We start from the raw sequence: 1,153,433 nt of genomic DNA on the forward strand, positions 1-1,153,433 counted from the left end.
AAACAGGCATTTCGAATGAAAAACGCTCATCTCTACGCACTCCACAAGGAAGGAGAACACCATGGAGCCGGAACTCCATATTTTTCCTGCGATAGTCTTCCTGTTCCAGTACCAGGAGCACCAACGCCGGCGGCGAAGACCACGGTGAGTACTGCACCTACGACACAGGGGAGGGGGAGGCAAAAAACAGGGACACACACACGCAACACCCCCACCCCCCCACCACCACACCCACACACCAATGCATATCTATACATCACAGTTACACCCCCCAAATCCCCCCCCCCGGAAGAATGCAAAGACAAAAGGAAATGAGTGTAACCATTGTAATATATCAAAATTCAGTATGCAAAAATATACATATATACACTATTAACAAAATATACACCACGATTAGTAGTCCAGGTATTGCACCATTCGTAGTCCGTGGACCACTGGGCTCAAAATGCATGGGCGAGGCCCACACACGATACCAGATCAAAACAGAGAGAACACTGCTGGGGCATCAGATAGACATACAACAGGCACCTCAGGGGGGAAGGGAAGTGGGGGCACCTCAGCCGGATGAGTGCACGACGCCAGAGCCACAAGGGGCCTCCATGCCCATTGATGTATCCTGGGGAGTGCAAAGCCACAGTCTCTCAAGTCTCTACAGTGGGTGGTTTGCCCACTGTTCAATCCTAGGGAGTGCAAAGCCACAGTCTCTCAAGTCTCTACAGTGGGTGGTTTACCCACTGTTCAATCCTGGGGAGTGCAAAGCCACAGTCTCTCAAGTGGATAACAGTGCCACTGGTTCTGGAGGGGGACTGGTGCCCAGAGTGCTTCATCCTGTGCAGGACAGAGGTAGTGGATGCATGTCTCCATTGGTTCTGGAGGGGGACTGGTGCCCAGAGTGCTTCATCCTGAGAAAGATTGAGGTACTGGATGCATGTCTCCACTGGTTCTGGAGGGGGACTGGTGTCCAGAGTGCTTCATCCTGTGCAGGACAGAGGTAGTGGATGCATGTCTCCACTGGTTCTGGAGGGGGACTGGTGCCCAGAGTGCTTCATCCTGTGAAGGATTGAGGTAGTGGATGCATGTCTCCACTGGTTCTGGAGGGGGACTGGTGGCCAGACTGCTTCATCCTGTGCAGGACAGAGGTAGTGGATGCATGTCTCCACTGGTTCCGGAGGGGGACTGGTGCCGAGAGTGCTTCATCCTGTGCAGGACAGACGTAGTGGATGCATGTCTCCAATGGTTCCGGAGGAGGACTGGTGCCCAGAGTGCTTCATCCTGTAAAGGACAGAGGTAGTGGATGCATGTCTCCACTGGTTCTGGAGGGGGACTGGTGGCCAGAGTGCTTCATCCTGTGCAGGACAGAGGTAGTGGATGCATGTCTCCACTGGTTCTGGATGGGGACTGGTGCCCAGTGTGTTTCATCCTGTGCAGGACAGAGGTAGTGGATGCATGTCTCCACTGGTTCTGGAGGGGGACTGGTGGCCAGAGTGCATCACTCACCCTGTGACGGTCCCTGTTGCGTCAGTGCCCCTGCCGCTCATGGGTTAGGGGTGCTTGACTTGGCGGTCCTTGCCCTGTTCAGCGGTCCTTGCGATGTTCAGCGGTGCTTGACTTGGCGGTCCTTGCCCTGTTCAGTGGTGTTTGCCCTGTTCAGCAGTGCTTGACTTGGCGGTCCTTGCCCTGTTCAGGGTGCTTGCCCTGTTCAGCGGTGCTTGACTTGGCGGTCCTTGCCCTGTTCAGCGGTGCTTGACTTGGCGGTCCTTCATTGCCCAGCTGGGCTGGAACTGGCAGTCCTTCATTGGTCAGGTGGGATGTGGCTGGCAGGGTCCTCCTGGGCAGCTGGGCTGTGGCTGGCAGGGCCCTCCTGGGCAGCTGGGCTGTGGCTGGCGGGGCCCTCCTGGGCAGCTGGGCTGTGGCTGGCGGGGTCCTCCTGGGCAGCTGGGCTGTGGCTGGCGGGGTCCTCCTGGGCAGCAACGATGGGGCTTGCAGTGGCCTCCTGGGCAGCGATGATGGGGCTGGCAGTGGCCTCCTGGCCAGCGGGGATGATGGCGGTCTTCTCCGCTGTGCTGCTCCTCCCAGACTTCCCGGGTTTCTTCTGCCCCCTCCCCACCTTGGTAGGAGTCACAGCTGAGTCCACACTCCCCCCGGGACACCTGTGAGCGGCTTGGGTGGCTGGAGTCTTCCCCCTCTCCTGTCGGGCACTGGCCAACTTCTGGTGCTTCACAGGGGGGGGACTGGCTGTGCTGTGGCTCCGTGCCACACTGGCTGTCCTGGTGGCCGGTGCAGTCCACATACCTGTGACAACAGGCACCACTGGTCCCGTTGATTTTGTGGCTGAGGTGCTAGTTCGGGACCTATGAGTTGGACAGGGGGGGTGGTGGGAAATAGGTTAAGGGTGGACAGGAAAAGTTGGTTGGAGACACTGGGACGGGTAGCTGGAGGGGGTTTGGGAGTGGAGGAAGAGGTGGTGGTTGTAGGAGGTGTAGGTTTTGTGGCTTTGGGTGCAGGTGCATGTGCTGGAGGCTGTCGTGAGGTGGATGTATGTTGGGTGGGTGTGTGCCTGCGTTTGTGTATCTTGGGAGGGGGCGTCACAGACACACTGGGTGAGGACACAGGGGACGTGTGAATGGTAGTGGGGGTGGTGACTGCACGTTAGCGGGTGTGGTGGTGGGTGTGCTGGTGTGGGACGTAGTGGCTGTAGTGGTAGTGCATGTTATAGTGGGAGTGTAAACAAGACTGGGAGGGAGGAGGGAGACGAGGAGGAGGGGGACACAGTGGAGGCAGTGGATGTTGGTGTGTCTGTATGTGTGTGATGCTTGCGTGAGTGCCTGTGGGATGTGTGGTGCTTATGTTTGCCAGAGCTTCCCTTGTGTGGTGAGGTGTATGCAGGCTGGTCTGATGGTGTGCTTGGGATAGGCAGAGGTACAGGGGATTGGGTCTGGGTGGAGGAAGTTGGAGGGGGGAGGCTAGATGCAGGGACAATGGCTGCCATCAGTACTGAGGCCAGAGTTTGAAAGATTCGATGAAGGGCAGCCTGACCAGAATGAATGCCCTCCAGGAATGCATTGGTTTATTGCAACTCCCTTTCTACACCCTGGATGGCATTCAAAATGGTAGACTGCCCAACAGTGAGTGACCTGAGGAGGTCAACGGCCTCCTCACTGAGGGCAGCAGAGGTGACAGGGGCAGAGGCTGAGGTGCCTGGGGCGAAGGTGATGCCCACCCTCCTGGGTGAGCGGGCAGGGGGCGAAGGCTGAGGGGCTGCTGGGAGGGTGGTGCTGGTAGGAGGGGTGGCGGCTGTACCTGTAGTAGTGGGGGGCACACATGTTGCCGCCACCACAAGGGAGCTCCCATCGGAGGACGAGTCCGTGTCGCTGGTTTCAGCTCCTGTCACCGCCGTGGTGCTCCCCTCGCCCTCGGTCCCACTGGTGTATTCAGAGTCCGTAGTGTGGCCCTCAATGGCCGTGTGGGATGCAGCTCCCTTGTGCTCCGGTGCCACTGCTCCTACGCCTGATGATGCTAATGCACACAAGAACAAGGAGACCACAAAAAAAGGGGGGGAACAGAAGAAAGACATGTTGAGTGCATGGCTTACCGCTACCGTTGGCGGACAAGACAGACACAGCAGCCCCCTTCACTAAGTCGCGCTGTTGGGCTCTACAGTGCAATTCCTGGGAAATGGCCTACAAGGCTATGGACGACATCTGCACACATAGATGACACAGGTGCATGAATAGCTGTACTTGGCACTCTACAGAGGTGGGGTGGGGGGCCATAGGGCCATGCCTTACGAAGGTGCCTAGCCTACGGAACTTGCCCTGGCCTAGGGAAACCCACAGCCCTCCTCCCCCACCCAGACCCCTTCACTGCGCACAAAATCAGCAGAATGAGAGTGTACTCACCCCCTTGTGTCTGCTGTGAGGCCCTCAAACACCCATCCAACTCCGGGTAGGCCACCGCCAGGATCCGTACCATCAGGGGGGTCATGGTTCGACAGGCACCCCTCCGACATTGGGAGGCCATCCGCAGCTGATCCTCCGCTGTCTTCTTGCTCCAGCAGCAAATGTCCTCCCATCTTTTCCGGCAGTGGGTGCTCCGTCTGTGGTGGACCCCCAGGGTCCAGACGTCCTTGGCGATGGCACGCCAAATATCCTTCTTCTGATGGGCGCTGACCTACATGAAATGTACAGGGGAAGAAGAGAAGTCATTACCCACTGCGCCGTCAAAGTGAGTGGCCCCATCCCTACCCTTGCCATGTGGCACATGCACCCACCGTCTTTCATGCACTCAGAACTCTGTCCCCTTCCTTCTTACACCTAGCCCTCTCCACACAGGCATAGCCCATACAGCATGCTCCCTGTGTACTTACCTATTGGTCTGAAGGACCGTAGAGGACCCCATCCACGAACTTCTCCAACTCCTCCGATGTGAAGGCAAGGGCCCTTTCCCCAGACGCACGAGCCATTGTCTCTTCCAGACCAAGGTCACAACAGCACTTGCAGTGTAGGTCCTCTCTTGTCAAAGATCAGGTATCGAGTGATTCAACAGATAGAAAATGGCGATCACGTCCGCGGCGGTCACGTCCGAGGCGGTGCGTACCATCACCGCCGGCGTACATCGTCATTGGCTCCTGGGAGCCATAGGGTCCAATGGTAACCAATGCAGCATTGCGCCGCATTCTTCGACCGCCTACCGCGACGGTGTACAACGCCAGCGCAGTTATCTCACATCCCATTGTCCCACTTTACAGGTCAGGCAGCCGCCATTTCAGTGGCCCACATGGCCTAATTACCAACTGCGTCACACATACCTAGGCCTAGCCTCAACACACATACAGGCCAGATTTTGTGTATGAATGGTGTTCTGTGTAGACTGTGGGTACGTACCTCTGAGTTGTTTGACTCTGTGCTTGCTGTTGTCCTTCATAGGCACCGTCCGCTGTGACATGTGAGGAGATGTCGGAATCCTCCGGTGTTCCGACCCCTGGTGGACCTGTCAACAATGGAGGAAAGGAATTTGATAATCACCTACAGGTTTGACTGTGCCACAATCCAGGAACTGTGTACACAGTTGGAGCCTGACCTGATGTCAGCTATCCGCCATCCCACAGGAATCCCCCCTCAAGTGCAGGTGCTCTCAGTGCTCCATTTCCTTGCAAGTGGGTCTTTTCAAACAACTGTGGCCATGGCATCAGGGATGTCCCAGCCTATGTTTTCCAACGTATTGTCCAGAGTGTTGTCTGCCCTGCTGAAACAAATGCGGAGCTGCATCGTTTTCCCTCAGGTGGAGGATTTGCCTACAGTGAAAGGTGACTTCTAAGCCCTTGGACATATCCCCAACATCATAGGTGCCATTGATGGGACACATGTGGCATTGGTACCCCCCCGCAGGAGTGAACAGGTGTACAGGAACTGGAAGAGTTATCATTCCATGAATGTACAGATGGTATGTTTAGCCGACCAGTACATCTCCCATGTGAATGCCATGTTTCCTGGCTCAGTGCATGACGCCTACATCATGCGGAATAGCAGCATCCCTTATGTGAAGGGTCAACTCCAGAGGCACCGTGTGTGGCTATTAGGTGACTCTGGTTACCCCAACCTGTTGTATTTTAGCAGCGATTAGATTAAGCATTAGCAGAAGACATCTTGTATTTAGTAACTATTGTGAACATTTTGCGGAATCCATTTTGTATTCATGGCAGCCATTTTCTCTGCCACATGCTGCCATGTGCTCACCATGTGCTCTGTCCTACCTTTCTGTTAACTACTCTTGGAAATCTGCCTAGTGACAAGTTATATTTAGCATCTCCCACTTTCGCACATGCTCAGTAAGGTCTGCAGTTGTTAGTCCTTGAAAATTGTTAGCTCCTCCTACCTGTCGACTGTGCATTTCCACATGACCTTACATGTATGCAAGTCTTGCTTCTATAATTGTACCACCTCCTTTTAGCCCCTGCGTGGGTATAAAAGGACCATGCTCTCTCAGTTCAGTGTGCTACTTCAAACATTACCGAAGGGTGCTGTTTGAACTGTAGTACCACCTCATGAGGTTAATAAACTTTGTCTTTTATTTCAGTTTCTGTGCCAACTTCTTCCTACATGGTCTGAGGACTTTGTGCAGAGAAAGGTGAACCTCTTGCACTAGTAGGCCTTGCTGAGGCTTACTTTAACAAATTGGCGCCCGAACAGGGACTCATCGGCGACTCGGATGCCCAACGGATTGGTCGCGACGAAGGATTGGGATCTCGCTGCGGACTATCAATGCCTGAGGAGACTCGAGTCTTGGCAACCACAGCGTTTTTCCCTTCTTTCTGATTTGACCATCCAGGTGGCAGCGGTCCTCGACTGAGATCCTTTTTGTTCATTCGTCGTGCAGTGACCATTTGGTCGATTTTAGAACTTGGCAGTTGGAACCTGGACACCCTGTGATTGGTAAGAGCCGTTTTACGGCACTTGCTGTGGGTTTTGATGCCTTTGTTTGGTAATGTAGTTTAGCACTACTTACTGTGGCTCGCGTGTTTTGGGTGACTAGTCAATTTGTGTCCTTTGAAATTATATATAAATTGCAATTTATATAGGCAGATAATGAGGAGAATTTTCTCCAATTTAATTTTGATTTGAACGGCACCTTAAGTGCTACTTTGATTATAATATTGCATATTCTGCACTATTTTTGGCATGCCTGTTTTTAGCGCACTTCGTAGGATGTGTTGCTTTTGTAATGGTACCAATTTGAGACTGGAAGAATCGCAACCGGCACCCCCAGAGGGGACGCCCAATAAAGATATGTATGTTAAACATGGTCTTTCTTCTTTAATGTACAGCACATTATGGAATAAATACACTCGTGCGGATCCTGAGTTACGTTGGCCTATGCCTGGATCATTTGATTTGCGAAAGATTGAGTATGTGGAACAATGTATGTGTAAGCGAAAGTCTAGGCAAGATATGTTTGACTGTGTACGAATGTGGGAGAAAAAGTGCGTGGACGAGTGAAGCGTAAGCAAGCCTTGCTTGAGAAAGAGCAGCGGAAGAATGTATATGTGAAAGCATTGGAAATGAGAAAGAAAGAAATAAATGACTTAAAGGAGCTAGAAGAGAAAGAACGTAAATTACAGGTAACTGGCCAATACACCGTTAGGCAACCTCTCTATCCTATCCTTAATAAACCATATGATGATTTATTGTTATTAGATCGCCCTCCACCTCCGTATGTCATTCCTTCTGCCCCTCATGAGTTAGCTAAGGTCTCCAGTTGGGAGCAACAGAAGATGCGAGACAGTCGCTCTTTGTTGCCTGCTGACTGTGCGTCTGAGCTTAGATCTATTGCTCGTAAAACAATTCGTAGCGTTGTCTCTGCTTCTGAACTTTTAGACAACATGAAAGGGTGGACGGAAAAGGACCAGCTATACTTTACTGAGGCATTTGGCTCAGAATTTATTGAACTATATCGGAAATATTCTGATGAGTTAGAGCCCGATGATGTAGCAGCTGATCATAAGCAAATGCCTGATGGTATTTTTGTTTTCTCCCAGGTGGCTGATGCAATCAGGCGTTTGGTGAAATTATGTGTTGTGGCAGTCCGTTTGCAAGAGGAGAAAAGGGCTGTGGACGTAGTTGAACGGACATCTCAGACCGGTGGGGTGCAAGCTTCCATCTTCGGAACAGATAAGACTATGATAGTTCACGCGAAACCAATGCGGGAGGCCGCACCTTTGTATGTTCCTCCTAAAGGAATGGGTACAAGTGATGATAAAACTTCTGTTGATGCTAAGGGTTATTTTATTTATAATTGGGTGTATACTCCTTGAAATAGGGCAGATGTAATGGCACTTAAAACAGTATTACCTGACCCGCGGAAACATCCAGCCGCCTTTTATGAGGAAGTTGAGGGAGCAATTAGTTCTTGTACTATGACTTTGGCTGACATTGATTTATTTTTCAGATTGATATTACAGCCAGATATGTGGAGAACTGTTCGTAAAATTGATGATCGTGCAGTTTTTGGGGCGTCATGGAAAGAATTAGAACAGATGGACGGGAATAGGGAACCTGCGAAAAAGCCATATCAGTTGATTCTAGATCTTCCTGCAGCCATATTAGTTAAGTTAAAAACGATTATTCCCCCTAAAAAGATAGATTGGACTGTTTTAGCGTCTTGTAAGCAAAAGGCAGATGAATCAGTCTCTGATTTCTTTACACGCTTTGAAGAAGCATTTCACGATTTTAGCGGCCAGTTATTGTCAGATGATACGGGCAGACATGTGTTTGTCGATAAATATGTTGCAAATCTGTTATCAGGAATAGCTAGTCGTCTAAAAGCTAGTGAAAGTTCATGGACTACCTCTACTTCGGTTTCTCTTTTCACTATGGCTCAGTGTTAGGAACGTCAGGAATTAGGAGCAAAAGGTAGCAAGGATAAAAAGATTAAATAATTAAAGACGAAGGTTATGTTGGCTCAAGATTATGGTCCGCCTTTTAGAGGTAGTGATAGAGGTGGACGTGGATCTTATGGTTCTTCTTACACTCGTTCAAATTTGTCTGTTGATCAGTGTGCATATTGTAAGAAATTTGGGCATTGGGCTACCGATTGTGCAGCACTACGTGTTCAGCAGTGTTCACGTGGTTGGGGATAAATGAGAAATCGCTCAGGATATTCAGGACCTAGAAGAAGCACGAATGATCATGCTAGGGTTGATGTTAATGTACGAGGGCAGGATGGGTTTAACACTTTTGATAGACGGAACCAATACCAGATGTCTAACCATGTGCAGCCTGATTTCCAAGATTCTGCTTATGCATATGATTGCCTAGGATGGGGTAAGTAATCAGTTGAAGTTCCAGTAGATCAGAGGTGTCCCTATGTTACAGCACATGTTTTGGGTTCTACTGATCAGTTTCTGGTTGATACAGGAGCTACTCGTAGCGCCTTGTCTAAACAATTGATTCCAAGGGCTCCCCTGTCTGGCTTAACCATTACATCGATAGGTTTCGATTGAACACCTTCCCCTAGCCCATTGTCACAACCACTTGCATTCCATGTTGATAAATTTACTGCTCCATGTCCATTTTTGCTTTCTCCAAATACACCAGACAATATTGTGGGTCTTGATATGCTCAAGTATTTCAGGGCTACAATACGATGCTCTCCTGAAGGGGTGCGTGTTCTTTTAAATGATAATCATCCTGTGATGGAAAGAGTTTGTCTTGTTAAAGAGGATATTGCATTAGGTTCACTCCCTAGTACTTTGTGGGCTACTTCAGATACTGATGTGGGACAAATGATTATTCCACCGGTACATATTAGTGTCAAGGAGGGAGCTGTATTGCTACGTTTGCCTCAATACAAAATTTCACAGGAGGGCGAAGAAGCACTCACACGAATTGTGAATTATCTTATTGCAGTTGGAGTTGTGGAGGAAGTTCGGTATAATGTTTGTAACAGTCCGATTCTTCCTATTCTGAAAAAGGATACTGATACCAGGATTTACTGATTCATTATTGATTTACGAGAAGTCAATAAGATTGTGATGCCACAATATCCTGTGGTATCTGACATCACAACACTTCTTACTTTGGTTCCCCGACAGCAACTACGTTCTCTATGATAGACTTGAAGAATGCTTTCTTTTCGATCCCTATTCATCCTGACAGCCGATATTTGTTTGGTTTTACTTTGAATAAACGATCATGTAGATTTTGCAGAGTTCCTCAAGGCTATACGGAGAGTCCAAGTATTTATAGTCAAGCGTTAAAACGACAACTTGATTCTTTTGTTTTGCCCGAAGGTGTGGCTCTCATACAATATGTCGATGATATTTTGTTGGCGGCTGATACCCCTGAGCAATGTGAAAAGTGCACTTTGTCCTTACTTTATTTTCTTGCTTCACACCATCATAAAGTGTCACAAAAGAAATTGCAATATTGTAGACCAAAGGTAACCTATTTAGGTCACCTTTTGTCTAAGGAGGGCCGTGCACTTACATCAGATCGTATTCAAGCAATTTTAGACACACCAGTACCCTCTACTCAGAAAGATGTTCGTGCATTCCTTGGTCTTACTTCTTTTTGTAGGCAATGGATATTAGGGTTTTCACACATTGTCAAACCTTTGCTAGCACTTTTGACTAAAGATACTCCAATTCCCCTCCCATGGACAGATGAATGTGAGACTGCTTTCCGGCAGCTGCGACAAGCCCTTTGTTCAGCACCAGTGTTAGGTACTCCAGATTACATGAAGCCTTTTGCACTTTATGTACATGAGAAAGATGTGGATTGTCAGTTTTAGTACAGACACATGGAGATAAGCAGCGTCCCTGTACATATTTTTCAGCAGTACTTGATCCTGTCGCTCGAGCGTTGCCTGGGTGTTTTTGTTCAGTTGCCGCAACAGCTGTGTCAATATGTCAGAGTGAAGGGATAGTTTTGTCACATAAGCTGTTGGTGTTAGTACCCCATGCAGTTGATGCTCTTTTTAATCAAACAAAGACACAACATTTAACTAGCGCTCGCATAACAGGATATGAGTTGACATTGCTGGCTCCTCACATTACACTGAAGAGATGTGCAACACTAAATCCAGCCACTTTGTTGCCATATCCGGTGACTCGACCTCAGTCACAAGAAACACATGATTGTATATTCCTTACCGAAGAACAGACAAAGGGTCGTGTTGATTTACAAGATACGCCCCTTCCAGATGTAGATGGGGAATTGTGGGTTGATGGGTCTTGTTTGAAGTTGCCAGATGGTACGACCTCAGCTGCATATGCAATCACCACAATACACACGGTAGTGGAGACAGCTTATATACCACAGAAGTCATCTCAAGCAGCTGAACTAATAGCTTTGACACGAGCATGTGAGCCTAGTACTGACTAATGTGTGAACATTTATACAGACAGCCGCTTTGCTTTTGGAGTGGCTCATGATTTTGGTTTGCTTTGGAAGGAGAGAGGCTTTCTCACATCCCACGGGATGCAGATAATGCACGGAGAAATAGTGCATAACCTCTTGACTGCATTGACTGCATTGACATATCCAAAAAAACTAGCTATTGTGATATGTAGTGCACACAAGAAAGTGACCGATAATATACGGCAAGGTAATGCTCTTGCGGACCGCGTAGCACGTGAGACTGCGATGCAGCGAAGTACTACTTCTATGTATGTAGTGAAGTCACAAGCTGAATGTTGGCATAATGCTAGACAAGACGTATTAGATATACAGAAATATGCTTCTGTGAAAGAACGTGTGCAATGGTCTGAAGATGGAGAATTGGATGATGAGGGCTGTTGGCGGAATAAGCAGATGGATAAATGGAAATTGCCTATAGCTTTTGTACAACCTATGGTTCAGATGGCACATGGGCTGGCACATGTTGGAGCTTCAACAATAACGAAGTTGCTTACGCAAGTTTGGGAGCATCCAGAAATTTCCAGTACAGCTAAGAGAGTAGTACAGTCTTGTTTGATCTGTTTACAATACAATCCTGGAAAAGGGACACGTACTCCTGCTGGAGGGTTTGCTACACCAACTGCACCTTTTGAAGTCCTACAAATGGATTATATTCAGCTTGAACGCTGCAACAATTTAAAGTATGTCTTGGTGGTGGTATGTGCCTTCAGTAAATGGATAGAGGCGTACCCCACAAAGGATAATACTGCCATTACCACAGCGAAGGTGCTTTTGAAAGAATTTTTCCCTAGGTTTGGTGTTTGCAGACTTTTATGGAATGATAACGGACCTCATTTTGTTGGGGAAGTTATTAAGTATGTCCTGAAAGGATTAGGGATCAAACAGAACTTCCATGCGGTTTTCCACCCACAATCAGCAGGGTTGGTGGAAAGGTATAATGCTACTTTGAAGCTGAAGTTAGCGAAGATACAGGCTTCCACATCCTTAACTTAGCCGGATGCATTATCGTTGGCATTATTGTCTATTAGGTCAGTGCCACACTCTCGACTCGGCCTTAGCCCATATGAAGTGGTTTTCGGGAGGCCAATGAATATTTGGGGAGTTCTAAGCCAAATTCTGTATATGATGTACCTTGTGTCCTGATGAATGATTATTTGGCACAGTTAACCGACAATTTGGTTTCTATTCATCAACAGGTTTGAGAAGCACTTCCTGACAGATCTACAGGTGAAGGCCATGAACTCCGACCTGGTGACCAGGTGATGATTAAGTCCTTTGAAAGATCAATCAGCTTGGAACCAAGGTGGCGAGGCCCAGAACAGGTGATCCTTGTGACAAGGACAGCAGTTCGAGTGACGAACCGAAAGAATTGGGCCCATAGTACTCACTGCAAGAGAGTGCTACCTACCTTGGTGGAACCTGCTGTGCTGACCGATCATCGAGAGATTTTGACTACGGAGAAAGGCCGTGCTATATCACCTGACGAATCTGCAGAGGTCTTCCCGGACCATACGACTTCTGGAGTGTTGCGATATAATTTGAGACTGAGGAAAGAATCTAATTTTTTTTTTTTTAAACTGGTTGAGCTACCACCCTGGGTTAGTGAAACGGAGAGCCAATGTGGCAAGGGGGGGATCAGCCATGCATTAGAGTAGTGACACCCGTCTTGGCCCGTGGTGAAGAAATCAGCGGCTGACCAGGGATAAGAGCTCCAACGATTGTTTTTAATTAATTTCTAAAAGGGTTGATTATCGCTGTTGCTAAAATGAATAACAAACTGATCATTAGTACTATGGGGTTTGTTGTTGTTTTGGTGGTTACAGCAACAATTACTTGGTTTGTTGAAAAGAAGGCCCTGCTTGTGAGTTTTTTGTTGCCACTACTCCAGTACCAGAGGATCACTATTACTTTACGCTTCCCTATCAGGAGCAGAAGCACCGTCAATCATACTTCAATAATACTTTCATTCAGATTTTGCATCATACTCATAATGCTACAAATACTACTAACTGTTGGGTATGGGGAATGATACCTGCGCATCAAAAGAAAGGAGGAACACCTTTCATTCCTCTTCCTTTTTCACACAATGGTTCTTGTCAAGCTTGGTACATGCTTTTGTTTGCATCTGGAAAACGTACAGAGGGCGGACTTCTTTTTCGCCTTAATGAAGTATGCTACCAAGACAAAGATGGGTATCCCCAAGCCAAATGAACTAAATGGGAATAGGAAGAGTATCAACTGGACAATGTTTCAATACCATATGTCTTCACAAATACAAGAGACTCTGACAAGACAGAACAATTTGTGATTTCTGTTACAAAAACTAAAGCAGATTTATGTATACGTAGCATTGGGCGAATTCCAGTAGGGATAAGCGAATGTATCTTGATTTTAACTATTGAGGGTGTAAATAATAGTAGTTTTACAGCTTCACATAATACATATTTTGTTTGTGGTAACTATGGATATTACCAACTACCTGTTGGGTGGTCAGGTGTGTGTTATGTATCTTTTCTATTACCCCCTGTGTTTTTGGCCCCTGCATCATATCACCGAGATTTTAAACTGTTCAATGACATCGTTAAAAATAGATATAAAAGGGCAATAAGCACAAATGAGGTAGACCAAACGGATACTAGCCTGCAACAATATGTTGATTTTAATTTAGGGTTATTCCCCTTTGTGGGTGCTGCGTTAAACAGTAGGAAAGAGAGACAATTGACTAGGGTTGTGGAAGCTGTTATCAATCAGGCAGCTCTGGCACTTGGGAATATTACTGAGGAGCTCCAAATTGCGAGGATTGTAGCGCTCCAAAATCATATGGTACTAGATGTGATATTAGCTGACCGAGGTGGTGCATGTCGCATCATCGGTAGTAGTTGCTGTGTTTTTATTCCCGATCACTCACCTTCAGTATATGATGCAATATCTAAATTGCATAAAATTGCTGCAGAAATCCACACAGAGACTGGTACTTGGACTTTTTCTGGATGGTTTAGGGCTCTTGTTTCCGCCTGGGGCTGGAAACTACTGACTATCCTGTGTGTAATGATTGCAATATTTTTCACATGCTGTATCTGTATTCAGTGTGGTCCAATGTTCTGCTCCATGTGTAATACTGCTTGTATGCCTACCAAAATAAATATTACAGAAATGACAGTACAACATGTGTTAGATAAGGAAATAGCTGAAATGATGAGCATAAATATACAAGATGAATATTTAGATTATCCTAGAAAGACAAATGTCTTCAGCTAATGCTGAAAGGGTCGTCTGTTGTAGTTTAGCAGCGATTAGATTAAGCATTAGCAGAAGACATCTTGTATTTAGTAACTATTGTGAAAATTTTGCGGAATCCATTTTGTATTCATGGCAGCCATTTTCTCTGCCACATGCTGCCATGTGCTCACCATGTGCTCTGTCCTACCTTTCTGTTAACTACTCTTGAAAATCTGCCTAGTGACAAGTTATATTTAGCATCTCCCACTTTCGCACATGCTCAGTAAGGTCTGCAGCTGTTGGTCCTTGAAAACTGTTAGCTCCTCCTACCTGTCGACTGTGCATTTCCACATGACCTTACATGTATGCAAGTCTTGCTTCTATTATTGTACCACCTCCTTTTAGCCCCTGCGTGGGTATAAAAGGACCATGCTCTCTCAGTTCAGTGTGCTACTTCAAACATTACCGAAGGGTGCTGTTTGAACTGTAGTACCACCTCATGAGGTTAATAAACTTTGGGGGTCATTCTGACTCCCGCCGGCGGCGGTAACCGCACGCCTGGCGGGAGCCGCCGAATGACCGCACCACGGTCAAATGACCGCGGCGGTCATTCTGAGTTTCCCGCTGGGCTGGCGGGCGACCGCCAGAAGGCCGCCTGCCTGCCTGCCCAGCGGGAAACGCCCTTCCACGAGGATGCCGGCTCCGAATGGAGCCGGCGGAGTGGAAAGGGTGCGACGGGTGCAGTTGCACCCATCCCGATTTTCAGTGTCTGCTATGCAGACACTGAAAATCTTTGTGGGGCCCTGTTAGGGGGCCCCATGACACCCGTTCCCGCCAGCAAGGTTCTGGCGGTCAAAACCGCCAGAACCAGGCTGGCGGGAAGGGGGTCGGAATCCCCATTGCGGCGCTGCCTGCAGCGCCGCCATGGAGGATTCCTCAGGCCAGGGGAAAACCGGCGGGAAACCGCCGGTTTCCCTTTTCTGACCGCGGCTTTACCGCCGCGGTCAGAATTGGCCTGGATGCACCGCCAGCCTGTTGGCGGTGCATCCGCGGTCCCCGGCCCTGGCCCCCTTTGTCTTTTATTTCAGTTTCTGTGCCAATTTCTTCCTACATGGTCTGAGGACTTTGTGCAGAGAAAGGTGAACCCCTTGCACTTGTAGGCCTTGCTGAGGCTTACTTCAACAAACCTGTCATGGCTACTGACCCCAGTGAGGAATCCCAGGACAAGGGCAGAGGAACGCTACAATGATGCACATGGGCGAACTAGGAGGGTGATCGAGCGGATTTTCGGCCTCCTGAAGGCCAGGTTCCGGTGCCTCCCTGTTCTACTCACCAAGGAAGGTGTGCCAGATCATCGTGGACTGCTGCATGCTTCATAACTTGGCTTTGGGACAACAGGCGCCTTTTCTGCAGGACAATGGTCCAGATGGCGGTGTTGTGGCAGCTGTGGAGCCTGTGGACAGTGATGAGGAGGAAGCAGAGGAAGAAGACATGGACAACAGGGACTCAATCATCCAGCAATATTTCCAGTGAAACACAGGTGAGATTACATTCCTGCCTACTACATGTACTTTTACACTTCTACCTCTATCCTGTCTGTCGACTTCACCCAGTGTATGGTCACTGAGTTGTCACTTTCCCTTACGGCTTCACAGGTGTGGGTCCCAACGTGTGTCATCTGCTTAGATTCCTCATGGACTAGAGCTGTGTGACATAGGTATGTTGACATTACTATTTCTTGTAAATTTTGTCACTGTAATTGCAAATACACTATTTTGAAATCACAGACAGACTCCATATCTTTTGGTGCTTTAGGTGTGTTTATTTAAATACAAAATATTGGAGGGGGAAGTTAAATGGTGAGGGGTGGTAGCGGAGGAGTGTCCATGGCAGAGTCCATTCTATTAGTCTCCCAGGTGCATTGCCCATATGGGCATAGGAAGTGGAGCTGGGGCAGTTTCAATATGGACAGGGTGACAAAGTGGGACAGTGGGATGACAATTTCTTGGCGGGGTCTTGGCATTGTGCTCTGTCTTGTTCCTGGATCTCAGGGACCTTTGCAGGGTGGTTCTCCCTCTGCAGGGGGTGGGGTGCTGGTGTGGTGGTTCTGTGGTGGTGCCTCCTGTCCACTAGCGCCGGCGGAGGTGGTGGGCAGTTCATCGTCCATGCTAGTGTCAGGGCCCCCTTGTAGTGCAACAGTGTCCCTCCTGGTGTTGAGTATTTCCTTCAGCACCCCTACGATGGTGCCCAGGGTGGAGCTGATGGTTCTGAGTTCCTCCCTGAACCCCAAATATGGTTCCTACTGCATTCACTGGGTTTCCTGAAACTTGGCCAGGACCTTTGCCATTGTCTCCTGGGAGTGGTGGTATGCTCCCAGGATGGAGGAGAGGGCCTCGTGGAGAGTGGGTTCCCTTGGCCTCTCCGCCCCCTGTCGCACAGCAGCCCTCCCAGTTCTCCTGTGTTCCTGGGCCTCCGTCACCTGGACCGTGTGCCCACTGGCCCCAGGTCCCTGTTGTTGTTGGGGTGGTGGGTTATCCTGGGTTCCCTGTAGTGGTGGACACACAGCTGATTGACGTGTCATGGGTACAGAGGTATGGGCCCGCTGGGTGGGTGCTGTGCTGGTGTTACCAGAGGGGGGAAGGTCTGTGGTGGCCTGTGCCTGTGTGAGGGGAACCGAATGTCCCGAGGCCCGCGATGGTCCGGGCTGGTCATCTAGATCCAAGTGGACCGAGGTGCTGTCATCACTGTGGGCCTCTTCTGTGGGTGGAGTGGAGATGTCTGGACCCTCCTGTCTGGTGACATTGGGTAGTGGTCCTGCAGGGGTGAAAAAGCATGATTATTGCATCTGTGTGTGTCATGGTGTGCAATGGGTGGGTGACTGTGTACCCCAGTGCTGGCATTCCTGTGTGGGGGCTTGTGTGATGATGGTTTAGAGGGGTGTATGGGTATGTGCAGTGGGCATGCTTTAGTGATGGGTGTCCATGCGTTGGTGTTGCATGCAGGGCTTGGTTTTGGGATGTGTGGTTTGTGATATTGGTACATTTGTGAGGAGTTGGAGTGATAGGGGTTGGGGTGAGGGTGGGGGTATGTGATAGCATGCAGGTAGGGTGGGGGATATGGTAGTTAAAGGTTTGACTTACCGGAGTCCATTCCTCCACAGACTCCTGCGAGGCCCTCAGGATGCAGAATCGCCAAGACCTGCTCCTCCCATGTTGTTAGTTGTGGGTGAGGAGGTGGGGGTCCGCCGCCAGTCCGCTGAACCGCCTGGTGGTGTCTTGAGACCACGGAATGCACCTTCCCCCGTAGGTCGTTCCATCTCTTCCTGATGTCCTCCTGATTTTCTGGGTGTTGTCCCACTGCGTTGACCCTGTCGACTATTCTTCGCCATAGCTCCATATTCCTTGCAATTGAGGTGTGCTGCACCTGTGCTCCAAATAGCTGTGGCTCTACCCGGACAATTTCCTCCACATGACCCTGAGCTCCTCCTCTGAAAACCTGGAGTGGCTTTGCCCTGCCATGGGGTGGTGTAGGTGATGTGTGGGGTGGTGTGTGTGGTGATAAGTGTGGTGAAAGGTAGTGGTGTGTGGTGTTTTGTGCGTGGAAGTTGTGTGGGTGATGGTGTTGTGTGCCTGTGGATGCTAGTTTGTGGATGGTGGTGTCTCTCTCTGGCCTTCTCTCTGTGATAGTGGTCGAAGGGGTTTGTGGGTGATGTGGGTGTGTGTTTTATATTGTACTGGTTGTGTGGGAGTGGTGTGTGTATGTGTATCAGGTGTTTGTATTTGGAATTGTCCAATGTGGCCGTGTTTTGTAGAAGTGTGTGAATTTTGAGCACGGCGGTGTGTACCGCCAATGGAATACTGCGGTTGAAAGACCCCCGTGTGGATTCGTGGGTCGTGATAGTGTGGGCGTATTTCTGTTGGCGTGACGGTGGAGGTTTTTATTTCGCAAGTTTATCACTGACCTTTGGTGTGGCGGACTTGTGTGGGTGTCTGAATTTTGTCTGATTCCGAGATGTGGGTCATAATAGCTGTGGCGGAATAACGCGGCCGCGGCGGTGTGTTGGCGGTCTTCTGCACGTCAGTAAGCGGCTTTTACCGCCAATGTTGTATTGACCACCTTAGTCTTTCAGTTATAGTGTGTGTGTTTTGTCTGCCTTTTCCAGTGTGGGAGTTAATGTTATTCTGCCCAACTGGAAATATAAATGTAGCAGGGGGCATTTTCAAACGAGAAACACAAGTTATTCGAGAGAGAGAGAGGTATAAAAGAAGGAAGCCCTACTGCCCCTGTAAGTGGGGAGGTCACACCTCTACACAGGGTCGTAGCAAAACTAACTTCCATTGCCTCTGCCAGCACCTCAGTGTTGCAATACATGCCCACAGGCGCTGTTCCTCCTGTTTTTGAGCGAAAAATAACCTTCTTTCAGCTGTTTCCCTCTTACAGAATCCCACATTTCAATGCATGTCAATGGAGAAATTGATCCCCACAATTGTCTATCTAAACTTCCCTCTTCTCTCATTAAACATTAACATGGATGCTGTTACTAAAACTAAGGGCCCAAAGTGAAGCATCTAGCAAGTGTCCCTATGTCAAGCTGGGGTCACGCTATTCATGGGCAGTGAGGACTTGAGTGTAAGACATTTCAGGGATGAGCCATCTAATTCGGATAAGAGACTCTTTTTAGGACACACTACTGTCCAAATAGTGCAGTTAAGTAACCTTGAGATAGTGCTTGAAACCATAGGTGCACGCCACATGCATGAGAGCAAACTACCGTTTGTAGTCTAATCTTGCGTTATGCAATATTTGCTTCAGAAATATTAGTGTATTTATCAGGAATATCCAATGCAATACTTGCTACAGATATCGTTTTGCCGGCCCACCTCACATACCTCAAGAAATGTAAAGCATTTTGGGCCTGATTCTAATGTTGGCGGGCGGCGGGAGCCGCCCGCCAAGCTACCGCCGCTGAATGACCGCACCGCGGTCAAAAGACCGCGGCGGCCATTTAGACATTTCCTCTGGGCCGGCGGGCGCTTTCCAAAAGAGCGCCCGCCGGCCCAGAGGAAATGCCCCTGCAACGAGGACGCCGGCTCAGAATTGAGCCGGCGGAGTTACAGGGGTGCGACGGGTGCAGTTTGCACCCGTCGCGTATTTCAGTGTCTGCTTAGCAGACACTGAAATACTTTGCGGGCCCTCTTACGGGGGCCCCTGCCGTGCCCATGCCATTGGCATGGGCACGGCAGGGGCCCCCAGGGGCCCAGCGGCACCCCCTACTGCCATCCTGTTCCTGGCGGGCGAACCGCCAGGAACAGGATGGCGGTAGGGGGTGTCAGAATCCCCCATGGCGGCGCAGCAAGCTGCGCCGCCATGGGGGATTCAAAGGGCAGCGGTAAACCGGAGGGACACCGCCGGTTTGCCTCTTCTGACCGCGGCCGAAGCACCGCGGTCAGAATGCCCTGCGGGGCACCGCCGGCCTGTCGGCGGTGCTCCCGCCGACCCTGGCCCGGCGGTCTGTCAGAATGACCCCCTTTAACTCCTGGGTGGCCCCAATTTCACAAAATGTTTGTTCTTTCTGCTCCTCTTAATTATAAATCATTTTAATGACGGTATAAAAGCTGAAAGCAAATCTTACTCGACATTTATTTCACATATTTAATAGCTGAGATCAACATTTGAACATTACTGCATAATTATGCAAATCAGAACACTTAAATATCTCCATGCAAGGAGTTGCTCCCTGGCGTTGATTCAGATATTGAATACCGAGGAAAATGAAGAAATAACGATGGGGTTTCTTTTTTCAGGTGAGGCACTATGTGCACATATTTTCTTCTGGTGTGAATTTGAATTAAGGAGAAATAACTCCAGGATGCCATACCAGGCACAAAGCGTCGGAGGTCAGTGGCACGAACAATAAATCTAACAATCCTGTTCCCACAGTGCATGGTCACAGCAAAACCTGTACTTGCTGTCTGTACAGTTTGGAATGGGGACCCGGGAAGGTAAGAGTCAAACCACAGCATATTTGAGGTGTTGACAGGATTGTCGAGGCACAGATTTGCTACAGCATATCTAAAACGGGGCACCATTAACACATAAATATATATTGTTATAATGTGTTAAATTAATTCATATATAGTTCATCAGATGTTTCCTCTTATTAATTAAAACATGTAAGTCGCTATTCATTCTTCTTGTACATTGTTTCCCCCTATCTGTACACCCATGTTGGTATAATCCTCATGTTCAGGAATGCAGCCTGCCTTAGAATGTTAGGACGGGAGAATTCTATTCTGTGAAGAACTGTCAGAGAGCTGTTTTGAAGTGGAGTGTGGAGACCCTATTAAAGACATCTACTTCTAAAATCCCTACGTGTCTTCTTTCTAACATATATGTTTTTGGCAATCAACAGAGGCCTTCTGTGGCCAGTGTGTAAGAAAGCCCCCCAGGCAGCAGATCGGGTCTACAAAAGCCGTAATGGAGTGCATTGGGGAGAGGTACAATTATGCTGCACGTGGAGGGGATCATTGTTAGCGCGCCTGACCTTAATAAGTAAACTTATAAGGGGACGCGAATAGGTTGTGAGCCTTTTGACTCCCAATTAAGATCTTCTTACCATAGCTCCAGTACATAATCAGTAATCAATACATATTAATTGATATTCATTAGTAATCAATAACATCAATAATCAATGGAGTCAGTAATTATCACACATCATGACCTTTCAGTCATGAATGACCACACCATTAGTAAAAGTTCAGAATGTTTATTTCCCTATATTAACAATGCTAAGGTCATGTAAATTAATCTCAATATCCAATGGAACACATACAGAAACAACACTGGTTGTCCGAAGTGGCGGAAGAAACGCAATCTAATCAAAGTTGAACTACAACACATTCTAGAGTTACGTTGCAAATCAATAGCAAAGTCAGCTGCGTCAATGAAATGAAGTACATGAAGTTGAGCAGAGAAATTCATCAAGCATTAGACCCTATTGTCATAAATAAGGATCCTTAACTAACATCAGATCAGCATCAGCATGCTGGACTTCATGCAAAACAGTTTAGTAACACAAATTCTGAAAAACATCTAACTATGGCTCTATCAAAACAGTGCAGTTGGTACCTAGAAAGAAAAAGCAAATATGCATAATAATCACATTTCAGAATATGCCTATCCTCGGTATGGATCAGCAAAGCAGAATCAGTCTTCTTCCTCAGGACATCAGTCGATCAGCAAGGCATCAGGGTCTCAGTCAGGAAAATATGGGCAAAGTCATTTAAGCAATAAAGATAAGCACATCTCTAGTAAAGATGCACAAGAAAGTAATAACCTTTTGGTCAGGAAATGTGGGCAGAATGACTGTCTTCTCTCAGAATGTGCGCTGGGTCCTTCGAGTCAGCCACCTTCCCAGAAAGATGGAAGCACGCAGAAATCAACGCCCTGCTAAAGAAACCAAAGGTAGACCCGGACGATCCCAAGAACTACCGGCCGATCTCCCTCCTCCCCTTCCAAGCCAAGGTCATCGAAAAATTGTAAACAGCCAACTATCCCGGTTCCTGGAAGACAGCAAGGTACTCGACACCTCCCAATCCGGATTCCGCAGAAACCACAGCACTGAGACTGCACTCATTGCTGCCACAGACGACATTAGGACCATGCCCGACAAAGGAGAAACAGCAGCACTCATCCTCCTGGACCTCTCCGCAGCTTTCGACACGGTATGTCATCACACTCTCCACACACGCCTACACAACGCTGGAATCCGCGACAAGGCACTCAACTGGATCTCATGATTTCTCTCAGGCAGAACCCAGAGAGTCCGCCTCCCACCGTTCCTGTCAGAAGCTTCCAGAATCATCTGTGGAGTTCCCCAAGGATCTTCGCTCAGCCCCACGCTCTTCAACGTTTACATGGCCCCCCTCGCCAACATCGCACGAACCCACCACATCAACATAGTTTCCTACGCACATGACACTCAGCTCATCCTCTCCCTCACGAAAGACCCTACAACTGCAAAGAACAACCTCCACAATGGACTTCACGCCATCGCCAGCTGGATGGAATCAAGCCACCTCAAGTTAAACATAGACAAGACAGAAATCCTCATCTTTGGCACCAACCCCTCAACTTGGAATGACTCCTGGTTGCCCACCTCCCTAGGAACAGCGCCCTCAACCACCACCCACACACGCAACCTAGGCTTCATCTTGGCCTCCACACTCAGCATGACTCAGCAGGTCAATGCCATCTCCTCTTCCTGCTACAACACTCTCCGCATGCTCTGCAAAATCTTCAAGTGGATTCCCGTCGAAACCAGGAAAACTGTCACCCACACCCTGGTCAGCAGCCGATTGGACTACGGAAACACCCTATATGCAGGAATAACAACCAAACTCCTAACAAAACTGCAAAGAATCCAGAACGCATCCACCCGCCTCATTCTGGACATCGCACGCCATGACCACATTTCCCCCCACCTCAAAGACCTTCACTGGCTACCAGTGTCAAAGAGGATCACCTTCAAAGTCCTCATCCACTCACACAAGGCCCTCCACAACACAGGCCCAGCCTACCTCAACAGACTCACCTTCCACACCCCCACCCGCAATCTTCGCTCCGCCAGCTTCGCCCTCGCCTCCATCCCCCGCATCCTCTGCACCACTGCCGGAGGAAGATCCTTCTCTCACCTAGCCGCCAAGACCTGGAACTACCTACCGCTCCACCTTCGCCTGACCCAAGACCTCTTGACATTCAGGAAACGCCTCAAGACATGGCTCTACAACCAGTAGCTCCCCCCACAGCGCCTTGAGACCCTAACAGGTGATTAGGGCCCTCTATAAATCCTTGATTGATTGATTGATTGGTATATTAAAGTCACCTAAACTATCCTCTAATTCCCTATTGGTCAGTTAATTGTATGTTCGCACTCTGTCCAATAAAACTACTATCCCAAATCTATGAATTCTAATATGTCCCCATTCTCATATTGTTGATTGGTCCTCATCATCTGGCTTGTCAGGTAACAATATTGTTGCAGCTTCCACTCTAGTCAGTATCATCATTGTTCTTGTCCTGGGAAAGTCAGTCTCACACACATCACACATAGAATGTTGCATTAGCAAGAAAATAATCTCCTATTAGTTGGTTCACACGAAAAGCTTCCGTTATGAGCATATTTAAACAAAACAATAGACATTTTGCAGCTTACTTCATAACCCTTGATACAACATATTACTGCATTAGGCTAATATATACTCAATATTTCATAAGTAATAATCATTGATTAGTATATTTCGCTAACATTGGTGGCCATTCTTCATGATCACATTTTCAAATGTGTGCATTATTTTTCTACGTTATTACATTTTCTACATAAACCTATTATTCAAAATACATAAACACTCATTATTACTTTTTATTCAAGCACCTGCGCTAGCAATATCAACACCCTCAAACAGCGTTTGATTCAGTGCTGTGGTGGAAGTAATAGCATGATGAGGAAGGATGATACATAAGGATGATACATACATAAATTACTAGGTCTAAAGGTACTATCAAGATCACTTAATTGAGTTGTATTGCTGAACCATTTTTTTAATTTTAGTTTTCTCACAAATTTGAATAAATCTATTCTTGTCCGGGTATAGTCAAAATTACTTGAAGGACAGAAAGAGAGACCTAAAGAGAGAAGTTTGTGCTCGATTTCAGTCAGCACCCTTTTAGACAAGTTTACTACATTCATGATGTTGTTTTCTTGGCTCTGGTTATCATTCCCATTGGCTTTTGTTCTTCTTTTCTTGCTTCTCGCCTTTGCTTGTCTATTCCTCTCCCTCTTCCTCTCATTCCCCTCCTTCTTCCTCTTTGGGAGGGATAAAATCCTCGTTGTTCTGTCCTGCCTTTGAGTAACACTTGGAAATGCTTCAAAAAATTAGATTTGTCCAATTGTTGTCCTCCTTGATTGCTTGTAGACAGATGGTAGACAGATGGTAGACAGAGTAGTTTCAGACAAATCTGATAAATTACTATCCGAAACATCACTTTCACTGGTATCACGCAACCCCAAAACTGTATGACCCTCTTGAGCCTCTCTCTGTAAATTGGAATCCTCATTATACAAATGATCAAATTTACGATTAAAAGTCAAAATCCTTCCTGAGTGGTAATCTTTAAAATCTCTTATAAATTTCTGTTGGTTCTTCATGGTGATTTCTTCTTCTAATTTCACCAATTTAATTTCCAATTTCTTCATAAAATCTTCATATGCTTCTTTTGATGTTCGTAGCCAAAAATTCTGCTGTTAACTTTTCAATCTCATCAAGAATCCTCTCTCTATCTTTGATAGCATATTTAATCAAGATTTTCATCATATTTAGCGAGCAATTATTAGAATTCCTTGCCCACTCTTCTAACCTTATCGGATATGGATCATCATAAGTTGATGTTGAAATCTTGCATACTTTGGCTGGTCTAGATGAGGATTCAGTAGCCCATGAAGATCCTTTTATTAATCTTGAGACTCTGGGGGTTGAAGTGGATAGATCATGTCCTAGACCATTTAAAACAAAATCTTGTTTCCTGCCTGTAATACAATGTGATTCTATAGAAGTATTTGAGAAAGATGTTATTAAACAATTGAGACAATTGAAAGGTAAACAGGATGGTAGTACAATAAATAATCTCAGTATAGTGGAGTTTCCAGCACTTAAGAATTTGAAATTGGATAACGACATTGTAATCAAACAGTCTGATAAAGGAAGCAATGTCGTTATCATGGATAAGAGCTGGTACATAAAAGAAGGTTTAAGACAGTTGGGGGATCCCAACTGTTATGCCAGATCCAATCATGAGATGGTAAGACAATCTAACAACACCTTTAGAGATATGTTATTAAATTGGAGAGAACAGGGGCTTCTGGAATGGGATGAATATTGTTTTCTTTTATGAAAACACCCTAGAATCCCGGTTCTTTATCTTCTGCCTAAGCTACATAAGGACGAAAATAACCCTCCTGGAAGACCTATTGTGTCGGCCATAGGGTCTTTATTGGAGAACACGTCTAAATACATTGATTATTTTATTCACACTTTTGTGGAGGGGTTACCCTCATATATAAAAGATACAACACATTTTCTCAAAATCTTAGAAGGTATACATTGGGAACAAGACTTTCTACTTATGACATTAGATGTGGCCAGTCTCTATACATGTATCAATCATGATGTGGGTCTGGCCGCCACAAGACATAATTTGAGGGTGAGGTCAATATCCTATTTACTACACACAGAGATGATATTAGACATGATTGAATTTTGTTTTAAGAACAATTTCTTTTTATTTGACAGTAGTGTCTATAGACAACTACAAGGGACGGCGATGAGCACCTGTTTTGCCCCCAGCTATGTGAATTTATTCATGGGCTGGTGGGAGGAGCAGGTGTCCAGCAATTTGCCAGATTTTGAGAGACGTGGTTTTGTGGTGCAGGTATATTGATGATATATTTGTCATCTGGAAGGGTGATAAGATCTCATCAAATAATTTTATATCTGAATTGAATGGAAACAACTGTAATTTGGTCTTCAGCGGAGTAATCAGTGTTATTTGCATAGAATTTTTGGATGTGAAGATTAATGTGGAAGAAGAGGGACTTCCTACTAAGTTGTTTAGGAAGAAAACAGCAGGGAACAGTCTCCTCAGTGCATAAAGTGCACATCCTGGTAGCCTTATACGTAGTATCCCCTATGGGGAACTTCTACGGGTGAAACGGATATGTAGTACTACGTAAGACTATGAGCAAGAACAAAAAAGTATGTGTAAAAGATTTAAAGAAAGAGGGTACAGTGAACAATTGGTCTCTCAAGCTATAGAGAAAGTGAGTACAATCACAAGAGAAAGCCTGCTGTATGATACCCATAATACTAAATCTATAGGAGATGAGAATATAAGATTTATTACTACTTTCTCCAGACAATCTAAAAAAGTCTGATCCATATTACATAAAAGTTGGCATATCCTTCATACAGATCCTTTCTTATCACAATGTGCTCATGAGACACCACAAATCACATTTAGGAGGAATAAGTCTTTACCGGATAATTTAAGTCATAATATGATTACAGAAAATGATTCCGGATGTGGTAATAGTAGTATAGGATTTGTTTGTTGCTTGAATTGTAAAGCGTGTGGAAATAGTGAAAATTGTAGTACCCTAATGATAGGGGATGGACATTTTAAGATCAAAGGTCTTTTCAATTGTAATACTGATTACTGTGTGTACTGCCTGATTTGCCCATGTGATAAATTGTATGTTGGCAGCACAATTCATCGAGCAAAAAAGAGGGTGCTTGAGCATATGAAAACCATTAGGCATAATGGTCAGAAGTACCCGGTGGCGTGACACTTTCATATTATGCATAATGGAGATGAAAAAAAGTTAAAATTCTTAGTGATTGATCATGTAAAGCGGGACCCACGTGGCGGGGGGGCAGAGTTGTAAAATTGAGAATTTTAGAGTCTAAATATATTATTGATTTTGAAACACTCGTCCCACAAGTATTGAATCTGAGTGAGGAACTAGCTGTACATTTAAGAGAATTGGATTAGTCAGATATCTGGTTTTGATGCGATTTCAGAACGAGGAATACATAACATTATTTCATTGCAGGGTGGTGAGTTAATTCACATTAGGTTGTGGTATTTATTGCACTGGTATTTATAGGATTTTATGGGTTAGTTGATTTGTATTTATGCCTGTATATATGTATATTTATATTTATATATTTATATATTTTGGTATTTACATGATGACATTTATAGGCATCTTTCACAATGAATTAATAGTTTTTTATTTGTCTGCAATTTTGAATAGTTTAGCAGATGTTTTGAGACTAAAGTAGAAGATATGTTTCAGTTTAGGAGATAATTTATTAATCAGGTGCATTGTAGGAGTTGTTAGATTGAGCAGTCAATAAGTTAGAGTAGGATTCCTCGAATATTTGAATTAGGAACATTTTTGACGAAAATAGAGGATTATACTAGAATCCTGCAAATAAAGACATTAATAGAAGTGCAATATTGTAATATTTTACGATGTGATGACAGCAATAGTGTGTAAAACTTTGCAAGGTCGATTTGCGAAAATCCACACTTCAATATGGCCGCCATGATATTGTGAATTGGTAAACTTGTTTTTGAAATTGGTCTCTTGTCTATGTCTACACATTGGTGTATTTAAGTGATTAGTATGGATTGGGATGGTATTGTGAACAAGGCTACGGCCGAAACGCGTTAATTAAATAAGACTGGATTGCCACGGATTCTTTTTCCTTTTCTTTCCTTTCCTTTTCTTGGGAAATATATATATATATATACTTAATTGTACTGCTCTACAATACTCGACACTGGTGTTTGTTTTGCAGAATAAAAAACTAACAACACTCCACATCATGGGAGTTTTCTCTCATGGCAGAGGGTATTTTTTTTTTTACTGCCTCTTACTAAATAAGTTTATCTGGCAGTGCCAGAAAAAAAAACATCAAATCACCCACTCTAATTGGGACCCTCTCTGCGAAACTTTAAATCAGCCCCTAAGTCTTAGTCGCCGTCCTTACTAAGGAGTAGGAATAATGTTTCAAGATTGACAGGCTTATTTATAAGGGGTTTGCTCCATTGCTGCATAATTTTGTTGACGCACCAGTGACACTTTCTCTGCTCCATATTGACCCACATTTACAAAATGATGCATTAGGCCCAAAGCATCGGTTTTTGTAGGCCTGCGTCTAAAAATACCTGTGCTGGCTCCAGCAGATCAATGGATTTTATAATGTATGCAGGTTAGGCATTCCCTCCTAAAAACCCACTTTGTATCAGAAATATATACCTTGCTCTTGCTGATGCTCCCTCCAAATAAAGCTTCCAGCCAGAGACATTAAGAACAAGAAGTAGGCAGGCAACTCTCAACAGAAGAATGGGGGAAGACATACTATCACGCTAGACGTCCTGCCACTTGCTCACCGAGCATAGAAACAGCCACAAATATTGTGACTTATTATTATCTCACACCTCCTAGACTTCATAGAGGCAACCCAGCACACAGCATGAATGGCTGGTGCCACTGTGGACAGAAGGGGACCCTCCTTCACATTTTATGGGAATGCTCATTTTAGGAAAAAGTTCTGAACAACGTAAACGCCTCTTTAGACGTGACCCTCCATAGGCTCTCCACATATGTTCTTCCAGGCTTACCTAATCCCTAGGCTTATCCACTTAAATCTTGGAGAGGCCGCCATATAAGTATTGATTTAAGGGCAGCTCATCAGATGATTCTCATGCTATGGGGGACTGATAAGCTCCCATTGCACCAGGCATGGCTCGTACCGTTGTGGTACATCTTGGGGATGGAAAAGCTAACCCTAACCGCGCAGGCCGATGAATACAGAGACGTGGGCCCCAGTCATTGACCAGCTATTTAAGGCGTTCTGTATGCTGTCCTGCCCAAGGTATTTAGGGCTCCTTCGCCCTGCAGAGCTCCCTTCACACTCTCTAGACTTCTTAACACTGTACACTAAAGCTGATCAACCAATAGAAGTTAAACAGACATCACATCAAACTGGGTACCCTTAGGAAGGTTGGGAGAGAAGTGGGGGCAGGTTGGGGATTAAAGTGTAATGTTTATATACATGTTGGTATGACAAGATACATTTGTTCCCCGCTGGCCTTGGTTGTGGGTGGGTGTGTGTAAAAAGTTCAATAAACAGAGTTGAACCATAAAAAAACACTTAAGAATGACTCATTGATATTTGCAAGGTTTTCAAAGTATGATGCTTCTTTGAGATGCAGTGGACTAAGCCTGCAATGAATCAAAGTTCCTCCTCTTTACATAAGTAGACTATGTCTACTGTAATGTGACACATAGCCATACTCCATTCCTGTCTGTCTTGCTTTCAGGACCAATGTAAATGTAAATTAGCACTTGTAAAGCGCACTACTCACCCGTTAGGGTCTCAAGGCGCTGTACTCATACCGCTATGGAACCCCTCCTGGCTTTTCCCTGTGAGGGGCCCACTCCTGAGCACCCCCAGGGTGAAGCCAGGCATCCAAGCGCTGTTGGGGCCGTTGTGGAGATTAAGCAAGCTATTGCCCAGAGTTGCAGAGTGGGACCCATGAATTAGATTAGGCACCGAGGCGAGAATTATCTGGTCAAGGGGAATTGAGCCCAAGACCTGCCGAAGCAGGACTTGAACCCTGGTCTTGAGCCAGATCTCTGCTTCAGGGTCTGCCGCTCTAACCATTGAGCCACACTTCTCCACAATGTAATAGAGTAGTAGGTGACTTTTCCACCACTTCATACTCTATTACATTGGTCACCACACATTAGGCTATTTGCATCAGTTAGAAGTGACACATCACCAATGTTTATTGATTACAACTTCTGCAATCAGTCACTTTTTGGGTGCATGTGTTGCAGCATCCTTCCCTAGGATGCGTCAGTAACTCAGCCGCATCCTTGGGACCCTTTGCCATGATACCCTGCATTGTTAATACCATGCATCCATGGCATCGTAAGCTGTCTTGACACAGTGCAAGTGATTTTGACGCAACGCTGCCGCAGTTTCTTTAATTGATGAGTGCCATTGATTAGTATCACTAGTTTCAATCAGATAAAACAAGTCCTTCATATGTTAAATAACTCATCGACAGCTAATACATGTTTCACCACGACATGTGACTTTTTCAAGGCTGCAAAATACAGAGTATACATTACATACACATCAAAATACATAATAAACTTTATATAGAACATGACATCCTACCACCACCTTAAAACATTAGGGTAAGTGAAACACAATGGCACAGAGACCCAACGAAACAGTGCCCACAAATGTGATGCATAAGACTAATGACCAGAAAAGGTGAAAGTCCATAGTGAAAAGATAGGATTACCAATGAAAAATATCTTTAAAAGAAACCCCAGCAAAGGGTCATAAGCAGTTCAGCAATCTTAGTGAAAAAAGTACAAAGTAAAACCTCGACCTGGCAAAACCAGAATCTACCAACAAGAAGCAAAATAGAATGTGGCACAATAGAAACATCCACATCAAAATATCTGTTATAAAACATAGGCAACTTAAGCCATAAGGCAGACACAATGGTCCAAAGTTTGCTGTAAATAATGAAACATAAAAATAAATACCTGCTCATATAAAATAAGGTTCTTTGGAATAAGTTTTAGTGGTGAAATACCCAGATGGCCACTCATCAGTAATCCAAGGATACAAATCGTGTCAAGAATCCAAAGCCTCAACACAGGATATTTAAAATGTATCAGAGGACCACAATACGTCCTAGTACTACAATAGGAACAACTATTTTTTTATACAGCCATGAAATTCTACTAATGACAGTGTCAAGAAGCAAAAAACACATAATAATGCTGGCATCAACATCAGAGTCCCCAGCTGAAAAGTACTAAAAAGAGGGGCCATTTATAAGTAGTGAATAACAAATCGAAGGTATTCGCATTTTGGGGCTGTCACCTCTAGTTCTATAACTGATAATGTACGCAGCACAGAAGCATGCCCCCTGCTAGCAAATAAAGTTAAATTATTTTATAGCCTGTGACCATGCTGCGAAGCCAATTACCCAAAGAGGACCTCTGAGTAAAAGCCATTACACATAAAAGTGCAATCAAACCAACACTTGCAGGAATCACTATTACTCTTATTTGGTTACTACGTTTCAGGAGGTATACTGATCTGAAAATTGAGTGCCCAGAGCTAATAAAACAATTTAACCAGATTTACCAAATGAAAGACATATGTTTCGCCCACCATACTTAAAGTACACTTCGAATACATCCGGACAGTAAATAACTACAGTAAAACACCACAAAACAGCTACTCACATGATATTTACCATATAGTGCTGGATCGGCGAGCAGGAGTCCTGTTTGACTTGAGCAACTGTGGAGTAAATAGACACGCTAATGCTATCAAAACAAAGAAAGGACAACAAAGTCTGTTACCATTAATTTAACGAAAATCAAGGAGGCCATACTGGAATGTCTAAAGTATCCACAAATCAACGCCTGCACCACAGCAAGTAGGAAGCAAGTTTTTACTATAAAAAAAACAAAAGAAATACAGCCAAGAGTCACGAACTACAAGGACCCCAGGCTACAAAATAATATAGTAATGACCATAACGTGATGTCCATAACGTTAAAGTAAAATGTGGTCCAAAACAGGCAAACGATCACTAACAGTAAAGTACTTGCTCCCGGAGCACACATATAGAGCAAGATTATCCTAGCCTAGTTAAGTACTGGGTGCCAAACTATATAAGAATGTACCTAGGTATGTATAGAGTGAGGCAACAGCCATTCTCTTAGAGAAGCATGCAGAAGTACCCAGTGTATGGGGAGTGGAGAATGAACGTAGGGAGCCATCTCCATATTTGCACATATTGGCACATCTTGATATTGAACCAGATTTGGGGATGGACAGTGGCCTTGAACCCAAATCTTCTTTCACTCAGACCTTCTCCCCTGAGAATTATATTGATGTATGCTATAGAGTGGTTACAGCAGATTTATTTTGTTTAGAAGGTAACATGCTATTAACTGGAGAGGACTTAAAGACAATCTCAGTGCTAGGGAAAGGTCTGTCTTGAAATCATTGGCTAATAACAAAGACAGAGTGATCAGGGATGCAGACAAAGGGGTGATGTTGTGGTTATGAATAGAACAGATTATATCTCAGAAATTAATAGTCAACTCTGGGATGGACAGGCATAGCAGGCATGTGCACTTCTCACTGGCAACCCATTACTTGAGGTTGCATGTGAGATTGAAAGGAGACTCTCCTACTGGAGAGAACTAAGCCTCATTTCTGATCAGGAGTACAAATGTATGCTCATTACTACACCGTAAGCCCCATGCATTAATATACTTACAAAGGTACACAAGCTTGGCACTTTTCCAACAGGGGGCCATTCAGCTCTGGGATTGGTGCACTGACTGAACACATTTCTGAATATATAGACAGTTTCCTGCAATACTTAGTTCGTAATTTACCTTCTTTCATGCAAGACACAAAAGAACTGCTGTGTCAACTTGAGGATGTAGAGTGTATGTGTGTTGCATTTTATGTAAATTCTCTATATACAACTGTTCTGTTAGAAAAGGGCTTGATAGGTTTGGCTTCCATACTCTTTTGTAGAGATGCAAATTTATAAGAACATATAAAGATGCTACTGGATCTTACTAGACTTATTTTGGAACATATCTTCACACATGTTGGCAACTGGTACAGACAGGCACATGGATTCACTATGGGAGGTACATTTTCCCCTTCATATGCCAACCTTTATATGGGACATTTTGAAAACATCATTCATATTCTAATTGTCCACCAGCAACCTTACAATTCATTCTGTGCTGGGGAAGGTACATAGACAACATACCAGTCATTTGGACTGGTACACACACTGAGTTGGATACTTTGATTAATCACCTTAATGACAATAGCTGCAATCTTCATTTCACTCATCATGTGGGTATAAACCAAATTGAATTCCTGGAAGTTATATTATATATTGGTGGATAACACACTTCTGTCTAGAATATATAGGAAACCCAAAGCTTGTAACTCAATTTTATATGCTCAGAGTGCACATCCAAGTACACAATTTAACAACATCCTCTATTGGGAGATGATTAGAACCAGATGGAACTGTAGCGATGATAGGATATTCTCTCAAGAATTGGAATGGTTGGAACATTGTTTCCTAATAGAGGATAACTGGAAGAGGTGATTTCCCAAGCGATAAATTACACATACTGAACGTAAGTCTCTCTTCAAACGCAACAAACATAGCACAAGGGATGACACACAGCTCTCTATGATCACCAGATATAGTGCAGCGATTTCTGCAACATAATGCATCCTCAAACATCATTGGTATTTGCTTTTATTGGACACCAAACTTGGAAAAATACTCTAGAGACCTTCAATCACTCATAGTAGGGGGATTACCTTGAGAGAAATACTTTGAACATCATGCCCACTACACATGACAATCCCAGGATGTGGTTGCCTAGTAAGCCTACAAGGTTTTACAAATGTGGGTGCTGTATTACTTGTCAATTTGCATTAGACAGAACTTTGACTTTTTCAGATAATACGAACAAGGTTGATCATAACAACAATTTTTTTAATTGCAGTTTACTGTAAATTGTGTTGTTTGCGTATGTGATAAGATATATAGGAAGCACAATCTGACCTATTAAAAATAGGTCCAGGAACATATAAGAGCCATTAGGAATAACAACACTAACTACTCAGTAGTGGTACACTACAGTTCCGTACACAGGAAATCAGAAGTTTGGAACATCAAGTTGTATGGTAAATCATATTTAAATTGTATTACCTGTTATATTTTTCACTTTTCCCACTGCTTAACATTTTTTATCTTTTCCTAAATGGTTTTATTTACATATTTTCAACATCATTTTAACATAATTTTTTTTATATATATCAAATAAATGTATGTATGTTATAGTATTATTTAATGTATACTTTACATTTTTTTGACATATTGTTATATCATTTGAAATATATTGCATGAGGTACATTTTCCACTTTTTTCATATTGTTTAGCATTTTTTAACCTTTCCTGCATTGTTTTACAGATATATTTTAAACATCATTTTTACATAAGTTGTTTTAGTGTATATTAAATACATTTACACTTTGCAATTTTTTGACATTATTATAACATTTGTGACATGTATTGCATGTTGTACAGTTTTCACTTTTTTTCCAACTGTTTAACATTTTTTAAAACATTCCCTAAATTGTTTAAATACGTATTTTCAACATCAATTCAATATATGTTTTTTTATATATTACATATTTTTTATGTATTTTATACCATCATTTAAATTAGAATTTACAGTTGACATTTTTACATCATTGTTTTACCTGTTTTACATGTTTAATATTTTCCAACATGTTTTAATCAATTTGTTCAACATTTTGTTCCCATGAATTTCTATGTGAGATAGTCTTATTCAACTTAAATTTAGCAGCCAGCTTGTTTAGTACTGCCTTCTATTGTGTAGTCTATTTGTGTAATGTTTAGTATATGTTCTAGGATACTGGTACTGGTAAGGTACTGCTGTTTGTTGCAACCAGTAAGTCCTTTCCAAATGTTTTTTGAAGGGTTTTCGGGGTGTGGCGGTTTAGGGGGGAGGTCTAGAAGTTAGTGTAGCTAGTGGGTTTTTGTACATTTAGTTGTATTATTAGTAGTGTTTTCATTAGTGTGAGTTTGGGGATTTCATACACTGTTTTAGCATTGTTATGTAATATTATGTTATGTTATGTATTTTATTATGATTTTAAGAGTAATGTATTTTTTCTGCATGTTGTGTGTTTAGTGGGTAGGTTTTCTTCTTCACTTTAAAGGTTTCTGTCAACAAACATGTCCTATGCCCTTTGGGAGTTGCTGTTTCTTTTAAGGAAATCACTTTTGGATTATAAGAAACATGTTGTTGTTTAGCTTTGATTGCCTTTTTCAGATTTCAAGGAGTCTTTCTTTTTTTAAACACTTTTTCTGGTTTTGATGATTCTTACATACTTTCAACTACTTGAGCGGTTGCTATCAGATGTGGATTTTGGGGGTTTTTTTGGGAGCTTTTTCAAATTTTGTTTCCTGTTATTAGTGGATTCTTATTTTTTATGGGTGGGAAATGTTATATTTTATTATTTGTGTAAATTTTATGTGATTTTGTTTAGAAATGTATGGTTTATGTGTTGTATTTATTTTACGTGATGGGTTGAGTTTGTACTTTAAGCATTTTCATTGGTTAGGTAAATACTATGTAAAATATTTCAGTCTTCTTTATCATTGGAGTTTTAGTAGATGTTTAGAGTGATGTAATAAAATATTATGCTCATTATTTATATCAAAAATGATTTGTCTTCTTGGTTTAGATTTTGTGACAGTTGTGTGGCTTTTGTACAATTTATTTTAAAATGTACTTTTGGCTTTTATTTTTAAGTAATTTACTCCTTTGTTAGTTATGAAGATTTTGACTTTAATCGCTATCATATTGTACATTCTTTTGGTTTGTCAGCTAAGCTTTTTTGTAATTTGACTATTGGAGTGCTCCATTCATAGTTGTTGGTAGCTTTGATTTTTTTGCACTGCTTCTACAAATTTATAGAGTGTAGGTTGGATTCTGCCTAATGGTGATGGCAACGAATTGTGCTATCCTTGCATTGTATTGTTTGTTTGGACTTCCTGTGCCAATGTGCTGTCATAGACATTCCACCACAGTATTTGGAACTTGCCTTTGAGTCTGTGTCCGGAGTGATGCAGTCTGCCAACACACCTGTCTTCAAAATAATCCAGTACGGGCCTTAGTTTATCTATGTTGTGTTGGTAGAAGCAGCCTTTTATTAGTAATTGTAGAGTTTAGCAACCTCTGTGACAAGAACATAGGCTAGTGCTATCATTCTTTTTTATTTCAAATGCAAATTGACTGTTTGTAGCATATTCTACTCTTAGTGCATATTGCTGGAGGTTTTCTCATATGCTTTGATTGAAATGATATTAACAGCCGTGTATGGCTTTGTAGCTGGACATTTTTAAAATGGCCTGAACCAAGGCTTGTTAAAGTCTGTTATAATTTTTTGTGGGAAGTTGTTTTTTGTTTTATGTGGATTAAGAGTTCATAGTAACTGCTGCTTTGTTTATTTGGTAGTAGGGCATGTATAAAAGGGATATTTGTGTTTTGATATTCACAATGTATGGTGTATATCTCAGTGAATGGTTTGGGATACATTTTAAAGGTCTCATTATTCACCCAGTTCTGACAATGACATAGTTTCAGTATGTTATTAATTGTGGGGAATATTAGGATTTGTTTCTCATTGTTTAAGTTGCTTATATAAAAGGAAAGGTTACTCAATAATTGTCATTGTTAAATGTTCGGCTATTTCTAGATCTTGGAATCTTCTAGGGGCAGGAGGAGTATCCCTGGTGGCTTTTTTAGTTCATACAATTAAACATTTTAAAGTCGGCATAGGAGGTAGTTTCCCTGTGATGTGCTTGGGAACTTTAAAGAGTATGGTCTTCATAACGAGTTTGGAAGTCAGACTGCAAGACCGCCAGGGGCCACAGCCAAAAGACAGCTATTTTGGCGGTCATACAAACCACTGTGTTTTGAGTTACCCTGCCAAGCCCGCCAAAAGACATCCAAAATCTTGACTGACTCTGCCAACACCTTGAAGGGTGGTAAAGAGGCAGTCTGAAGACCGGGACTACCCGCCCACCAACCAACCACTGAACCTATTACAACTTAAAAATCGCCATGTGTTCTTCCAATGATGGTGAGGACCGAGGCGGTTATCGGTACCCAAAGTAATACAATATACAACATTGGATAGATTTGAAAACAACACAGCTGACACACATACACACACTTGACACACGCACAAACCACACTATAAAACAAACCCCTTCACAGACCACAGTCCTTTGCCTCCACAACGCAGAACACAACAACAGGAGTGCAAACAATAGGCTAGGCACCTCTCCACCTCACATAAGCCACACATACCACATTCGCACTGCACCCCCAACACATATTTGCACAATATCACACACTTCATTGCACGCCACCCACTCATCACACAGCACCTACTAATTTATTGCTTTTTCTCATTCTCTCACTTTTGTACACCTCCATCTCACCACAAAACTCCCATGATTCACTAGTGATGAGCTACGGGTCATGGTGGATGAAATCATTAAAGTAGAGCCACATATATTTGGAGCCCAAGTCTAGCAGCGGACTACTATCGCTCGGAAAAAGGAAATGTGGCAAAGAATAGTCGACAGAGTGAATTCTGTAGACAGCTATCTGCGCACAAGGGACGACATCAGGAAGAGGTGGAACAACCTCAGGGAGGAAGGTATGTTCTTTGGCTGCCAGGCACCAGCAGGCGGTACACAAGATTGGAGGTGGTCTACAACCTCCTCCCCCACAGTTGACATCATGCGAGGACAAGGTATTGGCCATCCTGCATCCTGTGGGCTTGACATAAATACCTAGGGAAGCAGAGTCGGGTAAGTCATAACTACAAAATGTGTCCCTCAAATTTATTGTCATGCACGTCCACTGCTCACCTTTCCCTACCTGCAATGTCACCTCACTCAAAAGCACAGTGTCCAGCAGTCCATAGATCCCTGTCTGGCCTCCAACATTTTAATGAGACCTAAATGGAGGGATAACATACCAGTAAACCGGGTATACCTCAGGGATTGACAACACTACAGCTCCCAGCAGGCACGGAGCTACTATCACTAATATCAGAACACAGCACCGTTAGAAAAATTCCCACCTTTAACATACTCCACATTGAAGTGTACCAACATAAGGGGCATTTAAATGACTACTGAGTGGGTAAGACAGGCCACAACTGCAATGCTAAGGCCAGAAGGTACTGGGAATGCCACTCCACACATCCACAACTGTGTACTCACCTACTATGACTCTTCTCCCTCTGCTCAGCTACTGAAATGTACATCCCTGAGGGGATCACATCTGTATACTGTGTGGGGAGGACAGGCAAAGACGGCAATGCTAAGGCCAGAAGGCACTGGTAATGTAACTCCACTGAGCCACAACTGTGTACTCACCTACTATGGGGGTCATTATGACCCTGGCGGAAGGCGGAGAACCGGCGGTAAGACCGCCAACAGGCTTCCTTCCCTGGCACTGATAGGGGTCTCCCCTACCCCCCACCCCGACTCCCTCCCCTATCCCCGACCACCCCTTCTACCCCCTAAAGGTGGCAGGGCCCCCCTCCCCACCCCGACCCCCAACATCACATCACCCATACCCACACAACACGCACGCAGGCAACACCTACACACTTACACACACACATGCCGACATACATGCCTACATCCACACACGCAGTCATACACGCACACCCACATTCAAACATACACGCACACATCCATACAGACATACCCACAGACATACACGCACTCATTCCCAAAAACACAACACCCCGCAAGCATACATGCATTCACACCCCCCTCTACATACACACACGCACACCCCCATGCACCCACACAACACCCCCCCCACCCCCCTCCCCTCACGGACGATCGACTTACCTGGTCCGACGATCCTCCGGGAGGGGACGGGAGCCATGGGGGCAGCTCCGCCGACACCACACCGCCAACAGAACACCGCCACGGCAAATCACAGGACGTGATTTGCTGGGCGGTGTTCTGTTGCCGTGGCGGTGGAGGTGGAGGTGGAGCAACCTCCACTTCCCCGCCTCCCGCCAGTATGGCTGTTGGCGTCTCTCCATCCGTAAAAGGACGGAGAGCTGCCAACGGTCATAATAGGCCGAGCGGCAAACCACCAACACTGGCGGTCTTCCGCACGGCGGTCCCTCGACGGCCGAGGTCAAAATGACCCCCTATGTCTCTTTTCCCTCTAATCAGATACTGAACTGTATTCACCTGAGGGGATCTCATCTGTATACTGTGTGGGGAGGACAGGCAAAGACAGCAATGATAAGGCCAGAAGGCACTGGGATTGTCACTCCACTCAACCACAACTGTATACTCACCTGCTATGACCTTTATCCTTCTACTCAGCTACTGCACTGTACTCACCTGAGGGGATCCCACCTGTATACTGTGTGGGGAGGAGAGGCAAAGACAGCAGTGATAAGGCCAGCAGGCACTGTCTACCCAAAGCAAAATACCTGTCCACTGTGCATCTGTACTAACATCCTTCTACAATCACTCACAATAAAAATTTACACACCTGAGAGGATGACTTATGTATGCTGATTGTAGTAGCTGGTGTAACATGACTTGAAAGCCCACAAGGGCCAGTTGCTGAAATTCAAATCACCAGGCCGGTGTCCACAGTGACATTGTGTTGCTGTCTGTCAATTTACAAATGAAGTTTACCTACCTGGGATGGACCAACTGACAGATCATGTTATTCTCTGTGATATGCCTAATCAACTAGATCCGTCTTAAATAGATAAGCCAAGATTAAAATAGTGTGGACAATAAGAACAGCCCAACCCGCATGCAAAATCAATGACAGACAAACAAAGGTACCAAGATGACTCATCTAAATGCATGTGGCAGTATAAAAATACACAATGCACTGACCACTTGTTGACATGTAAAATGTTCAACTACATGGTCCTGGGTCTGCAAGCGTGACACTCTGCCAGGTCCCAAGATGACCTAAGCTACATCATGCCCAGCCACCAATTTCACTGCACTCCTGGAATAATAGGAGTCCATGAACTGTCACCCAAGTACCAAGATACTCACACAACCTGTAGCAAGGTGAGTTGAAATAGAATGTATCATCACTTCAACTGTCAGGTCCATACAGTTGATATCAAGTGTGCCTCTCACATAAAGGGAGAAATGCAAAGCCAATGTGCAATTGCCATGAAAGAAATGTCACTGTAAACTGTTGGAGGTACATGTCACAATTCAACCTGTAACATCATGTCCATCACTTCAACAGGTCTATCTGCGGTTGGGAATATGATTGGGAAAATGTAAATCCCTCCAGAGACTGTCACTCCCCCCCTGGATGAAGGCCTCAGTGAGGATACAACTCCTGGATGTGTGGAAGTTGAGGACGGTGCCGGCCCATCTGGGGTACCTGGTCAGACGACACCGGTCAGCCTCACCATAATGACATGGACTCCTCCCAGCCCTGTTGCATCAACATCTCAGGAGACCATTCACCCCCAAGCCTGTGTCGCGAGGACAGATTCCACCATTTTGTGCTCCCCAGTCCAGGTACTTGAGTCTCATCTGGACACCTCGGACGCTGATGGACCTGGACCCAGTGGTAGGGGGCAAACTGTGCCAAGGGCGCAGGCATGTGTGGGTAGGATGCATGGGAGGGACGGTGTGGGCCAGCGGCATGAGGTTGATGGGGAGAGGTCTGACCAGGGCACCATCACCCAAGTCTTGGGAGCATACTAACAGTCCCAAGATGTGATGGGCCAGGTACTTGTCAAACTCAGAGAGATCAAGGAGCTGCAGAGGATTTACACCATGAAATCTTACAACCATGGGAGGCCCACAATGCTACCTTGGCCTCCCTAACAGGGGTGTTGAGTAACATCAACACCACCCTGAGCAGAGATAGAGGACAACAACACACCCCTTCCACTAGCCCCCTAACATCAGCCCCTTCAACATCTAGGGCAGCCAGTGGAAGGGAGGCCCTGCCAGTGAAACAACCTACCTCAGACATCCCTGACTCTGTATCTGAAGAGCTCCCTTGCAAGAGGGGACGTCCACCAAAGCATCCAGGAGATGCAGATGCCAAGACCTCAACCACCACCAGGAAGTAACCTCTTTCTGATGGAACTCGTTTGTTTGCCTCAGATTCACTCTTTTGACTGTTCTACAAACACTTTCCATTTTCCAGGATAGTAGGACACTGAACTTTGGACTGCACATGTTGTGGCAGCTACTTTAGTGACTACATCCACCATGACTGATCCCTACATTGTTTATGTTAGTTTTTTCTCATTACTTTGCACCTTTAACTTAAGAACACCTGTAAATCAACTTAATTACCACTATCTCTACGTCCAATAGTGCTTTTTTGGGAATGTTTTGGGATGTACAATGCAAAAAGCATGTGATGGTGAGGAGGTACATGTGAGAATGTGAGGAGGGACAGATCACAGGCTGTGTCAGGCTGAGTATCACAACCAACACAAAAACAGAAGTGGACTGTCATCTAAAAATTATTTATTTGCACTGTATAGCCAATAGGCTGCAAATATGTCTGGACTGTTATAGTCAAGAATGAAAAAACATTGATCCACTTGTATAGATATCCCAAAGTAATGTCCACCTAACCATGGAAAAAAGGGCTATGTCAGATCCTGTACCATAGGATAGGCAAATAGAGAGGTAGATATTGTCCCCAGTTTGACCCTTACCCCATACTAAAATCATGTCTATTCAACTTGACATACCCCATGACACAGACAGAGGACAGTACAACAGTCCCTAGTCTGAGGTCTATCTTGTTACAATGGTTAGGCATCCATTGCCATGTCACACACCTATGTCAGTGTAATGGCTCAGCCACTGTGACATGCATTGAGGAAACACATTGACAGCTACATACAGGGCATAAAGTAACATTGTCAGCACAATGTGAAGGGAGAATGCAAGGATTGGCTACAATGACATGTCACAAGGGCACACAACCACACACATGAGATTATTGGAAAAACATACCAGGGCAAACAGGTGCATTCTCAAGCTTAGGTAACTCCCCTTCCACTGTCCAGGCAACCTGGGCATGGTACCCACACAAACCACATTTGTAATAAACAGTACCTGGATCCATTTCATGCCCATTTACATTTCAGACTATCCACTTTCACTTGCCAATGACACAACTCTGAAATGTCCACTTAAGGATGGCATGGGGATGAGACATACAAAATATTCATGAAACACAAACATCAGTCAAATCTTCTATAGTTTCACTGACAGTGCAATATGACTGTACAAATCAAAGGAGATGCTCAAGAGAGGGACATCTTCAAGTCAGATGTAGCCACAAACGTTGGCTCTAGGATGCATTGCATAAAATGCCCTGTCTCACAATAAGAGACATACCTGTCACAACATATCATGACCCACAGAGTACCCCATGCAGTCTGAGTAATCACAAAACATCAGGTACTTACACTCAGGTGAAGTACTGATTGATGAGATCTGCCCGCATGCCTCCACCTTCATCCTCATCACTGTCAACCTCACTTGGCTATTCCAGATTCTCACCTCATGGCACATCCAACTCCCCCTCATCATCAATATATGGGATGTTCCTCCTCAGGGCAAGGTTGTGGAGCATGCAGCAGGCCAAAATGATCTTACAAACATTTTCGGGTGAGTAGAGGAGGGCCCCACCTGTTTTGACAATGCTACAGAATCTCACCTTCATGAGCCCGAAAGCTCACTCCATGATACAGAGTGTTCTCCCATGTGCCTCTGGCATATTTGGGTTTCTCACTGGTGTCAACAACCAGGGACGATATGGGTATGCAGAATCCCATGTAAGGCAAGACATGTGCGCAACCATGAGTATAGAGCAAAGCTTCACTAACAGTAGACATGACACATGCATACACACAAGACATTTGTGACTTACCAACCAGCCAGGTCCACTCTAGGTACAGTTGTGTCATCAGCTGTGGAATAGTGCTGTTCCACATGATGAAGGCACGGACTTTGGAACCAAGCACAGACTTGGGAAATGTGAAGATCCGCCAAACACACTACTTGGACATTGATAGAATGGAAGCTTTTCCTGTTCTGGTAGACCTGCTCAGTGCCAAGCAGTGGAATCAATGCTAACTGAGTACCAGCAATGGTTCCAACAACATGTGGGATGCATGTCAAACAATATAATTCTGCTTTCACAGGTAAAAAATACTCACATTGAGGAAGCTGGATGTAGCTGTTCAGGTGTTTCAACAGTGCTGAGAGGACATCCTTCAATACCAAACTGTACATAGGCTGGAACATCCCATCAGATAGGGCCACTGTATTTTGGAAGGACTATGGCCCTCATTCTGACCCTGGCGGTCTTTGACCGCCAGGGCGGAGGACCGCGGGAGCACCGCCGACAAGCCGGCGGTGCTTCAATGGGGATTCCGACCGCGGCGGTAAAGCCGCGGTCGGACCGGCACCACTGGCGGGGTCCCGCCAGTGTACCGCGGCCCCATTGAATCCTCCGCGGCGGCGCAGCTTGCTGCACCGCCGCGGGGATTCTGACCCCCCCTACCGCCATCCAGATCCCGGCGGTCGGACCGCCGAGATCCGGATGGCGGTAGGGGGGGTCGCGGGGCCCCTGGGGGCCCCTGCAGTGCCCATGCCACTGGCATGGGCATTGCAGGGGCCCCCGTAAGAGGGCCCCTACATGTATTTCACTGTCTGCTGCGCAGACAGTGAAATACGCGACGGGTGCAACTGCACCCGTCGCACAGCTTCCACTCCGCCGGCTCGATTCCGAGCCGGCTTCATCGTGGAAGCCTCTTTCCCGCTGGGCTGGCTGGCGGTCTGAAGGAGACCGCCCGCCAGCCCAGCGGGAAAGTCAGAATTACCGCCGCGGTCTTTCGACCGCGGAACGGTAACCTGACGGCGGGACTTTGGCGGGCGGCCTCCGCCGCCCGCCAAGGTCAGAATGAGGGCCTATGTGTCCAGGAAGTGCAACACTGACATGACTTGTAAAATGGGTGGTATACTATTTGGATGACGGATAGCTAGCATCAGATCTGTCTCCAACTGACAACATAAATCCATGATTGTCTGCCTATACAAGCGGTAGATCTGAATCACTAATCTGTCCTCCATGGTCTGAAAGTCAACAAGTGGATGGTACACAGGAGGGTGTCTGATCCGTTTCCTCCCAGGATAACTATGTGTGTCACAAAACAAACAAGTCAGTCACTCAATGTGTCCCTTACATTTAACACGTAACATGATTGATACGCGATATCACATCTTATGTATGACACTGTAACTATGATGTGCAAACACACCAGAGCTAAGCCTAGCACTTCCTCAGACATTAATGCCCTCATTATTAACATGTGTAGCAATCATCTTTTTGGACAGGAAGTTCATGGTCGGAGAACTACCTGAACTGCCTGTGATTTATTGCACAACCTCCTGGGTCACCCGAATGGGAGATGGTGGTGGCTGTACCCCCTAGCAGGTTGTCACATCTGCTCAACTACATATCAATATGGTTTGCAAAAGGATTGACTTACATGACCTGACTAGGCCAGTACTCAATATCCCCCAGAACATCATTTATTTGATTAGTGATGCATCAAAATATTTGGTGTAGTGGCTTTATAGGGCTCAAAAATGGCCAATGCCTGACCTACTCCACTGGACAATAGGAACCTCCTGTAATCTCTGAATGTTGTCATGGTAGTTGGCTGATACTACCGTGGTGAACACTGCCATAGGATAACAATGCTGCCTGAGGTGCTCTTGGTCCAATGGCAGTGTCCGCCAGCAGTGACAGTCGTCTATGTGGCAGGTGTCACTGCTAGTTTCTGCAGAATCCCTCAGTTGACTCCTGATACTGCTGCCAGCAAGACCTCCACGACCTGAAATGCTATGTACCACCTCTGGGAGCAATCATGTTGCATCCAACAGGTGATAGGGCCCCTGCCTTCACACCAGAAGAGCTGGAGAAGCTGGTGGAGGGGGTTCTACCTCTGATGGACAGCTCTATTTTGCACCAGAGGAGCAGGTAAGTGCACCATGTGCACACTTCCCATCTACCGTTACCTATCTCAGCTTTCATTAGCCTGTGTTTAAGGCCAGTTAGTCAGCTGGTGTTTGCAAAGACCTCTTTTGTGTAGTAAATGTGTATGGATAGTTGATTGATTGGAAAGGTATCCATGTCAAGTGAAAGGATTGAAGTAAGAAAATGTGGTAAGTGAATTGAGTGTTCCCCGACCCAAGTTGTTTTGGATGCATATAGCTAGATGAGTTACCATGACAACCACCGTGTTAGAAATGGGGTTGTTGGTTGGAAGTCAGGTTACCCCCCCGTCCAAGCAAAGAAACTTCACTGTAGTCAGGGTAAAAGAGAATCACCCTCAGCTAACCCCTGCTTACCCCTTTGGTAGCTTGGCACGAGCAGTAGGCTTAACTTCAGAGTGCTAGGCGTAAAGTATTTGTACCAACACACACAGTAACTTAATGAAAACACTACAAAATGACACAACACGAGTTTAGAAAAATAGAAAAATATTTATCTAAACAAACAACAAAAATCCACAATACACAAGTCAAGTTGTCAATTAAAAAGCAAAAAGAGTTTTCATGTAGTTTTAAACACACACAAACACTGTTAGCGTGAAAATGTACCTTGGGTGCATCAAAAATAACCCAGCACGGGCGAGTGTCCGTCAAAAAGGGCTTGTGATGCATCGATTTCACTCACGAGCAAGACCTTGCGTCATTTCTCCTGTCGTCGGGTCGAGCACGTCGTTTCTTCTCTCTGCAGGAGAGTGATGCGCCGATCCGGTCAGCACTCTCGGGGTCGGGCAGGCCTTGAGTTGTTTTTACACGCCCAGTGGTGTTTGCGTCAGAAATCCAGCCACACGATGATCTGAAAACCATGCAGTGTGGGTTGTGATCTCCCCAGCCTCCGTCAGTGATGCTGAGTGCCATTTCTCCAGCTCCGTGAGTCGATTCTCTGGTTGCTTTGCAGGTGAGCGTCGATTTTCAGCCACGAAGCCGGCGGGCGTTTATTTTTCAGCCGCAGATCACAGTTGTGTCAATCTTTTCCCCGCACGGCGTTCTGTGTGTGGATTTCTTCCTCTTAGGCTGCCAACTTCTCCTTTCATGGTCCCAGGAACTGGATGGGCACCACAGGGCAGAGTAGGAGTCTCTCCTGAGACTCCAGATGCTGGCATAGAGAAGTCTTTGCTGTCCCTGAGACTTCAAACAACAGGAGGCAAGCTCTAAATAAAGCCCTTGGAAATCTTCACAAGAAGGAAGGCACACAAAGTCCAGTCTTTGCCCTCTTACTCTGGCAGAAGCAGCAACTGTAGGATAGCTCCACAAAGCACAGTCACAGGCAGGGCAGCTCTTCTTCCTCAGCTCTTCAGCTCTTCTCCAGGCAGAGGTTCCTCTTGGTTTCCAGAAGTGTTCTAAAGTCTGTGGTTTTGGGTGCCCCTCTTATACCCAATTTCTCCTTTGAAGTAGGCCTACTTCAAAGCAAAGTATCTCTTGAACGTGAAATCCTGCCTTGCCCAGGCCAGGCCCCAGACACTCTCCAGGGGTTGGAGACTGCATTGTGTGAGGACAGGCACAGTGCTTTCAGGTGTGAGTGACCACTCCTCCCCTCCCTCCTAGCACAGATGGCTCATCAGGAAATGCAGACTACACCCCAGTACCATTTGTGTCACTGTCTAGTGTGAGGTGCAACCAGCCCAACTGTCAAACTAACCCAGACAGGGAATCCACAAAAAGGCAGAGTCACAGAAATGGTATAAGCAAGAAAATGCTCACTTTCTAAAAGTGGCCTTTTCAAACACACAATCTTAAAATCAACTTTACTAAAAGATGTATTTTTTAATTCTGAGCTCAAAGACCTGAAACTCTACATGTCCATCTGCCCCCAAAGGAAATCTACACTTCAATCAGATTTAAAGGTAGCCCCCTTGTTAACCTATGAGAGGGACAGGCCTTGCAACAGTGAAAAAAGAATTTAGCAGTATTGGGGCTACCTAGGGCCTACCTTAGGGTACCTTACAGGTAAGAAAAGGGAAGGTTTAGGCCTGGCAAGTGGGTATACTTGCCAAGTCGAATTTACAGTTAAAACTTCACACACAGACAGTGCAGTACATGATTACAGAGCTACTTATATGGGTGGCACAACCAGTGCTGCAGGCCCACTAGTAGCATTTGATCTATAGGCCCTGGGCACCTCTAGTGCACTGTACTAGGGACCTACTAATAAATCAAATATGCCAATCATGGATAAGCCAACCAACCATACAATTTACACAGAGGGCATATGCACTTTAGCACTGATTAGCAGTGGTAAAGTGCTCAGAGTTCAAAAGCCAACAGCAACAGTTCAGAAAAAATAGGAGTCTGGAGGCAATAAGATTGGAGATGACCCTGCATAAACTCAAAAGCCTAACACACCCCCATTGAAAAGGTCTGTAAAGTGTAGTCACATGTGGTTGCATGGCATCAGAAGGTTTGATGACGTTATTCATGTGGGTTGAGTCCCATTTGTTTATATACTATTTACACATAGCTCTGTGCACACGTTGCCTTGTTGGACTGTTTCACTGAAGTCAACTATTGACTCACTATGCCCCTCAGATCTGTGCATAGGCACGCATTGTAAATTGGCTATGGACTACATAATTTACTCTGTTGCATGTGATTAGTAGGACAAGGTATGATGTGTAGGTCTGTCTGCTCAGCCTGCCGAGAATAGTGCCTCTGTATGTTTGCCCACTGGAAAACTTGATATCTCTCCTGGTATTGATTGGCCTTTTGCACTTCAATTGTGACACTGTGCCCACTCCCAGATTCGCTGGACAACATGTGAAGGTGTCATTTCATGCCTCTCTGCCTATCTACAGGTTCTTAGGCCAATGTCCACTCATCACCATGGGTTCATCACATGTGTCTAATCTGCTCATTTGATTTTTGACAATGTGTGTTACATAGCATTAACGCCTCCCTTGATCACTCAGCCCTATTGTCTCTACCTTGCAGCTCTGATGTGTCCAGTGCATGCGCCCTTTAATCTCAGATATTGCACATCTGCAAATAATGTACTGTTGTGTAGTGTGCCCTGATGGTGGACTCTGTGTTAATGGTTATAAAGTTGGACGTGTACAATGCTGGGCCAGGTATCTCCCTATAGTGTGACAGTTTTTGTGTCCACAGATGTGTTGATGTATATAGCTACTAGTTGATGTGACATAGAAAACCCATACCCCCTAATGTAGCATGTGCCTGCATCTGTCCCAACACATATCAACACATGGACAGGATTGCTTTTATTTATGCTCCACCTGTCACTCCCTTCAATGTGGACAATGCACAATGGGTCTGTCAGTAGGCTTGTTGTTACATCTCATGGCTTTTAGCGGCATGTGATATTTGGAGGTTGTGTATTTTTTGTGTGCATTGTTTGCAGTGAGCTGTAACTATCACTTGCCACTTTGTAGGCTATGTTCCGTCTTGCACCAAATAAATGTCATGTGATCATGTCATGATTCAAAAAAGTTACAGTATTGCCAACTGGTCAGCAGGAGACTTCAAAGAGTGGCTTAGAAGTGCACAAGGTCCCCTTTCAGTTCCATCCTGTCTGCCAGGTTCCTAGTAGGGGGTGTGGTAGTCCTTTGTGTGAGGGTAGGCTACTTGTTCTTTGACATGTAAGTGTCAGGCCTTCCATCCTCCCAGCCTGGGAAGGCCTGTTCAATATTCAGATGTATGTAAGTGAGGCTGAGCATTTTGTGAGTGTTTGTGGTTTGCCTGAGTGAATGCACAAGGGAGCTGTCAACTGAACCTAGCCAGATGTGGATTGTAAGGCACATAAGGATTTAAGTGCAGAGAAATGCTCACTTTCTAAAAATGCGCAGGACCGCCAGACTCCCGGACAGGATGCCACAGCCATGACATCCCTGCCATATTGCACGTTTTACGCTGGTCAGACTGGTGGAAACCTTGAAATGGAATGTTCCTCTCTGTCTGACTGTCTGAAACACTGCTCTGAGATAGCACTCCTGAAAGGAGCTGACTGCTATCTCGTAGCAAAGAGGGGGCAGCCCAGCACCCTTGGAATGCACACTGTCTGCAAGGCATGGGCAGTGCAGGGGCCGCTCAGTGTCCCCCTGCACTTGTTCTCTGCCAGCCTTTTCATGGTGGAGAACAAGGTTGTAATCAGAAGGGCGGCGCTGAATTCAGTGCCGCCCTGGCTGATTAGAACCAGAATCGCCATCACCCCGTCAGGATCTTGGATTCTGGTGGAGACGGAGGTTGGTTGGTGGTCTGCTCACCAAATTTGTAATGTGGCAGTTGGCCGCCACAGCCTCAGCGGTCTGACCGACACTGCAATTCCGGGAAGTTTTGTGACCACCAGACTAGTAATCAGGCCCTATATCCTGCAATAACTAAATTTTCTTCTATTTTTGACACATTTGAGGAGTGGTTGTGTTCTTTTACATGAATTAAGACATCATCTTTTGCAGGAGCCCTCCAATACCATGCAGTATAATAATATTTGGTACATTTCCAATTCACATTTTCTGTTGATGCACTTTCTTGATTGTAGCTGCAACCCATGTGACTTAGTAATTGCTTTCCTTTCTTAGATGTTATATATTTGGCTTGCTGCGCCATTTTATCTGAAAGTAGTGTAATAGTATAAATAAATGCCATTGTTTAAAGGTTTTATGCTTGTAATGTAGATATAAATTTATACAACTACTTTTATTTTTTTATATTTATATGTATGTTCTTTTCAGATGTTTCACACTGCTTTGCAGCTTTTCCATTGGGGTTTTGTAATGTGGAGCTGGTGATTTATTTTCTGTTGGAAAAAAAAGCATCAGTTTTATTTTAAATGTTTACTTGTTGGTAGTTTGCAGAAGTTGAGGTCGTTAGGTTTATATTTACTCACTAGTGGGTTGAGTACATATTTTTCAATGCTTTTCATATACTTAGGGATCATTATGACCCTGGAGGTCAGTGATAATGTGGCGGTGGTACCGCCAACAGGCTGGCGGTAGATACCGCCACATTATGACATTGGCAGTTTGGCTGCAGCAAACTCGCCAATATACTACTTCAACCACCATGGCGGTAGCAGCCTCCGGGCCAGAGATAACAATCTCCAGCCTGGCGGCTGTTAATGTACCCCCGTGGCATTTTGACACTGCCTACAACCATGGTTTTCACCACGAAAATCTTGGTGGTAGGCCCTACCACTGACAGGGAATTCCTTCCCTGTCACTGGTAGGAGGACAGACTCACCCCCTCAAACACTCCCCAGACACCCCCCACCCCTCCTCCATCCACGCTCCCCCCTTCCAATCCCTCACCCCCCATTCATGCACACTGTCAAACTATACACGCTCACTCACACAAGCATACACACATTCATTCACACATGCATCCATTCATTCACACACACATCCGTACACACATTCACACTGACACACAGACACGCATTCATATTTCCATTCATACACGCATTCTCACACATGCATACACACATGCAAACAAATCTACACACACATTTGCATTCACGCTCACACACACATTCATGCACACACCCCCATACACTCACCCTCCACCCCCTACCCCGTCCCCTGTTGGGAAACCCAACTTACCTGCATCTAAGGGGTCTTCTGGCAGGGGTCGGGACAGGGCGCTGCTACCCCCAGCAGCGCCCACCAGCAGAGAACCGCCAGCACGCATTATTTGTCATAATACAGCTCATGGCGGTCTACTAGCGTGGCGCTGCTGGTGGTAGCAGCTCCACCTTAACACAATCTGCCAGTATGGCCACAGCCGGATTTCTGCCCTTCTTGTGGCAGAAATCCAGCTGTGGTCATAATTTGGCAGACGGATGTTAGCCGCAGCGAAGTTCATTTGGCGGCCGTTGCCGCAGCAGTAGGCAGCACTTACCACCAATGTCTTAATGAGTGCCTTAGTTTGTTATCTCTTTTTGCTGGTGTATGCTAGGTGTATTTTTCTTGCAGCTTATCTCTTTTCAAAGTCGTAGTGTTTTCTTTTAGGTAGTAAATGTAAAGATATAGAATTTGGAGAGTGTTTTGTGAAATGAACCAATGTTTTACATTTGGAAGTTAATTATGAGTAAGTTTTTGTATAAACATAGGTTTTACTTACTTGGTCAAGTAGTTGTCCAGATGTATATATTTCTTCTTTAAGGGCCTGATTAGAGAATCTGCCAGAGTTTCCTCATTTTACAGTGCTTGTCATTTTTCATGTATTTTATTGGTAAAATTATTATGCCTTGTATATTGTTGGTGTCATTGTTTGACTCCTTTTATGGTTTAAGGGTGTTTATAGTTTGATTTTATTGTTGAGTTTAGATTTAGTTTGAATTTTGTTCATCAGTTATCTCCTCAAATGGTAAATGCTGATTTAATGATTTAAGTTTTATTTAAACATGTTGATATCTAGTTTGAAAGTATTTAAAATAATTTCATTTATATTTGCATTTATAATATTTAAGTCGATGTATAAATGTAGTTAATGGCATTTTTTGTTATATTTTTATGAATTAAGTTATATATATTTGTGGGATGAATTGTAAATATTTTGGTGAAGAAACATGTTTAATTTAAACATGTGTATTATATATTTCATGTTTATTTTAGATAATTGTTTCAGATAAATTGTTTTATTTAATATTTATCAAAGATTTCTTAATTATTCTGGCAATATTAATGCAGCCAATATTGTGTAATTTGATATTGTGACCTATTATATGTTTATTTACATTTTGCAATATTTTTGTTTACAATATTTGTATGTGATATAAGTAGAAATCAATATTTCTAGCAATGATATTTGTGTTCTTCATATTTGTGGTCATATTAGTTAACTATAGGAAGGCAATCATTTTGTAAACAATGTTTATTTTCCAATATTTTGGTGTTTCGATATTGCATGCATCAATATTATGTTGGCTATTCCCTGGGCTGATGACCTTCTCTACCAGTACAATTGATTTAACAAAAGGATATTGGGAGGCTTCCTTACAGAAGTCAGATTGACAAAAAAACAAATTTTCAACTCATTTGTTTTTTCTTAATTTAGAGTATTATGCCTTCAGATCATATGGGGCCTCCATCACCATACAGAAATCTATTGAATAATTCTTGACATCTTTCCAATTATTCTCAGCTGCTCATCTGGGTGATATAGGTAACACTGGAGGTCTCATACAGACCCTTTTGAGAAAATATTTGGTGTGGGTGATAACTGCAAGCTTGAGAGCTAACCCTACTGAGTTTATGTTGGCTGATGCCCAAGACCTGTATCTAGGACACATAAATTGTGAGGGGGAGGTGCAACCCCAAGTTCAAAAATGTAAAGGCCTTAAAAAAATCTTGTCTGCCCTACTACTAAGAACAGTGTTTGTTGTTACTTGGGATTCATAGGCTTTTTACCGCAGCTTCATCTCTCACTTTACATCTTGCCTGGGCCATATAGGGCACTTCAGAAGGAGTCAATTCCCAATCCTTGGAGTGAAACACAAGAATACGGGTCTGGTGGTCACTAGAACACCAGACTCATGGTGATGGTCGGGACCACCGCTGCTGTGGCGGTCCGAATACCTCATTACAATCCTGGTGTTCCGACTGCCAGGGTACTGCAGTCTCTACCAGGATTGGTGATCCCAATGGGCTGATGGTGGGTGCAGGTTGCAATTTGCCAGGGCAGCGCCACCCTGCTGATTACAACCTTGTTCTCTGCCAGCCTTTTCATGGCTTTTTCACCGCCATGAAATGGCTGGTGAAGAACAGGTGTAGAGGGCCACAGGGGGACCCCTGCACTGCCCATGCCATGGGCATGAGCTTAGCAGGCGTCCCCCTGTGGGTCCTGCCCAGCACACTCATAATGCACACTGTCTGCTCTGCAGAGAGTGCGCTTTATGAGGGTGCTGGTAGCCCCTGTATGTAGCAGTATTGCCATAATTGAGCCAACAACAATGCTGCCGACACTTTCCTGGTGGGCTGACAGGTGTAAACCTTGATTTCCACCCATCAGCCCAGTGGGAAATTCATAATGGGTCTGGCGGGGAGGTCGCCACTACACTACCTGTCGGGAGTTTGGCAGACGGGTGTTCCCATCCACAAAACTCATAATCAGGGATTGTGTCTTTGTAGGCTATGGGAGGCCCTGACATCTGGCTCAGTCAGCTTTTTCTAGAATTTTCCTTTTAGAGACAGATAGTTCCAGATCTGGTTAGGCACATAACTTACCCAACAGTCCAAAGTTGAACTCCAGGAGTTCAAACCTTCGTGGCTTAAATCCAGTTTGTGTGAAATCCCAACATGTGTAAGAAACAAAGTTGCTGCAAAAGCTCCATTAGGGAGCACGGTTCTCTTTCCATGCATAATGGTCTAGAAGCAGCTTTATAGCAGAAAAAACTATTATAGGGTTGCAACTAGGAGTATGCCTAACACCTAACTCACTTTCACCAAATTGCACAACATTTAAGGAAAATTATATTAAATTACACATAATTATGCAAAATGCAAATCTATCACTTTTGCCCAAAGTACATCCTCATGTGAAAAATACAACCCCAGTGAATAAAAGCTTCTCACATTTTGGTTGTTCGTGTTGTTCCCACACTCCTGCACTATCATTTTGCCTTCAACTGCATCATAAATTTGCAATGGGGTGCAAGAGTGTAATAAGAATAACGAGAAATTCTGGAAATTATGTGAACTACGCCAGCATAATTTCAGCTTCACTCAAGCCTAGTTGCAAACAATTGTTGATAGGAGAAGGGGTTCTTGGAGTGTAAACAAACCCACACCAGACAATCATGTTCTTCTATTACAAAACTAGGGAAGAGGGTTCTTTTAGTATGCCAAACAGAACACACACAGTCAGGGAACAAAATCTCTTCCTTCAAGCCATACAAGTCAACTGTTTTCGGAAAAGTGTGGAAATGCAGGATGGTAGGAATTTTGTAGATCCTCACAGACTTGCTGAACTTTCTGTTACAAAAATGTGAGGAAATGCATGATTTCAGACAATGTAGGAAGTTTGAAGGACATTCTAGGCATGTAAATGGAGTGGGCTGGAAGTCACAATACTCCATCACAACCCTGCATATCTAGTTTTCAGAAATGTTTGTTTTAGTAGGCTTCAATCTGTGGCATCCAACTTTGAACTCAAATCTTTTAGTTTTCCACATGACCAAAATGAGTCATTTTTCATGGTGATAATTTGATATTTTCACATCGTGTTTTGGGGCTTATTGTGCTGCACGTGCTAGGCCACGTCTCATAGCTATAGTATGTTTTTTATTGGAAAAAAGTAGTTTTACTGAGTGGTAGGATTTTTGTTGGTCCTTGCAAATTTCCAGAACTATCCCTCACATACTTCTGAGAAAAATGTATAATTTTTGCCAATGTTTGAGATTTGCAGGGCAATCCGTTGAGATAACACAGTGCAGTCTACATAAGTCACACTACCCTGGACTTCTCAGGGTATCTTATTTTCAGAAATATCTGGATTTAGTAGGCTTCCCTTTGTGGTGGGGGAGCCTAAACCCAAATACCACAGCAACCCTCATTACCAAAATGGTCAATTCTCATGGCAAAAACTTGATGTTTTCAAGCCTATCAAGTCAGGGGTTCTAGGCCCAACCCACAAGTGGTATCCTTTTGTTTAGAGACATGTAGAAATACAGAACAGTAGAACATTTGATATTATGAATTGAATTTCTCTCCCTTTTTGTCTTCTCAATATAGCTCAGCCCAACTCGTACATGGAATAACTCAGGATAATCAAGCAGCACTGCAAGCAACTGTAATGTTGGTGGAGAGTGAGCCACGAAACGTTGAAGTAGGACATGTTAAAAAATGCAATAAGGTGTTCCTGTTGCGTTGGCTCTCATTGTACTAATGAGGCTGCTGGATTTGGGCAGCAGCATCACCTGAATTGTGGGGAACTGAGTCCAGTCCCACACCATGTGAGAACTGTCAGCCTGATCTGTTCCAGCCAGCTAGCAGCACCTCATCTCTGCCTAAGAGCATGGACGGTTTGTGGCAAATGGGCGTATGACAGTATGACTTCTCAGGGAATTCGTGGTGGATCAGATCTCATCCTTTTCTCTCAGTTACATTAGTCCCACACATGCAAAGACAAGCAGAGGCAGAAAAATGGTTCAATAGGATTTATTGAATCAGCTGTGTCTTAAATAAAATAGTATGAAATGCAATAATTAGAATGATGAAACATACAAGAAGCAAAATGGTAACAAGAAGCATGAAACACAGGAAAAGTCGCACCATATTGTCACTATGCACACTCTATGCAATCCCTACCTAAGCTGTGTTAGAGCACAGCATGTTAAGCCCTATTCAACCCTTCAGGATTCTCCCTGGGAAGGCATCATCTCCCATATCTAAATATGACAGTAGTAAACAGGCCTGTTATCTATGGAGACAACATCCCCATGTAGGCCAGGGAACTGGAGGTCTCAGCGTGCAGCAGTAGCAAAGTCAGACAGCATGCAGTTGTGGTCATCTGGCTGGATACTCCATCTAACTAGCATGGGACAGGGAAGTGTGTTTATAATAAATCAACTGATGTTCTGAGAAAATGTCCCCACATAAAAATGTGTGTTTCTTTGAATGTTAAACACACACTTTACAACATGTGCTGATACTCCTATCTAACTGCAGCCTTGAGGAAAGCACAGAGTGAAAAAATATGCTAAGAAATGTAACTCTTTCCTAGGTGAAAGGACAACTAGATAAAGAAAATAAAACACCACCATGAATGTGGACAATTCTAAAATAATAAAATGAAGCAGATTAAAATGTTACTAGGTTAAAGGGCACAAGCAGCAGGCCTAGATGCTAAAATACCGTGCCCAGAGACATCATTAAAATGGCTCTACAAAACTACCACCAGCAAATCCAGAACACTTAGCTGACAGCCCTAGGAAATTGCACCAACAGCAGCATGAACAGCAGCATAGAAATCTTGTCTGTCATCAAAGATTTTACCACACCTGCAGCCAGCACCATCATTAGCACCAGGCGGTATGCAACGACCTTCTAGACTTCATCACCAACAAAATTACAACCATATATGACAACTTTGATTCCCATCCTGACCCCATCAATATCATAGCCAGTCTAGTCATCTCTTCCAATGCATGGACCTTGGCCATGTGGAGCACCAGCACCACAGATGGGACCTCCACAACCATAAAGTCCATCTACTGTTGGGCACCACTGCACCCATGCCCCCATCATGCCTTCATCAACAGAGTCACTCCAATCAGTTAGGCCCTCACACACATTCTCAACTCCTTTGACAAAGCATCTTTCCCTGAAGGCTGGGAGCATTCAGCTGTCAATGCCCTCCTGAAGAACCCCTCAGCACACCCAGCCAAGCTCACATACCATTGAGTATCCTTCCCCCTACCTTACTCAGCAAAGATTCTGAAAAATATCATATACTGACACCTCACTGACCATTTCGTCAACCACCAGCTCCTCAACACCAGGCAGTCAGGATTCAGACCTAACTACAGCTCGCATCACAGAAACAGATGGCATTTGTAGGATCGTAGACAGAGGAGAAACTGTGGCTCTCACCCTACTCGACCTCTCTGCGAGGTTTGACACAGTTTCCCATCCCATCTTCATCAGAAAAGGAACAAGTAGGTGGCATTCATGGACTTACCCTCCTCAGAATTTATTCATTTCTGACCAAATGTTCTCAGAGTCAACCTAGCACCTTATTCTTCAGAAGCCAGAAAACTCATCTGTGGAGTACAAAAAGCTATTCAGCCCTAACCTCTTCAACATCTAAATTAATCCACTGACCAATGTCATCTGCATCCATTATATCAACATCATCTCTTGCGCTGGTGACTCACAGCTCATACAGTCCATTTTGGAGAAATCACCCAAACACAAGGAACAAATTAACCACCTTCATGTTTGAAGAGGCAATCTGGAAGTTCACTATGAAAAGCGTGCAATAAATCACCCCATCCCAGGGCTATGGAGCATTGGTGAAGGCCCCACAGCTCCTATCTATGTAGTTCTGCTGATCCCACCCTTTGCCATAGTAGCACTGCCACCTGCCACAGGGCCCAGGGAAGATGGCCTTCCATTGCATTGTGATTGTACGTCAGGCCAGTACGAGCACCAAATCAATAATGTGTGTCACCGCTCCCTGTGCCCTCTGACAACCAAAGTGTCCGAGGAGGCATTAATCTAGCTTGCAAATGTCTGAATAATCTGTTAATCTGAAAAGTATTGAACAGACCTACTCTCATAAAAAAAACACTCTATAGGACACTCCAAAAACATGTGGAATATATCTTCACTAGTATGTCTACACCTGGGGCATTCTGGGATGTCATGGGGTGAATCCTCTCTAGCTGGTTGGAGTCAAATAAGTTTGATGTAAGATATTAAATTGAATATATTAGAAACAGGCATTCTGTGAGACTTTACGTGGGTATTGGAGTACATGCTGCTGCTCCTTAGGAGTCAGAGGGCAGCACAGGTCATGTTTGCCCTGATCCCTCAGCCCAGGCTGTAGGACTGCCATCAGGTAGGGAACAGCCTTCAGGACTCAAGCGACGAAGGCCCTCATTACAACCCTGGCGGTCAGTGTTAAATCAGCGGTAATACCGCCAACAGGCCAGTGGTAAAAAAAAAAGGGATCACGATCACAGCGGAAACCGCCAACATAGACAGCCACTTTAACACTCTGACTGCCATGGCGGTAGCAACCAACACCGCAGCGGTCACCGCCAACAGACAGGCGGAAGACAACGTACCGCCCACCCCATTACAACCCGCCAACCCACCAGCTTTTCCTGGGCAGTAACAACGCCATCAAAAGCACGGCAGAAACAGTCTATTGAAGGGAAACCACTCACCTCTCGACACTCAACGAAGAACCAGGATGCCATGGAGCCCGAGTTACAGGTCCTCCCCATGCTGGTCTACCTCCTCATACACCAGGAATATCCAAGGCGCCGACGACGACCACGGTGAGTACTGCACCTAACACACAGGGGTGGGGGGAGGAAAAAGAGAGTGACACACACACGCAACATGCAACACCCCCACCCTCACCCACACCATACACACAAACACATGCAGCAACATTACATATCCACCCTGTAACCCCCTGGAACAACGCAAGGACAAAAGGAATTGAGTTAAACAGTGATATTTAAGAAATAGGCAGATATACGTAACAAATTCAAAAACAGTATTTACAAAAATATACAATATGTACATAGGGTCATACATTGTCCTTTGCAAATGTCCATGAGCCACTTGGCCAAAAATCATGGGCCAAGCCCACACTTGACTCCTGCCTCAATATGGAGAGAACACTGCAGAGGCATCAGGTAGAAAACACACCGTCGTCGGTGCCTTTGCTCCTCTGCCAGATGATGGTAATGCACACAAGGACAGGGTGAAAAAACAAAAAGGGGGGGGGGAGACAGAGGATACACTTGGTCAATGCCAGCAACACCACTACCGATGGTGTGCACAACATACAGGGAGCATCCCTATGCACTAGCCAATGCCCAACCATTTACTAAGACAGTCAACAGCCCATGGGGTTCAATGCCTAACACCATTAGCTGCACACCTGAAACCCACAGGATCCTGCCCAGTAGTAGATGGCCGCCAACACTATTGGGGTAGGAGTGATTCTGAGCCTGCCCAACAAGGGACCTACCCTGTCATGTTCGTCCTGGCCAAGGGGCACCCACAGCCCACATCCCCCACCCAGGTACCTCCTAACGCGTGCAAAGTCAAGTTTCAGATTCTGTACTCTCCCCCTCGTGGCTGCTGTGATGCCTTCAAGCGCCTATTGAACTCCGAATAGGCCACCGCTAGGATGCGGAACATCAGGGGGGTCATGGTGCGACGGGCACCCCTTCCTCGTTGGGGGGCCAGCCCCTGCTGGGCCTCCGCCGTCCTCTTTGCCCAGCCACACAGGTCCTGCCACCTCTTGCGGCAGTGGGTGGTCCTCCTCTCAAAGACCCCAGGGTCCGCACCTCCTTGGCGATGGCATGCCAAATACCCTTTTTCTGGTGGGCACTGACCTGCAGGGAAAAGACAGCATAAAAGGGAATTATTCACCCGTCCAGACCATCATACTCATTGCCCACCAGATCCCACACATCCCCTGACGCACATACATTGACCACCTTACATGCTGCACTCTGGCCAGAACCCCTCTGCCCCCCCTACATGAGGCTTACACACACACAGCACTCCATACATTCATGGCCCACACATCATGCTCACAGTGTACTCACATGTTTGTCTGAAGGACCGCAGAGTAACTTGTCCTGGGGTAGGACCCCATCCACCAGTTTCTCCAACTCCTCCGCATTGAAGGCAGGGGCCCTTTCCCCAGACACATGAGCCATTGTCGCTTCCAGACACAGGTCACAGCAGCACTTGCAGTGTAGGTCCTCTCCTGTTGAAGGTTAGGTAGCAAGTGAGTGATTAGATAGAAAATGGCGGTGACGTCCGCCGAGGTATGTACCGTCACCACCGACGTACATCGCCATTGGCTCCTGGAACCCATAGGGCCCAATGATAACCAATGCAAATTTGAGCGGCGGTCACGACCACCTACCGCAATGACGCACAACGCCAGCGCAATTACCTCATTTCCACTTGTCACTCCTCACAGGTCAGGCAGCCGCCATTTCAGGGGGGCACAGGGCGTGGCACCTAACTACGTGACTGCAGGCACATCAACGGACTCTCGAGTTCACATACTGTTTCTGTAAAGTCAACAATTCATCATTAGTGCAATATAAGTGTGAATATGACCCTCTGCTCACCGTTCTCTTCCATAGGCTTCAACCGCTGAAGCAGAATATGAGATGGTGGCATCCTCCGGTGTACAGACCCCTGGTGGACCTACCGACAATGGAGGACAGACACATTGGTAGTCATTACAACCCTGGCGGACGGTGTTAAAGCGGCGGTAAGACCGCCAATAGGCCGGCGGTAATAAATTTTGAATTACGACCGTGGCGGAAACCGTCAACAAAGACAGCCACTTTAACACTCCGACCGCCACGGCGGTATAGACAAACAGCTTGGCGGTCACCGCCAACAGACAGGCGGGAGACAATATACCGCCAAAACTATTATGACAGGCCAATCCGCCACCTTTTCCGGGGCGGATTCACCGCAGATAAGAACACAGCGGAAACAGGAATTTCGAAGGGAAAATGCTCACCTCATCACACTCCACGAGGAACGAGGGCACCATGGGGCCGGTACTCCATATTCTTCCTGCGATAGTCTTCCTGCGATAGTCTTCCTGCTCCTGTACCAGGAGCACCAACGCCGGCGGCGAAGACCACGGTGAATACTGCACCTACGACATAGGGGGGGGGCAAAAAACAGGGACACACACACACAACACCCCCACCCCCACCCTCACCCACTACAACACACACACTAATACAGCATGTCCAAACATTACAGTAACACCCCCCAACCCCGCCGGAAGAATGCAAAGACAAAAGGAAACGAGTGTAAGCATTGTATAATATCTAAATAGAGTAAGCAAAAATATACATATATACACTATTAACAAAATATACACCACGAATAGTAGTCCAGGTAATACACCATTCATAGTCCGTGGACCACTGGGCCCAAAATGCATGGGCACGGCCCACACAAGATACCCGAACATGACAGAGAGAACACTGCAGGGGCATCAGGTAGAAAAACAACAGGCACCTCAGGGGGAAGGGAAGAGGGGGCACCTCAGCCGGATGAGTGCACGACGCCAGATCCACGAGGGGGCTCCATGCCCATTAATGTATCCTGGGAAGTGCAAAGCCACAGTCTCTCAAGTCTCTCCAGTGGGTGGTTTGCCCACTGCTTTATCCTGGGGAGAAAAAGCCACAGTCTCTCAAGTCTCTCCAGTGGGTGGTTTGCCCACTGTACCATCCTGGGGAGTGGAAAGCCACAGTCTCTCAAGTCTCTCCATTGGGTGGTTTGCCCACTGTACCATCCTGGGGAGTGCAAAGCCACAGTCTTGCAAGTCTCTCCAGTGGGTGGTTTGCCCACTGTACCATCCTGGGGAGTGCAAAGCCACAGTCTCTCAAGTCTCTCCAGTGGGTGGTTTGCCCACTGCTTCATCCTGGGGAGTGCAAAGCCACAGTCTCTCAAGTCTCTCCAGTGGGTGGTTTGCCCACTGTACCATCCTGGGGAGTGCAAAGCCACAGTCTCTCAAGTCTCTCCAGTGGGTGGTTTGCCCACTGTACCATCCTGGGGAGTGCAAAGCCACAGTCTCTCAAGTCTCTCCAGTGGGTGGTTTGCCCACTGCTTTATCCTGGGGAGTGGAAATCCACAGTCTCTCAAGTCTCTCCAGTGGGTGGTTTGCCCTGTGTACCATCCTGGGGAGTGCAAAGCCACAGTTTTTCAAGTCGATAACAGTCTCTTTGTGCCCAGAGTGCTTCATCCTGTGCAGGACAGACGGAGTGGATGCATGTCTCCACTGGTTCTGGAGGGGGCTTTGTGCCTAGAGTGCTTCATCCTGTGCAGGACAGACGGAGTGGATGCATGTCTCCACTGGTTCTGGAGGGGGACTGGTGCCCTGAGTGCTTCATCCTGTGCAGGACAGACGGAGTGGATGCATGTCTCCACTGGTTCTGGAGGGGGACTGGTGCCCAGAGTGCTTCATCCTGTGCAGGACAGATGGAGTGGATGCATGTCTCCACTGGTTCTGGAGGGGGACTGGTGCCCAGAGTGCATCACTCACCCCGTGACGGTCCCAGTTGCGTTACTGCCCCTGCCGCTCTTGGGATAGCGGTGCTTGAGTTGGAGGTGCTTGCCCTGTTCAGCGGTGATTGACTTGGCGGTCCTTGCCCTGTTCAGTGGTCCTTGCCCTGTTCAGCGTTGCTTGAGTTGGCAGTGCTTGCCCTGTTCAGCGGTGCTTGCCCTGTTTAGCGGTGCTTGACTTGGCGGTCCTTGTCCTGTTCAGCGGTCCTTGCCCTGTTCAGCGGTGCTTGAGTTGGCGGTCCTTGCCCTGTTCAGCTGTGCTTGAGTTGGTGGTGCTTGCCCTGTTCAGCGGTCCTTGCCCTGTTCAACTGTGCTTGAGTTGGCAGTGCTTGCCCTGTTCAGTGGTCCTTGCCCTGTTCAGCGGTGCTTGACTTGGCGGTCATTCATTGCCCAGCTGGGCTGGGGCTGGCGGTCCTAAATTGACCAGCTGGGCTGTGGCTGGCGGGGCCCTCCTGGGCAGCTGGGCTGTGGCTGACGGGGCCCTCCTCGGCAGCTGGGCTGTGGCTGGCGGGGCCCTCCTGGGCAGCGGAGATGATGGCGGTCTTCTCCGCCGTGTTGCTCCTCCCAGACTTTGCAGCTTTCTTCTGCCCCTTCCACACCTTGGGAGGAGTCACAGCTGAGTCCACACTCCCCCCGGGACCCCTGTGAGCGGCTTGGGTGGCTGGAGTCTTCCCCCTCTCCTGCCGGGCACTGGCCAACTTCTGGTGCTTCACAGGGGGGGGACTGGCTGTGCTCTGGCTCTGTGATACACTGGCTGTCCTGGTGGCCGGTGCACTCCACATACCTGTCACAACAGGCACCACTGGTCCCGGTGATTTTGTGGCTGAGGTGCTAGTACGGGACCTAGGAGTTGGACGGGGGTGGTGGGAAATAGGTTAAGGGTGGACAGGAAAAGTTGTTTGGAGACACTGGGACGGGTAGCTGGAGGGGTTTCGGGAGTGGAGGAAGAGGTGGTGGTTGTAGGAGGTGTAAGTTTTGTGGATTTGGGTGTAGGTGCATGCGCTGGAGGCTGTCGTGAGGTGTATGACTGTTGGGTGGGTGTGGGGCTGCGTTTGTGTATCTTCAGAGGGGGCGTCACCGACACACTGGGAGAGGACACAGGGGATGTGTGCATGGTAGTGGGGGTGGTGAGTGCACGTGAGCGGGGTGTGGTGGTGGGTGTGCTGGTGCGGGACGTAGTGGCTGTAGTGGTAGTGCATGCAGGTGTGAGTGTAGACGAGGCTGGGAGGGAGGAGGGAGACGAGGAGGAGGGGGACACAGTGAAGGCAGTGGATGTTGGTGTGTCTGTATGTGTGTGATGCTTGCGTGAGTGCCAGTGGGATTTGTGGTGCTTATGTTTGCCAGAGCTTCCCTTGTGTGGTGAGGTGTGTGCAGGCTGGTCTGATGGTGTGCTTGGGATAGGCAGAGGTACAGGGGACTGGGTCTGGGTGGAGGAAGTTGGAGGGGGGAGGCTAGACACAGGGACAATGGCTGCCATCAGTGCTGAGGCCAGGGTTTGAACGGTTCGATGAAGGGCAGCCTGACCAGAATGAATGCCCTCCGGGAACGCATTTGTGTGTTGCAACTCCCTACTACACCCTGGATGGCATTCAAAATGGTAGACTGACCAACAGTGAGGGACCTGAGGAGGTCAATGGCCTCCTCACTGGGGGCAACAGAGGTGACAGGGGCAGGGCTGAGGTGCCTGGGGCGAAGGAGATGCCTACCCTACTGGGTGAGCGGGCACAGGGCGAAGGCTGAGGGGCTGCTGGGAGGGTGGTGCTGGTAGGGGGGGTGGCGGCTGTACCTGTTGAAGTGAGGGGCACAGATGTTGCTGCCACCACAAGGGAGCTCCCATCAGAGGCCGAGGCCGTGTCACTGGTTGCAGATCCTGTGACCGCCGTGGTGCTCCCCTCGCCCTCCGTCCCACTGGTGTATTCCGAGTCCGTAGTGTGGGCCTCCATGCCCATGTGGGATGCAGCTCCCTTGTGCTCCGGTGCCACTGCTCCTCCGCCGGATGATGCTAATGCACACAAGAACAGGGAGACCGCAAAAAAAGAGGGGAGGGAACAGAAGAAAGACAGGTTGAGTGCATGGCTTACCGCTACTGTTGGCAGACAAGACAGACACAGCAGCCCCCTGCACTATGCCCCGCACTTGGGCTCTACAGTGCAATTCCTGGGAAATGGCCTACAAGGCTATGGATGACATCTGCACACATAGATGACACAGGGGCATGAATAGCTGTACTTGGCACTCTACAGAGGTGGGGTGGGGGGCCACAGGGCCATGCCTTACGAAGTGGCCTAGCCTATGGAACTTGCTCTGGCCTAGGGAAACCCACGGCCCTTCTCCCCCACCCAGACCCCTCCACTGCGTGCAAAGTCAGCTGAATGAGAGTGTACTCACCCCTTGTGTCTGCTGTGATGCCCTCAAGCGCCCATCCAACTCAGGGTAGGCCACCGCCAGGATCCGGAAAATCAGGGGGGTCATTATTCAATGGGCACCCCTCCCAAGTTGGGACGCCATCCCCAGCTGAGCCTCCGCCGTCTTCTTGCTCCAGCGGCGAATGTCCTCCCATCTCTTCCAGCAGTGGTTGCTCCGTCTGTGGTGGACCCCCAGGGTCCGGACGTCCTCGGCGATGGCACGCCAAATATCCTTCTTCTGGTTGGCGCTGACCTACATGAAATTTACAGTGGAAGAAGAGAAGTCATTACCAACTGCACCGTCAAAGTGATTGGCCCCCATCCCTACCATTGCCATGTGGCACATGCACCCACCGTCTTTCATGCACGCAGGACTCTGCCCCCTTCCTTCTTACAACCAGTCCTCTCCACACAGGCATAGACCATACAACATGCTCCCTGTGTACTTTCCTATTGGTCTGGAGGACCGTAGAGTAGCGTGTACTGGGGGAGGACCCCGTCGACTAGCTTCTCCAACTCCTCCGATCTGAAGGCAGGGGCCCTTTCTCCAGACGCACGAGCTATTGTCTCTTCCAGACCGAGGTCACACCAGCACTTGCAGTGTAGGTCCTCTCCTGTCGAAGATCAGGTATCGAGTGATTAAACAGATAGAAAATGGCAGTCACGTCCGCGGCGGTCACGTCCGCGGCGGTGCGTACCATCACCGCCGGCGTACATCGTCATTGGCTCCTGGGACCCATAGGGTCCAATGTTAACCAATGCAGCATTGCGCCGCGGTCTTCGACCGCCTACCGCGATGGTGTAGAACGCCAGCGCAGTTACCTCACATCCCATTGTCCTGCTTTAGAGGTCAGGCAGCCGCCATTTCAGGGGCCCACATGGCCTTATTACCAACTGCGTCACACATACCTAGGCCTACTCTCAACACACATACAGGCGAGATTTTGTGTATGAATCTTGTTCTGTGTAGACTGTGGGTACACACCTCTGAGTTGTTTGACTCTGTGCTCACTGTTGTCCTTCATAGGCACCGTACGCTGGGACATGTGGGGAGATGGCGGAATCCTCTGGTGTACCGACCGCTGGTGGACATGTCGACAATGGAGGAAAGAAATGTGATCATCACCTACAGGTTTGACCGTGCCACAATCCAGGAACTGTGTACCCAGTTGGAGCGAGACCTGATGTCAGCAATCCGCCATCCCACAGGAATCCCCCCTCAAGTGCAGGTGCTGTCAGTGCTCCATTTCCTTGCAAGTGGGTCTTTTCAAACAACTGTGGCCATGGCATCAGGGATGTCCGAGCCTATGTTTTCCAACGTATTGTCCAGAGTGTTGTCTGCCCTGCTGAAACACATGCGCAGCTACATCGTGTTCCCTCAGGTGGAGGACTTGCCTACAGTGAAAGGTTATTTCTATGCCCTTGGACATATCCCCAACATCATAGGTGCCATTGACGGGACCCATGTGGCTTTGGTCCCCCCCCCCACAGGAGTGAACAGCTGTACAGGAACCGGAAGAGTTATCATTCCATGAATGTACAGATGGTATGTTTGGCAGACCAGTACATCTCCCATGTGAATGCCAGGTTCCCTGGCTCAGTGCATGATGCCTACATCATGCGGAATAGCAGCATCCCTTATGTGATGGGTCAACTACAGAGGCACCAGGTGTGGGTATTAGGTGACTCTGGTTACCCCAACCTGTCATGGCTTCTGTCCCCAGTGAGGAATCCCAGGACCAGGGCAGAGGAACGCTACAATGAGGCCCATGGGCGGACTAGGAGGGTGATCGAACGCACCTTCGGCCTCCTGAAGGCCAGGTTTAGGTGCCTCCATATGACAGGTGGATCCCTATTCTACTCACCAAAGAAGGTGTGCCAGATCATCGTGGCCTGCTGTATGCTTCATAACTTGGCTTTGCGAAGACAGGTGCCTTTTCTGCAGGAGGATGGTCCAGATGGCGGTGTTGTGGCAGCTGTGGAGCCTGTGGACAGTGATGAGGAGGAAGCAGAGGAAGAAGACATTGACAACAGGGACTCATCCAGCAATATTTCCAGTGAAACACAGGTGAGAATACATTCCTGCCTATTACATGTACTTTTACACTTCTACCTCTATCCTGTCTGTAGATTTCACCCAATGTATGGTCATTGAGTTGTCACTTTCCCTTACGGTTTCACAGGTGTGGGTCCCAACGTGTGTCCTCTGCTTAGATTCCTCATGGACTAGAGCTGTGTGACATAGGTATGTTGACATTACTAATTCCTGGAAATTTTGTCACTGTCATTGCAAATACACTATTTCAAAATCACAGAAAGACTCCAGATATTTTGGTGCTTTAGGTGTGTTTATTTACATACAAAATATTGGAGGGTGAAGTTAAATGGTGAGGGGTGATGGCGGAGGAGTGTCCATGGCAGAGTCCAGTCTATTTGTCTCAGAGGTGCATTGCCCATATGGGCATAGGAAGTGGAGCTGGCACCTCCTCTCTGGTGACATTGAGTAGGGGTCCTGTGGGGATGCAAATGCAGTGTTAGAGTATCTGCGTGGGCCATATTGTGCATGGGTGTGTTTCCATCTATGATTGTGATTTCCCTGTCAGCTTGGCCTTGTGTGAGTGGTGATTTTCTGGGCATGCTGTGGTGATGGGTGTCCATGCAGGTCTGTGATTAGGGTCCATGCATTGGTGTTGCATGCAGACCTTGGTATTGGGATGAGTGGGTTGTGATGGTGGGGAATATGTGAGGTGATGGAGTGATGGGAGTGAGGGTAAGGGTGGGGGTATGTGATGGCATGCAGGTAGGGTGGGGGATATAATAGTAAAGATATGACTTACCAGAGTCCAGTCCTCCTGCTACTCCTGCGAGGGACTCAGGATGCATTATCGCCAAGACTTGCTCCTCCCATGTTGTTAGCTGTGGGGGAGGAGGTAGGGGTCCACCGCCAGTTCTCTGTACTGCTACCTGGTGCCTTGCAACCACAGAACGCACCTTCCCCCCGTAGGTTGTTCCACCTCTTCCTGATGTCATCCCTGGTTCTTGGGTGCTGTCCCACGGCGTTGACTCTGTCCACTATTCTCAGCCATAGCTCCATCTTCCTAGCAATGGACATCTACTGCACCTGTGATCCGAATAGCTGTGGCTCTACCTGGATGATTTTCTCCACCATGTCCCTTAGCTCCTCATCTGAATACCTGGGGTGTCTTTGGGGTGCCATGGATGTGGTGCGAGTGATGTGTGTGAGGATGTGTGGGGTGATGTGTGGGTTGATGTGTTGTGGTGTATGCTGTGATGTGCATGGATGGTGTATGGGTGATGGTGTTCTGTGCCTCTGATTGAGTGGGTGCTCCTGGCTTGTCTCTCTCTGTGTGCTATAGTTTTTTTGCTGGAAGGGGTTGTGGGTAATGTGTGTGTGTTTTATAGTGGTGTGAGTGTGTGGTGTGTGTATATGTGTCAGGTGAGTGTAGTTTGAATTGTCCAATGTGGTGGTGTTTTGTAAACGTGTGTGTATTTTGAGCAGAGCGGTGTGTACTGCCAATGGTTTACCGCGGTTCAAAGACCGCCTCGGTGACCCATGGGTCGTGATACTTGGGTGTTTTCCTGTTGGCGTAACGGTGTGGGCCCTGCTATTGCCAGTTTATCACTGACCTTTGGTCTGACGGACTTTTGTGGGTGTCTGTATAGTGGCGGATTTCTCTGTGTGAGTCATAATACCCGTAGTGGAATACCACCGCGGTCACAGTATGTTGGCACCCGTCAGCTCGGCGGTAGATAGCACTTACCGCCAGGGTTGTAATGAGGGCTGAAATGTCACCCATTTCCCAGGGTGAATAAAGACTGGGTTAGGGCCTGTATGAGTGGCTCAGTGGCCACTTCACCCCAAAGGCATTCCATCTCAGTAGTTAGTCACCAATGCAGTAAGAACTGACCTCCTCAGAATTTAGTTTTCTTTGGCAATATATCAAACTGGGTCACAGGGTTGTCCTGGTATTGTCCCCCTGGGTGCCCATTCCTGGGACTCCCAAAATTCCAGCCCCATCATGCCCACAGTGGCACAAAAGCCAGTGAGAGTGCTCAACTTAATTTCAGGTACATACAGCAGCCTGCCCGGTGAACACCTCAAAGCCCTGCAATAGCAGTCATAGGCTACCCAGAGGAGGCTACTAGAGCATGCAGGCAGTGCCAACTGTGAATGGATCAGTTCCTGCACCCTTTACCATACTTCTCTGCCAAGGTGAATGATACTTCCGTGAGGTGAAGACCCACCAGCCAGTTGGCTGGCCTTTGGAGTTGTGCTGTTAGGCAATAATGTTCAACGTTCAGGGCCCTATGGCCCCTGAAGTTGTAGGCCATTGTAGCTTGGCTAGAGAAATTCTGAATTGAACTTTATTCCATGTTTAGGGCCTGCTTATGAGTTTGTCAGATGGGATGACCCTTCCGCTGAACTTCTGATGGGACTGCTGCTGCCATACTGGCAACCTCCCCACCAGGTCCATTACGACTATCCCACTGGGTAGCCAGGCAGAAACCAAGGTTTCCATCCATCTGCCCAGCGGAAAGAGGCAGCCTGCATTGTTGCCCGCTCGTAATTGAGCTGGTGGCAATGCTGCCACCTGCAGGGTGCACCAGCACCCTTGCAATGCTCACTGTCTGCACAGCATAGAGTGAGCATTGTGAGGGTGCAGGGGAACCCATGTACTTTCCATGCCAAGTGCATTGGGACTTCAGGGGACCCCCTATGGCCCTCTGCACCTGTTCTCCATGAGCCTTTTCATGGTGGTGAAACTTCGTAATGTGGCGGTCAGACCGCCACAACCCCGCCAATCTGACAGCTCGTAATCGGGCCCTAAGTCTCTCAACATATCATCCAACATGAAAAACATCCCACAAGGGACACAAATCGGCAGGTTTGTAAAATGATAAAGGAATCTTGGCAGCATCACCATTTCCTTCCTCCCTCTCTCTTGTTTGCTTTTGCTGCCACTGCTGCCCCCAGAGCCCCGCCCCTCTTTTTCGCTCCATTTCCCGCTCCCACCTCCCAGCTGTCCTCTCCTCTCCCGCTACATAATGGCAGCCGCACGCAGTGGGCACGCTGCTAGCATCCCAAATGCATGCCTAGGGCAAGCCCGTCTGCACCCATCCATGACCCGAACGCGACCAGCCCCAGAACCACTGGTCCTGCCACCCACCGTCTCTACACATCAGCAGCACACATCGCACTCAACCCAGGACGCAACAACAACTGCAAGCGAGTATCACTAGCTAACACCCACGGTCCTTTCAGCTGCCTCCACTGCCGCCAAACTTACACTACCACACCACCACCAAGACCTTGTTAAGAGCACAACCCACCTGCAACAACACTCAGACCCCAAAAGGGCATTCTCCTCAAAGTCCGCTCCGTCCATAAAAGCGCTACCAAAATCTGGGACCTCCTTGACAGCACCACCCCGGACACCATGTTCCTAACCGAGAGCTGGACGAACACCACCTCAGGCCCAGACATCGCCATCTTCCAGGGATACAGGAACACCCAGAAAGACCGCCCCAGCCACCCTGGGGGTGGGGAATCACCATCGTCCACAGGTCCAACCTCTGCCTGAACACAAACTCAGACGACTCAGAAGAATCCACAAGTCTGATGGAACACCTCCACTTAAAGCTACAAAACAACCATCATCAGGGGAATCCTCATCTACCACCCTCCCCGACCACGTACACCCTTCACCCACTCCATCACGGACAACATCTCCTCACAAGCCATCACAGCTACCAACTACACCCTACTTGGAGACCTCAACTTCCACCTTAAAAATATACAAGACCCCAACACCGCATCCCTCCTGGACAACCTTCACAACATAAGACTCCGAGAGATCGTGACGGAGCCAACACACTCATCAGGACACACCCTCGATCCCATTGTCACCACAGAAACCTTCGCTACCTACAGTCACACCATAGAACTCCCATGGACAGATCACCGATGCATCCATTTCACCTTCAACACTCCCGCCGTCATCAGACCCTAACACCAACCACCACATAGAAACCGGACAAGAAGAACCGACGATCAGCTCACCGTTGCCCTCGCCATCGCTGCCCCCACCATCGCACACAACGACGACCCAAACACGGCAGCACTTACCTTCCACAAAGGGTTTGCTGACTGTGCCAACCCACGCAAAGAAAGGCAGCTGGTTCACCCCTGAACTCCGAGAATCTAGACACACTTGTCGCCACCTCAAATAAAATCTGGAGAAACACCAAATCCACAGAAGACAATGGCAACTTCAGAGCCACCACCACCGCACAACACCAACTCATCAGAAACACCAGAAAGAAAGCTATACAAGACAGAGGGGGTCATTCTGACCCTTGCGGTCACCGACCGCCAGGGCCAACGACCACGGAAGCACCGCCAACAGGCTGGCGGTGCTTCCTGGGCCATTCTGACCGCGGCGCTAAAGCCGCGGTCAGAAAAGGGGAACCTGCGTTTTCCCGCCGGTTTACCCCTGGCCCAGGGAATCCTCCATGGCGGCGCTGCAAGCAGCACCGCCATGGGGATTCCGACCCCCTTCCCGCCATCCTGTTCCTGGTGGTTTTTACCGACAGGAACAGGATGGCGGGAACGGGTGTCGTGGGGCCCCTGGGGGCCCCTGCACTGCCCATGCCACTGGCATGGGCAGTGCAGGGGCCCCCTAACAGGGCCCCACAAAGATTTTCAGTGTCTGCTTTGCCACTGCACCCGTCGCACCCCTGCAAATCCGCCAGCTCCATTCGGAGCCGGCTTCCTCTTTGCAGGGGCTTTCCCGCTGGGCCGGCGGGCGATCTTTTGGAGATCGCCCGCCGGCCCAGTGGGAAAGTTAGAATGACCGCCGCGGTCATTTGACCGCAGTGCGGTCTTTTGGCGGTTTCCGCCCGGCGGGCGGCGCCCGCCGCCTGCCGGGGTCGGAATGACCCCCAGAATCTCCTCACATACACATAACAGCAAGGAACTCTTCAGCATCATCAAGGAGTTCGGCCCAACTCAACAGTGAAACAGCAGACATCCCACCCTCACAGGACCTCAACACCTACTTCCGCCACAAAATCAAGACCATCTACGACAGTTTCAGCAAGGACAACCTAAGCACAGAAACCCCTCTACCAAAACATGACACCAACAAGCCAACAACCACCACCTGGACCACCCTCACCACCAAAGATATGCTGAAAACAATGAGATTGATACACTCCGGGCCCCAACAGGCCCATGCCCCCACCACATCGTCAACAGAGCCCCAGACACCATTGCCCCCAAGCTCTGCCTCACCATCAACTGCTCACTAGCTACTGCCACCTTCCCCGATGACTGGAAACACACCGTGATCAACCCACTCCTCAAGAAACCCTCGGCAGACCCAACCGACCTCAAAAACTTCAGACCCATCTCCCTACTCCCATTTCCTGCAAAAGTAATTGAAAAACAGTTAACAGCTAATTTGCCACGTTTATAGAAGACCACAACATCCTCGACATCTACAAATCCAGATTCAGGAAAAACCATAGCAGCGAAACAGCCGTCCTGGCTGCAACAGATGACGTCCACTCCCTGCTGGACAAGGCAGAGACAGCAGCACTCATCCTACTAGACGTCTTGGCAGCCTTTGACACAGTCTCCCATCACACCCTGCTAAGAAGACTCTACAAAGCCGGCATCAGAGACAAGGCCCTCAACTGGATCCAATCTATGTCTCCAGCAGAACTTAATGGGGCTGCACTATCCTCAGTGTTTCACCAGCACCAACTAGGCCACAAATGGTGTGCCAGGTCCCTTGCCTGTGGCAGTATTTGGAGCAAGCCCCCTTAGTCTCAGGAGTCACTCCTCGCCCCCGGGCTGCTTGATGACTTTGGATTACAGGCCCTTTCCCAGAGCTCTATCACAGCGTGTCCACCATCTTGTGGAGCTTGTCCACACCCCTTTGCTCTCCCTTTTAAAGATAATGAAATCGGCATATGCCTAATTGACACATTGAATTTACTTGAAAGTCTTTAGTATAAAGTACCATATGTACTCAAGGCCTGTAAATTAAATGCTATTAATCAGCTGCACCATTCATCGTACCACCCCCTAAAGTAGCACTGTATAACACATACATAGTTCTGCAATTGAAGCCTGGGTAGACAGTTTTAAACTGCCATTTTGACCTGGCAAAATAAACCTTGTGGTGGGCCTAAACCTTGTTTTTCATTACATATGTCAATCCTTGTGTAGGCTCTAAATGTCAATAGGACAGGGTTTATGATACTTAAAAGTATGGCAGGCATATTTATGGTTCAACGTATTGGCAGTGAAAAACCTCTGAAGTCATTTTTCACTGTAGCAAGGCTGGCTCTCCCATAGGGAAACACTGTGTTACATTATAACAAATTATAATGCTTATTTCTGTGAGAGAGCAGCTAAAAAATGATTCAAGGACGTATTTTAATAGAAATTTAAAATCAAATTTAATGGTAAAATCAAATGTTATATTACTATTTTGAAAATAACACTTCAAGGAGGTTGTTATTTTCCTGCCTAAGCAAAATGTGCTTTTGTGCCTGTGTCTAGTATCATTCGACTGGTGAATGGCTCGTCTGTGGATTGCTGACAGACACTGGATGAAAGGCTTACGTACAAAGAGGTTTTATTCTTTATTGAGCAGGATGGCCAGCAGGGTTGTGCCTATCCCCTTTCTGAGCATCGAAGGGTGCCTACAGTGTCACTGGCAGATGTAGCTAACAACTTATCCTGTCTCCCTCAGTCTTCATACTTAGCTCGGCTTCAAACCCAGTGGGAGGGGGGAGCTGCTCCAAAACTGGTTTGGAGTTACCACAAGGGAGTGTTTGCCCATTGTCATAGCCACATTTGTGGGTGGGCACAGTGAGCTCTGACCCGGTTTCCGCCATTTTGTTTTTAGGTGGAGAAGGGAACTGTAGATAGCTTACAGAAGAAAACACTCATGAAGTGCTGCAAAAGTGTGTAGGGACAACCTCCAGAACTTTTAGCCCATAGGTTAGGGTAGGGGCTCTCCAATATTTCCTGTAATAAGAGTTACTTATGCTCAATGAAAATCATCACGAGTTACTAATATTATTAGTGTTGTAATGGTGTGTTGTTATAGGGATCACATTGGGCAGGATTAGATTGGGGTCACTTCAAGCAGTAATACAAGCAATGATCACTTTAGTGCATGAGGGAGAGATACCAGCTATAATGTCAAAAAGGCTTTCCCATTTTGGAATGCTGCTACATGGGTAATACCTAGAAGCCATAGCTGCAAATCTCCTGGCACCAAGGTAATATTATTGGCACAGCAGTGCTGCACATTGTATCACTCCAATACCGGCTTCATATATATTTTTCAATTCAACTTTTTTTTTGTCCAAACATCTGCACATGAGTTCTGAAAATACACACACTTTAGTTTCTTATACACGTTTTTCAACTTTAGTACACACATTATTTCAACCAAACAAATGTTTGTAATGTAGGAAGCTGGGCTGCACACAGGAGACCTACTTAGAGGTAGATGGTGAGCTACAGGTAGCTCCCAAGGTACTCGTTGAAGAAGCCTGGAATAGGGAGTGGCAAATAATTTCCTCTACCCAGAGGTTGGCACTAGCCATAAAGGTGGCATCCTGAGTACCAATCTCATACTACTCTGAGAATCAGAGGTAGGATTGTCCTGCTGTCTGAAGAACTTGAAAGAAGACTGGACCTGCCTGCCTTAAACCCAGGAGCTCAGAAATTACTCCAAGGGTCAGTCGGTTGACCTCCAGTTTGAGCCATAGGGACACAAAGGTTTCTAAAGGCCTTTCCTGCAACTCTCCAGATGACCAGTTCTAACTGGACCGTCCCTGGAGCCTACTCCTGGCCTGTGCTGGAGTGAGTCTTGACCCTAAGTGCAGCCATCCAAGGCCCTGCACCCTTGGCTGGTATCAAAGTGTACTCCTCCTAATGAAAAAAATTGTTTTTTTTAACATCATTTTTACTTTTCTTTCCAAAATACATTTTCCTATATTTTGGCTATTTGCTTAGCCTGTCCACTAGAATCCACAATACTATGGGTTACTTTTAAATTCCAAAAATGTGTTTTAATGAGGATATAAACTAAGAGGGCTAGCAGGTTCCCGCCCCCAAGTGGTGACCCTCAGTTCTGGACCCTTGGAAGTGGTTTTAAAGATTCTCTGCCAGACCAGCTGTTATCTCATCAGAACCAATATATCATGGCACAAACTAGATGCAACGCTTCATCAAAAACCACCACTGCACAATGCATCCTCAACATGGATCGGCATGGTGCAACACTGCAAAACCAGGATGTAAGGTACATTTCTCAGCAAGACCGGCTTGGTCCATGTATCTGGCCCACAGCACATCATGGTCTGCCTAAACTTGTGACTTTGTCCTGGTTAGGTGCAACCAGATAAACGTAGTTGGCACTTTGTGCTTTTAAGTACTATTTTCACCCTAACCTTTAAAATTGCATATATCCAGTTCCACTAATTGGATTCCTGTTGTTTTGGCGTCAAATAATTTTCTACATTTTACTCTATTTTTCTAACTTGGTGTGGTATTTTTCTTGTTTTGTTGTTTTCACTATATTACAGTTTAAGTGCTGCATATATACTTCACAAATTGCCTCTCAGTTAAACCTGTTTTCGTGACAAGCTTCCAGAGTGTTATGCACACATTAATTTGTCTTTGAGCTTGGTAAGAATTGTGGTTGCTGCTTGAGTACTATTTCACCCCTTCAACTAGTACCCCAAATTCTTTCAGATACCAATGGAGACCATATAAAAAAAGAATGCATTAATATAACTGTAATCATTATCATCCTAATAATGGGTAGGAAACCTGCATGTTTGTCAAAAGTGTGAGGTGTGTGCATATTTGTGTTGGGGGGAACGTGTGACATAAATGCAGAAAAGAGTTGTAAAATAGGTGGAAATATTTTTACCTGCCTAACACTGTGATTTTCAGGAAAAGGCAGGCATTTTAGCAGGTGATAATGTATTTTGCAATCGTTGTGTGCATTGAATTAACTTAGATGAAGATAGATATTGTTCTATCACAATGAAGAGCATTTGCCATCTAGATCCTGGACAAGGTTCTCCTCCCTGCTCTTCTTAACCTGACACTTTTTCAGATACCCTATATTACCCTATATTCCTTCATTGCCAGTGCATATAGAGAATCTGGCAAATCTTACTGCATGTCTCTTTTCTCCACTTCACTTATGGTGCCTGAAGGCAGACCATGTAGCTTCTTGTATTGATCTACAACAGATGTAGCTATAAGGTCTGTCTTCTCCTCCTCTTAAGTGAAACAGGCAGCATTGAGGAGTCTGAAGCTGTAACACAGCATCCTGAAAGTCATGCAGTCCAAAGAGAAGAACGGAGAGCTCAAGGTGTGGGCTGGATTTTGTTTTTGATAGATTAATGTGAGACAGTTGTGTATGACTGTGGTCAGGTGAATGCTGTGTGCCTATAATTTCCATTCACAGTTTTCCATAGCTGAGGTTGATCGCTCCTCCTCCAATGCAGAGATCTCTGCCTTTAGGCTTAGGTGAAAAATCCTGTTGTAAATATTTCCTACTAGTACCTTTACGTTCATGATTTCTGTTGCAAGACCCCACCTTCACATGTAGGGGGATTGTGGTTCCTACCTAACTCTGTGTCAATGCTGAGAGTATATCGGGTGTACCCTTCTGCCTACCCTGATCTAATGGATTAGCCCCAGACCTGGAAATAGTGTCAAGAATCAGCCTGTGGTATAGCTGGCAATCCCTTCAGGAAGCTCGTAGATCAGAGACAGCAGAGCTTCATGTCACACAGCGTGATTCTCAGCATGGCCATGGCCAGAATGCCCTCTGCCTCCTCTGGGTCAGGTTACCGTTCATTCAATAAACCATACTGTATTGGAAGTACAGATCCGATACACTACTGTGTCTAGGTGGTAGAAGCTATCTCTTGAACGGACAACACAAACCAGCATATCATGTACTGTGTTCTTCTAGCCTTCAATAGAAAGTACAGATTATGGCCCTCATTACAACATTGGCGGCAAAAGCCGCTTACCGCTGTGCAGAAGTCCGCCAACACACCGCCGCAGCAGCAGAATTCCGCCACGGTCATTATGGCCCACTGCTCGGAATCTGCCAAAATTGAGACACCTACACAAGTCCGCCACACCAAAGGTCAGTGATAAACTGGCGAAAACAAAACCTCCACTGTCATGCCAACAGAAATACGCCCACACTATCACAACCCACGAATCCATGCGGCGGTCTTTCAACCGCGGTATTCCATTGGCGGTACACACTGCCGCACTCAAAATACACACACATTTACAAAACACAGCCACATTGGACAAATCGAAATACACACACCTGATACACATACACACACCACTCCCACACACCCAATACAATATAAAACACACACCCACATCACCCACAAACCCCTACGACCAAAATACCGAAAGAAGGCCAAAGAGAGACACTACAAACTACTACCAAGCATCCACAGGCACACAATACCATCACCCACATAACTTCAATGCACCTCACACAACACACCACTAAATATCACCCCACTTACCACACCACACACCACCCTACACACCACCCACACCACCCCATGGCACGGCAAAGACACCCCGGGTTCTCTGAGGAGGTGCTCAGGGTCATGGTGGAGAAAATCGTCCGGGTAGAGCCACAGCTATTCGGATCACAGGTGCAGCACACCTCCATAGCTAGGAAGATGGAGCTATGGCAAAGAATAGTGGACAGGGCCAACGCAGTGGGACAGCACCCAAGAAATAGGGATGACATCAGGAAGAGGTGGAACGACCTACGGGGGAAGGTGCGTTCCGTGGTATCAAGACACCACCTTGCGGTTCAGCAGACTGGCGGCGAACCCCCGCCTCCTCCCCCACAACTAACAACATGGGAGGAGCAAGTCTTGGCGATTCTGCATCCTGAGGGCCTCGCAGGAGTAGATGGAGGAATGGACTCTGGTAAGTCAAACCTTAACTATTACATCCCCCACCCTACCTGCATGCTATAACATACCCCCACCCTCGCACTCACACCCATCGCTCCAACTCCTCACAAATGTCCCAATATCACAAACCACACATCCCAACACCAAGCCCTGCATGCTACAACAAAGCATTGACACCCATCACCAAAGCATGGCCACTGCACATACCCATATACCCCCCTAAAACACCATCACACAAGGTCCCACACAGGAATGCAAGCACTGGGGTACACGGTCACCCACCCATTGCACACCATGGCACACACAGATGAAATAAACATCCTTTTATACCCCTGCAGGACTCCTACCCAACGTCACCGGACAGGAGGGTCCACACATGTCCACACCACCAACAGCTCTGCCCAGCTGGATCTAGATGACCAGCCCGGCCCATCTGGGACCTCGGGATAGTCGGTTCCCCTCACACAGGCCACCACAGAGCTTCCCCCCTCTGGAAACACCAGCACAGCACCCACCCAGCGGGCCCATACCTCTGTCTCCAGGACACGTCAATCAGCAGTGTGTCCACCACTACAGGGAACCCAGGCTAACCCACCACCCCAACAACAACAGGGTCCTGGGGGCAGTGGGCACACAGTCCAGGGAACAGAGGCCCAGGAACACAGGGGAACTGGGAGGGCTGCTGTGCGACAGGGGGAGGACAGGCCCAGGGAACCCACTCTCCACAAGGCCCTCTCCAACATCATGGGAGCCTACCACCATTCACAGGAGACGATGGCAACGGTACTGGCCAACTTTCAAGACAAAAGCACAAAACAATCTGGAGTCTGTCTGTGATTTCAAAATAGTGTATTAGCAATTACAGTGACAAAATGCTCTTTCAATTGTAATGCCAACATACCTATGTCACACAGCTCTAGTCCATGAGGAAACAAAGCAGATGTAAAACAGTGGGACCCACATCTGTGAAATCGTAAGGGAAAGTGACAACTCAGTGACTATACAGTGGGTGAAAAGGACAGACAGTAGAGAGGTAGTAGTGTTAAAGTACATGTAGTAGGCAGGTTTGTATTCTTACCTGTGTCTCACTGGAAGTATTGCAGGATCACCGAGTTCCTGTTGTCGATGTCCTCTTCTTCTGCTTCCTCGTCTTCACTGTCCACAGGCTCCACAGCTGCCACAACACCTCCATCTGGACCATCCTTCTGTAGAAAAGGCACCTGTCTTCGCAAAGCCAAGTTGTGAAGCATACAGCAGGCCACGATGATCTGGCACCCCTTCTTTGGTGAGTAGAATAGGGAACCACCTGTCATATGGAGGCACCTGAACCTGGCCTTCAGGAGGCCGAAGGTCCGCTCTATAATCCTCCTATCTCGCCCATGGGCCTCATTGTAGCATTCCTCTGCCCTTGTCCTGGGATTCCTCACTGGGGTCAGAAGCCATGACAGGTTGGGGTAACCAGAGTCACCTGCAAATGACGAGGGACAACTGTTAGACACACACTAAGCTGTAGGGATATCCCCAGACCCAGACAACCATTCCCACTGACTTGCTAAAAGGTGCTCACCTAATAGCCACACACGGAGCCTCTGGAGTTGACCCATCACATAAGGGATGCTGCTATTCCTCAGAATGTAAGCGTCATGCATTGAACCAGGGAATTTGGCATTCACATGGTAGATGTACTGGTCTGCCAAACACACCATCTGCACATTCATCGAATGATAACTCTTCCGGTTTCTGTGCACCTGTTCACTCCTGCGGGGGGTACCAAAGCCCCATGTGTCCCATAAATGGCACCTATGATGTTGGGGATATGTCCCAGGGAATAGAAGTCACCTTTCACTGTAGGCAAATCCTCCACCTGAGGGAAAACTATGTAGCTCCGCATGTGTTTCAGCAGGGCAGACAACACTCTGGACAACACGTTGGAAAACATAGGCTGGGACATCCCTGATGCTATGGCCACTGTTGTTTGAAATGACCCACTTGCAAGAAAATGGAGTACTGACAGCATCTGCACTTGAGGGGGGATTCCTATGGGATGGCGGATTGCTGACATGAGGTCTGGCTCCAACTGGGCACACAGTTCCAGGATTGTGACACGATCAAGCCTGTAATTGAGGATCACATGTCTTTCCTCCATTGTCGACAAGTCCACCAGCGGTCTGTACACAGGAGGATGCCACCATCTCCTCACATGTCCCAGTGGGCGGTGCCTATGAAGGACAACAGCGAGCACAGAGTCAACCAACTCAGAGGTACGTACACACAGCTTACACGTAACATGATTCATAATCTGAAATTTGCATATATGAGTGTTTAGGCAAGGCCTAGGTATGTGTGACACAGTGAGAAATTAAGCCATGTGGGCCCCTGAAATGGCGGCTGTCTGACCTGTAAAGTGGGACAGTGGGATGTGAGGTAACTGCGCTGGCGTTGTACACCGTCACGGTAGGCGGTCGAAGACCGCAGCGCAATTCTGCATTGGTTAACATTGGACCCTATGGTCCCAGGAGCCAATGACGATGTACGCCGGCGGTGATGGTACGCACCGCTGCGGACGTGACCACCATTTTCTGTCTGTTCACTCACTTTATACCTGACCTTCAACAGGAGAGGACCTACACTGCAAGTGCTGCTGTGACCTTGGTCTGGAAGAGACAATGGCTTGTGCGACTGGGGAAAGGGCCCCTGCCTTCACATCGGAGGAGTTGGAGAAACTCGTGGATGGGGTCCTCCCCCAGTACACGCTACTCTACGGTCCTCCAGACAAACAGGTAAGTACACTGGGAGCATGCTGTATGGGCTATGCATGTGTGGAGTGGGGTGGATGAAAGATGGGGGCGGAGAATGAGATGTGCATGAAACAATGGTGAGTGCATGTGCCACATGGTAAGGGTAGGGATGGGGGCCGATGACTGTGACAGTGCAGTTGGCAATAACATCTCTTTTTCCCCTGTACAATTCTTGTAGGTCAGCGCCCACCAGAAGAAGGACATCTGGCGTGCCATCGCCAAGGACGTCCGGACCCTGGGGGTCTATCACAGACAGAGCACCCACTGCCGTAAGAGATGGGAGGACATTCGCCGCTGGAGCAAGAAGACGGCGGAGGCCCAGCTGGGGATGGCCTCCCAATGTGGGAGGGGTGCCCGTCGCACCATGACCCCCCTGATGTTCAGGAGCCTGGCGGTGGTGTACCCGGAGTTGGATGGGTGGTTGAGGGCATCACAGTAGCCACAAGGGGGTGAGTACACTCTCATTCAGATGATTCAGCGTGCAGTGTAGGGGTCTGGGTGGGGGAGGTTGGCGGTGGGTTTCCCTAGGCCAGGGCGAGTGTGCTAGTTAGGTCCCCTTCTTCTGGCAGATCATGTGGCACCCCACCCCACCTGTGTACAGTGCCAACTACACCTAGTCAGGCTCCTGTGACATCCATGTGTGCAGATGTCAGCCATAGCCTTGTAGGCCATGTCCCAGGGATTGAAGAGTGGACCCCAAGTGCGCGGCGTAGTCCAAGGAGGGCTTCTGTGTTTGTCGTCTCTGCCAATGGTAGCGGTAATGCATGCACTCAACATGTCTTTCTTCTGTCTTCCCCCCCTTTTTGTGGTCTCCCTGTTATTGTGCATCATCAGGCAGAGGAGCAGTGGCACCGGAGCAGGAGGGATCTGCATCCCACATGGCCCTGGAGGGCCACGCTACAGAGTCAGAATTCACCAGTGGGACGGAGGGCGAGGGCAGCTAGACGGCGGGGACAGGAGCTGACACCAGTGATACGGACTCGTCCTCTGATGGGAGCTCCCTTGTGGTGGTGGCTACATCTGTGCCCCCCGCATCTACAGGTACAGCCGCCACCCCACCGACCAGCACCGCCCTCCCAACAGCCCCTCAGCTTTTGCCCCTCACTCAGGAGGGTGGGCATCACCTTCGCCCCAGGCACCTCAGGCCCAATCCCCTTTACCTCAGCCTATCCCAAGCACACCATCAGACCAGCATGCACACACCTCAACACACAAGGGAAGCTCAGGCAAACATAAGCCCCACACATCCCACAGGCACTCACACAAGCATCACACACATGCAGACACACCAACATCCACTGCCTCCACTGTGTTCCCCTCCTCCTCATCTCCCTCCTCCCTCTCAGTCTTGTCTCCACTCACACCTGAATGCACTACATCTACAGCCACTACTTCCATCACCAGCACACCCATCACCACACCCCGCTCATGTGCAGTCACCACCCCCACTACCATTCACACGTCCCCTGTGTCCTCTCCCAGTGTGTCTGTGACGCCACCTCCCAAGGTACACAAATGCAGGCACACACCCACCCAACAGCCATCCACCTCACGACAGCCTCCAGCGCATGCACCCTCACCCAAAGTCACCAAACCTACATCTCCTATAACCACAACCTCTTCCTCCACTCCCAAACCCCCTCCAGCTACCCATCCCAGTGTTCCCAAGAAACTTTTCCTGTCCACCCTTGACCTCTTTCACTCACCTCCCCCACCCCGTCAGTCTCCTAGGGCCCGACTCTCCAGGTCCCAACCTAGCACCTCAGCCACAACATCTCCGGGACCAGTGGTGCCAGTAGTCACCGGATTCTGGAGTGCACCAGGCAGCAGGGCAGCCAGTGTGGCAAGGAGCCACAGCACCAACAGTCCCCCACCTGTGTGCCCGGCGGGAGAGAGGGAAGATTCCAGCCACCAAAGCCGCTCCCAGGGGTACAGGTGGGAGTGTGGAGTCAGCTGCGACACCTTCCAAGGTGGGGAAGGGGCACAAGAAACCCAGCAAGTCTGGGAAGAGCAGCACAGTGGAGAAGACCGCCATCAGCCCCGCTGCCCAGGAGGCCACCGCCGTCAGCCCTGCTGCCCAGGAAGCCACCGCCATCAGCCCCGCTGCCCAGGAGGCCACCGCCATCAGCCCCGCTGCCCAGGAGGCCACCGCGAGCACCAGCCCCGCTGGGCCAGACAGGTCGGCCAGCACCAGCCCCGCTGGGCCAGACAGGACCACCACCAGCTGAGTCACTGCCAATGACTCCTCCGCAACAAGCACAGCTGAACAGGACACCTCCGCCACAGCACTGCGAACAGGACACCGCTGCCACAAGCACCGCTGCCAAGGACACCTCTGCCTCAAGCACCGCTGAACATGACACCGCCGCCACAAGCACCGCTGAACAGGACACCTCCGCCATAAGCACCGCTGAACAGGACACCGCCGCCACAAGCACCGCTGGCCCATGAGCGCCAAGGGCACTGACGCTACTGAGTCCGCCACGAGCAGGATGAAGCACTCTGGGCACAAAGCCCCCTCCAGAACCAGTGGAGAGATACATCCACTACCTCTGTCCTTGGCATGATGAAGCACTCTCGGCACAAACCCCCTCCAGAACTAGTAGAGAAAGCCATCCACTACCTCTGTCCTTGGCAGGATGAAGCACTCTGGGCACAAAGCCCACTCCGGAACCAGTGGAGAAAGACATCCACTACCTCTGTCCTTGGCAGGATGAAGCACTCTGGGCACCTGGCCCCCTCCAGAACCAGTGGAGACTGTTATCCACTTGAGAGACTGTGGCTTTGCACTCCCCAGGATTAAACAATGGGCAAACCACCCACTGGAGAGACTTGAGAGACTGTGGTTTTGCACTCCCCAGGATTGAACAGTGAGTGATCAGTATGGGGAAAGGTGCGGAAGACATTGTGACGCGAAGGGTTAATTAGCTTGAGCAGTGTAGATGAGCGTGATGCCTGCTGAAATCACCGAACAACGTGGAAAAGTTCATGATATTATTTTCAAGCTTGTTTGTGTAGAAGACTCCATCTCAACCTTGAGAACGAGAGTACAGGGAGAAGATGGAATGAAAACAAAGGCTGGGAAGGGCAGAGCAGCCAAGTGCTGATAACATAGCTAGGAAATGCCAGAAAGAGATACAATCCAAGCTTCGAGTTATTTAAGCACTGAAGTGCGGGTGAGGGATCTGAAGCTCGCAGATGGAGTTGTGAACGCTGCCATGGCCCAGCGCTGCCTCCCTGTTTTGCTGACCGTGATGCTTGAGGGGGAGAGAGGTCCAAGCAGGTGGTAGAGGGCTTCCCAGCATTTCGTGGACTAAGTTAAGTTCCACACAGGGATGAAAGGCCTTTGTTTCTCTGCTCTATTATTATGATTAATTATTTATGCTTGCACTGTGTTTATAACCTAAAGTATTCAGCTTGTTTATATTTTGCTTTCTAAACATCGTAGTGTGAGCCTGCTGCAGTAACTGAAACATGCATTTTGGTGTGCAGTAAATCAAAGCTTATCTGAAGTATTCAGCTTGTTTATATTTTGCCTCCTGAACATCGTAGTGTGAGCCTGCTGCAGTAAGTGAAACATGCATTTTGGTGTGCAGTAAATCAAAGCTTATCTGAAGTATTCAACTCATTTATATTTTGCTTCCTGAACATCGTAGTGTGATGCATTTTGGTATACAGTTAATCAAAACTTTTATCTGTCAATGAACTCTTTGCTTATATATATGCATAGATGCTCTTTATAGTGTACTTATATATAAATAGATGCTTTTCATTGCTATTCTTATTCTACTATTGTTAATGTGCTAAATGCCTACATTTACCTGAAATTCTAGTAAAGCTAAATTGGATTCATAATTGGCGTGTGGTCCTTCATTGAGCGTCCTTATTGACTTATGCTGAACAGGTTTACAAAGAAAGGGAGCACACTGCCTACACTCCAGCAACAAAGTCCAACCCCAACGCATCATGGTAAATGCAGTCGACTTCGTAGTCCATTCAGAAAGTATTAAAGTCTTTCACCTCTGTAGGCGCAGCAAGTGCTGTTTATCCCTGTACACATGTTTCTGGGTTTAGCCAGTCATCAGCAGGGAGCAGCATAGTATAGGGGCTTGCTTGAAATGCCGCCAAATGTTTTCTCAGGTTAAAGTACGACTCGTGGCGCACAGGTGCCTCCCAAGGCTCGTCAGCCGTGGCTCAAGGGAGCCGTCCAAAGACAAAATTACAAAGAAAGGGAGCACACTGCCTACACTCCAGCAACAAAGTCCAACCCCAACGCATCATGGTAAATGCAGTCGACTTCGTAGTCCATTCAGAAAGTATTAAAGTCTTTCACCTCTGAACAGGTGTCAACCAGTCACCTAGATAAGACAGTGGGCAACCCACCCACTGTAGAGACTTGAGAGACTGTGGCTTTGCACTCCCCAGGATTGAACAGTGGACAACCCACCCACTGTAGAGACTTGAGAGACTGTGGCTTTGCACTCACCAGGATTGAACAGTGGGCATGGGGCCCCCTCGTGGATTTGGCGTCGTGCACTCAACCGGCTGAGGTGCCCCCCCCCTTTCCCTTCCTCCTGTGGTGCCTGTATATTTCTATCTGATGCCCCTGCAGGATTCTCTCCATCATGTTCGGGTATTGAGTGTGTGCCTCGCCCTTGCAGTGTGGACCCAGTGTTCCACGGACTTCAATGGAGCAATACCTGGACTACTATTCTTGGTGTATATATTTGTTTATAGTGTATATTTATTTTTGCGTACTGGATTTTAATAGATTACAATGGTTACACTCATTTCCTTTTGTCTTTGCATTCTTCCGGGTGGTTTGGGGGGGTGTTACTGTAATGTTTCATGCTGTATTAGTGTGTGTGTTGTCGTGGGTGAGGATGGGGGTGGGGGTGTTGCGTGTGTGTGTCCCTTTTTTTTCCCTCCCCCCTCACCTGTGTCGTAGGTGCAGTACTCACTGTTGTCTTTGCCGCCGGCGTTCGTGCTCCTGGTAGAGGAGCAAGAAGATAAGGGCAGGGAAAATGTGAAGCTCTGGTTCCATGGCGTCCTGGTTCCTCGTGGGGTGTGTAGAGGTGAGCGTTTTCCCTTTGAAGTCCTGTGTCCACCCGGAAAAGGTGGCGGATTGGTAGGTTGTGATACTGTAGGCGGTACATTGTCTCCCTCCTGTCTGTTGGCGGTGACCGCCGCACTGTTTGTTTGTACCGCCGGGGCGGTCAGATTGTTAAAGTGGCTGTCTTTGTTGGCGGTTTCCGCCACGGTCGTGATTCCATTTTTTTTACCGCCGGCCTGTTGGCGGCCTTACCGCCGCTTTAACACCGACCGCCAAGGTTGTAATGACCATCTACATGTTGCGCAAAGGCTAACTAAACACACAGATTGTTCCTAGCTTTCCTAGAATGAAAGCCAGCTGATAAAAATATATAAAAATAATCGCTAAAAGCAGCCTTACTAAAATGACTAAAATATTAACACTAAGATGAAGCTAAAACAGGGGTGACCAACTCAAGTCCTAGAGGCCCTCATGGCACAGCCAGGTGATTTGTTGTGCTACGTCACTTTGCCTTAAATATTGTCCTTAGTGTATTATACATAAGTACATTGTACTAAAGCAGAGTCAGTCCACTGTGAGAGATTATCATGCAGGTATAATGCAGAGCATAGTAGTGCATCGGATTATATCCTGTTTACAATCTAACTTATTGAAACTCAATGGGCCCAATTCACGGAGATTCACTTCAGACTTCATGGATAACAGACTTCAGGTTTAAAGTTAGACTTCAGGTCTAATGTAGATTTCAGATCTAGATGATCCTTCAAGCCTAACGTTAGTCTTCAGGTTTAAAGTTGGACTTCAGGTTTAAACTCAGGGCTTCATTGACAAGGCCTTTGCGCCACTGTTGTATCATTTTTTTACGCAATGGTGGCGCAAGCAGTGCTCTACACTGATCCACAATCACAAACTGGCGCATTGGGCTCAATGCATGTTTGTAAAGTCTTGGGTCACATTATACCTGTGCCAGGTATAATGGATGCAAGGTAGGCTTTCCTAAAGGAAAACCCACGCAGAACTGACACAATGAAATTTACGTTTCACTGCGTCATTCTGTGACTTCACTGCATCAGACTTTTAGCACCTGCTCCAAGAAGGCATAAAACTGACGCAGGGCTTTTCTCAATGAGGCCTCCATGCATTGCTGGAGTTGCATCAATTTCTTGACGCTAGTCCAGCAATGTGTGAGTTTAGTGCCACAGATGGGTCAGAATTTCTGACGCATCTGTGAAAACGTGCACCATGGAGCTCTGTATTGTAAATACAGCACATCCATGGTGTTGTTAGGGGATCGTAGGACAGCTCAGAAAATCTGAGGAATTGGAGCTGATGTGTCAGATTCTTGTAAATGAGGCCCTTAGACTTCATGTCTAAGTTTATCTTTGTGACTCTGGCCAAACGTATTGTACTTCAGTTTGGGTACTGTGGGTGTGTGTTTTATGATTGGTTAGCTACAGCATGTGTAATAGTTTGCAGTGTTTTATGTTTGTTCAAAGCACTTATCAGTTTGGTTGCTGAACTGTTCTCTGCCTGAAGCAGAGCATGCAGGTCTGAGAGCCGATATTACTTATTTGGGACACAGAGCCCAATGCTTTATGAATAGCATTTCATTTTCTGTTGGATTAACCGCATGAATTATAGCCAGTATTTCTTCAGTCAACAGAGTTTGTAAATCCATATTCAATCTGTGCTTAAGTACTCTAAGGTTAAATACTATCTGTAGAGCAGTGAATTCATATTATTGAGCTGACTTTTCTCGGTATATAAATCTTATTTTCCAGGGATTTAAACAGATCTCCATGTGAGTGTGATCATATCTCCCTCTGTCGTTTTCAACAGTGTTACACTTTGATGATATTGCATCTACTGCAATTTTGTTAGACTGTGTGCTGTGCATGTTTATGTGTGAACGTACCTGTGGGATTGCGTGCATATATTTGTGCGGGTGTGGTAACTGGATAAGAGAGTAATGCTATGTGCATTGTGCAAGAGTGTACTGAGAAGTTAACAAAAATTAGAGCTGTTAATGGACATTTTACACGAGATGTGAACTGTCAAAATTACATTCATCAATAATTAATCAATCAATTTATTCACATAGCGCGGATTACCATTAGCTTCCAAGCGCATAACCCCTACTATGTTTTCAAGACAGCCAAACATTCTGAAAACGACTCAAATCATGTGTTTTCAGATTATGAGCATGGCTTCTGGAGTACACTTTCAGAAAAATGGTTTCACACTGCTTTATTTGTCAACGTTACGCCTATCATGCCTCCTAATTAAACATGTTTTCCATTTTGATTTAGTATATCATTTAATCTAATTTCTGTGATGGCCTCCTAGTGTTACTGTATGGCCCGGTTTGCATTTTTTATTTGTTTACTTTTTTAAAGCGTATCGTGATTTTGTATGTTATGTCATGCACTGTAGTTCTTCCTGATACCAAAGACCTAACACTGGCCCAGCTCCCATTTATGAATTTGTTATACAGTTGATTCAATGGCGCCTTGAAAAAATTTCCCCCTGCATGACGATGGCCTACCAAAGTCTAACAACACAATAAAATCCCACTGTAAAGGTCAACTCCTTTCTGCAATCTCAATCTGAATCTCGATTTTTCGCCCCAGGCTGTCAAGTGAGCATGGTGAAAGACCACTTCACTACTCGAGTGCAGCTGTTTACTGTATACTTGAGTGTTAGGGTGAATTGTGCCTGAGATGCTGTAGACTGGTGAAAGCGTGTGTGAAAATGCGTCAATCCATGGAATGCTGGTGTTTATCTGTGCAATGGGGATACTAGATCGTTGCTTAGAAATTGGTAAAGGTCTCAGCAAAGAGCTGTAGAGATCATGCTGTATCGAATAATCCAACACATCACAAAAACATCAGGTCCTCCTGCCAGCATGTCTCTTGTCTCAACTGTGTGAAACTCTACTTCATCTCAGGAATGTAACTCTCTGTGTCCCACATATCCTGACAACTCAAAGAAACTTTGTACCGAAACCTTTGAAAGAGACGAATTCTTCATTAATAGGATACCCTGGTTGCGAGAAGCTGGATTACTGTTTGAAGGTGGTGAAACCTTACTCAAGCAACAGTCACATTTCTGGTCATGGTGAACCACAAAAAGTCACAAAATTAACCTGTGCCTAACCCTCTGGTAGTTTGTTAGGTTTAATTTAGAGTTAATGTGTAAAGTATTTATGCAGCTCTCCAACACTAATAAAATTAAAACGTAACACGAGAAAAATTCCACACCAAGTTATGAAGATAGTGTAACCTTTAATACATAAGATGACATCAAAGCAATAAAACCTGAGTTAGGCAATTTATTTATTTTTTAGGAAAAATAGCACTTCAAAGCAAATAGTGCCAATTACTTTTATCTGATTACAATGGACAGGGATAAACTCACAAGTTCAGGCCAAATGTGGTAGAGCTCAGGCAGGGCAAAGGACCAAGCTTGACCACTGAGATAGTACATTGTGTCCTTAGAATCAATATAAGAGGTCCAGGTCCGCCTGTGCCATGCTGCATTGAGGCCCTGGCAAATAGTGGTCCTCCATCGAGCTGTGTCTTGGGTTGGTTCCATAGAAGCAGCCAACCAGGGACTACAATGCAGGTGTTGAACTGCATTAAGGTGTGAAGCGCTTTCAGTTCTGTTGAAGCCAGCAGCCAGGAGCTGAAATTGTGAAGAATTGCATCAGGATGCATCGTGCTGCATCAGTTCCGATGAAGCTACTGGTCAGGAGCCTGTTGTGTCCCTGTAGCTCAGAACAGGAGGCCAGTCGAGTGACCCTTGGAGACACTCTGGCAGTCCTGGGTTCATGCAGGAAGGCTGGCCTCAAGCACCAGGGCAGTCCTTAAACAGCTGGTCAGTTCTCATGCAGCAGGGCAGTCCTCAGCAGCTGGGCAGTCCTTCTTCTTGGAAAATCCACAGGACTAGGAGTGTTCTCAAGAGTGTGTCTCATGGTCCTATTTTTATACCTGGTGTCAGCTTTGAAGTGGGAGAAACTTCTACACTTCCCCAACTTTGGTCATGGAATTTCCTTCCTTCACCTTCCTGGCCCTAAGATGTGTAGGGTGGCAAAGGCTAGTGTGAAGGTCTTTGTGAGTACAGGAGACAGTGACTATTGAAGTGAAAGTGAAGTAGGTGACAGCTCCGCCATCACCTATCCTGTCAGGATGATTCATCTTGCCCACAGCTGAGACTTAAAGTCTCATTAACTGGGAGGAATACACTAAGGTCAACTGTCAATTACAGCTAGCCATATAACTCAGGATACAGTCTGCAGTCACCAAATGTTTAAGACAAGAAAATGTTAAATTTATAAAAGTGTTTTCAAGATTGTAACTTAAAATACAACTTTGGCATCAAAGAGGACTTTCATTCTTTGGGACTGAACATGACATCTCTATCTGTTTCCAAGCAAAATGTATCACTTATTACGTTTAATAAGTTTAATAAGGTAACCCAATGTTATCCTATGGGAGAAGTAGGCCTTGCAGTAGTGAAAAATAATTTAAGAGTTTTCCACCTTAAGGACATGTAAAGTTGAGAAGTACATGTCCAACTTTTTTAATACAATGCTCTCTTCCCTATGGGCTGTTTATGGGATACCCTAGCGGTGACCTATACTGTATGTATTAAAAAGGAAAGTTACGTTCTGGCAAAAAGTTTAGTTTGCCAAGTTAAATTGGCAATTTAAAATGGTCCCACATGCCACAATGAGATATGTTCAAAGAGGCTACTTTGGTGGGAGGCACGATGAGTGCTGCAGGGATTCTGGGAGCAAAAAATGTACATGCCCTAGTACATGTAGTAATACTTTACTAGGGTCTTATAAGTAATTTAGATGTGCCGATTGGGCGGAAGGCAAATCTACCATGTTTTAAGGAATGAGCACAAGCACTATGGCACTGGTCAGCAGAGGTAAAGTGCAAACAACCCTAAGACCAACAAAAAAAAAAGAACAAAAAAAAAGAGGAGGGGTGAAGGCAAAAAGTTTGGGGAAGACCACCCAAAGACTGACAAATCTAACATTTGCCATCTGACTATAGATCTGATATATGAATCAGTGGTTACAAAGTGTGCATTCCCATATAAGGGTGGACAAGGCAAGATGCAGTAGTATTGTTGAAGGTAGGAGATGTCCATTCACTACTGTCTGGCAAGCATTCTTACATCTATGCTCAATAAACCTTGCATGGATTATATGTAAAACTACAGAGTAGAGTCTGCTGTTGTCTAAGGAGAGGTCAGACGAAAGCTATGGCCAGCTGCATCTTCCTGTCCAGCTCTTTACACCTCCCTCATTCATATATGGCACAGAGAAAAGTTGAAGACTGAAGAATTATAATGGTGTTAAGGTTGAACACAAGACGCCCCCTGCTGCACCCATATCTATATTATGCTTTCTACAATTATTATGGATTTGAAATGTATCCCTAATTTGGGGTTTATGTGAGGAACTTGATATGGTACTGCGGCTTTCAGGAATTGTGATACTTGCAAATTAATGTGTGGCTAAGTGGATTTATAATCCTTTATACAGATGCACCTAACTATATGTAAGAAAAGTGTGATGACCCTGTTTTCTCAACTTTTCTCAAATGAATGGCGGAATCAGGGTGTCAGATACTGGTGAATTTGTCTCTGCAATTAAATAGATCCCTGGGTTACCTTTAAAAAGGAAAATTCTCATATTTCCATTCACATTTAAACCAATCTAAAGTCTTTTTATCTTTTTATTATTGTGGTCTAACCATTTACGCCATTTCCTACTTCTCTGTCCTCATCTCTTGTCCCTCTATTTAAGTCATTATTGTAAGTCTTCAACACAATTATATTTTTTCTTCAACTCTGCCATGTATCACCGGCTATACCCCACTGCCTCTACCCTTAGCTATACACTAGTAACTCCACTGCCACTTAGTTCTTTGTACCTCTACTCATGACTATACCCTAGTATCTAAGCCCCTTCCTAAAACATTTAATTGTGTCTATAATCTATTACCTCTCCTCCTACCTTTACATTAGTACCGCTACCCCATCCCTGATTTATGTAATGTTGTCTGTAGTAGACTACCTCCACTCCTATTTTTATCATCGTACCTCACCCCATCTATACTCTGATGTAACTGCCCCTACCTATACTCTAGAATATTTAAGCCACGTTATAGCCTTAAACCTCCATCCCTGTTTACAACCTACTATTATACCCCTCAATATACATTAGTGTAAATATGCATGCTTATACCCAAGTATCTAAACCCCTGACTACACCCTGGTAACATTACAGTTCCCTCTGTTGTAATATCCATGACCCACCTATACTTTACTACTTTTGCAGTTCTACATTGAGCCACACACCTACCTCTGTCTACACACAAACACCAGTACCCTCTATGTAATCTGTATTACATTTTTCATTACCTATATCCTTTTGCCCTTTCCCTGCCTATTCATGGTAAGGGAAACCTGCCCTGATGCTATATCTATGATACAAAAGCCATGTGTCTCTGAGGGTGACGTTGCACTGCTGATACACATCAAAGACCACTTCAGTATGTGAAAATATATCACTTCTGACTATGTTGTACCTTGATCACAGTGAGATGAAGGAACCTTGCACTACTTCTGTCTTTGTGGTACCCATTCTGTGCCTGTGAGCAAAAAGTCTGCTACTGCAGTACATGTGGCAACTCTTCTGTCTTTATGTAGGAGGGAAGCTTGCCCTATTGATGCTGTACCTGTTCTCAGTGTCACAGAGGGTTGTAGTGGTGATGCTAATGTGGCATCTGTAATCTAAGTGGGCCAAAAGTCAGCTTACATCGATGCTGTCATGCTGTACCTATGATGCCTGTTCTCTGTGTTTGTGAGGTATGTTTGCACTGATGCTCTAGCTGTTATACTTAATCTCAGTGTTCTATTGAATCTTGGATATTCCTAGATAGACCAAGGGCAGAGTGAATTGTATTTATAAGGTAGGACATGTACATTTAAGTTTTACAATTCCTAGTGGTGAAAAACTCAAATTCATTTTTCACTAGTGCAAGGTCTATCTCTCCCATAGGATAGCACTGGGATTACCTTATTGCATTTTACAAGTGTCATTTCCAATTGAGAAGAGATTGAACCCCCAAGTTTGGTGTCTCTGGAAACACAATTTAAAATGACAACCCATGATGATGTCAGATTTTAAATTGTAATTCTGAAAATGCCTCTTTTAGAAAGTTGGCATTTTCTTACTTCAGCCATTTAGTGCTTAATGCTGTCTCCAATACCATCTGGGGAGGGGTGACAACTGAGTTTCTGCATTCCCTCTAGACCGTGGCACACAAAGGGAGGTTAGGTATGACTGATGGGCAATCAACATCTTGATGGGCAATCCTTGCTGGGATGGGAGGGGGGGCTGACTCTTACACTGGAATAGGCTGTGCCCTGTCCCCACACAAAGGGCTGCATAGCCCCGTGTGGTGAGTCTGGAGCCAAGGCAGGAAGGTTAGGGCCTCTCTTTGAAGTCTCCCCCACTTCAAAGGCACAACCTTGTAGGAGTACTGGCCCTCAGGCACCAACAACTCAGTACACTTATGGACCTGTAGATACTCTGCCAGTAACAGGGACTACTGTGCCGCGGAAGGACTCTGCTGGACTCCTACTCCTCTATGCTGTGATGTCCTGCTGCCTGCTGACCTCCTTGCCTGGTAGTGAGAAGGACTGGCCCTTATCTTCTCCAACCCAGAACCAAAGTGACTCCATGAGCTTGCTGTCTTGCCTCCTGCTCTTCTGAAGTCTTGGAGACACAAAATTCTTTCAACTCATCAACTACAGCACCTGGGCTCTGTCATCTGAAAGTCTTGACCAGCCAAGCAGTGCCAATCCAGCCATGGGCCCTTGGAAGTGGGTTTATAGTGCTGCTCCAGTCCAAATTCCATGTTAAATGCTATTGTGCCACTCAGAAAGTGTGCATCCCCAATGATGCCGACGCATTCCCGCTGCTGTGAGGATCAAGGACAGTTCCTCGCTGTTGACGACGGTGCATCACTGCTGCTATGAGGATCAGGAATACCAGATTGCAAACTGCATGACACATTGTATCCATTACAGCTGCATCCCAGCCTTTGTGGGGTTTGGAGCCAACACATCACCTACATCATTGGAATGTATGCCAATGAATTGACCCCTCTGCTCCTCACATCTTGTTCTTGATGTTGATGCAACTCCAAACCAAGGTACTGTTTCAGCGGACCAAGGCTGGTCCCCGAATATGACCTGTGCTCCAACACAGTCAGCTTGACTTTTCAGATTTGACCCTGACTAGAGCCACCAGGTAGCCACAGTAGGCTCTTTATGCTTCTAAGTTCAATTCTTTAAAAATTCATATCTCAACTTCTAATTATTGCATTTTGTCACATTGCCTCTTAAATTAAGCCTGACTGCTCTGTGCCAAGTTACCAGAGGGTGAACAGAGCTTAATTTAGGGAGTGTTTGTGACCTACCCTCACTAGGATTGTGGTTCCTGCTTGGACAGGGTGCATGCCACTGTGAACCAGAAACCCACAGTCTAACACTTGTATATCAAAAATAATAGTTATAAGAGAGGTAACTTGTTTCCATATTTAAAAAAATAGTTATGAAATGATATGCAATGCAAGATTTTATGTGTGTGGGAGCTAAGCATCTAGGCATTTAATACTGCCACTGATGTGATACTTGTTCCAAAGCATGATGAAGCTTGAACACACTATTTCAGTATGTAAAAGCCGAAATGACCACCCTGGCGAATGCTTGTATTATGATGTATAATAAAAACATGTGCCTTCTCTTTTTATTTCTAGTTAGAAATGCTTGTATTCTAATGCCCCAAAGGAAACCCTTCTATCCAATTGAAGCATCCTGTACAAAACATTTTTGATCCTAGATGGATACTAGCATTAGGTTTGTGGTTGACCCTCTGTATAAAAACATCCACATTGCCAACCAGTTTTCAAATAACCCCAGCTGTAATTAATTGTATGTTAACATTCCCCATGGACATTTGATGTGGCAATCCTGCTTACTGGACTGAATTTTACTTTTTGCTGTTTCCTAGCGGAAGAGGAAATTGAAAAGAGGGAGCCATAAAAGATTTTGAAAGAAGAACTTGAATTCAAAAGAAGGCTGATCAACTAAAAGCTCAACATCTGAACAATGGAAGAAATGAGAATCTTGATAGAGTGCTGGTCCAAAACCAATAGTCAGGTTAGAAATGACCATTGAAGTTAAGTGAGAGAATGGCAAAAATGAGTAATGAAAAGTATTTTATAGCCAATGGGCATAAAACAGAAAATGTGTTACAATTAACAAACCTCATGCATAATTAAATACTTTGTGGGGCATCCACATAGAGTAGTATTACATTCAATGTGATAGAACTGGAGTGAATCTACACGTAGCAGAATGGGTTCTACTTGAGAAAACTACCACAAATTTCCTTTTAAATGCCTTGCCTTTGCTCTAATATCTCATCCATTGAAATATTAATGTTAGACACTGGGTCTTGAGCTGGCAGAGGTATGCACTCTCTTCAAGTAGAAATCCACAATCCTAATCAGTGTAAGTCAGATACACACTTTAAATTAATTAGTGCTCAACTTCTGGTAGCTTGGCACAGAGCAGTCAGGCTTAACTTACGAGGCAATGTGTAAACACACATTCAGTAAAATAATTTTAAAAAATCACACACCAGTTTAGAAAAATAGAGATTATTTATCGGAGTAAAACAGGACTTGTGAGAAAATAGGGCTGATTGCAGAGGCACCCTAACTTTCTGCCCCAATTTTTCACTTTTTGCTGGTGTTTTCCTGACTCTGATGGTGCCATGGGCACTGCTAACCAGTCCCAGGGCCTGTGCTCTGTATAAAATGATTATGCAAATTAGGCTAATTATAATTGGCTAAGTCAACCTACATATAAGTCCCTAGTATATGGTAGGGCATGTAGGTTTGGGGACCCCAGCATAGGTGGTCACCCATAGGTGCATTGCTGAGGTGCCCAGTGTCATTTTAAAGGCAGGCCTGACTTGCTGGCTGCTTTTAAATTAAAGTTACATGAAAATTTGACTTTTGAATTAAAAGTATTTCCAAAGTCTTAAGCTACCTAATTTGTACCTATGCCACCCCTAAGGTGGGTCCCATGTGCCCCCAGGGCCAGGTGCCATGTAAGTATATGCAAGGACCTTATCAAAATAGTTGTATAAGCCCTGGTGAGGTAAAACAGCCACATTCGTTTTTCCCTCATTGTAGTGAATGGCCTCCACAGGCTAGAATGGGAAGACTTTATTTCAATTTATAAAGTCCCCTTAGGTGTCCGATACCTTAACTTGGATATCAAATTAATTGTTATAATAAATCCCACACCGTACAATTGTTGGATTTAATATAACTTGTTCAGGTAAAGAGTTTTAAACTTTACCTAAAAAGTTGCCAACTTCAGCCCTGTAGTGTTTTGCTGCATTGCTCTGATTGGCCAAACTCTGGCAGCCTGGCCAGGCTGCCTTGATGAGGTGTGAAGTGGCCTTGGCTCAACACAATGAGCTGTGCCTGAGGGAGGAGATCTTCTCTCAGCAGATGGGGAAGCAGGGAGGGGGGACGGCTGCCAAACTGGTCTTCAAAAGTAGGAAAGGACATTTGGAGCACCCCAGCACCTCCCTCACATCCTGCAAACCCAGACAATTAGGTGCCCCTTGATTAGATTAGGAGAAGGCAGGAGAGGGGTGTTTTTACCGTTTTTAGCCACACCAGTTGGTGAGCTTAGCCAGATGTAACTTCCAAACATAATTTTCTGCCATGATGGATTTTTGAGGAATGTTGGTCCCTGGGATTGATTTTTGCCACACTTTCCAGTAAGTGGTCATCACAGAGGGAAGGACCCTGCACCTGATTGGAGAACCAGGACCACCCTGTTTTTCACCCATGATGAAGGCTAAAACTGGCAGACCTGCACCTACACCTCAGATCCCTACCAGATCCCTAACAGGAAGAACTACAGGAGGAGAAGGACTGCCCTGCTGGACCCCTGACCTGCACCTGGACACTGCACTCTGGTGGACTGCACCAGCTGCACACTTAGGCTTCACCACAAGGAGGACTTTGCCTGGCTTTAACTGGTTCAAGGAAGGACTCCCTGCTTGCTACAGGTGAAAACTTGCTAACCAGAGTCCCCTGCGCCAACTCCTGAAGAAACCGACCAGCTGACCACTGTCCATTGGCAAAAAAGGAGTTTGCGCCTGGTGAATTCTGGGAGTTGTAGTCTGCACCCTCAAGGAGCATCTCAGAGCTTCTGGAAGCCTTAGGGTGAGCTGTGAACCTCAAAAGAACCTTAAAGGAACATCTGGAAGAAGATCGAGAAGTTTGGAGAACTTTTGGAAAAAATCTCCATAAAGGGACAGACCCACCGCGGCAACTCTAGCCGGCTTGTCTCAACCACCACCTGGCCTGACTTGCAGGTTAGTCCCAGTGAAGAACATTTCTGAAAAAGTGACTAAGTCCGAACACAGAAAGTTGACCGGGTCCTCCCAGGCAGTGTATCTGAAGAGGGCTCCAGGGACGTCAGATCAAGATTCAGGTTTGCCCCAGTCAAATGATTTTCATCTCGAACAAACTACTAAGTCCGAAGGTAAAAATCGCCACTGAGGGCTACCGCGACACGTATCCGAGGAAGGGTTTCCGGAGGTCTGATTGGACTGGCGACTTGGTCCCGCTGAAGAAAACCTTCAAGAAAATGACTAAGGCCCATATTTATACTTTTTTAGCACTGCATTTGTGTCATTTTTTTGGCACAAAAGTGGTGCAACTTTACAACATACAATGACATTTTGTAAGTTTGCGCCACTTTTGCATCAAAAAATGATTTAAATTCGGCGCTAAAAAAGTATAAATATGGGCCTAAGTCCGAAGGTGAATTTTTGACCGAGGCCTCCCGCGAGCTGTAGCCGAGGAGGGTTCATTGCGGTCAGACTCAACCATTAACTTTATCCCGGTCGAGGTGGGAGCAGATGACCGGATTGACACTATTCGTTTCTAAGCGCTGAACAGCATTAATGCTTTAAAAATTCATATCTCCGGTTGCCCTTATCCAATTTTAATCGTTTTAGTGTAATTTCAAAGATAAAAATATAATCTATGTTTTTAAATTGGTGTTGGATTTTTATTGTGTTTTGTGTTTTACTTATTTACTGTTTTGTGATTTTTAAATGCTTCACACATACGTCTCCTAAGTTAAGCCTTGTCGCTCGTTACCAAGCTACCAAGGGTTGAACTGGGTTTAATTTATTGAGACCTAACTGGACCTAACTGGACCTAAGTGGAGGTTAGTGGCCAATTGCTAAGTGTAGGTACTTACCTGCCCCTACCAGTACCCCATTTTCCAACAGGACCAAAATGAAAAAAATCTAATCAGTAGAAGGCAAGTTTTTTTTATTTTTTTTATTAAATGTGAAAACAGTGCTTAGAAGCCACTAGTGGTCAAAAGGTTACTTGAGGTCTCAAGGGACCGGTGCAAATGCAAAATCCAGGCTGACCACAATGGAGTTGAGAGCATGATGTATCAGGTTTTTGCAGAAATCAGCTGCTGAACCCACTTCTGAGGCCCAGGACTGGAGGGGAGTACCTCAGGGAAGGGAAGGACCAATAGATGGCAAAATCTGGCAGCACCAGGAGAGTTTCAGGCAGTCTTTGATGTCCCTGAGATTGCAGGAGAACAGGGGCAGGCTAAGAAGCCCTTGAAGAATCTTCGGTTCAAAGATGTACAGAACATGTCCAGTCCTTCTCACTGCAGGCAAGAAGCAGCAGGCAGCAAGCCAACACAGCAAAGCAAGTAGTTCTGATTTGGTAGAGTTTGGGGTCCAGTACGTATAACCAAATATGCCTTTGAAGTGTGGGGGACTCCAAAGAGGCCTTTAAGGATCACAAGGTCTATATCTTTCCTCCCTGGCCCTAGACACTCTACAGGGTGTTATGCAGCCCTTTGTGTGGGGATAGGCACAACCCTATTCAGGTGTAAGTGAGGGAGTGTTAAGCTACACCCCCCCATCAAATCAATTAATGACGCATCAGCCTGGTGATGGACCATCAGGATGCAAATGTCACATCCCATCTCCCTTTGTGTGTGCCTTTCTAAAAGTGGGATTTTCAGACTTAAATTTTAACAACCAACTTCACCCTATGTGGTGATTTAAAATTGTGAGTTCAGAGACACCAAACTCCATATTTCCATCTTTTCCCAATTGGAAATTACACTTAAAAGATTATTTAAGGTAATCCCTATTGGAGAGATAGGCCTTACAATAGTGAAAAATGAATGTAAATGTGTTTCACTACCTGGACCTGTTAAACTTAAAGTACATGTCCAACTTTAAATTTTAAGTCCTATAGACAAATAAGGCGAGGGACTTTGAGTAGGTTTTTTGTGCCACATGTGCCCGCTCCACACACACATGCAGGCTGCATGAGGATAACTGTTGTCTAACATAGCCGTACATGTGCAGCTAGGTGGCACTGTGACAGATGGGGTCCAGAGTAAATTGTTATGGTTCAATGGGACACTGAGATGGACTACACTATGGGGGTTATTCTAACTTTGGAGGAGTGTTAATCCGTCCCAAAAATGACGGTAAAGTGACGGATATACCACCAGCCGTATTACGAGTTCCATAGGATATAATGGACTCGTAAAACGGCTGGTGGTAAATCCGTCACTTTTCCGTCACTTTTGGGACGGATTAACACCTCCTCCAAAGTTAGAATAACCCCCTATTTCTCTTCAGGAAAGGCTATCATAAATAATGCTTACACTGTGCACTGTATGTGCAAATTATGTTGCAACTGTAACCTCATTTTGGAGCAAGAGTAGGTGCCTTGCATATTAAAAATATAGCCCTGAATGCAGATATGATATAATTTTTTGCGTAGCTAGATTTGTGTTTTTTTTCTTCCATTTAAACAATCTTTATTTTTGCTTTTATATATAACTTTGCATCAGTTACAGAGTATCAGTGCATGGCAAAAGCATATCAACACTCATGGTCTTACAGTCCTGATTGCTATTTCAATCAAAACAAACAACTGATAACCATTATTAAATTAAACATTAATTGGCAGGACAGTCAACAGAGGTGTCATTCTCTACATTACAGTCCAGTGTTAAGCTGCATATGTGTTGTTACATGTATCCTGAAAAAAGGGACATATAGTATGCATTTTCTGAACTGTGATATCTCTTCATCTCGCTGTAATCCATCCTATATCATCCCTAACTCTCCTCAATACCTCAGACCAGTTGTGTACTGTCCACTGCCATTGCTCCCCTTCGTGGCCATCATGTCTCTCCATTGTTCTCAGCACTGATTCTTGTTTGCATGGGCCCTTCTGCTAGTCCTAACTCTGTCTTTGGAGCTCCCTGTTGTGGAGTGTCTCCCACCTGCATGGCTGTCCTGTCCATTACATCTAGGCCAAATCTTTTTGAATTTTCGCATGCAATCCCTGCCATTGTAAATCTCTCTCTCCATCAACCTGCATTGTTCCATACCTGTCTCCCAGTCCCTGTTTCGGGGGGGGGGGACCCATAGCCCCATTTTTTACCTCTATCCTGCTTGGCTAACATACAACACATGTTAACCAGTGTCTTCTGACCCTACATTAAGCCTGAGGGGTCCCAAATACCCAATATAGCATGTCTGGGCTGCAAATCCAGGGCCCTCCCGACTACATCCTTCCCCTAACTTAGGACAGTTCCACAGTACGTGCAGAAGTGTACCCTTCTTCCCACATCCCCGAAGGCATAGCGCATTCATCACTCTCCCTATTTTGTGGAGTAAGGCCCTTGTGTAGTATGTCCTATGTACTATTTTGAGTTGGATCAGTCAATAACTTGTCTATATCACTGCCTCCACTGGGAATTCCAGGACTACCTGCCAGTCTTCTTCATCCAGCTTCCCCATGTCCTGTGCCCTGCAGTCATGTGAGGGGTCCCTGTGTATTTCTGAGTGCTATAAGAGAGTGAGATGAGATTTTTCCCAATTCGAGCATCCAGGAGTCTCTCCTCATTGGGGAATCCTCCTGAGTGTCTTCCTCAGTAGATATGCACTCCAAGAGCGTGTGCCACAACTGCCTATACCTCAACCGTCAGACACTGGCATCTTGTATTCATTCTGCAGGTAGTCAAACAGCACTACACTATTTCCATCCCAGACATCCGCAAGTGCAGAAAGTCAGTTGATGTCCCACCCCTGGAAACCCTGCAGCAAGGACACTGATTGCAGCCTCGTACTCTCTCCCAAAATGATGTTTTGGGGGTCAGCTTTAATTCCACTTCATTTCTCTGTGCAGTTTGCACCAAGTGTCTGTCACAATCCTTGTCCCAGGTCCCATATGTGGATCTAGCTTTCTCCCATACAGCGCATGAAGATATCTCCAGTCCCCCATTCCCTTCCTGTCAAAGAGGAACTCCAGGTCAGCCCAATCAGAATAAGCCCATTCATTGACCACTCTAACCTGTGCCACCTCCTAGTACTTCCTTATGTTCGGACAGGCTATGCCTCCATCATATTTGCTATGCTGGAGGGCCTTCTTCATGATCCGAGGTTGTCCCCCGGCCACAGCAGCGTTCTGAACATAGCATCCACCTTATCGAAGAGAGCGCCTGTGGCCTTGTGCGGGCTACTTTGAAGAATGTACAGAAGCCGTCGCAGCACTATCATTTTAACCATAGCCACCGGGCCCAAGAGGGACAGCGACACTGTATGCCAGTGTTGCATGTCTCTTTCCAATCACTGAACCATGGGCAACAACTTTCCCTCATTATGCCCAACTGCATTCTTTGTGATCCAAATCGCCAAGTATTTGAATCTCTGAGGCTCCATCAGTAGTGGGAGAGGCAGTGTCCCTACTTGCACCTAGCCACCTACCAGATACAATAGGAACTTTTCCCAATTGACTGTGAAGCCGGAGCATCTACCAAAGATATGGAAAATATCACTTAGCAATCTGGCCAAATTTGTTAGGTATAATAAAATGTAATCTGCATCTAAAGAAATATGCTCCTTCCATCCTGTATCTCCCTGCCATCCCCACACTGTGGCATCTATGTGCACCCATGCTACCAGCACATCTATCGCCAGCGCAAACAGGATTGGTGACAGAGGACAGCCTTGTGTGGTGCCCCTCCTCATCTGGAAGCCTTGTGATACACAGCCATTAAGTTTTACTTTAGCACTGGGACATTTGTACATCAGTTTTTTAAATATGATATTGTGAGGGCCTGTGATGGGCCGGACCGTGCCGACCGCAACACAACTGAGACTAGTGCTGACTCTGCCCATAGCGTCCCAGACACACCCCGAAGAGCCGGCCTCCCTATTGGATCCCCGCAGTGCCCGCGGGAAGGAGGGGCCATAATAGGGAAGGTGCAGAAATGCCAGGGGGGTTCGTTCCGGAGCGGAACACTGGAGGAGCCGACCAGTGAGAGGACCAGAGAGATGGGAGGAGATCAAGGAGGAGCCGTAGCGGGAGACGTCAGGAGTTCCTGGGAGGAAGGCAGCATTTCGGAGGAGCTGACACCCTCACAGTCCCGACCCTTGGACGGAGACCGCTGGCCCCGGGAGCACACGCCTAGGACCTGCCACGCTTCAGGAGAAGCATGGCCAAGTCAGGTATGGAGTTCAACACGGGGAAAGGGGCGGGAGGCGGGAGAAGGAGAGGGTTCACGAGCACGAAACAAACGAGCACGGATGGGGTGGGAATTGAGATAGGAAAGGAGGGGAGGGAAGATATCACGAGCACAGACTAGAGAGAGAATGAGAAAAGAGGAAACAGAGACAGACCCGACAAAAGCGAAAGAGGGCAAAGGTCAATGAAGAAACAGACCACTCGAGCATCTAAAGAAAGACACAGGAGGAGAGAGAAAGCAGCTAGCAGAAACAAGCTTAGAAACAGGGGAAGAAGAGTAAGACAAGGAAAACAAGGTTTAGGAAACCCCAGGATGAAAAGAGGAGATAAGAGCCGAAGAAGAGAAGAAAGAAAGAGAGAAAAAGTGATGAGACACTAAACTGAAGAGAAGAGATAGAGGAGAAGAAAGAAAGAGAAAGACACTAAAGTGAAGAGAAGAGAGAGAGAGAGAGAGAGCGAGAGAGAGAGAGAGAGAGAAATGTTAAAACAACCACTTACCATACCTATTCTTCTGTCCCCACATGCTTCCCGAGAGGCCTATGAAGAGGAAAGAAAGAAGAAGACGAGATTAGCACCCAGACGAGAGAAGACATCTACAAACTAACAACCATAGACTTACCTACCAAGAAAAAACTACTCTGTAAAAGAACAATAAAACATACGTACCTAAAGAGACAAGAAGCCTGGTGTGCTTAATTGGCCATCCTACAACAAAGTGGTGTCAGAAGTGGGATATTGTGTCCCAATAAAATCGCCAGAATGGAGGAAAAACCCACAATGGCGGATGTTATAGCGTAATTAGCGGAAGGACAACGTCATCTCCAATTAATGTGGGAGCACCAGATGAAAAACGCTCTGGAGGAACGCGAGGCCCTACAAACAGCCCTTAAGAGCCAAGCCACAATCATGGCTAACAACCAACTAGTCCATGAAACAGCCCTTGGAAAGCTAACCGATATAATAGCCCACACGAAAGTGCACCCCAACGTACCGAATAGTGTCTTACAAAAATATCAGAACCAGGAAGATACAGATTCCTTTTTCCTTAATTTCGAAAGAGTGACAAGCTCGGCTAGTTGGCCAGAGGATAAGTGGGGCCAGTATATTGCCCCGCTACTGACGGGACAACTGCAATCAACCTACCAAGCTATCAATCCCACTGGTACTCTCCCATATAAAGAAATAAAGAAGACCATCCTAGAGAGAGTAGGACTTAATTGCGAGAGTTATTGGTCCAAATTCCCCCATATGAAGTGGCTACCACAGGAGAATCCGCGTACCCTATATTATTGGGTACAACATGCTGCTGGTCGATGGTTGCAAAAACCCATTTTAACTAGGATTCCAAACAAGTAGGGTCACCCCACTGAGCCAAATGCCTTGTTGGCATGCATCCACACTATAACCCTCTCCACCTCTGCAATATTAATATGAAGCCGTCTTAGGTTTAGTTTTCTTGAACGACCCTTCAACAAAACTGTACCTAAGATGGCTTCATAATCACCCACTCGCCATCTTATGGCTAACACCTTTGCTAAAAGTTTGATAACCGCGTTTAACAAGGATATCAGCCTGTACAAGTCACAGCTGTATGCAAGGCTTCCTATCCTTAGGGATTAGAAGGACTGTTGCTGTTCTCTCATCCTCTGACATTCCCCTAACTGCTACATAAGCTGCATGCTGAGGGCCCTCATTTTGTCTGGTCATTCTATGAAATAGCTCTATGGGTAACCCGTTCAGGCCAGGGGCCTTCCCTGTCTGCATTTGTCCCATTGCTAATGCCACTTTCTCCACTGTCATGTCAGGCTCCAGTTGTTTCCTCAGATCTGTCCAGAAACTTTGCACCAGGCAATTTCTCTTCCTCTGTGTCGGTCTGAGTCTCACCTCAGTGCACTCAGAGCCACTGCTCTCCTTCTCAGAAACTAGTGTACTCCACTCTGTGTTAGCTATGGTGGAGCTGCAGTTCTTGACCTCTTGCACTGTCTTCTGCTGTTTGACTCTCATTTGTTCCTTTGTTGGCGATGACTTGGTTCTTTTGTTCTTCTGGCATCTGGCAGGTGCTTGTCACCATCCAGATTCTCTCTCATTGCTAGCGGAGGGCGAGACCACAATCCTAGCTGTTCCAACCATGTCCATGCCTCCTGTGCCATCAGGAAGAAGTGGGCCTTGACGCCATACACAATCCTTAGCTTTGCCAGAAACATCAGTAAATAGTTCAAGTTCAGCTGGCAGAGTATCCTTCTGAGTGGCACAAATCCTCCTAACTGCCGCTGGACCATGGTAGCATAGTCTGGGTACAGATTGAATTCCTGTCCTCCCAGTGTCCAAGGGCCATTCTTCCTGAATGCCTTCAGAACTAAATCCCTACCTCGGAGGTTAATGAGTCACAAAATGATTGGGCGCGGGTCCGCACCCGGCACTGGTAGCTTTGCTGGTATTTGATGCACCCTTTAGACTGGAAAAAACATGTGACAATTGTCCCTGTAGGATAGTCTTTGTCAGCCACTGTTCAACAAACAGTTTCAGCCTTGAGCCCACCGTCCCCTCTGGAACTCCTACAAGCCTTGCGTTATGTCATCGGGAGCTGCCTTGTGCATCGTTCATACGGTCTGCTAGTGTCTTCATTTCTCCCTCCATTTTCACACATCTTGACATGAGATCTTTGAAGTTCGCGTATGGTTTTAAGTTGTGATGCTGTCTCCTGCACTCGCTCAGCGAGTCTTTTGTGATCCTCTCGCAAGAAGCCCACCCCATCAACCACTGTCACTATCTGAGCTTTTAACTTTGGTTGGTGTCGCTGATAGCATCCAAGATTATCACTGCATCTTTGGCCAGGGGACCCTCTGAGCCCTCCCCATGTTTGTGTGCGGTTTTCTCTGAGTCTGCTATTTCTTCCTGAAGTCCATTCCTAGGTGTAATCACCACCCTTGTTGCCAGTGCTCAGGCCAAGCGGGGGTAATATGAAAGGACAGAAAAAGGGTATGTGGGGGGTCCCAACTAACACTCTCACATGTCTGTTACTAGTCCCTTCTGAGTGGGCAGCTGACCTATGCACCCTTGGCCTACAGGATGGTGCAGTGCTGTTTGGCCTGGTCCACAGCTAGGCAACCATCAGGTTCCCTAGCACATGTGGCTTCTCACACTTTATGCTGCCAGCATGAAGGGGCCCTGTTTCTCCACCCACTGCCCCACAGATCATTCAGGTTTCCAGTTGATGAAGGGAAGACACACAGGATGTGCTACATGGATATCTATTGCTAGCTTTGTGTGCCCCCTCAATTCACGGATGGCTCAGATTAAGGCCTTGTTTGACTGTCTATTTGAAGTGTGGCCCCCGAGCAGACTGTCTTCTCAGCCTTGCGTCACTGCAGGGAAATTCCTTGTGCTGCGTTTATTAACACTGTGCCCCCCCGCTTCAAGATGCAGGCTCCAGGTGTGCTCACATCCGTTTGTTCCTTCCTCGCAAGCAGCGCAGGCTCAACAATCTCACCGCTGCAGCAGGACTCACCCGGGCTCCTCCCTTCAGGCCTGTCACAAAGCACAATGATACCTGTTGGGCATCCAGCCTGATGTGATCCTCTAAGTAGTGCAGTCACTGTAGCCCGCTGCCTCTGTCCAGCTCTCATAGCTTGCCTGACATCACCTCAGACAGGGATCCTAAAAAGCCGTCCCTCAGGAGCTTGACCTTTGTAGAAAAGCTGCAGGCCACCATTTTGATTCCTCACAGCCGCAGCATTACCACTCTGGATTTGGGTCCGGGACAGTTCCAGGGTTGCTGCTGCATCCAAGGCAGCCCCTGGTGACTCCCCCCACAGCAGTTTTGTACCCTTGGGAGAACAGGATATTGCCCCCTTGAGCTCCGTTTGCAGCAAAAGCTCTTTACCGCATGGCTAGCACCATTACTGACCTGGCCATGTCTCCCTTAAGCCACGCCCCCCTGGATTATTTAACATACTTAAAAAAATGGCAAATCTTCTCCAGCCAACCTTCAATGGAATTCATCATGGCTGTGTGAGATAAATACTTCATCAGCTCACAGATCAAAAGTCATAGTATCCAATAGGTCAGTTTGAAGGGATTAAGAATCTCCTTTTAAGGAAAGGGTGGAGTTAAAATCTCCATGACCATTTTCTGAAATGCTTACTAATAATGGGGAGGGATGCTCACAGGAGTTTCAAATGGAAGGGTCCATGTCTTCATCTTTACCTAACAGCACAGGGCCTAATTATAAGAAAAGACAGGGCTTGGCAGGCCTGTCTGAACAGGCGACAGAGAAAGTCTCGGAGTGAGCGATACGCTTCTAGCAATTCTACCCAATATAGAAGAAATTGGTTGGTCAAGGAGTTAAGTAACCATAAAGACTGGAGGGGTGATATACACCACCAGGTTAGGTAGGTGTATCATTAGTCAATAAAACCTCACCTCCCTTCTTACGTTGCTCTGTGGGCTTATAGACTTGAGAAGGAGCTCGAAGCACCAGAGGAATTGCCAGAATAGTTAAACGAATACCTGTCTAGAGTTTAGGTGGAGTGGTGAGTAGACATGTGATGAACTCTGAAGGAGGATCTCCTGAAATTTTGTTTGACCTCTGCTTAACCCTCTGGTAGTTATCACAAAGCAGTCAGGTTTAACTTAGAGGCAATGTGTAAAGTGGTTATGTAGCATACAAAAAGTAATACAATGAAAACACAATACACGAAAAATCTGAAACTAATTTAGAAGAATAAAGTATATTTTTCATAAATATAATGATAACCGAATTACAAAATCCAATCAGTAGAACTGTTGATATTATTTTTAAACATTTTAAGTAAAAATAGCACCAAAAAGCACGACCCGCCACTCACAGTTATCTTGCCAAACTAGACTGGGTGAGTCACAACTTCTGGTCAACCACAATGTAACATGAGTCAGATACAGGGACCTTACTAGTCCTGCTGAAGAGGTGCCCTCTAAAGTCTGGCAAAAAGAGTTTCAATCACATTGGAGCGGGCGCGAAGAGGAGTGTGTCGGCGTAAGGAGCAGATTGAGCATGATGGATGGTTATTGCTATAGCACAAATAGCCAGTTGCTGCTGGAGCTTTGTGTTTCTTGATCATCACAGATGGTTGTTGTTGTTATAAAGTGCAAGTCTCTCAATTGCTGGTTGTCATGAACAGTCAATGCTAGTGTGAGGAGCGGGCCGTGCTTAAGCTTGGCATTGACATCCACAGTGGACAGTTGATTCTCGGCATCAAGAGGACATTTTACAGTTGAGAAGAAACTTCAGAATTTTCACCTTTTCCTGAGGTTGATTTTACACCAATGTCAGATAACATTTATGTACCCGGGGTGCCTCTTAGGGAAGCAGGAGAGGCCAGTAGCAGGGCTCAGTCCAGTTCAGGCAGGTTCAGTTGGTGCTGGTCAGCAAGGCAGTTGCAGGGAGGCTGCATGAAGCTTTTAGTGCCCCTGTAGCTCACACAGGGTAACCAAATGACCATTGGAGTCAATCTGGGTAGCCTGGGGTCAAGGCAAGCAGGTCCAATCTTCCTTCTGCAGACAGCAGGGCAGTCCTTCTGGCAGCAAGGCAGTCCTTCTTCTGATTCATTCACAGGTGAGGAGTGTCTGGTTAGTGGTTCTGAAGGTCCCATTTTTGTACTTGGCGCCAATCTTTGTGTGGGGAAATTCCCTCATCTACTCGAGAAACTGGTTCTGATCAGTTCTTTCCTTTCACTTGGGGTTGGCTCCAAACTGTCTAGTTTGAAAAAAGGAAGGGCAGGTCTGTTATCAGGTTCCTTTTTGTGTGCTATAGGTAGAGCCCTTTGATGTGTGATCAGGGAAGGGGACAGGTCCTTTGCAGCCATCCTGTCAGGAAGCAATACACAAACCCGAACAGAAGAGCCATTCACAGTCATGTGACCCAGGACACAAGCAGAAAGGCACAGTTGGTTTGGGCAACAAAATGCCAGTCTTGTAAAAGTGGCGGTTCAAAATTGTAAAATTAAATCTGACTTCACTGTTAAATAGGATGTTTAAATTAAAACTTGAGTGTAAACAACAAATCTCTAGTTAGCACTTATTAAATGTAATAAGGTAACTCTGTGTTAGTCTATGGGAGGGAGAGACCTTTCAATAGTGAAAAAAGACAAGCTTTTCACTGTTATGGCATGTAAACCATATACAACGGCATCCTACTTTTCAAATACTATCAAGCCTGCTCTATGAGCCTAAGTGCCTACCTTGGGGGGACTTAGACGTTTAAAAAAAATAGAAGGTTTAAGCCTGGCAAAAAGGTTTATTTTTCCAGGTCGAAATGGCAGTTTCTGGCTGCAGTGGCAGGCCTGTGACTTATTTTACACTGCTACGTTAGTGAATGGTGCACCAAATGCTGCAGGCTCTCTAGTATCATTTAATTTACAAGATGTGGGTAGCATTTATTTTACAAGCCCTGCATGCTTGTAACTCCATTGACTATGGACCTACAAGTAAAATAAGGGGGTCATTACAACATTGGCGGTAAAAGCCGATTACCGCCGTGCAGAAGACCGCAAATACACCGCCGCAGCTGTGGAATTCCGCCACAGCTATTATGACCCACATCTCGGAATCTGACGAAATTCAGACACCCACACAAGTCCGCCACACCAAAGGTCAGTGATAAACTGGCGAAAACAATTCCTCCACCGTCACGGCAACAGAAACACGCCCATGGTATTACGACCCACGAATCCACGCGGCGGTCTTTCAACCGCGGTATTCCATTGGTGGTACACACCGCCGCACTCAAAATACACACACATCTCCAAAACACCGCCACATTGGACAATTCAAAATACACACACCTGATACACATACAAACACCACTCCCACACACCCAACACAATATAAAACACACCCACATTACCCACAAACCCCTACGAGCAAACATTTTAGACGAAGGCGACAGAGAGAGCACAGCAATAGACAACCCCACCACACAGAGGCACACAACACCATCACCCACACAACATCCACGCACAAAACACCCCACACCACTACACATCAGCACACTCATCACCACATACACCACCCCACACATCACCAACACCACCCCATGGCACGGCAAAGACACCCCAGGTTTTCGGAGGAGGAGCTCAGGGTTATGGTGGAGGAAATCGTACGGGTAGAGCCACAGCTATTTGGATCACAGTTGCAGCACACCTCTATAGCTAGGAAGATGGAGCTATGGTGAAGAATGGTGGACAGGGTCAACGCAGTGGGACAGCACCCAAGAAATAGGGAGGACATCAGGAAGAGGTGGAACGACCTACGGGGACGGTGCGTTCCGTGTTCTCCAGGCACAACATTGCGGTTCAGCGGACTGGCGGCGGACCCCCACCTCCTCCCCCACAACTAACAACATGGGAGGAGCAGGTCTTGACCATTATGCATCCTGAGGGCCTCGGAGGAGTCGGTGGAGGAATGGACACTGGTAAGTCAAATCTTATCTATCATATCCCCCACCCTACCTGCATGCTATCACACACCCCCACCCTCACCCCCTCCCCTATCACTCCAAATCCTCACTAATGTACTAATAACACAAACCACCCATCCCAACACCAAGCCCTGCATGACACAACAAATCATGGACACCCATCACTAAAGCATGCCCACTGCACATACCCATAACAACCCCTAACCATCACCACACAAGCCCCCACACAGTAATGCTAGCACTGGGGTACACGTTCACCCACCCATTGCACACCATGACACACACAGATACAATAATCATGCTTTTATACCCCTGCAGGACCACTACGTAACGTCACCAGACAGGAGGGTCCAGACATCTCTACCCCACCCACAGAAGAGGCCCACAGTGATGACAGCAGCTCTGGCCAACTGGATCCAGATGACCAGCCCGGACCATCGTGGGCCTCGGGACAGTCGGTTCCCCTCGCACAGGCACAGCCCAACACTGACCTTCCACCCTCTGGTAACACCAGCACAGCACCCACCCAGCGGGCCCATACCTCCATCCCCAGGACACGCCAATCAGCTGTGTGTCCACCACTACAGGGAACCCAGGATAACCCACCACCCCAACAACAACAGGGACCTGGGGGCAGTGGTAGTGGGCACACGGTCCAGGGGACGGAGGCCCAGGAACACAGGGGAACTGGGAGGGCTGCTGTGCGACAGGGGGCGGACAGGCCAAGGGAACCCACTCTTCATGAGGCCCTCTCCTCCATCATGGGAGCATACCACCACTCCCAGGAGACGATGGCTACGGTCCTGGCCAAGTTTCAGGAGACCCAGTGCATGCAGGAGGAACAATATTTGGGGTTCAGGGAGCAGCTCAGAACCATCAGCTCCGCCCTGGGCACCATCGTAGGGTGCTGAATGACATACAGAACACCATGAGGGACACCGTGGCACTCCAAGGGGCCCCTGACACTAGCCTGGACGATGAACTTCCCACCACCTCCGCCAGTGCTAGTGGACAGGACGCCCCGCCAAAGGGCCACCACACCAGCACCCCACCCCCTGCAGACGGAGAACCACCCCGCAAGCGGTCCCTGAGATTCAGGAACAGGACAGAGCACGATGGTAAAACCCCCGCCAAGAAATGGGACCACCCTGATTGTCATCCCACTTTGTAACCCTGTCCATATTCGAACTGCCCCAGCTCCACTTCCTATGCCCTTATGGGCAGTGCACCTGTGAGACAAATAGACTGGACTCTGCCAGGGACATTCCTCCACCATCACCCATCACCATTTTGCCACCCCCTCCAATAATTAGCACTTCAATAAACACCCTTGAACCACAAAACAATCTGGAGTAAGTCTGTGATTTTGAAAATCTGTATTATCTATGACGACAAAATCCGTTCGAAAATGTAATGTCAACATACCTATGTCACACATCACAAGTCCATGAAGAATGCAAGCAGATGACACACTTTGGTAACCACACCTGTGAAACCGTAATGGAAATGTACAACTCAGTTACCAAACACTGCTTGAAATTGACAGACAGGATAGAGGTAGAAGTGTGAAAGTAAATGTACTAGTAAAGAATGTTTTCTCATCTGTGTGTCACTGGAAATATTGCTGTATGACTGAGTCCCTGTTATCAATGTCTTCTTCCTCTGCTTCCTCCTCATCACTGTCCACAGGCTCCACACCTGCCACAACACCGTCATCTGGACCATCCTCCTGCAGAAAAGGCACCTGGCATCGCAAAGCAAGATTGTGAAGCATAGATCAGGCGATGATGATCTGGCACACCTTCCTTGGTGAGTAGAATAGGGAACCACCTGTCATATGGAGGCACCTGAACCTGGCCTTCAGGAGGCCGAAGGTGCGTTCGATCACCCTCCTAGTTCGCCCATGGGCCTCACTGTAGCATTCCTCTGCCCTGGTCCTGGATTCCTCACTGGGGTCAATAGCCATGATAGGTTGGGGTAACCAGAGTCCCCTAATAGCCACACCCGGTGCCTCTGGAGTTGACCCATCACATAAGGGATGCTGCTATTCCGCAGGATGTAGGCGTCATGCACTGAGGCAGGGAACATAGCATTTACCTGTGAGATGTACTGGTCTGCCAAACATACCATCTGTACATTCATCGAATGATAACTCTTCCGGTTTCTGTACACCTGTTCACTCCTGTGGGGGGGGGACCAAAGCTACATGGGTCCCATCAATGGCACCTATGATGTTAGGGATATGTCCAAGGGCATAGAAGTCACCTTTAACTGTAGCCAAATCCTCCACCTGAAGGAAAACTATGTAGCTCCTCATGTGTTTCAGCAGGGCAGACAACACTCTGGACAACACGTTGGAAAACAGAGGCTGGGACATCCCTGATGCCATGGCCACTGTTGTTTGAAATGACCCACTTGCTAGGAAATGTAGCACTGATAGCACCTGCACTTGAGGGGGTATTCCTGTGGGATGGCGGATTGGTGACATAAGGTCTGGCTCCAACTGGGTACACAGTTCCTGGCGTGTGGCATGGTCAAACCTGTAGGTGATGATTAAATGTCGCTCCTCCATTGTCAACAGGTCAACCAGAGGTCGGTACACCGGAGGATTCCGCCATCTCCTCACATGTCCCAGCTGACGGTGCCTAGGAAGGACAACAGCGACCACAGAGTCAAGCAATTCAGAGGTATTTACCCAAAGCTACACAGAACACGAAACAAAATCCAAAAAGTTGTCTGTATAAGTGATGAGTCCAGGCCTAGGTGTGTGTGACGCAGTTGAAAATAAATCCATGTGGGCCCCTGAAATGGCGGATGCCTGACCTCTAAAGTGGGACAATGGGATGTGAGATAACTGCGCTGGTGTTCTACACCGTCGCGGTAGGCGCAATGCTGCATTGGTTAACATTGGACCCTATGGGTCCCGGGAGCCAATGACAAAGTGTGCCGGCGGTGATGATACGCACCGCCACGGACGTCACCGCTGTGGACGTGACCACCATTTTCTATCTGTTCAATCACTCGATAGCTGATCTTCGACAGGAGAGGACCTACACTGCAAGTGCTGCTGTGACCTCGGTCTGGAAGAGACAATGGCGATTGCGTCTGGGGAAAGGGCCCCTGCCTTCACTGCACAGGAGTTGGAGAAGCTCATGGACGGGGTCCTCCCCCAGTACACGCTACTCTACGGTCCTCCAGACCAACAGGTGAGTACATAGGGTGCAAGTTGTATGGGCTATGCCTGGGTGGAGAGGGCTGGATGTAAGTAGGAAGGGGGCAGAGTTCTGCGAGCATGAAAGAGTGTGAATGCATGTGCCACAAGGCAAGGGCAGGGATGTGGGCCACTCACTTCGACGGTGCAGTTGGTAATGACTTCTCTTCTTCCCCTGTACATGTCGTGTAGGTCAGCGCCCACCAGAAGAAGGATATTTGGCGTGCCATCGCCAAGGATGTCCGGACCCTTGGGGTCCACCAGAGACGGAGCACCCACTGCCGTAAAAGATGGGAGGACATTCGCCGCTGGAGCAAGAAGACGGCGGAGGCTCCGCTGGGGATGGCCTCCCAACGTGGAAGGGGTGCCCATCGCACCATGACCCCCCTGATGTTCTGGATCCTGGCGTTGGCCTACCCTGAGTTGGATGGGCGCATGAGGGCATCACAGCAGACACAAGGGGGTGAGTACACTCCCATTCTGATGACTTTGCGCGCAGTGGAGGGGACTGGGTGGGGGAGGAGGGCTGTGGTTTTCCCTAGGCCAGGGCGAGTTCCGTAGGCTAGGCCCCTCCGTAATGCAGGCCATGTGCCACTCCACCCCACCTCTGTAGAGTGCCAAGTAGAGGAATACATGGCCTGTGTCATCTATGTGTGCAGATCTCCACCATAGCCATGTAGGCCATATCCCAGGAACTGCATCTGTAGAGGCCAAGAGAACAGCATAGTGTAGGGGGCTGCTGTGTCAGTATTGTCCACCAACGGTAGCGGTAAGCCATGCACTCAACCTGTCTTTCTTCTGTTTCCCCACCCTTTTTTGTGCTCTCCCTGTTCTTTTGTGCATCAGCATCATCAGGCAGAGGTACAGTGGCACTGGAGTACGAGGGGGCTGCATCCCACATGGCCATGGAGGGCAACACCATGGACTCAGAATACACCAGTGGGACGGAGGGCGAGGGGACCTTCACGGCGGTCACCGGATCAGCAACCAGCGACACGGACTCATCCTTCGATGGGAGCTCCCTTGTGGTGGCGGCAACATCTGTGCCCCCCACTTCTACAGGTACAGCCGCCACCCCCCCTACAAGCACCGCCCTCCCAGCAGCCCCTCAGCGTTCGCCCCGTGCCCGCTCATCCAGGAGGGTGGGCATCACCTTCGCCCAGGGCACCTCAGCCCCTTCCCCTGTCACCCCTGCTGCCCTCAGTGAGGAGGCCATTGACCTCCTCAGGTCACTCACTGTTGGGCAGTCTACCATTGTGAATGCCATCCAGGGTGTAGAAAGGGAGTTGCAACACACTAATGCATTCCTGGAGGGCATTCAGTCTGGTCAGGCTCCCCATTATCGAACCCTGCAATCTCTGGCCTCAGCACTGATGGCAGCCATTGTCCCTGTGTCTAGCCTCCCCCCTCCAACTTCCTCAACCCACACCCAATCCCCTGTACCTCAGCCTATCCCAAGCACACCATCAGACCAGCCTTCACACACGTCAACACACAAGGGCAGCTCAGGCAAACATAGGCACCACACATCCCACAGGCACTCACACAAGCATCACCCACATACAGACACAGCAACATCCACTGCCTCCACTGTGTCCCCCTCCTCTTCATCTCCCTCCTCCCTCCCAGTGTTGTCTACACTCTCACCTGCATGCACTACCACTACAGCCACTAGGACTCGCACCAGAACACCCAGCACCACACCCCGCTCACCTGCACTCACCACCCCCACTACCATTTACACGTCCCCTGTGTCCTCTCCCAGTGTGTCTGTGACGCCCCCTCCCAAAGTACACAAACACGGGCACACACACACTCAACATCCATCCACCTCACGACAGCCTCCAGAACATGCACCTGCACCCAAATCATCAAAAGTTACACCTCCTACAACCACTTCCTCTTCCTCCACTCCCAGACCCCCTCCAGCTACCCATCCCAGTGTTCGTCAGAAACTTTTCCTGAGCAACGTTGACCTCTGTCCCACCACCCCCCCCCTCCAATTCATAGGTCCCGTAGTAGCACCTCAGCCAAAAAAAGTCCGGTACCAGTGGTGCCTGTTAGAGGTATGTGGAGTGCACTGGGCACCAGGGCAGCCAGGGTGACACGGAGCCAAAGCACAGCCAGTCCCCCCCCTGTGAAGCACCAGAAGTTGGACAGTGCCCGACGGGAGAGGGTGAAGACTCCTGCTGGCAAAGCCGCTCACAAGGGTCCCGGGGGGAGTGTCAAGTCAGCTGTGACTCCTCCCACAGTGGGGAAGGGGTAGAAGAAGTCGCCAAAGTCTGGGAAGAGCAGCACGGCGGAAAAGGCCGCCATCCTCCCCGCTGCCCAGGATGCCACCGCCAGCCCCATCGTCAGTGCCCAGGAGGGCAGCACAATCGTCACTGGTAAGGAGACCACTGCCAGAGTCAGTGCCCAGGAGAGCAGCACAATCGTCACTGGTCAGGAGACCACCGCCAGTGTCAGTGCCCAGGAGGGCAGCACAATCATCACTGGTCCGGAGACCACCGCCAGAGTCAGTGCCCAGGAGGGCAGCACAATTGTCACTGGTCACGAAACCACCGCCAGAGTCAGTGCCCAGGAGGGCAGCACAATCGTCACTGGTCAGAAGACCACCGCCAGAGTCAGTGGCCAGGAGGGCCCCGGCAGCACAGCCCCGCTGGGCAATGTGGGACCGCCATGGCACACACCGCTGCACAGGTCAGAGACAGCAAAGTCAAGCACCGCTGAACAGGGCAAAGACCGCCATGGCAAGCACCGTTGAACAGGTCAGAAACTGCAAAGTCAAGCACCGCTGAACAGGGCAAGCACTGCTGAACAGGGCAAAGACCGCCATGGCAAGCACCGCTGAACAGGCAAGCACTGCTGAACAGGAGAAAGACCGCCATGGCAAGCACCGCTGAACAGGTCAGAAACTGCAAAGTCAAGCACCGCTGAACAGGGCAAAGACCGCCATGGCAAGCACCGCTGAACTGGGCAATCACCACCAACTCAAGCATCGTTAGCCCATGTGCGGCAGGGGCAGTGACGGAACTGGAACCGTCACGGAGTGCGTGATGCACTCTGGGCACCAGTCACCCTCCAGAACCAGTGGAGAACAGCATCCACTACCTGAGTCCTTAACAGGATGAAGCACTCTGGGCACCAGTCCCCCTCCAGAACCAGTGGCGACTGTCATCCACTTAAGAGACTGTGGCTTTGCACTCCCCAGGATTGAACAGTGGGCAAACCACCCACTGCAAAGACTTGTGAGGCTGTGGCTTTGCACTCCCCAGGATGGTACAGTGGGCAAACCACCCACTGCAAAGACTTGTGAGATTGTGGCTTTGCACTCCCCAGGATGGTACACTGGGCAAACCACCCACTGCAAAGACTTGTGAGACTGTGGCTTTGCACTCCCCAGGATGGTACAGTGGGCAAACCACCCACTGAAAAGACATGTGAGACTGTGGCTTTGCACTCCCCAGGATGGTACAGTGGGCAAACCACCCACTGCAAAGAATTGTGAGACTGTGGCTTAGCACTCCCCATGATGGTACAGTGGGCAACCCACCCACTGAATAGACTTGTGAGACTGTGGCTTTGCACTCCCCAGGATACATCAATGGGCATGGAGCCCCATCGTGGATCTGGCGTGGTGCTGTCATCCGGCTGAGGTGCCCCCTTTTCCCTTCCCCCTGAGGTGCCTGTTGTATTTCTATCTGATGCCCCCGCAGTGTTCTCTCCATTTCTGGACAGGTATCGTGTGTGGGCCTCACCCATGCATTTTGGGCCCAGTGGTCCACGGACATTGAAATGTGCATACCTGCACTACTAATCGTGATGTATATATTTGGAATGTGTATATATTTCTGTATATATGAGCTTACTGTATTTTGATACATTACAATGGTTGTACTGATTTCGTTTTGTCTTTGCATTCTTCCGGGGGGGTTGGGGTTCTTACTGTGATGTTTGGAAATGCATTGGTGTGTGTGTTGTAGTGTGCGAGGGTCGGGGTGGGGGCGGGGGTGTTGCGTGTGTGTGTCCCTGACTTTTGCCTCCCCTATGTCATAGGTGCAGTACTCACCGTTGTCTTTCGCGCCGCCGTTGCTGATGTTCGTAGAGGAGCAGGAACACTATCGCAGGGAGTATTTGGAGTTCCGACTCAATGGTGCCCTCCTTCCCTGTGGACTGTGCGCGTTTTCCCATTGCAAAAGCTGTTTTCGCCGTGTTTTTATCCACAGTGAATCCCCCCCGGAAAAGGTGGCGGATTGGCCTGTTGTAATACTGTGGGCGGTACTTTGTCTTCCGCCTGTCTGTTGGCGGTGACCGCCACGCTGCTTGTCTGTACCGCCGTGGCGGTCGGAGTGTTAAAGTGGCTGTCTATGTTGGCGGTTTCCGCCACGGTCATAATTCCCTTTTTTGTTCCGCCGGCCTGTTTGCTGTATTACCGCCGCTTTAACACCGTCCGCCAGGGTTGTAATGACCCCCTAAATGTACCAATTAGGTGTAAGCCAATTTTACCATGTTTTAAGGAGAGAGCATTGTAGCACTGATCAGAAGGGTAAAGTGCACAGTGCCCTAATGCTAACCATGCCTTCAGCAAAGTAGAGGGATGAAGGGAAAACGTTTGGATGAATATCACACCAAGATGTCAGGACTAAGGACCGCCAGGGCCAACGACCACGGAAGCACCGCCAACAGGCTGGCGGTGCTTCTGGGGCCATTCTGACCGCGGCGGTACAGCCGCGGTCAGAAAAGGGAAACCGGCGGTTTCCCGCCGGTTTCCCGCGGCCCCAGGGAATCCTCCACGGCAGCGCTGCAAGCAGCACCGCCATGGGGATTCCGACCCCCTTCCCGCCATCCTGTTTCTGGCAGTTTTCACCGCCAGAAACAGGATGGCGGGAACGGGTGTCGTGGGGCCCCTGCAGTGCCCATGCCACTGGCATGGGCACTGCAGGGGCCCCCTAACAGGGCCCCATTAAGATTTTCAGTGTCTGCTTGGCAGACACTGAAAATCGCGACGGGTGCAACTGCACCCGTCGCACACCAGCAACTCCGCCGGCTCCATTCGGAGCCGGCTTCCTCGTTGCTGGTGCTTTCCCGCTGGGCGGGCGGCCTTTTGGCGGTCGCCCGCCAGCCCAGTGGGAAAGTCAGAATGACCGCTGCGGTCTTTTGACCACGGTACGGTCTTCTGGCGGTTTCAGCCAGGCGGGCGGCTTCCGCCGCCCGCGGGGGTCAAAATGACCCCCTAAGAGTCTCCATTTCCCTGCGGTGTATGATGGTGCATGGTTGCTTCCAAGAGGAGCAGGGCAATCTATATCAAAAACAAATGTGTACCACCCAAAGCATATTCAAAAAAGCAATAGATCGAGAAATGCAGTCAGGAGAGAAGGTGGTGGCTGCTGTAAATTATAGTAGTGGACTAGCTTTACTCCCCTGATTTCACTGTAGCCAGGTGAGAGAATGAAGTCGCACAAGGGTTGTCGCTCCATCTATTTATGTGATTTAGGTCTGGTCAGGACTGAGGTTATCTTTCACTAGTGGCTTTCATGAATGTTTTTGAAAACTTCTTAAATAGGCATGTCTAAAGGTTTACTGTAGGTCTCCCTAGGTGCACGGCTTCCTCCCTCTTATGATGTGTTAAAGCCAATAGACTTAAGCTTTCAATTTTAAGGATGTTGGTAAAATATGTACATCTTTCCTTATGTATTATTGAATGCATTTTAACCATTAGTTAGCATATTTATTGTACAGATATTAAAAACCATTACAATTTAAAACCAATATCAATCAGTTACAACAACACGAAAACACCCACTTCATGACAGGTGCACAATTTGAAAGCCCCATATTGCCATTAAAACACAGTACTAATACCCAACAATATGATCACTATGAAAACTTAATAACATGAATTATAGACACATGGGAGCAGCAGAAAGTTCACCAAACACAAAAGGGCAAAACATTTGCATCAAGAGGGTACATTTCAGTAATAACGAAAGATCCAGAAATTTCAGGCATAAATAGAAGAGAAAAACATATTACAGATATTAATTGCTAAAACAAGTACATGAGTCCTTAAAGTACTTGCATGCCTGCCGTGTTCCATCTCCCAAAGAAGGTAAAAACATTCCCGTTCAAGTGCACATATGAGTTGCTAAAACAACTGCATGAGTCCTTAAAATTCTTGCGTGCTTTAGTTAAACCATCAATAGGATGGAAACAATAAAAATCTGAAACTCATATACTTTGCAAGAATCAAACATTATCACATTATGCTATAAAAACCAAAGGAGCAAGAGCAAAATAAATTTACATAGGCTATTAGTCATTGCTCACAGTGTCCCTTGTAAGCTTACTTAGAGCAACATTAATAAATTGGGTCAGTGAAACATACAACATCATATTTTCTGGGGCCAAAGATGCAATTATGGCCTGCTGACAGGAGCAGACCCCCAGTTCATTCCACTTACCCCGCAAGAGGGATCAATCTCCTTCAACAGAGCTGGGCACAAACATACCACATGTTCGAGAGATTCCTCCCAACTGTCAAAGCCCCTACATGTTACACCATCAACTGGGTGGTGCAGTGGGTTGGGAAGATGCTTCAAAAAAGGCCAGTCTCCCAACCTAAGGGCCATAAATTTCTCTTTCATATGAATACCATAAGTACATGAAAAATAGCCAGTCAAGGCAGCTGGCTGATAAGTACTAATTATTACCCAAGCATGCTTACGTTTAGCAAGAAGGGCTGTGTCTCAGTGGAAGGACCATAGCCTCACACTCTTTTTAATGCTGATTTTAAACAGTGACTGAGATGGGTTGTCAGCCAAAAGATCATCTACTCTCAGTAACCGCCTACAATCATCCAAAACGCTAGAGTGTGACCTTTTTATCTCAGTGAAACTAATTTCAAACCATAAAAATGACTCCAGACTGCACTCATTTGCTGTCCGTAACTTATGACAGCTGAACCTGGGCAGGAGATGATGATTTCGGCAGGTAAAAAATCCTCTTATGAATCTTACTAACCAAGTTATTTGGCATACAGCGGTCTATACCCAACATCAAAATCAAATCAAATCAAAAAAATCTTTATTCAGATCTTTCATAGTTATCCATAGAAGAGCATATGTACAAAGATAATTAATAACTTAAAAAGACAAACAAAAACACCAATAAATAGCAATAGGATACATGTAGATAAGATGATCATTACAATAATGGGAACCGCTAAACATTTGCAAACCTGATCAAATAGTCATTTGGTCATCTAAAATATTATTTGCTGAGCTGTGCAAATTTATAGTAAAGTGCTTAACAGTTAGAATAAAGATATTTCCTGTCTTTTATCGCTGCAGCAATAAAATGATAAAAAAACATATCAGACTGGAGTAACTGCAGATGAGATAAGCCACTAAAAAATGGGCCAGGCCCAGGCGAAACCTTGTCAGGAAAAATCTATGGTGCCACAGGACAGTTAAAAGATAGGGTTCGATTTTGTATGTGGTACATAATGGAAGATAAGCTCACCAAGCCTTTCCCCAATTCGTGCCTCATTCTATCAGTAGCTAATTTGTCTTGAAATTAATTTTTTACTACTGGGATGTCCTGCTTGACTATGGCCCCAGGTTAAAGAATAAGGCCCTCATTATGACATTGGTGGTAAATCCCAATTACCGCCATGCTGACTGCAGCCAACATACCGCCGCCGCCGTTGATATCCGTTCAACATAATATGACACATACACACCAATCCGTCACTATTCAGACACAAGTCGACCACACCAAAGGTCAATGATAAACTGGCGGTATCCAAACCCACACTGTTACGCCAACAGAACAACACCCATCACATTATGACACACGAATCACCACGGCGAACATTCAACTGCGGTAAACCATTGGCGGTACATACCGCTGTGCACAAAATTCACACACACATACAAAACAACACTACATTGGACAATTTATATAACACACACCTGAAACCCATACACACACTTCACCAACACACCCACACCACTATAAAAAACACACCCACATTACCCACAACCTTTACGACTACAAATAATTGCCACCAGAGAGAGATAGCAAGACCACTCACACAACCAGAGCCACATACCACTCACACCTATACAGCACACGTGCACCCCACATCACACCCCCCAAAATATTACCCTCACCTATACACTTTACACAACAACCATGGCACCACTAAGACACCCCCGATTCTCAGAAGAGGAGATAAGGGTCATGGTGGAGGAAATCATCAGGGTCGAGCCTCAGCTATTTGGAGCACAGGTGCAGCAGATATCTATAGATAGGAAGATGAAGCTATGGCGGAGAATCATGGACAGGGTTAACACCGTGGTACAGCACCCAAGAACCAGGGATGACATAAGGAAGAGGTGGAATGACCTATGGGGGAAGGCACGTTTAATTGCAGCAAGACACCAACTTGCTGTACAGAGGACTGGCAGTGGACCTGCACCTCCTCCCCCACAACTAACAACATGGGAGGAAAAAGTCTTGGCAATCATGCATCCTGAGGGCCTGGCCGGAGTAATAGGAGGACTGGACTCTGGTAAGTCAACTCTATGCTACTACTACCCCCTACCTGCATGCCATCACATACCCCCACCCTCACCCTCACTCCCATCCCTCCACCGCCTCCCACACCCACCACCCCACTACCATCACATCTCACTCATCCCAATGCCAAGCCCTGCATCCCATACCAATGCATGGACACCACTCACAGCCTGCATGGACACCTATCACTAAAGCATGCACACTAGAAAGAATCAGCTAGCCCACCACATACCAACTTACACAAGTGAAAACTGCCAGGGAAAATACAACCAAAGAGGGCAACCCATTGATGCACAATATGTCACACACAGAACCAATAACACTTCATTTACATCCCCACAGGCATCCCAGCCAATGTTACCGGAGAAGCACTATCCAGTCCCCCAACTGAAGAGGCCCACAGTGATGACAGCAACTCTGATCGCCTGGATCTGGGTGGCCAACCTGGCCCATCAGGGACCTCTGGAAAGTCGGTCACCCATGCACAGTCGCAAACCACCAAAGAGCCTCCCCCATCTGGAAACACTACCAAGGCACCCACCCAGCGTACCCACACCTGTGTCCCCAGGACACATCAATCAGCAGTGTGTCCACCGCTACAAGGACCACAGGGCACACCTCATACCCAAGACAATCAGGGACCTGGGGTCAGTGGGCACATGGTTCAGGGGACAGAGGCACAGGACAACAGGGAAACTGGGAGGAGTGATGTGTTCCAGGGGGGGGACAGGCCCAGGGAACCGACTCTCCAGGAGGCACTCAGCAAGATCCTGGGAGCATACCAACACTCCCAGTACACAATGGGCCAGATCCTGGACAATGTGCAGCAGAACAGGCGGCTGCAGGAGGGACAGTACCAGGGGATCAGGGAGGACTTGCAGGCCATCAACACCACCCTGGTCTCCATTGCAGGGGTGCTGGCAGACCTGGCGAACATAATGAGGGAGGCAGTCTCACAACAGCAGGCCCCTGCCACTAGCCATACATCTGAACTGCTTTCCATCTCCACTGCCGCTTGTGGACAAGAGGCCACACCACAGGACCAACAGGACACCAGCACCCCTCCCCCTGCAGAAGGAGAACCACCCCGCAAATGTTCCCTGCGATCCATGCAGAAGCCAGAGACTATTGCCAAGACCCCCGCCAGGAAATGAGACTCTCCTGATTGTCACCCTTGTGTCCCACTCTGTCACCCTGTCCACCTTGAACTGCCATTGCTCCCCTTCCCATGTCCCCATGGACAATGCACTTGTGCTACAAATAGACTGGAACAATACCCTGGACTTTACTCTATCATCACCCCATCCCCTTGCACTTGCCCCTCTTCTTCTTAGCACTTCAATAAACACCCTTGGAAAATAAACAAATATGGAGTATATTACATTTTTTAAGTATGTATTTACTTAACCAGGTTACTCTTCCCAATCCCATTCCCCTCAACCCCAACCTATCCCAAGCACACAGGCAGATGAACATGCACACAAGACAATACACGAGTGGCACAGACAAACACAAGCACCACACATCCTCCCACAGGCACTCACACAAACACCATCCAGATGCAGACATACCAACGTCCACAATTTCCCCTGTCTCCCCCTCCTCCTCCACCTCCCTCCCAGTTGCGTCTACACTCACACCTGCATGCACTACATCCTCATCCACTACCAGCATCACCACCACACCTAGCAGAACACACACCTCACTGGCAGACATTTCCACAACAGCCATGCACATGTCCCCTGTGTTCTCTCCCACTGTGTCTGTACCCTCCTAAAGTACACAAACACAAGCACTCAGACACCCAACAGCCATCCACCTCACAACAGCATCCAGCCCATGCACCAGCACCCAAAATCAGCAGACACCTCCGACAACCACTCCCTCTTTCTCCACTCCCAAACCGTCTCCCTCCTCCTCCCTGCCCCAACGTCCCTAAGCTGCTTTTCCTCTCCACCATTGACCTCTTCCCTACCCCTCCCCCGTCCTTCATTTTTGGCCAGGGTGGGAAAAACCCAGCAAGCACCTCAGCCTTCCAGTCCACGGGCCCCGTATTCTCCACACCCACTTGTGGTGGGAAAGGATCCAGGGCACCTGTGCAGAGGGTAAAGGACCCTGCATCAGGCAGCCTCAAGGAAAGGGTGCCTGCCCCAGCTTCTGCCTGGAAGGGCAAGGAGCCAGCCCCAGCTGCTGCCAGGAAGGGCAAGGAGCCAGCCCCAGCTGCTGCCAGGAAGGGCAAGGAGTCAGCCCCTGCTGCTGCCAGGACGGGCAAGGAGCCGGGGGCAGGGACTCAGTCGGAGCCCCCACCACCAACCATGGTTATGCAGCCGTCCGAGATTGCAGGGGATGGGCAGGAGCTTCCCCACACTACCAGCAGCAGCAGCACCAGTGGGCAGACGTTTGAGGCTGCAGAGGATGGGCTGGAGCTCCCCCCCCCCAGCGGCTGCAGCAGCACCACCACCACCACTGAGCAGCCATCACCGCCGCAGACGATATGTAGTCCTGCCTCCATTGGCTGCTGTGCGGCCCGCCCCCTGCAAATCCAGTGGGTATGACACCCACCTGAGAGACTGTGACCTTGTACTCCCCAGGATCAAGAGCACAGGGAATGATGCCCCCTCCAGAACCAGTGAGTAAGACACCCACCAACCCCAGCCTCCCCAGGATCAAGAGCTCAGGGCACAATGCCCTCTCCAGAACCAGTGGTTAAGAAACTCACTGACCCCAGCCTCCCCAGGATCAAGAGTACAGGGCATGATGCCCGCTCCAGAGCATGTGGGCAAGTCACCCACCTGAGAAACTGTGGCCTTGCACTCCCCAAGATCAAGCACAGGGCATGTTGCCCCCTTGAGAACCAGTGGTCTTCTGTTACATGCAGGCTGAGGTTCCCCCCGTTCCCCGTCCCACTGAAGTGCCTGCCTATTTTCCAACTGATGCCCCTGCAGTGTTCTCTCCATGTTGGTGCAGGTGAAATGTGGGGCCTTGGACTTTGGCCTGTGGCCTTCTGACCAACGCACACTGAGGACTGGGCAGTGTCCCTTTGTTGGAAAATGGGTTATTGTTAAGGGCATGTAAGTACCTACACTTAGCAATAGGCCACTAACATCCACTTACGTCCAGTTAGGTCTCAGTAAATTAAACCCAGCTCAACCCTTGGTAGCTTGGCAACGAGTGACAAGGCTTAACTTAGGAGACAGAGGGGGTCATTCCGACCCCGGCGGGCAGCGGGCACCGCCCGCCGGGTGGAAACCGCCCAAACACCGCCCCGCGGTCAGATGACCGCGGGGGGCATTCCAACTTTCCCGCTGGGCCGGCGTGCGATCTGCAAAAGATCGCCCGCCGGCCCAGCGGGAAAGCCCCAGCAAAGATGAAGCCGGCTCCGAATGGAGAAGGTTTTTAACCATGAACACAAATTGGAAAAGTGAGACATTTCCAACAAAGAGATTAATTTATTCAACCGGTGCAAAGCAATGCTCTCCAATACAAGACACAACGAATGCTGCATGACAATCATAAGTCAGAGCGCAGAACTATTGGGATTCATATTGCGGGTTGGCAACATAAACAAAACAAGGTTTTGGCTGAATGCAGTGGCACCCGTCGCGATTTTCAGTGTCTGCCAGTGTCTCTTTTTTGGAGATTTTCTTCAGCGGGACGAACCTGCAAATCAGGCCGGGTCGCGGTTGAGGCAAGCCGGCTAGAGTTGCCGCGGCTTTTTTCAAAGGTTTTCCAAACTTCTCCAATCTTCTGGATCTTCTCCCAGATGTTCCTTTAAGGTACTTTTGGGGTCCACAGCTCACCCCAAGGGTCCAGAAGCTCTGAGATGATCCTTGGGGGTGTGGACTACAACTCCCAGAATGCACCTGGCGCAAACTCCTTTTTGGCCACTGGGCAGTGGTCAGCTGGTTGATTTCTTTCGGAGTTGGTGTAGGGGACTCTGGTTAGCAATTTCTCACCTGTAGCAAACAGGGAGTCCCTCCTTGAACCAGTTGAAGCCAGGCAAAGTCCCTCTTGTGGTGAAGCCCAAGTGTGCAGCTGGTGCAGTCCTTCTGAGTGCAGGTTCCAGGTGCAGGCCAGGGGTCCAGCAGGGCAGTCCTTCTTCTCCTTTGGTTCTTCCTTATTGGAGTCTGATGGGGATCTGGTAGGGAACTGAGGTGTGGGTGCAGGTCTGCCAGTTTTATCCTTGCTCCTGGGTGAAAAGCAGGGGGGTCCTGGTTCTCCAATCAGGTGCAGGGTCCTTCCCCCCTGTGATTACCACTTCCTGGGAAGTGTGGCAAAAATCAATCCCAGGAGACAACATTCCTCAAAAATCCATCATGGCTGAAAATGATTTTTAGAGGTTACATCTGGCTGAGCCCACCCACTGGTGTGGCTAAAAGTCATAAACACACCCCTCTCCTGCCCTCTCCTAATCTAATCAAGGGGGCACCTAGTTATCTGGGGTTGAAGGATGTGGGGGTGTTGCTGGGTTGCTCCAAATGTCCTTCTCTGCCTTTGAAGACCAGTTTGGCAGCCCTCCCCCTTTCTGCCTCACCATCTGCTGAGGGGAGATTCCCTCCCACAGGCACATCTATTTGTGTGAAGCCAGGCCACTTCGCACCTCATCAAGGCAGCCTGGCCAGGCTGCCAGCAACTGGCCACTAAGAGCACATCAGCAAAAACAATGCAGGGCTGAAAGTGGCAACTTTTCAGATAAAGTTTAAAACTCTTTACCTGAACAAGTTATATTAAATCCAACAATTGGAAGTTGTGGGATTTATTATAACAATTAATTTGATACCAAACTCTTGGCATCCATTACTTACTTAAGGGGACTTTTAAAATTAAAATAAATTCTCCCCATTCTAGCCTATGGAGGCCATTCACTACAATGAAGGAAAAACGAATTTGGCTGTTTTTACCTCACCCGGGTTTATAAAACTATTTTTATAAGGTCCCTGCTTATGGTTACATGGCACCCAGCCCTAGGGGCACATAGGACACACCTTAGGGGTGACTTATATGTAAAAATAAGGTAGTTTAAGACTTTGGAACTACTTTGAATTCCAAAGTCGAATTTGCATATAACTTTAATTTAAAAGCAGCCAGCAAGGCAGGCCTGCCTTTAAAATGACACTGGGCACCTCAGCAGTGCACCTATGAGTGCACTACCTATGCTGTGGTCCCTAAACCCACATGCCTTACCATATACTAGGGACTTATAGGTAGGTTGACTTAGCCAATTATAATTAGCCTAATTTGCATATTGATTTTACACAGAGCACAGGCCCTGGGACTGGTTAGCATTACCCAGGGCACCATCAGAGTCAGGAAAACACCATCAAAAAGTGGAAAATGGGGGCAAAAGGTTAGGGGGCCTCTGCAATCAGCCCTGTTTTCTCACACCCTTGAACTGTACATTTGTATATACCAGTTACATTGCATAGTTCTTATTTCTACTGTGTTGATCTTATTACACTCACTTTGGTAAATGTGTGTTGTCCTTGCAGTTTTCATCCGAGGTACGGGGTACAAAAAATTTGGTAGTGCAGCTGATTGTGTGTATGGAGTTGGGGGGGGTGTTGCGTGGGCAGCACGTAGAAGAGCATTGGGAAGACATGCAGCTCAGGCTCCATGGCGGCGTGGTTGTTCCCTGTGTCTCCAATGGTGAGTCCTTTCACTTCTGTGCAGTGTTTCCACCAGGCTTTTGATGTCTTTGGTACCGCCTCCGAAAAGATGGTGGATTTCAGGGTCTTAATATGGTGGGCGGGACATTGGCTTCTGCCTGGCTGTAGGAGGATACCTCTGTGGTGGCTGTTGTTTCCGCCCTGGCTGTCGGTGTGGTAAAGTGGCTGTCTATATGAGTTCTCACTGCCATGGTCATAATTTGTCAGTAATTACCGCCAGCCTGTTGGCAGTTTTACCGCCACTTTATCACCGACCACCAGGGTTGCAGGGTTGTAATGAGAGGCAAAGTCTGATCTGTTAAGACTGCTCAGGGACTCTTTAATGTGCATAACCCAGGGACATCTCTGTACTCCATCCAGTCTTGTGCAGTCCATAAGCAGTGTCTGAGTAAGAGCTGCTTCCAGCCTACATCCAACATAACTTCCTGGCCATAAGTCAGTGAGGGTGTGATCTTTGCTCTCATGACCTCCAGTAGTGGTGACAAATGTCACCCCCTAAAAGATTTAAATTGTTGCAGGAGAGACTCTTGCAAGGCCAATGCTTTTACTTCTATTTCTTTTCTCTGCTTTACAAAGCTGCCCCTGGCATCAATGTGCACCCCTAAATATTTATAACAATGGTCTGAAGTGATTGTATTACTATTATAATGCCAGGTAGCTCCCAAAAGTATTTTCTACCAAAAAAGACCATCTTCGTTTTTTACAAATTCACTTCCAAATTATTGGAAGCTGTATAAAGTGATAGCTGGTTAAGCAGACGCTGTAAGCCTACACTTGTGTGGATGAACATTGCCAGATCATCAGCGTAAAGCAAGTGACTGATCCGTAGACCACCATTCCTGGGTGGGTGTCAATTAATAGTATCAAGAAGAATTGACAGATCTGGAATAAAAATATTGAAAAGCAAGTGAGCAATCAAACACCCCTGCTTCACACCACGGACTGAGGACATTTTTCTCAAGAGGGTGTGGCCATCTCCAAGTTTAATATGGACCTAAGTGTTGGTGTGCAACACAATTATAGTCCCCAAGACCACAGGGGATATTCCCCATTTTTGTAATTTGGTCCACAAAGTCCCCCTACGGACCTGATCAAATGCTGCCTTAAAATCCACAAAACAGCAATGCAGGACAGAGCATGATAACATTACCTCATCCATCAAAACAGATAGAGCTATTAAATTGGTTGATGTACCAGATTCGGCAATAAACCCCGTTTTACGTAATGGAATTAACCCCTTCAGCTCAGCCCAAGTCAGCAAGTCTTCTAACAGGAGACTAGTGTAATACTTAGCCTCATTATCAAATAATGCTATTAGCCTAAAGTTGGCTGGGTACAAACTTGAGCCGCCCTTGTGTAATGGATGAATTATAGCACTGCGTCACAACTCAGGCATTCTGGAGGACTTCACACAATAGTGAAAGAGGTTTGTAAGCCGATCTGCCCAAAAAGTTATATCCTGCTTAAACAGCACTTGTGGGAGGCCATTGAGGCCTGGAGCCCCATTTTCTTTTGCCCTGTAGAAAATACTGCAAAGTCGATGTGAAGAAGGAATCAAGGCTTCATACTGAAAATGCAAGGGCTCCGGAGTAAGTGTGAGAATTTGGACAATACTACAGTGGGACTCTGCGCCCATTATCCAGCAGATGGTCTTCAAGCTTACTTTCAGAAAAATGGTTGGCCAAGAAAGATGCCCATTCTCCTTCCAAGATATTAATGCTACAATACCCCCTTTATCCATCTGCTGATTTATTAATAAGGGAACATAATTTTCTTTAGTTTGAGACCTTACTGGAACAGACAGGCTTTGTCCAGAAAAGGTCAGAGTGTCTACGTTTCTCCTCATAAATGGCCTTCCTATAAGCCTCCTGCATTTCCTTAAATATAGTCAATACGACCTTTGAATATGGACTCTTATGGGTTTGCGTTACGTAGCAGCTTTATTATGGGCTTTCTTTAACTCCTGTATCTCCTTCGAGGTGGAAAACTGTGTGGTTGAAATATAATTATTAACTGGTTGATGAAATCTTGACCATAGAGTGGAGACGAGGTTGGCACATAACTTAATTGGAGGCTTGTTGCCAGCCTCCTCAGAGTCCAAATATTAACACATTCAGCCATTACTGCATCACTAATGGTGGAGCTCCATTTTATATGCTTTAAAGTCTCAATACAAGCTCCACCACCGACAGCTTGAGCCAAAGCATGATGATGGAGGATAGAATTTATAATAATAACCTAGGTTGATGGTCACTCTCGACCCGTAGGGATATTAGAAATGTTTTGATAACAGGGAACATTTCACCATTACAAATGGTGTAGTCCAAGAAGGAACGTGTCCGCCCATCTGAACTCGTCCAGCTCAGAGGGATGTCTTGTGGCAAACAGCTGTTCAGAACTTTCTATCCCATGCTGTTTAACTTCACCCACGTTCACCCAAGGAGCTACAAGGGCATCCCTTTGGCTTGTTAAACGCATTAGGCCATTTCTTTTAAAATGTTGAATGTCTAGACAAACCCATTAGCCTTAACTTGTGTATAGAAAAAAATCACATGTTGATACAATAGGGTGTTTTAGGGATGTTTTATAGCTTATCAGGCTGGAGCCTTTTGATATGCAAATTGTCACGTGGTTCCTCATAGACACTAGGAACAGGCTAGATTTACAGATTTATTTGACTCCTCCAGCACTGCTTTAGAGTAAGTGGTTTCCATCATAGATATGCTATAAGGTTGCTGTAGGAAAATTTCTAGTTTCAATTTCCTCCTGCACTCTTGTAAAGAGTTATACTGTTTTGAGTAGCATTTAGTTGCATATATATTTAAGTGACTGTCCAATTTATGAATTAAGCACTGTATGGAAATAAATGCATTCAATGTTTTTGTGTGTGTTGCTGGGGTCTGGATTTCTAGTTCACAGGACTTTCGGACCTCCCTCAAACAATCTTGAAGTGCACTGCAATCTTCATTTGAGAGTCAGCTGTTAAAGCTATTTAGTCAGTCTGCAGTTTGGAATTCCAAGGACATTAGAGGAAGAAATCCCCACTGACTCAATAGGGAACTAATAAGATACGATTTCCCTGGGATGTCCCGACCTTGATTTCTCACAGTACAAGTTACTTTTATTGGTCTTGTAAACTAAAATTGAAAAAATATATATTCTGAGAGAGCAATGGAAAAAAAGTTGGGTCATGCCTATGAAAATAAATAATAAAGGAGCTCCTGGAAAACTGGGACTAAGATCACCTAATGTAGCACAGGTGATAAAGAACCTCCAGATTACAGACGGCACACAGATGGCATTCCGAAACATAGAAAAAGGAATATATATTCATTCAGATGGAATGACAAAAATGCTAGAAGAAAACAAGGCAGAAGAGCACGCAGTAGGTTTCATGTTGTGTAGGGCAATGCCATCTTGTGTAAACAGCTGAAAAGAAAAAACAGGATGCCTCAACACATGGACAAGTAAAGGAAAGGTTTAAGCAGCTCACAATAATATGGTGGTATTGGAGGTGCGTTAAGGGTGGATACGGCTGCCTTGTTATAGGATGTAAAGTCAAGTCAAAAGGAACTGTAACAGTAAACTGTGTTTAGAGTGATATCTAGAGGCACACACAATCTATGCTTACTGCAACATTATGTGCTGCTCATAATTCGTTTTTGCTATTGAATATATTCCTGTGATGGCAGAAAAGCATGTGCTGAAGTAGAGATGCAGATGCTGGGACAGACATGAATGAAACAGTAGAGAGTAGGTTTACAGCTGCACAGACTAACAGAGGGACGCTGGGATCAGGAAAGAACCGCAGGTTCTTTGGCAGAGCGCAGTTACTGTGTCAGAGTAGTGCTGGAGCGAATCTCCTTATTTTGTAAACAAAAATTTGTTTAACCAATGTTGGGATGGAAAAGTGCTCTGCAGGGTGAGAGATGTGTATCCCCGCCCTTAGTGCCTAAGCGTGTTGTCTGAATTCCTGATTCTGATTTTTTTTGTCATAGGCCAACATGGATCATGCCTGTGCCGCATGACATATGTCTGTCCCACAGATTTCTGTATTGTTGGATCAAGAGGGGCACCCAAAGTGCTGCCCTCATAGGGGTTGAAGACTACTGCCTTCGCCAGGAGTTAATCAGAAGAAGTGTAGGGTGGTAGCATACTGTGTAGTGATCAGAAGTAGTCAACGGGTCATTTTTACCCTGTGTCACTGGAGTTAGGTCTACAGGCTCACTCATCTTTATCAACGTTTCACTGCTGTGTGCTTAACATATCCCCTGGCCTACATCAGGTTGATGCATAAGTGTATGCATGGTGGAAATATGTGCTGAATGCATGTGCACTCACAAGAAATACACTTCATGAAAGGATGAAGTGTGGTACAGTGCGCACATGGTACGTGTGTGGTAACGGTAGGTTTTCACATAACGCTGAGTGCAAAATTACCTGCACTGGTACAATTCATGGGGGACCTTGGGTTCCATTTTGGGAAGCCCAGGCCTGCCTGGCAAAAAGATGAGGAACAGAGGAATGCTCCCAGACAGATTTGTGTATTGCTGCGTTCCTGTATGCTGGGTACGACATGCACTGTTGGATGGGAGTTCCAGGCTCTCCCTGTGTATTTCAAAGGGCTCTTTAATTCAGTGACAGATCATAAGGGGCCTGGACATATCTCAGGAATAGGAAGATGAGGTTGATAAGAGAATCATAATGAGCAGGGCTGAGGGACAAGGATTAACTTTAAAAGAATATATCACTTCAGGGAAATCTTAAGAATTTTGGAGGCCCTGTACCAAATGTACTTTGAGGGCCCTTGTTTGGAACAGTTCTGAATTTATGATCACATTTCGGCTCTTTCATGTAGTCTTTGAACAGGTCACTGACAATGCACCGACACACTGATGCAAACTGTAAATGTGTTTACATCTAATATTCATGGATAGTGATGTGTGTTTTCAATATTATAATACAGCAGCAGCTCTTTAACCCCTTAGCTGCTGGGCCTTTTTCCCCCCAATGCCGATCCCTTTTTTGGCTACTTGGGGTAGTTCGCGCTTAGGCCTTCATAACTTTTTGTCCACATAAGCTATCCACGCCAAATATGCGTCCTTTTTTCCCAACATCTTAGGGATTTCTAAAGGTACCCTGAGTTTGTGGGTTCCTCTGGAGGAGACCAAGATATTATCCAAAATATAGCAAAAATGTTGTTTTTCAAAAGAAATTGGGAAAAAGGGCTGACAATGAAGGCTTTTGTTTTTTTCCCTGAAAATGGCATCAACAAAGGGTTTGAGGTGCTAGAATCACCATCTTACAAGCTTTTCAGGAACAGGCAGACTTGAATCAGAAAACCACATTTTTCAACACAATTTTGGCATTTTACTGTGACATACCCCATTTTTACTATTTTTTGTGCTTTCAGCCTCCATCCAATTAGTGACAAGAGTGGATGTTAAACCAATGCTGGATCCCAGAAAGCTAAACATTTCGGAAAAGTAGACAACATTTTGAATTCACCAAGGGGTCATTGTGTAGATCCTACAAGGTTTTCCTACAGAAAATAACAGCTGAAATAAAAAAGAAATATTGAAATTGAGCTAAAACAAAAGCCATTTTCTCCATGTTTTACTCTGTAACCTTTTCCTGCGGTGTCAGATTTTTTAAAGCAATATACCGTTACATCTGCAGGACTCTTCTGGTTGCTGCAATATATTGTAGGTTCATCAAGATCCCTAGGTACCCAGAGCCAATAAATGAGCTGCACTGTGCAATGAATTTTCATTCCATACTGGGTATACAGCAATTCATTTGCTGAAATATAAAGAGTGAAAAATAGGTATCAAGAAAACCTTTGTATTTCCAAAATGGGCACAAGATAAGGTGTTTAGAAGCAGTGGTTATTTGCACATCTCTAAAATCCGGAGTGCCCATACTAGCATGTGAATTATAGGGCATTTCTCAAATAGACGTCTTTTTTACACACTGGCTTACATTTGGAAGGACATTTTTTTGAGATAGACAAGGGGCAATAACATTTGTTCTGCTATTCTGTGTTTCCTCAAGTCTCCCAATAAAAATGGTACCTCACTTGCTTGGGTAGGCCTAATGCCCGCGACAGGAAACGCAACATGGACACATCACATTTTTACATTGAAAACTGACATGTTTTTTGGAAAGTGCCTAGCTGTGGATTTTGGCCTCTTGCTCAGCCGGCACCTAAGGAAACCTATAAAACCTGTGCATTTTTTAAAACTTGACACCTAGGGGAATCCAAGATGGGGTGACTTGTGGGGCTCTCACCAGGTTCTGTTATCCAGAATCCTTTGCAAACCTCAAAAACCTTTGTCCTCAAATTTCGGTGATAGAAAGTTTGGGAATCTGAGAGGAGCCACAAACTTCTTTACACCCAGCATCCCCCCAAGTCTCCCGATAAAAATGGTATCTCACTTGTGTGGGTAGGCATAGTGCCCGCGACAGGAATAGATCACCCACCGGTCAATGTTGGTCCTTACATGAGGGCAACTGTTGACCCTGGGGTGATCCATTCCTGATGCAGGCACTAGGTACCGACACTCAAGTGGGGTAGGGTTCTTATCAGGACAGGTGGGGAAACACTGGGTGGCAGGAATTTTGTGCATCACAGCATATCGCTGTAGTTTGTGTGACAGAAATGCATGACAAAATAGAGTTTTTATTCAACATTTCAGCTTTGCAGGGTGTTCTGGAAAACTTTGGGAAATCCACACAAGTCACACCTCTGTGGACTCCCCCGGATGTCTAGTTTCCAGAAATGTCTGGGTTTAGTATGTTTCCCTATATGGCCGCCGAGCCCAGGACCAAAAACACAGGTTCCTGCCTACAAAACCAGTTTGTTTTGTGAATGATAATTTTGATGTCTCCACAATACGATTTGGGCGGTGGAATTTGGGGCTGAACTAAATTGAGGAGCTCCCAAGAGAGCACTCTCTCTGTGCTTGCTGCCGCATGCAACTGCTCTCTGGGTTGGGCTAACCTACTATTGTCCCGCTGCACAGACTTTGCTTGCGAAGGGACAGCAGGACTGTCCTCATCACCTCCCTCATAATCACTGGAATAGAAGTTATCGAATTGGACTCCTCCGACTGAAAAGTCACTCTCAGAGTCTGCGCCATTGCCCTATCCCTCAGATGCTGTCTCAGTATCTGCTGTCTCAGTTTCTGACCCTACGTCAGAGCTGTACTCTATAACGCGAGTGAGGGCTTGAGCAGCAGTCATCCAACGAGATGCCATCTCTGCTACTGGCTTAAATGTTGCTATAAAACACTAGCCTATGTAGACAGTCACAAAATTGCTGGTGTGTGTGTGTGTGATACATGCAACCGTCAAGGTCACCTTACCTTCGCTTCTTCCCTCAATCAACACGTTCTTTTAAGGCACTCAAAAAAGACACACTATTACTTCACCTTGTCACATACCAATCGTCACAGTCTTTAGCACCTCTAGCGCCCAGTACAACAATCATTATTGGACCTCCTGCTCGGATTCCATCACTACCACCCAGCAAAGGTGCCCTTCATCTCTCCATAGCCACCCCCGCACAAACATTTTATTAGTATAATAGCACAGGTAATGGCTGACTTTACTAATGTACTCAGCTATTTACATAAAATACAGATTTGCTCTTTGCAGTAGGCATATAAACGTTCTGCACTACTTTATGGCATCAAAACTGCCACTAGACAAAAATCTGATCCTTTTTTAGGAGAAACATAATCACAAGACTCACTTGACTTTTTTATGGCTGCCTAAAAGCTACAGTTGAAACGCGTCAGTTGAATTATGTGAATTGCTTTGAAGACGCAAGCTGCAACTGCAAGAAAACTGTCGGCGAATATATATATATATATATATGTATAGATCACTTTTATATGTGGGTCCGGTTTTCCTGGGGGCCAATCGCAGCCCCCAGGGAAACCACACACACATTGACAAGAGTGATCTACATATGTAGATATATATATGGATCTATCCATATATACATATATAGATATATCTATCTATGTAGATAGATCTATCTACATAGATAGATAAATCTATCTAAATATAAAGATATATCTATATATACAGATATATATATATAAATAAATATATATATATATTTTAGTCGCTGTATGGTTTCCCCTAGGGAAACTGTACAACTACTAAAAAAAAAAAATTCCCCTACAGGGGGTCGCCCTGCCCATGGGCAACCCCCAGTCAATTTCTTTCCTTTTTTTTTAAATTAGCCCTGGGGGGCGCGATCGCCCACCCCACCACCCGGGGACACCTACCTTTTTAAAAAAAAATATGCCCGGGGGGGGGATCCCGTTTGCTGAGGGGGCCGACCCCCCAATTGAAATCCCTGGTGTCTAGTGGGGTTTCCTGGCCCTCGATCACAGCTGTGTCTCCCCTTTTAAACGAGGCCTTCCTGAACATTATGAAGGCCATTTGGGGCTGCTTTCCCCACCCATTGGAGCAGTAAGCATCCACAGGGTGCTTACTGCTCCGATGGGGAAAACAAAAGGTGTGCTGAAGTCACAAAGGGGGGATGTAGGGGCGGGGGGAGACACAGAAGATCTTCTGTGTCTCCCAGAGTATTTTTAGAAGAAAAAAAAATCCTCGGGAGGTAGTGTTGGCTTCGGCCAGTCACCGACACCCACAAATAATATTTGTAACCCCTCCCATTTCTCACAATTGAATTCCTGTTTTAATCTGAAAGATACTGTTTATGGATGTTGCATGGTGTGGAAAAACAAACATGTCTCTGCAAAATGTCTCCTCCTATACATCAAACACATTAAAATAAATTAGAGGAAATAGTATTTTAAAATATCTGTTTAAGAATTATTCAAGTTTGTCAGGGCGAGAATCTGCAGAACAGAGCTTGCTACATCAGCAGGATACCTGAAAGGTTGGGGCGCTGGACTAGGGCCCACTTTGCCCGTGCCTGAAAATACCTGTGTGGCACTGTAGCTGACATCCAGGTGGGAACTTTGGTCACTTCCATGAATTTTGTTGTGGGTTAATCCACTTCAGAGTCCTGTCCGCTGCGACAGACATCTTTCAGAAGGAAGAAGAAAGGGGAGAGGTGTCAATTTAAAAGAAACAGAGCCCCAACATAAAACTTCAAAGACCCAGAACACTAGTTCACATCTTGTGTCTGGAAAAGGACTATAAGTAGGGGAGTCTGAGTCCCCAAAACGTTGTCATTTGCCAGACAGCCAGACGGGGTGTGTGAAGAGGGGAAGGTCTGCCAGACTTCTGCCTAGGATCAGGACTAGGTGCCTATCCTGCTCCACTTGGAGCACAGAGCTCGGCAAAAACTCTGCCAACAGTGCAGGGCAGAGTTTACTTGAGTCCACCCCTACTTATTAGTCACATCCTACCTGACCAGGTCCATGCGTCAAAGACTACCAATTGCATACTAAGATGCTTCATCCTTTTGTTAACAGAATAGACTGCAACCTATTTAAAATGCTAATGCTGGCAATGGCAGGTCCCTCCCTATGCCTGAACCTGAAAGGCTGCATTTTTTTGTGCCTCAGTCTTGCACAGATTTTCTCTTATGTGGCCAAAGTCCCATAATATTTCAAAGGAAAAATTGCTGGTCTGTGGACCCTTGCTGCTGATCCACGTACAGCCAGAGCTCCGACAAAGCATTCACTCAATTACAGTTGCTGGGAAGATATCTCAACAGATAACTTTATATCTATTCATAAATGCAAGGCGCACATAGCAGTTCAGCCTTGCAAGTGGCAAAACAGCGCAGTGAAATGTATGTGCGTGTGGTTGGCACCTGTAATTGTATCAACATCAACAGGTTGGATCTATGCATTAACTAGTCACCGTTTTACTGTTTTCGGGTCTAAATCATATGAGCAGCAATCACTGTACTGTGAATGATGGTAAATCTGAACAGTGGCCTTATGTCTAGCACAATACACAAGTCGTGATATACCTTGGGATTCACTTTACAGGTTTCAATGTTGCCCACTTAGTACAAAGCATAAGCTGGGTTTTCTATAGTGCCAACTAAAGCTCTGTAAGTTCTGAACACCCCAACCTGGAGCACCAGTGCCTCCTCGTTCACCAAGACTGGTGTGTCTGTGAGGAAGACGAAAGCTTTGGAGGAAGCAAGGTCTAGAAGGGAGCCATGATGTTAGGAACAGGAGTCAGGCATCTAAGTGCTTTACATGGCACAGGGCATAAGACACAGTCAAGACTATGTACATGGGCACACCAGTAGGGAAGCCCACTAGTCCTGGGATGCGTTGATGGTGGACGAAGAGTTCCTTAAAGAAATGCAATTTCAGGTTCTGTCTGAAACTAAAATTCAAAGGAGTACTTTGTAGTCGCTAGGTTTACATGAGGTACGAACGTCTTTCCGCTTGTAAACGCAGCCAATAGCAGCAGTCAAGTTCTACTCCCTAGTCTTCACACAAGAAGTGTGGGTCAGAAAGGCAAAGCTGGACCCCTTAGGAACCACACCATCATTCCTAGTGTGCATCGAATGCTGATGATAACAATGACAATGTCTGTCTGTATTCAACAGACCTATCGAATAGCAGAGGCATTCCGCCTCCCTTCATGAGTTTGATGTTGTATGAGACAAATTTCCTATTCTCTAGTTTGTCCAAAAGTACATGAGGTGAGGCAGAGTGACGAGTATCTAACAATGATAGTGGCATATGGTTTCTATGTATTGTGCAGTATTTAAACTGGCAAGCCCACCTTTCATCTTTATTCCTGGTGCTTCATCTCTCTGTCCCACAGTGGCGTTTGGAAGAGTGATTGAATCCATTCCTCATATTGGCGCTAGCTCTGAAGTCGCCCTAATATGTTCCCAGAACCAGACAGCGCAGGTAGTGCTCCCAAGTGATTAAACTTGTGGCTACCATAGCGAGCAATAAACGAGGTGTAAAAACAAAAGCCGCCTCGGCAAGGAGAGATTAGATTACTTGCCATTGCTACGCCCATATGGGTGGGGTGGGGCAGCATGAAGTACCCTTCCCCAGGGTTTACTGCACTAGGAAGAAGAGTCCCTTTAACCTGACCGCGCTCACCTTAGAAATCATAAGGTAGATGCACAAACTGAAATTGGAGGATAGCATAGAAAGGCATATACAGAATTGGGCATGACTGGTTTGTACACGGAAACATGCATTTTATTGATGCCACTATGTTGGATATTGGTGTCCTACAGTTTCATCAAAGATGATAATAATTTCTCGCTTTAAAAAAAGTTCAGTTCAAGTTAATTTTAAGGAGTTGGGGCCTGCATCACACTTTAAAAAAGCAAAATTGTTACAATAGATTGAAACATATGGTTTCCTGCAATGCAACAACTCATGATAAAAGTATCAGTCAAATCTACACTCACACAAAGATAATGTACATTTTTATTGAAAAACTAGTTCAATGTATTCATGCATTCCAACTACATATGCAGTTCATAATATTTAAAGATGGCCATTCTAATCTCTCTTTTTTGACGTCATTGTATTTTTATTTTAAGTCCAAAGTAAAGACTTGCAATGTATCTTTTAAGCCAGAATATATTGGCCATCTTTGAATGACACTGATTCCAGTGTAGGGAGAAAGCAAATGTATATTAGAACATAAAGAAGCAACACTTTTTAAAAACAAATCAAAGCTTTTAGAAGTACTTTACCCAACAAATATACCAGTTGAAATGATGTGTTTAAGCCTATAATTATGTATAATAATGTGCTGTCAACTTCACTGAAAAGTAATCTAAAAATCTATAGTCGTTGCCAGAGACAGTTTTCTGTATAACTGAGCAGACACCATGTTTTTTATTTATTTTTTATTGCACTTCCCTAAAGTAAACAGGACCACAGTTAGCTGCTTTGTTTTGATGGAGGGATGGCATAATTGTAATCATTCTTCCAATGCCCGCATTCTGGGCCTGTTTACAAGTCTGGCAGTTGGAAAACCCGACAGCCTGATTGGCGGGCTTCCCACCAGACCCATTACAAGCATTCCACTGTTCTGACTGGTAGAACCCAAGGTTGCTGGTGTTCAGCCCAGTGGAAACTGTGTGGCGGCATTGGACTAGGCTCCACATGGAGCCCAGTCAAATGCTGTCACATGGGGGGGCATCCAGCACCCTCAGATTGCACTGTGCCTGACAGTGCTGAGCACGTGAGGCCTGGCACAGCTCATGCGGGGTCTCTGCCATTAAAAAGCTGGCAGATTTTGTGGCTGTAATCAGCCAGGAAGCGCTGAGTTCAGCACAGTGACAGCTGGTTACAAGCCCGACCATCAGCACCCCATCAGGATCTATGATCCTTTTGAGGATGGCGGTCTTTAGGTGGGTCTGCCCACCAAAGTTGTAATTGGGCAGTCAGACCACCTGTGAGTGTGGCGATCCTCGGACTGCCACACTCGTAACGAGGCCCTCGTTCTTCTCACTGTTCCCAAGTATTGTTGATATAAGGGACATGAGAAATTAAAGTGCTCTGGAGTCACTGGTTTCCATGACCGTCTCACGTAAATCATGTCTGGTCTGCTTGTGACTGAGATGGACCCTCAGGACCAGGAATGCTTTCTACAGAAGTTTTGGCAGAAGGAGGTGGGGAGGAAGCAGTTTCCAGGTGCTGTATTAGGGGGAGAAGCTACAGGTAAGAAGACAAGAACAAATTCCCTTGGGAGAGGCAGAGGCAAGTGAAACAACACAGATCTAGAGTGACATTCTCTTGTTGATTACAGGGCCCTGTCTTAGAGTTTTCCCACTTTCTTACACTCCTGACTCATCTACTGTTAAAATTAGGACCGGAATTCCATCGCTAGCGGAACTCCACAGAATGTAGCAAAGGCTTTAAGTATCTCCGCGGAACTCTGCAGAGCAAAACTCCACGAGTTCTGCCCACCCCTTCCCGGAGCACCAGCACTGGCCTGCTCGCCAAGACTGCTGTGCCTGTGAGGAGGAGGAAAGAGTTGAAGGGTGTAAGATCCAGAAGGGAGCTCTGACGTTAGGACTCCTAGTGCAAGGTGTGAGGAATCCATCCCCACACCGATCGGGCTGTCACCTGTGCACCACAGTGATTTGGTGACCCCATATGCCACGACGGGGCTGCCGTAGAGTGACTCAAGGAGTGTGGTGGGTGAGACCCATTCCCACATCGGACTGGCAGTAGCCTGTGTGTCAGATTACCTTGGCCACCCTGTATACCAGGAGGGACCCCTGTGGACGTCAACATTAAGCCAGCATGACCAGAGTGTGAGAACCAAAGTGGCAGTCCTGTATGCCGTGGGGGCACTAGAGATGCTGAGGCCAGGTGTCTGGATCGTCACCCGGGATTGAGAAACTGCTATGATCAAGGTTGGACCCAACCAAATTTGTGGACTAAACCAAGGGAGGCCCGAATACCAACAGGACACCACCAAAGCCCCATTGGAGCAAGAACACCATCCCCATCCCTGCCACAGGAAAAGTGACTTACAGCATTACCAATGGAGCTGGAGCAACCCTGACCATCTGAATCAACAGGTAGTGTGGCTTGAAGGAGAGCACTGGTGCCTGACATGTGCTGCTGCATGTGATTGCTCACAGTCCGACTTTGCTGATCTGGACTGGACTGGACTGCAGCTCCGAAAGATTCCCTACCGCTGGAGTAGGTAAGGTGAGAACTGGGCCTTTGGGGCCCCAGGGACATACTGGCATTGGTACTGCAAATCCCTAGACTCTAATGACTGAACTTAGTAGCAGAGTCCAAGGGAAGAACTCTTGAGTATCGCCTACTAGTTTACATTCCCTGGATGCAGCCATTGGTGAATGGGGAATCTCACCAAACCCATTGCAGTAGAGGTGGGAGGACAGGGAGTGACCTGAAAACTACTAGATCTTGAGCTCCAAAGGACTGTGATATTGCTTCTTGAATGTTGTTTACCTTTGCATGAGTAGAGTTAGAATTAAAATACTATTTTATATAAAAACAAGTCTTTGACTGGAAATTGATTTATTGCTTGCACATTGAATTATGAGTTGTGTTTACTGATTTGTATCTGAGTGTCCCCTGAAGGAGCTTTGACTACTCAAGCTTTGCAACCCAACTGAGAGTCAGGTGCAAAAGGGGGTGTCTGATCTAATTGAGTAGGATCCATAGTAGAGAGGGCCCCGGAGCATTAGGAGTAAAAGGCCTCATTCACCTTGGATGGGGCCCAGTTGCTCCTGCTGTCACGTTGGATCTCATTGTACCAATGAGGCTGCTGGAGTTGGGTGGCAGCATCAGCTGAATTGTGGGGAACTGAGTCCAGTCCCACACCATGTGACAACTATTGGCCTAATCCATTTTCAGCCAGCTTGCAGCGCCTCATCTCTGCTCAAAAGCAGGGATGATTTGTGGCAACGGGACACATGACATTGTAATTTCTCAGGGAAATAGTGGTGGATCAGAACTCATCTTTTTCTCTCAGTTACATTTGTCTCCCACATGCAAAGACAGAGAGAGGCAGGAAATGGTTCAATAAGATTTATTGAATCAGCTGTGTCTTATACAGAATAACATGAAATGCAATAATTAGAATGATGAAACATACTAGAAGGAAAATGGTGACAAGAAAAGTGAAACATCAGAAAAGTCCCACCATACTGTCACTATGCATCATATATGTGATTCCTACCTAAACTATGTTAGAGCACACCCGGGTAAGCCCTCTCCCCCATGGCCATCTGAATGAGGTTCTGTGATCTGAAAAGTGCAAAAATCATTGCAAAATAACACATGTATAATAAATAACATTTTTGCAGTGGGTAACCATACGTAGTCATTGCAAGCATACAGATGAGTAACAGGGCCAAGTAAGCCCGTGTCCTGAAATAGTTGGACACTTCATGTGAATCTGTCATCTCAATAAGGCTTTTGGTATGGTCAACTTACTCTACTCCTTATGAGGTTTGAGGAGGTTGAGGATTCCTGCACTGGGAAATGTGAAGTTTGATCAGGGTGGAGAGCCTACATTATGAAATTCATGGTGAGAATAATAAATTGATATTTCATGACATTACATTGACATGTGTACAAATACTTTGTATCCTAATGTGTTTGGTGTTGAGAAGGTAAGTGGCTAGGATGCGGATCCTTTAACTCATGTATATTGTCCATGCTACATAGGGCACACCTCTACATCAACTACATCACCATACTTATATGAATGCAACAAATGCTATTTGCTGCCTACATCAAGTGTCAATTGATACTTTGGGCCTAAGTTTATGCTGAACCCTCTTCTTTGCCATACTTACCTTTGCTAATCTGAGGCTGTTTGGACAGTTTTGGAAATTGATCTGCTCATTTCTGCTTGACTTAATAGTGTAGCAGGTGTTTCATTTCACGTACATAAGTTGGTGTTATGGGATATGTTGTCATTCAATTTGCTTGACTCTAGGTGTATCTGTCATTCATGGTTATATTAGCAATCAGTTGTGTAAGTGTTAGTTCTAGACTAAGGTAATAGGAATCACGTCTGGACAGTTGTTAGTGATGTAGGTCTTTAGATGTTGTCATGTAGAGGTTTCTAATCAGGATGTATTGTGGAATGCTATGAGCCCTTCAAGCACATTGTTTGCTGTTTCTATGCTCCCTGAGGTTGTCTGTGGATGTATCTTGTGTGCTAAGTAGGCCCCTATTGCAGTACATAGAATTGTTGTCAATGTGAAAATGAGTTAAATAGGTGGTTTCAGATACCCCAATGAATCTTTTCCTAGTATTTAGATAGATGTTTCTATGACATGCTATGTCATTTTGTGATGCACACTGTATGGGTATGCCATATGTAGTGTCTTCATCTGAGATGTTTGCCATTTTGTAAATTGTGCACAGAAGGATAAGTTAGGCATGTGATTGGAAAGCAACATGCTGTGTCGTATTTGAAGTGAGATGAGTTTACTTTCATGGAATATGACTACTGGTGATGCACTGGGCAGGTGTGGAGTAGGGGGAGGCATGATATTGTGTTGTCAGTTAACTGCATTTCCTTAGACTGATTTGATGATGGATAGTGATAATCTGTATGGGGATGGATTTTAGATGTAGCCAATCTATTTTGTGCATGATGTTTTTGAGTTTACAGCTGAATTGATGGGATGTGATGTAGTGAACAGATGGTTGGCTTATGTTGTGGGTGAGACTGAAGTCATATGGGAATGTTGGAAGTATCTTGTTGTGACATGATGTAGCCTCTGAATGGTTTCTAAATGGGGCTATATTTGATATAGACGTGTTGTTACTATTGTGCATGTTCTAATGTATGCGTGCGTGAAGAATGTGATGACCCTCTCCGACTCTCTCTCTCTTTCTGTGCATCAGCAGGTGAAGGAGATGGGACACAGCCAAGTGAGAAAGCTGCTGGCCATGGGACCCGGAGTGCTGACACCACTGACACTGAGGGACCCAGTGGCCCAGAGGGCGAGGGGAGTGCCACAGGGGAGAGACGTGATCCACGTCTTCATCATCAGAATCCTCCTCCAGTGGCCACTCCATGGCAGTGGCGGACCCATCTGGGACCACCTCAGCACCATCTCTGTCTACCATCCCCCTTACTACCACTGCCCTCCCTGTAGCCCTCCACCCAGTTGGCCGTGCCTGCTCACCAAAAATAGTGGGTGTCTCCTTTGCTGCAGGCACCTCTGCCCCTGCCCCAGTCAGCCCTGCTGCCTTCAGTGAGGAGGCTATTGACCTCATGAGATCGATCTCTGTGGGTCACTCGACCATTGTGAATGCCATCCTTGGACTGCCAACTCAGATTACAACAGAGCAATGCGTTTCTGGAGGGCATTCAATGTGCACTGGCTGGCCTACAGAGATCCTTTCAGGCTCTGGCCTCCAGACTGACGGCAGCCAGTCACCCTTTGTCTACCGTCCCCTCTCTACCTTACTCTTCCCAATCCCAAACCCCTCTTCCCCGACCCAGCCAAAGCACATAGACAGACAAGCATGCATCCACCTCAACATCCAAGAGTAGCTCAGACAAACACAAGCACCACAAGGCACACACCCCAACATTCACACAAGCAACATACACATGCACACACATCAACAGTCACAACCTGCCCTGATACCCACACCACCCCCAGCCTCACAGACATAACACCTGACACACCTGCAGACACCACACCAACATTCACAGATCCAGCCACTACACATTTCTAACCCACAGACAGCACAACAGCAGACCCTCAGCCATCCACCTCAGTCACCACATCCGTAGATACCACTATCACAGACAAGCCTACATCCAGCACATCCACAATACCTGAAGTCACCACCCCAACAAACACTCACCCACCCACCAAGGCATCTCCTAGCACCTCTCACCCCCCTCCTCCCTAGACACATAAACACCCACACTCACCCATCCAACAGACACCTATCACCCACAAGCATACCTTGCACAGAAATGCACCCAAGACATCCACAACAACATCTCTTACAACCACTCCCTGTCCCTCCACACCCAAACCCTTTTGCTATGACCGTCCCCGTGGATCTAAGAAAGTTTTCCTTTCAGAGTTTGCCCTTTTCCCTACCCCTCTCCCACCCTCCTGATACCCCTAAACTTTCAGTGTCCCTCCCCAAGTACGTCCCTTCCACCTCCAACACTGCCCCTGCCCCACTGCAAGCTCCCATGCCCCACACCATGCCAAGAAGTCTACCACTCCACCTAAAAGTCAGCCCTCCCCTAAACCTAAGGCCAGACACAAACCCCCCTCTCAAGCCTGATCCCAAAGACCCCCCTCCAAAACCCAACCTCACCCTCCTATCCCCCCAGATAACTCCTGAGGTGTCTGTCTGCCCCTTTGATGCCCCTTCCTGTGGAGGTTACATCACAGATTCAAGTTTGGGGCATACGTCTGTGCACTGTGTGCATGCAGCATGTCTGCATTGTGGACTGGCCTTTGGCCTTTGTTGTGCATATATTGTTCACTTACAATAATTACTTGAACCAACCAGTGGTTGGTGTCCAGGTTACATCTTTGTCATGCATTTTTTTTTACCTATTATGGAGTTGTTCCTGGCTGACTCTAGTTGTATGTATAAATGTGTTTGTGTTCTGCTTGCACTACGTGTGTTGTTTGTGCTGTGTGTGTGTGGTTGTGTTCGGTGTTTTTGTGCAAAAGTGGTTGGGTATGTGTTGTGCCATTGATATATGGACATTTATGTGTTGAAGGGATAAGTTGTGTTGGTATTGTGTGTTGCTGATGTGCTGATGTGTTTGTTGGTGTGTTGTGTGGCTTTGTATGCATTGAGTGTGTGAACGTTATGTGCATGAAATGCTGGACATGGGGGGGCATATTTATACTCCGTTTGCGCCGAATGTGCGTCAAAAATGTTGACGCACTTTCAGCGCAAACGTTGCCCCATATTTAAACCCTGACGCCCGATCCGGCGCACAAGGAAAATGGCGCTATGTGTGCCAGTTTTTGGAAGCGGCACCCCGCCCTGCGTTAATGACATGCAGGGTAGGCGTTCCCGTCCAAAAACCGACGCACATAGCGGTGCGTCGTATTTATGCATCCGGGCAAAAATCACTCCCGCGCGGCAGGCGGCGCAAAAAAATCACGCAAAGCACGAATATCGTGAAATTTTAACGCCTGGGTCAGGGCAGGCGTTAAAATGGGGCAAACACACCTGTACTTAATCAGAACACACAGAACAAACAACAGAGCAGCAGAGCAGCAACAGGGAGACATGAGGTGCTTTTTCTTCAGCGTGCACGTAGACGCAGAGCCCTGCAGCAACAACAGAAGCTACAACAACAACAGCAGGGACCCCAAAGACAGCGCAGAAGGCAGGAGAGGATATTCCGCCCAAGAACAACCCTGCATGGCCTCAGGGAACGAGACATCATCCAGAGGTACTGGTTGAACTGGCAGGCCATTCAGCAGCTGCTGACAAATATTGAACAGCAATTGGCCCCCACTTTAGTGACTCCACGTACTATCCCAACAGAAACAAAGCTGCTTGCCGTACTTCACCTGCTGGCAAGTGGCTTGTTTCAGACAACTGGTGCCCTGGTTGGTGGAATCTCACAACCATCTTTCTCCGCATTCCTGCCTAAAGTACTGGATGCCATCATTGGTCTGACACCCCGCCACATCTGCTTCCCTAACACAGTGCAGAAGCAGCAGGAAACTAAACAGGGGTTCTACGCCAACAGTGGCTTTCCGCACGTCCTTGGTGCAATCGACTGCACACACGTACGCCTTGTGCCACCTGCTGCGAGTGAACACCTCTACCGCAACAGGAAGCACACACATTCCATCAACGTGCAGGCCATAGTCGATCACCAAGGACTGATCAGCAACATTGTGGCTAAATATCCTGGGAGTGTACATGACGCATTCATCTTCCGTCACTGCACCATCAACCAACACTTCCAGGATGGACGGTATGGCAATGGACTACTTGTTGGTAAGGACAAAAATCTACTTATATACTCACTGCACAGAAACCCTCTAGGATAAACAACCCATACACCACAATAGCAACACCTAGACAGGAACACACTGAGGTACTCACATCACTAGCCATGTTTCACAAGTCACCATTGAACCTCTCACACATTGGAATTTACTCTACAGCTTAGTGTGAAGACATTCATGACTGTGGTTGCCTAAATGTCACCTTGCAAATTGGAAGGCTCACAATAACCTGTACACTAATACAATGCATAAGTTTTAAGGGATGGGATGGCCTGGGTATGTTAATATGAACGTTTCTAATACACTTTCATGTTTCAACTCTGCATGGAACTATCATCACACAATGCAAGGGAGGGCACACTGTACTTGAGAAACCAATACATCCTGCTGACAAACAGTTAGCCAACAAACACTTGCTCAGCCAAGGAAAAAAAACAATGCCAAAGTTTCCACCAACAGCCATAGGTTGTCACATTAGTACACAAAATAGTCACAGACAACACAACACAACTACTTCCATCAAAGATACGTACAACAGTGCCTCCTACATCAAATTGATACCATTCTGTGTTTCTCTTTCAGCTGATCAGGGGTATGGCATCCAGCCTTGGATAATGACACCATATGGGAACCCAAATACTGCTGCTGAGCGGGCATACAATGACGCCCACAAGAGGACACGCAGCATTGTGGAGCGGACCTTTGGGATCCTAAAGTCAAGGTTCCGCTGCCTTGACATCACTGGCGGTAGCCTACTCTATTCCCCAGAGATGGTCTGTAAGATCATACTCACTTGTGCCATATTACACAATATTTGTGTAAAAAGGAACATTCCCCTCCTTGAACCGGACCCAGACATGCCTGAGGATGATGATGAGGAGGATGCTGGCCTGCAACAGGAGGGGGAACAACCTAACACGGCAGCAGGAGTGCGTAGGCGCCAACAGCTTGTCAACAATTTTTTTACTTAAGTTATTATAATCACTTGTATTCCACACTTGTAAATAAACACAGATAACAAACACCACATCATGCTTTGGCCTATTCATTTCTGACCACCTTTAGTTTGAAATTGCTGAAGATGAATGTCGTCTCATTGAGCAAGAATGCTATAACATTCATCACACCAAAAATAAACATCACAACTGTATGCACAGAGGGTAGGATGTGACATGATACATTACCATACACAGAGCCCAACAAGAGTACAAATGTGACAATTACACATGCCGGATCCAAACAACTGAAACAGTCTCTCATCCAGCCCAAAATTGGAGATCATTTGAAAGTCACATCACACGTGTTCAGAGACAGGGTGGGACCATCCATGTGTACGTGACCATGTCATCAATGGCTTCTCTCAAGTGTGTGATATGAGCAATACACAATTGCTACAACATCAGCTGCCACTAACTCAGGAGGAGACCTTGAAGTTACAGTGACAACATACACCCAGACAGGTGATAGTGGATCCACATTCCCACACACATGTACACATATGTCATACAATCAACCTAATATTTGAAAGTAGTCCATCACAGTTGTGTCCCAGTTTGAACCTAGCAGGAAGATTGTATCATGACACTAAACCAGATTATGCAGAAAGGGACACAGACAACCAAAAAATTATTCTCATTATCACATCGGGAACGCTGAGAGTCTTGCAAACATAGTCATAGGAAAATGGTATGCAAGTTAGCTCCAATTCATCATTACTGCAAACGTCAAATGGGCTAATGAGATGAATGAATGGTCAACAGTCATTCATACCATATGGCCTTACATTAGCCCGCAGCTGCAGGTTTGCCATGATATAATAAATATACTCCATGGATACAGTAGCTATTCTGGATGTTCAAATCCTAGGGTGCTGGGGGCCTAAGTCCACCTCTACCGCCCCCAAAACATACAAGAATCATGTACTTGTGAACTAAACACATGCATAAGGCACATGTGTGGCCTCCATGTCACAAGTCCAACACAAATCTGAAACACAAAATCATAATGGGACATGGTCAGCCCCATAAAAACTGAAAGTGACTCTCCCACTCCCTGTTAGGACTACAGATAAAAGCATCACCATCATAAATGTGGACACATTTTGGAGACGGAATACATAATGGTATCCCATCCATCATTTCAAAATAGCCATCAGCAATTACACCAAATATGTTGTCAAATATGGTCAATACATTAGTTAACGTATCCCAAACATTACAGTGTGAATGCCTTCTATACATAAAACAACGGACATGTGTCATATACAAACACAAATGTGTATCACATCGCACCGTTTGACCATGACAAATCACCTTTCCAAAGGTAAAAACATGAAGACATAAGGATAAATTTGCTCCATATTCTACGCATACAGCATGGCCGTCATAATTTGTTCACGTACATGAGTGCACACAATGCAGAGTCAAATACAAATGTATCCAAAAGTGTATTAATCTTTCGCCTTCAAAGTATAATTTACATCCACAATATTTTTGACTCAGCATCATGTGCACTGCTGTATGTGTAAAAAAAATGACGCCCATGATGTATGCGTGGTAAAATTTACGCTACATGGACAATATGTTGGTCATCTCATGTACATTAAAAATTATTAATATTCATATCATATTTTTTGACTCTGCATCATGTGCACTACAGTACGTGTAAAAAAAAATGACGCCCATGATGTATGCGTGGTAAAATTGACGCTACATGGACAATATGTTGGTCATCTCCTGTACATTAAAAATTATTAATATTCATATAATATTTTTTGACTCTGCATCATGTGCACTACTGTACGTGTAAAAAAAATGACGCCCATGATGTATGCGTGGTAAAATTGACGCTACATGGACAATATGTTGGTCATCTCATGTACATTAAAAATTATTAATATTCATATCATATTTTTTGACTCGGCATCATGTGCACTACTGTACGTGGAAAAAAAAATGACGCCCATGATGTATGCGTGGTAAAATTGACGCTACATGGACAATATGTTGGTCATCTCATGTACATTAAAAATTATTAATATTCATATCATATTTTTTGACTCGGCATCATGTGCACTGTAATGCGTCAAAAAAAATGACGCACAACTGTGTATGCGTGAAAATATGACGCATAACGGGGAAAAAAAACGGCGGCCATTTTATGCAGGAAGTGATGTAATAGGATATCCTGTTTACCAAATCTGTACTGGGAGTTAACTTTCACTTTCACTTTGCAGTCTCAGATTGATCTAGACTGTGTGGTTGTGTGAAAGGTGTTGTCCTGTTTTTTACTGCTTTAGTGTCCTGTGTGCCTTGTATTTTGTCTTAGTGTCAATCTATTATTGTTGTATAACATTGTCTCAGTCTGTTTAGTGTTATTTTGTCTATACCTGTGATAGTTTGCATTGTCTGTGGGAGTCTGTTGTGGGTAGCATAGTTTGGGGGGTTAGTTGGGCTATTTTTCTCCTTCTTTTTCTTTCACACCTCTACCTTTCCCCATTTCCCACTTTTACTTCCATATTTTTTTTGTCCATTTTTAGTCCTCTCAATATGTCAGGTAGGCCTCACCTGTCCAGGATGGGTGAAGACGAATTGGGGGGGTTCATATGGCTAGTAAGCCATTTCCTCCCACTAATGCTGGAAGCGGGGGGCCGTGTGATACAGGGGTATCACACTGAGGCGAGGAAAATCCGGTGGGAGAAGGTGCGCCATCACCTGGTCCGGGTCTACGGGAGTCAGCGAAATGTCCACCAACTCAAGCACCGTTTTGCAGATCTGATCACCAGGGAACAGGACCTGCTGGACCACCTGGGACTCCGGATTGGTGGCCATGTTGGTGAGTACAAATCAATTAAATGGGAATGATAGAAATCTGTGTGTGAACATGTGATGATTGTTAGCCAATCTGCAAAATAAGTAGCTGACTGTGTGTAATGCTAGGGAAACCGAAGCCCATGGTTATACACATAAATCCCCATTTTTGAAACACATGTACACGCAATAACGGCATTAAAATCCAACATCTATTTGTATTTTGCTAAGTCGCCCCCTCTCTGCGTCACAAAATGTTGCAAATGCTGCGCTACAAAGGTATACATATGTGTCCTAATGTGTATTTGTTGCAGAATGTGTATGAAGACCTATGCTACCAGTCTGATGGCTCATTTTTGCAACACATACCAGATGCCTGTAGCTGCATATAATGTAGTGTTGCATTTGTGTCAGAAAAGCAACACGTGAACTGCTCTATTTGTACTCTACTGGTCATAATGGCCAGTGAGTACGTCATGTAGAAACAACATACCTACATATGTAGACCCCATAGCTAGACAGAAAATTGGAAACACATGATGATGCTATACATGTGTGTTGCCTTCACGTCACATGAAGTTAGTCATGTTGTTCACACATATGTCACATGTGTGTCTGGTTGCTGTGTGTTGAACCTGTCCACATAGGCTGTTTGATTGTGAGTGGTCATGCAGTCCTCATGGAACCAGTTTTGGAATGTCTCTCTGGGATGCACATGCTGAGATGTATGGATAACATTATTGTTGGGGCATACTAATGGAGGATTAGCTTGGACGACACATGACTGTCCTGGCCACTGCATGAGTGTAGTAGGGTGTGACATTGGAGCAGGAGACTCATCCAATGATGATGTTGAATACAAAGTCATCCATGCAGGATGAGCATGTGTGAAAGTCTATCATTACCATGTCATATTCACACAGTGTCATTGTAACAGAAATTATTTGTCCGTTCACCCAGTCTGAGTATAATCTTTGTTTTATGCTTTACAGGTGGACCAGCCCCGTACACCGTGGGAGAGGTGGCCCATTTTGACGACCCCGATACCTACAGTGAGTGTCGCCTGAGTGCTATTTTCATTGTTTGGTAATGAAGCATGATGGATTACTGTGTGTTCAAGAGAATTCATGATTTGATGTGCTGGCCGTTCATTGGCTTTGTTGTTTTAGTGTGATATCAAATTTGAATTATGTTTCTGTAAAGCAATACCTAGTCATCTCTCAGATTGAGGGGCTGTAGCCCATTCAATTAGGGCGGCAATTGGGAATGGTATGACTCATTTGGAATACACTGGTCAATGTTAGACTTGGTCAGGGACTTGCCATCAACTGAGTCTGCATATCAGACTGACAGTCTCCCAGATAGCTTAGGCACATGGCTTTGATGACAAGTGTTTCTTCCTAGTTGAGGATGGACTGTGTACACTGTAGGTCGGATCTTCCGGGGGCATGTATTTCCACAAGGTGAACTCGAAGTGTGTGTGACTTGAGTGCAATGGCCTAGGTGTTCAGTTGAATCATGTGAATGGGTGTTCTACCTCCTCTGTGTGTGTTGTAAAACATGCCTCACTAATCGTATGTTATGTTGGGCTAAGTCATATCATTTTGACATGTGTGGACCTGGGATGTGACAAGGTTGGGCTGACTACAACGTGTTGCTAGCCCTTCATAGGTGTTGTGTGTGAAGGCACATACTTGTTGAACTTTCTGTACACTCCTGGGTGTGCATTGAACATGGGATTGTTGGTTGTTCTTCCCACACCACCCACAAAGACTGGGATGTTACTGTGAAACAGGGTACCTAGGACTGTAGCAACCAGTATGTTACACGTACTTAACACCTTTTGTGACTTGAGTTAGTACCTAGGGCCAGAGGGAGAAAAATGTCTACACGTTGCAAATGGCATAAATATATATTTGTGATTTGCAAACATCTGTTTCCGATTCCAAAATGTATTTGGTGGTCATGTACATATTAGGAAAATGCTTTTCAAAATGCAAATAATAAAGGGGTTTACCATACCTACTTGCAAATCACAGCGGTAGGCAATCCCATTTGCAACCGAGTACGTGGTTGCAAAGTGAGTAGCTGTTATCATCCACTTGAAGTGGATGGTAACCAACTTGCTGACTGGAAGGGGTCCTCATTGTAAACCTTCACCTTTGTGAGTGGACCAAAATAATCCTGCGCAAAACAGCCAGTGGTCTAAGGGACCAATAATTACCGTGAAAATTTCCAAGTTGAATTGTTGTGATTTTTAACTAACTGCAGCTCATTTTCCTTTCAGGTAAACGGCCTACACTTGGGGAAAAATAACTTGCTTTATTTAAAAGCAGTCACGTCTATGGAGTTCTGCTGGTCCCAGCAGGCCTCCATCCCCGTGAGTGCCCATAGTTGCTAAGGTGGGGCAACTTGGAACCCACATCATTGATGTTCATGAGGTGGGTTTTAGGGACCCCATAGCGACTCGCAGACGGTGTCAGAGACACCGTTCTGCTTTGCAAATTGCTAGTTGATTTTTCAAAATTCCTACATCTGACCCCTAGTGTGGACATATGATTCTGGGCCAGGGGTTCAATCTTAGCACACAACTAATTCCAAATGCCATTGAGTGAGGAGTGTGGTTGTTATCACATAGAATGACATATGTAGTGAAGTCAGTATGCGGAAGAGCTGGTGCCATAATGTCTCATGCCTTAGGTATGATTTGGATGAGTAGTTTAGGGTGATGTCATCCATCATGTAGAGACATGGATATGCTAGGTGTGATATGCCCTAAGGTATGCATGATTCACATGTACTTCCTCTGAGCCTTTCCGTGAACTATGTTGTAACAATTGCTGCAAACAATAGGTTTCTAGTAATGGACAAATGACCCATTGTGGTATTCAACCCACTGTAAATTCAATGCTCAATATTTCCCTTTTCTCTTCACAGCTGCAAACCTGAGTGCCGCAGAGCGCAACCATTTCGAGCGCTGTGCAATGAGGTACAGGCACATCCTGCAGGTGCAGTGTGGGTATCGGAGGATGGCCTGCAGATATAATTCGGATCGGGCCTCCGGGGCATGGTATGCCACACCACAGGCTCCCCCAACGGTGCCACCAACAACCACCGCCACTACATCCACCAGGTCTGCCCAAGGGGACCCAGCAACGGACCAGGCATCTTCCTCCAGAGCTGGACCCAGCCGTGTGTTGGGAGCAGGGCTGTCCCGTGGCCACTCCACTCCAGCAACAACATCCACCTCCACCGGCACGCAGACCAGCACTGACCCTCCTATCGACCCTGCAGCCTTCCAGGCATTGTCCAGAAAATTGGACACGTTGATTCGCAAGGTTGACAACCTGACGGAGGACATGAATGAGGTCAAGAAGAAGGTGCGCTCCATCCGGCGCACACTACGGAGGGCAAATCTGTGGTCATTTTGCCCTCCTGAACTTTTACCCCTCCCCTCTCACCTCTTTCCTTTTTCATACTGTTAGTTGGGTTTGGGGGGTTAGTTATAGGATAAGTATAGGTAATTAGCTTAGTTAGTGTTAGGTAAGAGGGTGGGGGGTCCTTTTTCTTTCTATCTAATATTTTTGTGTGGGTGGGTGGGTGGAGGGCAATGTTGGGATTCCTGTTTAAATAAAAAATAAAAAAATAAAAATAATAAAAAAAGAATTAATAAAAGAAAAATACAAAAAAATATATGTTTGTTTAGGATAGTATGTGTGTAGGTTAGTAAGTTTTGTCCTGCATGTGTCTTGTCTCTTAATGGTGGGTGGGGGGTTGATGTTTAGATTGTTTCGTTACATGTGTAGAGTAAGTTTAGCTTAGGTTAGTTAGGGACAGTTGTGGGTTAATAGTAGTCAGGTTAGATTAGTGTAGGTTTACCTTTCCCTTAGTTGCCTCTTTTATTACTACTTTGAAATAAAAAATGTGTTAACCCTTTACCTGATGCGTTAGGTGCTACCTTTTCATGGCCTTGACATCAGTGTAGCAGAAAGTTTTAGTATGACATTTGTGTTCCATGCTCGCTATCCCCAGGCTAATGAGGTTTAAGATGCCAGCTACCCGTGTGCTAACTTGGTAAGTATCCACCATGTGGGAGAGCCACCATTGGTAGTGTGCATTGATCATCAAGGTTTGGGGTTGGTATGTATCCTACTTCACAAAGAGTGATTCCAGACTTGTTATTGTAGGTAAATAGATAGGTCGGACAGCATTGTGAAGTTCAGGGAGAGCTTTGTAGATGAGGATTTGTTCACACTCTTGTCTTGTTGCTGTCATTGCTGACCTACATCATGTGTGTACTGATTCAGCATGACTTTCCTTCATGGAAGTATACGCCGTAAGGGTGATTGATGCAGTGTAATTTGTTTATCATTCCTTTCATTTTACTGCATAATTTCTAATTTTAGTATTGCATGGTGCCTACATTTCTCAGCCACCATTAGTTGTCTAGAATAGCTATAGATGGTGCATCATTCTGTCCAACACAGCATGATTGTGTGTGCTTAGTCCCTTCATCAGTTATTTTACTCAGTATAGTAAAGCTAGGATGCAATCCTGGCCACTGCACAGATGTTTCAGTATACATGAAATCAGGACAGTAGTATAGAGAATCGACATGGTTGCCACACAGCCACTTTGGAGTTATGTACTGCACAGTTGAAGTGTGAAATGACACAGAGACACAATAGGTGTGCAAGTGATATTTATTTTTAGGTGGTGTAATGCAAAATGTCCATTCACAATGTTAGCTGAGTCCGTTCTGGTGCATTCTTACATGGTGATCCTACAGACGGGGTGTGGATGATGCTCCTGACATGCTGGGGTGATGTCACAGACAGTGCAGATGAACAGGAATTGCCAAATAGTAGGAGGGAAACATTCACTGGCAATGGGGACAAGTCTTACAGTGGATTGCCGAACAGTCATTGAGGGTAGTTGTAGTGAGACTGGCATGTGTCAAAACGTAGGACCTTGGTCAGAGTAGGCCATGGTGCAGGGACTAGGGCTTCCGGGTACTCTTGCGTGTGAATGTTATCTGTTCCATGTCTTCTTCTTCTGATGTGTGTGTTGCCTGGTGTATCTTTGTTGTTGTTGGTTGTGAAGGGGCAACACACACCTCAGTGTTAGAAGACATGGAGGCAGACATCCCGGGGGCTGATCCCTGTCGAGTAATGAAGGGCAGTACTGCAGCAAGGAGGGCCTGCTGGTTTTTCAGAATGGCAGCCACATCCCGATGGTAGGCAGCCAGGTCGGCCCTGAGGGGTTCTATGTTGCATTCGTGCACACGTTGACTGGCTTGCAGTTGGAGTTGTTGTGTCAACTGGATGACAGCTGTGCAGATTTCCTTATGTGTTTTTAAAAGTTCCTCCAAGAGCGATGTTCTGGCTTGCATTGCAGCTGCCTGATCAGCAGTTGACAACATGCACGAACACAGCCCCTCAAGGCTGGCTGCCATAGTTTGCATCCCCACCCGCACCTCCTTGGCCAGCTCCCGCTGGACCCCAACGACAGTTCTTTCGAAGCTGGTGCCAGTGTCGTCAGAGTCCTCAGCTGTGTTGGAGCTGGCAGGTCTTACAATTGGGGTGGCGGGTGGTTCTACTGTGGTGGCTGCTTCTTCTGTGCTCCTCCTTGTGACTGAAGGTGGGGTTTGGAGGCTTTCAAGGACCATGTCAATGGTCTCTTGTGGGAGGTTGATGGTCTCGTCATCCATGTCATCAGGGAACTCATGGACAGGCATATCAGCAGGAGATCCGTGTTCCTCTGCAATGAAACAGGGTACAATTAGTGTGTCTGTGTTGTGACAATTTTGCACTAAGATACAAGCCTTTGGATGCCTTAACTTTGTACTCTGTGTTTGTCTAGGTATCTGCTGTCCGTCATAGGGCATTGTTGTAGGCCTATGGCCCACCTGTGTGTCACATGTATGATATGGATCTTTCAGACATGTCTGCCAGGTCGCCTCTAGGTGTTGCTTTGTAATTATTTAGGAATAGGCGTTTTTTTGTCCTACTCCTCACTCGGTGTTTCACTATTGTTATGGAGGGACATTTTGTTGGGTGGGCTCTCATTATCCTACATGTGATTCTTGGCTTTCTAGGCAGCAGGATAGGTAATGGTGTGGGGGACTAAGTTTGACCCACTTGTAAATAACTCTGTCACCCAGATATTCAATTTAGCTCAGACTAACTAGCAGTGCCTCTGGTCTCCCACATCAAAGGAATGTTTAGACATCCGAGCGCATGACATCTTTGGAACTTCTCAGGGAAGTGGTGGTCACTCAGGTCCTACACATTTCTATCTTTTCCGGTATGTTCCCATACACAAATGACAAAGACAGTATTTGTTTGATATGAAGTTTCATTGTACAACTGACTTGTAGGAATTTAGGTGTGAGCCCCAATAACCCAAACAATACACACTGTTAGAATTGAAATAGTCCGCAGGAGAGTAATACATTAGTACACAGCTATCATGGTGCCTAACAGTTTCTACTCTCCCTCTGCTTGTTCTATGTATAGCACAGCATGTTAAGTTTGGAGCTTGCCTGTCTGAATCACAGGGGAGACATCATCCCTCATATCAGAGGAATGGGCTGGGATCTGGTTGTGCATCAGCAGCAAGGCAGGCAGCATCTAGTTGTGATTTTCTGTTTGGAAACTCCCCCATGCGTGTCTTGGGACGAGGAAGTGAATTTAAAAGACATATGTCATGGTGATGACAAAGTTTCCCTACGCAGGAATGCCAAACCTTAACCCCTACCACATCTATCAGCAACGTACCAGACGGTATCCTTGACTGGGGCACAGAGTGAATATGTTCTGGCAAACTCCATTGCAGAAGTAGGCAAAACAGGGTGATTTGACTAATTGACAACACCTTAGGACTGACTATTTGCTACATTAACTGATAGGAAGGGCAATGAGAATCATTTAGTGCAAAGTGCTCTGAGGCACTTAGATGTGAGCAAATGAGTATAAGTACATTCAGGGTAAGATGCACAAAGGCCTCCAACCTGAGGCTAATGCGCAAAGTATACGTTTCACTTGCCACACTACACTTTGACTGACTGTGGGTGTTGTGACTGCCCTGCCAGCACACTTGACTCTCAGGCCCTGCCCCATACACTTTTTATTCACATTGCATGATCTGTACATGTTACGTGGCATTACCTATGCATGTCAATGTTAGGATGTGGTATGGATGTAAACATTGTTGATGTTTGTATATAATGGGGTATCATGTGTGTCTTACTGGATTGGCTTGTTTATCGTATGAATGTCCTATTTTTTTCTAAGACTGTGCAGATGTTTTTCAGTGACCAGTTGCCTGTGTCCCCTCCTCAATGTTGTTGTCTGAGCAGTATGACATTAGTGATGTAGCCTTGTTAGGCAGGCACGTGAGGGACCCTGACGTATGCAGCATGTGTGTGTCGTTAGTGCTGTGTGGCTCCTATTGCTGTTTACTTAGGCTTATGTATGTGTCAGTTATGGACATTCGGCATTTGAGTGTACTTGTACCTTTGTCTTATTTCTAGGAGTTATTGCAGATGTCATCCTCACCCCCTAATTTAGGTATGTATGTTCCAGGGTGGGGTTCCTGCCATTTGGTACTATAGCTGCACAGAGATGAGAGGTGTTATTGTCAACTGTGGTGGCAGTTAAGTTGCAGTTGTTGTATTTGCTACTGCATTACAGGTAGGGACCTAGTTGATGGGGAATAGATTTTGCAATACAAGTGCCTGGATGTGGATTTGAGGTAGTGTCCTTCCCACCTGTCACTGCTTTCCCTTGGCTCTCTTGTTGTAATTACAGGATGTCCCCGTGGGACTGTTGTTGTTGCTGTATTTTGTCGTGCCCCAGCTTCGGTCAGTACTGGGCATGCCCCCCTGCCGTGCCCCTTTCCCCATGCCACTTCATATATGTGCTGACTTACATGCATTGTGTAGTAGGTATCCCCCCCTGCTTACAGTCCCCATTATTGCATTTTAATTCCCCATGCGACTTACCCTGCATGTGCGTAGTGTCGTGGTAGTCTGCGCTGTCCAGTCCTTGAATCCCTGTGACAATCTCCTCCGGGATGACGGCTGCAACCATCTCCTCCATGTGGTCCAGGGCCTCCTGTTGTGCTGGACTCCCCCCTCCAGTCTGCATTGCTGCCTTCCTGTTCCTGGCCATTTTCTCTTTGGTCCTACGTTTGCAGTCATGCCAGCGTTTCTTACACTCGGTGACTGTCCGGCGTTTTTCAGCCACACTGTTAATCTTGTCCACAATTTGTTTCCAGATGGCCTCTCTCCTACTGAGTGGCAATTTAGAGGTGATGAAAAGTTGGTGCTGGTGTTCCGTCACCTCTTTCACCAGGATTTCCTGCTCCTCTGCACTGAAGCGACACTTTCTTTTTTTTTTTTAAATGTCCTGGTTCCTGTATGCTTCCTCCTGGCTGGTTCCTGGTCTGCTCTCATCCTCCTGGGGTCTGTTGGGGCATCTAGGATCCATTTTGGGTCTCCTCTCCTGAAAGGGCAGTTTTCGCGCAAAAATTTAACGCAATAGCGTGAAAAAAAACGGCGTTTTCACGATTGCGCTGTCGTAAATCGACCCCCAGTGATGTGCGTCGCATTTACGTTGGTTTCCTTTACGACAGACCAACGCTGTGTGCGTCACGAAATACTGACTCCCACCTGTTGGTTGCGCCGCCGTACGTCAAAGTATAAATTTGACGCCCGCATGGCGCTTCCAAATGGCGTTAGACGGCGCAAATTTTTTTGACGCAAAACTGTGTTAGCGCAGTTTTGCGTCAAAAAGTATAAATATGGCCCGGAGTTCCTTGTAGGTCTATCGGTAAGTAGCTTGATTGTGTATTTGTATGTGTTTTTTGCATTTTGGTGTTATGGTACGAAGTCTGTGTGATGGGTCCCTTGATAGTGTACCTTGTGTGTCCCTGTCAAGTGATTGTAGTTCGTGAGAATGTATTGTTTTTGTAACATGTTGTGGTGTTGTGTGGCAGTGTGTGAGTGTGGGCCTGTGCGATGTTTCCGTGTGTACCTGTGTGTGTTTGTGACATTTGTGTGTGTGTGGTGGTTGTGGCGTATTTGTTGTGTATATGTGAGTGTGTGTGTGGCTGGCTGTGAGTGTGCGTGTTGTTGTGCAGTTATGTGTAAGTGTCACCCTCACACCCACATCTTAAATGTATGTTATGTGTGTGTGTACGAAAATTGACAATATACAACAGTAACAGGTAAGAGTGTGTACTTACGGTTGCTGTTTTGGTCATCGTCACAGATTCTGTAGTTGTTGGGTGAGGTGGAGCACCGGGAAGATAAGTAGTTCTGGTTCCATGGAGGCTTCGGACGAGCATGGCTTCCTGAAGGTGAGTGTCTCTTTTTATACAGCTGGTTTCTGCCTTGGGTTCCCACTGTGGTGCAACCACAGCGGAAACCTTGGCGGTGTGCAACCTCGTAATCTGTCTGATGGAAACATGGTTTCCACTGGCCTGTAGGTGACTACTGTCATTCGTGGCGTCAAGACCGCACTGACTGTGCCAGCGGTGCTTTGGCTGTATTCTGTTGTGAATACCGTCATAATCATAATATGGTGGACTTCTCCATCAGCCTGTTGGCGGTGTGACCACCACCGACAACATGACGGTCCTGGGACCGCAAAACTCATAATGAGACCCTTAGTCAGGAGATTTTTATTTTTTATCTGAGGACTCTGTTTCTGAGATTCTTAGGGTTACCTATCCTCAAGGGAGATCCCCATTTCAAGCCCTTTCATTTTCAAAAGATGTCTGCTGATTTATACCTGAGAATACTTTCCATCATAAGAATTTCTTTATTGCTTATGTACAAAGCTTCCTGTTCTGTATTTGGATTCAAAACTGACACCTTTTTTCTTTGCTTGGTTATGAAATTGCTATTCTAATCCTTAGATTAGGGAAATTCCTTGAAGGAACATGCTTGCTGTATCATATCATATTTGTAATCGTCACTAATGTGGTATTTTACCTTCTTTTGAAATATCGACTAATGGATTATTTGAACCTGTAATAATGACAATTAAAGATTCATATTTACTGAAAAAAAACAAATTCAATTGTATTAGAATTGTTAATAAACTCCTTTAATTTACACCAACTCTCTTCATTGATCATTGTGGAACTCTAAATGGACTTCACTGTTCATGGTGTTTCATGTATATGATTGCTCTTTTTAATTTTTAATTTCTCCTTGACGACGAACAAAGATTCATAATCCAGTGGTGGGGTTTATGTAATGATGACACGCGATGACTGAGATACAGAGATCCCTGTGCTGTCAGTAGCATGAACCAGATTGGAGCAGCAGGTTCTAGTCAGACTAACATACCCTGGGGTTCTACGAGCATGGATTTAGGCAGAGCATCAGGTACATTAGGAGAGAAGTAGGTATTGTGGCTCAGAAGCACTTATACTAAAATTCATGTCGTTTTTCAAAACTGTAATGGGAAAATGTGTAAAATTACACTTTCGGCGCAAAATGCGGTGTATTTGTATACCATGTGACTTTTTCACAGGTGGGAACACGTGAAATAACGACTGGTGACTAGTTTGAGCAGAACATTTCTCTTGGCAAGATTTTCCGTGAGAATGAGTTGCCTCTGTGCAATATGTGAAATTGTGTAACGTAAAAGTTTGAGAAATTTTACAAATTTCACCTGCATAGTTCACATTTTGCACAGGTCTAGCTAGGCAAGTAAGCAGCTGCAAGGGCAGGGCAGCTGGTACTATGTTTAAAGAAGTTGCTAGTAGTACCAGAAACAGATTGACTATCACAGAGAACCTTTTCCATTGAGACAATACATAACATTATGGTATTAGCTCTGTGCACGTTTTTCCGATATTTACCGACAGCGTCATTAAAAGAATTACTGTCGCTCAGTAAATACTCTTTTTCGTTTGTACTGCTGATCCTTTACCCAGTTCCAGACTTACTCAGCAGGTAAAACAAAAATAGTTGCATACCAGCAACCGAGCATGCTTTCAAGCTCATTGCAGACAATAAAGAAAAATGCCACTCATGACCGGTACAGTAAAAAGACCCTGCAGCATCCCCACCCAGCAGCACTGTAGCCAATTAAATATCAGAGCGCTCACCAGCCTGCTGTCTGTAGTTCCGGTCCACTCCCCTGGGCTAGGCTAAGAGAAATCCCTTCCTTAGCCACTTCCTTAACAGTAAATGAAAATCTAATGCTGTATTGTTCTCTTTATCCTCCCTGTGACCTGATCTTCAAAATATTTATGCAAGATGCCCACTTCATTGCTAATCCAAGACTTGATGTAGCAGGCCCTCTGTGTACCTTACTGTTCTATGCCATCAATAAATCTTCATATCTCGTGCTTGCTCCTGCAGCTTTTTCCATTGCTATTCTTGCTACACAATTCACATCAGACCTACTGTAGACTCGGGACCATATTTATGTAGAGTTTGCACCACGCAATTTGGTGCATGCGGGACACAAATCTTAAGTAAGATTTATGAAGCCATGCAAGGCCACCTTACATGGCCCTGAGTGGCTTCATAAATCAAGAGTAAATTGCTGCATTGCATTACTCTACACTAGGGAGGTAGATTTTAATGCATTCTCAGATTTACCAGAACTAGTAGACCTGGGAATTCACCAAAAACCTAGGCCTCCCCAGATAAGGCGTAGCAAAGAGAAATATCTTTATTTCTCCTCATCCTTACGTCTTTCTATGTGTGTTGTTTTCAGCACCATACATAGAAAGAGGAACACGCCTCAGAGGATCCCTGTGTGTGACGCAGGCACTCTTGCACAACAGTGCAAGGATGCTTGCATTGGCGCTAGGCAGCCAAAAGGGCACCAGCGCAGCTGAAAAGGCAGGAATGTTCCATATTCTTTTAAATACTGCACATTCCTTCCTTTTCTCTCTCATGCAGTGCAGTACAGCAAGGTGATTTGCTGCACTGTGTGACTATCCCTATGCATATGCACTCCAATGCCTCATTGTGACCCCTGCTCTGTTTCTGATTGCACCCAAATTGGGATAGCTACTCAGGTGCTAATTGAGCACCCCTGAAGCTTTTGTAGGCATACGATTCATCAGGTAAAACCTTACACAAATTGCGAGGCCAAATAGTGCATATTTTTGGATTGTGCACAAACCAATGAGGAAAAAATAATTGTAGGGGGATATTTAATGATGTAACTAATTAATAGCACAACTCATCACAGCTATCAATGTTCTGCTGTTTTATGACAGTCGTGAGAGCATGGCAGCACTACACATACTAAGATATGGTGTTGCTCCTTTCTTCAGGGTGCCTAAAGCCAATCGCACAGTGCAAAGGTGTATGCCCGATGTGTATCATGAGCTTTCAGTACCAAATACTATGCTTAGACATGCTTTAAAACTTCTCTCACATTTTAACGGTGTGTAGTACTGTGCTGCAACTGTGCAATGTGTGAAAAGTGAGAAGTAGTAAAACCAGTTCTTCTCGATAGCGCTTGCCTCGAGGTGGCATTATTTTTTCAGTGCAAAACCCTGTCTACAAATGTTAGTAGATAGGGATTTATGTCAAAACCCAAGGGTGGTTGCATGGGAATGTCCATGCACCACCTTTTGGACAACTCCTTTATTCAAAAGGACGTAAATTAGAGAAATGCTGTACTTGCTGTGTTTTAGGGCATCTTTCTAGCAAAAGAAAAGTATTATACTGGAAAGTAAATACTTTACCAATTCATTTTGCAGGTTTGCAGCACTTTTTATGAATTCGCGCCAGCACAGAGGGGGTCATTATGACCCTGGCGGTAGGTGGTAATGTGGCGGTAGGCTGGCGGTACATACCGCCACATTATGAAATGTACCATTCCTACTGCCATGTCGGTAGCAGCCGCTGGGCTGGAGATAACAATCTCCAGCCCGGCACCCGCTATAGTACCGCCAGCGGCATTTTGAGCCAGCACCACCATTGTTTTTGTGGCGTTAGCAATGCCACGAAAACCATGACAGTAGGCCCTACCAGTGACAGGGAATTCCTTCCCTGTCACTGGTATGAGGCTCACCCGCCCCCCCAAACACTCCCCAGACGCCCCCAAGCACCCAATACATGCTCCGCTCTTCTGATCCCCGCCCATACACGCACACACTCGCAGACACACACCATGCATGCACCCACTCACATTGGCATACATGCACTCATTCACGCATACATCCATTCATGCTCATACACATCCGTACACACATTCACACTGACATGCAGACACAAATTCACATTTCCATTCTTACCCGCATTCACACACGTGCATACACACACGCAAACAACACTACACACACAGACACATTCACACACACACTCACACATTCATGTACACAACCCCCCCCCACACACACACACACACACAACCTCAACCCCCTTCCCTGTCAGAAGCCCAACTTACCTGCATCCAGGTGGTCTTCCATCAGGGAATGGGACGGGGCGCTGCTACCGCCAGTCGCGTCTGTCAGCAGAACACCGCCAGGCCGTATCATGTGTCATGATATGACTTGCGGTGGTCTACTGGAGTGGCGGTGCTGGTGGTGGCAGAGTCACCTTACCACCATCCGCCAGTATGGCCACAGCCAGATTTCCACCCTTCTTGTGGTGGAAGTCTGACTGTGGTCATAATCTGGCGAACGGATGGTAGCCGCGGTGATGGCCTTATGGCGGCGTCACTGCGGCGGTAGGCGGTTTGTACCGCCAATGTCTTCATGTGGGCCAGATTTTTGATACATTTGCCTCTTAAAGCATAATGTCCGATTCCACAGTCCAAAACAGACAATGATATACAAATAGCCTGCAAGGTAAATAACAAATTTTCATTTCTAACACTACTTATTGTGTGCACAATTTGACAGTAATGAATTATGTTTTGTAACTGCAGATGTAATTGTTTACAGTGCACTAGGGGACACTTTGTGCTGTGTCACCAGTGCCCTAAACTTTCTCTTCCTCTGGTACTATAAAAGCCCCTGCTCACAAAGCATGCTACTTGGAGAAGTCATTATGGACACTAATTTCCTCTCCTGCATTACTGATTGCATGTATTTATGTCATCTTGTACATCCTGCTCTGTAGCATGCATTATGTAGCTCTTTTTGTGACCCGCCCTGACAGTGTTTGGACAAAATGTCGAAAACAAATATTGTGATCAAAAATATTATGTCAATAATATTGTGATGTCAGTCAGTTAGTCCAAATATCTTTATTAGGTCTAAATTTAGACCATAAAAATGCAGCAAAAACAACTTTACAATCAACAATCATTAAAAATTAAGTAGATCAATAATTATAAAATATAGATCGATTATAAAAGCTAAAAAACTGTGCAAACAGAATGTGCAAAATAGCAAATAATGTAAACTATTTCAACCATTCCATCAGTCTAGTTGTACAAACTGGCAAATACCCTCCAAATATGTTGCCACTGAGCCTATATGTACAACATTAAACATCCTTGAAAACATTATCTTTTTACAAAATCAAATCACAGTAAAATGCAATCCAATTTCATCTGCATAAAGTGCATTATGCATGAGAACAAATGGTTATTCTGGTCCCAGCCACTGGGAAGGCTACCAAATGATGAATTAGATTGAGTCTCAACCTTGTTATATAGAACATATGCTGTGGATTAGTTTGCCATAACAGGTACGTATTCACCTCTGAAATGTTATCAGGCTGCATGAAATTCAAGGGCCCTTACAATACGCCCTTCCTCCCTAGAAGAACAAAACTGTGTTTTAACACATTCTTTGGTTTGGAGGCAATTCTCACTGGGAAGGTCAAAAAGAGTATTCAGGCTAGGGTAAAAAAAGTTGGTTTTAACATATGCCAATTGTTAGAAATAGGGTCTTCTTTTGGCAGTCAGGTTACCGCCTGTCCAAGCAAGGATCCTCACTCTAGTCAGGGTAAGTCACACACAATCCAAATTAGCCTGTGCCCACCCTCTGGTAGCATGGCACTGAGCAGTCAGGCTTAACTTTAAAGGCAATGTGTAAAGTATTTGTGCAATAAATCATGCAATAACACAGTATAACACCACAAAATACACCACACAGTGTTTAGAAAAATATAGAATATTTAACTGGTTAAATGCAGGTCAAAACGTACACATTTATATATCACTTCAGAGAATGATGAAAAGAGTCTTTAGTCTTTAAAAACCAACAAATGTCTCTTGCAAGCACAAAGTTCCTGGCTTGCATCGAAGTTATCCGTAAGGGGCCACAGACGAGGAGATGCATGGAAAACGGGGAGATATGTGTCGGTTTCTCCAGGCGCACACAGACGATGCATCGATAATTTTTCAACCAGGGAAGGCTTTGCATTGATTTCCGGTGCTCTGACTTGGATCCTCTTCCGGTTGCGGGGTTTTCGGACTCCCTGGAGATGATGCAGAGAAATCCTGGGCGTGCAGGACGAAGTCACAGGAGCTGCGTCGATCCAGTGGGTGATGCGGTTAAACTTCGGTCGCTCAGCAGGCACTGCATCAATTCTTCTCACAGAAAGTCGGGCTGCATTGTTCTGGCTGAGCTATGAGTTGATCCAGTGGGCTGTGCATCGAAGTTCTGGTGCAACGCAGGCGCAGCGTCGATCTCCTCTCAGGTAGCTGGGCTGCGTCATTCCGGTTCGATGAGCGGTGATTTTCTCACCGCAATGGAGGCTGTGCGTCGTTTCTGGCAGGCTGTGCATCAAATCTTCCCTGCACAAGGAGTTCTTTGCAGGAGGAAGTCTTTTTGGTCTTGTGACTTCAAGGAACAGAAGGCAAGCTCTATCTGAGTCCTTAGAGAGCACTTCTCAGCAGAGCCAGAGGGCAGCAAGGTAGCAGGGCAACAGCAGGGCTGCCGTCCTTTGCAGAAAAGCAGTCAGGTAAGTCCTTTGGGCAGTCAGGCAGTTCCTCTTGGCAGGTTGCAGGGTCTGGTTCAGAGTTTCTTCCCCAGTGGTATCTTTTGCAGATGTGTCTGAGTTGGTAGGTTCAGAGGCCCTGTTTGAATACCCAAATGTGACTTTGAAGTGGGGGAAGACTTCAAAGAGTGGCTTAGAAGTACACCAGGTCCCCTTTCAGTTCTATCCTGTCTGCCAGGGTCCCAGTAGGGGGTTTGGCAGTCCGTTGTGTGAGGACAGGCCACTGTCCTTTCAAATGTAAGTGTCAGGCCCTCCAACCTCCCAGCCCAGGAAGACCCATTGAGTATGCACATATGTGCAGGTGTGACTGAGCATCCTGTGGCGTTGTCTGAGTGAAATGCACAAAGGAGCTGTCAAGTAACCCAGCCAGATGTGGATTGTAAGGCACAGAAGGATTTAAGTGCAGAGAAGTGCTCACTTTCTAAATGTGGTATTTTTAAAATAGTAATATTAAATCAACTTCACTAGTCAGCAGGAGTTTGTATTGCTATTCTGGCCATACTAAATATGACCTTGTTACTTCTTTCAGATCAGAATCTAACACTCAAACAGTATATGAGGGTAGCCCTAATGTTAGCCTATGAAAGGAGCAGGCCTCACAGCAGTGTAAAACAAATTTAGAAGTTCTACACTACCAGGACATATAAACTACACAGGTATATGTCCTGCCTTTTACCTACATAGCACCCTGCCATAAGGGTTACCTAGGTCCTACCTTAGGGGTAACATAGGAAGAAAAAAGGCAGTTTAAGGCTTGGCAAGTACCTTTAAATGCAAAGTGAAAGTGGCAGTGAAAATTCACTCACGGGCCTTGCAATGGCAGGCCTGAGGCATGGTTAAGGAGCTACTTATGTGGGTGGCACAATCAGTGCAGCAGGCCCACTAGTAGCATTTAATCTACAGGCCCTGGGCACATATAGTGCACTTTACTGGGGACTTACAAGTAGAGTAAATAAGCCAATTGGGTATGAACCAATGTTACCATGTTTTGAGGGAGAGAGCATATGCACTTTAGCACTGGTTAGCAGTGGTAAAGTGCACAGAGTCCTAAAACCAGCAAAAACAGTATCCAAAAAGTGAAGGGAAGAAGGCAAAAAGTTAGGGGTGACCACTCTAAGGTTGTCAGGTCTAACACCAACCATGGGATAGCTTGCCAATTGTCCAACTTTAGGCAATCTGTTAAGACTGAACAACAAAATGCAGCCTTTGGTGTGCCCCAAATTTTAATCTATAAGAACAGGGGGGTCAAACTCAATAGGTCCTCAATATAATCTACTCCTGATTCAAGATGGAGAATCAAACTTGCTGTGCTTTGAGGTAATGCCAGCAAGCGGAATAGGAATTTGTTCTCAACAACTTGTAGTCACCCTGAAGGAGTACAGCCCTACACACCAGCCCAACAGACCCCAAGAGAGAGGCATTTGCTTCTGCACAGCTGAATGAGTCCCCTAATGGGTTTGCAACCAAGGTGACTAGCAAATCTAAATAGAGCATCAGATACTGCCCCCAATTTAAGTGCTCTTTGGGCAATCAGCCTTTCCCAGGACCCACGTGGGTCAAACAGGATGCCCAAATAGCAGAGGAAAGGAACTTTCATTAGCTGGGTTCCCCTTATATGAAAAGCCTTTGTATTTGTAGTTTTTGGGGCCACAAGTCAATATAAATGATTTTTGAAATTTGACCTTAAGCTTTAGTTTAGACATGAAATCATAGAGTCCATTCAACAAATTCTGTAGGCAATTAGCAGTTAGTGCCAAGAGAACTGCATCATCTGCGTAGAGGAGGACTGGGACTGCTTGTGAACCAAGACGTGGAATGTCCAAACTGTATGGTTCTAGATAAGTACCTAAGGAATTGATGTACAATAAGAATAAAAAAGGCACGAGAATACAGCTTTGTCTCACACCACTGGACAACCTGATTGGGTTTGTGCATTCCCGGAGAGTGTGTAACATACCTTTGTGGTTGTATCTGTATATAGTCTTTCCACCAAATCCACTATTGAGTGGTCAATATCAGCCTGGTCCACTAGGTCCCATAAAATTGCCCAGTCCACTAAGTCAAAGGCACAAGATAGTTACATAAATGCCATATGGAGGGCACCTCTCCTGGCTTTGACATACTTATCCCAAATGAGAGTTAGATTTAAAGCCTGCTCTACTGTCCCTAGAGTGGGTCGCTAAAGCCATATTATAGCAGTGAGAAAAAGGCAGTGGCCTTCAACCAGGTTTCTACTTTATCTAGAATTACCGACCAAGAATCTTTACTGTACAATCTAGTTGGGAGATTGGGTGAGGTGAGCTCCGATCTTCTTTTTTTTTTAAATGTGGACAATTCTGGTCACTTTCCATAAGTTCCTCAAATTGCCATTAACGTCCGCCCTCAGGACATTAGTCAACAGTGGGTGGGGGACATAAATCAATATTATGTTTGCACAAATCACTTGCGATCCCTTATGGGCCTGGGGCCTTACCATTAGCTGCACTTTGGATTGCATTAATTACATTATTAAGACCAGCTAGCTATTCCTCCCCAGGTAGAGTGTACAGGACGACTGAAACTGAAACTTCCCATTGAGTAGGAAAAACCTCCCCAGAATTAAAAATATCAGAAAAGTAATCGGTCCAGTCCTGTCTGCTGATATGACACTTAATTCCAGAGGAGAAATCATTAGTAAAGAATGGGCGGTTAATGATCTCCCAAAAGCGTTTACCATCTTTAAGCATAGCCACTTTGTCTAGATAATTTCAGTCCTTAATTCTCACCTCACACTTCCTTTTGAATAAGACCTGTTTAATGGCCCTTCTGGAGCTGGTTAACATCTCTGGTTTACGTGGCGTGTGAGCAGTAGCCTTTTTGAGCACTTTAAGCGACATGTCTAACTCAGTGTTAAACCAGGATTTCATTGGTTGCTCTCTCAACTGTTTCTAGAGATTGCACTCTAAGGTCAAATGCAAACAAATAGAAGCCCCCTGGCATGGGGAGAAACTGTGGGTTATACTGTGAAGATTTTACCTAAGACAGTTGATTTGATGGTTCACGCTGCAGAAAAGAATAAGTCCCAGCCCCATCACTAAGTCTATTGGTGAAAAATATGGTGCTTAGAAGAGCAGCAATGGCGATGGAGCTGGTTAACCTGGACCTCCTGGTCAGCAACAATAACACTTGTGGGGGCTTGACCCACTAACACAGGTGGTTCATTCTGAGAATCTCTTTTTAACACAATCATCAGTTGATCCATTTGGTTCTTGAGCTACTCTAAACGCGCCAATATCGGATGTAAGGCATCATTTATCAGCTTCCTGATGATTGAGTGCCTCCTGTGAAAACAACACACCCTTTCTGGCCTCATTGGCCCACTGAAAAGCCCCCAGGGTCTGCTCCTTACTAGGTCTGGGAGTGATCTTATGGATAGCGACTTTCTGCTTTTTAGATGTTGTTGTACTCTCCACTCTTTTCCTTTTCACAGTAGCGGATTTTGATTTCACTATGGACGTTGATCCCCCTACTACAACCTGAGAATCATAATCCTTCAACAGGATTCCAGATTTAATCACAGGAGCAGGTGGGGCAGTCAAAGGGGAAACCTGCATAAATTGGTGGATGTTTCTCTCCAGGTCGCCCATTGCCTGCAGTGTGCTAGAGGCTAAAACAGTAGTCTGAGCTGAGTTTGGGCTATATGATGGTGATGAGGACAGTGACAGTCTTCTCTCAGGCAATTCAATCTCCTTACTAAGAACACCCGCCACTCTTTGCAAGAAAACATCCAGTGTAGAATTCAAAGATGGAGCTGGTGATGTATTACACCTACCCATGTTTACTAATGTTATATAAAGGAGGGAGACCCCGCAAATGATTAACTCCCAAACAATCATTGATGTGTAACCTAATTCACCCTAAATAAAAAAAAAAACACTATAGCTTGTACCTTGGTTGCTGGTAGAACATCAGACCATCTTTCAGAAAGTACAAGAACAGGCCAAGGGGGATGGCCAAGCTCAGCTGTGGATGGTCGCAGATGGGCCCACTCTTGGCCTGGTCTTCGTCTGGGCACGTCCCTCAAGCATCCCGCTCTGCGGGCAAAGTGTGCTGGTTTAAGCACATCCTGGCACTTTCTGGATGTGAGCGGCATGTCCCTGGACACTGCTGGCCACGATTGCTGCTGGGAGAAAAGGATTTAAAAGCTCCCCCAAATCTGAAGTGCGTCCCATGCTGTGGGCAAAGAGCGCTGGTTATAAGTGCCTCCTGACACTTTCTGGATGTGAGCGGCATGTCCCTTGCTGCTGCTGGTTGTGATTTCTGCTGGGAGGAAAGGATTCAAGGACTCCCCCAAATTTGAAGTGCGTTCCGCGCTGCAGGCAAAGTGCACTGGTTTTAAGCACCTCCTGGCACCTTACGGATGTTAGTTGCATGTTCCTGGCCGCTGCTGGTTGTGATCGCTGTTGTGAGGAAAGGATAAAAGACCTCACCATAATCTGAAGCGCGTCCAACGCTGCGGGCAAGGTACACTGGCTTTAAGCACCTCCTGGCGCTTTCCAGATGTGAGTGGCATGTCCCTGGCCTCAGTTGGCCACAATCGCTGCTGGGAGGAAAGGATTCAAGGGCTCTCCCAAGTCTGAAGTGCGTCCCATACTGCCGGTCAAGAATGCTAGTTTTAAACACCTCCTGACACTTTTCTGGATGTGAGCGGCTTGTCCCTGACCACTGCTGGCTGTGATTGCTGCTGGGAGGAAAGGATTCAAGGCCTCCCCCAAATCTGAAGTGCGTTCCGCGCTATGGGCAACATGCACTGGTTTAAAGCACGTACTGGTGCTTTCCACATGTGCACGGCATGTTTCTGGCTCCTACTGTCCGCGATCGCTGCTGGGAGGAAAGGATTTAAGGCCTCCCCCAAGTCTGAAGTGTGTCCCACGCTGTGAGAAAAGTGTGCTGGTTTTAAACACCTCCTGGCACTTTCTGGATGTGAGCGGCGTGTCTCTGGCCACTGCTGACTGTGATCTCTGCTGAGAGGAAAGGATTCAAGGCCTCCCCCAAATCTGAAGTGCGTTCTGAGCTGCGGGCAAAGTCCACTGGATTCAAGCACCTCATGTCACTTTCTGGATGTGCGTAGCGTGTCTCTGGCAACTGCTGGCCATGATTGCTGCTGGGAGGAAAGGATTTTAGGCCTTCCCCAAGTCTGAAGCGCGTCCCATGCTGTGGGAAAAGTGTGCTGGTTTTAAGCACCTCTTGGCACTTTCTGGATGTGAGTGGCATGTCCCTGGGCACTGCTGGCTGTGATCACTGCTGGGAGGAAAGGATTCAAGGCCTCCCCCAAGTCTGAATACATCCCGTGCTGCAAGCAAAGTGCACTGGTTTTAATCTCCTCCTGGTTCTTTCTGGATGTGAGCAGCATGTCCCTGGCCTTGATCGCTGCTGGGAGGAAAGGATTAAAGGCCTCCCCCAAGTCTGAAGCGCGTCCTGCTTCATCAACAGGAATCACAAAGGTAAAATTATTGTTTAAGTGTTGTTTTTAACATTATTGTAAAAAATATTGATTGTGAATATATCTTATATATCTTTGTATGTCATATTGTTTGTAAGTGTTAATTAGTATATGATTTATTGCAGTGTGATTTATTCCATGGGGCAAATTTATACTCTGTGTGCGTGGGATTTGCGTCATTTTTTTTACGCAAATCCAGCGCAAACTTAACTCCATATTTATACTTTGGCGCTAGACCCGTCTAGCGCCAAATTTATGGAGTTTGAGTCATTTTTTTACTGTGGAATCCTACCTTGCGTTAATGAGATGCAAGGTAGGCGTCCCAGGACAAAAAATGGTTCTAAGGCCTTTGCGCCTTATTTATACTCCCGTGCAAAAATTACGCACAGGAGGGGGAGGGCCTCAAAATATGACTCTAAACCAGTTTAGAGTCATTATTTAACACCTGGGTCAGGGCAGGTGTGAAGGGACCTGTGGGCTCATTTCCATGGACTCCGACCATGGAAGCAGTCCACAGGTGCCCTTCCCTGCCCCCAGGGACAACCCCTGCCACCCTCGCCCACCCCTGGAGGACACCCATGGATGGGGCGACGCATCTACGGTAATTAAAGGTAAGTAAAGGTAAGCTTTTTGTTATTTTGTAAAACCTAACTTGGGCCCCCCTACATGTCATTGTACGCAATGGCCATGCCCAGGGGACACAAGTCCCCTGTGCATGGCCATTGGGCAGGGGGGCATGACTCCTGTCTTAGCTAAGACAGGAGTCATTTTCATGGGGGTTGTGTGTAAAAAAATGACGCTAGTCAGGTTTGAGTCAATATTTTTTTCTCTAACCTGACTTGCACCATTCTTTGACGCACAACCCCCATTCTTCCCTACGCCTCCGCTGCCCGGTTAGAGTAATTTTTTTGACGCTAACCAGGCCGCAGCGCCGGCTAACGTCATTCCATAAATAAGGCTGGCCGAAAAATTTTTGACGCAAATCTGCGCTAGCGCTGATTTGAGTCAAAAAGTATAAATATGGGCCCATATGTTTATTATTTGTTATTGATGATTAACATGAATATTTAAATTACTTTTTGTAAATTAAAAATATAAAAAAATATATAATAAACTATATAATTGGACATTTTTTAATACAATTTTGACATTTTACAATCTTGTGAAAATAAATTCAATATTTTTTCTGTTGTTGAAAATTATCATCGTTAATTTTTTTTAAATATTTTTTATTTAACAAATTTGGTTTGATACACTTTTTATTTTATAATTGTTAATTTTGGATTATGATTTTTTTATTTATGATTCAAAGTTTAGGAATGGTGGTAAATATTTTAAAAAAGTATATTAATTATTGATAGCGATAAAAATAATATTGTATATCAGTTAATAAATCAATAAAAATGTGGCAGAAAGGTTGAGGAGGAGGAGTGCAGCTTGTCTCTGTGGTCCATCATGGCATGTATGTTGTCGGTGGCTGCTAGGAGTGATGTATTGGTACTGTGCTTGCTTCTGAATCCAGATTGGGATGGGTCTAGGATCTGGTGTGTCTTGGAGAATTTGGTGAGTTGCTGGAGATGACCTTTTACGTTATTTTGGCTGGGCAAGGGAGCAGAGAGATGGGGCTGTAGTTCTTCAGCTCCCTTGGGTAGGCGGTAGGTTTCTTGACCTTGTTTGATCTCAGCGTGCTTACAGTTGGATGGGAAGGTGGTGGTCTCGAAGGATCGATTAATAGTCCGGCAGAGCTCTGGTGCGATGGTGGCACTGGCCAGGATGAAAATGTGATGTGGGCACGGATCTGAGGGTGCTCCCTAGCAGATGGAGTTTTTGAGTTTCCGGGTTTCCTCTGTAGTGATGGGGGCCAAAGAATTCACGATCTAGTGTGGTGTGGGGTCCGTAGTGATGTTAGTGGGTAGTGCGGGCGGATTTTGGTTCTTGAAGCCTTCACAAATGTCCTGGATTTTCCGGTAGAAGAAGGTGGCAGATTGTCACAGAGGCCTTGAGAGGGAGAGATGACTGAGGTATCTGATCTGGTGTTTGTGAACTCTTTGATGATGGTGAAAAGCTCCTTTCTGTTGTGTGTGCTAAGTTGTTTTTGAATGATGGCTTTCTTAGCAGCTTTAATGTTTTGGTGCTGCGCAGTGACTTTGTTTTTGTAGGCTATGCGGCCTTTGGTTAATTTGCTGCTTCTCCATTTCCGTTCCAGTCATCTGCAGAAGCATTTGGGTTTTGTAGGTCTTTTGTGAGCCATCTTGGTATCTTGCTTTGTTGATTTCCTGCAGGTTTCCTGAGTGGAGTTATACTGTTGGTGCATTCAGAGATCCAGTGGTGCAAGTTACGTGTGGCTAATTGTATAGGTTAATGTTCAATATGAATATATAGGTTTGTAGTTTTGTTTTTTGTGTTTATAAATTACATTTTAATTTATTTTATGGATCAAAAATGTGTGTGAGTATGGAGTTTTGATTGTGCATATACAGTATTTAGTCCATAGCACTTTGTATAAAATGTTTTAGACTGCAATGAAATAGCATATTTCACCTCTTAGTGTCCAACACATTCTCAAAATAGGCTTAGATTACAGTGGCAATAGTACATGTCAAACCTTTAGTGTCCAACAACTTCCCAAAATTGGTAAAGATTGGAATGATAATAGTAAATGTCATCCCTTTACTGTCCAACAGCTTCTCTAAATTGGTACAGATTGGAGTGGTGTTGGACCTGGCCTTTTTACAGGGTCATCCCCAAACGTTTTGCCTCCTTCTTCCTATTTTTTCTGACCCGTTGTTGTTGGCTTTTGAACTCTGGGCACTTTACCACTGCTAAACAGTGCTAAAGTGCATATGCTCTCTGTGTAAATTGTACTGTTGATTGGTTTATCCATGATTGGCTATTTGATTTACTTGTAAGACCCTAGTAGAGTGCACTATATGTGCCTAGGGCCTGTAGATTAAATGCTACTAGTGGGCCTGCAGCACTGGTTGTGCCACCCACTTAAGTAGCCCCTTTACCTTGTCTCAGGCCTGCCATTGCAAGGCCTGTGTGTACAGTTTCACTGTCACCTCGACTTGGCATTTAAAAGTACTTGCCAAGCCTAAACCTCACCTTTCTCCACATATATGTCACCTCTAATGTGTGCCCTAGGTAACCCCTAGAGCAGGGTGCTGTGTGCGTAAAAGGCAGGACATGTACCTGTGTTGTTTATATGTCCTGGTAGTGTAAAACTCCTAAATTCGTTTTTACACTACTGTGAGGCCTGCTCCCTTCATAGTCTAACATTGGGGCTGCCCTCATACATTATTGAAGTGGTAGCTGCTGATCTGAAAGGAGCAGGAAGGTCATATTTAGTATGGCCAGAATGGTAATATAAAATCCTGCTGACTGGTGAAGTTGGATTTAATATTACTATTCTAGAAATGCCACTTTTAGAAAGTGAGCATTTCTTTGCACTTAAATCTTTCTGTGCCTTACAATCCACGTCTGGCTAGGTTTAGTTGACAGCTCCTTGTGCATTCACTCAGAGACACCCCAAGCACATGGTACTCAGCCTCACTTGCATACATCTGCATTTTGAATGGGTCTTCTTGGGCTGGGAGGGTGGAGGGCCTGCCCTCACACAAAGGACTGCCACACCCCCTAATGGGACCCTGGCAGACAGGTTTAAACTGAAAGGTGACCTGGTGCACTTCTTACCCACTCTTTGAAGTCTCCCCCACTTCAAAGGGACATTTTAGTATAAAACAGGGCCTCTGCCCTACCACCTCAGACTGTCATGACTCACGTGCTGCTTAGGCCTGGAATCCGCAGATCGAGTGGCGTGGGTCTTGAATGTTCGGCTCTGGCCCAGAAAGGGGCGACTCTTTCTGGTAGCCACGGTGCTGTAGGCAATGGAAACGCCAAGAACAGACCGTGCCCTTCATATATAGTGCCAGAGGGAAAAAAAACACTGAAAAGGGGAAAAAACCTCCAAACAGATAGATTCCTGAAACAGGAACAAAAGAACAGGAATCAACAGAGGCAAAAATACAGGTAATACATGAGATAGACAAGAAATAGCGCAGAAAGGCTAAGAAATAGGAGCGAAGACACTATCTAAACAGAAAGTGTTGCAGCGCAAGGAAAGAAAAAAACACATCCCTTAAATACCACTAAACAGGAAACGACCAACAGGAAGTAAAAGGACACCATCTTAGATAGGGAAAAGTACATAGAACAGAATAGACTAGGAACCATAGAGAATAGGGAACAAGGAATGCTGGGAAGAAAAAGGGAACATGGGAAGGGGGAAAAAACATAAAGGAAGGTACAACCAGATGTCCCAGAAAACGAAGAAAAGAAAAGAAAAGAACAGGTAAGAAGGCTCAGGATGCCTGAAAAACGCCGTGCACAGAGACAGCGCGAGGCCCCATGCCCAATCTGGGGCCTCGCAAAGCACACAACAGACTGGGGGCGCGCCGCATCCTGCAAACAGTTTGTGCGGCCCGAGCCGAATGTTCGGCTCGCGCCGCAGCACGCGGCGCGACACAGACACTTGCTGGAGAAGAAACCTGAACCAGAACCTGCATCCTGCCAAGAAGAACTGCCTGGCTGCTCAAAGGACTCACCTGACTGCTTTCTACAAACGACTGCTGCCTTGCTGTTGGCCTGCTGCTTTGCTGAACTTTTGTCTTGCTGCAAAAGTGCTCTGTAAGGGCTTGAATAGAGCTTGCCTCCTATTCCCTGAAGTCTCAGGACCAAAAAGCCTTCTCTGTTTCAACTGGACTCCTTGTGCGCTGAAAAATTTGACGCACTGCTTGCTCCACGGTGAAAAATTCACTGCACGCCAATCCAGAAAGACGCCGCTCTACGCGAAGCCTGCAGTGCAACCGGAACTTCGACGCAAGGCCCCGCCTGGACAACGCCGCCTGACTTCTAGAGAGGAAATCGACGCGACGCCTGCCGTGAAGAAGAAAAATCCCACCGGAACAACGCGCAGCCGGATAACAAGCCTAGGATTCCGTGCACAGACCCTGGGACATCTGGTAATCTTGCGACCCAGAGAAGGAGACTGTCCGCATGCCGGAAAATGATGCACATCTTCCCCGAGTGAAAAATAATGACGCAAGTCCGTGTGTGAAGGGTCGAAACTGACGCACACACCATTTTTCTTCCCAGAGAACGACGCACGTCTCTCCGCGTGGAAAGTAACAACACAAGTCCGTGTGTGAAGGGGCGAAACTGACGCACTCTTTTTTTCCACGCATCTCCTCCTCTGCAGAGATTTTCCACTTCAAACCAGGTACTTTGTGCTTGAAAGAGACTTTGGGGGTCATTCCGACACCAGGGCGGAGGGCAGCGGAGGGCAGCGGAAGCACCGCCAACAGGCTGGCGGTGCTTCCTGGGCGATTCTGACCGCGGCGGTTAAGCCACAGTCAGAAAAGGGGAGCCAGCGGTTTCCCGTCGGTTTCCCGCTGGCCCAGGGAATCTGCCATGGCGGCCCTGCTTGCAGCACCGCCATGGGGATTCCGACCCCCTTCCCGCCAGCCAGTTTCTGGCGGTGTCCACCGCCAGAACCAGGATGGCGGGAACGGGTGCCGTGGGGCCCCTGGGGGCCCCTGCACTGCCCATGCCTCTGGCATTGGCAGTGCAGGGGCCCCCTAACAGGGCCCCAAAAAGATTTTCACTGTCTGCTTTGCAGACAGTGAAAATCGCAACGGGTGCCACTGCACCCGTCGCACCCCTGCAACTCCGCTGGCTCCATTCGGAGCCGGCTTCATTGTTGCAGGGGCTTTCCCGCTGGGCCGGCCGGCGGTCGCCCGCCGGCCCAGTTGGAAAGCCGGAATAGCCGCCGCGGTCTTTCGGCGGGAACCGCTTGGCGGGCGGCGACCGCCAACCACCGCGGTCAGAATGACCGCTTTTGTTTCCTTTTAAAGACTTAAGACACTTTGGCCCGTATTTATACTTTTTTTAGCGCCGCATTTGTGCCGCTTTTTGGCGCAAAACGGCGCAAACCTGCAAAATACAATGGCATTTTGCAAGTTTGCGCCATTTTTGCGTCAAAAAACGACGCAAATGCGGCGCAAAAAAAGTATAAATACGGCCCTTTATATCACTTTTCAGTGATATCTTTACAAATTCATATTGCATCTTTTATCGTTTTGACCTGCAAATATCCAGATAAATATTTTTAGTGGTGCTATATTGTGTTATTGTATGATTTATTGCACAAATACTTTACACATTGCCTTCTAAGTTAAGCCTGACTGCTCAGTGCCAAGCTACCAGAGGGTGGGCACAGGATAATTTGGATTGTGTGACTTACCCTGACTGGAGTGAGGGTTCTTGCTTGGACAGGGGGTAACCTGCCTGTCAACCAAAAACCCCATTTCTAACAAGTGGGAATTGTAAATGCCACCCTTTTAGTGTCCAACACCTTCCCCAGATAGGTATATATTGGAGTGGGAATAGTAACTGTCACCCTATTTGTGTAAAACACCTTCCCGAAATTGGTATAGGTTGAAGTGGGAATAGTAAACACTACCCTTTTAGTGTAAAACACATACCTAAATTGGTTTACATTTGAAAGGGAATAGTAAATGCAGCCCTTTCAGTGTCCAACATCTTCCTCAATCTGATGTAGATAGGAGAGGAAATAGCGAATGTCACCCTTTTAGTGCCCAACACCTTTTCCATATTGGCTCAGATTGGTGGCGGAATAGTAAATGCCACTCCTTTAATGACCAACACCTTCCCTAAATTGGTATAGATTGGAGAGAAAACAGTAACTGTCACCCCTTCAGTGTCCAACACCTTGGAGTGTGATTATTCATTTTCGTAATTTCAGAGTAAAATCATGTGTTTAAATTTTATTTATATGTAGTAGAAATAGTTTGTTATTCATCATCATCAAAAAACATTTTGCAGCTAAATACCAAAAAAGTATACATCATTAAAAACAATTTATATTATATATATACATAAAAGGAAACATGGAAACAACATGATCACATCAGGACAGTTCACAATCTCTAGCCCCAGTATAAATATATAGAATTCAAACCACACAAAAGTTTAAAAGCCTAAAAAATCCTTAGAAAGACCCATATCTTTTCCTAACCATTAATGCACAGCAAAGATAATTGACTACTGCATCACAAATACTATGACTTCTCAACTGTTGTAAGAAAATTAAAACTTCCTCCTTATGTCTAATTCCAATAGCATGCAGGATTGGTGTCAGAAATTGTTTCAGTGCACAAGAGCATATCTTGCAAAAAAGCATAAAATGCATTGTGCTTTGTCATGAGGCATTATCACAGGGACAGTTTGGAAGTGGCGAGTTCCAATCAAACTGTCAAGGGAAGGCCACTAAAAATGTATAACATGAAAACAATATGTGGTTAAATACAATCTATACTCAGCACTATTAACACCCACCAAATAAAATGCATATCCCTGGGACTGTTTTAAATAATTGTTAGTTAATACTGGAGCTTAAATCTTCAAACCCCCCTGACAGAGTCCAGCTTGGTTTTGCAAAAATAAATCTGTCAACTGCATCCCTGAGTGTGTCTCTATATTGTCTGGATTATAAAGAATGTATGGCAATCCTTGATCAACAAAACTATTTTTAACATATTTCATCCAGAGAATCTTCATAGCATTATCTAAAGAAAGGCAATCTGACAGCAGTTCTCTTATGTAACCTGTTCCTCCAGACCCTTAACCATAGGAGTAAAGGGTTTGGTTTGACCTTGTCTTCCATGGGATCTAACCCTACCTCTAATAGCACATAAAGAAGATGTGAATTGAGGGACAGTCAAAATGCTGTGCAAAAATCTATTTTCAACCTGCTGTGGTTGGTTGACATCTTTCTATCCCCAAACCCTAGCTTCATAAACAGCCAGGGAGCAGGGAGACACACTTACTTTTATATATGCTCACCAACTCTTTCACAGGTTTGTGGTTCAGTCTGCGAGCTAAAATAAAAACTGAGGGGCATACTTACAAGATTGTAATGCTTTACTACACTGTATGACTGGGAAATGTGCCATATTAAAGACAATGTGGCGCTTTCTTACCTTTTCTCCTTCTCTGACGCCATTTTGGAAGCCTAGCACCAATGCAGGCACCCTTGCACCATGGTGCAAGTGTGCTTCTGTTGCATACAGGATTGGTTTTGTGAAGGAATGGGCACCTTTGTGCACAAAGAATCCCCTAAGCTTTTTCCTCTTTCTATGTGTGCTGCAGAATGTGGCACACATAGAAAGATCAACAAAAAGGAGAAATTAAGATATTTCTCCTTGTTACTCCTCACATTGAAAGACGTAGGTTTCTGTTGCATCCTTAGGTATTCCTCTTCTATTAAATCTGCTCCAGACTCCATTGATGGTGCATGGGAACACCCTCATAACACCCATGGAAATGCCTCTGTAGTGCCGAGTAATCCAATGTGGCAAGTTGCACAGCATTGAATTATCTGAGATTTATGAAGCCAATCAGGGCCACGCAAGGTGTTCCTTGTGGGCTTCGTAAATCTCATTTTTCAGTTGTGTCGCTCTTGCACCATGTTGCGTGGTGCAAGAGGGGTGCAAAGGGCTCGTACATTTGCCCCTGACTCTATATCTCTCTGACATTGAACGGTCTTGGAATTAGGTAAAAAAACCAATTTAGATTTGAGTCAAAGGAAGATCTCAGATACGTGAAATATGTCACTTTTGAAATTACTACCCTTCCTAATTGGAACTTCCTGCTTTTAGTATGTTTTGGGTCCAATGGCATGACATTAGATTCACTGAGATTATTTTTATGGTCATCTCACTTATAAAAGTATAAAAGAAGAAGTTGTAAATCATTTGCTGTTCTAGAGATTGAAACTAGATTGTAAAACTGGTATTGCACATGAGCTTATTTGAGACAAAACTAGCCGTGTCTGACTTAGATATTTTTCTAAATCACCTATATAGATGAGAAAGACCAATGGGGCCAATTACATCCCCTGTGGACCCTGAGGAAGTTTTAATCATAGGCAAAATTTTGCCTTGTGCCCCATATCTAACACTGGCAACTGTATTCCAGTGCATCCATCTGAGTAAATCAATAATAGCCTGATCTATCCCCATCCTATTTTTGCTTTGTTGACCATGTCAAATGCATAGGAGAAGTCCATAAATACTAAGCAAATGTATCCTCTCCTGGCCCTATTATACTTCCCAATTATTAGCTGGAGGTTCAGGCACTGTTCCCCAGTGATCAGACTGAAACAAAAAACATTCTACACTCTGGACAGAGCCTGCTTTTTCTCTAACCAAGCATCCAAAATTCAACCTACTATTTTCAGTCAGCTGTCTAGGAGGAAGATTGTGTGCTAGCTACACAAAGAGTGTCTGTTTCCTTTTTTAAAAACATAAGCTACCACAGCCTCCTTTCAACATGGAACAACCTGCTCTATCATGGCAGCCCTAACGACATCAGTTAGCAGGGGTACCAAAAGGTCAACATTATCTTCATGCAAATCTAATGGCATACTATCTGGGCCAGGGGCCTTTCTCAAAGAGCTTAAGTTAATGGCAATACTCATCATTATCATCAATAATCTTTATTTTGGCATACTGCCATAAAAGAGCAGACAAAAACGGTAGTAGCATGCATAAAACAATTAAAAATACATAATAAAATACAATCCTTATATAAAAAGAGTTTTAAAAAAGAAAATGTTCAATATAACACACATTTGATACTCCTATCAAACAAGAGTGTTCTATGACTGAGCTTCTCATTCAAATAAAAAGCCATCATACACAAACAGAGCAATCAAAACTGCTGATCCCCTCAGCTAGATAAAGTGCAATGTTCTCAAGAAAAGAATCCATGGAGGTGTTTACCTCTTTTTGTGTATGCTGTAGAATGCCCTAGGGAGGTGTAAGATTTTGAAGCATTCCTAGGTTTACATTGCCTTGTAAATCTGGGAATGTGGCAAAACCCATGGGTGTTGCATGGGAAAACCCACTGCAACGTCCATGAAACGCCCCCCTAATGCAGTGTGAGGCAATGCAGAGACTTGTGCTGTGTTGCCCTACCAATGTCTATGAGGCCATGAAGAGCCACACAAAGTGGCTTTGAGTGGCCTCGTAGATATGATTCTGCACCATGTGCAGACAGAGCAGTAGAAAAATGACGCAGCAGCACCACAAGGGGCTGGTAAATATGCCCCTAAGTCCATTCTTCTTGACTAACTAAACTGCTGCAGAGCTGATGGTCGCCCCACCGGCCCCATTGCAAGTTTTCCACTGGTCAGCCCACTGGAAAATGTGCTGCGACACTGGACTCGGCTCCACATGGAGTCGAGTCCAATGCCGTCAAAAAGCGGGCCCCCCTAGCACCCTTGGATTGCGCATTGTCAGCATAGCAGAAAATGCACATTCCAGTGGTGCTAGGTACGGGGGGCCCTGCTCTGCCCACGACAATGTCATGTGCAGTGCAGGGGCTCCCTGTGGCCAATGTACTTGTTCTCTGACAGCCTTTTCATGGCGGTTGCACCACCATGAAAAGGCTGGCGGAGAACATGGTTCTATTTTGCACGGCAGCGCTGACCGGCTGATTACAACCACAACTGCCATCATCCTGTCAGGATCAGAGGTCCTGGCAGAGACGAAATTATTTAGGCGACACCAACTGCCATTATTGTAATATGGCGGTTCGACTGCCACAGCCGCAGTGGTCTGATCTCCAACGTGAGGCTGAAGTTCTTCAGACCCCAGACTCGTAATTAGGCCCAATGTGTTGTCTTGTGTCTGACTGCAGGATTCAAAGGACCTCCTTATGCTGCTTAGTTCCTACATTCCAGCAAACTGGAATTAACAATTTTCCCCTGACATTCCTAAATGCTTGATAAATAAAAGAGCATGTTACACTGATTTCTTTGTAGCCACACAAGAGGGCCATGCCCACTCTGATGTTCTAGGAGTATGGGCCAATTTAGCAATGAAGGAGAGTAGCGGCCCAGCCCCATATCATACCTGGATATACAGCTTCCTGGGCAATACAGGTTCAATCTCATCTACATACTGCTCTGCTTTATATTCATACTTCATCAGTAGAAAAGCATCTGTCAGTGAACCTGAAAAGGACCAAGTCAGGAGACAGATCAATTTACACTGGCCATACTTTCTTTTGAGGACTAATTTGGGAATTGGTGGTGCCATCCTTGGGTCATCCCACAGTCTCTCATTCCCTCCTTTTTCTCAGGGTCTTTCTCAGGGTCTCTCCTACATATTTGAGGCAAGGGAAATCAGCTGATCTCGGGATACTAAGCACCTCCTCAAGCCCCGGTCGATAGGAATAGAGCTCAGGAGTAGCCCAGATTGTTCTCCAATATAGGGTCAGTCTTACTTCAATCCCACCGGAGATAGGTTTGAGCCCCATATCCAGCCTAAGAGGGAGCAGTGAGGTGCTAACAGGCAGTCCCTTCAGCTGCAGTAAAAATCGATTTTATGAGAACAACAGAGCAATTACATTTATATGCCCCCATAATTCTGCACCATAAAGAACAGCGCCCAGGACCTGGTGGGTTTACATTTGGGCCACTGGAGAAATTGAGCAAATAATGGCAATAATCACATCCCCCCCTCAATAGTCTTACTAAGTTGTCAATTAGTAGTTCCAAGTTATCTGTGATAATACCTTATTACCTGGATTAAAAAATTTAGAAAAATTATCCACCCACACTTGAACTGCTATGCATAATTCCTTCATAGGATTTTGATATCCTGACAAAAAAGCTTGATTTATCAACCTTACTAAAAAAACACTATCACTAAATTTCTTTGCCTGCGCCAACTCCTCCTAAACTTTCTTTCTGAGCACTGATTTCTTGGTATCAAAGATTTCTTTATATAACCTCCTAGCACACATTATCTCTACATTAGAGTGAGGTTGTTTTGGTAGAAATGGCTTTAATCACTTCCAGTTGTGCAGACATGATTAACCCAGCCTTGTTGTAAGTTATGTGGGTGGGTTTGCTTAAGGCCAGCCCCTTAGATATAGAAATACATTGGGTATTAAAAGGCTCTAGGATGTTCTCTGGGGCTTCATCAATAGAGGTCAGTGGTGTTGTAAGTGCATGAGTATTGTCCTTAATGAGTCTCTGTAGGAATTCCTCTTTCTCTACTCTTTCCCATTTAATTCTAATTCCATTATTGTGTGTATGTGATAGCACCAAGTTTTCCTCATACACTTTGTCATCATGTAGGTGTAAATCTAAGGTGACAAGCAGGCTGTGATCACTCAGGCAGGAGACTTCAGCATCATAATCCCTCTGTAAAACAGGTAAATCTAAAGGCAACATTACAAAAACTATTTCACTGCCATTCCAAATTCCTTTAAAAGTTTGAGGGGGAAGTGGCTCTTTTGAGCTTTACTCTTTGACAAAGCCAAGGTTTTTGGACAATTAATCCTGTATAGACCATCCCCATATGGGATATGCTAGAGGAGCATCATGCCCAGCCCATAAAGTTATTTATTTTACGCCACATACCAAAAGATTATTACTGTTACATAATCGCAAACTGAAATCTCTCACCCAAATTAGTAGGACCTCTTTTGTGTGACTTTCTTGAAATCTTGTCAAACTAGCTTCTCGCCAATAATCTTAGCAACATAAACAACAAAAATATTGCTCTAAAAATTCATCAACATAGCCTCAAAGGAGTTAGGAATCTCTAAACACACCAACTGATAGTAGGCAGTATAATCCATTACTTTTAACCGGAGTTTAGGGTTTGAGTGAGCTCTAAATAGCCAAACCTCCTTTGGCTCTGCCTGCAGGAGATGGGGCAGCTGGACTTCACATACAATAAAGACCATTTAGACAGAAGCCTACATGAGTCCAGATTGTTTTCAAACAAATAATATCAAAATATTTAATTACAGATTGTCAGTCAGTATTTGTTAGTTTTGAGTGAACACCTGCAATATTCCCGGAGAGGAGCGTAAATCCCTCTTTTTCTGTGGGGAGCCCCAGGATTATATCCCTGGTGTCTTCCAGCCTCAAAGCAGTAGTAGACTCAGGTGGCCACTTCGTCAGCTCGGTTCATTAACTCTTTGTCTCAAGAGTGACAAATAATGATACAATCTTGTGCCCCTAGGCCCTAAATTGTGCAAAGTCAATCCAAATCACCCAGAGTAGACAGTTATAAAGCAGAAACAAAATAAACTAAATAAAATCACATCACCTTCCCCTGGGGATCAAGCAGCCAAGAGAATAGGCCCAGCTCACCCGGGCATGTGGCATGGTGCATCCCATGGGCGTCCCGCGTCACAGGAGGCCCACAATATTTTATAGCCCTCATACAACAGGGGGCTATGGCAGGATGGTAGTTGTAGTTTCCTGGGATGACCCTTGAGCTTCAAAGTTTCAATTGGTTTTGAAGGTGCTCAGAAATATAATGTATGTTTGTAATAGATAATTTTATTAGTCACATATTTCTATTGAATAAAGACATGTAACACATACTTCTAATTTTATTTATGTTTTCAAAGTTTATTTAATGTATATTTTTACGCTTTTAAACATATATTTCAACTTAAAAATAACCATTTCCATACAAATAATAAATCATGTTTTACTGATTTTCTTTAAACGACTGTAAATAATATTTAAATAGGATTCTATGTTGTAGATTTTCCACTTTGTTTCCATTGTTTAACATTTTTTCAACATTTTTAAAATTGCTTTATAATCTTACTTTTAAGAGTCTTTTAACATACATTTTTACAGAATATATTAAATAATTGTATATATTTCACACAATTATTTAATCTATACTTTAGAATGTGTACAACATTTTTGACATGTTTTGCATGGTTAACAATTTTTCATATTTTTAGTATATTTATTTAACATTTTTAAATTATTTAATAATATTGTGTTATGTTAATTATTTTATGATGATTAAATGTAATGTATATGTATTTTTGGTAATGTAATGTGTTTTGTGGGTGGGTTTTGTTGTTTACAGATTTTCGCCTATGAACGTATCTTATGGGCACTGGGAGATCCTGCTTTTTTTATTTTAAAGGAAATTACTTTTTGTAAATGTGAGTGAATGTTTTGAGACACATTTTGAAGATCTCATCCATCATCTAGTTTTGACAATGGTTTAGTTTCTGTAAATTATCTGCTGTAGAGAATATTATGATTAATTTATCATTGTTTAGATTGTCATGTTAAAGGAAAGGTTCCTCGTTGTCATTGTTAAATATTCAGGTATCTCTATGTCTTGGTATCTTCAAAGGGCAGAAGGAGTATCGCTGGTGGCTTTGTTATTTCCTCCAATTTAATGTTTTAAAGTAGATATAGGTGGTACTTGACCTGCGATGTGTTCAGGCCTTAAGAGACTATGGTCCTCATTACAACCCTGGCGGTCGGTGTTAAAGCAGTGGAAATACTGCCAACAGGCTGGCGATAAAAACAATGGGATCACGACCACAGCGGAAACCGCCAACACAGCCAGCCACTTTAACACTCCGACCGCCATGGCGGTAGCAACAAACACTGCGGCGGTAACCGCCAACAGACAGGTGGAAGTCAATGTACCGCCCACCCCATCACAACCCGCCCATCCGCCAGCTTTTCTGGGGCGGTACCAACACCATCAAAAGCACGGAGGAAACAGGACTTGGAAGGGAATCCACTCACCTCTAGACACTCAACTAAGAACCAGGATGCCATGGAGCTCGAGCTGCAGGTCCTGCCGATGCTGGTCTACCTTTTCATCTACCAGGAGTACGAACGGCATCAGAGACGATCACGGTGAGTACTGCACCTAGGGAGGAAGGAAAAAGAGAGTGACACACACATGCAACACGTAACACCCCCACCCCGCCCTCACCCACAACACCATACACACAAACACATGCAGCAACATTACATGTACACCCTGTAACCCCCTGGATGAACGCAAGGACAAAAGGAATTGAGTCAAATCAGTGATATTTTAGAAATAGGCAGATGTACGTAAAAAATTGAAAACCAGTATTTACAAAAATATACAATATGTACATAAAGCGGTACATTGTCCATTCAAAATGTCTGTGGGCCACTAGGCCAAAACTCCTGGGCCAAGCCCACACTTGACTCCTGCCTCAATACGGAGAAAACACACAGGCACCTCAGGGGGACAGGGAAGGGGGGCACCTCAACCAGAAGATGGAATAACGCCACTGCTCCTCGAGGGGGCTCCATGCCCACAGCGATGTCCTGAGAAGTGCAAGGCCACAGTCTCTCAAGTGGGTGATTTGCCCAATGCTTGGTCCTGGGGAGTGCAAAGTCACAGTATCTCAAGTCACTCAAATGGGTGGTTGGCCCACTGCTTGGTCCTGGGGAGTGCAAAGCCACAGTCTCTCAAGTCACTCAAGTAGGTGGTTTGCCCACTGCCTGGTCTTGGGGAGTGCAAAGCCACAGTCTCTCAAGTGGGTGCCAGTTTTCCACTGGTTCTGGAGAGGGCCTTGTGCCCAGTGTGCTTCATCCTGCCAAGGATAGGGTGAGTGGATGCCTTTCTCCACTGGTTCAGGAGGGGGTCTTGTGCCCAGTGTGCTTCATCCTGTCAATGATAGGGTGAGTGGATGCACATCTCCACTGGTTCTGGAGGGGGCCTTGTGCCCAGTGTGCTTCATCCTGCCAAGGATAGGGTGAGTGGATGCATATCTCCACTGGTTCTGGAGGGGGCCTTGTGCCCAGTGTGCTTCATTCTGCTAAGGATAAGGTGAGTGGAAGCCTTTCTCCACTGGTTCTGGAGGGGGCCTTGTGGCCAGTGTGCTTCATCCTGCCAAAGATAGGGTGAGTGGATGCATATCTCCACTGGTTCTGGAGGGGGCCTTGTGCCAGTGTGCTTCATCCTGCCAAGGATAGGGTGAGTGGATGTATATCTCCACTGGTTCTGGAGGGCGCCTTGTGCCCAGTGATGCAACACTTAGGGTGTGGCACTTCACAGTCCCTCAATTTCAATAGCATACGATTAAAGTAAACGATTTGCATTGGAAATGGATTATACTCCAAAGATGGACTGGATGGAGTAGCATCAGTGAAAACGTGAACTGACGGTACCAGCACAATTCTTTGTGACATTCACTTTGATAAGGAATGCTTGGATCTTTTGAAAATCATTAGAAGACCTGTTTGATTTCATTCAGCCAAGAGTTGAATTTGTACATGGAAAATATTGCCGATTTAAGTGTGATTTTTTGTTAATGTCGAATGTGATTGTTGGATGTGGTGTTGTGTATAGTGAACTTGTTTTATTGTTGTCATTGTTTGTATTGTTTTATTAGCTCTGAGGAAGGGGGGTTTATTGATCAAGGATTAAAATAATATATTTGATTTTGAATACATATTGATATTGTGAATAAATGTTGATCATTATCAAAGAAATCTACATTTCAGTTTCTGTCCTTCCTGGACTGAACTGACTGTCTAAAGGTTTAGGAGAGTGATACTTTTTCCTACTGGTGTACTTCACAGTCCCTCACCTGCGTGTCTGAGGCACGAGATTTGCAGGGACCAGGTTGCATGATAGTCCATGGAGGCAGGGCTAAACTCCATCCTGTGGCGGCTAAGGCTCCAAACTGGTGGTAGTGCCGGTGTTGGTGGGGGTGCTGCCAGGGGTGGTGGGAGGCTCCAGACCTTCTCCTGCAGCCTCCTATAGCTGCCCACTGGGGCTGCTGCTACTGCTCGTGGTGCTACTGTCAGCAGTGCAGGTGGGGGTGCTTGCGGTGGTGCCTGCGGCGGTGCTAGCGGTGGTGCAGGTGGCAGTGCTTGTGGTGGTGCTAGCAGCGGGGCTGCTGGAGGTGCTGGCTGCGGTGCAGGTGGCGGTGCTGGCGGTTGTGCTGGTAGCTACCAGGCCTTTACTTGCAGCCTCCGACGGCTGAAGTTCCTTGCCTGGTGTTTTCTGCCCCTTCCTCCCCTTGGCAGATGGTGGTGTGACCTTGGGTCTGGCAGCTGGAGTCTTGGAGGTGGCCTTCCTGGGTGGTTGTGGCTCCTTCCCCTTGTTGGATGCTGTCCCCCTCTTCACCTTGGCAGGTGGCAGAATGATTTTCTCCTTGGCAGGGGTTGGTGGCACACTGGCTGGGCTGATGGGTGCCTCCTTTGAGCCTTTGATAGCTGCAGGAAACACAGCGGACGTCGACTTGGTGGCTGAGGTGCTGGCCTGGGTTCTGGCCACCGTGGCCCAAGGGTAAGGATGCGGGGGAGGGGTAGGCAAGAGGTCCATGTTTGCCAGGAAGAGCTTCTTAGAGACACTGGGGCGGGAAGAGGGAGAGGGTTTGGGAGTGGTTGTAGGAGGTGTCTGTCTGCTGAGTTTGGGTGCAGGTGCATGGGCTGGATGCTGTTGTGAGGTGGATGGCTGTTGGGTGGGTGGGTGCTTGAGTTTGTGTACTTTGGCCGGACGTGTGCATGGATGTGGGGTTGGTGACTGCCAGTGAGGGGTGTGTTGTGATGGGCGTGTTGGTGATGGAGATAGTGGATGAGGATGTAGTGCATGCACGTATGAGTGGAAATGCTACTGGGAGGGAGGTGGATGAAGAGGAGGAGGGGGACACAGTGGAGGCAGTGGATGTTGGTGTGTCTGCATGGTGATGGTGCTTATGTGAGTGCCTGTGAGATAAAGTGTGGTGCTTGTGTTTGCCTGAGCCACTTTTGTGTGTTGATTTGGGTGAATGCTGGTCTGAAGGTGTGCTTGGGATAGGCTGGGGTTGAAGGGATTGGGACTGGGTAGAGGAAGTTGGAGGGGGGAGGCTGGAGACAGGGACAAGGGCTGCCATCAGTGATGAGGCTAGAGTCTGAAATGCTCTCTGTTGGGCTGCCACGCCAGAGTGAATGCCCTCCAGGTATGCATTTGTTTGTTGCAAATGCCACTCGACACCCTGAATGACATTCAGAATGGTTGACTGCCCAACAGTGAGGGATCTCAGGAGGTCATTAGCCTTCTCACTGAGGGCAGCAGGGCTGACTTGGGCAGGGCCTGAGGTGCCTGGGGCAAAGGAGATGCCCACCTTCCTGGGTGAACGGGCACAGTAAACACGCTGAGGGGCTGCTAGGAGAGTGGTGCTGGTAGGGGGGGTGGCGGCTGTACCTGTTGTTGGGGTGGGCACAGAGGTGTCGGCCACTGCCCGGGACCTTTCATCGGAGGAGGAGTCGTTGTCTGTGGTCTCCCCTCCTGTCCCTGTCGTGGTGCTCCCTTCGCCCTCCATCCCACTGGTGCCCTCACCCTTGGTGGATTCAGACTCCAGGCCCATGTGGGATGCAGCTCCCTCCGTCGCCGGTGCCTCTGCTCCTCCGCCAGATGATGCTAATGCACACAAGGATGGGTGACAAAACAAAAAGAGGGGGAGAGACAGAGGATACACTTGGTCAATGCCAGCAACACCACTACTGTTGGTGTACACAACACACAGGGAACTGCCCTATGCACTAGGCCATGCACTACCAGTTACTAAGATAGTCACCAGCCCATGGGGTACAATGCCTACCGCCATTAGCTGCACACCTGAAATCCACAGGACCCTGCCCAGTAGTAGATGCCCACTACCACTACTGGGGTAGGAGTGCTTCAGAGCCCAACAAGAAACCTACCCTGCCATGTTCGCCCTGGCCAAGGGGCACCCACAGCCCACATCCCCCACCCAGGTAAACCTTAAAGTGCACACAGTCACGATTTCGATTCTGTACTCACCCCCTTGTGGCTTCTGTGATGCCTTCAAGCGCCCATCCAACTCCGGATAGACCAACGCCAGGATGCAGAACATCAGGGGGTCAGGGTACGACAGACACCCCTTCCTGGTTGAGAGGCAGCCCCAGCTAGGCCTCTGTCGTCTTCTTTGCCCAGCGGCGCAGGTCCTCCCACCGTTTGCGGCAGTGGGTGCTCCGCCTGTCAATGACCCCCAGGGTCTGCACCTCCTTGGCGATGGCACGCCAAATACCTTTTTTCTGGTTGTCGTTGACCTGCATGAAAAAGACAGCAGAAAAGGGAATTAGTTATCCGTCCGGACCGTCACACTCATGGCCCACCATATCTCTCTCATCCCCTTACGCACATACATTGACCACCATACATGCAGCACTCTGGCCAGGACACCTCTGCCCCCTCCTATATGTGGCTTACACACAGCAATCCATACATTCATGGCCCACGCATCATGCTCACATTGTACTCACCTGTTTGTCTGGAAGACCGTAGAGTAACGTGTACTGGGGTAGGACCCCATTCACCAGTTTCTCCAACTCCTCTGCAGTGAAGGCAGGGGCCCTTTACCCAGACACATGAGCCATTGTCCCTTCCAGACACAGGTCACAGAAGCACTTGCAGTGTAGGTCCTCTTCTGTTGAAGGTCAGGTAGCAAGTGAGTGAACAGATAGAAAATGGCGGTCACGTCTGTGGCGGTGCGTACTGTCACTGCCGGCATACATCGTCATTGGCTCTAGGAACCTATAGGGCCCAATGATAACCAATGCGAAGATGCGCGGCAGTCATCGACCGCCTACTGCAATGGCACACAACGCCAGCGGAATTACCTCATTTCCACTTGTCCCTCCTCACAGGTCAGGCAACTGCCATTTCAGGGGGGCAAAGGGCATAGCACCTAACTGCGCCACAGCAGACATTGGCACAGCAACTGACTCACGGATTCACATACTCATTCTGTAAAGGAAAAAATCCATCATTTTTGCAATAGATGTGTAAATATAACCCTCTGCTCACCGTTTTCATCCATAGGCTTCAACCGCTGAGGCTGAATATGAGATGGCGACATCTCCGGTGAACAGACCCCTGGTGTACCTTGCGACAATGGAGGACAGACACATTATCATTACATAAAGACTTGATCAGGCCACAATCCAAGAACTGTGTGCCCAACTGGAGCCAGACCTGATGTCAGCTATTCACCAGCCCACAGGTATCCCCCCCGCTAGTGCAGGTCCTGTCAGTGCTCCATTTCCTGGCAAGTGGTTCCTTCCAAACTACAGAGGCCATGGCGTCAGGGATGTCTCAGCCAATATTCTTCAACTTGTTGACCAGAGTGTTGTCAGCCCTGCTGAAACACATGTGCAGCTATATTGTATTCCCCCAGTTGGAGGATTTGGCCACAGTGAAAGCTGGCTTTTATGCCCTGGGACATATCCCCAACATCATTGGTGCCATTGATAGTACACATGTGGCATTTGTCCTCCCCCGGAGAAATGAACAAGTGTTCGGGAATAGAAAAAGTTATCACTCTATGAATGTGCAGATGGTGTGTTTGTCAGACCAGTACATCTCCCATGTGAATGCCAAGTATCCTGGCTCTGCGCATGATGCATTTATCTTGAGGAATAGCAGCATACCATATGTGATGGGCCAACTCCAGAGGCACCGGATGTGGCTAATCGGTGAGCCCAAGGTCCCCACCTAGTATAAGCAGGTGTCTGGGTATGGTGTTGTCCCTAAGGGTTAGTGTGTGTCTAACAGTTGTCCAAGGATCTTTGCAGGTGACTCTGGTTACCCCAACCTCTAATGGCTACTGACCCCAGTGAGGAATGGCAGGACAAGTGCAGAGGATGTTACACTGAGGCACATGGGCGAACAAGGAGGATAATTGAAAGAACCTTTGGCCTCCTGAAAGCCAGGTCCTGGTGCCTTCATCTGACAGGTGGATACCTGTACTACTCACCTAAGAAGGTCTGCCAGATCATCGTAGCATGTTGCGCAACCTGGCCTTGAGACGCCAGGTGCCTTTTCTGGAGGAGGATTAGCCTGGAGATTGTCTTGTGGCAGTGGTGGAGCGTGTGGACAGTGAGGAAGAGGAGGCAGAGGAAGATGTTGACAACAGAAGTAATATTATATATCAGTACTTCTAGTGACACACAGGTAAGACACTGTAACTTCACTTTACTTTTCAGTTTTGTGTTGGACATTGTACATGGTAGCCTGATTTCCCTATGTCTATGGCCACTTACTGTACCCTTTGGCATCTCTATTTTCAGATCTCTGTGGCCCAATCTGGCTCCTGGTATGTTTACTGCTGCCCACTAAAGGTAATTCCAATGTTAATGTAACTGTACATATGGCTTGCAATGCTTTGATAATGTTGTACTATTACATATTTCAATCATTTGACAGACTCCAGATTTGTATTTGTTCCAAGGGTGTTTATTTAAGTGCTCATAAGTAGAGGGGGGTATGCAATGGGCTGGGGTGATAGTGGAGGAATGTTCAGTTAGAGTCCAGTCTTTTGGTATCATAGGTGCATTGTCCAAGTGGGCATAGGAAGGGGAGCAATGGCAGATCAAGGTGGACAGGGCGACAGAGTGGGACAGAAGGGTGACAATCAGGAGAGTCTTATTTCCTGGCGGGGGTCTTGGCAATGTTGTCTGGCTTCTGCCTGGATCGCGGGGACCGTTTGCGGGGTGGTTCTCCTTCTGCAGGGGGTGGGGTGCTGGTGACCTGTTGTTCCTGTGGCGGGGCCTCCTGTCCACTAGCCCTGGCGGAGGTGGAGGGTTTTTCTTCGGTGTGGCTAGTGTCAGGGGCCCGTTGGTGTGCCACTGCCTCCCACATGGTGTTGGGCATGTCAGCCAGCACCCCTACAATGGTGACCAGGATGGTGTAGATGTGTTTGAGGTCCTCCCTGATCCCCAGGTACTGTCCCTCCTGCAGCCACTGGGTCTCCTGCAACTTGGCCAGTATCTGGTCCACCATCTCCTGGGAATGGTGGTATGCTCCCAGGATGTTGGTGAATGCCTCCTGGAGAGTGGGTTCCCTGGGCCTGTCTTCCCCTGTCGCACAGCAGTCCTCCCAGCTTCCCTTTTGTCCTGTGCCTCTGTCCTCTGAACCGTGTGCCCACTGCCACTGACTCCAGGTCCCTGTTTGTTCTGTGTTTGTGGGGTTGCCTGGGGTCTCTGTAGTGGTGGACACACTGCCGATTGACGTGTCCTGGGGACAGTGGCATGGACTTGCTGGGTAGGTGCTGTGGTGGTGTTTCCTGAGGGGGGAGGCTCTGTGGTGGTTTGGGGCTGTGTCTGGGTAACCAACTGTCCAGAGGTCCCTGATGGGCCAGGTTGGTCATCGTGATCCAGCCGTGCAGAGCTGCTGTCATCACTGTGGGCCTCTTCTTGGGGGGGGACTGTATGTAGCTGGCAGGTCCTCTCCGGTGACATTGAGTAAGGTTCCTGTGGGGATGCAAATGCAGTGTTATTGTATCTGCTTGTACCATCTTGTGCATGGGTGCGTTTCCCTGTATGGTTGTGATTTCCCTGTCAGCTTTGCCTCGTGTGTGTGGTGATTTTGTGGGCTGGGTGATTCTCTCTACTGGGCATGCTGTGGAGATGGGTGTCCATGCAGGTCTGTGATGGGGGTCCAGGGATTGTAGTGGAATGCAGGGCTTGGTATTGGGATGGGTGGGTTGTGATAGTGCGGTATGTGAGAGGTGGTGGAGTGGTGGGAATGAGGGTGAGGGTGGCGGTATTTGACGGCATGCAGGTTGGGGGGCTGATAGTAGTAAAGGTTTGACTTACCAGAGTCCAGTCCTCCTGCTACTCCTGCGAGGCCATCAGGATGCATGATCACCAAGACTTGCTCCTCCCATGTTGTTAGTTGTGTGGGAGGAGGTGGGGGTCCACCTCCAGTCCTCTGTACTGCTACCTGGGGCCACATGTAGCAAAGTTCAGATTTGCAACTTGCAAATTGCGAGTCAGAGCGACTCACAATTTGCGAGTCGCAAGTCCGAATATAGGGCAGTGTCCTTGACACTAATTGCGATTCGCAAGGAGGTTGCAAATGCCCACCTCATGAATATTCATGAGGTAGGTCGCAATTGGCGACCCCCTTGGGAATGGCGGCCCTCACAGGGATGGTGGCCTGCTGGAGACAGCAGACCACCATGTCTGTGACTGCTTTTCAATAAAGCAGTTTTATTTTTTTTGTAATGCAGCCCGTTTTCCTTAAATGAAAACGAGATGCATTACAAAAACAAAAAATGAAATGTTTTTGTTTCATTTTTTCAGAGCAGGCAGTGGTCCATAGGACCACTGCCTGCTCTGAAAAAATGTTTTCTGTGACATTCACAAAGGGGAAGGGGTCCCAGGGGACCCCTTCCCGTTTGCGAATGTGTTACCACCAGTGTGACACTGGTGGTAACTGCGATTGCTTTGCGACCACGTTTGCAGTCACAAAGCAATCCTACATCGCACTGCGAGTCGCAATTAGGAAGGGAACACCCCTTCCTAATTGCGAGTCGCAAAACCCGTTTTGCGATTCAGTAGCAATGTTACCGAATCGCAAAACTGGGTTTGTGCATCGGGAAGTGCTTTTTGCACGTTGAAAACAGCCAAATCTGCTGATTGCGAGGTGCAAAAAGCTACGAACATGTGGCCCCTAGTGTCTTGCAACCACAGAACGCACCTCCCCCTGTAGGTCGTTCCACTTCATCCTGATGTCATCCCTAGTTCTTGGTTGCTGGCCCACGGCGTTGACCCTGTCCACGATTCTCCGCTATAGCTCTATCTTCCTCGCAATGGACTTCTGCTGCACCTGTGATCTGAATAGCTGTGGCTCTAACCGGATGATTTCCTCCACCATGACCCTTAGCTCCTCCTCTGAAAACCTGGGGTGTCTTTGGGGTGCCATGGATGTGGTGTGAGTGATATGTGTGAGGGTTTGTGGGGTGGTGTGTTGGGGTGTGTGGTGTGTGGTGCGTGGATGGTGTATGGGTGATGATGTTTTGAGCCTCTGATTGAGTGGGTGCTCCTGGCTTGTCTCTCTCTGCGTGCTATCTTTTTATTCGCTGCAAGGGGTTGTGGGTAATGTGGGTGTGTGTTTATATTGGATTGGGTGTGTGGGTGTGGTGTATGTATGTGCGTCAGGTGTGTGTAGTTTGAATTGTCCAATGTGGTGTAGTTTTGTAAGTGTGTTTGTATTTTGAGCGTGGCGGTGTGTACCGCCAATGGTTTACCGCGGTTGAAAGACCGCTGCAGAGATTTGTTGGGTCCTGATACTGTGGGCCTAACGGTGTGGGTTTTGCTATTGCCAATTTATCACTGACCGTTTGTCTAGCAGACTTCAGTGGGTGTCTGTATAGTGGCAGATTTCTTACTGTGGGTCAGAATACCATAGCAGAATACCGCCGCGGTCACGGTGTGTTGGCGGCTGTCAGCACGGCGGTAGGTGGCATTTACCACCAGGGTTGTAATGAGGGCCGATATTTTTTGGTTTTTGGTTGTGGGATCCTGGGAGCTAGTGCTTGCCTCTCTTATATCCTGCAATACCTCCCATACATCTATTTCTGTTACATGTGAGGGTGGTTGTGTTCTCTTACACGAACTATAACATCACCTATTGTAGTGGCCATCCCATAGCAGGCATTAGAACATTTGCAACATTTCCAATTTACATTTTCTGTCAATGGACTTTCTTGGGTTTAGGTGTAGCCCATGTGACATGTATTACAATACTTTAAAGTTTATACTAGCTTTTACATTTAAAATTATGCAGCTACTTTTATTTTTAATATTTACATGTATGTTCTTTTTAGATATTTCACACTGTTTTGCAGCTTTTCCATTGGGGGTCTTCTAATGTGGAGCAGGTGTTTTCTTTTATGTTGGGAGAAAAATAAAGTCTCAGCTGCATTTTAAATGTTTACTTGCAGGTTGTTAGGTTTATTGTTAATAGCTATTAGTGTGAGTCTATACTTTTTAATAATTTATATATACTTACTTTGTCCCTCATTATGAGTTTGGCATACGGGAACACTGGTCCGCCAAACTCTCAACAGGGTGGCCTCCACTGTAGTGCATAGCAGACAGTGCGCATTCGAGGGTGCTGGGCAGGGGGACCTGACATTGCTGAGAGAACATCCTTCAAAACCAAACTGAAAATAGGGTGGAACATCCCAGCAGATAAGGCCAATGTGTTTTGGAAGGACTCTGTGGCTAGGAAGTGCCACACTGACATGACTTGTACCATGGATGGTATGCTATTTGGATGATATATGGCTGGCATCAGATCTGGCTCCAACTGATGGCATAGTTCAATGATTGTCTGTCTATCCAGGTGGTAGATCTGAATGACATGTTTGTTCTCCATGGTCTGCAAGTCTGCTAGTGAATGGTACACAGGAGGATGTCTCATCCTTCTCCTCCCAGGGTAAATATGTGTGCCGAAAAGAAAAAAAGGAAGTCACACAATGCGTCCTTAGCAATGTACATACCACATTTCTGATATGAAATGTGTCATGTACCTCTGGAATATGATATACAACACACACCAGGTCTAACACTTGCACCAGGGCTAACATTTGCACATTTGAGAAACATTAATACATTCCTTATCTACATATGTGTACAAAACCTCTATCTGAAGAACAACCTCATGTCCAAATTACTTCATAAACTGCCTGTGATTCATTGCCCCAAATCTTAGATTACACGTGGAAAAGAGGGTGATGGCTGTACCCCCAAAAATGTCACATCTGCAAGACCCCATACCTACATGATAACGGAAACGATTGAGATACATGACAGGTCTCAATATTAGCCTGGATATCATTTTTATAATTGTGACACATCAAAACATATTCTATGTTTGCATTGTGTGCCTCTAAAATGTCGGCTGCCTGACCTAATCCACTGAAATCTGAAATAATTGGACAGATAGTAGGAAAAAATACAATCATAAGTCACATTCAATGAAGCAATGGATCAATCATTGAGCATGCAATTTAATTGCTCCTTTTCGAAACATCTTTGCAAATCCCAACAACTAAGACAACCAATCTGATTCCAACAATCTTTTGTATACATAGAAAACAGTGTGCACATCTAGACAATTTCATTTGTACATCACATACATAAAACACTTAACAATAAACATAAAGTATTAAACAGTAAACATAGAACATCAATGATTGGTCCAACAATCCTCTCCTTATTCCAGAAACCATGTGGTATTCACTGACAACTATATAGAAATTCCACATGTAAGAGATGGTTGCCTGATCTATCACAGACCTAAAACATCCTTATTTTCAAAGGGGAAAATAGAAAGGCCTGTGGTGTAAAGTCCTTAAAGGAGAAATTCAATCTTGCTTGCAACCTCTCAATAATAGAGTGACCTACTTCACTGGACATTAGGAACCGCCAGCGACGTTGGCGAAAGTTGTCATGGCGACACTGCCATAGGATAACATTGCTGCCTGTAGTGGTCTTGGGCCTATGGTAGTGTCTGTCGGTGGTGATGGTCGCGTACGTGGCAGTCATGACTACTATCTTCTGCTCAATCCCTTCACCTGAATCCTGACACTGCAGCAGCAAGACTTCCACGACCTGAGCTGCTGTGTACTGCCTCTGGGAGCAATCATGCTGTGTCCTACAGGTGATAGGGCCCCTGCCTTCCCACCTGAAGAGCTAGAGAAGCTGGTAGAGGAGGTTCTCCCCCTGTATGAACAGCTCTACGGTGCACCACAGGAGCAGGTAAGTGCACCATTTGCACACTTTTCTCTGTGCCCAGTTTGTACGATTTGTGACAGGTTTGTAGTCCTGACACACTGGTGAGTGTGCATTGAGTGTTCCTAGAACCAACTTGCATTTGATGCACATGGCTAGGTGAGGTGTCATGACAGCAATCCCCAGCTTAATCTTGCCACAAGATTTTTGTAATGTGTAGTCACATGTGGTTGCATTACAGCAGGAGGGTTGCATGCATGTTGTATGTGTTAGTTTGCTACCCTCTGAGTTCTTTCTGTGTTTGCACATTGATCTCTGGCCACAGCTGGCCTTGTTGGACTGTTGTTCTGAAGCCAGGTAATGTCTCACTATGCCCCTCAGCTCTGCACATAAGCAGCCATTGTAAAATGGCTGAAGGCTACATGATGCAAGTGTTTTTTTGGACACGGTGTATTGTGTAGGTATGCCTGCTCAGCCTGCAAAGAAAGGGACCTGTGTATTATCATTCACTCCAAAACTGGACATCTGGGCTGGTATCAGTTCCCTTCTCCACTACACCTGTTATACTGTGCCCACTCCCTGTATCCATGGGCAGCATGTGATGGTGCCAATTCATGCCTCACTGCCAATATGCAGCTTTTTGAGCCCATGTCCAGTGACAACTATGGGAATTGCATTGAGGACAGAGTCATCATCTGTTACTAATGAGCTCATGTCTTCTCTGACAATGTGTGTCACATAGCCTTGACAGATCCTTTCATCTTGCAGCCCTGTAGTATCTTTCATCCAGCTCTGATGTGTTCGGTGCAGGCACCTTTCATTTTGGACCTTGCACATCTCCAGGCAGTGTGCTGTTGAGTGATATGTCATGATACTGGACTCTGTGGTTATTGTTATGAAGAGGAACATGTATAATACATGAGCAGGTTTCTCTTTCAATACTATAGGTTTTATGAACACATGTGTGGATGTGTACCTTAATGTTGATGTGACACACAGACCACCACCACCAGTAGTAGCAGGTGCCTGCATCTGTATCTGTACATGTCCACACATGGACAGGCTTGCCTCTTTGTGTGCTCAACATGTCACTTCCTTCAATGTGGTTGAAGCACAATGGGCCTGTATATAGGCTTGCTGTTACATGTCCGGCATGTTTGCAGCGGGGACATTTAGAGGTAGTAGATGTTTTTGTGCATTGTTTGCAGTGTTCTTTACCTGTCACTTGCCACATTGTGAGATGTGTTCCATCATGTTCCTGGCAGGCCTGGGCAGGGCAGAGTTCACAGAGTTCCACTTAGCGGATTTCCATGGAGTTGATAAAAAAACTCTGTGGGTTTCACAGATGTGGAGTTCCTTGTGCCGTGGCTCTCCTGAATGCGCCTGATCTCACCAGTTAACCAGTGGTTAACCAGGCCTGATCCTCCTTAGCGCTTACCAGATCGGGTACATTCAGGTGAGGGTCATAGGCAGTGAAAGCTGCCATTTCAGGCCTCTTTACGCCGGCCTGTCCCGTGTGCACTGCCAGACTGTTGGCGGTCAGATGACCACCTCCAACATGGCAGACACGGGACCGCCAAACTCGTAATGAGGCCCCAAGTTTCTATAGAAAGAGTCTTTTTTGTTTTGCTAATAACTTTAGCACAGCTTGATAAATCTGGGTGATCCATCTAGGAGGGCTGAGAAAAAGGAGGGGTCCTAAAACACTTTTTCCCCATTCAAGAGGGCCCCCTTGGGGCCCCTGGCCATCCGTCTCCATCAGCCTTAACATGGTGTTAAACCACAATTTAAATGTCGGTGGAAAGAGGGGTCGTAATCCCCAAGGCGCTGCCCTGGCACCTTGGGACTGCCGGCACCAACAGGCCATCGGGTGGCCAAAAAGTGGCAGTGCCAGTGGTCCGACTGTGGTGGTAACGCGACAGTCATAATGTTGCAGTCGGACTGCCGCCAAAGCGACACAACAGTGATCCTGCCAGTCTAGAGACTGCTAAGTTCATAACGAGGGCCTTAGTCATCTAGTCACAGAGACACTCTGACCATCCTGCAACCACTCACAGACCCACTCTGAGACTCAAACACCCACTAACAATTCCAGTGATACCAACACACATACTCACAGACCCACTCAAACACTCACACACCCATATCAGTTATGTCCATCTATGGTCAATGATAATTTAGGTTTTATTTATAATGTATGTTATATAGTTTGATAGCTTTGAATATTACATGTATATATACATACACATACACACACAGACATATAAATTCACTGAAAAAAACAAAGGCTACAGGGACGTTATAGTTAGAAAATAAAAAAAAATTAAAACACAGAAATTCCCTTTAAGAAACCAAAGGTAACAGGGACGTTATAGTTAGGCTCACATTTTAACCGTACAAAACCACAGAAATTCACCAGTTATAGTTAGAGTTATCTCAAGTAACTATAACTTGTGCCCTAAGGTAACTATAACTCGTGCTCTCGCCATGCACAGTTTTTTTAATCAAATATTTTACTAAAAATATTTAATTGATATTATCAATGCATGGCGAGGGCGTGAGTATTATATATATATATATATATATATATATATATATATATATATATATGTACATATATATATATATATATATATATATATATATATATATATATATATTTGTTTTTTTCCACTGAGAAGAACCAAAGGTTACAGGGATGTTATATTTAGGTTGACGCTTTACTCATACAAAACCAAATTCAGCAGTTATAGTTATGCTTATAGTTATACCTATGTTAAGAAGTATATAACTCATGGCCTAAAGTTACTTACCAGCATGAGTTATAGTCTTCAGATAAGTAGAACTATAAGTATAATTTATATGGTTTTGTATGGGTAAAACATCAACCTAACTATAACATCCCTGTAACCATTGTTCTTTTCTGTGAATTTGTATGTTTTTTTAATGTACAGTAATATCTAATTACTGCACGCTAATACATCTTCTGAGCATGATCAAAGGCTGTGCGCCCCAGGGGCCATGCAATCAACCCGCCAGCATGCATGCAATTCCTTGCCGTGAAAGGCCTTTGGCCATGAGCAGTACGTTTTGGTGTGTGAGTGTGTGTTTTTTTTTTCCATTGTGTTTTTTGGATCTGTAGAACCTTCACAAGTTTACAGGGTGGGCTGCGCCGAGCCCCGTGGTGGATTTGAAGAATCTTTGACATTGTTGTGTCCCTCAGGGAACCCTCCATCTCTCCTACGGGGTCAGGATGCCTTTATCTATCGATCTATCTATCTAAGATAAATTGTTGTCTAAATGTTTGTAGATATTGCAATTTTTTGGGGTTACATTGTTATGATTTTAGGTATAAATTTTATTGGATAAATTGGAAAATATTCAAGTGATGTAATAGATGTACTTTTAATTTAAATCTGTATAAAATATTTTAGGTTTATTTTAAATAATTATTTTACATAAAAAGTGTTTTTATATATTTATTATTTAGAATGGAATTATTTTGACAATATTACTGTAGTCGATATTGTGTGAATTGATATTTTTGTCATATTATATGTTTATTTAAAGGTGACATAGGGCCTCATTACGAGTTTTGTGGTCCGAAGACCACCACACTTGCATTGACCGTCGGGCCGCCACACTCCATGTGCTCCATAAAGGAGCTGAGGCCAATATCCTAGCACTGGTCATGCTAGCCAGCCCAGCAGGAACATTGTAATACGCTCTGGGGGTACGTCACCTCATTGGCGATGGCATCCTCCCTGTGAGTTTGGCAGTCCTGTGGTGGGAACGTGAAACTCATAATGAGTCCAATAATTTTTGTTTGAAATATTTGCATTTTCGGTAGAAATAAAAACAATACTTTTAACATCTATACTAGTGTTCTTGATATTTCTGGTTTTATTAGTTAAGCATAGAAAGCTGATATTTTTGTTAATGCTATATATATTCTGATATTTTTGTGTTTCAATATTGTATGCTGTTGGAAAATGGGTTTCTGGTTGGCACAGGCATGCACCTCTTCCAGGAAGAAATCACACTTCTTATCGGGGTAAGTCACAAACACACCCTAGGTTAACCTGTGCTCACTGTCCGGCAACTTGGCATAGAGCAGTCAGGCTTAATTTAAGAGGCAATGCGTAAAGTATTTGTGCAACACTTAAAACAGTAAAACAGTAAAAATACTACACAAAAAGACACCACATCTGGTTAGAAACATAGAGCTCAATTCAATGATTAAACAAAGCCAAATCAACACAAATCCGGTAAGTTGAAGTTAAGAAGTGAATTTCCAAAGAATAAAATGAAATAGAGTGCTTTAAAGCATTAAGCACCAACCAGGGATTATCTGGTCATGCTAGGCCAGGGTAAATTCTAAAGTTCAGGCCAACCACGATGGAGCACTGGTCGGATACAGTCCCAGACAATTCCAACTGAAGTTTTACCTTTTCAGAATTGAGCCAAGAATCCCGTTTGTGGTGAAGACGTTCACTGGGAGCTGGGAAAAAGTCATTGGCAGTGGTCACCATGCATGAAAAGTTGACCTTGGGTCGCAGACAGATGGACTGGAGCCTCGGGTTGTGAGTGGCGATGCTTGCTGTACGAAGAGATGATCTTGCGGTGGCTCTCGCTGATTCTTCACGTGAGCAGCACAGTTCCGGTGAAGGTGGGCCCATTCATGGTTGCGAATAGCCCAAAAGCTTGATTTCAGGAGCCACAAAACTATGTTCAAAGGACCAGGATTGGAGTACCACATATTGGAAGACAGGAGCACATTGAAGATGGGTCCAGGAGCTGTAGCAGGTGTGTTGGACATCTTTTGTGTTTCTTAGTCTGTAGAAGAACAGGAGGCAAGCCAGCAAGCCCTTGGAGTCATTCTAGTCAGCACAGCAGAGCAGGAGTCCAGCAGAGTCCAGCAGAATGACAGTCTGTTCAGCAGCACAGCAGTCCATTTTCCTGACAGAGCATCCACAGGTCCAGAAGTGTATTGTTTGTGGTGTCTCAGGTTCAGTTCTTATACCCAGTGGTGCCTTTGAAGTGAGGGAGAGTTCAAAGAGAGGCATTTGAAGTGCAAAAAGCCCCTGTCCTTCCTGCCCTGGCTCCAGACTCACTACAGGGGTTATGCAGCCCTTTATGTGGTAACAGGACAGATTTCATTCAGATGTAAGTGTCAGCTTCTTCGTCCCATCCTGCCCCATTAGTTACACCTACGCTCCTTTTGTGTGTGGCTGTCTGGAGGAAATGCACAGGAGCCCAGCTGTCACCCACCCAGATGTGTATTTAGAGACAGGCAAAGACACTAGATGGTTAAAGTAATAAAATCCCAACCATCTATAAGTGGCATTTTCAGAAGTATAATTTAAAATCTGACTTCACCATGAGTTGTGATTGTAAATTGTGATTCCAGAGACACCAAACGTGGGGTCTTATCTCTTCACAATTGGAAATGACACTTATAAAATGTAACAAGGCAATCCCAGTGTTATCCTATCGAAGAGATAGGCCTTGCAGGAGTGAAAAATTAATTTAAGAGTTTTTCACTACTGTGACATGGAAAACTTAAAAGTACATGTCCTTCTTTTTAAATACATTGCACCCTTCCCTTTGGCTGTCTTGAGGCTACCTTAAGGGGGACTTGTATATATTACAACTGAAGGCTTGGGCCTGGCAAGAGGCTGAACTTGCTAGGTCAACATGACAATTTAAAACTGCACATACAGGCTCTGCTGTGGCAGGCCTGAGTCATGTTTAAAGGGCTATTGAAGTGGGTGGCACAGTCAGTGCAGCAGGAACTCCAATAACATTTAACCTACAGGCCCTGGGCACAGGTATTACATTTTACAAGGGGCTTATAAGTCAATTAAATATGCCATCTGTGGACACCCCAATGTTACCATGTTTCAAACAAAGAGCACATGCACCTTGGCACTGGTTAGCTGTGGTAAAATGCCCAGAGTCCTAAAGCCAGCAAAAATGAGGTCAGCAAAACAGGAGGTCTGAGGGCAAAAAAGTTAGGGGAAACCATGCTAAGGTGCCAGGTCTAACAAATGCATCGATTTTATATCACTGTTCTGCCCATGACAAGCTTTCTGTAGTCTCTTCCTATGTTCTCACTCCCTTGCATGAAATGTGTGATCCAGTCTCTACTGTGTTTTCTCTCACAACATTCCCCCTGTGGCCCTCAGCAAGTTCTCCTTTCCCAATATGAGAAATGCAAACTATAGCACTGCGTGCCGAGTACAGACTATTCCACAGCCTGTTCTCGTGCCAGACTGTTTAGCACTTCACTCCAGTGCAGTTACCCATCATGTACTTTACAATTTGCAAATGCATTACTGACTGTTGTTTTACTCAGCATGCGTAATATAGTCACTTTTGTCTGGATAACAAAACCAGCTCCTTTCGACTGTGTCCTCAACTGTCACACTCCTGGCCTGCTCCATGAGCTGCCCCAAACATTTTTTCTGAAGCCCAGCTCATGAGCTGATACACTACATAACTTCAGCATCTGCATTCAAACTTTGTGGTTGATGTAAAATCAGGTTGATATATAAAGAACACTCAGAAAACACGATAAGGTTTAATAAATGTGCATGAATAGAAACCTTGTAGTTACACTAATGCAGATATCCATACACACATATCACATATTCAGGTAAAACTCCTCAGCACAGTGCATGTTGGCTCACAGGCACACATATGACATGCTTTTGTGCACCACACATGTGGATATGTATGCTTTCCTGTATATATGTATTCTCTGCACACATATCTGTTTAAAGTGTCGTCTATCTGTGCATACATTATAGGAATGTAAAACCTGATGGCTTTGCCTATGCTTGATTATGTAGTTATTAATGTAGCATTTTTAGGTGTGCCCCTTGAATAACGAAACCACAATATCAATGGGACACAATATCGAGGAAAGAACATCGAAAATAAAATACTAACAGGTAAGTAAGTCTAGATTTTCTGTACCTAACTCCATATCTATGTTCCTACGTGGTAGACATATCTTCATGGTACAAAGATGTAGATTTAGGAATTGTAAACCTATTTTTCCCCTAAATGAACTTAGCATTTGATATACCGCCCATGGATATTCTGTGCTCATATTGTTGGTGTCAATATTGAGTAGCACAACTACACTGCTAAACAATTTCAATAAAATGTGTGACAAATACGGCTATTACTGAACATGTTAAATTTATACTGGGCAACTCTTTAACGTGCTTTTTCAAACATTTATAGGAAGGCACAAAGTTAACACAATTCAAATGGATCATTAAGAGAGGCCCAGTCAGAAATGGCACAACATAGAAGCTACAGGTGGGAGTTTGCTGTTCCTGGTCACACGAGGTTAACTGGAGAGAGAAAGGGAGATCAGATTTTACATATTTTCAAACCAAAGTGTAAGATACGTGCACCATGAACTCATAAAATGTTCATACCTTAAAAATAGGAAAGGCTGTTCTAAACAAATATACAGGGACATATTTGAATTAACAAACTTCACAAAAAACGAGCCCTACAATAATACTGTGCCATACGGTAGTAAAACAAAGGGCCATATTTATACTCCGTTTGCGCCGAAATTGCGTCGTTTTTTTTGACGCAATTTCGACGCAAAACTAACGCCAACTAACGCCATATTTATACTATGGCGTTAGAGGCGAATAGCGCCAAAGTTCCCGGAATGTGCGTCATTTTTTAGCGTGAACCCCTTCCTTGCGTTAATGATATGCAAGGGAGGCGTTCCCGTCTAAAAAATGACTCCCAGGCCTTTACGTGGTATTTATACTCCCGGGCAAAAGAGACGCCCGGGAGTTGGCGTGGCTAAAAACGGCGCATTTGCGCCACTTTTTAACGCCTGCTCAGGGCAGGCGTTAAGGGGCCTGTGGGCTCAAAATGAGCCCACAGGTGCCCTCCCATGCCCCCAGGGACCCCCCCTGCCACCCTTGCCCACCCCAGGAGGACACCCAAGGCTGGAGGGACCCACCCCAGGGACATTCAGGTAAGTTCAGGTAAGTATTTTTTTATTTTTTTTTAATAATATTTTGTGGCATAGGGGGGCCTGATTTGTGCCCCCCTACATGCCACTATGCCCAATGACCATGCCCAGGGGACAGAAGTCCCCTGGGCATGGCCATTGGGCAAGGGGGCATGACTCCTATCTTTACAATGATAGGAGTCATGTTGATGGGGGATGGGCGTCGTTAAAAAATGGCGCAAGTCGGGTTAAGACGATTTTTTCGACGTAACCTGACTTGCCCCATTTTAAGACGCCCATGCGCCATTTTCCCCCTACGCTGGCGCTGTCTGGTCTACGTGGTTTTTTCCCACGCAAACCAGGCAGCGCCGGTCTGATTGCGCCGTCTAACGCCATTCTATAAATACGGCGCCCGCATGGCGCTTCAGAATGGCGTTAGACGGCGCAAAACTTTTTGACGCTAAACTGCGTTAGCGCAGTTTAGCGTCAAAAAGTATAAATATGGGCCAAAGTGTCAAGTGAAGACATAAATGCACTTAGCATTTGTTTTAGGTGCACACACTCCACTACATTAGAAGATACACAATGAAAACATGGAAATGTAATATGAAACTGTGGATGACCTCTCGCTGTACATTACTACACAGGGATAACCAAAACCTAGAAAAGCAATAGGTAAGAGGCTGTGGATAGTACTGCTACACCAATGAGTTATTGCAATGGCAATGTCTCCATAGCTACCACTCCCACTCACACAAACATTCTCTAGTGCTGTTGAAATTGATCTTGCTAAGTGAACAGAACAGAGCAAATAAAAAGTGAAAAAATTAGCGAATACAACGCAAAGGTTACAGGAGAGAAGTGATGTTCTCAAAGTTGTGTACAGTGCATTTTATTTTCCAATGACACCCTCCATGGCATCGAACATCCAATGTGATGTCAAACTCATAAGTACACATCCATGATGGGAGAAATTGTTTGCCAGTCCATCAGCAGTGTATTTCACCCAGCATGGTGATAGATGCGTCTTTCCTTCGCTGAGGCGTGCATTAAGTGGCATCTTGAGGACAGGGTGAGGTAAATTGCACGGTTCCAAAAGTGAATATTATAGCAAGGTGTAGGAAGCAAACTCTTCTCTCTGCTGATCATTATACAAAACTTTATAATGCCATGGATAGATCTAAAACATTCAGCAAAAATAAGTAAAGCCTGAAATGGACTGGTAAGCAACCAAATATCTCTTATTGAGTGCATACACAGCAAGAAGACTTAGGCCTACACCACATCTATAAATCGTTTTTATTGATATCGTCATATTCCCCAAAATATAAAACCCTCTCTGACAACTTCTGTTCTTCATGACAATACGGTGAAATATGCATAAGCGGCAAGCACGGACAATTCCTGAGTAAAGGAGTTGTGTAGTCCATCACATTATAGAGTCGTCACTGATGAGCATCAGAAAGTGGTTTTGTGTATTTCTTTCTCCCATGGGAGACTTCTCTAAGTAGAAAATGTCTTGAAGGAGTTTTGAATCAGGTGTGTGTGATGGCCACAAGACTATTTGCCCTCGCATTCCATTTTCACATGAAATGTGGACAATTTCATTTCACCCAATGAGGGATTTGTGCATAAATCTCAAAACCTAAGTTTCTGCCACGACCACCATATTTTTGTAAACTTAAAGGGCACCCAAAACCTTAGTAAATCACGATATGGCGGGCAGGCGCCAGTCCATTCTCATACGCCATGAAATCCGGGCTCAACATCTCACCATGCATTACAATTATGTAAAAATCAGGTTGACACTAATCCTGCAAAGCCCATTCAGGCCCATTATGAATAACGGTGTGCCTTCTTTTAACACCTGCTCTGAGCAGGCATTACAAGTGCCCAAAACAATGATGGCAAGAAATCTCTTAGATTTCTTTGCGGCATTTTTTCTGACCCCTCCCCCCCCCCCCACCCCCCCAATGGGGGAACGTCCCCTTTGCATACATTATGCATGGTGCATGCATGATGTAGTACAAAGGGTTACACAGTGGTGCAATGCATGCATTGCGCCACTTTGTAAATCTGGTGCTGTGTTTTTGGCCATTTAGTGCCACATTAACGTAAAAAAACACGCTAATGTGTCATTAGATGGTGCAAGGGGCTTTTAAATTTGCCCCTATGTATTTTCCAGTGTTTTTCAATCATCATACATACCTTCCAGAAAGTCTAGAATCAGACACATGTTCATATAGTTTGAAGGAACGTGACAACATTTATTTTATTAGTTCCGGAGCTTTTAATATAAGGCTGCTATATTCGAAGAGCAGCAGAAAACTTTACAACAAACGTAAAAATATAGGAATACGTACGTACATAATGTTCAGGTGGAAAAGAAATTACATAATAAATCCAAAAGTGAGGCAGTGACAGTAATGTACATTTGCGGCTAGCATTAGTATAAATCTAAAAAATTCAAAAGTTAAACTCATTTCTAGTCAGCAGTGCTAATACATATATAAAGAGAAAAGTTACAATAGCAATTTAAAAAAGAAATATACATTTGTAATATGCAGAAGTTGTGGGAACGAGGGAGAAGAGAGTGTGTTTAGTGAATGAAGGAGACATGGAGCTCACTTGCTTGAACCTCTGTGAGTCTATAAGAATTTGATATGTCATGATCAGTGGTTTTTCAACTGACAGGTTTTATGCATTTGAGGTCAGCAGCAGTATTACTATAGCAAAACAATAGGAAGTATATATGGTGATCAGGCTAAGCTTATTGGAATGAACAAGGCTAAGATGTTAGGGCAAAAAAACAATATATGGACAAAGACTGAAGATATGAGAACAATTACAATTGGATACATTTAAGAAAAATAATAACAATACAGATATGAGATTCAACTCTCTTTAGATCATTGTAATAAAAAGATACAGAATCTCAAGATTAATTACTCAAAGATTAATCTCTTATTGGGTATAGATCTAGAGAAAGTTACATGAAACCATATTATTTTTCAGTGTTTGTAACCTGCTCAGATTAACCTGGCAAAACCTCCTGGTAGGTATTCTGACTTCTGACCATCTGACCATTTGGGATAGCCTTTCCATCAAATTTCACAACTGGCCAACACATCTATTCAGTGGCTAATTATACAATTTACCATTGTACAGGGTAAAGTTGTCTCTGGGCTAAAATAAAAAAACAATGTCCTACCATGTCACCAGTTTGAAAATGACTACCAATCCCATTGCCTCAAGATTCCTAATCAAACACCCCCCCTCCCCCAATGTCTTTTACACCATCAAAACGTTGTCATTGCTTTTCAACGGTCACTTTTTATGACCACATTTAAATCACATGTAAATAGGTTTACTTCTTGCAGCAAATGGGTCTTGTCCATTTAATCTACCAGAATGTTTCACAAATGATTATTTGGACTTTTACAGTGAGCAAGTCTCACTACCTGGATTTCACTCACAGCAATTTAACTAAGCATGCTATCAGCCAGAATCCTCCTTTAAAAAAAATACCACTACTGAGCAGGCAGAATGAGTGGCACTAGGCTGGTTACATCGGAACATCTGGGCACTCATGCATGCACATGTCAGTGGACTGTGCATGTGGGGCTACTGTTGTGCTCAGCCCATTATTTGTGCATACGCCGTGTAGGTGGAGTCACTCCCAGACCTTTTTGTTTTCACCCCTCCTGTTTGTTGAAATTAGTTTTTGTTGGTTTTAGGACTCTGTGCACTTTACCATTGCTAACCAGTTCTAAAGTCCTTGTGCTCACTCCTTCAAACATTGTAAAACTGTCTTACATCCAATTGACACATTTAATTTAATTATAAATCCCTTGTAAAGTGGTACTACCTGTTGGCAGGGCCTCTAAATTAAATGATAATAGTGGGTCTGTAGCACCTATTGGGCCAACCATTTAAGTAGCCTGGTAAAACTTGCCTCAGACCTGCCAGTGCAGCCTGTGTGCAGGTTAAACTGCTAATCCAACCTGGCAAAATAAACCTTTTGCCATGCCGAAATCTTCCTTATAAGCCACCTCTAAGGTAGGCTGTAAGCAGCTACATGGTAGGGCACATTGTATTTAAAAAGCATGTTTTTAGATTTTACATAACCTGGTAATGAAAAACTGATAAGTTTGTTTTTCACTACTGCAAGGCCTACCTCTCTCATGGGAAAACATTGGGTTATTTTATTACATGTAATAAGTGCTATGTTTGGCTTGGGAACAGATTGAAATGTCAGGTTTAGTCTCAAAATAATTCTAATGTAGTACCCTCCTTAACCTTAAAGTTGGACTTTAAGTCACAATTCAGAAAATGCCACCTTTAGAAAACTGCCATTTTCTTGTCTAAAAGTGTGGTGCCTGCAGTCTGTGTTCTAGGCCACATCATTGTGGATAGCTTGGCAGTTGGCCTTTGTTTATTTTTTCAGTCAGTATGCCAAAGGGGGGTTAGATGTTGGCAGTGGCATAGGGCGCACCCAGTCTCCCACATTTGGTGGTGCTGCCGTCCTAAACACACAGTCCTGTTATCAAAATGGGAACTGCATAACAGACAATGGTATGTCCTGATGACACTATTCCATATAGTGTCTATAGTTGACTTCCAGGGCTGTTTTTACGTCCTGGAGTGAGGTTCCCTCCTGAGTCGCTATTGGAAAATGAGTTTCAGTTAGGACGAAAGACTCTAGGAGGTGAAATGAGTAGAATGCATATGTAGCGCATGCAGGTGTGGAATGTTTGATTTTCATTACTTTTCCTAAGTTGAGAATGGAAGTGTAGTGTGTTAGCTTTGCAGTAGTCCCCTTTGAGTGTTCACATTCCGTCTTATATTAGCATCTCCAAGTGGTTAAAACGGTGTTGTGAAGGATGTCTTATGTAGTGCTACTCATTCGCGCCAGTTATCTTTTAAACAAGTTTTGGTCCCTCTTATGCACCACTGTACAACTCTTTCACAGTGTGCAGAGCTGACCAAAGGGGATTTCTGAAGGTCACTTGAGCAACCCTTCCTAGCCAAATAGGCATCTTAATCTGCTTTTGGAGAGAGTCACTGTTTACCTATTAGCCTGATGATTGCTGACACCGCCATCTGCATTCTTCTTTAATGTTGTGCTCCTCTGCATGTCGTCTGTAGTTTTCTGCAATATCTCCTGTGAGCAAAGTCTCTGTAATATATCCCATGTTCAGAAATGATGCTCTTAAATAAGCCATATCTTCATCTTCATTCGCCTATCTTCAGCCTCTTACATTTCCTGCAGCCTGCATGGACTCTATAGCCTCTGCCATTCCCTGGTTGCCCTCTGCAATCCTGTTCTTGCTTTGACTTCTGACTCCTACTTCATCCACGAGCTATCTTATCCTCTACATCACCTGGAGGCTTGGAGCCTCCAGTACTTATCCTGTATGATACATAGGCTCATATTTACTAAAGGTTTGCTCCAATGCTTACACAGTGCAAAGCAACACAATGAAACACAGTGCAGGGTGAACAGCAGCAACAGATCATCTTTTGTGAGCATGTTCTATTTTCTTCTGTTAATGTATGTAATAGGGCAGGCAAGCAAAAATGTTTACCTTCTAAATTAGTATAATACCTCTTTGCCTCAAATCATACGTTAAAGCACGAGCAAGCAAGGAGTCTAGCGGTATAGTCCCTGATGGAACTACGTCTAACAATGTTGCGTTAGCCTAAAAAACACATCTTACCTGTCTGACCCTGTGTTGTTGGCTACACAAAGGAATTTGTACTGGAATGTGTTCCACCAGTAAATAGTCTACGTTTGTCAGCAGAGACTAATCTTTGTGCCACAGAGCAAGGCAGTGCATCATACAAAGCAGAAATTTTCACTTGAGTGCCGCCGATGACATAATCAGCAGGTATATATGGTGCTTTGCTGTTATCTGTCATTTGCGCAACCCAGCACAGCTATTTTTTCACACTGCTCTCCGTTACATGAAAGATAGTTGATTTGGATGTTCGTGTCCTCAGCTCTAGCATATCCTGTGAATTCCATCACCACTCTGCACTTTGGACTAATGTATAACACTACTGCTCTTCTAGTACATTTCATGTTCCTGTACCCATCTACCTGCCTTGCATGTGGCTTTTTTTTTCTTCAGGCCTCCCTTTTGTTTCTTGCAAATATCTTCTTTGCGTAGGGTGACCAGACATCCTGGATTTCACCTGACAGTCCGGATTTCGAAGGACTGTCCCGATGTCCCGACGCTTTTCTTAATTTTAAGTACATGTCCCGGTTTTCGGGAGAAAGGTCAGGCAGCCTGTGAAGTAGAATTGAGAGATATGATCTCATTTTAGAGGCACCTTTGAAAGCTGAAATTAGTTTAGTGATTTATCTGTTTCTGCTAGGCAGCACAAGGGGTGGTTGTTGCCTGCTCCCAGAACAGAGGCAGTGGGGTGCAGGGAGATTGTATGTGTATTTGCACACACACACCCACCCACCCCCACACACATACACTTACCTTCACATAACATTAGCCACCGTGCGTCCCCCTGCCCACTATCTCTTTTCTGGGACACACACACACATTTACAAGGCTATGCAGCAAAAATGGGACAGTCCATATATAAGTAAAACTAAATGCTGTAGTCCTACTTTTATGGCTGACCTGTCCCGGTTTTTGCTTCTTAAACTCTGGTCACCCTACCTTTGCTTTACTCTCCCTGCTCCCATGATACTCTCTGTTATCACTCCTCTGAGTTTTATCCCACATGGTGCCTGTAGTTTTCACTGTCCTGATCACATACAGATCCTCTGGCCCTTTACATCCCCAACTACCCTACCCTGTGAAATATATCCTTCCAGGAGTTAAATCACAGACACACACAAACGCGCGCGTGTGCACACACACACACACACACACATGGGCACTCATGTAAAACCACAAACACACACACACATAGGTGTGTACAATGGCACACATGCACACACACACACACACAAACACACACAGGGAGTCTCACTCACAGCCACAAACATGCACACACATAGAAATGGTCATGCACACATATATACACTTTTCACCCTGCATTAATCAGCCACACTATTATCAAATCAATACTCCACAAAGAGCGACCTGTGCCTTAGGCACATGTTAGTCATTTGTTCTGAATTCATAATGTTCGCCAGCAGATATATCGTAGGTTAACATTTGGATGAATGATGTTGCCTAGTATTCACTGCAATAAGCTTGGGCCATTACATAAATGATTATATTAAATGGAAAATGATTCATAAATCATTTGTTTTAACATTGAACCTCACCAACAAAAGTAACAAATTACCTCTTCAAGGTGTTTTCCCGAATCTACTCCCTGGCTTTTTAGTGAGAAGATCTTACTCTGCGTTCCCTAGTTGTGGTCCAAGTGCCCAGTTACTCAACAGGGCATGAGTCAGCGGTGACTTACAAAAATCTACGGCTCCATTTAAACTCCTTGCATATGTGAACAGTTGTCTGGGTACATGAAGTCTCTGACTATATTCTTCACTAGTTCATGCTAGAACAGACACTTACAGTAAATATTTGCAGAGTGCTAGACAGAGATAAAGTGTGAGGTCAGTAGATTGCGAGCCTTAAACATATTGGCTACTTTACACCCACATAGAATCTGAGAGCACATTTAATGACACTCCAAACGCTGAACCGTTTTGTGGCATCAGTTTGCACAGTTAGAATTACTGATGGATAACGCTGAATTACCGAGAGGTTTTTCACTGTGAGGTTCTGAGTGACATCAACTAGACAATGAGAGCGAAGCTCGAGGTGTCTATGGTGGCACCTAACAACCTGAGGTGAAAAACATCTCTTCTATAACTTTATATTATGTATGACCCCCAAAATTATCTGTTCCTGCTTTCACGCAGGAACAGTACTTAATGGATAAGCCATATAACATGGTCTCTGTTATGCATCCCTGTACAAAAGGCAAAACAAAAAAAAAACGTAACTGTCATCCTTGACCAACCCCGAAAATCCTTCCCTGCCTTGTTTCCCTCTGCTGCAGCTGTGCTTTCTGCTTTCATTCAAGACAAGCACAGCTATGCTGACAGGCTCTCAGTCAGCCCTCTCAGCCTGGCCTAGGAGGCCTTTATGACATAGCAACAGTGGGTAACAAGTTTTGCTGTCAACTGTTGTTGGGTCAGAACAGTGATTTTATGACATTTGGAAACTGAAATAAAGATAGAGGCTCTTTATGTGGGCTATACATAACAATATAGTAATTTCAGTAACCCTCTGAATGTGGTAAATGAAGAGAAGAAAACAGTTACACACCACTGAAAGTGTGCCAGAACACACTGAGGCAGCTGTTGTATATATTTCTGAATACAGGACAGGAAAAATGGGGCAGGCACGTCTTAGATGTCTGAAGGCTGGAAAGCAAAGCAAAGAATGTAGCAGGTACGTCACACATCTCTGAAAGCGAGCTGGAAAAGACTGGGGCAGTTACTTTAAAATGCTCTGGATGCAGGACACCCAATACCTTAATAAGTGATTCATATATCTCTGATTGCAGGACAGCGAAGAAAGACGAGGGATTTAGGACAAACAATGGGATAGTTACTTTAAAAAGATTTGGATTAAGGAAACAAAGAACGAAACTTTACTGACTTTTGAACGTGGATAGAAATGACAAACACAAAAGCGCTTGTTCATCCTAAATTAGGGTAGCTGCTTAATTAACCACGCAAAAGTTTCCCCTTTGCTGAACTCAAGGAATAATTTGGCTATAGACAAATAACCTCTAAACAACACCATTTGCTCTAGGTTTCCCTTCCTGTAGGGGTATTTTATATTCCTTTCACCTCGGTTTCTCCTCACAGTTCTGAAATGAAACGTCTGAAAGAGTCCATGACAGAATATGGGCCAAGCGACAGCTCACCTGGCCCTGGGGCCTGTCTTGTTCAGGGTCTTTAAAACATACACTAGGGGTGGGCTGTGAAAACAGATTGATGACGCATCCTCCATTAGCTCGCTCATAGACTACGGAAAGCACAAAGGTCAAAGCCCTCCATCTTTATTCAGCTCGTAGGGGAAACGGCTTTTGAGCCAGGGATTTCGAAGACAAGAAGCTAAAGTATTTATTCTGAGCTGTAAATGCATTTGTCTTGTGTGAGGCATTTCCTGTGTCCCTGCAGTCTGCTCTCGCAGCCCTGATAATATCGGATTCAGCACCAGAACATATTTCCAGCTATCCTCTTGTCAGCGCAGCCGTATTTTTAAACTGAGTTGAAGATTTATTCACCCCGAGAGCAAAATGCTCTTTAGGCTGTGGCAGCAGTCCCAGCAGTAAATTGTTTATAAAAACCATACAGACTGGATTTACCTAAAAAGAAAGTAAAAGTTTTCCAAGGTAGCAGAAAATAGATGGAGGTAGAAGCTGCCGAAACAGTCAGCAAGGAAAATCCTGTATAAAAACAGGACAACATATATACCATTATACAAGAGGAGATGCGCAGGCTAAGAAAATGTAGGGAGGAACCATATGCCAACTGAGAGGGGGGACGGGACGCGTGTGTTACAATTGGCACTGCAGGTGCTCTAGGGAGGAGCTATGTGCCAACCAGAGGGGGGGGAGGGGCAGCAACCATTGGCACAGCAGATGCAGTGGCACTGGGAGGCAGAGCCCTGAGGGAATCATTGAACCCTGAAAATGTATTTATTTTACTACTTCAATAGCAGTTAAAGAGGATTTCCATTGCTTGCACCAGGGCTGATGGCATCTGTTAGAAATGGGGTGTCTGGTTGGCTAGGATATGCACCTAAACCAGGCAGAACCCACCCAAGTCAGGGCAAGGGAGTGATAATGCGTCTCGACCGAGTTAATTTTACTTATACGGGACTCGTTTTAGGCCAATGAACCTTTTGACCTTGATTGGGGATTCCTTAGGACGAGATGGCTATTTGGCATTTCAATCAATAGATCAATCACTTCATCAATATTCACAGTAACTAATCAATCTGACTTATCAATACCCTTCAATAAGAATGAAACACCATGACCTTTCAGCCAATATATGATCACACAAATCTAGTAAAGGTTAAGATATTTATTCCCTATTAGTTACAATTCTAAGTTCATGTTTATTAGTCTCAATATCAATAAGCACATCAAAAGCATTATAATATGGCAACTTGAATAAGACTTTATCAAAGCAAAGATCAGGAACATCAGAACAAAGCACGACGTCAGCATTAATCAACGTTAGCAGAGTATCATTAGTACAGTATTCAACAAAGCAAGATTCAGTCATTTGTTTATTTGCACCCGATTTAGTGAATTCTTTAACTAACCTTGAATTAGCATCAGCATGTTGGGCTTCATGCATGAATTTAGAAAACATCTAACTATGGCCTCTCTCAAAAGAGCAGTTGCTACCTAGAAAGAAAAGGAAAACAGACAATCACAATTTATCATCAGATAGTTACCCATCCAGATGAGTCGGCATACAGTGTCAGTCTTCATCCTCAGGACAGCAGTCGATTCACCATCAGCCAGGATAAGCAGGTAAGGCTCAGCAGGGCATAGCAAAAGGCTCTTCCCTCATAAGGAGGAGAAGTGAAAATCAGGCAAGGGGTAAGGCGAGGATGGTTTAGGGCATCTAACAGCTAAAGACAAAGGTGGTCATTACAACCCTGGCGGACGGTGTTAAAGATGCGGTAATATCGCAAACAGTCAGACGGACAAAAAAAGGGAATTATGACCCTGGCGGAAACCGCCAACAAAGACAGCCACTTTAACACACCGCCCACCACGGCGGTACAGACAAGCAGTGCGGCGGTCACCGCCAACAGACAGGCGGGAGACAATGTACCGCCCACAGTATCACAACAGGCCAATCCGCCACCTTTTCCGGGGCGGATTCACCGTGGATAAAAACATGGCGGAAACAGCTTTTGCTATGGGAAAATGCTCACCTTCTACACATCCCACGAGGAACGACGACTCCATGGAGCCGGAACTCCAAATACTACCTGCCCTTGTCTTTCTGCTCCTTCACGACCAACAGCGACGTAGGCGCAGAAGATACCGGTGAGTACTGCACCTACGACACGGGGGAGGGGAGAGGCAAAAGTTAGGGGGACACCCACCAAACACCCCCGCCCTCGCATATCTTAACATACACACCAATGCAGTCACAAAAAGAACAGTAACAACCCACAATCCCCCCAGAAGAATGCAAAGACAATGTGAATTTCGGGCCAACATTATAATGTGCCAATATACATGTCATACAAAAATATACAAATATATGTATTCCAAAATCACTCATATTTACATAAATAATCCGAGAAGTATTGCAGATATGTACACAACAATGTCCGTGCACAAACAGTCCAAAAATGCATGGGCGAGGCCCACAATAGATACCTGACCAAAATCTGAGAGAACACTGCGGGGCATCAGATAGAAACACTACTGGCACCTCAGGGGGAAGGGAAAGGTGGGCACCTCAGCCAGATGAATGCAAAGCCAGATCCACAACGGGGCTCCATGGCCATTGATGTATCCTGGGGAGTGCAAAGCCACAGTCTCTCAAGTCTCTACAGTGGGTGGCTTGCCCACTGCTCAATCCTGGGGAGTGCAAAGCCACAGTCTCTCAAGTCTCTACGGTGGGTGGCTTGCCCACTGTTCAATCCTGGGGAGTGCAAAGCCACAGTCTCTCAAGTCGATGCAGGTCCATACTGATACTGGGGGGTGACTGGTGCCCAGACTGGATGAGTCTCCCTGTGAAAGGTAGTGTCTTGTCACTGTCCCAGCTGCACATGGGATAAGGATGCCTGATGTTGTGGGCCATTCATTCCTACCCGGTGAATTGCCCTGTTCAGCGGTGCTTTGCCATGGCGGTCTCTGGACTGTTTAGCGGTGCTTTGCCATGGCGGTTCTGGACTGTTCAGCGGTGCTTTGCGACGGCGGTCTCTGGACTGTTCAGCGGTGCTTTGACATGGCGGTCTTTGCCCTGTTCAGTGGTGCTTTGCCAAGGCGGTCTTTGCCCCGTTCAGCGGCGCTTTGCTATGGCGGTCTTTGCCCTGTTCAGTGGTACTTAGCCATGGCGGTCTCTGGACTGTTCAGCTGTGCTTTGCCATGGCGGTCTCTGGACTGTTCAGCGGTGCTTTACCATGGCGGTTCTGGACTGTTCAGCAGTGCTTTGCCATGGCGGTCTCTGGACTGTTCAGCGGTGCTTTGAATTGGCGGTCTTTGCCCTGTTCAGAGGTGCTTTGCCATGGCGGTCTCTGGACTGTTCAGTGGTGCTTTGCCATGGCGGTCTCTGGACTGTTCAGCGGTGCTTTGACATGGCGGTTCTGGACTGTTCAGCGGTGCTTTGCCATGGCGGTCTCTGGACTGTTCAGCGGTGCTTTGACATGGCGGTCTTTGCCCTGTTCAGCGGTGCTTTGCCATGGCGGTCTTTGCCCTGTTCAGCGGTGCTTTGCCATGGCGGTCTCTGGACTGTTCAGTGGTGCTTTGCCATGGCGGTCTCTGGACTGTTCAGCAGTGCTTTGCCATGGCAGTCTCTGGACTGTTCATCGGTGCTTTGCCATGGCGGTTCTGGACTGTTCAGCGTGCTTTGCCATGGCGGTCTCTGGACTGTTCAGCGGTGCTTTGCCATGGCGGTCTCTGGACTGTTCAGTGGTGCTTTGCCATGGCGGTTCTGATACGGACATTGGTGTGTGGCATGACGATCTCCACACTGGACATTGGTGTGTGGCATGACAATCTCCATACTGGATATTGGTGTGTGGCATGACGATCTCCATACTGGACATTGGTGTGTGACATGACGTTCCATCATTGCCCAGCGGGGCTGTGGCATCCTGGCCCCGCCTGGGCTGTGTCTTGTGCGGTGGTCTCTGGACCAGTGACGATACTTGGGCCCTCCTGGGCTGTGTCTTGTGCGGTGGTCTCTGGACCAGTGACGATACTTGGGCCCTCGTGGGCTGTGTCTTGTGCGGTGGTCTCTGGACCAGTGACGATACTTGGGCCCTCCTGGGCACTGACTTTGGCGGTGGGCTCTGGACCCGTTACGATACTTGGGCCCTCCTGGGCACTGACTCTGGCGGTGAGCTCTGGACCCATTACGATACTTGGGCCCTCCTGGGCACTGACTCTGGCGGTGGGCTCTGGACCCATTACGATACTTTGGCCCTCCTGGGCACTGACTCTGGCGGTGGGCTCTGGACCCATTACGATACTTGGGCCCTCCTGGGCACTGACTCTGGCGGTGGGCTCTGGACCCATTACGATACTTTGGCCCTCCTGGGCACTGACTCTGGCGGTGGGCTCTGGACCAGTGACGATGGTGCTGGCCGTTGTGTCTGGACCGCCGGAAATGATGGCGCACTTCTCCGCCATGACACTCACAACAGGCTGGTCAGACTTCCTCAGGACCTTCCCCACCTTTTTTGGAGTTACAGCTGACTCACCAATCGCCTTCGATCCCATTCCACTTGTTGTCCCACCAGGAGTCTTGACATGGTCCTGTCGTCCACTCTCCAATTTCGGAGCCTTTACAGGGGGTGGGCTGCCAGTGCCTTGGCTCCGGGTCCTACTGCCTGCCCTGGTGGACGGTGCACTCCAAAAACCTGGAACACGCACCACTGGTACTGGTGGCTTTTTGGCTGAGGCGCTACGACGGGACTGATGAATTGGAGGGAGGGGTGGGGCAAAAAGGTCAATTTGACAGCGGGACAGTTTCTGACGAACACTGGGATGGGTAGCTGGAGGGGGTCTGGGAGTGGAGGAAGAGGAGGTGGTTGTAGGAGGTGTCACTTTAGCTGTTTTGGGTGCAGGTGCAGGTGCTGGAGGCTGTCGTGAGGTGGATGGATGTTGGGTGAGTGATTGCCAGCGTTTGGGTACTTTGGGAGGGGGCGTCACAGACACACTGGGAGAGGACACAGGGGACGTGTAAATGGCAGTGGAGGTGGTGAGTGCAGGTGAGCGGCGTGTGGTGCTGGGTATCCTGGTGCGAGTCCTAGTGCCTGTAGATGTGGTGCATGCAGGTGTGTGTGTAGATGAGACTGGGAGGGAGGAGGGAGAAGAGGAGGAGGGGGACACAGTGGAGACAGTGGATGTTGCTGTGTCTGTATGGGTGTGATGCTTGTGTGAGTGCCTGTGGGATGTGTGGTGCCTATGTTTGCCTAAGCTACTTTTGGGTGTTGACTTGTGTGCATGCTGGTCTGTAGGTGTGCTTGGGATGGGCTGGGGTACAGGGGATTGGGTCTGGGTGGATGATGTTCTAGGGGGGAGGCTGGACACAGGGACAATTGCTGCCATCAGTGCTGAGGCCAGAGATTGCAGGGTTCGCTGAAGGACAGCCTGACCAGAATGAATGCCCTCCAGGAATGCATTACCGTGTTGCAACGCCCTTTCTACACCCTGGATGGCATTCACAATGGTAGACTGCCCAACAGTGAGTGACCTGAGGAGGTCAATGGCCTCCTCACTGAGGGCAGCAGGGGTGACTGGGGCAGGGCCTGAGGTGCCTGGGGCGAAGGTGATGCCCACCCTCCTGGGTGAGCGGGCACGGGGCGAACGCTGAGGGGCTGCTGGGAGGGCGGTGCTGGTAGGGGGGGTGGCGGCTGTACCTGTAGAAGTGGGGCGCACAGATGGTGCCGCCACCACAGGGGTGCTCACATCGGCGGACAAGTCTGTGTCACTGGTTGGTGATCCGGTGGCCGACGTGAAGCTCCCCTCGCCCTCCGTCCCACTGGTGTATTTGGAGTCTGTGGTGTGGCACTCCATGGCCATGTGGGATGCAGCTCCCTCGTGCTCTGGTGCCACTGTACCTCCGCCTGTTGATGCTGATGTACAAAAGGACAGGGAGAGCAGGAAAAGGGGGGGAGACAGAACAAAGAGAGTTTTAGTGCATGGCATACCGCTACCGTTGGCGGACAAGACAGACGCAGCAGCCCCATGCACAACGCCGCGCTCCTGCCCTCTGCACATGCAATTTCTGGGATATGGCCTACATGGCATTGGTGGAAATCTGCGCACATGGATGCCACAGGGGCAACTATACCTCAACTTGATAATTTACTGAGGTGGGGTAGAGTGCCACATGGCCTACATTACGGAGGGGCTTTGCCTACCTAACTCGCCCTGGCCTAGGGACACCCAGAGCCCACCTCCCCCACCCAGGCACCTCCACTGCACGCAAAGTCCACAGAATGAGAGTGTACTCACCCCCTTGTGTCTGCTCTGATGTCTTTAAGCGCCCATCCAACTCCGGGTAGGCCACCGCCAGGATCTGGAACATCAGGGGGGTCATGGTACAACGGGCACCCCTCCCACGTTGGGAGGCCATCCCCAGCTGAGCCTCCGCTGTCTTCTTGCTGCAGCGGCGAATGTCCTCCCATCTCTTACGGCAGTGGGTGCCCCTTCTCTGGTGGGCCCCCAGCGTCCGGACCTCCTTGGCGATGGCACGCCAAATGTCCCTCTTCTGGTGGGCGCTGACCTACATGACATGCACAAGGAAAGAGGAACAGTCATTACCAACTGCACCATCAATGTGAGTGGCCCCCTCCCTACTCTGACCATGTGGGCCATTTATTCCCATGCTTTACTGTAGTATGACTTCTGCCCCCTTCCCTCTTCCACCCAGGCCTAGCCCCTACAACATGCTCCCTGTGTACTAACCTGTTGGTCTGGAGGACCGTAGAGTAGCATGTACTGGGGGAGGACCCCATCCACAAGTTTCTCCAACTCTTGTGCAGTGAAGGCAGGGGCCCTTTCCCCAGACGCAGCAGCCATCGTCGCTTCCAGACCGAGGTCACAGCAGCACTAGCAGTGTAGGTCTTCTCCTGTCGAAGGTCAGGTATCTAGTGATTGAACAGATAGAAAATGGTGGTGACGTCCGCGGCGGTGACGTCCGCGGCGGTGACGTCCACGGCGGGGCACATCATCACCGCCGGCGCACCTGTTCATTGGCTCCTGGGACCCATAGGGTCCAATGTTAACCAATGCAGCATTGCGCCGCGGTCTACGACCGCCTACCGCGACGGTGTGCAACGGCAGCGCTGTTACCCCACAATCCCATTGTCCCAGTTTAGAGGTCAGGCAGCCGCCATTTCAGGGGCCCACATGGATTAATTTTCAACTGTGTCACACATACTGAGGCCTACACTCAACACACATACAGGAAGGGTTTTGTGTCTGCTGTAGTCTTGTGTGTAACTGTGGGTACATACCTGGAGGAATAGTGACTGGTTCTTCGCTGTTGTCCTTCTTAGGCACCGTCAGCTGGGACATATGAGAAGATGGTGGAATCCTCCGGTGTACCGACCGCTGGTGGACCTGTTGACAATGGAAGAGAGACATTTAATCGTGACCTACCGGTTTGATCGTGCTACAATCCAGGAACTATGTACCCAGTTGGAGCCAGACCTGATGAACCAATCCGCCATCCGACTGGAATCCCCTCTAACGTGCAGGTGCTGTCAGTGCTCCATTTCCTTGCAAGTGGGTCATTTAAAAAAACAGTGGCCATAGCATCAGGGATGTCCCAGCCTATGTTTTCCAACGTGTTGTCCAGAGTGTTGTCTGCCCTGCTGAAACATGTAAGGAGATACATAATTTTCCCTCAGGTGGAGGATTTGCCTACAGTGAAAGGTGACTTCTATGCCCTTGGACATATCCCCATGTCATAAGTGCCATTGATGGGACCCAGGTAGCTCTGGTACCCCCCGCAGGACTGAACAGGTGTACAGGAGCAGGAAGAGTTATCATTCAATGAATGTCCAGATGGTCTGTTTGGCAGACCAGTACACCTCACAGGTAAATGCTATGTTCCCTGGCTCAGTGCATGACGCCTACATCCTGCGGAATAGCAGCATCCCTGATATGATGGGTGAACTCCAGAGGCACCGTGTATGGCTATTGGGGGACTCTGGTTACCCCAACCTTTCCTGGCTATTGACCCCAGTGAGGAATCCCAGGACCAGGGCAGAGGAACGCTACAATGAGGCCCATGGGTGGACTAGGAGGGTTATCGAACGCACATTCGGCCTCCTTAAGGCCAGGTTCCGGTGCCTCCATATGACAGGTGGGTCCCTATTCTACTCACCAGGTAGACGCCAGGTGCCTTTTCTGCAGGAGGATGATCCAGATGACGGTGTTGTGGGAGCTGTGGAGTCTGTGGAGTCTGTGGAGCCTGTGGACAGTGATGAGGATGAAGCTGAGGAAGACGAATACGACAACAGGGAGTCAGTCATACAGCAATATTTCCAGTGACACACAGGTGAGAACATTTTCATTTTTACCATTACATTAACTTTCACACATCTACCTCAATCCTGTACCTACATTTCACTCACTATTTGTTAATTGAGTTGTACCCTTCCATTTCAGTTTCACAAGTGTGGTAACCTACGTGCCAACTGTTTGCATCCTTGAAGGGCTTGTGATGTGTGACATAGGTATGTTAGCCTTCCAATGGGTAACCCATTATGAAACTGTAATTTATAATACAGATTTACAAATCATAGACTGACTCCATTTGTTTTTAGTGTTTCAAGGGTGTTTATTTAAGTGCTCAAAAAATGAAGGGGGGTTGTAAACTGGTGATGGGTGATGGTGGAGGAATGTCCATGGCAGAGTCCAGTCTATTAGTCTCACAGGTACATTGCACATCTGGGCATTGGAAGTGGAGCTAGGTCAGTTCTGATTTGGACAGGGTAACAAAGTGGGACAGTGGGGGGACAATCAGGGTGGTCTTATTTCCTGGCGGGGGTCTTGCCATCTTGCTCTGTCCTGTTCCTGGATCTGAGGGCCCGCTTGCGTGGTGGTTGTCCATCTGCAGGGGATGGGTTGCTGGTGTGTTGGTCCTGTGGCGGGGCGTCCTGTCCACTAGCGCCGGCGGAGGTGGTGGGCATTTCATCATCCTGGCTAGTGTCAGGGGCCCCTTGGAGTGCCACGGTGTCCCTCACGGTCTTTTGAATGTCCGTCAGCACCCCTACAATGGTGCCCAGGGCGGAGCCGATGGTCCTGAGCTCCTCCCTGAACCCCAAATATTGTTCCTCCTGCAAACGCAGGGTCTCCTGCAACTTGTCCAGGACCGTCGCCATCGTCTCCTGGGAGTGGTGGTATGCTACCATGATGGAGGAGAGGGCCTCGTTGAGAGTTGGTTCCCTTGGCCTGTCCTCCCTCTGTCGCACAGCAGCCCTCCCAGTTCCCCTGTGTTCCTGTGCCTCCGTCCCCTGGACCGTGTGCCCACTACCACTGCCCCCAGGTCCCTGTTGTTGTTGGGGTGGTGGGTTCGCCTGGGTGCCCTGTAGTGGTGGACACACCGCTGATTGACCTGTCCTGGGTAGGGAGGTTTGGGCCCGCTGGGTGGGTGCTGTGCTGGTGTTACCAGAGGGTGTAAGCTCGGTGTTGGGCTGTGGCTGGGCAAGGGGAACCGACTGTCCTGAGGCCCACGATGGTCCGGCCTGGTCATCAAGATCCAGTGGGGAAGAGCTGCTGTCGTCACTGTGGGCCTCTTCTGGGGGTTGAGTGGTGTTGTCTGGACCCTCTGGTGTGGTGACGTTCCTTCGGGTTCCTGCGGGGGTATAAGTACATGATTATTGCATGTGTGTGTTTCATGGAGTGCAATGGTTGGGTGTTCGTGAACCCCAGTGCAGGCATTCCTGTGTGAGGGCTTGTGTGCTGATGGTTGGGGGTTGTTGTGGGTCTGTGCAGTGGGCATGCTTTGGTGATGGGTGTCCATGCTTAGTTATGTCATGCAGGTCTTGGGGTTGGGATGGGTGGTTGGTGTCATGGGCAGATAGGTGAGGATTTGGGGTGATAGGGGAGGGTGTGATGGTGGGGGTGTGTGATATCATGCAGGTAGGGTGGGGGGTATGATGGTTAAGATTAGACTTACCAGTGTCCGTTCCTCCAACGACTCCTCCGAGGCCCTCAGGATGCAAGATGGACAAGACTTGCTCCTCCCATGTTGTTAGTTGTGGGGGAGGAGGTGGGGGTCCGCCGCCAGTCCGCTGTATTGCGATGTGGTGCCTGGATACCGTGGAACGCACCTTGCGCCGTAGGTCATTCCACCTCTTCCTGATGTCCTCCCTGTTTCTTGGGTGCTGTCCCACAGCGTTGACCCTGTCCACTATTCTTTGCCATAGCTCTATCTTCCTGGCTATGGATGTGTGCTGTACCTGTGAGCAGAATAGCTGTGGCTCTACCCGGATGATTTCCTCCACCATGACCCTGAGCTCCTCCTTGGAGAAGCGGGGGTGTCTTTGGCGTGACATGGGGTGGTGTAGGTGATGTGTGGGGTGGTGTATGTGTTGATGAGTGTGGTGAGTGTAGTGGTATGTGGTGTTTTGTGCTTGGATGTTGCGTGGATGATGGTGTTGTGTGCCTCTGTGTGATGGGATTGTCTGTTCTGTGCTGTCTCTCTGGCCTTCTCTCTGACTTTTTGGTAGTAGGGGGTTGGGGGTGATGTGGGTGTGTGTTTTATATAGTATTGCGTGTGTGTATGTGTGTCAGGTGTGTGCATTTCAAATTGTCCAATGTGGCAGTGTTTTGGAGATGTGTGTTTATTTTGAGCGCAGCGGTGTGTACCGCCAATGGAATACTGCGGTTGAAAGACCGCCGCGTGGATTCGTGGGTCGTAAAGGCATGGGCGTGTTTCTGTTGGCGTGGAGGTGGAGGATGTGTTTCCGCCAGTTTCTCGCTGACCTTTGGTGTGGCGGTATTGTGTGGGTGTCTGAATTTCGACGGATTCCGTGATGTGTGTCATGATAGCTGTGGCGGTCTACCGCGGCCGCGGGGTGTATTGGCGGTCTTCTGCACGGCGGTAAGCGCCTTATACCGCCAATGTTGTAATGTCCCCCAAAGTCTCTTCAAGTGTAAGGGTAAATGACAGCATCAAAGTGGCAGGGAGGACGGCTAGGAATGGCTCGGTAATGGCAGAGTAAGAATGGCTGATTTCCCCATGTGTCACGTCGTTATATCAAAGTTGCCGGACAAGCCTCTGATTTCCAATTGGGCAATATTTGGTGCATCGTTATCTCTGTCCAATAATCCGTTGATCACCTTACTAGAATTGTCACCTAAGACAGTTCTCATGCAGTTTATTGGCTCCCGTGATTGACGTCTTCAACGGGTATAATGTCAGGTAGGAAAAGTTATAATAGTCACTCCAGTCAATAGTTCCATTGTCTTCCCTTGTTTTAGGCGACGTAGTTCCTGTTGCGAATTACACTGTTGCTGTTAGAAATAGGATTTTTGGTTGGCAGTCAGGTCACCCTCTGTCCAAGCAAGAACCCTCACTCTAGTCAGGGTAAGTCACACACAATCCAAATTATCCTGTGCCCACCCTCTGGTGGCTTGGCACGAGTAGTCAGGCTTAACTTAGAAGGCAATGTGTAAAGCATTTGTGCAATAAATCATACAATAAAATAATATAGCACCACAAAAATACACCACACAGTGTTTAGAAAAATATATAGGGGGTCATTCCTACCCTGGTGGTCCGAGACCGCCAGGGTAGGGGACCGCGGATGCACCGCCAACAGGCTGGCGGTGCATCCAGGCCCATTCTGACTGCGGCGGTAAAGCCGCGGTCAGAAAAGGGAAACCGGCGGTTTCCCGCCGGTTTTCCCCTGGGCTGCAGAATCCTCCATGGCGGCGCTGCAAGCAGCGCCGCCATGGGGATTCTGACCCCCTTTTCGCCAGCCTAGTTCTGGCGGTTTTGACTGCCAGAACCAGGCTGGCGGGAACGGGTGTCGTGGGGCCCCTGGGGGCCCCTGCAGTGCCCATGCCAACAGGGCCCCACATTGATTTCCAGTGTCTGCATAGCAGACACTGGAAATCGCGACGGGTGCAACTGCACCTGTTGCACAAAAGCAACTCCGCCGGCTGCATTCGGAGCCGGCTTCATCGTTGCTGTGGGTTTCCCGCTGGGCGGGCGGGCGGCCTTTTGGCAGTCGCCCGCCCGCCCAGCGGGAAAGCCAGAATGACTGCTGCGGTCTTTTTGACCGCGGTACAGTCTTCTGGCAGGTCGCCGCCCGCCAAACTAGGAATCACCCCCATAATATTTATCTGGGTATTTGCAGGTCAAAACTATCAAAGATGCAATATGAATTTGTAAAGATATCACTAAAAAGTGATATGAAGTATCTTAAGTCTTTAAAAAGTAAACAAAGTCTCTTTCAAGCACAAAGTACCTGGTTTGAAGTGGAAAATCTCTGCAGAGGGTCGCAGAATAGGAGATGCGTGGAAAAATGGTGTGTGCGTCGGTTACGCCCCTTCACACACAAACTTGCGACATTATTTTTCACGCGGGGAGACGTGCGTAGTTCTACGGGAGGAAAAATGGTGTGTGCGTTGTTTGCGCCCCTTCACACACGGACTTGCGTCGTTATTTTTCACTCTGGGAAGACGTGCGTCGTTTTCCGGCACGCGGACCATCTCCTTCTATGGATCGCGGGATTACCAGATGTCCCAGGGTCTGTGCATGGATTCTTCAGCTTGTTATCTGGCTGCGCGTCGTTCCGGGAGGTTGTGCGTGGAATTTTCTTTCTCACGGCAGGCGTCGCGTCGATTTCCCCTCTGGAAGTCGGGCGGCGGTGTCCATGCGAGGCCGTGCATCGAAGTTCCGGTCACACCGCAGGCGTCGTGTCGAGCGGCATCTTTCTGGATCAGCGTGCGGTGAATTTTTCACCGCGGAACAAGCTGTGCGTCGAAACTTTCAGCGCACGAAGAGTCCAAATTCAAAAGAGAAGTCTTTTTGGTCCTGAGACTTCAGGGAACAGGAGGCAAGCTCTGTCCAAGCTCTTGGAGAGCACTTTTACTGCCAGACAAGAGTTCAGCAAGGCACCAGGCCAACAGCAAGGCAGCAGTCCTTTGTAGAAAGCAGACAGGTGAGTCCTTTGAGCAGCCAGGCAGTTCTTCTTGGCAGGATGTAGGTTCTGGTTCAGGTTTCTTCTCCAGCAAGTGTCTGATGAGGTAGGGCAGAGGCCCTGTTTTATACTAAATTGTGCCTTTGAAGTGGGGGTGACTTCAAAGAGTGGCTAAGAAATGCACCAGGTCCCCTTTCAGTTCAATTCTGTCTGCCAGGGTCCCAGTAGGGGGTGTGGCAGTCCTTTGTTTGAGGGCAGGCCCTCCACCCTCCCAGCCCAGGAAGACCCATTCAAAATGCAGATGTATGCAAGTGAGGCTGAGTACCCTATGTTTGGGGTGTGTCTGAGTGAATGCACAAGGGGCTGTCAACTAAACCTAGTCAGACGTGGATTGTAAGGCACAGAAAGATTTAAGTGCAAAGAAATGTTCACTTTCTAAAAGTGGCATTTCTAGAATAGTAATATTAAATCCAACTTCACCAGTCAGCAGGATTTTGTATTACCATTCTTGCCATACTAAATATGACCTTCCTGCTCCTTTCAGATCATCAGCTGCAACTTCAACAATGTAAGAGGGCAGCCCCAATGTTAGCCTATGAAGGGAGCAGGCCTCACAGTAGTGTAAAACGAATTTAGGAGTTCTACACTACCAGGACATATAAACTACACAGGTACATGTCCTGCCTTTTACCCACACAGCACCCTGCTCTAGGGTTTACCTAGGGCACACATTAGGGGTGACTTATATGTAGAAAAAGGGGAGTTTTAGGCTTGGCAAGTACTTTTAAATGCCAAGTCGAAGTGGCAGTGAAAGTGCACACACAGGCCTTGCAATGGCAGGCCTGAGACAAGGTTAAGGGGCTACTGAAGTGGGTGGGACAACCAGTGCTGCAGGCCCACTAGTAGCATTTAATCTACAGGCCGTAGGCACATATAGTGTATCTACTAGGGCCTTACAAGTAAATTAAACAGCCAATCATGGATAAACCAATCAACAGTACAATTTACACAGAGAGCATATGCACTTTAGCACTGGTTAGCAGTGGTAAAGTGCCCAGAGTTCAAAAGCCAACAAGAACAGGTCAGACAAAATAGGAGGAAGGAGGCAAAAAGTTTGGGGATGACCCTGTCAATAAGCCAGGTCCAACAGTTGCATTCGGCAAGAATGTCTCCTTGAGCAAGTCGGGTCTCATGAGAAAGAATTTACTACGGTTACACACACATCTAGAGCTTCTGGAAAAGTACAGCTTCATGTCCTTCAGGAAAACAGCACATTGCACATTAGAAAAACACATTTAATATGAGAACAGGCGGCTAGGCCCAGACCCTTGCTAACTGAGGCCTAGTGATTAATTTAGCAAAACCCTAATACATAACTCTTAATGCTAATATAAAATCATACATTAGCACAATATTTAATCCACCATTTGTCAGTTTCATTAATCATTGGATACAGTGGTGGCCGCTCCCCGTGGGCACATTTCAAACGTGTGCATTAATATTTATTCTACCACGTTTTCTATGCAGCATTATTTATACATTATTTTGCAAGCTTTTCATGTTAATATTGATTATAAAGGTCACACTCCAACAGGAGATACACTTCCAAAATAACCCCTGCTCACCCTCTTGGTAGCCTGGCACGAGCAGTCTGGCCTAACCCAGAGGCAATGTGTAAATAGTTTGCACAACACACGTGATGCACTATCCCCACCACGAAGGAAACAAGTTATATGAAAATCTACTATATTGTACACAACGCAATTATTAGACCAAACACAACATGTCAGTAATATCCTGCTACCCAAGCAGTTGTCAGAACTTTACACATTAGTTATTCTACAGAACTGGCAGTAGTCACACATAACACACAGCTTACTTATTATTCTTCAACATAAGCAGTAGTGTAGTGAATCCTAGTTTGTTTTAAGGGGATACAGGTGTTAGCTTAGCCTTTGGCTTGCAGACTCGTTCCCCTGTCACCTAGTGACTATTACCCTACCTAGCTTGCTCTGTTTTAGAGCATTTATTTAATGAAATCTTTTAAGATGGCGATCTTGTTTTAGATAAGGCCTATGTTCTAGTTTTGTGTTATCAGTGCTAAGGCGTCAATATCAAGCTACAAAGATAAACAAACTGTAGGTGTTCACATTAGGTAGTTTCCCTCTTCACACTTTTGAGGGAATTGTTTATATAAATTACCATCCCAAGCATGTCTTGTTATCTATTGTTTGGGAACAGACCTACGTCAGGGGTCCAAGCAGCTCTGTATAAATACTCCTCACTTAAACAGATAGCCGGAGAGATTCCAACCAGATGCCATTGCTGCTATCAATGATGCATGTCGCCTTGACATTGACCTAGTATTCGTATCCCTACAGACTCTATGCTAGAGACCTCATTCCAAGGTTACAAGGACTGGTGGGCTCTTCTCATGGACATGGCATTGGCAGATTAGGTTTAACATACCTAGCTCTCATCTAGGTTAGAGGTTAGGCTCATTATGTTAGGGTATTAGGACATATAACATATCTCATGTCATTACATGTTATTGCAAGATGGTGGGGGTCTTTGTATTAATGACTCTTGTCTTTACCATTCTGATTCTTGCACTGTTCATTATCCTGATCATTGCAGCCCATGCAACTTATCGCAGATTGCAGTTTTCTAAATAAAACCTTTTGAAACTTTACTGCAGTTTTTTCATGCCTGTGTTTGATTGAGACATGTTGTTCATGTGAGAAAGGGGTAATCTCAGTTTAACCACAACACTCCTTGAGATGTCACACTTTTGAGTCCATGCATAAAGGCTGCCACAAATCACCCTTTACTTTTTGGGCTTTGGTGAGGTGCTGCTTGTGAGCCAGGAGGGTTGGGACAACGGTTGTGATTTGTTGTAGGATTGGCATAGTCGCCTACAAACATAAGTACTGTCATCCTTAAACCAGCAGTCTTGCCTAGAGCAAGAGTGAAAATACGACAACTTTCTTGATATTCTTCACTTTCTGAGGTGGGCGAGCAGACTGAGTTAATTGAGAGCTCACTTGAAAACCAAGGAATTCCAGGCATTGAGACAGACTCAGAATTGAGTTCTGGACATTGATAACAAATCCCAGATCTTGGAGTAGGACGGTGGTCTACTGCAGATGTGCTATGGTTCTCTGAGAGCATTGGGGCATAATGATTATGTCATTCAGGTAAATGATGAGGCAGTTCCACCACTGGCTTAATGATCTTTGTGAAGCACCAAGGTTCGGAGGAGAGTCCAAACGGGAGGACCTTGAACTCGTAATACATGTAATTCCATAGAAACTGAAGAAAACATCTGTACTGTGGAAAAATAGGATTGGTCAGATAAGCATCCTTTAGGTCTAATTGAACTGTTCAATCCCCTTCTTGAAGGGTATCCCTTAAAAGATGGATCCCTTCCATCATGAAATGACGGTAGAGTATCCATTGATTGAACTCTCAAGTATTGAGAACCAATCTTGAGCCTCCTCATTTCTTTTCGACAAGGAAAATGCAGCTTAGGAAACCATGTGGATGTAAGACAGTTGCTTCTATTGAATCTTTCTGTAAGAGCACCTGAATTTCTGAGCTGATAAAAGTTGATCTAGATGGGAAAAATAGATTGTGTGAGGGGGACCATATTGTGTTGGGGTCTCATAAAACTCTACCTTGAAACCCGGGATAGTCTTGGGAACCCATGGATCTTGTGATATTTTCTGCCAGTTGTGTAAAAACAGTTATATTCTTCCTCCCAAAGACACTTCTGACAAAGGAATAATTCTCATCTCTGGGGTTAGAGTCTTGAAAGGAACCTTGGGAGCCTCTGGCCTATCCTTTTCAGATGTCCTCTGAAGGCGAGTGTTCAGGATGGGTAGAAGTTGGAGGCTTGATCCTGATATCCACCTCTACCTTTTGATAGTAATTCTTTTGTGGGCCTTGCAGGTAACCTCGGCAAAATGCATGCCTTCTAAACGTTCCAGCCCTCCTGAAAATTGGCCTGAGAAACTTTTTACTGGATTCTTGTGCCTTGTCCAGGTTGGAGTAATTCGCCACACATTTTTAAAGGTCTTTCAAGAAAGGGGCTCAAAATAGGAGACCCTGTGCAGACGGACCTGACCCAAAAGAGGCTAAATCAGTCAATTTTGGATCCAATTTCATTAGGATGGATCTGTGTCGTTCGCTAGAGATCACGCAGTTAGCATTACCAAACTGGCATATGGCCAGTTGGTCCCATGCCACCAGAATCTCCACACCAATAGAGGATTCAGATTCTTTTGAATGATAGGCCATTTCTAGGCTTTTAGTTAGATGGCCTATTGTGTCTAAAAGTTTGTCCTGGCAGGATGTCCATGCCCAGTCAAGGCCCTTTTTTGGATCCTTAGTGTACTTCTTCAGATACGTTACTATAGTGGGATCCACCTCTGGAGTGTCCGCAACCTTATCTGGTAAGTTCGGTCTGGGGAACTCAGACCTCAGATGAGCATTAACCTCCTTATTAAAATCTTGACAAATGTAGGCTTTTACACAATCAACCAATTCCTGTGGAGGGACCCAAGAAGTAGACCTGGAATGCATAATGTCACCCGTTTCAAAAGTAAGGACTTTGGGCTGCGTGCAAGGTGCAGTGTGATGAGTCTTACTCTTACATTTGCTCGGGCCCGGGTTGTCCTCATGAGTGGAATTCTGAGCTGATGAGTTGTTAGAATCATCCATGTCAGTGTAGGCATTGGATTCTGTGTGGCACTATAGGTGTGGACATTCGCCAAGGATGCGGCCAGTTTCTCAAAGGCATCCGTGTGGGGCACTTTACTCTGCTTAGATTTAGATTTTCCTTCTCTATCCCGAGCATGCTGGAAGGAGGGCGTAACCAACCCTGCTGCTGGGCAAAACCATAGAGATGGTACTTCAAGAGGGCGATAGCGTTTACTAAAGCATCATTAACTGTTTGGTGCACTCCTGAATCAAGGGTGTGGACCAGGTTGTGTTTAAAGGACCCAGAAGGGTCTTCATCATAATAACAGTCTTCATCCCTTTCTGGAATTCTTCATACATTGTCAATATGCACACTGCCTTTTCATGGGGCTCGTGTGAACATATATATATTCCAGCGAGGACACTCACTTAATCAAGTAATAAATTCCCCAGAAAGGGTGATCAGGGATAGCACTGCTGTTAATGGACAATATTCACACCCCTAAGCCAGGCCAGCCTGAAGGCTAATATTCTGTTCAGAAGTGGAGGGAAGTTGTGGACAAAACACTCTGAGCAGAGCCTCTGCAAATTTTACAACACAGTGGAAATCAGTTTCAACAGAGTGTCACCGGGAGTGTGGTGCCGAAGCAAACGATGTTTGAAAATGAAGCTACTATCCTTGCATTAGAAAAGACCCGCTTTTGCCAAAAGCTGGGTCGTGCATGCCTGCTGTGTCCTGAGAAGCGGCAGTAGAAAGAGGACTGTGTGCCTGAGGGCTGCATCGTCCTCACTCCCTTACTCCCACTCCACAAGTAGAGGTGAAACCGGCATGTTGCCCCACTCAGACAGAAAGACCCCTCTAGGGTACTCCAATGCCAAACAAACTCGCTTGCAGTATTAAAGCTCTACAACAAGACGCACATCAAGCCAGATTGATGCTGGTGGGCGCATTTCACATAAATTCAATATATTGAAATTACTACAAATTGTAAAGGTACTGTGAACAATGAAATATGCCACATCAATAACAACTGTTATGGCAAATTAGGAACATTTGTATTATGCAAGTAAAGGAGATGTACTTAACTGGATGTGGAGCAACAAAGAAAGAGTAATTGTTCTACAGTCAGTGAGGTATATAGGTGTCTACTCTGTGGTTGGTCATGTGACTGTAAGTGTTTCTTGGGAAGTGTAGTGTTCAATAAACTTTTCTTTCTATTGTCTGCTGAGACAAATAATGCATAGAAAGAGAAGCATAATCAGAGCATCCTGACATAGAATTTGTGTCTGAAGCACAGGGTGCAATGGCCAAAATTTAACAAAGAGGAAGTGATGAATGGGAAGGTACTACATACAACATAATGCACCTGTCAGGGCTGGAGAAAAGCACTAGAGCTCTCAGAATATTGATACTGACCTGGTGAACATAATACATCCGCAGAATGTGCTAACATACTGCGTGAGGTATCCATGATGAGGAAAGACCATTTGCAGCTGGTTTGCACCAGGGCAGCTGACGTATGTGAGGAGTGCTCTCGACTGTGTGATAAAGCTTGTGAAACATTAATTAAGGACATGTATGTAAGTGTGATATGGAAAAACTATAAAAGTCAATCAACAGAAACCTAATTGGAAAAAAGTTAATAAATAACAATTATTGATAGTTAACTTCGGAGACATGATGCCGCAAACAAATGTGGCTTAGAATTTATTATGCCACAAGAAACTTCACACATAGGTACATGGTGTGGTAATGGTATATACTGGAACATAGTATTGTGTGCTAAGGAGGACACCATACATCCTCCTGTGTGAGTTTATAGAGAATGTGGCACAAGAATTCTATAGGTAGTGAGAGACAAAGGCCGCTGTTTTAATTTCTGCTTCTTGTTGGTACTTAGTGCCAAGAAATTGTTAATAAAGCTTCAAGTTATATATTACACACAAGAACAATGGCCAATCAAATGTACACCATAGACATAATTATGCAGCCAACACCGAGGCACAGATTCTATAAATGGATGCTGCTTGATGCAAGTGGGGGCTTAGATGAAATCCAAAAACAACTGCAAATACAAATCTGAAAAATCTGTCCCCTGATGGATACTGAGCTTACAATCTAAACACAAATAACAAGGAATAAAATCAATACAAAACATGGACATGTGGAAAGTCTCAAAGGTGTAATAGATGTGTAAAGTGGAGACTGATTACAAAATATACAGAACCACACCCACAATAAGGCATGTAGTCTAATGAGTCAATCCTAAATATTTTAAATGAAAATCTTGTTATTCCATTCATCCAAAGTGTTTAAGCCAGTGTTAACAGAATAATATGTGGAGAATCAACAGCATGAACGTGTGAATATTTGTAATAGACCCCACCCCATACTAAGAGATAAAGTTATTCAATGATTTGCCATGTAAGATCTCACTCAGTAATGAGTGTTGGTTTCAACCAACTGCTGCTGTCCCCTCCTGCCAGTACAGCCAACTCTGGAAATGACTGGAATCTGACATACAAACCCAGTAGGTGGCCCCTTCAATCCGCTCACCTTTTTCAGTGAACTGGGTGGTCCCACCAGAGCAGAGCCAAGATAGCGCATATTGGTGGAGCACTTAAACAGCTATTTCAAGGCCACCAAGAAACTGTCAGAAAAACACTTTACTATGCAGGCGAGGAGATCTTCAAACTCCTCTACAACCTTCCCAAAACTGGTGGCAATTGAGACTATGATGACTTGATCACATCCCTCAATGCTTACTTTGATCAGCAGATAAACCCAGAAGGGAGGGGATGCCTATTGATGTCTTCTTATCCAGGCTACGTGAACTCACAAGTACCTGCACCGATAATGACATCAAAAAGAAGGTTCAGGCCCAACTCATCCAAGGCTATAGGTCTGCTGTCCTGCTGCACCAGATTGTTTGCCAAGATAGCATGTCTCACCCTTGCCCACTCTCACAAACTCTCGTATTGCCAAGCTGAGCGAATGGAGATGGCTTTTCTCAAACTGTCAGTGAAGAAGGAAACTCACCATAGGATGATCAAAACTGAGGCTGCTGCAGCTATCTCCCCAGGGCCTCTCCAGATGCCTGGCACAAGATAAGTCTCACCAGGTTCCTGGATGAGGAATCTGTGTGGTAACTGCCAGAGATGTTCTAAGGCATGGCCTAAGTAAACTATCGATAGGTCACACGCCTGTCTATGTTTTCATCTCAACCTTTAACATACTATTCAATACTGTGTGGCATCATGGGGCTTGAATTAGCAGAAAATGGGGAACTTAAAGTATGTCTTGTCCAGGGCCCCTAAAACCCTTTAGATTGCACTGAATACTGCTGGTTCACATCACATCCCCGTCAGAAATGCCCAGCTAGGGGCAAGACCTCCTCTTCCCTGCCTGTCAACAGCTACCACTTTGTCAAGGAATGCAAGGAATGCAAGGAAGGAAGTCGGGTGTTAGCACAGCAAGCGTGCGATACTCCACCATGACAAGGCATGCACACCATCATACAAAACAACAACTTCTAGGATTCAAATAAGGCACCACCGAACACACATACTAGCATGGCTTGCAAAGATGATAAAGAGATATTCCTCCTTTCGTGCACATTAGGCTACAGTGACAACTGCCACCACGCCTGACCGATATGACATGCAAGGTACTGCACTCATCCACACAGGTTGATCAGTGAACATTACCAGCAAGATGCAATACCTAGCACTGTGTCCACGCCCCACAATGCTACCCACCGTGGCTAAACTCTTTGCATACATATGTACCTCCCCCTCCACTCGATAGCTCTGAGACCCTCAACAGCTGTGGTCAGCCAAGAAGCTTCAGCTCATCACATGCCCCTCTGCCATTGACAATATGGACAGGACTCATCCAGCATCTCAGAGATGACCAACTGGTGCTGATCCCATTCACCAGTGAGGCTCTCATGGAACTTAGAATAGATACAGTCACAAAGAGAATGAGGTGCTTGCTATTATGTTGCGGGAGTAAAGTCGGTGCATCGCACTTGGGGCACAAGCAGCACCTTCGGAACCGCCCCATTGACTGCCACATCTCCTCCCTTCTGCTAGCATTATCTGGCATATCAGTATCAATGCAGCGGGGAACTGCTGTATTGCTGCCATTGGTGAAAGATGAGTTACGACATCATAGAGAAACCAGGCACATTATCTTCAGAATCAATGCATCTCAGCTTTGACACTCATCTTTGAAAACCAGGGCATCGCCATCAACACTTGGGAAAATTCAACTTATCCCTCGACTACAGGACTGATATCGAAGCATCGTGCTCCTATCTTGTGCTTGCGACCAAGATTAAGGTACTCATTGCCCCAGACGTGCATGACTCCTGTACGATGCCTGTACTCCATTGTGGTTGGGTTGAACTAATGACTTTGCCCTGGTTTAGTTTGTTCTCAAGTAACTCCTAAAGCGCTATTTGCTTTTAAGCGCTAGAACTCTTTTATTCTTCTAAAATGTATAACTCAACTTCTACTCATTGGATTTTTGTTGTTTTGATCCAAAAATATTTATAAAATGATAATCTATTGTTCTAACATGGTGTGGAGTCTTTTTGTAGTGTTTTCATGGTGTTTCTGTGTGAGTTGCACAAATACTTTACACGTTGCAGGGCATACTATCAAAGTTTTGACATAGGGGAACGTCGCAAGCATTCTTGCTGTGATGCTCTGCATCAAAACAAAAGGGCAGGAATGCATTATATGTACAAGATACAGCACTTTCCTGTCCTTTTCCCTTACCCAGGCACACAATGGGCTGCCATGCATCAAAACAGGCACCCTTGCACCACGGTGCAAGGGTGTCTGCATTGTGAGGATGATTATTTTTATGCACGAAGGGACATTTTCCTGCACGGGAGAGACATTTTCCTTTTTCTATGTGTGCTGCAGAACGCAGCACACATAGGAAAAGGAACAATTGAGGAGAAATAGAGAGTGTACAAAACCTTGTAATGGGAATGTGTCAAGTGCCATGGGTGTTACATGAGAACACCCACCGTAACACCTAGAGCACGCCTCCCTGTCACAGGATGAGGAAGTGCAGCTACTTGCACTGTGTTGCCTCAGTCCACATTTACAAGGCCATGAAAAGCCATGCAGGGTGGCTTTACGTGGCCTTGTAAATATGGCTCTGCAGTGTGAACCGCTGAACCGTCACTAAAAAGGGGGTGCAAGTGTGACGAAAAACCTAAGTCAGATTTATCAAGTCACACAAGGCTACTTTGCATGGCACTGAGTGGCCTGATAAATCTGGAGAAATGCAAAGCAGCACAAATTGCTATCTTGAGTTAGTTTGCCCCAGGGAGGCATTCCATAGATGGAGCGTGGGTGTTCCCAAGCATTCACCCATGTATTTTGTTGCATTCCCAGAACTATCAACACTGGTAAACCTGGAAATGCATCAAAATGCTGCACTTTCCCAGGAGAGACACAATGAGGAAACATATCTTTATTTTCCCCTTGTTGTTTCCTCTTTCTAAGTGTATGGAAGACCCACTTAGAAAGAGAAAAATGCCTCAGATGGCTGTTTTTGTGGAGTAAAGAGCCCCTTATTGCACAAAAAAAAACCTGTCTGCAACAAAGGCACCCTTGCACGGTGGTGTAATGATGCCTGTATTGACACAAGGCAGCACATTGTGAGCCAGCACAAGGAAAGGACAGGAATGCACTGTGCCATGTTAAATAGAGTGCTTAAACCCTTTCCATTTCACAAAGTGCAGTAAGGTGGATTGCTGCCCTGCACTACATACAATAATGATGAATCTGCTCCAAGCACTTACAACAAGACTGAAATTCTGACAAAGGAATAAATCAACCTTGACAACATCTAAATTGCAGACATTTATATACATATCAGGCTAAGAGTCATAATGACCCCTGCCTAGTTATGCTGCGATTGAACTCTTACATTCCTTTAAGTATTTCTGCTCCAGGCTCCTCACCTATTTCTAGCTATAGTTTAAACCTATCAATACAAGTTGTGAGAGAAATCAGAGTGGTGTGTACACTACTATTTCCACAGATTTGGAATTTAGAATTTTGAGGTAATTAATACATACTTGCAATTTTCCCAAGCACATTTCAGTAGGGAAAATTTGTTTTTTTGTTAATAGTTTTGGTGTTCTGTGTCCTGAAGAGAACCCTTAAATCCAGTGGATTCGAAACACGTCGACAATAGGGAGCAGTGGTGAGTGATATTAAAGAAGATATGGCCTTCAGGGAGAATTCAAAGCATTGTCTTGTATTGCACCTCATTCCTGTTTGAGCTACCACAAAGACTTATAATTAGCGCCTCTGTGCCTTTCTGCTCTTTCTGGTCAAGGAGGAGCCTTAAAACTTTTGCGAATGAGTTAGGCTCTGAGTTCCCTCTTTTTCAAATTGGTGCAGAACCTGAATTTTAGGTTGATGTTTTTTGTGTTTTTCAATTTGTATATTGTCATATGTTTTTGATGTATGTAATGTGTGTGCAGTGCCAAAAATATTTTTTCAATGATACAATTGCTCGCTTTTGTATTTGTTCTTCTGTGTGTGATAAATGTTATTCAATTACAATTGTTCTGGATAAATGTCATGTATTAATACAAGGGAGAGGTAATTGGTTTTGCATTCTCATTGTAAATAATTATTTTTTCCAAGTCAATTGCAGTGTTGGCTCTTGTTTCTTTTGTGCAACAATCTAGAAGTGGCATTTTCAGAACTACAATTTAAAATCTGACTTCACCATAAGTTATGATTTTGAATTGTGATTCCAGAGGCACCAAACTTTGAGGTTCCATCACTCTGAAATTCAAATGTACATTTATGAAATGTAATAAGGTAATTTCAATGTTATCCTATGGGGGAGATAGGCCTCACAGTAGTGAAATACGAAAGTGAGAGTGTTTCACTACTAGGACATGTGAAACGTAAAAGTACATTTCCTACTTTTTAAATAAACTGCACCATGCCCTTGAACTGTCTGGGTCCTTCCTTATTGGTGACTTATATGCATTAAAAACAAAGGTTTTCGCTTGGCAAGAGGGTTAACTTGCCAGGTGGACAAGTTAGTTTAAAACTGCACACACATGCTCTGCAATGGCAGGCCTGAGTACTGTATTCAGGGCTACAGAAGCGGGTGGCACAAATAGTGCTAAAGGCCCACTGCTAGCATTTAATTTCCAGGCTCTGGGCACACAGATAGTGCAACTTACTAGGGACATATGATTAAATAAAAAATGCCAATTGCGGTTAAACCCAAGATTACCACGTTTCAGGGAAAGAGCACAAGCACTTTAGCTCTGGTATCAGAGGTAAAGTGCCCCGAATCCGAAGGCCAGCAAAAATGAGGTCAACAAGCCAGGAGGTCTGAAGGCAAAAAGTTAGGAACAACCACACCAAGGATGCGAGATCTAACACCCAGGAATTCCCATGTCTTGAGATTGTTGTATTAGTGTCTTGTTTCCACAAATCCTCAACTAATAAGGGATTGGTACTCTAGATGGGATAGAAGCCAAATAAAAGTATTCATCCCTGCACACAATGGTTCTAATGAAGAAGGTGAATTTAAGAAAATGTAAAGTTGTTCATAATGGCCTGATTCACAGACTGTACTATGTAGCACATTTTGTAACACTACAAAAAGTACTACAAAGTGCTATGCACAAACTGTGTATGGAGTTTTAAACCTTCACATTACATATACTTATGTATTTATGTATGGAGAACTCCACACTGACTGTGAAGTCTCCTCACACTTAGTAGTAAATGTGGGTGGAGCAGGAGGGCATGGTTGTGAAAAGGCCAGACGTTCTGCAAAAAAGGGATGAGATTCGAAAAGAGTACAAGGGGTTTAGGAAGGGACAGGGAGGGGTTTATGTAGGGATAGCACCCATCCACCCAAGAGTAAGCCAATTCCATTACTCAAAGGGGTGGAGACATGTAACATACATTTGTAGTAATTTTACACTCAGAGCTTGTGAATATAAAAAGCAGTAAACTTACTTCAACCTGTCAACTTACTCAACCTTACCTTTGTGGGTCAGGTTCATATGGAAATAGCCGAATAATCTGTTTCAGTAAATGTTCTGACCACTTCCCTTTCCTGCTGATGATCACTCTACTAGTTTGTCAATGTTCCTTTTGCTGATGCTGGTTTTGAAACCAATGTTTTCTGCAATGTCTTTGAGCATGACATCGATTTCAGGGACTCCAAGTCTAGCTATTAAAGAAAGAGGTAGTGGCAGGAACTTGTCTGATTGGAAAACGGGAGGATGGTTGTCGATGGTCCTGCTCGCTTATCTGAGAGCGGCTAACACAGCTGGCTTCATTCTCCCATAAGCTGTCCGCAGCTGATAAGCTGCACCTGAAGCTCCCATTTTCAGCTAACACGAAATTACTTTGTAATGGAATTGCTATTAAGGGATCGTAGATAAATGGGTGATGCTGTTAATTCGGGGTCAGAATATTATAGCGAGATATTTCCAGGTAATGAGTTGCCAGAAGCTCAATGAGAAGAGCAATTTCTTTTTTTCTCAATCTAGTTTTCTTCCAACCGTGAAGAACAGAAGTCTTATTTTAGGTAGGTACAATAGTGCCACGTGCTGGAGCACTGAGAATACCACTAACATAGCTTTGTATAGCAATGCAGAGGACATTGCTTACATTTAGTTTAACATTCAGGACCAAACACATCAACACTTTGCACCCTGTTTCTGTCACAAAAGTGAAACAAACCAGCAGAAGATGTTGGTTTTGGGATTACTTTCCCTTGCTTTGCGTTACAAAGTAACCCCACAGTAATGCAAAGTACCGCTGAGCGCGACTCTGCACTGTTCCCTGTCAAGGGAGTGTGTCAGTGGTAATACATGGTTGTTCTCATGCAATCTACCTCTGGGGTCCCTATTTTTTTTTAAACATTGACAAGCAGCGGTTTGTGCCAAACGTTTACACCTCTTCGAAGCAGGTGTAACATTAGAGACACATGGCATAACATTAAAAAAACATTTCCATTTCAGACATTTTCTATCATAGCGCGTGAGCTGCACTGTTCAGAACACACAGAAAGTTAGAAAAGTGTTAGATGCTAAGAAGGGGTAGTATTTGGTACTGTGAGGGACCCCTGCCAGTACCAAACCTATACTTGACATCTAAATGCTTGAGCAACTCCATCGCAGGGAAGAGGAAATACCAGTAAACCGGTTAATGTGCATCTGTGCGGATGTTTCATGCAACACAGTGCAGCAACTTTGGTTGCTGCGGGAATTCTCTTCTCTGTAATTTTACCACCTAACTTTCTTTCAGAGCTCTTATAAAACCTGTTAAATATTTGTATTGTACATAAATATGTGTAGGAAAACCCATTGAACCTCAGGTTGAAAAGAAAAATGAGATGGACGAGTGTGAAAAGCCGGCTGATAACACTATTTACATGATAACAATAGCAATGATTGACTCGTCTTCTATGTGTAATAACGCTGAATTAATAATTTACTGCAATTGTAGACGTTTATGTCATGATCTTGTTTGTCAACTGTGGCATGTTATATTGCTTAATGTTATTGCAGAGCTTGTCTTTACCAGTGATGGGGCAAGATGGCGCGGGAAAGATAAACACACCTATCGGCCAATGAAGCACCGACTCTTGGCTCGTAGAACTTTCAAGATATATTTTAACGCAAGGACCAACGTTTGTAGGAGTCTCCGAAAAACACAGATTTGTTTTATTTCGTCTGATATATGGAGGGAGTAATATCTATTCGATTGTGGACTCACAATATAATGGTTTCTATTCAAATGTCTTACTTTTCACCAATTGCACACATCATGCACGCGCGCATAGAGACCTGGCGGCTCTAGTTTAGACTTAAATGTGCATCTTTATGTTCGTAAGCGCGCCTTCTTGTGTGTTAGTTGCATCCAGCTGAGTCCCTTGTGCCCCGCAGAGTCTTAGCTAGTGCCTACTTGCAATCTCCGATTCCCAAGTACGCGCCTTTGGCATAGTCTGCCCTTTCCTGAGTCAGGTCAAGAACTGCTTATACTCTATGGCCAAAAGTATGCTAGTGAAATGTATTTATTCACGAAATGGCTAAACCTGCCTGAACGACTTATGCCAGTTTGGGGCTCCATTTAAATTCATGCCTAGAAGGAATACATTCTTCTGGTATAAACAGTTGAGAAACAATAACTTTCTGAATCAACAATGGCGTTGTTTCATAACACGTAGACACTGATGGGTCATTTGGACCTGTGAGTGCAATTTACATCTGTGCCCCTATTAGCTGCTGCTCACACTGGGAGGTAGGCATACACTGTATTAGAGCTAACTTATTTACCGACTGTTTCTTCCTTGGGAATTGCACCGTTTCCGCCATGGTAATTGCGCATGCAAAATTGTGTGTAATGAGGGGTGTAGCTGTGGCACAGGATGCAGAGGTTTAATGCACATACTGAACTATGATTATTGCTGTATTTTACTAGGACCCAGGAACCCCTGCCAAGGGAACCCCTGCTATACCAGTGTGTTTAAGGCTTAATCACACATGCCAAACAGATACATAAACTATTTGCGCATGTTATCCAACGAATTACTACTGGGGTCATATGATTGTTTTGAATCACTCTGGTGTTTTTGCACCTGTCATTATCTTATGAGTCTAAATAACAATGAAAGTGGGCAAAATATATTGGGCCCTATTCACAAACACAGGACCTCATTTTCAAGGCCCTAGCAGCACACTGCCACCGGAGAGTCAATTTTTTATGTTCCTGTGACGCAGTGCACCGGCTTATATTTACAAGGCCACGAAAAGCCACCTTGCTTGGGATTTCAAGGCCTTGTACATATGGACCTCTTTCACGCATAACACTACATGAAATAGGCTTTCCATGGGTGTTTTGCTGTGGGTATTCCCACACAATTCACCTGGAACCGAAGGAGTCTTATTCATTCCCAGATTTCCAAAGCTGGGAACGCATTGGTTTCCTACGCTACCTAAGGAGTGGCATTGAAGTGGTGCAACGGGGAGAAAAAAACATTATTTCTCCTTGAGGTTTCCTTTTTCTATGTGTTCTGCAGCACACATACAAAGAAGAAAACACCATTAGTGATTTATTTTTATTTTTTGCGGGAAGTTGTCCACTTCTGCACAAAACAATCACACCTGCAATGCAGGCTCCCTTGCACCATAGTAAAAGGGTGCCAGAATTGGCGCATGGCAGCAATTTGTGTACCATCACAGGGGACAAGGACAGGAATGCACTGTATCTTATAGACACAGCCATTTCTGCCCTTTTGTTTTGATGCAAAAAGGCTCGCAGAGCTGCCCCTAGTATCCGTGCGGAGATACATATACGCCTCTGTGAAGATCTCCTCATGACTGGAATCCACTATTTCTGTGAGCCAATCTCCACCTAGATTTAGGCTTATGAGGCCAGATTTTTTTTTTTTAAATGCGTCGGATTTGCCTAAATGTTTTAATGCAGACCCAATGCAAAATGTTGTTTAGGGTTAATAAAATAATACAAATGGCGATTTGCTTTGGTTTGTAACAAAAAGTAACACAAAGCAGCACAATGTGCTGTCTTTAAAAAAAAATTATTTATTGATTTTCAATAGGCATATAAGATACATGCAATGCTTGTTGCAGGTAGCATTGCAAGACAATAATATTAATTGTTAAACAATATGCATGAATCTTCACATTGTAATTGTTTAAGCTGTCTAATTTAGAGTAGATTATGTATCGCATTGCTGAAACTGTTCAAGTGTGCTAACCCATAAACCAGACAATGAAAAAAACTGGAACATTGTAACAGTAGTGACAGGCCTGGTAATGATGTGGAAGTAATTATTGTATTTTCAAGAGGGAGGAAACCAAAGCATAATGGGGAGCAGTGGTGAGAAGCTGACAATCAGTGGTGCATTGATGCAAAAATAGTAAATGATGGTGAGAGAACAAGATGTGCTTTCAAGGGGGACTAATATCATCCTTTCAGCTTTCTGTAAAAGATGAGAGTAGGTTGTCCCACAAACCTGCCATAGGTTGTTTCCATAAGCCTCAAAGAAGTAGATTCTGCTACAATCCAGCGTAAAATGGTAGTGTGCCATTCGGACAACGCTAGCAATAACAAGGCTTTCCATTTTAAGGTAACAGTGCTTAAATTGTATGCAGGCCAGGTCAAAAATTTGTTGGCAACTTTAGCAGACTTAGGCCCTCATTACAACCCTGGCGGTCGGTGGAATATTGGAGGTATTACCACCAACAAGCTGGCGGTACCTACCTCCACTATTATGACATTGGCGGTTTGGCAAAAGCCAAACCGCCAATGTACAACACCGACCGCCACGGTGGTAACGACCGCTGGGCTGGAGACTTCAGTCTACAGCCCAGCGGCCCTCACTAGGCCGCCCATGGCATTATGACCCCGCCCACCACCATGGTTTCAGGGATTTTGGTACCGCCACTGAAACTATGGTGGTAGGCACTATCAGTGCTGGGGAATTCCTTCCCTGGTACTGATAGGGGTCTCCCCCGCCCCCTCCCCAGAATCCTTCCCCACCCTTCCCCTCCCTCTCGCGATCGGCGCACATTTACACACATACATACACACCCATACACACACGCATACACAAATCAACCCATGCGTTCATACATTCATACACACTCAAAGCAACACTCACAAACATACATCCAGGCACACACGCAATCTCACAACACAACATGCACATACACTCACACCCACTCATGCACATACACATTACACACACATGCACACATTCACACACAGTCACACACACCCCCACTCATGCACACAACACCCACCACCCCCCTCTCCTATCAGAGAACCCGACTTACCTGCTTGCAGGGGGTCCTCTGGCAGGAGACAGGACGTGGCGCTGCTGCTAGCAACAGGGTCTGCAAACAAAACACAGCAAGGCCATATCATGGAACATGATACAGTAGGCAGTGTTTTGCTGGCGTGGCGCTGCTGCTGGCAGCAGCGCCACCTTACCAGCATCCGCCTCCATGACAGTTGATAGAATTCCGCCAGCCTTCTGGCGGTATTCTTTCTACAGTCATAATACCATGGACGGTCGGTAGCCACGGCAACGGTAAGTTGGCGGCCATCATCGTGGCGGTAGGCGGCATTTGCCACCAATGTCATAATGAGGCCATTAGTGTGTATATAAAGCTCAAGTATATAGCTTTAAAGGCTGTACAATCCTTGGTGGACAATGGCAGTTGATAATGCAGTGCAAATGTCATTGTAGTAGAGGATACCTCGAAAACAATACCATATCATATGCTTTAGGTCTGCTCTAGAGAAGGCTCAGTGGAAGCAGTTAGAACTGGCATTTGCAAATATTTTACTCAATCTGTCGGGTGTCAGGTAAGTACAGTGTAGAATGTGGTATTGTATGTATTAGAATTTGCCATTTCTTGAAATTTTGTGTTGGTGGACATTTAGCTTCTCGCCTTATTTCCGCATAATTGTGCAGCCTATATTTGTTTCCAATTTGAATCATAATGAAGTTAATGCGTCTTCAGTCCAAACTGGGGTGGATCTGACAATCTATGATGTTAGTTATGGTACAGAGCCTGTATATGCCTTTGATCTTCCTGGGGTGGGCCTCGGTCCGGGGAGTCCCACAAGGAGAGGATCCTGTAAATAAGTGGAGGTGGGAGAGGGTGTGCATGGGGTCTCCTCACTGGCACTCCCGCAGTCCTGGAGACCCCATATCCAGGCCCTTTTTCTGAACAGAGGGCTGGGACACCAATGGCAGGCCTCCATGTACTAACTGATTCAGGGAAGCGCTCTCATGCTTCCCATAGCTTTAAGAGTGAGAGAGCGACATCGTGCTCCCCAGGAAGGTGGGAGGGACCCAGAATTCCATATTTGGCCTGATCGAAGGAGAAGAGTGGGAGTACTTCCGCACTCTCTCTTGCGTGGCCTGCCACCACACTCCCTGTCACTGCAGGGAGTGTGAGACTGTTAACGCGTTCTTCTATGTCAATTTATACACATTAGGACTCGTTTTAGGCCAATGAATCTTTTGACCCAGTGGTGAGACACCGTAGGACGAGATAACTGATCAATACGTCAAGCAATATGTCAATGATGTCATCAATATTTATCACCACAATACACTTTACTTTGGATAAAGACATTGATTAAAATGTCGGCGCAACCATGACCTTTCAGCCATGAATAACCACACCCTTTATTCCCTATTGATTACAATCTACTAGCAGAAGCGTCAATCTCGAAACCAAGAAGCATAAGAACATAATCACAACGTGGCAACTGTAAAAAGATTTCACTAATGCAAGAATCACGAACATAAGAATATAGCACAGTGTAAACATAGATTAGAAAACAGAGAATATGATGCAAGCCTCAGTTCAGCAATAGCACAACATCAGTCTTGTTTATTTGTGTCAGTCAGTGTGAATACCTAGACTAACCACTAATTAGCATCAGCATGTTGGGCATCATGCTAAATAATTCAGAACACCAATTTAGAAAACATCTAAACTATGACCTCTATTAAAAAATACAGCAGTTGGTACCTAGAAAGGAAAAGCAAACAGACAAATTACAATAGCATTGTCATAGTTACCCTCCAAGGATTAAGTCAGCACACAGGATTAGTCTTCGTCCTCAGGACCTCAGTTGAATCGCCATCAGTCTAACTTCATCTAAGGGACGGGGACACTTCCCTCATAAGGAGGAGAAGCAGAAAAGGGCAGTCTATGGGTGAGGATAGTTTATTAGGACTCAAATCACCAAACAGAGTGTCCGAGTTTCTGGATGAAATCGATAGCATTCCCTACCTAGTTCTAACGACCCTTCTGTGACATGAGTTTTTATCCCTTTTTCGTAACACCTTCCCCCAAAATTCTATTGGATATTCGCTATACCCCACTGTCTTTGACTTATCAAATTATACATTAGGTAATCCCAATTGTCACCCCACGATAATTTATAACACTTTCATTGTTCTTCATAATTGACGTCTTCGTAGGTGGCACATCCGGGGGTTTCATCACAGTCTTGGCACGTCTCTCGGGTCATGAGCTTCTTTGTCCATGGTCAAATGTCCTTGTACATTCTTTCGTGTACTTTTGTTTCAAAATCTGTATAAAACGTATACTAAGGCAGCCAGTATGCGGATGGGAACAGGATGAAGTTGGACACATAAAATGAAGGAAAAGAACACATGCTGGGTCATAGCCCTTTACGAGTCAGCACACTGGAAAACAGAAAATATGCTTTAATATGTGAGCTACACAGCTAAATCTTCAACTTACGCTAACTTAAGGCCTATGGGTTTTAATATTTGTAAACGCTAATATATGCTTGACTAATCAAGGTGCAAGCAATCATTTCTTATAACCGACGTTAGTTTATGTGCACAATAGTAATTTCACGTTTTATAATCATAATTCAAATACACATTAAGCAACTACTATTTATTGTTGTTTTATATGCAGCATTGTTAGGCATTTATATAAGCATTTCACGTTTAATATATGTAATATTTAGACTACACTCTCTCAGTCCCTCCTCTGATGACGCTCATCATCACACAAACCTTTCCCTATGACCTTTCACCTTTTTAATTTTTCACCTTGCGCATAATACAAATTTCAACATCTTGCCCTTTATGTGAACTTTCTCAGATTTCATTGAACATTTTCTCTTTCACTTTCTTTGTTTCTCCTGGTTCTTTTAGTCCAATTTCTCTTTATTTTGTCATTAATTTTGCACGCCCCCATAATCCTAATAGACAGACCAAAACAATTAATAGACCCATTAATATTTTTGCAAGTACCCCATTCCAAATGCTGGTAAACCAACTCTGGCAATTCCCTTTCCAAATTTCTCCCACACACCAAGTTCTTTCAAATCCTTCAAATTTGTACTATCTCTAGTAAGGTTAGTAAGCATATTTCTAATCTTTTTACTGTTATCTGGAATGAATGAACAACAATGACGCTCATTGAGCATCTTGCAGACTCCTCCACTATTAGCTAAAAGGATGTCTAAAGCAAGTCGATTTTGAAGAGTCATAGCTCTTTCTGCGGCAAGTTCAGTATCCATCAGGAGTATAACTCCTTTGAAATTTGTCGGCATGTTATCCACTATAGTAGACAACTTTTGAATCTTCATAGAATTCAAGATAACCCCTACTGAAGGGATTATGGCTCCAAATATATCACAAATGACAGCCGCCACTGATTCTCGTTTTTGTCTAGGATGTTGGAATTCAGATCTCTTAGGTATCTGTTTTAAGTCATCAATTTGGTAAATCTTTGGGAATACTATTCCCAAATTACATGTCCCATACCATCCCTTAGGGAGACGGTAATAAGCATTAAGCCCACAGATGTAATAGATCCCAGGGATCGCTGAATCCTGTCCATTCGGCATAAAGGTCCATTTACTCTGGAACAAAAACACATGCCTGCACTCACTCGTTCCCACAAACAGGTTGTCCTGTTCAGATTTTGGCCTATATATACAAATTCTACCTACATGTAATGCATCTATAGCTAATTTCCCTTGTGTCTTGATTGCGGTGTAAGCATAATCATTTGCATATGTGCGTTTCTCTAACCCTTTTTCTAATCTTTCTTTCAATGCTTTGCGTCTATCATCAGTGTGATCTAAAAAGCTTTTCTCAACAGGTGATAATAAGCATGTCAAGTTATTGCGATGTGCATAAGCAGTTCTGAATGTAAGTGTTGGCTCAAAGAAACCTCTAACTAATTTTATATCATGTTCTTTAGCTAATCTATTCAAAAATTCAATCACAGGCACAAAGGAAAACACAACATCCAGGTTTGAATAAAAGTATTGCACATGCTCCTGATTATAGAATCGTGTTAGTAGCAAGCTGCAACTAATTCCGTAAGTAAGAGGGAGGCTATGATATGTAACCCCCTCCTGCACAGATGAAGGAATTTTAGTACATGCATAACAATCTTTCGCATCCATGGTTTCCACATACTCATCTAGTAAGCAATAGAATATATTAGTAGAAAGTTCCCCTTTTGCATTAGTTCCCTCATGCATGTGTCTTGCATCCTGCTCAAATCTTTCCCATGGTGTTAGTGTGGTAGTTTCAGGTTTTGAGGTAGCATTAATAGTCTTTTTCTCCAACCACGGCATTCCTACAGTCACACCCACAATCATTATTGCACACACAATACCTACTATAAGGCTCAACCAACCACACACTTTACTTTTCTTGCTACTACTTCTATTATTAGCCATGTCTGTATAGAATCAGATAGTAGAGCAACAATCAACTAGAGGATGGTTTAAAATTCTCTGGCTTTCTGCGTGTATTTACAGCGTCTTCACTCAAGGTCAATCCGGGTCTAGTGTCACTTTCGGTAATTTATAAAGGGCTATATTTATACTTTTTGACGCAAATCTGCGCCGCCGCAGTTTTGCGTCAAAAACTTTACCTACGGCTAACGCCATTTCGTAGCGCCGTGCGGGCGTCAAATTTATACTTTGACACACGGCGGCGCAATCAACAGGTGGGAGTCATTATTTTTGACGCACATCGAGGCGTCAAGTCGTAAAGGAAAACGACGTTAACGCGGCGGAAATGACTGTGGGTCGATTTACGACACGTCAACCCGGATATGCGCCGTTTTTTTACGCAATAGCGTCAAAAAAAACACAGACACTGCAAGTGCACCAGAGGAGAGCCAAAATGGATCCCAGATGCCACTACAGACCTCAGGAAGATGACAGCAGACCAGAAACCAGCTAGGACGATCCATACAAGAACCAGGACATTTATAGAAAGAAAAGAAAGTGTTGCTTCAGTGCAGAGGAGCAGGAAACCGTGGTTAAAGAGGTGACGGAACACCAGCACCAACTGTTTATCACCTCAAAGTTGCCAATCAGTAGGAGAGAGGCCATTTGGCAACAAATTGTTGACAAGATCAACAGTGTGGCTGAAGTACGCAGGACATTCACCGAGTGTAATAAAAGCTGGCATGACTGCAAACGTAGGACAAAGGAAAAAATGGCCAGGAACAGGAAGGCAGCACTGCAGACTGGAGGTGGGAGTCCAGCACACCAGGAGGCCCTGGACCACATGGAGGAGATGGTTGCAGCCGTCATCCCTGAGGAGATCGTCACAGGGATTCAAGGACAGGACAGCGCAGACTACCACGAGACAGGGTAAGTCGCATGGGGAAATAAAATACAATAATGTTGACTATAAGCAGGGGGGAAATACCTACTACACATTGCATGTAAGTCATCATATACATGGAGTGGCATGGGTAAAGGGGCACCACAGGGGGGCATGGCCTGCACAGAGAGAAGCTGGGGCACAACATTACACTACACCAACAACAGCCCTTTGGGGGCATGCTGTCATGCCAACAATGGAGCAAAGGGAAAGCCTTGATAGCAGGGAAGGCCACTACGTCAAACTTACATCCTGGCACTCGTCAGCCAACATATCTCCTACATTAACTAGGGCCCTATTAGCAATCCTCTAGCCAAAACGACAACTGCAATGTAACTGCCCCAACAGTTGACACTACCACCTCTGATCTGTGTGCAGCTCAAGTAGCCAATGGCAGTAACCTCCCCATGGAACATACATACCTAAATTAGGGGGTGAGGATGACATCTGCAACAATCTCCTGAAACAAGACAAAGGCCCCAGTACACGCAAATGTCAATGCCCATAGGTGTCACAAACATCAGCCAATGTAAACAACAATAGGAGTGACACAGCACTAAGGACACACCCATGCTGCATATATCACGGTCCTTCCTGTGCCTGGCAAACAAGGCAACATCACAAAAGTCATACTGCTCAGACAACAGCATTGAGGAGGGGACACATGGAACTGGTCACTGAAATACACCTGCACAGTCAGAGGGGGAAATAGGACACTGATACGACTATCAGGGCAATCCAATGTAACACACATTACCCAACATCAGCAGGACACATTAACAATATCAACATCCATATCACATCATAACAGATAGATATGCTATATGCTACATGTCAATTACATTTAAGTCAATGTGAACGATCAGGGATTGGGGCAGGCCCTGAGAGTCAATTGTGCTGCCAGGACCATCAGAACACCCACAGCCAGTGAAAGGTCTCACCATGAGAATGGATATACACGGAGGGTCGAGTAGGACAAAAAGGTGGCTATTCTCTATTTGGTATAAAGCAACACCTAGAGGCGATGAGGCTGACAAGTCTGATAACTCAATAACATACATGTGACACACAGGAGGGCCATAGACCTATAACAATGCCCATCTGAAGGACAGCAGATACCAATACCAAACAAGATCACAAAGTGAATTCATCAAAAGGCAGGCACGTCACGTCAAAATTGTCACAACACAGACACACTAATTGTACCCTGTTTCATTGCAGAGGAAGATGGATCGACTACCGATATGCCTGTCCCAGATTTCCCTGATGACATGGATGACGAGCCCATAAACATTCCCTAGGAGACCATCCAAAAGGTCCTTGAAACCCTCCAGACCCCACCTTCAGTCACAAGGAGGAGCACAGAACAAGCAGCCATCACAGAAGAACCACCCACCACCCCAATTGCAAGACCTGCCAGCTCCAATACAGCTGAGGACTCTGACGACACTGGCACCAGCTTTGAAAGAACTGTAGTTGGAGTACAGGGGGAGCTGCCCAAGGAGGTGTGGGTGGGGATGCAAACTATGGCAGCCAGCCTTGAGGGGGTGCGCTCGTGCATTATGTCATCTGCAGATCAGGCAGCAGCTATGCAAGCCCTAACATCCATACTGCAAGGACTACAAGAAACTGTCAAGGAATTCACCACTGCAGTAAGGGAGTTGCCACAACACCTCGCACCCAAACCTTCCACTGCATGCATAAATGCAATCATGACTCCCTCAGGGCCGACCTGGCTGCCTACCATTGTGATGTGGCTGCTATTCTCAAAAACCAGCAGACCCTCCTTGCTGCAGTACTGCCCTTAAGACCTTCACAGGGAGCAGCGACCGGGATGTCTGACTCCACGTCTTCTAACACTGAGGTGTGTGTTGCCCCTTCACAACCAACAACAACAAGGACAAAGCAGGCAACACACACATCAGAAGAAGAAGACATGGAACAGATCACATTCACATGGAAGAGTACCCGGAAGCACTAGTCCCTGCACCATGGCCTACTTTGACCAAGGTCCTACGTTTTGTCAAATGCCAGTCTTACTACAACTATACTCAATGACTGTTCTGCTAACCACTGTATAACTTGTCAGCATTGCCAGTGAATGTCTCTCTCCTACTAATCGGCAAATCCTGTCCCTCTGCACTGTCTGTAACATCACCCCAGCATGTCAGGAGCATTATCCACACCCCTTCTGTAGGATCACCATGTAAGATTGCAGTAGAACGGACTCAGCAAACATGGACAATGTACATATTGCACTAAAGCACCTATCAATAAATTGCACTTGCACACCAAATATGTCTCTGTGTAATTTGACACATCAACTGTGCAGTAGATAACACAAATGTGCCTGTGTGACAACCATGTAGCTTGTCAATACAACTGTCCTGACATCATGTAGTCAGGTACATCTGTGCAGTGGCCAGGATTGCATCATAGCCTGCCCATCCTGAGGAGAATAACTGATGAAGGGAGAAACCACACACAATCATGCTGTGTTGTACCGAATAATGCTTCATCAAGAGAAATCAAAGTCAACTAATAGTGGCTGATAAATGTTGTCACCATGCAATACTAACACATTGAATTAAGCAGTCTAATCTAAGCAAACACTACAAAACACAGCATCAATCAACCTTTCTGAGTAAACATCCAAATAGGTAATCATGCTGAATTTTAGCACAAATGATCCATGTCAGTTAAGAATATACGAAGACAAGAGTGTTAACAAGACCTCATCTTCAAAGATGTCCCTGAACATCACACTGCAGTCCGACCTAAAAATTTCCCCACAATACCAAGTCTGGAAGCACACTTTGTGACGTAGAAAACATACTCATCGACACAAATCCTTTGTGATCCATGTCAACTCCGATTGGTGGTTCTAACAAATGGTGGATAATTACGAAGGTAGCACAGGGGTAGCTGCCATTTTAAACCTCAGTTTGTTTTGGTTTGTAGCATAGGACACAAATGTCATAGAACAACAATCACCTACACTAATGGCAAGGCCATGATCAAGTAGCAGTTAACACATAATGCAAAGGGTTATCTATATATTTATTCATAACTAATCAAACCAGAGGCAACTAAGGGAAAAGTCATACCTACACTTATCTAAACTGACTACTCATTATCCACAACTGTCCCTAACTAACCTAAGCTAAACTTACTCCACACATATAACGAATCGATCTAAACATCAACCCCCCACCCACCATTATGATACAGGACACATGCAGGACAACACATACTAACCTACACACATACTATACTATCCTAAACAATCATATATTTTTTTGTAAATATTTAGAATTTTCTTTGATTTTTTTTATTTTTCTTTATTTTTTAAACACACAGGAACCCCAACATTGACCCCCACCCACACACTTAATAATGAAAAGTAGAAAGAATCAGGACCCCCCACCCTCCTCCCTAACACTAACTAAGCTAACAACCTATACTAACCTAACACTAATCCCCCAAGCCCACTAATCATGATAACAAGGAAAGAGGAGGGAGGGGAGGGAATTATGTACATTGAACATATCAGTCCTAGAGGTTGGCCCTCCAGAGGGTCCGCCTGATAAACCTGACCCGCTTTTTGATGTAGGCCACATTCTGGCTAAGCTTGTCCACCTTCCTCATAAATTTGTCCATTTTGCGTTCCAAAGCCTGGAATGCCGCAGGGTCGATTGGAGGTGCTGCTGCTGTTTGGGTCCCGGCAGAGGTGCTCTGTGTGGGTGTTGAGCCTAGCCCACTGGACTGTCCTGCAGCTGTCACACTGCTGGGTCCTGGTTGTGCTGCAGAGGCAGGGACAACTGTCCCCGCTGTGGCTGGGGCCACTTGGGGAGAACCGGTGGTTGTGGTGGTGGTGGCTGTAGTGGGCAACCTTGGGCCACTCTGTGGTGAAGCCCACCATGCTCCGGAGGCCCTATCCGACTGGTATTTACGGGCCATCCGTCGGAACCCCGAGTGCACCTGCAGGATGTGTCGGTACCTCATGGCCCGCCTCTCAAATTCATGCCTCTGTGCGGCACTCATGTTTGCAGCTGTGAAGACAAAGGGCAACTATTTACCATAGGAACTGCATTGTGTGGAATAGCACAAGTGGTCAATCTGACAATACATTTACTGTACTTGTAACAGCTCATATCACCATACAGATCATTGAAAGTCTCAGAGGAAGTACATGGGAAGCCTGCATACAAAGGTCATCTCACACATAGCATATACAATAATCTACATGATGGGTAACAACTGGCAATAACTTGTCATCAAAGTACTTACAGTTGCAGCTAACAATCATGCTGCACCTCCTCCGCCTATTGCCTGGACTACATATGTCAGTGTATGTGATAACAATCAAAAACTTCAAGGTCTGCAATTTGTAATGGGATTTGCTAGTATAGAACTCATGTGCCATAACTGAGTGTGTACACTAGGTTCAAAACCATATTTCATATAATCACAAGTATGTGTAACATACTGGTTGCTTCAGTCCTAGGTACCCTATTCACAAACCCATGCCTGTCTTTGAGAGGGGGGTGGGAAGAACCACAAACAATCCCAAAATAGATGCACACCCAGGAGTGTATAGAAAGCTCAACATGTTTTTGCCTCCACACACACACCAGCAGTGAAGGGCTATCAACAAATTGGAGTCAGCTAAACCTTGTCCTACCCATGGTCCACACATGTCAAAATGTACTGACCTAGGCCAACATCACATACTTCCAGTGAGGCATATTTTCCTACAGACACAGAAGAGCAAGAACACCCATGATCATTAATAGCATGCACACCTAGGCCGTTGCACTCTAGTCCCACACACTTCTAGTACAACTTGTGGAAGTACATGCTCCCAGAAGATCCAACCTACAGTGTACTCAGTACATCGGTTAATAGGGAAGCAGCAGATTTAAGACAAGCCATTTGCAGAAGCTATCTGGGAGAATGTCAGTCTGACATGCAGACTCAGTCCAAGACGAGTCCCAGTGCAACTCTTAAAGTAACTAGTGTATTCCACATGACTCACCCCATTTCCCATAGCGGGCCCTACAGGAATGGCCTACAGACCCAAGATCAGACAAATGGATAAGCATAGGTCAACTCAAAATGAAGTGATAACTGAAATCCCACTAATGGAACAAGACTAATGATTGGGCAGCGCATCAAACCTTGCAATCTGTTCAACACACAGTAGTCCATCACACATCACCAGCAAACACAAAACATACCACACATGTCAACACTCACTGTAGGTGTTGGGGTCCTCAAAACGAGCCACCCCTCCCACTGTGTACGGTGCAGGTCCACCTGTAAAGCATGGAAGGAAGAATATGCTCAGAATCCGTGCACTGACAAACAATTTCAAATACAAACACAATGTGATAATCTGACATGAGTAATGAAACACTTTCACACATGCTCATACTGCATGGAATAATTCCTGTGCAACATTTACATAGGATGGGTCTCCTGCTACAGTTACACACACTTCTACACACATGCAGTGGCCCGGACTGTCATGTGGTGGCAAACATGCACCTCCATTAGTGTGCAGCGACAATATAGGTGTGTATTCATCTCATCATGTGCATCCAAGAGAGACATCCAAAAGCTGGTTACTTGAGGACTGCATGACCTGTCAAACAGCCTATGTGGTCATGACACATTTGTGACAGTTAGGTACATGGTACACAGGGCCAGGTACTTTGGCAATACCTCATGTTGTTACAGTTTCATACATTGATGTGTCCAAACAATGGTGATTGGCACCAAACATAGATGTTTGCACCCTAGTCCATACCTTTGGACTGCCATCCCTATTCGGATTTTGGCACAAGTGACAATAAATACCTGTCTAATATGTTAGCTGAGGGCACCTGAGTCCTTTACAAATATGGTTCATGTTCAGATCTGGCATGTATCAATAAAATGTGAAGGAGCACATTTATCAAGAACAGGCATGGCACTTCCGTGAACACTTTCCCTACACACTAACCAGACACACATGTGACATATGTGTGGGCCACATTGCTAACTTCAATTGACGTGAAGGCAGCACTCATTTTCAGCATCATGTAGGGTTTCAAATGTCAGTCTAGCTACAGCGTCAAAATATGTAGGTATGATGTTGCTACATCCATACTTCACTGGCTATTGTGACCTGTAGAGTCCTGATTGCCTCATTAATGTGTCGCTTGTCTGACACAAAGGCGGCACTACATTACATTCTGCTACAAGCAACCTGTATGTGTGGAAAACATGAGCTGCCTGACTGCTAGCATTTGTCATCCTTCACATAGTGCATCAATTACCCTGTATGTTTCCCTAGCATTACACACAGTCAGCTACTTATCTGGCAGATTGGGTACCAATCATCACATGTCACTACACAGCTTTAAATTGTGCACATTTACATGATCTGTACTCACCAACATGGCCACCAATCCTGATTCCCAGGTGGTCCAGCAGATCTTGCTCCCTGGAGATCAGGTCAGCCCAGCGGTGCTTCAATTGATGGTCATTCCGTTGGCTCCCATACAGACGCACCAAGTGATGGCGCACCTTCCCCTACCTGACTTTTCGGGCCTCCGTGTGATACCCCTGTATCACCCTACCCCCAGCCTCCAGCATAAGTGGGAGGAAATGGCAAACCAGCCATATAAACCCCCCCAATTCCTCCTCACCCATCCTGGAAAGCCGTTGCCTACCAGACATTTAAGCACTGAAAAAGGGGAAAAAGTAGTAGAAAAAAAGAAAAGGGGGAAATGGGGAAAGTTAGAGTGAGGAAATACAAAGAAAACTTAACAAATAGAAGAGCCCAACTATCCCCTATATCACAGTACCCACAACAGACTCCCACAGACAATAAATACAACACTGGACTGGACAAATTTATGCAACACAGACTCAGACATTATTCTACAACAATATATTGATGACAAAACAACAAGTAAGATGGCACTCTGGAAACGAAAGCACTAATACACAGGACAACACTTTGCACACAGCCACACAGTCTAGAATAATCAGAGACTGCAAAGTGAAAGTGAAAGTACACCCACTGTACAGAATCTGTAAACAGGATATCCTATTACATCACATCCTGCATAACATGGCCGCCGTTTTTTTCCATTATGCGTCATATTTTCACGCATACAGGTTGTGCGTCATATGTTTTGACGCACAGGAGTGCAGATAATGCAGAGTCAAAATATTTTTCATAATTGGGAATTAATATTTGTTTGCGGCATATTTTACAGTTCTACAGATGAAAATGAAGCCGCAGCCAATTATGATATCTATTTCTGAAAAATATTTTTGACTCTGCATTATTTGCACTCCTGTGCGTCAAAAATGATGACGCACAAGCAGTATGCGTGAAAATATGACGCATTATGACAAATATGTATTTCATTTGTCCAAATGAGAAATTGAATTTTGCATGACCAAACAGTGCTAAGTGATAAACTTTGGGGTTAGCTATAGCACATGTCCCTTATAGGATGTATAGAAGGTATTCACAGTGCAATAGTAATGATTGGCCAGAATGGATATTACTCATAATTGTGCACATATGTAGGTAATTGCTGATTGCAAATTTCAAAATATGAAAGAGATACCAGGATGTATTCCTTAGCAAAATTGTGAGCACATGTATCAAGCTATTCCAAATTGCATAAAGGCCAATTAGGTAATGCAATTGTCGCCTAACCCTTTTTTGGGGGTAACCATGTCCTAATTACGAGTTAATGTAGCTAAAATGTGTTTCACTATTGACATGTAGGCCCCCCCTTCCCCCTTTGCAAGTGTGTGCTTCACATGTGCATAAAAAATATATATTTGGGGTGCAGCAGAGAGGTACTTCGGCCCCCAGCACCCTGGGGTTTGCTGTTCCTGACTTGCAACTTTATCCAAGGTTTTCCCAAATTCAGTAATGCTAAACCATTGGCAGCAGGCCCATGGAAGCAAATTGAGTATGATTCTCTGTTTGCTAATCTGTAATCCCATTTGCCCATTTGACGTTTGCCCTATTGATTCTTTGGAGAATTCTGACATACCATTTAGCATTGATTTAATAGCAAAATCTCAACGTTCCTTATGTCATGATAGCAAATAGGTGTTGATGTATGTGGCCCTTTATGCATTACCTGGTTTAGTGGCATGTTTCATTCTTCCTGCTAGGTTACAACTGGGACACTACTGTGATAGGCTGCTTGCAACCATTTTGTTGATTGGATGGTACATGTACATGTGTGCGGTCCAATGTTGATCCAGTATCAACTGTTAAGGTGTATGTTGTCACTGTAACGTCCACGTCTCATCATGAATTATTGGCAGCTAATCGTGTATCTAATGAGTATCATTTGTAGCTAAATGTGCCAAAAGTCATTGAGGACATGGTAACCTACACGTGGATGGTCCCACCCTGTCACTGAAGACGTGTAATGAGACTTTCAACTGGGCAACCTTGGTGTGCTGAGTGAGAGAATGTCTCGGGTGTCTGGATCCGGCATGTGTCATTGCAACATTTATACTCAAGGTGGGCTCTGTGGATGGAAATGCATCAGGAAACATCATAGCCTCTGTGCAGAAGTAAATGGCTGGTATTCAGCACACACGACTCATCTCTATTATTTGAACAATGTTACTCAGCGTGTGAACTGTCAAGGTCCTCATATGTGTTGACTTTTCATGGACATTATCTGAGGTTGCTGGTTCTGCTGGAGGCCACGTACACCATCAAACGCTATGGGTCAGGTACACTGTCACACTTTGTAGTTTAGGCATTAATGAGGCCCAGACAACGGAAGGGCCATGATTTAGCTATTCAAGGGCACTGTCACAAATATGATACAAATAACAGTCAGATGATGCAATACAATGTATTTGAGTATACATTGATGAGGCAAATGACAAATTAGCCTCTGAGGTACGAGAGGTTTTGGACAGCAAGTGTGGTCCATAGGTGGACACCGGGTATCTTTAGGGTGACCCACGGACAGGTGCCAGTCAGGCTGACAGGATGCTGGGTCAATCAGGAGCAGCTCTTTCACAAATTACATGATCAGTGGTCTGACTAGGACTGGTCACAGGGAGGAGTAGACAGTTGACATGTCACACTGTGTATGTCCTGTGTTGTCTTGAAGGTGACACATGAACCCTGATAAAGTGTTACACGGCCACATTAGTAGCAATGCTTAATGGTGTAATTGCCCAAATGTCTACATCTATGCTGTAGGAGGCATCAGCAGGGACGGGGCACGTAAATTTGGGTGGTGTGCATGGAGGGGATCACTGGTGTGGCCTCCATCAGTGTCTCACTAGTCCTGTCGGATGAGATTTGCTTTAAAATGGCCTACAGTACCTTTCACACGAGAATCAATCTACAGGTGATACCAGGCCTTAAAAACTCCAAGCCAGTGTATTATATGAGCATGCAGTCAGATGGTACTATGACAATGGTAGGCATAGGAAAGGGTGTGGCACACTGGATGACTCTTGTGAGTGTGTGTATGTAGATGAGGGAATCTCAGGGTACACATATCAGCATTCCAGGGACCTCTTCAGACAGGTGGGGTGTGACCAGCCGCATGGGTGTGTAAGGTTTTTAGAAAAGGGCTGACATGTAGATGGGATGTGATGTGCTGGATGCTTGTCATATGTGTGGCACTTGTGCTGTGTATGTTCTGCTTATGTGTAACTCTAGTGACAGATAGTCATTGCAAAGATTGTAAGTAGTTGGAATTACTGCTGCCAAGAGTCTGGTAATACATTCCTGTTCCTGAAGCAAAAGCATGTCAACTGCCTGATGTATGAGGCCTGTTTTCCCCTAGTTGAGTGATGGTGTTTTAGTTGTGTGCCATCTGCTGCGATGAACCATGTTTCCTACATGTATGTGTGTAATAGGTGTGGTCCTCAGCTATTGATTTTCAAAGGTGAACTGTACATGATGTCAGTCATTTACATTGTGTGTGTATGTGACCGTTGTATGATAGGCATTACATTTGTAGTGTATTTTTCTGTGTCCTCATTGTTATATCATTAATGCCCCATGAGACGACATTCTTCTTCTGATATTTAGAGCTAAAGGTGTGCAGAAATGAATAGCCAGACCATGATGTGGTGTTTGTTATCAGTGTTTATTTACAATAGTTCATTAAGTGGTGATGGTGATTATTATGAAAGAAATTGTTCAAAATGTGTTGGCGCCTATGCACTCCAGCAGCCGTGTTTGGTTGTTCCCCCTCCTGTTGCAGGCCAGCATCCTCCTCTTCCTCGTCTTCAGGCATGTATGGGTCTGGTTCGAGGAGGGGAATGTTCCTTTTTACACAAATGTTGTGCAGTATTGCACATGTGAGGATGATCCTACAGACCATCTCAGGGGAATATAGTAGGCTACCACCAGTGATGTCGAGGCAGCGGAACCTTGACTTGAGGATGCCGAAGGTCCGCTCGACAATGCTGCGTGTCCTCTTATGGGCGTCGTTGTATGCCCGCTCTGCAGCAGTACTCGGGTTGCCAAATGGTGTCATAATCCATGGCTGGATGCCATACCCCTGATCAGCTGAAAGAGAAAAAGAATGGGATCATGTTGATGTAGCTTGCACTATTGAAAAAACCTTCAATGGCAGTAGTTGTCTTGTGTTGTCTGTGACTATTTAGTGTACTAATGTGACATCCTATACTTGTAGGCTATACCATCTGCATTGTGTTGTTTCCTTGGGTGAGCAAGTGTTTGTCTGCTAACAGTTTGTCATTCGTATGTTTTGGGATTTTCAGTGCAGTGTGCCCTCCCTAGCATTGTGACTTGTGATACAGGTGTCCTTGTGTCTTCACTTGGGGTGAGTAGATAGTTCAATGTACAGTTTCATTTATAAGTGTTGTTAGCACGTTCATATGAAAGCACCGTGGACATCCCATACCTTTAGACTTAGGCAGTGTATTAATGTAAAGGTCATTGGGACACTTACAATTTGGGACACTTACAATTTGCAAGGTGACATTTCGGCTACCACACTCATTAATGTCTTCACATTAGGCTGTACAGTAAATTCCGATGTGTGACAGGTTTAATGTTGACTTAAGAAACATGGCTAGTGATGTCAGGACCTCACTGTGTTCTTGTCTAGATGTTGCTGTTGGGGTGTATGTGTTGTGTGTCCTAGAGGGTTGCTGTGCAGTGTGTATATTAGTAGGTTTTAGTACTTACCAACAAGTAGTCCATTGCCATACTGTCCATCCTGGAAGTGTTGGTTGATGGTGCAGTGACGGAAGATGAATGAGTGATGGACACTCCCAGGATATTTAGCCACGATGTTGGTGAACATTCCTGGGTGATCGACAATGGCCTGCACATTGATTGAATGTGTGTGCTTCCTGTTGCGGTAGAGGTGTTCTGTTGCAGCAGGTGGCACAAGGCGTACATGTGTGCAGTCAATTGCACCAAGGATGTGTGGGAAGCCACTGATTGCGTAGAACCCCTGTTTAGTTTCCTGCTGCTTCTGCAGTGTGTTAGGGAAGCAGATGTGGCGGGGTGTCAGGCGAATGATGGCATCCAGTACTTTGGGCAGAAATGCGGAGAATGATGGTTGTGATATTCCGCCAACCAGGGCACCGGTTGTTTGAAAAGAGCCACTTTCCAGCATGTGAAGTACGGCAAGCAGCTTTGTTTCTGTTGGTATGGTGTGGGGTGTCACCAACGTGGGGGCCAACTGCTGTTCAATGTTTCTCAGCAGCTGCTGTATGGCCTGCCAGTTTAACCGGTACCTCTGTATGATGTCGTGTTCCCTGAGGCCCTGAAGGGTGGTTCTTGGGCGGAATATCCTCTCCTGCCTTCTGCGCTGCCTTTGGGGTCCCTGCTGGTGTTGTTGTAGCTGCTGTTGTTGCTGCTTGACTCTGCGTCTGTGTGCATGCTGGATAAGAATCACCTCCATGTCTCCCTTTTGCTGCTCTGATGCTCTGCTGTTTGTTCTGTGTTCTGATTAAATACAGGTGTGTTTGCCCCATTTTAACGCCTGCCCTGCCCCAGGCGTTAAATTTTGACGCAAACCGGGCTGTGCGTCATTTTCTTGCTCCGCCTCCAGGCCATGCGTCATTTTTGCCCGAAAGCATAAATACGACGCACAGCCATTTAAGTCATTTTTTGGACGGGAACGCCTACCCTGCATATCATTAACGCAGGGCTGGTTGCTGCATCCAGAAAATGACGCACACGGCGGAATTTTGTCGTCCGCGGGCGTCAAAGTTTAAATACGGGGCAATGTTTGCGCTGATTGTGCGTCAATTTTTTTGACGCACAATCGGCGCAAACGGAGTATAAATATGCCCCAAAGTCTCTCTTTCAGTTTTCAGATTTCTCTTCAACAGGACACGTTACCCTTTTCGTGTGACTGGCATGTATCCAGTTGGGAACTCCGGCACACTTCACAGCAGTAGTAGTTGTCAAGATTACTTGATATGGCCCTTTCCAACGTGGTTCTAGACACAATATTCTCACGTGCTTCTTGACAACCACCCAGTCACCAGCTTGGAGAGAGTGGCCTGGATCGCCAATCGGTGGCAATGTGTTAGCTTCCACCTGGTGAGAGAAAGAGCGCATCACATCAGCCAAACCTTTGCAGTAATCCAACACCATATCATCTGTAATATTCACTAGCGCATTTGCAGGTACTGCTGGTAATCCCATAGCTCTACGCATGAGAATTTCATGGGGGGATAATCCTGTTTTCTTGTCTGGGGTATTTCTCATTGACATCAGCACCACAGGCAAGGCATCTGGCCATTTCATGTTAGTTGTTGCGCACATTTTTGCCATTCTCGATTTCAAAGTACCGTTCATTTGTTCTACTAGTCTGGATGCTTTGGGGCGGTGTAGGAGGCTGGCCTGGTTTGTAGTGGGTACCAAGGGGTACTTACACTCTGCACCAGGTCCAGGTATCCCTTATTAGTGTAGAAGATGTGTTCTAGCAGCTTAGGCTGATAGAAAAAGTAGCTTAGCAGAGCAGCTTAGGCTGAACTAGGAGACATGCAAAGCTCCTACTATACCACTGGTGTCATATGCACAATATCATAAGAAAACACAATACACAGATATACTAAAAATAAAGGTACTTTATTTTTATGACAATATGCCAAAAGTATCTCAGTGAGTACCCTCAGTATGAGGATAGCAAATATACACAAGATATATGTACACAATACCAAAAATATGCAGTAATAGCAATAGAAAGCAATGCAAACAATGTACAGTCACAATAGATTGCAATGAGAGCACATAGGTATAGGGGCAACACAAACCATATACTCCAAAAGTGGAATGTGAACCACGAATGGACCCCAAACCTATGTGAGCTTGTAGAGGGTCACTGGGACTGTAAGAAAACAGTGAGGGTTAGAAAAATAGCCCACCCAAAGACCCTGAAAAGTAGGTGTAAAGTGCACCTAAGTTCCCCAGAGAGCACAGAAGTCGTGATAGGGGAATTCTGCAAGGAAGACCAACACCAGCAATGCAACAACGATGGATTTCCGGACGAGAGTACCTGCGAAATAAGGGAACCAAGTCCATGAGTCGCGACAAAGTTGAGATTGGGCAGATGCCCAGGAAATGCCAGCTAAGGGTGCAAAGAAGCTTCCACTGGATGGTAGAAGCTATGGATTCTGCAAGAACGAAGAGGGCTAGAAACTTCCCCTTTGGAAGATGGATGTCCCACGTCCTGAAGAAGCTTGCAGAGGTGTTCCCATGCAGAAAGACTGCAAACAAGCCTTGCTAGCTGCAAGGGTCGCAGTCAGGGCTTTTGGATGCTGCTGTGGCCCAGGAGGGACCAGGATGTCGCCAATTGCTTGAGGAGACAGAGAGGGCACCCAGCAAGACAAGGAGCCCTCTCAGAAGCAGGCAGCACCCGCAGAAGTTCCGGAACAGGCACTATGAAGAAGAGTGAACCGGAGCTCACCTGGAGTTACAAAAGAAGGTCCCACGACGCCGGAGGACAACTCAAGAGGTCGTGCACTGCAGGTTAGAGTGTCGGGGACCCAGGCTTGGCTGTGCACAAAGGAAATCCTGGAAGAGTGCACAGGAGCCAGAGCAGCTGCAAATCACGCGGTACCCATCAATGCAGTCTAGCATGGTGAGGCAAGGACTTACCTCCACCAAACTTGGACTGAAGAGTCACTGGACTATGGGAGTCACTTTGACAGAGTTGCTGAGTTCCAGGGACCACGCTCGTTGTGCTGAGAGGGGACCCAGAGGACCGATGATGCAGTCTTTTGGTGCCTGCGGTTGCAGGGGGAAGATTCCATCGACCCATGGGAGATTTCTTCGGAGCTTCTAGTGCAGAGAGGAGGCAGACTACCCCCACAGCATGCACCACCAGGAAGGCGGCCGGATCAGCGATACAAGGTTGCAGTAGTCATCTTTGCTACTTTGTTGCGGTTTTGCAGGCATCCAGAGCAGTCAGCGGTCGATTCCTTGGCAGAAGGTGAAGAGAGAGATGCAGAGGAACTCTGATGAGCTCTTGCATTCGTTATCTAAAGAATTCCCCAAAGCAGAGACCCTAAATAGCCAGAAAAGGAGGTTTGGCTACTTAGGAAGGAGGATAGGCTAGCAACACAGGTAAGAGCCTAGCAGAAGGAGTCTCTGACATCACCTTCTGGCACTGGCCACTCAGAGCAGTCCAGTGTGCCAGCAGCACCTCTGTTTCCAAAATGGCAGAGGTCTGGAGCACACTGGAGGAGCTCTGGGCACCTCCCAGGGGAGGTGCAGGTCAGGGGAGTGGTCACTCCCCTTTCCTTTGTCCAGTTTTGCGCCAGAGCAGGGCTGGGGGATCCCTGAACCGGTGTAGACTGGCTTATGCAGAGATGGGCACCATCTGTGCCCATCAAAGCATTTCCAGAGGCTGGGGGAGGCTACTCCTCCCCAGCCCTGACACCTTTTTCCAAAGGGAAAGGGTGTAACACCCTCTCTCTGAGGAAGTCCTTTGTTCTGCCTTCCTGTGCCAAGCCTGGCTGGACCCCAGGAGGGCAGAAACCTGTCTGAGGGGTTGGCAGCAGCAGCAGCTGCAGTGATACCCCGGGAAAGGTAGTTTGGCGGTACCTGGGTCTGTGCTAGAGACTCGGGGGATCATGGAATTGTCTCCCCAATGCCAGAATGGCATTGGGGGGACAATTCCATGATCTTAGACATGCTACATGGCCATGTTCGGAGTTACCATTGTGACGCTATACATAGGTAGTGACCTATGTATAGTGCTCGCGTGTAATGGTGTCCCTGCACTCACAAAGTCTGGGGAATTTGCCCTGAACAATGTGGGGGCACCTTGGCTAGTGCCAGGGTGCCCACACACTAAGTAACTTAGCACCCAACCTTTACCAGGTAAAGGTTAGACATATAGGTGACTTATAAGTTACGTAAGTGCAGTGGTAAATGGCTGTGAAATAACATGGACGTTTTTTCACTCAGACTGCAGTGGCAGGCCTGTGTAAGAATTGTCAGAGCTCCCTACGGGTGGCAAAAGAAATGCTGCAGCCCATAGGGATCTCCTGGAACCCCAATACCCTGCGTACCTCAGTACCATATACTAGGGAATTATAAGGGTGTTCCAGTATGCCAATGTGAATTGGTGAAATTGGTCACTAGCCTGTTAGTGACAATTTAGAAAGTAATGAGAGAGCATAACCACTGAGGTTCTGGTTAGCAGAGCCTCAGTGAGACAGTTAGTCATCATACAGGGAACACATACAGGGCACACTTATGAGCACTGGGGCCCTGGCTGGCATACAACTAAAACAACATATAAACAGTGAAATATGGGGATAACATGCCAAGCAAGATGATACTTTCATACAGGCGGTAGCTACAATGCAGTTTTTGTTCAATGTTAAGTGCTCACAGGAGTTTAATCACCTCATTGTCGAAATGGCTACCCCTATCCGACTCTATAGAGACCGGAAACCCAAATCCTGGTATCAGTTCCATAAGTAGTAATTTTGCAACTGTAAGACTGTCATTTCTACGTGGGGAATATGGCTCAATCCAGTGACTGAAAACACACACAATCACCAACACTTACTTCAATCCTCCACAAACAGGCATTTCAATGAAGTCCATTTGCATCTTGTTGAATGGACCCCCAGCTCTCCCAATGTGGCTCAAAGTTACCACGGTTCCCTTTCCGGCATTCATCTGTTGACAGATGATGCACCTGTGACAGGTAATTTCTGCAGCATCTCTGAATTTTGGGTTAAACCAATCAATTTTGAATGACCTGATCATTGCGTCTCTTCCAAGGTGAGCCTGTCCATGATAGAGCCTGGCAAATTGGGATAGAAGACTGTTTGGCAAAACTAGTTTCCCTTCTTCTGAGACCAACAAATTATCAGCCCTCTGTAAACATTGCATTCTGCGTTTCTCTTCTTTGCTTGCACGGCTCTGTAATGCTTTTAACTCATCTAATGTGTCACCTACCCGTAATGAAAGGTTCAAACATGTGTCATTTTCAGTTTGTGGTAATAGTTCCCATTGCTCCTTGAACAATATACAGTTCAATGCGCAAAATCTTGTGACTTGATCTGCATAGCCGTTTCCCATGGACACAAAGTCTTGTGATCTAATATGAGCACTGCATTTCACCACGGCAATTTCAAGAGGTAACTGAATTGCATGTAACAAATCCTTTATTTGCTCACCATTTTTCACAGGAGAACCAGATGAGGTCATAAAACCTCTCAGTGACCAAAGTTGGCCAAAATCATGTACAATTCCGAATCCTTATCTGCTGTCAGTATAGATAGTGACTTTCAAATTTACAGCTGGTTGGCATGCCTTAGTAAGGGCAATCAATTCTTCCACTTGTGCGGAGAACACTCTTTCGAGACAGGAGGCTTCAATGATACCAGTTATGGTACATACCGCAAAGCCAGCTCTCAGTGTTCCAGCAGAATCTCTTAGACAGGACCCATCAACAAACATGATACAGTCATTTTCTTTTAACTGGGTGTCCTGAATATCTGGGCGAGGTTTGGTACATAGCTCAGTTACTTCAAGACAATCATGTTCGAATTCTTCCTCATTTTTTATTTCAGTATTTTCATTAGAAAGTAAAGTTGCCGGGTTCAATACATTACAACGCTTGAGTGTGACATTAGGGGATCCCAGTATGATCGTCTCATACCTAGTGAGACAAGCATTTGTCATGTGTTGAGTTTTAGTTTGATTCAACAGAATTTCAACTGAATGTGGAACCATTACTGTTAGGGGGTATCCCATGACTAAGCCTTCAGATTGTGTACGGCTCTGACCAACTGCTGCGACTGCACACGAACAACCTGGTAAGGCTGCTGCAACAGGGTCCAAGGTAGCTGAAAAATATGCTACAGGGCGATTTGCATCTCCATGGACCTGTGTTAAGACAGACAAAGAACAAGCATCAAGTTCATGACAAAACAACAGGAAAGGTTTCTCATAGTCTGGCATTCCTAATGCTGGTGCCCTGCACATGCATTCTCTTAACTCCATAAATGACTCAAGTTCTTCCTTAGACAAGGTTATAGTATATGGCTCGTTTTTTATTTCTTTGCCTGTTAGTTTTATCAATGGTTTTCAAATGATCGAGAAGTTGGGTATCCACTGGCCACAGTAACCCACCATTCCCAAAAACATTCTGACGTCTCTTTTTGTAGTTGGGGGTTCATTTGCAAGACAGCTGTTATTCTTTCCTTTGATATTCTCCTGGAACCCTTTTCAATCAAGTGCCCTAAGTATTTCACCTCCTTCTGACAGTATTGTAGCTTTCTGGGTGACACCTTATGTCCATTCTTTCCCAGATGATTCAGTAATGCAATGGTATCATATTTACAACTGTCTCTAGTTTTGGACGCAATTAGCAAGTCGTCAATGTACCGCACAAGAGTTGAATTAAAAGGCAGCACCAGTGGCTCCAAATCCTTCTTCAATATCTGATTGAAGATGGACGGTGACTCAGAAAATCCCTGAGGAATTCTTCACCAACTGCACACCTTATCCAAGAATTTGAAACTGAACAAAAATTGGCTGTCCTCGTGAAGAGGTATTGAAAAGAAGGCTTGTGATAGGTCTACCATGGTAAACCATTCAGCATCACAGGGGACCTGGAACATTATTACTGCTGGGTTGGGCACCACAGGGCAACATTTTATCACAATTTCGTTTATTTTTCTCAAATCCTGCACAATTCGAACCTTTCCACAGGGCTTCTTTAAACCCATTATGGGAGAGTTACATGGACTGCTCAAGACCTCTTTCAGAACTCCCTGCCTGAGAAAGTCTGCAATTATTTGTGACACTTTGATGAGAACATCTTGGGTCATGTGGTATTGTGGCACTTGAGGGAACACTGCATTTGGTTTTATCTGGACTTGGACTGGTTCTACCCCTTTTATTAATCCTACTTCTTTCCCGGTCAAGTCCCACACTTTCTCTGTTACTGTCCCTTGTAGTTCGACAGGCAGGTCAATCAAGGTATGCATCGGGAATAGAGTAATCAGAGGGTAGGCTTCATTTGTTCCTGTTTCTTCCTCTAAAAACTGACTTTCATCTCCTTCATCGTCACTATTTGTCTGCACTTCAATTCCGTCATTGGAACAGGTAATTGAACATTTTGGGGGTCATTCTGACTCCCGCCGGCTGCGGTAACCGCGGTGCCGGCGGGAGCCGCCAGAATACCGCTGCGCGGTCAGAAGACCGCCGCGGTTATTCTGTGTTTCCCGCTGGGCGGGCGGGCGACCGCCAGAAGGCCGCCCGCCCGCCCAGCGGGAAACCCCTTTCCACGAGGATGCCGGCTCCGAATGGAGCCGGCGGAGTGGAAAGGGTGCGACGGGTGCAGTTGCACCCGTCGCGAATTTCAGTGTCTGCTATGCAGACACAGAAATTCTCAGTGGGGCCCTCTTACGGGGGCCCCACGACACCCCTCACCGCGATCCTGCTCCTGGCGGTCAAAGCCGCCAGGAACAGGATGGCGGTGAGGGGGTCGGAATCGCCCATGGTGGCGCAGCAAGCTGCGCCGCCATGGAGGATTCCTCAGGGCAGCGGAAAACTGGCGGGACACCGCCGGTTTTCCGTTTCTGACCGCGGCCATACCGCCGCTGTCAGAATGCCCTTAGGAACACCGCCAGCCTGTTGGCGGTGGTCCCGCTGACCCCGGCCCTGGCGGTCAAGGACCGCCAGGGTCGGAATCAGCCCCTTTGTCTTACACAGTAAGTCTCTTCCCAGTAGGGATACTGGACTCAAGTCACAGACTACGAACCTATGTAGCCCCTGGAAGTTGCCAATCTCAAGCTGCACTGGACCTGTAATCGGGTTAGTCAGATACTGATTTGCTACGCCAACCACTCTTATGGTACGTCCTGAGAGAGGCAATCTTGGAACTTCTGCACTTCTAACTGTGGAGCGTATGGCTCCTGTGTCGACAAGGAATGAAACCTTGTAACCCATCACCTTTCCTTCTACATATGGGCCTCTCTGATCCACTTCTAAGGACGCTGCAAGCCTGCACTCCTCACTGTCTGAGCTATCATCTGACCAATCCTCATTCATGCCATTTTCGCCTCGTAATGGGAACTGTTGTACAGTATTATTTTGATTTGTTACCTGGCCTGTGACCTGCTGAGGAAGCATCACCTGTTGCTGTCCCATCGGAGCCATTGGTAATTGCATTTGCTGTCTAGGCACCATAGGAATCTGCTGTTGTATTGGTTGCATTTGTACTGACTGAAAACGCGGCATTTGCATCTGCTGCATGGGCTGTACCCCTTGCATTTGTGCCAGATTGTTCTGAAAATTCGGGTTTTGTTGTCTCATTTTCGGACCCCGTGAATTTTGTAATGTACCGACATTAGCACTTTGCTGAACAGCACCATCCTGCACCATATTCGTGCACTCCCGTTTCCAGTGCCCCACACCCCTGCACGCGTGACATGGTGACATCTTTTTCACCCCTTGAACATCATTTTGAATTACAACCATATTTAAGTCTGAACCGCGGTTCACAAACCCTCTGCCTCGACCTCTCGGTTGTGCCTGAAACATACCATTCATCTGCGGTTGCTTCTGTATCATCTGTTGAACTCCATTTCCCTGTATTCCAGCCTGTGCATCCCTTATCTGCATCACCATCACCTTTTCGTTCAGCTTCTTTTGCTTCAATTCAATCTCATCACTACAGTATTTCGCATACTGCAACACCTCATCAATCGGTTTTGCTTGCCAACAAATCAAATGATTCTTAATCATCTAGCTAACTTCTGGTCGTAACCCTTCAACAAATCTAAACACGAGATGGTTCATATCCTTTGGTTCAATAGTTTCAGTACAACTGTAGTGTTTGAATGCCTTTAGCAGTCTTTCGTAATAAGCATGTATTGACTCTTTAACCTCTTGAGAGGTTCGGTCGATTTTCTGCCAATCAGTCACCCTCGGCAACACCTTTTGCTTCAAAAACTCAATCACCTTATGATAATACTTCATCACCTCTTCAGAGGGTGCCCCGGTCACCGTATCTCTTGCCGGTTCCTTCGTCGGCCAATCTACCCATCTCTTTCACTCAAGCCACAAATCAGGCGGAACAATGATCTCAATCAAGGTATTCAAGTCTTCCCAGAGACACTTCGCAAGTTTCACAAACCTATCTGTTTGCTGATACCACTCGATCGGTTTCTCTCTCAATCTGGGATAATCGTTAGTAAAAGATAGAATGTCTCCTCTGGTCCACGGAACATGAACTAGGACACCACCAGCTGTCTCTCTCATAGGTAATATTTTTACTGATTCTAAATCAGGTGAGGCCTTGGCTTGATTAGATCCTGGGCTGTCACCTTTTCCCTTATCCCTTTTCTTTGCCCATCTGCCTTCCCATTTCTCCAGTGCCCCCCAAATTTGTGCGCTTTGTAATAATTCTCTCAAATGTGCCTTCATTCCTGCAGACCTCATGTGTTCAAAATCTTTTGAGTCAAAATCTAATCTGTAACTTCTTTTCAAATGTTTAGTGTTTCCGATATCAATGTTGTATTTATCTGCCAGGTTTGATAATCTCTGATGCACCTTGCCCACTTCTTTGGTAATCTTAGGGCATAGGAATCTCAATTCTGCCTCCGTGTATGACTCCAATCTATTTACTCCCATTGTCCCTTCCACTAATTCAGCAGCTTCTGCCCCTGGTCTTACAAAGTTCAGGTATTCGTCTTGTTTTTCTTTCTCTGGTTCGACTGTAACCATTGCAGTCTTTTGTGAAGTATAAGTCCTTTCTAACAATTCATTTAACTGTTGGACTGTAAAACCCTGCAACGAAATGTTCCGTGCACGCATCATTGGGGAATGTGAGGTATTCGTACTCATTGTTTGTGGCGTTAAAACTCCTAAACCTGCTTGTCGCATAGCTTCGAGGGGTGCTCCCACTGGACTAAGGTCCATAAAAGACTTCTGTTGTTTAATCGCTTGCTCTCCTGGGGCCATTATCTGTGGAGTTCCCATAGACCCTCCTCTTATCGCATCTTGAGTCATCACTCCCTGATCACATATGCCTGTTTTACCCTGTGCATACAATGGCACTGGTGGGCCAACAGTTATTGGTAACGATATGGCGGCAGGTGTCTGACCCGGTCCCAGATTCCGTGGAGCAGTGACTCCATAGGTCTGTTCTAAGGTACCCGGAATTGGTACTAATGGCGGACCAGCCCCAGGGTTGTACCCTGGTATCAGCTGTGGTGGTGGCTGGGACAGTAATTTCGGAGTTGACTCAATCTGTATAAGCTTTGATTTTGTGTATATCGGGTCTGGTGGCACTATCAAATTTGTAGTCGTCTCAAGTACTGGGACATCTGGGTAGATTCTCTGTATCTGCGGTGGAGGCTGCAACTGTATCGGTATGTCTGGTGCAGTGGGTACACTGACACCATTCTGTATCGAAGCCGTATCACTAGTCTGTACCGTATCAGTAACTCCCTTTTCCTGCGGCTGGTTCCCAGGATCCATGCTAGTACTTGGAGCAATGTCACTCACCGCATAAGGTGGCTGGCGATCATTTAACAGCCTGTCCATAAATTCCTCATTGTCTGAATCATCTTCCTCTTCCCAAGATTTTTTATTCTCTTTAGATTTGCCTGAGTCTTTGTCTGTTTTACAGGAGGCTTTCATTCCCTGTGTCTCTTCTCCCTGCGATATTGCTGGGAATAATTTTATCCCATCAACAATCCCCCTTCTTCACATTTTACTCTTGTTATCCCATCTAGCCTCTGCATAAGATTTTTCTGCCCTTCTCAATCTTCTCTGAAACTTTTCTTGCCTTTGTTTAAGAGCCATTAGATCCCAAACCACTAAAGCTTCATACTGCGCTGGTCTTGGCGGTGGTTTCTGTGTACTTATCATCCACCTCAAGTTTTCAAGAATCCTTGTAATGAATGTTCCATGTTCCGGAAACGCTAAACATCCCTCCTTCTCTGTTAATTTGCGCCACTGTTTCATCCATAAACAAGGCGCAACTCCTTTTTCTTCCATGACTATATAGGCTGGAGTACCCTCGGGTGGTGTAGGTTCCCCATCGGTTGCTACAATATATACGTCTCCTTTCAGAGCACCCTTGAATGCTTTAACAAAATTCATTTTTGCGATTCTCTCTTAGTTTTGTATTTAATCAGAAGTGACTTAGTTCCCAGGACACTCTTCACCCACCTTCCTCAACCTATTGCCTCTCACGGACAGCAGCCAATCCGTGTGCAACCCCTCTCGACAACTGACCTATCTCAGTGCGGCACCACTGACGTCACACTCACACACGCTGCAGCTGACAAATTCTTGCGGCTTGTCCGCTCCTCACTGAACCCATACATACCCACACAAACTAATGCAAAATATTGCAAGCACTTTAAATGACCATACAAATCTGCCGGTTTACTACAGGAAGGGTAACACATTCGCTTCAGAACTTTACAGAGATTTCACTTGAAGCCTCGGCCGCTACTCTCTCCTTATCAGTTCCCGCATACGCAAGCAGAATTCGACCCGCAAATTCTACTCTCGACTTGTCAATGACTCCTTCTAGTGCACTTTAGAATTTGTAAAATCTCCATCGAAGGTTTCACACATACATTATGATTCAAACTTGACTTGTCAACCACGCCTGATTGACCTATTAAACCGTACAGATTACAACACAACTACACTGGTCTTCATACTCCGGAGTCTTAGACCTCAACAGGTCCGTGCATAACAACCAACCATGTGGATAATTTTGAGCATTAGGCACCACACTCATATGAAGTACGCCGACTTCCCTACTCTCATACTGTGGAGTACGCCCACTCCTACTAAACAACACGTAATTTTGCCTAAATACACACAAATCTTCACAATCTTCTGCAAAAAGGCATAAGCTAAGCAAGCACAAAAACCCTAAACCACATACATTATGACGGCGAGAACATTCCCAACTCACTTAGGCAGGCTCCGAGATCCCGGGAAAGTCATGGTGAACTTAGAAACCCATCATACCTTCAATTTGAATGATTCTCTGTCCTAGGGCCCCCAAGGGCCAAACCGTCGCTCTGCTACCAGAACTGTTAACGCGTCCTTCTATGTCAATTTATACACATTAGGACTCGTTTTAGGCCAATGAATCTTTTGACCCAGTGGTGAGACACCGTAGGATGAGATAACTGATCAATACGTCGAGCAATATGTCAATGATGTCATCAATATTTATCACCACAATACACTTTACTTTAGATAAAGACGTTGATTAAACTGTTGGAGCAACCATGACCTTTCAGCCATGAATAACCACACCCTTTGGTAGAATTTTATGAATTTTATTCCCTATTGATTACAATCTACTAGCAGAAGTGTCAATCTCAAAACCAAGAAGTATAAGAACATAATCACAACGTGGCAACTGTAATAAGATTTCACTAATGCAAGAATCACAAACATAAGAATATAGCACAGCGTAAACATAGATTAGAACACAGAGAATATGATGCAAGCCTCAGTTCAGCAATAGCGCAATATCAGTCTTTGTGTCAGTCAGTGTGAATACCTAGCCTGACCACTAATTAGCATCAGCATGTTGGGCTTCATACTAAATAATGGCCTCTATTCAAAAATACAGCAGTTGGTACCTAGAAAGGAAAAGCAAACAGACAAATTACAATAGCATTGTCATAGTTACCCTCCAAGGATTAAGTCAGCACACAGGATCAGTCTTCGTCCTCAGGACCTCAGTTGAATCGCCATCAGTCTAACTTCATCTAAGGGACAGGGGACAATTCCCTCATAAGGAGGAGAAGCAGAAAAGGGCAGTCTATGGGTGAGGATAGTTTATTAGGACTCAAATCACCAAACAGAGTGACAGAGTTTCTGGATGAAATCGATAGCATTCCCTACCTAGTTCTAACGACCCTTCTGTGACATGAGTTTTTATCCCTTTTTCGTAACACCTTCCCCCAAAATTCTATTGGATATTCGCTATACTCCACTATCTTTGACCTATCAAATTATACATTAGGTAATCCCAATTGTCACCCCACGATAATTTATAACACTTTGATTGGTCTTCATAATTGACGTCTTCGTAGGTGGCACATCCGGGGGTTTCATCACCGTCTTGGCACGTCTCTCGGGTCATGAGCTTCTTTGTCCATGGTCAAATGTCCTTGTACATTCTTTCGTATACTTTTGTTTCAAAATCTGTATAAAACTTATACTAAGGCAGCCAGTATGCGGATGGGAACAGGATGAAGTTGGATACATAAAACAAAGGAAAAGAACAAATGCTGGGTCATGGCCCTTTACGAGTCAGCACACTGGAAAACAGAAAATATGCTTTAATATGAGAGCTACACAGCTAAATCTTCAACTTACGCTAACTTAAGGCCTATGGGTTTTAATATTTGTAAACACTAATATATGCTCGACTAATCAAGGTTCAAGCAATCATTTCTTATAACCAACGTTAGTTTATGTGCACAATAGTAATTTCACGTTTCATAATCATAATTCAAATACACATTAAGCAACTACTATTTATTGTCATTTTAAATGCAGCATTGTTATGCATTTATATAAGCATTTCACGTTTAATATATGTAATATTTAGACTAAGCTCTCTCAAGACCAACCACAACTAAACATGTCTGCCTGCCGGCAGACAAGGGCAATCCAGAAGAGAGCTGTTGGCTCCTACAGCAGCATGCTGGAATGCTTCTGGCACAGGGGCAGCCAAGGGTGGGCCCCCAGAGGTGTACCCTAATGAGGAGAACTTTGCAGGCAGGGTGCCTTGCAAGACCGGACACCCCAAGGGCAGTAACGCAGTGCGAGGCCACAATAAAAGAAGCAAAATGAAACATAAGAAAAAGCATCTTAACTCTCCCCCCTCAGCAGGAGAACTGATACTATAATATTCACTGCTCCCAAAGTGATGCCCCATAAAGCCCAGGACAAAAGGGTCACCACCAACGAAGTCAGGATGCAGCCTTTCCCACTAAAGGAATTTTCAGAGTCCTACCATAAGTTGGATGGGACTCTAAAAATATAACTCCCCATGATTTTTAAGTACTCCCCAGGCTGGAGCTTTTGTTGCACAGCTGGGAGTGCTGCATCCTCCAGGGGCTATGTGTATGACGGCGTTCATTATGATCTGAAAGATCTTAAGGGGGCTAAAGGCACTACATGTATTGAAGTGCCTTCAAGGGGCCAAGGGTATTGTTGCAGTGCAATATCCATACAATGTGAAGCTCTCTAGCGGCTGTTCTTATAAGTGCAGTTTGATGGTATACATTTTATAAAAAAACACACAGGCATAGGATTTGCTCATTCTAAATGCTTTATTGGTTCACCTTGATGATGTCAATGATTACTGCTCAAAGTATATATGTTTTATCAGTAGTTAAAATGAATTCATGGTGGAGTATTATTTTTTAATAATGGCATATAAGTACAAATTGATGCTTTTTATATGTGGTTTGTTGCTTTCAATCCTTGGGAAAACCAATAGACTCACTTGGTATGATTGTGTGACCCCCTTTGGGGTGATTACACAATGTCATATATGGTATTTTCCATCTTCCAATGTACATATTTGTAAATTATTGTGTAGTATTTAGTAGTGTATGGGTAATACATGTACTTTTCCTTTTTCTAAAGAAAAAGTACTGAATGGAGTAATCATTAATTGAATGTTGTTTTTGCGTGCCAGTGAATGGTGATTACTAGTCCACACGACCTCCCTTGAGTAGGCGTTGGACTGCTCTGCTTCACTACCCTGAGAGAGTCAGCTCTACAATAAGGTGCTTTTTTTCGCAGTAGGGGGGTTGTAGACCTATTACTTCTGTAGTCCCCACAACCGATAGCCCAATTTCCTACAAACACCGTATGTAACAAGGGTTTCCCATAGATCTGTGGTTAATTGTTAATGTGAACTAGGTTACCTAGGAAGTGTATTGTATAGGGTCAATGCTGTACATAACACATGCCTGCTGCATCTTAGGGAGTTGTATCTGTGATGGCATTAATGATCCTTAATATTATTTTGAGCTATTTTGTATTTACTGTCAGTCATCTAATGATAACTAGTTTCTTGAGTAATGGGCACCACAGAAACTTGGATGATGTCATTACTGATGTAATCAGTTATGCAACTTGAGATGTCATCAGTGATGTCATAGATGGTGTCATAGAACATGCCATGAGTGATGTGGTATGTGAGTTTATAAGCAGTGCATGGTGGGGCGCATTTTATATTTAGCCATGCTAATTATAACACATGAATTTCTCTATTTTTTGCATTTAAAATCACCTTTGGTTACTGCTAATATTCCCTCTGTGGTTCCACTGATGCTTAAAATTGCCTCATATCGCATTGTTTGTTGTGCTTGTATTTTTTCAAGTTAAGTAAAAAAAAAAATTAAAAACAGGTTATTTTCAGAACTGCCTATTTTTGTCTAATGAAATAAAAACTATACGTTATTTGTTAGTTTGTCAATGTATGAATGACAGCTGCCATATGTCTACATGTGTTATTGCGAGTGTGATTGATGTACAAGCTTAGGCCCATATTTATGATGGATTTGCATCTCTTTTGGGTCACATGAGGGGAGGGTACAAGGGGAACTCAAAACGCAAAACCTCAGAACAATATTTACGTGGGCCATGGAAATATCACCTTGAGTGGCTCCCTGTGACTTGGTGAATGTGGAGTAATGCAAGGCAGCCCAAGTTGCTGTCTTTCATTACTCTGACCCAGGGAGGCATTACATGGGAAGAGAAGGAGTGTACCAATGCATCCACCAACGTATTCTGCCACATTCCCAGATTTACCATTAATGGTAGACTTGTGAATGCATCAAAATGCTATGCCTCCCTAGGAGAGCGGTAACATGGAGAAATATCTTTATGCCTTCTTGTTTTTCCTCTTTATGTGGGTACAGCATTATGCAGCACACATAGAAAGACAAAAATGCCTATGAGGATCGTTTGTGTACAGAAAGGTTTTTCTTTCTGCACAAAACAATCCTGCCTGTAACACTGCTACCCTTGCACCATGGGGCAAAGTTGGCTGCATTGGCACTACATGACAGTTTGTTTGCAAGTGCATGCTGTATATACCATAAAATGGTATATACAGCAAATTCTTGTCCTCTCACTTTTGATCAGCTTAAGTAAAACAAGGTAGTTAGCTGCATTGTATTGTGTAACATGTTGAAAAATTTGGCCTGCATTTTTTTATGTATATTCGTTAAACAGTGACTGAATGCAGAGTAAGAGGCCATAAGACTATCTGAATATTTGAGGGTACTTATGTGTAAGTACAATTCCGTATGTTTGTGACTGAGCATCAGCAGATCAGTGTTTTGAAGTGTGTAGGTATATGTTTGTTTTGGTGTAAAAGACTCATCTTTGGAGCATCTGTGTGTAGGAGTCAATGAGTCAGTGTTGGTTACAGGTGTATACATGTGTGTATTTGATTTGTCCTGAAGTGTCAAACAATTGTTGAACTGTGTGCATTAAAGGATGTGTGATTGGGTGCATTTGACCTGCATAATTAACTGTGAACAGGTGACTTAGATGATCTATTTGTATGCATGTCTCTATAGGAGTGAACGGTCAAACGTCTCCCTATAGGACATGGTGAGTAAGTGTCTTCACAGTGTATATTCATGTGTCTGCATGAGAGTGTAATGTTATATATATGTGATTGTAGTTGTGCTTCTGCATGAGTAAGTGCAACTAGATACTTTTGGTTGGTTCAGCTTCTGCATGACAGTGATGGTCTGAGAGGCTCCATAGGTATGTTTTAAGAAGCTGTGAGTGAAACTGAGACTGTGTGTGTGTGTGTGTGTGTGTGTGTGTATGTATGTATGAGTGAGTGAGTCAGTTTCCACAGAATGTGTGCGTCTGTATGTGTTGTATAGTATGTTGGGGATGTATAGCTGACTATGTATATATTTCTTTAGGTGTTAATATGTGAGTTCGACCTGACAGCCATAGGGTGGTGTTTCCTCCTATCATTTTGATAACCCCGTCATTTGTCCGACCTAGCTTGTTCTGTCATTAGTAAACTCTGCACTTTACAACAGCTAACCAGTGCTAAAGTGCTTGTGCTCCCCTAAACATATAAACATTGGTTATCCCTAATTGGCATATTTTACTTATTGGTCCCTAGTATTGTAATACTACATGACCCAGGGCTTATAAATTAAATGCCACTAGTTGGCCTGCAGCACTGATTGTGCAACCCACCTAAATAGCCCTTCAACTATGACTCAGGCTTCCTACTGCAGAGCCTGTATGTGCAGTTTTACACTGCTATGTCCACCTGGCAAAATAACACTTGCCAGGTCCAAACCGTTCCTTTTAAAGATATGTACCCCTAAAATAATCCCTAGACAACCCAGAGGGCAGAGTGCAATGTATTCAAATGGCAGGACATGTACTTTTAAATGTTACATGTTGTGGTAGTAAATAAACTCCCACCTTATAACAGTAATTCACAATCTGGAAGAGATAACATTTTTTGAGTTTGGTGTCTCTGGAATCACAATTTAAAATCACAACTTATGGTGAAGTCAAATTTTAACATGTAGTTCTGAAAATGATGCTTTTAGAAAGTTGGCATTTTCTTACTTCAGATATTTGTTACCTTCTGCCTATCTCTGATCACTTGTTTGGGGTGGGTCGTAGCTGGGCTTTGTGTATTCCCTCCGGACAGCCACACACAGTGGGAGCTTAGGTGTGACTGAGGGGCCATCCTGGAAGGATGGAGGGAGCAGCCAAGCACAGTGTTACTTACACCTGAATGGGATGTGTCCTGTCCCCACACAAAGGACTGCATAACCCCCTGTAGTGAGTCTGGAGCCAGGGTATGATCTCTGTGCACTTTATTGTTTTGTCTTTCTACCCCACACCCCCACTTCAGAGGTACATCTGGGTATACGTACTGGACCCCCTGACACCACCAACTCAGTCAGTATACTTTTGGACCTGTGACTACTCTGCCAGGAAGGACTGCTGTGTTGCTGAAAGACTGCCACTCTGCTGGACTGTTGCTTTTCAGGACCTCTGCTTTGCAGTGCTGCAGTGCTACCCTGCTGCCTGCTGCTTGCTGCTTCCTTACCTGGGTTAGAAGGACTGGGCCTGTGTCACTTGAACCCAGACTGACTTCAAGGGCTAGATAACTAACCTCCTGATCCAAAGTCTCAGAGACATAAGAGACTTCCAATCACCCTTTCCCTGCACCTGGACTCCACCATTTGAGTTTGCCTTGACAAGTGGTGCCACCCTAGTCATAGGTGTTTGCTTCAGTTGAACCTATACATCCTCTTCTGCAGGAGCAAAATCAATGCATCACTGCTGTTGGGAGGGTTGGAACCCACTCAACCATACTCCATTGCCACTGTGCTGGCATCTTAGTACTGGTGCATGGCCTTCAGAACTGCCACTGCAATGCTTTTCCTGGTGCAAGGTCCTTGCATCCCTATCGATGGCAGCTTCGGGATAACACCAAAATTCCACATAGCACAAAGTTCCACAAAATTGCACTAAGCAGAACCGACGCATCACCTTGACTGCACAACACATCCTTGACACCCTTCTTCGCATCACAAGCCCCGGGGCCTTGATCCTAGAGGTCGATACAGCAGGAATTTGCACCGCAGCCTCACTGCATCTTGGATCTGAAGCATTGCTGCTGCGTGCAACAGAACCAATGCATTGCCTCTGCTGCATGTTTCCGAACCAGGGCAATGCTCTGCAACCAGGATTTAAGTTACTTTGGTTCACTGGGCCTAACTGGGTCCCTGTAGCCAACCCACATTCCATCACGGTCAGCCTGAACATTTAACTTTGTTACGGTTTGACACAAACAGATATCCCCGGTTGGGGCTTCTTGTTTCTAAGTGCTATTTTACTGTTTATTCGTTAAAAACCCATAGCTCAAGGACTACTGTATGGATGTTTGTCATTTAGATCTTATTTTATTTATTAAATTCAGATCTATTTTTCTAACCTGGTGTGGATTTATTTTGTGTACTGTTTTCACTTTTTGAAGTGTTGCACAAATAGGGTTTGCCTGACAATTACCCTCACTAGGATTTTGGTTAAATTTTAACTATGGTTCACACCCCAGTCACTCAACAACCCAATTTCTAACAATGTGTCTATAGTATATTTATAAGTGTCTCTGTGTATATGTGAGTGTTTTTGTTCCTACAGGTGTGTGTATGAGTGCATGCATGTGAAACATGTTTTTTTGCACCTATAACTGTGTCTGTTGAGGATGGTTGATACTGTATGTGTCTTTGGTGGCAGCGCTACAGTATGCCAGTGTTATGTTTGTGTGCTTGTATTGTATTGGATTGCTTTACGGAACAGATGGGTTATTAGATGTGTTTTTATGTGTTTCAGTATGTACGTATGAATGTGTGTGTGCTTCTACTGTTGTGTTGGTCTGTTGGTAACTATTAGTATTGAATTTTTTGTACATATGTCTATGTACTTGTCAGTGTAAGTGGTTCTGTAGATGAGTGTGACACTGTGTGCATCTAAGATTATTTCCTTCAATGACATAGTATCTGTCTGTCTGTGTGTCTGTTCAAAGTGAGTATGTCTTTGACTATTGGGGTGGTTCACTGTTTCTATATATGAATGAGTGAGTTTGTAGAGAATGTGAGTGCATATGTTTATGACTTGATGTCATCATATTGATGTATGGCTACACTTGTCCATATGTGTAACTACATACAAATGGATCCCTCTGTTTATGAACCTACATGTGTATTTCGGTGAGTGTAAAAGAGTAACTGGATAGGTGAATATTTTTTGCAAGATTAGCAAGATTTGTGTATACGTTTCAAAAACACATTCGCTGTATCAGCATAAACATGTGTATTTATTTTATCATTACATGTATATTCATGGATGTAAGTGTGTGAGTGTATCATTCTCTATAAATGTGAATCTTTTGCTCTATGTTTAACAATTATACATTTAAGTGTAGAAACGTGTGTGACAGAATTTGTCTATAGATGCACATCTATACATAGGTGTGATTAAGAGTGTATCTATGTAGACAGAGAACATTATAAGTGTTGTTTGGTTTATATCTGATACCTTGAGTGGTATACTATGTACATTTCCATCTAACCTAGTGTGAGAGTTGGTATGTGAATTTATTTTTGTCAATGTGTCACATTATATGTGTGTGGCATATCTTACAGCATACCTATATAAAAAGGCTACAATTAACAAAATAATAAGAATGTTAACACCCAAGATTCATGATAGCAATATTTTCTCAACATCTTTTACATTCCATTCTACTTTTTTTTCTAGAGATAATTTGTCTTCCTCCTATTACTGGAGTAAGCATTTTACATAGCATAAAATACTACATCATTTAATTAAATATCTTATAGCTATTTTAAATTTTGAGTAAAAAAGTCTTAGTAAGCCTCTCTATAATCCATTTTTCATGTGAACAATTGACCTTTAGACCACCACAAAATACTCAGATTTTTTAAATAATCATAATATTATTATTTATGACAAAACATATAATAATAACCTGTCAGTAGAGTAACATTTGTGTTTGTTACTTTATTAGTTTAGAATGAGTAAGTATAAGTTTCCTAATGGCTTATAAAAAGTATCACAATATGTATATAACCTGTTTACCGATGTCAAACAGTCATGTTCACCTGCTATTTTTAGAGTGAAATAGAAATGTTTATTATAAGCATTAGTCTACAAGAATTTACCATAAAACGTGCAGTTGGGATTCTATTGCATAAGGTTTTTACTAGAGACGTTTGGTATTATCTACAGACCTTTCTGAATTAGAAATAATTACAGTGAATGGATGCGTGTATGGTTTAATCTTTTCATTTGTCAGCCTCCTTATGTACTTGAGATTTGACATATAACATATCTAATAGAAAATTTACTTTTAAAACATAACTTTCTTCTGTATTACATTTGAATGTAGAAGAGGCTGAGTTAATTCAAAGAGGTATATTAATGGATAATTTGGTTTACAGACACAGATCAGCATATATAATATTTTTCACCCAGGAGCAAGGATAAAACTGGCAGACCTGCACCCACACCTCAGATCCCTATCAAATTCCAACAAGGAAGAACTACAGGAGAAGAAGGACTGCCCTGCTGGACCCCTGACCTGCACCAGGACAGATATCTATCTGGTGTATACATGCCTCCTTTTACCATGAAAACTTTACAGCTACCAACACAATCCTAAAAACAGAGTCAAGGCATTTAGATTTCAACCTCTGTTTTGTAAAATATCATAATGTGCATGTTGCCATTCTGATTTATTTATACACATATTTCGTAACAGAGTTACAATAGTAAATGTGAGATTTTACCTAATACCATCACACAGAGCAATTTTGCAAATAAATAAATTAGTAATTAAGAAAAATGTACAAAGAAGCAGTACTATAGGAAAGATTTCTTAAATTAAATTTAGGAAAATACATTGCAAAATTAATTTATGTTAAAAACTTTTTTTAAGTTCTCCCCCCCAAACCTGCACAACACTGGTAACATTTAAAAACAAATGTTTCTCATCCTTGAAGTACGTCTAAAACATATTTATTGTAAAAAAAAAAAAAAACACAAAGTCAGTCCATACCACACTATAATACATAAATAACTAATTTTACAAATCACTACCAGTTATAAACCATTTGCACATTCTAATCTCTAAAACTATATTTTACTAAGAATATATCCACAACTGAGAAATAATTCTATTGATGAACAGAAGGCCTAAAGTGGGCAACACTTGGCATGCCACATGACAACCTATTTTCTGAAGATAAGCAATACATTCTCCTAAACTAACTGAAACTAAATTGTTGCTACTTGGTCTAGAATGTGGGTTGAAAGAAATTGAGATGAGTCTGGCAGTTTCCAAGGTAAGTTTGGTGTGAGTGTAAAAAAAAGCATCATTACACTCTGACCATCCAGATACTGTTTTCAAATAGACAATATAGTGACCTGACCTAATACTCTCTCCCTGATGGAAACTTATGGCAACTGTAGTGTGCATTTTGCCTCATAGCGAGATCTGGCCTGCTTTGAAGTTTACTTTTTAAGCTATTTTATTGTCATGTGTTCCACACCATTGGAACATTAATATGACATATATATTGCTTCTGTGAAGAATTAGAGTTGACAATACTCCAGCTTTACAATCAATATGTATTAATTTGTACTGCTTTCTTTAAAAAGTATCAAAAGGAACTATTTTGCAATCTGGTAATACCACGTACACGTCTTGCTGTATGTGAGTTCTTGTGGTACATTGGCAATTTTTACATTCATGTTGCCATAAGTAGCTTAGTCCATATATTTCATTGATTAGCAGACCCTCATTTTGCACAATTTCTAACATGACTATTTGAAATTCCTGAGCATCTTCTTGAGTATTGAGAGTAAAGTGCATGAGAACAACACATATATCAACACTAGTTGTTGACTGGCAAGCTACCTTTTGTTTTTGTACAGTTGTTAGTAAACTTAAAAGTGTTTTACATAATGTCTTATCTTGGTTTTCCACAATCCCTTCTACAACTGGTGGGAGCACAAAAAGAACATTTAGGACTGCATTGCAATAGCAATTAACTGCAGATGCACTGGAGAAGTGATAGCCAATCAGTTCTGGTACAGTATCAATGTTCTCCTTTTTTAATTGCTTTTTGTCAACTGATCATTTTTGGCTCATCTCTTTCTTTACTGTGTTTACTTTTCATACACATGGATTGTTATTCAAAGATTGGGTATTGACCCAGATGAGGACCTAACAGACTTTTCAATCGATTATACTCGCTGACATGAGGTGTCTGTTCTTATTTTGCATTCATCAAAATCTACTAAGTACAGCCAAGTCAGTGACCTATCATGTGACAATGCAACATAACACCCTATCTCCTTGAATACCAATGGACCTACATTTATAAATGCTGCATCTAGACTTAACAATTGAAACATATGAATAATAACTGCATATGCCAAAAATAGAAGAAACTGTTCTCTATTTACATACAAATCTTTCACAAAGAGAAACCTAGCACTACACCTACATATTTGTTTACCATCTATGCGTTCAAATTGTATCATAATGTAAACAAACTCAGTTTTACTGGGATATGTGATAATGTCAAGCACATTTCCCATAGCACCAGTCACTAAACCCTCCTCAACATTCAAATTCTGAAGCAAAAAAATCAACATTTTCTGCAGAGGCTTAGATTTTTGTAAGATTTTTTTTTTAAAAAATTCTAAGATTTTTCTAGATTTTTTGCCTGCTGTTCTAGACACAAGGGGCCAGATGTAGCAACTTTAAAATTTGCGAGGTGCAAAGTGCGAGTCCATGCGACTCGCACTTTGCACCTCGCAAATTGGTATGCAGTATGGTGTCTCAGACAACGACTGCAACTCGCTATGGGGTCGCAATGACCCACCTCATGAATATTCATGAGGTGGGTCGCAAATTGCGGCCCCATACCGACTATGGGCACTCGCAAACATGGAGGCCTGCTGTCGTCAGCAGACCTCCATGTTTGTGACTGCTTTTAATTAAGCAGTTTTTTTTTTTTTAAGTGCAGCCCGTTTTCCTTAAAGGAAAACGAGCTGCACTTAAAAAAAAAAAAAAAACCTTTCGTTTCGGTATTTTTTCAGGGCAGGGAGTGGTCCCTGGGACCACTCCCTGCCCTGAAAAAATAATTTTGGGTCCATTCACAAAGTGGAAGGGGTCCCATGGGGACCCCTTCCAATTTGCGAGTGGGTTACCATCCACTTGAAGTGGATGGTAACTGCGATACGATTTGCGACCGCGTACGCGGTCGCAAATGGTATTGCATCCAGCACAGACTTGCAAATAGGAAGGGAACACCCCTTCCTATTTGCGATTCTGAAATGCATATTGTGAGTCGGTACCGACTCGCAATATGCATTTCTGAATAGCAAAGAGGCTTTTGCGCCTCGCAAACGGCGATTTTCGCCGTTTGCTAGGCTCAAACCCTTTGCTACATCTGGCCCTAATTGTTCTAGTACATCCATTTTTTTAACCACTTACTGACACAATGGTAAATTCATACCTTCATGCTCCATCTTGTCTTTGCACAGAAGCATAATAATGTCCTCAATCTTTACTTTAAGCATTTCTGTATTAATCTTTGCATAACCCAAAGTTGGCAGAAGACATACAGTTTGCAAGTTTTATTGAAGATCTTCTATTACAGCTGCTGATAGGTATGATTAGCAAATAGAGTACTTAAAGTGTGACTGTGAAGAGCAAATGTGGCTTTTTATATGTATCTCTATTCTAACGTCTTTCAAAATGTCTCCATACTTCACATTTGCTGAATATAATTCACATTCTTAGTGAGCTCTGTATTGGAAACTCAACCAAATGTTAACATTTTCAATGCTGCCTAAAGAATTTCTACTTTGCTCATGGAGCTATTATTGAACACTGGCTGACATTTCAAAGGGGTCAGCTGAAGTAGATCTCCAAACACTATACCATGCCTACTTCCAAACAAAATATCACAGTCTGTCCTGAGAACTTCTTGCACTCAGGTGAACAAAATTAAGTATTACATTTGATGCCATATTCACATTATCTATAATCAACAGCTTCAATTTCTTTAGAACTCTTGATATTCATGACAAGATTCATCTGATAATATCCTGTAGTCCAGTTTGTTATACTGATTGACTGGCAACATTAGAAGTTGATGCAAAGTCATACATTTTGTATTGTGTGTAGCGAGTCCAGTGGGTGCTGTTACAACACAAGAAAGGTTGTTTCCAGTTTTTGTTGTGAGGATATGCAGTAAGCACTTTATCAGGAAACCTTTCCCAGTCCCTGCTTGCCCACTAACATAGAGGTTTGGGCTTTAATGTGATGCATGTACAGTCACAATTATCATGCTGAATTCCACGATCCACTGACGCAGTTATCTCCTGGTATATCTGTAGTTGCTCTTCAATTAGTTGACCTACTAACTCATCTAAGTCTATAGGTTGAATCTTAACCTGGTCCATAACAATCTGCACCTCGTTCATTGCACTGGCTGCCTCATTCTCAATAATGGGCTGGTCAACTGGATCTTGACTATGAGAGCCTAAACTATGGCTTCCTTGTTAAATATCCTTTGCAATCATAGCTTCTAGATAGACACCCCTTACTGAAGCATTCCCACTGCACATACCCAGATCACCCCCCCAACCATCATCACACAAGCCCCAACACAGGAATGCTAGCACTGGGGTACACAAACACCCACCCATTGCACACCATTACACACACACATGCAATAATCATGCTCTTATGCCCCTGCAGGAACCCGAAGGACCGTCACCACACCAGAGGGTCCAGACAACACCACTCCACCCCCAGAAGAGGCCCACAGTGACGAGAGCAGCTCTGCCCTACTGGATCCTGATGACCAGCCCGGACCATCGTGGGCCTCGGGACAGTCGGTTCCCCTTGCACAGGCACAGCCCAACACCGACCTTCCACCCTCTGGTAACACCAGCACAGCACCAACCCAGCGGGCCCAAACCTCCCTACCCAGGACAGGTCAATCAGCGGTGTATGCACCACTACAGGGAACCCAGGCTAACCCAACTACAGGGACCTGGGGGCAGTGGTAGTGGGCACACGGTCCAGGGGACGGAGGCCCAGGAACACAGGGGAACTGGGAGGGCTGTTGTGCGACAGGGGGCGGACAGGCCAAGGGAACCCACTCTCCAGGAGGCCCTCACCTCCATCATGGGAGCATACCACCACTCCCAGGAGACGATGGCGAAGGTTCTGGACAAGTTGCAGGAGACCCTGCGCCTGCAGGACGAACTGTATTTGGGGTTCAGGGAGGAGCTCAGGACCATCAGCTCTGCCCTGCGCACCATCGTAGGGGTGCTGAAGGACATACAGCAGACCTTGAGGGACACCGTGGCACTCCAAGGGGCCCCTGACACTAGCCAGGACGGTGAACTGCCCACCACCTCCGCCGGTGCTAGTGGACAGGACGCCCCACCACAGGACCACCACACCAGCACCCCACCCCCTGCTGACGGAGAACCACCACGCAAGCGGTCCCGGAGATCCAGGAACAGGACAGAGCAAGATGGCAAGACCCCTGCCAGGAAATGAGACCACCCTGATTGTCCTCCCACTGTCCCACTTTGTTACCCTGTCCAGACTTAAACTGCACCAGCTCCACTTACTATGCCCAGATGGGCAGTGCACCTGTGAGACTAATAGACTGGACTCTGCCATGGACATTCCTCCGCCATCACCCATCACCATTTTACAAAACCCCTCACGTTTCAGAGCACTTCAATAAACACTCTTGAAACACAAAACAATCTGGAGTCAGTCTGTGATTTAGTAAATATGTATTATCAATGACAGTGCCATAATGGGTTTACCATTGTAAGGCTAACATACCTATGTCACACATCACAAGCCCTTGAAGGATGCAAGCAGTTGACACGTAGGTAACCACACCTGTGAAACCGTAATGGAAGGGTACAACTCAGTTACCAAATAGTGATTTAAATCGAGAAACATGATAGAGGTAGACGTTTGAAAGTTAATATAATGCTAAAAATGAATATGTTCTCACCTGTGTCTCACTGGAAATATTGCTGTATGACTGACTCCCTGTTGTCGTTGTCTTCTTCCTCAGCTTCATCCTCATCACTGTCCACAGGCTCCAAAGACTGCACAGCTGCTACTACACCGTCATCTGGATCATCCTCCTGCCGAAAAGGCAACTTGCGTCGCAAAGCCAAATTATGGAGCATGGAGCAGGCGATGATGATGTCGCACACCCTCTTCGGTGAGTAGAATAGGGATCCACCTGTCATATGGAGGCACCTGAACCTGGCCTTCAGGAGGCCGAAGGTGCGTTCGATCACCCTCCTAGTCCGCCCATGGGCCTCATTGTAGCGTTCCTCTGCCCTGGTCCCGGGATTCCTCACTGGGGTCAATAGCCAGGAAAAGGTTGGGGTAACCAGAGTCCCGAAATAGCCATACACGGTGCCTCCGGAGTTCACCCATCATATCAGGGATACTGCTATTCCGCAGGATGTAGGCGTCATGCACTGAGCAAGGGAACATAGCATTTACCTGCGAGATTTACTGGTCTGCCAAACAGACCATCTGGACATTCATTGAATGATAACTCTTCCTGTTCCTGTACACCTGTTCACTCCTGTGGGGGGGGGGGCAGAGCTACATGGGTCCCATCAATGGCACCTATGACGTTGGGGATATGTCCAAGGGCATAGAAGTCACCTTTCACTGTAGGCAAATTTTCCACCTCAGGGAAAATGATGTATTTCCTTACGTGTTTCAGCAGGGCAGACAACACTCTGGACAACACGTTGGATAACATAGGCTGGGACATCCCTGATGCCATGGCCACTGTTGTCTGAAAAGACCCACTTGCAAGGAAATGGAGTACTGACAGCACCTGCACGTCAGGGGGGATTCCAGTCGGATGGCGGATTGGTGACATCAGGTCTGGCTCCAACTGGGTACATAGTTCCTGGATTGTGGCATGGTCAAACCGGTAGGTGACGATGACATGTCTCTCTTCCATTGTCAACAGGTCCACCAGCGGTCGGTACACCAGAGGATTCCGCCATCTTCTCATATGTCCCAGCTGACGGTGCCTACGAAGGACAACAGCGAAGAACCAGTCATTATTCCTCCAGGTATGTACCCACAGTTACACACAAGACTACACCACTCACAAAACCCTTCCTGTATGTGTGTTGAGTGTAGGCCTAGCTATGTATGACGCAGTAGTAAATTAAGCCATGTGGGCCCCTGAAATGGCGGCTGCCTGACCTCTAAACTGGAACAATGGGATTGTGGGGTAACTGCGCTGGCGTTGCACACCGTCGCGGTAGGCGGTCGTAGACCGCAACGCAATGCTGCATTGGTTAACATTGGACCCTTTGGGTCCCAGGAGCCAATGAACAGGTGCACCGGCGGTGATGATGCGCACAGCCGCGGACGTCACCGCCGCAGACGTGACCGCCATTTTCTATCTGTTCAATCACTAGATACCTGACCTTCGACAGGAGAGGACCTACACTGCAAGTGCTGCTGTGACCTCGGTCTGGGAGCGACGATGGCTGCTGCGTCTGGGGAAAGGGCCCCTGCCTTCACTGCACAGGAGTTTGAGAAACTGGTAGACGGGGTCCTCCCCCAGTACACACTACTCTACGGTCCTCCAGACCAACAGGTTAGTACACAGGGAGCACGTTGTATGGGCTAGGCCTGGGTGGAGAGGGCTGTTTGGAAGAGGGAAGGGGGCAGAGTTCATAGAACAACAATGCATGGGAATGAATCGGCCACATGGCCAGAGTTGGGAGGGGGCCACTCACAACAACGGTGCAGTTGGTAATGACTGTTCCTCTTCCCTTGTGCATGTCATGTAGGTCAGTGCCCACCAGAAGAGGGATATTTGGCGTGCCATCGCCAAGGAGGTCCGGACCCTGGGGGCCCACCAGAGACGGGGCACCCACTGCCATAAGAGATGGGAGGACATTCGCCGCTGCAGCAAGAAGATGGCGGAGGCTCAGCTGGGGATGGCCTCCCAACGTGGCAGGGGTGCCCGTCGCACCATGACCCCCCTGATGTTCCAGATCCTGGGGGTGGCCTACCCGGAGTTGGATGGGTGCTTGAGGGCATCACAGCAGACACAAGGGGGTGAGTACAACCTCATTCTGCTGACTTTGCATGCAGTGGAGGTGTCTGGGTGGGGGAGGTGGGCTGTGGGTGTCCCTAGGCCAGGGCGAGTTAGGTAGGCAAGGCCCCTCCGTATTGTAGGCCATGTGGCACTCTACCCCACCTCAGATGAGTGCCAAGTCGAGGTACAGTTGTCCCTGTGGCATCCATGTGCGCAGATGTCCACCATTGCCATGTAGGCCATATCCCAGAAATTGCAAGTGCAGAGGGCAGGAGCACGTCGTAATGCAGGGGGCTGCTGCGTCTGTCTTGTCCACGAACGGTAGCGGTAATCCATGCACTAAAACTCTCTTTCTTCTGTCTCCCCCCCTTTTTCTGCTCTCCCTTTCCTTTTGTACATCAGCATCAACAGGCGGAGGTACAGTGGCACCGGAGCATGAGGGAGCTGCATCCCACATGGCCATGGAGGGCCACACCACGGACTCTGAATGCACCAGTGGGAGCGAGGGGAGCTTCACGTCGGCCACCGGATCACCAAGTAGCGACGCTGACTCGTTCGCCGATGGGGGCTCCCTTGTGGTGGCGGCACCATCTGTGCCCCCCACCTCTACAGGTACAGCCGCCACCTCCCCTGCCAGCCCCGCCCTTCCAGCAGCCCCTCAGCGTTCGCCCCGTGCCCGCTCACCCAGGAGGGTGGGCATCACCTTCGTCCCAGGCACCTCAGGCCCTGTCCCAGTCACCCCTGCTGCCCTCAGTGAGGAGGCCATTGACCTCCTCAGGTCACTCACTGTTGGGCAGTCTACCATTGTGAATGCCATCCAGGGTGTAGAAAGAGAGTTGCAGCAGTGTAATGCATTCCTGGAGGGCATTCATTCTGGTAAGGCTGTCCTTCAGCGAACCCTGCAATCTCTGGCCTCAGCACTGATGGCAGCCATTGTCCCTGTGTCTAGCCTCCCCCCTCCAACTTCCTCCACCCAGACCCAATCTCCTGTACCCCAGCCCATCCCAAGCACACCTACAGACCAGCATGCACACAAGTCAACACACACAAGTAGCTCAGGCAAACTTAGGCACCACAGACACCACAGGCACTCACGCAAGCCTCACCCACGTACAGACACAGCAACATCCACTGCCTCCACTGTGTTCCCCTCCTCCTCCTCTCCCTCCTCCCTCCCAGTCTCGTCTACACACACACCTGCATGCACCACATTTACAGGCACCATGAATCGCATAAGGACACCCAGCACCACAAGCCGCTCACCTGCACTCACCACCTCCACTGCCATTTACACGTACCTTGTGTCCTCTCCCAGTGTGTCTGTGATGCCCCCTCCCAAAGTACACAAACGGCGGCAATCACTCACCCAACATCCATCCACCTCACGACAGCCTCCAGTACCTGCACCTGCACCTGCACCCAAAACACCTAACGTGACACCTCCGACAACCAACTCCTCTTCCTCCACTCCCAGACCCCCTACAACTACCCATCCCAAAGTTCGTCAGAAACTGTCCCTCTGTAAAGTTGACCTTTTTGCCCCCACCCCACCCCCTCCAATTCATCAATCCCTAAAATTGGAGAGTGGACGACGGGACCGTGTAAAGACTCCTGGTGGGAAAACAACTGACATGGGTTCCAAGGGGTTTGGAGAGTCAGCTGTGACTCCACCAAAGGTGGGGAAGGGCCAGAGGAAGTCTGCCCAGCCTGTTGTAAGTGACACGGCGGAGAAGTGCGCCATCATTTCCGGCGGTCGACACACAACCGCCAGCACCGTCGTCACTGGTCCAGAGACCACCGCCAGAGTCACAGCCCAGGAGGGCCCAAGTATCGTCACTGGTCAGGAGACCACCACCAGAGTCACAGCCCAGGAGGGCCCAAGTATCGTCACTGGTCCAGAGACCGCCGCCAGAGTCACGGCCCAGGAGGGACCAAGTATCGTCACTGGTCCAGAGACCACCGCCGGAGTCACGGCCCAGGAGGGCCCAAGTATCGTCACTGGTCCAGAGACCACCGCCGGAGTCACGGCCCAGGAGGGCCCAAGTATCGTCACTGGTCCAGAGACCACCGCCGGAGTCACGGCCCAGGAGGGCCCAAGTATCGTCACTGGTCCAGAGACCACCGCCGGAGTCACAGCCCAGGAGGGCCCAAGTATCGTCACTGGTCAGGACACCACCGCCGGAGTCAGTGCCCTGGAGGGCCCAAGTATCGTCACTGGTCCAGAGACCACCGCCAGAGTCACAGCCCAGGAGGGCCCAAGTATCGTCACTGGTCCAGAGACCACCGCCGGAGTCACAGCCCAGGAGGGCCCAAATTATCGTCACTGGTCAGGATGTTGTAGTTTAGCAGCGATTAGATTAAGCACTAGCAGAAGATATCTTGTATTTAGTAACTATTGTGAACATTTCGCGGAATCCATTTTGTATTCATGGCAGCCATTTTCTCTGCCACATGCTGCCATGTGCTCACCATGTGCTCTGTCCTACCTTTCTGTTAACTACTCTTGAAATCTGCCTAGTGACAAGTTATATTTAGCATCTCCCACTTTCGCACATGCTCAGTAAGGTCTGCAGCTGTTAGTCCTTGAAAACCGTTAGCTCCTCCTACCTGTCGACTGTGCATTTCCACATGACCTTATATGTATAGAAGTCTTGCTTCTATAATTGTACCACCTCCTTTTAGCCCCTGCATGGGTATAAAAGGACCATGCTCTCTCAGTTCAGTGTGCTACTTCAAACATTACCGAAGGGTGCTGTTTGAACTGTAGTACCACCTCATGAGGTTAATAAACTTTGTCTTTTATTTCAGTTCCTGTGCCAACTTCTTCCTACATGGTCTGGGGTCTTTGTGCAGAGAAAGGTGAACCCCTTGCACTAGTAGGCCTTACTGAGGCTTACTTCAACAAGGAGACCACCGCCGGAGTCAGTGCCCTGGAGGGCCCCGGCTGCCACAGCCCCGCTGGGCAATGATGGAACGTCATGCCTCACACCAATGCGAGTGTCGAGAACGTCATGCCACACACCAATGCCCAGTGTAGAGAACATCATGCCACATACCAATGTCCGTATCAGAACCGCCATGTCAAAGCACCGCTGAACAGGGCAAAGACCGCCATGGCAAAGCACCGCTGAACAGGGCAAAGACCGCCATGTCAAAGCACCGCTGAACAGGGCAAAGACCGCCATGGCAAAGCACCGCTGAACAGGGCAAAGACCGCCATGGCAAAGCACCGCTGAACAGGGCAAGCACCGGGTAGGAATGAATGGCCCGCCACATCAGGCATCCTTATTCCATGTGCAGCTGGGGCAGTGACAGGACAGGAACTTTCACGGGGAGACTCATCCAGTCTGGGCACCAGTCTCCCCCAGTACCAGTAGAGACCTGCATCTGCTTGTGAGACTGTGGCTTTGCACTCCCCAGGATGGTAGAGTGGGCAACCCACCCACTGTAGAGACTTGAGAGACTGTGGCTTTGCACTCCCCAGGATGGTACAGTGGGCAATCCACCCACTGTAGAGACTTGAGAGACTGTGGCTTTGCACTCCCCAGGATGGTACAGTGGGCAACCCACCCACTGTAGAGACTTGAGAGACTGTGGCCTTGCACTCCCCAGGATGGCACAGTGGGCAACCCACCCACTGTAGAGACTTGTGAGACTGTGGCTTTGCACTCCCCAGGATGGCACAGTGGGCAACCCACCCACTGTAGAGACTTGTGAGACTGTGGCTTTGCACTCCCCAGGATACATCAATGGGCATGGAGTCCCGTTGTGGATCTGGCTTTGCAGTCATCTGGCTGAGGTGCCCCCCCCTTCCCTTCCCCCTGAGGTGCCTGTAGTATTTCTATCTGATGCCCCGGCAGTGTTCTCTCCGATTGTGGTCAGGTATCCTTTGTGGGCCTCGCCCATGCATTTTTGGACTGTTGGTGCACGGACATTGTTATTCACATATCTGCACTACTTCTCGTATTGTATATATTATGACTGATTTTCAAATATATATCTGTATATTTTTTTATGACATGTATATTATTGCCACATGTTTGACCGAATTTCGCATTGTCTTTTCATTCTTCCGGGGGGATTGTGGGTTGTTACTGTGATTTTTGTGAATGCATTGGTGTGTATGTTGTAATATGCGAGGGTGGGGGTGTTTGGTGGGTGTCCCGCTAACTTTTGCCTCCCCCTCCCCAGTGTCGTAGGTGCAGTACTCACCGTTGACTTCGGCGCCTACGTAGCTGTTGGTCGTTGTTAGAAATGGGGTTTTTGGTTGGCAGTCAGGATGCCCTCTGTCCAAGCAAGAACCTCACTCTAGTCAGGGTAAGTCACACACAATCCAAAATCAGCCTGTGCTCACCCTCCGGTAGCTTGGCACGAGCAGTCAGGCTTAACTTAGAAGGCAATGTGTAAAGCATTTGTGCAATAAATCATACAACACCATAGCATAACACCACAAAAATACACCACACAGTATTTAGAAAAATATATAATATTTATCTGGGTATCTTCAGGTCAAAACGATAAAAGTTGCATTACGAATTTGTAAAGTTATCACTGAGAAGTGAAAGAAAGTGTCTTAAGTCTTTAGAAAGTAAACAAAGTCTCTTTCAAACACAAAGTACCTGGTTTCTGGTGGAAAATCTCCTCAGAGGGCCACAGGAGAAGAGGTGCGTGGAAAACTGGTGTGTGCGTAGATTTCTCCTCAGCACACACGGACTTGCGTCATTATTTTCCACGCGGGGAGTCAGGCGTCGTTTTTCCGGCGCGCAGACAGTCTCTTACTGTGGTTTGCGGGGAGTACCAGATGTCCCGGGTCTGTGCGTGGATTTTCCTGCTTGTTTTCCGGCTGCGTGTCGTTCTGCGGGGCTGCGCGTCGAAGTTTCGATCTCACGGCAGGCGTCGTGTCGATTTCTCCGGCGGAGTCGGGCGGCGTTGTCCTTGCGAGGCCGTGCGTCAAAGTTTTGATCTCACGGCAGGCGTCGCGTCGATTTCTCCCGGGAAGTCGGGCGGCGTTGTCCTTGCGAGGCCGTGCGTCAAACTTTCGGTCGTCCCGAAGACGTCACGTTGATCAGCGTCGGTGTGCGGCGTTTTTCTTGTCACGGAACAAGCTGTGCGTCGAAAAGTTCGGCGCACGGAGCGTCCGAGAGGAAGAGAGAAGTCTTTTTGGTCCTGAGACTTCAAGGAACAGGAGGCAAGCTCTATCCAAGCCCTTGGAGAGCACTTTCACAGCCAGACAAGAGTTCAGCAAGGCAGCAGGGCAACAGCAAGGCAGCAGTCCTTTGTAGAAAGCAGACAGGTGAGTCCTTTGAGCAGCCAGGCAGTTCTTCTTGGCAGGATGTAGTTTCTGGTTCAGGTTTCTTCTCCAGCAAGTGTCTGATGAGGTAGGGCAGAGGCCCTGTTTTATACTAAGTTGTGCCTTTGAAGTGGGGGTGACTTCAAAGAGTCTCTAAGAAATGCACCAAGCCCCCTTTCAGCTCAATCCTGTCTGCCAGAGTCCCAGTAGGGGGTGTGGCAGTCCTTTGTGTGAGGGCAGGCCCTCCACCCTCCCAGCCCAGGAAGACCCATTCAAAATGCAGATGTATGCAAGTGAGGCTGAGTACCCTGTGTTTGGGGATTGTCTAAGTGAATGCACAAGGAGCTGTCAACTAAACCTAGCCAGACGTGGATTGAAGGGCACAACAAGATTTTAGTGCAAATAAATGCTCACTTTCTAAAAGTGGCATTTCTAGAATGGTAATATTAAATTCGAATTCACCAGTCAGCAGGATTTTATATTACCATTCTGGCCATACTAAATATGACCTTCCTGCTCCTTTCAGATCAGCAGCTGCCACTTCAACAATGTATGAGAGCAGCCCCAATGTTAGCCTATGAAAGAAGCAGGCCTCACAGTAGTGTAAAAACGAATTTAGGAGTTTTACACTACCAGGACATATAACCACCCAAGTACATGTCCTGCCTTTTACCCACACAGCATCCTGCTCTAGGGGTTACCTAGGGCACACATTAGGGGTGACTTATGTATAGAAAAAGGGGAGTTCTAGGCTTGGCAAATACCTTTAAATGCCAAGTCGAAGTGGCAGTGAAACTGCACACACAGGCCTTGCAATGGCAGGCCTGAGACAAGGTTAAGGGGCTACTGAGGTGGGTGGCACAACCAGTGCTGCAGGCCCACTAGTAGCATTTAATCTACCTGCCCTAGGCACATGTAGTGCACTCTACCAGGGACTTACAAGTAAATTAAATAGTCAATCATGGATAAACCAATCAGTAGTACAATTTACACAGAGAGCATATGCACTTTAGCACTGGTTAGCAGTGGTAAAGTGCCCAGAGGTCAAAAGCCAACAACAACAGGTCAGAAAAAATATTAGGAAGGAGGCAAAAAGTTTGGGGATGTCCCTGTCAAAAAGCCAGGTCCAACAGTCGTAGAGGAGCAGAAACACAAGGGCAGGGAGTATTTGGAGTTCCGGCTCCATGGAGTCCTCGTTCCTCGTGGGATGTGTTCAGGTGATCGTTTTCCCATAGCAAAAGCTGTTTCCGCCGTGTTTTTATCCACGGAGAATCCGCCCCGGAAAAGGTGGCGGATTGGCGGGTTGTAATAGTGTGGGCGGTACATTGTCTTCCGCCTGTCTGTTGGCGGTGACTGCCGCACTGCTTGTCTGTACCGCCGTGGCGGGCGGTGTGTTAAAGTGGTTGTCTTTGTTGGCGGTTTCCGCCAGGGTCATAATTCCCTTTTTTTGTCCTCCGGCCTGTTTGCGGTATTTCCGCAGCTTTAACACCGTCCGCCAGGGTTGTAATGACCACCTAAATCTCATTGGGATTTAGATTTCAGTGGACAAGATACCCTTCGCCGCTGTGACGGAGTAACTCCTCTGCCAAGTTCTAAGCCCTCGATCTAGTCTTTAACTGCATTGAAAGCACCTTCATAGTAGTCATAATCACCTAACAGTTCTTTCTCACCGAACCGAGATAGAGAAAGGCCACATAAATTAACTTACACTTATTGCACTTTGGCAAAACAATGTGCAGTGAGTTAGGAAACTTGTTTCATTGTGTCTAACTAAACAACGATTGCAGCCAGTTACAGAGAATTTACCAATTTCAATGTTTGGTTGTATATTGTTTCTGTATGTGTAGTACTGAAATACGTCATACAGACAAAGATTTTCTAAATGGACACTTCAATTTGGGTAGTAAGTGACCAGCATACTTGTTTTTGTTATTTCTGTACTACCAGGGTCTGAGTGTGCAAGGTAGTCAAGCACATCAACACATTTCAATAATCTGTTTAGAGTAGAAGCAAGGCTCAAGATAATCCAGTTGATTGATTTGGAATTTCCATACAAAATGGAAAAAATGTAGGGCCTTCTTTAGATCCTGGCAGAGGGGCTTACTCCGTCACAAATGTGACGGGTATCCCGTTCGCCGTCTACAATCCCATAACATCCTATGGACATCGCAACATGGCAGAAGGGATATCCGTCAAATTTGTGACAGAGTAATCCCTCCACCAGGATCTAAATCAGGCCCTTAATCTGTTACATGCTAAGAGATATTTAAATTGAACAAATACAACTTCTTTGTTAAATACTTTTCTGTAGAAATGTTTTCCCTCATGTGAGAGAGCAGGGCTGATTGCAGAGGCCCCCTAACTTTTTGCCCCCATTTTCCACTTTTTGCTGGTGTTTCCCTGACTCTGATGGTGCCCTGGGTACTGCTAACCAGTCCCAGGGCCCGTGCTCTGTGTAAAATCAGTATGCAAATTAGACTAATTATAATTGGCTAAGTCAATCTACCTATAAGTCCCTAGTATATAGTAGGGCATGTAGGTTTGGGGACCCCAGCATAGGTAGTGCACCCATAGGTGCAATGCTCAGGCGCCCAGTGTAATTTTAAAGGCAGGCCTGCATTGCTGGCTGCTTTTAAATTAAAGTTATATGCAAATTCAACTTTGGAATTAAAAGTAGTTCCAAACTCTTAATCTATCTTATTTTTACATATGGGTCACCCCTAAGTTGTGCCCTATGTGTCCCTAGGGCTGGGTGCCATGTAACAATAAGCAGGGACCTTATAAAAATAGTTTTATAAGCCCTGGTGAGGTAAAACAGCCAAATTTGTTTTTCCCTCATTGTAGTGAATGGCCTCCATAGGCTAGATTGGGGAGACTTTATTTTAATTTTAAAAGTCCCCTTAACTAACAGATACCAGAAGTTTGATATAGAATTAATTGTTATAATAAATCCCACAACTTCCAGTTGTTGGACTTAATATCATTTGTTCAGGTAAAGAGTTTTAAACTTCACCTGAAATGTGGCCAACATCAGTCCTGCAGTGTTTTTGCTGCTGTGCTCTGATTGGCCAGCCTTTGGCAGCCTGGCCAGTCTGCCTTGATGAAGTGTAAAGTGGCCTGGCTCCACACAAAGAGATGTGCCTGTGGGAGGAGATCTCCCCCTGCAGATGGTGAAGCAGGAAGGGGGAGGGCTGCCAAACTGGTCTTCAACGGAAGAGAAGGACTTTTGGACCAACCCAGTAACACCCTCACATCCTGCAAACCCAGACAATTGGATGCCCCCTTGATTAGATTAGGAGAGGGCAGAGGAGGGGTGTGTTTAGGATGTTTTTAGCCACACTAGTGGGTGGGGTCAGCCAGATGTAACCTCCAAAAATCACTTTCAGCCATGATGGATTTTTGAGGAATGTTGCTCCCTGGGATTGATTTTTGCCACACTTCCCAGGAAGTGGTCATCACAGAGGGAAGGACCCTTCCCGTGATTGGAGAACCAGGACCCCCCTGTTTTTCACCCAGGAGCAAGGATAAAACTGGCAGACCTGCACCCACACCTCAGATCCCTATCAGATTCCAACAAGGAAGAACTACAGGAGAAGAAGGACTGTCCTGCTGGACCCCTGACCTGCACCTGGACACTGCACTCTGGAGGACTGCTCCAGCTGCACACTTGGGCTTCACCACTAAAAGGACTTTACCTATCTTCTACTGCTTCAATAAGGGACTCCCTCTCTGCTACAGGTACAAAGGAGCTGCCCAGAGTCCCCTGCATCAAGTCCTGTAAGCAGAGCCCAGCTGACCAGCGTTCTGTGGCCATTTGAGGATTCTGACCAGGTGCATTCTGGGAATTGTAGTCCCAACTCCCAAGGAGCAACTCAGAGCTTCTGGAACCTTGGATCAAGTTGTGGACACTTCAAGGACCCAAAAAGGACCTCTGGAAGAAGATCCAGAAGTTTGGAGACATTTGGAGCAACTCCATAAGTTGAAGAGGTGCATTGTGGAAGTTGTAGTCCCAGACCCCAAGAGGCACACAAGAGCCTCTGAACCCTTGGCTGGTGCTGTGGGCCACTTTCCTGAATCAAACACTTCTGAAAGTAAGTGTGACAGTGTTACCTTGTGGGTGGCCTGAACTCTGGACTTTGTTCCTTTCCAGTTTGACCTTTTTAACCCTTTGAGCTCTAGTTGCTTCTATGCACTAGAAAGCATTAATTCTTTAGAAAATTCATACCTCCGGGTTCCCTTATCCGATTTTATTAATTTTGGTGTAATTTTAAAGATAGAAATATAATCTATGTTTATAAAGTGATTTTGGATTTTTAAACTGTTTCCTGTGTTTTATTTAATTACTGTTTTGTGATATTTGAATGCTTTACGCTTTGTCTCCTAAGTTAAGCATTGTCGCTCATTGCCAAGCTACCAAGGTTTGAGCTAGGTTTAATTTACTGAGACCTAACTGGACCTCAGTGGAGGTTAGTGGCCTATTGCCAAGTGTAGGTACTTACCTGCCCTTACCAATAACCCATTTTCCAACACCTCACCTCTTTCATTTCTGTCTTTTCAGACTTTGTATTGTAAGGGGTACCATGATGTGCAACAGCAATGCAATTGTCTGCTACAAACTGAATGTTCATATTGCCTTCCACATAGATAAATTTACAGTGTTACAGTCATCGCTACGTTTTGAAGCCTCACTTCTCTTTACGTTGTGTGTGTTCTTTGGAGATTTGTAGGTGATTTTATGTCTAATTACAGATGGAAAACTTTAGAGATAACAGGTTGTGGAAAAGCAAAGCAATGTTGTGTGTAATATTTACCTTTGCTTCTGTATTTCTGTTGGCAGTACTCCCCACATCTAAAGAACTGAAATCTCAACACTTTCTGCCTAAGAGCTTTGTTTACATTGTCATTGGGAATCTCTCATGTTATGTACTGCTCAATGAATGATAGTACTGACTCAACAATATCCTCTGCACATTTTGGGCACATTTAACCTAGAACAACATATGAATGTGTAGGGCATCCCTAGCTTGGCATCCATTCCTCTAAAAGTAGTCATTCACCTAAACCAGAGGAGTATTTCTTTTACTACACATAAAGTGAAGCATGGCTTGAAAACTATGATTAAATACCTGTGTACTTTAGCAGGATCTGTTGAGCATCACTCACCTGGTGTTTTAAAGTTAATTCTTGGAATGTTGAAGTTAGCTTCTCTAAGATACTCATACAAATTAGAGCATTCATACTCTGTACAACTTAGAATTCCAGACCAGGCAGGTGCACCCAAGTTTCACAACATGCACCTCAGTTCAACATGCCAGCAAATCCAGTACTTTTTAGTACGCCGCTGGAATGCCATGAGATTCATGAGGTCACACTCAAGATTCTAATTTTTTCTATGAACATTTTCAACAGACTATCTTGCACTCATATTTTGAATACATGCTCCTCTTTTCACAATATGTCTATCAGCATATGATAAAAGTGACAGTTCACTTTCAAATAGAAGGTAAAGGAGATAGGGAATATTGTGTATACATCTAGGATCTTCTGAATACAATCTAGTAGACCTGTTTTCTGAAGCAGGTAACTGAAAGGGCCCATCATCAAAAACCTCCATCTCCAGTTGGAAAGCAATATGGAAAGCAGCACGTTTTTAAGACCTTTTCCCAAATACTAATATGCTCACCTTTGGCTTGTTTCCTTTGATATAATTCCAAATCATCAACCATGATATCACCAGAATGAAGAGAATTAATTCATTAATGCTCATATATCTCTTCAGTTTTTGTAAATACTGTTTTCAAACTGCCTTCTCTCAGCAGACCTTGAAGTGGGTGTTCCCAGTAAAGTCACATGATCTACATTTACATCTTTATAGAAAATGTTTTCTCTTTCGAGATTTTTTTTCTTCTACTTTCTTTGTACTAACCAATTCCTGCCAAATCTTTTTTATTCTTTGTTGAAACACCATTTACTAAAACTACTAATGGTACATGCACTTCTACTTGTCACTCTAGCCAAAGAGGGTCAATATTTTTCATAAAATCTAGTGGTAAATGCACAACTTTCCCTATAAGAGCTTTTACAAACTTACTTTGAGGTAATGTTGTGCTTTTTGCCAGCATTTTGACTATGCCCTTCTGAAAAGGGTGCACATTTTGAGCCAAACTAATCTTATACAAACTGAGCTCTCTGAGCTTTGGCGGAACTTGGAAAATTCCTAAGTTATTGTGTCTTCCTCTAGGAGAAATTTTTATTACCATTAAGTTTAGTGATGCAATGTTTCCACACTACTTGATTAACACATAAATCAAACTGTTCCTCTACAATTAAGTATAGGGCAATTTAAACCACTGAACCTCTCATTTTTTCTTCTTTGTGCTTTGTAGTGTGTATGTCGGCAACAAACATACATTTTCTTTGGAAAGTCAGCAGATGTAGCTATATACTGGCTTATTTCCTTCCTGAACTGCTACAATTTAATTCCAGTACTGTCATTCTCTAGAGTATGAGGTAGTACTACTTTATGTACTTATGTCTGAGTTTCTGGCCCAAGTTGGATATTCGATATACTATAAATTCCAGATACAGTACCAAGTAAAATAGCTTTATTCAAAGCTTCTAAAGGAACAGCTTGACTTTTTACAAAATACAACCCTCTAACTAGATTGTGCATTTTTGAGTGATGCACAGACAACATCCAAAAATGATGGGAAGTACTGCCACCTATTTCTTTAGCTAGACAAGCAGTGAATGCCCTTTTAGCTTTTAAAGTTTCCTTTCTCTTCAGGGATCAATGATTTGCAAAATTAAGATTTTCTGATTAAAGTGCTCTATGAAACTTTGCCAGGACTACTCTAAGCGTGTCAAATAATTATTTCCTTATATTACAGAAACTGCTGAACTGCCACTCATACTCTGGAGCTGGGGGATGTTGCTGTAACATTTCAACCCTGATTACTTCATATGGATGTCTAGGTATCAATGTTTCCTTCGGAATGACTGTACCATGTTTTATACAAGACTGACCATCAACATCAACAGCAAACAAAAGTTATTGTGTTGAAAATAGCTTTCTTCATTATGGTAAGCCTCAGTACAAGAGGCATGTTTCCACTCCCCATTGAAGATGCTGCAAAAGGTGGTCTCAGTAATCTATACCTTTTGTCGATACTTCTTTTTTATGCAAGAGACTAATCTATCTATACTTCTCATGAAAATTAGGAACAGAATGAAGACATTTTAAATTGCAAATGCCTCCTCTACCATAGTATCATGAAACTCTTTTTTACAATTTCTAGTTGTTCTCTTCTCTGAGTTCATTGATTTAAGAATGTTAACTATGACTCGTATAGAAAAAAGTTTTGTTTAAGCTCCTTGAATTTCTTCTTCTTTGTATTAGAGTAGTCACATTGCTTACACAAAATATGCTCTACTGTACATTCCTGTTTTACACCTTTTCCCCCTCTAGCACACCATTTTTTCTTCGAGGTGTCCTTATTTGAAAGTTTTATTTTATTAATTATTTTTCAAACAAATCTTGTTATTGTTAGAAATAAGGTCTTTGGTTGGCAGTTAGGTAACCCCCTGTCCATGTAAGGACCTTCACTATACTCAGCATCACCCTCAGTTAACCCCTGGTCACCCCCTTGGTAGCTTGGCACGAGCAGGCAGGCTTAGCTTCAGAAGCAATGTGTATAGTATTTGTACCAACACACACAGTAATACAGTGAAAATACTACAAGATGGACTCCACACAAGTTTAGAAAACTAGGTAATGTTTATGTAAATCAAACAAGACCAAAACAACAAAAATCCAACATACACAAGTCAAGATATGAATTAGAAAAAGAATAAGAGTTTTAATCTTTAGTAAACAGTGAGAATGATGTTGTTACACAAAGTACCTAAAAAATAAAGCAGCACGGGCGAGCGTGCATCAGAAAAGGGTAGCGATGTGCTGATTCCTTACTCCCAAATGAGGATGTACATCGTTTCCTTCTCCGGTTGAGTCGGCAATGCATTGTTTTCCTCTCTCGTAAGAGAGCGATATGTCGATTTCTGGACAGGGCACCTCAGATCCGCACAGAGTCGGGTTGACTTGGATGCCCATGGATGATGCGTGGAAAATCCAGTCGCACAGTGTGTGGGGTTTGCGTTGTTATCAGCCTCCGTAAGTGGGTGTTGTGCGTCGTTTCTCCAGCCATGATGCATCAAACTCCAAGTCGCAATGCAGGTGGAGTGTCAATTTCAGCTGTTAAGCCGGCAGTGCATAGTTTATCAGCCGCTTTGTGGAAGGTGCATTGTAAATTTCCCCCGCACAGCATTCTGTGGGTGGATTTTCAGTTCATGTGTGCCAGCTTCATCTTTCAAGAGCCCAGGGACTGGATAGGGAACCACTTGGCAGGGCAGGTGTCTCAGAAGAAAGTCCAGGTGCTGGCAGGGGAAGTCTTTGATGGCCCTGAGACTTCAACAACAGGAGGCAAGCTCAGTTCAAGCCCTTAGAGATTCTTCTCAAGCAGGAATGTACCACAAAGTCCATTCTTTGTCCCCTTTCACCGGCAGAAGTAGCAACTTCAGGATAGCTCAACAAAGCACATTCACAGGCAAGGACAGTACTTCTCCGCTCTTCACCTTGGCAGAGGTTCCTCTTGAATCCAGAAGTGATCTTGAAGTAATCTAAAGTCTGGGGTTTTGGGTCCACTACTTGTACTCCTTTCTGCCTTTGACGTAGGCAAACTTCAAAGGAAGTCTCTCTTGTTTGTAAGATCCTGCCTTGTTCAGGCCAGGCCCCAGACACACACCAGGGGGTTGGAGACTACATTGTGTGAGGGCAGGCACAGCCCTTTCAGGTGTGAGTGACCACTTTCCCCCTCCCTCCCTGAACAGATGGCTCATCAGAATATGCAGGCTACACCCCAGCTCCCTTTGTGTCACTGTCTAAAGGAGCGGTCCCAAATAGCCCAACTGTCAAATTGACTAAGACAGGGAATCCACAAACAGGCAAAGTAACAAAATGGTTTAAGCAAGAAAACACCTACTTTTTAAAAGTGGCATTTTCAAACACACAATCTAAGAACAATGTTTTCGGAAAGATGTATTTGTAAATTTGAGTTCAGAGACCTTAAACTTCATATCTGTATCTGATCCAAAAGGGAATGTACAATTTAATAATATATAAAGGCAGCCCCCATGTTAACCTATGAGAGAGATAGGCCTTGCACAGTGAAAACAGAATTTGGCAGTTTTTCACTGTCAGGACCAATAAAACACATTAGTATACGTCCTACCTTAACAATATACTGCACCCTGCCCATGGGGCTACATAGGGTTGCCTTACATGTAATAAAAAGAACGCTTTAGGCCTGGCAAGTGGGTACACATGCCAACTCGAATTGGCAGTTTAAAACTGCGCACCCAGACACTGCAGTGGCAAGTCTGAACCATGTTTAGAGGGCTACTCATGTGGCACAACCAGTGCTGCAGGCCCACAAGTAGCATTTGATTTACAGGCCCTGTGCACCTCTAGTGCCCTGTACTAGGGACTTACTAGTAAATCAAATGTGTTAATCATGGAAAGCCAATTACACATACATTTTACATAGGAGCACGTGCACTTTAGCACTGGATAGCAGTGGTAAAGTGTCCAGAGTATCAGAAACAGTAAAAACAGACTCCAACGCACATCACTAACCTGGGGAACAGAGGCAAAAAAGTTAGGGGAGACCATGCCAAAGATGCAAAGTCTAACAGGAATCTTACTGATATCCAGTTATTTTGATGCCTTCTTCCTACATTATTTTGATTCATAATATTATTTCCTTTACTGTAGTAGCCATGTAATGTCTTCTTCTGCTGCTGCTTAGTAGGCATTGTGATAGATGTAAAATAGCCACAGAAGGATGACACAATACAAAAACAAATGAGTTAACAAAAATATGTTATCAAATATTAGCAAAAAAAAGCAGTAGTTCATTTTAAGTATGTTATTTCATTTACAAATCATATTTATTCTCAAGTTTGTTTAACTTATTAGGAACAATGTTAGGTGATGTGTTTGCTAAGGGGACTCAAATTTACTAACAGAAACAGACACATTTTATAAAAGTGGTTTAGTGTACCAGTCCAGGATCTTTCCCTATGGGGAGAGTCCTATGTAGAAGTTGGTGGACCTGGTAGCAACTAAAGTCTGTACCTGAGGACTTAAGTTTTGATGCAGAGCTTTCTTTATAGAGGTAGGTGTGTGTACAACTAATTTCACATACGATATGTGAAATGTATGGTCTGGGACTGCAGTATTCATACCCAGCTCTGATAATGGATATAATTATTTATTATAGAAACTGAGGTTCTTCAACATGAGGGTTTCTAGTACTGGAGTACACACTATACTTTGGTTTGATATTAGGTGATATGCACACTTAGGAACCAGCCTTTTTGATTCCAAGTGTTCTCTAATGCAAAAGGTGGAAGTGTAAGGGCTTACACCTACCACTACATGATATGTATGGGCTGAGACTTCACAGTACAGTCAGCTCTGTTCATGGTGAAACATGTATGTTAAGGAGAGTTGAACCCTTTAGCTCCTAATATGCGTAGCAGGGAAGTAGTCAGTTGACTGTGAACCTTGCCAGGGACTCAAGAAGTGTGGTCATGGGGATTGTTATTATGAAGCTTTGTTTAAACAAAGAGGTGAATGTGCAACATGATTCACCTCACACTACATGGTTTATATGCCCTGAAAGTGGACAGCTCTGTCCAGGCAGAACCGGTTAACACATAAAAAGTCTACTAGAGGAATAGTCAGTTATCTCTAAGCCTTCCTTAGGTGAACAGTACTATACAGAAGTGCCTCGTCCTTTTATTTGATAGAATGTGTATTTTGGTATGGGTCCTTTTATGGCAGCTTTCTTTAGGCAGATAACTCTGTGTAAAAGTGGTTTCATCTTCTAGTACAAAGCATTTAAGAGCTGGGACTGACGTATTTATAGCAACCTTTGCTCAGGGAAAACGTCTATGAAAAAAGAGGGCCTGTCCTTTTAAAATGAAATATTTCTAGTAGAGGAGCCTCTACGACTTCATTGGGGAGAGAGTGATACGCAGAGGGCTAAGGCCTAGAATGAACTGATAAGTTCACTAGGAGAGCTGCCTTTTGATGCACAACTTTGTTTAGTGGCCACTGTGTGTGCAGGTGATTTCACCTACCAGTACATGCTATTTGTGAGAGGAGACAGGAGTCTTCCCACTTCTTCTGTGACAGAGGCTTTAATATAAAAAGGTTCATACCATTTAACACACAACATGTCTACTACATGACTAGATACTTAATTGTGAGCTTTCTTTAGGGGCAAAGATATATGCAGCAGTACAGGTGCCTAGTATCAGATGGTATGTGTATTTGGGGACTGTTCTTTTCAAGCAGCGGGCTGTCTACAGTGAGTTCTGTGTGTAAGTGCTTTAACATACAAGGACAGGGACTGTATGGCCCAAGACTGGACATTACACAGTCACCTATGTTCAGGGAGAAACTTGAATATTAAAGAGGATTGAAACTTTTATTGCCTGATAAGATTAACAGGAAAGTAATCACTGCAGTGTGAGATTTACTTAACAGAATATTTAGATACATTAGTGCCGGGGCCTGCTACGAGGCAAAATGTACTCCTAGGGACTGGCCTTTTGATGCTGAGCTTTGAATTAACAGATTGGTGTGTGGCCAAGAGACTTCACCTACCACTACATAATTCCTATGCCCTGACACTGGATAGCACACAGACAGCTCTTTTTAAGCAGAAACATCCATATTAGAAAGGTTTTCACCTGGTAACACTACAGTGCCTGGTATGGGAGTAATCACTGAGTTCTAAGCTTTTCTTAGGGGAACAGTATTGCACAGAAGTGCCTGTTCCTGTTATTTTGTGAAGTGTGTAACTTGGAACTGGCTTTATTGATTCAGAGGTTTCTTTCAATTAACAGCTGTTTATAAATGTGGATTTTGCTATCAGTGCATGGAATGTATGAACTTCAACTTAAATATGGATTCTATTCTCTATTCAGAGAAGGCAGACATTTCTTTAGAGGAACAGTAAGTATATCTAAAGAGAGAGTAGCCGCTTCACCATATATTTTAGTAGGTGAAAGTAATATGTACTAAACATATCTAAATAAAAGTTAATGTATGTTTGTATGCCCACAAATTCATCATTACTCAACAACAGACATACTTTTTAACTACAGAATGAACCTGAATGGAAGCTTCTGAATCTGAATTGAAGTCCAGAGACAGAACTGTATTACTAATTAACTAAAAAGTGTATCTTATGTAAGTAATTTAAATTAACACTTTAACCAATATGCAGATTTACTCATTGACACACCATTGCACCATGACCTACACAACCTATTATTAGCTAAACCTAGTTTAACAAACTATTTCCATCCTCTATACAGGTTATCACAAGAACCATAGTCCCCCACAAGACAGTCTACAAAGTCTCTTCCAAATACGCAGGTCATTTAGAACAAAGCTCATTGTGTAACAATGTGTAAAAACAGCATTATAATGTAATTTTCAAAGTTTTATTACATACACTTTTCATGTTGTAAACTTGTTTTTGAAACTATCATATTGTAACTCCAAATGAATTACCTTGCAAATAACAAACCACCTCTACATTTCATTACAGTCATTTTCATTACAGACATTAAAACATAGTATCATGACATCCAACAAAGTAAACATTTATACTCCTTCATCCATCCAATTTTCCGTTTTTTGTACATACAAACAATAACTTTCAGTGTGCCTAACTGTTTATGTAGAACACGTAACTTTACCTAACATTACCAGAAAGTAGATGCTATGTTTTTTCTCCATCAAGACTGCTACTTTATAAAGATACCTACAATTATTTTCCAAACGCAAAGTGATTACCACGTCACAGTCAGAAACAGTATGAGAAAGCTTAAGACATATTTTTAGTGCAAATTACTTGATCAACAGCAATTAATAATGGTAACAATAAAAATAAATGCTTGGAAGGTGCTGCACATTTTTATCAATGTAGAATAACTGGCACACAAAAAATACATTTTTAGTAAACTGCAGTTTTCCCCTATGAATCTAAAGAACATGAAACATTGCTGTCCCTATTGGGTTATTATACACTGTATGCTGTACCAAAGTAACAGAGAGAGGGGGGCACTTTCTTACAGGGGATGGAGTACCCACATCTACCGAAGGAAAAAAACAACTTCCCCTCAAGTCAAACTTTTCCAGAGTGTCACTCACTCAAAACAAATCATATGCTACAAAAGTTAAAAAAACGTTATACAACCAAAAGAATCACAAGCCCCTCCTATTAGTAATTACACTAAAATGTTTTGTAGTGTGTTGTTGTAGATGAAAAAGGTGTCTTCCAATAACGTGCATAACAATTAGACTCATCAGTGATAAGTAACGTATTTTTTGTGAGTTTTCTCCTGGTGAGGATGGCCTTATTAAAAAAAAAAAGGAAAAAGGGGAATAGTGATTCTTTTGGATGTATAAACGTTTTTAGTGGGGTTGGTTTAAAATAAGGTTTTATTATGTGTTATCAATTGTGAATAATTACCAAATACATGTTTTTATATTTTTGTAATAGAGTTGTGAGCCTTATATTGTTGTGGTACTGCATACAAATTTACTTTTGGAGCATAAGATTTGTTGTGAGTGAGTGAGAATGTGGAGTAGTTTGACTTGAGGAGAACATTAGGGGCATATTTATACTCTGTTTGCACTGAAAAAGAGTAATTGTTTTTACGTTATTTCAGCGCAAACTTAACTCCATATTTATATGCTGACACTAGACTCATCTAGCGTCAAAATATTGGAGTTAACGTAATTTTTTGTCTATAGAAAACTACCTTGTGTCAATCAGATGCACGGTAGATGTTCCCGGGCAAAAAATGACTCTAAGGCCCAAGCGCCTTATTTATCCTCCTGTGCAAAAATGGTGCACGGGAGGGAGGCGGGCTAAATAATGGCACTAAGCTTTCTTAGCGCCATTATTTAACACCTGGGTCAGGGTCAGGTTAGGGGACCTGTGGGCCTTCTTTTATTGACAGAGACCATGGAAAGAGCCCACAGGTGCCCTTCCCCGGCACCACCCACCCCACCCACACCAGGAAGACACCTAAGAATGGGGGGACCCCATCCTAGGCAGGCAGAGGTAAGTAGAGGTGAGTATATTAAAAAAAAGTTTTTAGTGCCATAGGGGGGCCTAACTTGGGTCCTCCTAAATGGCAGTGGCCCCAGTGGCGATGCCCAGGGGACATAGGTCCCCTGGGCATGGCCTTTGGGATAGGGGGCATGACCCTTCTTTTTACTTAGACAGGGGTCATGTCCATGGGGGTTGTGTGCCGAAATATGGCGCTAATCGGGTTAGAGTCATTTTCTTGACTCTAACTGCGCTGCGCCATTCTTTGATGCGCAAACTTCAGTTTTCCCTACGCCTCCCCCACCAGGTTAGCGTCAACTATTTTGACGCTAACCGGGCCTTACCACCTGTTAATGTCATCTCATAAATATGACGCACGGCCGTAGTCTTGGGATAGCGCTAGCTGGCAGTATACTTTTTGACCCTAAACTGCATTAGCGCAGTTTAGCGTCAAAAAGTATAAATCAGGGCCTTGGTTTTTTCCTTCACCAAAGTAAACAGTTAGAAAAATATACTGATTATAAATACCTGCAAAATACTCTGCTGGTTCAATGTTGTTAAATGAGTGAATGGAATTAGCATCACATTGTTGTCTCTTAAATGCTTAGGTGCCGGTCTTTAATACATTGTGCCTAATAGATTTGCCTCTTTTGTTAAAGAGGTTAACTTTAATTGCACTTCTATTGTCTAGCTAAATTTGTATTTATTATAAGGTTATAGTGCTTATATTGTACATAAATGGCTATATTTTAATATTTTTTTCATGTATATGTGATGTTTAACTAGCCCTGCATCAATAAATTACTATACTATTATCACACTACTCATTGTACACTGTTTGTACACTTTAGTTTATCTCCTTCACCTTGTCATCAGACACAGATAAAGACAAGAGAGAAAGGTTATAGAAAGGTTATAGATGGGATATAAATATTTCTATCAAAAAGTCCACCATCCAATCCACCACCCAATCAGAAAGCAGCATTTCCTAATTTTCTTTTCTCAGACCTATTACTATTGGTTAAACCTAATTAGTCCTCTCTGTACATGGTAAACTGGATTCTCAGATCCGTCATGGCACTCATCAAGCCCCTCATATAAATTTGTGATGGATCTGCGGATCCTCGGCGACCCTTATAGACAATAACACCAAAGTAAATGTTTATAAATGACATCCTTAGCTATGTGCATTCTCTCTTTTACTCTTTAAAAAATGATAACCACAGTGGGTCAGCCAATTTACTTTTTTTTTAAATGGGTGCACTCTCTATTAAACCCGTACCCCATACAATTTTGTCCACAAGCATAGTTTTCATGACAATCAATTTGAAAATCCTAAGAAGCAAGACCCAGGTGAAGAGCTGATAAAGTGTAGGTTGTGCTGTAACTGTAAAAACAATGTCATTGGATGTCACAGTATCCACAGAACAAATATAAACTTCAGTTCAGTATATAGCCACCAATCAGAGTAATCAATTTAGGTGGCAGTTATTCAATACTTAACTTACTGTACTACAGTAAACCTTCAGCCAACCACAATCTTTGCTGTTATTTCACTATTTTTCATCACTGTCCATGCTCTACATTGACATTTCTCAATCTGGTACTTACTCCTCCTTAACCCAGTTCCTGCATACCTGCATCTTGGTGAGAGTGTGGATTGTGGGAGACAGCTTTGTGTTTCCTAAAGTCGACATCCCTTGGATTGGCCAGAGGAGTGTGAAGTGGTATCAACTGTTGTCTATGGCTGGGAGCATTTTGCATTGCGAGCACACAGAACTCATGATTCTGCACTGTGATGGCAAAGATTTAGGCGTAATCACAGGGGTTAGACTTGAAATCAAAACGAAGGACATATTGGCACCATCAATAGCTCTATATTCTCATACTGCCTTCATATATACCAATATATGTCAAAGGCAGAAATTGCAGTGGTCATCTGAGTTTTGTTCAAAGTTTGAGAAATGTAGTAAACATGTCAGTAAAACGATTTCAGTATTTCTCTATGACCATAACATGGGCTCTACTTACCGCAACAACATCTGCTTTAATATGTTTGCTGTGTTCTGAAAGAATGGAGTCAGTTTCACAGCATAAGGGAATCGGGTCTTTCTTAACAACATCAAGGATTGCATCTATTCTACATATAAGTATGCACAACCCACTATAAATGCAACAGGTCCTTTCAGAGCCACTGAAATAGCAGAAAACTATATTTTAATACTTAAAGTTTTTTTAAACTTTATTTACCAGATCAACTGACACTCTGTGAGGCCAAGTGCCAATGCTTTAACATGATTCCAGCTAAATAACTTCTTGTGGTGGACTTGTGGATCCGGTTAAATCTTTAAAAAAAATAATAATAATAATAATAATTTGTTCTAAACTGTGTTTATAAAAATGTGTACAACATTGTCAACATGTGTGCAAGAGAGTAGATGTAGTTTATGTTCATATATGTGTTTATGTGAATGAATGTGTAAGGGTTTATGTGTATGTCAATGTGTCTCTCACCACTGTATTTGTCTGTGTTTGTATAGGAGTGTCAGTGTATCAGAGTAGGGGTCTGTGTGTACGTGTGTATGTCTATATGTCAACTTGTGTGTTTCCTGTTGTGAGTGTGTGTGTATACGTGTGTGTGGTTGAGTCGTTCTGTGTCTGACTGAATAGGTGTGTTTGTGTGGATATGAAGGTCCTTTGACCCAGCTGTGGGACCATGTCTGTAAGTTAGCATCTGGTTGTTTGAGACTGTTTATAGGTCATATCATCATCTCGATGTATGGACACTGTGGGGGTCATTCCAACTTTGACGGGCGGCGGAGGCCGCCCGCCAAAGTTCCCCCAACAGAATACCGCTACGCGGCCAGAAGACCGCCGCGGTTATTCTGTGTTTCCCGCTGGGCTGGCGGGCGACCGCCAGAAGGCCGCCCGCCAGCCCAGCGGGAAACCCCTTTCCACGAGGAAGCCGCCTCCGAATGGAGCCGGCGGAGTGGGAAGGGTGCGACGGGTGCAGTAGCACCCGTCGCGAATTTCAGTGTCTGCTAAGCAGACACTGAAATTCAAAGTGGGGCCCTCTTACGGGGGCCCCTGCAGTGCCCATGCCATTGGCATGGGCACTGCAGGGGCCCCCAGGGGCCCACGACACCCCTCACTGCCATCCTGTTCCTGGCAGTCGAAACCGCCAGGAACAGGATGGCGGTGAGGGGGTCGGAATCCCCATGGCGGCGCAGCAAGCTGTGCCACCATGGAGGATTCAGCAGGGCAGCGGAAAACCGGCGGGACACCGCCGATTTTCCTGTTCTGACCGCGGCCATACCGCCGCGGTCAGAATGCCCTGCGGAGCACCGCCAGCCTGTTGGCGGTGCTCCCGCCGACCCCGGCAGTCCTTGAGCGCCGGGGTCAGAATCACCCCCTGTGTGTTTTATTGAATTTGTGTATTTGGGATTGGTTCAGTTTATATACCAATATTTACAATTCTGTGGGTGTTTCTGAGACTATGTATATATGAGATTGTGTGGTGTTACAGTTTCTCTGTGTGTTGTAAGATTCAATGTAAGTATCTGCATGTAGAGGGCACTTCTTTGGAGGTGTGTAGATGGGTATGTTTGTGTAAGGTTGTGTGTGTGTGTCATTGTATCTTAGTGTATAAAGTTATTTTGGTGTGTATAGCAGTGTATTTTGAAGTTGTGACATATATATTTGAGTGAGTAGATATGGGATTGTGTATGTTACTGTGTGTTTCTGGGTTGTGTGTTTAACTGAAAGTGTATAAATGAGTATGTTTGTTTGCTCAGTTGTGTACACATGTGTGTCAGTCAATATTTGGGATCACATGAAGGTGTGTGTGTGAGACTATATCTATGCAACTTTAATGCTTACTGTCACTCTGTGCTGGAGTGGTTCTCTGTGTGTAAGGTGAATAAGTTAGTGAGTTTGAGAGGGCACTGTCTGGCTGTGTGTTATTTGTCTGTGTATGTGTGGAGTTGTGTGTATGTGTGAATTTGTCTATGGGATTGTGAGGGTGGCTGTGTCTTTGTGTATATAGAAGCATCATGTGTGCACTGGCCATTATATGTGTGGGGGGATATTGGGTAGCTGTGTGTGTTGGATGGTATACATGTATGCGTGTGTACATGTGTTTGTGTGTAAATGAGTATGTGAGCTGGCATTTACTTCTGCATGTAACTATACTTGACTGATTATAATAGGGATCGTACTATGTATGGGGAGTAGTCATGTGTGTGTAAGGGGTAGAAGTTCATTTAAGTGTATGAGGGTGTTGTGCATGTGTGAGTGTGTGTCATTTGTCTGTGTGTATCTGTTGAGTTGTGTGTCTGCATGTGTGTCTAATTCTGTGTAAAGGATCGTGAGGGTAGCTGTGACTGTGTCAGTGGGGGCATCATGTATATGGGGGTTATGTATGTGTGGATGTGTAGTGTGTACGTGTATGTGTCTGTTGGATGTTGTAAGTGTATGTGTGTGTGTATTTGTGTGTGTGTCTGTGTGGGTGTGCATGTGTATATGTGTGTGAAAATTAGATTGTAGCCTTCCTTTGACTTGTGTGTGTGACTAAATCTATCCATTTGTGATGGGGTATCCCACCCTGTCTGTGTAGAGTGGTTGTGTGTGTGTGTGTATTGGGTTGGTATCAATTGTCTGTGTGTGGAGGTCTATGCTGCAGTAATGTTTGTCTGTGTGTGTGCATAACTGTATGTATATGGGATTGTGTAGTTCTGTGAGTACATGTGGGTGTGTGTATCTTTGAGTATATCTTTCATTTAAAAAATGATCGGATGGATTTGCGGATCCAATAAGAAGTCTCAGAAGGGTGTTCTGAGTGCTGCAATGGCTCCAAGAATCCACAGTTCAATCTAAAAAATACACAGAGGGTCCCTTCACAACACCTTCAACTGAACCAGGGGGTCAGGGTACCTCTACCCTGCCCCCCCAACTTCTTCCACCTTTTTTTGAAATTTTACACAGAACAGAGGGACTAAGGCCCTCATTCTGACCTTGGCGGGCGGCGGAGGCCGCCCGCCAAAGTCCCGCCGTCAGGTTACCGTTCCGCGGTCGAAAGACCGCGGCGGTAATTCTGACTTTCCCGCTGGGCTGGCGGGCGGTCGCCTTCAGACCGCCAGCCAGCCCAGCGGGAAAGAGGCTTCCACGATGAAGCCGGCTCGGAATCGAGCCGGCGGAGTGGAAGCTGTGCGACGGGTGCAGTTGCACCCGTCGCGTATTTCACTGTCTGCACAGCAGACAGTGAAATACATGTAGGGGCCCTCTTACGGGGGCCCCTGCAATGCCCATGCCAGTGGCATGGGCACTGCAGGGGCCCCCAGGGGCCCCGCGACCCCCCCTACCGCCATCCGGATCTCGGCGGTCCGACCGCCGGGATCTGGATGGCGGTAGGGGGGGTCGGAATCCCCGCGGCGGTGCAGCAAGCTGCGCCGCCGCGGAGGATTCAATGGGGCGGCGGTACACTGGCGGGACCCCGCCAGTGGTGCCGGTCCGACCGCGGCTTTACCGCCGCAGTCGGAATCCCCATTGGAGCACCGCCGGCCTGTCGGCGGTGCTCCCGCGGTCCTCCGCCAGAATGACCACCTAAGTCCCCAAATGTTAAAATGGATGCTGCAACTTGCTGTTTAAGTTGGGACTGGCAAATCACAATTGAAGGAGTGGTGCACAGATTCAGGGATCCATCGCCAAAGTTCTACAAAGGATCTGCGGTGTGAAATATACAACATTTTTGAGCATTAATTGCTCTATCACTGTTTAACAGATTAACACCAAATCACAAAAAGCACTCTTTCTAGACCAAGATCTAGCTCTCTGCCAAATTTTGTGTAAATACGTTCAGCAGTTTGGCTGTAGCTGTGTCTAAAGTTCCTAGGGAAAAATAAATAGGGAAAACACGTTTTGGGACCTACTCTACTTTTTCCTCTGCAGCTCACACCAAAACTTTCCATCCACAAACTAGTTTCATGGACATTCGTCAAATGGAATGAAGTAAAAAAGCTGTATAAAGGGACAGGACAAAGGCATCCTGTCCCCCTAGTTACTGAGATGAGGACTGTGAGGCATAATTACTGTGATGAAAAAAATGTTTTGTTTTTTTAAATGTTGGAATCTGGTGGGACTCTTGCAGGATTATGAAAAGTAGAAAGGAGTAGGCGATCCTTGATTATACTCTAGTATGCACACCTGTGACTGTAGAAAGCAGTCTTACTGGAGATGGTATTTGTTTATCAGAATCTACTACTCACATCCATCACCCTGGGAAGAGGTATGAGTGGAGTAGATACTCGCTCCCTACACCCCACTACGCCCACCAGTGACCTTGGAAAGAGGTTTCAACATAGGTGGTAATATCTCCCCACACTCTAAAACACATGTCACTATGGGGAAATTTCTCAGTAGAAAAGCCAGTCTTTCTTCAGATTCTTATCAATGTGCTTTTGACTCTGGATACAGGTTTCAGTGGAGAGACTCATCCCTCTCAACACCCTACAACCTACAAAGTACATCTATTGCCATGGATAGCGGTGTCAGCAGAGAGGGCAGCCCCTTCCCACCCTACTATGCATATCTGTGAAGTAAGAGAGAGCTCTCAACGAAGAGTGTAGTACCTCCCCATATTTTACAACACACACCCATTATCCAAAGGAGCGATGTCTGCAGGGCGTTGGTACCTCTCTGCACCCTTATATGCACACCTGTCATCCAAAAGGCAGGTTTTATCGGAGAGGCTAGTCACTCCCCGCACAATACTACTCAGACGTGTGAGGTGTCAGTGTTTCCATATACTCTATTACGCACACCCATTATCCAAGACAGAGGTCTCAGCATGGAGGATAGTCTCACCTCACACCCAACTATCTGCACCCATTGACTAAGAGAGTGGTGTCAGTGGAGAGGTTGGTCCCTCACCACACACTGCTATGCACACCTGTCATCCAAGAGAAAGGTTTCATCAGAGAGGCTAGTCAATTTCCACATCCTCCTACACACACCTGTCATCTAAGAGAAAGCTCTCGGTGGAGAGGGCAGTCCCTCCTCACACACTACTACACACACCTGTCATCCAAGGGAGAGGCATCATTAGGGAGGTCAGTCCCTCCCTGCACCCTTATACGCACAGCTGTTATCTAACATTATAGTTAGGTGTGATAAAAAGATTTATTTTTGTAAACAAAACCTTAGAAACTCACTGAAAACACAATGGTTAAAGTGGCATTATAGTTAGGTGATTATGTCAGTGACAACATTATCAATTTTGAGCTACAAAAAACACAGAATTTCACCAGTTACAGTTAGTAGAGCTAACTATAACTTGCTGACCTGCAATGCACTGCTTATGACCTCACATATTACAACACTCATGACATGTTTTATGGCAACATTTATGACATCATCCATGCTTTCTTTGCACACATTACTCTATAAACTAGTATGGCATCAGGGGCCTGAAAGTAAGTGCAAAATAGCTCAGAGTAATATGAAGCATCATTAATGCCATCACAGATAAAATTCCCTTAGGTGTAGCAAGCATGTGTTATGTGTAACTTTGACCCTATACCATACACTTCATGGGTAGTCTCGTTCACATTAACAATCAATCACATATATAATGGAAATCTTCATATTTCACAGTGTTCAATATGTAAACAACTAGGGAGAGAAAGCCAAGTTCCTCAAGACACTGAACATCTGTTCCAAAATTAATGCCCTACTATGGACAGCTTTTATCTGTATCAAAGCCCTCACAGTCACCAAACTGACATTGAGAAATGAAGTTGCTATGAGCAGAAAAGTAGGTACTGCAAACATTGTTTAAACTATGGAGAGAGTTTACTCTATACCACACTGCGAACAAAGATCAAGAGAAACACACCTCAGAGTATTAAAAAGTATTTACTAAGAATAGTGAACACTCTATTTCATAATACCAACATGGACACATCCGAAAATAAATCTGACACCAATTTACTGATGTGGAGCTTATTTTTAACTTTATTTATACACCAAAACGAACAGAACTGCATAAGTACAACCGGAGTTATGAATTCTTGAAGCAAAATTAAATCACAGCAAAAATGGCATCTAAATGCTGCATTGAAGTCAATGGAGAAATACCACTTGTAGCAAAACAATATTTAGAGAACAAGGTATGTAGAACCCTTGCAGAGTTAGTGTTGTGCAGTCCCTAGGACCAGTTCACAATAGTCAGTTCAGTTTTACCTGGACCATGGCGTCCGGGTGCAGAGTTGTCCTGGCTGTCCATGGAGCTGAATGGGACACGTGCTGGTGCTGATTTACCACTTACACGCCTGTGCTGGCAAAGGGATGCAAAAGCTCAGCAGTTACTGGTTGTCAATGTCAGATGCAGGCTGCACAGTGTGCCCTGCTGTTGCAGCATCGAGTGTGGGAGTCAGTGAACCGGCTGGCAACCAAAATGCCTTGGCAGCGGTAAAGATGGTGAAAAGCTTTGGGAACTTTATAGGGTCCGGGGGAGAGATGCAGTGACCTGAAACTTCAGGACAGGCAAGATTACAACTTCCAGAAGAATCTGGACCATCTGGCTTTAGTCGATCCCGTGGTGGGCAAGATAGCCGGTAAATCATCGGATCGTGCAGGCATTTTTACTGCGTTTTGCAAAGGATTAGTGCTACTAGTCCAAGGGAGGCTCAGGGTGCGTCCACAGGGGTCCCTCCGGTTGAGAATGCTGAGTTTGAGACAAGGATGAGGGTCGCAAACGCAATTGCCAGTCTGTTGCCTCCACTCCATGCTATTCAGCTGCATGCCACTCCACCCCACTCCACTCCAGTGCATGCTCTTCCACTGTGTGCTACTCTACGCCACTCTACTTAACACCACTACACTCTACACCATTCTCTTCTATACCACTCCCCTCTGCATACTCCATTCTTCACCACTCCTCAGTACTCTGTTAAAATGCACATCACCGCAGTCTACCCGATCTACTCGAAAACACTCAACTCAATGGTTTTCTACTCTATAACTCTCTAGACTATGGCACTCCATTCTACACCACTCCATCTCTATGCTTCTCAAGTCTATATTATTTCACAGTATACCTCTAGACTGTACCTCACTCCACTCTATGCAACTCCACTGTATGCTGCTTTACTGTACCCACTCAACGCTATGCTATTCAACTGTCTGCCACTCAACTCCCCTCTATGCTACTCCACTCTACCCCATTCCAGTGCACGCTATTCCACTGTACACCACTCCACTGTATGCCACACTTCTCTGTTATTGCACTGTATGCCTCTACATTGAACCTCACTCCACTCTACACCAGTCCACTTGATATCACTCCATTCTACATCACTCCACTCAATGCCTCTCCACTCTACAGCACTCCACTGTATACTATTCCACTGTATGCTGCATACTCTACTAAACTGCACATCACTGTACTGAGCAAGACTCCACTGAATGCTATTCCACACCAGTGTTTGATGTTCTAGTCTACACCACTCCACTGTAAGCCACTACACTGTATTCCAAACCAGTCTACACTATTCTATTGTATGCAGCTCTACTGTATGACACTCCATTGTATGCTATCCCACTCTACGCCACTCTACTATATGCCACCCCACCCTACATCACTCTACTCTTTGCCACTGCACGCCACTCCATGCCAACCCAGTCTATGCCATTATACTGTATGCCACTCCACTGTACACTACTCCACTCTACTCCGTTCCACTCTATGCCACTTCAATCTATGCCACTCTAATCTATGTTATTCCACTATGCTATAGATCGGAAGAGGCTATAAAAATGCCACTCCACTGTTCACTATTCCACTCTGTGGGTCACTCTACTCTATGCCACTCCACTGTTCACTATTCTATTGAATGGCACTCCACTGGATGCTAGTCCACTGTACCTCACTCCACTCTATGCTATTCTACTTTACCCCACTCCACTGTACGCCACTCCAGTCTAGCATACTCCACTATACGCAACTACACTTTACACTATTCCACTCTATGCTATTTCCTTCTAAGCTACCCCACTGTATTCAATTGCATTCTACTCTATTGCACTATATGTCACTCCATTGGACGCCTCTCAACTCTTCACCACTCCACCGTACGACACTCCAATATATGCTATTCCAGTGTATGTCACTCCACTCTATGCCACTTTACTCTGCCCCACTCCAATGTGTCCCACAAGACTCTATGCCATAACACTATTATGACACTGAACACAATAATCTATAATATGACCCTGTACGATATGACTGTATGACACTGTACTCTTTGCCGCTTGAAGCTACTCCACTTTATGAATATCTACTCCACTGTAAGACACTCTAAAGCTCTCTATTCCACCAAACTCTACTCCACTCTATACTATTCCCCAGTACAACACTGTGCTCCAGTCTGTCACTATGCAACAATGTAGTCCACTATATGCCACAGATAGTACTCCACTCTATGAACTTCTACACAACATCCTCAAAGCCACTCAACCAGAATTGACTACACTATTTTCTATAGCACACTACTCCACTTCGCTTGACTCTACTCCAGGCACAAGTTGGCTTGGATGACATTTTACCAATCCAAAGCTGTACTACTGTGCGTGGAGTGGTAAAAGGCTTTTGTTATTTTTCAGCTCTGCATGGATGGCACTAGCTAATCCTGTGCTTGAAAACTTTGCTGTAAAAATGGTGAGACTTTTGGCCTCATTATGAGTTTGGCAGCCCTTTGACCACCATGGCAACGGCCTAACCACTGTCAGGTTGGCGGTTGGACCACCGTATTACAAGTCATGTGGGCCTATGGAGCAAAGACCACTGCAGTTCTGCCGGCACAGGCAGGCATCACAGACCGCCATGGTCACAAGGCCGGCAGGGCCTGTGTTGCTAAAAGACACATTATGAGGTTGCACACAGCCATTGTGACTGTGGTGTTCCAACCACTAAGCCCCAGCAGGGGAAACGGGGACAATAAAGGGAGACACTAACCTGCAGGTAGCCTTACATGTCTGCTTCCACCATTGAGCCCATCACACTGCCCTGCCGTTGTTGATGATCTTTGAAGAAGACCAAAATCCAAGCCGCCATTGGCACAACCAACTGTTGTCACGGTTTCGGGTGGGTCTGATCAGGGCTCTGGTTGGGGCACCCCTTGAGGTCACAGAATATCCCAAAGAGGTAGTGTACTGGGGCAGAAAAGCAGCTAAAGGCATACACGGGAAAGGACAGCTATGGACAGGCACAGGAAACAGTAAAGTAAAAGCAGAACAACCCTTGTGTGAACAAACAGGAAACGGATTACTAATGGACAAACACACTGGGGTTGTACACAGGGTAGGGCGCAGAACCTCCCACAGCAACAGGGAATGTCAATGCCTCTGTGCAGTGTGCTCTTACAGATAGTCACCCCGCCAGTCCCATAGAAAGGAGGCAGCAGAAGTGATTCTGTCTCTGGACCCTTAGAGCACAAACAAGGATAGTACTTACATACACAAGACAAGCTCTTGTGGGTCCAGCTGGAAACACAGTGGCAATCCCTGAAAAAACAACAATAGCACACTGTCACTGTTAGGCACCAAAGACAACGTATAACACTAGACAAAGGATGGGGGCTGGAATTGCCTCCTGGAAACCAGGAGCCAACCCCAGTACAAAGGAAGACACTTATACACTGGTGAAGACTGATAGAACACTTACCAGACACAAATACCCAATAGGAAACGGAAACAGAAGGAACAAACTAGAAGGCAGGGGCAGGAACTGGGAACAGGCTCAGGCTGAAGCAAAGGCAGGACTAGGACTGGAAAACAGGGTGCAAACTTCTGGCTGGAACAAAAGAGACAGGACTGGGAAACAGAGAGCAGTCAGGCTTTGGCTGGAACAGGCAAGGACAGGGCTGGAATACAGGGAGTAGGAATAAGCAGTAAACAGGACTGGGAAACAGAGAGCAGGTTCAGGCTGTAACAGAACAAGACTGGAACACCATCCGATAAGGGGTGTGTAACACAAAGAAATCAAACTCCAATGCACGACGAATGATCTTGAGTAAATGGCTGCTTATAAGCAGTTCCAAGCTGCCGAAAACCCCAGGTGGAATCACATGACTGGGCTGCACAGGAGAGGTCTCAGGTGTGTGTAGTTTCAGACACTCGCAAGTCCTGGAGGAGAGGTTCTGGTGAAAAGGAGCAACTGGACTCCTCCCATAGAAAACAATGTAAAACAGAATCCAGGCTTTCCTGACTACTAGGCTGTGCATTATGGGATTTGCAGTCCCAGGCAGCAAATGTAATACTACAAAAGCATACCATGGCTAAAAGAGAAACAAACAGGAGTCAGTAAGGGACTCTAGATAAGTGTTCAAGGTGATTCCCAGGCTTCCGACAGTCCCCTTACAGCGCCCCCTAGAAATGGGACGACAGAGTTGTAACAACTATAAGTACACACTCCTAGCTTTGTCATCAACCATTACAACAGATTGTTGCGCCGTCATCCACATGGAATGGGGCTCATGCTATGGGCACAAAGTTCACATTTCATTGTGTATAGTCAAAATCATACAGAAAGATGGGCACATTCACAGGTATAATACACCCTCTTTGGGCAGGTCACCCACACTTCACGGCAGCACTACACAAAAACACATGTCTGACCATCTCAGGAGAAGGGACAGTGAAGTGTCAACAGCACTGTCTCACATAACACAAACAACACATCAACATCACATGTACAAATACAACTCACACACTTACATTGCACACATGCCATGGACTGTTTTCACATCCAACACACATATGTATTTATGTGGCATTGAACACAAACAACACTACCATTGAACAGCCCTGCAATGTACACACATATCACAGTACAGTAGAAGGACAATGGCATGCACAATAGTCAGAGGCATAAATGTCACAAGCTCACTATGAAAATCATGCCTGCACAATTGGGATGGGGACATCAGGAGCACTCAGGGAAGGAGGCTGCACTGGGACACACATCACTATGTATATGCCCCTGAAACAACATGTTCACATGAAATGTCCCTACACGTATCTCAGGGACAAACAATACTAGAGCCAAATGACATGGCTATCTGCACAATGTGGACGGGCAGGTCAACAGAGCACATACAACTCCAACTGTATGGGACATACACCTACAGAAACTAGCTGCAAGGTACACACAGCTAAAAGGAAACATGCACAGTCTATTGCAAACAAAGGTATCACAACTGAACATACTCATGTCTGCACAAACAAAACTCATGCTGACACACATCAGATGAATACATGATCCATATTGGGGGGCAAGTCTAACACCATTCATGCTCACATATGACACTACAAGATGAAATACCAACCATAACAAACACTACACAATGCCATGACACCACAATTGCATTTACCCCTGCATATTCAGACAGTCAACATATACCATTGTCTTGGGGGACAACACCACTGCCCACAAAGTCACATACTGCAAACAACAGTGAAGGAACAGCAAGCAGGCTGAAACACATACAACAGTAGGCAGCCAGCAACAATTACTCAGGAAAAACACAATGGTGGTAAAGGAATAGCATGACACAAGTTTACCCAGTAAAACAACAACTGTATGGGTTTAATTAAACAAAATAAATCAGAACAAAGGTCATTGGCCAGTCCATTTTTCTGAACATTTTAGCTCAGTATTGTGCCACAACATGACTCCTAGCTGCCATGGAACTTCCACAGGAAGGGACATCAAGTGTGCAGGCAGGCACCTCAGGGATCATCCTTTGGGGGGGTCTGATTTTTTGGAGGGGTTGGCCTTGGATTATGGAGGGGTGTCCAGCTTTTTGGGAGGGGTGGGCTTCTTCTTGTGGGGGAGAGCAATGGGTGTTTGCAGGCGGGGCAAGGGAGGCCATGGAGGTGGAAGAGAGGGGCTGGGATGTGGGTTTATGCCTCTTGGATCTGTGACAGAGGTTGGAGGGAACAGGGCAAAGGTCAAGGTCAAGGTCAAACATATAGGGGGTCATTCTGACCATGGCGGTCGGTGATAAAGCGGCGGCCAACCCGCCAACAGGCAGGCGGTCCAAAAAATGCAATTCTGACCCTGGCGGGAACCGCCAACACAGCCCGCCACTTTAACACTCCGACCGCCACGGCGGGACCGACAAACAGCGCGGCGGTCACCGCCAACAGGCAGGCGGCAGACAATGTACCGCCCACCCTATCACAACTCACCAATCCGCCACCTTTTCCGGGGCGGGAGCCCCGCCGATAAAAACACGGCGGAAACAGACTACGAACGGGAAACGCTCACCTCCACACACTCCACGAGGAATCTGGACAGCATGGAACCCGAATTAAACATCCTACCAGCTCTTGTCTACCTGCTCATCTACCACGAGTACGAACGCCGGCGCAGACGACAACGATGAGTACTGCACCTAAGACACAGGGGAGGGAGGAGGAGGAAAGGTTACGGGCACACACATACGCGATACACCCACCCCCCCACCCCAAATACCTACACACCAATGCAGAGCAACAAGTCACAGTGACACCCCCCGAACCCCCCTGAAGAATGCAAAGACATAATTAAAAAGAAGTTCCAAATTTATGTATAAAATAGGTTCATTGAAGTCATGGTAAATATGCCATATGAAATATACAAAAGAAAAATGAACATAGTGCAAAGTATAAACATATGCAATAAGTCCTGCACAGTCCGTTAAATATCCATAGTCCGTGGGCCAATGTGTACAAACACATGGGCAAAGCCCACACAGGAGACCGGATACCATTGGAGAGAACACTGCAGGGGCATCAGATGATAAAACAACAGGCACCTCAGGGGGAAGGGAAAGGGGGGCACCTCAGCCACATGAGTCCACGACGCCAGATCCACGAGGGGCCTCCATGCCCACTGTACCATCCTGGTGAGTGCAAAGCCACAGTCCATCAGATGGATAACCGACTCCACTGGTATTGAAGGAGGCATGGTGCCCCGAGTGCTCCCTGAAGCCCTGCTCGACACTGAACCGGCACTGTCAATGGACCAGCGGTGCTTGAGACGGCGGTGCCCAGCGGAGCGGTGCTTGAGACGGCGGTGCCCAGCGGAGCGGTGCTTGAGATGAGTGGCCCAGCGGAGCGGTGCTTGAGACGGCGGTGCCCAGCGGGGCGGTGCTTGACAGGAAGGGCCCAGCGGAGCGGTGCTTGAGATGAAGGGCCCAGCGGGGCGGTGCTTGACAGGAAGGGCCCAGCGGAGCGGTGCTTGAGATGAAGGGCCCAGCGGAGCGGTGCTTGAGATGAGTGGCCCAGCGGAGCGGTGCTTGAGACGGCGGTGCCCAGCGGGGCGGTGCTTGACAGGAAGGGCCCAGCGGAGCGGTGCTTGAGATGAAGGGCCCAGCGGGGCGGTGCTTGACATGAAGGGCCCAGCGGAGCGGTGCTTGAGATGAAGGGCCCAGCGGAGCGGTGCTTGAGACGGCGGTGCCCAGCGGGGCGGTGCTTGACAGGAAGGGCCCAGCGGAGCGGTGCTTGAGATGAAGGGCCCAGCGGGGCGGTGCTTGACAGGAAGGGCCCAGCGGGGCAGTGCTCTTCACGGCGGGCCCTGTTCAGCGGTGCTCTTCACGGCGGGGCCCTGTTCAGGGGTGCTCTTCACGGCGGGGCCCTGTTCAGCGGTGCCTGTCTTGGCGGGGCCCTGTTCAGCGGTGCTCTTCACGGCGGGGCCCTGTTCAGCAGTGCCTGTCTCGGCGGGTCCCCGTTCAGCGGTGCCTGTCTTGGCGGGGCCCTGTTCAGCAGTGCTCTTCACGGCGGGGCCCTGTTCAGCGGTGCTCTTCACGGCGGGGCCCCGTTCAGCGGTGCCTGTCTTGGCGGGGCCCTGTTCAGCGGTGCTCTTCACGGCGGGGCCCTGTTCAGCGGTGCCTGTCTTGGTGGGGCCCTGTTCAGCGGTGCTCTTCACGGCGGGGCCCTGTTCAGCGGTGCTCTTCACGGCGGGGCCCCGTTCAGCGGTGCCTGTCTTGGCGGGGCCCTGTTCAGCGGTGCTCTTCACGGCGGGGCCCTGTTCAGCGGTGCCTGTCTTTGCGGGGCCCTGTTCAGCGGTGCTTGTCCTGTCTTTCAAGGAACCCAGACCTGGCCAAGACTCCCCGCTTAGTCGCCCTCCAACCTTGCGGTAGCGGGGCCCTCCTGTGATGGAGTCTTGGGCCCGTGGGTGTCGTCCTTCACACCCGGTATGGGGCTGGTGGTGCCCTCCTGGTGCGCTCGCATGCTGCATGTCTTCTCCGCCCTGCTGCCCTTGCCCTCCTTCGCTGCAGCTCTCTGGCCCTTGCCTCCCTTAGATGATGTGGCAGGTGACGGGGCAAGGCCACTCTCCTTGGTGGCAGCCTTCTCAGGCTTTTCGCGCCGGCCCTTAATTTTTCTTGTCCTCTTCCCAGGGGGTGGGCTGGCTGTCCCCTTGCTGCTGGCCGATGTTCCTTCCCTAGGAGCTGGTGGACTCCAATAGCCCTGCACTATGGTGATACTAGATGCAGGGCTGGTGGTGGCTGAGGTGCTCTTTGGACTCTTACCAGATGGAGGGGGTGGGTCAGGTGATGCAAAGAGGTTAATTTTGGAGAGGAACATTTTTTAGGAGCAATGGGAGGGGTAGGTGCAGTGGGAATGGGAGTGGAGGAAGAGGATGTGGTTGTAGGAGAGTCAAGTGTGCTGTCTTTGGGTGCAGGTGCTTGGGCTGGAGGCTGTCGTGAGGTGGATGGCTGTTGGGTGGGTGGCTGCCTGCGTTTGTGTGGTTTGGAAGAGGGGGTGACAGACACAGTGGGAGAGGACACAGGGGACGTGTAAATGGCAGTGGGGGTGGTGACTGCACGTGTGCTGACTGTAATGGAGGGTGTGCTGGTGATGGAAGTACTGGCTGATGGTGGTGTGCAAGCAGGTGTGAGTGTAGACGTCACAGGGAGGGAGGAGGGAGACGAGGAGGAGGGGGACACAGAGGTGGTAGTGACTGGTGGCATCTCAGCATCTGGATGTTGTTTGTGTGAATGCTTGTGGGATCTGTGGTGCTTATGTCTGGATGAGCTGCCCTTGGGTGTTGAGGTGTGTGCAGGCTGGTCTGATGGTGTGGATGGGATAGGCAGAGGAACAGGGGAGTGGGACTGGGTGGAGGGAGTTAGAAGAGGGAGGCTGGAGACAGGGACAATGGCTGCCGTCAGTGCTGAGGCCAGAGCGTTGAACTATCGCTGATGGGCAGCCTGACCCGAATGAATGCCCTCCAGGTATGCATTGCTCCGATGCACCTCCCTTTCCACACCCTGGATGGCATTCAAAAGGGTAGACTGCCCAACAATGATGGTCCTCAGGAGGTCAATGACCTCCTCACTGAGGGCAGCAGGGGTAACTGGGGCAGGGCCTGAGGTGCCTGGGGCGAAGGAGATGCCCGCCTTCCTGGGCGAGTGGGCACAGAGCGAAGGCAGAGGGGCTGCTGGGAGGGCGGGGCTGGCGCGCTGGGTGGCGGCTGTACCTGTTGTGGCGGTGGGCACGGATGTTGCTGCCACCGCAAGGGAGCTCCCTTCTGAGGACGTGTCGGTGTCGCTGACGTCTCTACGGGTCCCCGTTGTGGAGCTCCCCTCGCCCTCCGTCTCACTGGTGAACTCGGAGTCGGTTGCATGGCCCTCCGGGGCCATGTGAGATGCAGCTCCCTCGTGCGCCAATGCCACTTTTCCTCCGCCTGATGATGCTAATGCACACATGCACAGGAAGAAAAAGAAAATGGGTGGGGGGGAAAAATGAAGACAGGTTGAGTGCATGCATTGGCAACACCGTTGGCGGAGAGGACAGATACAGAAGCCCCCTGCACTACGCTGCGCAATTGGGGTACACTACTCAGTTATTGTGACTAGGCCTACAGGTCTATGGACGACAAATGCACACATGGGTGATGCAGGACCATGGATAGCTGTACTTGGCACCCTACAGAGGTGGGGGGCGGGGCACAGGGCCATGCCTAACGGAGGGGACTAGCCTACAGAAAGCGCCCTGGCCTTGAGTTACCCACAGCCCTCCTCCCCAACCCAGACACCTCAACTGCGCGCAAAGACAGCAGAATGTGCTGATACTCACCCCCTTGTGTCTGCTGTGATGTCCTCACTCGCCCATCCAAATCGGGGTAGGCCACCGCCAGGATCCGGGACATCAGGGGGGTCAATTGGCGGCTGGCACCCCTCCTACGTTGGGAGGCCATCCCCAGCAGAGACTCGGCGGTCTTTCTGGTCCCGCGGCGGATGTCCTCCCATCTCTTTCGGCAGTGGGTGCCCCGTCTGTTGTGGACCCCGAGGGCCCGGACGTCCTTGGCGATGGCACGCCAAATGGCGATCTTCTGATGGGCGCTGACCTATTTGACATGTACAGGGAGGGAAAGGAAATATCATCACTTTACTGCATGGTCGATGTGAGTGGCCCCCCCTCCCCAACCTTGCCATGTGGCACATGTTCCCATCTGTCGGGCGTTGCACTCCTCATTCGCTCCCCTCCCCACCATCTTACATACACCCCACTCAACACAGGCATAGCCCATTCAGCGTGCACCCTGTGTACCAACCTGTTGGTCTGGATGACCGTAGAGTAGCGCATACTGGGGGAGGACCCCATCAACAAGTTTCTCCAATTCCTCAGATGTGAAGGCAGGGGCCCTTTCCCCAGTCGCAGCAGCCATAGTATCTCCCAGACCGAGGTCACAACAGCACTTGCAGTATAGGTCCTCTCCTGTGGATGATCAGGTCTCGAGTGATTAATCAGATAGAAAATGGCGGCCACGCCCGCGGCGGTGCGTACCGCGACCGCCGGCGCACATTGTCATTGGCTCATGCAACCCATAGGGTGCAATGTTAACCAATGCGACTTCGCACCGCGGTCTTCGACCGCGTACCGCCACGGTGTGCCACGCCAGCGCATTGACATCACATCCCACTGTCACACTTCACAGGTCAGGCAGCCGCCATTTCCAGGGCCAACATGGCATAATTTCAACTGCGTCACACAGGCCTAGGCCGTGCATTGCCACTCATACAAGCCTTTCAATGCATTGCGCTTCTTTTACTGTGCAAGCTGTGTGAACGAACCTGTGGTTTGCTTGACTTTCTGCTCTATGTTGTCCTTCCTAGGCACCGTCTGCTGGGACTTGCGAGGAGAAGGATAAATCCTCCAGTGTACTGACCGCTGGTGGACCTGGCGACAATGGAAGAACGACATGTTATACTTAGATACAGACTTGACAGAGCCACTATACATGAACTGTGTGCCCAGCTGGAGCCAGACCTGATGTCCCCCATCCGCCAACCCACAGGGATTCCCCCTCTGGTGCAGGTTCTGTCACTACTCCATTTTTTGGCAAGTGGGTCTTTTCAGACAACAGTGGCCATGTCATCAGGGATGTCTCAGCCTATGTTTTCTAAGGTGTTGTCCAGAGTGTTGTCTGCCCTGATGAAATACATGCAGAGCTACATTGTTTTCCCTGAGGAGGATGATTTGGCTACAGTGAAGGGTGATTTCTATGCCCTTGGACACATCCTCAACATCATTGGTGCCATTGATGGGACCCATGTGGCTTTGGTTCCCCCCAGTGGAAGTGAGCAGGTGTACAGAAACGGAAAAAGTTATCATTCGATGAATGTCCAGGTGGTCTGTTTGGCTGACCAGTACATCTCCCATGTGAATGCCAAGTTCCCTGGGTCAGTGCATGACGCGTATGTTATGAGAAATAGCAGCATCCCTTATATGATGGAACAGCTACAGAGACACCGTGTGTGGTTATTGGGTGACTCTGGTTACCCCAACCTCTCCTGGCTATTGACCCCAGTGAGGAATCCCCAGACCAGGGCAGAGGAACAGTACAATGAGGCCCATGGGCGAACTAGGAGGATCATAGAAAGGACCTTCGGCCTCCTGAAAGCCAGGTTTAGGTGCCTACATATGACTGGTGGATTCCTAATGTACTCACCAAAGAAGGTGTGCCATATCATCGTGGCCTGCTGTATGCTTCACAACCTGGCTTTGCGACGCCAGGTGCCTTTCCTGCAGGAGGATGGTCCAGATGGTGGTGTTGTAGCAGCTGTGGAGCCTGTGGAGAGTGAAGAGGAGGAAGACGATGGGGACGACACGGACAACAGGGATACAGTCATACGACAATACTTTCAGTAGCACACAGGTAAGAAACAGCCACCCCAATTTACATTTACCTAAGGCCTCCTGCGTCTCTACTGTCTGTGTTTCCCCCCAGATCCTTTTAAGTTAATTGTGACTTTCCCTTCCCTTTTCAGAGCTGTATGACCGACTGCGGGACTACTGCTTTGTTTGCCCATGGACTAAAGCTTATTGACATTGGTATGTTGTCATCACATTGTTAATGAACATAATTGCACCGTTATGTGTAATACATTTGTGAAAGATACAAGCAGACTCCTGTTATTTTAAGTGAAATGAGTGATTTATTTCAAGTGCTACATATAGGTAAATTATTGGGAAGCGGGGATGGGTGGGGGTGGAGTAATGTCCATGGCAGAGTCCAGTTCTCAGTCGCACAGGTGCATTGTCCATATGCCTGTGGAAGGATGGAGCAGGGGCAATTCAAGGTTGGACAGGGTGACTATGTGGGACAGTGGGATGACATCAGGGGGTATCATATGCTGGCGGGGGTCTTGCAATCCTACTCTGTCTTCTTGTGAGATCTCAGGTTCCGCTTGCGGGGTGGTTCTTCTTCAGCAGGAGGTGGGGTTCTGGTGGACTGTCGTTGTGTGGGGGCCTCCTGTCCACTAGCGCCGGCGGATGTTGTAGCCTGTTCCTGGCTCGTGACAGGGGCCCTTTGTGGTGCCACATGGTCACGCAATGTGGTGACTATCTGGTTAAGGGCCAGGACGATGGTCCCCATTGCGGAACCGATGTTCCTCAGTTCGTCTCTGAACCCCATGTACCGTTCCTCCTGCTGTGCCTGGATCTCCTGGAACCTGGCCAGTACCATCGCCATTGTCTCCTGGGAGTGGTGGTATGCTCCCATGATGGTGGTGAGGGCCTCTTGGAGAGTGGGTTCCCTGGGCCTGTCCCCCCCCCCCTGTCGCAAGGCAGCCCTCCCAGTTCCCCTGTGTTCCTGGGCCTCTGTCCCCTGGACGGTGTCCCCACTACCACTGCCCCCAGGTGCCTGTGGTTGTTGGGGTGGTGGGTCAACCTGGGTGCCCTGTAGTGGCAGACACACCGCTGATTGGCGTGTCCTGGAAACAGAGGCATGGGCCCGCTGGGTGGGAGCTGTGCTGGTGTTCCCAGAGGGTGTTGGGTCTGGTGTAGCCTGTGGCTGTCTGTGGGGAACCGACTGTCCAGAGGTCCCCGATGGGCCGGGCTGGTCGTCTGGCTCCAGGGAGACAGAGCTGCTGTCATCGCTGGGGGCCTCATCTGGGGGTGGGATGGACATCTCTGGACCCTCCGTGGCGGTGTGTTGGCGTTCGTCCTGCAGGGGTATTAAGGTATGCTTATAGCTTCTGTGTGTGGCATTTCGTGTGATGGGTGGTTGTCCGTGTACCCAAGTGCAGGCATTCCCTTGTGGTGGCTTTTGTGAGGGTGGCTTGTGGGGGGGATGTGTATGTGCAGTAGGCATGCTTTGGTGATGGGTGTCCATGCTTTGTGGTCGCATGCAGGGCTTGGTGTTGGGATGGGTGGGTTGTGATGGTGAGCCATTTGCAAGGAGTTGGTGTGATGGGGGTGGGGGTGAGGGTAGGGAAATGTGCTGGCATGCAGGTGGGGTGTGGGTGGGAAGTAGTAGTTAAGATTTGACTTACCAGAGTCCATTCCTCCAGATACTCCTGCGAGGCCCTCAGGATGCAGGATGTGCAAGACTTCCTCCTCCCATGCTGTAAATTCTGGGGGAGTAGGTGGGGGTCCGCCGCCAGTCTTCTGCACCGCAATGTTGTGCCTTGATACCATGGAACGCACCTTCCCCAGTAGGTCGTTCCATCGCTTCCTGATGTCATCCCGATTGCGTGGATGCTGTCCCACCGCGTTGACCCTGTCCAATATCCTCTGCACCTGTGTCCCGAATAGCTGGGGCTCTACACGGACTATTTCCTCCACCATGACCCTGAGTTCTGCGTCAGAGAACCTGGGGTGTCTTTGGGGTGCCATGGGGTGGTGTGGATGAGGTGAGGGGTGGTGTATGTGTTGTGGAGTGTAATGTGTGTGGTGGTGTATGGTGTTTTGTGCGTGGTAATTGTGTGGGTGATGTTGTGATTTGCCTCGGTGTGATGGTCTACTCTAAGCAGTGCTGTCCCTCTCGGTCCTTGATTCGCAATTGTTGTCGTAGGGGTTTGTGGGTGATGTGGGTGTGTGTTTTATTTTGTATTGGGTGTGTGGGAGTGGTGTGTATATGTATCTCAGGTGTGTGTGTTTCAAATTGACCAATGTGGGGATGTTTTGTAAAGGTGTGTGTATTTCGACCGCGGCGGTGTGTACCGCCAATAGAATTCCGCGGTTGAAAGACTGCCGCGTGGATTCGTGGGTCATAATGGCATGGGCGTATTTCTGTTGGCGTGACGGTGGAGGTTTGGTCATCGCCATTTTTTCGCTGACCTTTGGTGTGGCGGACTTTTGTGGATGTCGGGTTTTTGGAGGTTTTCAAGTTGCGGGTCAGAATGACCGTGGAGGTTTACCGCGGCCGCGGCGGTGTTATGGCGGGCTTCTGACCGGCGGTAGGCGCCTTTTACCGCTGAGGTCAGAATGACCCCCATAGACTTTTTTATGGACATAGGGATTTTCAGAAGAAGGGGGTCAGGATTTGGAGGTTGAGGGATTGGTTGTCTACTGTGTTGGTGTTGATGTTGTGGGTGCGATCTTCTGGGAGGTATGACTTGTTTGGTGGGTGTCTGTTGGGTGGGTAAGTGCATCTGTGTGTCGTGGAAGCTGGGAGGTGGAGGTGCTGGGGGGTGGAGTGGTGAATGTGTGTGTGGCTGTTGTAGAGGAGTTTCCGAGTATGCTGAATGTGGTGGATGTATGTGCGTCTGTTGTTGTGGTGTCTGCTGGTCTGGTGCCGGTGGTGGATGTCTAGGAGTCTGTTGGCGTGGTGTCTGTGGGTATGATGGGTGTGGTGGGTGTGTCACTGACTGTTGGCATAGTGCCTGTGGGTATGCTGGATGTGGTGTGTGTAGTTCTGGGGTGATTGGGGTGTCTTGGGAAGTGGTAACTGTTGCTGTGTCTGTGGATGGATGTTGTTTGTGTGCATGCCAGTGTGTGCTTGTGTTTGTGTGTTATGCTCTTGTATGTTGAGGAGGATGTTTGCAGATCTGTCTGTGTGCTTTGGGTTGGTAGGGGAAGGGGGAATCAGAGTGGGAAGAGGGAGGTAGAGGAGGAACAGAAGGTGGGGGGTGACTGACTGCCGTCAGTGTAGAGGCCAGAGCCTGAAAAGATCTCTGTAGGCCAGATATTGACGCATGAATGCCTCCCAGGAATGCATTGATCTGTTGTAGCTGACTTGTCAATCCCTAGGTGGCATTCACAATACTTGTCTGACCCACATAGATACTTCTCAGGTGGGCAATAGCCTCCTCACTGAGGGCAGCAGGGTTAACAGGGCCTGTGGGGGAGATGCCTGTAGGCAACATGCTACCCACCCTCTTGGGTGAACAGGTATCGCCAACTAGGTTGAAAGCAACATGGAGGGCAGTGATAGAATAGGGGGTGGTGTAGAAGGATGGTACAGATGGATGCCACAATGGGTCCGCCACCACTAGGGAGTGTCTGCTGGAGGAAGAATCTGATGATGAAGAAAGTGTTCTGGTTTCCCCCATGGCACTCCCCTCGCCCTCCGGGCCACTGGGTCCCTCTGTGTCACTGTATTTTGACCTGAGGTACTGTGGCCAGATACTTCTCCACTCATCTGTGCCCTGTCTCCTTTGCTTGCTGGTGCTGATGCTGCAAATACAGAGAGAAATAGGGTCATCACATGTCCATGATCAAACTTGACCAACAGCTTTGATCAGAAAACATTACCTGGATTTCAAGTAGGCCTCAGCAACAGACTCCACCTAACTGGCCCACACATGTACCACACCATACGCATTCATGCCATTTGAACTATTAACAGTTGCCCACAGGTAAATCAGGATCTCAGACAACTGCAATTGTATGGCTGAAGTTGTGGAATCACAGTAACCTTTCAACAAGTTGGGGACACCCTCAAACCTTTGCCCAGTGGGGTAGACACCAGTAACCTATTGGCATACAATAGTAGGCAAATGCTAAAAGAAATCCCACAGATCCCAACACAAGGTCTTGCACACATTAATTTGTCACATACATAGTTACCCTACACTGTGAAATGAAGATACAAAACCATGCCATGTTGTTGACAAAAGTACAATAGCCTGGAGAATGAGACATGGAAATACCCATGTCCACTGAAATCATATCAACAATGCACACTTTACCAAGTGATATTTGTCCCAACAGGGTCATGGAGGAAGTATAAATGTTGCTCTGAGACGCCACACATGTGGCATGGAAATGGACTCTGTAAGCATCATGTGTCATATGTCAGGGAGAGATTACTCCAAAATCTACAACACAATGAATCAGCAAGTCCCAGGCTAATCACTACTAATGTCTGGCACCCCTTACAATTATATACTCTGAGTACATCAGTAGACACCATTTGTCCCTTGGATGTTAGAGAGGCCGTGGGATTTGTAAGCACTTGTTGAAGGCACTCAAAATGTTGCCCAATTGTAAGGTAGATCATTGTCTCCACTATGGTCATGCAGACCCAGATGTCTGTGGATGAATAGTAGTACCCAACCACGTGTGATTCCAACATAACTGCAAGTCACTCCATGATGTTGGCCGACAGTCAGGACACAAACTTTAACTATTAAGCATGTGCAGTGCGCTTTTCCACATGGTGCCACATCAAGGGCAGAGATAGTCACATTGTGACTCTAAACTCTTGGCCTACCTGTCATGTCCCTCATTGCCACTGCAGTTGTACATGCCAAATGACATGCTATGACTGGTAAGGGTATGTGTCACAGAACAAACATTGGTGACATACTCCTGTCTGTGACACAACATGAAATGTACCACCATTGCAAATGTAGTGTTCCACAAACAGTTTGCCATGCACAGATATTTGAAGGAATACCAACATCATCCCATCAACATAGATAGACCATGCATGAGACAGCAGCGTACACATTTTTTAGAAAATAGAAAGGGACACATGCTGACATGTAGACACAAGGAATGTTGGCAACAGTGATTGCAAGGAAAGCATGCCAATGGACATTCCTCACTCACTAAGGGAATGTAGTGACCTAAAGCTGCAACCGCAGAACAATGTAAGACCTGTCACATGTATGTTGGACATTTTCACTTTACAGATTACAGTGAGGCAGCTGCATCCCACATACTGTGATGACAACTCGCCTCTGGCGAGCACATGCCTATATACACATTTACCCAGACACATGGCTGAGGACATTGTTCTATCACTTACTTACCCTTGGCTTGTAACATTTACAAGTGGTAGTCTATTGCATAGAAATTACACACACTACAAGAACAAACAGTAGTTTTATGATCAATGTACCAAGCCATATGTCATCCCTGGAGAACAACTGGTTTGTGGATTCTACCCAGTTATGTCCTAGATCCCTGGATCAATATGCAAGGTACATCAGAATGCACCACATGACATTTCTACACAAACAATCACTCATTTACTGTGTAACACATGGCTCATCCCAAATAGCCAGGGGGAGATACAAGGACCAAACTCATTCACTTGGCAATGTAACAGGCAGAATATGTCCTGTACTCACCCCAAGGTGGTTACTGTGCTGCCCTCAAACGCCCATCAAGCTCTGGATAGGTCACCACCAGAATGTGGATCATTTGGGGGGTAATGGTTTGATGGGCACCCTGCCCATTTTCGGAGGATAGCCCCAGCTGGGCTCTCCAATTTCTCAGGCCTAGGGTCTTAAGTCCTCCCACCTTTTCCTGCAGTGGGTACTCCACTGCCTGTGGATGCTCAGGGTCTGCACTTTCTTGGTGATGGCACTGCGTAAACCCTTTTTTGTGATTGGCATTGACCAGCATGGATACAAAAGACAAATCAAGAGAGCATGATCACAAGTTTCCTCACAAATGGTTGAGTCACATACATGCCAGAAACATCAAGCTAGGATTTCCCTATTTGTCAATACTCCCCAAGTGTGACACATACAAGCCAATAAATACAGGGACATGACTACAGACATATCAGTCTCCATCTGCAGACTAACACACTACCCTGCTCACAGCCTACAATTTCTCAGCAAGCTTACTGACATCATGTAGCCCATGCTCTAGCATCTTGATTATGATGTAAGCCACTTTGAAACACATCACACCTTTGTGACTTCTGAAGAGCAAACTCCTTAGGCATGAATGGACCAACACATCCACACTCTGTGAGATTGGATCTCTGCATACAGTCCCTACAGCCAACCTCCAGAGAACAAACTCAAACATTATACATGGGTAACAATGAAGGGACTGGCATGGTGGGCACAGAAAGTGACCTCCCTGTCCATGTGTGGACATGTGCCATAACAATTGCACACTCATGCCACTTCAGGGGGTGGTATTCTGTGGTATGTATCTGTACCACATAATAGTCCTTTGGATATATGTGTCCATCCTACAGAGATTACAGAGATGGCATTCAACAAACAATGGCATGCGTTGTAGAGCTTTTGCTATGCGACTAAGCTACTGAGCCACATATCATGGCCTGCCTGGAATCAACACACTGTCTGCACTGTGGGACTGTCACTCATGCAATAAGCCTACACAGGACAAGTATAACCTGTGCGAAGATGACAACAAGGCTGTGGGAGTAAGGGACCTGTCATGAGTCAAATACACACATTGACAATGATGCCAAGTGCACATATGGCTTAGATCAATATCTTAACTCTGTACCCATTCCTAATCTAATCAAATAAATGAGTCATTCTGGGCAGGATTTGCCACCAGACCCTCGTTTTTGCCACATGAGAGTATCTGCTGGGGTGCAGGGAGTGGGCACAGTGTCACAGTTGCATAGCCACAGTGACCCTATCCCAGCCTACACCAGGACTCATACTGGGAGATACATTTGACAGGCCCTGGTCTCTGCAGGCTGGGCAGAGAGAACCTATGTGACTCTCCATTTCAATCACTTCCATGCATGACAGTGTATCAAGTAGACAACAGCAATTTGGCATGTTGTTGGTATGGCCACCTGAAGGGCAGAGTGACTCATGATATGACTTCCAAGCAACAGTTTAGCAATGGCAGATGTGTTAATGAATCTCTGTGGCACCATGTACATGGCTCACATTACTCACAAATAACTCATACAACATGCATAGTCAGCTCATGCTGTCATGCACATACATGTTGTCTGACATGTACAACAATCAAGAATAAAAACATGTCAGTGGATGGCAGTAATGTTTCCACACCTAGTTATGTACATCCAAAACAAGGAGGATCTTGAAACCCCAAAAAGCCACACAACACAATGTGAATGAACTTTGCGTATGGACTGGCCACCAATACCTGCACATCGTCCATCTCATTGATGCCACATGGACTGCAACAATAGGCACATGAGTAGTCAATCTGGCACCCATGGCCACATTCTGGCCTGTGAGGATGGAAAGGATGGTGAAGTACAGAGTAAACTATGCACATGAAATGCTTACCTGCTCCTCTGGTGCACCACACCGCTGTCCATACAGGGGAAGGAACTCTCCACCTCCTCTAGAAAGAAGGCAGGGGCCCTATCACCTGCTGGATTTGGCATGATTACTCCCATAGATAGTTCACAACAGTTCAGGTAGTGGAGGTCTTGCTGGCAGCAGTGTTAGCAGTCAAGTGAATGAATCTGCGAAACATGGCAGTCACGTTCACCACTTACGCTGTTGTCACCGCCGGCGGACACAGCCACTGGCTAAGACCACCACTTGCAGCAAAATTAGCCTATGGCTGGTTCTGACACAGATGCAACTGCCTACCACCTCGACGACTTCTGCCAGCGGTCACAGGCATTTCCCATTGTCCAGTAGAGTAGGTCAGGCAGCTGCCATTTTGGCAGCATGAAATGCTGTACTGAACTATCTGCACTAGTTCACACCATAAAAACATGTGATATAAGCTCACATACAACCATATATTGTATTGTCAAGTGGATCCTTCTCATCAAACAACATTTTAGTATGTTGCAGGGCACAGATGGTATTAAACAGCAGTGCACAGAACACCCCCACCAACATTCTTTTTTTAACTTGGAGGAGGCAGTCACATTCCAAGGCACAATTGTGTCACACAAAGTCCTAGTTTGGTCAAATACCATGTTATGGACACATGTGTGAAAAAACATGTGGGACACATGTGACTCTTGTGTAGTTGACAACTGGAATGTGTAATTGGTGCCATGTCTCGGCAGTCTAAAATGCGGTCACATAATAAAATTGGCATGCATCTTGTATGTTGATGTGAACACTCTGAATAATGTTACAAAACATGTAGTGTCACACACAGGTACCCAGGGAAAGGGAGAAGGCATCAACCTCTTGTCTACCATCCACTGCTAGGCCTACAGACCACGGAGCATCACCACATAATAATGATGTGCCGTCTGGATAGGCGAACAAGGGTGGACTTGTGTCGTCAGTTGGAACCAGACCTGATTCCAGCTATTTGTTATTCAACTAGCTTACCAGTCAAGTCTGTGCTGCATTTCCTGGCCACAGGGTCCTTCCAACTTACAGTGGCATGTCAGCTGGTATGTCCCAACCTATGTTCAGTCTGGTGCTGAGTCATGTCCTCTCTGCAATGTTGAAACACCTTAACACCTATATTCAGTTTCCTGACATGAGGACTTAGACTATGTGAAGACTGACATTTATGGTAATGTAGGTCACAGAATGTGGTTATAGGGGAGCTGTGCCAACACAGCATCTTTATGGAAGGTAAGAAATACCCATTAGATTTGTTGGATGGGCCACTTGCATCATGTGTGGCATCATATGGGCATGATACATGTAGTCATAGATTGCAAACAGAGAATTTTTTTTTTACATTGGCTAAACACTTTTTGCATGGCCGATATGTAGCTGTTGATGTGTCTCATCAATGAAGGTCATAGTGCCTGTGTCACAAAACTAACATATGTGTGTGTCATACCACCAGATGCATGGTAACTGGATCATGATGGGCCTGTGATCAGGGACACTTGCACTGCCATCTGTTTGTATCTTGGATTATGTGGTGTTGGAAAACTTTGGTGTGGAATGTGATAAGGCTGAAGCTGGTGACATTATACACTTCCCTATTTGCCTATTCTATGGTTCAATGTCTGGCAAATCCCTTTCCTCCGTGGACTTGGGGGCTGTCCCTTGGCATATGTACAATGACTGAGTATGAGTTACACAATCTTGTTTCTAAAAGTCCAGAAATGTGTTGTTGTGTAATTATTTGGGTCCTGAGCTGGACACTGTGTACCTGTGACATATCACTCTTTGCACAAGTAGCGTGTGCCCTCATCATATGGTCCACGTGGTTTACATCTCTACTAGCAATTTGTGGAAATTAGGCAAGCAGACAACAAGTTTGTGATGGGTGACTTTATTACAATGCTAGTGCCAAACAGAAATTGTGGACAGACATGAACTTAAAAGTAAAATGTAGGGTGAATGAAATCAATTGAGTAGATGCCACACCATTGGGAGCCCAAAGTCCAGAGTACTCCTCCCTTTGGAACAGGTAGGTGGTTCAGGAAAAGTCAAAGGAGTGAATGTGTTGCACACAAAAGAGGTCCCTTAGGAGGAGGTCAGTTGCTGGCAGTGGTGGAACTCTTACCATCTGCACCTCCTGGATTCTTTGCTGGACGTCCCCACTTGCAGGAGATCTCCAGCTACAGAGGCAATGGTGTATGGGTCTGGTCTGGCAGGGCCTCCATTCCCGTAACTGGCACTGATATCAGTGGTCCTGTTGTTGCTGCGCCAAAGTAAGGGGTGGAGTGACATTGAATATCCCTGCCCAGTGGTGTTGATATCCCTCAACACCCCTGTTAGGGAGGCCATCTTGGTGTTTTGAGCCTTTCACTGCTCATGTCCTGATGGATGTCCCTCTGTAGCTGCTTGATTTCCCAGAGTCCATTCAGTCCCTGGCCCATCTCACCTTGGGACTCTTGATAGCCCCCCAAGATGTGGCTGATGGAGTCCTGTCTGATGGCAGCCGCAGTGGCTTCATCCCGCTGGTCCGCATCATCCCTCCCATACATACCACTCTCACTGACCTGTACCCTTGCAAAAGGTTGCCCTCTCCCACTTACTCCTGGACCCTCATTGTCTGAAGTGTTGCACCGCAACTAAGGATCCAAAACTGGGGGGGCATGAGATTGTTGGCAATGTGTTTGGTACACAGGTTGGGGGATGAATGGCTACCTGAGATGTTGACGCAACTGGACTGGGAGGTATTGATGTGGGCATAGTGAGACTCACTGTAGCAGTCTGACTGGGTTGCCCAAATGAGCCAGGGGCATCCTCCACATCCAGCAGTCCAGGAGTGCTGTCGTCACTGAGGGCTTCATCTGGGGGGAGGTGGCAGTCTCCTCAGTGCCCTCTTTGTGGCCAGTGGCAGGTCGACCTGTTGATGTGAAATGTACACTGTTACTGTTTGTATTGTGACATCTACCTGCAACAGTGTAGTGTTACAGTAAGCTGAGAACTTCTTCAAAGTTAAGTTGCAGTTGATCCAGTTGTGCCAAGTGACCATAGTATTGGGTGTGTTGACTATACATGTGTGACATTTGCCAAGTCGTTTTGACCCAAGCAGTTGATGTGATGTGCAGCTCATTTGCACTTTGGAGGATGGCCTGAAAATGACATCTTCCCACTAGTGCAGGCAAGAGAGTGACTGTGCAGGATATGGATCTGGCCATTTTGTGGCCTAGTTGATTGAGATGCAGGCAGAGGTAGTAGTTTGTTATATATATATGTGATTGAAGTGATCATGTGGTAAGTGCAGGGTGAATATGTCTCCTGCCATTACCATTCTGGTGATGCAGCTCCTGCACAGACTGGATAGGATGGCCACATCCATCGGCAGGCTGGCTATGAACACCACAGGCCTGTCGAAGAGGACAGTTGGCCTCCAGCTGACGGTCCCTGCACCGCCCACCCTCGGCCTGGGCCAGTAGTCCTGCCGCAAGATCCCTCATGGCCAGGGCAAGGTCCCCAGTGTTTGTGGCTATTGTGTCGATTCTTGAGTTAAGTTGCTGCATGCTGGTCTCATTGTTGCGGACAAAGCGGTGCAGCACACCACTAATCCTCCCTAAAATGTTGTTTTGTAGGCGCTGACCATGCAGCAGCTGTGCCTCACTGTGGCTGGGAGGTTGATGGCCGTACGCAGCCTGCAGCCCTGATCTTCTGGACCTGCGTTGCCTACGCAGCGGTGGCTGCCCTGTGTTTTCCACTGTCTCACTCCTGCCTGTTGCTGGCACAGCCTCCTGGGACACAGGTGCAGCAGGTGTGGATATTGTAGGGATAATGTTGGCCATGCAGGTGGGAGTGCTGGCGGGTCCTGAGCTGTCCTCATGGGGCTGGCTGCAGTGAGTTGTGGTGGTGTCTTGTGGGAGACCTGTGGGACATGGGGAACAGACTGTCAGTGTCTCCTATCTGTTGCACACTTCCAAATAAACATTTGCCTATGAACTGCCTACTTGACTACATTTCCCATAATGCATCATTCTGGTGTTTGCTACCCTGAAATGGAGCTATCTTGGTTGAGCATGTCCCTGTCTACATGGTGGGTGGGGGTATGGCATTGATAGGGGTACAGGCATGTCACATGGTACTCACCGGTTGATGTGGTGGGCTCTGAGGTGTCCAGGTCCCCAAATCCGGATACTGCCTCCTGCTCCAGGGTTTCCTCTACCCTTTCTTCCAGGGGTGTGGGTGGTGGTACTGACGAAGGTCCCCCTCCTGTGCCTCTCATCTCCCGGAGCCTTTCAGCCACCCTCTCCTTGGTCCGGGAGCGGAGGTCATACCACCTTTTTTTAATTTAATCTATACACCTGTGGCTCACCCCCAGGGAGTTAATTTTATCCTGGATGTCCTGCCACAGCTGTCGTTTGGTGGCTTCAGGCACATTGAGGGCTGCCCTCCCAAATAATTCGTCATAGTGCTGACAGCATTCATCTGTCAGCACCTCCAGCTCCCTCTCTGAGAACTTCAGTTTTCTTTTCCTTGGAGTTCCTTCCATTGCAGCTGCTGTTTCTCCTGTGTGCAGTTCAGCAGTTAAAAAGGGTGTGGTCCTCCCTCCTCCCAGGTGTATTTGTAAACTTCCTGGCTGTGATGTCATCATCATGTGCCAGGAAGTGTTTCCAGAGTGTTCTAGAGTGGTTTCTGGAGTGTTCTGCAGCACCTGTAAGCAATTAACAAGCTAATCGCAATTTGCGACACACACTCGCAAATTGCGAGTTCGTTTTTTGCGCAGTCGCAAAAAGCGACCTCGCAATCGGCGGACTCGCTCACTGCGTTGCGACTCCGGGTGCGAGTCGCTATTTCAGCACTGTTATTTTACCTGCTTTTGCGATTTGCGAGTCGCATCAACTCGCAAATTGCGAGTCGCAAATTTTTTGTTTGCTACATCTGGCCCCTAGTCTTCTCTGTTTTAGCACATTTATTTTATTATTTCTTCCAAGATGGCTGATATGTTTATAGTTAGGAAGACGTTTCAATTGTATGTTATCAGTAAAAATCTGTGAAGACGTCAGTATCAGCGTCAAAAATAAGTGATATATGTAAGTATTCACATCATGTACTTTCCCACTTACGTGTGACAGTCACATAATGTACTTTTTCAGGGAATTGTTAATATAATTGCCGCCCCAAGCATGCCTTTTTATCTATTGTTTGGGAACATACCTGCGTCATGGGTCCTACAAGATCTGTATAAATACATCTCACACAGATAGGGTTGTCCGATGGATTCCTACCAGATGCCATCAAAGCTATTTATGATACACGTCACCTTGATGCAGACCCAGCTTTCATGTACCCACGGAGTCTAATCTAGAGACCTCATTCCAAGGTAACAAGGTTTGGGGGGCTCTTCTCATGGACATGGTTTTGGCAGATTAGGTTTAACACCTCTCTCTTTAAGTTACAGATTTGGTTCATCATGCTAGGCTATTAGAGCCTCTTTCACATCTATTTTGCATCTCATGTTATTGAAAGATGGTAGGCGTCTTTATATTCATGACTCTTGTTTTTATGATTCTGTTTCTTGCTTTGTTCATTATCCTAATCATTGCAGCCCATGCATTTTACAGTAGATTGCAGTCTTGTTAATTAAACCTATTGAAACCTTTACTGCATCTCTTTCATTGCATGTGTGTGACTGAGACTTGTTGCTCATGTGAGAAAAGGGTAATCTCCATTTAACAACGACTCCCCTGAGATGTCACACTCTTGAGTCGATGTGTAAAGGCTGCCACAAACCACCTTTTACTGTTTGGGTTTTTGGTGAGGTACTGCTTGTGAGCCGGGAGGTTTGGGCTGACAGTTGCGACTTGTTGTAGGATTGGTCTAGTCAACTACAAACAAAAGTACTGTCATCCCAAAACCAGCAGCCTTGCCTAAAGCAAGAGTCCAACTACGACAAGAGTGCTGCTAGTGTCATAGGGTGCTCCATATAGGGTCTGCCCTCTCTCTAAACCTGGGAAATGTACCTTGCTTCATTTTTTGCTTATATGTGTGTGTGTGTGTGTATATATATATATATATGTGTATATTTCAATAAAACATATGTTTATATATATATATATATATATATATATATCTACATATAGGTGGTCATTCCAACCTTGGCGGTAAAAGCTGCTTACCGCTGTCAGAAGACCGCCAACATACCGCCGCGGCCGCGGTAAACCGCCACGGTCATTCTGACCCACGACAGGCAAACTGCCAAAATACAGATATCCACAAAAGTCCGCAACACCAAAGTGCAGCGAGAAACTGGCGATGACCAAACATCCACCGTCACGCCAACAGAAATACGCCCACACTATCACGACACACGAATCCACGAGGCGGTATTTCAACTGCGGTATACCATTGGCGGTACACACCGGTGCGCTCAAAATACACACACACTTACAAAACACAGCCACATTGGACAATTACAAATACACACACCTGATACACATACACACACCACTCCCACACACCCAACACAATATAAAACACACACCCACATCACCCTCAAACCCCCACTCCTACAGAATCGGGACCACGCACTGAGAAAAAGAGAACTAAGCACCCAGACGCGCATTTTTTTCTTTCACCCAGCAATATTTCCACGCACTTCACACAACACACCAATACACATCACCACACAATCCACCCCACACATCACCCACACCACCCCATGGCACCACAAAGAAACCACAGGTTCTCGGAGGATGAACTCAGGGCCATGGTGGAGGAAATTGTACGGGTAGAGCCACAGCTCTTCGGAACACAGGTGCAGCACACCACCATTGCCAGGAAGATGGAGCTATGGAGCAGAATAGTCGATAGGGTCAACGCTGTGGGACAGCACCCAAGAAATAGGGACGACATCAGGAAGCGGTGGAACGACCTACGGGGGAAGGTGCGTTCAATGGTATCCAAGCACAACATCGCGGTGCAGCGGACTGGCGGCGGACCCCCACCTCCTCCCCCAGAATTTACAACATGGGAGGAGCAGGTCTTGGCAATCCTGCATCCTGAGGGCCTCGTAGGAGTATCTGGAGGAATGGACTCTGGTAAGTCTCATCTTCACTACTTCATCCCCCCACCCCACCAGCATGCCAACTCATACTCCCACCCTCACCCTCACCCCCATCACATCCAGCTCCTTGCAAATGTCTCCCCATCACAGCCCACCCATCCCAACCCCAAGCCCTGCATGCGACCACAAAGCATGGACACCCATCAACAAAGCATGCCCACTGCACATACCCATCCCCCCCCAAACCACCATTACAAAAGCCGCCACACGGAAATGCCAGCACTGGGGAACACGGGCACCCACCCATTACACGCTATGGCACACACAAATGCAATAACCATACTTTTATACCCCTGCAGGACCCGAACGCCACGTCACCGCCCAGGAGGGTCCACAAATGTCCACTCCACCCCCAGAAGAGGCCCACAGTGAGGACAGCAGCTCTGTCGACCTGGATCTAGATGACCAGCCCGGCCCATCGGGGACCTCTGGACAGTCGGTTCCCCTCAGACAGCCACAGCCCATAGGAGACCTTCCCCACTCTGGGAACACCAGCACAGCACCCACCCAGCGGGCCCATACCTCTGTCCCCAGGACACGTCAATCAGCGGTGTGTCCACCACTACAGGGCACCCAGGTTAACCCACCACCCCAACAACAACAGGGACCTGGGGGCAGTGGTAGTGGGCACACGGTCCAGGGGACAGAGGCCCAGGGAAACAGGGGAACTGGGAGGGCTGCTGTGCGACAAGGGGGGACAGGCCCAGGGAACCCACTCTCACGAGGCCCTCTCCTCCATCATGGGAGCATACCACCACTCCCAGGAGACGATGGCGACGGTCCTGTCCAGGTTTCAGGAGATCCAGCTTCTGCAGGAGGAACAGTATTTGGGGTTCAGGGAGGAACTACGAAACATCAGTTCCGCCCTGGCCACCATTGTAGGGGCTCTGAATCAGGTAGTCACCACATTGCGGAACGCTGTGGCACCACAAAGGGCCCCTGACACTAGCATGGACCAAGAACTGCCTACCACCTCTGCCGGCTCTAGTGGACAGGAGGCCCTGCCACAGGACCAACAGGCCACCAGCACCCCACCCCCTGCAGAAGGAGAACCACCCCGCAAGCGGGCCCTGAGATCCAGGAAGAAGACAGAGTAAGATGCCAAGACCCCCGCATGGAAAGGATACCTCCCTGATTGTCATCCCACTGTCCCACATTGACACCCTGTCCATCCTTATACTGCCCATGCTCCACTTTCCACAGGCATTTGGACAATGCACCTGTGATACTAATAGTCTGGACTCTGCCATGGACAATCCTCCACCATCACCCCTCACCGATTTACAATCACCCACCAATATAGAGCACTGAAATAAACACAGTTATTACACAAAACAATCAGGAGTCTGGCTGTGAGTTTGTACAAATGTATTAGACATTACCGTGCCAAAAATGCATATTTACATTGTGATGCCAACATACCACTGTCACACAGCTGTAGTCCATGGGGGAACAAAGCAGATGTCACGCAGTGGGGCCCACATCTCTGAAATTGGAAGGGAAAGTCACAACTCAGTTACCATACACTGGTGGAAAAGGTCAGACAGTAGAGAGGTAGTAGGGGTTAAGTATATGTAATATGCCGGGTTGGAATCTTACCTGTGTGTCATTGAAAATACTGCTGTATTACTGCGTTCCTGTTGTCTATGTCGTCCTCTTCGGCTTCCTCGTCTTCACTCTCCACAGGCTCCACAGCTGCTACAACACCACTATCTGGACCATCCTCCTGCAGAAAAGGCACCTGGCGTCGCAAAGCCAGGTTGTGAAGCATACAGCAGGCCACGATGATCTGGCACACCTTCTTTGGTGAGTACAATAGGGATCCACCTGTCATATGGAGGCACCTGAACCTGGCCTTCAGGAGGCCGAAGGTCCGCTCGATCACCCTCCTAGTTCTCCCATGGGCCTCATTGTACCGTTCCTCTGCCCTTGTCCTGGGATTCCTCACTGGGGTCAGTAGCCATGACAGGTTGGGGTAACCAGAGTCACCAATTAGCCGCACACGTTGCCTCTGGAGTTGACCCATCACGTAAGGGATGCTGCTATTCCGTATGATGTACGCGTCATGCACTGAGCCAGGGAACTTAGCATTAACATGGGAGATGTACTGGTCTGCCAAACACACCATCTGTACATTCATAGAATGATAACTCTTCCTGTTCCTGTACACTTGTTCACTCCTGCTGGGGGGTACTAAAGCCACATGGGTCCCATCAAGGGCACCTATGATGTTGGGGATATGTCCAAGGGCATAGAAATCACCCTTCACTGTAGGGAAATCCCCCACCTCAGGGAAAACGATGTAGCTCTGCATGTGTTTCAGCAGGGCAGACAACACTCTGGACAACACCTTGGAAAACATAGGCTGGGACATCCCTGATGAAATGGCCACTGTTGTTTGAAATGACCCACTTGCAAAGAAATGGAGTACTGACAGCACCTGCACTAGAGGGGGGATCCCTGTGGGTTGGCGGATTGGTGACATCAGGTCTGGCTCCAGCTGGGCACACAGTTCATGAATAGTGGCTCGGTCAAGCCTGTATGTCAGTATGACATGTCTTTCCTCCATTGTCGACAGGTCTACCAGCGGTCTGTACACGGGAAGATTCCTCCATCTCCTCGCATGTCCCAGCGGACGGTGCCTATGAAGGACAACAGCGAGCACAGAGTCAATCAACCCACAGGTACGTAACCACAGCTTGCACAAAACACGATTCCCAATGCATTGAATGGCTTGTATGAGTGTTGATGCAATGCCTAGGTATGTGTGACGCAGTAAAAAGTAAGCCATGTGGGCCCTTGAAATGGCGGCTGCCTGACCTGTGAAGTGCGACAATGGGATGTGAGGTAAATGCGCTTGCGTGGCACACCATGGCGGTAAGCAGCATTGGTTAACATTGAACCCTATGGGTCTCAGGAGCCAATGACGATGTGCGCCGGCGGTCGCGGAACGCACCGCCGCGGTACGCACCGCCGCGGGCGTGACCGCCATTTTCTATCGGCTTAATCACTCGATACCTGATCTTCGACAGGAGAGGACCTACACTGCAAGTGCTGCTGTGACCTCGGTCTGGAAGAGACAATGGCTCATGCGACTGGGGAAAGGGCCCCTGCCTTCAATGCTCAGGAATTGGAGAAACTCGTGGATGCGGTCATCCCCCAGTATGCGCTACTCTACGGTCCTCCATACCAACAGGTAAGTACACTGGGGCCATGCTTAGTGGCCAATGCCTGTGTTGAGTGGGGTGGATGAAAGATGGTGGGGAGGGGAGCGATTGAGGGATGCATCAAACGACGGATGAGAGCATGCGGCACATGGCAAGGGTAGGGATGGGGGGCCACTCACATTGAGGGTGCAGAAGGTGATGACTCTTTTTCTCCCCCTGTACATTTCACATAGGTCAGCGCCCACCAGAAGATTGATATTTGGCGTGCCATCACCAAGGACGTCCGGACCCTGGGGGTCCACCTCAGACGGGGCACCCACTGCCGGAAGAGATGGGAGGACATCCGCCGCTGGATCAGGAAGACGGCGGAGGCTCAGCTGGGGATGGCCTCCCAACGTGGGAGGGGGGCCAGTCGGACTTTGACCCCCCTGATGTTCCGGATCCTGGCGGTGGCCTACCCCGATTTGGATGGGCACGTGAGGACATCACAGCAGACACAAGGGGGTGAGTACACTCTTATTCTGGTGACTTTGCGCGTAGTGAAGGTGTCTGGGTGGGGGAGGAGGGCTGTGGGTATCCCTAGGCCAGGGCGATTTCTGTAGGCTAGGCCCCTCCGTAAGGCATGGCCCTGTGCCCCCCCCCCACCTCTGTAGGGTGCCAAGTACAGCTATTCATGGCCATGTGTCATCTATGTGTGCAGATGTCATCCATAGGCTTGTAGGCCATGTCCCACGGATTGAGTAGTCGACCCCAAGTGCGCGGCGTAGTGCAGGGGGCTTCTGTGTCTGTCCTGTCCGCCAACGGTGTCGCCAATGCATGCACTCAACATGTCTTTATTTTCTCCCCCCCCCCCTTTTTTTGTGGTTTTCCTGTTCATGTGTGCATTAGCATCATCAGGTGGAGGAGAAGTGGCATCGGAGCACGAGGGAGCTGCATCCCACATGGCCATGGAGGGCCATGCAATGTATTCCGATTTCACCAGTGGGATGGAGGGCGAGGGGAGCTCCACAGCGGGGACTCGGGCAGACATAAGTGACACGGACTCGTCCTCTGAAGGGAGCTCCCTTGTGGTGGCGGCAACATCTGTGCCCCCAGCAACAACAGGTACAGCCGCCACCCAGCGCACCAGCACCGCCCTCCCAGCAGCCCCTCAGCGTTTGCCCCGTGCCCGCTCACCCAGGAAGGTGGGCATCTCCTTCGCCCCAGGCACCTCAGGCCCTGTCCCAGTCACCCCTGCTGCCCTCAGTGAGGAGATCATTGACCTCCTGAGGACGCTCACTGTTGGGCAGTCTACCATATTGAATGCCATCCAGGGTGTCGAAAGAGAGGTGCACCAGAGTAATGCATACCTGGAGGGCATTCATTCTGGTCAGGCTGCCCTTCAGCGATCGTTCAACACTCTGGCCTCAGCACTGATGGCAGCCATTGTCCCTGTCTCTAGCCTCCCCCCTCCAACTTCCTCCACCCAGACCCTATCACCTGTACCTCTGCCTATCCCAGACACACCATCAGACCAGCCTGCACACACCTCAACACCCAGGGAAGCTCAGGCAGACATAAGCACCACACATCACACAGGCATTCACACAAGCAACATCCACATACAGACATACCAACACCCACTGCCTCCACTGTCTCCCCCCCTTGTCTCCCTCCTCCCTTCCTGTCACATCTCCACTCACACCTGCATGCACTACATCTTCAGCCACTACGTCCCTCAGCAGCACACACACCAGCACCCCCCACACACATGCAGTCACCACCCCCACTACCATTTACATGTCCCCTGTGTCCTCTCCCAGTGTGTCTGTGACCCCCTCTTCCAAGATACACAAACGCAGGCAGCCACCCACCCAACAGCCATCCACCTCACGACAGCCTCCAGCCCAAGCACCTGCACCCAAAGACACCAGACTTCAAACTCCTACAACCACATCCTCTTCCTCCACTCCCATACCCACTACACCTACCCCTCCCATTGCTCCTAAAAAGCTTTTCCTGTCCAAACTTAACCTCTTTCCACCAACTCCCCCACCCCGTCCATGTCATAGGACTCCAGTCAGCACCTCAGCCACCACAAAACCGGGCCCTGTCATGACAGTCTGCCATGGACTATGGAGTCCCCCACCCTCCAGGGCAGCCAGTTCAGTACGGAGCCAAGGCACGGGCAGCCCACCCCAGGAGAAACAATCAAAGGTAGGCAGTGGCCGGCGCGAGAGGGTGAAGACACCAGGCACAAAAACCCCTACCATGGCTCCGGCAGGTGTGGAGACAGCTGTCACACCGCCCAAGGTGGGGAAGGGCCACAGGCGAACAGGGAAGGCTGGGAAGGGCAGCACGCCCGACAAGACCGCCATCAGCCCAGCTGGCCAGGAGGGCCCCGCCAGCCCCATCCCAGGTGGGCAGGAGGCCACCAACATGCCCAGCACTTCAGACCAGAAGGGCCCCGCCAGCCACAGGACAGATGGGCAGGAAGGCACCGCCAGCCACAGGACAGGTGGCAAATGAGCTCCACGCCATGGCCAAATCTGCTGAACTGGGCTCTTCATCTCAAGCACCGCTAAACTGGGCCCCGCCGTCTCAAGCACCGCTGAACTGGGCCCTTCATCTCAAGCACCGCTGAACTGGGCACCGCCGTCTCAAGCACCGCTGAACTGGGCCCTTCATCTCAAGCACCGCTGAACTGGGCCCTTCATCTCAAGCACTGCTGAACTGGGCCCTTCATCTCAAGCACTGCTGAACTGGGCACCGCCGTCTGAAGCACCGCTGAACTGGGCCCTTCATGTCAAGCACCGCTGAACTGGGCCCTTCATCTCAAGCACCGCTGAACTGGGCACCGCCGTCTTAAGCACCGCTGAACTGGGCACCGCCGTCTCAAGCACCGCTGAACTGGGCACCGCCGTCTCAAGCACCGCTGAACTGGGCACCGCCGTCTCAAGCACCTCTGAACTGGGCCCTTCATCTCAAGCACCGCTGAACTGGGCCCTTCATCTCAAGCGCCGCTGAACTGGGCACCGCTGTCTCAAGCACCGCTGAACTGGGCACCGCCGTCTCAAGCACCGCTGAACTGGGCACCGCCTTCTCAAGCACCGCTGAACTGGGCACCGCCGTCTCAAGCACCGCTGAACTGGGCACCGCCGTCTCAAGCACCGCTGAAACATGAGCGCCAGGGGCTGGCCCGCATCTTAGTCGGGCAGGGCTGCACGAAGCAGTCTGGGCACCAGGCCCCACCCAGAACCAGTGGAGACTGTTATCCACTTGTGAGACTGTGGCTTTGCACTCGCCAGGATTGATCAGTGGGCAACCCACCCACTTGTGAAACTTGACAGACTGTGGCTTTGCACTCCCCAGGATATAACAGTGGGCAAGCCACCCACTGTGGAGACTTGAGAGACTGTGGTTTTGCACTCCCCAGGATGTAACAGTGGGCAACCCACTCACTGTCTGGACTTGAGAGACTGTGGCTTTGCACTCCCCAGGATTGCACAGTGGCCACGGAGGCCCCTCGTGGATCTGGCGTCGTGGACTCATCTGGCTGAGGTGCCCCCCCTTCCCTTCCCCCTGAGGTGCCTGTAGTTTTGCTATCTGATGCCCCTGTAGTGTTCTCTCCATTGGAGTCAGGTATCTTGTGTGGGCTTTGCCCATGTGATTTGGGCACAGTGGTCCACAGACAATACATGCTACAATGCTCGGACTTGTACATTTATGTATATAACAGTTTTTGATGTAGATTTATATTTTTAAGCCAGTAATACAATATATTCCTATGTTTAGAATCATTTCCTTTTTTGTTTGCATTCTTCCGGGGGGTTTGGGGGGGGTGTCACTCTGATGTGTTGATACGCATTGATGTGTGTGTTGTAGTGGGTGAGGGTGAGGGTGGGTGTGTCGCGTATGTGTGTACCCGTAATATTTTCTCCACCCCCCTCCCCTGTGTCGTAGGTGCAGTACTCACCGTTGTCTTCTGCGCCGGCGTTCGTGCTCCTGGTAGAGGAGTAGGAACACAATCGCTGGGAGTATGTGGAGTTCGGGTTTCATGCTGTCATTATTCCTCGTGGGCTGTATGGAGGTGAGTGTTTTCCCTTCGAAATGGCTGTTTCCGCCGTGTTTTTATCGGCGGGGCTACCACCCCGGAAAAGGTGGCGCATTGGTAGGTTGTGATACAGTGGGCGGTACAATGTCCCCCGCCTGTCTGTTGACGGTGACCGCTGCGCTGTTTGTTTGTGCCGCCGTGGCGGGCGGTGTGGTAATGTGGCGGTCTCTGTTGGCGGTTTCCGCCAGGGTCGGAATTCAATTTTTTTTCCCGCCAGCCTGTTTGCGATTTGGCCGCTGGTTTAACACCGACCGCCAGGGTTGGAATGACCACCATAATGTATACTGTAAAATAATTCAAATGTTCTTTTATTTAAACAAGAGAAAATAGTAAACATGCCACTGTAGTCCCCAAATATGTATGCAGCTCAATCTTTCTAATAATAATGTACCCACTCATCTCTCCAAGAGAACAAATTAATGAGTCCCTATAGCCTTTAAAATAATTTAATACACAATTTTAAATTATTGTGTATAAAAATAACAATCTAAATGTATACTATATTGTGTTGATGTTAATTATTACAGTTAAAGAATTGTTTCCACCTATTCCATAAATAAATCACATAAACCCCAAAAATAATATATAAAAAGAAGCAATGTAAAATAGTAATTAAACATATAAAAACAATATTCTTATCACAATTTAGAAATAAGAATGTAATATTATATAATACCTTTTTTAAATAAAATCATCATTTATCCAGTCTCCCAATAAAGCCCCAAATGCTGAAAATATAATTTAAGAATTAGAAATCAATACCACATTGTATTCTTACATAAAATATTAGTAAACAATTTTTCAAACTCTGATGTTATTGCAAAAATAAAATAATATACCTTTGACATTTTCTCTCGCTATTTTTGTACTCACCATAATATAATGCTGTGGTCTGATTATCTTGTTGCAATTCATAAGCCATATCTGATCTACTTTCCAGCTTCCGCCATCTTCAAAACAAACTGCATCATCTTTAATCCCATCATGACTGGTGCCCCTGCCTACTGGCTGACCAGCTCACCATCTCCGGTGGTCTTGGTACATGAAGCACAGCCAAGCAATCATCAAGCAGGACACAAACAGGTACAAAGCAGAAAAAAAAAAACAACATGACTTTTCCGCTTGTAAACTTAGGGCCTTATTTAAGTAGCAGTTGCATCACTTTTGCATCATGCAATGGGGAGCAAGCATGATGCAACTACTAAATCTGATTTATTAAGCTACACAAGGCTGCCTTGTGTCGCTCTGAGTGACTTGATATATCCAGAGTAACACAAGGCAGCATGAATTACTGTGCTACTCTGCCTCAGAGGGGCACTACATGGGTGGTGTGTGGGTGTTCCCATGCAATACTGATAGAGTTCCACACATTCCCAGATTTACCATAAGTGGTTAACCTGGAACTGCGCCGTAACTGCTACTCAATCAATCAATCAATCAATCAGGGCCATCTGGGCGGAGTGGAGGGATCCTGCATTGTGTATGGCCTTGTGCGTGTGAGTGAGAAGCTTGAAGGTGATTCGCTTCCCGACTGGTAGCCAGTGGAGGGTCCTCAGGTGTTGGGAGATGTGTTCTTGGTGAGGGAGGTCCACTGTGAGTCTGGCAGCGGTGTTCTGGATGAGTTGAAGTTTTTTGATGTTCCTTGTTGAGGTGCCGGCGTAGAGGGCATTGCCATAGTCAAGCTTGCACGTGACTAAGGTGTGGGTGACTGTCCTGCGACAGTCTGCTGGGATCCATCTGACGATCTTCCGAAGTTTGCGGAGTGTGTGCCAGGAGGAGGAGGTGACAGAGTTTACCTGGCAGGTCATGGATAGGGAGGAGTCAAGGATGATTCCTAAGTTGCGGGCATGCTCGGTCAGCCCAGGGGGGACTCTGAGGGATGTGGGGCATCATGAGTCATCCCAAGCTGAGGTGGCATTTCCAAAGATGATGAGCTCCATCTTGACGGAGTTGAGCTTGATGCAGCTTTCTCTCATCCAGCTGGTGATGGCTTCCATTCCAGCGTGACAGTTCCTTTTGGCCGTGTCCGGGTCTTCAGTGAGGGAAATGATGAGTTGTGTGTCATCGCCATATGACATGATGTTAATACCATTTCTTCTGACGATGCTAGCAAGAGGGGCCTTGTGTACGTTAAACTGTGTGGGACTCAGTAAGGATCCTTGGGGGACCCTGTGGGCCTGGAAGTGTAGAGCGGGAGTCTGACCCGAGGCATCCTCCGAGAGAGGAAGGAGTGGATCCATTCCAGGGCTCTTCTGTGAATTCATATGTCATGGAGTCTGGTGCGCAGAGTGCTTTGGGAGTGCCCTAGTGTGGCTGTGGTCTAGGAGTAATCGGATGTCATCCGTGGCTGCCAGGAGTGCTGTCTCCATGCTACGATTGCTGCGGAAGCCGGACTGGGAGCTGTCCAGGGAGTTGTTGGCCTCAATGAAATTCCCTAGTTGTGCGTTGATTGCTTTCTCTAGTACTTTGGCGGGATAGGGTAGCAGTGAGATGGGACAGAAATTCTTTAGTTCTGATGGGTCGGCCAAACATTTCTGCAAGAGAGGGTATATTTTGGCATGTTTCCAGTCCTCAGGGAAGGTGCCTGTGCTGATGGAGCAGTTGACTGTGTTACAAAGCTCGGGGCGATGGATGCGCTGGCTCTGTTGTATATGTGGTGTGGGCAGGGCTCCGGAGTGGGTGCTGGTCATGAGGCTGACTGTTTCCTCTGTGGTAAACGTGGACCAGTCGTAGATGGTCTGGGCGGGTTCCGGGGGGGGGGGGGTCGCAGATTCTGGTGCCAGGTGACAGAAAGCTTTTGTGGATGTCCTGTATCTTGTGGTGGAAAAAGGAGGCAAGTTTGACGCAGAGGTCCTGATGACGTGGGGATGCTGGTGTTTTTGGAGGGGGAATCTGTGAACTTGTTGATGACTGAGAATAGTTACTTGAAATTGTGTGCGGAGGAGTTGATGTGCTCGTGGAGTGTGTCCTTCCTTTGCCTTCTTGATTTTTTGTCAGTGCGCGACAATTGCGGCTCTGGATGAGATGAGGTCTTTGCTGGATTGGCTGTTCCTCCGTTTTTTCTATAAACATCTGCAGGTACGCTTTGATTCTTGGAGTTCAATGGTGAACCAGCTGGCCTTCCGAGGTACACGTTTGGCCGATGTCAGCCGGAGAGGGGCTAGAGTGTTGGCACATTCGGTGATCTATGCGTTGAGGTCATGTGCTGCTGTGTTGGTATCGTCAGAGGGGGTAGGGAGGGATTTGGCGAGGGATGAGGTGAATTGGTCATTGGTGATTCTGCTTAATTTCCTATGGGGGGTCCTGGAGGTGCGGGTGCGGCTCCTGGGAGTGGTGATTGTGATGTGTATGCAGCGGTGGTCGGTCCAGTCTGGCTTGGAGATGGTCTCAATGGTGATACGGTCAGTTGAGGTGAAGATAGGGTCCAGTGTGTGTCCTGCGATGTGTGTGGGTGTGGGGACAAGGTGTCTGAGGCCAAGGGTGATGAGGTTGTTGAGTAGAGCAGTGGTGTTTGGGTTGGTGCGGTCCTTGAGGTGGAAGTTCAGGTCGCAGAGGAGGAGGTAGTTGACTGACGCCAGGGCCTGGGGCGTAGCGACATCTATGACATCGTCTATGAAAGCTGGGTGGGTGCCAGGTGGCCTGTACACCAGGGTGCCGCAGATGGAGTAGTTGTGGTTGCAGTGGACCAGGAAGTGAAGGTGTTCCATTGTGGTGCAGTGATCTTCTTGGACGGCATTGACACGTAGTGAGTGCTTGTGTACGATGGTGAGTCCTCTACCTGGGCGGGAGGGCTGGTCCCTCATTAGGATGTGTATCCATCGGGAATGGTGGTGGCGATGTCTGGACCTGAGGTGGGGTTGACCAGGGTCTCAGTGAGGAAGACGATGTCCGGTCGGGTGGTGTTGATCAGGTCCCAGAGTTCGGTGGTGTGCTTGTGAAGGAAGCAGATGTTCAGGAGCAGGCTGTTCATGGAGTTGTGGAGGTTGTTGGTATCCTTGTGTGCGGAGAGTACCTTCGGTTTGTTGAGGTTGGCCCTGAAGTGTAGTTCCTGCAGGTGAAAGGTCTATAGGTGTGATTTGGTGGAGGTGGTGCAGTAGTTTTTAGACATCCAGTGTTGAGGCAGAGGAGGGTCTCGGAGTTGTAACGGAGGCAGTAGAGGGGGTGGTTCGACAGAGAATCAGGGTTCCTGGCGCTGGGTGCGGTCCAGGTGCGGATGGGCACAGTTGGGCTTGCCTTTGGCACGCCAGTGGCATGCCACCGGTGTGGCCACCATTAAGAAGGGGAGGGGGCGAGGGGAGCAGTCAGCTGGGAGGCAGGTGGGCAGGAAAGGTGCTTCATGGGGGGAAGAGGCAGAGGAAGAGGGGAGAAAGGAAAAAACACTAGGGAAAAACGAGGGATGATTGAAGAAAAATGCAGAAAATGCAAGAGTGAAAGAGCGACAGAGAGAAGAAAAGAAAAGGAACATACTTACTTGTGATGGCCACTAGACCACCAGGGATGAGGCACAGGGATGAGCCTGCAGGTGGAGGAGGGCCTCAAACTGAGTGTCAGGAGACCCTCAGTTCGTCCCAGGCAAAAAGCAGAGGCAGCAGCAGCCAGAGGAGCTGGGGAGGGCAGCAGACGCTGACCAGGAGGTCGGTGCAGTTGCCCTCTCACAATGCTGCGGCCACCATTAAGAAGGGGAGGGGGTGTGGGCGGAGCAGTCAGATGGGTGGTGGGAGGGCAAGAAAGGTGCTTCACAGGGGAGAGGGAGAGAAGAGAAAGAAGGGAGAAAGGAAAAAGCACTAGGGAAAAACAAGGGTGTGATAGAGAGAAAGAAAGAAAAATAAAATATTTACGTGTGATGGCCACTAGACAACCAGAGATGAGGCACAGGGATGAGCCTATGGATGGAGGAGGGCCTCAAACTGAGAGTCAGGAGACTCTCAGTTCGTCCCAGGCAAGAGGCCGAAGCAGCAGCCAGAGGAGCTGGGGAGAGCAGCAGATGCTGACCCGGAGGTCAATGTAGTTTCCCTCTCACAGCGCTGTGGCCACCATTAAGAAGGGGAGGAGGGCCAGGGGAGCAGTCAGCTGTGAGGCAGAAGGGTGGGAATGGTGCTTCGCAGGGGGAGGGGAGTAGAGGAAGAGGGGATGAAGGAAAAAGCACTAGGGAAAAACTAGGGATGATAGAAGAAAACGGCAGAAATTACAAGCGTGAAAGAGCGACAGAGAGAAGAAAGGTGAGGCGTATTGAGGAGAAATATTTTCATGCAGCACACATAGAAAGAGGAAGATGCCTCGGAGGATTGTTTTGTGTTGGAAGGTGCTCCTGCAAAATCCTGTTTACAACGCAGGATTTTACAGGATCACTGCACCACAATGGAACACCACGGTGCAAGGGTGCTTGCATTGGCAAAAGGCAGCACATTGTGCACCAGCGCTGGGAAAAAGGCAAGAATGTGCTGTATTATTTTAAATACAGTGCATTCCTGCCCTTTCCCTGTCATGCAGTGCAGTAAAGTGACTTGCTGTGCTGCGCTGCGTGACAATTTGATAAATATGCCCCTTATAGTCTGAAATTTTCTCCCAGTATTTGTCATGACTACTCCAATCCTGCTCCAATGTATAAAAGACTGAAAGATTTGCCACTTCAAATCATTCTACATCATCATGCAGTAACAGTTCCCTTATGAGCTACTTCACGTCTTAAAATTAACCATGTCTTTGTATTTGATCCTGCAGAGCACTCCACTACCTTTTGGTTACAGTTTTGCTACAAATAATGCATACATACTTACACACATTCAAGTGCTTACTCATGCCTTCTTTGCACAAAAACCCAAAGCCTAAACAGTCACAGAGCAAAATTATTTGCGGATTGCTTTCATGAAATGTGAATACATACCCTGATGCACCTACTGATATACCTACTTACAGATCCACAGTGCATACCCTACAAATAACCTCACAGAAGTACTTTTTCAATTATGAGACCCGAACACTAATAATACACCAACACAAAGAGTTATATTTAAGACATTTGGAATGAATATGAAAATATTTATTGATAGAAATTGGGTCTCTAGTTGGAAGCGGTATACACCCTTGTCCAAGTAGGGACCATAATCCTAGCCAGCGTAAGTTACAACACAACCGAATTTATCCTGTGCTCATCCTCTGGTAGCTAAGCAGGCTTAAGTTAGAAGACAATGGTGGTCATTACGACCCTGGCGGATTACTTACGCCAGGGCCGCGGGATGCGGTGGCACTGCCGACAGGCCGGCGGTGCCCCGCGGGGCATTCTGACCGCGGCGGCTTAGCCGCGGTCAGAGAAGGGAAACCGGCGGTCTCCCGCCGGTTTCCCGCTGCCCCCAAGGAATCCTCCAAGCCGGCGCAGCTTGCTGCGCCGGCTTGGGAATTCCGACTCCCCCTCCCGCCATCCAGTTCCTGGCGGTTCTCCCGCCGGGAACCGGATGGCGGGAGGGGGAGTCGCGGGGCCCCTGGGGGCACCTGCAGTGCCCATGCCAATGGCATGGGCACTGCAGGGGCCCCCGTAAGAGGGCCCCAAAATGTATTTCACTGTCTGCCTTGCAGACAGTGAAATACGCGACGGGTGCAGTAGCACCCGTCGCACCTTCCCACTCCGCCGGCTCGATTACGAGCCGGCTTCATGGTGGGAAGGTCGTTTTCCCCTGGGCTGGCGGCGGCCTTTCGGCAGCCGCCCGCCAGCCCAGGGGAAAAGTCAAAATACCCTCCGCGGTCTCTGGACCGCGGAGCGGTATTCCTGACGCGCAACATTGACGGGTGGCCTCCGCCGCCCGTCAATGTTGGAATGAGGGCCAATGTGTTAAGTATTTGTGAAATTACTCATACAGTAACACAGTGAAAATGCCACACAAATACACCATACAGGTTTAGAGAAAATAGATAATATTTATCTGAATAAAGTAAGGACAAAACTGTGAAAATGCAATGCACACAGGTGAAGTTATGAATTTGTAAAGATTCAATCTCTCTAAAGCACGGCCTTTGAAGTGAGGCAACTTCAAAGAGTGTTTCTGAAGTGCACAAGTTCCCATTTCAGCACAGGCCTGTCTGCCAAGATCTATGATGGGGGTTATCAGTCCTTTGTGTGAGGGCAGGCCACTGGCATTTGAAATGTAAGAGAGCGCCCCTCCACCCTTCCTAACCAGGGAGACCCATTCAGTATGCAGATGAATGCAGACGTGACTGAGTGCCCTGTGTTTAAGGATGTCTGGGTGGAATGCACAAGGGTATGCAGAGAAATGCCCACTTTCTAAAAGCAGCATTTCTAAAATAGTGATATTAAATCTAACCTCACTGGTAAGCAGAATTGTCTATTACAATCCTGGCAATACATGACAGGACTACTCCTTCCAGAATGGAATCGACCAGTTAAAAGTATATTAGGGAAGTTTTAATGCTAGTTTCTGAGAGGAGAAGGCCTCACAGTAGTGGAAAATGAATTTCTGAGTTTTTTACTACTAGGATATGTAAACCACATAGGTACATGTCCTGCCTTTTACTTACATAGCACCCTGCCCAATGGGCTACCTAAGGCCTAGCCTACCTTAGGGGTGATTTATATGTAGAAAAAGGGGAGTTTAAGGCTTGGCAAGTAGTTTTTTGTATGCCACGTTTACGTGGCAGTGAGATTGTGCACACAGGCCTTGCAATGGCAGTCCTGAGACATGGTCAAGGGGCTACTTTTGTGGGTGGCACAATCAGTGCTGCAGGCCTACTAGTAGCATGTAATTTACAGGCCTTGACACCTCTGGTGCAATTTACTAGGAACTTACAAGTAAATTAAATATGCCAATTGGGTAGGAACCAATGTTACCATGTTTTGGGAATAGAGCACATGCACTTTAGGACTGGTCAGCAGTGGTAAAGTGTGCAGAGTCTTAAAACCAGCATAAACAGAGTAAAACAAATGGACGGAGAAAGGCAAAAGTTGGGGGATGACCTCCCTGGGGCTCTGCATTGTATCCCATCAATGCAATTACATTGAAAAAGGTATTTCAGCAATCAATATAATTCACTTTTCTGTGCAGACTATGAAAATACATCATTTTGATATGTGTCTTTGGGGAATGCTAGTGATCTTGAAGTAAGGCCAGAAGTCCCAAAATGTCTTTCAAGACAACTTTTGAAATCAACGACAAGAAGGTTGTCCTGTTTAGTGTCTTCAAGCCCCACAACATTGATGACACCTTCACATGTCTGGTATCAAATATTCCCTTTAGACGAGATCCCAAGTGATAGGTGTGGCAGCTGTGGATATCTGGTCATGCCAGACTGGGACAAAGTCACAAGTTCAGGCCGACCACTATGGAGCATGGGCTGGCTACAGGGACCCATTTAGGACAGCTTAACAAGAGCATCTTAAATTCTAACAACTAATACACAAACATTTTTTAAAAACTTAAACACTAGCCATTTCCTTTGAGAAAAACAGCACTGAATTTAAAAACAAGTTTTGTTTTATTTAGAAGCAATAACAGACATGGTTGTCTGCTAGCTTTAGCAGGCACTCATCACTCTTATGGCCTCTGATGTTAGTGAGGTGGAATCTGCAAACTATCTGATTAATATTCAGGAGGTAGGTCAGATTGCGACCCACTATGATTCGGAATGTCAAGTTGTGACCTACTAGCCCATAGGTCAGTTCTTAAAAATCTTTACTGGTCACAATTTGCGACCTTTATTTTGCAACCAGATATTTGTACAAGATTCACATATCAGCAATTTTACACCACATCTTCTAAAATGCTCTGCTTGAGCCACTCTCAGTTTATCACCTTAGTCAACAACAAAAAACCTATACATACCTTGTATCTTTGCACTTATAGGACCAGAGGAAAACATATATTGGTGGACACATAGATGCCAATAAAAGGCTTCCAGATGCAGAAGCTGCCCATAGCTTGCCCACAGGTATCACTTCCTCTTCCGCCCACGCTACCTCCAGACCTCCCCCGTGGCATCTGATGATGTCAGCGCGCGATCGCGCGCTGACCTCATCAGAGGCTGCCCCCACCGCTGGAAGCTCGTCTTCCAGCGCAGATCGGAGGAGAAATGCAAAAGCATTTCTCCTCCGATCACATGGAGGAGGCGAGAGAGGCATGAAAGGAGAGGAAAGGCTTTTCCTCTCCTTTTATGTCTCTCTCTGTATTTCTGATGCCCGATCGCGATGCAATCAGGCAGCAGAAATGCCACTAGACACCACTGATTTTTTTGTTCTTTTTGTTTATGTCATAAGGGGAGTGGCCCCTTGGGCAAGGGCCACTCCCCAGGGGGGCAAATTATTTTTTAGGCCATTTCTATAACTAGGCGATCTGCCCCGGGGGGGGGGCGCAGAAACCGCTAGGCAACAGGGATATTTTTTTTGTTTGTTTTATTTATGTGCGGAGTGACCCCTTAGGCAAGGGTCGCTCCCTGGGGGGCAAATTTACTTTTAGCCCATTTCTCCCCCCTTGGGGCAGATCAGCCTATTTTTATGAGGCTGATCTGCCCCCATGGGGGGCAGAAATCACGTAGACACCAGGGATTGGTGTGTGTGTGTATGTGTGTGTTTTGTTTGGGGGGGCAGCCCCTTAGGCAAGGGTCACTCCCCATGGGGGGCACATTACTGTTGGCCATATCTGGCCTATTTTTGGAAGGCCCATCTGCCCAGAAAGCCCACCAGAGACCAGGGATTTTTTTTTTTTCAAAATAAGAGGGTGGGGGTATGGTCATATCACCACCCCAAATAAATGGGTCCAAAGTTGTTCTGCCCACCAGTGGGCACATGGGGCAATTACCCCGGATCCACTCCCCAGGGGGACAGAAAGCATACTGGATGCCAGGGAATAAAAAACAAATAGTGAGGTGGTGGCTACCAACCAGCATGGGCCTGGTTATGCCCCCACACCAACTGAAGGGGGTAACAGTCTCTCTGCTCTCCCCCTGCACACTAAAACATCTTATCCCACAGCATAAGCAACATTTGATTATTTTGAGTTTTGGTTTTACATTTGGGCCATGAGAGCTTGGCAAGTAGAAAAATCCACCTAGTATAATCTTGGATTTCCCTAGGTGTCTAGTTTAAAAAATGTGCAGGTTTGGTAGGTTTCCTTAGGTGCTGGCTGAGCTAGAGGCCAAAATTCACAGCTAGGCACTTTCCAAAAAACATCTGTTTTCTTTGGGAGAATGTGATGTGTCCACGTTGTGTTTTGGGGCATTTCCTGTCGCTGGCGTTAGGCCTACCCACACAAGTGAGGTACGATTTTTATCAGGCGACTTGGGGGAACTCTGGGTGGAAGGAAATTCATTGGTCCTCTTAGATTCCAGAACTTTGTGTCACCGAAATTTTAGGAAAAACTGTTTCTTTAGCCATATTTTGAGGTTTGCAAAGGATTCTGGGGAATAGAACCTGGTGAAAGCCCCACAAGTCACCCCATCTTGGATTTCCCTAGGTGTCTAGTTTAAAAAATGTGCAGGTTTGGTAGGTTTCCTTAGGTGCTGGCTGAGCTAGAGGCCAAAATCCACAGCTAGGCACTTTCCAAAAAACAGCTCTGTTTTCTTTGGGAAAATGTGATGTGTCCACGTTGTGTTTTAGGATATTTCCTGTTGTGTCCTGTCCGCTAGGCCTACCCACACAAGTGAAGTACAGTTTTTATCAGGAGACTTGGGGGAACACTGGGCAGAAGGGAATTTGTGGCTCCTCTCCGATTTCAGAACTTTCTGTCACCAAAATGTGAGGAAAAAGTGTTTTTTGGCCACCTTTTGAGGTTTGCAAAGGTTTCTGGGTAACTGAACCTGGTGAGAGCCCCCACAAGGCACCCCATCTTTGATTCCCCTAGGTGTCTAGTTTTTAAAAATGGACAGGTTTGCCTTGGTGCCGGCTGAGCTGGAGGCCAAAATCTACAGCTAGGCACGTTGCAAAAAACACGTCAGATTTCACTGTAAAAATGTGATGTGTCCATGTTGTGTTTCCTGTCGCGAGCATTATGCCTACCCACGCTAGTGAGGTACCATTTTTATCGAGAGACTTGGTGGAACACAGAATAGCAAAACAAGTGTTATTGCCCCTTGTCTTTCTCTACATTTTTTCCTTCCAAATGTAAGACAGTGTGTAAAAAAGTCGTCAATTTGAGAAATGCCTTGTAATTCACATGCAAGTATAGGCAGCCCGGAATTCTGAGATGTGCAAATAACCACTGCTTCTCAACATCTTATGTTGTGCCCATTTTGGAAATACAAAGGTTTTCTTTATACCTATTTTTCACTCTTTATATTTCAGCAAATTAATTTCTGTATACACGGTATAGAATGAAAACCCATTGCAAGGTGCAGCTCATTTATTGGCTCTGGTACCTAGGGTTCTTGATGAACCTACAAGTCCTATATATACCTGCAACCAGAAGAGTCCAGCAGGTGTAACTGTATAATGCTTTCAAAAATCTGACATTGCAGGAGAAAGTTACAGAGTAAAACATTGATAGAAATGGCTGTTTTTTTACCTCAATTCAATATTTTTTTATTTCAGCTGTTATTTTCTGTAGGAAAACCTTGTAGGATCTACACAAATTACCCCTTGCTAAATTCAGAATTCTGTCTACTTTTCAGAAATGTTTAGCTTTCTGGGATCTAGCATTGCTTTCACACCCATTTCTGTCACTAACTGGAAGGAGGCTGAAAGCACAAAAAATAGTAAAAATGGGGTATGTCCCAGTAAAATGCCAAAATTGTGTTGAAAAATTGGGTTTTCTGATGCAAGTCTGCTTGTTCCTTAAAGCTGGGAAGCTGGTGGTGTTAGAACTGCAAACCTTTTGTTGATGCCATTTTCAGGGGAAAATACAGAAGCCTTCTTCTGCAGCCCTTTTTTCCAATTGTTTTTTTAAAAAAACGAAATTTTTATTGTATTTTGGCTAATTTCTTGGTCTTCTACAGGGAACCCACAAAGTCTGGGTATCTCTAGAATCCCTACGATGTTGGAAAAAAAGGATGCAAATTTGGCGTGGGTAGCTTGTGTGGACAAAAAGTTATGAGGGCTTAAGCATGAACTGCCCCAAATAGCCAAAAAGAGGCCTGCCACCTGAGGGGAAAAGGCCTGGCAGCAAAGGAGTTAAGCCATTGGAGGTCTACTCACAGCACCTTGGAACTGACACATTACCTTGGCTATTCCTCTAAGCAGTATTTCAAAATGCTCCCCAAACAGATTTTAAGGTGCTCTTGTTAAGCAGTCCTAACTTAATCCCTGTAGCCACCCTGTTCTCCATAATGGTCGGCCTAAACTTGTGACTTTGTCCCAGCCTGGAGTGACCAGATATCCACAGTAGGAACTATGTGCTTTTTGGCATTATTTTCACTGAAATATTTAAAATTGCATATATTTGGTTCTACTGATTAGATGTTAGTTGTTTTGGTTTTGATTTATTTATTAAAATGTACTCCATTTTTTTTAATTGGTTTTTACTCTATTGATGTTTGATGAGCTGCATCTATACTATGCCTTTAAATTAAGCCTGACTGCTCTGTGACGAGCTACCAGAGGGTTGAGCACAGGCTAATTTGGGGTTTGCGTGTTCCTCACCCTAACAAAGATTGTGGTTCATGCTTGACTAGGCTTTCACCCCCTTCAACCAGCAGCCTGATTTCTTACAGTCTTCTTCCTGCCCCAGAAGTCTCCTCCAGAAGTCCAGCCAGTCTCTCTCGTCTGATGCAATTTTTGCTGTATAATCTAGAAACCTAGCACACCAGCCTTGACCCTTATATTTCAAGAAGTACCAGAGGCAAGCCTTATCAGGAGATGAAAACTCAAAGAGTTCAAGGTTAGAATTTGAGACCTAAAGCACTGGTGGGGGAGAGGACAATGAAGCAGTGTTAGAAGCCATCATGAAAAGGTTAGTACATCTGGGGAGCCTTCCAATAGAAGTATTGGAAATGTAAAAGGATAGCTGAATAAAATTTCCTCCTGCAGACACAAGGCAGTGTTAGCGGAAGGATGACCGTAACGTTCGAGCCAAGTAGGATAGCTGTGTTAAGATAGATTGGGCACAAGCATACTGGATGCTCGAGGTGGTCCTTATCAGACATGGCATTCTACAGACTGCACAAAACCATTTATAATGGAAAAAGACGAGCATTTCTACGAAAAGGAAGGCAAGAAGATCAGGTAAAGCTGCGAAAAAGACCGAACTACTTAAGATGTAATAACCACATCTGCACAAAGCAGATAAGGAGAGTTACCGGCTTTTCTTAGTATACTCACAGCATTCACCGCAAATCAAGCAATGACCAACAAAGGTAAAATTGCAAGACTTGTAGGAACCCGCCCCTTGTACAACACGGTTCACGGTATTTCTTCTCAAGAGGACATGTTATTGTGATGTCAGCTTGCACTCGCTAACTTGGCAACCCCTTACCTCTGCTCCTTATCCCCTGGTTACACCTTGCTAGGACAAAGAAAGGCACTGAATATATTAACAGGCATAGGAGGAATGCCATGGAGTGACAATAAAAGAATAAAATAATTAAAAAAGGCGAATAGGGTGCTTCAAATGCAGGTGAAAGACGCATTTGCAATATCTGGTGGAGTAAGCGTTCTGGAATATTCGAAAAGCAGAGCGTGGAGAAAATGTGCAATGCAAAGGGAATATATTTTTATATCCTGACGTAATACACGAATCCTGAATTCAGTGCTGTGAGTATCTTTGACTCTTGCATTCAGTATTATCTCCAAGGTAATAGCGTGAATAGGATGCCCTTAATATTTCTTGCAGAATTGCACGCATTTCCTCCTTGAGAACTGTATGCATATTGAGCACCAAGCCAGTTTAATGTCCAACCCTGTCACATAATTGCTAGATTTTCCATTACGTATAAGCAAATGTGTGACGTTGTGGAGTTGAGTATTTCTTTTTGGTCACCCAAATCACCAGAAATATAATAATGCTCATGCGGCGCAGACTTTTATTACCGCATGGTTTGAATGGCAATTCCATTATTTTCCTGCTTTCTCTAGAGGTATCAAATAGTATGTCTGTATAATGGGTACCCAGCAGTGGTTGGCATTGGAGTACTCCGCCGAAACACTGCAGGATATTGATAATGAGACTTTAAAACGTGTCCCACTTTGTATGTGTGCTTTAATGTAAAGTTTGAAAGAAGGAGGGAGATTTTTCTGGCGAAGCCTTATTGTCAGAAATGTTGATTATATGATGTGGGTCTGTGATATCGGTGAGTAATAATGACACAAATGAGTATCTTGTCCAGTCACACAATGCAGTGCAACTAGTTTGATTGCTTTTTACATTGGTAAAACTAGTAAATCTGCCTATGAGTGCCTGTGCCACCTCTTGAGAGGTATGGGAACTGACCGAGCAGGGCCATATTTATACTTTTTGACGCAAAACTGCGCCAACGCAGTTTTGCGCCAAAACAATTAGCGCCAGCTAACGCCATTCTGAAGCGCCATGCGGGCGGCGTATTTATTGAATGACGTTAGCCGGCGTTAGCCGCCGGCGCTGTCTGGTGTGCGTTAAAAAAAACGACGTCGGCGTAGGGGGAAAATGGCGTATGGGCGTCCACAAATGGTGCAAGTCAGGCTGAGGCAAAAAAATCGCCTCAACCCGATTTGCGCCATTTTTTTACGACGCCCAACCCCCATTGAAATGACTCCTGTCTTAGCAAAGACAGGAGTCATGCCCCCTTGCCCAATGGCCATGCCCAGGGGACTTATGTCCCCTGGGCATGGTCATTGGGCATAGTGGCATCTAGGGGGGCACAAATCAGGCCCCCCTAAGCCACACATTTTTTTTTAAAAAAATACTTACCTGAACTTACCTTAATGTCCCTGGGGTGGGTCACTCCATCCTTGGGTGTCCTCCTGGGGTGGGCAAGGGTGCCAGGGGGTGTCCCTGGGGGCAGGGGAGGGCACCTCTGGTCTCATTCTGAGCCCACCGGTCCCTTAACGCCTGCCCTGACCCAGGCGCTAAAATCCGGCGCTAATGCGGGTTTTTTAGACCCGCCCACTCCCGGGCGTGAATTTTGCCCAGGAGTATAAATACGACGCATATGCATCGGAGTCATTTTTTAAGACGGGAACGCCTACCTTGCATATCATTAACGCAAGGAAGGTGTTCACGCCAAAAAATGACACTAACTCCATGAACTTTGGCGCTAGACGCGTCTAACGCCAAAGTATAAATATGGAGTTAGTTTTGCGTCGAATTTGCGTCGAAAAAAACGACGCAAATTCGGCGCAAACGGAGTATAAATATGCCCCTAAAAATGTTCCCACCATTACCTCAGGACTACCAATGCCACCCACCAGCCTTGCTCCTAAGGGTCCCAAGAGACTTTAGGCATCCAGTAAAGTTGAAATTGTTCTTGACTAGCCAATTATACGATCTTTTTTTTTGAAGTCTCAGATACACAATGTTGATATACTTGTAAAGTCTTTTTTTAAAGCCTTATTTTTGATTTTACAGTCAAAGAACAAAGCATGTTTCATTCCGGATCAATAACTTTATGCTGTGTGATGTCCGGTATACAAAATAATTTGATATGTATTATAAAATATAATAAAATACAACTAAATAAAGTCGAATAAAGTATAAACCCCCACTTTTTCTATGACTCTGGTACCTCATGCAACAGTCCCTTTCCTTAAATGTAGGATGACAAAAATATTAAATACTAGACCTTTCAAGTTACAAACAGAGGTCCTTAATAATATTGGATACCTACATACACATGTAAATAGGTTTCAAAGTTTCTATATGGCTAATGTTAAAAACAATGAGAAGCACTGCGTTTTGACGTAACCATGGGAACTATGGGACATAGGGCCAGATGTAGGAAGCGATTTGTGACTCGCAAACGGCAAAAAATGCCGTTTGCGAGTCGCAAATCTCAGTTTCCTATGCAGAAATGCATTTTGCGAGTCGGGACCGACTCGCAAAATGCATTTCCGAATCGCAAATAGGAAGGGGTGTTCCCTTCCTATTTGCGATTCGCAGTGGTATGCAATACCATTTGCGACCGCATATGCGGTCGCAAATGGTGTCGCAGTTACCATCCACTTGAAGTGGATGGTAACCCACTCGCAAATTGGAAGGGGTCCCCATGGGACCCCTTCCCCTTTGTGAATGGACCACAAATTATTTTTTCAGGGCAGGTAGTGGTCCAAGCAACCACTACCTGCCCTAAAAAAATCCGAAACTAAAGGTTTCGTTTTTTTTTTCTAAGTGCAGCTCGTTTTCCTTTAAGGAAAACGGGCTACACTTGGAAAAAAACAAACTGCTTTATTTAAAAGCAGTCACGGACATGGAGGTCTGCTGTTCCCAGCAGGCCTCCATCCCTGTGAGTGCCCATAGTCGCTATGGGGGCGCAAATTGCAACCCACCTCATTAATATTAATGAGGTGGGTCTTAGCGACCCCATATCGACTCGCAGATGGTGTCTGAGATACCGTTCTGCATAGCAAATTGCGAGTTGCAATTTGCGAGTCGCTCGGACTCGCAAATTGCAAGTCGCAATTTGCCGTCTTCCTACATCTGGCCCATAGTTTTGTATCTTTCAAGCAACGCAGCACAACAAGTCTCTCTGCTGTGTTGTGCTGCACTTTGTGAAAGGGAAAGCGCAAGAATGCATTGTGTTTTACGTATTACAATGCATGCCTGTCCTTTTCTGGCTCTGGCACCCTTTTGGCTGTGTAGTGCCAACGCAGGCTCCCGTGCCCTGTGGTGCAAGGTTTCCTGAGTTGTAGAAGGGATTGTTTTTTCGCAGGAAGGGGCACCTTCTTGCACAAAACAATCCCACTAGGCTTTTTCCTCTATCGATGTGTGCTGCAAATTACAGCACGCTTAGAAATAGGAAAAAAATGGAGAAAAATAAAGCTATTTCTCCTCGTTATGCCTTGCCTTGGGAGGCACAGCATTTTGACACATTCCCATGTTTGCCAGTCTTGGTAAATATGGAAACGCACCAAAATCCATATGTGGATGCATGGGGATATCCACACTCAACCCATAGATTCTCTCTCTGGGCAGAGTAAGGCAATGCAGCGAATTGTGCTGTGTTGCGTTACTCTAGATTTATCAAGCCACTCAGGGCCATTGCATGACTTGATAAATCTAACTTAAGAGTTGTGTCACTCTTGCACCCCTTGCTTGACTGCATCAGGCGTTTCAATCATCATTCACTACTAATGGGGAACAGACTTAGGTCCTCATTCACAAGGCCCTAGAGGCTCACCGCACCACCCGAGCATAATTGTTTTTGATGCTCCAGTGACACAGCGTGCCAGCTCATATTTACAAGGTCACCCAAAGCCACCTTGCATGGTTTTTCATGGCCTTGTAACTATGGACCCCTTTGACCTATCACACTGCATGAAAGGGGTGTTCCATGGGTGTTTCTGTGGGTGTTTCCATGCAACACCCATGGAACCTGAAGGAATCTGAAGCATTCCCAGATTTACAAGTTTGGTAGTGCATCAGCTTCCTACACCACCTTGGGTTGGTGTAAGTGTGATGAGACAGGAGGAAATATCCTTATTCCTCCCTATATTTTCCTCTATGTGTGCGGCATTCTGCAGTACACAAAGAAAGAGGAACACACCTCTTATGATTGTTTTTGTGCAGAAAGGTGTCCCTTTCTGAACAATAAAATAATCCACACAATGCAGGCACTCTTGCACCATAGTGCAAGGGTGCCTGCGTTGGTGCTAGGCAGCGGTGTGTGGGCCAACACAGAGGAAGAGAACATAAATGACCTGTATCTTGTAGATATGGTGCATTGCTGCCCTTTCCCTCTGTGCCTAAACATAAACTGCTGCCTACTGCCATGGTTCAAGGGTCCCTTCATTGGTTCTAGAAAGTATTTTGTGTTACAGCACAGGGGGATAGACAGAATAATGCCACATATTGCAGATATGTCACATTGCTGTCTTTTCCCGGTGGTGGAAGGAGGCTCAGCAAGGCACTTGCTGCGCCGACCTGTGCCTCGGGCCTTGTAAATCAGGGACTTGGTTTTATAATTCACCTTTATCATATACTCAGGATTTTTCCTAAAAGGAAATTGCAGAAATGTAGTAAAGGTTTACCCATGATCAAAAATGTAAACCTTTCACTGCAAATCTCCAAGAAAAAGTTTTTTAGGTATATTGCTACTCTGCATCAAAATAAAATGTGTAAATCCTCAAGTCATTTATAATATTATGCAATTGTTGATAGGCCTTAACTATATGCAACTGAATCATTGGCAGCACCAATAGCTAAGCACGCCGAAAACTCACAATCAGCATTGAGACAAATTCTGAAACATTGCTTCCATGGAGTTCATTAACCAAGGTAAAAGGTCTGCATTCATACTATTATACCTTTGGATCGCTGGGGTGGCATGGACGATTTTTATGGTTTAGATGGCAAGGTTAATGCTGTTCAGATTGTAACACCCCACACAAGGGAAGAATTTAGATCAACATATCAGAAATGCAAATACAAAGAGGATCAGTACTGAAATTCTGAAGAAATCCTTTCAACATGACATAGGAAAGTTGCTGGATAGGTTATGCATGGTGACAACAATATAAAAATATTGGTATTAGTAATTTTACGTCTCAACATCTGTTTTTAACAATGTATGTGTTGCTGCACACGCTGCTGGTACTCCCAGCTTCTACTGCACCATGAGAATGCTGCTCATTACGTAAGCAGCCAGTGGCACCAACCCATGTGACCACTTCAAACCAAGATGAGATGATAAGTGGGGGGTCTGGTCAGGGTTCACATATAGCCGTACAGAGATAATCAAAACAGAAGGAAATTGATTTATGGAAAAGGAGCACAGCTCAGTGCTGCGCCAAAATTGGCAGCGCCACATCACTTTTGAAACGCAGGGATGCACCGTATTCAAGTGAATACAGTGCACCCCTGTTTTGTCCCCTGCGCTGGTGCTAAATTTAGCTGCCAGTGCCAATGCAGGCATAGTCTGGGTTGAGGTTTGTGATTGTTTATGTGTGGGAAAGTGTCCCTTCTTGCACATAAACAATCACTAATGGGGCTTTGGCACTTCTGTGTGTGCTGCACAACGCAGCACACACAGACGTGCCAAAGCGTCATTTTCAAATGATTGTTTATATGCAGGAAGGGACACCTTCCCGCACATAAATAGTCATTTCTGGCATTTTGCTCTTTCGATGCGTGCTGCAGAATGCAGCACGCATAGAAAAAGCAAAAAATGAGGTGGATTAAAAGTATTCCTCCTTGTTGCTCCCCGCTAACGCCACCCTTTGGGTGGCGTTAGATTTTGGCACTGCCTCAAATTTACGAAATTTCATAAATTTGAGGCAGCGTCAAAATGCAATGGGTGTTGCTGTGGCACACTCACTGCAACACCCATTGCATGCCCCTTCCATGCATAGTGCTGCGTGGGAGGGGGCTGTATTTACAAGGTGACGCTAAGCCACAAAAAGAGGCTTAACTCCACTATGTAAATGTGGCGCATTGCTTATCTAGAGGCCTATAAATACACCCCAAGTATCCAGCTATGCTGTAAAAAAGTTGCTGTGTGGACTCATGTGATTGGTTATAAGAATTGATAAGCCCACTAAAATGAACCACTAATAATTGAGCCTAAAGTGCATACAGAGCAAAGTTACATCGAAACCAACTAAGGGCCTGATTTATATTTCGGCATGCAGGTTACTCCTATGGGATTTATATTTCAGTAGGCAGGATATCCGTCACTGTTGTGATAGAGTAACCTGTCCACCGAAATTTAAATCAGGCCCTAAATGTTTTAAAATAATTATTAGCGTCATAAGAACCTAAAGTTACTGAACATAGGACCAGATGTACGAAGGATTTTAACAGTTGCAAAAGGCCTGATTCGCAGAATCGGGCCATTTGCGACCACTGATAATCATTGTGGGATATGCCAAGATGCTACTTGCGATTTTGTAATCTATTACCAAATCACAAATAGAGTCTGTGATTTGGTATTAGGAAGGGGCATAGTAAGGGCGTCCCTTCTAATAGCAGCTCGCAGTGGGATGTCTGAATGTTTTTGACCGAGAATCGGTCAAAAAACATTCACAGTTTACCACAAACTTCAAGTTGGTGGCAGCCCATTTGCAAATGGGACCCTTTCCCCTTTGTGAATGTGGCTGAAAATATTTTTTTTAAAGCAGGCCTTACAAAATTTTTCAAAAAACTTTAAGAGAGCGATTCTTTGATTTCCGGAGAGGGCACCTCGGATCCGAGCAGTTTACGATGACTTTGATGCCTAGCTATTATGCGTGAGAAATGTAGTTGCACAGTGTTAGAAAACCACACTGCATGAGGTTTACATTGTTATCAGCAGCTTCAAATGGGTATTGCTTCATTTCTTCAGCCGTGTTGCATAGATCTCCCAGCCGTAATGCAGGTGGAGCGTTGATTCTAGCCGCGAAGCGGGTGGCACTTTGTTTTTCAGCTGTGCTGCAGGTGGTGCATCAAAATGGCCTCGCATGGTGTTCTATGTGGATTTCAGTCCCTGTCCTGCCAACTTTACCTTTCAAGGGCCCAGAGATGGATGGATCACCACTTGGCAGGGCAGGAGCCTCAGCAGAGAGTCCAGGTGCTGGCAGGGGAAGTCTTTGATGATCCTGAGAATTCAACAACAGGAGGCAAGCTTAGTTCAAGCCCTTGGAGATTCTTCTCAAGCAGGAATCCACAACAAAGTCCAGTCTTTGTTCCCTGTCACAGGCAGAAGCAGCAACTGCAGGAAACCCCAAAAAAGCACAGTTATAGGCAGGGGCAGCACTTCTCCTCAGCTCTTCTCCTTGGTAGAGGTTTCTCTTGAATCCAGAAGTGATCTAAACTCTAGGGTTTTGGGTCCAATACTTATACCCCTTTCTCCCTTTAAAGTAGGCAAACTTCAAATGAAAGTCTCTGTTGTTTACAGGATAATGCCTTGCCCAGGCTAGGCCCAGACACACACTAGGGGTTGGAGACTGCATTGTGTGAGGGCAGGCACCACCCATTCAGGTGTAAGTGACCACTCCTCCCTCCACTCTAGCCCAGATGACTCCTCAGAAAATGAAGGCTACACCCAGCCCCCTTGTGTCACTGTATAGAGGAGATTCACAAACAGCTGAACTGTCAGTCTGACCAAGACAGGGAATCCACAAACAGGCAGAGTAACAGAATACTTTAAGCAAGAAAATGTCCACTTTCTGGAAGTGATATTTTCATACTAACAATCTAAAAACCAACTTCACTAAGAGATGTAGTTTTTAAATTGTGAGTTCAGATACCCCAAACTCCATATTTCTGTCTGCTCTCAAAGGGAAACTGCACTTTAAGGATATTTAGAGGCAGCCCGCATGTTAACCTGTGAGAGAGATAGGCCTTCCCACAGGGAAAATCAAAAATAGGCAGTATTTCTCTGATAAAACACATCGGTACATGTCCCACCTTTAACATAATTTGCACCCTGCCCCTGGGGCTACCTAGGGCCAACCTTAATGGTGCCTTACATATATAAAAAGGGAAGGTTTGAGCTGGCAATTGGTTACACTTGCCAGGTCGAATTGGAAGTTTAAAAACTGCACACACAGACACTGCAGTGGCGGGTCTGAGCCATGTTTACAGGGCTACTCATGTGGATGGCACAATCAGTATTGCAGGCCTACTAGTAGCATTTGATTCAGAGGTCCTAAGCACCTCTAGTGCACTTTACTAGGGACGTACTAGTAAATCAAATATGGCAGTCATGGAAAAGCCAATTACACTTACAATTTCACATAGGTAGCACTTGCACTTTAGCACTGGTCAGCAGTGGCAAAGTGCCCAGAGTAACAAAAACAGAAAATACAGAGTCAAGCACACAGCAACAACCTGGGAAGTAGAGGAAAAAAGTTATGGGAGACCACACCAAGGATCCCCGGTCTAACAACTGTTGTGACTAAGTAACCCATCCACCAAAATCTAAATCAGGGCCTGAGTCTGAAGTGAACTGCAATGCAATGAGGACCATAGGGATGCCTTCATTGTAGAATAACTGCTGCAGGAAATCAAATAGTATGTTAGTGGAAATGTTCTGCTCTGCAGACGCCCACATTGATCCCTGCGGGTGTGATAATTGATTAAGATAAGGATATTCATTGTTATGGAAACCTTTCCCTTCTACAAGTCCAAAGAATCAAGGGCCAACTGAACTCACTGCGCCATTTCAAAATACTGGTCTTAGCACTATCTGCACACCATAAACAAAGTTTAACTGAGTTATCCACTTGGGAGTGAAGACCAGGCCACCGATAACTTGACCTGGATTTACACACGGTCAAGCTCCTGCCTAAATGTCACATCTGAGCTAAGTCAATTATTTTCATTCTGGACCCTGAAGGGGAATCAGCCTGTGTCCTCTATAAATGTAAGTTATGTTCTCTGGGAGATCTTTGTACCTCACATGGCACCCAGAAAGAATATTTTCTTGAAGTTCTCCAATCTCTTCATTACCCTCCATGCATTCCTTCCCCTTATCCTCATACAGTCTGAACAATTAACCTGCATTAATCAGCCATACACCTCTTCACACTCCGATCTTAGTGTCCTCAAAGAAAGCTAATCTGCTGTAGAGTCTTTGGATGTTTGTACGTACTCTGTCTTCAAATTAAATCCCTGTAGGCCTCTTAGCCAAAGGGAAATCCCTGGAGTGTCAAATTGAAAACCCTTGGAAATAACCACATAGTTTAGTGGCTAATGGTCCATTCTAATAACAAACTGGATACTGCATTAAAATAATTTAATATGTATAAATGCTCAGAAGCAAGTGGAAGCCTCCCTTTGAACTGCAGGGTAGTTCCACTCAGATTGCTTCAAGTTCTGAGAAACAAATTCTACTATATATTCCTCACAGTTCTTAACTTTTGTCAAAGTAGCAGTAAAACCCTTGGTGCTGACCTCAGTATTCAAAACTATGCAAGAAAAAGTCCCAGAGACAGAACCTAAGATATAGCCATTGTAATACTTTTAAATGCAGTCTGACAGTCTTGCAGCCACTCAAATTGTACTCATTTTCTTAAGCGTGACCTTATAGGTTATACCTTATCTGAGAAGTTTCTCACAAATCTGAATTCAAATTCAGCCATGCCTAGTAAGGACCTGAGCTCTTCCTTTTTGATTGGAGGCAGTGAATTCACTGCAGCTTCTACCAGATCCACCTTGGGAAATTGTATTCCGTATATAGTCAACTGATCCATCCAATGCCTATGTGGCCCATGTTTCTTTGTATAGTGAGGCTTTTAATCTCTTCAAAACCATCCATTTTAAGGGATGCATCAAAGGCATATTCAGAGTAAACATGGACTAGGATGCCATCCTGGAAACAGAGGATGGTAGGCATTCCATCCAGGATAACTGGCATGATTCATGGGAAAACTGCAGCAGCAGACACAATTCCAAAAGGCATCCTAGCAAACCTATAGGCTCTCAAAGTAATTAAAATTATAAATTACATGAGGGGGTGAAGAATCAGGGGGTAATTATACCTGATGATATGCTGAGATTAAGTCAATCTTAAGGAAACAGCAAGCATGCTGAATTAATCTCAGTACATCATATATGTCCACCCATATCTTGCTATTGAGGTCCTGTAAGAATGTGCACACCTGATTTCTGTGCCACCTGATTTACTGGCTATGACAACTGGGGCCAGCCACTCTGAACTATCTATGGGTTCACTTATACACAGTTGCAAAAACATGTCAAGAACAACCTTGAGTAGAGCATATATTACATGGGGTATGGGGAACTTTGTGTACTGTTGGCTGGTTTGGCCCTGGATTTTTATTGAATGTGCTGCTGATAATAGGTCAACAACCCCAAATTACCTGTGAATACTTGGAATTCATTCCAAACACTGTTTCCACAAAATGAAGTGTCCACTTAAAGAACTGGAACAAACTGATTGGGATTCAGCTTAATCCCCAATTTTCATTGATGTTTTCAACCCAATAAACTCAGCACTTTTTGAGCTACATAAATCATTCCAGCAATGGACCTATATATGAACAAAATTCTCAACTTTACATTACCCACCACAGGAAAATGCTTCCCATTGGACACCCACGGGTTGATATAAAAGAAGGATTGAAAATTTGACTGTCAAGCAGAGTAAAGAGTGTACATGAGGTTTTTATAATCTACCTTAACATCACAGCTGGGAAGACTTAATTTTCCAACAATGTCCACTACTTGGACTACCAGTTTCTCTAGCTCCATTGTTTCCACAACATTGATATTTCTGTTCTCTGTACATGCTTGCAAAGTGGTCTTTCTCCCAACACTTCAAGCAGATAGCATTCTTGCCCAGACAATACATGACTGTGGTTAAGTGTTGTTTCCATAGCTTTTACACTTAGACTCATCCTTACCTTGTCTTACCTATACAGTAGGACTTTCCTTGTTGATGTTAGATGGCTCCACTTTATTTCCTTCCTTAACCAATCCAGAAGTCTCAGTAAACACGTTCATTTCTGTTACACAGCCCACAGTATGTTCCACTCCCTTGGAAAAGTATGTAAATTCCTCCAGGTCAGTGTTTTTGGCTAACAATTTCTCCTGGACATATGGATTGTTTCTGCAGTGTACCAACTTATCTCTGATAAGGGTGTCACATAGTGACCCAAACTCACTTGTGTTTGAAAGTCTTCTAAGCATTCAATGAATGTTGACACTTATTAATTTCAACCTTGGACTCTTCCAAAGGACTTGTGTCTCTTAAGCACTATATTACTTTTCTCACCAATTGGGCTTCCAAATTCCTAAAAATAATTTCATAGGTTTCTACCTGAGCACCCAGACCACCTCCCTGGCCTGTAGGTTGATTGTGCAAACTGTTGTAGGCTTTCCTCCATTCAGCTCCCAAACTATGCAACAGTAAATGCATTTTATGAAAATTTATGAAAATTAAATAAAATAAAAACATTCTCATTGCACAAATAAATAATTACAACATAAAAATGACCCACATTTTTTAGCACAACTCCTATGTAGACAATACAATAAGACTTCCATACCAAAATATAATCCATCCAAACTTCATAAAATACGTATCCCAAAAAATACAAATATTTAAAAAACAATACAATCCACCCTGTGCTACAACATAAAGCTCAGGGAAACCATCCAAAACACACAAAAAACATTAAAAATACAAAATCAGAATCAGGGATCCTGTAAAAAGGTGGAAACATAAAAAAAGAGCTGGTTAAAATTCCATCTATATTTCTTATAAAAAGAGAAGGGATAGAATTTCAGAAAAAACTGTAAAAAAATCACAAACAAACCAACACTCAAAACAAACATACTAACAAAAATACATGTGCAATAAAGCCAAATAAGGGCCACTGCATACATATCAAACAGCTACAACAAAGAATCACACTAATCATAATCTAAAAACATAAAAACATTCCAATCAATCAATCCTTATTCACTCATACAAATAATCATAAAATAGCATGAAGAGATAAGGTACATCCAATTTAAAATACACAAGATTGATTAAAAGTGCATTTAAAATGTATTACATTGCTCAGGCAAAGGGCATTCTTTAGGATACTCCCCACAGAGTGATATACAACAGGGTCAGCCAAAAAAGCGCTGGCCTATATTTTCAGAAGCCATGATACTTTAAGATGGGTTACATTTATCTACAATCTAAAAGGCTCATAGTATTTACAAAAAAACAGTAAAGTGTACCAACATCTGCAGGGAAGTGTCATCACAAGAGCAATCCGAATGTTTTTGCAAATCATACTGCCACTGTGACATGGATTACTTCTGATGGAACGTATGCGAAAGTTGGTCAGAAGTGTCCTTTCCCAGACATTTTTCACCTGGGAAAGATAACGTTCAACCTCCATAAATGTTCTGAGTGCTATATATTTCTTCAAGGATGGTGTCTCCCATTCTCTACCCTCTCTAGCAACAGATGCAGACCTCAGAAAAAGCTTCTTAAGCCTACTGATCTCCTCTTCTTGCTACAAGTGTGGGGACAAGTACAACTCAGGACTACCTAATTCATCAGCAGTACTCCTAATGTAAGGCAGCCATTGAACGTTATGGCCAGAATTACAAGCTAAACAATCAGTGATAGAATCAAGATTGAATTTAGTATGTTGGCTACTCCACAGCATGATCCAGAGAGCTGTGGAGTGAGTTTTATACATTCTTCCACAAAGGTTAAGCACAATTCTTTATGGAGTTAAAAAAATGGGGGCTACCTGGTCCTACCCCTAGCAACCTCTGACAGAAGCAATTTTCGTCTTGTTGTAACCTAGAGCAATCCCAACACCCCCAGATTGCAATCCCATAAATCAGAACTGGGAAGCATCTATTTTTATAAAGGTAAACATACAAATACTAATCTTACTAACAATATACTACGTCCCACTATAAATGAATCAAAATGTGGTACCACTAACCTGAAAAGCTGCTGTTATCCACAAATTACAAAAACAGACAATAGAATAATTCAAGCTGTAAAAACAAATTATGGAATAATTGAAAGAAAAAAAAAGTACAAACTAATATAATATATAAATACAAATAGAGTATTTACTGAAATACGGTGCACTCCTGTGTTTCCCCCACGCTGTTGCTAAATTTAGCTGCCAGCACCAACCCAGGCCTCCTTGCTCCATAGTGCATGGGTGTCTGCATTGAGGGGACTGATTGTTTATGTGCAGGAAGATGTCCCTTCCCGCACATAATGGGGATTTGGCACAGAATGCAGCACAAATAGAAGTACCAAACCATCAGTCATGGGCTTTTGCTCTTTCTATGTGTGCTGCACAATGCAGCACACATAGAAAAAGCAAAAACAAGGAGGAATAAAAGTATTCCTCCTCGTTGTGCCATGCTCTCCCCACCCTGGGGTGGCATTTGTTTTTGGGGCTGCCGCAGATTTAGGCCTTCTTATAAATCTGTGGCAGCGCCCACAACAACACCCATGGCATGCCCCACTGATGCAGAAAACTGCATCAAAGGGACCCACATTTACAAGGTAGCGTTAAGCCACAATAAGTTCCTTAGAGCTGCCTTGTAAATGTGGCGCACTGCACAGTGCCACCGGAGCGTCACAAAAAGTGACTCTCTGGTGATGCTAGGGAATTGTAAATCTGGCCCAAAATGTTGAAGGGGCCACTGTTGAGGCTGTTTGGAATTGTTTCCCTATGGCCTGTGCAAAGACCTACAGAAAACTGTGAGCTACTATCTCTCCTGCCCTTTTCTTGTGCAGGTAACTACAGTGGGGTCTGCTTTTACCCCCTCAGCCCCAGGTGAGGGTGATGAGGGGTGAGGTGTGACCATTGCACTACTCAGCACTGCAATGACGCATCATGGGGAAACTGAACACCCGGCAGTCCGAGCTGCTCTTCGAAGGGAAGAGAGAAACATGCAATATGGACTAGGATCCAGGTTCTCATGCTCCAGCCGAACTGGCCCTGAGTACCATCATGCAATATCTGGCCATAAAAGAAAAGCTGGCAGATGGTAATAGCCTCTGCACTCTAAATGCCAAAATTGACCTCCTGATGAGCTGTATTGACTCCATAGAAGAGCGGCTATGTATGTATGACAATCCCCTAGACGACCTGGAAAGCTGCTGCACTTCTGACGTAGAGGATTCCTAGGTCACAACTGGTGAGCGCCTTCTCCACATGGAAAAAATACTGGAGGTTATCAAATCTAAAAATGGGGACCTCAAAGTGCGCTTTATGCACAACAGTATCTGTATCCTTGGAGTCCCTAAATCCATTGCCATTGACAAAATGGAGAATGGTGTTGAATACATGCTCTGTTCACTGTTTGAAGAGCTCTCTCTGTGGTCTTCATTGGCGAATGGGCACACCGCACGCTTGTCCCGCACCCTCCTTCTGGCATGCCAGTGTGTCCCATTGTTGTTCGACTCCTTAATTACAGGTAGACAATCCTTTGCCTCGCCAGAAACACCACACTGTCCATTTCCAAGGCAATAATCTTTCCTTCTACCTCAATTTCACCCGTGGGCTGCAAGCTGCTTATCGAGAATTCCTGCCAGGCAAACTCCTGCTTCAAAAATCCAAAATAACCTACTTCTTACTATGCCTGGCAAAGCTGTGGATTCAGATTGATGGGAAGCCACACTACTTTATGGACCCTAAAGCTGCAATGAAATGCTCCTGGAAGCTGATGAATTAAAAAAAAAAACTGCTTGGCTGGATCCGCACTGAATGAAACTGGCCATCTGAGTGATAATGATTAGGTACCCAACTGTCACCACCTGGGAGAGGGGAGTTTCCCCACAGTGGCTGTGGGAGCAGCTGTCATTCTTTGACCTTCAGCCACATCACCTCTGCCGACCTGATCTGCTCAAGTTGCGGACTTGGGATTGGACTTGGACTGGTGTATCCACCCGATATTCTTCTGCTGATGCCCATAGTGACCCCTGATAGGGGTAACTCTCATGTTTCTTGGCCCACCTAGTCAGTCCACAACAGGGATGTTCACCTGGCTCTCTGTTGCTCTAAGGGATGTTTCCCATTGCAATGCGCTTTATGTTGGGGGTATGAGTTTGGACGAGGGTGGGATAGGGACTTTCAACTAGTGTGGGTTATAGTGGGTTTTGGGTGGGTCTTTGGTAATTGCTGCTGTTTTTTTGTTCTGCCTCACATACCTCACACTCGCGAGACATCCTTTTCCTCTCATGTAACGATCTGTACAAAACTTGTGCTCCCCTTCCCAGATGTGTGACCCACACTACCCCTTCAGACACTCGATGAATGTCATACACTATCTGACTTGGACTATTCGAGGGCTCAATGATAGGTGGAAGGCACGCATAGTGCATGCCTACCATAACAGAAGTTACATAAACGTCTGCTTTCTTCAGGAACCACACTTTACTCAGGCAACTGCCTCCCACCTCTAGGCTGATGGATCGTGGAAACCCACTCTTCCCTGTACTCCAACTATGCTCGGAGCACTGCCATACTCCTTTGTAAGGGACTGCACTGGTCATGCACTATATACACCCTCTGTGATACAGAAGAGAGATAGGCCATTGTCGCTGATTTGCTACATGCACACCCAGTAATTGAAGTCTCAGTATACCGTCCCAACAGGGACAGACAACCCGGAGCTCTTTGCAGAACTATGGCGTTTAGCTAGCACTATGGACCCTAGCACTATTCTGTGGGGTGGAGATTTTAATATCGTCCCAGATGAAGCTGTGGATCACTCAGGCGCTACTAGGTGGCCCTACCTCAACTCGGATGCCCAGATCCACCTGCTCATGCGTGATAATCAACTACAAGATGTCTGGCATTTAAACCAATATGGTAACAGCACTGAGGGATTCGACTATTGGCTGCTCATCTGAGAGACCCTTACCTGGACAGATACTGTCATGCATCTCCCCTGAACCCTATCTGATCATGCTTGTGATACTTGAGTTTTATGCCTATAATGAGGGCTTCTTTGCCTTCCCATCCATGGTATGGGATGCATTTGAGGTTGTCATACAGGGCACTTTTATAGTGAAACAGGTGTGGATACACACTCAACTTGCCACACTAGAAATGGCAATCCTCTCTCTTGAGCTTGACTTCTTTACAACACATAATGCACAAACACTTGCTGCCCTCAGGCAAAAGCTTTCGGCCAAAGAAGAGGAAACACTTCAGCGAACCCACTACCTCCATAAGGAGGCAGTCGTGAGGCAATAAAGCAATGGCTACCACTCTGGCACGAAACTGGAGAGTCTGCTACTTAATTCCATGGACAACACCTATGTAACAGAGCTTGTTGATGACCAGCAAGTAGGTAATTCCCAATCTGACAAGTTTGTTCAGGTCATGCTATTGTTCTACTCTCACTTATACTATGTTACCATTAATCCCGACATGGTGGATCTGAATGCCCACCTGGACATGCTCCAGCTTTTCTGGCTCAACCATGCACACGGTATGTATCTTGATGCCCCCTTCACTGTGGAAGAGACACTACAGGTGAGTCAGAGCCTCCCCAGTGATAAGGCACTGGGCCTAGATGGGCTTACTACGTCCTTGCTTCTTGCCACACATCTATTGACAATGTATGAGACTCTTGAAGATAAATGTTGATAACAAGATACTTGCCAACCTGATTGATAATTGCCCTCTGCCCATATTGGCTGACATTGTCCTGCTGGACCAGTCAGAATTTGTGCCAGGACAACGGACCGGCACCAACCCTCTTGCAAAGTTCACCCTCATATACACCATAAATGTATGCAGTTGCAATGCTGCTCGATGCCACTCAGGCATTTGATTCTCTAGAACAGCCATTTGTCTTTTTCCTACTCCTGCAACATGGTATCAGTTCACATTTTCTATGCATGTTAAGCCTACTCTACACTTCCCCAATGGTGCGCCTCTGCCTCAGTGGATTCATTTTTTTTCCCGTTTTCAGTTACAAGGGTGACCAGGCACGGCTTTCCCTCGTCCCCAATCCCATTAGCGATAGCAAGGGAGCCCCTAGCCACTCAGCTATGCCAACACCATACCCGCAAGGGCATGAACTTCACTTCCGGGGGGATATTTGTATCTATTTACATGGATGATATTACCCTCTACATCCGGGAACCCCAAATTAATTTGTCCCCCATTACTTGAGAGGTTACTTGATTCTAGGACTACCTGGAATTCCCATCAATTGGTCCAAATCTACTTGCACATGTAGCACATGTTCGTTTGAGTCTGAATTTGGCCCAGCAGATATATTGATGAGCTGTGGAAGACGATTTATGAAAGGGCTATGACCTAACTGGAAGAGCGAGTGCCGGCCTGGTCTAGATTACCTCTGTCCTGTAATCATAAACTTGATCCTAATGGCAGTGACAATTTGTATAAGGAGCTGTTGGCAGCAGCACAAATCCCTAGAAGTATCTTTCCAAGTGTAGAATGCTCCGCTCGTGATTTGTCCCTAGCAAGAACATTAGGATCCTTGGGCATGTTTTGCCTAAATGGGCGTATGAAGAATGATTGTTCGGCCAAAAAGACCTTTTGAACAGGTAATCAGGAATGCCCTATTGCTTTTGTAAACACCTGGTTCTTTGGAGAAGTGCAAAATTTTGAGGTTGGGCATATAGAGGGCAGTGAGCATTGGCCGCTCCAAATAACAATACGCTCAGCCGCTAAAATTAAAAAAGAAAGAGAAAATGCACTGATAGCGTTGGTTGAGTATCCCCATAGGGTAACGACCCGTCTAACAGAAAGCAGTCTAGAAGCACTTAATAATTTGCTTGTAAACTATCCTATCCTTAATATGGAAGAAGACCCAAATGACATATTCAAAGATTATAATAAGGGTATTGTGTTAATGGTCAATTGCCTTAAAAGCAAATAAAAAATATCTCGAGAGGGAAAGAGGAAGGGAGAACCATATATGATGAATAATAGTAAAGTATGGTTTAATCAGGAATGTAGGTGTAGAAAGCAAATGATGTGAAGATTACTAAGGGATTATAAGAAAAGACCCTCTGTTGTTAAAGAAGAGAACCTTCGACAAGCAAACAGGATTATAAGATGCTAATAAGACAGAGGAAACGAGAATACATCAATAAAAACTGGGACGCAATGATGGAGGTGATAAAAACACAGAATATTAGGGTTTTCTGGCAGTTGGTAAGAGAGGGGAAAAGGGTAGGAGCAATGCGGTGCTTGGTCGGAGAAGAAGATTGGTATAAATATCTGTCATCTGTATATAAAGGTACCGAGGATGAGGAGGGCTATGGTATTGCTAGGAAGCTTGGTGAGAAGATAAGATTAGCATTTGTCCCACAGAAAATAAAAGCTACTATTGCAGCCTTGAAATTAACGAAAGCAGCAGGCCCAGACAACCTCCCAGCAATAATAATAAAAAAGAATATCGATTGGTGGACTAAATTCTTCTATGTTACGTTTTGTAAAATTCTTGATTATGGCCGTTTTCCAGAGAGTTGGAAGGGTGCCATGATAAAGCCGATTTATAAAAAGGAGGACCCAACTCAACCAAAAATCGGTTTATTAGACATAGGGGAAAAGGTTTTCACAAAGTTATTGCTGGGGTTCATCAAAGAATGGGCAGATGATAAAGATTTGATACCAACAGAGCAAAGTGGTTTCAAGGAAGGGCATTCGACAATTGATCACTGCTTTAGTCTGTGGGCTTTAACAAAAAAATCAGTTGAATTGGGAGGAAGCCTGTTTTGCTGTTTTGTCGATTTTCGTTGCACATTTGATTTGGTAGACAGGAAATAGCTATGGGATATGTTGAAACAGCTAGGAATTGATTTGGATATACTATTTCTTCTCCAGGGCCTGCATTCACAAAACTGGGCCGAAGTAATTTTAGATATGAGTGGCTCACTTTAAAAAAGGATCCCTATAATGATTGGTCTCCGTCAAGGTTGTGTGTTAGCCCCAATTTTATTCTCATTATTTTTGTCAGATTTGCCAGGGTTGTTACGGAAGGTTAATGGGCTAAGCCCAAAAATGGATGGTGTGCATGTTTCCTGCCTACTATACGCTGATGATTTAGTGATAATGGATATGACAAAGTTAGGGCTACAAAGGAAACTAGAGATGTTTTATACCTATTGTCAAAGGAAAAAATGTATAGTAAATATGGAGAAAACAAAAATAATGTCTATAGGGAAAGAGAAAAGTCTATTTAATTACACTCTAGGGGGGGGGAATAGAGAAGGTAAAAGAGTATAAATATTTGGGCATATGGTTTGATTCACACTTAATATGGAAAGTACATACTGAAACTTTAAAAAATAAAGCTTTATCTTCAGTCTGGGGATTAAAACAATTCAATAGTAAATACGGAGGTCCTTCTCTTCAGCCGGTTATCTCTGCTTTTAATGCTATGGTTCGCCCCCAATTCCAATATGGGGCGGAAGTTTTAACTTTCTCAGGGAAGCTAAATTGGGAAATAGAAGAAAGCATTTGCCTAAAGCGCATGCTTTTATTGCCCCCCTTGAGTATGTTACAAGCTATAAGAGTTGAATGTCAAATGACGGCGTGGACTTATTTGGGCCTACCAGCCGCACTGAAGTTTTGGTTAAGCATAACAGATGAAGGGTTCTGTAAGATCGCAAGATTGTGTAGGAAAGAAATTATAATAAGTGAGTTACATTGGGCATCGCAAGTGAGAGGACAGTTAAAAAAGATCTGTGTCCTCCTAGGTTTACCTGATAACCAATGGTGTGGTGCGCAAATCTGGAAGTATAATTTAAGAATAATAGTGAAAGAAAGAGCGAGAGAATCAGACCTGAAGTATTTAGAAAGTAAAATATCAACCCAGGCTATGATAGATGGATGGAGGAATTTGGAAAACTTTCCGTATATAGAGGCTCTTCCTAATTCAAGATTAAGAAATTTAGTGTTACAGTTCCGAATTGGGCTGAACCCTGGATAGATGGATCCCAAAGCAAAAGCATTTCTTAAGGATAGCCAGGGTCTGTGTACATGTGGCTTACAACAGAAATATACTATGCAACATTTACTTGTAGATTGTCAATGGTTTTTAGGAGTGTGCAAGACGTTTTTAAAACCGATTTTTAAGGAATATAATATTACTAATCGGGACCAAGCGCTTAGGCTACTTATTGATATGATATTTTTAAATGTATCTTGTACACTGGGCCTATTTCTAGATGACCTAAGAAGGGAAATATTCAGATTTATAGGGGTTGATAGAAGGTAGGGTATAATGTGGAATGTAGAGTTTTAAATGTTATAATTGATTATTATTATATTAGTTGATGATTTTAGGAATTTTTCTACGCTAGGAGAAGGTGAGAAATAATATGGAGAGAACTTTTTAATTGAAAAAAAAAGCACTTTATGATAAAGTAAGGATGGACCTCTTTTAGAGCTGTATAGGGGTTAAATTGGCTGGCATGTTGTACTTTATGATCCTATAGGAACTTGAATTATGGAGGAAGTAAAAGAAAAGAAGAGCTTGTTTAATTTAAAATGAAATTGGTTGATGGTATTCTAGATAACCTCGCTACGCATAACAAGGCAAGAAATAAAACGTGGAGTATTCCAAAATGGGAAACTGCACTTAGGAGATTGCAAGGACCAGAGTCTAATTAGAACTGTATGTGGGATAATTTAAGTTGGCACGCTGCACTTTTAGGAACTGTAAGAACTTGATTTTTAATCAAATGAATTATGTAATTGTTAATTTGGTTAATAAGAATTAGAAAGATCTAAGAACTCTGTGTGTTAATGTAATATGTAGTTGTAAATTTGATTGTTTTTATACTTTTAAGGTTTATGCCAAATAAAAGGAATTTTTGACTTTGACCTCTGTCCTTAGCAGGGAGGATCATCCTTGGTGAAATGAATGTCATACCTATGTTCCTTTATCTATTTATAAATATGCCAATCCCTCTCAGTGCACAATTCTTGAAACAACTCTGCCTCAGAGAAACTGCCAAAAATAATGTTAAAAAATGAAATAATTTTTGAGCAAAAGGACAGAAATATAGCCTGATTATCTTTTGACGGAAGACGTTATGAAGGCCTAAGCACAAATATCAAAAGAAGGGCTCAGCACAGGAAGTCTCAGCAGTTGACTGGTTAAGGCTTTAATAAAAGTCTATGAGCCATCCATATTTGTGTATAATAATTTCAGAGTTTTAGCACTTTTTCCATTCTGTGACTTCAGGGTTCTTCAAAATCCAGCAGTGAAAAGGGCATCAGTCACTAATGGTTAAAGATATGTATGATGTCTGACCTTTTCTACCTTCATTATTAGCTATCAGCTTCCCTGTGACCTTGCATAAATGCCAAACTTCAAATCTAATTTAAGGGTGTGATAGAATTCAGAGCTTGTATCTTACACATAGGATATCTGTGAGAGTGTTCGTTCCAGAAACTGAGAAACAAAAGACTAGTGTGCCCCATGGGAGGAAGTTTGTGATGTAGATAATAGAAAACACTGTACAGAATGAATAGTCGATGTAAGCAGCTCCCTCTGTGAGTTTGTCAGGAGATTATTGACTGTATAACAGAAAGTGAGCACATTTTGACTGACAGCTATTTGAAATAGTTGAAGCAGCAGTATTTTACTATAGTAGTCAATGTAAAATGGTTGATTGTCACAGGAACATTAAAGGATTGTGAAGCTTTGACTAGAAATGTAGGTTTGTATCATAACCCTGCGGTGTCATCTACAGCATTTGTAGGCATATTAAAGTCAAGAAACCTCAGTGTACAAACACTGAATAAATACCTAAAATATAAAATAGCAAGGCAGAAGACTACAAAACAGTCAAAATAAAATGCAGCACTAAATACTACCACACCATGGTAAAATACACTAATATTCTTGTTACAAGGTACTATCTCCAGAAATCTGCTTTCATAATATCATGGTTTAAGGTGTTTGTGCCAATCCCACTTTACTCCATAGACATGGTGCAATAGAGCTAGTGAAACATGTTCTGTGATTCTGCTCCCATAGATCCATAGTTTTTAAATTATGTGTTGATAGAGGCCAACTCAAACAAATCAATCACTTTGAGTCATGGCTATTCTTAAATTTCCAACTAGCAATTGCAGCACTTGCAGGAGAAAGTTTATGCGCAGCACTAGAGGGCCCGAATACTTATCATACTAACACTGGCAAGGCCATTTGCAGACTTAGTAGGAGAAAGAAGACTGGAGGCACTAATACAAATAATTTCAAATGTACAAGAAGTAAAAATTATCATTTTGTGCCCTAGCGTTCTGGCAGCACAATCTACTGACACAGCTGAAGAGATATTACTGACCAGATATTAGCCCTACTATGTTAGACTTCTACTATTAGGGTCAGCATTTTGCAAGGGGGTTGGGAGGGTACCGTCATGTCACAGTTGGTAAGTTACACACACACACACACACACATATTCACCCTTACAGTCTTTCTGCCACAATATCCTAACCACTACAGACACCTTTTATGCAGTTTTACAATATTCTCTTTATTTATTCTATCTTTCAGCAAATCCAAAGCAAAGGTTCAATAGAGATAAACTGCAATTTCACATTTCTTATTTTTTTATAATTGCTTGCATTTCAGATACTTAGTAGCATCTCAACTATATGAAGTATCACATATTTTCCTATGCAAAACCCTTAAACTATCACTGGTTATGTGCAAGAAATCTGCCATTTCTGTGGTGTCACCTCCAATTTATCACCATTTGCTGAACCTAATGTTTTGCTGCTTTTTACACTCTGCATACTGGGACACTGCTGTCCAGCGCCCACTGTATGTGAACTGACACATAAAAGATGAAGAAATTGGATGATCCCTGATTGGCATCTCTAGCTCTTCTATAGGTGCAGAAATACAATCCTGGTATGAAACATTTAACTGTCACTTATATTGCCATCCACTAGTGTGACAAAAGAAAACATGGCTGCAGGCCTACCACTGTAGTATGAATGCCACAGTGTAAAACTAGCAATACAATCTGTTAAAACAACACCTTTGAGAGATGAAATCCTCCCTTATAAATATTAGTAAGCCACCCCATGTAGGTCTTGTGACCCACAAGGTAGGATGCACGGTATTTAAAAGTGGGAGATGTAAACAATTAATATTCCCATATCCCTACAGTTTCATGGCCCACAAATCCATTTTCCTCTGGTAGGCCTGGCTGTGCTATGTAGAAATCAAAAGTGCACAAATAAAATACTAAAACTGCTAATATGAGAAAGAAACTAGCTACAAAAATAACTAAATCACGATTTCTGAGTTTTTAAAAAATCCTGTTAAACGAAGAAGTTGGATTTTTAATAAACTTTAAAATCCAACACCTTTGGCATAAATGGTTATTTCTCACCACACTAGTAGATTGGATAGTATTATATTCAGTTTGGTGTTTTAACCTTAGGATTGAATTTTCATGCAACCTCCTTAATCACATACAAAATAAAAAACTTTCCAAAAGTTACTTTTCCTTAATATTTATTCAAATATTCTTCAAAAAAGGGAAGTCAAGTTTAATCCCTAATTCACTTTTCACATATTAAAATAAATAGGATTTCGAATGTCCATAATGAGATGGTTATCAAACATATGTAATCCAACAAGAAGATTCAAATGTCTTTGATTATAAAAAGTACAGTGAATCTGTATCCTTCATTCTTAATTTAGAAAAGATAGTGTCTGCCCAGAAAATGTTTCATCCCTTATATAGGGATTCGTAAGTGCTGCAAGAAACATATACAACAATACACATCAAAACATCAGAGTTTCCTAAAGTCCACAAATATGATTATTTCCACCATTTAATTCCCACCCATAATACAAAATATCTAAAATCACTCACATTTATCATACTATCCTCAGCTTTAAAATAGAACAACTGCGAAGTTAGTCTTCATCTTACTGTGTATTACTTTATGGATTATATCACAACAATATATCGGATTCACAAAAGGACCCGACAGTGTAATCTCCAAATTAGCAATAGTCCAGTCATGACATCCAGTGGAAGTATAAGTTAATTGTTCACAATATTTCTTAATGGTTAGCATCATAACAGGTATCATAAAATATATCAAACTTGAGTATCAAATTCACAAGAGGATCCCACAGTATAATAATTTCTTATCCAAAACTTAAATCTTACAGGTCATACTGCCACAGCAGTCCGACTGCCACCATGAGTCTGGTGGTCTTGAGACCACCAAACTCGTATTCAGGCCCCAAATATCCTACAAGTTTCAAAACTGAATACTACTAAACACCCATCCTGCAATCTCACAGTCGGATAGTAAACAGATCAGATAAAACACACATATACATCCACCCACCCTAAAATTACAAGACATTTACCTCCCATAGATTAGTATAGACACACTGTTTACCATGCGATCTGGAAGCAAATCAGCCATTTTATTGCATCCAAACTCTTAAAAAGGCCAACTCCTATCCCTCACTGGTCACACAATTATAGAAATGCCTATCCATGGCATGTTACAGAATTCTGCCATATTGGCATACTACTTGGAGTTTTTAACTTGGTTGGTCATTCGATTCTATGAGTGCCCCTCTGAATATTGTGTCCTAGGATTCCTCCCATACAGAATATAACACAGTCACACTGTACACTCAGTTGCCCTATAGAGCATTTGTGTTAGAAATGGGGTTTCTGGTTGGCTAGGGTATGTACCTCAGCCAGGCAGAACTTACCCACTCTAGTCAGGGCAAGGGAGTTACACGTCCAAGATAACCCCTGCTCACCCCCTTGGTAGCTTGGCACGAGCAGTCAGGCTTAACCCGGAGGCAATGCGTAAAGCGTTTGCACAACACACACATACATGTGACGCAACATCCCCACCACAAAGGAAACACAACACCAGATTATATAAAAATACACTGTATTGTACACAACGTAATTATTAGACCAACATCACATAACAGTACTATCCTGCTACTTTAGCAGTTGTCAGAACGTTACACATTAGTTACTCTGCAAACTAGCAGTAGTCACACATAACACACAGGTTACTGAGTATTCTGCAACATAAGCAGTAGTCAGGAAACACGTTATCACATTAGCACACTTGTCATAAGAATATCATAAAACGCCCATACTAGGAACATTAGAAAATCTATGGCAAGTTAAGCAAACATATTAGCAAGTCATGCCCATAAAAGGAACATGTGCACACATATGTCTACACATCAAAGAACAGGTAGGCAATATAACAGAATAAATAAAGTCTGTAGAAAGAACTTTAAATTATCAGCATATTGGTCCATGTTAGACAGTACCTGTTCTGATGAAGCAGGTACCCTCCGTTCCTGAAACGAATAATGGGGCCCCCGGCGCTCTTCTGCGCAAAACGGGGGCCTCCCTGATCATGGCAGTCCGAGAGGGGCGGCACGCACCCTCTCTGACTTCTTGACGGGCCCCTTCTGGGACCCGTGATCACTGGGGCCCCCCCTGGACCTCCACCGGCCCTCCTGAGGGGGGCCCAGGTCGCCCAAAAAGGTTTAAAGGATGGAGGGGGCGATCGCGCCCCTAGGGCAGTGACCGGGGAGAAGGGAACTCCCGTTCCTCCCCGTGTCCTGCGTGCCAGGGGGCAGCCGCCCTTGTCCGCGGTGCGGCTGCCCCAAAAGGAAGTAGCAGAGGCAGGGACCTCCGTTGAGGTCCCTCGCCGGCTTCCTGCGGCAGCTGCACCCGGCCTGGTGCACGAACCGCTTCCCTGCCGTCCCTCGTCCACGAGGGAGGCAGTTTCGGGAGCGGGTGCCGGCGTGTGCCCCGGGGGCGCTCCGCAGAGCGCGCGTCACCCGGGAGCACGACAGGAGCGGCCCTGCTCCTATCTGCAACTCCGGCAAGTGCCCCGGGGGCACAATGAGCAGCGCGGTCCTTGCGACCGTTTTCAATGCGGCGCCCGGGCCGCGGCGGTGATTTCTCTCAAGCGCTTTCCACAGCGCTAAGACAAATGCAGCCTGGGCTGCGGCGGTGATTTCTTTCAAGCGCTTTCCACAGCGCTAAGACAAATGCAGCCTGGGCTGCGGCGGTGATTTCTTTCAGCAAATGAAAAGCGCTTTCAAAGCGCAATGGCACCTCAGCAGCCTCAGCAATTACAAGAATGCCTTGTTCTTGGTTAAAGCATTCTGCGCAAAGGTTTAAAGGATCGTTGCAGGGGTCAGGGGCCACAGCACCCTGCCCCTGGGAACAACTTAAGCAAAAAGGAGCACCGGGCTGGTGGGCTCAGCTACAGGCCAGCACAAAGGGTGCAGATGGTGGCAGTTCCTCCTAGTGACCAGGCAGGTCACAGGTCAGCACAACAGCAGCAGTCCATGGCGGTTTCCTGGTGAGTCCATTCATCAGCGTTCTGTGTCCAGTTCCAAGTTCCAAGAATGTTCAAATTGTGGGGAAAATTCCCCTGTACTTATAGTCAGTTCTTACAGTGTTTTACAGTGGTAGGGAGAGGAGGTTCCAGCCAGTTACAACTGGTTCTGGGAGTGCCCCCTCTCTCCTTTCAGCACAGGCTCCAAACATCAGTGGGGGGTTAACGACCCTATTGTGTGAGGCCAGGACACAGCCTTTACAAATGTAGGTGTGCCCCGCCTCTCCCTTCTCTCAGCCCAGGAAGACTATTCAGTATGTAGATGCACCTCAGTGACACCTCCACCCTCCCTGTGTACAGGCTGTCTGAAAAGTATGCACAAAGCCCCAACTGTCACTCTGCCCAGACGTGGATTGGAGTCAAGCTGCAAAACACCAGAATCATAAGCACAGATAAATGCGCACTTTCTAGAAGTGGCATTTCTGTGATAGTAATAAAAAATACACCCACACCAGTAAGCAGTATTTATTATCACCATCACAACCATACCAAACACGCCTACGCTAGCCCTCATAAATCAGACAATACCCCTACACATAAGGCAGGGCATTTCTAATGCAACCCTATGAGAAGGCAGCACTCACAGCAGTGAGACACCAAGTTAGGCTGTTTGTCACTACCAGGACAGGCCATGCAATATGGCACATGTCCTGCCTTTCTACATACATGGCACCCTGCCCACAGGGCGTACTTTAGGGGTGACTTACATGAAGTAAAAGGGGAGTTCTGGGCCTGGCAAGTAAATTTAGATGCCAGGTCCCTGTGGCAGAAAACTGCGCACACAGGCCCTGCGCTAGCAGGCCTGAGACAGGTTTGAAAGTCTACTTCAGTGGGTGGCGCAAGCAGCGCTGCAGGCCCACTAGTAGTATTTAATTTACAGGCCCTGGGTATAGAGATACCACTGTACAAGGGACTTATAGGTAAATTAAATATGCCAATCAGGTATAAGCCAATCATACCAACTTTAGATGGGAGAGCACCTGCACTTTAGCACTGGTCAGCAGTGATAAAGTGCTCAGAGTCCTAGAGCCAACAGCGAAAGGTCAGAAAAACCAGGAGGAAGGAGGCAAAAAGACTAGGGATGACCATGCGTATGGCCAAAAGTCCAACAATTTGTTACAAGGCCTTGTGGTTACCCTGCCTGTTAGAAATGGGGTCTTTGGTTGACACTCAGGTTACCCCCTGTTCAAGCAAAGACCCTCACTCCAGTCAGGTTAAAAGAGAATCACCCTCAGCCAACCCCTGCTTACCCCCTTGGTAGCTTGGCGGAGCAGTAGGGTTAACTTCAGAGTGCTAGGTGTAAAGTATTTGTACCAACACACAGTAACTTCATGAAATCACTACAAAATGAAACAACACAGGTTTATAAAAATAGAAAATATTTATCTAAAGAAAACAAGATCAAAACGACAAAAATCCACAATACACTAGTCAAGTTATCAATTAAAAAGCAAAAAGAGTCTTTATGTAGTTTAAAACACACACTAACACTGTTAGAGTGAAAACGTACCTTGGGTGCGTCAAAAATAACCCTGCACCGGCGAGTGTGTGTCAAAAAGGGCTTGCGATGCGTCAATTTCACTCACGAGAGAGACCTTGCGTCATTTTGCCTTTCGTCGGGTCAGGTGTGATGTTTCTTCTCTCCGCAGGACAGCGATGCGTCGACCCTGTCAGCACTCTCAGGTCCGGGCAGGCCTTGCTTTGTTTTTACACACCCAGCGGTACTTGCGTTGGAAATCCAGCCGCATGATGATTAAAAAAACATGCAGCATGGGTTTCGATCCCCGAGTATCTGTCAGCGATGCTGCGCGTTGCTTCTCCTGCTCTGTGCGTCGATTCTTTGGTCGCGTTTCTGGCGAGTGTCGATTTTCAGCTGCAGAGCCGGCAGTGCGTTGTTTCTTCAGCCGCTGATCAGAGCTGCATCGATCTTTTTCCTGCATGACACTCTGTGCATGGATTTCCTCCTCTCAGGCTGCCAACTTCTCCTTTCAGGGTCCCAGGAACTGGATGGGCACCACAGGGCAGAGTAGGAGTCTCTCCAGAGACTCCAGGTGCTGGCAGAGAGACGTCTTTGCTGTCCCTGAGACTTCACACAACAGGAGGCAAGCTCTAACTCAAGCCCTTGGAGATTTCGTCTCAAGGTGGAAGGCACACAAAGTCCAGTCTTTGCTCTCTTACTATGGTAGATGCAGCAACTGCAGGATAGCTCCACAAAGCACAGCACAGGCAGGGCAACTCATCTTCCTAAGCTCTTCAGCTCTTTTCCAGGCAGAGGTTCCTCTTGGTTTCCAGAAGTGTTGCCTAAAGTCTGTGGTTTTGGGTGCCCTTCTTATACCCAAATTCTCCTTTGAAGTAGGCCTACTCCAAAGTAAAGTCTCTTTTGAATGTGAAATCCTGCCTTGCCCAGGCCAGGCACCAGACACTCACAGGGTGTTGGAGACTGCATTGTGTGAGGGCAGGCACAGCCCTTTCAGGTGTGAGTGACCACTCCTCCCCTCCCTCCTAACACAGATGGCTCATCAGGATATGCAGGCTGCACCCTAGCTCCCTTTGTGTCACTGTCTAGTGTGAAGTGCAACCAGTCCAACTGTCAAAATGACCCAAATAGGGAATCCACAAACAGGCAGAGTCACAGAAATGGTATAAGCATGAAAATGCTCACTTTCTAAAAGTGGCATTTTCAAAAACACAGGGGGTCATTACAACCCTGGCGGACGGTGTTAAAGAGGTGGTAATACCGCAAACAGGCCGGCGGAACAAAAAAGGGAATTATGACCGTGGCGGAAACCGCCAACATAGACAGACACTTTAACACTCTGACCGCCACGGCGGTACAGACAAGCAGAGCGGCGGTCACCGCCAACAGACAGGCGGAAGACAAAGTACTGCCGACAGTATTACAACAGGCCAATCCGCCACATTTTCCGGGGTGGATTCACTGTGGATAAAAACATGGCGGAAACAGCTTTTGCAATGGGAAAACGCTCACCTTAACACACTCCACGAGGAAGGAGGGCACCATGGAGCCGGAACTCCAAATACTCCCTGCGATAGTGTTCCTGCTCCTCTACAAACATCAGCAACAAACATCAGCAACGGGGGAGGCAAAAGTCAGGGACACACAAACGCAACACCCCCACCCCGACCCTCGCACACTACAACACACACACCAATGCATTTCCAAACATCACAGGAACAACCCCCAACCCCCCCGGAAGAATGCAAAGACAAAAGGGAATTCAGTACAACCATTGTAATGTATCAAAATACAGTAATCTCATATATACATAAATGTATACACATTCCAAATATATACATCACTATTAGTAGTGCAGGTATGCACATTTCAATGTCCGTGGACCACTGCGCCCAAAATGCATGGGCGAGGCCCACACACGATACCTGTCCAGAAACAGAGAGAACACTGCAGGGGCATCAGATAGAAATACAACAGGCACCTCAGGGGGAAGGGAAGGGGGGGCACCGTAGCCGGATGACAGCACCACACCAGATGGCCCTCCTGGGCACTGACTTTGGCGGTGGTCTCCGGATCAGTGACGATCGTGCTGCCCTCCTGGGCACTGACTCTGGCGGTGGTCTCTGGACCAGTGACGATTGTGCTGCCCTCCTGGGCACTGACTCTGGCGGTGGTCTCCGGACTAGTGTTGATTGTGCTGCCCTCCTGTGCATTGACTCTGGCGGTGGTCTCTGGACCAGTGACGATGGGGCTGGCGGTGGCGTCCTGGACAGCGGGGAGGATGGCGGCCTTCTCCGCCGTGCTGCTCTTCCCAGACTTTGGTGACTTCTTCTGCCCCTTCCCCACCTTGGGAGGAGTCACAGCTGACTCAACACTCCCCCTGGGACCCTTGTGAGCGGCTTTGCAGGAGTCTTCACCCTCTCCCGTCGGGCATTGTCCAACTTCTGGTGCTTCACAGGGGTGGACTGGCAGTGCTTTGGCTCCGTGTCACACTGGCTGTCCTGGTGCCCGGTGCACTCCACATACCTCTAACAGGCACCACTGGTACTGGAGTTTTTTTGGCTGAGGTGCTACTACGACACCTATGAATTGGAGGGAGGGTGGTGGGACAGACGTCAAGGTTGCTCAGGAAAAGTTTCTGACGAACACTGGGACGGGTAGCTGGAGGGGGTCTGGGAGTGGAGGAAGAGGAGGTGGATGTAGGAGGTGTAACTTTTGATGCTTTGGGTGCAGGTGCATGTTCTGGAGGCTGTTGTGAGGCGGATGGATGTTGGGTGTGTGTGTGCCCGCATTTGTGTACTTTGGGAGGGGGCATCACAGGCACACTGGAAGAGGACACAGGGGACGTGTAAATGGTAGTGGGGGTGGTGAGTGCAGGTGAGCGGGGTGTGGTGGTGGGTGTTCTGGTGCGAGTCCTAGTGGCTGTAGTGGTAGTGCATGCAGGTGAGAGTGTAGACGACACTGGGAGGGAGGAGGGAGACGACGAGGAGGGGGACACAGTGGAGGCAGTGGATGTTGCTGTGTCTGTATGTGGGTGATGCTTGTGTGAGTGCCTGTGGGATGTGTGGTGCTTATGTTTGCCTGAGCAGCCCTTGTATGTTGACGTGTGTGCAGGCTGGTCTGATGGTGTGCTTGGGACAGGCTGAGGTACAGGGGATTGGGTCTGGGTGGAGGAAGTTGGAGGGGGGAGGCTAGACACTGGGACAATGGCTGCCATCAGTGCTGAGGCCAGAGATTACAGGGTTCGATGATGGGCAGCCTGACCAGAATGAATGCCCTCCAGGAATGCATTAGTGTGTTGCAACTCCCTTTCTACACCCTGGATGGCATTCACAATGGTAGACTGCCCAACAGTGAGTGACCTGAGGAGGTCAATGGCCTCCTCACTGAGGGTAGCAGAGGTGACAGGGGCTGGGGCTGAGGTGCCTGGGGCGAAGGTGATGCCCACCCTCCTGGATGAGCGGGCCCGGGGCGAAGGCTGAGGGGCTGCTGGGAGGTCGGTGCTGGTAGTGGGGGCGGCGACTGTACCTGTAGAAGTGGGGGGCACAGATGGTGCCTCCACCACAAGGGAGCTCCCATCGGAGGACGAGTCCGTGTCGCTGGTTGCTGATCCGGTGACCGCCGTGAAGCTCCCCTCGCCCTCCGTCCCACTGGTGTCTTCAGAGTCCGTGGTGTGGCCCTCCATAGCGATGTGGGATGCAGCCCCCTCGTGCTCTGGTGCCCCTGTACCTCCACCTGATGATGCTGATGCACAAAAGAACAGGGAGAGCACAAAAAGGGGTGGGGAACCAGAAGAAAAACAGGTTGAGTGCATGGCTTACCGCTACCGTTGGCGGACAATACAGACACAGCAGCCCCCTGCACTACGCCGTGCTCTTGGCCTCTACAGATGCAGTTCCTGGGATATGGCCTACATGGCTATGATGGACATCTGCACACATAGATGACACAGGGGCATGTATACCTGTACTTGGCACTCTACAGAGGTGGGGTGGAGTGGCACATGGCCTACATTATGGAGGGGCCTAGCCTACGGAACTCCCACTGGCCTAGGAAAAACCCACAGCCCTCCTCCCCCACCCAGACCCCTACACTGCGCGCAAAGTCATGAGAATGTGAATGTACTCACCCCCTTGTGTCTGCTGTGATGCCCTCATGCGTTCATCCAAATCATGGTAGGCCACCGCCAGGATCCGGAACATCAGGGGGGTCATGGTGCGACGGGCACCCCTCCCACGTTGGGAGGCCATCCCCAGCTGAGCCTCCGCCGTCTTCTTGCTCCAGCGGCGAATGTCCTCCCATCTTTTCCGGCAGTGGGTGCTCCATCTCTAGTCGACCCCCAGGGTCCGGACGTCCTTGGCGATGGCACGCCAAATATCCTTCTTCTGGTGGGCGCTGACCTACATGACATGTACAGGGGAAGAAGAGAAGTCATTACCAACTGCACTGTCGAAGTGAGTGGCCCACATCCGTGACCTTGCCATGTGGCAAATACATTCACACTCCTTCATGCTCGCAGAACTCTGACCCTTCCTACTTACATCCAGCCCTCCCCACCCAGGCATAGCCCATACAACTTACACCCTATGTACTCACCTGTTGATCTGGAGGACCGTAGAGTAGCGTGTACTGGGGGAGGACCCCGTCCACGAGCTTCTCCAACTCCTGTGCAGTGAAGGCAGGGGCCCTTTCCCCAGACGCACGTGCCATTGTCTCTTCCAGACTGAGGTCACAGCAGCACTTGCAGTGTAGGTCCTCTCCTGTCGAAGATCAGGTATTGAGTGATTGAACAGATAGAAAATGGGGGTCACGTCCGTGGCGGTGACGTCCGAGGCGGTGCGTATCATCACCGCCGGCGCACTTCATCATTGGCTCCTGGGACCCATAGGGTCCAATGTTAACCAATGCAGCATTGCGCCGCGGTCTACGACTGCCTACTGTGACGATGTACAATGCCAGCTCAGTTACCTCACATGCCATTGTCCCACTTTAGAGGTCAGGCATCCGCCATTTCAGGGGCCCACATGGCTTCCTTTTCAACTGCGTCACACATACCTAGGCCTGGACTCAACACACATACAGAAAGCTTTTTGTATTTTGTTTTGTGTTCTGTGTAGCTGTGGGTACATACCTCTGAATTGGTTGACTCTGTGGTCGCCGTTGTCCTTCCTAGGCACCGTCAGCTGGGACATGTGAGGAGATGGCGGAATCCTCCGGTGTACCGACCGCTGGTGGACCTGTTGACAATGGAGGAGCGACATTTAATCATCACCTACAGGTTTGACAGTGCCACAATCCAGGAACTGTGTACTCAGTTGGAGCCAGACCTTATGTCACCAATCCGCCATCCCACAGGAATCCCCCCTCAAGTGCAGGTGCTATCAGTGCTCCATTTCCTAGCAAGTGGGTCATTTCAAACAACAGTGGCCATGGCATCAGGGATGTCCCAGCCTATGTTTTCCAACGTGTTGTACAGAGCTCTGCTGAAACACATGAGGAGCTACATCGTTTTCCCTCAGGTGGAGGATTTGGCTACAGTTAAAGGTGACTTCTATGCCCTGAGACATATCCCTAACATCATAGGTGCCATTGATGGGGCCCATGTAGCTCTGGTCCCCCCCCCACAGGAGTGAACAGGTGCACAGGAACCAGAAGAGTTATCATTCCATGAGTGTACAGATGGTATGTTTGGCAGACCAGTACATCTCGCAGGTAAATGCTATGTTCCCTGGCTCAGTGCATGACGCCTACATCCTGCTGAATAGCAGCATCCCTTATGTGATGGGTCAACTCCAGAGGCACCGGGTGTGGCTATTAGGGGACTCTGGTTACCCCAACCTGTCATGGCTACTGACCCCAGTGAGGAATCCCAGGACTAGGGCAGAGGAACGCTACAATGAGGCCCATGGGCGGACTAGGAGGGTGATCGAATGCACCTTCGGCCTCCTGAAGGCCAGGTTCAGGTGCCTGCATATGACAGGTGGTTCCCTATTCTACTCACCAAGGAAGGTGTGCCAGATCATCATCGTCTGCTCTATGATTCACAATCTTGCTTTGCGACGCCAGGTGCCTTTTCTGCAGGAGGATGGTCCAGATGACGTTGTTGTGGCAGCTGTGGAGCCTGTGGACAGTGATGAGGAGGAAGCTGAGGAAGAAGACATTGACAACAGGGACTCTGTCATACAGCAATATTTCCAGTGACACACAGGTGAGAACAATTTCTTTACTAGTACATTTACTTTCACACTTCTCCCTCTACCCTGTCTGTCAATTTGAAGCAGTATTTGGCAACTGAGTTGTACATTTCCATTATGGTTTCACAGGTGTGGTTACCAACGTGTGTCATCTGCTTGCATCCTTTATGGACTTGTGATGTGTGACATAGGTATGTTTGCATTACATTTTCGAAAGGATTTTGTCATTGTCATAGATAATACACATTTTAAAAATCACAGACTGACTCCAGATTGTTTTGTGGTTCAAGGGTGTTTATTGAAGTGCTAATTATTGGACGGGGTGGCAAAATGGTGATGGGTGATGGTGGAGGAATGTCCATGGCAGAGTCCAGTCTATTATTCTCACAGGTGCACTGCCCATATGGGCATAGGAAGAGGAGCTGGGGCAGTTCGAATATGGACAGGGTAACAAAGTGGGACAGTGGGATGACAATCAGGGTGGTCTCATTTCTTGGCGGGGGTCTTGCCATCATGCTCTGTCCTGTTCCTGGATCTCAGGGACCGCTTGCGGGGTGGTTCTCCATCTGCAGGGGGTGGGGTGCTAGTGTGGTGGTCCTGTGGCGGGCGTCCTGTCCACTAGCGCCGGCGGAGGTGGTGGGCAGTTCATCGTCCAGGCTAGTGTCAGGGGCCCCTTGGAGTGCCACGGTGTCCCTCATGGTGTTCTGTAGGTCCTTCAGCACCCCTACGATGGTGCCCAGGGCGGAGGTGATGGTTCTGAGCTCCTCCCTGAACCCTAAATACTGTTCCTCCTGCATGCGCTGGGTCTCCTGAAACTTGGCCAGGACTGTAGCCATCATCTCCTGGGAGTGGTGGTATGCTCCCATGATGGAGGAGAGGGCCTCGTGGAGAGTGGGTTCCCTTGGCCTGTCCGCCCCCTGTCGCACAGCAGCCCTACCAGTTTCCCTGTGTTCCTGTGCCTCCGTCCCCTGGACCGTGTGTCCACTACCACTGCCCCCAGGTCCCTGTTGTTGTTGGGGTGGTGGGTTATCCTGGGTTCCCTGTAGTGGTGGACACACAGCTGATTGACGTGTCCTGGGTACGGAGGTATTGGCCGGCTGGGTGGGTGATGTGCTGGTGTTTCCAGAGGGTGGAAGGTCAGTGTTGGGCTGTGCCTGTGCGAGGGGAACCGACTGTCCCGAGGCCCACGATGGTCCAGGCTGGTCATCTGGATCGAGTTGGCCAGAGCTGCTGTCATCACTGTGGGCCTCTTCTGTGGGTGGGGTAGAGATGTCTGGACCCTCCTGTCTGGTGACGTTAGGTAGTGGTCCTGCAGGGGTATAAAAGCATGATTATTGCATCTGTGTGTGTCATGGTGTGCAATGGGTGGGTGAGAGTGTACCCTAGTGCTAGCATTCCTGTGTGGGGGCTTGTGTGATGATGGTTAGGGGGTGTTATGGGTATGTGCAGTGGGCATGCTTTAGTGATGGGTGTCCATGCTTTGTTGTGTCATGCAGGGCTTGGTGTTGGGATGTGTGGTTTGTGTTATTAGTACATTAGTGAGGAGTTGGAGTGATAGGGGAGGGGGTGAGGGTGGGGGGGTGTGATAGGATGCAGGTAGGGCGGGGGATAAGATAGTTAAGATTTGACTTACCAGTGTCCATTCCTCCACCAACTCCTCCGAGGCCCTCAGGATGCATAATGGTCAAGACCTGCTCCTCCCATGTTGTTAGTTGTGGGGGAGGAGGTGGGGGTCTGCTGCCAGTCCACTGAACCACGATGTTGTGCCTGGAGACCACGGAACGCACCTTCCCCCGTAGGTCGTTCCACCTCTTCCTGATGTCCTCCCGATTTCTTGGGTGCTGTCCCACTGCATTGACCCTGTCCACGATTATTCGCCATAGCTCCATCTTCCTAGCTATAGAGGTGTGCTGCACCCTTGATCCAAATAGCTGTGGCTCTACCCATATGATTTCCTCCACCATAACCCTGAGCTCCTCCTCCGAAAACCTGGGGTGTCTTTGACGTGCCATGGGGTGGTGTAGGTGATGTATGGGGTGGTGTAAGTGGTGATGAGTGTGGTGATGTGTAGTGGTGTGTGGTGTTTTGTGCGTGGATGTTGTGTGGGTGATGGTGTTGTGTGCCTCTGTGTGGTGGGGTTGTCTATTGCTGTGCTCTCTCTCTCTGTCGCCTTCGTCTCAAATTTTTGGTCGTAGGGGTTTGTGGGTGATGTGGGTGTGTGTTTTATATTGTGTTGGGTGTTTGGGAGTGGTGTTTGTATGTGTATCATGTGTGTGTATTTTGAATTGTCCAATGTGGCGGTGTTTTGGAGATGTGTGTGTATTTTGAGCGCGGTGGTGTTTACCGCCAATGGAATACCGCGGTTGAAAGACCACCGCGTGGATTCGTGTGTCATAATAGCATGGGCGTGTTTCTGTTGGCGTGACGGTGGAGGATTTGTTTTCGCCAGTTTATCACTGACCTTTGGTGTGGCGGACTTGTGTGTGTGTCTGAGTTTCGGCAGAATCCGAGATGTGGGTCATAATAGCTGTGGCGGAATTCCGCGGCCGCAGCTGTGTATTGTGTCTTCTGTGTCTTCTGCACGGCGCTAAGCGGCTTTTACCACCAATGTTGTAATGACCCCCACAATCTTAAAATCAACTTTACTAAAAGATGTATTTTTAAATTTTGAGCTCAGGGACCCCAAATTCCACATGTCCATCCGCTCCCAAAGGAAATCTACACTTTAATCAGATTTAAAGGTAGCCCCCATGCTAACCTATGAGAGGGACAAGCCTTGCAACAGTGAAAAACAAATTTAGCAATATTTCACTGTCAGGACATATTTAACACATTATTATATGCCCTACCTTAACCATACGCTGTACCCTGCCCTTGGGGCTACCTAGGGCCTACCTTAGGGGTGTCTGACATGTAAGAAAAGGTAAAGGTTTAGGCCTGGCAAGTGGGTACACTTTCCAAGCCGAATATACAGTTAAAACTGCACACACAGACACTGCAATGGCAGGTCTGAGACATGATTACAGAGCTACTTATGTGGGTGGCACAACCAGTGCTGCAGGCCCACTAGTAGCATTTGATTTACAGGCCCTGGCACCTCTAGTGCACTTTACTAGGGACTTACTAGTAAATCAAATATGCCAATCATGGATAAGCCAATTACATACATATTTTGTAAAGGAGCACTTGCACTTTAGCACTGGTGAACAGTGGTAGAGTGCCCAGAGTAACAAAAACATTATAATCAGAGTGCAGCACACATCAACAACCTGGGGAACAGAGGCAAAACATTAAGGGAGACCACGCCAAGGTTGAAAAGTCTAACATTACCCATCTATTGTGCACAGACACAAGGTGCTTGTAAGCTTCAGTCATATCTCATACATACCTCGGACGATTTCTATTAGAAGACGATCTTACTCTTAGATAACCAAGGACCACATGTAGCAGACTCCAAGATTGCGACTCGGAAATTGTGAGTCTGTCCGACTCGCAATTTCCAAGTCGCAATCTCGGATGCAGAATGGTGTCTCAGACACCATCTGCGACTCGGTATGGGGTCGCAAAGGCCCACCTCATCAATATTCATGATGCGGGTTGCATTTTGCGACCCCATAGCAAGTCCCTGCACTCACAGGGATGGTGGCCTGCTGAAGTCAGCAGACCTCCATGTCTGTGACTGCTTTTTAAATAAAGCAATTTATTTTTTTTCATTTTGCAGCCCGTTTTCCTTAAAGGAAAACGAGTTGCAAAATTAAACAAATAACGAAACCATTTGGTTTTGTTTTTTCAGTGTAGGCAGTGGTCCATTGGACCACTGCCTGCTCTGAAAAAACATTTAGGGCAACATTCACAAAGGGGAAGGGGTCCCATGGAGACCCCTTCCATTTTGCGAATGAGTTACCACCAGTGTGACACTGGTGGCAACTGCGAGTTGCTTTGCGGCCGCATTCGCGGTCACAAAGTAATTCTGAATTGCGATGCGAGTCACAAATAGGAAGGGAACACCCCTTCCCATTTGCGAGTCACATTCACAAATTGCGAGTCGGTACCGACTCGCAATTTGTGAATGTGCATTGCGTTAGGCCGTTTGCATGATGCAAACTGCGATTTTCTCAGTTTGCACCATGCAAACGGCTTCCTACATCTGGCCCCTGGTGTCACATAAGTTCTAAATTAGTAACCAAGCTTCACTAGTTCGTCAAAGTACCACAAGGATCAAATCCCGAGTTTATCCAGACAAAACCTTCATGTTGGTTAATCCTTGCTGCAATTTCATAGAAATCCATTAAAGTGTCAATACAATGTGAATCTATCACTAAAACACATATACACAACATAGAGATACACAGAGCAGTTTAGTTTAAGTGTTCTATCCCAAGACAAACTTCCCATAGCGTACTATAGAAAATAATGTAACTCATTCTCCGTACTGAGTCCCTTCACCAGAACCTGTAACCTAGTAATCCTTCTGTCTTTGGACTGTCACAAAAAAGTTCTTGGTCTCCACTGCATGGTCCAAAAACAATTCTTTGTATTTCATGAAATGTAAAATCACATTTCTCGTGGTGGCTCTCTATGATGTGTTCTACTAATAGATAAAGTAGATCACCATTTCTTATTGCCCTGTGTTCTATTGTTGGATGCTGATTGGACATAGGACCAACAAAGAAGGTGGTACCACTAGAGCGCTGCAAATCAACCAGATAAGGCCAAAATACAGAGTCATTCCAGATACTTTTCTACTTACCTTCCCTTGTACTGGCTACTTACATGGTTCCACATTTAACTTTTGGCTCTTTCACCCTATTGATTTCTTTGACCTGCCCTGCTCCATTGGCCATTTTGTAGCATGAACTTGCTAAAGCAGGTGTTCTAATTAAAATCTTAATGAATATTCATGTATTATGAGTAATTGATTTGCGTAGAAAATGTAATAAAATAGAGAAAATAATGCATGCATTTGAAATTGTGTCCAAGTGAGTCGGCGCCAATGTTCACAAAGTATACTTATTAATGGCTTATTAATATGAAATATGGAGCTTGTGTTTGATTAATGTAGTAATACATCATATTAAGGGTTATGAATTATGTATTAAGCTTTATTAATTGTAGACCTTAACTTAGCAGGAGGTCCTGGTCTAGTTGCACAGCCTTATGTCAAGCTGTATTTCTAAACCAATTAAAAAAAGTTTGTTTAGAGAATTAAATTGTAGTTTTCCACTGTGCTGACCAAATGTGCTTGTAGCTAAAAGTCTTTTCTCATGAGAACCTTTTGCTAGAAGATGCTGTTCTTGCTAAATGTAACAATATGAGTGTAATGTGTGTAAGATTGACTTTCTCAGGGGGAAAACAATGGAGACACTGACTGGAATGTAAGCTGCAACAATATTGTTACCTGACGAGCCGAATGATGAAACCAATGAAGAGCCGATTAGCGACATGTGAACCGAGTATTAGTAGAAATTTTAGATTTGAAGTTTTAGTTTTATTGGACAAAGTGTGAACATGCGCTCCCTTGACCAATAGGGACTTGGGAATTCGTTTTAGGAAATTTAACTTAGCCGGACTGCACTGAGAAGAAATCATCATTTGCCATTTTTTCATGTGCCATTCTCCCCATTCTTCGAAAGGGTTTACCTCTATTCTTTCAAATTAATTAAAGACTTCGCTTTTCTGAACTTTGATGCTGAATCCTGAGGACTTGCTTACCGAACTGATGTCCTGATGACGAAGACTTTCTTAGCTTGCTGATCCACTTTGAGGAGAGGTATATTACTACTGATGTGTTCCTTAAGACTATTTGCTATTCCTTTCTAGGTACCAACTGCACTATTTTAATAAAGCCATAGTTAAAAGTTTTCCAAATTTATGTTTATTAAATTGTTTTGCATGAAGCCCAACATGCTAATGCTAATCTGTTGTTAGAGAAGGATTCCTCCCTGTTGAAGTTCACTATATGAAGTAACATTTGATGTCTTTTCTTTGCTGAAAATAAATGAATGTGATATCAGTTGTGCAAACGTTCTTTGTTAATTAAATTCCACTGTAACTTTACAATGTGAAGTGGTTCAAGCATTGATTAGATTACAATTCTTTCGCTGCTTTGGACAGCCAGTGATAGTTCGGTATGTGTATTATTTGAATTGAGATTATCTTACGTGACATTAGCATTGTTAATATAGGGAAATAAATATTCTAACTTTTACCAAAAGGTGTGGTTATTCATGACGTTTCAGTCATGGTGTGTGATAATTACTGACTCCAATTGATTGCTGATGTTATTGATGAATTATTGGTTATTGATCTGCATGTACTGGAGTTATGGTGGAAACATCTTAATTGCGAGTCAAAAGGTTCATCAACCTATTCGTGTCCCATTGTAAATTTACTTATTAAGATCAAACGCGCTAACAGAGATGGTAGCAGAGACTGATGGTTTGTGTCCTTAAGAGCTCATTATAGATGTCCAGTACAGGTTTCTCTCCCTATGAGCCCATCATAGTTGTTCAGTAGAGGTGGTATTAACAGAGATAGAGGAAAGATTGATGGTTTGTGTGCATAAAAGGTTTACAGAGACAGTAGCAGGAAGACATAAAGATCAATGGAGATGATAGTAGCTTGATGATGTGGTCTTTTGAGAGTTCATTGTTACTGAGGTTTGGATGTATTTTTCAATGATAGAAAGTCGAGAGAAAATGTTTCCTTTAGTCCTGAAATGACTTTCCTAGAATCTTGGTGCCTACCGATGGTTGTTTGAGGATGTTCTTGGCCATTCTAGTGATAGAGTGAATGAAGTAGGTTTTGCGCTTGCACAGCTTATGCAAATTGCAGGTGAATTGTGATGTTTGTGGGGGTTTCGGGAGTTTGCGTACTCCAAATGAAGTTGTGGAAGGAGTGTGCGTACTCTGCAGAGTGAGAGTAGGGAAGTCATCGAACTTCACATGTGTGTGGCACTTTGTGCTCAAAAATTGTTCACGTGGTTGTTAATGTACGGACCCTGTATGGTCTAAGACTCAAGAGTATATTGAAAAGTGTATGAGACACTTGGGCCCATATTTATACTTTTTTTGCGCTGCATTTGCGTCATTTTTTGATGCAAAAACGGCGCTAACTTACAAAATACAATTGTGTTTTATAAGGTTACACCGATTTTGCGTCAAAAAATGACACAAATTCAGCGCTAAAAAAGTATAAATATGGGCCTTGGTTTTATGTTGTTATTTGTCTGGTTTAATAGGTTGATCGGGCGTGGTCGACAAGTAAGAGTGTGAGTCAAAGTGAGTGAAAGAGAATTTTGACTTAGATCTGATGTGTCCTATGTGCACCAGGACAGACCCACTGATCAGTTCAGAGTAAAATTTGCTAGCCGAATTTTGCTTGCGAATTTGGGAGACTGAGAAAGAAGAAGTTGCTGTAAGTGCAGGAAGAGCCGTCAGTGAATATTCTGTAAAGTTTCTCAAGCAATTGTGGTAACATTCTTGTAGTAAACCAGCAGATTTGGTTTTGATTTTGGGTTTAGTGCTTGCAATTTTTGCATTAGTTTTGTGTGAATCAGAGTTTGGGAGGCCAAGACGCATGACTTTGTCAGCCGCAGTACGTGTGAGTGTGACGTCATTAGAGCTGTGCTTGGATAAGTCGGTTAATGAGAAGGGTCACACACATATTGGCAGCTGTCCTTGTGGCACAATTGGTTGAGAAGGTGGGTGAAGAGAATTCTGGGATTAAAAGTCACTTCCTGATTTGATTTTGAATACCAAAAAAGGTCAACAAGATGACATTTTTCAAAGCTTTAAAGAGAGCTTTAAGGGGAGATACAAATATTACAACGAGTATAGGCGAGGCTACACCGCCAGAAGGTATACCAGCTTACATTGTAATGGAAGAGAAAGGTGTCCCACCATGTCTTTGGCTAAAGCAATGGTGCAAAGTGAGAGAGAAAGATGGGAGCTTAGCATTTCCTACTAACGTAACTTTTAATTTGAGGGTTTTAGAGCATTTGAGGAGGGTACTGTATGATCTGAAACACCCTCCAAGACCAGCACGGTTTGAGGCATTAGCAATCTGGAAGCTAGTAGCCAGACAGCAACATCAACAGAAATTTCAGAGGAGAATGAGAAAGGCAAAAAATACATTAACAGAGGCTAGGTGGGACAGTGCTCAGAGAATTTGGAGAACAAAGACTTTGCACAGAATTAAGTTGTTTCCAGAGATTACACAGGACAATGAGAAGAACGGAAGGAAAGATACTAGAAAGAGTAGCAGAAGTCCAAAAGTAGGAGGGCAAGTAAGTCTTCAACAGTGGAGGAAGAATCAGATGATGATGAATTTATTTTACAGTTATTGAGAAATCATCCACCACTATATGCAGCACATGAGAGTGGTCCGAGCACCAGTGCTGAACCTTCAGCTCCAACACAGGTTAATGGGACAGTGAGTTTGTTGCAGGTTAATACTAGCCTGACACAGAGTCTGATGCAGGGTACTCTTGACACACCTACTACTCCAGTAGTACAAATCAGATGCAACCACCACAGGTCCAGAGAATTTACCCTGATGTGCCCATTATGGAAACGGCTACAAACTTAATGGTGCCTACGGAACAGGTTGTCCGGAGACCGATGTTGGTTCAGACAGAACCAACTCCACTTTTACTGCCTGAAGTGCATCCACAAGGCATGCTGAGATTCACACAGGTAATAGGGACACAGTCAGATATGTCTTCAATGATGAATCAGAACATGGGATTTATTCTCCCACAGAACGTAAGTACCAGACCAACCCCAGATGCTATATCTTTACCTTTTACTGTTGGTCCGGCGGTACCCTTTTTTGCACAGAAGAAACTGTATGTGAACAGGGTGTCATGACACAGAACACAATGGGGGGAGGACATAATGAAAATACTCGAGTAGTCTCTCCTCTGGGACAGACTTTTGATGGATCAAGATCCCTGTTGGACCTTAGTCCATTTGGAGTACTTCCAGATACTATGGTAGGGTCAAACATTAGCTAGAGCTTGAAATTGCTGACACCACAGACCCTGAATGCAGTTGCACAGCAGGTACCACCTGCCCAAGCCAGCAACATCTCGTTGCAAGATTTTACTGGTCAGTAGTTGACTGAATGGTTAGACAAGCTGAATACCCAGCAGAGTGCTCCTAAGGGAGAGGAGTATTTGAATAACGCTAGACTAAGCATGGAAGCAGGTGAGGTCATTAAGGGAACTATGGGTGTGAACAGGTTAGAATCCTACACTGAAGCAGAGCTGAGATATCTGTGCACGAAGATTACAAGGGAAGTGAGCAATGTGCATCAGAAGCTAGCAGACTTGGCAGAGAAGTACGGCATAGAAATAGAGAAAATGAACCATTTGAAAAGAAGTTACAGATTAGATTTTGAGACTAAAGATTTTAAACACATGAGATCTTTTGGAATAAAGGCACACCTTAGGGAATTACTTCAAAGTGCCCAAACCTGTGGAGCATTAGACAAATGGGAAGGCAGATGGGTAAGGGATTCTGTGGAGCTGACTGCAAATGTACAGCAAGGTCAAGCTCCAGTGAAGTTTTACCAATGAGAGAGATTCCAGGAGGGAATTTTTTTTCATGTCCCCTGGAGCAGAAGTGATATTCTATCATTTACAAATGATTATCCAAAATTGAGGGAGAAGCCACTGGAGTGGTACCAGCTATAAACAGATAGGTTTATAAAACTTGCAAAGTGCCTGTGGGAGGATCTGAACATCTTAGTATAGATAGTGGTCCCAGCTGATCTGTGGATAGAGTGTAAACTGGCCAACAAGAGAACCAGAGACAGATCAAATTACGGGTGCACCGTCTCCCAAGGTAATGAAATATTACTATAAGGTGATTGAATTTTTGAAAATGAGAATTTCACCAAAGAACATTGATAGCAGATAATTGACAGGACAGCTCAGGACGCAAAGGAGTAAGTACATGCGTATTATGAAAGATTGTTGCAGGCGTTCAAGCATTACAGTGGTACAGAGACAATTGAGGTGAAGGACATGATTGATTTTGTGTTCAGATTTCTGGAAGGATTTAGACCTGAAATTTGCCAGATGATTAAGAGTCATTTGATTTGTTGGCAAGCAGAGACGATTTATGAGGTTTTGCAGTATGCAAAGTACTGTAGTGATGAAACTGAGTTGAAGCAGAGAAAACTGAAAGAAAAGGAGATGGTGATGCAGATTAAAGCTGCACAGACAGGCATGCAAGGGAATTTTTCACAACAGCTACCACAGCAGCAGCAGGGAAACATTGTGTTTCAGCCCCAGATGAGAGGGAGATGTCGCAGAGGTAATATCAGTTGTGGTCCAGACTTGGTACTGTAGGGGTTCAGAATGATGTGCAGGGGATGAAGTGATTGTTTCCTTGTCACATTTGCAGAACCATTGAACATTGGAAACAGGAGTGTCTGATGTTGGTGCAGGAAGGTGTTATTCAGCAGACTAATGACAGCAATTCATTCCAGAACATGAGAGGACAGAGAATGAGACGTCCTAATCCAAATTCCAAAATAAGGCGAATCAAGTGCAGAATTTTCAACCCGTGCAGCAGGTGCAAATGCCACGTGTACAAATGACACAGTTGCAGCCAATGCAGCAGCAGGTTCCCGTAGTAACTACACAGCAAATTCAAATACCTCAAGCCCCATTGGAACAGCAACAAATGAGGCTTTCTCAACAGGTCACAGGTCAGCAGCTTAACCAGAGTAATACACAATATACCAATTCCTGTTACACAGTGAGAATGGAATAAACGATGATTGCATGAGCAAAAAATTCAGATGAGGAGCCATGTGTGCTTGCAACCTTCTTAGAAGTAGATCAGAGATGTGAAGGGAAAAGTTGTGGGTCACAGAGTTTCATTCTTGGTTGACACTGGAGCTACACATTCTACAGTAAGATTGGTTGAGGTTCCAAACTTGCCCCTTTCAGGTAAAACAGTTCAGATTGTAGGGGTAGCGAATCAGTTTATGACCAACCCAATGACGTAACCAGTTCAGGTTAAAATTGGCAACTTCCAGGTATTGCACAAATTTGTAGTACAGTATCCCTACTAGGAAGAGATTTGCTGTATAAAAGATTCACGGTCCATTACTTGTTCAAACTATGGAACTGAGATTCAGATGAATGGTAATGATGAAGATGACCAAGTCCCAGAGACAGAATGCAAGACAACAAATGAGGAATACCCTGTGATTTAATTTTATTCCCATGTTCACATTAAAGGAGCTTCATCCTGATTTGCAGGGAAAGGTTAAGGAGAATGTGTGGGATCTGACAGGAAAGGAGATAGGTCTGATAAAGGGAGTTGAGCCAGTTAAAGTCACTGTAAAGCTGAATGCTGTTGTTCCTCAAATTCTCCAGTACCACATGCCACAAGATGTTCTTATGAAGGTCACCCAAATAATTGCAGACTTTGTAAAACAAGGGGCTTTGAAGGAAGTATTGAGCAGCCCATGTAATTCACTGATAATGGGTTTGCAGAAACCCTGTAAGAAAGTTCAACTTATGCGGGATTTGAGAAAAGTAAATGACGATGTGGTCAAATACTGTCCCGTGGTGCCAAATCCAGCCTTGATAATGTTTCAGATTCCATCTGATGCTGAGTGGTTCACTGTCATTGAATTGTCACAAGCCTTCTTTTATGTGGCTCTTCATGAGGACAGCCAATTTCTCATTTGTTTCAAATTTTTGGACCGAGTTTACTGTTGGTGTCCGACTCCTCAAGGGTTTTCAGAGTCACCTTCCATATTCAATCAGATCTTGAAAAATAATTTTGAGTCATTGGAATCGCCTTTCCAAACGACCTTGGTACAGTACATTGATGACTTGCTGATTATGTCCAAGACAAGGGACGAGTGCAAGTATGACATGATTGCTTTGCTGAACCATATGGGAAAGAATGGTCATAAAGTGTCCCCGCTTAAATTGCAATGTTATCAAAAAGAAGTTAAATACTTGGGTCATCAGACTGAGAAGGGATCGAGAAATATATCCAGAGAAAGGGTTACAACCATATTGCAGATTAATCCCCCAACCACACAGAGAGATGTCACAATGTTTTTAGGGATAGTAGGCTACTGCCGCCAATGGATTCCCAATTTTTCAGTCATTTCAAGACCATTACAGAAGCTGACTCATAAAGAAATCACTGATTCCATAGTGTTAGACTAGGCTGGAATGAAAGCTTTTACTGAATTGAGAGAGAGTCAGTGCAAGGCTCCGACTTTGGGTATGTGTCAAAGCCCAGCTCACCTGAGTTCTTGTTCAGTTCTGATGGAGGTTGAAGACAATCCGACTCCACCCTGAAACTGCTTGTTCCAGCACACTAGTTTTTAAAACAGTGCACTAAGAACAGAAGCTCAAGGGAAGGGGGGAAGTGGATAAAATAAAAAAGAGAGACAACACCGTTCTTGCGTTTCCACTGTTGAAGTGCTGCACAAATCTGCGGCCCTTTCTGACTTCTGTAGAAACTGGTGCCTAATGAAACATAAACAAAGAACAGATAAGTGCAACCTATTCCTAAATGGGTTCCTGACTATCCCTTTATTTATTAGAAATTCTCTTCTAAAAGTACCTCTTGGATCCTGGTCTCTAGTTTCCAGGTTTGGAATGTGTTACTGCTCTGGGATGTGTTTTCTATTACTGTAAAGCTTCTAAAACATTAAACAAATACCGTTATCAGAATTACCAATATCAAACATTCATCATAATATAACTAAAGCCTAAATTCCCAATAGCAGACTCACTTTTCCCATATTTCCAGAATCTTTTATAAAACAAATACTGTACTTTTACATCAAAATACAGCATGTAATTTGTGCAAGTCCTTGATTTACTGTTTGCCTTGGTTTCCACTGTTCGATTCTTAAAAGTTCCATGAGAAAAAACAATGTTTGCTTCACAAAGTTCTGCAAAATATTCTTGTAACAAAGAGTTTGAATCACAATGTTCGTGAAGGTATTTCGTTTCAAATTGTCTATACACGAATCCAGAAATTGTTGTCAAAGTTCTTTCAGGTAATAAAAGGTTTTGCACTTACTTGTTGCTGGCAAGAGATACTGATCAGTCTAACCTTGTCTTCTTTCTCTTTTGCAGGTTACTCATAGGAGAGAGGCTGAAGCAAGGAGGAACCGGAAACCGGAAGAAGGAAGAGCCAGAAGCTGCGCCCATTGAAGTCAATGAAAGTCTGTAAAGAGCAGAAGTGCCAGTGCCGAGGGATCTGCTCTCAGGTAAGCGGGAGGTAGACGAGCACAAGCACTGGGTGAGGCTCGGGGGATGCCTTTTATAGACAGGGCTGGGTGTGGTTTGAAGGGCTGGGTGTGGTCCTCACATGCTGCACATGTTCTTGGAAGGTGTGCAGAGCTGGGTGTGGTTTGAAGAGCTGGGTGTGGTCCTCACATGCTGCACATGTTCTTGAAAGGTGTGCAGAGTTTCAGTTATTATACAAATGAGTTGGATTAACACATGGCCTAGGGAGGAGTATTTTAAAGAAGCCTTGGTAAAAGCAAGGCCCAATGTGTAAACAAAACAGCACATTAAACAACATACACAGAAGCCTAGGGGGGGGGAAGGTGAGATAACAAGAAAGGCTTTCAATAGTAAGTTTAAAAGGGAGCTATTACAGAACCCACTAGTGCAGTGAGAGGGGACATGCTCTTTGCTGTGTACAAACCCTAACAGTTGCCCCCCTCAAAGGCCCTCCTACAGGACGGGGTTTTCCTGGATTTTTTAAATAAAACCGTCTAATCAGCTGTGGGGCATGTACATATGATGCTGGTTCCCATGAATTCTCAGATTCATCATATCCTTTCCATTCTACTAAATTAAACAGACGTCCACTAATTCTTTTTGAGTCTTTTATGCTTTTTACTTCATATTCCAGATTTCCCTTAATTGGTATGGGTGGAGGTGGTGGTTCAGGTCGGGTTTTTGAGTTGTACGGCTTAAGCAAGGACACATGGAATGTAGTATGTACTGGATATTCTTTTGGTAAATCTAATTTTACTGTTACCGGGTTTACTATGGCAGTTATACTAAAGGGTCCAATGAAACGTGGTTGCAGCTTTCGGGATCCCTCTATGTTTAGGTTCTTTGTGGAGAGCCATACCTTGTCACCAATTTTATACATTGGGGCCTCAGACCTGTGTTTGTCTGCTTGTCTTTTCATGCTTTCCTTGTACTTTAATAAATGTTTCCTGGCTTTGTCTTGTATGTCACCTAACCTCGTTAGTCTATCCGTTACTGTAGGCAACAGGGAATATTCTAACAAAATGGGTATAGCTCTTGGATGATGCCCCTGCAAGAAATAGAATGGTGAGCAAAGTAGAGCTGAATGCTCAGTATTATTATAAACAAACTCTGCTACAGGGAGAGCTTCCAACCATTCACTAGAATAATCAGCCAATAAACAACGTAGCGTTTGAAGTAAGGTTTGGTTCAGTCGTTCAGTCTGTCCATCTGTCTCCGGGTGGAAAGCAGTGGATAAGGCCACATCTATTTTCAGTTTTTCACATAATTTTTTCCAAAATCCGGAGTTGAACTGGCTCCCTCGGTCTGACACCACTTTGCTTGGCAAACCATGTAAACGCACAATTTCCCTTATAAAAATATCGGCAAATTCTGCCGCCGTGGGTAATTTCCGTAATGGTACAAAATGTGCCATTTTAGATAAAAAATCCACTATAACCAACACTGTTGTGAAGGATTTTACAGGTGGTAAACCTACAATAAAGTCTACACTCACAGTGTGCCAAGGTTGTTTGGGTGTTGGCATTGGTATTAACAAGCCGTCAGGAGCCTTATGAGAAGATTTATGTCTTGCACAAATTGGACAGGTAGTGACAAATTGCTTAATGTCCTTTCTTATAGTGTCCCACCAAAAGTGTTTTTGCACATTTTCCAGGGTTTTTACCCAACCAGGATGACCTGCCAACGGTGAGGCGTGATGCCAAATTATCACCTGTGTTTGTAATTCAGAGGTGGGCACTAACAGCATGTTGTCGTGATACAATAAACCTCGTTGTATTGTGTTATGGGAATCCTTTAACCAATCCTGAGGTGCTATTTGCATGTGTGCATTATATAGATCTGTGATGAAATCCTTCTGTTGTACTGGTGCCAACAACTTTTGGGGAGGAATAATGGGTTCTCCTATTTTATCTTGTTTCATGTCTGAGGTATGTCCGTATCTACATAACACATCAGATTGAATTTGTTGTGCACCTGGTCTATAGGTTATAACAAAGTCAAATGTGCTAAAAAAAATTAACCAACGCATCTGACGTGGTGTTAGTGCTTTAAGTGATCCAAAAAACTGTAGGTTCTTATGGTCAGAAAAGATTGTAACTGGGTACTTGGCTCCCATTAAATGGTGCCTCCATTCTGAAAAGGCTACTTTGATAGCTAGTAGTTCCCTTTCAGCCACAGTGTAATTTTGTTCAGCTGGCAATAACTTTTTAGAATAGAAGGCTATAGGATGTAACTGGCCATCTACTGCATCTCGTTGAGAGAGAACTCCTCCTAAAGCTACTTGTGAAGCATCCGCTTCAACAAAAAAGGGCAAGTCAGGATCAGGATGTTTCAGAATTGGGGCTGAAGTGAACTTTTGTTTTAGGAGTTGAAAGGCGTGTGCCGCCTCATCAGTCCAAAGAAATCGTTGCCCTTTCCGCAACAAGGTAGTTATTGGGGCCGCAATGTCTGCAAAATGTGCAATAAACTTCCTATAAAAATTGGCGAAAACCAGAAATTTCTGAATATCTTTTACAGAGGATGGTTCTGGCCAATCAGCAATAGCACTGATTTTCTTTACATCCATAGTTATTCCTTGAGGTGACAGGCAGTATCCTAAAAAGTCCACCTTGTTGACATTAAAAGTACACTTTTCTAACTTAGCAAAAATATTATTTTCTTTTAACTTTGATAATACTGCACGAACATGTTGGGTATGTTCTTCTGAGTTCTTAGAGTAAATGAGGATGTGGTCTATGTATACTGTGACACAAACGTCCAGGAATTCGTGTAGGACCTCATTTATAAAGAACTGAAAGGCCGCAGGGGCATTACATAACCCAAAGGTCATTACTGTGTACTCAAATAAACCAAACTTTGTCTTGAAAGCTGTCTTCCACTCATCCCCCTCTTTTACTCGGACCAGGTGGTAAGCTCCCCGCAGATCTAGTTTAGTGTATACAGTAGAATGTCTTAATTGATCCAACAACACAGGTATTAGAGGAAGAGGATATTTATTCTTTATTGTAGCCTTATTTAGTCCTCTATAATCGATACACGCGTGCAGGGATTTATCCGGCTTCGGGATAAAAAAGAGTGGAGATGACACCGGAGATGTGGAATGACGGATGAACCCAGACTGTAGTAGGTCCTCTAGGTAGGTTCTTAAGTATTTGGTTTCTTCGTCAGTCAAAGCATATACTCTGTTATTAGGTAAAGGGGCCCCTGGGATAAGATCTATACGGCAGTCATAAGACCGATGTGGGGGCAGCACACTAGCCTTTACTGGATCAAAGACGTCTTTAAAGTCAGAATATTCAGGAGGGAGACTTGGTTCATCTTGTGTAACACTAGCACAGTGTAATACTGTGCTCTGTTCTGTACCTGCTTCTTGATAGCAATTGGTTCTACAGAAAGAGGAATCCAAAGTAACAGTTCTATTCACCCAATCAATTTTTGGGTTATGAGTTGTTAACCAGGGTACCCTGAGAATCAAACCAAAATTAGGAGTATCTATCAGATCAAAGCTAATCACCTCTGTGTGCCCGTTCTGACAGACCATAACAAGTGGACTTGTTTGTTTTGTGAATAATCCAGAGGTCAATTCTGACCCATCCACTGCACATACTGCTTCTGGACAAGGCTTTAGGCACATAGGAAGTCCTAAGATTTCAGCTAACTTATTATCCACAAAATTTCCTGTCGCGCCTGAGTCCAGTAGGACAGGGAGAGAATGCCTCACTTGGGTAGTAACAATTAAAACGACCTGAATTATGAAATGTCTAGGTATGTGCGGTACCCTGAAGGCTGCAGCATTAGAGGTTTGATTAAGATGTTTTCTCGAACAAGTAACCTCTCCCCTTGTCAAGCTTAATCGTTTCCCGATTCAGTTGAGGAGGTGGAGGAAACAGCACCCTTTCGTGGAGTTTTAGGCTTTACTGGACATTCTCTGGTAAAGTTACCTGCCCTGCCACAATATAAACATAATTGACATTTTCTCCTTCTTTCTTTTTCCTCTGATGTGAGTGGACCTCTGAGAGTCCCTATTTGCATAGGCTCTGGTTCAGGGAGTTTATTATCTGTGTCTTTCTTCTCGTGTCTAATAAAAGTTAACCGTGATTCCAGTTTGTATTTATCTCCCTTTCTTTCTCCTAGTCTATGTTCTAATTTCACAACTAAATCTACAAAGTCCGAATAGTCTTTTGGCAAATCAACGATATGAGCCAGCGCGTCTTTTAACTCGTCTCTCAAACCTTTATAAAAAAGGGAGACACGCTTTTCTTCTGGCCACTGTGTCTCGGTGAGTAAACGATTAAAACTAGTGAGATAGGTCAATAAATCCTTGTTGCCTTGTTTAAGATTTAAAAGCTCATTATCACTTGCCTGCAAGAAAGTGTGTTTTGCAAAAAGGCTGGTCATGGTACGTTTAAATTGATCCCAATTATGGAGGATGGGATCATCTCTATCCACGAAAGGAATTGACCAATTGGCTGCTGTGCCACCCAAATAAGACAAGACGAATGCCACTTTCGTATCATCAGTAGGGAACTGTTGTGGCTTACAAATGAAGTGTAATTGACATTGATTGATAAAAACATGGAATTTGTTACTATCTCCATGAAAACGTTCAGGTGCTGCTAAGGGCACAACATTAGGAACATTAACAGTAACCTCAACTGGGGAAGGCAAAGTTGTATGTTTTGATGGCGCCCCTGTCTCTGAGGAGGTTTTAAACAAAGGCGTAGAAGCTGTGTTCCACTGAGATCCCCTAAATTTATACCTGCTTGAATCCTGTTTTAAAGAGGTATTCTCCATCTTTAATCTCTCTATTTCCTCTTGCATATGTTGCAAGATGCCAGACACTGATTCATTATGAGCCAAGTCCTCATTTAGGGCCTGCGCCATATCCGTGACGTCAATGCCCTCTATTTCTTCCCCGGTATTCATCGTCCCCAGAACTGAAATTTGTTAAGGCTTGTGCTTCTGTCAAAGCCCAGCTCACCTGAGTTCTTGTTCAGTTCTGATGGAGGTTGAAGACAATCCGACCCCACCCTGAAACTGCTTGTTCCAGCACACTAGTTTTTAAAACAGTGCACTAAGAACAGAAGCTCAAGGGAAGGGGGGAAGTGGATAAAATAAAAAAGAGAGACAACACCGTTCTTGCGTTTCCACTGTTGAAGTGCTGCACAAATCTGCGGCCCTTTCTGACTTCTGTAGAAACTGGTGCCTAATGAAACATAAACAAAGAACAGATAAGTGCAACCTATTCCTAAATGGGTTCCTGACTATCCCTTTATTTATTAGAAATTCTCTTCTAAAAGTACCTCTTGGATCCTGGTCTCTAGTTTCCAGGTTTGGAATGTGTTACTGCTCTGGGATGTGTTTTCTATTACTGTAAAGCTTCTAAAACATTAAACAAATACCGTTATCAGAATTACCAATATCAAACATTCATCATAATATAACTAAAGCCTAAATTCCCAATAGCAGACTCACTTTTCCCATATTTCCAGAATCTTTTATAAAACAAATACTGTACTTTTACATCAAAATACAGCATGTAATTTGTGCAAGTCCTTGATTTACTGTTTGCCTTGCTGTTAATGGTTTCCACTGTTCGATTCTTAAAAGTTCCATGAGAAAAAACAATGTTTGCTTCACAAAGTTCTGCAAAATATTCTTGTAACAAAGAGTTTGAATCACAATGTTCGTGAAGGTATTTCGTTTCAAATTGTCTATACACGAATCCAGAAATTGTTGTCAAAGTTCTTTCAGGTAATGAAAGGTTTTGCACTTACTTGTTGCTGGCAAGAGATACTGATCAGTCTAACCTTGTCTTCTTTCTCTTTTGCAGGTTACTCATAGGATAGAGGCTGAAGCAAGGAGGAACCGGAAACCGGAAGAAGGAAGAGCCAGAAGCTGCGCCCATTGAAGTCAATGAAAGTCTGTAAAGAGCAGGAGTGCCAGCGCCGAGGGATCTGTTCTCAGGTAAGCGGGAGGTAGACGAGCACAAGCACTGGGTGAGGCTCGGGGATGCCTTTTATAGACAGGGCTGGGTGTGGTTTGAAGGGCTGGGTGTGGTCCTCACATGCTGCACATGTTCTTGGAAGGTGTGCAGAGCTGGGTGTGGTTTGAAGAGCTGGGTGTGGTCCTCACATGCTGCACATGTTCTTGAAAGGTGTGCAGAGTTTCAGTTATTATACAAATGAGTTGGATTAACACATGGCCTAGGGAGGAGTATTTTAAAGAAGCCTTGGTAAAAGCAAGGCCCAATGTGTAAACAAACAGCCAATTAAACAACATACACAGAAGCCTGGGGGGGTGAAGGTGAGATAACAAGAAAGGCTTTCAATAGTAAGTTTAAAAGGGAGCTATTACAGAACCCACTAGTGCAGTGAGAGGGGACATGCTCTTTGCTGTGTACAAACCCTAACAGTATGCCTGACTATACGAAACCTTTCACGTTGTCTTGTCATGAGTGTGATGTATGTTCTTTGTCTGTCTTGACGCAGGTCCATGGAGGTGTAAACAGCCCAGTAGCATAGTTTTGAGCTACTTTGGACCCAGTTGCACCAGCCTTACCAGGTTGTCTGCGCGCAGTTGCGGCGGTTGGAAAAAGCCTTACACAGTGTGAGGGCATTGTGATGGTGTATCCTTTGACTATAATGGCCCCTCACTCTATTGAGATCCTTCTTACAAAGATGAAAACACAATATTTGACTGGCGAAGATTGACCAAATCTGAAATGAGTATTCTAGGGTCAACAAATGTGTCATTGAAAAGATGTACAGTAATGAACCCGGCAACCTTACTTCTGAATGAAATTGTAAAATTGGAAGACATTGATCATGATTGTCTTGAAGTAACTGACTTGTGCACAAAACTGAGACCTGACATTAGAGATACTCGATTGGAAGAGAATGACCAAATTATCTTTGTTGATGGTTCTTGTCTAAGAGACAATGCAGGGACAATGAAAGCAGGATATGCCGAGTGCACAATTACTGGTATTCTGGAAGCTTTTGGCTTCGAGGAGTATATTCTGCACAAGTAGCAGAACTGGTAGCCCCTATAGAGCGTGCCATGTTTCTGCTTAACTGAAAGTTACAACTTATATGGATAGCCAGTATGGATTGGGAATAGTCCATGATTTTCGCCATTTGGGGTCACAGAGACGTTTCATGACCTCTTCTGGTTCACCAGTGAGGAATGATGAGAGAATTAGAGAACTGTTGCATGCTGTTCAAATGCCCGAAAAGATTGCCATGGTGAAATTCAGTGCACATCTGAAGTCTCAGGCTTTCGTGTCTTTGGGAAATGGATATAAGGATCAATTCGCAAGGTTTTGCGCATTGAACTGCATATCGTTCAAAGATAAGTGGGAACTGTTACCAGAAAAATATGAAACATGTCCAAGTTTTGCATTGAAAGTAATTGATAAGTTGGAGGAATTGAAAATGTTGCAGAATAATGTTGACTGGGAGGAAAAAAGTTCATGGAGCAAAATGAAATGTGTACTGTGACAAGATGAATTGTGGGTTTCAGAAGAGGGTCAATTAGTTTTGCCTAATAGCCTGTTGTCTCAAAAGGCTAGTGTTAGAAATTGAGTCTTTGGTTGGCAGTCAGGTTACCCCCTGTCCAAGAAAGGACCCTAACTCTAGTCAGGGTAAGTCAAACACAATCCAAAGTATCCTGTGCCCACCCTCTGGTTGCTTGGCACTGAGCAGTCCGGCTTAAGTTAGAAGGCAAGGTGTAAAGTATTTGTGCAATAAATCATGCAACAACACAATATAGCACCGGAACAAATACACCACACAGCAGTTAGAACAATATATAATATTTATCTGGTTAAATGCAGGTCAAAACAATCAAGATTTGATAAGTACACGTTGAAATATCACTTCAGAGAATAATAAAAAGAGTCTTTAGTCTTTAAAAAGCAAGAAGTGTCTCTTGCAAGCACAAAGTAACTGGCTTGCGTTCAAGTTCTCCACAAGGGACCACAGAGGAGGAGATGTGAGGAAAACGGGGAGGTGTGCGGGGGTTTCTCCAGGCGCACACAGATGATGAGTCGATAACTTTCCATGCAGGGTAGGCTTTGCGTCAATTTCTGGTGTGCTGACTTGCATCCTCTTCGGGTTGCGTGGTATTTGGATGCCCCAGGGACCATGCAGAGAAATCCTGGGCATGCAGGACGAAGTCACAGGAGCTGCGTCGATCCTGTGGCAATGTGGGGAAATTTCTGTTGCACGGCAAGCACTACGTCGATTCTTCTCGCAGGAAGTCAGGCTACGTCATTCCGGTTCAGCTATGCGTCAATCCAGTGGGCCGTGGGCCAAAGTTCCGGTCGTAACGCTGGTGATGCGTTGATCTCCTTTTGGGGAGTCAGGCTGCATCGTTCCGGTTCAGCGTGCAGAGTTTTTCTCACTGCAATGGAGGCTGTGCATCTTTTCTGGCAAGCTGTGTGTAAAATTGTCGCTGCACAAGGAGTTCTTTGCAGGATGAAGTCTTTTTGGTCCTGAGACTTCAAGGAACAGGAGGCAAGATCTATCCAAACCCAGGGAGAGCACTTCTCAGCAGAGCCAGAGGGTAGCCAGGCAACAGGGATACAGCAGGGCAGCAGTCATTTGTAGAAAAGAAGTCAGGTGAGTCCTTTGGGCAGCCAGGCAGTTCCTCTTGGCAGGTTACAGTTTCTGGTTCAGAGTTTCTTCACCAATGGTATCTTGTCCAGAAGTATCTGAGTTGGTAGGGTCAGAGGCTCTGTTTAAATACCCAAATATGCCTTTGAAGTGGGGGAGACTTCAAAGAGTGACTTAGAAGTGACCATGTCCCCTTTCAGTTCCATCCAGTCTGCCATGGTCCCAGTAGGGGGTTTGGCAGTCCCTTGTGAGAGGGCAGGCCACTTCCTTTCAAATGTAAGTGCCAGGCCCTCCACCCTCCCAGCCCAGGAAGACCCATTCAGTATGCAGATGTGTGCAGGTGTGACTGAGCATCCTGTATTTGGGGTTGTCTGAGTGAAATTCACAAGGGAGCTGTCAAGTAACCTAGCAAGATGTGTATTGTAAGGCACAGAAGGATTTAATTGCAGAGAAACGCTCACTTTCTAAAAGTGGCATTTCTAAAATAGTGATATTAAATCCAACTTCACCAGTCAGCAGGATTGTGTATTACAGTTCTGGCCACACTAAATATGACCTTGTTACTACTTTCAGATCAGAATCTACCACTCACACAGTATATCAGAGTAGCTCTAATGTTAGCCTATGAAAGGAACAGGCCTCACAGCAGTGTAAAACAAATGTAGGAGTTCTACACCACCAGGACATATAAACTACACAGGTACATGTCCTGCCTTTTACCTACAAAGCACCCTGCCCTATGGGGTACCAAGGGCCTACCTTAGGGTGACATATGTAGAAAAAGAGGCATTTAAGGCTTGGCAAATACTTCTTTTAAATGCCAAGTTGAAGTGGCAGTGAAACTACACACACAGGCCTTGCAATGGCAGGCCTGAGGCATGGTTAAGGGGCTACTTATGTGGGTGGCACAATAAGTGCTGCAGGCCCTGGGCACATGTAGTGCACTGTACTGGAGACTTACAAGTAGATTAAATAAGCCAATTGGGTATGAACCAATGTCACCATATTTTAAGAGAGAGAGCATATGCACTTTAGCACTGGTTAGCAGTGGTAAAGTGTGCAGAGTCCTGAAACCAGCAAAAACAGTGTCCAAAAAGTGGAGGGAGGTAGGCAAAAAGTTAGAGGAGACCACCCTAAGGCTGTCAGATCTAACAGCTAGGTATTATCATGGTCAGGCACAATTTGGGAGGGATGCCATGATTTGTTTGTTCAAGCACAATTGGTTCAACCCAAGGTTTAGACAGGTTGCTGAAGCAGTTTGCCATCGTTGCATCATTTGCCAACAAATGAACATGGGGAAAGGGTCAGTGGTAAATTTGAGCTACATTGGAAGAGCAGGAGGTCCATTCAGCAGTATGCAGATGGATTGTATTGAGTTCCCTGTGTGTGGAGGTTTGAGATATGTGTTGGTGATTGTTTGCATTTTTAGTCACTGGACTGAAGCTTACGTTACACGAAGAAATGACAGTATCACAGTAGCAAAACTACTGCTTAGCAACTGATACCACGTTCCAGGTTTCTGATCTCTTTAGAATCAGATAGGGGAATTCACTTCAACAATGAAGTAATTAAATTACTGTGTGCAGCATTGACCATTGAGAAGAAGTTGCATTGTAGTTACCACCCTGAAAAATCAGGAACGGTGAAACAGATGAAAGGTGCCTTGAAGTCAAGAGTTGCAAAGATGTGTGCATCCACGAATCTGAAATAGCTCGACGCACTGCCTTTAGTTTTGATAATCATGAGAAACCCACCCTACCACCCTACAGGAAGACAGGATTGTCGCTGCATGAGATCCATATGGGCCGAGCAATGAGGTTGTTATTGGTGCCTGCAAATGCACTTGTCAACATTACAGATGATATGGTGTTAGACTACTGAAAAGGTCTGACTGATGTGGTTTGCTCTTTCTCTCAGCAGGTGGAAGATCCCACACTGCCACCAATCCATGACCCAGGGCAAAATCTGAGGGCTGGTGACTGGGTTGTTTTCTGGAAGCACGTGAGGAAAACGTGTTTGGAGCCTCGTTAGAAGGGACCTTTCCAGGTAGTTCTGACAACTACCACAGCTGTGAAGTGCACTGTAGTTCCAAACTGGATCCATGCCATCACACGAAGAAAGTGATAGGCCTGACTGATGAAGAAGCAGAGTAGTATAAAGTACCAACAACAGCAGAACAAGTCTCAGGGCCTGAAGGAGAGCAAAGGGGATCTGAGACTGGATCTGAGCCCATTGAGGAACTGTCAGTCACTCCTGTGAGAGACGAAAGAGTAGACCTGCAGGAGGGTGACGGAAAGCCTATCTCAATTGAGGCAGCAGCAGAGCCTAGTCAAAGGAAGGCTTTCCCAGAAGCAGACAATTTTGAGAGACAAACAGAGCAATTGCCAGAGCCCGATCGAGGAGGAGTTGAGGCAAATCAAAGTCGCTGTGATCAGACTCCTCCTGAACCAGTTGCAGGTCTATCTAGAGAAAGCACTACAGAGCAAGGAGAAGATTCAAGATCAACACTGAAAAGAACATTGACTAAGGATCCACTGAAAGGAGATAAATGGCCGGAGTCACAAGCAATAAGAAAGGAAGTAGTTGTTGAAAGAACAATTGAAGAAGAAGTAGACGCAACAAGGAGAGAAGATCTAAGTGAAGGAGAATTGAATGGTGATACAACGTTGAAGAGAAAGAGGATAGCAAGCCGAAGAAACGCAGGTCCTGAATGGGCATCTGCAACTACAAGTGAATGGCAGAATAATTTTTGTCTTTTTGTTTTGATAGAGACATTCCAGGTCAATATTTTGGCATTTGAAGGAAGCTGATGAACTGAACTTTTGAAACAATGTGAGAAAATATTTGAGAAGAGACTGTTGAAAGTAACCAGAAAAGACTTTGATAACCTGAAATGACCTTTTTGAAACTTGATTGAAGTTGCTTGCCGATTTTTGACAAGGGATCCTGGAAAAAGGACTGAAAGCTGAAAAAATAACTGCTGAAAGAAGAATTTATTTGTTTTTGATTTTTGCTGCATTTTTTTCCAAATTTCTCTTCTGCTTTCTGATCCTTTACAGATCATGAGTAACATTAGCCAGCAGGGTAAGAAAAATAGGTGAGGTTAATATATGAGTATTGGTTTGGCAATTGTATGTGGGATATTGTTTGTGGTATTGATTGTGGGAATATCTGTTCTTGATAACAGCAAAGCTAACCATACTTCTGCTTTCAAAACAACTGCTGCAATAACAGCAATAAAGACGTTTAGGGTATATGAGTATTTGCATGAGGGTACTAATGTCCAAGTTGACCTTTCTTCTAATGTCTTCTATTGCGTACTGAGTGAGTATGTTGAGACAATGGATGTGTGGAATTGTTATGTGTGTACGCATATTCCTTCATCAGTTGAAGTAGTTATTTATCATAGTTTGTGACTAACGTATGGGATAAGTAGTAGTTTGTTACTAACAAGATTCTTTAGCCAGGAGTACATCCAGTACTTTTATTCAAACTATGACGTTGTGTTTCCATTTGTCCCTATAATTAGCTATTTGAGTAGAGCAGCTAAGGTTAATGACATAGTATTAGTTAGAGGTTTCTTCAAACCTATGTTAACATTCGGCGCGGCTTATGCTCACAGGAACAATCTAACATGCCTGCTTACACCTGTAGAAAAGAGCTTCCTAGATCACACAGATGACGGGAGAAAGGCATTGAAAGAGAAGTTAGAAAAAGGCTTAGAAAAAAGAACTTACAAGAATGATTATGCTTACAGTGCAATTAAAACACAAGGGAAATTAGCTCTAGATGCACAACATGTTTGGAGGTTTGTTTATATAGGCCTAAATCATGCACTGACTCTTTATTTGTGGGAACAAGTGAATGTAGACACGTGTTTTTGTTTCAGAGTAAATGGACATTTATGTTGAATGGACAGGATCCAGCAACTCCTGGGATATATTACATCTGCGGTCCAAATGCCTATTACCATCTTCCAAGAAGATGGTATGGGACATGTTACTTGGGATTAGTATTCCCAAAGATGTTTTTAAATGGATGACTTAAAGAAGTTTCCAAAAGTGACTGAATTACACCATATGAGACAGAAGAGAGAATCTCCTTCTGGTAGAGTGGGAGATATATTTGGAGCAATGATTTCTGTAGTGGAAGTTGTTCTGAATTCAATAAGGATTTGAAAGTTGTCTACTATTTCGGGTAACAAGCTGACAAATTTTTCAAGAGCAATACTCCTGATAGATACTGAATTAGCTGCTGAAAGAGCTATGACTCTTCAGAGTTGCCTTGCATTAGACATTCTTTTAGCAAATGATGGCAGAGTTTGCAGGATGCTTAATTCTAGGCACTGTTGTTCATTCATTCCTGATAATAGGAAGGTAATTAGAAGCTTACTTACAAATCTGACTAATGAAAGTACTGATTTGAGAGAATTGAAAGAACCAGGTGTTTGGGAAAAAGTTGGTAAAGGTTTTGCTTCCGTGGGAAATTGGCTCAGCCACATTGGGAAAGGCATCTTATTGAAATGTATACAGGAGATATTATTTATCATGGTTTGTCTAATTGGAATATGGGGATTGTGTAAATTGTGTAAAAGAATACAATTGAAAAGGACAAAGAATGATCAGAGGAGGGAAGAATAGGGAAAAATTGTTTAGAGAAAATTTGAAAAGGGAACAAAAAGTATAAAGGGGCAGAAATGACAGAATTTTAGCCGATGCAAACATTTGTTAGTGGAAGTTTAGTGTGATGACATATTCAGTCCCTGTATGCTGAGATGGGAACGTTCTCTGTATGGTCAATCTTACACATATGTACTCCTCTCTAGAGTATTCCAAATGTAATTTTCACTTATTTTATTCATGAGTCTTAGGCTGTTTGGAAGACCCACAGAGCCAGAACATGGCTCTTTGTTCATCAGGAATGCACCAAATATTCCACAGGACCACTCTCCATGTGACGGGACATAATAATGAATATTCATGTATTATGAGTAATGGATTTGTGTAGAAAATGTAATAAAATAGAGAAAATAATGCACACATTTGAAATTCTGTCCACGTGAGTGGCTTTCAATGTTTATGAAGTATACCTTTTGATGGCTTATAAAAATGAACTATGGAGCTTATGTTTGATTAAAGTAGTACTACATCATATTAAGGGTTATGCATTATATATTAAACTTTATTAATTGTAGGCCTTAACTTAGCAGGGGTCAGCATCATGCCAAGCTGTATTTCTAAACCGATTAATAAAACGTTTGCTCAGTGAATTAAATTGTAGTTTTCCACTGTGCTGACCAAATGTCCTCCCAGCAAAAAAGTATTTTTTCATGAGAACTGTTTGCTAGAAGATGCTGTTCTTGCTAAATGTAACAACATGAGTGTAATGTGTGTAAGACTGACTTTTTCAGGAGAAGAACAATAGAGACACTGATTGGAATATAAGCTGCAACAATATTGTTACCTAACGAGCCGAATGATGAGAAAGGGACAAGAAGAGCCAATCAGTGACATGTGAACCGAGTATTAGTAGAAATTTTAGATTTGAAGTTTTAGTTTTACTGCACAAAGTGTGAACGTGCGATCCCTTGACCAATAGGGACTTGGGAATTAGTTTTAGGAAATTTAACTTAGCCGGACTGCACTGAGAAGACATCATCATTTGTCATTTTGCCATGTGCCATTATCCCCATTCTCCTTGAGGGTTTACCTCTATTCTTTCGGATTGCTTAAAGGCTTTGCATTTCTGAACTTTGATGCTGAATCCTAAGGACTTGCTGGCCAAACGGATGATGAAGACTATCTTAGCTTGCCGATGCACTTGAGGAGAGATATATTACTACTGATGTGTTTCTTAAGTCTGTTTGCTTTTTCTTTCTAGGTACCAACTGCACTATTTTGATAGAGTCATGGTTAGATGTTTTCCAAATTTGTGTTTACTAAATTGTTTTGCATGAAGCCCAACATGCTAATGCTACTCTGGTGTTACATAAGGATTCCTCACTAATGAAGTTCACTATATGGAGTAACGTTTGATGTCTTTTTATTGCTGAAAATAAATGTATGTGATATCAGTAGTGCAAAAGTTTGTTGTTAATTAAATCCCACTGTAACTTTTGAATGTGAAGTGGTTCAAGCGTTGAATTAGATTACACTTCTTTCTCTACTTTGGACAGCCAGTGATTGTACTGTATGTGTATTATTTGATTTAAGATTGTCTTATGTGCCATTAGCATTGTAATATAGGGAAATAAATATTCTAACTTTTACTAAAAGGTGTGGTTATTCATGACCTTTCAGTCATGGTGTGTGATAATTATTGACTCCAATTGATTGCTGATGTTATTGATTAATTATTGGTTATTGATCTGCATGTACCGGAGTTATGGTGGGAACATCTTAATTGCAAGCCAAAAGGTTTATCGACCTATTTGCGTCCCCTTCTAAGTTTACTTATTAAGGTCAGATGTGCTAAGAAACTCCAAATAAGGTATTTCCAGTCACTTTCCCATGACGTTGGAGGGCCAGTGCTGCACTTATTATATGTAAAACAGTTCAAGGATAGATTCGGCTTTGGTAATAAGACTGTACAAGCGTCATCAGCCTGAAGTGGTACACATACTTGTCAACAGCTCCATCAAACTGACACACAAATACATATGCATACATAAATATAATAACGCACTATCATGCACACAAGCTTGCAGACACACAACCCTCTCCCACTCAATACACCACACAATAACCCCACAGGCATTCAGGAGACTTTTTGTCCCAGATTCCGATGTGCTAGTTTGCTCTATCAGTCTCCCTTGAGCTTGCACCGCCATCATCCGATTGTCTTCACAAGCATGTTGAATCGGCCACTCTGCACTGCAGGATACGGTCCACACTGACAGTCAGGTCACTGTCCCCTGGCATTAAAGGGCTGATTCCACATGTACTGTGTGATTGATAGCCCGAGGCCTTATTGGACCTCGTCCACTCCATTGTATGTGTGACACCAGCTCTAATGATGTGATAGAATGTCCAGCAACAGCAAGGACTGAAGAGATTGACATATTCGCCAACATTCTGTAACCAAACGTGTAAGATTTTTCAGCTACGAATTTGAAAACCACCAATTAGCAGAATCATAACAACTCACTATTTAAGGTCTGATGATAACGTCAAAGGAAATCAAATTACTTCACAGAGGACAAGAATAACGCACATTACATTGTGGTCTTAAAACGAGATAGTACTTCAATTGTCTAAATAAAAAATATATGTAGATTTAAAAAATAATTTCCAAGTGATTTGTCTAATATGTTTAATTGTTAATGAATTCTTATATTGAAATTATTTGATGACATGATTTCGGGCCATATGTACCACCCTGAATTTTGCTGACACATTTGCAAATCTCAAAACCGTATGTACAACAGTGTACTTCACAGTGTTTGCGGTTCCTCCTAGTGACCCAGCAGTTCACAGGTCAGCACAACAGCAGCAGTCCAAAGGCAGTTCCTGGTGAGTCCCTCCAGCAGCATTCTGTGTCCAGTTCAATTGTTCAAGAATGTCCAAACATCAGTTGGGGGTAAATAAGCCCTTTGTGTGAGGCCAGGGTACAGCCTTATAATTTAATTGGCATTTCTAAAGAAAACAATAAAACATTTGAAGTGCAGCCTCTACATACCTATGTCTCTGTTCAGCTCTACTATATAGTTTCAATTGGATGTAGCCTGTATTACAGTCACAAAGACAACTAGTACTGTACACCATTACAGAGATTTAATCTAAAGTTTGTTATATAAGCAGATAGTGAATCCCAAGCTTGATTGTGTAAATGTAGACCCATCCCTAATGAATTACTGGTGCCTGTATGGTGAGATGGGAACGTTCTCTGTATGGTCTTTCTTACAGATATGTACTCCTCTCTAGAGTAACCCAAATGTGATTTTCACTTATTTTAATCATGAGTCTTAGTCTGTTTGGAAGACCCAGAGAGCGAGAACATGGCTCTTTGTCCATCAGGGGTGCACCAAATGTTCCACAGGACCACTCTCCATGTGACAGGACGTAATAACGAGGAAGAGGTGGCAGCATACTGTTTTTCTGATGGGCAGTACAGGACCAGTGTTTCTCTTACCATTGAAGAGTGAGGTACCTACCCACCTCACTTGGGTAAATGTATGCTGCCATGTATTGGCCAGATCCTGTGCTTACATGCCCGAGTGAGTGGTGTGTGCACAGGGACTATATGTGGTGATAGGTAGTGCAACTTGATGTTTCATGCAAGTGTGTGATTCTGATGCCAGTGGGATCCATTTTGGAATACCCCTGTTAAATAATGAAATAGGATGGAGGCTGGAGGACAGCCTACCCAGAATGGAAAAGTCTAGCGCTTGTATTCTTGGGTTTAGGTTAATTATCAAACAGTAAGGTGTGGGATTATGGAGGCAGGGCTGCTTTATTCAGCCTTTACCTTTTTAGCAGAAGCCTGCAGGATTTTGGAGGCAGCAGAATGCTTTGTTGTGCAAAAGTAATAATCCAGGAAGGGCCTGCCTCTTTGTATCTACCAGAAGTGCTACTATAAAAGACTGATGTTGACCACGTGCTCCAGTTTGAGACACCCTTTCTCACTACCTGGTTTGGAAACTATCACTGGAAACAATGTTCTGCAGAGGAGAAATATGTTAGGAGAGAGTATTGATTTGGACTGGTTTCAGGTGTATGATAGTGGATTCAACTTTCCCTGTCTGCAGCACGACCAGAAACATGACACTAAAACTTCAACATTTGGTTCCAGAATTCTGACAGACTGAAGGGGGGATAATTGCCAATGTGCTGCAAATATTCCTGAGATCCAGATTTATTACTGATGCCAGTTAGTCTCTCAGAGGTGAAGGGATATCACTTGGAAAGTCTTCAATGAACTGTTGGTGAAGCTCTGGGACTGCCAAGGTGCCAGACCCTGCTTGGTCTGCTGAGTGAAGTGAGTGGGAGGCACCACTGCAGGAGAAAACTGCCTGTTCTGCTGTGTCAAAATGGAAGTGACAGCCAGAAGTGCAGACTAGCATTTGAGTGATTGTTGGTGAATCATCATTTATTTACCGCCCCAAGAAGAAAGCTTGAGAGTGAAGCATGAGGCAACCTAAGTGCTGGAGTAGGTCTCCTTGCCTCCTGATCACTGCTAAATCACCATCACCCTTGTGCCCACTGGGAAGGATGGGAAGTAGTTGAGGAGCTAACCTGAGCACCTGAATGGATCTTCCGACTTCACGATCAGTGCTAAAGCCAATCCAAATGCACTCCACCACCAAGGAGGCAAGAGATTGAGCACATGACCACATTCATGACTTCCGAAGATCTCATCTAACACCCAACAAATATGTCAAAGTACATTATATGCCCCCCTATTGAGAGTTGTGTGGACTGTCAGATTCCTGATGTCAATGCCCCAAAAGGGTCCGCCTTCTGAAACCAAACACCAATGACCTTATGGTTTAGGGGTCATTGGCATATGAATATCAGATCACCAGTCCTATTTAGAGTGGATGATCTGATATTGTCCACCAGATAAAACCAAACTGTCAGTATCTTCAGAGGCACAGAGATCACGGCTGAGCCGGAGGTGATCCCACAGTATGGCAATAGGGCATTAGTCCATCAGTCTAGCTGGAGTAATATCTTCTGCTACTCAGACAGGCAGTGGACCACTCGCCAAACCCTCATTCAGGTTCTAAATTAATTAACTACTACGCTACACATTTGACTTAGTCCTGATAATTATTTCACTAGGTTAAAATAGACCACAGGGTGTTTTAATACAACACTGTGTGCAGAGCAGCAACCTTCAACAGTAGCAGAATATTGGCCATGCCACTGTGTCAAGGTAATTATAAATAGATAATTATAGGTTTACTGTTTTTTACTCAACATCTATGTCCCCTGGTGTAGAATATTTTCAAGGTATGTAGAAAATCTACACTTGCATATTGTATATTAGAGTGCAACATTCACCTCAGAAAAAGGTGGCTTGGATCTATTGACAGATAACAGATGTATACTATTAACCATGTCAATGGTATACTTGTATTGACCTCGGAAACCTTGAGTAGTTCACAACAGGATTTGAACCTGTGTCCATTTGGTGAAACCTAAAGGTGCCTGGAGTCCACCAAGCGACCAAACAGGGCTCTGATGATATAATGGCAGTTGATATCATGCACTCAGTATTTTTGTAGGTCAATTGTTTCTGATTTGATATTGTGGCTGGGCCATGGTGAAATTTAAATTACGCCAGTTTATTTTGTGGAATGCCATGTTTCACTTGTCAAATGAAATTCCCGAAAGTATGCCATTGCACCACATTGCAGTAAAATTTCACCACAGAAGCAAAGAAAATAAAATGTATGGGTAGAACATGAGGTGCCGTTGCTCAGACTGCTTGTGGTTTTCACGCTATTTTTTGTGAATTTCATCCTTGTGTTAAATTGATGCAAGTCTGCATCTTGTGAAAAAACATAGCACTAGATAACGATTCGCATTTTGAGTAATTACATGAAATTTCCCGAATATTCCCGAACTTTTGGTGAACTATGCAAAAGTAAATTACGACCATTTACAAAGAGAGTATTCATAGACTGACATATCGAGATCGTTAGCAGCTTGGAAAGCATTTACTACAATAACTTCTGGTGGAAGGAATTATAGAAATGCGTTGAGTCAAGTGCAAATCACTTCATTTCAAACACTGTAATTTACAAGTGGGAAATGTGAGGAGGCAGAAACAAGGATGAGTTAAATGAACAAAGATACAATCAGAAATCAATCAACTTCAGGTAGAATAACAACTTACTCGTGAGCTACTTCTAGCACAGTCTACACGGAAATGTTGAACATGGGCGTGAGGTCTTGTTACATTTCGGTTAAGTTACGAGTTATTTATGCATAAGATTGATTTAACACTTATGGAGTGTATTTGAGAGTTGAAACGAATGTGTTCTGTGGTTCATCAACGCTCAAATCTACTCATACCTTAGGATGTACTGCCATAAAGTCACCTCCATTGCATATTTGCTGTCTACAAGAAAAGATAAACCTTTGAGAATAGATTAAAGTATACAAAAATATTTTACGATGACAAATTTACACAACGTGCGGTAAGTTAGACAGCAAATCTGTTGGTACATTGATAGAACACCTTTCTATACGGTATTAATATTGGGGCCTCGATTCCGAGTTTCCCGGAGGATTTGCCTCGTTTTACTGCAACTGGTGAAATCCTATACCTAGTGGTTCAGAATTCTCCCATAGCAATAAACAGCACAGATTACGAGTTTGCTCTTGCTGATGGGGAATAACATGCAGTTTTTTTGTGTGTTTTGCACCAAAATGTATATGTACTGGTATCTAATGGCCTTTTTCTCCGTTAGATTTCTGGAAGGGTAAAACTTTAGCACCCCACTGCTAATAGGGAACCCTGCACAAACAATTTGTCAGAAATGGGGTCTGTAGTTGGCAGTGGTTTGCACCCTGTCCAAGTGGGGACCCACACTCTGGTTAGGGTAGGGAAGTCACAGAGCTAAAATAAGCCCTGCTCACCCCCTGTAGCTTGGCATGAGCACTCAGGCTTATCTCAGAGGCTATGTGTACAGTATTTGAAAACACACACACAGTATCACAGTGAAAACACCTCAAGAGTACTCCACACCAGCTTAGAAAATAGTGAATATGTATCTAAGTAAAACAAGACCAAAATCTCAAAACTCCAACATATACAACTGAAGATAGAACATTTTCAAAGATTAAGGGGGTCATTACAACCCTGGCGGACGGTGTTAAAGCAGCGGTAAGACCGCAAACAGGCTGGCGGTCTTTTTTTGAGTATTATGACCATAGCGGTTGCCGCCATGGTCATCCGCCGCTTCTCCTGGGTCTCCAGCCCGGCGGCCGTCACAATACCGCCGCAGGTATTTTGACCCGGCTTACCGAAATCCATGGCGGTAAGCACTATCAGTGCCAGGGAATTCCTTCCCTGGCACTGAAAGGGGTCTCCACCACCCTCCACCCCCACCCTGACTCCCTCCCCTACACCCCCCACCACCCCTGCCACCCCCCAAAGGTGGCAGGACCCCCCTCCCCACCCCGACCCCGACATAATCTAACACACACACACCTGACACGCACTTAGGCACCACCAACACACATACACGCACACACACTGACATACATGCCTACATCCACACACACAGTCAGACATGCAAACCCTCATTCAAACATACACGCACACATCTATACAGACATATACGTACAGACATACACGCACTCATTGCCAAAACATGCAACACCCCGTAAGCATACACGCACTCACACACCCCCTATACATATACAGACGCACACCCCCATGCACCCACACAACACACAACACCCCCCCCCACCTCCTCCCCTAACGGACGATCCACTTACCTGGTCCGTCGATCCTCCAGGAGGGGACGGGAGCCATGGGGCCAGCTCTGCCTACACCACACCGCCAACAGAACACCGCCACGGCGAATCACAGGACGTGATTCGCTGGGCGGTGTTCTGTTGGTGTGGCGGTGGAGCAACCTCCACTTCCCCGCCGCCCGCCAGTATGGCTGTTGGTGGCTCTCAGTCGGAAAAACGACAGAGAGCAGCCAACAGTCATAATACGCCGAGCGGCAAACCGCCACTACTGGCGGTCTTCCGCAAGGCGGTCCCTCAGTGGCCTTGTTAAAAGACTGCCGAGGTTGTAATGACCGCCTAAGTCTTAGTATAGCGCTTAGAAACACATGAGCTACAATTGGGGGTATCATGGCATCTTGATGGAGTCGTTCCCAGCAGTCTGTGACCGGGCCCACTCCCTTGTGAGTGGCATCAGAGTTACATGGACCCCAGGTACTGTATCTTGGAAAACGATGAAGAAACAAACATGTTGCATGGATTCGGGGACGTGAGGCGTCGCTGGAGACACAGCGGTGTCAGTTCCTTACTGCCACTGGGGAGTTGAGGCATTGATTCTTTACTGCTAGGCAGGGAGGGTGAGGTGTTGGTTCCTTATGGTTGCATGGGAGGTGATTCAGCATCGGGTGAGGCATTGGGTTCTTACAACTAAGTGGGGACAATGAATCCAGCAGGCCAAGATGCGAGGTGTTAACTTTGCAGTGTTTTATGATCACACCACGGAGCCACAGGCGCTGCAGAGGAATCGGGCATCACAGACGTCAATGACTCGGCACTGGGGACTCATGCTGTGGCAGGACTTCTGAGGTGCTAGTGTGATGGTAGAACTGTGTTGCAGATCGTGTTCTTGCACTCAGCAGGGACCATGGCTCCTGTGCAGGTGGTGGCACAGAGTGGAAAAGCAGCGCTGGTTATGAAGTTACTCAGGAGTTGATGAGCTTAGTTTCTTCTTAGTTGCCCCAGAGCTCAGTTCCAAGGGCCCAGGAACTAGATTTGGCACCACTTGGCAAGTCAGGACTCTTAGCAAGAGACCCCCGGAGCTGGTAGTTGAAGTCTTTGATGGCTCTGCGATTTCTTAACGGGAGGCAAGCTCAGTTTGAGCCCTTCAAGAAACTTTGGAAGCAGGATGTAGAGAGCAAAGTCCAGTCTTATCACTCCCAGGACAGAAGCAGCAAGCAGCAGACCAGCACAACAAAGCAACAGACAGGGATGCAAGCCTTCCTACAGCATCCAGCTTTTCTTCCTGGCTGAATGTCCTCAGTCCAGATGTGTTTTAACTTTGTGGTGTCAGAGGTCCAGTACTTATACCCATCTCTGTCCTTTGAAGTAGGCAAACTTCGAAGGGAAGTCTTTGTAGCGCACAAGGCCAAGCCTTTCCCTGCCCTGGCCCCAGACACACTTTAGGGGGTTAAAGAATGCTTTGTGTTAAGGACAGACACATCCCCATTCAGATGCAAGTGTCAGCTCTTCCCACCACTGTAGCTTAGGAAGACCCATCAGCCTGGTGATGGGCCATCAGGATATGGAGGTCACATGTCAGCTCCCTTTGGGTCACTGTCTAGAGTGAATGCACAATAGCCCAACTGCCATCCTGACCCAGATGACAGAAACAACTTCACTGAAAGATGTATTTTTAAGTTGTCAGTTCAGAGACCCCAAAATACATATCTCTATCTGCTTCCAAGGAGAAATTACACTTAAAATATGTTTCAAGTCAACCCTTCTGTTACCCTATGGGAGAGACAGGCCTTGCATTAGTTAAAACCGAATTTATCAATATTTCACTATCACGGCATGTACAAAACACCAGTACATGTTCGACCCGTTAAATACACTGCACCCTGCCCATAAGGCTGGCTTGGGGGTAACTTAGGGGTGACTTACATGTTGTAAAAAGGAAGCTTTGGCCCTGGCAAGTGGTTACACTTGCCAGGTCGAAATGGCAGTTTATAACTACACACACACAGACATTGCAGTGGCAGGCCTGGGTCATGTTTACATGGCTTCTCATGTAGGTGGCATAATTAGCATAGTAGGCCCACTAGTAGTATGTGAGTTAAAGGCCCTTTCCACACATAGTGGATGTTATTAGGGACTTGCTAGTAAATCAAATAGGCCAATCATGGATAAAGTAGTCACCACTACAATTTAGGCAGGAAGCACTTGCACTATAGCACTGGTCAGCAGAGGAAAAGTGCCTTGAGTCCTAAAGCCAGCAAAAACGAAATTCAGCACAGGGTCAAAACCAAGAGGTCAGAGGCAAAAAGACAGGGGAAACCACATTAAATGCTGACAGTTCTAACACAATTGTGTTCTGAATAAATACAGCTTTCGTCACTAAATACTTATTCTAAGGTACTGGATACAAGTGACCAAGAACACTATGAGAAACTTTCAGTTTGTGTATGAACAGTTTAGAGTGCTTACAAAAAGTTCAGAGTGCTGTGCCTCAGGGAGACAGTATGATACTCCAACAAAGTTCAAAATTCAAAACAGGCTCACTTCTTCAGGGAATTTAAGTCTTGAAATTATTGTAAGTCTATGGTTTAGTGCACACTAACCAGAGAGTTAAGTACTTAGCTTTAACAATATTTGAACTGGAATCCAAGAGAACAGAACACATGGTACAAGAAGCTCAAGAATAGGAAGATTCATAACTCTTGAAGAAAGACATTGGAATTGTCACAGACAAAAGAATCACAGGGTCATAAGGAGGGCTTGAAAGACCATAGTGCTGGGAACTCTGGGCGGATCAGCAGATGATTGCGGGGAAGAAACTTTCACAAGACTGGAACACAGGAAGGTGAGTGCAGGAAAGATGCTTGTGCATGTCATGAACAGGTTCAAGGAGAATCCCTGATGCAAGTTCAAGGAGTCATTTATACAGGAAGCCATTAGTGTTCCAGAAGTGCACATGACCCATGTGGAAATTTGGGCTATTCAAATGAACCTGGGAGAGAAATGCATGTGTTAAATAACAAAGGAAATGGACCTAACAGGTAGCAAGTGCAAACAGTAAACAACATATAACGATTACAATGCAACCAAAGTGCCTGATGGTACAAGCCAGTGTTCCACAGAGACATAGACAGTTCCCAGTCCGCTTGCGGAGCAATCACAGCATGGAGACAGCATTCCTGGCAGCCACCAACAACATCCGATTAGTCCTAGACCGTGGCCCTCATACTCCTCGGTCTCTCAGCAGCTTTCAACACGGTCTCCCACAGCACTCTGGGCACCAGACTCCACGACATAGGAATCTGCAGAAGAGCCCTGAAATGGATCCACTCCTTCCTCTTCGGGAGGACGCAGATGGTCAGACTCCCGCCCTACACCTCCAGACCTACAGGAGTCAACTGCAGAGTCCCCCAAGGATCCTCCCTGAGTCCCAAACTGTTCAATGTATACATGGTCCCTCCTGCTGCCATCGTTAGAAGCCATGGTATGAACATCGTGTCATATGCGAATGACACCCAACTTATCATTTCCCTCACCGAAGACCCAGACACGGCCAAAAGGAACTTTCACACAGGAATGGAAGCCGTCACAACCTGGATCAGAGAAAGCTGCCTCAAGCTCAACTCTGACAAGACAGAGCTCATCTTCTTTGGAACTGCCACCTCAGCTTGGGACGACTCATGGTGGCCCACATCCCTCAGCGCCCCCCCCTGCGCCGACAGAGCACACCTGCAACTTAGGAATCATCCTCGACTCCTCCCTATCTAAAACCCGCCAGGTAAACTCTGTCACCTCCTCCTGGTGGCATACACTCCGCAAACTCCGGAAGATCTTCAGATGGATCCCAGCAGACTGTCACAGTACAGTCACCCACGCCTTAGTCGGAGCAAGCTCGACTACGGCAACGCCCATCACGCTGGCACCTCAACTAGGAGCATCAAAAAACTTCAAGTCATCCAAAAAGCTGCCACCAGACACATTCTGGACCTCCCTTGGCTAGAACACATCTCCCAAAACCTGAGGACTCTCCACTGCCTACTGGTTGAGAAGCAAATCACCTTCAAGCTTCTCACCCATATTTACAATGTCATACACAACGCAGGACCAGCCTACCTGAACCACTGCATCTCCTTCCACACCCCGCCAGTAGGGGAGGCTGATAAAAGTGGAAATGTTGTAATTATGAATAAATTGGATTATGACAATGAGATTACATTGCAATTGAGTGACGGTTTATGTTATGAACATATTGCATATAATCCAATTCCTGGTCTAATGAACCCCAAAAAAAGTAAATTATTGACATGGTTTCGACAGGAATTACTGACCAAAGATGAATATCTATACCTTAAGGTTGATCACCCGAGGTTTCCTTGTCTATACACATTGCCTGAGATCCACAAGAAACTACCTTTTCCACCAGGCCGATCCATTGTATCTGGTATATCAGGACCAACGGAGAAACTCTCTGAGTATGTGGATCTGTTTTTACAACAATTGTGTAAAATCTTACTTCATCAAGAACACAACACATATTCTTAGGGCCTTATTTATACTTTTTGGTGCAAAACTGCACTAAGGCAGTTTTGCCCCAAAACGTTTTGCACCGGCTTGCACCATTTTTTAGCACCAGCAGGGCACCATATTTATGGAATGGTGCAAGCCGGTGCAAAGGGTAGGCTAGCTTAAAATAAAATGACGTTAGGCAGTTTTGAGTCAAAATAAATGATTCTGACCAGATTAGCATAATTTTTTGACGCTAAGGGGCATATTTATACTCTGTTTGCACTGAATTAGCGTCATTTTTTTAAACTCTAATTCAGTGCAAAACTAACTCCATATTTATACTTTGGTGCTAGACCCTTCTAGCACCAAATTTATGGAGTTAAAGTCATTTTTTGGAAGTGGAAACCTACCTTGCCTTAATGAGATGCAAGGTAGGCGTTCCCGTGCAAAAAAATGACTCTATGGCCTTAACACCATATTTATACTCCCATGTAAAAATGGTGCAAGGGAGGGAGGAGGGGTCAAAAAATGGGGCAAAGCTTGCTTTGCCCCATTTTTTAAGACCTGGGTCAGGGCAGGTGTTAGGGGACCTGTGGCCCTATTTCCATGGTGGACCACCATGGAAAAAGCCCAGAGGCACCCTCCCTAGGCCCTAGGGGCACCCCCACCCACACTAGAGGGACTGCGAGGTTGGCGGACCCCATCCCAGGTAAGTACAGGTAATGCATTTTATTTTTGAAAGTGCCATAGGGGGCCCTGAAATGGGCCCCCATACATGGCACCGGGTGCAATGGCCATGCCCAGGGGACCCCTGTCCTCTCTGCTGGCCACTGGGGTGGTGGGCTGTGGCATGGTAGGTTTAGCACCAAAAAATGATGCTAATCTGGTTAGAGTCATTTTTTTTTTTACTCTAACCTGCCTAAAGCCATTTTTTGGTGCTAAACCCTCTTCTTCTATACTGCCAGCCCCACCCGATTAAAGTCATTTTTTAAAACTCTAGCCTACCCTTTGCACCGGCTTGCACCATTCCATAAATATGGTGCCCGGCTGGTGCACAGAAATGGTGCAAGCCGGTGCTAAACTTTTTGGTGCAAAACTGAGTTAGTGCAGTTTTGCAGCAAAAAGTATAAATAAGGGCCAATATTTTGTAAGTTTGCACCCCTTTTGTGTCATAAAATGACGTTAATTCGGTGCAAAAAAAGTTTAAATCAGGGCCTTGGTGCTAGATGGGTCTAGCACCAAAGTATAAATATGGAGTTAGTTTTGCACTGAATTAGAGTTAAAAAAAAATGACACTAATTTGGTGCAAACAGAGTATAAATATGCTGCAGAGTATAAATATGCCCCTAAATATGGCGTTAAGGCCATAGAGTCATTTTTTGCACGGGAACGCCTACCTTGCATCTCATTAAGGCAAAGAAGGTCTCCACTTTCAAAAAATGACATAAACTCCATAAATTTGGTGCTAGAGGGGTCTAGCACCAAAGTATAAATATGGAGTTAGTTTTGCACCAAATTAGGGTAAAAAAAAAATGACACTAATTCGGTGCAAACAGAGTATAAATATGCCCCTTAGTATTTTCACTGATGTAGAATGGGATAGTAATATGTTGATAGTGACATTGGGGCCCATATTTATACTTTTTGACGCTAAACTGCGCTAACGCAGTTTAGCGTCAAAAAGTTTTGCGCCGTCTAACGCCATTCTGAAGCGCCATGCGGGCGCCGTATTTATGGAATGGCGTTAGACGGCGCAATCAGACCGGCGCTGCCTGGTTTGCGTGGGAAAAAACCACGTAGACCAGACAGCGCCGGCGTAGGGGGAAAATGGCGCATGGGCGTCTTAAAATGGGGCAAGTCAGGTTACGTCGAAAAAATCGTCTTAACCCGACTTGCGCCATTTTTTAACGACGCCCATCCCCCATCAACATGACTCCTATCATTGTAAAGATAGGAGTCATGCCCCCTTGCCCAATGGCCATGCCCAGGGGACTACTGTCCCCTGGGCATGGTCATTGGGCATAGTGGCATGTAGGGGGGCACAAATCAGGCCCCCCTATGCCACAAAATATTATAAAAAAAAAAAAAAAAAAAACTTACCTGAACTTACCTGAATGTCCCTGGGGTGGGTCCCTCCAGCCTTGGGTGTCCTCCTGGGGTGGGCAAGGGTGGCAGGGGGGGTCCCTGGGGGCATGGGAGGGCACCTGTGGGCTCATTTTGAGCCCACAGGCCCCTTAACGCCTGCCCTGAGCAGGCGTTAAAAAGTGGCGCAAATGCGCCGTTTTTAGCCACGCCAACTCCCGGGCGTCTCTTTTGCCCGGGAGTATAAATACCACGTAAAGGCCTGGGAGTCATTTTTTAGACGGGAACGCCTCCCTTGCATATCATTAACGCAAGGAAGGGGTTCACGCTAAAAAATGACGCACATTCCGGGAACTTTGGCGCTATTCGCCTCTAACGCCATAGTATAAATATGGCGTTAGTTGGCGTTAGTTTTGCGTCGAAATTGCGTCAAAAAAAACGACGCAATTTCGGCGCAAACGGAGTATAAATATGGCCCTGGATGTGGTTTCACTACACACATGCATTAATCATGATTTAGGATGACAGGCTTTGCAATACTTTAACAGGAGGTCGGTGAGTCTTTGAGAGCATACAGGAATGCTTATCAAAATGATTGATTTAATCCTTGGTAACAACTATTTTCTTTTTAATAAAGAATGGTGGCGATGTGCTCCAGATTCTCCCCCTCATACGCAAATCTTTTTATGGGGTGGTTTGAACAGAGGTGGGTCTGGGGTCCTAATTCGACCCAATGGCAAACATAAATATTATACTGGTGATGCTACATTGATGATTATTTCATGATTTGGACAGGTAGCGAAGAGAAATTGATTGAATTTTGTGATTTCTTGCATTCTAATCTTATGAATATCAGATTTACTTATCACTTCAGCTCCAAGATCATTGCATTTTTGGATGTAGATCTTTTTATTGATAACAATGAGATACACAGTAGACTCTTTCGTAAGACCACAGCGTGTAACTCTATTCTGCATGCTGCAAGCGCACATCTGAAACATCAGATTAGGTCAATACCTTAGGGTGAGTTGTTGAGAGCAAGACGTAATAGCAGCAAAGATGAGGAATTTATGAATTGTATCAATGAGATGAGTATAAGATTCAAGACACAAGGTTATTCTAAACATGTGATTAAGAAAGCACAGGAAAGAGTTAGACAAATTGTTAGAAGTGACACATTGAAATCTAGGAACCAGGGTAATCCCAGTAAGGAGGTGGACAAGGTGAGATTTGTTACAGATTACACCAATACGTCTCTGGGTCTTAGAAGAATTGTCAATAGGCTTTGGGATATTTTATATCAAGATCAGTCCTTCAGGAACTTCACAAGGTAGCTTTTACATTTTGTAAGGGGAGATTCCTTAAAAGTATTCTCAGTCCTAGTTTTACGGCATCAAAACCCTTAAGCACCTGACTATTCATGCGTAGGGTAGGCTTTTTCAAATGTGGGCAATGCGGGGTATGCCGTTGGGCATCCCATGGCACCAAAGTGTTTTCCACAACAATGGACCATTTTTATAGAATCAAGTCAGGTATTGATTGTAATACTTCCTTTGTCATCTACATACTACGTTGTAAACGTGTACTCACATTTATATTGGGAGTACTATCCGCCCTCTCAAAACTAGGATTAGTGAACATGTTAGGGCACTTAAAAATGGAGAAGAAAGATACCCTGTAGTGGCACACATTATGGCCTGTGAGTCACAGGACAATCATAAAACCTTTGAATTTTTTGGCTTTGAACATGTTCCAAGAGACCCCAGAGGGGGTAATAAGGAACTTACTCTTCGTAGAAGCAACATGGATAATGTGATTAAAGGTGCTTGAAATGGGCCTCAATGCAGACAGGGTACTTGAATTTATTCTTGGGAGAGTAATTGGTTGCCATTTATTCGACTTGTGTGTTATCATTACATATAACGATTGTGATGTAATTCTGTTGTTATTTTTATTGATTTATTGTCATTCAGGATACTGGTAATATGTCCCATATATTATTGTCTTTTTAAAACATAATTGTGATTATAACATTTAAAATTATTTATGGATTTTGTTGTTACTGTTATAGATCCTATGTGATTCTTGTGATCCTTCTGTAATATTTACCATATGGTGATATTTCATCACAGTACACTTGAAATAGATAATATTAAGGATTTTTCACCATTCTGGTGGGCTATTTTGAATTTATGGCGTGATACATGAATTTCCTTTTGCCTCAACAACACATTATTGTAGTTGAGTTGGTAATTTTGTAGTTAGTTTTTATTTTAATTTTCTGATCACATTGGGTGCCTTTTTATATAATGTTGTTTTATTGTATCTCTGGGACCTCTCCTTTGTGCGTTTACTATGTATAGTTTTTTTAATTTAGACACGCTTTCTATTTCGTCTTTGCAGATTAATGCTCTAGATGCTAGCACTCTCTCCTTAGCGTTGTGGGGGTAGTGTTTTGTTTTCCGCTCAACCCCTGATAAAACAGCAATTAACATACCATTAATTAATGTTTTTTATTCCGTTTTTGCAGTTAAATATGCTAAATGCTAGCACTCTCCTTAATATTGCGGGGACATTCTTTGGTTTTCGCTCAACCACTGATAATTTAATTTTTTTATACCATTAAGTTTGATAAGTTTTAAGAAATACACTAGCTTGGTTCGGGGAGACTACGGGTCACTAGTCCGTTGTTTGTGTTTGTCTTTTCCTATTCGTCCTAGTCCGTTATTCATGTCTAGGAGCTCATTTAGAGCACTTCCCTCTCAACATTACGGTAGCGTACTCCCAATGTAGTTGGGACTCGATATCTATCTATGAGTAAGTAAGTTTGTGACATTGTTTTGTATAGTGGTTTACTATTGATATTTTTACTGAATCGAGTCCATCGGGTGGCTTATTGTTTTCAGTGGGCATGTTATTTGTGTTTACAGCTTACCATTACCTTGGATTTTGATACTGCCGGCACGGAGAGTGCAGTTGGAGAAAAATATACACAACATTGTTTGTTACTGGATTTGAGGTTCATTATTTGATAGCTTGTTTGGTACTAGTTGACTTAAATTAGTATGGTCACGATGATCTTCAATCACATTCTTAGCTCATTGTCTCACAGGGTTGTTTCCATGGGGACGTTAGTTGTTATAATCAGTTGTGATTACTTTAATCAATGGGTAGTTTTGTAAATTGTCCATTCTTTGTTGGGTGTTTTCCACAGCTTGGCATCCAGGTCTGTTGCTTACTCGTGGTCTTTTTCACCCCTTTTTTTCCTTTTGGCTATTTACACACGATGCATGGTGGAATGGGCTTTGACATACATCAAATCTTTTTATTTATTTCAAGTGCTCTGTTTTGATGAAATTTCAGCCCTGAAGAGGTCGTTTGGGGTAATTCCCCTAAGACGAAACACGTGTTGGCTGTTTGTTCATGAACTATATCAACGTTGTACCGGAGAAATTGTCTATTCGATTACCTGAATATGTATCTTACTGAGGAAGTTTCATCACTCTTTGGAACACGGAGCATTTATGAATAAATCGCATAGGACTGGATAATATTTCATAAACTGTATATGTGTTTCTGTGTGGACTTTCAGCAACGTTACTTTTGGGATGTAATGTTTTTTATGGATACATTTCGTATATATTTCTTTATTGGTTTAGTAACGTTTGAATGAGTGCCTCACACATGCTTTGTATTCAGATATTCTTGTAGGTATTTTGTCTCTGGCTCCAAGAGAGTGCATACATGACTGCAAGGAAGCGTCACTCCTGGAATTAAATCTATGCGACAATCATATTCTCTGGGGAGGTAGCAACATAGCCTTTTTTTTCATTGAAAACATCATGAAAATCCTAGTATTCTACAGGAAACTCAGGTGTACATTCTTGAATTAGTGCCAGGCATGTCAAAGGAGACATGGCTTCCCTAGCCTTGTTATAACAGTGGCTTAGACAAAAATGGGAATCTAAGGTGACAAGGTGACAAGACCAATCAATGAATGGATTGTGGTGCTGAAGCCAAGGGACCCCTTAATATAATGCCAAAGTTGGGTGGGTCGTAAGATCAAAGGTCAAGGACTCTACATGCCCATTCTTGCACCCAAGATTTTTGGGTTTGGGGAGGGGGTGGGGGGTCAGGGGGTTTTATGTTTTGGGGTGGGGTTGGGGGGGGTGGGGCGTTTTTGGTTTTTGGGGAGGGGGTGGGGGTTAGGGGGTTTTAGGTTTTGGGGTGGGGTGTTTTTGGTTTTGGGGAGGGGTGGGAGGTTAGGGGGTTTTAGGTTTTGGGGTGGGGTTGGGGGGTAGGGCGTTTTTGGTTTTGGGGAGGGGGTGGGGGGTCAGTGGGTTTTAGGTTTTGGGGTGGGGTTGGGGGGTGGGGCGTTTTTGGTTTTGGGGAGTGGGTGGGGGGTCAGGGGGTTTTAGATTTTGGGGTGGGTTGGGGGGTGGGGCGTTTTTGGTTTTGGGGAGTGGGTGGGGGGTCAGGGGGTTTTAGGTTTTGGGGTGGGGTTGGGGGGGTGGGGCGTTTTTGGTTTTGGGGAGTGGGTGGGGGGTCAGGGGGTTTTAGGTTTAGGGGTGGGGTTGGGGGGTGGGTTGAGGGATGTAGGGTGAATGGTGCCTATTGCTAATGATTTTATCAGGAATGCCTTTACCACAAAATATTGTTGTTAAGGCATTCGTGGTAAAATCATTAGTAGTAAGGACGAGGTCGGTGTTCCGACCTCGTTGTTAAGGTTAGTAGTTTTTTTTAATTCCGTGTTCCGTCATATAATCGTTGACTAGTGGTATTTATCAGTTCACCAAAGTGTGATGAATGTAAAACAGGCCATGTGTCTTTAGGAATTGCCCCAGTCCCTGCATCAGTTAACAAGGTTGACTGACAAGGGCGATATCTAACTCATTCATCATTAAGTGACAGATTTCCAGTTGTAAAGTGTGAATCTCACCCTATACAACAGATAATGACTGAGCTAAATTGTCAGCTTGATATAGGTTGTGCACATTGTCCGAACGGTGGAAATTGCAAGGCTTGGCCTTCTGTCATGCATTCACCTAGTTCTAACTGTGGGAGCAATGCTGGATCTCCAATCCCAGCTGGGCCTGCACAGTGTAACAAATAATGACTGTCTAGTTCCACTTACAGTCCCCAGAGGTAGGAAGGGGTAGGGATAAAACAAGAAAAGATTGACCTGCCTCACTGAAGGAACTCCTCGACTGGCTCATACACTGGCTTGAAGGTTGGGATTCTCTCGACCTTGATAACCTCTATGCAGATGTGATACACTACAAAATGAAAAAAAGACAATGTTATCAACTGATACCCTACTTAGAATCTCAAACAATAGTTTGTGCTTCTGGTACACTTCATCATCAACATTGCATAAAAGAGAGAGCACAAACCAATTCAAGAATAAATGATGAACATCTAGAATGCCAAAACTTACAGGATTTCTGATTCTGAACAAATACATCTTTAGTCTCTAGAAACGTATTCCAAGATACTTGGTTTGTGTATAAATGGTCAGAGCGCTACAACGAAAGAGTTCAGAGAGCTGGGTCTCAGGGGGAGAGTTTGAAACTCCAATAAAGGTCAAAATCCAAAACAGGCTGAGGCCTTCAGGGAATTAAAGTCTTGAAAATATTGCAAGTCTATAGCTCAGTGTGCACTACCCTGAGAGTTAAGTACTTAGACTTGAACGTACTGGAACTGGAATCCAAGGTGACAGGAAACTCAGTACAAGAAGCTCAAGAAGATGCAGAATCGTAGCTCATGAAGAAAGACACTGTAAGCGTTGCAGATGCCAGAATTACAGAGTCAGGAGGGCTTGGAAGACTAGAGCGCTGGGAACTCTGGGTGAATCAGCAGATGTTTGTGGGGAAGAAACTTGCACAGGATGGGATCCCAAGAAGTTGAGTGTAGGAACCGTGCTTGTGCATGTCTGGACCATGTTAATACCAAGCCCTAATGCAAGTTCAAGGGGGGCATTTATGCAGAAGTCTAGAGTGTTGCAGAAGGGTATGTGACCCACATGGAAAAGTAGAATATTCCAATTAACCTGGGGGGGTGGAATGCATGTGCTACATAACAGGGGAAATGGGCCAAACAGGTAACAGGTGAAACAGTAATTGACGTACACCTATTACAATGGAACCTAAGTGCCTGATGGTACAATCCAGTGTTCCACAGAGGAAACATGACCATTCTAACTAAACATATGATATCTGCAGGTACGAACTGGATGAAACTTGCATAGCAACACAACAGGAGGATGAATGGTTCAGACTTCTCTGGGGGGGGGGAACCATAGAGAGTGTACAGGCCTGAGAACCTCCACTAAGGAAGCAAGCATGATTGGGATTATTCAGGTTAGGGAGGTGCCACAAAGTCAGGGTGGCATGAGCCTGGTGAGTTAACCACAGCACATGGGGCACAAGATGGATTTGTGACAGCTGTCCTGCTGTGCTGGCCTGCTGCCTGCTGCAGTCTTGCTTAGTTGAGAAGGCATGGATCTACATCTGTTGAACCCAGGGCCACTGAGTGACTCCAAGTGCTGGTTAGCATGCCTCCTGTCTAGTGTTTCAGGGACAGGAGGCTCTAACAACCTTGATCCCAGCACCTGGTCTCTGCCATCTGTGAGTCCTTCCGGCCTCGACTAAAGCTGAAATGTGGCCTAAAAGTGCTCTGCCAACTCATATGTCAGTATAAACAGTGATCCAATATCTCAAAAATTACAATGCTATTAAATAAATAAATGAATAAAGGAACATATGGGAGCTGTTAGTTTATATAGTGCTGCAGAAGGAGTACGTCAGGTCTTATTTCGCACTTCTTTTCGGTTAGTGTCAACAAGTAAAGTGATTGGTTCTTATCATTGGGTCAGCCCAAGGACCATGTACATGGAAGGATGACTAAGAATGTAGGGGGATAAAGTCTAATTTGGTCTAGTAAGAAAGCATACAAAATGATGGGAAAGGGAAGGCTTTGGAAGTTTAAGAATGTATAACGGCTGTTAAAGGTCTAATATAATGCACAATGTGATGACGGATGTAAACTCATATAAAACCTTACACAATGCTTTATTGCACAGTAGCAAGTTTACACAATGTGTCAGTATGTATTTGATGGTACAATGAGCATGAGGGAACTCATCAATACCGTTGTTTGGTATTTATTACTATTAATATCTTTTCTGTGAATGTTATTATGGGGGAACACATATATATGATTGTGTTTTTTGCATGTATTTAGTGTTCTAATTTTCTTTCACTGGTTTCAGGTGTTTAATCAGTTCAGTTTTTTGTTATTTCATCACTTTTCATTTTTTCATTTTTTTATTTGTTCTGCATTTTTCTGTATTTCTGACTCTTTCGATCTGATTTTGGTTTTGGTATTATTTTGGTGGCCATTTGGATCTCAAGGAATTGGATCAAATGTATCATTCCATTGTTTCTTATGTTTATCAGGATTAATGCGGACGGGAAGGACGAGAACTTATAAGACCCGCGACATTATTTATTAAATATTGAAAAGGAACTGCCCTGATGAAGGCGGCCTTACAAATTGGATGGTTACCGCCGAAACGTGCGTAGGCTTGGTTCCTACAGTTGCTTTGATGGACTACGAATTTTAGTGTTAAAGTAAAAAAAAAATTCTTTCATGAATCAGTTAGATGGAGACATAATCAAGATTTGAATTACAATATGTTACTATTACAAATATTATTAAAGCTCCAGAAAGAGAAAGTGTATATTTAGCCTGTATCTTATTGTATTTTGGCCAATTTGGATCTTATTTTTTTCAGTGTTATGTTTCTATTATCTTTTCTGTCTCGTCTTGTGTGACACTGTCTTTGTCTATTCATTGTATATATGTGTAGGTGTATTTAAAGAAATAAGTGTTTGTCTTCCCCTGTGAATATGTAAATATTTATATATCTAATTTTGACCATGGTGTTTTGTCGTTGTTGTACATACATATGTAATAAATATCATTTTCTGTATTTTTGTTACCATTTTTTTTTGGTTGTTCTGTATTGTGGACAACAGTGAACATTAGTTGTAGCTCATTTCCATTTTCTTGTACTCAGGTACAATGAGCATGGACATGCTCTAGTCGGGTAAAAATTCAAGTTTTTACTTGCTGACAGTCCATTTCTGCTTCATTCTTTATCTCACAAGTATGTGAAAAAAGCCCCCCACCATTATTTAACTGCTGTGAATATGTTTGCTTGATACACAGGCAAATTAATAAACAGAAGAGTATTATATTACAATTTTTCCTTTGTCACTAAATTCAAAAATATACTTTTATGGCGTGTGTTCGAAGAAAAGTACCAAGGGGGATATTTACAAGTTTTTGGTGCAGGGCAGCTTCACAAGCATTCTTGCGGCTCTGCCTGAATGGTCTGTATATATAAGATATGGCACAGTCCTGTCCTTTTACCCTGAGCTGACGCACAATGGGCTGCCATATGCATGGTGCAAGGGTGTCTGTGTTGCAGGGATGATTGTTTTTGTGCAGGAAGGGACATTTTCTTGCGCAAAAACAATAATGAGAGGCATTTTCCCCTTTCTATGTGTACTGTGACTTGTGCTGTGTCGATTCAGTCCATACTTACAAGGCCATGAAAAGCCACACAGGGTGACTTTACGTGGCCTTGTAAATATGGCCCTACAGTGTGTGCTGCTGGACCGTCCCATCAAGTGACGGTGGCAAAGAGGGGTTTGTAAATTTACCCCAAAGTTTTTATCATTCTTAAGTAATATAAGTGGTCCAGTGCAGATTTACAAAGCTAACATCATCCACCAAAGTTGTTGTGCTCTGTCGAGAGAAAGGGAGCTCCAGGGCAGCACCATATCTACAAAATGTGGGTCTGTAGCTCTTTTCCCATACTCAGTGGCACTTTTAGACTGCTTAGCATCAAACACATACACACGCACACACACACGCACACCTTTGAACAATAGTACGTAAGTCTAGTACAACATTTGTCCTGGAAGTGTAAGCTTTCTGTCCAAAATACTATAAATACTATGCTTAAACATACATTTAAACGCTTCCCACTTTGTATTTGTGTTGTATGGTACAACACACATGCAACATTAGCAAAACCATGCCTACAGTTGTTAATAGTTATGGCTTAGGATCAACAACCATGGGTGGCTGCACGGAAATAACCATGTACCATGCATAGGACGTCCCCTTGAAACATTGTTAAAGAATGTAGTGTAGATCACTGCATTGATTTACTTTTAGGCAGCTTTTGAGCGTAACACACTGAAAAATAAATAAGAAATCAATACCTTTCACTGCTTTGTCACTTTTGTTAAGCTTGCTCCTGTGAAAAGTGTTCTTAAATCTGATATCAAATTTGTTATTTGGGTTTTAGTGTGACCGTATTGTTTCTTGTTTTAGGCAGAATCACTCCCCCAATAGGTGTATTGACTTATAGTTGTGCTTAGATCCATGGAGACACTCTTTACAATTTAATCACTACAAGCCTTACATTATATATTGCTTTTTTCCTTCTTCAGAATGCTCAAAATCCTGTCTTTGTTGTCATACACTTGGGATGATTGCAGATTGTTCTGATTGTGGGAGCACAGATATGAATAAATACTCTAGTTGAAAAACATATGCATATGTCTTGTAGGGAGGGCAATAAATGACCCCCGGCATTTAAACCTAGAGTAGGAGTTTATCAGTTACACATTTTAGTCCTCATTCTAGTCTGGTGTTAGATTTTCCAAGCAACGTCAAAGATGCACTTGGGCCATTTTCCAGATTTATGTGAAATGCCTTTTTGCATACATTTAATGTATGTGCACTAAAATGTTGTTCAGTATGTTTCTGCCAGCTGCAATGATTCTATTTCAAAGATAGCACTTGGCAGGAGATTGCTTGTAGCCGGTCAAAGAATTCCTCTAAGTATTGCTGGGGCAGCATTCCACACTTACTGGAATCAAGTGTGGCAATGTTTAAAAACTGGAGGAAAAAATACACTTGCAGTACCCCTCCCACTCTCTGTGCGGGACTAAGGGCACAGCTATGCCCCCATCCTGTAATCTATTGATAGCAATTCTAGCTCAGTGACATAACAAAAAAATTGAGCCCTTGTAAATGTGGTGAGGGGCCTTAAGATTCCAATATGACACAGGTATTCATAAGCCTTCGACTAAATTGAACCACTGCACCACATTATTATGGATTTTCATAATTTGGTTAGGTTTTACTCATATAAATATTGGCTATTTTCCTAAACTGTTTTACTGTGTGAGTATGTGTGTGTGGGTGTGTGTATGTGTATGTGTGTGTGTGTGTGTATACAACTACTTTACACACTGCCTCTGATATAAGTTGGACTGCTCGAGTCAAGCTACCAAGGGAGTGAACAGGGTTATCTTAGCTGTGTGCCTCCCTTACCCTGACTAGAGTGAGGGTCCCTACATAGACAGGGTGCAAATCAATGCCAACTAGAGACCCCATTTCTAGCATTTATGATAAAGTTCTTGTTCTAGGAAAGACTGCTGCTTTAGGGATGAAAGCACTTTTCTTTGTAGGCGATTAGGCCAATCCTACAACAAGTCATAACTGTCTGCCCAATGCTCCCGGCTCACAAGCAGTACCTCACTAAAAACCCAAAAAATAAATGTGATTTGTGGCAGCATTTATGCATGGAATCAAGAGTGCGGCATCTCAAGGGAGTCATGGTTAAACGAAAATTACCGCTTTCTCACATGAGCAATAAGTCTCAGTCACACACAGGCAATAAAGGAAATGCAGTAAAGTTTTCAATAGGTTTTATTAACAAGACTGCAACCTACTTTAAATTGCATGGGCTGCAATGATTAGGCTAATGATCAATGCAAGAAACAGAATTTTTAAAAATGAGAGTCATACATATAAAGACTCCCACCATCTTGCAATAACACGAGATGTGAAATAGACCCTAATACCTAGCATGATGAAGCTAATCTCTAACCTAAAGAGAGCTAGGTGTGTTAAACCTAATCTGTCAGCACCATGTCCATGAGAAGGGTCCCACAACCCTTTTTACCTTGAAATAAGGTCTCTAGATCAGACTCTGTGTGGGCACGAAGGCCTGGTCTGCATCAAGGTGACGTGTAGCATATGGAGCACATGATGGATTTTGGTAGAAATCCCTCTGATAACCTTGTCTGCGTGATATGTATTTATACAGATCTTGTAGCACCCCTGATGCAGGTATACGTACATGGGAAAGAACATCATGTGAATACCTATGTATATCACTTATCTTTGATGCTGACAGTGAGGCCTTAACAGAGTGGCACTGATAACTTGAAATCCAAACATCTTCCTAACTATATACAGAGCAGCCATCTTGGAAGAAATAATTAAATAAATGTGCTAAAAGAGAGCATGCTAAGTAGGTTAAAGGTCACTAGGTGACTGGGACAGAGACCTGCAAGCCAGAAGACAGCTATCTCCTGATTCCCAACAAAAAGCAATTAGCATCAAGTATGACGCCATAACGATGACACCAGAGATGGTGAATGATCCCAAGCTAAAATGCTCCAGAATAAAACAACCTAAAATCACATTAAAGTGTAACTAAAATCTAGTTAAAATAGCATATGGTTTGGCAGGGAGACTGCTGGATGAGTTAGAGCAGCGTACTAGTGAAGATGCACAGCGCCTGGCCCAAGAAACTTTCCTTCCTTCTGCTTCACCGCCCTCACATGGTGGTGCTTTATTATCAGTAGCATATAGAAGTTACAAACTTAGCATTAAAATAATGCCTGTGTTACAGACATATTCTCTAGACATTAAACTTGTGGTGTTCAGGCTCTTCCGGTCAATGAAAGGCCTGGCGGGCATGCAGAGGTGGGAGGCAGCAGGGGTGGACACAGTGGGAGCATTATTTCATGATAAAGTACTTAAGCCCTTTGATCACCTGCATAGCGAAGAGGGAATAATGTGAGGACACTTCACAGCATGCGCTAGACTAACTGGCCTACTGACTAGACAAAGGCGCATAATTGACCTGGAATCAGCCCCTCACCCGTTGGTACATGCGATCCATGTGGTGGGCAGTGGGAAGGACTTAGTCACTTAGCTTAACCGGGCATTAGCACACACGGCCACAGACCCCCTGCAGCTGCTGCGCAGGAGATGGGAACAAGATGTAGGGAGAGAGCTCCAAGATAAAGAATGGGATAGAGCCCTGATCTTCCACAAAAAAGTTTCCAGAAACGCTAAATTCCAATACATACAGTACAATATGTTGCAGAAGGATTATCTAACACTGGCAGTGCTAAGTAGTATGTTTGGGACTGCATCAGAATGCCCGCGGTGCTATGATCCAGGTGCAAATATGCTCCACATGTTTTGGTCTTGTCCAGAATCGGCCTGCTTCATGACACAAGTACTGGGGTCATCACAGAGCTAACCCAACATTCAGACCTGTACAAAGCAGAAGGTGTCCTGTTGGGCCTTTTTCACCACTCCAAACGAGCAGCTGTAACAAATCGCTTCATCGACCTGGCCCTCATTATAGGCAGAAGAGCTATTGCCATGAGATGGAAATCACCCACACTCCCGACACTTTCCCACTGGGGCTCTGCTCTGATCAAATGGAGTAAAGCGGAGGAAACAGCACTTAAACAGGAAGAGTTTAGAGGATTACGCAGGGTCCCAATAGCAAGTGGCGGTGGTAGGTATGTACATGAGCTGCAAGAACACTGAGAACATCTAGCGCGTTAGGGGAGGTAACTTCATGATAGAGAAAGGGAGTACTGGGCACCTATTGGTAAAGATGACGTCCCACCCTTACTTCCTGGCACCCTCCCACTCCCTGCATGTCGCCCCCCCAAAGGTGGCACCTAAGGATGACAGTAGCTCCACCATTACGGACCATAAATGTAATGAACTAGTGCCCGATAGACATCACAAACGTACAACTATACTACCATACCACTGTAGTAACATACATATCTATGTGGGACTATCCGCTCCATCACTCATATGCAATGTAATATGCCTGTTTATAACACTGATATCACTCATAGCTATGTATCATCCAGTTTGTTTGTTTTGCATATGTTAAAAGCTGTCTGTAAGTTCAAGGTTAGAATCAGAAACTCCTGCCTCCATATAGCAACATGTATGTACACCTCCCTATGCATTGTTATACTCAGTATCTGCTTTATGCAGTATCACTATGAATGCTTTGATTACCTGTTCTGAAAAATCATAAAATGGTTCAAAACTAACATAAGTAGAGACAAAATGTTGACCATGACAAGCACAGCAGGCCAAAGTTAAAGGCAATGTTGGCAAAACTTTGAAACTTTAGAATAAGCTGATGGTCAAATCCATTTGACAGTAGTCATGATCTTGAAGAATGTCTTCAAAGCCATCGAAAGAAAGGGTATCCAGGAAAGAAACCACACTGTGAGATCGATGACAGGGTTGGCAGATGGATCCATGGAGCAGTAGTGCGCAGTAGCCTCAGGCACAGGATTACCCGCGAGAGCAGCACCATCCAAAGCGCCTAAAGGAGCAAGATATTCCCCCAAGGGCGGCTCATAAGTGGCCTCACGAATCAGCCTCAGTCTCATGGGGCATGACCATAAATGACCCTCATTGGAAACATCACCAGTTCTTGGCCCACAGGAGGCACTGGCAGAACAGCAAGGCACACCGAAGGTAGATGTTCAGAGCAGAACAGCAAGGCACATCGAAGGTAGATGTTCAGAGCAGAAAGTCCCCTTGCTGCACTGCACTGTGTCAAAGGTAAAAGACAGGAATGTGCCGTATTTAGGACAACAAACATATTCCTGTCCTTTCCACTGCACTGGTGCATAATTAGCAACTTAGTGCAAATGCAGACACCCTTGCACCATGATGCAATGTTGCCTGCTTTCCATGCAAGATTATTTTTGTGCACAAAAACAATCCTGAGAGGCTTTTTCCTCTTTCTATGTGTGATGCAGAATGTAGCATACATAGAAAGAGGAAATAACAAGGAGAAATAAAAATATTTGTCGTCATTACGCCTCTCCTGCGGAAGTGCATCTTTTTGGTGCATTCCCAGGTTAACCTGTTCTTGTAATTCTGGGATGCACCAAAAACCATGAATGCTGCATGGGGACATTCATGCAACACCCATGGAAATGCCTCCCTGGTGCATAGTAATGCAACTCAGTGATTTGTGCTGTGTTACAATATTCAAGAGTTATGAAGCCATACAGCGCCATGCACGGTTTCCTTGCCTGGCTTCATAAATCTCACTTTTCAGTTGCATTGTCCGTGCACCACATTGCGTGGTGCAAGAGTGACGCAAAGGGTCTCATAAATATGCCCTGCAGTTCACGAGCCAGTAGAAGCTATTTCTCAGGTAAAGCTATCACTGCCTCAGCCTTCTTTGCTTGCAAGGCCCTTTCAGCCCTTTTCTCCTCAGCTTCCATGTTTTAATTTGGCCATTTGCAGCTTGAATTCTCCCTCCTCTCCCTCAGCTCCTCTGGGGATAGGCAATGGGAGGAGACACTGCTTCCTACCATCACAGGGAATGCATATTCAGGGATTTCACTCTCAGCAGCTACAGGAGTTTCCCTGGAAGAACCATTCTCCAGCTCCCCAATCCATCATTCGCTTTGTAACCGGCTTCTGCCTAGGCCCTCAGTGACTTTTGAAATTCCACCTTTTTGGTGGCACCCCTATTTCCTTGCAAAAGTATTTGCGCTGAGCCTCTGCATAGGTTTCCTGGTTGGCCAGCCCAAACTCCATGTATCCAGCTATTGAACCAGGAGCCAGAGACATGATTTAGAGGAAGAATTTAAAAATGTCAGTCCGGGAGAATTTAAAATTCAAAATGGTCTGCGATGTGGATGAGTAGCGTACACCAAGTTGCTGTATGGCACTGCACAAACACAAGTCCTATCCTCATCGCTGATTACCAGGGTTAGAAATTGGGTTTCCGGTGTGCACCCTGTCCAAGCAGAAACCACTACCATAGTCAGGGTAAGTCAGAAACACACCCTTGGTTAACCTGTGCTGAACCTATGGTAGCCTAGCGCTGAGCAATTAGGATTAACTTAAGAGGCAATCTGCAAAGTAATTGTGCAACACTTCAAACAGTATCACAGTGAAAAATCACAAAAAAACTCCACACCCATCTCAAAAATAGAGCTTAATTTAGTAAATAAAACAAGAACAAAACAACGAAAATCCAATAAGTGAAACTTGAGAATGAATTCTTAAAGAATACACTGTCGAGTAGGGCTTAGAAGCAATAAGCACCAATTTGGGATATCTGATCATGCAGGACCAGGGAAAGTTAAAACTTCAGGTTGACTGAAATGGAGCATTGACTGGAAAAAGGGACCCATTTGGGCCCACAGAACAAAAGTACCTTTATCCTGGTTGCGTCAGCATCGAGGAAGATATGGGGTGCAAACAAGGCGATGCAATGGTTCTAAACTGGCAAGAGAAGGAGATGTGTTGGTTTTCTCCCCTCAAAGTCAGTGATGCATTGGTTCCAAGAGCAATGCTCTGGTCCTGAATGTGATGTGGTGGTTCTGCTTCTGTAGCAGAGGATGTGTTGATTCCAAGGTGATGTGTACATTTCCGTCCCCGCAAAGGAAAAGATATGCGAAGATGCACAGTTCTGATGGGTTGGAGATGCAGGTCCAGTCCTTCTCACTCCCAGGCAAGAGGGAGGCAAGGAGCAGGTCTGCAAAGCAAAAGAGGAATCCAGCAGAATAGCAGTCTTGAAGAGTCCAGCACAGCAGTCCTTCTTCCTGGCAGAGTATCCATAGGTTTAGAAGTGTACTGAACTTGTGGTATCAGAGGTCCAGTATGTATACCCAATTGTGCCTTAGAAGTCGGGGAGATTGCAAAGAAAGATGTTGGAAGTACAAAGAGGTCCTCATTCTTACCCATCCTCCATACGCACTACATGGGGATATGCAGCCCTTTGTGTGGGGACAGAACACAGCCCATTCAGGTGTATGTGTCAGCTCCTCCCTCCAATACAGCACAGGATGGCCCATCAGCCACACATATGTTCCCTTTCTGTGTGGTTGTTTATACGGAATGCACAAAGCCCCCTTGTCACCCACCCCAGACATGTATTCAGAGACAGGCAAAAGAAACTAAAAGGCTAAACCAAGAAAATGTCAATTTTCCTAAGTGATATTTTTCAGAACTGCAATTTAAAATTCAATTTCACCATAAGTTGTGATTTTAAATTGTCCAGAGACTCAAAAAAACGTATCTGTTCCAGATAATAAATTACACTTAGAAGATGTAATAAGGTAATAATAATGTTATCATGTGGGAGAGTTAGGCCTTGCTATAGTGAAAAACGACTTTGGGAATTTTTCACTAATAGAACATATAAAGCTTCAAAGAATATGTCCTGCCTTTTAAATATAATGCACCATGCCTTATGGGTTCTCCAGGGTTTACCTTAGGGGTGAGTGATATGTATAAATGGGAAGGCTTGGACTTGTCAAAAGGTTTATTTTGACAGGTCAACATGGCAACGTAAACCTGTACAAACAGGTTCTGCAATGGGAGGCATGAGACATGATTAGCATGCTAATTAAGGGGGTGGCACAATTGGTGCTGCAGGCCCACAAGTAGCATTTAATTTACCTGCACTGGGCCCAGGCAGTGCACTTCACTAGGGAATTAGAATATTAAATATGTCACTTGGGGTGAAGCCATTATTACCATGATTTTAGGGGAGAGAACACCAACACTTTTGCACTGGTTAGCAGAGGTAAAGTACACAGAGTCCTGAAGCCAGCACAAATGGGGTCAGCAAAATGAAGGAGAAAGACAAAAGGTTGTGGGGAAGACTACCCAAAGCCTATCAGGCCTAACAAAGGCAGAAATGCCAATGGTCAAAAAAGTGTCCTAAGATTGATAAATCTCAGGAAAATCTCAATATAACAGTTTCTGCATTTCTTTATGAACATGGGATGGGCTCTTTGTATCATAAAACATCTGGTTTGATATGCCAGGTGTCTATAGGTGAGATGGAGTGCACATCACTACAGAATGGAACAGGATCTTCCTTAATAACATCAAGGAATGCATCCAGTTCTATTTGTAAATTAACATTACATACTATAAATACAAGGCTCTTGTCAGAGCCACCCTATTCCAACATTATGCAATTGTTTCACAAGATAAATCCCTTTTTTTAGGGATACTGATACCCGCAAGATTCCTACAAGAGTGGGAGCACCCAAACACCCACCCTCACTCTTATTTTTGTCCTGCTCTCAAGGGAGTCTCCCAAGCTCAAACATTTAATCTATATTTCATGCATAATAGCTCTGTATCTTAGGGTATGTTTATTAGACTGGGTAAACTCAGAAGCCTCTGCACTGAAACCTTTCTCTACCCCTCTCCTTCTTTATTCGATCCTGCAAGACTCTTGTGAGATCCTAAAAATGTTTTGGGTAGAAATTTTCAAAGCAAGTGCAACTAGTGTGGGAAAGAAAGATGGCAGGCTAATGCCACTGCTGTGAGTCCTCTCCCCAAGGTGCCCACCTCACGTCCACTGCTTACTTCTTGCAATAGACTACGATAAACATCTGTATGTGGATTTTGTGATGCAAGGGCAGCTTCGGATGCAGCAATTACTCCAAAGATGGCTCTGTGACAGCCTTGTTCTTCCATGATGTCTTCGACTTTGGCTTCTCCTGATAGCAGCGTTCTTCTATGGCGTGAGTAATATGTGCTTTGCAGAAGACAGGGGACTTGCACCTTTTTAATGGCAGTGGCCTGCCCCAGGCATCAACTGGCAACAATGTATCAACCACTCTCCCATCTGCTGTGGCATCTGAACCATTATCCTACAACAAGGTAACTAGATCTGCTGCATCTTCCTATGGTTTCCTCTGGCTCACATATGGCTACAGAACTGGCATAGAACGTGTGGGCTGAGTTTCCCAGTACTGTGCGGTAAGGGGGTTGAAGGGACCGGGGGCCGAAGAGGCCAACAAGGCTACTGAGTCTGAAGTTACTACAGCCACTGGGAGTGAGGCAGAGGTAGTGGGTTTGGAGGAGTGTTGGAAATGGGGTCTTTGGTTGGCAGTCAGGTTTCCCCCCTGTCCAATCAAGGACTGTAAGTCTAGTCAGGGCAAAGGAAAAACACACCCGGTTAACCCCCGCTCACCTCCTTGGTAGCCTGAAACAAGCAGAAAGGTTTAACCCCGAGACAATGTGTAAAATATTTGTACCAGCACACATAGTTATACAGTGGTTGAAAACACTACAAAATGACTAAACACCAGGCTAGGAAAATAGCCAATGTATATCTGAGCAATACAAGACCAAAACAACCACAATCCAACATACACAGGCAAAGTTATGAAGTTTTAAAGATTAAACTTCAATAAAGCACTTAGAAATACAAATGCTTCAAATTGGTGATATCACGGTGTTGTGACAGAGTCGTTCCCAACAATCTGATGCAAATGGTGCTGATCAAGGAGTCATACAGACCCCTAGGTACAGTACCTTTTGAAAATGAGGAAACAAGCCGGTGCAGGGAGTCAGGGATAGCTGCATTGCTGGATCCAAGGCAGTGTTGGTTGTGGTGCTGTGGAGCGAAAGAGCAGAGGCTTCACGAAGAGGCATTGGGTCCTTGCTGCGGAGCGGTGGAGGTGAGGCGGAGTCATTGGAAAGCATTGGATCTGCGTACTTCCGGCAGATCGATATCCGGCAGTCACAACGTGGTACAGCAACTTCCATGGAGTTACGGACTTCAGGGAGGCTGCAGCAGTGTCAGGCTTGCGAGTCATCGCACTCCAGCCAGGACCACGGCTTCGGTTGCCGGTGGCATCATGGTATTCAGCAGTGGAATCCATCCAGAGTCGTCTGAAGTCATTTCACTTGGTTTTTCTCAGGTTTTACACAAGCTTCTCCCTTCAAGGTCCCAGGGACTTGATTAGGTACCACTTGGCGGGCCAGGAGTCCCAGCAGAGAGTCCAGGTGATGGCAAAGGAAAACTTTGATGGCCCTAAGACTTCAGAACAGGGGACAAGCTCAGTCCAAGCCCTTGGAGATTTTTCTCAAGCAGGAATATATCACAAAGTGCAGTCTTTGTTCCCTTTCACAGGCAGAAGCAGCAACTGCAGGATAGCCCAAAAAAGCACAGTCACAAGCAGGGGCAGCACTTCTCCTCAGCTCTTCAGCTGTTCTCCTTGGCAGAGGTTCCTCTTGGTTCCAGAAGCAAATCTTGAAGAAATCTAAAGTCTGGGGTTTTGGGTAAACTACTTATACCCTTTTCTACCTTTGAAGTTGCCCAACGTCAAAGAAAAGTCTCTGTTGTTTAGGTGTAAGTGACCACTCCTTCCTCCATTCTAGCCCAGGTGGCTCATCAGGATATTCAGGCTATATCCCAGCTCCCTTTGTGTCACTGTCTAGAGGAGATTCATAAACAGCCCAACTGTCTGTCTGACCCAGACAGAGAATCCACAAACAGGCAGAGTCATACAATGGTTAAAGCAAGAAAATGTCCACTTTCTAAAAGTGGCATTTTAAAACTAACAATCTAAAATCCAACTTCACTAAGAGATTTTTTTTTAAAGTGCGAGTTCAGAAACCCCAAAGTCCACATCTCTATCTGCTCTCAGAGGGAAAGTACCCTTTAGGGACAATTTATAGGCAGCCCCCATGTCATCTCTGAGAGCGATAGGACTTGTAACAGTGAAAAACAAATTTGGCAGTATTTTACTGTTAGGACATGTAAAACACATTAATGCATGTTCCACCTTTAGCGTACGCTATACCCTGCCCATGGGGCTACCTATGGCCTATCTTAGGAGTGCCTTACATGTATATAAAGGGATGGTTTGGGCCTAGCAAGTGGGTACACTTGCCAAGTCAAATTGGCAGTTTAGAAACTGCACACACAGAAACACTGCAGTGGCAGGTCTGAGCCATCTTTACAGGAATACTCATGGGGGTAGCACAATTAGTGCTGCAGGCCCATTAGTAGCATAGGCCCTAGGCACCTCTAGTGCACTTTACTAGGAACTTACTAGTAAATCATAAATGCCAATCATGGAAAAGCCAATTACACATACAATTTCACATACAGAGCACTTCCACTTTAGCACTGGTCAGCAGTGGTAAAGTGTCCAGAGTAACAAAAACAGCAAAAGCAGAGCTCAGCACACAGCGACAACCTGGGAAGCTGAGGCAAAAAAGTTAGGGGAGAACACACCAAGGTTGCCAGGTCTAACAAGGAGTCTTCAACAACAGTTGCTAACCCATCTTCTATCGATGCTTCACTCTACCAGACGACAGACTCCAGACACTCTGGCACTGTAACAACCTTAGTTACTTTAGCCGCCTTAGCTGTTCTAGGTAGTGAGCACCACTCTGGCAATGCTTGAAGTGATCTGGCTTTGCATCCAACCAAGCTGAGGAGCTGCAAGGGAAACGAGGGGAATACCTGGATCAGAAAAGCAGAGGCAAAGCTAAAGGAGGTAGTGATGGTCAAGGAGTTCCCAGTCTGGTAACCGGGCATCACCTTGCAACTAAGGCAATTCTAAAAACAGTCCCTTGTGGAATTGGGCCACCTCCAAAATGGAAGAGAAACTATTGGCATCCTAGCTGACTACTGAGAGGTAGGCTAGTCAATCTTCTAAAGGGAATGATAGTCAATGGTCTAGTTGCCCATGTGCAATGGGACAATGCTCCAGCACTCTCCTCAGCCCTGACATTGGCCCAAGACAGACTCAGGGAAAAGATTTCAAAGCACCCGCTTGTATTCCACCAAGACACTCTCCATATGATTTGATACCTGCTGCTCCTACATCAGAGCCAGGGCCCAAACCCTCATTAACTACAATCGGACAACTCATGCAGGTTCATTGATCAGAGGCGTAGCAACACTATGCCCAAGTTAGAGTGCAGAGTAGGTTGCTACTGCAGTCATTGGCCAAAGTGACCAAGAAGGTCAAGCTCAGACCACTTACTACACAGATGGTCGAGCTTCAGCAGAGAGTGAAAGGTGCAGAGGAGTTGGGAACAGCCTCAGTTAAGACAATTAGATTGAGGACCTTGAGAATCGTCAGTGCCATAATAACTTGAGGGTCTTTGGAATACATGAAGGAAGGGGAGGGGACGACCCATGACAGTTAATTGTCAGTCTGTTTATGAGGACATTCCAGGACATGACTGATTGGGATATGGACTCCCAAATTCAGAATTTCACCAATACTTATCAGGCACATCCTCACCAAATTCTGATATTTGTGGGTAACTTTTTACTGAGGCAGGAGATCTCAATGAAATTTGTTGTTTTATTGGATCTTGGCAAACTCACAATGGATTGGCAGAGCATTGATCCATTTAAAGCAGTTGGGGCTCAAGTGTTTCTCAGGAACCTGCCATACTTAAGATTTAGCAAGGATGGGAGGACACAAATCTGCTATACTGAGTTAGATACTGTGCAGGTTCTTAGACAATGGTAGGACTCAACCCCCTGACTTGATTCAGAATGTTTTGTATTTACTTTTTTTGACCACTCTCATTTTTCTTTTGCTGGTTGTGGGTGGAGGGGGATGGAAGTGGGAAGGGTACAGGTGTTGAGATCTCACAGTGCTGTCCTACCAGCTGACAGCTCAGTGGAGTAATGTTTTCTTTCTCTAGATATGGGGGGAGTGATTTTCTGGGAGTACCCTCATTAATACTTCCCAGTCTGTTTCTATCTATGGTTGCCATTTATTCAGTTAGGCATGTTGGGGTTAAGTTCTTAAAACTTCTGCTGATCCAAGGGGGAGGTGGGCTATTGCTCTTTTTTTTGTAGGGTCAAAATGGATGGAAACTACATGAATTCTGAATCTTCGTTAATATCATTGGACCCTAAATTTAAGGTATTTTACATGGGGTCACGTTGAGTTCGCATGTTTGGAATAAGGTTCTATCACATGGTTGTAGGTTTCGTTTTCATTTGTGTAAATCAATTTTATATGGATTTGGCTTTTTTCCTCCTTGTGTGATAGATTTGGATAGTTTGGATCAAAGTGGCGAATATCAAGTAACCCATGAAATTACGGACAACAATTATTGGAATATTTAGGATTTGCTTAATTATGAGGTACTACTAAGGGTTATGTGAGTTGTTTGGACACTAGTTGGTGATTTAGATCATTTAATTTAATTTCATGATGCATGTGTAACTTGTAAGATATTAGTGTTATGACACAAAGGGTGTGTTTGCATGAATTTTGAGTTTTTGTTGTTACTACTGTAGTATACTAATTTTGGTGAAGGTTTGCAGGATAAAAGGTTCTTCTTGGTGTTTGGTGTGCACTTTAGTGTGATTTCCATCTGGGTCTATTTCCTTTCAGGTGAGAATCAATTTTCAAATGAGCCACTATAATACTGCTTTCCTTTCACGGGACCATTGCTTTATATACTTTTGGTTCTTAATCTGGGATCTCTGTTTATTATTTAACCATGTAGTTTGAGCATTTTGGTTTCTAACTCAAATAATATGTTTACAATTTTTAGCCCTGAAGAAGTCGTTCGGGATGTAAAAAAGAATTTTCCCATGACGAAACACGTGTTGGCTTGAATTGTATTACCACGGATGAGTTACTGAGTATTTGAAGATATTTATCTAATTAACCTTTGGACTAGATTGGACATTTCGAAATTATATTAAAATTGGATGCTTTGTTTCTTCAAGTATGCTTATTTGGGTTAATTTTTACTATTGTGTTTGTAAATGGTGTGTGCGCACACTGTATCATTGATTATTGGGGTTTTCTCTGAACCTTTGAGGGACGGGTGTTTTCCCTTGTGTAGGCACCCCATATTCATTGTAAATTTCTCGCCAATCGGTTAGAGTAATTTGTTTTGACGCTAACCAGGACGCAGCGCCGGCTAATGTCATAGCCGGCGGTAAACCTTTTGACGCAAATTTGCGCTAGCGCTGATTTGCGTCAAAAAGTATAAATATAGGCCTAAGTGTATGAAGTAGAGGCCTCTATTAAGGCTTTGCCATCTAGAAAGGTGAACAGGGAGGACCCCATTCCACTTGAATCATATAAAGTATTCATTGATGTTCTTTTACCCGCATTCATGCATTTGATAAGACACATCGATAAGGGGGAAGAGGACTCTTACAAACATTGCTGTCATTTAAAAAAAAAAGACAAGACAACAGAGGATAGGGGATTGTATCGGCCTATTTCCCTAGTTAAGTTGAAAAAATATAAGCTATTCATCTGGCCTTGTCAATTTACAACTTAGTCTCACCGCAACAGCATGGTTTTGTACCTGGCAGGAGCACTACTAGTCACATAAATATGGGAAGTACTGTATTTGATGCTGCCGAAAGAATGGGTAAAAGGGTCAGCATGATCTTACTAGATGAAGATAAGGCCTTTGTTAGTTGGGACTGCCTGTGGGCCATAATGAGGATCGTCTGCATCAGTGGAAGGTATATTAACTGGGTACAATCTCTTTACAGGAACCTATTGGCCAAATTAGTTTATGGCAGGAATTACTCGCCATCATTTAAGATTTTTAGGGGTACCCGACAAGATGCCATCTCTCGCCTCTCCTATTCTCACTGTATACTGATCCTTACTTGAAGCCTTTCTTACTCAATCAAGGGGTACAGACAGTGATATCTAATGTTTTTGAGCTGAAATCTGCAGTCTATGCTGACGATGTGTCAATTTTTACTCCAGACCCACATGTTACTATTAGTATAGCCTCCAATGAGGTCAGTAGGTTTGGAAGCATTTCTGGGAATAACTTATATTTAACCAAAACACATGTATTGCTCAATTTCCAGCCGACAAGCCCTATCCCAAGGACAGTAGCAATGGATACTTATTTAGGAGTCAGGCTGAGTAGCTGAGTTGATACCATCTTCAAACTTAACTATGAATCTCTTCTGCAGTCAGTTACTTTTAAACTATGTTCATAGAATCATCTTCCCATTAGTAAATTATGCCACTGTAACATGATTAAAATAAATGTTTTGCCTAAATTCTTATATCTATTTAGAGCCATCCCACTTCGGGTTCCACGTTCTTTATTTGAGTGCCTTGAGGGGGTTATTGGTAGCTTTGTATGGGGCTATAGATGAGCTAAGCGCACCATTCGCTTCCTGAAACTGCAGATAAACAGGGTGGGTTGCAGCTTTCTGATTACAAGCTTTACTTTTGGACAGCTTTTGCTGGCTGCATATGAAATCTGCTTATTTGGGTTATCAACTGGTTTTGTGACCAGATGCCACGTTTTTCGTCCTAAGACTTTTCTATCCCAATTACTACAAATGGGTCCCGTCCAAGTTTCTTAATGATATTATTAGCATTTGCAGGGAAATCTGCTCTAGCTGCTACTTACCTACTCTTCACAGATATACGCTACTTTGGGAAAACCCAGAGTTTCCTTCTATTTTCCATGACACTGTTAGCAAGGCATGGGCAAGGACAGGGATCACAATTGTTGGACAACTGTATGGTAGTAATGGTTTTCTTTGTTTGCTTTCCTTTGCACTTCCTATGTTCTTCCTCATCAATTTTTCTTTAAATATCTACAGTTGCAAGGTTAATTTCTACTTGGAAGTAAGTATCGGATAACATATAAAGATTCTGATATCCTCACTTACATATACAGAGCACCCAGCAAGGTGTCAATTAGTACATTATCTGATATTTGGCACCTGTAATACTGATGATAGGTCACTGGTGGCTGTCAAATGGAGTAGGGTACTCAATTTATAGATTTGTTCAGATGAGACCTGGGGTACTCTAGAGACTATTGATTGTTCTGTCTGCTCTGTAAGTTTCAAGCTACAGCAGTTTAAGACCATTTTCTTGCAGTACTATACTCCTGATTGGATCTCAAAATGGTACCTAAGCCAAGGTTCGGGTAAGATTTGCTGTCCCAAGTTTGGAGCCTCAGCAGTGAATACAGTGCATAAGTTTGCTACCTGCCCAGAGCTTCAGGAATTCTGGGCAGGCTTGGTTCAACTATCATTGTTGCATTGTGGATTCAGTTTCTAGATATGAGTTAGCAAAGTTATGCTGGCCTACACAATTGAGTACAATCCCATTTGCAGGTCATTGATATCTATTATAATCACTACTGCTTAGTTGTGTATTGCGAAGGTATGGATATCCTCTTCCTCCAAAAGGTAATGGAGTAGTGGGTGGGCACTTACATGCCAAATATTCAAATTTGAGTTTGCTGTATCAAAGGTTAGAGGCACCAAAGCAGGTAAACACTTTCAGAGAATTTGTCTTGCTCTATTGGGGACTAACTGTGTTTATTAATTACACATTGGGTTACTATCCTTTTTGTTGCTTTCTTTTGTCTATATGCTGTTTATTTCGGCTAATATTTTGTCATTTGCTTTCTCTGTCTGCTGCCGGCTGGCATTTATGTCTGCAATGATATCTTTATGAACATGACTGACTGAATAAAAACATTAATAAAAGAATTTACACTTTCCTGCATTACAGTTCTTATGCCTTATAGTACCCATTTGTAGGGTGTCGGTAGAATATGCCTCTGCAATTAGTCTTTTTCACGGTATGACAACAGTGCATGGTAGGGTGTAATGAGACTGGGGTTTCACTGACACTTCTTTACAGTTTAACAACTGTGTATAATAGAGTATGGGGAGAGACTGACCTCTCCACTGAGACCTTCCATGTAGGCATTTAGCAGAGAGTAAAGAGACACTGCCTCTCCAGACACACCTTTGCCTAGGCTCAGCAGTCTGCATAGTAGGGTGGGGAAGGTACTCACCTCACAGGTAAGAACTCTCTATTTCATAGAACCTATAACAAGTACTGACCTCTCCACTGAGACCTCCCTCTGGGGAAATAAGCATGCACATTAGTGTGTAGGAATGGGTTTGTCTGTCCACTCACACCTTTCCCTAAGACGATAGACATATGTTCTACAGTGTAGGAAAACATTCTCCTCTCCATTGACACCTATCTCCAGGACAGCGTAGATGTGCAGTACGTTGTGGGCAAGGAAAGACCTCTGTGCTGGCACCTCTCCCTAGAGCAACATCGATGCAAGGTAGTGTCTGGGAAGGGAGTGGCCAGTCCGCTAACAAATCTCACCAGGGTGAGAAGTCTTTGTAGTAGGCTTTCAGAAAAATGTACCACTCTGCTCATACCTCTTCCAATTTACTTAGTAGGCTGTGGGGAGGAACTGCCCTTTTTGCTGACACATCTTTCTTGCATGATAATTCTGCATAGTAGAGTGTAGGGAGGGGCTGGCCCTTCTCCAATGGCCTGTCTCTTAGATGATAGGTGTTGAAATTAGGGTGTGAAAAGGGGATTGCCTCTTTGGACACATCTCTTTCCAGGATGACAGGTGTAAAAGTAAGGTATGGAGATAAACTTACCTCTATGCTGAGCAATCTATCTTGAATAACAAGTATAGAGACTGTGGTATGGAATCATACTACCCTGTCAGCTCAGATGTATCCCCAGAGTGAAATATGTGCAAAGTAGGCTGTGGGTAGAGACTGCTCTCTCTGCTCCTATGTCTCCTAATAGTGATGAATGTCCGTAGTAGAATACAAAATGGAGTATCTTCTCTGTTGACAACTGTCTCATAGAGAACTGATGTGCATATGTGAATGTGGGGGCATACTCACATGTCTTTAAGATGTCTCTCAGCGGGGACAGCCATACAAGGGTGTGCATATGGACATACCTCTCCACCTAATCTTCTCTTCAGTCACAAGCATGTATAGTAACATGTGCAAAACAACTGCCCTCTCCACTAACACATCTTTAGCAGCTGATAGGACTCTGTACTAGAGTACGAAGATGCACTGCCCTCTGCTCCAAAACCTCACTCTTGAATCAGAGGCCCTAATACTACAGTGTGAACAAGAACAAAGGGTCATATTTACAAGAAGTAACACATCGCTGCGTTGCAGCAGTGATGCATCAAAATAACTTTGGTACAGCAGAATCCAAAGCCATGGATGTGTTGTATTTACGAATGCATCAAAAACAGTAAAAAAAATACATTTCTTGTAAAAAAATGGCACACTTCACAGAAGGCAGTCGTGGAGCAGGGATCAGACAGCAGAAGCAAGGACAATAGCCCCATCAACAGCCAGGATGTCTGGACAGACCTCCCAGGGGAAGAGGAAGTGCAATTTCAGTGAGGAGGATAATGACATCTCGATCCTTAATGTGAAAGAGCATCAACATCAGCTCTTTGTCATCTCTAAGTTGCTAGTAGGGAGGAAATAGGCCATTTCTCAGTCCTTAGTGGAGATGATCAACAGCGTGGGACAGGCAAAAAGGACTGTCGCTGACTACAAAAAACTCTGGCATGACTGCGAGCACAGGTCAAAGGGGAAACTGGATGACAACCTGAAGGCAGCAATGCAGACCGGAGGAGGGAGCTTAGCACGCCAGGAGGAGCTGGATGCCTTGAAGGTGGGGCTGACAACTGTCATTCCCAACAAGTTGGTGGCTGAATTACCAGGGCAGACAAGGAACATCAGGAGCCACGGGGTAATTATCAACAAGGGGCAATGTGGGCAAAAAGGTCATGTTGTGTAGTGCAGCAATCTATGTCCCAGCACTCCATTGCACTAGGTGCAGGGCAAGGGTCAGGAATTTGGCTCATGTCCCGTTAAATGGCACAGAAATGTCAATCACTTTGCCCAGTTATATGCTGCACAGCTCAGACCTGCTCCGTCACATTTCTCCATTCCATGTGTGAAGTGCAGCACCAGTCCTGTTATACCTTTTTATACTGGCAGGTATAGTGTAATGTACAACATGAGTCACTAGAACTATAAGTCCCACAATACAAAGTAAAAAACATTGACTAGAACAACACATCATGCATGGACATCTGAACCTTGCAAATCCTGACAGCGACAATGCAGGCCAGCTTGCACCATGAGTCCACTGTGTCTTACTTAGGCCCACCCACATAAATCTGGAATGTAAAGCAATGGAGTGGAATGGCCTTGTCAGAGGAGAAACAGCACACCTGAGGGGGGGATCAGGTGTGAGGCTTGTGAAGTATCAACACATAGTAACATGCCAAGAGCCACATGTATGTTAACTGGCATGACACTACATAGCACGCAGCTGTCCTGACATGGGGTAAGACCCCACAGTTGCCAGCTACCATGGCAGGAACACCAGAACTCATGCCACAGAGTAAATACAACTGGGTTGGGGTGACTGCAAGTGATGCACACCAGAGGACCATGTAGGTTAAAACCAAAGATGGTGTGTGGCCGACCCTGGCTGTGCAGTGCATTGTAAGTGCTGGCTGAGTAGGTTGAACTGCCACTGTGCCTGAATGCGTAGACATTGCATAGCAAGGAGGTCAGAATGGCCATGTCCTCTGCAAGATAGCCTGACCTATAACCATGCACTGCTGTGTCTGACAGTATCACACTTGTGTTGCAGCTGGAAAGGGGTGACAGAGAAAACCCCATTGCTGAACAATATCTTACATGTGATGTGGTCATGGGTGAATATATAGCATGTGGCATGAGGGAGTCTCAAGGGAAATTGTCTGACCATGCCACATATATCTCGCATGGAAGATGTGAAACAGGGAACTGTCAAGGTAAAGGAAAAACTAGTCTGCGACCACAAAGGGAAGGAGTCAGAGATGGTAGGAGACTGAGGCAGCACCCAGTTATGTTGCAAACCTAGGTAGCTACAAGTCACCAATTCCAGCACTACTACTGTGTGGGCTACAGGTTGACCTATAGCCCTCAATAACAGCCGGTCATGTCAGTCTCTTGGATATGGTCACTCATATTGTTGGTATTGTAGGCACATGAGAGCCAACGTATGATCTGGGTTACATCACCATGTGGCATTAAGTAGAGTCAATGGCACAAGTGAGGAGTGGCAGAGGAGGCATGTATATGTACAAGTGAGTGGGCCTGAGCCAAAGGATATGTGATACTATGCATCTACCCAACTCTGGTAATTATCAACTGTGGTGAGTGCCAGTGCTAGCAAACTACCTAGTGTGCCTAGGTCCATCCCCTCTGCGTTGGTATGCAGTGCCCACTGTACACAAGTATGAAGCCAAATGTGTATACAATGCAATCACATGAGTATATAGAAATAGTAAATACACAGTAATGACATGCCCTCATATATTCATGCAGAGCTGCAAGGTTGGTATCAGTGTGAAAAAATCAAACCTTGGCCACATGAATGCACAATGTGTATGCAAGGCAGCATAACAAGGCAGAGTGCCATAGTGTACAGTGTGAAAGCCAGATGGCAGGATCATAACTAATTCCTGACCAGACCCACATCTCCTGCAACGGGAGATGTGGCTGAACACTGGCCACAGGGAATGCAGGTACCCGGGGACTAGGTGCAATGTGTATAGTAGTGCTGTCAATATGTCAAAACACAATCAATATAGGCATCATGAAAAATAATGCAAATTACCCTGGCAGAAGTGGACCTTATCTCTTATCAAACATGCAGAAATGGTAGGCCCATCGAGCTGTGTAACTGTGTTGCAACACTCCTTGTGTCATGACACAAAATGTCATCCTTGTGTCAACACCAGGACAGTGCACGCTCTACGGGCAACATAATGCAAAATGACAAACCTTATGCAATGCAATAATTCATGCATTATGTGTTGATATTGCATATTAACTTTTTGCATTGCAGGTATTTATCTTGAAATGTCATTAATGCTATTTGTAATGTATTGTTCATTTTCAAGCCTTTACTACAGCCTGGCTGGGTGTGGCAGGTGGGCGGGGCTTGGGTCTATTTAAGGGAGCCAGCCCAGCTCCATGTGCTCACTATTCAGAGGTCCCGGTCCAGAGCAGCAGCATTTTCCTGGGCTCCTGTTCCGAGGCCTACTTGGACCCTGACCTCATTATCTTTATGATCTTCAAGCAGGGCGGTAAGATGGAGGTCGAACTAGGCCCTCGACTCCGTTTCTAGAAATGTTTGAGTTTTTGGCTTTGTGATTTACAGTGTGTGCGATTTATTCTTGGCACTTAACCCTTGCAGGTGGGATCGGCAGAGTGCGCGATCATTTTGAGGCATTTGAATCTTGATGGTTGAATCGGAGACAGTGTGCGCGATTCATTCTTGGCAATTCATCCTTGCAATTCGGATCAGCAGAGTGCGCAATCATTTCAAGCCATTTGAATCTTGATGGTTGAATCGGCAACAGTGTGTGCGATTCATTCTTGGCAATTAACCCTTGTAGTTCGGATCGGCAGAGCACGCGATCATTCCAGGTACTTGAGTCTTGATGCGCAGTCTGACAATAAGGTGCGCAACAATTTCTGGGCCATTGAATCTTGAAACTTAGATCAAACAGAGTGTGATATTTCTAGACAAAACACGTTTAGTCAGTTAGTCATTTCTACAGTATCATTCATGAATCCTATAGCAGTTAATTCTTTGGGAACAAATGTACTCATTGACTCTTGTTATAATGTAATTGCTATTCTAAGGATTAACTTGAGAGAGTTCAATGTTCAGAGTACATGATTATAAAATGGTCACGTTATTGAAAAGTTCTTGATCTCTCATGTTAATAGATAATTAAAACAAAGTTCATGAAGATTAATGTGAATGACCTTGCTATTGTGTTCTTAACTCTTGCTTCCACAGGTCTCCTTCCCTGCGGTTCCCAACCTAAATCCCATCCCCCACTTGGCCATTCTTTAACTCTGTGCTATGATAGCTAGTAGAGTTTGGAGCTGCCAAGAGGTGGACATATTGGGAACAGGCACAAACCCCGAGGATCCGGTCTCACTGACACCTTGTCACACAGTGGTTGTGTGAAAAATGCAGAGATACTACCATCTGAAAGGCAACTTCAGTGCAGCTTTGACTCAATACCTCAGTGTAACAGATGTCCTACGTGTTATTGTTGTACTAAAAGTCCAATAGTAGCAAGCCAGATTGTCCATCAGATTAAATGTACCAGCATCTACCACAGATCACCATTAACCTATCTGTCTCATTGCAAAGGATGTACCTATGCCTCTGGACCACCTGCCTATCCAGGATGACAACCTTGCTCAGGATGACAGCCTGCCAACCCTGGAGAGGCACAAACATCTGCCCTGCCAAAGTGGCACCAGCGAGGTTGTCAAACAGTTTGGGGCGATCAACAATATCCTGGAGTCTGTGGAGCAGAAGCAGGACACATAAATTGTAACACTCAGTGCTTACCACCATGGTATCGGTACTGTGCTGGCAACCCAGCAATCCCTTCTAGTGTGTGTGCCTCCGTCACCTCTGGCACCTACAACACCCACCTTACGGAAAGCACCACACACATCAGAGGAGGAAAATGTGGACTTCACCTCTTTCTACCATAAAATTGCCCAGTAGCATTTCTCTGTGCCAAATGGCCAGTTTCTCCTTTGCCCAGTGCTGATGACCATACCAGTGTACTTCCCAACTGGTACTGTCCTCAATTTTGTGCCCCACCTGTAAATGTAAACAGTGTGCAAAGGCTGCGTGTGTATGTGGGTTGTACATCTAGCCATTTTTACAGCCTCATACTTGTTGAGGACAGTATAGTAAACTTATAGTCCGATGACTGTGACCAGAGGCACATACGATGCAACCCATACAATCTATATATGCTACATTAATATCTGCATCCACACAGTAATTGCATCATGGCTACTCATGTAGTGAATCCATATTAGCTTTTATTGTGACTTGCAGGCTTGTGCCGCCATCACCTACTGACTTTTAACCTACTTAGCTTGCTATACCTTAATCTATTTATTTTGAGACGGCTGCCATTGCATCTAGTAATGGAAGTGTTTTGATTTGCATTATCAGTGCTACTCTGTAAAGGTTTCATTATCAGCGTAATGATCAAGTGATGTACATAGGTATTAACATCATGTCCCCTTCTCACTTACGTGTGAGGGTAACATAATGTACACTTGTTGGGGATTGTTTATATAATTGCTGCCACAAGTCTACTAGTCAGTTGTTTGGGAACATTCCTGTGCCAGGGGTTCTAAATGATCTGTATAAATATATCTTACATGGACAACGTTATTAGAGGGATTCCTTCCTGATGTCATCTACAATACACACCATCTTGCTGCAGGACTCAGCCTTTGTGTCAGCACAGAGTCTGAACTAGAAACCTCATTCCAATGTAACAAGGTTTGGGGGCACTTCTCATGGACATGGCAGATTAGGTTTGTCATACATAGCTCCCATTAGGTTAGAGATTAGGTTCTCTTTGCTAGGGATTTTACATCTCATGTTTTTGTGAGATGGCGGGGCTTTTTGTATTCACAACTCTCATCTTCACAATTATGCTTCTTTTATTGTTTGTTATCCTAATCATTGCAGCTCATGCATCTTATCGTAGATTGCTGTCTTTTCAATAAATATATTGAAAACTCTCCTGCATCTCCTTCAGTGCCTGTTCATGACTGAGACAAGGATATCTTCTGTTACACCACGACTCCCCTGAGATGCTGCAATCTAGAGTCCATGCTTAAGGCTGTCGAAATCACCTTTTACTGTTGGGGGTTTTGGTGAGGTACTACTTGTGAGGTGGGAGGGTTGGGCCGACAGTTGCAACTTGTTGTAGGAATGGCTTAGTCGCCTACAAACAAAAGTGCTGTCATCCCTAAAACAGCAGTCTTGCCTAGGAGTGAGAGTCCAACTACGACATGGCACCACCAACGATTGTGTTTTGGCACAAATTTACAGATATCCTGAGTATCTTTGTCTCACGCACAGCAGGTACCCTAAGTACCATTATATGGAAACGCCCGTCATCTTAGAGACAATCTTTCTCAATTAAATAAAGAGTATCAAACTAGGCTGTAGGTTCTTGAAGCTTCAACTCTTAAAAGGACGTTGTCTCCATTTGGTGTTCTTTCTCTGCACCCATTATTCAATATGTCTAATGCCATAGACATTTCAGAGAATGTCGGACACATACTACCACAACATCTAATAGCCAAAGGCTTAACAGATGAGCACGGGGATGCCACATTTATAGTGGAAGCTCATGATGTTTACCAAACTGAAACATTCTGTTTCGTGGTCACCTTTCCTGAGGAAGATGAAACAACATATACAATTCACACATACAATATAGCAAACGTACCGCAGCAGTACCGAGCATATCAGCATCTAGAGTTACCCATTTCCTATCAAGAACATCAAAATTGGTTCAATGGCACCCTACCACATGTATCCACATGTAATACAACCCGTGAGAGTAGGTCCATTAAGCAATGACGGTCCAACGTGGCTTATATTTGCCACATACACACCACATCCTGAATTACAGGCTATGCAAATATCTAATGTTCATGCAATCTATAATGACCTACTACAACTTTACAGATGATTGATACAATTTGCTATGCAAACTTAGAATACCGCACCAGCACAGGCTGCACCAGCTGGATACTAATTGGCCATTACTGGGATTAACACACAATCAATACATTCTATCATGGGCAAGACGCCCATGGAACATGAGAAGATTCCGTTCTGAATAGCACAAAAAACAAGACGGCTGAAAACAGTAGTTCCCATATGGTAGCCCAAAATAAATATAGGCATCTCACAATATGCATGCCATATTCCTTCAGTGGATGGCTGTACCACATGGGGTGCAGTCGTTGCTGCAATTTACACTACCACGCATGGTATTCCGACACTTGCCAACTTGCCTGAAGTGTTAGAACAAATTGAAAATGAGCACAGGGCTGAAACTGATGCGTAATGTTGACACAGTCTGCTCAATAATACTCAGTAACATTAAAGGGGAAGTATTAGTGCTATACGCCAGTGGCTCCAGGAGATTCCACAGCTGGAACAGGAGCGTCAGCTACCGGAAATTATTTCCGACACCGATACTAGTATAACACGGGATAGTTTGGGAGTCAAGCTGAAAAAGCCTGAAATTCAGAGCACCACCCCTAAGGACAGTATTTAACAAGCAGAAGAGGGTTCTTAAAAATGTTGGGATAAACTAATACAAAAAAGGGAACTCTGCAACTGAAGAGCCCCAAAAGAGATATATTTGCAGAAATATAGCAACTTTAAAGACTCCTGAGAGATATACTGATTCGCATCATTCTCGTTCCTTTCAGGACACACCAGATAGACGTAGTGAGAGAGTGGGCCAGTCAGAGCAATGTCCTGACTACAGAAACAGAAGAAAGACTTACAGCCGTCTTCGGACAAGAAAGAAGACAAACCCCCACAACAAAAGCCACAATTTAAAAAGAAAACAGTGGCAGCGAAGTGATTTCTATAAAACATGCCCGCAAACTTGAGAACATTGTTGAGGAACAAGACATGGGCAGTGACTTTCTTGCAGTTGAGACTGCAGATGGGCATGTTCTCCCACCCAACAGGGTTTATGATATAAATATCAAAATTGGGGGAGACATTGAGCGCACTGTTAGTGTAATATTTTGGGAAGAACTTAATTGTGATATCCTATTGGCAGAAAGAGACTGGTCACCTGAACACATCTGCAAGCTCTCACATGGGGAAGATGTAATTTTGCCTCTCAGATCTTGCTCCGGAAGCTGTAAAAGAAGCATATGCTGTTGACTGCGGTTTGGCGCAGGTAACTGCGATATACCTCAACCATGTAGAGTGGGATAACGATTCCCCCTACCATGTAATACCTATCAGCTCTACACCCCAGCCTCAGCCCCAATATGCTGTTAAACATGAGGCTAAAGCTATAGTGAGAGAGATCCTCACTCAGCTCGAGTACCAGGGAGTAATAGAGCCTTGTGTCTCTGCAATGAATAACCCATTATTACCCGTTGCAAAACCAGACCATTCATATAGAATAGTCTTAGATTACAGACGCTTAAACAACTATACAAGCATCCATGCAATACAAAATGCACACAGAACCACACTAATCAACAACATAGTGCATAAAAAATACAAAACAACCTTGGATATTTCTAATATTTTTTTCTGGCAAAACGTAGGACATGAAAGTCTGGAACTTAGTGCATTCTCATTTGGCTCATAAAAATGCTTCTTTTGTTCTCGCCAAGGCTATAAAACAGGCCAGGGTTGCTTTCTGCCTGTGTAACATCAATATTGCATGATATTGAATCTGAGGCGTTGTTCTATGTGGATGACATCTATCTCACGGATGGCTACCTCAACATTCATCTTGCCAGGGTTGATGAGATCACCTAGGATTCGCATCCCTTGGCTACAAATTCAATTTTAGAAAAACAAAAATATCCTTTCTCAGTGTACTGTTCCTGGGATGCTAGCTATCCAATGAGGGCAAGAGCCTAGACTGCTCTTTTTAGAAAATAAATTGCTCAAATCTACCACCAAACATGATCAAGAAATTGCATTCTTTGCTTTGTTTCTTTAACTTTGGCAGAACTTACATTCCAGATTATGCCCAGCGCATAAAACCACTCAATGATTTAATTCACCCAGATTTCTCAAGCAGATACTGCATAGTTAAACACACGTGCAAAACACTTACACACGTGAAAACAAAACAAATTTGCTAATCATAATAATTGCTGGTGTCATCGGATTCACCTATGTCACCTTTAATGAAGATGACACGGTGCCCGTAGCATGAAAATCACATTTATACTCCAACGCAGAACAATGCTTTGGACCCACAGAAAAAATTCTGACTGCTGTACAGATGGCTGTCTTTAAGGATAGACCACTTGCCCAAGAAAAACGCATTATTGTAGTTACCCAAGTGCCTGCCTTAGAGGATGTTACCAAAGCAAGGGTTCTTAACGCTAAAGCGATACATCCACATTGGATCCAATGGCCAATCTCCCTGATAGCCACTGATGTTGATTACATCTTTGTTCCAAAGCTTCAAACACAAGAATTTCTTCAATACGAACAGGAGCATCCCGCACCTTTTAACATTTTGCCACTTGACAGATACCACACTGTAATCTACACTGATGGTTCGCATAAACAACTGTAGGTACAAAACATCAGCACTCAGCTGCTTGTGTAGCTGTGAGCGGGTGATGAAGGATGTTGTATTCCACCCTCAGAATACCTACACGTAGACCATAGGGGACTGCACAGCTCAACTGGCTGAACTTAAAGCTCTTTTCCTGGCACTGAAACATATGGATCCAGAACAGGCTCACATTGATTGTGTGTGATTCATACTACTGTGTCTAGTCTTACAATGATTATCTTAATCATTGGTGGTCGAACGGGTTCAGGAAGAGTCAAAGGGGAACACCATTAAACACAGAACTCTCTGCTGGCAGGTGGCCTATTTTAATGATAAGCTACCAGATGATCATGTAGTACATACACTGGGCCACCCATGTGTAGGATTACACATTATTGGAAATACCTTGGCTGATGAACCAGCCAGTTCTACAGTAGCTACGGCTTCTGTTGCTGCAGTGACTCATTCCCACATGAGATTGGCTAATGAAGTACAGGCTGCCTGAATGTCGACAAAATTAAATTGCACCATGTGGCTGATTCTGCACAGTAGACCTAGAGGTCCTCTGGGTAGTCCCCAGTCCCCTGTCATTACCCAACAGGGTACACCTCTTCAAAGAAGAAACACCAACACTTCTGAATATACTAGCGTGTACAACAATGCTACAAATGCCTCCTCAAGCATGGGGAAGGTAGAGCATGAGCTTATGCCAATTCCTGCTACTACTTCACTGACAAGAACTGTCCATGATGTGGCTGTTTTCTAATCCAATGCAACACAACATTGTCTTCTATGAACCTCCGCGCAAAGTGGATCTATCCATCAGTATTGCACCGGCTCCTGTGTTAATAAAAAATGCTTCTGGTCATTTCAGCAACATTGATGACTTTTCTTCAACTTCATCTGCACCTGCAACTGAAACTGTTTCAAAGACATGCAAGCTGTACATATGGCTTGAAAATAACTATGTGGTTTATCCATGGTACTATCTGTGGATATTTCTGACATTGCTTGCCTCTCTGTTATGGATTGGTTTTGTGACTGTTTACTCTCTCTTGGTCATCCTGATGAATGGTCATTATCTTCCTGAATGCTCTTCTGTTGAGCCAGTGGATGAAGTTCTAACACCATACCTTTCCTCATAGAAGGTCCGAATAGACTTGTCCCTTGTGAACATTTCAGCAGTACCAATTCAGGATGAGATTGTTTGGGATAAAGTTCCATTTGATTGATATATATATATATATATATATATATATATATATATATATATATATACTGTATATATATATATAAATATTTATATCTGCCTAGTGAGGTTATACAAATTCCTAATGTATTCAAAATTATAATGACTGATGTAATTACACCTGGAGTTGTTTCTGATGACTAGGATGTTAGAACAGTTGATTCTATGCTTGCTGAGCTGCAGGATTTCACTGTATTTGAAAGTGATGATCCATAAATGATCATAACTAATTATGGTGAAATGTTCTGTTATAAACATTAAGGACATTCCTCTACACCGAACAACTAGACATAGATCAGTATTTAATTACACATGTGGGAAGTCCCAAGGCATAAGTAGACAAATTTGCATATTCCTGGGTGTGACACTACAAATGCAGTCATGTTATTTCAAATTACCACCTTCTAAAATGCAGAAGATTTTGCTAATTGACACCAAATTAATTGATTCAGATTCCTTTGTTTCCCGACTTGCTGTTGAAGATTACGAATACTGGAAGAGCACTATTCATGTGAAAAGTGTATGGGGACACAAGATTGGCCAATTCAGGGTAATGAAGCTTTGTTTAAAGCATGCCTTATTCCTGTACAAAATATATTTTTAAATGACACAGTTCAACAAACATCCTGCTTAGGGTTAGCAAAAATAAAAGAAATTAATGTGCCCAGTATCCTTACACTCCCCAAATTCACTAATGGGCAAACCTTCCTAAATGTCACTGAGGAAGAACTGAATGCTTGGGTTCAGGATGGTACCTATAATTCCATACTTTCAAGTCCTGGTAGGTGGTTATTGTGGCCAATAGATACAAATGTGTGTCAGGCACATTTTGTGGATTCCTTAGGGGTTTTCAAGACTAGACAGCCAGACCCTCGCCATGTCTCGGGTCAACACTAAGGTATAGTTACCACATAGAGTGTGGGTAAACTGTGCCAACAATGGTTACACACTAACACCTTAGCAGCAATTAAGGAACATATTAATCTACTGTCAGAGGAAATAGACTTGCAAGATTTCTTGCTAGGTCCCAGAAAACCCCGCTCAAAACGATTCCTGTATGCCATATACAATGAAATAAAAACCTGCCTCAAATGGCAGCAGATGCACGTTTAAGGCAGATTGATAAGGAAAATATGGAAAAGGCTTTAGCTGTTGTCAATAATGGCACAAACATTCTGTCCAACAGAATATGCACACTCAATAATATTGTGTCATCAGTGGTTGACATCATTCAGAATGACATGTCCCTCTTACAACAAGGGGAAAGTCAGCTGGGTTCCATCATGCAGTTGGGTTGGACGTTACAGATTCTGAAAAACGGCCATGTCCCCTGGAAATACATAAACATTAGTGACTTGTTTTCTGCTTTTAATTTGTCCAGGAAGCAACAGATAATGACTAAGAAAGAAGCAAGTTACACTATGCTCAACATAGAAAACTTTTAAAAAGCTGCTTTTCACCATAGCAGAAAGTCCATGAACATTATGGCTCATACATGGGGTTATAAATCTGCAAAATTCCACATTTTTTTCACAAAATGTTTGAAACATTTTGCTGTCGGCTGATACGAGTGGCTAGGAGATAGATATATAAAAGAAGAGTGGGAGTTACCTTTCGAGTTCAAATGTCTGAATGACAAAACAGAGGCATTTTGGGGGGAAGAGAATGAGAGGCTACTGTTAGTCATTCATTGATCTGCAAACAGGTGTCGCTTCATGGTTTCTGCAATCTGAGGTCATAAAATTGCCACGCTTTCTGAAGGGTACTCCCATCCCTTCGATTTGTCCAGCATTTCATATTCTTTCAAATGGAAGTTATGTGGTCCTGAGGGAACAGAGATGCTGTGGAATGAGACCAGGAATAGCCTATGCAATTTCAGTGTTTCAAATTGTAACTTGTTGTGGACATGTTTTATTCCCCCACACAAGCAATAAAAGTAGCAAAAATGTGGCCTCACATTAATATTACTAATGTAAATTATGACGAGATGAGCATATTAAAGACGCACCTGTTCCAAAAACAAGTAGCGTTAACATCGGCCAGAGGGACGTATGTTCTCCTGAAAGCGAGATCATCATCCGAGATACAATCCCTAATAAATACCAACTTCCCAAAGCACTTTTGAGAACTTTTCTTTAGAATATTCATCGCCTCAAACACTGTAGGGATTGTACATTTCCGTAAGGCTGTTTCATTTAGATTCGCTTTCCATCTTCCAGACTGTTTTTGGAGTCATTCCATCAGCTATCCATTCACTCTTTTCAAGCGTGTTTGGCGGCTTTCCTGTGACGTTGGTGTTGATTGGTGTGATACTGCTGCTACTATTTCTAATACACAGTAGTTGTACTTTCTCAGCTAAGCAGATTAATGCAGCTACAACCAGCAGCCCAGCTGCACTGTGATCACATGAAACAGTTCTATGGTGTTTCATTGCTGGAAGAATTGGAGCATGATTGGTCATTGCCATTCCGACCAGTCCTGTGGTGCCTGCATCCCATCTTTGATTGCACCTGGTGCCTCTTTGAGTGTCTACCCTTGGTGTGTTTTGCTGCTCAGCCAGTGTCTCCTGTACACAAGGAACTGCTGATGTTCTTGATGAGGGTTAATTCACGGTCGTGCCCCATGAGATTGAGGTTGATTCGCAAGGCCACTTATGAGCCACTGCTGGTTAACTATTCCGGCTCCATCACCATCAGGCACTATGGATGGTGCTGTCTATGCCGTGGTCCTGCCTTGGAGGCCTCTGCACTCTTCTGATCCGTGAATCCACCTGCCAATCCTGTGATCGATCTAACATCTGATGATGTGGAGTCCTTCCTGGATGTGCTCCCGTTCGATGACTTCGGAGACATTTTTCAAGATCATGATTATTGCTAAATGATTTGACCATTGGCCTTATTCAAAATTTTAAAGCCAAATTACCTTTTTAGTTTGATTCCCATTTGGCCTCCTGTGCTTGTCATGGTTGACATAATATCTCTTTGTATGGTTTTAGCCTAGTTTTTAATAGATTTTAGACATTTTAAAGATTTTAGCTCAGAGCATTTTAGATTTTGGACTCCTGCACCCTAGCTAGTGAGTTAGCATCCTTGTTTCGGCAATGGGTAGGGTGTAGTGAGTCCATTTTAACTTTTATTGGGATTCAGGAGATTAGCTTAGCCCTTTGGCTTGCCGGCTTGTGCCCCGTCACCTAATGACTTGTAAGCTACTTAGCTTGCTCTGTCTTAGTCTATATATTTTATTATTTACTTTAAGATGGCTTCCATTGTTTATAGTAATGGATATGTTTTGATTTGGATTATCAGTGCTACTCTGTAGAGTCATCATTATCAGTGTCACGATATAGAGATGTATGTAGGTGAGAGCATCATGTCCCTTTCTCACTTACGTGCGAGACGAACATAATGTACACTTGTTGGGATTGTATATATATTTGGAGCAGCCAAACAGTGAAAAGCTGCACGGGGCCGTGGCAGAGGGCCCCTGCACTGCCCATTCCAGTGGCATGGGCAGTGCAGGGGCCCCCAGGGGCCCCGTGACTCCCCTTTCCACCAGCCTTTTCATGGCGGTTCTTATCAGCATGAAAAGGCTGGCGGGAGGGGGACTCATAATCCCCTGGGCAGCGCTGCAAACAGCAAGCAGCTCTGCCCTGGAGGATTACTCCTGCCGGGACAAAAGTGGCGGAAAACCGCTGGTCCCGGCGGTGCGACCGCGGTGGTCGTAATACCTCCTGGAAGCATTGCCAGCCTGTTGGCAGTGCTTCGTAATGACCCCCTATGTTCTCTTTGCTAGTGATTTTACATCTCATGTTTTTGTAGGATGGTGGGGGGTTTGTATTCACAACTTGCATCTTCACAATTATCCTTCTTTTTTTGTTTGTTATCCTAATCATTGCAGCTCAAGCATCTTATTGTAGATTGCAGTATTTCAATAATGCTCAGATGATTATCTTGTGTTTATTCCTACCCACATCCTAAGTTCATGGAACCCCTCAGTACAGCAAACTATGGTGATACAAGCCAATTCTAAAAATATACCTCCTTTAAAGTAATCAGAATTGTTTGGCTACACAAGTTAGCCTCATGATCTCCAAACCATAGGCTAATATTTAAGGCAAACACTGATGTGCAGTGGTACTGTGCATATGACACACAGATTGTTCCAGACACAAGCCCAGACAGCAGATGTGTGTGTACCACAACATGATATAGTGGTTGTTGGGTATCTCTTTATGGTAAATGATGTTTTGCACATATCAACATGTGTAATCTAGGCCTAGCCACATAGATTACATATCTTGATAGCAAATCTGTCCCCCGGTTGCCACAGACACTGTAGACTGACTGAATCAACAAGTATATGTTGATTCCTGAGTGGATAATGCATCCATAACACATCATATATTAGCCATAGAGTCAGATATGGGCACATTTACAAGAGGTGGCTCACTACTTTTGTACATCAGGTGACAAAACCTCTCACCCATATGGATGGGGCCATGCTAAGGGTCTGATTTAGATATTGACGGACGTGGTACTTTGTCACAACGGTGACAGATATCCTGTCCACAGAAATCTAAATCCCATAGGACATAATGGGATTTAGATTTCAGCGGATGGGCTATGCATCACTGTTATGATGGAGTAACCCATCTGCCAATATCAAAATCAGGAGGTAAGTCACTTTGGGTGGTTCATCTAGGCCCCATACATATGGAGTAAGGAAAGGCACTGAAAAGTGCTGACTCAACTTACTCTGTGCCATGGGGGCATTCCAGGAGGTCTTGTGGGTGGGATTTAAAGACAACACCCATGGATATTTAGCCAAACTGAGATTTACTTAAAGATGTAAACCTGGTGCCTTGGCAAAAGTTTATGCCTTCTCCCGACCAGAAGTAACGTGGCATCATAGTTCTGTAATCCCTAATTTCTAACCTGTTCCATGTGTGCTGCATTATGCTGCACACATAGAAAGAGGAACACACATCTTGTGATGGAGTATTGTGCAGAACGGTGCCCCTACCTTTTGAAGACAATCATTTATGAACACAGGCACCCTAGCACAAAGGTGCTAGGGTGCCTGTGTTGGCACAAGCCAGCACATTCTGCACTGACAGAGGGATGAAGGACAGGAATGTAATTTTGTTTATAACAATGGTGCTTTACTACCATGTCCACCTTGGTGTAATGCAGTGCTGCAAGAAGACTTGAAGCACAGCTTACCACAACTCATCATTATAAATGGGCTATAGTCTGTCACAGAAGTGTGCCCATTATCATGTATTTCAATGTGTACAACATTTGCCTACAACAGCTTCATCTTTGCAAATCATGTAAACGCAGCTCAGCTAGCCATGTTCACCTAAGCACAATACTAACGTGAATGCATAAATTGAGGGTATCGTTTTCAAAGATTTGGTATAGAGAAGTGCTGTAAGTCCTTGTGCTGCGCTGCCATGTACCAAATCAAGAGGGCAGAAATGCACAGTATATATGATATATTGTGAGTTCATGTCCTTCCAGGCAGTGTTGCCACATTAATTATAGGCTAGCATGAACACAGACAGCATTGCACCATGGTGTGAGGGTGTCTGCATCAGTGGCAGGATTCTTGTTGTACAGGAAGGTGCAACTTCCTGCACAAAAACAAACCATGGAGAAATTACCCCTGTTCTATGTGTGCTGCACTATGCAACCCACATGGAAAGCAGTAAAAAAGAGTAGAAATGGAAAAACATTTCCTCATACTACCTGCTCTGGGTAGGCGTTCATTTTTGGTGCTGTCCCAAGTTTACAAGATATTGTAAATCTGGGGCAGCATCAAAATATGTGTGTAATGCATGAAATCACCCACTGGAAGGCCCATGGAATGCCTCCTTGATGCAGAGTAAGGCAATGCAGTGCTTTGCGCTGCCTTGGCTCACTCCATAGCTATGAGTACATGTAAAGCCACACAGGATAGTGTTGTATTGATACACTTGATTGAGAGTTGTGAGATAACAAAAAAAGTGACGCTCCAATGCCGCCCGACTATTGTAAATGAGTCCCCTAATGTTAACCTCTCAGGATCTTACAATATATCAGGCAATTTCACCGTGATACATTACGGGCCCCAGTTTTTACACCACTAATGCAATCAGTCACACATAACTGCACTGTCAACATACATATGCAACACATTCCATGTCTGGAAGCATGTCTCCTCAGAAATCTAAAAGTAATACACTGATCCCTGGAAGCGTTTCCATATATTGCACAATACACTACACTGGAAAACACATTTGGGCCATTGCATCAATGTATACAGATGCATTAGCCTAATGTGTGATGCATCCATGCCATTGAGGCAAAACTGATGCATTGTCCATTGACATGCATTGTGCATAATTCACGCATTTACTAATACTTCATGGATGCGTCCAAAAGAAAAACTAATTTGGAGAAAGCATGACACATTCAACCAGGAAATGATGCAATGGATTTGCCATGCTGCAAACAATGAAGTGTGAAGTTGCTTTAACTTTCCTTACAGTCTTTTTTATCTGTGCTGGCTGGAGGTTGTGGTCCTCACTTACAGTGTTTTGGCGCAGGGCAGCGCCTCAAGCGTTCTTGCTGCACTGCTATGCATCAAAAGAAAAGGGCTGGAGTTCACTGTATCTATTTGATACAGTGCATTCCTGTTCTCTTCCACAGCTCCGGCGCACAATTTGCTGCCATGCGCCAACACAGGCACCCCTGCACCATGGCATAAGGGTGTCTACATTGTAAGTATGATTGTTTTTGTGCAGGAAGGGATAACTTCCTGCATAAAAAACTATCACTGGTGATGATTCCCTCTTGCTATGTCTGCTACAGAATGCAGAACACATAGTAAGAGGAAAAATGAGGAGAAACAATATTATTTCTCCTCATTGCCCATCCCTTATGCCTCCTCTTGGAGGGTGTAGGCTTTTGGCACATTCCCAGGTTTGCAGTATGTTGTAAATCTGGGAATGTGTCAAATGCAATAGGTGTTACGTGGGATCACCCACTGTAATACCTGTGACATGCCTCTCTATTGCAGTGTGAGAAAACATAGAGAATTGAACTGCATTGCCTCACTCCATATCTACAAGGCAATCTGCTTGTCTGTTGCATGTTGCTAGTGAAGTTGTATCCATGTAAATGTATGGTATGTTACTAAGTCAAGGTCACATAGGATGTGAGGACTTCTACCTCAGTGCAGACAGATTGGGCATGCCTAGATATGGCACGTCACTAGTCCATCAAGGCTAATGCATTCAAAGGCCTGACTCTTGCGACCAATTACCTATTAGCAACACATGACCACACAAGTCTAATATTTTGCAAGTGTAAGGAAAGGTGTTGCAGAACACGTGCATGTCTGCACTGTGCGTTCTACATGCAGACCATTAGACAGTCCAACTACTAGTGGCATTCCCCATATTGGGCCACCTTGAAAAAATTCTTCTTTGAGAAACTGTAGGTTAAGACATGCAAAGTACAGCACAGGACACTCATACATTTGAGAACTACAGCATTCATGTACACAATCGTCACATGGCTGTGGGTTACAATTATGTGCATTAAGGAGGCAATCCAAACTGACTTGTAGGATCAGACAATGGGGTATGCATAGGGCCACATGCTTTTGTTTGTATTTCAGTTCTTGGAGCATGTTATATGGGTCCATGTAGTTCCATGTGTCAAGGTTGTAGACATGCCCAACAGGCTAGTCTGAGGGGAGAATACCCAGCCACCTTCTATATATGTCTCGACACTATTGCATGCTGATTGAATCACCCATGGAGTAGCATGTGAGAACATGTGTGCCATTTCTTGTGTACACAACATCACATGTATGAAGCAGAATCAGTAATGTTATGTGTAAAAAGATATTTACGCATATACCGCGATTTAATAAATCTACAATCTTTAAACATAAGTACCTTTGCGTAATTACATTTGGCAAAGTTTAAATGTCTAAGGAGTCCTTGACATTTTTACTATCCTAAGTGTCAGTTTAGGGCAGGGTATGCATGTGATGTTTTTGTTGACCAAAGACTAATGTTGAATCTAATGAGTAGAGCACAGATTAGTCTGATACATAGTTCCATCCTCTTCAACAGGTTGTGGATAACAGCCTGTCAACCCTTGACCATGACATCCTCCAGCAAATCCTTGCCTCCTTTGATAAACCATCTCCGGTTGAGGGAAGGGCTGACAACCTTGTGGGGTCTCCAGAGTATCTACCTATCACCCAACAAACACCACCTGCCAGTCCACCTCCAGCCCTGTACTCGAAGAACCCCCAAGTTGAATTCCAATGTTGTGTGGTAGGAGTCCAGTGGTAGATGTTAGACGTGGTATGGGTAGAGATAGAAAATGTGGTAGGTACCCTGGAGGCAGTGCATAGGTACATCAGACTGACCCTTCACTCTGTGTCCTCAAAGAGTCCCTGACTGATGTTTCTGGTGTCATGAGGCAGAGGCACAAACAACTGCCCTGACAAAGTGGCACCAGCGAGGTTGGCAAAACAACTGGAGGTGATCCACAACATCATGGAGTCCATGGAGCAGAAGCAGGACACATACATTGTTTGTAACAATGGGTGCCTACCACAGCAGCATTGGTGCTGTGCTGGCAAACCAGCAAGTTGTTCTCAGTGTGTGGCCTCCTTCGCCTCTGGCACCAACACCCCCCTTATGGGAAGCACCACACACATTAGAGGAGGAAGATGTGGACTTCACCTCTTTCTACCGTAAACCTGCCCGGCAGCATTTGTCTGTGCCAAATTACCAGTTTCTCTTTTGCCCAGTGCTGATGACCATGCCAGTGTACTTCCCAACTGGCACTGGCCTCAATTTGCTGTCCCACCTGTTGATCTCACTCATTTGTGGACTGTTGATGTGGCCTATCTTCCCTATTGACAATTTTCCCCTTCCTCATTGAAACTCTCCTCTCCTCAGCATGTCCCATGGAATGTCCCCCCATGGACTCTCTATGAACATTCTATGGCTCAAAAAAACCTTTGGGGTTATTGCAGAAAGAACTGTGCCTGTGATCCTAAAAATTTTTGCACATGCAAATAAAGGCACTGAGTAAAACTGTGTGTTATATATCAGTAGTGTCTGTACTAAGTAGACCATGGTGGATGAGTGACAATAAAAACAACCACTACCCAAAGGGCATGGGCAAAGCTACACAGGCAGGGGAGATATATTTGGTGATCCCTATGCATATCAAGACTAGGAAGTAGTTACTCAAGATCTCAAGCCTGAAGTGCAACAAGTAGCATGCAGTCAATGGTGAGGAACACATCCATGGATACTAGTCTGCAAACCGCACAACTGTGATGAGCAAATGATGCAAGGATGAGTGTGTAAGAGGCTGGCATCAGTGTGTGAGCTAAAGCCTCACAGAATACTAACAATAGTTTGACATGACCAACCATTTATAACATTTAGCACCATCAGTCACACACATAGCAACAGTATGGTAAAAACTGTTTTGCTCTGTGTGTTCATCCACAGCAGGAGTGCTACTTGCATCATCCAATCATGTGTGAGGATCCCTTATATCAATCCATTGCAAATCACACAGGATCCGGTCTGTAGATTACATCTAGTCACACATGGAAGCAAACACTGCATGAAAAACCCACAGCATGTGTCTACCACCACTATATATGTCAACTCCTAAGCAGTTAATTGCAAAGCAGTTGTTAAAGTTTCAAATTTATTTTATTAATATCTAAAACAACATTTAAAATCTAAAACTCACTACTGTAAATTATCTTACCTATCTTAATTTAAATAATCCCAAACTAACCTAACCTAGCTAATCTACACTAATTTATTTTTAAACTAGCGTAATCTACCTACACTTAATTTATCTAATCCTACACATATGCCACACCAGATGTGTTATACATCAACCCCCACCCCTTCAGACTCATATTCACACATCAACATAAACTACTTCTATACACAAACTAACTATACATGTATATCTAAACAAATATATGTTTTTTTTTTAAATGTTATATTTTTGAAAAAAAATATTTTTTTCAAAAAGACATATAAGAAACACTACCCCATCCCCGTAAGAAACTACCCACCAATATCCCTGCCTAATAAGGTAAAAACTATAAAATCTAACACATCCCAAGCAGGCAGCTAGACAGGAGGTATAGGTACATCTTCTACAATGAGATAGAGAAATGTTAATGGTATTCTATGTTGGATGTGGACATGACTAATCTGATTGACATCCTGACATTTAGTACAACATTGATGAATAGGATGTCTGTTACACATAGGTATTGAGTCCCGGTCGCACTGTAGTTGCCTTTCATATGGCAATAGCTCTGCATTGTTCATCCAACCACTGTGTGACAACGCTGATTTTTTGTGTCATGACACATATTGAAACACAGTTACACAGATCGCTAAGCCTGTCATTCTTGCACATATGATAAGAGGTAAGGTCCACATCTTCCATGGTGTTTTACATTCTTTTTGATGATGTTTATAATGATTGTGTTTTGACATAATGACAGTACTACTGTTCATATTGTACCTAATCCCCAGGTACATTCACTGTGGGCACTATTCAGCCCATAGCTCCTGTTTATGTGTTGTGGGTTAGGTCATGATTAGTTATGATCCTGCCATATGGCTTTCGAACTGTATACTATGGTACTCTGCCTTGTTGTGCTGTCTTGCATACATATTGTGCATTCATGTGACCAAGGGTTGATTTTCTAACACATATCTTGCACAACTCTACACAACAAACAACCTTGCTACACTGCAGGAATGTGTAAAGAGATGTACATACCATGTATTTCCTATTTATACCTACTCATGTGATTTTATTGGATACACATTTGGCTTCATATTTGTGGACAGTGGACAGTCAGTACCAATTCAGAGGGGATGGGCCCAGTCACACTAGGTAGTTTGCTGGCACCAACACTCACCACATTTGATAACTGTCAGAGTTGGGTATCTGCATCATATATGACATCCTTTGACTCAGACCTGTTCACTTGTACATGTATGTGCCTCCTCTGCCACTCCTTATTTTGTGCCAATGACTCAACTTAATGCCACACACTGATGGAACTCAGATCATACATTGACTCTCATGTGCCTACAATACCAACAATATGTGTGACCATATCCAATGGACTGACATGGCTGGTTGTTTTTTAGGGCTATGGGTCAAGCTGTACCCCACATGCTAGTAGAGCTGGAATTGATGTACATACTCGGGTTTGCAACATAACTGGGCACATCCATCGCAGTATTGAACCTTTGCTGACTCTTGTCCTTTGTGGTGGCAGACTAGTTTTTCCTGTTCCATTGACAGATCCCTATTGCACACCATCCAACTGAGACATATGTTTCATGGTGAGACAATTTTCCTTCAGACTCCCTCGTGCCACATGCTGCATCTTCACACAGGACCACATCACATATAGGATGTTGTACCCTAATGGGCTCTTCTGTGTCAACCTTCCCAGCTGCAAAACAAGTGTGATACTGTCAGAAACAGCAGTGCATGTGTATTGGTCAGCCTACCTTGCAGAACACATATCCATTTTGACCTCCTTGCTATGCAATGTTTCGCTATTCAGACAGATTGGCAGTTCAAACTGCTCAGCCAGCACTTACATAGCACTGCACAACCAGGGGCCCCCCAGAGCTAGACATCATCTTTGGTTTCAACACACATGGTCCTCTGGTGTGCATTACTTGCATTCACCCTGACCCAGTCTGATTTGGTACATGGCATGAGTTCTGGTGATCCCTTCCATGGCAGCTGACACCAGTGTGGTCTCATCCCAAATGTTTGGACAGCTATGTGCTATGTAATGGTATGTCAGTTAATATACATGTGACTCTTGGCATGTTCCCATGATTCAATACTTTCACATGTCCCATACCTGACCCCACTCTCAGGTGAGGTGTTTCTCCTCTGACAAGCCCATTCCATTCTATTGCTTTGCATTTCAGAATTGTGTGCATAGGCCCAACTAAGACACAGTGGCCTCATGGTGCTAGGCATCCTGCATGGTCACCATCAGGTTGAGCAGGGTTCAACTGTCCATGAATGATGTGTTGTTCCAGTCCATGCTTTATACTTTGTATTGTGGGTCTTATATTTCTGGTGACTCATGCTGCACACTCCACTACATATGGTAGTACACAAAGGTGGACCTGGACTGATGCTGCCCATTGCGCTGCACACAGCGTAGTGAAGCACTGGGACATAGCTAGCTGCACGGCACATGAAATGTTTGCCCACATTACCCCTTGTTGATAATTAACTTATGGTTGTTCCTTCTGTACTGCACTGTCATGTCCTGCTACTCCAGCCACCAATTTGTCTGGGATACTAGGTGTCACCCGCTCACCAAAGTCGTCAAGTTCAACCTATCAGCTGCGCTCTTTCCTCCAGACTCCATTGCTTCCTTCTGGTTGTTGGCCAGTTTCTCCTTCATCAGGCACCTGTAATTATGCCAGCGTTTCTTGTATTATGTGATTGTTAGACCTGGCATCCTTGGCGTGGTCTCCCCCAACTTTTTGCCCTTGCTTCTCAGATTGTTGTTGTGTGCCGACCAGTGCTAAATGCAAGTGTTCCCTGTTAGGGGTGGGGTCTTTGGTTGGCAGTCAGGTTAGTCCCTGTCCTAGTGAGGATCCTCATTCTAGTTAAGGCAAAGGAGAAACACACTATGTTAAACCCCACTCACCACACTTGGTAGCTTGGCACAAGCAGGAAGGCTTATCCCACAAGCAATGTGTAAAGTATTTGTAAAAACACACAGAGTAATACAGCAAAAATACTATAATATGGACACCACACCAGTTTAGATCAATAGGAAATATGTATCTAAATCAAACAAGACCAAAACGACAAAAATCCAGCATACAGAAGTCAAGATATGAATTTTCAGAAGAAGAGTCTTACTCCAAAGTAAACAATGGAAACGTTGGTTCTACACAAAGTACCTGGTTGGCTTAAAAAATAAAACTGCACGGGCAAAACGTGCGTTGGAAATGTCAGCGATGCGTCGATTCCTTACTTGCAAGTGAGGCCCTGCATCGTTTTTTCTCCGGTCGGGTAGGCAATGCATTGTTTTTCTCCCTCACAAGAGAGCAATGCATCGATTTCTGTGCAGGGTACCACGGATCTGCATCGATTCACGATGACTGATGCCCAGAGACAATGCGTGAGAAATCTGGTTGCATGGTTTTAGAAGACCACGCCGTGTGGGGTTTGCGTCATTATCAGCAGCCGCAAGTGGGTGTTGGGACATTTCTCCAGCCACGATGCACCGATCTTCCAGCCGCAATGCAGGTGGAGCGTCGATTTCAGCCGTGAAGCGGGTGGCACGTTGTTTATCAGCCGCGTTGCTAATGGTCCATCGAAAATTTACCAGCACGGCATTCTGTCAATGGATTTCAGTCCTTGTTCTGCTAACTTCACCTTTCAAGAGCCCATGGACTGGATAGGGCACCACTTGGCAGGGCAGAAGTCTCAGCAGAGAGTTCAGGTGCTGGCAGAGGAAGTCTTTGACGGCCCTTAGACTTCGAAACAGGAGGCAAGCTCAGTCCAAGCCCTTGGAGATTCTTCTGAAGTAGGAATGCACAACAAAGTCCAGTCTTTGTCCCCTTTCACAAGCAGAAGCAGCAACTGCAGAATAGCCCAACAATTCACAGGCAGTGGCAGCACGTCACCTCAGCTCTTCAGATCTTCTCCTTGGCAGAGGTTCTTCTTGGTTCCAGAAGTGATCTAAAAGTCTGCAGTTTTGGGTCCACAACTTATACACCTTTCTGCCTTTGAACTAGGCAAACCTCAAAGGAAAGTCTCTGTTGTTTACAGGATCCTGCCTTGCCTAAGCCAGGCTCCAGACACACACCAGGGGGTTGGAGACTGCACTGTGTGAGGGCAGGCACAGCCCATTCAGGTGTAAGTGACCACTGTCCTACACCATGCTTTGAAGCATTCATTTGCACAACAAATTATTTTATTGCAGTCAAGTGACTTCAGCATGAATGCCGTGCACATGGCTGCCTTCAGGGAATCAAACGCTGTCTGGCAATAAAAAGTGCGGATCACTTTTCTGGACTGCTTTTTGGAGGTCAACTCAGTCAAAGAAGCAACAATGGTCCCAAAACCCTTGACAAACCTCCTATAGTGTCTGGTGAGACTTAAAAAGGCTCTCACCTCAGTCTGGTTCTTGGGAGGTTCCCAAGCCAGAACGGTGTCAATCTTTGGCTGTAGGGGTGCCACCTGGCCACTCCTTACCTGGTGTCCCATGTGAACCACAGAGCCCTGACCTATTTGGCACTTACTAGCCTTAATGGTGAGGCCTGAATTGTGCAGGTCCTCTAACACTTTGCAGAGGTGCTGCAAGTGTTCCTCCCAAGTGGAGCTGAAAACAGCAATGTCATCCAGGTAGGCTGCATTGGAATCATCCAATCCAGCCAACACCTGGTTAACCAACCTTTGAAAGGTGGCATGGGCATTCTTCATCCCAAAGGGCATCACCCTAAATTGGTAGTGCCCATCTGGGATGGAAAATGCAGACCTCTTCTTAGCCCCCTCAGTTAGAGCAATCTGCCAATATCCAGAGGTCAAGTCAAAAGTGCTTAGATATTTGGCAGCCCCTAACCCATCAATGAGCTAATCGGCTCGGGGGATGGAGTGCGCATCAGTCTTAGTGACCACATTGAGCCCCCTGTAATCCATGCAGAACCTAAGTTAGGGACAACAGGAGCAGCAGCTTTTGGGACCAAGAACACACAGGGCTGGCCCAAGGGCTACTGGAGATCTCAATTACCCCGAGCTAACATTTTGGATACCTCATCCTTTATTTTGGCCCTAACCTTGTCAGTCACTCTGTAAACCTTTTGTTTAACAGGAGGACTGCCCCCGATGTCTACATCATGTGTACACAGATGAGTGACCCTGGGATCAAGGAAAAGAGAATGGCAAACTGCCCCAACACTTGGCGACAGTCCCTCTGTTGCTCTGGGGACAGGAAGGGGGAGATGTTTGCACCCTCCATTGAACCATCTTTCTCTTTGGCAGACAGGAGGTCGGGAAGAGGCTCACTCTCCAACTCCACCCTTTCATCTGTTGCATTGTCACTTCTGTCCTCTCAAAATGAGGCTTGAGACGATTGACATGTAGGACCCTCAAAGGGTTCCTGGGAGTCCAAAAGTTCATCAGATATGTGACATCACTCTCGTGCTCCACTATCTCAAATGGCCCAGTCCACTTATCTTGGAGAGTCCTAGGCTCTACTGGGGCCATCACCCAAACTTTGTTGCCAGACTGGAACTCAACCAGAGTGTTTTTCTGGTTGTACCAGAGCTTCATATCTTCTTGGCTTGCTTCCAGGTTCCCTTGGAAGAGCTCCCTGAAGCAAGCTGTCTGGTTCCTAAAAGCCAGCATGTAACTGAATACATCCTGGGGGTTCTTACTCTAGACTTTCTCTGAGCCTTCCCTAACCAGGCTCAAAGGTCCCCTGACAGGTTGGTCATACAGTAACTCAAAGAGGCCAAATCCAAGACCCTTCTCAGGGCACCTCTCTTTAGGCGAACAGCAGGCATGGCAAGAGGGTGTCCCACTTATGCCTCAAGGGCCCTGACAGGTCCATGATCATGGCCTTCAAGGTGTGGTTGAATCACGCAACTAGACAGTTACTTTGGGGGTGGTAAGGAGTAGTGAACTTATATGTAACCCCACGCTCCTTCTTCAGAGACTTCATATAGATTGATATGAAGTTGGTATCCCTATCAGATACAACCTCCTTGGGGAACCCCATGAGGGTAAAAACCCCCATCAAAGCAGGTCCCACCACAAGGGAGGTGATTGACCTCAGAGGAATAGCTTCTGGGTACTGAGTGGCATTGTCCACCAAGACCAGGATAAACCTGTTGCGCATGGCTGTGTTAGGATCCAGAGACCCCACAATGTCAACACCAACCCTCTCAAAGGGGTTGCTGACAACAGGAAAAGGTTGGAGGGGAGCCTTACATTTCCCCCCACTCTTGCCACTTGCCTGACAAGTTTGGCAAGACCTACAGTGTGCATCTGAATGCCTGCATATTTGGGACCAGTAAAAGTGGGTTACAAGCTGCTCAAAGGTCTTGCCCTTCCCCCAAATGACCAGCTAAAGGCACCTTATGAGCCAGACCCAGTAGGAATACTCTGAAGCACTGGGGTACCACCAGCACACAGACTGAACCCAGGCTCAGCAACCTGAAGCTCACCATACAGAAGGTCATCCTCCAGTAAATCAGGTGTGAACCAGACTCCTTGCCAGATGGCTGGTCTGCAGCCTGCTACCGCAAACCCTCTAGAGTACAGCATGTCTCCTCTGCCTCACATAATGCCTCTCTGGTGGGACCCCATCCTGATGCCACTGCGTCAGCTCAAGGAACTCCCCCAGTACAGCCACTTGTTCCCTTGTAGGCTCCAGGGCTTCACCCTCAGGTTCAGCCTCCTCCTGGACCATGGGAACTTTTGGAGCGGGTTTCCCACGCCCCTTAGCCTTCCTCCTTCTGGCAGAAAACGGTGCCACTCTTTTCACTTGTGAGGGCCAAAATGTTCCTTTATGTGCATGTAAGGCACCCCTAAGGTAGGCCATAGGTAGCCCCATGGGCAGGATGCACTGTATGTTAAAGGTGGGACATGTACTGATGTGCTTTACATGTCCTAACAGTGAAATCCTGCCAAATTAATTTTTCACTATTGCAAGGCATATCTCTCTCATAGGTTAACATGGGGTCTACCTTTAAATAGCGTGTTGTCTGTTTGAAAATGCCACTTGTAGAAAGTGGGCATTTTCTTGTTTAAACCATTCTGTGACCATGCCTGCTTTTGTATTCCCAGTCTGGGTCTGACTGACAGTTGGGCTGTTTTTTTAATCCCCACTTGACAGTGACACAAAGGGAGCTGGGGTGTAGTCTGTATATCCTGATGAGCCATTTGGGCTAAAGTGGAGGGAGGAGTGGTCACTTACACCTGATTGGGCTGTGCCTGCCCTCACACAATGCAGGCTCCAACCCCCCTGTTGTGAGTCTGGAGCCAGCCCTGGGAATGGCAGGATCTTGTGAACAACAGAGACTTTCCTTTAAAGTTTGCCTACTTCAAAGGCAGAAATGTGTATATGTAGTAGACCCCAAGCCCCAGATTTTTAGGTCACTTTTGGAATCTAGAAGAGCCTCTGCCAGAAAGAAGAGCTGAAGAGCTGGAGGAGGAGTACTGACAATTTGCCTGTTACTGAAACCCACGTACAGAACACCATGCAAGGAAAATTTTGACAGCAAGAATCAATGCTCCACCTGTATCGCGGCTGTGAGATTGACACATCGCAGCTGTAGAAATGACGCAACACCCACTTGTGACTGCTGATAACGATGCAAACCCAACACTTTGTTTCCTAAGTTATCAAGATGTCATTCTCCTCCTCACTTAAGTTGCACTTCCTGGGAGTCAGTCTGGACATCCTTGCTGATGCTAGGGTTGTTGTCCTTGCTTCTGCTGTCTTCTTCCTATTCCATGGCTGCCTCCTGTGAAGTGTGCCAGGTTTTCACAGATGTCTCAACACACTTTTTTTTACGCATACCACACTCAAAAGTGACACAAGGCCGATTAGCCTTTATGTACCGCATGTCAGCCCTGTGTCACTTTTGCAGAAGAAGCGTCAGATTTCATTATGACATGACGCACACAGATGTGTCATTTTTCTTTGATGCACCAAGGATCCTTACACCACGGTGTTGTGGGTCATGGTGGAGGAAATAGTCAGGGTAGAGTCACAGCTGTTTGGAGCACAAGTACAGCAAATATTCATTGCCAGGAAGATGAAGCTATGCCTGAGAATCGTGGACAAGGTGAATGGCGTGGGACAGCATCCAAGAACAAGTGACAACATCAGGAAGAGGTGGAACGACCTACGGGGGAAGGTAAGTTCTGTGGCAGCAAGGCACCAGCTCGCCACACAGAGAACTGGCGGTGGACCCCCACCATCTCCGCCACAGCTCACAGCATGGGAGGAGCAAGTCTTGGCATTACTGCATTCTGAGGGACTCACTGGAGTTGCAGGAGGACTGGACACTGGTGAGTCAACATTTACTACTTATCACATCCCATACCTGCACGCCATCTCACACCCTCACCCTCACTCCCATTACTCCACTCCATTCCACACACTGCAACTACACATACGACTAACCCCAGTGCCAAGCCCTGCATGCTTTACCAATGCATTGACAGCTCTACCAGCCCTGCATGCACACCCATCACAAAAGCATGCACAGCATGGACAACTAACAAGCCCACAATACATCAACATACACAAACAAAGGTAGAAGGGCAACATCAACAATAGAGGGGAAGCTAGGGATGTACAATATGTCACAGACATGAACTATAATACATTACTTACATCCCCACAGGTGCCCCAGCCAATACCAGCAGAGAGGGTGTGCCACGACTAACCAGTCTACCAACAGAAGATGTCCCCAGTGATAACAGTAACTCTGGACTTCAGGATCTGGATAAACTACCGGGCCCATCAGGGACCACTGGTCAGTCAGTCACCCCAGCCCACTCCCAGTCAACCACAGAGCCTCCCCCATCAGTATCCAACACCACAGCACCCACCCAGCATCCCCACACCTCTGTCCCCAGGGTACATCAATCAGCAGTGTGCCCACCTGTCCAGGGACCCCAGTCCACACCTCATACTCAAGACAATCAGGGACCTGGGGTCAGTGGCAGTGGACACACCGTTCAGGGGACACAGGCACAGGGCAACAGAAACACTGGGAGGACCTCTGTGCGCCAGGGGGAGGATAGGCCAAGGGAACCGACTCTCCAGGAGGCACTCACCAATGTCCTGGGAGCCTACCATCAATCTCAGGACACGATGGGCCAGATCCTTAACAACATGCAGGAGAACAAGCGGCAGCAGGAGGAACACAATGAGGAGATCTGGGAGGACTTGTAGGCTCTCAACACCACCATGATCTCCATAGCAGGGGTGCTGGCAGACATGGCCAATATCATAAGGGAATGGACAGCACACCAGTGGGCCCCTACCACTACCAAGTCTATTGACCAGCCCTCCACTTCCGCTGCAGTTAGTGGGCAGGAGGCCCCACCACAGGACCCACTGGCCACCAGCAACCCTCCCCGGCCGAAGGTGATCAACCCCTCAAACGTTCCCTGCAACCCAGACGGAAGCCAGAGACACTTGCCAAGACCAAAACCACTGTCAGGAAATGAGACTCTCCTGATTATCCCCCTTATGTCCCACCCTGCCACATTGTCCACTTTGAACTGCCTTTGCTCCCCTTCCTATGGCCCCTTGGACACTGGACCTGTGCTACAAACAGACTAGAACAATACCCTGGACTTTCCTCTACCATCACCCCATTCCATTGCACCTTTCCTTCTATCATTTGTACTATAATAAACACCCTTGAACACAATTTGGATGACACCATTTCATGTGTTGAAAATGTGCATTTATGGGAACAGTCACATCTAGTGCAAATGATGTGAACCCTGTGATAGCATACACATAATGACCTGTAGCTGTCTGCAGTAAACACATCAGAACACTGGTGTCATATCACCACCATCTCTAGAAGGACAAACCATAGGTGACAGTAAGTTGAGATGTAAAGAACGTGAGTGCCTTCATGCTACAGCTACACTGAAAACATCAATAGTCAGAGTAATGGTCAGTTGCACTGTCTCACCTTTGTGTTATTGGAAGTATTGAAGTATAACTGATGTTCTGTTGTCCATATCCTCATCCTCTGCCTCCTCATCCTCAGTCCAAGGCAGGCAATACCCTTGCCAACACAATTGAGAACATTGGCTGTGACATTCCCGCTGCCAAGCCCACTGTCACTTGGAAAGAACCGGTTGCCAGGAAATGGGGCACTGATAGAACCTACACAAGAGAAAGGATCCCAGTGGGATGACGGATAGCTGATATCAGATCAGGCTCCAAATGGGCACGCAGCTCTGTCATTGGGGCCCTGTCCGGTCTATAGGTGAGTATAATATGTCTGTCCTCCAGTATAGCCAAGTCCACAAGAGGTCTGTACACAGGGGTTTGTTTCCTCCTCCTATTCATCCGCAGTGGTAGGTATCCAAGGTACACAAGAGTGAGTAGGCTGTCAAAAGTTGAACAATGGAACCACCACCTCAATGTGCATACAGCATTAATGTGATGGGACAGTAGGAATGGCAATGTATGTGCAATTTTTTGCAATGACGCAGTTTTGGAAGATCGGTATGTAGTCCACCACAATGAAATGGCGACAGACTGTCCTGTATCGTGGGACAGGTGGAAGTGAGGTAACTCCACTGACGTTGGGAGTCGTGGCAGAAGGCGGTCTTGCACTGCGGTGCAATTCCTCATTGGCTAATATGGGGCTCTATGGAGTACAGTGGCTAATGGGGATGAGCAGCGGCGGTGAAGCTGTACACAGCCACAGATGTGACTGCCATTTGTTGTCTATAACCTCACTTGATTCCTGACTTTCCCCTGGAGACAACTATACTGCGTGTGCTGCTGTGACCTGTGTTTGGAACCTACCATGGCCCGTGTGACCAGTGAAAGGGCCCCTGCCTTCACTTCGGAGGATTTGGAGCGCTTGGCAGATGGGGCCCTACCCAAGTATGGACAGCTGTATGGGCCTCCAGACCAACAGGAGAGCACACTTTGGGCACAATGCATGTGGAAAGGTTGCATGGAGATGTGTGTGCAGGCATCATGTCATTTGGGGGGGATGTCTGTTGGTAGTGTACGTGGTGGGCGCCGGGTGATGTGTGTGCCAATGCAGTTGGAAATGGGATTTGTGGGCCTTATGTGTGACAGGCTGGATTGTATGTGTAATGGTGTTGTCCTGTCTGTATGCCCTCTGCAGGTCAGCACCCATCAAATGAAGGGGTTGTGGCGTGCCGTCGCCAAGGAAGTGCAGACCCTGGGGGTCTACAGCAGGTGGAACACCCACTACAGGAAACAGTGGGAGTCCCTGATACGCTGGGCACGGGAGACCACAGAGGCCCAGCTGGGGATGGCCTCACAACATGGAAAGGGTGCCCGTCGGAACCTGACCCCCCTGATGGCCGGCATACTGGTGGAGGCCTACCCAGAGCTGGATGGGCGTTGAGGGCATCACAGCAGCCACAAGGGGGTGAGTACAGTGGGCGTTACTACAATATTTGGAAGATGGCGTGGGATCTGGTTGGTGGGTGTGAGTTAGTGGGTGCACCTTAATGCCATGTCAGAGTTTGCAGTGGGATCCAGTTCAAGGGTAATGAGTGTATAGCAAACGCAGGTAACTTAGCTTGGTTGCATTCCATGTCAGTCAGGGCTTTGTGGGTCCCAGGAGGGGTGTAGTTAGTGGTGGTTGGTCCTCATTTTGCTGTGACATCTAACCAATCAAATGCCAATGCAATGCATAGTGCTCATTCCTGATCCCTGTGTGTGACGGTACTGTGTATGCCAACTGTGGTGTTGGTTCTGTAAGTGATCCAGTGATCCCTTTCTCTCCCTCCCCCCCCTTTCTCCTTCTGTCATCCTGTTCATGTTTGCATTGGCATCATCTGGCAGAGAAGCAGGTGCGCTGGCGACAGAGGGAGCTGCTACCCACAGGACCCAAGAGGCAGAGTCATCTGACACTGAGGGAACCAGTGGGACGGAGGGCAAGGGGAACACCACGGCAGAGACAGGAGGTGACAATACTGACTCAGATACCTCCTCTGATGGAAGCTCACTGGTGGTGGCTGACACCTCTTTGACCACCCCAGCTGCAGGTACAGCTGCCACCCCATACCAGCACTGCTCTCCCAGTAGCCCTTCACAGAGTTGCCCATGCCCCCTCACCCAGGAGGGTGGGCATATCCTTCAGCCCAGGGACCTTAAGCCCTGCCCCAGTGAGCCCTGCTGCCCTGAGTGAGGAGGCTATTTACCTCCTGAGATCCATCTCTGTAGTGCTGTCAACCATTGTGAATGCCATCCAGGGGCTGGCATCTCAGATGCAGCAATGCAATGCATTCTTGGAGGGCATCCATGGTGGGCTGGCGGCCCAACAGAAATCGATTCAGGCTCTGGCCTCCTCTCTGATGGCAGTCATTGTCCCTGTTTCTACTGTCTCCCCTCCAACTACCACTTCCCAGTCCCAGTCTCCTCAACCCCAACCCATCCAATGCACACATACAGATGAGCATGCACTCAAGACATCACATAAGAGTGGCACAGTCAAACACAGGCACCACACTTCAGTCCACAAGCACACACACAAACACCAGACAGTTGCACACACATCCACGTCCATTGCCTCCACTTTCTCCCCCACCTCCTCTGCCTCCAGCTCCCTCACAGTCACATCCACACTCACACCTGCATGCACTGCTTCAACAGCCACCACTAGCATCACCACATCAAGCAGCCCACACCTCACTAGCAGACACCTCCATAACGTCCATCCACGAGTGCTCTGTGTCCTCTCCCAGCCTGTCTGTCCCCCAAAAGGACACAAACGCAGGCACTCAGACACCCAATAGCATCCACCTCACAACAGCACACTGCCCATGCCCCTGCACCCAAGTCCAGCAGACGTACTCCTCCAATAACCACTCCCTCAACCTCCACTCCCATCCCTCCTCCCACATCCACCCCACCATCCCTAAGAAGCTTTTCCATGCCCAACTTGACCTATTCCCACCCCGTCCTGCCCTTAATAGAGGGTCCCAATGGCCCAGCCCAGCACCTCAGCTGAACAGTCCAGGGGAACAGTAGAGGCACCTCCTAGTCATGGAGGCAAGACAGTGAAGGATCCCACTCCACTATCCAGGAAAGGGAAGAATCTCACTCCACCATCCAGGAAAGGGAAGATCCCACTCCACCAACCAGGAAGGGGAAGGATCCCACTCCACCAGCCAAGAAAGGGAAGGATCCCACTCCACCAGAAAGTAAAGGGAAGGATCCCACTCCACCAGCCCTGAGGCTTTTCTTGCATTGTCAACCAACAATGCAAGAAAAGGTTCCCACTCAACTGCCAATGCAAGAAAAGGTTCCTACTCAACCACCAATGCAAAAAAATGTTCCCACTCAACTACCAAAGACAGGCAAGAGGCCCGCACATCCAGCTTGTACACAGCAGCCCTCACCTCGAGCAGAGGCTGTCCAGGTGATACCTCCCCCAGCAGAGACAATGCATCCCTCACCTGCAACTGAGACACAACAGCCCTCACCTCCAGGAGAGGGCATGTAGGCCACCCTCCAGGGACTGTTGTACAAGGAACCCCCTCCAGGAAAAGTGGGCAAGTTCCCCACCTCAGTGACGATGACCTTGCATTCCCCAGCATTGGGAAATGGGCATGGGCCCCCCTCCAGGATCAGTGGGCAAGTTCCCCACCTCAGTGACTGTAACCTTGCAATTCCCAGCACTGGGAAATGGGCATGGATCCCCCTCCAGGATCAGTGGGCAAGTTCTCTACCTCAATGATTGTGACCTTGAACTCCCCAGCATTGGGAAATGGACATGGAGCCCCCTCCAGGAGCAGTGGGCAAGTTCCCGACTTCAGCTGAGGTGCCCCGCACCCCTCTTACCACTGAGGTGCCTAGTTAGTCAGGTTCAAGTTGGGGCTTGGACTGTGCCCTGTGGCCATGTGTGCCTTATGGACTTTGGACTGGGCATTGGCCCTTTCTGGACAATTGTTTTTGTCTATCTGTTCTAAAATTGGTTCATATGGTGGCTTTTGTCTTGCAATTACATTTTCAGTACTTCCGAAATCTAGTCCTTGTATTATTGTGCCGTGTGTTGTGTGTCATTGGTTTAAGGCTGCAGCTGGTTGTGTGTATGGTGTGTGTGTGTGTGTAATTTGTGTGTTGTGCGTGTGCGTGTCACCCTCCTTTTCTTTTCTCAATCCCTTGTGTGCTAGAAGGCAGTATTTACCATTGTTGTCTTCGTCGGCGTTGTTGTTCCAGATGGAGCATGGCGTAGAAGAGCATCGGGTCGACTTGAAGTTCTGGTTCCATGGCGGCATTGAGCTTCTCAGTGTCTCTGTTGGTGAGGCTTTGGTCTTCTGTGATGTGTTTCTGACAGGGTTTTGATGGAATTGGTACCGCCCTGGAAATTTTGGCAGTGTTGTATGTCATAATGTGGTGGGCGGTACCTTGTTTTCTGCCTGGCTGTTGATGGCTCCCACCGTGGTGCGTGGTGTTGACACCCTTGAGGATTGTGTGGTACATTGGCTCTCTATGGGAGTTATCACTGCCAAAGTCTTAATTTGGCAATAATTACCACCAGCCTCTTGGCGGTATTACCGCCACTTTAACAGTCACCACCAATGTCATAATGACCACCTATGTGTCCGGTGCTACACACATCACACTTTAGGCATGCTTGTTTTTGGGCTTCAATTCACTCATTAAATGTAACTTCTGCACAGAAATTGTACATTGTACATTATGGTCCTGTACAGTCTCATTAAGGAATTTTAAAACTTTTAAAGCTGACATGTATGGCAATATTTCAGGGTGCAACAAACAATCTGGCCAACATGTGAGGTGATGACATGTGAGTGTGCTTCCCTGCAAAATATATGGAGGGTGGGTCACACCGTTTAGATTCAGTAATGGCCTGGCAGGCCAGGGGACAACACTCCACACACAGTGCCAAACGGCTCCCCAAACCAAGCACCTTAGGGCCTACACTGCACTGCATGGTTTGTTTGTGCCACTGCTAGGCCACAGTGAACATTGCTCTTTGGCATGCTTTTTGCCTAGCAGAGTTGGCTTGTGGTATAGCATGCTAACCCCAAAACATATGTCACTCTAGTCATAACATCATGGATAGATATTTACATGCCTAAATGATCAATCAGATTCACCTCCTAGCTGATGACATCCACCCATATATGTCCACTCCATATATCCAATTCATGCAGGCCTGCACCTTTGTCCACCTCTCCTTCCTGTCACATGAAGAATATCCACTGCTTAACCACCTCCTGTGGCTATCATATTAGGGAGGTAGTCTACAATCAGCCACAGGAGGCTTCCAAACTCCTCCTTAGACAGATTTCTTGATCTGCCCCTCTCTGACATGTCAACAATAATGAACAACAGCCCAACAAACAAAAAACTAAAACTTAGAACTAATACATACCCCTAAAAACTATAAACCCCTATTTAGACACACACCCCACAATACACCACACTAAACAATACAAAATACAATTACAAGACAAAAATGACGGTTTTTGTACACAATAAAGGACAGCACAGACACCACCAATTCCAAGGACTACACGAAACTCTCAGGCAACGACCAGACACAACCTCCAGCCATAAAACAGATAAAAAGACTATAGGAGAAAGTGAAAGCAACTTCACTCATCCTGGTTTGCCGCATGACAGAGCCATTGCATCATTTCCTGGGTGGATGCATCACGTTTTCCCCAAATGTTTTTTTTTACACATCCATAAAGTATTAGGAAATGCGTGAATTATGTACAATGCATGTCAATGGAAATGCTTAATGCTTCAGTTTCGACTTGATGGTGTGGATGCAGGTTTTTCTGGTGATGCGACAGGTGCAATGCATCACGCATAAGGCTAATGCATCTATTTAAATTGACTTGTGTTTTACACTGTAGCATAGTGTGCAATGCATGGAAACACTTCCAGGTATCAGTGTTTTGCCTGTAGATTTCTAAGGAGACATGCTTGAGGACTTGGTATGTGTTGTATGTGTATGTTGACAATGCACATATGAGTGAGTGAATTTGGGCACACAATGTAAAAAATGAAAAATTGTGTGACATATTGTTTGATTTTGAGAGGTTTACATTAGGGGACTTATTTACAGTAGTCCTTTACTGCAGTATTGTCACTTTTTTGATGCCTGGTGGCACAGGGCTCTCAATCATGTGGAAGAGGCAACGCAAAGCCACACAATGTGGCTTTACATGGCCTCATAGCTTTGGAGCATGGTGCATTTCAGCCCTTTGGATTCAGCGTAGCACAATAAAAAGTCTTGCAGCGCTGCCCTACACCAAATCTTTGTAAATTAGACCCTAGATGTATGTACTCCTGTTAGTATCATGCTTGGGTGAAGGTGGTCAGCGGAGTTGCTTTTGTGTTACTTGCAAAGTTAAAACTGTTGTATGCAAATGAACACATTGCAATAAATGATAATGGACACACTTCTGTGACTTACTATAGCCCATTTTCAAGGGTGCGTTGCGGAGAACTGTGCTTTAAGTCTTCTTGCAGCACTGCATTACGCCAATGTAAACATGCTATGAAAGCAGCATTATTAAGAACTACAGTAGATTCCTGTCCTTAATCCCTTTGTCAGCGTAGAATATGCTGCAGTGCTCCAACACTGGCACCCTTGCATCATGGTGCTAGGGTGTCTGTATTGGATACAGGATTGTCTTTGGGAAGGTTTCCTGCACCAAACACAATCACAAGAGGTGTGTTTCTCTTTTTGTGTGTGAAGCATGATGCAACACACATGGAACAAGTTAGAAATGAGGTATTACAGAACTATGACACCACATTTTGTCTGCTCTGGAGAGGGCATAAGATTTTGCCAAGGCACCCGGTTTACATAATTAACTAAATCTGAGTCCGGCTAATTATACATGGCTGTTGCCTTGGAATCCCACCTGCAAGACCCCTGGAATATTCAAAATGACACAGAGTAAACTTAGCCAGGCAATTTCAGTGCCTTGACTTATTCCATATCTAGGAGGCCATGATGAGGCACCCAAAGGGAATTAGCATGGCCTTATCAATGTGGTTGATAGGCTTGTGCCACCTCAGGTACAAAAAGTAGTGAGCCTGAAGTGATACCCACCTCTGGTAAATATGCCTATATCTGACTATATTGCTAACCTAGGATGTGTTATGGATGCACTACCCACTCAGGGAATGACATACAGTAGCTGGGTCAATCAGTCTACAGTGTATGTGGCATCTGGGGCACAGAGTGACTGTCAAGATATATAGGCCCATATTTATACTTTTTTAGCGCCGCGTTTGCACCGCTTTGTGATGCAAAAAATGGCGCAAACTTACAAAAAACAATTGTATTTTGCAAGTTTGCTCCGCTTTTGCGTCAAAAAATGACGCAAACGAGGTGCTAAAAAAGTATAAATATGGGCCATAATGTTTATGGAGAGACCTACATGACAACATGTTGATAGATGCAAAACAACATTTATCATATAGAAATACCCAACAATCACCATATCATGTGTTGTACACACACATCTGGTGTCTGGGCTTTGGTCTGGAACAATATGTGTGGCATATGCACAGTACCACTGCTCATTAGTGATCATGAGTCCACTTGGCTGGCCAAAACAAGTCTGATTACTTCCAAGGAGAGATATGTTTACAATTATCATGCATCACCATAGTTTGCCAGACTGAGAGTTTCGGTGAACTTAGGACGTGGGTAGTCATTCACTCAAGATGCTCATATTGGCATTTAATGGCACACTATGTCACTACAACCTAGAATTCATTAGAGTATGGTATTTTGACAGATGTTACCTTGCATATAGTCATTTGCATCAAATCAACTGTTTTATTTTCTAACTCTTTCTGTCCAATTTTTACAAAACGCACATAGATGGAGCAGTAAGAATGACCTCATTGTTTGTATATGAGTGAGACCCACCAACATGGAAATGTGCATCTCTGCTGGTTTCAGTTGCATCCTTGCCTAGTGGGGCAAGTGTGGCAGCAATTTTCCTAGCTAGCCAATCCTGCACTGGCACAGTTGAGAGATCCACATTTATATGTATTATGTGAGATACCACAATGAATTTACTATGTGCTTGCATATGTTGATGTAGCATATGTTGGCTGTGTGGGTTGCACTTTGTTCCCATGCATACCATATGTGCCTTTGTTTACAGTCATCAGACAAAGGGCCTGATTATGACTTTGTCGGAGGGGATTACTACAACACAAACGTGACGGATATCCCGCCCATTGTATTACAAGTTCCATTATATCCTATGGAACTTGTAAAACGGCGGAAAGGATATCTGTCATGTTTGTGACAGAGTAATCCCCTCCGCCAAGATCCTAATCAGGCCCTAAGTCTTCACTATATTGTCCTCCAAAAGTATAGGGATGTACAAATGGCTAGATGTACAACACACACACAGTAATTGAACACTGTTTCCATTGACACTCTCTTTGTATTGTGATAGGATGCCTGATGGTCAGTACACTGCACTAGCACACATACTCACAACATGTACACACTGTGCCAAATTGCAATCTTTGTTTGGTGTATGTCTTCCCAATGCACATGCATTTGGTACATGTTGTTGACATGCACACATTTTATATACACCAAATGGTGTCCTGCAGTGTTTGTTACATTGCTACATACCTTTGTAATGGGCCAATAACTGATAGGTGAGATGAGTGTTTTGATGTTTACAGTGACTATGAAGTAAGATTGCTTACTCAACGGTAGTGTTCATAAATGTATTGCAATTTTGGAGGATTTTTTAAGAGTCCATATATTTGTGTCCATCATAATGATTCATGCACTGGCAAAAAAGTTCTGTACTATAGTGCCTCTCCACTGTGTTCCAGCAATTGTGTGTTCATTTTGGACTTTGTTCTCATCTTCCTCATCATCCTCATCTAGGCCTTTATGATCCTAATTTTCCTCGTTCCATTGGACATCGGACCACACACATATGTTGTGCAATATACAGCACACATGTATGATTTTACATACCATGGTGGGAAGTAGAACAATCTCCCTCCGGACATGTTGAGGCAGTGAAAGCAGGACTTAAGAACTCCAAAAAACTGCTCTACTATATACTGGGTCCGGCCAAGTGCATGGTTGTTTGCTCCGCTGGACCTCCATCTGGGAAACTGCAAATGGGGTCCTGATCTATGGCTGCACACTATATCCTTGGTCAGCTGAAAAGACAAGAGAGGAACAATCAGTCAATGATCATGATTGTTGATAAACAGATATTCAAGTACATCTGTTATGTGTTCTGAATGGCTCATACACATTTCCACCAGTATGGGATGTGCAGTGACATTGTTTGATATACAGGTACTTACATTTTTGGTATGACTGACACTGTACTACACATACAAGTATACTTCCTGTGTGATACACTTGCTATTTGTAATACTTATGTGTGCCAATGCCATGAACATGGGGAAGCTTTACTGATATAGAGAGTCAGTTAGCCATTGCTGGGACACTTCTCTCACACTTCTTTATTGTGTTGGTTTGGGGCTACTCCTGGCATTTCTGTCCTAATACATGCCTGGATTTTCAATAATTACCCCATGCAGTTGATATGGTCCCATTCATTCCCACATATTTGGATGTGACAGAAGTTGTCACTGTTGTTTAGTAGCTACTGCCAACGTGGGACATCATTGTCTGCATATGGCAGTACATTGCGTCCACTATGTTGACATATCACAAGGGGAGAGACATATGGAAGTCTTGCATTGTACAGTGCAATTGATAAGCTATCAACTCTACACTGCCTCACTGGGTGAGGGCAGTGTCGGACATATTTTTAGACATACAGCAGTGTCCTGACTTTGCAGGCTGCACTGGAACACAATGGGCAGCATGGCACCAAGATAGCCACATTACCAAAATGGCAAATGTGTGGTTACATTTCCTATGAGATTTACTTTGTACCTGAGAATCTACCTTGCTGGGCAGTCTGAACCCTTAGAGGACTGATAGGGTAGATCTTTGGGTCACAAAATGGACCACACATAGGGTGGCAAGAGTGCATATGATGACTAATGTAATTTTCCATGATACACATGACTTGGAGAGGGCCAATTATTTGAAACCTTCTCAGTTTTTACAAGTATTGGATACATGACAATTGTCATGATCATGTGAGTTACTGCGGACACACAGACAACAGAAATGGAGGATCTTCCTTTCACACAGTATTGCAACACAGCATTTGTGTAGTGTTGCATTGCTGAGGATCTTTCCACCATTTTGAGTCACACAGAGCGGCTTAGCAGTTTTTCACATGTGTGGCTTTCAGGGTTGTAGTACACATGTGTCAAGTTGTATGGTACAAGTATGAGGCCCACACCTCCTACATATGCACTGTCTCAGTCACACAACACAAAGATGGTTATTTTATGAAACATAACTGACTGTCATGAGACCTAACATCTGCTTCAGAGGTAATTACCAAACAGTAGGCCATTCTTATATCTCTCATTGTGGAAGTGCACATTGATGATGGAGTGCCCGAAGATATATCCATCATGAGTACTCCCAGGAAGCTTTGCCAGCACATTGATGAAACTCTCCAGATGGTCCACTAATCCATACACATTAATTGAATATGTGTCCTTCTTATAGCTGTACAGGTGGGATGTAGCAGCAGGAGGCACAAGTTGCACATGTGTGAATTTCTCCCCAACACATCTGAGAATCCAGCAATGACATAGAAGCCTTGCTTGTTTTCTAGTTGTTTCTGCTATGTGTGGGGAACATGAGGTGCTGGGGTGTGAGGTTTTTGATGGCATCCAGGACAGAGGATAGGAATGCTGAAAACAATGGCTTTGATATTCTGCCACTCTGGCTGTGGTGGTTTGGAATGAGCTAGACACCAGCCTGGGAGTACTACAATCAGCTTGGCCTGCAGAGGGATGTTGGTTCACTACTGAGATGCAGTCAGCAGCCTTGGTGCAATCTGGTTCATGAGATGAATGATGGAGTCCCTCCTGAGCCTCTAGTAGGTGATGGCCTCCTCCTCCCTGAGATCAAAGAGGGTAGTCCACTGGTAGTACACACACTCCCTTCACCTGCATTGCCTACATGGTGGTGATGGTCTTAGCTGCAGTATGAGCAGCTCCAGGGCATAGTTAAGTTTGCCAAAGTGCTTTGGGTGTGTTCTGTTTATGTGCCAGTGCCAATGCATCATTTGTTTTGCCTGGCTGCTGATGCGTAGGAATTTTACATCATTTTGGACTCTGAGCGTTGTTTGCCAATGATACATCAGTTTCCCTTAAACTTGTAAATATCAATGTGTTGGTTCTGCATTGGATTTTACTTTGCATATGTTTAACATTATGTTACACAGCAGGTTGAGATGCAGGGAAAAAACAATGCAGACCAGAGAAAAGTGATGCATTGAGACTGATGCGTCACTTTGTAAATAAGGAGCACAGAATGCGCTGCCGAGGCGTCCTAAAAAAATGACGCCATGCAAGCTTCCTGTAAATATGGCCCTTAATCTCTGTACTTACAGCTCACAGTTGCAGGGCAACTCATCATAGTTGGATAGTGAAATAATTGACTTCTCTGTTACCAAGTCAATTTAGCATAATATGGCCCTCATTGATACTTTTTTACGCTAACCTGCGCTAATGCAGTTTAGCATCAAAAAGTATACCACCTGCTGGCACCATCGCAAGACGCCGGACGGGTGTCATATTTATGGATTGATGTTAGCCTGTGGTAAGGCCCGGTTAACATCAAAATAGTTGCCGCTTACCGCTTTCGGGAGGCGTAGGGAAAACTGGAGATTGTGCGTCAAAGAATGGCACTAGTCAGGATAGAGTCAAGAAAATCGTTCTAACCTGATAAGCACCATATTTCTGTGCACAACCCCCATGGACATGACTCCTGTCTAAGTAAAGAATAGGAGTCATGCCCCCAGCCCAACTGCCATGCCCAGTGGACCATTGGCCATTGGCCCCCATGGCCACTGGGTCCAGTGCCCTGTAGGGGGGCCCAAGTTAGGCCCTCCTATGGCAGTTAAAAATATATATATATACACTCATCTCTACTTACCTCTACTCACCTGGAATGGGGTCACTCCATCCTTAGGTATCTTCCTGGTGTGGGTGGGGGTGTCCCTGGGGCCAAGGAAGGGCACCTGTGGGCTCTTTCCATGGGCACTGACCATGGAAAAAGGGCCACAGGTCCCCTAACACCTGCCCTGTCCCAGAATTAAATAAAGGCGCTAAGCAAGCTTAGCACCATTATTTAGGCCCGCCTCCCTCCCGTGCACCATTTTTGCATGGGGGGATAAATAAGGCGCCTGGTCCTTAGGGTAATTTTTTGCTCAGGAACGCCTACCTTGCATCTCATTGATGAAAGGTAGTTTTCTGCAGACAAAAAATGACTTTAACACCAATATTTTAATGCTAGATGGGTCTAGCGTCAAAATCTAAATATGGAGTTAAATTTGAACGGAAATACCGTAAAAAAATGATGCTATTTTAGCGCAGAGTATAAAAATGCCCCTATATCTGCTTAGTACCATATGGATATACATAGATGTAGCGGCACATTTCCATTCCCTGAAGATGGAACAGAAAGTGTTAGTCAATATTTCAATACTATACTAACATTGAAAATTACAATTATTATGCAAAGAAATCAATAGTAACTTTAAACTTATTTTTAGTACAATAAAACATTTACCCACATTAGAAAACTATAACAACTATCTTAACAACATATATGATTAACTGTAAAACAGACCAACCAACTTTACTAAGTTTTAATGTTTCTGAATCTGATCAGCAAGCCCCAAAAAAACCATGCTTGTTGCTTCATTTGCCTACTGGATTTTGATGTAGGTAGACCTGTCTTTTAACCACCTTAACATACCAAAGAGTTTTCAGTTTGCTACCTTCTCATAGCAGACTAGGTGACAGAATAATCTCAGCAAAGTATCATGTCTATAAACTACAACTACATTTTTTAATAAGATTTCAAAAATCATATCTTGTGCAGAGTTAGCTTAAGTGGCTGAACTGGAGAACTGTTCAGATTCTTCCACATCTTTTCAACCTGTATACATTGTGCCTGAATAGGTATCTATTGCTGAACAACACAATATTCCTGCTTGTATTAACAAGGCTCAGACATACACAGGACAAACTTGTGGAAGATCACAAATGCCCCCCTATGCAATACAAACATTATAATTTCTTCAAGTAATAGTTTTTTCCTCACTTTTCACAAAGTTATTACTTCCTTTTGTTTCAAAACTGGAAAAGACTTATTTTTCTCTGCCATATATTTTTCACATGGTAGTTTTCTTGTTCGCAACTTCTGTTTTTATTCCATTTCCGTTCTCAAAAAGTCAAAATAACCATCATCTAAAAAGCTACATACTAGTCAATGATTGATAACAATCATGCCTAACTATATTCTGTAAACCTTTCTACATCTTTCACCCACAATCACATATTTATATCTATTGAACCACTAACTTGTTATGCATTTGCCCGGAAAAATTCCACACCCTCAACCAGTGTATTTTGATATTTTACGATTAAATTATAACATGCCATCAACTCGGGTTCCATAAAAGTTTATGAAGTAACACATTCCTCTTGAGACATCTTTGATAACACCAAGCATGGTGTTTCACTCTAGAAACAGTAGTATCACCACCCCAACATATCATAGAACTAAAGTATATGTACAGTGAGGATCATAAGAACAGTAGGGCTTGTGTTATTACTTTCCACATTCTTTGTTTCATAATTTGAGAATCACTACTTCCTTTACTTACAAGTATATACAGTTTGAATGTTTTATTTTTAACTGAAATACTTGCTGATATCTTTCTAAATTCTGTCTAGCTCTCAAACACTATATTGACATATGTACACCTCTACAAACAGCTTTTAATCAGTACAGCTTGTGTAGAATAATTTTAACAGTAGTGCACTCAATGACATCTTACAACAAAGTTTATAAACTACGTGCCTCATTTATAAGGCCCATGGTGTAGGAAGGCGCAGCAAGTGCTTTGCTGTGCCAAACTGCATCCCTGGGAAAGGGAAGCAATTAGCTGTATTTACAAGATATGGCACATCCCTGTCCCCCCACACTGGTGCACAAATTGCTGCCTAGCAACAACGCAGGCATCCTTGCACCTTGGTGCAAAGATGACTATGTTGCCGGGACGATTGATCTTGTGCAGAAAAGGACACCTTTTGTAAGAAAACAGGGCTGATTGCAGAAGCCCCCTAACTTTCTGTCTGAATTTTTCTTTCAATTTTTGCTGTGTATTCCTGACTCTGAGTGTACCCTGGGCACTGCTAAACAATCCCAGGGCCTGTGCTCTGATTAACATGTTTATGCAAATTTGGCCGATTTTAATTGGCAGTCTCAACCTACCTACGTGTCCCTAGTATAAGGGAGGGCATGTAGATTTAGGGAACCCAGCATAGGTAGTTCACCCACAGGTGCCCAGTGTCATTTTAAAGGCAGGCCTGCCTTGCTGGCTGCTTTTAAATTAAAGTTACCTTCAAATTTGACTTTGGACTTAAAAGTACTTCCAAAGTCTTAAACTTCCTTATTGGTACATATTTTTCACCCTTAAGGTGTGCCCTAGGTCTCACCAGGGTTGGGTGCAGTCTAACTATAAGAAGGGAACTTATAAAAGAGGTTTTATAAGCACTGGTGAGGAAAATTATCCAAATTTGTTTTCCCCTCATTGTAGTGAATTGGCTCCATACACTAAAATAGGGATACTTTATTGTAATTAATAAAGTCTCCTAAGGAGCTAGATATGTCAAGTTTGGTATCAAACTTATTGTTATGATAAAAGCAACAACTTGCCTTTGTTAACTTTAATTTAACTACTACAGGGAAAGAGTTTTAAAACTCTACCTGAAAGTTTCCAACTTCAGCTCTGTAGTGTCCTTCTCTGATTGCCCAGCCGCTGGCGGCCTGGCCAGGCTGCCTTGATGAGATTTGAAGTGGTCTGGGCTGAAGACGAAGGAAGTGCCTGGGGGAGTAGATCTGCCTCAGCAGATGGTGAAAAAGGATGGGAAGAGAGCAGCCAGATTTGTCTTCAAAGGAGGGAAGGACATTTGGAGCAGCTCAGGACCTCCCCCATATCCTGCAAACCCAGATTAGATTAGGAGAGGGCTGGAGAGGGGTGTTTTAAGGGAAATTAGCCCCAACAGTGGGTGGACTCAGCCAGACCTAACCGCCAAAATTCTGATTCTGCTCTTTTGGCTTTTTAAGGAATGTTGCTCCCTGGGATTGATTTTTGCCACACTTCCCAGGAAGTTGTCATTCAAAAAGGTAGTGGCCTGCTTGTGATTGGACAGTTGCCCCCCCTCCTTTCCACCCCAGGAGCAAGGATAAATATGGCAGAGCTGCACCCACCCCTCAGAAACCTACAGGGAACAATGACAGAAGACGAAGGACTGCCCTGCTCGACCCCTGACCTGCACCTGGACACTGCACTCAGAAGTACTGCACCAGCTGCACACTTGGGCTTCACCACAAAAATGACTTTGCCTGGCTTCAACTGGTTCAAGAAGGGACTACCTGTTTGCTACAAGTGAAAAATAGCTAACTAGAGTCCCCTGAATCAAATCCTGAAGAAACTGAACCACTGACCACTGTCCAGTGGTCATTTTGGAGTGAGAGCCAGGTGCATTCTTGGAATTGAAGTCCTAACCCTAAAGGAGCAACACAGAGCTTCTGGAACCATGGGGTGAGCTGTGGACTCCTACAGGACCTTCAAAGACCTTCTGGGAGACGATCCAGGCATATTTAAGAAAAGTGGTGCTGCACCTAGTGCAGGAACAATTTCCTTATGCCCCATAGTGCCCCCCACACTCCCACCAAGTGTGCCCCATGTTTAAAATACAGTGCAATATGACGCAGGGTAGGGAGCAATATCATCATTTTTTTTACGCTACTGATATACTCTGTAGGAGTAGCGCCAACATTCTGGTGTTACTCCTGCAGAGTACATGGTTGCCCATTATAAATAATGTGAACTCCCTTTTAATGCCTGCTTTGAAAGTGCCCAAAAAAATGGTGCAAGGAAATTTCTTGGGTTTTCTTGCACAATTTTCCGCCCCCCCCCCCCCCCCAGCAGGGTAATACCCCCTTTGCATACATTATGCGTGGTGCAGGCATAATGTGGTGCAAGGGTTTACAAAGTGGTGCAATTCATGCATTGTGCCACTTTGTAAATATGGCGTGGGGAAAATGCCACATTAGCGCCGCCTTAACGTAAAAAGAAAACAAAAAGCTACGGCGGTGCTAAGTTGGCGCTAGGGGCTCTTAAATCTACCCCTAAACCCAAAGGTAAACTTTTGACTGATGCCTCTCGCTTACTGTAGTCCGGCAGGGCTCCATAGGGTCTGGTGCAACCAGATGACCAGATTGGCACTTTTAGTTTCCATGCACTAGAAAACATTAATTCTTTAAAATTTAAAAACTCATGTCTCCGGTTCCTCTTATCTGATTTTAATAGTTTTGGTGTCATTTAAAAGATTAAAATATATAATCTATTTTTATAAATTGGTGTTGGATTTTTATTATGTTTTGTGTTTTACTTATTTACTGATTTGTGATTTTTAAATGTTTTGTACACCTTTCTCCTAAGTTAAGCCATTTCGCTTGTTGACAACCTACCAAGGGTTGAGTGGGGATTAATTTATTGAGACCACCCAGTGGGGGTTAGTGGCCTATTGCTAGGTGTAGGTACTTACCTGCCCTTGACAATAATCCACTTTGCAGCATATGTGGTGGGATCCAGTTCTTGTGTTTAATATCACACTTCAGTTTTAAGTAAAATAAGTTAAAAATCTGTTAAATTGACTTAGAGCAAAAGTAATTTTGATTTTTCAAGTTTGGATTACAATTTTTTCATTACTTTATTTTTAATTTTTCAAAAACATTTTCTGATCAATTGGTGCCAAAGTTTTAAGTGACACAAAACGTAAGGGAAACCATGGAGCTTGATCTTGCTAGTCTTCTCACACTCACTGCAGCTGCACTTAGGGTGTTGTGCAGAAAGAGGGGATTACCTGTTGCTAACAACCTTAGGAAGACTGTGACGATCAAGTCTCTTGAAGCCAGGGTAGTGTAGGTGGAGGCAGAGAAAGCTTAAGAGGCAGGAAGGGAGAGGGACGGTGTCCTCCCCAACATCCAGGAGAAAGAGGACGATTGCCTAACTGTGGTTCCAGCAGCTACGGCCCCATCCAGAGCTAGTGGAAGGGAAAGGTCCATAGCATCAGACCAAAAAGAAGCCAGTTGGACCTCAGAGAAAGGGAACTTGAGGCACAGGTAGACATCATAGCTTTGGAGGCAGAGAAGTTGGCACTAGAGAGGAAGAAGTGGACAAAGAAATGGTGTCAGTGACAGAGATGTTGAGGTGTTCATGGGAGGTGAGTTTTACCCAAGACTACCCAAGTTGGTTGTTCCTGCTTATGTAGAGGGGGATGACATAGACAAATGGTTGGAGGCCTTTGAAAGGGCTCTTCAGATGAGAAGGGTTAAGTCCCAATATTGGGGTTCACTCCTATGGGAGTTGGTCCCAATATCTGGGAGAGATAGGTTCCTGACCCTATGAGAGGAAGTAAATCCCTATACCAGTATGAAAAGGTATTTAACCAACAAGTTTGGTCCGACCCCAGAGCAGTATAGAGTGAAGTTCAGGGACATCCCGAGGTCAATACCCAGTCTTGGGTTGACTTTGTAGACACCTCACTAAAGGCACCAAAGGGCTGGATACAAGGTAACAAAGTAAATACTTAGGTAGGGTTTTACAATTTGATCATGAGGGAGCATATTCTGACCAATTGTATGCAAGTGAGGTTATGCCAACATCTAGTGTACTCTAAGCTGACCAAACACAGAGAGCTGGGGGAGGCAGCTGATGAGCGGCTGGGAACCAGGCTGGATGTCAAGTCCCAGGGTAGAGGCTCCAAGAGAGGGGATTCAGGTCCCAAAAACCTAAAGAGGGAGGTGGTAACCCCACAACAGAGACTCCTGCTGTACCCCAGAACCCTAAGAAGGGGAAAAGTAAATCCCACTCCCCCTCTGAAAGGCAGAGGCAGGAAGTCCCATGGTAAATAAGCTCTTGGACAACAAGGCCTGCTTTGACTGTCAGCAGACAGGCCACTTCAGAGGCGATGCAGCCTGTCCAAAGAAGGTGGTTAGCACTGGGCTGTCCAGTGTAGCCATAGAGGAGGACTCCTCAGATGATGAGGTCCTCATAGCAATTGGGTGAGAGACTGGTCCAGATGGTAAGCTGGTGGTCCCTCAGGGTGGGAGTAGGCACGTTCACCCCATTCAGGTGAATAGGATCCCTACCACTCACCGGAGAGACACATGTCCCAGTCACACTATAGTGAGTGACCAGTTGGTGTCCCCAGACATGTATGTCCTAGGGGAGACAAGGAGAGTCAGGATAGCCTCAGATGAGGTCACCAACAAACCTCTAGCCATAGTGCCCCTAAAAAGGAAGGGTATCCTTGGTTGGTTTAGGGTGGTGGTGGTCAGTGCTGACCTCCCCTTAGATTGGTATCCTGGGTAATGACCTCACAGAGGTAGGTTTTATCCCAGATGGGGTGGTCATCTAGGGCGCCCCCCCCAACCCAATTGTCTGGGGAACCAGTTCATACAGTTAGGACAAAGGGATCCCCAAGAAAAGGGAAAAAAGGGCAGGCTACTTTTAAAGAGAGAGCGTTCCAGTGAGCCTAAGGGCTTCTTCCCCATTAAGGGGAGCACAGAGTTAGCACTGGCAAGGCTTCACCTGACACCAAGGACGTCCTGAGTTGTCAGGCAGCTGTCCAGCTGCAGGGTGTTTCCCCTGCACTGACGGAAGGAAGAGTGGAAGAAGGGTGTCTGCCACAGGATTAGGTAGCCCCCACTCTAAACAGCAAGAGGGGTGCAAGTACCTCACAGTTGCCCCTAACACAGCTTACCCACATGTCAGTGGATAGCCTAGGGTGTGGTTCTGGGTTCTGACAGCTGTCAGTAGCCTCTGCTGGGGCCTGGCCTTCATAGAAGCATTGCACTTGACTTGGGAGGCAGACCTCAGTCCCAGAAGCAATGTAGGCCCCCTGACCCTGTTGGTCATGGTGGGGTTGCTCAAGTGTTGGGTGACCGCTTTGGGGAAGCTAGGTGATGCCCTAGCAAAGTTAGGCATAGGAGAGGTGGTCACCTCACTACCCAAGTTGGCAGAGAGGAGGAAGACCACCTCTAGAGGGAGGTTTCAGTTTAAAATAGGCCCTTTCACTCTTTGGATGGGTTTTATACCCACAGAGAGTGGCGATGACAGGAGGATGTAAGGCAGTGTAGTCCCTGCAATAGGACAGCCAGTTTTCCTCACTGTCTTCCTCGTCTGATAAACCAGGAAGACTCTCACAGGGTTGGGCTGAGTCTCCTAGGCGTGTTGACTGGGGGGACTTGTGTGAGAAAACAAGGGCTGATTGCAGAAGGTCCCTGATTTTTTGCCTCCATTTTTCTCTTTTTGCTGGTGTTTTATTGCCTTCAAGGGTGCCCTGGGCACTGCTATACAGTCCCAGGGCCTTTGCTCTGATTCAAATATTTATGCAAATTAGGATAGTTATAATTGGCAGTATCAACCTACCCATAAGTCCCCATTATATGGTAGGGCATTTAGGATTAGGGACCCAGCATAGGTACTGCATCCATAGGTGTACTGCTGAGGTGCCAGTGCCATTTTAAATGCAGGCCTGCCTTGCTAGCTGCTTTTAAATTAAAGTTACCTTCAAATTCTACTTTGGATTTAAAGTACTCCCAATGTCTTAAACTACCTTATTTTTACATATGCCACCCCTAGGGTGTGCCCTATGTGCCCCCACTGTACTTGCAGTGTAACTATAAGCAGGGGCCTTATAAAACAAAAATAGCCAAATAGATTTTTCCCTCATTTTAGTGAATAGGCTCCATAGGATAACATGGGGAGACTCAATTTGAATTAATAAAGTTTCCAAAGGAGCTAGATATGTGAAACTTGATATTAAACTTATTGGTATGATAAATTCGACAACTTGTCATTGTTGAATCTAAGATAACTGCTTCAGGGAAATAGTTTTAGAACTCTAACTGAAAGTTGCCAACTTCAGCTCTGTGGTGCCATTCTCTGATTCCCTAGCCTCTGGCAGCCTGGCCAGTCTGTGTTGATGAAGTGTGAAGTGGCCTGGGCTGAAGACAAAGGAAGTGCCTGGGGGAGGAGATCTGCCTCAGCAGATGGTGAAACAGGATGGAGAGAGAGCAGCTTAGGACGTCCCCCATTTCCTGCAAATCCAGAAAGCCAGGTCTCCCCCTGATTAGATTAGGAGAGGGCTGGAGAGGGGTGTGTTAAGGGAACTTAGCCACACCAGTGGGTGGACTCAGCCAGGTCTAACCTCCAAAATTCAGATTCCATCATTTTGGATTTTTAAAGAATATTGCTCCCTGGGATTAGATTTTTGCCACCCTTCCCAGGAAGTGGTCATCCAAGAGGGTGGTGGCCTGCCTGTGATTGGATAGTTGCCCCCCCCCCGGCTTTCTACCCCAGGAGCAAGGATAAATATGGGAGAGCTCCACCCACACCTCATCCCTACAAGGAACAACAACAGAAGAAGGACTGTGCTGCTGGACTTCATCTCCTCTATCTGGACACTGCATTATGAAGGACAGTACCAGCTACACACAGGGGCTTCACCACAAAAAGGATTTTGCCTGGCTTCAACTGGTTCTAGTAGGGACTCCTTCTTTGCTACAGGTGAAAATAGCTAACCAAAGTCCCATGCATCAAATTCTGAAGAAACTGACAAGCTGACCACTGTCCATTTTGGAGTTTGAGCCAGGTGTATTCTGGGGGTTGGAATCCTAACCCTCAAGGAGCAACTCAGAGCTTCTGGAACCTTGGGGTGAGCTTTGAACTCCTAAAGGACCTTCAAAGAACTTCTGGAAGAAGATCCAGAAGTTTAGAGATGATTGGAGAACTTTTGCTAAAAAGCTCAGTTAGAAATGGGGTCTCTGGTTGGCAGTCAGTTTGCATTCTGCCCAAGCAGAGACCCTCACTCTAATCATGGTAAGGGAATTTCACTCCTAAAACAATCCCTGCTTACCCCTTTGGTAGCTTGGCACCAGCAGTCAGGCTTATCTCAAAGGCAGTGTGTAAAGTATATGTGCCAACACACACAGTAATACAGTGAAAACACTACAAAATGGACACCACACCAGTTTCGAAAAATAGGCAATATATATCTAAATACAACAAGACCAAAGTAACAAAAATCCAACATACACAAGTCAAGATATGAATTTTTAAAGTAAAATGAGTCTTACTCCATAGAAAACAATGGAAACGTTGTTTTTACACAAAGTACCTGGTTTGTGTAAAAAATAAAACCGCTCCAGCAATTGTGAGTTGAAAAAGTCAGCAATGCGTCAATTCCTTACATGCAAGTGTGGCTGTGAATCGTTTCTTCTCTGGTTAGGTAGGCGATGCGTTGTTTTTATTTCCTGAAAGATTTTGATTCATCGATTTCCAGACAGGGCACATCGGATAAGTGCATGTTCACGATCACTTTCACGCCCAGCGGCGATGTGTGATAAATACAGTCGCACAGTGACGGAAAACCAAGCTGCATGGGGTTTGCATCATTTCAGTAGCCATAAGCAGGTGTTGTGTCGTTTCTCCAGCCAGGTGATGCTTTGAAATCAGCAGCAAGATGGGTGGCGCATCGATTTTCAGCCTGGTTGCAGGTGGTGCGTCTGAATTTTCCCCACACAGTTCCCTGTGCGTGGATTTCCATCCTTGTTCTACCAGATTCACCTTTCAAGAGCTCAAGGACTGGATAGGGCAACACTTGGCAGGGCAGGAGTCTCAGCAGAGAGTTCAAGTGCTGGCAGAGGAAGTATTTGATGGCCCTGAGACTTCACAAAAGGAGGCAAGCTCAGTCCAAGCCCCTGGAGATTCTTCACAAGCAGGAGTATACCAAAAAGTCCAGTTTTTGCCCCCTTCTAGAGGCAGAAGCAGCTAATGCAGGATAGCCCAACAAAGCACAGTCACAGGCAGGGGCAGTACTTCTCCTCAGCTCTTCAGCTCCTGCTCCTTGGCAGAGGTTCATCTTGGTTCCAGAAACAAATCTAACAATCTGGGGTTTTGGGTCTACTACTTATACCCGTTTCTGCCTTTGAAGTAGGCAAACTTCAAAGGAAAGTCTCTTTTGTTCACAAGATCCTGCCTTGCCCTGGCCTGGCCCCAGACACACACTAGGGGGTTGGAGACTGCATTGTGTGAGGGCAGGCACAGTCCATTCAAGTGTAAGTGACCACTCCCCCCCAATCTAGCCCATGTGGCTTATCAGGATATGAAGGCTACACCCCAGCTCCCTTTGTGTCACTGTCTAGAAGGGATTCACAAACAGCCCAACTGTCACTCTGACCCAGACAGGAAATACATAAGCAGGCAGAGTCACAGAACACTTTTAGCAGGAAAATGGTTGAAAAGCGGCATTTTCAAACTGACAATTTAAAAAACAACTTTACCATAAGATGTATTTTTAAATTGTGAGTTCAGAGACCCCAAGCTCTATCTGCTCTCAAGGGGAAACTGCACTTTACGGATATTTAAAGGCAGCCCCCATATTAACTTATGAGAGAGATAGGTCTTGCAACCATGAAAACCGAATTTGGTAGTATTTCACTGTTAGGACATGTAAAACACACCAGTACATGTCTCACCTTTAACATACACTGAACCCTGCCCATGGGGCCTACCTTAGGGGTGCCTTACATGTATTAAAAGGGAAGTTTCGAGGCTGGCAAATTGGTACACTTGCAAGGTAGAATTAGCAGGTTAAAACTGCACACACAGACGTTGAAGTGGCAGATCTGAGCCATGTTTACAGGGCAACTCATGTGGGTGGCACAACCAGTGCTTCAGGCCCATTAGTAGCATTTGATTTACAGGCCCTGGGCACCTCCAGTGCACTTTACTAGGGACTTACTAGTAAATCAAGTATGCCAATCATGGAAAATAAAATTACACATTCAATATACACAGGGAGCACTTACACTTTAACACTGGTCAGCAGTGCTAAAGTGCCCAGAGTACCAAAAGCAGAAAAAACAGAGTCTGGTACACAGTCAAAACATGGGAATCAGAGGCAAAGAAGACAGGGGAGTCCACACCAAGGATGCCTGGTCTAACTAGCTCCTAAAGAAACCGACCTGCCATGGTGAGTCAAGCCAGCTTACCTCAACCCCGACCCGGCTGACTTGCAGGTTCATCACGCAAAAAAAAGGTCTGGAGCCCCGGACTTACATGATTTCACTGGGGCCTCCTGGAAAGGTAATCCAATGACCTTGCTGTGAAGGGTCAACCGCCGTTGGAAGGAAAAAGCTCCAAACTTCCCACACAATGTATCGGGGGAGGGCTCCAGGGACGCTGGATTCAAATTCCACTTTGGCCCAGACCAAAAGTTCCACCATGAAAAATAATTTAAGTCCGAAGTTAGAATTCTTCACAGAGGCCTTCTGTGACGCATATCCGAAGATGGCTCCAGGGAGGTCAGATCGGATTGGTAAATTTGACCTGCTGAAGAAATAAATATATTTCTCCCCATTGTGTTACTCCTTTGCCATCCCTGAGGTTGCATAGGACTATGAGGCATTCCCAGACTTGTCAATATGGCAATATGTCAGATTCCTTCGGGTTCCATGGGAGTTGTGTGGGAACACCCTAAGCAACACCCATGGAACTTCCCCTTTCATGTAGCATTATGAATGAAAGAGGTCCATATTTGCAAGGCCATGAAAAGTCATGTAAGGTGGCTTTGCACAGCCTTGTAAATATAGGCTGGCACACTGTGCCACTGGAGTGTCAAAAACAATTATGCTCCGGTGGCATAGTGTGCTGCTCGGGCCTTGTAAATAAGGCCCTATATTATTTAGTACCTGAACTTGGACCTCTTTCTTAAATACAGCTGAAGACACCAGTCTCTTTGTGCTCCAAATTAGGTCACATATACTGAGTACAACTCTAATAGACTTCCTTCTTCTCCAAAGCGCCAAGGGCAATTTGAGGTATCTGTGGTTCTGCACACAAATACAACACATCATTCCTTCAATCATGTAATAAGAATGGTAACTATTGGTCGAGCCTTGGCCCTTTTTTTCTCCTTCTCCCATACAATCTCACAAGATTCTTGTGGGGTTGTAAAACATCTCATGGCAGGCCCAGTACTTTTCCATGCAGGTCTTGTGAAATGCCTACAATAACGAACATACCCCGCACATCAAGCTTCACTTCTTGAAACTTTCATGCTACTTTCACAGGACTCTCACAAGATTCCAGCACAATTGTAGCCATTTGGGATTGATCATACTAGGGTGTGAAGAGTGACTAACCTCTCCTTTCATAGTGCTCTCTTGAATTACAAGTACAGATAATAGTTTTTAGGAAAGTACTGCCAACTCCTGTCACAACCCTCTCTCAGGTGGTATGTGTGTATAGTATAGTGTGTGAATGGACTGACATTTCCTTTCAGACCTTTGTCTCAATGATGGGTGTGCATTGTAGAGTTTGTGCATGGACTGGCCTCACCTTTCAGACCTCTATCTCAGATGACAGGTGTGCATAGTAGTGTGTACAGAGTAACACAAGTCTTGTTTCAGACCTTTCAGATGACCGGTATGTGTATTGAGGTATGTGCTCAGACTGGCCTCTCCTTTGAGACAGACCTCTCTCTCAGTTGATGGATGTACATAGTAGAGTGTGTGAATGGACTGGTCTTTGTTTTCAGACCTCTTTCTCAGATGACAGGTGTGCTAGTAGTGTGTGGGAAATGACAGGCCTCTTCTTTCAGACCTTGATGATAGGTGTGCATAGTGAGGTGTGTGCATAGACTAGCCTCTCCTTTTAGGCCTCACTCTCAAATGATGGGTGTGAATAGGAGTGTGTGGGGAGGGACTAGCCTCTCCTTTGAAACCTCTCTCTCAGATAGTGAGTGTGCATAGTCCAGTGTATGAATGTACTGGCCCTTCGTTTGAGATCTCTCTCTCAGATGACAGGTGTGCGTAGTAAGGTGCATGGATGGACTGGCCTCTCCTTTCAGACTTCTTCTCTCTCAGATGACAAGATGTGCAAAACAGTATGTGGGGAGGGACTGCCCTCACCTATATGTCCTCTCTCTCAGATAACCGTTGTGCTTAATAGAGTGTGTCAATGGACTGGCCTTTCCTTTCAGACAAATGAATGGCGTGCATACTACTGTGTGGGGAATGACAGGACTCTCATTTCAGACCCCTCTCTCACATGACAGGTGTGCATAATAGAGTGCATGAATAGATTGACCTCTCCTTTCAGATACTTCAGATGATGGATGTGTGTAGCAGTGTGTGGGCCTGTACTGCCCTCTCCTGCCAGACCTCTCTCTCAGAGACAGCGTTATGTAATAGGATGTGTGCATGGACTGGTCTCTACTTTCAGAACTTTCTCCCAGATGACAGGTGTGCATAGTAGTTTATGGGGTAGGTTTTAGCCCTCTTTATAAGAAGATGAATGTTTGTAAGAGGATGTGTGCATGAACTAGCCTTTCAGTCCTCTCTGTCAGATGATGTGTATGTGATTTGGGGTGTGGCTGAACTGGCCTCTCCTTTCAGACCTCTCTCTCTCAGATGACAGGTATGCGTACTGCTCTGTGAGGACGGCCTCTCCTTTGAGATCTCTCTCTCAGGTGACACGTGTGCATAGCAGCATATGTGAATGGTCTAGTGTTTCCTTTCAGACCTCTGTCTCAGGTGACAAATGCGCATAGTATATGTGAGGAATGACAGGAATGCAGCACACATAGAAAGAGGAAGAATGAGGAGAAATAAAGTTATTTCTCCTCATTACACCTTCCCTGGGGAGGCGAAAGTTTTTGATGCATTCCCAGATTTGGTAATCCTTGTGAATCTGGGCATGAGAACATCCACAGCAACGCCCATGGAATGCCTCTTTGATGCAGAGTAAGGATACCCAGCTACCTGTGCTCTGTTGCCTTATTCCAGATCTACAAGGCCATGAAAAGGCACACAAAGTGGCTTTGCATGGTCTTGTAGATATGGGTCTGCTGCCTGCTTCACAGGTTCATCACAAAAAGTGAAGCGGCATAAGCCGCTTGAATATATGCCCCCTCCTATCTAAATATCAGGAACACCATGCATCACCATTCTGCTGCACACTTATATAGCTATTTTACTTAATTTCCACAACCCCTCCATTGGAGATGTCACCAGTGATGTCATTGACATATCATGAGTGATGTAATATGTAAGATCATAAGCAGTGTTATGCTGGGCAAACTTTATAGTTAGCTCAGGTAACTATGACTGCTGAATTTCACTGGTTTTGAACAAGACAAATGTGAGCCTAACTATAACATCCCTGTAACCTTTATTTTTCAGTGAATTTTTAAGGTTTATTCAATTTTATTTCCTAACTGTAACCACTTAATTTTGACAATGAGTGTGTGAGTGAGTGTTTCAGTAGGTCTGTGAGTTGGTATGAGAGTGTCTGAGTCGGTCTGTTATTGGGTGGTGAGTGTCAGAAGAGGTCTGAGTGGGTGCCTGAGTGGGAATGTGAGTGGGTGGATAGGTGGGTCTGTGAGTGAGTCTCTGAGTAGGTTTGTGAGTGGGTGTTTGAGCCTGTGCGTGGGTCTGTGAGTTGGTCTCTGAGTGGGTTGTGAGTGCACGAGTCTCTGAGTGGCTCTGTGAGTAGGTACCTGAGTCTCTCAGAGGGTCTGTGAGTGGTTGTATGAGTCTCTGAGTGGGTCTGTGAGTGGGTGCATGAGTGTCTGAGTAGGTCTCTGAGTGAGTTCATGAGTTTCTGAGTGTGTCTGTGAGTGAGTTCATGAGTATCTGAGTTGGTCCGTGAGTTGGTATGTGAGCCTGAGAGGGTCTGTTAGTAGGTGCATGAATTTCTGAGAGGGTCAGTGAGGAGGTATGTAAATGTCTGAGTGGGTCTGTGAGTAGGTGCATGAATTCCTGTGAGGGTCTGTGAGTGGGTGTGTAAATGTCTAAGTGCATCTGTGAGTGGGTGTGTGAGAGTCTGTGTGGTTGTGTCAATACCTGTGTGTGTGTGTCATGGCAACAAAGGAACCTTTTTTTGTCAAGAAAGAGTCCACAGTATTGCAGAAAATAACTACCCAAGTGGAGTTCTTTCTGTCTCCTTGAGTAAATGTTCAGTACGTATTCTACATTACAGCTGCGTAACGGAGCACAAGGAAATGTCACTAGTGACCTTGTGTGTGTTTTGGCAATATGATTGTTCCTAGTGTGTCTTTATCCAGATATATGAGATAACATGACTCCACCTATACAGAGGCCAATGAGACTATGAATACATAGATCACCACCAAACCAGGGTCCCTATTCTTATCTATGTGATGTAAGCGTTTATTTGTTTTGTGGAGATGTCATCATATTCCTCAGATTTAAGAATGCACCACCAAAATTGGTCCTAAATGCACAGGGGGAGCCTTTGGTAAGATGTCCATCATCCTGATAAAAGTGGGAAGACCTTTGCATATTACTAAGGTGGACAGGGCAGGGCCAAGTGGGCAGAGCTTCCAGGTGATTTGCACGTTTGCATACTCATAGCAATTTAAAGGGAGAACAATCGACTCTGCTCTCACCAGGAGACGACAAGAAAGAACCAACTCATCACAGTCACATACCGATTGTGCTCCTATAGATCAAGGATTCATTCACCTCTGTGAATGCTTATCAATATGGTATAGCTGAGTAAGCACACTTGCTTTGCCTTTGCCAAGCCCAGGAGTTAGGATCATTTGTCCTTTCCAGAAGTGGAGCTTCAAATTGGGCACCTGCTATGTTTATATTTGTAAGTGCTTCCTGGTGAGGTTTAAGATCTGTGAAATGAGCATAATGGCCAGTATGGTCCTGGGAATCCATCCCCCAGGGCCTGGCCACATGTTAATGAGGGAGGGTTCCACACAGAACCTGGCCTTCATTATATAGAAGAGCCTCCCTGGGCCGATCTTGGCCCCTAGAATCCCATTTCCCAGGGTTCAGCCTTCATTGAATAGAGGAGGGGGGTTGCGTGGCCCCCTTCCCTGGGACGATTTTGTCCCTGGAGACCCCATCCCACAGGACCTGGCCATGTCTCCTGGGTGGCCCTCAGGGCATCCAGTCAGCAGTGTTGGGGACCACAAGGGAGCCTTAATGACCCCTGTGGTACCAGCCAGATTCCTGCCTCCTTCAGGAGCTGGCATTGCTCTCACACACAGGAAGCTACTAAACATGCAGCTCCCTGTATGTGAGAGCAATCATTTTGTCTGTTTCCCCACCTACAAAGGTGTGGGCAGGTAAACAGATGAAAACTCTTCCTGGGAGTGGAGTGAGTGTTTGCTCTGACTTGAAAGGAGCTGTCAAAGTTGCTGCCAAGTCAAAGCAAACAGCTATGTCCTGAGAGTGGGCACCACAGGACCTAGAAGGAGCCGGCCCTGTGGAGTGGTGGACACCCGGACCATTAATGGCACCAGGAGGGGTGCCCTGCAGCCCCCCTCACTAATGTTAATCGTAGCTGCAGAGAGGTGGTGGTCGGGGGGATCTGCGTGGCCCACCTATTCATTTAATTTATAGCCCTGGGAAAGTGGTGGTCCCTGGGTCTCGAGGGGGTCTGAGTAGTCCCCCCTATTCATTTCATTTAAAGCCCCAGGGAGGTGCTGTTCCCCCGGGCCTGGTGGGGTCCATGCAGCACCCCACCATATTCTATCAAGGTCCTGGGGAGGTGGTGGTCCAAGGGGCATAAAAATGCCATGTGCTCACCCCCTTTAATTTAATAAAGGTGAAATTGCGCCCGGGACCGGGTCCACCCGGGGACTTAACCAAAAACAAGCGTGGTAGACAGTGTTTGTTCTTTTTTCATTTTTGCCACAAATTCACACCCCTTGTTTTTTTTTTTTTTAAATGCCTTTTTGCCCTGCCAGGTACCTCTGTGACCCCAAGAACAAGGGTTGGGGGTCAGGGCATTCCTATCCTACCTCCTTGTTTTTTTACCCTTTTTTTGTGGGACTCTGCTGAAGCCGAATCCTAAGATGGCTGCCAACACATCCTGGTTGAAGTGTTGGCAGCTAATTCGTCAGGAAGGATCCACCGCCCTAGATATAAAAATTTGGATTGACTTAAATTTTTCAACAACTACTGAACACATTTACACAAAATAACCCCAAATGTACAATCTGTGGAACAAAATCTAGCTTTTTGCCAAATTTGGTGTAATTCCGTCCAGCGGTTCAGGCTTTGGTCGTTTTCAAAAGTTCTTTGGGAATTAAAATGGGACATGCACTTTTTTGATCCCCGCTTTTTCTCAGCTCACACTTGACGGATCACCCTAAAACCTTCCATGCACAACAAGAATTAAAGGCACACTTTTTTTTGTAAAATTTCATGAAGATCCTTCAAATGGTACTTAAGATATAGGCAAGTCAAAAAACATTTTTCCTGTGGAAACACGGTCATAACTATAACTAGGGCCGGTGTGAATCACTGGTGTGAGGACCTGTGTATGTACTTGAAGAAATCCTGTGTCCCCCGTCTGGGATGCAGGAAAGAAAAACACTCTCCAGGATCGTGTTCCCAGTAAGAAGTTTATTGTTGTTGGCCATCAAATTCAATTAATCAACCACTACTAATAACTAATAATACCACACATATGACTCGAGAAAGAATAACTGATTAAAGAAATACACCTAGGAATGTATACTAGATATACATAACATGGAACTGGTACTATCACAGAACTTCACAAATTATAGAAGGAAGTATATGGTTAAAGCTAACCAGTTACTAATATGTAACATTAAAGAAATATCCACAAATGTGAATATAAACTGGACAGGCACCTTTGTACCATTTAACAAATTTCAGAGCCCAATTCAAGAGCATACAAGAAAATCAGGTAGTCACTCAAGATGTACAAACATTTCTTGATCCTCATTAAGACCATCTGGAGATTTACTGCCCAGGAGAATGATGTATTCTGACTCAAGGATCCTCAGCTTCTTCTCCCTGTCACCACCCCATGGGGTCAAGGCCCCCCTATCAATGCCAAAAAAAGATACCTTGTCAGCATCTCGATTATGGAATTTGCTAAAATTTTTGCAGTGGAATATGTAAAATCTGCAATCTGGATTGCTCTCAAGTGCTCCAACACTCTGCCACGTATTGGAAACCACATGGACACTGCAAGACATACATGCAGTAATCACTACTGCAAGTGATAAACCTCTTGATGCTATCCATCTTCCTTGTTGGGAGGTAGTAGCTTTTCTTATTCTTACTGCTCTTGCATGCCTTGCAGTGTGAGCAGTTGTGAAATCCTCTTTGCTCACTCAACCATCCCGTTTGTTTATTCTTTGACAAGGAGCTCCTCACCAGCATATCTTGCAAAGACCTAGATTTACAATATGTCATCAATGGATAGGGAGTGTAACCTTGTTTCCTATGACAGAGTCATTATTGACCAAATGCCAGTGCTTATTAAGTACTCATCGAATGGTTGGAGACTCAATGTTGTACTGTATGTGATGATCATTCTCACATTGCCTTATCTGATTCTTAACCAGTAGGTGCTCTCTACTGAGCTTTATCACTTTCATACAAGCTGTTCTAAGTATGTTGGGTAAATGTCTACTGATCTTAAATATACCCATCATCCTCTGTTTCTCCTCCCCAAATGCCTGTGGTGAACTGCAGATCCGTTTGTCTCTGATAAACTCACCAAATAATAATGCTCCCTTTCAGTTTCTTAAAATGGTGACACTGAGCATGTGAAATACTATAACCCAAGGTTTCTCTCCTGTGTAAGCTGGTCTATTTTCAATCCTTACCACCACATCTAAGAAATCCATTTCAGTTTGATGTGATTCAATCAAAACAAACCCCATTCAGGGTTAGAGTGACTCCTAAATTATGCAAAATCAGAAAACCAGAAGAGAGAACTGTGAGTAGTTCCCAAGTTAAGGCAGCAAGGTTCTTGAGCATACGATTAGCACAGTGCCATCCATGCTTTGCTACAACAGGACAAGGGCCATCATTACAACCCTGGTGGTAAATCCCACTTACCGCCGTGCAGAGGACCGTCTACACACCGCTACGGCGGCGGAATTCCGCTAGAGCTATTACGACTCACAGCTCAGAATCTGTCATATGCCAGACACCCACACAAGACCGCCACATCAAAGGTCAGTGATAAACTGGTGATAACAAAACCAACACCGTCACGCTGACAGGAATACTCCTGCACTATCACGAATCCACCGGGTGGTCTGTCAACGGCAGTATTCCATTGGCGGTACACACCGCCGCACTCAAAATACACACACATTTACACAACAAAACCACATTGGACAATTCAAAATACAAACACCGGATACACAAACACACACCACACCCACACACCCAATCCAATATAAAACACACACACACACACATCACCCACAAACCCTTACTACCAGAATTCTGATACCATGCCAGAGAGAGACACCACCAGAAACAACACCAGCATCCACAGACACTCAACATCATCACTCACACAACATCCACACACCTCAAACAACACACAACAACACATCCCCTCACACATCACAACAAACACCACCTCACACATCACCCACACCACATCATAGCACCTCAACGACACCCCAGGTTCTCTGAGGAGGAGCTCAGGGTCATGGTGGAGGAAATTGTCCAGGTAGAGTCACAGCTATTCGGATCACAGATGCAGCACACCTCCATTGCTAGGAAGATGGAGCTATGGTGCAGAATCGTCAACAGGGTCAATGCAGTGGGACAGCATCCAAGAACTAGGGATGACCTCCGGAAGAGGTGGAACGACCTACGGGGGAAGGTGCGTTCCGTGGTCTCCAGACACCAGATTGCTGTACAGAGGACTGGCAGTGGACCCCCACCTACTCCCCCACAACTAACAACATGGGAGGAGCAAGTCTTGGCAATACTGCATCCTGAGGGCCTCGCAGGAGTAGGAGGAGGACTGGACTCTATTAAGGCAAATCTTTACTACCTTATCCCTCCCACCCCACCTACATGCCATCACATACTCCCACCCTTACCCTCACACCCATCACCCCAACAACCCACAGATACCCCACCAACACAACCCACACATCCCAAAACCAAGCCCTGCAAGTAACACCTATGCACCATCACCCAATTATGTCCACTACAGATAACCACACAGACCCCAAACCAATTATCACACAAGGACCTAGACAAGAATGCGAGCACTGGAGTACAGGGTCACTCACCCATTGCACACGATGGCCCACACAGGTGCAATAATCATGCCTTTACATCCCTGCAGGACCCCTATCCCATGTCACCGGACAGGAGGTACCAGACATATCCAGTCCCCCCACAGAAGAGACCCACAGTGATGACAGCAGCTCTGCACAACTGGATCAAGATGACTAGCCCGGCCCATCAGGGACCTCGGGACAGTCGGTTCCCCTGACACTGGCACAAGCCACCACAGAGCCTCCCCCCTCAGGAAACACCAGTACAGCACCCACCCAGCGGGCCCATCCCTCTGTCCCCAGGACACGTCAATCAGCAGTGTGTCCACCACTACAGGGAACCCAGGCAAATCCATCAACCCAAGACAATCAGGGACCTGGGAGCAGTGGCAGTGGGCACACTGTTCAGGGGACAGAGGAACAGGAAAACAGGGGAACTGGGAGGACTGCTGTGCGACAGAGGGAGGACAGGCCCAGGGAACCCACTCTCCACAATGCCCTCTCCAACATCATGGGAGCGTACCATCATTCCCAGGAGACGATGGCGATGGTACTTGCCAAGTTTCAGGAGACCCAGTGGCTGCAGGAGGAACACTGTCTGGGGATCAGGGAGGAACCTAAGTCCGTTAAGACCACCCTGGTCACCATTGTAGGGGTGCTGCAAGACCTTGTCAACACCAGGAGGGACTCTGTGGCACAACAAGGGGCCCCTGACACTAGCCTGGATGATAAACAGCCCTCCACCTTCACCGGCGCTAGTGGACAGGAGGCACCGCCACAGGAACACGACACCAGCACCCCACCCCCTGACGATGGAGAGCCACCCCGCGAACGGTCCCTGAAATCCAGAAACAAGACAGAGAACATTGCCAAGACCCCTGCCAGGAAATGAGACCCTCCTAAATGTCATCCTTCTGTCCCACTTTGTCACCCTGTCCATCCATTAACTGCCCTTGCTCCACTTCCTAAGCCCCTTTGGACAAAGCACCTGTGAAACAAATAGCCTGGATTCTGCCATGGACATTCCTCCACCATCACCCCTGCCCATTTTACAACCCCCTCCACTTATTTGCACAGAAATAAACACACTTCAGTCGCAAAACAATCTGGAGTCAGTCTGTGCTTTCACAAATGTGTAATTGCAATAACTATGGAATATAGCAATGTCAATTTAATTGTTCACTTGCCAATGAAACACAGCTGTAGGGCTGGAGGAAACATAGCAGAGGGCACAAAGTGGGACCAACATCTGTTAAATGGAAAGGCAAAGTGACAAGTCAGAGTCCATACACTGAGTGGAAATGACAGACTTATGCTAGCTCCAACAATAGTATGAGATGTGTGAGGCAGTGACATCTTCTTACCTGTGTCTCACTGGAAGTATTGCTGGATAATGTTGTTTCTGATGTCGATATCCTCTTCTTCTGCCTCCTCTTCTTCACTGTCTACAGGCTCCACAGCTGCCACAAGACCACCAGCTGGACCATCCTCCTGCAGAAAAGGCACCTGCCGTCGCAAAGCCAGGTTGCGCAGCACACAGCAGGCCACGATGATCTGGCACACCTTCTTTGGACCACCTGTCATGTGGAGGCACCGGAACATGGCCTTCAGGAGGCTGAAGGTCCATTCAATCACCCTCCTAGTTCTCCCATGAGCTCAATTGTAACATTCCTCTGCCCTTGTCCTGGGATTTCTCAATGGGGTCAGTAGCCATGACAGGTTTAGGTAACCAGAGTCACCTGCAAATGTCGAGGGACAACTGTTAGAAACACACTAACCCCTAGGGACAACCCCAGACCCAGACAACTATTCACACTGTATAGGGTCCTTGTCCTCATCTATTAACTACACACGGTGCCTCTGGAGTTGCCCAATCACATAAGGGATGCTGTTATTCCTCAGAATGTAAGCGTCATGCACTGAGCCAGGAAATTTGGCATTCACATGGGAGATGTACTGGTCGGCCAAACACACCATCTGCACATTCATTGAATGGTAGCTCTTCCGGTTTCTGTACACCTGTTCACTCCTGGGGGGGGTACCAAGGCCACATGTTTCCCATCAATGGCACCTATGATGTTGGAGATATGTCCCAGGGCATAGATGTCACCTTTCACTGTGGGCAAATCCCCCACCTGAGGGAACACAATGTAGCTGCGCATGTGTTTCAGCAGGGCAGACAACACACTGGACAACACGTTAGAGAACATTGGCTGGGACATCCCTGATGCAATGGCCACTGTTGTTTGAAAGGAACCACTTGCCAGGAAATGGAGTACTGACAGGACCTGCACTAGAGGGGGGATTCCTGTGGGATGGTGGATAGCTGACATCAGGTCTGGCTCCAACTGGGCACACAGTTCATGGATTGTTGCACGATCAAGTCTGTAGGTGACTATTACGTGTCTCTCTTCCATTCCAGGTCCACCAGCGGTCTTTACACCAGAGGCAGCCGCAATCTCATCACCTGCCCCAGCGGACGTGCCCTATGGACGAGAACAGCGAGCAGAGAGTCAATCAACACTGAGGTATCAGAAAATGTCATTTGCACACATTTATTAATCCGCAATGTGCCTCTTACTGTGTGTATGCAAGGCCTATATTGGTGTGACGCAGTTAAAATTAGTGCCATGTGGCGCCCTGAAATGGCAGCTGCCTGACCTGTAAGGTGGGACAAGGGGATATGAGGTAACTGCGCTGGCGTTGTACACCATCACGGTAGGCGGTTGAAGACCGCAGCGCAATCCTGCATTGGTTACATTGGACCCTATGGGTCCCAGGAGCAAATGACGATGTATGCCGGTGGTGACAGTACGCACCGCCGTGGACGTGACCGCCATTTTCTGTCTGTTCCCTCACTTGATACCTGACCTTCAACAGGAGAGGACCTACACTGCAAGTGCTGCTGTGACTTCAGTCTGGAAGCGACGATGGCTCATGTGTCTGGGGAAAGGGCCACTGCCTTCACTTCGGAGGAGTTAGAGAAACTAGTGGATGGGGTCCTCCCCCAGTACACACAACTGTACGGTCCTCCAGAAACACAGGTGAGTACACTGTGAGAGTGCTGCATGGGCAATGCCTGTTTGGAGTGGTGTGGATGGAAGAAAAATGGGGGGGGGGACTGAGGCCTGCATGTGTGGACGGTGAGTGTATGTGCGTCAGGGCAAGGGTGGGAACGTGGGCCAAAGAGGATGACGGTCCGGACGGGTAAAAAGTTTCCTTTTCCTGTGTACTATTTCTCTAGGTCAGCGCCCACCAGAAGAAGGATATTTGGCGTGCCATCGCCAAGGACGTCCAGACCCTGGGAGTCCACCACAGACGGAGCACCCACTGCTGGAAAGATAGGAGGACATTTGCCCCTGGAGCAAGAAGATGGCGGAGGCCCAGCTGGGGATGACCTCCCAGCGTGGGAGGGGTGCCCGTCCATCATGATCCCCCTGATGTTCTGAATCCTGGTGGTGGCGTATCCGGAGTTGGATGGGCACTTGAGGGCATCACAGCAGCCACAAGGGGGTGAGTACACTATCATTATGCTGACTTTACGCACATTACAAGGTGTCTGGGTGGGGGAGGTGGGCAGTGGGTTCCCCTAGGCCAGGGCGAGCTTTGTAGGCAAGGTCCCTTGTGAGGCAGGCTCTGTGGCACCCCAGCCCCACCAGTGGTTAGTGCCATCTACACATAGTCAGGCTCCTGTGACTTCCAGGTGTGCAGCAATCAGGCTTAGGCCTTGCACCCCATGGGCATGTGATAAATCTAGGAACTATAAGTGCACAGCGTAGTGCAGAGGGCTGCTGTGTCTGTTGTGTCCGCCAACGGTAGTGGTGTTGCATACACTGAACAGGTCTTTCTTCTGTCCCCCCCTTTTATTTGTTGCCCTGTTCTTGTGTGCAATAGCATCATCAGGCGGAGGAGCAGTGGCACCGGAGCAGGAGGGAGCTGCATCCCACTTGACCCTGGAGGGCGAAACAACGGAGTCTGAAGCCACCAGTGGGATGGAGGGCGAGGGGAGCTCCATGGCAGGGACAGGAGCAGACAGCAGTGACAGCGACTCCTCCTCTGATGGGAGCTCCCTTGCGGTGGCGGGCCCCTCTGTGCCCCCGCATTAACAGGTACAACCGCCACCCCCCCACCAGCACCGCCCTCCCAGCAGCCTCTCAGCAGCCCCTCGCCCAGGAGGGTGGGCATCTCCTCTGCCCCAGGCACCTCCGGCCCTGCCCCAATCAGCCCTGCTGCCCTCAGTGAAGTGCTATTGACCTCCTGAGATCCCTCACTGTTGGGCAGTCTACCATTCTGAATGCCATCCAGGGTGTTGAGGCATTTGCAACAAACAAATGCATACCTGGAGGGCATTCATTCTGGGCAGGCAGCCCAACAGAGAAGATTTCAGGCTCTGGCCTCAGCACTGATGACAGCCATTGTCCCTGTGTCCAGCCTCCCCCCTCCAACTTCCTCCACCCAGACCCAAACCCCTGTACCTCAGCCTATCCCAAGCACGCCATCAGACCAGCATGCACACACCTCAACCCATAGGGTGGCTCAGGCAAACATAAGCACCACACATCCCACAGGCACTCACACAAGCATCATACCCATGCAGATGTACCAACATCCACTGCCTCCACTGTGTCCCCCTCCTCCACGTCTCCCTCCTCCCTCCTAGTCTCGTCTCCACTCACACCTGCATGCACTACATCCTCAGCCACTACCTCCATCACCAGCACGCCCATCACCACACACTGCTCACATGCACTCACCACCCCCGCTACCATTCACACATCCCCAGTGTCCTCTCTCAGTGTGTCTGTGAGCCCTCCTCCCAAAGTACAGAAACGCAGGCACACTCACCCAACAGCCATCCACCTCACAACAGCCTCCAGCCCATGCACCTTCACCCAAATTCAGCAGACGTAAGTAAACCTCCTACAACCACTACCTCTACTTCCACTCCCAAACACCCTCCATCTACCTGTCCCAGTGTGTCTAAAAAACTTTTCCTGGCTAATATTGACCTCTTCCCTACACCTCCCCCTCGTCCTTCCCCTAGGGCCAGGCTTTCCAGGTCCCAGCCCAGCACCTCAGCCACCACATCCCCAGGCACAGTGGTGCTAGCATCGGTGGGGTCATGGAGTGCGCCAACCATCAGGGCTGCCAGTGTGCCACGGAGCGAGGGCAAGGACATTCCGCCACCTGCCAAGGTGAAAAAGGTGTCCACATCCCGGAGGGAGAAGCCGGAAACACCTGCCACCAAGGGGTCAGGGAAAATGAAAGGGGATAGTTGCAAGACAGCTGCGCCACCATCAAAGGTGGGGAAGGGCCAGAAACTGAAGGGCAGGTCAGGAGAGGGCATGGTGGCACCAACTGAGGGACCAGTGTCACACCTTCTGTCCACGTCGACGCCAACCTGTACGGCGGAGAAGACTGCCACCTGAACTGCCACCTGCACCGCAACGGAGCCCGCTGCCAGCACCGCTGCCACAGAGCCCAACGGCAGCACCGCTGCCTCAGAGCCCGCCGCCAGCACCGCTGCCACAGACCCCTCAGCCAGCACAGCCACCACAGACTCTGCCGCAAGCACTGCCGCCACAGAGCCCGCTGCAAGCACCGCCGCCACAGAGACCGCCGCCAGTACCGCGGCCACAGAGCCCGCAGCCAGCACCGCAGCCACAGAGCCCGCAGCCAGCAACGCCGCCACAGAGCCCGCCGCAAGCACTGCTGCCACAGAGCCCGCCGCAAGCACCGCTGCGACTGACACCTCTGCAAGCACCGCAAGCAGCCCTGCGACATCATGAGCCAGTGGCACCACTGTAGACATGGCTGCCATCCCCAGTGGTCAGTTGTCCTGGCCTGGTTTTGAGTTCCAGGAGCCTGGGCAGCTTCCATGAAGCATCACTGTCATCAGAGTTGTCACCTGCATATGGAATGCGAAGCCGCAGCAGTGTACGGTATGTCTCTGCCTCCATGGCGTATCAACCTACCTGTACCTCGGCAATTTCGTGGCACACACACCCAGGCGAGTGTATTGTTGCGACCACAATGCACGTGGAGCACTCTGGGCACAAAGCTTCCTCCAGAACCAGTGGAGTATCACATCCACTACCTCAGTCCTTGGTAGGATGAAGCATACTGGGCACAGAGCCCCCTCCAGAACCAGTGGAGATTCACATACACTACCTCAGTCCTTGGCAGGATGAAGCACTCGGGGCACAAAGCCCCCTCCAGAACCAGTGGACTATCACATCCACTACCTCAGTCCTTGGCAGGATGAAGCAGTCTTGGCACAATGCCCCCTCCTGAACCAGTGGAGAAAGGCATCCACTACCTCAGCCCTTGGCAGGATGAAGCACTCTGGGCACAAAGCCCGCTCCAGAACCAGTGGAGACTGTTATCCACTTGAGAGACTGTGGCTTTGCACTCCCCAGGATGCAGCAGTGGGCAAACCACCCACTGGAGAGACTTGAGAGACTGTGGCTTTGCACTCCCAAGAATAAAGCAGTGGGCAAACCACCCACTGGAGAGACTTGAGAGACTGTGGCTTTGCACTCCCCAAGATAAAGCAGTGGGCAAACCACCCACTGGAGAGACTTGAGAGACTGTGGCTTTGCACTCCCCAGGATGCAGTAGTGGGCAAAACACCCACTGGAGAAACTTGAGAGACTGTGGCTTTGCACTCCCCAGGATAAAGCAGTGGGCAAACCACCCACTGGAGAGACTTGAGAGACTGTGGCTTTGCACTCCCCAGGACACATCAATGGGCATGGAGCTCCCTTGTGGAGCAGTGGTGTTGTGCGTTCATCAGGCTGAGGTGCTCCCCCTGCCCCTGAGGTGCCTGTATATTTTCTATTTGATGCCCCTCCAGTGTTCTCTCCGTTTGGAGTCAGGTATCTAGTGTGGGCCTCGCCCATGCATTTTGGGCCCAGTGGTCCACGGACAATGATTGTTGCACTATCCGGACTTGTGTAGTTGGTGTACATAATTGTATATACTGGATTTTGAGTTTTGACTGATGGATTTTTTTTTATTACAATTGTTACAATCATTTCCTTTTGTTGTTGCGTTATTCAATGGGGGTGGGGAGTGTATGTGTAATGTTGCAGTATGTGTTTGTGTGTATGGTGTTGTGGGTGAGGGTGGGGGTGTTGCGTTTTGCGTGTGTGTGTGTCACTCTCTTTTCCCACCCACCTCCCCTGTGTTGTAGGTGCAGTACTCACCGTGGTCGGCGCCGCCGTCGTTGGAGGTCCTGATAGAGGAGCAGGGAGACCATCACCGGCAGGATATGCAGTTCGGGCTCCATGGTGTCCTGGTTCCTCGTAGGGTGTGGAGAGGTGAGTGTTTTCCCTTCTGTGTACTGTTTCCGCCGTGTTTTTATTCGCGTTGGTTCTACCCCAGAAAAGGTGGCGGATAGCCGTATTGTGATAGGGTGGATGGTACATTGTGTTCCGTCTGTCTGCTGGCGGTGTCTGCCGCACTGTTTGTTTGTACCGCCGTGGCGGTCGGAGTGTTAAAGTGGCTGTCTATGTTGGCGGTTTCCGCCACGGTCGTAATCCCATTTTTTTTCTGCCGGCCTGTTTGCGGTATTACCGCTGCTTTAACAGCGACCGCCAGGGTTGTAATGAGGGCCAATGTCTTTTGACATTTGTACAGTAAAATCCTTAAGCATAGGATTGGCACAGTGCCATCCTCGCCAAGCTGGAAAATGACAAAGGTTTTTCACTGCTCCAGGCACAGTAATATAGCCTTGAAATGGTAAAATACCATCCAACCCCTGACACTTGGTTTATTATCATTAGAGTTCATCAGAGAGGTTTAGCTTTGTTCAGATACAAGAGACCACCAAGTATAAGTCAAAAGAAAATTATTTCAGGGTTAGAGTAATGCATAAATATGCAAAAAAGAAGACAGAATTGTAGGTACTTCCCAGGTTTAGGTGGAGAGCAGCTCCAGTAAGATGTAGATTATCAGAGAGGATTAGCTTTGTTCAGACAGAAGGGAGCTCCCAGTATAAGTCCCCAAAAAAATTTCAGGGTTAGATTGATGCATAAACTATGCAAAAAAAAAGAAAACTCTTTATAGTTTCCAAATTTAAGTGGAGTTCAGCTCCAGTAAAGAGCACCCTGCCACACCATTGACGCATATGGCTACTGAAGACAGGGTGGTCTGAATGGGGCTCTGGCGGCCCCTCATAAATCAACTCCAGTATCTCCAAGTATCCAAGGAAAGATACCACCAAACATTCTTGTGATGAGGAAAGAGTAGTTTATTCAACATACGGCTTCCCTCCCACAAAATAAATATTTATAAGACAGCAGGACCTATTGGCATTGCTAATGTTTGTTTAGTCAGTTTTCTTAAATGGCAATCCTCACTTGAAGTATACTGTTGAAAATGAGTGAATTTTAAAACAGATTAGAGGATTCACACCACGTTGAAATGACTGGAAATTTACCAGCAAATATGTGATAACGCATTTGCTTTTATGGAACAAGTGAGAGTGTAGAAACGAACGACACATTCTACCTCCTGAAAGACACATAAAGTAAGATGAACGTGTAATAGAACATGAACCTGTCAGTGGGTAGACATGTAGCTTTTAAAATTAGAACATAGATCATATTAGATTCTAGAAAGCTGAAGGGTGTTGTTGATTTTGCAGTAAACGATGTGTCTCCTACATTCTTTTCGTTGCAAAATTGGATGAGGGACATTTTCAACTTGACAACTCTTAGCGGTGAGGGGCTCGTAAGAAAGTTTTATTTGGTGGAATCAAGGTTTATTAGATCCATATCGTAGTTAGTTTGCTACTGCAAAACATACTGTTTTACTTAAATTTATATATGGAGTGTATTGTATTATCCACATTCTCCAGAGTCATTCCTGTTTACAAAGATCTACCCTTTCACTGTTCTCATCACCATTCCCATCCTTCCATTAGACATGTTCATCTGCTCTTTCAAACTTCACTTCGAAAACTATGCATATTACACCAGCTCATCCTTTAGATTAACATTTTTCTTAGGCACCAAATAATATAGACAACTGACTTTCAGTACAAAAAGCCTGGATGTTGTTGCACGGTCTAGTAAAGGTTTGCTGTGTTTGAGGGTGACTGTTAAATAATACTCACACACCACTACCAACATATATTTAAGACTGCCCGCCAGTACACAGTGCTGTCCCTTTAATTCATGAACCACGTTGCATTTGGCCTCTAGTGCACCCTTTGTCATCAGATGGTGATGGATAGGGCTGGACTGGGAACCCAAAGCAGCCCTGGGAATTTTGGCCCACCAGCCAACGGGGCGGTGGTTCAAGTGTGAAGCACTGCTGCCTTTGTGGGGGACAATGTTGCAGCACAGCTGCAAAACTGCCCCCAGTACCAAAACGGCCACCACTGCTAAAGAAACAGCCCTCACCCTTTCAGCCTCCTGGAAAAATGCCTGATGCCTGCTATGGCCAGTCAGACCCTTGTGGTGGGTGATCAGTGTGGGACTCAATAGATGTGTTGCAACCACTTCAAACTCAACCCTGAAAATATATTTTAAAAACTCTACGAAAATGTGGACAATGTCCCACACCAGTAGCCAATCCTTGCAAATTCCATGTGCCACGACATCACTAGAAACCATTTGGTGAACTTGAATTTCTGAAATGTGTGTGAGTTTGCACACAAAGGGCCTTATTTACGAGGCATTAGCAGCATAATGTGCCACCAAAGGCACAGTGTACCAGCCCTTATTTACAAGGCCACGTAAAGCCACCTTGTGTGGCTTTTCCTGGTCTTGTAAATATGGTCCCCTTTCATGCATAACACTGCACGAAAGAGGCGTTCCATGAATGTTGCTGTGGGTGTTCCCATGCACTTTCTCCACCACCCTATGCCAGGAGCCCTGTAAATGAGGCCCCGAGTGACCTGGGAGGGCTTCCAAAATCTGTTGATGCGGTTATCTGGAATTTGTTTTGAGTCAGCTTGGGAAAGTTCTTTTTTTTCAATTGATGTAGGATTTCACTGGAGGTTGTGCTTTTGTACGAGAAATTATTGTTTTCTGTTCCTTACAGTAGCTAACATAGAGAGATTGTATGTACTTAGTGCTATACTGGCCATGTGACTATAGCTTAGCAGACCTGTGAGCTCACTGTGAAATGCACAGCTGTGAAAAGTGTACACCTTGAAAAGTGTACACCATGAAAAGTGAAGCCTGAGTAGATATTGTTCAAAGAAATTAATTATGGTTTTGATGGAAAACAACAGATCATAAAGGCTTTGTGACCCTGAAGAATCAAGGAAAGTACCTTTTAAAGCTTTAACCGATCCCTCCATCTGCAGGGAAACACCAGGCCACCACAATAAAGACACAGCTTTGTCTATTCTACTCTATGCTACCTGGAAAGCAATACATATAATATTAATGCAGATTTTACTAAACATCACCTAGCCACGCCACTACCGCTCCCAGCCGGGAAGGTCCTTCTCCAGGTCAATGTTGTCAGCCCAGCAGTGAATCATTTGCTGCTGGGTACAGGAGACACTGGTCATGGGTGTCATTTAGTGGTCACCAGGGGTCACAGCTGCAATCCCTGGCTTGCACTTTGCTATCCCTGGCACTGCCTTCGCTACTCCTGGCCTCAGAGGTGGCACATTCAGTGCTATGAACACTCTGGCAGCTCATCCTTGTGGATGTCAGTTGGGGCTCCACTCACTTTATTTTCTGTCAATTTTCTATTGAACTAATAGTGAACAATAATGTATTATTCCCTAATTAGTGTAATAAAAAAGGAGTACAAGTAGCTTAAATATGTCCTTCCATGAAAGTCGAAGTAAGTAAAAAATTATTTTATATGTATGTTGTGTGTGTGCTTGCGGGAAAGAGTGTGTTTATGTGAAAGTGTATGTAAATGTGAATTTGTGTATGTGTAAGTATGTGTGTGTGAGTGAAAGGAGATCAAAGGGATTGTGAGTTCACTTGAGGTACCCCTGGCCATTCGGTGAATTGATGTTCATGACCCTGGTGTGGTGGCAAATGTAGTGCCACTCTCTCAACCGTTGTCGCTATCTTCTGCCCTCTGTGACTGTGAAGCATCTGGTGGGAAGGCAAACTCATTCAATATTGGGTTGTGAATGAGATGTTAAAATCAGTTTGCAGCACTTACAATGTGATATACCAGTGATGACAGAAGACAACAGCAAGGTTGGATGCTGGAAGGCGTAGTAAGATAACTATATTTACCCACACATTTATTACATTTATCCTTTAGATAAAGTTAGGTAGATACAAACTACAGGGTCATAGATATCTTGCATTTTGGGAAGGATCACTGTTTAAAAAGTACAATATTCAGTCAAGACTGCATTTGATAAGATAAGCTCTTAACTACAACTGTGATAATGACCAGGTCGTATAAGGACAAAATAATTAACTCTGACCTTCTATATCAATGCCTTTAGACTTGTGAAATTATGCTGTTATTTTCTTATTTAAGTTTGAACATGCTGAAAAGATCATTACTCTCATGTTTTCAGTTTTAGTTCTTTCTGAACAGACATATAGGGGGTCGCCTAATCTCACAGTTACACATTTCAGCTTACTGAAACATTATTTACTGTTTCTTAGCCTCCTAATGAGGAAGACTGGAAATAATTATTCATTGTGTTCATACGAGTTCAGCATTATGACCTCTCCCCTTACCGAGGGGAAGGTATAGTTTACATATATTTACACACACACACATAAACACATATATGTACCTATATCTCTGCAGACCCCTGCGGATTCTGAGGAACCTCTCCCTGTCTGTACTTTGGTTTCTGCCAGCAACATTAAAACCCATATTTTGGCCAAGGAAATGCAAATGAATGGTGATTACTCCAATGAATCCACCTTGGAAATACTTTCATTTGACTAACTGTGGGAGGATGCACTTAGCTCACACACAATACCTATGGAACCTGACGAAATCTGATGCATTCCCAGATTTACAAGTCTGGTAATGTGCCAGATTCCTACGCCATTTCAGGGGTGGCATAAGAGTGATGCAACGGGGAGAAATATCTTAATTTGTCCCCATTCTTTCCTCTTTCTATGTGTGCTGTAAGCACACATAGAAAGAGGAAAACACCTCTTGTGATTGTTTTTGTGCAGGAAGGTGTCTATTCCTGCACAAAAACAATCATCCCCACAATATAGGCACATAGCATCAATTTGTGCATCAGCGCAGAGGAGAGGACAGAAATGTGCCATATCTTGTAGATACTGTGCATTTCTGCCCTTTACCGGTGGCTCAGGGAGGCACAGCAAGGCACTTGCTGCACTGCCCTGGGCCATGTGCGTGTAAATGAGGTCCAATAAGGGATAGGGTTGCTTCTGTACACTGGTTTTTATTCTGAAATATCAGGCAATATTTAAGAGTTTCTCAGAAAAAGGTGTGTAGTACCAAGTCTTGTTGTGATATTTCACTTTTATCGTGCAGAGAAAAAAAAAGCCACAAGAAGAGAGACCATAGCACATTTAAGTTACCTGTGAGCCCCTTGTACAGTGGTATTTCTATACCCAGGGCCTGTATATTGAATGCTACTATTTGGCCTGCAGCACTGCTTGCGTCACCCACAGAAATAGTCTTTCAAACCTGTCTCAGGCCTCATACTCTCTCAGTTTACTGCCACAGGGACCTGGCATCTAAATTTACTTGCCAGGCCTGGAACTCCCCTTTTACTACATGTAAGTCACCCTAATGAAGGCCTTAGCTGGTCCCATGGGCATGGTGCTATGTATGTAGAAGTCAGGACATGTGCCTGGTTAGGTGGCCTGTCCTGGTAGTGACAAGCAGCCTATTTGGTTTCTCACTGCTGTGAGTGCTGCCTTGCTCATAGGATTGCATTGGAAATGCCCTGTCTTATGTCTATGGGGTATTGTCCGATCTATGAGGGGTAGTGTAGGCATGTTTGGTATGGTTGTATTGATAGTAAGAAATGCTGCTTACTGGTGTAAGTGAAATTTTTGTTACCATTATAGAAGTGCCACTTCTAGAAAGTGAGCATTTCTCTGTGCTTATGACTCTACTTTTTAGACAGCCTGTACACAGGGAGGGTGGAGGTGTTACAGAGGTGCATCTGCATATTGAATGGTCTTCTTGAGCTGAGAGAAGGGGAGGCGAGGCACACCTGCATCTGTAAAGGCTGTGCCCTGGCCTCACACAGAAGGCTTATTTACCCCAACTGTTGTCTGGAGCCTGTGCTGGAGGAGAGAGGGGACACTCCTAGAACAAGTTGGAACTGGTTGGAACCTCTTCTCCCCCCTCTTTGTAAAAGTTGTGCAAAACTGCGTATAAGTACAGGGGGTTTCCCATGTTAGAAAGACACTTCAGACTATTAACTTGGAAAGAGAAAGCTGCTGGAGGAATTCACCAGGAACTGCCTTGGACTACTGCTGTTGTGCTGACCTGTGACCTGCTGGGTCACTATGGGAACTGCCACCGACTGCAACCCTTTGTGCTGGCCTGTTTTCTTGGGCCCTACCGGCCTGTGCCCCATTTTTCTTTCTCTAGAGGCTGGGTGCTGAGGCACCTGTTCTCCTCCTGCTTTCCTTGTCCCCCAGCGCTGGAGCCCGCTGCAACCGGGTAGGGCCATAGCGAAGGAAGAGCGGTCCTCCCTTTTATCTACTTTGCACCGGACGAGTGCTAAACTGAAGCTGCCTGCTTTTTAGTGCAGGGGAAGCCATGTCCCCTGATGCGCAATCACTGCTGTGACATGGGCGAGTTGTAATAAGCCATCGACTGAGGCGCCCTTGTGAAAGTGCCCCCGGGGCACCTGCAGGAACTGCTTCCTGAAAGGACCTCACCGCTGTGGCCCTGACAGGAGCAATGGACTGTGCTGCAGCGCGGCCACGCATCAGTCTGCAGGACACTTGCCTGTCGGGCAGGAGGGCGAAGACCCTTGCTGGTGCAAAGGTCGTCCTGTGAGGAGGTGCACGGCCTCATTAAATGAAGTTCCAGTGAGAGGAATCCCCTAGGTAGCGCTGCTCCTCCCCAGAGGCCGAGTAGTGTTCTGGGAAGCCTTGGAGGGCCCCAGACAGCCCGCAGAGGTGAGGCAGCATCACAAAAGGTGGCAACCGCACCACAAGGACATGGGCAGCTGCCACTGACTGCAGAGTTTTCGGCCTGGCGCAAGAGATCCAGGGAGTCTTCCCGGTAGCTTCGGAGGATCGTGTGTGCCCCCACCTGTACATGGGCTCCCCAAGTTGAAGAGGGGGAGGCTCACCAATGACGGTAGCAGGCCAGGGTGTGGTGATCCTCAATGGAGGTCCCAGCCTGTAGTGTGTTCCCACACCACATTTCTTGTTGGAGGAGCGTGTGAGCTTCTCATTATTTGGAGTGCACGTTGGAGTACCACATTCCCCCGCATAGGAGTTCCTGTGCTTCATAATGGAGACTGGGGCTTACAGTCCTGTCTATAATAAAAGCGCAGATGCATATCGACGGTGTTTGTGTCACCTCTAGAAATATGCTGATGATGATATGGGCATTTTTGGGGATAATGATGATCCGCCATATGGGAATGTTCCATGCTATGCATAATTTCACTGATGATGTCTGGGCATTTAGGATATGCGTTTTATTATGACCCATGCATTTATGGTGATATGTTTTCATGACTTGCCATGATGTTCCTTTTATGAGCATTCACGAGGGTATGTTTATGATGACATGTGTATTCTTTTAGTAATGTTTACCTGACTACTGCTTATGTTGCAGGATAATCAGAAACCTATATATTTTATGTGAATACTGCTGGCTTTTGCAGAGTAATAGTACTGTTTAGTGTCCTGACAACTGCTTGGGTAGCAGGATATTACTGACATGTTGTGTATGGTCTAATAATGTTATGTGCAATATAGTTTATTTTTATATAACTTGGTGTTGTGTTTCCTTTGTGGCTGGGATAGTGCATCACGTGTGTTGTGTGTCTTGTGCAACCGCTTTACACATTGCCTCTGGGATAGGCCTGATTGCTCGTGCCAAGCTACCAAGGGGGTGAGCGGGGTTATCTTAGGTGTGTAACACGCTCACCCGTGACTAGAGTGGGTGTGTTCTGCCTGGCTTAGGTGCATACCCTAGCCAACCAGAAAAGCCATTTCTAACACTCAGGTTCTTGTATTATTTGGATTTTTTATTTTGGCACACTTATTGTTCGCAGTAGCGGTCTTTGGGTTTAAAATATGGTGGGGTGTGATAGTGCCAAGCTCACCATATTTCAGGGTCCCCCCGGTGCAGCACTTCTCTCTCGTCTCCATGGACAGGAATGGAAGGACTTCCTTCCTGCTCAGTGGAATGAGATTCCAAACAATCCTGGGGCTGTTCTCATGCTGTTATCAGTAGTAGAGCAGCTCCAGGATTGATGGAAGCAGTCTAACCCAGCGCTCATTTTAAGGCTTGGAGCCTGTGCCAGCAATCCCCCAGCTGTCTGACAGCCCTGTGATTGCTGGGTCTACAGTGCACATGTAAGGCTGGCCGTAGCTAAACAGCTGACCAACCAGACATGTGAGGGGCAGCAGTGTCCTGCCATTGCAGGATTCATCCGCACCCCATTCCCTCACTGTTGCGCTGTGTACAGCACAAGCGTGAGGGCAAAATAAAATGGCATTATTATGCCATTTTATTTATGTTTGCTGGCTGCACTCGCAGCAGGCGGGGCGACGCTCCTCCCCTATTAAGGAGCAACCACCCCTGATGGGTCGTAACGGAAGATGGGTGTTCAATTCGTAGAAAGGGGCAGTGAAACCATTAAGTAAGGGGCTTTCTCAAGGTCCAGCATGCACACTGCCACCCCTCATTAGTTTTGGGTTTCTTTTTGTACTGCAGTTTGTCTGAGATGTTGGCCCACTTTGAGTTGCGTGAGTTTTAGGGAAATCTGTGATCAATCCTGTCTGCAGGATTTTCATTTGTCGGCGGTAGACGGTGCAATAAATACTTCCTATTAACACCATATTACAATATGACATTTTGTATTACTGCCATTGTTCTTTTCAATATATAACCGCTGAACAACAAATTCAAATACCATCAACCTCTTTTACCACTAATAAATTCCTTGAACTGCTAAAACAAGTCTGTTCCCAGGATCAGGCCAATACCACTGAAAAAACATATACCTTGGACACATAACTATTATAAGATCCAGACCATACGTCGCTTTAATGTAGAAAATCCTGAATAAACGATTTGTAGTTGTCAGTGGCGTGCTTGCAGGTCTCTGCAGTTGTCTCTGTGGTCAGTGCTGTTGCAGGTGAGACTGCTGTGAAGGTCCATGCTCGCCTTTCTCTGCCCCGGTTTCTCCTCCTGCTGATTCACAAACTGCTCTCTCGCTCCAGAGATCTGCAGAAGTGTTCCATTTTCCTCCCAGCTGCTGCTGAATTGCTTGTTATGCTGTTGATGCTGACATTGTTTGAAATCAATGGACTGAATGTACTTTCCAGCTTTTTTTGTTTCGGCGATTGGAGGGGGTCTCGCAAATTCGTTTGCTGCTGCGAAGCCACGGCTCCAGAAAAAGCAAAGGGCGCAGCGGGAAATCTGTCTTCCAGCATAAAGGCTTCCAGCAATACCCCACGTCTTTCAAAATCTAAGGCGTTTGTCCCTCACAATAATTTAATACATGCCCCATTCATCTTATTAGATACCTCTTATTCGGTGCAGGGATTCATTTAAACAAAAGTCGTTTCTCTCCTTTAATAAGAAACTGCCAACTTACAGATAATTAGGTTTCATTTAAGCCAGCGATATGCGCCACACCTCCAGAGATGCATCATGCAGAGCGTATTTTAAACATAATTTGTATTGTAATAATGTTGAAGGAGTACATAGGTGTCGGCTGGAACCCAGCACATTGTGGAGTGACTTTCAGTCAGAGCTGCTTTTTTCAGGAATCAGCACTAAGCAATGCAATATCCCTCAGAGGAAAATTGAATCTGCATGTCCTCACACACTTAGGGCCGGATTTATCAAGACTTTTTCACAGTACAACGCAGCAATACAACTTGCAGTGCTGCGTCAAATGGAGGAAGTATAAATGCAAATCCATATTTACTAATGTATGGTGCATTTCTGCTCCCTCCGCTGGCGGACTCAGTGCAGCCTAGCATTACCTCTGTTCCCTCATGATGGAAAGGTGCCTGTGTTGCCCTTCTGATGCTTTTTGTACAGGAAGGGACACCTTCCTGCACAAAAACAATCCTTATAGTTATTTTCCTCTTCATGCAGCAGAATGCAGCCCACTTAGAGGAAAAGTCAAGGATAAATAAAGATATCACTCCTTGTTGTGCCTCTATAGGGAAGGCATAGCATTTTGACGCAATAAGTGGTTTAACTGTCTTGGTAAATCTGGTAATGCAATAAAAATCCATGCATGGATGTATGGGAACACCCACTCTCCACCCATGTAATGCCTTCCCAGCACGGCAGTGGCGCCTGCCACTGAAAGGGGTTGCGGGGCTAAGGGGGGGAGGGGGATAACAAAAAAAATACATAAATAAAACACTTACCTGCTCCGAACGGAGAAAGGCTAATCTCCTCCGTCCTCATCCGGAAGCACACAGTCTCCCAGACTCCTCTGAGCTAATCACGACACTGCTGTCACCAGCATGACAGCAGCTTTGTGACTGGTGTAAGCAGTCTGCTTCAGCGCTCACACAGGGAGTGGGACCCTGTGCACTTTCTACTCCCGGCTGTGCAATACAACTTTGAAGAGAAATACAAAGTTCACATGTCTGTTTGTCCAGCCGTGTTGGGCAAGCCAAGCAGACATGCACACTTATGGTACACTCAGAACTCCTCCTCCAGCCCCCTCTGGTCCCGCCTTGCCCTAACCTGGCTTAGCTAAATATAAAATGATAATAATGCTCCATTAGTATAATTTTATTATTCCTTATGCTGCAAGCAGTGGGGCTACGCTCCACCACCTTACCAGAGGAGCCTCCACTGCAGCACAGATTAACTCAAGACTGTGACTTGCAATGCCTTGATGTTACTCCAGATTTACCAAGCAACACAGGGACACAAGGTGTCTTTGCGTGGCTTGGTATGTCTGACTTAAGGATTGTGTCACTCTTGCGACACCCTGCGGACACAACAGCAACACAATCCCTTGATAAATCTGGGCCTAAGTAAGAGATGCCTGTAAAAGTTGAAATGCACTTAAGCCATTCTCATGTAATGGCCTGCCTGACAGCTACCACAATGGGACCTGATCCAAGCCTGTACATTTTGCTTAATATTCTGCCTCCACATTCACAGATGGTTTTGTGGCTTAGGTTTGGCATGGCAAGCAGACCCTATTAAAAGCAAAATCGTGTGTCCCCCTTGCATTTCATTGACTGTTCAGGTAGCTAGCACCAGTGTTCAGAATGGCCAAGCAGCCAGGGCCATCAAAAAGGATCTTGTTCCCAGGCCCACACTTTTTCAGGGCCTGTGCCTGTTCTGCAGTCTTTTTTTAGATTTTCAAGCAAAACTATCATACTTATTCACAGCAGCTAACATAGCTAAAATCACTCAATGGAACCATATACTGCAGCTGGCATGTTTTCTCTTTCACTGAGGACTTATTCTTTATTTACATGCAGATGCTTGTGACATGAGGGACCTGATGGACCATACAAAAAGTTGTGACAAGCTTTCAGGCAGCAGCACATCACTGCCATTTGCTGGCTCCTTTCATGTGCCCCTGAAGGAGAAAACTAAAGCCATTTGGATGCAAGCCTGAAATGTGAGAGTCAAAGATAATTTAAGTAAAGCTTTCTGTTAGACCTTACAGCCTTAGGGTGGTCATACCCCACTTTGTGCCTCCCTCCCTCTATTTTACTGGCCCTGGTTTTGCCGGTTTTCAGACTCTGCGCACTTTACCACTGATGACCAATGCTTAAGTGCATGTGCTCTCACCACCACACATGGTAATATGGGATCCTACCCAATTGGCATATTTAATTTACTTGTAAGTCCCTAGTAAAGGGCATTGGAGGTTCCCAGGATCTGTAAATGAAATGCTACTAGTGGACCTGCAGCACTGATTGTGCCGTCCATATAGGTAGCCCCATAACCATGTCTCAGGCCTGCCATTGCAAGCCCTGTGTGTGCAGTTTCACTGCTACTTCGACTTGGCATTTACAACTACTTGCCAAGCCTCAAGCACCCCTTCTTCTATGTATAAGTCACCCCTAAGTTAGGCCATAGGTAGCCCAAAGGCAGGGTGCTATGTAAGTAAAAGGCAGGACATGTAATTATGTGTTTTACATGTCCTGGTATTGACAAACTCACAAATTAATTTCTCACTTCTGTGAGGCCTGCTCCTCTCATAAGCCAGCATTAGAACTACCCTCATATACTTTTAGGTGGCAGATTCTGATCTGAAAGAAGTAGCCATGCCATGTTTAGTATGGCCATAATGGTAATAGAAAATCATGCTTACTGGTGAAGTTGGATTTAATATTACTATTTTAGAAATGCCACTTACAGAAAGTGGATATTTCTCTGCACTTACTACCTTCTGTGCCTTACAGCCTGTCTCCAATCCACATCTGGTCTGTGCTTGTTGACAGCTCCCCTTGTGCATTCCACCCAGACATCCATAAACACAGGGCACTCAGTCACATTTGCATTCATCTGCATAATGAATGGGTCTCCCTGGGCAGGAAGGGTGGAGGGGCTCTCTCTTACACTTAAAAAGGCCAGTGACCTGCCCTCACACAAAGGACTGATAACCCCCCCCCCCACAGGGATCTTGGCAGGCAGGGCTGGGTTGAAAGGGGAATTTGTGCACTTTGAACACCCTTTTAAAGTTTCTCCCACTTCAAAGGCATTTTGGGGTATATATACTGGGTCTCAGTCCCCACCAAATCAGACACTTCCAGATCTACACCTGGACTCTGTCAGAGGGACTGCCTGGCTGCCCAAAGGACTCATCTGGACTGCTCTGATGAGAAGTACTGATACCCTGCTTGTTGCCCTGCTGCCTGCTGGCCTCTGGCTCTGCTGGAAGGACTCTGCCTTCCCCACAAGTGCTCTCCAAGGGCTTGGATTGAGCTTGCCTCTTGTTCTGAAGTCTCAGGGCCACAAACACTTCACCCCAGAGAAGAAAATCTGTGTGCATCGGAAAATTGATGCAGCACATCCCTCGCAGCAGAAAAATCACTGCAACACCTATTGGATTGACGACACACATGCTTCTTCTCACAGCATGTCAGGGATTTTTAACACATCATCCCTGGGTGTCAAAATATTGCTGCATCGCAGTGAGGAACCAAGTTTGTTCTCCTGGAAATCAACGCATTACCTTGCAGCGTGGAAAGAAATGACACATCATCTGAGTCACACTGGAAAATCTGACGCAGCAGTTTATTTTTTAATGCATCTCATCCACTGGGACCTTCGTGTATCGTCATTTTTGACACATCTCAGTGACTGTGGCCCTCATTACAACCATGGTGATCGGTGGTAAAGCGGCAGTAATACCGCCAACAGGCCGGGGTAAAAATATTGAATCATGACCACGACGGAAACCGCCAACCCCTACAGCCACTTTAACACTCCGACCGCCACGTCGGTAGCAGCAAACACCGCGGCGGTAACTGCCAACAGTCAGGCGGAAGACAAGGTTCCACCCACAATTTTACAAGAGGCCTATCCACCACCTTTTCTGGGGCAGTACGAATGCCATCAAAAGCACGGCAGAAACAGTGTCCTGAAAGGAAACGACTCACCTCTCGACACTCAAGGAATAACCAGGATGCAATGGAGCCCGAAATACAGGTGTTACCCATGCTGGTGTATCTTCTCAATACCAGGAGTACCAACGCCAGTGATGACGACCACAGTGAGTACTGCACCTAGTACACAGGGGAGGGGGGAGGAAAAAGAGAGCGACTCACACACACAACACTCAACACCCCCACCCCCACCCCTGCCCTCACCCCCGTCACCATACACACAAACACATGCAACAACATTACATATACACCCCGTAACCCTCAGGAATAATGCAAGGACAAAAGGAATGGAGTCAAATTAGTGTAATATTTGAAATTTAGAGAAATATGTGCATAAAGAAACAAACAGTATGTACAATGTATACAATATATATAAAATGAGGGACATTGTCCACACAAAAATAGTCCGTGGCCCACTGGGCTATAAAACATAGGCCAAGCCCACACTTGACTTCTGCCTCAAAATGGAGAGAACACTGCAGGGGCATCAGGTCGAAAGCACACAGGCACCTCAGGGGGACGGGGAGGGGAGCACCTCAGCCGGAAGATGGTACTACGCCATTGCTCCTGGAGGGGGCTCCATGCCCACTGCTTGGTCCTGGGGAGTGCAAAGCCACAGTCTATCAAGTGGGTGGTTTACCACAGTCTCTCAAATGGGTGGTTTGCCCACTGCTTGGTCCTGGGGAGTCCAAAGCCACAGTCTCTCAAGTGGGTGGTTTGCCCACTGCTTGGTCCTGGGGAGTGCAAAGCCACAGTCTCTCAAGTGGGTGACTTCTTCCACTGGTTCTGGAGGGGGCTTTGTGCCCAGCGTGCTTCATCCTGCCAAGGAAAGGGTGAGTGGATGCCTTTCTCAACTGGTTCTGGAGGGGGCTTTGTGCCCAGTGATGCAGCACTTGGGGGGTGCCAGGTCACAGACCCTCCCCTGGGTGTTAGAGCCACAAGATTTGCAGTGGCCAGGTTGCATGATAGTCCATGAGGCAGGGCTACAGTCCATCCACCGGTGGCTACTGCTGCACAGTGGTAGTAGTGCCGGTGCTGGTGGGGGTGCTGCCAGTGGTGGGGGGAGGTCAAGCCCTTCTCCTGCAGCCTTGGACAGCTGCCTACTAGGGCTGCTGCTGGCAGTGGTGCTACTGTCAGCGGTGTAGGTGGCGGTGCTTGGGGTGGGACTTGCAGTGGTACAGGTGGTGGTGCTGGCCGCAGTGCAGGTGCCAGTGCTGCTAGTGGTGGGGGAGGCTCCAGCCCTTCTCTTGCAGCCTCAGATGGCTGCCCACTGGGGCTGTTGCTGCTGGTAGTGGTGCTACTGTCAGTGGTGCAGGTGGCGGTGCTTGCGGTAGTACAGGTGACGGTGCTGGCTGCGGTGCTGCCAGTGGTGGGGAGAGGATCCAGCCCTTCTCATGCAGCCTTGGACTGCTGTCCACTGGGGCTGCTGCTGCTGACTTGGTGGCTGAGGTGCTGGGCTAGGTTCTGGCCACCCTGACCTGAGGTGAAGGACAGGGGGGTTGAGGGGTAGGGAAAAGGTCAATGTTTGCTAGAAAAAGCTTCTTAGGGACATTGGGGTGGGAAGAGGGTGAAGGTTTGGGAGTGAAGGAAGAGGGAGTGCTTGTAGGAGGTGTCAGTCTGCTGAGTTTGGGTGCAGGTGCATGAGCTGGATGCTGTTGTGAGGTGGATAGATATTGGGTGAGTGTGTGCTTGCGTTTGTGTACTTTGGGAGGAGGGGTCACAGACACAGTGGGAGAGGACACATGTGACATGTGCATGAATGAAGGGGTGGTGATGGGCGTGCTGGTGATGGAGGTAGTGGGTGAAGATGTAGTGCATGCAGGTGTGAGTGGAGACGCTACTGGGAGGGAGGTGGATGACGAGGAGGAAGGGGACACTGTGGAGGCAGTGGATGTTGGTGTGTCTCCATGGGGATGGTGCTTGTGTGAGTGCCTGTGAGATGAAGTGTGGTGCTTGTGTTTGCCTGAGCCACTTCTGTGTGTTGATTTGGGTGAATGCTGGTCTGAAGTTGTGCTTGGGATAGGCTAAGGTTGAGGGGATTGGGACTGGGTAGAGGAAGTTGGAGGGGGGAGGCTGCAGACAGGGACAATGGCTGCCTTTAGTACGGAAGCCAGAGCCTGAAATGCTCTCTGTTCGGTCTCCACCCCAGAGTGAATGCCCTCCAGGTATGCATTTTTTTGTTGCAAATGCCTCTCTGCAACCTGGATGGCATTTAGAATGGTTGACTGCCCAACAGTGAGGGATCTCAGGAGGTCAATAGCCTCCTTACTGGGGGCAGTGGGGCTGCCTTGGGCGGGGCCTGAGGTGCCTGGGGTGAAGGAGGTTCCCACCCTCCTGGGTGAGCAGGCACAGGAAACACACTGAGGGGCTGCTGGGAGGGCGGTGCTGGTAGGGGTGGCGGCTGGGCCTGTTGTTGGAGTGGGCACAGAGGTGTCCGCTACCGCCAGGGAGCTTCCATCGGAGGAAGAGTTGCTGTATGTAGTGTCCCCTCCTGTCTCCATCGTGGTTCTCCCTTTGCCCTCCGTCCCACTGGTGCCCTACTGTCGGTGGATTTGGCCTCCACGCCCATGTGGGATGCAGCTCCCTCCGTCGCCGGTGCCTCTGCTCCTCCGCCAGATGATGCTCATGCACACAAGGACAGGGTGACAAAACAAAAAGGGGGGGTAGAGACAGAGGATACACTTAGTCAATGTCAGCAACAACACTACAGTTGGCGTACACAACACACAGGGAGCAGCCCTATGCACTATGTTGTGCACTACCAGTTACAAAGATAGTCACCAGCCCATGGGGTACATAGCAGAACGCCATCAGCTGCACACCTGAAACAAACAGGGCCCTGACCAGTAGTAGATGTCCAATAACACCATTGGGGTTGGAGTGCTTCAGAGCCTGTCCAAAAAGGGACCTACCTTGCCATGTTCGCCCTTGCCTAGGGGCACACACAGTCCACATCCCCACCCAGGTAAAAACTTAACACGTGCAAAGTCATGATTCTGAATTTGTACTCATCCCCTTGTGGCTACTGTGATGCCCTCAAGCGCCCATCGAACTCCGGATAGGCCACTGCAAGGATGCGGAACATCAGGGGGGTCAGGGTACGATGGACACCCCTTCCTCGTTGGGAGGCCAGCCCCAGCTGGGCCTCCGCCATCTTCCTTGCCCAGCGGCGTAGGTCCTCCCACGGTTTGCAGCAGTGGGTGCTCTGCCTATCAAAGACCCCCAGGGTCCGCACCTCCTTCTCGATGGCACGCCAAATACCCTTTTTCTGATGGGTGCTGACCTGCAGGAAAAATACAGAAGAAAAGGAATTAGTTATACCGTCCAGACTGTCATCATACTCATGGCCCTCCATATCCCTCCCATCCCCTTACGCACATACATTGATCACCATACATGCAGTACTCTGCCCAGGACACCTCAGCCCCCACTACATGTGGCTTACACATACAGCACTCCACACAATCATGGCCCACGCATCATGCTCACAGTGTACCCATCTGTTTGTCTGGAGGACCATAGAGTAAAGTGTACTGGTGTAGGGCCCAATCCTCCAGTCTCTCCAACTCCTCCGAAGAGAATGCAGGGGCCCCTTCCCCAGACACATGAGCCATTGTCGCTTCTAGACACATGTCACAGAAGCACTTGCAGTGTATGTCCTCTCCTGTTGAATGTCAGGTAGCAAGTGAGTGAATAGATAGAAAATGGCGGTCACGTCCAATGGAGGTGTGTACCCACACCTCTGGCGTACATCCCCATTGGTTCCTGGAGCCCATAGGGCCTAATGTTAACCAATGCGAAGTTGCGGAGCGGTCATAGAGAGCCGGCCCCAGTGCCGCACAAAGCCAGCGGAATTACCTCATTTCCACTTGTCCCTCCTCACAGGTCAGGCAATCGCCATATCAGGGTGGCACAGGCCATGGCACCTAACTGTGTCACAGCAGACATTGGCACATCATCTGTCTATCAGATTCACATACTGGTTCTCTAAATGAAAAGATGCATCATTATTTCAATAGATGTGTGAATATGACCCTCTGCTCACCATTTTCCTCCCTAGACTTGAACCGCTGAGGATGAATAGGAGATGGAGACATCCTCCAGTGTACAGACCCCTGGTGGACCTGGCGCCAATGGAGGACAGACACGTTATCCTAACCTACAGACTTGATAGGGCCACAATCCAAGAACTGTGTGCCCATTTGGAGCCAGACCTGATTTCAGCTATCCGCCACCCCACAGGTACCCCCCCTCTAGTGCAGGTCCTGTCAGTGCTCCATTTCCTGGCAAGTGGTTCCTTCCAAGTGACAGCAGCCATTGCATCAGGGATGTCACAGCCTATGTTCTCAAACGTGTTGACCAGAGTGTTGTCTGCCCTGATGAAACACATGCGCAGCTACATTGTTTTCCCACAGGTGGAGGATTTGGCAATAGTGAAAGCCCTGGGACATATCCCCAACATTATTGGTGCCATTGATGGTACACATGTAGCATTTGTCCCACCCCGGAGGAATGAGCAAGTGTTCAGGAGTAGGAAAAGCTATCACTCTCTGAATGTGCAGATGGTGTGTTTGGCGGACCAGTACATATCCCATGTGAATGCAAAGTATCCTGGATCTGTGCATGATGCCTTCATCTTCAGGAATAGCAGCATTCCATATGTGATGTCTCAACTCCAGAGGCACAGGGTGTGGCTAATAGGTGAGCCCATGATCCCCACCCAGTTGATGTAGGTATATGGGTGTGGAGTTGTCCCTAAGGGTGAGTGTATGTCTAACAGGTATCCCTCGAATATTTGCAGGTGACTCTGGTTACCCCAATCTCTCATGGCTACTGACCCCAGTGAGGAATCCCAGGACAAAGGCAGAGGAACGTTACAATGAGGCACATGGGCGAACAAGAAGGATCATTGAAAGAACCTTTCTGACAGGTGGATCCCTACACTACTCACCCAAGAAGGTGTGCCAGATCATCGTTGCATGTTACATGTTGCACAACCTGGCCTTGAGATGCCAGGTGCCTTTTCTGCAGGAAGATGAGCCTGGAGATGGTCTTGTGGCAGCGTTGGAGCCTATGGACAATGAGGAAGAGGAGGCCGAGGAAGAAGATGTGGACACAGAAGATCCCTCAAACAACAGTACTTCTAGTGACACACAGGTAAGACACTGTAACTTGACTTTACATTGCAGTTTTGAGTTTGACATTGAACATGGCAGCCTGATTTCCCTATTTCTCTTGCCACTTACTGTACCCTTTGGCATCTCTATTTTCAGATCTCTGTGCCCCACTCTGGCTCCTGGTGTGTTTACTGCTGCCCATTACAGGTCATACCTATGTATACATGACTGTACAGTTGAATTGCAATGTTTACAGCTTGTTAAACAAATACATATTTGAATCAATTGACAGACTCCATACTTATATTTGTTTCAAGGCTGTTTATTTAAGGGCTAATAAGTGGAGGGGGTATTGCAATAGGCTGGGTTGATGATGAAGGAAAGTCCAGGGTAGAGTCCAGTCTATTGGTATTACAGGTGCATTGTCCAATGGGGCATAGGAAGGGGAGCAATAGCAGTTCAAGGTGGACAGGGTGACAGAGTGGGACAGAAGAGTGACAATCAAGAGGGTCTTATTTCCTGGCGGGGGTCTTGGAAATGTTCTCTGGCTTCTGCTTGGATTGCAGTGACCGTTTGCAGGGTGGTTCTCCTTCTGAAGGGGGTAGGGTGCTGGTGGCCTGTTGGTCCAGTGGCGGGCCTCCTGTCCACTGGCACCGGCGGAGGTGGAGGACTGATCATCGGTGTGATAGTGTCAGGGGCCTGTTGGTGTGCCACTGCCTCCCTCGTGGTGTTGGACATGTCAGCCAGCACCACTGCAACGGTGACCAGGATGGTGTGGATGTGTTTGATGTCCTCCCTGATCCCCAGGTACTGTCCCTCCTGAATCCGCTGGGTCTCCTGCAAGCTATACGGTATCTGGCCCAAGGTCTCCTGGGAATGTTGGTATGCTCCCAGGATCCCTGCAAGTGCCTCATGGAGAGTGGGTTCCCTGGGCCTGCCCCCCATCACACAGCAGTCCCCCAGCTTCTCTGTTGTCCTGTGCCTCTGTACCCTGAACCATGTGCCACTGACCCCAGGTCCCTGATTGTCTTGGGTTTGTGGGGTTGCCTGGGGTCCCTGTAGTGGTGGACACACTGCTGATTGACTTGTCCTGGGGAAAGAGGTATGGGCCCGCTGGGTGGGTGCTGTGCTGGTGTTTCCTGAGGGGGGAGGCTCTATGGAGGGTTGGGACTGTGGCAGGGTAACCGACTGTCCAGTGGTCCCTGATAAGCCAGATTGCTCATTGTGATCCAGGCGTGCAGAGCTGCTGTCATCACCGCCGGCCTCTTCAGGGGGGAGACTGGATGTGGTTGGCACCTCTTCTACGGTGACGCTGAGTGGGGGTCCTGTGGGGATGTAAATGCAGTGTTATTGTATCTGCATGTGCCATCTTGTGCATGGGTGTGTTTCCCTCTATGGTTGTGATTGCCCTGTCAGCTTTGCCTTGTGTGAGTGGTGATTTCGTGGGCCAGGTGATTCTCTCTAATGTGCATGCTTTAGTCATGGGTGTCCATGCAGGTCTGTGATGGGTGTCTATGCATTGGTGTGGCATGCAGGGCTGGTATTGGGATGGGTGGGTTGTGTTGGTGGGGTATATGTGAGGTGGTAGAGTGATGGGGATGAGGGTAGGGTTGGGAGTTTGTGATGGCATGCAGGTTGGGTGGGGGGATACAGTAGTAAAGATTTGACTTGCTAGAGTCCAGTCCTCCTGCTACTCCTGTGAGGCCCTCAGGATGCATTATTGCCAAGACTTGCTCCTCCCACGTTGTTAGTTGTGGTGGAGGAGGTGGGTGTCCACCGCCAGTCCTCTCTACGACTACCTGGTGTCTTACTACCACCGAACCCACCTTCCCTGTAGGTCGTTCCACCTCTTCCTGATGTCATCCCTTGCTCTGGGGTGCTGTCCCACTGCATTGACCCTGTCCACGACTCTCCGCCATAGCTCTATCTTCTTTCCAATGTTCGTCTGCTGCACCTGTGATCCGAATAGCTGTGGCTCTACCCGGATGATTTCCCCCACATGACCCTGAGCTCCTCATCTGAAAACCTGGGGTGTCTTTGGGGTGCCATGGATGTGGTGTGAGTGGTATGTGTGAGGGTGTGTGGGGTGATGTTTTGGGGTGTGTGCTGTGAGGTGCGTGGATGGTGTAGGGGTGATGGTGTTCTGTGGCTCAGATTGAGTGGGTGCTCCTGGCTTGTCTCTCTGTCAGTTAGCAATCTTTTTTTTCATTGGAAGGGTTGTGGGTAATGTGGGTGTGTGTTTTATATTGGACTGGGTGTGTGGGTGTGCTGTGTGTATGTGTGTCAGGTGTGTGTAGTTTGAATTGTCCAATGTGGTGTAATTTTGTTAGTGTGTGTGTATTTTGAGCGTGGCAGTGTGTACCGCAAATGGTTTACCGCGGTTGAAAGACCGTTGTGGTGATTTGTGGATCCTGATACTGTGGGCGTATTTCTGTTGGCGTAACGGTGTGGGTTTTAGTACCGCCAGTTTATCACTGACCTTTGGGCTGGCAGACTTGTGTGGGTGTTTTTTGTAGTGGCGGATTTCTCTGTGTGGGTCATTATACCCGTATCGGTATACCGCCACGGTCACGGTATGTTGGCGACCGGCAGTACGGCGGTAGGCGGCATTTACTGCCAATGTTGTAATGAGGGCCGGTGTGTTTCAAGGATATAACCCCTGATTTTTAAGGATTGAGACACACTTAAACATTTAAAAAGTGATATCTTGACTTGTGCATATTTAATTTTTGTTGTTTTGATCTTATTTTATTGAGACAAATATTATCTATTTTTCTAAACTAGTGTGGAGTACTTTTGTGGTGTTGGTACTGTGTTACTCCATGAGTTATTGTACAAATTCTTCACACATTACTTTCTAGGTTAATCCTGCCTTCTCTGGGCCAAGCTGCCAGATGGTGAGCAGAGGATAATTTGGATTGTGTTGTGATTTAACCTGACTAGAATTGAGGTCCCTACTTGGACACAGGTGTATACCTCTGCCAACTAGAGACCCAATTTCTAACATTGGTGATCAGCGGTGAGGATAGGGCTTGTGTTTGTGCACTGCCATACAATAGCTATATATGTATATACTACCTAATCACGGTTAAAGGTCATTTTGATTTTTTTCTTCTTCTGCAAGCTTTCCCTGCTTTACATTTTTAACTAATCCTATACATCATGTCTCTGGCTGGGTCCACAAGTGGAGCTGAGTAGATTGACCTGACTAAGATGGAGGATTACACAGTCTCCCAGCCAAAGGACTTCTGAAAAGATATAGGGGAACCTGCTCGTGGAGCCTCCAAGAAGGGAGAGTTTCAAAAGGCACTGATGGCCTGGGCAGAGCCCTGCACCCAAGAGAATGGTGAGTTGGGGGAGCCTGAGAAGGGTTCTTCCGAGGAGCTGGCAACAGCATTAGGGGATGACACCTCTGGAATTGTGTCTCCTGTGAGACCAGGAAGCAGTGTCTCAATTCATGGCCTGACCGCAGAGGAAAGAAGACAGGAGAGAGAATTCAGGCTGCAGTTGGCAAAATTAAAAATAGAAGTTGAAAGAGAGGAGAGGAAAGCAGACGTTAAGAGAGCTTAAAGGCAAGCTCAAGCTGTAAGAGCCTTACCTGAGAAGAAACGTCTATTGGCTCATGAACTGATTCCGAGAGAGCTTGAGCTCAAAGCTAAGCAGTCTGAATCCAGCAGTGATGGTGGCAGCATACATGCAGGACATGCTGGAGACAGGAAGGCTCTTATACCCAAGGACTTGATGCCCAGTTATGCGGTGGGAGATGACACTGATAAGTTGTTGTCTGGTTATGAAGTTGCACTGAGGGCACATCGGGTTCCTGAAGAGCACTGGGGGTGGGTCTGTGGAAACACATGGGATGGACACACTTCTGACATTAGAGGTTGGAAACCAGACCACCAAGTAAACTCCCATGAAAGCCATTTTGATTGCCTAATTTGGACGGATCCCTGAGAAGTATTGCCAAAGATTCAGGGACAGTGACAAGCTCCACAACCGCAGACTTCATTGATTACTCCAGTAAGGCACATAATGGCTGGGTGCAGGGCAGCAATGTCAGTGTTTATGTTGGGTTGTATAATTTAATCCTGAGAGAGCACATGCTCAGTAGCTGTTTTACAGGGTTGCGCCAACACCTACTTGACAGTAAGCTGAATGATCCCAGGTAGCCTGCCGAGGAGGCGAACCTCTGGACTAGCAGCAGAGTGTCCAAAAAGTATTTGGGGGACACCCACAAATGTGGTCAGGGTTGCTAACAGAAGAAAGAGGGGGGAGAAAAAATTAAAAATAAGGAGTTCTCTAAAGGCCGCAAAATAATTCCCAAGGGAGTAGTGATAACCAGTCATAGTCTGATCCTAGGAGGAAAGAGTTCTTTGATCACAAGAAAGGGAGGTGGGTTCCCCAATGTACTGAGGGCTACAAGTATGGGCAGACAATCCTGAGAACCATCTACCAGTGGCTCTGGTTCCCTTTTAGTGGGGGGAGGGTCTGAAGTTCCCTGAAAGTTGATGTGAGTCCTGCCATGTCTGTTGATTGCCTGTTAGGCAACGACCTGAAGCACACTGCCTCGAAAGAGGTAGAGCTCGGGTCTCACTTGGACATGATGGGATTGCCTGAGTGGATCTGTATGATCACACTGTCCATGGCTGCTTGGGAAGGGAGTCAAGGGTGTCTGGAGCCTGGAACAATGGCCCAGACTGCTGCAAGAAGAGGGACAAGAGGTGTGAGAAATATGTCCCTGAAGTTCCTGCGATGGAGGTTGATGGGGTCCCTGAGGAGGAGGCCCCTACCTGAGCTTGCCAGCTGGCAGGTTGAGGTTGGGTCCACCAGGGTAGAAGTCTGCCAAGCACAGAGAGTGTCCAACTCATGAGGGCTAATGGTGACAGGCCTTAGTCCATGCAGCAGATCAGGCCTCTTGGGATCACCTAATCTACTTGGAGAATGATCTCCTTTATTGCAACCCTAATGCTCCTTATACTGGAGCTGAGCATGTGATTGTAGTCATCCAGTGTTTATTGGTCCAGAATGAAGGCAGCTTCAGATGCATTCTGTAGGTCCTGTCCTTCCTGCCATGCCAGTGAGAAGTCAGGGAAAAAGCATAAAGCTCCACTGACCGCACTGACCACACTACCTGTTGGTGGCACCCCATTTGAAAGGGTGGGTATCAACATATTTGGACTCCTGAACTTCATGACAGTCTTAGGCAACAGGTTTGTCCTGGACTTCATTGGCCATGCTGTCGGCAACCTAGAGGCAATCAATGGGACTGCATCCATGGTAGCTAGAGCTTTGATTGCTAACGTTACCCATGTGAGGTTCCAAAAGGAGGTAGTGTTCAACAGAGGCACTAACTTCATGTCTGCATTCTTTAGTGTCATGTAACTTACAAGTTCACCACACCCTATGACCTCTAAACCAATGGTCTTGTGGAGAGATTTAACAAGACCGTGAAGGGCATGATTATGGGGCTACCTGAACTCATGAGGAATAAGTGGGATATCTTTTTGCAATGCCTTCTCTTTGCCTACCAGGAGGTGCCACAGAAAGGAGTAGGGTTCAGTCCCTTTGAACTCGTCTGTGGTCGTCCTGTTAGGGGACATCTCAGCCTTGTTAAGGAGGGGTGGGAGAAAGACCCCAAGAAACCCCCCCAGGATGTGGTCAGCTGCATGCTGGCCCTCCACAACCAGATGCATCGCTTCTAGAAAAAGGCGAAAGGGAATATTGAGGCCATGTTAGGCTCGGCATCATTGGAATGGTCTCCCCAGACTTTTTGCCTCTACTTCCTAGGTTGTTTCTGTGTGCTGTTTTGTTTGCGCTGGACACTTTACCACTGCTGACCAGTACTAAAGTGTAAGTGTTCCATGTATAAATTATATGTGTGCATTGGCTTATCCACTATTGGCATATTTGATTTACTAGTAAGTCCCTAGTAAAGTGCACTACAAGTGCCCAGGGCCTGTAAATCAAATGCTACTAGTGGGCAATGTGTTTTACTGCCAAATTCGTTTTTCACCTTTGCAAGGCCTATCTCTCTCATAAGTTAGCATGGGGGGCTGCCTTTAAATATTCTTAAGACGCAGAATCCCTTTGGGAGCAGATAGACATGTGGAGTTTGGGGTCTCCGAACTCACAATTTAAAATACATTGTTTAGTGAAGTTGGTTTTTAGATTGTGTGTTTGAAAATGCCACTTTTAGAAAGTAGGCATTTTCTTGCTTAAAACATTCTGTGACTCTGCTTGTTTGTGGATTTCCTGTCTGGGTCAGTTTGACAGTTGGCTGTTTGCACCTCTCCTCTAGACAGTGACTCAAAGGGAGCTGGGGTGTAGCCTGCATATCCTGATGGGCCATCTGGGCTGAGGGGAGGGGAGGAGTGGTCACTTACACCTGAAAGGGCTGTGCCTGCCCTCAGACAATGCAGTCTCCAACACCCTGGTGTGTGTCTGGGGCCTGGCCTGGGCAAGGCAGGATCTTGAAAACAACAGAGACTTCTCTTTGAAGTAAGCCTACTTCAAAGGCAAAAAGGGGTATAAGAAGAGCACCCAAACCCCCTGAAAATCAGATTGCTTCTCAAACCAAGAGGAATCTCTGCCAAGGAGAAGACCTGGAGAAGGTGGAGGAGGAGTACTGCCCCTTTGCCTGTGATTGTGCTTCGTGGTTTGGCCTGAAGTAGCTGCTTCTACCTGATAGAGGACAAAGACTGACTTTTGTGTGACTTCCCACTGGTGAAGAATCTCCAAGGGCTTGAATTGAGCTTGCCTCCTGTTGTTGAAGTCTCAGGGACAACAAAGACTTCTCTCTGCCAGCACTTGGGCTTTCTGCTGAGAGTCCTGCCTGCCAAGTGGTGCCCTAACCTATCTCTGGGTCCTTGAAAGGTGCAGCTGGTGGAAAAGGAAAGAAATCCACGCAAAGACCACTGTGCAGGGAAACTTTCGATGCACCACCTGCTTCACGGCTAAAAAACGATGCACTGCCGGCCTCCTGGCTAAAATTGACGCTCCACCTGCATCGCAAGTGGGAGATCGATGCAATGTGGCTGGGGAAATGACGCGCAACAGCCGCAGCAGCTGCTGTTAATGACCCAAACCCCACACAGTGCAGTTTCTTGTCACCGTGCGACCGGATTTCGATGCAACATCGCTGGGCGTGGAAAATCTAAGCACAGCCTGCCCAGACCAGGGGTACCTGGCCGGATCGACGCATCGCTCTCTTGCAGGGAGGTAAAACAATGCATGCCGACCTGACCGGAGGAGAAACAACGCACGGTCTCACTTATTAGTGAGTAATTGACGCATCGCTGGCCTTTTCCAATGCACACTCGCCCGTGCGGTGTTATTTTGATGCAACCCAGGTACTTTTTCACGCTAACCTTGTTCTCACTGTTTTCTAAAGGATATAAGACCCTTATTCTTTTAAAAATTCATAACTTTACTTGTGTATGTTGGATTTTTGTCGTTTTGGTCTGGTTTTGTTTAGACAAATATTACCTATGTTTCTAAAGATGTTTTGTGTCATTTTGTAGTATTTTTACTGAGTTACTGTGTGTGTTGGTACAAATACTTTACAAATTGCTTCTGAAGTTCGGCCTGCCTGTTCTAACATTTCTAACATTGGGGATTAGTGGTTGGGATTGGACTTGTATTTGTACTTGACATACAGTGATTAGGTGTACACTACTGTTTTCAGTGCAGACCATTCCGTGACCAAATACTACTTGTCTTTGTGATTTTTGCTTTTTTCTATTTCATGGATTTTTTTCCCTACTTCTATTTTGTGGTAACCCTAGATTAACTTTTCAATTGCATTTGGGAAATAGTTTTTCTGCCTTTTGAACTTTGCACTTTTAACTCTTCATCATGTCTCAATGTGGAGATGCATCAGCAGAAGCTGCTTTTGATTTAGGGAAATTGAAGAGCTGTACGTTGCCCAGTTGAGGCAGTTTTGCAAAAACCTTGCTTGTCCTATTAAGGGTTCCACCAGGAAGGAGGAGCTGCAAATGGCACTTAGGGCCTGGATAACAGCCAAGAAGTTGAGGGACACACAGAGGAGGAGGAGGATGAGGAGGAGAAAGAGAAATCCATCCACAATGGTGTAGTGGGTGGGCCTGTCATGTCTAGGGAGAGGGTCTCCAGGGCAGGTAGCAGTGTGTCATCCAAGGGTCTGACTCCTGAAGAATTACAGGACAGACAGGCAGAGAGGGCTCACCAGTTGGAGTTGGAGAAAATGAGGATTGCCATAGAAGAGAAAAAGTTGTTGTTGTCTCATGAGCTCAGCTTGAGGGAGCTGGATCAGAGGAGCCAGTCTAGTAGAGATGGTGGCAGCAATAACACAGTGTAGCGTGAGAGGAGGGTGCACATTCCTAAGGACCTTGTGAAGGATTACAAGAGGGAGGATGGCATACTTGTGTGGTTTGACGGTCTTCCTGTTAAACACAAAGTTTACAGAGTGACTGAAAGGGAAAGGGCTAACATTAAAGAGGAAGTCTCTAAAATGATAGCGTTGGGGGTTATTGAGTTTTCTCTAATGCCACTCCAGAACTACGGTTCTGTGTGGATTTGACCCTGCAATACACAAAGAAAGTATACATTGTGCCTCACTTCGTACAGCATCTTTTAATGGTACACTAAGAGAATATCATGTACAGTGCTGTAAATTTTACAACTTCTTAATTAACTTGTGTTGAAAAATGTGTTGTAAAATGAATCCTCTCGAGCAATGCTTCTAGTCATAAGGCTCTCTTGTAGCACCCGCTTGACAGGTACAGTCAAAACCAGCCTGTGCTCAGATACCGCCTGGGATGTAAACAAATTTTGCACCCAAGCTGCTGCTAGTAACACAGGCATTTGCAATGCAATGGGTTTCGCATTTGCTCGAGTTACAGCTATTAGCTTTCTAAACTCCTAATCCGACTTTTCTTGCCACATACATTGAAAATTACAAGTAAAACAGTTTCACATAAGTGAACAGATTCACAGTGCCACGAGAATAAGCATGAAGAGAGACTCAAAAGGAAAAATGTTTGCTCGCACTCAAGCTTATCAGCAAATGTGCAATTAGCCATGTAACAGGGGCGATGACCAAGGCGGTAAGAAAACCTCCCCAAGGAGGGATAAAGGCATACCATTTACCAATGTAATCAAAGGATTTTTGAAGAGCAAGCCCACGAACGAGTGGTAGGGATGGTCATGAGGTGGGCGTGGTTAAAAGCACAGATACATACCAACACTTCTGAAAAGCAGTGCTTGCACGCTGCTATGCAAAACCTGAAAAACGAGAAACAATAGGTGGTCCCTTTTCTGTTCACGGGTCAGCTGCTTGCTCACAGCAGTGACTAGGCTTTGTACACAAACATTTCTGCTCCTCCTCCAAATCACCTTGATTATCCACATCTTAACTCATTCACAATGATAACAAGATGTTGGTTGTGGGGGAATGGGGTGTGAACATGTGGGATGGCAAGGAAAGGGGGGGAGATGGGAGTGGAATTGTTGGGGTTGATAGATATTAATTATGTGCTTACAGCATGCTAGAAGAAAAATATTAAAAGCAGTTTGAGCGGAATCTAAGGAGTCAGGTCAGAAAAAGACTGTTGTATGCACTACCTTCATGCAGACATGTCAGCGGGTCCCTCTAAAGGTTTTCGCCCTAGGCCTAGGCCCCGTTTGCTCATGTCATAAGCCGAGCCCAGGCACAATGGATGGAGAGGTAAGAAAAAAGAAAAAAATTGTATGGGCTATCTTTGGTGCTCAGGTCTGCCCAGCTCATTCCCTTTGCCAATTCAGGAAAACATGGGCATAAAATATGCTTGGTTAATGGCAATGTTGCTTATGTTGTTGTAGGAAATTGGGTTACTGGTTAAGAGGTGTGACAACCTACACGAGCAGCAACCACAATTCTTGTCAGGGTGAAATACAAGCAAACCTCAAAATAATTAGAGTTCAATCAATCAATTAGTTATTTTAGAATGCGCTACTCACCCATAGGGTCTCAAGACGCTGTGGGGCATGTCCTCCTGGTTCACTCGAAGAGCCAGTTCTTGAGTTCCTTCCTGAATTAAGGTAGCAATGGTGACTTTCTGAGGTGGAGAGGTAAGGTGTTCCAACCTTTTGCCTACAGGTAGGTGATTGATCTTCCTCCAGCTGTGGACTTCTTTATGCAGGGTATGATGGCGAGCAACTGCTAAGAGGAGCGAAGGAGTCTGGAAGGGGAGTTCCAGGTGATATAGTGGTTGAGGTATCTGGGTCCGATGTTGTGGAGTGCTCTGTAGGCATGTATGAGGAGTTTGAAATTGATCCTCTTTTTGATGGGGAGCCAGTGGATGTCTCTCAGGTGCCCAGTCATGTGTTCTAGGCGGGTGATGTTCAGGACAAGTCTTGGGGCGGTGTTCTGGATTTGTTGCCCCTTGCTCAGGTTCTTCTTGGTGTTTCTGTCTGTTGGAAAATGGGTTAGTGGTAAGGGCAGGTAAGTACCTACACTTAGGAGTAGGCCATGAACCTCCTACTTAGGTCCAGTTAGGTCAGTAAATTAAACCTAGCTTAACCCTTGATAGCTTGCAACGAGCGACAAGGCTCAACTTAGGAGACAACGCGTAAAGCATTCAAATATCACAAAACAGTAATTAAATAAAACACAGGAAACAGTTTAAAAAATCCAAAATTAATTTATAACAATAGGACATATTTCTAGCTTTAAAATGACACCAAAACAAATAGAATCGGATAGGGGGAACCGGAGATATGAATTTTTAAAGAATTATTGCTTTCTAGCGCATAGAAACAAAAAACGCCAATCTGTTCATCTGGTCGCACCTCGACCGGGGCAAAGTCAAAGTTTAAGGCTGACTGCGATGGAGCCTGGCTGGGCTACAGCCCGGGAAGGCCTTGGTCAAAAGTTTACCTTAGGATTTAGTTGATTTTCTTCAGTGGGATGAACCTGCCAGTCCAATCCGACCTCCTGGAACTCTTCCTCAGATACGCGTCGCGGGAGCCCTCAGTGGAGATTTTTACCTTTGGACTTAGTTGTTTTTTCGACTTAGTCCGGGGCAAACCTGAATCTTGATCCGACGTCCTTGGAGCCCTCTTTGGATACACTGGCTGGGAGGTCCCGGTCAACTTCCTACGTTTGCACGTAGTCACTTTTTTTGAGATTTTTTTTACCGGGACGAACCTGCAAGTCAGGCCAGGTTGCCGTTGAGGAAAGGCGGCTAGAGTTGCCGCTGCGAGTCGGTCCCGGTATGGAGTTTTTTTCCAAAAGTTCTCCAAAGTTCTCCAAACTTCTGGATCTTCTTCCAGATGTTCTTTTAAGGTTCTTTTGAGGTCCACAGTTCACCCCAAGGTTCCAGAAGCTCTGAGATGCTCCTCGGGGGTGCAGATTACAAATCCCAGAATGCACCTGGTGCAAACTCCTTTTTGGCCACTGGACAGTGGTCAGCTGTTTGGTTTCTTCAGGAGTTGTTGCTGGGGACTCTGGTTAGCAAGTTTTCACTGTAGTAAACAGGGAGTCCCTCCTTGAACCAGCTGAAGCCAGGCAAAGTCCTTCTTCTGGTGAAGCCCAAGTGTGCAGCTGGTGCAGTCCTCCAGAGTGCAGTGTCCAGGTGCAGGCCAGGGGTCCAGCAGGGCAGTCCTTCTTCTGTAGTTCTTCCTTGTTGGAATCTGATAGAGATCTGAGCTGTGGGTGCAGGTCTGCCAGTTTTATCCTTGCTCCTGGGTGAAAAACAGGGGCGTCCTGGTTCTCCAATCAGGGGCAGGGTCCTTCCCCTGTGATGACCACTTCCTGGGAAGTGTGGCAAAAATCAATCTCAGGGAGCAACATTACTCAAAAATCCATCTTGGCTGAAAGTGATTTTGGGGGGTTATTTCTGGCTGAGCCCTCCCAATGGTGTGGCTAAAAGTCCTAAACACACCCCTATCCTGCCCTCTCCTAATCTAATCAAGGGGACACCTAATTGTCTGGGTTTGCGGGATGTGAAGGTGTTGCTGGGTTGCTCCAAATGTCCTTCCCTGCCTTTGAAGACCAGTTTGGCAGCCCTCCCCCTTCCTGCTTCCCCATCTGCTGCGGGGAGATCTCCTCCTCCAGGCACATCTCTTTGTGTTGAGCCAGGCCACGTCACACCTCATCACCAGCCTGGCCAGGCTGCCAGAGGCTGAGCAATCATAGCAAAGCAGCAAAAATACTGCAGGGCTGAAGTTGGCAACTTTTCAGGTAAAGTTTAAAACTCTTTCCCTGAACAAGTTATATTAAATACCACAACGGAAAGTTTTGTGATTTATTATAACAATTAATTTGATACCAAACTTCTGGTATCTGTTTCTTAAGGGGATTTTAAAAATTAATATAAAGTCTCCCCATTCTAGCCTATGAAGGCCATTCACTACGAGGGAAAACTGAATTTGGCTGTTTTACCTCACCAGGGCCTATAAAACTATTTTTATAAGGTCCCTGCTTATAGTTACATTGCACCCAGCCCTTGGGGCGCATAGGGCACATCTTAGGGGTGACCTATATGTAAAAATAAGGTAGTTTAAGACTTTGGGACCACTTTTAATTCCAAAGTCGAATTTGCATGTAACTTTAATTTAAAAGCAGCCAGCAATGCAGGTCTGCCTTTAAAATTACACTGGACACTTCAGCAGTGCACCTATTGGGGGCACTACCTATGCTGGGGTCCCTAAACCTCCATGCCCTACCATATACTAGAGACTTATAGGTAGGTTAATTGGGCCAATTATAATTAGCCTAATTTGCATATCCATTGTACACACAGCAGTGGCCCTGGGACTGGTAGGCTGGACCCAGGGCACAGCCAAGAGCCTGTAACCACCAGTACCTGTCCAAAAGGTTTGGGGGTGACAAGGGCAAAAAGAAAGACTTTCCTGCACTGGCACAGAGGGCATTGCAGTAGTCAAGTCTGCTTTAATCAAGGTGTGTGTCGCGGTTTTGTGTCAGTCGCTTGGTATCCATCTGAAAATCTTCCGTAGGAGTCAGAGGGTGTGGAAGCAGGTGGATGCGATGGAGTTGACCTGTCTGGTCATGGTGAGCGCTGAGTCGAGGATGAGGCTGAGGTTTTAGTGCATGGTCTGTGGGAGTTGGGGGCTGCCGAGTGTTTAGGGGTACCCGGAGTCGTCCGAGGCTGAGGAGGATGGTCCCAGGATGAGGATCTCGGACTTGTGGGGCTTGTCAGAGTTCAGCTTAAGGCAGCTCTCCTTCATCCAAATGACAACTGCTTCCATCCCGTCTTTGAAATTATTAGTGGCTGTTGAGGGTTTTTTGGTCAGGGAGATGATAAACCCTCTGGTAGGGGGGCAGTGAAGCTATCAGGCTTAACTTAGAGGCAACGTGTAAAGTACTTAAGCAACACTTCAAATAATAATAAAGTAAAAACAAAACACAATTAAATCCCACACCAAGATAGAAAAATAGAGTCAATTGTAATAAATTATTTAACACCATAACAACAGATATGCAATTAGCACAAAATGATGCTTGCAATCTTAGATAAAAAATAAAAATAGTGCTTAAAAGCACAGTGCCTCAACTCTGGTTATCTGGTTGTGCGGGACCAAGACAAAGTCACAGGTTCAGGCCAGCCACAAAGAAGCCAGATATAGGGACCAAGTTAGGCCCACCGAACTAAGGGCTTGATTTAAGGAAAGTGGAGCTGCCCTCAGTACCACCCCACTTTCCTTGCACCCCTTAGCACACCCCTGATGCAACCATGTGTGTGCCATATTCAATATACTGTGCACCATAGCGTTAGTTAGGGAACTAGCATAAGAAATGTTCATGCTAGTTCGGAGCTTTGCAGGATAGCAACAAAAATGTTGACGCATATTCTGCAAAGCCCATTGAAGCCCATTCTAAACAATGGTGTGCCTCCTTTTAATGCCTGCTTTGAGCAGGCGTTAAAAGTGCCTAAAAAAGTGAAGCAAAGAAATCACATAACTGAGGATAGAGGCTACAGACACCAAATAGTTAGGACAGGAAAATGGCAACTTTCTAAAAGTGCAATTTTCAGAATGTTGACTTAAAAAACGACTTTAGCATTAGATAGGGTTTTAACTTACAATTCATAAGAGACACCAAACTCAACATTCCTGCGTGCTCCGAAATGAGAGTTATCACTTCTTAAATGTGATAAGTTAATCCAATGTTATCCTATGGGAGAGGTAGGCCTTGCAGTAAAAAAAACAAATGTAAGACTTTTTCACTACCAAGATATGTAAAATCTAAAAGTGCATGTCCAACTTTTTAAATACATGCCCCCCTGCCATATGGCTGTTTAGGGCCTACCCTAGGGGTGACATATATTTTAAAATCAAAGGTTTTGGCTTAGCAAAAGGTTTATTTTGCCAGTTCGAAATGACAGTTTAAACTGCACACAAAGGCTGCAAGCCAAACCTGAGACATGCCTTAAAGGCTACTTAAGTGGGTGGCACAGTCAGTGCTGCAGACCCACTGGTAGCATTTAGTTTACAGGCACAGGGTACATGTATCACCACTTCACTATGGACTTGTTTAAAGGAGAGAACACAGAGTCCTAAAAGCAAACAGAAACAGGTTTAGAAAACAGGAGGTTGGCAGCAAAAGGTTTGGGGGGAACCCTGCAGAGAGGGGCAAATTCAACTGGACCCCTTTCCAACCAAAAGCCAGGGTAATCTAATCAATACCTTGATCTGCTTCACTGCTTAGGTGATAGAAAGTGGACAATGGCCCTATTCTGCAGAGGTCCTTGCCAGTTCTTTGCCCCTCTGAACTCAGCTGGATTGCTCCATCGACACTCTCCTGAGCCACTGGACTGCTCCATACGGAACCCTTCTCCTCATCTGTGGCCCCTATCTTTGGAGCTCCTAAGCTTCACTTGCTCACAGTTGCATCCCAGTAGGCTGACAGTACTCAATGGCCAACTAAGTGATGTGTCCCAATCCACCCCATGATTCAGACTTCTGTTGCCAACCCGAGGAAAACTCCGCCATGAGGACAGTAACCAAATGAGACTAGTAAGGTTGTCAGTGACATGAGCCAGACACCAGGCCATCCACAGTTCTCTGAATTATGACTTTTCTCAGGGTTGGGGCAACAGTCCTGGGTGTTTAGCACCCTACTTCCATTCTACCCTTCACCAGTCCCAGGGAGGTACCCTGAGACTGGCTTTTCAGCCCACTAGTGACACGAGGTGGAAAAAGTCCTGCCCCTGGAACAAAATTACCTGATACCTAGCTGGTGTATTGCTCTGTAGAAGCCATCCTCTCTACTACCATGGTCTAGATAGCCCTGGTGTCTCTCAAAGCATTGGCAGGGAACCCATTTACTTTCACCTGGTGGAAGTGATGAACTTCACCCTCAGCAATGATAAGCTCACATTCTGAGTCTATCTCCCAGCTAAGAAAGATCATGGAAAGGTCTATGACCTGCCTCCGCAGGCTACTTACTTCTAAGGCCACATTGGCCAATCCTTTAGAATTCCCAGCAGTGGAGGGTTTCTTATTACAGAGTGCCCCTGCTTATGTCCTAACAGGGAACACTGAAAGCAGCAGGGTTGGAAATGGGGCACCCTGGACCACCACCCACCAGACCGCCACCTGTTTATCAGAGGGGGCTTGGGAACCCTTTCCCCCATATTACACTGGGAATTGTCTGGGTCACTTTTAGTCTCCCACTCATTCTGCTGGGGAGAACCTGAATTACCTTCTCTTGTGGTCACTTCCAGGTATCTTCTTAGACAACCTGGTATTGATCCAGAGGTCTACATCCTTAGCAAGCTCCCTGAGGTGTTGGTGCAGTTCTCCAAAACAAAGATTGAAAATGTACTCTGACATCATCAAATTGTACAGAACGTGGTGATCATTCACTTCACTGTGATGTCCAAGTGTGGTAGGTGACAGCTCCAACCCCCCCCAACATCAAGTCAGAGTTGGCCCATCCAGCCAACACCTATTCCCCCACTATCTGAGAGCAATGCACAAAAAACAACTGCCAGCGAAACCTAGTCATATGACCCAGGATACATGTTGGAGGTGCCAAATGATTAGGACAAGTAAATGCCAACCTCCTAAAAGTGCCATTTTTAGAATTGTAACTCAAAATCTGACTTTACAACTAAATAGGGTTTTAAATCACAGTTCTTTAGACACCAAACTCAACATTCCTGCTTGCTTCCAATTGAAAGTTATCACTTATTAAATGTAACAAAGTATCCAATCCATTGCTATCATATGAGAAAGATAGGCCTTGCAGTAGTGAAACAATGATTTAAGAGCTTTTCACTACCAGGACATGTAAAACTGAAAAGTACATGTCCACCTTTTTAAATATACTGCATCCTTCCCTATGGGCTGTTTAGGGACTACCGTAAGTGTGATTTATATGGATTAAAAAGTGAGGTTTAGGTCTGGCAAAATGTTTATTTTGCCAGATCAAAATAGCAGTTTAGAACTGTACCCACATGCATAAATGGCAGGCCCGAAACATGTTTAAATGTCTACTTAAATGAGTGGTTCAATCACTGCTGCAAGCCCACTAGTAGTTTAATTTACAGGCCCTGGGTACATGTAGTACCACGTTACTGGAGACTTACAAGTAAATTAAATGTGCCAATTGAGTGCAAGCCAATTTCACCATCTTTAAAGGAGACATCACAAGAGTAATAGCTTTTTTTCTTTCATTCACATGGCGCAATACCATTATGGTCTGATGTATAGCTATTGGATGTCCTATTCAATGTTGTTCATATACAGTGCAAAGGCTTCCTTTGTAATTACCTTTCATATTGTGCACTAGTGGTGTAAAGTACTTGGGGCCATATTTATAGGCCCCTAGCGCCACAGGAGCGTCACTTTTTCCACAGCAACACTCATTGCATTTTGAAGCTCCCTCAGATTTATGAAACTTCGTAAACCTGATGCAGCTCCAAAATCAAACACCACCCAAGGGGTGGCCTTAGCAAGGCGCAACGAGGAGGAATACTTTTTTTCCTCCTTTTTTTTCTTTTTCTATGCGTGCTGCATTCTACCGCATGCACAGAAAAAAAATGCCCGAAATTATTGTTTATGGGCAGGAAAGTGCCCCTTCCTGCACATAAACAATCATTTGAAAATGAAACTTTGGCACTTCTGTGTGTGCTGCATTGAGCAGCACACACAAGTGCCAAAGCGCCATTGGTGATTGTTTATGTGCAGGAAGGCGCACATAAACAATCACACCCCTCAACACAGGCATCCTTGCATGATGGTGCAAGGATGCCTGCGTTGGTGCTGGCAGCTAAACTTAGCGCCAGTGCAGGGGGAAACGCAGGGGTGCACCATATTCCCTTAAATACGGTGCATCCCTGAGTTTCTAAAGTGACGCAGTGCTACCAATATTGGCGCAGCACCATGCTGTGCCACATTTCTTTAAATCTGGCCCTTGGTTCTTGATTTCATTCTAATTATCAGCTGGGTCTATCACCACCTTTCTTATACACTTGCATCTACCTTTAGTATTTGTCAATTGGCCATCTGGTCCTTTCAATAGTAAATATTCTTGTTCTTATTTTAGGTGTGCCCCTCAGTTTTTGGTCTGGATGAGACCATTCATTGGTTGGAGGATTGAAACGCCATTGACTGTGCCTAAGCAAACCTAATAAAGTGGCCATTTTAATTTAATTGGGCCATGTACTGTATATATGACATTAACCTGGTTGTTGCTGAATCTTTGTCCTGTCTTTTATGACTACTAATTGTGTACTTCTTTTGTTGATTGTGGGTTCTACTTTACTTGGGACACTGTGTAATTCTCCTTGTTTTTTGCACAAATATATTGATTGAAAGATTGATTAGTGGGTTTTGGCTTATTTTTATACTATTGGTTAGGGCTGGTTCCCTTTTCTGTCATTCTACTGTTGTGTTAATAATGTGCTTGTGTCTTCTTTTCATTGAATATACATGTATCATTGATAAGAGCTCTGTTTTTTGAGAATATTGATATGGCCCTGGTTCTTATTGGATAGGGCTGCCATTGTTGTTCTGTATAATTAAGTAAACCTGCAGCCCTGGCGAATACTCTGAAGGCACAGAGATCAGCACAAGGAAGGTGAGGATCTCTAAAGGTGGTGGGCGATCCTTCACCAGAGAAAGAGACCAGATTCTTTGTTATGTTAAACTTACTAGCTGGTACACTTTACATGAGTCACTTGATCTTCACAAATGAAGCATAAAGGGAGTTTGGGGTGTTTATGGAAGATGTACACAGGGGGATATTGTAGAATTTGTCGATTTGTGTACACACTTTGGTGCCCCTAGTATTCTGAAGAAGATTATAACTTGTTCTTACCTTTATGTGCTGAAGGTTTGGGATCTAAAGTGCTTTTACTATCTATCATTATTGAGCAACTTGTTGGTAATTATTGTTTATTTATTGTAATAAGAGTGAATTTGGTTTCTCTTTTCACAATTGTTAGTAATGTTGCTAGATAAAATTGTGGTGATTTTAAGTGACCAACTATAAACTTCATTCATTCACTTCTTTCTATGTTCAACTCTACACTCACTGCCAATTGCTCCATGACAAATTATTTGGTAGAGGGCGGGGCACGAGAGACCAGCATTCCCTCATGCTTGCTTTCTGCAATGTTGCGTCTCTCCTTGAACCCTGCAATGTAATAGTGATGTACTAGCTGTATTACCCGACTGACATTATATGTCAACAAGCTTTCTACACATAACCTAAGAGGATTGTGCCCCAAATTGTTACTTTCCCGTTTTCCATGGTTCTCCCCCGTTTCACTAATCCAATTGTGTGGCACCATGCCTTTGCTTTCATCATTCCTTTTTATAGTTCTTCTCATTGTACTGCAGCTTCCCTTTCCATTTCCTTTGAATTTACTTTCTCAAACTTCTCACCCCAATCAATGTTTTTGACTCATCTTCCCTACCGCCCATTGTTGCACTATTTAAATATTTATTTTTTATTTTATCTCCCATCCAACATTCATCTGTTGTTTGCGACCTATTTCAGTTTGCCAGGGATTCAAGGTAAGTCCTGGTAAGAGGAGGACCTCCACACTCATCACAGTGAATTATGAGGTGACCAAAATACCGCCTTCATGGTTGCTACTATAGCCAACCAATTCACACCATCCTTTTTGTGTTCACTGGTAAAGATATATGACCTTGGGTTCATGGCTCTGCCATCACTTTCTGACTTTGCACATAGAAGTCTTCACACATCTCTGAAGACAACCGAGTAATGGGAAGGTAGTCATACCATTCTTTCTGGGGCCCCTGCCTTTTGTTTCGCAGTGACATCATTACTCAATAATAGCCTAATCATATAATTAAAAGTGACCTAGCTTTCATTGCAATCCTAGATGAACACTAGCAAACCTGCCCATTTTTCTGCCAGCGTTCCCACCTGACAATTGACCCTCATTTCAACAATACCACCCGCTCCTCAGACATTTTCATCTGCTACAGGTGTTGGGATGTGCTTTTATGTCACACTGTTTGACAGAAGCTCGTAAACTATCGGACACACCTTTGACAGTTATTAACATGTATCTGGAAAGACTGCTAGAAGACACAGGGGCATGTTTAACAGCCCTTAGTGCCACCAGAGCGTCACTTTTTTTGACGCTTCGGTGGCGCAATGCCCTGCGCCATATTTACAAGGTAGGGTTAAGCCACTTTTTGTGGCTTAACGCCACCTTGTAAAAACAGCCCCTTCACACTCCACACTTTGCGTGGAAGGGGCGTGCCATGGGTGTTGCTGTGGACATTCCACAGCAACACCCATTGCATTTTGACGCTGCCTCAGATTTACAAGCCTTCACAAACATGAGACAGTGTCAAAATCTAACTCCACCCCAGGAGTGGCGTTAGCATGGCACAACAAGGAGAAATGCTTTAATTTCTGCTCGTCTTTTGCTCTTTCTATGTGTGCTGTATTCTTCAGCACACATAGAAAGAGCAAATCGCCATTTCAGATTGTGTTTCTTCCTGCACAAAAACAATCTCCCCCTCAATGCAGCCATCTCTGCACTATGGTCCAATGGTTGCTGCGTAGGCGCACAGCAGCAAATTTAGCACTGGCAGAGGGGGAAAGTCAGGGGTGCACCATATTCTAGTAAATACGGCGCATCCCTGCAGTTTAAAAATGACGGTGCATGACACTGCCAAATTTGGCGCAGCGAACTGTAATTTTCTGTTAGATCTGGCCCACATTCTTTCAGTACAGAATTTTACACTTGAGTTAGATATCACTGTATCACTGCAGATGGTGTGTTGTTTCTTTCAACACATTTACATGCAGCAATTGAATAGTACTTGAAAGCCTCTCCATCTGCTGTATTCCTACAACCTTTATGAAACCTTGACCTGAACTTAAACTTTAAAATGTTCCCTCCTTTATTTCTGTTGAATTACCATCACCTTCCTTTCCAGCTTCTGCATGTGTACAGATTTTGAGGTCTGCCTTTCATGCCTTCTGCCTTAATATCTATGTCTTTGAAATCAATGCACCCTAACTATATATATATATATATATATATATATATATCTATATTAATTTAATCAACTATTTGCTTCTCCAATAGCACTCATTAAGTATCACACCTAACTCATTAAGGTAGCACAAGGAAATTGTTGTAAATATCCTTTAGTGCACAAGACTAATGCTAATGATCTCTTGAACTAACCACTAACTTTGGGTTCTGGAGTATTGTGCTACTCGCCGTAAACTGTTTCAAAGCCACGTCAGAAGTAATAAACTCCCCTTCAAAGCAATTTCAATTCAATGTTTGTATCTATCCTACTTTACTGCCACCTATAATTCAATGTGTTCTTGTGCTGTACTTGTTTGGCTGTGCGAGGAGGTTTCATCACAATGGTCTGAGTGAAGCTTTCACTGCCCCTGCTCTATGCGTCTGGTACCATAGAACAAACTGAGGTTTTAAAAACATTTTCACTTTGAATAAGGGCCAGAATTTTGACTGTCTCCTGTTGCTTGAACCGATAAAGCTTTTTGTGTTGGAAAGCTGACTCTTCCCCCAAAAAGCTGTGATTTTAAGGAGGATTAGGCACATAAACAGTGACTGGCGGAAAGCACAGCAGTATAACGGATTAATGAATGCACCACGAAAAGCAGGCGGACAGAAGGGCTCAGTGCTCAGTCATATCGTTATTTTTAATGGTGTTCTTAATTTTGATGAGCAAATGGTGGGAATTTGACTTTGTAACAGCGTGACTTAGCAGTCAGGGAATCATCAGGGTGCCATCTGCGGTGATTGTTGCACGATACTTCTGATTCTACAATGAGCTGCTGAAGCAGAGCTTTTTCGTTGGCACAATACTGATTTGTTATTAAAACATTTGTGTATTTTTACCGTGCATGTCTTAATAATGAGAATGTGAATGTAAATTATCTTTATTTCTCTTTGATGTTTCTTTATCACCAACTATTATTGTGCGCATTTCTGTTGCACAAAGTGCCCAGCAAAAAAATCTGTGCACTTGAGAATAAAGAAGTATTGATTTCATTCGTTTGGGGACATCATTAAATTAAGGTGATAAGTTCTGAAGAGCTGCTCAAACTGCCTAGCGGTGCATATCAACTCTTCTAAGTAAGGAATGAAGAAAGCGCATGCTATGCTCATCCGAGCCATGGCCTTTCTGTTGAGACTGCCAGCGGGTGGCTATTATTATAGCCCTTTTTGTTGCAACCTCTGGCCAAATTCGGAACACGTAACTCAAAAGACAGGAAGACAACTGGATTAGAAAAGCGTGGCTGATATTTTATGAAAGGATTTTGAAAGACCTGTATAGGAACACTGTTTGATGTCGAGAAGAAAAGCACGTAGGTGAGGACACAGAGAAAGATAGTTAAGAAAGTGTGATGCAGAGTTTTAACGCACCACAATGACAAGCTATCTAAGTGCACTTTGAAAATTATTACGGGCAAACACTTAATTTTTGGATGTGAATAGGGCTGTGTCCCCATCCCAGTAATTATTTCGATAGAGACAGCAGTAAGAAAGTGTTTTGGGCTAGTTAACTTGTTGTTTCTATGAAGAGCATCAACACCCAATTAGAGTAAGAGTGGTGGTGTATGAAAATATAAACTAAGATAAATAAAATAAAAAAATGAAGGTGGTGCTAGAGTAGCAGATTCTGACATCATAAGCAAACTCGACATGACGTCCCATATCAATGACGTCACCACCTTATTGCTTCCACAGCCTGGAAATGTTGAGGAAGATTTTCAAATAACTCCCAGTCAGCACCTGAAAAACCATCACATAGAGACCCTGGTCACAAACAAGCTGCATTAAGGGAGCAGCATCCATGCTGGATCAACAAAAAACTTACCAGAAGGCTGCATACCATTTGGAGCAAGGAGGTCAGAATCACTCGCAGTCTCCGACTCCGCACTCACATCACACCACACCTGAAGGAGCTCCTGTTGCTCCCCATTGAAAAACTAGCACAATTCAAACTTTTCATCTACACTTCCAGGGCACTACATATCACTCTCCCAGCACACCTCAACAATCCCATCTGTTTTCACAAACCTTCCAGATCTCACAAACCTTCTCTCCGTTCATCTGGACTCCTACTTGTGCAAATTTCACGCATACGGAAAACCAGATTCAGTACTAATCCTTCTCCTTCATTGTCCTTAAAGCATGGAACAACCTATTGCTACACATAAGAGCCTCCTCTACACTTTTTGAATTTCACAAGAAACTGAAAACCTGGCTTTTCGGGTAGTCCCCCTAGGCCCTTGGTGTCACCAGTGGTGGCTCACTAAGCGCAGAAGGGGAGGGGCAGCACATGGGGCTTGGGGGAAATAAAAAATAAATTAATAAAAAAAGAAAAGAAACTTACCTTTGCCCCTGTGCGCTGCTCCCCTCCTCTGCTTCGTCACTGGCTGCAAACAGGCACAGGCTCCCAGCCTGCCCTGCACCAATCCTGACGCTGCTCAGAGCAGCGTCAGGATTGTCTGAGAGCGCCCAGCCTGGGTGCCCCCATGCAGACTGGGAGCCTCTGCAGGCTCCCTCCATCCCAGCAACTGTGTTGCTGGGCTGGAAAGAGCCCAGTGTGCATGTATGTTTGGCCGGTCTGAGACAGCCGGCCAAACATTCATGCGCAGTGAGGGGGAGTGCCATGCACTCCCCCTCACTACTCATCACCCCTGTGACCCCACTCCTTTTACTGAAAAAAACCCAATAATAAACATAGTTTATTATCGTTTTTCAGTAAAAGGTTTGCAGCTACCGCTGCTGGCGAGTGGGGGGGTGACGCTCCTACACCCAAATGGGGAGTCCCCCCTGGGTGTCACCTGCTCAGCACCTCCTGGGTGATAGTACACTCAACAAGTCTGCATAACATATTACAATATAACATATAACATAACAGAACACCCATAACATAACATATTTCACATAACAAACATACCATAACATAACATGACATAACATAACAAAATAACATGACATACCATGGCCCAGCCCATTGCATAAGCAACTATCCCTGGCATCATCCAGTATTGACATTCTTCTCACAAGCAGAGACTAGCTGGGACTGGGAAGCTGTTGCTTCAGTGCAAAATCCTTGCTGAAAATAACACTTACCCCATATAAAACAACATATTCCACACAATAAACAACCACTTACTTGAACAATCATCAAAATAAAGGTGTGCAAATTCATTATAATATACCAGGGTTTATTTTGTATGAAAATGTTAGTTTCTTTTGTGTGAAAGAAAAAGAACACTAAAAGCCTGATTTAGATATTAGCGGATGGAATACTCCCTCACAAACATGACAGATCTCTCATCCTCCATATTACAATCTCCATTGGATAATTTGTGATCACAGTATGGTGGATGGAATATCCATCACTTCTGTGACGGAGTATTCCCCTCACGCCAACATCAAAATCAGGCCCTAAATAAAAAATAGAAGGACAAGACTATTTTGAAAAAATTGGTCTGACATTTGTTATAATGAATTTATTTTAGTACCCACATCATACTGTGTGCACACTATGTTGCTTGTGCAAGATTTTGTTTACTACAAGGGGCTGAAAGTCCCCACATTACTTACTAAACATTGGCTTAATTATCATTGCCTCTTAAATGGGCAGTGTGTGCCAGTTTCAATTCCTCTTTCATGAGGAACATGGACCACGTACTTATTGCTTCATGTTGGTTAGTGCCTATTGGGAATTGTGTTTCTGATTGTCAGAGTATGCACCCTGTACAAGCAGGAACCACCATTCAAGTCAGGGTAAGTCAGATACACACTAAAAGATTACCTGTGGTCACCATCTGATAGCTCGGCACCGAGCAGTCAGACCTATCTAATGAGGCAATGTGTAAAGTATGTGTGCAAATCCACCCACAGTAACACAGTATAAAGACCATAAAAAACATCACACTAAGGTAGAATTAAAGACAATAATATTATAAATGGTAGAAAATGGGTTTTTGGTAAGGGCAAGGAAGTACCTACACTTAGCAATAGGCCCCTAACCCCCACTTAGGTCCAGTTAGGTCTCAGTAAATTAAACCTAGCGAAACCCTAGGTAGCTTGGCAACGAGTGACAAGGCTTAACTTGGGAGACAAAGCGTAAAGCATTCAAACATCACAAAACAGTATCTAAATAAAGCACAGGAAACAGTTTCAAAATCAAAAAATCAATTTATAAATATAGGAAATATTTGTAGCTTTAAAATGACACCAAAACTAATAAAATCGGATAAGGGGAACCGGAGACATGAATTTTTAAAGAATGAATGCTTTCTAGCGCATAGAAACAAAAAGTGCCAATATGGTCATCTGGTCGCACCTCAACTGGGGCAAAGTCAAAGTTTAAGGCCGACCGCAATGGAGCCTGGCTCGCCTACAGCCCAGGGGAGGCCTAGGTCAAAAGTTTACCTTAGGACTTAGTCGTTTTTCTGGATATTTTCTTCAGCGGGACGAACCTGCCAGTCCAATCCGACCTCCTGGAACTCTTACTGGGATATGCATCGCAGGAGCCCTCGGAGGAGATTTTTACCTTCGGACTTAGTCGTTTTTTCGAGGTGAAAATCCTTCGACTGGGGAAAACCTGAATCTTGATCCCATGTCCTTGGAGCCCTCTTCTGATTCACTGCCTGGGAGGTCCGCGTCAACTTCCTAAGTTCAGACGTAGTCACTTTTTTGGAGATTTTCTTCACCGGGACAAACCTGCAAGTCAGGCCGGGTCGCAGTTGAGGCAAGCAGGCTAGAGTTTCCGCGGTGGGTTGGTCCCTCTATGGAGCTTTTTTCAGAAAGTTCTCCAAACTTCTGGATTTTCTTCCAGATGTTCCTTTAAGGTTCTTTTGAGGTCCACACTTCACCCCAGGGTTCCAGAAGCTCTGAGATGCTCCTTGGGGGTGCGAACTACAACTCCCAGAATGCACCTGGCACAAACTCCTTTTTGGCTACTGGACAGTGGCCTGCTGGCTGGTTTCTTCAGGAGTTGGTGCAGGGGGCTCTAGTTAGCAAGTTTTCACCTGTAGCATACAGGGAGTCCCTCCTTGAACCAATTGAAGCCAGGCAAAGTCCTTCTTGTGGTGAAACCCAAGTGTGCAGCTGGTGCAGTCCTCCAGAGTGCAGTGTCCAGGTGCAGGCCAGGGGTACAGCAGGGCAGTCCTTCTTCTTCTGTAGTTCTTCCTTGTTGGAATCTGATAGGGATCTGGTAGGGAACTGAGGTGTGGGTGCAGGTCTGACAGTTTTATTCTTGCTCCTGGGTGAAAAACAGGGGGGTCCTGGTTCTCCAATCAGGGGCAGGGTCCTTCCCCCTGTGATGACCACTTCCTGGGAAGTGTGGCAGAAATGAATCCCAGGGAGCAACATTCCTCAAAAATCCATCATGTCTAAAAGTGATTTTGGAGGTTACATCTTGCTGAGCCCACCCACTGGTGGGGCTATAAATCCTAAACACATCCCTCGCCTGCCCTCTCCTAATCTAATCAAGGGGGCATCTAATTGTCTTGGTTTGCAGGATGTGAGGGTGCTACTGGGTTGCTCCAAATGTCCTTCCCTGCGGTTGAAGACCAGTTTGGCAGCCCTCCCCCTTCCTGCTTCCCCATCTGCTAAGGGAAGATCTCCTCCCCCAGGCACATCTCTTTGTGTTGAGCCAGGCCACTTCACACCTCATCAAGGCAGCCTGGCCATGACTTTTCTAAAGAATAAAAAGAGTTCTAGTGCTTAGAAGCAATGGTGCTAACGTAGGACTCTTGTCATGGGGGCAAGATTGTTGGTTTCTGGTGGCAGCATCACCACGTGTTGAGGACTGAGACTTATCCCACACCGTCAGGTAGTTGTCAGCCTAACCCTTTCAGATAGCTAGCAGCACCTCATTAAACCCTAGAAGAAAAGGCGATTAGTGGCAGCCTAACACATGACACTCTGTGACCTCTCAGGGAAGTTGTGGTGGAACAGATCTTATCCCTTTCTCTCAGTTACATAAATATCATACATGCACTGACAAACAGAAGCAGGATTTGGATCAATATATGTATTGAAGCAATTGCATTCTTCATAAAGAGTTAAGAATTGCAATTATTAGGAAAATAAAACACAACACTATTATCATTGTGATCAGAAATTAGAACCAGATAAAATGCCACAACATTCTATCACTCTAGTGAATCTAAAATCCCACCTGCACTACTAACAATCTACATGCAAGGGATAGAAATGTTAGCCATAATCTGCCTGTACTATTCTCTGCAAGGAGGATCCATCCCCAAACCTGAACAATAAGCAGGGAGGTTGCCTGTTGGTCTGCTGGCATTTCTCCCAGGTGGGTGGAGCAACGAGGCCAAGTTTAGACGAGCTACAATGACAACGTACAGCATAAGACAGCTGGCTGGAATGTTCCCCTCTAATGTGGTTTGTGGCAGCTTGTTGTTTTATAACAAAACATGTTGTTGTTCTGGGAACAGTCCTGACATGATTATGCGTTGTTAAACACGGCATTCTTGGTGTGGTCTCCCCTGTCTTTTTTGCCTCTGCTTTCCATTTTTTGACTGTGTGCTGGACCTTGTTTTTGCTGGTTTTGGTACTCTGGGAACTTTACCACTGCTGATCAGTGCTAAAGTGCAAGTGCTCCCTGTGTGAAATTGTATGTGTAATTGGCTTTTCCATGATTGGCATATTTGATTTACTAGTAAGTCGCTAGTGAAGTGCACTAGAAGTGCCCAGGGCCTGTAAATCAAATGCTGCTATTGGGCCTGCAGCACTGATTGTGTCACCCACATGAGTAGCCCTGCAAACATGGCTCAGACCTGTCACTGCAGTGTCTGTGTGTGCAGCTTTTAAACTGCCAATTCGACCTGGCAAGTGTACCCACTTGCCTGGCCCCAACCTTCCCTTTTTATACAGGTAAGGCACCTCTACAGTAGGCCTGGGTATGATAATGAAATACTGCCAAATTTGTTTTTCACTTTTGCAAGGCCTATCTCTCTCATAGGTTATGGGGGCTGCCTGAAAATAACTTGAAGGGCAGTTTCCCTTTAGAAACAGATAGAAATATGGAGTTTGGGGTCTCTGAACTAACAAAAATGGGCATTTTCTGGCTTAAACCATTTTGTGACTGTGCTTGCTTGTGTCTTGCCTGTCTGGGTCAGACTGACATTTGGGTTGTTTTTGAATCTCCACTAAACAGTGATACAAAAGGACCTGCATAGGACCTGAAGGGTGTAGCCTGCATATCCTGATCGATCATTTGGGCTAGAGAGGAGGGAGGAGCTGACACTTACACCTCAATGGGCTGTGTCTGCCCTCACACAATGCAATCTCCAACTCCCTGGTGTGTGTCTGGGGCCAGGCCTGGGCAAGGCAGGATTTTGTGAACAAAAGAAACTTTCCTTTGAAGTTTTCCTACTTCAAAGGTAGAATGGGCTATAAGTTGTGGACCCCAAATCTCATATTTTTAGATTATTTTTCGACTCAAGAGAAACCTCTGCCAAGGAGAAGAGCTGAAGAGCTGGAGGAGGACTACTTCCCCTTTGCCTGTGACTGTTCTTTGCTGGGTTGGCCTGCAGTTGCTGCTTCTGCCTGAAAGAGGACAAAGACTTGACTTTGTGGTATATTCCTACTTGTGAGGTGTCTCCAAGGGCTTGGACTGGGCTTGCCTCCTGTTTTGAAGTCTCTTGGCCATCAAAGACTTCCTCTACCAGCACCTTGAATCTCTGGTGAGATTCCTACCCTGCCAAGTCGTGCCCTATCCAATCCCTGGGCCCTTGAAAGGTGAAGCTGGTGGAACCAAGTCACAAATAAATGCAGAGGAGCTATACGGGGAAAAATTGGATGCAGCACCTGCAACGCAGCTGTAAAAATGACGCACCACCTGCATCACGGCTGAGAAATCGAAATACCACCTGCATGACGGCTCAAGAAATGACGCAACACATGCTTGAGACTGCTAAAATGGACGTAACCCCCGCGCAGCACGGTTCCTCATCATTGTTCGGTCGGATTTTGCATGCATCATCACTGGGCATCAAAATCAATGTGAACCTGCCTGGATCCGAGGTGCCCGTCCGTAAATCGACAAATTGCTCTCCTGCAGGAGAGAAAAACAATGCATCGCCTTCCCAAACAGAGAAGAAATGAGGCACAGCCTCACTTGCGAGTAAGGATTTGACGCATCAGTGACTTTTCCAACGTGTTCTCAGCCATGCAGCTGTATTTTTCACACAAACCATCAACGCCTCCCTTGTTTTCCATGGGTCACGGTTCTTTTTATTTTAAAAACTCATAACATTACTTGTGTATGTTGGATTTTTGTTGTTTTCATCTTGTTTGATTTAGATACATTTTTCTGAACTGGTGTGGTGTCCATTTTGTAGTGTTTTTCACTGTATTACTGTGTGTTTTGGTACAAATACATTGCCTGACTGATTGTGCCATGGTACCAAGGGGGTGAGCAGGGGCTATCTTAATAATGTATCTCCATTGCCCTGATTATAGTGAGGGTCCCTGCTTGGCCAGAGTGCAAACTGATTGTCAACTAGAGACCCCATTTCCAACATGTGTCTTTTCAGTGTAGGGTAGACATTGTATTCTTCTGACGAGCAATACTCGGTAAACAATCATTTACAGCCTCATACAGCATTGGGCTGATCAGAAGATGAAATGTCATGCAGAAGAACTGTAAATTCTGCATGGAAGGGCAGCTGCTAAAAATATGAAAACATCACCACTAACATGAAGATTCTGATAAAATAATAAAAAGGGATACTTAATATAAACTAGGTAAAAGGGCACAGGCATGAGGCCTTGAACTTAAATAAATGTGCCCATCAAAGTGCTAAAATAACCCTACAAACCCCTCCCCATTGTTGGTGCAAAAATGCAGAGGTCTATTCTTAAAATCCCTGTTTTAAAATCACTATCTGTAAATGACTATTTAAAAGCAGGCTAAAACGTACATAAAAGAGATAAATGCCCTCATTAAAACCCTGGCGGTGAGCGATGAAGTAGCGGTAATACCGCCAACAGGCTGGCGGTAAGTACTGCCAAATTATGACCATGGTGGTGAGAACTCCCATAGACAGCCAATGTGCCACACCAACGCTACGGCGGAAACAACAGTCACCACAGCGGTAGTCAACAACAGCCAGGCGGGAGACAGGAAACCACCACCTTGTTGTGTAGCCATTTTAGTTATAGCTCCATGCACGTTATTTTAACACTTTAGGCCACTGTTCACTTTATCCTAGATATATTTTATTCAGCTTCATCTTATTATTGTTACAAAAACCATTTTTACAGTCTTGTTTTATTTCCGTATATCTAACTGTTTTTGCCTAGGCCAGCACTCTGTTCTCAAACAAGACATTCTTGATCACTCTGTGCTTCTTCCAAGGCTACAGCATGGTACATTGCCGGTGAATGTGGTAGAAGTTTAGTCTTCAATATTCCTCGAAAATACACATCCTTTCATATGGACACTTTCTCAGAATATCACCTTTGTTATTATAAAAACTCTTCCTTGTCCCTTACACGTTAGAGGGAGATTCCAGCCAGAGAACCACAACAGTATGCTGATTGCCGAATGCTTCGCTACAGATGCTAATGCAGACCGCAGGCCTTTGCTCAGGTATGGGGGTTGATGTCTTTCCAGGGGAACCTGAAGGGCAGAATTAGAGCTTAACATGCTGTGCTGTATCCTAGCCAAGGTAGGGATTAGTCTATCGAAAATAGTGACAACATGATGGCGTTGTTCTTATGCTTCACTCTTCTTGTCACAATTTTAATACTGTCATGTTGTGTTGTCCTGGTTATTGCAGCTCACGCCTTGCTATCTAAGATGCAGTCATTTTACTGAACTCATTATTTAAATATATACTGCTTCTGTTTGTCATTTATATATGAGACTGAATTGTAAATGAGAGAACCGGATGAGACTTGAGTGACCATGACTTCCCTGAGAAGCCAAGTATGTCATGCACTTGGCTGCCCAATCATCACTATCCTTTGATGGGGATGAAGCACAGACTAAGTCTCTGTCAGAGTCACCAGATCCTCAAGGTCTGTGCACGTGCCCAACACTTCCACCACAAGACAGCTCCTATACTCTGATTAGAATTGTTACAGAGTCTAAGAGAGTCCAAGTGGGGAAAAGGGGATTAGGAAGGGAACAGCTGGGAAGGAGACCTGTAGGAAGCAAAAGGTTAAAACACACAATATAAAAATTACATCATATGAATCAATACTAGGCTATGACTCTAAGCATTGTCATTCTGAAAAAACATGGACAATCTAAACATAGACTTAAAATGACTAGGCTTCAAGATGTCTGGATACCTGTTTGGGAATCAAGAAAGGTTAAATGCAACTTTCAAATTCAAATACTATCCTTTGCATGAGGATCGGGAAAAAATCTGAATGATTTCTAAAACCATCATATGAATCGTGTTTGAGAAAACATATTAGGAACACACAACACTACATCTAGAACTCTGGCTTTCTTTGTTCTCTCTAGTTGCCGGAACATGAATTGCGCACACTGCAGATTTTCACATAGGTAGTAAAATACCATAGAATGATTGTGCACCATGAATAACACAAATTAGACTTGAGAAATAAATCACGCAACTTGTCAACTCGAAAACCACCAAGTAAATGCCTTAGAATGGTAGCGCATAATGATCACTGTGTTTTCAAACACAGAAAATTAATCGCGCGTCTTGCCAATTCGAGTACCACCATGTAACTGCCAAGGAATGGTAGCGCACAATGAATAACATGAATTAAGCATGAGAAAAGAATTGCGCGTACTGCTGATTCGACTGATTTCATGTAACTGCCAAGGAATGGTAGCTCACAATGAATATCAAGGGTTAAAACACAAGAAAACAAATCGCGCGTCTTGCCGATTTCAATGCCACTATGTAACTACCAAGGAATGGTAGCGCACAATGAATATCATGAATTAAACACGAGAAAATAATTGCGCATCTTGCCGTTTCGAATGCCACCATGTAACTGTCAAGGAATGGTAGCGCACAATAATTATCAAGGGTTAAAACACAAGAAGATGAATTGCTCATCTTGCTGATTCGAATACCAGCAGGTGAATGCCATTAAATGTCAAGAGCACTTTTACACACACAACAGCAAAATGGATTTATCATACTAATTAGGCCCAAGAACTCAAAATCCTTCGAGAACGGATTCGGGGTCCAGCCCGACCTCCGTCTTACCGCCCTGATCAAGAATCACTCAGCCAAGTGAAAGGGCGAGGCCTGGAAGATCAAAGTAGGCCACCGGAACAGGAGCTCAGGAAGTTGCTGCTGCTCTGCACCGGGACCACTGAATAGCGAGCATGTGGAGCTGGTGTGGCTCCCTTATAGAGAGTCTTGGCCCAGCCCACAAACCACACCCAGGCATGCTGCAGAGAAAGCTTCTAGAAGGCCCTGGAAGGGGACCACACCCTGATACAGTCTGAAAACCTGCAGCAGTACATACCATGTGAACAGTATTTATATGCATGCTGAACATAAGTTTTTAAGATTAAACTCTGCAATGCAAAAGGTTAAACAACATCATATCAGCACAATGCATAAATCATGTTAGCCTGAAATTGTTGTTTTTTTGCATTCTAGTTGCCCGTAGAGCGCGCACTGCCCTGATGTTGACAGTACTCCCCTCTCCCAGACCCGCTCTAGGGCCTGGTTGGTCTGGATTGAGAAGATGAAAACGCCTCACAAGTACTGGAGCATGGATATCAGATACGGAAACCCATGAGTTACTTTCAGGGCCATAACCTTTCCATGAGATTAAGTACCATAGGTTAGGCCCTCTCAGTTTAGAATCCAACACTTTCTTGACTTCATATTCTTCTTCTCCCTGTACTAGAACTGGAGCTGGATGAGGGCGGACCTTCTAGACTGCTTTTTTCAAGATGGAAGTGTGGAATACTGGATGAATCCGTAATGATCTGGGCAATTGCAGTTTATAGGTCACAGGCTTGATCTGCTGAAGGACAGTGTAAGGACCTATGGATCTGGGATTAAACATGTGCTTCTTCTTGAAGTCTATATGTTTTGTGGAAAGCCACACTTTGTCACCTGGTTGATACTGCGGTCCCTCACAATGTTTCTTGTCATAATGCTTTTTGTATTTTTGTTTGGCCTTTTCTAAATGCTGTTGAATCAATTTCTGGGTTTGATGCAAATGTTGAATGGTTTCTGACACAGCTGGAGTAAGAGAACTTTCTTGAGGAATTGTGATGGGCAAGGTGTCAGGATGATAGCCAAACAAGCCAAAAAAAGGTGTAACGCCAGTAGAAGTGTGGAATGAGTTATTGTAGGCTAACACAGCTAACCAGAGCATTGATGTCCAAGAATTAAGTGCTCTTTCAGCGTAAGCACATAGGTATTGATTCAAAGTCTGATTTAGTCTCTCCGTTTGACCATCTGTTTGAGGATGTTGGCTAGTAGATAGTGTAGATGTCACTTGGAGTGTTTTGTACCACGTCTTCCAGAAATTGGAGGCAAATTGCGACCCCCGATTTGAGAGGATCATTTTTGGCCGTCCATGATAACGAACCACTCTATTCAGTAAAATAGTTGCCAGTTCACTGGAGGTGGGCAATTTCTTACAGGCAATGAAATGTCCATATTTTGTGAGACTATCTACTACCACCAGAATTACTGAATGTTGTTGAACCACTGGCAGACCGGTAATAACGTCTAAAGAAATGTGCTCCCACGGTCAACTTGTGGTTGGGAGTGGATGCAACAACCCTTTCGGTTTTGATTGACTCATTTTAGTGTGAACACAGACTTCGCAGTTGTTTACCATCGCTTTTACATCTTTTGTTAGGGTGGGCCACCAAAAATAGCGTTGGATTAATTCAAGAGTTTTAGGAGTACCTGGATGACCTGCCGTAGGTATAACATGCAACCAATAAAACACTATCTTGCGAAGTTTGTTAGTGGGCACGAACAAATGAGCGTCACAAAAAGGTAATCCTTGCTTAATTGACCTTTTGGGATCTGCTTGGGCCCATGTCTGCCATTTCTCAATAGTGAAAGAATTGCGGATGTCTTCAAAGAAATCTTCAGTTTTTATGATACATAGGACTTTGTAGGGAGCATTGATAGCTCTGGAGCTTTGAACTGCAAGCAATGTGGAAGACTCTTGGTGGGACAAGGCGTCATCTTTGCGATTATCTTTACCAGGCCGGAAGGTTACCACAAAATCAAATTCTTCAAAAAACAGAATCCAGCATAATTGCCGAGGAGTCAAAAGTCTGGCGGAACACATGAATTGAAGATTGCGATGATCAGTACATACCGTGACAGTGTATTTGTGTGAGAAAACAGGGCTGATTGCAGAGGCCCCCTAACATTTTGCCCCCATTTTCCACTTTTTGCTGGTGTTTTCCTGACTCTGATGGTGCCCTGGGTACTGCTAACCAGTCCCAGAGCCTGTGATCTGTGTAAAATGGATATGCAAATTAGGCTAATTATAATTGGCTAAATTAACCTACCTATTAGTTCCTAGTATATGGTGGTAGGGCATGTAGGTTTAGGGACCACAGCATAGGTAGTGCACCCATAGGTGCACTGCTGAGGTGCCCACTGTCATTTTAAAGGCAGGCCTGCCTTGCTGGATGCTTTTAAATTAAAGTTATAGGCAAATTCGACTTTGGAATTAAAAGTAGTTCCAAAGTCTTAAACTACCTTATTTTTACTTATAAGTCACCCCTAAGGTGTGCCCTATGTGCCCCTAGGGCAGGGTGCCATGTAACTATAAGCAGGGACTTTATAAAAATAGTTTTATAAGCCCTGGTGAGGTAAAAACAACCAAATTCGTTTTCCCCTCATTGTAGTAAATGGCCTTCATAGGCTCGAATGGGGGAGACTTTATTTTAATTTTTAAAGTCTCCTTAAATGATGCATACCAAGAGTTTGGTATCAAATTAATTGTTGTAATAAACCCCACAATTTCCAGTTGTTGGATTTAATATAACTTGTTCAGGTAAAGAGTTCTAAACTTTACCTAAAAAGTTGCCAATTTCAGTCCTGCATTGTTTTTGCTGCTGTGCTCTGATTGGCCAGCCTTTAGCAGCTTGGCCAAGCTGCCTTGATGAGGTGTGAAGTGGCCTGGCTTCACAAAAAGGAATGTGCCTGTGGGAAGGAATCTCCCCTCAGCAGATGGTGAGGCAGGAAGGGGGAGGGCTGCCAAACTGGTCTTCAAAGGACATTTGGAGCAACCAGCAACACCCCCACATCCTGCAACCCCAGACAACTAGGTGCCCCCTTGATTAGATTAGGAGAGGGCAGGAGAGGGGTGTGGTTATGATTTTTAGCCACACCAGTGGGTGGGCTCAGCCAGATGTAACCTCCAAAAATCAGATTCAGCCATGATGGATTTTTGGAGAATGTTGCCTCCTGGGATTGATTTTTGCCACACTTCACAGGAAGTGGTCATCACAGGGGGAAGGACCCTGCACCTGATTGGAGAACCAGGACCCCCCTGCTTTTTACCCAGGAGCAAGGATACAACTGGTAGACCTGCACCCACACCTCAGTTCCCTACCACATCCAACAAGGAAGAAATACAGAAGAAGAAGGACTGCCCTGCTGGACCCCTGGCCTGCACCTGGTACCTGAACTCAGAAGGACTGCACCAGCTGCACACTTGGGCTTCACCACAAGAAGGACTTTGCCTGGCTTCAACTGGTTCAAGGAGGGACTCCCTGTTTGCTACAGGTGAAAAATTGCTATCCAGAGTCCCCTGCACCAACTCCTGAAGAAAGCGACCAGCTGACCACTGTCCAGTGGCCAAAAAAGAGTTTGCGCCAAGTGTATTCTGGGAGTTGTAGTCCGCACCCCCCAAGGACCATCTCAGAACTTCTGGACCCTTGGGGTGAGCTGTGGACCCCAAAAGAACCTTAAAAGGACATCTGGGAGAAGCCCCAGAAGTTTGGAGAAGTTTGGACAACTTTTGAAAAAAAGATCCATAGAGGGACCGACCCGCTGCGGCAACTCTAGCCGGCTTGCCTCAACCGCGACCCGCCTGATTTGCTGGTTCGTCCTGGTAAAGAAAATCTCCGAAAAAGAGACTAAGGGGGTCATTACAACATTAGCAGTAAAAGGTGCTTACCGCCGTGCAGAAGACCGCCAATACCCCGCCGCGGCCGCGGAATTCCGCCACAGCTATTATGACCCACATCTCGGAATCCGCCGAAATTCAGACACCCACACAACTCCGCCACACCAAAGGTCAGTGATAAACTGGTGAAAACAAAACCTCCACGCCAACAGAAATACGCCCACACTGTCACGACACACGAATCCTCGCGGCGGTCTTTTAACCGCGGTATTCCATTGGCGGTACACACCGCCACGCTCAAAATACACACACTTCTCCAAAACACCACCACATTGGACAATTCAAAATACACACACCTGAGACACATACACACACCACTCCCAAACACCCATTACAATATAAAACACACACCCACATCACCCACAAACCCCTACGACTGAAAAATCACGAACGAAGGCCAGAGAGAGAGCACAGAATAGACAACCCCATCACACAGAGGCACACAACACCATCACCCACACAACATCCACGCACCAAACACCACACACCACTACACATCACCACACTCATCACCACATACACCACCCCACACATCACCCACACCACCCCATGTCACACCAAAGACACCCCCGCTTCTCCGAGCAGGAGCTCAGGGTCATGGTAGAGGAAATCATCCGGGTAGAGCCACAGCTATTTGGCTCACAGGTACAGCACACATCAATAGCCAGGAAGATGGAGATATGGCGCAGAATAGTGGACAGGGTCAACGCCGTGGGACAGCACCCAAGAAATAGGGAGGACCTCAGGAAGAGGTGGAACGACCTACGGGGGAAGGTGCGTTAAACGGTCTCCAGGCACAACATCGCGGTGCAGCGGACTGGCGGCGGACCCCCACCTCCTCCCCTACAACTAACAACATGGGAGGAGCAAGTCTTGACCATCATGCATCCAGAGGGCCTCGGAGGAGTCGGTGGAGGATGGGACACTGGTAAGTCAAATCTTAACTATCAGATCCCCCACCCTACCTGCATGCTATCACACACTCCCACCCTCACACCCTCCCCTATCACTCCAACTCCTCACTAATGTACTAATAATACAAACCACACATCCCAACACCAAGCCCTGCATGACGGAACTAAGCATGGTCACCCCTCACTAAAGCATGCTCACTGCAAATACCCAGAACAACCCCCTAACCATCATCACACAAGCCCCCACACAGGAATGCTTGCACTGGGGTACACAGACACCCACCCATTGCACACCATCACACACACATGCTATAATCATGCTCTTATGCCCCTGCAGGAACCCGAAGGACCGTCACCACACCAGAGGGTCCAGACAACACCACTCCACCCCCAGAAGAGGCCCACAGTGACGATAGCAGCTCTGCCCTACTGGATCCTGATGACCAGCCCGGACCATCGTGGGCCTCGGGACAGTCGGTTCCCCTTGCACAGGCACAGCCCAACACTGACCTTCCACCCTCTGGTAACACCAGCACAGCACCCACCCAGCGTGCCCAAACCTCCCTACCCAGGACAGGTCAATCAGCGGTGTGTCCACCACTACAGGGAACCCAGGATAACCCACCACCCCAACAACGACAGGGACCTGGGGGGAGTGGTAGTGGGCACACGGTCCGGGGGACCGAGGCACAGGAACACAGGGGAACTGGGAGGGCTGCTGTGCGACAGGTTGCGGACAGGCCAAGGGAACCCACTCTCCACGAGGCCCTCTCCTCCATCATGGGAGCCTACCACCACTCCCAGGAGACGATCGCGACGGTCCTGGCCAAGTTTCAGGAGACCCTGCGCCTGCAGGAGGAACAGTATTTGGGGTTCAGGGAGGAGCTCAGGACCATCAGCTCCGCCTTGGGCACCATCATAGGGGTGCTGAAGGACATACAGAACACCATGAGGGACACCGTGGCACTCCAAGGGGCCCCTGACACTAGCCAGGACGATGAACTGCCCACCACCTCCGCCGGCGCTAGTGGACAGGACGCCCCGCCACAGGGCCAACACACCAGCACCCCACCCCCTGCAGACGGACAACCACCACGCAAGCGGTCCCTGAGATCCAAGAACAGGACAGAGCAAGATGGCAAGACCCCCGCCAGGAAATGAGACCACCCTGTTTGTCCTCCCACTGTACCACCTTGTTACCCTGTCCATACTTAAACTGCCCCAGCTCCACTTCCTATGCCCAGATGGGCAGTGCATCAGTGAGACTAATAGACTGGACTCTGCCATGGACATTCCTACGCCATCACCCATCCTCTTTTTACAACCCCCTCACATTTCTGAGCACTTCAATAAACACCCTTGAAACACAAAACAATCTTGAGTCAGTCTGTGATTTACTAATTATGTATTATCAATGACAGTGTCATAATGCGTTTCCCATTGTAAGGCTAACATACCTATGTCACACATCACAAGTCCTTGAAGGATGCAAGCAGATGACACGTTGGTAACCACACCTGTGAAACCGTAATGGAAAGGTACAACTCAGCTACCAAATAGTGTTTGAAATCGACAAACCGGATAGAGGTAGACGTGTGAAAGTCAATGTAATGTTAAACATGCAAATGTTCTCACCTGTGCGTCACTGGAAATATTGCTGAATGACTGACTCCCTGTTGTCGTTGTCTTCTTCCTCAGCTTCCTCCTCATCACTGTCCACAGGCTCCACAGGCTCCACAGCTGCACCAACACCGTCATCTGGATCATCCTCCTGCAGAAAAGGCACCTGGCGTTGCAAAGCCAAATTATTGAGCATGGAGCAGGCGATGATGATCTCGCACACCTTCTTCAGTGAGTAGAATAGGGATCCACCTGTCATATGGAGGCACCTGAACCTGGCCTTCAGGAGGCCGACGGTGCGTTCGATCACCCTCCTAGTCTGCCCATGGGCCTCATTGTAGCGTTCCTCTTCACTGGTCCTGGGATTCCTCACTGGGGTCAATAGCCAGAAAAGGTTGGGGTAACCAGAGTCCCCCAATAGCCATACACGGGAGTTGACCCATCATATCAGGGATGCTGCTATTTCGCAGGATGTAGGCGTCATGCACTGAGCCAGGGAACATAGCATTTACCTGGGAGATGTACTGGTCTGCCAAACATACCATCTGGACATTCATTGAATGATAACTCTTCCTGTTCCTATACCTGTTCACTCCTGTGGGGGGGGACCAGAGCTACATGGGTGCCATCAATGGCACCTATGACGTTGGGGATATGTCCAAGGGCATAGAAGTCACCTTTTACTGTAGGCAAATCTGCCACCTCAGGGAAAATGATGTATCTACGTACGTGTTTCAGCAGGGCAGACAGCACTCTGGACAACACGTTGGAAAACATAGGCTGGGACATCCCTGATGCCATGGCCACTGTTGTCTGAAAAGACCCACTTGCAAGGAAATGGAGCACTGACAGCACATGCACGTCAGGGGGGATTCCAGTCGGATGGCGGATTGGTGACATCAGGTCTGGCTCCAACTGGCTACATAGTTCCTGGATTGTGGCACGGTCAAACCGGTAGGTGACGATGACATGTCGCTCTTCCATTGTCAACAGGTCCACCAGCGGTCGGTACACCGGAGGATTCCGCCATCTTCTCAACTGTCCCAGCTGACGGTGCCTACGAAGGACAACAGCGAAGAATCAGTCATTATTCCTCCAGGTATGTACCCACAGTTACACACAAGACTACTCCACTCACAGAACCCTTCCTGTATGTGTGTTGAGTGTTGGCCTAGCTATTTGTGACGCAGTGGTAAATTCAGCCATGTGGGCCCCTTGAAATAGTGGGTGCCTGACCTCTAAACTGGGACAATGGGATTGAGGGGTAACTGCGCTGGAGTTGCACACCGTCACGGTAGGCAATGCTGCATTGTTTAACTTTGGACCCTATGGGTCACAGGGGCCAATGAACAGGTGCGCCCGCGGTGATGATGCGCACCGCCGCGGACGTCACCGCCATTTTCTATCTGTTCAATCACTAGATACCTGACCTTCGACAGGAGAGGACCTACACTGCAAGTGCTGCTGTGACCTCGGTCTGGAAGCGACGATGGCTGCTGCGTCGGGGGAAAGGGCCCCTGCCTTCACTGCACAGGAGTTGGAGAAACTGGTAGACGGGGTCCTCCCCCAATACACGCTACTCTACGGTCCTCCAGACCAACAGGTTAGTACACAGGGAGCACGTGGGATGGGCTAGGCCTGGGTGGAGAGGGCTGGTTGGAAGAGGGAAGGGGGCAGAGTTCATAGTACATTAATGCATGGGAATGAATGGGCCACATGGCCAGAGTAGGGAGGGGGGCTAGTCACAACGATGGTGCAGTTGTTAATGACTGTTCCTCTTTCCTTGTGCATGTCATGTAGGTCAGCACCCACCAGAAGAGGGACATTTGGCGTGCCATCGCCAAGGAGGTCCGGACCTGGGGGCCCACCAGAGACGGGGCACCCACTGCCGTAAGAGATGGGAGGACATTCGCCACTGCAGCAAGAAGACGGCGGAGGCTCAGCTGGGGATGGCCTCCCAACGTGGTAGGGGTGCCCGTAGCACCATGACCCCCCTGATGTTCCGGATCCTGGCGGTGGCCTACCCGGAGTTGGATGGGCGCTTGAGGGCATCACAGCAGACACAAGGGGGTGAGTACACTCTCATTCAGTGGACTTTGCGCGCAGTGGAGGTGTCTGGGTGCGGGAGGTGGGCTGTGGGTGTCCCTAGGCCAGGGCGAGTTCAGTAGGCAAGGCCCCTCCGTAATGTAGGCCATGTGGCACTCTACCCCACCTCAGCAGAGTGCCAAGTCGAGGTATAGTTGCCCCTGTGGCATCCATGTCCGCAGATGTCCACAATTGCCATGTAGGCCATATCCTAGGAATTGCATGTGCAGAGGGCAGGTGCAAGGCGTAATGCAGGGGGCTTCTGTGTCTGTCTTGTCCGCCAACAGTAGCGGTATGCCATGCACTAAAACTCTCTTTCTTCTGTCTCCCCCCTTTTTTCTGCTCTCTCTGTCCTTTTGTACATCAGCATCATCAGGCGGAGGTACAGTGACACCGGAGCACGAGGGAGCTGCATCCCACCTGGCCATGGAGGGCCAGACCACGGACTCTGAATGCACCAGTGGGACGGAGGGCGAGGGGAGCTTCACGTCGGCCACCGGATCACCAAGCAGCGACACGGACTCGTCCGCCGATGGGGGCTCCCTTGTGGTGGCGACACCATCTATGCGCCCCACTTCTACAGGTACAGCCGCCACCTCCTCTACCAGCACCGCCCTCCCAGCAGCCCCTCAGCGTTTGCCCCATGCCCGCTCACCCAGGAGGGTGGGCATCACCTGCGCCCCAGGCACCTCGGGCCCTGCCCCAGTCACCCCTGCTGCCCTCAGTGAAGAGGCCATTGACCTCCTCAGGTCACTCACTGTTGGACAGTCTACCATTGTGAATGCCATCCAGGGTGTAGAACGAGAGTTGCAACACGGTAATGCATTCCTGGAGGGCATTCATTCTGGTCAGGCTGTCCTTCAGCGAACCCTGCAATCTCTGGCCTCAGCACTGATGGCAGCCATTGTCCCTGTGTCGAGCCTCCTCCCTCCAACTTCCTCCACCCAGACCCAATCCCCTGTACCCCAGCCCATCCCAAGCACACCTACAGACCAGCATGCACACAAGTCAACACCCAAAAGTAGCTCAAGCAAACATAGGCACCACACATACCACAGGCACTCACACAAGCATCACACCCATACAGACACAGCAACATCCACTGTCTCCACTGTGTCCCCCTCCTCCTCTTCTCCCTCCTCCCTCCCAGTCTCGTCTACACACACACCTGCATGCACCACATCTACAGGCACCAGGAATCGCACCAGGACACCCAGCACCACAAGCCACTCACCTGCACTCACCACCTCCACTGCCATTTACACGTCCCCTGTGTCCTCTCCCAGTGTGTCTGTGACGCCCCCTCCCAAAGTACCCAAACGCCGGCAATCACTCACCCAACATCCATCCACCTCACGACAGCCTCCTGTACCTGCACCTGCACCCAAAACAGCTAAAGTAACACCTCCTACAACCACCTCCTCTTCCTCCACTCCCAGACCCCCTCCAGCTACCCATCCCAGTGTTCGTCAGAAACTGTCCCTGTGTAAAATTTACCTTTTTGCCCCCCCCCCCCAATTCATCAGTCCCGTCGTAGCGCCTCAGCCAAAAAGCCTCCAATACCAGTGGTGCAAGTTCAGGGATTGTGGAGTGCACCGGCCACTAGGGCAGGCAGTAGGACCCGGAGCCAAGGCACTGGCAGCCCACCCCCTGTAAAGGCTCTAAAATTGGAGAGTGGACGACGGGACTGTGTTAAGACTCCTGGTGGGAAAACAACTCACATGGGTTCCAAGGGGATTAGAGAGTCAGCTGTGACTCCACCAAAGGTGGGGAAGGTCCAGAGGAAGTCTTGCCAGCCTGTTGTGAGTGTCACGGCGGAGAAGTGCGCAATCATTTCCGGCGGTCCAGACACAACCGCCAGCACCGTCGTCACTGGTCCAGAGACCACCGCCAGAGTCACAGCCCAGGAGGTCCCAAGTATCGTCACTGGTCCAGAGACCACCGCCAGAGTCACAGCCCAGGAGGGCCCAAGTATCGTCACTGGTCCAGAGACCACCGCCATAGTCACAGCCCAGGAGGGCCCAAGTATCGTCACTGGTCCTGAGTCCACCGCCAGAGTCACAGCCCAGGAGGGCCCCGGCTGCCACAGCCCCGCTGGGCAATGATGGAACGTCATGCCACACACCAATGTCCGTACCAGAACCACCATGGCAAAGCACCGCTGAACAGGGCAAAGACCGCTATGGCAAAGCACCGCTGAACAGGGCAAAGACCGCCATGGTGAAGACCGCTGAACAGGGCAAAGACCGCTATAGCAAAGCACCGCTGAACAGGGCAAAGACCGATATGGCAAAGCACCGCTGAACAGGGCAGGCAACATGTAGGAATGAATGGACCACCACATCAGGCATCCTTATCTCATGTGCAGCTGGGACAGTGACAGCACAGGAACTTTCACATGGAGACTCATCCAGTATGGGCACCAGTCCCACCCAGTACCAGTAGAGAACTGCATCTACTTGAGAGACTGTAGCTTTGCACTCCCCAGGATGGCACAGTGGGCAACCCACCCACTGTAGAGACATGAGAGACTGTGGCTTTGCACTCCCCAGGATGGCACAGTGGGCAACCCACCCACTGTAGAGACGAGAGACTGTGGCTTTGCACTCCCCAGGATGGCACAGTGGGCAAACCACCCACTGTAGAGACTTGAGAGACTGTGGCTTTGCACTCCCCAGGATGGCACAGTGGGCAACCCACCCACTGTAGAGACTTGAGAGACTGTGGCTTTGCACTCCCCAGGATGGCACAGTGGGCAACCCACCCACTGTAGAGACTTGAGAGACTGTGGCTTTGCACTCCCCAGGATACGTCTATGGGCATGGTGCCCCATCGTGGATCTGGCTTCGCATTCATCTGGCTGAGGTGCCCCCCCTTCCATTCCCCCTGAGGTGCCTGTAGTATTTCTATCTGATGCCCCGGCAGTTGTATATATATAGTTATATATATTATGTACCATTAGACATATATTTTAATTTGAAATTGTTTTAAGTTGTGAAAACACACTTTTTATACTATATTATCCATTATGCCTCAAAAATGAAAGCTTGGATTTACCATATATGAGGATAGGGGAAATTTACTCACTATCTGTGAGCAAACAAAATTGTTGCGTCAAATGGCGCTAAGGGGCGCAAGGGCCTTCAAAATCTGGCCCTAAGTATTTTTTATCGAAACAGACCAGCATGTATAGAAGAGGTTGTAACGGCCTTGCAATTTTCTTTGAGTTCCAACTGATGAGAACCTTTATTTAATTGAAACTGAGTAAAAGGGTACTTGACTCTGTACCATGAAGCACATAAATGGGTGCTTGTACCTTGGTTTTGTGTTTCACTGTCACTTCAAAAGAACCTTGACTTTTTATGGGTGTCAATGCAGCCCATGTAAATACTTTGGTTTTCGATGAAGTAACCCACAGTAATGAAGATAGTTCATTGTATTTCTCTTCAGGTATCAAACAACCTTTTATTTTCAGTGTAATTTTTGGACAGTGCTTCTATGATTCCGGTGCTTTGGCATGTTGACTTTTCCTTGACTGACATTTTATTTCAGATGTTGCCAGTCTACATGCGCACATTTCTCTGAGGTAAAAATCGACATGGCACAATTATCTTCCTCACTTTCACTTGACATTGAGGCAGAGGAATGGTTTCAGGATGATTTTTGTGATGACCAACAACATTCTGTGTCGATTTGCCTCAACTGATGTCGCCACTTGGGCTTGTGGGCTTGCATCGAGAATTGCTTCTGGAATGTTCTGGTGGCCATTTTGTCTTCACACCATAATGCACTTACTTTTTCCTTCATTTATAGTTCTCTTTCCCACAGCCTTTACATATCTGTACAATGGCGGGGCATTTACCTTTTTGTGGAAATCAAAATCCACATCTAAAACATAACTTCTTTTTATGTGCAAACATCATTTTGTGCCCTTCCATCTTTTGCTTTGTCTTACTTTTCACACTCCTGACTGATTTACTCTGGGGACCTCTGGTCTCTGTGTCAGCAGCTTGTCTTTCAACATGCTATTCATCTCTGGCAGCCATTAACCCTAAGTAAAGGCTTGGAGTTGCTCTCAGTATTTGTCGTCTGAATGAATTTGACAAGCATCCATCAATAACTCGAAGATGTAAAACTTCTTCATCTTTAAATTCATTCGACGTACAGTGTTTGTTGAATGTATCAAGCCTCTCCACAAATTCATTGATGTTTTCACCTCCTTTTTGGTGTTCTTGACTAAAATGTATCTTTCTTAATCAACGTTTCGTATCACATTGAATTTGAGATTGAACACTTCTTTAATCTGATTGTATGTGACTTCTTTGTCAGTTCTCTATACTCACTTTATGTCTTCTTTCACAGCATCACCAGCAGTATTGTTTAGATACTTAATTATCTTTTTGTTATCAGTCTCTTCAAGTGCATCAATTAAAGCATCAAATGTCTCTATCCAAGAACTCCATCTATTGCCAATATTTTGCTTTTTGGCAGTATCAAAAGGTGGTGGTAGTTTCAGGAAGGTGGCAGCATTGTAAACTAGTGTACAACCTACTGACTTTGAAGGTAGTGCACGCTCTGGTGCTGTTTGTTGATCATGGTTATGCAAACCTTCTCTAAGGTTCTTTGACCTCCTGGCCTTAGGCTCATCTTTAATTTTACTTTGAAGTGTGGCTTCCTTCTTAGCCACCATCAGATAAATTTCACTATTCCAAAAGTCGATTTCAGCTGTTTGTTTTTTGAAGACCTATGAAGTTATTCTGAGCCCTACTCTGCAACTTCACGGGCAAACCACTTTGGGTATGGACAGCTTTGTAAGCACAACCCTGGGCACTCCTCCTTAAGCCACTTCACAGAGTGCTGTGGTATGATTACTCTCTTTAGTGGATTCAGTGATTTATTTATTTCTTCTTTTCTAAATGTCAGTTTGCACTTCCTGACACCTGGTTGATCTCAGCCTTACAGCACTTCTGTTTGCAGCATTCTTTGGCAAGTTATGATTATCTTTGGCTGAGCTTTATAAACCTGGTTGTATCCACCTTAAGTGTTAACACTCCATATAATGTAAATTTTACCTTGCATGGCAGCACAGTACCTTTATGTATGAACTGACCGTCAGCATCTCAGCCAACTACGTGTAGATTCCTTGCAATGCTTTCAATGTCTTTAACTGCTTTTTCCACAGCTGGAGCTGTGCTTTTACTCCACATGCATGAGGCGTTGATTCTGTACTTCGTCAGGATCACATATGGCACGCATGAGCAGTTTAATGCACAACAGCAAACTCACTAGGTGATCACAATTGTTCTTTGGGTTACTTATCTCCTATCTCATCACCAGTTCTAGAGAGCCTAATTAAGGTCTGCTGTCTTTAAATGAGGAAGGCGGGTTTTCAGTTTGGTGGAGAGGGTACATCATTGATATTGTGATGGAATGCCCTCTTTGCCAAACTATAAAGGTGCCCTAAGTCAGAAGGTAGAAATCGTCATTGGTTGCAAGTGCAAAAAGTATCTGGCCATTAAGGTACCTTCTGTGGATGCAAAATTTAAACTTAACCATCTTGGTGCTTTCCATCCAAAATTGAACTACTTCACCTCATCCAGTGGCTATCTGATGACATGGAGCTCTCTTCTGCCACAGCCTGCAGCTTCTCCCTTCTGAGGATTTTTCTTTTCCTTTTTAGAGATCTACAGTAAAACGTTCCACCCAGTCAAACCAGGTTTATGTATCTGACCCACGCTCTATCATAGGAAAATAACTATAAGGGGATTCCCTGAAAGAATAAGCGTAGCTCAAACAGGGAAGTAACCAATGTAGGGAAAACTACTGGAAGAGCTACTCAAATATACATGAAGATACCATACTCTTCAAAAATAAAACACTATAGTTTTTGATAATTGCAACTTAATACAATAGAACCTATTATAGACACATAATACTAGGCTGCTATACTCTAACGGTTAATCACAAATAAAATGATCCTATTACATGTTTTTTATATATGTTTTTTATTATTAAATGATTATACAATCATGGGAAAATATACATTATCGCATTAAGAAGAACTGTAATGAACAAACAAAATACCTAACTCAGACATACCACATGCACACTAAACAAACCAAGATCGTGAAAAATATCTTATCTACAAGTGAAAATTTACATCAATAAAGTTAGTACTAATGACATAATAAGGCTAAAACAATTCTTGATAATAGAGATATATAAGTATTAATTCATCTAGTACAATAATAATGATAGTCTGATAAACAAAAAAAGCAAATGCTGACGTGGCTCTATCAAAGTGGTACCGTAGGTATATTTGAGTAGCTCTTCCAGTAGTTTTCCCCACGCTCTATCATAGTCAGCCTTAATTTGGGCCTAAGTACTGGTCAATTGTAGCTAGATGACTAAGGTTGGCGCTTAATGCTTTCTGTCACTATTTTCACATTTACTTTTTTTAAATTGATAATGCTGTTTCCTTTATTGGAAATTTGTTGTTTTGGTGTCATTTTATTTATTAAAATGTGCTCTACTTTTCTGAATCAGTTTGGGATTTTTCTTGTGTGCTTTAATTGCATTACTGTTCTGGTACTGCTTAACTACGTTTCACATTGCCTCTAGGTTAACATGTCTGATGTGTGCAAGAACTTCCAGGAGGTTGAGCTCAGGATCAGTTAGTGACTTCATGGTTTCAACCTGGCGAGTGTTAAAGCTATTACTAGAGGTGTGTATTCAACCCCACAACTAATATCCAATTTCTGACAACTATTATATAACTTTAGCACATACTCAACTAGCCAATCAGATAAGACACAGGAACAACAGGTCGTCTCCTAATATTACATTTCAGCCTTAATACTCTCTAGAACCTTTTGCAAGTGTTTTAAGGGGGTGGAAATCATAGAATCACGATTACATGAAGCCACTCCTGATGACTGTGAAAACGAGTTAACGTGGTATGTATTGAATGCCGAGTCGACGACCACATACTTGAACAAAAGTTTGTCACCCTTAAAAGAGCATGGTAGGATAACTCATTGCTGGATCAGTATCCATGAAAAGAGAGGGCTGAGCTGTGATCCAAATTCATAAATTCCAATAAAGCTTTCAGAATGAATAAGAAACACATTTATAAATACTGAAATGTAGCTGCAATTATTCATTGATTATTATGAAAACTGTCTGACATTTACTGTTCTTTGGTTTTCAAAGAGCACATCTACATCGACTAAAATCACTTCATTTTATACCATATTCCGTCACTTGGCTAAAGTTCTACTTTAGTAGACTACATGGCTGTCAAATGCTGCATAGGATAGCTGGATTTCAAAATCTGCACAACGGATTACAGATAATGAATGTCTGTTCCAATGTACAAAAAAATACACACAAAGAAAAATGTACTAATCAGCTTTGATTACAGAGTGTTATGAATTCGTCCTCCGGTTCCATGGCATACATCAGTGCCCACCTTTGTATGGTTTCTTTACCCCTGCTCTCCACCTTAGAAATTGGCTTTATCACATGGCACATATCATGTGCACATGTCAATGCCTAGTTAAATTATTCATTTACCCCATAATAATCAGTGTCATCGTAAGGATTTTGGGCCGCCGAAGCAAGAAATATTTTTGAGGCCTCTGTTTGGAACCAATGTGTATTGTTGTATCCATTTTTGCTAAATCAAGCCCTATGTTGAATTATACGATAAGCCATAAGATAAAAAAATACACAGACGTGAGATGGAGAGAAATTTCACTTTTCCAGTGGTCAGCTTTGTGTGTGGGGCCCTTGGGCAATAACCCATTTTGCCTATGCCTTGAAACGTCTCTCATACTAATGCAATATTAAAGTTGTTAGACATTGATATATTACTGCTACCTAGTAGTAAAACAGAAAAAGGCAACCTTTTACAAAAAATACCTTCTATTTTACTTTGAGCAGTTTACCAGATATAGAAGTAAAATTTAACACATATGAAATGCAATATTTACACGGATCCCACCCAAATCATGCCTCATTTTGCCTGATTTAATCAGTTCACCGACCTTTACTGACCATACATTTAGCCTCAGAAATTATTCTAGCAACTTCTGCCCTGTACATACTGTTAGCATTCTCTCAGTCTGTAATTTGGTGCATCATTCTTCGCTCCAGACGACAATCCAGAACAATATTTACAAGGGCCAGTGCCTAAAGAGAAGCACATTTGAGTGCTTCAAATTAATCAGATCAACGGCTTTCTGCTTGAGACAGAACAAGGGCACTGACTGTTGCACTGCAAAATCACTTATTCAGTTCCATTTGAAAGGTCTTGGAGTGGGAGACTGGGACCCAGTCTTCAGGGATGATCTTAGGTAAAGCCTCTTTAATGGTAACTCCCACACCCAATAAATGGTGACGCAGTGCCACTATTTTTCGGTTGCGTTTTAATGACCTGCTAATGCAAAGCACGTATATCATTGTGTGCATGCATGTACTTGAACTTTTATATTAACCACAGAAAGTGACTTTTCGTTAGCAGTAAACTACATTAAAAAAGCATTAGGCATTGTAGGCCTAATTTCTAAAGACTGCATAATAACGAAATGTATATCTACTTTATGCGCATAATCTTTTTTTTGTTTCAGATATAAATTCAATGTGTTGCTTTGTTAATCTTTAACGTTATTGTTAACATTTTATGTGAAGGTAGTTTCTTACAATTTATTGATTTGGATTGAAGTTTTCAGCACCTGTAAAACAAAGGATTTGGGACAGAAGTCCTCCTTTTGTCTGACATCTCTGAAGGCTGTGGGACTGGAACTGCTTATTTCATTACTCATGTAAAATGCTCTCACACCGTGCTCAACACGAAGGCTTAATTGTGATCGGTTTCTTTTAAGTGAGAACATGTGCATTGTATTTTTAGATCAAGTTTCATGTTTAATTGTGTGTTAGAGACTTTAGCTAGTTAGTCTTACTCCTGACCCCCTTCAGTGGCAGATGTCGCTTTCTCTGCTCTTAAAACTTCATGTTTCTTTTGACCTTGTTCATAAAGAAAGCTTCTCAAGTGAGCACTTTTGTTCTTGTCCTGATTGAAACTATCATGTGGTTCTATTTGATATATTATATTCGCGGATTCCTGCGCTTATGAATACCCCGACTGGATTGATGATTTACGTCTTAGTTCAAGATCAATATCCATTCGAGTAAGTTTAAGTGGAGTTTTGAATTTGCACCAAGTTTCTATGATGAAATAATTATCCTTTCTTTTCGCTATTATAAGTAACAGGTAAGTATCAGACACACTGTTTGCAGTGCCTCAAAATTGGAGAAAAACACTAACATTTTATCAGTTCCTTCCAGCGTGTGCTTGTGCATGGTGAACATCATACACAGGGCCGGCTTTAGAGGGGTGCGACTGGTGAGGCTGCACTGGGCGCTGTCGTGGGATGGGGGGCGCTGTGTTTAATAATAACTTACAATTTAAAAGCACCTGCTGCAGAATTCCATGTGCTCCAGCTGTTAGGCAACAATAAAAATGTCACGATAACTCTTGTGATTATTGTTCTTGATAGCGAGATTGGAGTTTTGGCCAGTGGCAGTTTTGATTCGCCATGAACTAGCGCAGAGGGGCAATATGCCTGTTGCAAAGAACATATCTGTATTTTATGTGGATGGTGCATGGAGTAGTAAAGGTGGCCTTTACCAGCACTTTAAAACAACTGAAATATATGTGAAATAGGGACTATGGAGAGATGAGGGGCACTTTTGCTGGATGGCAGCCCTAGGAGGAGGCTGTGAGAGGGGCGCCAAAAAAGATTGTTGCACTGGGCACCACCAGCGCAAAAGCCAGCCCTTATCATACACCCTGATCATGCAGACTTAATAGAACGTCAGAGAAGAGGAACCAAAGCTGGAGGTTAACACTATGGCAATCTTGGTAGAGTGTCCTGTACTTTTAGAAGTGTATTCTCTTTCAACAAGACAAAAATAAAAAGTGCAAGAGTACTGGGCTGTGCAGGCATTCTTCCACAATAATCAATTACAGGTGCACAATAATGAGTGCAGAGGTTCATGGATGCACATTTCTGCTGACACAAGAGAGGTACAACTATTAAGGGCAGGACACAACTAATATGCTATCTGCACATATCCCAATAAGCAGTGGTGCTGCTGTTTTGTCCATGGCCATTGGGGGCATATGCAGTGATACAAGTAAAACTGGGATGATGCACAACACTAGAGCATTACTCGCAAGTTACTCTATTGTTGAGCACCATAAATTAGAAAAGTAATTAAGCTGTGTGTGGGGGATTTGCACTGCTGTATCCACCTTTACACTGTGGCACAGATCATCATTGAGAGCCATTGTTTGTTATGCTGGTGCTGGTTTGAGATGAACGTATTTGCAGCTGCAAGTCCCCAGTTCTATATGCGGGAGAAAATATTAAAGCAGCGTTATGCCACCACTGCCGGAGAAGAGCAACAATGGTCAAAGTAGGTTGATCAATGTTGTTGTGGGTGGAACCAACATCTGAGTGACACTACAACAGACCAATGGGTGAAGAGGACAAGCTGAAAGTTCCTGGAAGTTTCTTAAAGAATTGTTTTGGAAAAATAAAAGGTCCTTGCTAATGAGGGACCTAAAAATATTGGCATGGTTAAAGAATGAGAGCTTAACTGCAAGCCAAAAGAAACAGTTGTCTCAAAATGAAAGGTTTCACCTATCTGTTGTTACACACATACACAATTGCACCTTCTGTTACCTTTTAGGAGAGCTGCTTATTTTTTGTTTCTATTTTGCATTGGGGCCAAGTAGTAGAAAGGTTCGAGGACTTTTCTTTGGATGGGGATGGGAGAGTGAGGCAGACTTTGTCTTGGAAGAAGAAGGTGTGGAGATTAGCAGGACTTTCCTTTGGGCAGTGTGGGTGGGGACAGGGATTAGGAGTTTGCTCTGGAGTGGAGAAAGTAGTTAGGAAATGGAGCTCTACATTGAGACCAGAAATGGTGGCAGAGAGTCAGACATTCCCGTGGGAATAAAGGTGGCTCTTTGCAACAGTTTGAATGGACTGCCACTTTGGAAATAACCCTCTGAAAGTGCCTTATTAAGAAATGCAAAGTTTGGGTACTGCACACAATTTCTAAAAATATTTTTCAAAGTTTTGGTGATTGAAATCTTACATTGTTCTTGCACCCCTAAAAAGAACTTAATGTTTCAAAACATGTGATATGTTTAGATGAGCTGAGATGTTTATATACTCCAGCTTGAGTGGTCTCGTGGTTCTCCCAATGAAGAAGAGGCCTAACATGCTAAAAACAAATTAGAGAAGTAATGCAGAGATTTATTGGACAAATGAACATTCCTGTAGCTTTTTTCTAAAAAAAAGCAGTTCCACACAGAAGCCAAGAAGACAAAAATAGGATATTATTTTCACTATTACCAAATATCAGTATAATGTGACTGTACATTAGCTTCCTATCTGGCATTAGGGTCTGCCATTCCATATTTTCTCTACGGTCTTTTGTTGGCATCTCTAAAAGGGTAACATATATGTTTTCTATGGATAAGCAGACCGTAAGAGGTCTACACTTTCCATTCCTCCACCACTGTTGATTAGTCTTGACTTTTAAAGCTTACAGATCTCCTTTAGTTTAACTCCATAGAACATTAACTTACAGAGTATAGATACCCTGTGGCACCTTTTGGACCTTATGATGAGTTGGAAAATAGCTGCTTTCCCGGATCATTTTAATTACAGGGAGGTTCATACTAACTGGAATAGATTATTTATATGACAGCTAGAATGCTAGTTGTTGGCCATAGTCTTAACACAGACAGAAAACAATCATTTGGATAGTGCAAATAACCTGTGATGTTCGTGGATGCATAATTTTGTGAAATACCATTACATTTTAGCGAAATGTCTTTGAGGGGGCTTAGCTACAAATTTTCCAAGTCGGTATGGTTACTTTGAATTGATTTCACTATTGCTCATATAATTTTGCTTTCTAAAAAGTGCAACATTCATACAACAATGTTGTGAGATAACGGATTCACATCATGTTTGCAAAGGAATTCCCAGTTGAGCCAGAAAGAGAAATTCATGTGCATTATAGGCCAGTTGAGTTTTTGTATTTTCTCTCAAGAAAGCAAGGCTCTATACGTTCCCTGTAACAAGTATATTGTTACATTCTCTTCCTTGCAAAGTCAACAGTTCCACATTTAACAGAACCGCTAATGTAATTGGCGGATTAGCTCAACTGTCTTAATTTGTGACATGGCAGTCAACGGAAATGCAGTATCAACGAAGTCTGTAATTTAGAAGTATTAAGAGCGTCAACATGCTACACAACAGTTTCCAGGAATCAGGCGTTTTTTAAACAAAATACCTACTTTTTCAAGCCTCACAAGGTATCGTAAGCTATTTTGTTCTCGCAAGTCACATTCAGACACGTCAGCCCACTTAAAAACACCTGCACGTATTTTCTTTTAAAAGACAGACCACGTTATTTAGCCCAGGCACCACAACCACATCTGTTCTCGGTTTTTGTGCAGATTCCCTAATAGAGGTGTTTGCGTTGTTTAATCTGATTTTATCTTGGTTGAGCTACTGTTTGTGTGATTTTTTGCCTTGTGTCAAGAGACACACAGGTAACAGAGGATGAGAAATGCAAGCAGATGAGAAGTTGTTCACTTATCTGGCACAATACATGTGTCCTGAATAGGGTATTGTCTAGTACTCACAGTCCCATTCAGACCCTGCTTGTGCTCCCGTTCATTACAGTCTGGAAGTTGAGAGGACAGATCCGAGGCTCATTTTTACTAACATTACACACAATGCGGCGCAGGAACTGAATTTGCAGCACCGCATTGCGTGAAAGGGAGAGAGCAGAACAGTGCCATATTTTCAAAGATATGGCACTGTTCTGCTCTCTCGCTCTCTCTTCTAGCACTGGCACACTTGTGACTCCTGAGTGGTAATGCAGACACCCTTGCGGCATGGGTCATTGATGCCCATGCTGTGGTCAGGTTAGTTTTTGTGCAGGAAGGGATACCATGATGAATTTCTGCACCAAACTTTATTTTCAAAGAGAACCTCCCAAAGTGGGAATAAAAATGAAAAAAGAAAATCCTCCCCTAACCATGGGAGTTCTCTATCATGGAAAGGGGAGCATTTAGCAGTTTTCACTGCCCCTAATCTCCAGGATTTTCCTGGCAGTGACGGGCAGTGGAAAAACTGATGCCTAATTCTGTCTATCTAAATCATATGGATCGGTCTACCTCTAGCGGTCTTTACTCTGCAGAGCCTTTGGAGGGATTTAATCTCAGAGACAGAGTAGTCTCAGCTGTGATTAAATTTAAGGACAGCCTGCATCTAACGTTGTGGCAGGACCATTATCTTGGTAGTATAGCTACTCTGCCACCGCTGCAATAGAGTATCCATCCCGCCAAGATATAAATGGGCCCAAAGTCACAAGTTAAAATCTTTGACCAGTACGATCAGCCTAAAATCATGCCTAGGCCCCAGTGAGACTAGAACTGTGACAACTGAGTAACACTGTATTTAAAAAAATTCATGTCTTCAGTTCCCTTTACTGGATTTTTGTTGATTTGGTGTAATTTCTGTTCATAAAACTTTTCTCCAGTTTTATAACCTGGTGGCAGCATTTTATTGTGTTGCGTCCTGATGTTTTAACTGTTTTGTCACTGCTAAACACTTTACACATTTTCCTGAATTAAGCCTCACCAAATACCTTTCAAATGTTTCTAAGTTAAACCTGTCTGCACTGTGCCATAACTGCCAGGGGGTTGAACACAGTTGTATTTTTGAAATTGCATACTACATGACATGTTTAACTTTTTTTGCATGTGTTGGACCCAAATCCACCCCAATTTGTAATTACATCTCTTTAGCCACATACTCAAACCCTGATGACATGTATAAAAGTCCCCTGTCCCCTGTATATAGGTGTGTTCTATACACAAAGTCAAAATAGAAATCTATTTCACTGGCGGTATTCTGGCACCCGCTGCCTCGGTGGTCTTCTGAGAAGACCACTGAGGTTGTAATGAGAGCCATAGTCATGTAACCATGGCCCTGCAGTTCTCTATTGTGTATAATAACCTCCTGGTTTTGGGGGGTAACCCAGAGATTTTCCTGAACATCTTTCAGCCTGGAATACAGTCCGTTCCTCTTCTTATTTTACTGTTCGTTTGGGACGTAAAATAATTCTGATTTCTGACTATGTGCTTTGCATTTGGGCCTTCATAGCACGTTTTTCTTTTGTCTGTACGGCTTTATTTTTGTGTCTTTATAATAAAATCCTTGACTTATTCCCCTGATCTAGAACTCAGTTATTAAGTGATCAAAGTTAATAATTTGCCATTCTTCCAAGTTATTGTTGGGCTTGATGTTGCGGAGGGTGCCTTTCAATGCAAGATGTTCTCTGAAGTGAAAACGCCAGAGGTGAATTTGGGTGTTTTGAATTTTGGGGTGTCCTGTAGTTTGGGAGTTCAGAGTTTTGCTTCCACAGACATTAAAGTTAGTATTTCACAGTGCCCAACCTTCCACGAGCACCCAGTTTTAGGAGGCAGTGTCTTGCAAGTTGAGACATTTTCATTAGCAATATATGAAGTAGTCATATAAAGTTAATGGAACAAGCTAGTATACACCAAATTGTTCAAATGGTACAAAATATTAAAACAATAAATTTAGCAAAATAGAAAAATAATATTAACATAAAAAATACATTTGTAAATATGAACATTGCAGATATCTTTAGAAATCACATGATAAAACGTGAACATAAGAGATGCACATACAAAGAAAATTACAAATGTGTACTCAACTGTAGGTGGTGTCTGTTGTCCATGGCATCTCACGCACATGAAGCGAGCCCTAGATATGTGTTTTCAAATGTGATGATTTTCAGATATTTTTTATCATTCTTATGTGATGTCTGTTTCCTTTTTCATTCGTAGTTAAAAATAGCTTATGTGGCTCTCTCTGTATGCTATGCAAAACTGTACTTTGGCGTTTTACATATGAACCATACCCCTAAAGATATTTCTGCATTTCTTTACTAACTTTATTGTTACTATAAATTTACAGGTGTAGTTTGAGTTTTAGGTGTTCCCATCCCGCTCTTCATTTATGCCTACTAGTAGGCATCAATTTCCACCAGAGATGCTGAATTACATTTAGGTAAAGAGTTATACCTATGAGTAGTTGATAATCTCCATATGTGGACATTTCAGCCTAGAAAGGGAATTAGGCTTTTTTTACTATGCTTTGAATCAGAACGTCTGAGCTACCCATTACTATGGGCTAGCCCTCCTCAATCATTGATTTAGGAACATGTTAATCTCATCTTGAAAGAGATCAGAGCAGAATTTCACCACCCGAACTGTTGATATCTGATTGGGTTTTAGGTATATTAGTCTGCCCAATAGAAAGATCTTCATGTGCAAATCCTGGTACCATTTGTTTCAATGTGGAAGAATGCTTGTTTAAATAAAAGCATAAAAATGCATGTGATAAAAAATGCTTTCTTTAAGTACAAGATAAATAGGAATGAAAATATCCAATTAATTCAATATTATTTTGTAACAAAATCATTTGTTTTTTTATTTGAAAAACCACTTAATAAATGTACAAAACGAAACATTGATAAAAAATGTAAAACTGGAAAATTATCACATGCATATTTACAATATACTTTGCTTCAAGTTCATATTAATTTAAATTACATAGTGCCCCAAGGTAATACCCAAGGCTTTGCAACCATTGTATCGGCCATGCTGCCCCATCACGCTATCCAGCTAGGCCGGTCCTAAGCCTTATCAAGTTGCTTTTAGAAAATAAGTTTTATTTAAGTGCCTGCTCCTCCCTATGTGCAATAATCAGAAGGCCGGAGTGTGACTTCCACCATATGCCAATGTGCAAGACGGAACAACATGCCCACTGAATCAAATGATCTGTACAATAACAAATGCTCCACAAATAAAGATCTAGGGCTCATTTCACAAATGCATAGGTGTCCGTCATAACCTTTTTTCAATTTCTTACTATTTGCTGGATGAACAGTAAACAATGAAATATCATTAAACTGCAGCTGAGTTGTTAACTCTGGCTATCAAGTATTTTTGACTACCAGCAAATACTATATATCACTGCGACCAGAAGGGTTGTATGGACTTATTGGTGTGTTACTTTTGTAAATTAATCATCAAAGCAAATTATTACAAACATTGCTAATTTCATTCTTAATTTCACTAGTGTTGTGTTTTCCTCAACTACTTTTCTGCTAGAAAATAGTGAGCAATATTTATAAATGACACCTCGCTGAGATATCTATTTTGTCTAATTAAAAAAAAAAAAAACTATTGTTTAACATGGTACACCTATTGTTGGTTTCACACCCTTTCCACCACAAACTGCAACTAAGTTTAAACCACTAAAAAGAGACTACTACTTATAAAAATGAAACATTAGTGGTGTTTTTTCACAACTCTGCGTGTTCCTGAAAGCTGGGAAGATGGTGGTCTTAGCACAACAAATATTACATTGATGCTGATGCATTTATTAGTGAAAAAATGCACTTATTGCATGCACGTTTCCCATTTTCCAATGAAACTCCAAAATGTTGCTATTGTTTTGGCTATTTTCTCGGTTCCCCTTACAGAATCCGTAAAAACTGAGGGCCATATTTATACTTTTTGAGCGAAACTGCGCTAACGCAGTTTTGCGTCAAAAAAGTTAACGCGGGCTAACCCCATTCCAACGCGCCAGCCGGGCATCCTATTTATGGAATGACGCTAGCCGGCGCTGCTGCCAGCTGAGCGTCAAAAAAAATTACGCGAACCGGGCAGTGCTGGCGTAGGGAATAATGGGGGTTGTGCGTCAAAAAATGGTGCAAGTCAGGTTAGAGTCAAAAATGTTGACGCTAACCTGACTCGCGTCATTTTATGACGCACAAGCACCATGGAAATGACTCCTGTCTTAGCAAAGACAGGAGTCATGCCCCACTGCCCAATGGCCATGCCCAGGGGACTTCTGTCCCCTGGGCATGGCCATTGGGCACAGTGGCATGTAGGGGGGCCCAAGTTAGGCCCCCCTATGCCACTTAAAACTTTAAAAAAAAATACTTACCTCTACTTACCTGTACTTACCTGAGATGGGTCCCCCCATCCATGGGTGTCCTCCAGGGATGGGCGAGGGTGGCAGGGGGTGTCCCTGGGGGCATGGGAGGGCACCTCTGTGCTCCTTCCGAGCCCACAGATCCCTTAACGCCTGCCCTGACCAGGCGTTAAAAAATGACGCAAATGCGGCTGCGCGTCATTTTTTAAGGCTAGCCCCCTCCCGTGCGTCATTTTTGCACGGGAGTTTAAATAAGGCGCAAAGGCCTTAGAGCCATTTTTAGCGAGGAAACTCCTACCCTGCATCTCATTAACGCAAGGTAGGTGTCCACGCTAAAAAATGACGCAAAATCCAAGAATTGTATCGCTAGACGGGTCTAGCGTCAAAGTATAAATATGGAGTTAGCTTTGCGTCAAATAAAACGACGCAAATCCACCGCAAACAGAGTATAAATATGCCCCTGAGTGTCTTGTAAGGCGGCAATTTAAGGCTTAAGCTGGAAGTGCCCCAAGCATCAAAAAAGGCTCAGCACTGGGAAGGGGAAGCTTCAGCAGCTGAGGAGTATTCATTTGTTTTGGTTGTTAATTGCAACTAAATCTTTATTTATTTATTTTTCTTTTATTGATCTATTGTGTGTTTCAGCTGAGTCCCTCTTGGATATTTAGTTTATCTATGGCTCACAGAACTTTTTCAGATATTTTCCAAACTAAGGCACAAATTTATATAAAATGGCACACTGCTGTGCTAGCGCAGTTGTGCGTCAAATTGTTTAACGCAAGCTACCGCCATTCCCTAGCGCCATCCATGTGCCCTATTTAAAAAATGACGCAGTATGGCACTAAGGAATGGCCAGCATCATAGAAAATGACCCAAGCCGGTGATGGATGGCGTTCCAAAAAATGGTGCTAGTGGGTCAAAAATGGCACTAGACTGATTAGCCGCAAAAATTCTGCCACTAGTCAATGTACTGTCATTTTTCTGTCGCACAAGCAGACAAATAATGATGCCTGTCTAAGAATAGACAGGAGACAGTACAACAACCACAATGTCCAACACAGGGGACCAGTGTCCCTAGGACAACCCCAACAGAACCAGTGCCAGTTAGTACAAATAGAAAGGAGGATGTCCTCTTTATACTTTCATTTATAGGGAATCGCACATTTTGTGGTCGATTCACAAAGGTATGTCAGAGTATGTAAAATAGCTTTTCTTTAGTACTACTGCTCCCAGTTACCACACGGGGGAGCTGATTATGCACATAAAGAGGAAGGTTAGTATCTGTTCCATGTGTTCCCTGGAAAATCCTGCTTGGCAAAGAACACCTAATTGTGCACTGTAACTCTTTCTCTGTGGGTACAATGTGGGTATGGCAGTAGCTAAGTGTGTAGTCGTTGAAAACACTATTCAAGGGATATGGTAAACAAGGTGCATGGTGACCTTCTGCAGCCTTGAAACAGCTAACTACATAGGCACAACTTTAACAAGAGAGAGAAGCTCACTTTAAATGGTCAGTCCTGCATGCAACGCCCATGCTTCATGGTGCCATTTCGTGTAGCATAATTTCTGACAGAAATGAGATGGGGAGCGGGCAGAGAGGATCAGAAGCATCAGGGAAGGCAATTAAAAGAGAACACATTGCAAAGAGAAACAAGTGTGATACACAGCACATGCACTCCCATAGAGCACTGAATAAAAAATATGAGTACCTTCAAGACGGTATTGGAAGGATACAACTCGTCATATTAGAATACTGTGTGAATGAAATGCTCCTGGGCCCGGCAAACACATGAATTGGGAGGATTGTGTTGAATCAAAAGAAAACACAACAAAAAGACAACAAAGCCATCCAACAGTGAGCAATGAGTGGTCCTGAGACCCCCACTAGGAATATGGTCTGGATCGGAAGCAGTTATCTGCTCTTTGTAGCTGAGACCTAAAACAGTGGTTTTTGACTCATAAAACTGCCGTTTCTGTTTCCTTTATATTTAAAGCAAGACAAGTTTGATAACAAAGTAAATTGCCGTTGTCTATATGGCAGCTGTTCTTATCTTTGGAAAAAAAATAACATTTCTTTACCCATGTGTGTCCCTGTACAAACTTTCTCAGTCCTCCATATGCGCCCATTATTCCAGCACTCACTTCTTTTCCATCTCGGAATTCTCTATTGATGCATTTCTTTCTTTTTACAATGTGTCGACTTTTATTGCTTTTTCTGTTGAAAATGTACCAACCTTGTTTGCTGTATCTCTAGATTCACGGAGAAAGGTATTACGATCTGTCTAGCAAGAGAGAACGGAAAGTGTTTTTGCAGTACTTTTATTACTCGTCTGACAATGGCTCTGAAACAAGGGCATGATTCAGGTGGCTGTAAAAGCTCCAGGCCAGAAGCATCCACATAACCGTATCAGGGGGCCCGTAGGAGCAAACGGTCTTTGACTCATCTTATGGCAGCTTTACCATGCATAACTAAAAGACTTTCAGAGGTGATCAAAGAAGTGTAAAGTAACAATATTTTAAATGGCAATGTGAAGAGTTTCAGATCTCAGACGCTTAAGTGATTAGATTTTACCTCCAGTGCGGAGCACGTTTCTCCACAGAAGATACCCAAGTCTATATGTGTCCTCTTTTCCATGCCATGTGTTTGTCATAACTATGCCTAAATCCAAAATGTAAATGTAAAAAGTTACCAGGTATTTTGAAATTCTTTAGGTGGTGAACAGTATTTCATATTTCTTAATTTTGTGTTATGATTGTTATGTGAAATTTCATAAATTTTCCAATCAAGCTACGACACGTAATTACACCACTATTCATTACAAAATTATACTGAGGGAACAAGGTGAACATCTAGAATGCTAGTTGTTTTTGCTGTTTTTTAAAGCAATTGTGCTTTTTACACTATTTTTCTTTTAGCTCAAAATGTGCATTCATTTCGAAAGTTGACCATGGATGCATTTCATGGTAAAATATAATGATAAAATGACAGATTCACATTTCACATAACTGCATAATTTCCTACAATTTCCCAAATCTTGTATAATTACATGAAGGAAAGTTGGGCACATTTCACCCACGCCTAGGTCAACTTTTTTTTTACACCCTTTTTCCCCACAACCTACAAGTAGGTAGAAACTGAAAAAAGAACAGTAGGAAGTCTGCTCTCTCACATCAATAGTGCTAATGTCAGCTCATGGTCATTCACAAAATATTCTTAGGCTTCTGTGGAAGCACTTCACCAGCAGCAATAGGTGGGGGGTCATAAAGAGAAGCTCTCAGCTTTGAGTGTTAGAGGGTTTCATAGCCTTGGGGCAAAGACGTGAAGTTCACGTTCTCTACATTATCAAGGTCATAAACAAAAGTTTAATAAAAAATAGAAATCGATTTATTAGAAACCAAAATAAGAAATACAGAGTAAGGGGCATGTAAACTGCAAGTTCAAAATGTGACATCAACAGTTAATGGAGAAGGTCGATATTAAAACAGAAGATGGTGGACAGATTTAAGCATGAGGCCAAGAGATTTTACTTTAGAAATCAGCCCCTCAGTCTGAATCCTGAGTTTGTCTCGGTACAAATTGCATTGGAGAACGTTTGTTGCCTCACAGTTGATATTTCCCAGAGGGTGGTTTGTACAAAAGATTACAATATTTTAGGTTCAAAAGAATGGTAACATGCTGGTTTGGTTTAATGATCTGGTAATTGTTTTTTCCCATTACTGAAACTTTTCACCACACAAAACCCTACAGATAATGTAACCATCGCAATTAGATAGCAATTGGAACTATGCCAGGAATTTAGCATTTCTATTTGACTACAGGACACAGATTGGGCCTAGTAGTCTTAGAAAGGTGAAAAATGTCTGCTGGCTGCTGTAGCGTCTTTCTAGCATGGTTACCCCCACTTTTGTCCTGTTTGTAATTGTGTGTCAGTGTGTTTTTACTGTGTCACTGGGATCCTGTTAGCCAGGACCCCAGTGCTCATAGATAAAAACCTATATGTCAGTGTGTTTTGCCTGCCTCACTGGGATCCTGCTCATAGTTTGCGGCCTAATGTGTATGTCTGTGTAGTGCCTAACTGTGTCACTGAGGCTCTGCTAATCAGAACCTCAGTTTTTATGCTCTCTCTGCTTTTAAATGTGTCACTGTAGGCCAGTGACTACATTTACCAATTTCAATTGGCATACTGGACGCCCCTTATAAGTCCCTAGTCTATGGTATCTAGGTACCCAGGACATTGGGGTTCCAGGAGATCCATATGGGCTGCAGCATTTCTTTTGCCACCCATAGGGAGCTCAGACAAACCCCTGCACAGGCCTGCCATTGCAGCCTGGGTGAAATAACGCGCACGTTATTTCACAACCATTTTAACTGCACTTAAGTAACTTATACGTCACCTATATGTCTAACCTTCACTTGCTGAAGGTTAGGTGCAAAGTTACTAAGTGTGAGGGCACCCTTTCACTAGCAAAGACGCCCCCACAGAGTTCAGGGCCATTTCCCCGGACTTTGTGAGTCCGAGGACGCCATTACACGTGTGCACTACATATAGGTCAATACCTATATGTAGCTTCACAATGGTAACTCCGAATATGGCCATTTAACATGTCTAAGATCATGGAATTGTCCCCCCATTTCAAATCTGGTATGCATCTATGGGGCTCAACCATGGACCCCTAGTACTGCCAAGCCAGCTCTCTGAGGCTTGCACTGCAGCTACTGCTGCTGCCACCTCACAGACAGGGTTCTGCCATCCTGGGGTCTAGGGAGCCGAGTCCCAGAAAGGCAGAACAAAGCATTTCCTCTGAGAGAAGGGTGTTACACCCTCTCCCTTTGGAAATAGGTGTTACAGGCTGGGGAGGGGTAGCCTCCCCTAGCCTCTGGAAATGCTTTGAAGGGCACAGATGGCGCCCTCCTTGCATAAACCAGTCTACACCGGTTCAGGGACCCCTTCTCCCCTGCTCGTGTCGGAAACTGGACAAAGGAAAGGGGAGTGACCACTTCCCTGTCCATCACCACCCCAGGGGTGGTGCCCAGAGCTCCTCCAGTGTGTCCAAGACTTCAGCCATCTTGCTTTGCAAGGTGTGGGGGCACTCTGGAGGGCTCTGAGTGGCCAGTGCCAGCAAGTGATGTCAGAGACCCCTACCTCATAAGGTAGCCAATCCCCCTCTCAGGGCTATATAGGGTCTCTCCTGTGGGTTCTCTTCAGATTCTGCTTGCAGGTTTCCTTTAGGAATCCTCTGCAACAACTTCAGACTCTTCTGACCTCGGATCAAGCGCAGCCTGCTCCAAGAAATGCTGTAACTGCAACAAAGTGTCTACAAGAGACACTTTTCTTCAGCAACCTCAGCTCCAAGTCAGCACCTGCAACAGTTTCCACAGGGTGCACGCTCTGGGGACTCCCTGTCTTCATCCTGCACCAGAAGAACCAAAGAAATCTCCTGTGGAGTGACGGAGTCACCAAGGCTTGTTGGCACCTTCCAACATGAAATTTAATCTGCAACAGTCTTCACACAGTGGGACATCCTTTGCATCATGAAGGATTCCGCTGGCATCTTCCTAGGGTGCATTTCTGCAATCTTCGACTAACTCTTCTTTTGCACCCTGTCACTAGGCAGGTCGCTCCCCCCATCTGCCACGCAGCCCCCTGTGGGTTGAACCTCTGTTGCCGCTTTTGCCGCCTGACTACTCGCTCCCTTTTTTATTCTGTACCCCTGCGCTTGGCTTCTGTGCCACTTTGTTTTTTCATTCTGTGCACCTGTGTTTTGCTTTCTGTACCCCTGTGCTCTGTTGTCCCTCTCCCACCGTCTTTTCCCATCGTTTTTTCCCCGGGTTTTACCCGGGTTTTTCCCTCGCCTCTGAGCCCCTGCTGCCCCGCCCCCTTCACTCCCATTGGCCGCCGTGCTCCCACCTCCCAGCTGCTCCTCCCTCCCTCTGCCCTCATATGGAGGCCGCGAAGCGGCCGCGCCGAAGGCAAGCCCGTCTGCGCCCGTCCGCGCCTGGACCGCACCCAGCACCAGAACCCCTGGAACCCACACCCCCGCAACACCAGACTGCACTACGACGCAAGCACCCTCCACGCACTGAACACCAGACGAGACCACCCCTGCTACTGGGCCACCCCGACACATAACCCAGGGGCCTTTCACCTGCCGGAACTGCAGATTCACCAGCATCCAACCCTCCACACCACCAGCCAGAGAACCCAGCCACCTATGCTGCATCGTCCTCAACACTCGCTCCACTCGCAAGCACGCCATCAAATTCTGGGACCTCCTAGACTCCACCGCCCCCGACATCGCCTTCCTGACGGAGACCTGGCTGAACGCCACCTCAGCACCAGACATCGCCATAGCCATCCCACAGGGCTACAAGATCTCCCGCAGAGACCGCACCAACGGAGTGGGAGGAGGTATCGCCATCATCCACAAAGACTCCATCAAAATCTCAACGAACACCGATGACACCCTCACCACCGCCGAGCACATGCACTTCCAGATCCACACCGACCCCAACACCACCCTCAGAGGAACTCTCATCTACAGACCTCCCGGACCACGCCCACAGTTCAGTGACACCATCGCCGACCTCATCAGCACCCACGCCCTCACTTCCACGGACTACATCCTCCTCGGGGACCTGAACTTCCACCTCAAGAACAACAACGACGCCAACTCCACCGCCCTGATCGACAACCTCGCCAACTTCGGACTCAAACAGCTCGTAACGACACCTACTCACGCCGCTGGACACACGCTCGACCCCATCTTCTCCGCAAGCCCCCACGTCTCCTTCAACCACACCACCGAACCACACTGGACCGACCACAGATGCGTCCACTTCACCTTCAGTAAACCCACCACACACCACCGCACCCAATAGCTACCACGCCACTGCTGGGGTAAGGTCACCGAGGACCAACTGACTACCGCCCTCGCCCTGAGACCACCCACCGACCCAGACACCGCCGCGACCAACCTCACACAGTGGATCAACGACTGAGCCAACACCCTCGCCCCTCTCAAGACCTCTACAACCAACCACACCAACAAGAAAGCCACCTGGTTCACCGAGGACCTCCAGATCTCAAAGCACAACTGTCGAAAGCTGGAGAAGAAATGGCTCCACGACCGAACACCAGACAACCACACAGCCCTCAAGAGCGCCACCCGCAGACACCACCAACTCATCAGGACCGCCAAGAAGACCGCCTTCAAGGACCGCCTTCAAGGACCGCCTAGACAACAACGCACACAACACCAAAGAGCTCTTCAGCATCGTGAAAGAACTCTCCAACCCCAGCTCCAACACCAACGACATCCCGCCATCTCAAGACCTGTATGACTCCCTGGCCACCTTCTTCCACCGCAAGATCACCGACATCCACGACAGCTTCAACTCCGACCCCCCCGCACCCACCGCCGAGACCACCACCCCTGCGACTACCACTCGCACCAGTCGCCTGACCGTCTAGTCCAGCGTCAGCGACGAAGACACCATCAAAACCATGAACTCCATCCACTCCGGATCCCCATTGGACCCCTGCCCTCACCACGTCTTCAACAAAGCCAGCGCAACCATCGCGCCCCACCTCCGGAAAACAATTAACTGTTCCTTCTAGACAGCAACCTTCCCAGAAAGCTGGAAGCACGCCGAGATCAACGCCCTTCTGAAGAAGCCCAAGGCGGACCCCAAGGACCTCAAGAACTTCCGGCCCATCTCCCTCATCCTCCTGGACCTACCAGCAGCCTTTGACACGGTCTGCCACCGCACCCTATCAGCACGCCTCCATGACGCCGGTATCCAAGAGAAGGCCCTGGCCTGGACCACATCCTTCCTCTCCGGCAGAACCCAGAGCGTCCGCCTCCCACCCTTCCGCTCCAAAACCACCGAGATCATCTGCGGCGTCCCACAGGGATCCTCCCTCAGCCTGACACTGTTCAATATCTACATGGCCCCCCTCGCCCACGTCGCACGACAACACAACCTCAACATCATCTCCTACGCCAACGACACCCAGTTGATCATATCCCTCACCGAAGATCCCCACTTCGCCAAAGCTAACCTCCACAGAGGAATGAAGGCCGTAGCCGACTGGATGAAGGACAGCAGACTGAAGCTGAACTCAGACAAGACGGAGGTCCTCATTCTCGGACCCACCCCATCAGCCTGGGACGACTCTTGGTGGCCCACATCACAAGGCACAGCCCCGGAACCCACGGACCACGCATGCAACCTGGGGGACATCCTCGACTCCACTCTCTCCATGACCAGGCAAGTCAACGCCGTCTCCCCGTCCTGCTTCAACACCCTCTGTATGCTCCGCAGGATCTTCAAATGGATCCCCCTCGACACGAGAAAAACCGTTACCCAGGCCCTCATCACCAACAGACTCGACTACGGGAACGCCCTCTACTCAGGAACTACAAACAAGCTCCTGAGACGACTCCAACGCATCCAGAACGCCTCGGCCCGACGCATCCTGGATGTCCCCCGCCGCAGCCACATCACACTCCACCTGAGAGGCCTGCACTGGCTCCCCGTCAACAAAAGGATCACCTTCAAGCTCCTGATCCATGCACACAAATCACTGCACAACACCGGACCCACCTACCTCAACAACCAACTCAGCTTCCACACCCCCACCCGAAGCCTCCGCTCAGCCAACCTCGCCCTCGCCACAGTCCCCCACATCCGAAAAACCACCGCCGGCGGCAGATCCTTCTCCTACCTCGCCGCCAAGACCTGGAATACTCTCCCCACCATCCTACGACAGACCCAGGACCTGCTGGCCTTCAGAAGACTCCTCAAGACCTGGCTCTTCGACCAGTAGCACCCCCCCTCCCCAGCGCCTTGAGACCCTCGCGGGTATGTAGCGCGCTTTACAAATGCAGTGATTGATTGATTGATTGATTGACCCTCTTCTGGGTTGGCAGGGGCTCCTGGTCCTTCCTGGAACTTCTTTCGACTTTTGGACTTGGTCCCCTTCCTTTGCAGGTCTTCAGGTCCAATAATCCAGCAGTTGTTCTTTGCAGACTTTGTTGGCTGCTGCAAAATCCCCAAAACGAGGTGTAGTGTGTCCTGAGGAAACTTGCAGTACGTTACTCCTCCTTTTTATGGGCTCTGGGGTGAGGTAATTTACTTACCTTTACTGTATTCTTACTCTCCCAGCGATTCTGCACACACTACACTTGACTAGGGGGAAATTTGTGATTCATATTCCACTTTTTTAGTATATTGTTTGTGTTGCCCCTAGACCTATTTTCTCCCATTGCATTCTATAGGTTTTCCTACTGTTTGCATTGTTCTATGACTATTTACTTGTCTAATTTTGGTGTCTAGTGTATATATTGTGTATACTACTTACCTCCAGAAGGAGTATTACCTCTAAGATATTTTTGGCATTGTGTCACTCAAATCAATACCTTTATTTTTGGTAACACTGAGTATTGTCTTTACTTTTGTACAAGTACTGTGTAACTATGAGTGGTATTGCAGGAGCTTTGAATGTCTCCTAGTTCAGCCTCAGCTGCTCTGCTATAGCTACCTCTATCAACCTAAGCTGCTAGAACACTACTACTTCACTAATAAGGGATAACTGGAGCTCTGCTATAGCTACCTCTATCTGCCTAAGCTGCTAGAACAGTACTACTTCACTAATAAGGGATAACTGGACCTGGTATAAGGTGTAAGTACACAAGGTACCCACTACAAACCAGGCCAGCCTCCTACAGCTGCATCTATCAAGACTCCTACAGTTTTGCATAGGGTAAGCTTTAGCCCTAATAAACTCATGGAGACAAATGCTACATGTAGAAGGCGGTATGTTATGGTTGGCTGAGGCAAGGCCCACCCAGGCAGAATCTTGCCACTCTGTCAAAGTCTGATTTCCTCGGGATTTGTGCATTTGTTTTTCTGTTATTATTCTACAAAACTGAAAAGTCTTTTCACAAGCACGAGAAATAAATACAAGGACATTAAACAATTATTCAGTATTTATTAGTCAATAAGTTCGTAATAATGTAAGATAAGTCTACATTATACCAAAGCTTCTAAATAACTATAAACCTTTTTAAATCTATTACGCACGTACAAAAATGTTCTTTTCAAAGCACACAATGAAATACAAATGATAAGCCTTTTTAACTCTGAGCACGTGTGTGTAAATATATTCCTTTTTCTAACAAAACAATTAATTCTGAAATAAACCTTTCTTCAAAAACCGAGCGTGCTTATACAAATGTTCTCCCTTTAAAGAAACATAGAATTCTACATAAACATTTCTCGAAGCCGAGCGCACGTGTACAACTGTTCTCCTTTTAACAAAACATAGAATTCTAAATAAACATTTCTTGCAGCCGAGGGCGCGTGTATAACTGTTCTCCTTTTAACAAAACATAGAATTCTAAATAAACATTTCTTGCAGCCAAGCACGCGTGTATAACTGTTCTCCTTTTGACAAAACGTAGAATTCTAAATAAACATTTCTTAAAGCCGAGCGCGCGTGTATAACTGTTCTCCTTTTAACAAAACATAGAATTCTAAAACATTTCTTGAAGCCGAGCGCGCGCTTACAAATGTTCTCCTTCTCAACAAACAGAGAATTCTAACTAAACCTTTCTCAAAGTCGAGCGCGCGAGCACTAATGTTTCCTTATTAAAACAAACAAGGAATTCAAATAATCGTCTTTCTAAACTAAACGCGCGCGTGCAAACATTTCCTGTCCCTACATACACAAACTATTAACAAGCACGCAAAATATAACAGTTCGCTATTTTTCAAAAGCACTCTAATTCTTAAATAATAACATTTACTTTAAAATAATTAAATCCTTCCAAGAAATGGTCAGTTCAAGAACGAACTAACAACTGAAGCAATTAAACAATTACTTATGCCCTGATTCTAACCCCGGCGGTCTCATGGGGGATTCTGACACCCCCTACCGCCATCCTGTTCCTGGCGGTTCGCCCGCCAGGAACAGGATGGCGGTAGGGGGTGCCGGCAGGGGCCCCCGAAAGAGGGCCCCACAAAGTATTTCAGTGTCTGCCTAGCAGACACTGAAATACGCGACGGGTGCAACAGCACCCGTCGCACCTTCCCACACCGCCGGCTCGATTACGAGCCGGCATCCTCGTGGGAAGGGTGTTTTTCCCTGGGCTGGCGGGCGGTCTTTTGGAGACCGCCCGCCAGCCCAGGGAAAAACTCATAATACCCTCCGCGGTCTTTTGACCGTGGAGCGGTATTATGGAGGGCTGAATTCTGGCGGGCGGCCTCCGCCGCCCGCCAGAATCAGAATCAGGGCCTTAGTCTCCATGGGAAACTTGGAGCGGCAATAAAATAGCACACAGCTTTTATTTGTTCTAAATAAACAATGTTGCTAGAATCCTGAGAAAACACTCTCACCACAGTGAGTCCGTCCACTCGCTTCAACAAGAACTCCAGATGATGGCAGACTGAACAGGAACTGCATGCAAGATCCACCTGGGCAAAACTTCAAAATAGTAAGCACTGGAAGCTGGGTGCGGTCGGTTTTTATAGAGGAGCCACATCCTCAATCATGGCTGTTCTGGAAGAATGCTGGGAATTGTAGTTCCATCCTTGCAAACATCGTGGATTTGAACAGTTAAGCCACCCTCGACCACTCCTGTTATATAGATGCATTTTACCACATGAATAATGAGAAGAATATGATTTAAGAGAACAAAGTGCGTGGCATGGACTTACGAAATGAGAACTTTTGTTAGGAGAGGCCAAATCAGTACTGTGCTTAGAAGTATGCCAAAGTCTGACAATACACCCCCCTCCCGGGCGCGGCTGAGGGCCAGGTTTAGTTGGATGAAGACGATGAAACTTAGTCACCAAACGAGAAGCATGAACCTGTGTAGCGGGTTCCCAAGAATTTTCTTATGGTCCATAACCTTTCCATGCTATTAAGTACCATAAAGAGAAAACACGGAGTCGAGAATCTAAAATGGCACGCACTTCATACTCCCAGTGACCTAGTACCAGTAACGGTGCTGGCCGAGGTGTGCTAGATGAAACGGCAGGTTTTAGTAAAGACGTATGAAATACTGGACGTATTTTTAGAGAGGAAGGTCATTTCAATTTGTAAATTACTGGATTAACTTGACGAAGGACTTCATAAGGGCCAATGAATTTAGGGCTAAATGCATTGTGATTTTTGAATGTAAAATGTTTTGTAGACAACCAAACCTTGTCATGTATTTTGTAAGTAGGACCAAGTTGATGTTTCTTGTCATATTGTAGTTTATAATTGTTTTTGGCTTGACGTAGATTAGCTTGTAATCGTGTATGCACCTTTTGCATATGAGATAGAATGTCTTGAACTGTAGGCATCGTTTGGGATGCAACTGGTAAAATGACAGGTAATATTTGTGGGTGTCGACCATACAGACCATAAAAAGGGGTTTCTTTTATAGATGAATGATAAGAATTGTTATATGTCAACTCAGCAAGCCATAAAAAATCTGGCCATTTTGTAGGAGTGTCAGAGACATAACAACGTAAATACTGCTTCAGCGTCTGATTTAATATTTCGGTTTGACCATCAGTTTATGGATGGTAACTGGTAGGTAGATAGAGCGGAATCTATTTGTAAGGCACGACACCAAGCCTGCCAAAAGCGAGCTGAAAATTGTGTGCCTCTATCCGAAAGGATTGAATTTGGGAGTCCATGAAGACGGACAATGTTTTGAAGTATAAGATTGGTTAGAGTGCTAGATGTTGGGAGCCCCTTGCATGCTATGAAATGAGCGTATTTTGTAAGACTGTCAATGACTACCAAAATTGTGTTTGTATGATTTACGTCTGGGAGCCCAGTGATGAAATCCATTGAAATGTGTTCCCAAGGATGTTTTGGAGTCGGCAAAGGAATTAATAATCCTTTTAGATTAGTATGTATGCTCTTACAGCGAGCACAAATTTCACAGGATTGTATAAACTTTTTAACATCTTCAGAGAACGTGGGCCACCAGAAATATCTTTTCAAAAGTTCCATAGTTTTTTGAGGTCCTGGATGGCCTGCCACAGGATGAGTGTGTAACCATTGGAAGGCTGTTAGTCTTAAATCTTTAGTTGGTAAGTAGACCCGAGAGTCAAATAATGGTAAACCTTGTTGAATAGTATGTTTAGTGCTTTGTTGTAACCAATTCTGCCAGTCTGTGATATGAAAGTGAGAGCGAATAAGATCTAAAAAATCATCAGCGGCTATTAAACATAGTACTTTTGTAGGATCTATAATAGATTGTGGTTGTTGTTTTTCATGAGATAGAGAAGAATCTTGTCTTTTGAGAGCATTTGCTTTTCTATTTTCTGTGCCTGGGCGAAAGGTTACAATGAAATCGAATTCTGTGAAAAATAACATCCATCTTAATTGTCTAGGAGTCAAAATCCGAGCTGAGCTCATAAACTTGAGATTTCGATGATCAGAGTATACTATGATTTTATGTTTGGATCCTGATAGATAGTGTCTCCATTCTTTGAAAGCGTCTTTAATTGCTAAAAGTTCTTTCTCTGCAATAGTATAATTTTGTTCAGCGACATTCAATTTTCTGGACATGAAAGCAACTGGATGAAGTTGTCCATTGTAAGGATTAAGTTGTGATAAAATGGCTCCTATTGCCACATCTGAGGCATCGGCTTCCACGATAAAAGGGTCCGTAACTCTCGGGTGGGCTAAAACAAGTGCAGTAGTAAATGACTGTTTTAACATAATGAATGCTGCATTAGCTTCTTCAGACCAACAAAAGGGAATGTTTTTGCGTAACAGTCTGGTGATGGGCGCCACCTTATGAGAGAAATGATCTATAAATCGTCGATAAAAATTTGCAAAGCCTAAAAAGCATTACACATCTCGTACAGATTTAGGCGTAGGCCATTCCATTACTGCTTGGATCTTTCGTTCGGTCATCTGCATTCCTCTAGGAGTTAAAATAACCCCTAAAAACTCCACTGTGGTGACATGGAATTCACATTTACTAAGCTTACAAAATAAATGATGAATTCTTAAGGTATGTAAAACTTTCTTTACATGTTCTTTATGTAATTCTTCTGAGGTGGAATAGATCAGAATATCATCGATATATATGATTACAAAGATATCAAGATATTCTTTTAATACATCATTAAGAAAATATTGAAAAGCAGCAGGAGCATTGCACAAACCAAAGGGCATTACCAGGTATTCAAACAGGCCATAACGGGTTTTAAAAGCTGTTTTCCATTCATCACCTTCACGAATGCGAACCAAATGGGAAGCACCTCGTAGATCAAGTTTAGTATAAATTATTGCATTCTCAACTTGATCGAACAACACTGGGATTAAAGGTAATGGATATTTATTTTTTATCGTGATCTTATTCATGGCTCTATGGTCTATACATGGTCGTAACTCATCATTTGACTTGGGTACAAAAAATAATGGAGAGGCAGCTGGAGAACGTGAAGGACGAATCAAATTATTTTCTAAACACTGACCAAGATATTTGCGTAAAACAAGATTCTCCTTTTCAGATAGAGCATAAATTCTACAATTAGGTATGACCGAACCTGGCAAGAGATCTATTTGACAATCGTATGTTCTATGTGGGGGTAAGGTACTTGCAGCTTGTTCACTGAAGACATCTTCATATTCATTATATATATGAGGTAATATGATATCTTTTTCTGCTGCTATAGCTATACATTGTGAAAAGTTTTCCTGATCATTATGCAAACAATTCTTTTGACAAAATTCTGAAAGAAAGTTAAGTGTTTGTTCTTTCCAGTCGATATGTGGATTATGTAATATTAACCATGGCATTCCAAATATTAAACCATATTGTGGTGCTTGCATAATATCGAAAGAGAGACTTTCTTGGTGTTCTTGACTGTCAATATTTTTACAAATTGTGTGAATAGGTACAGTGCGCATGGTAACCGGGCCTCCAGATAATTCACTTCCATCCACAGCTTGTACAATTTCAGGTATTTGTTTTTTGGCACACGTAAGTCCTAGTGATTTAACAGTTTGAAAGTCTACAAACTTTCCAGTGGCACCTGAATCTATCAAAGCTTGAACTTTCTGCCATTTTCCTTGGACCATAATTTGTATAGAAAGTCGTAAATGTCTAATATGATGAATAATTTTGTAATGTACGGAAGGGATCATTTTTGTACCCAAGAGGTCCCCTTCCTTGATTCTTGGGCCTACTAGTTTTCCTCTGAATTTTCAAGCATGGCTACTTGTTTCTTTGGATTAGTATTTGAATCCCATTTATTTTTTGGTTTAGATGGACAGTCTGTCACAAAGTGTCCTTTTTTTCCACAATAGAGACATTGTCCCTTACGGCGACAAAGTTATTTTTCTTCCTTAGTTAGGGGTTGACGCAGTGTCCCTATTTCCATGGGTTCGCCAGTATTGTCTGATGAAGAGGTGGATGCAAAAGTATTTTGATTTCGTTCGGAACGCCAAAAGCTACGTTCAGGGCGTTTTTTGTCTCCTTTTCTTTCAGCAAGCCTATGATCCAATCTTAAAGTGAGAACTATCAAGTCATTGCAAGTTGTTGGTTGAGGATCAATTTGTGCTAAAATATCTTTTAATTCTTCTTTAAGCCCCTGATAGAAAAGTGCAGCTCTTTTCTCTTCAGGCCAAGAAGTTTCCATAACTAGACGATTAAAATGAGAGAGATATGTGATGAGATCTTTATTGCCCTGTCGTAGTTCTAAGAGTTCTTTATCAGCTGATAATGTGACAGATCGTCAATCAAAAACTTTTTCAAACTCGTTTATAAACATGCGCCAGTTATACAATAGCCTACTATCCTGACGTACTAATGGTACTGCCCATGTAGCAGCATCTCCAGTTAAATATGAAATAAGGAAGGCTATTCTCGACTGTGGGTCAGGGAAAGCAGCTGGACAACATGTAAAATGTAACTCCACTTGTGTAAGGAAGATTTGTACTTTAGAGGAATCTCCTGAGAATCTTTCGGGAGCAGCAAGAGGAATTTGAGCGGGAACATGTACTGAAATGTTACTAGGAGGAGTAACATGTGGTTGGGAAGTAGCTCCTTGTTGCATTGTTGTTGTACCATCTACTTTGGCTTCTAGTTGTGTCACCTTTGTAACGAGAGCTGCTGTGGTGTTTTATGATTCTTGCAAATCTTTTTGTAACTGGTTTAAAGCTTGCATGACAGTATCCAAAGTGGCCATTTTAATAATAATAGCACAAACCAAGAGGAAAATAAATTTCGTGGGCTTAATATTCTGTCAAAGTCTGATTTCCTCGGGATTTGTGCATTTGTTTTTCTGTTATTATTCTACAAAACGGAAAAGTCTTTTCACAAGCACGAGAAATAAATACAAGGACATTAAACAATTATTCAGAATTTATTAGTCAATAAGTTCGTAAGCATGTAAGATAAGTCTACATTATACCAAAGCTTCTAAATAACTATAAACCTTTTTTAATCTATTACGCACGTATAAAAATGTTATTTTCAAAGCACACAATGAAATACAAATGATAAGCCTTTTTAACTCTGAGCGCGTGTGTGTAGATATATTCCTTTTTCTAACAAAACAATGAATTCTGAAATAAACCTTTCTTCAAAAACCGAGCGCGCGTATACAAATGTTCTCCCTTTAAACAAGTGTAGAATTCTAAATAAACATTTCTCATAGCCGAGCGCGCGTGTACAACTGTTCTCCTTTTAACAAAACATAGAATTCTAAATAAACATTTCTTGCAGCCGAGCGTGTGTGTATAACTGTTCTCCTTTTAACAAAACATAGAATTCTAAATAAACATTTCTTGCAGCCGAGCGCACGTATATAACTGTTCTCCTTTTAACAAAACATAGAATTCTAAATAAACATTTCTTGAAGCCGAGCGCGCGTGTATAACTGTTCTCCTTTTAACAAAACATAGAATTCTAAAACATTTCTTGAAGCCGAGCGCGCATGTACAAATGTTCTCCTTCTCAACAAACAGAGAATTCTAACTAAACCTTTCTCAAAGTCGAGCGTGCGAGCACTAATGTTTCCCTATTAAAACAAACAAGGAATTCAAATAATCGTCTTTCTAAACTAAACGCACATGTGCAAACATTTCCTGTCCCTACATACACAAACTATTAACAAGCACGCAAAATGTAACAGTTCGCTATTTTTCAAAAGCACTCTAATTCTTAAAGAATAACATTTACTTTAGAATAATTAAATCCTTCCAAGAAATGGTCAATTCAAGAACGAACTAACAACTGAAGCAATTAAACAATTACTTAGTCTCCATGGGAAACTTGGAGTGGCAATTAAATAGCACACAGTTTTTATTTGTTCTAAATAAACAATGTTGCTAGAATCCTGAGAAAACACTCTCACCACAGCGAGTCCGTCCACTCGCTTCAACAAGAACTCCAGATGACGGCAGACTGAACAGGAACTGCATGCAAGATCCAACCTGGGCAAAACTTCAAAATAGTAAGCACTGGAAGTTGGGTGCGGTCGGTTTTTATAGAGGAGCCACACACTCAATCATGGCTGTTCTGGAAGAATGCTGGGAATTGTAGTTCCATCTTTGCAAACATCTTGGATTTGAACAGTTAAGCCACCATCGACCACTCCTGTTATATAGATGCATTTTACCACATGAATAATGAGAAGAATATGATTTAAGAGAACAAAGTGCGTGGCATGGACTTACGAAATGAGAACTTTTGTTAGGAGAGGCCAAATCAGTACTGTGCTTAGAAGTATGCCAAAGTCTGACACACTCCCATTGGGGGGGGGGTAATTACACTTGCTGCATAACCTGCACTTGCCCTTGGGTAGCTTGGTACAGAGCAGTCAGGCTTATCACAGAGGCACAGCACTTCCCCACCACAACCACACAGTGGCACAATAGCGGCTTTACACGCCATGTAGGTATATTGTATTCAATACACACATTGTCAACACAACATGATTATCATGGAATTCTGAGCATAAATCACATTTAGCCCTACTGTGTGCAACAACAAAAGTATGTACAAGTAGCAAAACAATAGTTTCTCTCCCCACACCCTCATGTGGTGCCAAAGGTTGTCAGCACGAGACCGACCCTAGAGTTTACAAACTTTGATGTAACACTTAAATTCAGGGTGCACCTTGGTTCCCAGAGCTAGCCAAAATAAGTACATGCAAGGGTTGTAACACTTCTACATAGCACTGATGCCCAGGCCTCACTAGTATATCGCATTGCCAACCTCAGGAATCTCCTGACAGACGAACGTGACCAGCAACACCACAGTGCTGCCCTCACATTCACCAGCACTCTCTCCCACACATCCACTCTCAACAATCAAACATTTATAGACCACGCAAATCACCCGTGAGTGTCTCAAGGTGCTGGAGCTGTATGTTGCTGCATCGAAGAATGATCATTCGAACATCCAGGTCATTAGTTCTCTTCTAAATTGCTAGAGTGATGTTGAAATCCTAAGGTGCAAGGGGAAGGTGGTCCAAGCCTTGGCTGGCAGGTGTAAAAAGAGTGTTCTCCGCAGTTGGCTTGACAGATCAGTGGGGTGGTTGCAAGGTAGAGGGAAGCTGATCGGAGGTGTCTGGCTGGTCGGTGGAAGATCAGTCATTTGTTGCTGAGCCTTTTATTGAGCAGGTCTTATAGGCATGGGCTAGCATCGTGAACTAGCATCTCTTCTTTATCATGAACCAGTGTGATTTTTTGAGATAGGGTGTTAGGTGGATTCTTCTGAGGAGGTCGAGAATGAGTCTTGCCAATGAATTCTGTATTGTCTCTTTCGGAGACATGCTGTGATTCCAATGTGGATCACATTTCCATAGTCCAGTTTGCTGGAGGGGAGATCCTCCTTGACAGTCCTTCTTGTGTCTGCTGGGAGCCACCTGAAGATCTTGCAGATCATGCAAAGGGTGTGGAAGATAAGTTCACAAGACTACATTGACTTGTTCCTCCATGGATAGCTTGCTATTCAGGATGATGTTGAGATTGTGGGCATGGTCTGTTGGGGTTGGGGGTGCCTAAGTCTGTTGGTCACTGTGTGTCAGTCCATTGTGAGGTGTTGTTCTCAAAGATGAGGACTTCCATTTTTTCTATGTTGAGTTGGAGACGTTCTCCTTTACGTCGGCTAGTTTCATCATGCATCTATGGGAGTTATCTTTTGTGGTGGAGGGATCTTCAGACAGTGAGAGGATGAGCTGTGTGTCATCAGCATAGGAGACAATGTTGAGTTCAGGTGATCTTACTGTGTCGGCCAGGTGGATCATGTAGATATTGTAAAGGGTCGGGATGAGGGACGATCCTTGGGCCACTGTACAGATGATCTTCTTGGACTCTGAGGTGAACTGTAGGAGACTGATCCTTTGGGTTCTGACAGTGAGGTACGAAACAATCGTTTGGAAGGTGTTTCTTTGAATCCCTATGTGGTGGAGTCCGTTGATCAGGATGTGGTTGGATAGGGTGTCAAACATGGCGTACAGGTCCAGAAGGATGAGGGCTGCTGTTTCCTCATGGTCCACGAGGGCTCCTATGTCATCTGTAGCTGCAATCAGGGCTGTCTTGGTGCTGTGGTTAGCTTTAAATTCAGATTGAGAAGGGTCCAGGAGGTTGTGGTCTTCTAGGTGTTCAGTCAGTTGCTGGTTGATTGCTTTCTCAAGGACTTTTGCTAGCTAAGGGAGTAAGGAGATGGGCTGGGAGTTCTTCAATTCAGCTGGGTCAGTGGATTGTTTTTTCAGGAGGGGCTGTACTTCAGTTTGTTTCCAGACCTCCGTGATGGAGGCCGTGGTGATGAAGGCATTTAGGACCTTCCTGAGCTCATCACTGTCCCTGAGTGCTCCAGAGTGTAGGGAGTTCATGATGGAGATAGAGGCTTGCGTGGTGCGGAGTTCAGTGGATGAGAAGGGGTTTGTGTTTGTGCATGTGAGCTGGTTGATGATGTCTGTAGTGGACGGTAGACATTCAAGATTTTTGTAGATAGCTGAGATCTTGTTGTGGAAGAAGTCTGCAAGGTTGTCGCACAGTTACTGGGAGGGAGTGATGTAATTCTCAGTGTCTGTGGGATTGGTGAACTCCTTCATGTTGGTTAAGATTTCTTTGCTATGGTTTGTGCCGGCTTTGATGAGGTCTGCTAGTGTGTTCTTCATGGTTTCTTTCAGAAGGCAGTGGTACTGGTTGAGGGGGGTTCTGAAGGGGGTGCGGTCTTCTGTCTTTTTTGCTGATGCACCAATTCCTTGCAAGTTCTTAGCAGTTGCATTTCTTTGGTGAACCAGCTTACTCTTTGCTTTGTTCTTTGACCTTGGCTGTTTTGGCAGGGGTGGTGGAGTAGGTGCATTCTGTAATTCACTGGGAAAAGCTCTTTCGTGCTTGTTCAGGGTCATGTGTAAAGTCTGGGAGGTGGGAGCGGAGAGTGTCATTCCACTGGTCTTCTGACACCTTTTTCCAGTATCTTCACTTGGATCTGGGGGACACAGTGCTGGGGTTTGTGGGTCCGGAAATGGTGAAGTGTACGCTGTGTGGTCGGACCAGGTGAGTGGTGTGGATGTACCTGACTCTGTCACTAGAGGTGAAGATGGGGTTGCGCATGTGTCATGTGATGTAGGTAGGGTCTGTGATGAGCTGCTTGAGGCCCATGCTGATCAAGCTTTCCAGAAGGTTCAGCGAAGTTGGCATTGCTGGGGTGGTTGAGGTAGAAGTTGAGGTCCCCTAGAAATATGTAGCGCTCAAAGACGATGGCTTGCTGGGCGATGAGTTCTAGGATGGCATTGCAGAAGTTGGAGCATGGTCCTGGTGGGCTCTAGGAAAGGGTACCTCTGATGGTGCTTCTTCGATCTTTGTGGAGTTGGAAGTTGAGGTGCTTCATTAGCGATATCAGGTTGTTAGTTGATGGTGCCCCTGTAGATGATGGCGATTCCACTTCCGTTTTTGTTGGTTCATTCCCAGTGTGCTATCTTGCACCATTCAGGGGTGGCAGTGTTGATATCTGGTGTGGAGGTGGGGTAGAGCCTGATTTCTGTGAGGAAGATGACATCCAAGGTGAAGGAGGATATTTTGTCCCAGACTGGGACACGTTTAACTTCTGGGTGGTGCCACGGATATTAGTCAGCTTGTGCACTCACACACTCATATGCACACACTCCTGGCACCCTAATGAGGTGCCCTGAAATCTAGCTAGTGGATGCCACTGTGTTTGCAGACAACATGGGTACCAAACCACCCTCTACGCACAAACCAGCTTCAGCTATCCCACCTCACCACAAACCATGGATTGAGTCAACCTTTCCCCTGTATAATAGGCTACTTAATGCCCTAGTCACACTACACAGGATCCTGGGGGACAAAATGGGATGGGGGAAGGAAAGACAACAGCCGATCTGGCAACAATTAGCAAGGAGATGGTTGGGCTCCCATTAGGAGGTTAATCAGAGGTCTGCAACACACAGAGGGTGATTTACTGGGGCTACCTCTTAGCCACCACAGCGACCATCCCTAGGAGGCAGTAGGGTTACAAAATAGTTACCACGTTCGGCACCTCCAGAATGAAGGTGCATCGTGGGGGCTTGTTGACTTGAGTTGCCCTCAAAAATTCCAGTTGCACATGACGAGTTACTAGGTCTGCAACATCTTTATAAGGAGGTGCCACATCTCGTACATGAAGACTTGAGTTGCACCAGACAGTTATGCTCCCACGTGAAAAGTGCTCAGTGCTGTACCTCCACAAAAATGAGGCACAACGTCTGGGGCCAGATGAGCTGAATTGTCACTGACAATGCGATCACTCCAAAGACAATTCCCAATATGGTATCTCTTCAGGAGGAGGCACTAGTCTGCTGCGTGATGACTTGAACCGCACCAGACACACCCGGAAACTTCCATGAAGAATGTAAATCCTGGACCTCTTTGAAATGAGGCATAAAGGCTAGCGCTTGATGACTTGAGTCAGTATAGATCAACAGATCACATGAGGAACTTTGTTTCCGTGCCTCCCCGGAATGAGGTACAATGTCTGGTGCGTGATGACTTTAGTCACACCAGACTCCCCAGTCACACACTTCAACGCAAATTCAGCAGTACCATACGAGGCAGTGTATAGCAAAACTCTGGTTGCACTCCAGCCTCAGAGGGTCACAAGCTATGAACACAAAACAGCAAGCAAAGTGCATTCACAAAGGGTCACACAAGAGAAATGCAACTCACTTTACATCAGCGGGCCATGGAGGTACTCTAACAGGTGATCCTGCTCACACTACAAGACGTCTCAGTGTGCAGTTGTCCCCATGATGAAGGGCTACTCACCTGAAGTGGGGGCAGTACTTTCAGGCTCTGCACCAGGTATCCAGTCTCCAGACACAATACTTAATCCAAGCTCACACCGCTGCTACCCGGGGGAGTCCAACATATGATGTAGGCACAGAAAAGGGCACTGTTCTCCAGATGGTACTGGCAAATTATGTAAATCCTTTGCAGGTGATCTTTGCTGTCCTTGAAATCTCCACAGACAATAGAAGGTAGCCAACCTGCCCGTGGAAAGCATACCGCAGGTACGACACAGCAGCAGGCAGTTGGCTCAGGACAGCCACAGTACAGGAAGGGTGCACAGATCCATTCCTCAGACATTTATTCTCATGTGTAGAACAGATTCCTCTGGAAGAACGCACTATGCGGTCCAGCAGCACCTCTCCCGCATCACAGTAGCTGCAACTCTGCTTTGCTGAAAGATACTACCCCTAGTTATACTAAAGTGTGCCTTTAAAGTTAGGGGTGGTTAAAAGGGTTCTAATTTGAACCACAGATGTCTCCCCTAAATTTCCTCCACATCCACCTGAGGACATGGAATGTAGACCTTTATCTTTAGTGGAGCTGGGCCTTGGCTATGACAGTGTCAGAAACCTCTCCCTCCAGGCGATCTATTCAAGGCCACAAATGGCAGGGGTCTGTCATTCCTAATGCCCAAGTTTTATAGCTGTCACTTAGGGAATGCACAGATGTGCTCTTCCCCCACACCCAGTGGAATTAAGCTGAATCCACAGGACACACAAAGCATTTTACAATCTAGAAATACCCACTTCCTGGAAGTGGCATTTCTAGGGCATTAAACTATAACCACCTTTATCATTACAGGGGGTTTGTTACTCTGAATCCAATGATACCACACATCGTGAGGCTACTCCTCTGCAATCCACTGTTGCAGCCAGACCTAATAAGACTCTTCTCTCCCACACTACCTTATGGGCAGAGCAGCTCTCATGGGCAGTGCGAACACGCATGGGTGTTCCACACCCCTGGGCACTTTTACCCTGGCACACACGGAAGCCTGCAGAGGCAGCCACCAAAAGTGGACAAGTGCGCCAATACAGGCCTGCACTGTCAGACTCAGCCTCTATTTTAGAATCCCCGTTTGCAAATGCACACACCCTGGCACATGATGGCAGAACCAAGATCTATATAGTAAACCACCTGTCAGCCAGTATGCACTCAGGGACCCTTCCCCCACCACGTCTTCAAGCTAGGAAGGCAGGTGGATGGAAGGATTGTACCAACACTTTCACACTGTACTTATAGTGGGAAAGTGCCCAGGGCTGGTGGGCTCCTTGCAAGAACCAGCAAAACCTCCTAGAGAAAAGTTAACAAAACATGGGAAACCACTACCTATGCGTGTCAGATATACCACTCCAGAACACAGGAAGTGCATTTTGCTAGCCAGCGCAGACACCAAGGTTAGCTGACATTTCTAGAGCCTTCCTTTCCTCTCAGTGGATTTTATTAACCTTGATTATGAGGGCAGGTTTTCCAGACTTGTAATTTCTTTGAGCATGATGAGACACTTGTCCAACCTTTGCGTTGTGAGTCTTTTCCAGACTGATGCCTCTTGGTTGCATATTCCTTGCAGGTTCTTAGACAATCGCAGAAGCAATGATGATTATCTCAAACTCTGAAGGAATGGTTTTAAGGAGCTCTATCCTCTTGGTACATTCTGGCAATGATCTCCTCACAATGGGTAGCTGTTAGACCTGTTAGCCTTAAGGTGATCTTCCCCTAAACCTTTTGCCTTCCCCTTCAATTTTTTCTGATCTTTTTTTTTTTGCTTGTCTTTGGACTCTGGGCACTTAACCACTGCTAATCAGTTCTAAAGTGCAAGTGCTCACACCTTAGGAAACTGTAACAATGGCTTATGCACAATTGACATATTTCATTTACTTATAAGTCCCTGGTAAAGTGGTATTGTGTGTATCTATCCAGGGACTGTAAATTAAATGCTCCTAGAGGGACTGTAATACTGGTTGTTGCACCCACTTAAGTAGACCTATAAATGTGCCTCAGGCCTGCCATTGCAGCCTGTGTGTGCAGTTATAAACTGCAATTTTGACTGTGCATAATCAACCTTTTTGCCAGGCTCAAAGCTTCTTTTTTAATACATATGTCACCCTTAGTGTAGGCCCCCATCAGTCCACAGGGCAGAGTGTAATGTATTTAAAATGTTGGGCATGTACTTTCAAGTTTTTCTCAGTCTGATAGTAAAACATTCTTAAATTTGTTTTTCACTATTGCAAGGTCTACCTCTCCCATAGGACAACCCTGGGGTTACCTTATTATATTTAATAAGCTTTAACTTTCAAATGAGAACAGGTAATCAATTCATGTTTAGTGTCTTTGATATTGCAATGAAAAAGCATATTTTATGGTAAAGCTGGAAATGCCACTTTTAGAAAGTTGGCATTTTCTGGCCTTAGCCATTTAGTGTCTGTGGCCTGACTCTGGGTCACATGACTGGGTGTAGTTGACAGGTGGTCTTCGTATAGTCCTCCTAGACAACCTCACACAATAGAGATCTTTGGTGTGCCTAGATGGGCCATCACTTGCAGAGTGTGAGGGTGGGGTTAGACATAGACCCACTTACATCTGAATAAGCTGTGTACTCCATTCACACAAAGGATTGATTGCAAACCCCACTGTACTTAGTCTAAAGCTTAGGCAGCGTAGGTAGGAAACCTGTACACTTCAAAGAGAACATTCCTACTTCAAATGAGGCATCATTGATAAATATTAGACCTCAGAGTCCAACTCTTCAGTTTACTTCTGGACCCGTGGAAGACGCTACCAGGAGGATGGACTACTGTGCTGCTGAAAGGACTGCCATCCTGCTGGACTGCTACCTGCTGTGCTGACCTGCTGCCTGCTACCCTTGTGCTTGGATGAGCAGGACTGGATCCGTAACCTGAACCCAAGACCACTACAGTGACTTCAAGGGATAGTCTCTTGTACCCAGTGCCTGGATTTCACCACCATGAGTCTTACCCTGCCAATTGGTGCCACCCTAGTCCTGAGCCCTTGATAGTGGACCTGAAGGGGCTCTGCCAGCCCATCTGTAGATCCAGAAGAACCAGCACTTTACCTCTGCTGCGTGGTGTAAGCTTGTACACAAGGACTCTCCATTGACCTCACAACCACATCAGAACTGCAGCTGAGTGATGCATCCCTGATACAGGATCTTCTCAGCTCCTTAGAAGTGAGGCATTGCTTTAGCTGCAGAACACATCCTCGACACTGGGCTTCACATCACAAGCTTCCCTCATCCTTTTTGTGGTGTGCCTTTACTTTATAACTGTTTGGATGGTTGCAGAAATACTTTACACATTGCCTCTGAGTTAAGCCTGACTGCTCTCTGCCAAGCTGCCTGTGGGTTGAGCACAGGTTAATTTAGGCTTGCCTGTGACTTCACTCTGACAGGGATTGTGGTTCCTGCTTGTGTTTCACTCCCCCTAACCAGAAACTCAATTTGTAACAGTAGCATAGTTCAAGAAGCCTCTTCAACCTCCACAAAAGGGATGGAAGATGAGTCGGGGAGGCTATCATCTCTTACACTGAATCTCAAATTTCGCCCAAAAAAGACAGTGACAAAGATTAATAAAGCACTATTGTTTTCTTCAGCACAGGAGGAAGCGGTTTGGTAAACTTTAACTAAACCATCCCAAAGGTTTTTTTGTTTTTTTTAATTAAAAGTCTAAAGTGTTGGTTGTCCTAAGAGAACAATCATTCACTAAGACAGCATACTCTCTTTGTACTACAATGTGATGGTTTTCAATGTCTGATCTTGTTGTTTGAATGACAGTGAGTGAGCAGGGAAGACCTAGAGTCTTTTTAAGAGTTTGGCAGACACGGTAATCCAATACAAAAGCCATGGAGTACCCTGTCTGTCAAACAGACAGTCCACACTCCCTCTTTAGAGACAAAAAGATAATCATGTTTTTGCAAGCAGTGCTATTGCTTGCTCTACAAGCAGAAAGATTACACAATCATCCAACTGACTAAGGGCCACTAGTTTAAGAACATAAGAGTATCTCCTTATTTAGAGCAGATGGTCTGATGTACTTTTTTCTTTTGAGGACTGCCCTGGGAACCCTAGTGAGCAAAAACCAAAAAGGGCTCCCACACTTTGAGAGAAAACTCCAATGGTGTGCAGATCTGTTTGAAATTGGATTTCTAGTTGGCAGAGGTCTGCGTCCTGTCCAAGCAGGAACCACAATACTAGTCAGGAGAAGTCAGGTACACACCATAATTTTAGTTGTGATCACCCTTTGGTAGCTTGGCACAGAGCAGGCAGGCTTAGCCTAATAGGCAATTTGTGAAGTATTTGTGCAACACTTCAAACAGTAAAAGAGTGAAAACACTACAGAAAAATATACTACGCTAGGTTAGAAAAAATAGAGCATAATTAATGAACACCACAAGGCCAAAATGTCAAAAATCCAATTAGTTAAAGTTGAGATATGAATTTTAGATAACAAACTTAGTTGTAGTGCTTAAAAGCATAAAGTGCCAACCAGTGCAATCTGCGATGGAGTGTGGGTTGTATATAGGGACCAACCTTGGCCCGTTGAAAACAGTTCCTTGGTTCGGAGTTGCGTTGACATTGAGAATAAAATGTGAGGAGCAACAGGAAGTGATGGATTGACATTGATCCCGCAGATGCAGAATATGTGCCGGATTTGAGTCACACAAAGTCAGAGTTGCATCAGGAAAGGATGCATCATGTAGTTGATCAAGTGATGTCCTTGAAAATCGCAGCAGCGGCTATGCGTCTGCGCTGATGGCGATGCACGGGTTCCAATCAGTGCAATGGCATCAATTCACAGTTTCTGGCAGTTGCAGCACTTTATACCCTCTGCCAAGGGTCCAGTACTGGATTTGGCACCACTTGGGAGGACAAGACCTACAGGAAGCAAAGTCTGAGTTGCAGGATGAAGAGAAGTCTTTGATGTCCCTGAGATTTCGAACGAGTAGAAGGCAAGCCAGCAAGCCCTTGGAGTCACTTTGGTTCTGGGTTAGAGAGATTCAGGTCCAGTCCTTCTCACTACCAGCCAAGAAGGGCTTCAACATAGCAGAGCAGGAGTTCAGCAGGGTCCAGCAGAGTGCCAGTCCTTTCAGCAGCACAGCAGTCCTTCCTGGCAAAGTATCTACAGGTCCAGAAGGGTGCTGAGCTGGTGGGGTCTGAGGTCCAGTTATTATACCCAGTGGCGCCTTTGAAGTGAACGAGACTCCAAAGAGAGGTCTTTGAAGTGCATAGAGACCCTGCCCTTCCTGCCCTGATTTAAGGATCACTACATGGGGTTATGCAATCTGTTGGAAATGGCCTTTCTGCAGGGTCATCCCCAGACTTTTTGCCTTCCTCCTCCTCTTTTTATGACCTAATTTTTGCTGGCTTTAGGACTCTGCACACTTTACCACTGCTAACCAGTGCTAAAGTGCAAATGCTCTCTCCTTAAAACATGTTAACATTGGATCATACCCAATTGGGCTATTTAATTTACTTATAAGTCCCTAGTACTGTGCACTATATGTGCCCAGGGCCTATAGATGAAAAGCTACTAGTGGGCCTGCAGCACTGATTGTGCCACCCACTTAAGTAGCCCGTTAACCTTGTTTCAGGCCTGCCTTTGCACGGCCTGTTTGTGCAGTTTCACTTGCCAAGTCGACTTGCCATTTAAAAGTACTTGCCAAGCCTAAATCTCCCCTTTCTCTGCATATATGTCACCCCTAAGGTGTGCCCTAGGTGACCCCTAGGGCAGGGTGCTGTGTAGGTGAAAGGCAGGACATTTACCTGTGTAGTTTACATGTCCTGGTAGTGTAAAACTCCTAAATTCGTTTTTACACTACTGTGAGGCCTGCTCCCTTCATAGGCTAACATTGGGGCTGCCCTCATACATTGTCTGAGTGGTAGCTGCTGATCTGAAAGGAGTAGGAAGGTCATATTTAGTATGGCCAGAATGGTAATACAAAATCCTGTTGACTGGTGAAGTTGGATTTAATATTACTATTTTAGAAATGCCACTTTTCGAAAGTGAGCATTTCTCTGCACTTAAATCTTTCTGTGCCTTACAATCCATGTCTGGCTGGGTTTAGTTGACAGATCCTTGTGCATTTATTCAGACACACCCCAAACATGGGATGCATATATCTGCATTTTGAATGGGTCTTCCTGGGCTGGGAGGGTGGAGGGCCTTCTCTCACACAAAGGACTGTCACACCCCCTCCTGGACGCTGGCAGACAGGATTGAACTGAAAGGGGACCTGGTACACTTCTAAGCCACTCTTTGAAGTCTTCCCCACTTCAAAGGCATATTTGGGTATAAAAACAGGGCCTCTGCCCTACCACCTCAGACACTTCCTGGAGAAGATACCTGAACCAGAATCTGCACCCTGACAAGAAGAACTGCCTGGCTGCCTAAAGGACTCAGCTGACTACTTTCTGAAGAGGACTGCTGCCTTGCTGTTGCCCTGCTGTCTTGCTGATTTCTTGCTTTGCTGCAGAAGTGCTCTCCAAGGGCTTGGATAGAGCTTGCCTCCTGTTCCCTGAAGTCTCAGGACTAAAAAGACTTCTCTCCTGCAGCTGAAATCCTCGTGTGGTGAAAATTTGACGCACCGCCTGCCAAGAACGATGCACAGCCTGCTCTCTGTGAAAAATTTGCCGCGTGCCAAGTCTGGAACAACGGAGCCCGACTTCACGACAGAATTTTGGCACAGTGCCAGCGATACGACCGGAACTTTGATGCATGGCCCTACTGGATCGACGCAAGCCGACTCAGAACGACAACGCCTGACTTCCTGGCTTGACTGTCAACCAAAGACCTCATTTCTAACACAACCCTTTGTGTGGGATTAGGCTACAGCTCATTCAGGTGTAAGTGTGAGCTCTTTCCTTCCATCCTTCCCAGGATGGTCCATCAGGATGTTAATGGCCCATCAGTCACACCTAAGCTCCCTTTGTGTGTGGCTGTCTAGAGAGAATGCACAGGTCCAGGTGTCACCCACCCAGATGAGTATTTTGAGACAGGCAGAAATCACCAAATAGTAAAAGTAAGAAAATGCTAACTTTGAAAAAGTGACATTTTCAGAATTACAATGTAAAATATGACTTCACTATATGTTGTGATTCTAAATTGTGATTCCAGAGACACTAAACCCAGGGGGACCCATCGCTTCCCAATTGGAAATTGTACTTATAAAAATGCAACAAGGTGTTTCCAATGATATCCTATGGGAGAGGTGGGCCTTGCAGTAGTGAAAAATGACTATAATAGTTTTTTAATACTAGGACAAATAAAACTCAAAAGTACATATCCTACTTTTTAAATGCACAGCTACCTGCCCTTAGGCTGTCTAAGGCCTACCTTAGGGGTGACGTATATGTATTAAAAAAGAAGGTTTTAGCTTGGCAAGTGGGTTCGCTTGCCAGGTCGACATGTCAGAGTAAAGCTGCACATACAGGGCTCTGCAATGGCAGGCCTAGGACATATTTGAAGAGCTACTGGAGTGGGTGGCACAATCAGTGCTGCAGGCCCACCAGTAGCATTTAATGTACTTGTCCTGAGCAGATGTAGTGTATTCTACTAGGAACTTGTCGATAAGCCAATGTTACCATGTTACTATGTTTTATGCAGAGAGCACATGCACTTTAGCACTGGTTAGCAGTGTTAAAATGCCCAGAATCATAAAGCCAGGAAAAGAAAGGTCAGCAAAACAGGAGGTCTGAAGCCAATAAAGTTAGGGGAAACCACACCAAGGATGCCAGGTTTAACAAGGTAATTAGTATTTTGTTTTAGAAAAATAACCTTCCACTTGGAGAGTTTGTTTTGTAGAAGAAAGGTTTAATAAGTGGCAGTATGCAACATTGCAGCAGATCTGCAACATTTCAGTGTTGTTAGAGATTTCCACCAAGCCGATGGAGATTTTGAAATATAGCAGGTGGTAGTCTGCCTGGGTGAGGAAGGTAATGAACACTGCCACCTTGATGACATAGGGCCATCCAACACACCATAAATAAGGCTGCTAGTCCTCTCCCAGAGAAATATCCACATACTATGATGGTACTTCTCCATATTCGAAGCTTGGACATTTGCATATTTCGACTACTGACTGAATAAAACATAAAACATTTAGACTTCCTCTAGTGATATTATACATAGTACTAAATATAGTTTTTCTTTGTGTTATTGCTAGAAATGGGGTCTCTGGTTGGCAGTCACTTTGCACTCTGTCCAAGCAGGGGCCCTCACTCTAGTCAGGGCAATGGAGATACAGACTTAAGATAACCCTTCTCGCCCCCTTGGTAGCTTGGCACAATCAGTCAGGCTTATTTCAGAGGTGATGTGTAAAATATTTGTACCAACACATACAATAATGCAGGGAAAATACTACAAAATGGACACATCACAGGTTTTGAAAAATAGCCAATATTCATCTAAATCAAACAATATCAAAATGACAAAAATCCAACATACACAAATAAAGTTATGATTTTGTAAGTTAAAAAGAGTCTTACTACATAGAAAACAATGGATGCGTTGATGTTACACAAAGTACCAGGTTTGTGTCAAAAGTGAAGCTGCGCGGGCAAGCGTGCATTTGAAAAGTCAACAATGCTTGATTTCTTACTTGCAAGTGAGGGCTAGCGTCGTTTCTTCTCCAGTCAGGGCAGGTTCTGTGTCATTTTTCTCTCCTGCAAGAGAGCGATGCGTCAATTTGTGGAGGGTCACCTTGAATCTGGGCAGGTTCACATTGATTTTGATGCCCAGCGACGATGCATGCGAAAACCGACCCCATGAGGATGAAGGACCATGCTGCATGAGGGTTTGCGTCGATTTTAGCAGCCTCAAGCGGGTGCTGTGTTGTTTCTCCAGCCACGATGCAGGTGAGGTGTTGTTTTCTCTGCCATGATGCAGGTGGTGCATAGTTTTTGCAGCGGTGACATTTTTCCCCACATGGCTCCTGTGCATGGGTTTCTGTCTTGGTTCCACCAGCTTCACCTCTAGAGGGCCCAGGGACAGGAGTGGGCACCACTTGCCACGGTAGGAGTCTCAGCAAGAGTGTCCAGGAGCTGGCAGAGGAAGTTTTTGATGGCCCTGAGACTTCAAATCAGTAGGCAAGCTTATTCCAAGCTCTTCAATTGAGTGAGTTGAAATATACCACAAAGTCCAGTATTTGTCGTCTTTCAGACAGAAGCAGCAACTGCATGCAAACCCAGCAAGGCACACTCACAGGCAAAGGGGTAGTACTCCTCCAGCTCTTTAGCTCTTCTCCTTGGCAGAGATTCCTTTTGAGACTAGCAGTAATCTAAAAATCTGATGTTTTGGGTCCACTACTTATGCCCCTTTCAGCCTTTGTAGTAGGCAAACTTCAAAGGAAAGCCTCTGCTATTCACAAGATCCTGCCGCCTTGCCCAGACCTGGGCCCAGACACACACCAGGGGGTTGGAGACTGCACTATGTGAGGACAGGCACTGCCCTTTCAGGTGTAAGTATCAGCTTCTTCCTCCCCACTCCAGCCCAGGAGACTCATCAGGATATGCAGGCTACACCCCCAGCTCCCTTTGTGTCACTGTCTAGAGGGAATTCAAAACAGCCCAACTGTCAGTCTGACCAAGATATGAAATACACAAGCAGGCACAAGCACAGAATGGTTAAGCAAGAACATGCCCACTTTCTAAAAGTGGCATTTTCAAACAGAGAATCTAAAAACCAACTTTACCAAAAGATGTATTTTTAAATTGTAAGTTCAGAGACCCCAAGCTCCACATCTTCATCTGCTGCCACTGGGAAACTGCTCTTAAAATATGTGTAAAGGTTGTCCCTAAGTTAAAATATGGAAGAGATAGCCCTTGCAATAGTGAAAAACAAAATGTGCCAGTATTTCAGTGTCAGGACATGTGAAAAACAGCAGTACATGTCCTACCTCTTAACTAGACTGCACCATGCCCATGGGGCTACCTAGGGGTGACTTGCATGTAGTAAAAGGGAGGTTGAATTAGCATGTTAAAACTGCACACACGGACACAGCATTTGCAGGTCTGAGTCATGTTTACAGGGCTACTCATGTGGGTGGCACAATCAGTGGTCTACAAGTAGCATTTTATTTACAGGCCCTGGTCACCTCTAGTGCACTTTATTAGGGACCTACTAGTAAATCAAATATGACAATCATGGAAAAGCCAATTATACATACAGTTTACACAGAGAACACTTGCACTATAGCATTGGTCAGCAGTGGTAAAGTGTCAGAGTACCAAAACCATCAAAAACAAAGTCCAGCACACAGTCAAAGCACAGGAAGCAGAGGCAAACAGGTCTAACAGTTATCTAGGTCAATAGTTTTATGTTTAACAACAAGTACAGGTTGTTGTTTTGATTTGAATATGTGTTTAGATTTGACCAGGTGCGCAGTGTGGTTCCATCTCCATGGTGGCCAGTCATAGGGGAATAAGTTGTGGCTTGCACTCCATGGATGTGAGATCAGTGAGGCGTGAGCTCTTTTGCTTCAAAAAATTTGAATATTACCTTCTACAACTTATTCCTGCCCTTTATTAACTCTACATTTGGCGACGAGTGGAACAAAGCACATAAATAAGGAGCTCACTTGCCTTGCAGCTTTTCCTGACCATTCTGGACTGTGAGAGCGCTGTTAGGTGCAGATGAGGAAAAACGTGACCCAAGAACCATACTGAAGTACGTCTGTTACTAATGTCTATTTCTTGAAGACATTCTCTTGGATTTGATTTCATGTCAGAAATGTTGGGCATTGTACTTGATTGGTATTATGGAGCTGCACAAACCGTGGGACCTGTTTGTGTTTGGCTTGCGCCATTGTTTAAAGCTAAACATTTGAAACAGTGCCCTAGAGAGCTATGCAGCATGAATGTCATGGTCAATTTCCTATAGAAAATCACCCTAACTGTATAATCTGGGTGCTGTTAAACAAGACCTAACTCCTTCAGGAATGACACAAAGCACGTTGTGGATGCCATCTTTGTGCAGGTTATTTCTCCGTGCCTGTTTCACATCGGTGATAGGTATCCGTTGGAGTGTAACTTTTATAATCAATATTAGCATGAAAAGCTTGCAATATAATGCATAATGAAGCCGTATAGAATATGTATTAACTTAGAAAGAAACTAATGCACACGTTTGAAATGTGCCCAGGGGGAGTGGCCACCAAAGTTTACAACGATTAATGAAACTGACTAATAATGAATTAATAATTGTTAGAAATGGGTTTTTTGGTTGGCAGTCAGGTTACCCCCTGTCCAAGCAAGAACCCTCACTCTAGTCAGGGTAAGTCAAACACAATCCAAAATTATCCTGTGCCCTCTGGTAGCTTTGAACGAGCAGTCAGGCTTAACTTAGAAGGCAATGTGTAAAGTATTTGTGCAATAAATCATACAATAACACAATATAGCACCACAAAAATACACCACACAGTGTTTAGAAAAATATATATTTATCAGGATAATTGTAGGTCAAAACGAATAAAGATGCAATGTGAAATTGTAGAGATATCACTGAAAAGTGATATAAAGGTGGTCATTACAACCCTGGCAGACGGTGTTAAAGCGGCGGTAATACCGCAAACAGGCCGGCGTAAAAAAAAAGGGAATTATGACCGTGGCGGAAATCGTCAACATAGCCAGCCACTTTAACACTCCGACCGCCACGGTGGTACAGACAAGCAGCGCGGCGGTCACCGCCAACAGACAGGCAGAAGACAAAGTACCGCCCACAGTATTACAACAGGCCAATCCGCCACCTTTTCCGGGGCGGATTCACCGTGGATAAAAACACGGCAGAAAAAGAAATTTCTATGGGAAAACGTTCACCTGAACAAACTCCACGATGGAAGGAGGGCACCATGGAGCCGGAACTCCAAATACTGCCTGCGCTTGTCTTCCTGCTCCTCTACGAACATCAGCAACGGCAGCGCCGAAGACAACTGTGAGTACTGCACCTGCGACATAGGGGAGGGGGGAGGCAAAAGTCACGGACACACACATGCAACACCCCCACCCCCAACCCGACCCTCACCCACTACAACACACAAACCAATGCATTTCCAAACATCACAGTAACAACCCCCAACCCCCCCGGAAGAATGCTAAGACAAAAGGAAATGAGTTCAACCATTGTAATGTATCAAAAAACAGTTAGCTCATATATACATCAATACATACACATTCCAAATATATACATCACGATTAGTAGTACAGGTATGCACATTTCAATGTCTGTGGACCACTGGGCCCAAAATGCATGGGCGAGGCCCACACACGATACCTGTCCTGGAACGGAGAGAACACTGCAGGGGCATTAGATAGAAATACAACAGGCACCTTATGGGGAAGGGAAGGGGGGCACCTCAGCCGGATGACTGCACCACACCAGATCCACGACACGATGGCAGTGCTTTGGCTCCGTGTCACACTGGCTGCCCTGGTGCCTGGTGCACTCCACATACCTCGAACAGGCACCACTGGTACTGGAATCTTTTTGGCTGAGGTGCTAGTGCGGGACCTATGAATTGGAGGGGGGGGTGATGGGACAGAGGTCAAGGTTGCTCAGGAAAAGTTTCTGACGAACACTGGGACGGGTAGCTGGAGGGGGTCTGGGAGTGGAGGAAGAGGAGGTGGTTGTAGGAGGTGTAACTTTTGGTGATTTGGGTGCAGGTGCATGTTCTGGAGGCTGTCGTGAGGTGGATGGATGTTGGGTGTGTGTGTGCCCGCGTTTGTGTACTTTGGGAGGGGGCGTCACAGACACAGGGGACGTGTAAATGGTAGTGGGGGTGGTGAGTGCAGGTGAGCGGGGTGTGGTGCTGGGTGTTCTGGTGCGAGTCCTAGTGGCTGTTGTGGTAGTGCATGCAGGTGAGAGTGTAGACGAGACTGGGAGGGAGGAGGGAGACGACGAGGAGGGGGACACAGTGGAGGCAGTGGATGTTGCTGTGTCTGTATGTGGGTGATGCTTGTGTGAGTGCCTGTGGGATGTGTGTGGTGCCTATGTTTGCCTGAGCTGCCCTTGTGTGGTGAGGTGTGTGCAGGCTGGTCTGATGGTGTGCTTGGGATAGGCTGGGGTACAGGGGATTGGGTCTGGGTGGAGGAAGTTGGAGGGGGGAGGCTGGACACAGGGACATCAGTGTTGAGGCCAGAGATTACAGGGTTCGATGATGGGCAGCCTGACCAGAATGAATGCCCTCCAAGAATGCATTGGTGTGTTGCAACTCCCTTTCTACACCCTGGATGGCATTCACAATGGTAGACTGCCCAACAGTGAGTGACCTGAGGAGGTCAATGGCCTCCTCACTGAGGGCAGCAGGGGTGACAGGGGCAGGGGCTGAGGTGCCTGGGGCGAAGGTGATGCCCACCCTCCTGGATGAGCGGGCACGGGCCGAAGGCTGAGGGGCTGCTGGGAGGGCGGTGCTGGTAGGGGGGTGGCGGCTGTACCCGTAGAAGTGGGGGGCACAGATGGTGCCGCCACCACAAGGGAGCTCCCATCGGAGGACGAGTCCGTGTCGCTGGTTGCTGATCCGCTGACCGCCGTGAAGCTCCCCTTGCCCTCCGTCCCACTGGTGTATTCGAAGTCCGTGGTGTGGCCATCCATGGCCATGTGGGACGCAGCCCCCTCGTGCTCCGGTGCCCTTGTACCTGCGCCTGATGATGCTGATGCACAAAAGAACAGGGAGAGCACAAAAAGGGGTGGGGAAACAGAAGAAAGACAGGTTGAGTGCATGGCTTACCGCTACCGTTGGCGGACAATACAGACACAGCTGCCCCCTGCACTACGCCGTGCTCTTGGCCTCTACAGATGCAGTTCCTGGGATATGGCCTACTTGCCTATGAGTGTCATCTGCCCACATAGATGACACAGGGGCATGTATACCAGTTTTTGGCACTCTACAGAGGTGGGGTGGAGTGGCACATTGCCTGCATTATGGAGGGGCCTAGCCTACGGAACTCGCCCTGGCCTGGGGAAACCCACAGCCCTGCTCCCACACCCAGACCCCTCCACTGCGCGCAAAGTCATGATAATGTGAGTGTACTCACCCCCTTGTGTCTGCTGTGATGCCCTCATGCGCCCATCCAACTCAGGGTAGGCCACCGCCAGGATCCGGAACATCAGGGGGGTCAAGGTGCGACGGGCACCCCTCCCACGTTGGGAGGCCATCCCCAGCTGAGCCTCCACCGTCTTCTTGCTCCAGTGGCGAATGTCCTCCCATCTTTTACGGCAGTGGGTGCTCCGTCTCTGGTGGACCCCAAGGGTCCGGACTTCCTAGGCGATGGCAAGCCAAATATCCTTCTTCTGGTGGGCGCTGACCTACATGAAATGTACAGGGGAAGAAGAGAAGTCATTAACAACTGCACCGTCGAAGTGAGTGGCCCACATCCCTACCCTTGCCATGTGGCACATGCATTCACAGTCCTTCATGCTCGCATTACTCTGCCCCCTTCCTACTTACATCCAGCCCTCTCCAACCAGGCATAGCCCATACAACTTGCACCCTATGTACTCACCTGTTGGTCTGGAGGACCGTAGAGTGGCGTGTACTGGGGGAGGACCCCGTCCACGAGCTTCTCCAATTCCTGTGCAGTGAAGGCAGGGGCCCTTTCCCCAGACGCACGTGCCATTGTCTCTTCCAGACCGAGGTCACAGCAGCACTTGCAGTGTAGGTCCTCTCCTGTCGAAGATCAGGTATCGAGTGATTAAACAGATAGAAAATGGCGGTCACGTCCGCAGCGGTGCGTATCATCACCGCCGGCGCACTTCGTCATTGGCTCCTGGGACCCATAGGGTCCAATGTTAACCAATGCAGCATTGCGCTGCGGTCTTCGACCGCCTACCGCGACGGTGTACAATGCCAGCGCAGTTACCTCACATCCCATTGTCCCCCTTTAGAGGTCAGGCATCAGCCATTTCAGGGACCCATATGGCTTCATTTACATCTGCGTCACACAAACCTAGGCCTGGACTCAAGACACATACAGGAAGATTTTTGTATTTTGTGTCGTGTTCTGTGTAGCTGTGGGTACATACCTCTGAATTGGTTGACTCTGTGGTCGCTGTTGTTCTTCCTAGGCACCGTCAGCTGGGACATGTGAGGAGATGGCGAAATCCTCCGGTGTACCGACCGCTGGTGGACCTGTTGACAATGGAGGAGCGACATTTAATCATCACCTACAGGTTTGACGTGCCACAATCCAGGAACTGTGTACCCAGTTGGAGCCAGATCTGCTGTCACTAATCCGCCATCCCACAGGTATCCCCCCTCAAGTGCAGGTGCTGTCAGTATTCCATTTCCTAGCAAGTGGGTCATTTCAGACAACAGTGGCCATGGCATCAGGGATGTCCCAGCCTATGTTTTCTAACGTATTGTCCAGAGTGTTGTCTGCCCTGCAGAAACACGTGAGGAGCTACATCGTTTTCCCTCAGGTGGAGGATTTGGCTACAGTGAAAGGTGACTTCTATGCCCTGGGACACATCCCCAACATCATAGGTGCCATTGATGGGACCCATGTGGCTTTGGTCCCCCCCATAGGAGTGAACAGGTGTACAGGAACCGGAAGAGTTATCATTCGATGAATGTACAGATGGTATGTTTGGCAGACCAGTACATCTCGCAGGTAAATGCTATGTTCCCTGGCTCAGTGCATGACGCCTACATCCTGCGGAATAGCAGCATCCCTTATGTGATGGGTCAACTCCAGAGGCACCGTGTGTGGCTATTAGGGGACTCTGGTTACCCCAACCTGTCATGGCTATTGACCCCAGTGAGGAATCCCAGGACCAGGGCAGAGGAACGCTACAATGAGGCCCATGGGCGGACTAGGAGGGTGATTGAACGCACCTTCGGCCTCCTAAAGGCAAGGTTCAGGTGCCTCCATATGACAGGTGGTTCCCTATTCTACTCACCAAGGAAGATGTGCCAGATCATCATCGCCTGCTGTATGCTTCACAATCTTGCTTTGCGACGCCAGGTGCCTTTTCTGCAGGAGGATGGTCCAGATGACGGTGTTGTGGCAGCTGTGGAGCCTGTGGACAGTGATGAGGAGGAAGCAGAGGAAGAAGACATTGATAACAGGGACTCTGTCATACAGCAATATTTCCAGTGACACACAGGTGAGAACATTTCTTTTACTAATATATTTACTTTCACACTTCTACCTCTATCCTGTCTGTCAATTTGATGCAGTATTTGCTAACTGAGTGGTACATTTCCATTACGGTTTCACAGGTGTGGTTACCAACGTGTGTCATCTGCTTGCATCCTTCATGGGCTTGTGATGTGTTACATAGGTATGTTGACATTACAATTTCGAACGGTTTTTGTCATTGTCATAGATTATACACATTTTCTAAATCACAGATTGACTCCAGATTGTTTTGTGGTTCAAGGGTATTTATTGAAGTGCTAATTATTGGAGGGGGTGGCAAAATGGTGATGGGTGATGGTGGAGGAATGTCCATGGCAGAGTCCAGTCTATTAGTCTCATAGGTGCACTGCCCATATGGGCATAGGAAGTAGAGCTGGGCCAGTTCCAATCTGGACAGGGTAACAAAGTGGGACAATGGGATGTCAATCAGGGTGGTCTCATTTCTTGGCGGGGGTCTTGCCATCGTGCTCTGTCCTGTTCCTGGATCTCAGGGACCGCTTGCGGGGTGGTTGTCCGTCTGCAGGGGTTGGGGTGCTGGTGTGGTGGTCCTGTGGCGTGGCGTCCTGTCCACTAGCACTGGCGGAGGTGGTGGGCAGTTCATCGTCCAGGCTAGTGTCAGGGGCCCCTTGGAGTGCCACGGTGTCCCTCATGGTCTTCTGTATGTCCTTCAGCAGCCCTACGATGGTGCCCAGGGCGGAGCTGATGGTTCTGAGCTCCTCCCTGAACCCCAAATACTGTTCGTCCTGCATGCGCTGGGTCTCCTATAACTTGGCCAGGACCGTAGCCATCGTCTCCTGGGAGTGGTGGTAGGCTCCCATGATGGAGGAGAGGGCCTCGTGGAGAGTGGGATCCTGGCCCTGTCCGCCCCCTGTCCACAGCAGCCTTCCCAGTTCCCCTGTGTTCCTGTGCCTCTGTCCCCTGGACCGTGTGCCCACTGCCACTGCCCCCAGGTCCCTGTTGTTGTTGGGGTGGTGGGTTATCCTGGGTTCCCTGTAGTGGTGGACACACGGCTGATTGGCGTGTCCTGGGTACGGAGGTATGGGCCCGCTGGGTGGGTGCTGTGCTGGTGTTACCAGAGGGGGAAGGTCAGTGTTGGGCTGTGGCTGTGCCTGTGCGAGGGGAACCGACTGTCCCGATGCCCAGGATGGTCCGGGCTGGTCATCTGCATCCAGTTGGCCAGAGCTGCTGTCATCACTGTGGGCCTCTTCTGTTGGTGGGGTGGAGATGTCTGGACCCTCCTGCCTGGTGGCGTTACGTAGTGGCCCTGCTGGGGTTTAAAAGCATGATTATTGCATCTGTGTGTGTCATGGTGTGCAATGGGTGGGTGAGCGTGTACCCCTGTGCTAGCATTCCTGTGTGGGGGCTTGTGTGATGATGGTTGGGGGGTTGTTATGGGTATGTGCAGTGGGCATGCTTTAGTGATGTGTGTCCATGCTTTGTTGTGTCATGCAGGGCTTGGTGTTGGGATGTGTGGTTTGTGTTATTAGTACATTAGTGTGGAGTTGGAGTGATAGGGGAGGGGGTGAGGGTGGGGGTGTGTGATAGCATGCAGATAGGGTGGGGGATATGATAGTTAAGATTAGACTTACCAGTGTCCATTCCTCCACCGACTCCTCTGAGGCCCTCTGGATGAATAATGGTGAAGACCTGCTCCTCCCATGTTGTTAGTTGTGGGGGAGGAGGTGGGGGTCCGCCGCCAGTCCGCTGAATCGCAATGTTGTGCCTGGAGATCACTGAACGCACCTTCCCCGTAGGTCGTTCCACCTCTTCCGGATGTCCTCCCGATTTCTTGGGTGCTGTCCCACTGCGTTGACCCTGTCGACGATTCTCCGCCATAGCTCCGTCTTCCTAGCTATAGAGGTGTGCTGCACCTGTGATCCAAATAGCTGTGGCTCTACCCTTACAATTTCCTCCACCATGACCCTGAGCTCCTCCTCCGAAAACCTGAGGTGTCTTTGGCGTGCCATGGGGTGGTGTAGGTGATGTGTGGGGGGTGTATGTGGTGATGAGTGTGGTGATGTGTGGTGGTGTGTGGTATTTTGTGCGTGGATGTTGTGTGGGTGATGGTGTTGTGTGCCTCTGTGTGGCGGGGTTGCCTATTGCTGTGCTATCTCTCTGTCGCCTTCGTCTCTAATTTTTGGTCGTAGGGGTTTGTGGGTGATGTGGGTGTGTGTTTTATATTGTGTTTGGTGTGTGGGAGTGGTGTTTGTATGTGTATCAGGTGTGTGTATTTTGAATTGTCCAATGTGGTGGTGTTTTGGAGATGTGTGTGTATTTTGAGCGCGGCAGTGTGTACCGCAAATGGAATACCGCGGTTGAAAGACCGCCGCGTGGATTCGTGTGTCGTGATAGCATGGGCGTGTTTCTGTTGGTGTGACGGTGGAGGTTTTGTTTTCACCAGTTTATCACTGACCTTTGGTGTGTCGGACTTGTGTGGGTGTCTGAGTCTCGGTGGATTCCGATATGTGGGTCATAATAGCTGTGGCGGATTTCCGCTGCCGCGGCGGTGTATTGGCGTTCTCCTGCATGGCGGTAAGCGGCTTTTACTGCCAAAGTTGTAATGACTCCCAAAGTGTCTTAGTTCTTTAAAAAGCAAGCAAAGTCTCTTTCAAACACAAAGCAAATGGTTTAAAGTGGAAAATCTCTGCAAAGGGCTGCAGAAGAAGAGATACGTGGAAAAATGGTGTGTGCGTCGATTTCTCCCCTGCACGCACGGACTTGCATCGTTATTTTTCACGCGGGGAAGTCGTGCGTCTTTTTCCAGCGCGCGTACAGTCTCTTTCTGTGGGCCGAGGGATTAGCAGATGTCCCGGGGTCTGTGTGTGGATTCTTCGGCTTGTTTTCCGGCTGCGCGTCGTTCCGGGAGGCTGTGCGTGGAATTCTCGTTCTCACGGCAGGTGTTGCGTCGATTTCCCGTCTGGAAGTCGGGCGGCATTGTCCTTGTGAGGCCGTGCGTCGAAGTTCCAGTCGCCCCGAAGGTGTCGCGTCGATCAGCGTCGGTGTGCTGTGATTTTCTCGCCGCGGAGCAAGCTGTGCGTCGAAATTTTCGGCGCACGAAGAGTCCAAATGAAAAAGAGAAGTCTTTTTGGTCCTGAGACTTCAGGGAACAGGAGGCAAGCTCTATCCAAGCCCCTGGAGAGCACTTTTACAGCCAGACAAGAGTTCAGCAAGGCAGCAGGGCAACAGCAAGGCAGCAGTCCTTTGTAGAAAGCAGTCAGGTGAGTCCTTTAGGCAGCCAGGCAGTTCTTCTTGGCAGGATGCAGGTTCTGGTCCAGGTTTCTTCTCCAGTAAGTGTCTGATGAGGTAGGGCAGAGGCCCTGTTTTATACTAAATTGTACCTTTGAAGTGGGGGTGACTTTAAAGAGTGGCTAAGAAATGCACCAGGTCCCCTTTCAGTTCAATCCTGTCTGCCAGGGTCCCATTAGGGGGTCTGGCAGTCCTTTGTGTGAGGGCAGGCCCTCCACCCTCCCAACCCAGGAAGACCCATTCAAAATGCTGATGTATGCAAGTAAGGCTGAGTATCCTGTGTTTGGGGTGTGTCTGAGTGAATGCACAAGGAGCTGTCAACTAAACCTAGCCAGACGTGGATTGAAAGGCACAGAAAGATTTAAGTGCAAAGAAATTCTCACTTTCTAAAAGTGGCCTTTCTAGAATAGTAATATTAAATCCGACTTCCCCAGTCAACAGGATTTTGTATTACCATTCTGGCCATACTAAATATGACCTTCCTGCTCCTTTCAGATCAGCAGCTGCCACTTCAACAATGTATGAGGGCAGCCCAAATGTTAGCCTATGAAGGGAGCAGGCCTCACAGTAGTGTGAAAACGAATTTAGGAGTTTTACACTACCAGGACATATAAACTACACAGTTACATGTCCTGCCTTTTACCCACACAGCACCCTGCTCTAGGGGTTACCTAGTGCACACATTAGGGGTGACTTATATGTAGAAAAAGGGGAGTTTTAGGCTTGGCAAGTACTTTTAAATGCCAAGTCGAAGTGGCAGTGAAACTGCACACACAGGCCTTGCAATTTGAGGCCTTGGACAAGGTTAAGGTGCTACCGAAGTGGGTGGCACAACCAGTGCTGCAGGCCCACTGGTAGCATTTAATCTACAGGCCCTAGGCACATATAGTGCACTCTACTAGGGTCTTACAAGTAAATTAAATAGCCAGTCATGGATAAACCAATCAACAGTACAATTTACACAGAGAGCATATGCACTTTAGCACTGGTTAGCAGTGGTAAAGTGCCCAGAGTTCAAAAGCCAACAAGAACAGGTCAGAAATAAATAGGAGGAAGGAGGCAAAAAGTTTGGGGATGACCCTGTCAAAAAGCCAGGTCCAGCATGACCCCCCACCAGCCTAAAGCCAGGGGAGAACAATCACTATCCTGATGTACTTCTCTGTTTGAGGCGATAGAACAAGGACCAAGGCCCACAACAGCAGGAATGCTCCAGTTCTTCGCCTTCCTGACTCCAATTGGATCCCTCTGTCCATACTCTCAGGGCCCAATAAGCCAACCCATGGGGAACCTTTCTCCTTACCTGCGGATACAATCTGTGCAGCACCTAACCTTACTTTGTTCACAGATGTAATCCAGGAGTAGGAAAGTACCACCAGGACCAACACAGTGGTGTTGCCCGCTCTACCCCCGGGGTGTGACTCTTGTCCCCTCCCCAGGGATAACTCTGTCCACCTGGACAGCAAGCCACAGTGGTTACTGACAGCTGTCAGGGATGAGAGCCAGGCCCCAGGCCTCTCAAAGCTCTCTAACCACTGTGGCTGTGGAGAGTGGGGGGCGGTAGCCCCAGGTGCTTGGCACCCTTTAACCACTCTCCCTTCCACCTGGTCAGGGATGACAGCCTGAACCTGGTCCTCCCCTCTGAGGCTCTGTACCCTCCCTCCTGGAGCTGTACGCCCAGAGTCCAACATTGTCAGGGTGCTTATAGAAGCCGCCCTGCACCATTCCTCCACCAGTGCAGGGCTGTTAACCTGCAACTGGCCCTCCAACCTGGGGTCTGTACCTTCAGGTTGGACTAGGGCCCGGGGTGAGGCTTCCCTCCCCCTGCCCTCCCTTCTGGGATCCAGCACCCTCCAACTAGGAGTGGCCTCCTCAGAAGACAACATGGTAGGGGCACTGTAATCAGTAGCCCCTCCCTCCAGGTCCGGGGGGACTCCCTGAACCTGGTCTTCCAGCCCAGGGTCTGTACCCTCAGACTGGATAACTGCCTGACAAACCAGGACTTTCTGGGGGGCACACCTACTCCCCACCAGGTCAGAGTTTAACCTCTGAACCTGGCCATCAAACCCAGAGTCACCACCCTGAGGTTGAACAATTGCCTGGCACAACAGGACTTCTTGGGGGGCACGACTACCCCCAACCAGGTCAGAGTTTAACCCCTGAACCTGGTAACCCAACCCAGAGTCATCACCCTGAGGTTGAACAATTGCCTGGCACACCAGGACTTCTTTGGGGGGCACGCCTACCCCCACCAGGTCAGAGTTTAACCCCTGAACTTGGTCATCCAACCCAGAGTCATCACCCTGAGGTTGAACAATTGCCTGGCACACCAGGACTTCCTGGGGGGCACACCTAACCCCCACCAGGTCAGAGTTTAACATCTGAACCTGGCTATCCAACCCAGAGTCACCACCCTGAGGTTGAACAATTGCCTGGCATGCCAGGACTTCCTGGGGGGCACACTCACCCCTCACAAGGGACACACCGTCCCCAAGGGCCACCCATAAGTCTGGTTGGCACAGGTCTCCTGACCTCGGCCCATCCGGCAGAGCCTGGATCTCCCCCAAACCAGAAACGGTTTCACCTTGGTCATTCCTGGGGGGCTCTGTTCTCAGAGCTGACCCCTGACCCTCCAGGACCTCCACTGGGGTCCGCAACCCCCTTTCAACCCTCTGTCGGGACTTCTGCACCCCCTCCCTAGGAGTGGTACTGCCAGACACCAGAACTGGTCGGATGCTGGCTACAGTCACCCCCCCAAGTTCTTCTGACACTGCAAGGCCTCACTCAACAGGTGGCCCTATGGTACAGGCTAGGCTTCCCTCCTGGTGTTCCCTCATGGAACCCTCTAGGGCCTGGGACCTACCTGGGGCACTACAATCCTCTCCCACCTCACTGGGTTGGGAAACACCTAGACCACTCCCTTCAGGAGCACCCCTAAATGCCTCTTCAGACTCTCTGGTATTCACCCAGAAGTCTGCCTCAATTGTAAGCTCCCTGGGGTCAGAGAACTCACACTCCACCTGGTGTTGGCGTAGCTCTGGAAAATAAGGACCAGACATATGCTCTCCAGCAATTACATCACTCTGCCCTTCACATGTATTAACCACAGTACCCTTCACCCAACCATCCAGTGACACAGCCTTGAAAACGCACTCTACATCACCCTCCTGAGACTGCTGAGACAGTATCTGACTGTCCCTGACACTCAACCCATACTCTTCTGGGATGTCTCCACACTCTATATCCAGGACGTCCACCAGGGGGGAACCCTTTTCCCTGTCACTCTCTTCTAGAGCCAGTAAAGTGTCCCTCACCCCAGTAGGAATATGACTCCCGGTGCCAGTTCCCCAATCCTTCTCAGGGACTCTGTGCATAACGGGAACTACCTCATACTCTTGAACCGCCTGGTGTGTGTCAACTCCCTTCTTCAAGTTGGGCACCACATCTCTGGGCTTGTGCCCTTCTTCAGCGGTACTGGATGCAAGATTTTTGCTGTCACCATCTGAACTGGACTCAGCCCTTCCGGCCTCCAGTTTCAGCTCTTCACGGCTCAGCTCCTGAGCTGCAATCCTTTCTTTTTCCAGGGCTAAGGTTCTTGCTGCCTCAGGCCTTTCAATAAAGTCATCTAGCTCCTCCAGCGACCGCTCTCGAGCTAGGAGCCATTCATCTGTCACTGGTTCTCTTTCCTCATCTGAGTAGTCCTCCTCCTCATCTGAGCAGTCCTCCTCCTCATCTGAGGAGTCCTTAGTCATTTGTTTTTTTGCTGCCTCTTCCTCTTCCCATCTCTCTTCCCCCCAGGTTATGTAGGTATCTAGCAGTTCCATCTTAGTAGATCTCCTTGACATAGGAAGTCCCCATTTTCTGCAAAGCCTCCTTAGGTCAGCCTTAGTGAGGGATTCAGTAGGCACAAAGAATGACACACGGTAGATACCCATTCTCAATCTGATAAGGTATCACAGGCAATAACCAAAAACCAAAGTCCAAAATATCAATACTATATCCAGGAGGACATCAGAGAACCAAAAGCAAAAAGATGAAAAAAATCAAGTTGACCTTCAACTGTGGGTAGGTAGTGAAATACTTAGCTACTGTATGTCACTGCACAAACACAAGTCCTATCCTCACCGCTGATCACCAATGTTAGAAATGGGGTTTTTGGTTGGCAGTCAGGTTACCCCCTGTCCAAGCAAGAACCCTCACTCTAGTCAGGGTAAGTCACACACAATCCAAAATTATCCTGTGCCCACCCTCTGGTAGCTTGGCACGAGCAGTCAGGCTTAACTTAGAAGGCAATGTGTAAAGTATTTGTGCAATAAATCATACAATAACACAATATAGCACCACAAAAATACACCACACAGTGTTTAGAAAAATATATAATATTTATCAGGATAATTGTAGGTCAAAACGAATAAAGATGCAACGTGAAATTGTAGAGATATCACTGAAAAGTGATATAAAGTGTCTTAAGTCTTTAAAAAGCAAACAAAGGGGGTCATTCTGACCCTGGCGGTCATGGACCGCCAGGGCCAACGACCGCGGAAGCACCGCCAACAGGCTGGCGGTGCTTCCGGGGGCATTCTGACCGCAGCGGTAAAGCCGCGGTCAGAAAAGGGAAGCCGGCGGTTTCCCGCCGGCTTCCCGCTGCCCCAGGGAATCCTCCACGGCGGCGCTGCAAGCAGCGCCACCATGGGGATTCCGACTCCCTTCCCGCCAGCCTGGTTCTGGCGGTTCTCACCGCCAGAACCTGGCTGGCGGGAACGGGTGTCGTGGGGCCCCCTAACAGGGCCCCACATTGATTTTCAGTGTCTGCGTGGCAGACACTGAAAATCGCGACGGGTGCAACTGCACCCGTCGCACACCAGCAACTCCGCCGGCTCCATTCGGAGCCGGCTTCCTCGTTGCTGGTGCTTTCCCGCTGGGCGGGCGGGCGGGCGGGCGGCCTTTTGGCGGTCGCCCGCCAGCCCAGCGGGAAAGTAAGAATGGCCGCCACGGTCTTTTGACCGCGGTACGGTCTTCTGGCAGTTCCCGCCAGGCCGGCGGCTTCCGCCGCCGGCGGGGGTCAGAATGACCCCTAAAGTCTCTTTCAAACACAAAGTACCTGGTTTAAAGTGGAAAATCTCCGCAAAGGGCCGCAGAAGAAGAGATACGTGGAAAAATGGTGTGTGCGTCGATTTCTCCCCTGCACACACGGACTTGCGTCGTTATTTTTCACGCGGGGAAGTCGTGCGTCGTTTTCCGGCACGCGGACAGTCTGTGGGCCGCGGTATTAAGAGATGTCCCGGGGTCTGTGTGTGTATTCTTCGGCTTGTTTTCCGGCTGCGCGTCGTTCCGGGAGGCTGTGCGTGGAATTCTCGTTCTCACGGCAGGCGTTGCGTCGATTTCCCCTCTGGAAGTCGGGCGGCGTTGTCCTTGCGAGGCCGTGCGTCGAAGTTCCGGTCGCCCGAAAGTGTTGAGTCGATCAGCGTCAGTGTGCAGCGATTTTCTCGCCGCGGAGCAAGCTGTGCGGTGAAATTTTCGCCGCAATAAGAGTCCAAATGAAAAAGAGAAGTCTTTTTGGTCCTGAGACTTCAGGGAACAGGAGGCAAGCTCTATCCAAGCCCTTGGAGAGCACTTTTACAGCCAGACAAGAGTTCAGCAAGGCAGCAGGGCAACAGCAAGGCAGCAGTCCTTTGTAGAAAGCAGTCAGGTGAGTCCTTTAGGCAGCCAGGCAGTTCTTCTTGACAGGATGCAGGTTCTGGTCCAGGTTTCTTCTCCAGTAAGTGTCTGATGAGGTAGGGCAGAGGCCCTGTTTTATACAAAATTGTACCTTTGAAGTGGGGGTGACTTTAAAGAGTGGCTAAGAAATGCACCAGGTCCCCTTTCAGTTCAGTCCTGTCTGCCAGGGTCCCAGTAGGGGGTGTGGCAGTCCTTTGTGTGAGGGCAGGCCCTCCACCCTCCCAGCCCAGGAAGACCCATTCAAAATGCAGATTTATGCAAGTGAGGCTGAGTACCCTGTATTTGGGGTGTGTCTGAGTGAAAGCACAAGGAGCTGTCAACTAAACCTAGCCAGACGTGGATTAAAAGGCAAAGAAAGATTTAAGTGCAAAGAAATGCTCACTTTCTAAAAGTGGCATTTCTAGAATAGTAATATTAAATCCGACTTCACCAGTCAGCAGGATTTTGTATTACCATTCTGGCCATACTAAATATGACCTTCCTGCTCCTTTCAGATCAGCAGCTGTCACTTCAACAATGTATGAGGGCAGCCCCAATGTTAGCCTATGAAGGGAGCAGGCCTCACAGTAGTGTAAAACGAATTTAGGAGTTTTACACTACCAAGACATATAAACTACACAGGTACATAACCTGCCTTTTACCCACACAGCACCCTGCTCTAGGGGTTACCTAGGGCACACATTAGGGGTGACTTATATGTAGAAAAAGGGGAGTTTTAGGCTTGGCAAGTACTTTTAAATGCCAAGTCGAAGTGGCAGTGAAACTGCACACACAGGCCTTGCAATGGCAGGCCTGAGACAAGGTTAAGGGGCTACTGAAGTGGGTGGCACAACCAGTGCTGCAGGCCCACTAGTAGCATTTAATCTACAGGCCCTAGGCACATATAGTGCACTCTACTAGGGTCTTACAAGTAAATTAAATAGCCAATCATGGATAAACCCATCAACAGTACTATTTACACAGAGAGCATCTGCACTTTAGCACTGGTTAGCAGTGGTAAAGTGCCCAGAGTTCAAAAGCCAACAAGAACAGGTCAGAAAAAAATAGGAGGAAGGAGGCAAAAAGTTTGGGGATGACCCTGTCAAAAAGCCAGGTCCAACAATAATGTTCTCATACATGGGTTTGTATTAACGTATCCTAATTAGAGTTATGAGTTAAGGGTTTTGCCAAGTTAATCACTAGGCCTTAGTTGGCAAGGTTCTGGGCCTAGCTGCCTGGTCTCACATTAACTGTGTTTTTCTAACGTGCAATGTGTTGCTTTCCTGAAGGGCACCAAGCTGTACTTTTCCAGGAGCTAGAGATATGTGTGTAGCCGTAGTAAATTCTTTCTCATGGGACCCGACTTGCTCAAGGATACATTCTTGCTGAATGCAACAGTGTAATTCGCAACAGGTGCAAGGTCGCCTGGACCAGGAGAAGACAATGGAACTACTGACTGGAGCGACAAGTGTAACTTTTCTTACCTGACATTCCACCCGTTGAAGATGTCAATCACAGAAGACAATCAACTGCATGAGAACTGTCTTAGGTGAAGATTCTAGTAAGGTGTGTGATGGATTTTGGACAGGGATAACGATGCACCAAATATTGCCCAATGGGAAATTAGAGACTTGTTCGACAACTTTGATATAACGGCATGACACAAGGAAAAATCAGACATTACCCTGTCATTACGGAGCCATTCTTCACCATTCTTCATCACCCTTTGCCATTCTGAGAGACTTTGGCCCTCATTACAACATTGGCGGTAAATCCTGCTTACCGCCGTGCAGAAGACCGCCAACACACTGATGCGGCGGCGGAATTCCGCCATTGCTATTACGACCCACAGGCCGGAATTTGCCAAAATCCAGACACCCAAACAAGTCCGCCACACCAAAGGTCAGTGATAAACTGGCGATAACAAAACCAACGCCGTCACGCCAACAGGAATACGCCCACACTAACACGACCCACGAATACACGCAGTGGTCTTTCAACCGCAGTATTCCATTGGCGATACACACCGCTGCACTCAAAATACACACACAACCACATTGGACAATTCGAAATACACACACCTGATACACATACACACACCACACCCACACACTCAATACAATATAAAAACACACCCACATCACCCACAAACTCCTACAACACAAATTGAGAAAGAAGCACAGAGAGAGACACCACAATCAACAATACTAGCATCCACAGGCACACAACACCATCACTCACACAACATCCATGCACCTCAAACAACACACACAAACACATCCCCTCACACATCCCAACACACACCACCCCACACATCACCCACACCACACCATGGCACCCCAAAGACACCCCAGGTTCTCTGAGGAGGAGCTCAGGGTCATGGTGGAGGAAATCGTCCAGGTAGAGACACAGCTATTCGGATCACAGGTGCAGCACACCTCCATAGCTAGGAAGATGGAGCTATGGCACAGAATCGTAGACAGGGTCAACGCAGTGGGACAGCATCCAAGCACACAGGATGACCTCAGGAAGAGGTGGTACGACCTACGGGGAAAGGTGCATTCCGTGGTCTCAAGATACCAGATTGCAGTTCAGAGGACTGGTGCCAGACCCCTATCTCATTCCCCACAACTAACAACATGGGAGGAGCAGGTCTTGGCTATACTGCATCCTCAGGGCCTCGCAGGAGTAGCAGGAGGCACGGACTCTGGTAAGTCAAATCTTAACTATTACATCCCCCACCTTACCTGCCTGCTATCACATACCACACCCTCACCCTCTCCCCATCACTCCAACACCTCACATATGCCCCACTATCACAACCCACACATCCCAATACCAAGCCCTGCATGCAACAACAAAGCATCAACACCCATCACCAAAGCAGATCCCCACACAAGGTCCTACACAAGATTGCAAGCACTGGAGTACAGGGTCACCCACAGATTGCACACAATGGCACACACAGATGCAATAATCATGCCTTTACACCCCTGCAGGACCCCTACCCATCGTCACCGGACAGGAGGTTCCAGACATATCCACTCCCCCCACAGAAGAGGCCCACAGTGATGACAGCAGCTCTGTCCAACTGGATCAAGATGACCAGCCCGGCCCATCTGGGACCTCAGGACATTCGGTTCCCCTGACACTGGCACATGCCACCACAGAGCCTCCCCCCCTCAGGAAACACCAGCACAGCACCCACCAAGTGGGCCCATCCCTCTGTCCACAGGATACGTCAAGCAGCAGTGTGTCCACCACTACAGGGAACCCAGGCAAACCCACCACCCCAAGAAAATCAGGGACCTGGGGGCAGTGGGCACACGGTTCAGGGGACAGAGGAACAGGAAAACAGGGGAACTGGGAGGACTGCTGTGCGACATGGGGAGGACAGGCCCAGTGAACCCACTCTCCACGAAGCCCTCTCCAACATCATGGGAGCGTACCATCATTCCCAGGAGATGATGGCAACGGTACTGGCCAAATTTCAGGAGTCCTAGCGGCTGCAGGAGGAACAGTATTTGGGGATCAGGGAGAAACTCAAGTCCATCAAAACCACCCTGGTCACCATTGTAGGGGTGCTGAAGGACCTTGTCAACACCAGGAGGGCTACTGTGGCACAACAAGGGGCCCCTGCCACTAGCATGGATGATGAACAGCCCACCACCTCCGCCGGCGCTAGTGGACAGGAGGCGCCGCCACAGGACCACAACACCAGCACCCCACCCCCTGCAGATGGAGAACCAGCCCGCAAATAGTCCCTGAGATCCAGGACAAAGACAGAGAACAATGCCAAGACCCCCGCCAGGAAATGAGACCACCCTGAATGTCATCCTTCTGTCCCACTTCGTCACCCTGTCCATCCATCAACTGCCCTAGCTCCACTTCCTATGCCCCTTTGGACAATGCACCTGTGAAACAAATAGACTGGACTCTGCCATGGACAATCCTCCACCATCACCACTGCCCATTTTACAACCCCCTCCACTAATTTGCATTGAAATAAACACCCTTGAATCACAAAACATTCTAGAGTCAGTCTGTGCTTTCACAAATGTGTATTTGCAATAACTAAGGAAAATAGCAATGTTGATTGTATTGTCAACATACCTATATCACACAGCTCTAGTCCATGAGGTAATATAGCAGAGGTCACACAGTGGGACCCACATCTGTGAAATGGAAAGGCAAAGTGTCAAGTCAGGGTCCATACACTTGGTGAAAGTGACAGATATACAATAGGTATAACAATTGTATGAGATGTGTGAGCCAGTGACATCTTCTTACCTGTGTCTCACTGGAAGTATTGCTGTATAACGTTGTTTCTGATGTCGATATCCTCTTCTTCTGCTTCCTCTTCTTCACCCTCCACAGGCTCCACAGCTGCCACAAGACCTCCATCTGGACCATCCTCCTGCAGAAAAGGCACCTGTCGTCGCAAAGCCAGGTTGTGCAGCATACAGCAGGCCACGATGATCTGGCACACCTTCTTTGGTGAGTAGTAGAGAGAACCACCTGTCATATGGAGGCATCGGAACCTGGCCTTCAGGAGGCCGAAGGTCCTTTCGATCACTCTCCTTGTTCGCCCATGTGCTTCATTGTAGCGTTCCTCTGCCCTTGTTCTGGGATTTCTCACTGACATCAGTAGCCATGAGAGGTTGGGGTACCCAGCCTCACCTGCAAATGCCAAAGGACAACTGTTAGACACACACTAACCCTTACGGACAACCCCAGACCCAGACAACTATTCACACTGTATAGGGTCCTTGTCCTCACCTATTAGCCACACACAGTGCCTCTGGAGTTCCCCATCACATAAGGGATGCTGCTATTCCTCAAAATGTAAGCGTCATGCACTGAGCCTGGAAACTTGGCATTCACATGGGAGATTTACTGGTCGGCCAAACATACCATCTGCACATTCATTGAATGGTAGCTCTTCTGGTTTCTGTACAACTGTTCACTTCTGCGGTGGGTAAAAAATCCACATGTGTCCCATCAATGGTACGAATGCTTTGTTGGGGATATGTACCAGGGCATAGAAGTCACCTTTCACTGTGGGAAAATCCTCCACCTGAGGGAAAACGATGTAGCTGCGCATGTGTTTCACTAGGGCAGACAACACTCTCGACAACACGTTAGAGAACATTGGCTGGGACATCCCTGATGCAATGGCCACTGTAGTTTGAAAAGACCCACTTGCCAAGAAACGGAGTACTGACAGGACCTGCACTAGAGGGGGGATTCCTGTGGGATGGCGGATAGCTGACATCAGGTCTGGCTCCAACTGGGCACACAGTTCATGGATTGTTGCACGATCAAGTCTGTAGGTGACTATTACGTGTCTCTCTTCCATTGTCGACAGGTCCACCAGCAGTCTGTACACCTAAGGATACCGCCATCTCCTCACCTGCCCCAGCGGACGTGCCCTATCGACCAGAACAGCGAGCAGAGAGTCAGCCAACACTGAGGTATTACAAAATTTATTATTGCACACATTTGTCAATCTGCAATGTGCCTGTGTATTCCAGGCCTAGATAGGTGTGACGCATTTAAAAATAATGCCATGTGGCCCCCTGAAATGGCGGCTGCCTGACCTGTAAGGTGGGACAAGGGGATATTGGGTAACTGCAGTGGCGTTGTACACCGTCGCGGTAGGCGATCGAAGACCGCAGCACAATCCTACCTTGGTTAACATTGGACCCTAAGGGTCCCAGGAGCCAATGACGATGTATGCCGGCAGTGATGGTACGCACCACCATGGACGTGACCGCCATTTTCTGTCTGTTCACTCACATGATACCTGACCTTTGACAGGAGAGGACCTACACTGCAAGTGCTGCTGTGACCTCAGTCTGGAAGCGACGATGGCTCATGTGTCTGGGGAAATGGGCCCCTGCCTTCACTTCGGAGGAGTTGGAGAAGTTAGTGGATGGCATCCTCCCCCAGTACGCGCCACTCTACGGTCCTCCAGACAAACATGTGAGTAAACTGTGAGCATGCTTTATGGGCAATGCCTGTTTGGAGTGGTGTGGATGGAAGATACAGGGGGTGGGGACCGAGGCCTGCATGTGCGGACGGTGAGTGTATTTGTGTCAGGGCAAGGGTGGGAATGTGGGTCAATGCCTGTGACGGTCTGGACGGTTAAAGATTTTCCTTTTCCCCTGTACTATTTCTCTAGGTCAGCGCCCACCAGAAGAAGGATATTTGGCGTGCCATCGCCAAGGACGTCCGGACCCTGGGGGTCCACCACAGACGGAGCACCCACTGCCGTAAAAGATGGGAGGACATTCGCCGCTGGAGCAAGAAGACGGCGGAGGGTCAGGGGTGCCTGTCGCACCATGACCCCCCAGATGTTCTGGATCCTGGCGGTGGCCTACCCGGAGTTGGATGAGTGCTGGAGGGCATCACAGCAGCCACAAGGGGGTGAGTACAGTCACATCCATCTGACTCTGTGCGCATTATGAGGTGTCTGGGTGGGGGAGATGGGCTGTGGGTTCCCCTAGGCCAGGGCGAGTTTTGAAGGCAAGATCCCTTCGTGAGGCAGGCTATGTGGCACCCCAACCCCACCAGTGGTAAGAGCCAACTACACCTAGTCAGGCTCCTGTGAGTTCCATGTGTGCAGCAATCGGGCATAGGCCTTGTACCCCTGCGATTAATTAGGGAACTCTAAGTGCATGGCGTAGTGCAAAGGGCTGCTGTGTCTGTAGTGTCCGCCAACTGTAGTGGTATTGCATGCACTGAACATGTCTTTCTTCTGTCCCCCCCCTTTTTGTGGTCTCCCTGTTATTGTGTGCATTAGAATCATCAGACAGAGGAGCAGTGGCACCGGAGCTGGAGGGAGCTGCATCCCACATGGCCCTGAAGGGCGAGACAACGGGGTCTGAAGCCACCAGTGGGACGGAGGGCGAGGGGAGCTCCATAGCGGGGACAGGAGGTGACATCAGCGACAGCGACTCTTCCTCTAAAGGGAGCTCCCTTGCAGTGGCGGGCCCCTCTCTGCCCCCGCATCAACAGGTACAGCCGCCACACCCCCTACCAGCACCGCCCTCCCAGCAGCCCCTCAGCGTGTGTCCCGTGGCCACTCACCCAGGAGGGTGGGCATCTCCTTCGCCCCAGGCGCCTCAGGCCCTGCCCCAGTCAGCCCTGCTGCCCTCAGTGAGGAGGCTATTGACCTCCTGAGATCCCTCACTGTTGGGCAGTCTACCATTGTGAATGCCATCCAGGGTGTAGAGAGGCAGTTGCAACAAACAAATGCATACCTGGAGGGCATTCATTCTGGACAGGCAGCCCAACAGAGAGCATTTCAGGCTCCAGCCTCAGCACTGATGGCAGCCATTGTCCCTGTGTCCAGCCTCCCCCTCCAACTTCCTCCACCCAGACCCAATCCCCAGTACCTCTGCCTATCCCGAGCACACCATCAGACCAGCATGCACACACCTCAACACACAAGGGTGGCTCTGGCAAACATAAGCACCACACATTCCACAGGCACTCACACAAGCATCATACCCATGCACACATACCAACATCCACTGCCTCCACTGTGTCCCCCTCTTCCACGTCTCCCTCCTCCCTCCCTGTTACGTCTCCACTCACACCTGCATGCACTACATCTTCAGCCACTACCTCCTTCACCAGCTTTCTTTAGCGCTCCGCTGCTGCCAAGATTCACTGCCGCAGCCGGGCTTTTGAATTATTTCAGAGCGCGAGGGTTGCGCTCATCTCAGTGCCCCCAGGGCACGAAGAAAACCTCCTTCTTGTTCTCTGGAGCAAGCGTGCTCCTGTTGGTGCCCCTGGGGCGAGAACCGCTCCGTGAAGCACCCCCGGGGCACCGGTAGGCCCTGCCTTGGGCCAGGACAACGTCGGAGGGAGAGGAGGACGCCTCTCCCTCGTCTGTAAAAGTCCTGGAGGACTTTCTTTTGTCGGGCGGCCAGGTGGTAGCCTCACCAGAGGCTCGCCTGGACCGCTGGCTCCCTGGTTGGCCCCCTTGTGGGCCAAGGGCATTACTGTAGGGGTCTCTCCCCATGGAAGGGCCGACGGAGGCCCAGGGAGACCCCAGGAGTTCGCGGGTCCCTAGAGAGGCCTGTTTTCAAATCGGAGGGGGTGCTTGGTGCCCCCCTCCTTACTCAAAGGTTTTCCCTGACTCGGGGCCCCCCTCGTGAAGGCCAGTGGAGGCCTAGGGAGGCCCCCAGTAATCCTGGTCCCCAGAGGGGCCCGTCAACAGGATTGAGGAGGTGCGTGCCGCCCTCTTCTCCTCCCAAGGAAATCCGAGGCCCCCGATTTGCGCGTAGGACCGCCCGGGGCCCCATTGTTCACCTTCTAGGCACTGGAAGTGCCTCTTCATCCAACCAGGTACTTTTTAAAGGACCAATAATAGTTGCAACCCAAAGTTCTTTGGTTCATATATTACCTACCTGTGTTTGATGTTTTTACATATATGCTAATGTTTTTTTTATGGGCATGACAAGCAGATATGTATTTATATGACTTGTGAGATATTCTCTAATGTTCTTTTTATGGGTATTTAGGAATTGTTCCTGACAAGTGCATACATCTTTTACTCTAATTCCTGACTACTGCTTATGTTGCAGAATCCTGAGTACTTACGTGTTCTAATGTGACCACTGCATACTCTTGCAGAATATTAGTAACTTGTCTAACCTTCGGACAACTGCTAAAGTAGCAGGGTATTACTTACGTGTAATGTTAGTCTAATTATGTTTTGTGCAATACAGATTATTTTTATATAGCTCAGTGTTGTGTTTACTTTGTGGTATACATTTTGCGTCACGTGTGTTGTGTGTTGTGCGAACGCTTTACACATTGCCTCCAGGTTAAGCCTGACTGCTCGTGCCAGGCTACCAAGTGGGTGAGCAGGGGTTATCTTGGACGTATAACTCCCAAGCCCTGACTAGAGTGGGTAGGTTCTGCCTGGCTGTGGTGCATACCCTAGCCAACCAGAAACCCCATTTCTAACAGATGGGTAACTATCTGATGATATATTGTAATTGTCTGTTTGCCTTTTCTTTCTAGGTACCAACTGCTCTTTTGATAGAGGCCATAGTTAGATTTTTTCTAAATTTGTGTTGCTAAATTGTTTTGCATGAAGCCCAACATGCTGATGCTTATTCGAGGTTAGTTAAGGAGTTCATTAATATCTGATGTAAATAGACAAATGACTGAATTCTTGCTTTGTTGAATAATGTGCTAATGATACTCTGCTAAAGTTGATTCGTGTTAACTTCGTGCTTTGGTCTAATGTTCATGACCTATGCTTTCATAAAGTCTTACTCGAGTTGCCAAGTTATAGTAGTATTGATGTGCTTATTGATATTGCGACTAATGAATATGATACTAGAGTGTAACTAATAGGGAATAAATATCCTAAATCTTACTAGATTTGTGTGTTTTTTTATGGCTGAAAGATCATGGTGTGTTTGATTCTTATTAAATGTTATTGATTAGTTCGATTGATTAGTTACTGTGAATATTGATTAGGTTATTGATCTACTGATTGAAATGCTAGACAGATATCTCGTTCTGGGAAGTCCCCAAACGTGGTCAAAAGATTTATTGGCCTAAAATGAGTCCCCGTATAAATTAAATTGACAAGGTTTGGACACGTTATCAGTTCTGGTAGCAGAGGACGGTTTAAGCCCTTTGGGGCCCTAGTACGAAGGACCATTGTTTGAAAATAGTTTTTGAGATAATGCAAATTGGAGAAATGATGTGCCCCCAAGTCCCAAATGACTTTCCCGGAATCTCGGAGCTTGCTAACGTGAGTTGGGTATGTTCTCGCCCTTCTAGCGATAGAGTGAGTGACGTAGGGTTTGCGCTTGCACAGCTTATGCATACCGCAGGTGAATTGTGAGGTTTGTGAGAATTTTAGGGCAGGAGATGTTTTAGTAGGAGTGTGAGTACTCCACAGTATGAGACTAGGGAAGTCGGCAAACTTCATGCGAGTGTGGCGCTTTGTGCTCAAAAATTGTCCACGTGGTTGTTGGTGATGTACGGACACTGCATGGTCTAAGACTCCGGAGTATATGTTGACGGTTTATGTTGTAATTTGGTGGTTTAATAGGTCAATCGGGCGTGGTTGACAAGTCAAGTTTGAGTCAAGGTGAGTGAATGAAAACTTCGATTGAGATTTGGTAAGTTCGAAAGTGCACTAGGACAAACCATTGACAAGTTGAGAGTAAAATTTGCGGGTCAAATTTTGCTTGCGAGTGCGAGATCTGAGAAGGAGAGAGTAGCGGCCGATGCTAAAAGCAAAATCTCTGTAAAGTTCTGAAGCGATTGTATTACCCTTCCTGTAGTAAACAAGCAAATTTGAGTTTGTTAGTGCTCGCAATGTATTGCATTAGTATTGTGTGAATCGAGAGTGAGGAAGACAAGCCGCAAGACTTTGTCAGCCGCAGTGTGTGTGAGTGTGACGTCATTGGAGCCGCGCTGGGACAGGTCGATTAGTGAGAAGGGTCGCGCACGGATTGACAGCCATCTGTGAGAGGCAATTGGTTGAGAAGGTAGGCGAAGAGAGTTCTGGAAATTAAAGTCACATCCTGATTCGATTGTAAACAAAATAAAAGATGCAAAAATGAAGTTTTTCAAGGCTTTAAAGAGCGCTTTGAGGGGAGATGTGTACATTACCGCAAGTGTGGGGGAGCCTACACTGCCAGAGGATACACCGGCTTATGCCGTAATGGAGGAAAGGGGAGTCGCTCCATGGCTTTGGCTAAAGCAGTGGTGCAAAGCGACAGAGAAAGACGGGTGTTTGGCGTTTCCTGAGCATGGAACGTTCAATATAATGATTTTGGAAAATTTGCGGAAGGTGTTAAATGAACAAAAGCCACCTCCGAGGCCAGCACAGTGTAAGGCATTAGCAATTTAGGAACTGATTGCCATACGACAACGGCAACAGAAATTTGAGAGGAGAATGAGGAAAGCAGAAAAGACGCTAGTGGAGGCTAGGTGGGATAGCGAACACAGGATGTGGAGAAGGGAGATAATAGATGGAGTTAGGATGTTTCCGGCAAAAACTCAAGAAGCCGGAACTCAAGGAGGGAAAGCCACTTGTAAGACGGATAAGGGGTCTAGCAAAGAAAAGGAGACTAAAAAGTCCTGGGCTGATGCAGATGACTCGGATGATGATAATTTCCTTAATCAGTTGCTACATGATCGACCACCGCCATATGCCCTAGATGATAATAGACCAAGTACAAGTGCAGGTCCTGTAAATTCGACACAGAACCAGGGAACAACAAATACAGCACAGGTAAATACTGTTGCAACACCAGCTCCAGTACAGAACAGTGTCAGTGTGTCTACCGCTCCAGAGATGCAGACACAGCTGCTACCACCACCAGTTCAGAGGCTCTATCCTGATGTCCCAATATTGGAGACTACTACAAACTTGATGGTGCCATCAGATTCAGCATATACAAGACCAAAATTAGTACAGATTGAGCCAACTCCACTTTTACTGCCTCAGGCACAGCAAGAGATGATCCCGAATTACACCTCAGTCACAGGACCGCAGTCTGCCACAGCACCAATAATGAATCAGAATATGGGAGTTAATGCTCCACAGGGTTTGGGAAGCAGGCAGTCGCCAGCCGCCATATCCTTACCTATTACAGTTGGTCCAGCAGTACCATTGTACGCACAGGCAAAGTCTAGTGTATGTGATCAGGGAGTAATGACTCAAGAAGTGACAAGAGGAGGGTTCATAGGGATAACTCCAGTGGAACAGACAATAGAGAGATCTAGATCCTTGTTAGACTTCAGTCCAATTGGGGTTCCTCCAGATACCATGAGACACTTAGGTTTGGGGCTGCTGACTCCGCAGATCTCAAGTGCGAATGTGCCGCAAACACCGATAATGCAGGCTGGAAATATCTTGTTGCAAGGTTTAACTGCGCAACAACTGAACGAATGGTTAGGAGTACCTGAATTTTGTGAGGTTGGGCATGGAAGTAGCTGAGCTAGTAGAAGGGAGTATGGGAATGAACAGGCTAGAGTCATATACTGAAGCAGAATTGAGGTATCTGTGCCCAAAGATAACTAAAGAAGTGGGCAAGGTGCACCAGAGGTTGGCGAACCTGGCAGATAAATACAACATAGACCTAGACAACACAAAACATCTGAAAAGGAGTTATAGGTTGGACTTTGAGCCTAAGGATTTTGATCACATGAGGTCTACTGGGATGAAGGCACACCTTAAAGAAATACTGCAGAGTGCACAAGTTTGGGGAGCTTTAGAGAAGTGGGGAGGCAGATGGGCAAAGAAAAGAGATAAAAGGAAAAGTGACTGCTCTGAGCAGCAACAGGCGAAACCAGCACCAATACTGGTAAAATAAAGATGTTACCCATGAGAGAAACTGCTGGAGGAGTTCTTGTACATGTACAGTGGTCTAGAGGTGACATTCTGTCTTTCACAAATGACTTTCCCAGGCTGAGGGAGAAGCCGATAGAGTGGTACCAGCAGACGGACAGGTTTGTGAAGCTTGTGAAGTGTCTTTGGCAAGACCTGAATACCCTTTTTGAGATTATAGTTCCAGCTGATTTGTGGCTTGCATGCAAGAGAAGTGTTGATTGGCCAACTGCGGAACCGGCAAGAGACAGGGCTACAGGAGCACCATCTCCTGATGTAATGAGATACTACTATAAAGTGATTGAGTTTTGAAGCAGAAGGTTTCGCCGCAGAATATTGATTGGCAAAAGATTGATCGAATGGCGCAGGAGGCCAAAGAGTCGATACATGCATACTATGAGAGGTTGTTGAAGGCATTCAAGCACTACAGTGGTACAGAAGTCATAGAGCCGAAGGACATGAACCACCTTGTGTTCAGGTTTGTTGAAGGACTGAGACCAGAGAGTTTGCCTGGGGTCCCTGTAGTGGTGGACACACTGCTGATTGACATGTCCTGGGGCGGAGGGATGGTCCCGCTGGGTGGGTGCTGTGGTGGTGTTTTCTGAGGGGGGAGTTTCAGTGGTGGTTTGTGACTGTGGCAGGGGAACCAACTGTCCAGAGGTTCCTGATGGGCCAGGCTGGTCATCTTGATCCAGGCATGCAGGGCTGCTGTCATCACTGTGGGCCTCTTCTGTGGGGAGACTGGATATGTGTGGCTCCTCCTGTCCGGTGACGATGGGTATGGGTCCTGTTGGGGTGTAAATGCATAGTTATTGTATCTGTGTGTGCAATCTTGTGCAATGGGTGAGTTACCCTCTACTCCTGTGCCTGCATTATTGTGTTTGCCCTTGTGTGATTAGTGATTTTGGGGTCAGGGTGGGTATCTGTACTGGACATGCTTTGGTGATGGGGGTCCATGCATTGGTGTTGCATGCAGGGCTTGGTATTGGGATGGGTGGGTTGTGATGGTGGGGCATATGTGAGGTGTTGGAGTGATGGGGGTGAGGGTAAGGGTATGTGATGGCATGCAGGTGGGGTGGGGGATGTAGTAGTAAAGTTTGACTTACCAGAGTCCAGTCCTCCTGCTACTCCTGCAAGGCCCTCAGGAGCCATGATTGCCAAGACCTGCTCCTCCCATGTTGATAGTTGTGGGGGAGGAGGTGGAGGTCCACCGCCAGTCCTCTGTACTGCTACCTGGTGTCTAGATACCACGGAACGCACCTTCCCCCGTAGGTCGTTCCACCTCTTCCTGATGTCATCCCGTGTTCTGGGGTGCTGTCCTACTGCGTTGACCCTGTCGACAATTCTCCGCCATAGCTCCATCTTCCTAGCAATGGAGGTCGGCTGCACCTGTGATCCGAAAAGCTGTGGTACGACCTGGATGATTTCCTCCACCATGACCCTGAGCTCCTCCTCAGAAAACCTGGGGTGTCTTTGAGGTGCCATAATATGGTGTGGGTGATGTGTGAGGTGCTGTTTGTTGTGCTGTGTGATGTGTTGTGTTGGTGTGTGTTCTTTGAAGTGCGTGGATATTGTATGAGTGATGCTGTTGTGTTTGCTATTCTCTCTCTCTCTGCGTCTTCAAAAATTTTTTGTTGTAAGAGGTTGTGGGTAATGTGGGTGTGTGTTTTATAGTGGTGTGGATGTGTGGGTGTGGTGTGTGTATGTGTATCAGGTGTGTGTATTTGGAATTGTCCAATGTGGTTGTGTTTTGTAAATGTGTGTGTATTTTGAGCGCGGCAGTGTGCACCGCCAATGGATAACCACGGTTGAAAGACCGCCGCGTTGATTCTTGGGTCGTGATAGTGTGGGAGTATTACTGTTGGCGTGACGGTGTTGGTTTTGGTATCGCCAGTTTATCACTGACCTTTGGTGTGGTGGACTTGTGTGGGTGTTCGCATTGTGACGGCTTACCAGATGTGGGTCGTAATACCTGTAGCGGATCTCCGCCGCGGCCACGGTATGTTGGCAGCCTTCAGCACGGTGGTAAGCGGGATTTACCACCAGGGTTGTAATGAGGGCCTTTGTGTGTAAGGCGTGTGAGACTGACTTTCTCGAAAGAAGAACAATGGAGATATTGACTGTAGTGGAAGCTGCAACAAAATTGCTACCAGACAAGCTCTATGATGAGGACATTGCAGGACAAACCAATCAACGACATGTGAACGTAGTAATGGTAGAATTCATAGATTTGGAATTTTAGTTTAATTGCACAAAGTATGAACATGCAATTAACTGACCATTAGGGATTCGGGAAGTAGTTTTACTAGTTATAATTTAATGACACTGCACTGAGAGAAGGCACCGTCATTGCCCATTTTCTTGCTGGCCGAAAGGTCATACGTTTCTTGTGCGTCTTGACAAGAGAGGTGCTTAGCTTTTATGAATTTTATGAATTAGACTGTTGACTATCATGTGTATTTGCTTACCTTTCTAGGTACCAACTGCCCTGTTTTGTTTAGAGCCATAGTTAGATTTTTTTCCAAATTTGCGTTACTAAATTGTTTTGCATGAAGCCCAACATGCTGAAGCTAATTTGGTGTTAGTTAAGAATCCTCACTAATGTAATTCTGCTAATAGGTAATAATACTTGATGAATTTCTGTGCTGAATTAGAATGAACATAATCTTTTTGACGCAGTTGACTTTTTTTTATTAATTTGCATCATAACCTTAGAATGTTTCACAGTTCAAGCTTTGATTAGATTACGTTTCTTCCGCCGCTTTGGACAGCCGGTATTGTTTTTGCATGTGTTTCATTTGATTTTGAGATTAATCTACATGACTTAAAATTGTTAATATAGGGAAATAAATATCCTAACTTTTACTAAAATGTGTGGTTTTTCTTGACTGAAAGGTCATGGTGCGTGGCAATTACTGACTCCAGTGATTATTGATGTTATTGATTGTTGTTGATTATTGATATTGGATATTGGTTATAGATTATTGATCTGCATGTACTGGAGCTATGGTAAGAACATCTTAATTGCAAGTCAAAAGGTTCATCAACTTATTTGCGTCCCCTTGTAAGTTTACTTATTATGATCAGAAGCACTAACAGAGATGGTAGCAAAGTAATGGTTAGTCCCCTTAAGAGCTTATCATAGACGTCCGGTACAGAGTAACAGGTGTTAACAGTGTTGGTAAAGAGAGGTGAAGGTTTGTCTCATTAAGAGCCCATGGTAGATGCTCAGAGATAGAAACAGAGGTGAAGGTTCAGTATTATTGAGATTTGGATTTTGTTTTTCAATGATGCTAATTGGAGGAAACATTATGTTCCCTTAAGTTCAGAAATGAGTTTCCCAGAATCCTGGATCCTGCTAATGGTTGTTTGAGGATGTTCTCAGCGTTCTAATGACAGTGTGAATGAAGTAGGTTCCGCTTACACAGCTTATGCAAATTGCAGGTGAATTGTGAGGTTTGTGAGGGTTTAGGGAGTTTGCGTACTCTAAATGAAATTGTAGAAGGAGTGTGCGTACTCAGCAGTGTGAGAGAAGGGAAGTCGTTGAACCTCCTATGTGTGTGGCCCTTTGTGCTATTGTTGAGAAAGTGGGTGAAAAAGGATTCTTGGGATTAAAAGTCACTTCCTGATTTGATTTTGAATAGCAAAAAAAAGTCAAAAAGATGAAATTTTTAAAAGATTTCAAGAGTGACTTAAGGGGAGATATGTATATTACAACAAGTATAGGCGAGGCTACACCTCCAGAAGGTATACCAGCTTACATTGTAATGGAAGAGAAGGTTGTTGTGCCATGTCTTTGGCTAAAACAATGGTGCAAATTGACAGAGAGGGATGGGAATTTACGTTTCCTACAAATGGGACGTTCAATTTGAGGGTTTTGGAGAATTTAAGAATGGTGCTATATGAACCCAAGCCCCTTCTGAGACCAGCACAGTTTGAGGCATTAGCAATTTGGGAGCTAGAAGCCAGACAGCAACAAAAATTCCAGAGGAGGATGAGAAAGGCAGAAAATAATTCAACAGAGGCTATGTGGGACAGTGATCAGAGAGTTTAGAGGATGGAGACTTTGCACGGAATTAAGTTGTTTCCGGCAATTATGCAGGACAATGAGAAGGAAGGAAGGAAAGCTACTAGGAAAACTAATAGAAGTCTGTCCGAAAGTAGGGAGGCTAGAAAGTCTTCAACAGTAGAATAGGAATCGGATGATGATGAGTTTATTACACAGTTATTGAGAAATCGCCCACCACCATACACAGCACATGAGAGTGGTCCAAATACCAGGGTTGATCCGACAGCCCCAACACAGGTTAATAGGACAATTAATCTGATGCAGGTTAATGCTAGCCTGACACAGAATGCGAAGCAGACTGGTCATAATCTGTCTACTACTCCTGTAGTGCAAAATCAGGTGCAACCACCACAGGTTCAGAGAATTTATCTTGATGTGCCCATTATGGAAACAACCTTGAACTTAATGGTGCATACGGAATAGGTTTACCCGAGACCGATGTTGGTTCAGACTGAACCAACTCCACTTTTACTGCCCCAAGTGCAGCCACAGGTAATGCCATAGTTTACTCCAGTAACAGGGACACAGTCAGATGTGACTCCAAAGATGAATCAGAATATGGGAGTTACCCTCCCACAGAGTGTAAGTGCCAGTATAGCCCCAGATGCTATATCACTACCTATTACTGTTGGTCCAGCCGTACCCTTATTTGCACAGAAGAAAACGACTATAGGTGAACAGGGAGCAATGTCCCAGAGTATGATGAGAAGAGGACATAATGAACATGCTCAGGTAGTCTCTACTGTGGGACAGACGTTTGACGGATCAAGATCATTGTTAGACCTTAGTCCATTTGTAACACTTCCAGATGCTATGGCAGGGTTGAACGTTAGCCAGAGTTTGAAATTATTGACACCATAGACCCCAAATGTAGTTACACAGCAGGTACCACCAGTCCAAGCAGGTAGCATTTTGCTGCAAGGATTGACAGCTCAGCAGTTGACTGAATGGTTAGACAAGCTGAATACCCCACAGAGTGCTCCCAATGGAGAGGAGTGTTTTAATTATGCTAGGCTAAGCATGGAAATGGGTGAACTCATTGAAAGAACTATGGGTGTGAATAGGTTAGAATCCTACACAGAGCAGAATTGAGATATTAGTGCCTGAAGATTACAAGAGAAGTGAGCAATGTGCATCAGAAAATAGCAGACCTGGCAGAGAAGTACAGCATAGAAATAGAGAAAACAAAGCATTTGAAAAGGAGTTACAGATTAGATTTTGAGGCTAAAGATTTTGAACACATGAGATTTGCCGGAAGGAAGGCACACCTTAAGGAATTACTTCAAAGTGCCCAGACCTGGGGAGCACTAGATAAATGGGAATGTAGATGGGTAAAGAAAAGAGACAAGAGAAAAAGGGATTCTGCGGAGCTGACTGCAAATGTGCAGCAGGATAAAGATCCAGTAAAAATTTTACCAATGAAAGAGATTCCAGGGGGAAATTTTGTTAATGTCCTGTAGAGCAGAAGTGACGTTTACAAATGATTAGCATTTACAAATGATTATCAAAAATTGAGAGAGAAGCCAGTAGAGTGGTATCAGCAGACAGACAGGTTTGTGAAACTTGCCAAGTGCCTATCGGACGACTTGAACACACTACTAGAGATAGTGGTTCCAGCTGATCTGTGGATTGAGTGTAAGAGGAGTGTAGATTGGCCAACAAGTGAACCAGAGAGAGACAAGAATAGAGGTGCACCATCTCTTGAGGTAATTAAATATTACTATAAGGTGATTTAATTTTTTAGAACAAGAGTTTCGCCCAAGGATATTGATTGGCAGAGGATTGACAGAACAGCTCAGGAACCAAAGGAGTTGATACAAGCATATTATAAGAGATTGTTGCAGGCAGCATTACAGTAGTACAGAGACAATTGAGGCGAAATACATTCTCCATTTTGTGTTCAGATTTGTGGAAGGGTTGAGGCCTGAGATTAGTCAGATGATTAAGAGTCATTTGATTTGCTGACAAGCAAAGCCGATTGATGAGGTGCTGCAGTATGCGAAATACTGCAGTGATGAGATTGAGTTGAAGCAGAAAAAGTTGAAAGAGAAGGCGATGGTGATGCAGATTAAAGCAGCTCAGAAGGGAGTGCAAGGGAATGTTACGCAGCAGTTACTGCAGCATCAGCAGGGAACCATGATGTTTCAACCCCAGATGAGAGGTAGAGGTCGTGGAGGAAATATGACTCGTGGTCCGCATTTGGGTACTGTAGGTGTTCAGAATGATGTGCAGGGAATGAAGAAGTTATTGCCATATCACGTTTGCGGAGCCATTAGACATTGGAAATGGGAGTGTACAATGATGGTGCAGAAAGGTGTCTTTCAGCAGAATTATGACATCACTTCATTTCAGAATGTGAAAATACAGAGTGTGAGAGGTCCTAATCCAAATTTTCAGAATAATGTGAATCAAATGCAAAATTTCCTACCCATGCAGCAGGTGCAAATGCCAGGTGTACAAATGTCACAGTTGCAGCCACTGCAACCACAGGTTCCCATGGTACCTAAACAGCAAATTCAAATACCTCAAGCCTCAATGGAACAGCAGCAGATTATGCTTTCGCAGCAGGTCAGAGGCTTAACCAAAGTAATAACACAGTGCACCAATTCCTATTACACAGTGAGAATGGAATAAATGATGATTGGACGAGTGACAGTTCAGATGAGGAGCTGTGTGTGCTTGCAACTTCCCTAGAAGTAGATCAACGAGGTCCCTATGTGAAGGGAAAGGTTATGGGTCACAGAGTTTCATTTTTGGTTGACACAGGAGCTACACGCTAAACAGTGAGAAGTGCAGAAGTTCCGAATTTGCCCCTTTCAGGGAGAACAGTTCAGATTGTAGGAGTGGCGAATCAGTATTTGACCAACCCAATTACAGAGACGGTTCAGGTTAAAATTGGCAGTTATCAGGGATTGCAAAAATTTGTTGTCTGCGATTCAAGTCCGGTATCCCTACTGGGAAGAGACTTGCTGTGTAAAACTAAAGGTTTGATAACTTGTTAAAATGATGGAAGTGAGATTCAGATGAATGGTGATGATGAAGATAACCAAGCCCCAGAGATAGAGGGAGAAACTGCAAATGAGGAGTACTCTCTGATTGAATTTTTCCAAATGTTCACAGTGAAAGAGCTTCATCCTGATTTGCAGGGAACGGTTAAAGAGAAAGTGTGGGATTTGACAGGAAAAGAGGTAGGTTGGATAAAAGGAGTTGAGCCAGTTAAAGTTACTGTGAAACAGAATGCAGTTTTTCCTCAACATCTGCAGTTCCACATGCTGCAAGATGTCCTTATGAAGGTTGCCCAGATAATTGCAGACTTTGTAAAGCAATTGGTTATGAGGGGAGTATTGAGCAGTCCATGTAATTCACCGATAATGGATTTGCAGAAGCCCTGTGGGGAAGTTTGAATTTTCCAGGACTTGGGAAAAATAAATTAGTTTGTGGTCAAATGGTGTCCCGTGGTGCCAAATCCAGCTGTAATAATGTTTCAGATTCCATGTGATGCTGAGTTGTGCCTTCTTTTCTGTGCCTCTTCATGAGGATAGTCATTTTTTCTTTCGTTTCAAATTTCTGGATTGAGTTTATTGCTGGTGCAGAATTCCTCAAGGGTTTTCAGAGTCACCTTCCATATTTAATCAGATCTTGAAAAAGAATTTGTAGTCATTGGGATTGCCTTTCCAACCGACCTTGGTGCAGTACATTGATGACTTGCTGATTGCGTCCAAAACAAGGGACAAGTGCAAGTATGATACAATAGCCCTGTTGAACCATTTGGGAAAGCATGGTCACAAAGTGTCTCCGCTTAAATTGCAATACTCTCAGAAAGTAGTGAAATACTTGGGTCACCAGACTGAGAAGGGTTCAAGAAAGATATCCAGAGAAAGGATTACAGCCAAATTGCAGATAAATCCCCTGACCACACAGAGAGATTCAAAGATGTTTTTAGGGATGGTAGGCTATTGTCGCAAATAGATTTCAAATTGTTAGGTAATTTTGAGACCATTGCCGAAGCTAACTTATAAGGAAGTCACTGATCCCATAGTGTTAGACCAGACTGGAATGAAAGCGTTCACTGAATTGAGAGAGTCTGTGCAAGGCTCCAGCGTTGGGTATGCCTGATTACACGAAATCTTTCACATTGTTTTGTCATGAGCGTGATGCATGTTCTTTGTCTGTGTTGATACAGGTCCATGGAGGTGTAAACTGCCCAGTAGCATATTTTTCAGCTACCTTGGACCCAGTTGCAGCAGCCTTACCAGGTTGTTTAATCACAGTTGCAGCAGTTGGTCAAAGCCTTACACAGTTTGAAGGCATTGTGATGGGACATTCCCTGTCTGTAATGGTCCCTCACTCTATTGAGATTCTACTGACAAGGAAGAAAACCCAATATTTGACTGGTGACCAGATATGAAACAAGTATTTTAGGGTCACCAAATGTGTCATTGAAAAGATGTACAGTGCTGAACTCTGCAACATTACACTGTTGAAATTGAAAAAAATGGAAAATGTTGAGCATGATTGTCTTGAAGTAACTGACGTGCACAAAACCGAGACCTGACATTAGAGACACCTGATTGGAAGAAAATTACCAAATTATCTTTGTTGATGGTTCTTTTCTGAGAGACAATGCAGGGACCCTGAGAGCCGGATATGCTTTGTGTACAATTACTGGTATTTTGGAAGCTTCTTGGCTTCAAGGAGTGTATTCTGCTCAAGTAGCGGAACTGGTAGCCCTTACTAGAGAGTGCCATGTTTCTGCTCAGCTGAAAGTTACAATCTATACAGATAGCCAGTATGGATTTGGAATAGTTCATGATTTTGGCCAGTTGTGGTCACAGAGAAGTTTCATGACCTCTTCCGGTTCACTGGTGAGAAATGGTGAGAGAATTAAAGAATTGTTACATGCTATTCAAATGACTGAAAAGATTGCAGTGGTGAAATGCAGTGCACATCTAAAGTCGCAGGAATTTGTGTAATTGGGAAATGGATTTGCGGATCAAGTCACAAGGTTTTGTGCACTGAACTGCATATCATTCAAAGACAAGTGGGAACTGTTATCTGAAGAAGATGAAACCTGTACAAGCTATGCATTGAGATTCATTGACACCTTGGAGTAATTGAAAATGTTGCAAAATAATGCTGACAGGGAGGAAAAGCATTCATGGAGCAAAATGAAATGTGTGCAAAGACATGATGAATTGTGGGTTTCAGAAGAGGGTCAGTTGGTTTTGCCAGATAGACTATTGGCTCAAATGGCGAGGTATTATCATGGACAAGCACATATTGGAAAGGATTCAATGATTCGACTGTTCAAACATGATTGGTTTAACCTAAAGTTTAGACACGTTGCTGAAACAGTTTGCCATCATTGTGTCATTTGCCAATAACTAAATGCGGGAAAAGTGACAGTGGTTAATTTGAGCCACATTGGAAGAGAGGGAGGTCCATTCAGCAGAATGCAGATGGATTTTATTGAGATGCCTGTGTGGGGAGGTTTGAGATATGTGTTGGTGATTGTTTGCATCTTTAGTCTTTGGATTGAAGCATACCCTACATGAAGAAATGATAGTCTCACCGTAGCGAAATTACTACTTAGGGAACTGATACCACGTTTCGGTTTCCAATCTCTTTAGAATTAGATAGGGGAAGTCACTTTAACAATGAAGTAATTAAGTTACTGTGTGCAGCATTGAACATTGAGCAGAAGTTGCATTGTAGTTTCCGTCCTGAAGCCTCAGGACTAGTGAAACAGATAAATGGTACCTTGAAGTCAAGAGTTGCAAAGATGTGTGCGTCCACAAATTTGAAATGGCCTGATGCATGGCCTTTAGTGTGGATGTCAATGAGAAACACACCAGACAGTAAGACAGGACTGTCGCCGCATGAAATTCTTATGGGCCGAGCCATGAGGTTGCCAAGCGGGGCCTGCAAATGTACTTGTCAACATTACAGATGATATGGTGTTGGACTACTGCAAAGGTCTGGATGATGTGGTTCACTCTTTCTCTCAGCAGGTGGAAGCCACCACACTGCCACCGATCCATGACCCAGGGCACAATCTGAAAGCTGGAGACTTGATTGTGGTCTGGAAACACAAGAGGAAAACGGGTTTGGAGCCTCGTTGGAAGGGACCGTCTCAGGTAGTTCTGACAACTACCACAGCTGTGAAGAGCACTGGAATTCGGAACTGGATTCATGTGAGTCATACGAAGAAAGTGGCATGTCCACTGGATCATGAGGAAGAAGAGTCGTTGAGAGTACCAACAACAGAGAAACAAGTCTCGGGCCGGAAAGAGAACAAGGGGGAACTGACACCGGATCTGAGCCCATTTGTTGTAATTTAGCAGTGATTAGATTAAGCATTAGCAGAAGACATCTTGTATTTAGTAACTATTGTGAACATTTTGCGGAATCCATTTTGTATTCATGGCAGCCGTTTTCACTGCTACATGCTGCCATGTGCTCACCATGTGCTCTGTCCTACCTTTCTGTTAACTGCTCTTGAAATCTGCCTAGTGACAAGTTATATTTAGCATCTCTTACTTTCGCACATGCTCAGTAAGGTCTGCAGCTGTTAGTCCTTGGAAACTGTTAGCTCCTCCTACCTGCCGACTGTGCATTTTCCACATGACCTTACATGTATACAAGTCTTGTTTCCATAATTGTACCATCTCCTTTTAGCCCCTGTGTGGGTATAAAAGGACCATGCTCTCTCAGTTCAGTGTGCTACTTCAGACATTACCCTAGGGTGCTGTTTGAACTGTAGTACCACCTCATGAGGTTAATAAACTTTTGTTTTTTATTCCAGTTTCTGTGCCAACTTCTTCCTACAAGGTCTGAGGACTTTGTGCAGAGAAAGGTGAACCCCTTGCACTAGTAGGCCTTGCTGAGGCTTACTTCAAAAAATTGCCGCCCGAACAGGGACTCATCGGCGACTCGGATGCCCAACGGATTGGTCGCGATGAAGGATTGGGATCTCGCTGCGGACGATCAATGCCTGAGGAGACCCGAGTCTTGGCAACCACAGCGTTTTTCCCTTCCTTCTGACTTGACCATCCAGGTGGCGCCGGTCCTCGACTGAGATCCTTTTTGTTCATTAGAACTTGGCAGTTGGAACCTGGACACCCTGTGATTGGTAAGAGCCGTTTTACGGCACTTGCTGTGGGTTTTGATGCCTGTGTTTGGTAATGTAGTTTAGCACTACTTATTGTGGCTCTCGTGATTTGGGTGACTAGTCAATTTGTATTCTTTGGATTTGATATATAAATTGCAATTTATATAGGCAGGTAATGAGGAGAATTTTCTCCAATTTAATTTTGATTTGAACGGCACCTTAAGTGCTACTTTGATTATAATATTGCATATTCTGCACTATTTTTGGCATGCCTGTTTTTAGCGCACATCGTAGGATGTGTTGCTTTGGTAATGGTACCAATTTGAGACTGGAAGAATCGCAACCGGCACCCCCAGAGGGGACACCAAATAGAGATATGTATGTTAAACATACCCGCGCGGATCCTGAGTTACGTTGGCCTATGCATGGGTCATTTGATTTGCGAAAGATTGAGTATGTGGAACAATGTATGTGTAAGCGAAAGTCTAGGCAAGATATGTTTGACTGTGTACGAATGTGGGAGAAAGAAGCACGTGGACGAGTGAAGCGTGAGCAAGCCTTGCTTGAGAAAGAGCAGCGGAAGAATGTATATGTGAAAGCATTGGAAATGAGAAAGAAATAAATAAATGACTTAAAGGAGCTAGAAGAGAAAGAACATAAGCTACAGGTAACTGGCCAATACACTGTTAGGCAACCTCTCTATCCTATCCTTAATTAACCACATGATGATTTATTCTTACTAGATCGCCCTCCACCTCCGTATGTCATCCCTTCTGCCCCTCATGAGTTACCTAAAGTCTCCAGTTCGGAGCAACAGAAGATGCGGGACAGTTGCTCTATGCTGCCTGCTGACCGTGCGTCTGAGCTTAGATCTATTGCTCGTAAAACAATTTGTAGCGTTGTTTCTGCTTCTGAACTTTTAGACAACATGAAAGTGTGGACGGAAAAGGAGCAGCTATATTTTACTGAGGCATTTGGCTCAGAAGTTATTGAACTATATCGGAAATATTCTGATGAGTTAGAGCCCGATGATGTAGCAGCTGATCATAAGCAAATGCGTGATGGTCTTTTTGTTTTCTCCCAGGTGGCTGATGCAATCAGGCGTTTAATGAAATTACGTATTGTGGCAGTCCGTTTGCAAGAAGAGAAAAGGGCTGCGGACGCAGTTGCACGAGCATCTCAGACCGAAGGGGCGCAAGCTTCCATCTTTGAAACAGATAAGACTATGATAGTTCACGCGAAACCAATGCGGGAGGCCGCGCCTTTGTATGTTCCTCCTAAAGGATTGGGTACAAATGATGATAAAACTTCTGTTGATGCTAAGGGTTATTTTATTTATAATTGGGTGTATACTCCTTGGAATAGGGCAGATGTAATGGCACTTAAAACAGCCTTACCTGACCCGCGGAAAAATCCAGCCGCCTTTTATGAGGAAGTTGAGGGAGCAATTAGTTCTTGTACTATGACTTTGGACACCTTGATTCTTTTGTTTTACCTGAAGGTGTGGCTCTCATACAATATGTTGATGATATTTTGTTGGCAGCTGATATCCCGGAGCAATGTGAAAAGTGCACTTTGTCCTTACTTTCTTTTCTTGCTTCACACCATCATAAAGTGTCACGAAAGAAATTGCAATATTGTAGACCAAAGGTAACCTATTTAGGTCACCTTTTGTCTAAGGAGGGCCGTGCACTTACATCAGATCGTATTCAAGCAATTTTAGACACACCAGTACCCTCTACTCAGAAAGATGTTCGTGCATTCCTTGGTCTTACTTCTTTTTGTAGGCAATGGATATTAGGGTTTTCACACATTGCCAAACCTTTGCTAGCACTTTTTACTAAAGATACTCCAATGCCCCTCCCATGGACAGATGAATGTGAGACTGCTTTCCGGCAGCTGCGACAAGCCCTTTGTTCTGCACCAGTGTTAGGTACTCCAGATTACATGAAGCCTTTTGCAGTTTACGTACACGAGAAAGATGGATGTGCATTGTCAGTTTTAGTACAGACACATGGCGATAAGCAGCGTCCCTGTGCATATTTTTCAGCAGTACTTGATCCTGTCGCTCGAGCGTTGCCCGGGTGTTTTCGTTCAGTTGCCGTAACAGCTGTCTCAATACGTCAGAGTGAAGGGATAGTTTTGTCACATAAGCTGTTGGTGCTAGTACCCCATGCGGTTGATGCTCTTTTAAATCAAACAAAGACACAACATTTAACTAGCGCCCGTATGACAGGTTATGAGTTGACATTGTTGGCTCCTCACATTACACTGAAGAGATGTGCGACACTAAATCCAGCTACTTTGTTGCCATATCCGGTGACTCAGCCTCAGTCACAAGAAACACATAATTGTATATTCCTTACCGAAGAACAGACAAAGGATCGTGTTGATTTACAAGATACGCCCCTTTTAAATGTGGACGGGGAACTGTGGGTTGATGGGTCTTGTTTGAAGTTGCCAGATGGTACGACCTCAGCTGCATATGCAATCACCACAATACACACGGTAGTGGAGACAGCTCGTATACCACAGAAGTCAGCTCAAGCAGCTGAACTAATAGCTTTGACACGAGCATGTGAGCTTAGTACTGATTTAAGTGTGAACATTTACACAGACAGCCGCTATGCTTTTGGAGTGGCTCATGATTTTGGTTTGCTTTGGAAGGAGAGAGGTTTTCTCACATCCCACGGGATGCAGATAATGCACGGAGAATTAGTGCATAACCTCTTGACTGCATTGACATATCCAAATAAATTAGCTATTGTGAAATGTAGTGCACATAAGAAAGTGACCGATAAGATAGGGCAAGGTAATGCTCTTGCAGACGGTGTAGCACGTGAGACTGCGATGCAGCGAAGTACTACTTCTATGTATGTAGTGAAGTCACAAGCTGAACGTTGGCATAATGCTACACAAGACGTATTAGATATACAGAAATCTGCTTCTGTGAAAGAACGTGAGCAATGGTCTAAAGATGGAGAATTGGATGATGAGGGCTGTTGGCGGAATAAGCAGATGGATAAATGGAAATTGCCTATATCTTTTGTACAACCTATGGTTCAGATGGCACATGGGCTGGCACATGTTGGAGCTTCAACAATAACGAAGTTGCTTACGCAAGTTTGGGAGCATCCAGAAATTTCCAGTACAGCTAAGAGAGTAGTACAGTCTTGTTTGATCTGCTTACAATACAATCCTGGAAAAGGGACACGTACTCCTGCAGGAGGGTTTGCTACACCAACTGCACCTTTTGAAGTTCTACAAATGGATTATATTCAGCTTGAACGCTGCAACAATTTAAAGTATGTCTTGGTGGTGGTTTGTGCCTTCAGTAAATGGATAGAGGCGTACCCCACAAAGGATAATACTGCCATTACCACAGCGAAGGTGCTTTTGAAAGAATTTTTCCCTAGGTTTGGTGTTTGCAGACTTTTATGGAGTGATAACGGACCTCATTTTGTTGGGGAAGTTATTAAGTATGTCCTGAAAGGATTAGGGATCAAACAGAAGTTCCATGCGGTTTTCCACCCACAATCAGCAGGGTTGGTGGAAAGGTATAATGCTACATTGAAGCTGAAATTAGCGAAGATACAGGCTTCCACATCCTTAACTTGGCCGGATGCATTACCATTGGCATTATTGTCTATTAGGTCAGTGCCACACTCCCGACTTGGCCTTAGCCCCTATGAAGTAGTATTTGGAAGATAAATGAATATTTGGGGAGTTCCTAAACCAAAATCTGTATATGATGTACCTTGTGTCCTGATGAATGATTATTTGGCACAGTTAACCGACAATTTAGTTTCTATTCATCAACAGGTTCGAGAAGCACTTCCTGACAGATCTACAGGTGAAGGCCATGAACTCCGACCTGGTGACCAGGTGATGATTAAGTCTTTTGAAAGATCAAGCAGCTTGGAACCAAGGTGGCGAGGCCCAGAACAGGTGCTCCTTGCGACAAGGACAGCAGTTCGAGTGACGAACCGAAAGAATTGGGTCCATAGTACTCACTGCAAGAGAGTGCTACCTACCTTGGTGGAACCTGCTGTGCTGACCGATCATCAAGAGATTTTTACTACGGAGAAAGGCCGTGCTATATCACCTGACGAATCTGCAGAGGTCTTCCCGGACCATACGACTTCTGGAGTGTCGCGATATAATTTGAGACCAAGGAAAGAATCTGAATTTTTTCTGAAAAGACTGGTTGAGCTACCGCCCTGGGTTAGTGAAACGGAGAGCCAATGTGGCAAGGGGGGTGGATCAGCCGTGCATTAGAGTAGTGACACCCGTCTTGGCCCGTGGTGAAGAAATCAGCGGCTGCCCAGGGATAAGAGCTCCAACGATTGTTTTTTAATTCATTTCTGAAAGGGTCGATTATCACTGTTGCTAAAATGAATAACAAATTGATCATTAGTATTATGGGGTTTGTTGTTGTTTTGGTGGTTACAGCAACAATCATCTGGTTTATTGAAAAGAAGTCTCCTGCTCGTGAGTTTTTTGTTGCCACTACTCCAGTACCAGAGGATCACTATTACTTTACGCTTCCCTATCAGGATCAGAAGCACCGTCAATCGTACTTCAATAATACTTTCATTCAGATGTTGCATCATACTCATAATGCTACAAATACTACTAACTGTTGGGTATGTGGAATGATACCTGCGCATCAAAAGAAAGGAGGAACACCTTTCATTCCTCTTCCTTTTTCACACAATGGTTCTTGTCAAGCTTGGTACATGCTTTTGTTTGCATCTGGAAAACGTACAGAGGGCGGACTTCTTTTTCGCCTTAATAAAGTGTGCTACCAAGACAAAGATGGGTATCCCCAAGCTAAAGGAACTAAATGGGAATCGGAAGAGTATCAACCGGACAATGTTTCAATACCATATGTCTTCACAAATATATGAGACTCTGACAAGAAAGAACAATTTGTGATTTCTGTTACAAAAACTAAAGCAGATTTATGTATACGAAGCATTGGACGAATTCCAGTAGGGATAAGCGATTGTACCTTGTTTTTAACTATTGAGAATGTAAATAATAGTAGTTTTACAGCTTCACATAATACATATTTTGTTTGTGGTAACTATGGATATTACCAACTACCTGTTGGGTGGTCAGGTGTGTGTTATGTATCTTTTCTATTACCCCCTGTGTTTTTGGCTCCTGCATCATATCACTGAGATTTAAAACTGTTCAATGACATCATTAACAATAGATATAAAAGGGAAATAAGTACAAATGAGGTAGACCAAACGGATACTAGCCTGAAACAATATGTTGATTTAAATTTAGGATTGTTCCCCTTTGTAGGTGTTGCGTTAAACAGTAGGAAAGTGAGACAATTGACTAGGGTTGTGGAAGCAGATACCAATCAGGCAGCTCTGGTACTTGGGAATATTACTGAGGAGCTCCAAGTTGCGAGGATTGTAGCGCTCCAAAATCGTATGGTACTAGATGTGATATTAGCTGATCGAGGTGGTGCATGTCGAATCATCGGTAGTAGATGTTGTGTTTTTATCCCAGATCACTCACCTTCAGTATATGATGCAATATCTAAAGTGCATAAAATTGCTGCAGAAATCCATACAGAGACTGGTACTTGGACTTTTTCTGGATGGTTTTGGGCTCTTGTTTCTGCCTGGGGCTGGAAACTACTGACTCCCCTGTGTGTAATAATTGCAATATTTTTTTCATGCTGTATCTGTATTCAGTGTGGTCCAATGTTCTGCTCCATGTGTATTACTGCTTGTATGCCTACCAAAAGAAATATTACAGAAATGAAGGCACAACATATGTTAGATAAGGAAATAGCTGAAATGATGAGCATAAATATACAGGATGAATATTTAGATTATCCCAGAAAGACGAATGTCTTCAGCTAATGCTGAAAGGGTCGTCTGTTGTAATTTATCAGTGATTAGATTAAGCATTAGCAGAAGACATCTTGTATTTAGTAACTGTTGTGAACATTTTGCGGAATCCATTTTGTATTCATGGCAGCCATTTTCTCTGCTACATGCTGCCATGTGCTCACCATGTGCTCTGTCCTACCTTTCTGTTAACTGCTCTTGAAATCTGCCTAGTGACAAGTTATATTTAGCATCTCGTACTTTCGCACATGCTCAGTAAGGTCTGCAGCTGTTAGTCCTTGGAAACTGTTAGCTCCTCCTACCTGTCGACTGTACATTTTCCACATGACCTTACATGTATACAAGTCTTGTTTCCATAATTGTACCATCTCCTTTTAGCCCCTGTGTGAGTATAAAAGGACCATGCTCTCTCAGTTCAGTGTGCTACTTCAGACATTAGGGTGCTGTTTGAACTGTAGTACCACCTCATGAGGTTAATAAACTTTTGTCTTTTATTCCAGTTTCCGTGCCAACTTCTTCCTACATGATCTGAGGACTTTGTGCAGAGAAAGGTGAACCCCTTGCACTAGTATGCCTTGCTGAGGCTTACTTCAACACATTGAGGACAGTTCAGTCACTCCTGTGAAAGACGGGGAGAAGACCTCCAGGAGGGTGACTGAGAGCCTATCTCAATTGAGGCCGCAGGAGAACCTAGTCAGAGGAGGGCTTTCCCAGAAGCAGATGATCTTGAGAGACAAATAGAGTAATTGCCAGACTCAGAGGGGAAAGGAGTTGAGGTGGATCAAAGTCACTGTGATCTAACTCCTCCTGAACTGATTGCAGGTCAGTCAAGAGAAAACACCACAGAACAAGGGGAAGTTTCAAGTTCGACTCTGAAGAGAACACTGACAAAAGGTCCACTGAAAGGAGATAAGTGGCCTGAGTCGCAAGTAGAAAGAGAAAAGGAAGTGGTTGTTGAGGCAACAATCGAGGAAGAACTAGATACAACAAGGAGAGAAAATCTAAGTGAAGGAGAATTGAACGGTGATCGAAAGTTGAAAAGAAAGAGAATAGCAATTCGAAGATACGCAGGTCCTGAATGGGCGTATGCAACTAAAAGTGAGTGGCAGCAAGGGTTTTTGTCTTTTTGTTTTGATAGAGACATTCTCGTCAGTTTTTTGGCACTTGAAGGAAGCTAATGAACTGAACTGAACTGTTGAAACAATCTGAGAGAAAGTTTTGAAAAAGGGACTGTTGAACGTAAAAGAAATTGATAACCTGATTTGACTTTTGAAACCTGATTTTGACAAGCTGCTTACCGATTTTGACAAGGGATTCTGGAAGTGAGACTGAAATCTGTAAACAACTACTGAAAGAAGAGTTGTCTATTTTTGACCTTTGCTGCAGTTTTTCTAAATTTTCTTCTGCTTTCTAATTCTTTACAGATCATGAGTGACATTAGCCAGCAGGGTAGAGATATTAGGTGCTGTAAATATAGGAGTTTTGGGTTGGCGATTATGTGTAGAATATTGTTTATGGTCTTGATTGTGGGTATGTCTGTTCTTGAGTGAAGCCAACCATACTTCTGCTCTTGAGACAACTACTGCACTAACAGCAATAGAGAAGTTTAGGTTAGATGAAAAATATTTGCATGGGGATACTAATGTGTACGCAGATTCCTTCATCAGTAGAGGAAGGAGTCAACTATCACAGCTTGCCATTAACTTATGGAATAAGTTGTAGTCTGCTACTAACAAGGTTTTATAACCAGGAGTACATTCAGTACTTTTACTCAAACTACGATATGGTGTTTTCGTTTGTCCCTATAATTAGGTATTGGAGTAGAGTAGCTAGGGATAATGACATAGTAACAGTTAAAGGTTTTTTTGAGCCTACATTGACGTTTGGCACAGCTTATGCGCACAGGAATAACGTGACATGCTTGCTTACACCTTTAGAGAAAAGAGATCAAAAAGATGACAGGTGAAAGGCATTGAAGGAGAAGATAGAAAAAGGCTGAGAGAAAAGGACTTACAGGAACAATTATGCTTATAGTGCAATTAAAACGCAAGGTAAATTAGCTTTAGATGCTCAACACGCAGGGAAACTTTGTATATACAGTCCTAAATCACGCACTGACACTTTATTTGTGGGAACAAGTGAATATAAGCAAGTGTTTCTGTTTCAGAGTAAATGGATGTTTATATTGAATGAACAGGACCCGGCGATTACCGGAATTTATTATATCTGTGGTCTTAATACTTATCACAATCTTCCAAGAGGATAGTATGGGACATGTTATTTGGCAGTAGTTTCCCGAAGATTTATCAAATGGATGATTTGAAGAAGCTTCAGAGAGTGACTGAATTACATCATATGAGACAGAGGAGGGAGTTCTCTTCTGGTGTAGTGGGAGATATATTTGGAGCAGTGATTCCTTCAGTGAGAGTCATTTTGAATTCAATAAAGATTCGAAAGTTGTCTACTATTGTGGATAACATGCTGACACATTTTTCAGGAGCCATTCGCCTGATAGATACTGAGTTACCTGCTGATGGAGCTATGACTCTTGAGAATCGTCTTGCAATAGACATTCTTTTAGCGAAGGATGGTGGAGTCTGTAGAATGATTAATTCTAGGCATTGTTGTTTGTATATTCCTGATAATGGTAAATAAATTAGAGGCTTAATTACTAATCTTACTAATAAAACTGCTGATTTGAAAGAATTGAAAGAACAAGGTGTTTGGGAAAAGGTTGGCATAAGGTTTTGCTTCAGTGACAAATTGGCTCAGCAACATTTGGAATGGGATACTATTGAAAATCTTAAAGGGATGTAGAAAGTTGGCTCCGTGTATACTATCTCAAAGTGAGCGATAGCGTGCACAGAGTCCAAGGGTTCCTCTTAGAGGTTGGTAGTGGCAAAATTAGATACTACTAATGCTCTATTTTGTGGCAGTGTAGTTGAGCAGTAGGCTTATCAGAGGGCAGTGTTAAGCATTTGTTGTACACACACACGCAATAAATGAAAACACACACTCATAGACTTAACTCCAGGCCAATAGGTTTTTATATGGAAAAATATTATTTTCTTAATTTATTTTAGAACCACAAGATTCAGATTCAAGCAAGTACATAAATGGTAAGGTACTTGGCATAGGTAAATATGGAACTTTGAATTAAAACAGTAATGTACACAGTTTTGGCAAAAACGGCAAATAACTATTTTAAAAGTGGACAGTGTAAAAATCAACAGTTCCTGGGGGAGGTAAGTATTGGTTAGTTTCTCAAGTAAGTAAAGCACTTACAAGTTCAGTCTCCTGGGCATAGGCAGCCCACCGTTGGGGGTTCAAGTCAACCCCAAACACCCAGCACCAGCAACACAGGGCCGGTCAGGTGCAGAGGTCAAAGTAGGGCCCAAATAGCATAGGCGCCTATGGAGAACAGGGGTGCTCCTGTTCCAATCTGCTAGCAGTTAAGTACCTGTGCCCTCGGGGCGTGGACCAGGGGGTTTTGTAGAGCACTGTGGGGGTCCCAAACAGGCACATAAAATACACCCCCAGTGGCACAGGGGTGGCCGGGTGCAGTCTGCAAAGTAGATGTCAGGTTGTAGGTAGGAATCAATGGAGGGACCCAGTGGACCCTCTGGCGATGCAGGCAGGGCACAGGGGGGTTTCTCTGGCCAGCCAATGACTGGGCTAGGATAAGGGCTGCCTCCTGGTCACTCCTGTGCCAGTAGTTGGTTCCTCTCGGTCCTGGGGGCTGCGGATGCAGTGCTTCTTCCAGGTGTCGGGTTCCTTTGTTTACAGGCAGTCGCGGTCTGCTGGAGCCTCTGGATCCTCTCTGCAGGCGTTGCTGTGGGGGTGCAAGGAGGTTGTCTCAGGCTGTCCACATCGTGGGAGTAGCTGGGGGTTCTCTCTGCAGTGTTGGTTCATCTGGACACGGGCCGGGAGCATCGGTTACAGACTTACGCTTCCGGAGTGAGGCTGGAGTCTCTTTAAAGATGGTTTCTTTGTTGCAGTTTTGGACAGAGCCGCTGTCCATGGGAGTTTCTTGGTCCTTTGGTTGCAGGACAGTCCTCTGAGTCCTCAGAGGTCGCTGGTCCCGCTGGATGCGTCGCTGTGCAGGTTCTTCGAGTCTGGAGCCAGGCCGGTAGGGCTGGGGCCAAGTCAGTTGTCGTCTCCGTCGTCTCTGCAGGGCTTTCAGGTCAGTAGTCCTTCTTCTTGTTTCAGGTCATCAGGAATCTGGTTTCCTGGGTTCAGGGTCACCCCTAAATACTCAATTTAGAGGTGTGTTTAGGTATGAGGGGCAGTAGCCAATGGCTACTGTCCTTGAGGGTGGCTATACCCTCTTTGTGCCTCCTCCCTGTGGGGCAGGGCACATCCCTAATCCTATTGAGGGGAATCCTCCAAAGCAAGATGGAGGATTTCCTAAGGCAGGGGTCACCTCAGCTCAGGACACCTTAGGGGCTGTCCTAACTGGAGGATGACTCCTCCTTGTTTTTCTCATTATCTCCTCCATACTTGCCACCAAAAGTGGGGGCTGTGTCCAGAGTGGCGGGCATCTCCACTAGCTGGAGTGCCCTGGGGGCTTTAACACCAGGCTTGAGCCTTTGAGGCTCACCGCCAGGTGTTACAATTCCTGCTGGGGGAGGTGTGAAGCACCTCCACCCAGTACAGGCTTTGTTCCTGGCCACAGAGTGACAAAGGCACTCACCCCATGTGGCCAGAAACCCGTCTGGATGTGGCAGGCTGGCAGAAACTGGTCAGCCTAGCACTAGTAGTTGGACTGGTATATAGGGGGCATCTCTAAGATGCCCTCTGTGTGCATTTCTCAATAAATCCCACACTGGCATCAGTGTCGATTTATTGTGCTGAGAAGTTTGATATCAAACTTCCCAGTGTTCAGTGTAGCCATTATGGAACTGTGGAGTTTGTGATTGACAAACTCCCAGATCATATACTCTTTATGGCTACCCAACACTTACAATGTCTAAGAATTTGCTTAGACACTGTAGGGGCATAGTGCTCATGCAGCTTTGCCCTCATCTGTGGTATAGTGGGCCCTGCCTTAGGGCTGTAAGGCATGCTAGAGGGGTGACTTACCTATGCCGCAGGCATGGCAATCTGAGGGGAATGCCATGTCGACTTAGTCATTTTCTCCCCACCAGCACACACAAGCTGTGAGGCAGTGTGCATGTGCTGAGTTACGGGGTAACCATGCCAACAGTGGCATTTTCCTACAAGGGGATATTCATTATTGTGGTTTCTCTAATTGGAATATGGGGATTGTGTAAATTATGCAAAATAATTAAATTGCAAAGGTCAAAGAATAATCAGAGGAGGGAAGAAAAGAAAAGGGAAAAATTGTATAAGGAAAATTCAAAAAGGAAACAAAAATATGAGGAGATTGAATTGACAGAATTTTAGCTAATGCAAATATTTGTGGGTTGTAGTTAGTGTGATGACACATTTAGTAATCAGAGGAGGGATTGCTAGTGCAGGTGTATTAATACAATGATTAATGAGTGTTTATGTATTCTGAATAAGAGATTTGTGTAGAAAATATAATAACGTAGAAAAATATACACATTTGAAAATGTGATTATGAAGAGTCGCCGTCAATGTTCACAAAGTGTACTTATTAGTAGATAGATTATTATTGTGAAATGTTGAATATGTTTGACTAATGAAGTAATACGTCATATTAAGGGTTATGCATTACGGTCTAGCTTTATTAATTTTAGGCCCTAACTTAGCGAGTGTCTTGGCCTAGTTGCCAGGCCTCATGTCAAAGCTGTATTTCCTAACATTTAATGAATGGCTGTCCTAGAGAGTTAAACTGTGATTTTCATTTTGTATTGTTTAAATGTGCTCACTACAGAAGGTTCTCATGAGAATTGACTGATAGAAAATACTGTTCTTGCTAATGTAACATTTTGTGTGTAATGTGTGTGAGACTGACTTTCTCAGGAGGAGAACAATAGAGATACTGACTGGAGTGGAAGCTGCAACAATATTGTTACCTGACAAGCCGGATGATGAGGACATTGCAGGATAAACCAATCAACGACATGTGAACGGAGTAATTGTTGAATTCGTACATTTGGATTTTGGAATTTTAGTTTTATTGGACAAAGTATGAACATGCGATTAACTGACCAATAGGGATTTCGGAAGTGGCTTTACTAGTTTTAATTTAATGACACTGCACTGAGAGAAGATACTATCATTGCCCATTTTCTTGCTGCCTGAAAGGTCATATGTTTCTTCTGCATCTTGACAAGAGACATGCTTAACTTTAGTGCTAAAGACTTTACTTTTTCTGAACTTTGATGCTGAATCCTGATTGCCTAGCTGATCGACTGATGTCCTGAGGATGAAGATTGACTCTGCTTGCTGATCCACATTGAGGATAGGTATTATGAATTAGACTGTTGACTATCATGTGTATTTGTTTTTCCTTTCTAGGTACCAACTGCCCTGTTTTGATAGAGCCATAGTTAGATGTTTTTCCAAATTTGTGTTACTAAATTGTTTTGCATGAAGCCCAACATGCTGGTGCTAATTTTGTGTTAGTTAAGGATCCTCACTAATGGGGAATGATGCTTGATGAATTTCTTTGCTGAATTCGAATGTAGGTAGTCACTTTGATACAGTTGACTTTGTTATTAATTTGCGCCATAACCTTCAAATTTGTCATAGTTCAAGCTTTGATTAGATTACGTTTCTTCTGCCACTTTGGATAGCCAGTATTGTTTCTGTGTGTGTTTCATTTGATTTTGAGATTAATCTACATGACCTTAGCATTGTTAATATAGGGAAATAAATATTCTAACTTTTACTAAAAGGTGTGGTTGTTCATGACTGAAAGGTCATGGTGTGTGACAATTACTGACTCCATTGATTATTGATGTTATTGATTGTTGTTGATTATTGATATTGGGTATTGGTTATTGATTATTGATCTGCATGTAGTGGAGCTATGGTAAGAACATCTTAATTGCGAGTCAAAAGGTTCATTTACCTATTTGCATCCCCATGGAAGTTTACTTATTAAGGTCAGACGTGCTAACACCATTGTCCGTTTGAAGCACAGGAGGAGCGCTGCAGTTTAATTGTATAGCACCTAGAGAAGCGCTCTCTTTTTACAGGATCTCAGTGCCTGATGAGCGCTTTTCTTCAATTGTTGAGCATTTCGAGGGCGCTTTGTTCATAATTTCTGGAGCATCTGGAGAGCGCTCCCTTTGGTCCTGTTGTTGGAATAATCACCGTCATGGCACGGGCAACTGGCGTTTCTGAAGCATGTTGGAAACGCGCTGGGCTGTGTACCCCCGAGGCCTGAGAAGGTGAATCTCAGAGTCAGTGCTCTGTGTTGGTACCTCCAGGGTGCTGGAGGCCATCAAGAGGCTCCCCCAGGGTACAAGCAGGCACCTCCTATGTGGTGTCAACGCCGTGGCCAGGAAGTTGAGTGAGAGCAGTCCGGAAGCCTCAGAGAGCTCCTACTTCTGTCCAGGAGGACCGCACCTTCACCGCTAGTGGCCGCTCCCCCCACCCGGAGGTGAGAGGACATTGAGAAGCTGTGCCCTGCACAGTGAAGACCCCGAGAGGCCTCCACGTGAAGCTGGGCTACTTCCTCTTGCTGTAGGTGACCACCAGATTGGGGCCCTACATCCGTATGATCACCACTCCCTCTCCGGTGCATCCTTTAGTAATATTTTCCTGATTACTGTTTATGTTGCAGAATAATAAGTAACCTGTGTGTTATGTGTGACTACTGCTGATTTCTGCAGAGTAACAGTATTATGTAATGTTCTGATAACTGCCTGGGTAGCAGGGAATTACTGACATGTTGTGTTTGATCTAATGATGTTGTGTACAATACAGTTTATTTTTATATAACTTGGTGTTGTGTTCCTTTTGTGGTGTATTTTTTGCATCACGTGTGTTGTGTGTGTTGTGTAATCGCTTTACATATTTCCTCTGGGTTAGGCCTGGCTGCTCGTGCTAACCTACCAAGGGGATCAGCGGGGGTTATCTTGGATATTAACTCCCTTGCCTGACTAGAGTGGGTGGTTTCTGCCTGGCTTAGGTGCATACTCTATCCAACCAGAAACCCCATTTTTAACAGTTATGTAGGATCTGTGAAAATTTCTAACATGATGGCTGATTCAGGTGCACCTATCATCATCATACCAGACAACTTGTATAATCGAATATGGAGTGAAACTGCACCATTGTTGATGCCTGATGTATCTCCAAAAGCTTATGGGGACCAAGAAATTCACATGATTGTTTTTTTCAAGGAAACATTGTCATGTTTAGGGAGAGAAACAATCATAAAAATATACATAGCAGAGAAAGGAAAACACCTAATAGGTTGGCAAGATTTAGCAACGTTAGGCCTAATGCTTGGTCCTGGCTCATCAACTCTGGCTATAATAAATAATGTATATATGTAGTCAGTAGTTGATAATACTGACAATTCACTACAAGACTTGGTACAAACATTTTCAGAAGTATTCAGTAACAAAATGGGAACTATCAAAAAGTTTGAACACAAAATTAAACTTAAGAAAAATGCCATTCTAATTTCTCATAAGGTGAGACTGTTAGACCTGGCATCCTTGGCATAGTCACCCATATCTTTTTTTGCCTCTGCTTCCCATGTTTTGACTGTGTGCTGGACTTTGTTTTTGCTGGTTTTGTTACTCTGGACACTTTAACACTCCTGACCAGTGCTGAAGTGCAAGTGTTCCACATGTAAAATATATGTGTAATTTGCTTTCCCATGATTGCCACACTAGATTTACTAGTAAGTGCCTAGTAAAGTACATTAGCAGTGCCCAGTACCTGTACATCAAATGCTACTAGTGGACCTGAAGCACTGGTTGTGCAATCCAGGAGTAGCCTTGTAATCACTGCAACTGCACTGCAGTGTCTGTGAGTGCAGTTTTAACTGCTGTTTCGACCTGGTAAGTGTACACTCTTGCCAGGCCCAATCCTTCCCTTTTTTTTTAAATGTAAGGCAGTTCTAAGGGAGGTCTTTGGTAGCCCCATGGGCAGGGTGCAGTGTATGTTGAAGATTGGGCATGTACTGAGGTGCTTTACATATCCTAATAGTGAAATACTGCCAAATTTGGTTTTCACTGTTGCAAGGCCTATCTCTCTCATAGGTTAACATGGGAGCTGCCTTTAAATAATGTTTAAGTGCAGTTTCCCATTAGGAGCAGATAAAGATCTGGAGTTTGGGGTCTCCGAACTTACAATTTAAAAAGACATCTTTTGGTAAAGTTGGTTTTTGGAATGTTAGTTTGAAAATGCCAGTTTTAGAAAGTCGGCATTTTCTTGCTTGAAACATTCTGTGACTGCCTGCTTGTGTATTCCCTGTCTGGGTCAGACTGACAGTTGGGCTGTTTGTGAATGTCCACTAGACAGTGACACAAAGGGGGCTGGGGTGTATCCTGCATATCCTAATGGGCCATCTGGGCTAGAGTGGAGGGAAGAGTGGTCACTTACACCTGAATGGGATGTGCCTGCCCTCACACAATGCAGTTTCCAACCCCCTGGCATGTGTCTGGGACCAGGTTTGGGTGAAGCAGGATCTTGTGGACAGCAGAGACTTTCCTTTGAGGTTTGCCTACTTCAAATGCATAAAGGGGTATAAGTAGTGGACCCCAAACTCCAGATTTTCAGATTACTTCTGGAACCAAGAGGAACCTCTGCCAAGTAGAAGAGCTGGAGGGGGAGTACTGCCCCCTTGCCTGTGACTGTGCTTTGCTGGGTTGGCCTGCAGTTGCTGTGTCTACCTGAAAGAGGACACAGACTGGACTTTGTGATATATATTCCTGCTTGTGAAGTGTCTCCAAGAGCTTGGACTGAGCTTGCCACCTGTTTTGAAGTCTCACGGCCATCAAAGACTTCATCTGCAAGCACCTGGACACTCTGCTGGGACTCCTGCCCTGCGAAGTGGTGCGCTTTACAGTCCCTGGGCTCTTGAAAGGTGAGGCTGGTAGAACAAGGACTGAAATCCTCGCACAGGAAGCCGTGCTGGGAATGTTTCAATGCATCACCTGCAACGCGGCTGTAAAAATGACACACCACCCACCTCACAGCTGAAATCGATGCATCACCTGTATCGTAGCTGGGAAATCAATGCATCAATTGCACCGCAGTTGGAGAAACTCTCAACACCTGTTTGCGGCTGCTAAAATCGATGTAAACCCCACACAGCGTAGTTTTCTATCATTGTGCGGCCAGAGTTTGAATGCATCATTGCTGGGCATCAAAATCAACGTGAACCTGCATGGATCTCAGGTGCCTAGCCCTGAAATCAATGCATCGCTCTCTTATGGGAGAGAAAAAAGACGCATCGCCTACCCAACCAGAGAAGAAACGACGCACAGCCTCACTTGCAAGTAAGGAATCAAATCATTGTTGACTTTTCAGACGCACACTCGCCCGTGCGACTTTATTTTTGACACAAACCAGGTACTTTGTGTAACAACAGTGCATCCATTGTATTCTATGGAGTAAGACTCTTTTTACTGTAAAAATTCATATCTTTACTTGTGTATATTGGATTTTTGTCATTTTTGTCTTGTTTGATTTAGATAAATCTTGGCTATTTTTCTAAACTGGTGTGGTGTACATTTTGTAGTGTTTTCAATGTATTGCTGTGTGTGTTGGTACAAATACTTTATAGATTGCCTTTGAGATAAGCCTGACTGATTGTGCAAAGCTACCAAGGGGGTGTCCAGGGGTTATCTTAAGTGAGTATCTCCTGTGCCCTGGCTAGAGTGAGGGTTTCTGCTTGAACAGAGTGCAAACTGACTGCCAACCTGGTACCTCATTTGTAAAAGAGACCAGTTCCATTATCAGTAAAACCAGAACTCAAAGTTCTTCTTGATAACTTACTTAAGGAAGGAATAATTACTCAGATTCCTTTGGACAGGTAAGTCTCATCATTTGAGTAGGGAAAAGGATGGGGACATCAGGCTCTGTATAGATTTGAGCACTTTGAATAAATATTTAGTCATAGTGTCATCTCCTTCCTACGATAAATTTCTTATTAACAAATGTAAGTGGTGATAAATATTTTTTGCTGTTAGATCTATGATCAGCATGTTATCAGATACTGCTCTGCTTCAGATTCACAAGACCTGACAACTTTTGTCACTCCATTTGGAGCTTTTAAGTTTCAAAATCTCCCTTTTGATCTTGCATATGCAGCGAGCGTGTTCAAAAAATTGATGGACACCATTTTGAGAGATATTCCTGTTACTCAGGGATACCAGGTGAATGTACTGATTTTCGTACTCGATACTGCAGAACACGATGCCACTCTGAATTGGTATTAGAAGCTTTTAAAGAGGTTGGCAACCAGAAAAATGTTGCCTGTTAAAACAAAAACTGGACTACTTGGGTCATCACATTTCGAGTAATGGTATAAAAGCCAAATTCTCTTCATTTCAGGCCATACAGGAAGTCGCACCACCGAACAACGATGATACCTTGAAATTTTTCTTAGGAATGAGTGAATACCATGAAAGGTTTATTGAAAGGTATGCATCGTTGGTTCAACCTCTTTGCAGATTGTTACAAAAACATGTACATTATAATTGAGATGATGCTGCCAACCATGCTTTTGAAACATAAAAGAAAATGATAATACATGCCCCAGCACTGTCCTCATTCAAATTTGATGCTTAGTAAGTTTTGACTGTAGATGCAAGTCAGGTTGGTTTAGATGGAGTACTTTCACAGATTTATGATAATGAGGAACACATACTTCCCTTTGCCTCCTACCCGTTAAAAAATCCAGAAATGCATTACAGCACTTTTGGGAGGGAGACATGGGCCTGTTCCTAAGCAATGGAAAATTTTACAACATTCTTGTGGGGAATGCCTAGTGAATTACTCGCAGATCACAAGCCTACGATACATCTTCTAAATGGATTTGGATCAGGAAAAGCATCAGCCACGTTGGTCAGGCTTCTTTCTTGTTTACAATAGTATAACTTTAAAATTGATCATGTACCAGGTGGAAAAAAATCAAGGACAGATTTCCTATCTAGAATGTCATTACAAGGAGCAGAACTTGAAGAAATTGGTGATGACGTTGAGTCTGTGGTAGCAACTCTGGATGATATTGTGAATTCTGCAGGCTTCACATCTCTTGAGGAGTGGTTGTCTGCTACAGAAAATGTTAATATGCTAAAGAATGTTATGTATTTTGTTACACAAGGATGGCCTAAGGAAAAAACATAGAAATTCCACTCAAATCTTTCTAACATATTGAAAGTAAATTGTCCATAGATAACAATGTATTATTTCACAATGATGTAGTGACTCCTCCTTCTTCAATTAGACCTAAACATATTGAGGCAGTGCACCAAGGACATCTGGGAGTAGTTGCCACTTGCAAGAATATTAAACAATACTTTTTGGTGGCCCTCCTTAGATGCACATGTGATTAACTGGATATCATCATGTAACATTTGTTTGCTTTCAGACAGGCATTGGTTTACAAATCAAACACCTTTACACCCAGTTCCCTTTCTTGAGGAAGCATGGTCCAAGGTTGCCCTTGCGTGTTCAGAGCCTTTTGAAACTCTACCATCAGATAAATGATTATTGATAGTTTTAATAGATTACTTTTCAAAGTGGGTATTTTTTAATTTGCCTCTGCCACCAGTACAAACATGGTTCTCAAATTTTTAGAAAGGTTTTTCAAAACAGTAGGTCCTCCTTAAGAATTAGATACCGAAAATGGTACAAATTTCACATCTTTGCAAATGAGGTCAGACATCGTCCTTTTAAAAGTAGCTCTTTACTCACCAATTTCTAATGGTTTCTTAGAAAGAATGAACATGTTCCTTAAAGAAGGTTTAAAGACTGTATTGGCAAACAGACTTCCTGTGAAAGAATTCCTGGCATACCATACCCCTCCACATTCAACTACTGGCATTTCACTTTTCTGTTTGTTAAGGAGAAGGCAACAAAATTTAAATGTATGTCCTGACTGGAGTAAAGAACTTATGCCTAAGAATACAATTTGTCAATGCAAAATTGATAAGTTAGCTAAACACCAGACTGAACAAAAGACATCATATGATAAGTCATATAGAGAAAAGGATATGAAATTCAAGGAAACAGATTGGGTTTTCATTGAACGCCCTTGTAGAGTGAAAAAAGGGGAATCACAATACTCTGATCCAGTGCAAATCAGTAAAGTTGCCAATGGTTCAGTATTGTTGGAGAAAAAGGGGTGATGGAGTAAGCAAGACCTTATAAAAATGTCACCTGAACAAGTGAATAAGATTTGGTTGTAGAAAACTCATACAGTGAAAGCAGATCTTGATAGATGTTTCTTTGATGACAATGACTTGGACTTGAATGTAACTCAAACCATTGTCAGTGATTCTCATACTAATTTGGGTTTTGATACTAATCAAGAGTGAGCATTGTTGTGTTCTGAATTGCAGGATGATTCTAATCTGATTTTGGTATGAACTCAGAAATTAATAATCTTGATGTTGATATTATAAAATTGTTACACAATTTATGGATGCCAGTGAGATAGAAAGACTTTTATTTACATTGAAGTACCTTCAAGTTTTATGTTTTATAATATATATATATATATATATATATATATGTATATATATATATATATATATATATATAAGCTCTTTTGCTTCAATATACCTGAAGATTAACTGTTACACTACAACTTCATCCTGCCCTTTTTAACTTTACACTCCCATTCCTTTATTCCCCATCATGTTATATTAATAAAGTCCTTTCACACTATTGGGGCTACAGGAATTTTTTAAGACCGGTGGGGGTTGATTCTCCCTCACTTACATCACTATATATCACTGTAAAAACTCTAGGTCTGTGGTCAGAATGGTTTAAGGCAGAAAGAGAAGAAAAGGAAACAATAACTAAAAAACTGTGTCTGTGACTTGGTCTAGCTATGATAAAGAAATCCTCCTTATAGGACGAATTCCCTCACCCATCTAGAGGTGGCATGCTTCATCGTTAAAACAGTGCCTGTGACATGGGATAGGTATGATTTAAAGGTCCTCTTTATAGAAAAACATTCCCTCACCCATCTAGATGTGGCATGCTTCATCATAGGGAATGATGAAACATGTCACCTCAAGGTGGGTGAGGGAAGTTGTCCTATAAAGAGGATCTCTTTATCATAACTAGGCCACGTCAGGGTATTATAGCGATATATATTAATACAGTTGTCACATTAGGGAGATTTGCTCTTTAATTGATATTGCTTCTAATCTTGTAGTATTCACCTTCTGAAAATGTTAATGTAATGCCTATTAGTTTAGCAGAGACTTAGCTATGAGTCTCACATCTTCCTGCCTTTATAAAAGCTACATAAAAAAGGTTGTACAGAACAATGTCACAGATTTACACAATTGTTCATTACACATGCATATATGGAGAGTCTGGGTGGGACTATTGACAGTCATTTTTCAGTTTACTGGTTATGATTTTGCATGTCACTGCTAGAACATGCAGACACATCAAATGTCAGTCCTCTCACATTTGCAGGGACTCAGCTAAAGAATAACTCATTCAGATGGGGATACAGGGTATGATGATTATTTATTAGCCCTCCAGCTATATCAGAGTTTGAAAGTAATTAATTCTGAAAATGAAATCTCTGTGCTTGTGCACGGGATGATTGGAATTCTTTACAATATTCTTTATTTTGAGTAAAATCTTTGAGGCAGCAACATGTAGACAAACCATCTAGCATGACAAGGTGACTGATAGAGTGGTGCTCTACCACTTATTCAAGAGGTTAACCATGATTTCTGTTAATTCCTATAAACCCACTCCTAGAGAACACTCTTTCACATCCAGGAAATCCACCTATGAGATCGTTAAACCTAACCTATCTATAAATGTATGCTCCAGAAAAACCACCTTCATTATAGGTGCAAAGGTTCTAGGGCAGTTTTGTGTCTACCTGTATTATCTTTGTTGCCAGAATGAGCCATTATGACCAGACTCAGCAAAGAGCAAATACTCAGTGCTGCTACAGTGAGTCTAGTAATCCTAACTTAAAGCAATTAAAACACAATAGGATCACTGTCCACTGATCTTTTGGTAAATGTTCATAGCATATATGCTTGATAAGTTCTTTGTCATACGCATGGCTAGTGAAGCCTGGTCCAGTCCACACATATACATGGCTGTTGGACTCATTCAGAACTGGGGAGAACTGTCTGGATTTAATAATAATATCAATAAAATAATTTCCTAAAGGAGTGCAGCCCACAATCACAATCATCCACCTGGTTCACTCAAGGTAAAGAATAATAAAATACCTGTTAGGAACTTGTTGAAAGAAGGAGAAAGGGAAAAGACATTGAAGACACTGGTTTAGAATGGCACCAACAGCAGCCTAGGGTTGCCTTAGAACCAGTGCTCAGAGAAGGAGAGAGGGAAAGAGAAGAGAGAGAGAGGGAAAGAGAGAGAGAGAAAGAGAGAGAGAGAGAGAGAGAGAGAGAGAGAGAGAGAGAGAGAGAGAGAGAGAGAGAGATACCTCACATTTATGTAACCATCGGTTTTTAATTTTGTGTATGTCAAGTGTTAGTTGTGCCTTGCATAGTGTTTTCAGTAGTAATGTTTTACCCTTTACTCTGTTACATTTTATGTATCTTTATCAGCCCTGAAGAAGTCCCAGTACTTACATAACAAAAAACTTTGGCTGTGTTCACTGTAATTTACCCAAGCAAAAAATAAAGAATAATTATTTTACTGAGAATAGAAATTATTCTTTTTTATTTTGGAAAATAGTTGAAAATATTTGTGATTGACTGCTATGATTCATTTGTACTGCTTACGGAGTGTTCTGTCTATATTCATGTATATCTAAGGATATTAGAATGACCTCTGACATCTCAATCTTTGTTTTGTTTCACAAATAAATGTAAAACTCTGGCTATCTTATAGGGGATATCAGTACCTGTGCTATTCTCCATGGGACTCGTGTCCCCTATGCTTGATATCAAATTACTGTAATAATTCACAACAAACTCCTACACACCTTTGGAATCTCCCTCTATTTCTGGTTTGGTTTAGGAGCTCACTCCTTTTTTTAAATTGAAAAAGTAGTAAAATAAACAAAAAACATCATGCACTTAGTATTAACTCAAGGGAGGAAGGTTCTCTCAGGATAGTTCAACATGTTATTTTAGTTTCATTTGATTCAAATTCAGGAATATCTTGTTTAGCCAAAAACAGTATAACAATTAACCAATCAAATATAGCACCCTATATATCAATAAAAAAGTTGCCTTCTTGAAATCACCTTTGCCAAATAGAGATCAGTGTACCGAAAATCAGACCACCAATGTTCAAACCTTTGGCAATACTAGCTAAGCCAATTCTGTGCAATACATAAGCAACTTGTTTGGAAATAACATTTACAGAGGCTGTCTCTCGAGTATTAATCAAAATTTATATCAATGGATCATGAATCAATGGATCCTTGTCCATATTGATTTTCCCTGGGTCATTCGTTTTTCCGAGAAATAACAAATCAGGAGATATTTATGTAATCATTTTTTGTGAGTTCAAACTTGACTGTTATTTGCTAAACAATCACATCACCTGTTCCTTGTACAGACATCCAATACTTTTGAGTGAAGGCTCGCCACATAAAAAAGTGGCAAGAGTACGACAGGAGAACATGATTATTCCTTGACCCTGACCCTGGCACTCTAGGTTTAAACCCTTCTTTAAGAGTAGAAGTAGTTATTGGTGATTATGTAGAAAAAGATCCTGAGCTTGTTGAGCCTTTGTGGTGTGGGTATGACTTCTAGCTCTGCACCTGTAAACACTGACTGCAGACCCTGGGTCAGTGCCTGACATCATATTCTGCTAATTTCAGCTGACATCACTCTCAATAGTCGATTATACAGCTATTGCATACCCACACATTTGTTTTCTTCCGCTTCTTGGTTCCTGTTTCTTACTTGCACAGATCTAATCCAATCCAATCCTCTCTATCCATCTCCTTCCTATTAGTACCAGAACTGATGCAGTCTGTAACCATCCACCATTCTAGTAGCACTCCATTTGTGATTACCGTACATTGACAACCTCATCTTCATCCAGTTGACTTCTCTGGGAAGCAGTCTTCTTAATCACAACAGTCTCAGAGCCTCTCCTTGGCAGTTCAAATCAAAGTCTGATTCCTGGTAGCAATAGGCTATGTATAATCATTTACCATTGAGCGAGAGGTAAATCACAGCACCAATGGACATAGATAACATTGTTATATGTCCATAAGTACAGCAAAAGTCTTAAAGTCCATGCTGTGTTTCTGTCTCTCAGGATATGTTGTTCTGGGCCCGTACTCATTTGCTGAGAGCCCAATTCTGAACCTGTCTTCTTCTGTTCCCATTTTTTAGTGGATTCCTATTCCTTGCATTATCATTGAGAACGTGGGTTGAAACAGGAGGACTAGTATTGACAACTATACTTTGCGTGGGCATTACATCTTTGTCCCTATGACCCTGACAAGGGTTATGTAATAATAAATTGCTATAAATTGTATTTGTATAGCGCTTATTACCCCTGACAAGGCATCAAAGCACTTTGCTAAAAGTAGCACACTTCTTGGGAGCCAAATTAGTGGTTGGTCAACCAGTTATTGGGGTTAGGGTTAGTTTTGCATGCTCATTCCATGCATTCTGTGGTAGCTGACATAGATGTGATCATTAGGGGTGGGTTCTAGGTGCAACACAATTTTTAGCTTGAATTAATAGATAAAGTCATGATTTTCAAAGAGCTTTAAGGCAGTTAGGCATGAGATTTAGAGTAACTTGTACACAGGAGAGGGAGACAGAAGGTAGAAAAGAGGGCGATCTTAAAAAACATAAGTGATGGGGGGCCAATTTTTCATGCAGGATTTTAAGGGTTATAACAGATTGAGAATGTTTGCCTGCAAATTGCAGATGTAAATTATGGATGAAAACCTGTTGAAAGAAACAGTTTCAAAGATACTTCTCACAGTAAAAAAAGGAAACACAAGAGACCATATTTAATATTATGCTATATAGACTGTTGTAAGTTTAGGGAATTATATGCACCATAAACAATATATACTTATAAAAAATGTTATGTAAAACACCCCACTAACTTAAAAATATAACAAGGCAATTAAAATAGACACATTGCAGTAACCATTAGCATATTCGGTGCCATATTTGTCAGCCATATAATGTCTGGTTTGGACGGTGCTGTCCTCTTCATCTGCCCCAAGAGCACCCTAAATGTCCAGCAGAATGGATGTGTCTGGGGTCACCTTGTGCTTCCAGCATCCACCTTACCTCAGTGATTATTTCTGGATAATGGAATAATCTAAAAGACAATACAAATTTTTCCAAATGCGTTTGCCAGTTGATTTCCCTCTTGGAGCCGCTTAGTGGCTCCATAGGACTAATGTCTCTAAAACACGTCTTATAACCCATTAGTGTCGAAGATGGCTGCACATTATTGAGAGCATTCCACAGAGACTGAATACATCCTTTTTAAAATCACGCCATCAGGACTGCACACAGTTAAAACCAACATCTGGTTGATTTTCTTTTATTGAGCGAATAGCATGACTCCTGACAAATAGCACAACACCCCTCTCCCCCCTGCCCGACCAATCACCCTTGTCCCCATTACTACAGCGCGCCGAAAACATGACTCCCAGCTGTGACGACGACCCAGCTCAGCATCCTCGCGAGGAGACGGAAGTTGTTGACTGGAATGACATGAAAGCAAGTTGGTCGAACACAAACTACACTGCCTGCTGATTGCAGACACTGTCGCGTGCCTTCGCCCTCCCGGAGTGAATAGTCGAGGACAGCAGCAGTTGCCATTATTTCACTACATATGTCACAGTAGAATAAAGAATAATGGACGAAGTGGCTTTGTACCCAAGAGATTGGACTCATCCTAAAGAGGTGCAACTTACCAACTATAATAAACATCAATGAACTAACAAAGAAAATATTCTGGTGCAGATATATTCTGGTGCAACTAGAGAGCAACTGACGAATATTAAGCACGTACCTTTGCACGTCATTACTTTACTCCTCGGGCAGGAAGCGTACAATCTTTAGGGTGAAGAGAAACAAAAGTGACAATAGTCCTTTGGCATTTTTTAAATATGTGCATGAATGTACATATATTAAATTACAATAACGCAAACCTCTTGACATTTACCATTAGAAATAGCTGTTTTACATCACAAATGACTATATATTAATGTGCGCAAATATCATAAATGATATCCCCATTAATATTAAAAGGTTATGGCTGATGTCTACGACTGGATGTTTATTTTTGTATGTAATGTGCAGATGTCGATCACTGTACGGATCTCTTATTTTAGCGAGATAAACATCCGCCTACCGGGGGCAAAAAAAGAGGCTTATTACACACTGCAATTTCGCAGCCAACCCTGATGCAAATGTACTGCTCCATGTGATCTGCAGTCACTTCACATACAGGTGGTTTCAATCATAATAGTTTGAACAAATGTCCATATTCTCATTGGCTGATAGGGGCCATGTGCTACATCCATGTTGATTGAACGGTAGCCATTGAGTATCCATTGGGTCAGCCCATATATCACTTGACTGCATTTTGCCATCAGGTATGTTGGGCAGCCTGAACAATCTTTACTCAGTCTTGAGCAAAAAATTTATAATTTTTTCTAGTTTTCCCACCAAGTGGACCTGGTGGGGTTTTCTGCTAATATGGTCCATGGGGAAACTGAAAAAACATGCTATTCATTATTCACTATTTGGGTCATCTTTTCCCCCTTGATACTGATGTGAAAATGTGTAACATGCTCACTGACATAATTAAAGTCATCAACCGTTTAATTCCAATCAAGGTAAAATAGTAAAAGCATAAGACGTTATTGAACTAAGATCCTCACTGTGTACCTAGAGGCACATATTAGTTATTCATTAATACTTTTAAAATATGTATTTATTACCTGCTTTTGGCACAAACTTCAGGGCAGATTAGCTAAACTTTATCCCAGTGCAGTGTAGCAGCCAAAAATGCTGTGTTGCGTGACAGGGAGGAAGGAGGACCAAGACCACATCAATAAGCCGCAAGGAGGAACAGCCATCTTCCACAAAGAGACCATACAGTGCACCACCACCACTGACATCACCACCCCCCTTGGAACACCTTAACTTCAAGCTCCACATGGATGACAAATCAACCATCAGAGGCACCCTTGCATAGCGATCCCCAGGTCCGCGGTCCAGGTTTTGCAACACTATCTCAGACTTCATTCTCCTCTTAGCCTTGAACTTCAAGGATTACATATTTCTCTGTGACCTAAATTTCCACATCGACAACCCCAACAGCAACAACACTGCACACCTCCTGGACAGTGTAAACAGCCTTGGATTGACCCAGATCATCCATGGCCCTACACACACCGCAGGACACAAGCTGGACCCCATTTTCACCTCGAAGCAACCGCAACAAACACAGCCATGTAACAGAATTCACATGGACTGATCACTCCATTGTCCACTTCAGCATCTCCAGCCCCTGCACTTCCACCCTCAAGATGGCCAGCCCCCCTCACCAGAGGTGGAACAAAATCTCAGAGACCAGCTGGTTGGATGCACTCAACACCTCCAACCCCACTACCCCCACCAACCTCGAACAGGGAGTGAAAAACTTCAATGCCTGGATCACCAATTGCGCCAACAGCATTGTCCCTACCAAGAGCAACATCCAGAGAAAATTCTACAAAAAGATCAGCTCGTACACCCAAGAACTCAGAACAGTGAAACAAGATACCGAACAGCAACAGAGGAGATGGCGCACCTGTACCTCCACCTGTTGAGGGCAACAAAGAAGTCAACTCTTGCCGCACACATCAAAACCAGCACTAATAACACCAAGGAACTTTTCAACATTGTTCAGGAACTCTCCAGTCCAGCTGCCAGCTAAAACAACATCTCACCCTCTCAGGAGCTGTGCGACAACTTTGCCCACTTCTTCTGTGACAAGTTCACAATCATATACAGGAACATTGAGTCCCAACTCACACCTACACATTTCCTCGACAGATTCTCCACCACTGTAACCAACACGTACCACACACTAACCACCTGGAACATCCTCTCTGCCCAGGACGTCATCTCCACCATGAAATCCATCCACTTGGGAACTCCCACAGACCCATGCCTGCACCACATCTTCAACCTTGAAAACAAAAGGATCGACCAGAAACTCCCCACCATCACAACAACAACACCTCTATCATCACCACAACATTTCCCAATGCCTGGAAACACTCAAAGGCAGACCACTAATCGAAAAACCCTCTGCCAACCCCAGCAAACCCCAAAACTACAGCCAAATCTCCCTGCTCCCATTCCAAGCAAAGGTATTGGAAAAGATCATCAACAAGCAACTCATGAGGAATCAGGAGCAGATAGTACAAGGGTGGTGTGTGTGTGTGTGTGTGAATCTAGCATAGGTTTTATACTGAAAGGGCTCCCTTCCAGTACAAAATACTTTGCCTAGACAACTTACAGTACTTTACCTACTTTGTATGTGGGCTACACAGTGCTGGTGCACAATGGGCTGGCTAGCGCCAATACAGATACCCTTGCACCATGGTGCAAAGATGCCTGTGTCACAGACAGGATTGTTTCTGTGCAGGAAGGGACACCTCGGAGACAAAAAGGATCCTAGGAGGCTTTTTCCTCTTTATATGTGTGCCGTAGAATGTCTGACCTGCTCATCGCACCATGCCATCCGCCGGCAGCGATGCTCTCCTTGCTCGCAGCAACTTTCTTCAATGTGACGGGACGAAACGTGAAAGGTAAATCTTCAGCTGTACTAATCTTGGACTGTATCCGACTCATGCTCCATTGTTGTTAGTCTGAATTCTATACTTTGACCCTGTCCAGCACACCCAGATATCCCTGGTTGGTGGTTTATGCTTTTAGGCGCTCCTTTAAAGTGTATTCTTCAAAAAATCATAACTCTGGTTCTACTGATTCGATTTTTGTTGCTTTGGTCTTGTGTAATTGATGAAATTCTGCTCTATTATTTCTAATCTGGTGTGGAATACTTTTCTGTGGTGTTTTCATTGTTTTATTGTTTGAAGTGTTGCACAAATCCTTTACACATTGCCTCCAAGTTAAATCGGACTACTCTGTGCTGAGCTAGCAGGGGGTTGAGCACAGGTTAATTTGGGGTTTGCTTGTGCCTTACCCTGACTAAGATTGTGATTGCTGCTTGACCAGGGCTCACACCCCAGTCAACCAGTAACCAAACTTTTTACAGTAATTTAAACTCTTCTTTGATGATAAAGTTGGATTTAGGTAATAATTCTTTAAAACACCTCTTTTAAAAAGTTGGCATTTTCTTTTGCTAACCATTTGATGCCAGCAGCCTGTGTCCTGGGTCACATGACTGTGAATAGCTGGCAGTTTTCCTTTGAGTATTCCTCAAAGTGAGATTAAGGGGGACTAGGTGTTGTCAGGATGGGCCGTGCTGCCAGGATGGTGGGAAAGAGCTGCTCCCTGCCAAACTTACATTTCAAAGGCTGCTTCCAGCACACTCACAAAGGAACCTGACACCAGCCTTATGCCATCCTAGACTACTAGGAGCCTGGGCAGGAGAACGAAGGAACTTTCCAGAACCAGATATGGGATTAGCCTAGAAGTTTCCCCTACTTCAAAGGCTGGCACCAGGAATACATATTAAAGCTTCAGACCAACTCTTCAGTACACCACTGGACATGTAGAGGACACACAGAAGGACTACCTTGCACTTCAGAGGACTACTCTGCTCTTGAGGCATGCTTCTTACCTCAGAGGACTGTTCTGCTGCTACCAGAGGACTGCTGTGTTTCTTGAAACTTGTCTTGTATCCTCAGAGCGCTGCCCTGCTGGCTGCTTGAGACCTGCCTTGCTGCTTGATTACAAGACTGACTACCAGAATGACTCCAAGGGCTAGTTTGCAGGTCTCTTGTGTGAGCTACAGGGACATAAGAAGTTCCAGAGTCTGTGGACCCAGCACCTGGCCTCTGCCTGAAGTCAGTTCTGACCCCCCAAGTGGAGTCTTTTCAGTCCTGGACCCTTGGACTTGATGCTAAACATGCTCCTTCAGTAAAACCTGAAACTTGGGCTTAGAAAAGTTTTCACCAATAAATGGCCTGAGAATCAACAGAAGATCCGGACCTACTTGCTCATCAATCTACCTGATGTTGTCAGTTTTACTTTGGGATATCTCCTTCTCTGTCCCTCTCCACAGCAAAAAATCCTATACAGCCGGACCTCCGCACAACAGCATACGGGTTCATGGAGCCCCTGTTGGCTACAGCCTGCAGCTTCGTCTTGCTGGAGATTTTTGACTTCCAAAAAAGTGACAAAGTCCAAAAAGAGAATCTTCACTGCAACTCCGTTTAGCGGATCCCTGAGGACAACAACTCTGCATCAAAGGGGTGTTCAATTGGTCATACATAGGTGTTCTTATGAAACCACCATGGTTTTTATGCAAAATACTATCTAATAACCATAGACAGGGTTTTGTGGCAAAAATTAACCGTACCGAGAAGCAGGTATTTGAAGGAGAAATGCTTTTATTTCTCCTGATTTTTTCCACTTTGCATGTGTGCTGTACTTTACAGCACACATTCAAAGAAGGAACATATTTTAAAAAAATGTAGACGTAGTATTTTATACTGAAAGGATACCCTTCCAGTACAAAACCTATATCTTGCACTCAACGAGGTGCGACGGTGTGTATTTAGTGCTGGCAGCATGATTCTGTGGCAGCTCTAGGAAAGAAGAGAAGGATAGTGCTGGATCTCTGTAGATTTGGCACTTTTCTGCTCTCCCTGTTACGCCACACAGTGTAGTGCCAGTGGCGTAATGAAACTTCAGGGGGGCCCCCTGCAAAGTCCCTTCTAGGGGGCCCCTTCCAACATGGCCCCAGGGAGGGGCCTGCCACCCGTTCACTGTGTACTGTGCTGAAAGGGTCCCCTGGAGCTCTGGGGCCTTTGTTTTGATGACGTCTTTCTGAACTGGGCCTTAGTATGTAAAAACAACAGTAGCTATCATTCAATGTAACTTAGCTCTGCAGCCATTCCAAACCACTATCCCATTAATTTTGTGTTTGTCTAACACCTCTTTCTCTTCTCTGAATCCTAGGAAGCTCAATGTGTGTTTTCCCAAATTAAGGTTGATTAAGAGTTACTTCTTTACCATCAAAATCAATAATAATCTTCATAAGTAGGGTTGCTTGAGATCCTTTTAAGAAATAGTTAGTTGAACTATTTTGCACTGGGTTACCCAGGCGACTTTCTCTCCCCCAGGAACCTTTCCTCTGCATGCTGATGTACTTTGAGAGGTAGTTCGGCATGTTAGGGAATATTCCAGTAACTTTAAAATGAGCTCAGACCTTTCAGTTGGTATATACCTTTGAGATAAATTGCTATTCAAATTAAATAAACATCAAAATGTGTATTTAACAAAACTGCAATAACCTATGTATGCTATTGAAAATGTCGAGCGATAGTAAATACAGGCACCCCAGCACATTTTTCATAACTAAAATAAAGGAAAATAGTAGTTGCATGTTTTCTTATGGAACAAAATAAATCCCTCTACAAATTTACTAAATGTCAAAAAGGGATGTACAATAAAACCAAGCACCTTAGGGTAACTAGGACAGAAGAACAGTACCACGTGGCTCATTCGTATGAATGAGCCTTGGTTTAGCGGAAGGAAAGAAAAAAAGTGTGATCTTCATTGAAGGGTGACACCTAAAATGTATACCAGAAAGGTTTATTTAAATTAATTTATTATGATACGAGCTAGCATTACAAACTAATTGGAAATGAGTCCTATCAAATGGATTGCATCTTTTAGAATTCTGTAAATTTCAGGTGGTGTCAGTGCTGAGGCTCACTTTAGCATGGTTGAAATATCGACTTTCAAGTACATCAGATCCACAATATCGAGAAATTAATTTTGTATGTCAGAGGTCCTTATAGAGATATGCAGAAGTTGCAAGTTCCTTCTGCAGAAAATTCCAAAGATGCAAACTCTCTATTGAATTCTTAGAGAACTACTTGTACTTTAAGATACATTTAGAGTACAGAAGTATTTGGGTCCCTGATGTCCATATAGGCAGGTGGTAAATAGTGGATGCAACTTGTGCACTTACTTTTTGCAACTTGTCTGTAATTTTGCAATGCAATGTAGATATCAATAAATTGCATCCCAAAATGTCCATTCAAACAGGATCGCAAAATTGCATGCCTAATAATTATCAGTTAGGCAGGTTGTTGTCTGTGATGCCCTACAATAAGATCTCAGACATGGTAGCTTGCAAGGCAAGTAGATCTCTAGCTCTACATTCAGATTAGCAAAACAGAAAACTATTTGTTAAAGCAGCCCCTGTCCTTTAAAGGAATAGGTGCAGCTAGTTATACATTAAAATATTTCCCATTTGAGAAGACATCTAGGGAAGAGTCAATTGGTCACTGGACCACTGTCTTCTCACCCTGAGGATACCTAGAATGATTCTGTTGGAGCAGATATGTTAATTAAGAAGTTATTAATGACTTATATGTGTGTTTACTAATAAAGAAAATGTGTAGATAAATTAATGATAGAAAATAATGTATTTGTTAAGAAATGTGCCCACGGGGTATGATCACCATATGTAATAAAATAACGTAAAAGATGCAAATTATGGAAAAACATATGAGAAAAATGTCCTAATATGTCATAATGAAATGTATAACCTATGTTTTATTTTAATTCATATTCTTAAATTAGCCGGATTAAAGGCCTGGTTTCACTGGGCCTTGCTCGCTCTGAAAAAGGAGACATTCGAACGCTTTGCAAAGAACTGGTAACCGGAGACAGGAGACCTTGAACTGCGCAGAGTTCAAGCCGCTTAGCTAGAACATTCTGCAATGTACCAATGTACAGGAGATGGTGTAGACAATTTGATACAATTATGTGTAGTGTAGGCTAAATGTACTTTCCCAGGACTTGAACAATAGAGGCACTGACTGAAGAAACATATGCAACAATTTACCTGAAGAGCCGGATGATGATCTCATTGCATGAAGAACCAATCAGTTTTATAGGACTCGAGTCATATGCAAACTCAAAGATTTGGTAAATAAAAATTATTGGTTAGAGTCATATCTTCCTACTGATTGACTAATTAGCAATTAGTGGGATGGACTGGGAGACCCTAATAAAAATTCATGACAAGGGGCAAGGAGACAGAACTGTGGGGAGAAAATTGATGACGTCAGGAAACGCTGTCCGAGGTGCTGATATTGGGCTCATACTCTGTGAGCCTGATCTGTAGCTGACTGTTCGATGACCTGGGGATGAAGACTGACAAGTTGATGGTCCATCCTTGAAAGGTAGCTATGAAAATGTGACTGATGGTTTTGTGCCTTTCCTTCTAGGTACCAACTGTGCTGTTTTATAGAGACTTTCACCTAGGTAGAATTTTTCTAAATTGATGTTTTCTCTAAATTATTTTTCGCATGAAGACCCACATGCTAATGCTAATTTTTGTGCGGTAGGCTGTCAGGGTGACTGACGGACCCAATTGCTGAATTACAATATTAATGGTGATATTCATAGCTTATGGCGTTGCTTTGCCGTATATGTTCCCTTTAAGAGATAATGGGGGTCATTCTGACCCCCGCCGGCGGCGGATGCCGCCGGCCTGGCGGGAACCGCCAGAAGACCGTACTGCGGTCAAAAGACCGCGGCGGTCATTCTGAGTTTCCTACTGGGCTGGCGGGCGACCGCCAGAAGGCCGCCCGCCCGCCCGCCCAGCGGGAAACCCCCTTCCACGAGGATGCCGGCTCCGAGTGGAAGGGGCGCGATGGGTGCAGTTGCACCCGTCGCGATTTTCAGTGTCTGCCACGCAGACACTGAAAATCTATGTGGGGCCCTGTTAGGGGGCCCCTGCACTGCCCATGCCAGGGGCCCCACGACACCCGTTCCCGCCAGCCAGGTTCTGGCGGTGAAAACCGCCAGAACCAGGCTGGCGGGAAGGGGGCCGGAATCCCCTTGGCGGCGCTGCTTGCAGCGTCGCCGTGGAGGATTCCCTGGGGCAGTGGGAAGCCGGCGGGAAACCGCCGGCTTCCCTTTTCTGACCGCGGCTTTACCGCCGTGGTCAGAATGCCCCCGGAAGCACCGCCAGCCTGTTGGCGGTGCTTCCGCGTTCGTTGGCCCTGGCGGTCCATGACCGCCAGGGTCAGAATGACCCCCATTGTCTTTTAATTGATGAATAATAAATAATTGATTTGAATAAAGATTGAATTAACAGATGACTCAGAATTGTAAGCAATAGGGAATAAAACGTGTTAATGCCTTTCCTGAGTAGTGGATATTCTTGAATCTGATGTTTAGAGTTGTTTTCTATAGAATGTATCTTGATTATTGATGTTAGTTACTGATACACTAATTACTGCATGACTAAGATACTCCATGCGATTCAAAAGGTTCATCGACCTATACACGTCCCCTTGTAAGTTTACTTATTAAGGACCAGGCACACTAGGAGTTTTTTGTAGCAGCTTGATGGTTAGTTTCCTTGGAGAACTAGTTATGTGGTGACTAGTGGTTATGATAGTAGTATAACTTAGGGTTAGTTGTGTGTATTTTTATCAGGTTTTGAATTTGTTTTTCTGAAATGGCAATTGTAGCAAAGACGATGTCCCCTGAAGCCCAGAAATGACTTTCCCAGATCCTGGATCCTGCTAGAAAAATTGGGTATGTTCTTGACGTGTTTTGTGATAGGGTGAAAGTGGTAGGTTGCGCTTGCACAGGCTTAAGCAAATTGCAGGTGAATTGTGATGTATGTGAGGTAACGTAGGGAGTTTGAGAGTAGGGAAGTTGTCGAACTCCATATGTGTGAGGTGCTTTGTGCTAAAAAATTATCCACATGGTTGTTGGTGATGTACAGACCTTGCGTGGTCTGAGACTCTGGTGTATATTGACAAGTGTAGGAGACACTTGGTTATATGTTGTAATCTGTCTGGTTTAGTAGGTTTGATCGGGCATGGTCAACAAGTCGTTGTGTGAGATAGATGAGTAAGATACATTTTTCAACTGAGATTTGGCGAGTTATATGTGCGCCAGGACAGACCCATTGATCAGTTGAGAGTAAAATTCGCGGGTCCAATTTTGCTTGCGAATGAGGGAGACTGAGAAAGAGTAAAAGCTACATGAGCAAAAGAGCCATTAGTGAAAATCCGTAATGTCTCTGAAGCGATTGTGTCCCTTCCTGTAGTAAACCAGCAGGTTTGTTTTAGTTATTGGTATTTGGTTAAAGTGTGTGCCATAAATTGCATTCGTTGTGTGAATCAAAAGAGGAGGACGAGCCGCAAGACTTTGTCAGCCGCTGTGTGTGAGTGTGATGTCAGAGTGTGCCGCGCTGGGATAAGTCGGTTAGTGAGAAGGGTCGCAAACGGATTGGCAGCCATCCGTAAGAGGCAATTGGTTGAGTAAACGGGAGAAAGGAATCTTGGGAGTAAAAGTCATTTCATTATTGAATCGAAGTAAACAAAACAGGTAACCTGAAGTTTTTCAAGGCGTTTAAGAGTGCAATGAAGGGTGATACTTACATTAAAGCGTCAGTGGGGGAGCCGACCCCACTGGAAAATACTCCAGCTTACATTGTGATGGAAGAGTGAGGTGTAGCACCATGTTTGTGGTTGAAGCCATGGTCTAAGCTAACTAAAAAGCAAGGGTCTTTAGCGTTTCCAGAGCATGGAACGTTTAATTTGAGAATTTTAGATCAATTGCGAATGTCGTTATCTGATATGAAGCCATTACCAAGACCTGCACAGATCGAGACTTTAGCGGTTTAGGAGCTGGTAGCCAGACAGCAACAAGAAATGAAGTTCAAAAGGAGGATGAAGCGAGTAGAGAAATCTTTAGCTGAAGCTAGATGGGATTGGGAACAAAAGAAATGGAGAGCAGTGACATTACAGGATGTTAAGTTGTTCCCTGCCATTACAGAGGAAGATAGTGCTAAAGAGGATGAAAGTGCAGAGAAAAAGAAAAAGAGAAAGTCTTATGTTGATGATGAAGATTCGGATGTTGAGGATCTTATTACACAGCTGTTGAGAGATCGACCTCCACCTTTAACGACTTATGCAGGTGGTCCAGGTACTAGTACTATTACAGCTGCTCCAGCACTAGCACAGGGGGCTGAGGGAGCAGTACAGGCAGAAGGAGGACAGATACCATGGGTAGTACAGAGTACACCTAATGCAGGGACAACTACTGTGGTCCAAGCACAGATGCATCCACCTTCAGTTCAGAGAATTTATCCAGAGATACCGGTTCTTGAGACAGTTTCGAACATAATGGTGCCAGGGAGCAAATGCTTCTGAAGCCAATGCTGGTCCAAACTGGTCCGACACCAATTTAATTGCCTCTAGCACAGGTGCAGTGTTTGCCGAAGTTTACCGCAATGACAGAAACACAGTCCGATGTTACACCAGTTATGAATCAGGCAATGGGGGTAACATTTCCACAAGGTGCGAGTGCTAGGGCAGCACCAGATGCAATATCGCTACCAATTACTGTTGGTCCAGTAATTATTTGCGCAAAAGAAATCAGATGCAGGAGAACAGAATGACACGACACAGAGTCTTGTGAGAAGGGGTGTGAATGATCCTGTGCAATTGATGTCATCTGCAGGACATACTTCCAATGGATCTAGACCCTTAATTGATCTTAGTCAACTCATAGCACTTCCAGATGCAGTGAATGACCCGAATGCAAGTCAGAGTTTGAAACCTTTGACACCGCAAGCTTCAGGTGCAGTGATGCAACAGTTACCAGTACCAAAGGAGAGTAACATTTAATTACAGGGATTGTCAGCCCAGCAGTTGAGTGAATGGTTAGACAGTCTAAACACTCCTCAAAATGCATCCAAGTGTGAAGATCAGATAAATTGTGTGAGGCTAAATATAGAAGCAACAGAGTTAGTTGAGGGAACAATGGGCATGAACAGATTAGAATCTTAAACAGAAGAAGAGCTGAGGTATTTGTGTCCAAAGATTACAAGAGCAGTGAGTAAAATACATCAGAAATTACCAGAGCTAGCAGAGAAGTGTGATACTGACATTGAGAAAACAAAGCAATTGAAACACAGCTACAGATTAGATTTCGAGGCAAAGGATTTTGAACACATGACATCAGCAAGAATGAAAGCACACTTGAGAGAATTGCTACACAGTATTCAGATTTGGGGAGCATTAGAGAAGTGGGAAGGAAGATGGATGAAGAAAAAAGATAAATGAAAACGAGATTCACAAGAAGGGTCTGAAGGTGTCTGTTAGAAATGGGGTCTTTGGTTGACAGTCAGGTTACCCCCTGTTCAAGCAAGGACCCTGACTCTAGTCAGGGTAAAAGAGAATCACCCTCAGCTAACCCCTGCTTACCCCCTTGGTAGCGTGGCAGAGCAGTAGGCTTAACTTCAGAGTGCTAGGTGTAAAGTATTTGTACCAACACACACAGGGGGTCATTCTGACCTTGGCTGTACATGACCGCCATGGCGGAGGGCGGCGGAAGCACCGCCAACAGGCTGGCGGTGCTTCCTGGGCGATTCTGACCGCAGCGGTAAAGCCGCAGTCAGAAAAGGGGAGCCAGCGGTTTCCCGCCGGTTTCCCACTGGCCCAGGGAATCCGCCATGGCGGCGCTGCTTGCAGCACCACCATGGGGATTCCGACCGCCTTCCCGCCAGCCTGTTTCTGGTGGTGTCCACCGCCAGAACCAGGATGGCGGGAACGGGTGCCTGAACATGCATGGGCAGTGCAGGGGCCCTCTAACAGGGCCCCACAAAGATTTTCACTGTCTGCTGTGCAGACAGTGAAAATCGCGACGGGTGCCACTGCACCCGTCGCACCCCTTCAACTCCGCCGCCTCCATTCCGAGCCGGTTTCATTGTTGAAGGGGCTGTCCCGCTGGGCCGGCCGGCGGTCTTCTGGCGGTCGCCCGCCGGCCCAGCGGGAAAGCCGGAATGGCCGCCACGGTCTTTTGACCGCGGAGCGGTCTTTCGGCGGGAACCGCGGTCGCCGCCCGCCGCGGTCAGAATGACCGCCACAGTAACTTAATGAAAACACTACAAAATGACACAACACCAGTTTAGAAAAATAGGAAATATTTATCTAAACAAATACAGAACAAAAACAACAAAAATCCGACATAGACAAGTCAAGTTATGAATTTTTAAAGATTAAACTCAAAAATAGCGCTTCGAAACACAAAATGCTTCGATGAGGTGTTAACACAGCGTCATGACGAAGTCGTTCCCAACAAGCCAACACCAGCGCCGCCGGGCACAGAGTCGCGTAGACCCCCAAGTACAGTACCTTTGGTGAAGAGTGAAAACAAGTCGATGCGCGAAGACGGGGATTGCGGCGTCTGTGCGAAACATTGAATCCGTGCACTTCGAGCTGCGTCGGTCACGACGTGGTGCGGTGACTTCCACACAGTCGCGGACTTCAGCGGGGCTGCAGCGGCGTCGGGCTTGCGAAGGTCATCACATTCCAGCAAAGATCACGGAGTTGGTTGCAGGCGGCATCACCGGATTCAGCAGCGGCATCGGTCCGAAGTCGTCCGAAGTCGATTTCCTTGGATTTCCACCAGCTTTTCTTTCAAGGGCCCAGGTACTGGATAGGGCACCACTTGTCAGAGCAGGAGTCTCTCCAGAGACTCCAGGTGCTGGCATAGAGAAGTCTTTGCAGTCCCTGAGACTTCAAACAACAGGAAGCAATCTCTAAATCAAGCACTTGGAGATTTCTTCACAAGATGGAAGGCACACAAAGTCCAGTCTCTGCCCTCTTACTCTGGCAGAAGCAGCAACTGCAGGATAGCTCCACAAAGCAAGTCACAAGCAGGGCAGCACCTCTCCTCAGCTCTTCAGCTCTTCTCCAGGCAGAGGTTCCTCTTGATGTCCAGAAGTGATCTAAAGTCTGTGGTTTTGGGTGCCCTTCTTATACCCAATGTCTCCTTTGAAGTAGGCCTACTGAAGTAAAGTCTCTTTTAAATGTGAAATCCTGCCTTTCCCAGGCTAGGCCCCAGCCACTTACCAGGGGGTCGGGGACAGCATTGTGTGATGACAGACACAGCCCTTTCAGGTGTAAGTGACCACTACTCTCCTTCCTCCTAGCACAGATGGCTCATCAGGAAATGCAGACTACACCCCAGCTCCCTTTGTGTCACTGTCTAGTGTGAGGTGCAACCAGCCTGTAGAGGCTGGCCTGGCTTGTAGTGGGTACCAGAGGTACTTGCACCTTGTGCCACGTCCAGTTATCCCTTATTAGTGTAGCAGAGGTGTTTCTAGCAGCTTAGAGTGATAGAAGGTAGCTATGGCAAAGCAGCTTAGGCTGAACTAGGAGACATGTAAAGCTCCTACTATACCACTTATATCATATGCACAATATCATAAGAAAACACAATACACAGAGTTACTGTTAGAAATGGGGTCTTTGGTTGGCAGTCAGGTTACCCCCTGTCCAAGCAAGGACCCTCACTCTAGTCAAGGTAAGTCACACACAATCCAAATTATCCTGTGCCCACCCTCTGGTAGCTTGGCAGTCAGACTTAACTTAGAAGGCAAAGTGTAAAGTATTTGTGCAATAAATCATACAATAACACTATATAGCACCACATAAATACACCACACAGTGTTTAGGAAAATATATAATATTTATCTGGATATTTGCAGGTCAAAAACGATAAAAGATGCAATAAGAAATTGTAGAAATATCACTGAAAAGTGATATGAAGTGTACCTGTTTGGAGTGAAATATCTCTGCAGAGGGCTGCAGAGGAGGAGATGCGCGGAAAATGGTGTGTGCGTCGGTTTCGCTCCTTCACACACGGACTTGCGTCGTTATTTTTCACGTGGGGGAAGACGTTGCATCAATTTCTGGCGCGCGGACAGTCTCCTCTGTGGGTCGTGGGGTTTTCAGACGCCCAGGGGTCTGTGCGTAGAATCTTGGACTTGTTGTCCGGCTGCGCGTCGTTCCGGTGGGCTGTGCATGGAATTTTCTCCCTCACGGCAGGCGTCACATCGATTTCCTCTCTGGTCAAAGTTCCGGACGCACCGCAGGTGCCGCGTCAATCTTTTCTTTGCGAAGTCGAGCGGCGGCGTCCAGGGCTGGCGTGCGGTGAACATTTCACCGCGGAGCAAGCTGTGCGTCAAATTTTTCGTCGCACAAGGAGTCCATTTGAAAGAAAGAAGTCTTTTTGGTCCTGAGACTTCAGGAAACAGGAGGCAAGCTCTATCCAAGCCCTTGGAGAGCACTTCTGCAGCAAGGCAAGAGTTCAGCAAGGCAGCAGGCCAACAGCAAGGCAGCAGTCCTTTGTAGAAACCAGTCAGGTGAGTCCTTTGGGAAGCCAGGCAGTTCTTCTTGGCAGGATACAGGTTCTGGTTCAGGGTTCTTCTCCAGCAAGTGTCTGAGGTGGTAGGGCAGAGGCCCTGTTTTATACCCAAATGTGCCTTTGAAGTGGGGGAGTCTTCAAAGAGTTGCTTTGAAGTGCACCAGGTCCCCTTTCAGTTCATTCCTGTCTGCCAGGGTCCCAGTAGGGGGTGTGGCAGTCCTTTGTGTGAGGGCAGGCCCTCCACCCTCCCAGCCCAGGAAGACCCATTCAAAATGCAGATGTATGCAAGTGAGGCTGAGTGAATGCACAAGGAGCTGTCAACTAAACCCAGCCAGATGTGGATTGTAAGACACAGAAAGATTTAAGTGCAAAGAAATGCTCACTTTCTAAAAGTGGCATTTCTGGAATAGTAATATTAAATCCAACTTCACCAGTCAGCAGGATTTTGTATTACCATTCTGGCCATACTAAATATGACCTTCCTACTCCTTTCAGATCAGCAGCTACCACTCCAATAATGTATGAGGGCAGCCCCAATGTTAGCCTATGAAGGGAGCAGGCCTCATAGTAGTGTAAAAACAAATTTTGCAGGTTTACACTGTCGCGTGGGCTCTCATTATTCTAAATGAGACTACTGGATTTCTAGGTAGCAGGATCGATAACAGTGTGGGGGACTGAGTCTGACCCACGTGTAAAGAACTCTGTCACCCTAAATCCGTTTTTTGCTCCGGCTAACTAGCAGTGTCTCATTTCTCCCATGTGGAAGGAATGATTTGGCAGCCGAGCGCATGACATCTTTGGAACTTCTCAGGGAAGTCGTGGTTACTCAGATCCAAACCAACTCTCTTATTTCCAATATGATCTCATATAAAAATGACAAAGACAGTATAAGTTTTATATAATGTTTTAATAAAACGACTGTATTTTAGATATTAAGGCGTGAGCCGCAATAACCAGAACGATACAACACAGTAGGATTGTAATAGTTACCAGGAGAGTAAAACATAAAAACAAAGCTATCATATTGTCAAACAGTTTCTACTCTCCCTCTGCTTGTTCTATCTAGAGCACAGCATGTTAAGCTTCTAGCTTGCCTATTAGAATCACTATGGGGATATCAGCCCTCATACCTGAGCAAAGACCTGTGATCTTGGTTCAGCCTCTGCAACGAGGCAGTCAGCGTCAAGTTGTGGTTCCCTGGTCGGAATCTCCCTCTTGCGTGTACTGGGACAAGTGAGTGATTTTATAACTAACATGTCAGCGTGATCACAAAATGTCCCTACACAGGAATGCCGAGTCTAAACTCTTACCACGTCTATCGGCAATGTACCAGACTGTATCCTTGACTGAAGCACAGAGTAAATATGTTATGGAGAACTCTAGTGCTGAAGTAGGCAAAACAGTGTGATATGAATAAAAAACAACACCGTAGAACTGGCTATTTGAAAAATAACAGTACGAAGCCTAATAAAAAGCATGTAGAGCAAAGTGCACAGAGGCTCTAAGCTATTAGCAAATGAATAAAATATATTCAGGGCAAAATGCACAAAGGCCTAAAGCCTGAAGCTAAAGCGCAATGAATACGTAAAACTAACAACACTACACCCTCCCCTTGTCGGTAGCAAGTGGTTCCAATAACATAAAAGGATGCCCTAAATATAAACAATATCTAAAACAAGTATTTCGACAAGGTGAGAAGACAACAAAGTCATAAATTTAGGTAACATGTGAGCATAACCAAATTCAATATAGTGTCAGTTTTGTAAAAATCCAATCATCAGACAGAAGCAATAGAACGTAGGAGTTCCTCCACTTCGATATATGTCAATATCGGAAGATCCACGCCACAAAGTACCATGGAGCAGGTGTGATCCAAAGCCCCAAAACCATTCAGGGCGGCACCCCGTGCAGGGCCTATGAAAGAGACACTACCATCTTCCTCCAGGAAGGGAATCTCATAAACTGCCTCACGAAGCAAGCGCATCCGTAGTGCACAAGTCTGGGAATGAGCCCTAATCGGGAACATCAACAGATCAGTATCGACCATTGGAGGGCGCTGCAATGAGAGACAGAGAGCCAGTGCATGTTCAAACGAGCACCAAAGGCATGGAAACACGGGTTGCACACAATCCAAAACCGGTCTGAATGACAGAGACCAGTCGCACTCCAAATGTCCCAGGAGTGTCGCTCCAAAATGCTGCATCATGCGTTCACGACACAGCTGCGCTGATGGGAGCAGCAGTACAGGATCTCGTCGTGACGGGACAGCCATTGCGAAAAAATAGCAACAACAGCAAGACTCCAGCCAATAAAGCCAAAGTAATCGGGAAACCCCCAAAAATGCTTCCGAAAATAGAATGTATAGCCGAAGGTATCAAACCGAATATGGAAGAGAAGGTATGAGCAAAACCAACACCAACGACTTTGAAAAAATGTGCAATACCAGCAGTGCTGGATGCATTGAATATACGTCCCACAAGTTCACCGAAGTGAGTCGGAAAGTTAGTATTCGAAAGGGACTGTATCTCCGCCGATGACCTTGCCACCTGAAGTGCGTAGGTCTCACTAGCAGATGTAAGGGCCACATGCTTTTGAAACAATAAAGCTTTTAGCCGATTCAACTTGTCGAAATCAATCTTGGAAGTAGCAATATGAGGCCAGATGTCCGCTACCTCCCTAATTTGAGTGGGGGGAAACAACACATTCCCGCAGCACGTAACGGCCTTGTTGACAACGACGATGTAAACTATTCCGGCACGCATGCCACAGCAGCGTTCGCTGTTAAGAACAATGTAACTGCCGTTAGAAAGCACCTGGAAAGTGTTTTTAATAACGGGGACTGGAACTCCCTTCAGATAACAAGCTAAGTTAGCAATCGAAGCGTTACACGCCCCGTGCAAGGACAGCTGTTTACAAACCATTGAATGGCTGACAGAAGCTTCGCATTCGCTGCCGCTAAGAAAAACCTCCTTCAAACCGTTAACACATCTGTACTGAAAGGGAAGGTCCCACACCTCGTGTATGTAACTGTCTCCCAATAGTTCATATCTACCCACCGGAATGTGCTTCAAACACGAAGTAATTTGCAAAGTAGAGATAGGCAAATTAATAACCCCATGGATCAACCATTCAGCTGACGGAATCTCAGCTACCGTGAAAGGCAGTTTCTCTAATTTTTCAATATTTAACATAACATATGTCGCTTCCTTTTTAGCCATCAGTTGTTGTTGACGAGTCAAATTAAAAGAGATAAAGATCTCCCTGGCACGAACGTGCTGCAATGGAACGCGACCCGCCTTCAAGGTCTGAAGAGTCCAACCCAGCTGCATGATGGACCGCGTCTGACTCTGCCCATGATATAAAGAAGACATGTCCGATTTAATAATGTCAATGGCAGAGGAAACAATGCTGTCAATCGTGTAAACACGTTGAGAAAGGGTATGCATGCCATTATCAACAACAGACAAAGTCTGCATCAGATTTTCTTGATCAATCTGCCTCAACCGGGCTGCAGCCTCTTGTTGTGAAAGCTTCCAAATCTCATTATAAACCTCGTATAAGAACCTTTTCTTCCGTGGTACTCTGGGACCTGACAAAAAATCTTGTAAATCAGTATTATTAGACAGTAACATGAGATGTGACTTAACTGCATCCAGCGTGGAGGACTTCAACCATTGCTGACAAAGCTTCCCCACACTGTATGTAGTTATAATATCAGCATGTTCTGGTGAAACGTAACGAGGGTCTGCCCTACTAGTCCTGAACCCCCCTGAAGAGGTGACAAAACGTTGATGACACATATTAGTGTCAACAGGCCATAATAACCACCCGCCTGGATGTAACGATGAAGTGTTAAGTGTACCATTCTGGACCCAATGTGTAAAGTCACTGAAAGTAGCATTCACATAGTGCTGCCAATTTTTTAATTTAGAAGGGACAGGTATACTAGGCAAAGTTAACTCCTTAATCGTCGCTAAGCCCAAACAGCTAGTCTGTTGTACTGTGTCATTAAGGAAAATCATCTGCACAGGGATAATACATGCTCTAAATAACGTGTCCCTGCCTCGCATTTGCCAATTTTTCGTACCCCAAACACTTTTCAAGTCAACAGTTTTCAACCAGTATTCATATCCCTCGACCGACAGTTTAGATACAAACAAATTAGAATACAGTAATTTAGTATCGGTCAATAACATTTGCTTATTAGAATACAGTGTAACTTTAAAATAGTAGGACCTAGCATTACGTGGATCATGCCCAGTAAAATATGCAAATTTGTCATAATACATTTTTGAACTCCCTTGTGGAGGAGTCGAGCAATGTTCCCATTGCACATAATTAAACATGGACTTAGGGCTACTAGCTTTATGAATAAAGTGGTGTCCAAATAGTTGTAACAAAACATGTCACCATGATTATCTCTAAACTGGTAAGCATCTTCATCGTCATAGACAGTATAATATTGCAAATCCGTTAGCATAGAATCTACTGTCTTCACATCCCAATCATCAGAAACAATGCCAGGTATAACAATATCATTAATTGATAATTTGAGGACATACGGTATTTGAATCAATTCAGTGGGACCATATATATCAAACATTACTTTATCCCACACAATTCCATCCGGAACCGGTATAGCAGAAATGTTCACTGTGGACAAGTCTCTTCGAACCATATGAGACGAAAAATGTGGTTTCAACACAGTCTCCACGTGCTCAATGACAGATCGATCAGGAAGAAAATGACCATGTATTATCAGAAAAAAAGTAACCACAAATCCCAACCATAATAAAATAGTCATCAGGGCCAAAAATAGCCGAAAATAGTTCCAAGGAAAAACAAAATATGTTCGTTTAAGCCACCCCAGCAGCCGTCGTGGACAGAAGACATTGAAGACGAGGAGCCGGACCCATCATTATCAGCGTCGTTGAAGCAGCCAGAAGCAGTTCTAGCAAAAGGTGCAACTGTGAACGAAGAAGCAGACGGAGGCTCTCGCCATGGCACGCTATAAACCACATGTTCAGAAACGTCAGTAGAACGTACAGCAATTTGATCACAAGATTCCATATTAATCGCCGTCGGTGGAACAATCGCAAGATCATTATCCACCCTCCCCAAGCTCGGAGAGGAAACAGTGTTGGTGATAATCACCTGCAGCGGGACCTCGTCCCCAGTAGTGAGAGGGATTCCGGAACTACTGGGTGTCCCTCTTGGTCTGCTGTGCAGAATCGGCCACATGTTGTAACTTGACATTATCAATGGAAACAAAGCGATTCCCTTTGGCCCCTCGCAGAGGTGGTAAAATCACAGTTCTCGTGCCGCTCACCCCCAACACAGGGACAGGTTCTCGATAAGAAGGACCAAATTCTTTTTTAACTGCGACCTTTTCACGCACCAGATCCCCAATCCTGGGTATCCAACCAGTAGGTGTTACTGGCTCATCCTTAATTCCTGAGGAGGCAGCACTGGCAGAAGAGTTAACTTCACGGAATTGTTGTAAATCCTGCAAAACAGTGACACGATCATTTATGTCAAAGGGCGTATCCGCCGCCTCCACACCAGGACCATCTAGATCAGGAACATACATTCGTGTTCCAAACAGGCACTCATATGAAGTACGACCCCCCAGTGACCTTCTAGGCAAGTTATTAAGTGCTCTCTGTACTCCATATAGGTGGGCTAGCCAACCACGACCCGTACCTATAACTCTGGCCGTTAAGGACTGCTTTAAATCAAAATTTAAACGCTCCACGACAGAATTTCCCTCGGGATGAAATGGAGACGAGAATTGGAGCTGGACCCCCAACGAAGCCATGGTGTCCCTGAATGCCTTAGAGGCAAAAGCAGGGCCCTGGTCCGAATGAAAAGCCGCAACTGCAAATATATCGACAAAGATGCGCAAATCTTTAATAACAGTTCGAGCGTCAGCCGAGCGTTGTGGCCATACCCATATAAATCTGGAGCACGAATCTACAGCAACCAATATATATTTGTATGCACTATCTGGTGTCAGCGGACCATAATGATCCAAGTACACACACTGTAATGGCTTATTTGAAATCAGAAGGGGCGTCTGCTGCGGGCGTCTAGCCGACGATGCCTTAATTTGTTGACAAATGTCACAACAAAGGACATACTGCTTCGTCTCTTTATAGAGACCAGGCCACCAGTAACGAGCCTGTAAAAGTGAAATTGTGGCAGCCACCCCAGCATGTGCAGAAGCCACCCCCTCATGTGCTGCAGAAATCAATCGAGGTCTCTCAATTTTATTGGGAATTTCACGTACACCAATGCCTGGAATTGTAACAGTAGCATTTAGCGCACCATTCAAGCAGTAACTATATTTTGAAGGAAATCCTTTAGGAATGGGCGTGCCATCAGCAGTAGCTTTTATGGCAGGCGATATTTCAGTGTCTGGTTTTGAACTCGAACGAGTCACTACGGCCACAGTGGCGACAGCCACTGCCGATTTCGCGGCTTCATCAGCCAGAGTATTCCCAGCAACGTGTATTCCAACGCGCTGGTGTCCAAGTGTATGCACAACATGGACTTTAGGAAGCATTTCCTTCAGATCCGCAACCTTACCCCACAACATTTTATGCTTAATGGTGTTGCCTTTAGAATCTCTGAAGCCATTCATCTTCCAATAGTGTAAATATTCGTTGAAAGACTGCACACAGTAGTAGGAGTCACAGACCAGCAAGGTTAAAAGTGCTGGATCCGCATGCTCCAACGCTAACAATAGAGTTTGAGCTCAGCCAGCTGTGCCGTGCAATCTCCCAAGGTTTTAGTATAAGTATGTCGGGGGCAGAACACTTCCCCCTCCATAGTGCCGCTCACCACCGCACATGCAGCAGAATACTGTTGTTTAGTCCCAACCGCCGGTTGCGCAGAGCCATCGGTATACATGACCACTTCATATTGGTCAATAGGCAATGTACCAGCAGGAACAGGGAATTCTATTTCGTATTGAAGAAATTCTTGAGTCTGCAGTTTAGGGTCAAATACATAATCTACATCAGTGGCTGTCAAAGACGTAGCCCATTGTATCCATCACGGGTGTAGAGCCTTCGAATTAGGAACACTCGCTTTTGTAACAGCCTCTAAGGCCGGAACCGGGGAAACGACAACAATGCGTTGACCCTGGGCCAGCGGTCTTTCTTTAATAACAGCCATCTGTACTGCAGTGAGAATTTTCTCAGTTTGTGCAAAACGTTGCTCTGCAGCAGAATACAAGTGAGATTTGTATGCAATCGGGACAGTCTCCCCTTCATTAAAGGTGACATAAGTAAACCCAACAGCCCCAGGTATTACCCTGATCACTAAATGTGTCTTATTGTCCCGAATGTGTAAGTGTTTAACTGCTAAGAGATCACTCTGCAATTCTCGCAGTATGTGTGTATGTTCAATCGTCCAAAGTTTACTCGAAAAATTTGGGCGAATCAACTCGTATAAGGGTTTTATACGCGTTGCATAATCAGGAATGTAAGTTCTGCCAAAATTCAGAAACCCCAACAATGACTGGAGCTTCCGAACCGTATTAGGAGGCTGCAATAAAGCACATTTCTCCAAAAAATGTGGCGCTAAGCTCTTGCCCTCACTCGACAACTCATATCCCAGGAAAATGACGCTGAGGAAGGCAATCTTTGATTTCTTAAAATTAAACTTATAGCCAATATCAGCAAACCCCACAACAATGCGCGATACACGCCTTAGATGTTGCAGAATCTCATCATCTGTCAGATATATGTCATCTACATATGATAATGCTTCAGGGTCGAGCTCATGCAGCATTTCAGTTACACAAGCCGAAAACAGTCCTGGGCTATTCTTATACCCCTGAGGCAAACGACAAAACTTTTTCTGAGAGCCAAACACACTGAAACAGGTATAGTCCCGACTCTCGGGCGCTATATTCTGGCAGAAAAATCCATTCGAGATATCTAATGTTGTCTTATATTTTTTACGCACTATATTATTCATAAGCGCTGCGCTGTGTGAATTCTGTATTGCATATGTGCGTGTATGACTATTTAAATGTCGGTAATCCACCACTATCCTATATGAATGGTCCGGTTTAGCAACCGGAAACAAGGGATTATTCATCGGCGAGACACAGGGCTCAATTACACCCTGATACTCCAATTCTATAAGAATTTTTCTAACCGATGCCCTAGCTTCAAATTTGATAGGATATTGCGGTTGTGGCTGAGGTTCGCCCTTTATCGGAATTACATGATAAGGTGATTGTCTGTCCCACCCCACGTTATTTCTATACAAGGCGGGAGCCTGTGCTAGAGCCCATGATTTACTATAGGACTCCGCGAGTTCTCGTGGAACAAGTGGTGAGAAGGAAGGTGTAATAACCTCCTCCCCAACTGGACAGTCGCGAACAAAGTCAGGTGGCCAATCTTGTTCGGCCAACAGAACATCATATGATTTTACCACATGGTCCCAAAAAATGGCGTTTATAATACGGTCAATGTCCCCTTCCAATCGCAGAGTTACTTCATATACTCTATCAGGATCAGAGACTCGCATATCCGCCGTTTCGACTTGTATGAAGTCATCAGTTGCTTTCACCTCCAGATGCTCTAGAAGACTCCGGCGAACTATTGTGACCTCTGCCGCGCTGTCTAACAGTGCTAACGCCCATGTCTTGTTCGTCAAGAGAACTCTCTTCTTGAGCGGCATGTCTAACTGAGACAGCTGCCACTTTCTTCTTTTTAAATTGCTGTTTCTGTTGCAGCGGTTTCTCTTCTTGTTTAATAGAAACCTCCGCTGAGCATTGTGAATCCTGTCTCGGTTTCACGTACTCCGTCCTCCGCTCTGACCGCCCACCTCTCTCACTTCTCTTTTCCGAGGAGTCCTGAAAGGAACGAGATTGGCGTGTATCAGTATATTGATATCTATCAGGCGTCTTCAAAGTATCCCTATTCCTGAGATTATACTTATTCTGTGGGGTCTCCGGTTGCGGAGACTGCCCATCATCCTTCTTAGGTGTTTGCTGTTTCTTTTCCCAGCGCTTTTTCGAACCCTCAGGTTGTTGCTGTTTAGCATTATCTTTATTATTTTTACCCTGTAACTGGGGTTTTTGTGGTCTAGCCCCTAGGCTATCACGACCAATACTAGAATATGTTTCCGCTATTATTCTCGGAAGCTCCCGCTCCTGTTGAAGCAGTAGAACATCCCGAAGACGCATACGCACTGCTAGTGCTACTGCTTCTCCTTTGAGATTACTCAAAATAATAGAAGAAACTGTGGCAAAATTGCCCAGCAACTGCATGCCCAAATCCAAGGCAGGGGCAGCCCCATATTCATCCTGAATCTGTTTAAGTACGTCCGGTAAATTAGCTAATGTCGGTGTACCATGTGCCGTAGTATAAAGCGCGGCAAACACATCGTCAAAATTCTATGTTTATCCTGAGGTCCCGTATGGGGAAATACTGCTTCCAGCGTATTAATTTTTTGCGCCAGCCAAAACGGAGTCTCCTCTCGTTTAGCCGGTACTTTACCCATTACTGAGTGTACAGTGGCTGGATTAAGACCCGGAACCACTGCCTGTTGGTGCGCTGGAGCAGCACGCGCTGCATTCGTGTTTAATGTCAGCGTCACAAACTGAACTAACCGTCTATATGTAGCCGTTAATTCTGTATATAAACGACGAACTTCAACCACTGCCAATTGAGCAACCGCAGGATGTGGTGTATATGTAGCCAATAAAGGCCAGGTAGGACCATCATTACTCAGTGGACCTAACCTTACTTGTGCTATTGTGTGTGGGAGGGCGCCATCAAGCCAATTATGGTGTTCTTGATAAGATAGAGGTATTTCTAAATAAGCGTAAGCCCTGTTTTGTCCAGGGACATTCGCAACTGTGTATTCGTGAAAAGTATTTGTCCCCCCATCCACTGCTGGAAAAGCGACCCAAGAATAAAAAAGTTCCGTTCTATAGGCTGCATGGGCGTCCACCACAAAAGTGACTTGACCCCCCTGGACTGTCAGTCCATGTGTCAATAGATGTCCCGTGAGCGGATGTCGCATATTAATTGCTATGTTCACTACATTAGGATTCGCCATTTTATTAAAAAACAGCCGCAGGTCAGAGAAGGCACACCAATATCAGGGTTTTTTCCTTTCAAAGTTCAAGCTTGAACAACCAACCACTAAGCAATAGGAAGCACCTATGCCGTGGCGGCGGAAACCCTCAGCCCCACGGACGTCTCCGTATACGGAACCGAGGAGTCAAAATATATATGAGACCAAGAGAGTCAGTCGGACCTAATCATTAGAGCCAGACCAAACGTTGGCGGCGCCATGTCGCGTGGGCTCTCATTATTCTAAATGAGACTACTGGATTTCTAGGTAGCAGGATCGATAACGGTGTGGGGGACTGAGTCTGACCCACGTGTAAAGAACTCTGTCACCCTAAATCCGGTTTTTGCTCCGGCTAACTAGCAGTGCCTCATTTCTCCCATGTGGAAGGAATGATTTGGCAGCCGAGCGCATGACATCTTTGAAACTTCTCAGGGAAGTCGTGGTTACTCAGATCCAAACCAACTCTCTTATTTCCAATATGATCTCATATAAAAATGACAAAGACAGTATAAGTTTTATATAATGTTTTAATAAAACGACTGTATTTTAGATATTAAGACGTGAGCCGCAATAACCAGAACGATACAACACAGTAGGATTGTAATAGTTACCAGGAGAGTAAAACATAAAAACAAAGCTATCATATTGTCAAACAGTTTCTACTCTCCCTCTGCTTGTTCTATCTAGAGCACAGCATGTTAAGCTTCTAGCTTGCCTATTAGAATCACTATGGGGATATCAGCCCTCATACCTGAGCAAAGACCTGTGATCTTGGTTCAGCATCTGCAACAAGGCAGTCAGCGTCAAGTTGTGGTTCCCTGGTCGGAATCTCCCTCTTGCGTGTACTGGGACAAGGAAGTGATTTTATAACTAACATGTCAGCGTGATCACAAAATGTCCCTACACAGGAATGCCGAGTCTAAACTCTTACCACGTCTATCGGCAATGTACCAGACTGTATCCTTGACTGAAGCACAGAGTAAATATGTTATGGAGAACTCCAGTGCTGAAGTAGGCAAAACAGTGTGATATGAATAAAAAACAACACCGTAGAACTGGCTATTTGAAAAATAACAGTACGAAGCCTAATAAAAAGCATGTAGAGCAAAGTGCACAGAGGCTCTAAGCTATTAGCAAATGAATAAAATATATTCATGGCAAAATGCACAAAGGCCTAAAGCCTGAAGCTAAAGCGCAATGAATACGTAAAACTAACCACACTACATGTAAACTACACAGGTACATGTCCTGCCTTTCACCCACGCAGCACCCTGCCCTAGGGGTTACCTAGGTCACCCATTAGAGGTGACTTATATGTAGAGAAAGGAGAGGTTTAGGCTTGGCAAGTACTTTTAAATGCCAAGTCGAGGTGACAGTGAAACTGCACACACAGGCCTTGCAATGGCAGGCCTGAGACAAGGTAAAGGGGCTACTTAAGTGGGTGGCACAACCAGTGCTGCAGGCCCACTAGTAGCATTTAATCTACAGGCCCTAGGCACATATAGTGCACATTACTAGGGACTTATAAGTAAATTAAATAGTCCTATTGGGTATGATCCAAAGTTACCATGTTTAAAGGGATAGAGCATATGCACTTTAGCACTGGTTAGCAGTGGTAAAGTGCGCAGAGTCTAAAAGCCAGCAAAAACAGGTCCAAAAAGTGGAGGGAGGGAGGCAAAAAGTTAGGGGTGACCACCCTAAGGCATGTCAGGTCTAACATGTGTCCCCCCCAGCTGAAAGTGGGGAGAGCTACCCAACCTCCTGGGAGCTCTCATCGCTAAGGCAGAAGTATCTGGAGAGACCATCAGCATTGGCGTGGTCAACCCCTGGGCAATGCTCCACCGTAAAGTCCATCCCCTGTAGGGAAATGGACCACCTTAAGAGTTTTGGATTCTCACCCCTCATCTGCATGAGCCATCTGAGGGGCCTGTGGTCTGTCTGATCCCGGAAGTGAGTCCCAAACAGGTAGGGTCTTAGCTTCTTCAGTGCCCAGACCACAGCAAATGCTTCTCTCTCAATAGCACTCCACCTCTGTTCCCGTGGTAATAGCCTTCTGCTAATAAAGACTACTGGTTGGTCTGAGCCCTCCTCATTTAGCTGTGCTAGAACAGCCCCTATGCCATGCTCTGAAGCGTCTGTCTGCACAGTAAGGAGCATATTTATACTCCGTTTGCGCCGAATTTGCGTCGTTTTTTTCGACGCAAATTCGACGCAAAACTATCTCCATATTTATACTTTGGCGTTAGACGCGTCTAGCACCAAAGTTCATGGAGTTAGCGTCTTTTTTTTGCGTGAACACCTTCCTTGCGTTAATGATATGCAAGGTAGGCGTTCCCGTCTAAAAAATTGACTCCAATGCTATTGCGTCGGATTTATACTCCCGGGCAAAAATGACGCCCGGGAGTGGGCGGGACTAAAAAACCCGCATTTGCGCCGGATTTTAGCGCCTGGGTCAGGGCAGGCGTTAAGGGACCTGTGGGCTCAGAATGAGCCCAGAGGTGCCCTCCCAATCCCCAGGGACACCCCCTGCCACCCTTGCCCACCCCAGGAGGACACCCAAGGATGGAGGGACCCACCCCAGGGAAGAAAAGGTAAGTTGTGGTAAGTATTTTTTTTTTTGGGCATAGGGAGGCCTGATTTGTGCCCCCCTATATGCCACTATGCCCAATGACCATGCCCAGGGGACAGAAGTCCCCTGGGCATGGCCATTGGGCAAGGGGGCATGACTCCTGTCTTTGCTAAGACAGGAGTCATGTTAATGGCACCTGGGCGCCAAAAAAAAAATGGCGCAAATCGGGTTAAGACGTTTTTTTTGCCTCAGCCTGACTTGCCCCATTTTTGGACGCCCACACGCCATTTTTCCCTACACCGGCGCTGCCTGGTGTACGTGTTTTTTTTCACGCACACCAGGCAGCGCCGGTCGGCTAACGCCGGCTAACGCCATTCAATAAATACGTCGCTCGCATGGCCCTTCAGAATGGCGTTAGCCGGCGCTAATTTTTTTGGCGCTAAACTGCGTTAGCGCAGTTTTGCGTCAAAAAGTATAAATATGGGCCTAAATTCCTGAGAGTAGTCAGGGGCCTTGAGCACGGGGGCCGTGCACATGGCTTCCTTCAGAGAATCAAAGGATTTCTGACAAGCCTCTGACAAATTCACCAACCTAGGTTATTTCTTGGAAGTGAGTTCTGTCAAGGGTGACACAATGGTACCATAGCCCTTGACGAATCTGCGGTAGTATCCGGTGAGGCCTAAAAAGGCTCTCACCTCAGTCTGTGTTCTAGGTGGTTGCCGGGCCTTGATAGTTTCAATCTTGGCCTGGAGTGGCTGCACCTTGCCACCACCTACTAGGTGTCCCAAGTACACCATGGAACCCTGCCCAATCTGGCACTTACTGGCCTTGATGGTCAGGCCTGCCTGTCGCAGAGCCTGAAGCACCTCCTTGAGGTGGAGCAGGTGTTCCTCCCAGCTGGAACTATAGACAGCTATGTCATCCAGGTAGGCTGCACAGTAGGCATCCTTGTCAGCCAGGGCCCTGTTAACCAACCGTTGGAAGGTAGCGGGGGCATTTTCAACTCAAATGGCATCACCCAGAACTGGTAATGGCCATCAGGTGTGGAAAATGCTGATCTCTCTTTAGCCCCCTCAGTCAGGGCGATCTGCCAGTACCCTGAAGGAAGATCAAATGTAATCAGGAACTTGACAGCGCCTAGTCTGTCAACGAGCTCATCAGCTCAGGAGATGGGGTGAGCATCAGTCCGTGTTACTGAGTTGAGACCAAGGTAGTCACCTGAGTTCTGGCTTTGCACCTGGGGCAGTAGCCTTAGGAACCAACACCACAGGGCTGGCCCAGGAACTGCTGAATTTCTCAATAACCCCTAAAGTCAACATCTTGGAGACCTCCTCCTTGATGCTGGCCTTCACCTTATCCGATAACCTGTAAATTTTGTTCTTCACAGGGGGACTGTCACCGGTGTCAATGTCATGGACAGAGGTGGGTCAGTCCAGGGGTAAGGGAGAACAGGGGGGAGAACTGCTCTAACAGCTCATAGCAGTCTCCTCCCTGGTTTAGAGTCAGGGAGTCAGAGAGAATGACACCCTCCACTGACCCATCACCTTCTTTGGCAGAGAGGAGGTCGGGGAGAGGTTCACTCTCCTCTTCCATGCCCTCATCTGTGACCAGGAGCATACTGACTTCAGACCTCTCAAAGTGAGGTTTGAGCTGGTTGTGATGGAGGACCCTTAGGGGGTGCCTAGGGGTCTTGAGGTCCACTAGGTAAGTGGCCTCTCCTTTACGCTCCTTGATCTCAAAGGGGCCAGTCCAGCAGTCCTGAAGAGCCCTGGGCTCTACTGGCTCCATTACCCAAACCTTGTCTCCAGGTGAGAACTCAACCAGGGTGGTCTTCCAGTCGTACCACTCCTTCATCACCTCTTGACTGGCCTCGAGGTTACTCTTGGCCTGCTTCCAGAAGCGTTGGGTTTGGTTGCGGAGGGCCAGCATGTAGCTGACCACATCCTGGGGAGGTGTCTTGGGAGCTTTCTCCCAGCCCTCTTTGACAATGCTTAGAGGTCCCCTGACAGGGTGACCATGGAGAAGCTCAAAGGGGCTGAACCCCACCCCTTTCTGTGGCACCTCTCTGTAAGCAAACAACAGGCATGGTAAGAGGAAGTCCCACTTACGCCTCATGGCTTCAGTCAGGCCACTAATCATGCCCTTCAGGGTCTTGTTGAATCTCTCAACAAGCCCATTGGATTGAGGATGATAAGGGGTGGTAAACCGGCAGGTCACCCCACACTTATCGCACATGGACTTCATGTATGCAGACATGAAGTTTGTGCCCCTGTCAGACACAACCTCCTTAGGGAATCCCACACGGGTAAATATTCCCAACAGGGCTCTTGTCACCACCGGTGCAGTCACTGTTCTCAGAGGGAATGCCTCTGGATAGCGGGTAGCATGGTCCACCAAAACCAGGATAAACCTGTTGCCCAAGGCAGTTTTGGGGTCCAAGGGACCAACAATGTCGATGCCCACCCTTTCAAAGGGAGTGCAAATGACAGGGAGTGGGAGCAGGGGAGCCTTAAGCTGTTTCCCTGTCTTCCCACTAGCCTGGCAGGTGGGGCAAGCTCTGCAGAAGTTATCTGAGGCTATCCTCATTCTGGGCCAATGGAAGTGGGTGACAAGCCTGTTAAAGGTCTTGTCTTGGCCCAGGTGTCCTGCCAGGGGGATGTTGTGAGCCAGACCCAGTAGGAAGGTCCAGTAACACTGGGGGGCCACCAGCACATGGGACCTGGAACCTTAGGCTCACTGTAAACGAGATCATTCTCCCAGTAAATATGGTGAGTGCCAGAGGCGTTACCTGCTGCTTGGGCTGTGGCCTGTTGCCTCAGACCCTCAAGGGTGGGGCATTCCTTCTGTGCCTTGCATAATTCTGCCCTTGTTGGCCCACCCAGCAAGTTCAGGTAGGTTACCCAGGTCAGCTATGTCTTCCCCAGTTGGCTCAGGGGCCTCCTCCTCCTCAGGGGCCCCGTCCACCACCGTGGGAACATTTGAGGCGGGTTTCCCGTGCCTCTTGCCCTTCCTCTTTGCAGCTGTCTGGGCCATTGTTCCAGGCTCCAGACGCCCTTGACTCCCTTCCCCGGGCAGCATGGACCGTGTGGTCATGCAGACCCACTCAGGCAAACCTAACATCTCCAGGTGGGATCTGAGCTCTACCTCTTTCCAAGCAGTATGCTCAAGATCATTGCCTAACAGACAATCTACAGGCATGGCAGGACTCACAGCTACTTTCAGAGTACCAGAGACCCCCCCACTCAAAGGGATCCAGAGCCACCGGTAGGTGACTCTCACGATTGTCAGCGACCATGACCTGGTGGAATGTATTAGGGACTATCTGCTCTGTTGACACCAGCTGACTCTTGACAGTAGTCATACTGGCTGCTGTGTCAAGCAGAGCCTCCACCTTTTGCCCACACAGATGACAAATTGGAAACTTCAGAGGGGGATCTGTCCCTATCTGTCTGGAAGCTGGTAACTTGGCCTCTAGGAATAAAGGATTTCCTACTGTGATGGGACCATCCATTACTACCAACATTACTAGGTGTCTTGCTAGGGGGCAGACCCTTGACAGAACCCTCCCCAACTTCCTCAGGGGATTCCTCTGAATCAGACTGGAAAGCTTCTATTAACCTCTCATTTGATGGGCCAGCTTGGGACTCATAATTTACAATAAGCATGTTGAACAGAAACTCTTTTGTAGGGTTCTTTCCTATAACTACACCTCTATCTAAGCAGAGACTCCTTAAGCTCTTGTAATTCAAATTGTCATAAGTTGCATTGACAGTTTTAAGAGCTGAAGCTACCACAGACATGATAGCAAAAGGTTTAGAGATAGTGAGAAGGAAGAAAAAGTTTCAGAACTTTTTAAAGAACAGAGAAAAAACTGTTTCTAACTTTTAGAAAACTTTTAGAAGTTTTAAGAAACTTTTCAGAACTTTTTAAAAAGTTTTAGAGGAGAAAAGCAAACTTTTTTGGTTAAGTGTATTTACACTGAACTGTTTGGTATATGATTCTCTTATGAAAAGTACAAAATGACAAAGTGGTAAGTAGTTACAAGTACTTATCCCACCGCTGCACAACCAATGTAGGAGGCTGGCCTGGCTTGTAGTGGGTACCAGAGGTACTTACACCTTGTGCCAGGTCCAGTTATCCCTTATTAGTGTAGAAGAGGTGTTTCTAGCAGCTTAGACTGATAGAAGGTAGCTATGGTAAAGCAGCTTAGGCTGAACTAGGAGACATGTAAAGCTCCTACTATATCACTTATATCATATGCACAATATCATAAGAAAACACAATACACAGAGTTAGTAAAGATAAAGGTACTTTATTTTTATGACAATATGCCAAAAGTATCTCAGTGAGTATCCTCAGTAAGAAGATAAGTTATATACACAAGTTTTATGTACACCAACCAAAGTTAGGTAAGTAATAGCAAGAAAAGTAATGCAAACAGTGTAGAATTACAATAGATTGCAATAGGAGCACATAGGTATTTGGGCAACATAAACCATGTACTCCAAAAGTGGAATGCGAACCACGAATGGACCCCAGACCTATGTGAGCTTGTAGAGGGTTGCTGGGACTGTAAGAAAACAGTGAGGGTTAGAAAAATACCCCACTCCAAGACCCTGAAAAGTAGGAGTAAAGTACACCTACTACCCCCAGAGAGCACAGAAGTCGTGATAAGGGGATTCTGCAGGAAGAACAAACACCAGCAGTGCACTGACAACGGATTTCCAGACCTGAGTACCTGTAAGACAAGGGGACCAAGTCCAATAGTCGCAACAGTGTCCGGGGGGGGCAGGAGCCCAGGAAACCCCAGCTGAAGGTGCAAGGAAGCTGCCACCGGTTGGAAGAAGCTTGGAGTTCTGCAAGAAAGAAAAGGACTAGAGACTTCTCCTTTGGAATAATGATGTCCCACGTTGCGATGAAGCTAGCAGAGGTGTTCCCATGGAGAAAGACCACAAACAAGCCTTGCTAGCTGCAAGGGTCGCAGTAGAGGTTTTTGGGTGCTGCTGAGGACCAGGAGGGACCAGGATATCACCTTTTGGAAGAGGAGACAGAGGGGGCGCTCAGCAACTCAGAGAGCCCTCGCAGAAACAGGCAGCACCTGCAGAAGTACCCCAGCAAGCACTTAGAAGAAAAGTGAACTGGAGTGCATGCAAAGTCACAAAAGGGAGTCCCACGACGCCGGAGGACAACTCAGAAGGTTGTGCACTGCAGGACAGAGTGCTGGGGACCCAGGCTTGGGTGTGCACAAAGAAAATCCTGGAAGAGTGCACAGGAGCCGGAGCAGCTGCAAATCATGCTGTACACAGCTTTGCAGTCTAGCATGGGGAGGCAAGGACTTACCTCCACCAAACTTGGAATGAAGAGTCACTGGACTGTGGGAGTCACTTGGACAGAGTTGCTGTGTTCCAGGGACCACGCTCATCAGGATGAGAGAGGACCCAGAGGACCAGTGTTGCAGTCTTTTAGTGTCTGCATTAGCAGGGGGAAGATTCCGTCGACCCACAGGAGATTTCTTTGGAGCTTCTGGTGCAAGGTGAAGGCAGGCTACCCCCAGAGCATGCACCACCTGGAAACAGTCGAGAAAGCCGGCAGGACTAGGAGCTACAATGTTGATGGCAGTCGTCTTGCTACTTTGTTGTGGTTTTGGAGGCATCCTGGAGCAGTCAGCGGTCGATCCTTTGGTAGAAGGTGAAGAGGGAGATGCAGAGGAACTCTGGTGAGCTCTTGCATTCGTTATCTGAAGAATTCCCCAAAGCAGAGACCCTCAATAGCCAGAAAAGGATGTTTGGCTACCAGGTTAGGAGGATTGGCTACCAAGAGAGGTAAGAGCCTATCAGAAGGAGCCTCTGACATCACCTGCTGGCACTGGCCACTCAGAGCAGTCCAGTGTGCCCCGAACACCTCTGTTTCCAAGATGGCAGAGGTCTGGGACACACTGGAGGAGCTCTGGGCACCTCCTCTGGGAGGTACTGGTCAGGGGAGTGGTCACTCCCCTTTCCTTTGTCCAGTTTCACACCAGAGCAGGGCTGGGGATCCCTGAACCAGTGTAGACTGGCTTATGCAGAGATGGGCACCATCTGGGCCCATCAAAGCATTTCCAGAGGCTGGGGGAGGCTACTCCTCCTCAGCCCTTCACACCTATTTCCAAAGGGAGAGGGTGTAATACCCTCTCTCAGAGGAAATCCTTTGTTCTACCTTCCTGGGCCAGGGCTGCCTGGATCCCAGGAGGAAAGAAACCTGTCTGAGGGATTGGCAGCAGCAGCAGCTGCAGTGAGACCCCAGAAAGGCAGTTTGGCAGTACCAGGGTTCTGTGCTAGAGACCCGGGGGATCATGTAATTGCATGATCTTAGACATGTTACATGGCCATGTTCGGAGTTACCATTGTGACGCTATACATAGGTACTGACCTATGTATAGTGCACGCATGTAATGGTGTCCCCGCACTCACAAAGTCCAGGGAATTTGCCCTGAACGATGTGGAGGCACCTTGGCTAGTGCCAGGATGCCCACACACTAAGTAACTTTGCACCCAACCTTCACCAGGTGAAGGTTAGACATATAGGTGACTTATAAGTTACTTATGTGCAGTGGTAAATGGCTGTGAAATAACGTGGACGTTATTTCACGCAGGCTGCAGTGGCAGGCCTGTGTAAGAATTGTCAGAGCTCCCTATGGGTGGCAAAAGAAATGCTGCAGCCCATAGGGCTCTCCTGGAACCCCAATATCCTGGGTACCTTAGTACTATGTACAAGGGAATAGCAGAGCCTCAGTGAGACAGTTAGGCATCACACAGAGAACACATACAGGGCACATACTTATGAGCACTGGGGCCCTGCCTGGCAGGGTCCCAGTGACACACAGACTAAAACAACATATATAAAGTGAAATATGGGGGTAACATGCCAGGCAAGATGGCACTTTCCTACACAGCCCAACTGTCAAACTGACCCAGACAGGGAATCCACAAACAGGCAGAGTCACAGAAATGGTATCAGCAAGAAAATGTTCGCTTTCTAAAAGTGGCATTTTCAAACACACAATCTTAAAATCAACTTTACTAAAAGATGTATTTTTAAATTGTGAGCTCAGAGACCCCAAACTCCACATGTACATCCGCTCCCAAAGGGAATCTACACTTTAATCAGATTTAAAGGTAGCCACCATGTTAACCTATGAGAGGGACAGGCCTTGCAACAGTGAAAAATGGATTTAGCAATATTTCACTGTCAGGACATATAAAACTCATTGCTATATGTCCTACCTTAACCTTACACTGCACCCTGCCCTTGGGGCTACCTAGGGCCTACCTTAGGGGTGCCTTACATGTAAGAAAAGGGAATGTTTAGGCCTGGCAAGTGGGTCCACTTGTAAAGTCAAATTTACAGTTAAAACTGCACACCCAGACACTGCAGTGGCAGGTCTGAGACATGATTACAGAGCTACTTATGTGGGTGGCACAACCAGTACTGCATGCCCACTAGTAACATTTGATTCACAGGCCTTGGCACCTCTAGTGCACCTTACTTTGAACTTACTAGTAAATCAAAAATGCCAATGATGGATAAACCAATCAACCATACAATTTACAGAGAGAGCATATGCACTTTAGCACTGGTTAGCAGTGGTAAAGTGCTCAGAGTTCAAAAGCCAACAGCAACAGGTCAGAAGAAATGGGAGGCAGGAGGCAAAAAGATTGGGGATCTCCCTGCATAAGCAAAAATGCTGAAAGGAGATGCTGGCAGCCTAAAGAAATGGGAATCCACGCATAGAGCACTGTGCGTGGAAAAGATCGATGCGACTCCGATCTGGGGCTGAACAAACGATGCGCCACCGGCTCTGCGGCTGAAAATCGGCGCTCGCTGGAAACGCAACTTAAGAATTGATGCACGGAGCAGGAGAAATGACGCGCAGCATTGCTGACGGAGGCTGGGAGACCGCAACCCGCGCTGCGTGGTTTTCAGATCATCGTGCAGCAGGATTTCTGACGCAAGTACCGCTAGGTGTGTAAAAACAAGGTAAGGCCTGCCCGGACCCGAGAGTGCTGACCGGATCGACGCATCGCTCTCCTGCGGAGAGAAGGAACGACGAGCCCAACCCGGTGAAAGGAAAAATGACGCAAGGTCCAGCTCATTAGTGGAATAAATGCATCGCAAGCCCTTTATGACGCACACTCACCCGTGCGGGGTTATTTTTGGCACACCCAAGGTACCCTTTCATGCTAACAGTGTTAGTGTGTGTTTGAAACTACTTAAAGACTCTTTTTGATTTTTAATTGATAGCTGGACTTGTGTATTGTGAATTTTTGTCGTTTTGGTCTTGTTTTGTTTAGATAAATATTTCCTATTTTTCTAAACCTATGTTGTGTCATTTTGTAGTGTTTTCATTGAGTTACTGTGTGTGTTGGTACAAATACTATACACCTAGCACTCTGAAGTTAAGCCTACTGCTCTGCCAAGCTACCAAGGGGGTAAGCAGGGGTTAGCAGAGGGTGATTCTCTTTTACCCTGACTAGAGTGAGGGTCCTTGCTTGAACAGGGGCATAACCCAACTGTCAACCAAGGACCCCATTTCTAACACCTTGCTTTGCAGGCAGAGTGGTTCACAGTTTTAGATCTGTCACAAGATTTATTTTCCATGCCACTTCATGAGGATAGTCAGTTTCTTTTTAGTTTCAAATTCCTAGACAGAGTCTACAGCTGGTGCAGGCTTACACAAGGGTACACAGAGTCACCTTCACTGTTTAATCAGATCTTGAAAATGAACCTGGAGTCATTGGAATTACCATGCCAATCAACTCTAGTGCAGTACATTGATGATTTATTGATCGCATCCAGAACAAGAGACGAGTGTGAACATGACTTGATTGCCCTGTTGAATCATTTAGGAGAGTTTGGACATAAAGTTTCCCCTGTGAAATTGCAGTATTGTCAAAAATCTGTAAAATACCTGGGACACCAAATTGAGAAGGGATTGAGGAGAATCTCTATGGAGAGAATTACTATGATTCTGCAGAGAAGTCCCCCAACTTCACAGAGAGATGTCACGATGTTTCGGGGAATGGTGGGGTACTCTAGGCAGTGGATTCCAAATTTTGCTGAAATTGCTGAACCTTGGCAGCATTTGGCACATAAGTAAGTTACAGATCCCATTACCCTAGATGAAGACCAGATGAAAGCATTCACTGAATTGAGGGAGAGTTTGTGCAGAGCTCCAGCGTTGGGAATGCCTGGTTACACAAAGCCTTTCACATTGTTTCGTCATGAACTTGATGCTTGTTCTTTGTCTGTTTTGACACAGGTCCATGGAGGTGCTTATCGCCCAATAGCTTATTTTTCAGCTACCTTGGACCCGGTTGCAGCAGCTTTACCACGTTGCCTGTGCGCAGTAGCCGCAGTTGGTCAAAGTCTTTCGCAATGCGAGGGGGTAGTCAGGGGATACCCTTTGACGGTAATGGTACCACACTGACAAGGATGAAAACGCAATGCTTGACAGGTGCAAGACTGACAAGGTATGAGACGAGCATACTGGGTGCTCCAAATGTAACCTTGAAAAGATGTACAGTATTGAATCCAGCGACCTTGCTTCCAAGCGACACAGTTGGAATTGAAAAAGAGGAAGATATTGAACATGATTGTCTTGAGATGACTGAGTTGTGTACAAAACTGAGGCCTGATATTAGAGACACGCGTTTAGAAAAAAATGACCAAATTGTATTTGTTGATGGTTCGTGTCTCAGAGACAGGACAGACATACAGAGAGCAGGATATGCTCTGTGCACAATTACAGGCACATTAGAAGCTTTATGACTTCCAGGTGTATACTCTGCACAAGTGACAGAATTATTAGCTCTTGCTACAGTTTACTAGGTTTCTGCAAGATTAAGAGTCACAATCTATACTGATAGTCAATACGGATTTGGAATTGTTCATGATTTTGGCCAATTGTGGGCGCAACAAGGTTTTATGACCTCCACTGGAACTCCAGTGAGAAATGGTGACCGAATCAAAGAGTTGTTGTACGCAATACAGTTACTTGAAGTAATTGCTGTAGTAAAATACAGCACACACCAAAAGACACAAGATTACATCTCATTGGGAAATGGATAAGCAGCTCAAATCGCAATATTTGGCGCATTATATCGTTTAAAGACAAGTGGGAACTAATGCCTGAAGAAGAAAATAATTGTGCAAGTTTTGCCTTAAAAGTGATTGATACACTAGAAGAATTGAAAACATTGCAGGAAAATGCAGACAAGGAAGAGAAAACCCTTTGGGTGAAGTTCAAATGTGTTCAAAGACCTGATGAGATTTGGGTTTCTGAGGAGGGTCAGATGGTGCTGACAAACAGTTTGTTGGTTCAGAGGGCACGCTACTACCATGGCCAAGCACATATTGGAAGAGATGCCATGGTTAGGTTGTTTAAAGTTGATTGGTTCAACCCGAAATTCAGGCAAGCAGCAGAGGCAGTATGCCATCGGTGTGTTATCTATCAGCAACTAAACGTGGGAAAAAGGACAGTGGTGAATTTGAGCCACATTGGAAGAGCAGAGGACCATTCAACAGAATGCAGTTGGATTTCATTGAGATGCCTGCATGTGGTGGACTGAAGTACGTGTTGGTGATTGTGTGTGTGTACAGCCATTGGATTGAAGCATACCCCACTCGAAGAAATGACAGTCTCACAGTAGCAAAGTCATTGCTTAGAGAGTTAATACCAAGATTTGGATTTCCGATCTCTTTAGAATCAGATAGGGGAACACACTTCAATATCAAAGTGATTAAACTCTTATGTGCAGCACTAAACAATGAACAGAAGTTGCATTGTGGCTATCGCCCAGAAGCCTTAGGACTAGTGGAGCAAATGAATGGTGCGTTGAAATCAAGAATTGCAAAGATGTATGCTGCTACCAATTTGAAATGGCCAGATGCATTACCCTTGGTATTGATGTCAATGTGAAATATACCTGACAGGAAGACTGTCGCCCCAAGAGATTCTCATGGGCAGAGCAATGAGATTGCCAGCAATTCCGGAAAATGCACTTGTCAATATTACAGATGATATGGTGTTGGACTACTGCAAGGGTCTGGCTGATGTGGTTCGCTCTTTTTCTCAACAGGTGCAGGCTGTCACCCTGCCACCCATCCACGACCCAGGTCACAATATAAGAGCTGGAGATTGGGTTATCATCGAAAAGCATGTTCGAAAGACTTGTCCAGAGCCGCTTTGGAAGGGGCCATACCAGGTGGTGCTAACAACTACGACAGCTGTGAAGTGTGCAGGACTGCCCAATTGGATACATGCATGCCGTACAAAAGAGAGTGGTGAGTCCGCAAGATCATGAAGAAATATTGTTGAGAGCACCAACAGCTGCGAAACAGGTGGCTCTACCTGAGCCGGAACCAGAGCAAGTCGAACCTGAGATTGATCCTGAGTTGGTGGAAGACGGTTCAATCCCCCCTGTAAGAGACAAAAGTGCAGAATTACAGGAGGGAGTGAACCGAGCACAGGAAGGGTTCTTCCAGAAGCAGACGGTGCTGAGACACAAACAGAACAAGTGCCAGATTAAGAGGGGGAAAGAGTTGAGACAGATCAAAGCCAAAGTGGTCCGACTTCTCCTGAACCCATTGCAAGCCCATCAAGGGAAAACACCATAAAAAAAGGGAAAGAGAAGAGTCCAATTTTTTAGAGAATATTGACAGAAGGACAAAGAAAAGGGGATAATTGGCCTGAATCACAAATGGGAAAGAAGAAAGAATTGATTATGAATGAACCAATAGAGGACGAAGTGGATGCTACGAGAAAAGACGAATTAAGTGAAGGAGAAATAGGCGGAGAACGAAGGTTGAAAAGAAGAGTAGCAAGTCGAAGATACGCAGGTCCTGAGTGGGCATATGCAGCAACAAGTGAATGGCAAAACAAGTTCATGTCCTTTTGTTTTGACAGAGAAGTTCTGAATCAGTACTTTGATGCAACTTGAAGGTAATAAATAGACTTAGTTGTTGAGCTAATCTGAAGAAACCTGAAAAAGAGACTGCCAAAGTAAACCCAGGAAGAGACATTGATAACCTGATGTGACAAATTGAAAACCCAGATGTGACAAGCTGCTAACTGATTTTGACAAAGGAAGAAAGGGGTTCCTGTGCGTGAAACTGAACAGTGAGAATTATTATTATTTTTGTTTTCTTCCTGTTGCACTTTTTTCAAGAGTTGATTCTACTTTCTGATTCTTTACAGATCATGGCTGAATTAGATAATCACGTTAGAAATATTAGATATTGTAGGTATTTGAGTGTTGGAGTGGCAATTATGTGTGGAATAATATTCATAATATTGATTGTGGGTATGTCTGTTCATGAAATGAAGGAGGCTACTATTGCTTCTGTTCCCGAGACTACTACACTGACAGATTTAGAGAGGTTTAAGTTAGATGAAAAATATTTGCATGATTATACTAATGCTCAAGGAGAGCTTTCTTCTAATGTGTTCTATTGGTTGTTGAATGAGTATGTGGAAATGATGGATGCAATGAATTGTCTTGTGGGTACTTAAATTCCTTCTTCTGTGGAAGAAGGGGTAACGTACCATAGCTTGCCCTTAACTTATGGCATAACTTGTAGTTTGCTACTAACCAGATTCTATACCCAAGAGTATATCCAGTATTTCTATTCTAATTATGATCTTGTGTTTTCCTTTGTTACTATTATTAGATATTTGAGTAAGGTAGCTAAAGAGCATCATACAGTATTTGTTAGAGGATTCTTTGAGCCTACCCTAACATTTGGAACTGCTTATGCACATCAAAACAATTTAACCTGCTTACTAACCCCATTAGGAAAGAGCTTTATAGGGCATACTGATGACAGAAGGAAGGCATTAAAGGAGAGGTTAGAGAAGGGATTGGAGAAAAGGACTTATAAGAATGATTATGCTTACACTGCTATTAAAATGCAAATGAAACTAGCTATGTATGCATTACACGTGGGGAAGCTTTGTATATACAGGCCGAAATCACGCACTAACACCTTATTTGTGGGAACAGGTGAATGTAGGCATGTTTTTTTGTTTCAGAGTAAGTGGACTTTTATGCTGAATGGTCAGGACCCTGCAATTCCTGGAATCTACTATATTTGTGGACTTAATGCTTATTACCGTCTTCCTAGAGGATGGTATGGGAAATGCTATTTGGGGATAGTTTTCCCTAAAATCTATCAGATAGATGAATTGAAGAAAATTCCAAAAGTGACTGAGTTACATCTTGAAAGACAGAGGAGGGAAACCTCTTCTGCAATTGTGGGAGATATTTTTGGTGTGGTAATTCCTTCTGTAGGAGTTATTTTGAATGCAATCAAGATACAAAAGTTGTCTACTATTGCGCATAACATGCTGACAAACTTTACAGGGGCAATACTCCTGTTAAACACTGAATTGGCTGCGGATAGAGCTATGATGCTTCAAAGTAGACTTGCTTTAGACATAATCTTAGCAAAAGCAGGCAGAGTCTGTAAAATGATTCATGCTTCGCATTGTTGCTCATATATTCCAGAGAATGATAAGGAGATAAGAGACTTACTTACTAATTTAATTAATTCAAGCAAAGATTTGAAGGAATTGAAGAACCAGGGATTTGGGAAAAGGTTGGAAATTGATTTGCTTCTCCAGGGAATATTAATTGTGATTGTTTCCATATTGGGATTATGGGGTACATGCAAATTATGGTAGAAAATAAAACTGAGGAAATCTAAGAATGATCAGAGGAGGGAAGAACCAACTAGGAGAAAAATGTATAGAGAAAATCCAAGGAGAAAATCAAAGTACATCCGAAACAGAACTATAAGGTGTTGTCAAGAAAGAGTGTGATGACATATTTAGTCATCAGGGGAGGGACTGTTGGAGCAGATTTGTTAATTAAGAAGTTATTAATGACTTAGATATGTGTTTACTAATAAAGAAAATGCGTACAGAAATTAATGATAGAAAATAATGTATGCGTTAAGAAATGTGCCCATGGGGTATGATCACCATGTGTATTAAAATAATGTAAAAGATGCAAATTAATGAAAAACATATGAGAAAAATGTACTAATATGTTAAATTAGGCGGACTAAGGGCCTGGTTTCACTGGGCCTTTCTCGCTCTGAACATGGAGAGATTCAAACGCTTTGCAAAGAACTGGTAACCGGAGACAGGAGACCTTGAACCGCACAGAGTTCAAGCCGCTTAGCTAGAACATTCTGCATTGTACCAACGGACAGGAGATGATGAAGACAATTTTACACAATTTTGTGTAGTGTAGGCTAAATGTACTTTCCCAGGACTTGAACAATAGAGGCACTGACTAAAGAAACATATGCAACAATTTTGTTACCTGAAAAGCTGGATGATGTTCTCATCACATGAAGAACCAATCAGTTTTATGTGACTCGAGTCATATGCAACCTCAAAGAATTGGTAAATAAAACTATAGGTTAGAGTCATATCTTCTGACTGATTGACCAATTAGCAATTAGTGGGATGGACTGGGAGACCCTAATAAAAGGTCATGACAAGGGGCGAGGAGACAGAACTACGGGGAGAAAATTGATGATGTCAGGAGACGCTGTCCGAGGTGCTGATATTGGGCTCATACTCTGTGAGCCTGATCTGTAGCTGACTGTTCGATGACCTGTGGATGAAGACTGACCAGTTGCTCATCCATCCTGGATAGGTAGCTATGAAAATGTGACTGATGGTTTTGTGCCTTTCCTTCTAGGTACCAACTGTGCTGTTTTATAGAGACTTTCACCTAGGTAGAATTTTTTTTAATTGATGTTTTCTCTAAATTGTTTTTCGCATGAAGACCCACGTGCTAATGCTAATTTTGGTTAGGTAGGCTGTCAGGGGTGACGTTGACGGTGACAAATGACTGACGGACCCAATTGCTGAATTACATTATTATTGCTGATATTCCTAGCTCATGGTGTTGCTTTGCCGTATATGTTCCCTTCAAGCAATAATGGCCCTCATTCTGACCCTGGCGGTCGGTGATAACGCGGCGGCCAAGCCGCCAACAGGCCGGCGGTCCAAAATATGCAATTCTGACCCTGGCGGGAACCGCCAACACAGCCCGCCGCATTAACACTCCGCCCGCCACGGCGGAACAAACAAACAGCGCGGCGGTCCCCGCCAACAGCCAGGCGGCAGACAATGTACCGCCCACCCTATCACGACCCACCAATCCGCCACCTTTTCCGGGGCGGGAGCACCGCCGATAAAAACACGGCGGAAACAGACTACGAACGGGAAAACGCTCACCTCTACGCACTCCACGCGAGATTCCGGCAGTATGGAACCCGAGTTGCAGGTCATCCCCGCACTCCTATACCTGCTCCTGTACCAGGAGCACGCCCGGCGGCGCGGAAGACATCGGTGAGTACTGCACCTACGACACAGGGGAGGGAAAAGATTACCGGCACACACCCACCCACCCACACCCACTACAACACACACATCAATGCATTCCCACAGATCACTGTCACAACCCACAAACCCCCCCCTCCGAAATAATGCAAAGACCAAAAGAAGAGATCATAAACGGGCAGATATATTGAAATATGGACACCAGTAATCCCAATAAATAAATAAACTATGTACAAAATATATACAGCTACTAAATGTAGTCCAACCACTGTCCGTGGACCACAGGGGTCCTGTGCAAAGGGGCAAGGCCCAGTCCCACGACAAGAACTCCACGGAGAGAACACTGCAGGGGCATCAGAAAGAAAATAGGACAGGCACCTTAGGGGGAAGGGAAGGGGGGGCACCTCAGCCACTTGAGTACACAACGCCAGATCCACGAGGGGACTCCATGACCACTGGCCCATCCTGGGGAGAGCAAAGCCACAGTCCAAACAGTCCATACAGTGGGTGGCCTGCCCACTGGGCCATCCTGGGGAGAGGAAAGCCACAGTCCATACAGTCCATACAGTGGGTGGCCTGCCCACTGGGCCATCCTGGGGAGAGCAAAGCCACAGTCCAAACAGTCCATACAGTGGGTGGCCTGCCCACTGGGCCATCCTGGGGAGAGCAAAGCCACAGTCCATACAGTCCATACAGTGGGTGGCCTGCCCACTGGGCCATCCTGGGGAGAGCAAAGCCACAGTCCATACAGTCCATACAGTGGGTGGCCTGCCCACTGGGCCATCCTGGGGAGTGCAAAGCCACAGTCCATACAGTCCATACAGTGGGTGGCCTGCCCACTGGGCCATCCTGGGGAGTGCAAAGCCACAGTCCATACAGTCCATACAGTGGGCGGCCTGCCCACTGGGCCATCCTGGGGAGTGCAAAGCCACAGTCCATACAGTCCATACAGTGGGCGGCCTGCCCACTGGGCCATCCTGGGGAGTGCAAAGCCACAGTCCATACAGTCCATACAGTGGGCGGCCTGCCCACTGGGCCATCCTGGGGAGAGCAAAGCCACAGTCCATACAGTCCATACAGTGGGCGGCCTGCCCACTGGGCCATCCTGGGGAGAGCAAAGCCACAGTCCAAACAGTCCATAACAGACTCCACTGCCACTGGAGGAGGCATGTTGGCCAGAGGACATCCTGCAGCCCTGCCCGAGACAGATCCTGCCCTGCCACGTCTGCCAAAGGGCCAGCGGTTCTTGCCTGGAAGGGCCCAGTTCAGCGCTTCTTGCCTTGAAGGGCCCAGTTCAGCGCTTCTTGCCTTGAAGGGCCCAGTTCAGCGCTTCTTGCCTTGAAGGTCCCAGTTCAGGGGGTCTTGCCTTGAAGGGCCCAGTTCAGCGGTTCTTGCCTTGAAGGGCCCAGTTCAGTGGGTCTTGCCTTGAAGGGCCCAGTTCAGCGGTTCTTGAGACGACGGTCCCCAGCGGAGCGGTGCTGGAGACGGCAGGGCCCAGTTCAGCGGTTCTTGAGACGGCGGGGCCCAGTTCAGTGGTGCTTGAGACGGCGGGGCCCAGTTCAGCGGTTCTTGAGACGGCGGGGCCCAGTTCAGCGGTGCTTGAGACGGCGTGGCCCAGTTCAGCGCTTCTTGAGACGGCGGGGCCCAGTTCAGCGGTTCTTGAGACGGCGGGGCCCAGTTCAGCGGTGCTTGAGACGGCGGGGCCCAGTTCAGCGGTTCTTGAGACGGCGGGCCCAGTTCAGCGGTGCTTGAGACGGCGGGGCCCAGTTCAGCGGTGCTTGAGACGGCGGGGCCCAGTTCAGCGGTTCTTGAGACGGCGGGGCCCAGTTCAGCGGTTCTTGAGACGGCGGGGCCCAGTTCAGCGGTGCTTGAGACGGCGGGGCCCAGTTCAGCGGTTCTTGAGACGGCGGGGCCCAGTTCAGCGGTGCTTGAGACGGCGGGGCCCAGTTCAGCGGTGCTTGACACGGCGGGGCCCAGTTCAGCGGTTCTTGAGACGGCGGGGCCCAGTTCAGCGGTTCTTGAGACGGCGGGGCCCAGTTCAACTGTTCTTGAGACGGCGGGGCCCAGTTCAGCGGTGCTTGAGACGGCGGGGCCCAGTTCAGCGGTTCTTGAGACGGCGGGCCCAGTTCAGCGGTGCTTGAGACGGCGGGGCCCAGTTCAGCGGTGCTTGACACGGCGGGCCCAGTTCAGCGGTTCTTGAGACGGCGGGGCCCAGTTCAGCGGTTCTTGAGACGGCGGGGCCCAGTTCAACTGTTCTTGAGACGGCGGGGCCCAGTTCAGCGGTGCTTGAGACGGCGGGGCCCAGTTCAGCGGTTCTTGAGACGGCGGGGCCCAGTTCAGCGGTTCTTGAGACGGCGGGGCCCAGTTCAGCGGTTCTTGAGACGGCGGGGCCCAGTTCAGCGGTTCTTGAGACGGCGGGGCCCAGTTCAGCGGTGCTGGAGTCGGCGGCCGGTCTATGGCCAACTGCTCATTGCCTGGTGGTGCCCTCCTCGGCAGCGGGGATGGTGCTCCTTCAATGCCTACCTGGGCTGTGGGTGGTGGGGCCCTCCTGGCCAGCTGGGCTGGGTCCTCCCTGGCCAGCGGCTATGGGGGTGGTGGGCTCCTCCTGGGCAGCAGGCCTGCAGCCTGACCTCTCCGACTTGCTGCCCTTGCCCTCCTTAGTCGGGAGTCTGTGGCCCTTTCCTCCCTTTGGAGCTGTGGCTGGTGACTGTGTCTGGGTGGTGTCCGGGGGGGATGTAGAAGCCGGGCTCCTGCGGCGCCCCTTCCGCCTTCTGCTCCTCTTCCCAGGGGGTGGGCTGGCTGTCCCCTTGCTGCTGGGCGAAGATCCAGACATGCGGGCTGGTGGGCTCCAATACCCCTGCACCCTTGTCAAGGGGGCTGCAGGGCTGGTGGTGGCTGAGGTGCTCTTCTTACCCCGACGAGAAGGAGGGGGGGGCTCAGGGTCAGGAAAGAAGTTAGCAGTGGCGAGGAAGAGTTTCTTGGGACAATGGAGAGTGGTAGGTACAGTGGGAATGGGAGTGGAGGGAGAGGATGTGGTTGTAGGTGAGTCACGTTTGCTGTCTTTGGGTGCAGGTGCAGGAGGGATAGGCTGTCGTGAGGTGGATGGCTGTTGGGTGGGTGGGTGGCTGCGTTTGTGTGGTGTGGAAGAGGGGGTGACAGACACAGTGGGAGAGGACACAGGGGACGTGTAAATGGCAGTGGGGGTGGTGACTGCACGTGTGCGGACTGGACTGGAGGGTGTGCTGGTGATGGAAACACTGGCTGATGGTGAGGTGAATGGAGGTGTGAGTGTAGACGTCACAGGGAGGGAGGAGGGAGACGAAGAGGTGGGGGTCACAGAGGTGGTAGTGACTGTTGGCATGTCTGCATCGGAATGTTGCGTGTGTGAATGTCTGCGTGATCTGTGGTGCTTATGTTTGGATGAGCTTCTCTTGGGTGTTGAGGTGTGTGCAGGCTGGTCTGATGGTGTGGGTGGGACAGGCAGAGGAACAGGAGACTGGGAGGAGGGAGTTAGTAGAGGGAGGCAGGAGACAGGGACAATGGCTGCCGTCAGTGCTGAGGCCAGAGCCTGGAACGATCGCTGATGGGCAGCCTGACCCGAATGAATGCCCTCCAGGTACGCATTGCTGCGATGAACCTCCCTCTCCACCCCCTGGATGGCATTCAAAAGGGTAGTCTGCCCAACAATGAGCGTTCGGAGGAGGTCAATGACCTCCTCACTGAGGGCAGCGGGGTAACAGGGGCAGGGCCTGAGGTGCCTGGGGCGAAGGAGATGCCCGGCTTCCTGGCAGAGCGGGCACGGGGCGAACGCTGAGGGGCTGCTGGGAGGGCGGTGATGGTGCGCTGGGTGGCGGCTGTACCTGTAATGGCGGGGGGCACGGATGGTGCCACCCCCGCAAGGGAGCTCCCTTCCGAGGACGTGTCCGTGTCGCTGCAGGGTCCAGTCGTCCCCGTTGTGGAGCTCCCCTCGCCCTCCGTCTCACTGGTCCAGTCAGACTCTGTGGCATGGCCCTCCTGGGCCATGTGAGATGCAGCTCCCTCCTGCCCCGATGCCACTTCTCCTCCGCCTGATGATGCTGATGCACACAAGCACAGAAAGACAAACAAAAAGGGGGGGGAGAGAGAAATAAAGGGATATTGAGTACATTGATCTCCGGTACAGTTAGCGGACATGACAGACACAGATGCCCCCTGCACTAAGTTGCGCACTTGGGGTCCGCTACGCATTCCGTGGAACATGCCCTACACGCCTAGAGTTGACAACTGCACCCATGGATGACACGGACCAGAGATGGCTGGACTGACACACTACTGAGGGTGTTGGCTGGGGACACAGGGGCTTACGGGGGTGCCCAGCCTACAGATATCGCCCTGGCCTAGGGGGACCCACAGCCCTCCTCCCCCACCCAGACACCTCCAATGCGCGACAACAGAGTAGATAATGCGTGGACTCACCCCCTTGTGTCTGCTGTGCTGCCCTCACGCGCCCATCCAAATCAGGGTAGGCCACCGCCAGGATCCGGAACATCAGGGGGGTCAGTTGACGGCAGGCACCCCGCCTACGTTGGGAGGCCATCCCCAGCAGAGACTCAGCGGTCTTCTTGGTCCCGCGGCGGATGTCCTCCCACCTCTTGCGGCAGTGGGTGCCCCGTCGATGGTGGACCCCCAGGGTCCGGACTTCCTTGGCGATGGCACGCCAAATCCCGATCTTCTCATGGGCGCGGACCTATGTGACACGTACAGGGAGGGAGAAATACCACGTTCAAGTTTGTCTGCATTTTCGTTGCCAGTGGGCCAACGCCCCCCATCCCCGCCAGGCCCCCCGCCAGGCCCCCCGCCAGCCCCAACATGCCCCCCATCCCCGCCAGGCCCCCCGCCAGCCCCAACATGCCCCCCATCCCCGCCAGGCCCCCCGCCAGGCCCCCTGCCAGCCCCAACATGCCCCCCATCCCCGCCAGGCCCCCCGCCAGGCCCCCCGCCAGCCCCAACATGCCCCCCCATCCCCGCCAGGCCCCCCGCCAGGCCCCCCGCCAGCCCCAACATGCCCCCCATCCCCGCCAGGCCCCCCGCCAGCCCCAACATGCCCCCCATCCCCGCCAGGCCCCCCGCCAACCCCAACATGCCCCCCATCCCCGCCAGGCCCCCCGCCAGGCCCCCTGCCAGCCCCAACATGCCCCCCATCCCCGCCAGGCCCCCTGCCAGGCCCCCCGCCAGCCCCAACATGCCCCCCATCCCCGCCAGGCCCCCCGCCAGGCCCCCCGCCAGCCCCAACATGCCCCCCATCCCCGCCAGGCCCCCCGCCAGCCCCAACATGCCCCCCATCCCCGCCAGGCCCCCCGCCAGCCCCAACATGCCCCCCATCCCCGCCAGGCCCCCCGCCAGGCCCCCAAGCCAGCCAGTGGCCCCAAATCCAGATTGAATTAAACTCACTTGTTGGTCTTGAGGACCGTAGAGTAGTGCATACTGGGGGAGGACCCCATCCACAAGTTTCTCCAACTCCTCTCCAGTGAAGGCAGGGGCCCTTTCCCCAGGCGCAGCAGCCATTGTCCCTTCCAGACCGAGGTCACAGCAACACTTGCAGTATAGGTCCTCTCCTGTGAAAGTTCAAGTCGCAAGTGGATAAGTAGATAGAAAATGGCGGTCACGTCCGCGGCGGTGCGTACCGCGGCGGTGCGTACCGCCACCGCCGGCGCCCTTCGCCATTGGCTCCTGAAACCCATAGGCTTCAATGTTAACCAATGCGGCTTCGCGCCGCGGTCTTCGCCCGCCGCCCGCCGCGGTGTGCCACGCCAGCGCATTGACCTCACATCCCATTGTCACACTTCACAGGTCAGGCAGCCGCCATTTCGAGGGTCCACATGGCTCAATTTCAACTGCGTCACACAGGCCTAGGCCTTGCATAGCCACTCAGACACGCCATTCACTGCATAGAGAATCGTTTACTGTGCTAGCTGTGAGTACGTACCTGTGGGTTGCTTGACTGTGTGCTCCATGTTGTCCTTCCTAGGCACCGTCCGCTGGGTTTGGCGAGGAGACGGATGAATCCTCCCGTGTACCGACCGCTGGTGGACCTGTCGACAATGGAAGAACGCCACATTATCCTGACCTACCGTCTTAACCGTGCCACTATACATGAACTGTGTGCCCAGCTGGAGCCCGACCTGATGTCCCCCATCCGCCAACCCACAGGGATTCCCCCTCTGGTGCAGGTCCTGTCAGTACTCCATTTCTTGGCAAGTGGGTCATTTCAGACAACAGTGGGAATTGCTTCTGGGATGTCCCAGCCCATGTTTTCGAAGGTGTTATCCAGAGTGTTGTCTGCCCTGATGAAATACGTGAGGAGCTACATCATTTTCCCTGAGGTGGGCGAATTGGCTGCAGTGAAAGGTGATTTCTATGACCTTGGACATATTCCCAACGTCATTGGTGCCATTGATGGGACCCATGTGGCTTTGGTTCCCCCAAGAGACAGGGAGCAGGTGTACAGGAACAGAAAAAGTTACCATTCCATGAACATCCAGGTGGTGTGTTTGGCTGACCAGTACATCTCGCATGTAAATGCCAAATTCCCAGGGTCAGTGCATGACGCCTACATCCTGAGGAATAGCAGCATCCCTTACGTGATGGAACAGCTAGAGAGACACCGTGTATGGCTATTGGGGGACTCTGGGTACCCCAACCTGTCGTGGCTACTGACCCCAGTAAGGAATCCCCGGACCAGGGCAGAGGAACGGTACAATGAGGCCCATGGGCGTACTAGGAGGGTGATCGAACGCACCTTTGGCCTCCTAAAGGCCAGGTTTAGGTGCCTGCATATGACAGGTGGATCCCTAATGTACTCACCTAAGAAGGTGTGTCACATCATAGCGGCCTGCTGCATGCTTCACAACCTGGCTTTGCGCCGCCAGGTGCCTTTCCTGCAGGAGGATGGTCGAGACGGTGGTGTTGTGGCAGCGGTGGAACCTGTGGAGAGTGACGAGGAGGAAGACGACGGGGCTGAAACAGACAACAGGGACAGAATCATTGAACAGTACTTCCAATAGGACACAGGTAACAATTCAAAGATAATTTAGTAAATCTGAACTACTCTCCTGCATCTCTGCTGCCTGTCTATTTGCCCCAGTGTATGATGACTGAGTTGTGGCTTTTCCCTCCCTATTTCACATCTGGGGTCCCCACTACGAGTCCTGTGCTTCCTTTCCCCATGGACTACAGCTTTGTGGCAGCTGTTTGTTGACTTCACTATGTACAAGGACATATTTGCACTGTCATGTCAATTACAATATTTTGAAATCACAGCCAGACTCCAGATAGTTTTGTGCAAAATAGGTGTTTATTTAAGTGCTGAAAATGGGATGGGTGGTTTCAAGTGGGTGGGGGCTATGGTGAAGGAATGTCCATGGCAGAGTCCAGAGAAACAGTCACACAGGTGCATTGTCCAGAGGCCTGTGGAGAGATGGAGCATGGGCAGTTCAAGGATGGACAGGGTGACAATGTGGGACAGTGGGATGACATCAGGTGGTATCCTTTGCTGGCGGGGGTCTTGACATCCTACTCTGTCTTCTTGCGAGATCTCAGGGCCCTCTTGCGGGGTGGTTCTTCTCCTGCAGGAGGTGGGGGTCTGGTGGGCTGCTGCTGTGCGGGGGCCTCCTGTCCACTAGCGCCGGCGGAGGTGGTTGGCTGTTCTTGGTCCAGGCTAGTGGCAGGGGCCCTTTGGTGTTGTTGAGTGTCCGTCCTGGTGTTGATGAGGTCCTGCAGCAGCCCTACCATGGTAACCAGGGTGGAGGTGAGGGCTCTGATGTCCTCCCTGTACCCCCGATAGTGTTCCTCCTGCAGTACCTGGATCTCCTGGAACCGGGCCAGTACCGTCGCCATCGTCTCCTGGGAGCGGTTGTATGCTCCCATGATGGTGGTGAGGGCCTCGTGAAGAGTGGGTTCCCTGGGCCCGTCCCCCCCCTGTCGCACAGCTGCCCTCCGAGTTGCCCTGTTTCCCTGGGCCTCTGCCCCCTGGCCGGTGTGCCCACTACCACTGCCCCCAGGTCCCTGTTGTTGTTGGGGTGGTGGGTTATCCTGGGTGCCCTGTAGTGGTAGACACACCGCAGATTGACGCGCCCTGGAGACAGAGGCATGGGCCCGCTGGGTGGGAGCTGTGCTGGTGTTCCCAGAGGGGTTTGGGTCTGTAGTGGCCTGGGCCTGTGTGAGGGGAACCGACTGTCCAGAGGTCCCCGATGGTCCGGGCTGGTCATCGGTGTCCAGGTCGACAGAGCTGCTGTCATCGCTGACGGCCTCTTGGGTGGGGGGTGTGGAGAATTCTGGGCCCTCCGCGGCGGTGTGTTGACGGTCGGGTCCTGCAGGGGTATAGAGGTATGGTTATAGTTTCAATGTGTGGCATATGGGTGTATCTGTGGGTTCCCGTGTCCCCAAGTGCTGGCATTCGTGTGTGGGGGCTTTGGTGAGGGTGGCTTGTGGGGGGGATGTGTATATGCATTGGGCATGCTTTGGTGATGGGTGTCCATGCTTAGTGGACGCATGCAGGCCTAGGTTTTTGGATGTGTGGGTTGTGATGGTGAGACATTGGCAGGGAATAGGTGTGCTGGGGGTGGGGGTGAGGATGGTGGTGGGGGTGAGGATGGTGGTGGGGGTGAGGGTGGGGGTGAGGATGGGGGTGGGGGTGAGGGTGGGGTTCGAGGATGGGGGTGAGGGTTGGGGTATGATTTGGCATGCAGGTGGGGGGGAAGCAGTAGTGAAGCTTCAACTTACCAGTATCCATTCCTCCGCCGACTCCTGCGAGGCCGTCAGGATGCAGGATGTTCAAGACTTCCTCCTCCCATGTTGTAAATTGTGGGGGTTGAGGTGGGGGTCCTCCGCCAGTCTTCTGCACGGCGATGTTGTGCCTGGATACCATGGAACGCACCTTCCCCCGTAGGTCGTTCCATCGCTTCCTGATGTCTTCCCGATTTCTGGGGTGCTGTCCCACAGCGTTGACCCTGTCGACAATCCTCTGCCATAGCTCCGTCCTCCGGGCAATGCTGGTGTATTGGATCTATGTGCCGAACAGCTGGGGCTCTACCCGAACGATTTCCTCCACCATGACCCTGAGTTCTTCGTCTGAGAAGCGGGGGTGTCTTTGGGGTGCCATGGGGTGGTGTGTATGATGTGTGGGGTGGAGTATGTGTAGTTAAGTGTGTTGAGTGTGGTGGTGTGTGTTGTTTTGTGTGTGGCTATTGTGTGGGTGATGGTGTTGAGTGGCTGTGGCTGCTAGTTTGTGGATGGTGGTGTCTCACTCTGGCCTTCTTTCAGAATTTTTGGTCGTAGGGGTTTGTGGGTGATGTGGGTGTGTGTTTTATATTGTATTGTGTGGGTGGGAGTGGTGTGTGTATGTGTATCAGGTGTGTGGAATTCAAATCGGCCAATGTGGCTGAGTTTTGTTCGTTTGTGTGTATTCTGACCGCGGCGGTGTGTCCCGCCAATGGAATACCGCGTTTGAAAGACCGCCGCGTGGATTCGTGGGTCGTAATGGCATGGGCGTATTTCTGTTGGCGTGACGGTGGAGGTTTTGTCACCTCCACTTTTCCGCCGACCGCTGGTCTGGCGGTCTGTTGTGGCTGTCGGATTTTCGGAGGTTTGCCTGCTGCGGGTCAGAATGACCGTGGCGGGTTTCCGCGACCGCGGCGGGATTATGGAGGATTTCTGACCGGCGGTAGGCGCCTTTTACCGCCGAGGTCAGAATGACCACCATAGTCTTTTAATTGATGAAAAATAAAGAATTGATTTGAATAAAGATTGAATTAACAGATGAGTTAGAATTGTAAGCAATAGGGAATAAAACTTGTTAACCCTTTTCCTGAGTAGTGGTTATTCTTGAATGTGATGTTTAGAGTTGTTTTCTATAGAATGTATCTTGATTATTGATGTTAGTTACTGATACACTGGTTACTGCATGACTAGGATACTCCATGTGATTCAAAAGGTTCATCGACCTATACGAGTCCCCTTATAAGTTTACTTACTAAGGACCAGGCGCGCTGGCAATTCCCACAGGGAAACCGCCAACGGACAGAGCTTCCTCGTTACGACTCAAATACTATCCAAACTTGTGATCCAGTATCTGACCAATGGCTTCCAACTACAATGATGGAAACAAATAATTGATACATTTCATTTTGAATTGCTAATAGGAGGGGACAAATGGTCCAATTCCCCTTCTAAATAAAATTCCTTATGACTCAAGAAAACCCTTTTTTGAGTCTCAAAGGAATATCTGACCCACAAAAGGGTTAAGGAACTATTAAAAAAACATTTTGCTGTCACAAACCTTGTGAGTTTGCAAATTTCAGGTTCTCTGACTGCAAAAGGACTTTGTACATCAGGCCTTCTGTTGACATTGATTGTTCCCCTTTTCCATTAGGAAGAGATTTGTTGACTCTGACACTAGAATATATTCATTTAGTTAATTGATTATAACTGTTCCATGCATATTGTTTCAGGTAGTCTACATTTAAGGCACACAACTGAGAGAGCGTAGCTTATATACTTAGAAATTAACATGAAATGCTTATGAACTAATGTGTAATAATGCTGCATAGAAAATGTATTAATGTATTTTGCTAAACGTGTGATTGAAATGTGCCCACGGGGAGTGGCCACCAATATATACAATGACTAATGAAACTGATTAATAATGATGAAATGTTATGTTGGTATGATTTTACATTAATAATAAAAGGTTATATGTTAAAGTTCTGCTAATAAATCATTAGGCCTTAGTTAACATGAGTCGAGGCCTAGCTGCCCGGTTGCATAATAAATGTGTTTTTCTAACGTGCAGTGTGCTGACTTGCTGAAGGACATGAACTCTTGTTTTTCCAAAGCTAGGAGATTAATGTAACTGTAGTACATCCGTTCTCATGAAATTCAACTTGCTTAGTGAAACATTCTTGCTGAATGCAACAGTGTAGACTACTCGCAGGTACAAGGTCACCTAAACCGGTACATACAATGGAACCACTGACTAAAGATGCGAAGAGGACCACGAGTGTATAAAATCATTCCGGACATTCTACGCGCTGAAGACGTCAATCATAAGGACCAATAAACTATGTGAGAACTATTATGGGGTGACAAGTTTAATGAAGTCATTGAAACCCTATTGGAGGGAGATAGTGGGGTGAAACCCCAGACCAATGGAAAATTAGGGGACTGTACAACGGAAAAGGGGTAAAAACCCTTGACACAAGGAAGTAGATCAGAATAGGAGACTAGGAGATAGAGGAGGGGGAGATGCTATTGATACTTGCTAGGACCCAGACACTTCGTCACTCTGCATAGAGACTTTGGGCCTCATTCTGAGGCTGGCGGGCGGCGCCTGGCGGGAACCGCCAAATGGCCGCTCCGCGGCTGAAAGCCCGCGGAGGCCATTCTGGTTTTCCCGCTGGGCTGGCGGGCGACCGCCAGAAGGCCGCCCCTCCAGCCCAGCGGGAAACCCCTTCCCACGAGGAAGCCGGCTCCAAATGGAGCCGGCGGAGTGGGAAGGTGCGACGGGTGCAGTTGCACCCGTCGCAAATTTAGACACTGAAATTCTTTTTGGGGCCCTCTTACGGGGGCCCCTGCAGTGCCCATGCCATTGGCATGGGCACTGCAGGGGCCCCCAGGGGCTCCACGACACCCCATACCGCCATCCTGTTCCTGGCGGGCAAACCACCAGGAACAGGATGGCGGTATGGGGTGTCGGAATCCCCATGGTGGCGCAGCAAGCTGCGCCGCCATGGAGGATTCCGTCGGGCAGCGGAAAACCGGCGGGAGACCGCCGGTTTTCCACTTCTGACCGCGGCCAAACCGCCGCCGTCAGAATGCCCTGCGGGGCACCGCCAGCCTGTTGGCGGTGCTCCCGCCGACCCCGGCCCCGGCGGTCCTTGACCGCCGGGGTCGGAATGACCCCCTTTGCTGTTTGGTTCTTAAAACCATCCTTGCCTTATATTGCCCGTTTACACTTTACCTCCTTATGAGGGAAGTGCCCTTTTACCCGACTTGCTGAATTCCTGGCAGATGGCGAATCAACTGATGTCCTGAGGACGAAGACCAAACCTGTATGCTGACCCAATACGGAGGGTAACTATCTGTTTGATTTTCCTTTCTAAGTACCAACTGCTTCTTTTGACAGAGACCATAGTTAGATGTTTTCTAAATTGGTGTTGCTAAAATTGTTTTGCATGAAGCCCAACATGCCGATGCTAATTTGAGGTTAGATGAGGGGTTCACTAAACAGACGCAAATAGACAAATGACTGAATCTATGCTTTGTTGAAAAACGTAATAATGATACTCTGCTAAGGATAACCTATGTTGACGTCGTGCTAAATTCTAATATTCGTGATTTTTGCTTTGATAAAATCTTATCAGAGTTGCCATATTGTGACTATGCTAATGTGTTTCTTGGTTTTGAGATTAATAAACTTACTAGTAGAATTGTAATCAATAGGGAATAAACTTCATATAATAATACGAAACTGGTGTGGTTATTCATGACTGAAAGGTCATGGTGGTTTCTGAGTTTTATTAATGTCTTTAACTAATCTGAAATGTCTTATTACAATAAACCTTGATGACTTTATTGACTTATTAATTGACATGCTGATTAGTTATTTCATCCTAAGGTGTCTTCAATCAGGGTCAAAAGATTCATTGGCCTAAAATGAGTCCCAAAGTGAGTAAATTAATCATAAAGAGACGCTTTAACAGTTCTGGTAGCAGAGCAACGGTTTAGGCCCTTTGGGGCCTTAGGACGAGGGACCATTGTTTAAAAGTGTTTTTCGAGATAATGCAAATTGGAGGTATGTTGCATTTCTAAATTCCCCATGACTTTCCTGGAATCTCGGAGCTCGCCTAAGTGAGTTGGGTATGTTCTTGGTGTTTTAGCATGTGTGGTGTAGAATTTGCGCTTGCTCAGCTTATGCATATTGCAGGTGTTTTGTGAAGTTTGGGTGACTTTAGGTCAGGTAATGTTGTTTTAGTAGGAGTGGGCGTACTCCGCAGTATGAGAGTAGGGAAGTCGGCGAACTTCATGTGAGTATGGTGCTTTGTGCTCAAAATTATCCATGTGGTTGTTGGTGATGTACGGACCCGTCGTGGTCTAAGACTCCGGAGTATATCGACAAGTGTAGGAGACACTTGGGTTTATGTTGTAATTTGTGCGGTTTAATAGGTCAATCGGGCGTGGTTGACAAGTCGAGTTTGAGTCAAATTGTGTGAGTGAAATCTTCAATGGAGATTTGGCAAGTTCTAAAGTGCACTAGAACAAACCATTGACAAGTTGAGAGTAGGATTTGAGGGTCGAATTCTGCTTGCGAGTGCGGGAGCTGAGAAGGAGAGAGTAGCGGCCGAGGCTTCAAGTGAAATCTCTGTAAAGTTCTGAAGCAATTGTGTTACCCTTCCTGTAGTAAACAGGCAAATTTGGGTTTGTTGTTAGAGGTGCTCGCAATATATTGCATTTGTTTTCTGTGAGGAGGACAAGCCGCAAGACTTTGTCAGCTGCAGTGTGTGTGAGTGTGACGTCATTTGAGCCGCGCTGGGATAGGTCAGTTGCTGAGAGAGGTCACGCACGGATTGGCAGCCGTCCGTGAGAGGCAATAGGTTGAGAAAGGTGGGTGAAGAGTGTTCTGGGAATTAAAGTCACTTCCTGATTAAATTCTAAAGCAGAATAAAAGACGCAAAGATGAAGTTTTTCAAGGCTCTAAAGAGTGCTTTGAGGGGAGATACATATATTACAGCGAGTGCGGGGGAGCCCACACCGCCTGAGGGTACTATTGTAATGGAGGAGAAGGGAGTCGCACCATGTCTTTGGATAAAACAATGGTGCAAATTGACGGAGAAGGAAGGATGTTTAGCGTTTCTGGAATACGGGACGCTTAATGTAAAAATTCTGGAGAATTTGCGAATGATGTTACGCGTGCAAAAAATGCCTCCGAGACCAGCTCAGTATGAGGCATTAGCAATCTGGGATTTGATGGCCATACGACAGAGACAGCAGAAATTTGAAAGGAGAATGAAAAGAGCAGAAAAGACTTTAGCTGAGGCTAGATGGGATAATGAGAGCAGGATGTGGAGAACGGAAGTAGTTGACGGACTTAAAATGTTTCCGGCAATAACACAAGAAGACGAGACACAGGGAAAGAAGGCTACTTGTAAGACAGACAGGGGTTCTAATAAACCAAAGGAGACTCAGAGGTCTTGGGTAGACGCAGATTATTCAGACGATGAAGAGTTTCTAAATCAGTTGTTACATGATCCCCTGCCACCATATGCCATAAATGATAGCGTACAGAGCACTAGTGTGAGTTCTGAAGATCCGGCACAAAGTAAGGGCATCTCAAGTACAGTGCAGACAAGTGATACAGTTTTGATGCAGAATGGTGACAGTGTACCCACTGCACCAGACACACAGATACAGTTGCAGCCGCCACAGATTCAAAGGATTTATCCTGATGTTCCAGTATTGGAAACAACTACGAGTCTGATGGTGCTGCCTGATACGGTATACACGAGATAAAAGTTAGTGCAGGTTGAGCCAACTCCGCAATTGCTGCCCCAGCCGCAGCAACAGGTGGCTCCAAGTTACTCTTCAGTTGCAGGACTGCAGTCAGTAGCTACAGCACCTAAGATGAATCAAGCTATGGGAGTTAATGCTCCACAGGGTTTGGGACCTGGTCAGACACCAGCTGCCATATCATTGCCAATTGCTGTTGGTCTACCAGTACCGCTGTATGCCCAGGGTAAGCCTGGCGTATGTGATCAGGGAGTAATGACCCAAGAGGCAATAAGAGGAGGATCCACAGGATACTTGCAGGGAGAACAGACAGTCGAAAGGTCTAAATCCCTGTTAGACTTTAGTCCGATTGGGGGTTCCTTTGGAGACAATGAGACAAGCAGGGTTGGGAACACTATCCCCACAGGTAATGAGTACAAATACGACACAGACACCAATGGTGCAGTCTGGAAATATTTTGTTGCAAGGCTTAACAGCGCAACAATTGAACGAGTGGTTGGACAAACTCAACACTCCGCCGACTACTGCAGTCACCACAGAGAGGTCAGAAAGGGAAGAATACCTGAATTTTGTGAGACTGGGTGTAGAAGCCATGGAACTAGTGGAAGGAACAATGGGGTTGAACAGACTAGAGTCATACACGGAAGCAGAATTGAGGTATCTGTGCCCCAAAATAACTAGAGAAGTGATCAAGGTGCATCAGAGGTTGGCAAACCTGGTAGATAAATACGGCATAGACATTGAGAGTACTAAACATTTGAAAAGAGCTACAGATTAGACTTCGAACCTAAAGATTTCGAGCACATGAGGTCTACCGGAATGAAAGCACATCTTAAAGAAATACTGCAGAGTGCTCAAATTTGGGGATCCTTAGAGAAATGGGAAGTCAGATGGGCAAAGAAGAGAGATAAAGAGAAAGGTGATGGTCCGGAACCAAAGCAGGCTAAAGCCGCACCGGACACGGGGACGATAAACATTTTACTAATGAAAGAGACAGCTGGAGGGGTTCTAGTCCATGTACCGTGGTCTAGGGGTGAGACGGCAGATGGACAGATTTGTGAAGCTTGCAAAATGTCTCTGGGAGGACTTGAATACCCTTTTTGAGATTATAGTTCCATCTGATTTATGGCTTGAGTGCAAGAGGGGCATAGATTGGCCGACAGAGGAGCCGGCAAGGGATAAGGTTACTGGAGCACCATCTGCAGAAGTTATGAGGTATTATCATAAAGTGATTGAGTTTTTGAAGCAGAAAGTGTCGCCGAAAGTGACTGATTGGCAGAAAATCAACCGAACATCACAGGAGGCCAAAAAGTCGATTCATGCTTACTATCAGAGATTGTTGAAAGCATTCAAACATTACAGTGGCACTGAGGTCATTGAGCCGAAAGACATGAATCATCTTGTGTTCAGGTTTGTTGAAGGGCTGAGACCAGAAATTAGCCAGATGATTCAGAATCATTTGATCTGTGGTCAAGCGAAGCCGATTGATGAGGTGTTGCAGTATGCGAAATACTGTAGTGACGAGATTGAGTTGAAACAGAGAAAGTTGAAAGAGAAGGTGATGGTGATGCAGATTAAGGCAGCACAAGCAGGGATGCAGGGGAACGGAATACAGCAGGTGGTACAGCAGCAACCGCAGGGAAGTGGAGTGTTTCAGGTGCAACCAAGAGGTCGAGGATGAGGAGGTTTTGTGAACCGTGGTCCAGACTTGATTACTGTTGTGGTTCAAAATAATGTGCAGGTGATGAAAAAGGTGTCACCATGTCACGCGTGCGGGGGCCTGGGGCATTGGAAGCGGGAATGCCCAATGGTGGTGCAGGATGGTGTTGTTCAACAAAGCAATGATGTCGGTACATTTCAAAATGTGAGGGGTCCAAAAATGAGGGGTCAAAATCAGAACTTTCAGAATAACATGGTGCAGATGCAGGGTCTCCAACTGTGCAACAGGTGCAAATGGCATTTGTTCAACCAGCACAAATGCAGCAGGCACAACAGCAGATTCCCATTGTACCTAGACAGCAAATGCAGATACCATTAGCTCCAATGGGACAGCAACAGGTGATGCTTCCTCAACAGGACGATGAGTCAAAATTACACAGTACAACAGTTCCCATTGCGTGGTGAGGATGGAATAAACGATGAATGGTCGGATGATTGTTCAGACAGTGAGGAGTGCAGGCTTGCACCTTCCCTAGAAGTAGACCAGAGGGGACCCTATGTAGAGGGAAAGGTAATGGGTCATAAGGTTTCGTTCCTAGTTGATACCGGAGCTACACGCTCTACAGTTAGAAGTGCAGAGGTTCCGAAATTACCACTTTCGGGGCGTACCATAAGGGTGGTAGGAGTAGCAAATCAGTTCCTGACAAATCCAATTACAGACCCGGTCCAAGTTGAGATTGGTAACTTTCAGGGATTACACAAATCTGTAGTCTGTGACTTGAGTCCCGTATCCTTATTGGGATGAGACTTACTGTGCAAAACAAGGTGTTCGATTACCTGTTCCAATGAAGGGATTGAGGTGCAGACACACAGTGATGATGAAGGGGACGATGGTCAGTTTCCAGAGTTAGAGACGGAGATCACAAATGAGGAATACCATTTGATAACCCTACATGCTTACAGTGACTGATTTACCACCTGAGTTGCAGAGAACAGTGACAGAGAAAGTGTGGGACCTGACAGGAAAGGAAGTGGGACTAATAAAAAGGAGAAGAACCGGTTAAAGTAGAGGCGAAGCCGAATGCAGTGTTTCCCCAGGTACCACAGTACCACATGGCACAAGAAGTCCTCATTCAAGTAGAGCAGATAATTGTGGACTTTGTGAAGCAAGGGGTTCTGAAAGAAGTGCTGAGTAGCCAGTGTAATTCACCAATAATGGGTCTGAAAAAGCCTTGTGGGAAAGTTCGAATTGTTCAAGACCTGAGGAAAATAAATGAGATAGTGGTAAAGTGTTGCCCCATAGTGCCAAATCCAGCTGTGATCATGTTTCAGGTTCTGTGTGATGCGAAGTGGTTCACAGTCTGTCTCAAGCATTCTTTTCGGTGCCTCTTCATGAGGATAGCCAATTTCTCTTCAGTTTCAAATTCCTGGATAAGGTTTACAGTTGGTGTAGAATTCCTCAAGGGTTTTCTGAGTCATCTTCCATCTTCAATCAGATACTGAAGAAGGACTTGGAGTCATTAGAACTGCCTTTCAGTTCGACATTAGTGTAGTAGATTGATGATTTGTTGATTGCGTCCAGAACAAAAGATAACTGCAAGTATGACACAATTGCCTTACTGAACCATTTGGGAAAGAATGGACATAAAGGGGGTCATTTTGACCTCGGAGGTCTTTTTCCAAGACCGCCGAGGGACTCCCGTGCGGAAAACCGCCAGTGTTGGCGGTTTGCCGCTCTGCCTATTATGACCGTTGGCAGCTCTCCGTCCTTTTACGGATGGAGAGCCGCCAACAGCCATACTGGCGGGCGGCGGGGAAGTGGAGGTTGCTCCACCTCCACCGGCACGCCTACAGAACGTCCTGTGATTCGGCGTGGCGGTGTTCTGTTGGCGGTGTGGTGTCAGCGGAGCAGCCCCCATGGCTCCCGTCCCCTCCCGGAGGATCGTCGGACCAGGTAAGTCGATTGTCCGTGAGGGGAGGGGGTTAGGTGGGGTGTTGTGTGTTGTGTGCGTGCATGGGGGTGTGTGTGTGTGTATGTAGAGGGGGTGTGTGAGTGCGTGTATGTTTGCGTGGGTGTTGTGTGTTTGGGAATGAGTGTGTGTATGTCTGTAGGTATGTCTGTATGGATGTGTGCGTGTATGTTTGAATGTGGATGTGCGTGTCTGACTGTGTGTGAGGATGTTTGCATGTTTGTTGGTGTGTGTGCATGTATGTGTGGTGGTGGTGCCTGCGTGCATGTCGTGTGTGTATGAGTGATGTTATGTTGGGGGTCGGGTGGGGAGGGGGGCCCTGCCACCTTTGGGGGGTGGCAGGGGTGGTGGGGGGTGTTGGGGAGGGAGTCGGGGTGGGGGAGACCCCTATCAGTGCCAGGGAAGGAATTCCCTGGCACTGATAGTGCTTACCGCCATGGATTTCATGGCGGTTTCAAACCCCATGAAATCCATGGCGGTCAGCCGGGTCCAAATACCGCCGGTGGTATAGTGACTGCCGCAGGGCTGGAGACCCTGGTCTCCAGCCCGGCGGGCGGAACGGAGAACCGGCGGATGACCATGGCGGTAACCGCCATGGTCATAATTCCACAAAGTAAGACCGCCAGCCTGTTGGCGGTCTTACCGCCACTTCTCCGCCTTCCGCCAGGGTCATAATGACCCCCAAAGTGTCCCCAAAGAAGCTTCAATACTGTCAGAGAGAGGTGAAGTACTTAGGTCACCTGATTGAAAAAGGGTCAAGAAAAATATCCAAGGAAAGGGTGACAGCCATACTGCAGATGAATCCCCCGACAACAAAAAGAGACCTTAGGATGTTTTTGGAAATGGTGGGCTACTGTCACCAGTGGATTCCCAACTTCTCGATTATCTCTAAACCTTTGGTGAGACTGACTGTTAAAGAAGTTCAGGATGGCCCAGGTGCCATAACCATGTCTGAGAAAGAGATGAAGGCATTCATGGAATTGAGGGAAAATATGTGCTGGGCACCAGCTTTAGGTATGCCTGATTACACAAAGCCTTTTGTACTGTTTTGTCATGAACGTGATGCTTGTTCTTTGTCTGTCCTGACACAGGTCCATGGAGGTGCAAACTGCCCAGTAGCATATTTTTCAGCTGCTTTGGACCCAGTCGCAGCAGCCTTACAGGGTTGTTTGCGTGCAGTTGCAGCAGTTGGTCAAAGCCTCACCCAGTGTGAAGGAATAGTGATGGGACATCCTTTAACAGTAATGGTCCCACATTCAGTTGAAATTCTGTTAACCCTAACCAAGACGCAGCATATGACAAATGCGAGGTTGACAAAGTATGAGACAATTATACTGGGGTCCCCTAATGTATCCCTTAAGAGATGTACTGTATTGAACCCGGCAACTTTACTTCCTATTGAAAATGCAGACATTGATGATGCCGAGGACGTAGAACATGATTGTCTTGAGGTAACAGATCTGTGCACCAAACCAAGGCCCGATATTAAAGATACCCAACTTAAAGAAAATGATTACATCATTTTTGTTGATGGTTCATGTCTGAGTAGGAGTACTGAGAGCTGGGTATGCCGTGTGCACAATCACTGGTATCTTAGAAGCTTCTTGGCTCGAAAGAGTACTCTGCTCAAGTGGCTGAACTAATTGCTCTTACTAGGGCATGCCACGCAGCTGAAAACCTAAAAGTCACTATCTATACTGACAGCAGATATGGATTTGGAATTGTACATGATTTTGGCCAGTTATGGTCACAGAGGGGTTTCATGACCTCTTCTGGTTCTCGAGTGAAAAATTGCGAAAAGATTAAGGATTTGTTGCACGCGATTCAGTTACCTCTTGAAATTGCCGTGGTGAAATGCAATGCTCATGTGAAGTCACAAGACTTTGTGTCAATGGGAAATGGATATGCAGATCAAGTCGCAAGGTTTTGTGCATTGAACTGTATATCGTTTCGAGATCAGTGGGAATTTTTACCAGAAACTGAAAATGAAACATGCTTAAACTTTGCATTAAGGGTGGTTGACACATTAGATCAACTAAAATCCTTGCAGGGACGTGCTAGCAAAGAGGAGAAACGTTCCTGGCAGAGAATGCAATGTGTACAGAGGTCTGATGACTTATGGGTTTCAGAAGAGGGAAAAATGTTTTTGCCAAACAGTCTTTTGTCACAATTTGCGAGGTTTTACCTCAAGCACATGTTGGGAGAGACGTAATGATCAGGTTTTTCAAAATCAATTGGTTAAATCCAAAATTCAGACAAGCTGCAGAGGTTATCTGTCGCAGGTGCATCATCTGCCAGCAGATGAATGCAGGAAAAGGGACTGTGGTGAATTTGAGCCACGTTGGGAGAGCTGGAGGTCCATTTAGCAGGATGCAGATGGATTTTATTGAGATGCCTGTGTGTGGAGGATTGAGGTACTTGTTGGTAATTGTGTGCATTTTCAACCACTGGATTAAAGCTTTCCCTACACGTAGGAATGACAGTCTCACAGTAGCAAAGCTGCTGCTTAGGGAGTTGACACCACGTTTCGGGTTCCCGATCTCTTTAGAATCAGATAGGGGCAGACACTTCGACAATGAGGTGATTAAGCTCTTGTGTGCCGCATTAAACATTGAGCAGAAGCTGCATTGTAGCTATTGCCCTGAAGCATCAGGACTAGTGGACCAGATGAATGGTACCTTGAAGTCGGGAATGGTAAAAATGTGCGCAGCTGCCAATTTGAAGTGGCCAGATGCATTGCCCTTAGTACTGATGTCAATGAGAAACAAACCGGAGAAGAAAACAGGACTGTCTCCTCATGAAATTCTCATGGGCCGAGCTCTGCGATTGCCTCAGTACCTGCAAATGCACTTGTGAATTTCACGGATGATGTGGTGTTGGACTACTGCAAGGGTCTGGCTGACGTGGTCCACTCTTTCTCTCACCAGGTGGAAGCTACCACATTGCCACTGATAAGTGATCCAGGTCACACCCTGAAAGCCGGTGACTGGATGGTTGTCAAGAAAAACGTGAGGAAGTGGTGTCTGGAGCCACGTTGGAAGGGGCCGTATCAAGTAATACTGACAACTACTACTGCTGTGAAATTTGCAGGCCTTCCAAATTGGATACATGCCAGTCACACAAAGAAGGTGACGTGTCCGACTGATGAGGAACTTGAAGTGTCCAAAACAACAGCTGCAGAGAAGGAAGTCTCAGGGCCAGAGAGTATTCAAAGGGGAACTGAGACTGAAGGAGAGCCCACTGAGGATGGCTTAATCACTCAAAACAAGATCCAGAGGGGTGACGGTGAGCCTATCTCAGCTGGGGCATCAGGGGAACTGACACAAAAAGAGGTTCTCCCAGAAGCAGACGGATACGGGTTTGAAGTTGAGCCCATAACAGACCCTGAAGGCGAAGGGAGTGAGGCAGAAGGAAGTAGAGGTGTTCTGACTCCTCCTGAGCTGCTTGCAGAGCCATCAAGAGAAAACACCATAGCACAAGAGGAGGGTGCTGTTCAACATCCTGAAAGGCCAAGCAGAAAGAAAGTACTTAAAGGGGATAATTGGCCCGAGCCACAAGCTGCAGGAGAGAAAGTGATCCTTAATGAAACAATAGAGGAAGAAGTTGATACAACCAGGAAAGAAGATCTTAGTGAAGGAGAGTTGCAGGGTGATCGCAAACTGAAAAGAAAAAGAGTTGCAAACAGAAGGTACGCAGGTCCTGAATGGGCGTATGCAACATCAGCTGAATGGCAACAATAATTTTTGGTGTTCTGTTTTGATCGAGAGGTACCTGGTCAATACTACGGCACCTGAATTACATTTTAGAAAGAGACTTTGTTAAATTGAAATTGAAAATTAAAAGCTGATAAGCTGAGAAAAGAGACTGATAAATTACTGGATGTGACACTGTTAAACTGAATTGACTCTGAAAAACCGATTATGACAAGCTGCTAACCTGATTTGACAAAGGGGTCTTGGAGTGAGTGAAACGCTGTAAATACTCACAGAGAAAGAGAAAGACTTTGCACAGAGAAAAAAAAAGAGCTTTTATATCGTCCTCAACTTGATTGCTTGCTTTGTATTATTTTGCTACCTGATTCTTTACAGATCATGAGTTACACTAGAGATAATAGTAATAAGGGTAGGATGTGTGGTTGGTTGAGTGCTATTCTGGGTATTGTGTGTGGAATAATAATTATAGGTGTGATTGTGGGAAAGCCATTGGTAGATATGAAAGTGACTAACAATGCTTCAAATCCTGAGACTGCTACACTAACACCATGGGAGAAGTTTGAGCAGGATGCAAAATACTTCCATGAGGGAACTAATTCAAAAGGGCAACTATCTACTACTGTCTTTTATCGCTTGCTGAATGAGTATGTTGACACAATGGATGCGAAGAATTGCTATGTGTGCACAAAGATTCCTTCATCAGTACAAGAAGGGGTTACTTATCATAGTACGCCGCTAACCTACGGGATAAGCTGTAGTTTGCTGTTAACAAGATTCTATGATCAAGAACATGTTCAATATTTCTATTCTAAGTTAGATGTAGTGTTCTACTTTGTGCCTGGGATTGAGTTTCTAAATAAATTAGCTAAAGAACACAGCATTAAGATTAGTTAGGGGTTTCTTTGAGCCGACACTGACATTTGGGAAGGCTGATGTGCACTGCAATAATCTAACCTGCTTACTGACACCTATAGAAAAGAGCTTCTTAGATCACACTGATGATAGACGGAAGGGATTACAAAAACACACGCTTGCAAATGATTATGCTTCCATGCATAAAGACACAGGGCAAATTTGCTATAGACGCATAACACGTAGGAAGGCTTTGTATATATAGGCCGAAATCTGAGCTTGACACTTTATTTGTGGGAACGAGTGAGTGCAGGCATGTGTTTTTGTTTCAGAGTAAATGGACGTTCATGTTAAATGGACAGGATCCAGCGATCCCTGGGATCTATTATATATGTGGACTTAATGCTTATTACCGTCTTCCAAAGGGATGGTATGGGACATGTTATTTGGGAATAGTTTTTCCCAAGAACTACCAGATTGATGACTTAAAGCAAATTCCTAAAATGCCTGAATTAAAACATACTAGACAAAAAAGAGAGACAGCGTCTGCTGTCGTTGGTGAGATATTTGGACCCATACTTCCTTCAGTGGGGGTTATCTTAAACTCCATAAAGATTCGAAAGTTGTCTACTATTGTGGATAACATGCTGACAAACTTCACAGGGGCTATACTCCTGATGGATACTGAACTTGCTGCGGAAAGAGCTATGACCCTTCAAAACCGGCTTGCTTTAGACATTCTTTTAGCAAAGAGTGGCGGAGTCTGTAAAATGCTTAATGAGCGCCATTGTTGTGCATTCATTCCTGATAATAGTAAAAAGATTAGAGGTATGCTTAATAACTTAACAAGAGACAGTGTAGATTTGAAGGAGCTGAAGGAACCTGGAGTTTGCGAAAAATGTGTGAAAGGAATTACCAAAGTAGGGAATTGGTTTAGTAGTATTTGGATTGGGGTTCTTGCAAAAATATTAGGGGGTATGTTGATTGTCCTGATTTACCTATTTGGACTATGGTTATCATGCAAAATTAATAAAAGAATTAAAAGAGATTTGGCAAAACTTAATAAAAGAAAAGAAGAAAACGAAAAAGAGAAAATGTTCAAAGAATTTTGGAAAGATCACATAGGGAGGAAGAAATTGAGATGAGCAATCTAAAGAAAATGAAAGGTTGTGAAGGGAAAGGTTTTGTGTGATGACAAGTGTCATCAGAGGAGGGACTGAAAGAGCGTAGCTTATATACTTAGAAATTAACATGAAATGCTTATGAACTAATGTGTAATAATGCTGCATAGAAAATGTTTTGATGTATTTTGCTAAACGTGTGCCTGAACAGTGCCCACGGGGAATGGCCGCCAATATATACAATGACTAATGAAATTGATTAATAATGATTAAATGTTATGTTAGTGTATGATTTTACATTGATAATAAAAGGTTATATGTTAAAGTTCTGCTAATAAATCATTAGGCCTTAGTTAGCATCAGTCGAGGCCTAGTTTCCTGGTTGCATATTAAATGTGTTTTTCTAACGTTCAGTGTGCTGACTTGCTGAAGGACATGAACTCTTGTTTTTCCAAAGCTAGGAGATGAATGTAACTGTAGTAGATCCGTTCTCATGAAATTCGACTTGCTTAGTGAAACATTCTTGCTGAATGCAACAGTGTAGACTACTCGCAGGTACAAGGTCGCCTAAACCGGTACAGACAATGGAACCACTGACTAAAGATGCGAAGAGGACCACGAGAGTATGAAATCATACCGGACGTTCTACCCGCTGAAGATGTCAATCATAAGGACCAATAAACTACATGAGAACTGTTATGGGGTGACAAGTTTAATGAAGTCATTGAAACCCTATTGGAGGGAGATAGTGGGGTGAAACCCCAGACCAATGGAAAATTAGGGGACTGTGCAACGGAAAAGGGATAAAAACCCTTGACACAAGGAAGTAGATCAGAATAGGAGACTAGGAGATAGAGTAGGGGGAGATGCTATTGCGACTTGCTATGACCCAGACACTTTGTCACTCTGCATAGAGACTTTGCTGTTTGGTTCTTAAAACCGTCCTTGCTTTATGTTGCCCGTTTACACTTTACCTCCTTATGAGGGAAGTGCCCCTTTACACGACTTGCTGAATTCCTGGCAGATGGCGAATCAACTGATATCCTGAGGACAAAGACCGAACCTGTATGCTGACCCAATACGGAGGGTAACTATATGACAATGAAATTGTAATTGTTTGTTTGCTTTTCCTTTCTAGGTACCAACTGCTTCTTTTGACAGAGACCATAGTTAGATGTTTTCTAAATTGGTGTTGTTAAAATTGTTTTGCATGAAGCCCAACATGCCGATGCTAATTTGAGGTTAGATGAGGGGGTTCACTAAACAGACGCAAATAGACAAATGACTGAATCTATGCTTTGTTGAATAACGTGATAATGATACTCTGCTAAGGATAACCTATGTTGACGTCGTGCTATATTCTAATATTCGTGATTCTTGCTTTGATTAAATCTTATCAGAGTTGCCATATTGTGACTATGCTAATGTGTTTCTTAGTTTTGAGATTAATAAACTTACTAGTAGAATTGTAATCAATAGGGAATGAACTTCATATAATAATACTAAACTGGTTTAGTTATTCATGACCGAAAGGTCATGGTGGTTTCTGAGTTTTATTAGTGTCTTTAACTAATCTGAAATGTCTTATTACAGTAAACCTTGATGACGTTAGTGACTTATTAATTGACATGCTGATTAGTTATCTCGTCCTAAGGTGTCTTCAATCAGGGTCAAAAGATTCATTGGCCTAAAATGAGTCCCAAAGTGAGTAAATTAATCATAAAGGGACGTGTTAACACACCTATTAGCAATTCCAAGACATTATTCCCTTATGTTGTAGATATGCCATATATAAAGTAATGTTCATTCATCAGATGACTCTTAAACTCCAGATCCAAACTCCAATTAGCTCGATTTGATTCGATTCGGCCTATCACAAATTGAATCTCCAGTCCTTCAGTGCATTTCAGTCGATTATAATCAGTTTCAAATCAGCCTCAGATCAGCCAACACATCTTTTGTCCTGGGAAATATCCCACCGACTTCGTCAAGGCTGGTATCAATGAAATTCCAATAGAGTATATTTGTCCAGTCTCTTCTGATTCTGGGTCCTTCAACTCTTCAAAAGTCTAAAGTAACTTAGTATCAGCACTCCCCAATGGAAGTAAATGTCCATGTGCTGCAAATTCGCTGCCATAATAACTATTTAAAAAAAAAAAAAGAAGAATCCTGTGCTTTCTACCTCTTTATTTTGACCATACATTGTATTGGTTTCAATCTGTTTTTGATTCTATCCTTGAAATATATTTTATTTTTGTATACTCTCTTGAAATCAGCTACCTTTGGTGGCTTAGTGGACTAGTGCTACCACTTCAGAGGTCTATGTTTAACCCCATTGTCACAGCTTTGAATTATTGTAGCCACTCAGTATTTTTTCCTTCTGAGGTCGAGAAACTGAGTACCATTGAGTTAGGTAACTATAATCATCAGCTATCTGTTACCACACCTAGAGGCATAATTAGGATGAATGGTAGACACTACAAATGCATATTTTATCTACTGTTTTTAAACCTGTGTAATGCAAAGGCAAAAACAATGCTGAAATTCCCCACAAGGCAATACCATGAAATTGTTGAAAGTTTGTATGAGCATTCACATGTTAATGTTTACAACTGCCACCAGGGACAACAACCAAATTTCGAATCTGTTACATATTCAGTGAAGCCAGTAGGGGACTAAGAACTAAAAGTGGCCCTGAAATATGTTAATAACAGCCCAACATAGAATACTGTAAGGGGTGTGTGCCAATATGAGTCCACCCATCTCCTGTAGAATTTGCAGTGGGGTGGGGAATTACAGAGAGAACTTGCCTACCAGAAAATTGTGTGCATTCTCACAGGACTGTTTGCCAGGATGGGTAGGTGACAATCCCTCTGTTTAAAACCCTTAAAATGAGGTCCCTGATCCTCAGCCTTCCGGAGTATTTCCCTATGTGCAACATAGCCAGTCCAACCTTGATGATACCCTCTCTTCGGGTTAGTCCAATGTTGAATCACCTCAGTGTTGTGTAGCTCTTTGATAGTGCTCGCACGATCTGCACTAGGTGCAATTTTGTCTCAAGAGAACAGGCCCTCAAATAATGAGAGCAGAACAACAGTGAATAAGGTGCCGTAAAGGTTAACTGAAGGAAGAACGATAAAGACATTGTTGCTAGAGAGCTATCAATACTGCAACCACGACGAATGTGAATGTGAAGCTCCCCAGAGACATAGAATAATTACCACATTTTTTTCAGTTTTGTTTGTCAATCAAGATACAACACGGAAAGTTTATTACGGCAATGGACCCTGCCTCAGGTGTGAAAACCTAACGTATGACTAAGAGTCTGCTCTCCTGAAAGGCAAAAATGACAAATTAAAGGTGATTTATGAGGTTGTTTTGCTCATACTAGCAGAGACTATCAAGTGTTTTGCAATTAGTGAAGAGTCTCAGGACACATGTTCAGCTCTAGCCCTGCAGCTAGTAGCAGAGGAACATTTCTATCTGAGACACGATCCTCTGGTAATTGCACAGGAAGACGTGTTGTAGGATGAGGAGAGATGGCAACAACATGGTCGACACTGACATCACGCAAGCTGAAGGTGGTCCGTTAGGAATCCAGTGAGATGATTCTAAAATAGAAACACAGCCAAAGCAGATACTCGTTGAATTTATGTGAGGGCCGTAAGATTATGGATGAGCAGCTTAGGATGTTGGAATTCATTGAAGCCGGAAGTTGAAAACCGGGAGTTAACTATTTTCCATCCATTTGTGCACTTGCATCCATTAAAAGATAAGCACAGACACCACGTGCATATTTATACTCCGTTTGCGCCGAATTTGCGTCGTTTTTTTCAACGCAAATTCGACGGAAAACTAACTCCATATTTATACTTTGGCGTTAGACGTGTCTAGCGCCAAAGTTCATGGAGTTAGCGTCATTTTTTTGCGTGAACACCTTCCTTGCGTTAATGATATGCAAGGTAGGCGTTCCCGTCTTAAAAAATGACTCCGATGCATATGCGTCGTATTTATACTCCCGGGCAAAAATGACGCCCGGGAGTGGGCGGGTCTAAAAAACCTGCATTTGCGCCGGATTTTAGCGCCTGGGTCAGGGCAGGCGTTAAGGGACCTGTGGGCTCAGAATGAGCCCAGAGGTGCCCTCCCCTGCCCCCAGGGACACCCCCTGCCACCCTTGCCCACTCCAGGAGGACACCCAAGGATGGAGGAACCCACCCCAGGGACATTAAGGTAAGTCCAGGTAAGTATTTTTTTTTTTTTAGGGGGGCATAGGGGGGCCTGATTTGTGCCCCCTACATGCCACTATGCCCAATGACCATGCCCAGGGGACAGAAGTCCCCTGGGCATGGCCATTGGGCAAGGGGGCATGACTCCTGTCTTTGCTAAGACAGGAGTCATTTCAATGGGGGATGGGCGTCGTAAAAAAATGGCGCAAATCGGGTTGTGGCGATTTTTTTGCCTCAGCCTGACTTGCACCATTTCTGGACGCCCATACGCCATTTTCCCCCTACGCCGGCGCTGCCTGGTGTACGTCGTTTTTTTTAACGCACACCAGACAGCGCCGGCGGCTAACGCCGGCTAACGTCATTCAATAAATACGGCGCCCGCATGACGCTTCAGAATGGCGTTAGCCGGCGCTAATTTTTTTGACGCAAAACTGCGTTGGCGCAGTTTTGCGTCAAAAAGTATAAATATGGGCCCACCTATTTCAGTTTTTTACGTTGGCAGTTACCATTTCTCCTGTCTGGAGGAAGCTATATGACCAAAACTGTGTGCTACGGGTGGTAATATGCAAAAGTGGCAAAAGATCTGTTTGCCTATGCATTCTACATTGTTTAGCACACAGTCAAAAACCAAGTGCAAATCACATGCAATCTCCTGAAAAAAAAAAAAACGCATCCAAAAAGCCAACAAATCTAATTTTATTAGAAGTGTTTGGTAATAGGAGAATCTGCATATGTGTGTGTCTGTGTGTTTGCGCGTGTACGTGTGTGTGTGTGTGTGTGTGTGAGTGTGGCAACAGTACCATAATAAAGCAACATATTGGGTTACAACAGTATGGAAGCTCGGCAAAGGGACCCTTTAGTCCTCTTTGCTAAAGAAATTGCATTACTGTAACTACAAGAGTGCTATGAAAATGAGCCCTAAGATGAAGTCTGTGTTGTTATATGAGGCGAACGTAAATGGTATACAATCCACACTATAACATAGTAGATACTTTCATTTTAGCTGTGATCCAGTATGGCCACCACTCGTGATAATGTATACCAGCATTTGAGGAATTATCTGTTGTTGAAGTCTATGGTGAAACTTTGGTACTAAAACCAGTGATTGAAATATTGCGGAAATTAAATGCAAAGAGGAGAATGGACCATCGTTGTGCCCCTTTTGTCTCTCTGCTTCTGGTCATAATGCTAGTGTAGGGATGTGTTAACCTTTTTTAGAGATGTGTAATCTTTAGTAGTAAGGCTGTGCGGCCGAAATAGTTTTTGTATTTCAGGACGTTTTACTAGAAAGAAAACTTGAAGTACACAGTATGGACGCTAAACACTGAGGCCCTGATTCTAAGCTTGGCGGGCGGCGGGAGCCGCCCACCAAGCGGGAACCGCCAGAAGACCGTACCGCAGTTAAAAGACCGCGGCGGTCATTCTGGGTTTCCCACTGGGCTGGCGGGCGACCGCCAAAAGGCCGCCCGCCAGCCCAGCGGGAAACACCCTTCCCACGAGGAAGCCGGCTCAGAATGGAGCCGGCGGAGTGGGAAGGTGCGACGGGTGCAGTTGCACCCGTTGCGAATTTCAGTGTCTGCAAAGCAGACACTCAAATTCTTTGTGGGGCCCTATTACGGGGGCCCCTGCAGTGTCCATGCCATTGGCATGGGCACTGCAGGGGCCCCCAGGGGCCCCACGACACCCCATACCGCCATCCTGTTCCTGGCGGGTGAACCGCCAGGAACTGGATGGCGGTATGGGGTGCCAGAATCCCAATGGCGGCGCAGCAAGCTGCGCTGCCATGGCGGATTCCCATGGGCAGTGGAAAGTCGGCGGTACACCGCCGGCTTTCCACTTATGGCCGCGGCTGTACCGCCGCAGTCAGAATGCCCGGCGGTGCACCGCCAGCCTGTTGGCGGTGCTACCGCCAACCCCCGGCCCTGGCGGTATTTACCGCCAGGGTCAGAATGACCCCCTGAATGTTTTCCTGGATACAGGAAAAACGCCCGAAAAACTTGTCAAGAATCAAATACAGTGAGAGCAAGCAAATTATGATGCGCTTGCCGTCGTGCCCATCACGTTCCTCTACGGGAAAAGCATGAAAATAAATTTGATGTGAAGCAGAGTTGCCAGAAAAATTGTTGTGTACAAGAGTACATTGCAAACAAATGAGGGATCCTGGAATGCTAGAACATAATGTAAGCGTGCTAAGTGCACCGGCCCTGAGTAACATGGGATGTTCCAGTGATGATGTTATTTGGAAGGCAAAAACTGCAATGGCCAAACAGTAAAATAGAACTAGATGTATCACAAAGAAATACAATTACAATAACGTTCTAATTTGTTAGGTTAATAGATGGAATTGTTTTTAGTAATTGTCGACATGCTATATTTGTGAATGAATCATGGGATTTTGTTTTTTGACCTTGTTAAGTAACTTGGTATACTCATTGGTGTGGCTGCTTCAGGATTAGCAAACACACTTTTAAGGAAAGGGGACTTACTGAAAGGTGATAGAAAAGTGATAAGACAAAAATGTTGTTTAAATATAGTAGTGTTATATAATATATGGCAAATTTGTATGTATGCATGTGTGATTGTAAAAGAGACGTTTTGTAGCATTTGAAAGTTTGATGTATTTTAGTGCGTTTTAAATAGTAGTGCAAGGGGGTTATTTGTAAAGCGATGGAAACATTTTGTTACAGTTGTGATTTTACAAACACTTTGATGTTTGGATCCCTAATATGTTTTCAAAAAGTTAGAGTCAATAGAAAGTGCGTGGCGCATATGTGCAAAGGAAGCTGACTGCAAGGTTTTCTGTCAGAAATGTTTTGACAGTTTTTGTTAGAAAGAGAATTGTATGAATGTTGTGATGTGTAGTCTTGTGAATAAAAACAAAAACTCCAACAACATTTTTTCATGCCAGCAATTAATGCACATCATGAGTGATTAGTCAGTAACACTGTGGCTTTATGACAGACCAAAGCAACCAAGCAGCACTGAATTCTTAAACAAAACTGTCATAAACGAGCAATTGTAACATTGTTATGCCAGCAAAGTTGAAACATCAAAACACACTGGCTCTCAATTACCAGCTACATGTCATGTTGCATCTGTTGTCCAACAAAAGGGCTACTTGCTGAACCATTATCAAAACTTAAGGGGAACATAAATGGGACAATATAACCCTTCTCGAAATACCATGGCAATGAGGGGCATTCCATCAAAACACTGTCAAACCTTTTAAAACAAAGTCAATCACAGAAAGGGATTGTCCCAAATTCTGCTATCTCTTTCTTCGTCTAATTGTACTTTTTTTGGCAAATTTAAAACATAATTTTTTGCAAGCAGCTAAACATGTTTGTACACAAACCTATTATGCAGTGAGTGAAATGCTTGAATTATTCTCAGCCACCGTTAATTACTACTGGTCTCATTCCAGTCCATCATTCATTGGAGGAGGAACAGTGCTGACATGCATCTGGAGTGGTACAGTGTACAAAGCAACAGCAGGTAAGAATGAGGTCTTGTGCAATTACCAGTTGCTGACCCATCACTTGTTTGTTGCTCGTCTGATGCTTGATTCGAACCATGGCGCATATTTAAGAAAAGTGGCGCTGCATAATGTGCAGCGTCACTTTTCATGCATCCTTCATTGTCCCAACTACTGCCACCATGTGTACGCCGTATTTAAAATACTGCACACCATAGCACAGGGTAGGGGGCAATAGCATCATTTTTCATGGAACTATTGATGTACTCTGCAGGAGTAGCACCAAAATAGTGGCGCTACTCCTGCAGAGTACATAGGGGCCCATTATAGATAATGGAAGCCAACTTTTAACGCCTGGTCTGAGCAGGCGTTAAAAGTGCCATAAAGATGAGACAAGGAAATCTGTTAGATTTCCTTGTGCCATCTTTTACCCCCCTAACATGGGAATGCCCCTTTGCATACATTATGCCTGATGCAGGCTTAATGTAGGGAAAAGGGTTACAAAGTGGCGCACTTTGTAAATATCGCACAAAGATTTTGGCCTTCTTGGGCCACATTAGCGTAAAAAAATGGCGCTAATGTGGCACAAGGGGATTATAAATATGCCAAAATATGAGGGAAAGGGAGTATTAGGATAGGCCCCGTGTACAGCCTCCCTAGACAGTTAATACAAATCAAAACAGGTACACTTTTCCTAAGTAGAAGGCAAAAAGCACAGAGGCACTTCTAAATTTAGATGCTAGAACCCTTGATGACGCAGAAAAGAAGGACTAACAAATATTCATATATCATATAATCAAAATCGTATAAAGTAGTGTGATTTTAGCAAAGAAAATTAATATACGTGGGAAATTGTGCCCACGGGGTAGTTCGCCATTATTATAAACGGGCTTAATTAATCATGAAGAATTGAAAATGTAGTAATCCGTCATAATTGCAAATGTATTCTATGATTTCTTGTTGAAACTGTTTTATGCTTAGCCTAAATTTAGCAGAGGCTTTGGCCTAGTTGCCTGGTCTCAAATTTAACTGCGTGGTTTTCACTTGCACTAACAAAGACATATTATTTCACTTTAAAGGTTGTATTTTTCCAGTAGAAATGACTAATACACTTATCTCAAGGTTTCGTGCTAGCCTAGCTTCATCTCCTTTGAAGCAAGGTCAGTTTCTGCAGGTGCAGACAATAAGGACACTGTGATAAAATTAATTGGCAAACTTTGTTGCAACTTGTGTTCCAAGGCTCCAAGGACAATGTATGCATAAATGAGTACTAGGAGAAAGACACTGTTCATTGGTCAAATTGAAGCCACCCTATGAACCCTCCAATGGAAGACCCTGAAGAATTTGGAATGTTTCTTACTTAAACCCACCGGACAAAGAGAAGTCAGCCATTTTCTTTGATGCCATTTTGAACCCTGATTCAGGAAGCCATCTTAGACGATATCTTCGATGCCTTTTCTCTGTCGCAGAGAAAGAGACTTTAAAGAATTCTCACCCTAGAGACTTTAACTTGAATTTTGCCCCGTCTTGCCCATGCAGTAACCTTTGCCCCATTCTCCTTGCTGCAGCAAGGAAACTTGCCCTTAACTTTGCCCCCCTTGAAATCTGCCCCATGTTGATCGAACCGGTACCTGAAGGACGAAGGCTTTTCCTTGTATGCTGATTGTATTTGGTAAAAATGAAAGGATAATTGTATTATGCATTGTGTTTTCCTTCCTAGGTACCAACTGCTTATTTTGATAGGGCCCAAGCTAGAAGTTTTCTAAATTTGTGTTGACTAAATTCGTTTTGCATGAAGCCCCACATGCAAATGCTAATTAGAGGTTAGTTGAGGTATTCACTCGATGCACCATGCTAAATTGAAATCTTGTTATGCTGACCGATGTATGCAATTAGTCAAATTCAGTTACTTATATTAGTGATTTGCATTGCTATAACCGAGTGCATTATAATTCAGATTTTGCGTAGATTGCGTTTCTTCCGCCGCTATGGACAGCTAGTAATGTTCGTATACATATATCATTTGATTTTGAGATTCACTTATATCATGCTAGCTTTGTTAATATAGGGAAGTAAATTCATTAACTTTTATTAAACTGGTGTGGGTATTCATGACTGAAAGGTCATGGCGTGTCAAAGTAAAAATTGTTATTGATTCCTAATGTGTTGATTGATTATTAATTGATTATTGGTTATTGATTGTATTTAGTTATCGATGATTGATTTGAACGATCCGATTATTCTTGGATGAGGAGAGCCCAACTAGGTTAAAAGGTCCACCGACCTCCAGCGTGTCCAAGTACAAGTAATTCAGAAGAACTGGATGCGCTATCAGTAGATGGTAGCAGAGATTGATGGTTACGCCCTTTGGGACCCCATCCGAACAATAGACGGAGTCAAGTTAAAATTTTCTTTGATAAAACAAGTTGGAGAGATGATGATGCCCTAAGTCCCCAATGACTTTCCCGGAATCTCGGAGCTTGCGAATGGAGGAGACGGAGGTGTGAAAATGTTTTCGGCGTTCCTAGTGACAGTATGAGTGAAGTTAGGGTTTTGCGCTTGCAAACTTAAGCCGCAGATGAATTGTGAAGTTTGTGAGGATTTTTAGGGGGTTGCGAACTCCAATTAAAATTTTAGAGGAGTGATACTCCAAGGTGTGCGAGTAGGGAAGTCGTCGAACTTCACATGTGTGTAGCGCTTTGTGCAGGAAAAATTGCCCACATGGTTGTTGATGTTGAGACGGGCCCTGCGAGGTCAAGAGACTCCAGGGTAAAAAAATTGAAAGGCATGGTCTCACACACCCACCTGGGTGTCATGCAAAGTCATTGGTCACACCTCATTCACCATAGAAAATTCTAGTGGTCAAATGGACTTTCCTTTGTTATGAGGAGTACTTTCAGGCAATAGGTGTATGTGGAAACAGAATCTAGTGAATCTAAGAATCTCTATGCCCAAATCCATGGACTTCCCTTTATTAAGGGTGGACCTGAGGGATGAATACAAAAATGGCGATGCATGGGATTACCAATTACCCTGGTATATGAACAAGTCAACATGTTTCAACCTATACAATGGCCCTGCAATGGGACCTAAGTATGCTGCAGTGCCCTGATCCTTATTTTCCTAACTCCTATGTTGTAATCATGTTCATTCATTCATAAGCAGTCACACTATACCTATTAGTACAGTCCTCTTGGAGAATGTTTGCTGGAGTAGCAGAATTTTAAATCCCTAACTCAAGGTAATGGGGCCCCATGGAATATTTCACGGGAATATCCTTGTAGTCACACTTTCATCAACAAACATTCAGAGGGTTCGTACCTGGTTCTAGCAGTGATGGCAGCTTGGAACCATTCTGCTAAGTGCTGCTACACCTGTGAGGATTTGGCTGCAAAGTCACCATGTAGGCCATTGGTGAATTGTGCCCTGTACCGCATGAGCTGGGAAACCCGAATAAGGGCCTGATTAAAATCTTCATAGTGTTACCTCCAATCCATGCTTGTGGCAGCCCGAAAAGACCATCTAGTCGACGATGTTCCTTTCACCATATTTAGACGTACTGTGGCTGAGCAGCAGACCGCCATTATGGAGTACTCTTCCTAGCCGTCACCCAGGTGGGTTCCCACTGGCTGTACTTAGATTTAGAAATTATACATGCAGTGTCCTGCTGGCGGTTTGCAGATGGTAGAGGGACATTCCTGGACCCAATGGACATCAGAATGACAGTGGCCATAGGATATAGGTAATTCACACACACACATTCTACCCTTGGCTTATGCATCCCCCTGCATCACAAAGAACACAAGACCCCACATACACACCAAAATCCATTACCATTCCAAAGCAACACAACACGTACATGCCACAAACACACATTGATGCATATCCATGACACAACATACATACCCTAGTGTCACTGCACCCACACACGGCACAACCACAACTACACACACATCTACACAAACACAGGCACACACAAGCACAGCTACATATATCACGCCAATGACCGCCACACAACATGCATCTGAATGTTGCATGCAGCAATGCAACACAACATACACAACAACATCCACACCATATGCAAGTGGCACACAAACCGACTAAACAATATCATACACTACATCTCCCTCCACCTCAAGAAGCCAATCACATTGCACACACATACATACGTACTGAGTCACACACAGAACACAATGTACAACATGACAGGTACAGGTCTCCTTGCAATGTGCTCACATCAACACAGTTGATAATTGTGAATGTACTGTCATTGTGGTGGCAGCATTCATTTGGCATTGAATACTGGCACCATAATGACAGTTGACTATGTGTTTGATATATGTGGTGTACCAGTGTGCCCCCATTTGTTTCTGACCCACGCATGTCTCCAACATATGCATGTCACAGTAATTTTATAACATTACTGTGACATGCATGTCTGCAGTGGTTCCATGCTCATGCGCGGTGACCCACCAATGTTCTTAGCCAATGTGGGCTGCCGGAGGGGGTTGTGTTTTCTCCATGGTCACATGGCAGCAAGAGCCAAGGGTTCTGTCTAGTCATGTCCATGACTTATCATCTCCTTTCCCCCCAATCCGCCAAGTCAGAAGTGGAGGTCAGATAGTAACTTTTTGCTTGGCAGTATAGCATATCCAAATGTCCTTGGCGGGAAGTGTGTCTAGAGTCCCGCCATGAGCCACACTTTCCTATGGCACCATCATGGTGGATGGGAATCCTTGGCGGAGTCATTGGGACTCCGGCAGGTTAAAGTCTGTGGGACCACCAACATCTAAATCCAGTGGGCAGACCTTTATGGTGGCAGATGGATTTGTAGCTGGAAAACCGATGGGTGGACCGTTACGGCCAACAACTAAATCAGGCCCTAAAACCCTTCTTATGAGTACTCAGTTAATAGCCCATGTTTTCGCCACTCCTAGAGATACCAGTGCTGTGGATACCAGTAACTCTGGAGTTTGGGAAGATCAGGCTCATTGCAAGTTGAATCCTGAAAGTCCACTAAGAAATGAGAGATGAACAGGGAGCCGGTAATACAAGGTCTGAGTCCCCCAGTAATTTTTCATATTGGGACAAACTTTTACCTGGACTTTTGAGCTGCATTTAGCAGCTGAAATCACTGGGTGAAAGTGAGGAAAGATAGTGTTTCTGCTGATTTCATAATTCCAATGGGGTTGGTTACTGTTGTAACCCTTCCCTTTAGAATTCAGAAACCGTTTGTAATTAAGCTTTAGGAGTTCTAGTGAGTAGCATGTGTAACTGCACAGATGACTGAATACAACTCTGTTAATAAAGAGGATATAAATTGGGTTACTCCCTTCCACTTAGCACCAGGCACGTGCATAATGGTATAATTATTTAAAATTCCAAATCATCATGAATGCACATTAATTCCAGAGACTTTGCAACAGATTTACTAAAGTGTCACTCAAGCCAAAAATGCTGTGCTGCATTGCGTGGGAGGGAGCAGGAGAGCGCCAGATCTATAGAGATATGGCACACTCTTCCTCTCTCCTAGCGCTGGTGCAGAATATTGATGCTGTGCACCACACACACACCTTTGTGCCATAGTTAAAGGGTGTGTGCAAGAGTCTAGCAAAGGTGTGTACTCAAAGGATTTCCTTCAAGTGCAAAATACTATGCCTAGAGAACTGCTAAAACTTTTCCTACTTTGTATGTGTGCTGTACAGTTCAGCACACATGCAAAGTCAGAAAAGAAAATAGAAAACATTGCTCCTTTTAATCAAATGTCATCCAACCTGAACAGCGAGCCAAAGGCAACCGCACCTCCCCCTTGTCCCATATGACTCCTTATGTCGTGCTCCCGAACAAAGCACCTGCTGCTCCAAATGTGCGACCAAACGGGTCCTATGTCCATATATTATAGGTGGAGGGACAACAACAAAATTCAAGAAAAAGTAAAGTCATCCAAGTATGTTGTTCCAATGCAGCTTTTATTTACTTCAATATACCAAAAGAAACCAGCTAACGCATTTTTTTCACCAAACATGAACTTCATCAGGGCTGTAAAATAATTTTATATGGAGTGTACAAAATATTTTTTTACATATCGTAGAGATAAAACAATAAGGAACCTACTATGCCCCAGTTATGTAACAGATGCAGTAGCAACCAGAACATGGCTATGGGATTCCAATAAGGGGTTCTACACATGTGGGGAATGCAAGATGTGTGGGTTTGGCAAGAACAGGACCAAACAATATAGTTACAGCACAGGGAGAAATTATAGTATTCAACATTACATAAATTGTAAAACCAAATTTGTGATGTATGTTATTGTTTGCAGATGTGGCCAAATGTATGTGGGCAGTACAGTGAGAGCCCTCAACATACACATACAAGAGCATGTACGTGCAATACGCGACAAGGATGATGGGTACCCCATGACCACACATATGGTTGTGCCACATGCAGGTATGACTTCTGATTGGTTCCACGGGATTGATCACGTTCCCCTGAATGTTAGGGGGGTGGGCAATAGGGAGCTGTTGATGAGTTAAAAGGAAGCAGGCTGGATTAACTGCCTTCGTAGTGTTGAGATGGGTCACAATACTGAGAATTAATTCCATTATTTCTTAAAACCTGTTTAAACATATGCGTATGGGACAACTCTGTCATAGGGAATTTTGTATTATCTCATGACCAGCGGTAGGATCTCATGACCACTAAAGTAATTTTGATGCGTGTAAATTTGATATTTAAATTCCTACTCCTACAGCCCAAGGTAAGAGTGGGTCATATGGGAGGTTATGTTGACCCAGTATTAAGTTTCTGTATTAGGGGTCTATGCGAACACTTCTGAATGTGAAAATTATAGCGATGTATCCTCGTAGCTCTTGGGCATTCACTGGGGTAATAATTGGGAATATGGGATTGGTTCTTGCATCTCCCCGACATTAGTTGAGGATTTCATAAAAGGGCATATAATAGTAGATTCACACTGTGGAGTGGTGTGGCACATGTCCTTAGTCTTGTGTCAGTTTACAGAACGACTGGAGGTTTCAACTCTGACCTATGATCTATCTTATGTTATTTTATGTTTATTTTTGTTTTTATTTTATTTTTATTTTATTTTTATTTTACTTTGATGTACAATTCTATGTCCACTTGCACTTGTATGATAGTGACTCTAATAAATGGTTTGGTATGAATAGATCTTGTCGCCACATGTGTAAATAATAAGTGACCTTGGACGGTGGTCTGTATGGACTACCTGGCTAGCCCCTGGGATTAATGGTGAAAATGACAGAGGGAACTTGTGGAGTAATGGGCAATTAGCCCTTGGGCCTTGTTATTTTGGTGGATCAACATGGAGTTTGAATCTGGCTCATTACTTCCTCAGTTGTTATTATACCTTTTTGGTTATGGCAATCATTAGGTTCGAGCCTGCGTCGCATGCACTCGCGCATGCGTTTCGCTAGCGAGACACTTTAGGTATTAGAAAAGGGCTCGGACCACCGTTGATGTCACGTCAGTGTCTTTCATTGGCAAGTTGGCTTACCTGTTAGAATCCGCTTCTTTTGATTAGTGGAAGGCACGCATACGTCATGCCTTTTCCGGTGGTTAGCTCTCCTCAAGCGCAGCGACCAAGTACAGAAAACATGCAAGGCTCGCTGGGTTTGGGGACTACTTTTTCTCTATTTTCGCAGAGCGATCTCGCGGGGCAGAAGTTGAGCGCTTCGCATACCATCGACCTTGTTACACAGTTAATTGCACTTTTGCAGTTACGTTCATAATTGCACGTTTGCCGATAGGTATTGATGTTTGGTGCGTGACAAGTCTGTTGCATGAGAAGTGTTTATATATACAACTAATGTCGCATTGCTGCCGTTTCTAAGCACTGTTAACGACTTGGTATTCTTAACCCATGGAGGTGCAGGAGATTTCTTTGTTATACGCAAAATATTCAAAAGTATCTCGAAGATTTGGAGACTAATACGTCTGTTGTACAGAGAATGCATGGGGGTTCTTTTCAATGTTTAATATCGTTTTTTAAACTTTAATTGTGTTGCTCACTAGAACCTAAATTATCATGTGGGCTGTTACATCTTTCAAGCAAAACACAGTGGCCCCATCCTCAATACCTGCTATGTCTTCGAGAAAGTATGTTTGGGAAGAAAAAAAAGGCGTTTTACAGCTTTTCAAGCCGTTTTTAATCCGGTGCACCTTCTTTGGTAATAATGGTATCGTTGTTCTAGTGTTGGTAACATTTTAACTGGAACTTGTAGGCTATTTATCACTGGTTTGTAATTTCCATTTTCAAACGATAGCCCGGTCATGGTGATAATAAAATGTGCAAGAGTTATGTGTCTGTGCATAACACGGTTTCATTTAAGTTATTAGCAAATGTTTAAACTAGTGCCATAATTTTAAAATCTTGTACCGGGGATGCTGGGTATGTTATTGTACAGGAGCACTGCTTCTTTTTACCTTTGCTACTGAATCTTTGGACAGGCCTCACGTTTTTGCAGCTTTGGTGGGTGATTTTGAACTTGTATGATAAAGGCAGAAAGAAGTTTAGTGGTTCATTTTACCTGCAACTTCTTGTCCACTGTTCGCAAACTTTGCGAAACGATTTTACAGCGAAATGCAGCTGTTTTTCCCCCACTCAGGGCATGTTTTACTGCAAACTTGGCTGGGAGTTAATTTAGGCGTGTGTTTTTGTGCTAATGTAGAGTGCACAGTTTCCACAAGAACGCAAAGTGTACTTTATAAATGGTATAGTATGTTGTTTTTTAGGGTGTCTTTGGAGAGGGGCATGTTAACTATGAACAGTTGAGAGTTGTATAAGAATTCATTGTAATTTACAGAAAGATGGACCTTCTCCTAAACAGTGCACTCTGCCATATCACTGACAATCCCTACATTGTACTCTTGTGCAAGCACTCTTACCCCATTCAACATTTTTTTCGAAATTTGGTAGAAATAAACACAGGCTATTCATAAATCTTTAAAGCCTAGTTTTCTTAAGCACATTGCTGCTAAACTTGGTTTACAATGGATATTTATTCCGCTGTTCCTCTTGGAGACTGGTGACCATTTAGAGTGTGTTTTGGTGGGCGAGCGCAAAGTGCTCCGTCTCATGCTGTAATCTCTCTTTGGGCTCCAAACCACACCTATGTCACATCAGTCACTTCCATTGGTTCGTGGACTTGCCTTTTAAAATCCGCTTGCTTTCATTTGTTAAAGGCATGCATATGTCATGCCTTTTCCGGTGTTTAGCCCACATACACAGCACCAGTAAACTACTAAAAACATATGAGGCTCTACGTTTTCAGCATGGGTTCCGGAATACTTCATCTGTTTATTTTCCACGCAGCACGATTGCGCTGGGGTTTACATAGCGCGCTCTTACTCGTTTTTTCCGTTTTCAATTTTAGCATGATCCTGCTGCATTTATTTTTTCTTTTAATTTGTGTGGCAAGAAAAGTCCGGTTAGTAGTTTACAACGCTAATAGCTCTAACTCGAGCAAATTCGAGACCCGTTGCATTGAAAATGCTTGTTTTTACTTGGCAACATGACAATAAATATAGTAATACACTGTAGTGACTAGATGCTCCCGCATATCTCGAATGGGACATGTGTACTTCATTGGAACTGCAGTGACCTGGTGGAGCTGCTGGCCCCCGGGTGATATTCTGCTGATGTTGTTTATTTTATTTGGCAACATGAGAGTAAATATATAGTTCTCACTTTTTGAATTGTTCCCGGTTATTCTCCCTATAGTCAGATACAGCCAGGAAAATAGATTAATATTATCTAACAGCTTAATGGTGTGTGTGTTTTACTTTAAATGGCTTTGGCCATTCACTTAACTTCACTTAAACATGAGAGAAATTGGCATTAAGGGTAACTTTCTTTGGTGTTTCATTGAGTGATTGCAGAGCCCAGCAGAGCGATTTATCATGGCTATGGTAATATTGATTGGATTGAGCGTTTTATCTATTGAGGTTAAAGTTTTGGACCTTCACTAGAAATGTTTACGGACATTTTACTATTACGTTAAGGGCTCCTTTTTTTAAAACGTTTTTGTGGGTTATTAGCAAAGCAACTTATTACAGAGGGTTGAGATGAATTGAAACGTCGTTTGATCCCTCTTTTATGATCTCTTTGACCCCTGTTACTGACACACGCTATTTATCTGTGCCATACTAGCAATCTATCATTTTTACTTAAAAGGAAATGTGGTTTACAACGAATGTTTCCAGTAGATGCAACTTTTCAGTAAAAGCGGGCATTGGACATGTCTGGCTTGGAGAGCTAGTATCTGAGACGGTGAATGTGTTTTTGCAAGAATATGTTGCAGACATGTGCCATGAATTGTCGAGGTTTCATGCTGGCACAATAATTTAAGGTAAAGGTAGTTATACACTTTTGAGGAAATAAAATTAATTCGCAATGCACTATTGTTAAGAGAAGGCAATGGAGTCATTGACATCAACCCTTCTGTTCAAATAACTTGACATCATCTATCACATGATTTTTATCACTTTGAACCTTGCCTCAGTATCTGTTAACAAAGGAACACTAACCTTAGCTATGGCATTAGACTTTTGTTTTACGCATTTTGTAATAGAGTAGCCAGATTTGTACCTAGGTCTTGAATGTAACACATAAATGGAATAAGCGATTCAGAGGAGACCCAGAGTTTACATTACTTGGTTGTTCAACAAGTTGTTTGTATTTTAATACTGTGATGTGGTATTTTGGCAGCGTTTTTTCTATTTTTGTTTTTAAAGTATGAGGATGTTTTGTGTGGGTGTTTTTTTACATATATTTGAATATGGTGACGTGTATGTTGTAAATAAAAAAAAATTGTACACTCCATATATGTTTATTTTACAGCCCTGGTGAAGTTTATGTTTGGTGAACGAAACACGTTGGCTGGTTTAGTTTGGTATATTGAAGTAAATAAAAGCTGCATTGGAGCAACGTACTTGGATGATTTTACATTATCGTGAATTTCGTTGGTGCCCCTCCATCTACAATATATTTCTCCTTTTAATGCCTGGTTTAAAAAGGTGTTATTTGTTTACACAAAACTCTCACATTTTTGGTAGATAGGGCTCGGCATCAAAAGGGTTGGTGATTGCATGGGAACGCCCACATAATGCCCCTTGACGCCAGCTACTTTGTGTTACTTTTATTTAATTCCCAGCATGAAACAAGTTTTATGCTGGAAAGTAAATGAGAAAAAAAAACATTTTGGGCTGGTTTGCACCACTTTTATGAAGCAAATTCGGAAATCTATTTCTCTCTGGTTAAATATGTGCTATGCACACACCCAACCATGCATTCATGTCTACATAATCAGTACAGGTGCACCATGAGAACCCTCAGTGAAAACCTATGATATATCCGGGCAGGTGCCACAACAGTGCAGTGGGGGAGTGCTGGCACACACACACGAAAAACTTTTAGTTTCATGCTGTATGACCACAAACATGCTGACCTTATAACATTATTACAGTGTGAGCAAATGATTATTAGCATGAGGAGTACATTTTAACAAAAGCAGGATAAAATCAATATTTTTTCACAACGGTACAATGCACTTTCACAGATAAAGCCTTGCCGGGAGAACAATGCCGACATTTGACGGATTCATCTGGACTATTTTGCCATGCTCTCAGTCCCTCACCTGAAGTATTTTTATTACTTTAAGTGGTCGCTTCTGCAGTATTGTGTACAATTCTGGAGGCACATAGCTGCTACTTCGGGTTTAATTCGGCAAGATCTTCGGGGGAGGGAGCAGGGAATTGCAGAAATCCTCATCTGGAATATTGTTAAATTGTTTCGACTTCCAGTTTATTGTGCTACTAACTACATGCAGCTTCTGGAGACTTCTGTTTAGAAGTGTAGTCGTGAGTTTCAAGCTAAAACACATGAAATAGGGGTTAACCAGAAGTGATGCACACTTACGTTGAAAGCACATATGTTCGTATTTTTAACCTTTGTATGAGTTTCTGTACAGCAGCATACCGGCCTCCAAAACACAGAGGGGCATATTTATACTTGTTTTGCACCAAATTTGCGTCTTTTTTTACTGCAAATTCGGTGCAAAACGAACTCCATATTTATACTTTGGCGCTGGATCTATCCAACGCCAAAGTTATGGAGTTAAAGTAATTTTTTGGATGTGAAAACCTACCTTGCGTCAATGAGATGCGAGGTTAGGTGCTCCCGTACAAAAAATGACTAGGGCCTTAGCGCCATATTTATCCCCCCATGTTAAAATCATGCACAGGGGGATGGAGAGGTCAAATAAAGGTGCAAAGCTTGCTTTTCACCATTATTTAACGCCTTGGTCAGAGCAGGCGTTAGGGGACCTGTGGGCCTATTCCCATGGTGGAACACCATGGAATAAGCCCACAGGTGCCCTTCTCAGGCCCCAAGGACACCCCCACCCACACCAGAGGGACAACTGAGGATGAGGGACCTCATCCCAGGTAAGTATAGGTAATTACCCCTGGGGAGTGGATCAGGGGTAATTGCCCCATCTGCCCACCGGTGAGGAGAGCAACTTTGTCCCCATTAATTTGGGGTATTGCCATACCACCACCCTCTCTAAAAAAAAATAATAATAAATCTTCCCTGGTCTCTAGTGGGCTTTCTGCCCCTCTTGGGGGCAGATGGACCTTACAAAAATAGGCTGATTTGCCTCCCGGGAGGGCAGAAATGTCCAACAGAAATGTGCCCCCATGGGGAGTGACCCTAGTCGCGTAGGCTCTCATTATTCTAATGAGACTACTGGATTTTGAGCAGCAGAATCACCTGCGATGTGGGAGACTGAGTCTAACCCACTGCGGGTGACAACAGTCGCTCCAATCTGGGTTTTGCTCCGGCCAACTAGCAGTGCCTCATCCCTACCAAAGGATAGTGATGATTGAGCAGCCGAGGGCATGGCATACTAGGCTTCTCATGGAAGTCGTGGTCACTCAGGTCGTATCCGGTTCTCTCATTTACAATTCAGTCTCATATATAAATGACAAACAGAGATAGTATATGTTTCAATAATAAGTTTAATAAAAACGACTGCATCTTAGATAGCAAAGCGTGAGCTGCAATAACCAGGACGACACAACATGACAGTATTAAAATTGGGACGAGAAGAGTGAAGCATAAAAACAACGCTATCATATTTTCACTATGATCGATAGACTATTTCCTATCCAGGTTGTAATTTGAGCACATCATGTTAAGCTCTAATTCTGCATTTCAGGTTTCCCCGGGAAGACATTAACCCCCATACCTGAGCAAAGGCCTGCATTCTGCGTTAGCATCTGTAGCGAAGCATCCAGCAGTCAGCATACAGTTGTGGTTCCATGGCTGGAGTCTCCTGCTAACGTGTAAGGGACAAGGAAGTGTTTATCTAATAACACAGCTGATTTTCTGAGAAAATGTCCCTACGTAAGGATGTGTATTTCTACGAATGTTGAAGAGTAAACTTCTACCACGTTTACCGGCAATGTAACGAGCTGCAGCCTTGAATGAAGCACAGAGTGATCAAGAATGTCTTGTTTGAGAACAGAGTGCTGGCCTAGGCAAAAACAGTTAGATAGATGAAAATAAAACAAGACGGTAAAAATGGTTATTGTAATAATAATAAAGTGAAGCTGAATAAAATATATCTAGGTTAAAGAGCACAGCGGCCTAGTGTGTTAAAATAATGTGCATGGAGCTATAACTAAAATGGCTACACAACAGCCCAAGGGGCTGCCCCACCAAATAAAACACACAAACACCAATGCCTGGTGCCTAGTGGTTTCTTCCCCCATGAGAGCAAATTGGCCTAAGAAAAATAGGCCTATCTGCCCTCAAGGGGGGCAGAAATGTCCTAAAATAAATTTGCCCCCCCCAGGAGGGCGACCCTTGCCTAAGAGGTCCCTCCTCGAGCGTGAAATTGGCGCAAAAACAAAATATCCTTGGTGTCTAGTGGTTTCTGCCCCCCTTGGGGGCAGATTGGCCTAAGCAAAATAGGCTGATATGCCCCAAGGGGGGCAGAAATGGGCTAAAATAAAATTGCCCCCGAGGGGAGCGAACCTCGTCTAAGGGGTCGCTCCCCATCTGTAACAAAAAAAAAACCCTGGTGCCTAGTGGTTTCTGCACCCAAGGCAGGCAGATCGGCCTAATTAATATATGCCGATCTGCCCCTAAGGAGAGCAGAAATGGCCTAAAAAGACTTTGCCCCCCAGGAGTCGCTCCCCCATCTAAAATGAAAAAAAAACAAAAAACAATTACAAAAGATGATCTAGATCTGGGGGCAGAACAGCCTAGTTACAGTAGGCCAATCTGCCCCCAGGGGGGCAGAAAATGCCTTAAAAAAGATTGCCCCCCTGGGGAGCGACCCTCGCTCGAGGGGTCGCTCCCCTTATGTATAAATATTTTAAAAAACTCCCTGGTGTCTAGAGGGCATTTCTGCAACCTGATTGCTTCCCGATTAGGCTTCTGATAAGTCTCTTCTCTGCTCTGGTAAATACCAACCACAAAACAATATTTGTTGACCAAAAGGAGGTAAAGCTGTTGGAACTTATCAAACATTTTCAATTAGCAAAAACATTTATAATGAAGTTCAAGACCTTATTATGAAATTACTTGTCTCATATATGCAGACACACATGACACATTACAGCAAATTATACAGGCTTTTAATGTAGATAATTTTCTCTAATTAGTGGAATCTTAATTCAAGGACAAAGCTCAATAACAGGTTAATTTCTGTTAAAGTTAACCGACTACTTGCTATGATTTCATCCTATGGAGGGAACTGATATTACCAATCGGAATCAGCACAACCAGGTACAAACAACTAGTCAGTTATGAAACTTTGAAACCAGTTCACCGCCAGAAGCGAATAGTGTAAATTCTCTCATGGTAATGCTAAATCACAGTAGATTTGGGTGTTTTTTCTAGTAATATTTGATCCTGCAAGGTGTTTCAAAAGCAGTAAATATGACACTCATAGATATAAATATGGAGGAATTGTAACAGTTCAAAATTATTTATAAGTAACAAGCTGTGATTAAAGATATTTGTCCTTTTTGGATCACCCACTGCCAGAAAATGAGATTTGTTATCTCTCCATTAAGATTTAGCTAAGCAACCTATCTCCATCTTTCCTGGAATTAAACTGAAGGACAAAATGGCTACCATCGAATCAACCTACAATTGTGTATGAGAAATCTAATTTACATGATGTTTCTGTGGGGCATGACTTATTTTTACATCAGCATTAAACTTTCAATAAATTGTCGCGTGGGCTCTCATTATTCTAAATGAGACTACTGGATTTCTAGGTAGCAGAATCAATAACGGTGTGGGGGACTGAGTCTGACCCACGTGTAAAGAACTCTGTCACCCTAAATCCGTTTTTTGCTCCGGCTAACTAGCAGTGCCTCATTTCTCCCATGTGGAAGGAATGATTCAGCAGCCGAGCGCATGACATCTTTGGAACTCCTCAGGGAAGTCGTGGTTACTCAGATCCAAACCAACTCTCTTATTTCCAATATGATCTCATATACAAATGACAAAGACAGTATAAGTTTTATATAATGTTTTTTAATAAAACGACTGTATTTTAGATATTAAGGCGTGAGCCACAATAACCAGAACGATACAACACAGTAGGATTGTAATAGTCACCAGGAGAGTAAAACATAAGAACAAAGCTATCATATTGTCTAACAGTTTCTACTCTCCCTCTGCTTGTTCTATTTAGAGCACAGCATGTTAAGCTTCTAGCTTGCCTATTAGAATCACTGTGGAGACATCAGCCCTCATACCTGAGCAAAGACCTGTGATCTTGGTTCAGCATCTGCAACGAGGCAGTCAGCGTCTGGTTGTGGTTCCCTGGTCGGAATCTCCCTCTTGCGTGTATTGGGACAAGGAAGTGATTTTATAACTAACATGTCATCGTGATCACAAAATGTCCCTACGCAGGAATGCCAAGTCTAAACTCCTACCACGTCTATCGGCAATGTACCAGACTGTATCCTTGACTGAGGCACGGAGTAAATATGTTATGGAGAACTCCAGTGCTGAAGTAGGCAAAACAGTGTGATATGAATAAAAAACAACACCGTAGAAATGGTTATTTGAAAAATAACAGTACGAAGCCTAATAAAAAGCATATAGAGCAAAGTGCACAGAGGCTCTAAGCTGCCAGCAAATGAATAAAATATATTCAGGGCAAAGTGCACAAAGGTCTAAAGCCTGAAGCTAAAGCGCAATGAATACGTAAAACTAACCACACTACAAAATCATTCAATCAATCAAGTATTTGTTAAACACAGCTTGTCACCCGTGAGAGAACCCAGGTGCTTGATGTGGGTCTCATTTGAAGAGCCAGGTCTTGAGGTGCAGAGGGTGGAGGGTGTTCAACACTTTGGCGGCGAGATGGGAAGAGGAGCAACCTCTGGTGCGGCAGTGGTGTGTGCGAGGGATCTGTGCAAGGACCAGGTGTGTGAAGAGGAGGTTCCTGCAGAGGCAGTGGTAGTGCAGGAGCTGGTTCAAGTAGGTGGGTCCTATGTCATGGATGGCTTTGCAGGTGTAGTCAGCAGCTTGAAGTGGCATCTCTTCTGGACCAGGAGCCAGTGGAGGTCTGTTAGGTGCTGGGTGATGTGGGTTCTCTTGGGCAGGTTGAGGTACATTAGTCATATTATATTATTTGCAATTGATCCTATGCAGAATTGTGTATTTAGTTACATCAAAGTTGTAAGATAAAGATCGCAAAGTCAATGTTCTTTATTTTAAAAAATAACATTAAAAAACATTTTCATCACCCCAGGTATTAGTACAATTGAAAAATCATTAATAAAGAAATGAAGAGGATCTGTACCCTTTTCATATCATATCAATATATTTCTCAGTTGAATTATGGTATAATCAAAACAACTGTGGAAAAAGAAATAAAGAAATACTTTTTCAAATGTTTATAGTAGGAAAATCTATGAACATAATTCGGATGTTCTTGAAGACTGAACCCTAGTGTCTTAGTGGGTATTACAGTGCTCGTGTATAAAAATTGAAAAAGTAAAAGTTGAAGAATGATAAGTGGGACAGGGGAAGGTTTGCCAAGAAAAATGATTGAAAGCTGCTGGAAGAAAAACAAATTATTGCTCTCAGTGTATTAGAGTAAAAATATTAAAAACCATGTGCTGAATGAGTTAATGATGATATAAAAGAGGCCCTGATAGTTCAATTTGATAACAAAAACATAAACTGAGGAATTTGGTTCTTTGTTGGCTTTGTACCAACACTATTTCCTGCTTATTGTTTGTGTGTATATTCAGGTACCAATATTCATGACATTGCCTCCAGACTTTAACTAAGGTAAAAGATATGATAGTGACAAAAGTAAATGAATGTCCAGATCGATGCTCACCATTGAATTCCATGAACAATTTTACAACACATTCCTGATATGTTAAAAACAAACAAGCAGCTTAAATAGAACATGATACAATTAGCAATATTATGTACATATCATGAGAATTGTACCAAGGATATCTCATCTATTCACATTATCATGTCAAACTAACCCTTTATATTGTCACCCTCCTATTACTCGTGGTTACCCAAGCCTTGCTTATATATGAATCTACAGAGTATTAGATTACATTTGTAGCTTAAAAGCTGCTCAGTGCTGTGGTCAGTCTAACTACACTTACCTTACAATTTTTAATTAAGGTACTAACTAATTCATTCTCTATTCGATATATCTGTAAAAAATGCATGAGGTGCATGATTGTTTTTCTTGTCTTATCCTCAGAGCTCCTTCTAAATTCGGACCTCTTCCCAGGTCGCAGAAGACTCATTGGTTGGTAGTGTGCCAAAGCTTAACTGGATATGAATGAATGTTTTTTCTCATCAGTGACTACGAGTAGGTAGGGTTCAAATGTGACATTGTCTTTAAAGTTTTGGTCCTTTCCTGTTCATTGCTCCCATACATCTCATGAGATATTTGGAAATATACCTAGTGAGGCATTTGCATGGTGATCTGTGGATGACAACTTGGTGGGATCCAAGGAAGCCACACTTCAAAGAAATTTCTTGAGTCTTTAGCTTTAGGATATTCCTAGGATAGTAAAGGTCCTGGGTGTTAGCAGAAACTGGGCCTAAATATTGCAGCCATATCACATGGATATAGTGAGTATATTGTGAGTTTGGAAGGTCTTGTTTCATTTTGCTGGGTGAACTACAAAAGACAGATTAGTGTGATACTTACAAGACAAATCTCCTTGGATTGTCCAGGTCTCATGTTTTTAAAAATACTTTTGGAGATTCTTTGGACCAGCCGGTATTATCAATAGGAAATATGGTGAAATGTTTCTTTTCTGCGGAATATGTAAGGACAATCCTGCTTTTATTAAGAAACAGAAGTGAGTAAAATGTGTGACTTCCTTGCCGTAGTTAAATAAGCCAGAAAGGGTTGAAAAAGAAACACTATAGAAAACTACAATGTTCAGCAACCTCTAGGCTACCAACAGTCAACTCACAGGTGACGCAGTTATTTTTGGGAACTGCTTAAAGTTCCCTGAAATGAAAGATGATGGATAGAATGCTTGCAAAAGTCTAATCTACTGGCAGTTGCTTGGGCGACATTCTTCCCCATCATTGCTGTGCCCACAACACCACTCCTGAAGGGAAGAATCCTTGTTCAAATCAATCTTGGATATGCTCTCATGGGAACAGTCCGGTCAAAACAGCCAGGCCAAATCTTTTCTGAAAAGGAATATAGAAAAAAGTATACCTTCAACCTTATTGAGCCTCATAAGTGAGAAGCAGCTAAAACTAAGGCACTGTTGGCAATAGAGCCTTTTCTGGGCACACCTCTTACACTTAGGGTATAACAATAATACAACTATAGTGACACATGGAATGCTTATAAAAGTCTCAGCTACTGACAGAGACTGGAACAGTATTACAGTCCATTACGTTTCTGTTATCCACTGTGTCATGCCATATGGAGAGCAACCACAAGAGGTCCACATAGGGCCAGGCTAACTTTTTGCGTTTGTATGCTGGGAAGACCAATATCACTTATGTGAATTTGGTAGAGGGGTTTCTTCCTGGCTTTGTGGGCTATTCTGGAATTGTCTGTGGCATTCTTGGCCTCCATGGATCCTGCTTTGGACATTGTCTTTGGCCTACCTTTTCCCACCTCATGCATAGTGCGCTTACAAAATCTGTATGTTTGCCCCCTGTATGAAGTTTTTATAAAGACATTTGGTGAAGTTGTCCATTCTAAGAAGAATCGAGTGATTACCCGATCATTTGTGAGTGGCTCGATTAGTGGATCGATTGGAAAGAAGCTGCTAGTTAGTGCTAAACTATTTATGTGCACTTAGGATGCCTTCAAAAACTATTTGTAACCAGTTGGCAACTGATAACAGTGAGCCCCAAGGTAGAAAGACTGGTGTCTGATCCTAATTGAACAGTGTTGCATTAAAAATTGCTCATCAGATCCAAGCTTTTTGGTAGTGTAAACACTACAAAGATGTCTTTATAGTTTATTTTTTTAAAGGAATTATGTTATATGCAAGTCTTTTTCATTAGGATGGATCTTTAACCTTTGAAGATCTTGGTTGTAACAAATGTCAAGGAATTCAGCTATGATAGAAGAAGACAAATTACATACTATTCTGGAGGAATGTTGAAAAAGGTAAGGAAAAGGGACCGTTCTATTTGATTAATGCAATTCTTTTTTTTTTATAAATGTAATCATGATGACTAAGAGCTAAAGAGATGAAGAAATAGAATCTACCTCAATGCAGAAGTATGACATTTTCAAGATTGACAATAAAGCCTAATTTGTTAAGTAGATGAATTATTAATTTCATGCCTATGGTGTTATGTCAATTAGATAAATAAGGCATCCTCATTTCTGGACTCTGAGATGAGTCACAACCTTCCTCAACATTTCAACAGATTAGTGAATGTATTACTTGTGTGTACTTTCATCCACCCCAGTCAATAACTTCATTAAAATATGCAAATCAATTCCTACGCGTTATTACTGTGTGTTATGTCATACAGGCTAGACTGGGCCTCCTCTGATGCAGAGCTACCTATGTGCAGATCACACGTTGAGTGACTCAGCAAAAATGTGTACATATGAGTTTACAGGTGTCACGTGTATTCTACATGGAGTCATTTGTCCCAGCTGTCTTTATGCAACTGCCCTCATATTGAAAGATGGTTGATACAAATTGCAGCTCAAAACCAATATACCTCGACCTTTACAATGAGTAAGTCTCTATTCATTAGAATTACTTTACAACAGTGTTCAAAGACAAGGGCCCCAAATGCGCAAAACAGGGGCTTTTCATGGATAGAGATTACATTGCTAGAACAACACAAAAATGCAGGTTTATAGGGCAGATGAGGGTGGCATTTTCTCTTTTACAAGTAGTTTGGGTACAAAACCAGTTACACAAATACTACACCTTAATAGGGCACAGTCAGTTGGAGGTGCAATGTATGGAATTTGTGTGTGGGGCTATACCAACAAAAATAGATTTTGTAAGATGATTGCTCGGTGTTCCCGCTTCAACCTTTGCGGTGTACCAGAAATGGTCAATGTGAATTGATCACAAAATAAAATGATGACTCTATGTATAATGATGGTGGTGTAGTGCACACGCCAAGATGCTTTATAACCTAGGGGCATATTTATACTTTTTGACGCAAAACAGCGCTAACGCAGTTTTACTTCAAAATATTTAACGCAGGCTAAAGCCATTTCTTAGCGCCACCCGTGCGTCAAATTTAAACTTTGACGCACAGTGGCGCTAAGAACTGGTTAGAGTCATTTTTTGTACGCTAACCATTGTGCTGCATCATAAAGCAAAATGACGTTAACGCAGGAAAAGTGACTCTAATCCGGTTTGCGACGCGGAAAATGTCGCAAACTGGATATGCGCCATTTTCCACCTCAATAGTGTCAACAAGTGGCGCAAATGCAGCAAACAGTGCTAAGGAGCCCCAAAATGGATCCCAGAAGCCCTGAGAGACCCCAGGGAGACTTCAATCTACCAGGAACCAGCCAGGAGGACACAGACAAGACCAAGGGGAGAGACAAGAAGAAAAGGAAGTGTTGTTTCAGCGCAGAGGAGCATGAAATACTGATCAGAGATGTGACAGCGCACCAGCATAAACTTTTCATTATCTCTAAATTGGCAATTGGGAGGAGAGAGGCAACAAACAGTGATAAACAGTGTGGCAGAGGTCAGGACAACGGTCACTGAGTGCAAGAAATGCTGGCATGACAGGAAGCGCAGGACAACGGAGAAAATGGAAAGGAACAGGAAGGCAGCACTGCAGACTGGAGGTGGGAGTCCAGTACCGCAAGAGGCCCTGGATGAGATGGAGGAGATGGTTGCAGCCGTCTTCCCGGAGGAGATCGTCACAGGAATCGCAGGACAGCACAGACTACCAGGAAACAACACATATGCAGGGAAAGTTGCATGGGGGACCAAAATGCCTAAATGTTAAGTGCAAGCAATAGGAGGTACATACCTACTACACAATGCATGTCAGCCATGGAAATCAGGCAGTGGAAAGGGTAAAGGGGCACGGCACGGGTGCATGGGTTGTGCAGGGGCATACAGGGGCAAACCACAACACAACACCAACAACTTTTGCATGGGGGTACATCGCCATGCCAAGGCTGCTGCAAAGGCAAAGCCAGTCCAGGAGGGTAGTCTAGAATTCAAAACCGGGCTGCTGTCACAGGATAGCTGGTATTGTCAGAATGTGAACTCAAGCAGCATTTACCATTGACAACATTTGCCACTACTACCTGTGCTGTGTGTGCTGGTCAATTAGGAAATGGCAGTTCGGTGCCCATGGCACAATCACACTCAAAATGAGGGTTCAGGATCACTACGTGATCAGTCCCCTTCAGTTCCTAACCAAGTGCAACTCCTGTCAAATGCTCATGTCTATAGGCTCAATAAACATCAGGCATTGCCACTTATATTATGAAGTACACAGCAGTAATGTCATACCCAGGATGCCCATTCCAGGGTCTACCCTGTGCCTGTGTTACAATAGCTGCAATGCCACCTTGCAACATCTCAACTGTCATACTGCTAAGACAACAGCATTGAGGGGGAGGACATAAGTGTGTAGCTAGTGAAACACACCCGCACAGTCATAAGAGGAAATGAAACTCTGCCAGGCCCATCAGTGCAATGCAATGTAGCACACATTCTCAGACATCAACATGACACACTACCAATGCTGGCACCTGTATCGTGTAATGCCAATGCAATACATGGTATGTGCTAGGTTCCAGCAATGTATGGGTGTATGTGAAATATCATAGACTGGGTCAGGGCCATATTGTTATGTGTGGTGCAAGTGGCATCAGAACACCAACAGGCATTGCAAGGCCTCACCATGCTAATGGTAGTAGAAGGAGGGTTGAGTAGGACAAGAAGGTGGCAATACACAATTTGGACTGAACTACACCTAAAGGATGTGACGCAGACAATTCCCCAAACTGCCCACACTACATGTGACATGCAGGTGGGGAATAGGCCTGTGAGAATGCAAATATTAATGACAGGAACAATGAACAGGAACCCAGATTACAATGTTCCACTAATTGGAAGTCAGTGATGTCACATTACAACTGCCACAACACAGACACACTAATTGTACAATATCACATTGCAGAGGGCGATGGGTCTCCTGTGAATATGCCTGTCCTGAACTACCCTGATGACATGGATGACAAGCTGACAACCATTAGCCAAGAAACCCTCCAAAATGTCCTGGGAACCCTCCAAAACCCACCTTCAGTCACAAGGAGGAGCACAGATGTAGCAGCCATCTCAGAGGAACCACCCACCACCCCAATAGTACGACCTGCCAGCTCAAACACAGCAGGTGTGTTGTAACATGCACTGTTCTCCAACACACTGTTTACCTTACCACAATGGACTGCAATTGTCTCTCACTACCAAATTGGCAATTTATTTTCCTCTGCACTGAATGACACTCCATCACAGCATGTCCAATGAGATGTCCCTCAACATTGCACTTGTGTTGCATCACAATATAATGCGTCACACCAATGGACTTACAAACCTGGACTATGTAAATATTGCACTACAGCACTTAAAAATAAACAGCACTTACACAACCACTTTGTCTCTGGATAATGTGACACATCTACTGTGCAGGAGTTTTGTGATGCATGTAACATGTCAATGGCCACAGAATGTCAATACAAATGCATAGAAAGAATGTGGGCTGATGTCTATGCACAAGGGTCTGGATTTTAGAATCACCTGTGCTGCTTGTGGCTCATTTCTGAAGTTAAAGCACCACAAACAGTATAATGCTGTGTAAAAATTGTATATGTCAGGCCCAAGGTATCTACAAGATGAAACTCAATGCTGCCCACATCCCCTATAAGACAATCATTGTGTATGTGACATATGACTCTAAACTTAAATCCCACAACCGCAACATACAGCAGGAATGGATAAGTAAGAATGTTTGGACAATAACGTCACCTGGGAGTACAGTGAGAAAAGTCATAGGCATGATTTTTGTATACTGAACTTCATTAGATTATGACACCACTCAGTTTCTCAGGGTTCACATGAACTTCAGGCTGCAGGCAGATTCCCAAGATTCCAACACAGGACCCAAACGATGACAGCTTTAAAATCACACCTACCTCTCCAATGCATGGGGACCATCGTCACCTTGAGTGGTGGGTTCAAAGGATGGCAGCTGCATAGACGTGTAGCTTTGTTGTAGCTGCCAATGAGGCAGCTCATTTGGAAGTGGGGATAAACATGTCAAGAATGGGATGTGGATGTAGGATGGAATACACAGGCAAATACAAATTTGCCACTGTACACTCATGCAAAGGCCCGGATTCGCAAGCATATGACACATACCATAAAGGAGTACCCACAATTTTATTACATATGTATGAAAAAAAACTTAAACTATGTCACACACCTATACGAACCTAACCCATCCTAACAATACATTACTCACAACTGGCCCTAACTACCTTATGCTAAACTTACTTACTATATGTAACTAAACACTCTAAACATCAACCCACCTCCCCCCTTATATGACGGAACACGTGTAGGACAACATATCCTAACATAAACAGATACTAGCTAATGCTAAACAAATATATATGTATTTTGTATTTTTTGTAAAAAAAAATCTGGAATACACATAAACCCCAACATCAACCCTCACCCACCCACCCACAAACTAACATGTAATAATAAAACTCCCCCACCCCAACTTACTTTCCTATCTAAACTATTAGCCTACTCTAACCTAACCCCCTAAACTCACTAAAAAACAGTATAAGGAAAGAGGAGGGAGGGGACAGAATTAGGGGTAAGGCAAAACTGGACTCAGAGGTTTTTAATTGACTTGAGTCGCCTGCTGTTGCAGGCCACCTCTTGCTGGAGACTGTCCATTCAACTAATGACCCCACGCATGTCCTGCTGTAGCTGGAGCAATGCGGCCATGTCCATACCACCTGCTTTTGTGGTTTGTGTCACAGTGGATGTAGCAACTGCAGGTGCTGGTGCTGTGGTTGGGGGTGGTGGCATAGATGGTGCAGCAGTTGTGCCTTGTGCTGCAGATGTTGAGGGTGCAGCAGGTGTGGTAGAGATACCGGTGTCCACTTTGCCTGCAGTCGGGATGGTGGCAGCACCTGTTGTGGCCAATGCCGGGCCCCCTCGGCTAAAAGCCCGTCATGCTCCTGTGGCTCTCTCATGGTGATAGCATCTTGCCATCATTCGATACCCAGTCTCCACATCGAGGATGTGCCTGTATCGCACTGCCTGCATCTGAAGCTCTCAAATTTCTTGGGCATTCATGTTGGCAGCTGTCAAAAAGAGACAGGCAAACATTAGTGTCATCATTGTGTGATGCATGTACAGATGGTAATCTAACACTTCCTCACAAATTGCACATGCAGTCCAAATCTGAGTACAGCTGATAGAATGTCCCTGAGGAATGACATGCCAACTCAGCCTACCCATCAACTATCTAACAGCACAGCAATGCACAACAAGGTGTGTACCAAATTAACTGATCTGTGCATATCTGTAGTGCAATTGGTCACATTGCAAATACAGCAAGTACTCAACATGTGGCAGGCCAACTAATCCCTATCATCTGGATCAACTTCAAGCCATACAAGACCTGTGATTTGTATATGGAACTGGCAGGATGGTATGCAATTGCTAATCATAAGGGGTCAGTATAGTTTGGCACACGTGCATGCTTGAATTACATGTCTGTCACCTACACTGTGCCATCACACCTAGCTACGTATATTTTCTCCCCCTAACCCTGTGCCTCAGGGGGGATGGGCATGCAATACATATTGTAAACCGTCAAGGACAACCACTAAGCTTTGTCCATCTATACATGGATTTAGTGAGTGGATCACATGTAAGGAGGCCTGCCAACTAGGAGTAAGTCAACCATTGGTCATTCACATCTACATTCATGTTACCATTTGTGGGCAACCATCAATATCAGATCACACTGACATATTTCCTAAATCACCCACATTGATGAAAGCACACATCTGGCCTTGACCTGCATGCACGCCTATAACATCACACTTAAGTTGTACATAAATGGAGTACAACATGTGGGGCTAGATGCTGTAGGACAGTCACCCATACAGTCCTACATGTTCATTACATTCCAGGGATGCACAATTTTGTGTGTTAAAATGATGCATCACTGTTTTGTGTGAATTAGGGTATGACTTGATGACTAAATTATGACACTGGACCACCTCCAAATCAAATGTGGGCATACATGTGGCTACAAATCACCTATTGCACAGCACTAGGCTCCCAATATATGATGCTCTGCCAGTGTCTAACTCTTCCATGGAACACTATGTCAACCTCCAGTCAAGTCACATATCAGATCACATGCCAGCTCATCATATCTTGCAATGAGTCCAACACACATGAGCCAATCAAACAACAGCTGCAATCACAACACAGGACAAACATTTTCACACTTACTGGATATGTCTGGGTCCTTGAATCAAGCCACTTCACCAATGGTGTAGGGGGATGCTCCACCTATAAGACATGGAAGGGAGATATATGCTCAATGTCTGATCACTGTACAAACGTGGGAACAACAAATCACAGTATGTGACATTTTATATGATAGAGCTGCACATCAGGCATGTAGATACTCCAACAGACATACCACTGAAAACTTGCATTGACACTGTCACTCCAGTGAGTGACAGACACACATATGCACATATGCACCGGCCTTAACAATCATGTGGTGCTAAACTTGACTACACACTTTTGTGGCTAATCCATTTCAGATGGTACTCCATTTCATCATTTGTTATTGGGTGACAATTGCAATTCCTCTTTCCTAATGTACTGCAATACCAGTGACTCAGGTATTGTGGCTTGTGCATCAAGGGACAATGAGTAACTGTGTGATGGACATGTGGGTTGATTTGCTTTCAGGAATTATCGTGCTTTCAGTGGTCCATAATCGGTGCGCCAGTGTTGTCTGTAGGTTACATGTGCCCCATTGGCAGTGTCCTCTAAGCAGTATATGCACCCATGACAACATGATGGCAGGGATCCTGTGTGTAAAATGATGACAATGTAGCGCTAAACATGGATTGGCCACTTTGCTGTTCCAAAACTGCAAAATAATGTATGCTGACAGTGTCTTAGTTGATCATCGTTGACAGAATGCATGGGCACAGGTGTAGTCATTGCACCTGAAATGTGTCACTCAGGGCCATGTGAACCTATATCAAGTATTGTGAATCACACATTGCAAGACTCAGCAACTAGCAATTAGCAAGTTGGATGATCAGAGGTAGAACACCCGAAATGACACTGTTTCCAAATGAAAAATGGGATAGCAAATGACCTACCTCTTCAATCATGATGAGGTAGGTCTCATTTTGAAAACCCCTTGGGAATGGTAGCACTCACAGGAATGCTGGCCCGCTGAGCATAACTGACCACCGTATCTGTGACTGCCTTCATATTGAGATGTTAACATTTGTTGAAATGCACTACTTCATGCATGTTGCCTTTATTTACCTTATGATTGACAATGTCATAGTTTGGTGTCATATGCTGCAATAGACCATGTTGGCAACATGGATGTCTCTCATAGCTGTGGTCCTATGAATTTGCCCTTCAACTGTGAAATAGAAAAGATGTTTTTCGTACAAACTGTGTGTGATGCTTGCTGTACAATAATACCCATCAAATGTGATGTGGTATCAGAAGTAGTCAACTTTGTCTTTGTGAAATGCTCCCTGAGGTAATACTCTGATTCCTAGAGAACATGTGATACATAAATAATTACCCAGAGCAGGATTGAGTGATAAAGTGAGGTGTTTAATTCCATATGGTAACAATGTGTTGATAGTGACAATTGTTGAAAAAAGTTTTGAACTATCTGTTGTCTGCGATGCATTCCTGCAGCTGTGTTAGTATGTTCCCCCTCATTTTCCTGGCCAGCATCCACTTCCTCCTCCTCTTCAGGCAGTTCTTGTTCAGGTTCATTTAGGGGGATGTTCCTTCTAACACAAATGTTGTGCAGGATGGCACAGGTCAAAATGATCTTGTAGACCATTTCTGGGGAATATAGGAGGCTGCCTCCGGTGATGTCCAGGCACCTGAATCTGGACTTCAGGATGCCAAAAGTCTGTTTAACAATGGTGCATGTCCTCTGTATAGTTTTATAAATACAACTGTATGTATGTGCAAATATAACCATCATTTCGATTGAAAATGTGTTGTCTGTAATGTCAGTGTGCTACCACACAATAAATACTCTACTCTAAGTTACTCCACTCTACTGTGCACCACTCCACACTACTGTACTCTGCACTACGCCATTCTACCCCTCTGCACTCTACACCACTTCACTTCTTTACTCTACTCTGTACCACTGTACTCTATGGCAATTCGCTCTTCACCATTGTACTCTACATGACTGCACTCTTTGCCACTAAACTCTACACCACCACAGTTTAGGCCATGCCAATTTATTCTGCACTACTCCACTCTACATCACTTTACTCCATGCCGCTCTGCAACACTGCAATACGCTATGCGTCATTGCACTTTACTCTGTAACACTCAACGTTATTTCCCTGCACTCTATGCCAAACCACTGTATGCCAATCTAATCTACTCTGCATCACTGCACTCTATGCCACTGCACTCTACACCACATTGTTCTACGCCATTACACTCAATGCCTCTCTTTGCAACTGCACTTTACCCTGTACCACTCCACTCTACACCACTTCACTCTACGCCACTTCATGCTATGCCTCTTTACTCTACCCTGTACCAATCTACTCTATCCCAATGTACTCTTCACCACTCTACTCTACACCACTGCACTCTTCTCCACTGCACTCTACACCTCTCCACTCTAGGCCCCACCAGTCTACTCTGCACAACACCACTCTATGCCACTGTATTCTACGCCATTCTGCAACACTGCATTCTACGTCACTGCACTCTATGCTAATACAATCTGCACTTCAGTCTATAATGCTCAGCTCTATATCTCTACACTTTACACCAATCCACTGTATGCCATTCTAATCTACTCTGCATCATTGCACTCTATACCACTTTACTCTATGTCAATAGTCTCTATGCCACTCTAAGCAACTGCACTCTGCCCTGCACCACTCCTTTCTATGCCACTTTACTCTGAAACAATCTACTCTTAACCATTGTATCCTATGCCAATGCACTCTACTCAACTGCACTGTACTCTGGATCACTGTACTCTGTGGCACTGCTCTCTAAACCACTCTGCTCCACTCTACACCACTGCATTCTGACACTCTACTCTGCAGCACTGCAATCTCTACCACTAAACTCTACGCCACTTTACTCTGCACTACTCCAGTCTATGCCACTGCACTCTATGGCACTATACTCTGCCCCGCTATGCTACTCTACTTTACACCACTCTATGCCACTGCGCTCTGCACTACTCTACACCACTACACTATAAGCCATTGCACCAAGAGCAACTCTACTCTCCACCTTTCTACTCTGTATTACTCCACTCTGCGCCACTGTACTCTTCATCACTGTCTCTACTATGCACGACTGCAATCTATGCCACTGCATTGTATGCCACTGAATTCAATTCCATTGCACTCAATGCTACTTGAATTCTACACCACTATTGTTAGATGTGACAGCCTTAGGGTGGTCACCACTAACCTTTTGCCTCCCTCCCTCCACTTTTTAGATACTGTTTTTGCTGGTATTAAGACACTGCACACTTTACCACTGCTTACCAGTGCTAAAGTGCATATGCTTTCTCCCTTTAAACATGGTAATATTGGATCATACCCAATCGGACTATTTAATTTACTTATAAGTCCCTAGTAAAGTGCACTATATGTGCCCTGGGCATGTAGAACGAATGCTACTATTGGGCCTGCAAAACTGATTGTGCCACCCACTTAAGTAGTTCCTTAACCTTGTCTCAGGCCTGCCATTGCAAGGCCTGTGTGTGCAGTTTCACTGCCAAATCGACTTGGCATTTAACAGTACTCGCCAAGCCTAAAACTCCCCTTTTTCAACATATAAGTCCCCCTTAAGGCCTCCCTAGGTAACCCACAGGGCAGGGCGCTGTGTAGGCAAAAAGGCAGGACATGTACCTGTGTAGATTACATGTCCTGGCAGTGTAAAACTCCTAAATTCGTTTTTATACTGCTGTGAGGCCTGCTCCCTTCATAGGCTAACATTGGGGCTACCCTCATATACTGTTTGAGTGGTAGCAGCTGATCTGAAAGGAGTAGGAAGGTCATATTTAGTATGGCCAGAATGGTGATACAAAATCCTGCTGACTGGTGAAGTTGGATTTAATATTACTATTTTAGAAATGCCACTTTTAGAGAGCATTCCTCTGCACTTAATTCCTTCTGTGCCTTACAATCCACGCCTGGCTGGGTTTAGCTGACAGCTCCCTTGTGCATTCACTCAGACACACCCAAAACACAGGATACTCAGCCTCACTTGCATACATCTGCATTTTGAATGGGTTTTCCTGGTCTGGGAGGGTGGAGGGCCTGACACTTGCATGTAAAAGGACAGTAGCCTGCTCTCACACAAAGGACTGCCACACCCCTTACTGGGACCCTGGCAGACAGGATTGAACTGAAAGGTGACCTTGTGCACTCTTCACTTCAAAGGCACATTTGGGTATTTAAAGAGGGCCTCTGCCCCTACCAACTCAGACACTTCCTGGAGAAGAGAACCTTAACCAGAACCTGCATCCTGCCAAGAAGGTCTGCCTCGCTTCCCAATGCACTCACCTGTCTGCTTTCTGTGAAGGACTGCTGTCTTGATGTTGCCCTGCTGCCTTGCTGCTCTCTGGCTGTGGTGAGAAGTGCTCTCCAAGGGCTTGGATAGAGCTTGCCTCCTATTTCCTGAAGTCTCAGGACCAAAAAGACTTCGGCCCTCATTCCAACCCTGGCGGTCTCTGACCGCCAGGGCGGAGGGCAGCGGAAGCACCGCCAACAGGCTGGTGGTGCTTCCTGGGCTAGAAAAGGGGAACCGGCGGTTTCCTGCCGGTTTTCCCCTGGCCCAGGGAATCCTCCAAGCCGGCGCTGCTTGCAGCGCCGCCATGGGGATTCCGACCCCCTTCCTGCCAGCCTGTTTCTGGCGGTTTTCACCACCAGAACCAGGCTGGCGGGAACGGGTGTCGTGCCCATGCCACTGGCATGGGCAGTGCAGGGGCCCCCTAACAGGGCCCCACAAAGATTTTCACTGTCTGCCTAGCAGACAGTGAAAATCGCGACGGTTGCCACTGCACCCGTCGCACCTCTGCAACTCCGCCGGCTCCATTCGGAGCCGGCTTCATTGTTGCAGGGGCTTTCCCGCTGGGCCGGCGGGCGCTCTTTTGGAGGGCGCCCGCCGGCCCAGCGGGAAAGTTGGAATGGCCGCCGTGGTCTTTTGACCGCGGGGCGGTCATTCGGCGGTGACCGGATGGCGGGCTGTGACCGCCGCCCGCCGTGGTCAGAATGACCGCCTTCATCTCTACAAGAAGGACTTCTTGTGCGGTGAAAATCTACGCACAACCTGTCACAAACAACGCAGAGCCTGCACCGCAGTGAAAAATTCACCACACGCTGAACCGGAATGACGCAGCCTGACCTCGCAACGAGAAGATCGACTCAGCTCCAGCGTAGGAACCGGAAATTTGACAAACGGCCCACTGGATCGATGCACAGCCAAGCTGGAATGACACTGCCCGACTTCCAGAGAGGAATCGACGCAGTGCCTGCGTGCGGTAGAAATTTCCACGCAATGCCCACCGGATCGACACAGCCCCTATGACTTTGTCCTGTCAGTGCCGGAAATCCACCCATCTTCCACGGGGTGTCCGAAAACCCCACAACCTGAAGAGGATCCACGACCGAGCACTAGAAATCGACGCGCTGTCTTCCCTTCGTCAAAACTAAACAACGCATTGCCATGTGAGGCCCGATAAATCGACGCACACCTCCTTGTTTTCCATGTATCTCCTCATCTTCAGTTCTTTGCAGAGGTTTTGAACGCGAACCAGGTACTTTGTGCTTGAAAGAGACATTTATTGCTTTTAAAAGACTAAAGACACTTTATCTCACTTCTATAGTGGTATCTCAACATATACTTACTGCATTTTAATTGTTTTGACCTGCATCTTACCAGATAAATATTATATATTTTTCGAAACACTGTGTGGTGTGTTTTTGTGGTACTATACTGTCACAGTGTCCTTTCCTCGGATCTGCACGTCGCTGAACAAAAGGCCCACCTCCCGGCGTCACCAACTCAGAAAGCTATTATAGCACAGAGTTATGGTGATGCCAGTCGGAGGGAAGGGAATTAGGGTAGGGAACAGCAGGAAGAGAGATCTGAAAAGAAAAGGTTAGAACAAATATGCATTTACTCATTCACAGAAATGCAACTTATCAATAGACTCTTGACTAAATGCGTCTCCGAGATATCAGATGGAGACCCCTTTTGAAATGAGAGCAAAGCCCCTTCTTTGAAACATGGAACAAGAATAAACTAAGACCTCAGAAACAGGAGATGAAAGAGCTTTGGACTATGATTACACTCAGAATATCAATCCTGTAACATCTCTGCATTCACAACAAAAACCTTTGATCATGACCTAGAAAATCTCATAGAATTAAATATGCTTTTCACATCTTAAGCTTTTCAAAGAACAATGAAAACTATGATTTGCTTATCTCCAAAAATACTTTCACATTCACAACTATAAAGACCGAAAAGTTTTTACTCATTGAACTTGAAGCGCTTTACTTATAATACCAAGAAGAGCTTTTACTTGTCTTGCAATAAAGCTCTACGTTCATTATACTAAGGGGGTGCTTTTACTCAAGTGGCCAAAATCACTTTGATTGTTGTGCCAAGAACCTTTTACTCCTGTGAATTGAAGCGCTTTGATTGTCGCGCCAAGAGTGCTTTACATCTGTGAACTGAAGCGATTGAATTGCCGTGCCAAGAGCGCTTTACATCTGTGAACTGAAGCGCTTGAATTGCCGTGCCAAGAATGCTTTACATCTGTGAACTGAAGTGCTTGAATTGTCGTGCCAAGAGCGCTTTACATCTGTGAACAAAAGCGCTTGAATTGCAGTGCCAAGAGCGCTTTACATCTGTGAACTGAAACGCTTCAATTGCTGTGCAAAGAGCGCTTTACACCTGTGCTCTGAAATGCCTTTGATTGTTGCACCAAGGCCGCTGTACTCTGGAAACTGAAAAGTTTTGCTCGTTATGCGAAGGGGCGTTTTTACCTTTTGGATGTAACGACTTCCTCCAAACTTGGATTCATCAAGGCCTTACCGCTACGAGTACGACCTACTTGTTTTTGAATGCACCATGGAAACAAGGATACTTCGGTTGGATGACCCTCTGCCATTCAGGAACTCTGCTCTTCTTCAGAGAAACCCCCACGAGGTCTGGCTGCATCGAAGTCTTCAAATAGTGAGCAACATGCTTGGGTGTGGCTAGGCTTTATAGGCCTCCCACACCTCAAGATGGCTGCTGCCTCTGAAAACATGGGAATTGTAGTCCCTTCATGGAATAGCACTGATAAGTGCATCTTGTCCACCAATGTCCTGAACCTGCAGCTCTATGAGCTTTGCCACTGGGCAGATGATGCTGATGGCCACCATCGGAACAACAGGGGATGACCAGTGGTGCGCATAAAGCACCGCAGAGTCGCGTAGCGGAGTTTCGGGCGAGACCTGGACCGTGCATGGCCTTATTCCTGACATTACACCCCTCTCCCAAGCGCGGTCCAAGGCCTGCTTTATCAGGATGGAGGAGGTGAAATTGTCGCACCAAACGTGGTGCATGGACATGTCTTGCAGGTTCGCAAGAGTCATTTTCCGGTCCGTATGCTTTCCAGGACACCAAGTACCAAAGGGAAGACCCCCTATATTTAGAGTCTAGAATAGATCGCACCTCATACTCCCAATGACCTTGGACTAATAGAGGAGCAGGTTGTGTGACGCTTGAGGGCGAAGCAGGTTTAAGAAGCAAAGTGTGAAACACCGGATGAATTTTCAAAGACAATGGTAATTTTAGCTTCTTTGTTAATGGGTTTACTTGTTGTATTACTGCATAGGGCCCTATGAATTTTGGATGAAACATATTTTTTTTTTTTAATACAAAGTTTTTTGTGGATAACCAAAGTCTATCTTTGATTGTATACTGAGGGCCAGGCTGGTGTTTTTTATCATATTTTATTTTATATTTTGTCTTTGCTTGATGAAGATTTGTTTGTAATTGTGCATGCATCTTTTTCATGTGTGTTAGCATGTCCATGACTGCTGGAGTGGTTTGAGTAGATGCAGGTAACGTAACTGGCAAAATGTGCAGATGACGCCCATATAAACCATAGAAAGGAGTTGAGTTTATTGAAGAGTGGCGAGAGTCATTATAAGCCAGTTCTGCAAGCCACAATAGATCCAGCCAGGTTGCAGGAAACTTTGTTGCATAACATCGTAAATATTGCTTCAGAGTTTGGTTTAGTCTCTCTGTTTGACCACCCGTTTGTGGATGATAACTAATAGATAATGTTGAATCAATTTGTAGAGCCTTGCACCATTGTTGCCAAAAATGCGCAGAAAATTGTGTTCCTCTATCAGAGAGAATAACTCTTAGAAGTCCGTGAAGACGAACTATATTTTTTAAGATGATAGTCGCTAAGGTGTCGGAAATTGGGAGCCCTCTACAAGCAATGAAATGAGCATACTTAGTAAGACTGTCTACTACCACTAGAATGGTTGTAAATTGTTTTATTTGAGGAAGACCAGTAATAAAATCCATAGAGATATGTTCCCATGGATGATTGGGAACGGGTAGAGGTATCAGTAGACCTTTGGGCTTGCTATGTTCGCTTTTGCATCTGCACATACTTCACATGATTGTAGCATTTGCTTCAGGTCGTGAACGAATGTAGGCCACCAAAAATATCTTTTCATGAGTTCTATTGTTTTTTGAGGACCTGGGTGACCTGCCAGAGGATGCTTGTATAACCAATGAAAAGCTGTCTCTCTTAACTCTTCAGTAGACAGGAATACTCGAGATTCATGTAGAGGTAAGCCTTGTTGAATAGACCTCTTGGTGTCTTGTTGTAACTACTCTTGCCACTTAGTGATGTGAAAATGATTACGAATGAGATCAAAAAAATTCTCGGCAGCTACTAAACACATCACTTTTGAAGGCATTATAATAGGCATGGGTTTTTGTTCAGTAGGTGTTGATTGAAGAATCTTGTCTAGATAATGCATCGGCCTGACGATTATCTATTCCTGGTCTAAAAGTCACTATGAAATCAAATTCTGCAAGAATAGCATCCATCTTAGTTGTCTAGGAGTTAGTAGTCTGGCAGAACTCATAAATTGTAAATTTCTATGATCAGAATATACAGTTATGGTGTGTTTCACTCCCAACAGATAATGTCCCCATTCTTTAAAAGCATTACAAATTGCTAGTAATTCCTTTTCTGCTAAGGTGTAATTCTGTTCTGCTCCATTTAATTTTCTTGACGCATATGCTATGGGGTGCAATTGTCCAGTTTTTCGATGACGTTGAGACAGGATGGCCCCAACTGCACCATCAGATGCATCAGCTTCCACGATTAATGGTTCTTCCACATTAGGGTGAGCTAGAATGGGAGCGGTAGTGAAAGCCTTTTTTAAATCTTGAAATGCTTTCTCTGTCTCTTGGGACCAGTTGGAGACGGCCTTTTTTCTTAGCAATTTGGTGATTGGTGCCACCTTTTGAGAGAAGTGATGGATGAAGCGTCGATAAAAATTTGCAAAACCCAAAAAACATTAAATATCACGTACTGATTTTGGTGTGGGCCATTTGGATACAGCTTGAATTTTTCTTTCAGTCATTTGCATGCCGTCAGGTGTTAAAATGACTCCTAGAAATTCAACTTCTTTGGTATGGAATTCGCATTTACTTAGCTTACAAAACAAATTGGGGGTCATTCCGACCCCGGCGGTCAAGGACCGCCGGGGCTGCGGGAGCACCGCCAACAGGCTGGCGGTGCCCCGCAGGGCATTCTGACCGTGGCGGTTTGGCCGCGGTCAGAAGAGGAAAACCGGCGGTCTCCCGCCGGTTTTCCGCTGCCCTGGGAATCCCCCATGGCGGCGCAGCTTGCTGCGCCGCCATGGGGGATTACGACCCCCTCACCGCCATCCTGTTCCTGGCGGCTCCGACCGCCAGGAACAGGATGGCGGTGAGGGGTGTCGTGGGGCCCCTGGGGGCCCCTGCAGTGCCCATGCCAATGGCATGGGCACTGCAGGGGCCCCCGTAAGAGGGCCCCACAAAGTATTTCAGTGTCTGCTTTGCAGACACTGAAATACGCGATGGGTGCAACTGCACCCGTCGCACTTTCCCACTCCGCCGGCTCCATTCGGAGCCGGCTTCCTCGTGGGAAGGGGTTTCCCGCTGGGCTGGCGGGCGGCCTCCTGGCGGTCGCCCGCCAGCCCAGCAGGAAAACCAGAATGGCCTCTGCGGTCTTTCGACCGCGGAGCGGCCATTTGGCGGTTTCAGCCAGGCAGGCGGCTACCGCCGCCCGCCAGCCTCAGAATGAGGCCCATTATGTTTTTATATAGTTTTTAATACTTTTTTAACATGTTCTTCATGTATATCTTCAGAGTTCGAATAAATCAAAATATCCTCAATATAAACCATGGCAAAGATGTCTAAATATTCTCTCAGAACATCGTTTAGGAAATATTGACAGGCTGCTGGGGCATTACACAGACCAAACGGCATCACTAAATACTCAAAGAGGCCATAACGAGTCTTAAAAGCCGTTTTCCACTCATCCTACTCTTGAATTCGAACTAGGTGATAAGCACCTCGCAAGTCAAGTTTTGAATAAATGACGGTGGATTTTACCTGGTCTAACAAGACTGGTATGAGAGGTAGTGGATATTTATTTTGAACTGGGATCTTATTTATCACTCTAAAGTCAATACAAGGCCTCAAATCGCCCTTTGCTTTAGGTACAAAAAACAATGGAGAAGCCGCTGGCGATCATGATGGCCGAATTAGCTTGTTGGCTAAACATTGATCAAGGTATTGACTTGATTTTCTTTCTCTGATAGTGCATAGATCCTACAATTTGGTATATTTGTGCAAGGTCGATCTGACAATCGTATGGCCTGTGAGGTGGTAATCAGCTTGCTTTCTTTTCACTGAAAACATCGGTATATTCTGAATACTGTGATGGTAAATCAATTTCCTTCTCAACTGCGGTAGCTTTGGAGTGTTGAAGATTTCCTTCTTTGTTTCGTCTTTTTTTAAAACATTTCTTTGCACAAGAAGAAGAAGAAAAATGCAAAACCTGGTTGCGCCAGTCTATGCATGGATTATTTAACATTAACTATGGCATTCCTAAAATAAAACCATATTGAGGTGCTTGGATTATATCAAAGCGAATTATCTCACAGTGGTTCTGATTCTCATCATCTTTGCAAATCATTTGTATTCGTGAGGTTTGTTTAGTAACGGGGCCTCCTGCCAACTCACTTCCATCAAATGCATACACAACTTCTGGAACCTTTTTCTTGACACTGGGTATATGCAGGTGTAGTGCAGTTTGTTGGTCCACAAAATTTCCTGTTGCCCCTGACTCAATTAGAACTTGAACATTATGGTGGTCATTACAACCCTGGCGGACAGTGTTAAAGCGGCGGTAAGACCGCCAACAGGCCAGCGGTAAAAAAATTGGAATTATGACGGTGGTGGAAACCGCCAACAAAGACAGCCACTTTAACACTCCGACCGCCAAGGCGGTACAAACAAACAGGCCCGGCGGTCACCGCCAACAGACAGGCGGAAGACAATGTACCTCCCACAGTATCACAACCTACCAATCCGCCACCTTTTCCGGGGCGGATTCACCGTGGATAAAAAACACGGCGGAAACAGCCATTTCAAAGGGAAAATCGCTCACCTCTACACACTCCATGCCTGAACTCCATATCCTTCCTGCACTAGTCTTCCTGCTCCTGTACGACGATCATCAACGCCGGCGGCGAAGACAACGGTGAGTACTGCACCTACAACATAGGGGAGGGGGAGGCAAAAGACAGGGACACACACACGCAACACCCCCACCCCCACCCTGACCCTCACCCACTACAAAACACACACCAATGCATATCCAAACATTACAGTAACAACCCCCAACCCCCCCGGAAGAATGCAAAGACAAAAGGAAATGAGTGGAGCCATTGTAATATATCAAAATACAGTAACCAAATATATACACATATAAATATATATACACATTAAACAAAATCTACACCACGATTAGTAGTGCAGGTAATGCACAAGTCATTGTCCGTGGACCACTGGGCCCAAAATGCATGGGCGAGGCCCTCACAAGATACCTGATTAAAACAGAGAGAACACTGCTGGGGCATCAGATACAAATACAACAGGCACCTCAGGGGGAAGGGAAGGGGGGGCACCTCAGCCGGATGAGTGCACCACGCCAGATCCACGAGGGGGTGACATGCCCATTGATGTATCCTGGGGAGTGCAAAGCCACAGTCTCTCAAGTCTCTACAGTGGGTGGGTTTCCCACTGTTCAATCCTGGGGAGTGCAAAGCCACAGTCTCTCAAGTCTCTACAGTGGGTGGTTTGCCCACTGTTCAATCCTGGGGAATGCAAAGCCACAGTCTCTCAAGTCATTATAGTGGGTGGTTTGCCCACTGTTCAATCCTGGGGAGTGCAAAGCCACAGTCTCTCAAGTCTACACAGTGGGTGGGTTGCCCACTGTTCAATCCTGGGGAGTGCAAAGCCACAGTCTCTCAAGTGGATGCCTTTCTCCACTGGTTCTGGATGGGGACTGGTGCCCAGAGTGCTTCATCCTGCCAAGGACAGAGGTAGTGGATGCCTTTCTCCACTGGTTCTGGAGGGGGACTGGTGCCCAGAGTGCTTCATCCTGTGCAGGACAGACTGAGTGGATGAATGTCTCCACTGGGTCTGGAGGGGGACTGGTTCCCAGAGTGCTTCATCCTGCCAAGGACAGAGGTAGTGGATGCCTTTCTCCACTGGTTCTGGAGGGGGACTGGTGCCCAGAGTGCTTCATCCTGCCAAGGACAGAGGTAGTGGATGCCTTTCTCCACTGGTTCTGGAGGGGGACTGGTGCCCAGAGTGCTTCATCCTGTGCAGTACAGACTGAGTGGATGCATGTCTCCACTGGTTCTGGAGGGGGACTGGTGTCCAGAGTGCTTCATCCTGCCAAGGACAGAGGTAGTGGATGCCTTTCTTCACTGGGTCTGGAGGGGGACTGGTGCCCAGAGTGCTTCATCCTGCCAAGGACAGAGGTAGTGGATGCTTTTCTCCACTGGTTCTGGAGGGGGACTGGTGCCCAGAGTGCTTCATCCTGTGCAAGACAGACTGAGTGGATGCATGTCTCCACTGGTTATGGAGGGGGACTGGTGCCCAGAGTGCTTCATCCTGCCAAGGACAGAGGTAGTGGATGCCTTTCTCCACTGGTTCTGGAGGGGGACTGGTGCCCAGAGTGCGTCACTCTCCCCGTGACGGTCCCAGTTGCGTCCCTGCCCCTGCCGCCCATGGGCTAGCGGTGCTTGAGTTGGCGTTGAGTTGAGGTTGCCCTGTTCAGCGGTCCTTGTCTGCTTGAGTTGGCGGTCTTTGCCCTGTTCAGTGGTCCTTGCCCTGTTCAGCGGTGCTTGCCCTGTTCAGCGGTGCTTGCCATGGAGGTCTTTGCCCTGTTCAGCGGTCCTTGCCCTGTTCAGCGGTGCTTGCCATGGCGGTCTTTGCCCTGTTCAGCGGTGCTTGCCCTGTTCATCGGTGCTTGCCATGGCGGTCTTTGCCCTGTTCAGCGGTCCTTGCCCTGTTCAGCGGTCCTTGCCCTGTTCAGCGGTGCTTGCTCTGTTCAGCGGTGCTTGCCATGGCGGTCTTTGCCCTGTTCAGCGGTGCTTGCCCTGTTCAGCAGTGCTTGCCATGGCGGTCCTTCATTGCCCAGCTGGGCTGGGGCTGGCGGTCCTTCATTGGGCAGCTGGGCTGTGGCTGCCGGGGCCCTCCTGGGCAGCTGGGCTGTGGCTGGCGGTGGCCTCCTGGCCAGTGACGATCGGGCTGCCCTCCTGGGCACTGACTCTGGCGGTGGCCTCCTGGCCACTGACGATTGGGCTGGCGGTGGCCTCCTGGGCAGCGGGGATGATGGCGGTCTTCTCCGCCGTGCTGCTCCTCCCAGACTTTGGCAATTTCTTCTGCCCCTTCCGCACCTTGGGAGGAGTCACAGCTGAGTGGACACTCCCCCCGGGACCCTTGTGAGTGACTTTGCTGGCTGGAGTCTTCCCCCACTCCTGCCGGGCACTGTCCAACTTCTGGTGCTTCACAGGGGGGGGACTGGCTGTGCTGTGGCTCCGTGTCACACTGGCTGCCCTGGTGCCCGGTGCACTCCACATACCTCTAACAGCAGGCACCACTGGTCCTGGAGATTTTTTGGCTGAGGTGCTAGTACGGGACCTATGAATTGGAGGGGGGTGGTGGGAAAGAGGTCAAGCTTGGTCAGGAAACGTTTCTTAGGAACACTGGGATGGGTAGCTGGAGGGGGTCTGGGAGTGGAGGAAGAGGAGGTGGTTGTAGGAGGTGTAACTTTTGTGGCTTGGGTGCAGGTGCATGCGCTGGAGGCTGTCGTGAGGTGGATGTATGTTGGGTGGGTGTGTGCCTACGTTTGTGTACTTTGGGAGGGGGCGTCACAGACACACTTGGAGAGGACACAGGGGACATGTAAATGGTAGTGGGGGTGGTGTGTGTACGTGAGCGGGGTGTGGTGGTGGGTGTGCTGGTGCGGGACCTAGTGGCTGTAGTGGTAGTGCATGCAGGTGAGAGTGTAGACGAGACTGGGAGGGAGGAGGGAGACGACGAGGAGGGGGACACAGTGGAGGCAGTGGATGTTGGTGTGTCTGTATGTGTGTGATGCTTGCGTGAGTGCCTGTGGGATGTGTGGTGCTTATGTTTGCCTGAGCTTACCTTGTGTGGTGAGGTGTGTGCATGCTGGTCTGATGGTGTGCTTGGGATAGGCTGGGGTACAGGGGATTGGGTCTGGATGGAGGAAGTTTGAGGGGGGAGGCTAGAGACAGGGACAATGGCTGCCATCAGTGCTAGAGACAGGGACAATGGCTGCCATCAGTGCTGAGGCCAGAGTTTGCAGGGTTTGATGAAGGGCAGCCTGACCAGAATGAATGCCCTCCAGGAATGCATTTGTGTGTTGCAATTCCCTTTCTACACCCTGGATGGCATTCAAAATGGTAGATTGCCCAACAGTGAGTCACCTGAGGAGGCCAATGGCCTCCTCACTGAGGGCAGCAGAGGTGACAGGGGCAGGGGCTGAGGTGCCTGGGGCGAAGGTGATGCCCACCCTCCTGGGTAAGCGGGCACGGGGCGAAGGCTGAGGGGCTGCTGGGAGGGCGGTGCTGGTAGGGGGGGGTGGCAGCTGTACCTGTAGCAGTGGGGGGCACAGATTTTGCCGCCACCACAAGGGAGCTCCCATCGGAGGACGAGTCCGTGTCGCTGGTTGCAGAGCCTGTGACCGCCGTGAAGCTCCCCTTGCCCTCCGTCCCACTGGTGTATTCTGAGTCCGTGGTGTGGCCCTCCATGGCCATGTGGGATGCAGCTCCCTCGTTCTCCGGTGCCACTGTACCTCCGCCTGATGATGCTGATGCACACAAGAACAGGGAGACCACAAAAAGGGGGGGACGACAGAAGAAAGACAGGTTGAGTGCATGGCTTACCGCTACCATTGGCGGACAATACAGAAACAGCAGCCCCCTGCACTACGCCGCGCTGTTGGGCTCTACGGATGCAGTTCCTGGGATATGGCCTACATGGCTATGGTCGTCATCTGCACACATAGATGACACAGGGGCATGTATACCTGTACTTGGCACTCTACAGAGGTGGGGTGGAGTGCCACATGGCCTGCATTACGGAGGGGCCTAGCCTACGAAACTCGCCCTGGCCTAGGGGAACCCACAGCCCTCCTCCCCCACCCAGACACCTTCACTGCGCGCAAAGTCCGCAGAATGATGTTGTACTCACCCTCTTGTGTCTACTGTGATGCCCTCAAGCACCCATCCAACTCAGGGTAGGCCACCGCCAGGATCCGGAACATTAGGGGGGTCATGGTGCGACGGGCACCCCTCCCACGTTGGGAGGCCATCCCCAGCTGAGCCTCCGCCGTCTTCTTGCTCCAGCGGCGAATGTCCTCCCATCTTTTCCGGCAGTGGGTGCTCCGTCTTTGGTGGACCCCGAGGGTCCGGACGTCCTTGGCGATGGCACGCCAAATATCCTTCTTCTGGTGGGCGCTGACCTAAATGAAATGTACAGGGGAAGAAGAGAAGTCATTAGCAACTGCACTGTTGAAGTGAGTGGCCCACATCACTACCCTTCCCATGTGGCACATGCATTCACACTCCATCATGCACGCAGAACCGTGGCCCCTTCCTTCTTACAACCAGCCCTCTCCACTCAGGCATAGCCCATACAACGTGCTCCCTGTGTACTTACCTGTTGGTCTGGAGGACCGTAGAGTAGCGTGTACTGGGGGAGGACCCCGTCCACGAGCTTCTCCAACTCCTGTGCAGTGAAGGGAGGGGCCCTTTCCCCAGACGCACAAGCCATTGTCTCTTCCAGACCGAGGTCACAGCAGCACTTGCAGTGTAGGTCCTCTCCTGTCGAAGATCAGGTATCGAGTGTTTGAACAGATAGAAAATGGTGGTCACGTCCGCGGCGGTGCATACCATCACCGCCGGTGCACCTCATCATTGGCTCCTGGGACCCATAGGGTCCAATGTTAACCAAAGCAGCATTGCGCCATGGTCTTGGACCGCCTACCGTGACGGTGTACAACGCCAGCGCAGTTACCTCACATCCCATTGTCCCAGTTTAGAGGTCAGGCAGCCGCCATTTCAGGGGCCCACATGGCTTCATTTTCAACTGCGTCACACATACCTAGGCCTAGACTCAACACACATACAGGCAACTTTTTGGATTATGTTTCGTGTTCTGTGTAGACTGTGGGTACATACCTCTGAGTTGTTTGACTCTGTGGTCGCTGTTGTCCTTCCTAGGCACCGTCCGCTGGGACATGTGAGGAGATGGCGGAATCCTCCGTTGTACCGACCGCTGGTGGACCTGTTGACAATGGAGGAGCGACATTTAATCATCACCTACAGGTTTGACCGTGCCACAATCCAGGAACTGTGTACCCAGTTGGAGCCTGACCTGATGTCAGCAATCCGCCATCCCACAGGATTCCCCCCTCAAGTGCAGGTGCTATCAGTGCTCCATTTCCTTGCAAGTGGGTCATTTCAAACAACAGTGGCCATGGCATCAGGGATGTCCCAGCCTATGTTTTCAAACGTGTTGTCCAGAGTGTTGTTTGCCCTGCTGAAACACATGCGGAGTTACATCGTTTTCCCTCAGGTGGAGGATTTGCCTACAGTGAAAGGTGACTTCTATGCCCTTGGACATACCCCTAACATCATAGGTGCCATTGATGGGACCCATGTAGCTCTGGTCCCCCCCCACTGGAGTGAACAGGTGTACAGGAACCGGAAGAGTTATCATTCCATGAATGTACAGATGGTATGTTTGGCAGACCAGTACATCTCCCAGGTAAATGCTATGTTCCCTGGCTCAGTGCATGATGCCTACATCCTGCGAAATAGCAGCATCCCTTATGTGATGGGTCAACTCCAGAGGCACCGGGTGTGGCTATTAGGGGACTCTGGTTACCCCAACCTGTCATGGCTACTGACCCCAGTGAGGAATCCCAGGACCAGGGCAGAGGAACGCTACAATGAGGCCCATGGGCGGACTAGGAGGGTGATGGAACGCACCTTCGGCCTCCTGAAGGCCAGGTTCAGGTGCCTCCATATGACAGGGGGTTCCCTATTCTACTCACCAAGGAAGGTGTGCCAGATCATCGTGGCCTGCTGTATGCTTCACAATTTGGCTTTGCGACGCCAGGTGCCTTTTCTACAGGAGGATGGTCCAGATGACTGTGTTGTGGCAGCTGTGGAGCCTGTGGACAGTGATGAGGAGGAAGCAGAGGAAGAAGACATTGACAACAGGGACTCAGTTTCCAGCAATATTTCCAGTGACACACAGGTGAGAATACATTCCTGCCTACTACAGGTACTTTCACACTTCTACCTCTATCCTGTCTGTCGATTTCAACCAGTATATGGTAACTGAGTTGTACATTTCCATTACGGTTTCACAGGTGTGGTTTCCAACGTGTGTCATCTGCTTAGATTCCTCATGGACTTGAGATGTGTGACATAGGTATGTTGACATTACATTTGAGAACGCATTTTGTCACTGTCATTGCTATAATACATTTTCTAAATCACAGACTGACTCCAAGTTGTTTTGTGCTTCAAGGGTGTTTATTTAAGTGCTAAATATTGGAGGGGGGTTGTAAAATGGTGAGGGGTGATGGTGGAGGACTGTCCATGGCAGAGTCCAGTCTATGAGTCTCACAGGTGCATTGCCCATATGGGCATAGGAAGTGGAGCTGGGGCAGTTCCAATATGGACAGGGTTACAAAGTGAGACAATAGGATGACAATCAGGGTGGTCTTATTTCTTGGCAGGGGTCTTGCCATCGTGCTCTGTCTTGTTCCTGGTTCTCAGGGACCGCTTGCAGGGTGGTTCTCCGTCTGCAGGGGGTGGGATGCTGGTGTGGTGGTCCTGTGGTGGTGCCTCCTGTCCACTAGCGCCGGCGGAGGTGGTGGGCAGTTCATCATCCTGGCTAGTGTCAGGGGCCCCTTGGAGTGCCACAGTGTCCCTCCTGGTGTTCAGTATCTCCTTCAGCACCCCTACGATGGTGCCCAGGGCGTTGCTGATGGTTCTGAGTTCCTCCCTGAAGCCCATATACTGTTCCTCCTGCAGGCGCTGGGTCTCCTGAAACTTGGCCAGTACCGTTGCCATCGTCTCCTGGGAGTGGTGGTATGCTCCCATGATGGAGGAGAGGGCCTCGTGGAGAGTGGGTTCCCTTGGCCTGTCCGCCCCCTGTCGCACGGCAGCCCTCCCAGTTCCCCTGTGTTCCTGTGCCTCCGTCCCCTGGACCGTGTGCCCACTACCACTGCCCCCAGGTCCCTGTTGTTGTTGGGGTGGTGGGTTATCCTGGGTTCCCTGTAGTGGTGGACACACAGCTGATTGACGTGTCCTGGGGACGGAGGTATGGGCCCGCTGGGTGGGTGCTGTGCTGGTGTTACCAGAGGGTGGAAGGTCTGTGGTGGGCTGTGCCTATGTGAGGGGAACCGACTGTCCCAAGGCCCACAATGGTCTGGGCTGGTCATCTAGGTCCAGTTGGACAGAGCTGCTGTCATCACTGTGGGCCTCTTCTGTGGGTGGGGTGGAGATGTCTGGACCCTCCTGTCTGATGACGTTGGGTAGTGGTCCTGCAGGGGTGGAAAGGCATGATTATTGCATCTGTGTGTTTCATGGTGTGCAATGGGTGGGTGACCGTGTACCCCAGTGCTGACATTCCTGTGTGTGGGCTTGTGTGATGATGGTTGAGGGGGGTGTTATGGGTATGTGCAGTGGGCATGGTTTAGTGATGGGTGTCCATGCTTTGTTTTTGCATGCAGGGCTTGGTGTTGGGATGGGTGGTTTGTGATATTGGTACATTTGTGAGGAGTTGGAGTGATAGGGGTGGGGGCGAGGGTGGGGGTCTGTGATAGCATGCAGGTAGGGTGGGGGATATGATAGTTAAGATTTGACTTACCAGAGTCCATTCCTCCACCGACTCCTGCGAGGCCCTCAGGATGCATTATTATCAAGACCTGCTCCTCCCATGTTGTTAGTTGTGGGGGAGGAGGTGGGGGTCTGCCGCCAGTCCGCTGTACCGCGATGTTGTATCTGGAGACCACGGAACGCACCTTCCCCCGTAGGTCGTTCCACCTCTTCCTGATGTCATCCCTATTTCTTGGGTGCTGTCCCACTGCGTTGACCCTGTCGACTATTCTTCTCCATAGCTCCATCTTCCTAGCAATGGAGGTGTGCTGCACCTGTGAGCCAAATAGCTGTGGCTCTACCCGTACGATTTCCTCCACCATGACCCTGAGCTCCTCCTCCGAAAACCTGGGGTGTCTTTGCCGTGCCATGGGGTGGTGTAGGTGATGTGTGGGGTGCTGTATGTTGTGATATGTGTCGTGATATGTAGTGGTGTGCGTGGAAGTAGTGTGGGTGATGGTTGAGTGCCTGTGGCTGCTAGTTTGTGGATGGTGGTGTCTCTCTCTGGCCTTCTTTCGGATTTTTTTGTTGTAGGGGTTTGTGGGTGATGAGGGTGTGTGTTTTATATAGTATTGAGTGTGTGGGAGTGGTGTGTGTATGTGTTTCAGGTGTGTGTCTTTCGAATTGTCCAATGTGGTGGTGTTTTGGAGATGTGTGTGTATCTTGAGTGCCGCGGTGTGTACTGCCAATGGAATACCGCGGTTGAAAGACCGCCGTGTGGATTCGTGGGTCGTGATAGCATGGGCGTATTTCTGTTGGCGTGACGGTGGAGGTTTTATTTTCGCCAGTTTATCACTGACCTTTGGTGTGGCGGACTTGTGTGGGTGTCTGAATTTTGTCGGATTTCGGGATGTGGGTCATAATAGCTGTGGCGGATTTCCGCGGCCACGCGGTGTGTTGGCGGTCTTCTGCACGGCGGTAAGCGGCTTTTACCGCCAATGTTGTAATGACCCCCTATGCCTTTTTCCCCGCACAGTCATTTGTACTAAGATTCGGAAATGTTAGACATAACGATTTATGCAAGAGCACACTGAAGAGATTGTCAATTTGCCCAAGAGGTCCCCTTTGTTTTTTCTTGGGCACTTTAGTTTTCCTGTGAATTTTCCAAAGCAACCGCCATCTTTTTCTTTGTCACAACTGTTGGATCAATTTTACCTTTGGGTTTCTTTTGGCATTCTTTTACAAAATGACCCTTTTTCCCACAATACAGACCATTTTTTCGTTGCATGTCTTTCTCCTCTTTGGTCAGTGGTGGGCAAACAGTTGCAATATCCATTCGTTCTATCAAAGAATCTAAAGAAAATTGAAAGTGTCTGGATCTTTCCATTCGCCAGTTCGTTTTTTCCCATTTTTTCCTTACTCCTTTTCTTTCAGAAAGTCTGCGATCTATCGGTAGAGTTAGATTAATTAAATCAGTGCCAGAAAGGCACTAGGCTGACACGTAAAATGTAGTTCCACCTGTGTCAGAAAAATTTTAACCTTATTGGGGTCCCCAGAAAACCTCTCTGGTGCAGCTAAAGGAATCTGTGTCGGCACATTCACTGCTATGTTAGTAGGTGCGGGAGGCGTAGGACGAGACTCAGATTCAGAACCATCCACCTTACTCTGTAACTGAGTGACTTTATACACTAAATCAGCTGTAACATTTTTGGGGTCTGTCAAATCCTTTGCATATGAGTTACTACTTGCATAAGAGTATCTAGGGTGGCCATTTTGTGCAGCTCCCGTACAGACCAAGAGGAAAGTATAAAACTCATAGGCTCACTATTCTGTCACAGTGTCCTTTCCTCGGGATCTGCATGTCGCTGGACAAAAGGCCAACCTTCCGGCATTACCAACTCGGAAAGCTATTATAGCACAGAGTTATGGTGAAGCCAGTTGGGGGGAAGGTAATTAGGGTAGGGAACAGCAAGGAGAAAGATCTGAAAAGAAAAGGTTAGAACAAATATGCATTTACTCATTCACAGAAATGCAACTTATCAATAGACTCTTGGCTAAATGCGTCTCCGAGATATCAGATGGAGACCCTTTTTGAAATGAGGGCAAAGCCCCTTCTTTGAAACATGGAACAAGAATAAACTACGACCACAGAAACAAGAGATGGTAAGAGCTTTGGACTATGATTACACTCAGAATATCAATCCTGTAACACCTCTGCATTCACAACATAAACCTTTGATCATGACCTAGAAAATCTCAAAGAATTAAATATGCTTTTCACATCTTAAGCTTTTCAAAGAACAACGAAAAGTATGATTTGTTTATCTCCAAAAATACTTTCACATTCACAACTATAAAGACCGAAATGTTTTTACTCATTGAACTTGAAGCGCTTTACTTATAATACCAGGAAGCGCTTTTACTTGTCTTGCATTAAAGCGCTACGCTCATTATACTCAAATGGCCTAAGTCACTTTGGGCCATATTTATACTTTTTGACGCAAAACTGCGCTAACGCAGTTTTGCGTCAAAAAAATTAGCGCCGGCTAACGCCATTCTGAAGCGCCATGCGGGCGCCGTATTTATTCAATGACGTTAGCCGGCGTTAGCCGCCGGCTCTGCCTGGTGTGCGTGAAAAAAAACGACGTACACCAGGCAGCGCCGGCGTAGGGGGATATGGAGCTTGGGAGTAAAAAAATGGGGCAAGTCAGGTTGAGGCAAATTTTTCGCCTCAACCCGATTTGCGCCATTTTTTCCGACTCCCAACCCCCATAGAAATGACTCCTGTCTTAGCAAAGACAGGAGTCATGCCCCCTTGCCCAATGGCCATGCCCAGGGGCCTTCTGTCCCCTGGGCATGGTCATTGGGCATAGTGGCATGTATGGGGGCACAAATCCGGCCCCCTATGCCACAAAAAAAATAAAAAAAATGACTTACCTGAACTTACCTTAATGTCCCTGGGATGGGTCCCTCCAGCCTTGGGTGTCCTCCTGGGGTGGGCAAGGGTGACAGGGGTTGTCCCTGGGGGCATGGGAGGGCACCTCTGGGCTCCTTCAGAGCCCACAGGTCCCTTAACGCCTGCCTTTTCCAGGCACTAAATAACGGCGCAAAAGCGGCCGTACGTCATTTTTTTTGACCCGCCCACTCCCGGGCGTGAATTTTGCCCGGGAGTGTAAATACGGCGCACATGCCTCGGAGTAAATTTTTTAGACGTGAACGCCTACCTTGCATATCATTAACGCAAAGTAGGTGTCCACGCTAAAAAATTACGCAAACTCCATGGACTTTGGCACTAGACGCGTCTAACGCCAAAGTATAAATATGGAGTTAATTTTGCGTCGGAATTGCGTAAAAAAAAACTACGCAATTCCGGCGCAAACGGAGTATAAATATGGCCCTTTGATTGTTGTGCCAACAACCTTTTATTCCTGTGAATTGTGAATTGAAGCGCTTTGATTGTCGTGTCAAGAGCGCTTTACATCTGTGAACTGAAGCGCTTGAATTGCCGTGCCAAGAGTGCTTTACATCTGTGAACTGAAGCGCTTGAATTGCTGTGCCAAGAACACTTTACATCTGTGAACTGAAGCGCTTGAATTGTCATGCCAAGAGCGCTTTACATCTGTGAACTGAGCCGCTTGAATTGTCGTGCCAAGAGCGCTTTACATCTGTGAACTGAAGCGCTTGAATTGCCGTGCCAAGAGCGCTTTACATCTGTGAACTGAAGCAATTGAATTGTCGTACCAAGAGCACTTTACATCTGTGAACTGAAGCACTTGAATTGCTGTGCCAAGAGTGCTTTACATCTGTGAACTGAAGCGCTTGAATTGTCGTGCCAAGAGCGCTTTACATCTGTAAACTGAATCACTTGAATTGCCGTGACTAGAGCGCTTTACATCTGTGAACAAAAGCGCTTGAATTGCCGTGCCTAGAGGGCTTTACATCTGTGAACTGAAACGCTTGAATTGCTGTGTAAAGAGCGCTTTGCACCTGTGCTCTGAAATGCCTTTGATCGCTGCGCTAAGGCTGCTGTACTCTGGAAACTGAAAACGCTTTGCTCGTTATGCTAATGGGCGCTTTTACCTTTTGGAAGTAACGACTTCCTCCAAACTTGGATTTATCAAGGCCTTACCGCTACGAGTACGACCTACTTGTTTTTGAATGCACCATGGAAACAAGGATACTTCGGTTGGATGACACTCTGCCATTCAGGAACTCTGCTCTTCTTCAGAGAAACCCCCATGAGGTCTGGCTGCATTGATGTCTTCAAAATAGTGAGCAACGTGCTTGGGTGTAGCTGGGCTTTATAGGCCTGCCACACCCCAAGATGGCTGCTGCCTCTAAAAACATGGGAATTGTAGTCCCTTCTTGGAATAGCACTGATAAGTGCATCTTGTCCACCAATGTCCTGAACCTGCAGCTCTATGAGCTTTGCCACAGGGCAGACGATGCTGATGGCCACCTTTGGAACAAGAGGGGATGTCCAGTGGTGCACATAAAGCGCCGCAGAGTCGCGCAGTGGACTTTCGGGCGAGACCTGGACCGCGTATGGCCTTATTCCTGACATATACTGTGTTATTGCATTATTTATTGCACACATACTTTACACATTGCCTTCTAAGTTAAGCCTGACCACTCAGTGACAAGCTACCAGAGGGTGGGCACAGGAAAATTTGGATTGTGTGTAACTTACCCTGACTAGAGTGAGGGTCCTTGCTTGGAGAGAGGATAACCTGACTGCCAACCAAAGACCCCATTTCTAACAACTATACTCTGCAACACTCTACACCATTGCCCTCAACACCAGTCCACTCCACTCTATGCCACTCCAGTGTATGCTACTCTACGCAACTCCTCACTATGCCACTCCTATACACTACACTCTTTTCCACTCCACTAGACAAAACTCTACTCCACTCTTCACCATTCCACACTACAACACTCCATTCCACTCCCCTCTATGCCACAAAAGTTTAGCAATGCTGAACAGCAGCCACCCTGGTGAACAACATGGCTAAAACACATTGGCAAAGCCAATAGCTCTTGCATAGGCAAGAGCTATTGGCTTTGCCAAAGCTTGTTCCTTCAGTTGCAGGGCAATGACATTTCCACAGATCTGTTCCCTGGTGGAGCCACTTCAATTGAGAACTGCTGTTTTTAGGTCTTATGTTAGCCAAGACTTTTCAATTTACTAAACTGATTTGTGTAATGTACATACCTTTGGGGGCGTTCATCGAGCCTTCTATTGTGGTGTCATTCCTATTTTTGCTCCACCCTCTACAGCATGAAGCAATGGGTATATCCACTTTAGCCATTGACTGTCTTCACTGTGAGTGACAACATTCTCATCGGACCACATGACAAAATAGTTTACTTTGGTGCAAGGGTCTACTATGGCAAAGTATCCTTCTTTTAAACCAAAAAATCATTTGTTTTTATCTAGTGTTTTTCTTTATATATTGTTGATGGCTGGTCTCTTAACAGTAAAGTCTTACATTAAGCATGGCAGCACAAAACAAGCATTAGTAAAGTCAAAAAGGTGCCAGCCAACATCAAACCTATTGTCTTAGCCAATGCATATTTTTTACCTTTGAGATCTACTTTACCCTAATCCTTTCAGAGAGCAGAGATTCCAGATAGATTAGGCCCATGGAGACACAAAAAAATACATTTAACGCACCTCACACTAAGTACTGCCCAGTGGGAACACATTCTGAACTTTATTCAAATCAAAATTAAATAACTTTCACTAGGAATGCAGTCAACACTGTTTTCTAAATAGCAATAGCATTGCTAATTTCTTACACCTTTCAGTGACTATGTTTAAATTATTAGCCTTAAAATACATAGGGCCATATTTATGAGAAGTGAGGCAACACTACGTTGAGGCAGCGTTGAGTAAAAAAAAACTTGCGCTGGAGAGCGCCATCTCCTTGTGACATGGATGCGCCAGATTTATAGAACGGCACATCACACCATAAGGTCCGAAGGTGTGTAAAACATGTTTACTTAACTAAAAAAAGAAAATGATGCAACGTGGCATAAGGCGATCGGTCCCTACGTGATGCAGAGCTGATTTTGGTGTCGTTAAAGCACTTGTAGTTGCCTCAAATCAACATTGTGTCACTTAGAAGTGTGTTATGTCATGCAATCTGTAAAAAAAGATAAATTACAAAACTCTGAACAGCAGACTAAAACAAATGCACAAAATGGAAGGCGCATCATCCACAAGTTAAGAGGGCAACAATCTCAACCCCAGCCAAGATGACCAGGCAGCAGGCCAGGGGAGGAGGAAGCGGAAGACCAATTTCAGTGCGGAGAACTAAATATTAATAGCTGAGGTGACAAAAATTGAACACCTGCTCCAAATTGCCATTAGGGAAGAAGGAAGCCATTTGGAAATCCATACTGAACGTAATCAACAGTGGACGGGCATACAAAGAGGACAGTGCTAGAGTTGAAGATGAGCTGGCACGACTACAAGCGCAGGACCAAAGAGAAACTGGCCAAGAACCTGAGGGCAGCCATGCAGACCGGAGGAGGACCTGACGACTAGGAGGAGTTGGACACCTTGGAGGAGCATGTGACATCAGTCATACCAACTGAGTCAGTGGCAGGAGTGGAAGGACAAAACAGTGATTGGGTAGAGGACTAGTAGGATCTACAGGGTAAGTGTCAACAAGGAATGATCGGGTTATAAATGTCATGCAGCGCAGTAAGATATTTTGCTGCACTGCACTGTTCTGTGTGCAAGATAAAGGGCAGGAATGTCTAACATGTTAACTCATACATAACATGGCAATTTGTCCAGCTCAGTTCAGTCCTGCCAAGTTTCTCAGGTCCATGCAAGATGTGCTGCCCTAGTCCAGGTTGCCCTTTGAATACAGTGACATGTAATCTAATGTTTAACATGAGTGGCCAGGACTACAAGTCTCACAACACAAAGCAAAAAACCTGGACTGGAACAGCAGATCATGCATAGGCCTTAGAAACCTGCCTTTCCTTACTGTGACAATACAAGCCTCCTTGCCCAATGAAGGAAATGTGTTTGTCTTAGGGCTACACAGCCAGAAGTGGAATGAAAAGTAATGGAATGAATTGTGTTACAAGAGGATTAGCATCTCATCTGAGAAGGAATCCAGTTGTTGAGTATGTGGAGTATCTCCAAGTAGGATCATGTGAAGAGCCATGGGCACAGTCACTAGCATGAAACCATACTTTATGCAGCTGTCTTGATGTACTGGGTCACATCTCAGAGGTGTTGCCTGTCATGTTAGAGACCACACTACCTCCTGTCATGTACCTCCATGTCAAAGTTAATATTGGGGTGGGGATGAAAATAAGTGATGCACACCAGGGGTCCATGAGTATTTGTCTGAAGCATATATGGGGTGTGAACTTGGTAGGGCCTTGGTGTTGTAGTGTCATGTAGGTGTGCTTAAGCACATTGCACTGGCAGTGTATCTGAATGGGGAGTCATTGGATCTCAAGGAGGTGATGTGTGATGTGTGTGCTGCAAGGTAACTTAAGTAATAGTCATGCACTGCTGTGTTTGATAGTGTCACATGTGTAGTAGCTGTGAAGGAATGATATAGAAAAGGGCATAGGTGCACCACACTTGACATGTGATGTGGCCCTGGTAGAAGATGTAGCAGCTGTCAGGAGGGAGGTCTAAGAAGATAAGTCAGACTATGCTACATATGTTAAAGAAGAAGGATGTGAAACAGGGAATTGTGAAGTGACAGGATGAGCCAGGTGTCTTGGATGATGGGCAGGTTTTGGGGATGGTTGGAGAGTGAGGTTGGGCCTAGTTGTGTGGAAAATCAGGGTAGGTACATGTTACAGAATATCATTACTACTCTCTTGTGAGGCTCAGCATAAGCCATAACTCTCCCATACAAGAAGGCATGTTGGTCAATTGTGTATGCTAACAAATGTTGGGTGGTGTAGGTGTCTCCTGAGAGTCAATTTATGATCTGAATGTCATCCGTGAGTGAGAGTAAGTTCCAGCCCTGGGACCAAATGATGATTGACAGAGGAGTCATGTACAGGTACAAGTGAGTGGGGCTGAGTGAAGAGCTATGTGATACTCTGTACAGGACCAACTTGGGTAATGATGAAATGGGATAAGCTTCAGTGGGTGTAGACTTCCAAATGTGACAGTGCTTATCTCCTTCACAGATGGTTCATAGTGACTATTGTTCTGGGCTCAGAATATAACTGGGCGTGCTATGAAATCACAGGAGTACACATCAAACAGTAAACCATGGTGAGTACGTGCCCTTACACATTCCTGCAGTGTAGTAAGGCTGCTTGTTGTGAGCAGTTGTGGGGATATGTGTCAAATGTGAGGCCTTGGCCACATGAATGCACAAATGTTTGCAATACAGCACTGTAAGGCAGATTGACCTCGGCAACACCCCGTCCGCCTGGGACGACTCCTGGTGGCCCACGGCCCTCGGCACCGCACCGACCCCCACAGACCACGCCCGCAACCTCGGCTTCATCTTGGACCCTCTTCTCACCATGACCAAGCAAGTCAACGCCGTGTCCTCTGCCTGCTTCCTCACCCTCCGCATGCTCCGCAAGATCTTCCGCTGGATCCCCGCCGACACCAGAAAAACCGTGACCCATGCCCTCGTCACGAGCCGCCTGGACTACGGCAACACCCTCTACGCCGGGACCACAGCCAAACTCCAAAATCGCCTGCAACGCATTCAAAACGCCTCGGCCCGCCTCATCCTCGACATACCCCGCAGCAGCCACATCTCCGCACACCTGAGACACCTGCATTGGCTCCCTGTCAGCAAAAGGATCACCTTCCAACTTCTCACCCACGCACACAAAGCCCTCTACGACAAGGGACCGGAATATCTCAACAGACGCCTCAGATTCTACGTCCCCACCCGCCTCCTCTGCTCCTCTGGCCTCGCACTCGCTGCTGTCCCTCGCATCCGCCGCTCCACGGCAGGTGGGAGATCTTTCTCCTTGCTGGCGGCCAAGGCCTGGAACTCCCTCCCCACCAGCCTCAGGACCACCCAGGACCACTCCGCTTTCCGGAGACTCCTAAAGACCTGGCTGTTCGAACAGCGATAACCCCCCCCCTTTTTCCCCTAGCGCCTTGAGACCCGCACGGGTGAGTAGCGCGCTTTATAAATGTTAATGATTTGATTTGATTTGATTGACCGGGTATACTGTGTGAAAGACAGTGTGGACAAAGTAATAGATGACCAAACTAATATCACAAGAGTTGTGAGCTAAGTAATGGCTACAAGGAATGCAGGCACTCTGGTGACATGGTGCAATGGTCTCAGTAGTAGTGCAATAAGTGAACCTTACATCAATATAGCCATGATATGAAAATAAGTCAAGCAACATGGTAAATGGGGCCCTTACCTGCACTCACTCTTTCAGCCACGGAAGGCCAGAAAGCTGCATTACTTCCTCGCAATGTGTGGAATGACATATAAATGCCCCCTTTGTCACATAATGGTTGCACGAATAACTTACCAATATTGTCATGTGCAAGGCAAAACAGTATAACTTGCCCTCATTTACTGTGAGTAACACAGGTCAAACACATTTATGTGTAACAAAAAGTGAATGAAAATAAAATCTATTAGTCACCAAATCTACTATTTTCAACATCTATCATAGATCATCATTGACATATTACAATTTCATTGCAAAGGGCCAAACAATGCCTCCTGTCAAGGCAGCCTGCCCTCGATGACCAACCTGTTGGTGATGACATCCTGCCGCCCATGGATGAATACACCTTCCAGCGAATCATGGACTCCATGGAATCTCCTTCTAGGGGCATGGCAATGGATGACATAATTGCAGGGTCCCCAGGGGAACTGCCACTCACAGGACATGACCCATCTGCCAGTCCAAGTCCAGGTATGGACTTTGTGAACCTCCAAGTTGTCTTCCAACAGCAAGTGGTAGGGGCCAGTAGGGAATGTCTGATGAGGTGTGGGCAGGGAGAGAGACCATAGCCCGCACAATAAAAGTGGTCCATAGGTGCCTCTGACCCAATGAGGATAAACCTGAGGCACTTAAAGGCACCTACACCTGCCTCCATAGTATGGCTGAGTCCCTAGCTGTCAATGCTAGTCTCATGAGGCAGAGGCAAGAACAATAGACCTCAACATCTGAGGTTGCCACTAAGTTGGGGAGTATCATTAACATCATGGCATCTATGGAGCACAAGTTGGACTCGCACATAGCATCAATGCGTGCCTCCCACATACAGAGACATTTGCTGGTGGGGTCGGGGGAGCCACATCTTCGGTCCTTGTTGTGTGTGTGCCTCAGATGGCCTCCACACCAGCACCAACAACTGCAGGGGAGGCACAATGCCTATCGGAAGAGGCCAATGTGGGCTTTCCCAATTTCTGTAGGAGAACTTCCAGGTAACATTTGGCAGTGCCTCCTAGCTAGTTCCCCAGTGATCCTGTATCTAACATCATGCCACATCCTTTGTCATCCAGAGCTGCACCTTTTTTATTGGGTACCTGTAAGTTGTATTCACTTGTGGCCTGTTGAAGAGGCCTACTTTCCCTAATAGAAATTTGCACCTCCTCACTGAAATTCTCCTCACCTCTACATGTTGCATGACATGTCTCCCTAATGAACTCTGTCTGGACATCCTTTGCTCACTATCAACAGTGATGTTGTTGCCCCAACACTGCAAAAAGGCTAATTTGCAAATAAATTGATTCCTACAAACCTAGCACCTAGTGTGCTGTATTTCTGTTGCAGAAAGGACACCTTATAACATGGTGGATGTGTATTAAGAAACCCAAATTCTTAGTATCTCAATGACAGTAAGCTAAATTCGCTATCACCTGATCTCTGTGTATAGCACCAACATCATGTACATCCACTGCGATAGCATTATGCGGAATGTATTGCCTCCCAATGGTACGTCATGATGTGACAATAAGCTTCAGTTGCTTGACAGACACACAGTGAAAAGGACTTTCTAAACACACATTACCTATCCTGTGAAAAATGGGACCTGTGAGGCATGTGGGCTAATAATTCTGTTTCACTCATCCAAATATATCTAGCTCAGTGAACATGACAACAAGATCAAACACATTTGATAGCCTCAATGCACACACTGAAGAGAACCTACAGTACATACATTATCATGGTTATACTAATAATCTGCAGATACCCATGCCCAGACTCCTTCTCAATTTGAATCTTACCTGTGCCACAGTAGGATGTACTAGGGCAGTCCTATACCTCAGATTTGAGTATGCAAGAAATGTTAGGGATCACTGTTGGGCTTCTGTGGCAACTCATAAATGGTTTAAAAAGCTGCACTGGGATACGTAGTGTAAATGTGTTCCTCTGCCCCTGAGAGTCTGTAACCACACATGACATCAAATGTACAATATACACACATATTACTGCATAGGAGCTAGAGCTCAGAACCAGGAACAATGCAATACCTGCCCAGGGTAAAAGGATATGGAAGACTCATGTGCTTAAAACTTAGCAAGTAGTCAAACAAAGTGACATATATGATGTGCGACACTTAGCAAGTAGTCAGTGTCAGTGATGATGGAGTACTTCAGACAGGTGTGGATACATTCAAGATTTGTATCCAGCCAACAGCAATGACACACTTGCACAATGGTACAAGAGTGAGTGTGGTACTAGCAGGCACCAGTGTGGGTCAGTGCTGCCTGGAATCAGCACTTGAGTCTGATGTCCCAATACTTTACCAATTATTTTTGCATTAGCACCTTCACATAAAGTTCAACAATAGAATGATGTGCTGTGAATAAAATTTCCAACAGAGTCACATTACACTGGCTACATTTTAAAAAGTGTTCACACTTGACTCAATTGTCAGGTAGACTATCAATGCATCATAGGCCTCTGACAAAACAACACTGGCCTACAGAGCCTGCAGGTCTATAGCAAATTCATGTACTCAAATCTCCACACCATGTACTCAATTCTCCATACTCCATGCTAGCAACTCAAAACTATCAAATGATGATGAATTTGTGAAAGTATAAAGAAGTTTAATTTATGAAAACTATCTAACCTACCTACACCTATATAGCCTAAACTAACCTTAACTCTACCTTACAATATCCTTACTTGTCCTAAACTTCCTACCCCTACCTAGCCTATCCTACGTGGCCTTTGCGCTACCCTATACTATCTTAACATATCGTAAACTATCTTATCTACTATATACAAAAGACCAGTTGAACATATACCCCCATCCACTTAATGCACATATATCAGTACAATACTGAAAACAAATACATCCTAAACATACACATCTATCCATGTAAGCCTAAACAAATATATATATTTTTGGAGTTTCATTTTTATATATTTTTTATAGCACACACTAAACATCACCCCCCCCCACCCACTTAAAACACTCTTAAAGCTTATTACCTACATGTATATGTATCAAACTAAGACAAACCTACACTATTCCTAAACTAAATTCAAAACTAAACTATGCTTAAATTACTATAAATGTTGAACAACAGGTAAAAAATTAGGATAGGGAAATGTCCAAGGGAGAGTCAAACCAGCGCAGTGATGCGCTCCATGGCCTCTTGCAGCGCGAGCATAATGGCACAGATGGTTGTCAGCCCATTCTCAAAGCCAGTAAACCAGATACTTAATTCATGAAGTTCCTTCAGGGCTTGTGCCTCAAATATTGACCCTGTTCCAGGGGTCGGTGGAATGGCCTGTGTGTCGGGCACCTGATGTGCTGAAGACAGGCCTGGGATGTTCTGAAGAAGATCTTGCTGTTGTAGGGCACTGTCCTGTCTTTTTTGCCCTTGGACTGTCTTTGTTATTCCCGCCTACATTTCAGGTTCCTTCAACCTTCCCTTATTCAAACAGGACCCCCATCTTCCTGTAGACCTTGGCGACATGATGTATGTGGTGATATCACTACAAACATATGTAAAATTGTTTCGCCTCTTCATCTGTCATGTTGTCTAGGGAGGTAAAAGAATAACGTCTCAGCTAAGGTTGAAAATGTACATGATATCTGCAAGAATAGGCTTTCATGGTCATATTAGTAGATGTGAAAAGGCCAACCTATGACCAAATATTAAGAAAGAGATATGGACAACATATGTGTACAAATACAACTCCTAATCAAATAAGGTAAACTGACTCAAGTGCTGGCAGTGTAGGTATAAGATATGGAAATGTAGTCACAAATGTAGTTGTAGCCATGCCATTCCTGACACTGACTCACAAGCATGATAATGTTTCCATATGGAACAGGACACATGGTTCAGATATGGATACTTTGGTATTGCTGTTGCATCATGCAATTAGGGTTGTCCTTTGCTCATTTATATGTGTGAAATGTGCTAAGTTAAGCCAGCCAAGATAGTGTGCCTCTGCATTTCATTACTCATTTGGAAATACACAAGACAATACACATTCCTAGCTTAAGACACTGAGTACCAGGTCTTCAGAACATAGATGGAGTGTGGCTTACTACTTCTTGCAAGACATTGTTGCTGTCCACGTCACCAATATAGACTCTGGTAAATTCCATGGAAATCTAATATAGAGCTTCTGGTATACAGCTGTAGCAATAACATGTTGTCTTTCACATATACAAATGTCTGTATACACATTTTCCCAAGGCTGCTTTCCTCCCCGCACACTACGATTTAGGTACTGTATGGCCTTACCTTTCCATGTGGACATTAACACTCATAAAGTGCATCAGTCAGGTAGCCTGGAAATTATTTGTCCAACTCCCTGGTTACATAGAGTTTCAAGCCTACATCCTTACAGCCTCCATGGTATCTATGTTATTGTCTCTCTGTCACTCCATTTCACATGTGGATGACATGGACTACTCTGAGGGATGCCCACACACTCCTGAAGCTTTATGCAAATGACAAAACAAAAAGACTACTGATAATGTACCAACACCATTACAGCTAGACTTGTTATGATACCATATGCCCTCTGTCATGATTAAATTAAAGGTTAAGAAAAGGTTTACAACATAACCAGCATCTATCATAGAAAGAATGGTTTGCCTGTTATGGCTAGCCTGCTGACACTGTAATACAAGGTTGTACATTTTAGACTTATGAAATCAAACATAGCTTCAGGTAGTTACGGGCCACAAACCATCTTAAGTGTTGATCAGCATGAATGTCTGATGATGCATATAGTTGTTCACATTGATCTCATGTTGTAGGAGAGATTCAATGTATGTAGCATGTATGAGCATAGTATGATGCAAAATGAAGCAACATGTGGAATTTTGTACACATACTTACATGAGTGCATAATGTTTACACTTAGTAGCGCTATTTGGGTAATGGGTTTCACCTCATCAGCACCAGTGTCAAACTCAGATATGGACATAGCTAAGCATACTCTGTCAAACAAGATAAGCCTAGCTCATTCCACTTGGGCGCAACATGTGTTGACCCATTGTTTGTGCCAAGTGTTGGATGTCACATTTTGCAACTTTTTACCATCAGCAGATTTAGGCCCATATTTATACTACGGCAAAAAGTATAACGCTGGCTTGTGTCATTGCAGAGCACCAGCCAAGCGGCAAATTTATGGAATCCCGCAAGCCGACGCAAAAGGAAAATGGCATTAGCTGGGTTGGGGTGGCGGTACGGGGAAGGGGGTTTGCCTCAAAAAAATGAGGCTAGGCAGTTTAGAGGCAAAAAAATGCCTTCAACCAGCCTAGCGTCCTTTCCTGACACAAAACTATCCATACCACATGACTCCTGTCTTATTAAAGACAGGAGTTATGCCCACCACCCCAATGACCAGCACAGGGGAATGATGTCCCCTAGGCATGGCCATTGCACCCAGTGCCATGTAGGGGGACTAATTTCAGGGCCCCCAATGGCACTTTAATTTTTGTTCAAACACTTTCCTCTACTTACTCTACTTACCTGGGTCCCCCCATCCTCTGGTGTCCCTCTATTGTGGGTTGGGGTGTTCCTGGCGTTTGGTGTGGGCACCTGTGGGCTCTTTCCATGGTGTATGACCATGGAAATTGGTCCACAGGTCCCCTAACGCCTGCCCTGAACGAGGCATTAAATAATGGTGCTAAACAGGCTTAGCGCCATTATTTAGGCCAACCTCTACCCATGCACCATTTTTGCATGGGATGATAAATAAGGCGCCAGGGACTTTGAGTCATTTTTGGGACAGGAACGCCTGCCCTGCATCTCATTGATGCAAGGTGGTTTCACACATCCCAAAAATTTCATTAACTCCAATATTTTGACGCTGATGGGTCTAGCATCAAAATATAAATATGGAGTTAAGATTGCGCTGAATTTACATTTTTTTTAAATGATGCAAATTTGACGCAAACATAGTATAAATATGCCCCTAAGTGCCTGGTGATGGTACATATGCCATAGGCAACCAACCAGTTGGTGAGCAAACCTCCACGGCAGGGAAATATAAAGGAATCCTGTTGGCATGCATACATTGTCCCTACATGCACATTTACACAAATTCTTGTCCATTTAACATTATTCTGCTGTGCATGTACACTGAGTGCAAAATGGTTACAGGTGATTGATACATCCCCATAAACATCACAATGATACTGCTATCATAGATAATACACAAACCTTACAGAGCTACAACCATGTCTTTCTTACACTTACTGGTAGTGTTGGGATACCGGAAGGTTGCAACTTTCCCACTGATGTAAGGTTCTGGTCCACCTACAAGTCAACATTTGGAACATTTGCGTTGTAAATAGTGCAACTACACACTGTCATTTTGTAGGTTTGTGCTGCTTTTGCGTCAAAAAATGACGCAAATATGGTGCAAAAAAAGTATAAATATGGGCCAAAGGGTCAAAACCATTTTCCCAAGGCAGGGCAAAGTAGTGCTGGGATGGAAAGGAAAGGTATACCCATGCAACTGTCCTAATGTGTGAGATTTACTGTAGAGAACTGTAAAATGAAGGAAATCAGGGAACTCAGGTGCACTTCCATTGGTCCTGGATTCATAGCAGCCAAGTTTTAAGTCTGCTTATGTGTGACATTTCTGTGGTGATAGTGTGCTTATGTGTGACATTTTCACTTGCTAGGTGTGACATTTTGAGTGGTACTTTACTGTGAGGGGAACAAAGTAATTATTGTCATGCAATAATGTCATGTAATAATGAGACATTTTCAAAATGACTTCCTTTTGTTGTTTGTTTTAGGCTTGGGTGGACTTAGATAGCTGTAGTGATGCAGGAAAAGTGACATACTTGGCAGAGCTGTGGACTGGGTTGGCACCATTTGGCAGGTTTGTTTGACAGAGGGCAGTATTCCTGTGGTGAAGATGGGTGGTTGTAATTTGTTCATGACCCTGTCACTTCATGACAGGTCGGCTGGCACATGGGTCGTGGAGTTAGTCTGGGCTTAAGGAGTACATATGCATTCCTTTTCACCCAGCCCAGGGAACAGCAAGCAACATGGCAGCACAGCAGGGCAGGAGTCAGGAGACGTCTGATCACACATCACTTGTCACAGCTATTACCAGGGTAGACACCTGAATGTTCCCCGTAGTCATATGTTCATGTGAAGGTTGCTCCTGTGGCCTATGGGCCAAGCTATTGTATTCCCTTTTCTGCACAATCTCTTTATTTGTTCAGTCTGTCAGAAATCCTTCCATATGATGTGTTATGGATGCAGCAAACAGTTAGGGAAGCACATAGAGTGGCCGCCTCACCCATACTACAGTATATGTGCCACCCGGCTTGCAGATTTACTGGATTTTTAAATTTCATATAGTGTAATTCCAATATTGCACATATGATTGTCAGGCACCCATTCACATTCCTTGGTTTGAGATGCATTCCCAAATTAACCAAACCAGGTAAACCTGGAAATGTACTAGTAAGTACTACTTTCCTAGGAGTGGCATAACAAGAATTTAGAACTTTAAGTCTCCTTGTTTCTTCATTTTTCAATGCACAAGGATGGTCAAATATGGCTCACAGGATATTTAGATCTGCAGATGCACCTTCATGCAAAAATACATTCATAAAGGCAATAGAAACATCCTTGTGTCCTGTGCAAGTGTAATGGCATTGGCTCTAGGCAGCCAAAACAGCATCGGCACAGGGGAAAAGGCATGAATCATTGGTATTCTATCAGATACAGCACAGTACTTACCTTGCGCTTTCACACAAAGCTGTGCAGTAGGGAGACTACCTGTGCAGCACTTTGCAGCTGTGCTCATTATATGCCTGCCCCTCTGTTTACAGTCACAGGACATTACTGTGATCCACATGTTTCGGACAAACACAAACATCATGATGTGCAGTACACACAATCAGTCATCACACACTGGTTCTACACTTCATTTGAACTGTGCTAAAGTGTCTGAAGGTGAACACACTTTACCAGCACACACACTATCCGCATGCACACACTGTTGCACATTGCAACCCTTATGTTGTGTGGGTCTTGCACAGGAGCATGTGGTCCGCACATGGTGTTGTTCTGCACCCTTATTTTGGTCAACATGATGTTGGATGGGGTGAGTTTAGCACACAGGAACATACTTTTGGAACAGGTGAGTGAGCCAGTAGACCTCACTGTAGTCAACCAGGATGATATGGTCATGTTCACTACTGCTGTTCAATTAACACAATGTTGCTGAACACACATGATCTCTGTTTTACTCCTATCAAAGTTAGTAGCAGTATATCTACTCTGAGGGCAGACTTATGTGTGGCCCTCCTGGTCCAAGAAGACTGTAATCCATGACACAGGTCTTTGTAAAGGCACACACTCAAATGCCATTTTGTCTTTGGGATGATATAAGATTTGTGATCCCCTCAACTATGCACTTGTACACTTAGGGCAGGGGTAAACTACTCTCGCCATGCAGAGATATGTTCACATCCACATTCATCCATCATACCATATTCAATGAGTTAGCATGTGTACACATACATTTGTGTGTGACTTTTGACATTGAAACTTCACACTTGTGGCATTTCTGTATTCTTCAGGTGTTGTGATTTTTGCAAAAACATCTCCATTGTCTTACTTCTCTGGGTACTTCCTCACATTGCAACATCATCTGTTCTTATTGTTGTGTTACAGGACTTCGAGTCTCACCACATTCCCGTGTAATGCCTGTGCAATGTGTATTTTGACAACTGTGGTATACATGAAAATCTGGCTGGGAATTGCATCACATGTGCAATGTTTGGAGGACCCCTACATGTGCATGTATGCATTCTGTACAAACAAAATCTTAACTTGTACACATCACACTTGGCCTTTGTTCATGACAACTGCTGCTCATGATTTGTGATGGTATGTCCTACAAAATTTGCTTCTGAAAAGTGGTGCCATTCTGTTTACTACCACATTGGTGAGACACACTACAATGAGTGGTACGGGCATATTGGGTGATTTGTGTCACAACACTCACTGAGTACCACACTAAACAAGCTTTGCTGCTGCATATGACAGCAAGACTACTAGTTGTGCAGTACTACTCTGCTCATGAACTTGAGGACAGAAATGTACTATTTAGATGTGAATATGTGGCAAGCCTGGGCCATCCCTTATATACAGTACACTGCATCCCATTGGATTGCTGTGTTGTTTGACTGAATATTTGGAGCCATGGCCCCTATTTTGCTCAATGGGTTTGAAAACATGATTGATAGATATTTAGGCCTACTTCTTTCTGAGAAGATGTGATTAACTTGATGTTTACATTGACTGTGTCATAAAGACAACACAATGAATGAGTTTATTCTCATGTTGAACATTTATGTAAATTTCAGACATTCTAGCAATAATGCAAATTAATTATGAAAAAAATGGGTACAATGCTGTTGCATCTCCACCGACCAGCCATAGTTCTGCTGGAGGTCTCCTCCACTGCCATCCTTCTCCTTCACTGAGTCGCTCTCTTCTGGCTCCCAGTCCCATGGGACACTTGTTCTAAAACAAATGTTGTGTAGGATTGCACATGCCAGAATTATCTTGCACACCATATGGGGAGTATAGCAATCAGCCCCCAGACACATCAAGGGACCTAAAGCTGGACTTCAGAACACCGAGGCCCATAGTTATTCTCTGCTTGCGCCGGTTGCGTAATTTTTTTTTACGCAAATTCGGTGCAAAACCAACACCATATTTATACTTTGACGCTAGACCCCACTAACGTCAAAATATCTCAGTGTGCATCATTTTCTGGATGCATGAAATCACCTTGCGTTAATGACATGCAAGGTAGGCGTTCCCATACAAAAAATGACTTAAACACTTGTGTGCCATATTTATCCAACCGTACAAAAATCCCGCATGGCTGGGAGGCAGAGGCGGAAAATGACGCACATCCCGATTTGCGTAAAAAATTAACGCCTGGGTCAGGGCAGGTGTTAAAATGGGGTAAATACACCAGTACTTAAGGAAAACACACAGAAGCAACATCAGAGCTCCAAAAGGAAGACATGGAGGTGCTATTCATGCACGAAGACGCAGAGCACAGGAGCAACAGCAGAAGCTTCCACCACACCAACAGGGACCCCAAAGGCAACGCCAAAGGCAGGAGAGGATGTTCAGGAACAGGACAACCCTTCAAGGCCTCAGGGAACATGACATCATCCAGAGGTACAGACTAAACTGGCAAGACATACAGCAGCTGCTGCGCCACATTGAGCCACAGTTGGCACCCAGTTTCCAGACATCCCACATCATTCCACCAGAGACCAAGCTGCTAGCTGTCCTGCACATGTGGGCAAGTGGCTCTTTTTAAACCACTGGTGCCCTGGATGCCAGGATCTCACAGCCCTCATTCTCTGCCTTCCTACCCAAGGTACTGTATGCCATCATCTCCCTCACACCCCACCACATCAGCTTCCCCAACACACAGCAGAAGCAGCAGGAGACCAAACAGGGCTTCTATCAAAACAACGGCTTCCCACACGTGCTTGGTGCCATTGACTGCACACATGGACAGATTGTGCAACCTGCTGCAACCTAGCATCTATACCGCAACAGGAAGCACACACACTCCATCAATGTGCAGGCCATTGTGGATCACGGGGGATTGATCTACAACATCGTGGCAAAGTATCCTGGGAGTGTACATGATTCATTCATCTTCCGCCACAGCACCATCGATCAACACTTCCAGGAAGAACGATATGGCAATGGCCTACTTGTTGGTAAGTACAGAAACCTAGTATTATACACACAGCACAGTAATCCTGTAGGACATACAACACATACACCACTACATTGACACGTGGTCTGGAAGACACTGAGGTTGTGACACTGCCAGTCATGTTTGATATCCTGACCCAATGGGATACACACCTATGGACAAATGACAGAAGCAAATAACAACAGATGCCACTCCAGAGCCACCAATTTAAAACCACACAGTGACAATGACATGGCCTTAACTGGCAGTACAACTTGGAAGATGAATCTTCCAATTTCACATCAATAACACTCAATCACACACCCTTCCAAGCAATACGTACTGTGTAAGGGGTGTGTAATGTGTTTCGCTTCACGTCACACACCAATGAAGGTGACATGGAATCATTGAGCCAGTACCAACATCTCACATCACTCCTAGGGTGACATTGCCCGCTACCAATAAGGATGTGGACTGTGCTAAGAACACATAATGATATGATAATATTGCAAAGTGCACACTGCCACACATACAGATTGACACAATTACACACATACACCATAGATGTGCAGGCACATGGACCTTCTGACTCTTAAACCTTCAGCCCCACAACCAAGATAGCCAACTTACCCGGAGCAGGTTCAGTAGTGTAGATACACGTCTGCACATGGGCCAACTCGTTGAGGGCACAAAAATAGGTTTGCATAGAACTTGTCACACATGGGATATTTGTGCATTGTCAATTGTGAACAATTCAGTGTTGCCAACTTATAGAGATGTGTTGTACGTTGTCACCTAGCCAAATCAAAGGGCTTCACTGTTTTTTTTCACATGCTATTACATATGTTGAATTGGATGGGATGTTCAGGCCATATAGTGCAACCATGTTACCACTACAGTGGAATCAATTCTGTGTGTGGAAGTATCATGTCACCTCCAGTGAAGGCACATGGACATTTCTTTCACATGACATAATGCATGGGTGATACACAATGGGCTGTAAGTTTAAAAATATACCGCTGATATCCGGTCACTCAGCCAAACACCAGTTTTGATAAATAAACAACCCAACACTGAAAGAACATCCTAGAACCCTAGGATCCCACACAATAACACAAACACAGATGAGTCACAGGCGACACAAGATAACAACTGCCATGCAAAGTGATAATCAAGGTGCAACCAACATCCTGATATTTACACTCATTTTCTCTTTCAGCTGATCAGGCTTATGATATCCAGCCATGGATCATGACCCCATTTGCCAACTCAAGCACAGCATCAGAGCATGCCTATAATGAGGCACATCGGAGGACACACACCATAGTAGACAGGACTTTTGGCATCCTGAAGTCCAGATTCCGGTGCTCCGACATCACCGCAGGCAGCGTCCTATATTCACCTGAATTGGTCTGCAAGATCATTTTGACCTGTGCCATCCTGCAAAACATTTGCTTAAGGAGGAACATTCCCCTCTATGAACCAGACCCACAAATGCCTGAAGAGGAGGAAGAAGAGGATGCTGTTTGTGAACATGAGGGGGACCATCCAAACACTGCAGCAGGATTGCGTCGGAGACAACACATTGTACAAAACTTCTTCTAATTATAGTCACCATCACCACTTTGTTAGCATATGTCATTAAACACCTACCTTCATCACTCAATCATGCTCTGGGTAAATATTTATGCATCACATGATCTCTAGGAATCATAATCAGAGTTTAGCCTCATGGAGCATTGAAGAAATACAGAATGGATACTGAAAAAGCCACATCACATTTGATGGGTTTGAATGTACAGCCAACATCACACACAGTGTACATGACATATGTCCTGTCTATTTCACATGTGAAGGCCAATATCAGAGGACCACAGCTATGACACACATCCATGTTGCCAACATGGTTCATTGCAGCACATGACACACAACTCAGACACCATCAATCGTAAGGTAAAAAAGTGTTTGATACATGAGGCAGTGGATGTGCTATTGCATTGGTAATAGGAATGTATGACCAGACCCTTGGCAGCAGTAAGTGTGACATCAGCTATCTTTGCAAGGAGCATGTGTGATAAGGAGTCCATCTAAGCTGAAAATGGATAGCACGGGTGCCCCAGGAATGACAAGCATTGCTCACAAGACATGCCCTGCGCAGTCCATCCCAGGTAATAAGTCTTGCCACTGCCATGTTTTCAGTCTCTTCCCACCCTTCTCTAGGGGGGCCCCCTGTAAATGGACTATCTGTACCCTGATAACCTTCATCTACCCACACCCAGACTCCCATTCTGACTCCTGTGTGCTTCCCTCTTCAGTGTGGCATGCCATAGTCATAGTTCATCATTCTGCATGGGCTTCAGGTCCGATAATGCACTGCCTGGTAGTCGGTAGGACCTGTATTCAGCTGTCCATTGCTTCCCATGAGAAAGGTCCACTTGGCCCTTTGAACTTGATTCTCAACTCCAGGACTTGTGAGAGACTGAAGCTGCACACACCTGCGAGCACTTCCATGCAGACCAGCCATTTGAACCTGCCCTGCCCTTGCGTCTGCCTGGACCTGCTTAGAAGCTGCATTTTCTGAATCTCCTTGTTGTGCATTGGCGTACAAATCACTTGTGTAACAGAGCCCTTGGGGGATTGTGTAACGTTGCAGACCACAGCACAAATACAGTTTTTAGTTCCCACACTGTTGTTCCAGCTTTTCCCAGTCAGAGTCTGCTCATTGTGCATTGCCTTGTTCATGTTTGTTCCTGACAGAGCCTGCATCCTGTTAGTCTGATTGGTTCCTGTCTTTGTGTGAACCATAGAGATTCCCTGTGGCTACATTTGTCTAACAGATGCTTTCCATGCCCTCTCTTTCCTCATGGGGTATTGTGTCTGATAGGTCTACGATGAATCCTCAAATATGTAGTATAGTTTACTCAGTTTCCTTATAGTATTCTGTTCTGGAACATGTATTCATATAGTCTAATCTAGCCCCCATCCCTTGTCTGGTTTTGCATGTATTCATTAGTGCCAAACAGTGACAGTGTGCCATAGCTGTATGCATGGTTTCGGTACGGTGACTCCAGCACAACAAACAAGGGTTGCAATGTGTATGTAAGGACAAGACATGTTTGTGTCCTGATGGTCCACACACAGATTCACTTCTGCCGCCACCTTTTGATGGGGCTTGCGTGATGACTAGCTGTGACATTAATCAGCACAGAGGCACTGATGTTCCCTGTTGCAGTGGAAATGATTGACGCAGAGCCCGTAAGTGTCATAAAATTTCACGCATCATAATAAAAACGCTCCGCATTTGAGACAGGAAGTGATGTAATAGGGAATCCTGTTTACAGAAGTGGTACAGTGGGTGTACTTTAACTTTCACTTTGCAGTCTGTGATTCTTCTAGACTGTGTGGCTGTGTTGGGAGTTGTGTCTGTCCAAATTGTGCTTTTCTCTCCTGTGTGCCATTCCAATTGTCATTTGATGTTTTTGTAATTGTCTCAGTAATTCAGTGTGTGTGTTTTTGTCATTTTTTGTGTCTAATTTTGTCTTTGTACTGTTGGGAGTGTGTTGTGGGTATTGTTAGTTGGGGTATTGTTGGGCTGTTTGTGGGTTCTTTAAGTTTCATTTTCCTACCTCATTTCCCTGTATTTCCCTCTTTTCCCTTTCCTATCCCTATTATTTTTTGTGATGTTTGGCAGGCCACGTCTGGGGATAATGGGTGAGGAGGAGCTGGGGGCTTTCATTTGGCTGGTGTGCCACTTCCTCCCCCTGATGTTAGAGGCTGGTGGCAGGGTGATACAGGGGTATCACACTGAGACGAGGAGGCTCAGGTAGTCCAAGGTGCTGTTCCACCTAAAGAGAGTATTCAACAGCCAGCTGAACGACCACCAACTCAAACATCGCTGGGCTGACCTTGTGGCCAGAGAGCAAGACCTGCTGGACCACCTGGGTGTTGTGATTGGTGGTCCTGTTGGTGACTACAAATCAGATTAACGTGTACAGAAAAATGCTTTGTAGTGACAGTAGCAGATTTGGTGACATGCTGCATTCAATGTTTATGGGCATGTGGAATGCAAGTTGAACATACAGTGGTCCTGATTTATACAATATTTGGTATGCATTACCTTCATTTGTTGACGCAAAAGCTGCACAAACTTACAAAACACAACTTGATCTTGTAAATTAGTGCTGCTCTGATGTCAATAGATGATGGTAGTGCGGCACAAACAAATGTTTTATTCATGGTCTGTGAGTGTACCAGGAATGAGATGTATTTCACATGCTAATGCAAGAAATGAATGTGGTCCCCAATTATTTGGCATACATGTCTGACTTGTATTCATGGCCAGACGTACAAAGATCTACCTAACCTTTGGTAATATCTTAGGCTGATATTTTGAATTGGTTTGTGCAGCATTTAAATTAATCATGGATGCCAAAGTAATGCACACTGGAAAATCTAAATGCTTGGTGCTACTTTCCATAGCTGTAGTGTAAAAACAGGAAGCAAATGCTACACATTAAAAAAAAAAAAAAAATCTGGCCCTATGTTCATTGTTCCTATGTGTTTTAATTTGCCTTGGGCACAATTGCTGGTACAGAGCTGATGCATTTGCCATCTGTGTCACTTTATAGCCAAGCAATTTTCATAAGTTAATGGGTCATCATGGGATCCCTGAACTTTGTGAATGCATAGTCACAAGTTATTTATTTGCATGATGTTGTGCAAGGGACCCCTGACTGCTTCCATCACACATTTAAAGTGACAAAATAGTTTGGTAGTTTACGTTTGGTACACCCCTGCTGATCTAGTGCAGCATATGTACAATTGTTAACTTCTCAGTATGAAGGCTATCACAGACATGGGTGTATGCTAGGATCAGCAGACCAGCATTCCTGTGACTGCTGCCATTCCCAGGGTGCATATAAATTGAGACCTACCTCATCAAGATTGCCACGGTAGGACATTTGCTAAACCATGTTTCAATTAGAGGACAGTGTCAGTTTGTTGTATAACCACAGATCACCCAACTTGGCAAATGTAAGATGATGAATGTGGCTAACTGTGATCTACAATACCTGATATAGGTCCGCAGGGCCCTGAGTAACACATTTCAGGTGCAATGACTACACCTCTGCCCATGCATTCTGTCACAGATAATCAAATTAGACACTGTCAGCATATATTTCTTTGTTGTTTTGATTTAGATAAATGGCCAATCCATGTTTAGCGTAACATTGTCATCAAGTAACACACAGGATCCCTGCCATCATGGTGTCATAGGGGGCATATACGGCTCTGGGTACACTGGCAATGTGGCATATGTAACCTACCTACGACACAGGCCCACATATAATGGACCATAGAAAGCACAATAAATCCTGAACTAAACTCAACCCACATGAGCATTGCACAGTAACGGATTGTCCTTTGATGCACAAGCCACCATACCTGAGTGACTGGTATTGCAGTGCACCAGGAATGTGGCTTTGCATGTCTCTCATAACAACAAATAAAGAAATGGAGAACCCTCTAGAAAGAATTCTGCAAAACATTGAGTAATCATGTTTGTCACCACATTATTGTTAGGGCCAGTGCATGTGTGCATATGTGTCTCTATCACTGGAGTGACAGGGTCAATACATGTTTGCAGTGGTATATCTTTTGGGGTATCTACATGCCTGAGGTGCTGCTCTATCATCTAAAATGTCACACATAGTGATTTTTTGTTCCAATGTTTGTACAGTGAGCAGACATTGAGCACATTTCACCCTTCCATGTGTTACAGGTGGACCAGCCCCCTACACAATTGGAGAAGTAGCTCGATTTGTGGACCCAGACATATCCAGTTAGTGTGGATATGTTAGCTCTGTGTTGTGTTTGCAGCTGTTGTGTGATTGACTCCTCTGTGTTGGACACATTGCAAGGTATGATGTGCTGGCACATGATTTGATATGTGACTTGCCTGGAGTTTGACATTTTGTTCCATGTTTGAGTTAGACAATCCATGGCGGAGAGTCATATTTTGGGATTCTAGTGCTGTGCTATAGGCATGGGCAGGTGAACAGGGTGATATTTGTTGCTACATTTATGCCAATGATAAATTTGGAGGTGGCCATGTTCATGATTTAGTCAGCAAGTCATACCCAGATTCACACAGACCAGTGATGCCGAAGTATTACCCACAGACTTGAGCCTCCCTGTTAACTAATGAACATGGAGGACTGTATGTTTGACTTCCTAGCAGCATCTGGCTCCACATTTTGTGCTACATTTATGTGGCACCTGAGTAGAATGTCATAGGTGTGCATGCAGCTCAAGCCCAGATGACTGCTTGCACCTATGTGCTTGTTTTTGGAAAGGTATTAGGGAGATCAAATGATGTTGACAATTGTCTGCAGTTAGGAACATAAATGTGGATGTGATTGTCCAATGTTTGAGTCAATCCTAGTTGGCAGCCCTCCTTACTTGTGGTGGACTGACTAAACCCATGGACAGCTGTCCAAAGCTTCCTGGCTGTCCTAGATGTTTGAAAGTATGAGTTGCATGTCCATCACCCACTGAGGCACAGGGTTAGGGTTATGAAATATGTGTACATAGGTGTGAGGATACCAGTGTAGAAGACAAACATGTAATTCCAACATTCATTTGTCCAACCTAGGATACCCCCTAATGATTTGCAACTGCATACCATCCAGGCAATTCCATTTACAAATCATAGATCCTTGATTGTCATCCAGAAGATATTCATTAGTTGGCCTGTCACATGTGGAGTACTTGCAGCATGTGTTATGTGACTAATGGCAGAACAATGATGCACAGATCATTTAAGTAGGTACACACCTTTTTGAGCATTACTGTGTTGTTAGACAGGAGATGTGTAGGCTGCGTTGGCATGTCATTCCTCAGGGACATTGTACGATCTGTACTGTGATTTGGACTGTTTAAGCTAATTTTGAGGAAGTGTTCGCATATCATCAGTAGATATATCACACAATAATGTCACTAATGTTTGGCTTTCTCTATTTTTACAGCAGCCAACATGGATGCCCATTAGATCAGGGAATTCCAGAGGCGGGCGCTGCTTACCGCCACATACTAGATGTGGAGTCTAGGTTCTGAAATATGGCATGGCATTATCGCCATGAGAGAGCCACAGGGGTCTGGAGGGCATTTTCAGAAGGGGGGCCATCCTTGCCCACAACAGCCACCACCACCAGCACAACCACTCTGACCACAGTCACACAAAGGATGACAGCCACTGTTGCAGGTCCCTCTACCTCATCAGCTCCAGGTCCACAGACAGCAGCTCCTGCACTTCCCCCTCCAAGCACGGCATGGGCACCAGCACTACCATCCACTAGTGGCACACAGACATCCCCAGCTGCAGTGATAGACAATGCAGAATCCCAACAAATGAGACGTGACATGCAACGGATGTTGTGCAGGATGGACAGGCTGTAGCAGGAGACTGCGTGGAATAAAGAAGATCCTGGGGAGGGCAAATTTGTGACTTTGTGACTTTGTGACCCTCAGCCATGATTCCCTCCCTTCCTTCCTCTTTCCTGGTTCTTATATTTAGTGGGTCTAGGGGGCTTAGAGTTAGGTTGGAATAGGCTGTTAGTTTAGTTGGTATAAGTGGGTTGAGGCGTGGAGGGGGTTATATTATTACATGTTTTTTTGTGGGTGGGTGGTTGGGGGATGATGTTGGGGTTTATGTGTATAAAAAATAAAATACAAAAAATATAAAAAAATAAATACCCCCAAAAAATATATTTGTTTAGGATAAGATAATATGTGTTCAGGTTAGTATATGTTGTCCTACATGTGTCCCGTCATATAAGGGGGTGGGAGGTAGATGTTTAGAGTGTTTAGTTAAATGTGATAGGTAAGTTTAGATTAGGGTAGTTAGGGCCAGTTGTGGGTAATGTGTAGTTAGGATAGGTTAGGTTAGTTAAGGTGTTTCCCCTAGTTTTAGTATCCTTATTTACTGATAAATAAATATTTAGGTACTCCTTTACAGTATGTGTCATATGCCTGGGGATCAGGGACATGGCATGGGTGAACAGTGTCAATTTAGTATTTGCACTTGTGTTCCATCCTGCATCCAAATCCCATTATTGACATGGTTATTCACAATTCCTAATGTGCAGTCACATTGGCAGCTACACCAAAGCTACTTCTCAATGCATCTGCCATCCATTGCACCCACCACTCAAGGTTGCTATGGCTTCCAATGTGTTGTTAAGTTTGGATGTGTGTTTTAATTCTGTCATCGCTTAGGACCTGATTTGGAATCTTGGAGTCTGCCAGTTGCCTGATGTTCATGTGAACCCTGATAAGGTGAGTGATGGTATAATCTTATGTAGTATTGTATACATAACTCACACTTATAATTTCTTACATTGTACTCCCAGGTTACAGATTTGTCCATACACTCGTACACATCCATTCCTGCTGTATGGTGTGTATGTGATGAAAGTTTATTGTCAGATGTCACATACATAAAGATTGTCTTGAAGGGAATTTTTAACACATTGATTTTCAGCTTAAACATACCTTGGAGTGGACTTTTTCAGTCCAACACAGCATTACACTGTTAGTTTTCAATTTACTTCAGAAATAAGCCTCAGGGAGCACAGATGATGTTGCAATCCAGACCCCAGTGCACAGGTATCAGCCCACAATCTTTCAACACAGTTGTAGTGACAGTCTATGGCCATTGACATGTGACGTACATCACTAATCTACTACACAGTTGATGTGTCACATTACACAGAGACAAAGTGGTTGTGTAAGTGCTATTTATTTGAAAGTGCTGTAGTGCTATATTTACATAGTCCAGCATTGTGAGTCCGTGAGTGTGATGCCTTCTATTGTGATGCTACACAAGTGCAATGGGACATGTCATTGGACATGCTGGGGTGAAGTGTCATACAGTGCAGGGAACATGAATTGCCAATGAGCATAGTGGCAAGGTAAACAGTGTGTTGGAGAACAGTGCATATGAGCAGCTGTTGCAAGACTGGCATGTTAACAAGCACAGGACCTAGGATATAAGTGCCCATGTGGCATGGACTTGTGCTACCGGGTACTCTTACGGGTGAAGGTGATCTGTTCCACGTCTTCATCTTCTGATGTGAGTGTTGGGTCCTCTGCCCTTGGTGGTGGTGGGTTTGAAGGGGCAAGTGTTTGAAGACGTGGAGTCAGAAATCCTGGTAGCTGCCAACTGTGGGGCTATTAAGGGCACTACTGCAGCAAGGAGGAGCTGCTGGTTCTTAAAGTTAACAGCTACATCACTGTGGTAGGCAGCCAGGTCAGCCCTGAGGGGGTCATTATTGCATTTGTGCATGCAGCGAAAGGTTTGGGGTGCGAGGTGTTGTGGCAACTCCCATACTGCAGTGGTGAATTCTTTTACACTTTGTTGTAGTCCTTGCAGGATGGATGTTAGCGCTTGCATGGCTGCTGCCTGTTCTGCAGATGACATCAAGCACAAACGCATACCCTCAAGGCTTGCTGCAATATTTTGCATCCCCACCCGCACCTCTTTGGCCAGCTCCCTCTGTACTCCAACTACAGTCCTCTCAAAGGTGGTACCAGTGTACTCAGAGTCCCCAGCTGGGTTGGAGCTGGCAGGTCGTACACTAGGGGTGGTGGGTGGGTCCTCTGTGATGGCTGCTACTTCTGTGCTCCTCTTTGCAACTGAAGGTGGGGTCTGGAGGGTTCCAAGGATATCTTGGAGGGTCTGCTGGCTAATGTTTGTCAGCTCGTCTTCCATGTCATCAGGAAAGTCCAGGACAGATATATCCCCCGGAGAGCCATCATCCTTTGCAATGAGACATTGTGCAATTAGTGTGTCTGTGTTGTGGCATTTGTAATGTGACGTTCCTGACTTCCTATTATTTGAACATTGTGATCTTGGTTCCTGTTCATTGTTACTGTCATTAATATTAGCATTCTCCCAGGCCTATGCCCCACCTGCATGTCACACGTAGTGTGGGCAATTTGGGGAAATGTCTGCGTCACATCCTCTAGGTGTGGGTTCTGCCCAAATTGTATGTTGCCACCTTATTGTACTACTCAACCCTCTGTCTACTTTCATTATCATGGTGTGGCCTTGCACTGGCTGTGGGTGTTCTGATGGCACTTGCACCACACATAACAAACTGGAACTGACACAGTCTCTGATATTTCACATCCACCGATATGTTGATGAGACCTAGCATATACTATGTATAGCATTGGCATGGCATGATATGGGTGTCAGCATTGGTAGTGTGTACTGCTGATGTTGCGGAATGTGTACTACATTGGATTACACTGATGGTCCTAGCAGTGTTCCATTTCCTCTTATGACTGTGCAGGTGTGTTTCACTAGCTAGAAACATATGTCCTCCCCCTCAATGCTGTTGTCTTAGCACTATGACACTTGAGATGTTGCATGGTGGCATTGCAGCTATTGTAACACAGGCACAGGGTAGACCCTGACATGTGCAGCATGGGTATGACATTATTGCTGTGTACCTCATAATGTTAATTACAATACCTGATGTTTATAGCGCCTATAGACATGAGCATTTGACAGGATTTGCACATTTTTATTAATTACAGGGTATTGATAACGTTGTCATCCTAAACCCTCTATTTTGGGTGTGTTTGATCCATGGGCACGCAACTGCCATTGGCTACTTGACCTGCACACACAGCAGAGGTGGTAGTGGCAACTGTTGTCAATGGTAAATACCACTTGCGGATATGGCCTGAAACTGGATATTGAACCCTAGTTCATGTAGCGACAATACCAGCTGTTGTGTGACAGTAGGCCAGTTTTACTTTGTACCCTACGCTAACGCAGTTTTGCGTCAAAAACAATTGCGCCGGCTAACGCCATTCTGAAGCGCCATGCGGGCGCCGTATTTAATCAATGACGTTAGCCGGCGTTAGCCGGCGGCGCTGCCTGGTGTGCGTGAAAAAAAAACACGTACACCAGGCAGCACCGGCATAGGGGAATATGGAGCTTGGGTGCCAAAAAATGGGCCGAGTCAGGTTGAGGCAAATTTTTCGCCTCAACCCGATTTGCGCCATTTTTTCCGACTCCCAACCCCCATAGAAATGACTCCTGTCTTAGCAAAGACAGGAGTCATGCCCCCTTGCCCAATGGCCATGCCCAGGGGACTTCTGTCCCCTGGGCATGGTCATTTGGCATAGTGGCATGTAGGGGGGCACAAATCAGGCCCCCTATGCCACAAAAAAAATAAAAAAAATGACTTACCTGAACTTACCTTAACGTCCCTGGGATGGGTCCCTCCAGCCTTGGGTGTCCTCCTGGGGTGGGCAAGGGTGACAGGGGGTGTCCCTGGGGGCATGGGAGGGCACCTCTGGGCTCCTTCAGAGCCCACAGGTCCCTTAACGCCTGCCTTTTCCAGGCGCTAAAAAACGGCGCAAAAGCGGCCATACGTCATTTTTTTTTTGACCCGCCCACTCCCGGGCGTGAATTTTGCCCGGGAGTGTAAATACGGCGCACATGCCTCGGAGTCAATTTTTTAGACGGGAACGCCTACCTTGCATATCATTAACGCAAAGTAGGTGTCCACGCTAAAAAATGACGCAAACTCCATGGACTTTGGCGCTAGACGCGTCTAACGCCAAAGTATAAATATGGAGTTAGTTTTGCGTCGTAATTGCGTCAAAAAAAACGATGCAATTCTGGCGCAAACGGAGTATAAATATGCCCCCAAGTGCTTCTCCAGACCGTTTATATAAATGATGAACAGGGGTATTGAAGAGCACACCACTGATGCACACCTCTGGTTAATTTGAACTCCTGTGTGGCTTCACCATTAGGACCTTATATGACACTAGCAGTCTAGGATAACACTATCACACTAGCAGTTCACCAAACCATATGCCGAGCTAAGATCCTTGAAGTCTAAATACATACTCCTTCCCTTTACTAAAGATTACTTATTGATCAGTGGATAAAGATCAATACACAGCTCAACTGTGGTAAGACGTGTTGTAATACCAGTTTGCAGGTTGAAAAAATTGTGATAATCATTAGCCCATGATGCGGGATATTGGGCACTAACAATGAGAGTCATCTTTACAGCCCTTTTTAGAAATGGGTACGATAGTCGCATGGGACAGGCTTTTTGATACTGGGCCTCGCAAAAGCCTTTAGCACATTGTTGTCCTTAAGAAGGTCCACTGGTGCCCCATCAGGTCTTAGTGCACCTATTTAATGCACGTAGCACATCTTCAAGTGCTTCTATATAGTCTTTATTAAGTTGCATGAAAAAACAGAAAAGCAGAGCAAGTTAAAATACAAATGCAAACTAACCCCACAAAAGAATACATAGAATAAGTTAAAAACATAAAAACAATGTGCATATATATATATATATATATATATCTATGTATATACATATATAGATATATATCCATTAATCATGAAATCACAGTCATCACTGGTTAGAAACAGATACATTGCATTAATAAATCTCATGAAATATTCCATCCACAGACAGTATTCTCCAGTCAGAAGTTTGGAAGGCCAAAAGCAATACTTAATGAAAAAAAAATGAATTAACAGACCAACACAACATGCACCTAATTCTCCAAGCATTCATCAGGTATTTAGACCGGGCAAAAAGTAGCCAGCCTCTAGTATCACTTTTGAGGATCCGCAAGGTGAACCTCACCTTTCTAGATCCAAAAGCTCAGCAGATAGGTAACAACCAAGTCCTCCTGATATGTATATAGTAAGAGCAAAAAAAAAAAAAAAAATGCACTTCCGTTGTTTAAGAAGCAAAACAGAGTGGACATTCTGGGGAGGTACTTGACAAATTCCAGACACTCCAGAAACTGTTAAGTGGCAGGATACTGAATCAAAATTTAAGATACAATGATTTTGCTTGGTGAGGGGGCTCAATCATACTCATAAAATCCTCACAACACATTTGGTGCCAGATTTTTAGAAAAGTGGTGCAGCGCGGTGCTGCGCCAAAATTGGCAGCGCATTTAAGGGAATTTTCCCCCTGCGCTGGAGCTAAATTTAGCTGCCAGCACCAACGCAGGCCTCCTTGCACCATCATGCAAGGATGTCTGAGTTGAAGGGCATGATTGTTTATGTGCGGGAAGGTGTCCCTTCCTGCAAATAAACAATCATTTCTGGCATTTTGCTTTTTCTATGCATGTGGCAGGATGCAGCACGCATAGAAGAAGCAAAAAACTAAGAGGAATAAAAGTATTCCTCCTTGTTGCGCCCTGCTAACGCCACCCCTGGGTGTGATGTTAGATTTTGGCACTGCCTCAGGTTCACGGGATTTCATAAATCTGAGGCAGCGTCAAAATGCAACAGGTGTTGCTGTGGCATGCCCACAGCAACACCCATTGAATGCCCCTTCCACGCACAGTGCTGTGTGGGAAGGGGCCGTATTTACAAGGTGGCATTAAGCCACAAAAAGTGGCTTGACGCCACCTTGTAAATATGGCAATGTGCTTAGCGCCACAGGAGTGTTACTAAAAGTGCCGCTCCTGTGGTGCTAGGGGGCCTCTAAATACGGCCCTTGGTCTTTAAATATCAAAATCCTCACGGTCAAGCTCCCCCTATTGGCCTTTTGCTACCATAAATGGCACACAGGGGCCGAAAATCTTTCTTGAACACTGTAGAATTTTTACTGATATTAAGGGGCTAGTCCATAAATCACTCATGCCAAAGGCATTTAACCAAGTTTTCACATATTTCAGCTAAGGGATACTATTGCTGCATTTAAGCTCCAGAATCTCGGAATGATTCTTGCAACGGAAGTGGCGTTTTATTAACCCATACTCGCATTCAATAGACCAAAGGTCACAAAAGCGCTACATGAGCAATGTTGTGCAAGCCAAGATCTAGCCGTAAAGGAGTAAGGTGTGTGTTCTGAGGTAGATTCACAACCGACTTCATAAAGCTGTTCTCTACTTTTTCCAGCACTCCCAGATGATGAGTTTCCCAGAGCTCTGCACCATAAAGCACGGCACTACCCCTTTTGATTGATAGATTTCAACAATTGGTCTAGCTGGTCTGAATCTGCATGTTTTCCATCTTCTTAATAATGCAAAACAGATTTGTTGGAGGGAGACTTGGCTTTTGGAAAGCTGGGGAGACCATACTAGTGAGTGTGCAAGTCTTACCCCTAAGTAGTCGAATTCTTTGACTTGCTCGAGATGTGTTCCATCCAACATAACATTGCCCTTGAAGGATTTGTGTGAAGTAAATGCCATGAACTTTGTTTTATGAATATTAATCTATAGGCCCAAATATGTACAAGCCTCAGAAACTCTATTCAGGAGGGTCTGTAGACCTACCGGTATTCTTGATATTAATGTAGTATCATCGGAATACATCAGTGATGGTACTGGATTACCAGCTAGCTTAGGAGGCATCCTCTGCAGCCAATCAGAGAATCTAATAGCCGATTAACCCCTTCGCTGCCAGGCCTTTTCCCCCTCCTGTGCCGAGCCTTTTTTTGGCTATTAAGGGCAGTTCGCGCTTAGGCCCTCATAACTTTTTGTTCACATAAGCTACCCACGCCAAATTTGCGTCCTTTTTTTCCAACATCCTAGGGATTCTAGAGGTACCCAGACTTTGTGGGTTCCCCAGAAGGAGGCCAAGAAATTAGCCAAAATACAGTGAAGATTTCGTTTTTTTCAAAAAGAATTGGAAAAAGGGGCTGAAGAAGAAGGCTTGTGGTTTTTTCCCTGAAAATGGCATCAACAAAGGGTTTGCGGTGCTAAAATCACCAGCTTCCTAGCTTTCAGGAACATGCAGACTTGAATCAGAAAACCCAATTTTGCAACACAATTTTGGCATTTTACTGGGACATACCCCATTTTTACGATTTTTTGTGCTTTCAGCCTCCTTCCAGTCAGTGACAGAAATGGGCATGAAACCAATGCTGGATCCCAGAAACCGAACCATTTCTGAAACGTAGACAAAATTCTGAATTCAGCAAGGGGTCATTTGTGTAGATCCTACAAGGGTTTCCTATAGAAAATAACAACTGGAAAAAAAAATATTGAAATTGAGGTGAAAAAATCTGCAATTTTTCTCTACGTTTTACTCTGTAACTTTTTCCTGCAATGTCAGATTTTTGAAAGCAATATACCGTTACGTCTGATAGACTCTTCTGGTTGCAGAGATATATAGGGCTTGTAGGTTCATCAAGAACTCTAGGTACCGAGAGCCAATAAATGACCTGCACCCTGCAGTGGGTTTTCATTCTATACCGGGTATACATCAATTCATTTGCTGAAATATAAAAAGTAAAAAATAGGTATCATGAAAACCTTTGTATTTCCAAAATGGGCATAAGATAAGGTGTTGAGGAGCAGTGGTTATTTGCACATCTCTGAATTCCGGGGTGCCCATACTAGCATGTGAATTACAGGGCATTTCTCAAATAGACGTCTTTTTAACACACTCTCTTATATTTGGAAGGAAAAAATGTAGAGAAAGACAAGGGGCAATAACACTTGTTTTGCTATTCTATGTTCCCCCAAGTCTCCCGATAAAAATGATACCTCACTTGTGTGGGTAGGCCTAGCGCTGGCGACAGGAAATGCCCCAAAACACAACGTGGACACATCCCATTTTTTGACAGAAAACAGAGGTGTTTTTTGCAAAGTTCCTACCTATAGATTTTGGCCTCCAGCTCAGCCGGCACCTAGGGAAACCTACCACACCTGTGCATTTTTGAAAACTAGAGACCTAGGGGAATCTAAGATGGGGTGACTTGTGGGGCTCTGACCAGGTTCTGTTACCCAGAATCCTTTGCAAACCTCAAAATCTGGCTAAACAAAAACAAATTTTCCTCACATTTCGGTGACAGGAAGTTCTGGAATCTGAGAGGAGCCACAAATTTCCTTCCACCCAGCGCTCCCACAAGTCTCCCAATAAAAATGATACCTCACTTGTGTGGGTAGGCCTAGCGCCTGCGACAGGAAATGCCCCAAAACAAAATGTGGACACATCCCATTTTTTGACAGAAAACAGAGGTGTTTTTTGAAAAGTGCCTACCTGTAGATTTTGGCCTCTAGCTCAGCCGGCACCTAAGGAAACCTACCAAACCTGTGCATTTTTGAAAACTGGAGATCTAGGGGAATCCAAGATGGGGTGACTTGTGGGGCTCTGACCGGGTTCTGTTACCCAGAATCATTTGCAAACCTCACAATTTGGCTAACAAAACACATTTTCCTCACATTTCGGTGACAAAAAGTTCTGGAATCTGAGAGGAGCCACACATTTCCTTCCACCCAGCGTTCTCCCAAGTCTCCCGATAAAAATGGTACCCCACTTGTGTGGGTAGGCCTAGCGCCCACGAAAGGAAATGGCCCAAAACACAACGTAGACACATCCCATTTTTTTTACAGAAAACAGAGGTGTTTTTGTGCAAAGTGCCTACCTGTAGATTTTGGCCTCTAGGTCAGCCGGCACCTAGGGAAACCTACCAAACCTGTGCATTTTTCAAAACTAGAGACCTAGGGGAATCCAAGATGGGGTGACTTGTGGGGCTCTGACCGGGTTCTGTTACCCAGAATCCTTTGCAAACCTCAAAATTTGGCTAAAAAAACACATTTTCCTCACATTTCAGTGACAGAAAGTTCTGGAATCTGAGAGGAGCCACAAATTTCCTTCCACCCAGCGTTCCCCCAAGTCTCCCGATAAAAATGGTACCTCACTTGTGTGGGTGGGCCTAGCGCCCACGAAAGGAAATGGCCCAAAACACAACGTGGAAACATCACATTTTTTCCACAGAAAACAGAGGTGTTTTTTGCAAAGTGCCTACCTGTGGATTTTGGCCTCTAGCTCAGCCGGCCCCAGTGGGGGTAAAAATGGCCTAAAATAAATTTGCCCCCCAACCCCCTGGGGAGCGACCCTTGCCTACGGGGTCGCTCCCCTTGCGTGACGGCGCAAAAAAAAATCCCGGGTGCCTAGTGGGGCAGATTCACCTAAAATCGGCTGATTTGCCCCCAAAGGGGACAGAAATGGTCTAAATACAATTTGCCCCTCCAGGGGAGCGACCCTTGCCTAAGGGGTCGCTCCCCATCACTGAAAAAACAACAATTTTTTTTTTGCCCTGGCGCCTAGAGGTTCCTGCCCCACCGGGGGCAGATCGCCTATTAACAATAGGCCGATCTGCCCACAGGGGGGGGCAGAAATGGGCTAAAATCAATGTGTCCCCCCCGGGGAGCGACCCTTGCCTACGGGGTCGCTCCCCTTGTGTGACGGCGCAAAAAAAAAGATCCCTGGTGCCTAGTGGTTTCTGCCCCCCTTGGGGGCAGATTGACCTAAAATCGGCCGATCTGCCCCCAAAGCGGGCAGAAATGGCCTAAATACAATTTGCCCCTCCAGGGGAGCGACCCTTGCCTAAGGGGACGCTCCCCATCTGTAAAACAACAACAACAAAAAAAATCCCCGGTGCCTAGTGGTTTCTGCCCCCCTTGGGGGCAGATCGGCCTCATTAAAATAGGCGGATCTGTCCCCCTATTGGGCAGAAATGGCCTAAAATAAATTTTCCTCCCAGGGGAACGACCCTTGCCTAAGGGGTCGCTCCCCTCACGTGAAATTCACAAACAAAAAAAAACTCCCTGGTGTCTAGTGGTTTCTGTCCCCTTGGGGGCAGATTGGCCTCATAAAAATAGGCCAATCTGCCCCCCAGGGGGGCAGAAATGGCCTAAATATAATTTGCCCCCCCTGGGAGCGACCTGCCCAAGGGGTCGCTCCCTTATGCCAATTTCCTTTTTTAAATAAAATCCTTGGTGTCTAGTGGGCGTTTTGACAGCCGGATTGCTTTCAATCCGGCTGCCAAAACGCAGAGAGAGACTTCCAGCGAGATGGGAGGAGGCCCTGTGACAAACAGCGCACGATCGCGCGCTGACATCACAGGGGGGGTGGGGGGTTCGGGGTTGGAAGGGGAAGGGCTTCCCCTTCCATCCCTGCCTTGGGGGGTGGGGGGGAACCCCACAGAGGGAGCACTAGCGCTCCCTCTGGGCTGTGTGCCCAGGACATAATGGTTACGTCCTGGGCACAGCAGCACTGTGCCGCAGGACGTGACCATTACGTCCACGGCACAGAAGGGGTTAATATACAAATTGAAAAGGGTTGGGGCCAAAATAACCCTTGCCTAACTCCCTCCTCTACTCTGATATGATCGGTAAGCTCCTCGTTCTGGCCCCATCTAATCCGGGCATAGTTCATGTGATGCAATCTGTTGATACCAAAAAAACAAAAGTACACAGTTCCAGCCAATAGACTAGTACAAATGTATACAAAGATCTCCGGCAAAGAGCCCCCATGAGGGGCCCATCAGGCATTGCAGTGCTGGCCTGACGAGGAGCAAAAGCCTGATGATGACGCATGTCACCATTTGGTGAGTGAGGGCTCTTCTTCTAATAAGAGCAGACTCATAGACTCTATTACTTACTGCATACATTTGTACTAGTCTATTGGCTGGAACTGTGTACTTTTGGTCTTTTGGTATTATAATGGGAGTACCGTACACAGGACCAACTTTTCTCTAAACACTCCCAACATATTAGCCCTTCTTTGTTTGTCTTCAGCAACCTGATGATAACCTGTAAGAAGTATTTCGGGACACCCAGCTGATTCAATGTCTCCCACAATTTCCATCTGGGAATGAGGTTGAAGGCTGCCCGTAAGTCCACAAAGCCATATAAACATGTTCTCTCTTAACAGATATTTCCAAAGTATAAGCAGGAATCTGAACAACTGATCTATGGACCAGTATGTTCTCTAAATTTTGCCTGGAGGGGTGAGAGGATATTATTTTCCTCCATCCAAAGCAATAACCTGTCTAACACGTCTGCTAAACAATTTGTGGGTAACATCTATAAGGCTTATTGGCCTACAGTTTGCAGGATCAGATTTGACACCTTTTTTGTAGATTGGAATGACCTCCACTCCAAACCATGTGTCTGGGATCTGTGAGCCTGCTGGGGTAGCATTAAAGCATCAGTTCAATAAAACACACCAGATCCCTCTTTCTGTAAGGTACAAGTCAACTGGAATTTTATCCAGGCCTGGTGCCTTGCACTTTGTAAAATAAGGAGGGCCCGGTTAGTGTCTTCAAGACTGAAAGACACAGATTTCAACTCCCAGGTTCCCAGGGACCCAAGATCATCTAGGCCTGGGGTCCCCGTCATCCCCTTATTTGCATAATTCAAATCAGTGTATAGAGAACTGAAGTGCATTTCCCAAGTTTGCAGTTGTATATAGAAATATTCTTCAGTACCCTGCTTCCTTTAACCTATGAAAACAAGATGTCAAAACAATTTCTCCTCTTTATTAATTGTAGCCTGCAGCAATTCTCTCCAATGCAAATCTTCCCATTCCCTCTTGGCCTCCCTATCCACCTTAACATAAAGCTTTCTTTTAGAGGTTATCAATGTTCTACACCCAGACTCAAAACTTTCATTATTTCCTTCCTGGCATCCTTACTGGAATCATTATACCATTCCTTAGTTTTTTTAAATAAAAATAATTATTCTTCCCCTTACTACCTGTAAACTTATAAAAAGGAGGCATAGTGTTTCTCAACAATTTTAAAAAAATGGCTGCAGTGTAATGTATTTCATCCCACCAATCCATTAATTCAATAAAGGCATTTACCACCTCGCTGCAGATGATGGCCATGGCCTCAGCATAGCTTTCAATCAAAGGTTATTTAACCCTCCTCCTAATACTAGCTCTGACAATGGGGTGGGCTGTAGCTGTCATCAAAACAGTTCTAGTGAAATGATGTAAATAATCTATCTCCGGGTCTAAAACCAGAGAGTTGTGATCACTATGTAGTTTGTTAATAATAGCCATGTCACTCATATGTCTCCAAGATGGTAGGTTTAATAAATTATAGTCAATTCGAGAGTGGCAGTTAGCCCTCTTAAAAATATGATAAAGAAGTTTATCTGATTTAGATTGTCCACTACAGGTGCGCAAATCATGCTTAAGTGGCATCAGGGAAACCTGGAACTCAACTTTAGTTTGCCTAACCAGGCTTTCAACCTCCAATCCCACGATACCCGACACCTTATCTTCTTCCTCCGTGGCCATGGTCACAAACTCCGAGGGCTCGTAAGTGATATTAAAGTCTCCTACCACCAGGAGAAGATCATGATCCTCAATTGTCTCTAACAAATTATCTAAAACTGTGATTGTGGGTGAGTCCTGATGCTTTGAGACAAATCTATTATAAACATTAACCACCAGGACGGACTTTGACCTTCGCAGGTCATATAATTAAACTGCCAATATATCTCTAGAATTAACATCTAATATTTTTGCAGTATAATATAAGGCAGCACTGACCCATACAAGAAGTCCACCCACAGGACATCCTTTTGGAGAGGGGGTTGCCTCAGTGCAAAAACTTGTAAAACCAACCCTATGAACTAAATCAGTCGACCATTTGTCTTGGAAAATACAGATATAAAAGCCATTTATAAACTTTCTCCAGCTCTCACAATCTAACTTGGACTTAATACTTGCCAAGTTCCAAGAGAGAACTCTCAACATCTTAGGAACTAAGGGCAAAAATTATTTAGTAGAGCCACACCACTGGTCCCTCAGATCATTTTATGTTTCTAGCATCTCACCGTCTTGAATCATATTATTGGAGAAAAAATTATCTTTACTGAACTGAGCGTACTCCACCCCAGTCACTAACCCATCTTGAAGGTGTGATATTTCTCTGTTACTTTCCTGAATAATAGAGGGACCATTATATTGGCGCCAGTCCACATCATCCAAGGTGGCTAAAGGCTCAAATGAATTATAGATGGAAACTGTGAGGTACTTAGTACTCTCTAATTGCAAGTGATTTGGCAAAAGGGACCATCTCTTTGTGCTCTGGGCTTCGGCTTATAAAAATAGCCGAATGGGACTGCTTAGATGTTATCCACTAAATGTTGGGATGCTTTCCAATTCAAGACATTAAGCGTAAATTCCCCTGAAGTTGGGGATTTAAAACGTTTTGTTACACAATCTCCTATCACCTCTTTATGTCCTACACCTATTCAAGGTATTCTCCTTACCATTTATATCTCTGTCTGATAATTAATAAAACTCCCCACATGGCGAGTAAGCCAATTCATTACTTTATTTTTGCGACTGTGTAAGTCTTCAAACACGCCTGGGACCAATACTGGAACGTTTTTTAAAATCAGTACATATGGTGTACACTTAGGTGGCAGTTGGAGAAAGGATCTCAACCTTGTCCCTTTATTGAATTGCAGGCTTCCATTTGCCTCAAGCCTCCAAGGGCCATTACTGCCACGTGCAGTTCTAGTGGCTGTATCACTGAGTGTTTCAGCAACATTTGGCCTAGTAATGTTACAGGACGGCCTCAATGTGTTCCTAGATGGAGACATTACCCTGTCTTGCCTATGGAGCTCCGTTCCACTGGTAGATCCAGCCTTTTCCAGATGCTGACGGGCGTGGATAGGCATGACCTTTGCCCAGGATTTGCCTGGGCACAGCCCATGTGCGTCCTGTGCAGTGAGAGACTGGCAGCAGTTTATGCACCTGATGGCGCCAAACGAGGTGTAAGTGGCTCCTCCCTCAAGTCACTGTGGTCCATCATGGTCCCCCCAACACTCCTAACACCCCGCACAATGGGTGACTCGCTGCAGTTTATGCACTCGATGGCGCCAAACGAGGTGGAAAGGGCTCCTGCCGAAAGGCACTGTGGTCCGTCACAGGCCCCCCGCACACTCCTATTTTCAAGTGATATGTGCAATCCTGCATGCAGAACATTCAATATAGGCAATAGAGCATTGTAAGAACCATCAGTTGAAAATCAGCCAGAATAGAGCTTAGAAAAATGCAATATCCATTTGGCAGAAACACTCCATCTAAGCCAGACTCAGGAGAGTCATGGAAATAGGGCAGATTGATGACTTGCCAGAAAGCTTCACCATCTTTAAGAGTGCTGGTTGCTATTGCCTGGCAGGCTTTCTCACTTATGGTTTTTGTTCACCTAGCTAAAGTCTTCCTGTATGCCACCCTGCAGTGGTGCACGACGTCACAAGTGTTGGGTGTAACTTTAAGGGTGGTCAAAAGATTGCTTTCTGCTCTTGAACAGTGTGAGTCAAACCAGCTAGCTGATTTTGTTTTGCTGGACATTGAAGGGATAGTATGACGTTTCTTGACAGCCTCGCACAACGTGCAAACTCAATTAATTATCATCAGCTGCAGCTTCCCTATTCAGACATTTTGAAAACTCAACTTGTTACTGACAATAAGATTGGCAAGGACTCTGTCCTTATCAAAGCGGTCGCACCTCAGTATGACAACCTTGATTTTTTTTTGGGTGGGGGGGGAAGAGGCAGTGAATTAATTGACATCAACAAGTTAGAAGAAGGACAACGTAAAGTAATAAAAAAACAATTATGATCACTAAACACTTTTTCTGAGACTGTGTAGTCCATAAAACATCATTAAAAATCGGAGGAAAACAAGAAAAAAAAAACAAAACTAGAAAGACAGTGCATGCTGGTATCAGAACTGTGGCATTAAAAAAGAATCAAGAGCGAAATGCAGTTGAAACTTCATGAAACAAATCAAGGGCTTCTCCATCAGAGTGTGTCAAAAACATGTTACAGAGTCACCATCACTTATACCACGTGTCACAGTACATTATAACTGATCATATTAGATAGTAAAATCTTCCAGCCATTCCAAAGATATGGGGCCACAGTGATAATTAAAAAAGCCTCAAATTTCCAATTTGAACAGTTGGTAATGGTAGTGTTGTTTGAATCAAATGTATTGTTATAAAAAATGATTAACAAGAACTCCCTTGAGCTACAGCATACCAATAGTATTTGAAAATAAGGAGACATTGAATTAATCAAGACTACCTTCCCTGGAAATGGAAAGAGATACTAAAGTAATCAATTCTCCTTTAACTTTGCCTATGCTTGTAGGGATCGCAGGGGTAAAGTAAGGTACAAAGACATCTATCTTGTTGCAAGTCAAAATTAAGTTTCTTGGCAGCACAAAACGTCACAACATTTAATTTTAAAAAACAGCCAATCAAGGTTGGCTATATTAGAGGACATGCTTGCAATGTTCCAAGAACCAAGTCTGCAGGGAGATCTTTTTCGCCTACTAAAATAGTATGAGCCTGGTTGCAATCAGTCTGATCTGTTGATTTCGCAACTTCTGAAATAGCGTCTGCGGTTGTGGGTTTCTCAGCCCTCAATAAGATACAAGTAGCAGATGAGCATGGTGCATTTGCTTTTTAGTCAATCTAAGGAATCAGATTGTTATAAAGCTGAAAAAGTGTTGGTGAACTGGATGGAAAATGTCATAGTAGCGAGCAACTTAATTCCCTGAATTCTCGAAGTAAAATGTCTTAATGGGAAGCACAATCAGGGGCTTATTTACTAGCTTTTGATGCAGCATCTCAGCGCATTCCTGTTCCACTGAACTGGCTCACAATTGGCACAACTTTCCTGCCCAGAAACAATCAATAGAGGGGTTTACCTCCTTCTATGTGAGCTGCAGAATGCAGCACAAGTAGAAATAGGTAAAAACCAGGGAGAAATAAAGTTACTTCTCCTCATTATGCCTCCCTTGGGAAGGCATAGGCCCTCATTACAACCCTGGCGGTAAATACCACCTACCGCCGTGCTGACGGCCGCCAACATACCCTGACTGCGGCGGTAATCCGCCACGGGTATTATGACCCACACATAGAAATCTGCCACTATACAGACACCCACACAAGTCTGCCAGACCAAAGGTCAGTGATAAACTGGTGATAGCAAAACCCACACCGTTACGCCAACTGGAATACGCCCACAGTATCACGACCCACGAATCACTGTGGCGGTCTTTCAATCGCGGTAAACCATTGGCGGTCCATACCGCTGCGCCCAAAATACACACACACTTACAAAACTACAACACATTGGAAAATTCAAACTACACACACCTGACACACATATACACACCACACCCACATACCCAATCCAATATAAAACACACACCCACATGACCCACAACCCCTTACAGCGAAAAAAAAGATAGCAAGCAGAGAGAGACAAGCAAGGAGCACCCACTGAATCAGAGGCACAGAACACCATCACCCATACACCATTCACGCACATCACAGCATACACCACAACACATCACCCCACACATCACCCCAAACATCCTCACACATATCACTCGCACCACATCCATGACACCCCAAGACACCCCAGGTTTTCTGAGGAGGAGCTAAGGGTAATGGTGTAGGAAATCAACCGGGTAGAGCCACAGCTATTCCGATCACAGGTGCAGCAGACGTCCGTTGCAAGGAAGATGGAACAATGGCAGAGAATCATGGACAGGGTCAACGCCATGGGACAGCACCCAAGAGCAAGGGATGACATCAGGAAGAGGTGGAACGACCTACGGGGGAAGGCGCGTTCCATGGTAGCAAGACATCAGATTGCTGTCCAGAGGACTGGCGGCAGACCCCCACCTCCCCCCCACAACTAACAACATGTGAGGAGCAAGTCTTGGCGATCATGCATCCTGAGGGCCTCGCAGGAGTAGCAGGAGGACTGGACTCTGGTAAGTCAAATCTGAACTACTTCATTCCCCCCCACCCTGCATGCCATCACAAACTCCTACCCCTACCTCACACCCATCACTCCAACACCTCACATATACCCAACAAACACAACCCACCCATCCCAATACCAAGCCCTGCATGCCACACCAATGCAAGGACCCCCATCAAAGACCTGCATGGACACCCATCACCCCAGCATGCGCAGTAGAGAGACTCACCCAGCCCACAAAATCACCACTCACACAAGGGCAAGCCAACAGGGAAATCACATTCATAGATGGAAACACACCCATGCACAATATGGCCCACGCAGATACATTAACAATGCATTTGCATACCAACAGGACCCCTACTCAACGTCACCAGAGAGGATGTGCAAGGTACATCCAGTCTCCCCCGAAGAGGCCTACAGTGATGACAGCAGCTCTGCACGCCTGGATCAGGATGACCAACCTGGCCCATCATGGGCCTCTGGACGGTCAGTTCCCCTGCCACAGTCCCAATCCACCACAGAGCCTCCCCCCTCATGAAACACCAGCACAGCACCCACCCAGCGGGCCCATGCCACTGTCCCCAGGACACATCAATCAGCAGTGTGTCCACCACTACAGGGACCCCAGGCAACCCCACAAACCCAGGACGATCAGGGACCAGGGGTCAGTGGCAGTGGGCACACGGTTCAGGGTACAGAGGCACAGGACAATAGGGAAGCTGGGAGGACTGCTGTGTGACAGGGGAGGACAGGCCCAGGGAACACACTCTCCACGAGGCACTCTCAAACATCCTGGGAGCATACCACCTTTCCCAGGAGACCATGGGACAGATACTGGCCAAGTTACAGGAGACCCAGCGGCTGCAGTAGGGACAGTACATGGGGATCAGGGAGGACCTAACAAAAATATACACAATCCTGGTCACCATTTCAGGGGTGCTGGCAGACATGCCCAAGACCATGAGGGAGGCAGTGGCACAACAAAGGGCGCCAGACACTAGCCAAACCGAGGAACAGCCTTCCACCTCCGCCGGTGCCAGTGGACAGGAGGCCCTGCCACAGGACCAACAGGCCACCTGCACCCCACCCCTTGAAGAAGGAGAACCACCCCGCAAACTCTACCTGCAATCCAGGAAGAAGACAGAGAACATAGCCAAGACCCCCACCAGGAAATATGACTCTCCTGATAGTCACCCTTCTGTCCCACTCTGTTACCCTGTCCACCTTGAACTGCCATTGCTCCCCTTCCTATGCCCCCTTGGACAATGCACCTGTGATACCAAGAGACTGGACTCTACCCTGGACTTTCCTTCACCGTCACCCCAGCCCCTTGCACATACCCCTATACTTATTAGCACCTAAATAAACACCCTTGATACAAATACCAATCTGGAGTCAGTCTAATGATTCACAAATGTATTAGTACAACATTATCAAAGCATTGAAACGTGTATGTAAAGTGAAATATACTACAGGATGACCTTTGGTGGGCAGCAGTACATATAACAGGAGCCAGAATGGGGCACAGAGATCTGAAAATAGAGAATCCAAAGGGAACTGTCAGTGGCCATAGACATAGGGTGAGAGGCTGCCTTGTACAATGTCCAACAGATTACTGAAATGTTAAGTGGAGTTACAGTCTCTTACCTGTGTGTCACTGGAAGTACTGCTGCATTATATTTGTTCTGTTGTCAACATCTTCTTCCTCTGCCTCCTCTACCTCACTGTCCACAGGATCCACCGCTGCCAGAAGACCATCACCAGGCTCATCCTCCAGCAGAAAAGGCACCTGGCGTCTCAATGCCAGGTTGTGCAACATACAGCATGCCACGATGATCTGGCACATCTTCTTGGGTGAATAGTACAGGGAGCCACCTGTCAGATGAAGGCACCGGAACATGGCCTTCAGGAGGCAAATGGTTCTTCCTATAATCCTCCTTGTACGCCCATGTGCCTCATTGTAACGTTCCTCTGCCCTTGTCCTGGCATTCATCACTGGGGTCAGTAGCCATGAGAGGTTGGGGTAACCAGAGTCATCTGTAAATATAGGGTGACAACTGTTAGACACACACTGACCCTTAGGGACAATCCCATACCTAGACATCAACATATACTTGGTGGGGACCTTTGGCTCACCTATTAGCCACACGTAATGGTGGTGAGTGTATGTGCTTAAGGGCATGGGTGGTAACTGGTGGGCAATGAGTATGACGGTCCGGATGGGTGAGTAATTTCCTTTTCTGCTGTCTTTTTCTTCCAGGTCAGGTCAGCGCCCACCAGAAAAAGGGTATTTGGCGTGCCATCGCCAAGGAGGTGCGGACCCTGGGGGTCTTTCAAAGACGGAGCACCTACTGCTGCAAGAGATGGGAGGACCTGCTCCGCTGGTCAAAGAAGACGGCGGAGGCCCAGCTGGGGCTGGCCTCACAACATGGAAGGGGTGCCCGTAGCACCATGACCCCCTGATGTTCCACATCCTGGCGGTGGCCTATCCGGAGTCGGATGGGTGATTGAGGGCATCACAGCAGCCACAAGGGGGTGAGTACGGATTCTAAAAGCTGATTTTGCACACTTTAGGAGGTACCTGTGTGGGGGATGTGGGCTGTGTGTGCCACTAGGCCAGGGCGATCATGGCAGGGAAGGTCCCTTGTTGGGCAGGCTCTGGAGCACTCCTACCACAATGGTGTAAGTGGCCATCTACTACTGGGCAGGGTCCTGTGGGTTTCTGGTGTGCAGATGCTGGCGTTAGGCATTGTACCCCATGGGCTGGTGACTGTCTCAGTAAAGGGTTGGGCCTGGCCTAGTGCATGGGGCTGATCCCTGTGTGTAGTGTACACCAACGGTGGTGTTGTTGCTGGCATTGTCCGCCCCTTTTTGCTTTGTCACCCTGTCCTTGTGTACATTAGCATCATCTGGCGGAGAAGCAGAGGCACCGGCGACGGAGGGAGAGGGGAGCACCACGACGGGGAGAGGAGGGGAGACCACAGACAGCAACTCCTTCTCCGATGGCAGCTCCCTGACAGTGGCGGACAACTCTATGTCCACCCCAACAACAGGTACAGCCGCCACCCCCACTACCAGCACCGCCCTGCCATCAGCTCCTCAGCGTGTTTCCCGTGCCTGCTCACCCAGGAGGGTGGGCATCTCCTTTGCCCCAGGCACCTCAGGCCCTGCCCCAGTCAGCCCTGCTGCCCTCAGTGAGGAGACTATTGACCTCTTGAGATCCCTCTCTGTTGGGCAGTCAACCATTCTGAATGCCATCCAGGGTGTCAAGAGGCATTTGCAACAAACAAATGCATACCTGGAGGGCATTCACTCTGGCGTGGCAGCCCAACAGAGAGCATTTCAGGCTCTGGCCTCAGCACTGATGGCAGCCATTTTCCCTGTGTCTAGCCTCCCCCTCCAACTTCCTCTACCCAGTCCCAATCCCCTCAACCTCAGCCTGTCCCAAGCACACCTTCAGACCATCATTCACCCAAATCACCACACAAAAGTGCCTCAGGCAAACATAAGCACCACACTTCATCTCACAGGCACTCACACAAGATCCATGCCCATGCAAACACACCAACATCCACTGCCTCCACTGTGTCCCCCTCCTCCTCATCATCCACCTCCGTCCCAGTAGCGTCTCCACTCACACCTGCATGCACTACATCTTCATCCACTACCTCCATCTCCAGCACGCCCATCACAACACAGCCCTCACGAGCAGTCACCACCCCACAACCATGCATACATCCCCTCTGTCCTCTCCCAGTGTGTCTGTGAACCCTCCTCCCAAAGTACTCAAATGCAAGCACCCACTCACCCAGCAAGCATCCACCTCACAACAGCATCCAGCCATGCACCTTCACCCAAACATAGCAGACAGACACCTCCTACAACCACTCCCTCTTCCTTCACTCCCAAACCCGTCCCAGTGTTTCTAAAAAACTTTTCCTGGCAAACATTGACCTCTTCCCTACCCCTCCCCCCCGTCCTTCCCCTCGGGCCAGGGTGTCCAGGTCCCAGGCCAGCACCTCAGCCACCAAGTCGGCATCCGCTGTGGTACCTGCAACTCCCTGAGGATCAAAGGGGTCACCCATCAGGCCAGCCAGTGTGCCACGGACCCCTGCAAAGGACCAACCCATTCCGTCACCTGCCAAGGTGAAGAAGGGGCCAGCGTGCAGCACAGCCAAGGAGTATGACCCACCCAGCAAGGCCTCCTCGAAAACTCCAGCTGCCAGTGCCAAGGTCCCAGCAGCATCTGCCAAGGTGAGGAAGGGGCAGAAAAGCCAAGGCAAGGCACTTCAGGCCTCGGAGGCTCCAGGTGAGGGCCTGCTGCCAATATTAGAACCGACAGCCCCGCCACCTTTACCGCGGCAAGCACCACCACAAGCACCGCCACCTGCCCCGCCACCGCCACAACAACTGTCAGCAGCAGCATCCCCAGTGGGCAGCCATCCGAGGCTGCAGGAGATGAACTGGTGCCTCCCTCCACCACTACCAGCACCAGCACCACGGCCAGTACTGCCAGCATCCCAGCAGTAGGCACCGCCACAAGCACCGCCACAAGCACTGCCACCTGCCCTGCTGCTGCCACAACAACTGTCAGCAGCAGCATCCCCAGTGGGCAGCCATCCAAGACTGCAGGAGATGGCCTGGAGCCTCCCACCACCACTGGCAGCACCCCCACCAGCACCGGCACTGCCACCAGTTTGCAGCCTTAGTCACCGCAGGATGGAGTTTGGCCCTGCCTCCATGGAGTATCATGCTACCTGTTCCCTGCAAATCTTGTGCCTCAGACACCCAGGTGAGGGAATGTGAACTGCCACACCCCAAGTGATGCATCACTGGGCACAAAGCCCCTCCAGAACCAGTGGAGAAAGGCATCCACTCACCCTATCCTTGGCAGGATGAAGCCGACTAGGCAAAAAGTCCCCTCCAGAACCAGTGGAGAAAGGCATCCACTCCCCCTATCCTTGGCAGGATGAAGCAGACTGGGCACAAAGCCCCCTCCAGAACCAGTGGAGAAAGGCATCGACTCCCCCTATCCTTGGCAGGATAAAGCAGATTGGGCACAAGGCCCCCTCCAGAACCAGTGGAGATGCCAGCCCCTTGAGAGACTGTGGACTTGCACTCCCCAGGACCAAGCAGTGTGCAACCCACCCGCTTGAGAGACTGTGGCTTTGCACTCCCCAGGAGCAAGCAGTGGGCAACCCACCCACTTGAGAGACTGTGGCTTTGCACTCCCCAGGACCAAGCAGTGGGTAAACCACCCACTAGAGAGACTGTGGCTTTGTACTCCCCAGGACATCACTGTGGGCATGAAGCCACCTCCAGGAGCATTCGCTTAGTACCATCTTCTGGCTGAGGTGCCCCCCTTTCCCATCCCTCTGAGGTGCCTGTGTTGTTTGGACCTGATGCCCCTGCAGTGTTCTCTCTGTATTGAGGCAGGAGTCAAGTGTGGGCTTGGCCCATGATTTTTGGCCCAGTGGGCCACAGACATTTGCAAAGGACAGTGTACGGCCTTCTGTACATATTGTAAATATTTGTATATACTGTTTTTCTATTTGTTAAGTATATCTGCCTATTTCTAAAATATCACTGATTTAACTCAATTCCTTTTGTTCTTGCGTTCTTCCAGGGGGTAACAGGGTGTAAATGTAATGTTGAGGCATGTGTTTGTGTGTATGGTGTTGTGGGTGGGGTGGGGGTGTTGCGTGTTGCGTGTGTATGTCACTCTCTTTTTCCTCCCCCCTCCCCTGTGTGCTAGGTGCAGTACTCACCGTGGTCGACACCGCCACCTCCTTTGATATTCCTTGTGTATGAGGAGGTAGACCAGCATCGGCCGGACCTGCAGCTCGGGCTCCATGGTGTCCTGGTTCTTCGTTGATTGTCAGAAGGCGAGTGGTTTCCCTTCCAAAGACTGTTTCCGCCGTGCTTTAGATGGCGTTGGTACCTCCCCGGAAATGCGGGAAGATTGGCGAGTTGTAATAGGGTGGGCGGTACATTGTCTTCCGCCTGTCTGTAGGCGGTGACCACCGCGGTGTTTGTTGCTACCGCCGTGGCGGTCAGAGTGTTAAAGTGGCTGTCTGTGTTAGCGGTTTCCGCTGTGGTCGTGATCCCATTTTTTTTACCGCCGGCCTGTTGGTGGTATTAACACTGACCGCCAGGGTTGTAATGAGGTCATAGTCTTTTAACACATTCCCATGTTTACAAATCCTTGTAAATATGGTAATGCGTCAAAATCCATGTCTGTTGCATGGCAACAGTGTCCACAACAACCATAGAACACCTCTTTGACGCATAGTAAGGCAATGCAGCACCTTGCACTGCGTTGCCTTGCTCCATATCTACAAGGCCATGAAAAGCTACACAAAGTGACTTTACGTGACTTGTAGATATAGGTCTACAGCCTGCACCACCGGTGCATCACAAACAGTGACACAATGTCAGCGCAAGTTGCTTGTGAATATGCCCCTCCGTCTGTCAATAAAATCCTACCAGTAAAGCTTCTATTTGCCTTGGGAGGGTGTTTGAACCTATGGAAATAGTGCACACAGCAAATTCATTTTTAAAGTAGATAACAAAACAATCTCTATCATCAGGTTCTGGCCTGTTCCCCACCCATGAGATTCTCTGCACCATAATCACATCTGCCTATTCTCCCATTAAACCAATGGGCAACCTTATTGATAAGATGGTCATTTTTCTCAGTCAACCCGGCAAAAGTGGAGTAACCTCTTTAAGAATAATGGTGTAAGTTGTAGCTTCTGGTAGCAAATGTAAAACTGAAAAATGCTCAGCTGAAACTGTTGGACTGCTAGTAGCAGTGGCATGAGTGGCGTTGTTTTTGGCCTGGGGGGCAGTAAGCATGGGAGGGGCAGATGCAGAGACTATCGTGCAAGAATGGTTATGTACTTGTACTTGTGAATGCATGAAGAAATTATTACTGCTGTCGCCAAATGGCCATTTCTTCAGGGTCGAGATAGATTCGGTTTTAATGGTATGTTGCACAAAATAGATATATTGGCCTCAAAGAGACATTCCACGGACCCAAGCATTTAGAGACAGAGTTCATAAGAGCAGCAAATCGGGCTACCAACAGGTCCAGCTTTCTGTATATGACATCTGCATCATTAACCTGTCATCTCCCCCTCTATTTCCACCGTTCATGTTGATGACGCAGAAAAGAAAGACTAACAAATGTTCATATATCATATAATCAAAATCGTATAAGGTAGTGTGATTTTAGCAAAGAAAATAATGTACGTGGGAAATTGTGCCCACAGGGTAGTTCGCCATCATTATAAACAAGCTTAAATTAATCATGAAGAATTGACAAATGTAGTAATCCGTCATAATTACAAATGTATTCTATGATTTTCTTGTCAAAATTGTTCTATGTTTAGCTTAAATTTAGCAGAGGCTTTGGCCTAGTTGCCTGGTCTCAAAATTGAACTGCGTGGTTTTCACTTGCTTTAATAAAGACTTACTATTTTAGTATAATGCTGTATTTTTCCAGTAGAGATGACTAATACACCTATCTCAAGGTTTAGTGCTAGGATGGTTTCATCCCTTTTGATGCAAGGTCAGTTTCTGCAGGTGCAGACAATAAAGACACTGTGATAAAATTAATTGGCAAACATTGTTGCAACTTGTGTTCCAAGGCTCCAAGGACAATGTATGCATAAATGAGTACTAGGAGAAAGACACTATTCATTGATCAAATTGAAGCCACTCTATGAACCCTCCAATGGAAGACCCTGAAGGATTTGGAATGTTTCTTACTTAAACCCACCGGACAAAGAGAAGTCAGCCATTTTCTACGATGCCATTTTGAAGCAAGATTCAAGAAGCCATTTTAGAGCGACCTCTTGATGCCTTTTCTCTGTTGCAGAGAAAGAGACTTTAAAGAATTCTCACCCTAGATACTTTAACTTTAATGTTGCCCCGTCTTGCCCATGCGGTAACTCTTGCCCCATTCTCCTTGCTGCCGCAAGGAAACTTGCCCTTAACCTTTCCCCTTTGAAATCTGCCCCATGCTGATCGAACCGGTACCTGAAGGACAAAGACTTTTCCTTTTATGCTGATTGTATTTGGTAAATATGAAAGGATAATTCTATTATGCATTGTGTTTTCCTTCCTAGGTACCAACTGCTTATTTTGATAGGGCCCAAGCTAGAAGTTTTCAAAATTTGTGTTGACTAAATTCATTTTGCATGAAGCCCCACATGCCAATGCTAATCAGAGGCTAGTCGAGGTATTCATCTGATGTACCATGCTAAATTGAAATCTTGTTATGCTGACCGATGTATGAAATTAGTCAAATTCAGTTACTTATATTAGTGATTTGCATTGCTATAACCGAGTGCATTATAATACAGATTTTGTGTAGATTGCGTTTCTTCCGTTATGGACAGCTAGTAATGTTCGTATACATATATCATTTTATTTTGAGATTCACTTATATCATGCTAGCTTTGTTAATATAGAGAAATAAATTCATTAACTTCAAATAAACTGGTGTGGTTACTCATGACTGAAAGGTTATGGTGCGTCAAAATACCGATTGTTATTGATTTTAATGCATCGTTTGATCTCTTAATTGAGTATTGGTTATAGATTATGAACGGTTATTGATTATTGATTCGAGTGATCCGACTATTCTTGGATGAGGAGAACCCAACTCGGTTAAAAGGTTCACCGACCTCCAGTGTGTCCAAGTACAGGTAATTTATAAAGACTGGACGCGCTATCAATGTTGGGAGCTAGAATCACAGATGATTTAGAGATGGTTTCCCCTGGCCTCAGTGGGGGCACTTCTCTTCCTTTTTCTTTTTGTGCGAGGTGGAGAGAACATAGAATCAATACTTAGGGCCTCACTTACAAGGCCCGTGGCGCAAGGCGACACAACAAGTGCCTTGCTGCGCTGCCCTGCACCACATGGAGAGGGTGATATTGCGCAATTTCTATAAGACTCAGCGCATTTCTGTCCTCTCCCTCTGCACTGGCACTCAAATTGCTGCCATGCACCAATGCAGGCACCCTTGCACCACAGTGCAAGGATGCCCGCATGGAGGGGATGATTGTTTTTGTACAGGAAGGGCACCTTCCTCCAGAAAAACAATAATAAGAGGTGTTATCCTCTTTCTATGTGTGCTACAGAATGCACCACACATAGAAATCGAAATAAACATGGAGAAATAAAAATATTTCTCCTTGTTCCGGCACTCTTACGCTACCTCTGAGATGGCGTAGGAATCTGACACATTCCCAGACTTGTAAATCTGGGAATGCATCAGATTCCTTTGGGTACCATGGTGTTGCGTGGGAACACCCCAAGTAACATTCATGAAATGCCCCTTTCATGCAGTGTTATGTATGAAAGGGGTCCGTATTTACAAGGCCATGACAAGCCACGCAAGGTGGCTTTGCGTGGCTTTGTAAATATAGGCTGCCACACTGCGCTACTGGAGCAGCAAAAAAGAAAATGACACTCCAGTGGTGCAGTGTGCCACTAAGGACTCGTAAATGAGGCCCATCACTTTGAACCAGCATCATCCACAGAGACAAGTAAGTCATGGACTTAAGGGTTAAGCTCACTTTATCCACCGCACAACATTGATGATCGAAGTTGGCTTGGGAGCTGCAGCCGCTAGCCCCACTCCAAGTCTCAGATCTTTAAACATTTCTCAACTGAGACAAATTTCTTGACACTAACTCTCATGACATTTGTGTGATAAATAATAATAGATTTGGAGAGCCATGGGTTTTGTCTAAGCCATTGTGATAATGAAATTGGGTGAATTAGAAAAATCCCACTCTGACCTCTAAAAATACCAAGATGAGTGGCCCAGAACAGCCTTACATGGGATTTGATGGGTGCAGATGGGCCTGCTCTTGATCTGGCTCTTGCCCATGCAGTGTCTGGGTGCATCCCACATGTTTCCCATGCTGAGGGTGAGAAGTGCGGTTGAAGTCACTAAAGTTGGGTCAGCCTATTTGAGAACCCAAGGAACAAGGCAGTATGGGGGGTGAAGTCCTGCTCGCCCCTCCAAAACTTTACATTCATTTTGAGAGTCTCTGAGTTAACATTCATTAATGGAAAAAATGCACACAGAGTTTCAACATGAGTGCAAAAATACCATTTTCATGCAAGCACTGTTAGCTTCCTTGGTGACTATATTAATACACCACACCAAAATGCCAATTTTTCCAATTTACAAATTCTTGGAGTAACAGCTCTATGCTGCATTTGATATTTGTCTTCTACAAACATGCTACTTCGACTACCCATATTTCTGTGATGCTTGAATACAGCTACTAATTTGCATTAACTTAAGGTTAATTTGCATTAATTCATTATCAAGGGTCTGTTAATTTCTATCTCGCTCTAATTTATTACATTATCATTTTGGCACCTATTTTTAGCTTCTATTTAATTCCAAATGTAATAACAGCGCTTTTCCAATTACTGCTCTCTTTCAATTCTAATTGGATTATTGCCCTGCTGAAAAGTCCTAGTCCCACTTCTTCTAGCTTTATAACATTATAACTTTCTTGTGATCAAAAACATACATTTTTACTTATTTCTCCCTCTGTCTCTTTACTAGTTTTTTTTTAGATAGAATAACATTTCTCCAGTAGTGTAATTCAATGATAAGGTACCCTGCCTGACTGTTACTCTAGTGAGAAGGCCAGGATAATGCATATAGGGACAAGACATATAGGCACCTACTGGCAAAGGGCTTCTGTAAAGGTATGCAGCATTGCTTTTTAACTAAGCTGGAAACATGATGATCTAGCATTGCATCCTGGCAATATAGGAATCCACACTTATAATCCAGGGCCAGAACAATCATTGAAAGGGGACTAAAGGTTGCACTGTGGTCATCCTGAAATGGGGACCTTATTCATGAATCAAGTGAAGAGTAAACCTACAGTGCTACAAAGGGCCAATATATGTTTTATTGAAGCACAATATCAGAACTGCACAAGATTGATTACGCACAGTTGTAGTCAGAATAGTGTCTCAGTTACTATGTTTATGCTACATTTTAGCAGTACTCATCACTGAACCTCTCTCTATGTGACACCAAGGAGTTAGTGTTAATGTAAAATATTTTAGACAGAGGACACTAAGGAGCATAGTTAAGAGTCCCTAGCACCTCCTTGCTCCTCTGAGCGTCATTGTTTTTACAGTTATGTGGCCCAACAAGGCCAAAAACGCCACTCCATATTTACATACAGTAGTGACGCAATGCATGCATTGCACCACTTTGTAACCCTCTGAGCTAAATTAGGCCTAAATTAGGCCTGTGTTAGGCAATATGTATGCAAAGAGGGCATTCCCCGGTAGGGAGGCAAACAAATGGAGCAAAGAAATCTAAGAAATTTCTTTGGGTAATTTATTTTGCCACTGCTCAGAGCAGGTGTTAAAAGGAGGCTCCCATTGGTTACAATGGGCCTCTGGGTGCTTTGCAGGATTATCGTCAACATTTTTATGCTAATCCTGCAAAGACTAGCGTAAAAACTTTTAAATATAGGGCACACATGGTGGCATTAGGGGGCACTAAGGGGTGCAAGAAAAGTGGAGCTGCACTGTGTGCAGTGCCACTTTTCTTAAATATGCCACTAAATGTATAGGTTTCTGGGGCACAAGAAGTGTAGTTTTTTACATGTGTTTGTACTGTGAGATGTTCCTTACACTTCTTCCCTCATCAGGTTTCTGTTCCCTCACATTGCACACAAGTGAGACACTAGACTTTGCTTTCTAAGATTGAAAAAATGAAATGTTTCACACACACAATGTCACACAATGTCCACACACAGACTGGACAAAAACAGCCACAACAGCAGAGAACTTTTCAGCATCGTCAAAGAGTTCTCCAACCCCAACGCCAACACCGTCACGCCCTCACAAGACTTGTGCAACTCCTTCGCCACCTTCTTCCATCGCAACATCAGAGACCTCCACGACAGCTTCGGACACCAGACCCAACCAAGCATCACCGAACACACACCCCCGGCCATCACCCTCAACGCCTGGACCCACATCAACACTGAAGAAACCAAAACCACCATGAACTCTATCCACTCCGGCGCCCCATCGGACCCCTGCCCTCACTTCATCTTCAATAAAGCCGACGACATCATCGCCCCGCACCTCCAGGCTGTCATCAACTCTTCATTTTCTTCTGCTACCTTCCCCGAAAGCTGGAAACACGCCGAAGTCAACGCCCTACTAAAGAAACCTACGGCTGATCCTAGCGACCTGAAAAACTTCCGCCCCATCTCGCTCCTCCCCTTCCCTGCCAAGGTAATAGAGAAGACCGTCAACAAACAGCTTACCACCTTCCTGGAAGACAACAACCTGCTCGACCCTTCACAAACCGGATTCCGAACCAACCACAGCACTGAAACCGCCCTCATCTCAGTCACAGACGACATCAGAACCCTGATGGACAACGGTGAAACAGTCGCCCTCATCCTCCTCGACCTCTCGGCGGCCTTCGACACCGTCTGTCACCGCACCCTAATAACCCGCCTCCTCTCCACCGGGATCCAAGGCCAGGCCCTGGACTGGATTGCCGCCTTCCTCTCAAACCGCTCTCAAAGAGTTTACCTCCCACTGTTTCGCTCAGACCCCACCAAGATCATCTGCGGCGTACCTCAAGGCTCTTCGCTCAGCCCAACACTCTTCAATGTCTACATGAGGCCCCTCGCCGACATCGTACGCAAGCACGACATCATCATCACCTCCTACGCCGACAACACCCAACTTATACTCTCCCTCACCAAGGACCCCGCCAGCGCCAAGACCAACCTACAAGAGGGCATGAAGGATGTCGCAGATTGGATGAGGCTCAGCCGCCTAAAGCTGAACTCTGACAAAATGGAAGTCCTCATCCTCGGCAACACCCCGTCCACTTGGGACGACTCCTGGTGGCCTGCGGCCCTTGGTACCGCACCTACCCCCTCAGACCACGCACGCAACCTCGGCTTCATCTTGGACCCTCTTCTCACCATGACCAAGCAAGTCAACGCCGTGTCCTCCGCCTGCTTCCTCAACCTCCGCATGCTCCGCAAGATCTTCCGCTGGATCCCCGCCGACACTAGAAAAACCGTGACCCACGCCCTCGTCACGAGCCGCCTGGACTACGGCAACACCCTGTATGCTGGGACCACCGCTAAACTCCAAAAACGCCTGCAACGTATTCAAAACGCCTTGGCCCGCTTCATCCTCGACGTACCCCGCAACAGCCACATCTCCGCACACCTGAGACACCTGCATTGGCTCCCAGTCAGCAAAAGGATCACCTTCTGACTTCTCACCCATGCACACAAAGCCCTCCACAACAGGGGACCGTAATACCTCAACCATCGCCTCAGCTTCTACACCCCCACCCGTCTCCTCCGTTCCTCTGGCCTCGCGCTCGCTGCTGTCCCACGGCGGGTGGGAGGTCCTTCTCCTTCCTGGCAGCCAAGACCTGGAACACCCTCCCCACCAGCCTCAGGACCACCCAGGACTACTCCGCATTCCGGAGACTCCTCAAGACCTGGCTTTTCGAGCAGCAGTAACTCCCCCTTCCCCCTATCGCCTTGAGACCCGCACGGGTGAGTAGCGCGCTTTATAAATGTTATGATTTGATTTGATTTGATTTGACTTGTGGTGGAAAGTCAACAATAAATACCATTCACTGTTGCACCCCACCGTCTGCTTTCATGCTGTTTGACAGAATCTCACATGGATGAGGTGTGCAGAGGATGTCAAAATACAGAAAGAAAAAGAGAAAAGGAAAAACTCTCATTTTATAAAGAAAATAAGGTAGAAAAAGTAACATAAAATATAGGATGATGGTCTACCTACCAGCAGGTGCTCTCCCTCTATCCCTTTCAGACCTCAATCCATCTTTAAGGCCGTTCTGTAACTGTCAGTGTCTGTTACCCAGTCTTTGGATCCATACAAACTATAGCTTGGAAAGTGTATATAGACTGTATTAGTATTGATTTATAGATATTTACAACTCTAAGTTTTCTGAAACTGAAATAAATTCTAACTTTGCATGTATTGCCCTGGCAGGCATTTAGTTATCCTCTAGCTTATAGCAATACTTGTATGTGATTTTCTGTGTTGACAAATCAAACTGTTCCTCTTCAAATAAATATACAGCAAATTCTTGCCTCTTATCTCTGTTCTTATGTTTGAGAACAAAACAATATTTCTAGTTTAGCTTTTGTAGTGATTGCATAAAAAGGAAATGCAAACACAGTTTGATTTCTCTGAAGAAACTGTGTTAAACTTCGCCATGTCTTGTGTGCGATTACCGATACTAATATCTATGTTCTGTTCTTCTACACCTGCACATACCAACTCCTGATTTTTCTAGACTCCTCCTTAGGACCAAAGAAGCAAAACTGAACATCCTCAAAACTTTTTCCACCTCTGGTAGTCTACCATGCAATAGAGCTGTATTCATTTCTTCTAAAAATAAGGCAGGTGTTTTCACAAAGTAAAGTCCACTAAATAAATTTTCTATTTTAGAGTGATGAACAGCCTATGTTCTGAAGTGATGAAATATGCTTCTGCACACATTCTTCAAAAGACATGCCAGTGAATGTTCTTGTAAATTAGTGTACTTCCTCACTTTGCATGGATGTAATCCTTGCAAATTCCCAATTTGTCGTTTCACACTTTTTCATCGAAATTAATTTAACACAGTTCTCACTATATCAATTGATTCCCGACAAACACTACAAATGCTGCTACAGTTTCATATGTATACAGGTACCTGTCCATGTCTTCCTTCTACCCCTTCATCTAACTATCACTTATTTTACATTCCTAGAAACCATCTCCTTTTTTGCAATGGGAGTACCATCTTTTACCTCATAACAACAACCAGTTGTTTCAACTGCATACACTAATGTGTTCTCATGTAAGCAACTTTCTTCATTAAGGAAAGGCTCTGTATTAGACATGTGCTTAAATTCACCTTTAAAAATCGATCAAAAATTAGTTTTATTAATAAGCCTTTTTTAGGGTTTTTTCTTCATAGACAATACTGTTTTATCTAGTGTCCTCATCCTCTTCAATATCAAGATAAATAGTGCCCTTTTTGCAGCAAAAGCTTTGTCAACTACACTCTCAATATGTTGCTTTTGCTTCAGTGCAGCTATTCTGCTTCATGCTTCAAAACAAATTCTGTATCACTCTTTTTCAAAACATTTTAACTCTTATCTCTTTATTTTGTTTCTCTCTTCTTGTCAAGCTACCCGTTTTCTTATATTTCCTACTTTCAAAGTCATCTGCTCCTTGTCCATTCTGAGTTAATTGCAAACTTTGCTTTTAATTTGGAACTTTTCCCTCATTTTGCATGTTTTGACATATTTTTTACAGAGGCTCCTTAGCACTCCTAGCATCTACTCTTTTTTCCATTCTCCACCTTGTCATCCTTTTCACTCTCAGTTTTAAGCGGTAGTATTGTTGCTTCTGTTTCGCTCTTCTTTGTCTCTTGTAGTAATCACATCAGAACACTGTTGTCATATCACCAATATCTGTAAAATGATAAGCCATAGGTGACAGTAAGTGCAGATGCAAAGGAAGTGAATGACATCATGTTACAGTCACACAGATGAAATCAATAGTCATGGTAAAGTTCAGTTCCACTGTCCCACCTGTGTGTCATTGAAAGGATTGATGTATAACTGATGTTCTGTTGTCCACATCCTCATCCTTTGCCTCCTCATCCTCACTGTCCTCAGGGTCCACTGCACCCACAGGAGCATCTCCAGTCTCCTACTCCTGCAGAAAAGGCACATGTTGCGTGAGGGCAAGGTTGTGCAACATGCAGCATGCCACTACTATCTGGCAGACCTTCCCCGGTGAGTAGCACAGGGATCTACCTGTCAGATGGAGGCACCTGAACCTGGCCTTCAGGAGGCCGATGGTCCTTTAGAATATTCTTCTGGTTCGCCCATGTGCCTCATTATAACGGTTCTCAGCCCCTGTCCTGGCATTCCTCATAGGGGTCAGCAGCCACAATAGGTTTGGGTAGCCAGAGTAACCTGCAAGTATTGAGGGACAACATTTAGCCTAACACAATGCTATGGGGATAACACCAGAAGGCCTACACTGACATACAATGGGTGGGAACTCTGGTTCACCTATTAGTCACACCCTGTGCCTCAGTAGTTGGGCCATCACATTTGGGATGCTGCTATTCCTCAGGACAAATGCATCCTGCACCGACCCAGGATACTTGGCAGTGACAAGGGAGATGTACTGGTCCACCAGGCACACTATCTGCACATTCATTGAGTGAAAACTCTTCTGATCCCTGAACACCTGTTCATTCTGGCAGGGGGGTGCAAACGCAATATGTGTGCAGTCATTCGCCGCAATAATATTGGAGAGATGTCCCATTGCATAGAATCCTGCCTTCACAGTGGCCAGATCTTCCACCTGGGTGAAAACAATGTAGCTGCACATGTTTTTTCACCAAGGCAGACAATACCCTTGTGTTCAAAATGGGGTCTTTGGTTGGCAGTCAGGTTACCCCCTGTCCAAGCAAGGACCCTCACTCTAGTCAGGGTAAGTCACACACAATCCAAATTATCCTGTGCCCACCCTCTTGTAGCTTGGCACTGAGCAGTCAGGCTTAACTTAGAAGGCAATGTGTAAAGTATTTGTGCAATAAATCATACAATAACACAATGTAGCACCACAAAAATACACCACACAGTGTTTATAAAAATACATAATATTTATCTGAGTATTTGCAGGTCAAAAATGATAAAAGATGCAATAAGAAATGGTAGAGATATCACTGAAAAGTGATATGAAGTGTCTTAGGTCTTTAAAAAGCAAACAAAGTCTCTTTCAAGCACAAAGTACCTGGTTTGGAGTGAAAAATCTCTGCAAAGGGATGTAGAGGAGGAGATGCGTGGAAAAATGGTGTGTGCGTCGGTTTCGCCCCTTCACACACGGACTTGTGTCGTTATTTTTCACGCTGGGAAGACATTACGTCGATTTCTGGCACACGGACAGTCTCCTCTGTGTGTCGCGGGATTTTCAGACGCCCCAGGGTCTGTGCGTGGATTCCTGGGCTTGATGTCCGGCTGCGCATCGTTCCGGTGGGCTGTACGTGGAATTTTCTCCCTCACGGCAGGCGGTGCGTCGATTTTCTCTGTGGAAGTCGGGCGGCATTGTCCAGGCTGGCCGTGCGTCGAAGTTCCGGTCACACCGCAGGCGTCGTGTCGATCTTTTCCTTGCGGGGTCGAGCGGCGTCTTTCCGGATCGGTGTGCGGTGAATTTTTCACCGCGGAGCAAGCTGTGCATCAAATGTTTCGGCGCACAAGGAGTCCAGTTGAAAGATGGAAGTCTTTTTGGTCCTGAGACTTCAGGGAACAGGAGGGAAGCTCTATCCAAGCCCTTGGAGAGCACTTCTGTGGCAAGGCAAGAGTTTAGCAAGGCAGCAGGCCAACAGCAAGGCAGCAGTCCTTTGTAGAAAGCAGTCAGGTGAGTCCTTTGAGAAGCCAGGCAGTTCTTCTTGGCAGGATGCAGGTTGTGGTTCAGGTTTCTTCTCCAGCAAGTGTCTGCGGTGGTAGGGCAGAGGCCCTGTTTTATACTAAAATGTGCCTTTGAAGTGGGGGAGACTTCACAGAGGGGCCTAGAAGTGCACCAGGTCCCCTTTCAGTTCAATCCTGTCTGCCAGGGTCCCAGTAGGGGGTGTGGCAGTCCTTTGTGTGAGAGCAGGCCCTCCACCCTCCCAGCCCAGGAAGACCCATTCAAAATGCAGATGTATGCAAGTGAGGCTGAGTACCCTGTGTTTGGGGTGTGTCTGAGTGAATGCACAAGGAGCTGTCAACTAAACCTAGCCAGACGTGGATTGTAAGTCACAGAAAGATTTAAGCGCAAAGAAAGGCTCACTTTCTAAAAGTGGCATTTCTAGAATAGTAATATTAAATCCAACTTCACCAGTCAGCAGGATTTTGTATTACCATTCTGGCCATACTAAATATGACCTTCCTACTCCTTTCAGATCAGCAGCTACCACTTCAACAATGTATGAGGGCAGCCCCAATGTTAGCCTATGAAGGGAGCAGGCCTCACAGTAGTGTAAAAATGAATTTAGGAGTTTTACACTACCAGGACATATAAACTACACAGGTACATGTCCTGCCTTTTGCCCACACATCACCCTGCTCAAGGGGTTACCTAGGGCACACATTAGGGGTGACTTATATGTAGCATAAGGGGGGTTTTAGGCTTGGCAAGTACTTTTAAATGCCAAGTCGAAGTGGCAGTGAAACTGCACACACAGGCCTTGCAATGGCAGGCCTGAGACAAGGTTAAGGAGCTACTTAAGTGGGTGGCACAACCAGTGCTGCAGGCCCACTATTAGCATTTAATCTACAGGCCCTAGGCACATATAGTGCACTCTACTAGGGTCTTACAAGTAAATCAAATAGCCAATCATGGATAAACCAATCAACAGTACAATTTACACAGAGAGCATATGCACTTTAGCACTGGTTAGCAGTGGTAAAGTGCCCAGAGTTCAAAACCCAACAACAACCGGTCAGAAAAAAATAGGAGGAATGAGGCAAAAAGGTTGGGGATGACCCTGTAAAAAGGCCAGGTCCAACACCTTGCTAGCACAATTGAGAACATTGGCTGTGACATTCCTGCTGCCAAGCCCACTGTCACTTGGAAAGAATCAGTTGCCAGGAAATGGAGCACTGATAGAACCTGCACAAGAGGGGGGATCCCAGTGGGATGATGGATAGCTTTTATCAGGTTAGGCTCCAATTGGGCACACAGCTCTGTGACTGTGGCCCTGTCCAATCTATAGGTGAGTATAATGTGCCTGTCCTCCAGTGTAGCCAAGCCCACAAGGGGTCTGTACATGGAGATTGTCTCCTCCTCCTATTCATCTGCAGGGGTAGGTATCTAAGGGACACAAAAGTGAGTAGGCTGTCACAATTTGAACAATGGAACCACCACCTCAGTGTACATATGTAGGAAAGTACCATCTTGCCTGGCATGTTACCCCCATTTTTACTTGTATGTCAGTTTGTTTTTGCCTGTCTCACTGGGATCCTGCTAGCCAGGACCCCAGTGCTCATAGTTGTGGCCTGAATGTGTTCCCTGTGTGGTGCCTAACTGTGTCACTGAGGCTCTGCTAATCAGAACCTCAGTGCTTATGTTCTCTCTGCCTTTAAAAGTGTCACTGCAGTCTAGTGGCCATTTTGACCAATTCTGATTGGCACACTGGAACACCCTTATAATTCCCTAGTATATGGTACCTAGGTACCCAGGGTATTGGGGTTCCAGGAGATCCCTGTGGGCTGCAGCATTTCTTTTGCCACCCATAGGGAGCTCAGACCAATATTACACAGGACTGCCACTGCAGCCTGAGTGGAATAACGTCCACGTTATTTTACAGCCATTTTTACAGTGCACTTAAGTAACTTAAAAGTGACCTATATGTCTAACCCTCACTTGGTGAAGGTGAGGTGCAAAGTTACTAAGTGTGAGGGCACCCTGGCACTAGCCAAGGTGCCCCCCACATAGTTCAGGGCAATTTCCCCGGATTTTGTGAGTGCGGGGACACCATTAAACACGTGCACTACATATAGGTCAATACCTATATGTAGCATCACAATGGTAAGTCCGAATATAGCCATGTAACATGTCTAAGATCATGGAATTGTCCCCCCATGCCAAATCTGGTATTGTGGTGCCAATATCATGCATCCCCGAGGCTCCAACATGGACCCCGGGTACTGCCAAACTAGCTCTCTGGGATTTTCACTGCAACTACAGCTGCTGCCAACCCACAGACAGGCTTCTGCCCTCCTAGGGTCTGGACAGCCCAGTTCCAGGAAGGCAGAACAAAGGATTTCCTCTGAGAGAGGGTGGTACATCCTCTCCCTTTGGAAATAGGTGTTAAGGGCCTGAGAGGAGTAGCCACTCCTGACCTCTGAAAATGCTTTGAAGGGCACAGATGGTGCCCTCCTTGCATAAACAAGTCTACACTGGTTCAAGGATCCTCCAACCCCTGCTCTGGCACGAAACTGGACAAAGGAAAGGGGAGTGACCACTCCCCTGTCCATCAACACCCCAGGGGTGGTGCCCAGAGCTCCTCCAGTGTGTTCCAGACCTCTGCCATCTTGAATGCAGAGGTGTGAGGGCACAATGGAGGCCTATGAGTGGCCAGTGCCAGCAGGTGACATCAGAGACCCCTCCTGATAGGTGCTTACCTGACTAGGTGCCTGACTAGGTGGCCGATCCTCCTCTGAGGGCTATTTAGGGTCTCACCTATGGGCTTCTCTTAAGATAACGAATACAAGAGCTCATCAGAGTTCCTCTGCATCTCCATCTTCAACTTCCGCCAAGGATCAACCGCTAACTGCTCCAGGATGCCTGCAAAACTGCAACAAAGTAGCAAGAAGACTACCAGCGACATTGTAGCACCTAATCCTGCCGTCTTTCGCGACTGTTTCCTGGAGGTGCATGCTTTGGGGGCTTCCTGCCTTCATCATGCACTGGAAGCCATGAGGAAATCTCCTGTGGGTGGACGGAATCTTCCTCCTGCTAACGCAGGCACCAAACTTCTGCTTCACCATTCCTCTGGGGCCCCTCTCATCATGATGAGCATGGTCACTGGAATACAGGAGCTAGATCCAAGTGACCCCGACAGTCCAGTGGTCCATCTGTCCAAATTTGGTGGAGGTAAGTCCTTGCCGCCCCACACCAGACAATAATCCTGTGTACTGCATGAACTGCAGCTGCTAGGGATTCTGTGCACTTTTGAAAGGAATCCTTCATGCACAGCACAGCCCAGGTCCCCAGCACTCTGTCCTGCATTGCTCAACTCGCTGAGTTGACCACCGGCTTTGTGGGGCCCTCTTTTGTAGTGTTGAGAGAACTGCTGGTCTCAGTTTTCTTGAACCTGTGTTCAAGTACTTCTGCGGGTTCTGCCTGCATCTGCAAGGGCTCTCTGTGTGGCTGAGCATCCCCTCTGTCCCCTCCTGCAAGGAGCTACCTCCTGGTCTTTCCTGGGCCCAGGCAGCACCCATTTTCTTTAACCACAACCTTTGCAGCTAGCAAGGCTTGTTTGTGGTCTTTCTGTGTTAAAACAACTCTGCATCCTCCAGCATGCCGTGGGACATCTACTGTGCAAAGGAAAAGTTCCTGGCATCTTCCGTTGTTGCAGAATCTTCAGCTTCTTCCACATGGAGGCAGACGTTTTGCTCCTTCTTCCGGGGTTTAGTGGGCTCCTGCCCCCCTGGACACTTTCGTGACTCTTGGACTTGGTTCTCTTCCTTTGCAGGTCCTCAGGTCCAGAAATCCATCTTCAGTGCTTTGCAGACTCTTGTGGTCTTTGCAGAATCTCCTATCACAACTTTAGTGTGTTTCTGGGGAAGTAGGGTAACTTTACTCCTACTTTTCAGGTTCTTGGGGTGGGGTATCTTGGACACCTTTAGTGTTTTCTTACACTCTCAGCGACCCTCTACACACTACACTAGGCCTGGGGTCCCTAAGAGGTTTGCATTCCACTTTCTTAGTATATGGTTTGTGTTGCCCCTAGGCCTATTGCATCCTATTGTATTCTACAGTGTTTGCACTACTTTTCTAACTGTTTACTTACCTGATTTTGGTTTGTGTGTATATTTTGTGTATTTTACTTACCTCCTAAGGGAGTATATCCTCTGAGATATTTTTGGCACATTGTCACTAAAATAAAGTACCTTTATTTTTAGTAACTCTGAGTATTGTGATTCTTATGATATACTGCTATATTATCTAAGTGGTATGGTAAGAGCTTTGCATGTCTCCTGGTTCAGCCTAAGCTGCTCTGCTATAGCTACCTCTATCAGCCTAAGCTGCTAGAACACTACTACTCTACTAATAAGGGATAACTGGACCTGCCACAAGGTGTGAGTACCATCAGGTGTCCACTATAAGCCAGGCCAGCCTCCTACAACATACAGCATCAATGTGATGGGATAGTGAGATTGGCAACGTATGTGCAATTTTAGGCAATGAAGCAATTATGGATAATCTGATCGTTGTCCACCACCATGAAATGGTAACCGCCTGTCCTGTATCTTGGGACAGGTGGAAGTGAGGTAACTCCACTGACGTTGGGCGTTGTGGCGGAAGGCGGTGTTGCACAGCCGTGCAATTCCTCATTGGCTAATATGGGGTTTAATGGAGTACAGTGGCTAGTTGGGATCAGTGCCGGTGTTGACGGTGTACGTTGCCATGGACGTGACCGCCATTTTCTATCTAAATCCTTACTTGGTTCCTGACTCTCCACAGGACAACACCTAAACTGTGTGTGCTGCTGTGTCCTGTGTCTGGAAATGACCATGGTCCGTGTGACTGGGGAAAGGGCCCCTGCCTTCAATTCGGAGGAGATGGAGCGACTGGTGGATGGGGTACTACCCAAGTATGGACTGCTGTATGGGCCGTCAGACCAACAGGTGAGTACACCTTGGGCATGATGCATGTGAGAAGGATGCATGGAGATGTGTGTGCAAGCATCCTGTCATTGGGGGGGAAATGTCTGGTGGTAGTGTACATGGTGGGCGCCGGGCAATGTGTGTGCCAGTAGAGATAGAAATGGGATTGGTGGGCCATATGTGTTACAGGCTGGATGGCATGTGTAATGTTATCCTCACATCTGTATTACCTCTGCAGGTCAGCGCCCATCAAAAGAAGGGATTGTGGCGTGCCATTGCCAAGGATGTGCGGACCCTGGGGGTCTACAGCAGGCGTAGCACCCACTGTCAGAGAAGGTGGGAGGACCTGAGACACTGGGCACGGATGACCACGGAGGCCCAGCTGGGGATGGCCTCCCAATGAGGAAGCAAACCCATCGATCGGAACCTGACCCCCGCCCCTAGATGACCCGCATTCTGGCTGTGGCCTACCCAGAGATGGGTGGGCGCTTGATGGCATCACAGCAGCTACAAGGGGATGAGTACAGTGGGCGTTACAACAATAATTGGGAGGTGACATGGGATCCAGCTGGTGAGTGTGACTTAGTGGGTGCCCATTAATGCAAGGTCAGACATTGCAGCATGATCCAGCTCAAGGAATGGGTGTATGGCAAATCCAGGTAACCAGCTAGGTTGCATTCCATGTCAGACAGGGCTTAGTGGGTCAAAAGAGGGGTATAGGTGGCGAGGTTTGGTCCTCATCTTGCTGTAGCACCTAGCCAATTGAATGCCAGTGCAATGCATAGTGCTCAATCCTGATCCCTGTGTGTGACGGTACTGTGTATGTCAACTTTGGTGCTGGTGCTGTAATTGACCCAGTGCTCCCTTTATCTCTCCCCTTTTCTCCTTCTGTCATCCTGTTCATTAGCATCATCTGGAGGAGGAGCAGGGGCACCAGTGACAGAGTGAGCTGCATCCCGCAGGAGGCAGAGTCCACCGGCACCTAGGGAACCATTGGGACGGAGGGTGAGGGGAACAGCACGGTGGAGAGAGGAGGTGACAACACTGACTCAGATACCTTCTCCGATGGACGTTCCCTGGTGGTGGCAGACACCTCTGTGACCACCCCAGTTGCAGGTACAGCCGCCACCCCCCATACCAGCACCACCCTCCCAGTAGCCCCCAGGAGGGTGGGCATCTCCTTCACCCAGGCACCTCAGGCCCTGCCCCAGTGAGCCCTGCTGCTCTGAGTGAGGAGGATTTTGACCTTCTGAGATCCGTCTCTGTAGGGCAGTCAACCATTGTGAATGCCATCCAGGTGCTGGCATTCCAGATGCAGCAATGCATTCCTGGAGGGCATCCACGGTGGATTGGTGGCCCAACAGAGATCGATTCAGGCTCTGGCCTCCTCTCTGATGGCAGACATTATCCCTGTTCCTACCATCCCCACTCCAACTACCACTTCCCAGTCCAGTCTCCTGAACCTCAACCCATCCCATGCACACATACAGATGAGCATGCACACAGGACATCACACAAGAGTGGCACAGTCAAACAAAGGCACCACACTTCAGTCCACAAGCACTCACGCAAACACCAGACAGTTGCACACACAACCACATCCACTGCCTCCACTGTCTCCCCCTCCTCCTCCTCCACTTCTCTCACAGTCACCTCCACACTCACACCTGCATGCACTGCTTCAACATCCAACACCATCATCACCACACCAAGCAGGACACACACATCACTTGCAGACACTTCCACAACATACATCCACACGTCCCCTGTGTCCTCTCCCACCCTGTCTGTCCCCACTCCTAAAGGAAACAAAATCAGGCAATAAGACACCCAACAGCCATCTACCTCACATCAGCACACTGCCCATGCATCTGCACCCAAGTCCAGCAGATGTACTCCTCCAACAACCACTCCCTGAACTTCCACTCCCATCCCTCCTCCCTCACCCCACCCCACTGTCCCTAAGAAGCCTTTCCTTGCCCAACTTGACCTCTTCCCTCCTCTTCCCTCCCCCCGCCCTGCCCGTAAGAGCAGGGTCCCAACAACCTAGCCCCTCACCCAGACAGTCCACAGGGACAGTGGGGGCAGCTCCTAGTTGTGGAGGCAGGACAGTGAAGGATCCCACTCCACCAGCCAGGAAGGGGAAGGATCCCACTCCACCAGCCAGGAAGTGGATAGATCCCACTCCACCAGCAAGGAAGGGGATGGATCCCACTCCACCATCCAGGAAGGAGATGAATCCCTCTCCTCCTGCCTGAAATGGAAGACATCCTCACCTCCTGCCATGAAAGGGAAGAAGCCCTCACCTCCTGCCATGGAAGGTAAGAAGCTCTTACCTCCAGCTGAGACACAGCAGCCCTAGCCTCCAACAGAGGCTGCCCAGGAGGCCCCTTTCCCTGCTGAGACACAGCAGCCCTCACCTCCTGCAGAGGCTGGCAGGGTACCATTACCACCACCACCAGTGGGCACTGGGCCCTCATCCCCTGCTGGGACAGAGCAGCCCTTGCCTCCAGCAGAGGTTACCCAGGAGACACCTTCCCCAGCTGAGACACAACAGCCCTCACCTCCAGCAGAGGCTGGCAGGGTACCAACACCACCACCACCAGTGGTCATGGAGCCCTCACCTCCAGCTGACACAATGCAGCCCTCACTTCCAGCAGAGGGCATGTGGGCCACCCTCCAGGGACTGCTGTACAAGGTGCCCCCTCCAGAACCAGTGGGAAAGTTCCCCACTTGAGAGACCGTGACCTTGCACTCCCCAGCAAAGGATAATGGGCATGGAGCCCCCTCTAGAACCAGTGGGCAAGTACCCCACCTGAGAGACTGTGACTTTGCACTCCCCAACAAAGGATAATGGGCATGAAGCCCCCTCCAGAACCTGTGGGCAAGTTCCCGACTTCAGCTGAGGTACCCCTCAACCCTCTTCCCCCTGAGGTGCCTGCCCACTTCCAAAATAATGCCCCTGCACAGTTCTGTGCGGATGTTGTCAAGAATCAAGTTGGGTCCTGGACTGTGCTCTGTGACCATGTGGGCCCTTTGTACTTTGGGCTGGGCATTGGCTATTTTTGGACAATTGTACATATCTCTTTGTTATCCAATTGGTTCATTTGGTGGTTGTTCCCGTTCAATACATTCTCAGTACTGACGTACCGTTGTTGTTGCATTATTATGAAGTGTGTTGTGTGCCATTGTTTTTCCTCTGCAACTGGTTGTGTGTGTGTGTATAGTGTGTGTTTGTGCGTGTGTGTGTCACTCTCCATTTCCTCCCTCCCTCCCTTGTGTGCTAGGCGGCTGTACTCACCGTTGTCGTCTTCGTCGGGGTTGGTGTTCCAGGTGGAGCATGGCGTAGAAGCATCGGGAAGACTTGTAGTTCCGGTTCCAGGGCAAAGTTGTTCTTCTCTGTGTCTCTGATGGGGAGTCTTTCGTCTTCTGTTCAGTGTTTCTGCCATACTTTTGATGGTGTTGGTACCGCCCTGGAAATCATGGCGGATTGCAGTGTCATGATATGGTGGGCGGTACCTTGTCTTCCGCCTGGCTGTTGGTGGCTATCGCCCTGGTCATGGTGTTAACACCCTGGCAGTTGGTGTGGTACATTAGCTGTCTATGGGAGTTATCACCGCCATGGTCTTAATTTGACGGTAATTACCACAACCTGTTGGCGGTAATACTGCCACTTTAACAGTCACCGCCAATGCCATAATGAACACCATAGTATTAAATAAGGTACTATAAGCAAGTAACTAACTATATAAGTGGTCATTTCAATGTCTAAAGGGTTGTGTAAGACTCTCAGTATGGACCAACAAATGCATATATCACTGTAAAGATGTTCCAGTATATTAGAATATATTGAGTGAGTGTTGGACTTTTTTGCTTATGCAGGGTCATCTGCAACCTTTTTGCCTCCTGCCTCCTATTTTTTCTGACCTGTTGCTGTTGGCTTTTGAACTCTGAGCACTTTACCACTGCTAACCAGTGCTAAAGTGCATGTGCTCTCTGTGTGAATGGTTTATCTATGATTGGGATATTTGATTTACTAGTAAGTCCCTAGTAAAGTGCACTAGAGGTGCCCAGGGCCTGTAAATCAAATGCTACATAAGTAGCTCTGTAATCATGTCTCAGATCTGCCACTGCAGTGTCTGTGTGTGCAGTTTTTAACTGTAAATTCGACTTGGCAAGTGTACCCACTTGCCAGGCCTAAACTTTCCCTTTTCTTACATGCCAGATACCCCTAAAGTAGGCCCTGGGTAGCCCCAAGGGCAGGGTGCAGTGTATGGTTAAGGTAGGACATATAGGCCCTCATTACAACATTAGCGGTAAATCCCGCTAACCGCCGTGCAGAAGTCCACCAACACATCGCTGCGGCGGCGGAACTCCGCTACAGCTATTACAACCCACAGCTCGGAATCCGCCAAAATCCAGACACCCACACAAGTCCGCCACACCAAAGGTCAGTGATAAACTGGCGATAACAAAACCGACACCATCACGACAACAGGAATACACCCACACTATCACGACCCATGAATCCATGTGGCGGTCTTTCAACTGCAGTATTCCATTGGCGGTTCACACCGCCGCACTCAAAATACACACACATTTACAAAACACAACCACATTGGACAATTCGAAATACACACACCACTCCCACACACCCAAACCAATATAAAACACACACCCACATCACCCACAAACCCTTACTACCAAAATTGCGAAAAAAGGCCAGAGAGACACCACCAGAAACAACACCAGCATCCACAGACACACAACATCATCACTCACACAACATCCACACACACAAACACATCCCCTCACACATCACAACAGACACCACCCCACATATCACCCACACCACATCATGGCACCTCAACAACACCCCAGGGTCATGGTGGAGGAAATCGTCCGGGTAGAGCCACAGCTATTCGGATCACAGGTGCAGCTCACCTCCATTGCAAGGATGATGGAACTATGGCGCAGAATCGTCGACAGGATCAACGCAGTGGGACAGCATCCAAGAACACGGGATGACATCAAGAAGAGGTGGAACGACCTACGGGGGAAGGTGCGTTCCGTGGTTTCAAGACACCAGATTGCAGTACAGAGGACTGGCGGTGGACCCCCAACTCCTTCCCCACAACTAACAACCTTTGAGGAGCAAGTCTTGGCAATACTGCATCCTGAGGGCCTCGCAGGAGTAGCAGGAGGAATGGATTCTGGTAAGTCAACTCTTAACTATTATATCCCCCACCCTACCTGCATGCCATCACATACCCCCACACTCACCCTCACCCCCATCACTCCAACACCTCACATATGTCCCACTATCACAAACCACCCATCCCAACACCAAGCCCTGCATGCAACACCAAAGCATAGACACCCATCACCAAAGCATGTCCACTACAGATACCCGCACAGACCCCAAACCAAATATCACACAAGGACCTAGACAAGAATGCAAGCACTGGAGTACAGGGCCACTCACCCATTGCACACAATGGCACACACAGATGCAATAATCATGCCTTTACACCCCTGCAGGACCCCTACCCAACGTCACCGGACAGGAGGTTCCAGACATGTCCACTCCCCCCACAGAAGAGGCCCACAGTGATGACAGCAGCTCTGTCCAACTGGATCAAGATGACCAGCCCGGCCCATCTGGGACCCCGGGACAGTCGGTTCCCCTGACACTGGCACAAGCCACCACAGAACCTCCAACTCAGGAAACACCACCACAGCAGCCAACCAGCAGGCCCATCCCTCTGTCCCCAGGACACGTCAAGCAGCTGTGTGTCCACCACTATAGGGAACCTAGGCAAACCCACCACCCCAAGAAAATCAGGGACCTGGGGGCAGTGGTAGTGGGCACACGGTTCAGGGGACAGAGGTGCAGGAAAACAGGGGAACTGGGAGGACTGCTGTGCGACAGGGGGAGGACAGGCCCAGGGAACCCACTCTCCACGAGGCCCTCTCCAACATCATGGGAGCGTACCATCATTCCCAGTAGACAATGGCAACAGTACTGGCAAACTTTCAGGAGACCCAGCGACTGCAGGAGGAACACTATCTGGGGATCAGGGAGGAACTGAAGTCCATCAACAACACCCTGGTCACCCTGGTAGGGGTGCTGCAGGACCTTGTCAACACCAGGAGGGACACTGTGGCACAACAATGGGGCCCATGACACTAGCCTGTATGATGAACAGCCCACTGCCTCCACCGGCGCTAGTGGACAGGAGGCACCGCCACAGGACCACAACACCAGCACCCCACTCCCTGCAGATGGAGAGCCACCCTGCAAACGGTCCCTGAGATCCAGGAACAAGACAGAGAACATTGCCAAGACCCCCGCCAGGAAATGAGACCCCCCTGAATATCATCCTTCTGTCCCACTTTGTCACCCTGTCCATCCTTAAACTGCCCTAGCTCCACTTCCTAAGCCCCTTTGGACAATGCACCTGTGAAACAAATAGACTGGACTCTGCCATGGACATTCTTCCACCATCATCCCTGACCATTTTACAACCCCCTCCACTTATTTGCACAAAAATAAACACATATCAATCACAAAACAATCTGGAGTCAGTCTGTGCTTTCACAAATGTGTATTTACAGTAACTATGGAATATAATAATGTCAATTTTATTGTCAACATACCGATGTAACACAGCTCTAGTCCATGAGGAAATATAGCAGAGGTCACACAGTGGGAACCACATCTGTTAAATGGAAAGGCAAAGTGACAAGTCAGGGTTCATACACTGGGTGAAAGTGACAGACTTCTGATAGTTCAAACAATAGTATGAGATATGTGAGGCAGTGATATCTTCTTACCTGTGTCTCACTGGAAGTATTGCTGGATAACGTTGTTTCTGTTGTCGATATCCTCTTCTTCTGCCTCCTCTTCTTCACTGTCCACAGGCTCCACAGCTGCCATCCTCCTGCAGAAAAGGCACCTGTAGTCACAAAGCCAGGTTGTGCAGCATACAGCAGGCTACAATGATCTGGCACACCTTCGTTGGTGAGTAGTAGAGATAACCACCTGTCATATGGAGGCACCGGAACCTGGCCTTCAGGAGGCCGAAGGTTCTTTCTATAATCCTCCAAGTTCTCCCATGTGCCTCATTGTAGCATTCCTCTGCCCTTGTCCTTGGATTTCTCACTGGGGTCAGTAGCCATGACAGGTTGGGGTACCCAGAGTCACCTGCAAATGTCGAGGGACAACTTTTAGACACACACTAACCCGTAGGGACAACCCCAGACAACTATTCACAGGGTATAGGGTCCTTGTCCTCACCTATTAGCCACACACGGTGCCTCTGGAGTTGCCCCATCACATAAGGGATGCTGCTATTCCTCAGAATGTAAGCGTCATGCACTGAGCCAGGAAACTTGACATTCACATGGGAGATGTACTGGTTGGCCAAACACACCATCTGCACATTCATTGAATGTTAGCTCTTCCTGTTTCTGTACACCTGTTCACTCCTGCGGGGGGTACCAAGGCCACATGTGTCCCATCAATGGCACCTATGATGTTGGGGATATGTCCCAGGGCATAGAAGTCACCTTTCACTGTAGGCAAATCCTCCACCTGAGGGAAAACGATGTAGCTGCGCATGCGTTTCAGCAGGGCAGGCAACACTCTGGACAACACGTTAGAGAACATTGGCTGGGACATCCCTGATGCAATACTGACAGGACCTGCACTAGAGGGGGTATCCCTGTGGGATGGCGGATAGCTGACATCAGGTCTGGCTCCAACTGGGTACACAGTTCATGGATTGTTGCACGATCAAGTCTGTAGGTGACTATTACGTGTCTCTCTTCCATTGTCGACAGGTCCACCAGCGGTCTGTACACCGGAGGATGCCGCCATCTAATCACCTGCCCCAGCGGACATGTCCTATGGATGAGAACAGCGAGGAGAGAGTCAGCCAACACTGAGGTATCACAAAATGTCATTAGCACACATTTATTAATCTGCAATCTGCATGTTACTGTGTGTTTGCAAGGCCTACATAGGTGTGACGCAGTTGTTATTCTTGCTATGTGGCCCCCTGAAATGGCAGCTGCCTGACCTGTAAGGTGGAACAAGGGGATATGAGGTAACTGCGCTGGCGTTCTACACCGTCGCAGTAGGTGGTCGAAGACCGCAGCGCAATCCTGCATTGGTTAACATTGGACCCTATGGGTCCGAGGAGCCAATGACGATGTACGCCAGCGGTGACGGTACGCACCGCCGCGGACGTTACCGCCGTTTTCTCTTTGTTCACTCACTTGATACCTGACCTTCAACAGGAGAGGACCTACAATGCAAGTGCTGCTGTGACCTTAGTCTGGAAGCAAAGATGGCTCATGTGTCTGGGGAAAGGGCCCCTGCCTTCACTTCGGAGGAGTTGGAGAAGTTAGTGGATGGGGTCCTCCCCCAGTACACGCTACTCTACGGTCCTCCAGACAAACAGGTGAGTACATTGTGAGCATGCTGCATGGGCAATGTCTGTTTTGAGTGGTGTGGATGGAAGATACATGGGGAGGGCTGAGCCCTGCATGAGCGGACGGTGAGTGTCTGTGCATCAGGGCAAGGGTGGGAACTTGGGCCAATGACTATGACGATCTGGACGGTGAAAGATTTACCTTTTCCTCTGTACTATTACTCTAGGTCAGCGCCCACCAGAAGAAGGATATTTGTCGTGCCATCGCCAAGGAAGTCCGGACCCTGGGGGTCCACCACAGATGGAGCACCCACTGCCGGAAAAGATGGGAGGACATTCGCTGCTGGAGCAAGAAGACGGCAGAGGCTCAGCTGGGGATGGCCTCCCAATGTGGGAGGGGTGCCCGTTGCACCAGGACCACCCTGACGTTCCGGATCCTGGCGGTGGCGTATCCGGAGTTGGATGGGCGCTTGAGGGCATCACAGCAGCCACAAGGGGGTGAGTACAGTCACCTTCATCTGACTCTGCCGCATTACGAGGTGTATGGGTGGGGGAGGTGGGCAGTGGGTTCCCCTAGGCCAGGGCGAACTTGGTAGGCAAGGTCCCTTGTGAGGCAGGCTATGTGGCACCCCAACCCCACCAGTGGTAAGAGCCATCTACACCTAGTCAGGCTCCTGTGACTTCCATGTGTGCAGCAATCGGGCATATGCCTTGTACCCCATGGCCCTGTGAATAATCTAGGAACTGTTAGTGCATGGCGTAGTGCAGAGGTCTGCTGTGTCTGTAGTGTCTGCCAACGGTAGTGGTATTGCATGCACTGAACATGTCTTTCTTCTGTCTCCCCCCCCCTTTTTGTGTTCTCCCTGTTCTTGTGTGCAATAGCATCATCAGGCAGAGGAGCAATGGCACCGGAGCAGGAGGGAGCTGCATCCCACTTGGCCCTGGAGGGCGAAACAAAGGAGTCTGAAGCCACCAGTGGGACAGAGGGCGAGGGGAGCTCCACGGCGGGGACAGGAGGTGACAGCAACAACAGCGACTCCTCCTCTGATGGGAGCTCCCTTGAGGTGGCAGGCCCCTCTGTGCACCCCACATCCACAGGTACAGCTGCCACCCCCCCTACCAGCACTGCCCTCCCAGCAGCCCCTCAGCGTGTGTCCCGTGCCCGCTCACCCAGGAGGGTGGGCATCTCCTTCGCCCCAGGCACCTCAGGCCCTTCCCCAGTCAGCCCTATTGCCCTCAGTGAGGAGGCTATTGACCTCCTGAGATCTCTCACTGTTGCATAGTCTACCATTCTGAATGTCATCCAGGGTGTTGAGAGGCATTTGCAACAAACAAATGCATACCTGGAGGGCATTCATTCTGGCCAGGCAGACCAACAGAGAGCATATCACTCTCTGGCCTCAGCACTGATGGCAGCCATTGTCCCTGTGTCCAGCCTCCCCCCTCCAGCTTCTCCACCCAGACCCAATCCCCTGTACCTCAGCCTATCCCAAGCACACCAACAGACCAGCATGCACACACCTCAACACACAAAAGTGTCTCAGGCAAACATAAGCACCACACATCCCACAGGCACTCACACAAACATCATACCCATGCAGACATACAAACATCCACTGCCTCCACTGTGTCCCCCTCCTCCATGTCTCCCTCCTTCCTCCTAGTCTCGTCTCCACTCACACCTGCATGCACTAAATCCTCAGCCACTACCTCCATCACCAGCATGCCCATCACCACACACCGCTCACGTGCACTCACCACCCCCACTACCATTCACACATCCCCTGTGTCCTCTACCAGTGTGTCTGTGAGCCCTCCTCCCAAAGTACAGAAACGCAGGCACACACCCACCCAACAGCCATCCACCTAACAACAGCCTCCAGCCCATGCACCTTCACCCAAATTCAGCATATGTACACCTCCTACAACCACTACCTCTTCCTCCACTCTCAAACCCCCTCCATCTACCCGTCCCAGTGTGTCTAAAAAACATTTCCTGGCTAATATTGACCTCTTCCCTATACCTCGCCCCGTCCCCTAGGGCAAGGCTTGTCAGGTCCCAACCCAGCACCTCAGCCACCACATCACCAAGCACAGTGGTGCCAGCATCTGCGGGCTATTGAAGTGCGCCAAATAATCAGGGCTGCCAGTGTGCCTCGGAGCAAGGGCAAGGATATTCCGCCACCTGCAAAACTTAAAAAGCTGCCCACATCCCATAGGGAGAAGCAAATAACACCTGCCACGAAGGGCTCAAGAAAAACAAAAGGGGATAGTGGCAAGACAGCTGCGCCACCATCCAAGGTGGGGAAGGGCCAGAAACTGAAGGGCAGGTCAGGAGAGGGCATGGTGGCACCGACTGAGGGACCAGTGTCACACCTTCTGTCCACGTCGATGCCAACCTGTACGGCGGAGAAGACCGCCATTGAGCCCACCACCAGCACCGCAGTCACTGAGCCCGCCACCAGCACCGCAGTCACTGAGCCCGCCACCAGCACCGCAGTCACAAAGCCCAGCCGCCAGCACAGCTTCAACAGAGCCCGTCGCCAGCACCGCCGCAACACAGCCACCGCCAGCACCGCTCCCACAGGGCCCGCCGCCAGCACCGCTCCCACAGAGCCTGCCGCCAGCACCGCTGCCACAGAGCCCGCCGCAAGCACCGGTGCAACTGACACCGCCGCAAGCACCGCCAGCGGCCCCGCGACATCCTGAGCCAGTGGCACCACCACAGACATGGCTGCCATCCCCAGTGGTCAGTCGTCCGTGGCTGGTGGTGAGTTCCAGGAGCCTGGGCAGCTTCATTGATGCATCACTTTCAGTGGAGACATACATCCACTACCTCTGTCCTTGGCAGGATGAAGCACTCTGGGCACCAAGCCCCCTCCAGAACCATTGGAGAAAGACGTCAACTACCTCGGTCCTTGGCAGGATGAAGTGCTCTGGGCACCAAGCCCCCTCCAGAACCAGTGGAGATTCACATCCACTTGAGAGACTGTGGCTTTGCACTCCCCAGGATATAACAGTGGGCAAAACACCCACTGGAAAGACTTGAGAGACTGTGGCTTTACACTCCCCAGGATAGAGCAGTGGGCAAACCACCCACTGGAAAGACTTGAGAGACTGTGGCTTTGCACTCCCCAGGATACAGCAGTGGGAAAATCACCCACTGGAAAGACTTGAGAGACTGTGGCTTTGCACTCCCCAGGATAAAGCAGTGGGCATGGAGCCCCCTCGTGGAGCAGTGGCGTCGTGCATTCATCAGGCTGAGGTGCCCCCCTCCCCCTGAGGTGCCTGTTTATTTTCCATCTGATGCCCCTCCAGTGTTCTCTCCGTTTGGAGTCAGGTATTGAGTGTGGGCCTCGCCCATGTATTTTTGGTCCAGTGGTCCACGGACAATGATTGGTGCACTATCCGGACTTGTGTAGTTGGTGTACATAATTGTATATAGTGTATTTAGAGTTTTGACTACTAGATTTTTCTTGATTACAATCGTTCAAATCAATTCCTTTTTTCCTAGCGTTATATTATGGGGGGGTTGGGGGTTCGTATATGTAATGTTGCAGCATGTATTTGTGTGTATGGTGTTGTGGGTGAGGTGGGGGTGTTGCGTGTTGCGTGTGTGTGTCACTATCTTTTTCCTCCCCCTTCCCCTGTGTTGTAGGTGCAGTACTCACCATGCTCGTCACCGCCGTCTCTGGAGCTCCTGATAGAGGAGCAGGAAGACGATCGCTGGCAGGATCTGCAGTTCTGGCTCCATGGCGTCCTGGTTCCTCGTGGGGTGTGGAGAGGTGAGTGATTTCCCCTTCTGTGTACTGTTTCCGCCGTGTTTTTGATCGCGTTGGTTCTGCCGCGGAAAAGGTGGCAGATTGCCATCTTGTGATAGGGTGGGCGTACATTGTCTTCCGCCTGCCTGTTGGCGGTTACCGCTGCGCTGTTTGTTTGTACTGCCGTGGCGGTCGGAGTGTTAAAGTGGCTGTCCATGTTGGCGGTTTCCGCCGTGGTCGTAATCCCATTTTTTTTTTCGCCGGCCTGTTGGCGGTATTACCAGCGCTTTAACACCGACCGCCAGGATTGTAATGAGGGCCATAGTGATGTGTTTTAAATGTTCTGACAGTGAAATATTGCTAAATTCATTTTTCACTGTTCCAAGGACTGTCCCACTCATAGGTTGATGTGGGAGCTACCCTTTGGGAGTGGATAGCCATGTGGAGTTTGGGGTCTCCGAGCTCACAATTTCAAAATACTTCTTTTAGTAAAGTTGATTTTAAGGTTGTGTGTTTGAAAATGCCACTTTTAGAAAGTGAGCATTTTCTTGCTTGTACCATTTCTGTGACTCTGCCTGTTTATGGATTCCCTGTCTGGGTCATTTTGACAGTTCACACTAGACAGTGACACAAAGAGAGCTGGGGTGTAGTCTGCATTTCCTGATGAGCCATCTGTGCTAGGAGGGAGGGGAGGAGTGGTCACTTACACCTGAAAGGGCTGTGCCTGTCCTCACACAATGCAGTCTGTGACCCCCTGGTGAGTATCTGGGGCCTGGCCTGGGCAAGGCAGGATTTCACATTCAAAAGAGACATTTCTTTGAAGTAGGCCTACTTCAAAGGACAAATTGGGTATAAGAAGGGCACCCAAAACCACAGACTTGAGAAACACTTCTGGAAACAAGAGGAACCTCTGCCTGGAGAAGAGCTGAAGGGCTGAGGAAGAAGAGCTGCATTGCCTGTGACTGCGCTTTGTGGAGCTATCCTGCAGTTGCTGCTTCTGCCAGAGTAAGAGGGCAAAGACTGGACTTTGTGTGCCTTCCATCTTGAGAGCAAATCTCCAAGGGCTTGATTTAGAGATTGCCTCCTGTTGTTTGAAGTCTCAGGGACAGCAAAGACTTCTCTCTGCCAGCACCTGGAGTCTCTGGAGAAACTCCTACTCTGCCCTGTGGTGCCCATCCAGTTCCTGGGACCCTGAAAGAAGAAGCTGGCACCCTAAAGAAAAGGAAATCCACGCACAGAGTGCCATGCGGGGAAAAAATCGACGCAACTCCGATCTGCGGCTGAAGAAACAGCGCACCGCCGGCTCCGCAGCTGAAAATCGTTGCTCAATGGAAACGCGACCGAAGAATCGATGCATGGAGCAGGAGAAACGACGTGCAGCATCGCTGACGGAGACTGGGAGATCACAACCCGCGCTGCATGGTTTTCGGATCATCGTGCTGCTGGATTTCTGACTCAAGCACCGCTGGGCGTGTAAAAACAATGCAAGGCCTGTCCTGACCCAAGACTTCTGACTGGATCGACGCATCGCTCTCCTGCGAAGAGAAGAAACGACGCGCTTGACCCGGTGAAAGAAGAAACGACACAAGGTCCCGCTCGTGAGTGGAATCAACGCATCGCAAGCCCTTTTTGACACGCACTCGCCCGTGCAGGGTTATTTTTGACGCACCCAAGATAACTTTTCACGCTAACAGCGTTAGTGTGTGTTTAAAACTACTTAAAGACTCATTTTACATTTTTCTTAATAACTTGACTTGTGTATTGTGGATTTTTGTTTTTTTGGTCTTGTTTTGTTTAGATAAATATTTCCTATTTTTCTAAACTTGTGTTGTGTCATTTTGTAGTGTTTTCATTAAGTTACTGTGTGTGTTAGTACAAACACTTTACACCTAGCACTCTGAAGTTAAGCTTACTGCTCTGCCAAGCTACCAAGGGGGTAAGCAGGGGTTAGCTGATGGTAATGCGCTTTTACCCTGACTAGAGTGAGTGTCCTTGCTTGAACAGGGGGTAACCTGACTGTCAACCAAAGACCCTATTTCTAACAGTGAGTGTATCAGTGATTCCCTGAGTGTTTGACTGTATATATAATGAACAATATTGTTTCGTGACTGGCTGTCTATGGGTTTGTAAATAGTTACACAAGTGACTATTTGCATTGCTTATTTGCTCTATCACTTACAGTAGGTATATCTAACTGTCTGTGTGTTTTGGACCTGGCCCTTTTTGCAGGGTCATCCCCAAACTTTTTGCCTCCTTTCTCCTATTTTTTCGGAACAGTTTTTGTTGGCTTTAGGACTCTGGGCACTTTACCACTGCTAACCAGTGCTAAAGTGCATATGCTGTCTGTATAATTTGTATTGGTGATTGGTTTATCCATGATTGGCATATTTGATTTACCAGCAAGTTGCGGCCCGCAACATCCTGAGCCAGTGGCACCACCACAGACATGGCTGCCATCCCCAGTGGTCAGTCGACCGTGGCTGGTGGTGAGTTCCAGGAGCCTGGGCAGCTTCATTGATGCATCACTTTCAGTGGAGAGATACATCCACTACCTCTGTCCTTGGCAGGATGAAGCACTCTGGACACCAAGCCCCCTCCAGAACCAGTGGAGAAAGACATCAACTACCTCGGTCCTTGGCAGGATGAAGTGCTCTGGGCACCAAGCCCCCTCCGGAACCAGTGGAGATTCACATCCACTTGAGAGACTGTGGCTTTGCACTCCCCAGGATATAACAGTGGGCAAACCACCCACTGGAAAGACTTGAGAGACTGTGGCTTTACACTCCCCAGGATAGAGCAGTGGGCAAATCACCCACTGGAAAGACTTGAGAGACTGTGGCTTTGCACTCCCCAGGATAAAGCAGTGGGCATGGAGCCCCCTCGAGGAGCAGTGGCGTCGTGCATTCATCAGGCTGAGGTGCCACCCTCCCCCTGAGGTGCCTGTTTATTTTCCATCTGATGCCCCTCCAGTGTTCTCTCCGTTTGGAGTCAGGTATCGAGTGTGGGCCTCGCCCATGTATTTTTGGTCCAGTGGTCCACGGACAATGATTGGTGCACTATCCGGACTTGTGTAGTTGGTGTACATAATTGTATATAGTGTATTTAGAGTTTTGACTACTAGATTTTTCTTGATTACAATCGTTCAAATCAATTCCTTTTGTCCTAGCGTTATATTATAGGGGGGGTTGGGGGTTCGTATATGTAATGTTGCAGCATGTATTTGTGTGTATGGTGTTGTGGGTGAGGTGGGGGTGTTGCGTGTTGCGTGTGTGTGTCACTATCTTTTCCCTCCCCCTTCCCCTGTGTTGTAGGTGCAGTACTCACCATGCTCGTCACCGCCGTCTCTGGAGCTCCTGATAGAGGAGCAGGAAGACGATCGCAGGCAGGATCTGCAGTTCTGGCTCCATGGCGTCCTGGTTCCTCGTGGGGTGTGGAGAGGTGAGTGATTTCCCCTTCTGTGTACTGTTTCCGCCGTGTTTTTGATCGCGTTGGTTCTGCCGCGGAAAAGGTGGCAGATTGCCATCTTGTGATAGGGTGGGCGGTACATTGTCTTCCGCCTGCCTGTTGGCGGTTACCGCCGCGCTGTTTGTTTGTACTACCGTGGCGGTCGGAGTGTTAAAGTGGCTGTCTATGTTGGCGGTTTCCGCCGTGGTCGTAATCCCATTTTTTTTTCCACCGGCCTGTTGGCGGTATTACCACCGCTTTAACACCGACCGCCAGGGTTGTAATGAGGGCCATAGTGATGTGTTTTAAATGTTCTGACAGTGAAATATTGCTAAATTCATTTTTCACTGTTGCAAGGACTGTCCCTCTCATAGGTTGATGTGGGAGCTACCCTTTGGGAGTGGATAGACATGTGGAGTTTGGGGTCTCCGAGCTCACAATTTCAAAATACTTCTTTTAGTAAAGTTGATTTTAAGGTTGTGTGTTTGAAAATGCCACTTTTAGAAAGTGAGCATTTTCTTGCTTGTACCATTTCTGTGACACTGCCTTTTTGTGGATTCCCTGTCTGGGTCAGTTTGACAGTTCACACTAGACAGTGACACAAAGAGAGCTGGGGTGTAGTCTGCATTTCCTGATGAGCCATCTGTGCTAGGAGGGAGGGGAGGAGTGGTCACTTACACCTGAAAGGGCTGTGCCTGTCCTCACACAATGCAGTCTCTGACCCCCTGGTGAGTGTCTGGGGCCTGGCCTGGGCAAGGCAGGATTTCACATTCAAAAGAGACATTTCTTTGAAGTAGGCCTACTTCAAAGGACAAATTGGGTATAAGAAGGGCACCCAAAACCACAGACTTGAGAAACACTTCTGGAAGCAAGAGGAACCTCTGCCTGGAGAAGAGCTGAAGGGCTGAGGAAGAAGAGCTGCATTGCCTGTGACTGCGCTTTGTGGAGCTATCCTGCAGTTGCTGCTTCTGCCAGAGTAAGAGGGCAAAGACTGGACTTTGTGTGCCTTCCATCTTAAGAACAAATCTCCAAGGGCTTGATTTAGAGATTGCCTCCTGTTGTTTGAAGTCTCAGGGACAGCAAAGACTTCTCTCTGCCAGCACCTGGAGTCTCTGGAGAAACTCCTACTCTGCCCTGTGGTGCCCATCCAGTTCCTGGGACCCTGAAAGAAGAAGCTGGCAGCCTAAAGAAAAGGAAATCCACGCACAGAGTGCCATGCGGGGAAAAAATCGACGCAACTCCGATCTGTGGCTGAAGAAACAGCACGCCGCCGGCTCCGCAGCTGAAAATCGACGCTCGATGGAAACGCGACCGAAGAATCGATGCATGGAGCAGGAGAAATGACGTGCAGCATCGCTGACGGAGACTGGGAGATCACAACCCGCGCTGCATGGTTTTCGGATCATCGTGCTGCTGGATTTCTGACTCAAGCACCGCTGGGCGTGTAAAAACAATGCAAGGCCTGTCCTGACCCAAGACTTCTGACTGGATCGACGCATCGCTCTCCTGCGAAGAGAAGAAACAGCGCGCCTGACCCGGCGAAAGAAGAAACGACACAAGGTCCCGCTCGTGAGTGGAATCAACGCATCGCAAGCCCTTTTTGACGAGCACTCGCCCGTGCAGGGTTATTTTTGACGCACCCAAGATACCTTTTCACGCTAACAGCGTTAGTGTGTGTTTAAAACTACTTAAAGACTCATTTTGCATTTTTATTAATAACTTGACTTGTGTATTGTGGATTTTTGTCTTTTTGGTCTTGTTTTGTTTAGATAAATATTTCCTATTTTTCTAAACTTGTGTTGTGTCATTTTGTAGTGTTTTCATTAAGTTACTGTGTGTGTTAGTACAAACACTTTACACCTAGCACTATGAAGTTAAGCGTACTGCTCTGCCAAGCTACCAAGGGGGTAAGCAGGGGTTAGCTGATGGTAATGCTCTTTTACCCTGACTAGAGTGAGTGTCCTTGCTTGAACAGGGGGTAACCTGACTGTCAACCAAAGACCCTATTTCTTACAGTGAGTGTATCAGTGATTCCCTGAGTGTTTGACTGTATATATAATGAACAATATTGTTTTGTGACTGGCTGTCTATGGGTCTGTAAATAGTTACACAAGTGACTATTTGCATTGCTTATTTGCTCTATCACTTACAGTAGGTATATCTAACAGTCTGTGTGTTTTGGACCTGGCCCTTTTTGCAGGGTCATCCCCAAACTTTTTGACTCCTTTCTCCTATTTTTTTCTGAACAGTTTTTGTTGGCTTTAGGACTCTGGGCACTTTACCACTGCTAACCAGGGCTAAAGTGCATATGCTGTTTGTATAATTTGTATTGGTGATTGGTTTATCCATGATTGGCATATTTGATTTACTAGCAAGTTGCTGGTAAATGGCTAGAGAAATGTGGGCACTTTCTTCCTTAAACCATTCTGTGACTGCCTGTTGGTGGATTTCCTGTCTAAGTCGTCAGACTGACAGTTGGGGTGTTTGTGAATCTCCACTAGACGGAAACACAAAGGGAGCTGGGATGTAGCCTGCATATCCTGATGGGCATTCTGGGCTAGAGTGGAGGGAGGAGTGGTCACTTACACCTGAATGAGCTGTGCCTGCCCTCGCACAATACAATCTCTAACCCCCTGGCGTGAGTCTGGAGACAGGTCTGGGCAATCAAGATCTTGTGAACAACAGAGACTTTCCTTTGAAGTTTGCCTACTTCAAAGGCAGAAAGGGGTATAAGTAGTGGACCCAAAACCTTAGTTTTAGTGATAGATGCAGGAGAAAGGGAACAAAGACTGGACTTTGTGGTATATTCCTGCTTGAGAACAGAGAACAATCTTCAAGGGCTTGGACTGAGCTTTCTTCCTCTTTTGAAATCTTAGGGCCATCAAAGACTTCCTCTGCCAGCACTTGGACTTTCTTCTGAGACTCCTGCCCTGCCAAGTGGTGCCCTATTAAGACCCTGGCCCTTAAAAAGCTGAAGCTGGTAGACCACGGACTGAAATCCACACACAGGAAGCCGGGCGGGGAACATTTTAATGCACCACCTGCACAGCAGCCGTAAAAATGATGCGTCACCTGCTTCACAGCTGAAATCGTTGCACCACCTGCATTGTGGCTAGGAAATCGACGCATCACCTGCATCATGACTGGAGAAACGACGCAACACCCGCTTACAGCTGCTGATAATGGCACACACCCCATTCAGTGCAGTTTTCCAACACAGTGCGGCAGATTTCTCATGCATTATTGCTGGTTGTCAAAGTCATTGTGAGCCTGCTTGGATCCGCGATACCCTGTCCGGAAAACAATGCATCACTGTCTTGCGGGACAGAAACACGATGCATCATCTACCCGACCGGAGAACAAATGATGCATGGCCTCACTTGTGAGTATGGAACTGTCATATCGCTGAGTGTTACGATGCACGCTCGCCTGTGCAGCTTTATTTTTGACACAAACCAGGTGCTTTGTGTAAAAACAATGTTTTTCATTGTTTTCTATAGAGTAAGACTCTTTTTACTTTAAAAATTCATAACTTGACCTGTGAATGTTGGATTTTTGTCATTTTTGCCTTGTTTGATTTAGGTATATATTGCCTATTGTTATAAACTGGTGTGGTGTCCATTATGTAGTGTTTTCACTGTAGTTCCGTGTGTGTCGATACAAATAGTTAACACATTGCCTTTGAGATAAGCCTGACTGCTTGTGCCAAGCTAGCAAGGTGGTGAGCTGGGGTTGTCTTTGAAGTGCAACTCTCTTACCCTGACTAGAGTGAGGTTTCCTGCTTGGAGAGAGTGCAAACTGACTGCCAACCAGAGTCCCCATTTCTAACACTTTGCAACTACCTCTCTTACTGATAGGTATAACTGTATGGCTGAGCTTGTCAATGCATGCATGGTGTGTCAGTGCCTGAAATATTGTTTGGTTGGATGTGTTAGTGTCTTTATCAGTGTATGCCTGCTTCTGCAAGTAGATGCATTTGTGTTTGGCTGGCTGTGCCAGTGGCTGTATTAGTATATGCCTGGCTGTGTCAGTGCCTGCATCAATATGTGCCTGAGTGTGTTAGCAGCTGCATTCATATTTTGCTGGGTGTGTCTATGTCTGCATTGGTGAGTACATGGGTGTGTCAGTGACTGAATTATTGTTTGCTGGGTGTGTCATTGTCTGTTTTTATGTATAACTGGGTGTGTCAGTAGCTATATCAGTGTGTGCATAGATGTGCCAGTATCTGCTTTGGTGTGTGCCTGGGTGTCTCAGTAGCAGTATCAGTATTTGGGTTGGTATGACAGTGACTGTATCAGTGTGTACATGGGAGTGTCAACGTCTACATCAGTGAGTGCATGGTTGTGCTAGTGCCTGCATCGGGATGTCATTGAGTGTGTCAGTGGCTGCATGAGAGTATGTCTGTGTGACAGTGACAGTATCTCTAATTGGCTGAGTGCATGAGTGTCTACATCAGTGTGTGTGTGTGTGTGTCTGCATTAGTGTTTAGTTGGGTCTGTCAATGTCTGCATAGGTGTCTGCCTGGGTGTTTCAGTAGTTTTATTTAGTGTTTGGTAGATAATGTTATTAGCTGGGTGTGTCATTACTTGAATCAGTCTGTGCCTGACTGTCTCTGTAGCTGCATTGGGGTTTGACTGGGTGTGTCAGTGGCTGTATCAGTGTGTGCCTGGGTGTGTCAGTGGCTGCATTAGTGTGCCAGTGGGTGTATTAGTGTGTGTCTCAGTGTTTGCCAGGGTCTATAAAGTTTGGTCGGATGTGTCAGTGTGTGCAATAGAATTATTTCTGGAATCAGAAATTGCTCTATATCACAGAATTTCTGTATGTGGATGTTAAAAACATTTTTACTGCACATGTCACTTAGGGGGTCATTCTGACCCTGGCGGCCGGTGGCCGCCAGGGCCACCGACCACGGGAGCACCACCAACAGGCTGGCGGTGCTCCCACGAGCATTCTGACCGCGGCGGTCTCCCGCCGACTTCCCGCTGCTCGGGGGAATCCTCCATGGCGGCGGAGCGCGCTGCGCCGCCATGGGGATTCTGACACCCCCTACCGCCATCCTGTTCCTGGCGGGTCTCCCGCCAGGAACAGGATGGCGGTAGGGGGTGCCGCGGGGCCCCCGTAAGAGGGCCCCTGCAGTGCCCATGCCAATGGCATGGGCACTGCAGGGGCCCCCGTAAAAGGGCCCCACTGTGTATTTCAGTGTCTGCAATGCAGACACTGAAATACGCGACGGGTGCAAACTGCACCCGTCGCACCCCTGCAACTACGCCGGCTCAATTCTGAGCCGGCGTCCTCGTTGCAGGGGCATTTCCTCTGGGCCGGCGGGCGCTCTTTTGGAGAGCGCCCGCCGGCCCAGAGGAAATGTTTGAATGGCCGCCGCGGTCTTTTGACCGCGGTGCGGTCATTTGGCGGCGGTACCTTGGCGGACGCCCTCCGCCGTCCGCCAAGGTTAAAATCACCCCCTTAATCTCTACCTACAGTAGAATTGTCATTGTAAATGGTTTTGTAAAGATGAAACTTGGCGCGTTAGTTACAAGAATTGACACATTGCTGCGTTGCAGCAGTTATGCGTCAACATGACTTGTGCCTTGCTACATCATGATAAAATGCCATGGATGCACCATATTTACGGTATGGGGTGAGATCAGAGCTGCATCAAAAAAAGTTGACGCATCCATGAGCATGATGTCACAGCGGAAACTGACGCATCGGGAGCAAAAGGGATGTAAGGCAGGGTTGACGCACGTAAGGTGAGGCAAACAACATTAGCATCACTTTTCAGTGTCTGATGCCTCAAAAACCTAAAACAAATGATACTTCTAGAGAATACAAAAGGCACACTTCACATAAGGCATCCATGGAGCAAAGAGCAGAAGCCAGGACAACAAACCCAGCAACAGCCTGGATGTCCAGGCAGAATCCAAGAGGAAGTGCAATTTCGGTAAGGAAGAGAATGACATCTTGATCATTGAGGTGACAGAGAACCAACATCAGCTCTATTTCACCTCTAAATTGCCATTAGGGAAGAAAGAGACCATTTGGCAGTCCCTAGTGGAAAAGATCAACAGTGTGGACCAAGCGAAGAGGACATTCACCGACTGTAAAAGACTCTGGCAAGTGCCGGACAAAGAAATAAACTGGCCAACAACCTGAAGTCAGCCATGCAAACTGGAGGAGGAGGCCTGGTGCCCCAAGAGGCGTTGGAATCCTTGGAGGAGTGAGTGACAACTGTCATCCCAGACGAGTTGGTAGTAGGAGTTCTGGAATAGGACGGTGCTGGCCACAAGGAACAACCAGACCTGCAGGGTGATTCCAAACAAGGGGCAATGTGGCCAAAAAATGTAATGTTGTGCAGTGCAGCTCACTATATCCCAGCACTCCACTGCACTATGTGCAGGGCAAAGGGCAGGAATCTGACTCATGTCCCATTAAACATCACAGAAACGTAAGTCACACTGCCAGGTTACAAGTTGCACAGCTCAGTAGTGCTCTATCATGTTTCTCCATCACATGTGTCCATGTGGGAAGTGCAACACCAGTCCAAGACCACCTTTGTATACTGGTGCATGCAGTAGAATATACACCATGAGTCACAAGAGCCTCAAGTCCCACAATACAAAGTAAAAAAAAAAATACTGGAACAACACATCACGCTTTGCCACTAGAACCCTGCCCAACCTGACATGACAATGCAGGCCACCTTGCACATGAGGGCATGGGCCCAAGTAAGACCATGAGGCCACTGTGTCTTACCTGGGCCCATGCACACATATATGGACTGTAAAGCAATGGAATGGAATGGGCTGGTCATAGGAGAAACAACTTACCTGAGAGGGAGGATCAGGTGTGGGGCATGTGAAGTATGAACACATAGGAACATGCCAAGAGACACATGTTTATTAACAGGCATGAAACTGCATTGCACTCAGCTGTCCCAGCATGTGGGGCGAGAACACACAGGTGTCAGATGCCCTGGTATGGCCCTCCAGAACTCATGCCTATACAAAATGGGACTGGATGGGGGGTTAATGCAAGTGATACACACCAGATGACCATGTGTGTTGAAACCAAAGATGGTGTGTGGCCTTAGTGGGCCCCTGGCTGTGCAAAGCATTGTATGCACTGGTTGAGTATGTTGAACTGCCACTGTGTCTGAATGGGAAGACATTGCATAGCAAGGAGGTCAGAAAGGATATGTGTCCTGCAAGGTAGCCTGATCAATACACATGAGCTGCTGTGTCTGACAATGTCATGCTTCTGCTGCAGCTTGTAAGGGATGACAGAGAAGAGCCCATTGGGGCACAACATCCTACATGTAATATGGACCTAGTTAAAGAAGTAGCACGTGATAGGAGGAAGTCTAAAGGAAAATTGTCTCAACTTGCCACATATGTTTAAGTATAAGGATGTGAAACAGGGATCTGTCAAGATGCAGCAAGCCCTCGGGGCATATGTATACTTTCTTTGCACTGAATTAGCATATTTTTTTTTATGGGAGACCCGTCTAGCATCAAAATATTGAAGTTAATGTCATTTTTGGGACGCGTGAAACCACCTTCCGTCAATGAGATGCAAGGTAGGTGTTCTCGTCAAAAAATGACTCAAAGCCCCTAGCGTCTTATTTATCCTCCTGTGCAAATATGGTGCACAGGAGGGAGGCGGGCCTAAATAATGGCACTAAGCAGGCTTAGCGCCATTATTTAACGCTTGGGTCAGGGCAGGCGTTAGGGGACCAGTGGACCTATTTCCATTGTCAAACACCATGGAAAGAGCCCACAGGTGCCCACCCCAAGCCCCATGAACACCCCAACGCACACCAAAGGGACACCAGAGGATGGGGGAACCCCATTCCAGGTAAGTAGGGTAAGTATGGGTAAGTATTTAAAAAAAAAAGAAAATGTGCCATTGGGGTCCCGGAAATGCCCCCCCCCCCCTACATGGCACTGGGTGCAATGGCCATGCCCAAGGGACCCTTGTCCCCTGTGCTGGCCATTGTGGTGGTGGGAATGACTCCTTTCTTTTATAAGACAGGAGTCATGTGGTATGGATGGTTTTGCATCAGTAAATTACGATAGGCTGGTTAAAGGCATTTTTTTGCCTTTAACCAGCTTAGTGTCTTTTTTTGGTGCAAAACTCCCTTCCCCATACCGCCACCCCCAACTGGCTAACGTCATTTTCCCAGACGTTAGCCCACCCTTTGCGCCGGCTTGTGGGATTCCATAAACTTGGCACCCGACTGGTGCTTTAGAATGATGCAAGCCAGTGCGTTTGTGCAGCTTTGCATCAAAAAGTATAAATATGGGTCCTAGTTTACCACAACAAAGGTCAGGAGTCAGGGGTGGTTGGAGACTGAGGTGTATGGGCCCAGAATGTGGGAAAGGGGAGGTACAGCACTACTACCATGATGGCTACAGCTTAACCTATAGCCCTCAATAGTAGGCCGTCATGTCAGTCCATTGGATATGGGCATGCATATTGTTGGTGTTGTAGGCACATGTGAGTCAATGTATGATCTGGGTTCCATCACTGTGTGGCAGTAAGTTGAGTCCATGGGCCAAAATGAGGAGTGGCAGAGACGTCATGCACATGTACAAGTCCTGAGTGAAAGGCAGACTGCAGGATGATAACTAAATCATGGCTAAACCCACATCACCTGCACAGGTGCTGTGGGCTGAATACTGGTCACAGGGAATGCAGGCACCTTGGGGACTAGGTGCAATTTGCACAGTAGTGGTGTCAATACGTCAAAACACACTCAGTATAGGCATCATGAAAAATAATGCAAATCATCAAGGCAGATGTGGGCCTTACCTCTTATCAGATGTGCAGTAATGGTAGGCCCGGTGAGCTATGTAACTCTGCTGCAATATGTGTCATGACATGAAAAGTCAGTTTTGTCACAGAGTGGTTGGATGAACAATACAGAGATACTGCCATCTGAAAGGCAATTACAGTGCAACTTGAACTCACTACCTATGAGTAACAGATGTCCTACGCATCAATGCTGAACTGGAAGTTAAATAGTAGCAAGCCTGGTTGTCAACCAGATTACTCATGTCAACCTCTATCATGGATCACCATTAACATATCACTATCTAATTGCTACATATCCTGTCTAGCTGCCTGTCTTGGATGAGGATCTTGCTGAGGGTGGAATCCTCCCAACCTTCAACCAAATCCTGGCCTCCACTGACACACTATCTCTGGTTGCAGGAAGGACTGACAGCATTAAAGGGTCTTCAGAGGATCCACCTATTACCCAACAAACACCACCTGCCAGACCACCCCAGCCGTGGACTCCGAGGACCCCCAAGTTAAATTCCAATGTTGTGCGACAGGAGTCCAACAGGATCTGGTAGATGAGGTGCAGGCAGGGATGGAGACCATGGCGTATACCCTAGAGGGAGTCTGTAGGTGCATCAGTCCCAATAAGGACGCCTCTGCGGCTATAAGAGGCTCCTACACTCCGCTCCATGGCACTCCCTGGCTGACATCACTGGTGTCATGATGTAGAGGTATGAATAAGTGCCCTGCCAAAGTGGCACTAGCGAGGCTGTTAACCAGCAAGGGGTGATCTGTAATATCTTGCAATCCATGGAGCAGAAGCAGGACACCTATATAGCAACAATGCGTGCCTACCACTGCAAAGATGGTGCTGTGCTGGCAAACCAGCAGACCCTTCTCAATACACTGCTGCCTTGCTTGTTGGTGCAGATAAATACTGCTGCAGACAGGAGATCCACATCTTTAGTCCCTGATGTGTGTGTACCTCCATGTGTGTACCTCCATCGCTTCTGGCACCTACAACACTCCCCTTACGGGATGCACCACACTCATCTGAGGAAGAATATGAGGGCTGCACCTCTTTCCATCAAAAAATTGCCCAGTATCATTTCTCTTTGCCAAATGCCCAGTTTCTCTTTTGACCTGTGTTGATGACCAAGCCAGTGTACTTCTCAACTGGTATTATCCATTATTTTCTGTCCCACATGTTGATCTGTAGACTGTCAATGTGGCCTATCTTCCCTATTGGCTACTTGGTCCTCCTGGTCACTGAAACAGTCCTCTCCCCCACATGTCCCATGCAATGTATTCCCCATGGGAGCTGTCTGGACATCCTATGGCTCACAAATAATGTTGGGGTGATTGCTGCAAGAACTGCTACTTGCTACTTGCTCCTTGGTTCATGTGTCAATAAATCACTTACCAGAACCAACATGTTGTATGTCTGGTCATGATCAGACTAAGTAGACCATGGTGTATATGCTGCTCCCAAAGACACTGCCTATTAACAAAGGAAACAGTTTTTGTACACCCATAGACAAATCTTCACAGGCCAAGAGAAATAGTTTATGTAAACCACATGTGCATCTAAACTAGTAAGTAGTTACCCAAGGTCAGATGACTGAAGTGCCTCAATTAGCAATCAGTCAAGGGTAAAACTGAATGAAGTTTCTGCCCAAGTGGGGAACACTTCAATAAATACTAGCCAACAAACAACACTGATGTGACAATAAATTGTTACAATGGAGAGCATGTAAGTGGATGTCACCATTGTGTAACCCAACACATCCTTGATTAGTCACAATTGTCTAACTTATTCAGCCATACAAAATATAGCATTGCTTACACACACAGTGCAACAGTAGAGGAATACCTGTTTTGGGCCGTGTGTTCATTCACAGCAAGATTACCACTTACAGTGCACTATCACATTTTAAGATCCCTTAAGAGACTCCATTTCAAATTTGACACTATCTACTCCTTAGGTGCTTCAATTAGTTACACATGTATACAAACACTTCCAGAAAAAACCTACAGCATGTGCTAAATGCAACCAAACCATATATGGGATTTGTCATCCAGTTAATAAGTAAGTGGTTCTGAAAGTGCAAATGTTTTTTTATTTAAAGCATTATAAAATACTAAAAATCTAAGCTTAACTAACCTACACTAAGTAATCCTATGTAAACTATGCCTAAACTAAAATAGTCTTACTTACCTACTTCCTACACACTCACACCAACACACACACTCAGTCATTGCACACTGTTCACATTTACACTCCCTTTGGAGTGTGGTAGGATTTCAGTACACAGTTGCACCACACATACTCACAACATGTGCATACTGTTCCACATTGCTACCTTTGTTTGATATACATCTTACACACACACACATGCATTTGGCACATGTTGATATACACACATGTTTTGAACCACATGATGGTGTCCTGGGGTAGGAATAACACTGAGCTACAGACCTTTGTGATGGGCCAAATTCAATTAGGAGAAATGTCAGTGTTTTCACAAAGGAAGAGTTAATTCATTTAATTACACTCTTCTTTTAAAAAAACAAAACTTTGATTTATGATGATCCAACAGATTCAGACTTCACTGAAATAGTTCTGCACAATGGTGTTCCTTCACTGAGTCCCAGCAATTGTGCCTACATTTCCCCTCTCTGTCCTCATCTTCATCCTCATCCGCTGCTTCCTGCTCCAAATGGCACTAGTCCCATGGGACATTTGTCCACACACAGATGTTGTGCAATGTACAACAACCATGATGATTTTACAAACCGTAAGGGGGGGAGAATAGCAATCAGCCACCAAACATATCCAAACAGCAGAAACAAGACTTCAGTAGCTCAAAAGTTCACTCCATGATACCCATGGTCTTGCACAGTGTGCTATTGTAGGTGCAATCTGCCTGGGGATGTGCAAACAGGGTCACACCCCAGGACTGCAGACCATATCCTTGGTTAGCTGAAAAGACAAAGGGGGGAAAGTCACTCAATTCTCATAGTCATTGATCAACCCATGTTCAAATACATGCCCATTATTTGTACTGAATGACTCTTGCAGATTCCTACCACTATTGTACGCTATTCATAACATTAAGATTGGCACATTTAATTCCACATGTCTAGTCCTGTTTTCTGTGTCATATTGAAACATGTGCATGGCCCGCTACTTTTGACAGTGCCACAATGGGAGAAATACATTTGGGCTATACCTTAGTGTGATAGGTGTTTTGTAGGTCCATTGCAACTGTAAGTGAAAGTATATTGATCACAAATTGGGATTTGTTGGCATCCATAGATAGTCTGTACCAACATGAACCTGTTTCATTTGCACACATACATGTGTCTCTGTGGAAGCATTGATATTGTAGCTGCACTACCTACCAATGGCAGAACTTTCAAATTGTTCACTTCCTTTATGAAATGTAATCTGGTGAATACATTGGGTGTATTCCACATAGGTTACCTTGTCTGGGATACATGACATAACTCACATACAATGGGATTCACATTTGGACACACAGACAACAGCCATGAAAGCCCTTCATTGTGCACAGTGTTCCAATACAGAATGTTTCCAAGTGTTGCATTGCTCAGGTTCCTCCCACTATTAATAGACAGACACAGTAGTCTAGCATATCTCAGCATGTGTGATTTACAGGTTTGCAATGCAGATGTGCCCATATAAATGGTGCAAGTATGAGGCACACCCTTTCAACATATGCACTGTATCTGGTAGCAGACATGGCTCTGTCCATTGGGTCATTCATCATTTGCTGTTATTAGGTCTGTCATGTACTTCAGTTGTACTTCCTAACTAGTAGGTCATTCCCATATTGGCCATTCTGGATGCACTCATTGATGATCTAGTGCCCTGAAAATGTATGTGTCATGCACACTTCCAGGATATTTGGCCAGCACATTGCTGAACATTTCCAATGGTCCAGGATGGCCTGGGCATTGAAGGAGTGTGTGTGCCTCTGGTTCCTGTAGAGATAGGATGTAGCTGCAGGGTGAACCATTTGCACATGTGTACAGTCCATGGTATCCAGCACATCTGGAAAACAGACAATGGCATAGAATCTTTGCTTGATCTCCAACTTCAGTTGTGTGTTGTGGAAGAGGAGGTACTGTGGTGTTAGGCAGATGATGGTATCCAGCACAGAGGGTAGGTAAGTCAACAAAGATGGCTGGGAGATACCTGCCACACTGGCTGTTGTAATCTGGAAAGACCCAGGACAGCCATGTAGAGGATAGCCATAAGGTTGACCTGGGAATGGATGTTGGTGGACCACCCAGTTGGTGACTAGAGGCTTGGCACTATCTGGTGTAGTACTTGGACAATAGATTCCCTCCTGAGCTGGTAGTAGGTGATGACCTCATCCTCCCTGAGACCAAAGAGGGAAGTCTGCTACTGATCAATGTGCTCCCTTTTCCTGAACTGCCTTTGTGGTCATGGTGTGGGGGAATGGATGGGTGGGGTGGTGGTGTTTATGGTCTTCTCTTTGCGACTCCCAGCTGAAAAATCAGGAGCTCCATGGTGTAGATGAGCTTTCCAGACTGTTCTGTCTAGCTTCTCTTGGTATTCCAAAGCCAATGTGTCATTTCCAATGTGCTAGTTACCTAACCACAGAAATATTGACGCACTTGGGTCTCAGTGTGACAATTGATAATCTACATCTACTTGCATAACACAAGTTTACCCAAATTCACATACCTGTTAATGCGTTTCTTGGTCTTTAATTTATTTTTTTCAGTATCAGCAGCTCTTCTCACTGAAAATGGGAAACATCACTGCAGTGGATCTGCAGAGGATCCGCGTCCACATTTCTTTTTCCTTTAATAACTCTAAAACTACTGAGCAGATTTACACCAAATCAAAAAAGCACACTTTCTGGGCTGAAAACTACTTTTCTGCCAAATCTGGTGTAATTCCGTCCAGCGGTTCGGGCTGTAGTTGTGTCTAAATTCTCTATGGGAAATTGCGTGGGGAAAACACGTTTTGTGACCCCCTTTTTCTTGGACCACACTTTACAAATCACCTCCAAACTTTCAAAACCTCAGTTGGAACTGAGTGGTGAGTTAGTTTTGAAAATTTTGCAAAGATTCATCAAACGGTGCAAAAGGTATTGATAAAAAAAACGACACTTTTCCTTCGGAAACTAAGACCTAACTAAGGGCCATATGTACAAACACATTTTCCCATAGACACAGAATGGGTAAAACCCTTTGGTACATCTGGCCCTAAATGTTGTGAAGTGTATTATCGGTAAGGGCAGGTAGGTACCCATGCTTAGCAAAAGGCCACAAACCCCCACTAGATCCAGTTAAGGTCTCAGTAAGTTAATCCTTGCTCAACCCTTGGTAGCTTGGACGCAAGCAGTTAGGCTTAACTTAGGAGACAGATGGGTAAAACATTTAGGCCCTCATTACGACCCTGTCGGTTGGTGATAAAGTGGCTGCAATACCGCCAACAGGCCAGCGGCAATTACCACCAAATTATGACCATGGCAGAAAGATCTCCGAATGACAGCCAATGTACCACACCAACCGACAGGGCGGACACAACAGCCACCACGGCGGTAGCCGCTAACAGCCAGGTGGAAGTCAATGTTCCACCCACCATATTATGACCCTGCAAACCACCACCTTTTCCGGGGCGGTACCAACGACATCAAAAGCCTGGCAGAAACAGTGCTCAGAAGTGAAAGGACTCACCATTAGAGACACAGGGAACAACCACGCCACCATGGAACCAGAACTGCATGTATTTCCAATTATATTCTACGTTCTGCTCCACCACGAACATCAACACCGGCAAAGACGACGGCGGTGAGTACAGCCGCCTAACACACAAGGGAGGGGGGGAGGAAAAAGAAAGTGACACACACATGCACCACACACACCCCATACACAACCAGATGCACAAGAAAGCAAGTTAATCCCCCTAAATTGGCTGAATAATGCAAGGACAAAAAGAATTTACTAAAGTGAGTATAATAATATCAACTCAGTATAAAAATAACGTAGCCAATGTTAAAGATATCTACAAATGTACAGAAAAAGGGACACTGCCCAGTCCTCAGTTCGCGTGGGCCACATGGCCACAGGGCAAAGCCCAAGGCACCACCTGCATCAATACGGAGAGAACACTGCAGGGGAATCAGTTGGCAACTAGGCACCTCGGGGGGGACCACCTCAGCCAGATGCGGAAACAAGACCACTGGTTCTGGAAGGGGCAACATGCTCTGTGCTTGGTCCTAGGGAGTGCAAGGTCACAGCCTCTCAAGTGCGTGATTTGCTCACTGGTTCTGGAGGGGCCAACTTGTCCTGTGCTTGGTTCTGGGGAGTGCAAGGCCACAGTCTCTCAAGTGGGTGACTTGCCCACTGGTTCTGGAGGGGGCAACATGGCCTGTGCTTGGTCCTTGGGAGTGAAAGGCCACAGTCTCTTGAGTGGGAGTCTTGCTCACTGGTTCTGGGGGGGGGCAGCCCGCACAGCAGCCCATGGAGGCAGGATCACATTGCGTCCGCCGGCAGTGACGGCTGCACTGTGGTGGTGCTGGTGCTGGTCGTAGTGGTGGGAGGCTCCTGCACATCCCCTGCACCCTCGGATGGATGCACTGTGTTGGGGCTGGTGCTGGTGGTGGTTGTGGGAGGCTCCTGAACATCCCCTGCACCCTCAAATGGATGCACTGTAGTTGTGCTGGTGGTGGGAGGCTCCTGCACATCCCCTGCACCCTCGGATGGATGCACTGTGGAGGTGCTGGTGCTGGTGGTGGGAAGCACCTGCACATCCCCTGCACTCTCAGATGGATGCACTGTGGTTGGTGCTGGTGGTGGTGGTGGGAGGCTCCTGCATATCCCTTGCACCCTCAGATGGATGCCCGGTGGATGTGCTGGTGGTGATGGTGGGAGGCTCCTGCACATCCCCTGCACCCTCGGATGGATGCAAAACCATGCTTGGTGGTGGGGGCTCCGTGACAGCTGCTGGTGCATGCTCCCGGCCCTTCTTGCCTGCTGGTGCAGGCTCCTTGCCCTTCTTGCCTGCTAGTGCAGGCTCCTTGCCCTTCTTGCCTGCTGGTGCAGGCTCCATGCCCTTCAGCATATGTGGCCTGGAATCCTTTCCACCACGAGTGGGTGTGGATGGAACTGGGGCCATGAACTGAGGTGCTTGGCTGGGTTTGTGATAGCCTGGCCGTATGTGCAGGATGGGTGGGAGGGGTAGGGAAGAGGTCAATGGTGGATAGTAAAATGTTCTTAGGGACATTGAGGCGGGAAGAGGGACAAGGAATGGGAGTGGAGGATGAGGGAGCAGTTGTTGGAGGTGTCTATCTACTGGATTTGGGTGCAGATGCATTGGTTGTATGCTGTTGTGAGGTGGATGGCTGTTGGGTGTCTGAGTGCTTGCATTTGTGTACTTTAGGTGGGGGGACAGACACAGTGGGAGAGGAGATAGGGGACATGTGCATGGATGTTGTGGAGGTGTCTGCCAGTGAGGTGTGTGTTCTGCTTGGTGTGGTGATGATGCTGATAGTGGAGGATGATGTAGTGCATGCAGGTGTGAGTGTGGATGTGACTGGGAGGGAGGTGGTAGAGGGGGAGGAGGGCGAGACAGTGGAGGCAATGGATGTTGTAGTGTCTGCAACTGTATGTTGTTTGCGTGAGTGCTTGTGGGATGAAGTGTGGTGCTTTTGTTTGCCTGAGACACTCGTGGGTGTTGTCCTGTGTGGATGCTCGTCTGGCTGTGTGCTTTTGATGGGGTCGGGTAGAGGAGAATGGGACTGGGAAGAGGAAGTTGGAGGGGGGACTGTAGAAGCAGGGACAATGGCTGCCATAAGAGAGAGGGACAGAGCCTGGATCGATCTCTGTTGGGCCAAGGAACCAGTGTGAATGCCCTCCAGGAATGCATTAGATTGTTGCATCTGGGCTGCCAGCCCCTGGATGGCATTCACAATGGTTGACTGCCCCACAGAGATGGATCTCATGAGGTCAATAGCCTCCTCACTCAGGGCAGCAGGGCTAACTGGGCAGGGCCTGAGGTGCCTGGGGTGAAGGAGATGCCCACCCTCCTGGGTGAGCAGGCACGGGCAACTTGATGAGGGGCTGCTGGGAGGTCGGTGCTGGTACGAGGGGTGGTGGCTGTATCTGTAGCTGTGGTGGTCACATAAGTGTCCACCACCACCAGGGAGCTTCCATCGGAGGAGGTAGCTATGTCTGAATTGTCCCCTCCAGTCTCCCCCTTGGTGCTCCCCTCGCCCTCCGTCCCACTGGTGCCCTCAGCGTCGGTGGACTTTGCATCCTGGGTCCTGTGGGATGAAGCTCCCTCCATCGCCGGTGCCTCTGCTCCTCTGCCAGATTATGCTAATACACATAAGGACAGGATGACAAAACAAGAAAGGAGGGGAGAGAGACAAAGGATACTCTGGGTCAATGGCTGCACCAACACCACCATTGGCGTACACAGCACCCTCACACATAGGGAACAGGCCTACGCACTAGGCATTGCACCACCTCTGATATTGCTAGCCACCAAAGCATGAGGAGGGGCACACACCGCCAAATGCAGCACACCTGGGACCCATGCAGCCCTGACCAATAGTGGATGCTTACAAGCTAGGTAGGCAAGATTATCCCTTCAGAACCCTAGCCACCAGAGGACCTACGCTGCTATGTCAGGCCTGGCATATGGGCACCCACTGACACCCACCCACCACCCGGATACCACCCCACCAGCCATAAGTTGTAATGATAGCCACTGTACTTACCCCCTTGCGGCTGCTGTGATGCCCTCAAGCGCCCAGCTAGCACTGGATAGTCCCCCGCCCGTATGCGGGTCATCAGAGGGGGTCGGGGTTTGGTTAGTGGGCCCCTGGCTGTGCAAAACATTGTATGCACTGGTTGAGTATGTTGAACTGCCACTGTGTCTGAATGGGAAGACATTGCATAGCAAGGAGGTCAGAAAGGATATGTGTCCTGCAAGGTAGCCTGATCAATACACATGAGCTGCTGTGTCTGACAATGTCATGCTTCTGCTGCAGCTTGTAAGGGATGACAGAGAAGAGCCCATTGGGGCACAACATCCTACATGTAATATGGACCTAGTTAAAGAAGTAGCACGTGATAGGAGGAAGTCTAAAGGAAAATTGTCTCAACTTGCCACATATGTTTAAGTATAAGGATGTGAAACAGGGATCTGTCAAGATGCAGCAAGCCCTCGGGGCATATGTATACTTTCTTTGCACTGAATTAGCATATTTTTTTTTATGGGAGACCCGTCTAGCATCAAAATATTGAAGTTAATGTCATTTTTGGGACGCGTGAAACCACCTTCCGTCAATGAGATGCAAGGTAGGTGTTCTCGTCAAAAAATGACTCAAAGCCCCTAGCGTCTTATTTATCCTCCTGTGCAAATATGGTGCACAGGAGGGAGGCGGGCCTAAATAATGGCACTAAGCAGGCTTAGCGCCATTATTTAACGCTTGGGTCAGGGCAGGCGTTAGGGGACCAGTGGACCTATTTCCATTGTCAAACACCATGGAAAGAGCCCACAGGTGCCCACCCCAAGCCCCATGAACACCCCAACGCACACCAAAGGGACACCAGAGGATGGGGGAACCCCATTCCAGGTAAGTAGGGTAAGTATGGGTAAGTATTTAAAAAAAAAAGAAAATGTGCCATTGGGGTCCCGGAAATGCCCCCCCCCCCCCCTACATGGCACTGGGTGCAATGGCCATGCCCAAGGGACCCTTGTCCCCTGTGCTGGCCATTGTGGTGGTGGGAATGACTCCTTTCTTTTATAAGACAGGAGTCATGTGGTATGGATGGTTTTGCATCAGTAAATTACGATAGGCTGGTTAAAGGCATTTTTTTGCCTTTAACCAGCTTAGTGTCTTTTTTTGGTGCAAAACTCCCTTCCCCATACCGCCACCCCCAACTGGCTAACGTCATTTTCCCAGACGTTAGCCCACCCTTTGCGCCGGCTTGTGGGATTCCATAAACTTGGCACCCGACTGGTGCTTTAGAATGATGCAAGCCAGTGCGTTTGTGCAGCTTTGCATCAAAAAGTATAAATATGGGTCCTAGTTTACCACAACAAAGGTCAGGAGTCAGGGGTGGTTGGAGACTGAGGTGTATGGGCCCAGAATGTGGGAAAGGGGAGGTACAGCACTACTACCATGATGGCTACAGCTTAACCTATAGCCCTCAATAGTAGGCCGTCATGTCAGTCCATTGGATATGGGCATGCATATTGTTGGTGTTGTAGGCACATGTGAGTCAATGTATGATCTGGGTTCCATCACTGTGTGGCAGTAAGTTGAGTCCATGGGCCAAAATGAGGAGTGGCAGAGACGTCATGCACATGTACAAGTCCTGAGTGAAAGGCAGACTGCAGGATGATAACTAAATCATGGCTAAACCCACATCACCTGCACAGGTGCTGTGGGCTGAATACTGGTCACAGGGAATGCAGGCACCTTGGGGACTAGGTGCAATTTGCACAGTAGTGGTGTCAATACGTCAAAACACACTCAGTATAGGCATCATGAAAAATAATGCAAATCATCAAGGCAGATGTGGGCCTTACCTCTTATCAGATGTGCAGTAATGGTAGGCCCGGTGAGCTATGTAACTCTGCTGCAATATGTGTCATGACATGAAAAGTCAGTTTTGTCACAGAGTGGTTGGATGAACAATACAGAGATACTGCCATCTGAAAGGCAATTACAGTGCAACTTGGACTCACTACCTATGAGTAACAGATGTCCTACGCATCAATGCTGAACTGGAAGTTAAATAGTAGCAAGCCTGGTTGTCAACCAGATTACTCATGTCAACCTCTATCATGGATCACCATTAACATATCACTATCTAATTGCTACATATCCTGTCTAGCTGCCTGTCTTGGATGAGGATCTTGCTGAGGGTGGAATCCTCCCAACCTTCAACCAAATCCTGGCCTCCACTGACACACTATCTCTGGTTGCAGGAAGGACTGACAGCATTAAAGGGTCTTCAGAGGATCCACCTATTACCCAACAAACACCACCTGCCAGACCACCCCAGCCGTGGACTCCGAGGACCCCCAAGTTAAATTCCAATGTTGTGCGACAGGAGTCCAACAGGATCTGGTAGATGAGGTGCAGGCAGGGATGGAGACCATGGCGTATACCCTAGAGGGAGTCTGTAGGTGCATCAGTCCCAATAAGGACGCCTCTGCGGCTATAAGAGGCTCCTACACTCCGCTCCATGGCACTCCCTGGCTGACATCACTGGTGTCATGATGTAGAGGTATGAATAAGTGCCCTGCCAAAGTGGCACTAGCGAGGCTGTTAACCAGCAAGGGGTGATCTGTAATATCTTGCAATCCATGGAGCAGAAGCAGGACACCTATATAGCAACAATGCGTGCCTACCACTGCAAAGATGGTGCTGTGCTGGCAAACCAGCAGACCCTTCTCAATACACTGCTGCCTTGCTTGTTGGTGCAGATAAATACTGCTGCAGACAGGAGATCCACATCTTTAGTCCCTGATGTGTGTGTACCTCCATGTGTGTACCTCCATCGCTTCTGGCACCTACAACACTCCCCTTACGGGATGCACCACACTCATCTGAGGAAGAATATGAGGGCTGCACCTCTTTCCATCAAAAAATTGCCCAGTATCATTTCTCTTTGCCAAATGCCCAGTTTCTCTTTTGACCTGTGTTGATGACCAAGCCAGTGTACTTCTCAACTGGTATTATCCATTATTTTCTGTCCCACATGTTGATCTGTAGACTGTCAATGTGGCCTATCTTCCCTATTGGCTACTTGGTCCTCCTGGTCACTGAAACAGTCCTCTCCCCCACATGTCCCATGCAATGTATTCCCCATGGGAGCTGTCTGGACATCCTATGGCTCACAAATAATGTTGGGGTGATTGCTGCAAGAACTGCTACTTGCTACTTGCTCCTTGGTTCATGTGTCAATAAATCACTTACCAGAACCAACATGTTGTATGTCTGGTCATGATCAGACTAAGTAGACCATGGTGTATATGCTGCTCCCAAAGACACTGCCTATTAACAAAGGAAACAGTTTTTGTACACCCATAGACAAATCTTCACAGGCCAAGAGAAATAGTTTATGTAAACCACATGTGCATCTAAACTAGTAAGTAGTTACCCAAGGTCAGATGACTGAAGTGCCTCAATTAGCAATCAGTCAAGGGTAAAACTGAATGAAGTTTCTGCCCAAGTGGGGAACACTTCAATAAATACTAGCCAACAAACAACACTGATGTGACAATAAATTGTTACAATGGAGAGCATGTAAGTGGATGTCACCATTGTGTAACCCAACACATCCTTGATTAGTCACAATTGTCTAACTTATTCAGCCATACAAAATATAGCATTGCTTACACACACAGTGCAACAGTAGAGGAATACCTGTTTTGGGCCGTGTGTTCATTCACAGCAAGATTACCACTTACAGTGCACTATCACATTTTAAGATCCCTTAAGAGACTCCATTTCAAATTTGACACTATCTACTCCTTAGGTGCTTCAATTAGTTACACATGTATACAAACACTTCCAGAAAAAACCTACAGCATGTGCTAAATGCAACCAAACCATATATGGGATTTGTCATCCAGTTAATAAGTAAGTGGTTCTGAAAGTGCAAATGTTTTTTTATTTAAAGCATTATAAAATACTAAAAATCTAAGCTTAACTAACCTACACTAAGTAATCCTATGTAAACTATGCCTAAACTAAAATAGTCTTACTTACCTACTTCCTACACACTCACACCAACACACACACTCAGTCATTGCACACTGTTCACATTTACACTCCCTTTGGAGTGTGGTAGGATTTCAGTACACAGTTGCACCACACATACTCACAACATGTGCATACTGTTCCACATTGCTACCTTTGTTTGATATACATCTTACACACACACACATGCATTTGGCACATGTTGATATACACACATGTTTTGAACCACATGATGGTGTCCTGGGGTAGGAATAACACTGAGCTACAGACCTTTGTGATGGGCCAAATTCAATTAGGAGAAATGTCAGTGTTTTCACAAAGGAAGAGTTAATTCATTTAATTACACTCTTCTTTTAAAAAAACAAAACTTTGATTTATGATGATCCAACAGATTCAGACTTCACTGAAATAGTTCTGCACAATGGTGTTCCTTCACTGAGTCCCAGCAATTGTGCCTACATTTCCCCTCTCTGTCCTCATCTTCATCCTCATCCGCTGCTTCCTGCTCCAAATGGCACTAGTCCCATGGGACATTTGTCCACACACAGATGTTGTGCAATGTACAACAACCATGATGATTTTACAAACCGTAAGGGGGGGAGAATAGCAATCAGCCACCAAACATATCCAAACAGCAGAAACAAGACTTCAGTAGCTCAAAAGTTCACTCCATGATACCCATGGTCTTGCACAGTGTGCTATTGTAGGTGCAATCTGCCTGGGGATGTGCAAACAGGGTCACACCCCAGGACTGCAGACCATATCCTTGGTTAGCTGAAAAGACAAAGGGGGGAAAGTCACTCAATTCTCATAGTCATTGATCAACCCATGTTCAAATACATGCCCATTATTTGTACTGAATGACTCTTGCAGATTCCTACCACTATTGTACGCTATTCATAACATTAAGATTGGCACATTTAATTCCACATGTCTAGTCCTGTTTTCTGTGTCATATTGAAACATGTGCATGGCCCGCTACTTTTGACAGTGCCACAATGGGAGAAATACATTTGGGCTATACCTTAGTGTGATAGGTGTTTTGTAGGTCCATTGCAACTGTAAGTGAAAGTATATTGATCACAAATTGGGATTTGTTGGCATCCATAGATAGTCTGTACCAACATGAACCTGTTTCATTTGCACACATACATGTGTCTCTGTGGAAGCATTGATATTGTAGCTGCACTACCTACCAATGGCAGAACTTTCAAATTGTTCACTTCCTTTATGAAATGTAATCTGGTGAATACATTGGGTGTATTCCACATAGGTTACCTTGTCTGGGATACATGACATAACTCACATACAATGGGATTCACATTTGGACACACAGACAACAGCCATGAAAGCCCTTCATTGTGCACAGTGTTCCAATACAGAATGTTTCCAAGTGTTGCATTGCTCAGGTTCCTCCCACTATTAATAGACAGACACAGTAGTCTAGCATATCTCAGCATGTGTGATTTACAGGTTTGCAATGCAGATGTGCCCATATAAATGGTGCAAGTATGAGGCACACCCTTTCAACATATGCACTGTATCTGGTAGCAGACATGGCTCTGTCCATTGGGTCATTCATCATTTGCTGTTATTAGGTCTGTCATGTACTTCAGTTGTACTTCCTAACTAGTAGGTCATTCCCATATTGGCCATTCTGGATGCACTCATTGATGATCTAGTGCCCTGAAAATGTATGTGTCATGCACACTTCCAGGATATTTGGCCAGCACATTGCTGAACATTTCCAATGGTCCAGGATGGCCTGGGCATTGAAGGAGTGTGTGTGCCTCTGGTTCCTGTAGAGATAGGATGTAGCTGCAGGGTGAACCATTTGCACATGTGTACAGTCCATGGTATCCAGCACATCTGGAAAACAGACAATGGCATAGAATCTTTGCTTGATCTCCAACTTCAGTTGTGTGTTGTGGAAGAGGAGGTACTGTGGTGTTAGGCAGATGATGGTATCCAGCACAGAGGGTAGGTAAGTCAACAAAGATGGCTGGGAGATACCTGCCACACTGGCTGTTGTAATCTGGAAAGACCCAGGACAGCCATGTAGAGGATAGCCATAAGGTTGACCTGGGAATGGATGTTGGTGGACCACCCAGTTGGTGACTAGAGGCTTGGCACTATCTGGTGTAGTACTTGGACAATAGATTCCCTCCTGAGCTGGTAGTAGGTGATGACCTCATCCTCCCTGAGACCAAAGAGGGAAGTCTGCTACTGATCAATGTGCTCCCTTTTCCTGAACTGCCTTTGTGGTCATGGTGTGGGGGAATGGATGGGTGGGGTGGTGGTGTTTATGGTCTTCTCTTTGCGACTCCCAGCTGAAAAATCAGGAGCTCCATGGTGTAGATGAGCTTTCCAGACTGTTCTGTCTAGCTTCTCTTGGTATTCCAAAGCCAATGTGTCATTTCCAATGTGCTAGTTACCTAACCACAGAAATATTGACGCACTTGGGTCTCAGTGTGACAATTGATAATCTACATCTACTTGCATAACACAAGTTTACCCAAATTCACATACCTGTTAATGCGTTTCTTGGTCTTTAATTTATTTTTTTCAGTATCAGCAGCTCTTCTCACTGAAAATGGGAAACATCACTGCAGTGGATCTGCAGAGGATCCGCGTCCACATTTCTTTTTCCTTTAATAACTCTAAAACTACTGAGCAGATTTACACCAAATCAAAAAAGCACACTTTCTGGGCTGAAAACTACTTTTCTGCCAAATCTGGTGTAATTCCGTCCAGCGGTTCGGGCTGTAGTTGTGTCTAAATTCTCTATGGGAAATTGCGTGGGGAAAACACGTTTTGTGACCCCCTTTTTCTTGGACCACACTTTACAAATCACCTCCAAACTTTCAAAACCTCAGTTGGAACTGAGTGGTGAGTTAGTTTTGAAAATTTTGCAAAGATTCATCAAACGGTGCAAAAGGTATTGATAAAAAAAACGACACTTTTCCTTCGGAAACTAAGACCTAACTAAGGGCCATATGTACAAACACATTTTCCCATAGACACAGAATGGGTAAAACCCTTTGGTACATCTGGCCCTAAATGTTGTGAAGTGTATTATCGGTAAGGGCAGGTAGGTACCCATGCTTAGCAAAAGGCCACAAACCCCCACTAGATCCAGTTAAGGTCTCAGTAAGTTAATCCTTGCTCAACCCTTGGTAGCTTGGACGCAAGCAGTTAGGCTTAACTTAGGAGACAGATGGGTAAAACATTTAGGCCCTCATTACGACCCTGTCGGTTGGTGATAAAGTGGCTGCAATACCGCCAACAGGCCAGCGGCAATTACCACCAAATTATGACCATGGCAGAAAGATCTCCGAATGACAGCCAATGTACCACACCAACCGACAGGGCGGACACAACAGCCACCACGGCGGTAGCCGCTAACAGCCAGGTGGAAGTCAATGTTCCACCCACCATATTATGACCCTGCAAACCACCACCTTTTCCGGGGCGGTACCAACGACATCAAAAGCCTGGCAGAAACAGTGCTCAGAAGTGAAAGGACTCACCATTAGAGACACAGGGAACAACCACGCCACCATGGAACCAGAACTGCATGTATTTCCAATTATATTCTACGTTCTGCTCCACCACGAACATCAACACCGGCAAAGACGACGGCGGTGAGTACAGCCGCCTAACACACAAGGGAGGGGGGGAGGAAAAAGAAAGTGACACACACATGCACCACACACACCCCATACACAACCAGATGCACAAGAAAGCAAGTTAATCCCCCTAAATTGGCTGAATAATGCAAGGACAAAAAGAATTTACTAAAGTGAGTATAATAATATCAACTCAGTATAAAAATAACGTAGCCAATGTTAAAGATATCTACAAATGTACAGAAAAAGGGACACTGCCCAGTCCTCAGTTCGCGTGGGCCACATGGCCACAGGGCAAAGCCCAAGGCACCACCTGCATCAATACGGAGAGAACACTGCAGGGGAATCAGTTGGCAACTAGGCACCTCGGGGGGGACCACCTCAGCCAGATGCGGAAACAAGACCACTGGTTCTGGAAGGGGCAACATGCTCTGTGCTTGGTCCTAGGGAGTGCAAGGTCACAGCCTCTCAAGTGCGTGATTTGCTCACTGGTTCTGGAGGGGCCAACTTGTCCTGTGCTTGGTTCTGGGGAGTGCAAGGCCACAGTCTCTCAAGTGGGTGACTTGCCCACTGGTTCTGGAGGGGGCAACATGGCCTGTGCTTGGTCCTTGGGAGTGAAAGGCCACAGTCTCTTGAGTGGGAGTCTTGCTCACTGGTTCTGGGGGGGGGCAGCCCGCACAGCAGCCCATGGAGGCAGGATCACATTGCGTCCGCCGGCAGTGACGGCTGCACTGTGGTGGTGCTGGTGCTGGTCGTAGTGGTGGGAGGCTCCTGCACATCCCCTGCACCCTCGGATGGATGCACTGTGTTGGGGCTGGTGCTGGTGGTGGTTGTGGGAGGCTCCTGAACATCCCCTGCACCCTCAAATGGATGCACTGTAGTTGTGCTGGTGGTGGGAGGCTCCTGCACATCCCCTGCACCCTCGGATGGATGCACTGTGGAGGTGCTGGTGCTGGTGGTGGGAAGCACCTGCACATCCCCTGCACTCTCAGATGGATGCACTGTGGTTGGTGCTGGTGGTGGTGGTGGGAGGCTCCTGCATATCCCTTGCACCCTCAGATGGATGCCCGGTGGATGTGCTGGTGGTGATGGTGGGAGGCTCCTGCACATCCCCTGCACCCTCGGATGGATGCAAAACCATGCTTGGTGGTGGGGGCTCCGTGACAGCTGCTGGTGCATGCTCCCGGCCCTTCTTGCCTGCTGGTGCAGGCTCCTTGCCCTTCTTGCCTGCTAGTGCAGGCTCCTTGCCCTTCTTGCCTGCTGGTGCAGGCTCCATGCCCTTCAGCATATGTGGCCTGGAATCCTTTCCACCACGAGTGGGTGTGGATGGAACTGGGGCCATGAACTGAGGTGCTTGGCTGGGTTTGTGATAGCCTGGCCGTATGTGCAGGATGGGTGGGAGGGGTAGGGAAGAGGTCAATGGTGGATAGTAAAATGTTCTTAGGGACATTGAGGCGGGAAGAGGGACAAGGAATGGGAGTGGAGGATGAGGGAGCAGTTGTTGGAGGTGTCTATCTACTGGATTTGGGTGCAGATGCATTGGTTGTATGCTGTTGTGAGGTGGATGGCTGTTGGGTGTCTGAGTGCTTGCATTTGTGTACTTTAGGTGGGGGGACAGACACAGTGGGAGAGGAGATAGGGGACATGTGCATGGATGTTGTGGAGGTGTCTGCCAGTGAGGTGTGTGTTCTGCTTGGTGTGGTGATGATGCTGATAGTGGAGGATGATGTAGTGCATGCAGGTGTGAGTGTGGATGTGACTGGGAGGGAGGTGGTAGAGGGGGAGGAGGGCGAGACAGTGGAGGCAATGGATGTTGTAGTGTCTGCAACTGTATGTTGTTTGCGTGAGTGCTTGTGGGATGAAGTGTGGTGCTTTTGTTTGCCTGAGACACTCGTGGGTGTTGTCCTGTGTGGATGCTCGTCTGGCTGTGTGCTTTTGATGGGGTCGGGTAGAGGAGAATGGGACTGGGAAGAGGAAGTTGGAGGGGGGACTGTAGAAGCAGGGACAATGGCTGCCATAAGAGAGAGGGACAGAGCCTGGATCGATCTCTGTTGGGCCAAGGAACCAGTGTGAATGCCCTCCAGGAATGCATTAGATTGTTGCATCTGGGCTGCCAGCCCCTGGATGGCATTCACAATGGTTGACTGCCCCACAGAGATGGATCTCATGAGGTCAATAGCCTCCTCACTCAGGGCAGCAGGGCTAACTGGGCAGGGCCTGAGGTGCCTGGGGTGAAGGAGATGCCCACCCTCCTGGGTGAGCAGGCACGGGCAACTTGATGAGGGGCTGCTGGGAGGTCGGTGCTGGTACGAGGGGTGGTGGCTGTATCTGTAGCTGTGGTGGTCACATAAGTGTCCACCACCACCAGGGAGCTTCCATCGGAGGAGGTAGCTATGTCTGAATTGTCCCCTCCAGTCTCCCCCTTGGTGCTCCCCTCGCCCTCCGTCCCACTGGTGCCCTCAGCGTCGGTGGACTTTGCATCCTGGGTCCTGTGGGATGAAGCTCCCTCCATCGCCGGTGCCTCTGCTCCTCTGCCAGATTATGCTAATACACATAAGGACAGGATGACAAAACAAGAAAGGAGGGGAGAGAGACAAAGGATACTCTGGGTCAATGGCTGCACCAACACCACCATTGGCGTACACAGCACCCTCACACATAGGGAACAGGCCTACGCACTAGGCATTGCACCACCTCTGATATTGCTAGCCACCAAAGCATGAGGAGGGGCACACACCGCCAAATGCAGCACACCTGGGACCCATGCAGCCCTGACCAATAGTGGATGCTTACAAGCTAGGTAGGCAAGATTATCCCTTCAGAACCCTAGCCACCAGAGGACCTACGCTGCTATGTCAGGCCTGGCATATGGGCACCCACTGACACCCACCCACCACCCGGATACCACCCCACCAGCCATAAGTTGTAATGATAGCCACTGTACTTACCCCCTTGCGGCTGCTGTGATGCCCTCAAGCGCCCAGCTAGCACTGGATAGTCCCCCGCCCGTATGCGGGTCATCAGAGGGGGTCGGGGTTTGACGGGAACCCCTTTCCTCGTTGGGAGGCCATCCCCAGCTGGGCCTCCGCATCTTGCGTGCCCAGCGTCTCACGTCCTCCCACAGTTTCCGACAGGTGGTGCTCCGCCTGGCATAAACCCCAGGGTCCGCACCTTCTTGGTGATGGCACGCCTTATACCCTTCTTTGGATGGGCGCTGACCTGCAGAGGCAATACACACACGAAAACAGCATTAGACAAACAGTCCAGCCTGTTACACATATGGCCCACCATACCCATCCATCACCATTGGCACACACATAGCCCAGCACACAGCATTTGCACTGCAAAGAAGACATCCACCCCCCCTTACATCGAGGCCTTCACACACACAACACCATACATTCATGCCACATGCATCGTGCCCACTGTCTACTCACCTGTTAGTCTGGAGGCCCATACTGGGGTAGGACCCTATCCATCAGTCTCTCCAACTTCTCCGAAGTGAAGGCTGGGGCCCTTTCCCCGGTCACACGGGCCATAGTAGGTTCCAGACACAGGTCACAGCAGCACATGCAGAGTAGGTCCTCGCCTATGGAAGGTCAGGTAGCAAATGCGGAATATGATAGAAAATGGCAGTCACATCCGCGGCGGTGCATGCCATCACCACCGACGTAGATCACCATTGGCCACTGTATCCCATAGGGGCCAATAATAACCAATGAGGAGTTGCACGGCGGTTCCTGACCACCTCCCGCCATGGCGCACAATGTCAGCGGAATTAACTCACTTCCACCTGTCCCTCCACACATGACAGACAGATGCCATTTCAGAGAGTGGGTAGCCCTATGGATTCATGCTGCGTCACAGGAGAAATAGTCACATACTGGACAATTCACACTGACCCAGTACAAGTTAACTGATTGAAAACTATTATTGTGGCTCCAATGTTCAGTTTGTGACAGCATCCTCACTCTTGTGTCCCTTAGATACCAACTGCTGCGGATGAATAGGAGATGGAGACATAACCCTGGTGTACAGACCCCTGGTGTACTTGGCAACACTGGAGAACAGGCACATTATCCTCACTTGTAGACTTGACAGGGCCACAATCACAGAGCTGTGTGCCCAACTGGAGCCTGACCTGATATCGGTTATCCGTCACCCCCTCTTGTGCAAGTGCTATCTGTACTCCATTTCCTGGCAACTGGTTCTTTCCAACTGACAGTGAGCTTGTGAGTGAGTGTTGTCTGCCCTGATAAAACACATGTGCAGCTACATTGTTTTCCCCCAGGTTAAGGATTTGGCCACAGTGAAGGCCGAGTTTTATGCAATGGGACATATCCCCAACATAATTGGGGTGATTGGTGGTGCACATATTGCATTTGTTCCCCCCCCCCCCCAGGGCAGGTGTTCAGGAATCAGAAGAGTTTCCACTTCATGAAAGTTCAGATGGTGTGCTTGGCAGACCAGTACATCTCCCACGTCAATGCTAAGTATCCTCGGTCGGTGCATGATGCCTTTGTCCTAAGGAATAGCAGCATTGCAAATGTGATGGGCCAACTACAGAGGCACAGGGTGTGGCTAATAGGTGAGCTCTGGTTCCCACCCAGTAGATGTTGGTGTATGGGTATGGTGTGGGCCATATAGGATAGTTTGTGGCTAAATGTTGTCCCTCAATATTTGCAGGTGACTCTGGTTACTCAAACCTATCATTGCTGCTGACCCCTGTGAGGGATGCCAGGACAAGGGCAGAAGAATGTTATAATGAGGCACATGGGCGAACCAGAAGAATCATTGAAGGCCAGGTTCCGGTGCGTCCATCTAACAGGTGGATCCCTGTGCCACTCACCCAAGAACGTCTGCCAGATAGTAGTGGCATGCTGCATGTGGCACAATCTGGCCCTCAGACGCTATGACCCTTTTCTGCCGGAGTAGGAGACTGGAGATGCCCGTGTGGCAGCAGTAGATCCTGTGGACAGTGAGGATGAGGAGGCAGAGGATGAGAATGAGGGCAACAGAACATCAGTTATACAACAATACGTCCAATGACGCACAGGTAGGACAGTGTAACTTTACATTTCAATGACTTTGGTTGTAATCTGTGAGGCAATGGCATACTGATATTTCCCACTTCTATGCCCACTTACTGTTCCCTCTTGCAATTCATTTTGCAGATGTTAGTGACTTGACATATACTCCTGGTGTGATCACACCAGCCAGCTACAGGTCATTGATTCTATGCTCATTCTATGTACAGTTAATTTGCAATGTTTGTACTTGTTTCAAATAATACATATTTAAAATACATGACATAGTCCAAATGGATTTTTTTCAAAGGGTTTTTAGTGAAGTGCTACCATATAGGGGGCAGTGCAATGGGATGGGGTGATGATGGAGGAAGGTCCAGGGTATTGTTCCAGTCTGTTTGTAGCACAGGTGCATTGTCCAAGGGGACATAGGAAGGGGAGCAATGTCAGTTCAAGGTGCACAGTGTGACTGAGTGGAACACAAGAGTGACAATCTGGAGATTTTAATTTCCTGGCGGGGTCTTGGCAAGTGTCTCTGGCTTCTGTCCGGATCGCAGGGAATGCTTGTGGGGTGATTCACCTTCTGCAGGGGGAGAGGTGCTGGTGGCCTGTGAGTCCTGTGGTGGGGCCTCCTGGCCACTAGCAGCAGCGGAAGTGGAAGGCTTTTTAGATGTCTGGCTAGTGGCAGGGGCCCGCTGGTGTGAGACTGCCTCCCTCATAATGTTGACCATGTCAGCCAGAACCCCTGCCATGGAGATCAGGGTGTTGTTAATGGCCTGCAAGTCCTCCCTGATCCCCTGGTACTGTCCCTCCAGCAGCCACCTGTTCTCCTGCAGGTTGTCCAGGATCTGGCCCGTCGTGTCTTGGGAATGTTGATTGGCTCCCAGGATTTTGGAGAGTGCCTCGTGGAGAGTCGGTTTCCTGGGCCTGTCCTCCCCCTGGCACACAGCAGTCCCCCCCATTGGCCTGTGCCACTGTCCCCTGAACCGTGTGCCCACTGCCACTCACCCCAGGTCCTTGATTGCCTTGGGGGCGAGGTGTGGCCTGGGGTCCCTGTACAGGTGGCACACTGTTGATTGACGTGTCCTCGGGACAGAGGTGTGGGTACGCTGGGCGGGTACTGTGGTGTTGACTCTTGATGGGGAGGCTCTGTGGTGGTGTATGAGAGGGCTTGGTTAACTGGTTGTCAGTGGTCCCTGATGGGCCAGGTAGGTCATCCAGATCCCAAAGACCAGAGTTACTGTCATCACTGTGGGCCTCTTCTGTTGGGGGACTGGATAGTGCTGGCACCTCCTCTCTGGTGACATTGGCTGGGGTACCAGTGGGGATGTAAATGATGTGTGATGGTTAATGTGTCTGACATATTGTACATCTGTGGCTTCCCCTGTATGGTTGGATTTGCTGTGCCAGCTTTTACTTGTGTATGTTAGTGTATGGTGGGATTGTTGGTTCTCTATGGTGTGCATGCTTTAATGATGAGTATCTATGCAGGGCTGTGAGGGGTGTCCATACATTGGTACAGAATACAGGGCTTGGCATTGGGATGAGTGAGATGTGAGGGTGGAGTGTGTGGGATGTAGTGGAGTGATGGGAGTGAGGGTGAGGGGTGAGATTGTATGCAGGTATGGGGGTGATACTAGTAGAGAGTTGACTTACCAGAGTCCAGTCCTCCTCCAACTCCAGCCAGGCCCTCAGGATGCAGTATTGCCAAGATTTGCTCCTCCCCTGCTGTGAGTGGTGGGGGAGGAGGTGGGGGTCCACCGTCAGTCCTGTGGTTAGCGAGCTGGTGTCTTGCTGCTATGGAACGTACCTTCCCCCGTAGCTCGTTCCACCTCTTCCTGATGTCAGCCCTAGTTCTTGTGTGCTGTCCCATGGCATTGACCCTGTCCACGATTCACCACTATAGCTCCATCTTCCTAACTCTAGATATCTGCTTCACCTGTGCTCCAAATAGCTGTGGCTGTACCCATACAATTTCCTCCACCATTACCCTTAGCTCCTCCTCTGTGAAACGGGGGTGTCTTTGTGGTGCCATGGGTGTAATGTGAGGTGTGTTGGTGAGGGTGTGTTGGGTAATGTGTTGGGGTGTGTTATGTGGAGTGCATGTAGTGTGTGGCTCTACTTGTGTCCGTGGTCTTGGTGTCTTTCTGTTGGCAATGATTTGTATTCGTAAGGGGTTGTTGGTAATGTGGGTGTGTGCTTTATAGTGGTGTGGGTGTGGTGTGTGTATGGGTGTCAAGTGTGTTTTCTTTGAATTGTCCAATGTGGTGTATGTGGGTGTCCACTGTGAGTGTGGCGGTATGTACCGCCAATGGTTTACCACCATTGAATGTCTGCCGTGGTGATTCATGGGTCATAATGTGATGGGCGTAGTTCAGTTGGCGTAACGTGTGGGTTTTGATACCGTCAGTTTATCACTGACCTTTGGTCTGGCGGATTGGTGTGTGTGGCTGAATTCTGTCGGATTGGTGTGTATGACTCATAATATGGTGAACAGATATTCGCTGCCGTGGCAGTAAATTGGCAGCCGTGAGCGTGGCAGTAAGTAGGATTTACCGCAAATGTCATAATGAGGGCCTTAATATCAACAAAACAATAAATAAGTAAAACATAACACACAATAATCTAACACTGATTCATAAATATTTTTATCTTTTAAATTACACCAAAACACCAAAATCCAATGTAGGGACCCTGAGATATGATTTTTTTAAATTAAAGTTCACAACTAGTACTTAGAAGCAATTATCGCTCAGACCTCCCACAATGTAACATCAGAAGTGTTTCTTGATTCAGGAAAGTGGTCAACAGCACCAGCCAAGGGTTCAGAGGCTCTGGGTTGCCTCTTGGAGTCTGGGACTACAACTCCCACAATGCGTATGGAGCTTTTTACAACAGTTGCTCCAAACTTCTCCAAACTTCTGGATTTTCTTCCAGAGGTCTTTTTTGAATCCACAAACGTGATCCAAGGTTCTAAAAGCTCTGAGTTGTTCCTTGGAAGTTGGGACTAAAGTTCCCAGATTGCACCAGGTACATTGTACCTGTAAGTTACAGGGATCCCACTCCTAGAGTTGCAGAAGCAAGCCAAATTCCTTTTCTTGGTGAAGCCCAAAGTATGCAGCTGGTGCAGTCCTTGTGTGTGCAGTTCTTTGGGTGCAGGCCAGGGGTCTAACAGAACAATCCTTCTTCTCTGGTATCTTCTTCCAGCAGGGATTTGAATTGTGGGCAGCTCTGCCATATTTATCCTTGCTCCTGGGGTGGGAAACAGGGGGGTGCTCCTGTTGAATGGGTTTCATGCCACCACCGTCTGTGGTGACCACTTCTTGTGAAGTGTGGGAAAAATCAATCCCAGGGAGCAACATTTTCTAAAAATCCAAGATTGCAAAAATTCATCCGTAGAGGTTAGATGTGGCTAAAACCACCCTCTGGTTTGGCCAAGTTCCCCTTAGCACACCCCTTCCAGCCCCTCTCCTAATCTAATCAGTGGGGCTCCCAACTGTCTGGCGGAGCAAGCAATGGGGAAGATCCGGTTTCTGTTCCTCCTTTGAAGACCAGTTTGGCTGCTCTTCCCCTATCCTGCTCTGCCATCTGCTGCAGAAGTTCTCCCCCAACCAGATGCTTTCTTTGTCTCAGCCCAGACCACTTCACATCCCATTAAGGTAGCCTGGCTCAGGCTGCTACAGGATTGAATTAGGTAACTTTCAGAAAGAGTTCTAAAACTCTTTCCCTGTGCTAGTTATATCAACTTCAAAACTGGAATTGTTGGATTTATTATAGCATGTAATTTGGTACCAAACGTGCTATATTTCGCTTGTCTCTATTGAAAATAAGACTTTGTTAATTTAAAATAATGTCTCCTAATGTTAGCCTACGCAGCCCATTGACTACAATGGGGAAACATGAATTTGGCTATTTTCCCCTCACCAGGGCTTATAAAATAGCTTTGATAACATAACTGATTATATTTACACTGCACCCAAACCTGGCGGCACCTGGGGCAGACCCTAGGGGTGACCTAAATGCAAAAGTAAGGTACCCTGAAACTGTGAAAGTACTTTTAATTCCAAAGTCAAATTTGGGGTTAATTTTAACTTAAAAGTAGCCAGCAAGGCAGGCCTTCCTTTACAACAACACTGGTTACCACAGCAGAGCTCCTATGAGTGCACTAACTATACTGGTGTCCCTAGACCGACATGCCCTATCATGTACTAGGGACTTATAGGTAGGTTGTCAGAACTAATTATAATTAGGCCTAATATTCATATATCATTTTAGACAGAGCACTGGCCCTGTCAGCTAAAAATAGGGGGAAAATTGAGAGGGCTTCTGCAATCAGCCCAGTTCTCCCACAATAACTACCTACTGGCAGCCTCCAGTAGATGGTATATATAGGGCCAGACCCTGCAGCTAACCCCCTTAACCACCCAACCCTATGGTGGGCACGGACTTTGACCATGAGCAGCAGGAATTGGCCCCATGTCAGTATGGCCCCCTTTGGTATATTTTGGCCCCGGGTACCCCATACTTCAGGGCCCAGGCTTCTAATTTTTTTGTGGGAGAGCTTTTTTGGGGGGAGGAGGAGAACGCAGCCCCATCCCCGGCCAATTTTGCCCCCGGGGACCCAGATAAATGACCACAGACACACATAGACTTTAACCCTCAACCTTCAGTGTACAGGTCTAAGGGCCAGAAGTACGAAATTTCGGCATTGCGAGTCGCAATGTCGGATGCAGGATGGTGTCATGACACCATCTGCGAGTCGCAAGGGGGTCGCAAAGGCCCACCTCATTAATGTTAATGAGGTGGGTCGCAATTTGTGACCCCCTTGCGAGTCGCAGCACTCACAGGGATGGTGGCCTGCTGGAGACAGCAGACCCCCATGTCTGTGTCTGCTTTTAAATAAAGCATTTTTTTTTTTTTTTTTGCAATGCAGCGCGTTTTCCTTAAAGGAAAACGAGATGCATTACAAAATGAAAAATGAAACGTTTCAGTTTTATTTTTTCCGAGCAGGCAGTGGTCCACTGCCTGCTCTGAAAAAATGTTTTCAAGGGCATTCACAAAGGGCAAAGGGGAAGGGGTCCCATGAGGACTCCTTCCCTTTTACAAATGGGTTACCACCAGTGTGACACTGGTGGTAACTGCGATTGCTTTGCGACCGCGTTCGCGGTCACAAAGCAATCACAGATCGCGCTGCGACTCACAAATAGGAAGAGGAACACCCCTTCCTATTTGCGACTCACAGTCCCATTTTGCGAGTCGGTAACCGGGTTACTGACTCGCAAAATGGGAATGGGCATCGCGATGTGGCTTTTGCGCATCGCAAACAATGATTTTCGCTAATTGCGATGCACAAAAGCCTTTCTACATCTGGCCCTAAGAGCTTAACCATTAGGCCAAAAGTGACTCCTTAACAAATGGTGTTCAGACTTATCTATGACATTGAACCCAAAGATTTTGAGTGGAAAAAGACTTCAATGTTACATCATAAGGAATGTTTAACAGCCAAAACAATGGAAAATAAACAGACACACTGCCATAAGATACAATAAAATTGAACCTTTAGCCTACTGAGTGACAGTCGAAGAGCTTTACCATTAGGCCAATAGTGACCATTGTCTGCTGTCCATCAAATGTAACTATAACATTCTTAACACACATCTTGCTAGCCTGTCTCTTTGAAGTCATTGTATGAAGAGACAATTGCAATAACAATCGCTCTCTGTCTCTTCCAACCCATTATGGGATGGAAGAGAGAGAGAGAGAGAGGGAGTGAGTGACAGGACCGTGGAAAGAACCTCAAAGCCTACAGGGTCCTAGCCAGCTCCCTGCGTCCTCCGGGAGCCAGCATTGCTCCCACAAGCAAGGAGTTGCTTTAAAAAACAGCTCCCTGCTTCCGGGAGCAATGCTTTCAACTCTTTCTCTGCACGCATATTTGCATGCAGGGAAACATATGAAACAGTCACTTTCTGCAAGTGAGAGCTGTTTGACAGCTCCTACTTGCAGAAAGTGAAGTGTTTGCTCTGATTTGGCAGGAGCTGTCAAAGCTCTTGCCAAGTGAGAGCAAACAGTTATGTCTCAGGGGTAGGGTCCCTGGCAGATAGCAGGAGCCAGCCCTGCAGGGTGACAGTCCCCAGGGCCACCATTGGCTCCTCCAGGGAGGCTACACATGCCCCCATCCGATGTCTATTTACACTTGGGAGGTGGTGGTCCCCAGGACTCTGGGGTCCGCAACGGATTGCTTCATTTTTTTAATGTAGCACTGGAGCGGTGGTGGTCTCCAGGGTAGCGGGGGCATGTGGCCCCCCGCATACAATTAAGTCATTGCCCAAGGGAGGTGGTGGTCACCGGGACTGTGGTGGGGGACGCCTGGACCCCGCATACATAGTGTATTCTGCCGCAGAGATCTGGCGGTCCCTGGGCTATTAGTGCAGCCCTCCCACATGAAATTGTATCTCTGACCTGGGGAGATGGCGGTCCCTGGGGCTGTGGGGGGCTGCATGCCTCCCTACATTTTCCTTTGTAATGACCTTGGGGAGGTGGCCGTCCCCAGGGCTATTAGAAGTCCAAAGGGAGGGCCCTGTTCTAGTCTTACTCTTTGAAGTTATTGCTTTGAGAGACCATCGCAATCACAATCTTTCTCAGGGGTGGTGTAAGAGTGACACAACGATGGGAAATATCTTTATTTTTCCCTGTATTATTCTCTTACTGTTAGACCTGACAGCCTTAGGGTGGTCACCACCAACTTTTTGCCTGTCTCCCTCCACTTTTTGGACCCAATTTTTGCTGGTTTTAGGATTCTGCACACTTTACCACTGCTTACCAGTGCTAAAGTGCATATGCTCACTCCCTTAAAACATGGTGACATTGGCTCATACCCAGTTGGCTTATTTAATTTACTTATAGGTCCCTAGTAAAGTGCTCTACGTGTGCCCATGGCCTATAGATTAAATGCTATTGGTCGGCCTGCAGCACTCGTTGTGCCATCCACATAAGTAGCCCCTTAACCATGTCTCAGGCCTGTCATTGCAAGGCCTGTGTGTGCAGTTTTACTGCCAATTCGACTTGCCATTTAAAAGTACTTGCCAAGCCTTAAACTCCCCTTTTTCTACATATAAGTCACCCCTATGGTAGGCCCTAGTTAACCCATAGGGCAGGGTGCTATGTAGGGAAAAGGCAGGACAAGTACCTGTGTAGTTTATATGTCCTGGTAGTGTAAAACTCCTAAATTTGTTTTACACTGCTATGAGGCCTGCTCCCCTCAAAGGCTAACATTAGGGCTACCGTCATATACTGTTTGAGTGGTAGATTCTGATCTGAAAGGTGTAACAAGGTCATATGTAGTAAGGCCAGAATGGTAATACAAAATCCTGCTGAATGATGAAGTTGGATTTAATATTACTATTTTACAAATGCCACTTTTAGAAAGTGAGCATTCCTTTGCATTTAAATCTTTCTGTGCCTTACAATCCACGTCTGGCTGGGTTAGTTGACAGCTCCCTTGTGCATTTCACTCAGACAACCCCAAACAGAGGATGCTCAGTCACACCTGCACACATCTGCATACTGAATGGGTCTTCCTGGGCTGAGAGGGTGGAGGGCCTGACACTTACATGTCAAAGGACAGTGGCCTGCCCTCACACGATGGATTGCCAAATCCCCTAGTGGACCCTGGCAGACAAGATGGAACTGAAGGGGGACCTTGTGCACTTCTAAGCCACTTTTTGAAGTCTCCCCACTTCAAAGGCCATTTGGGTATTTAAACAGGGCCTCTGACCCTACCAACTCAGACACTTCTGGACAAGATACCACTGGGGCAGAAACTCTGAACCAGAACCTGCAATCTGAAAAGAGAAGCTGCCTGGCTGCCCAAAGGACTGACTGCTTTGCTGAAAATGACTCCTGCCTTGCTGTTGCCCTGCTGCCTTGCTGCCCTGTGGCCCTGCTGAGAAGTGCTCTCCAAGGGCTTGGATTGAGCTTACCTCCTGTTTTCTGAAATCTCAGAGCCAAAAAGACTTAATCTCTGCAAAGAACTCCTTGTGCGGCAAAATTCAGACGCACAGCCTGACAGAAATTACGCACAGCCTGCATCACAGTGGAAAAAATCACTGTACGCAAAACCAGAATGATGCAGCCCGGCTCCCCGAGTGGAGATCGACCCAGCGCCAGCGTGGTAATCAGTACTTCGATGCACAGACCATGGGATTGACGCATAGCTCAGCTGGAACAACGCAGTGCAATTTTGTGCGAGAAGAATCAACGCAGCGCCTACTGTGCGACAGAAATTTCCCTGCATCGCCCACCAGATCAACGCAGCTCCTGTGACTTCGTCCTGCACGCCCATGATTTCTCTGCATCATCCCTGGGGCGTCCAAATACCCCGCAATCCAAAGAGGATGCAAGTCTGTGGACGGGAAATCAACGCAAGGCCTCGGTTACGTGAAAAATATTGATGCATCGTCTGAGTGCACTCAGAGCAATCAACCCACACCTCCCCGTTTTCCACACATCTCCTCCTCTGTGGTCCCTTGCCGATAATTTAGACGCAAACCAGGTACTGTGTGCTTGCAAGAGACACTTACTGCTTTTAAGAACTTAAGACTCTTTATCATTCTTTACAGTTATATTTCAACGTGTACTTATCTAATCTTGATCGTTCTGACCTTATTTTATTCCGATAAATATTCTATATTTTTCTAAAACTGTGTGGTGTGTTTTTGTGGTGTTTATACTATTGCATGATTGATTGCACAAATACTTTACACATTGTCTTCTAGGTTAATCCTGACTGCTCAGTGCCAAGCCACCAGAGGGTGGGAACAGGATAATTTGGATTGTGTGTGACTTATCCTGACTAGAGAGAGGGTCCTTGCTTGGACCGGAGGTAACCTAACTGCCAACCAAAGACCCCTTTTCTAACACTTACTATGAACATCTGCAGCACACATAGAAAGAGATAACACCACTTATGCTGGTTTTTGGGTAGGGAGATGTCCCTTACTGCACAAAAACAATCATCCCCACAATGCAGGCACCCTTGCACCATGGTGCAAGACTACCTGCGTTGGCACTGGGCAGCGATTTGTGCCCCACTGCAGGGGGAGAGGACAGAAAGTTGTCATGTCTTGAAGATACAGTGCATTTCTGCCCTTTCCCGGTGGTGCATGGCAGCAGAGCAAGGTACTTTCTGCTGCACCCTGTCCAATGGGCATTTCGGGTGAGAGACTCTTGTATCCTCCATGCCCCCCTTGGTCTGCAAGATAATATTGGCCTGTGCAATACTGCACAATACGTGTGTCAGGACAAATGTTTCCTGGTACGAAGACCTGGAGGCACCAAGGGAAGAGGAGGCGGATGAGCCACCACATCGTCCTGACCTCCATAACACTGCTGCAAATGTACAGAGAAGTTCACACATCGTACAGAACTTGTTTAGTTAAGCACATGTGACTGAAGGCATGACTGCCAAACATGCCAATAAATGAGTCAATCTAACATATTTCTTGGTGTATTTCTCACAGTCCCACTTAAAAACAAAAACACCCACACACAGGAAACCATAAATAACCAACAACAGTTGTCAATCAAGTGTGAACACTGTCATCATTCTCAAAGTACCAGACACAATGCACTGATCTCTGCAAAGTGTGGTGTTTTATGTATGCATTGCCCGTCGAACAAACATGTTGAATTGAAAACACTCATATCCAACAATGAATTGTTGGTAAAAAAGGAAAACTGATCAATCTGAATCACTATGTGAAGCATTAGGGCAAAACTGTATGCCAAGGTAGGTAAATAGTAAATAGTAGTGAAAGATTGATGACACTGGTGACAACTCACAATATCCTCATCTTTTGCACTCACATGTATGACAAATCGTAAGTGCATCGCAGAGGACAGTACAGCTATATCTGTAGCACAGTGTCCGACAAATCTGTGATCATTTATCATGTATGGCAATCAATGGCATAGCATGTCCCATACTGTTGCCAATATGTCCATCAGGACACAGAATGACTTGCATATGTATGTGAGATCATTAGCTGTAATGCCCATTCCCCCCATCCACACCTACTCACTGTGCAGCTGAAAAGGTTTGTAGCTCTGGGTGGGTACTCCTCACAAACACACACATAGGTAAGCCCAGCAGAGTCATAATCATGTCCTAAACAATACCTGCTATATTGTGTAGGGGGCACAATTATTACTTCGGTAGTCAGGATATGGTTTGGGCCAATTAGCCTACTCACCACCAAGAGCAACAAAACCAATCCTAGTGTGCTTCAAATTGCAGAATACATGTACAGGGCATAACGTCCCGTGGGCCAATGACAATAAGGAGCATGAAGAACGGGAAGATGAGTATGGGGAAGATGGGGAACAAGCACAAGAAGTAACATCAATAGCAGCAACATTGCTGATGTACATTATGCTAGTCATGTGTGTGGTACATGCCCAAATGACTCACACAATGTCAGAAGAGTGTGACAACATGAAAAAGTGTTTCTATGTAAGATAACACATATCATCACAACCAGTATGTATCCAAATTTCCTACCCAGTCACAGCGTGAGAAAGTCACCCTGTTTGCATATACAACCAAATTTGACTGCCTGAAAATGTTAATGACTGCCCCTGGCTGTACCCTGGGTCTGCTAACCAGGCCTGCGCCACTGCTCTGAATAAAAGGCACATGCTGAAGTGACACAAGTAAAACTGCCAACAACAGACTCCTGTAAATCCTTAGTAGATGATATGGCAAGGGTGAATCAATCCACCTATAAGTCCCTAGTAAATAATAGGGCATGGGGGAATCAAACAACTTTTAATTCCCTAGTAGATAATAAGGCAAGGGGGAATCAAGCCACCTGTAAGTCCCTAGTAGATAATAGGGCAAGGGGGACTCAAACTACCCATAAGTCCCTAGTAGATAATACATCTGGAAAGTTTTGACTGTCTGCTGTATGTAAAATGTGGTGTCAGGTGTGGAGACAATCTCCGGAGGTAAACTGGAAGTGCATACCTTGATGGGTGACCCCTGGATGGGGTAAAGATGAGCAAATTGCACCATTCATATATCCCTTCACATGTGTGTACCAGCTATCACAACTCTTGCCTGCTCCAGAGACTGTAACCCCACCCCCATTGCCTGACAGCGTGCTGTCTGCACTTTGGGACACAACACATATTGGCAAGGATCTAGATGTGAGTGTGCGGTTCAATTTCCAGGGCAGGTCCATGGCATCCCTGGGGGCAAACTAAGCAATGTATTCAGGTGGCAATGCATAGTTGGCACATGGACAACACTTCAAAGGTATAGTGTAATTAAAACGTACGCCCTATGCATTGTCTGATCCTTGTAATGCATGTACTTTCACCCATGTACACTTACAAAACATACATTGGACACATGGAAAGGGAGGAGAGTGTTAAACATAGCAATTCCAGGCAACACAGCAATCCACATTAGTTTAAAAATGAATTCAACATAACACCATACACATATACACATGTTTTATTCATTGCGTCAAAAAAATAGATGCATTGTCCCAATGAATGTTTTTTTCAGCCATCGAGTATGCCAAAAATTGATGCATCAGGACTTCCTCATGGTGCTTTGTCATGCGACCTCAAAAATCCATGCATTGGTGTGAATCATCAAAAAATGACACATTGGCTAAAAGTGTGCCGCATCAGCTCAGGAAGTCATACAATGGATCAGCCATGTTGCAAACCAGGAACTGTAAAGTTACTTTCACTTTCTCTTACACCCACAGTCTTTCTATCTGTGCCTGTGAGAGGTTGTGTGGTGATCGAATTTATGTTGAGGAGTGCTATTTCAGGAGTCTTTTGTGCGGTCTGCTGTCTCTGTTGTTTCCCTGACATCTGTTTTGTTGTGTCTATTCATATATTGTGTTGTAATTTACTGTTTGTTGTCTGGTGTTTGTCCTTGGGTAGAGTGGTCTGTTGGGGTAGTTTGTGGTTTTCTTTATTTATTAGGTTAATTGTGGGTTTGGGACATGTCGGAGAAAGAAAGGGCCTGTGGCATGAGTGAGGAGGAGATGGGGGGGCTTCATCTGGTTGGTCACCCAGAATCTGCCAAATATAGTTGCCATGGGTGGCCAAGTGATCCTGGGGTACAGGACGGAGGCACGCAAGCTACAGAGGGTGAATGTCCGCTTCCACATGCACCAGATCTTCAAGGTGGAGCAGACGAGGCACAAACTCAAACACGATGGGTAGACATCATCTCCCGGGAATGTGACCTCCTGGACTACCTCGCAATAGAGGTCAGTGGAACTGTTGGTAAGTACACAATCTTTGTGTGTGATTCCTGCATTGCATTTACAAGTAGATGTCTGCTGCCCATAGGGCCTCTTTTACTAAGTAAGGACACAGGGCAAGGATGCAAGTCGAAAACAATGGAAATTATGATTTTACACAAAGTCCCTGGTTTGCATCAAAAATAAAGCCGCACGAGTGAGCTTGCGGCAGAAAAGTCAGCGATGCATTGATTCCTTACTTGCAAGTGAGTCCGTGCATCGTTTCTTTCTCCGGTCGGGTCGGTGGTGCATCGTTTACCTCTCCCACAAGAGAGTGATGCATCGATTTCCTGATGGGTACCTCGGATCCGTGCAGGCTTGTGTTGATTTTTGACGGCCAGCGATGATGCGTGAGAAATCTGACCGCACGGTGTTGAAAAAGCATGCTGGGTGGGGTTTGCGTCATTATCAGCAGCCGCAAGTGGGTGTCTTGTCATTTCTCCAGCCGCAATGTGTCGATCTCCCACCCACAATGCAGGTGGAGTGTTGATTTTAGCCGCAAAGCAGGTGGTGCATTGTTTTTCAGCCGCAAAGCAGGTGGTGCATCAAAAGTTTCCCTGCACGTGTTTTGTGCATGGATTTCTGTCCTCGTTCTATCAACTTCACCTTTCAAGGGCCCAGGGACTGGATAAAGCACCACTTGGCATGGCAGGACTCTCAACAGAGCGTCCAGGTGCTGGCAGGGGAAGTCTTTGATGGCCCTGAGACTTCAAAACAAGAGGCAAGCTTAGTCCGAGTCCTTGGAGATTCTTCATAAGCAGGAATGTACGACAAAGTCCAGTCAGTCAGTCAGTCAAAATAACTTTATTTGGCTTATCAATAAACCATAAAAGTATACTAAAGTGAATAATCAATTGAAAATCATATACAAAATTTCAATTTTGCAGTTGGTTCAATTAACCTCAGCCACCATGATCTAACCAATACTTACAATATATTTTCAGATACCAAGGACTATGTGAAGAGTCATCCAATTGATTCCCTATAAATACAACATTAATTGAACACTATGGGGGTCATTCTGACCCCCGCGGGCGGCAGGAGCCGCCCGCCTGGAGGGAGCCGCCATATGGCCGCTCCGCGGTCGAAAGACCGCGGAGTCCATTCTGGCTTTCCCGCTGGGCTGGCGGGCGACCGCCAGAAGGCCGCCCGCCAGCCCAGCGGGAAACCCCTCCCCACAAGGAAGCCGGCTCCGAATGGAGCCGGCGGAGTGGGTAGGTGCGACGGGTGCAGTGGCACCCGTCGCGTATTTCAGTGTCTGCAAAGCAGACACTGAAATACAAAGTGGGGCCCTCTTACGGGGGCCCCTGCAGTGCCCATGCCATTGGCATGGGCACTGCAGGGGCCCCCAGGGGCCCCATGACACCGCTCACCGCCATCCTGTTCCTGGCGGTCGGAGCCGCCAGGAACAGGATGGCGGTGAGGGGGTCGGAATCCCCCATGGCGGCGCAGCAAGCTGCGCCGCCATGGGGGATTCCCAGGGCAGCGGAAAACCGGCGGGAGACCGCCGGTTTTCCTGGTCTGACCACGGCCAAACCGCTGCGGTCAGAATGCCCTGCGGGGCACCGCCAGCCTGTTGCCGGTGCTCCCGCATCCCCGGCCCCGGCGGTCCTTGACCGCCGGGGTCGGAATGACCCCCTATGTCAATAAAATACATTCATATCATAAAATTATAAACATACTACATAAAATATTAAAATCCATCTAAAAATGCTTGAACATATTCAGTTCCAAATTTAGCACCTATTTCAAATTAACTAAAACCATACCAGATTAAGGCCCTCATTACAACCCTTGCGGTAAATCCCGCTTTCCGCCGTGCTGAAGCCACCAACATACCGTTGCGGCGGTGCAATTCCGCTACAGGTATTACGAGTCACACTTTGGAATCCGCCACAACACAGACACCCATACATGTCCACCACTCCAAAGGTCAGTGATAAACTGGCGATATAAAAACCCACACCATCACGCCAACAAGAATACTCCCACGCTATCATGACCCACGAATCGACGCGGCGGTCATTCAACCAAAGGAAATCCATTGGCGGTACATACCGCTGCGCTCAAATTACACACACATTTACAAATCACAACCACATTGGACAATTCAAAATACACACACCTGATACACATACACACACCACACCCACATACCCAATCCAATATAAAGCATTCACCCACATCACCCACAAACCCTTACAATCAAAAATTTGAAAGAAGGCAAGAGAGAGAGATTAGCTAACACAACACCAGCATCCACAGACACACAACAGCATCACTTATACAACATCCAAGCACCTCAAACAACACACACCAACACATCCCCTCACACATCACAACAGACAGCACCTCACACATCACCCACACCACATCATGGCACCTCAAAGACACCCCAGATTTTCAGAGGAGGAGCTCAGGGTCATGGTGGAGGAAATCATCTGTGTAGAGCCACAGCTATTCGGATCACAGATGCAGCAGATATCCATTGCTAGGAAGATGGAGCTATGGCGGAGAATCGTTGACAGGGTCAACGCAGTGGGACAGCATCCAAGAACATGGGATGACATCAGAAAGAGGTGGAATGACCTAAGGGGGAAGGTACGTTCCATGGTATCCAGACACCAGATTGCTATACAGAGGACATGCATCCTGAGGGCCTCGCAGGAGTAGCAGGAGGACTGGACTCTGGTAAGGCAAATCTTTACTACTATATCCCCGCCTACCTGTATGCCATTACATACTCCCCACTCACCCTCACACCCATCACCCCAACACCCCACAGATACCCACTACCACAACCCACACATCCCAAAACCAAGCCCTGCATGTAACACCAATGCATGGACACCCATCACCAAAGCATGTCCAGTAGAGAGACTCACTCATGCCCCAAAATCACCAATCACACAAGGGCCATGGCAATAATGCAAGAACAGGAGTAGAGGTTAACTCACCCATTGCACAAGATGGCACACACAGATACCAAGATTATTTATTCACACCCTAACAGGACACATACCCAACGTCACTGGACAGGAGGTGCCAGACATATCCAGTCCCCCCACAGAAGAGGACCACAGTGATGACAGCAGCTCTGCACGCCTGCATCAAGATGACCAGCCCGGCCCATCAGGGACCTCGGGACAGTCGGTTCCCCTGACACAGTCACAAACCACCACAGAGCCTCCCCCTCAGGAAACACCACCACAGCACCCACCCAGCGGGCCCATCCCTCTGTCCCCAGGACACGTCAATCAGCAGTGTGTCCACCACTACAGTGAACCCAGGCAAACCCACCAACCCAAGAAAATCAGGGACATGGGGTCAGTGGCAGTGGGCACACGGTTCAGGGGACAGCGGCACAGGATAACAGGGAACCTGGGAGGACTGCTGTGCGACAGGGGGAGGACAGGCCCAGGGAAGGAACACTCCACGGGGCACTCTGCAACAGCATGGGAGCTTACCACCATTCCCAGGAGACCATGGGCACGGTACTGGCCAAGTTTCAGGAGACCCAGTGGCTGCAGGAGGAACACTACCCGAGGATCAGGGAGGACTTGAAGTCCATTAACACCACCCTGGTCACAATTGCAGGGGTGCTGGCAGACCTTATCCACACCATGAGGGACACAGTGGCACACCAACGGGCCTCTGACACTAGCCTGGATGATGAACAGCCCTCCACCTCCGCCGGCGCTAGTGGACAGGAGGCACCGCCACAGAAACACCAGGCCACCAGCACCCCAGCCCCTGCAGAAGGAGAATAAGCCCGCAAATGGTTTCTGAGATCCAGGAACAAGACAGAGAACATTGCCAAGACACCCGCCAGGAAATAAGACCCCTGAATGTCACCCTTCTGTCCCATGTTGTCACCCTGTCCACCTTAAACTGCCATTGCCCACTTCCAATGCCCCATTGGACAATGTACCTGTGATACAAATAGACTGGACTCTCCCATGGACATTTCTCCACCATCACCCCAGCCCATCTCACAAGCGCCTCCACTTCTTTGCACAGAAATAAACACCCTTGAATCACAAAACAATCTGGAGTCAGTCTGTGCTTTCACAAATGTGTAATTGCAAAACCTCTGGAGTATAGCAATGTCAATGTACTTATTCACATACCAATGTAACACAGCTGTAGGCCAGCACTAAACATAGCAAAGGGCACAAATTGGGACCCAGATCTGTGAAATGGAAAGGCAAAGTAACAAGTCAGGGTCCATACACAGAGTGAAAATGACAGACTTATGCTAGCTCCAACAATAGTATGAGATGTGGGAAGCAGTTCCTTCTTCTTACCTGTGTCTTACTGGAAGTACTGCATGATGATGTTGTTTCGGTTGTCTACATTTCTTCTTCTGCCTCCTCTTCTTCACTGTCCACAGGCTCTACAGCTGCCACAAGACCACCATCAGGGCCATCCTCCTGCAGAAAAGGCACCTGGCGTCGCAAAGCCAGGTTGTGCAACATACAGCAGGCCACGATTATCTGGCACACCTTCTTCGGTGAGTAGTATAGAGATCCACCTGTAAGATGGATGCACTGGAATCTGGCCTTCAGGAGGCCAAAGGTGCGTTCTATAATCCTCCTAGTTCACCAATGTGCCTCATTGTAGCGTTCCTCTGCCCTTGTCCTGGTATTCCCCACTGGGGTCAGTAGCCATGAGAGGTTGGGGTAACCAGAGTCACCTGCAAATATCGAGGGACAACTGTTAAACATCCTCCAAACATTAGGGAATCTCCCATACCCAGACCCCAAATGAAACTGTGTGGGGACTTTAGGCTCACCTATTAGCCACACACGGTGCCTCTGGAGTTGCCCCATCACATAAGGGATGCTGCTATTCCTCAAAATGTAAGCGGCATGCACTGAGTCTGGATACTTGGCATTCACATGGGAGATGTACTGGTCTGCCAAACACACCATCTGCACATTCATTGAATGGTAGCTTTTCCGGTTTCTGTACACCTGTTCATTCCTGCTGGGGGGGGGACAAATGTCACATGTGTACCATCAATGGCACCAATGATGTTGGGGATATGCCCCAAGGCATAGAAGTCACCTTTCACTGTTGACAAATCCTCCACTTGAGGGAAAACGATGTAGCTGCGCATGTGTTTCAGCAAGGCAGACAACACTCTGGACAACACGTTAGAGAACATTGGCTGGGACATCCCTGATGCCATAGCCACTGTTGTTTGAAATGACCCACTGGCTAGGAAATGGAGTACAGACAGAATCTGCACTAGAGGGGGGATTCCTGTGGGTTGGCGGACAGCTGACATCAGGTCTGGCTCCAACTGGGCACACAGTTCCTGGATTGTTGCACGATCAAGTTTGTAAGTGATAATGATGTGTCTCTCTTCCATTGTTGATAGGTCTACCAGGGGTCTGTACACCGGAGGCTGCCGCCATCTCATCACCTGCCCCAACGGACATGCCCTATGGAGGAGAACAGGGAGCAGAGGGTCATCCAACCCTTAGGTATCACAGTGTGTTATTTGCTAAAACGTTAGAAATTCGCAAAGGGCCCGCCTTCACTTCAGAGGAGTTGGAGAAACTGGTGGATGGGGTCCTCCCCCAGTATACGCAACTGTACGGTCCTCCAGACAAACAGGTGAGTACACTGTGAGCATGGTGGAAGGCCCATGATTGTATGGAGTGTCGTGGATGAAAGAGGGTAGGAGGGGGACAGGCCAGCTTGTCAGGATCGTGTGTGTGTATGTATGTCTGGCCCAGGGTGGGAGGTGTTTGGCAATGCGTGAGATGAAATGTACGGGATAGTAACATCCATTCTAACTTCACTTTTCCTCTAGGTCAGCGCCCACCAGAAGAAGGGTATTTGGCGTGCCATCGCCAAGGACGTCCGGACCCTGGGGGTCTACCGTAGATGGAGCACCCACTGCCGGAAAAGATGGGAGAACCTGCGGCGCTGGAACAAGAAGATGGCAGGGGCCCAGTTGGGGATGGCCTCCCAACGTGGAAGGGGTGCCCGTCGCACCATGACCCCCCTGATGTACCGGATCCTGGCGGTGGCCTATCCGGAGTTGGATGGGCGCTTGAGGGCATCACAGTAGCCACAAGGGGGTGAGTGCCCTCTCATTCAGCTGACTACGCACTTTACGAGGTGTCTAGCTGGGGGAAGTGCGCTGTGGGTTCCCCTAGGCCAGGGCAAACTTGGTAGGGTAGGTCCCTTGTTAGGCAGGCTCTGTGGCACCCCAACCCCACTACTGGTAATAGCCATCTACACCTAGTCAGGCTCCTGTGGGTTCCAGGTGTGCAGCAGTTGGGCTTAGGCATCATAACCCATGGGCATGTGAATTTCCTAAGAACTGTTAGTGCATGGCTTAGTTCATAGGGCTGCTCCCTGTGTGTTGTGTCCGCCAACGGTAGTGGTGTTGCTTGCACTGAACATGTGTTTCTTCTGCCATTCCCCCCCTTTTTGTTTTGTCACCCTGTTCTTGCAAGCATTAGCATCACCTGGCGGAGGGGCAGTGGCACCGGAGCTGCATCCCACATGGCCCTGGAGGGTGAAGTAATGGAGTCTGAAGGCACCAGTGGGACGGAGGGCGAGGGGAGCTCCACGACCGGGACAAGAGCATACACCAGCGACAGCAACTCCTCCTCTGATGGGAGCTCCCTTGAGGTGGCGGGCACCTCTGTGCCCGCCGCATCAACAGGTACAGCCACCACCCCCCCTACCAGCACCGCCCTCCCAGCAGCCCCTCAGCGTGTGTCCCGTGCCAGCTCACCCAGGAGTGTGGGCATCTCCTTCGCCCCAGGCACCTCAGCCGCTGCCCCAGTCAGCCCTGCTGCCCTCAGTGAGGAGGCTATTGACCTCCTGAGATCCCTCACTGTTGGGCAATCTACCATTTTGGATGCCATCCAGGGTGTTGAGAGGCATTTGCAACAAACAAATGCATACGTGGAGGGCATTCATTCTGGGAAGGCGGCCCAACAGAGAGCATTTCAGGCTCTGGCCTCAGCACTGATGGCAGCCATTGTCCCTGTGTCCATCCTCCCCCCTCCAACTTCCTCCACCCAGACCCAATCCCCTGTACCTCAGCCTATCCCAAGCACACCATCAGACCAGCATGCACACTCATCAACACACAAGAGTAGACATGGCAAACATAAGCACCACACATCCCACTGGCACTCACACAAGCACCATACCCATGCAGACAGTGCAACATCCACTGCCTTCACTGTGTCCCCCTCCTCCACCCCTTCCTCCTCCCTCCCTGTCTCGTCTCCACTCACACCTGCATGCACTACATCCTCAGCCACTACCTCCATCACCAGCACGCCCATCACCACACACCGCTCATGTGCAATCACCACCCCCACTACCATGCACACATCCCCTGCGTCCTCTCCCAGTGTGTCTGTGAGCCCTCCTCCCAAAGTACACAAAGACAGGCACACACCCACCCAACAGCCATCCACCTCACAACAGCCTCTGGCTCATGCACCTTCACCTAAATTCAGCAAACGTACACCTCCTACAACCACTACCTCTTCCTCCACTCCCAAACCTCCTCCATCTTCCCGTCCAAGTGTGTCTAAAAAACTTTTCCTGGCTAACTTTGACCTCTTCCCTTCACCTCCCCCGGCCTTCCCCTAGGGCTAGGCTTTCCAGGTCCCAGCCCAGCACCTCAGCCACCAAATCCCCAGGCACAGTGGTGCAAGCAACTGCGGTCTCATCAAGTGCGCCACCCATCAGGGCTGCCAGTGTGCCACCGGGTGAGGCCAAGGACATTCCGCCACCTGCCAAGGTGAAGAAGGTGCCCACATCCTGGAGGGAGAAGCCGCACCTACCAGCCACCAAGGGCTCCTCCAAACCAAAAGGGGACAGTGGCAAGACACCTGCGGCAACATCAAAGGTGGGGAAGGGACACAAGCCGAAGAGTAGGTCAGGACAGGGCATGGTGGCTTCGACTGAGGGACTAGAGTCACCCCTTCTGTCAACCACTACAGCAGCCTGCACAGCGGTGGACACCGCCACCTGCACTGCCACCAGCACCGCCACCTCCACCACCACCAGCACCACCACCTGCACATCTGCTGCCTCAGCAACAGTCCCCAGCATCATCCCCAGTGGGCAGCTGTCCGAGGCTGCAGGAGACGTCCTGCTGTGTCCCTCAACAGGTGCTGACACATGCCTCACTGCCAGCACCTCCGCCACAGACACCGCCGCAAGCACCGCCACCAGCCACGCGACGTGCTCAGACAGTGCCACCACAGCTGACATGGTTATCATCCCCAGTAGGCAGCCGTCCGAGGCTGGAGGAGACTTCCTGTACCCTGCCCAGCTTCCATGAGGCATGACTCTCATCACTGTTTGCACCTGCAGGTGGCAGGTGAAGCCGCAGCAGGGTGGGGTATGTCTCTGCCTCCAGGGCGTTTCATGCTACCTATTCCTAGGCAATCTTGTGGCACACACACCCATGTGAGGTAATGGGACCAGCCACACTGCATGTGAAGCACTCTGGGCACAAAGCCCCCTCCAGAACGAGTGGAGATTCACATCCACTACCTCAGTGCTTGGCAGGAGGAAGCACTCTGGGCACAAAGCCCCCTCCAGAACCAGTGGAGAAAGACATCCACTACCTCAGTCCTTGGCAGGATGAAGCACTCTGGGCACAAAGACCCCTCCAGAACCAGTGGAGATTCACATCCATTACCTCAGACCTTGGCAGGATGAAGCACTCTGGGCTCAAAGCCCTCTCCAGAACCAGTGGAGATTCACATCTACTACCTCAGTCCTTGGCAGGATGAAGCACTCTGGGCACAAAGCCCCCCACTAGAACCAGTGGAGATTCACATCCACTACCCCAGTCCTTGGCAGGTTGAAGCACTCTAGGCACAAAGCCCCCTCCAGAACCAGTGGAGATTGACATCCACTACCTCAGTCCTTGGCAGGATGAAGCACTCTGGGCACAAAGTCCCCTCCAGAACCAGTGGAGACTGTTATCCACTTGAGAGACTGTGGCTTTGCACTCCCAGGATAAAGCAGTGGGCAAACCACCCACTGGAAAGACTTGAGAGACTGTGGCTTTGCACTCCCCAGGATAGAGCAGTGGGCAAACCACCCACTGGAAAGACTTGTGAGACTGTGGCTTTGCACTCCCCAGAATGGAGCAGTGTGCAAACCACCCACTGAAGAGACTTGAGAGACTGTGGCTTTGCACTCCCCAGGATAAAGCAGTGGGAAAACCACCCACTGGAAAGACTTGAGAGACTGTGGCTTTGCACTCCCCAGGATAGAGCAGTGGGCAAACCACCCACTGGAAAGACTTGTGAGACTGTCGCTTTGCACTCCCCAGGATGGAGCAGTGGGCAAACCACCCACTGAAGAGACTTGAGAGACTGTGGCTTTGCACTCCCCAGGATAAAGCAGTGGGCAAAACACCCAGTGGAAAGACTTGAGAGACTGTGGCTTTGCACTCCCCAGGATAGAACAGTGGGCAAACCACCCACTGGAAAGACTTGAGAGACTGTAGCTTGCACTCCCCAGGATACAGCAGTGGGCATGAAGCCCCCTCGTGCAGCAGTGGTGTCATGCGTTCATCCGAATGAGGTGCCCCCCGTTCCCCTCCCCCGAGGTACCTATTTAATTTCGATCTGATGCCCCTGCAGTGTTCTCTCCGTTTCGAGTCAGGTATCTTGTGTGGGCTTCGCCCACGCATTTTGGGACCACTGGTCCACGGACAATGATTGGAACACTTTCCGGACTTGTGTAGTTGGTGTACATATTTGTATATACTGATTTTTGAAATTGCACTATCTGATTTTTATTGATTACACTTGTTACAATCATTTCCTTTTGTCCTTGCGTTCTTCCAGAGGGTAAGGGGGTGTATATGTAATGTTGCTGCATGTATTTGTGTGTATGGTGCTGTGGGTGAAGGTGGGGGTATTGCGTGTTGCGTGTGTGTGTCACTCTCTTTTCCCTCCCCCTCCCCTGTGTTGTAGGTACAGTACTCACCGTGGTCGTCAACGGCGTCTGTACTGCTCCTGATAATGAAGGAGGAAGAGCAGCATGGGCAGGACGTGTAGTTCTGGCTCCATGGCATCCTGGTTCCAGGTTGGGTGTCGAAAGGTGAGTGGTTTCCCTTCTGTGTACTGTTTCCGCCGTGCTTTTGATAGCGTTGGTTCCGCTCGGAAAATGTTGCGGATAGGCGTGTTGTAATACAGTGGGTGGAACCTTGTGTTCCGCCTGTCTGTTGGTGGTTACCGCTGCGGTGTTTGTTTCTACAGCCGTGGCGATCGGGGTGTTAAAGTGGCTGTCTATGTTGGCGGTTTCTGCCATGGTCGTGATTCCATTTTTTTTTCTGCCGGCCTGTTGGCGGTATTACTGCTGCTTTAACACCGACCACCAGGGTTGTAATGAGGGCCTAAATCTCTCAACAGTATGGCATAACCGCATAAGGTGCTTACATATATAATTAACATGTTATTTACAGTCTAATAGATGGTCTAACGATAAACATTAGCATACATTATGATCATAATTGGGTCCAGTTCAATTAATATCATGCTAGATGTCTCCTATTGTTTTCCTACTGCGGATAGCCTGTTTCAGAAAACTACACACTTCGGGTCAAACATTTGTGTTGTCTAACAGCTGAAGAAAGTTTAAAGCCTCTTTACACTTTCGAATAGCTGATTTTCTTAATAAGACCTTAAGGCATATCTGGAAATATTTTACAATAGCCACAGAAAACATAAAATGAAGTAGGGATTGTTTTGCCCTTCCATTAAAGGGACAAAGTAGCAGCAAAGTATCCCACACATCATTTCCATAATTAAAACAGAGTAATCACTATACTGTGCCTGACCTAAACCTAAAAAGTAACGATCTCTCCCATCTTGATAGCTCTAATGAGAGGTACCGGGGAGTAACACCAACTGCCAAAGTAAAATAAAAATTACAAATACTCTATTTGCTATGGGTGTTTTAAATCCTCTGTCGGTGGTATACTCTTCAAATCTCTGCCTCAGCACCCTTTTATCTGAGTTAACAATCGCACCAGGGTTGTCAGCATACAACAAAATCGGCACAGGGGAATTAGCAATTAACGGTACATCCTGTACGGAGCTAGAAAGACTGGCATTTAACTCATTTATGTAGAGGACAAAAAGGAGTGGTGCTAAAACACACCCCTGCTGGACTTTCTAAAGAAAAGGTGTCTGACAATTCGCCCTGCTGACCATAATGCACCCTGGCACCTAAATTTTGATGGAGATCATGTAGAAAGTTTACTAGGGCAGCATCCACTCCTAAGCTAATTAACATCATCCAAAGCTTACTTCTATTTACCCTGTCAAACGCAGTGGACAAATCCATGAATGCCAGGGACATTGGGCCATGCTTGGGGACTGTATTTTTACTTACAATGAGATGTAAATTCAAGCATTGCTCTACAGTACCGAGACCTGGTCGAAAACCATATTCACAGGGAGACAGTATTTTATTTACAATGGTCCAAGGCTGCAAACAATTAAAAATAACTATCCCTATTATCTTAACAGACCTCTCAACTAAAGATATTGGCCTATAACACTTAGGTGACCCCTGTCTCCTTTAAAAAAAATTGGGACAATTGTATAGAGTGACCAAGACTCAGGTATCCTGTTGCATAATGAGTTATTAAATATGTTCGCAAGTAGGGGTCCCCATAGACCCGGATCACAACTAAGTAGGTCCCTGGGAATCCCATTCAGGCCTAGCGCCTTTCCACCAGCACTCGAAATAGTAGCCATCTCAACCTTCTGAATTGTTACTTGCAGCGACCCTGCGAAAGCAAGTGCCTGCCGCAAAACAGTCTCAAGCTCTGTATCTACTTTCTGCGAGTAAACACTTTTAAAGTGTGTTACCAAGAAATGACCTGAGATATTGCTAATAAGATGGTTTGTTTGTGGTGCATCCCTTTGATATAGCATATTAACTTTCTCCCAAAACACCTTGTTTTTGCTTTGAGCAGCAGCCCGTTCCAACATTACCCAGTCCTTGCTAAACAGAAAGTGCTTCCTTCCTTTTATAGTCGCTTTGTATGAGCACCTCACCTCCTGTATCGCTTTCTTATCCCTAGGAAACCTCTCTAACACTGATCTCAAACGGCAATTAGCAATAGAACACTTTCCATCAAACCAACAGGGATGGTTTATTTTAAGTTTTAAAGGTTGTAATAACATATTCTTGACAGCTTCACACAATTACCTATAGCGCTGGAACAACTCAACACCAGATCCTTCCTCTAGACATCCCAAAATAATCAGAAGATTATCTTTAATGATGCCTGTTAACGTTGCAAAAAGGTCTTTTATCCACACTATCCTTAAACCATCACTGGTATGTTTATTCATTCCATCAGACATTTTTGGGTTGGCATCCTTGTTCAAGGGAAAACAAGCATCCAGGTGGATAGCATTATGGTCACTCCATAAAGTTTTTATCACCACGCTATTTTTACACCATTGAAGACAGTTGTTTGTAGCAAATATATAATCGATAACTGAACCATGATCCCCTCCTCTTTAAATAGGCTTATCTGGGCTGGAGCCTTGGAAAAAATTTACTACATCTATCAAGTGACACTGGGCTACTAAATTCCACAGATACAATCCTCTCACATCATGTGGGACTTCTTCCGTATCCATGCTCCTGAGCCCAAAAGCTGTGTTATCAATGCCCGTTTTAGCATTAAAAATCCCCACAAATTAAGATGCTTGGTTGCTGAATGGTACTCCTCCCATGAAACTTTAGCCCTCCGATAAAACTGAATAGCTCCTCAAACAAGTCACTGTAAGTATTGGAAAAATTATATGTACTAAATATAAATTAAAAGACTGCTTATTGTCTCTAATAAATAGGGCCTGATAAGCAGAACTACCTGTATCTATAGCTGTAACAGTAACTCTAATATTAATCTTAACCCAAAGAGCGAGACCTCCACTAGCTCTCCCAGATTGAGCAGCACCAGCAGGGCAGGAATAAAAGGAAAAACCATTAAAAACTACAGAAGTAGTATCACAGGTTTCTTCAAAATACAATAAAATCGTAACCCTCAATGAAAGATAGCCACTCTGGATTAGAGATTTCTTTTCTTAAGCGGCCACATTCGAACTCAGCAAGGAAAGCTGTCTATCCCCACCATGGTTATTACAATGCATCTCACTTACTTGCCCCCTCCCCCTCAATAAAGTATTTAATGAAGGCAAGGGAGTAGTAGGAGTGACCCATTCTAAAACAGACTGGACATGACATGAAAACACACTATGATAAGAAGCGGGTCTATGGGGGTCACCCTCATCCAATTCTCTATCCCGGACACTTAAGGCTACCTTCTTCAGACCCCTATACTGTCAGTCCATCTTGTTAAGATCTACCAATGGATCAAAATGTTTTTTACATATAACGCAGGAAACACCTAGTGGGGACTGCACTATGTGGGCCGAAGAAGGGCTCATGGACTTTCAGGGGTTATTTGGCCTATAACAAAAGCCAAGAGGTAACACTCTAATTTTGACAATAATACAGACACCAGGGAAACATTTACCAGAGAGACCGATCCTGGCGACACGACGAGTCAACAAAATATTCCCAAAATCATGAACATCGAACTTGGAATGGTTCGCTAACCAGTGACACACCTCATTTTGAAGTTAGAGAGTAGATTCTAAAGATGAATTGGACACGGAAGGAACACCTGCCAAAACAACATATGGACAAGAAGCTGGAGGAAGATTAATCACTGGTATGTATGAGGGTGATGTAATGGCTGAGGTCTCTTCTGGCACCACACCGGGAACTTCTGAAGACACATTGGGAGCATGTAGATTAACTACAGGAGCTTAAATGGGTGCGGACCGCTGTCTTGCAGACATAGGCCGGGGCACAGTGGGCTGCTTCCTGCTATCACTTCCTGACTAGTACTTTCGAGAGGAAGAACATTCAATAAAGAAGGGTATCCCACAGGGATCTTAACAGGGTTACTTGTAGCGGCTAACCCCCTGGTTAGCAACCTTTGATGTTCCTGACATATTCCTAAAAGTTTCTCTACTGCTACTTCTAATTATCCCAATCTTTCTCTCAGGGGGGGTTAAACACTCATTCAGTGAAGTTCTAAGCTTTTGGACAACTATATCCCAATCCTGTATTTGTACCGTACCTGGGTTGTCTATTTCAACTTGATCTTCTACAGTGGGAAGTGAAAGGTCATCAGTAGTCCTGTCTTTCCTATTGCGCTTAGTGGTTGGTGAGGCTTTAGCTAAAGCTTGATATGAGCTTAGATGCCACACTACTGACCATAGGGGCATCTGAACTAATGAAAGGATATGTAGTCCCCCACAAGTTGTTTAGCATGTCCCACACAGCGGTGATCTGCCCGCGCTTTATAGCCCTCGTTAGTGGCACAAGTGTGAGCAGCTGGTCCCAAAATGTCCACCTCCAGGGGCCAAAAGGTGTCTGTGTTATGTAGTCCAGCACAAGTTGTTCAGTGTGTCCCGTCTTTATCCTCTCTCAGGCAGAAGTAGCAACTGCAGCCTGAAGTACTGGGTTTTTCAGAACCCAGTGGTGCCAGGGAACACACCCTAAGACTTCGAGTCCTTCCTGTTTCAGACTACAGAAACACAGAGTCTTCTTGGTGAAGTCAAAGATCTTGTTTATTGGCTGCAGCCAGTAACAGGTATCCTAGAAGTACAACACGGTGTATATTCTCAGGAGACTGCTCCTCTTGCAAAGCTAACCTTCTCTTTTATACAAAATATTATGCTTTGGGCAAACATTCCTTATTTTACAGTTGACCATTCACATATTTTCACTACAAAGAAATAGCAGGGTTATGATGACAAGCCCATATTTCAGTTTGTCCAGCCCTCAATCAATTACCCGGCAAGGCTCAGTACTTTCATCAGATATCGACGGACCCCCAATATAAACAGGCACCTCCTCCTTGTAAAGCAAGTCATAAAGAAAGAAACAGGGACAGGTGCGTGTAAGATTAGGCATGGTTTGTGTGTGATGAAAGGTTTTATGATGTGTTGTGCCTTGATACTAATCTCATTCGGCCACTGGGAAATAAACTGGCCAAACAGGTTTGGCTTCAGGCAGTGGAGTCAGCTTGCCCAGGTCACAGAGGAGTCAGCAAAGATGTACGTGTCCTTCAGACTCGTTTTCAGCATTAGACATTGGCCTATGTGAGGGCAATCACAAAATGGCTGTCGTTTAAATGGAACACGAGGGTTCAGGACGGAAACTCTGATATTCGGGTGATTTCGTTACCCGAATATGAATACAATGCTTGTGCATACTATTCTAATCATTCTCGGTCTGCTGATACCAAAATCGTTGTGATACGACGATGTTTATAACACGGGTCCAGAATTTTCAGTACCACAGACCCTCCTTTTGCCCTTACATAGGCAATAACCTATACTCACGCTAATCTGAGTCCAGGTCTATATTCATAAAGTCGTTGAGATGTTGCTGTAGCATCATCCTATTACTTAGCTCGTCTTTTGATACAGGTTTCCTTACACACGATATAGCACAGAGGCCACATATTGCAGGAGCACACTGTACACACAGACAGGACAGGAAAAGAATGGCTAAGATCATCCCAATGACTACCAGAGTCTTCCATCCCCAGGCGGATATCAGCTACCAGAACCACCCCATCAATGACCAATCTCCCTTATCCACGTGAATAGACTCAGAGATCTTATGCAGTTTGGAAATGGCCTGGTAGACTGTCGGAGCGTTATCTGGGATGAAAACACAGCAACTTGATTGGATCACTTTACATACCCCACCTCGGTCTGCAAGTATGACGTCTAATGCGACCCTGTTCTGAAGAGTCATAAGGCGATCCGACTGGAGCTCAGCATTACCAAGGGCACCGGCGGTTTCAACTACCGTGGATTCAACCACCCTTGTCAATTGCCTTATGTTCCTGCTGTTAACCATAGGACCCCAAAACGGCAGAAAACCCTTTACGAAATCTCCAAATTCTTGTCCTGTAGTGTCTTCTTTACTTATGACACCTCTAACTATCCTTGTCTTATGGTAATCTGCCGCGGCCGTGTAGGTGGGAGGTAACAGGAACGAAACAAAACATGTGCCTGAGAAGTCAGGGGGCAACCATGTATAGGCTCTATTATGGCAGATGAAATAGGTACCCTTAGCTGCTAAGAACGAAGGAGAAGTCTGAGACGCAAAAACATATGTTTCAGTGCAGATACTTTTCCCTAACTGAGCTCTGGGATTCTTGCCATTACCTTGCAGACATAGGTGACCCTGATGGGGTACAATCCAAATCGGGGAGGATCTCTTTGCTCGCTGGTTCCCACTCAGAGTAACTCCATATCATGTTATGTTCCATCCAATATATGCTAGTGTCTCATCTCTCGGGATAGTCTCATAGGAAATATCTTCCCTAATCATATCTACTATACCCTTAGCTAGAGCACTATTCTTAGGATTATCTTTCACAGAACGTAGGGGGTTGGCTTCATACGCGTATATGAACACCGTTCTATATGCCCATACAGAACCATTATGGCTGAAAGGCAGGACCAGATAAGGGATACCTTTATCAGTAGTATGAGGCATAAGACTACACACCCAACAGTTAGTTGTGTTCACTACTAATTGGTGTTGGTGTAGAAGCTGAATGAATGAATTGTTGACAAATTCTAATCTTCTGGCAGACTCGTGTTCAGGCAGGGGGTGAAAAGAATGCGAGGAAACAGTAGAAGGAGGTATGGGCTGTGCAATGGGTGCAAATGTCACTTGAAAAGAGAATAAAACATATCCTATTAAAAACGTCATTACACTAAGCAACATGAAAATACATAATATCAAAAATCGTTTCTTTGTCATTATTATACACATTCTGGCTTTAAAGTCCATCTGTCTGGCAGGTCTCTCATTCTTGAAAAACTCCATCCTCTCTAATTGCTGCTCGTGGTGGTAGGGTGTTCTATGCTAGGGAATGCTTCTGTCAGTCCAGGGCAACTCCCTTAGACCGACCAGAACTGTCGACCTAACGTCTTCAGCTGCACTCCAAAGACTTGGGCAACCATGACCCTAAAGCTGAATCCGGATGGCGGTTCGAAAAGAAAAAAACAAAAATAAGAACGTTTCTCAGATGAGAGAGCCGCACTATAAAAAAAATTGCAAAGGAACGGGAAAAAAATTATTTGTCCTTAGTTCTTGGTCTCAAATTATAACGGCTTTTTCCAGGTACTGTCTGGTTCTGGAACAAGAGTTCAGGCTCTGTAGTGTTCACTCGAATTGACGGTGGCACAGCTTCTTGCAAATTATTGTCACTTTCTCGTTCAGAAATTGTTCCTTTTACACGTGCATCGCTAAATGGCAAAAAACGAGGCACAGTCTCAGTCGTAGAGTCAGCGATCCCCTACTGGACCCACCGGTCGTACGGTAGAGGAAAAGGGACCCTCTTGCAGTGTACGCCGTGGATCCAGTTATTTTTCCCTTCCACTCGAACAGCTGATCTTGTTGAGAGAAGGACGAGGTAGGGGCCGGTCCAACGGGGCTGGTCATTCTTTGTCCGCTGGAAGTTCTTGACCAGCACCCATGATCCAGGATCGATAAGATGTCCTGGAGCTTCAGAGACCTGAGGCAGAGTATCGTGAACCTGTTGGTGTAGAACACGCAATTTAGCCGTCAATTCATACAAATAATCAAGCAGTACAGGGTGTTCGATCTCACTGAATTTTGTTGGTCTTGGCACTCCCCATATGTTGGCCGGGCGTCCGAACACAATTTCATAGGGACTAAGTCCCACTCGCGAATGCACAGTCATTCTTGTTGATAGGAGTGCTAGAAGCAGAGCGTCAGGCCATTTAAGACCAGAGCTCGCTTGTATCTTTGCCAACTTCAGTTTTAGCGTGCCATTATAGCACTCTACTAGTCCAGCTGATTGGGGGTGATTTGCAGCGTGGAATTTTTGCTGGATACCTAGCCCCACGCATACTTTTTTCATCACTCGACCCACAAATTCACTCCCATTATCACTCCAGACCATTCTCGGCATTCCAAACCTAGGGAAGAATTATTTGGCAAGGGCTTTAGCTGTGGATAAGGCAGTGTTGTCTTTTAAGGGATATGCTTCTACCCATCTTCAAAAAAGCACAAACAACAACGAGTACGTATTTCAGATTGTTGCACCTTTCCATGTGGATGAAATCTAGCTGCAAAACCTCGAACGGATACGTTGGAGGCGCAAAATGACCAGCTGGAGTTGGGGTTCCCCTACCAGGATTGTATTTCAGACACACCATGCAATTCTTGACCACATTCTCTGCACATTTAGGAATTCCAGCATTTTGCCATACTGGAGCCAACAACTTACAAATCCCTTTCACACTGATATGGGCCATTCCATGAGCCATTGTCACCACTGCAAGCACATACGCATCGGGTAATAACCATCGCTGATGTTCTGACATGTCAACCCAACAACCATTTTCATCCAATTTACCCGTACTTTCTTTCCACACACTCAACTCTTTCTCTGAAGCTTCAGCTTGAAGAGACTTCACACCCTCTATCGTATCTTCACATATTCCAACGTCACCAACCCATCTTGCGGGGCCTGCAACATACATTCGATTCATCACATCTTTTGCTGTTTCTTTTGCGATTTCGTCAGCAAATGCATTGCCACGACCGACATCATCAGTAACCTTCTTGTGTGCACTGCATTTCACAATCACAACCTGTAATGGCAAGGTCAGTGACTCAAGAAGCTCATTCACCAACTGACCATGCTGAATTTTAGCTCCATGCGAAGTCAGGAACCCACGTTCTTTCCACAATCGTCCAAACTATGGGCCACACCAAACACATACTGGCTGTCGGTATATATGGTCACTTTCATTCCTTTCGATAACACACATGCTCTCGTAAGTGCAATCAGCTCTGCTGCTTGAGCTGAATTATGTGGTATACGTGCAGCTTCAACAATCGTATGCAAAGTTGTGACAGCATATGCTGCAGTCGTATCACCATTCGGAAGCTTGAAGCATGAACCATCCACCCATAAGGTACCATCACACTTTACAAGAGGAGTATCTTTAAGATCTACTCTCCCTTTCGTTTCTTCTTCTGTCCTAAGAAAATAATCATGTTGTTCAACATCATCTGACTCTACTGAAATCGGCAATAACGTGGCTGGATTCAATGTATTGCACCTCTTTATGTGCACATGACTCGCTAACAGTGTCAACTCGTAACCTGACAATCGAGCACTAGTTAAATGCATGACCTTGGTCCTGTTTAACAACGTGTCCACTGCATGTGGAACCATCACAATCAACATATTATTCATCACTAACCCAGCAGACTGTCGAATAGAAACAGCTGCGGCCGCTGTGGCTCTCAAGCAACTCGGCAATGCTTTAGCTACCGGATCCAAAGTTGACGAAAAATATGCGCATGGGCGCTGCTTGTCTCCAAAAGACTGTGTCAGCACTGACAATGCACAACCCTCTTTCTCATGGACATACAGTGTAAAGGGCTTACTGTAGTCGGGGGTACCCAACACAGGAGACGAACACAATGCGTTACGCAATTCGGAAAATCTTTTCTGACAATCTTCAGACTACGGAACGGGGTTCGGTGTATCTTTATAGGTCAATGCTACCAAAGGTTTGGCCAGCAAAGAAAAATTCGGTATCCATTGTCTGCAGTATGATGTAATGCCCAAGAAAGCACGTACTTCTGTCTGTGTCCTTGGCACACTCAATTTTGCAATTGCCTGAATTCTTTCTGAGGTCAGTTTCCTTCCCTCCTTCGATAAGAGATGACCTAAGTAGGTCACTTCTTGTCGACAATATTGCAGTTTTGAAAGGGACACTTTGTGATGTAAATCAGACAAATGACACAACAACGACAAGGTGGCTTCTTTACAAATCTCTTCAGTATCTGTAGCGACTAGCAAATCATCGACGTACTGAATAAAGGTAGCGCCGTCAGGTAAAACAATTGCATCAAGCTGTGTTTTTAAAGCCTGACTATATATTGATGGACTTTCACAGTAGCCTTGTGGAGCGCATTTGAAACTGAAACTTCGGCCTCCTAAACTGAAGCCAAAAATATCCCTGCTCTCCTCTGCAATCGGGATGCTGAAGAAAGCATTCTTTAAGTCGATCACCGAGAACCAGGTGGCGGAAGCTGGAATCATAGTCAATAGGGCAGTGATATTAGGAACAACTGGAAACTGAGGCACAACTATTTTATTTACCTCTCTAAGATCAATCACGAGCCTGTAAACAGGTGGCTTAGAGGGGTCAGTACGTTTCAAAACAGGCAGAACAGGACTATTACAAACGTTGCCTCTTGTCTCTTCAATTACATCTTTTTCAATTAAATCATAAATGATCGCTAACAACGCCTTTTCACCTTCACTAGAGATCTTGTATTGTTGAATGTGTGGTAATTTAACATTGGCTTTCAATGTCACAACATAAGGCGGTATTTCCAACAGACCCACGTCATTAGGACCAGTAGCCCAAATGGTATCAGGAAGAAACGACAATTCGGTCGGAAGTTTATGCTTCGACAAATACATTGGAGAGACCAATTTCCTACCCAGTGTAAGTTGTACTCCCGAAGGAGAACAATATAATGTTGCATTCAATCTTTTCAACAAATCCAATCCTAACAAGTTTTCACCACAACCTGTCGTCAGAATAAGGGGTGCTTCCAATTCACAAGGTCCAACAGAAAGGGACATAGGACTAGAAATCGGGTTCCTAACCGGGGCGCCAGAAAAACCTATTGAAACATTCATCTCGCCAGACAAAGGTGCGCCAGGGAGTTTTGAGTGCATAATAGAACTCTTTGTAGCACCAGTATCCAACAGAAAAGGCTCCGACACACCTGATGTAATCACCTTAACATAAGGTCCATTCTGATCCACTGGAACTAAAATACTCCCTCTCTTCGTCTATGGCTGTCCTAGCAATTATTATCTTCCAAGTTCTCATCTTCTGCATAGTAGTCGTCAGCATAGTACTGAGCCGTCCTACCAGACGCGTTATGTTGCTGGTCAAAACTATTCATTGAGTTTTGAGACGGAAAGGAACGCGTGTTCTGGGGAAAAACTTCCACGTCCTCTACCTCTAGGAGCTTGTTGAACACCTCGACCTCTTGCGCCAGAAGCACCATTCGTACGCTGTAACAAAATAGGACAACTATACTTGAAATGACCCTCTTCTTTACAATATGAACACTGATTGGGACCTACAGGAACACGTGGTTGAGAAAACTCGAACCTTTGCGAGTTTCTCTGGAACTGTTGAGGTTGCTGATAGTTACTCTGACCACCACGTGGCGGATACGCCTGTTGTAAAAGAACCTTTGTTTTTAATTCTTTAGTTTTCTTGTCTGCTCTATCCTTCTCATCTTTATCCCTATTTTTGTAGTACTGTGCAGTAGCCAATATTTGTGCTGAAGAGGAAACGACCCAAGAACTCTCTGAATCCTTCAATTTCTTACACAGCTCGGCAAGCAAATTGTGCACAAACTTGTCGACGAACAACCGTTGACCACCCTCTGTACTCATATCTTGACCACTGTGGTCGATAAACGTTTCCTCAAACCTGGTGAAGAAATCAGACACTGTTTCATCTTTCTTCTGCTTACACGCAGACAATTTATCCCAATTCACACGCATCGCAGACATTAAAGTCTTCATGTAAGTAATGATCCTAGCAGGCAGTTCTGCTACCAAAGGCTCAGGCTTGGCACCACCAACTTGTCTATCATTTGCAGCACTAATATTAGCCCATGAGTCACCTAACTCTTGCGCATGATCTGTATGGCGAATCAATCCCCACAAAGGCTGTGGAACAACATTCCCAAATAACATGTCTATGTCGGCTAAATTCATAATGCATGAGTCTGCAGTCTGTGATAATTCCTTATAATACCCTGCAGGGTTTTTACGGGGATCAGGCAAAGTCTGCTTAAGGGCTAAAACTTCAGCTCGCTTCCACGGAACATGTACCCAAACACGCTGAAAATGAGCTGGGACAGCATCAATTTGATTAGCAACATCAGCCGCAACGGCGTCCTTCCATACCGGAGGGACTTCTCTCATTGGGTACTGTTGGACCTTTTTTTTAACAGAGGAGTCATGTTGGAACAATGACTGAGAAGGATCCTTATTCCTAAAGGACAACAACGTCGCAACTGCTTTCTCAACATCGGGACCCACAATCGTGCCTTTTTCAAACTCAAACCTTACACGGCACAAATCAGGCGGATTTGTTTCCAAATCATTATCCTCCAATTCCTCACAAAGGAAAGTACACATTTTCTCAAAAACGTATCTTTGTTTCGGTGCTCCCCATTGACGGAAGACATCCATAACAGACTCTACATCGTATCTTAAAGGGTAAACAACCCATTTATGCGCCATACAGTCCAACATTTCTCTCTCTTGAGAATTAGGCAGTTGACTACGCGACTGTTTACGCTCCGAATCTGGGGTCACACCAGACGACCCAAAGAGAGGAAATATAAGGCTGTCAACAGTATCTGTCATTCTCTGTCGGACAGAAGGAGAAGTTGATGAAAGAACAGGAGGAAAAACAGAGGGAGGCAAGGCAGACGCAGAAGCAGACGCAGAGGCAGTATCAGGAAGAACACCAGAAGAGGCAGTCGATGTAGTACATAAAGTCGCAGGAGGTACAGATGGAGCAGGTAGCGAAGTCGGTGGCCCTTGAAGGGGCTGCGCCATAGTAGTAGGAGCCAACTGAAGAGGAGCTGGCGGCTGTGGAAGAACCTGAGGCACAATAACCGGAGGCTGCACAGCTAAAGGTTGCGGGGGTGCTGTAGCATTCTGCGCATAAGGGGGTGGCGAACTCAACAAGTGTGACATTAAAGGATCTTTCTCAAGTTCTTTTGCTGCATCTTGCTGAAGAAGCGGAAAAACTGGATAACATTTATCGGTCACCAATTTACGTTGCCTGTGCAACTGCTCATTCATCTGTTCTTCTTCATCATCTTTAAACTGCATGGCAGCTTGCATTATCGAGATACCCTCTTCCCTCTTATTTCTCTTTGCTAATTTAATTTCCTTCTGTTTGGCTTCCTTACGCCATAGGCGGTAAGAGTCAAACATCGCCAGCCGGGCTTTCTTCTTAAAAAGTTTAACCTCCAGATTATTCACAATCTCTGTGTCAAAACTACCATATTGGGGCCATTTTAAAACACCATCTTTCCTGGTGTATCGGATCCATACTTCATTATATGTGAGGGGGCCTATGCCATGTTTCACATATAGTTCATAGGTTGGAGTTCCAATCGGAGGAACCGGACACGAGTCCTCCAATCGGGAATCCCTATTATAACCAAGACAAAACAAATTTCCATGTCTGCTAAAACCAGGCATCTTCGCTCTCTAGTCTAGCTTCAAACTTCAAAGGATTATCGAATACGATAGTCTCGTGAATACACAAATCCCTCGGCTTTGGTACTTGCAAGTTCCAAATCAAAGATCCCAAGGGGATACCAAACTAAGAACCAAACTAAGGACTGGGAGACGCTCCACTTATACTTAACTGAGGTATCGATGACGTCACCAGAAGACTCGTTTATCGTTTCGCTCTACCAAATCATCAAGGGTCCAAAACAGGGCGATAGTCAGGGCAGCAGTCCTTCGTAGCCGTCGGGAAGCGGGGAACCTCGCAGCAAAGACTTTCGGACCACGTCGACATACAGGGGTCGATGAAGTGGCGGCCTCCCTCCAGAATTTTCACACGAAGCTCCTCACGAACCTCTGCTTGGACTGGTACCGCTGAAATCGCCCCACGTTGGGCGCCAACTGAAGTACTGGGTTTTTCAGAACCCAGTGGTGCCAGGGAACACACCCTAAGACTTCGAGTCCTTCCTGTTTCAGACTACTTCTTGGTGAAGTCAAAGATCTTGTTTATTGGCTGCAGCCAGTAACAGGTATCCTAGAAGTACAAAACGGTGTATATTCTCAGGAGACTGCTCCTCTTGCAAAGCTAACCTTCTCTTTTATACAAAATATTATGCTTTGGGCAAACATTCCTTATTTTACAGTTGACCATTCACATATTTTTACTACAAAGAAATAGCAGGGTTATGATGACAAGCCCATATTTCAGTTTGTCCAGCCCTCAATCAATTACCCGGCAAGGCTCAGTACTTTCATCAGATATCGACGGACCCCCAATATAAACAGGCACCTCCTCCTTGTAAAGCAAGTCATAAAGAAAGAAACAGGGACAGGTGCGTGCAAGATTAGGCATGGTTTTTGTGTGATGAAAGGTTTTATGATGTGTTGTGCCTTGATACTAATCTCATTCAGCCACTGGGAAAGAAACTGGCCGAACAGGTTTGGCTTCAGGCAGTGGAGTCAGCTTGCCCAGGTCACAGAGGAGTCAGCAAAGATGTACGTGTCCTTCAGACTCGTTTTCAGCAGTAGACATTGGCCTATGTGAGGGCAATCACAAAATGGCTGTCGTTTAAATGGAACACGAGGGTTCAGGACGGAAACTCTGATATTCGGGTGATTTCGTTACCCGAATATGAATACAATGCTTGTGCATACTATTCTAATCATTCTCGGTCTGCTGATACCAAAGTCGTTGTGATACAACGATGTTTATAACACGGGTCCAGAATTTTCAGTACCACAAGCCGAACCCAGCAAAGTACAGTCACAGGCGAAGGGGCAGTACTCCTCCTCCAGCTCTTCAGCTCTTCTTCTTGGCAGAGGTTCCTCTTGATTCCAGAAGTGATCTAAAAATCTGGGGTTTTGGGTCCACTACTTATACCCATTTCTGCCTTTGAAGCAGGCAGACTCCCATGGAAAGTCTCTGTTGTTCACAAGATCCTGTCTTGCCAAGGCCTGGCTCCAGACTCATACCAAGGGGTTGGAGACTGCATTGTGTGAGGGCAGGCATAGCCCATTCAGGTGTAAGTGACCACTCCTTCGTCCAGTCCAGATGGCTCATCAGGATATACAGGCTACACCCCAGCTCCCTTTGTCTCACTGTCTAGAGGGGATTCACAGACTGCCCAACTGTCAGTCTGGCCCAGACAAGGAATGCACAAGCAGGCAGAGTCACAGAATGGTTTTAGCAAGAAGATGACCACTTTCTAAAAGTGGACTTTTCAAACCGACAATTTAAAAAAACAACTTTACCAAAAGATGTATTTTTAAATTGTGAGTTCAGAGAACCCAAACTCCACTTCTCTATCTGCTCTCAAAGGAAACTGCACTTCGAGGATATTTAAAGACAGCCCTCATGTAAACGTAAGAGAGAGTTAGGCCTTGCAGCAGTGCAAAACAAATATGGCAGTATTTCACTGTTAGGACTTGTAAAACACATCAGTACATGTCCCACCTTTAACAGACACTGCACCCGCCCCATGGGGCTAAATAGGGCCTACCTTAGGGGTGCCTTAAATGTATAAAAAGGAAAGGTTTGGGCCTGGAAAGTGGCTAAACTTGCAAGGTTGAATTGGCAGTTTAAAACTGCACACACAGATACTACAGTGGCAGGTCGGTGCCATGTTTACAGGGCTACTCATGTGAGGGACACAACCAGTGCTGCAGACCTACTAGTAGCATTTGATTTACAGGCCCTAGGCACCTCTAGTGCACTTTACTAAGGACTTACTAGTAACTCAAATATGGCATGTAAAAGCCAATTATACATACAATTTAAACATAGGGAGTACTTGCACTTTAACACTGGTCAGCAGAAGTGCCCAGAGCAACAAAAACAGCAAAAACAGAATCCAGCACACTACAACATCCTGGGAAGCAGAGGCAAAAAGTTGGGGGAGACTACACAGTAGATGCCAGGTCTAACATGAGCCAATCAGCATCCCTGACAGGTACAGCAATGTGCCATAAATATGACATCTGGCACATTCCTGTACTTATCCCCTGTGCTAACCCACAAATTGCTGTTAAGCCCCAATGCAAGCACCCTTGTGTCATGTTGCAAGGGTACATGGTAGCCAGAAGCAAGTGTACATGTGCAGGAAGAGACACTTTCCTGCCCATACATAATTATCAATGGTGTTGTCCTTTGTGTATGTGCTGCAGATAGCAGCACACACAGGAAGCAGAAAAACATAGATAAATGAGGTATTTCATTCCAATTGGGACACTGTGACGCTCAACTTCAGATGACATATGACTCTGATGCATTACCAGCCTTGTGTCCATGCCCAGGCACACTGTGCCACATAAACCCACCAGACATGTTGTTCTTGTGGTGCAGCATGACACTTGGGCGGGTAACTGTGGCCCATTGTGTCAGTGGTTGACATATGTCAGGGCTCAAATGCCAGCACACCCCAAAAAAAGTAATTTCAGAGACAAAGCATGGCACAAAGGTTTCTGAAAACTGGGCTGTCATGCCCCCACACTGAGCAGTGTCCCTAGCATATCTTTCGGACACTTTCCTGTTAGCACCACGGTGCACATGTCACTTGATGTGCTGTGAGCAGCATGAGGAAGAGTGCACATTTCAATATTTGGCCTGCCACCAGGGCATATGTCAACATGTGCCACCCTTGGAGATGGTCCTTAGCATTAGACATCCCACTTTCAGACACTTCAGTGGATCATCTCTTATGTAGATGAGGCATGATGTATGTGACTATGCATATAGTTATAACATGTGGAATGTCATACACTTGTATATGTCACATACATTTCTACCTGAAATGAAAATGTAGTGGATTGTGGATGGAGAAAACATGTATGTGCATTGTCTTTGACCATGCAACAACAACATCTAATGATGTCTGCTAAATGAGGGGACAAGGATGTCTAACTACTGTTGAATGTTGCAAAGTTACCTACATGTAATGAAAAGAGTGAGGCAGGAGTATTGCTAGTCATGGCTGAGTGTGTTCTGTGAGTTATGTAGGTCCAAAGTGCCACTACACTCAGCTAACCCTGTAAAATCTTGGGGTAGTAAGTAATTTGAAAGCCTTAAACCATCTACCCGAGACATGTATGTATGGTACCATCACATATCTGCACATATCAGCCTGGACTACTAATGTATGGCATTGAGACATGTCCAATGGAGTATTTGAGTTGCTACAACCATACGGCTTTAATGGCCATTTGCACGTCATGTGTAATGGGCAATATTTGACCACAGTGTTCATTATTCAACATTCACAGTGCTGTTTCATGTTCTATCTTGCAGGTGGACCTGAGCCGTACACCACTGAAGTGGTGGAAAGCTGTGACCTCAATGCTACCAGTGAGTGTCATCCTGTATGTGTAATGGCTATTGCAAGGATTGTGTGTGATGTTGTATGCTATGTGCAATTCTATGTACAATGTGCATTTATACAAAGTGAAACTATATAGGCTATACATGTTTATGGACAGTAAGGTAGAGGTTGGGTCCAGGATGTGGAATTGCATCTGACTAATGTCAAGGAGGTTCCGATTCCTATCACTGAGAGCCCACAAATTTGCAGGTATGACCAAAGAGCAATGGCCACAATGCCAGGATCTGTGAACATATGTGGTAGTGGAATCATAAATTAACATGGCAGCGCTCTGAATATCTGAGCAAAGCTTTTCATATGCACAGATAGACTATTGTTACTCATGGTGCAATCTATGTCTGATGTGTCTGGCTAGCCCACACATTGTATATGAGTCAAAACACAGTGATGAATGTAAAAACATGGGTCAGAAGTACAGGGTTCTATACATATCTGCAGGGTGACAGTATGTGGTTAACAGAAAATGTTCCTGCTGTGTGTGACACAGGAACATCACAGTAAATGATGTACTTCCATGACTGAGAACCCTGTGAATAGGGCCCTAAGATTATGTGTATCAACATTGTAATTTCCTGTGATCTTTAAAGATTTGGAAATGTGTGTTAGACTAGAGGGATGTCCGTTCAACAGTGTCATATGGCATGCCAATACCCAATTCAGCTTCAGATAGTGCTGGCCCTGATAGTCTACAGGATGTAATGCAAACAGGTTCATTCAATGAACAGCATTACCCATTGCTGGTCCAAGATGCCTTTGCAGATGAGATGTAGGGAATGCATGCACCCACCAATTAAATGGCTCTGCTGCGTGCGGGTGTGCAGCAAGGTGACATGAATTGTGGACCCATATGCACAGGCAATGGGCTGTGTAATGGAACACATCCAGTTACTCAGGGAGTATGCTAGGAGTCATGGCATGGGCCACTATGTACTTACATGAGTGAACATGATAGTGGTCTCATGCATCTCTGTGTGATGTGAGTGAGCTATCCACCCTCCATTCTCACATATGGTACCTGGCACATGTATATTCCATGTAGAAGTGTGTCCAGATATGTGTCCTTGCCATATCAGACACATTGGCCCTCATTATGACACTGGCGGTAAATCCAGCTTACTGCCACTCTGACGGCCGCCAACTTACCACCGTGGTGGCGGCTATCCGTTTACCATATTATGACACACACACCAATCTGACAGATACAGCCACATACACAAATCTGCCAGACCAAAGGACAGTGATGAACTGGCAGTCTCAAAACCCACACTGTTACGCCAACTGAACAACGCCCATCACATTATGACCCACGAATCACCACGGCGGACATTCAACGGCGGTAAACCATTGGTGGTACATACCGCCGCACTCACAATGGACACCCACAAACAACACCACATTTGACAATTCAAACAACACACACCTGACACCCATACACCACACCACACTCACACACCCACACCACTATAAAACACACACCCACATTACCGCCAACCCCTTACGAATACAAATCATTGGCACAAGACTAACACTAGGACCACTGTGACCACTAGATCCACACACCATTCACACCCATGCATCCCTCACGCACCCCACTTCACACATTATAACACATTACCCTACACACCCTCACCGACACCAACACACATCACAGAACACCCATGGCACCACAAAGACACCCCCGTTTCACAGAGGAGGAGTTAAGGGTCATTGTGGAGGAAATAGTCAGGGTAGAGCCACAGCTATTTGGAGCACAGGTGCAGCACATATCAATAGCCAGGAAGATGGAGCTATGGCGGAGAATCGTGGACAGGGTCAATGCCATGGGACAGCACCCAAGAACAAGGGACGACATCAGGAAGAGGTGGAACGACCTACGGGGAAGGTACGTTCCATAGCAGCAAGACACCAGCTCTCTATTCAGAGGACTGGCGGGGGGACCGCTACCTGCTCCCCCACAACTCATAGCATGGGGGGAGCAAGTCTTGGCAATACTGCATCCTGAGGGCCTTGCCGGAGTCAGAGAAGGACTGGACTCTGGTAAGTCAAATTACATCAATTATCACCCCCCATACCTGCATGCCATCACATACCCTCACCGTCACTCCCATCACTCCACTCCAACCCACACACTCTACCATCACAACCCACTAATCCCAAAGCCAAGCCCTGCATGCTGTACCAATGCATGGATACCCCTCACAGCCCTGCATGGACACTCATCACTAAAGCATGCACAGCATAGGGAAACTAACAATCCCACCATACACCAACATGCACAAGAAAAAGCTGGCAGGGCAACACCAACCATAGAGGGGAAGCCAGGGATGTACAATGTCAGACACATCAACCATAACACATTATTTGCATCCCCACAGGTATCCCTGCCAATGTGACGGGAGAGGAGGTGCCAGCACTATTCAGTCCCCCAGCAGAAGATGCCCACAGTGATGACAGTAACTCTAGTCTTCAGTATCTGGATGATCTACCTGGCCCATCAAGGACCACTGGACAGCCGGTTACCCAAGCCCAGTCACAGACCACCAAAGAGGCTTCTCCATCAGGAAACAACATCACAGCACCCACCCAGAATGCCCAAACCTCTGTCCCCAGGATACGTCAATCAGCAGTGTGCCTACCTGTACATGGACATCAGGCTACACCTCGCCCCCAAGACAATCAGGGACCTGGGGTCAGTGGCAGTGGGCACACAGTTCAGGGGACAGAGGCACAGGCCAACAGGGAAACTCGGAGGAGGGATGTGCGCCAGGGGGAGGACAGGACCAGGGAACCAACTCTTCGAGAGGTGCTCTGAAAGATCCTGGGAACCTATCAACATTCCCAGGACACGATGGGCCAGAACCTAGACAACATGCAGGAGAACAGGCGGCTGCAGGAGGGACAGTATCAGGGGATCAGGGAGGACTTGCAGGCCATCAACAACACCCTGATCTCCATAGCAGGGGTGCTGGCAGACATGGCCAACATTATGAGGGAGGCAGTGTCACACCAGTGGGCCCCTGCCACTAGCCAGTCATCTGAACAGCCTTTCACTTTCGCTGCTGCTAGTGGCCAGGAGGCCCCGCCACAGGACCCACAGGCCACCATCACCCCTCCCCCTGCGGAAGGTGAACCATCCCGCAAACGTTCCCTGCGATCTAGACAGAAGCCAGAGACACTTGCCAAGACCCCCGCCAGGAAATTAAACTCTCCTGATTGTCCCCTTTGTGTCCCACTCAGTCACCCTGTCCACCTTCAACTGCCATTGCTCCCCTTCCTATGTCCCCTTGGACAATGCACCTGTGCTACGAACAGACTGGAACTGTACCCTGGACTTTCCTCCATCATCACACCATCCCATTTCGCTTTCCCCTCTATATATTAGCACTACAATAAACACCCTTTGATATTCATCGATTTTGAGTATGTCATGTATTTCAAATATGCATTGATTGAAACAGGTACAACCATTGCAAATGAACTGTACAGAGAATGAACATAGAATCAATTTCCTGTAGCTGGCTGTTGTGATCACACCAGGAGTATTTGTCAAATCACCATCTGCAAAATGAATAGCCAAAGGCAACAGTAAGTGGGCATAGAAGTGGGAAATACCAGCATGCCAATGCCACACAGAATACAACCAAAGTCATAGAAATGTAAAATTGCACTGTCTCACCTGTGTGTCATTGGAAGTACTGATGGATCACAGATGTTCTGTTGTCGACATCCTCATCCTTTGCCTCCTCATCCTCACTGTCCACAGGGTCCACTGCTCCCAAAGGGGCATCTCCACTCTCCTCCTGCAGAAAAGGCACATTTCTTCTGAGGGCCAGGTTGTGCAAAATGCAGCATGCCACTACTATCTGGCAGACCATCTTGGGTGAGTAGCACCGGGATCCACCTGTTAGATGGAGGCACCGGAACATGGCCCTCAGGGGCCAAAGGTCCTTTCAATGATCCTTCTGGTTCGCACGTGTACCTCATTATAACATTCTTCTGCCCTTGCCCTGGCATTCATCACAGGGGTCAGCAGCCATGATAGGTTTGGGTAACCAGAGTCACCTGCAAATATTGAAGGACAACATTTAGCCACACACTATCCTATATAGCAACACTATAGGCATACACCAACATATACTGGGTGGGAACCAGGGCTCACCTATTAGCCACACCCTGTGCCTCTGTAGTTGGCCCATCACATTTGTGATGCTGCTATTCCTTAGGATAAAGGCATCATGCACAGACCCAAGATACTTAGCATTACGTGGGAGATGTACTGGTCTGCCAAGCACACCATCTGCACATTCATGGAGTGGAAACACTTACGATTCCTGAACACCTGTTCATTCTGGCGGGGGTGGGACAAATGCTATATGTGTTCCGTCAATCGCTCCAATTATATTGGGGATATGTCCCATTACATAAAACTCAGCCTTCACAGTGGTGAAATCCTCAAACTGGGTGAATGCAATGTAGCTGCACATGTGTTTTATCAGGGCAGACAGCACACATTCCGGCTGCCAAGCCCACAGTCACTTCAAATGAACCAGTTGCCAGGAAATGGAGAACTGATAGCACTTGCACGAGAGGGGTGATCCCAGTGGGATGGCGGATAGTAGATATCAGGTCAGGCTCCATTTGGGCACACAGCTCTGTGGTTGCGGCCCTGTGGTGAGGATAATGTGCCTGCCCTCCAGTGTAGCAAAGTCCACCAGGGGTCTATACACGGGGTATGTCTCCATCTCCTATTCATTCGCAGCGGTAGATATCTAAGGGACAAAAGAGTGAGGAGTCTGTCACAAACTGAACAATGGAGCAACAACAGTAGTCCACAATCTTTAAACATGTAATGGAACAGTGCAACTTGTCATGTATGTGCCTATTTAGCCTGTGACACAGCATTATTCCATAGGCCTGTTCCCCCGCCCCCTGAAATGGCATTTGCCTGTCCTGTGTGGAGGGACAGGTGGAAGTGAGGTAATGCCACTGACGTGCGCCATGGCGGTAGGCGGTCGGGAACCGCTGCGCAACTCCTCATTGGTTATTATTGGGCCCTATGGGGTACAGTAGCTAATGGTGATCTACGCCAGCGGTGATGGTATGCACCTCCACGGACGTGACCACCATTTACTATCCTATTTCCCACTTGTTTCCTGACCTTCCATAAGAGAGGACCTACACTGCATGTGCTTCTGTGACCTGTGTCTGGAACCTGCCATGGCCCGTGTGACCGGGAAAAGGGTCCCAGCCTTCACTTATGGAGTGACTGATGGATGGGGTTCTACCCCAGTACGGACTGCTGTATGGGCCTCCAGACCAACAGGTGAGTACACTGTGGGCATGATGCATGTGGCATCAATGCATGTGTTGTGTGTGAAGGCATCATGTAAGAGGGGTGGGGTGTCATCTTGGCTGGGTACACATTGTATGCTGGGCTATGTGTGTGCCAATGGTGATGGAAACGGGTATGGTGGGCCATTCATGTTATTGGCTGGACTGTTTGTCTAATGGTGTTTTTCTGTCTGTATTGACTCTGTAGGGCAGCGCCCATCAAAAGACGGGTATATGGTGTGCCATCGCCAAGGTGGTGCGGACCCTGGGGGTCTATGGCAGGCGGAACACCCACTGTCGCAAACGGTGGGAAGACCTGAGAAGCTGGGACCAGCTGGGGATGGCCTCCCAACGAGGAAGGGGTGCCTGTTGGACCCTGACCCATCTGTTGGCCGGCATACTGGCGGTGGCCTATCCAGAGCTGGATGGACGCTTAAGGGAATCACAGCAGCCACACGGGGTGAGTACAATGGCCATCATTGAAGCTCATGGCTGGAGGGTGGTATCCGGGTAGTGGTTGTGTGTCAGTGGGTGCCCCTAGGCCAGGCCAGACATAGCAGCGTAGGTCCTCTGGTGGCAAGAGTCAGAAGGGGAAATACTGCCTACCTAGCTTTTTAGCATCCCCTACTGGTCAGTAGAAGATCATCAGGAAAACATGCAGTTTGGGTTCTATGGCAGCGTGGGTCTTCCCTATGTCTCCAATGATGAGTCCCTTGACTTTTGTGCTCTGTTTCCGCCAGGCTTTTGATGGCGTTGGTACAGCCCCGGAAAAGTTGGTGGTTTCCTGTGTCATAAAATCATGGGCAGAACTTTGTCTTCCGCCTGGCTGTAGGCGGCAACCACAGTGGTGACTGTTGTTTTCGCCCTGCCAGTCGGTGTGGTACATTGGCTGTCTTTTGGAGATATCAACGCCATGGTCTTAACTTGGCAGTAGTTACCGCCAGCCTGTTGGCGGTATTACCGCCACTTTATCACCCACCACCAGGGTCGTAATGAGGGCCATAATGTTGTGAGATGCCATTAAACTTACAGTCCTTGCTCAGATAACTTTGCTAAATGGTAATGGATCCAAAGGCAATTGAATATGCAGAAGGGACATTGAATGGCAATGCAACATGAGTGTGCCATACCATGGTCATGAAACAGCATTTTTCATAACCATAGTCAATGATGACATGGTCATTCAATGATGTCCCAAGAAGGGGCATTGCTATTGTGTAACGTTTACTTGGCCTTGATATCTTGACCATATTCAATATGGAGATGATGAATATATGGCAGATGTCAGTTCACTTTGCCCTTCAAGATGAGATGTTATTGTGACTTGTGATGTATATCATGTGATGTCTGCAGATAGTATTTACATGTAATGCCTGATGTTCATTTGCCAAATGAACATTTGTATGACATGTCTTCCTTCTGTTTACTCAGGAAACATGACCCCATCACAGAAGCTGGATTTTGAAAAGAGGGTCGACCGTTACCACCACATCTTCCATGCACAAAAGGCTTTCAAGAGAATGGGGACAACCTATGACTGGGAGAGAGCATTGGGGTCCTGGAGTACCTTTCCCCAAGGGGCTCCAACCATGGAACCAGCCACCTCCACTCACCATGGAAAGGGCAAGACTCGGACCACAAACATAGGTGGGCCTGCAGGACAACTGCTCCATCCACATCACAGGCCCCACCAAATGTACTTTGGGCAGATTTTGAGGGGGACATTCAGCAGGAAGTGGCAAACATGAAGTTCTGGTTGTCCAGCCTGTAGCACAAGCATGATCAGGTGATCATCTTGCTCCGGGAGATCAAGGCAGGCATGATAAAACAATGAGGAGCAGGATGGCCCAAATAGACACTTGCTTCCCTCCCCCTTGTATATAGATTTTTATTGTTGAGGTTTTTAGATCGCTAGTGTTAGGTAAGTTAGTGTAGCATAGGTTAGTTGTAGTACATAGAAGTTTTTTTAAGGGGTGCATTCTTTTCTGGGGGGTTTCTTTTTATTGGGTGTTGTTGGTAGGGGGGTGATGTTTTAGATCTGTGTACTAAAAAAATCCCAAAATTTTTAAAACATAAAAAAAAAATACAAAAATATAATATCTTTGTTTAGGCCTAGATGTTTACTATGTATAGCTGTAGTTACTGTTGTCCTTGTCTACAGCTGTGTTTTAAGGGGGTTGTTGTTTAACATGTGGCAGAAAACATACAGGATTAGTTGTAGATATAAATTACTTTAGGATAGTGTAGAATAGGTTACGATAGCTAGCTTAGTTTGCTTGGGTAGTTTTCAGTAAAAGATATAAGAATAGTTTTATTAACCCCTTTGCCGCCATGGACGTAATGGTTACGTCCATGGCTACGCCTGTGTGGCACCATGGACGTAACCATTACGTCCATATACTGGCTCTCGGGGAAGCACCAGCGCTCCCCCCGAGGGCCGCCCCCCACCCTCCCAGGTTAGGACTGGAAGGGGAATCGCTTCCCCTCCCACCCAACCCCCCCCAGTTATGTCTGATGACTAATATAATTAGGCCAATCTGCCCCCAGGGGGGCAGAAACCACTAGACACCAGGGATTTCTTTTTTTTTATTAACATAAGGGGAGCGGCCCCTTGGGCAAGGGCCGCTCCCCATGGGGGCAAATAATTTTTAGGACATTTTTGCCCACCATGGGGGCAGATCGGCCTAATATAATTAGGCCGATCTGCCCCCAAGTGGGGGAGCAGAAAACCCCCTAGACACCAGTTTTTTTTTTCCTTTTTTTTCTCTTATGTTTAGGGAGCGACCACTTCAGCAAGGGTCGCTCCCTGGGGAGCCAAATTGTTTCTAGGCCATTTCTGCCCCCCCGGGGGCAGATCGGCCTAATTATATTAGGCCGATCCTCCCTGGGGGGCTGAAACCACTAGACACCAGGGAATTTTTTTGATCTTATACTTACGTATAAGGGGAGCGGCCCCTTGGGTACAGGCCGCTCCCCAAGGGGCCAAATAATTTTTAGGCCATTTCTGCCCCCCCTTGGGGCAGATCGACCTAATATAATGAGGCCGATCTGCCCCCAGGGGGGGCAGAAAACCCCTAGACACCAGGGATCTTTTTTTCTTTTCTTTCTTTTATGTTTAGGGAGCGATCCCTTCGGCAAGGGTCACTCCCTGGGGGCCAAATTGTTTTAGGCCATTTCTTCCCCCCTGGGGGCAGATCGGCCTAATATTATTAGGCCGATCTACCCCCGGGGGGCAGAAACCACTAGACACCAGGGATTGGTGTGTGTGTGTATGTGTGTGTTTTGATTTGGGGGGCTGCCCCTTGGGCAAGGGTCGCTGCCCATGGGGGCACATTACTGTTGGCCATATCTGCCCCCCTTGGGGGCAGATTGGCCTATTTTTGGAAGGCCCATCTGCCCTCAAGGGGGGCAGAAAGCCCACCAGAGACCAGGGAAGACTTGTTTTCAAAATAAGAGGGTGGGGGTATGGCCATACCACCACCCCAAATAAATGGGGCCAAAGTTGTTCTGCCCACCAGTGGGCAGATGGGGCAATTACCCCTGATCCACACCCCAGGGGGGCAGAAAGTCTACTATATGGCATGGAATTAAAATAAAATAAAATAGTGGAGTGGTTGCTACCAGCCAGTATTGGCCTGGTTATGCCCCCACCCCAACTGAAGGGGGTAACAGTCTTTCAGCTCTCCCCCCACACAATAAAACATTTTATCCAATGGCAAGCAAGAAGACAATTGATTATTTGGGGTTTTGGTTTTACATTTGGGACATGAGAGCTTGGTAACTCTCAAAATCATCCAACTTGAAAAGGTGAAGATGCACATTTTTTACTTTGGGACGCTGCTATGTAGAAATATCCACAAGACCCAGACACATCGGAATACTAAATATCTGGTTGATTCCAGGGTGATGTGCCTCACATGCACCCTACACCATTTTCTTACCCACAATGCCCTGCAAACCTCCAACTTTGCTGAAAATCACAAATTTTTCCCACATTTTTCTGATGGAACCTTGCGGAATCTGCAGGAATCGTCAAAATTCCTACAACCCAACATTGTCCCATCTATACCAATAAAAATTCTGCTGCTCTTGTCAGCCTAAAAATGTTTTGTTTCAAACTGCCCTTTTGGACCCGCTTTGGTTCCCCCTCAATTTCAATATGTTTTTGGCTCTTCCCTGTCACATGCACTTGGCCCACCTACACAAGTCAGGTATCATTTTTACTGGAAGACTGAGGGGAACTTTGGGTGGTAGAAACATTGTCCTGGTGCGGTGATCCCACACAGAAATGTGGGAAAAAAGTTTTTTTTTTAGCTAAATTTGAGGTTTGCTGAGTATTCTAGGTAAGAAGTCATTAGGGGATCCACACAAGTCACACCTCCCTGGACTCCCTCAGGTGTCTAGTTTTCAGAAATGTCTGGGTTTGGTAGGTTTCCCTAGATTGCTGTTGAGCCCAGGACCAAAAACGCAGATTTCCCACCCCCCAAAAACAGTTCGTTTTGTATTTGATAATTTTGATGTGTCCAGATAGTGTTTATCAGGAATAAGGCTGTGCGCGGTCCAGGTCCCACCTGAAACTCCACTGCGCGGATTTGCGGCACATTATGCGCACCACTTGTCATCCCCTCCTGTTCCAAAAGTGGCCATCAGCGTCGTCTGCCCTGTGGTAAAGCTCCTGTAGCTGCAGGGTCAGGACATTAGTGGACAAGATGCATTTATCAGTGCTATTCTATGAAGAGACTACAATTCCCATGTTTTTAAAGGCAGCAGCCATCTTGGGGTGTGGCAGGCCTATAAAGCCCAGCCACACCCAAGCATGTTGCTCGCTATTTTGAAAACTTCAATGCAGTCGGACCTCATGGGGGTTCTTCTGAAGAAGAGCAGATTTCCTGCATGGCAGATTGTCAGCAAATCGGAGTATCCTTGTTTCCATGGTGAATTCAGATACGAGTAGGTCGTACAAGTAGCGGTAAGGTCTTGATGAGTCCAATCTTGAAGGGAGTTGTTACTTCCAAAAGTAAAGTGCCCCTTAGCACAACGAGCAAAGCGCTTCAGGCCCCCACATGTAAAACGTTCTTGGCACGGCAACTAAAGCGCTTCAGTCCACATGAGTAAAGCGCCCTTGGCACGGCAATTAAATCGCTTCAGTCCACATGAGTAAAGCGCCCTTGGCACAGCAATCAAAGCGCTTCAGTCCAAATGCGTAAAACGCCCTTGGCACAACGATCAAAGTGTTTCAGGCCACATGAGTAAAGCGCCCCTTAGCATAACGAGCTTAGCGCTTCAGATAAGACAAGTGAAAGTGCTTTCTGGCATAAGGAACAAAGCGCTTCATGTATACTATTCAAAGCGCTTCATGAACAATAAACAAGGTGCTTCTGCCCAACGACTATCAGGAATAAGGCTGATAAGTTCAATGAGTAAAATTTCAGGCCTATAGTTGTAAATGTGAAAGCATTTTTGGAGGTAAGCAAATTGTAGTTTCATTGTTTTTTGGAAAGCATAATATGTGAACAGCATATTTAAGTTTTTGAGAATTTCTAGGCTATGATCAAAAGTTTATGTTATGAATGCATAGTTGTTACAGGATTGATATTCAGAGTATGACCATAGTCCAAAGCTCTTGCCATCTCTTGGTTCTGAGGTTGTAGTTTGTTCTTGTTCCATGATTCAAAGAAGGGTCTTTGCCCTCACTTCAAAAGAGGTCTCAATCTGATATCACGGAGACGCCTTTAGTCAAGAGTCTATTGATGAGTTATGCTGCAATGAATGAGTATATGCATATTTGTTCTAACCTTGTCTTTTCAGATCTCTCTCCCTGCAGTTCCCTACCCTAATTCCCTTCCCTCCACCTGGCTTCATCATAAATCTGTGCTATAATAGCTTTCTGAGTTGGTGACGCCGGGAGTTGGGCCTTTTGTTCAGCAAGTGTCAGCACTAGGCCTACCCACACAAGTGAGGTATCATTTTTATCGGGAGACATGGGGGAACGATGGGCGGAAGGAAATTTGTGGCTCCTCTCAGATTCCAGAACTTTCTGTCACCGAAATATGAGAGAAAGTGTTTTTTTAGTCAAATTTTGAGGTTTGCAAAGGATTCTGGGTACCAATACCTGGTGAGAGCCCCACAAGTCACCCAATCTTGGATTCCCCTAGGTGTCTAGTTTTCCAAAATGCACAGGTTTGGTAGGTTTCCCTAGGTGCCGGCTGATCTAGACGCCAAAATCCACAGCTAGGCACTTTGCAAAAAACACCTCTGTTTTCTTTGGGAAAATGTGATGTGTCCACGTTGTGTTTTGGGGCATTTCCTGTCACGGACGCTAGGCCTACCCACACAAGTGAGGTTTCATTTTTATCGGGAGACTTGGGAGAACGCTGGGAGGAAAGAAATTTGTGGCTCCTCTCAGATTTCAGAACTTTCTGTCACCGAAATATGAGGAGAAAGTGTTTTTTCAGTCAGATTTTGAGATTTGCAAAGGATTCTGGGTAACAAGACCTGGTGAGAGCCCCACGAGTCTTTAAAAATGCACAGGTTTGGTAGGTTTCCCTAGGTGCCGGCTGAGCTAGAGGCCAAAATCCACAGGTAGGCAGTTTGCAAAAAACACCTCTGTTTTCTTTGGGAAAATTTGATGTGTCCAAGTTGTGTTTTGGGGTATTTCCTGTCGCGGGCGCTAGGCCTCCCCACACAAGTGAGGAATCATTTTTATCTGGAGACTTGGGGAAATGCTGGGTGGAAGGAAATTTGTATCTCCTCTCAGATTCCAGAACTTTCTGTCACCGAAATGAGAGGAAAAGGTGTTTTTTTGGCCAAATCTTGAGGTTTGCAAAGGATTCTGGGTAACAGAATCTGGTCAGAGCCCCACAAGTCACCCCATCATAGATTTCCCTAGGTGTCTAGTTTTAAAAAATGGGCAGGTTTGGTAGGTTTCCCTAGGTGCCGGCTGAGCTAGAGGCCAAAATCCACAGGTAGGCAGTTTGCAAAAAAACACCTCTGTTTTCTTTGGGAAAATTTGATGTGTCCATTTTGTGTTTTGGGGCATTTCCTGTCACGGGCACTAGGCCTCCCCACACAAGTGAGGTATCATTTTTATCGGGAGACTTGGGGAAATGCTGGGTGGAAAGAAATTTGTGGCTCCTCTCAGATTCCAGAACTTTCTGTCACCAAAATGTGAGGAGAAAGTGTTTTTTTAGCCAAATTTTGAGGTTTGCACAGGATTCTGGGTAACAAAACCTGGTGAGAGCCCCACAAGTCACCCCATCTTGGATTCCCCTAGGTGTCTAGTTTAAAAAAATGCAAAGGTTTGGTAGGTTTCCAACGGTGCTGAGCTAGAGGCCATAATCTACAGCTAGGCACTTTGTAAAAAACACATCAGATTTCAATGTAAAAATGTGATGTGTCCATGTTGTGTTTCCTGTCGCGAGCATCAGGCCTTCCCACGCAAGTGAAGTACCATTTTTATCGGGAGACTTGGGGGAACACAGAATTGCAAAACAAGTGTGTATTGCCCCTTGTCTTTCTCTTCATTTTTTTCCTTCCAAATGTAAGACAGTGTGTAAAAAAGACATGTAATTGAGAAATGCCCTGTTATTCACATGCTAGTATGGGCACCCCAGAGTTCAGAGATGTGCAAATAACCACTGCTTCTCAACACCTTACCTTGTGCCCATATTGGAAATACAAAGGTTTTCTTGATACCTATTTTTCACTCTTTATATTTCAGCAAATGAATTGCTGTATACCCGGTATAGAATGAAAACCCATTGCAGGGTGCAGCTCATTTATTGGCTCTGGGTACCTAGGGTTCTTGATGAACCTACAAGCCCTATCTATCCCCGCAACCAGAAGAGTCCAGCAGACGTAACGGTATATTGCTTTCAAAAATCTGACATTGCAGGAAAAGGGTACAGAGTAAAACGTAGAGAAAAATGGCATTTTTTTACCTCAATTTCAAAATTTATTTATTTCAGTTGTTATTTTCTGTAGGAAACCCTTGTAGGATCTACACAAATTACCCATTGCTGAATTTAGAATTTTGTCTACTTTTCAGAAATGTTTAGGTTTCTGGGATCCAGCATTGGTTTCACCCCCATTCCTGACACTGACTGGAAGGAGGCTGAAAGCACAAAAAATCGTAAAAATGGGGTATGTACCAGCAAAATGCCAAAAGTGTGTTGAAAAATTGGGTTTTCTGATTCAAGTCTGCCTGTTCCTGAAAGCTGGGAAGCTGATGATTTTAGCACAGCAAATCCTTTGTTGATGCCATTTTCAGGGAAAACAACACAAGCCTTCTTCTGCAGCCCTTTTTTCCCATTTAAAAAAATAAAATAAAAATGTCACTGTATGTTGGCTAATTTCTTGGTCTTCTTCAGGGGAACCCACAAAGTCTGGGTACCTCTAGAATCCCTAGGATGTTGGAAACAAGGACGCAAATTTGGTGTGGGTAGCTTATGTGGACAAAAAGTTATAAGGGCCTAAGCGCCAACTGCCCCAAATAGCCAATAAAAAGCCTGGCACCTGAGGGGGCAAAGACCTGGCAGCAAAGGGGTTAAATGCTGTTTGTAGGAAAGTATCCCCCTTTTTGGCATGTTACCCCCAATTTCCGCCTGATGTCAGTGTGTTTTTAACTGTGTCACTCGGATCCTGTTAGTCAGGACACCAGTGTTTATGGTTTATGGCCTGCTTGTCAGTATGTTTCACTGTTTTCTAAATTGTCACCGGAGTCCTGCTAATCAGGCGCCTAGTGCTCATGATCTCTCTGTTTCCAACTTTGTCCTTACATACTGGTAATACAGTATTTCACTCCACATTGGCATACTGGTCCCCCCTTATAAGTCCCTAGTATATGGCACCTAAGTACCGAGGACATTGGGGCTCCAGGGGATCCCCATGGGCTGCAGCATTTCATTTGCTACCCAGAGGAGCCCATGCAAAGGCTTCTACAGGACCGCCATTGCAGCCTGTATGAAATAGGGTATGCACTATTCCACAGCCATTTTCACTGCACCAGGTGACTTATAAGGCACTTACATATCAGGTCTTCCAACTCTGAAGGCTGGGTGCAAAGTATCTGTGTGTGAGGGCAGAATTGCACTAGTAGAGGTGCCCCCACGTCATCCAGGCCCTTTCTTCCAAACTTCCTTCGTGAATGCGGGAAAGCCATTTAACGCATGCACTAGACATAGGTCAATACATATGTCCAGCTTTACAATGATAACCCCAAATATGGCCCTGTAAGGTGTCTAACTACTGGGAATTGTACCCCAATACTGTTTCCAGTATTGGTTGCACAATCCCATGCACTCTGGGAGCTCCACAGTGGGCCCCCAGTACTGCCATACCAACCTTCTGAGGTTTTCCAGGCAGCCCCAGGTACAGGTATATGTTGCATCTTGGTAAATACAAAGCATTTCAACATTTTCAAAATAATGCAACACAGCACAGCAGGCTGGCTTACAGCACCACTTTACATCATTTCCTCATACATGGGGCCCTGACATCAATAGTATTGTTCTCACAGGCACTGTGTGCCTACTCTTAGGGGATGAGCCCTCTCCTACTGGATAGTTTAGCTCACTTACATTCTCCCCATAACATCCTGATGTGAATTGTTTATCTGCAGAGTGTCAGTTCATATGACTCAGGCCCACCCCATTGTATGTGTTCAGACCTCCTCAGATTACCAACTTTTGGGTCCTGGTACCCAGGTAAGTGGAACACAGTGATGCTACCCAAAGCATAGATTCATTGTCACATGCCTACAACACATCGATCATTTAAGTCCATATCCAGTGGGACTACATGTTGTTTTGTTATGAGCAGCAATTGTTGGGGCCTCACTCCACATTGTAGTGGTGGTGTGATTGGTGGCAAGTCCCTACATCTGTATCCCACATCAGTAGGCCCACCCACTTCAGCCTGAGTTCCTTCATGGGTCCTATTGTGGTGGCTAGGTGCTTCTTGATATCCCTTTGTCAAATCCCTCTTTGACATCCTCCAATTGGTACATGTGGCACCATGAGACATTATTGCATGATACTCCTTACTGGCATTTGCCACAGACTCCCCCCAGTCAACATGGCATGTAGGTTGTGGTCCTTTGACATCCCTTTCCAGGTATGCCACAAGCATTACACAGTCAGACCCAGTGGGACATGTGTATTTGTGTAGGTACCATGCAGTACACATACCCATTCCCCCCTCCCCAGCATGCACAGACTCCCCCTTCAAAGCAAATGTAATTTTGCCATGAGGAGTCCGCACCTACAATGCAGAACAGTGACAGTGTCCCACCAGGCCCACACATAGGCGGTCATTACAACATTGGTGGTAAAAGCCGCTTACCGCCATGCAGAAGACCGCCAACACACCGGCGCGGCCGCGGAATTCCGCCACAGCTATTATGACCCACAGCACGGAATCCGCCAATATTTAGACACCCACACAAGTCCGCCACACCAAAGGTCAGTGATAAACTGGCAAAAACAAAACCTCCACTGTCACGCCAACAGAAATATGCCCACACTATCACGACCCACGAATCCACGTGGCGGTCTTTCAACCGCGGTATTCCATTGGCGGTACACACCGCCGCGCTCAAAATACACACACACTTACAAAACACAGCCACATTGGACAATTCGAAATACACACACCTGATACACATACACACACCACTCCCACACACCCAATACAATATAAAACAAACACCCAGATCACCCATAAACCCCTACGACCACAATTGAGAAAGAAGCACAGAGAGAAACACCACCATCAACAATACTAGCATCCACAGGCACACAACACCATCACCCACATAACTTCCACGCACCTCACACAACACCCCACTACATATCAGCACACTTTTCACCCCACACACCATCTCACACATCACCCACACCACTCCATGGCACGGCAAAGACACCCCAGGTTCTCGGAGGAGGAGCTCAGGGTCATGGTGGAGGAAATCGTCCGGGTAGAGCCACAGCTATTCGGATCACAGGTGCAGCACACCTCCATTGCAAGGAAGATGGAGCTATGCCGAAGAATAGTGGACAGGGTCAACGCAGTGGGACAGCACCCAAGAAATCGGGATGACATCAGGCAGAGGTGGAACGACCTACGGGGGAAGGTGCATTCCGTGGTCTCAAGACACCACCTTGCAGTTCAGCGGACTGGCGGCGGACCCCCACCCCCTCCCCCACAACTAACAACATGGAAGGAGCAGGTCTTGGCGATTCTGCATCCTGAGGGCCTCGCAGGAGTAGGTGGAGGAATGGACTCTAGTAAGTCAAATCTTAACTATTACATCCCCTACCCTACATGCATGCCATCACATACCCCCACCCTCACCCTCACAGCCATCACTCGAACTCCTCACAAATGTCCCAACATCACAAACCACACATCCTAACACCAAGCCCTGCATGCAACAACAAAGCATGGACACCCATTACTAAAGCATGTCCACTGCACATACCCATACACCCCCCTAAACCATCATCACACAAGGACCCACACAGGAATGCAAGCACTGGGGTACACGGTCACCCACCCATTGCACACCATGGCACACACAGATGTAATAAACATCCTTTTATACCCCTGCAGGACCCCTACCCAACGTCACCGGACAGGAGGGTCCACACATGTCCAGACCACCAACAGAAGAGGCCCACAGTGATAACAGCACCTCTGTCCAACTGGATCTAGATGACCAGCCCGGCCCATCGGGGACCTCGGGACATTCGGTTCCCATCACACAGTCACAGGCCACTACAGAGCTTCTGGAAACACCAGCACAGTACCCACCCAGCGGGCCCATACCTCCGTCCCCAGGACACGTCAATCAGCAGTGTGTCCACCACTACAGGGAACCCAGGCTAACCCACCACCCCAACAACAACAGGGACCTGGGGGCAGTGGCAGTGGGCACATGGTAAAGAGGACGGAGGCCCAGGAACACAGGGGAACTGGGAGGGCTGCTATGCGACAGGGGGAGGACAGGCCAAGGGAACCCACTCTCCACAAGGCCCTCTCCAACATCATGGGAGCCTACCACCACTCCCAGGAGACGATGGCAACGGTACTGGCCAAGTTTCAGGAGACCCAGCGCCTGCAGGAGGAACAGTATTTGGGCTTCAGGGAGGAACTCAGAGCCATCAATTCCACCCTGGGCACCATCGTAGGGGTGCTGAAGGAAGTACTCATCACCAGGAGGGACACTGTGGCATTACAAGGGGCCCCTGACACTAGCCTGGACGATGGACTGCCCACCACCTCCGCCGGCGCTAGTGGACAGGAAGCACCGCCACAGTACCACCACACCAGCACCCCACCCCCTGCAGAAGGAGAACCACCTCGCAAATGATCCCTGAGATCCAGGACAAAGACAGAAAACAATGCCAAGACCCCCCCCCCCAAGAAATGAGATCACCCTGAATATCATCCTTCTGTCCCACTTTGTCATCTTGTCCATCCTTAAAGTGCCCCCGCTCCACTTCCTATGCCCATTTGGGCAATGCACCTGTGAGACTAATAGACTTGGCTCTGCCATGGACATTCCTCCACCATCACCCCTCACCATTTTGCTACCCCCTCCAATATTGAGCACTTAAATAAACACCCTTAAAGCACAAAACAATCTGGAGTCAGTCTGTGATTTCGGAATAGTGTATTAGCAATTACAGTGTCAAAAAGCTCTTTCATTTGTAATGTCAACATACCTATGTCACACAGCTTTAGTCCATGGGGAATCAAAGCAGATGTCACACTTTGGGACCCACATCTGTGAAATCGTAAGGGAAAGTGACAACTCAGTGACCATACACTGGGTGAAAATGACAGACAGTAGAGAGGTAGTAGTGTTAAAGTGCATGTAGTAGGCAGGTTTGTATTCTTACCTGTGTTTCACTGGAAATATTGCTGGATCACTGAGTCCCTGTTGTCCATGTCTTCTTCTTCTGCTTCCTCGTCTTCACTGTCCACAGGCTCCACAGCTGCAACAACACCGCCATCTGGACCATCCTCCTGCAGAAAAGTCACCTGTCGTCGCAAAGCTAAGTTGTGACGCATACAGCAGCCCACGATGATCTGGCACACCTTCTTTGGTGAGTAGAATAGGGATCCACCTGTCATATGGAGGCACCGGAACCTGGCCTTCAGGAGGCTGAAGGTCCGCTCGATTATCCGCTGTGCACGCCCGTGGGCCTCATTGTAGCGTTCCTCTGCCCTTGTCCTGGGATTCCTCACTGGGGTCAGTAGCCGTGACAGGTTGGGGTAACCAGAGTCACCTGCAAATGGCGAGGGACAACTGTTAGACACACACTAACTCATAGGGACATCCACAGACCCAGACAACCATTCCCACTGTCTTTGGTGAGTAGAATAGGGATCCACCTGTCATATGGAGGCACTGGAACCTGGCCTTCAGGAGGCTGAAGGTCCGCTCGATTATCCGCTGTGCACGCCCGTGGGCCTCATTGTAGCGTTCCTCTGCCCTTGTCCTGGGATTCCTCACTGGGGTCAGTAGCCGTGACAGGTTGGGGGAACCAGAGTCACCTGCAAATGGCGAGGGACAACTGTTAGCCACACACTAACTCATCGGGACATCCAAGACCCAGACAACCATTCCCACTGTCTTGCTTCCAGGTGCTCACCTTAGAGCCACAGACGGTGCCTCAGGAGTTGACCCATCACATAAGGGATGCTGCTATTCCACAGGATGTAGGCGTCATGCACTGAGCCAGGGAACTTGGCATTAACATGGGAGATGTACTGGTCTGTACATTCATGGAATGGTAACTCTTCCGGTTTCTGTACACCTGTTCACTCCTGTGGGGGGGAACCAAAGCCACATGGGTACCATCAATGGCACCTATGATGTTGGAGATATGTCCCAGGGCATAGAAATCACCTTTCACTGTCGGCAAATCCTCCACTTGAGGGAAAACGATGTAGCTCCGCATGTGTTTCAGCAGGGCAGACAACACTCTGGACAACACGTTGGAAAACATAGGCTCGGACATCCCTGATGCTATGGCCACAGTTGTTTGAAATGAGCCACTTGCAAGGAAATGGAGCACTGACAGCACCTGCACTTGAGGGGGGATTCCTGTGCGATGGCAGATAGCTGCCATCAGGTCTGGCTCCAGCTGGGTACACAGTTCCTGGATTGTGGTACGGTCAGGAATGTAGGTGATGATCACATGTCTTTTCTCCATTGTCGACAGGCCACCAACGGTCGGTACACCGGAGGATGCCACCATCTCCTCACATGTCCCAGTGGACGGTGCCTATGAAGGACAACAGCGAGCACAGAGTCAACCAACTCAGAGGTACATACCCACAGCTTACACAGAACACGAATCATAATCCAAAAAGTGGCATGTATGTGTGTTGAGTCTAGGCCTAGGTATGTGTGACGCAGTTAAAAATGAAGCCATGTGGGCCCCTGAAATGGCGGCTGCCTGACCTCTAAAGTGGGACAATGGGATGTGAGGTAACTGCGCTGGCGTTGTACACCGTCGCGGTAGGCGGTCGAAGACCGCGGCGCAATGCTGCATTGGTTAACATTGGACTCTATGGGTCCCATGAGCCAATGACGATGTACGCCGGTGGTGATGGTACGCACCGCCGCGGACGTGACCGCCATTTTCTATCTGTTCAATCACTCGATACCTGATCTTAGACAGGAGAGGACCCACACTGCAAGTGCTGCTGTGACCTCGGTCTGGAAGAGAAAATGGCTCGAGTGTTTGGGGAAAGGGACCCTGCCTTCACATTGGAGGAGTTGGAGAAACTTGTGGACGGGGTCCTCCCCCAGTACACACTACTCTACGGTCCTCCAGACAAACAGGTAAGTACACTGGGAGCATGCTGTATGGGCTATGCCTGTGTGGAGTGGGGTGGATGTAAGAAGGGGGGGAGATTGCAGCGTGCATGAAACGACGGTGAGTGCATGTGCCACATGGCAAGGGTAGGGATGGGGGCCAATGAATTGTGACGGTGCAGTTAGTAATAAGTTTCTCTTCCCCCTGTACAATTCATGTAGGTCAGCGCCCACCAGAAAAAATATATTTGGCGTGCCATCGCCAAGGACGTCCGTACCCTAGGTGTCTACCAGAGACGGAGAACCCACTGCCGGAAAAGATGGGAGGACATTCGCCGCTGAAGCAAGAAGACGGCGGAGGCTCAGCTGGGGATGGCCTCCCAACGTGGGAGGGGTGCCCGTCGCACCATGACCCCCCTGATGTTCAGGATCCTGGCAGTGGCGTACCCGCAGTTGGATGGGCGCTTGAGGGCATCACAGCAGCCACAAGGGGGTGAGTACACTCTCATCCTGCTGATTTTGCGCGCAGTGGAGGTTTCTGGGTGGGGGAGGTGGGCTGTGGGTTTCCCTAGGCCAGGGCGAGTTTTGTAGTCAATGTCCCTCCGTAAGGCAGGCCATGTGGCACCCCACCCCACCTTTGTAGAGTGCCACGTACACCTAGTCATGCCCCTGTGTCATCCATGTGTGCAGATGTCGTCCATAGCCTAGTAGGCCATTTCCCAGAGATTCAACAGTGGAGCCCAAGAGCGCGGCGTAGTGCAGGGGGCTTCTGTGTCTGTCGTGTCCGCCAACGGTAGCCGTAATGCATGCACTCAACATGTCTTTCTTCTGTTGTCCCCCCCCTTTTTGTGCTCACCCTGTTCTTGTGTGCATTAGCATCATCAGGCAGAGGAGCAGTGGCACCGGAGCACGAGGGGGCTGCATCCCAAATGGCCATGGAGGGCCACACTACGGAGTCGGACTTCACGAGTGGGGCGGAGGGTGAGGGGAGCTCCACGGCGGGGACAGGAGCTGAGACCAGCGACACAGACTCGTCCTCTGATGGGAGCTCTCTTGTGGTGGCGGCAACATCTGTGCCCCCCCCATCTACAGGTACAGCTGCAACCCCCTACCAGCACCGCCCTCCCAGCAGCCCCTCAGCCTTTGCTCCGTGCCTGCTCAACCGGGAGGGTGGGCATCAACTTCGCCCCAGGCACCTCAGGCCCTGCCCCAGTCACCCCTGCTGCCCTCAGTGAGGAGGCCATTGACCTCCTCAGGTCCCTCACTGTAGGGCAGTCTACCATTTTGAATGCCATCCAGGGTGTAGAAAGGCAGTTGCAACAAACAAATGCATTCCTGGAGGGAATTCATTCTAGTCAGGCGGCCCTTCAGCAAGCTTTTCAGACTCTGGCCTCAGCACTGATGGCAGCCATTGTCCCTGTCTCTAGCCTCCCCCCTCCAACTTCCTCCACCCAGACCCAATCCCCTGTACCCCAGCCCATCACAAGCACACCTACAGACCAGCCTGCACACACGTCAACACACAAGGGAAGCTCAGGCAAACATAAGCACCACACATCCCATAGGCCCTCACGCAAAGCATCAGACACATGCAGACACACCAACATCCACTGCCTCCACTGTGTCCCCCTCCTCCTCGTCTCCCTCCTCCCTCCCAGTCTTGTCTACACTCACACCTGCATGCACTACATCTACAGCCACTACTGCCATCACCAGCACACCCACCACCACACCCCGCTCACGTGCAGTCACCACCCCACTACCATTCACACGCCCCTGTGTCCTCTCCCAGTGTGTCTGTGACGCCACCTCCCAAGATACACAAATGCAGGCACACACCCACCCAACAGCCATCCACCTCACGACAGCCTCCAGCCCATGCACCTTCACCCAAAGTCAGCAAACGAGCACCTCCTACAACCACAACCTCTTCCTCCACTCCCAAACCCCCTCCAGCTACCCTTCCCAGTGTCTCCCAAAAACGTTTCCTGTCCAACCTTGACCTCTTTCCCACACCTCCCCCACCCCGTCTGTCTCCTAGGTCCCGAACTAGCACCTCAGCCACAACATCTCCAGGAGCAGTGGTGCCTATAGTCACCGGAATCTGGAGTGCACCGGCCACCAGGGCAGCCAGTGTGGCACGGAGCCACAGCACGGACAGTCCCCCACCTGTGAAGCATCAAAAGTTGGCCAGTGCCCGGTGGGAGAGGGGGAAGACTCCAGCCACCAAAGCCGCTCCCAGGGGTCCCGGTGGGAGTGTGGAGTCAGCTGCGACACCTTCCAAGGTGGGGAAGGGCCACAAGAAACCAGGAAAGTCTGGGAAGAGCAGCACGGTGGAGGAGACCGCCATCATCCCTGCTGCCCAGGAGGCCAGAGCCATCATCCCCGCTGGCCAGGAGGCCACCGCCATCATCCCCGCTGCCCTGGAGGCCACCGCCATCATCCCTGCTGTCCAGGAGGCCACTGACATCATCCCCGCTGCCCAGGAGGCCACCGCCATCATCCCTGCTGCCCAGGAGGCCACCGCCATCATCCCCGCTGCCCAGGAGGCCACCGACATCATCCCCGTCATCCCCGCTGCCCAGGAGGCCACCGCCATCATCCCCGCTGGGACAGAGAGGACCGCCAGCACAAGCCCCGCTGGGATAGAGAGGACCGCCAGCACAAGCCCCACTGGGACAGAGAGGACCGCCAGCAGCTGAGTCACTGCAAAGGAGCCCGCCGCCTCAAGCACAGCTGAACAGGGCACCGCCGCCTCAAGCACCGCTGAACAGGGCACCGCTGAACAGGGCACCGCCGCCTCAAGCACCGCTGAACAGGGCACCGCCACCTCAAGCACCGCTGAACAGGGCACCGCCGCTCCAAGCACCGTTGAACAGGGCACCGCCACCTCAAGCACCGCTGAACAGGGCACCAGCACCTCAAGCACCGCTGAACAGGGCACCGGCGCCTCAAGCACCGCTGAACAGGGCACCGCCGCCTCAAGCACCGCTGAACAGGGCACCGCCGCTCCAAGCACCGCTGAACAGGGCACCGCCGCCTCAAGCACCGCTGAACAGGGCACCGGCACCTCAAGCACCGCTGAACAGGGCACTGCCGCCTCAAGCACCGCTGAACAGGGCACCGCCGCTCCAAGCACCGCTGAACAGGGCACCGCCGCCTCAAGCACCGCTGAACAGGGCAGCGGCGCCTCAAGCACTGCTGAACAGGGCAATGCCGCCTCAAGCACCGCTGAACAGGACACCGCCGCTCCAAGCACCGCTGAACAGGGCACCGCCGCGTCAAGCACCGCTGAACAGGGCACCGCCGCTCCAAGCACTGCTGAACAGGGCACTGCCGCCTCAAGCACTGCTGGCCCATGAGCGCCAAGGGCACTGACGCTACTGAGTCTATCACGAGCAGGATGAAGCACTCTGGGCACCATGCCCCCTCCAGAACCAGTGGAGAGATGCATCCACTACCTCTGTCCTTAGCAGGATGAAGCACTCTGGGCACCATGCCCCCTCCAGAACCAGTGGAGAGATACATCCACTACCTCTGTCCTTAGCAGTATGAAGCACTCTGGGCACAGAGCCCCCTCCAGAACCAGTGGAGAGATACAACCACTACCTCTCTCCTTAGCAGGATGAAGCACTCTGGGCACAGAGCCCCCCCAGAACCAGTGGCGAGATACATCCACTACCTCTGTCCTTAGCAGGATGAAGCACTCTGGGTACAGAGCCCACTCCAGAACCAGTGGAGACTGTCATCCACTTGAGAGACTGTGGCTTTCCACTCCCTAGGATGGGACAGCGGGCAACCCACCCACTGTAGAGACTTGAGAGACTGTGGCTTTGCACTCCCCAGGATTGAACAGTGGGCAACCCACCCACTGTAGAGACTTGAGAGACTGTGGCTTTGCACTCCCCAGGATTGAATAGTGGGCAACCCACCCACTGTATCACTGTATAGACTTGAGAGACTGTGGCTTTGCACTCCCCAGGATGGAACAGTGGGCAACCCACCCACTGTAGAGACTTGAGAGACTGTGGCTTTGCACTCACCAGGATTGAACAGTGGGCAACCCACCCAGTGTAGGGACTTGAGAGACGGTGGCTTTGCACTCCCCAGGATGTAACAGTGGGCATGTGGCCCCCTCGTGGATTTGGTGTCGTGCACTCAACCGGCTCAGGTGCCCCCCCTTTCCCTCCCCCTGAGGTGCCTGTTTTCTTGCTCTCTGATGCCCCTGCAGTGTTCTCTCCATCATGGTCGGGGATCTTGTGTGGGCCTCGCCCATAATGTGTGGGCCCAGTGTTCCACGGACTTCATTGGAGCACTACCTGGACTACTAAGCTTGGTGTATATTTTGTTTATGGTGTATATATATATATTTTTGCCTACTTTATTATAATATATTACAATGGTTACACTCATTTTCTTTTGTCTTTGCATTCTTCCGGGGGAGTTGGGGGGTGTAACTATCATGTATAAATATGTATTAGTGTGTATGTTGTAGTGGATGAGGGTGGGGGGTGGGGGACGGGGTGGGTGTGTTGCGTGTGTGTGTCCCTGTTTTTTCCCTCCCCCCTCCCCTGTGTCATAGGTGGAGTACTCACCGTGGACTTCGCCGCTGGCGTTCGTGCTCCTGGTAGAGGAGCAGAAAGACTATTGCAGGGAGAATTTGGAGTTCCGGCTACATGGTGTCCTGGTTCCTCGTGGGGTGTGTAGAGGTGAGCGTTTTCCCTTCGAAATCCTGTTTCCGCCGTGTTTTTATCTGCAGTGAATCCGCCCAGGAAAAGGTGGCGGATTGGTAGGTTATGATACTGTGGGTGTTACTTTGTCTTCCGCCTGTCTGTTGGCGGTGACCGCCAAGCTGTTTGTCTGTACCGCCGTGGCGGTTGGAGTGTTAAAGTGGCTGTCTTTGTTGGCGGTTTCCGCCACGGTCGTAATTGCAATTTTTTTACCGCCGGCCTGTTGGCGGGCTTACCGCCGCTTTAACACCGACATCCAGGGTTGTAATGACCACCATAATCATTAGTTTGTACACACATGGTCCAGAGTTGTGCATTTGTTATATCAACCACCCTCCAATTGATTATTTGTGATGAGTTCCTGTTGTCCCTTCTATTGCAGCTGGCACTTGTTTGCACTCACCTGCCCACCATGTCAGCTGTGTGCAATTTAGTTTCCTGCAGGGTGCAACAGACATGTATCTTGCCATGTCCCTAAGTGTGTATGCCTCCCATCGCCCACACCTGCCACCCCTCAGATGAGTTGTTTGTTCTGTGACATAGCCATACCATTCTGAGGATTTACATCCTAGATTAGTGTGCAAAGGCCCAAGTGACACCAAGTAGCTACATGGTACAAGGATGCCTGCATTGGAGCTAGGCAGCAGTTTGTGCGCCCTTTCTGAGGAAACTACAGGGATGCATTGACTTTCAGTGAATATGACGCATTCCTCTACTTTCTGCATGAAACAGCACAGGAAGCTGGTTCACTGTGCTGCAGTGCATCATTTCCTCGTACATGAGGCACAAAGTGAGTTTAACGTGGAAACATGCTGCACTTTATACTTCACCCCACCACTTTTTACTTCACCCCACCACCCAGTGCCATGGCAGTGCAGGGTGGCACCCACAAACAGGGGAGAGGCAGCTCCAGGCCCTCCTGAACAGCCAGCAGCAGCCGTCTACCTTGTGAGTGGCAGTGCCGCCAAGAGGTGCAGCCCCAGCCCATCTTCTGTAAGGCAGAGGTGGCAGCACTGGTTTTCTCACCCTCTGTTCTGGCAGCAGGTGGCAGGCCTGGCAGCGGTTACCCCCTGCAGGAGCATCAGCTACATTGAGGGAGAGTACACAGCTATGTTTGGAGCACAAACCAGGTCCGTCACACTACCCAGCAGCTGACACACCGCTGGGCGGATATCATCAAACACGAGCAGGACCTGCTAGATGTAGAGATTCTGGGGCTTGGTGAGTATTAACTATATTATTGTGTTTGTGTTCTACAATACTACCTTTTCCTCCAAATAGCATGCTGCTCACACTCAGATATAAGTTTAGTTAAGAATATTATAATATGATCCAGTTAGAGCTAGGCAGGTGTTCGGCGATATCTCATCATACTCATCAGCGCTCCCTTTGACTAGTTATTTAATAAGCCAATGAAATGCAGAATCCTCTGTCTTCCTTTCACCATGTGAATTAGTGATATCAGTGAGTTAGCCTTCTCTGTGACTTTCTTTATGTAGCTCGTACAGTTCCAATCAATTTCACAGAGATGTGAAGTACTAGTATTCATCTATGCATTGCAAAAAAGGGAAACTGAGTTGGTCCCTCAAGGGAGTTGAGAAATGAGAATAGACACAAAGATCATTCTTTGCAATTTATTGGTTCCAAATGTAGTTTTTAAGGAAATGTGGAATAGGTATTTTAGTGTATCCAACTCAAGGAAAGTTTATACTAGTACCATAGGTGATCTGATTTAGATAAGTTCAATATTACTGCATCTGCAAGTTATAATTTTGTGGAGATTAACTGATTAACTGTACCACTAAACACTTTTTTTTTATCTTCTTCATTTCTTACATCAGCAGTCAAGGGCAAGAAGTGGGGCAGCAAAAAGGTGGGTAAGAAAAGAGCTGGGGATGAGGTGCCAACCACCAGCGCCTCTGCTGAGGGCTCTGCTCACCCCAGTAAGCTATTATTTATCATTATTATTTTCCTTACTTTTACTTCTGCCCACTGTTATACTACTTTTAATGTGTCCTTGTTTATCGTTTTATGCTGTCTCCTTTTGTTCAACTCCCTTATCCAATTTGTGTTTAATTCCTGTTATCCCTGCATTATTGGCAGCTGACTTCTTTCGGTCTGTAATAGTCTGTAGATTTCTTCTGTCTTGTAGATAATCATTCTCTCTCCCCCATATAGCTTGTGGTACTGTAAGACTAAGAACATATTTATGGTACTCTGCTGTCTACTGTGAAGATAGCAGGCCCAAGAAATACAGTATTGTTGATAATATTCACCATGTATGTTTGTTGAGAAGGCTTTCTTTTTCTTGCTCATGGTCTAACAGTTAACACAACAGTGACCTTGGTCACAGACCACTCCTTCCAGCCCCAATACTGTGCTGTGTAATTCATTAAACAGTATACCAGCAGTTCCCATGACAGTGCAGCATGGTTGGAAAGTATGAGGTCCCATTGCATTTGCCAACCAACACCATATGTCTTTTGTTGACCATTATCATTCCACCCTTTCATTGCACTTCAGTGACTCAGATTCATCATCATAATAAGCTATATAGTTCTGCCTCTCCATTAAGTTTTTGGTAGTCTTGACTAGCTGGCTCTTCTAACATGGTGAGCCAACAAGATGCCCAGAGTGGTATTTTGGATAGAAAATAATGCAGTGATAATGGCGTATTTTGATTAAAAAAATTAAGGGAAGGTGTATCTGGCATCTAGAAATGCATAATGTATCTTTCTAGCCACACAGATTTCTGCCGGCTCAAGTTCTTCTGTAGGAGCAGAAGGGGCAGGGATAGAAGCTGCAGTACGGACAGGTGGTGATAAGTCACATTGCTTGCTTATTAACAATTACTATTATACTCTCTAGCTACAAGGGCATTGTCATGACTCGTGATCGTGAACCCCCACCTTACTATCTACAGCGGTGGTTGAGGCATGGCCTCTTCTATCTGCAACTCAGGAAAAGCTCACATAATGTACACTAAAAAGAGCGCTTGATGGAAAGCAGAACTAATGTAAGGCTAAAAGAAAGGATGAATGAAATTAGTGAAACGAAAGGATGCATACGTGGGTGAAAGGATGCATGGGTGAGTTTTGAGTAATTCTTGGATGGGTGAAATGATGATTGAAAGAAAGGGTAGATTCTGAATGGATGGAAAATGGATTGGAAATTCTGGTAGAAGACTGGATGAAAGAAAGCAAAGTTTAAATTATGGCTGCTATGGGTGAATATGCTTAAGAAGAACTACATGATGATTGAATAATTGCTTGGATGATTAAGCAAGGGAGCTCTAATGGAGAGGGGCATTTTGCTCACCTACTTTACTTACTTTCTCTTTTCTATTCTATTTTGGAATTTTGTAAAGTGCATGGCTGCCAAAAGGCTTCCCAGCGCTAAATGTGGAACCAGAAGAAAAAAAATAACAACTGGGAGACCCTAAGAGGGGAAGAGGAAGGTTTTCAAAGATTTCCGAAAGGAGAGTTCAGAGTCTGCTGATCGAATTTCAACTTTGCTTTATGGTTATCAAAACTATCATTCAGAGTGGGGGGTATCTTAATTTGTGTTCTTCTAATCCCTTGACTCACTGTATTTGTTAGGCTAGGCAGATATGTATCCCACCCATCATCACTGATCAATCCCCTCCATGCCCATGGCATTTCTCTACCCATGATCGATGAAGATCAGTGTGGTTCAATTCGTGACTGCAGTGTTGGCTGTGCAATGTGTGTCTGCTTCAGTTAATGCGCCATTTTCAAAGTTTTCAATGCATTGCAAACTGAACACATGAGGTGTGTTTCCCTTTGCCCACTCAGTCCCTTAATTTCTTCCTTGCCAGCCTACCAAAAAAAATGAAAAATCCAATGTCATATTTTTATGGCCATGTGAAGTGTTTCCAAAATACATTTTATAGTTTCCCATAACCCATAACAGGTTTGTTTTACGCCTGTTCAGATTTTTCCCTTTTTCATCTATTACAATGACAAAAAAGACAATGCTTATGCACATGATGAATCAATGATTATGGACACCCCCCTATTCTATAGCAAAAGCTCTACCTACCCGCCGAGTCCCTGTGCCTTACCCTGCAGTAGAGTATGTCATGTTTCCTTTCCTTACTGCCCAGTGAAATCATTTTTGGGAAATAATTTGTGGTGGTGGGCAAGGCCAGTGAGTAAAGCAGGATTTGTAAGTGCCTGATTCGAATTTAAGTTTGGCTTCAGGGATACTCTCTGATGAACGTGCCAAATACACTCTATATAGCCCATTAATTTCCCTGTAGTGCAGTGCATTATTTTCCCCACCATCTACATATGGAAGACAGGATAACATACCTGCATTTTATATATGACATGTGTGACATAGTATCTTATTTATTATTCATCTGCCTCTTTGAAGTCAGTGTAGAAATGAAGTGAAAGACATTTGGAAAAGGGAAGGGCCATTGTAATTAACGATAGTTAATTGTCTAACTACAGTTACCCCAGCTGCAGACAGTAACAAAGTACACAAAGTGTGGATAGCATGCCTCCATCAATTTGGCATAACAACTTCATTATGCCTTACTCATAAATAAGAGGTAATGTGATTTTACTTTTCCACTGAATGTGTTTCTTTAGTTACTAGAAAAGCCTTTACAAGGAGAAAAAATCAAATCTCATTTTTTAATCTGGTGCTAATCTGCCTTAATTATTTTCTACTAGGCAGTCAGTGCTTTTATGTGAGACCTGTGACTTTCCTAATCATAATCACATCAAATTCCATTGCCCCTAGTGGATCAGCCATGTACTGTAATGTACCACCCACTACTTACTTTTAAATAAGTGTTTGCTTAGAGCATTGTTTATAATTTGTCTTTTTTATTTATTTTTCTTGATATAGCTAATCCTGATGGTCGACCAGGCAGGAGATAGTTGCCGTCTGTGGCAGCAGAGATTGGAGAATATCCAGGCAGCATACCATTGGCTGGTGGTCCTGCAGGATGAAGAAGAGGAAATCGCTGCCTCCGACCCAGGACCAAGTTTATCAGCAGCATGCCAGCCACCAGCTGCCTGGATATCACATCGCCGGTGCTAGCTGTCAAGGGCTCTGACTGCACCTGCTGCCGCCCCCCTGCCGTTCTGACAGGGCATTGCTCCACCACATCCTGCAGCGGACGGACGGTACAGTGAGCCAGCTTGCCAGGATCAAGCAGAGTCTCGACCAGCTCCGGACCCAAATATATAGTGCCCTCTTCTGAGCCTTTTTTTAAAATTATTTTAATGGGATGGGCTTGCTGTGGGTGGAGAGTGTGGGGAGGGAGTTGGGACTGGATTTCACTTTGGACTTAGGTTAGACATTTCTGGGGGCAGGGCTAATGTTTGGGGAGAGGGGTATGCCTGTTGTAGGTGGAAAGGGTGGGTTTTCTTATTTATTAAAAATAAAAGGTGAAACATAATTTACTCCATTTATGCCTCAAATGTTGATTTTAGTGTTTTAGATTGCACTGCTATCTTTTATTGTAGCCTGTTTTTAAAAATCTGCAAAAAAATGTGTATGCCATTTACTTATATCCTTACTCTAGTGCCCTCTGTAACTATATTGACCACTAGGGAATGATTGCATTGCATGTTTTGTCTACAAAAACCTAGGTACAGGCAAACAACAATTTTCGGTAGAAGTTTATTACTAACTACACAAGTTCACTTAAATCCATTGTTCTTCACTTACCTAAATAGATGAACCAAGGGCTGATAACTCAGTCTTCTTACTGCAGGGTTTTCTTAAGGTGGCATCCTAATTTAAGGGGATGGTAGTAGTATTAACAGGCTAGTGCATTAACAGGTAAGACATGAGGTGCCACTCCCATCTATGCAAACTCCAACTGCAGGATTAATCAAAGTGTTATCCATCACTGTCAACTAGATTGACAGAAAACAGAGAGTTAGTAGGTCACATATTATATCATATGTTAAGGAAGGCTGAAACCAGACTACCACTGAGACAGTATTTGACACACAACAAAGAAGACCTGATATGATAATAAAATCTAACAATATCAAATTCTTCTGAGCAATGGGGACCTAGTATTTACAAACTAAACTTAGGAAATGAAATCTTTGACTCAGGAGACGTGGGCTCAGAGTCAGGAGTGGTTGGACAAGGTTAAGCATTTACGTAATACACAAGACAAGGCCTGAATGATTATGTTGAAGAGGCTCGTGTGGAATATTGCTCAGGTAATAGAATGTCATGCAGTGAGTTGGTGTCACTTTCAATACATCCGTCCCAGCAAGTGTGTGATCCATTTATGGTGTAACATTTAGCCATACCTCAATGAATCATGCAATCTGGGGGAAGAGGGTTAGGGCTCGATGAATGGATGGGAAAGGGGATTTGGGGAAACGTGTGACAAAGACAACTACTAAACAAAACAATCCATGCCAATATTCATCAGGACCGCTGATCAGAACACCATCATCAGTCTGTTGTGGATGGGAACAATGAAGGGATAAGTATGATACAGTTCATTTAAATGCATTGCAAACAGTCTTTCTGCCCCAGAAAGACCCAAGATAGTATGTTTCCAAACCTTCTGTCTTCTAGGTTTGAAAAACACAAATTATGGAGGATTAAAATTAACCCAACCATTTCTAAAAATTATGATTTCTAAAAGGAAAATGATACTGTATTACCAAATTGGGTTGTGCCTCTCCATTCTTCTTTTAATGTCCGTAGCTCTTGGGTGCCTGACTCAATCTGTCCTGCAGGTATGCTGGAGTGTTGAGCATTCACCAAGTTTTGTTCGTGCAGGGGAGGACTAGGAGAAGGCCTGTGCATTGGACAACTGTGTAATAGAGTAAAGGAGAAGGACATAAGGGAGCAAGGTAAGCTTGAACATGAGGAGTCAGGAGTGTACCAAGAAGACCCAGAGGCAGAGCAAGAACATGAAGAGGCTTTTCACGTTTGAGCCAGCATTGCACCAAACACACACACAGCAGCATTTCCCAAATCAACTCACCTCTCTCTAGTCCAGAGAGCTGAGTGAGTACCAGGCCTCAAAGTCTTTGACACCATCATGGTTTCTCTTTGAAGTTGATAACTTTTTCCTTCTAGCTGTTGATGTAGTTCACCCTGAGTCCTTCCACCATCCTCCTCCCTCTCCTTATTCTGAGTAATTCCATCCCAGTCCAACGCCCAGTGAGGTACAACTGTGTAGACCACTTCTGTTGAAGAACACATAGAGAAAGAGAATTGGAGTATATTGTGTTGATTTGTGTTTGGTAACTAATGTGACTGGTCTGGTCTCTGAGGAACCAGATAAAAGGAGTGGACCCTGCAGGTAAATTTTGCAAAGTTTGAAAGGCCAATCACTTTCAGGAAAAACCCATCAGCCCCCAAACATTGTGAATCATCAAAATCAAGTTTCCAAATTTGTTGAACTTTCTCCCTCACTCACTGTCAGTCACCGCATATATCATCAATCATCACTCACAATCACTCAATATATCACCACTCATTGATGTGATAGTTAGTAGCTACTTCTTCCAGTTCAAGCAAGGTGCTTGATTGATACAAAATATTATTTCCCCTTTGATGGTAGCAACACCTTGGAATTCAGCATTGGTACTGGCAATCTTCTGGGGCAGCCCTGCTAGATTATGTAAAAAAGGATATGCAATGGCATATGACAGGGCAGGCATTGTCTCCAATGTCCTGAATGGAACGGAATTGGAATTAACAAGAAATAATTTTAAAGTTCTATGGTGGCACTGGCCCATTCATGCCCTCATTTCGACTTTGGTGGTCTTTTGTGAAGACCGCTGTCAAAGTGGGCACCAGAGGAATGCCAGTGTTGATGGTCGGAAGACTGCCATATTATGTGTCACATATGGATTTCCACCCATAAAAAGGTGGAAATCCGACACCGTCAGCCTGATAGACGGCAGGTGAGAGGTGGTTCTGCTGCCAGAAGGACTCTGCCTGCCATATTACGAGCAGTAAATTGGCACTGCGGTCTTTGCATGGCGGTGCAACATTGGCAGTGGAACTGCCGTCATTCACCCTCTCCCGGACAACCACCTTGGCGTGGGCTGTTGTGCAGACAGGTAGGTGGACCGACCGGAAGGGGATGTGTGTGTGTGTGGTAGGTACATGTGTGTGGTGTGTGCATGTATGTGGGTGAACATGTGTGTGTCAGAATAGCTGAGCGTGCATGTGTGTGTGTGCGATTGTATGCGTGTGTGGTGGTGTGTGTGTGACTGTATGCATGCATGGTGGTGTGTGTGTGAATGTATGCAGAGTGTAGGGATGTGGGGGTGAATGTATGTGGAGGGGATGTCTGTGTGTGAATGTATGCCGTGGGTGTGGTGTGTGAATGTAAGCAGAGGGGGGGGGAGTGTGTGAATGTATGCGGAAAGTGGGGAGGTGCATAAATGCAGAGTGTGTGTGTGTGTGTATGAATGTGGAGAGAGATGCGTATGGGTGCAAGCGAGTGAGGGTGAGTGTCTGTGTTCGGTTGGGTGGGGGTGCACGTCTGTTTGTGTTTGGTAGGGTGGGGTTGCGTGTCTGTTTGTGTTTGTTTCGGTGGGGGTGCATGTCTGTTTGTGGTCAGTTGAGTGGGGGTGTGTGTCACTTTTCAGTTGGGTGGCGCTCTCTGTATGTATGCATGTGGTTAGGTGGGGGTGTCTGTATGTATGCATGCAGTTGGGTGGAGGTATTTGGATGTATGTGAGGAGTTGGGTGGGGTATTTGGATTCATGTGTGCATTCAGGTGAGGGTGTGTGTCAGGAAGTGTGTGGGCGAGTGGGTGTGTGTGTCAGGAAGTGTGTGGGTGAGTGGGTGTGGGTGTCTACAAGTATGTGGACATGTAGGGCTGTGTGTCTGCAAGTGTGTGGACATGTGGGGATGCGAGTCTGCAAGTGTGTGGGCATGAGGGGGTGCGTGTGCCAGCGACAGGAATGGGGATTCCTGTTGCCGGGTGCATTATCACCAGGGTTTCTGTGGTGAAGCGACCCGCTGCGAAAAGCCTGGCAATTTGGTGCCTCATAATATAGCCGGCAGTCTTAGGCATGCTGATGGCCCGCAGGAGCTCACTGCCAGCTGCACCAGTCTGATCGCACCAGCCAGACTGGCGGCATTGTGGCGGTTTGGCTTAGGCCAAACCACTGAACTCGTAATGCGGCAACCTTTACTGCCGGGTCCAGCGATGGGATTGTTGCTATGATACAAGCAGCAGGCAATCCCCAGAGCAGTGTGTCTTAAGTTCAAGCAGTAGTAACAATTTTAAAGTAGATGTTAGACTTGGCATCCTCGGCATGGTCTCCCCTAACTTTTTGCCTCTGCTTCCCAGGTTGTGTCTGTGTGCTGGACTCTGTTTTTGCTGGTTTGTTTGCTCTTGAACCTTTACCACTGCTGACCAGTGATAGTGTAAGCGTTCCTTGTATAAATTATATGCGTGAATTGGCTTATCCATGATTGGCATAGTTGATTTACTAGTAAGTCATTAGTAAAGTGCACTGGAGGTGCCCAGGGCCTGTAAATCAAATGCTACTAGTGGGCCTGCAGCACTGGTTGTGCCACCCACACTAGTAACCCTGTAAACATGGCTCAGACCTGCCACTGCAGTGTCTGTGTGCGCAGTTTTAATCTGCCAATCCGACTTGGCAAGTGTACCCACTTGCCAGGCCTAAACCATCCCTTTTCTTACATGTAAGGCACCCTTAAGGTAGGTCCTAGGTAGCCCCATGGGCAGGGTGCAGTGTATATGTAAGGTAGGACATATACTAAGGTGTTCTACATGTCTGGACAATCTTAAACCATTCTGTGACTCTGTCTGTTTGTGGATTCCCTGTCTGGGTCAGTTTGTCAGTTGGGCTGTTTGCACCTCTCATTTAGACCGTGACACAAAATGAGTTGGGGTGTAGTCTGCATATCCTGATGAGCCATTTGTGCTAGGAGGGAGGGGAGGAGTGGTCACTCACACCTGAAAGGCTGTGCCTGACCTCACACAATGCAGTCTCCAACCCCCTGGTGTGTGTCTGGGGCCTGGCCTGGGCCAGGGAGGATCTTACAAACATGAGAGACTTTTCTTTGAAGTTTGCCTACTTCAAAGGCAGAAAGGAGTATAGGTAGTGGACCCAAAACCCCTGAAAATTAGATCACTTCTGGAATCAAGAGGAACCTCTGCCAAGGAGAAGAGCTGAAGAGCTGAGGAGAAATGCTGCCCCTGCCTGTGACTGTGCTTTGTTGGTCTATCCTGCAGTTGCTGCTCCTGCCTGTGAAAGGGGACAAAGACTGGACTTTGTTGTGCATTCCTGGTTGAGAAGAATCTCCAAGGGTTTGAACTGAGCTTGCCGTCTGCTGTTGAAGTCTCAGGGCCATCAAAGACTTCCCCTGCCAGCACCTAGACTCTCTGCTGAGACTCCTGCCCTGCCAAGTGGTGCCCTGTCCAGTCCCTGGACCGTTGAGAGGTGAAGCTGGAAGCCAAGAACGTAAAATCACGCTCAGAATGTGGCGCAGGAAAATTTATGATGCACCTTCCACGACGCATCTGATAAATGATGCGCCGCTGGTTTCGCAGCTGAAATCAACACTCCATCTGCATTGCAGCTGCAAGATCGATGCTCACAGCGGGAGAAACAACACACAACACCTGCTCACAGATGCTAATGACGTAGACCCCACGCAGTGTGGTTTTCTAACACCGTGCTACCAAAATTTCCACACATAATCCCTGGGCGTTCCAGTCAACCCGAATCTGTGCCAATCCGAGGTGCCAGTCCAGAAATCAACGCATCGCTCTCTTGCAGGGAGAAAAACGACGCACCGCAGACTCAACTGGAGAAGGAAATGACGCACGGCCTCTCTTGCGAGTAAGGAATCGATGCACGACTGACTTTCCCAACGCACGCTCGCCAGTGCAGCTTCATGTTTGCACTACCCAGGTACTTTGTGCAACAACAGCTTTCTCACTGTTTTCTAAGGATTTGGGGCCAGATGTACGTACCATTTTTCTTGTTGCAAATGGCCCGATTCACAGAATCGGGCTGTTTGTGACAGGAAAAAATACATTTTGGTATGTACAGACCGTATTTTACGATTTGGTAATCTATTTACCAAATCGCAAAATAGGTTTGCGAGTTGCAAATAGGAAGGGGATTGTTTTGTGACCATGAATACAGTCACTAACAATTGCAGTTAGCACCAGTTTCAAATTGGTGCTAACCCATTCGTAAATGGGAAAGGGTCCCCATGGGACCTCTTCCCCTTTGTGAATGATGGTGAAAATCATTTTTTCAGAGCAAGCAGTGGTCCTATGGACCACTGCTTGCTCTGAAAAAATTAAGGGAATCGGTCTGCATTAAAAAAAAATGCTTTATCTAAAAGAAGTAACAACAGCAAGGAACTTTTTGTCATCATCAAAGAACTCACCCAACCCAAATCCTGCACCTTCGACCCTCCACACTCCCAAGACATCTGCAACTCCCTCTCCAACTACTTCCACCGCAAGATCGCAGACATACACGATAGCTTCACACCGTCAGCACCCACCATCACCACCACCGACACAACCAACACCACAACACCCTGCCGCACCAACCTACTGAACACTTGGACCCCCACCAACAACGAAGAAATCGGCAAAACCATGAGCTCCATCCACTCTGGCTCCCCAACAGACCCTTGCCCCCACCACATCTTCAACAAGGCCAGCCAAATCATCGTTCCCCAGCTCCGGGCCGTCATCAACAGTTCCTTCGAGACCGCAACCTTCCCAGATATTTGGAAACACGCCGAAGTCAATGCTCTTCTCAAAAAAACCAAAGCAGACCCTGAAGACCTCACAAGCTACCGACCCATCTCTCTTCTCCCCTTCCCCGCAAAGGTCATGGAGAAGATAGTAAACATACAACTGTCTCGCTTCCTAGAAGACAACAACATACTTGACGTCTCCCAGTCTGGATTCCGCAAAAACCACAGCACCGAGACCACCCTCATCACCTGTACAGACGACATCAGGACCAGATTGGACAAGGGCGAAACCGTCGCCCTCATCCTCCTAAACCTCTCCACAGCTTTTGACACCGTGTGCCACCAAACCCTCTGCACTCGCCTCTTCGACGCCGGAATTCGCCACAAAGCCCTGTACTGGCTAAATGTTCTGCTTTCCTTCTTATCTCGTTTTCAGAGCTTACAGAACATATCAAGAATGCACTTCTGAGTTCAAAGAAGACTTTTATTGTTGTTAATTCTTCTAAAACCACAAGTTCGTAAGAGACGAATTAATAGATTTCAAGCACACGTTCAATGAAAACAAAATATATCACAGTTTGCAATATACACAGCAGGTTATATTTATAAGATATTGAATGCAAAGCAAAACAAATACTTCACCGTGTGAGAAACTATTTACAGCTTCATATTTCTAGGGTCTGCAAGTTGATGACTCCTGGTCAACTGCGAGAAAGAGATAATCTACCCATACGGGAGGCTGGCAACTGGCGCCAAGTTCCAGTCCGAAGTCAGGCAGATTCGAATCTAATTCTCCGAAGCCCGTGTCATCCGTTACAAAGGTGTGCCCCATCCTCTCAGACTCGGGAAAACTACGCAAGCCTTTGGAGACTGGCCATATCTCCTAGACTGCTCCTCTTCCCAAGCTCAAGCAGAGAGAAAAACACCCGGGCCCATATTTATACTTTTTGACGCAAAACTGCGCCAACGCAGTTTTGCGTCAAATAAATTAGCGCCGACTAACGCCATTCTGAAGCGCCATGCGGGCGCCGTATTTATTGGATGACGTTAGCCGCCGGCGCTGTCTGGTGTGCGTTAAAAAAAACGACGTACACCAGGCAGCGCCGGCGTAGGGGGAAAATGGCGTATGGGCGTCCAGAAATGGTGCAAGTCAGGCTGAGGCAAAAAAATCGCCACAACCCGATTTGCGCCATTTTTTTACGATGCCCATCCCCCATTGAAATGACTCCTGTCTTAGCAAAGACAGGAGTCATGCCCCCTTGCCCAATGGCCATGCCCAGGGGACTTCTGTCCCCTGGGCATGGTCATTGGGCATAGTGGCATGTAGGGGGGCACAAATCAGGCCCTCCTATGCCACAAATGTTTTTTAAAAAAAATACTTACCTGGACTTACCTTAATGTCCCTGGGGTGGGTCCCTCCATCCTTGGGTGTCCTCCTGGGGTGGGCAAGGGTGGCAGGGGGTGTCCCTGGGGGCAGGGGAGGGCACCTCTGGGCTCATTCTGAGCCCACAGGTCCCTTAAAACCTGCCCTGACCCAGGCGCTAAAATCCGGCGCAAATGCGGGTTTTTTAGTCCCGCCCACTCCCGGGCGTCATTTTTGCCCGGGAGTATAAATACGACGCATATGCATCGCAGTCATTTTTTAAGACGGGAATGCCTACCTTGCATATCATTAACGCAAGGAAGGTGTTCACGCAAAAAAATGAAGCTAACTCCATGAACTTTGGCGCTAGACGCGTCTAACGCCAAAGTATAAATATGGAGTTAGTTTTGCGTCGAATTTGCGTCGAAAAAAACGACGCAAATTCGGCGCAAACAGAGTATAAATATGCCCCCAAATGCAATGTCTAATGTCATGTCAAAGCCAATAGGCAGCTGAACTGAATACAAAATGTAATGTCTAATATCATGTCAAAGCCAATAGGCAGCTGAGCTGAATACAAAATGCAATGTCAAATATCATGTCAAAGCCAATAGGCAGCTGAACTGAATACAGCATGTCAAAGCCAATAGGCAGAATACAGAATGTAATGGCTAATGCAATGTCAAAGCCAATAGGCGGCTAAATTGAATACAGAAAGTAATGGCTAATGCCATATCAAAGCCAATAGGCGGCTCAACTGAACAAAACATACAATCTGCTACTGGTGAACATTGAGCAACTAATATGCGCAGTGGTGAAACACAAAGTCATTGGTCAAACATTATCAATAGCATGACACTCACCTCCTTCCTCTCCGAAAAAACCCAAAGAGTTCGCCTCCCTCCTTTCCGGTCTACAGCCACCAAGACCATCTGTGGGGTCCCCAAGGATCCTCCCTCAGCCCCACCCTTTTCAATGTCTACATGGCTCCTCTCGCCAACATCATACGCCCCCACGGCCTCACCATCATTTCTTACGCTGACGACACCCAGCTCATCATCTCCCTCACGAGGAACCGAGCTACCGCCAAGAATAACCTACACGCCGGACTCGTCGCCATCGCTAACTGGATGACAGCAAGCCACCTCAAATTGAACTCAGAAAAAAAGAGATCATTATCTTTGGTGCCAACAAGACAGCATGGAACGACTCTTGGTGGCCCACCACCCTTGGGCCACCCCCAACACCCACCACCCACGTAGGCAATCTTAGCATCATACTGGACTCATCCCTTTCCATGATGTAGCAAATCAATGCCATATCATCCTCCTGCTTCAACACCCTTCGCATGCTACGCAGGACTTTCAAATGGATTCCTTTAGAAACAAAAGGAACAGTCACCCACGTCCTCATAATCAGCAGACTGGACTACGGCAATGCCCTAAACGCAGGGATCGCAGCCAAGCTTCAGAGAAAACTCCAGCGAATCCAGAACGCAGCCGGACGCCTCATCCTCAACCTCCATCGACACAAACACATCTCTGCCCACCTCAGATCCCTACACCGGCTGGCCCTCAACAAAAGGATCTTTTTCAAAATCCTTGTCCACGCTCACAAAGCCCTCCACGACACCAGACCGGCCTACCTCAATGAACAAATCAACTTCCACAAACCAACTCGACAGCTCCGCCGACCTTGTCCTCGCTACAGTCCCCCGTATCCAAGGCACCACCTCCAGCGGCAGATCCTTCTCCCACCTCGCCGCCAAAACCTGGAACTCCCTCCCCACCAACCTATGCAAGACCCAGGACCTCCTAACCTTCAGAAAGCACATAAAAACATGGCTTTTCGAGCAGTAATCAGCCCCCAGCGCCTTGAGACCCTACCGGGTGAGTAGTGCACTTAAGAAATTTGTATGATTGATTGATTGATTGACATCGTGGTCTGCTGTCCCCAGCAGGCCCCCATCCCTGTGAGGGTGGCCATTCACAATGGGATCGCAAATTGTGACCTACCTCATGAATATTTATGACGTAGCTCATTTGCGACCCCATTGGGAATCGCAAACAGTGTCATTGACACTGTTGTACATCAGGTTTTGCGACTCACAAATTGCGAGTCCCTATGACTCGCAATTTGCGAGTCGCAAAACCTAATATTTGTACATTTGGCCTTAACACTTTTATTCTTTTGAAAATTCATGTCTTGACTTATGTATGTTGAAGTTTTGTCATTTTTATCTTGTTTTGTATAGATAAATATTATCTATTTTTCTAAACCTGTGTTATGTCATTTTGTAGTGGTTCCCTGTATTACTGTGTGTGTTGGTACAAATACTTTACACATTGCTTCTGAAGTTAAGCCTGCCTGCTTGTGCCAAGCTACCAAGGGGGTAAGCGGTGGTTAACTGTTTGTGATTCTCCATTACCCTGACTAGAGTGAGGGTCCTTGCTTGGACAGTGGGTAACCTGGCTGCCAACCAAAGCCCCCATTTCTAACAATCTTCATTTAAAGTTTGGTGGATAGGTCCTACATTATAAAAGTGATGCAGTACTCTGTCCTTCAAACTCTCGGCCAGTCTGGCCTAATGTAAGTGAGGCCTAGAATCAGCTTTCTGTCAGTGGGAACAATATTGACCCCATGGATGAAAATCTTACTCCAAAAGTGCGAGAGTGTGCTGGCCATAGGAGTTAAGGCATCACATGACTTCCCCTATTTAGGTCAAACTGCTTGATGTTTTTTTTCTTCCTGCGATTTCCAGGGAAAAACGGGCTCTGACAAACTAAACTAATCAATTCAAACTCAGACAAAAAGCTTCTTAGGTGTGGGGGTTGTTAATTATCCTGGTGGACTTTTTAATTCCGCCAGCGAAATTGGAGGAATTTGGTAATTCTGCATTACTCTTGTAACATGGAATTACTGATAAATTCTGCTGCTCCACTGGCGGGATGGCCTATTTTAATTTTCAGTGTTTTGTAAACATAGAGGGATGGTTCACCTATCACCATATTGAGAAACCACTGGATAGCCCTGTGCACCTTACTCACTCTGCAGTGATTAAGGTTTGATCACTTCAGAGAATGTAAGTTCCTGCTACTTTCGAGGGCAAAATTAATTTTCACACCAATTGTTAGGCACAAGAGTGCATTTTGCGTTAAGAAATAGCTCCATGTGCCCACTCTGCCCTGTCGCCAAATTCCAGGGAACCTGGTGTCATTTTAATGTGATTCTGCGTGATTCAGTGGAATCAAACACCATGAATTCGGCCCACCCTAAAGTCAGCTTCACTTTTGGAAGTTTGTTTATGGAAAAGTATCGTTAGGTGAATGCCCATCAAAAATTTACAGTGGGTCTTCGGAGGAACCACCGACCTCTAAAGGTATAGAGATCAACACTGGGCCAACAGTGACCTCTAAATACGTTGGTCGTCTGTCCATCATGGTAAGGGCCAAAATGTCCTCTGCCACCCTAGTGGCAAGCCTATATTCATCTCCAAAGCCACTGCCCCTTTCAGATGAGCTCTTTTCCGAAATGGTAGCGTCAAACTGGATTTCCCTCCCACTGTAATTGAAGCCAGGGTAACAGAGAATCAAAATAGGTAGAGTTAAGCTGCCCTTTGTTCTGCTGATTGTTCCTATCCACTCCCAGATAGTTAATCCCTGCTAAATTGTTAGCAATTTACAGTCACTGGCTCTTCCTTGGCTCAAAGGCAGCCCAATGTCCTCTCAATTTGGACTGCTAAGAATTATGGCCCTCATTACAACCCGGGCGGTCGGTGATAAAGCGGCAGAAATACTGCCAACAGGCCGGCGGTAAAAAAAAATGGAATTAAGACCATGACAGCCACTTTAACACTCCGACCGCCATGGCGGTAGCAACAAACACTGCGGCGGTAACTGCCAACAGCCAGGCAGAAGACAATGTACCGGCCACAGTAATATGAGAGGCCAATCTGCCAGCTTTTCTGGGGCGGTACCAACGCCATCAAAAGCACAGCGGTAACAGTACACAGGGGGTCATTCTGACCCCCGCCGGCGGCGGATGCCGCCGGCCTGGCGGGAACCGCAAGAAGACCGTACCGCGAGTTTCCCGCTGGGCTGGCGGGCGGGTTGTACCATATTCAAGTAAACATGGCACATCCATGCGTTTTCTAAACTGGTGCAGTGTCATGCTACACATATTGCTGCTGCAGAGACAACTATATGTACCATATGGGAATGGCCACAAAATAAAACACATACAACACATGGAGCATGTCTGTGAACCACATTTGGCAGCGTCACGCATTTTCAAAACACAGGGGTGCACCATATTTTAAAGGAGGCAGCACACCCCTGTGATCCCCCCTAAATTAGCTGTTGTGCAGCAACGCAGCCACCTTTGCACCATAGTGCAAGGATGGCTGCGTTGAGGGGGAGATTGGTTTTGTGCAGGAAGGAACAGCTTCCTGCACAACAACAAACTTAAATGGCAATTTGATCTTTCTATGTGTGCATCAGGATGAAATAAAAGCACTTATCCTGTTTTCCCATGCTAACGCCACCCGTGAAGTGGTGTTACATTTTGCCACTGCTTCCAGTTTACGAAAACTCGTAAATCTGAGGCAGAGTAAAAATGCAATTGGTGTTGCTGTGGCACACCTACAGCAACACCCATTGCACGCACCTTCCATGCAAAGTGCTGCGTGTGAAAGGGCCGTATTTACAAGGTGCATTAAGCCAAAAAAAGTGACTGAACGCCACCTTGTGAATACAGTACAGGGCAGTGTGCCATTGGAGCATCACAAAAAGTAAAACTCAGGAGGCACTCGGGGAACATAAATATGCCCCAAAATACCTTGTGAGCTTGACCCATGTGTAATCCACAATGCAACTCATAATGTACAACTGCAACCTTGGGTCAATAACATGTCACTGAATCTCCAGTAGCAAAACAATTATGTGCCTTTCAACAGCCACAACAATCTAAGATTCACTTTACACTATCTTATTGCAGAGGATGATGGCTTATCACCTGCCAATCTGCCTGTCCTGGATTTTACAAGTGACATGGATGACCAGCTGCCAACCATCAATGAAGAGACTCTCCAGGATGTGCTAAGATTCCTCCAGACACCACCTCCAGTCACATGGAGGACACACAGCATTGTGGGGTCTCCACATGAGCCGCCCAGCTACCAACACACACCACCAGCCAGTACTGACACAGATCTGTACTCCGAGGACCCAGAGATCACCTTTCAGAGTCCAGCGGAAGCTGGCCAAGATGATGCAGGTGGGAATGAAGACCATGGTAGGCAGCCTAGAGGGAGTGCAGAGGTGCCTCAGTCCAATTAAGGACAACTCAGCTGTCATCAAGGGCACTCACTCCAGCAGTCCCTGGCCAACATAGCTGCTGTCATGAGGCAGAGGCTACAACAACTGCCATCCCAAACTGGAAGCAGCATAACTGACAACAGGCTGGGGGCTATGCAGAATACTGTGGAGTCCATACAGTGGGAAGTGACCTTCTTCAGGGAAAACACGGCTGCCTACCACTGTGATGCTACTGCAGTGTTGAAAAGTCAGCAGTTCCTCCTTGCTGCAATGATGCCTTAAGTGTTCTCACAAATGGCAGCTTCTAGGACCTTTGACTCCACAACTCTATCCCCTGATGTGTGTGTGGCCCCCCTCTACCTTTACAACAGCACTAGCCATGCACAGGAGGCACTACACATATCAGAGGATAAAGATGTCAAAGGAATAACATTCACAAGTAAAACCACCCAGTAGCACCAGTCTGTGCCACATAGACAGTATTGTCTTAGTTCTAGGCTTAAGATCATGCCAATATTGCGACAATAGGAAATGTGCTCTCCTCACACAACCACTGTTGACTTGTCTGCTATGTACTGTCATATCTCTACCCTTACTGTTTGGCAATGTTTAACCTCCTCGCTAATGTACACTTCTCATAACCATGTCTCATGAAAAGTCCCTCACCCCTGGACTCTGATTGTGCTACATATGGCTAACGTTCATTCATGGGTCTGTGAACTGGCCATTGTATAGCATTTGAAAATACACTTGCACCTGTAACTAAAGCACCTTGTATACATGTAGCATTTATACGTATACTGTGATCTAGTTACTGAGCTAAATGGTTGCATTGTGTGAATCCATGTCAATGAGTACAGAACATCATTACATGAGTACTCTACTGTCAGACACAAAGCCACACACTAGGATCCTAACATGAGAAAGGTGAATGTTGGTGTTGTCGGCTACAACCAACTTACTGAGTACTCTATACAAATATTGAACAGATATCCCTTGAAGTTGACATACAGCATTTATGGCTCAGAACCAAGTCCACGGTAATGTACTCAGATGGGAGTACCAGTACAACTAATTTGTCTGGGACAGAAGAAGCTAACCTTATCAGAGATGGGCACCTGTCAGTGTTGCAGGATACACTTCCAATTTTGCCTGTTGTCAGATGTGCCACACTTGCCAACAAGGAAACTGCAAGACCCCATCAATGACATTTGAAGTTCCATACTTACCTGTCCAAGATAACGTATACATACACATTGTGAATGGCTTGAACAGTGGATGGCAAATGTATGGACTAGTTGATGTTATTTAGCAGCCAATCAGACAGCTCCTTGGTCATAGGTGATGCACAGGGTAATCCTTGGAAATGAAGACAATAAGCATGCCCTAAGCTATTCCTCCAACTTGGTCAGTGTACACATGAGAACCCCCAGGCACTCATTCAACTTTGAAAAAACCTAGTCTTACCCAAACAGGATTTATTGTAAAATATTAATAACCATATACCTAATACTATCCTTAAAACTACCGTACACTAAACTAACTGAAACTCACTTAACTTAAATTACTACTACACCGATCTAACCTATTCAAATTTTATCATACACATGTAAAATCACACTTTAAACATTTGTCCCCCACCCCCTTTAAGAGACAAGATACATGTACGACAACATAAACTATGACTACACATGTACTAACTTAACCTATGGCCTAAACAAATATATACATATATTTTTTTATACACAAATAGCACAACATGACCCCTCACCCAAACCCCCAATAAAAAAATATACTAAAAACCATCCCCCAATTATACTTAATCTAACCTATGCCTACCCTACACTACTACTCTAACCTAAAACTACCCATCCAAAACCCAGTAAAACTATTTACAGTAAAAGGGAGAGGAACGAACTGGGCGGCTATGGCACTAGTTTTTGACATTTTCTTCAACTTTTTTTGATGAACTTTAACATCTTCTTATTGTCCACACTCTCCTTCTCCAATCTGTCCAGTCTGGCCATTATGTTGTCCCATCTCATGTCCCTTTCAAAATGGGTGCTCATGACTTCAGCAGGTGGCTGCACAGGTGCCTGGCTTTTTACAGGTGCAGCAGACGTGGAGGGGCTTGGACCTGCAGATGCCGCCTGCACCCCTAATATTTTCCCCAAATTGTCCTTCTTCTTCTGCGGCTGCTGTGGAGGTCCCCCATGTGTGAATGCACGTCATTCCCCTTTGGCCTTTTCCTTGTGGAACCTCCTTCCCATCCTGTGGTATTCTGCATCCACTTCCAAAATGTGCCCTTACCTTTCATCCCTTTTGTGGTATGCATGCCATTGCTCAGGTGTCATATTGGCAGCTGAAAATGAGGAGAATCAAGCATCAAATACAGCATTGGGTGGAGGTTGAACAGACATTGAATGTACACTGCATCTGCAGATGACACATGCAGTCCATCACACATTGCTCAACAATGACTTACTCCTCATCTATGACTATTTCCTTCCAGCCATCTACTGTATCATGTACATGTCACTAGGATGATGGCTATCCATTGTAAACTATCAGGACCCATAAGGTGAGTGGACTAATTTGTCCTTGATCAAACTTGTGAGGATCTTGAGCCTCAACAAGTCTGGATTCCGATGTCCTTATACTTAAGGGGGGCTTTGCATGTAATCCACCACTTTGACACCCCTGGTGAAACATCAAGGCTTGCCCAGCCATCATGGGTGCAAGGTGGGGGGCATCTGATAGGGGTCTGGAAACTTCCAAATGGCTATTCTACGGTTTGGTAAATCTTCATTCATATGTCCTGGTTTAAGTCCTGGTCTGACCATACGTTTCAAGGGGGCACACCATTGCTCACGATGTGCCCACATGCACAAATAATGCAATGCCCCCAGAAAGTTTGGGCAAAGCCTGAACTGCACATCAAAGATGTTTACACATTACAGAACTAATGCCCCCTATCCTCTGCTATGTTGTGCTACATGCATAAAACAGCACAGACCTGGTGACTGTACGGGTGCCCTTAGGGCCACAGTGAGTTTGGCACTGCACTGGATGCTGCAATAGAATTCTTATATATTGAAAATCATGTGCACATGCATGTCAGACACCATCAAAGTACCAGGTATGCACTCAGTATTCACATCATATGCATATGTGATGTGACCTACATCACTCACAAATATCATGGTGGCAGGACCATGTTGGGAATTCTGCTGAGATCTAGCTTGGGACAATTCATAGACTTTTCCCACAACTATCTGGAGCTGAGATGTCTCCTAATATTGTACACTACTGACTGTTGTCCAGCACATAATGGGTCCATGCAGTATTACAACCTCAATTTATATCTGAAGAGTACTGAGGCACCTGTGGTGCAAGTGTCTCCTACATACGCCCCCTAGAGACCTCTATACATAACCTTATATCTGTACTGTCTTGTGAGTAAGTGGAAACTATGGGCCTGATTCTAACTTTGGAGGACGGTGTTAAACCGTCCCAAAAGTGGCAGATATACCACCTACCGTATTACGAGTTCCATAGGATATAATGGACTCGTAATACGGTAGGTGGTATATCCGCCACTTTTGGGACGGTTTAACACCGTCCTCCAAAGTTAGAATCAGGCCCTATGTGTGGCACACAGTGCTGTCAATAGTGCTGTGACAAAGTTGTTGTCAACAGGCATGCTATATATATAAACAGCTGCTCTGACACCTATCATGATAGACATGACTATGTGGCCAGACACTCCATTTCGTAATACCCACAATTCCATACCAGCATAATTTGCCACTAGTGCTACAACCAAGCCATTCTCAATGCTCAACATGGCAACAGACATGGTTATATCGCCATTCTAACTCCAATGATATCATATCATTGGTCAGGCAAAACCATAATTCATAGCATTCCATGCATCAGATTGACTCACACCAAACCCTGGATTGGCACACATGATACACAAGATGACACTTACTGGCTGATTGGGGTCTTCACATGTAGCGACCTCACCAGCTGTGTAAGGTGGAGGCCCACCTGCAATACTTTAATGGAAAACATTGCTTAGTGATATTTGCACACATCAGTTAATGGATGACATTGTTTACTATCAACTTGTTAGGCTGAGTGAGCAAGTCAACCTAGTGGTAGATCAGACCAACTGACAAACATCTATGATCAGTCAATCACACATAGGCCCTCATTACAACCCTGGCAGTTGTTGTTAAAGTGGCGGTAATACTGCCAACAGGCCGGCAGTAAAACAAATGGGATTTGGACCATGGCGGTTACCGCCATCCAAAACCGCCACTTTAACACACCGACCGTCAGGGTGGTAATGGCCGCTGGGCTGGAGACTTCGGTATCTAGCCCGGCGGCCGCCACAATCCCACCCTCGGGATTACGATCCGCCCTACCGCCATGGTTTTCGTGCCAAACTTACCGCCATGAAAACCATAGCGGTAGGCACTATCAGTGGCAGGGAATCCCTTCCCTGTCACTGATAGGGGTCTCCCCCGGCCCCCTCCCCAGAGTCCTCCGCCACCCTCCACCTTCCACTCCTGCCCCGCACATATACACACCCACATGTGCATCCATATACACACATGCACACACGCATACCCACCACCACCCATACATGCACACATACATACCCACATACCGCAACACACACCAACATAGCTTGTCACACACATGCATTCACAACACACAACACTCACAATCACTCATTCACACATGTATCCTACGTGACTCACACCCACATGCAAGCATACCAATATACACACCCCCTCCCACATACACACAACTCCCCCGCCCCCTCTCCAGTCGGAGAACCCGACTTACCTGCTTGCAGGGGGTCCTCCGGCTGGAGACGGTTTGCGGCGCTGATGTCAGCAGCAGCGTCGGCCAGCAAAACACCGCCAGGCCGTATCATTGCTCCTGAAACGGGCGGTGGTGTTTTGTTGGCGTGGTGGTGCTGCTTTCAGCAGCGCTGCCTTACCACGGTCCGCCGCCATGATCGCCGGTGTTGTTCCGCCAGCATTCTGGCCGAATACTGTTGGCGATCATAATACCAATAGATGGCTGGTAGCCACGGCGGCGGTATGTTGGCGGCCATCGCCGTGGCGGTAGGCGGTCAATACCGCCAATGTTGAAATGAGGGCCATAGTCTCATATAATGGAGACCCAGGTACCTACAAACCATCCCTTTCCCAGACAGTCCTGTGGTGCTTTTCACTGCACCATATAAACATGGCATTGTCATACAGGTGTTTGTTAGCTTTACACCTGACCATGACCATATAGGACTGCTTGGCACTGTATGCTTCATCTGAGGTGCATGCAATGGTTGTTGCAGTCGGCATCCCACTGTGACACCCATAGCTTTTGAGACTGCCCCAGAAATTGAAGACATCTACCTCATTGTCACCGCAAACTGACGAACAACTACCCAGGGGTTGTGTAGGTATTCCAAAGTGTTGAGGAATGCTTTGATACATCCTTGCTTGTAGTTACTAATATGTGTGTGTGCCATTACTAGGAACATACCCAAGCAATAGTGTCACAGGAGTTTACTTATGATTATTTAGTTGTACCTACCTGAACATTGACTGATTGAATTTACGGATGTATTGCCAATACTGTGTTGCCAGCCATTGATGGCATGGTACACGAGGATTTGTCCACGAAGGGATAAGAACATGCGCATAGACATATACCTCAACACAGACACTCTTGCTCTGTTGTCCAAGGTTGCATGTGTTGGTGCAGGTTTCTGAGTAATCTGCCAGTAATGGAGTAGATGCAGGGCAGCCCCATACCGTCAGTAAGATGCGGCAGTTCTGTGGTACTAAATCATCACATGTGTGTGGGGTAATAGATATAGTTTGGGGAGTATGTGATACACAATGTTCAGGAAGAGGAAAGTGCTACTTTTACGGACCCAGTGCATAGTGAAGCTCTCTTACATGGCCTTGGCCAACTTGGCCAATAACTCAAAGGAGCAGATTAAACGAAAGTGGTACAGCACCAAGTGCATCACTACAGTCCTTGTGGCCCTCAGTGCACCCGTCACCCCAACCATGTATGCACCTAATGAGAATTAAGGCACAGCATGATGCAGGGAGGGTCCAACTGCATCTATTTATATGGAGTAAAATGATGTACTCAGAAGGAGTTGCAACAAAACATATCATCACGACTTCTGATGAGTACACAGGGGCCCATCATATACATTTATATGCCCCTGTATAACACCTGCTCTCAGCAGCCCTTCAAAGTGCATGAAAAATTGGATTTAGGTATTTCTCATTTTTCCCAGAGGCTTGTACATTTATGATGCATGGTGCAGGCCTCATGTTATGCTGCTCTAAACAGACTTGCCCTATGCATGCATTAAAACACTTTATAATGGTTGTGCTGGGAAGATGGCACATCTGCCATGCCTCGGCTTCATTATTGTGCATTAGATGGGCATCCCTAAGATGGCGCTGGGGCTCTCCATACAGACAGCACACAACGTGTCCAGATCCTTAAACATGACATGCTGTACTCAACCATATCAGTACCTGTCATGCACATGCAAATAATGGACTTGGTACGGAAATGGGATACTTACCAACTGCTCCATCCATCTCTATGCCCGGGTGATCCAGCAGATCTTGCTCCCTTGTGATGAGGTCAGCCCAACAATGTTTCAGTTGGTGGTCATTTCTTCTGCTGCCAAAAACCCAAGTCACCTTGCCTCACCACAGCTTCCTGGTCTCTGTGGGGCAGCCCTGAATTACCCAGCCACCCAGTACAAGCATCATGAGGAGGTAATGTTGTACCAGCCAAATGAAGTCCCCAGCTCATCAGCCACCATCTTGGTCATCCTCCCTTTCCCTGACATCAGGCACTGCAAATGCAGTTGGCAGAAAAAAATGCCCTAACGCTATTGTTAGACTTTTCATCCTTGGCATAGTCTCCCTTAACTTTTTGCCTCTGTTTCCCAGATTGTTGATGTGTGCTGGACTCTGATTTAGCTGTTTTTGTTAATTTACCACTGCCAACCAGTGCTAAAGTGCAAGTGCTCCTTTACAAAATATGTATGTAATTGGCTTATCCATGATTGGCATATTTGATGTATTAGTAGGTCCCTAGTACAGTACATTAGAGGTGCCCAGGGCCTGTAAATCAAATGCTACTAGTGGGCCTCCAGCACTGGTTGTGCCACCCACATAAGTAGCTCTGTAATCATGTCTCAGACCTGCCACTGCAGCGTCTGTGTGTGCAGTTTTTAACTGTAAATTCGACTTGGCAAGTGTACTCACTTGCCGGCCTAATCCTTCCCTTTTCTTACATGTAAGGCACCCCTAAGGTGGTAGGACCTAGGCAGCCCCAAGGGGAAGGTGCAGTGTATGGTTAAGGTAGGACATATAGGTGGTCATTACAACATTGGCGGTAAATCCCACTTATCGCCGTGCAGAAGACTGCCGCCGAAAACCGCCACAGCTATTATGACCCACAGCACGGAATCCGCCAAAATTCAGACACCCACACAGGTCCGCCACACCAAAGGTCAGTGATAAACTGGCGAAAACAAAACCTCCACCGTCACGCCAACAGAAATACGCCCACACTATCACGACACACGAATCCATGCAGCGGTCTTTCAACCGCGGTATTCCATTGGCGGTACACACCGCCATGCTCAAAATACACACACATTTACAAAACACAGCCACATTGGACAAATCGAAATACACACACCTGATACACATACACACACCACTCCCACACACCCAATACAATATATAACACACACCCACATCACCCACAAACCCCTACGAACAAAATTCACGAACGAAGGCCAGAGAGAGACACCACCATCAACAATACTAGAATCCACAGGCACACAACACCATCACCCACATAACTTCCACGCACCTCACACTACACACCACTACATATCAGCACACTTATCACCCCACACACCACCCCACACATCACCTACACCACCCCATGGCACGGCAAAGACACCCCAGGTTCTCGGAGGAGGAGCTCAGGGTCATGGTGGAGGAAATCGTCCGGGTAGAGCCACAGCTATTCGGATCACAGGTGCAGCACACCTCAATTGCAAGGAAGATGGAGCTATGGCGAAGAATAGTGGACAGGGTCAACGCAGTGGGACAGCACCCAAGAAATCAGGAGGACATCAGGAAGAGGTGGAACGACCTACGGGGGAAGGTGCGTTCCGTGGTCTCAAGACACCACCTGGCGGTTCAGCGGACTGGCGGCGGACCCCCATCTCCTCCCTCACAACTAACAACATGGGAGGAGCTGGTCTTGGCGATTCTGCATCCTGAGGGCCTCGCAGGAGTAGGTGGAGGAATGGACTCTGGTAAGTCAAATCTTAACTATTACATCCCCCACCCTATCTGCATGCCAGCACATACCCCCACCCTCACCCTCACCACCATCACTCTAACTCCTCACAAATGTCCCAACATCACAACCCACCCATCCCAACATCAAGCCCTTTCACTTGTAATGTCAACATACCTATGTCACACAGCTCTAGTCCATGAGGAATCAAAGCAGATGTCACACTGTGGGCCCCAGATCTGTGAAATCATAAGGGAAAGTGACAACTCGGTGACCATACACTGGGTGAAAACGACAGACAGTAGAGAGGTAGTAGTGTTTAAGTACATGTAGTAGGCAGGTTTGTATTCTTACCTGTGTTTCACTGGAAATATTGCTGGGTCACTGAGTCCCTGTTGTCCATGTCATCTTCCTCTGCTTCCTCGTCTTCCCCTTCCACAGGCTCCACAGCTGCAACAACACCGCCATCTGGACCATCCTCCTGCAGACAAGGCACCTGTCATCGCAAAGCAACGTTGTGAAGCATACAGCAGGCCACGATGATCTGGCACACCTTCTTTGGTGAGTAGAATAGGGATCCATCTGTCATATGGAGGCACCTGAACATGGCCTTCAGGAGGCCGAAGGTCCGCTCGATCACCCTCCTAGTTCGCCCATGGGCCTCATTGTAGCGTTCCTCTGCCCTTGTCCTGGGGTTCCTCACAGGGGTCAGTAGCCATGACAGGTTGGGGTAACCAGAGTCACCTGCAAATGGCGAGGGACAACTATTAGACACACACTAACCTGGAGAGATATCCCCAGACCCAGACAACCATTCCCACTGACTAGCTTCCAGGTGCTCACCTAATAGCCACACATGGTGCCTCTGGAGTTGACCCATCACATAAGGGATGCTGCTATTCCGCAGGATGTAGGTGTCATGCACTGAGCCAGGGAACTTGGCATTCACATGGGAGATGTACTGGTCGGCCAAACATACCATCTGTACATTCATCGAATGATAACTCTTCCGGTTTCTGTACACCTGTTCACTCCTGTGGGGGGGTACCAAAGCCACATGTGTCCCATCAATGGCACCTATGATGTTGGGGATATGTCCCAGGGCATAGAAATCACCTTTCACTGTAGGCAAATCCTCCACCTGAGGGAAAACGATGTAGCTCCGCATGTGCTTCAGCAGGGCAGACAACACTCTGGACAACACGTTGGAAAACATGGGCTGGGACATCCCTGATGCTATGGCCACTGTTGTTTGAATGACTCACTTGCAAGGAAATGGAGTACTGACAGCACCTGCAATAGAGGGGGGATTCCTGTGGGATGGCGGATAGCTGACATCAGGTCTGGCTCCAACTGGGTACACAGTTCCTGGATTGTGGCACGGTCAAGCCTGTATGTGATTATCACATGTCTTTCCTCCATTGTCGACAGGTCCACCAATGGTCGGTAAACCGGAGGATGCTGACATCTCCTCACATGTCCCAGCAGATGGTGCCTATGAAGGACAACAGCGAGCAAAGAGTCAAACAATTCAGAGATACGTACCCACAGCTTACACAGAACACCAATCATAATCTAAAAAGTGGCCTGTATGTGTGTTGAGTCTAGGCCTAGGTATGCGTGACGCAGTTGAAAATGAAGCCATGTGGGCCCCTGAAATGGCGGCTGCCTGACCTGTAAAGTGGGACAATGGGATGTGAGGTAACTGCGCTGGCGTTGTACACCGTCGCGGTAGGCGGTCAAAGACCGCGGAGCAATGCTGCATTGGTTAATATTGGACCCTATGGGTCCCAGGAGCCAATGACGATGTACGCCGGCGGTGATGGTACGCATCGCCGCGGACGTGACCGCCATTTTCTATCTGTTCAATCACTCGATACCTGATCTTCGACAGGAGAGGTCCTACATTGCAAGTGCTGCTGTGACCTCGGTCTGGAAGAGACAATGGCTCGAGTGTCTGGGGAAAGGGCCCCTGCCTTTACATCGGAGGAGTTGGAGAAACTCGTGGATGGGGTCCTCCCCCAGTGCACGCTACTCTACGGTCCTCCAGACAAACAGGTAAGTACACTGGGAGCATGCTATATGGGCTATGCCTGTGTGGAGAGGGGTGGATGTAAGAAGGAAGGGGGAGAGTGTGGCATGCATGAAACGACGGTGAGTGCACGTGCCACATGGCAAGGGTAGGGATGGGGGCCAATCACTTTGACGGTGCAGTTGGTAATAAGTTTCTCCTTCCCCTGTGCAACTCATGTAGGTCAGCGCCCACCAGAAAAAATACATTTGGCGTGCCATCGCCAAGGACGTCCGGACCCTGTGGGTCTACCACAGACGGAGCACCCACTGCCGGAAAAGATGGGAGGACATTCGCCGCTGGAGCAAGAAGACGGCGGAGGCTCAGCTGGGGATGGCCTCCCAACGTGGGAGGGGTGCCCTTCGCACCATGACCCCCCCCTGATATTCAGGATCCTGGCGGTGGCGTGCCTGGAGTTGGATGGGCGCTTGAGGGCATCACATCAGTCACAAGGGGGTGAGTACACTCTCATTCTGCTGATTTAGCGTGCAGTGGAGGGGTCTGGGTGGGGGAGGTGGGCTGTGGGTTTCCCTAGGCCAGGGCGAGTTCCGTAGGCAAGGTCCCTCCGTAAGGCAGGCCATGTGGCACCCCACTGCACCTCTGTAGAGTGACAACTACACCTAGTCATGCCCCTGTGTCATCCATGTGTGTAGATGTCGTCCATAGCCTAGTAGGCCATTTCCCAGGAATTGAACAGTGGAGCCCAAGAGCGTGACATAGTGCAGGGGGCTTCTGTGTCTGTTGTGTCCGCCAATGGTAGCGGTAATGCATGCACTCAATATGTCTTTCTTCTGTCGCCCCCCCTTTTTGTGGTCTCCCTGTTCTTGTGTGCATTAGCATCATCAGGCAGAGGAGCAGTGGCATCGGAGCATGAGGGGGCCGCATCCCACATGGCCATGGAGGGCCACACTACGGACTCGGACTTCACCAGTGGGACGGAGGGCGAGGGGAGCTCCACGGCGGAGACAGGAGCTGAGACCAGTGACACGGACTCGTCCTCTGATGGGAGCTCCCTTGTGGTGGCGGCAACATCTGTGCCCCCTATGTACAGATACAGCCACCACCCCCCCTTCCAGCACCGCCCTCCCAGCAGCCCCTCAGCCTTTGCCCCGTGCCCGCTCACCCGGGAGGGTGGGCATCACCTTCGCCCCAGGCACCTCAGGCCCAGCCCCAGTCACACCTGCTGCCCTCAGTGAGGAGGCCATTGACATCCTCAGGTCCCTCACTGTAGGGCAGTCTACCATTTTGAATGCCATCCAGGGTGTAGAAAGGCAGTTGCAACAAACAAATGCATTCCTGGAGGGCATTCATTCTGGTCAGGCAGCACTACAGCAAGCTTTTCAGACTCTGGCCTCAGCACTGACGGCAGCCATTGCCCCTGTGTCTAGCCTCTCCCCTCCAACTTCCTCCAACCAGACCCAATCCCCTGTACACCAGCCTATCCCAAGCGCACGTCTAGACCAGCATGCACACACGTCAACACACAAGGGAAGCTCAGGCAAACATAAGCACCACACATCCCACAGGCACTCACGCAAGCATCAGACACATGCAGACACACCAACATCCACTGCCTCCACTGTGTCCCCCTCCTCCTCGTCTCCCTCCTCCCTCCCAGTCTCGTCTACACTCACACCTGCATGCACTACCTCTACAGCCACTACGTCCATCACCAGCACACCCACCACCACACCCCGCACACGTGCAGTCACCACCCCCACTACCATTCACACGTCCCCTGTGTCCTCTCCCAGTGTGTCTGTGACGCCCCCTTCCAAGATACACAAACGCAGGCAAACACTCACCCAACAGCCATCCACCTCACAACAGCCTCCAGCGCATGCACCTTCACCCAAACTCAGCAAACGAACACCTCCTACAACCACAACCCCTTCCTCCACTTCCAAACCCCCTCCAGCTACCCGCCCAGTGTCTCCCAAAAACTTTTACTGTCCAACCTTGACCTCTTTCCCACACCTCCCCCACCCCGTCCGTCTCCTAGGTCCCGAACTAGCACCTCAGCCACAACATCTCCAGGACCAGTGGTGCCTGTAGTCACCGGAATCTGGAGTGCACCGGCCACCAGGGCAGCCAGTGCGGCACGGAACCACAGTACAGACAGTCCCCCACCTGTCAAGCATCAGAAGTTGGCCATTGCCCGGCAGGAGAGGGGAAGACTCCAGCCACCAAAGCCGCTCCCAAGGGTACAGGTGGGAGTGTGGAGTCAGCTGCGACACCTTCCAAGGTGGGAAAGGGGCACAAGAAACTCAGCAAGTCTGGGAAGAGCAGCACGGCGGAGAAGACTGCCATCATCCCCGCTGCCCAGGAGCCCACCGCCAGCACCAGCCCAGCTGCCCAGGAGGCCACCACCAGCACCAGTCCTGCTGTCCAGAAGGCTACCGCCACCAGCCCAGCTGCCCAGGAGGCCAGCACCAGCCTTGCTGCCCAGGAGGCCACCGCCAGCACCAGCCCTGCTGCCCAGGAGGCCACCGCCAGCACCAGCCCTGCTGCCCAGGAGGCCACCGCCACCAGCCCAGCTGCCCAGGAGGCCACTGCCAGCACCAGCCCTGCTGCCCAGGAGGCCACCGCCACCAGCCCTGCTGCCCAGGAGGCCACCGCCATCATCCCCGCTGGGCCAGAGAGGACCGCCAGCACAAGCCCCGCTGGGCCATGAAGGACCGCCAGCACAAGCCCAGCTGGGCCATGAAGGACCGCCAGCACAAGCCCCGCTGGGCTAGAGAGGATTGCCCGCACAAGCCCCGCTGGGCCAGAGAAGACCGCCAGCACAAGCCCCGCTGGGCCAGAGAGGACCTCCAGCACAAGCCCCGCTGGGCCATGAAGGACCGCCAGCAGCTGAGTCACTGCAAAGGAGCCCGCCGCTCCAAGCACCGCTGAACAGGGCACCGCCGTCTCAAGCACCGCTGAACAGGGCACCGCCGTCTCAAGCACCGCTGAACAGGGCACCACCGTCTCAAGCACCGCTGAACTGGGCACCGCCGTCTCAAGCACCGCTGAACAGGGCACCGCCGTCTCAAGCACCGCTGAACAGGGCACCGCCGTCTCAAGCACCGCTGAACTGGGCACCGCCGTCTCAAGCAACGCTGGCCCATGAGCGCCAAGGGCACTGACGCTACTGAGTCTGTCACGGGCAGGATGAAGCACTCTGGGCACCATGCCCCCTCCAGAACCAGTGGAGAGATCCATCCACTACCTCTGTCCTTAGCAGGATGAAGCACTCTGGGCACCATGCCCCCTCCAGAACCAGTGGAGAGATCCATCCACTACCTCTGTCCTTAGCAGGATGAAGCACTCTGGGCACCATGCCCCATCTATAACCAGTGGAGACTGTTATCCACTTGAGCGACTGTGGCTTTGCACTTCACAGGATTGAACAGTGGGCAACCCACCCACTGTAGAGACTTGAGAGTCTGTGGCTTTGCACTCCCCAGGATTGAACAGTGGGCAACCCACCCACTGTAGAGATTTGAGAGACTGTGGCTTTGCACTCCCCAGGATTGAACAGTGGGCAACCCACCCACTGTAGAGACTTGAGAGACTGTGGCTTTGCACTCCCCAGGATGGAACAGTGGGCAACCCACCCACTGTATAGACTTGAGAGACTGTGGCTTTGCACTCCCCAGGATTGAACAGTGGGCAACCCACCCACTGTAGAGACTTGAGAGACTGCGGTTTTGCACTCCCCAGGATGGAACAGTGGCCAACCCACCCACTGTATAGACTTGAGAGACTGTGGCTTTGCACTCTCCAGGATTGAACAGTGGGCATGTGGCCCCCTCGTGGAATTGGAGTCGTGCACTCTACTGGCTGAGGTGCCCCCCTTTCCCTCCCCCTGAGGTGCCTGTTTTGTTGCTCTCTGATGCCCCTGCAGTGTTCTCTCCGTCATGGTCGGGGATCTTGTGTGGGCCTCGCCCATACCGTGTGAGCCCAGTGTTCCACTGACTTAATTGGAGCACTACCTGGACTACTATGCTTGGTGTATATTTTGTTAATGGTGTATATATATATTTTTGCCTACTTGCTTTTAAGATATTACAATGGTTACACTCATTTTCTTTGGTCTTTGCATTCTTCCGGGGGGTTGGGGGTGTAACTGTGATATATCAATATGTATCAGTGTGTGTGTGTTGTGCTGGGTGAGGGTGGGGGTGGGGGTGTTGCGTGTTGCGTGTGTGTGTCCCTGTTTGTTCCCTCCCCCCTCCCCTGTGTCGTAGGTGCAGTACTGACCATGGTCTTCGCCGCCGGCGTTCGTGCTCCTGGTAGAGGAGCAGGAAGACTATCGCAGGGAGAATTTGGAGTTCCGGATCCATGGTGTACTCATTCCTCGTGGGGTGTGTTGAGGTGAGCGTTTTCCCTTCGGAATCCTGTTTCAGCCGTGTTTTTATCCTCGGTGAATCCACCCCGTAAAAGGTGGCGGATTGGTAGGTTGTGATACTGTGGGCGGTACTTTGTGTCCTGCCTGTCTGTTGGCGGTGCCCGCCGCGCTGTTTGTTTGTACCGCCGTGGTGGTCGGAGTGTTAAAGTGGCTGTCTTTGTTGGCGGTTTCCACCACGGTCGTAATTGCAAAATTTTTACCGCCGGCCTGTTGGTGGCCTTACCGCCTCTTTAACACCGACCGGCAGGGTTGTAATGACCACCATAGTAATATGTTCTATGTGTCCTGACAGTGAAATATTGCAAAATTCGTTTTTCATTGTTGCAAGGCCTGTTCTCTCATGGATTAACATGGGGGCTACCTTTAAATCTGATTAAAGTGTAGATTCCCCTTGGGAGCATGATGGATATATGGAGTTTGGGGTCTCTGAGCTCACAATTTAAAAATACATCTTTTAGTAAAGTTGATTTTGAGATTGTGTGTTTGGAAATGCCACTTTTAGTAAGTGAGCATTTTGTTGCTTATACCATTTCTGTGACTCTGCCTGTTTGTGGATTCCCTGTCTGGTTCAGTTTGACAGTTGGGCTGGTTGCACCTCACACTAGACAGTGACACAAAGGGAAGTGACGTGAAGCCTGCATATCCTGATGAGCCATCTGTGCTAAGAGGTGGGGGAGGATTGGTCACTCACACCTGAAAGGGCTGTGCCTGCCCTCACACAATGCAGTCTCCAACCCCCTGGTGAGTGTCTGGGGCCTGGCCTGGGCAAGGCAGGATTTCACATTCAAGAGAGACTTTGCTTTGAAGTAGGCCTACTTCAAAGGACAAATTGGGTATAAGAAGGGCACCCAAAACCACAGACTTTAGAATATTTCTGGAAACCAAGAGGAACCTCTGCCTGGAGAAGAGCTAAAGAGCTGAGGAAGAAGAGCTGCCCTGCCTGTGATTGTGCTTTGTGGAGCTATCCTGCAATTGCTGCTTCTGCCAGAGTAAGAGGGCAAAGACTGGACTTTGTGTGCCTTCCATCTTGTGAAGATCTCCAAGGACTTGATTTAGAGCTTGCCTCCTGTTGTTTGAAGTCTCAGGGACAGCAAAGACTTCACTCTGCCAGCACTTGGAGTCTCTGGAGAGACTCCTACTCTGCCAGTTGGTACCCGTCCAGATCCTGGGACCCTGAAAGGAGAAGCTGGCAGCCTAAGAGGAAGAAATCCACTCACAGGACGCCGTGCGGGGAAAAGATCGACGCAACTCCGTTCTGCGACTGAAAAATCAAAGCGCTGCTGACTTTGCGGTTGAAAATCGAAGCTCGCCTGCAATGCGGCCCGCAGATCGACACCCGGAGCTGGAGAAATGATGCACAGCATCGCGGCCAGAGGCTAGTGAGATCGCAACCCATGCTGTGTGATTTTCGAATCATCGTGTGGCTGAATTTCCGACGCAAACACCGCTGGGTTTGTAAAACCGCTGCAAGGCCTACCCGGACCCGAGAGTGCCGAATGGATCGAAGCATCACTCTCAAGCGGAGAGAAGAAACAACGTGTCCCGACCCGATGAAAGGTGAAACAACGCAAGGTCTCGCTCGTGAGCGAAATCATCGCATCGCAAGCCCCTTTTGACGCACACTCGCCCGTGCGGGGTTATTTTTGATTCATCCAAGGTAAATTTTCACTCTAACAGTGTTAGTATGAGTTTAAAATTACATGAAGACTCTTTTTGCATTTTCAGTGGTAACTTGACTTGTGTACTGTGGATCTTTTTCGTTCCGGTCTTGTTTTGATTAGATAAATATTCTCTATTTATCTAAACCTGTGTTATATAATGTTGTAGTGTTTTCATTAAGTTACTGTGTGTGTTGGTAGAAATACCTTACACCTAGCACTCTGAAGTTAAGCCTACTGCTCGTGCCAAGCTACAAAGGGGGTGAGCAGGGGTTAGCTGACTGTGATTCTCTTTTACCCTGACTAGAGTGAGGGTCCTTGCTTGGACAGCGGATAACCTGACTACCAAACAAAGACCCCATTTCTAACAACTATCCCAACTACCCACAAACTATCCTACCCCAGACAAACACCCCACAATACAGTGACAGATACATAACAATTACAATACATAGGCACAAATACACTCCAATTAATCCAAATCACCAACAGCACCAGCTCTACACATCCTCACACAGTCACAGACAATAAGACTGTGAAGTGAAAGTGAAAGTGGACCCACTGTACCATGTATGCAGGCAGGATGTCCTATTTCATCACTTCCCCGGCCTGTTTGTCACGTTTCCAGTCATGTGTTTTTTTGACGCATGATTTTCCCATGGTGCGTGAAAAGTCCTGTGGATGTGCGATAGACGCTCAGGGGCTAGGCGTCTTTTTGCTCAAGACAAAAGTATGGAATAGGCGTATGCGTATACATTTTTGATGCATGGCGGTAATGCGTCGATTTTCCCCAATGTGCTTGAGAAGTCCTGTGGACGTGCGATTGATGCTCAGGGGCCATGGGTCTTTTTGTTGAGGACAAAATTATGTGGTTTAGGCATTTGCATCTAGATTTTTAACGCATTGTCATGCGCCAAATTGTTCCCATTGTGCGTGAAGAGGCCAGTGGATGTGTGATAGATGCCCCGGTCCCAGGCGTCATCTTTCTGGCATTGCAGAATATATTTTTGAGTCGGTTGCATCATAAATTTTTGACGCATTACTGAAATGTGTAAAATTGTGCTTCACATACACTGTCACATGGATTATATAACAATGTTGTCATTATGGTATGGCTACATGTGTCTAACTATCCAGTCATAGTGTAGTTTATTGAAACTATATGTTTGTTTATGTGTCTGCTTCATGCAATGCCTTATATCTTGTGCATATGTGCATGTGCAGCTACACTGTGTCCACATGAGTTAGCACATATATACTATGAATGCACATATGTGTTTGAACACTTATATGTGGGACTACTACATTGTTATGTCTGATATAGAAATGTACACATACCAACAACACAAAATATATGATGGACTGTGTTCAAAACATGGAAAGGCATGTGACAGCCATGACAATTTGTACTCAGAGGATGCAGTGGACTATGACTGGGTTGACATCACATTACCCCTGGCAATTTGCATGTGCATGTGTGTCCACTCTGTGATGTGTTATTGTTTTTGCCTTCATGATGCTCTGCTACATGTGTGACATATAGTTCCCAATGCATCTTAGTTGCAGGAGATGGTATGAACACATGTGTCACCGAAGGTTGCTATATGCCATGTGTGTGTGTAAAGAAATGTGTGGTGTCATTTCAGTAACTTATGACCACAGTGGTGTGTTCATGGGATGTGAAACCTCACATATCTATCTTCCTGCATGAACACACGTTCGACTTTGACAAATGCCTGAGTAGTCATAATAGTGCCACCTATGTTTCAGTATGTTGGAACACATGTGAAGGTAATTTATTTCAGTCAGTGATCTTGTGATACATATGCCCTTGCATTTGTGGTAGGTTGCCTTTTGATCAGAATCCTATCCACATTACCACGCCTGAGCCATTTAAGTGGTACATGTGTGCTGAGATATTTTGTATATGTGGGCATGCCACCAACTAGGCACCTACATTCATCCATATCATGTTTGTTATGAATGTCACATACAATGGCATACCACTGTGTTGCAGTGTTGCAGTCTGGCATAGAAGGCGCCTACTCTTCATCACTACTGTGGGAGTTTGTACATCAACACAAACCCATGGTTGCATGTGACGGGGCAGGTTTATAGAACTCCAAATTACTCAGGCCACTGTGCACATGCATCAGGCCCCTGCAAATGTCATAAGTTTATGTAGCCAGAGCAGTGGTGTTAGGGTGTTTTAAGCAGGGATATAGCCTTTTCATGACTGCTAATTAGCAGAGCAATGCACACTCTCCTGCAGACAGACACATTGACAATTGTGATCAAACAGACTGGGACATCACATTTTCAACTGTGGTACTTGATGTCAGCCTTCCCCTCTCATGGATAGAGGATTGGGTACTTGCATGTGTTGGACATGTCTCATCATTTGGTGTCCTTAGTAACTTCCATGGGCAGCTTGGTTAGTGGTTGTTTCTCTGTTGTGACTTCTATTTTGGGAACATTCAAAGATGGTGTTATCTGTCGCTGCCTCCTGTCATGCTGGCATATGATGGGCAACTATCAGCTTATGGTAGTGACAAACATGACTGAGTTATGTACTGACCAGGCCACCCTCTCTGTACATAAGCTGGATGTTCACATGTAGACATTGATGTGTTGCACAGTCCGTATTGGTCTGCGCATGTTCCTTCTCCATGTTTTACCACATTACTTGAAAGTTATATTTTGTCTCCTACATTGCTCCCATTCTTTAGGCTTCTCACACTTTGTACACGTCTTCTACAGCAACATTGTCTGATAGTACATGGACAGGATGCAACATGCGACTTGTGTAAATTGTAGATGTACACATCTTCTACTACTGCCTACTTGATAGTTGACGTCCCATTGCAGGTATTTGTGAGATGTAATGAATGCCACACACACATGACATTACACCTGCACAGCACTTGTGTTGTCTCCAAGTGACCTCCCATGTTGTATTTCCAAGTATCTGTGGGTGTCTCTCAGCTCTCCATCCACATCCCCCATCGAACACAGATATGCATTTATTCCTGCAATCCACAACCTAGGTAATTCTTACCATGAATGAATGATGTTGATGTGTGAAATCATCTTAGTGCTGCTTCTTTCATCAGCCAAATGCAACATATATGGCTACTTCTACTCCCATTCATTTTTTGGATGGGACTCTGACATTTTTGGACATTGCTGGACCTAGTTGCACATCCCACACCTGATTGCCATGTTGGAGCCCAAAACATGTATGGGATAATTTGAAACAGTTGCTACCTTGCTCTTGTTCTGTCATGTGAGTGTCAATGAGTGGTGTGTATTGCCATATGCTGTGTGATGTTGTTGTAAAGAGCATACTAGGTAACCATACTGACACATGTCAACCATTGTTGGTACTAGCAAACCCTTCGCTACCTAGGACATACACCCGTATATCAATCTTCACAATTTGATCTGGAATTGCTGTAGGCATGTGTCAATACAGCAGATTTGTGTGGCAATTGTGCATCTTATGTACATATAGAGTATAACACACTATGCCTACATTCCACCCAGAAAATTATTTGGTGGTGCATTGTCCCGTTTAATTCCTAGATCATGACAATGGGTCATATGTTTGGATGGTGATTCAGCACCCACAGCTGCTTCATTTGTCTGGCAACGCATAGTGCACTCCACAGCCAACGTGTGTGTGCCATAAGTGATGTCCAGCCCACCCGTTCTCAGGGTTGTGCCCAATGGCAGTGCCAGGAGATAATGCCATGGATACATAGTGCAGACTCTGCTGTTAACATTGGTTACAATCCCTGTACAGTTACTGATGTTCCATAGTTACCAGTGATGTTCCCCCTTGTCACACATGCACCGTGCAGGAAAAGCAGCAATCACCCTGAGATGTGACAGTCTTCAGTTCCTACATTACTTAAACACCATTTGATCACAGCCCCTATCTTATTTATGCCCCCCTTGCATACATCCTGGTAGACATGGTGATGATATGGGAAAGGGCTAGGAATTAGTACCTTGCCCATTTGACTGCACTTTATATGTTGTGGTACTTGGATCTAAGCTTTCAGGAGTCACATGTCCGTGAAGTGGGTGTCACTGATATGTGAAATGGTCGCAGTAGACCCTCTTACATAACAAACCGTACTTGTAACTATTGTGTTTCTTACCTGTACTCTGAGGTTTGAGTTACATTCCAATGGTATCTGTGGTGGAGACTGAGTAGACCAAGAAGATTCAGGTGCAAAGTATTTTATTGGTGCTATTTGCAATGTGATGATGATAGTCCAGTCATTATGCATACAAGTTCTGTACTATGTGGAATCTCCTGCGAACTCCGGCAGCAGTGTTATGTTGTTTCCCCTCCAAATTTGCTGCACCATTATCATCCTCCTCGTTGGGGATGTCAACCTTTTAATGCCAGAGAACATGTGCTCTTATACATATATTATGCAGGATTGCACATGCCAGTATGATTTTACGTACCAGTAGTGGAGCATACAAGAATCTTCAGCCTGTCACGGCCAGGCACCTGAACCTCGTCTTCAGAAGCCCAAATGTCCTCTCCACCACATTTTGTGTTCTTCTATGCCCTTCATTATGTGCACACTCTTCCACCGTTGTGTGACTGGCAAATGGAGTCATTACTCATGGCTGCATGCATAACCTTGATTTGCTGCAAAGGAATTGAGAGAAATTGTGTTGGTAAAGCTTGATAGTGGTTTGGAATATACCATGGCAGTTGTTAGTTGTAGGTGGAGTGATGACTCTGACGTGCTTAAGATATAGTGCGTGTCCCTGTTTTTGTGAAATGTTTTAATAGGCCTGTGTTGATGGACATGACAATCTTGGGTTGTGGCTCAGGGATCTGGGAATTGTCATATTAATTCCAAAATCATGGTTAAACCATTGCAAAGATGTGTTTTGTAGTCCATATATGAGTCAGTGTCCTATTGTTGGATGGAATCTACCACCTCCTTGCACCACAGTGGTGTCAGATGTAGAGACACCATGGTAGCCCTACAAAGCCAAACTGTGCCCTTCATGTTACCATGTGGCACTACGCATGCAGTGCGACACTTAGTGACCATTTGTGGCAGATGATGGTTGTGCCAGTCATCAGGTGCGCGAGGATGTGAATCCCAGATTTGTAGGATGATCAAATTTGGGGCAGTAGAATCTCCTTACTTCCAATACATGACTTATCACAGACACCTTCAACACATACACTGTGCAGGCTTTGGGAGCGGGCACACCTATTTTCACATGGGTCCCTATGTACAGTGCATTAAAGGTCAGGTATGTCCTCTATACTTCTGCAGAGTCCTACTATGGCATCCATGATCTTTAGAGTTTTGCACAAACTCTGCACCATGGTGAACCATTTCTTGTATACGAAACATACATGGTGGTGTCAGGGGGCATTAAGGGATTCATGTGAAGTGGCACTGGAGTGGGTGCTGCACCATTTATCATGATTCTGCCCCATGGTCTTTCATGGCAGGCTAATTTCTATTCCTATGTTTGCAACACAATGCTGCAGACAGGTGTATGTGCATGCTCCAGGTATGTCAGATATGTGTAGATGATATGTAGTTGGTAATGGCACCACTTGGATGGCATTTGATATAGGTACTGCCAGAGGCTTGCACACCATGATTTACATGGGTCTGTGCCTATGTGAGACTTTCTTTACATGGCAATGGCCTATGCCATTGACATAGCTGAACTATTCTTTGTTTGGTGTAATGTGTGTGGGATCTGTATTTAGTTGTCAACCAGTGGACACTTGTAGTGGTTTGTGGGCAGTTTCTGTATGCAAAGGGGACATAGCTCCACCTGTCCTCACGTAGTGTGCCAGTCAGGTTGTAGCTGTGTTAGGTACATTTGGGTGTATGTTTTTGTGATGTGCAGTGATTGCAGTGTAGTGTGGCATGCTGCATATGTGTTGTTGCCTGTACATATGTATTCCCCTGCAAATGTGTATTAAGTGTGGTGCATGTCTTGTTTGTCCTACATGGTTGGCCTGTTGTGTGTGTACTGATTGGTATGGTGACTTATCTACGAGTAGCCCAATAGCCATATTGCCCATCCTGGAACCACTTGTAGATAGTCGAATGGCAGAACATGTAGGCATCATGGACGCTGCCGGGATATGTTGCTAGGATGTTAGTGAAGAGTCCATGGTGGTCCACAATGGTCTTCACATTGATCGAATGGGTGTGCTTGTGGTTCCTATGTACATGTTTGGTTGCTGCAGGTGGCACCAGTTGAACATGGGTGCAGTCCATTGAACCCAGCACATGCTGGAACCCAGCAATTTGGTAGAAACCTTGCTTGGTCTCCTGCTGCAGTTGTTGGGTGTTTGGGAAGCAGCTGTGGTGGGGTGGGAGGCGTATGATTGCGTCCAAGACCTTAGGTAGGAAGACCGAGAAGGATGGTTGGAAAATACCTCCTACTTCTGCGCCCATTATCTGAAAAGATCCTGACGCCAGCATATGAAGGACAGCAAAGAGTTTTTCATTGATATAATAGTTGTAGGAGTTTTCACCCTTGCTGTGATGTGTTGCGCAATGTGGTGAAGCAGGCGTACAATGGACTCCCGGTTCATCCTGATGACATCTTGTTCCCTGAGCCAAAGGATGGCTGTCTGAAGATTCTCTCCCGCCTTCTGCGCTGCCTTTGTGGTTGCTGCGGTGGTATATGGTGTTGCTGCGGTGGTGGTGGAGGACCCTGCTGTCTTTGCTGACATCTGTGGCATCTGCCCAGCTGGAGCAGTACCACTTCCATGTTGTCCTGGGGGCTGCAAATGCTCCTTCTGTGTGCTTTCCTTTCGTAGTGGTGCGTGGGCCTCTTTTAAATGCCAGGCGTTAAATTTTCAGGATTATAGGTCTTAGCATCATTTTCACAGTCCGCTACCTTGGTGTGACTCGGGAGATAAATCTGGCGCTAAGTGGCTAGGATCATTTTTAGGAAGGGAACGCCTACCTTGCATCTCATTGCTGCAAGGAGGCACAAGTAGGGTTGGCGCTTCCTAAAAATGGCTCTAACTCACATATTTTGACGCTAGACGGGTCTAGCGTCAAAATATAAATATGGAGTTAAGTTAGCACCACTTTAGCATTAAATAAATTACACTAAAGCGACGCTAACTTTCCAAAAATATGATCCTTAGTGTCAAGTGTTATCCCTGAGAGGTGCACAACCCTCCATGAACCTGTAGCAGCTATGCCAGTAATTGCAATTGATTTACAGAGTTTTCACCAATGACTGTGCAAGTGCGGGATGTTGTGATTTCCAAATATCCTTCTGGGTCTTTCTCATTGGAGTTGTACTGGTTCTTCTGAATATTCTCCGTGGTGTTTATTCCTGTGCTGTGCTCAGATGGAGCCTCTGACAACTACCTTTTCATTTTGTCCCTGTTATTGGGGTTTATCAGTCCTTTTTTCTCCCTATTTCTCCCTACTTCTGTTATTTTTTAAATGGCGTTCTATGGCATTTGTATGGTACTCATCAACCTGGAACTGCAGAATTTTTCCCTGACTCTAAATTGCTTTCCCTGGTATATTTTCTGTCCCACTGATTTATTTTTCAGGAAAGACCTTATATGGCCGTAATTCTCCCCATGACCATTCATTTATCTGCATAGATAACAGTTGACATGATTTGAAGTCAGCAAACTGACGGTTGTACACTCCATCTAGGAGCTTGGTCCTGAATGAGTAGTGGCATCCATGCTTGGGAGAGATGTCCTTTCCAGTGTACTGAAGGTCAGGCCTTAGCACCATAGACCCTAGGGCAAACAGGGGGAGATGGCTGACTCTGAAGGACTGAACCAATGTCCTTCAGATCTCTGCTCCAGTGTAGTCAAATTTGTGTGCATCTGTCAGAAATGGAAGTCCTAGTAGGGACTCTTCTTCCTAGCCAGGATAAGGGAGTCACACACCTACGACAACCCCTGCTCACCCGCTTGGTAGCTTGGCACAAGCAGTCAGGCTTATCTCAGAGGCAATGTAAAGCATTTGCCCATAACACACAGTAACACAGTGAAAACACTACCAGTTTTAGAAAAATGGGCATTAGTTATTTGTGTAATACAAGACCAAAACAAGAAAAATTGAATATACAGAAATAAAGATATCAATTTTGCAAGAAATAACTTAAAAATACAGTTCCTTGAAGTCAATAGCTCCGCCTGGGGCTATCACAGTGCAGTGATAAAAAAAATCTAACAGTTGAGGCCGACGGTGCAGGAAGACCCACAAACAGTACCTTGGAAATGTATGGCATTGTGATCCTTGCTATGAGATCCAAAGTGCAGGGTCGCTGGCGTCAGCACGCATCACCAGGCGTTGTCGGGCGTCGGTCTCAGAGGTCGTGCAGGGGTGGTTGGGGCCTTGAAGACACACGTGTTTCAGATCGAACATCGTGCTGATGGGGAAGTCGGGAGCGCTGCACTTCAATCAATCAATCAGGGTATTTGTAAAGAGCACTACTCACCCGTGAGGGTCCCAAGGCACTGGGGGGGACTGCTAATGTTCGAGAAGCCAAGTCTTGAGAAGTCTCCTGAAGGTAAGGAGGACCTTGGCAGCGAGGTGCAAGAATGATCTGTTGCCGGTGGTTGTTCTGTGGATGCGTGGGCCGGTGACAAGGGCGAGGTCAGCGGAGCGGAGCTGTCGGGTCGGGGTGTAGAAGGAGAGCCGTCTGTTGAGGTATTCTGGTCTGGTGTTGTGCACTGCCTTGTGAGCGCAGGTGATAAGTTTGAAGGAGATTCTCTTGTTGACAGGGAGCCAGTGCAGGTCTCTCAGGTGGCCTATGAGATGGCAGTGGTGGGGGATGTCCAGGATGAGGCGTGCAGAGGCATTCTGGATGTGTTGCAGCCTTTTCTGGAGTTTGGTCATGGTTCCTGCGTAGAGGGCATTGCCGTAGTCCAGTTTGCTGCTTACGAGGGCTTGAGTGACTGTTCTTCTGGTTTCCGTGGGGATCCATTTGTAGATCTTTCAGAGCATGCGGAGGGTGTTGAAGCAGGAGGAGGAGATGGCATTGACTTGCTGGGTCATAGATAGTGAGGAGTCCAGGATGAAACCCAGGTTGCGTGTGTGGGTGGTGGGTGTCAGAGCGGTTCTCAGTGTGGCAGGCTACCAAGGCTCATCCCTTGCAGAGGGGGTGGAGCCGAAGATGAGGTCCTCAGTTTTGTCAGAATTCAGTTTAAGGCAGCTGTTCTTCATCCATTCGGCGATGGCCTTCATGCTTTCGTGGAGTTTGGTTTTGGTGGAGTCCTTGGTGAGGGAGAGGATCAGCCGGGTAGCAAGCGGAGCCATGTAGATGTTGAAGAGGGTCAGGCTGAGGGGCGAACCCTGGGGTACGCAGCAGATGATTTTGGTGGCTTCAGAGCGGAATGGAGAGAGGCCGACTTTCTCAGTTCTGCCGGTGAGAAAGGAGGTGATCCAGTCCAGGGCTCTGTCATGGATTCCTGCATTGCTGAGGCGTGTGCGCTGGGTATGGTGGCAGACGGTTTTGAACGCGGCTGAGAGGTCCAGGAGGATGAGGGCCACAGTTCTGCTGTTGTCCAGTATGGTTCTGATGTCGTCGGTGGCAGCGATGAGGGCAGTTTCGGTGCTGTGGTTGCTGCGAAATCCGGATTGGGAAGGATCCAGAGTGCTGTTCTCTTCGAGGCAATGGGTCAGTTGTTTGTTGACAATTTTCTCTATGACTTTTGCAGGGAAGGGTAGCAGGGAGATGGGCCAGAAGGTCTTGAGGTCCTTTGGGTCCGCCATGGGTTTCTTGAGGAGGGCATTGATCTTTGCATGTTTCCAGCTGTCTGGGAAGGTGGCGGACTCAAAAGAACTGTTGATGATCTTCCGGAGTTGGGGTGCGATGACGGAGCTTGCTTTGTTGAGGATGTGGTGAGGGCAGGGGTTGGATGGTGAGCCAGAATGGATGGTGTTTATGATTTTGATGGTGTCGTCGTTAACATGGGTCCAGGAGAGCAGAAGGCTGGTGGGTGGTGAATCTGCAGTGTCAGTGGTTGACAGGGGGTCTGAGTGCTGAAGCTGTCATGGATGTCTGCGATCTTGCGGTGTAAGAAGGTGGCTAGGGAGTCGCAGAGGTCTTGTGATGGCGGGATGTCGTTGGTGTTGGAGCTGGGGTTGGAGAGTTCCTTCACGTGAGTTGTAGATAGCGTAGGGGCTGCGGTGAGAAGAGGGATGATGCAACGTGCGGTGCAGGCAGTGGCTCGGTGAGGGTGTCCTGCGGGGTCGGTGAGACACGGTCTGAGGTGTGAAATGGTCGATGCAACATGCAGTGTCTCCTCAAGTGGTGCCCCCAGGCCACAGTGAAGGAAGCAGCAGTGGAGTCAGTGTAGATCGGTGGCGTCGGGGATGTTGTGTAAAGCAAAGTGATGCAGAATGTGGGGCCCACAGGTCATGGTGCAAGTAGCGGCTCAGTGATGGCGTCAGGTGGCAGTTTCGTTGAGACCAGGGTTGCGGTGCGAAGTGGGGCACAGCTCCATGTGGCCCTGTCAGGTCAAGGTGCAGGAAGCGGTATTGTTGATGGTGATTCTTCTTCTGTTTCAACACAAAACACACAGTTCCCGGTGCTGCAGGCAGATTAATTTGAAGTCTTTGATATCCCTGAGACTTCCAACAGGAGGCAAGCTCAACTTCAAGCCCTTGGAGAAACTTCACAAGCAGGATACAAAGCAAAGTCCAATCTCCACAGCAGAAGCAGCAACTGCAGGCCAACCCAGCAAAGCACACACAGCAAGGGGGCAGTTCTCATCCTCACATCTCTTCAGCTCTTCTCCTTGGAAGAGATTCCTCTTGATCAAGAGTGTTCTACAAGTCTGGCCTTTAAGATAGGCAAACTTCAATGGCAAATCCTTCCTCCTCGTAAGATCCAGTTCTGTCCTGTACTGTCCTTGACAATCTCCAGGAGGTGGAGACTTCTTTGTGTAGGCTGGTCCAGTTGTATCCAGTTGCAGGTGTCAGCACCTCCCACCACTCTTAGCCCAGGAAGACTCATCAGGATATTCAAGGCACACCTAGGCTCCCTTTGGGTGACTGTCTAGAGTGTATGTAAGAGGCCCTAGCTGTCAGCTACACAGACGTGGATTCCACAGGCAAGCACAGAATGGTTGAGCAAGAAAATGCCCACTTTCTAAAAGTGTCATTTTCAAACTTACAGTTCAAAAACCAACTTCACTAAAGGATGTATTTTCAAATTGTGAGTTCAGAGACCCCAAAATCCACATCTTCATCTGCTCCCAGTGTAAATTCGACTTGGCAAGTGTACCAACTTGCAAAGCCTAAACCTTCCCTTTTCTTACCTGTAAGACACCCCTAAGGTAGGCCCTAGGTAGCCCCAAGGTCAGGGTGCAGTGTATGGTTAAGGTAGAACATATAGGGGATCATTTTGACCATGGCGGTACTAGACCGCCAGGGCTAAAATTACGGAAGCACCGCCAACAGGCTGGCGGTGCTTCCTGGCCTATTTCGACTGCAGTGGAAGCGCCGCGGTCGCACCGCCGGGGCCGGTGGTATTCTGCCAGATTTGCCCCGGCGGTGATAATCCACCTGAGCAGCTCTGCTAGCAGCGCTGCCCAGGGGATTACGAGTCCCTGACCGCCAGCCTTTTTCTGGCGGTCTGAACCGCCAGGAAAAGGCTGGCGGTACGGGGAGTCGTGGGGCCCCTGGGGTCCCCTGCACTGCCCATGCCACAGGCATGGGCAGTGCAGGGGCCCCCTGACAGGGCCCCATGCGGCTTTTCACTGTCTGCTACGCAGACAGTGAAAAGCGCGACGGGTGCAACTGCACCCGTCGCACGGCTGCAACACCGCCGGCTCCATTTGGAACCGGCTCCCATGTTGCTGCCCACATCCCTGCTGGCCCGGCGGGCGGAAACTTGGTTTCCGCCTGCCGACCCAGCGGGGATGTCCAAATGGGCACCGCGGGAGTGCACCAGCATTGGCGGCCGCCCGGCGGTTACAGCTTAAACCATTTCTGGGACTCTGCCTGTTTGTGGATTCTGTCTGAGTCAGTTTGACAGTTGGGTTGGTTGCACCTCTCACTAGACAGTGAAACAAAGGGAGCTAGGGTGTAGCCTGCATATCGTGATGAGCCATCTGTGCTAGGAGGGAGGGGAGGAGTGGTCACTTACACCTGAAAGGGCTGTGCCTGCCCTCACACAATGTAGTCTCCAACCCCTGATGTGTGTCTGGGGCCTGGCCTGGGCAAGGCAGGATTTCACAAACAAGAGAGACTTTTCTTTGAAGTAAGCCTACTTCAAAGTGCAAAATGGGTATAATAAAGGCACCCAAAACCACAGACTTTAGAACACTTCTGGAAACCAAGAGGAACCTCTGCCTGGAGAAGAGCTGAAGAGCTGTGGAAAAAGAGCAGCCCTGCCTGTGATTGTGCTTTGTGGAGCTATCCTGCAGTTGCTACTTCTGCCTGTGCTAGAAGACAAAGACTGGACTTTGTGTTGCCTTCCTTCTTGTGAAGAACTCTCCAAGGGCTTGATTCAGAGCTTGCCTCCTGGTGTTTGAAGTCTCAGGGATAGCAAAGACTTCTCCCTGCCAGCACCTGGAGCCTCTGGAGAGACTCCTACTCTGCCAAGTGGTGCCCAGCCAGATCCTGGGGCCCTGAGAAGAGAAGCTGGCAGCCCAAGAGTGAGAAATCCACGCACAGACCTCCGTGCGGGTAAAAGATCGACACGACTCCGATCTGCGGGTGAAAAATCGTCGCCCCACCGGCTTCGCAGCTGAAATACGACACTCACCTGCAACGCGACTGGAAGACTGACGCCCACAGCTGGAGAAACGACATGCAGCATCGCTGAAGGAGGCTGGTGAGATCGCAAACCGAGCTGTGTGGTTTTCAGACCATCGTGCTGTTGTATTTCTGACACAAACACCGCTGGGCATGTAAAAACTATGCAAGGCCTGCCCGGACCCGAAAGTGCTGACCGGATCAACGCATCGCTCTTCTGTGGAGAGAATAAACGACGCACGCTGACCCGACTAAAGAAGAAATGATGCAGGTCCTGCTCGTGAGTGAAATCGACATATGGCAAGCACTTTTTGACGCACACTCGCCTGTGCAGGGTTATTTTTGACACACCCAAGGTACACTTTCACGCTAACAGCGTTAGGATTGTGTTTCAAATTACATGAAGACTCTTTTTGCATTTTTAGTGATAACTTGACTTGGGTATTGTGGATTTTTGTTGTTTTGGTCTTGTTTTGTTTAGATAAATATTTTCTATTTTTCTAAACCTGTGTTGTGTCATTTTGTAGTGTTTTCATTAAGTTATTGTGTGTGTTGGTACAAATACTCTACACCTAGCACTCTGAAGTTTAGCCTACTTCTCGTGCCGATCTACCAAGGGGGTAAGCATGGGCTAGCTGAGGGTGATTCTCTTTTACCGTGACTAGAGTGAGGGGCCTTGCTTGGACAGGGAGTAACCTGACTACCAGCCAAAGACCCCATTTCTAACACCCTCTAATACCTAGATGCGGTGCTTAACGCTGAATTAGTGCTCTGAAAATAAGATAAGAACTGATCAGGGCCTATGGCCCATTTGTGACCAGTTTATAAGCTTCATTGTTTAAGGTGCCCTTAAATGAGGCAGGGTTGTTTCAAGGAATCCATAGTGTTTATATATGTATGCAAATACTCCGGCCAGATTCCGGTACTCCACGGAGTCACATGAGCAGTACAAGGTACTCTTCTTTTCGGAAAGCCATTTTTTAATGGTCATTTATTATTCAATAAAGTATCAGCAAATTGAGGCATGAAGTATTGCATTTTTATTTCTCAGGAAATGCCAACACCTCGTACAAATTCAGTATTTCAATTTATATCTTAATTTGCATTGGGAATTGAAGGGACATTCCACCTTCTACATCTTTTTTTCGGACTAGCCTTGAGAAAAATAATTTTGCCTAAGTAATCTGTAGTGTGCCAGTAATCTATCTCTGTGACCAGTAGCGTAGCAAGGATGGCATGGGCCCTGGTTCAAGCAAAGAAATTGCCCCCTTTGACTGCTTTCGTGGTAGTAAAGCAGGGCAATTAAGAAGGCTCAATAGGTCCAGGTGACACTGCACCTGCTGCACACATGATAGTTACGCCCCTGCCTGTGACACCGATAATGAGAGGGGGACAAGATGTACCCGGTTCCTTGTGCATCCTGGCTGACGCCCTCCTGCTGTTGAAGGCGGTGACGCACCTGAGGCAACGGAGACTGTAAGTCAGGCCGGTCTGCTCTGATACCTCATTTTATCTTCAAGAACTGCTCTCTTTGTTTACAACTAGGTCATTAATTCCCTTGCCAGTTATGAAATCGCATACAGCTAACCCCAGAGGAGCAGCAGCATCAATTTCCTCTGCTTATAATGCCGAGGGATCATTTGTTATCGCAGCCCAATCTTGGCACCAATGTGGCAATTTAATCCCCTTGGCCAGAAGACATTGTGAGCTCAAGTCACAAAGAAAGTTGTAAATACCAAAATGCGATGAACATTCCCACGCATTGCAAGGAATGTGTGACAGGTTATATGAGACCTAAAACTTTCAGGTGTATGAGAGTAAAATATTCAGTTTTCATGCATAATACGTAAAGGTTTGTGATTCAAGCACACAATGTTAATTTATAGCTGTGAGAGAGCGTATTTTAAATATTACATATTATAGACGTGAAATGCTTATGTCTAACAATGCTGTATTAATAAAATATTCATTGAAGCGTATTCATAAATATGGAGAATTGTTCATATGTATAAACTAATGTCGACTGTAAGAAATAATCGTTTATAGTTTGCCTAACTGAGCACATTAACACTTATAAAACTGCATTCATTGGAACCATATATCCTAAGTTAGCGTGAGTCGAGAACTAGCTGTGTAACTCTCATATTAAAGCATATTTTTCTGTTTCTCCAGTGTACTGACTTGCAAAAGACCATGACCCAGCGATTGTTCTTTTCCCTTATTAGTTTGCAACATCACCCAACTCTCCCATCCGCATGCTAGTAGCTTTCATATAGAATTATGCGCTTTGAAACATTATTGGACACTTCCAAGGACAATGGAGCGAGGAGAAGAGAACTTTTGACCTGACGAGTGCCAAGGAGATGAAGTAACCCCGGATATGCCACCTACGAAATACGTCAATTATGATGACCAATTAGAACCAAATAAAGTATCCAAAACGACAAAATGCATTACTTAATGTATAATGTGATAGGTTGACAATGGTAGGGTGTATTGACTGACCAATAGAATTTTGGGGGAATGAATTACGAAAAAGGGATAAAAACCCATGACACAGGAAATAGAACACATTAGGTAGGGAATGATATTGATTGCATCTCGAAACTCTGTCACTCTATTTGGTGACCTGAGACTTAGAGAAAACCATCCTTGCCCATTAGACTGCCCCTACACTTTTCTCCTTATGAGGAGAGTGTCTTTGCCTTTAAACTTAGATAGACTGACGGCGATCTAACTGATGTCCTGAAGACGAAGACTAATCCTGAATGCTGACCTAATCAGAGGAGGGTAATTATATGTTGCTAATGAAAAATTCTTTATTTGCCTTTCTTTCTAGGTACCAACTGCTGTATGTTTTTTTATTAGAGACCTTAGTTAGATGTTTCCAAATTGGTGTTCAAAATTGTTTCGCATGACGCCCAACATGCTAATGCTAATTAGAGGTTAGACGAGGTATTCATTTTGACTGACAAACTGACGTGACTGACATGATGCTATGCTGAACTTGTATCTTAGAACATTTAATGTATTGTGATCTGGTTATACTCATCTGATTATCTATGCTTCTGATTTCTGCACTATCGAAAGCTTACTGTGGCGGTCATCTTGTAATTGTGCTTATATGCTTCTTGACTTTGAGACTGATACCTTGCTACTAGATTGTAATCAATAGGGAATAAAACTCATAAAACTTCATTAAGGTGTGGTTATTCATGACTGAAAGGTCATGGTTGCGCCGAATGTTTATTAATGCCTAAAACAAGATATATCTTGGTGTTAAATATTGACAATGTTATTGACATATTGATTGGTGTTTTGATCAGTTATCTCGTCCTAAGGTGTCTCACCACTGGGTCCAAAGATTCATTGGCCTAAAACGAGTCCTGATGTGTATAGATTAACATAGACGGACGCGTTAACAGTTCTTTTACCTGATGCTACCTGTACTGTCTCTGCATTGCGTGGAGTTTGAATATATATTATTAGAAAACTGTGATACTTGTGGAATATTGTTTCTTTTTGTTCAAGAACAATACGTTTCCTTCAGATGTGTTTCCTACCTTCACACATGTTGTGAAAATGTGGACTGTTCAGGCACATCCTACATTTTCCACACAACTTAAACCTGGATGTTTCAGCTGTGAGTTAGAAGCTGGGATAATTTATAAATGTTATTGATAACACATGACGTTACAGATTTTTCACACCATGACTCTGAAACTCTCCTAGAGTGCCCACCTTTAAACATCTTGGTGGTAGTTACGAATAAGAAATTGATATGATTTTTTCAACGAATCCAGTACAGATAGAAAATATATCAGTATGTGGATCTTGATAATTTCTGCCTTTGTGGGTGGCAATGTTTTCCGTGCATAAGACACAAGTAGGCCCGTGTAAATCTTTGTGATCAGATCGTGTTTATTTAGCTCATCCTAAAATATGTTGGGTACTTGTGGTAACCTCGAAAAATGCAGGCCATGGCACAACAGACTAGCCCTGAAAGCAGGACTGTCCACGACTGAAGATCTCCAGGAAGGTAATCAAAGGCCCATGTTTATACTTTTTTAGTACCGCATTTGCGCCGCTTTTGTGTCAAAAAATGGCGCAAATGCGGCGCTAAAACAGTATAAATATGGGCCACAGTGTCTCTGAGTGCCGTCATAAATGTGGACACAATCCCCTCTTAGGGATCATGGAAACTGCCTCATCCTGATTGGTTAGACATACAAAATAGATGAATACGCTGGAGCCGATTGTAAGTTGACTGTTGGACAACTGCTTAGTACTGGAAATATACACTGTGGCTTTACTCCAGCACTGGGAACATTTCACACAAACCCAGACCTTTCAGGACCCTGCTGTAAAGTTTCTCGAATATTGCAGCCAAGCCCTGCACCCCGTTCAGGCTTGTCCAAAAGGATTTGGTCGCCTGTGGAGGGCAGGACACAGGGTCTGGCTGAGGTCAGGAAATGGCCGAAGGACATGTGCAGTAGGGGCTGCATACCTGTGGAGGTTGCCAAGCTCTGCAGTCCACCCTTGCTGTACATGGCTGACCGTTGTGCACAGTATGTGTGGAATGACTGATATGGGTGGGGTGTGGGGTCTCATCGGAGTCGAGGACTTGCAACCCACTCCCACTGCACACAACTGCATGCCATATACTGTTGAGGTCAGCTATCAGCAATGGTGGCATAGAAAACCTTACTGGGCATCACCCACAGCACACAGCCATAGTACATGCACATCCAGGATTGTAACCTGTGGTGCATCAGATACAGTGTTTGGCTACAGATCAGGCTCTGCTTGCAATCTCTGCAGTACAAACCCCTCACTCAATTAGTTTCATGCAATCAGTCACTGACAAACAATTTCACTCATTCCTCTCTCTTCAAGTACGTAGTTTAAATAATATAACAGAAATACTAATGAAGGCTACTTAACCACTAGGCTTTTTGCTGTACGCGTGGGACTCCTGTGCCAGGTTGTTTGCAGGGTTTTGCTCAAGGCTCTGCCCTATGAACAACATCTGCTGTATAGAGCCCAGTAGTGGCTGGTGATATTTCAAAGTAGTGGGTCATAAAAGTTGGGTATGACTTTTCTGTAGCGAGTGAAGCGAGCAAGCCTAATGGACAAACATGGAGTCCAGGATGGGTCCTCCTCTGAAGAAGGAACTGAAAAAAGGTGAACAAATGGTGCATTTGAATGCAAATGAATTTAGTGAGAACGCAAGGTTTATAAAGCAGAGCGAATGTATAGCCTTGAAATATTAAACACATTCAAAACTGCCCCATATCTTACTGCAATAATAAGTTCAACCGTTATTTTAATGTGCTAATTGTAAAGCATGACAACTTCAGGCCCTTTAAAGTGTGTGCTTGCCCAGTATCTTGCACTGCATTCAGCATCAACTTTGGAAGAAAATTTTCAAACCAGACATTGGGAAGCACCCACAGCTTCTGACTGCAATCAGTCATACAAAAATATGTGCAAGCAGGTCTTTAAGTCAGATAAAAAAGCAAGGGCTTTCAAAAAGGGACATGTAAAATAAATTTCTGTGATTCCCTTAGTGTGCCACCTGACCTGTATTTTGGTTTCTCTCTGAGGTGTTACTGCTTCCAGAAATATAACACAACAACTGACATACATCTAAAACTTGTCAGTCTTATTGGCTTTGTCAATGATTTTCTGTTTAAGATAAATGAGTAACACCAATGATTTATTATAAATAATTAACATTGGAAATGTTTCAATTCTGAAATCGTGAAACTATATAATAAATATTATTGAGGCCTGTGGAAGGAGTATGGCCTTCAGTTTTGTGTGCTTTATGTTAGATATGTATGCCTTTTTTCTCTGCAAATGTCATCCATCTGCATGTTTTCAACTTCCTTTCTTTCCTCTTTAGAACCCTCTTTTCACTCTCACCTGAATGTAATTCCCCCATCTCCCTCATTTTACCATCTCAAACACACACTGCACTCATACACATTTAAGCATTTTATTTCCTTTTGCTTTCACCTTCTAAATATTTTGACCCTTTTGCACACATTTACACGGAATTTCAATTCTAACTGGAATACATGACCATTGTTCTGTGTGCTCTGCAGAGGTACCAACCCATTGTCAGGCACAGTGCTCTCCCAGCTTCAGCCTCAGGTCCAGCACGCTTAATCAAAGCCCTTCATAAACACCTGGCAGAAGTCAAAGTATGCACTAATGAAGAGTAATAACATGCAGGAAAAAATACAGAAATACAGAAAGATGAAACAGTGAACTCTCTTGGGGAATGCAACATTAAGTAAAACGTGAAAAAAGAGAGAAACAAAATCACTAACACACATTACCTTAATGTTCTTAACATTCATTGTTCGCAAATCAATCCATGTTTTTGGCATAAATGTTAAGGGCATAAAAATAGGGCCAGTTTTAAGGCCATACAGCAGATAACTGCCTTTCCTGTAAGCACATATTTCTCGCTTTGAGGTTGCCTCTGATATTTGGATAAACTTTGCGAAGGAAATCAGAACCCTGCTAGTCTTTTTGAAAAATTTAGTGAGGGAACAAATATAGCAGGTCCACTTCTGAAGAGGCTAGGAATCTGCAGCCAGGGCCTGGGGTGTCACAGTGGGGAAGGTTAAGGTGACAAAGAGTCACACCTCAATATAAATAACTCAAGATTAGCATTATAACACTTACCATTAACAAAGACAAGGCACCTAGTTACATGTGCTTTTAGACACTCCTACTGTATGACGAAGGGTAAAGGGTGGGTTCTATGCCTGTGGATGAAGGATGGCTGCCCTCATGCAGGGATGAAGACTCTAACACCTGACACCATGACACTGAAAGCCTTACTGTCCTATAGTGGATGCCACCGTAGACCAAAATGGAAATGAAGGGCTTTAGAAAAATAAACCCTGCGGTGTGTGTCAGAGTGCAGAAAAGTTGATTTACTCTCTGGCTTCCATCTCCTATTCAATGCGAGGTGGGGCAGGCAGGCAGCCTAGAAATGACAGCTCTGAGTTAAATACATCGATTTGTTTGGAGATCTGATAGCATCTCCAAACAAAGCAAACTATTTAGTATTTTTTAATGTAGATGTGCAGGAATTTCAGAGTGGTGCAGCCCCTTAGCCCTAAAGGAGAACCCCCCCCGATAGAGCCAAAAAGTGTGTGGAGCAGGATTTGACCTTGCATGACAATTTAGATGCAAGGCCTGGTTGCCATCAGAAATTGCTGCCCAACTCTATTACCATGTACAGTCTAGTGGTCACTTGACCATGGCGGCCACGAATGCCATGGAGAATGATGTGCTCGGGAAGCCACCCTGTTGTACACTTCTGCTTATTTGCAGTGGCGGTTAGTCAGAAGTGGTGGCTTAGGAACATGTTCTGCTTAGCGAACTGCCAGTACAGGCAAGTTAAAGTGCCTTGCTGTAGGTCCTGCTCTGCTGGCAATCTCTGCTTCACATAGTTAACAGACATGTATTGCAGAGGTATGCTGCCTTTTACAATTTGTGTACAGGCCCTGCAGCCATTCCCTAGACAAAGTCTGTGTGCTGTGATGGGTAGCTGTAAACAGACGTTGAAGTACAAAAACAGGTCCATGTGGAATAGGATTGCAAATAAACAGAAATTCACAGAAAACAAATAAAGAATAAAGTTGGGTTATGGTTAAGTTTAGTTATAACAAGTTAATGTATGTTTAGCAAACCGCAGAAATTTACTACAAAACATATTTAGAGCGCAGTTATGATTATAAACAAAACTTAAGCACCACTGAAATTCACAAGTTATGGTTGGGACCGGTCTAACCAAGCAGGCTCAGCTACATGTGCCGTTTGTCCGCAAGCTGAATACCGCTTGCCTGAACCATGCATATGCTTTAACCACGCATCTGCATTGTTGAGGCAGGACGCATATGCGTGGTTCAGGTAGCAGTCTTGCTGTGCGGATGGGCGGGCAAGCAGGAAGGAGCATTTGCAGGAAAAAGGATCAGGAGAGGTAAGTGGGGCTAGAGTTGTTTTTAGGAGTGGGGTAGTTTTTTGATTTAGGACTCAGGGCAGAGGGGTCAGGGTAGATTTAAGTGCAGGAAGGATGAGGGGGGTCAGGATAGTTTTGTGGATTTAGGCCTCAGGGTGGGGGGCAGTTTACCACACATAGGGGGTCATTATGAACACGGCGGAAACAACTGTCGCATTCATGCTGACGGTCAAAACACTGACCGCAAGCGACCCCGGAACCCCGCCGGCCAGATTATGAACCTTTCTGAGAGCCGGCGGGCGGAAACATTGTTTCCGCCCGCCGGCTCACAGATAGGCTTGGCCGGGACATTGACAGCAGCTCCACATGGAGCCGCCGTCAATGCCTCTGTGCAGCAGGTGCAGTTGCACCCGTCGCGCAGATCACTGCCCGAAAATCGGGCAGTGACTTGCGCGATCGGGCTCTGCACCGGGGCCCCTGCACTACCCATGCAAAGTGCATGGGCAGTGCAGGGGCCCCCAGGGGTGCCCCGGGGCACCCCCTCCGCCAGCCTTTTCCTGGCGGGATATACCACCAGGAAAAGGCTGGCGGGAAATGAAACATTATCCCCAGGGTAGCACCGCTACCTTGGTGGATTGTGTTTCATCCCGCCGCCAGGTTGCCTGACGGTGGGAGCATGGCGGTGGGTGAGCCGTCACCATGTTCATTATATGGCGGTTTGGCCCACCATGTTCAAAATGGTGGCTTCAGCCACCACTGCCGGCATGGCGGGCCGAACGGCCATGTTCAAAATGAGGGCCATAGTTTGTTACCACATATGATTTTATAATGAAATTCATTGTAAAGACATGCGTGGTAAAGGCATGCACGGTAAAGACGCGGTAGTGGTTCTTGGGTTGTTCAGGCATTCATTTTTTAGGCATGCTTGTTGTATCATACAACCTTTATGGTTCAGAATCACATATACCTGGTGTCCCTTTGTTCTTTTTTTAACTTTAAAAATATTTAGGGGCTCATTCTGAGCCCGGCGGGCGGCGGGCGCCGCTCGCCTGGAGGGAGCCGCCAAATGACCGCACCGCGGTCATAAGACCGCGGCGGCCATTCAGACATTTCCTCTGGGCCGGCGGGCGCTCTCCAAAAGAGCGCCCGCCGGCCCAGAGGAAATGCCCCTGCAACGAGGACGCCGGCTCAGAATTGAGCCGGCGTAGTTGCAGGGGTGCGACGGGTGCAGTTTGCACCCGTCGCGTATTTCAGTGTCTGCATTGCAGACACTGAAATACACAGTGGGGCCCTCTTACGGGGGCCCCTGCAGTGCCCATGCCATTGGCATGGGCACTGCAGGGGCCCCCAGGGGCCCCGCGGCACCCCCTACCGCCATCCTGTTCCTGGCGGGAGACCCGCCAGGAACAGGATGGCGGTAGGGGGTGTCAGAATCCCCATGGCTGCGGAGCGCGCTCCGCAGCCATGGAGGATTCCCCCGAGCAGCGGGAAGTCGGCGGGAGACCGCCGCGGTCAGAATGCTCGTGGGAGCACCGCCAGCCTGTTGGCGGTGCTCCCGTGGTCGGTGACCCCCTTAATCTCTGAATGACAACCAATTCACTGGTGGTGCAGTAGAAAAATACTACCATGATATACTATTTGAAAAAGTGTCTTGACAAGATCCAGAAACGTCTTGGGAGAGGTTCAAACCATTAGGCTTTCACACATTTTGTCAGATCTGTCAATGGCAGCAATATGTCTTCTGGATATAGAAGAAAAAGAAAGTGCACTATGCAGATCATTTACAGAATTTCACAGAAAAATCATAGTCATGAACTAAAAACTGGTTAAGAAAATTCCCCAAAGATGATTTTTACCCACATAAAATATGCAAAATGCCAATACTTCCCGTAGACGCCAAGCGAGTAATTCAAGGGGAAGTGCCCTCTTAAAAGCGTTCTTAAACTTCTACTTTATACACTAATAATACTAAACGTCCTAGTCAAATCAAATTGTAGAATTCCAAAATAGAAATTAGAAGTGATAAAATGTGTCCTTTCCATTTGGTGGTGTTAGGCTTTCTTCACCTATCCTAAGAACCACAGAAGACACTGCCAAGCTGGTCACTTCTTCTGTCCATGGGAAGGTGCGGAATCCTGGACCACAGCCTTAACTCGCTGAGATTGAGTGCTAGGCACTTTAATATCACCATTGTGGACACAAAGTGTACCTCTTATTTATATGCATGTATTGGAATAAGCAAAAAATTATTCTGCAACTTCAATCAACATCTTCAAATGGGATATATTTAGCAGCCTGCATCAGTAGAGATGCATTAATCATTGCATCACATTATGTATGCCATGAAGTAATACAATTGCCCTATTTACTATATTTGGTCAAGTCAGCCAAAACACTTCTTGTCCATTTAGCTGCTCACAGAAAATATTAATCCCAGTTTTATTTCTTGTTGTTTCCATTGGCAAGTGATACCCAGAAGGGCTAAATAAGTTATTTCCCACATAGGGAACATCTTTTCCATCACTAGATTTAAACATTGTCTTCTGCAAACTGATGGAAAGCCCTGTTGAAAGATAAATAAATTCCCCCTACAACGCTTTCATGGGATATAGTTTTCATGTGCAACCACCTCATCTCCTACAGTTAGAGAGATCCTGGGCACATGTTCCAAGATTCCAAATACTGTATCCAATAGAAATAAGCTTGTTTTTAATTCACCCCTACCTTTTCTTTGCAAAGAGTCTTGGAGTATCATGTAAATCAGAACACATTTTAACATACTTTGTTCATGAGTCTGATTCCTAAATGGGGAAGATTATCTACTATCCTTTTTACTGCTACCTTGACAAGTCCAAAGAGGTAATGACATCTAAACAATTACTTTTCCACTAAAGGGTTATTTATTCTAGCTTAAAATGCAGATTTCATAACCAGGCAGGTCATTTTCTGCTTGAAGACATCCATTAAAAAATATTGAAAACCTATTCATACTAGACCTAAAGTCAGTTCCACTTGGTGCAAGATGACACCTAGGTAATTATGTACAAGCAGCCTGCGCTGCCGATGTGTCACTTTTTGTGACACATAGGTGTTGCAGGATACTGACCCATAGCTACACAGCCAACAAAAGCCACTTTGCATGGCTTTTCATGGCCTTGTAGATATGGAGGAAGGCAATGCAGCGCAAATCGCTGCATTGCCTTACTTTGCGTCAGAGAGGCATATCCATGGGTGTTGCATAGGTGTTCCCACACAACATCCATGGATTTTGACGCATTCCCAGATTTACAAGGTTTTGTAAACCTGGGAATGTATCAAAAGCCTACGCCAACCCAAGGGTGCCGTAAGGGTGACGCAACGGGGAAAGATATCATTATTTTCCCTGATTTTCCTCTTTCTATGTTTGCTGCATTTTGCTGCAGGTGTCCCTTTCTGCACAAAAACAATCATCTCTCCATTCAGGCATCCTTGCACCATGGTGCAAGGGTGTCTGCATTGGTGCATGGCAGCAATGTGTGCACCATAGCAGGGGAAAAGGACAGGAATGCACTGTATCTTGTAGATACAGCCCATTCCTGCCCTTTTATTTTGACACAGGGATGCGCAGCAAGAAGGCTTGCAATGCTGCCCTTCGTCAAAACGCTGTAAATTAGGCCATTAGTATTGCTACTCTAAACAGTTGCTAAACATTCCTACTTGCTGACACATGGAAAGATATAGAATTGTGTAAATTTATATGCACAACTTATTTGGTTATCTGGCAGATGTTTTGTTTCGCTCCCTTTTCCATTATTGTTTCCGTTCCCCCTTGATATAGTGTGTGACAAAATCATAGTTCTATCCAGTGTTAATGAATGACAAAAAAGATCATATAATGGAAAAGACAGAATTACTTACCTTTTTTTTTTTTTTGTATCTATTTATTAGGTTTTCATTCTGGTAAATCACATGTATATCTCTGCGTATAGCACGCACATACGTTACCGCACTCGGATATGAATGGCAAATAAATATAACAGTTTGTGTCAAATAGCATAGGTTGGTTTGGTGCCCCTGTTATGCACTCTTTATGACGTCACATATTACATCAATCGTGATATCATGATGATGTTATTGATACATCACAAATAATCTAAAATGACATAATTGAGGACATCTCTGACATCATTGGATTGAGGAGCATAGAGCCTTGTTATATCTGCAAGCGGGGTTCAGAAACTAGGTTAGCACTATTGAACAAGTTTTCAGGTTTATGTCTGTTTTATGTAAGGCTGTTTCAATTGAAAAATGCCACTTATACCTGTTTTTTTTCGATCTGAAATCGGCTTTGATTTGGTCCCTTGTCCAAAATTATGGGAGGTACTCAAAGCAAACAAGTTCCCCCCTTATCTTTTAGATATTATCAGACGGCTGCACCAAAACACCTACGTGCAGGTTAGCAGGAGCTCTAGGGAGGAATTAACGGACCAAATTTGGATCAATAAGGGTGTCCGACAGGGGTGTGACCTTGCCCTGATCTTATTCTCACTATACCTAAAGGGAGTAGTTACACATTTGGAAGATTGTATGTGTGACTGCTGAGGTTGGCGGGAGATACCCCTGTTCCTACTTGCAGATGACACTATCTTAATCTCCAAGACCCCTGCTGGCTTTCAAATGTTAAACAATAGATTTGGGGAGTTTTGTGATGAAAGATGGCTGGTCATTAATCACAGCAAAACAAAATTTATGACAAATAACCCTCATAGGTCTTTTCTCCTTGATGGTACACCTTTAGACAGAGTTCAACTACTTGGGAATAACATTATCGAAGAATATAACCTTGTCCTAACAGGTTATGAAAAGCGCCCGTAGTCTGACACAGTATGCGACAGCAATATATAGATGTTATCAGACATCCAAATTCTAGCGTATTTCTCCCATGTTAAAAGTCTATTGGGCTAAAGCAGAAGCCAGCACCTTATATGGGGAAGAGACGTGGGAGCATTCAAACACAGCTGAATTGAATGTAGCAGAAAACAACTTCCTGAGGGTCATCCTTAGGTTGCCCAAAAGCACTTCTTTAATGCCGTTGCTCCGAGATATGGGCCTCGCGCCCGTGGCTTCTAAGGTTCACCTGCGCCCTCTGTTATTGTGGCAGAGACTTAAATACACCTGGTCCTAAATGATTATTATTAAGCCCTCAAAGAAATTGCTGCACTAGATAAATTTGGCAGAAATAAATGGCTATGGTACGTGAAAGAGTCTTTACCAGAGCTTAGCCTTGATGAATACTGGTATAATGATTCCCCACCACTTTCTAGGGAGGTTCTCAAAGATTCCTCTGGAAGTGAAAATGCGAGCAGGACATGTCAAATGTGCACCATGGCAATCTTACAAACGCATTCCTTGAGGTCAAACCACACATCAGGAGCCAGAAATGTGTTTTTGAAATTTCGCTATGGTACGTTACCACTTTTTTTCTTTTTTCTCAGAAAAGGTATCCAGTGTTGGTAAAAGCACCTTATGTCCGGTATGCACGCAGGCGGAAGAATCTTTAGCGTACTTTGGGGCATATTTATAATGCCCTAGCTCCATCTTGCGCCACAGTAATGTCATTATTTTTTACAGTAATGTAGCCAGAGGCCAAAATCCCCGCACCGTATTTACAGGGTGGCACAATGCGTGCACTGCACCACTCTGTAACCCTTTGCGCCACATTATGCCTGCGCCAGGCATAATGTATGCAAAGGGTGGAGTCCCCCTGTTAGGGGAGCCAGAAAAATTGTGTAAGGAAATCTATGAGATTTCTTTGAGCCATTTTTTACTACACTTTTAACGCCTGCTCAAGAGCAGGCGTCAAAAGGGGGCTTCTATTCTTTAGAATGGGGCCCCATGTACTCTGTAGGAGTAGCACCAATATTTTGGCACTATTCCTGCAGAGTACATCAATAGCGTCATGAAAAATAACGCTATTTCCCCCTACCCTGCATCATGGTGTGCCGTATTTTAAATATGGCGCACGCATGGTTGCGGTAGCGGGGTGCTAAGGGCACAGGGATAACAGCGCTGCACTTGGTGCAGCACCACTTTCCATAAATCTGCCCCTTAACTTCTTCTGTCCCGGCTGTACCCAGCCTAGGAAAAGCTAGATTATTTCAATATGCAGGCTAATGGCTTAGGATATTACGCACTGAAACAAGAGAACCAGTGGTTTGCACAATGGCCAGATATGTGCAGTGGTGTTGGGCCATTAGTGCAAAAGTAATTAAATAATTCTGGGGTGTTATATTTCCCTATCTGATCTATTTTGACATGTCATCCTAAATGCAATTCTTGTGTATATATTTTAAAAATTACTTCTTATAAATAGTTTTGTGACCTTTCATACTAGGATTTTTTTTTAAATTGTTTTTTTCTTCTGAGTGTGAATCTATTCTGTGTATTGATTTGAGGGTCTATATTGTTTTATGAGCTTTTATGGTTTTATAACCAAACAAAGGGCCAGAGTTACAAGGCCCTAATACTCCAATGGCACTACTCACTACACCATATTTACAAGGAGGTGTTAAGCCACTTTTTTTGTAAATATGGGCCCTGCGGCAGAGGTGCATTCACTGGGTATTGCTGTGGGTGTTCCACTGCAACACCCATTGCTTTTAACGCTGCCCAGATTTACAAGAAAATATAGATCTGTGGCAGCGCAAAAACCAATACCACCCCTGGAGCGGTGCTAGCATGGCACAACGAGGAGGAATACTTTTATTCCTCCTTGTTTTTTGCTTTTTCCATGTGTGCCGCATTCTGCAGCACACATAGAAGGAGCAAAAGCCCATGACTGAATATTTATGTGCAGAAAGCACTCAACCAATCAATCACAAATTATGCTTTTGAACATCTATGTGAGCTGCATTCTGCTGCATATATAGTACTGCTGAATCGCCGTTATTGATTGTTTATTTGCAGGAAGATGCAGGCTGCTAAATACAGCACCGAGCAGGAGGAAACACAGGGGTGCACCGTTTTTTTGTAAATATGGTGCATTCCTGCATTTCAAAAGTGGCGGAGTGCTGCAAATTCTTTAGCAGTGCCGAGCTGCATCTCTTTTTTTGTAAATCCAGGCCAAAGTATTCATTGACTGACATTACTACATATAAGTCACCCCTAAGGTAGGCCCTAGGTAACCCATTGGGCATGGAGCTGTGTAAGTAAAAGGCGATGACATGTACATATATGTTGTACATGCCCCTGTAGTGAAAAACATTAATTAATTCCTCACTACTGTGAGGCCTTCTCCTCTCATAGGTCAGCATTAGAACTGCCCTTATGTACTTTTAAGTGTAGATTCTGATCTAAAAGGAATTGCCATGTCCTGTTTAGTATGGTAAGAATAATAATTGAAAATCCTGCTTACTGGTGAATTTGGATTCAATTTTTCTATTTTAGAAATTACACTTGTAGAAAGTGGGCATTTCTCTGCACTCACTGCCTTCTGTGCCTTACAGCTGTCTCCAATCCACATCTGGGCTGTGCTGGTTGATAGCTCCCCTTGTGCATTCCACCCAGACAGCCATAAACACAGGATACTCAGTCACATCTTCACTTATCTGCATACTGAATGGGTCTCCCTGGTCAGGAAGGGTGGAGGAGCACTCTCTTACATTTCAAAGGCCAGTGGCCTGCCCTTACACAAAGTACTGACAACCCCCTACAGGACTGGTTGAAAGGGGAATTTATGCACTTCAAAACCACTCTTTGAAGTCTCCCCCACTTCAAAGGCATTTTTGAGTTTATAAACTGGGTTTGTGACCCTCCAAAATTAGACACTTCTGGATCTACAACTGGACTCTGTAAGAGGGACTGTCTGGCTTCCCAAAGGACTCATCTGGACTGCTTTGCTGAGAAGGACTGATGCCCTGCTTGTTGCCATGTTCCCTGCTGGCCCCTGACTCTGCTGGAAGGACTCAACCTTTCCCACAAGTGCTCTGCAAGGGCTTGGATTGCGCTTGCTTCCTGTTCTGATGTTTCAGGGCCACAAAGACTTCACCAAAGAGAAGAAAATCCCCATGCATCAGAAAATCAACGCAATGCCTGCAGAAATCGATGCAGAGTCTGTCTCATGGCTGACAAATCACTGTATTGCCTACTGGATCATCACAACAACTGCTTCTTCTTACCAGCACGTCAAGGATTTTTAACCCATCATCCATGGCCATCAAAATATCCGCATATCACAGTGAGGAACTAAGGCTGCCCATGTGTATGTGGGATTTTTGTCCATTTGATCTTTTTATTCTTTGATTAATATTTTCTATTTTTCTAAACTGGTCTGACATTGCCTCTGGAATAAGCCTTACTGCTTGTGCCAAGCTACAAAAGGGCTGAGCAGGGCTTATCATAGCTGTGTGACTCCTTTACCGTGACTAGATGGAGGGTCCCTACTTGTTCAGGGTGCATACCACTGCCAACTAGAAACCCCATTTCTAATACTGAGCCACAGACTAGGTATGGGGAGCTTGTTGTAGAGCTTAGGAAGCAGAGCTTAGGGATGCTCACTGACTTTGAGCTGAGAATAATTTCCTGCTTTTGCTAATTTCCATTGTCTGAGTCCTAAGGCTTTATGGCTATGCATGCCCCTTCTCTCATCACAGCCCTTCTTTAAGGTTACTGAAACTGACACCTTACCCTTTATGCTTAAAAATGCCATTAATTTAGAATAGAGATTTTCATTAATGGAACACACTTGTTGCATTTTTTCTATTTTATTTGTAATTTTTACTAATGTGCTATTTTAGCTTGTTTTAACATATTGACCAATGGATTATTTGAATTTGTAACAATGATGACCAACATGTAACACTTAGTTTGATATGACTTCATTTGTTAATAAAAATTCTTTAAGCTCACACCAAATCTCCTTATCTAGTCTTGTGAAGGTTCAATTCAACTCCACTGTTTATGATGTTTGATGAAAGTGATTGTTCCTTATCATCTCTCCTTGCCAACTAACAAAGGTCCATATGACCCAGTGGCAGGGGTCATTTAATGATTGTAGTCAGTGATTGAGATACAAGAATCCCTGCTCTGTCACAATGCAGCAGTAATGCAAGTAGGGGGGTCTAGGGCAATATTGAGAAACAGATCTTTGTAAGCACAACAGGGACAACATAAAAGAAATGTGTAACCTTGGTTTTAAATGCCTGTCCAGTCTCCCATTCCTCCACTTTTGCTGCTCACAGTTCGTACTTGAAGCTCACAGCCCCAGTACACCCGCAGGCACCGCAGCAGCTCCTGCTAGGTCCCTCTAAGACCTGTCAGACAGACCCTTGAAAGTGTGGCTGGCCACTTGAACTGTAAGACGCATGGTGTGTCTGAGCAAGTATATTTAGAAGCGAACCTGCTGCTGAGGTGGACTGAATGTTTTGGGTGGTAAGTTACCTGGGATCAGCTGCATGAGTCAATGGTGAGTCGAATAATAAGCTGCTAGCTCTTTCTTCTTTTTGAATGAGAACTGCATCATATTTGATTAACTAAGGCTGTGTGCAGGAGAGGAGAGCAGGATGCCTTAAAGAACAAGATGGCAGTTAATTGACTTTCTGTAAATGTTCCTGTTGGATTGTGATTTAGTCATCTGATATCACAGCAGCATTTCTGGTGATTAAGCAGAAGTATCACCTCTTAATAGCCAGGAAAGAAAAGCCCTTTATCTGTAAGTTTCAGGTATCGCCTCGTTGTTTATTTAGATTGTATTCATTGAGATGGTGAATTATTGATGGTTTCCCTAGGTGGTATACCAAAAACATCGGCAATTAACTGCTTCCCATGCTATTTAGCTGCTGTAACTACAATGAGTAATGTGTCTTTTCATTCTCCTGTCAATCAAGTAGATTCTGGAGCATTCACACTTGAAATGGTCTTGTAAAACAAGCTCCTTTCAGCAGTGTTATCAGTTCTGTTCTGGAGGCGGCTGTTGGCAACGATTTGTCAGCACTTTTTTCAGACTCCATAAAGTTGAATAAGCCACATAAAGAGAGTGGTGCAATTCAAGGTACAGGCCTCTGTTACACATGAACTACTTTTTCTGTGTATGCTGCATCCCCGCCAGGATAAAGAACACTTCTGTTTATTACTAATAACACAGCAATCAAGATGAACTACCATTAAAAACGTTTTTCGGTCTGGCGTTTGTTAAATCTTGGTGAAGGTGAGTTAGAAATGTTTGTACATTTGATAAGATGAACAAATCATGTTTTTTTCTGAACATGCTTTTATGTATTTTCCCCTGCTACAATGCGGAGGCAACATGTTCAAGCCTGACTTGTCACATGTGCCAATGCCTGTCTCATGTTATGCCTGGAAATGAATATCATATTATCCTTACAAACCTAGGGCCTCGCTTACAAGAAAATAACACATCATCATCGATACGTCAGATTTCTTGCACCTGATGCACGTGCCCTGACGACGCCATGGATGCACTGTATTTACAATATAGATCTCCATGGCACACGTTTTCACAGATGCATCAGAAATTCTGACTCACCTGTTGGCACTAAAGTGACCCATTGCTGGAGTTGCTTTGCTAAACTGACGCAACTTCAACAATGCAAGGAGAGTCCCATCTGAAAAAGCCCTGCATCAATTTTACGTCTTCTAAGCATGCAGTAACATTTTGATGCAGTGAAGTGGTAGAGCGACGCAGTAAAGTTGTGAATTTCACTGTATCAGTTCTATGTTGCTTTTTCCTTGGGAATGCCTACTCTGCATACATTATACCTGGCGCAGGTATAATGTGACACAGGGCTTTGTAGACTGAATCATTGGGCAGATATTTCCACGCACAGCGATGTTGCGTTGAAATCTGGTTGCAAGGGGTCAAGAAACTGCCGTATGTGGAGTCTTGTATCGTTATCAGCAGCCACTGCAGGTGTTGTGAGTCGTTTCTCCAGCCACGCTGCATCAATCTCCCAGCCGAGATGCAGGCAGAGCATAGATTTTAGTCACAAGGCTGGCGGCGTGCTGTTTATCAGCTGCAGGGCGGGTGGTGCATCAAACATTACCCCGCACAGCGGTCTTTGCGTGGATTTCTGTCCTTTTGCACCAGCTGCAACTTTCAAGGACCCAGAGACAGGTTAAGGCACCGCTTGGCAGGAAGGCCTCTCAGCAGAAAGCCCAGGTGCAGGTGAAGTCTTTGTTGTCCCTGAGACTTCAACAACAGGAGGCAAGCTCAGTTCAAACCCTTTGAGATTCTTCACCAGTGGGAAGTCACACAAAAGTCAGGCTTTGTCCTCTCTCAGGTAGAAGCAGCTACTGCTGGCCAACCGAGCAAAGCACAGTCACAGGCAAAGAAGCGGTACTCCTCCTCCAACTTCTCTAGCTCTTCTCCTCAGCAGAGATTCCTCTTGGTTCCAGAAGTAATCTGATTTTCAGGGGTTTTGTGTCCTCTTCTTATACCCTTTTCTGCCTTTGAAGTAGGCCTACTTGAAAGGAAAGTCTCTCTTGTTTGTGAAATCGTATCTTGCCCAGGCCAGGCCCAGACACACACCAGCAGGTTGGACATTGCAATGTGTGAGGGCAGGCACAGCCCTTTCAGGTGTAAGTGACCACTCCTCCCTTCCCCTCCAGCCCAGATGGCCCATCAGGATACACAAGCGACACCCCAGCTCCCTTTGTGTCACTGTCTAGAGGAGAGGTGCAAATAGCTCTACTGTCAAACTGACCCAGAGAGGGAATCCACAAAGAGACAGAGTGACAGAATGAATTATTCAAGAAAATGCCTACTTTCTAAAAGTGGCATTTTCAAACACACAATTTAAAAACAACCTTTATCAAAACATCTTTTTCTAAATTGTGATTTCAGAGACCCTAAACTCTATATTTCCATCTGCTCCCAAATGCAATTTGTGCTTTAATGATATTTAAAGGCAGCCCCCATTTTAACCTATGACAGAGTTAGGCCTTGCAACAATGAAAACCGAATTTGGCAATATTTCACTGTTAGGACGTGTAAAACACATTGGTGCATGTCCCACCTTTAACATACACTGCACCCTGTCCATGGGGCTACCTAGGACCTGCCTTAGGTGTGTCTTACATGTATAAAAAGGGTAGCTTTAGGCCTGACAAGAGGGTACATTTCCTAAGTCGAATGACAGTTTACAACTGCGCACAAAGACACTGCAGTGGCAGGTATGAGCCATGTTTAATGGGCTACTCATGTGGGTGGCACAACCAGTGCTGCAGGCCCACTAGTAGTATTTGATTTACTGGCCCTGGGCACTTCTAGTGCACTTTAATAGGGACTTACTGGTGAATCAAATATTCCAAAATGGATAAACAAATGTACACATATAGGCCCTCATTACAACCCTGGCGGACGGTATTTAAGCAGCAGTAATACCGCCAACAGGTCGGAGGTAAAAAAAAATGGGATCAAGACCACGGCGGAAACCGCCAAAACATATAGCCAATTTAGCACACCGACTGCAGAAAGTACCATCTTGCCTGCCATGTTACCCCCATTTTTTACTTATATGTATGTTTGTTTTTGCCTGTGTCACTGGGAGCCTGCTAGACAGGACCCCAGTGCTCATAAGTTGTGCCCTGTATGTGTTCCCTGTGTGGTGCCTAACTGTATCACTGAGGCTCTGCTAACCAGAACCTCAGTGTTTACGCTCTCTCTGCTTTTAAAATTGTCACTGCAGGCTAGTGACTAATTTTAACAATTCTGATTGGCATACTGGAACGCCTTTATAATCCCCTAGTATATGGTACCTAGGTACCCAGAGTATTGGGGTTCCAGGAGATCCCTCTGGGCTGCAGCATTTCTTTTGCCACCCATAGGGAGCTCAGACAATTCTTACACAGGACTACCACTGCAGCCTGAGTGAAATAACATCCATGTTATTTAACAGCCATTTTAACTACACTTAAGTAACTTATAAGTCACCTATATGTCTAACCCTCACTTAGTGAAGGTTAGGTGCAAAGTTAATAAGTGTGAGGGCACCCTGGCACTAGCCAAGGTGCCCCCAATTTGTTCAGTGCAATTTCCCCGGACTTTGTGAGTGCGGGGACACCATTACATGCGTGAACTACATATAGGTCAATACCTATGTGTAGCTTCACAATGGTAACTCCGAACATGGCCATGTAACATGTCTAAGATCATGGAATTGTCCCCCCAAAACCAATTTGGTATTGGGGTGACAATCCCATGCATCCCCGGGGCTCCAGCATGGACCCCGGGTACTGCCAAACTAGCTCGCTGGGGTTTTCTCTGCAGCTACCGCTGCTGCCAACCCTCAGACAGGTTTCTGCCCCCTGAGGCCTGGGCAGCCCAGTACTAGGAAGGCAGAACAAAGGATTTCCTCTGAGAGAGGGTGTTATACCCTCTCCCTTTGGAAATAGGTGCTAAGGGCCTGAGAGGATTAGCCTCTCCTGGCCTCTGGAAATGCTTTGAAGGGCACAGATGGTGCCCTCTTTGCATAAACCAGTCTACACCGGTTCAGGGATCCCCCAGCCCCTGCTCTGGCATGAAACTGGACAAAGAAAAGGGGAGTGACCACTCCCCTGTCCATCACCACCCCAGGGGTGGTGCCCAGAGCTCCTCCAGTGTGTCCCAGACCTCTGCCATCTTGAATGCAGAGGTTTGAGGGCACAATGGAGACCTCTGAGTGGCCAGTGCCAACAGGTGACGTCAGAGACCCCTACTCTGAGGGCTATTTAGGGTCTCTCCTGTGGGTTTCTCTGCAGATAACGAATGCAAGAGCTCACCAGAGTTCCTCTGCACTTCTCTCTTCGACTTCTGCCAAGGATCGACCGCTGACTGCTCCAGGATGCCTGCAAAATGGCAACAAAGTAGCAAGAAGACTACCAGCAACATTGTAGCGCCTAATCCTGCCGGCTTTCTGGACTGTTTCCTGGTGGTGCATGCTCTGAGGGCTGTCTGCCTTCACCCTGCACTGGAAGCCAAGAAGAAATCTCCTGTGGGTCGACGGAATCTACCCCCTGCTAACGCAGGCACCAAACTTCTGCATCACTGGTCCTCTGGGTCCCCTGTCATCTTGACAAGCGTGGACCCTGGAACACAGGAGCTGGAACCAAGTGACCGCCACAGTCCAGTGGTCCTTCTGTCCAAATTTTGGTGGAGGTAAGTCCTTGCCTCCCCACACCAGACAGCAATCCTGTGTACTGCATGATCTGCAGGTGCTAGGGCTTCTGTGCACTTTTGCAAGACTTCCTTCATGCACAGCACAGCCCAGGTCCCCAGCACTCCTTCCTACATTGCCTAACTCACTGAGTTGGACTCCGACTTCGTGGGACCCTCTTTTGTTGTGCATAGACGACCGCTGTGCTCAGATTTCCTGAACACCTGTTCAGGTGCTTCGGCGGGTGCTGCCTGCTTCTGTGTGGGCTCTCTGTGTTGCTGAGTGCCCCCTCTGTCTCCTCCTCCAAAGGGCTACCTCCTGGTCCCAAGGCTTGTTGGCTGTCTTTCTGCATGGAAACAACTCTGCATCCTCAGCACGCCGTGGGACATCTTCTGACCAAAGGAGAAGTTCCTGGCACCTTCCGTTGTTGCAGAATCTTCTGCTTCTTCCACCCGGAGGCAGCTTTTTTACACCTTCATCCAGAGTTTAGTGGGCTCCTGCCCCCCCTGGACACTTGCGTGACTCTTGGACTTGGTCCCCTTCCTTTGCAGGTCCTCAGGTCTCCGGATCCATCTTCCGTGCTTTGCAGTCAGTTGTTGTCTTTGCAGAATCCCCTATCTCAACTTTACTGTCTTTCTGGGGTAGTAGGCTAGCTTTACTCCTACTTTTCAGGGTCTTGGGGTGGGGTATCTTGGACACCCTTAGTGCTTTCTTACACTCACAGCGACACTCTACACACTACACTAGGTCTGGGGTCCATTCGTGGTTCGCATTCCACTTTTGGAGTATATGGTTTGTGTTGCCCCTAGGCCTATTGTCTCCTAATGCATTCAATTGTGTTCTACAGTGTTTGCACTACTTTTCTAAGTGTTTTACTTACCTGATTTTGGTTTCTGTGTATATTTTGTGTATTTTACTTACCTCCTAAGGGTATCCTCTGAGATACTTAAGGCATATTGTCACTAAAATAAAGTACCTATTATTTTTAGTAACTCTGAGTATTGTGTTTCTTATGATATAGAGCTAAATGATATAAGTGGTATATTAGGAGCTTTGCATGTCTCCTAGTTCAGCCTAAACTGCTCTGCTATAGCTACCTCTATCAGCCTAAGCTGCCAGAACACGACTAATCTACTAATAAGGGATAACTGGACCTGGCACAAGGTGTAAGTACCACAACGTACCCACTATAAGCCAGGCCAGCCTCCTACACCGACCGCCACGGCGGTAGCAACAAACACCGCGGCAGTAACCACCAACAGCCAGGCGGAAGACGATGTACCGCCCACCCCATCACAACCCGCCCATCCACCAGCTTTTCCGGGTCGGTACCAACACCATCAAAAGCACGGTGAAACAGTACGAAGAACCAGGATGCCATGGAGCCCGAACTACAGGTCCTCCCCATGCTGTTCTACCTCCTCATCCACCAGGAGTACGGTGGTGGTGACAATGACAGTGAGTACTACACCTAGGAGACAGGGGAGGGGGAGGAAAAAGAGAGTGACACACACACGCAGCATGCAACACCCCCACCCTCACCCACAACACCATACACACAAACCCATGCAGAAGCATTACATTTACACCCCGTAACCCCCTGGAAGAACGCAAGGACAAAAGGAATAGAATCAAATCAGTGATATATTAGAAATAGTCAGATATACGTAAAAATTGCTAAAACAGTATTTACAAAAATATACAATATGTACATAGCGCGGTAAAATGTCCGTGGGCCACTAGGCCAAAACTCATAGGCCAAGCCCACACTTGACTCCTGCCTCAATATGGAGAGAACACTGCAGGGGCATCAGGTCAAAAACACACAGGCACCTCAGGGGGAGGGTGAAGGGGGTGCACCTCAGCCAGAAGATGGGACAACGCCACTGCTCCTGGAGGGGGCTCCATGCCCACAGCAATGTCCTGGGGAGTGCAAGGCCACAGTCTCTCAAGTGGGTGGTTTGCCCACTGCTTGCTCCTGGTGCGTGCAAGGCCATAGTCTCACAGGTGGGTGGTTCCCCACTGTTTGGTCCTGGGGAGTTCAAAGCCACAGTCTCTCTAGTGGGTGCTTTGCCCACTGCTTGGTCCTGGTGAGTGCAAAGCTACAGTCTCTAAAGTGAGTGGTTTTCCCACTGTTTGGCCCTGGGGAGTTCAAAGCCACAGTCTCTCTAGTGGGTGCTATGCCCACTGCTTGGTCCTGGGGAGTCCAAAGCCACAGTCTCTCAAGTGGGTGGTTTGCCCACTGCTTGGTCCTGGGGAGTGCAAAGCCACAGTCTCTCAGGTGGGTGGTTTGCCCACTGCTTGGTCCTGGGGAGTGCAAAGCCACAGTCTCTCAAGTGGGTGCTTTGCCCACTGCTTGCTCCTGGGGAGTGCAAAGCCACAGTCTCTCAAGTGCCTTCTTCCACTGGTTTTGGAGGGGGCTCTGTGCCCAGTCTGCTTCATCCTGCCAAGGATAGGGTGAGTGAATGCATTTCTCCACTGGTTCTGGAGGGGGCTCTGTGCCAAGTGATGCAACACTTGGGTGTGGCAGTTCACAGTCCCTCACCTGGGTGTCTGAGGCACGAGATTTTCAGGGACCAGGTTGCATGATAGTCCATGGAGGCAGGGCTAGACTCCACCCGGCGACGGGTATGGCTGCAAACTGGTAGTAGTGCTGGGGCTGGTGGGGGTGCTGCCAGTGGGGGAAGGAGGCTCCAGCCCTTCTCCTGCAGCTTCGGACAGCTGCCCACTGGGGCTGCTGCTGCTGCCAGTGGTGCTACTGTCAGCGGTGCAGGTGGCGGTGCTTGCGGCGGGGCCTGCGGCGGTGCGGGCCATGGTGTAGGTGCCCGTGCTGCCAGTGGTGGAGGGAGGCTCCAGCCCTTCTCCTGCAGCCTCGGACTGCTGCCCACTGGGGCTGCTGCTGCTGACAATAGTGGTGCTTGCGGCGGTGCAGGTGGCGGGACTTGCTGCGGTGCTTGTGGCGGGTTGTTGGTGGTGCTGGCCGTGGTTCAGGTGGCGGTGCTGGCTGTTGTGCTGGTACACACCAGGCCTTCACCTGCAGCCTCGGACAGCTGAAGTGCCTTGGCTGTTTTTTTCTGCCCCTTCCTCACCTTGGCAGATGGTGGTGTGACCTTGGGTCTGGCAGCTGGAGCCATTGAGGTGGCCTTGCTGGGTGGTTGTGGATACTACCCCTTGCTGGATCCTTTCCCTCTCTTCCCCTTGCCAGGTGGCGGAATGGTTTTGGCCTTGGCAGGGGTTGGTGGCACACTGGCTGGGCTGACGGGTGACCCTCTGAGCCTTTGATAGCTGCAAGAACCACAGCGAACGACAATTTGGTGGTTGAGGTGCTGGGCTGGGTTCTGGCCACCCTGGCCCGAGGGGAAGGACGGGGGGGAAGGTTAGGGAAGAGGTCAATGTTGGTGAGGAAAAGCTTCTTAGGGACACTGGGGCAGAAAGAGGGAGAGGGTTTGGGAGTGGAGGAAGAGGGAGTGGTTGTAGGCAGTGTCTGTCTGCTGAGTTTGGGTGCAGGTTCATGGGCTGGATGCTATTGTGAGGTGGATGGCTGTTGGGTGCGTGGGTGCTTGTGTTTGTGTACTTTGGGAGGAGGGGTCACGGACACACTGGGAGAGGACACAGGGGACGTGTGCATGGATGTGGGGGTGGTGACTGCCAGTGAGGGGTGTGTAGTGATCGGTGTGCTTGTGATGGAGGCAGTGGATGAGGATATAGTGCATGCAGGTGTGATTGGAGACGCTACTGGGAGGGAGGTGGATGAAGTGGAGGAGGGGGACATAGTGGAGGCAGTGGATGTTGGTGTGTCTGCATGGAGATGGTGCTTGTGTGAGTGCCTGTGAGATGAAGTGTGGAGCTTGTGTTTGCCTGAGCCATTTTTGTGTGGTGATTTGGGTGAATGCTGGTCTGAAGGTGTGCTTGGGATAGGTTGAGGTTGAGAGGATTGGGACTAGGTAGAGGAAGTTGGAGGAGGGAGGCTACAGACAGGGACAATGGCTGCCATCAGTGCTGACGCCAGAGCCTCAAATGCTCTCTGTTGGGCCACCACACCAGATTGAATGCCCTCCAGGTATGCATTTGTTTGTTACAAATGCCTCTCAACACCCTGGATGGCATTCAGTATGTTTGACTGCCCAACAGTGAGGGATCTCAGGAGGTCAATAGCCTCCTCACTGAAGGCAGCAGGGCTGACCGGGGCAGGGCCTGAGGTGCCTGGGGTGAATGAGATGCCCACCCTCCTGGGTGAGCGGCCACAGGAAACACGCTGAGGGGCTGCTGGTGAGAGTGGTGCTGGTAGGGGGGGTGGTGGCTGTACCTGTTGTTGGGGTGGGCACAGAGGTGTCTTCCACTGCCAGTGAGCTTCCATCGGAGGAGGAGTTGCTGTCTGTGGTATCCTCCCCTGTCCCCGTCGTGGTGCTCCCCTCGCCCTCCATCCCACTGGTGCCCTCACCATCGGTGGATTCGGCCTCCGGGCCTCCCTCCGTTGCCAGTGCCTCTGCTTCTCTGCCAGATGATGCTAATGCATACAGGGACAGGACAGGGTGACAAAACAAAAAGTGGGGGAGGGACAGAGGATACACTTGGTCAATGCCAGCAACAAAGCTAACGTTGGCGTACAAAACTCACAGGGAGCAGCCCTATGCACTAGGTCATGCACTACCAGTTACTAAGATAGTCACCAGCAAGTGGAGTATAATGCCTAATGCCATAAGCTGAACACCTGAAGCCCACAGGACCCTGCCCAGTAGTAGATGAACGCTAACACTATTGGGGGTGGAGTGCTTCAGAACCTGCCCAACAAGGGACCTACCCTGCCATGTTCGCCCTGGCCTAGGGGCACCCACAGCCCACATTCCCCACCCAGGTAAACCTTAACGCGTGCAAAGTCATGATTCTGAATCTGTACTCACCCACCTGAGGCTGCTGTGATGCCTTCAAGTACCCATACACGTCAAGTACCCTTTTTCTGATTGGCGCTGACCTGTATGGAAAAGACAGCAGAAAAGGGCATTAGTTAACCGTCCAGACTGTCACACTCATGGCCCAACAGATCCCTCCCATCCCCTGACGCCCATACATTGACCACCATACATGCATCACCCTTGCCAGGACGCCTCACCCCTCCCCCACATGTGGCTTACACACACAGCAATCCATACATTCTTGGCCCACGCATCATGCTCACAGTGTACTCACCTGTTTGTCTGGAGGACCATAGAGTAACGTGTACTAGGGTAGGAACCTATCCACTAGTTTCTCCAACTCCCCTGCAGTGAAGGCAGGGCCCTTTCCCCAGACACATGAGTAAATTGTCACTTCCAGACACAGGTCACGGCAGCACTTGCAGCGTAGGTCCTCTCCTGTTGAAGGTCAGGTAGAAAGTGAGTGAAGAGATAGAACATGGCGGTCACGTCCACGGCGGTGTGTACCGTCACTGCCGGCGTACATCGCCATTGGCTCCTGGAACCCATAGGGCCCAATGATAACCAATGCGAAGTTGTGCGGCGGTCGTAGACCACCTACTGCAAAACCGCAGACCGGCAGCGGAATTACCTCATTTCCACTTGTCCCTCCTCACAGGTCAGGCAGTCGCCATTTCAGGGGGACACAGGCCATGGCACTTAACTGTGTTACAGCAGACATTAGCACAGCAACTGACTCTCAGATTCACATACAGGTTCTGTAAAGTAAAAGATGCATCATTATTTGAATTGGTGTGTGAATAAGACCCTCTGCTCACCGTTTTCCTCCATAGGCTTCTGCCGCTGAGGATGAATATGAGATGGCAACATCCTCTGGTGTACAGTCCCCTGGTGGACCTTGCGACAATCGAGGACAGATACATTATCCTAACCTACAGATTTGATCGGGCCACAATCCAAGAACTGTGTGCCTAATTGGAGTCAAACCTGATGTCAGCTATCCGCCAGCCCACAGGTATCCCCCTCTAGTGCAGGTCCTGTCAGTACTCCATTTCCTGGCAAGTGGTTCCTTCCAAACAACAGTGGCCATGGCATCAGGGATGTCTCAGCCAATGTTCTCAAACGTGTTGACCAGAGTATTGTCAGCCCTGCTGAAACAGATGCACAGCTACATTGTATTCCCCCAGGTGGAGGATTTGGCCACAGTTAAAGCTGACTTTTATGCCCTGAGACAAATCCCCAACATCATTGGTGCCATAGATGGTACACACGTAGCATTTGTCCCACCCCGGAGAAATGAACAAGTGTTCAGGAATAGAAAAAGTTATCACTTTATGAATGTGCAGATGGTGTGTTTGGCGGACCAGTACATCTCCCATGTGAACGCCAAGTTTCCTGGCTCTGTGCATGACGCCTTTACCTTGAGGAATAGCACCATCGCATATGTGATGGGCCATCTCCAGAGGCACTGGGTGTGGCTAATAGGTGAACCCAAGGTCACCACCCAGTGTAATTTTGTGTCTGGGTATGTGGTTGTCCCTAAGGGTTAGTGTGTGTCTAACAGGTATCCCTTATATATTTGCAGGTGACTCTGGTTACCCCAACCTCTCATGGCAGTGAGGAATGCCAGGACAAGGGCAGAGGAACGTTACAATGAGGCACATGGGCGAACAAGGAGGATCATTGAAAGGACCTTTGGCCTTCTGAAGGGCAGGTTCCGGTGCCTCCATCTGCAGGTGGATCCCTGTATTACTCACCCAAGCAGGTTTTCCAGATCATCATTTGCACGTTGCATGTTGCACAACCTGGCCCTGAGACGCCAGGTGTCTTTTCTACAGGAGGATGTGCCTGGAAATGGTCTTGTGGCAGCAGTGGAGCCCGTTGACAGTGAGGAAGAGGAGGCAGAGGAAGAAGATGTGGACAACAGAAGTAATATAATACAGCAGTACTTCCAGTGACACACAGGTAAGACAATGTAACTTCACTTTACATTTCAGTTTTCTGTTGGACATTGTACATGGCAGCTTGTTTCCCTATGTCTATGGCCACTTACTGTACCCTCTGTCATCTCTATTTTCAGATGTCTGTGGTCCACTCTGGCTTGTGGTATGTTTACTGCTACCCACTAAAGGTCATACCAATGTATAAATGACTGTATATATGACTTACAATGTTTTCAGAATGTTGTACTAATACATGATTCAATCATTTGACAGACTCAAGATTAGTATTTGTTCCAAGAGTGTTTATTTAAGTACTAATACGTAGAGGGGAGTTACCAGAGTCCAGTCCTGCTGCTACTCCTCTGAGGCCCTTATGATGCATTATTGCCAAGACTTGCTCCTCCCATGTTGTTAGTTGTGGGGGAGGAGGTGGGGGTCCACAACCAGTCCTCTGTACGGCTACCTGGTGTCTTGCAACCATGGAACGCACCTTCCCCCGCAGGTCGTTCCACCTCTTCCTGATGTCATCCCTTGTTCTTGAGTGCTGTCCCACTGCGTTGACCCTGTCCACGATCCTCCGCCATAGCTCCATCTTCCTAGCAATGGACGTCTGCTTCACCTGTGATCCAAATAGCTGTGGCTCTACCCGGATGATTTCCTCCACCATGGCCCTTAACTCCTCCTGGAAAACCTGGGGTGTCTTTGGGGTGCCATGGATGTGGTGTGAGTGGTATGTGTGAGGATGTGTGGGGTGATGTGTGGGGTGATGTTTTGTGGTGTGTGGTGTGAGGTGCGTGGATGGTGTATGGGTGATGGTGTTCTGTGGCTCAGATTGAGTGGGTGCTCCTGGCTTGTGTGTATCTCTCTGTTGACAATCTTTTTTTTTTCATGGAAAGTGTTGTGGGTAATGTGGGTGTGTGTTTTATATTGGATTGTGTGTTTGGATGTGGTGTGTGTATGCGTATCAGGTGTGTGTAGTTTGAATTGTCCACTGTGGTGTAGTTTTGTAAGTGTGTGTGTTTTTTTAGCGCAGCGGTGTGTACCGCTAATGATTTACCACAGTTGAAAGACCACTGTGGTGATTCGTGGGTCCTGATACTGGGGGCGTATTCCTGTTGGCGTAACGGTGTGGGTTTTGGTACCACCAATTTATCACTGGCCTTTGGTCTGGGGGACTTGTGTGGGTGTCTGTATAGTGGCGGATTTCTCAGTGTGGGTCATAATACCCATAGCGGAATACTGCCGCGATCACAGTATCTTGGCAGCCGTCAGTACAGCGGTAGGTGGAATTTACCGCCATGGTTGTAATGAGGGCCACAATGTATACAGGAAACGTTAACACTTTAGCACTGGTCAGCAATGGTAAAGTGTCCAGAGGAAACAAAACAGCAAAAACAGAGCCCAGCACACAGAAACAACCTGGGAAGTGGAGGCAAAAAGTTAGGGGAGACCATGCCAAGGATGCCAGGTTTAACAGTATCCTATTCCACTTACCAATGAATATACATAATATACACAAAGGACTGCATTGCTGCTTGAAGCCAATCTTGTAACCTCAGAGGACTGCCCTGTTTCTTAAAGCCTGCCTTGCTGCTTTATCCAGGACTATCAGAGTGACTCCAAGGGCCAGGTGACTGGCCTCCTGTTCTGAGCTACAGGGACATAAAAATCTCCATCAACCTTAAACTTGAGTCCTGCCCTCCAAGCGGTGCCTACCCATACCTTTGCCCTGAAAGGGGTCAAAAAGGTGCTCAAACAGCCAAAATCCAAACCTTGGGACTTAAAACATTTTCAACAGAAAGTACTCAGAGAACCGACAAGAGATTGAGCCATACCTGCTTGGCTTTGCTTCACATTAGCTCCCACTGGAGATTTTTGAATTCCAGATAAATGAAGTTTGGTGTGCCAACCATCGGCCTGTCAAACCCTTGGGGAGAAGACCACTGCGGAGCTAGAGGTCTCCCCTCGGCCCAATTAAGATGTTTCCACTCATCTAACTGGTGGAAACCTCTGAATTAGGAGGTTTCCTCTGGTCAGCCCAGTGGAAACAGTACAGCGGCAATGACCTCAGCTTTTCAGGGAACTGAGGCCGATGCTGTCACACAGAGGTTGCCCCAAGCACCCACAGAATGCACACTGTCTACCGTAGCAGATAGTGTGCATTCCAAGTGTGAGAAAACAGGGCTGATTGCAGAGGCCCTATAACTTTTTGCCCCCATTTTCCTCTTTTTGCTGGTGTTTTCCTGACTTTGATGGTGCCCTGGGTACTGCTAACCAGTCCCAGGGCCTGTGCTCTGTGTAAAATGGATATGCAAATTAGGCTAATTATAATTGGCTAAGTTAACCTACTTATAAGTCCCTAGTATATGGTAGGGCATGTAGGTTTAGGGACCACAGCATAGGTGGTGCACACCTAGGTGCACTGCTGAGGTGCCCAGTGTCATTTTAAAAGCAAGCCTGCCTTGCTGGCTGCTTTTAAATTAAAGTTATATGCAAATTCGACTTTGGAATTAAAGGTAATTCCAAAGTCTTAAACTACCTTATTTTTACATATAAGACACCCCTAAGGTGTGCCCTATGTGCCCATAGGGCTGGGTGCCATGTAACTATAAGCAGGGACTTTATAAAAATAGATTTATAAGCCCTGGTGAGGTAAAAACAGCCAAATTTGTTTTTCCCTCATTGAAGTAAATGGCCTTCATAGGCTAGAATGGGCAGACTTTATTTTAAATTTTAAAGTCTCCTTAAATGTTACATACCAAGAATTTGATATCAAATTAATTGTTGTAATAAATCCCACAACTTCCAGTTGTTGGATTTACTATAACTTGTTCAGGTAAAAAGTTTAGACTTTACCTAAAAAGTTGCCAATTTCAGCTCTGCATTGTTTTTGCTGCTGTGCTCTGATTGGCCAGCCTGCAGCAGCTTCTGCCAGGCTGCCTTGATGAGGTGTGAAGTGGCCTGGCTTCACACAAAGGAATGTGCTTGGGGGAGAGAATCTCCCCTCAGCAGATGGTGAGGCAGGAAGGGGGAGGGCTGCCAAACTGGTCTTCAAAGGCAGAGAAGGACATTTGGAGCACCCAGCAACACCCCCACATCCTGCAACCCCAGACAATTAGGTGCCCCCTTGATTAGATTAGGAGAGGGCAGGAGAGGGGTGTGTTTATGATTTTTAGCCACACCAGTGGGTGGGCTCAGCCAGATGTAACCTCCAAAAATCAGATTCATCCATGTTGGATTTTTAGAGACTGTTGCCTTCTGGGATGGATTTTTGCCACACTTCCCAGGAGGTGGTCATCACAGGGGGACAACCCTGTACCTGATTGGAGGACCAGGACCCCCCTGCTTTTCACCCAGGAGCAAGGATAAAACTGGCAGACCTGCCCCCACACCTCAGATCCCCACCAAATTTCAAGAAGAAGGAACTAAAGGAGAAGAAGGACTGCCCTGCTGGACCCCTGGCCTGCACCTGGAACCTGCACTCAGAAGGACTGCACCAGCTGCACACTTGGGCTTCACCACAAGAAGGACTTTGCCTGGCTTCAACTGGTTCAAGGAGGGACTCCCTGTTTGCTACAGGTGAAAAATTGCTATCCAGAGTCCCTTGCACCAACTCCTGAAAAAGTGACCAGCTGACCACTGTCCAGTGGCCAAAAAGGAGTTTGCGCCAGGTGCATTCTGGGAGTTGATGTCCGCACCCCCCAAGGACCATCACAGAACTTCTGGACCCTTGGGGTGAGCTGTGGACCCCAAAAGAACCTTAAAAGAACATCTGGGTGAAGCCCCAGAAGTTTGGAGAAGATTTGAAACATTTTGTAAAAAAGCTCCAGAGAGGGACCGACCCGCCACAGAAATTCTAGCCGGCTTGCCTCAACCGCGACCCGGCCTGACTTCGTGGTTCGTCCCGGTAAAGAAAAACAACAGAAAAAGAGACTAAGTCCGAAGGTAAAAAGTTGACCGGGACCTCCCAGCCATCGTATCCGAGAAGGGCTCCACGGACGTCGGATCAAGATACAGGTTTACCCCGGTCGAAGGATTTTCATCTCGAAAAAACGACTAAGTCCGAAGGTAAAAGTCTCCACCGAGGAAACCCACATCGCGTATCCGGACAAGGGCTCCAGGAGGTCGGATTCAACTGGCAGGTTCGTCCCGGTGAAGAAAAACTTCAAAATAAAGACTAAGTCAGAAGGAAACTTTTTAACCGAGGCCTCCCGCGACTTGTAGCCGAGCAGGGCTCCATCGCGGTCGGCCTGAAACTTTGACTTTGCCCCGGTCCTGGTGCAACCAGATGACCCGATTGGCGCTTTTTGTTTCTAAGCGCTAGAAAAATAATTATTATTTAAAAATTCCTATCTCCGGTTCCCCTGAACCGATTTTAATCGTTTTTGTGTCATTTTAAAGATAAAAATCTAAACTATTTTTATAAATTGGTTTTGGATTTTTAAACTGTTTCCTGTGTTTTATTTAATTACTGTTTTGTGATATTTGAATGCTTTACACACTGTCTCCTAAGTTAAGCCTTGACGCTCGTTGCCAAGCTACCAAGGGTTGAGCTGGGATTAATTTACTGAGACCTAACTGTACCTAGGTGGAGGTTAGTGTCTTGTTGCTAGGTGTAGGTACCTACCTGCCCTTACCAATAACCCATTTTCCAACATTTGTGGTGGCAGCGGTGTGATCCTGTACTTGTGTTCAGTATCACGTTACAGTTTTAAGTAAAACAAATTAAAAATCCTTTAAATTGTCTTAGTGCAAAAATTATTTTTAAAAATGTTTTTTTTTTTTTTTTTTTATTAATTTGGATTAATTTCAATTATTGAATTTTTGTAATTTTTCTAAATTCTTGTTTCCAATTTTTGCAAAAAGTTTTTGTTGACACAAAACTAGGGAACCATGGAGCTTGATCTGGCTAGCCTACCCACACTGACAGTAGTCCAGCTTAGGGGGTTGTGTATTGAAAGAGGGTTGCCTGCAACCACTGATCTCAGGAAGCAAATCCTGATCAAATCCCTGACAGCATGGGCTGAGGCCCAAGAGGTAGACGCAGAGGAAGCTCCAGAGGAGGGAGAAAAAGGGGAGGATGCTAGCTCTAACCACTCAGGGGAGGGAAGGCATCTGAGCCTAAGTGAGGACGAGGAAGAACGGTCCTCAGTAAATCCAGCCACTAGGGGCAGACCCAAAGCTAGTGGTGGGAAGGGGGTCCTTTCAGGAGGAGAGAACCTCTCCATCAGAGAAAGAGAGCTGGAGGCCCAGCTAGCATACATAGCTTTGGAAGCAGACAAGCTGGCCCTAGAAAAGAAAAAATGGGCAAACAAGGAGAAAAGAGATGGTGGCAGCGACAGAGAAGTTGAGGTGTCCATGGGTGGGGGAGTTTGCCCCAGATTACCCAAGGGGGTGGTTCCTGCCTATGTAGAGGGGGATGATATAGATAAGTGGCTGGGGGCCTTTGAGAAGGCCCTCCAGATGAGGAGAGTCAAGCCTCAGTACTGGGGTTCACTTCTTTGGGAGTTAGTTCCCAACTCTGGGAGGGATAGGCTCCTAACCATGAGGGGGGAGGATGCAGACTCATACCCCAGTATGAAGAGTTGCTTGACTAAAAAGTTTGGTCTGACCCCAGAGCAGTATAGGCTCAAGTTTAGGGACACCCAGAAGGTCAGTACCCAGTCTTGGGTTGACTTTGTAGACACCTCACTAAAGGCACTAGAGGGCTGGATTATTGGTAACAAAGTAAATACTTATGAGGGGTTATACAATCTGATCATGAGGGAGCACATCTTGACCAATTGTACCCAAGAAAGGTTACACCAGCATCTAGTGGACTCTAAGCAGACCAACCCTAGAGAGCTAGGGGAGGCAGCTGATGAGTGGTTGAGAACCAGGGTGGTTGTTAAGTCCCAGGGGGGAGACTCCAATAAGGGGGGGTCAGGTCCCCAAAAACCTAAGGAGGGAGGTGGTAAGCCCACCACAGAGACTCCCTCTGTACCCCAGAACCCTAAGAAGGAGGAGAGTAAATCCCACTCCCACTCTGACAAGCAGAGACAGGGAGACCCAGGGTTAAAAAAGCTCTTGGACAGTAGGGCTTGCTTTGACTGTCATCAGACAGGTCACTTCAGAGGAGATGCAGCCTGTCCAAAGAAAGTGGTTAGCACTGGGCTGTCCAGTGTAGCCATAGAGGAGGACTCCTCAGATGATGAAGTCCTCCTAGCATTGAGCTGGGAGACAGGACCAGATGGTAAGCTGGTGATCCCTGAGGGTGGGAGTAGGCACTTCCACCACATTCAAGTGAATGGGATCCCTACCACTGGCCTGAGAGACACCTGTGCCAGTCACACTATAGTGAGTGACCGGTTAGTGACCCCAGACATGTATGTCCCAGGAGAGACAAAGAAAGTCAGGATAGCCACAGGGGAGGTCACCACCAAACCTGTAGCCATAGTGCCCCTAGAGAGGGAGGGTATCCTTGACTGGTTTAGGGTGGTAGTCAGTGCTGACCTCCCCCTAGATTGTATCCTGGGCAATGACCTCCCAGAGGTGGGTCTGGTCCCAGATGGGGCGGTCGCCCAGGGCGCCCCCCCAACCCAAAGTCCTGGGGAGTCAGTCCCTACAGTTAGGAGACAGGGGTCCCCAAGAAAAGGAAAGAAGAAAAGGAAGGGTAGGCCACTCTTAAAGAGAGTTCCAGGGAGCCAAAGGCCTTCTGCCCCAGTAGGGGGGGAGCCCAGAATTGGCACTGGTGAGGCCTCCCCTGACCCCAAGGAAGTCCTGAGTAGTCAGGCAGCTGTTCAGATGCAGGGTGTTGTCCCTGCACTGACAGAAGGGAGAGTGGAAGGAGGGTGTCTGCCACAGGAGGTGGTAGCCCCCCACTCTAGACAGCAAGAGGGGTGCCAGGACCCCAAAGATGCCCCTAAAGCAGCTCAGCCACCTGTCAGTGGAGAGCTTAGGGTGTGGTTCTGGGTACTGACAGCTGTCAGTAGCCTCTGCTGGGTGCTAGCCTTCCTGGCAGCAATGTACTTGGCCTGGGAGGCCGACCCCAGGGCCAATGGCAAAGTAGGCCCCCTGACCCTTTTGGTCATGGTGGGGTTGCTCAAGTGTTGGGTGACCTCTTTGGATAAGCTAGGTGTTGCCCTAGCAAAGTTTGGAGTAGGGGAGGTGGGCACCTCACTACCCAAGTTGGCAGAGAGAAAGGAGGAAGACCCCCCTAGAAGAAAGTTTAAGTTTGAGTTGGGTCCTTTTACTGTTGGGATGGCTTCACTACCCATAGGGAGTGACCCTGACAGGAGGATATAAGGCAGAGTAGGCCCTGCAAAGGGACAGCCAGTTTTCTTCACTGTCTTCCTCGCCTAACAAGCCAGGAAGACTCTCCCAGGGTTGGGCTGAGTCTCCTGGGCGTGTGGGCTGGGGGGGGGGTTGTGAGAGAAAACAGGGCTGATTGCAGAGGCCCCATAACTTTTTGCCCCCATTTTCCTCTTTTTGCTGGTGTTTTCCTGACTTTGATGGTGCCCTGGGTACTGCTAACCAGTCCCAGGGCCTGTGCTCTGTGTAAAATGGATATGCAAATTAGGCTAATTATAATTGGCTAAGTTAACCTACCTATAAGTCCCTAGTATATGGTAGGGCATGCAGGTTTAGGGACCACAGCATAGGTGGTGCACACCTAGGTGCACTGCTGAGGTGCCCAGTGTAATTTTAAAAGCAAGCCTGCCTTGCTGGCTGCTTTTAAATTAAAGTTATATGCAAATTCGACTTTGGAATTAAAGGTACTTCCAAAGTCTTAAACTACCTTATTTTTACATATAAGTCACCCCTAAGGTGTGCCCTATGTGCCCCTAGGGCTGGGTGCCATGTAACTATAAGCAGGGACTTTATAAAAATAGATTTATAAGCCCTGGTGAGGTAAAAACAGCCAAATTCGTTTTTCCCTCATTTAAGTAAATGGCCTTCATAGGCTAGAATGGGCAGACTTTATTTTAAATTTTAAAGTCTCCTTAAATGTTACATACCAAGAATTTGATATCAAATTAATTGTTGTAATAAATCCCACAACTTCCAGTTGTTGGATTTAATATAACTTGTTCAGGTAAAAAGTTTAGACTTTACCTAAAAAGTTTCCAATTTCAGCTCTGCATTGTTTTTGCTGCTGTGCTCTGATTGGCCAGCCTGCAGCAGCTTCTGCCAGGCTGCCTTGATGAGGTGTGAAGTGGCCTGGCTTCACACAAAGGAATGTGCTTGGGGGAGAGAATCTCCCCTCAGCAGATGGTGAGGCAGGAAGAGGGAGGGCTGCCAAACTGGTCTTCAAAGGCAGAGAAGGACATTTGGAGCACCCAGCAACCCCCCCACATCCTGCAACCCCAGACAATTAGGTGCCCCCTTGATTAGATTAGGAGAGGGCAGGAGAGGGGTGTGTTTATGATTTTTAGCCACACCAGTGGGTGGGCTCAGCCAGATGTAACCTCCAAAAATCAGATTCATCCATGTTGGATTTTTAGAGACTGTTGCCTTCTGGGATGGATTTTTGCCACACTTCCCAGGAAGTGGTCATCACAGGAGGACGACCCTGTACCTGATTGGAGGACCAGGACCCCCCTGCTTTTCACCCAGGATCAAGGATAAAACTGGCAGACCTGCCCCCACACCTCAGATCCCCACCAAATTTCAAGAAGAGGGAACTAAAGGAGAAGAAGGACTGCCCTGCTGGACCCCTGGCCTGCACCTGGAACCTGCACTCAGAAGGACTGCACCAGCTGCACACTTGGGCTTCACCACAAGAAGGACTTTGCCTGGCTTCAACTGGTTCAAGGAGGGACTCCCTGTTTGCTACAGGTGAAAAATTGCTATCCAGAGTCCCCTGTACCAACTCCTGAAAAAGTGACCAGCTGACCACTGTCCAGTGGCCAAAAAGGAGTTTGCGCCAGGTGCATTCTGGGAGTTGAAGTCCGCACCCCCCAAGGACCATCACAGAACTTCTGGCCCCCTGGGGTGAGCTGTGGACCCCAAAAGAACCTTAAAAGAACATCTGGGTGAAGCCCCAGAAGTTTGGAGAAGATTTGAATTTTTTTTTAAAAAAGCTCCAGAGAGGGACAGACCCGCCGCGGAAATTCTAGCCGGCTTGCCTCAACCGCGACCCGGCCTGACTTCGTGGTTCGTCCCGGTAAAGAAAAACATCCGAAAAAGAGACTAAGTCCGAAGGTAAAAAGTTGACCGGGACCTCCCAGCCATCGTATCCGAGAAGGGCTCCACGGACGTCGGATCAAGATACAGGTTTACCCCGGTCGAAGGATTTTCATCTCGAAAAAACGACTAAGTCCGAAGGTAAAAGTCTCCAACGAGGAAACCCACATTGCGTATCCGGACAAGGGCTCCAGGAGGTCGGATTCAACTGGCAGGTTCGTCCCGGTGAAGAAAAACTTCAAAATAAAGACTAAGTCAGAAGGTAACTTTTTAACCGAGGCCTCCCGCGACTTGTAGCCGAGCAGGGCTCCATCGCGGTCGGCCTGAAACTTTGACTTTGCCCCGGTCCTGGTGCAACCAGATGACCCGATTGGCGCTTTTTGTTTCTAAGCGCTAGAAAAATAATAATTCTTTAAAAATTCATATCTCCGGTTCCCCTGAACCGATTTTAATCGTTTTTGTGTCATTTTAAAGATAAAAATATAAACTATTTTTATAAATTGTTTTTGGATTTTTAAACTGTTTCCTGTGTTTTATTTAATTACTGTTTTGTGATATTTGAATGCTTTACACACTGTCTCCTAAATTAAGCCTTGACGCTCGTTGCCAAGCTACCAAGGGTTGAGCTGGGATTAATTTACTGAGACCTAACTGTACCTAGGTGGAGGTTAGTGGCTTGTTGCTAGGTGTAGGTACCTACCTGCCCTTACCAATAACCCATTTTCCAACACCAAGGGTACAGGGCAGGGGCCCCCTGAACTGCCCACAACATGTCCGGAGGCATTGCAAGGGCCCCCCTGGGGCCCCTAGTACTGCCTTTCCACCAGCCTTTTAATGGCAGGGACCCCCACCACTCAGTGCTGCCATGGCTGGCCACAACGTTGACCACCACCACCCCGTTAGGATCCATGATCCTGGTGGTGGCGGTGGTCTGACTGCGAGGATCATAATCTGGAGGTCAGACCACTAGGACTGCGGCAGTCTGACTGCCACTGCAAGTCTGGTGGTCGCAAAACCGCAAACTCCTAATGAGGGTCTAAGTCTGAAGGTAAAAATCTAAATTTAATCTAGCAGGTCCCCGACAAGGATGTATACTCCTCAGACACCACTGGCTGCTTTGCTCTGATGAACTTTAACTTTCCATACATGCTTTTCCAAAATCCGAAGGTAAGCAGAGACTGGGCCCAATCCTCCTGCTGTATCCAAACTGTGCTCCATTGTGGTCGGTCATAACTTTCAACTTTGTCCCAGTTTCATGCAACTAAATGCTGCTGTGGGCGCTTTGATCTTTTAGGTGTTAGCTTTTACGAAATAGTCTAAAAATTAATAACTCTGGCTCTAGTGATTGAAGTTTTGTCATTTTGTTGTCAAATTATTTATTAAATGTTACTCTAGTTTTTCTAAATTGGTGTGGAATTTTCTTATGCTAATTTGTTCACTTTATTGTTGTTTGGGTGCTGCATAAATACTTAACTCATTGTGGCTAAGTTAAGCCTGACTCCCTTGGTGCCAAGCTATCAGTGGGTTAAGCAAAGGTTAATTTACAGACTTTGGCCCATATTTATACTTTTTGGCGCAAACATGCGCTAATGCAGGTTTGCCCCAAAAAGTATAGCAGCAGCTAGCACAATTCCTAGATGCCAGCCGGGTGCCATATTTATGGAAAGGATGCTAACAGGGCCGGGGAGACGTAGGGGGCACTGAGGCTTGTGCGCCAAATTATGCTGCTACACTGTTTAGAGGCAACAAAATTGACTCTAGGCAGTGTAGCGCCATTTTGTGGCGCACAAGCCCCATGGGCATGGCTCCTGTCTTCGTAAAGACAGGAGCCATGCCCACCACCCCAGTGGCCATGCCCAGGGGATGAATTTCCCCTGGGCATGGCCACTGGGGCCAGTGTCGTGCAGGGGGTGCCAAGTCAAACGGTGTTTGGCAAAAAAAAAAAGAAAATACTCACCAGGACATATCTTGAATGGGTCACCCATCCTTAGGTGACCTCCTGGTGTGGCAAGGGGTGGGTGGGGGTGTATCTGGGGCCAGGGAAGGGCACCTTTGGGCAATTTCTATGGTCTCCAACCATGGAAATCTGCCTACAAGTCTCCTTACGACTGCCCATACCCAGGCGTTAAATAATGGCATTAAGCAAGCTTAGCACCATTATTTAAGGCCACATCCCCTCGTGCTGGGTTTTAGCAAGGGGGGATAAATATGGCGCAAAGACCATATCGTCCTTTTCTGAACAGGAATGCCTACCTTGAATCTCATTGACGCAAGGTAGGTTTTCCCCTCCAGAAAATGACGTAAACTCCATAACTTTGGTGCTAGACGTGTCTATGGAGTTAGGTTTACGCTGAATTAGCGTAAAAAAAAATGACTCTAATTCAGCGCAAACCGAGTATAAATATGGACTTTGTGGCTTAATCTGACACAAATTGCGGTTCTTGCTTGAGTTGGGTTTTCACCCTCCTCATTTAAAACCTCGATTTCCCACAGTGAAACATCGGTTAGGTCAGTATGCTACTTATCACTTGGTTAGGGTAGTGCCCTTTACCACTATGAGGGCAAAGCTTGGGATGTCCTTTCCAGTCTAAAAAGATTGTAGTCTGTGAGAAAGGCCTAGGTCATGGTGCACATCAGTATTCACCCAGGAGAAAAATCAGTACCAAGGATCCATGTCCATATCACTGCAACTGGGGCACTCAGGGTAAGGGTGAATGTCAGTATCAAGCAAGGAATTTTTCTGTCCCCACAAGCATCATGCAGCCTTGTGTTTATGCGTGAAAGACTAAGGTCCTCATTACGACCCTGGCGGTCTGTGATAAAATGGTGGTAATGCCGCCAACAGGCCGGCAGTAACTACCGCCAAATTCTGACCATGGCGGAAAGATCTCCGATAGACAGCCAATGTACCACACTGACTACCAAGGCAAAAACAAAAGCCACCACGGTGGTAGCCACCTACAGCAAGGAGGAAGTGAAAGTTCCGCCCTCCATATTAAGTCCCTGCAAACCACCACCTTTTCCGGGGCGATATCAACAACATCAAAAGCGTGGCGGAAACTGAGCTCAGAAGTGAAAGGTCTCACCATTGGAGACACAGGGAACAACCACACTGCCACGGAACCTGAACTGCATGTCTTTCCTACAATACACTATGTTCTGCTCCACCACAAACACCAATGCCAGCGAAGACGACGATGGTGAGTACAGCCACCTAGCACACAAGGGAGGGGTGAGGAAAAAGAGGAAAAAGAGAGTGACAAACACACACGCACAACACACACCACATACACACACCATACACATAGGCAGATGCATTACAAAAACAATTTTACCCCTAACTCGGCTGAATAATGCAAAGACAAAACAATTTCACTAAAGTGAATGTAATGAGATCAACACAGTATGAAAAATAAGTTAGGCAAGATAATGGATATATGCATATGTACAGAAAAAGGGACATAGCCCAGTCCACAATTTGCGTAGGCCACATGGCCACAGGCCAAAGACCAAGGGCACACATGTCACCTGCTTCAACACGGAGAGAAAACTGCAGGGGCATCAGTTGGTAAATAGGCAGGCACCTCAGGGGGTCAGGGGACGGGGGCACCTCAGCCGGGAGATGTAACAAGACCACTGGTTCTGAAGGGGGCAATATGCCCTGTGCTTGATCCTGGGGAGTGATAGGCGACGTCTCTCAGGTGGGTGTCCCACCCACTGGTTCTGGAGGGGACCACATGCCCTGTGCTTGATCCTGGGGAGTGATGGGCCACAGTTACTCAGGTGGGTGTCATACCAACTGGTTCTGGAGGGGACAACATTCCCTGTGCTTGATCCTGGGGAGTGACAGACCACAGTCTCTCAGGTGGGTGTCATACCCACTGGATCTGGAGGGGGCAATATGCCCTGTGCTTGATCTTGGGGAGTGCAAGGCCACAGTCTCTCAGGTGGGTGTCTCACCCACTGGTTCTGGAGGGGGCAACATGCCCTGTGTTTGATCCTGGGGAGTGATGGGCCACAGTCTCTCAGCTGGGTGGCATACCCACTGGTTCTGGAGGGGGCAACATGCCCTGTGCTTGATCCTGGGGAGTGCAAGGCCACAGTCTTTCAGTTGGGTGTCTCGCCTACTAGTTTTGGAGGGGCAGGCTGCACAGCAGCCCATGGAGGCAGGATTACATACCGTCCGCCGGCGGTGACAGCGACACAGTGGTGGTGCTGATGGTGGGGGGAGGCTCTTGCCCATCCCCTGCAACCTTGGATGGCTGCACAGTGGTGGTGCTGCTGGTGGGGGAAGGCTCCTGCCCATCCCCTGCAACCTCAGACGGCTGCACAAGCATGTTTGGTGGTGGGGGCTCCGTCATAGTTCCTGGTCCAGGCCCCTTGGTCTGCCTGCCTCCTGGGCAGGCCCCTTGGTCTTCCTGCCTGCTGGGGCAGGCTCCTTGGTCTTCCTGCCTGCTGGGGCAGGCTCCTTGGCCTTTAGGGTGGAAGGTGCAGGTTCCTTTCCCTTCTTGCCTGCTGGGGCAGTCTCCTTTCCCTTTAGGCTGGCTGGTGCAGGCTCCTTCCCCTACAGGACATGTGGCCTGGATCCCTTTCCACCACAAGTGGGTGTGGTGATGACTGGGTCAGTGGACTGTGTGGCTGAGGTGCTTGGCTGGGTTCTTCCTACCCTGGCCATAAGTGCAGGGTGGGGGGGAGGGGTAGGGAAGAGGTCAATGGTGGAAAGGAACAGTTTTGTTGGGACATTGGGTCGGGAAGAGGGAGAAGGAATGGGAGTAGAGGATGAGGGAGTGGTTGTTGGAGGTGTCTGTCTGCTGCTTTTGGGTGCAGGTGCCTGGGCTGTATGCTTTGTGAGGTGGATGGCTGTTGGGTGTCTGAGTTCTTGCGTTTGTGTATTCCAGAAAGGGGGGGCAGACACAGTGGGAGAGGACACAGAGGACGTGTGCATGGCTGTTGTGGAGGTGTCTGCCAGTGAGGTGTGTGTTCTGCTTGGTGTGGTGATGCTGGTAGTGGATGATGATGTAGTGCATGCAGGTGTGAGTGTTGACACAAGTGGGTGGGAGGTAGAAGAGGAGGAGGATGAGGAGGGGGAGACAGTGGAAATAGTGCATGTTGTAGTGTCTGCAACTGGATGGTGTTTGTGTGAGTTCCTTTGGGATGAAGTGTGGTGCTTGTGTTTGCCTGTGACATTCTTGGGTGTTGTCTTGTGTGCATGCTCATCTGTATGTGTGCTTGGGATAGGTTGGGGTTGAAGGGAATGGGACTCGGCAGTGGAAGTTGAGAGGGGGACAGTAGAAACAGGGACAATGGCTGCCATCAGAGAGGAGGCCAGAGCCTGAATCAATCTCTGTTGGGCCACCCATCCAGTGTGAATGCCCTCCAGGAATGCATTAGATTGTTGCATCTGGGCTGCCAGCCCCTGGATGGCATTCACAATGGTTGACTACCCTACAGAGATGGATCTCAGGAGATCAATAGCCTCCTCACTCAGGGCAGCAGGGCTGACTAGGGCAGGGCCTGAGGTGCCTGGGGTGAAGGAGATGCCCACCCTCCTGGGTGAGCGGGCACTGGAAACTCTCTGAGCGGCTGCTGGGGGGACAGTGCTGGCATGGGGGTGGCAGCTGTACCTGTAGCTGGGGTGGTCACAGAAATGTCCGCCAGCACCAGGGAGGTTCCATCTGAGGTATCTGCTTCAGAACTGTCCCCTCCAGTCTCTGCCGTGTTGCTCCCCTCACCCTACGTCCCACTGGTGCCCTCACCGTCGGTGGACTCTGCCTCCTGGGTCCTGTGGGATGCAGCTCCCTCCGTCACCAGTGCCTCTGCTCCTCTGCCAGATGATGTTAATGCACATAAGGACAGGATTACAAAACAAAAACGTGAGGTAAAGAGACTAAGGATACACTAGGTCAATGGCTGCACCAACAGCACTGTTGGCATACACAGCACCCTCATACGCAGGGAACAGCCCTACGCAATATGCATTGCACTACCGGAGAAATAGTTAGCGGCCAAGGCATGGGGAGGGGCACACACCGCCAAATGCAGAACACCTGGGACCCACGCAGCCCTGACCAGTAGTGGATGCCTACGAGCTAGGTAGCTAAATTTGCCCTTCTGCACCCTAGCCACCAGGGGACCTATGCTGCAATATCAGGCCTGGCCTTGGGGCACCCACTGACCCACATCCCCCAACCGGATACCTCCCTACCATGCGTAACTTGTAATGATGGGCACTGTACTCACCCCCTTGTGGCTGATGTGATGCCCTCAAGCGCCCATCAATCTCAGGATAGGCCACAGCCAGTATGCAGGCCATCAGGGGGGTCAGGGTTCGACAGGCACCCCTTCCTTGTTGGGAGACTATCCCCAGCTGAGCCTCTGCCATCTTCCGTGCCCAGCATCTCAGGTCCTCTCACCATTTTCAACAGTGGGTGCTCCGCCTGACATAGTCCCTCAGGGTCCGCACCTCCTTGGCAATAGCACACCATATACCCTTCTTTTGATGGGTGCTGACCTGCAGAGACAATACAGACAGGAGAACACCATTAGACAAACAGACCAGCCAGTAACACATATGCCCCACCATACCTGTTTCCACCACCATTTACACACACATAGCCCAGCACACAATCTGTACGCTGCCCAGAGGACATCCACCCACCCTCCTTACATGAGGCCTTCACACGCACAACTCCATGCATTCATGCCACATGCGTCGTGCTCATACTGTACTCCCCTGTTGTTCTGGAGGCCCATACAGCAGTCCGTACTGGGGTAGGATCCCATCCACCAGTCTCTCCAACTCCTCCAAAGTGAAGGCTGGGGCCCTTTCCCCAGTCATACAGGCCATTGTAGATTCCAGACACAGGTCACAGCAGCACATGCAGTGTAGTTCCTCTCCTATGGAAGATCAGGTAACAAGTGAGGAATATGATAGAATATGGTGGTCACGTCCGGGGTGGTGCATACCGTCACTGCCGGCGTAGATCACCATTGGCCACTGTATCCCATAGGGCCCAATAATAACCAATGAGAAGTTTCACAGCAGTTCTCGACCGCCTCCTTCAACAGTGCACAACATCAGCGGAATTATCTCACTTCAACCTGTCCCTCCACACAGGACAGGTGGATGCCATTTCGGGGGGGGGGGGCAGGCCCTGGAATAATGCTGCATCACACAAGATATTAGGACATACTAGACAAATCACAATGACCCATTACATGTTTACAGGATGCAAAGATCTGTTGTAGCTCCATCATTCAGTTTGTGACCGGATCCTCACTCTTGTGTCCCTTAGATTGCTACCGCTGTGGATGAATAGGAGATGGAGACATACCCCCGTATACAGACCCCTGGTGGACTTGGCAACACTGAAGGACAGGGGCATTATCCTCACCTATAGACTGGACAGGGCCACAATCACAGAGTTGTGTGCCCAATTGGAGCCTTTCCTAATATCTGCTATCCGTCACCCTACTGGGATCCCCCTCTTGGGCAAGTGCTATCTGTACACCATCACAGACAATATGATCCATACAAAAATCTATTGCAAACCAACAGCCTGTAATTCTGTACTACATGCAGAAAGTGCGCACCCCAAAAGTCAAATTTCAGCCATTCCCTTTGGGGAAATGACAAGATTAAAAAGAAATTGTAGTGATCCAATTGTATGTAACATGGAATTAAATAAATTGGAAGATAGGTTTATACAGAGAGGCTATTCAAAGCATATCATTAAAACATCAAGAAAAAAGATTGATCAAACATGTAGATCTACCCTCTTGGGTCAAAATATGAAAATGTGAGACAACTCGGCATACAAAGCAATAAGTTTTTGTACGGCGTATAGTCAGAATAGTCACAATATATACCGTATTCTATGTAAACATTGGAACGTACTACAGACAGATGAGACACTTGCTGCTCTACTTCCTAAGAAACCAAAAATGGTCCACAGAAGAGGCAAAACTATTAGAAATGAAGTCTGCAAAAGTTTCCTACTACCTATTATGGAAAGCAAAGCAACATGGCTTCCCAAAACAACTGTGGGTTTCTATAGGTGTGGGAATTGCAATATGTGCAACATGGCACTGCATAAAACTTCTGAATTCAGTTACAATGGTAGTGACAAATACAAAATATCCACCTTTATTAACTGCAATACAAAATTTGTGGTATATATATTGCAATGTATATGTGGCCAGATATACATGGGCAGTACAATCAGGCCCTTAAAGGAACGAATCCAAGAACATATCAGAGCTTTAAGAAATCATGATACAGCATCACCATTAGTACGGCATGTCAATGACAAACATCCAGGAACTGAGGTCCCATTAGTAAAATACATGGGTATAAATCACATCCCGACTAATGTTAGGGGTGGTAATAGAACATTGGATTTGCGAAAAAATGAGGCAAAATGGATCATTAAATTAAGAACGATCGAAATGGGCATGAATTTGGATGATGAATTGTATCATTTCCTCTGAATGTATTCACTGGGTATACTATTGATGAAGAATAATATACATATGTATGAGCAATTTATTCTGGTGTTATACATTGCATACCATATTTTTGGGGGGGATCTCTCCTCCTATCACCCTAGTTGTCCTATATACTGGGGGGACTCTTTACTTCCTCACTCTGCATGAACTTCTATGTTGATATTTCTATACATCTGGGGCATTTATTATATTGCAACCATGGAACTTGATGGCTGTAAACTAAGGGAAAACTGATCTCTTTTGTTGGTAGATAGATCTAATTGGCATTCTTCCATATACTTTAAGTACATTGCCGGCTTAATAACAACAATGATTTTTTAGAGATACATAGGATCTGTTCGTCGAAATCGCTCCTGCCAAGTTGGCTGGTGTACTTGTCGAATGACATGATGTATTATAATCGCCATTTAATAATGGCCGCCGTATTTGTATGCGTTTGACTTAATATGTACATAGACTGGAATTGCCACATCAAAATGGCCACCATATATATACATGAATAGACGGCAAGTCCGTCCTTGCTGTTTAGTAATTCTTTTCTGAATAATGAACCACTTCAAGATGGCCGCCATAGTCCTGTTGGACAGGCGGAAGTCCGTCTTTGCTGTTTGTTAGCCGGCTTTGAAAACGAACGCGGCATTTGAAATGCCGGCGTGGGGGCTGTAGGCAGGACATAATAACCGGAGGACTGACGGAGGTTACGCGCTTCCCTCCGCCATTGCTATAAATGATCTTGTTCTGAAGAAAAACGCGGCATGCATTAGTGCCGGCGAAGGGCTCACGTTGACTTTCGGGCTCACGAAACACTTACAGGAGGCACAGACTTCCCACGACGTTTTTTGCCGAGATTTATCAGCAAACGGGATTGGAGAGTAAATAAAAGAATAGAAAGAGGGTTGGATAGGTAAGTTAACAGCACGAATTTGGTAATGGTATTTAGTGTAAGTAATGGGAAAATGGAGCCATATTGATGTGTCTGTTTCATTGTTGGAAACTATGGAGACACTGATATAAAATTTTGTAAGGTGGATGGACAGTGATAGAAACTAAAGGCTATTTGGTTTTGTAGAAAGGTTACTAGAGATATTTTATGTGTTTATGTTTCAGTTGACTCACCAATAGATGAAACTGGCAATGTCCAGTACTTAAATTGATTATGAAGAAGGAAAAGATGTGATTAACTGTGGTTTTGAAACAGGTCAGTAATGGCATTATAATAAATAACTCTCACAATTCTGAGGAATATTTTGGACAAAGCAAAAGGAGATTAATGGATTGTTTTTTCTACCCCCCCTCTTGTTCTAGAGTGTGATAGATTTGATATGAATATAACGGACACAAAAGTGAGCAAAGGTACATAATTTTTCTACACCATGATATAAGGAGGGGTCAGTTTAGACATAGAGTGGTCCAATATTAATAAAATATAAATTCTAGACATGAAGTGGTATATTGCCAACAAAAGAGAAGTCTTTTCACACTTGGGTGTGCATGTGGCATGTTGAACTTTGGCTATGGCTTTGATATACCAATTTTTGGAGACATGGGTAGTATTCTATGTTATATCTTTGAACATTAAATAACACTTTGCCATTAAGACTATGTGGTGGTGGTTCTTTTCTCTTCCTGTATAGTTTCTGGTTTAGATTCAAATCAATATTATAAATATGATATGTATATAACATCTTGGACACCTAACTGACCAAAAGAATACCTTTGTTTAGTTATCTTGGAAAATAATAGGATAAAATGTACATATGTCTTAACTTTTGTGTAAAATTGTATATATATGTTTGTCGTGTATTGATTGTTGCTTGTTGTGATTTTCTCAGCCTTGAAGAAGTCCAGTCAGGACGAAACACGTGCCGGCTGATGGCTATTCATCTGTTTTCTTTATGTTTTGTATATATATGTATATGTTTATGTATATAAGAAAACTTATTCTCTTTGTATTAAAATTTCTACTTGCACGGACATATTCTTCTTTTGGTTAGTTGTATATTTTTACAGTATTTTCTGGTCAGATTTATGATCGTTTATTTCATTCGAGGAAGAGAGAGGACCAAACAAGCACTCTAGGGGAATTTATTGTGATACGTTATTTGTTCTTTTTAAGATATTTGATTATCTCTTAAGTAGAGATATTGTTTTGTTTGGTGTGCCCCACTGATTTGTTTTTGCTATCTGTACTCCATTTCCTGGCAACTGGTTCTTTCCAAGTGAGAATGGGCTTGGCAGCAGGAATGTCACAGCCAATGTTCTCAATAGTGCTGACAAGAGTATTGTCTGCCCTGATAAAACACATGTGCAGCTACATTGTTTTCCCACAGGTTGAAGATTTGGCCACACTGAAGGCCGAGTTCTATGAAATGGGAGGGACACATCCTCAACATAATTGGGGTAATTGATGGAACACATATTGCATTTGTTCCCCGTGCCAGACTGAACAGGTGTTCAGGAATTAGAAGAGTTTCCACTCTATGAATGTACAAATGGTGTGCCTTACGTACCAGTACATCTCCCACGTCAATGCTAAGTATCCTGGTTTGGTGCATGATGCCTTTGTCCTGAGGAATAGCAGCATCCCAAATGTGATGGCCCAACTACAGAGGCACAGGGTGTGGCTAATAGGTGAGTCCTGGTCCCACCCAGTATATGTTAGTGTATAGGTATGGTGTGGGCCATATGGAATAGTGTGTGGCTAAATGTTGTCCCTCAATATTTGCAGGTGACTCTGGTTACCCCAACCTATCATGGCTGCTGACCCCTGTGAGGAATGCCAGGACAAGGCCAGAGGAATGTTATAATGAGGCACATGGGCAAACCAGAAGAATAATTGAAAGGACCTTTGGCCTGCTGATTACCAAGTTACGGTGCCTCCATCTAACAGGTGGATCACTGTGCTCTTCACCAAAGAAGGTCTGCCAGATAGTGGTGGCATGCTGCATGTTGCATAACCTGGCCCTCAGACGCCATGTCCCATTCCTGCAGGAGGAGGAGGCTGGAGATGCCCGTGTGCCAGCAGTGGACCCTGTGGACAGTGAGGATGAGGAGGTAGAGGATGAGGATGAGGACAACAGAACATCTGTAATCCGACAATACTTCCAATGACACACAGGTAGGACAGTGTTACTTCACATTTCAATGACATTTGTTTGAATTTGTGTGGCAATGGCATGCTGATATTTCCCACTTCTATGCCCACTTATTGTTCCCTCTTGCAAATGTTGATGACCTCACATATACTCCTGGTGTGATCACTGCAGCCAGCTATAGGTCATTAATCAATGCTCATTTTCTGTACAGTTGATTTGCAATGTTTGTACCTGTTTCAATGAATACATATTTGATATACATGACATATTCCAAACTTCTTTTTTTCCAAGGGTGTTAATTGAAGTGCTAAAATAAGGAGTGGCAAGTGAAGTGGGATGGGGTGATGATGGAGGAAAGTCCAGGGTATTGTTCCAGTCTGTTTCTAGCACAAGTGCATTGTCCAAGGGTACATAGGAAGGGGAGCAATGGCAGTTCAAGGTGGACAGGGTGACAGAGTGGAACACATGTGACAATCAGGAGAGTCTCATTTCCTGGCGGGGGTCTTGGCAAGTGATTCTGGCTTCTGTCTGGATCTCAGGGAACATTTGCGGGGTGGTTTGCCTTCTGCAGGGGGAGGGGTGCTGGTGGCCTGTGAGTCCTGTGACGGTACCTCTGGGCCACTATTGGCAGCAGAAGTGGAAGGCTGTTCAGATGTCTGGCTAGTGACTGGGGCCCGCTGGTGTGAAACTGCCTCCCTCATAATGCTGGCCATGTCTGCCAAAACCCCTGCTACGGAGATCAGGGTGTTGTTGATGGCCTGCAAGTCCTCCCTGATCACCTGGTACTGTCCCTCCTGCAGCCACCTGTTCTTCTGCATATTGTCCAGGATTTGGCCGATCGTTTCCTGGGAATGTTGGTAGGCTCCCAGGATCTCTGCAGTGCCTCCTGGAGAGTCAGTTCTCTGGGCCTGTCCTCCCCCTGGTGACAGCAGTCCTCCCAGTTTCCCTGTTGGCCTGTGCCTCTGTCCCCTGAACTGTGTGTCCACTGCCACTGACCCCAGGTCCCTGATTGTCTTGGGTTTGAGGGTCCCTAATGAGGTGGACACACTGCTGATTGACATGTCCTGGGGACAGAGGTGTGGGTATGCTGGGTGCATGCTTTGGTGGTGTATCCTGATGGGGGAGTCTCTGTGGTGGTGTGTGACTGGGCCTGGGTAAATGGCTGTCCATTGGTCCCTGATGGGCCAGGTAGGTCATCCAGATCCTGAAGACCAGAGTTGCTGTCATCACTGTGGGCCTCTTCAGTTGGGGGACTGGATAGTGCTGGCACCTCCTCTCTGGTGACATTGGCTGGGGTACCTGTGGGGATGTAAATGATGTGTTATGGTTTCTGTGTCTTACATATTGTGCATCCATTACTTTCCCTCTTTGGTTGGATTTGGCCTGCCAACTTTCACTGGTGTATGTTGATGTAAGGTGGGATAGTTTATCCTCTATAGTGTGCATGGTTTTGTGATGAGTGTCCATGCAGGGCTGTGAGTGGTTTCCATGCATTGGTAGAGCATGCAAGGCTTGGCATTGGGATGAGTGAGATGTGATGGTGGTGTATGTGGGAAGTGGTGGAGTGATGGGAGTGACGGTGAGGGTGGGGGTATGTGATGGCATTCAGGTAAGAGGGTAGTTGTAGTAGAGAGTTGACTTACCAGAGTCTAGTCCTCCTACTACTCTGGCCAGGCCCTCAGGATGCAGGATTGGCAAGACTTGCTCCTCCCATGCTGTTAGTTGTGGGGGAGGAGGTGGGGGTCCTTCGCCAGTCTTCTGGATAGCGAGCTGGTGTCTTGCTGCAATGGAACATACCTTCTCCCGTAGGTCGTTCCACCTCTTCCTGATGTCATCCCTAGTTCTTGGGTGTTGTCCCATGGCGTTGACCCTGTCTATGATTCTTTGCCATAGCTCCATCTTCCTAGATATCGATATCTGCTGCACCTGTGCTCCAAATAACTGTGGCTCTACCCTGATCATTTCTTTGTGGTGCAATGGGTGTTGTGTGAGGTGTGTTGGTGAGGGTGTGTTGGGTAATGTGTTGTGGTGTGTGAAGTGGGCTGCGTGAGTGGTGTATAGGTGTGAATAGTGTGTGGCTCTGGTAGTGTCAGTGGTCTTGATGTCTCTCTACTGGCAATGGTTTGAAATGGTAAAGGGTTGTGGGTAATGTGTGTGTGTGTGTTTTAAGGTGGTATGGGTGTGTGGGTGTTGTATGTGTATGGGTGTCAGGTGTGTGTTGTTTGAATTGTCCAATGTGCTGTTGTTTTGTTTGTGTGTGTCCATTTTGAGCGTGACAGCATGTACCGCCAATGGTTTACCGCTGTTGAATGTCCACTGTGGTGATTCGTGGGTCATAATGTGATGGGCGTTGTTCTGTTGACATAATGGTGTGGGGTTTGATACCGCCACTTTATCACTGACCTTTGGTGTGGCAGATTTGTGACTGTGGCTGAATACTGATGGATTGTGTGTGTGTGTGTCATAATATGGCGAACGGATATCCGCCGCCGAGGCTGTAAGTTGGCGGCAGTCAACGTTGCAGTAAGTGGGATTTACTGCCAATGTCATTATGAGGGCCTAAGTCATCATAGTTCTTTGGATTCTTATGTGCAACCAGAGTATGTGTATTTGTGAACTTTGCCTGAAGGAGAGTCCAATGCATTTTTTTTGGATTAATCATACATTATCAGTTTGGACTGGTTGACGTTTGGCAGTACTCACCCAGATTGTAGATAAAGTAGATTGCTGGATGTTCATAGTGTCTTTTAATGTAGTGCAAAATGGTGAATTATTGTCAATAGGATGCAGTGCAGTGCATTATAGCGCTTCAGTGCCCCTAAAATGCTTTGCAGTCGGTATAAAAAAATGCAGAGATGTTTGGTGGGTTAGTGGTCCTAGAATGCAGCGTGACTAAGTTGGACAGTGCCTCTAAAACGTTGTGTAGTTTAGTGGGTTAGTTTATCTAGGATACACTGCAATCTGGAGAAGTAGTATCTCTAATGAATAGTGCAGAATGTTGGCTTAATGCCTTCAGAATTCAGTGCAGCGTGGCGTGTTTGTGCTTCTTAAATGAATGCAGTGTGGTAGCATTGCAAGGATAATGTGCTGTATCTTGGGGTGTTGCCCATAAGATGAAGCCTTTCTTGGTGGCTTATATCGCTAGGAAGCAGTGCAGGAGTATGCCATTTAGCTTGAATAAAGCATGTTGTCTTTCTGTGTCGAGTCACCTGTGACTCTTATTTATGGCCTCACGGAATGGCAGATACAGCGAAAAGAATCTAAAAACAAGGAAACGACTTCAGAGCGCATCGCGAAATCATCCTTTAATCATCACATTCTCTCAGTGTTCTATTGTTCGCTGTCACTTTTGGAAGGCTGGTGGGCTGCTTGCCCTATCTCTTCATCTTGAACCTCCCCCGAAGCTGCAGGAAATTCTTTCATATGGTACCTCTACTATTCTACCCCTGCTAGGCAGTAGAGGAAAGATCCAATCAGCAACAATTTGGTAGAACCAAAGTGCCAATTAGGGTCCAAATAAAAAAATAAAAACTATTGTGAGACATGAAATAGTAATTTTTACACAATTCTTAATCTAACACGGGCCAATTTATTGATTTTAAAGGAAAAGCAGCTTGACATTGGCTAGGTAAAAATACCTTCCCAAAGGGTATGTTCCTTTCACCAACCAAGGGCAGACGAACTGAGGTGACCTTCACATGTTCTGTGACTGAAATGGTTGGCAACTGCCTGTAGCAGTGTAATAAAACTGTCTGAGGGCTTTGTGGGAACATACGCAAAAACACCATTGCTATCAGAGCTCCCAGAATCCTAGTAATAATGGTTACTTTTTATGAACATATTTAGGGCCATATTTATACTTTTTGACGCAAAACTGCGCTAACGCAGTTTTGCGCCCAAAAAATTAGCGCCGGCTAACGCCATTCTGAAGCGCCATGCGGGCGCCGTATTTATTGAATGGCGTTAGCCGGCGTTAGCCGACCGGCGCTGCCAGGTGTGCGTGAAAAAAAACGACGTACACCAGGCAGCGCCGGCGTAGGGAAAAATGGCGTTTGGGCGTCCCAAAATGGGGCAAGTCAGGCTGAGGCAAAAAAATCGTCTTAACCCGATTTGCGCCATTTTTTTTGGGTGCCCAGACGCCATTAACATGACTCCTGTCTTAGCAAAGACAGGAGTCATGCCCCCTTGCCCAATGGCCATGCCCAGGTGACTTATGTCCCCTGGGCATGGTCATTGGGCATAGTGGCATGTAGGGGGGCACAAATCAGGCCCCCCTATGCCACAAAAAAAATTAAAAAAATACTTACCACAACTTATCTTTTCTTCCCTGGGATGGGTCCCTCAATCCTTGGGTGTCCTCCTGGGGTGGGCAAGGGTGGCAGGGGGTGTCCCTGGGGGCAGGGGAGGGCACCTCTGGGCTCATTCTGAGCCCACAGGTCCCTTAACGCCTGCCCTGACCCAGGCGTTAAAAAGAGGCGCAAATGCGGGGTTTTTTGCCCCGCCCACTCCCGGGCGTCATTTTTGCCTGGGAGTATAAATAACACGCACATGCCTGGGAGTCATTTTTTAAGACGGGAACGCCTACCTTGCATCTCATTAACGCAAGGAAGGTGTTCACGCCAAAAAATAACGCTAACTCCATGAACTTTGGCGCTAGATGCGTCTAACGCCAAAGTATAAATATCGAGTTAGTTTTGCGTCGAATTTGCGTCGAAAAAAACGACGCAAATTCGGCGCAAACGGAGTATAAATATGCTCCTTAATTTCACATTACAAGTCAGGGTCTTATCTGTGAAAATCCACATTGTTTTCACTTTCGTATCTTTAGTTCCTGCTGTGCCATGGGATCCCCTCAGCGAGTCTTGTCCACCATAATGCTCTTAGTAATTGTAACATTCAGTGTTCACTTTTTTTAAATAAAATAGTCTTCTGCGCATTTTGGGTAAGGGAATCTGAACAGGTTGCATGTTAACATGTATGCAAATTAGTGTGAATACCAGATTCATGTGGCATATGCATACTTGTCACACTTTGGCACATGTGGCAAAGTCTAAATTTAATCTGAATTAATTGGAGACCAAAATCCACATCATCTGATTTTCTAAATGTGTAAGGCATATTCCTCTATGTGTGCAGCAGAATGCAGCACACATAGAACGTAAAAGGGAGATATGAAGCTATATCTCCTTGTTACTTCTCACTGGACAAGGAGTCGTATTTCGACTCGTGCCCAGGAATGCACCAAAATCCATAGGTGGATGCATGGGAATGCCCGTGTTCTAACCATGGAATGCCTTTCCAGTGCAAGGTACACAAGTCAGCGCTATGCGCTCCATTGCATTATTTTATATTTACTAAACCGTGCAAAGCCATGCAAAGTGGCTTTGCATGGCTTAGTAAATACCAAAAATGATTTTGTGTCAGGGCTGCACCACAAAAGTGATGCAACCCTGATGCAAAATCAGAGTAAGTCTGCCCCCCAATTTAAGATCTGACTGTACATATCTGTATTCCATCACACATTTCATAATTTGTCATAGCTTTCTGATCCAGCATGAACGTAATGCATGGTTTGATATGCTTAGTTGGGGTAGTTAATTGCTCTGCTATCCTAAATGGTTGACCAAAGACCCTCGCACACAGTTGGTCAGTTTCAGAGATATTAAGGCATCTACTGCTGGAGATAGGGAATTTGGTTAGAATTTTCATAGATATTCACATCAACTCCTTAGACAGTATGTTGGAGAGTGTTCTCATATGGGACAAAATTAGACTTACAGAATCCTGGGTCTACTCACCAAATTACATTTCTTTGAGGTCCTGAAGGGAAGCGACCTGGCCTAGGCTTGTGAAGCTTGCTTGACTCAGAGAGCAAGAGGTACTACAATTTTGGAGGAAACTGCCGCCTTGAAACCTTTGAAAACAACAACACAGTAGGACAGACAGTAGGCGGAGGTCTGCTAATAACAAAGTGGGGTGAAAGGACAACATTACACTGCCAGATTGGCTGGTTGCTCACCCATCTTACGAAACTCCACTCCCTGTTTAAGTCTCTGCACACAATAAGAAAGCTGAGAAGGAATCTGCATGATGAGTGCAAGTATCAGCCTTGGCTACTGCACTACTAACAAAAGTCTGAAGACTCCTTGGTTATGCTGTGAACTTCGTGAACACTGTCAGGGCTCAATAACCACCTTCTTGATTCTCTCTCCCACCCAATTGAGGGAAGACTTGTAGGGGACCCTCTAGGAGAGGTATTCTGGACATCTGTGAAGATATCCTGTTGTCAGTTCTCCAGGAGGGGTCATAGATACCCTTGCTGAACACAAAGCTTTCCTGCATGTGAAGACGACCTGGGCCACCTAGGAATGCAAATATGGTGTGTGCTCTTATTAGGATAAACTTTGGTGGCGGCTACCACGAGGAGCAAATGTCAGAACATTAGGAAACCACCTCTGATGGAGAGTCAGGTCCGGGCTCCTACAGGCAAGCTGCTGAGTAAGGAGCAGTGCTAGTGGTTGTGGAAGGGAGCAAACACTCCTCAGGAAACCCTCTGTGGGTCAAGAGGGATTAGAAGACTGCCCATTGTTACTGAAGCATGCCATCAAAAACACAATGTTGAAAATCACACTGAAATTTGTCAAGTTGGGCCCAAGGTATGCCAAAAAAAGGTGATCGTACTCAGCACTTTGTGGTCTGCCATGGGTGCTGTGGACTCAGCGTTTCCTCAATCATAAATGAATTCACAATGTGAATCTCGTTTTTACATGTGAGAGCCTATGGTGAGTTGAGTCCACCTGGGGGATAGTGATGTGAGTCCATGCTTTATTATCTATTTGCCTCTGGACTTAAAGGGGACCTGGTGCTGGCATTCCTGCAACCTGTGGGGACATCGGGAGTGCCACCCAGTTCTAGGGAACCCCCTTGGCCTGTGAGGAGTAGGGGGCACAAATCATACCAACATTGCATTTGCCACTGACTCTAGATGCCAAAGTTAGAGGCGCATCACTGGAGAAGGAAACATTTGCTTTTATCTGCTGGTTCTCCTCGATGGATAAGGAGCATACTCATTGTGTTCAAAATATTCATGGGTCCACCTGCAAATACAATGAACCCACATAAGTCCCCTTATGCCTGGAGAAATTTGCCTAACACTAAATTTATGGGGATTTGGTACACAACAGCGCAGCAAGTCACCTTGCTGTGCTGCCCTGCTTCAAATCAAAAGGGCAGGAATGCACCGTATCATTGATATATGGCTCATACCTCTCCTTTCCCCCATGCTGGTGCTGTTTTGGCAGCCTAGCACCAACGCTGGCACCCTTGCAACATGGTAAAAGGGTGTCTTCATTGTAGGAAGCATTGTTTTTGTGCAGGAATGGATACCGGCCTGCACAAGAACCCTGGGAGGAGTTTTCCTCTTTCTGTGTGCTTCATTCTACAAATTAATATATTTCTCCTTGTGCCTCCCCTGGAGAGGCATAAGAGTTTGGCACAATCCCAGGTTTAAAGGCACTTGTAAATCTAAGGATGTGTCAAGATCCATAGGTGTTGCATGGGAGAACCCATTGCGATGCCTCCCTCATGCAGAGTAAGGTAATGCAGCGATTTGAGCTGCAGTGCCTTACTCCTTCTCTGTGGGGCCATTTAAAGCCACACAAAGTGGCTTTGCGTGGCCTCAGAGATATGTTTGAGAGGTTTGTGCCACAGCTGCGTCACTAAAAGTGATGCAACAGCAGTGCAAGCCTTTTATAAATATGCCCCTAAGTTTTCTGGAGGGATACAGCAGGAGCAGGACACTGAAGGAGCAAGATATCGCTATAACAATCTCCAGGGCTCAGTTTCTATGATGTCCTTAATTGTGTGTGTGTTTGTGTGTGACTTTTTGTGTTTTGTGAGATCATGAATGGTTGAGTCACTAAGGCTTTAAAAAACCGTAATGGTGAATTTAAAGCCTGTTGGCTTTATATGTTGTGAGTGAATAGCAATGTCAAAGCAATAGGGCTGTTTTAGTTTTATCAAAATGCAAATAAAATATTTGACTCTGCTAAAGGTAATAGAATTTTGTTTTAAGAGCACATGTAGTGACAAATGTTCTACGGCTGTTACTTTAATTGTGAATATGTTTTCAAAGCTAGTAGCACTGAGCACTGGCTTTTCAATATTGAAAACATTCAGGCCCTCATTACAGCCCTGGCGGTCGGTGGGAAAGCGGCGGTAAAACCACCAACAGGCCGGTGGTAAACATTTTTAATTATGACCATGGCGGAAACTGCCAACATAGACTGCCACTTTAACACTCTGACCGCCATGGCGGTACAAACAAACAGCATGGTGGTCACCGCCAACAGACAGGCGGAAGACAATGTACCGCCCACAGGATTATGACAGGCCAATCCGCCACCTTTTCTGGGGCGAATTCAACGCGAACAAAAACACGCCGGAAACAGGACTTGGAAGGGAAAACACTCACCTCTACACACCCCATGAGGAACCAGGACGCCATGGAGCCTGAACTCCAAATACTCCCTGCGAATGTCTTCCTGCTCCTCTACCAGGAGCACGACCGACAGCGGCGACGACCACGGTGAGTACAGCATCTACGACACAGGGGAGGGAGGAGGGAAAAGAGATTGACACACACAACACCCCCACCCTCACCTACAACAACACACACACCAATACATGCTGAAATATTACATTTACACCCCCAACCCCCCCTGGAAAAACGCAAGGACAAAAGGAAATGATTGTAACCATTGTAATCAAGAAACATCCATTAGTCAAAAATGTATATACACTATAAACAAGTATGTACACCAAGAATTCAGGTCCAGGTACTGCACCTATATAGTCCATGGACCACTGGGCCCAAAATGCATGCAGGGGCATCAGATCGAAATAAAACAGGCACCTCGGGGGAAGGGGGGGGCACCTCAGCCGGATGAGTGCACAACGCCAGCTTCACGAGGGGGCTCCATGCCCATTGATGTATCCTGGGGAGTGCAAAGCCACAGTCTCTCAAGTCTCTTCAGTGGGTGGTTTGCCCACTGCTTTATTCTGGGGAGTGCAAAGCCACAGTCTCTCAAGTCTCTCCAGTGGGTGGGTTGCCCACTGCTTTATCCTGGGAAGTGCAAAGCCACAGTCTCTCAAGTCTCTCCAGTGGGTGGTTTGCCCACTGCTTTATCCTGGGGAGTGCAAAGCCACAGTCTCTCAAGTCTCTCCAGTGGGTGGTTTGCCCACTGCTTTATCCTGGGGAGTGCAAAGCCACAGTCTCTCAAGTGGATAACAGTCTCCACTGGTTCTGGAGGGGGCTTTGTGCCCAGAGTGCTTCATCCTGCCAAGGACTGAGGTAGTGGATGCCTTTCTCCACAGGTTCTAGATGGGACTTTGTGTCCAGAGTGCTTCATCCTGCCAAGGATTGAGGTAGTGGATGCCTTTCTTCACTCGTTCTGGAGGGGGCTTTGTGCCCCGAGTGCTTCATCCTGCCAAGGACTGTAGTAGTGGATGTGATATTCCACTGACGGAGGGGCAACATGGAAGCTGCCCAGGCCCCTGGAACTGACCACCAGCCACGTACGGATGACCACTGAGGATGGCAGCCATGTCTGCGTTGGTCCCACTGGCTCAGGTTGTCGCGAGGCCGCTGGTGGGGCTGGCGGAGGTGTCCTTAGCGACGGTGCTTGCGGCTGTCATTGTGGCGGTGGTGCTCGCGGCGGTCATTGTGGCGGCGGTGCTGGTGGCGGCCTCACTGACCGCGGTGCTGGTGGATGGCTCACTGACTGTGGTGCTGGTGGCTGGCTCACTGACTGCGGTGCTGTTGGCTGGCTCAATGACTGCCGTGCTGGTGGCTGGTTCACTGACTGCCGTGCTGGTGGCTGGCTCACTGACCGCAGTGCTGGCGACGGTGTCAGTAATGGCGGTGCTGGTGGTGGGCTCACTGACTGCGGTGCTGCTGAAAGGCTCAGTATCTGGGCTGCTGGCAGCGGTGTCTTTGGTGGCGGTGCATGTGGTGGTGCCGGTGGCAGTCTTGTCTGCCATACAGGTTGGCGGCGACGATGACTTGCCTTTCTGCTTCAGGCCCTTCCCCACCTTGGATGCTGGCGCAGCTGTCTTGCCACTCCCCACACTTGTCTTGGCTGAGCCCTTGGTGGCAGGTGTTTTGGCCTTCTCCCTCTGGGATGTGGGCTACTTTTTCTGTTTTGGAGGTGGGGGAATGTCCTTGGCCTCGCTCCTTGGGACACTGGCAGCCCTGTTGCTTGGCGCACTCCAAAAAACGGGTATTGCTGGCACCACTGTTCCCGGTGATGTGGTGGCTGAGGTGCTGGGTTGGGACCTGGAAAGGCGGGCCCTAGGGGACGGATGGGGGGAGGTGTAGGGAAGAGGTCAACAAGTAAGAGGAAAAGTTTTTTAGACACACTGGGACGGGTAGATGGAGGGGGTTTGGGAGTGGAGGAAGAGGTAGTGGTTGTAGGAGGTGTACGTTTGCTGACTTTGGGTGAAGGTGCATGGGCTGGAGGCTGTCATGAGGTGGATGGCTGTTGGGTGGGTGTTTGACTGCGTTTGTGTAGTTTGGGAAGAGGGCTCACAGACACACTGGTAGAGGACACTAGGGATGTGTGAATGGTAGTGGGGGTGGTGACTGCACGTGAGCAGTGTGTGGTGATGGGCGTGCTGGTGATGGAGGTAGAGGCTGAAGATGTAGAGCATGCAGGTGTTAGTGGAGACGTGACAGGGAGGGAGGATTGAGATGTGGAGGAGGGGGACAGAGTGGAGGCAGTGGATGTTGGTATATGTGCATGGGTATGATGCTTGTGTGAGTGCCTGTGAGATGTGTGGTGCTTATGTTTGTCAGAGCCACCCTTGTGTGTTGAGGTGTGTGCATGCTGGTCTAATGGTGTGCTTGGGATAGGGTGAGGTACTGGGGATTGGGTCTGGGTGGAGGAAGTTGGAGGGGGGAGGCTGGACACAGGGACAATGGCTGCCATCAGTTCAGAAGCCAGAGCCTGAAATGCTCGCTGTTGGGCTTCCTGGCCAGAATGAATGCCCTCCAGGTATGCATTTGTCTGTTGCAACTGCCTCTCTACACCCTGGAAGGCATTCAGAATGGTAGACTGCCCAACAGTGCGGGATCTCAGGAGGTCAGTTCCTCCTCACTGAGGGCAACAGGGCTGACTGGGGAAGGGCCTGAGGTGCCTGGGGCGAAGGAGATGCCCACCCTCCTGGGTGAGCGGCCACGGGGCACACACTGAGGGGCTGCTGGGAAGCCAGTGCTGGAAGGGGGGTGGCGGCTGTACCTGTAGATGCGGTGGGCACAGAGGGTCCTGCCACCGCAAGGGAGCTCCCATCAGAGGAAGAGTCGGTGTTGTTGGTCTCAGCTCCTGTCCCCGCCGAGGAACTACCCTCGCCCTCCATCCCACTGGTGAATTCAGACTCGATTGTCTGGCCCTCCAGGGCCATGTGGGATGCAGCGCCCTCCTGCTCCGGTGGCACAGCACCTCCGCCTGATGATGCTAATGCACACAAGAACAGGGAGACCACAAAAAAGGGGTGGGGAGAAGAAAGACATGTTCAGTGCATACAATACCACTACCGTCGGCGGACACTACAGACACAGCAGCCCTCTGCACTACGCCATGCACTTGTAGTTCCCTAATTAATTACAGGGACATGAGGTACATGGCCTATGCCCGATTGCTGCACACATGGAAGTCACAGGAGCCTGACTAGGTGTAGATGGCTCTTACCACTGGTGGGGATGGGGTGCCACTTAGCCTGCCTCACAAAGGGTCCTTGCCTACAAAGCTCGCCCTAGCCTAGGGGAACCCACTGCCCACCTCCCCCACCCAGACACCTCCAATGCGTGCAGAGTCAGCTGAATAAGAGGGTACTCACCTCCTTGTGGCTGCTGTGATGCCCTCAAGCGCCCATCCAAGTCCGGACACGCCACCACCAGGATCCGGAACATCAGGGGGGACATGGTGCGACGGGCACCCTTCCCACGTTGGGAGGCCATCCCCAGCTGGGCCTCCGCCGTCTTCTTGCTACAGCGGCAAAGGTCCTCCCATCTTTTCCGGCAGTGGGTGCTCCGTCTGTGGTGGACTCCCAGGGTCCGGACGATCTTGGCGATGGCAGGCCAAATATCCTTCTTCTGGTGGGCGCTGACCTAGAGGAATAGTACAGGGGAAATTGTAAAACTTTTACCGTCCGGAACGTCACAGTCATTGTTCCACGTTCCCACCCTTGCCCTGATGCACATACACTCACCGTCCGATCATGCAGACCTCATTTCCCCCTGTATCTTCCATCCACACCACTCCAAACAGGCATTGCCCATGCAGCAAGCTCACAGTGTACTCACCTGTTTGTCTGGAGGACCGTAGAGTAGCGTGTAATGGGGGAGGACCCCATCCACTAGTTTATCCAACTCCTCCGATGTGAAGGCAGGGGCCCTTTCCCCAGACACATGAGCCATCGTTGTTTCCAGACTGAGGTCACAGCAGCACTTGCAGTGTAGGTCCTCCCCTGTCGAAGATCAGGTATCAAGTGAGTGAACAGAGATAAAATGGCAGTCACGTCCACGGCGGTACGTACCGTCACAGCCGGCGTACATCGTCATTGGCTCCTGGGACCCATAGGGCCCAATGTTAACCAATGCAGGATTGCACCGCGGTCTTCGACCTCCTACCGTGACGGTGTACAATGCCAGCGCAGTTACCTCATATCCCCTAGTCACACATTACAGGTCAGGCAGCCGCCATCTCAGGTGGCCACATGGCATTATTTTTTAATGCGTCACACATATATAGGTCTTGCATATACACAGAGACAGGCACATAGCGTATTGACAAATGTGTGCAATAAAATTGTTTTTTTCCTACCTCAGTGTTGGCTGACTCTGTGCTCGCTGTTCTCATCCACAGGGCACGTCCGCTGGGGCAGGTGAGGAGATGGCGGCATCCTCCAGTGTACAGACTGCTGGTGGACCTGTCGACAGTGGAAGGGCGACATGTAATAGTCACCTACAGAATAGATTGGGCCACAATCCAGGAACTGTGTGCCCAGTTGGAGCCAGACCTGATGTCAGCTATCCGCCATCCCACAAGAAACCCCCCTCCAGTGCAGGTCCTGTCAGTACTCCATTTCCTGGCAAGTGGGTCTTTTCAAACAACAATGGCCATTGCATCAGGGATGTCCCAGCCTATGTTCTCCAACGTGTTGTCCAGAGTGTTGTCTGCCCTGCTGAAACACATACACAGCTACATCGTGTTCCTTCAGGTGGAGGATTTGCTCACAGTGAAAGGTGACTTCTATGCCCTGGGACATATCCCCAACATCATAGGTGCCACTGAAGGGACACATGTGGCCTTGGTACCCCTCGCAGGAGTGAACAGGTGTACAGAAACCGGAAGGGCTACCATTCTATGAATGTGAAGATGGTGTGTTTGGCTGACCAGTACATCTCCCATGTGAACGCCAAGTTTCCTGGCTCAGTGCATGACGCTTACATTCTGAGAAATAGCAGCATCCCTTATGTGATGAGCAACTCCAGAGGCACCGTGTTTGGCTATTAGGTGAGGACAACGACCCTATACCATGTGAATAGTTGTCTGGGGTTGTCCCCAAGGGTTAGTGTGTGTCTAACAGTTGTCCCACGACATTTGCAGGTGACTCTGGGTACCCCAACCTGTCATGGCTACTGACCCCAGTGAGAAATCCCAGGACAAGGGCAGAGGAACGCTGCAATGAGGCACATGGGTGAACTAGGAGGATCATAGAAAGAACCTTTGGCCTCCTGAAGGCCAGGTTCAGGTGCCTCCATATGACAGGTGGTTCCCTATACTACTCACCAAAGAAGGTGTGCCAGATCATCGTGGCCTGCTGTATGCTGCACAACTTGGCTTTGTGATGACAGGTGCCTTTTCTGTAGGAGGATGGTCCAGAAGGAGGTCTTGTGGCAGCTGTGGAGCCTGTGGACAGTGAAGAAGAGGAGGCAGAAGAAGATGACATAGACAAGAGAAACACCGTGATCCAGAAATACTTCCAGTGAGACACAGGTAAGAAGACATCACTGCCTCCTACATCTGATAAAATTGTTAGACCTATCATCTGTCTGTCACTTTCACCCAGTGTATGGACCCTGATTTGTCACTTTGCCTTTCAATTTCACAGATGTGGGTCCCACTGTGTGACCTCTGCTATGTTACCTCATGGACTAGAGCTGTGTGACATAGGTATGTAGACATAAGAATTTATATTGAGTTTTTCCTCAGTTATTGCAAATACACATTTGTGAAAGCACCAACTGACTCCAGATTGTTTTGTGATTCAAGGGTGTTTATTTAATTGCTAAATAGTGGAGGGGGTTGTAAAATGGGCAGGGTTGATGGTGGAGGAATGTCCATGGCAGAGTCCAGTCTATTTGTCTCACAGGTGCATTGTCCAAAGGGGCATAGGAAGTGGAGCTAGGGCAGTTTAAGGATGGACAGGGTGACAAAGTGGGACAGAAAGATGACATTCAGGGTGGTCTCATTTCTTAGCGAGGGTCTTGGCATTGTTCTCTGTCTTTGTCCTGGATCCCAGGGACCCGCTTGTGGGGTGGTTCTCCATCTGCAGGGGGTGGGGTGCTGGTGTCGTGGTCCTGTGGCAGTACCTCCTGTCCACTAGCGCCGGCAGAGGTGGTGGGCAGTTAATCATCCAGGCTAGTGTCAGGGTCCCCTTGTTGTGCCACAGTGTACCTCCTGGTGTTCACAAGGTCCTTCAGCACCACTACAATGGTGCCCAGGGTGGTGTTGATGGACTTGAGTTCCTCCCTGAACCCCAAATACTGTTCCTCCTGCAGCCGCTGGGTCTCCTGAAACTTGGCCAGTACCGTTGCCATTGTCTCCTGGGAATGATGGTACGCTCCCATTATGTTGGAGAGGGCCTGGTGGAGAGTGGGTTCCCTGGGCCTGTCCTCCCCCTGTCGCACAGCAGACCTCCCAGTTCCCCGGTTTTCCTGGGCCTCTGTCCCCTGAACCGTGTGCCCACTGCCACTGCCCCCAGGTCCCTGCTGTTTTTGGGGTGGTGGGTTTGTCTGGGTTCCCTGTAGTGGTGGACACACTAATGCTTGACGTGTCCTGGGAACAGAGGTATGGGCCCGCTGGGTGGGTGCTGTGGTGGTGTTTCCTGAGGGGGGAGGCTCTGTGGTGGCCTGTGACTGTGTCAGGGGAACTGACTATCCCGAGGTCCCAGATGGGCCGGGCTGGTCATCTAGATCCAGTTGGACAGAGCTGCTGTCATCACTGTGTGCCTCTTCTGTGGGGGGAGTGGACATGTCTGGAACCTACTGTCCGGTGACGTTGGGTAGGGGTTTTGCAGGGGTGTAAAGGCATGATTATTGCATCTGTGTGTGCCATGGTGTGCAATGGGTGGGTGGCCCTGTACTCCTGTGCTTACATTCTTGTGTAGGACCTTGTGTGATAATTGTTTTGGGGTCTGTGTGGGTATCTGTAGTGGACATGCATTGGTGATGGGTGTCCATGCTCTGTTGTTGCATTCAGGGCTTGGTGTTGGGATGTGTGGTTTGTGATAGTGGGACATATGTGAGGAGTCGGAGTGATGGGGGTGAGGGTGGGGTATGTCATAGCATGCAGGTAGGGTGGGGTATATGGTAGTTAAAGATTTGACTTACCAGAGTCCATTCCTCCAGCTACTCCTTCGAGGCCCTCAGGATGCAGTATAGCCAAGACCTGCTCCTCCCATGTTGTTAGTTGTGGGGGAGGAGGTGGGTGTCCGCCGCCAGTCCTCTGAACCGCAATGTGGTGTCTTGAGACAATGGAACGCACCTTCCCCCGTAGGTCGTTCCACCTCTTACTGATGTCATCCCATGTTCTTGGGTGCTGTCCCACTTCATTGACCCTGTCCACGATTCTGCGCCATAGCTCCATCTTCCTAGCTATGGAGGTGTGCTGCACCTGTGATCTGAATAGCTGCGGCTCTACCCGGATGATTTCCTCCACCATGACCCTGAGCTCCTCCTCAGAAAACCTGGGGTGTCTTTGCGGTGCCATGGGGTGGTGTGGGTGATGTGTGAGGTGGTGTGTGTTGTGATGTGTGGGGTGGTGTTTAGGGATGTGTGTTGTTTTGTGCGTGGATGTGTATGAGTGATGGTGTTGTGTGCCTCTGTATGCTGGTGTGGTCTTTGCTTTTCTGTCTCTCTGCTTCTTCCAAATTTTTGGTAGTAAGGGTTTGTGGGTAATGTGGGTGTGTGTTTTATATTGTATTGGGTGTATGGGAGTGGTGTGTGTATGTGTATAGGTGTGTGTATTTCAAATTGTCCAATGTGGTAGTGTTGTGCATATGTGTGTGTATTTTTAGCACGGCGGTGTGTACCGCCAATGGTTTACCGCAGTTTTTTTAGCGCCGCACTTGTGTCATTTTTTTACACAAAAGCAGCGCAAACTTACAAAATACAATTTTATTTTGTAAGTTTGCGCAGATTTTGCGTCGAAAACCGACGCAAATGCGGTGCTAAAAAAGTATAAATATGGGCCTTAAAGCCTCTGAATATCCCTGGGAAAGGATCTGTGTGTGACGCACTCAGGGGAAGTCTATGCCAACTATGGGCCTGTCTTCGCCCGTCCTTGCCCCGAAGAAGTTGGGCTGGGCTACCCATCTTGGCCTATCGAAACTCTGAGTTCTACAACTTTTCCAGCCCTCGCTCTCCAATCTGTGTAAGAGTTTATTCTATGTTTTGTCTGGCAGACAATTGTGTGATCTACGACTTAGACAATCTAATTGAGGAAGTAGAATCACTACTGGAAGATAAATCATCATCTGCCCTAAAAGAGCAGCATGGTCAACGGGTGTTAGTAAATTTCTTTGAATGCAAAAATACTATATTACCTCCTAATAGTGATAACCCAAACTCCGGTTCTAATCCACAGAATTATGTGGATTTAGAACCGTCAGGAGTTCCACAGATTTTATGCAGTAACAGGTCCACTCGTGGCTTAAATTGTTTGCCTAGTCACTCTGACAAGTTATCTTCTGGTGATATGGAATCCCAAACTGATGATGTGGTAGTGTCCGTTCCCTCTTATATACCTGGCCCTAATGGTTTTCAACAGCTGCAACTGGAAGTGACTAATCTAAAGCAAATGGTTGCCGAGCTCTGTGATGCAGTAAAGAATTTAAGCAACGGCTGCTTTACCTATCTTCAGGAGACAAGTCAAGCCCAAGACTGATCTCCGTCTCCCAGTGCCTCCTGCCACCCAAGGCACCTTCTTTCTAAGCCGAGTGTTCCCCTTGAAGTCATTGCCTACGTTTCCAATGCACCGGGCGCATCTCTCCTGCCTCCTTACAGACCTATTAATTCTCTAGGTTCTAATTCCATTGTGCCTATAAGACTTCTCCCAAGAACACTAAGGCGGTCATTCCGACCGTAGCGGTCGGCGGTGAAGTGGCGGTAAGACCACCAACAGGCTGGCGGTCTTTTTTCTGACATTCTGACCATGGCGGTTACCACCATGGCCAGCCGCCGCTTCACCGTTCCGACCGCCACGGCGGTAACGACCACCGGGCTGGAGACCTGGGTCTCCAGCCCGGCGGTCGCCACATACCGCCGGCGGTATTCCGACTTGCCTGACCCCGGCTTACCACCATGGATTTCATGCGGTTTGGGACCGCCATGAAATCCATGGCGGTAAGCACTATCAGTGCCAGGGAATCCCTTCCCTGGAACTGATAGGGGTCTCCCCCACCCCCCACCCCAACTCCCTCCCCTACCCCCCCACCACCCCTGCCACCCCCAAAAGGTTGCAGGACCCCCCTCCCCATCCCGATCCCCAACATGTACACACACATACACACATACACGCACGCATACATGCACGCATTCATGCACATACACACACCTCCCCGCATTCATGCATGCAGTCATGCACATACACACACATCCCCGCATTCATGCACGCAGTCATGCACATACACACACCCCCTGCATTCATGCACGCAGTCATGCACATACACACACCCCCATGCACGCACACAACTCACAACACCCCCCACCCCTTTCCCTAACAGACAATCACCTTACCTGTTCCGGTGATCCTCCGGGAGGGAACGGGACCCATGGGGGCAGCTCCGCCGACACCGCCACGCCAACAGAACACCGCCACAGCGAATCACAAGTCGTGATTCGCTGGGCGGTGTTCTGTTGGCGTGGCGGTGGAGGTGGAGCTACCTCCACTTCCCACCCTGCCGCCAGTATGGCTGTTGGCGGCTCTTCGTCCGGAAACGGGCGGAGCGCTGCCAACGGTCGTAATGGCCCGTGTGGAAGACCGCCAGCACTGGCGGTCTTTCGTACGGCGGTCCCTCGGCGGTCTACGAAAAAGACCGCCGAGGTCAGAATGATCCCCTAAGAGTGGCAGAAAAAACAATATGTGTTAGAATCCTTAAGCAGCCACAAACATTACTGAAACACCTTACCCCCCCAAGGAATTCTTACTGTGAACTATCAAGGTTGCCCACTTCCCAAGTATCACTGGTCAGAAAACAACCACCTCTCCCTGACACTCTGATCAAAAGCGAGATTTTATGTTGAATGTCCCCTAACGTATGCCAGGAAACTGTATGCAAGAATGGAATCACTTATTAATAAAATAATACACCGAATCAGGAGTGTGAGACATTGTTATTGGCCCAGCAATTGGCATAGTTATTGAGCCCAGCTCAAATTCTGCTAGCACAGTTTTATTTGTAAATAAGACCTTCTGGCAATCTGTTTGGATGACACAGTGAGGTGCATCCTGTCTTGGGTATTCAACCAGCTCATTTCTGAACAAAAATGGATTTCGACTTCAAAGAGTTCCTTGATCTTTTACAAGCCCCCATGCAGAGGAAGCTTTATATCCAACTAAGGTTGGATACTCCTTCGTTATCTTGTTTTACGAGCAATTGGTCCAAACTTGTGCCTAGCAAAGTCAAATGCCCGGTATGTAGTGCTGCTTGTAAAGATGTCCAGCGTGTTCTTTTCTTCTACCCTGCATATAAAGTCGCACAAGTAAAACGGATGTAACTAATCTGCATAAGCGTGGGGATAAGGCACAATCACGACGCCATATAAATCTGTCTAGTGAGTACTAATCTAATGATAGCCCTCCCTTTGTCTAATTTTCTGAAAGGAGCCTGGTGTGTAAGAAGAAATTGTCTTGACAACTAAAAATCTGCGCTCATAGTCAGCCAAAGTACATTTTGCTTTTACTCTAGGGAGTGCCCAAGCTGATCCATTCATTTTACTTTTTGTATCTGATAATAAGCACTAGTAAAACTGCTCTAACTATTGTATTACCCTGAGCAGATAGCACTGACCAGCTTGCCTCGCAGTATTAATAAATAATAATTATATGTATGGTGCTTTTTATACTTTTTTAAAACATTTTAAATTTCTACGCTGATGTGATATTTTGTATATATGTTTGTCTTTGTCAATGAATTCATGTAAAAACGAAACGACAAATAAAGCGATACATGTCCACATGCCTTCTGGTATGTATTTGTAATTGAGTGTATAGTCTTTAGCTGTGTGTACATTAAAGTACTTTTCCTTTTAGAAAAAAAAAACAGAACCGACCCTGAATATCATTTATTGAGTATTATTTTGTGTATTGATTACTCCCGGATTTCTCACCCACTGTACCACCTTGAGTCAGACTTGGGCTGCTCTCTCTTGCTACCCTACTAGTCATTTGCTAATGGGGTACTTGGACACCAGAGGGGAATGACCCCCTTGATGACAAAATGGGGCTAGTAGTTTCTGACTTCTCCTCATTATTCCTGTAAATGTATGTTATAAGAGAGACAATGTTCTCAAAACAGAAATGATTGGATGTGGGCACTTAGACACATATTTATGGGCTTTAGATGCAATGCAGCAGAGCAGGTAATCTTGATGCACTGCCCTGCATTAAAGGTACATGGCAGGAATGTGCCATCATTAAGCAACATGGCACATTCTTGTCCTCTCCCACTGCACCGGTGCTGCTCTGGCAGCCCATTCCCAATGCAGGCACCCTTGCAAAATGGTGCAAGGGTGTCTGCTTTGTAGGTAGGATTATTTTTGTGGAGGACGGAGAACCTTCCTGCACAAACACAATCCTGGGAGACGTTTTCCTCCAGCACACATAGAAGGAGGAAATAATAAGGAGGAATGAAGATATTTCGCCTTGTTGCGCCTCTCTTGAGGAGGTGTAGGGTTTTGGCCCAGCTTTACAAGGTCTTGTAGATCTGTGGTCGTGTCAAAATCCATGAATGTTGCGAGGGAACACCCAAGGAACTCCTCCCTTGTTCAGATTAAGGCAATACAATGATTTGCCCTGCTTTGCCCTACTCCTTTTCTATGAGGCCATTCAAAGCTATGTAAAGTGCATTTGTGTGGCCTGCAAGGCGTGTGCTGCCGTTGCTTCACAAAACATGACACAACAATGGCATCAGGGGCTCATAAATACCCCCTTGAGTGTAAATAAACTGAGAACGTTTAACTGATTTTTTTAAGATCTTAAATTTTACAGTGCCTTCTAGTGAGACATTTACATTATATGGATAAATGCAATTTAAGATTCTGTTCTGCAGGGCCATTTTAAATGCAACTAGGTGCTGCCGAGACACACAGTAAAAACTAAAACCAAAGTTAAGTAGATGTTCTGAAATATAAGCAGGATACATTTGATACAAGAGGAAAGCCTTTTATTATATGAAGTGTTCAAAAACACAAGTAGGGCCTCATTAAGAGGTCGGTGGATGGAAAACTTCATCCACCAAACTCCTGACAGTGTGACAGTCGCCTACGCAGCGACCTCACCACTGAAGCTATTACGAATTTCCAGCTTGGTCAGCAGCCCGCTGGCATAGTGGGAAACAGGCTGCAACATTGTCCCTGGCTCATAATCGAGCTGGTGGCAATGCTGTAGCCAGTAGGGTGCACAGGCACCCTTGCATTGTTCACTGTCTGCATACTGGACAGTGAACACTGCAACACTGCTGGGCAGGGAGGCCCCCTGCCCCTGTTCTCCACCAGCCTTTTCATGGCGGTGTTCATACTTTCAGAGCTGCCCTGGCAGATTAGGATCTCCGCCACCACCAGAGCACCAGGATCCAAGATCCTGCTGGAGGTTCCTTGGAGGTCAGACCTCAAAGGTTGTTATGTGACAGTTGGACCACAGCATTTGCAGTGGTCTAGACCGCCACCGCAAGTGTGGCAGTCGTTAGACCACCACACTCATAACGAGGGCCTGTGTCTGTGAATTCACCTGAAAATGTTCTTAAAATGCTGTGAAAAAGCTATTCCACAATGAGAGTTTAAAGATATGGACTTACAAATGGTGTTCCTGTGCTTCCATGAAGCATAAAATAATTTTCTGTAGGTAAATAACTTTTTTAAAATTTGAATAAGATGAACATATAAAATATTCTTAAGATACCTTTGTCTTTCTCATTGGGCTCTATCATGTGCGTGAAAATGGAAAAATAGCGAGATAATACTGCCACCGAATGTGCTGGATGATCCTGCATGATTATTTCATTTTGGCAGAATAATGTATTCCTCTGTCAAATAATCCTCTGTCGAATAGATCCAGCGATCCTATTTATAGCATCATGAAAACTAATAGGAGACAGGTTAGACATACCCAAAGCAAATATTTGGCATTTGCAAGCAAAGTCTGATAATTGCACATTTTTATCTGAGTTGTGTTTTGACCATTTTCCCACAGCTACTAAGCTATTTTCCCAGTTCTTAACTGGATGTTTTAATAGCTATTGGCAACCTGAGTAAGAGCAAGTAGGGATCTAAAGGGGCCAATTAAAGTCATGACTGGTCTTATGGGAGCATAATGCCTTACAGCCTGCTGCCCTGGGCTTTACCAGTTGCTAAAGGCCCTGAACACGAGTTATAAGCCCAAGCTGCAGATGAGGGCCTATAAGGAGAAAAATGGTCTTTAACAACCAGTGTAGCTCGAGGCAGAAGGGCTATAAGGCTATTAGAACATTACTGGTGCCAGGAATTTTTAAGAAGCTGTTGAATTACAGAGCTCTGTGCTTGCTCACATTCAAAACAGGTGCACTGAGAAATCAGCTGTCTCCTGCACCGTTCACATCCACTCAGTGAGAGCTGCCAAACAAAGCAACAAGTCATTAGCAAGTGTGAAACATTTCTCCGCTGAATATAAACAAGTAATAAATAGATAACTAGAAATGTACACATTTCCATTTATAATGTCAGGGGATTGCCTCGGCATGGCTGAGATGGAGAACAAGAGTGTATTTTGTACACTGTGTGGAAAGCTGAATTGTCTACAATTTTTGAAAAGCTGAAATGAAACTGTGAGCTGGGACATTATATGGAAAGTCATTAGCTGGAAGAGACGCCAGAGGGGATATAATCGTGAGAAGACGGAGTGAAGACTAGGCACAGGAGCCAGGTGCAAATCAGAGAAGATGCCAGGGGTAGTCAGCAAAATCAAAGGTAGGAAGTGCAAAATACCACAGGAGAAGAAGTTTGCAGTGGGGAGAGGAGAGGAGGGACGGAGAGGAGGGGAGAGAAGGAGACAAAGACGTGAGGAGAGGAGAGGTGAGGAGAGATGAAATGTAGGGCCTGGTTTATTGTATGTCAGTCTTTTCTCAGTCTGAAAAGGTGACGGAGGACATTACATTTGTATTTTGTAATTTGGTGCCATTTTTGCGTCAAAAAGCAGCACAAATGCGGCGCTAAGAAAGTAGAAATATGGGCCCAAGTGTCTAGAATCTGGGGAGGTACCTCTTGAGGAATTAGGACTCACTCCAGCAGCTGTTATTATCAAGGTTCAGGCATGTACAGTTAGTGCTGATCAGCTTGGCAGTTGCATGGAAGGCCTCTGGAAGCTTGTTGTGCCCCTGTAGCTCAAACAGGAGGTCTACAACCTGACTCTTGAATCACTTCTGTCATCCTGGTTCAAAGCAAGCTGGTCCAGTTTTCCTTCTTCAAACAGCCTGGGCAGTCTTTCTTCTGAATGTTCTCAGGACCAGGAGTGTTTTATACCCAGTGCCAGCCTGTTTGTGGGGTAACCCTCCTTGTCAAACTCTAACTGGTTATGGTCAGGTCGTCCCTCTTTCCTCTGTTTGGCTCCAATCTGTCTAGGGAGACAAAGGGCAGGCAGCTTCTGCTGTGAGTTGTGTTTGCCAGTGAGAGAGTAGGCACCTTCCGAAGCCAGGAAGAGGGTAGACACAGTCCTCAAGCTACCATTTGAAGCCCAGGAAGTGCTGAGTACAACCCCCTAGACCATCCTGTTCTGGAGATTTACATCCATCCAGGACCCTTCCTGGACACTGGCAGAAAGACACATTTGGGTAAAAGCAGAAAAATAACTACTTTCTAAAAGTGCCATTTTCAGAAAATTAATTTAGAATCTGACTACGCCATTAAAGAGGATTTTTAAAGTACTATTCAAATGAGTGGAAGAAGTATTTATCCATTTGTTCCCAAACTGAAATTATCACTTTTCAAGTGTAATAAGGTAACCTGTTAATTAGTATGTGTGAGAGTTAGTCATGCTACTATGAAAAGCAACATTAGGAGTATTTCACAGTCAGAACACATAAAAGAGGACATCTACTACTTTTTGAATATCATGCACCTTGCCCTTTCAAAGTAAATGGTAGGTCATTTCTTCCCTCAGAACTACGTTGAGGTTGATGGGGTACGGAAGAGCCTGAGAATTATTGTCCCTCCTTATGAGAACCCCAATTCTAAGTTGTTGTAACAATGGTACTCTGATGGCAGGAGCCGGACCTAACATAGTTGAGTTGTGTGTGAAACATGCAAAAACGATCTTAATCAAACCTACAAGGATATAACAAAATTAAATAATGTGATATCAGACTGCCAAGACTGAGAGATGATTGATAAGTACTTGAAAGGCATGGAAAAAAGACTAGCTAAATTTGAGGATTAAATTAAGCAAAAAAAAAGAAGGGAATTTCTGGGAGCCAAATGGGACTACATGGAAGGGTGGATACCTACTTTAACCAAATGATCCAGAATTATATGAAAGATTTTAAGAACTGTAAAAATATAGAGATAGCAAGAACAACTCATGATGGTGTTAATCTGAGAGATCAGGTCAGAGTCTGATGCACAAGAAAAACCAACCTCCCAAGGTAAAATGAAAAAGGCCACTATTTTTATAAGTTCCACCTGATCCACCAGGGCAAGCAGCTGACTACAAAGAAAGCAAGAGGAACACCAAAAGCAAATAAATGAGTCCCTTTTGGCATTTAAGTTGAATCTTTTGTCATATTGTCAAGGTAGAACTGATTTCTTGGGAAGATCTTTGAGATTCTCTGGAACCAATTTTTATTGCTCACATTGAATTTTGTGTCCCTATATACATGCATTGCAAGAATCGAGCAGTTGGTGCGTAATCAGTCGCCACTTTTTACAAGCCAATTTCTAGTACATGAGACCCAAAATGTGGCCTATCTTGCCTTGCCTATTTTGCCTTTTTTCTGTGTTTTTTCCCTATATAAATTAGGCCAGTAGGTTGGTCCTGTTGCCTTATGTCAGAGGAAAACTGCAGCAGAGTGCTAGTTATGGCAATACGTTTGATCCCTGAGAAAACTTTGTTTGCACTAGAATTGGATTTATCCCTCACAGTTGGATTCAGGGACACATTGTGGAACCACACTGAGGTCTTGATTTACAAAGATGTAGCTGTCGCTGATTCTTGGGATGCTGGTTTACTCCCAAATTTCAGGAATAAGTGAGAAGTAGTGCAAGAATAGGTCACACCTACCCATAGCAAATCTTTGTTATTTGGGCAGATGTATTTTTTGTGGTGAGTTTCCTTATTATTCATGGTCTCCATTTGATTTGTGTATGTAGCTAGGGAGTAAGGTGTACGTAGCTAGGGAGTAAGGTGTTGAGTCCTAAGCATTCTCATTACCAGGTGTACATAGTAAGGATTCAGCATTGAGGTACTGTACAGCTGTTTGTCTGTGTGATGGTGAGAAAGGAAACGATGTGGGGATTTTCAAGCTGTCCCTCTATACCATGGCCCAAGAATAAAGCAGTGAGTAGTCTAGCTGTCAATTGAGGCTCCAAGCAGAAGAAGACAGAAACTTCTCAGTCGTGGGAACAAAAGAAGGTTGAGGAACTGCAAGAGGAGTGAGACAGCGAGTACAAATGAAGACAGAGGAGCAGTCAAGGATGAGAGACGTGACACCTGATAGCCCAAAGTGACCAGAGAAAGGAATCTAAGGAGGAAGGAACCAGCAGGTTCCTACAGTGCACCTACCCTACAGTCTACAGGAAGAAGTTACTGCAGTCCAATCTGTCACAATCCCAGGTGAGGGCCATGGTCTAAGGCAAGTGCTGTGCTTGACACCATTTCATTAGGCTGACTGTGGTCACCAATAGTGTGAGAGTTCCCATCTGTATCAGGGGAAGAGTGAGCACCTACCCAGTAGTGGTCCACTAGGGAAACATGGAATTTACTGGATTGGGTGGTCATATAAGTTTTCTTTTAGTACAGAATATTTCCCTAAAGAATGGTATTTCTTTTCTTTTCTTTGAGGGATCCGACTTTCTTAGAGACATGGGGCCTGATTCTAACTTTGGAGGATGGTGTTAAACCGTCCCAAAAGTGGCGGATATACCACCTACCGTATTACGAGTCCATTATATCCTATGGAACTCGTAATACGGTAGGTGGTATATCCGCCACTTTTGGGACGGTTTAACACCGTCCTCCAGAGTTAGAATCAGGCCCATGGTGTGCAGGGGTGAACTAAAAAAGGCATAAGTGACCTGAGTCAATATTGAGATGAACTGAATTTCTTTCTGAGTTGTACAACAATCTTGGAGGAAAACGCAGTTGAATTCTCAATAAAATTTAACTCTCAGAAAAATCTGTGTGAGTCTGCTGTTATTGTAGAACCATGTGACAATCTGTTTTTGATCAAATAAGTCATTCATGCTCATCATACTCAGGTCTTTGTAGAGGGTGGTGAATTAACACTTTTCTCGCTCCTACTCTTCCAACACTCCACCACTTCACTCAAGCCATAAGCTCTGCTATGGCCAAATCTAGAATGAGGGAAAACTATGGCTGACTCAAGATTGAGGCATCACTCAAATATCATGCACAATCCAATGTTAACTTAAGCAAACTACAGATCCACTGGGCAGATGAAGGAGGCATCTGCAGCTTTGTATGTCACTGTATCTCAGAACAGCATGCCAATAGCTGACCTTTGGAGACATTCAGCTTGAAATGAAGGGACAGGTCCAGTGTTCCTTCTCAGAAAGCAGGGGAGGCCTCAAGCAGCAGGGCGTCCTTTTTCAGTACTATCTACAATGGCAATGCCTGAGGTATGTTTAACAGGGCTAATTAAGTGGGTGGCACAGTAAGTGCTGCAGGTTCAGTATTTAGTTTACAGGCCCTAGGTACCTGTAGTAACATTTTACTAGGTGCTTACAAGTAAATTAAACAGGCCAATTGGGTCCAAGACAATTTTTCCACATTTAAAGGAGAGAGCACAAGCACTTTAGCACTGGTTAGCAGTGGTAAAGGCCAACAAAAAGTGGTTCAAAGAACAGGAAAAGTGAAGGCAAAATGTTTGGGGATAACCCTGGAAAGAGTGTCAAGTTCAACACCATAGATAACTGTAGACATAGCTGACTCTATTTTGATTCTCCACTCTAAGTGCAGTGTTCAAAATGGAGTATGGAGGTAGCCTCCCAGATCAGCAAAGTTTATTGCTGACATTCTTATGCTTTGGAACCCATTTTCTTGTTTACTGCTTGGGTAAGAGCCATGGATATTTGTTCCTCCTAACTTTACCAGTCCATGACTGTGATTGAAGAGCAATTTAGATTATTGGAAGTGCATATTGTAGGATGTTGGTGTCTGCAGCTGTTGGAGAAGTATGTGCGTTGGGGTCCTCTACAAGAGTAGGATGAAGGAAGCACTTTTGTCTTCCTTGTCTACAAGTCATCTTCACTAAATTAAAAGCTGTGCCAGCTCCAAATACTGATAAACCGCACCAGGATCCTGAGTTGGGTGTGGCTGCAGCCCATTGTAAAAGCTAATGCCTTGGCAATTTACACATGAGCTGCTGTGAAAAAGCCATTTGTTTCCCTAGGTGAATTGGGGACAAGGGAAGGTATGTAACATAGCAGGTGTCATGCCCAACTCAATAACATGAACACTTTTATCTTTTGTCAGGCTAATACCACATGCCTCTGTTAAAGTCATCCTTTGCCTATTAGACAGGAAGAAAGTGTTGGAGACTACATGTAGTGGTGTAGCTTTATCTCAGCAGCGCATTAGGACTTGTGACTACAATTGTTAGCTGACAAAGTATTTCTCCTACTAGTTTGCTGCAGAGAAAGAGCAAGAATATAATCCCATAATACATTCATTATACAAGGGATTTACTGTGGCGTGAGGGAGCCACATTATTAACCAGAGACTTCCAGCTCCTTTTATAATCAATGTTGTCAAATTAAATGTTTTGTTTTCTTTTGTACTTTTAAAAACAAGTTAGCAAGCTTGAGTACTCCTAATAACTAATCATGTGCACGCAACACGTTTATTTCCTACAAAGAGGTAATATTCTATTGCTGCTCCATACAAACCTCCAGTTTGTGTGTGTGTGGGTGTGCGTGGGCGTGCTGCTGTACTGCATGTACTGCTGTGAGATGCTATTTATGTAAGAGATGCTGGCAACCCATTATTCATTTATTCATAGTGTACTTGTACTTTATGGGTCACATTTATTAAAAAATGGTGGATCGGACTGGTTTCTGACTTGCTGGCAGAAGGGTAACGGGGGTGCCTAAGCAGTTGGCAGGGACAGTAAGGTGGGCTAGAAAGGGGATCCCAGCCCCACTCACATTACCTGTTTTTTGCCTGGCTGCCCCTGACAACTCCAGTGAGCCTGCATCCCGGACCTTTTCTTTCCTCAAGATCCAGGAAGAGTTTTTAATTTTGCTTTATTTTGCCCTGATTTTTGGATAGCCCTGGCTGCAGGTGTGGTTCTTGTCTGACCAGCCATTGCCTGTTGGTTGTCAGCTCATGGGGGCGGGGAGTTTGCCATAATGGCCACTGCCACCAGCGCTCATCATCCTTCACATAGGAGGCAATGACTTGGCAGCAATAGGTAGAAGAGCATTGTTTGAGAACTTCATGGTTGAAATCTGTTGGTTAGCAAAATGGTGCCCAGGAGCTGTCATAGCTTGGTCCCACCCTATACCTAGGCAGATAAGAGGTCAGGATGTTCAGCCAAGGGCCTTAATGAGTTGGCCAGGCACCTAAATGGCTGAATGAAGCTGCTACTCAATACAGCATTGTTAAAGACTATTCCTCATGGGTGCCTCCGAAGCTGTCCCACAAGGATGGTGTCCACTTGTCGGACAGTGTCCATGGACAGTTTGTTGAGAATTTTGTAGCACTTGTGATGCAGAGTCTCTCTCAACACTAAGGGGGTCAATATGACTTTGGCGGTGGGAAAAGCCTGTTTGCCGAAGTCCCATTGAGGAGGTTGTCTTCAGTGCGGCTGCCTCCCTGATGGCCCCCCTTATGAGTTTCCTGCTGGGTCAGCAGGTGAAAACAGAGTTTCTGCCCACTGGCCCAGCAGGAAACCACCTACAGCATTGTTGCTGGCTCATAAAAGAGCCAGCAGCAATGCTGCAGTGCATAGGGTGCACCAGCACCCATTGCAAAGTTCACTGTCTGCAAAGCAACTGAGCCCCTGGGGCCCCTGAACTGCACATGCCAAGTGCCCCATCTCCGCCAGCATTTACATGGTTGGGTTACCGTCATGTAACCGCTGGCGGATAGGGGGCCCATAATCCCCAGGTTGGCACTGCTTGCAGTGCTGCCCTGGCTGATTAGGACCACCAGCACAACCAGACCCTCCTGTGGAGGAAAACTGGCAGTGCTGGCGGTCCGACAAAAGGGCTACTGCCACAGTCGTAATGTGGCGGTCTGACCGCCACCGCAACCCAGTACGGTCTTAAGACTGCCGGGGATGTAATGAGGGCCTAAGTGTGGCAGGTCTTGGGGGGAGGCCTGGTGGGTTGGGGAACCACCCAGGCCTGTGGGAGGGAAGGTGTGATGTTTGAACACAAAGCAGGTGGACAACCTTGGCATCAATAATATAAGGGCAGGCAAATTCAAGATGGAATTGGAAGCCTCTGGCTCAAACCAGGGCTGGAGGTGCTGTGGGGTGTAACAGTGATTGCTTAATGCCAACCATGGACCTCCATTACATGGCCCTGGGGAAGTTGGGGATGGTGACAGCACCAGGGGACCGAGGTATGGCCCGATGCCTAAGGCCACCTCCCATTGGGTGCCAGTGCAGTCCCTTCTTTGGGTTTGCTTTTGCATGGTTGTGCTTTGGGTGTCCAGATTTCATGTTGGCCCACACTCCCATTATCTTGAGAGGGCAAGTGAGTTTGCCTTGTAATGTGCTACTTGTTTTAGGGGGAACACGGCCCCCAATTCAATCAGAATAGTCAATGTCATGGGTGCTTTTTGGGGGTAGTCACCCATGGCTCCTTTAAGCGCCATTGTTAGGGGATACCATGTATTAGTTACCTCCAAACATGTCTTGAATGACATACTGTAAATAGGATGCAGCAATACTGTGAAATGTTTTTTGCTAATGACATGTTTATGAAGTTGCAATAAATACGGCCTGAGAATTGTTATATTCTCTAACGCAGGAGTGTCGTCAGTTTATCTCTGTCCCCTGGGGGGAATCCCAACCTCTCATGGAGGGAGGCCGCCCGCCTCAATCAGAATCAGGCCCTATATCTGTGCACGAGGAGTGCATTCAATCCAAGTCTCCACTCAAGTAACAAGTGGCAGTCAGCAGTTCCAGTATTTCATGCTTGCACAGAAGACTTCCCATAGCCATCAGCAGATCATGCTTCCTTTTCATACACTGAATATCCACCACATGGCTATTAGGAATGCTAGTTTCAGTGCCCCACACAGAGCAGATACCACATAGGGGCTCATTTACAAGCCCCCCGTCACAAGTGTCTTGCTGCGCCGTCCTGTGCCACTGGGAAAGGTACAGTGCATTTATGTCCTCTCCCCCTGCTCTCACGTTAACATTAGCCGCCTTGTGCAAATGGTGGCACTAGGCAGTGCCTGTGTTGCAGGGGATGATTGTTTATGTGCAGGAAAGTATCCTTTCTTGCTCATAAATAATCAATATTGGTGATTTGTTACTTCTATGTGTGCTGCAGAAGTAGCAAATCATTATTATTTAATGATTGTTTATGTGCAGGAAGGAATTCCTTCCTGCACATAAACAATCATTAATGGTGTTTTGTTCTTTCTATGTGTGCTACAGAATGCAGCACACATAGGAAAAACAAAAACAAGGATAAATAAAAGTATTTCCCCTCGCTGCACCACTCTAACGTCACCCTGGGTTGGTGTTAGTTTTTGATGCTGCCTCAGATTTATAAATTCTTGTAAATCTGGGGTAGTGTCAAAAGCATTGGGTATTGCGTGGGAAGGGGCAAAGCAACACTCACTGCACTCCCCTCTGCTGCAGAAAACTGTGTTGGGAGACCCATATTTACAAGGCAGCATAAAGCCACGTAAAGTGGCTCAGCGCCGCATTGTAAATGTGGAAATAATCACATCCCCACCGGAGCGTCACTGAAAGTTACACTATGGTGGCGCTAGGTGGTTGTAAATAAGCCCCATAGTCTTTCGGGATCAAATTTTCCTCTCCCACACATAGAACATGTATTATGTGATACATCACCATCCACGCTTCTGTCACAAAGAGATGCATGGATAAATGGATAGCAAAAGTGAAGGCTACTTTAGACAGGCATAACAGGTTTACCATTCCATTAGAAGCATAAACATAATTTCCTCCACACCCGGAGAACAGGTAGCACATAGAAAAGAGCAGACCAAGCTTTCCTCGGCTCCCTGTTTCCTACACACCAAACAGCCACAGCACATGGATCAGCAGTGCAAGATATCCCTCAAATACAAAAAGTCATGCATACGCAGCACCAGTGAAAGATTTCCCCACTCACGAAAGGGCTAAATTAAAGCAAAAAGCCTTACTTGATGACAAAAAAGAGAGAGAGTGAGAGGGAGAAAAGATGGATAATAGATGCAGCAATAGTGAGAGGTTTCCACACACAAAACAGGAACAGCAGGAATACAAAAGTCATAGCAATGCACACAGATGAGATATAGCACAAATAGAAGCAGTGCAAGCAAATGTCACACAGTACAGAAGCATTGCAAAGTTCACATAAACATGCATGCATAGAAACACAGAAACATACACATACTAATTTGGTGTAGGCAGCAGCAATGAAAGGAAAACACATATAGACAGCAGAAATATAGCAAGCATCAGCAGTGCAATATTCTCTAACAGAAAACATGCAGATCAATTGCAGGAATGATGCACGCTTCCCATCAAATGTTTCACCAAAGGCATTTGCAACACAGCCTCTTTCAGCTATATATTATAACATGAAACCATCATAGCATTCATAGGATGGGGGGTACTTGTAGATTCATGGGTCACAGACGTGCTTCCCGCTCTGAACCGTGTACTGGCTTGGGGAAGTAGCTCAGATTTGCAGAGCTCCTGGTGATAAAGTGCCCGGAAGCACTTTCTGAGGCCTGAAACAGCTGAGGGTGTGGCCTTGGACCATCATAAGAGTGCCACGCTCCATTGCTCTTGCGTTAGTTCTGCACTGCACAAATAATAACAAATATACATAAATACATGAAATATAGTGAATAGTGAATACAGGCTTCAACTTTCAGTCTCTTGTTTTTTCATCAATCCTCTCCTATGTCATCACAGGGTAGGGTGGAGTCAGTGAAGTACCTGGCCTACCACATGCTATGTCAAGATGGGGAAAAGTGAGGTAACAGCCAAGCTGACAGGCTTAAACCTAATGCACCAGGAGCAACTTGTGTGGGTGGAAAAATGAAGGGCAGAAAACTAGTAGTGTGGAGCCCTAATGCCCATAAGAATGGGCCATGGCTGACCTTCCTAACAGACTAACAGACAAACCATCATAGAGTCATCAGGTCCTTGGTGTTGAAATACCTGTCCTGTTTAGGGAGCACATCTTGAGGCTCTATTTTCCGGACCCATTTTGCCTGGCATTTCAGCAGTGCTTAATTTGTGACATAAATAGTGCCAATGTCTATATCTCTGCTCAGAAGCTCATGGCCTTCTCTATTAAAAGCCGGCACGCTGAATACCAAAGATGCGTAGTCTTGAATCCATCTCATGTGTCTTTACCCTACTACCCGACCCTTCCTGCCACTTTACATCTCCCTTGCAGTTTGCTGGATTCAACCTTTGTGATGATTCAGGCGGCTTTCTCTTCCACCTAAACCAGGCAGAACCCACTCACTCTAGTCAGGACGAGAGAGTTACACACCAAAGATTACCCCCTTGGTAGATTAGCACGAAGTGCTGCTCTCTAAACATGAATGTCTGTGGCCCCCACCAGCAATCGCCAGCTCAAATTAAGAGCTGGATCCCAAGCAGGAAAAGGCTAGAATTTTCTTGGCATGCAATGAGAATATTTCCAGCGCATCAATGACATCGATATTTTGTTTTCAGAAACAAACATCTGTATTGTGGGTTTGTTTCTTTAAACAAAAGATGCCTACGAGTGCACCAATCCAAGACAAGTCAGCCGGAGTTGCAGTTCCACAGAATATCCTCTCACCATGTCAGCTGAAGAACGTTAAGAGAATAGTCCCTCCCAGTTGGAAGGGAAAAGCTGAAATGGGCACTAAGGCATAAGTGAAGCACTAAGGGGCAGATTTAGGAGCCCGTAGTGCCTCCTTGCACCACATTAACGTAATATTATTTTACATTAATGTGGCCCAAGGCCAAAATTTTCACCCCAAAATTACAAAGTAGCGCAATTGCATGCATTGCACCACTTTGTAACCCTTTGCCCTACATTATGCCTGCCCCAGGCATAATGTATGTAAAGGGGTTGTTCCCCCGTTAGGGAGGCCAAAAAATGGTGCATAGAAATCTAAGAGATATCTTCGCTTCATTTTTTTGACACTTTTCACCCCTGCAGGCGTTAAAAGGAGGCACACCATTATTTACAATGGGCATCAATTGGTGTTGAAGAAATTAACATTTTTGATGCAAATACTGCAAAGCTTTGAACTAGTGTGAAAAATGTAGACGCTAGTTTCCTAACTGCCGCCAAGGTGCGCCGTATATTAGATAGAGTGCACCAATGGTGGAGTTATGGGGGCGCTAAGGGGTGCAAGAAAGTGGCGCTGCACTTGGTGCAGCGCCACTTTTCATAAATCTGTCCCTAAGACTTTATGTACAATGAAAAAAATGCCAGCACAAAAACAGCTTTGCTTCGCACAGACAGATATTTCCCGGCTCTAATTCTGGTGCTGTGCTGAGCTATGAATAAGGGCTATCTCTTCATCTCCATGAGGCGGTGATTATTAATTCAGCACAAGGGCCCTATTCATATGCTTGTCACTTTCTAATAACATTACCTTTAATAATAATTAGACAATTACATTTGCTAATATTAGTCATGTCCAGGTAATCTGTCAAAACTAATTAATTCATTGCCTTTTAACTCATATTTCTCTGATTATGTGAGTGGAGAGAAAGCAAGGGAGAGTCATTGATGTTAGCTTTCCTGTGATCAGGTAGGGAAGCTGTCCACAAAGGGCAGCACCTCATGCTGCTGCCGAGAGAACATCTGAGGATTAAAAGGAGCGAACTCTGACCTGTTTCAGGTCCTGAGCTCGCCCCCCACGACCGCAGCACCAACCTGCTGCCTCCTGCCTGTGTCCCCCATCCACGCTGCCGTTTGCGTGTTCGAGGCCCTCCTCCACCCCCAGGCATCCTCCTGCGCCTCATCCCTGGTGGCTAGTGGGCTCACTTGACCCGTGTGCCGCTTCTGCCGTCCTGTAAGTTGTTTTTTCGCTTTTTCTGCGCCTCGCCGCCGGCGCTTCTGCCCCCATTGTGCCCCCCTGATTGCTGTCTCCCCGATCGTGTATTGTGCCATTATTGTATTTCTGATTGTGTGGTTTTCTTATTGTGACTGCCTTCAATTTTGCTCGTTTTCTGTGTTTTTGCCCCTTGTGCGCTCCCCGATCCCTGCCGCTGCCTCCCTGCGGCCCCGCCCCCCTCGCGCCCCCATTTGCCGCTCCCTCCCGCTTCCCGCCTCCCAGCTGCTCCTCCCTCCCCCCTCCCTTCTTAATGGCTGGCGCTGCGCGTCGCGAGTGAGCGAACTCTGACCTGTTTCAGGTCCTGAGCTCGCCCCCCACGACCGCAGCACCAACCTGCTGCCTCCTGCCTGTGTCCCCCGTCCACGCTGCCGTTTGCGTGTTCGAGGCCCTCCTCCACCCGCAGGCATCCTCCTGCGCCTCATCCCTGGTGGCTAGTGGGCTCACTTGACCCGTGTGCCGCTTCCGCCGTCCTGTAAGTAGTTTTTTTGCTTTTTCTGCGCCTCGCCGCCGGCGCTTCTGCCCCCATTGTGCCCCCCTGATTGCTGTCTCCCCGATCGTGTATTGTGCCATTATTGTATTTCTGATTGTGTGGTTTTCTTATTGTGACTGCCTTTAATTTTGCTCGTTTTCTGTGTTTTTGCCCCTTGTGCGCTCCCCGATCCCTGCCTCTGCCTCCCTGCGGCCCCGCCTCCCTCGCGCCCCCATTTGCCGCTCCCTCCCGCCTCCCGCCTCCCGCCTCCCAGCTGCTCCTCCCTCCCCCCTCCCTTCTTAATGGCTGGCGCTGCGCGTTGCGAGTGAGCGAACTCTGACCTGTTTCCGGTCCTGAGCTCGCCCCCCACGACCGCAGCACCAACCTGCTGCCTCCTGCCTGTGTCCCCCGTCCACGCTGCCGTTTGCGTGTTCGAGGCCCTCCTCCACCCGCAGGCATCCTCCTGCGCCTCATCCCTGGTGGCTAGTGGGCTCACTTGACCCGTGTGCCGCTTCCGCCGTCCTGTAAGTTGTTTTTTTGCTTTTTCTGCGCCTCGCCGCCGGCGCTTCTGCCCCCATTGTGCCCCCATGATTGCTGTCTCCCCGATCGTGTATTGTGCCATTATTGTATTTCTGATTGTGTGGTTTTCTTATTGTGACTGCCTTTAATTTTGCTCGTTTTCTGTGTTTTTGCCCCTTGTGCGCTCCCCGATCCCTGCCGCTGCCTCCATGCGGCCCCGCCCCCCTCGTGCCCCCATTTGCCGCTCCCTCCCGCCTCCCGCCTCCCAGCTGCTCCTCCCTCCCCCCTCCCTTCTTAATGGCTGGCGCTGCGCGTCGCGAGTGAGCGAACTCTGACCTGTTTCAGGTCCTGAGCTCGCCCCCCACGACCGCAGCACCAACCTGCTGCCTCCTGCCTGTGTCCCCCGTCCACGCTGCCGTTTGCGTGTTCGAGGCCCTCCTCCACCCGGAGGCATCCTCCTGCGCCTCATCCCTGGTGGCTAGTGGGCTCACTTGACCCGTGTGCCGCTTCCGCCGTCCTGTAAGTTGTTTTTTCGCTTTTTCTGCGCCTCGCCGCCGGCGCTTCTGCCCCCATTGTGCCCCCCTGATTGCTGTCTCCCGATCGTGTATTGTGCCATTATTGTATTTCTGATTGTGTGGTTTTCTTATTGTGACTGCCTTTAATTTTGCTTGTTTTCTGTGTTTTTGCCCCTTGTGCGCTCCCCGATCCCTGCCGCTGCCTCCCTGCGGCCCCGCCCCCCTCGCGCCCCCATTTGCCGCTCCCTCCCGCCTCCCGCCTCTCAGCTGCTCCTCCCTCCCCCCTCCCTTCTTAATGGCTGGCGCTGCGCGTCGCGAGTGAGCGAACTCTGACCTGTTTCAGGTCCTGAGCTCGCCCCCCACGACCGCAGCACCAACCTGCTGCCTCCTGCCTGTGTCCCCCGTCCACGCTGCCGTTTGCGTGTTCGAGGCCCTCCTCCACCCGCAGGCATCCTCCTGCGCTTCATCCCTGGTGGCTAGTGGGCTCACTTGACTCGTGTGCCGCTTCCGCCGTCCTGTAAGTTGTTTTTTCGCTTTTTTTGCGCCTCGCCGCCGGCGCTTCTGCCCCCATTGTGCCCCCCTGATTGCTGTCTCCCCGATCGTGTATTGTGCCATTATTGTATTTCTGATTGTGTGGTTTTCTTATTGTGACTGCCTTTAATTTTGGTAGTTTTCTGTGTTTTTGCCCCTTGTGCGCTCCCCGATCCCTGCCGCTGCCTCCCTGCGGCCCCGCCCCCCTCGCACCCCCATTTGCCGCTCCCTCCCGCCTCCCGCCTCCCAGCTGCTCCTCCCTCCCCCCTCCCTTCTTAATGGCTGGCGCTGCGCGTCGCGAGTGAGCGAACTCTGACCTGTTTCAGGTCCTGAGCTCACCCCTCACGACCGCAGCACCAACCTGCTGCCTCCTGCCTGTGTCCCCCGTCCACGCTGCCGTTTGCGTGTTCGAGGCCCTCCTCCACCCGCAGGCATCCTCCTGCGCCTCATCCCTGGTGGCTAGTGGGCTCACTTGACCCGTGTGCCGCTTCCGCCGTCCTGTAAGTTGTTTTTTCGCTTTTTCTGCGCCTCGCCGCCGGCGCTTCTGCCCCCATTGTGCCCCCCTGATTGCTGTCTCCCCGATCGTGTATTGTGCCATTATTGTATTTCTGATTGTGTGGTTTTCTTATTGTGACTGCCTTTAATTTTGCTCGTTTTCTGTGTTTTTGCCCCTTGTGCGCTCCCCGATCCCTGCCGCTGCCTCCCTGAGGCCCCGCCCCACTTGCGCCCCCATTTGCCGCTCCCTCCCGCCTCCCAGCTGCTCCTCCCTCCCCCCTCCCTTCTTAATGGCTGGCGCTGCGCGTCGCGTGTGAGCGAACTCTGACCTGTTTCAGGTCCTGAGCTTGCCCCCCACGACCGCAGCACCAACCTGCTGCCTCCTGCCTGTGTCCCCCGTCCACGCTGCCGTTTGCGTGTTCGAGGCCCTCCTCCACCCGCAGGCATCCTCCTGCGCCTCATCCCTGGTGGCTAGTGGGCTCACTTGACCCGTGTGCCGCTTCCGCCGTCCTGTAAGTTGTTTTTTCGCTTTTTCTGCGCCTCGCCGCCGGTGCTTCTGCCCCCATTGTGCCCCCCTGATTGCTGTCTCCCCGATCGTGTATTGTGCCATTATTGTATTTCTGATTGTGTGGTTTTCTTATTGTGACTGCCTTTAATTTTGCTCGTTTTCTGTGTTTTTGCCCCTTGTGCGCTCCCTGATCCCTGCCGCTGCCTCCCTGCGGCCCCGCCCCACTTGCGCCCCCATTTGCCGCTCCCTCCCGCCTCCCGCCTCCCAGCTGCTCCTCCCTCCCCCCTCCCTTCTTAATGGCTGGCGCTGCGCGTCGCGAGTGAGCGAACTCTGACCTGTTTCAGGTCCTGAGCTCGCCCCCCACGACCGCAGCACCAACCTGCTGCCTCCTGCCTGTGTCCCCCGTCCACGCTGCCGTTTGCGTGTTCGAGGCCCTCCTCCACCCGCAGGCATCCTCCTGCGCCTCATCCCTGGTGGCTAGTGGGCTCACTTGACCCGTGTGCTGCTTCCGCCGTCCTGTAAGTTGTTTTTTCGCTTTTTCTGCGCCTCGCCGCCGGCGCTTCTGCCCCCAATGTGCCCCCCTGATTGCTGTTTCCCCGATCGTGTATTGTGCCATTATTGTATTTCTGATTGTGTGGTTTTCTTATTGTGACTGCCTTTAATTTTGCTCGTTTTCTGTGTTTTTGCCCCTTGTGCGCTCCCCGATCCCTGCCGCTGCCTCCCTGCGGCCCCGCCCCCCTCGCGCCCCCATTTGCTGCTCCCTCCCGCCTCCCGCCTCCCAGCTGCTCCTCCCTCCCCCCTCCCTTCTTAATGGCTGGCGCTGCGCGTCGCGAGTGAGCGAACTCTGACCTGTTTCAGGTCCTTAGCTCGCCCCCCACGACCGCAGCACCAACCTGCTGCCTCCTGCCTTTGTCCCCCGTCCATGCTGCCGTTTGCGTGTTCGAGGCCCTCCTCCACCCGCAGGCATCCTCCTGCGCCTCATCCCTGGTGGCTAGTGGGCTCACTTGACCCGTGTGCCACTTCCGCCGTCCTGTAAGTTGTTTTTTCGCTTTTTCTGCGCCTCGCCGCCGGCGCTTCTGCCCCCATTGTGCCCCCCTGATTGCTGTCTCCCCGATCGTGTATTGTGCCATTATTGTATTTCTGATTGTGTGGTTTTCTTATTGTGACTGCCTTTAATTTTGCTAGTTTTCTGTGTTTTTGCCCCTTGTGCGCTCCCCGATCCCTGCCGCTGCCTCCCTGCGGCCCCGCCCCCCTCGCACCCCCATTTGCCGCTCCCTCCCGCCTCCCGCCTCGCAGCTGCTCCTCCCTCCCCCCTCCCTTCTTAATGGCTGGCACTGCACGTCGCGAGTGAGCGAACTCTGACCTGTTTCAGGTCCTGAGCTCACCCCTCACGACCGCAGCACCAACCTGCTGCCTCCTGCCTGTGTCCCCCGTCCACGCTGCCGTTTGCGTGTTCGAGGCCCTCCTCCACCCGCAGGCATCCTCCTGCGCCTCATCCCTGGTGGCTAGTGGGCTCACTTGACCCGTGTGCCGCTTCCGCCGTCCTGTAAGTTGTTTTTTTCGCTTTTTCTGCGCCTCGCCGCCGGCGCTTCTGCCCCCATTGTGCCCCCCTGATTGCTGTCTCCCCGATCGTGTATTGTGCCATTATTGTATTTCTGATTGTGTGGTTTTCTTATTGTGACTGCCTTTAATTTTGCTCGTTTTCTGTGTTTTTGCCCCTTGTGCGCTCCCCGATCCCTGCCGCTGCCTCCCTGCGGCCCCGCCCCACTTGCGCCCCCATTTGCCGCTCCCTCCCGCCTCCCGCCTCCCAGCTGCTCCTCCCTCCCCCCTCCCTTCTTAATGGCTGGCGCTGCGCGTCGCGTGTGAGCGAACTCTGACCTGTTTCAGGTCCTGAGCTCGCCCCCCACGACCGCAGCACCAACCTGCTGCCTCCTGCCTGTGTCCCCCGTCCACGCTGCCGTTTGCGTGTTCGAGGCCCTCCTCCACCCGCAGGCATCCTCCTGCGCCTCATCCCTGGTGGCTAGTGGGCTCACTTGACCCGTGTGCCGCTTCCGCCGTCCTGTAAGTTGTTTTTTCGCTTTTTCTGCGCCTCGCCGCCGGCGCTTCTGCCCCCATTGTGCCCCCCTGATTGCTGTCTCCCCGATCGTGTATTGTGCCATTATTGTATTTCTGATTGTGTGGTTTTCTTATTGTGACTGCCTTTAATTTTGCTCGTTTTCTGTGTTTTTGCCCCTTGTGCGCTCCCCGATCCCTGCCGCTGCCTCCCTGCGGCCCGCCCCCCTTGCACCCCCATTTGCCGCTCCCTCCCGCCTCCCGCCTCCCAGCTGCTCCTCCCTCCCCCCTCCCTTCTTAATGGCTGGCGTTGCGCGTCGCGAGTGAGCGAACTCTGACCTGTTTCAGGTCCTGAGCTCGCCCCCCACGACCGCAACACCAACCTGCTGCCTCCTGCCTGTGTCCCCCGTCCACGCTGCCGTTTGCGTGTTCGAGGCCCTCCTCCACCCGCAGGCATCCTCCTGCGCCTCATCCCTGGTGGCTAGTGGGCTCACTTGACCCGTGTGCTGCTTCCGCCGTCCTGTAAGTTGTTTTTTCGCTTTTTCTGCGCCTCGCCGCCGGCGCTTCTGCCCCCAATGTGCCCCCCTGATTGCTGTTTCCCCGATCGTGTATTGTGCCATTATTGTATTTCTGATTGTGTGGTTTTCTTATTGTGACTGCCTTTAATTTTGCTCGTTTTCTGTGTTTTTGCCCCTTGTGCGCTCCCCGATCCCTGCCGCTGCCTCCCTGCGGCCCCGCCCCCCTCGCGCCCCCATTTGCTGCTCCCTCCCGCCTCCCGCCTCCCAGCTGCTCCTCCCTCCCCCCTCCCTTCTTAATGGCTGGCGCTGCGCGTCGCAAGTGAGCGAACTCTGACCTGTTTCAGGTCCTGAGCTCGCCCCCCACGACCGCAGCACCAACCTGCTGCCCCCTGCCTTTGTCCCCCGTCCACGCTGCCGTTTGCGTGTTCGAGGCCCTCCTCCACCCGCAGGCATCCTCCTGCGCCTCATCCCTGGTGGCTAGTGGGCTCACTTGACCCGTGTGCCGCTTCCGCCGTCCTGTAAGTTGTTTTTTCGCTTTTTCTGCGCCTCGCCGCCGGCGCTTCTGCCCCCATTGTGCCCCCCTGATTGCTGTCTCCCCGATCGTGTATTGTGCCATTATTGTATTTCTGATTGTGTGGTTTTCTTATTGTGACTGCCTTTAATTTTGCTAGTTTTCTGTGTTTTTGCCCCTTGTGCGCTCCCCGATCCCTGCCGCTGCCTCCCTGCGGCCCCGCCCCCCTCGTTCCCCAATTTGCCGCTCCCTCCCGCCTCCCAGCTGCTCCTCCCTCCCCCCTCCCTTCTTAATGGCTGGCGCTGCGCGTCGCGAGTGAGCGAACTCTGACCTGTTTCAGGTCCTGAGCTCACCCCTCACGACCGCAGCACCAACCTGCTGCCTCCTGCCTGTGTCCCCCGTCCACGCTGCCGTTTGCGTGTTCGAGGCCCTCCTCCACCCGCAGGCATCCTCCTGCGCCTCATCCCTGGTGGCTAGTGGGCTCACTTGACCCGTGTGCCGCTTCCGCCGTTCTGTAAGTTGTTTTTTCGCTTTTTCTGCGCCTCGCCGCCGGCGCTTCTGCCCCCATTGTGCCCCCCTGATTGCTGTCTCCCCGATCGTGTATTGTGCCATTATTGTATTTCTGATTGTGTGGTTTTCATATTGTGACTGCCTTTAATTTTGCTCGTTTTCTGTGTTTTTGCCCCTTGTGTGCTCCCCGATCCCTACCGCTGCCTCCCTGCGTCCCCGCCCCACTTGCGCCCCCATTTGCCGCTCCCTCCCGCCTCCCGCCTCCCAGCTGCTCCTCCCTCCCCCCTCCCTTCTTAATGGCTGGCGCTGCGCGTCGCGTGTGAGCGAACTCAGACCTGTTTCAGGTCCTGAGCTTGCCCCCCACGACCGCAGCACCAACCTGCTGCCTCCTGCCTGTGTCCCCCGTCCACGCTGCCGTTTGCGTGTTCGAGGCCCTCCTCCACCCGCAGGCATCCTCCTGCGCCTCATCCCTGGTGGCTAGTGGGCTCACTTGACCCGTGTGCCGCTTCCGCCGTCCTGTAAGTTGTTTTTTCGCTTTTTCTGCGCCTCGCCGCCGGCGCTTCTGCCCCCATTGTGCCCCCCTGATTGCTGTCTCCCCGATCGTGTATTGTGCCATTATTGTATTTCTGATTGTGTGGTTTTCTTATTGTGACTGCCTTTAATTTTGCTCGTTTTCTGTGTTTTTGCCCCTTGTGCGCTCCCCGATCCCTGCCGCTGCCTCCCTGCGGCCCCGCCCCCCTTGCGCCCCCATTTGCCGCTCCCTCCCGCCTCCCGCCTCCCAGCTGCTCCTCCCTCCCCCCTCCCTTCTTAATGGCCGGCGCTGCGCGTCGCGAGTGAGCGAACTCTGACCTGTTTCAGGTCCTGAGCTCGCCCCCCACGACCGCAGCACCAACCTGCTGCCTCCTGCCTGTGTCCCCCGTCCACGCTGCCGTTTGCGTGTTCGAGGCCCTCCTCCACCCGCAGGCATCCTCCTGCGCCTCATCCCTGGTGGCTAGTGGGCTCACTTGACCCGTGTGCTGCTTCCGCCGTCCTGTAAGTTGTTTTTTTCGCTTTTTCTGCGCCTCGCCGCCGGCGCTTCTGCCCCCAATGTGCCCCCCTGATTGCTGTTTCCCCGATCGTGTATTGTGCCATTATTGTATTTCTGATTGTGTGGTTTTCTTATTGTGACTGCCTTTAATTTTGCTTGTTTTCTGTGTTTTTGCCCCTTGTGCGCTCCCCGATCCCTGCCGCTGCCTCCCTGCGGCCCCGCCCCCCTCGCGCCCCCATTTGCTGCTCCCTCCCACCTCCCGCCTCCCAGCTGCTCCTCCCTCCCCCTCCCTTCTTAATGGCTGGCGCTGCGCGTCGCGAGTGAGCGAACTCTGACCTGTTTCAGGTCCTGAGCTCGCCCCCCACGACCGCAGCACCAACCTGCTGCCCCCTGCCTTTGTCCCCCGTCCACGCTGCCGTTTGCGTGTTCGAGGCCCTCCTCCACCCGCAGGCATCCTCCTGCGCCTCATCCCTGGTGGCTAGTGGGCTCACTTGACCCGTGTGCCGCTTCCGCCGTCCTGTAAGTTGTTTTTTCGCTTTTTCTGCGCCTCGCCGCCGGCGCTTCTGCCCCCATTGTGCCCCCCTGATTGCTGTCTCCCCGATCGTGTATTGTGCCATTATTGTATTTCTGATTGTGTGGTTTTCTTATTTGACTGCCTTTAATTTTGCTCGTTTTCTGTGTTTTTGCCCCTTGTGCGCTCCCTGATCCCTGCCGCTGCCTCCCTGCGGCCCCGCCCCCCTCGCACCCCCATTTGCCGCTCCCTCCCGCCTCCCGCCTCCCAGCTGCTCCTCCCTCCCCCCTCCCTTCTTAATGGCTGGCGCTGCGCGTCGCGAGTGAGCGAACTCTGACCTGTTTCAGGTCCTGAGCTCGCCCCCCACGACCGCAGCGCCAACCTGCTGCCTCCTGCCTGTGTCCCCCGTCCACGCTGCCGTTTGCGTGTTCGAGGCACTCCTCCACCCGCAGGCATCCTCCTGCGCCTCATCCCTGGTGGCTAGTGGGCTCACTTGACCCGTGTGCCGCTTCCGCAGTCCTGTAAGTTGTTTTTTCGCTTTTTCTGCGCCTCGCCGCCGGCGCTTCTGCCCCCATTGTGCCCCCCTGATTGCTGTCTCCCCGATCGTGTATTGTGCCATTATTGTATTTCTGATTGTGTGGTTTTCTTATTGTGACTGCCTTCAATTTTGCTCGTTTTCTGTGTTTTTGCCCCTTGTGCGCTCCCCGATCCCTGCCGCTGCCTCCCTGCGGCCCCGCCCCCCTTGCGCCCCCATTTGCCGCTCCCTCCCGCCTCCCGCCTCCCAGCTGCTCCTCCCTCCCCCCTCCCTTCTTAATGGCTGGCGCTGCGCGTCGCGAGTGAGCGAACTCTGACCTGTTTCAAGTCCTGAGCTCGCCCCCCACGACCGCAGCACCAACCTGCTGCCTCCTGCCTGTGTCCCCCATCCACGCTGCTGTTTGCGTGTTCGAGGCCCTCCTCCACCCGCAGGCATCCTCCTGCGCCTCGTCCCTGGTGGCTAGTGGGCTCACTTGACCCGTGTGCCGCTTCTGCCGTCCTGTAAGTTGTTTTTTTGCTTTTTCTGCGCCTCGCCGCCGGCGCTTCTGCCCCCATTGTGCCCCCCTGATTGCTGTTTCCCCGATCGTGTATTGTGCCATTATTGTATTTCTGATTGTGTGGTTTTCTTATTTGACTGCCTTTAATTTTGCTAGTTTTCTGTGTTTTTGCCCCTTGTGCGCTCCCTGATCCCTGCCGCTGCCTCCCTGCGGCCCCGCCCCCCTCGCACCCCCATTTGCCGCTCCCTCCCGCCTCCCGCCTCCCAGCTGCTCCTCCCTCCCCCCTCCCTTCTTAATGGCTGGCGCTGCGCGTCGCGAGTGAGCGAACTCTGACCTGTTTCAGGTCCTGAGCTCGCCCCCCACGACCGCAGCGCCAACCTGCTGCCTCCTGCCTGTGTCCCCCGTCCACGCTGCCGTTTGCGTGTTCGAGGCCCTCCTCCACCCGCAGGCATCCTCCTGCGCCTCATCCCTGGTGGCTAGTGGGCTCACTTGACCCGTGTGCCGCTTCCGCAGTCCTGTAAGTTGTTTTTTCGCTTTTTCTGCGCCTCGCCGCCGGCGCTTCTGCCCCCATTGTGCCCCCCTGATTGCTGTCTCCCCGATCGTGTATTGTGCCATTATTGTATTTCTGATTGTGTGGTTTTCTTATTGTGACTGCCTTTAATTTTGCTCATTTTCTGTGTTTTTGCCCCTTGTGCGCTCCCCGATCCCTGCCGCTGCCTCCCTGCGGCCCGCCCCCCTTGCACCCCCATTTGCCGCTCCCTCCCGCCTCCCGCCTCCCAGCTGCTCCTCCCTCCCCCCTCCCTTCTTAATGGCTGGCGCTGCGCGTCGCGAGTGAGCGAACTCTGACCTGTTTCAGGTCCTGAGCTCGCCCCCCACGACCGCAGCACCAACCTGCTGCCTCCTGCCTGTGTCCCCCATCCACGCTGCCGTTTGCGTGTTCGAGGCCCTCCTCCACCCGCAGGCATCCTCCTGCGCCTCATCCCTGGTGGCTAGTGGGCTCACTTGACCCGTGTGCCGCTTCTGCCGTCCTGTAAGTTGTTTTTTTGCTTTTTCTGCGCCTCGCCGCCGGCGCTTCTGCCCCCATTGTGCCCCCCTGATTGCTGTTTCCCCGATCGTGTATTGTGCCATTATTGTATTTCTGATTGTGTGGTTTTCTTATTGTGACTGCCTTTAATTTTGCTCGTTTTCTGTGTTTTTGCCCCTTGTGCGCTCCCCGATCCCTGCCGCTGCCTCCCTGCGGCCCGCCCCCCTCGCGCCCCCATTTGCCGCTCCCTCCCGACTCCCGCCTCCCAGCTGCTCCTCCCTCCCCCCTCCCTTCTTAATGGCTGGCGCTGCGCGTCGCGAGTGAGCGAACTCTGACCTGTTTCAGGTCCTGAGCTCGCCCCCCACGACCGCAGCACCAACCTGCTGCCTCCTGCCTGTGTCCCCCGTCCACGCTGCCGTTTGCGTGTTCAAGGCCCTCCTCCACCCGCAGGCATCCTCCTGCGCCTCATCCCTGGTGGCTAGTGGGCTCACTTGACCCGTGTGCCGCTTCCGCCGTCCTGTAAGTTGTTTTTTCGCTTTTTCTGCGTCTCGCCGCCGGCGCTTCTGCCCCCATTGTGCCCCCCTGATTGCTGTCTCCTCTATCGCGACGCGCAGCGCCAGCCATTAAGAAGGGAGGGGTGAGGGAGGAGCAGCTGGGAGGCGGGAGGCGGGAGGGAGTCTTATTGTGACTGCCTTTAATTTTGCTTGTTTTCTGTGTTTTTGCCCCTTGTGCGCTCCCCGATCCCTGCCGCTGCCTCCCTGCGGCCCCGCCCCCCTCGCGCCCCCATTTGCCGCTCCCTCCCGCCTCCCGCCTCCCAGCTGCTCCTCCCTCCCCCCTCCCTTCTTAATGGCTGGCGCTGCGCATCCGCGCAGCGGGCGCTCCGCTGGCGCGCCGGAAGCGCACCAGAGGCAAGTCCGTCTGCGCCCGTCCGCGCCTGGACCGCCCCCAGCGCCACCCCCCCTGGTCCTCGCGCCCCCCGCGTCAGCTACTCTGCCAATGAACTCCGCGCTTTCAACACCGGCTCCTCCACGGAGTGCTTCCTGGCGTCCCCGAAGCACACTAAAGGACCTTTTTCCTGCAGCTCCTGCAACTTCTCCTGCATCAGAACGACAAAACCAACAATAGAATCACTCAACCCCAACCACCTGAACTGCATCCTCATTAACACCCGCTCCGCACGAAAACACGCCATCGAGCTCTGGGATTTGCTCGACTCCACTGCACCCGACGTGGCCTTCCTGACCGAAACCTCGTGGAACGACTCCTCGGCTCTGGACATCGCCATCGCCATACCGGACGGTTACAAAATCACCAGAAGAGACCGAACCAACGGAATCGGCGGCGGAATAGCCATCGCTCACAAAGCTACCCTCAAAATCCACACCCACACTGACAACACCCTCAAGGCAGCCGAACACCTCCACTTCCAGATCCACACAGACCCCAACACGACCCTCAGAGGAACCCTCATATACCGCCCTCCAGGACCAAGAGCCCCCTTCAGCGACACCATCGCCGACCTCGCTAGCACCCACGCCCTCGCTTCCCCGGATTACATCCTCCTGGGAGACCTAAACTACCATATGGAAAATAACAACGACGTCAACACCGCAGCACTGACCTCCAACCTCCTCAACCTCGGACTCCGCCAGCTGGTCAACACTCCCACCCACATCGCTGGACACACCCTCGACCCCCTCTTCACCTCAAGCAACCACATCTCTTTCAGCCACACCTCCGAACTCCACTGGACCGACCATCACTGCGTCCATTTCTCCTATAAGAAAATTACCGAGCAGCACCGCATCCATCTACCCCCCTACCTCAGAAGCTCAAAAAGAAATGGATCCTAGAACGCACGCCTGACAACCTCGCCTCCCTCAAAGACGCAAACCGTGAACACCACCAACGGATCCGCGTCGCCAAGCGTGCCCACTTCACCGAACGCATCAACAACAACGCCCACGACTGCAAAGAACTCTTCTGCATCGTGAAAGAACTCTCAAATCCAAAAGCCAACGCCAACGACATCCCGCCCTCCCAGAAACTCTGCGACGACCTCTCCACCTTCTTCCACCAGAAAATCGCTACCATCCACAACAGCTTCAACACCGGCCCACCGCCAGATCCCCCCCGACGTCTCCAACCGCGACTGCCGCCTCACCGCGTGGACCCACGTGGACGACGCAGAAACCATGGCAACCATGAACACCATCCACTCAGGCTCCCCCACGGACCCATGCCCTCATCATGTTTTCAACACAGCCAACGCCACCATCGCCCCCAAACTCCGCAAGATCATCAACCTCTCCTTCACTTCCGCCACGTTCCCGGACAGCTGGAAACACGCTGAAATCCAACCCCTCCTCAAGAAACCCAAGGCCGACCCCAACAATCTCAAAAACTTCCGTCCGATCTCTCTCCTCCCTTTTCCAGCAAAAGTCATCGAGAAGATCGTCAACACACAACTCACCCACTTCCTCGAAGACAACTCCATCCTGGACCCCTCACAATCCGGATTCAGACGAAACCACAGCACGGAGACTGCTCTCCTCGCCGCCACAGATGACATCAGACATCAAATGGACAACGGCGAAACCTCGGCCCTCATCCTCCTCGACCTATCAGCTGCTTTTGACACAGTCTGCCACCGCACCCTACTGACCCGCCTCCAGGAAGCCGGCATCCAAGACAAAGCCCTCCACTGGATCTCATCCTTTCTCTCCGACAGAACTCAGAGAGTCCGACTCTCCCCCTTTCGCTCCAAAGCCACCAACCTCATCTGCGGCGTCCCCCAAGGATCCTCCCTCAGCCCTACTTTGTTCAACGTCTACATGGCCCCCCTCACAAAACTGGCCCGCCAGCATCACCTCAGCATCATCTCCTACGCCGACGACACCCAGCTCGTCCTCTCCCTGACCAAAGACCCACTCACCGCCAAAACAAACCTCCACGAAGGACTAAAATCCATCGCCGAATGGATGAACAACAGTCGCCTGAAACTCAACTCCGACAAGACGGAAATCCTCATCCTCGGGCGCTCTCCTTCGGCCTGGAACGACTCATGGTGGCCCGCCGACCTCGGACCCCCACCCACCCCTGCCAGCCACGCAAGAAACCTCGGCTTCATCCTGGACTCTGCACTCACCATGTCCAAACAGGTCAGCACCGTCTCCTCCTCCTGTTTCAACACCCTCCGCATGCTCCGCAGAATCTTCAAGTGGATTCCAACAGAGACCAGAAAGATGGTGACCCAAGCCCTCGTCAGCAGCAGACTTGACTACGGCAACGCACTCTACACAGGCATCCCAACCAAAGACATCAAACGACTCCAGCGTATCCAAAATGCCTCCGCCCGACTGATCCTCGACATACCCCGCCGATGTCACATCTCCCCTCACCTGAGGGAACTCCACTGGCTCCCGGTGGAGAAGAGGATCACCTTTAAACTCCTCACCCACGCTCACAAGGCACTTCACAACGCCGGACCCTCCTACCTCAACTCCAGACTCAATTTCTACGCTCCCACACGTCAACTTCGATCCGCCAACCTCGCCCTCGCCGTCGTCTCCCGAATCCAGCGCAAGACCTGCGGCGGCAGATCCTTCTCCTTCCTCGCCGCCAAGTCCTGGAACTCTCTCCCCACATCTCTACGCCAGACCCAGGACCTCCTCGCCTTCAGGAGACTCCTCAAAACCTGGCTCTTCGACCGCTAACTGCAGCACACCTCCACCCCTCCTCCCCCCCAGCGCCTCGAAACCCTGACGGGTACATAGCGCGCTTTATAAATATCGTGATTGATTGATTTATTGAATGTCTGGCATCCCTCGAGCATAGGGGCAGAGCGACTGACACATAGGTAAAGTGACATTTATGTAGCTCTCCCAAAAAGAGCAGCATTGAAACAATAGTGCCCCAAAATGAAGATTCTGGAATAAGCGTAGGGGGCACCCGAGCTCGAGGGTATAGCAATAACTGCCAATAAAATAAGAGGTAGTTTAAGATAACCATTATAATGCCAGGAGTCTGTAGTACCAGAATAGTTTGAACAAATTAGCATTTTACAACCATTTTATGTCCTCAATATCATTTACAAAAATATCACACAATTAAGTTTATATTAGAAAATCTGCATCCAGTGAGACAATGTTTTTGTAAATGACATTGAAGCACAATGGATCTTATCACAGGTGACTCATTAAAATGTGACCTATAAACAAAAACACTTGCTTGCATAGGTATTACACTTAAAAATGATGCACTGTTCGCCACATTTAAAGCCAATTTTTCTAGTCGCAAACAGGACAATTCACAGAATTATGTGCGTCTAGAAAAATTATTTTTGTGATGTTCAAAGCCCAAATTCGATTCAGTAACTTGATCCCAAATCGCAATTTGGGGTTTGCCATTCAGTATTAGGAAGTGGTGTGCTAAAGGCATCCCTTCCTAATACTGAATGGGAAAGGTATGTAAGAATGTTTTGGGACCGGAATGCAAAACATTTGAAAGTTGGTGGTAACCCATTCTCAAATGAAAATGGCTCCCTAAGGGAACCCATCCCCTTTATGAAGGGTGGGCAAACTATTTTTTAAGAGCAGGCAGTTGTCCCACGGACCACTGACTACGGTTCAAAAAAATGAAACTTAAACTTTTCATTTTTTTCTTTTTAAATGCCTCCCATTTTCCTTAAAGGAAAATGGGCTGTGTTTAAAAAAAAAAAAAAAAAGATTGTTTTATTTATAAGCAAACATGGTGTTCTGCTGAGCTCAGCAGGCCACCATCCCTGTGATGGCTGCGATTTCTAATGAGTCGCAAATTGCGACCTACATCATTATTATTCATGAGGTAAGTCCTTTTGCGACCCACTGGGAATCACAAAAAGAAGCTCAAAAGAGTTTCATATATTTGAAATGAGAATTGTCTAATTGCGATTCACATGAAATTGCAATTAGGAACTCGCAATTTCAAACTTTAGTACATGTGGTATTTACCAGGTGCAAACAACTTTGATACACAAAGGCACACGTCCCACAGATGTCTAATATTTTTCAATGTTCACTTTTATTCCATATTCTTCCTCCAATCAGAAATCAGCTTCAGTTCAGACTCCAGCCACTCTTGCCAACACGTGTTTCATCTGGGTAATCACCCAGTGACTTACTCAGGGCTGCAATTACACATATACATCATATTGCATACCTTCCACTCCACTTGAATAATATTCTTTTACAGAATCATCCACCTCCTGTGAAGCAAGTGGGAACCTCCAGTAATTTACATCACCTTCTTTTCCCCCATTTCCGTGTCTTGTGTGACAATAAGACATAGGTACATATATATCCATTCTCTTTATAGAATTAATATTATCATTGACATTTGAGATAATTTAAGATAATTTTATCGTGTACATACATACACATGTTAAATCCCATTATACTGCCACACTCCCGTATTGTGATAGTTTGGACACACTACAACCATCACCCATACAAAGTACCCGTAGACTCATTTTTTCTATATATTAAGCTGTTGTCAAATTTTCATTATTATTTTGCTGTCTTTCGCCCAAAACTTTTGTATGCTTT

This window comes from Pleurodeles waltl, chromosome 9 (assembly GCF_031143425.1).
Source record: "Pleurodeles waltl isolate 20211129_DDA chromosome 9, aPleWal1.hap1.20221129, whole genome shotgun sequence".
In the NCBI taxonomy this organism is placed as follows: domain Eukaryota; kingdom Metazoa; phylum Chordata; class Amphibia; order Caudata; family Salamandridae; genus Pleurodeles; species Pleurodeles waltl.